A 911,012-nucleotide genomic window follows, 5' to 3' on the forward strand; every position below is an offset into this window, starting at 1 on the left:
AAGAACTACGCCTCTGTCGGGTAAGCGCACCATTTTGGTACAAACGCAGGTTTACACGTTTTTGTAAATCTGCGTTTGAATCAAAATGCCTGGGTTGATGCATGAGAAACCCATGCTCAACCCATGTAATACCTACCCGACACAAAGTAATGCAAGGCAACACTGTGCACTGTTGCATTACTGTGCATTTACTAAACCACCAAAAGCGGCATTGTGTGCCTTAGTAAATGACACAAACATTATTTTGTGTTGGGCCTGTGCCACAAAAGTGACGCAACCTCAATGAAAATTCTTATTAAATCTGAGCCTGGGAACTTGGATCATTTCCTATTTTTCATGTCTCAGGGTAGGGACTATCTTCAAAAGCACATAACTACATTGAAGATTATTTCTGTTGATTATTTTGAACTATTTTTTTCACAATTATATTTTAGAATTACACTGACTCAAGTTTCAATCTTCTAGGCTAAAGCTCTTGGAGGCTAACTTGCATTACTTCTCCAGCTGTCATCATGCTACTGAATAGACATAACAAGATGTGAAAAGCACACTTTTAGCATGTAAAATGTCTTGTTTTGGGTGTGTGGAGGTAAGTTTGTTTCTGTGTCAAGAAGAACAGTTATGGTAGACCCATACATGGATTTATCTTCAAAGGGTTATCCCCTGCCACAAGCATGTATCCAATGGGAGCTGAACAGGCCAGTTTCTTTGTCCACACACTCTTGCAGGCTTAAAGAACAAGTTACTTACATTTGGTAACGCCTTATCTGGTAGAGACTCTATCTAGCCCCAGATTCCTTACCTTAGAATTATGTCAAGGTGTCAGAACCTTTTCATGAGCAGTACCCCTGCACATAGGTTCCAGGTGGCGTCAGTTTCTTTGCACAACTTTCTAGGCCAGGAGCGTGAAGACACAAAGAACACTGATGTGTGAAACTGGAACCCTGAAAAGGGAGAAGCCTGTACCTAAAAATCTGTTCGCAGAGCGGGGAGGATGGGTGGGTCTGTAAGGAATCTGCAGCTAGACAGAGGCCCTCATTACAACCCTGGCGGTCGGTGTTAAAGCGGCGGTAATACTGCCAACAGGCCGGGGGTTAAAAAAAATGGAATCACGACCATGGCGGAAACCTCCAACATAGACAGCCACTTTAACACTCTGAACGCCACGGTGGTAGAAACAAACACCGCTGCTGTAATGGCCAACAGACAGGCGGAACACAATGTACTGCCCACTGTATTCCAAGGCACCAATCTGCCAGCTTTTCCAGGGCGGTACCAACGCCATCAAAAGTACGGCAGAAAAAGTACACAGAAGGGAAACCACTCACCTCTTGACACCCAACGAGGAACCAGGACGCCATGGAGCTCGAGTTACAGGTCCTGCCCATGTTGGTTTACCTCCTCTTCTACCAGGAGCAGCAAAGACGACGGCGACGACCACAGCGAGTACTGCACCTAGCACACAGGGGAGGGGGGGAGGAAAGACAGTGACACACACACACACGCAACACGCAACACCCCCACCCCCACCCCCACCCTCACCCACAACAACTTACACAGAAACACATGCAGCAACTTAACATTTACACCCCGTCACCCCCTGGAAGAACGCAAGGACAAAATTAAATGATTGTAACGAGTGTAATCATCGAAAAATCAGACAGTCCAAAATTTAAATCATCAGTATATACAAATATGTACACCAACTACACAAGTCCGGATTGTAATGCAATCATTGTCCGTGGACCAGTGCTCCAGTGGTCCCAAAATGCATGGGCGAAGCCCACACATGATACCTGACTCGAAACGGAGAGAACACTGCTGGGGCATCAGATCGAAAATAAACAGGCACCTCATGGGGAGGGGGAGGGAGCACCTCAGCCGGATGAACAGACGATGCCACAGCTCCACGAGGGAGCTCCAGGCCCTCTTCATTATCCTGGGGAGTGCAAAGCCACAGTCTCTCAAGTCTCTCCAGTGGGTGGTTTTCCCACTGCTTTATCCCTGGGAGTGCAAAGCCACAGTCTCTCAAGTCTCTCCAGTGGGTGGTTTGCCCACTGCTTTATCCTGGGTAGTGCAAAGCCACAGTCTCTCAAGTCTCTCACGGGGGTGGTTTGCCCACTGCTTTATCCTGGGGAGTGCAAAGCCACAGTCTCTCAAGTGGATGTCATTCTCCACTGGTTCTGGAGGGGGCATTGTTCCCAGAGTGCTTCATCCTGCCAAGGACTGTGTGAGTGGATGCTTTTCTCCACTGGTTCTGGAGGGGGCATTGTGCCCAGAGTGCTTCATCCTGCCAAGGATTGGGGTTGTGGATGATTTTCTCCACTGGTTCTGGAGGGGGCATTGTGCCCAGAGTGCTTTACGTGCAGTGTGGCAGGTCCCATTTCCTCACCTGGGTGTGTGTGCCACGAGATTGCCTGGGAACAGATAGCATGATACTCCATGGATGCAGAGACACACTCCACCCTGCTGCGACTTTGCCTGCCAGTGCAGGTACAAACAGTGTTGGGTGTCGTGCCTCATGTACGCTGTGCAGGGTCCAGGATGTCTCCTGCAGCCTCGGATGGCTGCCCACTGGGGATGTTAGCCATGTCAGCTGTGGTGGCACTGTCTGAGCATGTCACTGGGCTGGTGGCGGTTTTTGCGGTGGAGATGCTGTGGTGGTGAATGTGTCAGCACCTGTGGAGGGACAAAGCAGGATGTCTCCTGCAGCCTCGGACAGCTGCCCACTGGGGATGATGCTGGAGACTGTTGCCGAGGCAGTAGACGTGCAGGTGGCGGTGTCCACCGCCGTACAGGTTGCTGTTCTGGTTGCCAGAAGGGGTGACTCTATTCCCTCAGCCGGAGGCTCAGTGCCCTGTCCTGACTTCCCTTTTGCCCTGTGCCCCTTCCCCACCTTTGATGTCGCTGCTGGTCCCTTGGCACTGTCCCCTTTTGGCTTGGAGGAGCCCTTTCTGGGTGGTTGGTGCGGCTTTTCCCTACAGCATGTGGGCACCTACTTCACCTTGGAAGGTGGCGGAATGGGCTGATCCTTGGCCTCGCTAAGTGGCACACTGGCAGCCCTGATGGGTGCTGCCCGCGATGTGACCGGACTTGCTGAGACCACAGTGCTGGAGGATTTGGTGGCTGAGGTGCTGGGCTGGGACCTGGACATCCTGGCCCTAGGGGAAGGACGGGGGGTGTAGGGAAGAGGTCAATGTTAGCCAGGAAAAGTTTCTTAGACACACTGGGACGGGAAGATGGAGGGGGTTTGGGAGTGGAGGAGAGGTAGTGGTTGTAGGAGGTGTACGTCTGCTGAATTTGGGTGAAGGTGCATGGGCCGGAGGCTGTTGTGAGGTGGATGGCTGTTGGGTGGGTGTGAGCCTGCGTTTGTGTATTTTGGGAGGAGGGCTAACAGACATAATGGGAGAGGACACAGGGGATGTGTGAATGGTAGTGGGGGTGGTGATTGCACATGAGCGGTGTGTGGTGATGGGCGTAGTGGATGAAGATGTAGTGCATGCAGGTGGGAGTGGAGATGAGACAGGGAGGGAGGAGGAGGACGTGGAGGAGGGGGGCACAGTGGAGGCAGTGGATGTTAGTGTGTCTGCATGGGGATGGTGCTTGTGTGAGTGCCTGTGGGATGTTTGGTGCTTATGTTTGCCATGTCCACTCTTGTGTGTTGATGAGTGTGCATGCTGGTCTGATGGTGTGCTTGGGATAGGCTGAGGTACAGGGGATTGGGTCTGGGTAGAGGAAGTTGGAGGGGGAGGCTGGACACAGGGACAATGGCTGCCATCAGTGCTGAGGCCAGAGCCTGAAATGCTCTCTGTTGGGCCGCCACGCCAGAATGAATTCCCTCCAGGTATGCATTTGCTTGCTGCAAATGCCTCTCGACACCCTGGATGGATTCAAAATGGTTGATTGCCCAACAGTGAGGGATCTCAGGAGGTCAATAGCCTCCTCACTGAGGGCAGCAGGACTGACTGGGGCAGGGCCTGAGGTGCCTGGGGCGAAGAAGATGCCCACCCTCCTGGGTGAGCGGGCACGGGAAACTCGATGAGGGGCTGCTGGGAGGGCGGTGCTGGTAGGGGGGGTGGCGGCTGTACCTGTTGTGGCGGTGGGCACAGAGGTGCCTGCCACCGCAAGGGAACTCCCATCAGAGGAGGAGTCGCTGTCGCTGGTGTCTGCTCCTGGCCCCGTCGTGGAGCTCCCATGCCTGCAACACCACTACCGTTGACGGACACAACACACAGGAAGCAGCCCTATGCACTAAGCCTTGCACTAACAGTGCAGGGGAAAAGCACATGCCCATGGGGGACTCTGTCTAGACCCATTTCATGCACAGCTGGAACCCATAGGAGCCTGACTAGGTGTACAGGGCAACTACCACCTTTGGGGTTGAAGTGGGACTGAGCCTGCAAAACAATGGATCTACCTTGGCGCGTCTGCCCTGGCCTAGGGGAACCCACAGCCCACCTCTCCCACCCAGACACCTCGTAAAGCGCACAGGGTCAGCTGAATGAGACTGTACTCACCCCCTTGTGGCTGCTGTGATACCCTCAAGAGCCCATCCAACTCAGGATATGCCACCGCCACGATCCGGTACATCAGGGGGGTCATGGTGCGACGGGCACCCCTTCCACGTTGGGAGGCCATCCCTAGCTGGGCCTCCTCCGTCTTCTTGCTCCAGCGGTCCTCCCATCTTTTACGGCAGTGGGTGCTCCATCTATGGTAGACCCCCAGGGTCCACACTTCCTTGGCGATGGCACGCCAAATCCCCTTCTTCTGGTGTTTGCTGACCTAGAGGAATAGTGAAGTAAAAAAGGATGATATTCCCCGTACACTTCTTCTCACACATTGGCCACAAACCTCCCACCCTGGCCCAGAAAAACATACACTCACCATCCTCACATGCTGGCCTGTCCCCCGTCTCTTCCATCCACGACACTCCATACAATCATGTCCCATTCACCATGCATACAGTTTACTCACCTGTTTGTCTGGAGGACCGTAGAGTAGCGTGTACTGGGGGAGGACCCCATCAACCAGTTTCTCCAACTCCTCCGCAGTGAAGGCAGGGGCCCTTTCCCCAGACACTGTAGCCATTGTCGCTTCCAGACTCAGGTCACAGCAGCACTTGCAGTGTAGGTCCTCTCCTGTTAAAGGTCAGGTATCAAGTGAGGGAACTGATAAAAAATGGCAGTCATGTCCGCGGTGGTGCGTACCGTCACCGCCGGCGTACATCGTCATTGGCTCCTGGAACGCATAGGGCCCAATGATAACCAATGCTGAATTGCGCAGCGGTCTTCGACTGCCTACCGCGACGCTGCACAAGGCCAGCGCAGTTACCTCATTTCCCCTTGTCCCTCCTTACAGGTCAGGCAGCCGCCATTTCAGGGGGCCACATAGCAGGCCAACTAACAGCGTCACAGCAATTTTGGCCAGGAATACGGACAGACAAAGGCACACAGAGATTATTTCACGATTGTGCTAAACAGCCTTGTGAAACCTATGTGGTGTATGACCCTCTGTTCACCCTTCTCCTCCATAGGGCACGTCCGCTGGGATAGGTGATGAGATGGCAGCATCCTCCGGTGTACAGACCCCTGGTGGACCTGTCGACAATGGAAGACAGACACATCATTATCACTTACAGACTTGATCATGCCACAATCCAGGAACTCTGTGCCCAATTGGAGCCAGACCTGATGTCAGCTATCCGCCATCCCACACGAATACCCCCTCTAGTGCGAGTCCTGTCAGTGCTCCATTTCCTGGCAAGTGGGTCCTTTCAAACAACAGTGGCCATGGCATCAGGGATGTCACAGCCAATGTTCTCTAACGTGTTGTCCAGAGTGTTATCTGCCCTGCTGAAACACATGCGCAGCTACATCGTTTTCCCAAAGGTGGAGGATTTGCCCACAGTGAAAGGGGACTTCTATGCCCTGGGACAAATCCCCAACATCATTGGTGCCATTGATGGTACACATGTGGCATTTGCCCCCCGAAGGAATGAACAGGTGTACAGAAACCAGAAAAGCTACAATTCAATGAATGTGCAGATGGTGTGTTTGGCAGACCAGTACATCTCCCATGTGAATGCCAAGTAGCCTGGCTCTGTGCATAACGCTTACATTTTGAGGAATAGCAGCATCCCTTATGTGATGGGGCAACTCCAGAGGCACTGTGTGAGGGTAATAGGTGAGCCCAAGGTCCCCACACAGTTTAAATAGGTGTCTGGGTAGGGGAGAGTCCCTAATGGTTGGAGGATGTCTAACAGTTGTCCCTCGATATTTGCAGGTGACTCTGGTTACCCCAACCTGTCATGACTACTGACCCCAGTGAGGAATCCCAGGACAAGGGCAGAGGAACGCTACAATGAGGCACATGGGCGAACTAGGAGGATAATAGAGTGCACCTTTGGCCTCCTGAAGGCCAGATTCTGGTGCCTCCATCTGACAGGTGGCTCCCTATACTACTCACCGAAGAAGGTGTGCCAGATAATCGTGGCATGCTGTATGTTGCACAACCTGGCTTTGCGACGCCAGGTACCCTTTCTGCAGGAGGATGGACCTGATGCTGGTCTTGAGGCAGCTGTGGACAGTGAACAAGAGGAGGCAGAAGAAGAAGATATAGACAACCAAAACAACATCATCATGCAATACTTCCAGTGAGACACAGGTAAGAGGATGGCACTGCTTCACACATCTCATACTACTGTAGGACATAGCATAAATCTGTCTTTTTACCTCTGTATATGGACCCTGACATGCCACTTTGGCTTTCCATTTCACAGATCTGGGTCCCACTTTGTGCCCTCCACTATGTTTACTGCTGCCCAACAACTGTGTAACCATGGTATGTGAACATGAACATTGACATTGCTAGATTTCCAAAAGGTTGCAGTTACACATTTGTGAAAGTACAGACTGACTCCAGATTGATTTGTGATTCAAGGGTGTTTATTTCTGTGCTAATAAGTGGAGGGGGGGGTGCAATGGGCTGGGGTGATGCTGGAGGAATGTCCATGGTAGAGTTCAGTTTCTTGGTCTCACAGGTGCATTGTCCATGGGGGCAGAGGAAGTGGAGCAATGGCAGTTTAAGGTGGACAGGGTGACAAAGTGGGACAAAAGGGTGACAATCAGGAGGGTCTTATTTCCTGGCTGGGGTCTTGGCAATGTTCTCTGTCTTGTTCCTGGATCTCAGGGAGATCGTTTGCGTGGTGGTTCTCCTTCTGCAGGGGGTGGGGTGCTGGTGCCCTGTTGTTCCTGTGGCGGGGCCTCCTGTCCACTAGCACCGGCGGAGGTGGAGGGCTGTTCATCGTCCAGGCTAGTGTCAGGGGCCTGTTTGTGGCCATTATGTCCCTCATGGTGTTGGCCAGGTCTGCCAGCACCCCTGCAATGGTGAACAGGGTGGTGTTGCTGGACTTCAAGTCCTCCCTGATCCCCAGGTAGTGTTCCTCCTACAGCCGCTGGGTCTCTTGAAACTTGGCCAGTACCGTGCCCATGGTCTCCTGGGAATGCTTCCTTGATGTTGGAGAGTGCCTCATGGAGAGTGGGTTCCCTGGGCCTGTCCTCCCCCTGTCGCACAGCAGTCCTCCCAGCTTCGCTGTTATCCTGTGCCTCTGTCCCCTGAACCGTGTGCGCACTGCCACTGACCCCAGGTCTCTGATTGTCTTGGGTTGGTGGGCTTGCCTGGGGTCCTGTAGTGGTGGACACACTGCTGATTGACGTGTCCTGGGGACAGTGGCATGGGCCCGCTGGGTGGGTGCTGTGGTGGTGTTTCCTGAGGGGGGAGGTTCTGTGGTAGCTTGTGACTGTGGCAGGGGACCGACTGTCCAGAGGTCCCTGATGGGCCGGGCTGGTCATCTTGATCCAGGCGTGCAGAGCTGCTGTCATCACTGTGGGCCTCTTCTGTGGGGGGGGACTGGATATGTCTGGAACCTCCTGTACAGTGACGTTGGGTATGGGTCCTGTTGGGGTGTAAATGCATAGTTTTAGTATCTGTGTGTGCCATCTTGTGCATTGGGTGAGTTACCCTCTACTCCTGTGCTTGCCTTGTTGTGTTTGCCATTGTGTGATTAATGTTTTGGGTATCTGTACTGGACATGCTTTGGCTATGTGTGTCCATGCTTTGGTGCTGCATGCAGGCCTTGGTATTGGGATGGGTGGGTTGTGATAGTGGGGTGTTTGAGTGATGGGGGTGAGGAGGTGGGTCAGGGTATTGTGATGGCATGCAGGTAGGGTGGGGGGGATAAATTAGTAAAGATTTGACTTACCAGAGTCCAGTCCTCCTGCTACTCCTGCGAGGCCCTCAGGATGCAGTATTGCCAAGACTTGCTCCTCCCATGTTGTTAGATGTGGGGGAGGTGGAGGGGGTCCACTGCCAATCCTCTGTACAGCAATCTGGTGTCTGGATACCACTGAACGCACCTTCCCCCGTAGGTCGTTCCACCTCTTCCTGATGTCATCCCGTGTTCTTGGATGCTGTCCCACTGCGTTGACCCTGTCGACGATTCTCCGCCATAGCGCCATCTTCCTAGCAATGGAGGTGTGCTGCACCTGTGATCCGAATAGCTGTGGCTCTGCTCGCATGATTTCCTCCACCATGACCCTTAGCTCTTCCTCGGAAAACCTGGGGTATCTTTCAGGTGCCATGATGTGGTGTGGGTGATGTGTGAGGTGATGTTTGTTGTGATGTGTGAAATGTTGTGTGTGTGTTGTTTGTGGTGCGTGGATGTTGTATGAGTGATGGTGTGGTGTGCTTGTGGATGCTGGTGTAGTTTTGTCTATTCTCTCTCTGTGCTTCTTCGCCACAATGTCGTTGTAAGGGTTTGTGGGTAATTTAGGTGTGTGTTTTATAGAGTTGTGGGTATGTGGGTGTGGTGTGTGTATGTGTATCAGGTGTGTGTGTATTTCGAATTGTCCAATGTAGTTGTGTTTTGTAAATGTGTGTGTATTTTGAGCGCAGCGGTGTGTACCGCCAATGGATTACCGCGGTTGAAAGATCGCCGCGTTGATTCGTGGGTCGTGATAGTGACTTGGGCCTGGCCGTTCCTGATCATCCTGAGAACTCTGGGCAGGAGTGGTATTGGCAGAAAGGCCTAGAGGGGGCCAGAAACCAAGTCGAGATAAAAAGCATCTTGGAGCGAGAGCCGCCTTGGAAAGTCTAGCATACAGAACTGATGACATTGTGAATTCTCAGCAATGGCGACTAGATCTACCCAAGGCTCCCAGCCATGTCCAGAGACATGGGGTCTCTTGACAGAGGGTACACAACCCTACCCTGCTCTATTTGTTGCAGTACCACATGGCGGTGGTATTGTCCATGAACACCTGCACAAGCCTTCCCTTTATGGAGAGCAAAAAGGCTTTCAGTCCAATCAGATCGCTCTGAGCAGGTTAATGTGGACTCTGGATTCTGCTGGAGACCAGAACTCTCTGATCTCCTGCTCTCCCAGATGGCCACCCTAGCCCAGGAGTGACATGTCTGTCACTACCATCAGATCTGGTTAGGGAAGGGAGAGGGGGTCTGCCACTGATCCAGTCACGGTTCATCAACCACCACTGCAGGTGTTACCTTATTAGTGAGGGTGTTTCTTATGGGAAAGAGTGGCGCTCTAGACTAAGAGGTGGATATAAGTTTAGAGCAGTTATGACACGGTGCACTCTAAGAGGACCACACCCCTGATCCCCAACTGTGTGGTTAACCAAACAGCTACAATAAGTAAACAAACAATAGGCACTCGTTGAATTAACATTGGTATACCAAGTAGTACAATAATATATGCCAAAGTTACTGCAAATGCCCTTTGTGAATTGGCCCCATGCCAAGTAACATTGAAGTGGTGTGGAGTATCAATATACAAATTGAGAGGAGAGGCAGTCTCCAATGTATTCCACAATTCTTATGATTTAATGTCAGTATCTCCATCTAATATAATCAGTTCAATCTGCGAAAATTTGCCATGGGCGATGCTCCAATTCAACCCCACAGTCAAACACCACTTCAGTGTTTCTTGGCATGGGGCCAATTCACAAAGGACATTTGCAGTAACTTTGGCACCACTGCAGGTGTTTCGCAATGCTTTCCGAGTTCTGGACCAAGCTGGAGAGATTCCCCTAATGCTGCACACACTGGAACTTTGGGCTACTTTGCAGAGCCAGCATATGCCAGCAGGCATGCATCACACGCATGATGCAAGAGACAATGAGGCCTAGCAGCCTCAGAGTCCGTCTCATTGAAATCCAGGATAGAGGCTGAAACATTGGTATCCTATATAGCCTGAACACACTGGAGTTGCCTCTTGAGTAGATATGCCTCAAACTGCACTGTGTACAGAACATCCCCAATGAAAGAGTGTGTCTGAGAAGGGTACCACTAAGAGAGGTAGCAGAGCTACGCCTCCCCATTCACTCATAATCCATAAGATAATACCACAAAAAACAGGTTGGGAATTTTCTTTATCCACTCTTATCTTCCTTCTTGTGTCTAATTTCTACACTGTATGCATACCCTTACCTAGGTGGTATCCCCTTTATGGATGGAAAAGCCTCACCCACTTTATAGTGGCATGCTTCATCACCTGCTAGTCCAACCCACTGGGTTAAGAAGGTACTAGCATGGTGGTCTCAACCGTACCCACAGGGAAGAACTAGCTCCTCATGGGGCAGGGAGATCAGAATAAACTGTCTTCTGATCAGTAGGGTACCAGGATGGTGACAACTGAGATCTGAGAAGGGATCAGATGTGACTTTGGCACATTGCTAGGGAGCCCCAGTGAGTGCAGAAGGTCCACCGTAGTCTTGAGGTGGGAGACGACTGACTGGGGTGAGCCCGCCTTCAACAGCCAGTCGTTGAGATAGGGGAAGACTGACACCCCTGATCTCCGCAGATGAGCTGCAGTCTTCACCATCAACTTGGTGAACACCCGAAGGGCGCTATTAAGGCCAAAGGGGAGCACAGTGAACTTAAAATGCTCATGGCCTACTGTTAACTACAGATAACATTTGTGTACAGACAGGACAGGAATGTGTAAGTAGGCATCCTGCACGTCCAACACTGCCTTCCAATCTCCCAGGTCCAGGGCAGATAGTACTTGAGCAAGCGTTAGCATTCTGAATTTCTGTCACGGTTTCGGGCGGGTCTGATCAGGACTTTGGTTGGGACACCCCTTGAGGTCACCGAATATCCTAAAGCGGTAGTACACTGGGGCAGAGGAGCAGCTAAAGGTATACACGGAAAGGACAGCTATGGATAGGCACAGGAAACAGGAAAGTAAAAGCAGAGCAACCCTTGTGTGAACAAACAGGAAACGGATTACCAGTGGACTAACACGCTGGGGTTGTACACAGAGTAAGGCGCAGAACCTCCCACAGTGACAGGGAATCTCAATGCCTCTGTGCAGTTTGCTCTTACAGATAGTCACCCTGCCAGCCCCATAGAAAGGAGGCAGCAGAAGTGATTCTGTCTCTGGACCCTAGAGCACAAACAAGGATAGTACTTACATACACAGGACACGCTCTTGTGGGTCCAGCTCGAAACACAGTGGCGATTCCTGAGAAAACAGCAATAGCACACTGTCACTGTTAGGCACGAAATACAACGTATAACACTGGACAAGGATGGGGGCTGGAATTGCCTCCTGGAAACCAGGAGCCAACCCCAGTACACAGGAGGACACGTATACACTGGTGAAGACTGATAGAACACTTACCAGACACAAAGAACCAAGAAGAAACAGAAACAGAAGGGAACCAACAAAGAGGCAGAGGCAAGAACTAGGAACAGGCTCAGGCTGAAGCAAAGGCGGGTCTAGGACTTGAAAACAGGGCGCAAACTTCTGTCTGGGACAGACAGAGACAGGACTGGGAAACTGAGAACAGGCTCTGGCTGGAACAGGCAAGGACAGGACTGGAATACAGGGAGTAGGAAATGAGCAGTAAACAGGACTGGGAAACAGAGAGAAGGTTCAGGCTGAAACAAGGCAGGAGCAGGGCAGAGAAACAGGGAGCAGGCTTTGGAAGAAACAAACAGGTACAAGGCTAAGAAGTAGGGAGCAGACTCTGGCTGGAACAATCAGGAGCAGGGCAGAGAAACAGGAAACAGGATCAGGCTGGAACAGAACAGGACAAAACTGGAACACCATCCGACAAGGGGTCTGTAACACAAAGGAATTGAAGTCCGATGCACGACGGGGAGCTTGAGGAAATGGCTGCTTATAAGCAGTTCCAAGCTGGGCTGCACAGGAGAGGTTTCAGGTGTGTGTGGTTTCGGACACTTGCAAGTCCTGGAGGAGAGGATCCAGTGAAAATGAGCAACTGGACTTCTCCCATTGAAAACAATGGGAAACAGAATCCGGGTTTTCCTGACTACCAAGCTGTGCATTATGGGATTTGCAGTCCCAAGAAGCAAATGTAGTCCTACACAAGTGTACCATGGAGAAAAGAGAAACAAACAGGAGTCAGCAAGGGACTCTAGATAGGTGCTCAAGGTGATTCCCAGGATTCTGACAGTCCCCTTACAGCGCCCCCTGGAAATGGGACGACCGAGTCGTAACAGTATACCCCCTCCCACCAGTCTGCTCAAGAAGAGAAGGCGATCCTTTGGCTGAAAAAAGTTGAAGAGGAAAAGCCAAAGCAAGAAAATCCAACACCAACCTTGGTTGATAAGTTTACAGACCTGCCATAGGTGAAACTTCCAATGAGCAAAGCATGTATTAATACCCATATGGGCTCCGATGTCTTTCCTCTCTATTGTTCGATTGATATGGGAGGAGATCATGGAGTTGGTTTCTGGTGAAGTAGATTCAGGAGCAAGGAGATCTGGAATGGCATTACGGGCAGTTATCTTTATGACATTAGTTTCCTGTTCAATACTTTCCTCTTTGGAGGAGCTGATTGGTGTATTAGTAACTGTCAGGTCTGTAACACCTTCTGACAAGCAGGATTTGTCTGTTTCTGCAGCAGTATTTACATTGATTGTGGTCTGAGGCTTGCAAAGCATAGAGACTTGGGAAACTTGGGTAACTGGTGTTCTCAAAGTAAACATGAAAAAGTCAGAATTTTCTTTCGTCTTGGATGACTTCGGAGTATCAAATTCAGGAGCAACAAGAGTTTTCAAGTCTTTAGAAACTGGATTAACATCTGAAAATGTAGAAGTTCCACAAACTAATTCTTTAGGGTGATCTTCTGACAAGACTGAGATTTCTTCATTGCAAGTTCTCTGTGGTGTATTCGTGGTATCAGAAATGGTTTCTTTGCAAGGCGTTTCTACTACAGGTAGTTGATCTTCAGCTCTGTTAACACTGAAAGGTTGTTCTTTGAACTGAAATAGAACTGGAGTCTCTTCAGAAATCGCCTCTACATTGTTATCTAAATCTTCAGCTTTAGCCTTTGTATTGATGATGGTTTCTTGCAATAAAACACTAAGAACAGTACTTATCATCAGATCTTCGAATACAAGATTCAAATTCAAGTCTTTAGTTTTAGTGGGAAGTATTACATCTTTCAGCACTTGAGCTTCGGTTTCAGATTGCTGGTTTTCAGGAGTCTTTAGTTTCAGGGACACAGCAGGTGACATTGGTGTAGCTGATTTTACATCAAGATCAGATACCGGTAGCTCAGAGATCTGTTCTTCACTAATTGTGGAGCTGGAAACAGGATACACATTGGCAGGGATCAGCAGGTCAGGATCAGTGGTTGAGGCTGCAACTGTGTCCAGTTCTAGGAGAAGGATCTCATTTCTTATGACAGGCTGTTTAATTTCAGATTGCTGGCTTTCTTCCTTGTCTGAAATCTCCACGGTTTGCTTTGACACCCAAGAGATTTTTAAACTTTCTGAGAAGTCCATTACATTCTTAGTAATTGCGGGTATTTCTTCACAGTCAGAAAATTCCATTAGTTCTCTTGAAACAGGAACTGTCTCTTCATTATCTGAAAATTCTATGATATTGTTTGAAAGAGCAGGAGTATCCCCACAATCTGAAAATTCTGGTGTGTGCGCCATTTGAACAGCACTATCTGCAGGTTTGTTCACAGCAAGGCAGGAACCACTGTCATCACTAGATTCAGATTCTTCAACACTGTTGCACAACTTGCCATTAATCTCCAGTAAAGTCATATCTTGGTTTCTTAAGGTGCAGCTATTGGAGTCTGCATCAGAACTCTCTTCTTCCTTTGGCTTTATTTGTTCTGATAGAGGGGCTGAGACACTTCCTTCTGAAGACTCTGATCCATCCTTTGAATCAAGAGGTGTCAAATCTCTCAGAGATGTCAGAGATTCAGTCAACTGCACAGGGATATTCTCTGGAAAACTACAAGCTGAGAGAGAGTCTGAAGAAGAGGCTGATATATTTATAACTGGAGCTGTCTTTTGACTGTCATTAATAGAAAGGACAATCTGCTCTATAGAAGTCTTTGGAGAGGCACACAAAGTAGCATACTGTTCTTTAAGCCAAAGCTGGTGATCATTTTCTTTTTTCAGGTTTTCAAATTGCCTTGCAGTAGTTTCCATCAGCTGCTCTGTTACTTCTTCTACCTTACAGATAAACAGAATGTCTGGTTCTGGCAACAGTGAAATATGCATTGATGAAAAGAGCCCACGGGCAAGATTTCTAGTGTATGTTAAAACATATTCATCATAGAAGTCCAATATCTGCCTTTTAATCTGCCAAAACTGCTCTTTTAGTGTGTCTATGTCCATATTGTTATCAAACCCACTCAGAATAGAAAAGGGTTTAGCAGAGCTTTTAGGGATTGAGACTGGTGTATTATCATCCGGTTTGAGAAGAGCACAAGCCTTTTGAGTGGAACTAAGGAATCCCACAGTCTTTACTGATCCATTTGACACAGGTTCTATCCTGCTGACTTGAAAGCACTGAGTGACTGGTAGAGCTTTACAAGAGTCAGCACAACACTTGAAATTCTGAGAAACTGGGTTAGATGGGCTGAAGCACTCAACAGAAAACAAGGGAATCCCTAGTGTGGCTTCTTGGACAGTATCAGATTTCTTTGTTGTGGCAGAGTCCTGGAAGTGAACTTGGGATGCACTAGCATGAGGTGAGGAATTAACCGTCTTTTCTTGAGAGTAAATGTCTTGTGCAGAGGTAGCAAAAGCACTTCCACGGTTACGAACATTCTTACTGGCTTCACTGATCAGGACTTTGGTTGGGACACCCCTTGAGGTCACCGAATATCCTAAAAGTACACTGGGGCAGAAGAGCAGCTAAAGGCATACACGGAAAGGACAGCTATGGATAGGCACAGGAAACAGGAAAGTAAAAGCAGAGCAACCCTTGTGTGAACAAACAGGAAACGGATTACCAGTGGACAAACACGCTGGGGTTGTACACAGAGTAAGGCGCAGAACCTCCCACAGTGACAGGGAATCTCAATGCCTCTGTGCAGTTTGCTCTTACAGATAGTCACCCTGCCAGCCCCATAGAAAGGAGGCAGCAGAAGTGATTCTGTCTCTGGACCCTAGAGCACAAACAAGGATAGTACTTACATACACAGGACACGCTCTTGTGGGTCCAGCTCGAAACACAGTGGCGATTCCTGAGAAAACAGCAATAGCACACTGTCACTGTTAGGCACGAAATACAACGTGTAACACTGGAAAAGGATGGGGGCTGGAATTGCCTCCTGGAAACCAGGAGCCAACCCCAGTACACAGGAGGACACGTATACACTGGTGAAGACTGATAGAACACTTACCAGACACAAAGAACCAAGAAGAAACAGAAACAGAAGGGAACCAACAAAGAGGCAGAGGCAAGAACAATTATAACTTCCTTTTTTTGGAAGAAATTGAGAGGGCGCAGGTCTAGGATAGGACGAAGGCCTCTGCCCTTCTTGGCACTAGAAAGTAGAGGGAATCACCACCATAACCTACTTCTGATGTCAGCACCCTCTCTATAGCTCCCTTGCCCAAGAGAGCCGCCACTTCCTGGAAGAGTAAGGAGATGTGGTCATCTATCAGAGCTCTGCAAGTGGGTTGCATGGGTGCAGGACTAATCACAAAGTGGAGGGAGTAGCCCCTTTGGATGTTTGAGAACCCAGTGGTCGGATGTTATCGACCTCTAGGAATGCAGATGATGGTGTATCCGGCCTCGCACTGGATGGAGAGCAAACTAAAGAGGCTTGGAGACTGCTGGTGGTGGTGGTGGGCTGGGCTGACTTCTGGTTACCTGACCCAAGAGGTCTGTTGGTGTCACGTCCTCATGAGGGCTAGGAAGCTTGCCAGCCACGGTGGCTGGGTGTGTAGAGACGTGGCTAATAGCCCCTTACGTGGCCACAAAAAGAGTGAAAGGCAGACTGGCGTTGGCAAGGCACCATGGAAAGGCCAACCACTTGGCCATAGCGGTTCTGTCCTTAAAGCGCCCCAGCCCTGAGTCCGTCTTGTCTCTGAAAAATTGGAAGCCATTGAAGGGCATGTCCATAAGCGAGGCCTGGACAATCCCCCAAAAAGCCAGTGGTTCTCAACAACACGTGGCACCTAAGGGCGACCAAGATGAGACCGATCTGCCCAGTTAATCTGTCATATCCAGTCTACAGCGTATACTGAACTTAACAGCGTATCTCACATCAGCAGTAGCTTGGGAGAGTATGGCTAAGGCCTCCTCTGAGACCATAGACAGTCACAGAAAGATGATAACTGATGTCAGCAAGCTAGGGTGGGGCCTTTATAGGCACCGTGCACATCACGTTCAGCACGGACGACAATGCATGGAACCTAACGACACCACCTACTTGTGCACAGGGTTACTGTAGGGGATAATTTTAAGGTAAGGAATCTGCAGCTAGATGTCTATCAGATACACAGTATAGGTAAACCTTTCCCCACAACGTATCAGGAGTGACAGCAGAGGATGGTCTCATCACTAACCTGGACACAAATTTGGGTGGGCACACAGGCTCTGCATAGGTGGGAAGTGATTCTCACACTGAATTAGTGAGTGATTGTCAATGTGTGTTTTATTTCAGTAGGGCACACAGAAAGTGCTGATGAACTTTGTTATTGTTTTTTTAAACAATTTTTACTTTGTGAAGAACAAAACACAACCAAAACCCCATGTCAGCACCTTGTATGACACAGAATACCACAACAGTATAGCTTCCCTAAATAAACCCCTCCAACTCTACAGACCATCCGTCACAGACAAAGGATATACCACATTCCCAGTCTATAATAACCAGTATGCTGTCATTCCATCACCGGTGGGCCTTCATGAAGGCCCCTGTAGTTCTTCCACATTTGCCAGATTTTTTCCTACTTTCAGGGGCATCCCCTATCTTCGTAGGTAGACCTGACTCTCCACAGCCCTGCACCAATCCATGTCCCTTTGCCACTGTCTGTGGTTCAGCCACCCCCCTCAAGCATACACTTTTGCTTTTTGTCACTGCAAATCCTAGCATGGACAGGAGTCTGGGGAACTTGCCTAAGTTTCTGTCCCCCCAAACGTTCAAAAGAACCATTTTGACTGTGGCCTTGGAGTCTTGGGCAGTCCCAAAGGGTGTGCACGACGCCCCCATGTAACCCACATCCCCTGTTACACTCGTCAGAGGATACCTGTCCCATCCTGTACAGAATCACCCTTGTGTAGCAGGATCTGTGTAATAAGCGCAGCTGCACGAACTGAAAGCGTGCTCCAACAGCCACCTCCCTGTTTTACCGAATCACCTCCTCCCATTGCTCATCCTCAATGGCTCCCAAATCCACTTCCCATGCCTCTCGCAGCTTCACCAAGGGACCCCAGGGCATTGTGCATCAGTTTACTATAAGAAAGGGAGATCAGTCTTTTGTGTAGCAGTTCAGTCAAAAGACTATTCTCTAGAGTTAAGACCTCCTCCAATGGCATAATTTGTTCCATCCTTGCCGCAGCTGATGGTAATGGAGGACTTTCCTGGGTGACACGTCGTACTCCTCATGTAATGTCTCCCAGGCAACTAGCTTCCCTTCTCTCCACACATCCCCCATGGCAGAGATCATGATTAAGTCCCACTTAAAGAGCCCTTTGAGCTTCCCTACCTCTGCTAGCGTGTCATTGTCCCAGAGCGGTGTCATTGACGTGGGTTTCCCCTGCCAACCTAAGAACCTATTAGCCGCCCACCATACCAAGACTGTGGTATTCGTCAGTTGTGTTAGAGACCTACAGCCTCCCCTGGAAGATAGTGCTGTCGGGTATGCCTGCAAGCCCAATACTTTTCGATCCCCCTTATCTAGGGCTCCACCTGAGGGGCAAAAACCCACTCATTAATAAGGATCATTTGGGGAGCCCTGTAGTATTTCTCCACATCAGACAATGACCCCCATCATACCACCCCCTCATGAGTTTAGGGAGTGCTATCTTAGTCGAGCCTGACCCCCCCCCAACCAATCCTAAAGAACCGGTCAAACCGTGTGGTTAACCTTTCCAAAGGACTTTGGCGGAACCACACATAGCTGTCCTGCCTAGAAGGGATAGCAGGAGTTTCTGCCAATGTTGCACAACGGCTTTAAATCGGGCCAGTACAGATTGCAGATTAACTGAGAGACAGAGAGCTCAGCACGCGTAGTTACATAAAGGCTGAGATACTTGAATCCCATGTCCTCCATCACTAGGCCCTCCAGGAGGCGCCAAATCACATGCAAGTATATAGAGGGTAATGGATGGATTTCCTCCAATTAATCCAGAAGCCCAAGTAAGTTCCATACAAATGGAATATATGTAAGTGCTGGGGGAGAGTAGATTCAGGACTAATCACATACAGAAGGATATCATCAGCATAAAGGTAGATTCTATCCTCCCAGACACCTCCCCAGTCGAGCCCACTCACTAGCGTGTCTGCCCACATCCAGAATGCCAAGGGCTCCAGTGCCAGGGTGAATAACATTGGTGACAGTGGGCAACCCTGCCTAGTGCCCCGATGCAGTATGAACGGTTTCGAGCACTCTCCATTGACTTTAACCTTTGACACTTGCTCACAATATAACAAATTAACCCCTTAGCTGCTGGGCCTCCCCACCACCCCCTCCACACCCCTCCCCCCACTCCCCGGTACTGAGCCCTTTTTTGGCTATCTTTTTGTCCACATAAGCTATCCACACCAAATCTGTGTCCTTTTTTTCCAACAACCTGGGGATTCTACAGGTGCCCAGAGTTTAAGGGTTCCCCTGGAGGAGACCGAGAAATTAGCCAAAATACAGCTAAAATTTGTTTTTTTGGGGGGGAAAAATGGGAAAAAGTGCTCCAGAAGAAAGCATCTGTTTTTTCCCCTTCACATAGGATCTACGAAGGGTTTGCAGTGATAAAATCACCATCTTCCCAGCTTTCAGGAACAGACAGACCTGAATCAGAAAACCACATTTTTCAACACAGTTTTGGCATTTTACTGGGACAAACCCCATATTTACTATTGTTTGTGCTTTCAGCCTCCTTCGAGTTAGTGACAGAATGGGTGTGAAACCACTGGTGGATCCCGGACAGCTAACTATTTCTGAAAAGTAGACAAAATTCTGAATTCAGCAAGGGGTCATTTGTGTAGTAGATTCTTAAAGGTTTTTCCTACCGAAAGTAACAGTTGAAATAAAAAAATATTGACATTGAGTTGAAAAAGACAGCCCTTTCTGACTATGTTTTTTTGCGTAACGTTTTCCAACTATGATAGATTTTTTAAAGCAATATACTGGTATGTTTGCTGAACCCTCCTGGCTGTAGGGATATTTAGGTCTTGTAGGTTTATCAAAAGCCCAAGCTACTCAGAGCAAATAAATGAGCTGCACCTTGCAATGCGTTTTCACTGTATACCAGGTATACATCAATTCATTTGGTAAAATATAAAGAGTGAAAAATAGGTATCAAGGAAACCTATTTATTTCCGAAATGGGCAAAAGATAAGGAGTTTAGAAACAGTGGTTATTTGCACATCTCTGAATTCGGGGATCCCCATACTAGCATGTGAATTACAGGTCATTTCTCAAAATGACTTCTTTCTTACATTTGGAAGGCATAAACGTAGAGAAGAACTATTGCCAATAACACTTGTTCTTCTATTCTGTGTTCCCCCACACATTTCGGTGATAGAAAGTTCTGCAATCTGAGAGGTGCCACAAATTTCCTTCCACTCAGCATTCCCCAAAGTCTCCCAATAAAATGGTACTTCACTTGTGTGGATAGGCCTAGTCCCCCCGACGGGAAGCACCCCAAAATGCAACTTGGGCACATCACACTTTTCCATTGAACAATTATGTGTTTTTTGCAAAGTGCCTAGCTTTGGATTTTGGGCTGAAGCTCAGCCGGCACCTTGGAAACCTACCAAACTTATACATTTATGGAAAGTAGACACCTAGGGGAATCCAGGATAGGGTGACTTGTGGCGCTCTCACTGAGTTCTGTCACCCAGAAACCTTTGCAAACCTCAATATTGGGTTAAAAAAACAATCTTTCCTCATATTTCGGTGCTGCAAAGTTCTGAAATCTGAGGGGAATCTGAGGGGAGCCACAAACTTCCTTCCACCTAGCATTCCCCAAGTCTCCCTATAAAATGGTGCCTCACTTGTGTGGGTAGGCCTAGTGCCCGTAACAGGGAATGCCCCAAAACACAACGTGGACACATCACATTTTTTTAATGAAAACTAGAGCATTTTTTGCAAAGTGCCTAGCTGTGGATTTTGGCCTGTAGCTCAGCCAGCACCTTGGGAAACCTACCAAACCTATACATTTATGGAAAATAGACACCCAGGGGAATCCAGAATGGGTTGATTTGTGGGGTTCTCACCAGGTTCTGCCCCCCAGAATCCTTTGCAAACCTCAAAATTTGGCTAAAAACAAGTTTTCCTCACATTTCGGCGATGGAAAGTTCTGGAATCTGAGAGGAGCCACAAACTTCCTTCTATCCAGCAATCCCCAAAGTCTCCCGATAAAATGGTACCTCACTTTTGTGGGTAGGTCTAGTGCTGTGACAGGAATGGATCACACAACGGTCAATGTTAGTCCTTACATGAGAGCAACTGTTGAATGGACCCTGGGGGGATCCATTCCTGAAGCAGGCACTAGGTACAGGCACTCAAGTGAGGAAGTGTTTTTTATCAGGACAGGTAGGGAAACACTGGGTGGTAGGAATTTTGTGGATCTAAGCATGTTCATGTAGTTTGTGTGACAGAAAGGCAAGAGAAAATAGAGTTTTTATTCAACATTTCACCCTTGCAGAGTATTCTGGGTAAGAAACTTTGGGGAATCCACACAAGCCACACCTCCGTGGACTCCCCCGGGTGTCTAGTTTCCAGAATGTCTGGGTTTGGTAGGTTTCCCTATATGGCCACCGAGCCCAGGACCAAAAACAAAGGTGCCTGCCTTACAAAACCAGGTTGTTTTGTGATAGATAATTTTGATGTCTCCAGAACACGATTTTGGCGGTGGAATTTGGGGCTGAACTAAATTAAAGAGCTCCCAAGAGAGCACTCTCTCTGTACTTGCCTCCGCATGCATCTGCTCTCTGAATTGGGCTAACCCTCTATTGTCCCGCTGCACAGACTGTGCTTCCGGGAGCACAGCACGACTGTCCTTATCACCTCCCTCAGAATCAGTGGAAGAGGAGTTGTTGGATTTGACTCCTCCGACTGAAAAATCACTCTCAGAGTCTGGTCCATTGTCCTATCCCTCAGATGCTGTTTCAGTATCTGTTGTCTCAGTCTCTGATCCTACATCAGAGCAGTCATCCAACGAGATGCCATCTCTGCTACTGGCTAAACTGTCCCTCTAAAAAACTAGCCTACTTAGACCGTCACAAAATTGCTGGTGGGTGTGTGTGTGATGTGTGCAACAGTAAAGGTCAGTCACCTTACCTTCACCTTTTTCCTCAGTCAGCACATTCTCTCATGACACTGAAAAAAACAAAAAAGACACACTATTACTTCACCTTGTCACATACCAATCACCATAGTCTTTAGCGCCTATGGCGCCCAGTCCGACTATCATTATTGGTGCTCCCACTCCCATGACCTCCTCCTTGGATTCCCTCACTACCACCCAGCAAAAATGCCCTTCATCTCTCCATAGACCCCCTCGCACATACATTTCATTTGTATTATAGCGCAGGTAATGACTGGCTTTACTAATTTACTCAGCTATTCACATAAAATACAGATTTTATCTTTTCAGTAGGCATATAAACCTTCTGCGCTACTTTATCAGATCAAAACTGCCACTAGACAAAAGTCCCATCCTTCTCTAGCAGAAACATAATCACAAGAGTTAGCTTGACTTATTTATTGCTGCCTAAAAGCTACGGTTGAAATGCGTAAGTTGGAGTATGTGCATCGATTTGAAGAAGCGTGCTGCAAGGCAGAAGAAGAAGAAGCTTTATTCGGTATGAAAAAATTCATCCATTACAACATATAATCACTAAAACATTATAAAAATACCAATAAAAACCTTGTATAATAAAAGCACCCATCATAAAAACATGTACATATAAATATATATATAGACATATATATATAAAAATAGAAAACAGACAAAGATAAAAACCTCATTCATAAAAACTGAAAACAAATAAATAAAATCATTCTAAAAATTCAAACTTTTTGCGCCAAGTAGTAGCTCCCTTCAGGAATGATCCCAGGCCCTTCCATACCAGTACATCTGAGGCCATTTGCAGCCACATGAAAGCAGGATGATATTGCACAAAACCCTTGGGCCTAAGGAGCGGTAGTAGAAATCGGGTTCTAAATGGTGCATAAAAGGCACAAAACAGTGTAAAATGGATCAAGGTCTGATGGGACACCCCATCACAGGGGCAGGGTCTAATACCTTTCTCCCTATACTGACCTAGGGGGAAGCACAAATTACTTCTAATGATCCCCAAGCGAAATCGAGTTATGAGAGACCTTTCCCTCACATCCTTGATTTCTGAAAGATATCGCTCAGGACCCACCCACATCTTTAGCATAGTAAATTCCCTGATCGATTTTTTCCTTAGAGCCTCCCCCTCCCTCTTGTTCTCCTGGATTCTCTGAAAGTTATCCTTAACCCATTTCTTATCATAGCTAGTCAGGTCCTCGGGATAATCAAACAATTCAGGCCGCCCTAGGTCATGTGCCATCTTCCTTATGTGCGACAGCCAGGGAATATGCTTTACATTGTCGCAGGCCAAACAATCCCTTAGGATATCCCTGTTAAGAGAGGCATGTTCGTTACTCCAAACTGAAATCCATAACAAAAGGGGAGCCAGTTGGGTAGTGTCCTGTACATACTCAAGGTCCAGTTCCAGGTGAAGGCAAAATCCAGGAATATTTTGTCCAACACGCAGTAGCCTTCTACAGAAACGATTTTCTTCCACCATAAGGGCTCGGGTATCCCTAAAACCCCACAGTGCTGAACCATACAGAAGGACAGGTAGGCATTTCCGCCTAAAGATTTCAAGCAGGGGTTTGATAGGTTTGCTACCTACCCTAGCCGCAAAGTCAAAGGTTGCACCAACTGTTGCATGAAAAAGCACAATCATTCTAGCAATACAGGGTTTCCAAGATCCTTTCTCATCAAAAATGACCCCTAAGTATGGGAACTCATGGACTCTGCTAATAACTTGATCCTCCACCCTTAGCTCCCCCACCCTACTCATAGGTTTACCACAAACCATAAAGTGCGACTTCTTAAAATTGACCTCCAGTCCCAAAGCTGACATAAAGACAACATAAGCTCTAACTAATTCTCGGAGACCATTCATCGTGCGGGCCATAAGGACCGCGTCATCCGCATACGTCAGCACAGGGATATCAATACCCTTCACCTTCGGGACATCCCTGCAGTGTTCCACCAGAAAATCTGACAGTCCATTTGTGTATAGAAGGAACAAGGTAGGGGCCAAGACACACCCCTGGCGCACACCCCTTGAAAGCTTGAAAGCCTCCGAGCATTCCCCATTTGGGCCCACCCTCACGTTTGCAACTGTCCCTGAATGGAGATATCGGAGAAGCTCTACAATATTAGGGTCCAACCCTAACTGAATTAGCCTCTCCCATAATAAAGACCGGTTTACTTTGTCGAAAGCACAGCTAAGGTCCATAAAAGCAAGATAAAGGGTACCTTTCCTGGCCTGCGTGTATTTGTTGATTATCATCAGTAGATTAAGACACTGTTCTTGCGTGCCGAGGCCTTCCCTGAAGCCATACTGTTCCCGACTTAAAATATCATTTCCTATCATCCAGGCCTCCAGACGACCTAGGATAATCCGTCCCAGAATCTTCACAGAGGAATCCAGCAGTGAAATAGGGCGATAAGACTTAGGATCATTTCGATCACCCTTTTTAAACACTGGGACTATACATGCCAATCTCCAAGAGGCAGGAATGCCCACAGTAACGGCTGCATTGAGAACATTTAGGAGAATGGGTGCCCATAACTGAGGGTTAGCTTTATACAGATCCATCGGGATTGAGTCTGGGCCCGGAGCTTTATTAAGCGCACAACTCTGTATCGCATCAATAACCTCCTGTAGTGAGAATCTGATTGCTAGGTTAGGAGCCTCATCAGACACACTCTCCTGCATATTTCTTAGGGGGGTACCCTCAAATATACTACAGAAATGAGTTACCCAGGCCTCCGGGGCTATATTACATCCAAGGCCCTCAGAGGTTTCTGTTTCAAAGGAACCTCTATTCACCACCTTCCAAAACAGGCTGGGGTCTTTCAAAGCTGTAGCACGCTCTAACTCTTCCCAGGCTTTATCTTTATATTTTAGCTTACTATCCCTCAGGGTCCTTTTATACCTTATTCTGGCTTCTTTTACAAGAACCCAATCTCTAGGGTGAATCTTGGTAGCCATCTTTAAATTTGCCCTTGCATCATAGCAGGCTTTGTCGTACCAACCACATTTGCGTTTGTTAGGGTGGTTGCCTACTACAAAGAGACAGTCTCTGACTGCTGCATATACTACAGTTATCGCATCTATAACAGTCGTGGGATTTGGTGCTTCTGTCAGGAGTATTTCCATAAATAGATGTAGGTTATCCCCCACAACCCTTCCCACAACTTTTTGGGGGTCTACTTGCTTCCACCCAAGCCGCCTACCCTGATCCTTTGTCACCCCCATAGCAGGCCTGCCTCGTCCTAGTAAGCGTATGGCCCCAGGGAGTTTAAAGGACAATATAAGTGGATTATGATCGCTAAAGCACTCGCCTAACACTTTACCCCCAATCACCAAGTTTCTCATAGGAGGGGACACAAAAATATAGTCAATGGTGGATCCAGACCCTCTTCCAACATAAGTTGGAAGATGGTGAGTGCCTACTGCTTCAATATCATAGAAATTCAGGAGGCCCATCACCCCGAGTTCCTTTAGTAGATCTCTACCTCTGGAGTCCTGCGGACCCTGCGCTGAAAAGACCTCGCCGTCCCGGATGAAGGGATTAACCACAGTACTGGACCGGCCCAACTTGGCATTAAAGTCCCCGGTGATGATGGCACGAAATTCCAATCCCACCTTCTCCATTCTATCTTTCATAATCTTAAGAATGGAGAACAGGGCCCCAATTTGGCACCCCAAACCCCACACAGCATTATAAAAGTTGACCAATAATACATTAAAATGATTGGAGAAGAGTACCCATACCAGCAATATACGTTGATGGTTACACTTAATTTGGAAAGCACCCACTATCTTAGAGAGGCGAATTAGAGTAACCAGGCCACCTTTCGAGCGACCCCCCAAGAGACTGTACAGCTGGAATTGCATATCTGTCATACCCATCCAACACAGCCAGTCCCGCCGACCAAGTTTCCTGAAGCATGATAACATCATAGTTAGCCACACACCCAACCCATGCTTGATCAGATAGCTTAGCGTCATAGCCCGCAATATTCCACGAGATAAGATTACACTGTGGGGGCACCTCTTCTTGTATAGCCAGTGCCTTGGCGCATTGTCAATCCACCCCTTCCAGGGATAGGTTGCTATTGGATCTTCTACTATATGCCATACCCATGGCCATAGAACCAGCACTAGGGACAGGAGAGCGATGGCTAGAGAGAAGCCTTTTAGTCAGGGCTGGATATCTGACATTTATAATAATACAGTCGCCCTTACCCATCTTATTTTTATGGCCGACCCACCCAATTCTTCTGGCAAACAGGATATCCTTGAGGTCCTTACATGAAAAATCACAATTTTTGCTCAGCCAATGTCCAACCTTATTTATGAGTTGATTTGTAGACTCGGTTGCCCCATAAACAAGAGCAGGCACATTCGTCAGTACTACCACATAAGGGGCACACGCAGGCGGGAGATCCAAACAAGCAGGGGAAGGCCTGGCCATTGGCTGGTTCAGATTGTCATTTCCAGACAGCAGTTGGCCACCCCCCCCAGCTGCCACAGAATTCGTATCAGGCTGCCTACTGCAGCTAAACATATTGGCTGACCTCTCTGTCCTCAATGAAGAGGTTGGTGCAGTCGAAGCAGTTTCAGCACAGGCAGCCTGACCCTCAGTATTTACAGTATTTACAGGATTCACCAAAAGGTACGATGATTTTTCCACGGGCCCCGAGGGTCCTGTGGCTACCTCTGGGAAGGACAACTCCTTACTGGCGCAGGGATGCCTTGTCGAAGCCACACTTCTACCTACACCCTGGCTTCCAAGACCTCCTTGTGCACAAATCAGGGATATTGTTTTTTCTATGGCAGATAGTTTCGCCACCACGGGAGACAGAAGCTCCTGAATAATCTCAATTAATCAGTATATTAGTTGTATCGTGCCCCAAGAGCTGACAAGGTGGAAAATCACTGCTCGCACCCTTAGGGAGCTCCAGGAGAGGTGTTTTAGTCTTTGGTATCAGTTTTTTTAAGGCTTTTTTTTTCCTCGGGAGAGGGCTACAATTTTCAGCAGGACAGGCCGGGGGAGAAGACAATAAAAGTCTTTTACTTCTTCTAGAGGTGCCATGGCCCCCAGGATCCTGTGTTGACCCTATTGGCTCAGTCTGGACAGGGTCAGCAAGGCAACTGGTGGCAACTATATATATATATATATATATATATATATATATATATATATATATATATAAAGAGATCACTTTTATATGTGGGTGTGGTTTCCCTGGGGGCCGATCGCAGCCCCCAGGGAAACCATACACACATTGACAAAAGTGATCTCTATATATATATATATATATATATATATATATATATAAACAAACATTTTTTTAATAGCACGGGTCACCCCCCTATCAGTTTCCTTTGTAATTTCTTTGGTTTTTTTTCCCTGGTGTCTAGTGGGGTTTCCTGGCCATGGATTAAACCATTTCAGGAAGGCCTCGTCTGAAAGGGGAGAATCTCCCCTTTCAAACAAAGCCTTCCTGAAGGCTGGGGAGGCCCTTCCGGGCCCGTTTTCCCCACCGGAGCAGAAAGCACCCTTACCTGTTGCTTCATGCTCCGGTGGAGAAAACAAATTGTGACGTCAGCGCGCATCGCAGCACGCTGACGTCACAGAGGGGCATGGCAGAGACACGGAAGTTTTGAATAAAAAAAATTCCTTCCTGGGGTCGACCACTGGTCGTGACCCACACCAGGGAGGCTGTGCTTGCGTTGGCCAGTGGCCGTCACACACACCTATGGGGTCAATCCATCTGATATAATTAGGGCCAAAACCCATCCATTCAGTACATCCCATAAGAAATCGTATTCTAAGGAGTCAAAAGCCTTGGCTGCATCAAGGGACAGGATTGCCGCAAGCTCATTCCAATCTCGGTGCCTTCAATGCAAACACATAATAGCCACAGATTTAGGCGTGTCCCTCTGGTAGGCATAAAGCCCAATTAATCAGGGTGTACCAGAGCCTGTATTACTCTTCCCAGCCAGAAGGCCAGGTTTTGCAAAACATTTGCACTCCATATTCAGGAGTGAGACTGACCTATAGGAGGCACAGTTAGATTGAGGCCTGCCCTCTATATGGATCACTATAATAATTGCCAGGCGCTGGTCACGGGGAAGGACACCAATGTCTCTTAGCAGCTCTAAACATATTACAGAGATGTGGGGCCAGGTCACTTGCAAGTTTCCGATAGAGCTCTGCTGGTAAGCGGTTGTGGGCCTGGGCTTTCGTAGTCTGGACCTCTCTGATGTATAGTATAACCTCCTCTTTGCTAATATCCACATCCTTCTCATGTTGTGCCTCCAGCATAAGTTCATGTACTCTCAGGAACTAGCTTATATCCTTCTCCCGCCTCATCGTGGATTTACTAGGAAAGGAAGAGTAGTGGGTCACAAATTTAGCCACAATCTCCCCCATACCTCAATTCATGGATCCAACTCCTCTCTCTCTCTCTCATGCCCAACCAGGCTAGTAGGCATCCCACTTTATTGCCCACCTTGTATACTTTCCTCTACATGGCTAAAGCAGTGTTGCAGGACACGTTATCTTCCCAGTCTCTAAATTCCTTTTCCTTAAGCTGAAGTCCATGATGCTGCTCCAACATAGGGGGAATCCCACCCCCTGTTATCCTTCAGGTCCAATATTTCTTCCTCTAGTCTGTCAGGCCATTTCCTTTTCCTCTTTTTTCCCTCTGCTATCAGTGACATGGCCTGACCCCGGATGACTGCTCTAAGGGCTCCCACAGCATCACCAAAGAATGCATTGTTCCTGTATTTTCCTGTAATTACAGTTTGGTGCTTTTCCTAATAGTATCCATGATCTCGTCCTTCCCCAGATGCAAGGGGTCCAATTTCAATTCGCACTTAGGCGGCCATTCCGGCTTTCCCGCTAGGCCGGCGGGCGACCGCCAGAAGACCGCCGGCCGGCCCAGCGGGACAGCCCCTTCAACAATGAAGCCGGCTCAGAATGGAGCCGGCGGAGTTGAAGGGGTGCGACGGGTGCAGTGGCACCCGTCGCAATTTTCACTGTCTGCTAAGCAGACAGTGAAAATCTTTGTGGGGCCCTTTTAGTGGCATGGGCAGTGCAGGGGCCCCCAGGGGCCCCACGGCACCCGTTCCCGCCATCCTGGTTCTGGCGGTGGACACCGCCAGAAACAGGCTGGCGGGAAGGGGGTCGGAATCCCCATGGCGGAGCTGCAAGCAGCGCCGCCATGGCGGGTTCCCTGGGCCAGCGGGAAACCGGCGGGAAACCGCCGGCTCCCCTTTTCCGACCGCGGCTTTACCGCCGCGGTCAGAATCGCCCAGGAAGCACCGCCAGCCTGTTGGCGGTGCTTCCGCCGCACTCCGCCATGGCGGTCATGGACCGCCAAGGTCAGAATGACCCCCTTAGTCTCTGAGACTGGGCCCTGGCACTCAACCGATGGTGGCGCATGGTTTGAGATACCTTGCGCTTCTGAGTGCCTCCATTTCATGCTCCTGGGTGCTGAAATTTGTGGCTTTGATGCTCTGCAATCCATTAAGATCGGCAAACACGGAAGTCTGAACTGTGCCAGGGACTGTGTCTGAGCAGTTCGCTGTGCTTGGCCACAGAGTTTTCTGCTATGAATTTAATCCATGAGGTGAGCCTGACAGCCATTTCATCTGGTGAATCATTGATTAGTGGCCGGGGGGGCCGTGCGGTTTGATTGACTTAACCTTACTTAATTGTGCTGTGCAGATGGATATTAGGATTGGTCGGACGTGGTATTTGGTGTGAAGAACTGCAGTCTTGCGGGAAGGACCGCAAGGGACTTCTTAGATTGAGTGGCCTGGGTGGCCTCTTTTGAGCCAGTATTGCGTATCCCCGACATATCCACAGCCTGGGGAAACCCCTGCGAAGCAAGGTACTGGAGTAAACTGCACTTCTTATTAAACCAGTGTGCTACCATGCTCGGCTCCCTTAGGGAGCCTGCGGAGTTAGGGCGTATGGCGGTGTGATACCACAGCAGAGTGATATCACAGCTTGTGTGCCTACAGATGACAGGATGGTAGAAGAAGCGCAAAGAACAGGCAAAAGAAGAAGCATACAGTAGAAGCATTAAGGGGTTTTTAGTGGTCTAAGAGAGACTATATGAGTAGAGAAAGTGCCAAGGGAATAAAAGGCCAGTAGGACAGTTAGAAATAAGGAGTGGACAAGCCAGTCTGGCCTTTTGAGCGTGAATACGTATTGTGGTGTGTGGAGGCAGCAGTAGTGACAATTTAGGGGTGGAGGAACGTTTTTCTTATTCAGACAGCCTAATTGTCTCCTGGGAAAACATAAATATATAATGCCCCTGAACAAAACACGAACACGTGGAGGATGTGGCCCGAAGAAGGGATTAAAAGCCATCACTGGAAAAAAGGAAATCCCAAGGAGTGCCAATCCTTAGGAGATATTGCTATTAGTCCTGAAGAAGGAAACATGTCTCCACATATGTAAATAAGGAATGTGATATATGCAAAAGGATATCAGACACTAGTAATCACAGTAGATTTTCAAAAAGGTCATCATGCCAGGCCGCATATTGACATATCTCTGAATTATGTAAGTACAACTCATAAGTAGTATTTTAGATTCATAAGAATGGTAACATTGCAACTTAGAAATTTAGATTGTAAAGTAATAAGGTAACAGTCTTGTAAATTGTTAGACAGTCTGTGCTTTAAAGTAACTATCATCACCTTCTGTCTAACCTGTGTTGTTCTTCAGTTACATTGTGTAATGTCCCAATGCTGCATTCTCGCCATGATGAAAAATTATTGCACAAGTAGTATAAGTGTGTCCTGAAACAGAAATTTGAGAAGCAGTAAGATTAGAAATACACATATTTATTTTTCTGTTATTAACATTACATCTTTGTATCATTAACATTAGATATTCAATCAATCAGAGACTTATAGAGTGCGCTACTCACCCATGAGGGTTTCAAGGCGCTGGGGGGGGGGGGGGTAGTGGTGGTGGGAGGGGAGGGGAGATCACTGTTCGAAAAGCCAGGTTTTAAGGCTCTTTCTGAAGAGTAGGAGGTCCTGGGTCTTGCGGAGGTGGGTGGGGAGGGAGTTCCAGGCTTTGGGGGCCAGATAGGAGAAAGATCTGCCTCCAGTGGTGGTGTGTTTGATGCGAAGAACTGTGGCGAGAGAGAGGTCGGCAGAGCAGAGGTGGCGTGTGGGAGTGTGGAAGGTCACTCTTTCGTTTAGGTAGGTTGGGTCGGTGTTGTGGAGGGATTTGTGTGCGTGGATGAGGATCTTAAAGGTGATCCTTTTGTCTATGGGGAGCCAGTGGAGGGATTTGAGGTGTGGTGAGATGTGTTCATGGTGGGGGAGTTCAAGGATGAGGCGTGCTGCTGAGTTCTGGATTCGCTGTAGTTTGCCCTTGAGTTTGAGTGTGGTGCCGGCGTAGAGGGCGTTGCCGTAGTCTAGCCTGCTGCTGATGAGTGCGTGGGTGGCTGTCTTTCTGGTCGCTGTGGTGATATTTGATATTGTGTTTGATATTTGGTTACCATTGTTAAATTAAGTGTGGACACCAGTTCAGATTTACAGTTTGAACATCAGTTTTTGCACAGATTTACATAAGTATTTTTCTGTTATTAAGAGTACATCTTTGAATCACCAAAATTAGATATTTAGTTACCATTGTTAAATTAAGTGTAGGTACAAGTTCAGATTTACAGTTTGGACATTATTTTTTTTCACAGCTTTATATATAACATTCCTAAATGGAATTAATAGATATCCAAATCTTTCAAATTCTGTAACAGTCGACGTTGAGTGTAGGCAATAGAGGTATTCATGTTCCCAAGTGTAGCTTAGACCAAAGACGTCCAATGTCATTGAAACTGAATATTACCTCTACACTCATCCACCATACCACATATGCCACTTATATAGTAGCAAATGTGTTTATCTGACAGGATTTTCTGATGAAGATTTATGAAGGTTTTCCATAAACATTGATCCACATCCTGATCACTTATTTGAGTCACAGACAGTAGGTACATAAGAAGATTAACATGGCATTGCTGTAGCAATTTATGCTATTCTGATTTTTAAAATTTCATTTCCATGTGTTTCGTTTTCCGGCTTTTTTTGGTTGTTCTAAATTTTCTTTGTAATTGTACTTTGTTTCAATTTTTGATAAAAAAAACATTTTGGGTTTCACAAATAGTTGCATTCTGTAACACAGCTACTGTCTGCATGAATACCTATGTCATCGAAATCCGTAATATGCAGTTTTGTAAATTTTTCAGTGTGATACAGAGCAGTGCATGCCATTCCCTCTTTGAATACTGTAGAGCCAGCGTTAATCAGTGCATAATCTCAGCTTGTTTATTGTTACTACATAAGCCAAATAAAGAGGAAACTGTCCTCTGCTAATATATACATTTTTCAAAGTGCTACACACTAGGAGATCTGTTTTTGCTGTTTAATGCGGTCATATTTAACCAGAATAAATTAATTGACTTCATGTTTTATAGATGTAACAAAGTCCATTACAAATCCCGTGGCTCCATTCACTAGAACTTCTTCTACATGTAAATTTCAACATAAGATTACACAACCATGTTTTACATAGCTGTACATCTTTCTCCAATCTCACTGTAAGTGAAACAGATTTTTCCATCCTTTGTAATTTTGTAGCTAAAGTTTTGCTTAGAGGAATGTTTACACTGTGGTTCTCCAATTTATCTTTACACAGAAGATGTACAATAATTTCTTTTTCCAGATGTAGCATTTCAGAGCTTAATTGAGGACATTCTTCAAGAGTTAGCATTAAAGAAACAACGGGTAGTGATTGTGAAAGAAGGTAATGCCTAACTTTAGCATGTGAATGAAGGTTAGGAAATAACACACTTTTGGTAAAAAGTATGTCTTCAATATCTTGGCATATTATTGTTACTTTGCCTTATGTTTTGTGTTAATTATGTCATGTAAAATGCAACCAAATATTGACATTGCTTATCCATCCTAAACAATTCTGAGCTTTATCCTGCAACACTTTGTTGAAAATCGGTTCACAATTCACAGGTGTTAGTTGTAATAAGTCTCAAACAATGACATATTTCGCTTGAAACAGCACATTTTAAGACATTCTGAGTACCTTATGCATACACAAATGATCAAACTGCAACATCAAGTTTGAAACAATACGCACTTCATCTATGATCAAAACCTTTACGTTTTTCAACCACTCTTCCAAGTTCTTGACATGTATTGGTATTTAATTTTAAGTATTTCAGTTTGTTATCATGCTTCACAGGTAGTAACAGTAGACACTGTAATGTAATTCCTTTGATTATATGTGCTGCTAAGCCAGTAGGAGCAGTAACTACACAAGATATATTAGAGGTAGTAACTTTATGGACATAAGCAGTAATTACTTTAATAAGAAAGATTTTCAATGTTCTTGTGTGACTGCTCACTTATTATAACGCAGGTTCATTAGTACTGCACTCACATATTTAATTTTCATATTGAAGTACGTGATCCATCATGATTTATGTCCCTGTATAGTTGTAGTTGGTCAATGTTTAATTGAGATACTAAGTTATCTAAATCATCTATGTCATTTCCACTCCGTCCATTGCACGTTGAATCTCATCCATGGCAACCACAGCTTCAGTATCCATAATTGATTGTCCAAATGGGTCACCAGTCCTGGAAGTATTACTAGTAGATTCAGTATTGTGTTGAATTTCTGTATTAATGCTGTTCTCTTTTTCTATTTCTTGGTCTAGTATTTGTAAGTATGTTTGAAACTGAGGCAATGCAATGTACTTTTTATGTACGTTAAATGCATCTTCATAGCACTGAAAGTTACCTATAATTTCTTCTTCTTTGCTCTATGGTTAAAATAGTTGAGGAAGTGCTAAATAGTAGAATTCTTTCTTTTGTCCTATGTAACCACTCAGTTTCTAATGATTCATAAGAGTAGGTTTAGAATGACGTATTAATCAGCCATTGGTACATTCTACTCGAACATTTGCACCATTGATAACTTCTGCTGTATTATTTCTATATGCATAATACGTGTCCAACATAGTTTTCAAAATGTCTTTGTTTGTGTGATTAAAATGTGCAGGTATTCAGTTTTAGGTAGGCTGCGCAGAACTTTTTGTCGTGATGATGACAAGCCTAAACTAAGCCACATGATTGCCCTTAATTTACCATATAAGCTGGAGGAACTTAAGCGGTTGCATGCTTCATAGCCACTGACCTCACGTAGAGATAACATTTGGAGGCTAAACTTGTATAATGTGTTACTTAAGGACTGTTCATCAGATATTTCTTTCCAAACTTCCTTCATATCTGCTTTGTAATGTGGGAAGTAAATTGTATATCCAAGTGTTTTTCTGTGATTTGCCAGAATACATTCCATTCTTGATTCTTCCTTTCTATAGAGTTGGTTTAGGAAATCCAAAGTGGCATTTTGAGTAATATGTAGCTTTTTTCCAATGTTTTCTTTAGCAATATGTACCACACTTATGTGATTGAAAGTGTAAAACGTGTTCAAATAGATTCTTTTTTTTTTTTTTTTTGCTATCCCACAAGTGCCATAACATTCAATAAAATGTAAAACTGATTCATCAAAATTGTAACCAGACTCAGGTACATATTCCATCCAGATAACCATAAGAATGTGTGGTGCCCACCTTGCCCGATACTCTTCGCCAAATTTAATCAAGTACATCTCCAACGGGATTTTATATTCTGTTGGTCATGTAGTGAAGCCTTGTTTTATATTTAAGGTTAAACCATCTGCAAATATTTTCAGTATCCAAAGAACATGATTCTGTGGGTGTTTTGCGATTAATGTATGCAATATTAGCATTACCTTAGAGAAACATTTGATACAAATCATCCCAGCTGTACTCAGCACAGCTTAAAATAATGAATCAAGTATATTCTGAGAATACATTTCAATTATCTGTGTCTTCAGAACCAATATTCATTTGTCCCTTGTTGACATGTCATAATATTGATAAATTTATATTCTTGAGCTTCATCTTGGTCAAGCACCATTTGCACAAAATTAGTGAAGCCAGTTCCAGTTCACATACGATGTGCAACAGCATAAGAATTGACTGAAAGTTCGCTTTCATAGTGTATTGTGAAAATATAAGGAGTATCTTGCCGAAAGCGTTGCCCCTCTGAACATATTCTTGTAGCTTTGTATTATCATGCTGAAATTTGGACTGGACAATCATCATAACGTCTACCTTTTACTGTGAGGGATAAATGTGGGGAACCACTTGCTTCTATTGTTTTGTCCCAAGCACTAATAGGCTATCCTATAGCTTCCTTCATTTGATACAGTTGTAAAGCATCACCCAGCATCTTTAGTGAAGTGTGTATGTAGACTATAATGTTCATACATTTGTCCAGCTTGTTCCTCAGTAATCTGTTCAAATTTTCCTGTTTGATTTTCTTTTCCAAAGGATAAGTATGTAGATCAGATGTGGTTTGCGGTGTCAAAATATATTTAGTAAATGTTGTGTTTCTAATTATGTAATGTTTCTGAACTTTGTCACTGCCAAATAATTCTTGATAAATGTTTTTGTCTTTTGTAGGCACTCCATTAACTAAAACCATAAAGATCTCTCAATTTTACATTCTATTCCAAGAGTGGTTATGTTTTTGTTGAAATGTAATAGAATGTAGTAGAAAAACAACTTTTCCTTTCAGTGCGCGCAACAATTAATGTGGCTGCAACTTTACAGACTTGCATTCTAACAATGGAGTCTTCCCTCTACCTCAATGATTGGCTGTCGAAGGCAGGCTCGCCTGAGGCAGTGGCCCAAGGCAGTGGTCCCCCACCTTCAGATTTTAAGCAAACTTCCTACATTTGCTGGGATTCGCTATCAACATGATGAAGTCACGCCTGACTCCCTCTCATATGGTCCCTTTCATCTGAGCTGTTCTGGACACAGTGCAATTTTAGGCCCATCCTCCTGATCAGTGAGTCCAGGACCTTCATGCTATGATTCCAATGTTTCCTCCTCTGTTCAGGATTTTGGTTAGACTGACTCTGAGGATGTTGTGCCACATGGCCTCCTGCATCCTGCTGGTTACTCATGCCTGTTGGCATATGCAGGCTCTACAGTTGGACCGGAAGTCCTAGGGGGCACAGTATCAGGGCAGTCTCTCCGACATGGTCCAGATCTCAGAGGAAACGGAAAAAGATCTGCAGTTGTGGCTAACAAACTGTTATTGGGTCAGTGGCTGACCTCACTGTCTTCCCCAACCAGAGCTGACTGTAGTGACAGGTGGGAAAGGTGGAGATCAGAGGACTCTGGTCTCCAGCAATGTCTGAACTCCATATCAACTTGTTGGATGGTCTGGGTGATTTGCGGGGCATTAAAAGCAATTTGCTTGTCACTAAGAGCCTTTCTTCCTTTGTTCAAGGGAAGACTGGTGCAGGTGTTCACGGACACCACCACCACCATGTGGTACTGCAACAAACATGGAGGGGTGGGGTCATAGACCTTTTGTCAAGAGGCCCTGCTTCTCTGGACATAGCTGGAACATCAGGGCATTTCCCTGATGGTTTAATACCTGGCAGGTTCTCTGAATGCCAAAGTGGACAAACTTAGCTGAAGATGCCTAGCAGATCACGAATGGTGTCTCCATCCAGAGGTGGTGCAAGGTCTCTTTCAGCACTGGGGAGAGCTGTTGATTAGATATAAATGCCACCAACGAAAACCCGCAATGTCAGCAGTTTTGCGTGCTGGAGTTTCCATGGCAACACTCACCTCAGAGACGCTTTTTGTCTCAAGTGGAGCTTTGGCCTCCTTTACGCCTTTCCGTCAATACCACTTCTGCTCAGAGTTCTCAAGAAGATAAGGCACAACCGAGCCCAAGTAATTCTTGTGGCACCAGAATGAGTACAGAGAGTCTGGTAGCCAAAGTTCCTCAGTATGACTGTTAGACCTGTCAGCCTTAGGATGGTCTTCCCCCAAACTTTATGCCTGCTTGTGTCCAATTTTTCTGGATTTTTGCTCTGTTGGCCTTAGGACTCTGTGCACTTTATCACTGTTGACCAGTGCTAAAGTGCTTATGCTCACTCCCCTAAACATTATTTGATTGGCATACACCTGATTGGCTTATTTAATTTACTTGTAAGTCCTTTCTACAGTGGCATGCCAAATATATATATATATATATATATATATATATATATATTTATGTTTATTATTCTACATTTAACATGTTCATAAGTCATTGTATAATTTCTATATAGGTTGTTTGATTGGATGCTTAAGAGTCTTTAGTTTTATTTTATCATAATAGGTAAATATTATCTTAACTATTTATCTACAAGCATTTCACCATTGAGATATTGAGGAAAGATAAAATAATGTTATAAGGATACACAAATAAATTACCTTAAAAAACTGCAACTCTTAAAAGTCTGTGTTTATACGCTGCAACTTAAATCTCAATATATTATATTCCTTACACATATATTCCCTTACTATGTAATCATGTATCTATTTATTACTTTAGTCCTACTGTACAAGAGGAAAAGAAAAAATATTCTCTCAAAAGCTTTACTCTGTCTCACCATCACCCTATACCTTCAGCAATCTATATTCTATCTCCACTCTCTGACTCATTCCAAGCCCATTCAACTACTATGATCTCCAAAATAACCCTTCCTAGACTCTTCCCTACTCTAACCCTCCTGGCTCACCCCAAACCTCAGTTTACTACTATGATCTCCCGAACAACCATACTAAATTCTCCCTCATTTACCTCTCCTTTGACTCGTCCCAAACACGATTTTACGGTATGATCTCCCCAATTCCTTTCTACATACTCTTCCCTCCTCCATCTCTCCTTTCCCAATGCCATGTCGACTTGGCATTTAAAACCCCTTGCCACGCCTTAAACTCCCCTTTTATTACATATGTTACTCCTAAGATAGACCCTAGGTGGCCCATAGGGCAGGGTGCTGTGTAATTAAAAGGTAGGACAAGTAGTTTAAATGTTACATGTCATATTAGTGAAAAACTCCCAAATTTGTTTTACAGTACTGTGAGGCCTACTCCTCCCATAGGATAACATTGGGGATTCCTTATTACATTTAATAAGCTGTAATTCCTAAAGGAGAGGAGGTACATATGGCATGTTTGGTACCCATGAACTTGTAATTATAAACTCTAATGGTATAGACAAATTTATCATTACACGTTTGAAAATGCCACTTTTTGAAAGTTGGCCTTTTCCTGCCCTTAGCCCTCTGTGCCTGCAGCCTGCCTTAGGTCACATGATTGGGTGTAACCAACAGTTTAAATTTTGTGAGTGCACCCAATAGTGGGATTAGCAGAGCCTTCATTTTCTTTCCATTGGCAGGATGGGAGGAGTGGGGATGGTGGGGGGGTGCTGAGCACAGCCCCACTTGCAGCTGAATAGGCTTTGCTCTGTCACCACACAATAGGCTTAAAAACCCTGCATTTTCAGTGCAGCCAGCTAGGAGCAGGACACATCTTTATTTTGGAGTAGTTGGAGAGGCCCATAGGCTGTTCTACAATGTGTAAAATTAAGTTTTCTAAGATAGGGAATTAAAAACGTTTTGGTATATAGAATATAAAACTGACTGAATAACATAAAATGTAAAAGGTATTGGGGGATTTTCTGTCACAAGAAGCGGTCTAGGTTGACAGAGCATGATGTAAACCTCACAGAAAGCACAATAAATAGACAATAGACTCAGCCCAAAATCTTAATAAGAGGGACCTTTCCCATTTAACTAACATCAGCCTCTGATAATCTTACAATAGAAAATTCTGTCACAGTGGGTTTCAGCTGGTGGCGGCTGCTCCGCTAAGGTGGAGGAGCGTCACCCCCCTGCTGAGATCCAGCAGAGGGTAAAGTGAAAAATAAAATGATAATAAAACCATTTTATTTTTCGTACGGTGCTAGAGCCATCCGAGTCTAGGGCGAGGCGGGGCCATTGTGACAGCAGGGGGAGGAGTAGTGCCTACAGTAAGTGCGTATGTCGGTTTGGCTGGCTGTCCAAGAACGGCCATACCAACAGACGCACTGAACCTCTCTGCCTGGCTGTGGTGCACAGATGGGTGGAGAAAAGACACAGGCTCCTAAGCCTTAGGCAAGCGTTAAACCAGCCCGCTCAGGGCAATCATGGTGCTGCTATCATGCTGGTAAACAGTGTTACAAGCATGAGAGCAGTGTCGTGATTGGCATCTGGGAGCCTGTGCAGTGTGTACTAGCCCCTGGAGAATCGGGACCGGAGTAGAAGACAGATGGTGGCCGACATTAGCAGGTAAGTATGTTTTTATTTGATTTGTTATTTACCCACCCCCTACTTATCACTATCAGCTGCCACTGGTTTCAGCATTTCTGCATCTTCCCTCTTTTTACATGCACTTCTTAGGAACTGAACCTTCAGAGCTTTCTTATCCTCATGCCGAATTATGGAGTGATTAATATATAGTTGAAAAACTGCTTAGAGCTTCTCAAACTTGTGCCAGCCATGGAATGCTGGAAGCTTTATCAAGACTTAAACAGTCCATGATGATAGCTAGCGTAAGGGCAGCCTCTGAGTTGGACAATGCTAAGAGCCATAAAGCTATTATAGACCATTTAATCCAGTCTTCCAAGTATCTGAAGCCCAGTTCCTTATGTACAATAAAAGTGAAAGAGGTAGGTAGGATACAATTGTCCTTGATCTGTAAGATGCCACAATCAGTGGATCCCCACACCCCAGCACTGTAAGCAGCACTGCCGTTCACTGGCTGTTAGCAACCTCAAAAAAAGAGGCAAGTCCCATTTGCACAGAAGGGCCTGGAATGATTAGCAAAGACCCCAGTGTTCTTATAATCTTGAGTAGGTATCTGAGATGTGAGAGCGCCACGACCCAGAGGAATTAAAACAGATACCTAGATACAAAAATTTGCTAGCAACTGTCAGACAATTTTCTCCAAGAAAAATTGCAGCTATTCTCTTTTATTTGCTTTAACAAACCATGACATGGGACTTGCTAAAGTTAGTTAGATCCAAACTGGACATAAAATCTACAAAAGCAATAACTAACAATAGTTAGGTGTTCGCACAATCAGTTTGGTATCACCAGCATTCAGCAACACTGGCATTAGGGTGTTAGCAATGTAAGGAACATTTCTAATGCAGGGTGAAATTGTTAATATACAGAATGAATAGGAGTGGGGCAAGTACACAACCGTGACACACACCTTTTGACAATAAAAAAGGTTCTGTGAGATTCCCTGAACTACCATATCGCAGACCGGTGTTTAGATTGGTGTGGAGTGTGTTCAGAAAATGAACACGAGGGGGATCTAGGCACAGTTTGAACAGAGAAATCCACAGCTTAGAACGAATAGTTCAAAGACTGTTGATAGATTCATAAAGGCAAGGTACAGGGGGCAGCACCTAGCTATGGTATACTTGCCTAGGTAAATGTAGGTTTAGACACTGCTCCACTGTACCCACCCGCTCCCCAAAACCATATTGTGTATGGTGTAAAATATTCTTACTACTCACCCATAAACACTTTCTATTGGAAATTACTCTCCCAATTATTTTGACAGATGTGACTATGGGAGAAATTGGGTGGTAGCATTTAGGTTCCCTTCGGTCACCCTTTTTTAAAAGTGAGTACTATGTGGACAACATGCCGGAACTCGGGGGCGGTTACCACGTGCTAGATTATAAAAAAGGTATCAGTGTTGCATTTAATCAAATCAGTCTGCATGCCATCCATATCGGCTGCCTTGTGACCCAGGCAGCAGTCCTTTGCCACCTTTAGAGACAACTAAATCTTCCAAGGTCGGGTCAGAGAATCCACCCCACTCTACTGTATAGAGCGCTGAAAAATGAGAAACCGAAGCAACTGATTTAATGTGATAGCAAAGGGGGGGGGGGGGTACTTGGTTGCAGGAAGCAAAGCAGACACCTGCTGTAGCCCAACACGTTCTTAGATTTTCATTTTTGCTGAAAATACCATGTGCTCCCAGTTAACTATGTTAATTTCAAATTGTGCTCCCTCAAACACTACTTATAAAGCTTGCAGGCAAAAGCCACTGGTACTTGATGTCAGGGCCTCCCTGAAATTTTGGTTAGCCCTCGAGCACTTGTCTTTGGGGTTTCAAGAGGGAACTCTTAACAACATCCCTTAGTTCCTTGAATGCCTGGACAAGTAGATAACCAGAAACATCATCTCTGCGACAGTGGAGGAATGATTGAGGGTGGGTTCTAAGTAGCATACCCAACAAAAAGACCCGGATTTGCTAGCCTCCAACACAATCTTAGCCCTGAATTAGAAAGGATGGGTGCTGTGAGGGATTTGAGGGGGGATAGATTTGGGAAACAGGTGGTTAAAGTAAACCACTAAAGCATTATGATCACCATAAGAAGTGACCAACACCTCACCCTTGCATAATGCTATTAGCCAGACTTTTTGACACACCAATTGTGACTGCATGCCCCCTCCCACGATAAGTTGGCTGGCCATGGGCTCCAGCAAGTTCCATCACATTGATGTCCATGTCCCCCAAATAGCCATCCAGCTTGGACCCTTTGTTCTCCCAACACTTAGGTATGTCTGAGTGGGCCGTTGGACCACAAATTGCAGTGTACGCACTGATCTTGACATTAAAGTCTCTTACAAATAGAGGAACCTGATTGATGCTGACCAGCAAGCTAAGCAATCAGATAACTGAGCATAATTAGGATTAGGATGATTTGAAAAGTCACTATTATAAGAATTGAATAAGTGCAGTCATTTGGATTGCTGGAAACTCGACCTCAACCATTGAAATGCCACCCTTTTCCTGCCTCACCTGAGATGGACCAGCAGGTATGAAGTAGCAGGAACAGCCCTCAAAAAAGACCAGAGTGGTCTTTCATGTCTCCTGAAACATACAGATGTTTTGAGCTTTAATGAGGGCAATCCAGTCGGATGACTCAAGCTTGAACTTTATACCAGCTACTTTCTAAAACAGGACTGAGATAAAATTATTGAAATTTACATTGGGAACAATTCCATTGGGTATCTCTAAAGGGGTTGATCAGTTGAACTGGGAATTACAACATTAGAAGAGGCCTCACGTCAGTTGGCAGCAGAACATGCTATAGTCTAATGTCTTGTGCAGCTTCTTGCACAAGACAATAGGTGTGGTTTGAGTTGGTGCTGTAGTTGGCAATCGACTTGGAGCAACCGGAGTAGATGGACTGGATGGAATAGGGCGGAAGGGCAGTTTAAAAAAACCTCAAAATGACTTAAGTGCTCATGAGGTGTACAAAGGTTTACACATGGGGGAAAAGGAGGCCTGTAAAAAAGCCCTTAGGGATCAGCTGTAATTGACCCCTGCTGAAGACACCAGGATTTTGGAAAAAGGAGCAAATTTTTCAGAATATACAATAGCTGGATCCCTTCAGTTTATCACAATACAACCCTCCGGCACATTCTTTAGTGCGGATCCAAGCCAGCTCATACCATGTGACATAATGAGCTATGCACCATCAAGTACATCAAACCCCCTGTTAAGTGAAAGCCAAAGAATAACTTTATTAGACAAATGCCTGAAAGATTCCACTTGGCCCTACCTAAGAGCAGGGACTCCAATTAGGACCACAGCACAGGTACAGGCAGCAGGGGGTAGATTCAACACTGGCAAATTGGAGAAACAATCATCACACATTTATTAGTTTACATTGTAGGTACTGGTGATGTTCTGATTTCAATCCAAAGTAGGGGAAGTAGACACCATATCAGTAAATTGCTAGTGGGTGCAAAGCTGAAGCCTGGCATGCAGCAACAGAATGTGGGATTACAGTGATTGGCTGAGGATAAACTGAGGCTTCCCTATGTGAGATTCACCGCTCAGGGGCAGCACAAATGGTGGAGCAGGAGGGCTAGAGCAAGTCTTCTCAGATAGTGAGGTAAGCTGTAACTGAGTTCGAGCCATTCACTCCAAAATACGGGCCTGCTGGGCCGGAAGCAGAGTACCGAAGTTGGTAAAATAGTCCCCCAGGTGTCGCCCCTCCCCTTGGTCAGTGCTACATCAGGATTGCTAACCGTCAGACTGAAAGTTGGACACTCCATTGTGGTATTGCACACTTTCTTGCTTTTCCGTTTACGGGCTGAGACAACAGGTGAGCCAGAGGCCTGGTTAGGGGTAATACCCATTTGGTTATCAGATTTAACCAGTGAGGGGATATCTGCAGGGACACTAGCACAACAGCCTTGACTGGGGTATCAGCAGAAAGGTGAGCACATCCTGAGTCCATGGAAAGTCATCACTTTCCATGAGCAATATCACTGCTGATAACCCAGATTTCCCTCTTAGACTCTGCAGACCTTCTTAATGTGTGTAGCTGCTCCACTGCTGCCTTCAGCTGTTTTCATTTTCTCCATCCCTGAACAGCTATGGTGGACCGTGCTTAACCAGCCACAGGTAGAAGAGATGAAAGAGAAGGGGCCAAGCCTCTTTTAAAGGTTTTGACAGTCACTTTTTGGCTGGTCTTTATCCAGGCACACACCCAGGTGCGTTCCATGCTGCCGGAGCACAACCATGGTTAAATAGCACTCACACGGTGTTGCCATGAATCCTCTAGTTTCATCTGTCCTCCCAGATGGATTCTGAGCCTGGTAATCCCCAGAAACAGCATCCAATGTAGTGGGAGAACAGCAGTGCTTAAATAGCACGAAGCAAGGCTGCCATGCCTCCTCTGTCCTCCCAGATGGATGCTGGGCTTGGTAGTCCCCAGAAGCAGTGCAGTTAACACAGAGGTAGAATTCCCATCGCCCAACACCAGGACATATTGTTTGAGGTCAAAGGCAACAAGTTTTCATGTTTGTTTTGTACTTGGGACAAGTAGACACAAACCCTTTGGCTACCAGTTTACAGAGAACTGAACTGTCTGCAGTTGAGGTAATATGTGTGTCCATTCAAAATGTTGTTCTAACTTGTATTTATGGTTCATTAATAAAAAGCCTTCATTGTTAGGGTTAGCGCTGTAAATAACGTTTTAAGGTCACACTGCACAACTGGCAGTGATTCCATTAAAAAAAAGTGTACACATGTTTGAAAAGATTAACAATATGAGGCTAAGTACAATGCTCCTAGAATGCTCTCTGATTAGATGCAGATGTTTGCAGAAGCTTGTAAGCAAGAGTTGTGATTCTTTGCTTTCAAAATCAAATGTTCAGAAAAAAATGCGAGTAGGAAATTTTAGGTGCTATTTCTTTGCAGCGTCACTTAGTAAAATGTGTTGATGCATGCTAGTATTTCCCAATAATATTCCTAAAGGAAACAACAGTGTAACCATTTTCAACAAGATTATGGGAAGCATGAAAATAAACAAGCACTGGCAAAGCCAACCAATCCAACATTTTTATGTGAGTCTTTTGGTTTCGTCAATGCGTGTCTTGTTTTGACATGGCTTTTGTAACACTTTATTGTTGTGGGAGCTGCCTGGCCCTCAACATTGTAACAGACACTGGCAAAAAGAAAAAAAAGATTTTGGTCTCAAAAAGCACACATTACCACCAGTGGTGTAACAAAGGCCCCGCAGCCCCCCTCGAGAGGTCCTCTTAGCACAGCACATGCCCTGAGTGAATCTGGAGGGGGGGGCCTCCATGTTCTTTGCAGGAGGGCCCCCTCCAGTTTCGTTACGCCACTGATTGCCACAGTAGTTGCTGGTACTGAGCAAAACTACTTTGTGTGCCAATATGCTCCTTGTGGAAGATCGAATGCGATCTCTCACAGTAAAGCCAGACGATAGATAGAGAGATAAATAGAAGTTTAATAAAAACAAAATGTCTTTGTTAATGCCAGACCTAATTACGGACCCTATTCTTAAAGAAAGTCACAAAAGTGCACCCATGGTATATATCTTTGAATTAGTGGCTTACAGAAGTAGACCAGCACATCGGACTCCTAGAAAATATTTGTGAACTGTATTTTAGCACCAGCAAATATCCATGTGCATATTTGCTCATGTGAAAATCTATTGAGCGTTTACAAGTTCACTTTCCCTCCAACCACTTTTTTCCCAACCCTGAAAGAACTTCTACTTCTGCCATTGTCAGGAGTAAACTTCCAACCTTTCTCATAACGGGAAAAGATTACAGAAGAGCTAGTAAAAATCCCTAAAACATACAAGTTAGTAGGTTTGCATACTTAAAGGCATTCCAGCCCTAGAACTAATGCTTACTGCTTCCTCCGACCCCAGTATGTAGATCTGCGGAAAGGTGGCAAAATAAGAAAATTGCTATAATAGGGATTGAAATTGCAAGTATTCAAGCCCTACTATAGTAGTAGCCCTTGTATAATCATAGAGGCTATTATCAGAGCTCTTACATAAAGAGATTGCTGTCATAATGTGTTGCAGCACTACATGGCACCAAAGGGACAAGTAGATTTTTTTACAGGACAAGTAGATTTAAGAAGCAACCTGTCCCATGGACAAGTAGATATTTTAGTAAATTCCACACCCCTGAGTTACGTAACAAGTGCATATTTACTGTACCTTGTAAAATTTGTATTTCAGGAGCCTTCCAGTGGATATTTTTCATTTTGGTGTCTAAAAATATTTAAAAATCTGCTTCTATAATTTGATGTTGAATTTCTTGTATGCCAGTTATTTTTCTCTTGAGTTTTTTTTCTATTTAAATGCTTTACAATTACTGCTTTGAGTAAACCTGAATACTCAGAGCCACAGCTGCCCAGGGTTGAGCTGAAGGTTTGACGGATGAAGCCTACTGGTCCTAAAGGGGTTGTTTGACGGGCCGACACTGCTGGCTCCGCCATACCCCTGGGGCACCGCCATTGAGGAGGTTCCCGACCCGGAAGTCCTCCGGTCGGGAACCAATCAGGTTGGACATCCGGGTGACGGCGGGCAGAAACAGGCCCTTTGCGCCGTCACCAGGGAAGGAGGACAAGAAGGCGGGGAAAGAAGGAGTGAGGACAGCGAGAGAGAAGGCGGCGGCATCGGAGAGGGAGAAGGCAGTGGAAGACCCGAGGACGGAGAGGAAGGCAGGGGAAGCCTCGGCGGCGGTTGTTGCAGTGGAGAGCGGAGGGGACCCCAGAACCCAGCAGCACTGCGAGACGCAGCGGAGGACCAGCCTCAGCAGGTGTGTGGGGCAGGACTCAATAAAGATAAAGGGGAAGGAGGGAGATGAAAGGGAGGGAGAGTACACATTACCAGTGGAGGCATTGGGGGGGGCTTGGTTGTTTGTTTATGTTGTTTATGTTTTATTTGCTCTTACACAATCAAGGTTCATTACCGGGCACCAGTAGAGGCATTTATGATTTTTTTTTTAATAAGATGCTACAAGACTAAGAAAGAGATAACTCCTGTTAGTCAAGCATAGCATAGAAAGAGAGCAACTCCCCCTGAAACAAAAGGAAGGGAGCTAAACCCTTCACCTAAAACCAGTCTGGTCCTACGACAAGGGAAAGGAAGAAAAAGAAAAAGGAAAGGAAGGCACAGGCGAAGACAAACAGACAGAGAGTAACAGGAAGAAAGAAAGAAAGCAAAAAACAGAGAGAAAGTCACAGGAAGGGAAAAAAAGAAAACCCAGAGAGAGAGAGAATAACCGAGAAAAAGGAGAAGAAAAGAGGAGAGAGAAAGGAATAAAAAGAATAGAAAAGAAAGAAAAGGGAAAAGAAATAAAAACCCACTCACCAGGCCACTTACCGTTGTTTGTCTCCATTTTCTTCCCACTTGTTCCTCCTGGGAGTCCACCTGGAAAGAAGAAAACAAGAAATAAACACTAGAGGAAGAGTGGCCGAACAACACAACATATAAGCAAAGAGTTACCTGTAATCTGAAATAAAGACTGTGTGCATACTATCTGACCACAGATGTATAGTGTCATCATTGCGCAACCCCTATTACAGGTTGGTATGTGTATTACACAACCACACCATATAATACGTCCCATTTCATCACAGGCTCCTACTGTTCAAGTTTTTTGTAAACATTGCTGCTGCTGTTTTATTTGTCTTCATTGTGGTTACAATTCATATATTGTGCACTAGGCTATGATTCTGATTCAAATATAAATCTTTAAAATGTACGTGTTTTGGTGTCCTTGAGTATGCCATTCCTTAATTAAAGATGGTTTAGGAGTTACTAATTATCCCTGTAATATCTCATATGTTTGATTGTTACCTGAAACATATCTTGTGCAAATATTACTCAGTGGGTTGTGCAGTGGTTGTAGTGAAACTTGTTTTGTGATTTGGGTTGGCACACTGACAAAGTCCTCGGTACCAGGGTGCTTAGGAAACTGTGCTCTGTGTTGCTAGACAAATCTAGAAAACATATCCGTTTTTTTTTATTTATAAAAATGTGGGATTTCCCCCTTTTTAACTAATTCCATTTCTTTTTGGTGCTACTTTTTTTTTTAGGTGTTCCCTTCTTACCCAACCTTATTACTTTCTCTGGGGATTTCTCCTACCCTGCCCCTTTAAATTCTCTTTCATCTTTCATTCTTACTCCCTGTCACCGATCGTGGCCATCTCTCTTCCTTCTCCACTAATTGTTTTGTCCTTCAGTTCCCAACCTTCCCTCTATTTCCCTGCTTACTATTACTTTTATCAATTTTGTTTTATTTCTTAGATGTGAAACTCTGCTCCTTTTCTCCCGGGGGGAGGGAGCGGGGGGGTGTAAGTAAGTAAAACATTTGTAAAATATACGAGGCGTCATAGCACTGTCATTCTCTAGCTAATGAGCAATTCAACTAGTTGATGTGAATAGAAAAGAACCATGTTTTAAGCATTTTTCTGAAGGATGCTCTGTTAGATTGAGATCTGGGGGCAAGGGGTATGGTGTCCCAGAGTCTACATGCTAAGAAGAAGAAGCTTCTCCCTCCCCATCTAACTCTCTTTATTTTGAGAATTACTACCAAATTGACAGTGCTTGATCTTAGTTTATTAGAGGGTACATGCCAAGAAAATATTTTCGGGACGTAAGACGGGCCTTCACCATACAGTGTCTTACGGGCCACGCAAAGGGCCTTGAATTTCACTTGTTCGCTGATTGGCAGCTAATGTAAGTCCCGAACACCTTTGGAGGTGGAATTATATTTAGGTTTTTTAAGCAGCAGACAAGCAGCTGCATGTTGAAGTAACTGGAGCTTCTGTAGTCATTTCTGGATCCCCAAATAAAATGCATTGCAATCGTCTATCCTAGAAAGTACTAATGCCACTATGACCATTTTTTGCATTTCCATAGAGATGAATGGAAACACATTCCTTAGCACCCTAAGAAGATGTAAGCAGGAGGATGAGACCTGGTTTATTTGATTAGATAAGCAAAGCTGTCCATCAAACATTACCCCCATAATTTTTGACTGTCTGAACCGGACAATGAAGAGGTCTGATGTTAGAGGGCTACCAAGACGTGTTCCAGAACAAAGTATCAGAGCAAAATAAGATAACTTCTATCTTGCCAGAGTTTAACTTTAAGCAATTCTCTTGCATCCATTCTCTTGCCTCCATAAAACAATGTTCACCAGGCAATTTCTAAATTTACTGGCTACCTCATCAACATTTGATGAAATAGACACCACTATTTGTGTGTCATCTGCATAGGCGACAGCAACAAAGCCGTACGACCTGATAAGTTGAGCCAGAGGGGTGAAGTAAATGTTGAATAACGTAGGGGAAAACGATGAACCCTGAGGCACCCCACAGGGTAAGGAAAACAGATTTGAGACAAATCTCCAAAAGCCACACTTTGTTCTCTATCCAAAAGAAAAGAGCTGAGGATGGTAAGGGCTACGCCTCCAATCCCAATACTCTCTAGCCAGTTGACAAGCAGAGAATGGTTTACCATGTCAAACGTGGCAGAGAGATCAGTGCAGCCCTACCTCCTAAGTCCACTTGCCTACAAATCTCTTCAGTAGCAACTAATAATGCAGATTCCGTACAGTGTAGTGGCCTGAATCCATGCTGAGAGGGATCTAGAATAATATGGGCATCTAAGAATGATATAAGATATTCAGTACGCTAATTTTAGGAGGTAAAGGTAGTCTAGATGTAGAAAATAGTTTTTAGTGTCCTCTGGATCCAAAGAAGGTTGTTCAACAGACTCCTTCTTCCATTCTGCTGAGAATTGTCCTACAGACCATACCCTAATGAGAAGTACAGTAAGATGCCTAGCGACTGTCTTAGAGACCATATGTAATACAAATAGTGGACAGAGGTCAAGTGGTGAGCCTGATTTAGTCATCTCAAAAAGTCTGATGGTTCTATCCTCAATTGAAGACGTGAAGCAGTCCAGCACATTCTAAATGACTCCAACATCCTTCTGTAATCTCTGGGTTGGTGACGACAGAGGAGAAATATTGCTCAACCTATTAATCTTACAACGCAAGGAGAATTCTATGTAGACACTATTCACCTTTGCCTGAAAACAATTAGTTGACTTATTTCAAAATACTCGTGCAGGAATGAAAAGTTGTGTGTTTTTGCAATTAGCATGAGAGGTAACTAAACGCTCTTTAGTTGAATCTTTAGCTGCACAATTTTGTTCTGTGAAATATCTAGATTTTTCAGATATATCAGTTTTGTATATTCTTCAATAACTAATTTATATTTAGTTTTTTCCTCATTACAGTAGGCTATTCTCCACCTACATTTGTGAGCTTTGCATTTTTGTTTAAGTATTTTTAATTCTAGCGTGCACTAAGGAGCAGAGCTTTTTAGGGCTTTCTTAGGCGCTAATTTCCTAGGCCGCATTGTCTAACCAACTTGTAAAATTGGCTGTGGCTTTTTTCATACTACAGTTGAAGCTAGGGTATTATTACTCAGTAGCTCATCAAGTTCCAGGCTATCTATTTTCAGCCAAGAGCGGATCTTGGTGTCTTTGGACGAACTGTGAATAGTGTAGACATAGCGGAAAGACTATCATGCCTCCTTTCAACCTTTTTTCCCACATTTCATATATTTTGTTTTAGAAACTTGAATATGTTTTTATAATACATAATAGCATCCAGGAAACAACTGCATTTTCGTGGAAAAGGTATTTCATCATTATCATTGCACCCCAAAATAGAGTTTAGTCTGCTTGATTTTGTCAGACTGGTATTCCACGTTTTAATGTTTTGTCTTAATGACAGAATATCTTAAAAAGGTTCCGAACAATGTGGCTCATACCACCCTGTCTCTTAAATGTAGACATTAAGATTTTTACAAAAATTTGGGCCACAATGTTGACTGATTTGATGCCTCAGTTAATACACTTGGACCGGAGAGGTTTTATATGCAAGAGACAAGTAGGAGACAACATAAAAAGATACTATACCTTATTGAAATAGCAAACAAAAAAGCAGCAAGAGTATGAGGCCTCTGTCACTGGATACCAAAAAATCCTTTGATAGAGCCGACTGGAGGTTCCCTAGAACTACACTACAAGGTAGGAGTAGGAGGTAAACGTCACTCCATCAACTTGTAGTGGGGCCCTTAGTACTTAAGGTAAAACAAGTGTATTAAAAGTACGTAACTTTTTTTCAATACACAATCAGAATGTACTTAGTGCAAACCTTTTTTCTAATAGAAGTGATGCTTCGGAACCAAGCTGATAGCTTTACATGACCTCTTGCAAAGAATACATCTTTGTCACCATGAAGCCTGAAATAGTGCATCAATTAAAGCCATTTGCAGTCTCCCATGCAACCTTTATATTTGCAAATAACCAATTGCACACATTTACATTTCTTTCAGGCAACAGGCACCATGGTGTTTCCTCTTACTTGTTCTGCCTCAACCTTGGCTTCACAGAACAGGAGAGCCTTCCCTTTAAGGCAAAGATAACCAAAGGTTCGCATTATCTGTCCTGGAACAGTTGTTTTGTAACAAAAATATGGGGACTGTGATCAGAGAATTAAAATATTACTGGGAATGTCTTTTCCAACAGATTCTGCACACTTCAGCCACCGAAGTCATGCAAAATATATTTACAGGTAGAGGAGGCTTTGTGGTTTTCATTGCGTCTCATGCCTCATAGTGTCACGCTATCTCTGCCTAATCTGCACATTGCAAAGTCACATAAAAGACATGGGCCCCAATTTGAAATTGGGTGGGGTGGTAATACAGTGTGGAATTTCAGCCTACACAATTAGAGGAGGTCTCAACTTTTACCATACACTGAGACATCAAATGCTGGGAGGCCTGGAGGTCAGGAAAAGCCAGGTAGTGGGAGAAGTGATGAGCGAGGTCAGGAGAATGGCGCAGTTGGTGCTTGCAGCTGCAGCTGTGATTGCGGCTTCAGTTGAGGTGACTGAAGAGGCTCTTAGGATGCTTTGGATTGCAAGGGATGTTGGTGGCAAGCCCCACACAGTTGCCCCCCAGACCTCTAAGACCTTCCTGGTGTTTGGAGCGAGGAGCAAGTTAGTCGTACTAGGCTCCTAATGTGTGGTTGAATGGTGGAGAGGTGCCGGTTTAGTAGTCGGTGTGACTTACGTCCTTGTCGCTCCCCCAGTCTGTTTGGCTCCATTCCACACTGCTCCACTTTACACCGCCAAGGCTGCTGCCTACCCTCCTCTGTGTTCTTATCCCCTGACTACTGCACTAGCTTGTAAGCCTCAGCCTGCAGCGGGCACACAACTTTGTTAAAAGGTTTGCTACAGAGAGCAGCAACATGCAGCAGAAGGTAGCTGAAGGCAAACAAAGGAGCTGGTTTAGGGGAGGAAAAAGTCCCTGAGAAGATTCATTCTTGTTAAAACCCCATGAGAAAACCATCAAAAAGACTATTTAGGAGCTCATCAAGGAGGTGTGTGGCCGGTTTGTCTGTCTGCATTTGTGCTATCTTGTATTGTCCCTTACTGCTAAGAGATCTGGGGGAGGGCAGAAGGAATGTTCAGTCGCCCGCCTGTATTCAGCCCCAAAATGTGTACGCACTACTAAATAGCAGCAAAAACAAAGTTAGCACAACAAAGTTAAATACACAATTCCTTGCTCGCATTAAACTTGCTAGAGGCCCAAATCACTGAACTTTCTAACACCTCTGAAACACAATTACAAGCTAGGGAGCCTGAGTGTTCAAAGGTGCTGGCAGGACAGGACTCTGGTATCAAAAAATATTTAAAGCGTAAACACAACAATTAAAGTGAGTTAGGGAGGAGTCAATCCCCTGCCATCTTTGTCGATTTCGATTTTAGTGATGGCTCATTGCAGGACCTGTGCTTGCCGATGCCACTGCCTCCAAAGTTAGCCAAAACTACTATGCCTGACATCAACCCACATCCACATGATATTAATGTTACACCCGGGTGGCTAGTGGATAAAGAGACACCGCTATTCAAGGAGAGTTCCCTAGCTACGAACTCCTTTGACGACAAAAGTTGGACTTTATTACACCATATCACTGCCAATCCTAGAATCTCTGTGTGGGAACCAGGATCAGATGCTACTTGTGGGGTTCTGCCTTCCCTGGAATTAAACATGCTATATTCTCTAGGGGAGTCAGATGATCACACTCTTCAGGTATTGAGGCGGCTGAGCAACCTATGCAATGTGCTCTGGATACACAACAGGAAAATAAAGTTCTTCTATCCCCTCCAGTGAAGGTCATCAATGCATGTGTCTCCCCGGCTGAGCAGGTCAAACCCTTACCAACTACATAGTGTGCTGTTGCATATTTTAATGATGATCTTGATGTCACAGTTTTGGAAGGGTCTGATCACGACTTTGGTTGGGACACCCCTTGAGGTCACTGAATATCCTAAAGAGGTAGTGTACTGGGGCAGGAGAGCAGTTAGATTCATACACAGAAAGGACAGCTATGGACAGGCACAGGAAAGTAAAAGCAGAGCAACCCTTGTGTGAACAAACAGGAAACAGATTACTAATGGACAAACACGCTGGGGTTTTACATAGAGTAAGGCGCAGAACCTCCCACAGTGACAGGGAATGTCAATGACGCTGTGCAGTTTGCTCTTACAGATAGTCACCCTGCCAGCCCCATAGAAAAGAGGCAGCAGAAGTGATTCTGTCTCTGGACCCTAGAGCACAGACAAGGAAAGTACTTACATACACAAGACACGCTCTTGTGGGTCCAGCTGGAAACACAGTGGCGATTCCTGAGAAAACAGCAATAGCACACCGTCACTGTTAGGCACGAAAGACAACGTATAACACTAGACAAGGATGGGGGCTGGAATTGCCTCCTGGAAACCAGGAGCCCACCCCAGTACAAAGGAGGACACTTATACACTGGTGAAGACTGATAGAACACTTACCAGACAGAAATCACCAAGAAGAAACTGAAACAGAAGGGAACAAACTAAGAGGCAGAGGCATGAACTGGGAACAGGCTCAGGCTGAAGCAAAGGCAGGACTAGGACTTGAAAACAGTGCGCAAACTTCTGGCTGGAACAAACAGAGGTAGGACTGAGAAACTGAGAGAGCAGGTTCAGGCTGAAACAAGGCAGGAGCAGGGCAGAGAAAGACACAGGGAGCAGGCTCTGGAAGAAACAAACAGGTACAAGGCTAAGAGATAGGCAGCAGACTCTGGCTGGAACAATCAGGAGCAGGGCAGAGAAACAGGAAACAGGTTCAAGCTGGAACAAAACAGGAGCAAAACTGGAACACCATCCGATAAGGGGTCTGTAACACAAAGGAATCAAACTCCAATGCACAACGGGGATCTTGAGGAAATGGCTGCTTATAAGCAGTTCCAAGCTGGGCTGCACAGGAGAGGTCTCAGGTGTGTGTAGTTTCAGACACTTACAAGTCCTGGAGGAGAGGATCCGGTGAAAAGGAGCAACTGGACTTCTCCCATAGAAAACAATGGGAAACAGAATCCGGGCTTTCCTTACTACCAGGCTGTGCATTATGGGATTTGCAGTCCCAGGAAGCAAATGTAGTACTACACAAGTATACCATGGCCAAAAGAGAAACAAACCGGAGTCAGCAAGGGACTCTAGATAACTGTTCAAGGTGATTCCCAGGCTTCCGACAGTCCCCGTACAGCACCCCCTAGAGATGGGACGACCGAGTAGTAACATTTGATGCACTTATGTGCCAAAGCCTGGAACTGATACATCATCAGTAACAAAGACTTCCCTTGCCTCACCATCAGCCGAAAATGTTTCATCTCAAGCCCAGACATCAAGTAGATACTCTGGTGAAGAGATTGCTTGGTGGCGATCAATGGGGAAAAAAATCTCAATAGGAGGAGTGGTTGCATTGCATGCAGACAAATTTGATGTTCAGATTATGATTTTGCAAACTCTGGCAGACTACACCAAAGTCATTGATCAAAAATTAGATGGCCTAAATTCCTTAATATCTCAGGTGCAGCGATCAAAGCCAGACAAAGAGATCACATGCTTTTGCATTTCACTTCTTGATAGATTGACAGGCCTCCAAGAATTTATGTCATCTCTAACTGCTGATCTAAAAAAGGGAGGTTTAAAACATACAAACCGACCATCATGCCACTAGGCCACCCCCAGATGTTTTAGTGAAGGAAAGTATGGAGTCTGAAACATCTCAAACTACCATCACAATATCTAAACTTGCCAAGTCGACTTATGTCCAGGAAGGGTTGATGGCATCACACACTACTTCTACTTATAGCATGGATAGAAAATCAACACACTGGAATAATATGAAAGTTCAATCCATCTCACCTGAGTCCGCCAACCAAGCCAAAACAAACAGTGCACAGTTACAAACCTTTCCAATCATGTCAAGAAAAAATTAAAAATGCCTAAGAAATCTTAATAAAGCGGCAAAAAGGGCCTCATCTCATCACAATTTGTTTCCCATTTTCTTTAAATCAGGGCAACTGTGCGAAGATTCCAACAGTATCCTGGAATATAAAATCGTGATTAACAATAGGCAAAGCACCTCTAATGTTACATTTCTCGTTACCAGGTGCTCGGATAGATCAGGGGGTGGAGAGGCTGGATCAGGGGTCGCAGACAGCCAACTTACCCTGTCATCACTGTAGAGTTTTCCCTCCACGTAGAAAACATTGCCACAGCTGAGTCTCTTCCATATGTAAAGCAAGGAAATAAGTAGACACCCCACAACAACAAGTGTCAGTCCGCTCAGGCTTCACAAACAGAGCAATAGGTCGACATCATTGTACCATCAAAGGTGGACGAGTTCTCACTAATCCTTGCTCCCGTAGTGGCTGCTGCTGTGGCAAAGCCATTGCGCCAGTCCCCTTGTATATTGACCAGGGTCTCCCATGGGAGGTAACAGCACTTTCCATAAGAAAATGCCACTGGAAAACCAGCCCACTCTGCCTGCCCCTCTTGATATCAGGCAGCTATGGTCCGGTCTGGCAAGCCCAAAAAACAGCTGTTTGGGGGACTTCGGAGGCTACTCAGAGTGCAACCCAAGGGCCAGACCAGTCGACACCGAAGGATGCAATCCAGACAGCATTATATTATATCCTGGATATGCTTCACGCAGCAAAGAAGATATTTTAAATAGGGGAAACTTGCTGAAGTTATTCACAGACATTCCAAGCCTGAGAAATATAACTACAAACGATATAGACTTTATTGTCTTCTTTGCAGGGCCAAAGGATGAATGCAACGTAAGAGCAGAAATTTGCCTCTTTGACAAAAGAAATGCCACCATATTTATGAAGAAAAAGAAAAACTCGAACAATGGGGCATATGGACATGGGGGATAATATCCTCTGATCTTTGAATTTGCCAGACAGGTCACAAGCGATCACAATGACATGAAACTTGTCTTTTCTAAGGTCTCGGTTCTGCATGAAGCTACCGGACAATTAGATAGTGCATCTTATTATAAAATGCAAACAATTTAGCAATGCACAAAGAGTTTGGATCAGGCAGAAGGGCTTTTTGTTTGGCAAATGCAACAGCGGACAATTGGGCTAGGTCACCAGGCATCACCCTAAATCAGCGCTAGCCTACATCCCAGTAAGCCTTCATCTCTGCTAAATATCTGTTCATGGACATCAGGGGCTATAATAATGTAAACTCCTTGCTTGAATATTTTATTCATTTACTCACATTCAATATAATTTGCTACAAGAGACTAGGCAAGTAAGCTCAACCCCTGGTTAGATTACACTGAATATTTTTCTCCAACAAGAAGATCAGCAAAGAGCAGCTGTTCTTTAGGTGGTGTCTCAATATGTCATTAATCAATTGGGCCTCACTGCCACTATCCTGGCCACATTAAAAGATGTGCCCATTATACTAAACTTTACTACATCAGCTGGACAAAGTAGCCCTTTCTGCTCCCGTATAAAAAGGGAGACAATCGAATATTTAACTGACACCTTGAATCAATTAAGACCTGACAATCTAAACTCTATTTGGTTATTAGCCGGCGACTTTAAATCTAACCTGCCAATGTCCACAAATGAGCAGGGATGGCTTGATATTGAAGATAAATGATGGAAAATCCAACCATTCTATGTACCTCCACCCACTAGAGGCTCAAACCTTTGTATCTCACTAATATCTACCTTACGTACTCTAGTTCTGCGCTCTGTCAATGGCAGGAGTTTTACTGACCAAGAAGCTGCATACATCGTACCAAAGTTGGCAACACTTGACTACCTTTGGATAACTATGCAGGATTTTCACTGGGCCTCAAATTTTAAAATCTTCCATTCTCTCATAAGTGCTGAAGACAGAGGGCCTGATTCTAACTTTGGAGGACGGTGTTAAACCGTCCCAAAAGTGGCGGATATACCACCTACCGTATTACGAGTTCCATAGGATATAATGGACTCGTAATACGGTAGGTGGTATATCCGCCACTTTTGGGATGGTTTAACACCGTCCTCCAAAGTTAGAATCAGGCCCATATTGTCTTGTTCTCTCCATTTGGATGCCACACCTCTGCATAAAGAAATCATGCTAGGTCATCAATCGGAACTGGAACCCATTTGAAGAATCCGGTGGGCTGGTGAATCAAATGTTTTTATGAATAAGCAAATACAAGCATACCTATTGTCCTCAGACAAAGAATCATTACACTAAATTGAAAGATGGTCGGATTTCACTAATGGCCTTTTAAAGTATTTAACCATATTGCAGGCAGGTCCTCGAACCACTTGCTCCTATTGCTCAGGCCTTTCAAAAAGCCAAGATCTCTTAGTGCTAAAAATACACTACAATAGAAGCATAGAGGCAGCATATAAGGATAACGCAAATATATCATGATATGCAAACATATCAATTATATGCAATATATCAATATGCAAATATTATTCCACTGGACATCTTTGTTCCAAAATATATAAGACCCTAGCCTCCCATACAGCACGAACCAAATCACCTCTTAGCACCTAATGGATTAAACATCTGGGTAGTTCTGACCTGTCACATATCTCTGAATAGGACTGGATAAAGTGGGTAAAAATGTTCTTCATAATAAAATCACCCCTACACTGATCCAATCTAAATTTTTCTCTATAAAATTCTTTCATTGGACCCCAGCTACATCATACAGGATGAAACTAAAAGACAGGGATAAATGCTGGAACTGCGCCTGGTTCTTACGAACATATGATGTTTCATTGTCCCCTTCTAGCCTCCTATTGGTCTTTCATTCAAGACCAACTCAACTCCATAATTGGGATTTCAATCACCCTAAACTTACCACTAATTATGTTGGGCCTGTGGAGCAACCAGATGATATGCAATCTTAATGAAAATGACATGACCCTGCTAGATCTCCTTCTATAAATTGCGACCAAGGTTATTCCATCAGAATGGAGATCCTTTAAACACATTTCCCCCCCAATCATGGTGGGCATGGGTAACATACCTTAGAGGCGCAAATAAACTAACTGAGTTGACCCACCTTAAACCCAAGACCTCCAACGCAATATGGCGCACATTAGACAACTTTATAGGAAATGAAGGAAATAACTTTAGTGGTATGGTCAACTGAATCACACACACACCCCACCACAGATCAACCAAACAAGTCAAATCTTGTCACTCACACTTACCAACGCGCTCCCCTCCTCCGCACCTTATCAATCCTTAAACGTCCGGAGGTCTCAACAGAACAAATCATTGTTAAGAAATCAACTTGTATTCCAATCTAGTCTTCCAACTTGTTTGTTTGTCCAACTGCATAGGGAGATACTTAATGAGGTGCCACATAGGTTTATTTATGACATGTTGACCTCTAACAAATACTCTTCTGTGTCGCTAGCCACTATTGTGCATCCTCTTGATTGTTACTTGCCTGTGTGTTTTTCACAAAAACCTGATACAGCGAATTGAACTTAAAAAAGGATACTGGCAATGTAATGTAGCTTTAAAAGAGGAAATCTAACTCTATGCAAAATTTATAGGTGTTGCTTGAATGGAGAGAAGGAACGGGAGGAGGATGCACAAGGGAAGGCTACCTTCCACACAATAAAAGCCAAAGATTCTTAAAAGGTCTGGCTCATGGTTTACAGACTGTCTGAGAATCAGCAAAAAAGAGAAGTATTCAACATCTCTGTATCTGGATGGTTAGCACACATTTCTTCCCTTATGTTGACCCTCTCACCTCACCACCTGTGCCAGTGATTAACCAATACATGACTAGAGCTTGTGCCCCCTGTGCAGTTTTGAACCTAATCTTGGAGGATATGGTTTTTAATACTTGAGCTAAGACGTGCTGTAAAGGTGCCCCTGTCCCAAATGGTCTCCTGGCTAGCTTGTTCAAGGCTGCAAAAACAGAATGGTCTGCTCAACTGATCCACCTGTTCAACTGGGAAATGTCCTTAACAACGCGTCATCAAGGACGCGGACGTTTCCCACGCAAGTGTAACCAATGCTTGCCTGAAGAACGCATGGCTTTTTCTTTGCCTTAACCACGCATGTGCTGAACTACCCAAATGCGTGGTTAAGGCACAGAAAAAGCCATGCATTGTTTGGGAGAGGACATGGAGGACGCAGTGAGGTAGGTGGGGCTGGGCCAGGGGTGGTGGTGGATTAAAGGTGGATTAAAGGGTTGGGGTGGGTAGGGGGCTCATGGGCAGGCTATTTTTTATAGGGGTGGGGCTGGGGTGTTTGGATGATTTTTTCAAGGGCTTAAGGTGATGGGGTCAGGCAATTTTTTTTTTGTTTAGTGGCGGGAGTGGGGAGGTTTGGGTATTTTTTTATTTATGGCTTAGGATGGGGTAGTTTATTTTTAAAGGGGTGGGGAAAGGTTTAATGAAGGGCGGGAGGAGAGAAGAGGAGGAAGGATCAGGAGGGGATGCGCTGAGGTAAGTGGGGTTGGCTTAGGGGTGGTGGTTAGTTTTTAGTAGTGGGGTGGATTTAGGGTTTAGGGTGGGTGGGGGTGTCGGGTACTTTAGTTTTTAGGGGCAAGGGTGGTGGGGTCGGGTATTTGTTTTATGGCTCAGGGTGGGTAGGGGGTTGGGGTAATTTATTTTTTAGGGGCAGGGGTCAGGATAGGTTTTTTTAGGGCTTATTCGTGGTAGTTTACTTAGGGGGAAGGTTTTAAGTCTCCGGGCGGGTAGGGGTAGTTTAGTTTTTAGGGAATGGGGGTAGGTTTTTTTAGAGCTCAGGGCAGGTGGGGGGTCGGGGTAGTTTACTTTTTAGGAGTGGGGGAGGGAGGTCGGGATAGGTTTTTTTTTGTGTGCTCCAGGTGGGTGGAGGTTGTTGGGGTAAGTTTAGTTTTATGGGGCACAGGTGGGGAGGTCAGGGTAGTTTTTTTTATGGGTTCAGGGCGGGGTCGGGTACTTTATTTTATAGGGCGGGGTTGGAGGTTGAGCTAGGGCTCAGTGCGGTTGGGGGGGTTGGGTAGTTTAGGTGTTAGGGGTAGGTGTAGTTTTGTGCATCAGGGTAGGTGAGGGGGTTGCACGACTGAACCACGCATGCAGTTTTGTATGCGTTTCCACACATGCCTTTACTAGGCATGCTTTTACAACAAAATTCATTTTAAAGGCATGCATGGTAAACTCATTCAACTCCTATCTAACCAGAAATCAGGTGCCAGAGAGCTGGCGGGGGTCTGTCCTAGTTCCAATCTACAGGCAGGGTTCTTTTGATAAGCCAGAAAACTTCCAACTCATTGCCCTTCTGGATGTGGAGGATAATTGATTTGCAAACAGTCTGATTAAAAAACTAGAGGATTGGGCGCTTGATGAAAAAAATCACTCCGGTCACTCAGACAGGATTTCAAAAGGGTAATGGGTTGGAGGACACCCTGTTCTCTAAAACACTCTGATTAATTATGTGACACAAAAGGGTGCAGGCTACTTTTTCAACATTTATTGATTTTGCCACAGCCTTTGATAAAGTAGATAGAAGCCTGCTTTGGGCCAAACTATCAGCCTGGGGCATCCTACCACATCCTACCATGTCTTTTGACCACCATTATGAGCCTTTACTCGAACATATGGGTGAAATTGAGAGTTAGTAGTATGTGGTCCACGTCAGCGAAGATCTACACGAATAGAAGCCTCAAGCAGGGTTGCATCTTTTTTCTTAGCTGACGTGAATGACCATCTTGAAATCACAGTCATTTACAGCTATTGAAGTATGCAGATGACTTTTATTGGATCAAACAGCAGTTGGGCTACAAAGATCCCGGATTAGCCTGGCAGATTACTGTAAAATTAACAAGATCAGTATTCACATGGCAAAACCCAAGATTTTGGTCTTTGGAATAAAGAACATTAAATAACAGACTTGGTTCTAAAATGGCCAAATCTTGTGGGGTATCATTCTAGGTAAATCCTCAGAAACGCATCATTTTTACCAGGCAGCAATTGATCAACTCGCCGCCAAAGAGCTTATGCAAGATACCTTCCCACCTAAAAAAACTATCAGAACTATTGCTGAAAAAAGCCATGTTGCTGTCAGCTCAAAATGATTTACAAGCTATCCGCTCAAAAATGAATGCACATCTGATAGTCGGCTTATATCAACCGCTGACTTTCCCATCATATCTATCGCGTCCATCCAAATTTGAAATCAAGTCATAACTACTGCGTCTGCAGCTTGGCTTGATACCGCTCAAAGCATATAAGAATGGGTGATTAACAGATGTCAGGATATTTTATGCAAGAGGTGTAATTTCTCCAAGGAAACTCTTTTACACATCCTCTGCTTATGCCCCTTCTTGAGCTCCCTTAGACGTCACTGGCTCCTACGTATCTTCAGACAGTTCAATCAATCAACCAATCACTATACTTGTAAAGCGCGGCTAGTCACCCGCTAGGGTCTCAAGGCGCGGGGGCAGTAAGTGAGTAGTCGTCGATGAACACAGTTGAACATTAGATCCTGCAGAGTTGAAGTTAAAAGGGGAATCAAATTAATTAACAACAAGATTTCTAAAATTAATGAAGGCTGCTATAATGATGCAGAACGCCGTGGCACTACAGAGCTAGTGGAGAACTTGGTTCCCATTTTCTTAGTTCATACTACTAACTGGGTGGTGCTTTAATCGATTATACTAAACAATTTTTTTTTATCTTTAGTCATGCAGTCGGCCCAATTTTACCTCTGGAATTGGAAGTCATTGGTTGCACTCGTATACTTTCATGTGAATTTCACTGATTTGCATTATCACTTTACGTATTGTCAGTGTTCTCCTTCTAGCTAATTTGCACAGCTGCCGCTGCCCCATGTAATGCTTGCAGAACTAGAAGTGAATCGCACTGAATTACTTGGGCTCCTTAGACTCTTTAAAGGATTCTTTTTCCTCGGCAGATAATTTGCCCCGCAACCTTTGCACACAAAATAATAGGTATTATCCCACTAGCCTGTGGTGCAGGATCCAATGTGGTAAGCATTTTAATTTTTTCTGGTGAGATGTTGGTGAGATATTTTATTATGATTTTAATTGAATACCTAATTAGACCATAAATGCATAAAGTACTTAGTACTGAGCACCCTGCCCTGTGATCAGTGGTCTGTCTTTGGGTGCATTATAAATTTTAACTTAGATTATTTTAGTTAGAAGTGAGTACCTCTATTTTAATTATACATTGGGGCTGTCCCAGTAAGTGTTTTCAGTTCAGGTTTCTATGATTCTTTTAACTATAGCCACTCTGATGTATTTTAACACAATCGAATTTATGTGAAGTTTTTTTCCTTTACTTTTTCCTTTTTGCACTGTAGGAATGCTTGTTTTGGAATGATTTTCATTAATCGTGCAAAAAAAAAACAAAAAAAAAAAAACTCTAAACCTTAAGAGGTCCAGTGTTCCTGAAACCAGAATTACTGGGTGCTGCAACAACAAACTCAATTTTACCCTCCATAAAATCCAGTAGATAGAAACACTGCGGGAAAAGGCTATATTGGCAAAACTTTAGTCAATATATGCTTAGATTTTTTTGTCTATTCTTACAACAAAATCAGTTTTACCCTCCAGAAAATACAGAAGTTGACATCATTGTGGTAAAAGGCTACATTGTATCCTGGACCTCTTCTGTGACCCCGGGTCAAACTTCAGACAACACCAGCAAACATTCTCTACTCCTTCCTTCATCCTCCTCAGCCCAGCTTCCACCTGCCCCATCCTGCTGTAAGAATCTTGAAGAAAAACCTTCTTAATTCTTTGCTACTTTAAATATTGTGTTGTTAAAGCTACTATTATTTCTAAATTAATCTATTGTAATGCTTGCTACCCTGGATGCCATGAGTCAGCCACTTACAAGCTTTAAGGCGCTCAGAATATGACAGCTCAACCGTCATGAGTTTCAGGAAAGTTGATGGGTGCTCCAAGTCTCACCGTAGGCTGCAAGTTTCTAGAAGGATCCATTAGAAGGCCCTCTGCTTGCCCACAGAACCCATTATGGAACAGGCCTCATGCTGCTTATCTGTTTGCTTCTAAGTCTAAATTGCCCCTTCAGCTTGTCTCTTCCCTCCTGCTGTCCGTCCCCTGGCTTCTAAAGGCTTAGTGGCTTCGTTAGGAGATTGTTGGAAGAACGCACTGCGTGTTGAGATCTCGGACAAGATGTGGGCTCGCTGTCTAGAGCCGGTTAGGCAAGTGGCTTGTAATGCACGGTTTCACCTGACACACTTCTGTTTCTTGCATCATGCAGAACTGACGCCAAGGAGGACCGGGCAACCGGACCCGAGGGCAGCTAGCGGGGGCCCCAGATGTGGCGAGGAGGAGTCAGAGTTCGTACATATGGTATGCTTGTGTGCAGTGCTTGTGTGCAGTGCTTGTGTGCAGTGCTGTCTGGCAGCAGATCGCACAGACAGTGACGGAAGTAAAAGGCTGTTGGTTTCCCCTAGTCCAGCTGCGGTGCATTCCTGACGTAGGGAGTATTACCAGGAAACCGCGCCTCTGGAGCCCAGCCTCGATTGTAGCGAAGCGCTGCCTTACGATGGCGCGGACATGGCCTGCGACACCATCACTACGTGAAGGGCAGACTGAGCGGAGAACAAGGCCGCGGCTGAACTGGCAGTCCACAGGAGGCCGTGCGGCGGTAGGGGGGGAGGACCCGCTGCTCAGCTGGGATGTATAGTTGAAGAAACCGGAGGTACACTCAGACGACTGCCCCCCTCTGGAGCAGATGGGACCTGGAACAGTTTACCTGACACGACGAGTACACCGCTCGCCAACACGTAATACCTCAAGACATGGAGAGGCACATTTGGGGGGACCGGCAAGACATGAACCGTCTAGAGCAGGGAGTTCAAACTGGGGGGCGGGCCGGGCCCCCCTTGGGGTACCAATGGGGTACCTCAAGGGGGGGGGGGGGGGGGGCGCCAGGCTCTGGCCAAAAGAGGCATTATGCAGATAACACTGCTTTTTTTTAGCAGAAAAACATTATTGCATTTTTAAAAAGGTAACAGAACTTAACTGCAATGTTTCAATAAATCTAGACATGTTTAAACATTGCCAACTTAATAGAATAATTGTGACAAATTCTGAGGGGGCCCGATGATTTTATTTTCCCGGGGGGGGGGGGGGGGGCGCCGCATTAAAAAGTTTGAGCAGGGTAATGCTGCACACTCGTGATTATATTGTTGTTTTGATGTGTTATTTGGTGCATCGAGTTATGCTGTTGTACTTGGCTCCCCTGCATTGCCGTGAAGTATCGTTGTTGTATACGATCGGTGGACATTCTCTATCCCGGGAAAATAAATAAACATTTAAAAAAAAAAAAAAAGGCTCGCCGGCTTCTGGAGAAAACTTCCAGTTCAACTTCTGCTGTTCCTCCCACCAGCCTATGAGAGATAAGAGCACATTCCTTGTGTTCTTTCCACACGCCAGGACATTCGTGCATGGCACAGATGTGGTTCGTTTCTTGGCTTGGAGGAGGTGAGAGAGGTGGGTGCGTACGCAGGGTCACCTTTATTAAAGATACAAAGAACCCAGCCAGGCGCCTGGAGGCAGTGGTTGTGGCTGGACTCCTGCAGGAGGCGGGCAGGCTGAGGTCAGTGTTTCGGATTTAGCTTTTTGTCCTACAGCTAAGCATCAATTTTGCATTTGTGCAATAAAATAATAAATTGTGACGGTGCTCTGACACTGCTTATTAAAAAATTGCTCTTCTTTTGTTTATATATTGTGTTACGACTTCTTGACTACACGGTTTTACCGCTGGTTGACTGGCAGGCAGGGAGCTGGGCCGGTGACAGTCAGTCTTTGCACCTGTAGATATGCTGTCCAAGTTGCAGCGTTTTTTTCACAAGGCTTGAGTTTTAAATCCCAGCTACTTCACTTGACCAAATTGTGTGATACTGGGCAAGTACCATTGGCTTCGTATAATTCAGTTCCCATGTCTCACTGTGAGTGCCCTAAAGCTTCACTTGTACCGTTTGGAAGCACATGCCCTTTGGCTCAAACTGCTTCTACCAAGAAGAAAGCAGGTACCAATGTAACCGGGACGTGTTCAAGGAACAACTTGTTAGAACGCACTGAGTTGTTTTGGAAACATTAGGACTGGCACTTTTGTTTTAGTATATCACAACCCACTATTGGATTCACGGTGGTTCACAGCTGCAGAATGATGTGGCAAGGGCTGTTTTGATGTTCCTTGGTATTGCTTGTAGACTCTTTTTCATGAATAAGATTTCATTTCTGTATTAATTTGTAACAAAGCACTTATTTCTTTTATTGTTTTGAGAAGCCACGCATTTGTTTTGGACACACAGGGATTCTGCCACATAAACATTTTTTCAGATTTGGGGATACTGCTGCACATCAGTTTCACTCACTTGTTTGCTGAAATGATAAATGGATAATTGCCGCGGTGGCCTGGTTATTACTTCCTGTTATGCACATCCTCTCTTAGACGTATCAACGCCTTCCCATTGGTTTACATTTCTCGGTCATCTCACAAGTATCCCCCCCCCCCCCCGTGCATCTCTCCAGTGACCCTTTGTCCATGGCGCATACACGCTTTGTGTTTCCTATGAATGTTATTAGCTCCCAGTCATTCATGTGTACAATTAATTCGGGCACTTTAGTCAATATATTGCTGCATTCTGAAACTGCGTGCTTAGATCTGTAAATCTGTTCTTACTATGATAAAAGCAAAACCTCATGCCCCAGAATGCAACATGCTTTCGGGTAAAATGCCAGGACTGGGTGAACATGTCACACAGGACAAAGACCTACCTGGCAGCAATTTGTGATCTCAGCTACCTCAAGTGAGTAGAGTAACATGCTACTGATAAGCAGATTTTACTGCAGCCTGGGGGGGTGGGGGTGGGGGGGGGTGCGCTTGTGCACTCGAAAGAGACTTTCAAACGCTAAAATCAGTCTTCCTTAGCACCAGTCAGATTGTTTAAACTGAAACATAAGGGTTTCAAATCATTTTACAGGGGTTGCAAATGGGCAGATTTTTGCCCTCAGCGGTTCAAAGAGAATATGCCTAGTTTGTGCTTTTTGTATTAGGAGGTTATGTATATTAACATGCTACAGTCTGACGTTCTATAACAGTTGATAAAAACAAATATTACTAGGCCCACCTTCAGTGTCAAAAGTAGTGTCCAACCATTCCAATTTTTGTGGGATTGTCCAGCAGTGCAGATGCTTGTGCCACTTTGCTAATTGTGAGCATGTGCTCAACGATGAGAAATTTGATGCAGGAAATCTAGCTGCAAAATAGTTGTGGATTTCCGTAACACAAAGAAGGCCTACAGATCAAATATATGGGCACTCCGCAGACTGACTAAAGAAAAACTGTTTGTAAGGAAATGGCTCCCTGTTGCAGTTACCCCCCACTTTTTGCCTGATACTGATGCTGACTTGACTGAGAAGTGTGCTGGGACCCTGCTAACCAGGCCCCAGCACCAGTGTTCTTTCACCTAAAATGTACCGTTGTTTCCACAATTGGCACACCCCTGGCACCCAGATAAGTCCCTTGTAACTGGTACCCCTGGTACCAAGGGCCCTGATGCCAGGGAAGGTCTCTAAGGGCTGCAGCATGTCTTATGCCACCCTAGGGACCCCTCACTCAGCACAGACACACTGCTTGCCAGCTTGTGTGTGCTGGTGGGGAGAAAATGAGTAAGTCGACATGGCACTCCCCTCAGGGTGCCATGCCAGCCTCTCACTGCCTATGCAGTATAGGTAAGACACCCCTCTAGCAGGCCTTACAGCCCCAAGGCAGGGTGCACTATACCATAGGTGAGGGTACCAGTGCATGAGCACTGTACCCCTACAGTGTCTAAGCAAAACCTTAGACATTGTAAGTGCAGGGTAGCCATAAGAGTATATGGTCTGGGAGTCTGTTTTACACGAACTCCACAGCACCATAATGGCTACACTGAAAACTGGGAAGTTTGGTATCAAACTTCTCAGCACAATAAATGCACACTGATGCCAGTGTACATTTTATTGTAAAATACACCACAGAGGGCACCTTAGAGGTGCCCCCTGAAACTTAACCAACTATCTGTGTAGGCTGACTGGTTCCAGCAGCCTGCCACACTAGAGACATGTTGCTGGCCCCATGGGGAGAGTGCCTTTGTCACTCTGAGGCCAGTAACAAAGCCTGCACTGGGTGGAGATGCTAACACCTCCCCCAGGCAGGAGCTGTAACACCTGGCGGTGAGCCTCAAAGGCTCACCCCTTTGTCACAGCCCAGCAGGGCACTCCAGCTTAGTGGAGTTGCCCGCCCCCTCCGGCCACGGCCCCCACTTTTGGCGGCAAGGCTGGAGGGAACAAAGAAAGCAACAAGGAGGAGTCACTGGCCAGTCAGGACAGCCCCTAAGGTGTCCTGAGCTGAAGTGACTCTAACTTTTAGAAATCCTCCATCTTGCAGATGGAGGATTCCCCCAATAGGGTTAGGATTGTGACCCCCTCCCCTTGGGAGGAGGCACAAAGAGGGTGTACCCACCCTCAGGGCTAGTAGCCATTGGCTACTAACCCCCCAGACCTAAACACGCCCTTAAATTTAGTATTTAAGGGCTACCCTGAACCCTAAAGAGTTAGATTCCTGCAACAACAAGAAGAAGGACTGCCTAGCTGAAAACCCCTGCAGAGGAAGACCAGAAGACAACAACTGCCTTGGCTCCAGAAACTCACCGGCCTGTCTCCTGCCTTCCAAAGAACTCTGCTCCAGCGACGCCTTCCAAAGGGACCAGCGACCTCTGAATCTTCTGAGGACTGCCCTGCTTCGACGACGACAAGAAACTCCAGAGGACAGCGGACCTGCTCCAAAAAGACTGCAACTTTATCCAAAGAAGCAGCTTTAAAGAACCCTGCAATCTCCCCGCAAGAAGCGTGAGACTTGCAACACTGCACCCGGCGACCCCGACTCGGCTGGTGGAGAACCAACACCTCAGGGAGGACCCCCGGACTACTCTACGACTGTGAGTACCAAAACCTGTCCCCCCTGAGCCCCCACAGCGCCGCCTGCAGAGGGAATCCCGAGGCTTCCCCTGACCGCGACTCTCTGAAACCTAAGTCCCGACGCCTGGAAAAGACCCTGCACCTGCAGCCCCCAGGACCTGAAGGACCGGACTTTCACTGCAGAAGTGACCCCCAGGAGTCCCTCTCCCTTGCCCAAGTGGAGGTTTCCCCGAGGAAGCCCCCCCTTGCCTGCCTGCAGCGCTGAAGAGATCCCTTGATCGCTCATTGACTAACATTGCGAACCCGACGCTTGTTCTAACACTGCACCCGGCCGCCCCCGCGCCGCTGAGGGTGAAATTTCTGTGTGGGCTTGTGTCCCCCCCGGTGCCCTACAAAACCCCCCTGGTCTGCCCTCCGAAGACGCGGGTACTTACCTGCAAACAGACCGGAACCAGGGCACCCCCTTCTCTCCATTATAGCCTATGCGTTTTGGGCACCACTTTGAACTCTGCACCTGACCGGCCCTGAGCTGCTGGTGTGGTAACTTTGGGGTTGCTCTGAACCCCCAACGGTGGGCTACCTTGGACCAAGAACTGAACCCTGTAAGTGTCTTACTTACCTGGTAAAACTAACAAAAACTTACCTCCCCCAGGAACTGTGAAAATTGCACTGTGTCCACTTTTTAAATAGCTATTTGTGAATAACTTGAAAAGTATATATGCAATTGAAATGATTCAAAGTTCCTAATGTACTTACCTGCAATACCTTTCAAACAAGATATTACATGTTAAATTTGAACCTGTGGTTCTTAAAATAAACTAAGAAAATATATTTTTCTATAACAAAACCTATTGGCTGGATTTGTCTCTGAATGTGTGTACCTCATTTATTGTCTATGTGTATGTACAACAAATGCTTAACACTACTCGTTGGATAAGCCTACTGCTCGACCACACTATCACAAAAACAGAGCATTAGTATTATCTATTTTTACCACTATTTTACCTCTAAGGTGAACCCTTGTACTCTGTTCAAGCTATTCCTTACTTTGAAAAAGCACATACAGAGCCAACTTCCTACATTGGTGGATCAGCGGTGGGGTACAAGACTTTGCATTTGCTGGACTACTCAGCCAATACCTGATCACACGACAAATTCCAAAATTGTCATTAGAAATTGATTTTTGCAATTTGAAAAGTTTTCTAAATTCTTAAAAGACCTGCTAGGGCCTTGTGTTAGATCCTGTTTAGCATTTCTTTTAGAGTTTAAAAGTTTGGTAAAAGTTTGAATTAGATTCTAGAACCAGTTTTAGATTCTTAAAAAGTATTCCAACTTTTAGAAGCAAAATGTCTAGCACAGATGTGACTGTGGTGGAACTCGACACCACACCTTACCTCCATCTTAAGATGAGGGAGCTAAGGTCACTCTGTAAAATAAAGAAAATAACAATGGGCCCCAGACCTTCCAAACTACAGCTCCAGGAGCTGTTGGCAGAGTTTGCAAAGGCCAACCCCTCTGAGGATGGCAACACAGAGAATGAAGATAGTGACTTGGAGGAAAATTCCCCCCTACCAGTCCTATTTAGGGAGAACAGGGTCTCTCAAACCCTGACTCCAAAAATAGTAGTCAGAAATGCTGGCTCCCTCACAGGAGGGTCCAGCCTCTCTGAAATCACTGAAGGTAACTCCAGTGAAGAGGACATCCAGTTAGCCAGGATGGCCAAAAGATTGGCTTTGGAAAAACAGATCCTAGCCATAGAAAGGGAAAGACAAGAGATGGGCCTAGAACCCATCAATGGTGGCAGCAACATAAATAGGGTCAGAGATTCTCCTGACATGTTGAAAATCCCCAAAGGGATTGTAACAAAATATGAAGATGGTGATGACATCACCAAATGGTTCACAGCTTTTGAGAGGGCTTGTGTAACCAGAAAAGTGAACAAATCTCACTGGGGTGCTCTCCTTTGGGAAATGTTCACAGGAAAGTGTAGGGATAGACTCCTCACACTCTCTAAAAAAGATGCAGAATCTTATGACCTCATGAAGGGTACCCTGATTGAGGGCTTTGGATTCTCCACTGAGGAGTATAGAATTAGATTCAGGGGGGCTCAAAAATCCTCGAGCCAGACCTGGGTTGATTATGTTGACTACTCAGTGAAAACACTGGATGGTTGGGTAACTGGAAATGAAGTGTATGACTATGTTGGGCTTTATAATTTGTTTATGAAAGAACACATTTTAAGTAACTGCTTCAATGAAAAGTTGCATCAGTATCTGGTAGACCTAGGTCCAATTTCTCCCCAAGAATTGGGAAAGAAGGCAGACCACTGGGTCAAGACTAGGGTAACCAAAACTTCCACTGGGGGTGACCAAAAGAAAGGGGTTACAAAGCCTCCCCAGGAGAAAGTGGGTGACACTAGAAACAAAGAAAAAGAGTCCCCTGTAGGCCCCCAAAAACCAGACCAGGTGGGTGGGCCCAGAGACACAACCCAAGACAAAGGTGGGTACCAGGGTAAGAGCTGGGATGCCACTAAGGCATGGTGCCATAACTGTAAACAGACAGGGCACCACACCAAGGACACTTCTTGTCCCAAAAACAAACCCCCTAGCAAAATCCCAGGGGTGACCAGTGTAGCCATTGGGGATGACTCCTCAGATGAGGAGGTCTTCATAGCCTTCAACTGGAAAAAGGGCCCAACAGGTGAGTTGGAGATTCCAGAGGGAAGTAGACACTTCCACCACCTACAGGTGAATGGAATCCCAGCCACTGCCCTGAGAGACACTTGTGCCAGTCACACTATTGTGCATGACAGGCTGGTGTTCTCAAACCAGTACATCCCAGGTGAGATGGCCAGAGTAAGAGTTAGCCCAGACAGGGTCACTAATAGGCCTGTGGCTTTTGTGCCCATAGAAGTGGGTGGAACTTTTAGCTGGAGAAGGGTGGTAGTCAGTACAGACCTCCCCCTTGATTGTCTCCTTGGAAATGACTACCCAGAGGTTAGTCAGAGCCTAAGAGAAGAACTGGTCCAGGACCAGTCCTCTCCCAAGGATTCTGGAGTGCCTACCTCTGCAGTAAATGCAAGTAGGCCCCAGAAGAAAAAGAAAAGGAAACAGAGTAGGAAAGGTGGACAACCTTTAGCCAAGGTTCCAGCAAGCCAAGGAGATTCTGCTCCAGTGGGGGAGAACTCCAAAAGTGGCTCTGATAAAATCCAACCTGACCCACAAGAAGTCCTGGCTAGTCAGGCAACTGTTAAGCCTGAGTGGGTGGCTCCTCAGCTAACAGAAGAAAGAGTGGAAGAAGGGTGTTTACTACAAGATGTGGTAACCCCCCACTCTAATACAGCAGACAGGCACCCTGAACCCAAAGAAGCCTGTAACTTAGCCCCTTCCCTTGTAGGTGAAGAGCTAAAGGTGTGGTTCTGGGCACTGACAGCTGTCAGTGGCCTCTGCTGGGTGTTGGCCTTTATGGCTGCACTATCCTTGGCATGGTGGTCTGACCCCATGCCAAATAACAAGTTAGGCCCCCTGACCCTGTTGGTCCTGGTGGGGTTACTCCAGCTCTGGGTAACCTCTTTGGGTAAGCTAGGGGTGACCCTGGCTAAGATAAGATTAGCAGAGGTGGATACCTCTAACCCCAAAATAGAGAGAATGGGTGAAGACATAAAAAGCACAGACAAGAGGCAATTCAGACTAGGTCCTATCACTGTGGAAGTGGGTCAGTTCCCCAGAGGGAATGACCTGAGCAGGAGGATGTAAGGCAGAGTAGGCCCTGCAACAAACCAGCCTATTTCCTCTACTCTTCCTCGCCTCCCAGACTAGGAAGACTCTCCCAGCTTTGGCTGAGTCTCCTGGCCTGTGGGCTGGGGGGGGCTTGTGTAAAGAAATGGCTCCCTGTTGCAGTTACCCCCCACTTTTTGCCTGATACTGATGCTGACTTGACTGAGAAGTGTGCTGGGACCCTGCTAACCAGGCCCCAGCACCAGTGTTCTTTCACCTAAAATGTACCATTGTTTCCACAATTGGCACACCCTGGCATCCAGATAAGTCCCTTGTAACTGGTACCTCTGGTACCAAGGGCCCTGATGCCAGGGAAGGTCTCTAAGGGCTGCAGCATGTATTATGCCACCCTAGAGACCCCTCACTCAGCACAGACCCACTGCTTACAAGCCTGTGTGTGCTAGTGAGAACAAAATGAGTAAGTCGACATGGCACTCTCCTCAGGGTGCCATGCCAGCCTCTCACTGCCTATGCAGTATAGGTAAGACACCCCTCTAGCAGGCCTTACAGCCCCAAGGCAGGGTGCACTATACCATAGGTGAGGGTACCAGTGCATGAGCACTGTACCCCTACAGTGTCTAAGCAAAACCTTAGACATTGTAAGTGCAGGGTAGCCATAAGAGTATATGGTCTGGGAGTCTGTTTTACACGAACTCCACAGCACCATAATGGCTACACTGAAAACTGGGAAGTTTGGTATCAAACTTCTCAGCACAATAAATGCACACTGATGCCAGTGTACATTTTATTGTAAAATACACCACAGAGGGCACCTTAGAGGTGCTCCCTGAAACTTAACCAACTATCTGTGTAGGCTGACTGGTTCCAGCAGCCTGCCACACTAGAGACATGTTGCTGGCCCCATGGGGAGAGTGCCTTTGTCACTCTGAGGCCAGTAACAAAGCCTGCACTGGGTGGAGATGCTAACACCTCCCCCAGGCAGGAGCTGTAACACCTGGCGGTGAGCCTCAAAGGCTCACCCCTTTGTCACAGCCCAGCAGGGCACTCCAGCTTAGTGGAGTTGCCCGCCCCCTCCGGCCACGGCCCCCACTTTTGGCGGCAAGGCTGGAGGGAACAAAGAAAGCAACAAGGAGGAGTCACTGGCCAGTCAGGACAGCCCCTAAGGTGTCCTGAGCTGAAGTGACTCTAACTTTTAGAAATCCTCCATCTTGCAGATGGAGGATTCCCCCAATAGGGTTAGGATTGTGACCCCCTCCCCTTGGGAGGAGGCACAAAGAGGGTGTACCCACCCTCAGGGCTAGTAGCCATTGGCTACTAACCCCCCAGACCTAAACACGCCCTTAAATTTAGTATTTAAGGGCTACCCTGAACCCTAAAGAGTTAGATTCCTGCAACAACAAGAAGAAGGACTGCCTAGCTGACAACCCCTGCAGAGGAAGACCAGAAGACAACAACTGCCTTGGCTCCAGAAACTCACCGGCCTGTCTCCTGCCTTCCAAAGAACTCTGCTCCAGCGACACCTTCCAAAGGGACCAGCGACCTCTGAATCCTCTGAGGACTGCCCTGCTTCGACGACGACAAGAAACTCCCGAGGACAGCGGACCTGCTCCAAAAAGACTGCAACTTTATCCAAAGAAGCAGCTTTAAAGAACCCTGCAATCTCCCCGCAAGAAGCGTGAGACTTGCAACACTGCACCCGGCGACCCCGACTCGGCTGGTGGAGAACCAACACCTCAGGGAGGACCCCCGGACTACTCTACGACTGTGAGTACCAAAACCTGTCCCCCCTGAGCCCCCACAGCGCCGCCTGCAGAGGGAATCCCGAGGCTTCCCCTGACCGCGACTCTCTGAAACCTAAGTCCCGACGCCTGGAAAAGACCCTGCACCTGCAGCCCCCAGGACCTGAAGGACCGGACTTTCACTGCAGAAGTGACCCCCAGGAGTCCCTCTCCCTTGCCCAAGTGGAGGTTTCCCCGAGGAAGCCCCCCCTTGCCTGCCTGCAGCGCTGAAGAGATCCCTTGATCGCTCATTGACTAACATTGCGAACCCGACGCTTGTTCTAACACTGCACCCGGCCGCCCCCGCGCCGCTGAGGGTGAAATTTCTGTGTGGGCTTGTGTCCCCCCCGGTGCCCTACAAAACCCCCCTGGTCTGCCCTCCGAAGACGCGGGTACTTACCTGCAAACAGACCGGAACCGGGGCACCCCCTTCTCTCCATTATAGCCTATGCGTTTTGGGCACCACTTTGAACTCTGCACTTGACCGGCCCTGAGCTGCTGGTGTGGTAAATTTGGGGTTGCTCTGAACCCCCAACGGTGGGCTACCTTGGACCAAGAACTGAACCCTGTAAGTGTCTTACTTACCTGGTAAAACTAACAAAAACTTACCTCCCCCAGGAACTGTGAAAATTGCACTGTGTCCACTTTTTAAATAGCTATTTGTGAATAACTTGAAAAGTATACATGCAATTGAAATGATTCAAAGTTCCTAATGTACTTACCTGCAATACCTTTCAAACAAGATATTACATGTTAAATTTGAACCTGTGGTTCTTAAAATAAACTAAGAAAATATATTTTTCTATAACAAAACCTATTGGCTGGATTTGTCTCTGAGTGTGTGTACCTCATTTATTGTCTATGTGTATGTACAACAAATGCTTAACACTACTCCTTGGATAAGCCTACTGCTCGACCACACTACCACAAAATAGAGCATTAGTATTATCTATTTTTACCACTATTTTACCTCTAAGGGGAACCCTTGGACTCTGTGCATGCTATTCCTTACTTTGAAATAGCACATACAGAGCCAACTTCCTACACTGTGGATAGAACTCAACGAGGCCTTAAAATCAAGATCAAGAAATTCTAACAAATTCTGGAGGCTGGTGCAGAAAAAGTCAAACAGGAATACTATGAGTGCGCAGATATGCATCTCGGCAGAAAACTGGGTGTAGGAAAGTACCATCTTGCCTGGCATGTTACCCCCATCTTTACTGTATGTTTGTTTGTTTCTGCCCTTGTGTCACTGGGATCCTGCTAGGCAGGACCCCAGTGCACATAGTGTATGCCCTGTATGTGTTCTCTGAGTTGCTGAGCGCCCCCTCTGTCTCCTCCTCCAAGGGGACGACATCCTGGTCCTCCCTGGTCCCCAGCAGCACCCAAAAACCTCTACCGCGACCCTTGCAGCTAGCAAGGCTTGTTTGCGGTATTTCTGCGTGGAAACACTTCTGCAATATCCAGCACTCCGTGGGACATCTTCCATCCAAAGGAGAAGTTACTAGCCCTTTTCGTTGTTGCAGAATCTTTGGCTTCTTCCACCCGGAGGCAGCCTCTTTGCACCTTCATCTGGGGTTTCCTGGGCTCTTTCCTTGGCTCTTGCCCCCCCTGGACACTATTGTGACTCTTGGACTTGGTCCCCTTGCCTTGAAGGTCCTCAGGTCCAGGAATCCGTCTTCAGTGCTTTGCTGGTGTTTGTGGTTCTTGCAGAATCCCCCTATCACGACTATTGTGTCCTTTTGGGGTAGTAGGTGTACTTTACTCCTACTTTTCAGGGTCTTGGGGTGGGGTATCTTGGACACCCTAACTGTTTTCTTACAGTCCCAGTGACCCTCTACAAGCCCCCATAGGTCTTGGGTCCATTTGTAATTTGCATTCCACTTTTGGAGTATATGGTTTGTGTTGCCCCTAGACCTATGTTCACCTATTGCATCCTATTGTGATTCTACATTGTTTGTACTACTTTTCTTACTGTTACTTACCTGTTTTGGGTGTGTGTACATATAACTTGTGTATATTACTTACCTCCTAAGTGAGGGTATCCTCTGAGATACTTTTGGCATATTGTCACTAAAATAAAGTACCTTTATTTTTAGTAACTCTGAGTATTGTGTTTTCTTATGATATTGTGCTATATGATATAAGTGGTATAGTAGGAGCTTTACATGTCTCCTAGTTCAGCCTAAGCTGCTTTGCCATAGCTACCTTCTATCAGCCTAAGCTGCTAGAAACACCTCCATTCTACTAATACGGGATAACTGGACCTGGCACAAGGTGTAAGTACCACAAGGTACCCACTATAAGCCTGGTCAGCCTCCTACACTGGGTCAGTTATATCACAAACCTATATGTCGACTGATGAGATCTCGACTCTGAGTTTGTTGTGTCCTTCGGGAACTCAGACAGATTGGGTGGCCAATAAAAACAACGTAGGTAAAGTACGATCAATAATTACTTCCATTCGCTCGGCTGGGGCCCCGGGCCCTGGGCCCTAACGAACTGCTAGCCAGGCAGCCAGGCCAACCAGTCTTCTGTGCCGCTGCTCAAGCAGAACATCATGACAACTGAGGTCCCGGGCAGCTGGAGGGGATCCATATAATCCCCAATACATAAAGAGGGCCCAACAAATCAGCCAGCCAATTTTAGGCTAATGGCACTGCTTGACGTAGACAGCAAATGCGTTGCAAACGTTTTAAAGTCAGAGTTAGAAGAATGGGCCACAGCCAGTGCGCTAATCCCTATTACACAATCAGGCTTTAGACAAGGTGCTTTGCGGAAGTCAAGTTGGTGATTCTTCTTCCTTGATCTAAGCAGCAAATAAAAAACAAGCACCAACTCTATATACACCCTTCATTGATTACACCACCTCCTTTGGCATAGTTGTAAGGTTGTGGCAGAAGCTCTATAATTGGGCCAAACCGGCCATGCTGTTGATAGCCATCTTGAGTTTATATGTAAAGACCTGGGTGAGAGTCAAAGTCTCCACTAACACTAACAGAGTGACTTCAAAAAAGATCTGGACAAATCAAGGGTGAAACAGGGATTTATATTGGCTTCCTTATTATTCAATAACAGGGATGTATATTGCCTTCCTTATTATTCGATCTTTACTCATCTGATTTAAATAATACCTTTATCGAAATTAATGCATTTCCACCTAAATACGCTGACTGTCACCTTCAGTGATTACAAAATGCAGACGGTACAATCATGTTTGTTCATACTGCTGTTCGTTTGCAAAGATCATTGAATGCTTTGAACTGCAATGCAAATAAGATTTCCATCATTGGCTCAAAAACTAAAACAATGGTGCGTGGGAGGAAGAAGTCAAGAAAACCACATTTTTCCTGGATCAGGTGAATATTGAGCAGGTATCCAGCTTGAAATATCTTTGTGTGTATTTCAACAAGCATAGCCCGCTACAAGTGCAACTTGGGAAATTAAATGAATGTTGGCGGCCTTGATTGTTAGCTTTCAAAAATTGCCTAAAAAAATGAAAGGTCCGACTTATCTGATTTTGTTTTGCGTCATTGATGCTAAATTTATCCCAACACTATCATACGGCTCTCTAATATTCAAAGACCGCCTAGGAATTTGTCTAGACAAGGCCCACTGTTGTTGCTATAGTAGTAGACTATTCCAGCTGCCTGATGTCGCTCTGTCATCTGAAATTTGTCTTGAATTCAAGCAAGGCAAGCAAGTAATCATGGGCAAAATAAGGTTCTTAAGTCACTCTATTAAACTCAAGGCTGCCACGTGTGGCACGCTGAGGGAGTTAATATGGTCAAGCTTGCTGAACTGTGTGCTGAAATACTCATTAAAATACAAGATTAAAGTCTGCTGAGGACGATCGTCAGGAGAAATCAGCAAAGGTCCACATGAACTTGGGTATCTCTCTTTACCAGTACAACCAGGGGGCTCCACATCTATCTAGCCATATGAGTCTAGAGCAAAAAAAGACCCAGGGCCTGATTACGATATCCTATGGAACTTGTAATACGGTGGACGGGATATGCATCACATTTGCGATGCAGTATCCCATCTGCCAAGACCGTAATCAAGCCCCTAATCAGGCTAAGATGTGGTATAATACCTCCGAAGGCCTACAAATATGGACCACTGAAAAGTTCAGAGGCCCTGAATTGTAAACTGTGCAATCATAAACTTAAATCACTGCTGCTTGTATTCTGTATGTGCAGCAAATTGAAGGATTTAAGACAATTTTGGCGAAAACCAATTTTTTTGCCATTTAGGAATCAAACAATACCAGAAAGTTAACCCAGTTAACATCTAGATTTTTGAAATTCTTGAAGGACATTTACTAAGTCAAGAATAAGAACTCCATGCCCAAACAGAACTCCAAATGGCACATTGCACATTTCACAGTACTTACTGGATTTTTCGAACAGTTGCTAGCAATCTATCTGGGTCACAGGATGGGCAATATAACGACATATGTATGCTGAGACAGCCCCGGTCCGCACTTCACACCCTATACTTGCCTATAAGAGCAGCTACTTGGACAACTTTGCACATTGTTTTACAACTACAATATTATAAAGAATTGATTTTAAAGGGACATTTTTTACTTATATCTTATTTAACAATGAAACTCAAGATAACTAAAAACAATAAAATGTGTTACTTACTTCGAAGACATGGGATCACTCCCAGCTTTGCTGCTTCATAAAACTTTATGATCCTTAACAAATATTTTATTTTATGGAGCCTCCTTTTTATTATCATAAATGCAGCGGCGGCTGCCGCAAATATCAAGGGAAGGTCTGGAGGGGGAATAAATATATGTATTTTTAAAAACGTACCGTTCATCGCCACGACCGCCGTCCTCTCCTGCCGCCTCGCCCGTCCTCCTTTCCTGTTCTGGTGTCCCAGCATTCAGTGACTGAGCCAACAGCAGAAAAATAAAACGATATTCAAATATCGTTTTATTTTTATGCTGCTGGCTCTTAGCCAGTGGGGCGACGCTCCGAGCCGCCCATGCACAAATGAGAACACCTTCGAGTATGCAAGTTTAGGATATTATTTTGTGTTTTATTTAATAGATCATAATGAATCCAGGCCATCTATTATGCAAGTGACATTCCCTTTAGTTATCGCATGACATTCTTGTCAGGGTGAAGGGGACAGGGATGGTTACAAACTATCATTTTTAACAAGTTCCTCTTCATGCACTGAACCAGCCAGATGTACAAAGATAAAATACTTCTGATTGTAAAAAAAATACACTTTTTTTCATTCTGAAGAAATGTTATCATATTTTTACAAGATGTTTTTTGTATGATTTACACCCCTGATACTTTACGGCTCAGCTTCTGCAGGGCCTCCTAGAGCCCAGCCTGACCCTTGGCTCGGCCTTCCCTGTTAATTCGTTGGCTCGCCCACCTCTAGCTGGCTGCACTTTATGCCACATAATGTCACAGTTGCCTTCAGATAGGAGTGCCCTCCAGGTGGTCCCATAAGCTGGGCACTGTATCAGATCATATGGTTTACGGACGACAGCACCCAGCCCACGCCAACTGTCCCAAGGGCCAGACATGGGCAGCTGCTCCCGGGACAATCTCACCATCTCCCATACCGCCGAACACCATTGGACCGACCACAAGTGCATCCACTTTACCTAAACAAAGTACACCGCACGCCACTACACCCCTGTCCCCCTGGCAGATGCTGTGGCAAAGTCACAGAAGCAAAACTCACCAATGATCTCAACCACTCCCTCCCACTGGATGCAGCGGACGCAAATGAAGCCGCAAGCAACCTACACCGCTGGCTCTCAAACTGCGCTGACAACGTAGCCCTCCTAAGAAAAACCGCAGGGAATCGATAGAGCAAAACTCCCAAGTGGTATGTGACAGTCCTACAGGAATCCAAGCGCTCCTGCAGACGACTGGAATGTAAATTGAGGATCTGCAAATCAACCGAACAGTCTACAAAAATGCAGTCACCACGCACCACCAAAACATCAGAGCCACCAAAAAAGCCACCTTTCAAGCACTCCTCAAGACCAGTGCTCACAACAGAAAAGAGCTCTTTGCCATCGTCAAAGAGTTCACGAACCCCGGGAGAGACACCTCTTCCATCCCTCTCTCCCAAGACCTCTGCAACGACCTTGCCACCTTCTTTCACTGTAAGATCCAGGACATCTACGAAGGCTTCAGGAACCAAACCCTGACAGCACCACTCACCACCACGGACCTAGGACCTCACCAGATACTGAACTTCTGGACACCCATCACCATAGAGGATACCCAAAGTTTGATGAACTCCATCTACTTGGGAGCACCCTCAGATCCATGCCCTCAGCACATCGTCAACCTGACCAGCACAACCATAGCACCGGAGCTCTGCCGAACCATCAACCGATCCTTCGAGACCGCCACATTCCCCTCAGACTGGAAGTGTTAGAAATGGGGTCTTTGGTTGGCAGTCAGGTTACCCTCTGTCCAAGCAAGCACCCTCACTCTAGTCATGGTAAAGAAGAATCGCCCTCAGTTAACCCCCCTGGTAGCTTGGAACAAGCAGGCTGACTTAACTTCAGAAGCAGTGTGTAAAGTATTTGTTCCAACACACAGAGTAACTCAGTGAAAACACTACAAAATGACACAACACAGTTTTAGAAAAATAGGTAATATTTATCTGAACAAAACAAGATAAAAATGACAAAAATCCAACATACACAGGTCAAGTCATGAATTTTCAAAAGAATAAGGCCCTCATTTTGACCTCAGCGGTCTTTTTTAAAGACCGCTGAGGTACCGCTGCGCTGTAGACCGCCAGTGCAAGCGGTTTTCCGCGCAGTGTATTATGACTGCTGGCAGCCCTCTGTCTTTCGGACAGAGAGCCGCCAGCAGCCATACTGGCGGTAGGCGGGGAAGTGGAGGCTGCTCCACCTCCACCGCCCCGTCATCAGAACACCGCCGACCGAATCACGTTCCATGATTCGGCGTGGCGGTGTTCTGGTGACGGGGTGCTGGCGGCGGAGCAGCCCCCATGGATCCCGTCCCCTCCCGGATGATCAACAGACAAGGTAAGTTGATCGTCCGTTAGGGAATGGGGGTGGGGGGAGTTGTGTGTTGTGTGTGCATGGGGGTGTGCGTGTGAGTATGTAGAGGAGGTGTGTGAGTGAGTGTATGCATGCGGGGGTGTGTTGTGTGTATGGGAAATGTGTGCGGGTCGGTATGTGTGCATGTCTGTTTGTATGTGTGCGGGTATGTGTTGTTGTAGTGTATGTGTGCGTGTAGGAGTGTGTGTATGTGCATGTTGGGGGTGGGGAGGGGTGTGTGTATGTGCATGTTGGGGGTGGAGAGGGGGATCCTGCCACCTTTGGGGCTGGCAGCGGGGTCAGGGGTGTGGGGGGAGGACTCGGGGTGGGGGAGACCCCTATCAGTGCCAGGGAAAGAATTCCCTGGCACTGATAGTGCCTACTGCCATGGATTTCGTGGCGGTTCCAAACCACCCAAAATCCATGGCTGTATGCAGGGTCCTGATACCGGCGGCGGTCTGGTGACGGCCGCCGGGCTGGAGACCGAAGTCTCCAGCCCAGCAGTCGTCACCGCCCTGGCGGTCGGAGTCGAGAAGTGGCGGATGACCATGGCGGTAACCGCCATGGTCATAATTCAATTTTTTTTCCCACCGGCCTGTTGGCGGTATTACCGCCACTTCTCCCCCGCCCGCCAGGGTGGTAATGAGGCCCTAAGAGTCTTAATCCTTAGAAAACATTGAGAATGCTGTTATTTCACAAAAGTACCAGGGTAGCATCAAATGAAAGCCGCACGGACGAGTGTGCATCAGAAAAGACCAGCGATGCGTCGATTTCTCACTCACAAGCGATCACGTGCACCATTCTTCCTTTGGTCAGGTCGGCGTGCGTCGTTTCTTCTCTCCCACAAGAGAGTGATACGGACAGGCACCTTGGGTCCAGGCAGACATTTCATTGATTTTCTGCACCCAGCAATGTTGCCTTGAAAATCCAGTCACGCTTTATCACAAAACTGCGCTGTGTGGGGTCTGTGTTATCAGCCTCCGTTAGCGGGTGTTGCGCGTTGTTTCTCCAGCCATGCTGTGTTGATCTTCCAGCCGCGATGCAGGTGGAGCATTGATTTCAGCAGTGAAGCCGGCGGCGTGTCATTTATCAGCTGCGTCACGGATGGTGCGTCGAAAAGTTCCCTGTACGGTGGTCTGTGCGTGGATTTTCAGTTCTTGTCTGCCAACTTCACCTTTCAAGGGTCCAGGAACTGCATAGCGCACCACTTGACAGGGCAGGAGTCTCAGCAGAGAGTCCAGGTTCTGGCAGGGGAAATCTTTGATGGCCCTGAGACTTCAACAACAGGAGGCAAGCTCAGTTCAAGCCCTTGGAGATTCTTCTCAAGTAGAAATGCACAACAAAGTCCAGTCTTTGTCCCCTTTCACAGGCAGAAGCAGCAACTGCAGGACAGCCCAACAACGCACAGTCACAGGCAGGGGCAGCACTTCTCCTCAGCTCTTCTCCTTGGCAAAGATTTCTCTTGATTCCAGAAGTGATCTAATTTTTCGGGGTTTTGGGGGCTCTTCTTATACTCCTTTCTGCCTTTGAAGTATGCAAGCTTCAAAGGAAAGTCTCTCTTGTTTGTAAGATCCTGCCTTGCCCAGGCCAGGCCCCAGACACACGCCAGGGGGTTGGAGACTGTATTGTGTGAGGGCAGGCACAGCCCTTTCAGGTGTGAGAGATCACTCCTCCCCTCCCACCCAGCCAGATGGCTCACCAGGATATACAGGCTACACCCCAGCTCCCTTAGTGTCACTGTCTAGAGATAGGTGCAAACACCACAACTGTCAAACTGAGCCAGACAGGGAATCCACAAAGAGGCAGAGTCACAGAATGGTTTAAGCAAGAAAATGCCTGCTTTCAAAAAGGGGCATTTTCAAACACACAATCTAAAACCCAACTTCACTAAAAGATGTATTTTTAAATTGTGAGTTCAGAGACACCAAACTCCAAATGTCTATCTGCTCCCAAAGGGAATCTGCGCTTTAATAACATTTAAAGGCAGCCCCCATGTAAATCATGAGAGAGATAGGCCTTGCAACAGTGAACACCGATTTTGGCAGTATTTCACTGTCAGGACATGTAAAACACATAAGTACATGTCCCACCTTCAACATACACTGAACCCTGCCCATGGGGCTACCTAGGGCCTACCTTAGGGGTGCCTTACATGTAAGAAAAGGGAAGGTTTAGGCCTGGCAAGTGGGTACACTTGCTAAGTCGAATTGGCAGTTTAAAACTGCACACTCAGACACAGCAGTGGCAGGTCTGAGCCATGTTTACAGGGCTACTAATGTGGGTTGCACAACCAGTGCTGTAGGCCCACTAGTAGCATTTGATTTACAGGTCCTGAGCACCTCTAGTGCACTGTGTAAGGGACTTACTAGTAAATCAAATATGCCAAACGTGGAAAGCCAATTACACATACATTTTACATAGGAGCACTTGCACTTTAGCACTGGATAGCAGTGGTAAAGTGCGCAGAGTATCAAAAACAGAGTCCAGCACACATCAACAACAAGAGAAACAGAGGCAAAAAGTTAGGGGAGACCACGCCAAGGATGCCAAGTCGAACAAGTGTCCCCCCCAGCTGAAAGTGGGGAGCAACTACCCAACCTCAAGGGAGTTCTCATCACTAAGCGGAAGAATTTGGATAGACCAGCATTGGTGTGTTCTGTACCACGGCGGTGTTCCACCGTAAAGGCCATCCCCTGTAGGGAAAAGGACCACCTCAACAATTTTGGATTCTCACCCCTCATCTGCATTAACCATCTGAGGGGCCCGTGGTCGGTCTGAACCTGGAAGTGAGTCCCAAACAAGTAGGGTCTTAGCTTCTTCAGCGCCCAGACAACAGCAAAAGCTTCATGCTCAATTGCGCTCCACCTACGTTCGCTGGGAAGTAACCTCCTGATAATGAAGGTTACAGGTTGATCTAGGCCCTCTTCATTAAGCTGTGAGAGTACTGCTCCTATAACATGCTCTGGGGTGTCTGTTTGCACAACAAACTCCTTGGAGTAGTCAGGTGCCTTCAGCACAGGTGCTGTGCACATGGCAGCCTTCAGGGCATCAAAAGCGGTCTGGCAAGCCTCTGTCCAGATCACCTTCTTTGGTTGCTTCTTCGAAGTCAGCTCATTCAGGGGGGCAACAATAGTGCCATATCCCTTGACAAACCTTCTGTTATAGCCAGTGAGGCCTAAAAAGGTCTTCACCTCAGTCTGGGTCTTGGGAGGCTTCCAAGCCAGAATGGTTTCAATTTTTGGTTGTAGGGGTGACACCTGGCCACTCCCCACCTGGTGTCCCAAGTGAACCACAGAACCCTGCCCTATTTGGCACTTGCTTGCCTTAATAGTGAGGCCTTCCTTTTGCAGGGCCTCCAACACTCTGCAGAGGTGCTGCAAGTGTTCCTCCCAAGTGGAACTGAACACTGCAATGTCATTTAGGTATGCTGCGCTGAAGTAATCCAGCCCAGTCAACACCTGGTTGACCAATCTCTGGAGGGTGGCAGGGGCATTTTTCATCCCAAATGGCATCACTTTAAACTGGAAGTGTCCATCTGTAGTAGAAAAGGCTGACCTCTCCTTGGCCCCCTCAGTTAAGGCAACCTGCCAATACCCAGACGTCAAATCAAATGTGCTGAGGTATTTGGTAGTTCCCAACCGATCTATAAGCTCATCAGCTCAGTGGATGGGGTGCGCCTCAGTTTTAGTGACTGCATTGAGACCCCAGTAGTCCACGCAGAACCAGAGTTCTGGGATAGCCACAGGAGAAGCAGCCTTTGGGACCAAGACCACAGGGTTGGCCCAAGGACTGCTAGAAAAATCAATCACCCCTAGGGCTAACATCTTAGACAACTCATCTTTGATGCTGGCCCTGACCTTATAAGTCACCCGGTAAACCTTCTGTTTCATGGGTGGACTGTCCTCAGTGTCCACATCATGTGTACACAAGTGTGTGACCCCTGGGATCAGGGAGAACAGGCAGGCAAACTGACCCAACACCTGGTGACAGTCCCTCTGTTGTTCTGAGGTCAGGGAGGGGGAGAGGTTCATTCTCTCCACAGACCCATCTTTTTTGCCAGCAGACAGGAGGTCAGGAAGAGGCTCGCTCTCTTCTTCCACTCCATCATCTATCGCTAAGATCATGGACAATTCAGTCCGCTCAAAGTGTGGCTTGAGACGGTTCACATGCAGGACCCTTAAGGGGTTCCTGGTAGTCCGCAAGTCCACAGGTAGGTGACTTCGCTCTTGCACTCCACCACCTCAAATGGCCCAGTCCACTTGTCCTGGAGTGTCCTGAGTTCCACTGACGCCATCACCCACACTTTTTCCCAGGCCGAAACTCGACCAAAGTGGCATTCTGGTCATACCACCATTTCATGTCTGCCTGGCTTGCTTCCAGGTTCTCTTGTGCAAGAGATCTGAAGCGGGCAATCTGGTTTCAGAAGGCCAGCATGTAGCTAAATACATCCTGGGGAGGTTTACTAGGGAATTTCTGTAAGCCCTCCTTCATCAGACTCAAAGGTCCCCTGACAGAGTGGCCATACAGTAACTCAAAAGGACTAAACCCAAACCTTTTTTGAGGCACCTCCCTGTAGGCCAACAGAAGGCATGGTAAGAGGACATCACACTTCTGCCTCAAGGGCTCTGACAGGCCCATGATCATGCCTTTTAAGGTGCGATTGAATCTTTCAACCAGACCATTGCTTTGGGGGTGGTAAGGAGTGTTGAACTTACACGTTACCCTACACTCCTGCCACAGAGACTTTATATAAGTAGATATGAGGTTGGCACCCCTATCAGATACCACTTCTTTAAAGAACCCCATGTGGGTAAAAACCCCCATCAATGCACAACTCCCCACAGGGGAAGAGATTGATCTCAGAGGAATGGCTTCTGGGTAACCGGGTGGCATGGTCCACCAAGACCAGGATGAACCTGTGGCCCATGGCTGTCTTGGGATCCAGAGGACCCACAATGTCAATACCGGCCCTTTCAAAGGGGGTACTAACCACTGGAAAAGGTTGGAGGGGAGCCTTGCATTTCCCCCCACTCTTGCCACTTGCCTGACAAGTCTGGCAAGACCTGCAATAAGCATCTGAGTGCCTGTGCATTAGGGGCACAAGAAAAGTGGGTGACAAGCCATTCAAAGGTCTTGTCCTTCCCCAAATGTCCAGCTAAAGGCACATCATGAGCCAGACCCAGTAGGAAGGCTCTGAAGCACTGGGGTACCACCAGCACCTTGGCTGACCCAGGCTCAGCAACCTTAGGCCCACTATAGAGGAGGTCATCCTCCCAATAAATCAGGTGAGATCCTGGCTCCTTGCCATCCGCCTGGTCTGCAGCCTGCTGCCGCAAACCCACTAGAGTAGGGCATGTTTTCTGTGCATCACAGAATGCCTCCCTGGTGGGTCCCCCTTCCTGCTGCCACTGTGACATCTCAGGGACATCCCCCAGCTCAGCCACCTGTTCCTCTGTAGGCTCCGGGGTGTCACCCTCAGGCTCTGCCTCCTCCCGGACCGTGGCAACTTCTGGGGCTGGTTTCCCACGTCCTCTACCCTTCCTCTTTTTGGCGGTCCCCTGGGCCACTGTTTCAGGCTCCAGGGGCTCCTGACCATCCTGACGGGCTGCCATTGACCTGGTGGATATGCATACCCACCCAGACAGACCCAACATCTCCAAGTGTGACCTGTGTTCCACCTCTTTCCAAGGCGAAACCTCCAGGTGATTGCCAAGAAAACAATCCACAGGCATGGTTGGACTCACAGCTACCTTGAAGGACCCTGAGATCCCCCCATACAAAGGGAACCTGTGCCACTCTGCACAGGCGCTCTGAGTTGTCCACTGCAACTACTAGGTGAAGTTCAGGGGGGTCTATCTGCTCTTCATACACCAGGTGACTCCTCACTGTAGTCACACTGGCTCCTGTGTTTCTCACAGACTCCACCCTGTGTCCATTAATGGTCACCCACTGCCTGTACCTTTTAGTGTTCTTAGACACCAGGGTTCTGTGGACCATTTCACTGTCCCCTAGTGAGACAAAGGTAATCTCAGCTGGCTCCCACCAACCTGGAACCAAGTCTTCCCCAAGCCCTACACTAGCCAAACCCTGGGACTGAGCACCAGTGGGTGCCGGTGTACTCTTGGGGAATTTGGGGCCCTCCTCACATGACCCAGCTGGTCACATGCATAACACTTACGTGGAGGACCTCCTTCCACAGGTTTCCCTTTAGAGACTGTGAGAAAGTAGCCTCTTTCTAGCCTTGTTACCCCCACTTTTGGCCTGTTTGTGAGTATATGTCAGGGTGTTTTCACTGTCTCACTGGGATCCTGCTAGCCAGGGCCCAGTGCTCATAGTGAAAACCCTATGTTGTCAGTATGTTTGTTATGTGTCACTGGGACCCTGCTAGCCAGGACCCCAGTGCTCATAAGTTTGTGGCCTATATGTATGTGTTCCCTGTGTGATGCCTAACTGTCTCACTGAGGCTCTGCTAACCAGAACCTCAGTGGTTATGCTCTCTCTGCGTTCCAAATTTGTCACTAACAGGCTAGTGACTAAATTTACCAATTCACATTGGCATACTGGTACACCCATATAATTCCCTAGTATATGGTACTGAGGTACCCAGGGTATTGGGGTTCCAGGAGATCCCTGTGGGTTGCAGCATTTCTTTTGCCACCTTTAGGGAGCTCGGACAATTCTTACACAGGCCTGCCAGTGCAGCCTGAGTGAAATAACGTCCACGTTATTTCACAGCCAGCCAGTTACCACTGCACTTAAGTAACTTATAAGTCACCTATATGTCTAACCTTCACCTGGTGAAGGTTGGGTGCAAAGTTACTTAGTGTGTGGGCACCCTGGCACTAGCCAAGGTGCCCCCACATCGTTCAGGGCAAATTCCCCAGACTTTGTGAGTGCGGGGACACCATTACACGCGTGCACTGTACATAGGTCACTACTTATGTACAGCGTCACAATGGTAACTCCGAACATGGCCATGTAACATGTCTAAGATCATGGAATTGTCACCCCAATGCCATTCTGGCATTGGGGGGAAAATTCCATGATCCCCCGGGTGTAGGAAAGTACCATCTTGCCTGGCATGTTACCCCCATTTTTCACTGTATATATGTTGTTTTAGTTGTATGTGTCACTGGGACCCTGGTAACCCAGGGCCCCAGTGCTCATAAGTGTGCCTGAATGTGTTACCTGTGTAGTGACTAACTGTCTCACTGAGGCTCTGCTAATCAGAACCTCAGTGGTTATGCTCTCTCATTTCTTTCCAAATTGTCACTAACAGGCTAGTGACCATTTTTACCAATTTACATTGGCTTACTGGAACACCCTTATAATTCCCTAGTATATGGTACTGAGGTACCCAGGGTATTGGGGTTCCAGGAGATCCCTATGGGCTGCAGCATTTCTTTTGCCACCCATAGGGAGCTCTGACAATTCTTACACAGGCCTGCCACTGCAGCCTGAGTGAAATAACGTCCACGTTATTTCACAGCCATTTTACACTGCACTTAAATAACTTATAAGTCACCTATATGTCTAACCTTTACCTGGTAAAGGTTAGGTGCAAAGTTACTTAGTGTGAGGGCACCCTGGCACTAGCCAAGGTGCCCCCACATTGTTCAGAGCCAATTCCCTGAACTTTGTGAGTGCGGGGACACCATTACACGCGTGCACTACATATAGGTCACTACCTATATGTAGCTTCACAATGGTAACTTCGAATATGGCCATGTAACATGTCTATGATCATGGAATCGCTCCCTCTATACCATCCTGGCATAGTTGGCACAATCCCATGATCCCAGTGGTCTGTAGCACAGACCCTGGTACTGCCAAACTGCCCTTCCTGGGGTTTCACTGCAGCTGCTGCTGCTGCTGCCAACCCCTCAGACAGGCATCTGCCCTCCTGGGGTCCAGCCAGGCCTGGCCCAGGATGGCAGAACAAAGAACTTCCTCTGAGAGAGGGTGTTACACCCTCTCCCTTTGGAAAATGGTGTGAAGGCAGGGGAGGAGTAGCCTCCCCCAGCCTCTGGAAATGCTTTGTTGGGCACAGAGGTGCCCAATTCTGCATAAGCCAGTCTACACCGGTTCAGGGACCCCTTAGCCCCTGCTCTGGCGCGAAACTGGACAAAGGAAAGGGGAGTGACCACTCCCCTGACCTGCACCTTCCCTGGGAGGTGTCCAGAGCTCCTCCACTGTGCTCCAGACCTCTGCCATCTTGGAAACAGAGGTGCTGCTGGCACACTGGACTGCTCTGAGTGGCCAGTGCCACCAGGTGACGTCAGAGACTCCTGCTGATAGGCTCCTTCAGGTGTTAGTAGCCTATCCTCTCTCCTAAGTAGCCAAACCCTCTTTTCTGGCTATTTAGGGTCTCTGTCTCTGGGGAAACTTTAGATAACGAATGCAAGAGCTCATCCGAGTTCCTCTGCATCTCTCTCTTCACCTTCTGCCAAGGAATCGACTGCTGACCGCGCTGGAAGCCTGCAAACCTGCAACATAGTAGCAAAGACGACTACTGCAACTCTGTAACGCTGATCCTGCCGCCTTCTCTTCTGTTTTCCTGCTTGTGCATGCTGTGGGGGTAGTCTGCCTCCTCTCTGCACCAGAAGCTCCGAAGAAATCTCCCGTGGGTCGACGGAATCTTCCCCCTGCAACCGCAGGCACCAAAAAGCTGCATTACCGGTCCCTTGGGTCTCCTCTCAGCACGACGAGCGAGGTCCCTCGAATCCAGCGACTCTGTCCAAGTGACCCCCACAGTCCAGTGACTCTTCAGTCCAAGTTTGGTGGAGGTAAGTCCTTGCCTCACCTCGCTGGGCTGCATTGCTGGGAACCGCGACTTTTGCAGCTACTCCGGCCCCTATGCACTTCCGGCGGAAATCCTTTGTGCACAGCCAAGCCTGGGTCCACGGCACTCTAACCTGCATTGCACGACTTTCTAAGTTGGTCTCCGGCGACGTGGGACTCCTTTGTGTAACTTCGGGTGAGCACCGTTTCACGCATCCTCGTAGTGCCTGTTTCTGGCACTTCTCTGGGTTCTACCTGCTGCTGAGAGGGCTCCTTGTTTTGCTCGACGTCCCCTCTCTCTCCTGGTCCAATTTGCGACCTCCTGGTCCCTCCAGGGCCACAGCAGCGTCCAAAAACACTAAGCGCATGATTTGCAGCTAGCAAGGCTTGTTGGCGTTCTTTCGGCAGGAAAACACTTCTGCACGACTCTCCACGGCGAGAAGGATCCGTCCACCAAAGGAAAAGTCTCTAGCCCTTTTCGTTCTTGCAGAAACCTCAGCTTCTTCTGTCCAGTAGAAGCTTCTTTGCACCCGCAGCTGGCATTTCCTGGGCATTTGCCCATCTCCGACTTGCTTGTGACTTTTGGACTTGGTCCCCTTGTTCCACAGGTACCCTAGATTGGAAATCCACAGTTGTTGCATTGTTGGTTTGTGTCTTTCCTGCATTATTCCTCTAACACAACTTCTTTGTCCTTAGGGGAACTTTAGTGCACTTTGCACTCACTTTTCAGGGTCTTGGGGAGGGTTATTTTTCTAACTCTCACTATTTTCTAATAGTCCCAGCGACCCTCTACAAGGTCACATAGGTTTGGGGTCCATTTGTGGTTCGCATTCCACTTTTGGAGTATATGGTTTGTGTTGCCCCTATCCCTATGTTTCCCCATTGCATCCTATTGTAACTATACATTGTTTGCACTGTTTTCTAAGACTATACTGCATATTTTTGCTATTGTGTATATATATCTTGTGTATATTTCTTATCCTCTCACTGAGGGTACACTCTAAGATACTTTGGCATATTGTCATAAAAATAAAGTACCTTTATTTTTAGTATAACTGTGTATTGTGTTTTCTTATGATATTGTGCATATGACACTAAGTGGTACTGTAGTAGCTTCACACGTCTCCTAGTTCAGCCTGAGCTGCTCTGCTAAGCTACCATTATCTATCAGCCTAAGCTGCTAGACACCCTATACACTAATAAGGGATAACTGGGCCTGGTGCAAGGTGCAAGTACCCCTTGGTACTCACTACAAGCCAGTCCAGCCTCCTACATTGGTTGTGCAGCGGTGGGATAAGTGCTTTGAGGCTACTTACCACTCTTGTCATTGTACTTTTCATAAGAGAAAAATATACAAAACAAGGTCAGTGTATATACACATAGCCAAAAAGTTTTGCATTTCCTCTTTTCACTCTTTTCTAAGTGCTGAAAAGTACTTCTAACTTTCTAAAAAGTTCTAAAAAGTTTAAAAAGTTTTTTTTCTCTGTCTTTCTAAAAGCTCTGACAAACTTTTTATCTTTTACTATCACTTTAACTCTCTCTAAAAATGTCTGGCACAGGCCAAAATGTTGATCTGTCCAAACTTGCATATGACCACCTTAGCTGGAAAGGAGCAAGGAGTCTCTGTGTAGAGAGAGGTTTGAGTGTAGGGAAGAATCCTTCCTTGGAACTGTTACTTAACATGCTTAGAGAACAGGATAAGGCTAGAAGTGCCCCATCTGTTGAAAAAGTAGCTAATGGTTCTCAATCTGATCCAGGGACTCCCCCAGGAAAAGATTCAGGAAAGAAACTTCCTAGCCTGCCCATTACTAGACAGTCTAGCATAGTTGGTAATGATGATGAGCCACACCATATAAATAGAGTTGTCTCACATCATAGCAAAAGCATTTATTCTCACCATACTGGTAGTGATGTTTCTGTTAGCCAAGCTGTTAGGGTGGCTTCTGTAAGGGACAGGTCTCCTTCTGTCCATTCTCACCATACTTCTGTTTCAAGGCATGTCCCTCCCACCCACCCTGATGACAGATTGTTAGAAAGGGAGCTCAATAGATTGAGAGTGGAACAAACCAGACTGAAGCTCAAGAAGCAACAGCTGGATTTGGATAGACAGACTTTAGAAGTAGAGAAGGAGAGACAGAAACTGGGTTTAGAAACCCATGGTGGCAGCAGCAGTATTCCCCATAGTCATCCTGCAAAAGAGCATGATTCCAGGAATCTGCAAAAGATAGTTCCCCCTTATAAGGAGGGGGATGACATTAACAAGTGGTTTGAGAGGGCCTGTGTTGTACAGGATGTCCCTCAAAGGCAGTGGGCTGCTATCCTATGGCTACCATTTAGTGGAAAATGTAGGGATAGGCTCCTTACTGTGAAAGAAAATGATGCTAATAATTTCCAAGTTCTTAAGAATGCACTCCTGGATGGTTATGGCTTAACCACTGAACAATACAGGATAAAGTTCAGAGAGACCAAAAAGGAGTCTTCACAAGACTGGGTTGATTTCATTGACCATTCAGTGAAGGCCTTGGAGGGGTGGTTACATGGCAGTAAAGTTACTGATTATGACAGCCTGTATAACTTGATCCTGAGAGAGCATATTCTTAATAATTGTGTGTCTGATTTGTTGCACCAGTACTTGGTGGACTCTGATCTGACCTCTCCCCAAGAATTGGGAAAGAAGGCAGACAAATGGGTCAGAACAAGGGTGAACAGAAAAGTTCATACAGGGGGTGACAAAGATGGCAACAAAAAGAAGGATGGTAAGTCTTCTGACAAGGGTGGGGACAAATCTAAAAATGAGTCTTCATCAGGCCCACAAAAACACTCTGGTGGGGGTGGTGGGCCCAAATCCTCTTTTAATCAGAACAAGGAAAAGAAACCATGGTGCTATTTATGTAAAATAAAAGGCCATTGGACAACAGATCCCAGTTGTCCAAAGAAAGGCACCAAGCCTCCTACCACTACAACCCCTACTGCTACACCTAGTGTCCCTACTAATAGCAGTGGTGGTGGGAGCAAACCTACTAATAGCCAATCCAAGGGAGTAGCTGGGCTCACTATTGGTAACTTAGTTGGGGTTGGCCTTGTTAGGGAGGCCACAGAGGCTGTGTTAGTCTCTGAGGGGGCTATTGATTTAGCCACCTTAGTTGCTTGTCCCCTTAATATGGATAAATACAAGCAGCTACCCCTAATAAATGGTGTTGAAGTTCAGGCCTACAGGGACACTGGTGCCAGTGTGACTATGGTCATAGAGAAACTGGTCCACCCTGAACAACACCTACTTGGTCACCAGTACCAAGTAACCGATGCTCACAACAACACACTTAGCCACCCCATGGCTGTTGTAAATCTCAACTGGGGGGGGTTACTGGTCCAAAGAAAGTTGTGGTAGCTTCAGATTTACCTGTAGACTGTCTATTAGGGAATGATTTGGAGACATCAGCTTGGTCAGATGTGGAGTTGGAGGCCCATGCAGCAATGCTGGGCATCCCAGGGCATATTTTTGCTTTGACAAGGGCTCAGGCCAAAAAGCAAAAAGGACAGGGAAGCTTGGATCCTGGAACAATGGCCCCAGTGCTCATAAGTGTGCCTGAATGTGTTACCTGTGTAGTGACTAACTGTCTCACTGAGGCTCTGCTAATCAGAACCTCAGTGGTTATGCTCTCTCATTTCTTTCCAAATTGTCACTAACAGGCTAGTGACCATTTTTACCAATTTACATTGGCTTACTGGAACACCCTTATAATTCCCTAGTATATGGTACTGAGGTACCCAGGGTATTGGGGTTCCAGGAGATCCCTATGGGCTGCAGCATTTCTTTTGCCACCCATAGGGAGCTCTGACAATTCTTACACAGGCCTGCCACTGCAGCCTGAGTGAAATAACGTCCACGTTATTTCACAGCCATTTTACACTGCACTTAAATAACTTATAAGTCACCTATATGTCTAATCTTTACCTGGTAAAGGTTAGGTGCAAAGTTACTTAGTGTGAGGGCACCCTGGCACTAGCCAAGGTGCCCCCACATTGTTCAGAGCCAATTCCCTGAACTTTGTGAGTGCGGGGACACCATTACACGCGTGCACTACATATAGGTCACTACCTATATGTAGCTTCACAATGGTAACTTCGAATATGGCCATGTAACATGTCTTTGATCATGGAATTGCTCCCTCTATACCATCCTGGCATAGTTGGCACAATCCCATGATCCCAGTGGTCTGTAGCACAGACCCTGGTACTGCCAAACTGCCCTTCCTGGGGTTTCACTGCAGCTGCTGCTGCTGCCAACCCCTCAGACAGGCATCTGCCCTCCTGGGGTCCAGCCAGGCCTGGCCCAGGATGGCAGAACAAAGAACTTCCTCTGAGAGAGGGTGTTACACCCTCTCCCTTTGGAAAATGGTGTGAAGGCAGGGGAGGAGTAGCCTCCCCCAGCCTCTGGAAATGCTTTGTTGGGCACAGAGGTGCCCAATTCTGCATAAGCCAGTCTACACCGGTTCAGGGACCCCTTAGCCCCTGCTCTGGCGCGAAACTGGACAAAGGAAAGGGGAGTGACCACTCCCCTGACCTGCACCTTCCCTGGGAGGTGTCCAGAGCTCCTCCACTGTGCTCCAGACCTCTGCCATCTTGGAAACAGAGGTGCTGCTGGCACACTGGACTGCTCTGAGTGGCCAGTGCCACCAGGTGACGTCAGAGACTCCTGCTGATAGGCTCCTTCAGGTGTTAGTAGCCTATCCTCTCTCCTAAGTAGCCAAACCCTCTTTTCTGGCTATTTAGGGTCTCTGTCTCTGGGGAAACTTTAGATAACGAATGCAAGAGCTCATCCGAGTTCCTCTGCATCTCTCTCTTCACCTTCTGCCAAGGAATCGACTGCTGACCGCGCTGGAAGCCTGCAAACCTGCAACATAGTAGCAAAGACGACTACTGCAACTCTGTAACGCTGATCCTGCCGCCTTCTCTACTGTTTTCCTGCTTGTGCATGCTGTGGGGGTAGTCTGCCTCCTCTCTGCACCAGAAGCTCCGAAGAAATCTCCCGTGGGTCGACGGAATCTTCCCCCTGCAACCGCAGGCACCAAAAAGCTGCATTACCGGTCCCTTGGGTCTCCTCTCAGCACGACGAGCGAGGTCCCTCGAATCCAGCGACTCTGTCCAAGTGACCCCCACAGTCCAGTGACTCTTCAGTCCAAGTTTGGTGGAGGTAAGTCCTTGCCTCACCTCGCTGGGCTGCATTGCTGGGAACCGCGACTTTTGCAGCTACTCCGGCCCCTGTGCACTTCAGGCGGAAATCCTTTGTGCACAGCCAAGCCTGGGTCCACGGCACTCTGAGCACCGTTCCACGCATCCTCGTAGTGCCTGTTTCTGGCACTTCTCTGGGTGCTACCTGCTGCTGAGAGGGCTCTTTGTCTTGCTCGACGTCTCCTCTCTCTCCTGGTCCAATTTGCGACCTCCTGGTCCCTCCAGGGCCACAGCAGCGTCCAAAAACGCTAACCGCACAATTTGCAGCTAGCAAGGCTTGTTGGCGTTCTTTCGGCGGGAAAACACTTCTGCACGACTCTCCACGGCGAGAAGGATCCGTCCACCAAAGGGAAAGTCTCTAGCCCTTTTCGTTCCTGCAGAAACCTCAGCTTCTTCTGTCCAGTAGAAGCTTCTTTGCACCCGCAGCTGGCATTTCCTGGGCATTTGCCCATCTCCGACTTGCTTGTGACTTTTGGACTTGGTCCCCTTGTTCCACAGGTACCCTAGATTGGAAATCCACAGTTGTTGCATTGTTGGTTTGTGTCTTTCCTGCATTATTCCTCTTACACGACTTCTTTGTCCTTAGGGGAACTTTAGTGCACTTTGCACTCACTTTTCAGGGTCTTGGGGAGGGTTATTTTTCTAACTCTCACTATTTTCTAATAGTCCCAGCGACCCTCTACAAGGTCACATAGGTTTGGGGTCCATTCGTGGTTCGCATTCCACTTTTGGAGTATATGGTTTGTGTTGCCCCTATCCCTATGTTTCCCCATTGCATCCTATTGTAACTATACACTGTTTGCACTGTTTTCTAAGACTATACTGCATATTTTTGCTATTGTGTATATATATCTTGTGTATATTTCCTATCCTCTCACTGAGGGTACACTCTAAGATACTTTGGCATATTGTCATAAAAATAAAGTACCTTTATTTTTAGTATAACTGTGTATTGTGTTTTCTTATGATATTGTGCATATGACACTAAGTGGTACTGTAGTAGCTTCACACGTCTCCTAGTTCAGCCTGAGCTGCTCTGCTAAGCTACCATTATCTATCAGCCTAAGCTGCTAGACACCCTATACACTAATAAGGGATAACTGGGCCTGGTGCAAGGTGCAAGTACCCCTTGGTACTCACTACAAGCCAGTCCAGCCTCCTACACCGGGTCTCTAGCACAGAACCCGGATACTGCCAAACTGCCTTTTCAGGTTTGCACTGCAGCTGCTGCTGCTGCCAACCCCTCGGACAGGTTTCTGCCCCCCTGGGGTCCAGGCAGCCCTGGCCCAGGAAGGCAGAACAAAGGACTTCCTCTGAGAGAGGGTGTTACACCCTCTCCCTTTGGAAATAGGTGTCAGGGCTGGGGAGGAGTAGCCTCCCCCAGCCTCTGGAAATGCTTTGATGGGCACAGATGGTGCCCATCTCTGCATAAGCCAGACTACACCGGTTCAGGGATCCCCCAGCCCTGCTCTGGCGCGAAACTGGACAAAGGAAAGGGGAGTGACCACTCCCCTGACCTGCACCTCCCAGGAGAGGTGCCCAGAGCTCCTGCAGTGTGCCCCAGACCTCTGCCATCTTGGTTTCAGAGGTGTTGCTGGCACACTGGACTGCTCTGAGTGGCCAGTGCCAACAGGTGACGTCAGAGACTCCTTCTGATAGGCTCTTACCTCTGTTAGTAGCCAATCCTCCTTCCTAGGTAGCCAAACCTCCTTTTCTGGCTATTTAGGGTCTCTGCTTTGGGGAATTCTTCAGATAACGAATGCAAGAGCTCACCAGAGTTCCTCTGCATCTCCCTCTTCACCTTCTGCCAAAGGATCGACCGCTGACTGCTCAGGACGCCTGCAAAACCGCAACAAAGTAGCCAGACGACTACTAGCAACCTTGTATCGCTTCATCCTGCCGGCTTTCTCGACTGTTTCCAGGTGGTGCATGCTCTGGGGGTAGCCTGCCTCCTTCTTGCACCAGGAGCTCTGAAGAAATCTCCCGTGGGTCGACAGAATCTTCCCCTTTCAACCGCAGGCAACAAAAGACTGCTTTACCGGTCCTCTGGGTCCCCTCTCAGCACGACGAGCATGGTCCCTGGAACTCAGCAACTCTGTCCAAGTGACTCACACAGTCCAGTGACTCTTCAGTCCAAGTTTGGTGGAGGTAAGTCCTTGCCTCCCCACGCTAGACTGCATTGCTGGGTACCGCGTGATTTGCAGATGCTCCGGCTCCTGTGCACTCTTCCAGGATTTCCTTCGTGCACAGCCAAGCCTGAGTCCCCGACACTCTAACCTGCAGTGCACAACCTTCTGAGTTGTCCTCCGGCGTCGAGGGACTCCCTTTTGTGACTTTGTGTGGACTCCAGTTCACTCATCTTCCAAGTGCCTGTTCCGGTACTTCTGCGGGTGCTGCCTGCTTCTGTGAGGGCTCTCTGACTTGCTGGGTACCCCTTCTGTCTCCTCATCCAAGTGGGGACATCCTGGTCTCTCCTGGGCCACAGCAGCATCCAAAAACCCTAACCGTGACCCTTGCAGCTAGCAAGGCTTGTTTGCGGTCTTTCTGCATGGGAACACCTCTGCAAGCTTCTTCACGACGTGGGACATCCATCCTCCAAAGGGGAAGTTCCTAGTCCTCTTCGTTCTTGCAAAACACCAAGCTTCTTCCATCTGGTGGCAGCTTCCTTGCACCCTCAGCTGGCATTTCTTGGGCTCCTGCCCACTCTCTACACTGTCGCGACTCTTGGACTTGGTCCCCTTGTCTTACAGGTACTCAGGTCCGGAAATCCACTGTTGTTGCATTGCTGGTGTTCGTTTTCCTTGCAGAATCCCCCTATCACGACTTCTGTGCTCTCTGGGGGTTGTAGGTGCACTTTACACCTACCTTTCAGGGTCTTGGGGTGGGCTATTTTTCTAACCCTCACTGTTTTCTTACAGTCCCAGCGACCCTCTACAAGCTCACATAGGGTTGGGGTCCATTCGTGGTTTGCATTCCACTTTTGGAGTATATGGTTTGTGTTGCCCCTATACCTATGTGCTCCTATTGCGATCTATTGTAACTTTACACTGCTTGCATTACCTTTCTTGCTATAACCTGCATAATTTTGGTTTGTGTACATATATCTTGTGTATATTTCTCATCCTCATAATGAGGATACTCACTGAGATACTTTTGGCATATTGTCATTGTAAAGTACCTTTATTTTTAGTATATCTGTGTATTGTGTTTTCTTATGATATTGTGCATATGACACCAGTGGTATAGTAGGAGCTTTACATGTCTCCTAGTTCAGCCTAAGCTGCTTTGCCATAGCTACCTTCTATCAGTCTTAGCTGCTAGAAGCACCTCTTCTACACTAATAAGGGATAACTGGACCTGGCACAAGGTGTAAGTACCTCTGGTACCCACTACAAGTCAGGCCAGCCTCCTACAGAGACCCATGGCTTCTTTTCACAGGGGGGATCTGGAAATCCTTACCCTGGGAACTAGGTTGGGGCCCTTTAGAGAACTCCCCCTGTTTACCCTTATTCCCCCTTTCTTCTGAGACGAACCTTGCCCACCCTTGGTGTGGTCTCCCCTATACCTCTTCTGGACCCTGGTGCTCTCCCAGCGGTTCGCTTCCTGCGCAAACTTCCTTGGGTCAGTCAACTTGCTGTCAATGAAGTGCTGGCACAGCACTGGAAAACATAAAGGGGGTCACTCCGACCCCAGCGGGCGTCGGGAACCGCCAGAAGACCGTACCGCGGTCAAATGACCGCGGCGGTCATTCTGACTTTCCCGCTGGGCCGGCGGGCGACCGCCAGAAGGCCGCCCGCCGGCCCAGCGGGAAAGCCCCTTCAACAATGAAGCAGGCTCCGAATGGAGCCGGCGGAGTTGAAGGGGTGTGACGGGTGCAGTGGCACCCGTCGCGATTTTCAGTGTCTGCAAAGCAGACACTGAAAATCTTTGTGGGGCCCTGTTAGGGGGCCCCACGACACCCGTTCCCGCCATCCTGTTCCTGGCGGTATTTACCGCCAGGATGGCGGGAAGGGGGTCGGAATCCCCATGGCGGCGCTGCAAGCAGCGCCGCCATGGCGGATTCCTTGGGCCAGGGGTAAACCGGCGGGAAACTGCCAGTTGCCCTTTTCTGACTGCGGCTTTACCGCCGCTGTCAGAATGGCCCAGGAAGCACCGCCAGCCTGTTGGCGGTGCTTCTGCGGTCCCCGGCCCTGGCGGTCATGGACCGCCAGGGTCGGAATGACCCCCAAAGTGTACAAGTGCTCCCAAGCAATTACATTGTAAAGCCCCTCATACGTTGTCACCTTACTGCCGTTCACCCAACCATCCTGTGACCTGCAAAATGAATCAACACATTCCAATCATGTTTGGGATTACCTCTTCTTATAGGACCTAAGCTTGTCCTTATACTGCTCAGGGGTGAGACAATACCTTGTGAATAGGGCATCCTTCAGGATCAAGTAGGTGAGCCCCTGGGGATCCCCTAAGGATGTCAGAATATCCCTCACCTCTACCTCAAAGTGCTTCCACAGATCCACCCCCAATGAGCTTCAGGGACCTGATTCACATGGAGAACAGACTCATACCCCTTGAACCACAAGAAAACGTCATCCTCCCTTTTGTAATCCTTCACAAGGTCTTTAGGAATGTGCACCCTCCTCTCAGGCTGCACTGTGATATTGCTGCCACCATCCCTACTGGACTGACTCCTCTGATCCAGCTCCCTCAAGTTAAGCTCATGAGCCAGCAGTATCTTCTTTTCCTCTATGGCCATCCTACTTTCTTCCCTTTGCATCCTAAACTTTTCCAAATCTAGCTGCTGTGCCTCTCTGCTTGTGTCTGTCCTGTAACTTTTCAGGAGTCAGACCCTTGGATGACACACTGCTACCTGCCCTGGAGACTCTCTCCCTGGACATAAAAGGCCCACCCAATATACCATTGTGTATGGATTGCACCTCCTCACCCTCATCCTTCCCCATCCCACTCTGTGTGCCCCTCAGCTTCCTTGGCTGTCACCCAAGCCCTCAGTGCCTTCTGCAGCTCCTCCTTCTTGGTGGAGTTCTTAATGGGAAAAGCAAGGTTTTTGCAGAACTGCCTCAACTGGGTAACTGTATAGATCTCCAGTTTCCCTAAATCAAAAGCAGCTCCAACTGATGCATCCCCAGATTGAGACATGATGAAGAATCAACACAAGTGCAAGTTCCAAGGCAGAAAGAAAAGAGTTCCCAATGAAGTTCAAAAAGTCAATCAGAGATCAGCAAAAATATGGAAGTAGGAAAAAACAATGCAAAAGAGAAAAAGCAAAAACAAGCTGTATGTGGTCATGTAATGGTCTGCACTGAAAACAGTAGTGTACAATTAATCACTGTATGTCAAGTACAAATACAAGTCCAATCCTCACCGCTGATCACCAATGTTAGGAATGGGGTCTTTTGTTGGCAGTCAAGTTACCCCCTGTCCAAGCAAGGACCTTCACTCTAGTCAGGGTAAAGGAGAATCACCCTCAGTTAACCCCGCTCTCCCCTTGGTAGCTTGGCACGAGCAGGCAGAATAAACTTCAGAAGCAATGTGTAAAGTATTTGCACCAACACACACCGTAACTTAGTGAAAACACTACAAAATGAAACAATAGGTAATATTTATCTAAGCAAAACAAGACTAAAATGACAAAAATCAACATACACAAGTCAAGTGTTGAATTTTCAAAAGATTAAGAGTCTTAGGGGGTCATTACGACCCTGGCGGAAGGCGGAGAACCGGCAGTAAGACCGCCAACAGGCTGTCGTTTTTTTTCTTCTGTATTATGACCATGGCGGTTACCGCCATGGTCATCCGCCGGTTCTCCGTTCCGCCCACTAGGGCGGAGACGACCGCCGGGCTGGAGACCTGGGTCTCCAGCCCGGCGTCCGTCACTATACCGCTGGCGGTATTTTGACCCGGCTTACCGCCACGGTTTTCCAGCAGTCTGAACCGCCATGAAAACCATGGCGGTAAGCACTATCAGTGCCAGGGAATTCCTTCCCTGGCACTGATAGGGGTCTCCCCCACCCCCTCCACCCCAAATCCTTCCCCTACCCCCCCCCACCACCCCTACCACCCCCCCAAAGGTGGCAGGGCCCCCCTCCGCACCCCGACCCCCAACATCACTTCACCCATACCCACATGACACGCACGCAGGCACCACCTACATATGTACATACTTACACGCACACACGCCGACATACATGCCTACATCCACACACACAGTCATACACACACACCCACATTCACACATACACGCATACATCCATACAGACATACCCGCAGGCATACACGCACTCACACATCCCCTCTACATACACAGACGCACACCCCCATGCACCCACACAACACACAACATCCCCCCGCCCCCCTCCCCTCACGGACGATCGACTTACCTGGTCCGATGATCCTCCGGGAGGGGACGGGAGCCATGGGGGCAGCTCCGCCGACACCACACCGCCAACAGAACACCGCCCAGCGAATCACGGTCGTGATTCGCTGGGCGGTGTTCTGTTGGCGTGGCGGTGGAGGTGGAGCAACCTCCACTTCCCTGCCTCCCGCCAGTATGGCTGTTGGCGGCTCTCCGTCGGAACAAGGATGGAGAGCAGCCAACGGTCATAATACGCCAAGCGGAAGACCGCCACCACTGGCGGTCTTCAGCACGGCAGTACCTCAGCGGTTTTGCAAAAAGACCGCCGAGGTCGTAATGACCCCCTTAATCCTTAGAAAACAGTGAGAATGCTTTTATTTCACAAAAGCACCTGGGTAGCGTAAAAATAAAGCATCACAGATGATTGTGCATCGGAAAAGGACAGCGAGGCGTAGATTTCTCACTCGCAAGCTAGAACGTGCATCGTTCCTCCTTCGGTCAGGCCGGCTTGCATTGTTTCTTTTCTCCCTCAAGAAAGCGATCCGGAAAGGCACCTGGGGTCCGGGCAGGCTTGCGTTGATTTTCAGCGCCCAGCGATGTTGCGTTGAAAATCCGGTTGCACGGTATCACAAAACTGCCCTGCGTGGGGTTTGCATCATTATCAGCCTCTGTTAGCGGGTCCACAAGGGCGGAGGTCTGGGACTTGTGATTCTCTACTCTTAACGAGAACTAACTACAGGTACCACAATGCAAAGTGAAGACACTGACATGGCTGAAACTGTCCCATCTGGCGTGGGATAACTTTGGCATCTATTCTGGCATGTGTAGCTTGCGTTCATTGTTACTGGAACTTGTGACAGGAAAGAAAACTACAAGTAAATAAATTTGAAGGGAAGCAAGCTTAAAAGGTAACCCTGGTTGGACGTCTGACACCTGAATTGGGGCATCTTGAGTAGATGAACAGCATAGACACAGTGAAGGAGGGAGGCATAACAGCATGTTCGAACAGAGTCATCCAACATCAGTCCACGACTGACTGTTTCTGTTTAGATGCATTGTATATAAAATTATCTCATATGGTGTCCTTAAAAGCTGGTATTAATTGTGCCTTTTGAGCCACAAAGCCTGGATCCGTGCAATATTTTCAGTAGGACCACTGACTGTGTACATTTTTCCATTTACATAACTGTGTACACATCTATCCAGAAAATTAGTAATACCTGTGGGGCCACAAGACATGGATGATTGCAAGATTGTTAGGATAACCACTGTGTTCTTCCTGCATGGATCCGGCCTTCATTGGACTGTGCTGGACACACCTACCATAGGCCAAGCCTGGTCTGATTCTCAGGAGGGAACTCAACGGAGCTTCATGCTCAATATTTTCCAAGCATGCTCTCACGCTGGAATGAGATGTCTTGAACCTCGGGGCGCTAACCTTGAGTCAAAGGACGCCCTTTGAGAAACGTGTGTCAAAGACAGACCATCAGGGAATATAAACACAGAGGTTAGAGATTAGAAAAGGCTGTATGTGAAGGTGTTGACACCAGGGTAAGAGACAAAGATCAGAGCAGTCAAGAGGAGTGACGGACAGGAGAGGTAGTTGTGAGCCAGATCAGAGGTGAGTGAGAGAGGAATGAATTCGCCTCCCGGACAGTGAGGTGAGCAGAAGAGCCACAGAAGCTTCAGGCTGGGACCTCCAGGGAACAAATATGAGGGCCAGGCACAGAAAGGCTATAGATTTACAGAAGTGCCTGTGTTTTATATAATTTTTTGATGCACCATATGTAAGGCTATCAGATGACTCCATTCCATGGAGGACACCAGGGTCCAATCCTGTGCTTTCCCTTTCCAAACAAATATTTCCTGATGTCTTTGTCCAACTGGTTAGTTGAGACGACGAAACAACACAACTCCCAAAATGCAGAAGATTATTATATGTTGACTCAAAAATATCGGACTGCCTCAAACCACCAGGGCAAGCGACCCAGTTCCAGCTCCTCAAATGCTGTGCATTCCACTCTCCCCAGCGGGAAGACACAGGACTTCCCCCAGTTCCCTCATAGGCCTGACATAGCGCCAAAGAGGTCTAATAAATCAAAAAGAGCCAGCAGATCACACTCATAATTCCATATGTAGACCAGGACATTGTCCATGTAGAACGAAATTGCATGCCAGCAGGCCACACCGCTATGCCCCATTTCAGGTCATGCTTTCTCAGCAATGTGTCCAGGGGCTCCATAGCCAGTGCTAAAATAATGGGGAAAGGGAGTGACCCCGCCGTGTGCCCCAGTCAATGCTGAACTGTCGTGATATTTGGCGACCCATGCGCATTCTGGCTCACGGTGCCATGTTGCATAGCTTAACTTAACCCAGGAACTCGGCTCACACTCCCAGGGCTTCCAGAACAAGCAGTAGGTAGGACCACCCAAGAGTATTGAAAGCTTTCTTGAAATCCAAGGACACCATCACTGGGAGCTCCATGGACCCCTTGACTGTGCCCATAATGTGCACAGTCTACGGGTATTATAGAAGGTGGCTCTATGTGAAATTAATCTGCACTGATTTTCGTGGACCAAAGTTGTGAGCATCGGAAGCAATCGACTCGCTAGTACTTTAGTCAAGATTTTATAGTTAATGTTCAGCATTGACAGAGGGCAATAAGAGCTCACTTCCAGAGGAGTCTCTGCCCAACTTGGACAGCCCCACGATGAGGGCCTCGTGCTGGGAGTTGGGCAGCCTGCCGAGCTGGTGCTCACTCCTGATATACTGTGAGTAGCTGGGGGCGTGGGGTAGCCCTGAAAATTGCATAGCTTTCCACAGGGAACCCATCTGTTCCCAGGACCTTTCTGAGGTATTGCTGCCTGAATTTCCTTCAGCTGAAGGGGAAGCTTGAGTTCCTGGAACTACAGGGGATTCATACGGGGAAGAGCGGCACCAGCAATATAATTCTGGAGGCACTCCAGGGAGGGGCCCATGGAAGGGGGTAGTAGAGCATTTCGTAATACTGAGCAAATACCTTGCATATGTCCGTCTGCAAAGTCACAACTTTACCAGCAAAAGTACAAATCACACTGATAATGGTCCTTGGGGACCACAGTGCGCAGGAGCTGTGCCTGCATACGGTCGGGCTGATCATCATCCACATGCTGCCAAGCCAGTTATGCCTATAATCAATATTATTGACTTGGCGTGTCTGTTTCAAGCATTGAGCAAATAGGTCTTGGAGTCGAGCGCGAGCCTCGAGGACCGTCACTGCTTTCACCTCAGTGGCACATAAATGTGCCTCATATGCCAGTACATTGCAGAATAGGGATGCTCATTCACCCCAAGAGGTCTTGATGCAATGACCCCTCATGACCACCTTCATGGCATTCCACTCTACCCCCTTAGATCCAACAGAATTCTCATTTTCCTCAAAGTAATACAGAAGATGAGTGTTGATGGTGTCCATGTAGGTTGCATCTAGGAGGGCCTCTGTCTGCAGTCACCAGATTGGTATTGGTGCCCTGTCCTCCCTATAGTGGACGGCCTCTTTAAGGGGACTGTGGCCCGACATTGTCCAGCCCAAATACTCCAAATCCAGCACATGTGGCCAGAATTCTGCGTTACAGAAGACATAGACTAATCTGGCGTGTATCTGGTGTCTTGGAGCATAATAGGAGTATTCCACATCCCCACTGTGACCCAACCACCAGACATCATGTAATTGTGTTGTGGATGTCCAATGTTAACAATGTTTGGTCGCCTGTAGGCCTTGCGTCCCCGATAGGAGGGCACCAAACAATCCGTGTCCGTGCAATGTATACAATTAAAATCCCCACCCCATATACTAGGAGCCTGATGATTTAAGAGAGAGGCCGGTGACAATGTGCATAAAAAATTACCTGAAGTGTGTTAGGTGCATATACTGAAATGATCAAGAGTGAGGGCCCATCCAGGGCACCCTCTAGGAGCTAATGGTAGCCATCCAGGTCTTCCACTGTCCTGCTCTGCATAATTGGGACCTCTAGAGCAATCCAAATCATAGCCTCACTAGCAAATGCAGAGTACCTGGTGCCAAACACCTGTCCACCCCAGCACCCAGCCACCTTGTCCAGTTCGGTTGCAGTTAGATGTGTCTCCTGTAAGCATGCTATGTGTATGTGTCTATGCCAAAGGTATGCGTACATTTTGTGGCAGCGGTTAGGAATTGCCATACCTCTTATGTTCCAAGTTAGTATATTGTATGTGACAGCCATAGTGTGAGCGATGTATTTCCCAGCCCGGGCACGTCCGTGAGATCACGCGCCACATACTCCACACCACCCCTGACTCTCCTCCTGCCGCCCTGCACAGACCCAACCAATTACATTGGACAAAACATACCAATATCACCTACACCTGTGGCTTGGATGCTAACAGGCATAGTGCCGCAGTGTCCTCTAAGCCGTGTAAAGTTCGATGTTATCTCAACTATCCTGGGCACAAGTGTAGAACATAATCAATAAAGAGCCTCCTCACAGTCAATTGTATTCTCAAGGACCCCTTTAGGGGTCCACTTCCCAGTTCGCTCCCACCCCATATGAGCATAGATCATTGCACTCACTGGCAAGAAAAGGGTCACTGCCCTGGCATTTCTCTTCGAGAAATAATGTGATGCAATGGTGGAGCCACCATCTGAGGCCATTGATTAGGGGGCACCCAGTACAGATTCATGATCAGCGTCTGACAACAGCACCTGTAATTTGTTGGCACCATGCAGGGAGACCTTTCCTCCTGTGCTGTGAAGAGGTCTAGGATCCTTCCCTTCAAAAGTCTGCTGGGGTGCTTTTGGAACTTCTCTGTATTACCCTTTCCTGCCTCTTCCCTCTGTGGAGGGAAACCTGGACCACCCTTCATGTGGTCACTCCTGGTTACATTCTGTGACACACTGATGCTGAGCCATAGGTCAGCTTCCTTCCTAAGCTCTCTAGGCACAGTGAGCTTGGGGTCTTTTAGGTGCTAGCACAGTGTTGTAAAACAATTATTTAAAATGTTCTCTGTCATAATCAAACTGTATAGCCATCATAATCTTTTACTTTGCTGACTTTTACTCAACTACCCAGAATCCACAAAATCCAACCATGACTTGGGTGACTGCTACTGGCTATCCTTGAACTTCAGGCTTACATCTTACAGTCAAACTACACTTATTGATATAGGCTTCCTTCATAGTGACAAACTTCATCTGGTCTGCTCCCTCTAGGGCCAGCAAGAGGCATGTGTTTCCACAGAATTGGCCCCAAATCCTCCCATGGAACACTGTGCATAAGTAAGGCCACCTCATATGCTGCACCATGGAAAGGCAACCGCGTCCGACACCATCGTGGACCGTCCCGTCAAAACAACATTCATTCATGCATTTTACAAACTTACATACATCTTGGGTTCAATTTGCCAAGCACCTGACAGGGACTCTTAACCTCTTAGCTGCTGGGCCTTTTCCCCTCCAGTGCTAAGCCCTTTTTTGACTATTTGGGGTAGTTCACACTTAGGACTCCATAACATTTGTTCCACATAAGGTATCCACGCCAAATTTGCGTCCTATTTTTTCAACATCCCAGGGATTGTAAAGGTATCTAGCGTTTGTGGGTTACCCTTTAGGAGACTGAGAAAATAGACAAAATACAGCTAAATTTTGAGGTTTTTTCTTTTTAGGAAAATAGCAAAAATATGCTCCAGATAAAAGTGGCTGGTTTTTTCCCTAAATATGGTATCCACAAATGGTTTGCTGTAGTAAAGTCACCGTCTTCCCAGCTTTCAGGAACATGATTTTGTACCACAGCTTTGGCATTTTTCTAAGAGATAGCCTATTTTTTCGGCTCTCAACCTACTTCCAGTTTGTGGTGGAAACCAGTGTTAAATCGATGGGTGATCCAGAAAAGCAAATAGATTTTTGAAAAGAAGACAAAATTCTGATTTCATCTAGGGGTCATTAGTGTAGATCCCTGAGGGTTTTGCCAAGGAAAATAACTGCTGAAATAAAGAAACATTAAAAATGAGTTGGAAAATGTGAGCATTTGTGGCCACATTTTCATCTGTAACTTTTTGTGATTGACTGATTAACAAAAGCAATATACCATTACGTCAGCTAGACCCTTCTGACTGTAGGGATATATATGGTTTGTAGGTTCTCCAAGAACCCATGGTACCCAGAGCCAAAAACTGAAGTGCACCATACAAGGGTTTTTCGTTGCATACCGAGTAGGGACCAATTCTTATAGCGAAATAGGCAGAGTGAAAAATGAGTATCAAGGAAATGTATGTATTTCTGAAATGGACACAAGCTATGGAGTTTAGGATCAGTGGTCATTTCTACATCTCTGAATTTGTGGGCTCCCATACTAGTGTATGATATAGAGGGTATGTTTCAAAATGTCATCTTTCTTATACACTGATTTACATTTGAAAGGCACAAATGCAGCAAACTCCATTAGGTTATAACAAATGTTCTACTATTCTGTGCTCTCAAAAGTCTCTCGATAAAAATGGTACATTACTTATATGGGTAGGCCTAGTGCCTACAACAAGAAATTACCCAAAACACAACATGGATGCATCACACAAGTCCTTTTTTCCAATGTGGGTAGCTCAAGAATTTGGACCCTAGCTCAGTCAGTACCAAGGGAAACCTAGCCAACCTTTACTCTTTTTTAAAGCTAGACACCTAGGGGCATCCAGGGTGGGCTCCTCTGCATGGATCACAATACATTTTTATATCCAGAATACCTTGCAAACCTCAAACCTTGACTAAAAAACTCATTTTTCTCACATTTCTGTGATGGAAAGTTCTGGAATCTGCAGTCAGTCATAAATTTCTTACCACCCAGCATTCCACCCGGTCTCCTGATAAAAATGGTACCTCACTTGTGCGAGTGGGCAAGTGCCCACTTCAGGGAGGGGCCCAAAACTTGTGGCGATTATGATAACAATGGTGGCTGTACTAATTAGTCCTCGGATCGGCAAGCATGTAGGGAAACCTATCAAACCCAGGAATGTTTGAAAAGTAAACATCAAGGGGAGTCTAGGGAGGTATTGATTGTGTTGATTCCCCAAAGCTTTCTTACACAGAATACCCTTCAGAGGTGAAACGTTGAATAAAAACACTATTTTTCCTTCCATTTCTGTGACGTAAACTGTAGGGCTATGCAGGTATCCACAAACTTTCTACCACCAGGGTTCCCCAACTTGTCCTAATAAAAAGGCTACCCCACTGGTGTGCCTAGGCCTAGTGCCCGCAGCAGGAATGGATCACACAAAGGTCAATGATAGTCCATGCATGAGGACTACTATTGAACCTGGGGTGAAACCCTTTCAGGAAGGCCTCGTTTGAAAGGGGAGACTTTCCCTTTTCAAACGAGATCTCCCTGAAAGCTGGGGAGGCCCTTTTGGGCTTGTTTTCCCCAGTGAAGTAGAAAGTGGCCTTACCTGCTGTCTCCGTTCCGGTGGGGAAAACAAATGTGACATCAGCGCGCCTCGCAACATGCTCATGTCACAGATGGGTGGGTGAGGGTGCGAGGGAGGCTCTTCCGTGTCTCCCCAGGGCTTTTAGTAAAAAATAAAAAATGCTTTGGTGCAAAGCACCAGAGGATTTTTAAAAGCCCTCCCTGTTGACGGCCAGTGATTGTGACCTTTACCAGGGAGGGTGTGCCTGTGACGGCCATTGGTCGTCACACTCACTAAAGGGGTTAAAGCCCCCATAGGGTGCATTGGAAGCTGGCAGATCTATAGTCACACATTCGTCAAGGGTGGTACCTGACAGGACTGCAAATCCTTGCATTCAGGGATTGGAGATCCTGTATCTGCATGTCCATTCTTTGCCCTGGGTACAAGAGGAAGCAGGTCCAGTCCTTCTGGGGTCATCTGAGATCACAGTCAGCAGGTCCAGTCCTCTACTGATCTTCAGTAGGTCCAGGAAGAGTTCTGAAGTCGGTGCCTGGAGGCCCCACGGCAAGGGCAAACAACATTGGCGACAGTGGGCATTCCTTTTGTGTATCTCTTGATTGGGAACTCCAGAGATAGTGTCACGTTGGTTCTCACTTTCGCCATGGGTTCATTATAAAGAAGTTTTATCCAGTTTATATATCTAGGTTCCAGTCTCGCCTTTTCTAAAATGGCAAACAGAAATGGCAGTTCTACAGAATCGAAAGCCATGTTTGAGTCCATAGCTGTAATTTCCTATATTCCTCCAGCCATGACTATGTTATTGTAGAACCGTCTAAGATTTATGGCCCGATTTAATTCTTGGTGGTAAGGATACTCCGTCACAACAGCAATAGAGTATTGTTACCATTAAGAATGCAGCCCACCTGCAAAATGTATTTGTGGGTGGAAATTAGGGTTAATCACAGCGGAGACTACTCTGTCTCCTCCATGATAAAACCTTTCTGATGGCCCTGCGGAATAAGTGCCATTGGAGGCAGACCTGTAATTCTGCCCATCTGATTTAGATGGGCAGAATTACAAGTCAGTTTTCACTGTTTGTCACTGCCAGGAAAACCGTAGCAGTGAGGGGCAGTCAAAACTGCTAAATGCTCACCTCACCATAGGATGGCATCTTGGCGGTCATTTATAAAGTTGGTGGGTGGTACCTTCACCAGGCAACAGATTAGTTTACTCCGTCACCCTGGCGAAACAACAAGCCATCCGTCCAAAATGAAATGAGACCCTTAGTTTGATGGATTTTTCATGTAGAAATCTGATTAGGGCCAGATGAATTAGATTGGTATTTACGCCCAGTAGTCTGTTTGCCAGAGCTTTAGCTAATATTTTTGCACCTGCATTTGGCAGTGATATCGGTCAATATAATTTACATCAATTCCTGGGTTTCTCTTCTTTATAAATCAATGGAATCATTGTAGTCCTTAGATCTCTTGATAATTCCCTGGTGTAAAATACTTGTGTATATGTGTCTGGTAAAAGCATGATCACCCTATGTGCCATTTTCTTGAAAGATTCTATGGGTAGACTCCTTGGTCCTGGTGTTTTCCTTGTTTATAATTGTGCGAGCACCTGCCCTGTCCCATCTTCTGGAAGACCCTCTTTCACTTCCAATTTTTGTTCCTCTTGAGGAGTTTTGTGGGGCAATCCCTAATGAAACTTGTTAGGTCTTTCGAGCATTATGTGTTCTGAGGTTGGTAAAAGGAGTTTAGATATTTCACGAGAATTCCTACTGTCCCTTAAGCTCCAGTTATCTTCTAGGAATCTGGGTTATTATTTCTCTACTATGTCTTTGTGTCTCTTTGTGGCTGTTCAGCCAGGCTAGACGCTTTCCTGCCTTATTGCCTGTCTCGTACAGTTGCTTTTGCTTTAATAAGTAGGAGGTTTTTACTTTATTAGTTAGTAATGTTCAACATTCCTATTTTTGGCCAATATTCATTGATTTTCCCTTCTGTGGGTTGCAGAAAATTCATTTTCTAGGTTGTGGAGTCCCTTGTCTAGCTCCATGTCTACCTCTCTTTTTCCTGTTTTCATTCCCCTCTCCTGAAATACTCTCCCCTCTTATTGCAGATTTGGATGCTTCCCACAGTGTTGCTTCATTGTCCACTGTGCCAGTATTCTCTGAGAAGCATTTCTCATTGGCCTCATCTAAGTTCTCCACTCACCATTCCCCCATTTCATGCCTTTTCTGTGTATTTAAAGTTATCAGGAGCAGGACATTTTCAGACACCCCCTTTGCCATATTCTCTACTTTGGTAAATTATTGTTTTTCTGCATCTGGGTAAAGAAATCGTCATATGTGAATGAGAAGTATGTGCATCTGAGTTATAGAAGACACACTTTTGTTGAGGGTGTAGTTTTCTCTAGATGTCCCCCACCCCAGTTACAATGTGACTCCGTCTAGGATGGGTGTTTTCAATAGTCGCTTGACACTAATCCTATCTAAATATGGGTGCATAATCATGTTAAAGTAGTCCTCTTTCATTAACTTTGCGAAGATCAACTCGAAGAAGCTTAATCTCCAATGAGATAGAATCAATTTTGTTTCCAATGCCTGTGAAGACTGTGTTATAGCTGCCAATATTGTGTTTCACTCGAGTCAGGAGCAGCCGCCAGACCCCGGTTTCACCACCCTCCCTCTGACTCCCAGATGCTGTGGGGCCCCCGGATATTGCTCTGTTCTAGTTTGTTATGACACCCTCATGGTTCTGTCTGTGCTCTAAGGAATCGCAAGAGTGCACCTAAGTAGTCATTCAGTACTCCCTAGGAGCAATCGTTACACTATATCTTTCCAGTATTATGCCCTGTAAGGAGCACCCAGTAATCTGATGCTCCTCTACTAAAGGGACATAAAACACCACTCTGAACAATGTTTGTCATTGTCGTCCACCAAGAGCGCTTGCTGCAGTACTCATGTCTGTAAAAGTGAAGTGTCCAGAGCGAATTGGCTCCCAGGCGGTGCGCCCTCTAATGATGCAGCACACCAAGCTGATTTATCTCTTAATGAGGTTTAGCTCCAGGGGTTACACTTAGGAATTTAGGCCCTCAGGTTAGGGGATAAACAGGGTGTCTCCAGGTTCCCGGTTTAGGGCCAACCGTGCCTTAAATGCCAATGCCAGCTCTAGGGCCCCTGCTCCTCATCCAGTGTCCCACCAGTCTGCTCCAGCAGGGACCAACCCTCAGTTGATCCTTGCCATCAGGCAATTGCAGGTCCTGTTAACACTTGCTCTGCAACCTCAACTCCTCCTCGTCTCCAGCTTCTTGGACTGTGGGTGTGGCACTCCTCTCAGCCATGGTTCTTCTAACACCCAGCTGGGCCTCATTTGGTAGGTCGGGCTGAGTCAGGCACTCCACTTCACCACAGGTAACATTGGAAGCCCTGGCTAGTCTGTTGCTTCCCCTTAGTCTGGACTCTTCTATGCCACGCAGGTTCGACTCAGTCCTTCAGATTAACTGTGCTGTCTTACGTTGACAGGGGCAGTTGTAGCTTATCCCTCAGTTACATAACTGTTCTTCCCTCAGCTCTAGCAGCTTGGGATAGACATCCCACTGCTGCAGTCTGCTCTATGTCCAGCTTGGTCTTGAGGCCAAATTGCCATGTGTCATCTACTCTGTTAGAGACCCCGTAGATTAATTCCAATGCCAGCAGTTTGTGGTAATGGTTATGCTGGTGAAGATGCCCCCACTGCAGTCTCAGTCGTTTTCCAGTCATATACTCTCCATTCTTCTTACTCTGATGCTCTACTGCACCTCATGGTGTTGCACACTCTCTGACTCCCATGCTGGCACAGCGGTGGTCTGGAGCAGCATATTCATATGACAACACTTGCCAACTTCAGCGGAACACATGTGGCAAGGGTCAGGAACATTACGGCTTCATGAGGCACAGTTCTGTACAGACATTCCATAGAATGCTGGATGAGGGCATGGGGGCCAAGCAATAACATGGCTGAATGGGTATCCTGCTAGGCCATGCCTTTCTCCAAGGCCAGTGTTAACTTCTTTTTTTCTCCAGTGGCAATGTAGGTGCTCCCTTTTTGTTCCTCAGCAGCTAAAGCCAACTTTTTCTCCTCTAATGTAGGGTAGCCAGCTGCAATGTTAAGGGGTTTCCTGCCTGTCTGTCCTCCAGCTCTAGGGGGGTGGGGGCAAGCCCCTCTTGCACTGCTTGTTCAGATTCAGTCTTCTTTGCTTGCACATGCTCCTCAGATCTGCAATGCTGAGCTCTCCTGGTTATCCAGATCCACCCCAATGTTCTCAAAAGCATATGGTGCAAAATGTGAGGGCAAGAACGAGCTTAGCAAAAAATCAGAAATTAGTCAGTTAAGACCAAAAGCCAATTAAAAATCAAAAAAGTCAATATTTGCTGTCAATTTAAAAAAGTGATTTTTATTTTCAACCTAGATCATTTTGTATTACTAGTAGAGAAGGGTGATAACTCACTGTAGCCGGTTGTCTTCCAACGCGGCTCTGGACACCTCCGATTGGTGCTGTTCGCGCGCCGACGAGGACAGCGTGCCCCGTTGCCGTGGCAACAAGGAGGCCGGCAACTGCCCCATGACCCCGGATTTCCGGGTTCCAGCCGAACCAAATAGAAAGGATGGACTACAGCCCGGGGCCGAGGAGAAAGACGCGGAGGAACCTGCAGAGAAAAAGAGCGGCGAACCAAAGGACGACGACCGAAGATCTGGGAACCCCGGCATTCCCAGAGAAGCAGCAGACCCTGGGGAAAAGGAAAGGAGCGAGGACACGCTCAGAGACCGCCACGTCCCAGGAGGGGCGTAGCTGACCAAGGTACGGTCCTTTTTAAAGGACAACATACGGATAAAACGGGAGAACTGTGGCAGGAGGGGAGAGTTTAGGGACAGTGCGGAGGGGGTTGGAGAGGGGAGCAGCTGGGAGGGGGCAGGGAAGTGACGGGAGAAACAAAGAAAAGGACATTGGAACTAGTTTTACTATTGGTTGTAGTAGTACCCTAAAGAGCACTTAAAATCAGAGTCATTCTGCACGACAAGACACAAAAGGGTGATTGTATTCACACTATCTCACTCTTACCTTACCCCACACTCACCCGGGATCTCTCTCTCTCTCTCTCTCTCTCTCTTTTTCTCTCTCTCTCTCTCTCTCTCCCTCCTTGTCTAACGCTATTACGGTCTGTGTAACTACATACCCTGACTTACCTTCCCTTTCGTTCCTTTTCCGGTGTACCTGGGAGTCTGACAGAGGATCGTCGCCGGTCAAGAGGGGAGCTGGGAAGAAAAGACGGGAGAGACACATTACGGGACAAAGGACACCCCAACTCACACTGTTGATAATATCAGAATCTATAAATAAATTACCACTTTCACCCACTCGAGCCTCAGAGTCCTTCTTATCACCTAGCCCACTGTAACAATGGTGTCAGAAGTGAGACTTTGAAAGGTGATACGAAGGAAACACGTAAAGCATGGGGGAGAAGCCCACCCTGGAGGACATGATCCAGCAACTAGCCGAGGGACAAAGGCACCTTCAGCTAGTATGGGAGGCACACCAGAGAGAGGCGAAGGAAGATCGGGAAGCCCTACAGAGTGCACTAAAGAGCCAAGCCACCATCATGGCCAATAACCAATTAGTGCACGAGACGGCTCTCCAGAAGCTCACGGATACCATCGCAGCGAGTAAAGTGCACCCCAATGTCCCTAGCTCTGTCCTCCAGAAATTCCAAGACGGGGAAGATGCAGACGCGTTCTTCACGAACTTTGAACTGGTGGCCTCCTGTGCCCAATGGCCAGAAGAGCGTTGGGGACAGTACATTGCACCGCTTTTAACCGGCATTCTACAAACGGCGTACCAAGCTGCCAACCCGGGAGGCACCACGCCCTACAAAGAGATTAAACTAAGTATATTAGAAAGGGTAGGTCATGACTCTGAATATTATAGATTGAGATTTCGGAAGATCAAGTGGGGACAGACCGAGGAACCCAAAAGAAGGGCATAATACCAAGCAGAGTCTTTTAGCAACCAGACAGTAAATCCACAAGAATTGTGTTGTCATCCTATTCTCTCCCTGTTAAGTGGGGCCAAGTGTTAATTGTGAACCCAGCAGACCTGTCAAACAGGATTTCATACTCAAGCAGGATATGACACTGTAGTGTCAAAAAGGATGCCAACAGCCCCACCCTACATATTCTGTGGAGTTCAGAGGAGTCTTCTTTGTCCTTTTATGTCTGCCTATTGTTTGCTCATGTGAGGCATCTCACCCCATTCAAGGCTGATCACTAGGTAGGAGCTGATGAAGACTTATGTTAATCAGGCTTTTTACAGTTGAGGCAGGTATAGGGTAACTTTTTAAAAGTTACTTTTCCTTGATATTTCTTTAAAATCTGACTTCACCATTGAATTTGATTTTTACTAACTATTCAAGTAGATGTTTAATTTGTTTTATAGTTGGTCCATTTCCCAAGATACAGTGTTAGTATTTAATATTGCTTCCCAGTGTTCATCAAGGCCTACATATGGATGACTTATTTATCTCTTTTATTTAGACTGTCAAGGGCAAGGTTCCTATTATGTATCTGTGAAGCGCATCCTCTCACCCACTTAGGTAAGGCATGCTCTTCCGGGACTGTGGTAGGTGCCTTGCACATTCCCAGGCCAGTCCTGCTGAAGGAGGCCCATTGTCTGTTAACAAGGCCTCCATCTGGCATCAACTTTGGCATTCTCGTCAGGTGTTGGAGTTTCCAGGAGTTTGGGGCATCCTCCAGTCAGGTCATCATTGGTTGACGTTTTTCTTCCTTAAGACTGTGTTATCATCCCATAAGACTGAATAGCGTGAAAGGGAGGATTAGCCTTCCAATCATCCCTCTTCACCTTACTGATAACAGTGTTCACTCAAAGGCTTACCATCAATAGGAAGATATCTAGTAGAAATGACTGACTTATAGTTATTCACTGACCTATAAGCCAGGCCATCAGAGGCAAGGGAAGAAAGGAAGTTAATTACATGGAGCAGCTTGGTCCCCACAGCATATATAGATAGATTGTGAATCACACCAACCAACCCATCAATGCAATGCTGAAGCATATCATCTATGGGTTCCAGGTACCCAAGACTGATGGATGAAGAATTCAGCCTGCTGCAAAAGCCAGGCATTCACCAACGACCCCTGAAATTTGCCATGCCATGAGCTGAAGAGATTTTTGCAGTACTAGAGGATGAAGATCTCCAACCGGATTCATTAGAGAGAGGTCTGGCAGGAGAAGAAGACTGACCGGAAGATCACAGGAGGGATCCAGAAGGGTCAGGAACCACATTTGTGCTCTCCAGAATGGAGTCACTAGAAACAGAATTGCTTCCTGTATCTTCACCTGAGCTGCCACTCGCTGCATCATAGTGAAATTGGGAAAGACGTACAAAGTTCTCCTGCTCCAGTCTTGGAGAAAAGCATCCATTGCTAGGGCCAGAAAATCCAGTCGCCAGCTGTAGAAGAGAGGAACTTGCTTGTTGAGATAAGAGGCATGGAGCTCGAATTGGAAGAGAACCCACAGATGTTGAAGCCATTGAAAGAGATGTAAGTGAAGTCTCCAGCCTCTGACATCCTGCAGAAACCTGGAATTCCAGCTAGCAATCACACTGTAATGACCAGGATGGTGTTCCACTATCACTGAAATCTTCTGATGCAGACAGTAGTGCCAAAATCATTGGCAATTTCCGCTGGTATTCTGGATTAGGTACCCCACAACATGTTGACGTACTCCACTGCCGAAATACTGTCCATCCGGAGAAGGATGCAGCAACTTGCCTTCAGGGGGCCAATGTCCTGACAGCAAAGGATTCCGTAACAACTCCTGACAGTTGATATAAAGACCAGATTCACTGACTGCAGGTGGAGAGCAAACGTGGCTCCCCACGCCTACCTGCTCACATCCGATCACATCCGATTTGATGATCACTTCCGGACAGGAGCCAAAGATGGGCCTGTCATTCTAGTCCTCCATGTGATGTAACCACCAAGTCATTCTGTCCTTGGTGTACTGAGAACCTCGATGGGAATAAGAAAGGCCTGTCCTCATATGGTGAATCTTGAAGTGTTGGAGTGCTCGTTAGTGAAACGGTGTAGCTGGAGAGGAATAAAAATGCGATTGCAGAAATCAAAGCGCTGCACACTGTAGGTGATGAGCAGTGATTGGGGAGTGAGGGGCAGTTGTATATTCAAATCCTAGCCAACCAGGAGCTGTTGGCCTCTTCCAGTGCTACACAGCCCTCTTAGAGTGAGGGACGTTGTGCGGGTACATACATAGGGAATAATGACAGAAAGCAGACAATGCCGGATTGAGGTGACACATGCTGCAGTGGAGCAGTTGGGAACAATAACTACTCAGAAAAGCAAGTGGAGAATGCTGTGACACAGTTATAGTTAAAACACTCAAACAGCAATAGAATGTGAGTCAATAAAAACATTTAGCATCATTTAGGTCTGATAGAAACTTCTATTTGCAGATTCCTTACCTTAGAATTTCCCCAGGCGTCAGTCTGGATCCGGAGATTTTTCTCCCCTGGGTGACTTCAGTTGGTGTTGGTCATTTCTGCATGCGTCATTGGTGTTGTGCGCACTGGATATAACATGGCAGGACCTAGATAGGTGCCACACCAGCACACTGACATCAGTTCTTTTCTTTCCGTGGAAACCAGCAAAGACCCCTCAGTCACTTTTTGACTGGCCGTTTTTGATGTTTTGTTGAGGATTTTTTGAGTGATGATACTCCTGGTGCATCAAGGATGGTGCATCAAGGATGTCATCACGTAAGACCGGGTTCAAGCATTGCAGGTCCTGTCATTAGGCAATGTCCCTGATGATCCACACCTTATGTGCTTGTGATGTCTGGAGACTCAAAGTCATGCTCCGAGTGCTGGGCTATGAATCAGAAATGTTTGAGGGAGCACTCCCTAAAGCTTATTGCAGCCTGATGCTCGGCTCCATGTTGCTCCCGATCTCAGTCGAGGGTAAGGTCCCGAGAACGGTTGCTGAGCCCCCATTCTTTGTCCCACTCCAAGTCCTCAAGACGGTCAGGTAAATTGAGACATAAAAAGAAGGTGAAGAAGAACAAGCATTCTTTTACTTTACCCATCCACCAGCCAACGCATGAGTGAAAAGGAGTGTCATTGGTCCTTGCCTTCATCCTCGGAGCTTGCGTCTGGGTCGACTCCACACTTCCCAGAGTTTCTGGAAGCCAGAACGACCCCTGCCCAACTGTGAGCTTTACGAGGCCATGCTACACCGAGTTGGCATGTGCCCTCTCGGGTTCCCTGCTGGCTGCTTCGGCCTCGACTCCAGGGGGCACCCCTGGATCCGTTACTGGATCTGAGCCAGTGTCTGTCATACCACCTCAAGCTTCCCCAACCATGGTTCTGAAGTTGATGCTTCTGATGCCGCCTGTACCCCCCAGTCGGCGTCAACCCCATCCTCATTGTCGACTTCAACACGGAGCCAGACCCACATCGTGCAAGGTCGGATCCTAACCCTTATTCTCTTGGGTTGGGGTAGAGTGAGAATTGGGAGGGGTCACTGCACAGAGGTGCTTCAGTCTGGGGTTTACACTTCTGGTCCTCTCTTAACCTTTAATAAAGCCCTCACTGATGTTCTGCTGGGGACCTGATCCAAACCCAGCACAAGGGTGCCTGTAAACAGGATTATTGCCTGCCTCCATAGTCTAGCTCCAAATGACCCATTGTTCCTAATGCAACACCCAACACCTGAGAGCTGGGTTATCCAAGCCTCCTCGTCCTTGGGCGAATCCCCTCCCACACCCCTGGATAGGGAATCCAAGAGGCTGGATCAGCTTGGGAAAAATATGTTTTCTTCATTCAGCCTGGCATTGGGGTCTAGGAACACAGCATGCCTTTTGGGTCGTTACACCCATACTTTATGGTATAAGGTTGCGCAGGTGCTGCCGCAGGTCCCAGAGGAGGCCAGGGCCATTCTTCCCAAGCTGTTGCTGATGAAAGAGATGCAGCCAAGTTCACAATACAATGTGGGCTGGATAAGACCGACTCACTAGGCATATCAGTTGCATCAACAGTGGCCTTGAGGCGCCACGCCTGGTTGAGGACGTCTGACTTTTTGGGGGATGTCCAAAACACCCTTATGGACATGCCCTTTGATGGCACCTGTCTCTTCAGAGAAAAAGCAGACTCAGTGCTTGAGCGCTTTAAGAAGTCCAGGGCAATGGCCAGGTCCTTGGGCCTCGCAGCTGCCCCTCGCCCCACTCAGACTGCTTTTCGGCCCTTTCAAGGCTACAGAAGGGGCACCCAATCATGTGTGTTCCCCTACAGCCACTGTGCAGCACATACTGCCCAGGCTCTGTGTGGCTGGGGACCTGGGATCCAACATCCTCGTGGATCAGGGAGCCAGCGGTCCAGCCAGTCCACTGTCCACTCACCCCTCTGCAGCAGCCTCCATACCTTGCTAGTCTGATTCTTCCTCATCAGGAACCAGTTGGAGGGGGATTAACCATCACCTGCCCCACTGGCAGTCGATCATGTCAGAGAGGTGGGTTTTGGAAATAGTCTGAAGGGGCTACTCTCATCAGATGACAGAGGATCACTTGGCGCTTCTCTGCAAGGAGGTTATGGCTCTCTTGGCCAATGGAGTCACAGAGAGTGTCCCTGTACCAGAAGTAGGTCACTGTTGTTATTCCTGCTACTTTCTTGTGACCAAAAAATACAAGGACGTGCACACTATCATCGGCCTTCTAGGTTCTATCTGCCCTGGACCCAAACTGGATGGTAATGCTGGACTCGCAGGACGCCTATTTCTATATTCCCGTCCTGCCTGCCAACAGACATTACTTGCGGTTCACAGTAGGCCACAAGCATTTCAGTCCACCGTGCTCCCCTTTGACCTTACTAGCACCCCTCAGGTGTTCACCAAGGTGGTCTCTGCTCATCTGTGCAGATCAGGGGTTTCAGTCTTCCCCTATCTCGACGACTGGCCGTTGAAGACAGGCTCACCCTAGGCTGTTGTCTCCCACCTCCAGACTACGGTGGACCTCGTGCATTGGCTGGGGCTCACTATAAACATGCCAAAGTCATACCTGAGTCCCTCTCACATGCTCACTTTCACTGCAGCAGTTCTGGACACAGTGCAGTTTCGGGCTTATCCTCCAGAGCAGCAAGCCCATGATTGTCAGGCTATGATACGTTTCAGCTTCTATCCTGGATTTCTGTGAGAATCACTCTGAGGCTGCTGGGCCTCATGGCCACCTGCATCCTACTGTTGACACCTGCGAGATTGCATATGCAGACTCTGCAGTGGGACCTGAAGAACCAGTGGGTGCAGCATCAGGGGAATCTCTCCGCAGTGGCGGCTCTTGAACTGCGATTGGGTCAGAGGCAGATCCCTCTCCCTTCCCCAACCAGATCTGACAGTAGTGACAGATGCGTCACTCCTGGGATGGGGGAGCCACATGAGAGAGGTGGAGATCAGAGGCATCTGGTCTCCAGCGGAGTCCGGGCTTCACATCAATCTGTTGGAGCTCCGGGCAATCAGACTGGCATTGAAAGCATTTGTTCCCTCTCTCAAAGGGAAAGTAGTGCAGGTGTTTACGGACAACACCACTGCCATGTGGTACTCCAACAAGCAGGGAGGGTGGGTCATGGACCCATTGTCAGGAGGCTCTGCGCCTCTTGACATGGCTGGAATATCAGAGCATTTCCCTGGTGGTTCAGTACCTGGTGGGCTCTCTGAACGCCAGAGCAGACATACTCAGCCGACAACGCCTGGTCACTCAGGAATGCCGTCTCCATCCAAAGGTAGAGTAAGGCCTCTTTCAGCAGCGGGGAGAGCCTTGGTTAGATCTGCTCACCTCTACAGGGAATGCGCAATATCAGCAGTTTTGCATGTTTGAGTTTCCAAGGAGGCACTCGGTTGGTGATGCTGTTTGATTCGAGTGGAGCTCAGGCCTCCTGTACACTTTTCCATGCATACCAATTCTGCCCAGAGTTGTCAAGAAGATCAAGTGCATCTGGGCCCAAGTAATCCTTATGGGTCCGGACTGGACATAAAGAGTCTGATATCCTGAGCTATCGGGTATGGCAATTGATCCTCCAATTAGACAGTCCCTTCAGGAAGATCTTTTGTCGCAGCAGCAGGGGGTGTTCTCCACTCAAACCCGTCCAGTCTCTACCTTCTTGCGTGGAGATTTAGTAGCACCATTTGACAGATTTTTACCTTCCGCCCGAAGTCTGTAATGTTATCTTGACAGCCAGGTGTCCCTCCACCAAAACAGTATATGCCTGTTGATGGAACAAATTTCTGGCATGGTGCACAGACGTCTGTTGACCCCCCTCTCTGCCCCTCATTTCGATGTCCTCTTGTTTATACTTTCTTTGGCCCAGCAGGGCTTTGCTTTGGGCGCCCTCAAAGGTTATTTGTCTGATATGTCTGCATTTCTGAGATTACCTGACCAACCCTCTTTGTTTAAGTCTGCTATAGTTAATAGGTTCCTTAAGGGTCTGACCCACATGTTTCCTCCATCATTGTTCATCATGCCCCAATGGGATTTGAATTTGGTTCTGACATTTCTCATGTCTCCCTTTGAGGCTCTTCACAATTGCCCTCTCAGGCTTTTAACATTGAAAGCAGCCTTCCTTGTGGCCATTACACCTGCCTGCAGGGTGAGTCAGCTGCAGGCATTTTCACCTAAGCCACCCTACCTTTCCATTTATCCTGACAAAGTGGTGCTTCGCACCAGGACCTCCTTTTTGCCAAAAGTGGTCATGCCCTTTCATGTAGGCCAATCCATCACCTTGCCTACTTTTTATGCACCCCCATGCTTTTAAGGAAGAGGAGATACTCCACTGTCTTGACCCAAAAAGAGAGTTGGTGTTCTACCTTGATCGTACCAAAGAGTTCCGGGTAGATGATCAACTCTTTGTTGGGTATGTGAGTGCGAAGAAAGGTCGGGCAGTGCAGAAGTGAACCATCTCTAGATGGGTTGTTCTCTGCATTAAAATGTGCTACGCTTTGGCTAAAAAGCAACTCCAGAGGGTTTGCGTACTCACTCTACCAGAGCGACAGCTTCAACCACTGTATTAGCACGCAGAGTTCCAGTCCAGGAAATCTGCAAGGCAGCGACATGGGCATCCTTGCAAACATTCACCAAAATCTTCTGTCTGGACCGCCAGGTCCGAAGAGACTGGTACTTTGCCCTTTCAGTCATGCAGAACCGGTGTGATCTTGGTTCTCAGACCCTCATCCAAGGATGGTATTGCTTGGTTATCGATTCTGTTCTAAGGTAAGGAATCTGAAACTAGACGTCTCTGTCAGATGAACAAGTTACTTGCCTTCGGTAATGCCTTATCTGGTAGAGACATATTTTAGTTGCAGATTCCTTACCCCAACCCACCATCCTCCGATCTGCGAACTGATTTCTAGGGGCAGGGACGTCCCTTTAGGGGCCCTAGTTTTGACCTACTAGTGGTTACTGTTCTTCATGGCTCCGTGCTTCTGGCGTGGAAAGTCGTGAAAAGAAACTGACGTCAGTGGACCGAGATGGCACTTATATAGGTCCCACAACATCATACCTGGAGCGCACAATGACGGTTGAGGAGCCGACTGAAGACACCTGGCGGCACACAGCGGTACTGCTCGAGAAAAATCCCTGGATCCAGACTGACGCCTGGGGAAATTCTAAGGTAAGGAATCTGCAACTAGAATATGTCTCTACCAGATAAGGCATTACCAAAGGTAAGTAACTTGTTCTTTAATTACAGTAAAACAGTGAAGGCGACTTATGTCTTTGGCTGCAGTTGCAAAGAAAATGTTTTCCAGTGCTTGGACTATTGCAGGGTTCACTGGGACCTGATTGGTGTTATGTGTAATGCAGTTTTATGTGTTTACGTTTTTTTATTAGCTTTTGAAATTTTTGTAGTGTTAGAGAAGCATAATACTTTCCTCTGTGTCCTTAATAGAACTGCAAATTCTTGATGTGACAGCTTGAAAATATTTTTCATTCTTTCTTTCTCATTTTTTTTTGTTATTCCTTCCTCGCTTTTAATATTTATTTTCTCTCTTTCAGGCCCTTGAATGAAGACAGGAATGAAACACAGCGTGAAGCCTTCCAGTAAGTCCTCCATCTCGCCACAGCATTTTGCTTTCTTCTGGTTGTATTCATGTATAACAGGTTACACTTTATCTGAATCATGTGTAGTTCATTCACTTCTTCTGATACATTTGTACAATTCTTGAAATGTTCTTGAAAATAGACCACATGCCGACTGTGTCCTGTTGGAATGTGAAAGACCGTGTCAACTTTGCTTTGGAGCAGGAAAGGATTGTTGTGAGATTGCATCAGACCGCCTGATCTTGTGATCTCTGTAAATAAGGGAATATTGGTATCTCAAGACAATGTTCTCTTAACATATAGGTGTAAATACTGAGCTTCACACTTGTGTATCACAGGTGCAATAGAACTGTTATCATCTTAGTCCAGATATTCCAATTTAAAGGGGCCATCTGTTGACTTACCCCAGTAGGTTTCAAAACTCATGCAGATGTCATAAAACAAAGCAACATTAGAGAGCGCCGTTTGTTGGTGATTTTTTGTGATACAGGACTGTGTTTCTACACTGCATGGCCATCTGTATTTGGTGGAGGGATATTTCCCTAACTCTGCTAGTTCAATTACCTTCAGGTGTTTTTCATAACCTTCCCCTTCTTTAATCTGCTTATGCAATATTATGCTAGACCTTTGATCACATTCCAGCATTTATCCTTATTATTCTAATATGCATCATGTATGGCTTCTCCTGTGTTTTGGAAGGGATGGCTGCTGTTCATGAGTAACAGGCTGGCATCTATTTAGCTTTGTTGTGTGATAGTTTTGTGTACTTTGCATTCTCTGCTTTTTAAATTATTTTTCATTGATTAGTTCTTTGCAGAAAGCAGTTTTCTGCTTCTAGATGCACCTATAATAACCTCAAACTCCACTGTGTTACATGCACATTTCAGCCTCAGTATCTTCATATTCCCTTCTCACATCACCATGTTTTGCAGTTGTGTTCAAGTTTTTGCCCTGTAATTTATAGTTGCTGGTCTTTTGTTTCAGGGGTGAGAGGGATCTCTAGTTTGCTTTACTTGGAAAACAAGACTTTGAAACATGGTCTTGGCTGAGCTCAGCTCCATTCTTCAGATGCACACATGGCTGCGACTAATATTTTTGACCTACTTGTAGTCACTTCCAGTTTGATTTCCCTACAATGGTTGCTGAAGAAAGTACTGCTTTGATATTCGCCAAGCACTTGGTCTTTAGGTAGTTGAAATGTCAATCCAAACCGAAAAAGGGAACAAAAGGATTTGTACAGTTCGTCACATCTCCTCCCTAAAGACAGACTATTTACAAATGTTGTGATGTTCCTTGAGGTTTTCTTTACTACATTGAGGAGTAAAACCAGACAATAGTTTTAACTTTTTAACACTTCTTGTACCTAGGTTTCTAGGAGTGTTCTTTGTAGGATGCAGTGGCCATTGAAAGAGCATTTTTATAATATTGAAACCTAATGCAATAATGTGCAAAATTAACACTCCTTAGAAGAAGAAGAATGCTTTTAAATTCAACAAGATATAGTAGGTTACCACATTTACATATTTTAGGCTCCAGTAACTGAATCAGCATTTTCCTCAAAGCTGACCTAGGTTAAGAATGTGAAATGTTAAATTTCTGACAATCTGACATGTTTGGAGAGTGATGTCTTAATGTAAAAGAAGTTAGTTTTGACCTTCCCATAGGCATATTTTTCATAGAGTACAATAATTGTATTAAAATGTTTTCGTTTAACTCTGCAAAATGTTTTTAATTATAAAAAGACCCTGTATAATGAATGAATAAGTACCTTGTGTTTTAGTGAGGTAATGTAGAAGTTTAAACATGAAACAACAGTTTTCTTAAGGAAAGTAAATGAGGAGAACACTCATGGATTTATACAAAGTAGTTGATAAAATGATTCATTTGGACACTGCGGTCTGTGGGCCATTGTATTCCTTCTGGTAAGAAGACGATGAAGTGTTCCTCTTCGCATTAAGACTTCAAAAGCTGATTGGTTGACTGGAGAAAGTAGAAGTAACATATATATATATAAAGTTCCTAGAATAAGTTGGACCTCATTGCACTTTCCCTTCCGAATCTATACTGCTCTGAGACTCTACTGAGTTTCTTGAACCTCTCTTTATGGGAAGTTCTGCTATGATTGATAACTGATATTTGAATCTTTATGCTTTAACCTTTCTACTTAGAGCTCTTGATGGGTTCTTTCTAACACTTTCTTCTTGCTCTCCTCAAAACCATCATTAATCTCGAATTGGGATGCTTTCCTCATGCTTAGTGCACTTATTCTGATATATTGATTGCTTATTGTGATACATTGATTAATGTTTGATATTGATGATATCACAGGCTGATCTCTATAAAGATGTGCTTTTAAAAAGACTGATAAATAAAACTTTTAAAATCACACCAACTCTCATCATTGATTGAAAACAATTTTTAAAATTGTGATGGTTATTTAATTGGTATACAGCTTCTGGTTACTCTCACCTAACATCGATGGTCCATTGGCCTAAGGCGCTGGGATCTCTCCATGATAAGTTGGTAAACTTTACTTTGTAAACCGATATTTAACTGAGATCCCTGCTCCTGCAGCCTCACCCTCCCAGGTGGCATGTTTCATCATCAGGTCGTGCTCCATGATGGATGGGCTGTGTAATATCCAGCGAGCCCCTCAAAAAGGGCTTGCCCTTGACCTAGAGGTGAATTAGTGCGTAATGGAAGCGGTAATTCTAACATTGTCTAGAGATGACCTTCTCAAATTGCTGTTTTTTTAGGGGGTTATCTGTGGCAAGATTAAAAACTGGTTACTATCAATTGAACATAAATTATTATTTTGTCCACTTTGTGAACAAAATGCTGTATGTCTTTCTTCCCAGATGGGCCAATGGTGTTTCTTCAGGACCAATGTATGAACCACTACTTTACTCTTACATAGCCATTAATGTGGTTGTTCTAGCTATATCAACTAACTGATTTATACTGTATATATGCAGCAGTCATTAAGTGTGTCCCTAACTCGGGGAACTTGCATGCTAAAAAAATATAGGTCAATGAGATTCAGCCCATAGTGGTCAGCAAAAGAGTCTTCTAAAAACCAACTGAACTGTGCAGGCATGCACCACTTTGCCCATATTGTGATCATATAGGCGGTCATTCTGACCGCGGCGGGCGGCGGTCGCCGCCCGCCATGCGGTTACCGCCGAATGACCGCACCGCAGTCAAAAGACCGCAGCGGTCATTCCAACTTTCCCGCTGGGCCGGCGGGCGACCGCCAAAAGGCCGTCCGCCAGCCCAGCGGGAAAGCCCCTGCAACGAGGAAGCCGGCTCGGAATGGAGCCGGCGGAGTTGCAGGGGTGCGACGGGTGCAGTGGCACCCGTCGCGATTTTCACTGTCTGCAAAGCAGACAGTGAAAATCTTTGTGGGGCCCTGTTAGGGGGCCCCTGCACTGCCCATGCCAGTGGCATGGGCAGTGCAGGGGCCCCCAGGGGCCCCACGGCACCCGTTCCCGCCATCCTGGTTCTGGCGGTGGACACCGGCAGAATCAGGCTGGCGGGAAGGGGGTCGGAATCCCCATGGCGATGCTGCAAGCAGCGCCGCCATGGCGGATTCCCTGGGGCAGGGGAAAACCGGCGGGAAACCGCCGGTTCCCCTTTTCTGACCGCGGCTTTACCGCCGCGGTCAGAATAGCCCAGGAAGCACCGCCAGCCTGTTGGCGGTGCTTCCGCCGCCCTCCGCCATGGCGGTCATGGACCGCCATGGTCAGAATGACCCCCATAGTGTCTCTAGGTACCTTGATACCCATTTCCCCTGGTCGAGCTCCCAGAATGAACCCCAGCATACCGAGCGGCAACAGACTCAACTTAGATGAATTCATGCATAACACAGATACTCTCCCAGACTCTGAAATACAGCAACGCATCATCTGCTTAGTGATACAGTATGCATCTGGTCACCCACCCGAATCCTCAAGGTGCTCAACCTGTTCTACAACCGAGGTGCAAGGAGCTTGACCTCAAGTGCAAAGACCGAAGGGAAAAGTGGACAACCCTGTCAGGTACCTCCAGCCAGGGCCCAGCCAGCCGAGATCACATTGCCCAGTTGTACTCTAGCCCTTGGCTCTGTGTAAAGTAATATAACCAATGCAGAAAGAACGGTGATAGACAGAATGCTCAACAATGTTAAACATTCACCCCCAGTCACAGATCTGGGCCTAAATCCATCTTTTTTTGGCTTGCCAGGCCACTTCAGTTTGGACTCAGGCATATGCAAATCAGTCATGTCCCTGTTCCTCAAGGGAACAGTCCAGCCTGAACTACCAGGCTAGGTCCCCCCCAAACCAGAAACAAGCATCCTGGGACTAGTTCCAGGAATGTCACCCCACATCTGCCAGGCTAGCCTGAATCTGGTGGCATAGCGAGCATGGGGCCTCCATCTGAAAGCACCAGTCACCAAAAGTAGTTCAAATCATTTAACACATACCCCATGGCCTAACAACACAAATAGAAATATTGATGTTAGACAATCCCAGTGTCCTCAAAAGAAAACATTGGTGAGTGGTGAATACATGGACTGCATGGTCCCTTCACCACCTCAGGTGTTACCATCACTCTCCTTCTTGGCAATCGTGTCTGGAACAGTTCCTCACAATCTCTCTGGCGATCCTCAATGATTAGCCACCTCCCCTGAGGAGGACCCATCCTCTGGCCCCAAATTACCATTATCTTGCACTACCATGCAGAGAGTCCAATTTCTCCAGTTCCGCTGGCCCCTGGACCTCCTTGTTTATAGAGGTCTCCTCCATCAAGCAGCCATTGAAGCACTGCCATCCCCAGGAAGGGTGGCCTGCTGGGTGCCAGCCTTGTCCCAAATCTCCAGCCAAGCCCAGGCATCTTCTGGGGTGTCAGAGAAGTGGCTCTTCCCTTGCACCGCCACTTGCAGGCAGCCTGGAAACAATGGCAAATATTTGAAGTTCATCACTTGGAGCTTTTGCTTACCTCTAGATATGATTTGCATTGGGCTTAAATCATCCTGGTATAACCTGGGTAAATGGTAATAGTATGGCTCTCAAACTGTCAGTGCACTGTCTCCACCAGCATGGAGGATACAAACCCACTCCCTATAAATAAAAAATGTGCACTTTGAAAACCCAATAAGGCGCTCCAGGCAGCAGAGTCGGAACAAGTGCCCACTGTGTCCTTTCAAACAAAATAGTTCTGAAAATCCCTGTGGCCATAGCTCAGGCCAGACACATTGCTTCAAAAAGTGTTCTGCAGCTGTGCTCTTTATGCAAATCTGAGAAAACATAGATTATTATGATGGGATCGTCTTTCACATCCTTCGCTCTGTTTTCAAGTTTATGCATTCTGGTCCTCATTCGTGCCATTTGGTCCTTCAAGGCAGCCACCTCTTATTTCCATTCAACAACAGAGCCGTCAGTTGACTGTATCGTCTCTGCCACCTTGAGCAGGTCTGTCCAGAGTAAATTGACTTCTGAACATCCACCATAATGTCCACCTGCGAGGGCTCCTCCAATGCCATCTCCTGCTGGACAGGTTTCTGTGTGCCTGTCTACCTGGTCCCCCTTTCAGAGCTGTGGGTTTGAATACTGCATCATATGTGTTGCCCTGAGGGGGTTTGAGTGCCTTGTCTTTGCCTATGTTAATCAAGTCGAGTTACACACTCTAAAATATGGGTCTGAAAGTCTTGCAGGGTTGGGGACCCCCTTGGGCACCAACAGTCCAGTCCTGCACTCCAGTCACCAGGTCACTGACCCACACTCCTGCGAACCTCCGTTGTGCAGTCGAAGCCCTGTCCCCAGCACCGGCATGGGTCTCAACCACAACTGCCCATGTGAGCATTTGTTGACAAGCCAGTGTCTCTTGTGCACATCAACAACTTTACGCTGTCTGCTCACAGGGCCAGTGCTCCACAATAGCAAAGTCAAGGCTTGAAGAAAGAGTGGGCTGCTCCGCCCATCAGCACTCAGGTAGGATTGGCCAAGCTCCCCCACTAGTGCACCGGCATCAGGAGATGTTATGGCCTGGCTGGGAAACTTGCTTTTGCAGGCCATTTTGGGCCACCAGTGTAGTCCTCAGTCTCCATCCCCACCAGACTATGATCCACAAATAACTCAGCACTGTGCCTGTAGTCCGAGCCGCCAGCACAGGGTCCTGCCACACTCACCAGTGCTCATACCATCGGAGCCAGGCTTCCATCATTGGCTCCGCATCAGTATCCACAGGTGGGATGCCCCACTGTGTCCCCCCAAATACCTTTCGTGAGCTTCAGGACCAGCCTCAGCAGCCTGGAAGTCGGGAGATGAAGCAGCTATGTGGGCGGCCATCAGGTCAAACTCTATGGCTGCCAGCTGTCCAATACAGAGCTCCCAACCAGCTAGGCCCATCCAGCCACTGGCATAACAAAACTTGGGGGCACCCCCTACAAATTATACAGATGGCCCTCCCTCCAGAGTCAGGAGCTGTAAGGCCAGAGTACTGTGCTGAAGGGGTCCTCTGGAGCTTGCCCATCCCCCCACATTGTGGGGGCCTCAGGGGCCTTTGTTATGCCACTGCATCCAGCTGCCTGTACACTGGGCACTAGCTGTCTTGTACAGCACGGCCTGACCTGTTCAGGCCGATCCAGGCTGACGCCCAGCCGACAGAGGGATTGAGAGAGAGAGGGACGCAGTCCACCCAAGGCTCAGCAAGTTCTACCCTATCCTTGGACAGTAAGGGGGCAGAAAATTGGACACCTTGGTGAACTGGGCAGTAGGATTAGAGTGGATTGTGTCGGATCTACAAGAGCGACCGTTCGGGCCTCTTGCCTCAGCTACATCCCGACTTCCTTGTTTATAGTAATACAGAGCTTTGATTCATACCAGGGCACAATGTAACATGCCAGATTCTTCATAAAAGGGCCTTGTTGAGACTGGCACTGTAGGTTCCTCTGATTCATCACTGTTAACAAAGTGCCTGCTCAATTGGAGACATTAGTGTCTGTCCTCCCATTGACCCACATTAGCAGATAGGCCCAGTAGAGGGAGAGACCTCCTGGCATTCAGAGAGTGACATCTCTTCTGTGACTTCATACACCTACTTGAAATAGTAACTGTCAGCTTCGAACCATGTTCCCAGTTGTAGGCACCAGGTAGTTATAGAAATAACAGACTGTGCTTTAGGACCTCACGACACAATTGCGAGGTCACAAGGCAAATCAGGCAGCAGACTTGCTGAAGCCCTCAACAAGTCATCTTGACTACGCTGCAATGTTTGCAATGACTGGCAAAGCACTGGAGCACTGAACATGCATGAATGGTGTCACAAGTTGTAATTATTGATTTGCACAGAGATTCTTTTAACAAACACGTCACAAAGTAGGCAAGCACATAATAGGAGGTTGATAGACGAACACCAGCACTTGGATAACAGTGGCAGGTTGGTGGGGGGAAGGTGTTCTCTCTGTTTGATTCTGTGATGCTTTCGTTGGAGACGGTCTGCTTTGAGGTACTTCCAGGGTTCTCCTTTACACTGTACGACTTGTTTGCCGTGGCTGATGGGCTACCTTTGCTCTTGTGGCTAAGATTTGAAGCTCAAAGAGATCAGTAGAAATGCTGAAAAGGGAGACCTCTTGGGATAAGCAGTGTTGCACATCTGATATGACAACATAAAATATTTGTAAACAATTGAACAAGGACAACAAAAAAGCCTAAAAAAGGATGTCAGTGAAAGAAAAACGAATAGGAGTAAAACAGTCTTATTTCTAGGCACTGTTGGCAGCTACATGGGGCCCTAACATCAAAGGCAATCAATAAATAGGTGGAAGAGCAGTCCACAAACAACTCACTACAATGCATCCTGCAGTATATAAGCTAAGATATAGGACATAACAGACAGCCGAAATCCATTGGTCATATCCATCCACTGTCCACACCATACCTCAATAGCATTTCTGAACTCTAGTGGCTGGGGTTCCAGATCTAATATCCATAACCTCAGAATACCCTTAACATAATCAAACTGTGATTTGCAGTGCCATTTGGGACTTGGAAAGATCTAGAAATAGTGAAGTACACTATGCAGCACAGTGGGATATCGTGAACACTCAACATGGATTTGGGAGCTCATTGCCAGCCAGTGCAGAGTGCAGTAGTGGGCGAGTTGTGTCCTTGGTGCAGCTATCGTGCTTCATCATTTGAGTAGTCAATGCCTGCAACAGTTCATTCTTCTTTCTCGATTCAAGTGGAATGTTTGTTTACAGGGTATTTTTGCAATTAGAAAATATTTGAGATGCTTTCTATGGTTAAGCCTCCAAAATAGAGAATCCATGTGCTCCCTCCCTCTGCTCATGAGGAGCATTGCATGTACAGAGGCTGATGAAGTTTCTCTTTCTTCAGCAGTATATATTTTCGTTCCTTCCCTTCATAGCTCAGCAAAGTCGAAGCAAGAATATTTGATTATCTGCACAGCTTTGGAACAGTCAGCGAAAGAGCACGTAAGCACTCAGTCTCTAAAGAATCCTTTAAGGAATACAAACTGAAGAATTCCTGGGTCTGGTAACTACATATGATCCGCTAAATATTCTACAAATGAAGCCCAATTCTTACTTATTATATGGGACAAGAATCACAATCAGCATGATGAAGAATGGAAGAACCTGAAGATCAACTCATGACAATCAATCTGTGTAGGTAAGGCTTCTATTAGGGGTAGAATATCAATACAGTATAAGGTGTATGTAGAAATGATTCCATACAGCAAACATTTATATTTTCAATGTATTTTTCTTCATGTAGTGTAGACCTTCACAGCCTGACAGATTACAACATGAATCCAGTAAAATTGGTATGTCAATGACAAAGAAGAATGAAATCAGTTTATTGGTCAAATGATGAAAATATGGAAACCTGAAAATTAAAAACTGCAAGTATGATAGTCTGTAGTAGAGACGTAGACAGAACATTTTGAATATTAATGGTATGTTGGGTACCCTAATTCCGATGGATATATTAAAACGTTTGATACCAAAAAAATAAACTTCAGTTGTTCAGCATTACCCATACTGTATCAACCATGTCGTAAATCTTAGGTGGCAATTGAAGGTCTTTCCAAGGTGATTATTGATGCAGTAGCTTTCGCATGGGGATTCTGCTCTCTACTAACTCAGGCAACTCTTGCTAATTCTATAAGTTCTCTTAGAAAAAAAATCCAAGTACTGGAACGAGAAAGTAACTTCAGTACTGCTAAAACCAACAATAGATTTAAGTGAAGGATATTACCACACTTATCTCTAGCTGTGTAACCAGAATAAAGATCAGTTGTCAGTGGTGAACAGAACAATGTGATTTTGTAGCCAGAGCACCAGGAAGTGTGCTAGGAAGAGAAAAGCTGAATTTGTCCTGCTCAACATTCTCGTGATCGTTGGTATTTGTCCTAAGTTTATTGAGTAAATAAAAACTAAAAAAAACTACTTTCACTTACTTTTTAAACTGCATGCTTAATAGTCAGATGTCTGCCAGGCAACGTAGTCTAAAAAACCAAATAAAACAAAGCTGCAACTTTGTTTGTGGCCTGATTTTAGCAAACATAGTTGCTGATAAGATTTTAGCTTGGCTTGTGCTTCTTTGTGTGGCAGAAGTGATGTGCACCAGGGAATGGGCTTAATATAGCTATTCCTATAAAGATGTCTCAATCATTTGACCTCACATTAGATGCAGGAGCACATTGTAGCTCCAGGTACATCACGCGTAGTTTTTAATCTTGTCATAGAGCATCTATAATAAAATGGTACGAGTACAAGAGCGCCCTCTAGGCAATTTTAATATCACAATTCCTTCCAGTTGATGCACATTGTAGGTGCACATACACAAAGATCTTTGACCTGCACTGCTGTAGTTAAGCGAGGAAGCACACCTCAGAGGCATTAGGTACCCGGGGTGGGACACCGATGATGAAGGATGCCACCAGCTAGATCGGCGGGTGAGGGGTCTTTTATAAGAATTAAAAGATTATTTTAGGAACACAACAACAGGCTCTATGTATAAGGATCATGTACTTGCTTTTGTTGATGTGATTGTCAATCATCAATCATTATACATGGCATGAGGCTTATTGGGGTGATCATACTTCTCAAGTCAGACCAGACAAAAGCAGAGGCCAACGGTGCCAAGGCTGAAGCAGAGGGTTTAAGCAGTTCCTCATTGCTGCCTTCAGTTGAGAGATTTGCTAGAATTCTAACTTTAGAGAAAAGTTTCAAAAGCAAAATAAAGAGCTTTTCAGTTTCCCAGCCCCATACTTGAGTTGCTCACACTGTTCAGGTGTTTTTTGTGCAGGCTGTGATTGTAGTCCTGTTTGCCCCTTTTTTAAATCAAGAGTTTGAGCCGCAGGATGCAAGGAGGAGGCCTGGCCTGGGTGAGCATGAATCGGGGAAACCTGAGAACGCTGCCAGTTGGAATGTGTAGTGAGAGCCACTCTGCGGTGTAACATGTTCTGAAAGGTGCACTTTGAATAATTGAGACCTGTCTTGGGCCAAACAAAATACCTACTTGTCATTTGTAATATAGTGTCAAGATTCTGCCTCACCAGTAAATAGTCCGTGGTTTACTTATGGCTTCCTATTAAAGAGCTGGACCAAACTGCATTTGACTGTTCTTTGGTCCTTCCTTTCTGGAAATTTACTTCAGAAGACCAAATTCATTTTGCTGTTAAAACAGCTGTTTTCCTTAAAACCGGTGACCCAGTGCACAGCAGATATGAGAAGAGGCGTCCAAGAGATTTTTTAATTTCCACCCTCAGTAAGGAGATCCGGACAGTGTACAGGAAGCTCATGCAGGACGTGCGTGACCCTCCTTTGCATAGAACAGATGCCAACTATGATGTGCACCAACCACACCGCGGCCCCCATCTGCAGCACACTTGGTAGGATGTTGATGCTCCTGTGTCTTCAATGTCTGGCACCTGCTTTCCAGGTCCTTCTGTGGCATAGGTTGGTATACCCATCCACACTACACCATGAGAGTACCTGTAGGTAGCACTAGTGAGTGGCTTGTAGGTTGGGTCTAAGGGAACATCTGCAGGGTCCTTATTTCAATGCTTGCACATCATTCAGCTATTGACGTTTTTATTCAGGTATTGAGTGTTGAAATCTAAAAGGTGCAATTATGCCCAGTTTTTGGGAGCATCTTCTGCTGCCTCATTACTCGACCAGAGTGACGGTGCTTCTGATATGCTAAAAGGTGTGGCTCTACTTTGGGGGTGTTTTCAGCCTCTTTCTTTTGCTTATGTCCCATAGCTTATGGAACTGGAATTCTGGAGGAGAACTGACTTAACAGACAGTGGTGCCGACTTTGAACAGGGAAACCAGGTTCGAGTCGTGGCTTCTGTTAGCATTCTGTCACAAATAATGGACAAATGTATTAGTCTAAGTGTTCCTAAAACAAAGTAAAACAAAAAAAAAATATCGGACCTCTTGTGATGTGATGCGGTGCTCATGTAAAGCGCTCTAATGCCCTTTGGTCAAGTTTGTGCACTACAAAACTGCAAAAAATGTGCAAAGTGATAATCGCTAGAGGAGAGAATTGATATCAGATAAATCACTTTCTAGGACCAGGTTCCCCATCACCCCCTTTGTAGCATGTTACGGGTCTAGATTTTGGTATCTGCTAACCAAAGTTGTCTTCTTTGTAATGGTTCTTTGAGGCAGAATGGAGTTGTTGGCATTTGTAGAATATCTTGTTGAGGTGGGGGCTCACAGTCTTATGACCTCCTTTAAAGTGGGGGTGATGTGAGAGCCTTTGAGTAGATTCTTCTTTCAGGTTTGAAGATTTGTCAGGTGGAGACAGACTTTAGTGCAGAGCTATTACTTCATGGGATATTGGTAATTTTTGATAATGGGGTGGGGTCCATTCCCATTTATTGTTCAATGAGCTGTTCACATAGTCTTAGAAGCGTTCAGTCTAGCTATTGAGCAACAGTGAAGGAAAATGAAACCAGGCATGATAAACGTCTAGATTGTAGCCATAACTAAACTTAACCCATATGCTCAGGATAGCAGTCTTTTCTAGGCCTATTTTTACCCTGAGGGTTCTTCTCAGGAGTACTCTGGGAGGCATGTATTATCACTAATAGCCTCACATTCCCCTATTCCAGATCATACCCAGAGCTGAATGCTTACAGAGCATGTTTGTATCGATCACATAGAGGATAGCAAGGTACAGGTTTACAAAAGTAGGGGGAAAGTGGCTAATGGCTGCTTTGTGGATTCTCAGCATTAACAGGGGAGAGCACCGATACAAGGGTAGCTTGGGCATTTTCCAGGAATCCAAGCTATAGGAACATTTAACAAAAGCATCTCATAATTTAGGAGCTCAGTTTAGTCACTTGGTTTGCTTGTGGTATAAAGGTTATGGTGGAGTCTATTATCACTTCCATGCTCCTTGAAGAGTGGTGTAAAGGGTTATATTGGTGGTCCTAGTTCAAGAAGCAGCCTAGTGCAATGCTGGTGGTTGTCTAGTTTCTACATGCAAGAATCCCCGTTTTTGCAGTGTTGAACTTTGTGTTCAGACTTGAGGTGTTATGGTAATGTTGTGAATTAGTGGCTTTTAGCCATTTCCCCAGGGTGGCAGTCAATGTTTGACACTAGGAATGATTTGTATCTTGCCATAATTGTGACAGGTGAAATTAGGTTACTGTCAGTGTGAATCATGAGCTGAGGTATATATCACACACGAGTATAGCAGTGGCTGAGCAGTGTCTGGGCAGTTGATAGACTTCACTCCATTCTAGTTCCTATCAAAGGTACAGAATATATCCCGATCTTCACGTGCAATTCATTTTGCTTCTGTCTTGAACCTTGCATCCTTAAATTGGATGCTGTGTCAAAAAGCGTACTCTTTCTTCACAAAATCCTGCATGAAAAGTTTCTACTTGTCGTCTCTCCTCCTTCCTTCAAATTACACTCTCCTTACTTTTCCCTCCTCTGCAAGACTTTTCCCTCTGACCACAACCTTCTCTAGTTGACTTTCACGATTACCATAATTTTTAGGACGAGCGCGCAAGCAGACAGGCCAGTTGTAATCTATCTGTGGACTTTTAACCACGCCCACCTCACACCCATCTCACACCCATCACTATCACTCGTTTGTGGGCTTGCCTTTAAAAAATCCTTTGTTATCATTGGTAAATGCTTTGCATTTGTCCCTCCTTGGGGCAGTTTTATTACCACCTTGGCCATCAACCCTGTTACATGGATAATTGCAAGTTTGACGATACTTTTGACTGCAAACAAACTTCTTTTTCGTTGTGTGTCTATCCTTCGCGCTCATGGCGGCCATGGTGCTTTGAATCGGATCGCTTATGTCCAACTGTTTTACTTTTCATTTTCAATTTATGTGGCAAGAAAAGTCCAGTTAGGAATTTACACTGACAATAGCTCTGACTCGAGCAAACGTGAGACCCATTGCATTGCAAATGCTTTTTATTAATGTGTTTTTGCAGTTTGCCCCACAACTCCTTTCAAAGATCATAACCCCTCCTACTTTAAAGGTCATACCCCTGCAACCTAACACCTATGCCCCTTTAGCTCTTCTGTTAACTCCACTAAACATCTTCACTACCCACCCTCCCACAACGATAACATCTAATCCTTTTAATTAAATCTACCACAAAGAAGCTTGAGTGAATGCTTGCTTGAGCACACAAGACTAATTCCAAAAAGCAACAGCAATAAATAACACTGGACTAACCACTAACCTTGGGTCCTAGAGCAGCCTGGTGCCTGGCGTAAGGCACTTAAACACTTGGTCAGGGCTAGTAATCGCTACATAAATACAATTACAATCTTCTCGGACAACACTTCTTTGAGAACACTGCCATTCAAACCCCACTGCTCTCAGAAATTCTTCCAACCTTGAAATCCCTAGGGCCTTCCTAAATATTCTGTAATTCATGCGGCATTAAAAATAAGAGTTTTTATGACAGAAAATGTGACCCTGCAAGGAGGCAAAGATCAGCTTGAACAAAGCCAAAACTTCTCTTTCTTGATGTCAGTCAGCGTATATATAAAGTTTATTGGCTAGTTTTTACTAGGTGGGATGTTACAATGGAGGTCAGTGTATATATCTATATGTTTTCACTGCAATACCAAAGGTTCGAGGGACGTTATAGTTTAATTCAAATTTTACATGCTCAAAACCATAGAAATTCAACAGTTATAGTTATACTTCTTGCAAGACACTATAACTCGTGCTCTAAGGTAACTAAGATAACTCACGCCCCCACCATGCACAGTTTTCTCATCAATACATTTTTTGCAGATGTGGCAGTTATATTGTAAATGATGTCATAAAAGATGTCATCACTGATGTAATACATTGGGAAAGTAGCAGTGCATGGCGAGGGCGCAGGTTATAGTTACATTAGAGTACGAGTTATTGTGTCGAGATAAATATAACTGTAACTGTTGAACTTTGTTTTTTTGAGTCTAAAATGTGTTAACTATAACGTCCCTGTAACCTTTGTTTTTTTAGGGAATTTCTAAGGATTTTTAAATTCTATTTCCTAACTATACCATCCCAGTAACCTTTGTTTTTTCAGTAAATTTCTAGTTTTTTTTTAACATTAAGTAATATTAAATTACCTAATGTTAACTCACCCCTCTCACGCCAGCAGCCAGGCCCTGCGGCAAGCCTCCGTAGACATCCAGCTGCATGCTATGCCCGGCCAAAGGTCGTGCGCAGCAGGATTTGGCAGCAGGGCTTAGCCCACAGCCAGGCCTTGCGGGCAACCCAAACTCCGCGCCACGCACAGCTGAAGGGTATGTGCGGCAGGTGTTGGCGTTAGGGCTTGGTCTGCCGCTAGGCCCTGCCGCCAACTCCCTCCCCCCAGGCATCCAACCCCACACCATGCATGGCCAAAAGCCGAGCTTGGAGGGGGTTGGCCGCAGGGTTTGATACCTCATAGGCATCCAACACTAAGTCACGGACACCCGAAAGCCATGCGTGGCGTAAATTGGCCAGAGGACCTGGCCTATGGCCATCCCTACCTAGGCACCTAACCCTATGCCACACACAGCATTTGGCTGTGTGTGGCAGGGCTTGGCCTGCTGCTAGGCCCTGCCACCAAATTCCCTGGGCATCCAACCCCATGCCACGCAGGCACCCAACCCTGGGCCAAACATGGCCTTTGGCACAGCCAAAGCCCCCTAGGCACCCAGCCTAAAAAACCCTTGTTTTGTCTTGGATAAGTTCAATAAGTGCAATGATTAAACATACTAGAAGCAAAATGGTGACAAGGAAAGTGAAACACAGGAAAAGTCCCACCTTAATGTCTCTATGCACGATATATGCAATTCCTACCTAAGCTTTGTTAGAGAACAGCAGAATAAGCCCTAATCTGCCCTTCAGGATTCTCCCTGGGAAGACATCATCCCCGATACCTGAGTATGACGGTAGTGAAGAGGCCTGTCACCTATAGAGACACCATCCCCATGTGTGCCAGGGTACTGGTGGCCTCAGCGAGCAGCTGTAATGAAGTCAGACAGCATGCGGTCAGGGAAATGTTTTTATAACAAAACAACTGATGTTCTGAGAAAATGTCCCCACATAAAAATACGTGTGTTTCTGAAAATGTTAGAGGCACAGTGCACCACTTGCGCCGACAATCCTATCTTGCTGTAGCCTTGAGGAAAACACAGAGTGAAATAATGTTGTGCTAAGAAATGTAATGCTTTCCTAGGCAAAAGAACAACTAGAAAATAAAATAAAACACCACCACAAATGTGGCCGATTCTAAAATACTAAAATTAAGTTGAAAAAAATGTTACTAGGCTAAAGGGCACAAGCAGCAGGCCTAGTTGCTAAAATAACGTACCCAGCGTTATCACAAAAATGGCTTTCCAACAGCACCAACATTATTGGCAAAAGAAAAAACACTTTTCCTATGGAAACTAGGTCCTAGCTATAACTACCTACTGGTGACTGCTGGTAGGTTATATATATATATATATATATATATATATATATATATGTATATATATATATATATATATATATATATATATATTTCTCTCCCAGGAAGCCTGCCCCAATCTGTACACTGTTCATCGGGCAAGTCTGAGATACTGCACAAATCCAGTCCGACTAGTTGCTTTTCAAAAGGTATTTATTGTTTCATTCAATAAAGTGTGAGGTGCCACAAAGAAAATCTGATCTACGCGTTTCGGCAAAAAGCCTTAGACTGGGCCAAAATATATATATGTATATTCTTTTGTCCCACAGAAGCAAATGCTCACTCAGAGAGAAGGTCAAAAATGGTATTTACTCCAAAACAAACACCGCGATTTGGCCAACCCCGCGGCCTTGGTCACATAATTGATTCACCATCTTCCCTGTGTCAAATAATAATAATAAACATAAACAACGGACAAATTCCCCTCACACTGCGTCATTGCCATCTTGGAAAGTAGCACTCTTAAAACGCCGTAATCTCTCTTAAATATCAAAGCTGGTTATATCACTTTTTAACAGTCTTATAACCACACTTATGCCCTGAGTTCCACAGAATATTTCCATATACATGATTTAACATAGATATCAATCGCAACATTTCTTGTCAGTGTGGTAAGTCGATATCACATTGCACTATTTTACTCATCATATACATTTCATTATGTTGTTGCATATTATAAATCTATAAGGGGACAAACAATATCATTATATCATTCCTACCAAGAATGGACCCATTACTGCCCCATGTTCAATAATGTTATAATTATAGTTAGTTCTAGCCTTTCGGCATGATATTTATATCAAAATCCTTCACTTTGACATTGTTCTTAACGTGTATGTCACATGAGATTGTGTTAATTATACAAGTCAGCTCATCAATGTTATTGTATATACCACCTCATCAAATCCATGAATTCACCCAGATTGTTTGCGTGGAATGCAATTATTCCTCAATCCAACCCAAGTGGGCATACCCCGGACCAACCAATGCAATAAAAATTAAATAAATACCAAACCAACTCAGTGAAATGTGTTACTACTCCCAAAACTATAGAAACCAATTATTGAGATAATCAAATTACCTACTTTTCTGACAAATACCAGGGATATATCTACTACACATTTTATCTATATTTTCTTATGCAAAAAGGCCCTGATATATTTTCCTATCTGAAACAGGTTCATCCCAGATACCAATATTTTTCATATTTGAAGTGACATATTCTGTAACGGTGATCTTAAACCCATCTACTGGGTTTGTAGGTGAATACTCAGTTCCTCATCCAGGTTTAAACCTCCAGGACTCAGGGTTTCGCAGTCAATAATCAATTCTGATTCCCTCTGTCATAATCTGAGAGTTCGATTTCCCCCTTTGGGGTTATATAAAATTTGTTCTACAGCACAGAAGGAAGGTTTATTCTGGTCACTTCCATGTTCCTCCTTGAAATGTCTTGCTACTGGGTATTTGGCATCCCCATGATCAATTGCTCTAAGATGTTCTTGTACTCTTTTCCTCACAGTGCAAACAGTACTGCCAATATATCTTAGGGGGCATGGACACTTCAACATATACACCACATAATGGGAGCTACAGGTGAGGAACTATTTTATTTTTTGTTTCCTCTTCACAACGAAGGTATATTCGCTCACATTGGGGTTATTTTTACAGTCCGTGCACTGACCACAACAAAAAAACCTTTCAGATTAATTTCCCGGCTGTTTCCAGTAAGGGTGATATCATTTCATATTAGCAGATGTCTTAGGGATTTAGCCTTCCTAAATGTGATCAAGGGTCTTTCTCCCACTTCACCCCCAATAACAGGGTCACTTTTAAGAACCTTCCAGTGTCTGGTAAGTATTTTTCTAATTTCATTGACATTGCTGCTATGGTTAAAAATAACTCTCTTTGTCGTGTCTGAGACAGGTGGTTTGTTCTCTAGGAGAAGTGATTCTCTATTTACTTGGGACATCCGTTTTTTTTGTTGCTTTATTTAAGACCCAGTTGGGGTATCCTCTCTCCTTAAACCTGGCCAATATGTTCTTGGATTCCTCTTTATAAGTAGTCGCTGAACTACAGTTCCTTTTGGTCCTAAGGAATTCCCCATAAGGGATACTCCATTTCAAACTTGCTGGATGGCCACTATCTGCATGTAGGGTACTGTTCCCAGCTGTGGGATTCCTATAAAAGTGTGTGTGTACCTCCCCTTTTACCACCTCTATAGTAGTATCAAGACATTCAACTTTAGTTTTACTCAGGGTGCAAGTAAACACTAGGTTCAAATTATTCCTATTAAAGGTAGACAACAAACTCCCTTGCACTATTCTCAGAGCCGTTCCAAATGACAAACAAGTCATCAATGTATCTGAGCCTCAGGGCTCCTGTTCCATATATTTGGTGAGGGTTTCATCAGAAAAAATCCATTCCTCCCACCATCCCAGAAAAAGATTGGCAAAATTAGGGACAAAACATGTACCCATCGCCGTTCCTCTGATCTGGCGGTAAAGACACCATTAAAAAGAAAGCTATTGTTCTTCAAACAGTGTCTCATCATCTCCAATATCATTTTGGTATAGTCATAAAGTCCAATGGGTCTCGCTCTTAGGAAATGTTCACATGCAACTATACCTAGATTGTGATCAATAATGGTATATAAGGAGCTGACATCTAAAGTCATCAGACAAAAATTAGGTTCCCATGGGATGTCAATAATTTTACCCAAAAAGTCCTTCATGTCTCTCACATATGAGGGGAGACTTTGTACATATTCTCTCAAGACCTCGTCTACATATTTCAACACATTTTCTGTAGCACTTTCTCTTGAAGAGACTATTGGTCTCCTAGGAGGATTTTTTAGGTCCTTGTGTATCTTGGGTAAAAGATAAAATACTGGTAACTTAGGATGATTTAAAAAAAAAAAATGTATTCTTCCCAGCTCAATAACCCTTTGTCTCTCCATACAGTGAGGTTGCTCCAGAGAAGTACAATACTACTGGCATAACTGGTTCTATTCACTTTCAGGTAAAATGTCTCATCATTCTGTTGTCAGGTAGGTTCCTTAACATATATGTTCCTATTGAGCACCACAATGTTTCCTCCTTTGTCAGAGGGGCGCATAATGATCTTCTCATCTTTTGCTAATGTCTCAATAGCTTGACATTGTGCTGGTGTCAAAACGGTAAAATTGTTAGTATGAACTTTGGTTCTAATTTTTTTAAGATTGTGAATTACTATCTCCTGAAATGTGTCAATGTTGTCATGTGGCATATTAGGGCAAAAGGCTGAGGGTAACCTAGAGTCACTTGGACAGCAACCATCATGTATAATACCTAAAGTATCCAATAACTCATTAATATCTCCTGTAGTGTCAGGCCCTTCAGTTCCCATTGCCAATTCATGTGTTGTTGTAAGTGCCTTAATGTCCCCAATTGCCAGAGTCTCTGCCACTCGGTCATTCTGATTAGAATTGCATTTATCTTTGGAAACATTTCTAAGTTGGTGTAATTTAGATAACTTTAATTTACTTACAATTTTAAATAGATAAATTCTAGTGTCTACATAGTCAAACGTCTGAAGAGGGCAGTAGGAAAATCCCAGGTACAGTACTTCTTTTTCGGGATCCATGAGGACCCTGTCTGACAGATTGATAATTCTTTATTGATCAATTTTTAAACCATTCATTCTTTATTGAGTGACCTTTGTTGGTTTCTCCCATTTGCCCCGATACATTAATTCTACTGTTTCAATTTCCTCTGCCTGTTCCTCTGTTTCTTTTGTTTGCTCTTCTTTGTCCTCTTCCTCTGCCTTTGTTTAGTGTGGTGGCACCCCTGCCCCTCCTTCTCATGGTCATAAATTCCCGGGATACCTGTCAGTTCCTTCTTAGCAGTCTGTATTGATCTAAAAGAGTAGTTACTTTTTGACTGCTGTCACTACCCAAAGCTATATCCGAGGTCCCAGGCATGTCAGTGTCTGTTCCTGTGTTATCATTGCCCCCACATATTTGTGTAGTTCCTTCCACACAGTACACATTACTGATTGCTAACTTTCCAATTTCTGCATAATATTTGCAGTTGTACGTCTGGGTTCTGCTTTTCACATAATCATCCCAATCCCTTTGGAACTTGGATTGTTTCCTCGTTTTAATGTCATCCTCATGTTTTTTTCAATCTAGTATCCATTTCAGATTTGAATTGATCACTTGCCTTGTGTTCAGGTCCATCTCGTAGTTCTCTCTTGATAGAATCTATCTCAGTTAATAATTTTTCTCTGTCCATCCTTGCATATTTAATCAAAATTTCCAACATTCTTTTTGAACTTATGGCTGCATTTGCTGCCCACTTTTCCAACATCTGTGGGTTGGGTGTCTCATTAGAAGGCATTATGTGAATTCTAAGGCCCCTTGGGACCATCCCATTGTCAGCATAGTTCTGGAGTGATGTGGCTTCCCATCATTTTGATCTCAGCTCTGTTTAACTTCTCACGTTTTTTGAGTCTCTCACGTACATTCTGTTCATTATCTCCTTGTTTAGACAATCTTGATTTCCCTGAATGAATCACAGCAAACAGAGCCTGTGCAGCAGCCCATCTGGTATTGTCAATTTCCTTCCTTAGAAAGTCTCATGCGCACTAGTCTAAAGTTTGGAGCAACCTCCAACCTTCTCTTCCCTGTCCAAAATGGTCAGGTTCCCCCTGCTGGACTGTTCTCTCTCTTACGATGTCGAGTTTGGTTCCACTTATCATCTGTATGCGCAGTTGTGTAAACCGAAGTGTGTTTGCTTCAATCAGCAATCTCTTTTTTTTCTTCAATTGGTTTCTATAGTTTAGGGAGTAGTAACACATTTCACTGAATTGGTTTGGTATTCAGCCTGCTCTGTAAACTATATTCAATTTCTGTAAAATTGGAGCCAAAAAGACTCCACTACATTGCTCACTGAATTTATTGCACATAACCAATGTTGATTTACGGCCATGACACATTTCGGCCAGTGCACTCAGCCTTGATCACACGTCTGCAGTGCTATTTTAAGAGCCTATATATAGTGTACATGTGACTCATGAACATAGAAAAAATAAATTAAGCTCAATTATCATCTGTATTGTGCTGCTTGAGAAATGTGATTTATTTTTGCAAATAAAATTAATTAAAAATCACGAGTATCATACTTATCATATGATCAATTCAGCTACATCTATCAGAGTTAGCAATTCATTGAAATAGCAACACAGTTAATCATCTAAAAAAAAAATCAGAAAAATCATCATAAAATATATTTAAACCTATGCATAACATGAAATGTATAAGACTTTCAAATTAACTCATTTGTCTAGTATGTGCACATAAACCAACCAATTAAGCCCAAGTAGGCCTACCTGAAGCTGCCATATAAAATATTACAATAGGTAATATTATCATGAGGCCATAATCAAACCTGTGTAGTAAAATCTTTCTAACTGATGATCAAAGATTATAAAATTGTTCTTGTGTCATGTTTGTATTCCAAAGGAGTGGAGAGAGGCAGCTCAACTCAAATTAAAGAAATGTATATAGATCTTCTTCTACATTCAAGCCGTTTGGTGTCTTACTGTCTAATTTAAGTATGTATTTTGACTGATGTTGTCTTAAATCTCGCTCACAGTGGCCTCCCCTATAATTGCACTGAACAGAATCAATGACGAAATATTGATGTTTTATGTCGTTGTTATGTTGTTCATCAAAATGCCTGGCTACCAGGTAAGCTTCGTCTACATTCTTTATGGCCCTAATATGTTGCTGGATCCTTTACTATACCTATAAAATCAAATCATGCTGCCCACATATCTAAGGTTGCAGGGGCATGCTAATAGAAAACCTGTAAAATCAGTTTTATAATGGAAGGCACCTAAAATTTTAATGGCTTGTCATTGAATTGATACTCAGTGGTGTTAACACCACATTGACAGGCCTTACTCTTGCTACATTTATGGAAACGTCTGCTATAGTAGAGCCATGTCTTTTGCATTGTCAGCTCAGGACTACTTTTTACCAAATTGTCACGCTTGCAGTGTGCTCTCCTAAAGGTAATGTTAGAGGCCCTTGATATTTTTGAAACAATCACTGGCTCACCCTTAATAAGGTGCCAGGTCTTCCACAAGGTTCCCTTCAAAGCTTTGTCTTTGTGTGCAAGGATCTGTTAGTAAATAAAAGAAACCCCCTATCTTTATGATTGACTTTGGGTTTGGGCTTTTCCATTAGATCACTGGAATAGCCTCACTTTAAAAATCTTTCTGTTAGTTCTTGCTGGCACACCTCCAGATCCTCAACTTGACGGCACTTTCTTCTTAACCTTAACATTTCTCCATAGGGGATACTGGCTTTAAGATATTTAGGATAAAAACATGTTACATGCCATTTGGAATTCCCTGCTGTAGGTTTTCTGAAAAGTTTGGTTTCAATTTTACTGTCCCTAATGTACACAGACAGATCTAGAAAATTGACTCTAGTATCACTGATAGAACTAGTGAACTGCAGATTCAAAGGGTTTGCAATAATATTTCGTACAAATGCATTCACACTTTCAAATGCACCTTTCAAGATAACAAAAATGTCATCAGTATAACAAACCCATAATATCACATGTTCATTCTATGCAGATGCATGATCACTTTGGAGCACCTGCTCCTCCCACCAGCCCATATGCAAACAAACATAGCTGGAGACGAAGTAGGTGCCCATCGCTGTTCCCCTTAGTTGTTGGACCACTTGTTAAATAGAAACAAAGGTTCTCTAGATACCATTTGATCATTGACTAAAGCATCCATGTGTGTTTGTACAGTTTCAAGGGTCTCCGCTCCCTGAAAAAGTGTTCCACACTTCAGGGAGGACATGGAACACTTTTTCAGGGAGAAGAGACTCTTGAACCTGTACCATCATTGTAGCAAATGCTGTTTTTTTAAAATGATTGCCTGTGTTATTTTCGATCATTTTGTTCGTTAATAAAGAAATTGCAATCAGATTCCTCAAGCAGCACATACAGAGAATTATTGAGCTTAATGTATTCCTCTGTCATAAAAAGTCAAAAGAAAAACATTGAGGGGACAGGGTACGGATATCCTGGGCCCGTAGTCCTTGTTGGGGGGCATGGGGAGAGTGCAAGGGGCCTTATCCCTGAAGTGCAACATTCCCCCTGGGGCTCCATCTCACCAGGGGTAGCCACATTTTGAAAGGCGATCCAGAACCCCATCCCCGAGACCTTGAAGCATAAAGAAGGGGTAAGACTGCCGTGTGTCCCCACATTTCAGTGTGCACATTCCGCTTCTCGTTACCCAGTTGGGAACACCAAAGGCCATGCGTGTTGGGGATTGGCATAGATAGTTACAGTAAAAAAATCTTACTTTACCTTTAAAAATCCTATGAATTCACTGAAAAAAAACAAAGGTTAAAGTGACAATATAATTAGGCATGGTAATAGTATGTTACTTTATATTAAAGGAATCAACTCAAAAATTCACTGAAAAAAACAAAGATTAAAATGACATTACAATTACGTGAAAATATCAGCTACAACACAACAATATGAACCCCCGAAAAACACTGAAATTCATGAGTTTTATTTAACCGAATTAACTAGTTCCTCACTATCCACTGCTTCTGACTTCACTTATTATACCCCTCACAACATGTTCTATGGCATCATAATATGACTGATGACATTTGAAACAACAGACTACAACAGAAATGTTCCGTGTGGTATGGTCCTGCCCATCCTTGGCGGAGTTCTGGGAAGCGGTAAAGAGCTGAGCAATCCCTTGTACACCCTTGGCCTGCATACTTGGGGTATACCCTTGCCTCAAAAAGAGGAAAACCACTACAAGATTTATTGACGTAGCATTGACTCTGGCAAAGCAAATATTCACAATGCATTGGAAGTCGACGTGAGGCCCTCAAATGATTAAATGGTGTTAAGAACTGGTTAAATGGGCTGATCTTGAGAGTGATGTGTTATTTCGAGGACTGAATAATAACTAACCGTGCATGGCTTGTCTTGGGTGGGATTTGGAACTGCTGTGGTGAACTTTGAAGATGTTGACCACAGTGGTGCCCTACATATGACAGCTTGCTAAGGGGGAACTGTAGGTGGGGGAGATAGTAGTTGGTTACTAGTTAGGAGTTGTAGTGGACTAATGATATGAGTGAATATATTGTGCCTAATCTTCATGAAATTTTCCACAAGAATTAAAAAGTCACGTCAGCTAAGTTTTGGGGTGATTAGTCAAGCAGGGGCCAAGAAAAAGGGGGGGGTAAAAAAAAGGAGTGTTTTCCATGTTAACTCTCAAATGGATTTTGAACAGTGATGGCGCCCGAACCACTGGACGGAATTACATCAGATTTGGAAGAAAGGTATCTCTTGGTCCAGAAAGCACTCTTTTTGTTATTTGGTTTAAATCGGTTTAGCTGTTTTTGAGATATTAAAGAAAATCCAAATTGGTATATATAGGCTTTAGGAACCCTCCCGATCTCTTGCTGAGATATGATTGGCTGCCAACATTTCAACAAGGAAGTTTTAGCAGCCATGTTGGGACTCGGAAGCTGAGTCCCAGATTTTTTCTTTTTTTTAAAAGAAAATGGGCCAGGATGGGGACACCCTGACCCCTTAGCTCTGGTGCTGGGGTCCCAGAGGGATCCTCCCAGGGCTAAAAAGCACTTAAAAAAAAAAGACAAGCCCGGGCTCCTGTGCTTGTGTTTTTAATAAACCCCCAGGTGGGCCAGGTCTCAGGGGCATTGAATATTTGAAGACGAGGGGGCCACCCAGCCCCCTCGCAGCCCTGGGGACCACCATCTCCCTGGGGGCTTTTATGGCAATGGATGCGGGGGTGTCTGCACCCCCTCTGCAGCCCCGGGTACTGCCACCTCCTGAGGGCACATGCATGAAAACTAATGTGGGGGTCGCAGCCCCGGGGACCACCATCTTCCTAGGGCTTTTATGAAAACGGATGCCGGGGACACCCCCACCCCCTGGAGCCCTGGGTACTGCCACCTCCTCGGGCACATACTTTAAAACTAATGTGGGGGTCCGCCCAGTCCCCCTGCAGCCCAGGAACCACCACCTCACTGGGGCAGTTTTTAAATAGAATGCGGTGGGCCAAGAGGCCCCCCGTAGCAGTGGGGACCACCACCTACCCAGGGGTACTTTTAAAATACAATGTGGGGGGCCTTGGTGCCCCCCGTGGACCACCACCTCCCCAGGGCACTTTTTAAATAGAAGGCGGGGCGGCCGTTGGGGCCCCTCCACAGCCCCGGGGACCACCACCTCCAGGTCCACAATAACAAAAGTGAAGGCGGTCTGTTCTGGACCCCCGAACCCTGGGGATCACCACCTCCCTGGGCTATTGATTGCTGAAGGGGGGCCCCCCTCATGGAGCCATTAATGCCCCTGTGGACTGCCACCCCCCAGGGCAGGCTCCTGCTGTGTCTCGGGGTACCCACCCGTGGGACATAGCTATTTGCTGTGCCTTGGCTGCAGATTTACAGCTGCTGCCAAGTCACAGCAAACACTCAGCTTGCAGCGAGGGAGAGCTGTCAAACAGCTGCGAGCAGAGGTTTCCTCTGTCTTCCTGTCCGCAGAGATGCAGGCAGGGAGACAGAGAAAGCATTGCTGTTACAGAGAGAGCTATTTTCGCAGCTCCCTTTCTGTGACAGCAATGCCAGGTCCTACAGGAGGTGGGGAGCCAACTGGGACCGCGCAGGCCTTCAGGTTCCTCCTGCAGTCTCCAACATTGTCACTGGGTGCCCAGGGGGGCACCCAGGTCACATGGCTGGTCTCTGGGAGATCAGCCCTAGGTAGGGGGGCCACGCGGGACCCCTCCCCAAAAAACAATAATTATGCCGGACCCGGGAGATATGGGGTCCCTGGGTCCTAGATTGACCTGGGGAGGGGGCCTCATCGCCCCTCCCCCCAAAAATAATTAATAATTAGGCTGGGCCCTATCGGATGGGGTCCCTGGGGCTGAGATCGGCCTGGGAAGGGAGGTGGCCACACGCCCTTTCTTCCCCCCACCAAAAAAAATATATATTTAGGCTGGAAGGGGTCCCCGGGGCTGAGATAAGCCTGGGGAGGGGGACTGCACAGCCTCCCTTCCCCAAAAACAAATTAATAATTAGTCCAGGCCCCAGGTATGGGGTCCCTGGGGCCAAGATCGGCCTGGGGAGGGGAGCCGTGCGGGCCCACTCCCCCCCCAAAAAATTATAATTAGGCCGGGCTCTGGGGGACGGGGTTCCCGGGCTGAGATCCGCCTGGGAAGGGAAGGGGCCACACGCCCTCCCCCCCAAAAAAATAAGATTTAGGCTGTACTCCAGGGGAAGGGGTCCTTGGGGCTGCAATCAGCCTGGGGAGGTGGACTGCACAGCTACCCTCCCCCAAAAACAAATTGATGATTAGTCCGGTCTCCTGGGATGGGGTCCCCTGGGCCAAGATCGACCTGGGAAGGGGATCCATATGGCCCCACTCCTAAAACAAAAAATCAATAATTAGGCGGGCCCCGTGGAATGGGGTCCCTGGGGCTGAGATCGTCCTGGGAAGGAGGGGGCACACGCCCAACCCCCCCTAGTCCCCCCAAACAATGTTGGCTGGACTCCGGGGAAGGGGTCCACGGGGCTGAGATAAGCCTGGGAGGGGGACCGCACGTCCTCCCTTACCCAAAAAAAAATTAATAATTAGTCCGGACCCTGGGGATGGCGTCCCTGGGGTCAAGATCGCCCTGGGGATGGGAGCCGTGTGGCCCCACTCCCCAAAAAACTATTAGAAATTAGGCCTGGCCCTGGGGGATGGGGTCCCCGGGACTGAGATCCACCTCCTTGCATGGAGATTGAGCGGCAGCAATTGACAGCTTTTGGCCCTCTGCCCGAAGTCTGCAATGTTATCTTGGCAGCCAGGTGTCCATCCACCAAAATGGTATATGCCTGTCCTTGGAACAAAGCCTATCTTTCTGCCTAATTTGGTGTAATTCCATCCAGCAGTTCGGGCTGTAGTCATGTTCAAAACTCCTATGGGAATTAACATGGGAAACACATATTTTTGACCCCCCACTTTATCTCAGTCCCCGCTTGACGGATCACCCTGAAACGTCCTGTGCGCAACAAGGCACGCTTTTTTGGAAAATGTTGTGAAGATTCGTCAAACGACACCAAAGATATAGCAAGCCAAAAAATGCTCTTCCTGTAGAAACATGATCCTAACTATAACTACTTACTGGCGACTGCCAGTATGTAATGAAATTTAAAATGTAAATATGAATAGAATAGGAGTTGAATGTTTTGGATGTCTCCAACTGGGCTTGGGTCATGCTTTGATGTATCTAACACCAGACAGAACTATTCAGCGTTTGGTAAAGTGAGAGAACAGAAGTGGTAACAAAGGCACAGACAGCAGCAGCCGTGAGCAATAGCATTGCTTGTGCAGATTTAGGCCCTCATTACAACTTTGACGGGCGGCAGAGGCCGCCCGCCAAAGTTGCGCCGCAGGAATACCGCACTGCGGTCTGAAGACCGCGGCCGGCATTCTGAGTTTCCCGCTGGGCGGGCGGGCGGCCGCCCGCCAGCCCAGCGGGAAACAACCTTCCCACGAGGACGCCGGCTCGGAATCGAGCCGGCGGAGTGGGAAGGTGCGACGGGTGCAGTGGCACCCGTCGCGTATTTCACTGTCTGCAATGCAGACAGTGAAATACAAAGTGGGGCCCCCAGGGGCCCCGCGACACCCCCTACCGCCATCCTGTTCCTGGCGGGCGAACCGCCAGGAACAGGATGGCGGTAGGGGGTGTCAGAATCCCCTCAGCGGCGCAGCGAGCTGCGCCGCCTTGGAGGATTCAAAGGGGCAGCGGGAAACTGGCGGGAGACCGCCAGTTTCCCCTTTCTGACCACGGCCAAACCGCCGCGGTCAGAATGCCCTGCGGGGCACCGCCGGCCTGTCGGCGGTGCCTCCGCGTCCAGCGGCCCTGGCGGTTACAAACCGCCAGGGTCGTAATGAGGGCCTTACTCTTCTAAGGACATAGGCCCTCATTACAACTTTGACGGGCGGCGGAGGCCGCCCGCCAAAGTTGCGCCGCAGGAATACCACACCGCGGTCTGAAGACCGCGGCCGGCATTCTGAGTTTCCCGCTGGGCGGGCGGGCGGCCGCCTTAAGGCCGCCCGCCAGCCCAGCGGGAAACAACCTTCCCACGAGGATGCCGGCTCGGAATCGAGCCGGTGGAGTGGGAAGGTGCGACGGGTGCAGTGGCACCCGTCGCGTATTTCACTGTCTGCAATGCAGACAGTGAAATACAAAGTGGGGCCCTCTTACGGGGGCCCATGCCATTGGCATGGGCACTGCAGGGGCCCCCAGGGGCCCGCGACACCCCCTACCGCCATCCTGTTCCTGGCGGGCGAACCGCCAGGAACAGGATGGCAGTAGGGGGTGTCAGAATCCCCTCGGCGGCGCAGCGAGCTGCGCCGCCTTGGAGGATTCCAAGGGGCAGCGGGAAACTGGCGGGAGACCGCCAGTTTCCCCTTTCTGACCGCGGCCAAACCGTCGCGGTCAGAATGCCCTGCGGGGCACCGCCGGCCCGTCGGCGGTGCCTCCGCGTCCAGCGGCCCTGGCGGTTACAAACCGCCAGGGTCGTAATGAGGGCCATAGTTTTGACATCTAGACCTCAAAATATGTGGCATTTTGCATTCCTCAAGGAAGTTTATGCTATCTCTTTCATTCCAATTTCAGCTGGGTCACCCCAACAACATGAAAAGCGTTTGCTCAGCATTGCACTTGGAAATTCAAAAAGCACATCATCTGTTCTTAATATAAGGTGAATTGCACTCCTAGTTCTTTATGTCTATCGAAAACTCTGAATGACTAGGCCCCTGTTCTAGATGTTTCTGTTTTAAATATATATCTTCTTGTGGAAACCATTCCCTCTGTGACCATCACACAGACCACACTTTGAAGGAGTGTGGTGTAGATCGTCAAGATGACTGCTTTCACTGTCTCATCAAAGAATATCTTAGATAATTCCTCAGACCTGCCATAAGAGGGCAGCACTGTCCATACAAGTGCCCTCTTTTATACCTCAGCACACTAGAGTATATACCAAATCCATTGTCCAAGCCCTCTGGTTCCAAACCGCATTCATCCCGACAGTGATGGCTCACTCGAGCTGTACCCAGTTACCACCAAATTTGTGAAAAAAATGCTCAGCTTGGTTATTGTATCCGTAAAATTAAAGAGATGTGGGGATATTTGAACAGTCCACTCTAGTTGGAGGCAACCACTCACTAGATCAACCTAACCTACACTCTCTATTCTTAAAAAATGTGTCTCTTTTCCTAAAAATGTAACTCTTCGGCACCATTAGAGCAGTCACGGTAGGGGAAGGATTATAGCAGTGCAACTGATATCTTGTTTGCATCCTGCTTCTGAGTGTAAAACATTGACCCCGAGATTAGTGTGTGCCACACTCTAAGAGAATGCCAAATGAGGCCAAAGGTAGTCTGCTGTTACCTAGAGATTGATGCTAAATCCTTCTTCGGGCCACAATGGCTCGGTATCCATTCATTCATTCATCGGCTAGACCCTGATATAGCAGATTACATAGAAACTAAATCCCACCTTCTCTTCAAACACTTTAAAAGTGGAGGTGAAAGATGTGTTGGGTGCTGATGACCTACAAACAGATGCTTACCATGGAAATAAACTAGAATCAGTCAATATAGGATGCAGGATGATCTGTCTGCTCTGCCTAACCTAAAGTTCTATAGCTCTACCGTGTAATACTCTCCTTAGAAAAACACTTCAAACTCTCCGAAGGTTCCATATGCCTAAATGAGGTTTAATTTTCACCAACTTGAATTATTAGCTATAAATGCATTTTCGGATAATAAGTATAACAAAACATGCAGAATATGTAATTTGGTAGATCAAACAGTGGAACATATTTGTTGTATTTGTGCTATCAGATACTGGTATCTGAAGAAAGCAGCTACATCTCACGATATAAACACAATTAGACCAACACAGGTTTTATGACCATGTTAATTGCAATCAACACTGTTTGCATTAAACGAAAATATGAAATAGTGTTGGTGTTTAATGAATTATCACTAAAAAGTAATGCACAGGCATGTTTGGGAAGGTGGTTATTCCTATAATTGATGACAAGTGGAAATGATTGTGCGTACTTATACAGTTTTAACATGGTAATGCTTTTAAAACATTGGCCCACATTATGACCCTGGCAGTAAATCCTGCTTACCGCCACGCTGACGGGCGCTCACTTACTGCGCCGGCGGCAGATATCCGTTCACCATATTATGACACACACACACACCAGACCGACAGAATTCAGCCACAGACACAAATCCACCAGACCAAAGGTCAGTAATAAACTGGCGGTATCAAAACCCACACCGTTACGCCAACAGAATAATGCCCACCACATTATGACCCACGAATCACCACGGGGGACATTCAACAGTGGTAAACCATTGGCGGTACATACCGCCATGCTCAGAATGGGCACCCACATACAAAACTTCACCACATCGGCCAATACCAAATACACACACCTGACACCCATACACACACCACACCCACACACCCACACCACTATAAAACACACACGAACATTACCCACGACCCTTTACGAATAAAATTCATTGGTACAAGACTGACACTAAGACCACTGACACAACTATATACACACACCACATACACTGATACATCCCTCACGCACCCCACTTCACACACCCCAACACATTACCCAACACACCGTCACCAACACACATCACATAACACTCATGGCACCACAAAGGCACCCCTGTTTCACTGAGAAGGAGTGAAGGGTCATGGTGGAGGAAATCGTCATGGTAGAGCCACAGCTATTTGGAGCACAGGTGCGCAGATATCAATAGCCAGGAAGATGGAGCTATTGCGGAGAATCGTGGACAGGGTCAATGCTGTGGGACAGCACCCAAGAACAAGGGACAACATCAGGAAGAGATGGAACGACCTATGGGGGAACCCCACAACACCATCATGCACCACCACAACATCAGCCCCCGCAACCACCTCATGCCATCAAACTCTGGGACCTGATCACGTCACACTCCCCGGACATTGCCTTCCTCACGGAAACTTGGATGAATCCCTCATCCAAGCCCGACATCGCCTTAGCCATCCCAGAAGGCTACAAAATCCATTGTCAAGATCGTCTAAACAAACCAGGAGCTGGCATCGCCATTGTACATAAAAACACCATAAAGATCACCACCAACACACTCGACACCCTTGACAGCGCAGAACACCTACACTTCCTCATTCACATAAAAGCCAACACCACCCTCAGAGGTACCCTCGTTTACAGACCACCAGGACCTCGCCAATCCTTCTGTGACACCATCGCTGACACCATCAGCCCCCACGCCCTCTCCTCCACAGACTACATCCACCTTGGTGACATCAATTTCCACCTGGAGAACCACCATGACCACAACTCCACATCCCTTCTAGACAACCTCACAAACCTAGGACTCAAGCAAATAGTCACATCACCCACCCACTCAGCAGGACATACGCTAGATGCGATCTTCACTTCCAGCAACCACATAACCTTCACACACACCACCGAACTCTACTGGACCGACCACCACTGCGTCCACTTCTCCTTCTCAAACCCCCCCACACCACCACCACCACACCACACCCTACCGCATGTGGGACAAGATCCCCACAGAACACCTGAACACCCAGCTCGCACAAAACGCTGCCCCTAATACCAATGACCCCAACATTGCTGCCCATAACCTCACACAATGGATTACAACCTGCGCAGACTCCCTCGCCCCTCTTAGAAGAAACATCACCACCCGCACCATCAAGTACGCCCCTTGGTTCACCACTGAACTCCAAGTCTCCAAGCGCAAATGTCGCAAAACAGAAAAATCTTGGCGCCAGGTACCCTCCATGACCAACTTCTCCACCCTCAAAACCACCATGCGCAAACACCACCAACTCATAAGGACCACCAAAAGGGCTTACTACAAGGAACGCATAGACAGTAATTCACATAACAGCAAAGAGCTCTTTACCATCATCAAAGAGCTCACCAAACCCAAATCCTTCAACATCGACCCCACTCACACACAGAACCTCTGCAACTCCGTCTCCAACCACTTCCACTCCAAAATCCTAGACATACACAACAGTTTCACGCCACCAGCACCCACCACATCCAACACCAAAACGGCCAACAACAAAACACCTCCCCTCCTCAACATACTACACACCTGGGCCCCCACCAGCGATGAAGAAACCAAAGCAGCAATGAACTCCATCCACTCAGGCTCCCCCTCGGACCCCTGCTCTCACTGCATTTTCAACAAGGCCAGCCCAACCATCGCTCCCAAACTTTGCGCCATAATCAACAACTCCTTTAATGCTGCCACCTTCCCTGACTCATGGAAGCACGCAGAAGTAACCGCTCTCCTGAAAAAACCCAAAGCAAACCCTGATGACCTCACGAACTACCGACAGAGAGTCCGCCTCCCTCCCTTCCAATCTCCAGCAACCAAGATCATCTGCGGAGTTCCCCAAGGGTCCTCCCTCAGCCCCACCCTCTTCAACATTTACATGGTCCGCTCGCCAACATCCTCCGCCCACATGGAATCACCATCATATCCTACGCAGACGACACCCAGCTCGTCATCTCCATCACCAGGAACCCCACCACTGCCAACACCAATCTCCACACCGGACTCCTAGACACCGCCAACTGGATGACAGCAAGCCACCTCAAACTAAACTCCAACTAGACCGAAATCATCATCTTCGGCCCCAACAAATCTAAATGGGACGACTACTGGTGACCCACCACCCTAGGACCTCCTCCAACACCCCCCACCCACGCACGCAACCTCGGCTCAGATTCTTCTTTCTCCATGACCCAGAAAATCAACTCGATCACCTCCTCCTGCTTCAACACCCTCCGCATACTGCGAAAAACCTTCAAATGGATACCCATAGAAACTAGAAAGACAGTCACCCAGGCACTCATCAGCAGCCGGCTAGACTACGGAAACGCCCTCTACGCCGGCACCACAGTCAAGCTTCAGCAGAAACTCCAGAGGATCCAAAACGTGGCCGCACACCTCTCCCTGAACCTCCCACGCCATGAACACATCTCTGCCCACCTCAGATCCCTCCACTGGCTTCCTATCGACAAAAGGGTCATCTTCAAAGTCCTCATCCACGCACACAAATCCCTCCACAACACTTGACCAGCCTACCTCAACGAAAGAGTGAACTTTCACATTCCCACCCGCCACCTCCGCTCCGCCGAACTCGCCCTCGCCACAGTTCCTCGCATCCAACGCACCACCTCAGGAGGCAGGTCCTTCTCCTACCTCGCACCCAAAACCTGGAACTCCCTCCCTACCGACCTCGGCAAGACCCAGGACCTCATGTCTTTCCAAAAGCTCCTCAAGACTTGGCTCTTCGAACCGTAAAACGGCAGCCCCCCCCAGCGCCTTGAGACCCTCACTGGTGAGTAGCGCGCTTTATACATTTTTTGATTGATTGATTGATTGAAGGTACATTCCATAGCAGCAAGACATCCGCTCGTTATACAGAGGACTGGCGGTGGACCCCCACCTCCTCCCCCAAAACTCACAGCATGGGAGGAGCAAGTCTTGGCAATACTGCATGCTGAGGGCCTGGCCAGAGTCAGAGGAGGACTGGACTCTGGTAAGTCAACTTTCAACAATTATCACCCCCCATACCTGCATGCCATCACATACCCTCACCCTCACTCCTGTCACTCCACTCCACCCCACACACTCCACAATCACATTGCACTAATCCCAATGCCAAGCCCTGCATGCTGTACCAATGCATGGACATCCCTCACAGCCTTGCATGGACACTCATCACTAAAGCATGCACAACATAGAGAACTAACAATAACACCAACATACACAAGTAAAAGCTGGCAGGGCAACACCAACCATAGAGGGGAAGCCAGGGATGTACAATATGTCATACACATGAAGCATAATACATCATTTACATCCTCACAGGTACCCCAGCCAATGTCAACAGAAAGGAGATGCCAGCACTATCTAGTCCCCCAATATAAGAGGTCCACAGTGATGACAATAACTCTGGTCTTCAGGATCTGAACGATCTACCTGGCCCATCAGGGACCTCTGGACAGCCGGTTTACTCAAGCCCAGTCACAGACCACTACAGAGCCTCCTCCATCAGTATCGAACACCACAGCACCCACCCAGCGTCCCTAAACTTCTGTCCCCCGGACACGTCAATCAGCAGTGTGCCCGGCTCTACAGGGACCCCAGGCCACACCTCGCACACAAGACAATCAGGGACCTGGGGTCAGTGGCAGTGGGCACACGGTTCAGGGGACAGAGGCACAGACCACCAGGGACACTGGGAGGACTACTGTGCACCAGGGGGAGGACAGACCAAGGGAACATACTCTCCAGGAGGCACTCTCCGAGATCCTGGGAGCCTACCAACATTCCCAGGACACGAGGGGCCAGATCCTAGACAATGTGCAGGAGAACAGGCGGCCGCAGGAGGGACAGTACCAGGGGCTCAGGGAGCACTTGCAGGCCATCAACAACACCCTGATCTCCATAGCAGGGGTGCTGGCAAACATGGGCAACATTATGAGGTAGGCAGTGTCACATCAGCGGGACCCTGCCACTAGCCAGTCACCTGAACAGCCTTCCACTTACACTGCCGCTAGTGGTCAGGAGGCCCTCCACAGGACTCACAGGCCACCAGCACCTCTCCCCCTGCAGAAGGTGAACCACCCCGCAAACGTTCCCTGCGATCCAGACAGAAGCCAGAGACACTTGCCAAGACCCCCGCCAGGAAATGAGATTCTCTTGAATGCCCCCTTGTGCCCCGCTCAGTCACCATGTCCACCTTGAACTGACATTGCCTCCCTTCCTATGTCCCCTTGTACAATTCACCTGTGCTACGCCCAGATTGTAACAATACCCTGGACTTTCCTCCATCATCACCCCATCTCATTGCACTTTCCCCTCTATATAATAGCACTTCAATAAACACCCTTTAATAAAAATCGATTTTGAGTATGTCATGTATTTCAAATATGTATTGATTGAAACAGGTACAACCATTGCAAATTAACTGTATCTGTTGTCCGCATCCTCACACTCTGCCTCCTCATCCTCACTGTCCACAGGGTCCACTGCTGTCACAGGAGCATCTCCAGTCTCCTCCTTCTGCAGAAAAGGGACATGGCGTCTGAGGGCCAGGTTGTGCAACATGCAGCATGCCACTACTATCTGGCAGACCTTCTTGGGTGAGTAGCACAGAGATCTACCTGTTAGATGGAGGCACCAGAACCTAGCCTTCAGGAGGCCAAAGGTTCTCTCAATTATCCTTCTGGTTCGCCCATGTGCCTCATTATTACGTTCTTCAGCCCTTGTCCTGGCATTCCTCACAGGGGTCACCAGCCATGATAGGTTCGGGTAACCATAGTCACCTGCAAATATTGAGGGACAACATTTAGCCACACACTATCCTATATGGCCAACTCCATAGCCATACACCAACATAAACTGGGTGGGAACCAGGGCTCATCTATTAGCCACACCCTGTGCCTCTGTATTTGGGCCATCACATTTGGGATGCTGCTATCCCTCAGGACAAAGGCATCATGCACCTACCCAGGATACTTAGCATTGATGTGGGAGATATACTGATCCGCCAAGCACACCATCTGCGCATTCATAGAGTAGAAACTCTTACGATTCCTGAACACCTGTTCATTCTGGCAGGGGGGGACAAATGCAATATGTGTTCTGTCAATCGCCCCAATTATATTGGGGGTATGTCCCATTGCATAAAACACGGCCTTCACAGTGGCAAAATCCTCAACCTGGGGGAATGCAATGTAGCTGCACATGTGTTTTATCAGGGCAGACAACACTCTTGTCAGCACTGTTGAGAACATTGGCTATGACATTCCTGCTGCCAAGCCCACTGTCACTTGGAAAGAACCAGTTGCCAGGAAATGGAGAACTTATAGCACATGCACAAGAGGGGGGATCCCAGTCGGATGACGGATAAAAGATATCAGGTCAGGCTCCAATTGTACACACAGCTCTGTGATTGTAGCACTGTCCAGTCTATAGGTGAGTATAATGTGCATGTCCTCCAGTGTAGCCAAGTCCACAAGGGACAAAGAGTGAGGAGGCTGTCACAAACTGAACAATGGAGCCACAACAGTAGTCTGGAATCTGTAAACATGTAATAGGTCAGTGTGATTTGTCCAGTATGTGCCTATTTCTTCTGAGACGCAGCATTATTCCAAAGGCCTGCCCCCCCCCCCCTGAAATGGTATCCGCCTGTCCTGTGTGAAGGGACAGGTGGAAGTGAGGTAATGCTGCTGACGTTGTGCGCCGCGGTGGGAGGCGGTCGTTAACCGTCGTGCAATTCATCATTGGTTAAAATTTAGCCCTATGGGATACAGTGGCCAATGGTGATCTATGCCGGCGGTGACGGTATGCACTGCCACAGACGTGACTGCCATTTTCTATCTAATTCCTCACTTGTTTCCTGACCTTCCATTGGGGAGGACCTACACTGCATGTGCTGCTGTGACCTGTGTCTGGAACCTACCATGGCTCGTGTGACCGGGGAAAGGGCCCCAGCCTTCACTTCAGAGGAGTTGGAGCGACTGGTGAATGGGATCCTACCCCAATGCGGACTGCTGTATGGGCCTCCAGACCAACAGGTGAGTACACTGTGTGCACAATGCATGTGGCATGAATGTATGGAGGTGTGTATGAAGGCATTGTGTAAGGGGGGAGTGATGTCCTCTTGGCTCGGTACACGTTGAGTGCTAGGTTATGTGTGTGCCAGTAGTGATGGAAACGGGTATGGTGGGCCATTCCTGCTACAGGCTGGACTGTTTGTCTAATGGTGTTCTCCTGTCTGTATTGCCTCTGCAGTTCAGCGCCCATCAAAAAAAGGGTATATGGTGTGCCATCGCCAAGGAAGTCGGGCTCTGGGGGTCTATGGCAGGCGGAGCACCCACTGTCGCAAACGGTGTGAGGACCTGAGAGACTGGGCACGGAAGACTGCGGAGGCCCAGCTGGGGATGGCCTCCCAACGCGGAAGGGGTGCCCGTCAAACCCTGACACCCCCTGATGGCCCGCAGACTGCAGGTGGCCTATCTAGAGCTGGATGGGCGCTTGAGGGCATCACAGCAGCCACAAGGGGGTGAGTACAGGGGCCATCTTTGAAGGAAACGGCTGGAGGGGTGGTATCTGGGTGGTGGGTATGTGTCAGTGGGTGCCCTAGGCCAGGCCAGACATTGCAGCGTAGATCCTCTGGTGGCTAAGGGTCTGAAGGGGAAATACTGCCTACCTAGCTTGTAAGCAGTCACTACTGGTCAGGGCTGCGTGGGTCCCAGGTGTGCTGCAGTTGGAGGTGTGTGCTCCTCCTCATGCCTTGCTGGCTAGCAATATGACTGGTAGTGCAATGCATAGTGCGTAGGCCTGTTCCCTGTGTGTGAGGGTGCTGTGTACGCCAACGGTGGTGTTGGTGCAGTCATTGACCCAGTTTATCTGTTGTCTCGCTCCCCCCCCTTTCTTGTTTTGTCATCCTGTCCTTATGTGCATTAGCATCATCTGGCGGAGGAGCAGAGGCACTGGCGATGGAGGGAGCTGCATCCCACAGGACCCAGGAGTCCACCGACGCTGAGGGCACCAGTGGGACGGAGGGCGAGGAGAGCACCACGGCGGAGACTGGAGGGGACAATACAGACTCTGATACCTCCTCCGATGGGAGCTCCCTGGTGCTGGCAGACACCTCAGTGACCACCCCAGCTACAGGTACAGCCGCCACCCCGTACCAGTACCGCCGACCTAGCAGCCCCTCAGAGAGTTGCCCGTGCCTACTCACCCAGTCTTAGACTTTGAAGGTCTCTTATGGTAGGTGGTGTTTAAGGTTGTTTTATTATTTTTCAGGTATCAGGACTACGGAGATGGCAGTACCTACATAATTTAGAAAGGGAGCGCTTATTGAACTTTGATAGAGCAAACATTAACATACTCTAGAGGAACTCATGAGTGGGGGAGTGTTGAATTAATTGGATATTCCTCTAGGATGGGTCTCTAAATGTCTGAGTTTGGTAGAGTCATGATAATTTTCTAAATGATGATATCTGAGGGTGGAGTCATGATGATGTTCTAAATAAAAATATATGAGGCCATTAAGGTTAAGACGCCATGTCCATTCAGATTCTGAAAGAACCATGACTTGGAGCAATTTTTAGGAGAACGGATTAATTGTTGCGTGAATGGTTATGGATTCTGTTTCATAATAATTTCATTGACGGGAATTGGTTACATTGTGAATAGATTATTCATGGATTAATCTGAGGTTTGTGGAGATTTTCAATTGATATTGAATATTAGGAAATTATTGAGTATGTCTAAAAGAGGAGAGGAATTGTTTATTTTGGACAGTCTCTAGTCATGGATGGGATTAGCTTGAAGAAATATATTATGTTTTTATTGATATTGTTTTTAATTATATTGTCTTCTTAGTGTATGTTTTTACTGTTCAGACCCTTGATGAAGGGGTGATCCCCAAAACACATGTTGGCTTGCTGTACCTACTGAGAAATTATGGATGAAATTAATTGCACCTATGAAGAAGAATAAAAAAAAACTAAACAACTTGAATTAATAGTGGAGAATGTTTGGATATATGAAGTTTGACAAACAATTATTTTAACTCTTGTGGAACATTTATGTACAAGACTGACACAGTGGGGTTTGATGCTGGATGTTAAGGCACATGACAACTGGTTCCCTTTCGTCCCCTTCAATGTTGTGTCAGCCCAACAAGGCGTCTTTGTTTTGCATCACTCCCCGGTGAGATGGGGTGGCCTGAGGGAAAGCAACATTTGAAGAAGTGGGCTCTGCATGCACCCGCTCTCCCAGGACATCAAACATTCAAATATGTGCCTACACCTGGGGCCTGACGTACCCCGGGGGTTATTTAAAGCAATACGGCAGAGCCCTACATGATCTGATTTTGAAAGTCAAAGGTCAGATCTTTGCTATGGTATATCTTCGGAACAGTATGGTCAATTTCAGTGATATTGGGCTTGTTGTACTCCTGGTGGAAAGTTCTAGCCACCCACATCATTGATAACACACCTTATGGTCTCTAAAAGGGTGCATTTTGCAGGGAGGTGGTTTTCCTGGCTCCCTCCATCAGTGTTCTCCCCTGTCTGGCTCCTGGTGGTCCTCTCTTGCTGGTGAGGGGCATATTGCAGAGACCCTCTGCTACCAGCCAGCAGAATATCTTTGTGCCTGCACTCCAAAGCCCCAGAACCTACTGGCTATCTTGCAGAACACTAGGGATGGCACTGGAGTCCAGGTCTTCTCTAACAGGACTTCAGGGGTGTGAGAAATTGGGTTGTTGGTTGACTTGGGTGTGAGCCTTGGTCAAGCAACAGCCACATTTCCTTGCAGGGTGAACCACAGAAAATCACTAAATTAACCTGTGCTTAGTCCTGGGTAGCTTGGCATGAAAAGCACCTTGGTGGCAATGTGGAAGGTATTTATGCAGCACATAAACAGTAATAAAGCAAAAACACAACACAAGAAAACTCCCAAACCAATTTAGAAAATAGAGTGAATTTCCAAAACGTTTTCTGACATCAAAACGACAAAATTCCAGTCTGTAGAACCAGAGTTATGATTTTTTTAAGTTTGAGGTTCAAAATAGCCCCTAAAAGATAAAATCGCCAACCGCGGACATCAGGTCACACTAGACCATGGCAAAGTCAGGTGGGCCGACTGCGATGGGGCACCGTTCAGATACAATAAGTTGATTGGGTTCGGCCAGCACTTACCTTTGGACTCAAAAACCTTTTGAAGAGAAAATGTCTGAGACAGCGGGACAAGGCTGCAGAACTGTCAAAGTGTGAGCTTTGTCATTTTGTCATCGGATAGCTGTGGAGAAAAGCTGCAGTGAAGAGTTTTACCTTTGGTCTAAATTGTCGAGATGGAAGTCGAATATCACCGGCAGATTGAAGCAGAAGGCTATAGCCAACAACAGTCCCATGAGATCGGATACCCCTTTAGTGAACTGCGGCTGAAACGGATTTACTGCTGCCGAGAAGTACGTAGCAGGAGAAGCTGTGAAGTCAATCTGACCAGCAATGCATATCGGGTGGATAGGCGAGCAGGTTGGTCCCATGTCTTAACCTGGTTCTCAGAGCACTTTTTAGCCAAATCTTGTCTGTTCTCAGTTTTGGAAAATGGCCATCAGTTTTGGAAAATAGCCATTTGGGGACCTTTAGCACCACAACCATGTGTCCAGGAGTGGATGGAGATCTCATGGGGATTCAGGGCTCACTCAGGCTGGGTCCAGGTGTGGGTTAAAGATAGTGGGAGCCTGTTCTGTCCTGTGGCTATGAACAGGAGGCCAGTAAACTAGCCCTTGGAGTCACTTCTAGTAGTCCTGGGTGTGGTGTAGATGCAGGGCTCAACAGCAGGGCTGGCTTCTGAGGATTTGAGGCAGGTTCCAGGCAGCAAACCAGTCCTTCCCGGTACAACAGCCGTAGTATGGCAGAGTGCACAGCAGTTCACATCAGTAGGCAGTTTTCTGAGAGTCCTTCTGCAGGTCCATTAGTGAAGTGAAGAGTGGGTCTGAGAAATAATTTGTTTATACACTGGTGCTCTGCTCCTAGAAGGTAGGAGACATTTCTGGAATGGTTCTATGAACTTCAGGGAATTTCCTCCGTCCCCCTCTCTGGCTTCAAGCTAGCTGCAGGTAAGCCTATTGTGAGGAGACAGGACACAGCTTATTCAGGTGTAAGTTGGCTGTGCTGAGCTCTTCCTCATCCTGCTAGTTGATGGTCTATTGAGGCTCTGCTAATCCCACTGTTGTGTGACTATCTGGGAGGAATTCACGAAGTCTAACTTTCAGATACATCCATTCATCTGGCCCAAAACAGGCTGCACTGCATATAGGGCAGAAAAATACCAACGTTCTAAAAGTGGCATTTTCAAAATTGTAATGATACATCTGACTTCACCATTAAAGAGGGTTTATCATTACAATTCCATAGGTACATATGCACCTCCTCTCATTTAGAAATTACAGCTTATTAAATGTAATAAGGAATCCCCAATGTTAACCTATGGGAGGGATAGGCCTCATAGTAGTGAAAAACGAATTTGGTCGTTTTTCAGTACCAGCAGGGTATAAAACGTACAAGTGTGTGTCCTACCTTTTAATTACACAGCACCCTGCCCCATGACCCTACCTCATGCCCACTTAATGGGTGACTTATATGTATTAAAAGGGAGATTAAGGCTTGGTAAGGGGGTTTATATTTCAAGTCGACATGCAAGTGTGACACTGTATTCAGGTTGCAATGGCAGGCTTTGGACACATTTTGAAGTGCTATTTAAGTAGGTGGTATAATAAGTGCTGCAGGCCCACTAGTAGCATTTAATTTACAGGCCCTGGGTGTGTCGTATACCACTCTACAGGCCCTGGGTGTATGTATATGTAAATTAAGTATGCCAATATGGTATATGCCAATCAAACCATGTTTAGGGGAGTGAGCACAAGTACTTTAACACTGGTTAACTATTGTAAAATGCAGAGTCCTAAGGCAAACAGAAGCAAAAATCCTGTGAAATGGAGACAAGCAGGCAAAACAATTGGGGGAAGACTACCCTAAGGCTGACAAGTTTAACACGGGGTGCAGTGACACTCGCCCTGAAGAGACACATCTAGCCCTGGGGGTCACCTGGAGACAAAGGGCCTCATTCTGAGTGGGAAGGGTGCGACGGGTGCAGTAGCACCCGTCGCGAATTTCAGTGTCTGCTTAGCAGACACTGAAATTCAAAGTGGGGCCCTCTTACGGGGGCCCCTGCAGTGCCCATGCCATTGGCATGGGCACTGCAGGGGCCCCAGGGGCCCCACGACACCCCTCACCGCCATCCTGTTCCTGGCGGTCGGAACCGCCAGGAACAGGATGGCGGTGAGGGGGTCGGAATCCCCCATGGCGGCGCAGCAAGCTGCGCAGCCATGGGGGATTCCTCAGGGCAGCGGAAAACCGGCGGGACACCGCCGGTTTTCCTGTTCTGACCGCGGCCATACCGCCGCGGTCAGAATGCCCTGCGGAGCACCGCCAGCCTGTTGGCGGTGCTCCCGCCGAACCCGGGCCGCCGGGGTCGGAATGACCCCCAAAGTCCTTAGCAGGGCACCAGGTTTCTTCGCCGTTCTGCTGTTCAGTACTCCTTTGTTGTTGCCTTCCAGGTCCAGTCTCTTGTTGCCTGTCTCTCTCTTGTGCAGGAGGTTTATAAGTGAGGGTGGAAAGTTCTAGATGCTTAGCACCCCTGCCCAATCCTAGGATGAGACATGATTCTTCTACCCTTGTCCCAACCCTTCTGCACATCATTCCGCAACAGTCCAATCTAGCTCAGTCAAGTTTTGTCTGTGAAGAGCTCCCCTGAGGGTCTCTGCTCCACCCCAGTTTGACATTACTGCCAGATCCCTTCCCACCAAAACTTCAAAGGGCAGCCCCTTCTGTGTTGGCTCCCGATATCTGGGCTTCTTCCTTTGTTCAGTCATCATGGGCTGATCCAGCCCAGGTGCAGTGTGAATGCTAATTATTAGTTGCAGATTCTCCCCAGGCACCTTAACTCTCCCAGAACCTGGGTCAGTCACTGATGCTTGCTCTTTTTATGTGGGGAGGCCTCTGGTCGTACTGCTGGGGAGCAGAGTAATGGACTTGGCCAATAGGTGGGACAGAGGCCTGAAATCTGATAATGAGCTGAGACAGAGAAACATGACAATTCTTGATGTCCTATAAGATATATATATATGTTATTGAATTCTGCAAAGTCAAACTCTGTGTGCATGTTTTACCCAGCTTGATAAGTCACTGGACTATGTAGGCCCAAGTGTGGCAAAACGTCAAGGCAAACTTCACCTTTGTTTGTAATACAGTGAAAGCACTACAGACAAAAGAAACATGGTGGATGAGATCAGAGTGTAACAAGAGCTACTAGAGTAGGTCAAAGTCTGGTGTAGCTGAGAGAACCACCGTACAGGAAGGAAACAACAAAGACAGCTGATTGCTGAAAGAGGTATGACATAGATGGGAAATACTCACTCATAGGTGGATGTGGCACTACAGATATATATGCAGTTGACATAGTGTACTAAAATAATAGACATGAGGCAGTCTAATCCATGCAGAATGGGGCTTGATGCAGGAGTAAATGGGAACTGGTAGTGCAACCTCACCGTGGGGGGGCATATGAGTCTGGGGGAGAGGCAGAGCTTATTTGACATACATCCCCCTGAGATAGACCATATGCAGTTGCTGAGGGGACATGATGCTTACACTTTCTAATTGGTTAAAAATGTAGTGGGATTCGTGGTAAAGGACATAATATGGATGGGTACCAGTGAAGATGCTGACCAGGAGGGTAGAGTGTGAAAATGATATTAAAGTGCCATAAAACATACTAGGATTGAATAGGAGTTGTCAAAGGAGTTTTCATCTCTACAGCCTCAGATCATACTGATCAACAAATGGAGAACCCAAATGTTGCAAGAACACTGACTCTGCATTAGTGATTGAAGGAGGTGATCAAATAACAAAGCTTTCATCTGATAAAACCCGTGAACGAAGAAATGTATAAGTGGCTTATTGATCTCCTTTGAGAAGACAGTACAGAAGAACGGTGTGGAAGACTAGAAAAAAACAGTAAGCAGGTAGAGTCCTCCTACATTGGAGGAGAGGTATCCTAAGCCCTGGTTTGAAGGAAAACCTGATTCATCCACCTGGAGGTACTGAAACCGAGGCACATGATAACTCTGGAGGTAACAAGTAGCTTACACTGTAAAACTAAATGCAGCAGTTCATACCTGCAAATAGAATGACATAGAATATTTGGCAATAAGTTCTACCCTTCCACCCACATCACTGCTCCTCAGTTAAGTATGTTGATTCCGTGGTAGACCCCATTCACCTCATCTGTCCCATTCTTAGTTTCCTCTTGGTTAATTTACCCTTACTGATTTCTTCCGACTAATTTCCTAACTCTTGTCCATTTTTCCTTCTGACTTCTCTGGTAAGGATTGAGACTATTGGAATTTCCATCAACAACATGTACATATGCCTGACTAGGGATCACAAAGGTGATAGAGGTGCACAACCTCCCCGTTAAATCATCCAGCCGTGAACTCAATTGGATTTCTATTGTTTGTGGATTTCTTTAAAAGTTATCATATTGATTTATTTGGTTGTGAAGTTTGAGGTGTAGAGAATCAGTTCTTCTTTTAAATTGGGATAGTGGTAAGCATGTGAAATTTTTAAAAATGCATTACAAATGCATTTTTTTAAATGACATGTAGCGTACACATGCCCCTTGGGCATGTGTGCGCTTTACATGTCCACAGATATTTTTTTGGGGTGCATCAAAGGGGACCTTAGGCCCCCAGCACCCTGGGGTTTGCATTACCTAATTTGCGAATTCCTGCCAGGAATTCGCAAATTAGGTAATGCAAAACCATTCTCACCTATGGGCCTATAGGCCCATGTGGATGAATGGAGTCCCTTTCCCTAATTGCGATTCGGTAATAATAATTGCGACTTTTAAGAAATCGCTATTACTGAATCGCAATTTTCATACATCCCATTTTGCATTTCTTAAATAGCAATTTCTTAAAAATCGCTATTTAGGAGATGCGAACCGGAATTATGATACATCTGGCCCTTGGTTTTCTTTTCTTTGGTGAAAAGGATTATTTCCCTCAATCATGGTGCTCCCAGAGGCACCATGTTCTCTGTTCCTCTGCTCTACATCTTTCATCGAGACTGTGTCATCATTGGAAGATGGTGAGGTGAGTATTATATTCAGACTGGCCTTGGAGGACATAGGTAACCGCTGCTACCGATGGTGAAAGGCAGTGTCCCAGTAGACTCCATCTTGTAGAGGACAAGCCATCTATCCACTTGAAGAACACTGTGGTATCAGAAGTTTATAGTCATCATGCCAGTGTCTTTTTCTAACAGTGTGGGCCAAATTAAACTACTGCATCACATTTACAAGGTTTCAAAGCTCTAGCTTAAATTGCAAGAATTTGTTACTGTGAGCTGTTGACTATGCTCTGGTCTCCTGGTTCTAGTATATGCCCACCAAACCAATCCCCAATTTGAATGATATACTTCATTGCTGCCCTATATTTTGATACCATTTTGTGTGTGATTCGTTTCAGAAGTTGCTCTGGTATTTGGTTCTTTGATGTCCAAAGATGGATCAGATGCTTTCCGACCTGTGTGGATCCAGCCCCTCACATCCATTTCCAGTCTGGGAACATGGGAGCATCGGGCACTGCTTCAACCTGCTGGTGCTGAATGTCCTCCCACACCTTTTGCTAGCTCTAACTAGTGTCTGCTATCTGGGTACTCCCAGGTTGGTATACACCCTATAAAATGACAATCTTGGTTTTCCCCTTCTACTCTCGTGTTTCACACCCTCTGCCACATCTAACAGATACTGGATTCTGTTACTTTCATTCTCACTAACTGTATGATACTTTAAGTTCTTAGAAGATTGCCTTTTTTGCAGATAGACCTTCCCTAGAGGGACTCTGTAGGCCTCTACCACTTAGTATACTTTGGCATTGGTACCACTTTCGACAGCCCTACCTTGCTGAGCCTGCCCCTCTAGCCACTGTGCCATACTGCACGGAATTGAGATATGGGAGGACCAATGAACGAGATGCTTCGGGCAGAGGGGTGGGGACAATTGATTGAGGTGAGTCGACAGGCCTGAGGAGGCGGTGATCGTGAGGACAGTGTGGTCTGTAGAAGTATCAGGGAAAAATAAGCAAGCAGGTAAATGATGGGGCAGGATTAGGAATTAGAGTGGAACAGGGTAATTTACCAAGGTATTTCCAGAGAAAAAAAAAGAGAAAAACTGAGCAAGCAAAAGTGAACATGGCTGTCGCGGGCTGTATATAACAGCATAGTCCTAGATAGGCCCAGACAAAATTTTACGCGGCTGTTCTTGTGTGTATTTTATGGAATTTCACATTATGCATGTTATGCAAATTTCCCAAAATTACACCATTATGCTTAAGTGTGTAATAAAAGATGGGTTGCAGAAAAATATAAATTCTAATGTACATTTCAATAATTTGCACATACTCTTTCAGATTGTGCCTACTGCTGTGATTTCTTGGAACTGTATTAGAATTCTTTCACCTAGTCTTTTCTCATAGAGGCTAAACTGGTGGACAGTTCTTAGGTAATTGGTTCTCCAAGACTATTTAGCCAGTTGACTTCACCAGTTCACAAGCACTGCTCTCACCACTCACTGGAAGAGACTAGATACTGCAGAAGTGTACCATACTTCTGTCAATCCTCTTTCTGTCCTGCCCTCTGTAGGCCCTCCATTGATACCTTTGTTTCTCCCTTCTGCTCTCCAATCATCTCTCTCTTTTTATTAATACTTTTTATTAATCTTTTCTGGTCTCTTTACCTGACATTGCACTTACGAGATAGTGTGTGATGTCTTCTGTATTTAAGAACTTGTGCGTAGGGAGGGCAACAGGTGTGGAAGAAGATGGTCCAGCATGTTCCTTGAGAATCTGAAGGATTTATTTTTGATGATGTAGAACAAGACATAACTCAAGAGCTATTTATTTTCAAACTTTTTGTATTCAGTCTTATAGTCTTCCTCAATGTCTTAATTTGATTTGGGTTCATTACCTTTGGTCAGTTACCTTTGTCCTATGCACATTTATGTAGATATATACATTTTGTATTGCCTAACAATATTCTTTGTTGATTGTAGGTTTCCCGGATTTGAACAACGTCACAGACCTGCTTGGAAGTGCCGGATCATTGTGTCTTTCCTTTATGCTGCTCTCACCATCATCAGTATCACCCCAGTGGCTGTCTTACTACAGCAGGGAACAGTTGCCTTGGAAGTACTAATTGGTGGAATCTCAGCATTGGCCTGGATCACTCATGGTGTATCCCTATTCACTCTCCACAGGACAGAAAATTGCATCTCCAGAGGCCCCTTGGCTTTGGGAGTCATGGTACTCCTTCCTGTGCCATCCCTGATAATCACATTTTTGTGGTATAGCCGTAATGGAACAGTATCATACGCCGTGCAGCCTGGACCCATTTTGAAACTTATTGTGACAGGCCTCCAGCTGGCCTGTACTGCCACCTACCTACTTGCATTTGTAGCTCCTGTTCCCGATCAAGATTCTGTCTCCTTCAACAACCCTTCTCAGTGCACCCCTCATCTCACTGATGCAGAGGTTCTAGTGCCTGAGTGGCAGAAGACTGATGAAAATAATGAGTGTTGGTTTTCACGTTTATTCTTTCTCTGGATGACTCCTTTGTTGAAACTTGGATACAAAAAAGTTCTAAAGCAGCCTGATGAGCTCTATCGTTTGCCATACAATCTCCAAACGCAAACAGTCCGCAAACGCTTTAATGCCTCCTGGAAAAAAAAGAATGCCACCCTAAAGAAGCTTACTGGTTTTCTCACCCAAGATGGCTGCAGTAGTCGTCTAGGCTCCAAAAATGATGCAAGTGGGAGTGGTCTTCCTCATGGCAAGTCTGACATCCAAAAGGAGGTACACCTCTTTTCTGTACTCCACTCAACCTTTGGCCTAAGGTTTTACTCTCTGGGGATTGTAAGGCTATCGGCCAGCTTCATGGTCTTTGCAGGACCTCTTTTGCTCAGTCGCTTTGTGAAGTTTATAGAAACATACCAGGAACCTTTGAGCTATGGAATCCTCTACACCTTCGGGCTTTTTGCAAGTTCCTTTCTTGGTGCCTTATTACGAAATACATTTGACTTTGAAGTGCACAAGGTGAAGCTGATGGTCAGAGCTGTGGCTGTGTCCACCATCTACCGAAAAGCTGTGAGGGCCAACAGCAGTAACCTGTCTCGCTTCTCAACGGGTGAAGTTGTCAACTTCATCAGCTCTGACTCTGAGCAGCTGGCCGGCTACTGCCTTGCCTTTCATGAAGTCTGGGTCTTGCCAACCGAGTTTGCTATCACTTTCTGTCTGCTGTACCATCAGGTAGGGCTGGCCTCCCTGGCAGGTCTGGGACTCACACTGCTTCTTGTGCCATTAAACAAGTGGATTGCTGCCCGTGTCATGAAAAATGACTGTGACTTGATGGAGCATAAGGATGCTCGTCTTAAGGTAAAATGATTTTCTAGACTTTGAATTACTCCTGGGCCTGCTCTGCAGTACTGTGTAAGACAAGATCACAAAGTTGAATATCCTTGCAGACAATACGCCTAGTACACCACTTCTCTCATTCTTTATTCTACAATTAGAAACCAAATTTTTCAAAAAAATACTCAGTAGTCAATGGATGTGTGTGGAGTGCTTTGCATGCCGCTCTTGTCAGAGATCCTGTTATAATCCAGATAGCAGAATAGGCAGTCTTTTCATGGAGTTTTAATGGCACAGCTGTCGAGTTATACACAAAAGGGACTTTAGAAATACTTACTGTTACAAACTAGTTTGGTGAAGGTGATCTAGCTTGTTGTCCTTTTGAGCTTAACATAAAATCCTTTTTATTTGTCCAAAATTGTAATCAATTTCTTCACAAACAAAATGTTAAATGGTCTTGAATTCCATGGCATGAGTATTAACTCTGGGTCTCCCGATGATCCTTGTCCCTGGGGGTTCTTCAGGCTGTTCCTGACCGCATTGCAGAGGTCCTGGAAGAAATTTACTCAGAAGTTTTTCAGATGGGAGTCTTTCCCCAGATCTGGAAGAAAGCGGTGGTGATCCTGCTGAAGAAGAAGCCTAATGGGGACTCTAGTGATTTAAAGAAATCTTTGTCTGATATTCTTATTACCCCTCCCAGCTAAGATCTTGGAAAGGCACCTAAACCAGAGTTATCCATCTTCCTCCAAACTAATGATTTCCTGGATCCCTCTCAGAATGGATTTATAAAGAACCATAGTACAGAATCTGCCCTCCTTGCTACAGCTGATCTTTTTCGGAGACAGGTGGACCAGGGTGGCTTTGCCATTCTGGTTCTGCTTGATCTCTCTGCAGCTTTTGACACTATCGCTCCTGCTTGGCTGGTGCAAAGACTGCAGCAGGTGGGGATTGGAGATAAGGCGCTGTTGGAGTCGTTTCTCTATGATAGAACGATTATTGTTAGCTGTGGCGACTATAAGGCAGTGCCCTTTCAGCTCCCATGTGGTGTACCTCAAGGGTCCTCTTTAAGTCCTATATTATTCAACCTCTATGTAGCCCCTTTTGCTAAGCTAGTTAGATCATTTTGGCTTCCAGGTGTTGTCTTATGCTGATGACACTCAGATTATAGTGTTGGGTATAAATGACAGGGAGGAGGTTGCAGACAGGTTTCCGACCTCCATGCACAGTTGGATGAACAGGAACTGGTTAAAATTGAATGGGGAAAAAACATAGATTGTTGTTTTTGGTAGGGATAGCGCCATCTGGTCAGATCGCTGGTGGTCTGCTGTGTGTGGTACTTAGAGTGCCTGTGGTCTTGGCCCTCACTTCTTCCCAGCTTGACTACTGTAACGCCTTCTATTTGAATATTAATCAGCATGCGCTAAACAAATTAGAAGTTATCCAGAATGCAGCCACTTGACTTGTCCTGGGGCTGCCTAAACTTGCCTTCATTTCAGAAGCCCTGTGACAACTTCACTGGCTACTCATGAGGAAGCGTATAGCTTTCAAGGGCTTGTGCCTGATGCATAAAACCTTACTGGGGCATGGCTCAGGGTACCTTAAGGCCTCAGTTAAGTGGTATGTTCCTGGAATATAGTTAAGATCAGCTGGTAGACACATGGTGGAGATTCTCCATTCAGGAAAACTAGATGGGGTGAAAGGTCCTTCATGGTAGCAGCCAGCAGGCTCTGCAACTCACTGCCGGAGGGCATTTATGGCATTGAAGGGTACCTCGTTTTTTAGAAACAACTGAAGACTTGGTTGTTTATCAGTTAGGTAGGATTGTGGGTCCCCTCTTTTTGTGGTTGTGGTTGCCTGCCTGTGTTTATCCATCCTCGTTTTCTTTGTCTGTAGATGTGCACTGGAGGTTAGGCCTATCGGCCTGCTTTTTCTTTTTGTTGGATGTGTCCCTGTATCTTAGCGCTTTGATACCTTCGGGTCTTATATGCTCTACAAGTGCATTGAAATAGCTACCAGTGCCCCAGTGGATTTTGTGATTGTCTTCATCAGGGAATGGTAGGTTAATCAAACACATGAAACCTATACCTAGGAACACAAACAGAAGCAACCGCAGGTCAAGGATGAGTACATGTTAAGGAAAACCAAAATGAGAACCCTCAAATGTTACACAAGCAGTTAACAGCAAAATGAAGGTAAGGTGCCTAATGTTTCCTTACTTTGACGTTAATGCACTGGTGTCTGTTATGAAGACGAGGCAGTAGCTGTGTTTTGTGTTAGGCAGGGCTGGAATATTGACGTACACCGTGCCCATGGTCTGTTTATTGTATTGTACCTACTATGATTGCACATATAGAGACCAGCCCACCTCTGTATTCATTCAATCGCGAGTTTATGAGTCTTCAACATTGTGGGTAGGGTTAATATTTTTCATTTTTGATCCGTAATGCCACACTATTCCTACTCTTGGTTGCGTCACATTTAATTAATCAGGGGTTGAAAGTAATTCAGTCATGCTTTTATATCAATTTTCTTAAAATGAATCGCTGTAATAGCCTTCCCTATATCATCCCCTAGTTTCTTCAGTTTGTCAGTTTGTATGCCTCTGCCTAGTATGCTGTCCCAAAGTGTCCTCTTTCTCTTAATAATGATGAGACAGGGCCTTTCATACCTACAAAACTGATGACAAACATATCAAAGGCCATCAACTGTTACAGAGTGGCTATCGCCAGAGATAGGAATTCCTCAGATTTTTGCTTGCCAGTAACTTTGCCACCGTTTGATGAATCTCTACCAAGCTTTGTAGACCTACTGCTTTTTCTACATTGGATAATAATGCAAAGTTTTATGGTGATTAGATAAGTGAGTGCAAAGGAAAAAAGGGGGGGGGTGCCAAAACACGTTTGTCCACCACTGAATTTTTCATAGATGTTTTGCTAAGAGGTAGCGACAAACTGGCTCAGTGGATTTAAATGAAATTTGGCTAGAAAACCTATTATGGATTGTAAAGAGTCCTTTTTGTTAGTTGAATTGGTTCAGTCTCTTTAAAGTTATAAGGGACAAACATTAGTGATATATTGGGTTGCAGTACACCATGGCAATTTTGAAGTATGTAAATCAAAAATATATATACACAGTTCCACTCCAAGGGTATGAACCTATATTTCACAGGTTCCTGGGAGTTCAAATGTTTGAAGCAAGAGCCCTCACTCACCATCTGGTGACATGCTTCATCATAGGGCTGTGCTCCTCGTCAGGCTGGCACTGCAATGGGGCACAAGGGGGCTCTTTGTTGGAGATATTTTATGATGGTAACCAGCTGGTCAAAAAGTGTACTGATATAGGATTGGTATGCAAAGAAAGTGCTGTTAAAAATGACTAGAGGTAAAACATAATTTATTGTGATATCCGACCTCTGTCATGATTAAAAACAGGAGTGAGGGGAGAAAATAAAATCAGGTCTATACTCCCCAAAAAATAAGCAACAAGTGTTGGTGGTTATCACTAAATCCCTAAATTTAGAGTATAGTGAAAGTAGATACAGGATCCCCTGTACTACTCTTAAATCATGGTCAACATGTTTCTCGCTTAATAGTCTTAATGATCTGGTGCGATTCTTCAGGACCAATACACCTACCTAATCCTTAAAAAATATATAACCCATACACGAGGAAATCCTATTTAGCAGAAACCTAGAATATTGGATAGAAAAAATATGATTGGTAAACAGGTAGCGAACATTCAATTGTGTGCATGGTGTCAACAGATCAAAGCCGCATACTCGTGAAATCTCCCTTCCGTGATGTGCATAAAAAACAGTGCAAGAAAAAATTATACACACAGAGGCAAATATGCCACACGTGCTTACCCTCCTCATATTAGTGGATGGGCCCCATCGGGGAAAGCACCAAGCTTGCATGGTCCAATATGGTGTAAGTATATAGATGTAGAATAAAGAGCTGTTAGGTTAAAGCATCCATCATGTCAATTATAGGTTGAGCCAGAAGCATCCCGCTGGAAGAAATACATCTGTAATTTATATAAATTATACATCCTCTATCTTAAAAGGATATTTAGATATAACAGTTTAGTTGGTATCAATCAAGTATAAATATTATAGGTGAAGCCTACCATGGAAATCATCCATATTGCTGAAAAATAAATATGTCTATTGCGGTGTTAACCAAGGAAGTCAGGAAAGTACTTAGGGCCATATTTATACTTTTTGACGCAAAACTGCGCTAACGCAGTTTTGCGTCAAAAAAATTAGCGCCGGCTAACGCCATACTGAAGCACCATGCGGGCGCCGTATTTAATCAATGACGTTAGCCGGCGTTAGCCGCCGGCGCTGCCTGGTGTGCGTGGAAAAAAACGACGTACACCAGGCAGCGCCGGCGTAGGGCGTTATGGGGCTTGGGCGTCAAAAAATGGGGCAAGTCAGGCTGAGGCAAAATTTTCGCCTCAACCTGATTTGCGTCATTTTTTCCGACTCCCAACCCCCATAGAAATGACTCCTGTCTTAGCAAAGACAGCTCTCATGCCCCCTTGCCCAATGGCCATGCCCAGGAGACTTCTGTCCCCTGGGCATGGTCATTGGGCATAGTAGCCTGTAGGAGGGCACAAATCAGGCCCCCCTATGCCACCCAAAAAAATTTCAAAAAATACTTACCTGAACTTACCTTAATGTCCCTGGGATGGGTCCCTCCAGGCTTGGGTGTCCTCCTGGGGTGGGCAAGGGTGACAGGGGGTGTCCCTGGGGGCATGGGAGGGCACGTCTGGGCTCCTTCCGAGCCCACAGGTCCCTTAACGCCTGCCTTGTCCAGGCGCTAAAAAACGGCGCAAAAGCGGCCGTACGTCATTTTTTTTGACCCGCCCACTCCCGGGCGTGAATTTTGCCCGGGAGTGTAAATACGGCGCACATGCCTCGAAGTCAATTTTTTAGACGGGAACGCCTACCTTGCATATCATTAACGCAAAGTAGGTGTCCACGCTAAAAAATTACGCAAACTCCATGGACTTTGGCGCTAGACGCGTCTAACGCCAAAGTATAAATATGGAGTTAGTTTGGCGTCGGAATTGCGTCAAAAAAAACGACGCAATTCCGGCGCAAACAGAGTATAAATATGCCCCTTAATCTAGTTATGGAAATGTTTATAAACATGGCCGAAACTCTCCCACAGGGAAACACCTTTCTATCAAGCTGTGTAGTACAATGTACAGATAGAACATCTAAATTAAGTCAAGATTGTAGTAAAATAAATCTGTAAACCGAGGTTTGGCGGAAGGAAAGCAGACGCGTTAGCCTTACGGGTCCAGAAATGCCTTCAATATGACGTGAGGCACGTGTGGTAAATATTGGGAGGACCTAATACAGAGGTCCGGAAGGGATGACAAACTCCATCCCTCACTCGAATGGAAGTCCCAAAGGTAGCATGAAACGCGTCTAAATGTTGTTAACGGAACCGTGCATCGCAGTCCCGGAAGCACGCGCTAGGGTAATTGCTCTGAAATTGTTGCCGGCTAAAATAAATGAAACCGGCTTGTTAAAATACCGAGTAACCGGTTCAGCAGAGAGGAGGTATCCCCGTATTCATTAGGAAGTGTCCGCAATTGGTGGCAGGATTTAAAATGCCCAATAACTGGCTTGCAGACAAGCAGCGAGACGGTATCCTCCTACTTACTTGGATGTGTCCACGATTAGCGGCTGCACCTACACCAGCTTGAAGCTCCCAGTACAATGGGGCTCAGTTGGGAGGAGGAGCCTTTAAGAGAGGGGAGATTCATGAAGAGAGAGAAAGGACTAGCGCGTCTTGACTTACTGGAAGGCAGTAGACGCTGAAAAAGTACAACATGGGGATAGTGGCCATATTCGTAAAGAGAGAAAAACCCCAGGACAACAAAAGGTTCCCAAAGGGCTAAAAATCAATGTAAAGGTTAAATTATTGTTAAACCACGGTCCAAAAACTTGTGTCATTATATTTATGATTAGTGCAGTGTCACGAGGACCAGAACGAAAATCTAAAAATTACCATAATCAGGAGAGCCTAGTTCTTGTGAAATCACAACCAGGTGTGGGATAATTTAAATGGACACAGAGAACAAAGAAGGGGATACACCTATCTATGGATGAAATTAGTCCAAGGAATATCATCGTTAAGCCCCACTTGGTGTGTCTTCAGTCTAAAAACCCAATGCTGTTCCTTCTCAAATAACCAGGTAGCACAGTCCTTATTATCCTTAACAGTTTCCAGGATGACCCATCTCAGGTCACTGGGAGTGTTAATTCTTTTCAATATAATGGTTTGACAATTTTGTAGAAGACCTATGACACCTGATAGTGCTACGGTGTTCATTCATACGTGTTTTGACCATTCTGGTAGTCATGCCTATATATCGTAAGTTACAAGGACACGTAATCATATATATACAATTCTTAGTACGGCAGTTAATATGTTTTATTAACTGCCATTTCTTTGACTCACCCAAATCCAATTCTTGAGTACTGGTAGTGAGAGGGCAAACATTACATCCACAAGGGTGATGCCCTCTGACTCCCAGCCAATTTCCAGTATTGGTGGAGGCAGAATAGCCACGAGGTGCCGGTCTAGTGTGTACCACTAGATCCTTGATGTTCTGGGTTCTTTTGAAAGCAAAAAGGGGGAGTTCTAAGGATTCCCCAGCGCTATTAAGAATAGGCCAATGTCTCTGAATGATCTTCTTGATACGGTTACTCAAAGGGGTAAAGGTGGTCACACAAGTCAGTCTAGACTGTTGGTCATGTGTCGTATTGGTTAACAAAGTCTCTCTAGGAATGTTACTAGCTCGTTTCATGGCTCGTTTAATGATGGACTCAGGATAGTTGCGTTCCTTCAGTTTACAACATAAAACATCTGCTTGTGCATGGAAGTCAGCTGACTCTGAGCAGTTTCGTCTGATTCTCAAAAATTGACCAAAAGGAAGATTACTTCTCAAGGCCTTGGGGTGGTGGCTGTCATACAGACGGAGGCCGTTACTATCAGTAGGTTTGTGAATCACTGAAGAGTGTAAAACTCCATACAGCAGTGTGATACGTAAATCAAGGAGGGACACTTCTTTGTTGGAAAAGTTAGCGCTAAAATGCAGGTGGATATCCAAAGTATTAACCCAATGGGTGAAAGCTTGTGCCTGTTCTACATCGCCCTTCCATACTACCAAAATTTAATCTATGTAGCGCCACCACAGACTGATATTGGAAAAAAAGGGTTGTGTTGGAGTCAGTATATGACGTTGTTCAAAGGTGTACATGTAAAACAGGCTAGACTCGGCGCAAAAGTGCTTCACATAGAAGTACCTTGTATTTGGTGATAGAACTGATCTTCAATTTGGAAAAAGTTTTCTTTAAGAGCCAGACTGGCACACTGCATAATGAAGCTGATAGGGGTGTTATAAGTCCAGGTTGTTGACCAGAGTATATCCTCTACTGCAGTTAGGGTAGCCTCCTGTGGTATATTAGTGTACAGTGCTTCAACATCAAGGCATATTAACATGTCGGTGGTACCTGTGTTGTTAATGTCTTCTAGTAAGATCAAAGTGTCTTTAGTGTCTTTCAAAAAAAGTGGAGGTCTTTTGAACAATAGGCTGAAAAAAGAAATCACAAAATTTGGACAGAGGTTCCAAAAGGGAGCCTATCCCTGATACAATGGAGCAACCAGGTGGTGGGTTGCCTTTATGGATCTTCGGAAGGAAGTAAAAATAGGGTACTTTGGGATTGTTGGTATCCAAGAACTCGGCTTCTTGTTGAGTGACCCAACCAGCTAACTCTGCTTCAGTAATTATCCCACGAATAGTGCGTTGTAAGCGAGCGGTGGGGTTGGTAGATATGGGTTCATAGTATTTATTGTCACTAAGCAATCTGAGACACTCTTGTCTGTAAAACGCGGTGTCGAGCACAACAATCGCGCCTCCTTTGTCTGCGGGCTTGATTGTAATGTCCGGATTGTGGGGTAAAGAATGGATAGCTGCCCTTTCCAATCTTGATGTATTCTGAAAGGGATGTGGAGGTCCTAGATGTTGGACTTCATGACGTGTACCGCCTTTTCAAAGGTAAGCACTTCTATCGGGACCGAGGTGGGGGGGCATGAAGGTGCACGGATTCCTCAAGTTAGTGTCGCCCCTCAGATCAGGTGGAGGGCTGTCTTTGAAAAAGAAGTGTAACCGGACCTTCCGGAACAAGGCTGTAATCTCACAGTTCAATCGGAACTGATCTTCCTTGGGGGTTGGTACAAAACCCAATCCTTCCTCAAGAACTGAGAGTTCAGATGGAGACAGAAGAGTATCCGATAGATTAACAACTAAGGTTTCTTTTGCGGTATCACACTGCGGCTCCTGGTTAACATTTGTGGTTCTTCCTGCGCCCAATGAACGTTTCTGCCTCTTCTTCTGTTTCTGCCTCTGCCCCAGCCTCTTCCTAAAAAAGGATTGTAGTTGTACTGTGGCTGGGGTTAGAAGAAAGGGAATGGAGCTTGTTGCCAAGGTGGTATCTGTTGGTAAGGAAACGGTGGGTTAAAAGGCGTAGGGAGAACATAGCGATTCTGATTAGATCTATGTCCCTCATCGCTACTCCATTCATCTGAACTCGAACTGTAGTGAGAAGCCCGTGGTTTACGTTGTGGGACATCAGAGTCATCTGAAGTCTCCGGGGCTCCTTCACATTGGTAGTCATCCTTAGTGTATGGGTAGACCTTCTCTCTACTGAATTTCTTGATGTCTTTTTGTAATTTATTGATCTTTTGTTGTGTCAAATATTCCTTGGTCTCATTAAGTTCCAAGTTAATCTCTGCAAGGCGGGATTTAAACTGTGAGAGCTGAACCGTGGTCTTGATGGATGTTTCTATAATAGAGGTCTGAATGGTGATAGAATCTGCCAAACGTTTTGAGGTATTAATAATCAAAACCAACCAGTCACGAGTGCACTTCCATGAAATCTGTGCCCAATCATTCCGGAATTGTAAATCTTGCAAAAAAATCCTAGTGACATTGGTGACAATCAAACCGTTAGGTGAGATGTTTGCCCTAAGGTACTCCGTCATGATAGTGCCATGTAGAACAGTTTTGATCATTTTTTTTTTTAAAGCTGATAATTTAGCCCAGTCTTCCTTAGAGCCACCAGAAGGACCACTGCTGTCATCTCCTAGTATAGATGGAGTCTGTAAAATGGCTTGTACCATATTCTCGTCGAAACTAAGACCTTGTAAGTATGCCATAGTCACCACCAGATATATTTTATCAGGGTGAAGTAGAAAGCCCCGCAGCCCAACAGCTGCACAAATCATCCAACAACAAAAAAGAGAGGGGCTAAAGTAAAGTGGGAGGTTCGGAAACAAAATCCTGGTCGTGTGTATAGTGCTCCCATCAAACATGTAAATCAAAAATATATATACACAGTTTCACTCCAAAGGTATGAGCCTATAATTCACAGGTTCCTGGGAGTTCAAATGTTTGAAGCAAGAGCCCTCACTCACCATCTGGTGACATGCTTCATCATAGGGCTGTTTTTTTTGCAGTATACCTCTCTACATGGTGATGCCAAAACACAATATTATTAGTTGATGACAGCCCTTACAAAATAAAAAAGGCAGCCATATTGGTTAGACTACTTTTATTTAAGAAAAAAAAAACGTAATTGTTTTTTTTGCACATCAGATAGTCATAACATTGCTGGTCATAGAATATAAAGAGCAATGCATCCTGCAAAACAAATGCAGTGTTATACATCATTCCAGAGGGTAGGCGTCATCAGAAACCATGCACAGAAAAGACCCCGTATGATGCTACCCACAAAATCACCCCACGGTGGTAACATTCATCGTTGAGGGTAGAATACGTAGCTAAGTGTCTGTTGAGAAAGATCTCAGAGGTCCTGGAATGATATGCTATGAGGGTTCACTTCTTTTGGTTATTAGTGTTCAGAAAACACAGGTCATCAGAGTGAGCCCGGGGTGATTTGTGCGTATATCCCATAGAGTATATGATTGATTTTTTGGCATCATGGAGCATATTCCACATCCACTCTTGGAACCAAATTATTAGGATCAAGACTCGGGATAGTGTGTGGCTATAGACATGCTACTAAACAAATCTAAAAAAAAAACAGAACATATAAACTCCAGCCTCCAGTCTGTGTATATGATGGCCATTAGATGCCGTTGTTCTGGAGGACTCGAGGACAGAGCGGATAGTCACTGTCTGGTTACAACTGGTATGACAGGATTCATGCATTCTATCTGAGTCTCCCCTCATATTTATAACTCAGTCATGCCACTTCATCCCCATAAGCAGGTGGATCTTGTGCTTCCTGAAATTCAACTATCATAATCGACCAAGGTCGCAGATCATCTTCCAAGCGGTTGTCCTTGTGAACATGGCACATTCGTACCTCCTCCACACTCACCCATTCAACTAAGTCTTTTATCCAGGCATCATGGGTAGGGGCATTGGTCAGAGCCATGCTGTAGCTATGCATCTCTTCAATAGAACAAGTCCAAGAAGGACACATTTTCTACTTAGATGCTTCTTTGCAGGTGATGGGAGTAGTCCCAACAGTATCAGGTGAATGTCTAGTTAAATCTTCCGCCCTGAGGCCCTATTAATAGTATGTACCACAGTATTCCAGTATAAGGATAAGGAGGGGCAGGACCATAACACATACAGATAATCTGTTATCAGTGCTCCACATTGGGGTAACTGGGTGAACGACTGGGATAGATCACGTGGAGGGTTTGTGGGATGAGATTTGTCTGATTGAGGATATTATATTGTATCAGTTTGAAACGGGCATTGGAGCTAACTCTACTCCCTAATGTATCTTTTCCCAGTCTCTGGTTCGAAGTGGTTCCCCAATTACTGCCTTCCATTTATTTGGGGAGTGTCATTGCTGCAAGATCCGCTCGTAGTGCCTGATATAAGTTGGAGATCAGCTTGCACCCCCCAGCCATGTTTAGCATAGCCGACAAGGCATTGGAGCTAGGCAGCTCATCTAGGAAGGAAGGCCATACCTCTTGTGCTGTGTTTGAGATTTCCATATATTGGAGGTACTGTCTTTCCCTTAAGTAGAACATGGCTGCAGCCTCCTCCCTGATGATGAAGCACTGTTCAGTGTAGAGATCTCCCATAGTTTTGCATCCTCCATCTTTCCATCTCTGGACCAACATGGAGTCTGCTATTTTCAGAAACAGTTGTATCACCCAGAGGGGCACCTCTGGAGCATATGGAGCGCGATGTAGAACCCGCCAAACTACTCCTTCAAACAAATGATGTGGTGGATATCGGGGGAACTCGACGCCCCATCATTAGCAGGACTGGCAACGGCTCCTCTCCATGTGTACTCTGCAGTACTCTCTTCTCCCACTTGTCCTCCGGGTCGAGCCAGCGCATGCTGTAGCTGGGCTGGGCTGGAATAAAGTTCCAGGTGGGGAACCTCAAGCCCTCCCTGCTTCCATGTCCTTTTTAAGGTAGCGACTCCGAAGCGCTTATGCCGTGGACCCCAAAACAGGTCCACTATCAAACTGTCAAGAGTCCAAAAGTAGTGGCATGGGATCTCGTAAAGTGTGCTCTGGAGAGCATAGAGACAGCGAGGAAGCATTATCATTTTACTATGGAAATTTCACCCATTAGAGACAGTGGCGAGGCACTCCAATAACAGGTCGAGGTTGATATTCTCTCAACCATCCAGCCAATGTTTTGGTCAAGATAAGTCGGAGCTGTGTGTGTCAACTGAACCCCAAGGTAGCCTATCTCCTGTGCTTCCCAGGAGGTCCCTGCTTTGGGGAGTTTCTCTGGTGGGACTTCCCTAAGTCTGCCCAGCAGGATCAGTCCATAATTTTGAGGGTTGACCCTCAGATGTCCCCGAATTCACACATGACATTCAGTAGGATAGGTGTGGAGTGTGTCTGTTGCCACAGGTATACTAAAACATCATTCGCGTAGAGGCAGGCCACATGTGCGGTCTCCCCAAGCTTAGTGCTCACCTCAGGGTCACTACCAATGGCTCCATGGCTAGGGAAAAAAGGAGGGGCAAGCATGGGCAGCTCTGTCTGGTGTCCCTGCTCAGTCAATCGGGTGTGGACACCACTCCACCTGAACATACCCAGGTATATGGGTCTGCATAGAGTAGGTGGACCGAGCAGATGAATCCAGGTCCCAGATCAATTGCTTGAAGTATGTGCCACAGGTAATCCCAGTTCAGGGAATCAAATCCCTGCTCAATGTCTAATAGCTCCAGGGTGCAGTCATCAGTTACTAGTAGCATGGTAGCCCTGCGCCAATCGCCTCAGGTTATGCAATGTATTCTGTTTCAGGATAAAACCCGATTGGTTTGGGTGTATCGGAGTGGGCATCCGGGGGAGCTGATAATCCCCCAGGACATTGCAAAGGATTTTCATATCCATATTCAGCAGGGAAATCGGCTAGTAGGCTGATGCCAACATGGGGTCTTTGCCTGGTTTTAGGATCATAACCACCACAGCCTAGCAAATGGAGGACAGTAAAGTGCTGAGTTGTAGTGCTTTGTATAGATGCCCAGTAGTTTTTCCGCCAGGACATCTGCATATTTGTGGTTGAATTCCACAAGGAAGCCATCATTTCCCAGTGTTTTTGCTGTTTAATTGCAGCCACAATCTCCTCCTTGGAGAGTGGGGTGTCCAACAGGTCTCTGGGCTCTGTATCCAGGCGGGGAAGCTGCCCATGCAACAGGAATTTTGACAGTTCCTCGGTCGATGGGGGTGGGCAGGCGGTATAGACTGTGGGGAGATAGGAATAGAACACTTTATTGATTGTCCTCTGGATGTGTACCATATTACCTGTGCCAGTACGTAATTATTATATTGATTGATCAGGGGATTCTTGTCGGACCAGTCGGGCTAGTAACGCATCAGTTGTGTCCCCTTCTGTGTGAGAATGCTGTCTATACGCCATATACTGGTGCTTTTCGAGTCAGCGCCAGTCTTCCAATAATGTAGTGCATTCTGTCCACCAGGGGACTAAGATTTGGGGGGTCGAAGGGGAGCACTTCCTCCAATCGGCCCAGTTTCTTCTCATGCTCCCGAATATCATGTTCTAACTGATGTCGGAATGCATAGGAAGTGGTAAGACAGGTTCCACGGAGGATTACTTTCATGGCCTTCCATTTGAGGCTGGTAGCTGAGCCCCAGTTATCTGTGAGTAGTGTTAGTTCATCTTGGATTGTTTGTGCAAATGGGGAATCCTTCAGGGCCTCAGCTCTGAGGCGCCACAGGGGTATTGCTGGATGACCCATCTCCCCCCAAAGCTCACCAAGAGTGGAGAGTATTCAGATAGATACCTAGGTAGGTAAGTGATATTAGTCACCCCCAATGCCAATTCAGTAGAGACAAAACAGTAAGCCAGACAGCTGGAGATACGTGACACTAGGATGTAACATGATTACAGTTTCTCACACCAGATATCACGAAGGGCAAGCCCCTCCAGCATGTCCTGAAGTGCTGCAGGAAGCTGGGGATTGGTGTTAGGACGTGGGTCTCTCGGTCCAGTTCCCCATCTAGGACCCAGTTTCAATCATCTGCGAGCACTATGGATGCCCCTACATAGGGTGCCACCCTAGCCATAATGTCCAGAAAAAAATGCGGACAGTCATTATTGGAGGCATAGACATTAACAAAGCACAATTCTTGACCATCAAGGGACCCGTGCAGTATGGCAAACCTACCCTCCAGGGCCACCCAAATAAGCATGCTTCTTGCATAGCTGGAGTATGAGGTGGTGTCTATTTGGCCCCTCTAGCGCTTCCATAGACTGGGAATGCAGTCCCCTCGCACTTGCCTCCTGGAGGAGCTCCACAACAATCTTGTAACGACTCAAATATGCAAACACTCTCCTCCGTTTCTGAAATCAGGCTAAGCCCCTAACATTCCATGTAATCACCTTACTGGGTTTCACAGTAATACTTTACAGTGATCAGTGATATTCTAGCCAATTCTCCCCATCCGCCACCTCTCGGCCTCCAGCACACCGGTGCTCTCAATTCAGTCCAGTAAATACAAACAGACAAAACAAAACAGTCTGTCATTTTGCCCAACTCACCCCTTTCCTTGGGCATTGTCGCCCACCCACTCAGTCCAGTCCTAGACAAGATGGAAGTCAACAAATCCCACCCCATACCATAACTTGAAGAGGCGAAGAAACACCTTCAATAACAGTAGAACAAACACTTTTACTCTGTCACTTGAGCTACTTGCGCTCCGCAAGATGTTGGGACGTCAGGAAGGGTGTGAGACCGAAGCACTCAAGCCTCCTCCCCGGGTAACCAGCCTCTGGATTCTGGCACCCCCAGCAGCATAACATACTTTGAGTAAGAAGAGAAGAAATTCAAAATACTCTCCCAACCAATGGAAAGGGTTAGTCAATGAACTCACAGTAAGTTGTAAAGTTCTGTGGCCTGCTACAAGACCCCCTGAGATCATGGCCACCCGCCTCCAGAAGCCCAGAGGCAGACTGCTCAAGGACGCTGCCAGTTGTTGTTCACTTCAGTTCTTTACATGACCCATGGGAGCTGCGGGTCAGGGTTAAGCAGTGTCATTGATGTCGGACGACTGGTCCCTTTGCATTTCCTGTAAGGTCTCTGTCGAGCTTGGACCCATCCCTTCAGCCCGCAAAGTACCACTGAGGTTAAATTAAACATGATTTTCCCTGTCGGTCTATTGTCATTTGCACTTTGCCAGCAGCCACAACGCTGTGGCGACAGTCCAGAGCAGTCTCCTGTAGATGGCTGGGATGAGCCCATTTGTGGTGGGGCCAGTGAGATTTTACTGACCTTGGAGTCTAGCCATGTACTAGCCTCTTCCTCAGAAAAGAAGAACAGAGCTTTGCCTTCATACTGCACTCTCAATTTTGCAGGGAACAGAAGACTATACTTCAGATTTAGATGTTGTAACAGTGCCTTAACAGACGCAAAGGTTTTCCTTTGTTCCTGGACCTTTTGGGTGTAGTGCGGATGGACAGAAGTAGAGTGGCCCTCAAATATCAAGGGGCCTCTCACATGAGCCCTCCGTAGGATGGCGTCTCTGTCATGAAAATGAAAGAGGTGGGCAATCATTGCTTGAGGTGGCACCCCCTTATGTGTTCACTCAATTGTAAAGAACTTCGAGAGGCATTTTGGGAGCAGCGCTGTGGTGAGCCAGTCCTCTAGAAACAATTCTGCGGACTTCCCCTCTGCTCTTTCCGGGAACCCTACGAAGCATAAATTGTTTCAACTGGACCTCCCTTTGGAATCTTCCATCTGATCACTCCAATGCATGACACTCCACTGTATGACATGCCATTCCACCATACGACACGCAACTCCACTGCATGACATTTCACTCCACTGGACGGCATGCCACTCCACTCCATGCCACTGTGCGGCCTTCCACTTCAAGACGCTGTAGAACATGTCACTGCACTCTACAGTATGTCATGTCACTTCATTCTATGCCACTCGAGTCTACAACACTCAACTCTACTCAGGGACCCCCACTCTATTACTCTACTACACTCTCTGACCCTTCAACGTATGCCACTGTTCTCCATTCTACGACACTCTCTGACACAGCACTCCACTCTGCCGTACAACATGTCACTATACTCTACGTCATGCAACTCAACTTTACAACACTTCACTGCACTCTATGACACTTCATGCCACTCTACTCTTCGACACTCGACTCCATTCTACGCTAGGCCAATCCACTCTTACATACACCAATCCACTCTTACAACATGCCACTCCATTCTACGCCACTTCACTGTACACCCACCCACTGTAAGACACTCTACGACACACCACTCTATGCACGCCACTCCACTATAATCTACCACACACCACTCCACTCTACGACACAGTAGTCCACACTATGCCCTCTACTCTGACATTCTGCTCTACTCAGTGACACTCTACGACATGCCACTTCACTCCACTCTTTGATACACCACTCCAGCCTATGACACAGCACTCCACTCTACTACAAGTCTCCACTGTAAGACACTCCACTCCACTGTAAGACACTCCATGCCACACCACTGTATAACACGTCACTCCACTGTATGGCATGCTACTCCACTGTACACCACTCAACAGCTTTATACTCAAGACGCTGTATGACATGCCATTCCACTCTACTGTATGACATGTCACTTCACTCTACATCACCCCACTCTGGAACACTCTACTCTATGCCCCTCCACTCTGTGACATGACACTTCCCTGTAGGACATACCATTCCACCTTATGACACACCACTCCACTGTACGACACATCACTCTACTCAATGGCATGCCACTCACTCTACGCCACAGTACGGACTTCCACTTCAAGACACTGTAAAACATGCCACTCCACTCTACAACATGTCACTTCACTCTACGTCACTCCAGTCTACAACAGTGGACTACACTCGGTGCCCCTCCAATCTATTACTCTCTATGCCTCTTCATTTTATGCCACTGTTCTCCATTCTATGACACTCTATGACACGGCACTCTACTCTGCGACATGCCACTACACTCTACGACATGCCGCTCAACTCTATGACACTCCACTTCACTCTATGACACTCCATGCCACTCCACTCTACAACATGCCACTCCATTCTACGCTACGGCAATCCACTCTTTATCACGCCACTCCACTCTTATGACATGCCACTCCACTCTAATCTACCATACACCATTCCACTGTACACCCCTCCACTCTACAACACTGTAGACCACTGTATGCTCCCTGCTCTGTACCACTCTGCTCCACTCTATGACACTCTACGACATGCCACTTCATTCCACTCTGTAATTCACCACTGCAGCCTGTGACACAGCACTCTACTCTACAACAAGCCTCCACTCTAAGACAGTCCACTCGACTGCATGACACTCTCCGCCGCTCCATTGTATAACTTGTCACTCTACTGTATAACATGCCACTGTATGCCACTCAACAGCTTTCTACTCAAGACACTGTGGCCCTCATCGTGAAAATGGCGGTCCCGCTTACCGCCATGCTGATTGCCGCCAACATACCGCCAGCGCGGCGGATTACCGCTACCTATAGTATGACACACACATAGGAATCCTCCACTATACAGCCACACACACAAGTCCGCCAAGCCAAAGGTCAGTGATAAACTGGCGGTTCCAAAACCCACACCGTTACGCCAACAGAACTACTCCCACAGTATGACCCACGAATCACCGCGGCGGACATTCAATGGCGCTTAACCATTGGCAGTACATACCGCTGCGCTAAAAATACACACACACATACAGATCAATACTACATTGGACAATTCAAACTACACACACCTGACACACATACACACACCACACCCACACACTCACACCACTATAAAACACACAACCACAATACCCACAACCCTTTACGACTAAAAGAAATTGCCAACTGAGAGAGATAGACCAAGAGCACCCACAGAACGAGAGCGACATAACACCATCACCCATACACCATCCACGCACCTTACAGCACACACCCCAACACATCACCCCACACACCCTCACACACACCACTCACACTACACCCATGGCACCACAAAGACACCCCAGGTTCTCAGACGAGGAGGTAAGGGAAGGGTCATGGTGGAGGAAATCATCCGGGTAGAGCAAAAGATATTCGGATCACAGGTGCAGCAGACATCCATCGCTAGGAAGAGTGAGCTACGGCAGAGAATCGTGGACAGGGTACAGCACCCCAGAACAAGGGATGACATCAGGAAGAGGTGGAACGACCTACGGGGGAAAGTGTGTTCCGTGGTAGCAAGACACCAAATAGCAGTACAGAGGACTGGCGGTGGACGCCCACCTCCTCCCCCACAACTAACAACATGGGAGGAGCAAGTCTTGGCAATCATGCATCCTGAGGGCCTGGCAGGAGTAGCAGGAGGACTGGACTCTGGTACGTCAACTCTTTATTACTAACACCCCCCTACCTGCATGCCATCACAAACCCCCACCCATGCCCTCACCCCCATCACTCCACCACCTCACATACACCCCACCCATCCCAATCCCAAGCTCTGCACGTAACACCAATGCACGGACCCCCATCATAGACCTGCATGGACATCCATCACTAAAGCATGCACACTAGAGGCAATCACCTAGCCCACCAAATGACTACTCACACAAAGCAAAGCTGCCAGGGCAATGACAACCATAGAGGGCAACACACCCATGCACAAGACATCACACACAGAAACAATAACACTGCATTTACATCCCCACAGGTACCCCAGCCAACGTCACCGGAGAGGAGGTGCCAGCAACATCCAGTCCCCCCCCCCCAGAAGAGGCCCACAGGGATGACAGCAGCTATGGATGCCTGGATCTGGATAACCAACCTGGCCCATCAGGGACCTCAGGACAGTCGGTTACCCAGGCACAGTCCCATACCACCACATAGCCTCACCCTCAGGAAACACCACCCCAGCACCCACCCAGCGGGCCATACCTCTGGCCCCAGGACACGTCAATCAGCAGTGTGTCCCCCACTACAGGGACCCCAGGACACCCCACAAACACAGGACAATCAGGGACCTGGGGGTCAGTGGCAGTGGGCACACCGCTCAGTGGACAGAGGCACAGGACAGCAGGCAAGCTGGGAGGACTGCTGTGCGAAACGGGTATGGCAGGCCCAGGGAACCGACTCTCCAGGAGGCACTTGCAGGGATCCTGTGAGCATACCACCATTCCCAGGATACAATGGGCCAGATACTGGACAAGTTGCAGGAGACCCAGCGGCTGCAGGAGGGACAGTACCTGGGGATCAGGGAGGACCTGAAGGACAGCAACACCACCCTGGTCACCATTGCAGGGGTGCTGGCAGACAATCCCCTGGACATTCCTCCACCATCACCCCAGCCCATTGCACATCCCCCTCAACTTATTGGCACTTAAATAAGCACCATTAAAAAAAATACGAGTGTGGAGTCTGGCAAATGATTGAACTATGTATTTGTTTAAAAAGCTTTAAACACTGCAGTACAACTGTACAGTAAAGTATACACAGGAATGACCTGTAGTAGGCTGCAGACAACACACCAGGAGCCAGAGTGGGGCACAGTTATCTGAAAATAGAGATGCCAAAGGGTACAGTAAGTGGCCATAGAAATGGGAGAATCTGCCTGCCATGCACAATGTCAAACACAAAACTGTCAATGTAACGTGAAGTTACAGTGTCTTACCTGTGTGCCACTGGAAGTATTGTTGTATCATTGCAGTTCTGTTGTCCTCATCCTCATCCTTTGCCTCCTCACCTTCACTGTCCACAGGGTCAACTGCTGCCACACACCCATCCCCAGCCTCATCCTCCTGCAGAAAAGGCACCTGGCGTCTCAAGGCAAGGTTGTGTAACATGCTGCATGCCACGATGATCTGGCAGACCTTCTTGGGTGAGTAGCATAGGGATCCACCAGTCAGATGGAGGCAAGGAAACCTGGCCTTCAGAAGGCCAAAGGTCCTCTTGATAATCCTTCTTGTTCGCCCATGTGCCTCATTGTAACGTTCCTCTGCCCTTGTCCTGGCATTCCTCACTGGGGTCAGTAGCGATGAGAGATTGGGGTAACCAGAATCACCTGCAAATATCGAGGGACAACTGTTAGCCACACACAAACCCTTAGGGCCCACACCATACCCATACACCAACATCCACTGGGTGGGAACCAGGGCTCACCTTTTAGCCACACCCAGTGCCTCTGGGGTTGAGCCATCACATATGAGATGCTGCTATTCCGCAGGATAAAGGCATCATGTACAGACCCGGCGACAGAGGGAGCTGCATCCCACATGGCCCAGGAGGCCGAATCCACCAACAGTGAAGGCACCAGTGGGATGGAGGGCGAGGGGAGCACCCCGGCGGAGACAGGAGGGGACAGTTCTGACAGTATCACCTCCTCCGATGGAAGCTCCCTGGTGGTGGCGGATACCTCTATGGCAAGCCCAACTACAGGTACAGCCGCCACCCCGTACCAGCAGCACCCTCCCAGCAGCCCATCAGCGTGTTTCCCGTGCCCGCTCACCCAGGAGGGTGGGCATCTCCTTCGCCCCAGGCACCTCAGGCCCTGCCCAAGTTAGCCCTGTTGCCCTGAGTGAGGAGGCTATTGACCTCCTGAGATCCATCTCTGTTGGGCAGTCAACCGTTGTGAATGCCATCCAGGGGCTGGCAGCCCATTTTCAACAAACAAATGCATTCCTGGAGGGCATTCACTCTCGCATGGCGGCCCAACAGAGATCAATCCAGGCTCTGGCCTCCTCTCTGATGGCAGCCATTGTCCCTGTATCTAGCCTCTCCCCTCCAACTTCCTTTACCCAGTCCCATTCCCCTCTACCCCAACCTATCCCAGGCACACAGGCAGACGAGCACGCACACAGGACAACACACAGGAGTGACTCAGGCAAACACAAGCACCACACATCATCCCACAGGCACTCACACAAACACCATCCAGATGCAGATATACCAACATCCACTGCCTCCACTGTGGCCCCCTCCTCCTCGTCCCCCACCTCCCTCCCAGTAGCGTCTCCACTCACACCTGCATGCACTATATCCTCATCCACTACCTCCATCATCAGCACGCTTATCAGTACACACCCCTCACTGGCAGTCACCACCCCTGCATCCATGCACATGTCCCCTGTGTCCTCTCCCACTGTGTCTGTGCCCCTCCTCCCAAAGTACAAAAACGCAAGCACTCAGACACCCAACAGCCATCCACCTCACAACAGCATCCAGCCCATGCACCTGCACCCAAACACAGCAGACTGACACCTCCTACAACCACTTCCTCTTCCTCCACTCCCAAACCTTCACCCTCTTCCTGCCCCAATGTCCCTTAGAAGCTTTTCCTCTCCACCTTTGACCTCTTCCCTACGACTCCCCCCACCCCGTCCTTCACATCGGGCCAGGGTGGTCAGAACCCAGGCAAGCACATCAGCCATCCAGTCCACGGCCACAATAGTGTTGACACCTACTGCAGGTGGGAGAGGATCCCGGGCACCAGCCAGCAGCACTGAATGTGTGCCTGCACCAGGTGAATCAAGGAAGGGGAAGGAGGCACCTGCAGCAGCGTCTAGGAAGGGCAAGGAGGCACCACCAGCTGCGAAAGGGAAGGGCAAGGAGGCACCACCAGCAGCGAAAGGGAAGGGCAAGGAGGCACCACCAGTTACGAAAGGGAAGGGCAAGGAGGCACCACCAGCTGCGAAAGGGAAGGGCAGGGAGGCACCACCAGCAGAGAAAGGGAAGGGCAAGGAGGCACCACCAGCAGCAAAAGGGTAAGACAAGGAGACACCACCAGCTGCGAAAGGGTAGGGCAAGGAGGCACCACCAGCTGCGAAAGGTAAGGCCAAGGAGGCACCACCAGCTGTGAAAGGGAAGGGCAAGGGGCCTGCACCTGCAGGCAGGAAGGACAGGAGGCCTGGTGCTGGGACTCATTTGGAGCCCCCAACACCAACCATGGTGGTTCTGCCGTCTGAGGCTGCCAGGGAAGGGCTGGAGCCTCCCCCCACCACTGCCAGCACCGCCACCAGCACTGCCACCAGCACCACTGCCAGCAGCAGCAGCCCCAGTGGGCAGCTGTCTGAGGCTGCAGGGATGGGCTGGAGCCTCCCCCCAACACTGCCAGCACCGCCACCAGCCCCACTGCCAGCAGCAGCAGCCCCGAGTGGGCAGCCATCCGAGGCTGCAGGGGCTGGGCTGGAGCCTCCCCCCATCACTGCCAGTACCGCCACCAACACCACTGCCAGCAGCAGCAGCCCCAGTGGGCAACCGTCTGAGGCTGCAAGGGAGGGGCTGGAGCCTCCCCCCACCACTGCCAGCACCGCCACCAGCACTACTGCCAGCAGCAGTAGCCCCAGTGGGCAGCCATCCGAGGCTGCAGGGGATGGGCTGGAGCTTCCCCCCACCACTGCCAGCCCCGACACTGCCACCACTGAGCAGCCATCACAGCCGGCGGGCAGTGTGTAGTCCTGGATCTAAGGGCTGTTGTGCATTCTGGCCCCTGCAAATCCTGTAGGTGTGACACCCAGGTGAGAGACTGTGACCTTGCACTCCCCAAGATCTGCATCACAGGGCACAATGCCCCCTCCAGAACCAGTGAAAGAAGCCATCCACTCACCCCATCCTTCCCAGGATGAAGCACGTTGGGCACAATGCCCCCTCCAGAACCAATGGAAGAAGCCATCCACTCACCTCTTCCTTCCCAGGATGAAGCAAGCTGGGCACAAGGCCCCCGCCAGAACCAGTGGAAGAAGCCATCCACTCACCCCATCCTTCCCAGGATGAAGCACACTGGGCACAATGCCCCCTCCAGAACCAGTGGAAGAAGCCATCCACTAGAGAGACTGTGGCCTTGAACTCCCCAGGACCAAGCAGTGGGCAAACCACCCTCTTGAGAGACTGTGGCCTTGAACTCCTAGGACCAAGCAGTGGGCAAACCACCCACTTGAGAGACTGTGGTCTTGCACTCCCCAGGACCAAGCAGTGGGCAAGCCACCCTCTTGAGAGACTGTGGCTTTGCACTCCCCAGGACCAAGCAGTGGGCAACCCACCCACTTGAGAGACTGTGGCCTTGCACTCCCCAGGACATTGCACAGGGCATGTAGCCCCTCCAGGACCAGTGGCGTTGTCCCATCTTCCGGCTGAGGTGCTCCCCCATTCCTCGTCCCCCTGAGGTGCCTGTGTATTTTCGACCTGATGCCCCTGCAGTGTTTTCTCCGTGTTGTTGCAGGAGTGAAGTGGGGCCTTGGACCTGTGGCCCACAGAGATTGAGGACTGGGCAGTGTCCCTCCATTTGTAAATATGTGTATACGTTTGTATTTTGATGCACTTATTCATGTTATTTTATCGTATTACACTCACTTTATTCCAATCATTTTGTCCTTGCATTATTCCTGAGGGGTACGGGATGTTTATGTAATGTTACAGCATCTGGTTGTGTGTATGGTGTTGGGGGTGGGGGCGTTGCATGTTGCGTGTGTGTGTGTCACTCTCTTTTTCCTCCCCCCTCCCTTGTGTGCTAGGCAGCAGTACTCACCGTGGTCGTCTTCGCCGGCGTTGGTGTTCATAATGCAGGAGAAGGTAGAACTGCATCGGAAAAATGTGCAACTCAGGTTCCATGGCTGTTCCCTGAGTCTCCATGAGTCCTTTGACTTCTGTGTTATGTTTCCGCCGTGCTTTTGATGTCATTGGTACGCCCTGGATATTGGTGATGGATAGGCCTGTCATAATAGTGTGGGCAGAACTTTGTCTTCCGTCTGGCTGTTGGCGGTTACCACTGTGGTGCTTGTTGCTACCTCCGTGGCGGTCGGAGTGTTAAAGTGGCTGTCTGTCTGAGCGGTTGCCGCCGTGGTCATAATTTCATTTTTGTTACCGCCGGCCTGTTGGCGGTATTACCGCCGCTTTATCACTGACTGCCAGGGTTGTAATGAGGGCCTGTATGACATGCCACTCCATTCTACTGTATGACATATCGCTTGACTCTTCGTCACTCCACTCTACAACTCTCTACTCCACTCTATGCCCCTCCACTCTATGACACCCCACTGTAATGTGTGATACACCACTCTACCCTACTACACTTAACTCCACTCTACGCCATTCCATACCACTCCACTGTATGACACCCCACTCCACTCTACGACATGCACTCCACTCTATGCCCCTCTACTCTTAAGACACTCTATGACACACCACTGTTTGACACACCACTCCACTCAATGACACTCCACTCCATGACATGCCACTCCACTCTATGCCTTCCACTGTAAGACACGGTATGACACGCTACTCTATGACATTCCTCTCCACTGAATGCCACTCCAACCTGCATCACTCTACTACTACCTATGTCCCTCACTCTACTCCACTCTACAACACACTACTCAATTACATGCAACTCCACTCTGGGAAAACAAATGAGGAACCCAGTATCCCTAGGAACCTGGGTGGGTATGTATTAACATACAAAATGGTTCCCTCAGTGGAAGCTAACAGCCTTTACTTCCGAAGCACTTGTAATAAAGCAGTCTTAAGCAAAATCCAAGTTGGTAAAACCAGCTATTCAATAGGTACCCATATATTTAGATGTACAAGCCTGTGCAAGCATTGGGTATCTACATTACATGTATACAACAACAGTATCTTACAAACAAGTTATAGAAAGCAAACAAAATAGCACTGGGTGCTCCTTGTGAATGGCGCAGTGTTAGTGAATTGTGCAAAACAGTGAACAATGGTGCACAGTAAAAGATAAATAATGCAATGAATGACTTAAAATGCATTAATATAAGTAATGGGGAGCCCAGGTCTAAAATAACCATATGGGTTCTACCCATAACAGATATTAATTAAAGTCAACAACATGTATGCCGATGTTTCGACTCCTGAGTATCAGCTTGTGATAGTCTTCATCAGGGCAAAATTGCTAGACACCTCTTCTGTAAGGTTACTTATATTAGATACCACTCCACTCTACAACACTGCTACAACACACCACTGAACTCCATTTTACAACACACCAGTCCACTGTAAAACATGCCACTCCACTCTACACCACTCCTCTCTATGCCACTACAGTCTACACCACTTCACTCTATGCCACTCTATGCTACCACTCTCTATGCCACAACACTCTATGCCACTCCACTGTATGACAGTCTGCCGTAAGCCACTCTACTCTACGTCACGCCACTCTACTTTACAACACACTACTCCGCTCTATGCCACTCCACTTTACACACTTCACTCTAAGACGTTGTATGACACACCACTCCACGCTACTCTAGGACAGAGTGCCACACTACTGAACTCCACTCTGACCTGCAACAATCTACTCTAGTCTATGCCCCTGCACTCTACTCCACTCAACAACACTCTACAACACACCTCTCCACTCCACGACACGCGACTCCACTTTATGAGCCACCACTAGACTCTACGACACTGCACTCTACGTTACAATACACCACCAAACGCCACTATACGAAATGCCATCCCACTCCACTCTACCACATGAAGGCCATTGTACAACATGCCACTCCACTCTACACTATACCCCACAACAGTCTGCCGCACTCCAATCCACGCCACCTCACGCCACAACTACACCACAACACTCTACTCCATAACACTCTACACCACCCCACTTGATAATACTCCACTGTACAACACTCCACTCCACTCTGGTGTACTCCACTCTTTGAAACTCCATGCCACTCTACTACATACCACTCCACTGTATGACACACCACTCCACTCTACATAATGCTATTCCAATGTATGATAAGCCTCTCCACTCTTCATCACTCCACTTTACACTGTTCCACTTTAAGACACTCTATTACCCTTCACTTTACTCTACGACACACCACTACACTCTATGCTACTCTACTTAATGCTGTGACATGCTTCTATCTATGCCATTCCACTTTATGCCACTCCACTCCATGCCACTTAACTCTATGCTTCTACATTCTAAACCACAACATTCTATGCCAGGACACTCTATGCTATGCCACTCTATGGCACTCCACCTACTGTCACTTCACTCTGTGCCTCTCCACTCTACATACACCACAACACTCTACACCAGGGCACTGTATGACACAACACTATACAACAGTGAAGGAGCGTCCTCCACTTCTGCTTCGGTAGATGTATGGGCAAGTGAAAAAGAGGCAGAGCTTAGTCTTCTCTACAGATGGTGGAAGTTCAGACAGTGGTTAATGTACATGGGTCCTTGGTTGTGTAGAGTCTTGTGTGCGTCGATCAGCAGCCTGAATTGGCATCTCTTCTGTACGGGAACCCAGTGGAGCTACCTGAGGTGGGGTGTGATGTGGGTTCATCGGGGAAAGCCGTGGATGAGTCTTGCTGTGGCGCTCTGTATGGTCTGAAGTCTCTGTAGGAGGTGTACAGCGATTCCTACATAGAGGATGTTGCCATATTCCAGTTGGCTGGTAATGAGGGCCTGTGCCCCGATACATCTTGTGTGTAGTGGTAGCCACTTGAAGATCTTACGTTGCATGCACGAAGTGAGGAAGCAGGCGGAGGAGACTCCCTTGATCTGTGATTTCATGGTGAGCTTGTTGTCAGTGATGATTCTGAGGTTTCTGGTATGGTTGGAGGGATGAGTGCAAGTCATAGGTCTGATGGCCACGAGGAGTCGTTCTCTGTGTTGCTGCTGTTCCTAAAGATCAGTACTTCCGTCTAATCTGTGTACAGCTGCAGGCAGTTGTTCTTCATCCAGTCAGCTACGCATGTAATGCATCTGTGGAAGGTGGTTCTAGTATTGGAGGGGTTGTTGGTGAGTGAGAGGATGAGTTGGGTCTCACCTGTGTAGGAAATTATATTGAGAATGCCTCTCCAACTTGAATCACTCTACTCCACTCTATGTCCCTCCAGTCTATGCCACTCCACTCCACTCCACCCTGTGACACTCTGTAACACGCAACTCCAGTCCACGACATGCCACTCCAATCTACGAAACACCACACTACACTATGGCACTGCACTCCATGTTACAACACATCACCCAACTCCATTGCAGGGCACGTCACTCTACTCTACTGCGTGCCACTCCACTGTACAACACAACACACAAATCAACTCTTTAACCACTCCTTTCAATGCTACTCAACTCTACGCCACTCCACTCTACGCCACTCCACTCTACGCTACATTACTCTATGCCATGACACTGTAAGCCACGACATTCTACACCATGACATTCTTGCCACAACACTCTACGCTGCTCCACTGTACGACACTCCACTCTATGACACCAACATCCACTTTATGGCATGCCACTCCACTCTACGGCACACCATTTCACTCTGTGGCACTCCACTCCACTCTACATGCCAAAAACTGAAAGATTTTGTACAGAGTATGGGGAGCCTGTTTTTTAAAAGGGACAGTGTTTTTCTAAATTTCTGTTTAGATTGCTGCTACTTTTTAAAACCGATTGCTGCTACCTTTTTAAACCTAAACCACTTGACACCATCATTACTGTCACAGAAGTGAGCGGCCCAGTTGTTTGGGGCAAAAGGAGGAGCTACATAAGAAGCATGCTGGTGGGACCAGGCTCTCTATTCCGTTAACTCGGAAAATTGAAGTATTTTGCACAGAGTTTGGGGGAACTTGCTTTTTGAAAGGGGCTGTGTTTTACTAAAATTCTGTTTGCATTGCTGCTACTTTTTAAAACTGATTGCTGCTACCTTTTTTAAACCAAAACTGTTTGATGGCCACCATTTTCAACACAGGAGTGAGTGGTCTAGCTGTTTGAGGGCAAAAGAAGGGGCTATGCAAGAAGTAAGCTGGTGTGACTGCAAGGCAAGCCTGGCTGCACCCATCCACACACCAACTGCACGCAGCACCAGCCTTGCTGCCTGTTTGGATTTAGGAAGACAGAGGCAGCAGCACAGACAGACCTACTCAAGTGAGGAGTTGTAGGAGGCTGGACTGGCTTGTAGTGAGTACCAAGGGGTACTTGCACCTTGCACCAGGCCCAGTTATCCCTTATTAGTGTATAGGGTGTCTAGCAGCTTAGGCTGATAGATAATGGTAGCTTAGCAGAGCAGCTTAGGCTGAACTAGGAGACGTGTGAAGCTACTACAGTACCACTTAGTGTCATATGCACAATATCATAAGAAAACACAATACACAGTTATACTAAAAATAAAGGTACTTTATTTTTATGACAATATGCCAAAGTATCTTAGAGTGTACCCTCAGTGAGAGGATAGGAAATATACACCAGATATATATACACAGACCCTGGTACTGCCAAACTGCCTTTCCCGGGGTTTCACTGCAGCTGCTGCTGCTGCCAACCCCTCAGACAGGCATCTGCCCTCCTGGGGTCCAGCCAGGCCTGGCCCAGGATGGCAGAACAAAGGACTTCCTCTGAGAGAGGGTGTTACACCCTCTCCCTTTGGAAAATGGTGTGAAGGCAGGGGAGAAGTAGCCTCCCCCAGCCTCTGGAAATGCTTTCATGGGCACACATGGTGCCCATTTCTGCATAAGCCAGTCTACACTGGTTCAGGGACCCCTTAGCCCTGCTCTGGCGCGAAACTGGACAAAGGGAAGTGGAGTGACCACTCCCATGACCTGTACCTCCCCTGGGAGGTGCCCAGAGCTCCTCCAGTGTGCTCCAGACCTCTGCCATCTTGGAAACAGAGGTGCTGCTGGCACACTGGACTGCTCTGAGTGGCCAGTGCCATCAGGTGACGTCAGAGACTCCTTCTGATAGGCTCCTTCAGGTGTTGCTAGCCTATCCTCTCTCCTAGGTAGCCAAACCCTCTTTTCTGGCTATTTAGGGTCTCTGTCTCTTGGGATTCCTTAGATAACGAATGCAAGAGCTCATCTGAGTTCCTCTGCATCTCTCTCTTCACCTTCTGCCAAGGAATCGACTGCTGACCGCGCTGGAAGCCTGCAAAAGTGCAACAAAGTAGCAAAGACGACTACTGCGACCTTGTAACGCTGATCCTGCCGCCTTCTCGACTGTTTTCCTGGTGGTGCATGCTGTGGGGGTAGTCTGCCTCCTCTCTGCACTAGAAGCTCCGAAGAAATCTCCCGTGGGTCGACAGAATCGTCCCCCTGCAACCGCAGGCACCAAAGAACTGCATCACCGGTACCTTGGGTCTCCTCTCAGCACGACGAGCGAGGTCCCTTGAATCCAGCAACTCTGTCCAAGTGACTCCCACAGTTCAGTGACTCTTCAGTCCAAGTTTGGTGGAGGTAAGTCCTTGCCTCCCCACGCCAGATTGCATTGCTGGAAACCGCGACTTTTGCAGCTACTCCGGCCTCCGTGCACTTCCAACGGAAATCCTTTGTGCACAGTCCAGCCTGGGTCCACGGCACTCTAACCTGCATTGCACGACCTCCTAAGTTGTTCTCCGGCGACGTGGGACTCCTTTGTGCGACTTCGGGTGAGCACCGTTTCACACATCCTCGTAGTGCCTGTTTCTGGCACTTCTGCAGGTGCTGCCTGCTGGTGAGAGGGCTCCTTGTCTTGCTCGACGCCCCCTCTGTCCCCTGACGCAATTGGCGACATCCTGGTCCCTCCTGGGCCACAGCAGCATCCAAAAACACTAACCGGACGATTTGTAGCTAGGAAGGCTTGTTGGCGGTCTTTCAGTGGGAAAACACTTCTGCACGACTCTCCACGGCGTGAGGGATCCGTCCTCCAAAGGGGAAGTCTCTAGCCCTTGTCATTCTTGCAGAAACCTACGCTTCTACTGTCCAGTAGCAGCATCTTTGCACCCACAGCTGGCATTTCCTGGGCATCTGCCCATCTCCGACTTGCTTGTGACTTTTGGACTTGGTCCCCTTGTTCCACAGGTACCCTCGACTGGAAATCCATCATTGTTGCATTGTTGGTTTGTGTCTTTCCTGCAGAATTCCCCTATCACGACTTCTATGTCCTTTGGGGAACTTTAGTGCACTTTGCACTCACTTTTCAGGGTCTTGGGGTGGGCTATTTTTCTAACCCTTACTATTTTCTAATAGTCCCAGCGACCCTCTACAAGGTCACATAAGTTTGGGGTCCATTTGTGTTTCGCATTCCACTTTTGGAGTATATGGTTTGTGTTGCCCCTATCCCTATGTGTCTCCATTGCATCCTATTGTAACTATACATTGTTTGCACTGTTTTCTACTACTATTACTCCATATTTTGGTATTGTGTACATATATCTTGTGTATATTTGCTAACCTCATACTGAGGGTACTCACTGAGATACTTTTGGCATATTGTCATAAAAATAAAGTACCTTTATTTTTAGTATATCTGTGTATTGTGTTTTCTTATGATATTGTGCATATGACACTAAGTGGTACTGTAGGAGCTTCACTCGTCTCCTAGTTCACCCTAAGCTGCTCTGCTAAGCTACCATTATCTATCAGCCTATGCTGCTAGACACCCTATACACTAATAAGGGATAACTGGGCCTGGTGCAAGGTGTAAGTAACCCTTGGTACTCACTACAAGCCAGTCCAGCCTCCTACACGCAGCCATTAATGCATGTAATTGTTTCCTTTTTTAGGTCGAGCATGTAAGCGCTTTGACCTATTGTAATCTATTTGTGGTCTTTTAAAAATCCTTTGTTATCATTGGTAAATGCTTTACATTTGTTCCTCCTTAGGGCGGTTTTGTTCCCGCCTTGAACACCGCCCTGTTACATGGATAATTGCACATTTGCAGATACGTTTGACTGCGAGCAAACTTCTTTTTCCTTTTGTGTCTCTCCTTCGCGCTCATGGCGGCTGTGGTACTTTGAATCAGCTCACTTATGTCAACTGTTTTACTTTCATTTTCAATTTATGTGGCAAGAAAAGTCCACTTAGGAATATACAACACCTATAGCTCAAACTCAAGCAAAGGCAAGACCCATTGCATTGCAAGTGCTTGTTACCTTCTGGAACTTAGGTCAATAGTCACTGGATAGAAGCTAAAGAACAATTCCAAGGTAATGTGGACATGTACCTGGAGTTCTGCCTACAATATTTTTTTATTATTTTTATGTAGCACTGAGCTGCCCTGTGAATTTCTTGGCGCTTACTGTGTTGCCTTGAGTCAAGTGTTAGAGGATACACATTGGAAGACTACCATTTCCTATTGCACCTGTAAAAGCCAGGTTTTAAGCAGTTTAACAAAAAATGACTGATTTATTTGGATGGAAAGTGAAGAGAGCATAGAAAACCAAAGGGAAAAAGCCTGCCTCGAAATGACTTGTACCTTCAGAAAGCCTCTGCTATGTGAAAAACCCTGGAAAGCAAGCTTGTATTGTTCAAACCTTCTGGTGAGGAAAGAAGATTTATAATTATTGACACAAAAGATCTCCTTTTAGGTTATACAAAAATATTAGAATTGTTGGGTTATGGAAAACCAGTGTAACTGTTTTAGAATCATGGAGGTGGTTGCTGTGTTGCATGAATTGTACACAGGGAAAAGATTTTCCTGAGAGTCCCAGGCTGGAGATGACCTGATTTGGTGACTGTATAAAGCTACAGGGCATGATTAAGTTCATTTGTAGAACAACATTCCCCTGCATGGCTTTGGAAAGCTGTGCCCCTTAACTTTGTACATTTCAGAAAAACAACTAGGTGGTGTATGGAATGTTTGAATTAATCTAGGACATTAACAATCGCTGCTGCAGCATTCCAATCCATTGTTTTTTGCCCATCATACCACCTGAGTTTGGGACCAGCCATATGCATATCAGTCTTGACCCGGCTTCTCATGGTAACAGTCTAGCCTGAACTGCCAGGTCAGTTCCTCCCTGAACCAGAACACAAGAAACCCAGAACCGACTTTGCCTTTTTTTAGGCTCTTCAGCCATGTATAACTTGGTTCCAGTGGCATAGTTCACCCAGGACCTCTGTCTGAGCCTAGCTGGTGCACTTATCGCATTGAATGCAAAAACAACAAGGTGATGGATAAAATGCTTGAATTAATCTCAGCAACTGGAAATCGCTCGGGCCGCATCCCAATCCACCATTTTTCATTCACAATTCCACCTCAGGTTGGATCCAGCGATATGCAAACCACTTTGAACCTGCTCCTCATGGGAGCAGTCAAGCCCAAACTGCCAGGTCAGGTCCTTACTGAACCGAAACACAAGCAACCCAGGTCCAAGTTCATCCTTATTAAGTGTCTTCAGGATATGGCCTGAGTACTCACCGGTGGCTGAAATTAATTCAAGCATTTCATCCATTACTTTTTGTGTACTTTGGTGTTGTGCCCCAAACGGGATGGATATGCTGAGACATGACTCCCATGCATACTGGGCCACTAGATTCAAGCCATATCTGGCTCAAGAGCCCTAAGTAGGGTAAAACCAGTCCTGGATTGCTTGTGTTTTGGTTTAGAGAGCACCTGCCTTGAGGCAGGCAAGCGTGTTCCCATTGGAGGAGGCAAGTGGCACGGTGTGTAAAATAACGATAGATCAGGATGTGACCGTGAGTAATTACCAGTGGTGAGAATAATTCAAGCATTCTATTCATCACTTTTTGTACACTTTGGTTGATACATTTCTGGGCACCCAAAGAGTTTCTCCCCAGTGAACTCAACAATAATAATACAAGTCTCAATTGAAGGCTCACCCGTTTGCCTAATTCAAAGACATCAGCAGTCGACTCTGATGTCGAGAGGGCACCGACGACATACTGTTCTTTGTGAGGATGACTACCATCCCCTCAGCGTAGGCAATGTGTGCGCTGGCAGTAGTGGCAGCATAATCTATAATCAGGGACATTACTTTTTACCCATACCACTTTAGTAGGAATACATTCTGGCAACCTTCTTGTTAAGTCTTTGTCCTCTTCTATAATTTGTGTTGTTGTCTTGATCACGTCTGGTGTGTGTGTTGAGTTTGACTGGAGATATGTGAATGCGTATGTATTTTTTTGCAAGGATGCCTGAATGAGTGAATGATCTAGTCCATTGGACTCAACATGTCTATGTACCTCAAGACAAATTATTGCTTTGCATAGTATTGGACCATGGAGCTTACATGTACACAGTCCCCTGTCCTATTTGTCTCTGTAGAAGGGAGAGGTTGCCCACCAGCCCTTTGAAGTAGCCACCATTTTTTCTGCTAGACAAAACCACTCTTCCGACTGCAGACCCGTATGCCTTTAGAGTATCACTTCCTGTCTGAGGCCAATGCTCATTTCAGCTGAGCTAGTTCAACCCACCCTAGGAGTGACAGCAGACCTATATATGGAATGTTCATGCCAAATGCACACACCTCCAGGATTTGATTGGTCTCTTGAAATTTAAAGGCTGCTGGTTGCCTGATTGAGCAGACCTAGCCACAAGGAGGATCCATAATAGACACTCCAACTAGTATTGCTATCTAAAATATTAATCTGCATGAAAAGAAAGCTGAACGTACAGTCAAAAAGTCAATGCAAAGCTGAACAGTACAGTCAAAAAGTCAATGGGCGACTTTGCAGTTGCTGCTAACCTAAATGAAGAGGAAAACCTTCCTCCTTGTGGCAGATCCTGACCTGCGACTGCTTGGATGAGTGACCAGCAACCAACAGAGAATGGAACCCAACTGCCTGAGAACTGAGGTTGTCCTGACAGCTGTCCAGGACGCAAGATCTTCAGCATATCATCATCTGGGTCCAGAAATGGTGTCGCCTTTAACCATCACCAACCTCATTCATTCCTGACTCTCCAGGTGCCTCTGGAAGCTTTTCTCAGACTTTCTATCTGCCTTTCTAAGGCAAGGTGCTAGCACACATACATACTTGGCTCACATATACCCTATTTTTTTTTTACAATAAACATATACAATTTCACAGAAATTAATAAAGATACCACAAATATAGTCTATGACATGTCCCCTTGTGATTCCCTACATGCTGACTATTTCCTACATGATGTGGAACTGTCCCCATAATACTGAATATTTGAAAAAGCTCTACACACCTCTATAAGGCTCACTGCCCAGAATATTATTACATACCCCTAAGGTAGGCCTCTTGTGGCAGTTTCAAAGGCCTAAACCAAAATAGTGGACAATAAGACAATAAATTCCTTGCTAAGAGAGCAATATCAATGAGATGGAGGGCAAGAAAGGGCCACTCATGGATTAGGTGGCTAATAAAGTAAAAAATCAAATGGGCCAAATTGCAAAGTACTGTGCTTCATGGGTAAGGAAGGCAAGGAAGATGGACACGTCCGTTAGCTTATCTATGTGACGAGGTACAACTCTCATTTGAGGGGGTCCAGAGCAATAAAGAGAAGAGAGGTATGTAGGGATGGGTGAGATAACACTCAATAACTCAGGTAAAGCTGCAGCATGTTGAAGCACTTATGTGATTCCTGTGGGCAGTTACCTAACCTAAAAGCTGGGGCTTAGTGTAGCACAAAGGGGTGACATGAAATGTGAGTATGATAATGGTTAAACTCTGAACTCACTAGTGTTTGCTTGAGGAGTACCGCTATGTCCTCGGGCAGCACAAACTGTTCCTCATAAGTTAACATGGTCCTTATGGTCCAACGGTAAAGTGATTTCTAGCACTTAGGAGCTCAAATAACATTGCTGCTCAGTTCACCAGACCAAAAAGTGCTTGGCATGTCTTTTTTACTGCGTACCCTACTTCCGTGTGTGGTAAATCATCATGAGTTGCTACTGTTTAAATATCTGAGGTGGCAGGAGGGTCTAACCTCCTTGAGTACACTTTGGCTACTTAACCTGGTTGCCCTTCGAGAGGCAAGTGCTAAAAGAAGTATTTGGTAATCTGGATAAAATATGTTAAATAATGTTGCTGCAGAACACCAATGGTAAATTACCTCTGTTGTTATCATTGAAGTTGTTGAGGCCTCACACATCACATCTAGCTGGACCCTCAGAGATCTGACTCGTCATGCCTGGGTTGGTACTAAGGACAATAAAGCAAGTCTCATATCTGGAGTCCGCAGCTCCGTTGGCAAACACCAGACCCTCCATTTTAGTTCCGTTCACCCCAATGAAATTCTTCTGCATCCAGGGGTGGATTTCAACAAGAAAGACTTTGATGGAACTAATGGTTTGAAAGGTTTTTACAAGTTTCTGTGTAAACAAATCTGAGTGTCATCAGAAAAGAGAAACACCGTAGTCTAAAACTTTTCATGAATGTATACGAGGGGATTTATACAAGTGGATGTCACCTCAAGCAAAAGCCCCTAACTGATCACCCGCATATTGGGTGCTGTCTGGTCTATCTCAATCAGGAAATGTGATGTGCATATTCACCCGAACCCAATGCCGACTCATCACAGTCATTCTGCTAACTGAAATTCAAGACACTGGGGGTCATTACGAGTTTTGTGGTCTTTTGGCAAGACCGTTGTGGTGGCGGCGGCCAAAATACTGCCATGTTGCTGGTAATCCGACCGCCGTATTAAGAGTCTGCCAAAAAACAGCCAAAATTCAGAAACCAACAGGACACTGGAGGACGGAAAAGAGGCCGTCCCACCACCAGCACCACCAGTCCGACAAAAATCCTCCTATCAGATTACAATCCACAAATCATGACAGCAGTTCTTCCATGGCGGAAAACCACTGGCGGTGTGAATCGCGGTGGTCTGAACTCACATCGCACTCGACACAACACCACATTGGATAGTTTAAATATCCCACATCTGACACAAATCCACACACTTGACACACCTATACACTCCACTACATAACACACCCCTACACAACCCACAATCCTTTGCAAATAGAGCGCCACTCACAGCCACAGAGGAGGAATAACTAACAGATTTTTCGATAAAAACCTTTGACACCTATACACATTTCACCATGCATACATCCCACACCTGCACAATGTACACAGCACACAATTTACTATCACACACAATACACAACAACCGTCACCCACTCACATCACAGCACCTACACCTCATCACTAACATTTTTTCCAACCTTTTTTTAACACTACCTCACCGTCTTTACTGCCACTACCATATCCCCACAAAAACACCCACGTTTCACTTCAGATGAGTTGATGATCATGATGGACGAAATAGTCAGGGTGGAGCCACACCTGTTCGGAGCACAGGTCCAGCAAACATCAATAGCCAGGAAAATGGAGCTGTGGCAACGAATAGTCGACAGGGTGAATTCTGTAGACAGCCATCTAAGCACAAGGGACAACATCAGGTAGAGGTGGAATGATCTCAGGGGGAAGGTACATTCCATGGCATCCAGGCACCAGCTGGCGATATTTGGAACTGGGGGTGGGCCCCCAACTCCTCCCCCTACTTTCATATCTTGGGAGTAGGAGGTCTTGGACATACTGCATCCTAAGGGCTTAACTGGAATACCTGGGGTAGTGGAGTCTGGTAAGTCCCTACAACAAAATGTTTTGTCTTGCATGCTCCCTCACCACCTTACGCCACCTCAATTACCAAACCGCCCCTCTGTGCCGAATGTACAAATACCCCGCTCTGCCATGCCACATGTCCATTAAACTCACCTGGGTCCAGGACCCTTGAGAATGGCATGTTAAGTCCTGGGAACTGATAGCACTACAACTCCCAGATGGCAATATTCCACCATAAAGAAAACTAGAACAGTGCACAAAATGTGAGGTGTCATGCATTTGAAACTAACAACCAGTGTAACCTATCATGAATGTTCCAATGTGAAACAGTTTATTACAATGATAGCAATGCAACGTCCCACTCCCACTACCATTACAAGCAAAACACATCTACAGCTGAGTACCCCATCAAACTGCCCCTAGAAAAACAATTCCTAAAACTGAACTTTACTCACCTGTTGGTGAAATCTAGGTGCCCAAGTGGATGCACATGCAGCACAGCCAGATAGAGACCAATGTCAATTGCCTACTACCATACTGTGTCCCTACTCTGACGCTATTGTGCATTGTTCAGCTTTTTGTGACATGTATAATGCCATATACTTCACTAGGCAAAAAAAGATTATCACTCATGTCAATAGTCAGATAACATAAGAGGGTATCAGCAGTCAAATAACTACCAACATAGTTTAACATCTTTGAGCGTGGTGTATCATATTGAAATATCTGAGTCTCATGTTGTACTAAGTAAGAATTGGTAGCAGCTGTCATTGTCATTTTTGGGGTTCATATTAAGGCAGTGGGTGCATGTCACACAACATCACTAATACTTAAACTTAAACATAACTTGTTGTATCACTTACAGCAATTGTGTGTTCCACTTCTCCTACGGGTAACCTTGCCATTGTCACCATGGAGAGTATACCAGAGACTGCCACAACCCCCCCTGGTTGAAGGCCCCAGTGAGGACAATACCCCTGGATGTTTGGACACTGAGGACGAACCTGGCCCATCAGGGACACCTGGTCAGTCAAAAACTGTGAGCCTCACCCTGCCCACATTGACTCCTCCAAGCCTTGTTGCTTCTACATCACAGGCAACCATTCGCCCCCAAACCTGTGTCCCAAGGACTGTTTCATCCATTGTGTGCTCCCCAGTACAGGTACCTGAGTCTCCTTTTGTCACCCCTGACAATGATGAGCCTGCCACCACTGGGAGTGGGCACACTGTGCCAGGGGCACAGGCACATGGAGGTAGGGTGCGTGGGAGGGATGGTGAGGGCCAGAGGTTGGGGGCTCAAAGGGACAATACTGACCAGGAAACCATCTTTCAAGTCTTGGGAGCCTACCAAAATTCCCAAGGCATGATGGGCCAGATACTCGTCATGATGGGGGAAATCCAGCAGCTGCAGAGGCACAACCACCAGGAAGCCACGCAGCAATAGCAGGCACAAAATGCCATCCTGGCTTTCATTGTGGGGGTGCTGAGGGACATCAACACTACCCTAAGTAGGTCTGCCAAACAACATCAGGCCTCGTCCACTAGTAACGACTCTTCAGGCCTTTCAACATCTGCAGCTGCTAGTGGAATGGAGGCCCTGCCAGGGGAAGGACATGCCTCAGACACCCCATCCTCTGTAGCAGAAGTACCTCCTCCAAACATGGACATCCACCCAGACATCCAGGAGGAGCAGATGCTAAGACCAAACCCACTGCCAGGAAGTGAACCTCCCCTGATTGTTTCCCCTTGAGTGTCACAGATACACCCTGATGACGTTTCTGAAACCTAACTCCATTTTCCTATAGTGCAGGGCCACTTGTGTTTCCAAATGGTGTAGCAGCTACCTTGATGATTTCATCCACCATGACTGCACCATTCACTGTTTACTTTCTGTTATTTCTGTTTCAATTCACACATAGGCCCTCATTTTAACCCTGGCGGTCACCGACCGCCAGGGTTAAAGTGGTGTTCGTACCGCCAACAGGCTGGCGGTACGAAATGGCACATTTTGACCACGGCTTTACCGCCGCGGGCACACCGCCGGGACCGGCTGTATACCGCCATGGCGGTCCCGGCGGTCGCAATCCGCAGCGCTGCCCTGGGGATTTTGACTCCCCTTACCGCCAGCCTGTCTATGGCGGTAGACACCGCCATGGACAGGCTGGTGGTATGGGGACTTGCGGGGCCCCTGGGGGCCCCTGCACTGCCCATGCACTTGGCATGGGCCGTGCAGGGGCACCCAGGCACAGCCCCATCGCGATTTCCACTGTCTGCTTGGCAGACAGTGTAAAGCGCAACAGGTGCTGCTGCACCCGCCGCAGCGCCACATTGCGGCCGGCTCCATTAGGTGCCGGCTGCAATGTTACGGCCCTGCGGGGATGTTGAAATGCGGTCGGTGGGTTTGCGGCCGCATAGGCGGCCGTTTGGCGGTTCAACCTTGGCGGGCGGCCTCCACCCCCAGCCAAGGTTGAAACGAGGCCCATAGTGTTTTGCACTCCCCAATAAATACCACTTAAACACAGGTCCTGTGTAAGTGTCAACAATGTACAACTGTCATGTATGACAACTCTTATACCAATATGTCCCTCTGTATTGTACAATCTTTGTTATGGAAATCAGACGTGTACTGTATCAACAGGAGACTCATTACATTGGGATTGTAACATAGACATAAGCCAAAACAGCTGTATTGTACATCTCCACACATTTATTTGTAGATTTGCAACCAACAGATAGAGTAGTACTGCTAGTGACTTCAGAATGTCAGCTTAGGTGTCACTCACTACTACCCACAGGATACTGAAGTTAGGGACATGTCAGTCTTCCTACAAGCCAGGAGGCATACAGATTGGTCCTCCCACACTTTAGCTTCCTAATAATCATACCCCATGATACAGACAGAGACTAGTACTGATGTCCCCAGTCCTAGAACCTTTCACTTACCATGGTCAAATACCTGTAGGTTTGCCACTCACCTATGTTAGTCCTCAGAGACATGCACATAGGTCTGCACAGTAGTAACACACTGATGGCTATGTGCAAGGTAGGCTACATACAACAGAAACCATTATGATGGTAGAGGCTTTGGTTCAACATATGGACACACACATGGCACCATTTGACCACCTCCAGTACCAAACAGGTCTTCTTGGTAGAAAAAGACTCCTCCATCTCAGTGTTCTGACAGTCTGGCCATACTCAATATACTCATGCTAATCTGTACTTGGTTTCATCCATGTCCACTTCTCATGTCTGCCTGCAAATCCCATCTGCCTCTGACACTGTCTGTGACTTGCCAATGAGGAAGAGCCAAACAGAAGCTCAGCAAATCTGTGATTGTCAAGGATAAGGGATAGGACATCATTGTAAACATATATCAATTCTGACATGTCATTTGTACAAGTGTGACATTGCTTGTGCAGTAACAAATCATGACACTGTATACCATATTGTTCAATACACAATACCAACTAACAATCTGCATACATACCTGACTCATTGGCATTGGAGATACCTAAGACCTCATAGATGATGGTAAATAGGAGGTGACATGATAGCCACCAATTGCAGATTGTAAAATGGAATCTCACTATTAAGAACACATCACATACCTTTAGTCATTTAAAATACTGATTGATGAGATCTGCCCTGATGTCTCCAGCTTCATCTTTATCTGGCTTATCCTCACTTGGCAAATCTGCATTTCCACCCACAAGTTCTGCTGGCTCCCCTTCATCTGGAATGAATGGTATCTGATGTTTCAGGGCAAGGTTGTGGAGCATGCAGCAGGCAACGATTATTTGATATACCTTGTTAGGTGAGTAGAGGAGGGCTCCTACAGATTTGTTCAACTGCAAAATCTTGCCTTAGGAAGCCCAAAAGTCTGCTCCACGAATCGCCTTGTCCTTCCATGGGCCTCACTGAAGCGGACTTCCCCTGGCCTGGTTGGGTATCTCACTGGTGTCAATGACCAAGGACGGTTTGGATAGCCAGAGTTACCTTTAAGGAATAGGTATAACAACACAAACCTATATCTTGGACATGCACATTTGTGATAGCGGGAGAAACACTTTGCAGACACACATGTCATATGTGACTTACCAACAAGCCAGGCCCTCTCTGTGTAGAGTCATATCATCAGCAGTGGGATATTGCTGTTCTGCATGATGAAGGAATCATGGATTGATCAAGGATACTTTGCACATACTTGTGAAATGTACTGGTCTGCCAAACACACCACTTGGACATTGACGGAGTGATAGTTTTTCCTGTTCCTGTATACCTGTTCATTGGCACTGGGGTGAACCAAGGCTACATGGGTGGCATCTATGGCTCTAACCACATGTGGAATGTGTACCAAAGCATAATACTCTGCCTTCACATAGGCCTAATCCGCACGTTGGGGAAACCTAATGTAGCTGTCCAGGTGTTTCAACAATGCAGACAGTACATCCTTCAAAACCAGACTGAACATGGGCTGAGACATCCCTGCAATTAGGGCCACTGTATTCTGAAAGGACCCAGTGGCGAGGATGTGTAGCACTGACATGACTTGAATGACGGGAGGTATGCTAATGGGATTGCGAATGGCAGGTATCAGATCTAGCTCCAACTGATTACAGGGATCGAGGATTGTCTGACTAATCAGGCGATATATCTGTATAATGTGTTTCTCCTCCATGGTGTGCAGGTCTACTAGTAGGCAGTAGACTGGAGGTTGTCTTCCTCTCCTCATGCCAGGGTAACTATGTGGGACAAAAATAGATTGTAGGTGAATTTTACAATGTACACATAATGAATATGTTCATACACAAATCACACGTCTCCATATGATGTCAGATGCAACATATGACATTTGATGTACAGCATATTGCAGTGCATCCAATGACAGTCCACTTAATTCAGATTCCCTAAACCCTCGGATGTACTTTACATGAGTAAATATCTGCCAGTGTTTGATAGTCCTACCTAGTTTACATGTGAAGCATATTTGTTGTGCATATTTGTTGCACCTATACTCCATTGATGTTGCACATATTATGTTGAGAATGGGTTATCATTTCCATTATCACCCATACCTCTATTATACAGCTTTTACTACTCACATGCACAATGAGACTGCTAAACATGAATGCAGCACTCGCACAATATAGGTAATTGTAAATGGCGCACCTTCCATTACTTTTCCATACATATAATTGCCTCAAAATGGCAGCTGCCTGACCTACTGTACTGGATGTGAGGAAGTGACCTAACTCTGCCGGCGGATTTCGTCATGGCGGTAGGCGGTCACAACCGCGGTGCACATTGCCATTGGAACACATTCCTGCCTTTGGTGGACTTGGGCCAATGGCGACGTCCGCTGACGGTGGCGGTCATGTACGTGGCAGACATGACCGCCATCGTCTGCAGTATTGTTCACTTGACTCCTAACACTGCTGCCAGCAAGACCTCCACTACTTGAGCTGCTGTGTACTGTCTCTGGGAGCTATCATGCCACGTCCGGCAAACACATCGTCAACATTCTATGTTTATCCTGAGGTCCTGCTTCCAGCGTATTAAATTTCTGCGCCAGCCAAAATGGAGTCTCCTCACGTTTAGCCAGTACTTTACCCATAACTGAGTGCACAGTGGCTGGATTAATACCCGGAACCACTGCTTGTGGGTGCGCCGGAGCAGCACGCGCTGCGTTCGTATTTAGTGTCTGCATTACAAACTGAACTAATCGTCTATATGTAGCAGTCTGTATATAAATGACGAACTTCAGCCACCGTCAATTGAGCAGCCGCAGGATGTGGTGTATATGTAGCCAATAAAGGCCAGGTAGGACCATCATTACTTAGTGGACCTAACCTAACTTGTGCTACTGTGTGTGGGAGGACGCCATCAAGCCAATTATGGTGTTCTTGATAAGATAAAGGTATCTCTAAATATGCATAAGCCCTGTATTGTCCAGGGACATTCGCAACAGTGTATTCGTGAAAAGTGTTTGTACCCCCATCAACTGCCGGAAATACGACCCAAGAATAAAAAAGTTCTGTTCTATAGGCTGCATGGGCGTCCACCACAAAAGTGACCGGACCCCCCTGGACCGTCAGTCCATGTGCTATCAGGTGTCTGTGAGCAGGTGTCGCATATTAAGCGCTATATTCACTACATTAGGATTCACCATTTGTAAAAAACAGCACTAGGTCAGAGAAGGCACACCAATATCGGGGTTTTCCTTTTAAAGTTCAAGCTTGAACGACCAACCACTAAGTAATAGGATGTACCTATCCCGTGGCGGCGGAAATCCTCAGCCCCACGGATGTCTCCGCTTACGGAACCGAGTAGTCAAAATATATATGAGACCGAGAGAGTCAGCCGGACCTAAATATTAGAGCCAGACCAAATGTTGGCGGCGCTATGTTGCGTGGGCTCTCATTATCCTAAATGAGACTACTGTATTTCTAGGCAGCAGGATCGATAACAGTGTGGGGGACTGAGTCTAACCCACGTGTAAGGAACTCTGTCACCCTAAATCCGGTTTTTGCTCCGGCTAACTAGCAGTGCCTCATTTCTCCCACAGGGAAGAGATGATTGGGCAGCCGAGCGCATGACATCTTTGGAACTTCTCAGGGAAGTCGTGGTCACTCAGATCCAAACCAACTCTCTCATTTACAATATGATCTCATATACAAATGACAAAGGCAGTATAAGTTTTATATAACGTTTTAATAAAATGACTGCATTTTAGATAATAAGGCGTGAGCCGCAAGAACCAGAACCATACAACACCGTAGGATTAAAATAGTCACCAGGAGAGTAAAACATAAGAACAAAGCTATCATCGTGTCTAATAGTTTCTACTCTCCCTCTGCTTGTTCTATTTCGAGCACAGCATGTTAAGCTTCTAACTTGCCTTTCTGAATCACTGGGGAGACATCAGCCCTCATACCTGAGCAAAGGCCTGTGATCTTGGTTCACCATCTGCAACGAGGCAGTCAGCGTCTAGTTGTGGTTCCCTGGTCGGAATCTCCCTCTCGCGTGTATTGGGACAAGGAAGTATTTTTATAACTAACATGTCAGCGTGATCACAAAATGTCCCTACGCAGAAATGCCAAAGACTAAACTCCTACCACATCTATCGGCAATGTACCAGACTGTATCCTTGACTGAAGCACAGAGTGAACAGGAATGTGTTATGGAGAACTCCAGTGCTGAAGTAGGCTAAACAGTGTGATATGAATAAAAAACAAGACCGTAGAACTGGCTATTTGAAAAATAACAGTACGAAGCCTAATAAAAAGCATTTAGAGCAAAGTGCACAGAGGCTCTAAGCTGCAAGCAAATGAATAAAATACATCCAGGGCAAAGTGCACAAAGGCCTAAAGCCTGAAGCTAATGCGCAAAGGATACGTAAAACTAACCACACTACAATAGGGCCACAGACTTCACACCACAAGAGCTGGACAAGTTTGAGGATGAGGTACCACCCCTGTATAGACAGCTATATGGTTCACCAGAGGAGCAGGTGAGTCCACTGCAATACCAATGTGTGAAAGGTGGAAGTGTATGATGGTGTACATGAAATGAGAAGTAATGAAGGATTGGGCAATCATGTCTGGGTATATGGAAATGTGTGCCTGTGCATTGGCAGAAATACAGTGGTGATACATGGTAGATAGTGTGTAATTTAACTTCCTTTATACACAACATAGATTGCAGCATGTACAATAATAATGGTGTGAGAGATGTTTATAGAGACATTCCATGTTATGGACAATCATGTGGCCTGGTCATATGTGTCTGGTCAATACCATGTACTCTTAATACATTTTGTATGGGTGACTCCACTTCACCCATGGGCTGGCTGCAGATGGTAAATTGCGAAGGAGTTTTAATTGAGAGGAAGAGAATGTTTCCCTACTTGCTGTGACTGAAGTGTTCTGACCACTAGTGTTAGTATGGTACATGTGGACATAACTTTCTCCTTTTGTCTGTGTCATCCATGCAGGTCAACACCGATAAAAAGAAGGAAATCTGGCGTGGTACTGCCAAGCAAGTGTGGATCCTGGTGGTCCACAGCCGGTGGAGCACCTGCTATAAGAAGCAGTGGGAGGACCTGAGACATTGGGCCTGAAAGACTGAAGAGGCCCACCTAGGGAAGTCCTTCCTAGGAGGGAGGGGTGCCCGTGGGACCTTGGCCCCCCTAATCGCCCGCATTTTGGTGGTGGCCTACCCTGAGTTGGATGGGTGTTTGAGGGCAGCACAGCAGCCACAAGGGTGTAAGTACTCTTTACTCACATGTCAATCCCTCTGCCAATTCAGTGTCTGATGTGTAAGTATCTAAACTGCAAACAATGTGGTAAGTGCTAAAGGTAAGGGGTCTATTATTACTACTATTGTTACACAGGTGTGGACATTGTATTGTGCATAGAGAAATATTATTCACCTATGTTAACCCTATTGTATAACAGCATGTGGTGATGCACATGTGACTGTGTCCCTATTGTTATGTGTGGACTGTACATTGGCAAATGTAATGTTTGATCAGGGTGGACTTCCTACATGATGAAAAGCATGGTGGTAATACTACATTCCTGTCGCAAGACCTATCATTGACATGTGGGTTCAGACTATCTCTATCATGTACATGGTTTTGAGAAGGTAAGTGGCTAGCCTGCTATTCCCTTAGCCCAGTGGTTCCCAAACTGTGCGCCGCGGCACCCTGGTGCGCCATTAAAAGTTGCCAGGGGCGCCACGCACATTTTGGAAACATGATATAAACATTTTTAAAAGATTTATGCATGCAGTTTATAAATGACCTGTTTATGACGAGTTAAAAGTATTTTGCGGCCGAGTAACTCTTTAGCATTTTATGTGGAGGAGTTACATAAGCCCCACCTGTCAAGGTCTTGCCCTCTGCAGCATGGTTTCACCAAACGTGATTAGTTCTTAAATAAAAGCCTTCGTCATTGCCAGCCGGTCGGAAATTCAGAAGAGAGCACTGGAATGTTATTGCTCCCGTGGGATCCTCTTGAAGTGCGCACATCGGACGTGTTCCTTGTTGAATTTACAATAATCAGGTAATTATAGTTATTATTATTAGTATTTCTAATCTAGGGTGAGAGAGAGGGTACGGCAGGACCGGAGATCACAGGAATGTGCAGGAAATTCTCCTAAGCAGCGCCGATATAGTAATTAATTATTAATAACTAATGTTCTGTTTTTAAAACAGATGGATATTTCCCAGGGGCGAGCACGAGGCCCCTGTGTAGTTTCCGGACAGGAGAAAATTGCTAAATGCTTGATTGAGCACACACACAGAAGTTGAGTTTGTTTATTTAGGTTAGAAGACATTATTAGAATTATTAGTTCCTCGTTGATGACAAGTCCAGGGGAAAATTGCAGCATTTCTGCTTTGTGAAAGATTAACCTTCCACCCTTTTCTTATTATTAAGCACACCTTTCCTTTTTTCCCCATTTGTGTTTACTAAATGCTAGTAAATTGTTAAAAATAAATTATAGAACCACAGTCCTCCCTCACTTGCATGCCCAAATCAGATTACTTACTGAGTCTTACTGCCAGGGGAAGGCAATTTTCGTTGGGATGCCAGAAAAACGGCTATGGGAGGTACAGACCAAGTGGAACTTGGAAAGCACAGTTATCAAAAGCTGAAGCCTTTGAAATAATTTAAGGCAGCAGTGCCTCCTAAATTCTCAAGAAACTGCAGAGTGGGAGTGTGAACGGCAGTGCTTAATTTGTAAATAAAAACGTGCCGGTGCCCAAAGTCCTCCTTTTAAACATGCGGCTGCTGCAATTAAATGTGCGAAAATGGAATACTGAGGCAGTGTAATACTGAAGCCATCTCAGGCCTCTTCAATTATTTTAAAGCCATTCCCTGCCCCTTCAGCTCACTCTTGCAGCTTTCTGTTTTCTCCCATTGTGACACTATTTTGTTTTTCTCTTCCTTGCTTAGCACCGGAAACAACAAGCACAAATTAAGCACTGGTGAATGATCAAGTACTGTTAAGTAGTTTTAGAGGAGAAAGTGTCCAGATTGAAGGCAGAATGTGTGCACCAAAGGTGAGGTGTGAGATGTGTGTGTGGTCAAGGCAATGTAATGACGTTGTAAACAGAGAAGAAAATACATGCATGGAGGACAGCAAGTGTGACACAGGGGGAGATGTGGCTAAATTATTTAGACGCTTAAGAATGAGAGGTTGAATTGGAGGAGATGTGGTCTAGCAGGGAGGGGGAAACATACAAAACATCCATGTTATGCTAGTTGATATAATTAAAGTACTCCCGAGGCTGGGCTTACATCGCCCACCCGAAGAAAAAACATTAACATAATGGGGAGCCGCGGGCAATGGCAAATATAGGTGAAGGGAGCCGCTGGTCGAAAAAGTTTGGGAACCACTGCCTTAGCCTATGTATTCTGCCCATGCTACATAAGGCAGGACATCTATATAGGTACAACATACACTGTTTCTGCCAACAGCATATGTACATTGGTACTTCCTAACATTTTTAAGGTTTGTGATTCAAGGTTGGCATACTTACTTTTGCTATTCTGGTTCTGTTTTGAAGGCTTTTAGTATGGATAAGCTAATTTTACCCTGACTTCATTGTGTTGCAGGTGTTGTAGTTGATAGTTAAATGTTGGTGGAATGGTATATTTTGTCAGTTGATTTGCTTGATTCTAGGTGTATTTGTCAATCATGGTTACTTTAGAAGTGGTTTATGTCAGTGTAAATTTACTCCAAAGATGTAAGGTTACGCTAGTGATGTTGGTATTTTGCTCTTGTTATTTTGAAGTTGCTACTCAACATGATTAGTGGAATTCTTTGTGGCCTTCATGCACATGGCAGGTATCCATTGTATTGAAGGTGTTGGTATGCTCCCTGTGGTTGTCTGTGGGTGTATCATGTGTGATAAGTAGGCCCATAGTGCTGTACATGACTTTGTTTTCTATGTGAGAATGACTAAGATGAGTAGGTACAGAAAGTCCTTATAAGCCTTTGCAAAAACACAGTTGATACACGTGTTGCTGAAATGGATTAGGAGTCTATATTACTCCAAATTGTGATTTGCCAAATGGAGTAGGTGCACCTGAGCTTTTTTCCATAGTGAATGTTATTGACACAGTTACATGTTATGTATGTGATTCCAAAGCACCTTACTGTGTTGTAATTGGAATGTGATGAGGTAACTTTCAAGGAACTTGACATCTGGTTATGGATTGAGCAAGTGTGGATTTGGAGTATGTATGATGTTGTAATGAAATGTAACGTAATTACCATAAAACGTAATTCCCATGGATGGTTTGTTGTTTCACAGTGATGCTCTGTTTAGGGACAAACCTTTTATGTTGGCAAAACATCTTGTAAAGGGATAGTTTGTGTTATAGCTGTTCTGGTAGGATGGTGATGTAGTGGTCAGATAGTTGGCTTATGTTGTGTGTGACACTGTTGTCATATAGTGTTGTGGAAAGTATGTTGTTGTGACATGATTGTGGCTCAAAATGGTTCCTACCTGAGGGTGTTTTACACATACTCTTCTGTATGGTGTAATGTATGTGTATGTAAAGAATGTGATGACCCTACTACTCTCTCTGTTTCTCAGCATCACCATCGGCAGGCGAAGGAGACGGGGCACAGCTGAGTGGGGAAGCTGCTGGCCACGGGCCTGCAGTCATGACACTGAGGGACCCAGTGGCCTGGAGGGCGAGTGGAGTGCCATGGGAGAGACAGGATCTACGTCTTCATCTTCGGAATCCTCCTCCAGTGGGACAATCCCTGGTGGTGACAGACCCACCTGGGACAACCCCAGCACCATCTAAGTACACCATCCTCCTTACTACCAACGCCCTCCGTGTAGCTCCCCACCCAGGAGGGTGGGAGTCTCCTTTGCCACAGGCACCTCTGCCCCTGCCCCTGTCAGCCCTGCTGCCCTCAGTGAGGAGGCTAGTGATCTCCTGAGGTCCATTTCCAATCACAAACCCCTCCTCCCCGACCCAGCCAAAGCACACAGACAGACAGATATGCATCCACCTTAACATCCAAGGGTAGCTCAGACAAACATAAGCACTACAAGACACACTATCGGCATGCACACAAGCAATATCAGATGCACACACAGCAACAGTCAGAGCCTGCCCTGATACCCCCACCACACCCATCATCACTCACAGCACACCTGACACACCTATAGTCACCACACCAACATTCAGGTATCCAGCCACAACACCAATCCTAACCACAGACAGCACCACAGCAGACCCCAGACATCCATCCCAGTCACCACACCAGCATACACCACAACTACTGACACCTTCATGAGCCACATCCACCATACCTGCAGTCACCACCCCAACAGTCAGTCACCCACACGCCACGGCTTCCCCAAGCACCTCTACCCCACCTCCTCCCAAGTCACAGAAACACCCTCACTCACCCACCCAACAGACACCCACTACCCACAGCCATACCTCGCACAAACATACACACAAGACATCCACACCAACACCTCAGACAACCACTCCCACTCCCTCCACACCCAAACCCTTTTGCTTTGACCGTCCCAGTGTGTGTAAAAAATCTTTCCTTTCTGAGTTTGCCCTTTTCCCTTCTCCTCTCCCACCCCGTAATACCCCTAGACGTTCTGTGTCCCTCCTCCGGTCAGGCCCTTCCACCTCCAAGACTTCCCCTGCCCCCCTACAAGTGCCCATGCCCATCCCCCTGCCAAGAACTCTATGCCTCCCCCCCAAAAAAAAACTCCCCTAAACCTACGACAAAGCCAAACCCCATCAAGCCAGATCCCAAAGGCCCCCTCCAAAACCTAAACCCAAATCCCCCCAGTCAGCCCCCCCAGATAACCCCTGAGGTGCCTGCCTGCCCACTAGATGCCCCTACCTGTAGAGGTTACATGGCAGTCAGGAGTCAAGTTTGGGGCACACATATGTGCACTGTGTGCATTCAGACTGTTGTCTGACTGGCCTGTGGACTTTGTTTTTCAAAATGTTGTATTCTAATAATAATTTCAACCAACCTGTTGTTGGTTTCGTCGTTACAGCTTCATCATGTATTTTTTCCCCTAGTATGGAGTTGTTCCTGGCTGACATTGGTTGTGTGTCTGTATCTGTGTGTGTGTAGTGCTTGTGCTATCTGTGCTGTTTAGCCAATATGTGAGGTTGTGTACAATGTTTTTGTCTGACAGTGGTAGGGTGTGTGTTGTGTGATGGACATTTGTGTGTTCGACACATTTTGTTGTGTTGGTATTGAGTGGTGTTTGTGTTGACATGTGTTTGTTGGTGTGTTGTGTGGCTTTGTGTGCTTTGACTGTGCATGTACGTGTTTTGTGCATGCTATGTTAGATACAATGTTCTTTGTAAGTCGATCAGTAAGTAGTATGGCTGTCTAATTGTGTATGTTTGTTCCTTGTTGGTGTTATGTTGTGATGTATGTGTGATATGTCCCTGGGTAGTGTCCACTGTGAATCCTTGCCAATAGATTGGAGATGGTGTGGTTGTGTTGTGGTTGTGACATGTTGTGGTGGTGTGTGGTACTGTGTGAGGGTGGGCCTGTGCAGTGCTTCTGTGTGTACCTGTGTGTGTTTGTGACGCATGTATATGTGTGTGTGGTGGCCTTAACGTGGTTGTTGTGTATGTGCAGGGTGTGTAAGTGGCTGTATGTGGGTGTGCTTGTCAGAGTGCTGTTACGGGTGAGTGTCGCCCTCTCACCCCCTTCCCGGGGTATGTTGTGTGAGTGTACAAAAATTTACAATATACAATTGACAATATACAACAGTAAAAGGTAAGTGTGTGTACATATGGTTGATGTCGCAGATTCAGAAGTCTTTTGGCGAGCAGGAGCAGCGGCAAGACCTCTTGTTCTGGTTCCATGGGTGCTCTGGACGAGTATGGCTTCCTGAAGGTGGGTGTCTCCTTTTATGCAGGTCGTTTCTGCCTGGGTTCCCATGGTGGTGCGACCGCGTGGAAACCTTGGAGGTGTGCAACCTCGTAATCTGTCCCGCAGAATCATGGTCTCCACCGGCCTGCAGGTGGCTACCGTTGTCCATGACAGTCAGGCCACTGTGGCGGTGCCAGCAGAGCTTTGGCTGTATTCACTTCTGAATACCGCCAATGTGATAATTTGGCGGTCGTCTCCACCAGCCTGTTGGCGGCACTACCGCCACTGCCAACATGGAGGTCCTGAGACCCCTAAACTCGTAATGAGGCCCACTGTTTGGTGGTCGGCTGATGGTCTTATCAGCAGTACGCTGCAATAGGTTTCTGGCTTGAAGGTGCCAGGACCCATGATAGACAGGTTAGAGGACTTAGAATGCCTCACATTTTTCCCTTTTGATGACATATGGACTCTAACCTCAGAGTTGAAATGTCAACAAACAAATAGCCTATTAAACTGAATTATTGAAATAATTAAAGTGAACGGCAAAATTGTTCTCCAAGCTTGAATCATATGCATTGTATTCTTGTATTTATTCAGCCAGGGATATATGCTTTGACCGTTTACAACATGAACCCATTGTTTACTGCTCAACACCATACAGTCTGTCACATCCTGCCATCAGCCCCAGTGTTTGCCTCACATGTACCATATTTATGAATGAAAATATCAAGAAAACTGATGTAGGATGCTGAATGGTTCCAAGTGTTTTATGTTTTTACATTCAATGGATTTATATGCTTTGAAATGGCCCTTAAGTGATGATGAACTAAAGGGCCTAGCACCTTTTAGGCTCATGTTATCACCCTAAATGCCTTATGTAGCTCCCTTGGGCTAGGATATAGGATTCTGTTTAACATATGGCTCTACGTACAGTGCTGAATGCATTGGCTTGTTTGGTATAGTAGTTTTGGCAAATGTCCAGGTCTTCTCAATATAAATAACACGACCCAGGCAAGGCAGTGGTTCATTTGTGGCGGTGGTGGTTGGTAGTAGTAACAGCACTTAATAGATTGGACCAGAGCCCTGGACTCTTGTCTTCTTGGTCACGCTCCTGCTCAAGTAAATCAAGAAAGTTCCTGACTTGCTGCCTGGGCTGTCACTGCAGGCCCAGGCAAGATTCAAGTGCTTAATGGTGTGACATCAGAGTAGCAAAGATCTTGCACTATGTGGAACCCCAATCATGCAGCAAGTCTAGTCCCATCATTCCTGATGCAGCTCATCATTGTTTGGCATTCTTTACACTGGTAGATTAAATTGTATCTTGGCAGCTCTGCTAAGGTGGCACAAGCCATATTCATCTAATGCTTGGCAGTGCATTACAAAGATATTTGGCTTTGGCCATGTATCACTGCACTGTCGATGCCCACTAACTTGACTGGCACACTATGACTGAGGCCAGCCTCTTCTGCTGTGCTGTCCTTAGTTGAACTCAGCATGATGGACAGTGGATCACAAGCATGTGGTGTTGGAAGCACTCTCCAGTGTGTGCCTCTTTCACTGTGTCCCTCCAAAACAGAAATGTGCCATTGGCTTACATCATCTTTGCTACCTGCAACACCTCAGTACATCACCTCCCTCATTGACACTCATCCCGGCATGTGTTTTAGATAGAGACTGCTGCATTCACAGTGTGAGACAAGAGCTAGTTGCAATAACTAGGACGAAGGTGCACAACCAGATCAAAATTGTGACAAGGAGAGTAAAACACAAAAATAATGCTACTATATTATCACTAGAATTTATAAGGATAGTTCCTACTAAGCTGTGTTAGACCACAGCATATTAAGCTCTAATTCTGCCCTTTAGGTTTCCTTTGGGAAGACATCATCCCTCATACCTAAGCAAGAGGCTACATAAGCAGCTGCAGCGTAGCAATCAGCAAACAGTCGTGGTCATCTGGCTGGAATCTCCCTCTAACGTACATGGGTCAAAGTAGTGTTTTTATAATAAACCAGTTGATGTTTCAAGAAAGGATCCCCACGTAAGAGTGTGTATGTTTCTGTGAACATTGGAGACAAAGTGTACCACTTTTGCCGGCAATCTATCTTACTGCAGCCTTGAGAAAAGCACAGAGTGAAAGAAATGTCTTGTTTAAGAACGTAGTGCTGACCTAGGCGAAGAACAGCTAGATAGAGAAAATAAAACAAGACCGCAAACGTGGCTACTGTTAAAATAATATAACAAAGCTAAAATAAAACATATCTAGGTTAAGGTGCACAGCAGCAGGCCTAGTTTGCTAAAATAACGTGTATAAAACTATAGCTAAAATGGCTACACAACACAGCTGTCCAGGGTCTCAGGATAGCCAAGTGTAGCTGGTCAGATTGAGATGAAGGATTAAACACTGAGTTAAACAATTCTTGAATCAGATCACCCATCTCTTGCCTGCTGAATTGAAGCCAAAGCTTAGCTATTGAAGACCAGCTATCTCCAGATCCCTCTGGGCCAATTAAGTTAATTAGTTTCACAAGATAAGCATGCAATGAATCTGGACGAAGTAGGCTTACCATGCTTGACTTCCGACGGTGATAAGGTAGCTCATCGACCTGGTGGTAGTAACTTCTCCTGAGCAGCTGGGCTCGGGAACTCGTGGGGAGTCTTGATCATTTGAAATGTCCTCACAGTGCCAGATAGTTGAAGTCCAGTTCTTTGTGTAAGTGGATAAATCTTCCTCCCTTCCAAGTCAATCAACAAAGCTTCCCAGATATAAACCCAACAGGGAGGAAGAGTGGCAGCCATAGACAGGCTCCATTCAGGGCCTTTGTCTTCCTTCTTACACTGCTGAGTAAGCCCTACTAATAGAGCAGTATAAAAAGAGACTGCTGCGTAAGGGTGTTTAAGATAAGAGAGATGGACCCACTGATGCAGTTCCACTAAGCCTAGTTTTCATATTGATGATGTTTGGGCTATAATCAAGGACGCTGGGCCTCATATATGATCCTCAGAAAGTCCATAATTTCATGAAGAACATTCAATGTATGTTTGTTGGAGATTTTTTTTTGGGGTACTGAAACAAGAGTCCAACACCTGTTTTATACTCAATGAAAGTGAAGAGGAGTCCTTCACGGCTTCAACTAATGCATGTTTGTTCACAGACTTTGACGTGTTTTTTTTTGCAAAATCCTAAAACAACATTGTGATATCTAAAGCAATACATAAGGTGTTTGACAGTCTGTGGATGTGTGTAATATGGTTTCAAATCTGTACAGAAAGAGGCTTGTGGTCTATGGTAGTTGTGCCATCCATGATCCAGTTGGTCTAGTTGCAACTCCAGTCCAAGTGATGCATACAGGACAAACCCCTTACATTTCTTATTTACAAAAAGCAGTGACATGCAGATGGTGAGAGTTACAAAGCAGACTTGAGTGCTGTGGCATTTACAGAGCAGGCAACGTATGCTGGAAAGGTGTCAGCGCAAACCAAACATGTCTGTCATTTTCACATAGATATACATATATATTTATATATTTTTTTATATTCAAAACCAGTACACTCCTGAAAACAGCAGCAGAACGAGCCACCAGCCGGTTTGTGAATGTAATACATTAATTCCAGTGCCTAATTGGTGCTTGTTGTTTCCGGTTCAGAGCACCGGCACTTATTTTTGGGGGCCGGCACTTATTTTTCTGCCTCAAGCATTTCCTGCAAGCAAAAGACAGATGGGAAAAACGGAGGAAGAGAAAAGCCAAAAAGCATCACAATGGGAGAAAGCAGAAAGCTACAAGAGTGAGTTGGAGGGGCAGGGAGTGGCTGTAAATGGATTAAAGAGGCCGGAGATGGCGTCAGAATTACGCTGCCTCAGGGTTCTGTGCTCGCACATTTAATTGCAGCAGCCGCGTGTTTAAGAAAGAGGGATTTGGGCACCAGCACATTTCTATTGACAAATTAAGCACTGGTTTATTCGCAGAGAGTCCATGCATGACACGTTTCAGCCTTCTCTGGGTCTTTCTCATATGTAGGATGCAGAGTGGTCAGTTACTCTCATTTTGAGCCGAGGGGTACATAAACACTAAAGATAGACTTCAAATAGCTGTATATATATCAGCAGAACCACACATAAATGTAACCTAAAGTTAATTCTTCAATTTCTTCTCCTACTTCGGCCAGCTGATGACAGAAATCCTGCGTGGAATCCAGGTGATTAAGTTCTACGCTTGGGAGAAGCACTTTGCTGACAAGGTGAAGACCATTCGTGAGAAGGAGCTTCGAATGCTGACGACCATGAAGTACCTGGATGCGGTCTGCATCTTCCTCTGGGATGCTCTGCCTCTTCTCCTTGGTGTCATGATCTTCACCATCTACGTCTTGCTGGGGCACCAGCTCTCTGCAGCCACGGTTAGTGTGCAGTCTGCTCATCTGAAAACATTTGCTTTTCATCCAGGCAAAGTCGATATCCTTCTAACATTGTTTAAAGACCACAGTCCGACTTCAATCAGACTTCAGGGCCCCATGTACAAAGCATTTTGCAATTTCTGTTGCGTGGTAGAAGATTTAAAATGGTGCATTTGCTATATAAGTAAGGTCTGGTTGCCTCATGTTCTCTGTACACATGCGATGGACCAACTATCTGGCCTAATGTCTATGCCCTGATGTGAGCTGTGACATTAACCATACAATCACCAACATCATATTACCTTGCCTGCACCAAATTATTGTATGCAAAATTTCAAAGGCAATAAAGGGTACAGCCATGGCTTGAAAAGCATCATAAATCACTTGTAAATTCTAATGAAAAGGGCCATAACACGGTTCACCTGTTCTCCCCAACCAAGATAGCGACCTCTTCAGTCTTCACCCCGTAAGTGTTTATGCATGGACCAATCTCTGAGTTACCTACAGCGCTGAAAAGCGTGGTCCTTCCAGCCTCTGTAGTTAACTTGGGTCAGATGAGCTGCACTTAGACATCATGTCATGGAGCCCAGGCTCGAGCTCGTGTAAGGTGACTCCACAGCTAGTGCCTCTGCAGTGAGTAGTGCCACGAGACAACTCCTGGGCTGTCATTGTCTTACCCACAACCTAAACCACAGTGCAAACCCTCTTCATTGCAAACATGCAACAGACGCTCTACACACAGAGTTTACATCTCTCACATTCTTATGATTATTTGTGCACAGAAACTCCACAGGTGTCTGGAAAGCTTAGGTTGTGTCTGTAAAAATGTTGACATTGCATGAAAGCTACTTGGTGGTAACATGGGTTATGTCTCTTGGCTCCTGGTAAGTATTAATTCTGCAGTGCGCATGTTACTTATGAAAACTCACTCGGCCAAATCTCCATTGCGGAAGAGGATGGAGGAGTAATGTCCCTGTACACCCTGACCTTAGTGCACTTGGCATGAGGCAGTAGGTGTTTCTTCGAGGCTATTCTGCACTTGGTACATATATTGCATCAATTACTTGAGCTTCTAGCACCACAACTTCTTTGTTGCTTTACCAGATAGCTGCCCCAATCCTGAAACAATGCATCCACATTCCCTTATGATTGCACTATTTCGCAGATGATTTTCAGCACCACATATAACTGGTGAGTATATAATGCAGCCCCATCCTTGTGCGACAGTAGTTCTTCTAGAGTGTGACTGACCTTCAGTCTCTTCGTCACACCATCCAAGGAGAACAGGGCATCCATGTTTGCTCCCAGAGGAGTTTATGTCCCACTGCCACTCGTCCAGTTCAGATATGAGGTTTGTGAAGCCCACACCACAATTTACTTTTACTCTATCTACCTCCATGGTTGTGTTCTTATCCTTCCCAGCCTGTGTCAGCTCATTTGAGGTATGTAGAGAGATGCTGATCAGTATCCTGAATGCTTTATGTGACAAGGCTTGCTCCTGCTTTTTTGGCACTTCTTGGTACTCACTTTGCTCATAAACACAATAAAAATATGTTGCTCAGCACTCCAAAGTAAACAACAAAATCAGTATGACTCCACAGATAATATGAATCAATTGTCCATGTTTCAAAAGAGCACTGTAGAAGAGTCTTATATGTAGTTATTGTTTAGTTCTTTATTTCTCATTGTCTCATAAAAGGCACCATTTGGAGACAACTCACCCCGGGAGACTACACCTGGTTACTAACTGACTTCATTTGAGGTCCAAACACATTGTTTTGACATCCCCAATGGGATTGGAAGGAGCCCAGAAGAAGTCCCAAGGAGACGAAATGTGTTGGCTTTGGCTACAATCAAAATATTTTTATGAGAAGATGACAAATAAAGAACTGAATCATAACTACATATAAGATTCATCTACTGTGTTCGTTTGAAATGTGGACAATGAATTCATATTATCTTTGGAGTCGTGTTGTTTTTGTGGTTTACTGTGTAAAACTTCTCCTTAAAAAGTTGTTTTTTTTCTGCCAGATAGGGTGGTGAACTTGTCATCACTGCCTTGTGTGTGATATTACAGACCTTACAGGCGATGCATTGTGAGAATCTAAGAGATTTTGTGATTGTCGAGAGCTGAGTTGTGAATCTTTAAAAGTTAATGTGGGAGAGCCTGCAGATTGACTGTAAATAGAATGCTCCTCGTGAAAATATGCAGTGTACTGCACTTTCACAACTTCAAGACATGACAGGGCTGTGTCATTTTTCGATCCTTCTGAGGTAGGTAAAGTGGTAGGTAACAGTAACACCTGTTATGTACTATGCTTGGGAAAGACAAGTAGATGGTATGAAGCTCTGTAGAATACAAGGGATTCTGCAATCTCTAAATAAACATCAGTATCTGATTTCTTTATAATAAGGGACTTGTGATGCACCCAGTCGCCGATTACAGATAAAGACGGAACCTACCAAACAGGTCTATTTTGTCCAAAACAAACATTACAACAGTCTGCATCCTTCTACAAAGGGTCATAGGCAGTGCTTAATTTGTAACTAAAACTTGCCCAAAGTCCTCCTCTTAAACATGCGGCTGCTGCCATTAAATGTGTGAGCACAGAATACGGAGGCAGTGTAATCCTGAAGCCATCTTGAGAGGCTACACTACGATATGGAGGAAGAGGCGGAGCCTGTTACCGCTGTTGTAATTTCTCGCTGCGGCTACTGCTCACTGCGGCTGTTGCTAGCAGCTGCCGCTCGCCTGGGATTTTAGGATTTTAGACCACTTCCCGACCCCTGCCCGGCCGCCGACAGCGTTCCCGACGGTTGTGGATGTGATTTGAGGTGAGCACAATGGACACAGCGGATACGGTGCCGCTGTTTGCCTGGTAGTTCACAGTGGCAGTGCACAGTGTGCCACCGTTGGTGCTTAATGACCCACAGGAGGGTCTGTGATCTTGGTGGCCCGATAGGAGCGGAGCCCGGGGGCCAGGTAGAGGCTGCTGGAGACCGTGTCACAGCCTGTGACTGGGCTGCATCCATGAAGTACCCATGAAGCCGCGGTAGGATTTCAAATCTAGATATAAATATATAAATATATATAAATATATATGTATATATACGGAACTGCTGGGCTACCGTCCAAGGAAGGTTAGAACTAAAGGACAAATAAGAGGTGTTCAAGGGCGTTTGAGGTCGGAGCGTGGCTTGGCTTGGAGCTTACTGGGGGGGGGACTTGTGGGTGGAGTTGAGCTGGTGTTGATGTGGAGGCTTTGGTCTTGCCCCTGAGTAAGGCCATTCTGTGTTCTCCTGTGCTACTGTGCTCCTCTGTCCCCACCCCGTATCCTTGTTCTATCTAGCAGCGAGGAGCAGCAAGTTGCTGAAGGTCCCTGTGGAGCTCAGGCTACAGCAGACTTTGTGAAGTTTGGGAACAATTCCCCCAGAAAGTGACCAGCTACAACTAGATCTCGGCAATAACAGGGCAGTAACAGGGCCATAACTCCTGAACGATCACCTGGGGACCAAATTGATTGGCAAAAGTCTAAGTCTAAGGTGTAATCTGTCCCTGTGCCTTTTTTGAGGTCTTGTGTGGGGAGTACCCCCCTAACGAGGGATATATATATAATGCCGGCGAGTGAGGTGAGATCACGTGGTGGTAGTGGAAAAAGGGGACCAAAACCACGCCCTAAGGCAAGGGAGTCCATGGAGGAATACCCATCACTAGGATCACCACGGTGTGGAGATCAAGTAGGAGGAGGGGAGCAAGTACTTCAGTTATCTGGATCAGGACAGGAGGAGGCCTCGAGAGTTAGTAGAGCAGATAGAGCTGCCAGGGATAATCATGAAAGATCCTCAGGAACTCCACTTGGAACATCTATTAGAGATTTTGTGGGGCAATATTTGAAAAAAAAAACACTACACGTCACAGCCACAGTTATCAAAGGGGAGTAATATGGTTGATGCCAATCAGAGTGTAAGGGAGCATTCTGAGCTTTTTGAGAGGAACGAGTTCCCTATTTCAGACTCATTGTAAACAGAGGACTTGTTATTAGTGAGGAGGTCAGAGGAGGGAGGCGGGTGTTAGGGGTTGATGGAACCCAGGCAATCGTCATCCCCCTGCATCTCATCCCAAGAAAGGGATAGTACAAACTTTGAGAAGATGATACCGCCGGCTTTGGAGAGGGGGGGAGATTTTTGGAGGGGGGTTGGGGAGGCACTGCAGAAGGTAGTAAAAAGTTGGATATATTGTCATTGTCACCTATTTTGGTTAAACATTCTGCATCTGAATCTGTTTTTGATATTACTGCTGTACCAGTTGAATCGTTATCAGAGGTAATGTTCCTAATGCAGAAGACTTTGCAGGCAATCTTGGAAGTACTGACTGTAAACAATAGTTTGAAGAAAGTACATAAAAATCAATTGCAAGGAATAACAGCAGGGTTAAAATGTATTAATAGCAGTATGCCAACCCTAGTACATCCAGTGCTAGAAAAAAGAGATCAAGAAACAGATACTCGTGATATCCATGATACCTGGGAGTCCAGTAAGAAAGGAGGGGAAATAGATAAAATACAGATTTTTGACCAAGCGTCAGTATATGTCTCTAAACAACAAATGCTGGTGATAAAGAGGAATCATAGAAGGGTGAGGAAGAGTTATGGGTTTAATAGTTGTCACTATAAACTTCGCTATAGGAGGCAAAGTAGGCAGAGTAAACAAAGGAATGTTGGGAGGAAAACGTCTGTAGGGAGCGAGAGAAAGATGGACCAGGCCAATACCCCAAGGATAGAGCAAGGACAAGGGTGGGAAGTTGCAGCCCTAGAGCAAGGGGCCCCACTACAAAAAGTACCTATCGTACCATACAGAGAAGTTAGCCAGCAAGAAAAAAAGAAGAATGTTACTCATAGAACAGCTGTGGGGATGAAGATGGAAATAATGGAACCTAAGGGCCTCGAGAAAAAGAGGGAGTGGGAGAGCCCTAGCAGAAGTAAATGTAGGTGGATCTATCTAGCACCATGGGGAAGAGAGAGTGGGAGGAAAAGGCGTAGAAAGCTAAAACCTTTGAATCTTACCCGACTCCCAGAAGTTATGGCCCAGTGTCCAAGTCTATGTGAAATTGAGTCAGATGACATAAAGCAAATTGGATTCATATTAAGCACGGAAGGGGAAGAGGTGACTAAAGCACTCTTCTACTCTGAATGCATTAGATGTTTGGTACTGCAAGCAGAGGCGGAATTAGGGAAGGAGGGTATAAGATTAGTACAACAAAGAGAGTTAGGGTGCGAGAGTCAAGAAGGGAGGGCCCTTATATGTCATGCAGGATTGTTCCCTAACCAAGTGCAATGTAACTTATTATACAATAACAACCGAAGAAGGTGTGTTGATGGAAACAATGGTAGGTTAAGTGTAACTGTTGCTATTGGAAATAATGACCCACAGTGGAGGAATTGTCCTAAGCCCTCTGTATACCCTCATGATAATTATAGGAGGGGCGAATTAAGTGTCGTAGACTAGGAGTTACGCTCATCGCACAGCCATTTGATTTTTTCCTGAAACTTGGGAGGTTATAAAAAGCATTTAAAACAAGACCTATTTAAAAAAGAGCTTGGAAAGTATGATATAGGGGGTCATTCAGACCCCGGCGGGCGGCGGGAGCCGCCCGCCTGGCGGGAACCGCCGAATGACCGCGGCGGCCATTCTGTGTTTCCCGCTGGGCTGGCGGGCGACCGCCAGAAGGCCGCCCGCCAGCCCAGCGGGAAACACCTTCCCACGAGGACGCCGGCTCCGAATGGAGCCGGCGTAGTGGGAAGGGTGCGACGGGTGCAGTTGCACTCGTCGCGAATTTCAGTGTCTGCAATGCAATGCAATGCAGACACTGAAATTCTATGTGGGGCCCCCAGGGGCCCCACGACACCCCTCACCGCCATCCTGTTCCTGGCGGTCGGAACCGCCAGGAACAGGATGGCGGTGAGGGGGTCGGAATCCCCCATGGCGGCGCAGCAAGCATCAGGGCATCGGAAAACCGGCGGGACACCGCCGGTTTTCCTGTTCTGACCGCGGCCAAACCGCCGCGGTCAGAATGCCCTGCGGGGCACCGCCAGCCTGTTAGCGGTGCTCCCGCCAACCCCGGGGGTCGGAATGACCCCCATAGTGTCTTTCCAGGAAACTTGGTTGTGCGACGAACCCGATCCAGTCGATGGTTTTATGAGACTCTTTAGGGTAGCAAAATGGCAAGGGTTAGGTCGTCCATCAGGGGGTCTAATAACCTTAGCCTCAACTAGAATAGCAAATAAGTTTATAGAGATAAAGACTAAGGGCCTGATTACAACTTTGGAAGAGGTGTTAATCCGTCCCAAAAGTGACGGTAAAGTGACAGATATACCACCAGCCGTATTACGAGTCCATTATATCCTATGGAACTCGTAATACGGCTGGTGGTATATCCATCACATTTGGGACGGATTAACACCTCCTCCAAAGTTGTAATCAGGCCCTAAATGCCGGTGGCTATTGGCAGGCCAGGTGGATCTCTATAATGTAATTGGAGGAGCTGTACGGTTAATAATAATTAATGTATATATACAACAGGGGAAAATGTATGATTATGACATTCAGCGGGGTCTGTTTGAGGAAGATCTGGAATTATTAAGCATTAGTAAACCAGGATATTTGACCCTAATGTTGGGAGATTTTAACCACAAACTTAACCTCAATTGTATTGATAACTGTATAAGGAATTATTGGTTGTTGCACAAATTCCAAATAGCATCTTCCCAAAAGTAGAATGCTCTGCACGTGATTTATCCCTAGTAAGAACCTTAGGATCCTAAGGTATGTTCTGTCTAAACGGTCGAATGAAGAAGGACCACCCGGTAAAACAGACTTTTAGATTAGGCAATCAGACTTGCCCCATTGATTATGCTTTTGTAAACGCTTGGTCCTTTGGAGAAGTGCAGGATTTTGAAATTGAGCATATAGAGGGCAGTGATCACTGGCCACTTCAATTAACAATACGATTAACTGATAAAAATCAAAGAGAAAAGGCAGTGATCGCACTAGTTGAGTACCCTCGTAGAATAACAACACGTTTGACAGAAAGAAGTCTAGAAGTACTTAATGAATTGATAGTCAATTATCCCAACTTTCCATTGGAGGAAGATCCAAGAGATGGGTTTAAAGGTTATAATAAGGGCTTTGTGTTAATGGTGGATAGCCTAAATACAAAATTTAAAAAACAGCAAGTGGGAAAGATGAAGGGAGAACAATATAAGATTAATAATAGCAACGTATGGTTAGATTGGGAATGTAGGAGTAAAAAGCAAAAGGTTTGAAGATTAGAAAGGGAATTTAGGAAAAAACCTACTACCGACATAGAAGTGCAGCTCTGTCAGGCAAAATTGAGATATAAAACTCTCATGAGCCAAAAGAAACAGGAAATATATCAACAAAAATTGGGACACAATGATCGAAGTGATAAGAACAAAGAATATTAGGGGATTCTGGCAGTTGGTAGTGGAGAGGAAAGTATCAGGAACCATGCTGTGTTTGGTTGGGGAAGAGGATTGGTGTAAATATCTGTCTATCGTATACGATGGTATTGGCACCGAGGAAGGACATGGTGTCAGTAGGAAGATGGGTGAGAACATGAGATCAGCTTTTGCCCCACAAAAAATAAAATAAACTATTGTAGCACTTAAACTAACTAAAGCGTCAGGCCCAGATAATCTCCCAGCTATAATAATTAAAAAAAATATTGATTGGTGGTCTACATTTTTTAATTATACATTTGGTAAGATTCTTGATCTTGGCCATTTTCCAGAGAATTTGAAGGGAGCCGTGATAAGACCTGTCCATAAGAAGGAAGACCCAACACAACCTAAAAATGTTCGGTTGATAAGTTTATTAGATGTAGGTGAAAAGGTATTCACAAAGATATTGCTGGGGTTAATTAAAGACTGGGCAGAAGAAAATGATTTGATACCTGTAGAACAAAGCGGATTTAAGGAAGGGCACTCGACAATTGATCATTGCTTCAATTTATGGTCTTTAGCCAAAAAATCAATGGAAATGCGAGGAAGCCTGTACTGCTGTTTTATGGATTTTCGTGCCGCATTTGATTTGGTAGATAGAAATTTGCTGTGGAATATGTTAAGACAGTTAATGATTGAATTGAATTTATTATATCTCCTTCAGGGCCTGCATTCGCAAAATTGGGCCCAAGTAATTTTAGACACACGTGGCTCACTGTTAAAAAAGATTCCTATAAAGAATGGTTTGTGCCAAGGTATTCACATTATTTTGTCAGATTTGCCCGGATTGCTGCAGGAGGTCAAAGGCCTAAGCCCAAAAATGGATGGTGTACTCGTTTCCTGCTTATTATATGCTGACGATTTAGTGATAATGGATATGACGGAGTGAGGTCTACAAAGGAAAATAGAGGTGTTCCACTCTTATTGCCAAAAGAAATAAATGGTCGTAAATTTAGAAAAAACAAAGATTATGTCTATAGGGAAAATGAAGAGTTATTTTGTTTACCAGCTGGGAGGACAAAAACTAGAGAAGGTAAAAAAATATAAATACTTAGATATGTGGTTTGACTCAGACCTGAAATGGAAAGATCGTATTGAAGCCTTAAAAAATAAAGCTTTATCATCGGTCTGGGGATTGAAACAATTTAGTAGTAAATATGGGGGTCCTTCCCTCCAGCCGGTTATCTCTGCTTTTAACATGATGGTACGTCCCCAATTTAAATATGGGGTGGAAGTCCTAACACTATCAGGGAAACTAAATTGGGAGACAGAAAAAAGCTTTTGTATAAAGTGTTTGTTATCATTACCTCCGTCAAGTATGTTACAAACTATAAGAGCAGAATGCCAAATGACGGCATGGATTTATCCGTCAAGTATGTTACAAGCTATAAAAGCAGAATGCCAAATGACGGCATGGATTTATCAGGGATTACAAGCAACACTGAAGTTTTGGTTAACCGTGAGAGATGAGGGGATTTGTAAAATCGCGAGATTGTGTAAACATGAAATAATAACAAGTGAATTATATTGGGCGCTACAAGTGAGAGGACGGTTAGATAAGATCTGTGTTCTCTTAGGCTTACTTGGCAATCAGTGGCGCAGTGCACAAATCTCAAAACAAAATCTACGTGCAATAGAAATTGACCTGAAGTACTTAGAGTGTAAAATATAAACCCAGGCTATGGTAGGGGGATGGCGGCACCCGGAAAACTTTCCCTATATAGAGGCCCTACCTAACCAAAAATTAAGGGATGCAGTGTTAAAATTCCGAATTGGGCTGAATCCAGGCTATATGGACCCTAAAGCAAAATTGTTTCTTAAGGATACCTTGGGTGTATGCACATGTGGTTTACAACAGAAATTTAGCATGCAACACCTACTTCTGGATTGCTATTAGTTTTTAGAGGTGCGTAAGAAGTTTTTAAAACCAGTTTTTATGGAATATAATATTATTAACCGAGATCAGTCGCTTAGATTATTAATAGACATGAGATCTCTGAATGTAACCTGTGCACTAGGTCAATTTCAAATAGGATTAAGAGGGGTCTTAACTGAACTTACAGTGCTGGGTACATTGTAGGGAGGAAAGATGAACTATGAATTTGAAATGGCACAAATTGATTGCTTTTAAATTGGATGATGGAAATATGGAAATTCTGCCATGTCAAATGTATAGCACTTTGAATAGGAAATTGCACTTTATGTCATTATAAGGATGTGAGTCCTGTTAAAACTGTATATTTGTTTAGCATGTAGTACTTTTAAAGATTTACAAGGAAATGAAATTGGTCAATGGTTAAAATAACTTAATGAACTATATATGTCGAGTTATAGGTTTTTAAATCTGATTTTGTATATTTTATCATTTTTTATACTTTTAAGGTTTAAGCCAAATAAAATAATTTATGACTTGACTTGACTGAAGCCATCTTGAGCCTCTTTAATCTATTTACAACCGCTCCCTGCCCCTTCAGCTCACTCTTGCAGCTTCCCGCTTTCTCCCTTTGTGATGCTTTTTCTTTTTTCTCTTCCTCCGTCTTTCCCATATGTGTTTTCTGCTCACAGTAAATGCTTGAGGCAGAAAAATAGGTGCTGGCCCTAAAAAAATAAGTTTCGGTGCATAGCCCGGAAACAACAAGCACAAATTAAGCACTGGTGCTGCAGCGCCACGGAATCCAAGCTATTATTTAAACTGAATAGTAGATTCTGCGCTAGAGGTCAATAGATCGAAGCGACATAGGTTTGAGGGGATGTCATCAATGTGAAATGTAATCATCAACAATAATCAGCACAGTCAAAGATATTAAACCTCAAACAATAACCACACCAGTTTATTAAGAAGAATTATAGCATTTATTTCCCTAGATTAACAACGCTAATGGCACGAAAATAACTCAAACACAAATGGTAAGCATATAGAATCAATAGTGGTTGATTAGAACGTCTTATATATCTAAGTTTTATCAAAAGAATCAAGCAAATAATCTCCAAAAGAAATACACTTATTAATAATACCAAAACTGGTAAAAATGGCAAAGTATACATTAGTACAACACTCAAAAGATGTCAGTGTAAATCATAAGCATTCAATGTAATACCCTCACTAACCACAAATTATCACTAACATGTTGGGCTTCATGTAAAAAGAATTTAGAAACACAAATTTAGAAAAATCTCTTTATCTTGGGTTATTTAAAAAAAACCAATATTATTAATATGCAGCAATCAAACTAATTTGCAGCTGGTATCTGCAAAGCAAAAGAGAGAGACACATATAGCATTACAATATCATACATTACCCTATTCGATAATAACAAGCAGTCTACGTCAGCAAGGGGGCACCATCAGGTATGTCTTCAGAAGAATCGGGCATAACAACAGCTAACCCCGCACTGCTAATATGACTCGAACCATCCGCAGGAACACTGGAATCTAATGACTTTGATCTCTCTCGCTAAAATCTTCAATCTGCCTAAAGAAGAATCCTACTCAAGTTATTCTACTAATCTTTAAAAAGATTATGATTGGTCAGTTCATGGGTTGGTTACGTTTCAGCCAATAGAAGTTTTAATTAATAACTTAAAATACAATGACATCACATTAACTAAAATATCTTCTCAACAGTAACTTTTCCTCTTCTGTCTTGTATGTAGCTCCATTGTTCCATCTCATCTAAACTTCTCTTCTCAGGAACAAACTTTTTCACTTGTATCTTTTACTTCCATCCTCGAGGAAAAAAACATGTATTAGTAACATTCTCAAACAATAGAACACTCAACTTATTCAAGAATTCAGTAAAACATGACCTTGTAAGACATAATGCAGCAACCCACTAGGGGTAGCTGTGGACACATCTATTAGAGCATGGAGTACACTTTTATGCAAGCATTGAATTATGGAAAATAACAATAACATTTAGTTAGAAATTTGCTCAGTTAGAAACAGAAATGATCTGTGGCAACCATTTTCAAAAGTCACCCGTTTTACACGTTAATTCATTATACATTTAGTATACCAAAATTATTAATAAACATGTTAGAAAATTCTCTCTCTCACAATCCCTCGTCTGATGACTATTTATGTCATCACATCAATCCATAATACATGTATTTATTATCATCAATTCTTCAAAATTTGGTCTCATTTATTTTCGCATTATTTCTCTTTCTCCTTTTATTTCTCTATAGAATTTAGTCATTTGTACATTGAATATCCTTCTAATCTTCTCCAATTTTCTTCTTTTTAAACATTTTAACATTTTATAAGTTCCCCAAATTCCAATTAGACAAAATACAATTATTGACACCCATTTTGCCATTGTCAAAATAATACCTCTTCCCACATTACTAAACCAATTTCCCACAGCTTTAATTCCCTTGCCAGCTTTTTCCCAAACTGTAGTTTCTGTTAGTTCTTTTAAATCTTGCTTGTTAGTTGTTACATTTTTAATCAGATCTTTAACTTTTCCTGAATTATCAGGTATAAACAAACAACAAGGATTTAAACCAAGTAAGTTACAAACTCTACCCTCTTTTGCTAAAAGAATGTCTAACGGAAGGCGGTTCTGAAGTGCCATAGCTCTTGTAGCAGCCAACTCTGTGTCTAGAAGAATTATAGCTCCAGAATATCTTGTCAAGATGTTATCCACTATTGTAGACAGCTTCTGTATTTTGAATGAATTCAAGACTACTCCCACAGAAGGAATTATAGCCCCAAAAATGTTTCCCACAATGCTAGAAATTGATTCTCGCTTGCGTCTCGTTTGAAATTTCATCGTTTCAGGAATCTTACTTAAGTCTTCCAACTGATAGATTTTCGGAAAGACTATTCCCAAGTAACATGTTCCATACCTTCCTCTAGGAAGACGGTAATATGCATTTCTCTAACAGATGTAGTAAATTCCAGGTACTGGTGGGTCCTGTCCATTCATCATAAAATCCCACTTACTCCTTAACATAAAAACATGTCTACACTCACTCTTTCCTACAAACACTCTATCATTCTTACTCGAAGGTCTGTATATACAAAGCTTTACCACATGTTCAGCATCTAATGTTAGTTTTCCTTGTTTAGTAATATCAGTATAAACATAATCAACTCCAGGTTTTCTACTTATTATTCCCTTATCTATCTTTGCCTTTATTTCTCTTCTTCTATCTTCTGTATTACCTAAAAAATTATTTTCTACAGGAGTTAGTAAACATTTTAAGTTGTTCCGGTGTGCGAATGCAGTGCCAAAGTTTAAAGTAGGGTCAAAGAAATCTCTCATAATAACTATGTTATTATATTTTGCTATTCTATTCAAATAACCTATGACAGGTACAAATGAAAATACCATGTCATAATTTAAATAGAAATACTCAATATATTCTTGGTTATAGGAGCGCGTTAATAAAAGACTGCAACTTATAGCATAAGTTACAGGCAAGCTATGGTTAGTAGTTCCTTCTTCTACTGAAGTCGGAATCTGTGTACATACATAACAATCTTTTGCGTCAATCACCTCAACATACTCGTGCAATAAGCGATAGAAAACATTAGAAGAAAGCTCTTTCTCTTCATGTAAGTATTTAACATCTATTCTAAATTTATCTTTTGTTAGTGATGTGTCAGTTATATCTAAGGAACTATCAATCTTCGTAGTCTGGTTGGCGCCATCCATCTTATAAACAGTCACCCCTACAAACAAAAATAAACACATTAACACACTCACTTCTGACAATCCAATACTTTAAACTTTACAACAATTAATTCTACTGTTTTGGTTATGTAACTTTCTCATATTTTCCAGAGTCTAAAAAAAAAAAAAAAAAAAAAAAAATCAAAACAAAACAATTAAAAATCCCTCGTAATTTGTTTTGCTTTTTTTTTTTCTTCAAAAAATTCATTCACTCTGGGCATTCTTTTTGTCAATTTCAGTATAGCAGCTTGTCAAATCCCGTTATTCATTTGTCAATTCCAGTAAGTATTAAAGTCTATCTTAAGCACGACTTTCATATAATTTTTCAATATCTTTTTCCAAAGTCTTTTCTTGCAATCTTCACGTGCCAAAGTAAACATTTTCAATATCTCTGTCAAAACAATAGCTCAAAAATTCTTCTTGCCAGTCATTCATTATTAAATACGCCCATTCTGGTCCTGCATATCGCTTACTTCACCTTCTTCTCCACTAGTATTTTCTCCTTCATGCAATTCCTTTTCCTCTTGAATTAGTGGAACTACATTAATCCTTCCACTCTTTGAGCTTTTCCTCTGGCCAATTGTCTCCTTTTAATGTATTTTTCATCAGAAATTTTCTCAAGATTCAGTTTTCACTTGCCTTTGAACCTTTTTCTTCTGACGTTCCTGCAACTGGTTCAGGAAGAGTATAAGCCACTTGGGCAGGTCTACCCTCAATTCCTTTCCCAATAGAGTCTGTCCTTTCTTCAGTTTGGTATGTCAATCCACCTGCTTCTGAGGACACCCTCCTCTGAGTAGATCTTCTCTCAGTCGATTCTTTCTGATCACTCTCATTCAAGGTCACCCTCCTTGGATCAGAATTAGTCTTTTCACTTCCTTTATAAACTGACTCTTCTACTCCTTCTACAGATTGTTTAACTTCTTCTGTATTTAATCTCTTTTCCGTCTGTTATAGGAGTAGGCACATCACTGTCATTTTCAATGATCAGTTAACTTTCTTTCTCTTTGCTCCCAATGTTGTCAACTGCCGGTAATCACAACATTTCTTCTTCTCTTTCTGTTGGATCATGCCCATTGCTGGATGCCCTATTGCCAAGGTATGTTGAGTGGGCACTGCACGTAAGGTTGTGACCACTGCAGGCATATATATGTCACAGTAATTTTTAAAAATTACTGTGACATGTATATGCTGGGGACACGGGTGGGTCAAACACGAGTGGGGAATCACTGGTACACATATCGCATACAAACACACATCATTGTGATGTCATTATTCATTGCCAAATGAATGGTGGAACCACAATGACAGTACACTCACACTTGTCAACCAAGTCCATGTGTGCGCATTGCAAGGGGACCTGTACTGGTAGGTTTATGCTATCTGTTGTGTATGTAAGTCAGTACGTGTATGTGTGTGTGTGTGTGTGTGTGTATTGGGTGCTTGAGGTGGAAGAAGCTGGAGTGGGTGATGTGGTTGTTGTGTGGCGGACGTTGTTGTGATGTGTGTAGTTGTGCTTGTGTGTGAGTTTGTTTGTGTAGCTGAGTGAGTAGTTGTAATGGTTGTTGGGATTGTGCCATGTTTGGGTGCAGTGTCAATGGTGTATGTTGTGTCATGGATATATGTCAATGTGTGTTTTCGGCATGGACGAGTTGTGCCGTGTTATAATTGTAATGGAGGATGGTGTGTATGTAGTGTGTTATGTACTGTGTAGTGCAGGGGAACACATGTGGCTAAGGTACAGTGTGTGTGTGTGTCACTTACCTCCATTCCATAGCCACTGCCCTTGTACGGCATTGGGTCATGCTGCCATCTCCCTCCGTCAGAAATCCGATGCCAGTCAACTGCTTGCAGAGCTGTAACATCTAAATACGGCAGGCAGAATAACGTAGACTTGACGCCTGCTCTGGTCTGCCCGATCAGACCCTAAGTGACCATAGAGGTATCCAGGGGTGTCCCTTGTGAAGGTTCAATTATGTTACCTTGAGGCACTGCTTGCCAAGGATAGCGCTGGGCACCTGCTGTGTCAAAAATTGTCATCTGAGGGCGAGCAGCCAGCATGCCCAAAAAGAATCAAAAAGTGCTGACCATAGAGCCGGAGTAAGCAGAGATCTGCAATCACCACCTGGTAGAGGGGCCACTGTTGGAAGCGTCTGCTCCTGCTATGAACCCCACAAGTGACATGCCCTTTGCCTGGCTGTCGCATCGCCCGAAAAGGACTGTCATGTGCTGTCAGGAGGTTCCTGCCTGCTTCTGGTGAGATCCTGCTGCAACAGGAGGAGTGAGCACGACCTTGCACCTCTTGTTGATTGCTGCATACATCACAGGTTCCTGTCGCTGCTGGTGGAGATCCTGTTCTGCAGGAAGGCCGAATGCAGGCCCGCACTGCAACCACATATGTCTGAGAGACAGAGAGGCCTGAGTGTGACTCATACCTACTAACCAGAACTTGGTTTAAGACTGATCAGGCTTAGGCCCAGGGGACTGTGTGCTAACCTACTTTCAAGAGGGAAAGGAAGCACAAGCTGCACCCACAAGTCACATGATTGACCCTAAGTCTGCAATGAAGGTGGGGGAACCACTAGAACCAGGTGACAGTATAATCAGCGGAGGCCCCTAAGAGAAGCAAGACGCGTACCTGGGAATTGCGTATTCATGAATAATTGAATGTGTAGCAACCTTCTTTGTTTTTGTGTAATATGAGCACTTGTCTTTTTCTACAAAATAAAGCACCAAGCTGGATATTGAATTTATTGTGCTCTGAAGGGGTGGTATTGATTCTTGAGTCTGAGTAGCCCCAAACTAACCTGCCTGAGAAGCCTGTGACTGCTCGCCTACACTGTCACTGAGAGTCAAGTGTGGAAAGGGTTGTAATTGACCTACTTATAGATTTATAGTAGGGACTTACCTGATATAGCAAGTATCCTCTATCCTGTCCCTTGGCGTCCTGAATGAGGTTTGACAGCAACAAAAAGTAACCTTGGACAGCCCCATGCAATAACTATGAAATTATTTGTGGGCTAGGAAAAGGGACTAAGTTCACCAAACTTAACGCTCACAGTGAAGGTCAGATAATGTACATGCCACTCTAGATTCTCTAATTTGGTACAATAACTTAACAAAATGGAGTGGTACGCACCTCGACATCCCAAGAAGACAAAGGGAATCTAATTTCAGTCTTCTTCCACATTTATTCAGAAGGAGGTGGTGATTCACAGAACGCCTTCGAAAAAATGGCATTGGAAACACCCACCTTCACTACGAAGGAGTTAAAAGCCTGCTTGGCAGAAATGAAGGCGGACCTAGAAAAACAATACAGGAGCACCTCTTAAAGCTAGGAATTGAAATTGGAAATGATGTGGTTTAAATCAAAAAAGATCTTCAAAGTACGGACCAAGGACTGGTACAGGCCAAAGCCCAAATGTTAAAGACAATGAATACAGAGCAACTGTTCCCACCGCCATATGCCAACTAGATATTCAGACCTAATGGTTCATGTGCAATTGTGAGGATCTGGAAATCAGATGCCTGAGGGATGACTTCAGAAATGGAAATCTGTACAGTTGGAAAATGGATTATTGGTAAGGGCAGGTAAGTACCTACACTTAGCAATAGGCCACTAACCTCCACTTAGGTCCAGTTAGGTCTTAATAAATTAAACCCAGCTCAACCCTTGGTAGCTTGGCAACGAGCGACAAGTCTTAACTTTGGAGACACATGTGTAAAGCATTTAAAAATCACAAAACAGTAAATAAGTAAAACACAATAAAAATCCAACCCCAATTTATAATAATATATTATATTTTTATCTTTAAAATGACACCAAAACGTTTAAAATCGGATGAGGGGAACCAGAGATATGAATGTTTTAAGAATTAATGCTTTCTAGTGCATAGAAGCAACTAGAGCTCAAAGGGTTAAAAAAAAGGTCACACTAGAAAGGAATAAAGTCCAGAGTTCAGACCACCCCGGAGGTAACACTGTCACATTTACTTTCAGAAGTGTTTCTTGATTCAGGAAAGTGGTCGACAGCACCAGCCAAGGGTTCAGAGTCTCTGGTTTACCTCATGGGGTCTGGGACTACAACTCCCACAATGCATCTCTCCAACTTATGGAGTTGCTCCAAACGTCTCCAAACTTCTGAATCTTCTTCCAGAGGTCCTTTTTGGGTCCTTGAAGTGTCCACAACTTGATCCAAGGTTCCAGAAGCTCTGAGTTGCTCCTTAGGAGTTGGAACTACAACTCTAAGAATGCACCTGGCGCAAACTCCAATTTGGCCACTGGACAGTGGTCAGCTGATCAGTTTCTTCAGGAGTTGGTGCAGGGGTCTCTGGTTAGCAATGTTTCACCTATAGCAAATAGAGAATCCCTTCTTGAAACAGTTGAAGCCAGGCAAAGTCCTTCTTGTGGTGAAGCCCAAGTGTGCAGCTGGTGCAGTCCTACAGAGTGCAGTGTCCAGGTGCAGGTCAGGGGTCCAGCAGGGCAGTCCTTCTTCTCCTGTAGTTCTTCCTTGTAGGGATCTGGTAGGGATCTGATGTGTGAGTGCAGGTCTGCCAGTTTTATCCTTGCTCCTGGGTGAAAAACAGAGGGGTCTTGGTTCTCCAATCAGCCCAATCGATGCAGGGTCCTTCCCCCTGTGATGACCACTTCCTGGGAAGTATGGCAAAAATCAATCCTATGGAGCAAAATTCCTCAAAAATCCATCATGGCTTAAACTGATTTTTGGAGGTTATATCTGGATGAGCCCACCCACTTGAGTGGCTAAAAATCTTAAACACACTCCTCTCCTGCCCCCTCCTTATCTAATCAGGACGGCACCTAATTGTCTGGGGTTGCGGGATGTGAGGGAGGTGCTGGGCTGCTCCAAATGTCCTTCCCTGCCTTTGGAGACCAGTTTGGCAGCCCTTCCCGCTTCCAGCTTCTCCATCTGCGTAGGGAAGTTCTCCTCCCACAGGCACATTCCTTTGTGTTCAGCCCAGGCTACTTCACACCTCATCAAAGCAGCCTGGCCAGGCTGCCAGAGGCTGGCCAATCAGACCAGAACACTACAGGGCTGAAGTTGGCAACTTTTTAGGTAGAGTTTAAAACTCTTTACCTGAACAAGTTATATTGAAACCAACAATTGTAAGTTGTGGGATTTATTATAACAATTAGTCTGATACCAAACTTGAGGTATCTGACACTGAAGGGGACTTTATAATTTAAAATAACGTCTCCCCATTCTAGGCTGTGAAGGCTATTCACTACAATGAGGGAAAAACAAATGTGGCTGTTTTTCCTCACCAGGGCCTATAAAACTATTTTTATAAAGTCCCTGCTTATAGTTACATGTCACCCAGCCCTGGGGGCACATAGGGCACAGCTTGGGGGTGACATATATGTAAAATAAGGTAGTTTAAGACTTTGGAAGTACTTTTAAATCCAAAGTTTAATTTGCATATACCTTTAATTTAAAAGCAGCCCGCAAAGCAGGCCTGCCTTTAAACTGACACTGGGCACCTCAGCAGTGCACCTATGGGTGCACTACCTATGCTGGGGTCCCTCTACCTGCATGCCCTACCATATACTAGGGACTAATAGGTAGGTTGACATAGCCAATTATAATTAGCCTAAGTTGCATACTTATTTTATACAGAGCACAGGCCCTGGGACTGATTAGCAGTACCAGGGCACCATCAGAGTCAGGAAAACACAAGCAAAAAGTGAAAAATGGGGACAAAAAGTTAGGGGGCCTCTGCAATCAGCCCTGTTTTCTCACATGTACAAACAGAAGGTGACGACATAAGTAAGTCACAGAACTGTTTCGAGGCATCTTGAAATCAAGGGACATGTGTACAAAAGCATTTTTGAGGTGGAAAATGGCCCAATTCAGAGAATCCAGCATTTACAGACTGAAAAAACTTGCTTTTCCATATGTATACAGTACAAATTGCGATTTAGTGACATGTTACTGAATCACAGCTATTTGGTATTTGCAAGAGTCGTTTTTAGGGCGTCCCTTCCAAATACCAAATTGCAGTGTTTTGTATGAATGTTTTGAGACCAAATTACTGTTGCAAAACATTCATTTTTCAGAGACAGCTCAAGGGTAGTGGTCCCCATTTGCAAATGGGAAGGAGCCCGCACTGTACCCCTTTCAGTTTGTGAATGTTTAAACAAACATTTCTTATGAACTGGCAGTGGTCCAAAGGGCAACTGCCTGCTCTTAAAAAGTGAAACATAAACATTTTATTTTATTTTCTGAAATGCATCCCGTTTTCTTTAAACCCCTACGGTGCCTTGGACGAGGTGATCTCGTCCAAGGCACCGGTTCCAGGGTGCCTTGGACGAGATCACCTCGTCCTGCACCCAGGAACTGGGGGGAGCACTAGCGCTCCCCCCATGAGCTCCCCACCCACCCCCCCGGTGGTGGATGGATGGAAGGGGAAGCCCTGACCCCCCCCACCCCCTCCTGTGACAATGCGTGCTGACAATAACAGAGGGCCACCTCCCATCGCGCTGGATCGAAAGAGAAATGCAAAGCATTTCTCTTTCGATCACGTGGGGGAGGCCCAGAGAGGCTTCAAAGGGAAGGAAAGGAATTTTTTTCCCTTTGAAGTCTCTCTGAGCATTTCAAAAGCCGGATTGCAAAGCAATCCGGCTTTTGAAACGCCCACTAGACACCAGGGATTTTGTTTGTTTTTAGAAATTGGCAATAAGGGAGCGACCCCTTGGGCACGGGTCGCTCCCGGGGGGACATTTTTTTGGAAGGCCTTTTCTGCCCCCGGGGTGGGGCAGAAACCTCTAGGCACCAGGGATCGTTTTTTTTTGTTTTGTTTTGTGTTTTTTGGAGGTGGGGAGCGACCCCTTAGGTATTTTTATGAGGCCAATCTGCCCCCAAGGGGGAAAGAAACCACTAGACACCAGGGAGTTTTTTTTTTACGGGAATTTCACGCAAGGGGAGCGACCCCTTAGGCAAGGGTCGCTCCCCTGGGGGGCAAATTTATTTTAGGCCATTTCTGCCCCCCTGGGGGGCAGATCAGCCTATTTTAATTAGGGGGCAGAAACCACTAGGCACGGGGATTTTTTTTACAGATGGCGAGCGACCCCTTGGGCAAGGGTTGGTCCCCTGGAGGGGAAAATTGTATTTAGCCCATTTGGGCGATTTTTGCTACGCCAATCTGCCCCCAAGGGGGGCCGAAACCACTAGGCACCGGGGATTTTTTTTGCGCCAATGTCATGCAGGGGGAGCGACCCCGTAGGCAAGGGTCGCTCCCGGGGGGGGGGGGGGTCGGGAGAGTGGAGGGGGCAAATTTATTTTAGGCCATTTCTGCCCCCCCTGGGGGCAGATTGGCGTAGCAAAAATCGGCCAAATGGCCTAAATACAATTTTCCCCTACAGGGGACCGACCCTTGCCCAAGGGGTCGCTCCCCATCTCTAGCCTGAGCTAGAGGCCAAAATCCACAGGTAGGCACTTTGCAAAAAACACCTCTGTTTTCTGTGAAAAAATGTAATGTGTCCACGTTGTGTTTTGAGGCATTTCCTTTTGTGGGCGCTAGGCCTACCCACACAAGTGAGGTACCATTTTTATGGGGAGACTTGGGGGAACGCTGGGTGGAAGGAAATTTGTGGCTCCTCTCAGATTACAGAACTTTCTGTCACCGAAATGAGAGGAAAAAGTGTTTTTTGGCCAAAATTTGAGGTTTGCAAAGGATTCTGGGTAGCAGAACCTGGTCAGAGCCCCACAAGTCATCCCATCTTGGATTCCCCTAGGTTACTAGTTTTCAAAAATGCGCTGGTTTGCTAGGTTTCCCCAGGTGCTGGCTGAGCTAGAGGCCAAAATCCACAGGTAGGCACTGTTTTCTGTGAAAAAATGTGATGTGTCCACGTTGTGTTTTGGGGCATTTCCTGTCGCGGGTGCTAGGCCTACCCACACATGAGAGGTATCATTTTTATCGGGAGACTTGGGGGAACGCTGGGTGGAAGGAAATTTGTGGCTCCTCTCAGATTCCAGAACTTTCTGTCACCGAAATGTGAGGAAAACTTGTTTTTTTAGCCAAATTTTGAGGTTTGCAAAGGATTCTGGGTAACAGAACCTGGTCAGAGCCCCACAAGTCACCCCATCTTGGATTCCCCTAGGTCTCTAGTTTTCAAAAATGCACAGGTTTGGTAGGTTTCCCTAGGTGCCGGCTGAGCTAGAGGCCAAAATCTACAGGTAGGCACTTTGCAAAAAACACCTCTGTTTTCTGTCAAAAATTGTGATGTGTCCACGTTGTGTTTTGGGGCATTGCCTGTTGCGGGCGCTAGGCCTACCGACACAAGTGAGGTATCATTTTTATCAGGAGACTTGGGGGAACACTGGGTGGAAGAAAATTTGTGGCTCCTCTCAGATTCCAGAACTTTCTGTCACCAAAATGTGAGGAAAACGTGTTTTTTTAGCCAACTTTTGAGGTTTGCAAAGGATTCTGGGTAACAGAACCTGGTCAGAGCCCCACAAGTCACCCCATCTTGGATTCCTCTAGGTCTCTAGTTTTCACAAATGCACAGGTTTGGTAGGTTTCCCTCGGTGCCGGCTGAGCTAGAGGCCAAAATCTACAGGTAGGCACTTTGCAAAAAACACCTCTGTTTTCTGTGAAAAAATGTGATGTGTCCACGTTGTGTTTTGGGGCATTTCCTGTCGCGGGCGCTAGGCCTACCCACACAAGTGAGGTATCTTGGGGGAACATAGAATAGCAAAACAAGTGTTATTGCCCCTTGTCTTTCTCTACACTTTTTCCTTCCAAATATAAGAGAGTGTGTAAAAAAGACGTCTATTTGAGAAATGCCCTGTAATTCACATGCTAGTATGGTCACCCCGGAATTCAGAGATGTGGAAATAACCACTGCTCCTCAACACCTTATCTTGTGCCCATTTTGGAAATACAAAGGTTTTCTTCATAGCTATTTTTCACTCTTTATATTTCAGCAAATGAATTGCTGCATACCCGGTATAGAATGAAAACCCACTGCAGGGTGCAGCTCATTTATTGGCTCTGGGTACCTAGGGTTCTTGATGAACCTACAAGCCCTATATATCCCCGCAACCAGAAGAGTCCAGCAGACGTAACGGTATATTGCTTTAAAAAATCTGACTTTGCAGGAAAAAGTTACAGAGTAAAACGTAGAGAAAAATTGCTGTTTTTTTACCTCTATTTCAATTTGGTTTTTTTCAGTTGTTATTTTCTGTAGGAAACCCTTGTAGGATCTACACAAATTACCCCTTGCTGAATTCAGAATGTTGTCTACTTTTCAGAAATGTTTAGGTTTCTGGGATCCAGCATTGGTTTCATGCCCATTTCCGTCACTGACTGGAAGGAGGCTGAAAGCACAAAAAATCGTAAAAATGGGGTATGTCCCAGTAAAATGCCAAATTTGTGATGAAAAATTGTGTTTTCTGATTCAAGTCTGCCTGAAAGCTGGGAAGCTGGTGATTTTAGCGCCGCAAACCCTTTGTTGATGCCATTTTCAGGGACAAAACCACAAGCCTTCTTCTGCAGCCACTTTTTCCCATTTTTTTGAAAAAAATGAAATTTTCACTGTATTTTGGCTAATTTCTTGGCCTCCTTCAGGGGAACCCACATAGTCTGGGTACCTCTAGAATCCCTAGGATGTTGGAAAAAAAGGATGAAATTTGGCTTGGCTAGCTGATGTGGACAAAAAGTTATGAGGGCCTAAGCACGAACGGCCCCAAATAGCCAACAAAAGGCTTGGCACAGGAGGGGGAAAAGGCCTGGCAGCGAAGGGGTTAAGGAAAACGGGCTGCATTAAAAAAAAGTTTGTTTTATTAAAAAACACTCACAGACATGGTGGCTTGTTGACCCCAGCAGGTCACCATTGTTATGATAGTTGCAGTTCCTAATGGGTCACACATTGCAACCTACCTCATTAATATTACTAAGGAAGCTCTATTGTGACTCCATTAGGAATCACTTTCATTTACAGCTTGTACGTTTTGTACATTAGGAATTGTGATTTTCCTAATTGCGATTTGCAAAGAAAAAGCTATTACGAAATTGCAGTTCTTTAAATTCTGTACATATAACCCATAATACCTACTTCCCCAATGGGTGTGGAGTGGGGGTGTGCAGCACAGCTGGTGCAGTGACCAACCCAGAAATATAGTGGTAAAGCTTTCCAGCTACTCTCTGAAAAACAAGATCATGGCAGCTGCCTGCACAATGAAAAATATAGAGTTCTCTGAAAGTAAAGTAGTCTTCTTCCAAGACCTGGTGGTGGTGATAATGCAAAGTAGAGAATATAAAGAGGTGACCCAGAAACTTGCCAGTATAGATGGGTCATACCCGAGAGGATGCAATTTACATGGAAAGGATCTGGAATTACCATAAAATCTTCAAACAAGGGTTGGTCCCTAGGTATCTGTAACACAATGAGGACAAGTCAGACGCTCAATATACTCCAACTACATCGTGCAGCCAGTGTTTACTTCCGAAAGCAGGACCAATAGATCACAGCCATTGAGATAGACAGTTAAGGAGGCGAGAAAACTCAACATTGAGGTTGGGTTGAGGAACAGGATGTGTGTTCGGTTATAGATATGAATCGGGATGCAGTGCAATACCACTGTTTAGAGGAGAAAGATAGTCCTTCTGCTCGTATATTCATAAATCATAGAAAATGATCAACTTAATTTCAAAATGCCTACTTCACACACTTCACACTGCACAAATAAAAAGTTTCACATTTTTGGATCATTCCCAATTAGAAATTCACTTGGAGGGAGGCTCATCTCCAGAATGAGGAGAAGTTGGAAATACCAACCAAACTTAGTAAGTGATCCAGCAAATAAAGTTGAACTAACACAGGGGCATCAAGGACTACTCAGGAAATGGTCCTTGTGACACCTTCCTCAATAACCACTGGGATGCCTTTAATGCAACATTTAAGGGGCTTGCCATATCAAAGATGCTAAACTACAAAGAGAGGAAAACCTTCTCCGTCTGTGCGATGCTCAAAAATATCCACATCAAGGTAGCACACTTTCTGCTTGCTGTTACAGCAGATATTCTGGGTGTGGCTGGGTGGGGCAAGGGCTGAGGAAGCCACCTTTGGGAAAGGAGACATGAAAGGATCAAGACATAGATTAAAAATCGATATACCTCTGTACTACCTCAGTGTTTCAGCTATTTATTACTTAATTGCACCTGATTGTTACTATAGGGTTCCCTCTCTGCATGTATCTTTTTATCCAGGGATGATAAATTAGGTAGGTTGCGTTGTGCTGTACACAGAAGCGGGATAGAACAAATGCTTTTGTTTTCATTAAATATGGGTTTACAAGCATATAATACAAAGCTATCTTGTCAGGCGCAAAACAATGCATTTCCTTGCACAAATTGCACATTCAATTCAAGAGGCCTTTTCTAACATCAGAATCTTTTAGGAATTCAACTGTGAACTATGCTCTGTAAAAAGTCTCAAAAATCGTTTTGTTTCATCTTTCCCAATCTATTATGGACTTGAGGCGACTGCTGTTGACCTCCTATTTTTTCTTTGAGTGTCAACTCCACATTTTGATATTAAAAAACAATACTTTTATTCACTGTGCTTCTGATCACGTTTGGTTTAAAAACAAAAGTTCGGGAACGTAACATATATCGATAAATGGCCCAATATATCTGGTTAACAATATTAAGATTTTCACTGAGCTCCTTATCAAGAATCTAGACAAAGCACTGTCAGTATTGGTGGGTGAGTTTTGTCTGGGACAAGCAGGGCTCTGACAACAGGAGGAAAGTGCCCCCCTTAGTCAAGAAAATTAAGAGGAAAGAAATTCCAGCTCTTCTAGTATTTCTGAGTACAGACAAAGCACCTGAGAGGGTGCATTGGGGATTCCTCAAGGTTGTCCTTGAAAGAATAGGGATATTGGCTGACTAGAAGAACCTAGAATCCAGGTTTAAAGTTAAGAGAATGTGCTCTAACAAAGTTCAGCTTTAAAAAGGGACAATACAGGGCTTTCCCTTATTGCCTATCCTTTTTGCTCTTGTCATTGAACCGCTAGTATGAGCTAAAAAAAATAATCAGAGAGAGCACTTGGGAGCAGGAGATCAAAAAGTCAGCTCATTCGATTACAATGTGCTTCTCACCCTAAAAGAACCTGAAGATTTCCTGCTTGAAGTTGTGAAATGTCTGGAGGAGTTTGAAAAGGTTTCAGGAATTAAAAAAACAAAGATAAAACAGATATTCTAAACATTTCAACCCTGAATGAGAAGGAGGCATCGCTTAGAGACTTATCGCCAATAGATTGGGAGAAATTATCCATAAAATACCTGGGGCTAAATAGGACGCAGTCGGTGAAAAGTTGGACCAGAGCTGAGTGTCTGAACCTCAAGGCCCAAATCTTAGAACATCTTGCCTAACGGAAGAGGCAATACATCACCTACCTGGGCATTGGTCAACTTGGTGCAAATAAATATCCTGCCATGCCTACTTTGCTTCTTCCAAGCATTATTAGTGTTGACAGTTTGAGAAAAGGCCTCTTTTTGACATGGTTAGCTCCCACTTTTTCCATGGTGAATGACGTAGCCTAGAAATTGTTAGTGCCCAGGGCCCCTGCTAACCAGGTTCCCTGGGCCAGATCTCTTCCCCCAAAAATGTTGTGATGCATTGGCACAATTGGAGACACGTTTAGCTGCCACTCGAGCCCCTAGTAAATGGTACCTAGGTACCCAGGGCAGGAGGTACTAAGGGTAGGCCCCTGAGGGCAGCAACACTGATTGTGCCACCCTCTAGGGCCATGCATTCAGATGCACCCAGAACTGCTATTGCAGGCTGAGTGTCCTGATGCAAACCTAAAATGCAAACTCAACATGGCACACTGCCTGTGTGCCCTGTCCACTACACACTGCATGCATTATAGGGAAGTAACCCCTCTGGCGGGCTTTCCAGGTCTAAGGCAGGGTGCACTCTAATGTATGTGAGGGCATAGTTACATGAGCAATATGCCCCCTCTGTGTCATTTGCCAAACCTGGGACATAGTGAGTGAACAGAGCAGGCATTTTAAATGCATGTGCTAGACACTTGTCAGTACGAGTTTCACAATTACATGATGGCCACTCTGAACCCTGGGTTGTTTGGTATCAAACAACTCAGAATGATAAATACAAACTGTGGTAACAGTGTTGGATTTATTATAGAATGTACCCAGGGGTCACCTTAGAGGTGCCCCCTGCAAAAGCTATCTACCCTGGCATGGCTGCTGGCCTGTCACATTCAGCCTGCCACGTCCAGACACAAGTCTGCATCACTGCGGTGGGGGCTTTGCATGCGAAGTGACATCTCCATTTCATTTACCTCCATTTCGGATGAAAAGAAAATAGCCAATCAGCGGTAGGGAAGTGACTTTTGCCCACCAGAAGTGGTCACTTAGTGGGTGTAGCCACCCTAAGGTAGATGGCCCATTGGCCACTAACAGGTTCCCCCTAAAATACCCACTAAATACAGTATTTAGTGGGCACCCCTAGACCAAGAACTCAGATTCGACAGACAGAAGAAGACCAGCACCAAGAAGATCTCAGGCACGAGAACTGTGGACCTGCTGCACCAAAAAAAAGGCGCCAAACCATGCCTGCTGCACCCAGGATCTGACAATCGCCATTGAGGAGCTGCGGACAGCTGGAAAAATTCTAAAGAACCCCAGAGGACCTCCAGGCTTTGCAAATTGCCAGAAAACGCCCTCTAAATCCACAAGGAACCAACAAGCCAGTGCGATCCACTTCACTGACCAGATGCTAACTCTGGAATCGGATGCTGCAGCTGGACCAAGCTCAACACCAAAGACCGCGAGGACAAACCTTGCAAGCTCACCCAGTTTTGTGGTACTGTACCCTCCAGCGGCTGAACCACACCAATAACCTGAGTATTGGTCACCTGACTTTGGACATCCCAAAAAGCAGCCTACCCGGGACTGTAAAAGGACCAGGAGGAAGCCCCAGTCAGGGACTTCAGAAACAACCTGGACCTTCCACCAGAGTGCCCCCGTTGTCCTGCAGTCGACCCTTAAACCGACATACCTTCTGCTTCTGAGGGCATCTTTTCGCCCAGCTCTTCGATCACCAACTCGCTCTGCATCCGGCCGCCCTGTGGTTTGCATCGAAGAACCAGCTGTGCGCTAAGGGTACCCCACCCCTTGTGACCTCGCCATTCCAAGAGGACCCCAGGATCCATCTTTAAAATAGACTGTGCAGACCTTTTCCAAGTGTCCCCCCGCAGTGGCCAAAGACCTGCTCCAGAGACTTTTTCCCACTGCTTCTGCCGGAACCTGAAGCTGTTCAAACTTCTGCAGCTGACCCAAAGTGGCCATCAATGACCTTGACCAACCTGCAAAGGGAGAACTTGGTAACTGCTCTGCCTGGTTGTATGTGTATTTTTAGAGATGACCCCCCCCCCATTGATTCCTAGGGTGCGTAATTACGCACAAAAATACTATTTTTATTAAACTTCAAAACTTCATATCTCAAAAAATACTTAACCAATGTTGATGATCTTGGTCTTTAAATTTTCATAAAAATCCGAAGTATTTTACAAAATTGGTCTCAAGTTATTCCTTTGAGTGTGTGAGATGCAAGATTGATGCTGTGAGTACAACAAAAGCTTTGCACCTCTCCAAAACTGGCCTAACTGCTTGACCAAGCAACCATAAAAAGTCTAGTTTTTACCCCTGTAAACCAACATGTGGTTGCCTGGACCCTCTGCACAGTGTGCCTAGCTTTGCACACTACATAGAGGGCCAGCCTCCTACAGTTACCAATCACAGAGCTTGCATTCCTACAAAACCACATAATGGGAGACGAAGCAATGCTTAATAAAAAGGCGTCCTTATTACACAGAGGAAGACTGCCGAAATACACTTCAGTATTATTATGCCACACCCCTCAGAATATTAGTAGAATGGTCCTCTAGAGAGTCTCAAAAAATGGCTATTGATAGAATTGCCTTTGTGGGTTGCCGTTTAAGGGGCATCCCATGGCTTAGAAAGGGGGGCGAGGCCCCAAATCTATATATTTCAGAGATTACTAAAGCTCCTCTTTTAATATGGGCTAAAGAGGCAATCAAGAGCGGTCTGAATATGCTGTGGCCCCATATATGCCAGTTCACCTTAATCACGCTGATGAAAAGAGCAAGGTTTAGTAACTGGAGAAAGAGAGAATATCTGATGATTAAATACATTTTTGAAAAGGGACCAGCGAAGTCCTTGTTTGCAAGAAATCTTTCCAGTGGAGAAAGTGTGCACAGCTTGGACAATGGGTAATGTGTCCACAAGATAGAGAGCCCACCACTAGACATTTCACTCCCTTCTGTAAGCTCCTAAGCATATATCATACGCCGAAAGGTCTGATATCGAATCTACATGGCCTACTAAGTGTTAGCATTCCACTGAAAAGATGGGGCTATCTGACACCACTGTAACGGAAAATAAGTGACTTTAGCAACACAGGATGGGAAAAAGTATGGTGCAACATGCATGAAAGATTTATGCGCCCCAGAAGCTGAATATAAGTTACTAATAAGATGATGCAAGACCCTGAGCAGAATAAAACCTGTTTATTCTGCAATGTAGGATACTTGCTGGAGATGTGGAAAAGACAGTGGCACCTTTTTCCAAGTCTTGTGGGAGTGCAAGACAGTCAAAAGCTTCTGGAAGAAATTCCTGAGTCACATTGATGTGGTTATTAGGGTGTAACAACACTACGAAATGCAACTGTAATTTTATTTCATCTGAAGGACTGGAGTGACCGGTAGCAGGTGGGACAGGGGGTAAAACAAGTAGAACCCATAGATAGCATCTATTTGGGGGCAGCCAAGACTTGCCAAGTGACTCATCATGCTGTACTTGAAGGAAACACTGTCATATGCACTTGGATGAATAACCTTTCTCAGAAGTTAGCAGTAGAAAAGCTGACACATACCATACCATTCAACAATCTTTAGCAAAGTTCTTTATTCGGTTTGGTATTACCAACCATAAGACAAATAAATACATATCATATAATAATCAAAACAGATTAAAAGTCAGATATTTACAGAACTTTAAAATACATCCGAAATCATTTCCCATACAAAATTCTTTAGATAGTTAAAACCTATAAATAAGATTAAAAGGGATTTACACTATTCCGCCAAGTTAAGGCTCCCTTTAAAAAGGATCCTGCCCCCCAACACACCAACACATCAGAGACCATGTGCAGCCACAAATAGGCTGGGTGGTGCTGCACAAAGCCCCTTTTCTTCAGCAGAGGGAGTACAAATTGCCACCCAAATGGAGCGTAAAAGTCACAAAACAAAGTAAAATGGATCAAGGACTGTAAGGACACCCCATCACAGGGACAGATTTGTATAAAATTTGGGTCAAACTGTCCCAGTGGGAAGCACAAATTGCTTCTGATTACACCTAACCGAAATCGCGAGATGAGTGTCCTTTCCCAGACATTTTCTATCACCAAGAGGTACATCTCTGGGCCCGCCAGAGTTTTTAACATTTGAAAGTCCCTCAACGATTTTTTCCTTAGTTCCTCTGCCTCCCTCTTGGCTTCTAAAATATTGAGAAAATTCTCCTTTGCCCAGTGCTTATCAGAACGTATTAGAGACTCTGGCGCATTGAACATATCTGGGCAACCAAGAGATATAGCAGCTTCTATTATGTATGACAGCCAGGGGATATCCAACGCGTGATCACATATCATACAGTCATGCAGGATTTCTCTATTTAAGGAGGCACGCTCATTTGACCAGATGGAGATCCAAAGCAGAAGAGGAGCAATCTTAATGGCATCCTCTATTAAGCCCAGATCCAATTCTAAATGTGTGCAAAAGACAGAGGTGTTTTGTCCCACACCTGGCAGCCTTCTACAAAAATGATTTTCCTCTGTCATAGGTGCCCTACTAACTGAGTAGCCCCAGAGTGATGCCCCATACGTTAGAACTGGGAGACATTTACACCTGTACACTTCCAGCAGGGACTTTATTGGTTTATTACCCACTGTTGAGTCAAACTCAAAAGTGGCTCCTACCGTGGCATTAAAATGCACACATCTCCTAGAAATACAAGGTTTCCAGGTTCCCTTTTCATCAAAGGTTACCCCTAAATAGGGGAAATCCTGTACAGGACTTATTACTTGATCATTTATCTTTCACACACCAACCCTACTCAGAGGTTTGCCACAAACCATAAAATGTGATTTGCTACTATTAATCTCTAAGTCTAGGTCAGTCATAAAATTTCCATATGCTTTAACCACCTCGCGGAGAACATTCATAGTGCGGGCCATAAGAACTGCATCATCCGCATAGATCAAGACCGGGACACTCTTTCCATTTATTATGGGAACATCCTTCCATTTTCCCACTAAGAAATCATACAGCCCATTTGTGTATAAAAGAAAAAGGGTGGGGGGCAAAAGACACCCCTGTCTAACACCCCTGCTCAGCCCAAAGAATTCCGTACATTCCCCCTTCGCCCCACACCTCACAGTTGCATTTGTTCCTAAGTGGAGATAGCGGAGCAAATCCACGATTTGGGGCTCCAGACCCATTCAACAATCTAATACTAAATGCGATTGCATTTGGTCCCCAGTGGTAGAATTCTTGATGCATATGTCCTGTGAATGAAACATTCTACTCAGGATCTGAACTTTACATTTATTCAACACTGAGGGCCTGATTACGACAATGGGGGATGGGATACTCCGTCACAAACGTGACGGATATCCCACCCGCCATTTTATAAGTTCCATAGGATATAATGGAACTTCTAATACAGCAGATGTAAATCCGTCACATTTGAGATTGAGTATCCCATCCGCCAAGTTCATAATCAGGCCCTGAGTCAGTTTGAGGACAATACTACTAGACATATGGCCTTGTTGGTAGGAGGAGAACGGGCAACCTAAAAGCTCCATGTAGTGTACCGAGTGCCATGGGGGACAGGCTTGGGAGTTATCTCCGTTACTGTAAATGTTTCTTACTTGTTCTCTAATTAAATCAAGCTTTTTTTCTCATTTTGTCAGACCTACAAGGTAACTGATCTACTACCATGTCAGAAACTCAATAGGGAGAATAGAAGGGAAGAAATGATATTGTATATTTATCATAGTTGCTGTAAGTATAGTTGACCCTGGGAAGCACATATTATTATGACACGTGTCCTAAGTTTAAATGATTGAATTTTGTAATCCTTGTGACAGGGAAAATTCAGTAAAATTTGTTTACAAAACTAATAGTATCCCAACTTATAATCAATGTTATGGAGGCAGCCCGTAGTCTAGAACTGAATTATAGAAACTGATCTAATATCTGTGAAATTAAGGGTCTGATTGAGAGTTTAGCAGGCAGGGCACTCTGTCACAAATGTGTTTGAGTTCCTTGTCCACTAAACCCTAAATACGCCTGCTCTATTTTGAGTCAAGCAGACCACCAGTCTTCCAAGGGCTTCGCCCCCTCTGGTTCCACCGTTAGAAAACTTTCTGTTGTGGTCCAACTGAATAGTGGCCATCTGAGGAATGGCATCAGACTGCCTGCCCTATTTAGAGCAGACAGTCTGATATCCTTTTGTTTCTGTTCATCCCAGCGGTCACAAACACTAAAAATAGTAGTACCACCCCCGGTCCCCTCCCAAGCATCCTAAGGGAAGACTCTTGGGTGTGAGGGGCTAATAGTTTTTTGTTTTTCAGAAACAAACTTCTGCTTTGGAAGTTTGTTCCTGAAAAAAACAAAAAAGTTTGATGTGTGGTACCCTAAAAGATGACAGCTGTGCATTGAGTCCTACCTCACTGTAACAGGGAGTAAAGAGCCCTCAAGGCTAAATCAGACCTTAAGTCTCTTTTTCTAAGGCCTACAACTGTAGTAGTGATGTTACCCATCTTTTTACAGTTCTAAGAAGCCTAATTTTCATGACAGTAGTCAAATTACCCTCAATGTGGTCAGTTGCCAGCTCCTATAATTTCTGCATATATCTGGAGACAAGCCAATGATCGTGTGGATCTGTCTTTTGACAAGTCCAAGGCACTGTTATTTGAGGGCCTCCGTTTACTGTCTCATCTTCACCCTGTATTGTTGCCCTCTGCCTACACTACACTCAGCTTGTGTTGTCTCGGTTTTAATCTGCCTTTGTTTTCTTGCTCTCTCTTTCTATTTGCTATCTTAGCACTTACCTGTTCTTGACAGGGGGGCTGATTTAGGTGGACGGTTCCTGTCAGTTCATTTTACTGTTTGCTACAGGGCTGCGTCGGAAGGATGTGGCGGTTTGGCACACAATATTATTTTTTTCTTTGCAAAAAGAAAATCCAGAAACAGGATTTTCTTTTTGAAAGACAAAAGATTAAAGCTCCCCTCACCATGGAAGGCTTTTCCCATGGCGGAGGGAGCATTATAATTTTTTTACTTTTTCTTACGGCCAGGAATTACCTGCCCATGAAAAATAGTAAAACATTACTACAGGTCTGATTTATAAATTGGCGTCTAAGGTACTCCATCTAAATTGGGCAAGGCGACATGTAGCCAGTATTTGGAAAACCCTTACTCCCCAGAACCACTGGAGAAGTTTGGCCATGACGGAGACAGAGTAGTCAGCAATTAAGTTTGGCAGGCGGACCACTATTTTGGCAGGTAGAGAACTCTATCTCAACGGAATACCGTCTCTGCCAATATATAAATCAGGCCCACTGTCACTTAAAACTCTGGCTATAAGAGTCTGTGAAAAAAACATGTGATGCAATGTTCTTATTTTTCCATAGGTCTATCCAACCTTCTGTCTTATAGACCTCCTGATTGTGCCACTCAACAACTTACCATGGCTGTTAACTTCAATTGTGGAAGCCAAGGTGTCTCTGGATCGGATCGAGCGGTTCCTCCAAGTCCCCGATCAAGATGTGGATTCCTGTTACGTCACAGGTAAAGGTTCAGGAACAGGAAAAGAAGAAAACAGTAGTGGGAAGTCAGGGAAGCTCAGAAGGTACCGGATCAGGAGGAATGTGGCTAAGTAATCCTCGAGCTGGCAAACACTCTGGATTAAAATGCATTTTGTGTGTTATAATATAATGGAAACTCTAAATCCACATAATGGAATGCAAAGGTGTTTACATGGTGGACCACTGAATGCTGGAGCGATAGGTCTCTGAGTTAAAGACAAATCTCTGACATCGGCTGTGATCACAAGTTGAAATCCCAACTAGGCCACCTCAGCCTTCTACCCTTCCAAAGTTGATAAATTAATTACAAATAAGTTGGGTACTAGCAATAAATGTTATTTACAGTGCCTCGAAATGGCAGAAGATCCGTATGAAGTTCTATATGAAGACACATAATTAGGACTATGTACAGATGGTAGACATACTCTATATCACAGGTCAAATGTCACATGTCTCATATCACATACGTTATAACGCAGATGATGTGGAAATAACAATAAGGCTAATATACTAACCACATCAGTAGTAGGCGATGAACTGGAAGTGACATAATTGTAGGTAGATATTATTGACCTTGATGTAGTGTCATTCGCCCCTTTTGTTGTTCGGTGGTGGGGGGTGTCTAAGTCTAGATTAAGTCAACTGTTGCCTTGTGAAGCCGTACCAGTCTCACATTAATGACAGTCCCTTAGAGGCACAGACTGACGGAAACATGCGATGATGAGTGACCCACACAGCACACTATGTTGTGTTTCAGCTTGTGTATAGCACCATCTACAATTGCTACGGCAGCAAAGCACTTTGTGCCTAAATCACCTTTCCTTCCTATGGTGTTAACAAGCTGCCTTGTGCAGGTTTAGAGCACTGCATATTCATGTACGTCAGGTGGGCACAGTTTCAGAGGTAATGGTACATCAGTGGTTTGTCAAAGATGTTCCTGATTCCGTATGTTGCGCTGGATGTGGTCAGATGCTTTTGTGCTCTGCGTGGTGAACATACCAGGCAAGGCTGGTTTGCAGATGTTTTGAATTAGATTTGCAAGGGTACTGCAAGAGAGGCAGTGTTACATAGGATTTAGGGGGCGATTCCAACTCTGGCGGACGGCGGTAACGCCATTTGGCCGCCACTCGGCCAAAATTCTGCGGCCCCCATTCTGACATTCCCTCTGGGCCGGCGGGCACTAACCAAGTTAGCGCCCACTGGCCCAGCGGGAATGAGGCCGCAACACAGGAGCCCGCTCCGAATGGAGCCGGTGGTGTTGCGGCGGTGCGACGGGTGCAGTTGCACCCGTCGCGCTTTTCACTGTCTGCCATGCAGACAGTGAAAAGCAGGCCGCGGCCCTGTTAGGGGGCCCCTGCACTGCCCATGCCAGTGGCATGGGCAGTGCAGGGGCTCTGTTAGGGGGCCCCAGGACACCCGTTACCGCCAGCCTCTTCCTGGCGGTGAAAACCGCCAGAAACAGGCTGGCGGTACGGGGGTCAGAATCCCCAGGGCAGCGCTGCCCTGGCGGGTTCTCCCAGCCGGGGCAAAAACGGCAGATGACCGCCGGCCCCGGCAATCCGACCGCGGCTTTACCGCCGCGGTCGGAATGGGGATTGAAGCACCGCCAGCCTGTTGGCGGTGCTTCTGTCATTCATGGCCCTGGCGGTCCAAGACCGCCAGGGTCAAAATGACCCCCTTAGTGTCTCTATGAATGGCTCTACCACGCTTACAGACATGAGTGCTTTTTCTGTTTTGTAGCATGTTGAGAGAGATCAGATCATCTGTCACTGGAGGTTAGGTCTCAGTGGATCACAGTGTTTATGCCTTGACATGTGTGGCACACATTAGGATTTCTACCAGTAATGTGCCAATTAGCAGAATGAAAGCTCATACTGGAGATAATGTAGTTACCATTCCCTGTGTGCACCATATAGGTGCATAGAGGTCACGGTGTTATAATGCCCATCCTTAGCACATACAAGTAAAGGAAACACGTGATGTAGAGACTGGAGCTCACACATATTTCATGTAGCAGAGTGTGGATTGTAAGTAGGTATATATGTATGTATTATTAGTAAAGTGCGAACATAGGCAAACGGCAGTGGAGTGCTCTACAGGGTCAAAGGCAAAGTTACAGTCAACAAACGAATGGAGAGTTTGCTTGAGTCTGGTAGTAGAAGTGTACTGTTATTGCATTGTTGTAGTGTTATTTAAAGAAGTGTATCTTAATCATTTCTAATTTGGAACTACGTTGTGGAGGTCCTTACTAGTAAAGGCATGTTTTTCCAAATCCTAGGTGCATAGATGGAGAATGCCTTTGCCTTGTTTTTACCTTTTTAACACTTCTTAGTCTCCAATCTGATCGTGGCCTGGCTGCAGGTGTGCAGAGAACCACCAGAGATGGTAAATGTGTCTGCAGGATAAGCAGGGGTTCTGCTTGTGATGATTTTGTAAATGATGGAGCTGGTTTTGAAGATAATGTCGGCAGGTAAGAGCAAGCAGTGCAAGTACATCAGGAAGGGGGTGATGTGATTATATTTCTGTAGGCCCAGGATGAGATGTGCTGTGGCCTGGAGGATGCCCTGAAGGAATATGGAGTCTGGAAGGCTATGGAGCAGGGAGGTAACACCATTCTTCCAGATACAAGAGTATGAGGGCTTGAACGTGCTAGAAGAAATGCTTTCACTTTCTTTAAAAAAGAGAGCTGGTACCTGACTATCTTTGTTGTTTAGCAGTGTGTTCCTTCATATGAGGTTTGTGTCCAAGTTGATTCCAAGAGGCTTGGCATTCAGTTAAGGTTGGGGTTCAAAGCCATCAAGGTTCATGTAATTGAGCCAGATTTGTATGATTCATGCTTGTTGTTTGGCAAATTACAGGAATTCTGTCTTGGTTGGGTTGTGCTTCAGATAGGCCCCGGGAATCCAATTCTGGCTGAAGTGCAGGCAGTATTGGATGTCTGAATCAGTAGAGACTTTCAAGTAGTGCTGTGTATCATCCGCATTCTGCTGAATCTTGATGCTGTCTTCTTTGAGTAGAGCACCAAGAGGCTCCATAATGAGGGTGAAGATGACATAGGACAATATGGAACCTTGGATACATATGAAACTGAAATGCATACTTTAGTATCTAGAGGTGTCCATGAGAACACACTGCCGCTTGTTAGAAAGGTAGAAGGAGAACCAGTGAAGGACACTGCCTGTGAATTCCCTTTGAGACTTCAGGATGTAGATGAGGGTAGAATGGTTGACTGTGTTGAAGGCAACTGAGAGGTCCATAAATACCAGGAGGCAGGAGTTATTTATGGTTGTGAAGGCATCGTCTATAATGAAGATTCCTTAGATGTTGGTATTGAAACATGGCTTGGCAGCCACCATGTCCCCTGACCCTACCCTTTCTCTTTTTAAATGCACTAATGCATGAGTGGCATCTATGACACATACCAAACTGCATAGCAAATAATTGCTGTTGGAGAGCATGTGCACTCCCATGCCATGGCAACAAGCCTGTTACAAGGCTGGGGAGTCACCACCGGTGCTTCTGGTTTGTCGCCGAATTCAGACAGGACAAGGTCCAGTGATAGAGATCATGATTTATTCATTTGTTTTAGGGGGGTTCTTAGGCACTGCATGCCTCTGTTAGAATAGTCAAAAGTGTTTGAATAAGCATGCAGCATGTTCTGATCGCAATCATTCACCACAAAAACACAGGGGCCACTCCACAATTAATTTTCAATACCTCGAAGAAGACGAGCTAGGCGATGTTAAAACCCTGGTATTCAGTGTTCCTGGGGAGTTCCAACACATGCTTGATGACTGGTTTTAAGAGCCATCTGAGTGGACATAATTGTGGGTACTGCTCTCCACTACCAAATTCTGAGGTACTCACTGGACATCTCAAATATGTAAAATAATAGCTGACAAAAGAGACAAAAGAATAGAAACTGGTGCAGCACAGATTTGTGGAAGGGGTAGAGAGTCCATTTAAACAAACAAAAACACAGCAACAGAAGGATATATGTGTTGAACTCCTCACTACTACATGATCCTGAGCTTGAACCACCCACCATGTAACTTTGTCAAAATTTTGCTTAACGTAGAAGGATGTTGCAGTCAACAAATTTCTGTAATTTCTAATATGTTGGGGTATATGTTCCAGATTTAGCAACTGTTGACTTTGCAGAGCTCGGTTTTGAAGAAGTGTAGTTAATTGTGTGTGCAAGTTTCCATATATTGATTGTCAGTATCAGGGCAAGCAAATGTAAACGATAAGCAGCAATGGCCCAAGTATTTGCCAGTAATCTTCATTACTCCGATTCCAAGCCTTCCTGGTCACAGTCCTTGCTTTATCAGGATGTTCCAAGCAGTACAGCTCTGATGGGGGACAGAACAAAACTTCTGAGAGGGAAAAGTAGCACACATCTGTAACACACTGATAGAGTATACCCTTTAGTGCTATTGTTACACTTTGAGGTACCCCACCACGAATGCAGAAGAAAGTTTGACTCTACTTGATGTAGATTCAGATGAAAAGGGTGTTGAGCCCTTACCTACACAATGTGGCATGCTTCCTCCTCTTGTTTAATCCTGTGCAGGAAAGTAACATCTGCTAAGAAATGTGGAGTGTCAGGAGGTCAAACAGTGTGTATTTGTTAGTCAAGGACTCTCTACATGTATGGAAAAACCACGAAGTGCCAGCTATAGCTGAGATCTGTCCTAAAGCCCCACCAGAGAGTGGTCAGTCATTTCACAAGCACACTACATTGATGCCCCTGAAACTTATGACTACATTTAGTTTTATTAAGTTCAAAGGGCTAGCGCAGATCACTTTTTATGGACATGACTTAACTTCGGAATATAAGAAGGTGACAATGCAGAGGGACGAAATTATTATAAGGCCACATTCCATCCATAAGGATGTAGCGCTGCGTGCCTTGCACATAGTTCTGACTCTGTCACCTTTTTTTGGTAACAGACTTCATTCAATAAGAGATACAGTAGAGAGTATAATTAGAAATCCATCTTTTTTACAGACTAATTTTTGAACTTATCTTTTGTGATGCCCTTTCTCAGCTCCCTCATCAGATCAAGACTTGGCCCTAGAAATGTGCAAAGCCACATTCTCCTGGTCTCTGCCGAAAGAATCTGGTGTTGGTCAGGTTGATCCCAAGGAAGAGCAAAAGGGTGCCTTGGAGATAGTCATCGATCATCTGGCTGTGAAAAAGGTAGGAGTGTCCCTTCCATTGGGAAACTGGTAACACTGGAGGAAAGATATGAGCTGGAACTTAAGGTAAAGTCACCAAATTCACATCCATGTTGTCTCCAACAAAGCAACAGAAGAGATAAATTCAAATCTTGTGTTTTTATAATTAGTATTTTCTTTTACCATAACTACTTCCGAAATCTGAACAAAATGAAATGTGGAACAATCAAATAGCAACATTTCTGATTATTTGGTGCGCAAACAGCGTTTTATTTGATTTCACTGAAACATGATGTAAGGCAGTGTGGTAAATGCAAAAACAACAAGTGATGGACGGAATGCTGAACATTGTCAAACATTCACCCCCAGTCACAGATCTGGGTTTAATCCATTGTTTTTTTGCTGCCCATGCCATTCCAGTTTGGACCCAGCCATATGCAAATCAGTCTTGACCCTGTTCCCCATGGGAACAGTCCAGCCCAAACTGCTAGGCCAGGTCTTCCCTGGACTGGAAACAAGCATCCTGGGACCGGTTTCGGGGTTTCACCCCTCATCAGCCAGGCTAGCTGAATCCAGTGGCATGGGAAGCACGGACCCACGTCTTGGCATACCCTTCACACTTAGGGCGACAAATGAAAAAACAACAAGTGATGGACGGAATGCTGAACATTGTCAAACATTCACCCCCAGTCACAGATCTGGGTTTAATCCATCGTTTTTTTGCTGCCCATGCCATTCCAGTTTGGACCCAGCCATATGCAAATCAGTCTTGACCCTGTTCCCCATGGGAACAGTCCAGCCCGAACTGCTAGGCCAGGTCTTCCCTGGACTGGAAACAAGCATCCTGGGACCGGTTGTGGGGTTTCACCCCTCATCAGCCAGGTTAGCTTGAATCCAGTGGCATGGGAAGCACGGGACCCACGTCTGGGCATACCCTTCCCACTTAGGGCGACAAATGCAAAAACAACAAGTGATGGACGGAATGCTGAACATTGTCAAACATTCACCCCCAGTCACAGATCTGGGTTTAATCCATCGTTTTTTTTGCTGCCCATGCCATTCCAGTTTGGACCCAGCCATATGCAAATCAGTCTTGACCCTGTTCCCTATGGGAACAGTCCAGCCCGAACTACTAGGCCAGGTTTTCCCTGGACTGGAAACAAGCATCCTGGGACCGGTTTCGGGGTTTCACCCCTCATCAGCCAGGCTAGCTTGAATCCAGTGGCATGGGAAGCACGGGACCCACGTCTGGGCATACCCTTCCCACTTAGGGCGACAAATGCAAAAACAACAAGTGATGGACGGAATGGTAACATTGTCAAACATTCACCCCCAGTCACAGATCTGGGTTTAATCCATTGTTTTTTTGCTGCCCATGCCATTCCAGTTTGGACCCAGCCATATGCAAATCAGTCTTGACCCTGTTCCCCATGGGAACAGTCCAGCCCGAACTGCTAGGCCAGGTCTTCCCTGGACTGGAAACAAGCATCCTGGGACCGGTTTCGGGGTTTCACCCCTCATCAGCCAGGCTAGCTGAATCCAGTGGCATGGGAAGCACGGATCCACGTCTGGGCATACCCTTCACACTTAGGGCGACAAATGAAAAAACAACAAGTGATGGACGGAATGCTGAACATTGTCAAACATTCACCCCCAGTCACAGATCTGGGTTTAATCCATCGTTTTTTTGCTGCCCATGCCATTCCAGTTTGGACCCAGCCATATGCAAATCAGTCTTGACCCTGTTCCCCATGGGAACAGTCCAGCCCGAACTGCTAGGCCAGGTCTTCCCTGGACTGGAAACAAGCATCCTGGGACCGGTTTCAGGGTTTCACCCCTCATCAGCCAGGCTAGCTTGAATCCAGTGGCATGGGAAGCACGGGACCCACGTCTGGGCATACCCTTCCCACTTAGGGCGACAAATGCAAAAACAACAAGTGATGGACGGAATGCTGAACATTGTCAAACATTCACCCCCAGTCACAGATCTGGGTTTAATCCATCGTTTTTTTGCTGCCCATGCCATTCCAGTTTGGACCCAGCCATATGCAAATCAGTCTTGACCCTGTTCCCCATGGGAACAGTCCAGCCCGAACTGCTAGGCCAGGTCTTCCCTGGACTGGAAACAAGCATCCTGGGACCGGTTTCGGGGTTTCACCCCTCATCAGCCAGGCTAGCTTGAATCCAGTGGCATGGCAGTGTGGTGACAGACGTGTTATTGTTCCACAAATACAATTGATGTAAAATATTAGGGATGCAATTGCACACCCTTGGAGCACTCTTGATTGCTGTGACTAAGAAGACCTGAGAAGTCTCCTTTGTATATTGCTACTTTTTTAAATTCTTGGACATGGAATGTTATTGAGGCAGGCTAGTGCTTCTGTACTCTTGATAGTGTTACAGTTGACATGAGACTTCAGAACCATGAGCCACAGGAACTTTGTAATTACCATCTTCGCAAACTTGGAAGGAGCTTGAGAGGTTTACCAGTCTTGAGATCTTGACGAATACTTATCACATCATAGTTGGTCGTACAGATGCTCAACATGAATCTTTATTATACTTGTTGTCTAAAATAATCTTTAGCAAACTTACCATACCAGAGGCCGTTATGAATCTTTAACATACCATGTTTTACCATACTGCTAGTAAGGATGAGAATTTACCACACATACACCATAGTGCTGGTTAGGAAGGATCTTTACCATCTATAACATTCACCATGCAGCCCATTCACGAGAGCAGGATGAATCTTCACTGTATATACACCACACTGCAGGTGGGAGTAGCCACACTACAGGTCACAATGGACCTTTACTATCAATGGTGCTGCTTGTCACATTTAGTGATGAGCACAACACCAGTTTTTATTAATTCAATATACAATCAAATGACTAATACCAGACAATGAAGCCTTACCTCCTTGGAGGAAAGCAGGAATCATGGTGGACTGCTCCACAAGGGAGGACAGCACAACCTTATGCAGAAAGAGTACCCGGGTTCTAAGTACCAACTTGTCCAGGAAGAAGGTGGTATATAGGAATGTCAGCGATAGCGGCTGCTGTTTGTGATGCAGCAAGTGGAAGGGATCCTCAGGGTCAGCAACCTCAATCAACAACTGTGCATAGGCTCAAAAGTTGTGCCCATCCAGAAAGTTAGAAACAAATTAAGGTCACACTATGGCATAATACTTTGCAGAGGAGGAAACAAATATGAAAGACCCTCAAAAAGACATCACAACAGTGACTTAAATAGGTAGAGCTGGTCAGGCAAATGCAGAAAAGTCAACAGTTACCTTTAACAGTGCCTACGCAAATCCTTGCTTGTCCAAGGATACAACAAAAAAAGTACATCAGAAAGCTTTGCATGTGCACATCAATCCGATGGTCCTCTCACCAAAACACAAACTCTGCTGAAAGGCTAGATTAGATCAACTTGGTGGCTGGCCGCCTAAATGACATCCACCATCCTACAGGTTTGTTAAAACTACTCAGCTGTTTCTGCTCAATCTCCACTCATGGAGGTGTAGCTTGTAGAGAGTTTGATTAATTATCCACCCCTGTTGCTGCAACACAAGGTTCTCCGAAAAGGCAGGCAGATTGGAGGGCAAATGCATAGGTTTAGCAGCTCAGAGAACTACACTCTTTGAACCAGCCGGGGCTGTCAGAATTGGCTGAGCTCAGCCTGCATATGCTGCACTGGAATTTTGGCCATCCAGGCATCCCTTATTAATAGGCAATTTGATAGTTACAGGCTCTTTGAGGACAATACAGATTCTGCATTGGAACAGTTCAAAGATAGCCTTGCTCCAGACATCCACTTCAGAACACTTTCTGGACCCACGGAATATCAGTAGAGAACTTGACCTGCTGTCTGTGAGCAGAGAAGAGCCTTGAAGGACTAGACCTGCTCCTTCTTGTACCCAGGCCACAGACGTGGACCCCGAGGGTTAGTTGGCTGACCTCCTGTGTGATTACAGGGCAACAACAAGCTGCAAGATGCCTTTTCCTGGTGATCCCAGCTGCTGACCAGTAGGAGCTGGACCTGGACTGGACCTTTCTGGTGGCCTCTGCTGAAGTGCATTCTGGCCCATAAGTTCTGCCCTGGAGGTCCTGGAAGCCTTAAAAGCAGCCTATAGAAGCTGCTCTAGAAACCCTGAAATGTTGGGACTTACAAGAGAAGTCAGTGGTAAAATCTTTGACCGGGCAGTACCTGGTTGGTGTAGCCGACCTGTGATTCTTCGGGGTTGGGCCTGAATTTGCAAAGAGGTACTGTTCTACCATGACCATAGACTGTCATTGTTGATTTGTGCTTATTGGGTGTATTTTCCCTTAAATCTTTAATAACTCATAACTCCGGCTCGCCTTATTGGAATTTTGGCACTTTGGTGTAATTTCATTTAATATATTTACTCTAGTTTTCTAATTCAGTTTGGGATTTTAATTGATAGGCATTTTGACTTTTATACTGTTTTGTTACTGCATATATACACATTGCCCAAAGTTAAGCCTGTCTGCTCTGTGCCATAGCTACCTGTGTGTTCAGCTAAGGTTAATTTGGTGATTTGGAGGGTTCATACTGACAAGAGGGGTAATTATACCTTAAAGTGGGCAGCCACCCATCCCAAATAAGAATTTAATTTCTTAAAATGATGTTTTGTATTCTGTTAGGAAAGTAGCACTGAAGTTTATCACAAAATGCTTGTGAAGGTTGAATAGAAGTAATCCTTTTTTTTTTGCAACTTGAACATTTGTAGCAATGCTTTTGTCTGGTTGCCAGCTTCCAGAGTTGTACGTGTATAATCTACCAATGACGCGTATTAGCATCAAATGATCATCTGTAATCCAATGTGGACTTGTGCCAATAGGAATCCAGGTGAAAGATCCCTGTGGTTAACTCTTTTGCTCAGTTCACACCTCAATATAGTTTTCACTATTGGTTCAAAAGGAATAAGGTCTTCAGTTGTGTCCTATATTTAGCAAGTTTCACTAGCTCACTTTGTGAGCATTTTTCTTCTGTTCATTTTTCTCCTATTCAGGGCTTGCTGGTCGGGGTTGTTGGAAAAGTTGGCTGCGGAAAAAGCTCCCTGCTTGCAGCAATCACTGGAGAACTGAACAGGTAATAATGTTGAATGAGTTGGGTCTCTTGGTTATAATTAAATGTGATAATCATGTTCTATTAAAGACCATCCTCTCACTTCCACCCTGGAACAAATAGTCCAGGCTCACATCATGATCTCCAGGTGCCACAATAGAGTTTCAGACATGTCTCCTAGGAACCTAACTCTAATTAGCCAGAGACTATTGAGTTCTCATTTGCAATAGTTCCCTATTTGAGACAAGAGGCAGACACAACTCTAACTTAAAATAATGTGTGCATGCACTATTTAGTTATTCATGTATTTATTTATAACAACAGCACCAGAACATGACAACAAGACCTATCAACAAGATTCACAGCAAAGTAGGTGATGAACAACTTGGGTGAATAACATAAGCAGTACAGTGGTATGAACAGTTCTGCACACTGTTTCTTTGCCATTGAGTCTCTTTAATAAGGTCGCATCTCCAGCTCAAATCAACCGTCTTCCTTCCCTCAGTTTTCTCTCCCATCAGCCTTGGACATTCCAAACGATGTCACAATTCCATAGCTAAGATTCTATCCACTATGTAACTACAACTCTACATCATCTTCCCCTTATATTTTTAACCAGAAATAATTAATAAATACTTAAACTTTGCCTTCAATTACAGAGGCTAACAGGAGTTTAACATCAACATCTTCTTCTTAAACAAAAATGTATGCACATTTCTACCTAGTGATGGTACAAGCAAATATTCTGAATATAGGAGACTGGCTCAGCTTATGGTGTACACCTATGGTGTGGCACCCTATACTGAGTCCAGGCAATCCTTAGCGATAGTGAATAGGTGTCAAGATAGCAAAAGCTCTGTAGGGGAAGCTGAGGTGAGCAGCTGAAGCTTATCAAGGACAAATGCAAAGCACTTGCAATACCTTTGTAGTCAGACAGTAACTTACTCACAAGAAAGACCTACATAAGGGTTGCAAAAATAAAGGATTCTTTATTACAGCACTAACTACTAGACTAGCATTGGTATATCTCCCTTTGGAGCTATCTACACACAATATATACACAAAATAACCAGCAGAAATAGCATAGGATACACAGGGCCCTATTGGGGGTGGGGGCAAACCATATACTAAGTAAGTGGAATGCTAAATAGTGAACCCAACTAAGGTAGGTGTGGTAGTTAGTTAGGAGAAGATAAAAATACCAGCGGTAAGTACAGTGAGTGTCCCCAGCGACCAGGTGCAAGGTGGTTACCTATCCAGTCATCCCATAGACTAACACAGGGAGTAGTGGTTGGAGTTTGTGTTTTTCAGGACCCTTCCCATTGGACCCCTAGGAAACCAACAGACAGAAGGAAGGATGGAGAGTGCCCCCACCGATGGTACCCAGAAGACTGGCTTACCTACACCAGGGGAGCCAGTTGCAGAGGGGAGAAGGGACTCTCTCTGAAGTCAGTGGAAGCCTCGCATTGTCCAGCTGCTGTCACGACCCGTGGGCCAGCCCGGTGGAACCCAGGGATGGATTCCAGATGTGGAGGACTTGAAAAGGAAAGGATCTGGTTTGGCACCCTTGGAGGTGCCCAGAGGATGCAGGTGGCAATGGCTACCCTCCTAGAGGTGAAGTTCCTGCACGTCAATGGACGAAGAAGTCCAGCTGCGGGTTCCAGGAGCTGCCCAAGATCCCAGGAGTCACCTACGAGTTGCCCCTCGACGGTTGCCAAATTGAGGGAGGGTCAGTGACTGGCCAGGTCACCAACAAGCGCTGGCAAATACAAGCAGGAGCTGAAGATGTATTTGCATAGTTTTGGGGACCAGCAAGGTCCAAGGGACTGTACTCTTGATGGGGAGTCAGGGCTGGCCCTCAGCACGCAGGGAGGCCAGCAGAAGTTATTGGAGCCCCCACGAGTGACCCACAGGCAATGGACGCAGGGAGTCACCAGGAGGTCACAGCAGCACAACAAAACAGAAGCCCCACGCCGCAGGAGTTGCAGAACAGGGGTTGATCTTTGAATTGCAGGGTGTTGGAGGCTTGGGTTTCTTAGTGCCTTCCTGGAGGAAGAGTCAACAGTCGCGGTGCACAGGGGTTCCAGCCCAGTGGCAGGAGCAGGGGCCCACAGTCTCCCAAGTTGGTCAGAAGGCAAGCAGGACCCAGAGGAAGCCACAGACCCACTACCTGTGATGCAAAGCCTTTTGATGTTCGTGGGACAGCAGACCCCACCAGCCAGTTGATGTTGTCTTGAGGTGCCTGTGGATGCAGGGGAGTGACTTCTTCACACCTAGGGAGATTCCTTTGTGCTTCCAGGTGCAAACAGAGTCTTTGTGATGCTGGAGGATGACAAGCCTTGGATGTTGCAGAATTCTTGCAGGATCCAGAGAAACAGTGTTTCAATGGGAACTTTCCCACCAGAAGCAGATGTGTTTTGATTCCAAAGCAGACCAGCAGCAGTTCCAGAGGCTAGAAGCAGATGTTTTGCAGAGAGTTCCTCATAGAGTCTTACTCAATGAATCTGAGAACCCACCCGCGGGGACGGCCTTAAGTAATCCTGAAAGGGGGTTGGTTACTCTCTGAAGTGACCCACAAATCAGAGGGCATACCAGAGGGGTGACTTACAGTGTCAAAGTGCAGTGACCAGGATATAAGTCAAGCCTTATATCTGTGGTGAAAGGGTGCATGCACCATTCCACGCAGGCTGCAATGGCAGGCCTGCAGACAGTTTGCATGGGCTCCCATGGGTGGCACAACATATGCTGCAATCCATGGGGGACCCCTGGTGTACTAATGCCCTGGGCACCTAAGTACCATATACTAGGGACTTACATTATTGCACAAGTATGCCAATTGTGGGTGTAAAAAGTTTACCAGCAACCAAATTTAGAGGAGAGAGCACAGACACTGGGGTCCTGATTAGCAGCATCCCAGTGAGTTACAGTCTAAACTGACATCAGGCATAAAGTGGGGGTAACTGTATTAGAATGATGGCACTTTCCTACACTGAATAATCATAGAAATACATGTCAGTTCATAATGTATTTAATGACATCCATACATTTTTAGTTTACTCATTCCACCTATTGAGTTTGAGGTTTATTGATTTTACACACATTCCCAAAACTCCACGTCTTTGCATCACTCAAAACAACTACATTGCTCTCCACTTCCTTAACTTTTTGTGGGCCAGAATGCTTGCTACCACCCTTGCGAACAATTCCACCCTTTCGTATGACTACCCAATTACCTCTGTCTATCCAGAGTCTTTTGACGTTCCGTTTTTTGTTGTAATATTCTTTTGCTCTTCTCTGTACACCACTCACCTTCTTTTTAATTTCGTCACAGTCAATCCAAACATTTTTCATTTCACTCAAACAGACAGGACACTCTTTCCTTCCGGGTTCCTTTCCTTTCAGAGGCATTAATGGTGACACATCTGTTACAGAATAGGAGTCTTTATATGAGCCCACATCAATTTTCTTAATTCTTTTTTCCATAGAAGTAAATTAGCCAATGCGAGTTGTATGTTTTCCATTACCAAACAATTCACTTTCTCCAACAATCCATTGACTTGCGGCCTAAACAGAGCCACCCTCTTATGCACAATTCCCATTCTGGAAAGATAATCAATAATTTCTTTGGAAATGAACTGAACTCCATTCTCAGAGACTATAGTCCTAGGAACTCCTTCCTCCATTAAAACATTCTCCAAAAATTCAATAACACTGGAAATATTCACTTCGTCAATAATTTTCACAACAAACCAATTTGTGTGATAGTCAAGTAGAATCAGAATTACTAGGCCCTATAAAATCGATAGCTAATCTTTGCCATGGTCGCACAGGAAAATCCACGCATTCCAGCGGTGGCTGTCTTACGACTGGTTTTGTCACTATTTGCATATGCATGACACTGTTTTACCAGTTACTCAATATCACCATCCATTCTGGATCATCACAACCACTGTCTCACCCTTCTTTAAGTCATATTATGGCATGGATGCCCCTCATGTGCAATGGTAACATTGCAATTCCAAATTTCAGCAGGAGGCCCCCGGTTAAACTCAATTCATCCTGTATCTTGTAAAATTAATTTAACTCCTTGCTCAACCCATCCCCATCACTCCATCGTTGCACAACTTTGCTTTACTCCATTACTGGAACTTTCATAGATTCACATGCTTGAATCATTCCCTGTCAACAAGATGGGAGTCCCCAGTACCATTTAATAGTAATACCATGTTACAGAGAGAGCAGAAGGCCCTAGGCCCTTCAATGTTGCAGTCTATCATAGTCAATTTAAAAAAGAGACCAAACCTATCCTTCAGCCAATCAGGCTGTAATGCCCTTTAAAACACTCCTGAGAGAAGATCCAGTCCCTCCGATTTTCTACCACACGTCGTACTAGGGAGTCTCCCCTGAGCCCTGCTCAGTTTCTCAATATCTGCATAAGACTATAGTCTAATTTTTCTACAAAGTTCTGAAGGTTTTTTTCACCTTCAGTACTCACAGTTTCACCTTATCAGAGGGATAACTTTATGGCCCTCATTACAACATTGGCGGTAAATCCCGCTTACTGCCGTGCAGAAGACTGCCAACACACCGCTGCGGCGGCGGAATTCCGCTACAGCTATTACGACCCACAACTCGAATCCGCCAAAATCTAGACACCCACACAAGTCCGCCACACCAAAGGTCAGTGATAAACTGGCGATAACAAAACCTCCACCGTCACGCCAACAGGAATACGCCCATACTATCACGACCCACGAATCCACGTGGCGGTCTTTCAACCGCGGTATTCCATTGGCGGTACACACCGCCGCGCTCATAATACTCACGCATTTACAAAACACAACCACATTGGACAATTCAAATACACACACCTGATACACATACACATACACACACCACTCCCACACACCCAATACAATATAAAACACACACCCACATAACCCACAAACCCCTACGACAAAAATTTAGAACGAAGCACAGAGAGAGACACCACCATCAACAAACTATCGTCCACAGGCACACAGCACCATCACTCACACAAAATCTACGCACCTCACACAACACACACAAACACATCACAACACACACCACCTCACACATCACCCACACCACCCCATGGCACCGCAAAGACACCCCAGGTTCTCTGACACGGAGCTCAGGGTCATGGTGGAGGAAATCGTCCGGGTAGAGCCACAGCTATTCGAATCACAGGTGCAGCACACCTCCATTGCTAGGAAGATGGAGCTATTGCGCAGAATCGTCGACAGGGTCAACACAGTGGGACAGCATCCAAGAACACGGGATGACATCAGGAAGAGGTGAAACGACCTACAGGAGAAGGTGTGTTCCGTGGTCTCAAGACACCAGATTGCAGTTCAGAGGACTGGCGGCGGACCCCCACCTCCTCCCCCACAACTAACAACATGGGAGGAGCAGGTCTTGGCTATACTGCATCCTGAGGGCCTCGCAGGAGTAGCTGGAGGAATGGACTCTGGTAAGTCAAATCTTAACTATTTCATCCCCCACCCTACCTGCATGCTATCACATACCCCCACCCTCACCCCCATCACTCCAACACCTCAAATATGTCCCACTATCACAAACCCCCCATCCCAACACCAAGCCCTGCATGCAACACCAAAGCATGGACACCCATCACCAAAGCATGTCCACTACACATGCCCACACAGATCCCCAAACCAAATATCACACAAGGTCCTAGACAAGAATGTAAGCACTGGGGTACAGGGTCACCCACCCATTGCACACAATGGCACACACAGATGCAACAATCATGCCTCTACACCCCTGCAGGACCCCTACCCAATGTCACCGGACAGGAGGTTCCAGACATGTCCACCCCCCCACAGAAGAGGCCCACAATGATGACAGCATCTCTGTCCAACTGGATCTAGATGACTAGCCCGGCCCATCTGGGACCTCGGGACAGTCGGTTCCCCACACACTGGCACATGCCACCACAGAGCCCCCCTCCCTCAGGAAACACCGGCACAGCACCCACCCAGCGGGCCCATACCTCTGTCCCCAGGACACGTCAAGCAGCAGTGTGTTCACCACTACAGGGAACCCAGGCAAACCCACAAACCCAAGAACATCAGGGACCTGGGGGCAGTGGCAGTGGGCACACAGCTCAGGGAACAGAGAAACAGGAAAACAGGGGAACTGGGAGGACTGCTGTGCGACAGGGGGAAGACAGGCCCAGGGAACCCACTCTCCACGAAGCCCTCTCCAACATCATGGGAGCATACCATCATTCCCAGGAGACGATGGCAATGGTACTGGCCAAGTTTCAGGATACCCAGCGGCTGCAGGAGGAACAGTATTTGGGGATCAGGGAGGACTTGAAGTCCATTAACACCACCCTGGTCACCATTGTAGGGGTGCTGAAGGACCTTGTGAACACCAGGAGGGACACTGTGGCACAACAAGGGGCCCCTGACACTAACCTCAATGATGAACTGCCCACCACCTCTGCCAGCGCTAGTGGATGGGAGGCACCGCCACAGGACCACGACACCAGCACCCCACCCCGTGCAGATGGAGAACCACCCCGCAAACAGTCCCTGAGATCCAGGACAAAGACAGAGAACAATGCCAAGACCCCACCAAGAAATGAGACCACCCTGAATGTCATCCTTCTGTCCCACTTCGTCACCCTGTCCATCCATCAACTACCCTAGCTCCACTTCCTATGCCCCTTTGGACAATGCACCTGTGAGACAGATAACTGGACTCTGCCATGGACATTCCTCCACCATCACCCCTTACCATTTTACAACCCCCTCTACTAATTTGCACTTAAATAAACACCCTTGAATCACAAAACAATCTGGAGTCAGTCTGTGCTTTCACAAATGTGTATTTGCAATAACTGAGGAAAATAGCAATGTCCATTGTATTGTCAACATACCTATGTCACACAGCTCTAGTCCATGAGGTAACATAGCAGAGGTCACACAGTGGGACCCACATCTGTGAAATGGAAAGGCAAAGTGACAGGTCAAGGTCCATACACTAGGTGAAAGTGACAGACATATGATAGGTCTAACAATTGTATGAGATGTAGGAGGCAGTGATGTCTTCTTACCTGTGTCTCAGTGGAAGTATTGCTGGATCACGTTGTTTCTGTTGTCTATATCCTCTTCTTCTGCCTCCTCTTCTTCACTGTCCACAGGCTCCACAGCTGCCACAAGACCTCCTTCTGGACCATCCTCCTGCAGAAAAGGCACCTGTCGTCGCAAAGCCAAGTTGTGGAGCATACAGCAGGCCACGATGATCTGGCACACCTTCTTTGGTGAGTAGTACAGAGAACCACCTCTCATATGGAGGCACCAGAACTTGGCCTTCAGGAGGCCGAAGGTTCTTTCTATAATCCTCCTAGTTCGCCCATGTGCCTCATTGTAGCGTTCATCTCCCCTTGTCCTGGGATTTCTCACTGGGGTCTGTAGCCATAACAGGTTGGGTTACCCAGAGTCACCTGCAAATGTCGAGGGACAACTGTTAGACACACAATAACCCGTAGGGACAAGCCCAAACCCAGACAACTATTCACACTGTATTGGGTCCTTGTCCTCACCTATTAGCCACACACAGTGCCTCTGGAGTTGCCCCATCACATAAGGGATGCTGCTATTCCTCAGAATGTAAGCGTCATGCACTGAGCCAGGAAACTTGGCGTTCACATGGGAGATGTACTGGTCGGCCAAACACACCATCTGCACATTCATTGAATGGTAGCTCTTCTGGTTTCTCTGAACCTGTTCACTCCTGCGGGGGGTACCAAGGCCACATGTGTCCCATCAATGGCACCTATGATGTTGGGGATATGTCCCAGGGCATAGAAGTCACCTTTCACTGTAGGCAAATCCTCCACCTGAGGGAAAACTATGTAGCTGCGCATGTGTTTCAGCAGGGCAGACAACACTCTGGACAACACGTTTGAGAACATAGGCTGGGTCATCCCTGATGCAATGACCACTGTTGTTTGAAAAGACCCACTTGCCAGGAAATGGAGTACTGACAGGACCTGCACTAGAGGGTGGATTCCTGTGGGATGGTGGATAGCTGACATCAGGTCTGGCTCCAACTGGGCACACAGTTCCTGGATTGTGGCACGATCAAGTCTGTAGGTGACTATTACATGTCTCTCTTCCATTGTCGACAGGTCCACCAGCGGTCTGTACACCGGAGGATGCCACCATCTCTTCACCTGCCCCAGCGGACGTGCCCTATAGACGAGAAAAGCGAGCACAGAGTCAGCCAACACTGAGGTAGTAAAAGAAAAATTTATTGCACACATTTGTCAATCCGCTATGTGCCTGTCTCTGTGTGTATGCAAAGCCTAGATATGTGTGACACATTTAAAAATAATGCCATGTGGCCCCCTGAAATGGCGGCTGCCTGACCTATAATGTGGGACAAGGGGATATGAGGTAACTGCGCTGGCGTTGTACACCGTCGCAGTAGGCGGTCGAAGACCGCAGCGCAATCCTGTATTGGTTAACATTGGGCCCTATGGATCCCAGGAGCCAATGACGATGTACGCCGGCGGTGACGGTACGCACCGCCGCAGACGTGACCGCCATTTTCTGTCTGTTCACTCACTTGATACCTGACCTTCAACAAGAGAGGACCTACACTGCAAGTGCTGCTGTGACCTGTGTCTGGAAGCAACGATGGCTCAGGTGTCTTGGGAAAGGGCCCCTGCCTTCACTTCAGAGGAGTTGGAGAAGTTAGTGGATGGGGTCCTCCCCCAGTACACACTACTCTACGGTCCTCCAGACAAACAGGTGAGTACACTGTGAGCATGCTGTATGGGCAATGCCTGTTTGGAGTGGTGTGGATGGAAGATACAGGGGGTGGGGGGACTGAGGCCTGCATGAGCGGACGGTGAGTGTATGTGCGTCAGGGCAAGGGTGGGAACGTGGGACAATGACTGTGACGGTCCAGACGGTTAAAGTTTTTCCTTTTCCCCTGTACTATTCCTCTAGGTCAGCGCCAACCAGAAGAAGGATATTTGGCGTGCCATCGCCAAGGATGTCCGGACCCTGGGGGTCCACCACAGACGGAGCACCCACTGCCGTAAAAGATGGGAGGACATTCGCCGCTGGAGCAAGACGACGGCGGAGGCCCAGCTGGGGATGGCCTCCCAATGTGGGAGGGGTGCCCATCACACCATGACCCCCCTGATGTTCCAGATCCTGGCGGTGGCGTATCCGGAGTTGGATGGGCGCTTGAGGGCATCACAGCAGCCACAAGGGGGTGAGTACAGTCACGTCCTTCTGACTCTGAGCGCATTAGGAGGTGTCTGGTTCGGGGAGGTGGGCAGTGGGTTACCCTAGGCCAGGGCGAGCTTTGTAGGCAAGGACCCTTTGTGAGGCAGGCTATGTGGCAGCCCAACCCCACCAGTAGTAAGAGCCATCTACACCTAGTCAGGCTCTTGTGACTTCCATGTGTGCAGCAATCGAACATAGGCCTTGTACCCTATGTCCCTGTGATTAATTAGGGAACTCTAAGTGCATGGCGTAGTGCAGAGGGCTGCTGTGTCTGTAGTGTCCACCAACGGTAGCGGTATTGCATGCACTGAACATGCCTTTCTTATTTCTCTCCCCCCCTTTTTGTGGTCTCCCTGTTCTTGTGTGCATTAGCATCATCAGGCGGAGCAGCAGTGCCACCGGAGCAGGAGGGAGCTGCATCCCACATGGCCCTGGAGGGCGAGACAACAGAGTCTGAAGTCACCAATGGGACGGAGGGCGAGGGGAGCTCCACGGCGGGGACAGGAGCAGAGACCAGCGACACCGACTCCTCCTCTGATGGGAGCTCCCTTGCGGTGGTGGGCCCCTCTGTGCCCACTGTATCTGCAGGTACAGCCGCCAACCCCCCTACCAGCACCGCCCTCCCAGCAGCCCCTCAGCATGTGTCCCGTGGCCGCTCACCCAGGAGGGTGGGCATCTCCTTTGCCCCAGGCACCTCCGGCCCTGCCCCAGTCAGCCCTGCTGCCCTCAGTGAGGAGTCCATTGACCTCCTGAGATCCCTCACTGTTGGGCAGTCTACAATTCTGAATGCCATCCAGGGTGTAGAGAGGCAGTTGCAACAAACATATGCATACCTGGAGGGCATTCATTCTGGGCAGGCAGCCCAAGAGAGAGCATTTCAGGCTCTGGCCTCAGCACTGATGGCAGCCATTGTCCGTGTGTCCAGCCTCCCCCCCTTCAACTTCCTCCACCCAGACCCAATACCAAGTGTCCTCTCCCAGTGTGTCTGTGAGCCCTCCTCCCAAAGTACACAAGCGCAGTCACACACCCACCCAACAGCCATCCACCACACAACAGCCTCCAGCCCATTCACCTTCACCCAAAGTCAGCAAACGTACACCTCCTACATCCACTACCTCTTCCTCCACTCCTAAACCCCCTCCATCTACCCGTCCCAGTGTGTCTAAAAAGCTTTTCCTATCAAATGTTGACCTCTTCCCTACACCTCTCAACCCTCGTCCGTCCCCTAGGGACCGCCTTTCCAGGTCCCAACCCAGCACCTCAGCCACCACATCACGGCGCACAGTGGTGCCAGCAATAGCAGGATTCTGGAGTGCGCCAAGCAACAGGGCTGCCAGTGTCCCAAGGAGCGAGAGAAAGGACATTACAAAACAGAAAAAGTTGCCCACTTCCCAGAGGGAGGTGGCGAAAACACCTGCCATTAAGGGCTCAGACAAGACAAAAGTTGAAAGTGGCAAGACAGCTGCTCCACCATCCAAGGTGGGGAAGGGCCTGAAAATCAAAGGCAGGTCCGCGTCGACGCCAACCTGCACGGCGGACAAGACCGCCACCAGCACCGCCGCAAGCACTGCCGCCACAGACACCGCCACCAGCACCCCTGACACTGAGCCCTTCACCAGCACTGCAGACACTGTGCCCTTCACCAGCACCGCAGTCAGTGAGCCCGCCACCAGCACCGCTGCTACTGACACAGCCGCCAGCACCGCAGTCAGTGAGCCCGCCGCAAGCACCGCCGCTACTGACACCGCCGCCAGCACCGCAGTCAGTGAGCCCACCGCATGCACCGCCGCTACTGACACCACCGCCAGCACCGCAATCAGTGAGGCCGTCACCAGCACCTCAGTCAGTGAGGCCGCCACCAGCACCGCTGCCACAAAGACCGCCGCCAGCACCGATGCCACAGAGCCCGCCGCAAGCACCGCCGCTACTGACCCCGCCGCCAGCAGCCCCGCAACATCCTGAGCCAGTGGCACCACCACAGACATGGCTGCCATCCCCTGTGTTCAGTCGTACAAGGCTGGTGGTCAGTTCCAGGAGCCTGGGCAGCTTGCATGTTGCACCACTGTCAGTGGAGTGTCACATCCACTACCTCAGTCATTGGCAGGATGAAGCACTCTGGGCACAAAGCCCCCTCCAGCACCAGTGGAGAGATACATCCACTACCTCAGTCCTTGGCAGGATGAAGCACTCTGGGCACAAAGCCCCCTCCAGAACCAGTGGAGAGATACATCCACTACCTCAGTCCTTGGCAGGATGAAGCACTCTGGGCACAAAGCCCACTCCAGAACCAGTGGAGTATCACATCCACTACCTCAGTCATTGGCAGGATGAAGCACTCTGGGCACAAAGTCCCCTCCAGAACCAGTGGAGTATCACATCCACTTCCTCAGTCCTTGGCAGGATGAAGCACTCTGGGCACAAAGGACCCTCCAGAACCAGTGGAGACTGTTATCCACTTGAGAAACTGTGGCTTTTCACTCCCCAGGATAAAGCAGTGGGCAACCCACCCACTGGAGAGACTTGAGAGACTGTGGCTTTGCACTCCCCAGGATAATGCAGTGGGCAACCCACCCACTGGAGAGACTTGAGAGACTGTGGCTTTGAACTCCCCAGGATAAAGCAGTGGGCAACCCACCCACTGGAGAGACTTGAGAGACTGTGGCTTTGCACTCCCCAGGATACATCAATGGGCATGGAACCCCCTCGTGGAGCTGGCGTTGTGCACTCATCCGGCTGAGGTGCCCCCCTTCCCTTCCCCCTGAGGTGCCTTATTCATTTCGATCTGATGCCCCAGCAGTGTTCTCTCCGTTTTGAGTCTGGTATCGAGTGTGGGCCTCGCCCATGCATTTTGGGCCCAGTGGTCCACGGACTATGAATGGTGCACTACCCGGACTTGAATAGTTGGTGTACATAATTGTTTATATTTAAAGTTTTGACTAATAGATTTTTATTGATTACAATCCTTACAATCATTTCCTTTTGTCATTGTGTTCTTCCAGGGGGGGCTTGGGGGGTGTAAATGTAATGTTGCATCATGTATTTGTGTGTATGTTGTTGTGGGTGAGGGTATGGGTGGGGGTGTTGCGTGTTGCATGTGTGTGTCACTCTCTTTTCCCTCCCCCCTCCGCTGTGTTGTAGGTGCAGTACTCACTGTGGTCTTCGCCGCCGTCTTTTGTGCTCCTGGTAGAGGAGCAGGAATACTATCGCAGGGAGTATTTGGAGTTCTGGCTCCATGGCGTCCTGGTTCCTCGTGGGTTGTGTAGAGGTGAGTGTTTCCCCTTCCAAGTCCTGTTTCCGCCGTGATTTTGTTCATGTTGGTTCCGCCCCGGAAAAGGTGGCGGATTGGCCTCTCATAATAGTGTGGGCGGTACATTGACTTCCGCCTGTCTGTTGGCGGTGACCGCCGCTGTGTTTGCTTCTACCGCTGTGGCGGTCAGTGTTAAAGTGGCTGTCTCTGTTGGCGGTTTCCGCCATGGTCGTGATTCCATTTATTTTACCGCCGGCCTGTTGGCGGTCATACCGCCGCTTTAACACAGCCAGGGTTGTAATGAGGGCCTATATCTGACAAGAAAAAGAAAACCCTGCAATACTTGTGACAAAAAGAGGTTACACTCTGAGGACCCGCATCAGGACTGCATTTATTGCCTCTACCCCGATCACTCTGCGAAGGACTGTACGGTATGTCTTACCTTTTCTACAAAAAAACTTTAAAGGACAGAGAAGGAAGGCTGCTTATCTGGCTACAAAAGCTTAAAACCAGGAAAGATCCAGTTTCAGATTCTGATAGTGAGGACTCCTTTTTGTCTTCCAGGAGATCCCATAGGACAGAGAGATCGCCCCATGCTAGATCCTCCTCAGAACAGCCCAAAAAAGCCTAAAAAAAGACCGCTTCAGGGTCTTACAGAGGCCACAGCCCTCTGGGCTCACAGATCCAGGTCGTATTCATCAGTAAAGGAGAGAAAAGAACATTCTACCTCCTCTGAGAACACTTAAAAATACTCCTCTGAGCCGCCTACACCACCTCCTAAGGTCTCATATGCTTTCAAAAAACTTCTTTAGCTCCACCTGCCAACAGATCATTGATGAGCACCCCACCGTTGACGAGAGTGTCCTCGTCGCCACCAACGACGACCAAGACATATACGGTGGCATCATGGATGAAGATGATAGCCACCATCTCTTCTCCGTCCACGTCTACCTCCTTCTCAACGGTGACATCGTCGATAACAGCGTCCTTGAGTAAGCTGTCGACCCTCAAGATCGCCTTTTCCTCATCGTTGATGACACTGATGATGCCTCTTCCTTTGATGCTACTCACAGTGCAACAGTCCATGCCCCCTTCAATGACTACTCTGCTGAAGACGGATACATCACCCATCACTCTGATGATGTATGTCAGGTCTCACACTGAAGATGGCCAACTCTGTGGTGGTGTTGGGCAGATACGATAGACAGTTAATAGCTATTACCCAATACGTAGATCAGCTTCCAGAAGCAACCAAGCTAGAAGCAAAAAAGATCTTGCAAGACGGAGAGAGGACATCAACAGAAATGATCGAAATACACACAAAGACAACCTCCACAAGTGGCATACAACAGACCTGTGCCCAGAGGGCAACCAGCCAGTCAGGGAAAAGACTCTATTCGCCGCCAGTGACCTGTTCCAGGCTCCAGCTACCCCTGTCCTATCAAATTTCAGGCTAGCGGGCAGAATATCCTCATTCCTCCATCAGTGGCAAGAGATAACATTGAACCAATGGGTTCTGGACCTGGTTCAGTTTGGAAGCATTCTGGAGTTTGTCCAGAATCCACCTCCCAACCCACCACACACGTCCATTCCCAAACATCTCCATCAGCTCAAATTGGAAGTCAAGATCATGCTTCAGAAAGGCGCGATAGAGAGGGTCCACCTTTCCCAACAAGGAAAAGGATTCTACTCCTGTGTCTTTCTACTTCGCAAAAATTGGAAGGACCGGCGACCTGTCCTAGCCTTCAGAGATCTAAACATCTATCTCAAGAAACAATCATTCTGCGTGTTAACGCTACAAAATATTCTCCTTGGCATAAACCACAGGGATTATATGTCCAACCTTGATCTGCAGGCCATGTGCTTTCATCTCCCTATTGGGTTCTGCCTATAATAAACCCCAGGATATTCATAAAGTGCCTGGCACTGATGGCCTCATTCTTAAGAAAACAGAAGCACCAAGGCCCTGATTTAAATTTAAGAAAAGTGGCGCCCCTTAGCGCCCCCTAATACCACGATGTGTGCACCGTATCTAAGATATGGCGCACCATGGTGGTATTTAGGGGAACTAGCGTCAAACTTTTTGACACTAGTTCGGAGCTTTGCAGGATTAGCATCAAACAATTTCCTGCTAATTTTGATGCAGCAATTTTGGCCTTGTTAGGCCACATTAGCGGGGAAAATTTACGATAATGTGGCACAAGGAGGCGCCAGGGTCTCTTACATCAGCCCCCAAGTCTTCCTGTACTTGGACAACTGGCTCATTAAGGCAAAGTCACCTCAGGCAACAAAGAAATCTACAAGGGCGTGTATTGCCATGTTCAATGAGCTTTGCCTCACTCTCAGTTGGAAAAAGTCCAGTCCTCAGCCCTCACGGACTACAACTTTTTTGGGGTGAAACCTAGACACCACATCCAACATAGCCTCTCACTGCTGAAAGACAACAAAGACTGATTACATTGGGAAAAGCCATTAAGGTGTTTCAGTACACCTTTACATGTCTTTATTAGAGATGATGTCCTCGTGCATCCCACTACTACTGTTCTGTGCCCTACGTATGCATCCCCTCCAGGAGGAGCTAAGCCTCCAATGGATTCAAGGCACCGGTGGTTTCAAATCTCATCACAATCACTTCAGTCGTGTTCAAAACCATAAGTTGATGGGCTCAGCAAAAGCACCTCTCAATCGGCCTCTCCTTCCTCCCTCAATAATCTCCATTGGTCATCATCACCTAAGCCTCGCTGGACAGATGGAGAGCATATCTTCAAGACCCACAGGTCAGCGGCAAGTGGAAGATACCTCATCAAAGTTCGCACATCAGTCTTCTCAAGCTGCAAGTAGCTAAACTGGCCTTGCAAGCTTTCCTCCCGAGGATTGCCAACTTAGAGGTTTTCAAAAGAACAAACAGTACCACCCCATGCACTACCTCAACAAGCAGGGAGGTGTGAGCTCTCTTCTCCTCTCTCAAGAATCACAAGAGATTTTGGAATTGGGCCATCACACATGGGGTGCATCTATGAGGAGAACATTTTCGATGGCATGGTACGGAATCTTTGCTTACACCTTTCCGCCCATTCCCCTGATTCCAAATGTAGTCACCAAAATGAAGATTGAGCCTTGCACACTGATCTTAATAGCCCCAACGTGGCCGGGCCAACACTGGTTTACAGAGCTTCTTCTGCTGTCAGTGAGACCTCACATCCCGTTAAAGGACTCGCCTTACCTCCTGAGCATGAACAAGAGTCATGTCTTCCACCCAAATCCAGAATCTCTTCACTTATCAGCCTGGCTCCTGAACACAATGAGTTTTCCCATCTGCACATCCCTCTGGAGTACACAGACCTACTCTCAAGGGCCAAAGCTACCAGCACTAACAAAACTGTAAGTGGAAGAGGTTTGGTTTATGGTGTCAACAGCAACAGATACATCTGTCTACTTCACTGGAGCAGATATTACCCTACCTATTGCATTTGGCATATTCAGGCCTAGCTAATGCCTCCATCAGGGTTCATCTAGCTGACATTTCTTGTTTGAGACGTTCACATAGAACACCCTCCTTATGGCCCTGCAAACTTGTCAAACAATTTCTGAAAAGGCTCTTCAGAGTCATCCCACCATTCAGACCTCCTCGTCCTTTGTGGCATCTGAACACAGTCCTTGCACAGCTCATAAAACAGCCATTTGAGCCAATTCACAGATCCTCATTGAAGTTTCTATCCTCGGAGGTAGCCCTCCTGGTGGCTCTCACATCTGCCAGACAGATCAGTGAGAACCAAGCATTGACGATTCAGGAACCTTTTTTTTACAGTTTAGAGACACCATGATAATCCTACATACAAACCCATAATTCATACCTAAAGTCCCTTCGGACTTCCATATCAATGAGCAGCTAATACTGTAGACCTTCTTTCCAAACACCTAACACCAGCGGAAAGGGATCTTCATTGTTTGGATGTTAAAAGGTGCATCAAATTCTACCTTGACAGGACCAATCTTTCTGTAAGACTACCCAGTTGTTTCTCGCTTACAGTACACCCAGAAAAAGCCAACCCCTTTATAAACAAAGCATCACTAGATGGATATCCGATGTGATTTGATTTTGCCACCAGGCAGCAGGCAAGCCGTTGCAGACTTATCTCCATGTTCACTCGATGAGAACTGTGTCGACCTCAACTGCAGTGTTTGTGGGTGTACCACTCCAGGACATTTGAAGAACAGCTATCTGGAAGAATCAACATACCTTTATGCAACATTACTGTCTCGATTCCACTCAAGAGGTGGTAGCAGTGGGCCAGGCGGTCCTAAGACATCTTTTTCAGTAAAGGTGAGGCATCACAAACTACTTCAAGTGCCTCGATTCCTCCTGTAAGTTCACCTGGTGACATACAGCAGACATGTCTAGTACACAAAATATGGATCCACCTCCCATAACTGGAATCATCTCTGAAAAATTGGGAAGAGGTTGCCTGTCTACCCATATATTCTTGTTTAAGTCTTGTAAATCTAGGATGCATGGTCAAGATAACGACCGTGTGAGTTGCAAAGCATGGAGCTTTTCAGCCCTCGGCCCAAAACATGCCATCTTGACGCATAATGGAGACCTCCCGCTGCCTGTGATGCCAGCTGCTGATCCTGGCACCTGACGGCATGATGTGGAAGCCTCCTTCTCTCTCTGAAGCCACAGATGATTGGCTCGCCCGCAGACACGGCCTGCGACCTCCAACAGGCCTGCTTTGCCCATTGAGAAGTGACTCATCTGGGACAGATACTTTCCCAGGCAGCCTGAGAGGGGGCCCCTTACTACACGAACATCTGACCTCCCTGGATGGAGTTAGAAAATATCATGCCGCATTTGGCCACACCTGCCTTCTACCTCTGGGCACGGTGATGACATCACATTGTGAGGGGACTTTGAACCTGCATGGTGGCACTGCTCCCTTCCGATGCAGAAACGGGTGAGTGCCCCTGTTGGGATGCCATAAACCTGCTAACTGGTTTCCCCCTCCCATGGGGACCAGTGTGGCCCTAATGACACCACATAGTCATGTTGGCCTCCTTCCTACACCCAAGACCTCTGAGACGCTGCAAACCATCCCAGGGATACCACAACAATGGTACACACCAGTGACAGGACCCTAGTGGCACACCATAGGTGGAGGCATGAAGGGCCCCCTTCTTGTCCCCTTATCACCAACTAGAGACAATTCTGTGAGGTGAGGAATTGATACTAAGGCGAACAGCGTACAGTTCATTCACTGTCCCCCTATCGCTACATGATAAATGTATTTGCCTAACTGTCTGGGACACTGTATCGAGCCTGAGAATATGGGGAGATTGTTGAGAATCAACTTGAGGAGTTGGGGTTACTGGAGGGTGACTAATTCACCCCCACATCTCCTCTTATCTCCACATTTTACTATACCCTGTACCCCACGCAATCAACAGCCTGCTACAAGGCAGCAAACAGGTGGGCCCTGGGATTACCTTGCATAAATAATTACCTGCACTGTGACTCACCCGCGTAGTTTGTATATAGCAAGGCAGGGCAAGGGCAGTGGGACCTGGTGCCCTGGGCAGCGGAATGGAAGGAGATACACTTCACCCTACGGGGTGTCCCTCGAGAACACGCAAGTTGCCCACTCATGCAAGTTGAAATTCTGACTGATGTGCTAGATATTAAAACCACCCTAGAACCAAAGATTGGAGCCCTGAGGATTGGTATGGGTCTTATGAGGGAAGACCAAAAAAAGTTAAAGGAGCACATTGAGGACACAGAATCCACTCTGGCCTCCCTCAGACCTGCAGTCACAGACACAAGTGTACACATTAAGGCCCTTCAAGAGGAGGTAGACCACCTCAGAAAACATGTTTATGATCAAGAAGGCAGGTCCCGGCGCAACAATGTTAGGATCGTGAGCCTCCCAGAGCAAGTTGAGGGCCCCCGTGTGGAACTTTACCTTGAGGAGTAGTTCTCCACCACGATTACGCAAGGCAAGCACTCATCATTCTTCTATGTGGAATGTGCCCACAGGGTCCTGGGCAGGCCGCCTCCTCTGGGGACTTCCCCACGCCTAGTGGTCACCAGCCTGTTCAGTTATAGAGACAGGGGTTATATCCGATAAGTAACCTTAACAAAAGGCCCATCGATGGCTGAGAACTCCCACGTCAACATTTTCCCTGATTACACCATGGAGGAGCAGCGCCGGAGATCTTCTTTTCTAGCCGAGAAAAGATGCCTCCATGATCACAACATCAAATATGCTCTAAATTTCCCTGCCACCCTCAGGATAATGTACAGAGACAGCACCACTTTCTGCGCAACTCCAGAGGAAGCTTGGACTTGGTTGGAAGACAAAGGCATTGCTACTTGCCCTCCAGAGAAGATGGACTCCCCCAACCAAGTGAAAGGTGCAATGATGTTGCAGAACTCGCAGCAAGCGTCCTATGGTAGACCCATCAAAGGAACAGGCTGCCAAAGAAAGGGCCAAGGTGGTTGCAGAGGTGGAACAGCATGTTCTGACCCCATCGCCTGCTAGCTCAGTGTTGGGGAGACTTGACGACGTGACTTCGGACACAGCCCTGACTTTGGTTGCCACATTGCTTGGTGAGTTCCTGTGGTAACCTCTCAAACTACTGAAGATATGATATAGGCTCCTATATTAAACTGGTTCAAAACTGCCTCCACTATGCCTCTGTGAGTAACATGCTGTATTGAATCGGTGGGGGGCATTAAACTGGTGCAGTTGCTGAGAGTTGCGAGTAACTCCATCCATCCATCCATGAATATTGTTATTGACGTACTGCCACTACCCCATATATAGACAGTGACACTGAAACTGACTGGTTTACAACTTTGTTCTTTGCTGCATTTAAGTGCCTCTGGCCAGACACCCGTTGGTGTGCTAGCCCAGGAGGGGGTGTTTGAAGACAACTGTTTTACTTGCTAAGTAATTATTTGTTGAATATTTGTATGTGGAACCTGAATGGATATTAGATGGCCTCCCTGTCTCATTAATTTATTTATATGCTTCCTACACCAATCAGGCCTTTTTTCTGCAATCCCTCAAATTGTCTCTCATACATAACGCACTAGCACCTTGTTATTGGGGAGGTGATTTTAATTGCATTCCCGACTTAGACTGTGACCGTTCTCACCCACCAGTACCCAGGGTGCAATCCACTGCTCTTACTCAACACCTTAGATGCTGGGCCTCTCACAATCAGGTGCTGGACATCTGGCAAAGCCTACATCCCACGATTAGGGAATACTCCTTTTATTCTGGTTTACATGACCTACACACTAGAATAAACCTTTTATACTGCAGCTCTGAGGCACTCTCAAGGGTTACATGTGCTGAATACCTGGGACGCACCTCCTCAGATCATTGTCCCTTACAACTCCAATTGTCATGGGGCCAAGGTTGCCTATGCATACCTACATGGCTCCTCCCTGCGGTCGCCCTGCAGGACAGGGTATTCAGCAACACTCTCTCAACCATATCACCTCATACTTCAAGGACAACAAAGGCACGGCATCTAACACTGGCATAGAGTGGGACATGTTCAAAATGGTCTGTTGCGGTCAGGCAATCAAGATGGTGTACAGCACTAAGTTAATGCTGCGTAGGGAGCTACACACATTGGAAACAGACATCCAGAGATGTGAGCAGATGGTGCCTGAGAGCTGCTGCTTCACTGGCATGAGCAAGGCTCGCCCACAAAATGAACCTTTGAGGCGTTGGGCAAACTGGGTTATAGAGATAACCTGTTGAGAAAACATGTGGAGGGCGACAAGGCAGGGAGGCTTTTGGCCTGGCTCCTCTGTTCCAACTCCTCCATGGCTCCAATTACTGCTATACACAGTGAGATTGGTTTATTGCTCAATAACCAAGATGTCATTAATAATGCTTTTCGTTCCTACTATACCAAGCTGTATATAGCCCCAAGGCCTGTAAAAACAACTTTTATTGGGTCGGTTCTAGATAATATACACCTCCTGCAACTACAGTCATCCCAGTGAGTGGCTCTCAAGACACCCCTATCAGCAGCTGAAATTTCTGAAGTGAACAAACTAATGGCGTGAGGCAAGACCCCGGCGTGGATGGTTGGCCTGTTGAATTTTACTCTGCTTTTAATTCCAAACTCACCCTGTACTTGTTGAAGGTATTTAACTCCACCTATTCAGCTGGCATACTTCCTCCCTCACTTTGGGAGGTGGTCATGCTCGTTCTACTGAAGCCAGATAGGGATGCCCTACTACTTGGGCATATCGCCCTTCTCCTTATTGAACATGGACTATGAGGTCCTTGTTAAGGTGTTGGCCAACTGGCTGATCCCATTAGCACAATATGTAGTACACCCAAAAACAGGTTTATACTTGTCAGGAACACGTTTCTGAACCTGTGTCACTTGTTCATACTGATGGATTGGCCACGGTCGTTGAGCATGAACCCCTGGGTTGCATCGCTGGACATAGAGAAGGCATTTGACACCCTGGGGTGGAATTATCTGAAGGTGGTCCTTGCGAGATTTGGGATAAGCCCCAGATTCCTCCAATGGATTGCTTTATTATAAACACACCACTTTCCCGGGTGTAAACTGGACATGCCATATCCGATCCATTTAATATGAATGCAGCACCCGCCATGGCTGCCACGTGTCACCCCTTGCTTTGGCTATGGAACCCCTTGCATGTGCACTCTAGATGTGAGCCTTGGAATGAGGAATCCAAGTCACAGACAGGTGGCACATGGGTTTGTTGTAGGCTGGTGATGCTCTGGTATACCTTAAGGGAAATTGCTACAGTGCTCCCTTGACTAATGGAACTCCTACATCAGTTTGACAAAGTGTCCAGAATGAGGGTGAACTGGGACAAATCTCATTTGTTCCCCCTGACAGCCCTGCCTGAGGCTTAGTGGAGAGGGCTTCAGCATACTCTGCTCCCTTAGTCTTGTGACATATTTAAATACTTGGGTATCCGAGTGTATCATTCCAACAAAGACTTGATAGATGCCAATGTGGGCAGGGCCCTGGCTGGCATGAGGTCATCCCTCCCATTCTGGACATCCTTGCCACCCTCCCCGGTGGGGCAGATTGCCATCTCTAAGATGATGGTACTTCCTAGGTTACTGTATTTTTTCTCCACCATCCCTGTCCTGTTACCTAACAGGCTATTGGCAGAACTATGCTCACTCCTGACCGCCCTGATATGGGGCAAGGGCAGGAGGCAAGTGGTGCTCACCAAACTCTGTGCCTCTTTAGAAGGGGGTGGACTAGGTACCCAAAACTATAACACTTCTATGCCACTGCCCAGCTGCAGCGGCCCACGCGGTGGCTGGTGGGTCACAATCTGTCTGAACTGAGACACTGGTTTGGTAGAGCAACACCACTCCCTGTGTTGCAATGGCTGCTGGGCTCTGAGGTGGAGGTCCCAAGGAGGTGGGGGATGGCTGAGGCTTGTTGGATCACATATATGCTCAAAACCCATCCTCCCCCTTCGTATGCGCAGGAACTACCCCTCTGGGCATTGCCTGGCTGTTACGCTTGTGGCTGGACTCAACCTCATTGTCAGAGGCTGGCCTTACTACATGGGGCGATCTTTTTACTGACAAGATTCTTGGCATGTTCAAGAGCTTGGTGGATGATTATAGTATGCCACCAGACTCCTTTATCTTCTATGCCACACTTATGCAACAGTTACACTAGATGTGGTGTAAAACGCATGATGAGCCAGAGACTTCATTATTTTTCCAGCTATTATTGACACTTGGGGGTGGTCAAAGGGCTGTTACATATCTTTATAGCTCCCTACATACTGTTAGGGAAGTACCCCTCCACTCTCTTCAAGCCTATTAGGATGCCGCCCTCGACATCAGTCTTACTGATAAACAATAGAAACAGTTTATAGGGGTACCGAAATTCATGTCCACAAACGCCAGACTGAAATACACACAATTTAACTATCTTCACCACACCTATCTTACCCCATAACAGTTGGCGCGCATGTACTCAGGAGTCGCAGATACCTGCCCACGATCACTGCGGCACATTTTATACATATAGGGGGTCATTCCGACCCCGGCGGTCAAGGACCGCCGGGGCCGGGGTCGGCGGGAGCACCGCCAACAGGCTGGGGGTGCCCCGCAGGGCATTCTGACCGCGGCGGTTTGGCCGCGGTCAGAACAGGAAAACCGGCGGTCTCCCGCCGGTTTTCCGCTGCCCTCAGGAATCCTCCATGGCGGCGCAGCTTGCTGCGCCGCCATGGGGATTCCAACACCCCATACCGCCATCCTGTTCCTGGCGGTTCGCCCGCCAGGAACAGGATGGCGGTATGGGGTGTCGTGGGGCCCCTGGGGGCCCCTGCAGTGCCCATGCCAATGGCACAAAGAATTTCAGTGTCTGCTTAGCAGACATTGAAATTCGCGACGGGTCGCACCTTCCCACTCCGCCGGCTCCATTCGGAGCCGGCTTCCTCGTGGGAAGGGGGTTTCCCGCTGGGCTGGCGGGCGGCCTTCTGGCGGTCACCCGCCAGCCCAGCGGGAAAGCCAGAATGGCCTCCGCGGTCTTTCGACCGCGGAGCGGCCATATGGCGGTTCCCGGCAGGCGGGCGGCTACCGCCGCCCGCCAGCCTCAGAATCAGGCCCATAGTCTGGACCTGCCCTCAACTTGTCACTTACTTAAATTACGGGATTGTACTTGGAGGCCTTGGGCTCCCTGCTCCAGAGGGAGGGACCGAGCATTGCCCCCTGCTTCACAGCCTGCAAGCTTGTTGATACATTTATTGATTTAGCCATAGTTCTGGCTAAATGCAGGATAGCCATGAGCTGGAAATCTTCTCTTCACCTCGACCCCCCATTCATCTGTGGCTGAGAGATCTGGGCTCTGGTATACTAGCAGAGCAGCAGGCACTGTGTAGTGGCGGATCAGGATGCTTGGGCCGGCCACACCTCCCGACTGGCAAAGTATTTGGGGAAGGTAGAGGCTAAATATGACGTCCGACCCTCCTGAACATTTTCAATGCTGTCCTCACCCTTGGAGATACTAGACTCATGCCCTCTCCCCTCTCTCAGGTGGGAGGCTCTATTCTACTGGCTGAGATCTAGGTGAAAATACTGACCAAATACACATCTATATTGGCAATACCCCCCACACAACCTGATGAAAGATAATCCTCTCTCCCCATCCCCTGCCCTTCTCTGTCCCTCCACCCCCATCAATTGAGTATGAGTGATTACATACCTTAGTTCAGTTGACATCCATGTAGATTAATGTATTTTGCAGAAATTTGAATATGCAATGCTAAGAATATGAGTACTACTGTCCTTCTGAAAGCATTGTGATAACTTAAGTACCACTAACTGAGTTAAGCACTTGTAAATGTTTCAACATACATGTAAGAGCATGTTTATAATACTGTTGACTCATTCGAATGATATACTGCACAACATTGCTATTGTTACTCTCATTCATTCTAATAATAAAATAATAAAAACAAAGGGGGTCATTACAACCCTGGCGGATGGTGTTAAAGCAGCGGAAATACCGCAAACAGGCCGGCGGACAAAAAAAGGGATTTATGACCCTGGCGGAAACCGCCAACAAAGACAGCCACTTTAACACTTCGCCCGCCACGGCGGTACAGACAAGCATCGCGGCGGTCACCGCCAACAGACAGGCGGAAGACAATGTACCGCCCACAGTATTACAACCCGCCAATCCGCCACCTTTTCCGTGGCGGATTCACCGTGGATAAAAACCCGGCGGAAACAGCTTTTGCTATGGGAAAACGCTCACCTTAACATATCCCACGAGGAATCCATGGAGCCGGAACTCCAAATACTCCCTGCCCTTGTGTTTCTGCTCTTCTACGACCAACAGCTACGTAGGTGCTGCAGACAACGGTGAGTACTGCACCTACGACATGGGGGAGGGGGAGGCAAAAGTTAGGGGGACACACACAAAACACCCCCACCCCCGCATATTACAACATACACACCAATGCATTCACAAAAATCACAGTACCAACCCACGATCCCCCCGGAAGAATGAATACACAAAGCAAAAATTGGTCAAACAATGTAATGTGCCAATATACATGTCATACAAAAATATACAGATATATATTTGAAAATCAGTCATAATTATATACAATACGAAAAGTAGTGCAGATATGTACATAACAATGTCCGTGCACCATCAGTCCAAAAATACATGGGCGAGGCCCACAAACGATACCTGACCACAATCGGAGAGAACACTGCCGGGGCATCAGATAGAAATACTACAGGCACCTCAGGGGGAAGGGAAGGGGGGGCACCTCAGCCGGATGACTGCAAAGCCAGATCCACGACGGGGCTCCATGCCCATTTATGCCCTCCTGGGGAGTGCAAAGCCACAGTCTCTCAAGTCTCTACAGTGGGTGGGTTGCCCACTGTGCCATCCTGGGGAGTGCAAAGCCACAGTCTCTCAAGTCTCTACAGTGGGTGGGTTGCCCACTGTGCCATCCTGGGGAGTGCAAAGCCACAGTCTCTCAAGTCTCTACAATGGGTGGTTTGCCCACTGTGCCATCCTGGGGAGTGCAAAGCCACAGTCTCTCAAGTTGATGCAGGTCTCTACTGGTACTGGGGGGGACTGGTGCCCAGACTGGATGAGTCTCCCCGTGAAAGGTCGTGTCCTGTCACTGTCCCAGCTGCACATGGGATAAGGATGCCTGATGTGACGGGCCATTCATTCCTACCCGGTGCATTGCCCTGTTCAGCGGTGCTTTGCCATGGCGGTCTTTGCCCTGTTCAGCGGTGCATTGACATGGCGGTCTTTGCCCTGTTCAGCGGTGCTTTGACATGGCGGTCTTTGCCCTGTTCAGCGGTGCTTAGCCATGGCGGTCTTTGCCCTGTTCAGCGGTGCTTTGACATGGCTGTTCAGGACTGTTCAGCGGTGCTTTGCCATGGCGGTTCAGGACAGTTCAGCGGTGCTTTCACATGGCGGTCTTTGCCCTGTTCAGCGGTGCTTAGCCATGGCGGTCTTTGCCCTGTTCAGCGGTGCTTTGACATGGCGGTCTTTGCCCTCTTCAGCGGTGCTTTGACATGGCGGTTCAGGACTGTTCAGCGGTGCTTTGCCATGGCGGTTCAGGACAGTTCAGCGCTGCTTTGCCATGGCGGTTCAGGACAGTTCAGCGGTGCTTTGCCATGGCGGTTCTGATAAGGACATTGGTGTGTGGCATGACGTTCTATACACTGGACATTGGTGTGTGGCATGACGTTTCATCATTGCCCAGCGGGGCTGTGGCAGCCGGGGCCCTCCAGGGCACTGACTCCGGTGGTGGCGGTAGTCTCTGGACCAGTGACGATAGTGGGGCCCTCCTGGGCTGTGACTCTGGCGGTGGTCTCCTGACCAGTGACGATAGTGGGGCCCTCCTGGGCTGTGACTCTGGCGGTGGTCTCTGGACCAGTGACGATAGTGGGCCCTCCTGGGCACTGACTCTGGCGGTGGTCTCTGGACCAGTGACGATAGTGGGCCCTCCTGGGCACTGACTCTGGCGGTGGCCTCTGGACCAGTGACGATAGTGGGGCCCTCCTGGGCTGTGACTCTGGCGGTGGTCTCTGGACCAGTGACGATAGTGGGGCCCTCCTGGGCTGTGACTCTGGCGGTGGTCTCCTGACCAGTGACGATAGTGGGGCCCTCCTGGGCTGTGACTCTGGCGGTGGTCTCTGGACCAGTGATGATAGTGGGGCCCTCCTGGGCACTGACTCCGGCGGTGGCGGTGGGCTCCTGACCACTGACGATACTTGGGCCCTCCTGGGCTGTGACTCTGGCGGTGGTCTCCTGACCAGTGACGACAGTGGGGCCCTCCTGGGCTGTGACTCTGGCGGTGGTCTCTGGACCAGTGACCATAGTGGGCCCTCCTGGGCACTGACTCCGGCGGTGGCGGTGGTCTCTGGATCAGTGACGATAGTGGGGCCCTCTTGGGCTGTGACTCTGGCGGTGGTCTCTGGACCAGTGACAATACTTGGGCCCTCCTGGGCTGTGACTCTGGCGGTGGTCTCCTGACCAGTGACGATACTTGGGCCCTCCTGGGCTGTGACTCTGGCAGTGGTCTCTGGACCAGTGACGATAGTGGGGCCCTCCTGGGCACTGACTCCGGCGGTGGCGGTGGGCTCCTGACCACTGACGATACTTGGGCCCTCCTGGGCTGTGACTCTGGAGGTGGTCTCCTGACCAGTGACGATACTTGGGCCCTCCTGGGCTGTGACTCTGGCGGTGGTCTCCTGACCAGTGACGATAGTGGGGCCCTCCTGGGCTGTGACTCTGGCGGTGGTCTCCTGACCAGTGACAATAGTGGGGCCCTCCTAGGCTGTTACTCTGGTGGTGGTCTCCGGACAAGTGACGATAGTGGCGCCCTCCTGGGCTGTGACTCTGGCGGTGGTCTCTGGACCAGTAACGACGGTGCTGGCGGTTGTGTCTCGACCGCCGGAAATGATGGCGCACTTCTCCGCCGTGACACTCACAACAGGCTGGGCAGACTTCCTCTGGCCCTTCCCCACCTTTGGTGGAGTCACAGCTGACTCTCCAAACCCCTTGGAACCCATTTCAGTTGTTTTCCCACCTGGAGTCTTAACACGGTGCCTTGGCTCCGGGTCCTACTGCCTGCCCTGGTGGCCGGTGCACTCCAAAAACCTTGAACAGGCACCACTGGTATTGGAGGCTTTTTGGCTGAGGTGCTACGATGGGACTGATGAATTGGAGGGGGTGGGGTGGGGGCAAAAAGGTCAACTTTACAGAGGGACAGTTTCTGACGAACACTGGGATGGGTAGCTGGAGGGGGCTCGGGAGTAGAGGAAGAGGAGGTGGTTGTCGGAGGTGTCACTTTAGGTGTTTTGGGTGCAGGTGCGGGTACTGGAGGCTGTCGTGAGGTGGATGGATGTTGGGTTAGTGATTGCCGGGGTTTGTGTACTTTGGGAGGGGGCGTCACAGACACACTGGGAGAGGACACAGGGGACGTGTAAATGGCAGTGGAGGTGGTGAGTGCAGGTGAGCGGGGTGTGGTGCTGGGTGTTCTGGTGCGAGTCCTAGTGGCTGTAGATGTAGTGCATGCAGGGGAGAGTGTAGACGACACTGGGAGGGAGGAGGGAGAAGAGGAGGAGGGGGACACAGTGGAGGCAGTGGATGTTGTTGTGTCTGTATGTGGGTGAGGCTTGCGTGAGTGCTTGTGGTGTGTGTGGTGCCTATGTTTGCTTGAGCTACTTGGGTGTGTTGACTTGTGTGCATGCTGGTCTGTAGGTGTGCTTGGGATGGGCTGGGGTACAGGAGATTGGGTCTGGGTGGAGGAAGTTGGAGGGGGGAGGCTAGACACAGGTACAATTGCTGCCATCAGTGCTGAGGCCAAAGATTGCAGGGTTCGCTGAAGGACAGCCTGACCAGAATGAATGCCCTCCAGGAATGCATTACCGTGTTGCAACTCTCGTTCTACACCCTGGATGGCATTCACAATAGTAGACTGCCCAACAGTGAGTGACCTGAGGAGGTCAATGGCCTCCTCACTGAGGGCATCAGGGGTGACTGGGGCAGGGCCTGAGGTGCCTGGGGCGAAGGTGATGCCCACCCTCCTGGGTGAGCGGGCACGGGGCGAACGCTGAGGGGCTGCTGGGAGGGTGGTGCTGGTAGGGGAGGTGGCGGCTGTACCTGTAGAGGTGGGGGGCACAGATGGTGCCGCCACCACAAGGGAGCTCCCATCGTCGAACGAGTCCGTGTCGCTGCTTGGTGATCTGGTGGACGATGTGAAGCTCCCCTCGCCCTCCGTCCCACTGGTGCATTCAGAGTCTGTGGTGTGGCCCTCCAATGCCATGTGGGATGCAGCTCCCTCGTGCTCCGGTGCCACTGTACCTCCGCCTGTTGATGCTGATGTACAAAAGGACAGGGAGAGCAGACAAAGGGGGGGAGACAGAAGAAAGAGGGTTTTAGTGCATGGCATACCGCTACCGTTGGCGGACAAGACAAACGCAGATGCCCCCTGCATTACGCCATGCTCCTGCCCTCTGCACATGCAATTTCTGGGATATGGCCTATATGGCAATGGTGGACATCGGCGCACATGGATGCCACAGGGGCAACTATACCTCGACTTGGCACTCTGCTGAGGTGGGGTAGAGTGCCACATGGGCTACATTACGGAGAGGCCTTGCCTACCGAACTCGCCCTGGCATAGGGACACCCACAGCCCACCTCCACCACCCAGACACCTCCACTACACGCAAAGTCAGCAGAATGAGGTTGTACTCACCCCCTTGTGTCTGCTGTGATGCCCTCAAGCACCCATCCAACTCCGGGTAGGCCACTGCCAGGATCCGGAACATCAGGGGGGTCATGGTGCGACGGGCACCCCTCCCACATTGGGAGGCCATCCCCAGCTGAGCCTCCGCCGTCTTCTTGCTGCAGCGGCGAATGTCCTCCCATCTCTTACGGCAGTGGGTGCTCCGTCTCTGGTGGGCCCCAAGGGTCCGGACCTCCTTGGCGATGGCACGCCAAATGTCCCTCTTCTGGTGGGCGCTGACCTACAAGACATGCACAAGGAAAGAGGACCAGTCATTACCAACTGCACCGTCGTTGTGAGTGGCCCTCTCCCTACTCTGGCCATGTGGCCCATTCATTCCCATGCATTAATGTTCTATGGACTCTGCCCCCTTCCCTCTTCCAACCAGCCCTCTCCACCCAGGCCTAGCCCATACAACGTGCTCCCTGTGTACTAACCTGTTGGTCTGGAGGACTGTAGAGTAGCGTGTACTGGGGGAGGACCCCGTCTACCAGTTTCTTCAACTCCTGTGCAGTGAAGGCAGGGGCCCTTTCCCCAGACGCAGCAGCCATCGTCGCTTCCAGACCGAGGTCACAGCAGCACTTGCAGGGTAGGTCCTCTCCTGTCGAAGGTCAGGTATCTAGTGATTGAACAGATAGAAAATGGCGGTGACGTCCGCAGCGGTGATGTCCGCGGCGGTGCCATCATCAACGCCAGCGCACCTGTTCATTGGCTCCTGGGACCCATAGGGTCCAATGTTAACCAATGCAGCATTGCGCCGCGGTCTACGACCGCCTACCGCGACGGTGTGTAACGCCAGTGCTGTTACCCCACAATCACACATAGCTAGGCCTACACTCAACACACATACAGGAAGGGTTATGTGAGTGGTGTAGTCTTGTGTGTGACTATGGGTACATACCTGGAGGAATAATGACTGGTTCTTCGCTGTTGTCCTTCGTAGGCACCGTCTGCTGGGACATATGAGAAGATGGCGGAATCCTCCGGTGTACCGACCGCTGGTGGACCTGTTGACAATGGAAGAGTGACATGTCATCGTAACCTACTGGTTTGACCGTGCCACAATCCAGGAACTATGTACCCAGTTGGAGCCAGACCTGATGTCACCAATCTGCCATCCGACTGGAATCACCCCTGACGTGCAGGTGCTGTCAGTGCTCCATTTCCTTTCAAGTGGGTCTTTTCAGACAACAGTGGCCATGGCATCAGGGATGTCCCAGCCTATGTTTTCCAACGTGTTGTCCAGAGTGTTGTCTGCCCTGCTGAAACACGTAAGGAGATACATCATTTTCCCTGAGGTGGAGGATTTGCCTACAGTGAAAGGTGACTTCTATGCCCTTGGACATATCCCCAACGTCATAGATGCTATTGATGGTACCCATGTAGCTCTGGTCCCCCCCCACAGGAGTGAACAGGTGTACAGGAACAGGAAGAGTTATCATTCCATGAATGTACAGATGGTGTGTTTGGCAGACCAGTACATCTCGTAGGTAAATGCTATGTTCCCTGGCTCAGTGCATGACGCCTACATCCTGCGGAATAGCAGCATCCCTGATATGATGGGTCAACTTCAGAGGCACCGTGTGTGGCTTTTGGGGGACTCTGGTTACCCCAACCTTTCGTGGCTAGTGACCCCAGTGAGGAATCCCAGGACCAGGGCAGAGGAACGCTACAATGAGGCCCATGGGCGGACTAGGAGGGTGATCGAACGCACCTTCGGCCTCCTGAAGGCCAGGTTCAGGTGCCTCCATATGACAGGTGGATCCTATTCTACTCACCAAAGAAGGTGTGCGACATCATCATCGCCTGCTCCATGCTCCATAATTTGGCTTTGCGACGCCAGGTGCCTTTTCTGCAGGAGGATGATCCAGATGACGGTGTTGTACAGCTGTGGAGCCTGTGGACAGTGATGAGGATGAAGCTGATGAAGAAGACAACGACAACAGGGAGTCAGTCATACAGCAATATTTCCAGTGAGACACAGGTGAGAACATTTTCATTTTTAGCATTACATTAACTTTCACACGTCTACCTCTATCCTGTTTTTCGATTTAAGTCAACATTTGGTAACTGAGTTGTACCCTTCCATTACGGTTTCACAGGTGTGGTTACCTACGTGTCAACTGCTTGCATCCTTCAAGGGCTTGTGATGTGTGACATAGGTATGTTAGCTTTAGAATGGTACACCCATTATGACACTGTCATTGATAATACATTTTTACTAAATCACAGACTGACTCCAGATTGTTTTGTGTTTCAAGGGTGTTTATTGAAGTGCTCAGAAATGGGAGGGGGTTGTAAAATGAGGATGGGTGATGGTGGAGGAAGGTCCATGGCAGAGTCCAGTCTATTAGTCTCACAGGTGCACTGCCCATCTGGGCATAGGAAGAGGAGCTGGGGCAGTTAAAGTATGGACAGGGTAACAAAGTGGGACAGTGGGAGGACAATCAGGGTGGTGTAATTTCCTGGCGGGGGTCTTGCCATCTTGCTCTGTCCTGTTCCTGGATCTCAGGGACTGCTTGCGTGGTGGTTGTCCGTCTGCAGGGGGTGGGGTGCTGGTGTGGTGGTCCTGTGGTGGGGCGTCCTGTCCACTAGCGCCGGCGGAGGTGGTGGGCATTTCATCGTCCTGGCTAGTGTCAGGGGCCCCTTGGAGTGCCACAGTGTCCCTCAAGGTCTGCTGTATGTCCTTCAGCACCCCTACGATGGTGCCCAGGGCGGAGCTGATGGTCCTGAGCTCCTCCCTGAACCCCAAATACAGTTCATCCTGCAGGCGCAGGGTCTCCTGCAACTTGTCCAGAACCGTCGCCATTGTCTCCTGGGAGTGGTGGTATGCTCCCTTGATGGAGGAGAGGGCCTCGTGGAGAGTGGGTTCCCTTGGCCTGTCCGCCCCCTGTCGCACAGCAGCCCTCCCAGTTCCCCTGTGTTCCTGTGCCTCCGTCCCCTGGACTGTGTGCCCACTACCACTGCCCCCAGGTCCCTGTTGTTGTTGGGGTGGTGGGTTAGCCTGGGTGCCCTGTAGTGGTGGACACACCGCTGATTGACCTGTCCTGGGTAGGGAGGTTTGGGCCCGCTGGGTGGGTGCTGTGCTGGTGTTACCAGAGGGTGGAAGGTCGGTGTTGGGCTGTGCCTGTGCAAGGGGAACCGACTGTCCCGAGGCCCACAATGGTCCGGGCTGGTCATCAGGATCCAGTAGGGCAGAGCTGCTCTCGTCACTGTGGGCCTCTTTTGGGGGTGGAGTGGTGTTGTCTGGACCCTCTGGTGTGGTGATGGTCCTTCGGGTTCCTGCAGGGGCATAAGAGCATGATTAATGCATGTGTGTGTGTAATGGTGTGCAATGGGTGGGTGTTTGTGTACCCCAGTGCATGCATTCCTGTGTGTGAGTTCGTGTGGTGATGGTTGGGGGGGTGTACTGGGTATGTGCAGTGGGCATGCTTTAGTGAGGGGTGTCCATGCTTAGTTGTGTCATGCAGGGCTTGGTGTTGGGATGGGTGGTTTGTGTCATGGGTACATTAGTGAGGAGTTGTAGTGATAGGGGAGGGGGTTAGGGAGGGGGTGTGTGATAGCATGCAGGTAGGGTGGGGGATATGATAGTTAAGAATTGACTTACCAGTGTCCCATTCTCCACCGACTCCTGCGATGCCCTCAGGATGCAAGATGGTCAAGACTTGCTCCTCCCATGTTGTTAGTTGTGGGGGGAGGAGGTGGGGGTCCGCCGCCAGTCCGCTGTACCGCGATGTTGTGCCTGGAGACCGTTGAACGCACCTTCCCCCGTAGGTCGTTCCACCTCTTCCTGATGTCCTCCCTATTTCTTGGGTGCTGTCCCACGGCGTTCACGCTGTCCACTATTCTGCGCCATAACTCCATCTTCCTGGCTATTGATGTGTGCTGTACCTGTGAGCCAAATAGCTGTGGCTCTACCCGGACGATTTCCTCCACCATGACCCTGAGCTCCTCCTCGGAGAAGCGGGGGTGTCTTTGGCGTGCCATGGGGTGGTGTGGGTGATGTGTGGGGTGGTGTATGTGGTGATGAGTGTGGTGAGTGTAGTGGTGTGTGGTGTTTTGTGCATGGATGTTGTGTGGGTGATGGTGTTGTGTGCCTCTGTGTAGTGGGGTTGTCTATTCTGTGCTCTCTCTCTGTCGCCTTCGTGTCTAATTTTTGGTAGTAGGTGTTTGTGGGTGATGTGGGTGTGTGTTTTATATTGTGTTTGGTGTGTGGGAGTGTTGTTTGTATGTGTATCAGGTGTGTGTATTTGGAATTGTCCAATGTGGCGGTGTTTTGGAGATGTGTGTGTATTTTGAGCGCGGCGGTGTGTACCGCCAATGGAATACCGCGGTTGAAAGACCGCCGTGTGGATTCGTGGGTTGTAATAGCATGGGCGTGTTTCTGTTGCCGTGGAGGTGGAGGATTTGTTTCCGACAGTTTATCACTGACCTTTGGTGTGGCGGTATTGTGTGGGTGTCTGAATTTCGGCGGATTCCAAGATGTGTGTCATAATAGCTGTGGCGGAATGCCGCCGCCGCGGCGGTGTATTGGTGGTCTTCTGCACGGCGGTAAGCGCCTTTTACCACCAATGTTGTAATGACCCCCAAAATCTCTTAAATCTATGCAAAGTCAAATCTTTCATCCTTCTTTTGGTGCTGCCACCAAAAGAGACAGCCATTCAGATGCTTCTATAGGTTCAATTATTCCTTGGATTAGCAATTTATTCAGTTCCATGCGTAATGGTCCCCTCATCATAGTTGGAACATTCCTTTCTTTATGTACAATTGGTCTGGCACTTTTCCTCAGTCTAATTTTGTGGGAAAATCCTTTCAATAATGCTAGTTAATCAGTAAATACTTGAGGATATTTTAGCATTATGTTATTTTCATGGCTACTCATTACTTCCACAGCCACCGTTTTTTCAATTACCATTACTAGTTCCTTTAGCATTTAGATTTATAATGATGTTTAAGTCTTTTTGATGGTAAGTCTGATCCATGAACAGCTTCTTCCATGAATTTAATAGTCATCCATCTCTTCCCCAGTATTTAAATTATTTTGCCTGCATACCAAACTGCTTTGACATCTGACTTTTCCAATGATGAGCAACTGTCATCCAACCAATTTTCTTCATATGTTTCCTTTGACAAGAGAATATATAGACTTCCTGAATCCACAATCACTTTTATGAGATTGCTATTTATAAAACAATCAGTTTTTTTCCCAAAACATGTACACTTTCACATATATCATCTACATCCCGATGAATTCCTGTTGATTTACACACTTTTGCTAAATGTCCTCTCCTTCCATAATACCTGCAAACTACATTCCTGGTGGTACACTTTTTGCTAGAAGCAATATGCCCTGGATCCCCACAACGAAAACATCGTATGCCTCTGGAGTACCATGGATCATCTCTATCTATTATGAAAAAACTACAACGTATTCAGAACTCAGCTGCCAGGCTACTATTACATGTAAAACCCCAAGCCCACAAGACATCTATCCTTCCTTCAGAGCACTACACTGGTTACTGGTTGCCAGAAGATACACCTTCAAGCATGTATCACCCACAAAGCTATACATGGAACAGGACTGCTTTTCATCCGAAACAAAATAACCAAATACATTCAACAAAGAAACCTCCGCTCAAGATTGGCACCCCACCTTAAAACACCACCATATAAGAAAAAGACAATAGGTGGTACATCCTTCTCTGTTCAAACAGCCAAACTATGGAATTCATTACCCCCAAATATAAGCTCCACGGATAACTATCTTGTCTTCAGAAGACTACTCAAGAGTTATCTCTTTCCTTCATAACCACCAAATTCAAACAGCAATGGACTGCATATGTCTATGTTGATAAATATTTATAATCTAATTATGTGTATATTCTAGATATGTAAAGTTCTTTAAGAAATATGTATAGTTACACTTTCATAATAATTAATTATACACATACTCTTTAAGCCTGTTTAACAAATGTATATTTACTCATGGTTAAATATATATATGTGTGTGAGGTGTGTATTAAATATATCTATATATCTATATATATCTATATTTATACTTATATATATATACATATAGATATAGATATATAGACATATAGATATATATATATATATATATATATGTGATTATATACATATAGATGTGTATATTATGCTGAACATGTTCATAGGTCATTGAATAGCTCCTAGATACGTTATTATATTAGATACTTATGAAACCCTGCTTTCTTTTTAATATCACAATGCACACATTTTATCATAACTATTTAACAGCAAACATTTCACTATTGAAAAGTTGAGGAAAGATAAATGAATGTTAGAAAAGTACACTTATTCATTAACAACAAATATTACAAATTCTTGAAAGTCTGTCTTTACACAATGCAACTTTACTTCTCATATTGTTATACCCATTATTATATTCCTTGCACATACATTCACTTACTATGTATTTACTTATCTATTTATTTATTACTCTAGTCCTATTGTACTAGAGAAAAAATAAATAAAGCTAAATAAAATTAAATAATATATAAATTACAAAAAATAAAGAATGAAATAAAATAAAAAGGACTCGCTCATAAGCTTTACTCTGTCTCTCCATCACCTTAAATCTCTATCAATCTATCCTCCATCCCCACTCTGACTCATCCCAAACCCATTTCTACTACTTTGATCTCCAAAATAACCCTGCCTAAGCTCTTCCCTCCTCTACCGCTCCTGGCTCACCCCACACCTCAATTTACTACTATGATCTCCCAAACAACCCTCTTAAATTCTCCCTCATTTAACTCACCTTTTACTCATCCAAAACTATGGTCTTCCTAACCCCTTTCCACAGACTCCTCCCTCCTCCATCTCTCCTTTACTCATCCCAAGCCTCATCCTATTACTATAAACTCCCAATTAACACTTCTGGGTTCTTCCCTCCTCTATCCCTCCATTACTCTAGTCACTCCAACTAACAAACTCACATATCCTCCGCTCATATTAACTCATGCTAATACTAATATTCTAGTCATATTTCCCTTTATTAATCTACCACTAATTCCTCTTGGGTTACGGAGTAGTGTGCAACTCGCAGAAAAGCGCTTCAACGCCTCGTCAGGGGTAGTAAGCACTATATAAATACAATTAACATTTTCTTGTCTGAGCAGATTTATTTTTCTAGCAGTCTTGAAAGTGGACAGTTTGATTTGTATGGATAGAATGTTTTGGTTTACGGAATGAAATTGCAGAGGGTTATGTATTTGGTGAGGATTCTGGATTAGTAGTTGGGGATAATGCGTTCACAAATATGAAGACAAATATTAGTAACGTTGTAGGATTCTCCCATAATTGATAGTCCATGCCGGAATTGAAGATAAGGAATATTTATTTAGAAGTATGTAGCTCTGTACAAGAAAAACATCCCAACCATCCAGCTGCAGTTTGTTCCTCTCCTCTCACCATTCTAGAACCCCCATACATCATACTATGGTAACCTAACTCATCACACCATGGTTACCTGACCTGGCAACCATGCCCTGAAGATTACCACACACCTCCCTCCCATAAGACACAATAAAAATGACTATGAACTACTTGATAAACTTTGAACTGTACAAACTACAACACTCTTACAATCACAAAGTCTTTTAAATGAACTGGTTTTCTGCAACTCCTATTGGAACTTCTTATAATGACCTCCTGTCCTTTAGTAGGAACAGGAGGAACATTGTTTCACTCGAACGACAGTTCCCTAGTGTCATGATCACACAAACTCCTGCAATTCACCACCCTATTTAAATTCCAGATTCGACGATCCTCCATTTTTACAGCATTGTTGAAAATTGTTATCGCTCTCATACTTTTCGACCACTTATTCACCTCCACTCTCAAACCTGGTTGTCTTATCTTGACCCAATCACCTACGCCAACTTCAGTCTTCTTGACTGCCTTCCTTCTGTCAAAATACCTTTTCCCAGCTTCTCTGATTGCTTCCTCCATAACATTCCAACCCTCCGAAATTGTCTTCTTCCCTCTGTTACTCAAGTATCTGTTCACCCAAGATGGTTCCAAAATTGTATTAGGTTGTCAACCCCTGAACAGAGCAAATGGAGTTTCTTTTGTGACTGAATGAGGTGTGAACCTATATTCACTAACCCTACTTTACATGGCAGGTGATTGCTTTTAGCAAGAGAAATAGTTGCTTTCAATACTCAGTTAAACCTTTCTACCATGCCATTAGTCTCGGATGATATAAGGCACACTTTTTATGTATGATTCCACAATCTCCCAAAAATCCTTCCATCTCTTTTGAAACTAGTTGTACGCCGTTATTTGTCAATAATGTTTCAGGAATCTCTTCCTTTGCAAACAATTCCTTTAAAACGTAATGACAACCTTAGTTTCTATACCTCTGGTAAAATGTACTTCTGGCCATCTGGAATAGGTATCTATCACCACATTAACATAGTCTTGTGAATTGTCACTAAAACTTGGTACTAGAATGTCCAGAGCTATATCCTTCCAGGGACCAGCAGGAAGACTCCTCAGTACCATGGGTTTTACTCTAGCCCTCAGCGTTTTGTCACTCACAGAACATTGCATGCACTCCCTTACCAACCTTTCTGTCTGAATATCCATCCCAGGCCACCAATATGACAAACTCAACCTTTCTTTTGTTTAAGAAATTCCCAAATGAGACGTGTGTGCTTGTTCTAACAATTCTCTTCTTAATTTAGTAGGAGAAACCAGCCTAGTACCTCTAAACAACAAATCTTTTTCTATCACCAGTTGCTCTTTAATTAACCAAAAATCCCTACACTTGAAACCACCCTGGTCTTTATATTTTCAGCCAGGCTGTAACAAGTTTTTAACTGTGCTTAGAACTTTGTCTGCTTTGAGCTCATCCAACCATTCTTGTTCAGAAATACTTTCAAAATCAATCTCACAGACACATTCATCCTCATCAGACTCTTCCCTACCTTCTTTGACACCAAAACCCTCAGAGGACACCAATCTGGATAAGGTGGCTGCCGAGACATTTTCCACTCCTGGAATATATTTCACCTCCAAATCGTACTTTTGCAAACCAACAAGCCATCTAGTAATCCTACTGAAAACAGCAACAATCCCTTTGATTTAAAAACGTATGATCTGTCCTCATAATAAACAACCCCTCCGCAAGAACTTCTCAAGCTTCTTGATGGCCTAGTATACTGCCAATGTTTCCCTTTCTATCACTGAATATCACGTCTTCATCCCTTCAAACTCTTTGAAATAAACATGATCGTGTTTTCAGTTTTACTACCTTCTTGCTGAAGAACAGCCCCTCGCCCTTTTAGACTAGCATTAGTAGTTAAAATGGAACACTTCATAGGATCAAAATCTTTAAGCTTGGGGGCAAGTGACCATCTGGCCTTTGGAGCCTCAAATTCTCTCTCACACTCTGCATCCCATACAAACACAACCCCTTTCTTCAACAAACATCGCAGTTTAAACTACCATCAGCAAATTTCTTAATAAACTTATTATAGTACTCCGCCATCCTCAAAAATCTCAAAAGTTCTTCCTTGTTTATGGGAGGCACGGGAGGCACCATATTCTGAATGCTGTCATCTAACTCAGCTTTAGGCATTAATCCATCACCTGTTAATGTGTGACCTAGATAATCGATAGTTTGACTGCCAAACCTGCACTTTCCAATCTTGACAGTGAGATTGTGTTCCTCCAACCTACCAAGAACTTTCCTTATTCTATCTAAATGCTCAACTTCATCCGTACCATACACCAGTATATCATCTTGTTAAACCCCTACACCATTTATTCCACTTAATAGTCTTTCCATGACACACTGAAAAACTGATGCCGCCGAAACTAAACCAAAAGGTAGCCTGTTATATCTGAAAGTTCCAAATGGCGTAACAAAGGCTGTGAGATCTTTAGACGACTCTTCCAACTCAATTTGGTGGTAAGCAGAAGCAAGATCAATAGTGGTGAAGATCTTTGCTCCACCTAGCATCATCAACATTTCAGATATATTTGGTAAAGGATACTTGTCAACAACCACCCCTTTGTTAAGTTCCCTGAGGTCAAAACAGAATCTCACACTGCCGTTCACTTTTCTAGCAACTACAACTGGAGCCAACCACTTTGTACCCTCTATTTCTTCAATGACCCCTTGTTCTTTGAGTTTCTCCAACTCAGCATGCAATTCTTGTTTTACCGCTATGGGAACATTGCGCACCTTACTACAAGTTGGTTGAGCATCAGGGGACATCAGTATCTTATGTTTATAACCCCTCAAACAACCTAGTTAATTTCTAAAAACATTAGGAAATTCCAATTTCAGTCTGTCTCGAAGAATTGTGTCTCCTTCTTTTTCTTCCACTACTTTGACATCTACCTTTTACTTCAGTATGATAGGTGGAGAACTATTGGGGTCTAGCATCACACCCAAATCCTTCTGATACAACCAGCCTATTATACTATCACCCTTCTTTGGCACATGGACTTTACCCCTGGTATAACGTTTTTCATACTCAATTAAACTTATAAAGTAACCATGCAGCTCAATAGGCTTTCCACCATAGCACAAGGTTTGATCTCAGGTTTCAGCAGACTAACTTTCCCTTTTAACTGATCTTCCTAAAATTTGTGTGTGACTATAGTAATTTTTGCACCAGAATCAAACAGTACATTAGTTTTCTTCCATTCCAACCTCAATAATAGCAGAAGGAACTCTACCAGTTCTGACTTGCAAAATTATTTGTCCACATTCCATTCCAGCATTGTCTTCCTCCTCATTGTCGCTTAAGACCACCTCATTTACTGCTTGGCTAGTTTTCAGGCTGCTGAGAAATGACCTTTCTTTTTGCAAAATGAACAGCGATCCTTTAACGCTGGACAGTTCTTGTCATTAGCAAAATGTCCTTCTCTAGCATATCTGAAACATCTTTTAGCTGTTCCTTTTTTGTCTGTCATGACCAAGGTTTTTTGATCCACACGTCTCTTTTCCTGTTTGACCATCAGTACCTCTTGGCTGAATCCCTTCCTTCCTTTATCGGTAGAGTTCTTCATTACCTCAACACATTTTAAGGAATGTTCAATTTTCCTGGCCACATTCAAGACTTCCTCTAAAGTTGGTTCATTTCATAGCCAGAACTCATCATGGACTTTCTCAATATTGCAACAAGCATAAATTGATCCCTTAATCTTTCGTCAACAAGATTACCAAACTTGCAAGAGGATGCTAAGCGTTGTAGGTTGGTAATATAACTTTCTATAGATTCATTCCTATTTTGTACTCTTTTCACAAAATTGTATCTTTCTAGGATGGTACTCACTTTAGGTAAATAATGTAAGTCTTACTTCCTTGTACACATTTTATACTCATTCAAATCAATAGCCTTACTGTCTGGTATATCTGGGAGATGATCAAATAATTCCTGGCCTTCTGCTCCAAGACAGTGAAGTAAAAGCACCGTTCTCCTTTCTCCACTCAAGGATGTGCCACACACTCTGGAATATATTTTGAAAACTTTTTTCCATTTTGCCCACTTTAGAGGTGGTACACCCGGATGTGCCAAGAAAAATGGAGGGGCTGTAACATTCTGCATCATGTGGTAGAAATCTTCTAAGTTTGGATAACAATTGTAATGTAACAATATATATATATATATATACTTTGAAATGTGTCACATATAAACAAGTATGATATTTATAACAACGTGTTTTCCCCTAAATATGAATATCTGTTTTGTTATTTTTTATATATATATATAGATATATTTGTCACCAATACCTAAAACTATCTTTAAATTGCGTAGAAGAAAGGTGTGCCTGTCACCGATTGGAAAGACAAACAGAAAATGGTGTGCCTGTCACTGATCGTATAAACAAGCAGAGAAGGCACAGAGGCCCATATTTATACTTTTTTAGCGCCGCATTTGCGTCGTTTTTTGACGCAAAATCGGCGCAAACTTACAAAATACAATTGAATTTTGTAAGTTTGCGCAGATTTTGCGTAAAAAAACGCCGCAAATGCGGCGCTAAAAAAGTATAAATATGGGCCAGAGTGTCCAAACACGCTTGGTCCTTCCTCTGTTTCTGTGTATTTAACAATTCCACGTCGAGGACGTACTTGACGACGTAGGGCCGTATCCTTCGAAACAGGGAAATCTCCTAGAAATACAGCCACGCACGTATACAATAAAAGCCAGCAAGTCACTGCATGAGGCGGTAAGCTGTTATTAGAGTGCGTATTTATCTTTGAAATTTCCTCAACGTGTTAAAGAAAGGAAGTTTAAATATTTACTGTTTCTACATACTAAGAGGTACTAGACATACCGCTTACAACTCGTGAGATCAAGAAACTCCAAGATCAACTCGTGAGATCAGAAACGATTTTGAAGCAATGTTAGGATGTTGTCAGAGCCCACGTTTTCCTCATTGTTTTCGATCGTCGCCAGTGTAGGATTCTCCCATAATTGATATTCCACACCGAAATTGAAGATAACGGGTATTTATTTAGAAGTATGTAGCTCCATACAAGAAAAACATCCCAATCATCCAGCTGCAGTTTGTTCCTCTCATCACACTATTCTAGTACCCCCATACATCATACCATGGTAACCTAACACATCACACCATGGTTACCTAACCTGGCAACCATGCCCTGAAGATCACCACACACATGTATAAAGATCTGTTTTTGGCAGATAGGTGCCTGGCTTGGCAACAGTAGTTTGAGGTAGGGGGAATGTCTACGGAGGTTATTGAGAGTGATTATGGTTTAAAACCTTGTCAAGGGTCAAGAATGGATATGAGGAAGACCTACTGCAATAATCCAGTTCGCCAAAGACTAGTTGAGATAAGTGCCTTGGCAGAGTGGAGGAGAATTCTAGGACAGATTTTATGGATGTTTCTAATTGATACCTGACAGTGGTGGCTGTGGTAGTTAAGAAGGATTCAGTAAGCTCAGTAGGGACAATGTATATGTAAAGGTTTCTAGTTGATAGTGTTGCACAAAACCATCAGAGAGAATGCAATATGGGATCCGTAAAAGATATGCGTGCAGACTTTGGAGGGAAATAAACAATTTCTATCTTGGATTAGTTTAGTTTGAGAGAGTGGAGTACCATCTAGTGTTAGAGATGAGGCCTTTGTTAGAAGATAGGGTGAAAGTTGGAAACAAAAGGATATAGCTACACAAGCACGTAAATAATAACACCAAGAGATGTAGTGTAAAGGGAGGAAAACAGTAGACCTAGGACTGATCCCTGTGGTGCTGCATCATCTGAAAATGCTGGTGCGCAGCAGAATCATTGTACCTGGCAGATGCACCCTGAAAAGTATCATACTTAAACCATGAAATGTTGAACAATATATTCAAGTGTAAATGGGATAAACAGATTTCACACTACAGCTGAGCCCTCCTGGTGTGTACACAATCACCCTTCTAATTGTACATTCCAACAACGTGCTCTGGGCTAAGTTGTAACGTATCTCATTTCCTTCTAAAACAAAATCAACAAACAAAAATATATTAATAAACGTTCTTCAATATTCTCCCATAATACATTTAACATACTTTCCTTTCAACAAACATAAATTCTATCTCTAAAACTGTCATCAATACATGACAAAATCTTCAAACTTCCTTGGCATGTGTTTGTTGCATGAAATTATTTTCTACCTCCTTGGTGTCATTCATTCCAGTCCTCTTCACGCAGTCCTTCAGACCAAGGGGTATATGTATGAAATATCCGAACAGGGATTACCTAATTATGATTTTTTGAGTCTCACAAATAGGTAATTGCTCTTTTGAATGTAAGAAACTATTTAGGGTGGAATTAGCGATTCAGTGTTCATTCAGATCGCTATTTAGGGAATCGCAAACAGTGATTACCTAAATAGCTAATCTCTTTCAAAAAAGCTAATGATACATATGTCCTTCTTTGATTACATGACATCCAGGAAGTAGTTCACAGGAGAACATTGGAGAGGAGAGTTGTGGAAGTGAGTGTGAGAATCCATTCTCAATCTTCCTGAGGGTTTGCCATCCACCCCTAAATTATGTGAAAATGTCATGAAGTACACAGATAAGGAGGCTAGAGCCAGAAAAAGAAAAGTAAAGTTGCCTGAAAAGAAACCGGAGAGAGTTACTGACAGAAAAGTGTGTCCCCCACCATGATCAGCTTTTCGTAAAAACCATCTCTTGCAGTGCTAGATTCACAAAAAATTAGGTAAGGCAATGCAGGGGTGGGAGTCACACCGAGGTCCATCAAGGTCCAAAAGATGGTATAACTTCAGATCCAGGACAAAGGAAAAGGTAGCAACCGGGCTACTGAGACCAGAGCGGCTGGTGGTGGCCCCCCAGCACTTTTCTCCCATCCCATACCACCCCCCCATTGCACTTGAGGAACTTGTGGAAACAACAATAAAACCAGAATCAGTGGAATGCTTCAGCACAGTTGACACATCTGAGATTTCAGGTACCTCTCAAGGTAAGGGTACTACACGAATGTAATAAACACATCCAATACCTATTATTCACTGCATAACCACATGCCATACAGCAACTAAGGGCCTGATTTATGAAAAGTTTTCGCCACCTTGCCGTCATTTTTTTATGTAAAAGCAGCGCAAATTTACAAAACATAATTGTATTTTATAAGTTTGTGCCATTTTTGCGTAAAAAAGTACGCAAGTTTTCATAAATCAGGCCCTAAGTGTGTAGATGTGTGTACATGAAACACCAAAATCATAACAGATGTGAGCCACACAGAAATGCCAGTGTGAGTGTGAACAGTGCAGATATAGTACATTCACAATAGGCTGCTGTGACTGCTGTGGCTTTTTGAAAATGTATTGTTTGAACACAATAAAATGGAACTCATAATACACAGTCATAGTACAGTAAATACAAAGAATTTCATTTTCTAACAGATATCCCTGCCCCTGGGATTGATGTTTTTGTAGGTAAGGGCCCTGAGGATATCCCAATGCAACAGGATGCGACACTTGTTGATGAGAGTCAAAACACAACTCTGCAGTTGCTACCAATAAGTCCCACAGTGCAAGTACAGTCACAGTCTTCCAATGTATTGGGTGTAGGAAGCACTCAAAGTCTGAGCCAGAAACTTGTTTTCCGGCCAAGAGAATCGTTGGGCAGACGTAGACATTGCGCTTGCCGTGTGCCCACTAATTCATCCCCTGCAAACATTGAAAGTGGTGGCACCTCACAAAATGTGCAAGTGCTTTGGTGCCTCGGCAGCTTTGAAGCTCAAAGTTCAGTGCCCTCAACAGAAGGGAAATAAAGCTGATGAATAAACCTACTAATATTGAAAAAAGTATTGCAACAGGATTAGATAACATTGCAACAACCATAGCTGATAATCAACAGCACATGAATGCAAAGATTAATGTTACAGACGCTATAAAGAACTTTTATATATCAATGATGACCATGTACAGCAGAGACGTAGGGAATGTCAACAGCCTGCCCACATTGATGGACTGACAGGAGCAATAAACAGACTTGCACATGCAACATCTGTGTTGCCAAGGCGTACTGTTAACCTCTAGGTTGAAATGGGGCAGTACAGCGGGGATGTGACTCGGGGATTGTACAGATGACAACTGCTGTAGAGACACTACAAACCACTCAGATAGCAGGTGTCAGCCGGGTAGTTTGCCCAGAGAGTGAAGACCGCTCTAGTGTGAGTAGCATATCTGTCAGTGACACCTTGAGTGTGCGTGGAACCAGGTGTCGCGCTGCTGGAGATGTAAATCTGGGTGCCAGCGCTTCTGGTCATACCAAACACATCATAGTCTGATATCTTCATGTTTATGTTGATTGTCCCCTTTCTCTGTACATATATGTCCAACTATGTTTCAAGACCACTCGTGACTTATCTAATGTTTTCTATGCTTATATTCCTAGTAAAACATAAAACATAGGAATAAAGGTTGATTTATGTTTACATGCACAAACTGCCTTTGAGTTTCATTCAGTAATATTTTCCCAAAAGTTCACTCACTCAGAAAAAGAATCCCCAGTTATGGTAGCACTGTGCCTTCAACCCTCTGCTGCTCCCAATGCAGCATCTCGCAGACTGGTGGTTGCTGTTTTTCTTTTTCATGAGTTTCAGAGTCAGATACAGTAACTGTTAAACCTCTGGGAATTGCTACATTGTGGTGAATTGCACATGTTGCTACAATCTTGCAACAGATTTCTGGAGAGTACTGCATACACCACCACTCTTGTGCAGGCATCTGAATCAAATTGTCAGTGTTTTGTGTATGCGCTCAATCACACCTTAGGTTTTCCTTTGTGCCACATTGTACCAACACACACTGCGGGGGGGATGGATTCATATAGGGAGACATTTTCCATTGTGGTGTGGTATATGCACGATCACCTGAAATAGAAATGTATATTTTTACATATCATAGTTACAACAATTGTAGTGTTAGATTGCAATCAATAGATAACAGAGGCGTATTACCCAAAATGTCTGTGTCATCAAACTCTCCACTTTCTAGCTTTGCATGGACGCCACTGTGTCACAATATGTATGAATCATGGGGGCTCCCAGGGAAATGCGCTACTATGTCTGTCATCACGTTTTGCATCACACACCACTCGTATATTAATAGAATGAGTATTTTTCCTGTTGCCCAATAGACACTCAGTGGCAGAGGGTGGGCATATTGACACGTGTACGATCTACACATCTAATGACATTTGGAAAGTTGGTTATCCGATAAAACCGAGGCTTGTTTTTATGCAGTTCATGTGCATTTCTAGGGAAATATATATAGGTACTGATTCGCATAAAGAAAGAATCAAGGAATGCATGAAAAATTGCGGCAATGAACTCTGGGACACACCACCAGCTGCTGACATCACACCGTGATAGCTACTTGACACTGATAGATGCAAGCTGCATAACACGGATGGGGATGGCCTTACTACATAAGGTGTGTCTCTCAAGCTGAGGCTTTAATTCGGCCCTTAGATCTAGGATTTCTGCACTCTTAGCCTATACTTGGTCTATATCTCTTCCACAGAGGATGCCTTTTGCCTGGCACTGCCACATCGATAGCAATGGTCTTTCAGACATTTGCATTAAGAAAACTGTCTTCCTTTTTGCTTTTCATTCCTGTGACTGTTACATACCCCCCCCCTTGTCATTAGTATTTTGTTCCTTTACATATTTGTGTGCATACTCGATTCTTCTGGCTATTAGAATCGTTTTCTCTAATGATGGTTTTCTTATGCTTAAACACATTTCTTGCATCTAGAGAATGCTAGTGTTCTTTTCCAACTAGTCTCTTACGATTTGTTCATGTAAATCCAAAACTTACATGAAACGGCGTAGGCAAAACTCTGTGCTTTTTTTCCCGGTTTCTGTTCTCTGCAGAAAAATGTGTGCCCTAAACAACCACGTTCACTTTGGCTTTGTAGTTTTGTTCTAGACCCCAAACTCGCATATTCATTTTCATTCTATTTTTTGTGAAGGCAATAGATGTTGTTTCAGATCTTTCCTGCCCTCAACTCCAACACTGTTTTAATAATGGCAGATTCCCTTTCGATACAAAAAGTCCCTCCCTGTAGCCTCTAAGAAAGTTTCAAATGTGTTCTTTCAGCCTTCCCAACAAATGGCAAGTGGTTGCCCTTCAGACTCCATCTTGTTGCTGGTTTCTTCCAGTGCTTTTGAAATCTGATGGAGAATTGCTTTTTTAACTCTTTTTATTGAACAGTGCTCATCATACAGGATGTACGAGAAATGAAAGCAGAGTAACATGTTGTTTCCGGAAGCAAAAATGTACATCGTTAAGGACAAAGCATATATACTATGGCCTATAAGGATGGCCTTTTTACGGCCTGTTTCAGAGCGTGGAACCTTCACTCTTAGTAGTACACCAGGAGCGATCTGCTCATCCTTCCTCCCCCCACCTGTCCTGCCTCCCATCAGTATCCCCTAAAGGTGCCATGGTGCACTGGGGCTCACTGCGTGCTGGAGTGTGAGGCAGGGTGCTCCCTCTCTGGTTTTCCTATTTAAAAAGGCTCCCTTGAGCCAAGGAGCTGAGGAGCTCTGGTTGAGCACCTGCCTGCCAGTGAGTGGTACATAAACCTGAGAGGACTTTTGGCAGCATTTCCCGCAACCCCACAGACAAAGCTGCTGTCTGCTGATGAAGGCCTGAACCCAGAAACACGTGTCCAGAGATTTAGAGCAGTTGCTGCATGTACTAAGGTGAAAAACTACAGTTTACTGTATGGCTATAAAACGAACTTGTACTGCATTTACCATGATGCATTGGGGCTGACTGCATGCTGGTGTGTGAGGCAGGGTGCCCCCTCTCTGGTTTTCCCCTAAAGGTGCACCAGGTCCCCACACTTTCTCCCACTTCTTGCGGCAGCCCCTGCTCTGGTAGACTTCCTGTTCCGCCCTCTAACATCAATCCAGGTCTGAAGCCCTATTCTCAACAGATGGAGATGCTGCCTTACCCAAGCCTGTGCTGTGTTGCGCTTGGCCACCCCGGCTGCCAGCGCTAGCCAGATCTTGTGTCACCGGGGCCAGGTTTCCTCCCCTGTGATCAGTAAGGGCCAGATGTAGCAAAAAGAAAATTTGCGAGTTGCAAATTGCGAGTCCATGCGACTCGCAATTTGCAACTCGCAAATTGGTATGCAGTACGGTGTCTCAGACACCGTCTGCGAGTCGCTATGGGGTCGCAATGACCCACCTCATTAATATTAATGAGGTGGGTCGCAAATTGCGGCCCCATAGCGAGTCTAGGCACTCGCAAACATGGAGGCCTGCTGTCGTCAGCAGACCTCCATGTTCGTGACTGCTTTCTCAATAAAGCAGTTTTTTTAAAAAAGTGTAGCCCGTTTTCCTTAAAGGAAAACGAGCTGCACTTAGAAAAAAACCTAAACCTTTAGTTTCAGTATTTTTTCAGGGCAGGTAGTGGTCCCTTGGACCACTACCTGCCCTGAAAAAATTGTATTGGGTCCATTCGCAAAGGGGAAGGGGTCTCATGGGGACCCCTTCCAATTTGCGAGTGGGTTACCATCCACTTGAAGTGGATGGTAACTGCGACACCCTTTGCGACCGCATATGCGATCGCAAATGGTATTGCATGCCACTCCAATTCGCAAATAGGAAGGGAACACCCCTTCCTATTTGCGATTCTGAAATGCATATTGCGAGTCGGTCCCGACTCGCAATATGCATTTCTGCATAGCAAAGAGGCATTTGCGCCTCACAAACGGCGATTTTTGCCGTTTGCGACGCGCAAATCCTTTGCTACATCTGGCCCTAAGAGGAGCCCTTTAGCACTCATGGGAACCTCCAGGGAGAAGACCCGGGACATTACCGCCGTGGCCCCATACCAATATTCCTGTATCACCAGGCAGTCCCACATAATATGAAAAACATGCTCTCTTGTCTGTACCCCCTGGAGACACTGTGCTGTGTCCGCTCTACCTATCCTGTGCATCAGTGTTCTCGAGTAGTAAGACTTGTGTAGAATTCTGAGTTGACCAAGCCTGAACTAGGTCCAAATTGCTATTTTCCGCTGGCTTTGTATGGAGTCCAACCACTCACCTTCGTCAGTGTCGCCTAGGTCTGCTGTCCAGTAGTCCCTCAATGCACCTACCAGATCAGGGGAATTATTGACTAGCTTCCAATATATTGTAGAGATCCCCTTGTGGGGTATGTGCTCCGTTAGTAAACAGTCCTCCAGAGGTAATGCCTCTGGTACTTGCTTGCCCTCTAAGATGTGTTTCAGAGAGCGTGGACCAGCTGGAGGTAGCTATGTTGTTTTGTTTCAGCTAGCTAATATTCCTGCTGAAGGGCTTCGAAATGCATTAGAGCCTGGTCTCTCCAGATGTGCCCCTGGGGCTTAATACCCATTAGCTCCAAATTTGAGAATCCCTCAAGGCTACTCACTTCGTGTAGTAAGTCGCTGCTCCATAGTGATGTCAAGTTGGTGAGCCTGCCCTTCCAGCCCAGATAGGTTGTGGCCTCCCTCCAGATCTTGACCACCACCTGAAAGTGTGTTGGCAGGTTGCGTTCCCTCTTTCTACAGCACAGGATCACCTTGTGTTCTCCTTAACCCATGGTGTTTATATTCATCTGGTAAGCCGGTTTCTGATGGTCTGAGAATATCCAGTAAGTTATCACTAATAACTGTGCCACTCAATAATACTGCAAGATGTCGGGGACCACCAGTCCACTGTCATAGACTCCCCTCTGCAACTTAGCACCATTCCACAGTAAGAGTCTGACTTCATGTTCAATCTTTGGGAAGAACTCCGGTGGGACTTTGAATGATGCGTTTTGGAGCACATACAAGAGGTGCAGAAGGGCCATCATCTTGTACAGAGCCGCTCTTCGCATTAAGGACAATGGCAGAGTCCGCCAGTGAGCCACATCGCTCCGGAGCCTGTCTAGCTGTGGGAGGATGTTTAGCACAGAAGCCGCAGCACTCAAAACAATGTTCATAATAAAGATGTCCTCCAGTTGAGTTGGTTGTAGTGGATTCCTTCAATTAGTAGCCAAGGGCATCAAAAGAGATCGGTTGAGCATTGATCCATAAATACAGCCAAGTAGTCAGTTGAGCATAGTTCCATATATACAGCCAACACGTGTTTCGTCACAACAGGTGACTTTTTCAAGGCTATGAGATGACACAGTAAGTAGGGAAGTAAGTAAGGTCATTCAATAGTAAAATGAACAGGGTGAAGGGTAAACCCTGCTGACCAAGACTGTGGTAAGTCTCGTTCCTGGTCTATGTCGACCACATCTAGGCAGGAAATGGAGTCCGACCTAGGGAAGTGCACCCCTTTCTACCACCACCACCCACCCCCTTTCTTGTCTGGTAGCTGTGGGAGGATGTTCCTGCACAGGAATTCTTGTGTGTCGCAGGTGACATAGATCCCCAGGTATTGGAACATCTCTAGCACCACGGGCACTGTGCAGTCAGAAGGAAGTCTTGGTGGCTCCCCTGACATAGGGAAAACCACTGACTTGGCCCAGTTTATGATGGAGAATTCTAAACACAGATTCCTTACATTAGAATATCCCTAGGCGTCAGACTGCATCCGGAAGATTTTTGAGCAGTGCCCCTATGCGCCGGTGGCTAGCGTCATTCGACTCCATGTTGTCCGCATCACCCGTACCAGAAGTGGCATACTCTGTACCTTTGTAGGTGCCCCCCTGGTGCGCTGACATCAGTTCTTTCTGCACCAGATAGCGCTGGTCTGGTCTAAGCCACTCCTCAGTGTCTTTTTGACTGGTTTTCTTCAATGTTTTGTCGATTCTTTTTGAGAAATTTACTTCTGGTGTAAGCTATGTCACCCAAGAAACCAGCTGGTTTCAAACCATGTGGGGACTGTCTTAGGGAAATGCTGGTGACAATCCACGCACTTGGTGTGTTTGTGGTGCTTGGAGCGGGACCACAACTCCAGGACCTATGAGGGTTGCTGTGCCATACATCCAAAGGTGCTGAGGGAGTGCTCCCTCCAGCTTCTCACTGCCCGACGTTGGCTGACTCCATGATGCTCTGAGTCCTGATCACTTGAAAAGCCCCAGAGCCCTTCCCGACAAGTCGTTGTTGAAATCCAAATCATCCGGGAAGTCTCTCAAACATAATAAATCCAAGCAGTCGAAGAGGTCTTTGACTTCACTGCATCCGTTGAGGTCTTCCAACGAGATGCAGGAGTGTCGGCAATCCAGGCCCTGAGAGTCAGAGGAATCTGAACACAGGTCTGCTCCCTGGTATTCCTGGAGCCGGAGTGTCCCTGAGCTGTGCTGAAGGAGTTCAATAAGGCCATGCACTTCATATTTCAGTGGCCAGTCCCATCCGAAGTGCTTCCAGCCCCACGGGCACGGAGGGGCCTCTACTGGACCCACATCGGCTTGATCGCCATCAGTGCCAGTTGGGCCCAATTAATCTCTTGCTGGATCTGGAGCAGAGCTGCCGGCCAGACCAAGACTTTCCTTAGTGCCCACTCCTGTGTCAATGCCAATGCCCCGGCATTGCTGATGCCCCTATGTGTGCACCCCCCATCCCTCCCCCAATCGTTATTCCTGACTCTGCCACAGAGCCACATGGGCATTGTCCAATGCCAACTCCACCGTTAACCAGGTCCATGCTTCCTGGAGTGGAGCCAGTGCCTTATTTGTTTGACAGGCCTGGAGAGGAATAAGAATGGGAGGGGTCTAGGTAATCATATGGTTACCAGCTCCCAGATGAAGAACAGCTCAACTGGTACAAAGAACTGATGAAGGCCAATGGGTTAGACATCTCACCAGACACTGGCCTGCTCACTCCTCCTATTGTGGCTATGGTAGAGGGAGCCTCTTTTGCAATTGTGATGCGTAGAGTGGCTGAGATCTTGGACCTTTAGTATCGCACAGTGGCAGTCAAGATGAATGTCTTGATGGAGGTGCTTCAGCCAAGATTCTTCTCTTACTGAACTCCTATTCCACTTCAATGAAGCCCTTACAGATGTCCTAATCGGGGCCTGGTTCAAGACCTGCTCAGGGGCTCCTGTGTATAGGACGACTGTCCACCATCATTGCCCCGCTCTGGGCGAAGTTAGAAGTTATCTCTGTGTTATCTCTGCATGTTTGCAGTTTCCGGATCAACCTTCTCTTTGCACATCACCTATAGTGGCTAGATTCCTTAAAGCCATGCAGCATATGTCTCCTATATGCCATTCATCATGCCTCAGTGGGACCTCAACCTGGTACTCACCTTTTTCATGTGTGCACCATTTGGACCTCTACACAATTGACCTCTTAGGCTCTTGACAATAAAAATTGCCTGGTTATTGGTCATAACATCAGCCAGGAGGATAAGCGAACTGCAGGCACTCTTTGTGCACCCTCCTTATACCACTTTCTACTCAGACAAGCTGGTTCTCCGGACACATACCTCCTTCCTTCCGAAGGTTCTGTCACCCTTCCATTGAGGCCTACCTTCTTTACTCCACCTTATCCTTCCAAAAAGGAAGAGAAACTCTAGTGTCTGGACCCTAAAAGAGCTTGTTTTTCTCTCTTGACCTTACAAAAGAGTTCCGGGTAGACAATCAACTCTTCATGGGTTATGTAGGAGTCAAAACAGGAAAGTTGGTGCAGAAACAGACCATGTTGCACTGGATTGTTCTATGCAACAAGATCTGCTATGCATTGGCCAAGAAGCAACCCCTTGAGGGCTTTCAGACTCATTCCACCAGAGCTAAGGCTGCGACTAGTGCATAAGTGCGCTGTGTCCGGATCCTGGGCATCTGTAAAGCAGCAACGTGGGCTTCGCTGCACATGTTTACGAAGCACTACTGCCTGGACAGTCAGGTTCGTCATGACAGGCATTTTGTCTGTTTGGTCCTGCAGGACATTCTAATCTAATTGACATTGCAGTCCCATCTCTGGGGAGACATTGCTTGGGTATCTGTTCTAAGGTAAGGAATCATCATTTAGAAGTCTCTATCAGATGAACAAGTTACTTACCTTCAGGAACACCTTATCTGGTAGAAACTCCATCTTGCCGTAGGCTCCCTACCAACCCTCCCATCCTCTCCACTCTGAAAACCGATTACTGTGTAAGAGACACCTTTCTCAGGGCCTTAGCTTGTAACACCAGTGGTCAGTTCTGATCAAGGCTCCATGCTCCTGGTGTCACAAATTGTGGAAACAACTGAGGTCAATGCGCTGGGGTGGCGCCTCTATGCTTACCGCACACGTCACTTATGGCACGGATGAAAATACAGAGCAGAACGATGCCACCTACCGGCAGGCAGTGGTACTGTTCAAAAATCTTCCGGATCCAGTCTGATGCCTAGGGATATTCTAATGTAAAGAATCTGCAGCTAGAGTCTCTACTAGGTGAGGCATTACCAAAGGTAAGTAACTTGTTTGTTACATTGCAGCCAATCAATTAATCAATCAGTAGGTTTGTAGAGCGCGGCTTGTCACATGTGAGGGTATCCAGGTGCTGGCAGGGTCCAGTTGATTATCTGAATAGTCAGGTCTTCAGGGAATTTTGGAAGTCTGGAAGAGATAGGAAGGTCCAAAAATGAAAGAGTAACTTGTTACATGTGTTCACTGCTTGGTAGAGAAGGTGCGACCTCTACATCTGTTATGTTGGATGTGGGAGGTGAGGGTTAGAGAAGGGGAAGCGGAGCTGAGGTGTCTGGTTGGCTGATAGAAATTTAGGCAGTGATTCAAATAGGCGGGTTAGCAGGTGTGTAGGGCCTTGTATGCATGGGTCAGGAGCTTGAACTGGCATCTTTTTTCTTTTCTGTACAGGGAGCCAGTGGAGTTCTCTGAGGTATGGGGTGATGTGGGTTCATCTAGGGAGATCAAGGAGGAGTCTGGCTGCGGTGTTCTATATGGTCTGTAGTCGTCAGAGGTAAACTGTGATCCAGGCATAGAGAGGGTTGCCGTAGTCCAGCCGTAGTCCAGTCAGCTATAGACGAGGGCCTGGGTGATGGTGCATCTTGAGCTTTGGGGTAGCCATTTGAATATCTTCTGAAGCATGTGGAGGGTGAAGAATCAAGAGGAGGAGACATAGCTGTCCTGAGTCATCATGGTTAGCTTGTCCAGAATGATGCCTAAGATACTAGCGTGATCAGCTGGGGTAGGAGTAGGTCTGAGTTCTGAGGGCCACCAGGATGTCTCCCATACGGAACTTTTGTTCCTGAAGATCAGTACATATGTCTGTGTTTAGCTTCAGGCAGTTGTCTTTCATCTAGTTCATGATGTCTACCATGCAGTAGTGGAAGCTGGTCTTGGTGTCGGTGGTCTCTTTGGAGAGGGAGAGGATGAGTTGTGTTTCATCAGCGTAGGACATAATGTGGAGTCTGTGGGTGTTGGTGATGCTGGCCAGAGGTGTCATATAAGTGTTGAAGAGGGTGGGGCTGAATGAGGATCTTTGGGGTACTTCACAGATGATTTCCTTGGGTTCAGAGATGAAGGATGGAAGGGAGACTTTGGGGGTTATTCTAACTTTGGAGGAGGTGTTAATCCGTCCCAAAAGTGACGGAAAAGTGACGGATTTACCACCAGCCGTATTACGAGTCCATTATATCCTATGGAACTCGTAATACGGCTGGTGGTATATCCGTCACTTTACCGTCACTTTTGGGACGGATTAACATTCCTCCAAAGTTAGAATAACCCCCTTTGTGCGTTCTTCTGATAAGGAAAGAGGCGATCCATCTGAGAGCAGTTACTTGGATGCCTATGTTGTGCAGCCTTGTGATGAGTGTGTGATGGGAGACCGTATCAAAACTGGCTGAGAGATGTAGGAGGATCAGAGCCGCAGTCTCTCCTCAGTCGAGTTGGCTTCACCTCAGCTAAAGATGTGGTGAGGGAATCGGTTGGTTGGGTCCCCTGAGTGGACCGAGTTCATGACAGAGGTGGTGTCCTGTGGGGCTAGCTGGCTCTATTTGGTTAGTCAGATATCGGTGGGGGTAGTGGGGTAATTGTGTTCCTTGAAGAAGTCCTGGCCTTGGGCTGGGGTTTGAAGTTTCTGTAGATGTTGGCAATCTCGTCATGGAATAAGTTTGAAAGAAAAAAAACTAACATAAATAATGTGGTCTCTATTGTCTTCTCTGCAAACACAATTAACATAAATAAAGTAGTCACTGTTGACAATGCTTGTGTTAGCTGATCACATACACATATAGGTTCTTTTTGGTTACTTTATAGCCGTGCTTGGATGAAATCCCTGTGCTCCCAGCATGTGTGGCTGTAGAGATACATGCTCTGTTGATATGTGCCATTTAGTATTGTGCTTGGACGTTTGCAAGTTGTTGTTATTCAAAGAAGTTCTTAGAGTCACGACGTATAGGGTGACTCCTCCCACAGTTGACAATGGGCATGGGCACCAAATTTAATTTTAGATTGTTTTTTCCTACCACTGGATTTGAACTCGTGTTAACAGGGCTCAGAGTTCTACGCATTTCCTCATGTTCTCCTTCGGGCCTAACAGGTAAATTCCACTCCGATACTTGTATTAACAGGGCTCTGAGTTCAACGCATTTCCTCATGTTCTCATTCAGGTCCAACAGGTAAATTCCACTTCTTATGTGAGGAAAAACAGCCTTTGTCACCAAAGCTCCTTGGTGATTGTTTTCCGGAAGACAGAGAATGTTCACAGGGTGATGGAATGGACACCCTTCTAAAACTGTCCGCAGTGGCATGGAAACTTGTAGTGGACGGACTGACACAACCTCTGTCTCTCCCCTGACCATGGCAACACCATGTGCGCAGCCTTCCGTAACTTCCACTCGAAGGAAATTTTCCCGTGTGTGAAGGTGGGCCCTTCAGAGAATGCAACAACATCTTCGGAGAACATCCCACACACAACTTCGAGGATGATGAAGAAGTCAGTCCTTCGGATATCCCATACCTTCCCACCAGCTGTCACGTAACACAGGGGTGGCTTTTCTTCTGATACCAACAGACTCCTCTCACTTCCACATGCTCTGGTCCCCAGAGAAAGAAGTCAGCCAGGGCTGTGAATATGGTCAGCGCCAAGAGACACACCAGGCCTTCAAAACTGCCTCAAGTCTGGGCAGAGTACCATTCTCTAGAGGGTCAGGCATCAAGCCCATTAACGAAAACATAGACTTCTGGAGCACCACCACCCTCGGGCTATGAGGATCTAAGTAGCCATCATTATCAGTTCAAAGTGGTTCCATTTGGCATCACCGTTGCCTCAAGGGTCTTCTCCAAGTGCCTTGTAGTAGTCACTGCCCACCTAAGGGGAGGTGGGGGAATTCACGTCTTACACTTTCCAGAAATTGTTTGATCAAGAACGCAGGCAAGAGCCAGTGCTGCACACATACCCAGGCTATCATCTCTCTCCTTCATTGCTTGTAGTTTACCATCAATGCCATCAAGTCCCATTTACAGCTTCTACAGACCCAGCTTTTCTTAGGGGGCTGTACTCAACTCTGTCACAGGCAGGGCCTACCCTAGCACTTAAAGGGCCCTTTTGTTTCAACAGCTTGTGCTTCCTGTCAGCCATACTGTCACCTCACAGTAAGAACTTCCATGTGCCTGCTTGGCTTTGTAGGCATGGGTCAGGAGTTGAAGTGGCATATTTTCTGGAATGGAAGCCAATGGAGATCCTTCAGGTGCTGGGTATTGTGGGTTCTCTTGAGCAGGTTGAGGATCAATCTGGCAGTTGCGCTCTGGATCGTCTGGAGTCTTTGCATGACTTCAGTGGTTGTGGCTGCATACAATGCATTGCTGTAGTCCAGTTGGCTGGTGATGAGGGCCTATGTCACTGTCTTCCTCGTGCCAATGGGGAACCACTTGAAGATCTTGAGGGGCATGTGGAAGAAACAGCGTTGACCTTGCATTTCATGGAGAGTTCACTGTTGAGAATTATACTGAGGTTGCAGGCGTAATCTTTTGGTGTGGGTTCGAGCTCTGGGTGCTTTTGAGTGGATGGAGCTCATGAGTGTGATTGTGTTCGGTGTGCTGAGATTGTCCTCCAGAATCCTTTCTGCAAATCACCAGTACCCCAGACCCTCTCAAACTGATTGGGGGTGGTGCATCTTGGCCACACCACAGTCCAAGGAGTGTGAGTCCATCACCAACAATGGCTCCACATCAACAATCTCAAGCTCTTAGCCATTGGTCTTGCCCTCAAAGCCTTCCTTAAGATCATTCAGGGCAAAGTAGTTATCATCTGGATAGACAACATGACCCCCATGTATTTGGGATGTCAATCAATCCACACAAGAAGCTCTCCAACAGGGATGACCTTCTCACCAGGAGCCAAGGTTACATCAGGTGTCCTGACCCCAAGCATCTTCATCTAGCAAATTGGCACCTGAGTTCCTAGAGTTTGGCTACCTGCAGCTCCAACAGGAATGGTGGAACAGTTTATAAGAGTCCCACAGACCTACCCCAAAAAACTTGCTATGCAGCAAAATGGAAGAGATCTGTCCAACACTGCATCTCCAAGCACCTGCACCCCTTTAAACCTGCTGCCCAGCATATCATATGCTTCATATTTCACCAGCAAGGCAGGTTTGACCCACATGTCAATATGACTACGTTTAGCTGCCAAAGCTGCATGCAGGCAAAATAGGGAACATTCCTCCCTATTCCATATACTCAGTGTTGAAGCATTCATCCTTCCCAGGGCTACCCCTCTTCCAGCATGTAATCCTAACATAATCCTCACCAGACTTAGAGGACCTCCTTTTGAGCCCTTATAGTCCGACCCTATTCAGTGCCCATCCTGGAATGTAGCCTTCTTGTAGCCATTATCTCTCTTAAGTGTACTGGTGAATTACAGACCCCTATACTCCAAGAACTCTTCATTCATGTTCACAAAGCCAAACTAGCTATAAGTTTCTACCTAAGGTCGTTTCCCTTTTTTATCTCAGTCACACCATGGAGCTCACAGACTTCTTTCCCAAAACAAACTCTGTTGCAAAGGGAACCCGCATATACCTTAGATGTCAAACATGCTCTAATGTATTGTATTGATAGGGCCTTGGCCTTTTTTTAGGTGGACCAATTGTTCATGGACTTTGCTAAAGCTAATAAGGGTGACTGTATTTTCAAAACTGGCATTGCCAGATGGAAAGTTAAATGCATCCAAACTTGTTACCACAAAGCTAAAAGAGCCCCTGACACATGCAGGAAACACTCTGTACAAATAAAAGCAACCATGGTTTTCTTGGGCAATATTGCCCTAGCTGATATACATAAAGCTACCACTTGGTCACCCCCACACACCTTCACTAAGCATTATTGTGTGGATATCTTAACCAAGCAACAAGCTGCGATTTCCCAGATGGCCTTACAAACCCTGTTCCAGAAAACTGCATCATCCATATGCTAGCCACCGCTTGTAGGGAGGGGGGTACTGCTTTACAGTCCATACAGAGCAAGTTGTATCTACAGCAACACTTGCTACAAAAGGAACATTTTATTATGTAGTGCTGTAGATTCACACGTGCCCACTTTCCTTCCCGCAAGCATGTGGCTATCATCAAAGATCTCTTCCTTCTTTAACTAACTTCCTTTTGCAATCCTCATATGCCCATACTGTGTTTCCTCATCACTCCATTCTACTGTCACCACTGTGTGAAACACAATATAACATAAAGTCCAGGGGCACCATCAGTATTGCCAACTAAGGAAGTAGTCACTGCATACCTTGTGCCTTGAAAGGTTTCTTCGAAGAAAAACAAGTTGCAAAGTTCTGAGCCCAGCACTAAATGACAGTAGTTTGCAGAGCATGTGAATCTACAGCACTAAATGCTATGAACATATGCTTACAGGGTAAGTAATATTCCCCTTACCCACTACTTCATAGAAGCATGACAAATTTCCTAGCATTCGTAACGGAAAGTTTCAATTCTATTAAGGCGAGAATTAGGCTTAAACTTCCTCCACTTTTAATTCCAACAGCTATAACATTATAAGATCAGCAATTACATTTCCCATGGGAACTGGGGAAAAGAAAAAAACAGTTAATCCAATCAGAGCAGCACAGCATCCCATAATAGCCACAGTGGACTGTCTATCCCCCTGTTTCTTTGTGTGAACATAGCCACCTTCCGTGAGGTCACTGTTGTTTTCTGGAATACGTCTCTGAGAAAGAATTGCAAGCATAAACCAATGGGTTCATGAAATGAGAGTTCACAACAGATCACTATTCTAGGAACGCCCAAACATTAGTCTACCTCACCATAACAAAATTGTCACATAAGTATATACATCCAATGAGAATGTTGCAAGAACAAACCTCTTAGGCCATTGGTCGGGCGTGAGAACTGTATGAGAGAACAGAGGGTGGGCTAATCCTCACCTCCGTGTCCTTAATAGAATTCGAAACATTCTGTTACGATAGCCAGAAATTGTTTCATTTTATGTCAGGACCCAGAGGCGAGAATTAGGCTAGTTTAAAGCTTATTCACCACTAGAGCTTATTCACCACTAGAGTTGCCAGATTGGTGATGGGTTTAAAATAAAACCTTTTGAAAGTGAAGTCAGAAGACCAAACTGCTGAATTGAGGATAACTTCCAGTCTGGCCCCTAAAGAAAAGGCCTTAGGTGCAATGGCGCCCCTCACCAAATGGGCTCTAACTCAGGAAACATAGCCCAACTGACCCATCTGGCAACAGTAGGGGAAGAAACCACCGTATGAGGCTTGGTAAGAGCAATCAACAACTGTTGTTTGCCTTATGAGGCTTGGAAAGAGCAATCAACAACTGTCATTCACATGGAAGATGGCTATCCTCTGTCATAGCCTCATACACCTTAATTGCTTTAACCCTGCATAAATTTGGAACATCAGGAAATGTTGGATAAGAGACAATCTTTGAATTACTCTTCATTCTATAAGTAATATGAATGGTAACCCCTTCTGGGTTGAGTAACCTACCTGTTATAACCAGGGCTCTCACATCCAACACTCTTCGGCAAGAAATGAGACATAACAAGGTGGTCAACCAAGAAGACAACTGTTTTCTTGATAAATATATATTGGAGGGCCAGGACTTAAATAGATTGAGACCCTTATTCACATCCCACAAGGTGGAGTACCTGGGCTCCGGCAGAATTGACAACCGTATATCCCACAAGAGTTTGCAGACCAAAGGATGCTCCCCCACTGGATGACCATCAACCGGAAGGTGTTTGTCAGAAATGGCTGAATGGAATGTATTAATCCACGTGTATGCCATACCATCGGAAGCTAGCTCTGCCAAGAAGTTTAGGATATAGATAGCATCTGCCCCCACGGGATCAACTTGGGGTTGGAGACACCAACCTAACCATATGGACCAGGCGGAACGGTATCTTTTATTCGTGCTACCTGCCCATACTTTGGCGAGTAACTTTGCAGCGTCTTGTGAAATTCCTGGGACTTTCGAATGTTCCCGGTAATCTGCCATGCCTTGATGCACAGGGAGCCTTTCAGGAGTAGTTGATAGAAGTTGCCCTGTGAATCTAGGAGAAGAGTTGGAAATAGGGGTAGAGAGATTGGAAAATCCCAAGAAAGTTTCATCAGAACTGTAAACCAAACTTGAGATCTCCAAATTGGGGTAATCACCACCAGGTCCACCTGCTGTCTCCGGCATACGTGGAGACCCTCATTATCATTGTGAACTGCGGTAAGGCATACCCTGACTCCTTGCTCCAATCTAGGAGAAATGCATCAGTGAACATTGCGTCCAGATCCAGACTCCAACTGCAATTCCTGTCGAGTTGATAATCCAGTTGAGAGGCAAACAGGTCTATTGAGAAAGAACCCCCAGTGGTCCTGGATCTGACGAAACACTCCTGGATGAAATTTCCAGAGACTGGTATCCCTCCAGTGATGGGATTGCACTGACATCGAGATCCAATAGGCCAGACAATGATGTCCGAATGTCTGAGCCAAGTTCGACAAGCTCTTTGACCGAGTCCCTCCTAGGTGGTTGACATAGAGAACCGCCGCCACATTATCCATCCTGTGGAAGACACAGCATTGCACTTTCCCTTTGGTCCAGCACCCTGCCATGAGTTCCAGACAATATATGTTCAGAGACTGTTCTGCGGACGACCATTTTCCGCCTGTGGAATATTCTCAGCAGCAAGCTCCCCAAGCCTCTGGCATCTGAATCCATCACTAGATCGGGTTGGGAACCTAAAATCGCTTGGCCATTCCAAGCCTCCATACGTGCCATCCACCATTGCAATTCCTCTCTTGCAACCGCAAAGAAGGGAATGTATTGGAAATAGGTAAGGCCCTGTTGCAGATGGGAAATCTTGAGGCATTGCAACTCCGATAATGAAGTGGCCCCAGACAAATGGCTTGGATGGAGGATGAGAGAAGACCCATGATTCGTGCTAGATGACACAATAAAATCTGTGGTTTGGACAGAGTCTATCTCCGCTCATGGCATAACTCGGTCAATTTGCGTGAAGGAAGACTGAGGGAAGCCTAAGCCGAGTCCACCATGAAACCCAGGAATTGTAGAGACTGGGTTGGATTAAGAGAAGACTTCTTCTTATTGATCACAAATCCTAGAGATTCCAGCAGGTGGATAGTCCACTGCAGATGTTGAGTCAGAATCACCTGGCATTGGTTCATAAGGAGCAAATCATCTAGATAAATGGTAAGACACCCTCCCCCCCAGGCTTTAGGTGTTTGACCACTGGGTTTAGCAACTTGGTGAAGCACCATGGAGCAGAAGATAGCCCAAAAGGAAGGGATGTGAATTTGAACATCTGTGATCTCCAATGGAACTGTAAAAAGCACCTGTGAGGAGGAAAGATGGGAATCGTCAGGTAAGCGTCCTTCAGATCTAGGCTGACCATCAAATCATTTACCTGCAGGAGGTCCCTGAGAAGGTGAATTCCTTCCATCTTGAAGTGGCGGTAAACAAGCCACTCATTGAATTTCCTTAGCTTGATGACCGGGTGCTGACTGCCCTCTCTCTTTTCCACCAGGAAAAGACTTCTGAGGCAAACCGATAGATTTAAGATGATATGGACAATCACACCCTTCTCTAGGAGATGTGCAATCTCCTGCTCCACCAACTATGACTGTTCCTGAAGAAATATCAAGGGAGTTGGCCTTCAAGTTTGATAATGAGCCCCTTAGAATTCTATTTTGAAACCTTTGACCGTCTGAAGCACCCAAACTTCTGACGAAAGGGACTCCCAATCATGCAGAAATTGTGCCAATCTGTCCCCAACTTTCAGCCCCTCTGAGTTCTGTACCCTTTTCTTGGGAAATGTTGTAGGTGCCACCACCTCTGGAACCACCTCTGGCCCCCCAACGATGGGGGTGACTTCTCGTTGAGTAGAAATTCCCGAATCAGGATGGGTCTTGGCAGTGCCCACAATGGGAATCTGTACTTTGAACAGGGGCTTGGCACAACCCAGGGCTGGTAGAGTGCCCCTACCACAACCAGCTGCAAGACTGGACTTTATCTAATGAAGTGAATGTGTTCACAAATTTGCCCAATTTTCAGACAAAAAGGTCACCAAAGAGATTTTCTTGGTGACCTTAGGCAATAGGACCCGCCTTAGAGGTAGCTAGCTCACCCAATTTCGGGTCAATTTCTATTAGGAGAGACCTCCGGCGTTCCGTTGAGATCGCACAATTGGCATTCCCTGGAAAGATGATAGCTCTTTGAACCCATTTGGACAATGTTTCAGGGGCTATTAAGGAACCAGATGCATTGGCATCCTCTGCCATATCCAGTATCTTTGTCAAAGGCCCTGCCACGTCCAGGAGTTTATCCTGGCAGGAGCACCAGGAGCGATCTATCCCTTTCATGGGATCCCGGACAAGACAAGATCGTGAACATCTTGGTATCTATCTTGGGGGAATGGGCAACTTTATCCTTCAGAGGGTTTCCGCAGTCTAGCTGTGACGTAGGAGGCTACGTTGGGAGCCGGGCACCACTCCACAAGATTTGGATGCAGCAACTCATCTGGGTTCAACATGTCAGAGATGAAGGCATCTGACTTAGGGGTCCCATGAGGACCGTCATCTGGTGATGCGGTATTGGTGAACGGGCACCAAATCCTGCTAGGGTCCACATCGCCATCTGAGGCATTGGGAGAATCGTCCCCATCTGTAGGGGCATTGGGAGAAGAAGAGAGGGGTTACGGAAGTGCTAGGATGCCCAGCTTACAACAGGGGCAATTGTGAGTCCATAAAGCCTTTTTTAAGGCATACAAAAGCATCCTTATTGAACCCTTACTCATCTGAGTGCTTGCATTTGACCTCTGGGATAGAGGTGGTCAGCCGCCCAAAGGTTTAGGGACCAAAGGTCCAGCATTATCTTCCCTTTCAAGGGTTTTTTGGCATTGCGCCTGTTGCTCTGTTCTCTTTTCCAGGGGCACCACCAGCTGAGTCACTACCTTAAAGATGGATGTATCCATCATGCGGCAGAATTGATCATCAATTGGCAGTTAAGTAGTGCCCTCCTCCTCCATATAGGTGTCTGACTCATCAAAGTCCTCCCTAATATTTCTGTTACTGTACAGGGGACACCAGAGTATCAGGAGTGGCAAGGTCAGGCAGCACCAGACAGTAGGGGAATAATAATGAAGGGCAGTGCCCAAAATATGAGAGGCACCCATCCAAGTATAGGTCCCAGGGTAATGGTGTTGTACAGGGCCTGGGACTACCATCTGTGGCACTGTGGGTAATGAGCCGTCTGGGAAGTGTACAGGGAAATCCTGCATGCAGGATAGTCTTACCCATGTTGCAGGTGTAATATCTCCAGGTGATGGCTCTCAGGGAGAAAGATATATGCCCAAATATTGAATATTACAGCCTTCACCTGCCCACCCCTGCCAACCACGCAAGAAACCTCGGCTTCATCCTGGACTCCGCCCTCACCATGTCCAAACAGGTCAGCGCCGTCTCCTCCTCCTGCTTCAACACCCTTCGTATGCTCCGCAGAATCTTCAAGTGGATTCCAACAGAAACCAGAAAGACGGTGACCCAGGCCCTCGTCAGCAGCAGACTTGACTACGGCAACGCACTCTACACAGGCATCCCTACCAAAGACATCAAACGACTCCAACGGATCCAAAATGCCTCCGCCCGACTGATCCTCGACATACCCCGCCGATGCCACATCTCCCCACACCTGAGGGAACTCCACTGGCTCCCAGTAGACAAGAGGATCACTTTTAAACTCCTTACCCACGCTCACAAGGCGCTTCACAACACCGGACCCTCCTACCTCAACACCAGACTCAACTTCTACACCCCAACACGCCAACTCCGATCCGCCAACCTCGCCCTAGCCATCGTACCCCGAATCCAGCGCAAGACCTCCGGCGGCAGATCCTTCTCTTTCCTCGCCGCCAAAACCTGGAACTCTCTCCCCACTCCGCTACGCCAGACCCAGGACCTCCTCACATTCAGAAGGCTCCTCAAGACCTGGCTCTTCGACCGCTAAACAGCCTCTCCACCCCCCCCCCCCCACCTCAGCGCCTCGAAACCCTAACGGGTACATAGCGCGCTTTATAAATACTATGATTGATTTATAAATACTATGATTGATTCATGTTTCTTTTTTAAAATGGACTTGCGCCTCTCTACTCAACCAACAAGTGAGAGAGGCGTACTGACGAACAGGAGGTCAAGACACGCCGAGCATTAGTGCTAAAAGGCAGTGAAACAATGCGGCCATGTCGGAACAAAAACATTCCCACTGCCATGCAGGGATTGAAAAGACACACAACAGAAGCAAACACTGCAGCGGGTGACTCAGGCTAGCACTCAATGCCACCATAACAAGGAATAAACCGGCAAAGAAAAACTATGAGAAGCAGAACCACTTATCTGGGGCTGTTGGAGCAGCCAAGAAAGAGGGGGATAGGCGGTCCACAGTTACTAATATGGGACTCTTTGCTGCTCTGATGGACAAACTGTTTTTTCTTTTCCCACATTCTCATGGGAAATGTAGTTGTTTACTTTGTAGTGTTATGGCTGCTGGAATTAAAAGTGAAGGAAGTTTAAGCCGAATCCTTGCCTCTGAGTCCTGACATAGAATTACATTTGAATTAATCTAGTTAGATGGTAATTGAAACTTTGGTTAGGTATTTGAAAGATGCAGTATAGGGGCTCCTTCCCCTACGCCTTTTCAGGTGAGCTGATGAGACCTAGAAGATATTGGACTCACAAGACTAGCTTTAACCCTGGAATCACATCTAATTATCTTGAGGCCTTAAGAAAATACTAAAAAATAGGGAAAAAGCTGCATTTTATGGTAACAAAATTGCTAAGGCCAATAATCGAGCTAAAAAGCCTGTAATATGGTGAAGTTATCCAATCCAAATTGCTGTTGCACTAGAGAGGTTTGTGAAACGTTGGCTCAGTTCTTTTCCTATAAGATTAAAACAGCAATACTTTTCACATAACTACAGTTCAGACTAATGCTGTGCCCAAGCATAAGTCTCATCTTAAAGAAAGGAAACACAAAGTCATAAAATGTGTGGCTGTGGATACTCAGGCTCTGCATACTTTTGCCCTCTTGTGTGGGACTCAGACTGTTGCAGCATGTTTTTCTTCAAAGACGTCTTTTGAGTCATGATGTATGGGTGACTCCTCTAGTTGTGAACGCACATTGGCAATGACTTGATTGTTCATTTGGTTTTCTCTGCCACTGGGTTCGGATTTGTATTAATGTTGCTCCCAGTCTTGACGCATTCACGCTGAACATCATGTTCCTGTGACCTGTTGCAACAATTCCTGCCACCAAGAAGATTATAACTTGGACAGTGGTACTGTTTCCTCTTAAATACTGACCCACTCTGGGCACCGCCACTGAAGACTGTGCCTCCTGGTTCTCAGTGCATCCCACCCTCAGGGTCTGCACCTTCCTTACCTAATCTGGAGAGAGGTAGAGGGTGACGGAATGGACTCCCTTCAAGATATACCCTCAGTGCACTCAAAGTACCCATGGGCCGATCTCCATGGCATTTCCCCTTTGTAACTTGTGCTTCTCCCCAGAGCACGACGACACCCGCTATGACTGTTGCTCGGCCTTTAGAACCAAGAAAACTCTTCTGAAGTGGAGAAACAGGCGCTAGGCCCACAACAAAATGTTTGCACACTTGCGAGAAACAGACATGTTTCTTGTCTATTAGTTCCAAATGCCATGACCTATTGACTTCACCTACTACTGTTAATTGATTCCACCTGCTTTTGTTTATTGGTTCCAACTACCATTACCTATTGACTCCACCTGCTGAGGTTAAATGATTGCACCTACTTGCATTTGAGGTTGAAACCATTAGTCTGTCAGGTGTTCTCTTCCAGGGTCCGTTGAAACCTTCCTGTCTCCCATATGAGCCACATGCCTTTCAGTAGTCACCCACACCCATAGAGTATTTAAACAACACCCAAAACTTGAGTCGGTACTTGGCCTCATTCCTGTCCTGAGCAAGCATCAGCCCTGAACTCACCTCCTGAGGCGACCGGATTCTTCCAGCTCTCTAGTCTTCTTCAGCCCAAGCCTCCCTGCAGCTCCTGTGATCCTGATGCTGTTGACGCTTCTGTCGTCTTTGCTTTCTGTGTGGCAATTCCTCTTCAGCTCCCTGCGCTACAGCTACAAAGACTTCTGCTGGATTCGAGTTTTAAGAAGGAGAGACAAGGGTAAGTACTTGATCATAAATTAGTGAGCATTAATCCATAGATCAAGCCTAAGACTATCTATAAGAGTTCTGAATAGAGAAAGCTCGCTTTCCGGAAATCAGACACTATCTTTGTTTCAATAGCATCAGCGCTCTTAGCTCCTTTACAGAGTGGGCGCTATGGACTTAAATTATATCAGAACTGAAATCCGCCCACTAGTAATTCTTGACAAATTGTTGTAATAAGAACAAGAGAGTACTTATTAGAGCACACTAAGGGGCATATTTATACTCTGTTTGCGCCGGAATTGCGTAGTTTTTTTTTACGCAATTCCGACGCAAAACTAACTCCATATTTATACTTTGGCGTTAGACCCGTCTAGTGCCAAAGATCTTGGAGTTTGCGTCATTTTTTAGCGTGGACACCTACCTTGCGTTAATGATATGCAAGGTAGGCGTTCCCGTCTAAAAAATGACTCCGAGGCATGTGCGCCGTATTTACACTCCCGGGCATAAATGACGCCCGGAGTGGGCGGATCAAAAAAAATGACGTCCAGACGCTTTTGCGTCATTTTTTAACGCCTGGTCAGGGCAGGCGTTAAGGGACCTGTGGGCTCGGAAGGAGCCCAGAGGTGCCCTCCCATGCCCCCAGGGACATCCCAGGGAACTTAAGGTAAGTTCAGGTAAGTATTTTTTTAAATTTTTTTTTGTGGCATATGGGGGCCTGATTTGTGCCCCCCTACATGCCACTATGCCCAATGACCATGCCCAGGGGACAGAAGTCCCCTGGGCATGGCCATTGGGCAAGGGGGCATGACTCTTGTCTTTGCTAAGACAGGAGTCATTTCAATGGGGGTTGGGAGTAAATAAAAATGGCGCAAATCGGGTTGAGGCGAATATTTTGCCTCAGCCTGACTTGCCCCATTTTTTGGCGCCCAAGCTCCATTTTCCCCTACGCCGGCGCTGCCTGGTGTAAGTCATTTTTTTTGACGCACACCAGGCAGCTCCGCCGGCTAACGTCATTCCATAAATAAGGCGCCCGCATGGCGCTTTGGAATGGCGTTAGCTGGCGTTAAATTTTTTGACGCACAACTGCGTTGGCGCAGTTGTGCGCCAAAAAGTATAAATACAGCCCTAAATACATATATATATAAAATGATTCTTGGGAGTGCCAGAAACTCAACCTTAAATATTGATCTGTACCTGCTCCCTCTCATGCAGTATTTGTGGTTACGCCTGTAAGTGTACAATACTGTGAATAACTACGTAATCTTTGTATTCTGAGAACTGTTGCTAAACTACTGTTCTTGTTATTTCCAGTGCACTACATTCACACCAACACAAAAGGTCCAGGTACTGCAGAAACTCCTATGCAGTGTTGCACGGCAGCAGAGCAGGACTGGTGCTGCAAGTCCGCCTTTTCTTAGTTTGTCCCAACCACCCTTCCCCTCGAGCGCAGTGTGTGATTTAAAGTTTTAGGGTTCCTTGATCATGGGCTGCCCTCTGGGGGGATAAGAAGTCCAGCATCGCCTCCGCGGTCAGAACCAGTTGAGTGTGTGACACCATAAGAGGGGTTGGGCATCATGGCCGTTCGTAAACCACTGTCCCCCACCAGTAAGGTTGCCACTTTTGAGCTGTGGTTGGCACTGAGGCAAAGTGTCAGACCTGAGATGGGAGACAGCTAGAAGCATTGATTCCTATTGGCCCATAAGCCCACTCCTTGGCACCATCCAATATGAGCTCGTTGAGTGGTAATGGTGCATTATTATCAATCCCTACAGTAGCAAGATGTCAGCCATCTCTGGAAAGACTTTACCAAAAAAGCAGAGGCTTTCATTCAAGGACACTCCACAACCAAATGCTTCTCTATAGTCTTTCACCTCCTCTTCCACCTCTTCTTCCACCTCCACCACTCAATATGACTTACCACAGGGGTCACTGGAATCTTACTCTGACTAACATAGCCCTAATGAGAACTTTTGTGTAGAGACTTTGAGGCCCCTGTCTACCCTCATCCCACAGACAATGTATGGGAGACCTATGCTGAGGAGCTCCCAGGAGACCCTGACCTCGAGCATGTTCCTGTTAATCCTTCCCCCAGATGACACCACCACCTACCAAGATGTCTTCAAGGGCCTAGTTAACACCACCATATAGTGTGCGTTAGACTCAGCTAACATGGCTGCCAGAGGGGTAAACAACTCTATCATCCTCCACTTCTGGCTATCTGTTTTTGGTTTTAAACCAGAACTTCGACAACACCTCATCAACATGCCCTTTGACGGGGAGCACCTCTTTGGCCCACAGGTTGATGAGTTGTTGGAAAAAATAAAGGAGGACAGAGACATAGCTAGATCCATGGGTGTTCTTCAAGTACCATCAACCAGGGGCACACTTTGAAGGCAGCAAGCAAGGGGTGGTTCAAAAGTTACCTGCTCTGATCTAACACAGTTGTACTAATGACTGCAAAAGGCCTATCACCAGCAAGCATGTAGAGGATACACACAGCACCTTCCGGAGTACCCATCCAAGGAAGCTTCTACCTCCAAACACTGACTTGCCACACTTCCCCCTGATCACATCGCACCTGACGGAGGGAGGCTTCAATGATTTCTTCCCCACTGGGAGGAAATCACCACAGACCGGTGGGTCCCAACTACTGTCAAGCATAGCTACTGACACAAGCTCACTTTAATGCCACCAAACATCCCATCCTGCACACATGTCCTCATCCTACAATATCTTGACCTACTATAGATAGAACTCTCGTCGCTCCTTCTAAAAGGGGCTATATAGGTAGTGCCCCCCAACAGGGGCAAAGACTTCTAGCCCCTGTACTTCCTCATTCCCAAGAAGGACAGCTCCCTGAGGCCAATCCTTGATCTCCAGCCTCTCAAGAAATACATACATCCGGAACATATTCTATATGGTCATCCTACAGGATGTTATTCCTCTGTTGCAGCAAGGTGAGTTTATGGCCACACTAGACCTGGAGGTTACCTATGTCCACATACCCATCCATCCAGTTCCCTGGCACTACCTCTGTTTCATGGTAAGTGGCCAGGACTACCAGTTCAATGTGTTGCCCTTGGGTGTCACTACAACCCTAAGGGTTTTCACTGTATGCCTAGAGGTGTTAGCTGTCCACCTCAGCCTGGATAGGGGTGTCTCCTCCGACATATATGACTGGCTAGTCGAGAGTGCAAACAGACAGGAATGTCTAGCCCATACCCAAGTTATCATCTCCCTGTCTCACAGCTTGGGGTTTATGTTCAGTGCCACCAAGTCCCACCTCCAGCTCTTTCAGTTCCAAACCTTTCTGAGGTTGGTCCTAACTGCAGTTACTGCTAAGGCCTATCCAAATGACCAAAGGGTGGTGGCATTTCAGCAGCTACTGCGTCACATAACATACTGATTTCTTAGGTTAACTAGAAATGGTTAAAAGAACTGGCTTTGCATTGTCTGAAGTCATTTATGCAGAGTAGTAGCCAGGCAGTGATGCTGCCACTTTATACTTCAACCTATAGCAAATCTGGGTGTGGTATCCAGCAGGGTTGTCTTTGAGTCCAACCCTGGTTAACAGATATATGGCTCTGTTGGCCCTTTTTATTAGAGTGCACGACTTGGACTTTATAACCTGCCTGAATGACAATTTCTCCCTGGCGCAGACTAATTTCTTTGATTATATGAAAGATGTAGCAACCTGGATGAAAAAAATGTGTATGAAACTTAACATCGACAAGACAGAGGTGCTCATTCTAGGAATAGCTCATACTATTTTGATACATGCATGGTGGCCTTCATCACTGGGAAAATGTCCTGCCCTAATAAAATCAGCGCATAATTTCGAGTTTATGTTGAGCACAGAAAGCAAAATTGTTACATTCGTATTTTTTACATGTGCGCCTATTGAAGAAAAATCTTCCACTCCTGCTAGTAAATCAAAAAATACACAGTGATACAGACAGTCATAGAATCTCATCTTCATAACTGCAATTCAATATATTTGTCACCCCCTAGCTAATATTTAGGGCCTTGTGTAGATATAGGCCTGTTCCTTTGTGACATTCGCGCTTTTCCATTGGCACACAGGTGGATCTTCCTGTAAGAAGTTCACTCTTCAGGGTCGCTATCCTAATCCTTGCAACACTTCTTTCCACTGATTTCCTTTGCCATTTGATGTTGGACTCTGAAGGCTCCAAAGCTAAGGATTTCACATGGAACTTACAGTTGATTTCTTCTGTTCGCTTATATAGTATCTGGTGGATGGGCATGTACCACAGCAAACCATAGAATCCCTTACAGGAAAGCTAGCAGATCACTCATCTGAATTGTGCTGGACTTACACTGTGATTTGTTGAAGAATGTATTCAAGTGCAGATGGACAAAGCACCCAGCTTCCACACCAGCAGCAACCGATCCCTCCTGGTGTGCATACAAACACCCTTCAAATTCCACATTCCTTTCCACTCATAGTACCTCTAGAATACCTTCACACGGCCAAGATGTAACTCATATGTTACTTTCTGAACAGATCAGTTTTGTTTTGAAAGTGGGATCAGGAACCCATGCTCCTGTGAAAGATCCTGGCAGCAGAGATCACATGACCTCTCAGCTACCTTATTAGGAACATGCCTATATAGTCATACTGGGATGGTCTCTGGTGTCACCATACAACACACCCCGGGAAAGAATGCTAGGTCTGCATGTCAAAGTGCAGTATTAAACCCACCCTCTTGTTCACAAACTCAGAATCAATTTTTGTCGTGCCTGAATGCCAGGCACTCAGCAACACTTCTTGTGAGTGTCTGATGTAATAAGCACTCAGGACGACATTTTGTGGATGGCTGGTATTTGTGGGTGGCTTATAATGTTCACTCAAATAACTGGAAAAATATTGTATTGTCAACAATTCAACTATCAATGGAATTTAACTAATATAATGCCGTTTAGTTAGTTTAATAAGCTATGCATGTGTTTCATAAGCAGAACATCTGATTTGCAGAAATGATGGGTATTACATAGAAGGTAGGTTGGTATCACACATGATGATAGGTTAAACTGGAAATCAATGTGGCGAGCAGTCTTTGTAAGGAAAAGCGTGACCATGGCCCAAACTAGGGCAATAAACAGTGTGGCATCCAAACTGTTATTTCTCATAAAATCATATTTCTCTAAAGTAATGTCCCTATTGAGGTGTATATCATTGGTATGGCTCTCTCATGTAAAGGGACTAGTACAGTAAAAGAATAAGTGCTGAGGCCATATCGTTTCTCAGAAGCCTGCGGTCAAATGACTGGTATGCTAATGTCTGATCTTGATTTCATCTCATGCGCCTTTCATCCACCACCATATACTTCCTGCATCTTTAGCTCTATCTTACAGGGTCTTTTTCATCCTTGCTATCTCCTTTTAGCACTGTTTTTCTGTCTTTGTCTTCCTTCTTCTTACTCCTTTTCAGCCTTTATCTCTGTTGTTTTGGACCAGAGTATGCTGATTAAAAATAAGCTTTGTTTCCCAAAAATGAGTGCGGGTGGGTCCCACCTGCAAGCACAGACTCAAATTAATCACTACACTAGTATATATAAACTGGAGACCCAATTGTGGAGAATATTATGTTGTGTAAAATCAATTTTTTGAAGATCCAGCTTATTAGCTGTGCTCAGCACTGGAGAAATAACCTTAGCAATGTCTTGGAATTATTAGGGGATCAACACTTAGGCGCTCATTCTAACATTGGTGGCAAATGCCACCTACCGCCATAGTGACGGCCGCCAACATATCGTAGCCGTGGCTACCAACCGTCCACCAAAATGTGACCGTAGCCGGAATTCCGCCAGAAGGCTGGCGGAATTCCGGCTACAGCCATGGCGGCGGACGGAGGTAAGGTGGTGCTGCTGCCAGCAGCAGCGTCACACCAGTAGAACGCCGCCGACTGTATCATGTCCTATGATACGGCCTGGCGGTGTTCTGCTGGTGGACGCTGCTGCTGGCAGCAGCGCAGTGTCCGTCTGCTGCCAGAGGACCCCCTGCAAGCAGGTAAGTCGGGTTCTCCAACAGGGGAGGGGGTGTTTTGTGTGTGTGGTGGGTGTGTGTGACTCTGTTTGTGTGCGTGCATGTGTGTGTAATGCGTGTGTGCATGAATGGTTGTGAGTGTACGTGTATGCTGTGTTGTGTGCTTGCGTGTGTGCTAGTATGTATGTTTGTGAGTGTTTCTGTGTGTGAGTGTACGAATGTATGCATGCCTGGGTGAATGTGTGTATGCATGTGTATGAGTGTGTATGTTGTGTTTGTAGGTGTGTGCATGCCGGGGGGGGTTTGAGAGGGGGAGGGTGGGGAGGACTCTGGTGAGGAGGATGGAGGTGGGGGAGACCCCTATCAGTGCCAGGGAAGGAATTCCCTGGCACTGATAGTGCCTACCGCCATGGTTTATGTGGCGGTACAGAAGCCACTGTAACCATGGTGGTGGGCCTAGTGACGGGCACCGGGCTGGAGACAGTAGTTTCCAGCCCGGCGGTCGTTACCGATGTGGCGGTCGGTATGTTAAATTGGCGCTTTGGCTTTGGGCAAAACGCCAATGTCATAATATGACGGTATGGACCGCCAGCCAGTTGGCGGTACTACTGCCACTATTATACCAACCGGTGGGGTCGTAATGCCCCCCTTAATGCAAAAAAAGACACATTAAGATTGGCATTGAATGAAATGTACCTACAGACAACAAGAGGGACCCTCTTTAGAAGTTGGTCGACCCTGGTAAAGGACACTAAGCTTTTGAATTTTATACTGACGGTGGAAGCTACTAAATGGGAACGTAAAAGGCCATCTGGAGAATGGTGTGACTTTAGGTCTCAAAACCCAAGAAGAGGTCATCAAACAAAGGAGTAGCATCCAGTTATCCTTATGTTAGTGACTGTTAGTGACACAGGGTTATAACATTTTTATGTTTTGCTGTGCTTGAGATTACCTTTCAAGTGAGTTATTGATGCTCAAACTTGAGCAATAGTGTAAATCCAGATGTTCATACTATTCGTTGCTGTATATACACATGCTCTGCATACTCTCGTGCCATCTAGTGTTGGTCTTGGACATTTGTAAGTTGTTCTACTTCGAAGAAGTCTTTCGAGTCACAAGGTATATTACTCCTGCCTTCACTGACAATCCGCATGGGCATCAACTCCATGTTATATTGTTTTCCACACAGCAGGTGATATTAGTGTGGAGCTGTGAGTGAACAGTAAAATATGCACATGTGTATTGTAAAAAAATAGATAATGACTTAGGGGAAAAGAGATGTGTGAACAGAGCCGCACATGTCCGTGGAGGAGAGCGGGTGCATGTGAATCTACTACACTACGTGCTGCAAAGAGATGCTTACAGTTACACCATTTCTAGAAATAGACCCCTACTTTGGGAATCTTTTTTCAAGAATGATAAATATTGGGGGGGTGGACATAATTGGCTAAAATGGCAGTAGCACCTCAGGCTCGGTCCATTCACATCCACATTAATCCTGCCATAATCCTGCGCTCTTGCTGCAGGAATTTATCAAACCCTATTGCAGGTGACCACCCCAGAGCTTCATGCTGAGAAAAAGGGGAGAAGAGAGTCGTTGGTGGCCATTGGCGACTGAAGGCAGGGAGACGGTGACTGAGACAAACAAGGGAACAGAAGCAGCAGGCTGAGGACTGCTGACTACTCTCTAACACCTGAAGCGTGGTACTATGCCGTCCTTCTTTTTGGGGGCAGAAGACGATGACAGGCAAGCCAATGGGGAAGAGGAGGAATATAGGCCCTTATTATAACAACCAAGTTGTAACCGCGGTGCGACCGCCAATGCGGCCGCACTCCCGCGGTGGCCATTTGGAGATCCCCGCTGGGTTCCTGGTTTCCGCCCACCGGCCCAGCGGGGATGTCGGCTGCAACATGGGCGCCGGCTCCAAATGGAGCCGGCGGTGTTGAGGCAGTGTGACGGGTGCAGTTGCACCCGTCGCACTTTTCACTGTCTGCTATGCATGGTTGCATATTATGGGGGTCATTCCTACCCTGGTGGTCCGAGACCGCCAGGGTAGGGGACGGAGGAAGCACCGCCAACAGGCTGGCGGTGCTTCTGGGGCTATTCTGACCGCGGCGGTAAAGCCGCGGTCAGAAAAGGGAAGCCGGCGTTTTCCCGCCGGTTTCCCGCTGCCCCTGTGAATCCTCCACGGCGGCGCTGCAAGCAGCGCCACCATGGGGATTCCGACCCCCTTCCCGCCAGCCTGGTTCTGGCGGTTTTCATCGCCAGAACCAGGCTGGCGGGAACGGGTGTCGTGGGGCCCCTGCAGTGCCCATGCCACTGGCATGGGCACTGCAGGGGCCCCCTAACAGGGCCCCACATTGATTTTCAGTGTCTGCTTGGCAGACACTGAAAATCGCGACGGGTGCAACTGCACCCGTCGCACACCAGCAACTCCGCCGGCTCCATTCGGAGCCGGCTTCCTCGTTGCTGGTGCTTTCCCGCTGGGCGGGCTGGCGGCCTTATGGCGGTCGCCCGCCAGCCCAGCGGGAAAGTCAGAATGACCGCAGCGGTCTTTTGACCGCGGTACGGTCTTCTGGCGGTTCCTGCTTGGCGGGCGGCGACCGCCGCCCGCCAAAGTAGGAATGAGGGCCTATGTGTCCTTTATTAATGACAATATTAATGCATTTAATTTCTTGTGGTAGCCTAACTAGGCCTGAAGTTTTCATACTGCAGTAACATGAATTGTTGAGTCATCTTCTTTCCCTCTAGCATGACTTTTTACATTAGGTTGTTTCACATGAAGAGTAGAGTCCTATTGTATTATGTATAAGTTTAATTCACAGCCACCTTGGATGTTTCAACATTAGTACATGAGGACTGGAAACTAAAGCAGCACCATTGTTAAACTGTTCTCATGAGAACTGTTGGATCTATTGTGAGCTATGGTAAGATGTTGGAATGTACCGAGTGATGTACAGAGTCGCTAGTTATTGCCAGTGTCAAATGGAAGGATAGATGACTTCACCCAGACCTGTGAATCTTAATCGCTGTTGCCAATTCATCTTGTGTTTTAATTCTCATTGGATATTGCCCTTTTTGCATAATGTGGAGTCATCAAATTGACTAATAGAAGTGTTTTGCGTATTACAGAATAGGGATGGACATTTTAAGTTACAGTTCAGTTCCCACTTGTTTTTGAATCTGCTGTGAAGTCCCCACTTGATCCTTGTATTGTTCACTTGTCCCCTTGGGCCTTTCCTGATTTCCATGTGCAGCCCATTTTTGAACTTTCTCCCCGAATGGTGCTTCTAATGGACTTTGATAAAGATTTATTGCTTTGCTGACAAATCTGAGTTGCATGCTGAGCCCAGGAGAAGTATATTCAAATGCAATGGTAATTGTTCCCTTTTCTTGTTTTTCTAGTTAGAGTTAGCATGTTGACAGCTGCCTGTTTTATTTTTATAGTTAGACTAACTTAGCCCGAAATAGATGACTTTTCCGAATTTGTTTTGTCTTCTTCTTTTTGCTTTTGTCCACATATGTTAGCCTGTTCCCACACAAGCTTGTCCTAATTTGTGATAGTAGTAGGTTGTCCCAACACCTTATCCCTCTACTTTGTTAAATTGATCTGTGAACTTGGCTTGACTAGTGTCATCAACAAATAATTTGAAATATATTTCTGTTGCACTAATTGTTTCTTTTCTAGTATGTGTAATTCTTTTGGCATGCTTAATGGTGTTGATATTGAGCAGATTAAACCTGTTTCGTAGATTTGGTCAGCCCATGGTTTTCCTTTACTTGTATAACCTGATCCTGCACACAATTTACATTACTTTGGCTTTGTGGTTATAAAGTAAATCTTTGAAACTTCCACAGATTGGAGTTTTTGTTTCCGTGGCCACATTGGTCATGGTGTTTAAATTTGTTGTTGTATTGATTGAGATTGGAATGGTTGTATGCGGTTAACCATGCTCCTCACTGGGTCTAAAGAAGTGTTTTTGAATACTTACCAGAAGGAGAAAACACATTAGCACAAGCCCACCTGATCCCATCTGTGTCTATACTGTACCTAGCGTCAGGAAGCCTGGTCCTCCTGCCACCCACAGATACTCCTCTGCAGAACTCTGAGCCATGGACCCTGTATGCCACAACAATAGCTGCTGCCTCACATCTCAGTTAACAGTAGGACCATTCATCCGCTGCCACTGTCTCTCCACCTGAAACTCAGGACTGCACTCATGAAAACTATCACCACACCCACCTCACCGATCACTACCGCACCAGAACTACTCCACTGCCTCCTGCACAGCGCCCGATCACTCTGCAAACATGCCATCGAGATCTGGGACACCATTACCACCCTCACCCTGACGTATTCTTCATCGCAGAGAACTGGCTCAACCCCTTCTCCACCCTTGATACTACCACCAAGCTGCCCAGTGGCTACATGATGAGACAATGGGACCACATCAACAAACACGGAAGCAACATTGCCACCATCCACAAAGAAACCATCCGCTACACCACCACCAAAGACAACACTACACCAATCATGGAACACCTCAACTTCCAACTTCAAACCGATGGCAGTTGACCATCAGGGTCACCCTCGCCTACAGACCACCTGGACCATGCCCCAGCTTCTGCAACACCTTTCCGAAATTCATTGCCTCACTCGCCAATGACTCCAAGCATTACATCTTCCTCAGTGACCTCAGCTTCCACCTCAGCGACCTCAAAGACACAAACACCACCAGCCTCTTGGAAAGCATGAGCAACATCGGCCTCACCCAACTGGTCACCTACCCCCATACAGTGAAGGACACACACCTGACCCAATCTTCACTGCCAGCGACAGAGTCAAGTACAGTCATGTCACTGAACTCATCTGGACCGACCACGCCACCATCCACTTCACCATCGCGGGATCCCCTCGCCCCACCACCAAGCCCCCAGGCCCTCCCACCGGAGCTGGAACAGAGTGACAGAGACCAATAGATGGACATCCTCCTCAGCACCCATCCCGACCCTGCAACCAACCTGGAACAGACCGTCAAGAACTTCTCTGCCTAGATCACCAACTGCACCAACAGAGTTGCCCCTATAAAGCCTGCCAAGACCAAGAAATCTTTCAAACAAGCCAGCTGGTGTACACCAGAACTCAGGACCATGAAACGCAACTGCAAATGCCTAGAAAGATGATGGCACACCAGCAAATATCCCACAGACCGAGCCACCTTCAAGTCAGCCCTCAACAAATACAATCAATGCCTGAAAAGCATGAAAAGATTCACCCTGGTGGACCGCACAAAGCCAGCTCCAACCATAGCAAGGAACTCTTCAACATTGTCAGAGAGTTCTCCTGCTCATCAGCCACTGAAAGACAATCTTCCCTTCCCGGGAACTCTGCAACACCCTGCTGGACTACTTCCACAACAATATAGCCACCATTTACAGAATCTTCAAACCCCAACCCACCGACCTTGAAAGCCTCCTCATGCCAACAGATGCTACCCACAACCATCCGCTCACTGGATGGCAACAGCTCACCACACAGCACCACAGCCTTCATATAGTACACTCTGGAGCACCCACAGACTCCTGCCCCACCACCTCTTCAACCTCATGAGCAAGGAAACCAGCAGCAAACTCACCTCCATTCTCAACCAATCCATCACCACACCCACCTTTCCTGACCAGTGGAAACATGCAGAAGTCAGACCCTTCGTCAAGAAACCCCCTGCGGACCCCAGTGATTTCAAGTACTACTGCCCCATGCCTCTGCTTTCCTTCCCTACCAAAGTCCTTGAGAAAGCCATCAACCATCAACTCACCAAACACCTGGATAGCAACAACCTGCTGGACAGCTCCCAAACTGGCTTCTGCGCCAACCACAGCACCGAGACCACTTGGCCACAAGACATCCGGACCCTTCTTGACCAGAGAAAGACAGCGGCTCTGATCCTCCTTGACCTCTCATCAGTGTTTGACATCTCACCACACCCTTATCAAGTGACTGCCATATCGTGGTCCAGGCAGATGCACTCAACATCATATCCTACGCAGATGACACCCAGCTCATCCTCTTGTTCTCAGAAAACCCCTTCCCCTCTAAGACCAACTTCCACAACTGCATAATGAGCGTTGCCCACTGAATGAAAGCCAACTGCCTGAAGCTCAACACGAACAAGACGGAAGTACTGATTTTCAGGAAAAAAACACGTCCCAGTGGAATGACACCTGGTGGCCCTGCAAACTTGTACCCACTCTGACAGACCACACCTGCAACCTTGGCATCATCCTGGACAGCAATCTCACCATGAAACACCAGATCAACGCAGTCACCTCTGCCTGCTTCCACAACCTTCAAATGCTCATAAAGGTTTTCAGTTGGCTTCCCATCAACACCTGGAAAGCTGTCATTCAAGCCCTAGTCACCAGCTGGGCGGACTACGGCAATGCATTCTACACAGGACTCACTACCCAATTCCTAAAGAGACTCAAGACGATGCAAAACACAGCTGCCAGATTCATCCATGATTTCCACAGATGGATCCACATCACCTCCCACCTCGGGAACCTCCACTGGATCCCCATCCAGAAAGGTTGCCAATTCAGGATGCTGACACACTCATACAAGCCCTCCATGACCAAGAATCCAGCATACATTAACCACTGCCTGAATTTCCACCAACCCCACACACCTGCGCTCCTCCTTCCTTGCTCACACCCCCATATCTGCTGAAGGAACAGTGGAAGACGTTCCTTCTCCTACCTCACTGCCAAGTCCTTGAATGACCTTTCCCTACACTGAACAGCATCTTCTTTCCGGGAATTCAGAAATTTAACCAAGACCTGGCTTTTCAACTGACTCCAGCAAGAACACAGTGCCTGGATACCCTCACGGGTGATTGGCTGCGCTATACAAATTCAAAATGATTGATTGAAGCTTAGATAATTCTCCACAGGGAGCTGTACTGAGCAGGTGCTGACTTTCTCACTTGCGTTCATGCTGCTGAAGTGACCAGCTGTGCTCTACGGCTCGCCCTGCAAGGTAAAGGTTCCTTCAACACCTGATAGGGGGGTGGCTACGACTATCCTCTCTTGGGTCACTTGACTAGGTGAAGGTGCACGAATACTTCCAAGGTGTCCACACTTATCTGACACGGAGGAAAGGAAAAGTCTTAGGGCCAGATGTAGGTAGAAAGCAATTTGCGAGTTGCAAATTGCGAGTCATTCCGACTCCAGATTTGCAACTCGCAAATTGGTATGCATAAAGGTGTGTCAAACACCTTCTGCGACTCGCTATGGGGTCGCAAAGACCCACCTCATAAATATTTATGAGGTGGGTTGCAGTTTGCGACCCCATATCGAGTCTAGGCACTCACGGGGATGGTGGCCTGCTGGAGACAGCAGACCACCATGTCCGTGACTGCTTTTAAATAAAGCAGTTTTTTTTTTCTATTTGCAGCCCGTTTTCCTTAAAGGAAAACGAGCTGCAAATAGAAAAAAATACCGAAACCTTTTGTTTCGTTTTTTTTCAGAGGACCACTGCCTGCTCTGAAAAAATAATTTTGTGAGCATTCACAAAGGCGAATGAGTTACCATCCACTTCAAGTGGATGGTAACTGCGAGTTGATTAGCGGTCGCAAATCAACTTACATCGTGGTGCGAGTGGCAAATAGGAAGGGAACACCCCTTCCTATTTGCGAGTCGGAAACACATTTTGCGAGTCGGTTCCGACTCGCAAAATGTGTTTCTGCATCGCGTGAGGGCATTAGCGCCTCGCAAACTGCGTTTTTCGCTGTTTGCGAGGCGCTAATGCCTTCGTACATCTGGCCCTTAATCCCTTGTGCTCCCATTGACCCCCTTTGGCATACGGAGTCACCGCAACCGACTACCCATGGACTCCAGCCCAATCAGCACTGTGAAGTTATCCACAGCCACCCCTCAGGCATCTGGTGTCGCTGCACTGCTGCCATACAATGCCCCTACCACGCAGTGCTCTTTTAATTGGTGGCTCCTCCTAGCAATTGGGGTTGCCTCACCACTACTGCACAAGTCTTCCGGCCTTACTGCATGCACTCTTTTTATTGGCAGCCCCTCCTTGCATACGGAGTCACCACATGCTACTGCACAAGGCTTGCACCCTTACTGCCTGGCAGTCTTACATGGAGCTATTTCACAGTGGCCCCCACCTGGCATACAGGGGTGGCCGACTCAGTGCTGCACACCAACAAAGATCCAATTGGTGCAGCAGCCGTTTCTTACACCTCTCACCAGGAATCCACTCGACAGGGCTCCCCACTGGATCTCACTACTTCTAACGCTCTCCACTTCCTGATAGGGCACATTGGTTTTAGTAAGCAGGCAGGCACAGGTGCTCCAGGCTCCATGGCTGGTGGTCTTGCATTCCTGAGGTAATGCCCCCTCAGGCAGCAGGGAGTCTAGCAGTCCTTGCCCCGCAGTCCGGTCACAGGCACAAGTATCGCAGAGCTTCCCCTTCTCACGCAGCTCTTTGGCAGATGGCTATTGTTGGAGTCCTTACTTCCCCTTCTTATAGTCGAGGCCAAATTTTGCAGCAGGGTTGAGTACATTATTTGGCAAGAAAAGGCAAATTATGCAGCGTAATGTGGCCGATTTTGGGATAGTATTACTTCATTATTTTGTCATCTTCACACTTTTTGACACTGTCTGGGCATTGGTACCAGTTTAACAACCGAATTTAGCAATGAGCAACAGAAAGGTGACCAGTCAAGCTTGGCAAAGGGCCTTCCACTACACGGCAACATGTGTCACTGCCCTTTCAGTAACCTTTGAACAGTTTGGATTAGAAACATTTGTTTTTGCTAAAATCTGCAGGTTCTGCTGCAAAAAATGGGTTATGTGGCAAGCAAAATTACATTTCTGCAAAGAAGTACATAATTCCAGTGTCCATTTCCAGACACCAAATGTGATTTACAGTCTGAGTCTTTGAGGTTTTATGTTAGGGTTCGGCTTCTTTTGAAGTATATGCTCTTCTGCTCCCTCTTCCTCTTGAAAATCAGTCTGTCACAGCAGGAGTTTCTCCAAAGCTGATGGTCCCACAACCCAGGCCATGAGAGTCGCCCATAGTAAAATGGGCATCAAGCTTTAGCACAGAGCCCCCAGCTTTATTATTTATGATTCTTTTATCAGCCCCATCCTCTTCCTGAGATGTGCCCAGGTCCCTTCCTTGTGACTTCTCACTGTATCAAAGAGCATCCTTTGAAGTGTACAGGGGAAGCCTGGTCCTGCCTTCCCCCATGTGTGTTCCACCCATCTTACTGGAACGCAGCAATCCACAAATCTACCTGAGGGATCTCTCTACCTCCCCTTGATATTTCCCCATGCCCAAGTCGCCCGAAATGAAACCCAAGACCCTCCATGTATTGTAACTTGCACAGCAACACATACACCCAGTGCAGCTATACATCATATACACACTTCACAACACTTCCATGTACTGTACCATTCAAAGGCCTGCATATATCCAGCACTTGAATCTAACACGAGCGCACTGCCCAGCACTGTATCCTTTATGTATTGTACCACTCATCTGCACACATACATCCAGCATATGCATTTAATATGCAAGCTCTGATTCCTTCATGTATTGTACCACTCAGGAACACATACACCCAGCAAATGTAGTTATCCTGCATGCACTGTACAGCACTACATCCTTCAGGTACTGTACCACTCATAGGCATGTGGATATCCAGCACAGGCATAACCCATGCATGCACAACTGAGTATTGCATTATGTCTGTCTGGCACCCTTCCCAGGCAGACATACATGCAGTGCAGATACATCACTTCTGCAGTGTGCAGTACTTCACACCAACCTGGTGTAGGCCAAGGGTAAGTTAAGCACACAGCAGCAGAACTCTTAAAAGGGAGTGAGACTGCAAGCCTCACTCCAGTGACACAGGGCAAAAATGACCTGGTCACTCCTACTGATCACTACAAGGTATGCTTCCAACACTGCGCTCATGCTACTTAGATCCTGGTAAAGGCGGTAGCTTTCCACCACCATGGGAATAGCATTGTGGGTGTCCCTCCCGGTCCAACAGGACCGAAATCCGTGAGACAGGTTAATGTCATGGTGCACACGCACAATCTGTGTTATCTTATGACAACAACAATCAGCATTAGGGATTCAGACATCAGTGCAGTTGGGCACTCAGTGTACGGGTGCACGTCTATTACCATGTAGATAACGTTTCCATCCCAACAACACAATTTTCTGCTTGAACAATAATTCCAATGACTGAAACCAGTTAAGGATTCAGGTGTGCTTTGGAATGCAGCACTATGTAGTATAAAGATACTCCCAATACGTTAGTCAAAGCCCCATCTTTCTTTTTTCTTAAAATCTCTATTTATTTGATTCAGAGGACTGAATAAAGTTATTTCAACATAACATTTTTAAAGTAAAGCAGGGCTTCATCTGAGGTTACACCAGCTTCTACTGGTAATTACTAAACGACTCATACGCCGAAGGGTCATTAGGTACTGCTCAGTCTTTCCAGGGTTTCCCACAGTAACTGCAGGGTTCACTGGAGAGGAGTGTGGAAATGACTCAAGGAGCTTGAAGCAAAATCTGGTACTTGCACCCCACTCAAGTGAAAAAGCACCCATGAATCACTTCTTTCTCACGCAATATACACACACACATAGGTGCACACACAAACACACATTTGTAATTGTTTTGTTTATACATATCACTTTTTTACAACTTCATTGCAGTTTCATAGGACTGTAAAAAAGTAGGACATATTAACCAACTAAGCTGACTTGTTTCATTCACCTTACAAAGATGAAAGTGGTTTAAAAATATTCCATATTGGTATGTTCAGATATATTCATATTGCAAACAAATTGTAGGAGAATTAACCTACTCACTTTTTCTCTTTTGGGATTTTGTTGTGTACACCATTTGCAATCTTAACAATGTTCTATCATTGAACAAATATGGATGATTTAGAATTGCCTTAGCATCCCTAGGCTTTTGACTGGGATGAACTCAGGCCCATATTTATACTTTTTGATGCCAAACTGCGCTAACGCAGTTTTGCGTCAAAAAAATTAGCGCCGGCTAACGCAATTGTGAAGCGCCATGCGGGCGCCGTATTTATTGAATGACGTTAGCCAGCGTTAGCCGCCGGCGCCGTCTGGTGTGCGTTAAAAAAAACGACGTACACCAGGCAGCGCCGGTGTAGGGGGATATGGGGCTTGGGCATCAAGAAATGGGGCAAGTCAGGTTGAGGCAATTTTTTCGCCTCAACCCGATTTGCGCCATTTTTTTTTCACTCCCAACCCCCATAGAAATGACTCCTGTCTTAGCAAAGACAGGAGTCATGCCCCCTTGCCCAATGGCCATGCCCAGGGGACTTCTGTCCCCTGGGCATGGTCATTGGGCATAGTGGCATGTAGGGGGGCACAAATCAGGCCCCCCTATGCCACAAAAAAAAACAAAAAAACACTTACCTGAACTTACCTTAATGTCCCTGGGATGGGTCCCTCCAGCATTGGGTGCCCTCCTGGGGTGGGCAAGGGTGACAGGGGGTGTCCCTGGGGGCATGGGAGGGCACCTCTGGGCTCCTTCAGAGCCCACAGGTCCCTTAACGCCTGCCTTTTGCAGGCGCTAAAAAACAGCGCAGAAGCGGCCGTACGTCATTTTTTTTTTACCCGCCCACTCCCGGGCTTGAATTTTGCCCGGGAGTATAAATCCGGCGCACATGCCTCGGAGTCGATTATTTAGACGGGAACGCCTACCTTGCATATAATTAACGCAAAGTAGGTGTCCACGCTAAAAAATGACACTAACTCCATGGACTTTGGCGCTAGACGCGTCTAACGCCAAAGTATAAATATGGAGTTAGTTTTGCGTCGGAATTGTGTAAAAAAAACGACGCAATTCCGGCGCAAACGGAGTATAAATATGCCCCTGAGTATCCACAGTGAAACTGGATATGCTAATGTCTGGAAACCACCTAGAAGAATTTAACACATACGACCTAGTCAGCTATTTAAATGTGTCTATGAATAATGTTTATATTCCCCAGCATCATTACATCTCCCTCGAAGGGTGAGAGACTGAGCATTCAAACATGTGACATTAACTTCACATAGAGATATTTATAGGGATATCAAAGGCTTTCAACATCCTTTAGGCTTGCATTCAGTTTTAAATCTGAGAAAATTAGTCTGATATGTTCGTACTGCCTTTGAGTCATTCTTGTTAGTGGCAGCAGATGTTGTCACCCTGCAGTTAGAGGTAACTGCAAAAGAGCCTAGGCATCATTCCTATGGGTGCCATGTATACAAATATACTTAATTGTTCTTCAGGTACAAATGAGGCTCCAGAATGCATGAGACAGAAGAAACCCAAGATCTACAACCTTTGTAAATAGTACTTTCTTACAGATTACTCACCCATAACTTCTATTCTACTATCATGAAAAGAAACATAATTCCTCTGACATTATGTACTCGAGCACTGTGAAGACAATCTTTTACTGCTTGAGTCATTGCACTTCAGTATGTCTTTCTGGTGTTGTTTTGTTTTTTCAGAAAAGGTGGCTCTGTATTTATCCCCAATCTAGAGGATGGATTCGGCTTTCTGGCACAGGAGCCTTGGATACAGTTTGCCACAGTGAGAGAGAACATTCTGTTTGGGAAAAGCTTCAATGCCAGTTTCTACCAGGAAGTGGTTGAGGCCTGTGCGCTGGTCGATGATCTCAGTGTGAGTAATAGCCTAGATGCATGCAGCATATTGTATGTCAAAGATGTTGTATGAAATCATTGGCTTGCATGTGACTGAGTAGTGGAGATGGTCATGCCAGCTGGATGGCTGACCCACCTTTTTGATTCTAATTTTATTCTCATTATTGTGGGTGACTTCTATACCTGGGTTGGTAGACCAGCCTCAGCTACCATGCTTCCTAACTTCCCATCATGAGACACCTCCAGACACATTAATTGGTAAGGATGCACTCTGGACATGTTTCTGTACTCAAATCATACACTCAAAACATCCCTACCCTATACCGGGAACCTCCAGTAAACAGCTCTTTCTAGATTATCAGAGATGCAAAGACATTAACAGCACCTTCTCCCTTATACCTCAAGAGTTGTCTATTCTATTCTAGTCCTAATTCTGTAAATGATCATGCTTGTTTCATGGGTAACCTGGTCTAGTTTACATGTATGAGGAAGGTTATTGGCTATATGTCACCTCCTGGACACCCTCAATCTGTCACTGCGAGCAAACCTAGGCCTCTGTTTTAGGAAACTGCTGAAGTCTTAACTGTTTAGACATTCATTTGATTACCCAAAGCCAGGGTTTCTGGATGCAGATGACTACATGTGAATCATCCACAGATCTATGATCTCTGCCACACCAATTGATAATTGAAAATAACCCACAGTGCTTAGAGGTGAGCTGAACCCTAAAGAAGGGTGAATCATGATATCATGACTCATTTGAAAGGTGAACCCCCTCCAAAAAAAAAAGCTTATGATTCAATGGATAAATGTAGAAAAAAAAGAACGTGAAAATGATAGTTTCAGTTTGCCAACAAAGACCCACCCCTGTCATCTTCCCTTGCAAAGTAAGACTGATCTACCCTCACCACTCTGCTCCCACCTTCTAGATACTGACTGATGTAATTGTGAAAAGTCCCTTTTCCAGCCTCCAACAGCCCTTAGGGCAAACATACATCATGTGAGCTGCCTTATTTGTAACTAGTGTTCTCAAGTGACTCATAAGTAAGCTGACATGCCAGTGTGCTACACAACATACCTGCAATAAATGATGAAAACTCCTTGGCCACCAACTACAAATAAGTTGAAATGTGTTTCTGTGGTATGTATTATTCCCACACTGGGGCTAGTTTAAATTAGCAAATGTGAAGTGATTTTTCTTATATTTCTAGGCAAAGATATCCAGACATACGGGCCAAAATAAGAGAAACACCTACAAACTTTGGACTTAGGCTTCACCCCGGCATTTGTCTTTCTTCATAGATCAGATTTTTGGACAAAATATCAAATAGAAATCTTGTGATACATAAATATTGTGTCAAGAACAACGGGATGACAAAAAGATCATACACAGGGATAGTGAAGATAAGAATATTGTTTAAAGTGTTGTTTTTAATATTGTTGTAAAAATATTGTTTGCGAAAATATTGTTGTGTATATATATATATTTATATATATATATATATGTATATATATATATATTATTGTTATGGGTAATTTGTACGTTTTTTATTTTTTTACTTAGTTTTTGTGTTAGTATCTCGTAAATATTTTTAGTTATTTGTGTACATTTAAAAAAAAAAATGTATGAGAAATGTTATTAATGGTTATAATTAATGTTAACGTGATCATATTATTGGAGCAGCATGTTGGGTTTTTAGGGGAAAAGGGTGGAAAGATGATTAAAATGGATGGTTAGTAATTTGCTTGTATGTTAATTTATATAAATATGTAAGGGCCTCATTATGAGTTTGGCGGTGTGACCTCCAGGCCGCCATGTTGGCTGTCCTAAAAAGAACACCACGCTGGCGGTCCCCAGACCACTGTATTACGAGTTATACAGGTGACCCGCTGTCCACCAAGCAAAAAAGGCAGACCGCCAGCGGTGAGGCAGCTTGGATATAGGCCCATTTTACACCCTTCACACACATTATCTATTCTTTTTAATCCCATATTCACTTGTCTTGTTTCGCTAGTCACTGTCACCCCCTTTAATTTCCAATCAAGGGCCAAAAACCCACATTTTTCAGAGGATGAGTTGAGAGCCATGGTGGATGTAATTAGAGCAGAGCCACAGTTGTTTGGAGCCCAAGTCCAGCACACTCCTCTCAGTAGGAAAATGAAAATGTGAGACAGGATAGTCAACAGAGTGAATGCTGTAGGCAACACCCTGTGCACAAAGGAGGACATTAGGAAGAGGTGGAACAACCTCAGGGGCAAGGTCCGTTCCCTGGTCTCCAGGCACCAGCTGCAGGCCAAGAAGACTGGCAGTGGCCCTCCCAGTGCCCCATTAACACTCTTTCTCTGGGAGGAGAAGGTCTTGGCTGTCCTGCATCCTGAATACTTGACAGGAATAGCTGGGGGAGTGGAGTCTGGTAAGTTGCAACAGAAAAGCTGTCACAAAAATTAAATGTCATACATGCCCACAGCTCAGCGTTTGCCACTGTCTTGTTCATGTACCTCACCAACATTCAATATGGGAAGTATCTGAGATTTAACACTGTCAGTCTGTATAATTGGATCCAACATCACAGCTGCCAAGGCCCATTATGCGCCATATGTCCAAAGGGTGCCTGGAAATCTCGCAACACATTCTAGGATTCATGGTATGTCCCAAAAATGTTAACTTATGCTGAAACCTAAATGAAGTCTGCATACAGATATGTAATACCAAACATTTATTAAGTGTTCAGGAGAGGCTTGTGAGTGAAGTCGTTCCCCATGCCATCACTGTTGCCAACATCCCTTGCACTGACATGTTAGCATGTGTCCCATTCTCTTTTGACAAAATGTGTACATTGCTGTTTTATGCACGGTCTACCTGTGTTCATGGGATGATTTCTGTATTCCCTCACATATATGTGCATTGCAACCTGTGTTTGGAATTGGACATATGCAATGGGGCTGAATTTCAAGTGGTGCCACAGACAGGAGTGTGTCACCATTGATTGTTGGCTCACACATACCCTCACCCATCATTGCATATCATTTGGCATGTACAACTGCAGTAGCAATGAGGGACATGACAGGTAGGACTAACGTTTTTACACACAATGTGCATTTCCATGCCATTGATGTGGCATCATGTGGCAAAGTGCATTGCACATGTGAAATGGGGAAGGTTTGTTACCTGACTGTTGTCATGCATCATGGAGTGACTTGCAGTTATGCTGGAATCCCATGTGGTTGTGTACAACCATTCATCCACGGACATCTGGGTTTTCAGGAACAAAAGTGGAGATAGTGATGTAGCTTCCCATTGGGCAACATATTGAGGCCCTTTTACAAGTACTTCCAAATCCCTGGGCCTCTCCAACATACAAAGGACTAATGGCTTCTAATTTCACAATCAGAGTATGTCACTGTAAGGGGTGTCAGACAGTAGTGGTGATTTCCTTGGGCCTAGCTGATTCATTGTATTGTGGATTTTAGAGACATATCTCCCTAAAATGTTGTCACACAGTTATATGCATCAACTTATGTGGACTGGCTTATGGCCTTTGATCTTAAGCATTTGACTGCAATAAACTCAAGTTGTTGTTTTGTTGGTTACACATTTGTCCTGCTATTACGTTTCTAATTTTATGTTGTAACTTTTGTTGTATGCCTATAGTTGTGTGTGTTTTACCCTGATTGCTGATCCATTTGCTGTTGTTTGCAATATCTGACTTTGCGGGCAGTGTCTCCTGTCAGACTCCTACCTGTTTGCAGGGGTGAAATAGATATGACGATAGAACCCTGGCTCCCAAATACCCAAACCGTTTCCATAAAGATATCGGAGTCAGCTTGATTCCCCAGGGTGAGGGGATGTATTTTTTAGGTCACCAGGCTACCTCTAGTCACCTCTGTCATGGTGGATTTATCTGCATGGATAAAATAAGAAATCACCATTAATCCTTCATATTCAATTATATAGTTATCCAGAACTAGACTCACAGGTAACATTGACTTACCTTAACATCCCTTCTCCCTATCTTTGTGTTAAGGTCGCTTTGTAGGATCTGATTCATGAATCTTTAAATGAAACTGAAAAGTTAAGTATCACGCCTAAAACAATTCACCGAGTACATATAAATATACTGATGAAAATATGAATTCCTATTGTATTTCACAGGGCACATTGAATGAAGAGCTACCTCCTAGAAACAAATGATTTCTCAAACTATCCAGAGTAAGAGAACAGATAGTTCTGGCTATAACAAATAACTGCAATAGAAAATCACTACTTAATCCATTGCATTTTACTTCATCAGGAGTATTACTTCATATCCTTGTATAATACTAATGGAAAGTCAATTTCAAAACTCAGATGACAAGAAAATATAACAAAGGTCACAACCACATCTTATGTTCATATAGACTTCAAAAGCATATGCAGTGAAACACAGGTCCAAGTAATATGACTCCGTTTGTTTGGCAGGGCTATGAGTAATGTTATCCATGAAAAAACCTCATCCAATAACAAACACTTTTGAAGACGAGCAATACTCCAGAATCCAAAGAGTGTCAAGAGTAAGAATGTTTATAGGCTCAAAGATGAAGATTAAAGGTTCAAACAAGTTAGCGCAACAAGCTTGTTATCCAACGAAGAACAAATGTTTGGAGAGGGGAAGCTCTGCGGGGCCCAACCGAGCTGCCGGTAGAATCCTGCAAAGATAACAGAAAAGCAGGAAGTCAGATGTAGTCCGAAGATGCCACGAGAAGAGACATAACAGCACGTCTCACCAGAAACACCAGCAGCAAGTACAGAAGATGAGTGGTATTCCTAAATGCTGCACACCATTTATAGCCTACATGCTCTGTTTCCTTAAAGGGGCCGTGCCTCAGAAGCACTGAGGAGACCGAGGGTCTGACAGCGCCCAAGACAAGGGTAGATGTTCACTGAATGGATATTTGTTTGTTAATCCAATTGGGGTGTCGTTGCATGGTGTTACGTTTGCTATGGTAAGTATTTCATCCTGTGTTGGCCAATATCAGCATGTATGGCATTAGAATTGTTCCCCTGGACTGTACATTTGTCTCATGTGTGGAAGCTAGAGATTTGTTTGTCCACACTTGGAGGGTGTTCAATTGTGCTAGCTTCCTTTGCATTTGACTGACCATGTGCCCATTTTGATGTGTGTATCTTTCAGCTACTTCATCTAGATGTATGGCCATGCTGTTGCTGTTGTATGTGATTTCTTGACTTGCACTTACAGATTAGGCATGTCACTTGGCTCTACTATTGTTTGTCCCTGAGATACATGAAGGGCCAGTTCCTGTGCAAATGGTGTTTTAGGGGCATGTGCAAATTGAAATGCGTCTCAGGGCAACTTCCTTCTGTGTGTGTTCCTGATGCCTCCATCCCTATTGTGCAGGTATTGTTTACATTGTGAGCTTTGGATATTTTTTTCACAAACTATTGTGCATCCCATTGATGCTCCATTGTGTTGCAATGTGAGTGATGTGTGGGTCCATTACAAGGATGTTTCATGGAAGGGGTATTTGTGTTCTATGTCACATCCATACATATGTGTCTTCAATCTGACGACAATCCAAAGCATGTGAAGAATGTGAGGGTGTCAGTTGAGTTGGTATATGTATATTGCTGTGGTGTTGCAGTTATGTGACACAATGTTTCGTACACTGCACTGTCCCTGTGCCTGAGATGGGCAGATGTGTGTTTTTGTGGAGTGTTTCAGTGCAGTGTCAGTGACCTGCCCAAAGGGGGGATTTGATGGCTGTGAATGTGTCATTTGCTGTGAACGATTCCGACTGTGGACACAATGACAAGTGTACATCGTGACCCTAATGTGACCCCCATATCATTTGGATGACAGCACGGTGATCTGTTGTTGAGCTTTCTGACACAGGTAGGTGTGTGTTCTTAATGTTGGTTGCATCCACAGCGGCGTGGATTCTGGGCTTCATCGGTCAGCAGTGGCAGGACATATGTGATTGGCTCCATGGCGGCAGAGGACGTGTAATGCTGCCTGCAAGTGAGTTCCTTCCTTAATGCTCTCTGTTTCCGCCTGCTGGAACATGGTGGTTGGACTGCTACTGTGAAGGTGGCGGTGTGGAAAACCATAATGTGTCTGATGGAAACACTAGCTCCATCGGCCTGTTTGGCCTGCCTCGCCACCGCAGCAGTCTGTGCTGTCTGGCGGTGCCAACAGGACCATGGCGGTCTTTCCTCTGTGGGTCTGCCAGCATCGTAATTCTGTGGTCTGACCGCCAAGCCAATGGCAGTCGGACCACCTCCGCCATGGCGGTGCATGGACCATCAAACTCGTAATCAGGCCCTCAGATTTTATTATTTTAATTTTGTTTTTTTAAATTTGTAATTACAATATTTTAAATTATGTTTTAAATTTATGTAGATTTGCTCTATTTTCAAAAGGTACGTATATTTGTCTGTAAATAGTTTAATATATTTTGAAAATTTGTAAGATAGTTTGTTAAAAAAAGATAATTTGGACATTTAACTAATATTTTTTATGTTCAGCAAAAACATTTATTTTAAGTTGAAAATACATATTTAGATGAATATTTTCATTTATTAAAAATTTATAACAATATTTGATTCTTTTTACTTGTGAAAATGTAACTTAATATGGATTTTTAAATAATTTGTGTATACATTATTTGAGAATTATATATCAAAATGTAAAATAATGTATTTAGAAATGTTCTTTTTAATATGTTTAATTTATATGTTGATAATGTCATTAAAATGTATTAAAATACATGTTTAATTTATATGTTGATAATGTAATTAATATGCATTAAAATATGTGTATATTAAAAATTAATAATTTTACTTTTTACAATGTATTATATTATTAATTTAATAGATTTTGGTTCTTACTACTTAGATACAAATTGCTTTTAAGTGTTATAAATTAGGTAACTGTTTACATATATATGTGTGTGATTATTATAAATGATCATGCGATATTTATTTATAAATAATATATTACATATATAACATTAAATAATGTTTTCAATTTATTAAGCAGTTTTATTTTGATTTTATGTAATATTTTAACTTATTTAAAATTCTTACATTTAATAGGTAAATAATATAATATTAATGATAAATAATTAATTTGATGACATTAATGTTAAATATATATGAAACATTTCTTATGAAAGAGTGTGTTAAAAGTAATATTTATTCAAAAATAGTAAATGTAACCCCTTTAGTGTGCAACACCTTCTCCAAAATGGTTTAGACTGGAATGAGAATAGTAAATGCAATCCCTTTGGTGTCCAACACTTTCCCCAAAAGTGTTTAGATTGCAGCTTGGATAGTAAATGTAATCAACCCCTTTACTTTCCAACAACTTCAACAAAACTGGTTTAGGTTGGAATGGGAATAGTAAATGTAACACCTTTAGTGTCCATCACCTTCCTCAAACTGGTTTAGAATAGAGTGGGAATAGTAAATGTAACCCCTTTAGTGTCTCTAAAACCTTCCTTAAAATGGTTTAGAATGGAGTTGGAATAGTAAATGTAATCCCTTTATTGTTCAACACCTTTGCCAAAATGGTTTAATTAGGAGTTGCTTTTGCAGTTTTCACAAACATAATTAATATTTATAGTTTTTACAATAATGAAGGTACATAAAACAGTTTATTCACATTTTTGTAATATTTATTGCAGATATACAATATGTATTTTATACATATATACTCTTACACAAAAGAAAAGAATTGTCATATTTAAACAGTATTGTATTACACTTTTGTTAATAAATAAAACATTTAAATAATATTTAAACAGTGTTTCACATTTCCGCATTTAAAAAATAAATTAACATAGTGGTACATGTATTTTTTGTACATTACAGTTGTTTTACATTTTTTAAACAATTTTTACATACTTTTAAAGTATAATTTAAATAATACTATTTTTTATAGTGCTATTTATTTTATGCCTTGCATAATTGTGTCATATTTTCATAGCACTTTTTGACATATTTTACATTATTCACAATTTTATATATTATTTAAACATTTTACTGCTAGTTTACATTTTGTAGTCTGTTTGTCTCATCTTTGGTTTGCTTTCCTCAAAGTAACGTGTAGGTAGGTGCCGGTAAGACCTTTTCTAAGGTTTTTTAATAGGGATTTGAGAGTAGGGGTGATGTAGGGGGTAGTAATAAATAGTAGTTGTAGTGTTGTATTGTGATTTTGAGAAGGTTTATTGCTAGTTTTGATAATTTTTAGTAAGGGTTTATTAGTAATGTATCATTATTATAGGTAATAGCATGTTGTGTTATGATATGTTATGTCCTTTGAATGGATTAGTTTTGATGTTTATGTTAGATTTAAAGATACTGGGCCTGATTACAACTTTGGAGGAAGGTGTTAATCCGTCCCAAATGTGACGGATATACCACCAGCCGTATTACGAGTCCATGATATCCTATGGAACTCGTAATACGGCTGGTGGTAAATCCGTCACATTTGGGACGGATTAACACCTCCTCCAAAGTTGTAATCAGGCCCACTGTGTTGTCTTGTGATTTTCGAAGGTTTATTGCTAGTTTTGATCATTTTTAGTTAGGGTTTGTTAGTAATGTATCATTATTATAGGTAATAGCCGGTTATGTTATGTAATGTCCCATTTATAGATTAAGTTTGATGTTTATGTTATGTTTGAAGATACTGTTTTAGTCGGTGGGTGTTTTGTTTTATTTTACAGGTTTATGGATCAGGAGGTATTGTGTGCACATTTGGATTTTGCATTTTCTCAAAGGAAATCATTTTAGGGCCTGATTATGATCTTGGCAGAAGGGATACTCCATCACAAATGTGACAGATATTCCGTCCGCCGTATTACGAGTTCCATAGGATATAATGAAGCCACAGTAGCATAGCCACAGTACCTCTGCCCCAGCCTAGCCTTTGTCCCATACTGGGAGATTCATATAACAGGCCCTGGTCTCTGCAGGCTGAGTATAAAGAACCTACATGACACTCAAATTTCCATCACTTCCATACATGACAGTACATCATGTGCCCATCTTCTCTGTGGGTTGTGGCTTGTTTGTTACTCTAAAGGGCACAGTGATTTTCTGTGGTTCTCATACAACGGTTTTCCAAGGCTAGATGTGGGCTGAGTGCTCTGTGGCACTATACGCATTGCTAACAAGATTCTTAAATAACTCAAACAGTATTCATTTACAGCTCATGCTGTGATGCACATATATGGCATTTGATATTTACAACCGCAATAGCCACAGATAAATCACTGTATAGCTGTAAAGTCTCCTTGGCTAGATATGACGGCAACACAAGGAGGATCTAGACCTTATCACACATCACACTACACAATGTTATCTGAAATACATATAGTACTTTTCTCCCCTACCTGCACAATGTGCATCCCATGTATAGCACACAAAATGTGACAACGGGCACCCAAAAAGTCTAACTGGCACACAGAAGCACATTGTAGCCTATGAGGAAGGAAAGGATGGTGTTGAACAGAGTCAAATGTGCCTATGAGGCTCTTACCAGCTCCTTAGGAGGGAAGGCAGGGGCCCTTTCCTGGCATTATTACTCCCAGAGGTGGAACACAGCAGCTGAAGTGGTGGAGGTGTTAATCGCAGCAGTGTCAGGAGTCAAGTGAGTGATTTTGCAAAACGCAGCCTACATGTATGCCACATACACAGTCATCATCGCCGACGGCCACAGCCATTGGCACGTGACCGTCACAGGCAACAACGTTAGCCTATGGCTGTATCTACCGTGATTGGAACTGCCCACCGTGCGGTCAACTTTTTCTGGCGGCCGTGGGCGGTTCCTAATGTCCAGTGAAGTAGGTCAGGCAACTGCCATTTTGGCATTTGGAAATACAGGAGTAGGCCCTGATAAATGCTTCACAACATCAATATATGTGTCGGATCACCACAAACATTCTAAAGCAGCCTTGTTGTGTAGGTTATACTACACAATCACCAGTGTAGTGTATTGCTGGGCACATATGGCATATTGCAGCGGTGCACTGTCCACCTCTGCTGGCGGTATTTTTGGCGGTTGGAATTGACTGTTAAATTTCGAGGGCAATTTGAGGAGCAGATAATTGGGTGTTGCCCAAATTCATGTTATGGACACGTGTTGGCAACAATGGGGGTCCCTTTTGACCATTGTGTAGTTGACAGCTGTGATGTGTACTGGGTGTAATGTGTTTCCTGTCAGAAATGCTTGGTCACATGATTTTTCTGCTATACATCATGCATGTTGGTGTGGACCCAGTGTCTAATGCCCCAACTCATGTATTTTCACAAACAGCCTGGGAGAGGTAGAAAGCGACAACCTCAGTGTCCATTGCCACACCTTCACGCCATGGAAGAACGTCACATCATCAAACAATGCCATTTGAATAGGCAAACAATTGTGGATTTATGTTGCCAGTTGGAGCCAGATCTGATACCTGAAAACACTAATCCAACATGCATACCACCCATTGTTCAAATCATGGCGGTATTACACTTCCTGGTCACAGGGTCCTTCCAATATACAGTGGCCATATCTAGTGGTATATCCCAATCTATGTTCAGTGTTGTGTTAAGAGATGTGTTATAAGCAATAATGGAACACATTGCCAGCTATATCAGGTTCCCCAAACATGAGGATTTAGCCAATGTGAATGTTGACTTCTGTGGTTTTGCTAACCTCACACATGTGGTGGGAGCCATTGATGAAACACATGTTGCCTTAGTTCCACTGCAGGCCAGTGAACAATTCCACTGCAACAGGAAGCACTTTCATTCTATCAGTGTGCAAGTTGTCTGCTTGTTGGAGCTCTACATCTCAAACGTCTGTGCCCAGTTCCCAGATTGAGTCCATGATTCCTTTGTAATGCGGAACACAGCACCATACCCCAGCTGATGTCACAACTGCAACCAGAGAGGGCAGATGTAAGCAACATCTGTCCTGATTTTGTGTGTGCATTGGCATGTGCTACAATCATGAAGTGAGTAACTCAATGTTGCACTTATGTCTCATTCGTAAACAGGATACTTAGCAAATCCAAACCTTCCTTGGTTATTGACGCCACTGGGGAATCCAAGTACGCCAGGGGAAGTGCACTTCAATGAGGCCCATGGAAGAACACAGAAGGTAGTGGAGTGGGCGTTTGGGCTCCTGAAGGCCAGATTTCGTTGTCTGAACAGGTCTGGGGGAGCCCTCCTGTACTCACCCAGGGAAGAGTGTCAGATCACTGTGGCATGCTGCATGCTCCATAATATCGCTCGGCGGAGGAATATCCCTTACATCCCAGAGGAGGGGGAGCCTGTGGTGCCACCGGATGAGAATTTAGAAATGCCAAATGAAGATGATAGTGGTGAAGAGAAAGGGGCTGACTTGCAACGAGATATTATCGACAGATTCTTCTCATGAGTGTAAGTATGTCATGAGATGTCATGACTTTGACTTTACAATGAACTGTAGTTGTGATAATGTGTGGAGTTCATTCTTGGAAACAGTTAGGGAGCTGATGCTCAGGAGAAATCAGCCAAAGGGTGTTTGATGAGGTAGCTTTTGACACATCCACATCTTGATGATGTTGCTTTGTTTGTGTCAGATTTATTGTAATGTACTTTGTTCGACAGATGTTTGCAATGTGACTTGTGTCATATGTATGGTTCCATATGTGTACTCCTTGTTTTGTTCTTTGTTCAGGTACCTTCACAATGACATCTTCATCTGGGCATTTCAGAGTTGTGACATTGGCAGGTATGTGATGCTGTTCGGACATAAAAAGTGGACATGGATTGTTCCTGGGAATGTAGGTCACAGACTTTGGGTGTAGAAGACCTGTGCCAAGACAGCTTACACAGCGATAGGATGGAAGTGCAGAAGACTCCTTTGGACTTGTTCCTTGTCGTGTAGTGGCCCATTTGCATCATGTGTGTCATCAAGTGGTCTGAAAATATTTAGGCCTAGCTCAAATTCATGTTAGATTCCCTTCACAGTGGCCAAACAATCTTTTTGTATGAACTGTCTTTAGCTTTTAATGTGTTTCTTCATTGTAGGCCAAAGTGCCTGTGGTACATCAGTGACATTTGTTTGCGTCATACCACCAGATACCGAATCACTGGATTGTAATGACCCTGTGATCAGAAACTGTTGTACTGCCATCTGTCTGAGTCTTGCTCTTGCATTATATGATGTTGGATTACTTTTTTGTGGTAGGCAATGTGGCTCCAGCTGATGACATAAACCACTTTAATGTTTGCTTGTTCTACAGGACAATGTCTGATAAATCCTTCCTTCCATGGTCTGGAGGTCTGTACCTGTAAATTTGATAATTTGCCCCGTATAATTCAATCATGTATGATTTGCTATGTTTCAGACATATTGACAGCCTATGCTCTGATAACATTTCTTCTTTGACAAGACACTTGTGTGTATGTGTTTGTGGAACGGTTGTGATCCTGAGGCATATATGCAACATATCCCTGCTTTCACAAATACCTTGGATCATCATCATATGGTTCACATGGTCTAGCATTTCTACATGGCTAAATGTGAATGTAAGACAACAGACAATGAGTTTGTGAATGGTGAATTTATGGCAGTGCTACTACATACAAAAATATTTGTGACAGAAAGAAACAAAAACTTAAAGTGAAGAGGTTTATTTCTGGCAGTGATGATATCTTGCCATCCCCACCTCTTGGATTCTTTGCTGTACATCCCCGCTTGTAAGGGGGTAGCATCAGTTGCTACAGGGGTTGTTGTGAGTGGCTGTGCAAACAGGTGGATTTGGGCAAGTGGTGACTGGACTGGTAGTTGGAATTACAGACACAAGGCCTCCTGGAAGTTGAAGTCAGGTCACTCCCTCTACTTTTCACACTTAATAAATGGTATCCTCCCAGGTGAGTACACTTCAACAGAGAGTTAACAAACAGGGGTATAAGGGTAAGTGAATACTAGGCTGGTGCTAGGAATTACAGACACAGGGTCTCCTGGGAGTTGCAGCCAGGTCACTCCCTCTACTTCACACACAACAAATATTGGGTATTACATATCTGTAGGCAGACTCCATTTAGGTTTGAGCATACATTCACATGTTAAGACATACCATGAGTCCTGGGATGATTTTATGAGACTGAAAGACTTACAGGCACCATTTAGTCTTATGGCATGTGATGGGCCTTGGTAGTTGTGATGTTGGGTCCAACAATACACATTGACAGTGTTACATCTCAGATACTCTGGGTACTTAAAGTTAGTGAATTACATGACCATGAGAGGAGTATGCTGGCCTTGGGCTCCAAACAATTGTGTTTCTACTCTTATGATTTCATTCACCATGACTCTAAACTCATCTTTAGAAATTTTTTGATTTTTCAGATGTGACATGGTGGACAACTAAAGTGGTTGACAGCGACTTAATTAACAGGGGAAGTATAATAAGGAGTGAATGGACATAAGTGTGTGCAAGGTGTTAAATGGGATGGAGACGAGCGGGAACATGGCGGATCGCTAGAGTGACATTCGCGGTCCCCGCCCTCTGCTTTACACGCCACCGTCTCTCCCGCTGCAGTCTCTGTTACGTTTTTCCTTTTCTTTTTTGTTTTTCCTCCCTCATACCTACTTGAAGTACGTCAGATGGGCGCAGATCCACAGTTGTGCCCACGCTGGATTTGGGCTGCCTGGTCCCTCCACAAGTATAGAGGGGCGGCGAACAGATTACATTTCCAGGGTAGCAGAGGCAGAGCCAGCACAGGCTTGCTTCTGGCTCTGCCCTGCTTGCATCAGGATCCAGGAGGTGAGCCAGCCTCGGAGCAGCCACTTTTTGGTGATTTCGACATCTGGGAGCTGCCCTCTTCTCAGGCCTCTCCCTACCAGCCATTCTGCATAATCCCCAGGCGCCCATCTGGGCCAGAGGCCAGAACACGGCTACGAGGGCAGAAGTTGCCCCTTTTGAAGGCTACCTTCAGACTTGCGAATTGAGGTAGGGGGGTCTTTTTTAGACTCTCAAGCCCCTTCGGGTAAAATTACTGCAAGTTTTACTTCCGGGCGGCAAAAAGTTACCCCCTCCCTCAGGTCTTTCTTTAAAATACTAGACCCGTCCTGCACTTCTCAGACAGCACTCACCTCTTTGGTAAACAAGCCTGCAGGTATGTCCAACTTGGTGGAAGCTCTACCCCCTCTGCTGATTTCGCCGCACTCTCTGGTTATGCAGGAGATAGATCAGGATACAGCTCGGGGGGATTCTGTGCTCCTGTGTGAGGTAGAGTCTGATAGAACCAATGTAGCATGCACGGACTCCCTCCTCCAGTCGTTACTGAATGAAATGAGAGACAAATTTGCCATTTCTGAATCTAACCAAGCTAAAATTCAGGGGCTTTGCGATGGTCTAGATGTGAAAATTACTACTCTTATGGAGAGACTAGGGGCTATGGAATCCTCTATAGGGGCATTACAGGCAGAAGTGGAGCTTAATTCTCATGAGGTTCAAGCACTGAAACGAAGTGAAAAGGATCTAAGGAAGAAATTGGAGTCTCTGGAAAATCACTGTAGGAGGAACAATCTCAGATTTCTGAACATTCCAGAAGGTATGGAAGGGGACAACATTAAAGACTTTATAATATCCTTGATTAAAGACCTTGGCGGTCATTATGAACATGGCGGGTTAGCCCACCATGCCGGGATTGATGGGTGAAACCGCCAGCCGGCATGGCGGGCCAACATGCCACATAATGAACATGGTGAGGGCCGCCATATGCAGCCCTCACTCACCTCCAGGCTTCCTCCGCCAGGCAGCCTGGCGGCGGGCGGAAACATCATCTGACAGGGCAGCCGTGCTACCCCTCAGATAATGTTTCCGAATCCTCCAGCCTTTCCCTGGCGGGTTTCCCCACCAGGGAAAGGCTGGCAGAGGGGGTGCCCCGGGGCACCCCTGGGGGCCCCTGCACTGCCCATGCACTTTGCATAAACAACAGAAGATGGACGGAATGCAGAGCAAATCAAACATTCACCCCCAGTCACAGATCTGGGTTTAATCCATCAGTTTTTTTGCTTGCCATGCCATTCCAGTTTGGACCCAGTCATATGCAAATCAGTCTTGACCCTGTTCCCCATGGGAACAATCCAGCCTGAACTGCCAGGCCAGGTCCTCCCTGAACCAGAAACAAGCATTCCGGGACCGGTTTCAGGGTATCACCCTTCATCAGCCAGGCTAGCTTGAATCTGGTAGCATAGCAAGCACGGGACCCACGTCTGGGTATACCCTTCCCACTTGGGGCAACAAATGCAAAAACAACAGAAGATGGACGGAATGCAGAGCAAATCAAACATTCACCCCCAGTCACAGATCTGGGTTTAATCCATCAGTTGTTTTGCCCACCATGCCATTCCAGTTTGGACCCAGCCATATGCAAATCAGTCTTGACCCTGTTCCCCATGGGAACAGTCCAGCCCGAACTGCCAGGCCAGGTCCTCCCTGAACCAGAAACAAGCATCCTGGGACTGGTTTCAGGGTATCACCCTTCGTCAGCCAGACTAGCTTGAATCTGGTGGCATAGCAAGCTCGGGACCCACGTCTGGGTATACCCTTCCCACTTGGGGCGACAAATGTAAAAACAACAGAAGATGGACGGAATGCAGAGCAAATCAAACATTCACCCCCAGTCACAGATCTGGGTTTAATCCATCAGTTTTTTTGCTTGCCATGCCATTCCAGTTTGCTGTTCTCCACAGGTTCTGGAGGATGCTGTTCTCCACAGGTTCTGGAGGGGGACTGGTGCCCAGAGTGCTTCATCCTGTTAAGGACTGAGGTAGTGGATGCTGTTCTCCACTGGTTCTGGAGGGGGGCTCTGGTTCCGTCACTGCCCCTGCCGCACATGGGCTAGCGGTGGTTGAGTTGGCGGTGCTTGCCCTGTTCAGCGGTGCTTGCCATGGCGGTCTTTGCCCTGTTCAGCGGGCTGGACTTTGCAGTTTCTGACCTGTTCAGCGGTGCTTGCCATGGCCGTCTTTGCCCTGTTAAGCTGTGCTTGCCCTGTTCAGCGGTGCTTGCCATTGCGGTCTTTGCCCTGTTCAGCGGTGCTTGCCCTGTTCAGCGGTGCTGGACTTTGCAGTTTCTGACCTGTTCAGCGGTGCTTGCCCTGTTCAGCGGTGCTGGACTTTGCAGTTTCTGACCTGTTCAGCGGTGCTTGCCCCGCGGTCTTTGCCCTGTTCAGCGGTGCTTGCCCTGTTCAGCGGTGCTTGACTTTGCTGTCTCTGACCTGTGCAGCGGTGTTTGCCATGGCGGTCCCTCATTGCCAGCGGGGCTGTGGCTGCCGGACCCTCCTGGGCACTGACTCTGGCGGTGGTCTCCTGACCACTGACGATGGGACTGCCCTCCTGGGCACTGACTCTGGCGGTGGTCTCCTGACCAGTGACGATGGGACTGCCGTCCTGGCCACTGACTCTGGCGGTGGTCTCCTGACCAGTGACGATGGGACTGCCGTCCTGGGCACTGACTCTGGCGGTGGTCTCCTGACCAGTGACCCTCCTGGGTACTGACTCTGGCGGGGGTCTCCGGACCAGTGACGATGGGACTGCCCTTCTGGGAACTGACTCTGCCCGTGGTCTCCTGGCCAGTGACGATCGGGTTGGCGGTGGCCTCCTGGGCAGCCGGGATGATGGCGGCCTTCTCCGCCGTGCTGCTCTTCCCAGACTTTGGTGCTTTCTTCTGCCCCTTCCCCACCTTGGGAGGAGTCACAGCTGAGTCGACACTCCCCCCGGGACCCTTGTGAGGGGCTTTGCCGGCTGGAGTCTTCCCCCTATCCCGTCAGCCACTGTCCAACTTCTGGTGCTTCACAGGCGGGGGGCACTGGCTGTGCTTTGGCTCCGTGTCACACTGGCTGCCCTGGTGCCCGGTGCACTCCACATACCTCTAACAGGCACCACTGGTACCAGAGATTTTTGGGCTGAGGTGCTAGTACTGGACCTATGAATTGGAGGGGGGGGGTGGTGGGAAAGAGGTCAACGTTGCTCAGGAAAAGTTTCTTAGGAACACTGGTACGGGTAGCTGGAGGGGGTCTGGGAGTGGAGGAAGAGGAGGTGGTTGTAGGAGGTGTAACTCTTGATGATTTGGGTGCAGGTGCATATTCTGGAGGCTGTCGTGAGGTGGATGGATGTTGGGTGTGTGTGTGCCTGCGTTTGTGTACTTTGGAAGGGGGCGTCACAGACACGCTGGGAGAGGACACAGGGGACGTGTAAATGGTAGTGGGGGTGGTGAGTGCAGGTGAGTGGGGTGTGGTGGTGGGTGTGCTGGTGCGGGTCCTAGTGGCTGTAGTGGTAGTGCATGCAGGTGAGAGTGTAGACGACACTGGGAGGGAGGAGGGAGACGACGAGGAGGGGGACACAGTGGAGGCAGTGTATGTTGCTGTGTCTGTATGTGGGTGATGCTTGTGTGAGTGCCTGTGGGATGTGTGGTGCCTATGTTTGCCTGAGCTTCCCTTGTGTGTTGACGTGTGTGCAGGCTGGTCTGATGGTGTGCTTGGGATAGGCAGAGGTACAGGGGATTGGGTCTGGGTGGAGGAAGTTGGAGGGGGGAGGCTAGAGACAGGGACAATGGCTGCCATCAGTGCTGAGGCCAGAGATTGCAGGGTTCGATGATGGGCAGCCTGACCAGAATGAATGCCCTCCAGGAATGCATTAGTGTGTTGCAACTCCCTTTTTACACCCTGGATGGCATTCACAATGGTAGACTGCCCAACACTGAGTGGCCTGAGGAGGTCAATGGCCTCCTCACTGAGGGCAGCAGAGGTGACAGGGGCTGAGGTGCCTGGGGCGAAGGTGATGCCCACCCTCCTGGGTGAGCGGGCACGGGGTGAAGGCTGAGGGGCTGCTGGGAGGGCGGTGCTGGTAGGGGGGGTGGCGGCTGTACCTGTAGAAGTGGGGGGCACAGATTTTGCCGCCACCACAAGGGAGCTCCAATCGGAGGACGAGTCCGTGTCGCTGGTTGCTGATCCGGTGACTGCCGTGAAGCTCCCCTCGCCCTCCGTCCCACTGGTGTATTCAGAGTCCGTGGTGTGGCCCTCCATGGCCATGTGGGATGCAGCTCCCTCGTGCTCCGGTGCCCCTGTACCTCCGCCTGATGATGCTGATGCACAAAAGAACAGGGAGAGCACAAAAAGGGGGGGGGACGACAGAAGAAAGACAGGTTGAGTGCATGGCTTACCGCTACCGTTGACGGACAATACAGACACAGCACCCCCCTGCACTACACCGTGCCGTTGGGCTCTACTGATGCAGTTCCTGGGATATGGCCTACATGGCTATGGTGGACATCAGCACACATAGATGACACAGGGGCATGTATACCTGTACTTGGCACTCTACAGAGGTGGGGTGGAGTGCCACATGGCCTGCATTACGGCAGGGGCCTAGCCTACGGAACTCGCCCTGGCCTAGGGAAACCCACAGCCCTCCTCCCCCACCCAGACACCTTCACTGCGCGCAAAGTCCGCTGAATGATGTTGTACTCACCCCCTTGTGTCTGCTGTGATGCCCTCAAGCGCCCATCCAACTCAGGGTAGGCCACCGTCCGGATCCGGAACATCAGGGGGGTCATGGTGTGACGGGCAACCCCTCCCACGTTAGGAGGCCATCCCCAGCTGAGCCTCCGCCATCTTCTTGCTCCAGCGGCGAATGTCCTCCCATCTTTTATGGCAGTGGGTGCTCCGTCTCTGGTGGACCCCCAGGGTCCGGACGTCCTTGGCGATGGCACGCCAAATATCCTTCTTCTGGTGGGCGCTGACCTACATGACATGTACAGGGGAAGAAGAGAAGTCATTACCAACTGCACCGTTGAAGTGAGTGGCCCACATCCCTGCCCTTGCCATGTGGCACATGCATTCACAGTCCTTCATGCTCGCAGAACTCTGCCCCCTTCCTTCTTACAACCAGCCCTCTCCACCCAGGCATAGCCCATACAACTTGCACCCTATGTACTCACCTGTTGGTCTGGGGACCGTAGAGTAGCGTGTACTGGGAGAGGACCCCGTCCACGAGCTTCTCCAACTCCTGTGCAGTGAAGGCAGGGGCCCTTTCCCCAGACGCACGAGCCATTGTCTCTTCCAGACCGAGGTCACAGCAGCGGCGGTGACGTCCACAGCGGTGCGTATCATCACCGCCGGCGCACTTCGTCATTGGCTCCTGGGACCCATAGGGTCCAATGTTAACCAATGCAGCATTGCGCAGCGGTCTTCGACTGCCTACCGTGACGGTGTACAACGCCAGCGAAGTTACCTCACATCCCATTGTCCCACTTTAGAGGTCAGGCAGCCGCCATTTCAGGGGCCCACATGGCTTCATTTTCAACTGCGTCACACATAGCTAGGCCTGGACTCAACACACTTACAGACAACTTTTTGGATTATGTTTCGTGTTCTGTGTAGCTGTGGGTACATATGTCTGAGTTGCTTGACTCTGTGGTCGCTGTTATCCTTCCTAGGCACCGTCAGCTGGGACATGTGGGGAGATGGCAGAATCCTCCGGTGTACCGACCGCTGGTGGACCTGTTGACAATCGAGGAGCGACATTTAATCATCACATACAGGTTTGACCGTGCCACAATCCAGGAACTGTGTACCCAGTTGGAGCCTGACCTGATGTCAGCAATCCGCCATCCCACAGGAATCCCCCCTCAAGTGCAGGTGCTGTCAGTGCTCCATTTCCTTGCAAGTGGGTCTTTTCAAACAACCGTGGCCATGGCATCAGGGATGTCCCAGCCTATGTTTTCCAACGTGTTGTCCAGAGTGTTGTCTGCCCTGCTGAAACACATGAGGAGCTACATAGTTTTCCCTCAGGTGGAGGATTTGGCTACTGTTAAAGGTGACTTCTATGCCCTTGGACATATCCCCAACATCATAGGTGCCATTGATGGGACCCATGTAGCTCTGGTCCCCCCCCACAGGAGTGAACAGGTGTACAGGAACCGGAAGTACAGATGGTATGTTTGGCAAACCAGTACATCTCCCAGGTAAATGCTATGTTCCCTGGCTCTGTGCATGACGCCTACATCCTGCGGAATAGCAGCATCCCTTATGTGATGGGTCAACTCCAGAGGCACCGGTGTGGCTATTAGGGAACTCTGGTTACCCCAACCTGTCATGGCTACTGACCCCAGTGAGGAATCCCAGGACCAGGGCAAAGGAACGCTACAATGGGGCCCATGGGTGGACTAGGAGGGTGATCGAACGCACCTTCGGCCTCCTGAAGGCCAGGTTCAGGTGCCTCCATATGACAGGTGGTTCCCTATTCTACTCACCAAGGAAGGTGTGCCAGATCATCATTGCCTGCTGTATGCTTCACAATCTTGCTTTGCGACGCCAGGTGCCTTTTCTGCAGGAGGATGGTCCAGATGACAGTGTTGTGGCAGCTGTGGAGCCTGTGGACAGTGATGAGGAGGAAGCAGAGGAAGAAGACATTGACAACAGGGACTCAGTCATCCAGCAATATTTCCAGTGACACACAGGTGAGAACACTTTCTTGACTACTACAAGTACTTTCACACTTCTACCTCTATCCTGTCTGTCAATTTCAAGCAGTATTTGGTAACTGAGTTGTACTTTTCCATTACGGTTTCACAGGTGTGGTTACCAACGTGTGTCATCTGCTTGCATCCTTCATGGACTTGTGATGTGTGACATAGGTATGTTGACATTACATTTGTGAACGGATTTTGTCACTGTCATAGCTAATACACATTTTCAAAATCACAGACTGAGTCCAGATTGTTTTGTGCTTTAAGGGTGTTTATTGACGTGCTAAATATTGGAGGGAGTGGTAAAATGGTGAGGGGTGATGGTTGAGGAAAGTCCATGGCAGAGTCCAGTCTATTAGTCTCACAGGTGCACTGCCCATATGGGCATAGGAAGTGGAACTGGGGCAGTTCCAATATGGACAGGGTTACAAAGTGGGACAGTGGGATGACAATCAGGGTGGTCTCATTTCTTGGCGGGGGTCTTGCCATCGTGCTCTGTCCTGTTCCTGGATCTCAGGGACCGCTTGCGGGGTGGTTCTCCGTCTGCAGGGGGTGGGGTGCTGGTGTGGTGGTCCTGTGGTGGGGCGTCCTGTCCACTAGCACCGGTGGAGGTGGTGGGCAGTTCATCGTCCATGCTAGTGTCAGGGGCCCCTTGGAGTTCCACGGTGTCCCTCATGGTGTTCTGTATGTCCTTCAGCACCCCTATGATGGTGCCCAGGGCGGAGCTGATGGTTCTGAGTTCCTCTCTGAACCCCAAATACTGTTCCTCCTGCAGGCGCTGGGTCTCCTGAAACTTGGCCAGGACCGTAGCCATCGTCTCCTGGGAGTGGTGGTATGCTCCTATGATGGAGGAGAGGGCCTCGTGGAGAGTGGGTTCCCTTGACCTGTCCGCCCCCTGTCGCACAGCAGCCCTCCCAGTTCCCCTGTGTTCCTGGGCCTCCGTCCCCTGGACCGTGTGCCCACTACCACTGCCCCCAGGTCCCTGTTGTTGTTGGGGTGGTGGATTATCCTGGGTTCCCTGTAGTGGTGGACACACAGCTGATTGACATGTCCTGGGTACGGAGGTATGGGCCCGCTGGGTGGGTGCTGTGCTGATGTTACCAGAGGGTGGAAGGTCTGTGTTGGGCTGTGCCTGTGCGAGGGGAACCGACTGTCCCGAGTCCCACAATGGTCCGGGCTGGTCATCTGGATCCAGTTGGCCAGAGCTGCTGTCATCACTGTGGGCCTCTTCTGTTGGTGGGGTGGAGATGTCTGGACCCTCCTGTCTGGTGACGTTAGGTAGTGGTACTGCAGGGGTGTAAAAGCATGATTATTGCATTTGTGTGTGTCATGGTGTGCAATGGGTGGGTGAGCGTGTACCCCAGTGCCAGCATTCCTGTTTGGGGGCTTGTGTGATGATGGTTGGAGGGGTGTTATGGGTATGTGCAGTGGGCATGCTTTAGTGAGGGGTGTCCATGCTTTGTTGTGTCATGCAGGGCTTGGTGTTGGGATGAGTGGTTTGTGTTATTAGTACATTAGTGAGGAGTTGGAGTGATGGGGAGGGGGTGAGGGTGGGGGAGTGTGATAGCCTGCAGGTATGGTGGGGGATATGATAGTTAAGATTTGACTTACCAGTGTCCATTCCTCCACCGACTCCTCCTCAGGATGCATGATGGTCAAGACCTGCTCCTCCCATGTTGTTAGTTGTGGGGGGAGGAGGTGGGGGTCTGCTGCCAGTCCGCTGTACCGCAATGTTGTGCCTGGAGACCACGGAACGCACCTTCCCCCGTAGGTCGTTCCACCTCTTCCTGATGTCCTCCCGATTTCTTGGGTGCTGTCCCACTGCGTTGACCCTGTCGACTATTCTCCGCCATAGCTCCATCTTCCTTGCAATTGAGGTGTGCTGCATCTGTGATCCAAACAGCTGTGGCTCTAACCGGACGATTTCCTCCACCATGACCCTGAGCTCCTCCTCGGAGAACCTGGGGTGTCTTTGCCGTGCCATGGGGTGGTGTAGGTAATGTGTGGGGTGGTGTATGTGGTGATGAGTGTGGTGATGTGTAGTGGTGTGTGGTGTTTTGTGCGTGGATGTTGTGTGGGTGATGGTATTGTGTGCCTCTGTGTGGTGGGGTTGTCTTTGCTGTGCTCTCTCTCTGGCCTTCGTCAATAATTTTTTGTCGTAGGGGTTTGTGGGTGATGTGGGTGTGTGTTTTATATTGTGTTGGGTGTGTGGGAGTGGTGTTTGTATGTGTATCAGGTGTGTGTAATTCGATTGTCCAATGTGGCGGTGTTTTGGAGATGTGTGTGTATTTTGAGCGCGGCGGTGTGTACCGCCAATGGAATACCGCAGTTGAAAGACCGCCACGTGGATTTGTGGGTCGTGATAGCATGGGCGTGTTTCTGTTGGCGTGATGGTGGAGGATTTGTTTTTGCCAGTTTATCACTGACCTTTGGTGTGGCGGACTTGTGTGGGTGTCTGAATTTCGGCGGATTCCGAGATGTGGGTCATAATAGCTGTGGTGGAATTCCACGGCGGTGTATTGGCGGTCTTCTGCACGGCGGTAAGCGCCTTTTACCGCCAATGTTGTAATGACCCCTTAGGTCTGATAACATTAGGAATAGGATTAAAGGAGTGATACTAGGCGAAACTGGCAGAACCTCCTCAGAAGACCAAGACGTTATAGGAGAATTTGTCAAGTTATTTTCTCAACTATAGAGATGACTCGGTGATTTCAGCAGAGGAGATTGAAGAATGGTTGAAGGGAGACACACTTCCCAAGCTAGATTCAGTTAAGAAGCTGAGCCTCAATCAATGCTTTCTCCCTTGTGAGATAGACAGTGTTATGGCTGGTTTGAAAAATGGGAAGGCTCTCGGTCCAGACAGAATACCTTCTGAGGTATATAAGCTCCTGAAAGATGAGCTTGCGCCAGTCCTGATTCAGCTAATGAACCCGATTTTTATAGATTCTTCACCAGTCCCGTCCTCCTGGAATGAAGCTATTATTACTTTAACACTAAAGCCACAGAAAGATGCTAGAAAATGTGAGTCCTATAGACCTATTTCTCTGCTTAATAATGATTATAAAATTTTTGCGCAACTGTTGGCAAGGAGGTTGGATAAAGTGATCAGTGATCTAGTCCATGTTAACCAGAAGGGCTTCATGAGAAATCGACATTTAGGGGATCTGATCCTTGATCTAGTTGCTGCAATTGATATTGCATCCACCTATAATATGCCTTTAGCCATCTCCAAAATCGATGCTGCCAAGGCTTTTGACCGAGTGAACTGGCTGTTTTTGCAGGCTGTTATGGACCGTAATAACCTGGGTGACAATTCTCTTAATGCAATTAAAACTATTTATAAGGCCCCATCAGCTCGGGTTCTGGTTAATGGTATCTTATCCCCACACTTTAAGATCGAACGGGGGACACAACAGGGTTGCCCTCTCTTCTCTTTAATCTTTATATTGAGCCTCTGGCCAGGAGAATCAGGGCAGACCAGAGAATTGCACCTTTTCATTACCATGGCTGGGTCCTGAAGGAAGCTCTATATGCGGACGATCTTCTGATATACACACAGAACCCCCAATGTGCTCTCCCAGTACTTTTGGAAATCATTGCCAGTTTTGGAGAAATGTCAGGTTACTTAATTAACACAGATAAATCATAAGTAATGATTTGGAATGGCCCTTTGGACAATCCATTGGGAAAAGACGAAATTAGACATCTAGGGGTCAAAGATGTCAATAATTTAGCAGAGATGGCCCAGGTGAACTTTGAGCATCATCTAAGGGAAACAAAGAAGCTACTCCTTCAATGGTCTCATCTACGTCTCTCTATCCTAGGTAGAAGTAACTTAATAAAGATGGTGATACTACCAAAATTCACCTTTATCTTTAATGCTATCCATCTATATTTTAAAAAGGAATGGCTAAGACGATTGCATGGGGGTGTTAGTTAGCTTCATTTGTTACTATAAAAAACCCAGAATAGCATGGAAAAAAATTTAGAAAGAAAAAGCTAGATGGGGGAATTGCACTTCTGGATTTTCAACTCTACTATTGGGCATTCCAGCTGAAAAATGTTAGATCACTTCTTTATAAGGAACACCTCTCCACCTGATTCCAGGCTCTGATAGGATGCTTCGAGACCAGGGTACACGGTTTCTTTATAAATTTGGTCATCCTAAGTATTACAAAAAAGTTAATGTGTGTCAGCTGTGTCAGGTTTCTGGAAGGTTTTATTTTTTGACCATTTTCATGTTTTTATGGTTTATTAAGACTTTGGATTGCTTTGATGGATTTCTATTTCAATTTTCTGGAGCTTTTTTAAAATTATTTTTCCCTTCCTGATGGATTATATTTTTGACCACATGGAAACAAAGCAAGATCTACAGCTGAATAACAATAAGTTATATTAAAATTATTTTTTGGGGGGGGGAAATGTTCTGTTTTATTAGGTAGGTGTAGTTTATGTGAATTGTACTTATTATGTTTTAGATTTTTTAACTAACTATTACACATATTAATTTTATCCATGAGTCTTATTTGCAACATTAGTTGTTTTTTGATTGGTGTATAAAACTAATTTGTTTAATATGTTGTTAAAAATGTTAGTTATGCTGGTTATGGTTGCTCTTTTGCTTTAGTGGATGTTGCGAAGCAAATTCTTTGCTTTATAATATGCTTTTGGTTATTGATTCTAAGTAGTGTACTCTTGTTGCTAGTAAAAATGTTTACTTTACATTGTAGCATGTCGTACATTCTATTGGATTGTTTGCTGACTTTAGGTTTAACTGGGGTTACTGATTGTTCCATTTGTAGATCTTGATACCTTTGTTCTTTTTGTAGGGTTTACATAGATTTGTACAGTGTGGTTGGGTTCTGCTTAGTGTGGATTAGAAGGTGTTATGCCATCGTTCTACTGCATTGTTAGTTTTGGCTTCTTCAGCAATGGTGCTGTTGTAGTCATTCCACCATGGTATTTGTAAACTGGTTTTGAATCCGTGTCCAGAGTGTTGTAGTCTGTCAACCCAGGTATCTTCAGAATATTCCTTTAGGGACTCAGGGCCCGATTACGAGTTTAGCAGTCGGACTGCCATACCGCCAAGGCTGCGGTCACAAAAAGACCGCTGAGTTGACGGTCTCCCACCTGCCGTAGTATAATGTTCCCGATAGGCAGGAGGTCTATGCTGCGGCAGAGTCTCAACAGAGTAATGTTTTGCTGCAGGAATGATAGGCAAGTACAATGTGTGTACATCAGAAAAGACATGTATATGTTATGTATGCGTCGTACTGTGTATGCAGTCAGGTGTACTGTATGTATGTGTATTTTTATTATGATAGACTTTTAGCACGCATTACATTGGAGAAGTGACGGTGTGTCCTACCTTTGATTCCGGTGACAATGGGGTTGCAGAGCATTGTGGCCAGGTGGCAGCAGCACAGGAGGGAACTGGACAAACAGACTCCAAAGTGGAACCCTGAAAAAAGGTGAGTTTTCACCTCTTTTTCTTCCTTTCTGCCGACTTTTGCATGGTAGTGTCCATGCCGGGAAATGGTCGGCAGAAAGGCAGGTCATACTACACATGGCAGTGCCAATTCTGGTACCCCCACTGTTGACTGCCACTGTCCCTGCCGCAGTAGCTCAAATGTCGGCGGTGGTGGCTCTTTTGTGGTGGTCCGACCGCACAGTCTGTTATCGGGCGGTCAGACTGCTGAGGAGGCGGCGGTCAGACTGCCAAAGATGGTATGGCGGTCCCAAGACCGCAGAAGCCATAATCAGCCACTTAGTTTGTGCTTGTTTTGTTGGTAGAAAGGGCATTATATAAGTAAGTTGTAGTGGTTACGTCTGTGACTGGGATATAGGCTAGTGCAATCATTTCTTTTAATTTCAAAGCCAAATTGGCTGTTTGTTACACATTCTGCACTTACTGCAGAGTGTTGAGGTGTACAGCAGTGTATGGCTGAGTACAGGTAAAGGTTTAGGATAGTTTGAATTATGGCTTGTTCAAAATCTATTAATACTTTATGTGGGGAGTAGTTGTTTTTTAAAATTTTAATATGGTTTAGAAGTTCTTAGTAACTGCTACCTTGTTTATTAGCTATTAGAGTGTGTATGAATGGTATATTAGTGTTTTGATTCACTATGTATGATGGATACCTGAGTGAATCCATGTTTGATATTTGCCTAGTTTTAATAGGTTATCTGCTGTACAAAATATTAAGATGCATTTATCATTGTTAAGGTTATCATGAAAGATGAAGGGTTCTTCATTATGTGTGGTTGTTAAGTGTTCATCAATTTGGATATCTTAGTATCTTTTGGAGGCTAGAGGGGTATGATTGATGGATTTTTTAGTCTGTGCTATTAAGCGTTTTAAGGTGGGAATAGGTGGTAGCTGGCCTATGATGTACTGAGGGACTTTATAGGGAGTATATCTTTTAGTATTGTAGTTGTGGGCTCTTGGGGGCTAGTGCATGCCTCTGTTAAATCTTGTAGTAAATGCCTTATTTGAATTTCATTGACATTTGGGGGATGGTTGTGTCCCATCAGTAACAATGTAATTTTTTGTTGTAGCTCTCCCATAGCAAGCATTCGGGTAGTATTTAGTATATTCCGAATTGTTAGTTTCCATGCTTGTACTTTCTTGGCTGTAAGTGTAGCCCATATTGAGAGAGTATTTCCTTTCCTTTCTGTGAAGTGATGTATCTTGCTGTTCCTGTCATAATGGGCCTCATTATGAGGCTGGCGGTCTTGAGGTGTGCCACCCTCGTTGGTGGCGGTCAGGACCTCCGCTGCTGTGGCGGTCTGACCACCACATTAAGATTCTGGCGGTCAGACCGCCAGGGTTCTGCCGTCTCCGCCGAGATCAGTGATGTTGACGGTGGGTGGAGGGCACAATCAGCTCCACCCTGCTGATTACAACCTCGTTCTCTGCCAGCCTTTTCATGCCGGTTTTACCACCATGAAAAGGCTGGCGGAGAACAGGTGCAGGAATCCACAGGGGGACCCCTGCACTTGGCATGAGCAGTGCAAGGGTCCCCCTGCACAGCACCCTCGCAATGTTCACTGTCTGCTGTGCAGATAGTGAACATTGCAAGGGTGCTGGTGCATCATACAGGCGACAGCATTGCTGCTGGCTTGATTTCGACCTGGAGACAATGCTGGTGCCAGTTTCACTTTTTGTGTGCCTTTTTCCAGATATCTGATTAATGTTGTTTTTGGTAAATTAGTAGTTTCTCAATAGTGTAGTCATTTCTTTGTAGTATCTAAATTAAAGACATAACAGTAGTAGAGTGTTTTGTTAGTCATTTGTTGTTTTAACTATTTTAAACAAATTAATTAATAAATTAGTGTAAATAAATGTTTTTCTTCGGAAGATAGTTTTCAGGTTGTTCAGGTTCAGGTTTTGTTTAAAAATGTAGCATAGTACTGTCTTCTTGCAGCGCAGCTTTTGTAGTTTTTAGAGTGGTAAGTAGGCACATTTAATGTGTCTTTTTTGTGTGCCTTGAGACCCCCAGGTGATAAGCAGCGCCATAGAAATGATTGATTGACTGATAAATTCATTTAATTTTAATTGATTGTTTAAATTTTATCGGTCAATTTTGCTTACAGGTTATTTTTATTGGTTAGTGTTCTCTTTGAGTTTTTTTTCGGTTATTGCCCTTTTATGGTGAATGCTAATTAGTGTTTATTTTATAATATTGAATATTTATTTCTATATTTTTGTTTTAGTTTAGATGATTTATTGATCTGTATATTTATGTTTTTTGTTTCATGTTTAAATGTTAGTAATTGTTGGAAAGATTTGTCATTAATATTTTGATGTCTTGAAGTGTTTAATTTTTTATGGGTTATTTGGTTATTTGGTTATTTTAGTAATGTACTGTTGATATAATAATTTTGGAATATTACTATGTTTTTTAATGTTAATTTTTAAGTTTTGATTAATGTAAAATGGTGTTATTTTATGTTTTATAATTCAAATTGTTTTTTGTTGGTGACATTAATGTAGTTGATATTGTGTGTGCTGATATTATCAGTATTTTGTCAGTGATCCTTAGATGACGTGCTGGGTGACAGATAAAGAATCTCTGCATCAGGTAGTGTGAAGCTAGACCATAAATACACATGAAGTCATAGATCGTCCTTCCTATGAACAAAGTTAAATTCATTGATAGGAAGAATCATGTAACATGTCCCCAAATCTATGTTTTCTGGTTTGTCTTCTATCAGAAGGTACTGACTTATTGTTCTGCAAAGGCGGTGTCACAGTCGGCCTCATTTTGTATTGCACAATTCATACTCTCTGGCCATTTGCCCAATATGGCTACAGTGATACCACATGTCTTCTTCAGCCATGTTTCCAGTATTTTTTAACATTTATTTCAGCAGTGTTTTGCTATTCCCGTTTCCTTTCACAACTTTCACCTGATCAAGTAACCACCGAACAACCTCCTACCTACCTGCTCGCCAACATTTCTCTCAAAAAAAAAAATTGAATTCTAATATCATCCTCTATATAACCAGCTTTTCACATATATAAGGTGCAGAAGAGAATTTTCTTTGGATCCAAAATGTTGATTGAACATTTTTTCAATTTTAATGACGCAATGTATGCCCTTTCTTAGTATTATCAATAACCATTTCAGCTATGTCCCCACATATGTAACCCAACAAAGTAACATACTGCCTTTTGTCCTTCATCGGAATATGTTTCCACACCAGAAGCCTAAAGAAAGACTTTCAAGTGTTCAATCTCCTTTTTTAAAGGTACCTCCTTTTCTCATGGCACCAATAAATCATGGGGGTGCTGACATCTTCAAGGATCAGCCTGACAATAAGGGAACCTCCCCAAGATAATGAAATAATAAAGGGCCAGATGTATGACCTTTTGTTTTGCCACTCACAATTTGCGGTCCGTTCAGGAATTGCAAATTGTGAGTCGCAAAACAAAATGTACAACAGTGTTAAGTACAGTGTTTGCGATTCCCAATGGGGTCGAAAATAACCTACCTCATCAATATTCATGAGACTATTTGCGACCCCATTAGGAATGGCTGCACTCACAGGGATGGTGGCCTGCTGAGGACAGCAGACCACCATGTTTGTGACTGCTTTTAAAATAAAGCAGTTTTATTTTTAAATGCAGCACTATTTCCTTAAAGGATAATGGGATGCATTTCAAACAATAAAATTAAAAGCTTTCTTTTCATTTTGTCAGAGTAGGCAGTCGTCCGTGGGACCACTACCTGCTCTGAAAAAACATTTGTGAACGGGTTATCACCAGTTTTAAATTGGTGTTAATTGTGATTGTTTTGCAACCGCATTAACGTTCGCAAAACAACAACACATACCATTCACATTCGGTATTAGGAAGTGATGCCCTGAACACTCCCCTATCTATACCGAATCACAAAAACTAAATTGTTATTCAGCAACAAGTTACCAAATCACAGTTTGGGCTTTGTACATCCAAAAAAACATTTTTCTAATTGCAAACCAGCCAATTCTGTGAATTAGCCTGTGGGTGACTAGAAAATGCTTTGTACACGTGGCCCCAAATGCCTGAAATATTACAACATCTTTCTGAGACCACATTAATATTCTGCAATAATACAAATCACTAAAGTATTTAAAGTAATCAGTGTTGATCCTTCACTGAAAAAAATAATTAAGCAAATAAATTACATAAATACTGTAGCCCAACAGTACCAAATTGTTGGTCTTACTAAGCATCCAATCCTTCCTTTCTTTTGCATTGTACCAAAACCCATACAATCGTTCTTGAGTGCACAGTCACTGTCTATTACTCCACACGTTCTGCACTACATTTTGAGCCATGTGCATGTGGTAGTACCAATGCTCCATGCACAAAAATAGGGTGTGTTATTCCAAGCATATCCATGTGTTGGCCTAGTGCATGCCAGTGACACTCACACTGAGAACCTTTGTGACGGTCAAGAGTGCAGAAGTCACCTGAGTCCTCAGATGATGATACTGTGGAGGCTATACTGAGCAGGGACATGGCAATTCAAAATGCATACTCAGAATGTTATTCAGTTTAAGAAAATTTAATCACATATCCAAATATCTTCAATTAACCTGTGCTTAACCCTCTGGTAGATTGGCACAAAGGCAGCCAGGCTTAACTTATAGACAATATGTAAGTACTTATGCAGCATGCAAACTGTAATAAACTGAAAACACATCACAAGAAAACTCTCCTCCCAATAATAAAGTAAATTTTACCAAATTATGTGATACCTTAACAACAAAAATTCAGTCAGTAGTACAGGAGTTATGAAATTTTAAAATTTGAAGTGATATCTAGCACTTAAAAGACCTAAGCAACAACCAGAGACATCTAGTCGTGTTAGACCAGGGAAAGTCAAAAGTTGTGGCTGACTGCGATAGTGCATGGTTCGAATACACAAAGTGGACTTGGCCTGGTCTCAGCTTACCTTCGGACTTTAAAAAATAAAATATGTGAGAAGGTAAAGTTCAGTGTGGCAAGGCAGCCGGTGATGTCCAAGGAGGAGGCATCGCCACAGGGCAGCCTCTGGACAAAGTTGTGTTAAGATGTCTACGTTCAGACATTCAGACATAGGGCCTAATTGAGATCCTGGCAGGCATGTTACTCCATTACAACAGTGACAGATATCCCGTCTGCCAAAATAAAGATCCCATAGGATATAATGGAATTTGTATTTCCGTGAACGGGAAATGCATCACATTTGTGACAGAGTAACTCATCCACCAAGATCTCAATCAGGCCCATAGTCTCTTTTTTGGAAGTCAAAAATCTCCAGTAGGACAAAGCTCCAGGTTGCAGCCGATGAGGGGTCCACTAAGCCGGATACCCCTCCTGCGAGGATCAGCTGAACAGGATTTGTAGCTGTGGAGAAGAACGTAGCTGAAGCTGCCATGAAGCCAGGCCGACCAGCGTCGCACCTTGGGCAGATCGGTGAGCAGGTAGCACCGGTCTCTAATCAGTTCCCCAAGTTCTGACTTGCAATAGTGAAAAACAATTTTCATTACCAGAACATGTAAAACTGAAAAGTGCATGTCCAACTTTTTAAGTACAATGTACAATGCACCCTGAAATATCGGCTGTTTAGAGACTACACGGGGTGACCTATATGTATTAAAAAGAAAGGTTTCAGCCTGGATTAATGCTTTATTTTAGCAGGTCGAAGTGACAGTTGAAACTGGATTTGCAGACTTCAATAGCAGTCGTGAGACATAATTTAAATGGCTATGTACGCGGGTGTCACAATACGTGCTGTAGGCCCAGTAATAGTATTTAAATTACAGGCCCTGTGTACATCTAGTACCTCTTTATTGGTGTTTTCCTGTACTGTAAATTAAATGTGCCACGTGGATGTAAGCCAATTTTACATGTTTAAAGGAGAGAGCACAAACATTTAGCACTACTTAGGAATGATAAAGTGCGAGAAGTCCAAAAAGCCAACAAAAATTTGTTCAGAAAACAAAAGCGGTGAAGGCAAAAAGGTTGGAGGTGATTCTACAGAGAGGCTCAACTCCAACAGCTCCCCATTAACAAAAGTGTCACGTTTAAATCTACCTGTATCCTTCATAATTGATTCTATGCTCAGAATCCCTCCTTTTTATCAGATAAATTTAGTGCGTTGCAATACCAGTTGTCTTACTTCACAAAATGATCTTAAATTCCCATTAGATAAGATTAAACTCAGCACATGGTGAGGAAGGCCCACTCTACAACTCCCTCACTCCCTCATCAGATAAGAGCCAGTCTTCAAGGGATTAGAAACTATTTTTTTCAATCCGCTATGAACACTATTTTGGCAGATCTCTACAGCATAAGAAAACTAATGCATGACAAAGCACTTTCAAAACACTTGCAATAAATAAATAAAGATGAGGTAAACCAGAGATTTGTATGTTCTTGTTGCTTTTTTTCTTTGCCTCACTGCTGTCTTTCTAGTCTCATAAACTCCACTTATGCAGGAGTTTTTTAGCACACTCACAAGAAGGAATTGCAAATATGTTTGTGTGTCTATATATATATATTTATATATATATATATATATATATATATATATATATATATATATATATATATATATATATATATATATATATATATATATATTGCCATCCAGTGGTTCGGGCTCTGCTCCTGTTCAAAATCCCTATGGAAAGATGCATGAGGAAAACTCGTTTTGCTCCCTCCCCCTTTTTCTCGGCCCCCACTTGACAGATCACCCCAAAACTTTCCAGACGCTTTATCAAACTGCACAAAGTTGTTAGCAAAACAAAAAGTGCTTTTCCTATAGAAACTAGGTCCCAACTATAACTACCTTGTAGTGACTTCCACTAGGTAATATATATGCATTATATATATATATGTTTACTGAAAAAACAAGGTTACAGGGGCATTATAGTTAGATTCTGAATGTACTCGTTTAAGACAATAGAAATTCAGCAGTTATAGTTAGAGTTATTGCAATTAACTATAACTCGCGCCCTAAGATAAGTATAACTCGCGCCTTCACCATGCGCAGATACTAACTCCAGATATTATATAATTGATTACACTTTCTACGGCATCCTTGATCATTCCGAAACTTTCAAGACAGAAGCTGAACTTAGCAAAGTATAAGTTTTGAAAATTTCGTGGAGATTCATCAAACAGCGCCAAAGTTATTAGAAAAACAAAAAATGCTTTTTCTATAGAATAGAAACTAGGTCCTAACTATAACTACCTACTGGCGACCACCAAAGACAAATAACTTATAATAATTAAAATTGCTTTACGTTAAAAAACCATTGAAATTAACTGAAAAAACACAAAGGTTACAGGGACGTTATAGTTAGGATCTGAATTTACTCATGGAAAACCATTGAAATTCAGCAGTTATAGTTAGAGTTCTTTTAAGTAACTATAACTTGCGCCCCTAAGGTAACTATAACTCGCACTTTCGCCGTGAACAGCTAATTACTCCACATATTATATAATTGATGAGATCTTGTATGGCATCTTTGATATTATCACTGCAACATTTGCAATAAAATTATTGATAAGAAAACTGTGCATGGCAAGGGCACAAGTTATAGTTACCTTAGGGAGCGAGTTATAGTTATTGTTTTGCACGTTTGAAATGTGAACCTAACTATAACGTCCCTGTAATCTTTGTTTTCTTAAGAGAATTTCTGTCTTTTTAATTCTATTTTCTAACTATAATGTCCTTGTAACCTATGTTGTTTTCATTGAATTGCTATTGATTTTTTAATGTAATTCTAATTACTTTACGTTAATCCAACCACCGCCACGCATGGCCAAAGGCCTGCATGGCACGGTTGGGTGCAGGGCCTGCGGTCAATGCCCTACAGCCACCCCACACCAAGCACAGCCTTCAGCCATGTGCGGCAAGGTTTTGCTGCAGGGCCTGGCATGCGGTTAGGCCCTGTGGCCTACCCCTCAGCACTCATGAAGTGATTCTTTGTTTGGTGGACATGTGATCGTATTCCTATGTATCAAAAATGTATCTGCAAAATCGATGGAAAACGCCCTGTGGGGGGACGGTCTTTTTAGTAAGCTTTCCATCTTCCAGGAAAAAGGGGGGAGAGAATTTGCATATCACTAATATTTAGCAGGGCTAAATGGGTGGGTCTTCTATGCAACTTTACATGCTTGTAGTTTTTAAAAGTTTAAAAGATGATCTGTGATCTTAGCAGCGGACAACAAGAAAGAACCCACTTGTCACAGACACGACATGAGATGTTGCGCTAAAAAGAAAGCAAGAATGCAAACACCTCCATCCAGTATTACAGATAACTGTTTACAGTATAAATGCAGAGAAAACACACTTGCTTTGCCTTGGCTATGTGCACGAAGTTACGATGATTACGGGGCTGTGGGGGGAGCCTCAAGGCCCTTGTGATCCAAGCTGGCTCCCTGCCTCCTGCAGGAGCCAGCATTACTCCTGCATGCAGGGACCCACTTACTGTAAGCAAAGTGTTTGCTTTTGCTTGTTGTGAGCTGTCACAACTCCTGCCAAACAAATTCAAACAGCTACCTCCTGAGGGTAGGCACCTTGGGAGGTAGCAGGAGTCCGGCCCTTGGGGGTAGCAGTCCTCAGGTCCATATATGGCTCCAACAGGGGGGGCATACGGCCCTCCTCCTTTCATCTTCTTGGCCGGCACCAAGGAGGTGGTGTTCCCCGGGGCTGTATGTAGCCCAGGAGGGAGGCTGCAGGGTCCCCCATCCTATAATTTAAAAACAATATTGGCCCTGCAGAGGTGGTGGTTCCTGTGGCCTTGGGGGGGGGCTCTACACAGCCCCTCTACTTCTTTTTTAATATTAAGCCCCAAGGAAGTGGTGGTCCCTGGGGTATACAGGGGGATTTGCGTGGCCCCCTGTGTAATTATCAAATATAGTCCAGGGGAGGTGGGGGTCCCCAGGGCCCAGGCTGGTCCGCAAGGCCTCCCTATTCATTTTATTTTGTAGACCAGGGAGGTGGTGGTCCCTAGAGGCCAGGCGGGTCTGCGCACCCCACATATTTATGACATTTTGCTGCAGGGAGGTGGTGGTCGCCGGGGCTTTTTAGAGGCTTAGGAGGGGGGCTCTCTATGCCCCCCTACTTATTTTCATTAAGAAACCAAGCCCTTGTGACATGGCCAACCTGGGGGCAATACTAAAAGCGAGTGCAGGTGACCACACATGCTTTTTTTTTTTTAATCACAGCAAAATTCACAAATATTTACGTATTTTGCTGTGAATGTAAAATAAAATGCTTATTTGCCCTGGCAGGCCCCTGGGGTACCCATGGACCAAGACTAGGGGCTCAAGGTATTGCTATCCTGCCCATTTTCTTTTTTTATCTTCTTTTTTTTGGGTCTCAGCTAAAGTCCAGCCCTAAAATGGCTGCCAACACTTCCTGGTTGAAATGTTACCAGCCGATTAAATCTCAGTATGAGATCAGGACTATTCACAAAGTATTTGTGCTTCTAGATATACAAATTTAGATTTCCTTTACTATCTCAATAACTAAAGTGTGATCTACAGACCAAAAGCTACTTCTCTGCCAAATTTGATGTAATTCCATCCAGCGTGTTAGGCTGCAGGCATGTCTAAAGACACTGTGGAAATTAACATAAGAAATACACTTTTTTTTCACCCCTCCTTTCCTCTGCCCCCACTTGACGGATCATCCCAAAACTTTCCATGCACAAGAAGAAACTTAGTACTTTTTTGGAAACTTTTGTGATGATTCGTCAAATAGCACCATAGATATAGCCAAGTCAAAAGCTGCCTTTTCTATGGAAACTATGAGGGTCATTACCGGTTTGGCGGTCTCATGAGCACCAAATCCACAGTGCCGGTTGGACCACCACACTCCTGGCAGTCCGACTGCCATATTACGACCCTAGCGGTCAGACCGCCACCACCACCAGGATCATAGATCCCACAGTGGTTGGAGTAGTGGTCAGCCACAACAGGGCTGAGTTCAGCACCGCCGTTCTGATCACAAGTCCTCTTACCACCTCAGGTCCATATATGGCTCCAACAGGGGGGGCATACGGCCCTCCTCCTTTCATCTTCTTGGCCGGCACCAAGGAGGTGGTGTTCCCCGGGGCTGTATGTAGCCCAGGAGGGAGGCTGCAGGGTCCCCCATCCTATAATTTAAAAACAATATTGGCCCTGCAGAGGTGGTGGTTCCTGTGGCCTTGGGGGGGGGCTCTACACAGCCCCTCTACTTCTTTTTTAATATTAAGCCCCAAGGAAGTGGTGGTCCCTGGGGTATACAGGGGGATTTGCGTGGCCCCCTGTGTAATTATCAAATATAGTCCAGGGGAGGTGGGGGTCCCCAGGGCCCAGGCTGGTCCGCAAGGCCTCCCTATTCATTTTATTTTGTAGACCAGGGAGGTGGTGGTCCCTAGAGGCCAGGCGGGTCTGCGCACCCCACATATTTATGACATTTTGCTGCAGGGAGGTGGTGGTCGCCGGGGCTTTTTAGAGGCTTAGGAGGGGGGCTCTCTATGCCCCCCTACTTATTTTCATTAAGAAACCAAGCCCTTGTGACATGGCCAACCTGGGGGCAATACTAAAAGCGAGTGCAGGTGACCACACATGCTTTTTTTTTTTTTAATCACAGCAAAATTCACAAATATTTACGTATTTTGCTGTGAATGTAAAATAAAATGCTTATTTGCCCTGGCAGGCCCCTGGGGTACCCATGGACCAAGACTAGGGGCTCAAGGTATTGCTATCCTGCCCATTTTCTTTTTTTATCTTCTTTTTTTTGGGTCTCAGCTAAAGTCCAGCCCTAAAATGGCTGCCAACACTTCCTGGTTGAAATGTTACCAGCCGATTAAATCTCAGTATGAGATCAGGACTATTCACAAAGTATTTGTGCTTCTAGATATACAAATTTAGATTTCCTTTACTATCTCAATAACTAAAGTGTGATCTACAGACCAAAAGCTACTTCTCTGCCAAATTTGATGTAATTCCATCCAGCGTGTTAGGCTGCAGGCATGTCTAAAGACACTGTGGAAATTAACATAAGAAATACACTTTTTTTTCACCCCTCCTTTCCTCTGCCCCCACTTGACGGATCATCCCAAAACTTTCCATGCACAAGAAGAAACTTAGTACTTTTTTGGAAACTTTTGTGATGATTCGTCAAATAGCACCATAGATATAGCCAAGTCAAAAGCTGCCTTTTCTATGGAAACTATGAGGGTCATTACCGGTTTGGCGGTCTCATGAGCACCAAATCCACAGTGCCGGTTGGACCACCACACTCCGACTGCCATATTACGACCCTAGCGGTCAGACCGCCACCACCACCAGGATCATAGATCCCACAGTGGTTGGAGTAGTGGTCAGCCACAACAGGGCTGAGTTCAGCACCGCCGTTCTGATCACAAGTCCTCTTACCACCAAACTTTTCATGGAGGGATTCCAGCTGTGAAAAGGCTGGCTGAAAGCTAGTGCTTGGGGCCACAGGGGGCCTATAGCATGGGCAGTGCAGGGCCCCCCGTCAGCACCCTTCAGAATGGGGACTATCTGCACTGCAGACAGTGCGCATTCCGAGGGTGCTGTTGTGCCATGGCATTTGCCTCGGTGGGCCAATGCTGTGGCACTGTTTCCACCTGTCTGACCAGCAGAAATGTCATAATACAATGTTTCCGCCAGTCAGCCTGGTGGAAACATCATAATACGACAGGGTGGTGGCCACCAGTATGATGGGAGCCGCCTCCCCATGGCTTTGACGGTCGGGGCAAAATATATAATGTTAAGGAAGGGCCAACATTCCAACATTTATGAACAGATGTTTTAGTCAAAATAATACACTACATAGAGAAACAATATGTAGTATCTTCCACTCCAAGGCGTGTGCGCACACGCAGTAGAGCGTAAAGCCTTGAGGCTCTTTCTCCGAGGTTCGGTTCTCTGCCGCGCAGGTTTGCGCGACAGGAGATCCGAACGTTTGGGTTTTTGGACGGCGGTTGAGGCAGGGAGAAACAGACGCTGGGGTGATTATGCTTACACCTTTTCTTATTTGGAAATAAACCTCTTAGATTGTGCAAGACTGTCGTGAGGTTTTTTCCAGGCACTACATACTTTTGGCGATGAGCTGACTTGAATTCACCCCAGGCGCTCACCTTTTGAAGCACCCACACGCTGCTGGTGTTGCTGGTTGAGGAGTCTTTGGATCAGCTGAATGACGGTGAGCCACAACAGGAGTGTAACTTCTGTTTTTTTTCTTCCATCTGGAACTTGTCAGAGGTGTGGCCAGAGAAGACCGAATTTTTAAGGAAAAGTGGCGGCCATCTTTAAACAGGAAGCATATGTGTTGTTTCAATGGCTTTCTTTAAGAAAGTGCCTATTGTCATACTTTTAGATTAGAAAGGACATTGAAAAATACTTGTGGCGCAGCTCTAAATGACATTATATATTTTTTCCACCCTTTCAAGCTGTCATGCAGTCTGTTAACCCCCGCCGCCGTTTTTGGAAACACCTAGGGAGCCTTTTATACCATGGAAACAGTGGTATGATGCCTTTGAAACCTATGTGGGTGCTATTGGAGCATCAAGGTTTAGACCTGAAAGGAAAAAATGCTTGTTGTTGCATTCCTTAGGTTTCGAAGGAAGTTCTGTGTTTAAACATTTACCTGATATTCAATTGGAGGATGGCGAAGAACTTGACGAATATGAAGAAGCCCTAAAGAAATTAGTCACCAGGTTTGATGCCCCACCAAGTTTGGTTGTAGCTAGGCATACGTTTTTTACGAGAGAACTGAGGAGCGGAGAAGATGTCAATACTTACATATCTGCCTTAAGGAAACTTTCTTCAGAGTGTGCTGATCAGTTGATACGTGATCAGTTCATTTGCCACTGTTCGGACAAATCCATCAAACAAAAGTTATTGTCCATGGGAGATCCATCTTTATCGGAGTCCATCAGGGTTGCCAAAAGTATTGAAACAGCGATTAAGTCAGCTAAGGAGTTGGAACGCTCAAAGGTGGAACAGATTAATGTGGTTCAGAGAACAGACGAGAGATGTAAAGTGATCAATTCTTCGTCCAGCAAAGGAGTTGGTGCCATTCAAAAAACTTTTTCAAACAAACTAACATATGTTTCTGGTGTGGTTATCTACTACATCTGAAAGGAGGGATGAGTTGTCCAGCGAAAAATGTACAGTATAGATCTTGTGGCAAATCTGGTCATTTTGCAAAAGTTTGTCAAAGTGCCAAAAGTATTAACACCAATGTCAATGCTGTTGCTGATGAGAGTGATGATAGAATGGATGAACTGATGTGTGAAATACAGGAAATGATTCTGGCAGTGGGTGAACATGACATAAGAAGTGGTAATCCTGATCACTGTATTGACCCGTGTTTTTTGGTTCAAGTAGGAGATAAACACTTAAGATTGTTGGCTGATTCAGGTGCCAGGATCACAATGATTAGTCAAGAGTTATTTGAACAAAATTGGGGTACACGGAAGTTGGACCCGCCAGACAGGTCACCAGTATCATATGAAGGGAGGAGAATCGACTTAGTTGGTTTCTTTGAGGAGGTCCTAGTTTTCAAGGGGCAATGGATTTTTGGAAAGGTCTATGTGGCAGTCAAAGGTTTGAACATTTTAGGTTGGTTTCACCAAGGGTTGTTTGGTATGGTATTGCATCCAGGCACGGGAGACCAGGTAACAGTTGTAAGGGATTCCGCTGAAGTGGAAGATTTGCTTAATGAGTTCCCCAAAGTTTTTTCTGGAGAGCTTGGCAAGATAAAAGGATTTAAACATAAAATAAAAGTAAAAGACAATGCCATTCCTATAAAGCATAGAATGAGAAGTGTACCATTTAGTGTCAGGGATGAGTTAGAGAGAGAATTGGAGAGTTTACGATTGAAGGGGACCATTGAACCTGTTGATTCTTCTTTATAGTTGTCACCTTTGGTCGTAGCTAAGAAAAAGAATGATGAGCTGAGAGTATGCATTGACTTGAGGGTCCTCAACAGGGAGATTTGGGTGGACTCTCACCCTCTGCCGAAGATTAGTGAGATTCTTTCTTGCGTAACTGGAGCAAAACTGTTCAGGAAACTTGATTTGGCTGCTGCTTACCACCAGATAGAATTGACACCAGATTCTCGCCATTTCACTGCTTTTGTTTCTCTGTGGGGTACTTTTCAACATTGCCGAATGCTATTTGGTCTGGCATCGGCAGTGTCAGTATTTCAAAGAATAATGTCTACCCTTCTTAAAGGCATAAAAAAGTATATATTTTTCAAGATTCATGCATGTTATCGTCATGAACATGATGAGATTTTGAGACAGGTGTTGAAAGTGTTTGATAGTGCGGGTGTTGCATTGAAGAGAGAAAAGTGTCAGTTTTTACAAACGTCTGTAGAGTATTTGGGGCATGTCATGTCAGCAGATGGTGTGTATCCCAAACCTGGTCTTGTGGAAGCGATTGTAGAGGCACCTGCACCTCGTGACAAGGTTGGGGTCAAATCATTTTTAGGACTGTGTGAGTTCTATTCCAGGTTTTGTGGTCCCAGAGCACTAGTTGTAAGCAAGAGTAACCTTAGTAGTTACTCCACAACAACCTCCGATCCCATGAAAAGGCCTCACATACCACTTTATAAGTGCAAAAACTACTACACGTCGATGAGATTCCATAACAGATTACCATCAAGAAGTAGCTGTTGATAACTTTGTACAGATCAAGTGTGACAACCTATGTTGCATTAATGCTGTAGGATATTCCATACTGAAAGGGGAATTATCTAAATCCAGGGACAATATTTGCAAAATGTATATGTGAATTCCAGGGCAGAATAAAAAATCCACTATATATTTTAAGGATTATTTGGTGTTTTTCTTTTTCAGATATTACCAGCTGGTGACCAGACTAAAGTGGGGGAAAATGGGGTCACCCTCAGTGGGGGACAGAAGGCTAGGATCGCCTTGGCAAGAGCAATATATCAGGTGAGTAACACGTTTTTTTAAATCTCTTTATTGGAGTTATACAAAACTGAAGTACAACAAACAACCATTATAAACGGACTCATGCCTTCTCAGAGTCAATGGTGTTGAAGCCTCAGATGATGGGAATACTTTGCTGGGCATAAGTCCTACACCCACTTTTGCTATAGAAAGACAACCAGAGAGCACAGACAAACACTGTAACATATACATGAAAGTGACATTTGGGTACACTTCACCAGGAGCATCGAGTCCGAGGTGTAATGAGTAGCCATGAAAATACCATGATATACAGAACATTCTACCTCCAAGATTATGATGTGCAACAATCACATTTAAAAACAGTTCCCTGCTCAGGGTGACCTTTCATCACTGTTAGCCTCCAGTGTCAAAACATATATCGCCAGTGCAATTGGGTCCCCTGCCACACAGAAATACTATCTTGATGATGGCATCCAGCTCTGCTCTAGCCCATTTAATGTGTTCATGGAGTCAATGCCCCACTTCCGGTGCTGTACTGGCCTTCCAGGAATTCACTATCTGTCTCTTTAAAAGCACCAAGGCCAGATCAATGAATCTGCGGGTGTGTCTGTAATCTTTAGTTCTCTTCCAAGGGATACTCATCAGTAGTCATAAACACTGAATTGTCCCTCCCACATGCGGGATCCCAGAGCACCTTGCAATATATATATGTGTGTGTGTGTATGTATATATATATATATGTATGTATATATATATGTCGATAGATAGATAGATAGATAGATTTGTTCCAGTGTCCCATTATGCACTAGGGGTGACTGTTAGGCCAGTTCATTTTTCCGGCTCCTGTTGGCAGGATCCAGGAGCACTGTTCTCAGCCTTTTTGTAGGCTTTATTGTCCAAAATCCTTTTCAAGGTTTACAAAACCAGTTTTTCTTGATATCCTTTAGAACAAAAGACATTTTCCAGCATTTTTTGACAGGAAATTTTAACTTTTCATGTAAAAAATGCCTTCACTTTTTGTGAAGTGCCCTAACTGTGGCAAGAAAAAAGGCCAGTCAGACCTTTACTGCCACTGCATAGTTTCCTCCTGGAAGACCATTGCCCAGATTATTGCGAGCAAGAAGAGGTACTTTGCCATCAACGTCAAGACATGACAGCAAGCCGATATCGAGACCACCGATGACGTCAATGTCAACACATCATTTCGACTTTGAGACCACTGTCAGCGTCAAGATAAGGCCATCTATCGGTGACAAAACCTTCATTAACATTGAGAATATATTCTATGATGCAGAGACGACCTCCATTGATTTCAAGACCAGCAGCATCGATGACGTGACATAAAGATCAGTCTCATTTAGAGTCAACACCCCGTCTTCTGTTTCACTTTCTCGTAGACACACAGCAGACTGGCTTCACCACCTCAAAAAAAGACCAGCACCACATTCCTCAGACTCTAAATATTCAAGAGCATATTCACCCACAAGAGAGTTTACACCAGTTGTGAGTATATCTCCTACTCCTTTACCAAAACGAAATGAGCTTTTGATGTTTTCTCCCAGTGGACCTTCCCCATCATCTCCTCAGATCGCGTTTGCACTGGCCAGCAAAGACACTACACGGTCTAGAGGTCCTACTAGATCTATGTCACCAAGAAGATCTAAAACATCTAGGTGATCTATTTCCCGAAGGAGATCAAGATATCGTTCAAGACTCCACAGACACCATAGTGGAAGATTGTCTTTTAACAGAACCTAGAGATGCAAACTCTATACACCTTCATCACACGCTATGCATACTTTGATTAGAGATTGTTCTCCAATACTATCTCACTCTCCACCTCCCAGAGTGTCACCACTAGATGACAATAACACTTTTAATGAGGTGTTGGTTAGAGGGGCTTCAAAACTATACATCCTTCTTCAGACACCTACTATGTCTACCTCAGTGATCTTCAAGACCATTTATCATAGGGCTGCTTTAAGGCCTTTTTTGCCATTGGTTTCTTGTATTTTAGATCGAGTCATGCAGTTGTTCTTAGCTCCAGCTTCTCCAAAGTCGGCTTCTTCCAGGCTACTTAAGAAATATAAGGCCCTGGATTAAGATCCCCTTTTTTAAGATCAGACACTCCTCCAGATTTAGAGCCTGATTCAAATCTTGACGGGAGCTCCATCATCCTGCAGTGACAGCAGTTCCAAGTACTCCATCAAGCTGACGGAATTTTGACTGCCGTATTTAGATTTATGGCGGTTGAACCTCCATACGCATCAACAGAGTGGAGTCCGCCGCATGAGTGGTTTACCGCTGCTGATGTGGTGGACTCTAATGCTGGGTGGCATGATTGTGCCAAAAATATTTAGATTTCACAGTCGTGCTGGTGTTGTTCTGGTGGCGGATTCCTGACGGTGGGAGTCCGTCCCAAGACCGCTCAGTATTGTATTATGTATGTGGCTATTGGATGGATGCCAGCAGCACACACCTGGTGTCTTCTGCCCAATTGTGAACAGCTGTATACCACACTATAGAACACACTCCATGATCCTTTGCCATTTCACTGCAGAACATCGTTTTGCTGCTGAATTTGCCATTAAGAAGTAAGGTTAATTAATGTTTTTAATCCTTTTGTTAATTTTTCATTTATGTCATTTTAAAAAATTTTCATTAACTTGTGGGCCACTATTTAATTTATTTTTAGTTACCCATAATGCCAGGGAGGGGAAATCCCAATTTTAGAGGGAGAATTGTCAGTCATGGTAGATGAATACATTAGAGTACAAAATACAACCATATTTCAGAAAAGTCAAATGTGGGCCTGAAGGGCTGATGGAGTGAATGTTGTAGCAAACAACCTGTGCACACAGCAGGAAATTAGAAAGATGCGGAACGACTTGCAGGGGGAGTGCGTTCCCTGGCCTCCAAGCATCACCTGGAGGACCAGAGGACTGGTAGTGGTTCTCCCAGCCTCATTCCAACTTTTTTCCCTGGGAGGAGAAGGTCTTGCAGATCCTACATCCTGAAGGCTTGACAGGAATCCCGGGTGGAGTGGAGACAGGTAAGTTAGACTTATGTATGTCTCACTAAACAGAAATGTAGCCTTTACTCTTAAGTTAACTGTACATCTGGCTTGATTACGAGCGTGGCGGTCTCTAGATCACCACCCTTGCGGCGGCGGTCTGGACCGTCCCCAATGCTGCTGTCCAACCGCCACATTATAACCCCCTTCTCTGCCAGCGGTTTCATGGCGGTAGCACCGCCATAAAAAGGCTCGCAGAGAACAGGTGCAAGGGGCCCCAGGGGGCCCCTACACTGTCCATGCACTTGGCATGGGCAGTACACGGGTCCCCCCTGGCCAGCACTCTCGCAATGATCACTGTCTGCTTTGCACAGTGAACATTGCAAAGGATGCTGGTGCACCCTGCAGGCTATTCCCGTCCACCAAACTCACAATAGGGGCTATAATGCGCTTTCCACCTTTGTAAAACATGTAAGTACAAGTTTAAAAATCACAAATCTGTTGTCATCATCAAATTATTAGCATTATGGTCTGATCACTCCTTTTACTATTGGACAATATGTGTGGTCAATATGTGTGTTCTTCATTGATAATTTTTTGTGTTTGGTTGATTGAATGTATTTTGTTGTACTTGAGATAATAGATTCAAAACACCATCTATTATATGATGAAGGTATGGTGCCTGTATGTCTTTTTTTACCTTTTAACAAATTTCACATATGACATAATTTTGGAAATGTGTGGACATCTTCGCTATGCAACTAGGAATGTTTAACATACAATTTACCAGGGGTTGGCAATATCAAATTGGAAGGACTACAACTACAATGATGCCTTGCTTTTGCACCTGGAAAATATGTTTGCAATGTGATGTTGGTCATTCTCTATTTACTTCCATATATGCACATATGTCAAAATGTCAGGCATTTCTCAAACACATATTTTATCCAAAGAATAAAAAGTAGATTATTTCATGTATTTTTGTCCATTTTCACTTACTTGTCATTTCATTGAAGTGATGTAATTGGTTTCACAGCTCAAAGTATGTTGATTTAAATACTTTATACCATGTTATGTTGTATGCAGAATATAAGTAGTAATGACAGTAGCTTTACTTAGCAAAGATGATATGATGAACAATGCCATTAAACCTACTAAGTTATATAATAGTTAGCATTTTAGTCTGGATTTTAGCCTGCTAGACCTTGGAATGGCTAACTTCTCATTTCTCCTCTACACTGAGTTGGGTTGAATATGTGAAATAATTTAAGTACACTTCCAAAGTAACCTTTTTCTTTTCAGGCCATCTCTTCACATGCCTTTTTTTAACGTTTGCATGTGTGTAATTTATAATGTTTGGGTTATTATCAAAGCAACACTGAAAGTTTTAAACATACTACAAATAGCAATCTAATTATTCTAGTTTGCTTCATTTGTAGCTCAAGACACATTTGATGCATAATCCATAATCCAGAGCTCCTACACCTAGAGTACGTGGACAACCGTCTGCCAAAGAGGATACCTCCACTCCAGACCAGGATCACGCCTTCAGTGAGGAGTCCACTCCTGCAAGTCCAGATGATGTAGAGCAGCCTGGTCCATATGGTCTGCCTGGGCAGAGAGCTCCAGTGAGTCTCACTCAGCCTACGCAAACACCCTCCCACTCCAGATATTAGAACACCTTACCAAGTGTGCACTTCCTGTGTCCAAAAGAAATCATCCCGATCTTGTGCCCCCCCAGTCCTCAGGGGCATAGTGGGGGTGGGTACATGGGAGGGAATATCTCTGACATCGAATTGAGGGCTTTGGGTTCACTGTCAGCCAGACCACCATTGATCTAGTCTGGGTATCTCTATATTAGTCCCAAGACATGATGGGCCAGGTCCTTACGGAGCTCCAGGACATTAAGCAGTTGCAGAGGGAGCACAATGTAGGGGTGCAGAATCTACTCTCAAATTTGAGCTCCCCTTTGTGGGCTGCTAATTGTCATTTACCACCATAAGTGCAGCGCTTTCCTAGCAGCATCTACCTCTTACTGTGGCTCTATAACATCTGAGACCACTACACCTGCCTCAGCCATAGAAAGGGATGCCCTGCAACAAGCAGACCACCTCAGTCCCTGCAACTGTGGACCCCCTCTCGGAGCCCCTCTCCCAGGAGGGGATGTTCAACTGGACCACCAGGAGAGGATGGAAAGACTTCCACCACTACCAGCAAGAAATGAAGAACCTCATTTCCTCCAGTGTGTGGTGACTTACTATTCACTCTGTGGACTATGTTTTGGACACATTTACCTTTTAGATGCCAGTTGGATTTTGTACTTTGGACTTAAAACAATTTTGCCGTTAAAATATTAGTTTCATTCACGATGATTGACTTTTATTTTGGTTTTCAACTTTGTTATTTGGTTTTCATCCTGTATCACTTTATTTGTGTTTGTAAAATATATTCTAAAAATACCAAGTCAGGACAGGTGTATTTCTTGTGGTATTTACTCTTTCATTTCTTCCTTCCATCATTATTTCAAAAATGAAAATAATCAGAACAATTTCTAAACAAAAAAATATTAAATGTAGGTAATGTTTCTCCTATGTTCAAAAACTTAAATTATAACAAATACCACACATCTTAATGTATTAATCTCATACATTAGTAAGTGAGAAAAGTGTGTCAAATGAAAAAATAGAACACATGCATAAACAAACTAGTTTTTGTCATGTTTGTTTTTACAGTTCCAGACCTTGACACCATGGATGAACGGGATATAATCACATAAACACAGATCCAGTCGGCAAACTATTATTGATTCATTCCCTCAGCTGGAGCCAGACCTTCTGCCTCACAATAGGAATCCCATGTCAATAAGACCAGTAGTCAAAATCATTGCAGTAAAGAATTTTGTGACCTCAGGATCTTTCCAAAACAGTGTGGCAGTATCTGGTGGCATGTCACAAACAACTTTAAGTGGTGTGCTTCAAAAAGTTATTTCTACAATGATGAGACACTTCAGCAGCTTTATACACTTAACACAAAATGAGGATTTTGCAAATGTGAAGGGAGATGAGTATGCTATGGGTCCACTTACACATGTGGTCAGAGCACATTAAGCAGCACATATTGCCTTGGTGGCAACATTCAACGGAAAACTAGTCTAATGCAATCTCATAAACTTCTATTCAGTCACTGTGCAAATTGTCTTTGTACAAGATAAGTACCTACAAAGTGTGTCTGTTTTTCACAGGACCAACCCACGTTCTCTCAACTGTACCTTGCAACAGCAGCATTTAACAGCAAATGTCACAACTTTGAAATGTCCAAATGAAGATGACATGGCGAAGGCTCCTGTAAGGAAATGCCTCCTTGGCATGGTTACCCCCTGACTTTTTGCCTTTGCTGATGCTATGTTTTGAATTGAAAGTGTGCTGAGGCCTGCTAACCAGGCCCCAGCACCAGTGTTCTTTCCCTAACCTGTACTTTTGATTCCACAATTGGCACACCGTGGCATCCAGGTAAGTCCCTTGTAACTGGTACCCCTGGTACCAAGGGCCCTGATGCCAGGGAAGGTCTCTAAGGGCTGCAGCATATCTTATGCCACCCTGGGGACCCCTCACTCAGCACAGACACACTGCTTACCAGCTTGTGTGTGCTGGTGAGAACAAAACGAGTAAGTCGACATGGCACTCCCCTCAGGGTGCCATGCCAACCTCACACTGCCTATGCAGTATAGATAAGTCACCCCTCTAGTAGGCCTTACAGCCCTAAGGCAGGGTGCACTATACCATAGGTGAGGGCACCAATGCATGAGTACTGTGCCCCTACAGTGTCTAAGCCAAACCTTAGACATTGTAAGTGAAGGGTAGCCATAAGAGTATATGGTCTGGGAGTCTGTCAAACACGGACTCCACAGCACCATAATGGCTACACTGAAAACTGGGAAGTTTGGTATCAAACTTCTCAGCACAATAAATGCACACTGATGCCAGTGTACATTTTATTGTGAAATACACCCCAGAGGGCACCTTAGAGATGCCCCCTGAAACCTTAACCGACTATCTGTGTAGGCTGACTGGTTCCAGCAGCCTGCCACAACCGAGACATGTTGCTGGCCCCATGGGGAGAGTGCCTTTGTCACTCTGAGGCCAGTAACAAAGCCTGCACTGGGTGGAGATGCTAACACCTCCCCCAGGCAGGAGCTGTAACACCTGGCGGTGAGCCTCAAAGGCTTACCCCCTTTGTTCCAGCACCACAGGGCACTCCAGCTAGTGGAGTTGCCCGCCCCCTCCGGTCACGGCCCCACTTTTGGCGGCAAGGCCGGAGGAGATAATGAGAATAACAAGGAGGAGTCATTGGCCAGTCAGGACAGCCCCTAAGGTGTCCTGAGCTGAAGTGACTCTAACTTTTAGAAATCCTCCATCTTGCAGATGGAGGATTCCCCCAGTAGGGATAGGAATGTGACCCCCTCCCCTTGGGAGGAGGCACAAAGAGGGTGTACCCACCCTCAGGGCTAGTAGCCATTGGCTACTAACCCCCAGACCTAAACACGCCCTTAAATTTAGTATTTAAGGGCTTTCCTGAACCTAAGAATTTAGATTCCTGAAACTACAAGAAGAAGAAGACTGCTGAGCTGAAAAACCCCTGCAGAGGAAGAACAGAAGACACCAACTGCTTTGGCCCCAGTCCTACCGGCCTGTCTTCTGCCTTCCAAAGAAACCTGCTCCAGCGACGCTTTCCAAAGGACCAGCGACCTCTGAATCCTCAGAGGACTGCCCTGCTTCAAGAAAGACAAGAAACTCCTGAGGACAGCGGCCCTGCTCCAAAAGACTGCAACTTTGTTTGAAAGGAGCAGATTTAAAGACCCCTGCAACTCCCCGCAAGAAGTGTGAGACTTGCAACACTGCACCCGGCGACCCCGACTCGACTGGTGGAGAACCAACACCTCAGGGAGGACCCTCCGGCGACTCCGAGACCGTGAGTAACCAAAGTTGTCCCCCCTGAGCCCCCACAGCGACGCCTGCAGAGGGAATCCCGAGGCTCCCCCTGACCGCGACTGCCTGAACCTAAAGTCCAGACGGCTGGAAAAGACCCTGCACCCGCAGCCCCCAGCACCTGAAGGAACGGAACTTCTGTGCAGGAGTGACCCCCAGGAGGCCCTCTCCCTTGCCCAGGTGGTGGCTACCCCGAGGAGCCCCCCCCTTGCCTGCCTGCACCGCTGAAGAGACCCCTTGGTCTCCCATTGAAACCTACAGAGAACCCAACGCTTGTTTACACACTGCACCCGGCCGCCCCCGCGCTTCTGAGGGTGTACTTTTTGTGCTAACTTGTGTCTCCCCCCCGGTGCCCTACAAAACCCCCCTGGTCTGCCCTCCGAAGACGCGGGTACATACCTGCTGGCAGACTGGAACCGGGGCACCCCCTTCTCTCCATTGAAGCCTATGTGTTTTGGGCACCTCTTTGACCTCTGCACCTGACCGGCCCTGAGCTGCTGGTGTGGTAACTTTGGGGTTGCTCTGAACCCCCAACGGTGGGCTACCTTGGACCCAAACCTGAGACTTGTAAGTGATTTACTTACCTGCTAAAACTAACAATAACTTACCTCCCCCAGGAACTGTGAAAATTGCACTGTGTCCACTTTTAAAACAGCTATTTGTGTTTTATGTGAAAAGTATATATGCTACTGTAATTATTCAAAGTTCCTAAAGTACTTACCTGCAATACCTTTCAAATGAGATATTACATGTAGAATTTGAACCTGTGGTTCTTAAAATAAACTAAGAAAATATATTTTTCTATAACAAAACCTATTGGCTGGATTTGTCTCTGAGTGTGTGTTCCTCATTTATTGCCTGTGTGTATGTACAACAAATGCTTAACACTACTCCTTGGATAAGCCTACTGCTCGACCACACTACCACAAAATAGAGCATTAGTATTATCTCTTTTTGCCACTATCTTACCTCTAAGGGGAACCCTTGGACTCTGTGCATACTATTCCTTACTTTGAAATAGTGCATACAGAGCCAACTTCCTACATTGGTGGATCAGTGGTGGGATACAAGACTTTGCATTTGCTGGACTACACAGCCAATACCTCATCACACGACAAATTCAAAAAATTGTCATTAGAAATTGTTTTTGCAATTTGAACTATTTTTCTAAATTCTTAAAAGACCTGCTAGGGCCTTGTGTTAGATCCTGTTTAGCATTTCTTTTAGAGTTTAAAAGTTTGGTAAAAGTTTGAATTAGATTCTAGAACTAGTTTTTAGATTCTTAAAAAGTATTCCAACTTTTAGAAGCATAATGTCTAGTACAGATGTGAATGTGGTGGAACTCGACACCACACCTTACCTCCATCTTAAGATGAGGGAGCTAAGGTCACTCTGTAAAATAAAGAAAATAGCAATGGGCCCCAGACCTTCCAAACTACAGCTCCAGGAGCTGTTGGCAGAGTTTGAAAAGGCCAACCCCTCTGAGGATGGCAACACAGAGGATGAAGATAGTGACTTGGAGGAAAATTCCCCCCTACCAGTCCTATTTAGGGAGAACAGGGCCTCTCAAGCCCTAACTCCAAACATAATAGTCAGAGATGCTGCTTCCCTCACAGGAGGGACCAACATCTCTGAAATCACTGAGGATAACTCCAGTGAAGAGGACATCCAGTTAGCCAGGATGGCCAAAAGATTGGCTTTGGAAAGACAGATCCTAGCAATAGAAAGGGAAAGACAAGAGATGGGCCTAGGACCCATCAATGGTGGCAGCAACATAAATAGGGTCAGAGATTCTCCTGACATGTTGAAAATCCCTAAAGGGATTGTAACTAAATATGAAGATGGTGATGACATCACCAAATGGTTCACAGCTTTTGAGAGTGCTTGTGTAACCAGAAAAGTGAACAAATCTCACTGGGGTGCTCTCCTTTGGGAAATGTTCACAGGAAAGTGTAGGGATAGACTCCTCACACTCTCTGGAAAAGATACAGAATCTTATGACCTCATGAAGGGTACCCTGATTGAGGGCTTTGGATTCTCCACTGAGGAGTATAGGATTAGATTCAGGGGGGCTCAAAAATCCTCGAGCCAGACCTGGGTTGACTTTGTAGACTGCTCAGTAAAAACACTAGATGGTTGGATTCAAGGCAGTGGTGTAAGTAATTATGATGGGCTGTACAATTTATTTGTGAAAGAACACCTATCAAGTAATTGTTTCAATGATAAACTGCATCAGCATCCGGTAGACCTAGGACCAATTTCTCCCCAAGAATTGGGAAAGAAGGCGGACCATTGGGTCAAGACTAGGGTGTCCAAAACTTTCACAGGGGGTGACCAAAAGAAAGGGGTCACAAAACCTCCCCAGGGGAAGGGTGGTGAGAAAGCCAAAAACAAAAATAGTATAGAGTCTTTTACAGGCCCCCAAAAACCTGCACAGGAGGGTGGGCCCAGAGCCTCTTCACAAACCAATTTTGGGTACAAGGGTAAAAACTTTGATCCCAAAAAGGCCTGGTGTCGTAGCTGTAATCAGCCTGGACACCAAACTGGAGACAAGGCCTGTCCCCAGAAAAATACCACTTCTAACTCCACTCCAGCTAAAACTGGAATGGCCAGTCTCCAAGTGGGATCAACAGTGTGCCCAGAGCAAATCAGGTGTCACACTGAAGCTACCTTAGTCTCTGAGGGTGGGGTGGATTTAGCCACACTGGCTGCCTGGCCTCCTAACATGCAAAAATACAGGCAGCAGCTCTTAATTAATGGGACAAGTGTAGAAGGCCTGAGGGATACAGGTGCCAGTGTCACCATGGTGACAGAGAAACTGGTTTCAATACCTGACTGGACAAACTTACCCAGTCACCAATGCTGACAATCAAACTAGAGTACATCCCATGGCAATGGTAACTTTAGAGTGGGGAGGGGTCAATGGCCTGAAACAGGTGGTGGTCTCTTCAAATATCCCAGTAGACTGTTTGCTTGGAAATGACCTGGAGTCCTCAGCATAGGCTGAGGTAGAACTGAAAACCTATGCAGCCATGTTGGGTATCCCTGAACTGGTGTGTGTCAAGACAAGGGCACAGTGCAAGGCACAGGGTGGAAAAGTAGAGCTGGAGTCTGGAAAAAGGACCCAGCCTACCAAGAGACAAGGAAAGTCAGCTGGGAAACCAGCTGCAACACAACAACAGAAAGAGAACCTCTCTTCTCAGGAAGAAGTTCTGCCCTCTGAGGGAACTGAGCCTATGGAGCTGGAACCTTATCAGGTTGAGCTCTTGGGCCCAGGGGGACCCTCAAGGGAAGAGTTGTGTAAGGGACAAGAAACCTGTCCCTCTCTTGAAGGCCTTAGGCAGCAAGCTGCTGAAGAGTCCACTGGCAAGAAAACTGGAACACATAGGGTCTATTGGGAAGATGGACTCCTGTACACTGAGGCAAGAGATCCCAAACCTGGTGCCACTAGGAGAGTGGTAGTGCCTCAGGGGTTCAGAGAGTTTATTCTGACCTTAGCCCATGATATTCCCCTTGCTGTGCATTTGGGACAAACCAAGACGTGAGAGAGGTTAGTCAACCACTTCTACTGGCCCAACATGTCCCAGAAGGTTAAGGAGTTTTGCACCTCCTGTACCACCTGTCAAGCCAGTGGTAAGACAGGTGGACATCCAAAGGCCCCCCTCATTCCACTTCCAGTGGTGGGGGTCCCCTTTGAAAGAGTGGGTGTGGACATAGTGGGTCCACTTGAACCTCCCACAGCCTCAGGAAATATGTACATCCTAGTAGTAGTGGATCATGCTACTAGGTATCCTGAAGCTATTCCCCTTAGGTCGACTACTGCCCCTGCAGTAGCCAAGGCCCTCATTGGTATCTTTACCAGAGTGGGCTTCCCTAAGGAGGTGGTGTCTGACAGAGGTACCAACTTCATGTCAGCATACCTGAAACACATGTGGAATGAGTGTGGAGTGACTTATAAATTCACTACAACCTATCATCCACAAACTAATGGCCTTGTTGAGAGATTCAACAAGACATTAAAGGGCATGATCATGGGGCTCCCAGAAAAACTCAAAAGGAGATGGGATGTCCTCTTGCCATGTCTGCTTTTCGCTTACAGAGAGGTGCCTCAGAAGGGAGTAGGGTTCTCACCCTTTGAACTTCTGTTTGGCCACCCTGTAAGGGGACCACTAGCTCTTGTGAAAGAAGGCTGGGAGAGACCTCTTCATGAGCCTAAACAAGACATAGTGGACTATGTACTTGGCCTTTGCTCAAGGATGGCAGAGTACATGGAAAAGGCAAGCAAAAACCTTGAGGCCAGCCAACAGCTCCAGAAGTTTTGTTATGACCAAAAGGCTGCACTGGTTGAATTTCAACCAGGGCAGAAAGTCTGGGTTTTGGAGCCTGTGGCTCCCAGGGCACTTCAGGACAAATGGAGTGGCCCTTACCCAGTACTAGAGAGGAAGTCTAGAGAGGAAGAGTCAGGTCACCTACCTGGTAGACCTGGGCACAAGCAGGAGCCCCAAGAGGGTGATCCATGTGAACCGCCTTAAGCTCTTCCTTGACAGGGCTGATGTAAATCTGTTAATGGTAACAGATGAGGATCAGGAAGCTGAGAGTGAGCCTCTCCCTGATCTTCTGTCATCAAACCCTAATGATGGCTTAGTAGATGGAGTGATCTATTCAGACACCCTCTCTGGCCAACAGCAATCTGACTTTAGGACAGTCCTGCAGCAGTTTGCTGAGCTCTTTTCCCTAACCCCTGGTCAGACACACCTGTGTTCCCATGATGTGGACACAGGAGACAGCATGCCTGTCAAAAACAAAATATTCCGACAGTCTGATCAAGTTAAGGAAAGCATCAAGGTGGAAGTCCACAAGATGCTGGAATTGGGAGTAATTGAGCACTCTGACAGCCCCTGGGCTAGCCCAGTGGTCTTAGTCCCCAAACCGCACACCAAAGATGGAAAGAGAGAGATGAGGTTTTGTGTGGACTACAGAGGACTTAATTCTGTCACCAAGACAGATGCCCATCCCATTCCTAGAGCTGATGAGCTGATTGATAAATTAGGGGCTGCCAAATTCTTAAATACCTTTGACTTAACAGCTGGGTACTGGCAAATCAAAATGGCCCCTGGAGCAAAAGAAAAGACAGCATTCTCCACACCTGATGGGCATTATCAGTTCACTGTTATGCCCTTTGGTTTAAAGAATGCCCCTGCCACCTTCCAAAGGTTGGTGAATCAAGTCCTTGCTGGCTTGGAATCCTTTAGTGCAGCCTATCTTGACGATATTGCTGTCTTTAGCTCCAACTGGCAGGATCACCTGGTCCACCTGAAGAAGGTTTTGAAGGCTCTGCAATCTGCAGGCCTCTCTATCAAAGCATCCAAATGCCAGATAGGGCAGGGAACTGTGGTTTACTTGGGACACCTTGTAGGTGGAGGCTAAGTTCAGCCACTCCAGCCTAAGATCCAGACTATTCTGGACTGGGCAGCTCCAAAAACCCAGACTCAAGTCAGGGCATTCCTTGGCTTGACTGGGTACTATAGGAGGTTTGTGAAGGGATATGGATCCATTGTGACAGCCCTCACAGAACTCACCTCCAAGAAAATGCCCAAGAAAGTAAACTGGACTGTAGTATGCCAACAGGCCTTTGACACCCTGAAACAAGCAATGTGCACAGCACCAGTTCTAAAAGCTCCAGATTACTCCAAGCAGTTCATTGTGCAGACAGATGCCTCTGAACATGGGATAGGGGCAATTTTGTCCCAAACAAATGATGATGGCCTTGACCAGCCTGTTGCTTTCATTAGCAGGAGGTTACTCCCCAGGGAGCAGCGTTGGAGTGCCATTGAGAGGGAGGCCTTTGCTGTGGTTTGGTACCTGAAGAAGCTGAGACCATACCTCTTTGGTACTCACTTCCTAGTTCAGACTGACCACAGACCTCTCAGATGGCTGATGCAAATGAAAGGTGAAAATCCAAAACTGTTGAGGTGGTCCATCTCCCTACAGGGAATGGACTTTATAGTGGAACACAGACCTGGGACGGCCCATGCCAATGCAGATGGCCTTTCCAGGTTCTTCCACTTAGAAAATGAAGACTCTCTTGGGAAAGGTTAGTCTCATCCTCTTTCGTTTGGGGGGGGGGGGGGGGGGGGGTTGTGTAAGGAAATGCCTCCTTGGCATGGTTACCCCCTGACTTTTTGCCTTTGCTGATGCTATGTTTTGAATTGAAAGTGTGCTGAGGCCTGCTAACCAGGCCCCAGCACCAGTGTTCTTTCCCTAACCTGTACTTTTGATTCCACAATTGGCACACCGTGGCATCCAGGTAAGTCCCTTGTAACTGGTACCCCTGGTACCAAGGGCCCTGATGCCAGGGAAGGTCTCTAAGGGCTGCAGCATATCTTATGCCACCCTGGGGACCCCTCTCTCAGCACAGACACACTGCTTACCAGCTTGTGTGTGCTGGTGAGAACAAAACGAGTAAGTCGACATGGCACTCCCCTCAGGGTGCCATGCCAACCTCACACTGCCTATGCAGTATAGATAAGTCACCCCTCTAGTAGGCCTTACAGCCCTAAGGCAGGATGCACTATACCATAGGTGAGGGCACCAATGCATGAGTACTGTGCCCCTACAGTGTCTAAGCCAAACCTTAGACATTGTAAGTGAAGGGTAGCCATAAGAGTATATGGTCTGGGAGTCTGTCAAACACGGACTCCACAGCACCATAATGGCTACACTGAAAACTGGGAAGTTTGGTATCAAACTTCTCAGCACAATAAATGCACACTGATGCCAGTGTACATTTTATTGTGAAATACACCCCAGAGGGCACCTTAGAGATGCCCCCTGAAACCTTAACCGACTATCTGTGTAGGCTGACTGGTTCCAGCAGCCTGCCACAACCGAGACATGTTGCTGGCCCCATGGGGAGAGTGCCTTTGTCACTCTGAGGCCAGTAACAAAGCCTGCACTGGGTGGAGATGCTAACACCTCCCCCAGGCAGGAGCTGTAACACCTGGCGGTGAGCCTCAAAGGCTTACCCCCTTTGTTCCAGCACCACAGGGCACTCCAGCTAGTGGAGTTGCCAGCCCACTCCGGTCACGGCCCCACTTTTGGCGGCAAGGCCGGAGGAGATAATGAGAATAACAAGGAGGAGTCAATGGCCAGTCAGGACAGCCCCTAAGGTGTCCTGAGCTGAAGTGACTCTAACTTTTAGAAATCCTCCATCTTGCAGATGGAGGATTCCCCCATAGGGATAGGAATGTGACCCCCTCCCCTTGGGAGGAGGCACAAAGAGGGTGTACCCACCCTCAGGGCTAGTAGCCATTGGCTACTAACCCCCCAGACCTAAACACGCCCTTAAATTTAGTATTTAAGGGCTTCCCTGAACCTAAGAATTTAGATTCCTGAAACTACAAGAAGAAGAAGACTGGTGAGCTGAAAAACCCCTGCAGAGGAAGAACAGAAGACACCAACTGCTTTGGCCCCAGTCCTACCGGCCTGTCTCCTGCCTTCCAAAGAAACCTGCTCCAGCGATGCTTTCCAAAGGACCAGCGACCTCTGAATCCTCAGAGGACTGCCCTGCTTCAAGAAAGACAAGAAACTCCAGAGGACAGCGGCACTGCTCCAAAAGAACTGCAACTTTGTTTCAAAGGAGCAGATTTAAAGACCCCTGCAACTCCCCGCAAGAAGCGTGAGACTTGCAACACTGCACCCGGCGACCCCAACTCGACTGGTGGAGAACCAACACCTCAGGGAGGACCCTCCGGCGACTCCGAGACCGTGAGTAACCAAAGTTGTCCCCCCTGAGCCCCCACAGCGACGCCTGCAGAGGGAATCCCGAGGCTCCCCCTGACCGCGACTGCCTGAACCTAAAGTCCCGACGGCTGGAAAAGACCCTGCACCCGCAGCCCCCAGCACCTGAAGGAACGGAACTTCTATGCAGGAGTGACCCCCAGGAGGCCCTCTCCCTTGCCCAGGTGGTGGCTACCCCGAGGACCCCCCCCCTTGCCTGCCTGCACCGCTGATGAGACCCCTTGTTCTCCCATTGAAACCTACAGAGAACCCGACGCTTGTTTACACACTGCACCCGGCCGCCCCCGCGCTGCTGAGGGTGTACTTTTTGTGCTAACTTGTGTCCCCCCCCCCGGTGCCCTACAAAACCCCCCTGGTCTGCCCTCCGAAGACGCGGGTACTTACCTGCTGGCAGACTGGAACCGGGGCACCCCCTTCTCTCCATTGAAGCCTATGTGTTTTGGGCACCTCTTTGACCTCTGCACCTGACCGGCCCTGAGCTGCTGGTGTGGTAACTTTGGGGTTGCTCTGAACCCCCAACGGTGGGCTACCTTGGACCCAAACCTGAAACTTGTAAGTGATTTACTTACCTGCTAAAACTAACAATAACTTACCTCCGCAAGGAACTGTGAAAATTGCACTGTGTCCACTTTTAAAACAGCTATTTGTGTTTTATGTGAAAAGTATATATGCTACTGTAATTATTCAAAGTTCCAAAAGTACTTACCTGCAATACCTTTCAAATGAGATATTACATGTAGAATTTGAACCTGTGGTTCTTAAAATAAACTAAGAAAATATATTTTTCTATAACAAAACCTATTGGCTGGATTTGTCTCTGAGTGTGTGTTCCTCATTTATTGCCTGTGTGTATGTACAACAAATGCTTAACACTACTCCTTGGATAAGCCTACTGCTCGACCACACTACCACAAAATAGAGCATTAGTATTATCTCTTTTTGCCACTATCTTACCTCTAAGGGGAACCCTTGGACTCTGTGCATACTATTCCTTACTTTGAAATAGTGCATACAGAGCCAACTTCCTACAGCTCCTAAAAGAGAATACAAGGAAAACATTAATTAATTTATGTGACAAAATAGACACATTACAAATGACAAACAATGAGGTCACATTTACTCAGAACAATCAAAGATAAACAATGTAAATGAACACAGTAGACAATGTGTCAGAAATTTAATCAACAAACATTTTTGCCTGGATTTCCCAAACTACCTTTCCCTAAAAAATGTCCTGCACAGTCTGCTCTTTATATTACAAGTTCTTTGTGCATTGAGTGTAACGTTAGGGAAAGATATACTTACACGCATGTGAAGAAGTTGTCTATGACATCTTGATGTACCTCAGTTCCTTCCTCTTCACCGCTATCATCTTCATTTGGCATTTCAACATCTTCACCCGGTGGCTCATCATGGTCTCCATCCTCTGCAATATATGGGATGTTCCATCACAGGGCAATGTTGTGCAATATGCAGCAGACCATAGTGATTTTGCATACCTTATCAGGTGAGTAAAGGATGGCTCCGCTAGTTTTATCCAGATAGTGAAATCTGGCCTTTAGGAGACCAAAAGCCCGCTCCATGTTCTTCCATGGGCCTCATTGAAGAAGACTTCCCCTCAGCTGCGCCAACAACCATGATCGGCTAGGATAAGCTGAGTCTCCTATATGAAATAAAAAATATATTGAGCAAAAATATCTACTCCCATTCTTAAACTAGAAATTAAGCAAAAAAATCATATTGACAGATTGTATTTACCAACAAGTCAGGCCCTCTCAGGTCCAAGTTGTGACATTTGCAGGGGTATGCTGCTGTTCTGTGGTACAAAGGACTCATGTATCGACCCTGGGAAAAGCGCACACACGCTTGATTTGTACAAATCAGGTAAACAGGCAACTTGCACATTAATTTAATGGAAGTTCTTCTGATTGTGGTAGACCTGTTCCCTGATGTGTGGTAGCACTAAGGCCATATGTGTGCCATCAATCAGGCCTCCAAAAATCTACTCACCTGCTCACTATGGCGAGTCATATCTTATCGGGTCGGGCTATTTTTAGGACCTTCTCGCCCCTTCTGGTGAGTTGACAAAGAACATGTATTCTGTTCAGTCAGAAAGTGAAGGAGCAAAAAAGACACCTTTAAATCTTGTTCTTGATCTTGTGACATTTGCTCTGTGTTCATAGACAGAGGTCAAAAGTCAGTTTGTCTTCTTACAGTTACTTTTCCTTCTGACTGCAGGGTTCCAGGATTTTGTAAGGTGAACTGTCTGACCGGCTGCACAAAGAGTGAAATGAAAGGTTGTAGGGTATCAGGTTTTTCCTACCACACAACATTTAAATAACTAAGTCAACTCTACAAAATATATTTCAGTTGTCATGAAAGCCATTTTTTTTACTTCTGTGTGATGAGAAAAATATTTTAATGGGATGAAAACAAATCAGAACACTTTACTTGGTGATGTGCAAATGATAAATGATTTCTGAAACCCAATTTTCACACATTACTGTTAATACACTAAATAGTTTTATCAGTAAAGCTGAAAGTTAGTGGGAATGTTTTTGGACATTTCTTGGAATTTTTCTGTGTGTAAATGACAGTGCACTACCACACCATGCTTTTGTAATATATTTATTAAAAGTGAGTGTTTAAACATAAACTGGGAAACATGCCTACTCTGATGACAATGCTGTTAGTAATTTAAGAGCGAAGTCATGGATCAGACATGGAGCAAAGGTTTAGTCTATTTAATCAAACTAAATATTTGCTTAACTCATGTATTTGAAGGTGCACTCATATAGGAATGAAGAAAAAGGCGACTCTGTAAAATAAAATATTTACCTGGGATCACTGCAGGTCGAGTAACTTTTTTGCGATTTTTTGAGGCCTGCATCATTTGCTCCAACTACATGTGGTATGCCACCCAAAGCATACAAATCTCCCTTCGCATTTGCGAAATCCTCATTTTGTGGAAACTTGATGAAGCTGTTGATTTATCTCATCAATGAAGAAATACTTCTTGTAGCACACCACTGAAAGCTGGTTGTGACATGCCTCCAGATACTGCCACAGTGCATTGTAAGGATCCTGTGGCCACAAATTGATGTACTGCCATGATTTTCACTACTGGTGTCATCGATGTGGGATTTCTATTGTGAGGCAGAAGATCTGGTTCTAGCTGATGACATAAATCAAGAATAGTTTGCCAAGTCAATCTGAATTTGTTTATAATATCCCTTTCTTCCTTGGTGGCAAGATCTGGAAATGGTCTACCCCTCCCTGGGACCATATGTCTGCATTTAAGAAAAAAAGAGAAATATCACTTTAAATGGGCAAACAATACTTTTATTATCAACACACATCTCATGTCTTTGTAAAATTCCATATGTTTTTGTGACATATATGTACACATCATATTTTAGTGATGTTGTAACTTAGAATAACAAGTCTGATTAAAAAAAAAAGAATGTGGAAATAGTACATTTTAAATGTATTATTTACACATTAAATTTTTGTAATTCAGTTTTTCTCAAATTTTATCAACGTAATTACAAAATAAACCGTGTCACTATTGCATTTAAACACAGTGATGCATTACATTATAGTTTTTCAGATTTATCAGAAAAACAATAATGTACGCATTTTGCATGTGTAAACAAATGAACTACCACTTTGAGTTGTGATGGTGCACTTAACATTTAAAAATACACTGGTTCACAATCTAAAATGGTAACTGTCTGACCTTGCCGTCAGGACATTTGCAATCCGACTGCCGTTGGTTGAAGTTGCCAGTGGGTGTAAAACGCCATGACGGACACAACCATAGGCTAACATGTGTGACAGCAATCTACAAAAGGCAATGACTGTATCCACCTCCGTTGACGATTGCATACGTTGAGGATCCCGTACATGTATGTGGCGTTACAAAAATATCTCACTTGTCTCCTAATACTGCAGCCAACAACACCTCCTCTAGTTTCACTGCTGTTACCGACCACTGGAAGCCATGATGCCAGGCAAAGCTGGTGACAGGGCCCCTAACTTCTCAGCTGAGGAGTTGGAACTAATGACCACAGAGATCCTGTCACTATACAGCTCTCTGTATGGGAACCCAGAGGAATTGGTCCAGTTTGAATGGAAAATGTATTTCTAACTAACTTGTTTTTTTTAAGCACAGGCTAAATTGTCGCTTTCAGTTCCTCAGTGAACTGATGTGACTGGAGTGTAGTCTTCTCAATAATTTAACTGGGAACAATGTTTAACAAAGATTTTAAATGTTTGTAAACTGAAATCAAACGTTATCTGGATGAATAAGGTGACTTTTAATTTTAATTTACTTAGAGTTCAAAAACTTCCATTTACAAACTGCATGTCCCTTACCTCCAGTGGCCAGTAGAAAATGTGTCAAGTATAATGGAAAATCACAGCATTATGTGGAAATTAGAGAAATGTAAAGTGTAGGAAAACATTTTCAAGTTATGAACTTGTCTAAATGTTTTTGTCTACTTTAAATTCATCCCATTTTCTGAATAATGAGTATCTGCCACATATGGGGAAAGGTATGTCTTATGCTGCAAGTTCATATGACACAGGATCTCACACACTCATACAATATGTCCCATTCCTACACACATGTTCATACATCACCAAAAACCGTCCTTTCATACTGACCTAAGTCATAGTATGTGGATCTAACCATAGTATCTGGCTCTAAAAACATTAGGCATTAAGCCATTAAAGCTGGGAGTAGGGGTGTGTGCTAACAATATACAAGTTATTTTAGCCTTCAGTAGCTCACAATGATTTGTACTGATCAGAAATAGCTATAACTACAGGAAATGTTTCAGACCCCTGGCCTAGATAAGTTTTGTGGCCTGGATTTGTGAAATGAGGACATTAAATAGTGATGAGAGTACTCAACAGGTCACTGCAAATTAGTATTTACTAGTATACAATACATTTAAGAAAATAATCCGTACTAACTTATTAGAAATGCTTGGATAGATTTTATAAAATTGTGTTACAGCAATACAAACAGACAAAACCTCACAAAAAAAAAATTCTATATTCTTTCGTACTCATACAGGTCAACGCCCAACGCCCATCATAAAAAGGCAATATGGAAGGCCATCACTATGACGGTGTGGACCCTTGGGGACTACAGCATACATTGCAGAAAAAGGTGGGAGAAACTACATTGCTGGATCCAAAAGTCATCTGAAGTCCAGATCAGCCAGTCCTCCCAATGTGGGAAGTGTATGCGCCACACCCTGACCCCTCAATGGCCCGCATTCATGCGGTGGCCTATCTGTACCTTGATGGGCAGTTGAGAGCCAACAGCAGTATCAAGAGGGGTAAGTTATTTTTTAAGTTCTTATTGTTAGTTAACTATTTTTTGTTAAAACAAGAATTTATGGCATCAACATAAAAGATGGCACATAGCGAATGCACAAGAAGAGTTCTGGACAGTATAAGTTTTGTGTACAATGATGTGTTCTGTGGTAAACATTGCCACTAGATTGTTTTTTACTACCAAAGGACTGTATTGAGCAGACACATGCCTGCCTAAGAATAAAGAGGCCCCAACATGTTGTCTATGTTATGAGGGACAGTTGTACCAGACAGACCACAAGTGATGATTCTCTCAGGTATGATGCTCCATCACAATTGTGAGGAGGTTATGTTAGCCCTATTACAGGTGACCTAGCATACAATGCACTTATGATACAGTGAATATTTATGACTTCACATTGGTGAGTTAGTATATTGACCAAAAAATATTGAGCATCTGATCCAAAATGACTAAAGGAGCATAAGAACAATGGCAACATTTCTAAGCAAAAACATTTCATAAATATGTTTTCAGTGCAACATTCAAGTCAGTCCATGTTAACAGTTACAGATTGGCATGAGGCCTTACTCCTTCACAAATGTTCATCTAAGCCTGTCTGTTTCAACAAACATAAATTTAGTAGGTAAACATTGTTAATTGAAACAGACAGGAATGTCTAATCGTTGGTGAAATAGTAACACATACCAAAAACATTTTTGTGTGCTTTGTTAGGTCTAGATGATAAATCAATTTGGAAGCAAAGTAGGTATTGAAAAGGAATTTTGCAGATGGGCAATGTACATGATTCAAGGTTTCTTGCTAGATATTTATTTTTGTACCATGAGTTCGCTGTTCAAAACAACCAATCTGTACCATTCAGAGGTGTTAAAAAATTCCATGAGAAATTTGAAGTATTTAAGAGAACTGATCTAAAATTAAATGGGACTGATAATGGTAATTTACAAAACTGTGAGCAAATAGTTATACCTAAGTTTTATAGCCTTGAAGCAGGTGAAACATTGAAATTAGGAAATGTTTTGTTTAATTACATTGTGATCCTTTTGATTTGCACAGATATAATAAAAAGATTGTATTTATCTTTTCAGCATCTTCAGGAGAAGGTGAAGGAGACATTTGCCAGGATGGTGGGGAAGCAGCTGAATGTGTCCTTCGGGTGGAGATACTTCGGACACCGACAGACACAGTGGCATGGAGAGTGACTGGCACTGAGACCACCAGCACAACATCTTTTTTGGAGGCCTCCAAAAGCGACCAGTCCCTAGTAGTGGCAGACCCTATAGGAGCTGCTCCATCTACATCCTTGTCTACCACCCAGATTCCCATCTCCACCCTCACTCTTGCTCACCCTCAACTGGCCAAACCCATCCCCCTAAAAGGGTTGAGGTCTCCTTTGCCACAGGCACCTCCCCTCTGGCCCTGTGCACCCGGCTGTGCTCAGTGAAGAGGCCATTGACCTCTTACACAGCATCTCTCTAAAACAGACAGTGATCGTGAATGGCATCCAGGGGCGCAGGCCCATATTTATACTTTTTTAGAGCCAAATTTGCATCATTTTTTTAGGCAAAAGCAGCGCGAACTTACAAAATACAATTGTATTTTGTAAGTTCTACGCCGCTTTTGCATAAAAAAGTGGCATGTGTGCAAGGGTGTACTGTTTAGGCAAGATTTAAGCATGTGCAGAAAATGTTGGAAGCTTGCAAGTCTTGACTTGCTGTAGAGTCTACAGAGGTGCGAGGTAACAGAGTCTTGGGTCACGCTGAAGCAGGAGCATAAGATACAGCGCAACTGAGTAAATCAACAAGCAGGGAACCATGTGCATGGTAGGGAGCAAGTTCACAAAAAAGTGATTGGATGCTTAAATTCTTTTGTTTTATCCCAACAGAATTTGTCTGCAAAGAAATCATCTGATTGACATGCCACATGAACCCAATCGTACTAGTCCTACCTTTGCTGCTGCTGCTGCTACTGGCTCACAATGAAAATCAACCCCGTTGGCGGCTGAACCGAGGGTGACTCTTTTATCTATTACAATCGGCTCTAAGCATATGCATTTTTTAAAAATACTTGCAAGCAATAGTACAATAATGTCCAATTGATATGTGTGTAATGTGGTAGTTTAAGAAATTTAAAGAAACACATGTTTGTATATTTTTATTTACATTCACCAATTTGGTCCAAGCTGCCCTCATGCTAATGGACACCTACACAAAAAATCCCATTCATCCAAAAATCAAAGGGCCTGATTTAAGAGGTCCTAGGGCCACCTTAGCGCTACCACAGCATAATGTTTTGCGCTAAGGTAGAGCTAAGTGGCTTTTTACACACGCCATATTTACAAACTGATAGAATGCATGCATTGCACTACTTTGTAAATCCCTGTGCTACATTATGCCTGCACCAAGCGTAAAGTATGCAAGGGGGGCGTTCCCCCGTTAGGAGGGCTGACAAAATGGCACAAGAGATTTCCTTGCACCATTTTTTCAGCCCTTTAACGTCTGCTCAGAGCAGGTGTGAAAGGGAGCATGCCATTGAATACAATGGGCCCCATTGTACTTTGCAAGAGTAGCACCAATATTTTGGCATTACTCCTGCAGAGTATATCAATATTGGTTTTGGTTTCTTAGGGGTCAGGGACAGGTAAGCAGTAAAGGAAGGTGGAGGAGAAGGAGTAGAAGGAGTAGAAGGAGTGGGAGATGATTGAGCCTGGGAGGTAGATAGAGCTGAAGTGGGTGTTGTGTGTGTCTGTCTGTTTTGCAGGTGCATGTGGGTCTGGTGTATGTGGTGTATGTTTGGGTGCATATTTCTTTGAAGGTGTGTGGTGTTGGGGTGATTGTGTGTTTGTGTTTGGTGGGTGTTGCTGTGTGTGTGTGCTTTTCTGTGAGTGCGTTTGGATGAGTGTGCTGTTGAGGTGGTTGCTGTGGTTGTGGTTCATTTGTCTGTATGTGTTGCAGATACATGTCTTTCTGGTGTATGTTTGAATGTGTGTGGATTATAGATGTTTTGTATTTAGGTAATTGTGAGAGTGTGGGTTTGGTGGGTGGTGTTTAGCGTGTAGGTAGGTGTGTGTGTGTGACTGGGTGTGTATGGATGAGTGTGATATTGAATTGGATGTTTTGGTTGTGGTGGTTGTGTGTGTGGATGTGGTGGTGGTACATGTGTCTGGTGTTGGGTGTTATGGTTGTGGGTGTGGTGGTGGGTGTGGTAGTTGTTATGTGGTGACTGTTGTGGTGCTTATGGCAGTAGTGCGTGTCTGTTTGTGTTTATGTGTGGGTGTACTGCTTTTATCTTTTGGAGTAGGTGCATACAATTAAGTGAGTGTGCTTGGGATTTGAGTGGGAGTTGGGAATTGAGATAAGGATGGGACCAGTGTAGGGGCACAAGGTTGAGCCAATTGTGGGACTGCAGTCAGCTTAGAGGCTATTTTTGCTATCTCTGGAGGGCAGACATTGGACTATCAATGGCATCCAGGAATGCAACCATCCGTTGCATTTGGGAACTAAGGCCCTTATTTATACTATTTTAGCGCTGCATTTCCTGGCGCTGGGTCTCATTTGCTCTTCACTGCCTGCCCGATGCCGAATCAAGTCTGTGTGCTAACACTGAGCCTTATCCATTCTTCTCTGCCTGCTTGACATCGAGTTAACGCTCTGCAACTCAACTTTGTGCACATTTACAAAACAAAGGATTTCATTACCCCTCTCCAGCCATGTGCTCCTGACAGCCCAACCATCCCTTAAGCTCTTCTCTATATAGATGATGTAATCAGAAACTATTCATTTTTGGTTGAACTTCCATGTGCTAAACATAGAAATACCTTTAGGTGGACTTCAGGTACTTCTTCAGGTACCGGGGAAAAGAAAAAAGTAAAGAAGAAATAATTTATTTTTCACTATAAATTTATAACTTTGGCCAAAAAATGATCCTAAACTTACAGAAGTCAGATGATTGCTAAACAAGTAGAACATTCCTTGTCTTATATTCATGAGTTGTAAAAATCCAATGAAACAATGCCTTCTGTATTAAAAAAACAACAACATTCAGAAAATGGAAAACGTTATTATGCTTTAGTTGTTTACCATGCAATCTTTTAGCTAATTCCAAGGATTTTCCAGCAATGTGTAGTGTTTGTAAATGATGTGGAAGGAAAAGACATTAAGCCAAGTGTTGCAAATCTGTTGAGATGCCTAACAGTAAAGTTAGTGAGGTGGCACTATGTGATGAAGCTGATATTATTCCTCATGTAAATTGTTTGTCAAGGAGTTGTTGTAAATACCCATCTAGCACTGTGGAACTCAACGTTTCTTTTATTAGTGTATTTATGATGAGAGACTCTGAGGCTAATTGTCTCTATTTTCTGACACTGATTTGCATTTTGATGAGAAATTCCAATGACTTGATCCAGATGTCACTCCTTATAGCTATAGAGAGAAACCCACTGCCTTGATAGGACATTTTGAGGCTAACATGAAGTTTCGGGCAAATGAGGATTTTGGAAAGATTTTTGTTCCTGTGAAGAGGGATATGGTATGAAGTTGCCCTCATCAAAGAGATTTATCTTGATCCTAATGCAAACCCCCAACTTCAAACTAGAAAGGTGGATACCACAGAAGAGCTATTAATGAAAGTGTATCCTGAAGTGTTTTCTACAAAATTGGGATGTGCTAAAGGTTACAAGCATTGCATCTGCTTAAAAAAGGATGCGGTACCTGTCTCATGCAAGGTGAGGAACATTCGTTCAGTTTACAGAGGGCTGTTGAATTGGAACTGAAGAGACTCCAGGCAGATGGTATAATAGAAACTGTGGAAACTTCCCAGTCAGTTGCATCTGTGGTGATTGCCACAAAGAGCTCAGGAGACATCAGGCTGTGTGTTGACCTGAGACATCTAAACAAAGAGGCTGCAGAAGACATATTGGGGGTCATTACGACCTTGCCGCCCGCCAAGATCGGACCGCCGGGCGGCCGCCAATGCGGCCACACTCCCACTGCGGCCATTTGGAGATCCCCGCTGGACCGGCGGGCAGAAACCTGGTTTCCGCCCGCCGGCCCAGCGAGGATCTCGGCCGCAACACAGGAGCCGGCGGTGTTGCGGCTGTGCGACGGGTTTAGTTGCACCCGTCGCGCTTATCACTGTCTGCTACGCAGACAGTGAAAAGCTCCATGGGGCCCCGCGACTCCCCTTTCCGCCAGCCTTTTCCTGGTGGTTCAAACCGCCAGGAAAAGGCTGGCGGAAAGGGGACTCGTAATCCCCTGGGCAGCGCTGCCAGCAGCACTGCCCAGGTGGATTATCACCACCGGGGCAAATGTGGCGGAATACCGCCGGCCCCGGCAGTGCGACCGGTCGTCATAGGCCAGGAAGCACCGCCAGCCTGTTGGCAGTGCTTCCGTCATTTTAGCCCTGGCAGTCTCGTACCGCCAGGGTCAAAATGACCCACATTGTCTTTGGCCAACATAATCGACATGGTCAGTGTGTTAGGTAATGCAAAGTGTTAGACCTTAGTTCAGCCTACCATCAGGTTGAATTATGTGATGAGATCTTACAACATTTATTACACCATTTGGCATCTATAGATTCATCAGGATACCTTCTGGTCTATGCTCTGCTACTTCGGTGTTCCAGAGACTTATGACTAATTTGTTGGGAAATATCGCTAGAGTAAAATACTTTGAGGATGATTTCCTCATTTTCAGTGATCCCTTACAGGAACACATAGTCAAGGTCAGGGAGGTTTTGAGTATTTTTCGCTCAGAGGGCATTACCCTCAAGAGTGGAAAATGTACGTTTTGCATCCCAAAATAACATATTTGGGGCATGTGATTACAGTAAAGAGTGTCAAGCCGAATGAAGAAATAGTTAATTCTATTCTACAGCTCATGCAACCTACTAGCAAAGACGAAGTACAAGTCTTCCAAGGTTTGGCAACATTTTATGCCAGATATGTTCTAAATTTTGCTAAGCAGTCTTGTTGTATCAGTGAATTGCTTAACAAAGGTGTTCAGATCGATTGGACAGTTGCTTGTCAGAGGGAGTTTGAGGATATGTAGATGGCTTTGTCATCAGCACAATCAAAGGCTTGCTGTGTTGCCTGATTTCAGATACCAGCGACAAAGGCCATGGCAGTGTTCCTAAACAGATGCAGGATGGCAAGGAGGTCACTAAAGCCTTTGCATCTTGGTACCTTAGAGGAGCTGAGACATGCTATCCAACTATTGCAAAGGAAGTGCTAGCCTTGTTGTGGGCTCTCAATAAATTTGAACAGTTTTTGTGGGGCGTACATTTCATTGTGCAGTCTGATCACAAACCCTTGCCGGAAATCTTTGGTAAGAAGGTTATGGACAGTGGTTCCTTTCGCATATTTAAGTGGACTGTGGGTTTGCTGGCGTTTCAGTCTGTAGTTGTAATGATGTTTGAGTTTTGACCACTGATTCCATGTTGCACTTAGCCTAGCAGCACACCGTCACATTAGTGACCACCGGCTTCATTTTGCCTATTGACTTTATTTTAGCATTAGCCACGTTAAAAGCTGCAAGTAGTTTTCCACATTGTACAATGTGCACATGTTTTTATTCTTCGTGTTCTTTCCCACCAAGGGCTTAGGCTGATAAGAATGTACTCAGACGGCAGGGACAATCTTGTTTTGAATTGGCATCTTGGGATTGTGGCCAAGTCCTGATGTGTCATTTTCAAAGCTGGCCTAAAGCAATCAGCATTTTTTGAATAAATAAACTTCTGCAGGGAGAGCGAGGTTCTAAAATTTTCCTCTCCTGTTTGTTCAAAGTATAAGAGGCCAAGACCAGATGGATCAGGGACAGAGAGTGTTTGCAGATCTCAGGCATATCCAGACCATGGAGTATGTCATTCTTCCTGTGAGGATAATTGATCTCTCTCTCCTCGATCGGTTCTGGGATCTGCCTCATGGTGATGCATATTTTTTAATTCATTATTTGCTTTGCATTATAATATAGATATGTATATTTGCTGTGTATATTGCATTGGAGAATCATTTGCACATGTTTTCATTTCATTGCTATGACCTTTTTTACACATATGTTTTCAGCATGCTAATCTCCTTTTAGGAACCTTGTGTAGTGAAATAATAAATGTCTTCTTTGGACTAAGAAGCGCATTCCAGACATTTTTTTCAGTGCATGAGTGTTTTAGCTCGGTCATTAGTAAAGCAAAACTGTAGTTAAGTATATTCCTGTCTGGAAAACAAGTCTGCTGATTGTTTATGGCGGTTGAGAAGTGATGCATAAGAGTCAAAGACAGATGAAGAAGCATGGTGGATGGAAGAAGATGTCAGGGTGTGTGCCATTACTGGTGGTTGCTCTTCAAAGAGTGAATGGTTATCTAAATCAGAGACAGACGAGGAGATGAAAAGTGTACAGGATGGAGTAAAATCAGGGAATGACACATGGTCCTGTGATGAAAAGATGAAGGGGTATGCCAGAGTCTCAGAAGAACTAGCTGTCAACAACAGTATTGTGTTAAGAAAGTGCAAGTTAGTGTCCCCCTCTGGGATTACAGAATGTCTTATAGGTTTAGCCTATGAGGTACATTGGAAGATTATCAAGATGAAAGAGAGACTGAGATATGCTTATTGGTGGCTGGGAATGGATTTAATGGTGAAGAGGATAGTCGGGGATTGTGGAGAGTATAAGGTGGTTGATAAAACCCTTAAGATTAAGACTCCACCCATGATTTGCAGTGGGATTCCGAAGGAGATGTTGGATGATGTTGCTTTGGACATAATATGATCCATAAGTTGTAGATCCACTGCTAAGTGTTTGCTGGTATTGATGAAACTCTCTCTAGGGGACTGGAGGTGATTGTTACTACAGAAATCACAACAACATCGGTTTTGAAGTTTTTGACTGAGGTGTTTGCTCGAGAAGGCAATCCCAAGAGTACATTAAAGAGTAATGGAGAGCAATTGACATCAAAGACCATGGAAGAGTTTTTGGAAGCAAGAGGCATTAGAGTCAAGAAATGTGCCCTGTACCATCCAGAGGTATGGTCGAGAGGTTTCACAGAACACTGAAGAAAACAATTAAAATTGCTAAACAGAAAGGTGTAAATTGGATAGACATGGTGAAATGCGGGGTGGAAAAGTATGGGCATATGGCACATTCTACCATTTGTACGGCTTAGAAAGTGCAGCCCTCACATTTAAGTCTGTCCACCAAGGATAAGTGTATAGCGTGAAGATCTCTCTCGTGTGACAGACCTGGTAGAGGAGGATAGGATGAGAGAGGCTCCTATTTAGGATGACATGAAACTAAGGTTTGAGCTTCTCAAAGCTGTCAAACACATGGATGTTATAGTGGGGGATGTGATGAGAGTGAAATTACCAAAAAACTTTGGGAGTGCTTCTTTACATTTCAGCAAATCTCATAAAGTTGTCTAGGTGTTCAAGGGACCTCTTAAGGTGGATGATGGGAGAATCTGGAACCCTAATCATGTAGAAGTAGTTTGTTGTATTATTCTTGGATTTCTGTATTTTTACTGTCTTGGGATACGTTTTGTTCTCTTTATACTTCCTTGCGACAAGATTCATTATACATTTAATTTTTTATTGTTTTTCAAATGTTGTTTAGGTTAGCAAGGGGTGTGTGAGGTATTGTCATAGTCTATCAGGTTGGTGTATTCCTTTCTCCCCATGCATGTTTGTTGAGGGTTAGAGCTCTAAGTAAGTACTGGAGCTTTTTGTTTCTGCTATTGGCTGGGGATGGAGTTTCTGCCATATAATAACCAGAACTTAACTGTATCAAAGTGTACTAGTCATGTGTGCTATCTATTACTGGATATAATGTCTTTCAGTATGGTCCTCTTAGAACAGTTTTTTCTACTTCTAAACAATCCATTTCTAGGTGGATTTTTTTGTGTATAATTCTCTGTTACAAACTAGTGATTAAAAGCTTTATGGTAAACCTAAGGCACACTCAACTGAGGAAAAACAACAACTATGGCTTTTTAAAGAAATATGTCTATCCCAGAAATATGTAAAGCTGCTACATGTAGATCAATACATACCTTTACTATATATTATTGTCTGCATTCATATTCAAGAGCTGATGCACAAGTAGGCCAGGCCTCTTTAAAGATTTTTTTTTCTAATACATTATATTCCGTTTTTTATCTTGTTGTCCACCAAAACATTATGATTGGATGAGCTAGCTATTCTATTCAGTGTTTATGACTATTGATCCCCTGGAAGGGAAGGGAACGTTTCTCACCTGTAATCCTGTTTCTCTTCCAGGGAAATCCTCATCAAAGTCATAAGCAACCCTCCCACCTCCCTCAACAATGATTACATTCAGTATGTTTTGCATTTTTGTGCTAATTCCTTCATCTAAGTAAAAATGAACTGACCTAATAGGCCCCCCTGGTGCATGATGGGACACTGGAGTAAGGGTGAAGCTCTTAAAGGTGCAGTGTCAGTTTAATTCTGAATGTATAGCCTGGGTTTACAATTGCCTTGCATTTCTTTTGCTTTCCTCCATTTTAAAGGAGAGGTTTGTGAAAGATATTTCTTATTTCTCTTTCATATCTATTTTTTATTGTCAATTGGGATTTTTTTTTTTTTGTGGAAATAAAAATGAAACTTTACCATTTCACCTAACACCTTATTTACATATCTATCTATGTCATATATATGTATGTATAAGCATGACAATTCAGTGCTTATGACTCAAATGAGAGGTTCCGCCCTCTGCATTATCGCATTGAAAGCTCCTGGACCGTCCTTAGGGGATAGGGGCGGTGGCCTGGTCCCTTTCGGTTTCACCTTCTTGCCTGTTTATTATTTGCACTGACACAGGGCTTCAACTTGGAATTGACCTCAGGACTTGCCTGCCCCTCCTGGCAGTTGCAACCCTTCATTCCGTCTAAGGCCTAATACAGGCCCGCATTTGTTCGCAGGCCACTTGAGCTCAACCGCTTTGGCTGGTCCGAAGAACCATAGTTAGAAAGCAGGTAGCACCTGCGAGCCCATGATATGGGTTCTCCCAGAGTGGCTCTCAGTCAGCTCCACCCAATGGCAACAGGAGAGGGGCCGTACTGGCAGTCCATAGGTGAGGTTACCCCCACCCAGGCTCCAGTAGGTACTAAGCAAGTCTCTGGGTGCAACTCCCAGGTCTTCTTCTCACCGCTATAGCCCACTGCACAGCCCAGAGACCCACCTGTGCGATCCGCAGTTGTGGTCATTTCACCTGCTAAGTGGGCTGCACATGCAGGAAAGGTGCAGGTGATCCAGTGCCACACTGAGGTTGCCCCGGGCCGTCTCCTCTCACAGCTTCAGAGACCAGGGGCACAACCCATCATGTGTGCCGGAAGGTGACTCTCACTGATGGGGCCCTTGGCGTCAACAAGGACTGGGACGACCATTGACGTGGGCAGGGCTGATGATCATCGCACCCTCACTGTGGCATTCCATTCTGGACACCTCCTCGCCACTCGGTCCACAGTGGTGGGACCGGACCGCATGATCTGGACGGGGTTGACTGTCACCGCATGGTTGTCTGCACTCAATGTCCTATTGCTGCTTGTTTCCCAGTAGCCTGGGCGGGCCGCACCCACAGCGAGCACCTCACTCAGCGATCCGCCTCCACACCCCAAGCGGTTCCACTATCACCAAATTTCAGGCAGGCATTTCCAGGCAGTCATGTGGAGAGCCTCTCACATGCGAGGCAGGGTCTCCAGAGCATCAGGTGCAAGATGAAGCAGGATTCAGTTGGGACTCAGTATGAAGCTCAGTAAGACACATCTGCACTGGCCGCCATCCTGGCCACGCCCCCATCAGATGAGTAACTGACGTTGATCTTTTTTTATAAACCGTATGTACATATCTAACACCTACAAGACTCATATCTCCAAATGCCCATGCCTTACACAGTCACCTAAAAATGTAATCATGAAAGTTATAGATCTTTCAAAGAGAAATAGTATCAACAATGACAGTGACCAAGAAATTGCAAAACATATGTTTAATATTCGATTCATCATGTGATCACATAGTGAAATATAAAAAACATAAGCTGAAATTGTGACTAAAATTGGCAAAAGAGTATATAAAGCCCATGGTAATGGTATGAATATATAACCAGTATGGTAATCAGAAAGGTAGGACTAATAAAGGGGGACCAAATGCCAAGGTCGCCAATGGTGTTTCAACCTGGAGTGATTATCAGGTTATCATCAGGAGTAAAAGAATTTGGAGTACAAAGAACGTGTTTAGGGCCATTTTGAAAGCCCTTTATATGACATCACAAAGGCGATTTTCTTGAAAAAAATAAACCATATACCTAATGATAAGACTAGCCTGGTTAAAATGATCATACTACCATCTCACCCTCATAAGCACCCTGGAGTATTCAATGGGATTCACCAGCAATGTCCTTCACTGGTTCGCCTCCTACCTTTTCAGCTGACACCAGTTTATTTACATAGGAACCTCCATGTAACAAAGGATCCTTATCACCTGTTCACAGGGACATTACATGTCACAAACAAATCCCAATCACCTATGGAGTTCCCCAGCGTTCCATACTATCTCCTGTCATCTTCCACTTCTACATGGAACCACTTGGTATTCTACTCATGGATAAACGCATCACTATTCACTAATATGGTGGTGATACAGAACTCTACTTGAAAGTTTCCTCTCCTTTAGACGCCCAGTGCCAAAAACACTGCCTGCACAACACCCATGCCTAGATGTTCACCCTCTACCTGAAACTCAACCCAACCAAGATAGATTTCCTGTTATTTGTCAAGAACAGGAAACAGTACACGTCTAGCTCCCTGACATGAACCTTGATGCCTTCGAACCCAACTTTCACTGAATGCCAAGCCTCTAGGGTTCACCCTGGACACCAACCTCACTGCCACCCGGTACTAGATCTCTCTTCTAAAGAAAGTGAAACTGTTTACAACAGAAAGCGAATTCAGAACTGCTGTTCAAGTCCTTGTGCTCTTGCATCTGGATGGTGGTGACACCGTCCTCCATGGCATCCCAAACACTGCAACCTCAAAGGAGTACCACACAGAGCAGCATGTCTCATGCTTGGCCTTAAGAAATGCTAACACATCAGCACCATCCTGATGGAATTCCTTGAGCTCCCTTGCCGTCCTTCACCATCTTCAAAACCAGCTGCATCATTTACAAAGACATCACGACCAGCACCCCCACTTACTTTACAGGCATGCTCACAATCTCTGAGGTTCTCTGCACACCCATAGCTAGAACAGCATCAGACTGGAGCCTAAGAAGTGTAAGAAAGAAAAAACAAGTCCTCTGGCCTTTTAATTCTATGAACCTAGGATATGGAACATTATTCCTGTACCCACTAGGCCTGCCCCAGTGCTGCTCCAGTTTAGGAAAGATTTGAGGACTCACTTCTTTGAAGAACACTACATCACAATGCATTGACAACACCCACAACCCAACTACCTCTCCTATCACTGGTCAGTAAATATTCTAAATACATACATACCTACGAACATAATTCCTATGTCAGTGATCAGTATTACATCCATTAAGTGTAACAGGCGTCTGCTAGTCCTTATTATGCAAGACAAGATACGTGTGTATTCCCTCTACATTCTGTGTACGTCCCAGACTAGTCTCCAACTTCTGTGGTCGGTAATTTAAGAGCTTTAGTGCATTTAAATAAGAATACACATTAATAATAGTGTGCATAGCAATTAATTTGCACTGTTTATACATGCGTATACTGACATGTAACTATTACATTTGAAACAAACTTTCATTGCCATGTTAAAGTGTGCTTTTCTGGCTTAATCCTCAGTTAGGCCTTTATGCTATCTTTTCCAAAATGGATAATATATCATAATGTTTAATCTATGTTTATATTTCTGCCTAGCACTACGTGCAGCAAGAAGTAGATTTATTTAACTCTGAATTACACTGTTTTCGAGTAGCTTACTTTTGCAACAATTTTTAAGAATCTTCTGCTTGCACACGGTATTTCATTAATTCACAATGGTTCACTGTTGTTTAAGTAACCAGATTGGTCTGACAACTCTGGATGACATTAGAGCAGAAGGGCCAAATCAATATTCATGTGGTGAGTTAGTGCTAACGTGATAGGTCTTTGATATGTTTTCCAGCTGTAAATCAGTGATTTTGTTTTGAAGCAATGATCAGACCACACCGACCTTGCACTGCTGTGTAATTTCTATACAGCAAAACTGTATATAAGCCCATGATTTTGGGAGTGAGCCATGGTCTTTGTGGCCTTTATTGGGGATGCTGCCTGATTTTATACTGGTTTTTCTGTACATTTGAGACGATCTATTTCTGATTTTGCCTATTGTTTGTATTTTGCCATTTACTTTGCATCCTCATGGCATATGTTTTCCCAATCTTGTATCTTTGGAATTTGTGTGGTAAACCTTCATGAGTTTTCTAACTTCACACTTGATCTTGCTTTTTGAGGCAGTCTTTTCTTGTTGGATGTATTTTTTAAATCTTATCTCTAGGGCACTGTAATTTTGAACCTTATCTCTAGGACACATTGCCTCATGATTTGAAGTTGTCACCATCCCAGATCCACCAAATATTTGGACACACTCTTGAAATATAGTTACTAGGGGTAGTGCCCCCTCAGTAGGATGCCTGCTCACACCTTGGCATATGATTATTTGATACCTCGATATTAGCTGCATCTGTTTTCTGGACCTGCCAATTTGAAATTATCAATTTGTCTTCTCTGGGCAATGTGATAAGTATCTGGAAAAGTACTGTCTTATCTAACATTCAAGACCTTTATGACGTTTCCACCTTTAAACATTTCTCTACTCTCTAATGGGACTTGGGAAAGTCCCTGCTCCCAATTCCAAAACTATGAATACCGCTAACATTTAATGGAAGTTGAACCAACACACTCCAACTCCTTCCCTTCTAAGCATGGTCCTTCTGCTGGTTATTGCCTACTTGTCAGATGACCTGAGGAGAATTAGTACTGTGTATGAGACTATCTAGGCAGAGGCACAGTAGGTAGAGGACAACATAAGCCGGGAACCTACCCATATGGAATAAGAGAAGTGCTATGGTTTAGTCAAACCTGTATCCATCCACGGCAAGCTCAAGTGGTTTCACTACAAATGTATTCATACATTATATCAGTATGGATGTTCACATTGTCATAGTCATGCAACTAATACATAAAATCTGTGAGTGCCCACATATCCATGCATTTTGATTTAAAGTGAACAATACCCTGCCCTCCTTTGTTATCTCCTTTACAATTATCTATCCTTTTTAGTGTTTATGGCATACTGGTGCCAAGTATCCAACAAATCAAGTATCCAACATCCAACAAACAAGTACCTCAACATACCATAGTTGCCTTTCTCATCGTCAACCACCAGATTATATTACAGTGGTTGCGACACCCTGCAAAAGCAGAACTATGCTGTTCTGTAATGTTGATGCAAAATGTCCATGCTTTAGAACATGTCATTTTTCCAGATCTGACACAACATCTGAAGTCAGTTCTAAGAATTTGTGTGTATCTGATATTCATCCTCTATTTGTGCCGACTGCAAGTGACTCTCTCTAGAAAATGCTGTGCATAACAAGAGGCGCTACTACAAGCTTCAAACTAATCTCTCTCTCTCTCTCTTTACTTACTTTCTAAACAAACTGTACTAAACTCTTGAATTCCATTGGGTTTAACTTGTATACTTTGGGAGTTACTTTGCCACTGTATTCTACACCATGTGCCATTTGATGTCTTGTTTCCCTGGTATTGTTCATTGTTTCACTGCACATATACAAAAGTATCAAAAAAATCTAAGAGGGAAAAATAAGTGGCTGTCTTCTACTGGACAAGTAGTCAAGGTTTTCCACAACAGGTCAGTGAGTCTGGACCTCAGTTTAATTGGTCTTAATCAGTGAGCCTTTAGCTGGTTCATTACTGTTTACTGCAAGAGGCTGGGATCACCCAGAGATGTCTGGTGGACATCAGACATGTCTAGAAATAGCTCATGCCCTTAACCCAACCCTTCACTGGTGTGCCGTCTCTATGTGGTACAGCTGGGATATATTGGCACATTTAGTACAACATCAGCAGTAAAGATCTGAAAAGAAAGGTACAGCATGAATGGATTAACTTCCATTCATGATTCAGGAACAGATGTGGTAAGGTGATGTGAGTGGCTTCATACCATGCAAGCACATGTCGTAGTTTGACTCTTACTCTAGGCAAGCCTGCGGGTTTAGGGATGACAGCACTTTTGTTTGTAGGTGACTAAGCCAATCCTACAAGTCGCAACAGTGGGCCAAACACTCCCTGCTCACAAGCAGCACCTCACCAAAAACCTCACTAAAAACCCAAACAGTAAAAGGTGATTTGTGGCAGCCTTTATGCATGGACTCAAGAGTGCGACATCTCAGGGAGGTCGTGGTTAAACAGAGATTTCCCTTTTATCACATGAACAACATATCCCAGTCATACACAGGCAATGAAAGAGATGCAGTAAAGTTTTCAATACGTTTTATTAACAAGACTGCAATCTACTGTAAGATTGCATGGGCTGCAATAATTAAGATACTGAGCATTGCAAGAAACGGAATGATAAAAATTAGAGTCATAAATACAAAGAACCCCACCATCTTGTACTAAGATCAAATGTAAAGCAGGTGTGAAACAAACCCTAATACCCAGCATCATAAATCTAATTACTAACCTAAAGAGATCTAGATGTGTTAAACTAATCTACCAGTACCATTTCCATGTCCATGAGAAGAGTCCCCCAACCCTCGTTACCCTGGAATGAGTCTGTAAATCAGACTCCGTGGGGACACGAATACTGGCTCAGCATCAAGGCGACGTGTAGCATAGAGAGTGTTGATGGCATCTGGTAGGAATCCGTCTGATTATCTTGTCTGTGTGAGATGTATTTTTACAAATCTTGTAGGACCCCTGATGCAGGTATGTTCCCAAACAATAGATAAGAATGTATCCTCGGGGTGGCAATTATATAAACAGTTCCCTAAAAAGGTACATCATCTTACTATCACACGAAAGTGGTAAAGTACATGATGTAAATACCTATGTTTCTTATTTATCTTTGATGCTGATAGTGACGCCTTTACAGAGTGGCACTGATAACATGAAACTAAAACATCTTCCTAACTATAAACATAGCAGCCCTCTTGGAAGAAATAATTTAATAAATGTGCTAAAACAGTGCAAGCTAAGTAGGTTAAAAGTCACTAGGTGACAGGGTTGCAGGCCTGCAAGCCAAAGGCTAAGCTAAACTCCTGATTCCCATTAAAACTATATAGGATCCACTACACACACGGGTCAGGATTCTAATGGGGGTTGGCAGACAACTGATAAGGTTGCCTGCCTGGTAAAACACAATCAATTAATTATACATCATACCCAACTTAATGAAGTCAACGCATCCCATACTGTCAAGTGTGGGTTACCTAAAGAAAGTGTGGTCAGGTGTGTGGAATATTTCAAGAAACATGGGGCCAGATGTAGCAAAGGTTTTTACCCATTCTGTGTCTGTGGGAAAATGTGTTTGTACATTTGGCCCATGGTCTGGTAGAAGGCACTAGACCTCCTGACCACCTCTGCTTTTAGCGTAGGCTTCATTAACGGTGTTGGTCCTCGTGCTGGGAACAGCAGGCCCTGATCTTACACTACCTTCTAGGAATTCTAACCTGTGTTCCTGCTACTTTTGGGAAAGTGAAATTATTGCCTGTCATTACTACTCTTCTTTTCATAGATCTGTTCAATCTTTCTTCACAGGATAAGGAGATTTATCTTCTCGATGATCCTCTGGCCGCCGTTGATGCTGATATTGCCAGACATCTGCTAGAGAAGTGCATTTTGGGAATTCTCAGACATAAGACCAGAATCCTTTGCACTCACAGGACAGAATTCTTGAGCAAAGCAGACTTCGTGATTCTGATGGATGAAGGAAAAATCATTCAAACAGGTAATCACTTTCTTCATGACCTCAAACCTTCTAATACCTGTTCTCGAAGAAAGGCCTGATGGGGGACTTTATTTACATAGCATACGAGTGTCACATACTTCTGCTAAGTCTGATGTCACCACCTTCAAAAGCCTCCCTGAGGACTCCTCCAACACCTCTCCCATGGCAACTCCAGTGGCAGAGGACAGCTCTTGGTGTCCGTCTGTGACTCCAGCATCAATTTCTGCTAGTACCAGAAGGGATTTCCTATGCGGAGTGCAGAGACGTCACTGCCCTGCACCCAACATACCACAATTGCATCATAACAGTCCCATCTGGGGCAGCAGTACTAACGTGTCTCGAGTTGTTTTTCTACTGCTGCTGCCTAATCTGTTGAGGGTTTTTTTTAACCTGAAATGCATCTTTTCATTTCCAGCAAAAAACGCAACATCGATTATCTCACAATGCAGTTTTAAAATGTGTTTTCACTGACAAATATCCAGCAATAAAATGTATTTTGTGCTCCCTGTGAAGTCATGTGTTGCTTTTTTGTCTAATGCTGGCTACAACATTATGCCTACTGTGTTTACTCCTAGAGAACACCCTAGACAGCATGCACTAAATATTCTCCTACCCTGCTGTAGCAAGGCACTGCTCACTGGCTTCTCTGACTGCAGTGCTCACTTGCTTCTTAAACTGCCTTGCTTGCAGCTTGGTCACTGCCAGGCTAATCGAATTATCCCACTTTGTAGATCTTTTCTGGCTCGCTTTTCCAGCCTGTGTCAAGTTCAAATTACTCTTTAAAGTCTACAAGTCCATGGCCAGCGGTGAGCAGGACTACTGCCCATGAAACCTATTTCCCTTTTTAGCTGCAACATGAACAGTGGTGGCTGGTGATTTCATAAAGTGGTGGGGCGTAAACTTCGTGGGCAAGATTGATTTACAGGAGGGCCATACTGGCATGTATAAGGGAGATACAGCCCAAATAATGTACCTGGGGCTTTGGGGTTTGTGACAATACCACAGAACTACAGAAGTAATAAGTGATAGGAAACATCTGAAATACTTCCATGATATTTAACAAGATTGCTCTTGCTTCCTGCGGGCACAAGTACCAAAAGAGCTCTCTACTTGTGGTATGTTAGATGTTCGAATATTTTTGTCCTTTTTGTTGTACATTTATGAATCCTTGATATTTGATGGAACACAGCATTGCAAGTACCATAAAATGAAGCAGAAATACCAGGGCTGTGTTAACACTGCCATCAACAACCTGAATAAAAAAAAACTAAAAGCTGCTGTCATAAAGTTTCTGATCTTGGATTGGTCAAGCTGCTAGGCGATATAATATATGAGCTAACAAGTCAGTGATGCATACCATGAAGTGTACTCAGGCTGTCAGAAAAAAAAAATCTGATAGACCAGGGCCGCTGAAAAGCCTGTGGGGTTGGAGAAGAGTCAGCTATGCAGCAGGTGGTTGCTTGACATGTGACGGACTGTGTCCCCACCCTAGTGAACTTTGAGAGACCCCAGGCAAAAAGCTTACCAGAGATCCTGGACAGTTGAGCGGTCTGCAAATTCCATTAAGGCCCAGCAGTTGAATTACGTTAAAAAAGTATGGTGTTCCTCAGTAGAATGTAAGTGGGATTAGAGATGTGGCTAATAAACTATTCTAACACTATTTTCTAGACATTTCACCTGAAAGGTAAATGCATATAAACTATGAGTACACTTTAACTGAAAAAAGTGCAATTAAAGTAATCAATGGGAAATGCATTTGTTTACATGCATTTGGTTAATGCAATCACTGCAGATGCCAGTGTATAACCAGAGAGTTGGTGCAGTGGGGAATGGTGACATGAGCCCAGCCAGTGATTGTAAGTACTGCAATTATGCAAGTCATTATTTTAAACCATTAGTTACAATGATAGGCTGCCAAAATGTGCAAAAATATTCAGCATTTGAGATCAAACAAGTGGTTTCTTTCAATACATATATAATAATAGTAAAATGCAATCAGATTGTATCTAGAGCAAACCTTTTCTAAAACCTTTCATAAGAATGACACACTACTCAACTCAGCTGGTGACACATTTTCTGTCTTGAACAGTATGGGAAAGTCCTGGCAGAAGCTGGCAAGTGATTCCTTCCTAGCCCCACTGTCCTTTTCAGGTGGCAATGTGCCTCACCCCCTACTTCCCTGCTGCCACGTATATAACACTAGAATGAATAATAAATTAATTCTTGACTTTTTACAACAAAACAGTGATACATTCTTATATTGAAATCTTTAATCATTTTGGGAATTTTGGGCCAGATGTACAAAGCCTATTTGCATTTCTTGACTGTCCGAATCAGTATTTCGGGCAGCTAAGAAAAGCAAATTGGGTTTTTCTAATGTACAAAGCCCTTTAAGGAATAGCAAATTACGATTTATACAGTAAATGCAAACAGGGATTTTCTACTTGCATTTCCTATTCTGATGTACCATGCATTTCCAAAATGTGATTTGGGCATTTTGGAGATGCAATTACCATTGACTTGAATTCGGTGGTGAACCAGATGTAATTTAAACAAGCATTTGCAATGCAACAGGTTTCGCGTTTGCTCATGTTAGAGCTGATAGCGTTGTAAACCCCTAACCCGACTTTTCACCTATCGGCAAAAGTGCATTTATGTACGTAACCCGAAAAAGTGCAATTAACTATGTAAAGCGCTCGACTTCTGCCGAGCGAAATCGCGCTAGTAAATTAAAGAAAAAGTAGTCCACGAGCCGGACAGAAAACAGCGAGCCTCGCATGTTTTCTGTACTTGGTCGATGCGCTCGAGGAGGACTAGCAACCAGAAAAGGCATGACATATGCATGCCTTCGACTAATGAAAACAAGCAGATTTTATTAGGCAGGCCCAAGAACCAATGAAAAACGCTGACGTGACGTCGACATGGCTCCGAGCCCTTTTCTAAACACTAAAGCGTCTCGCTGCGATACGCAAGCGCGAGCACATGCAACACAGGCTCGACCCTAAAAAAGCACTTCAAGGTGTTTTTTAAAATTGCAATAGAGCACATACATGTCCTTAGGCATATGTGTGCTCTACAGGTGCAACCCTATTTTTGTGGTGCACCAAGGGGGACCTTTTTCCCGTTGCCATCCGTGGTTTTCCATTTCCTAAATAGTGACTTCTAAATAAGAAAACACTATTTAGGAAATGCAAAACCGGCCCATTGACTCTAATGCAACGGGATTTCTTAATACTGATTTCCTAATAGCGATTCCTACAAAGTACTTTGTAGGAATCGCTATTAGGAAATTCTTTGCACATAGCATTTTGCATTTCTTAAATAGCAATTTCTATGAAGTCACTATTTAAGAAATGCAAAATTGCATTTTCATACATCTGGCCGTTCGAGTCTGCGCAGTCGTTAAAATTTGTAATGTCTGCTGTGCAGACTCAATTTCTTTAGTTCCTGCCTACAGGCTCGTCTCCAATCTTTCCTAACTCGTCAGAGGGTAGGGTTGGAAGTCAGTGACGATTTTCTGACTCTAGCCAACCCTCTAATGAGTTGGGAAAGGGTGGGTTCATAGTGCTCTCCACTTACTGATTGACATGAATTTCCGGCACCGTAGAGCGTGAGCCTGAAGCACACAGGGCTTCCTTCACCACAATGTCATCAGGGGGTGGAGAGTGCTTGTCCAGGCTTTAGCTTTGCAGAGCTGATGACCTCACAAGCTTCAGGGCTGTGAGTATGTCAGCTGGGCAAATGTTTTTTCAGACAGATGTCAGGTGACAGTCTGCGTATGAGCCAGCCGGCACAAGGGCCATTATTTAAATGCAGCATTATTTGATTTTGAAGAAGCCTCAGCCGGGGAGGGAGGGAGGCTGGAATCAAAGAGGGCAGAGCCCCATCGCCCATGAAGGCAGACCTCCCCGAGTATGAACCTGTTCGAACTGGAGATCCCCAGGTGGGGACAGAGAAAAAAAGAATATGGTCTTTCTTTTCTCTCCTAAAGCCCCCCAGTTTCTTGAAACACCTTTCCCTTTATCTGGACATGTCTCACAAACACCTTTTGGGAGTACTTGAACCCCTTCTTTATGCCTTTTGTCCTGTTTCATCACCGATATCCATTCTGCTTGGCAACGGATTTGAATGTGCCCATGTCTTTGCTTGTACCTGAATAAGTGTAAGCACCACTGATCTTTCATAAACATTCTTGGCGCTCATTTAATCCACTCGACTTGACATGTATTCATGCCCTGTGTAATGTACTCTTAACCCTCTTCGTTAAGGTTCATCGTACATTAATAGCTCCTCAAAATTACAAACAATAATAAAACAGTAGATTGCCATCCAACCACAGTTTGCTAGTCAATGTACTACTGCTGCAAACACAAGCTCAAACAGATGCTAGCTGATGTGCTGCACCAACTCTGCAAGGCTGCCGAGACTAATTCGTTGCTCCGTGGCCCTCTGCAGCCCTCTGCCCCCATGATCATCCTCTGCTTTGCCCGCCACCTGGACCCTCTGCACCTTTGGGGCTAAGGAAGTATGGAGTGGTTTCGGTTGCCCAAGCAGCTTGGCAAGGCTTCCATGTGTTTGTGTCTCGCACACCTACTGCCACAGTTTTGCCACTTCTGACCCCTTAGCGTGGGTAGCTGGTTTTGACTGCTGGGATCTCTGGACTTAGTGGAGATGCTTCCATTGGCTGTGCGCTGGCTGCTGGTCCTTGGTGTGGTGGATCCCACCTTGGTGCTGGTGCGCATGTGGAGGACCTTGGATGACCCAGAAGACCCAGAAGGTGGGTGTGCAGCCCGTGCATAGCCCGTCCCTGTGACTGCCACTTTGAGGAACTTTGCAGTACACATTCTTGGACCCCGGATTGCCGGGAGTGTGGTGAGTTGGGGATCTACCTTGAGACTGGAACGACTGGCCACTGAATGGACGGTTTCCAGGCAACCCTCTGCCAGCGTCATATAGCACAAAAATAGATTACATGTTTGTAACCCTCCCTCAGTTCAGCAAAGTTGCGGATTACCAAGTGGCGGCGAAAGATAGCAGTGATCACCCCCCATACGAAATCATATTGAATGTCCAGGTAAAAATGCTGACTCCTGCAGTGATAGGGCTATGCTCCATACACACAGAAAACTATAATAGTATTAAATGCAAAACTGACTGCCCAGAAAAACTGCTGGCTTTTGCAAAGATGCTCCTGCAAGACAATCAAATGAAAGGTCTAAATGCCACGGCTGGCTGGGAAGGCTTCACGAAAGTGCTATGGGCAGTTCACTCAACAAGAGAAGACTCACGACTATGTGTAACAGGAGAACTTCACCATAGAAGCCCCTTCAGCAAACACAATGCAGTTATCAAGCTCCTCAAGAAGGTAATAAATAAAACACTATGGAGGCCTCAACAGCCTGGCTCGGACGAAAATGTTCAACAGGAACTTAAGCAATTAAAAGCTAGCCTGGCAATCCAAAAGGGATTCAGAAGAGGTGTTATGGGCCAAACTTCTTTATGACATATGAAGCAACAATAGCACACGATCCTGGTGCACGATCAATACGCTATAAAACCCCACAAAACACGGAGCAAGCTCACACCTGATGGAAGAGGCTTGTGGCAAGCTTCCCCTGGGACCAATTCAACACCAATGACAATCATAAAGAAAACATGGAAGCTAGTCAAGGACAATTTGAAGAAGAGGGAGCTCCTGACACATGTAATTTGGAGGCAACTTGTACTTTTATAATCTTGTCCGAGCAAATCTCCAAGAGGATTGCCAAGGGCAGAAGGGAGGAGATGCTGAGCCCTAATGGGATCCCTCCGGTTCTGTTCAAACTGGAGTGAGACTACTGGGCGGAAGAACTAAAAACAGTTTTTGAACAAATTCTACAAACAGAGATAATCCCTTCCACTTGGAGGGGCTCAATCATATCCCCAATCTATAAAAAGGGCAACAAGAATGAAGCAAAAAACTATAGATTAATAGCCCTGATAGACAATTACGCCAAATCCTATGCTGATCTCAGAGGAACTGTCCTCTTGGGCAAGGGAAAAGAGAGTAATCCCTCTAAATCAAACAGGCTTCAGTAAGATCATGGGAACAACTACAAACATTTTATCTCTTTCCCTGTTGTTTGCTACCTCAATAGCAGATAAATTGCCACTGTATCTATGTTTGGTAGATTACAAATCAGATTTTGACTGCATTAATAGAGGCAAACTGTGGGACAAACTTGCCAAATGGAAGATCACAGCCCCCCTCCTAAACCAACTAATTCTTCTGCACACAGATACCTCAGTTCAAGGGAAGCTGCGTACAGGAGACTGTCAAGAAGGATTCTAACCACAAAGGGGCTGAAACAGGGCTGTGTTCTAGACCCAACCCTTTTTAATCTTTTTATGTCTGAACTATCACCCAGGCTGGACAAGTGCAGTTCTCACTCCCAAAGATGGGTGGCATTGTTTGGTCCAATCTGCTGTACATTGATGACTTAGTACTCATCAGCCAGACTCCGGATGGCCTTCAACGCTTATTAAACATAACACAAAGTTTCTCAGCTGAAAATGGTTTGCCCATCAATTTGGACAAGACCAAAGTTATTCACTTGAACCAAAGAAAGGCGAAAGGAGCTCGATCCTGGTATCTGGCAAAACAAAAGTTTGAAACCGTTCAAGAATGCAAATACATAGACATCCTAATAGATAGCAAAGGCTTGTTCACTGCCCAGAAGGAATCTTTGAAAAGGAGAGGTACAGCAACAGCAGTAGCACTAAAAAACCTAAAGACTAAAGTTGCCGGCCCAAGCTTCTCTCTACTGGTCCAAGTGATTCAGGTGTAGCTAACCCCAACACTCATCTATGGGAGTGGATCGAAGAGGGGGAGAGATGCCTCCAATCTAGATGGCATAGATACGGGAACACTACAAATTATTTTTAGCCTATCAAGATACATGTCACCCAGTGGCATAAGAAAACTGGAGGGGGGCCCCTTCACAGAACATGAAGGGCCCCCCTCTGGACTCATTCAGTGCCACCAGCTGAAATAAGACTGGAATTTGGTATGCAAAAGCAAGGGCTGGCCCCTACCGGCTCATACATCAAATGTTGATTTAAGATCAAGAGAGCAGAGCCAGGGTCCATGAATACTCACTTATGGTCCAAGCTAGTAACTAAGAGAAAAGTGCAGTAAGGGCCTATCTGCAAGACTCAATAGATCAGCTATGGCTGTGGGGTCTCTGGGAGGCATCAGATTCATACGAAAGCTTCAAGCAGCTAGTTAACAAAACCGTTTCCCTGGCAGATAATAAAGCATCACTGTCGAGGAGGGTGCATGGTTGGCTTACCCTGCACAGTTACACCAAGGCTGCACCTCAACCTTATTTAGCCATGGGCTTTCTAAGTTCATCAAGGAGAAAGATTTACGGCATCACCTGGGCGACCTCCCCTCCTTGACCCATCTAGCACCATGGAAGAGCCTTTTGGAATGTTTCTGCTATCGCTTTGTGGAGAGGAGACAGAAGATATAATCCACCTGATATGCATATGCAAAGAGCTCGTGTGTGAAAATAGAGACCTGCTGCGCCCTCACTTCAATGAGAAGGGTATCCGCACATGCAGACGAGCGGTAAAAGCATGCTTCACAGGTAAAAACTTGCAGTCAAACTATCAGGTGGTAAGATTCCTAATGTTAGTTGAAAAGAAATTAAGCATCAAGGTCCCATCCAAAAAGCTATAACTGGCAACAAGAGGTGCTCAAGAAGGCTGTTTTAAGACATACCACAACAAACTAACTGCACTAGGGCACCTTGGATTCTCCTCGGGTTACCTCCACTTGGTAAGTAATCTCCTCTGCACTATGGTTCTATGGGAACTGCCACAAATTTGGGCAACAGGTATACAAGCGGATAACTACTTGACGTTAGTGGTATTTACATTAAGCATAACCCAACTGAGGACATGAGGTGCTAAGAGTGCCCAAAGTATTTGAAATCTTAAACACTGTCGCCTATTTGGCACATTGACTACTATTATTGGGTGACGTGGAGTGCCATGAGCTAGTCGACCCACACTCATGATGTTGGCTCATCTAAGTTGAATTGAAAATAGAGCATTTTATACAGTGCTTAATTTGTAAATAAAAACGTGCTAGTGCCCAAAGACCTCCTCTGAAACGTGCGGCTGCAACAATTAAAAGTGCGAGCACTGAATATTGAGGCAGCGTAGTCTTGACACCGTGTGACCGGATTTTAACGTAACATCGCTGTGTGTGTGGAAAATCAACGCACAGCCTGCCCGGATCTGAGGTGCCCCTCCGGATCGACACATCGCTCTCTTGTGGGAGAGAAGAAACTACACATGTTCTTGCTTGTGGGTGGGAAATCGATGCTTCGCTGGCCTTTTTCAACGCACACTCGCCTCGTCAGCCTTTCCCTGGTGAGGGAACCCACCAAGGAAAGGATGGAGGAAAAGGGAAAAGGGAGGAAAAGGGATCATTATCCTGCCCTGGCGGATAGGAAAACACCGCCACAGCCAGGCTTACCACTGGTGGTGTTTTCCACCGTGGGGTTTAGGCTGCATCATTATATGGCGGTCTGGACCGCCATGGTGGTGGCAGTAATTACCACCACCGCCGGCATGGCTGTCCAGACCGCCGTGTCCATAATGTCTCCTTTATTCTTTTTAAAATTCATATCTTGACTTGTGTAGGTTGGATTTTTGTCGTTTTGGTCTTGTTTTGTTTAGATAAACAGTGCCTATTTTCTAAACCTGTGTTGTGTCATTTTATAGTGTTTTCACTGGGCTACTGTGTGTGTTGGTACAAATAATTTACGCATTGCTTCTGCAGTTAAGCCTGCCTGCTCATGCCAAGTTACCAAGGGGGTCAGCGGGGGTTAACTGAGGGTGATTCTCCTTTACCCTGACTAGAGTGAGGGTCCTTACTTGGACAGGGGGTAACCTGACTGCCAACCAAAGACCCGATTTCTAATACACTTCTAACATGGTTTCCTACGAAATCACTGACAACCCTTTAAACTGCTACTTCCTGTGGGTTGGTTCTGCTGCACACTGGATGCTGAGTAAGGTGACATAATCCATTCTTAATCTTGGCGTACGAGGAGAGCAGAAATCATGTTTTAACCAGTGTTTGTCACTAATTGTTGGTTCATTTGATGGTTGGTTGGTAGCACAAACCATCCTTTATCATCCCGATCACACAATTTGTAACTGTCAGCGATGTATGAAATAAAGGATTGATTTTTCAAGCAGTGCCGTATATGTTGTACATTTGACTATTATGTCTCTTATCTTTTATATTGTACATACTATTGCAATGGTTTTAATTAATCATGCAAATAAAGAACTACTTACTTAATCAATCTACTAACCTTACACCCAGTGTTTTAAGCAGTACATTGCACCCTGCTGATGGCATATTCAACACTAGACCACATTTCAGGCTTGACACTTAAACCATCCCTTTTCCTAAACTTTATAATGAAGCTGAGACAGACTAAGAGCCGAAATTGAATGTCAGTTCATAACATTATGTGGATATGCACCATCAGGGCACTGACAGATAATTATTTTTACACTCCTTTTTTGTTTATTTTTCTCCTTTAGGTGCACCCACTGCAATTCTTCCGCTGGTGGAAGCCTCACTTAAGCACAGCATCAAGGGGAGAAGGAAGGTGTCAGTGGGTAAGAAAAGTAGAATGGTGCATCTTTCACAATATCCTATCTGTGACTCAGTTTTCCATCCTATCCCGCTACTGAGTGCTTAATTTGTAAACAAAAACATGCCGGTGCATAAAGCCCTCCTCTTCAACACGCGGCTGCTGCAATTAAATATGCCAGCATGGAATACTGAGGCAGTGTAATCCTCAAGCCATCTCAGGCCTCTTTAATCCATTTACAGATACTCCCTGCCCCTTCAGCTCACTCTTGCAGCTTTCTGCTTTCTCCCATTGTGATGCTTTTTCGTTTTCCTCTTCCTCTCTCTTTCCCATATGTGTCTTTTGCTTGCAGTAAATGCTTGCGGCCTCAAAAATAAGTGCTGGTGCTCCGCACCAGAAACAACAAGCACAAATTAAGCACTGCCGCTACTGCAGAATCAGGTTAGTAGAAGATGATTTAGGGTGACACTGAATTCATTCTCTCTTTAGCACTTCATTGGTTGCTGTGTCACTGCTATGAACAGCAGTCTTAAATGTGGATGGTAGGTAACTTCCATTTAGAAACACTTTCTCAGTTTTTCACTACACGCCCTGCATACTTACAAGAACCTCACCTATCATGGCCTCCATATATGCTTGAGAAATCGGGCCTGAGGGCTACCTTTCCACCACCGACTGCTGACACCTGATAACATATTAATATCAGTGAAAAAGGTGTCAAGCTTAGACTTCCTATCTATGTCACAAGGTCCAATATGGGAAGTTAATTTTTACTAAACTACAGTGAAGAGGAAGAGAAGGACGCGAGGTATGCCAAATTGATCTTGGGAATTATCATCTTTAGTGCCACTAATGACACCTCTATCTTTCGTGCTGCGAAGGAAACCCATTTCCTTGAAGGTGCTCAGACCTTCCATTCCTTTCTCGGAACCATTCCCTTTAACAATACGTTTTAATTTTTTCTTCTTTTTCCTACCTTTTTCTCTATTTTCTGAATTTGCTTCAGAAAGACTAAAATACTCATTATCAGAATCTTTTCTTTTTTTCCTATTTTCCATAACTCTGTCCACAGTCTCCTGTATACAACTCCTCACTTCATTTTGAATTAATCTTTTTAATGATATCTTTCTTTATCTCTCTCTCAGGTATTTCAGGAATCTCCTTAACCTTCTCTGCCAGTATCACTAGTTGACCCAGTATACCTATCCTAACCTTAAACAACCGTAATCATATCTCCTGAGCTCGCTACTGTAACTGACAGTTCAGTTCTTGACTGAACCCGACAGTGTTAAACTGCTGCGTCATTTTGGTAAATACCAGCAGCGTAATGCAATTGAAATACATTAGCTTCATCCAGAACTAAGATGGCTGATTATACTCATGAGGAAACAGCATAACGCTGCTCCTCAGAATTTTCCTTTAACCCCTTCGCTGCCGGGCCTTTTCCCACCTCAGGTGCCAGGCCTTTTTTTGGCTATTGGGGACAGTTGCGCTTAGGCCTTTATAACTTTTTGTCCACATAAGCTACCCACGCCAAATTTGAGTCCTTTTTTTCCAACATCCTAAGGATTCTAGAGGTACCTAGAGTTTGTGGTTTCCCCTGAAGGAGACCACGAAATTAGCCAAAATTTTGTTTTGTTTAAAAAAAATGGGAAAAAAGGGCTGCAGATAAAGGCTTGTGGTTTTTTCCCTGAAAATGGCATCAACAAAGAGTTTGCAGTGCTAAAATCACCAGCTTCCCAGCTTTCAGGAACAGGCAGACTTGAATCAGAAAACCCAATTTTTCAACACAATTTGGCATTTTACTGGGACATACCCCATTTTTACTATTTTCTATTTTTTGTGCTTTTAGCCTCCTTCCAGTTAGTGACAGAAATGGGTCTGAAACTAATGCTGGATCACGGAGAGCTAAACATTTCTGAAAAGTAGACACAATTCTGAATTTAGCAAGGGGTCATTTGTGTAGATCCTACAAGATTTTCCTACAGAAAATAACAGCTGAAATAAAAAAATATTGAAATTGAGCTGAAAAAAAAGCTATTTTTCTCCACGTTTTACTCTGTAACTTTTCCCTGCAATGTCAGATTTGTGATAGCAATATACCATTACGTGTGCTGGACTCCTTTTGTTGCGGGGATATATAGGGCTTGCAGGTTTATCAAGAACCCTAGGTTCCCAGAGCCAATAAAGGAGCTGCACCTCGCAATGGGTTTTCCTTGTAGACCTGGTATACATCAATTCATTTGGTGAAATATAAAGAGTGAAAAATAGGTATCAAGGAAACCTTTGTATTTCCAAAATGGGCACAAGATAAGGTATTGAGAAGTAGTGGTTACTTGCACATCTCTGAATTCCCATACTAGCATGTGAATTACAGGGCATTTCTCAAATAGTCGTCTTTTTTACACACTGTCTTACATTTTGAAGGAAAAAATATAGAGAAAGACAAGGGACAGTAACACTTGTTCTGCTATTCTGTGTTCCCCCAAGTCTCCTGATAAAAGTGGTACCTTACTTGCATGGGTAGGCCTAATGCCTGCAACAGGAAACGCAATATGGACACATTACATTTTTACATTGAAAACTGATGTGTTTTTTGGAAAGTGCTTAGCTATGGATTTTGGCCTCTAGCTCAGCTGGCAGCTAGGGAAACCTACCAAACCTGCACATTTTTTAAAACTACACCCCTGGGGGAATCCAGAATGGGGTGACTTGTGGGGCTCTCACCAGGTTCTGTTACCCAGAATCCTTTGCAAACCTCAAAATGTGGCCAAACAAACACTTTTTCCTCACATTTCGGTGACAGAAAGTTCTGGAATCTGAGAGGAGCAACAAATTTCCTTCCACTTAGCAATCCCCCAAGTTTCCCAATAAAAATGGTTCCTCACTTGTGTGGGTAGACCTAGTGCCCGCGACAGGAAATGCCCCAAAACACAACGTGGACACATCACATTTTCCCAAAGAAAACAGAGCTGTTTTTTGCAAAGTGCCTAGCTGTGGATTTTGGCCTTTAGCTCAGTCGGCACCTAGGGAAACCTACCAAACCTGTGCATTTTTGAAAACTAGACACCTAGGGGAATCTAGGATGGGGTGACTTGTGGGGCTCTCACCAGGTTCTGTTACTCAATATGAATAAGAGGTGAAGTCCCACTCAAGAGGTTCTTGCAATTGTAAAAGTAAAGATTTATTTCATTGTTGTACAGGCATTGTAGTCCCAATTATTCAAAGAGTCACTTATTTATAGAGCAAAATGCAGAGTCCAAGGTCCAAAAATGAAGACAAAAGAAGAGGAGAGGATCAGCCAACACGTGTTTCGCCCCCTCTGGCTGTATATAAGCTGGGGCTTTCTCAAGGCTGGAAATAAACAGAAAAAACAAATTTCAAGTAGAGTTACTCATATAAACAGGTAAGATGTCATCAGAGACACCATCAAGAAAAGGAGCAGAGAAGAAGTCTCGTGCAAAAATAAGTTGGGATGTGATAATCCAAGGATAAGAAAGAATTTTAATTATTGTGACCAATTACATAACTAGGAATTAGTAGGTGATTAGGATCAGACTCAAAACTGTGGAAGTCCATAAGAATCAGGAAAGCAAACAGTGACATGTCATTCGTGCTCCCAAAAGGAAGTGATGTTAGAAAAGATGGTGAGGTTTGGGAAAGAGATTTTTTTAAGAGAAAAAAAGTCCACGATTGCATCCAGTGTACCCAATACCAAAGGAAATCAGAAAAAACCTAGATGAATCTGTGCTCGAAAATGAAAAATAGTAGTAAGGGAATACTGAGATACTAGCAAACATACCAGAATATACCCAAAGGTGAATTTAGACGAGCCAGACTTAACTGTTCTAATATCTCTGACTATGACAAAACGTCCTCTGAAATGACCATGAGACTTGCATCCAGGGGGTATAATCGGGCCTCTCTAAACACCATTAAAAATGAAGTGAGAAATATGGATCGGAACTCTCTGTTGAACAAACCTAAAAATGCAACCATCCGCTTTATCACAGCCTTTCACAATGGTCATAATCATATTTGAAAATCACTTAGCAAATTTTGGTTTCTACTTCTGAACAACCCTTCGATTAACCAACACATCACTAACCATCCACAAATAGGTTTTAGGCGGGCACCTAACCTACGCAATAAACTTTGTCCCTAATTTTTTCAACGAAGGTCTTCTACTACATTTTTACCATCTAAACCAAAAGGCTTCTACACTTGCAGTAAATGCTCTGTATGTAAACTGGGCCTTTCCAAATCTACATCAGTCAGTATCAACAACCATACTCATCGGATCACTGACTTCATTAATTGTTCCAGCACTTTTGTTGTCTATGCCATATGGTGCCCCTGTAACTTAACCTATATTGGTAGCACGGTCCGTCCTTTAAAAATTTGAATACAGGAACATTTTCGGAACATACAAAAGTCTGATATTCAAGCACCTATGGTTGAACACTTTATCAAGTGCCACCAATACCAACGCACCTTTACCTTTAGTGGTTTACGACGTATTACATCCTCCCCGAGAGGAGGTAACACACCACTGCGATTACGCCAAGAAGAGAGCATTCTAATAATCAAACATGATACTGTTAACAATGGTCTCAACAAAGATCATGAATGGCATTTTTGGCTAATGTAAATAATATAAGGTTTTGTGCCTCTTCCTTTTCCTCCTTTCGCCTTTCAGGAACTGGAATAAGTCCATGTTTGACATTTGTTTAAGCTCAACTCTAGTTCTTTTTTATAAATGTACATGCTCGATTCATTGTTTTTGGTTCTATTCTGTTTTACTGTACGCTTTATATCCAAGTAATAATGTTGTTTCCAATTGCATTGCTGTTTACTTACTAGCTGTCTTTCAGTTTCTTTTTTCCTTTTTCTTTATCTGTATTCATTAAATCTCTTTGGCCCTTTCCCCTATCTTCTTCCTCTTTTCCTTCTTTCTTTTTTTCTTTTTTCCCCTTTTTCCCTTCTTTTTTCCCTCCTTCTTCTCTTTTCTTTCTTCTTTTCATGTACTCTATTATCCTTTTGATATAACTTACCTGGCTTTTGCTTATTATGTTTCTCACCGAACATTACCTTATTACATAAATTTGGTAGAACATGGTTTCAATAAGATGGAGCTATTTGCACCGATGTATCAACCCAGCTACTTAAAGATGACAGCTATTTTCCCCATTGCTCACCAAGATGGCGCTGTCCGCCCCGTAGAGTGTGAGTCCTCTCTCTATCCCCATTTCGCTTATTTAAACATAGACATTTGAACGCGAATTCAAACGCGTACGCGCCCGTCCCGTTTCCCGTGTTCTTCTCTGTTTTTGGCCGTATTTGTACGGCATTTTGATTCCATGCATTTGAAATAAGGTAAGAACAGGAGTACACTCGCTATTTGCAGATCGATTTACCTATAAGCGGGATTTTCTAAAATTGGCTCTCATTGAACCCCGTAACATAGCCTACTTTCAAGAAAGTGGTCTCTCCATTAAACACCATGACTGTTTACTGTTTTGTTTAAATACGCCTACATTTAACTTGTTTGTATTTCTGAACTTACGAGTTACGTGTGTTATAGCTGTTCGACTGATATAACCCTTCTAATATCATCGATCGAAGCTCAGAATTCCACAACTATTAGATTATATGCAGTATCTTCCCTCATTTGATTAAGCTTCTAAGATTGGATCTTTTTGAATTTCGAACTCTAGCTTACTTTTTAGAAGGTGGTTTCTCTAATTAACTCCGTGAATGTCTACTGTTTTGCGTTATATGCCGTAATATATTTTGTATGTATTCCTTAATCTATTTACTAATTGTATCATAGCTTACACGACTAGCTATAAGCTTTACAATATCTTCTGTCATATTTTTGAAAAGTCTTTGAATGCTTCAACCGATAGACTATTGTCTCCTTACAGAAAATGACTATTTCAGTTTTTATTCCACATATGTCTGCCTCACTTCCCGTGGTATGTTTGCTAGTATCTCAGTATTCCCTTACTACTATTTTTCATTTTCGAGCACAGATTCATCTAGGTTTTTTCTGATTTCCTTTGGTATTGGGTACACTGGATGCAATCGTGGACTTTTTTTCTCTTAAAAAAATCTCTTTCCCAAACCTCACCATCTTTTTTAACATCACTTCCTTTTGGGAGCACGAATGACATGTCACCGTTTGCTTTCCTGATTCTTATGGACTTCCAAAGTTTTGAGTCTGATCCTAATCACCTACTAATTCCTAGTTATGTAATTGGTCACAATAATTAAAATTCTTTCTTATCCTTGGATTATCACATCCCAACTTATTTTTGCACGGGACTTCTTCTCTGCTCACTTTTTTGATGGTGTCTCTGATGACATCTTACCTGTTTATATGAGTAACTCTACTTGAAATTTGTTTTTTCTGTTTATTTCCAGCCTTGAGAAAGCCCCGGCTTATATATAGCCAAAGGGGGCGAAACACGTGTTGGCTGATCCTCTCCTCTTCTTTTGTCTTCATTTTTGGACCTTGGACTCTGCATTTTGCTCTATAAATAAGTGACTTTTTGAATAATTGGGACTACAATGCCTGTACAACAATGAAATAAATCTTTACTTTTACAATTTCAAGAACCTCCTGAGTGGGACTTCACCTCTTATTTATATTGTATACTCTCTTTAGAGGACGTGGGTCCCTGTCCTCTGGTCAAGTCCCCCATCTCATGAAGTAGGCATTCAATACAGGAGAATAGTGACTTTGGGCCCCCTCCAATTCTTGGAGTTTTTTTGATTTCAGGTTCTGTTACTCAGAATCCTTTGCAAACCTCAAAATTTGGCCAAAAAAACACTTTTTCCTCACTTTTCGGGAATAGAAAGTTTTGGAATCTGAGAGGAGCCCCAAATTTCCTTCCACCCAGCGTTCCCCCAAGTCTCCTGATACAAATGGTACCTCACTTGTGTGGGTAGGCCTAGTGCCCACGAAAGGAAATGCACCAAAACACTATGTGGACACATCAAAATTATCAAATACTAAACTACCTGTTTTTGCAGGGGGGCACCCGCGTTTTTGGTGCTGGGCTCAACAGCCATATAGGGAAATCTACCAAACCCAAACATTTCTAAAAACTAGACCCCCCGAAGGAATCCAGGGAGGTGTGACTTGCGTGGATCCCCCAGCCTTTTCTTACTCTGAATCCTCAGCAAACCTCAAATTTAGCTAAATAAATCAGTTTTCCCACATTTCTGTGTGGGATCACCGCACCGGCACAAACTACATCAAAGCCAGAGCCGAACTTCACTCTCACACCATAGCCCCATTGAAGCAATTGTAAATGTGTCTCTTTAGAAAAAGCTCACACAAGACAACTGTGACACAGGCCCCTCGAAACAATTATGTATATGCCAAGGTAAATACTGGCTTTCTGCATGAAACGACAGCAATGCGCGAGAGACAGTGAGTCTCCCTTTTCTTTTCTCACTTTTTTTTATATTCATGCCACTTCTGTACCAAGCTCTACTTAAAGTTACAAATCCTGTCACGCGCCCTGAAAAACGTCTATCAAGAGGCCTAAGACAACTTTAAATATAACAGCAGCATTAAAAAAAATCAAATAATTCCTCACATATTGTTTCCATAAATTGGAAAACAAATCAGTTGTACAAAAAACAGCAATACTGTAAGAAACAATTCAGTCACAAAGCAATGAATATATGTGCTAAGCTGTGGAGCAGCATTTAAAAAAGGAAGAAGATTCCTTGTAGAGACTATTTATGTGTTGGAGACATCCTATTTTGGATTGTTGTGTCTATGATGTATTTTGGATTGTTGTGTCTATGATGTATTTTGGATTGTTGTGTCTATGATTTATATGCGTTCTTTAAGTGCTGCAGGAGTGGCATTAAAGGGATAAATGCATAATGATAGCCTCCGTCTTGTAATGAATCTTTGAGCTGAGGTGACAAATCCTGTAGGGAATTCTAAGCAAAGTAGAGAGAGCCTAACATGGGAAAGAAATCCTGGTGAGGGGAGGAACTTTGAAGTGAATTCTGAGCAATAGAGGGTGAGTCTTGAAAAGCATATGAATATTTAGCTAAAACTAGGACCCTGCAATAGAGTGCTAAACAGATGGGTTTTGGAATAGTAAGTGAACAGTGGGCTAAGCAGACGGATCCAAGAATATAAAGGGAATCTTACACTAAAGAAAGGGCTCTCGGAATAGAGAGAAACGTCTTGGATACAGAGCGGAACCCTGGAATTGCAAAACGGAATCCTAAGCAAAAAGGAAACTCTGGCGGGAATCCTATGAGAAGGAGACATTTTCTACATTAAATGGGGAATGCTATACCACAGAGAGAAATTTTGCAATCACAAGTGAATCCTGAGAGGGATTGTGTACAAATTAGGGAATCCAAAGATGGGCAGTGGAATAGCAAGGATAGCCCGAGCTGAGGTGAGAGATCATGGAAAGATCAGGATTCCTGAGCTAAGGGGTACATTCTTGAGATAATCCTGAGCTAATGAGAAAGAGTCTAAAGAGAAGTTCAAGCTAAAAAGATGGATCATGACATATAGTGAGAATGCTGGAAAGCAAAGTCTGGGTCAAAGAGAGGAATAGCGATGGAATCCTGAACCAAAATTAGAAAATATATGTTATGCAAAAGTGCACAGGTATGGAAAGGAACGTGTGAAATGTTTTACTTTTATTTTTAATGATGTTCACAGCCGTGCTTGATGTAGCCCTAGAAAAGAAGTGATCTGGAGGACAGAATGAAAAGCACCCTGATTATTTCATAATGCATCAAGCCTCTTTACCACCTCGGGTGAACTTTATGGATGTTCAATCATGGAGAATATAAACAGGGGACAACCAACCAAGGATCACTCTAAATAAAAAGTTTTATGTTTATTTTAGTATTTATCTGTGTATTACTAGTCAATTGAATTAGTGCCATAGGACTATGCACCCACTGCTATGATTGTTTTCCAGGGAAAGTCATAAGCTTAGTAAATAATTCCTGGGGAGGCATTCCAGCTTTCTCAATTTGAGCTGAGCACATTAGGGTTGTACCCTTGTTTGATGCCTCGTTGTACTTTGTCTCATCAGCATCATCTAAATGTAACAACGAAGACGAGGAGGTTGATAATCAGGATCAAAGTCAGAATGTTATGGACTCAGGAGATCAGTCTGAAATTGAGGAGGAGCAGTCAGGGGAATGCCCTGAGAATGATACCACTCACCACTGTGATACAGAAAAAGGGCAAGCGTCAGAAGAGCCCAGGTGTGGATTTGAGCTCACTGATGAAGAAGACAAGAAGGAAGGCTTGCTGTCCCTACTGGTCTACAGGACATACTGGAATGCAGTGGGCACACCTTTGGCATGTGCCGTCCTATGCTTCTTCTTCCTAGTGCAAGGTAAGTCAAGACTCTTATTCTGTGTACTTCACAATCTGCAGTTGCAATGTGTGGGGACTATTAGAGCATCACCCTCAAGTGGTAGCTGATTCCATTCTGCAAAATACTAGAATATGTATTTAATGATTGAAAGGGAGTGGTCTGTAGGGTGTACAAAAGCTTAAATCATGGCTACCATGTACTGTGTATAATGTGTTGAACAACAAGGAGGAGAGTTTAGGTAACGGAGAAAAAAGTAGGCAGTTGTTACCATGTTTTGCTTGGTTGATGGCCTGGACTGAATGAGAGTTCCTCTGAAAAATCTTCAAATTGAATTATTAGAGAGGATGTTTATGGTATTTGGTAGAAGCAGGCTTTTTTGACTCAGGTTTGAACTAGGTGGAAGAGAGTCCGGTCGTATCTTGATTGGCATATTATTCCAGATCCTGGGTGTGCAGCCTCAGAAAAAGTAGGATTATGTGGTCTTGTTGTGGTGTTTGGCTTGTAAGTTTAATTATCTGGTGCTCTGAAGATGCAAATGGCTACCTGATAAAATTAGATTCTTCCTTAGGTAGTGTGTTTAGTGTAACTGCCTTTTGAGGTTATAGATGCTGTTATTAAGTGTACAACCTGCTTGCAAGGGGACACATTCAGTTTGATTGTCATAGGGGTAATATAGTCAAATTTTTACCCGGTCTTGTTGTAGTGTTTGTGATCTTTAGCCATTAAATAACTTTGCCCATGGAGTATTAATGCTAACCGAAGTGTACATCCACACTGTATTAATGCTAGAAAGACAACAGGGCATATTTTTGCTCCAGAAGATGCTATCCCCTTCAGGTGTTTCTCTTGTAACCGCTCTGCATTTGCTGTATGTAACTTAACACATAGTATTTTTTTTTAATAAATATATCACTGTATTGTGTGTGTGATTACTGTGCCATACTGTATCACCACTCCACTGCTGAGATGTGCTACAGTGGGAGAGTTAAGTATACAAAATGAGTCTGGGACATCAGTGCTAAACAGAAATACCCAGTATAAATACCACTAGTAAATACTGATTGGCTGTGGAACTAGAGAGAAGGTTTAAAAAAAACCTGCCCACTGTGCTGTCTGCCGCAGGTGGGAAGAAGGAGAATTAGGGACAGGAGCTAGCCTTAAGAATGTTCTAGATGGAGCTATTTAAATTGAGTGATCTTTCCTGGAGTGATGGGATCTGTACACTAGATGTTAGCAGCCATACAACTCTACTACGTAATGGCACTACAGTCTTGGTATTCCCCAAGGATCATATAGTATATGAGTGCTGCACATGGTGTTATTTGTTTTCTAAAATAGATGTTGTCTCTGAGGTCTATAAAGCTTAGCTAAATGCTGCCAAATCTCTCAGTGACAGGTAAGAGGTGCTAAATCGTCTCATCTCCGGTGATTGATATAGTCACTTCGCTACAGCATTTAAGGGATGGAGGCCCTATTGGTCTCCTGAAAGTGCTGATAACTTTGACCATTTCCTGATTTTAACTCCCTCTGTCCTAGATGAGCCTTCTTAGCTGTCTCATCATAGATAATCAATGATAAGTCCTTTTTACTTCAGCTAATTTCTAAATAGCCTCCTCTACTAGGCTAAGCTACATGTCAGACCAGGGATATGATCTCTCTATTCACCCAGCTCATCTATGTAACTTTCTCACTTCTTAATTTAACTTTGTGGCCCAAGAAGAAAAGGTCTGGTCATCTCACCATCCAACACAAACCTTCTTTTGGGAAATCTGCCCATCACAGCTTTCAACAAGTTCTTTACTCTATTAATCTAACAGCCTACATCTTGTCTTCACAGCTTCACGTGAAGTCCCTGGTTTGTGGCTTTCCCACTGGGTATCTATTCTGACAAATCAAACCGGAAGAAACCTTTCCAGAAGGGAACAGGCAGCTCACTCAAATATTCCCTCAATGGCAGACCCAATGTAAGCAATTTATCTTATTTAATGTCAATACAGACATGTTTCCGCAATCAGACGAGGATGCTATTAATACTAAAGCAGGTCAAATTAAAAGCTCTTAAACTCAAATACAAGAAAAATACAAACAGTACTATCTGTTTAGCTGCACCACCCATTGCTAGATGCCTATGACCCACTTTTGCTCTTAATAAAATAGGATCTACCAGTGACATGCCAGTGTCCAAATCATTATATTTTTAACATCTATTTTCTACATTCTGTGCTGTGTCACCAATGTCTGACAGGCTGGGGAAAGATCAGACATCCACCTTTGTTAAAGTGCATGGATTGATGGTGTTCTTAGAAATGTGCCATTACTTGAGTAATGCCTGCTATTTCCCCCACCTGGAAATTCCACTGGCTAAAATCTGGTGAAATTTCCGTGGCCCCAGATGGGCCACAAATATGTAATTCTTCTGGAATCAGGTGCAGCTACTCGATTTCTATGGTAAATTCTGATGTCTACTCTCAAAGGTCCAAGTTAAACAACCATGATATTCCAACATCTTAGTGCTACTGATATCCACAGTACTGGCAATTTTGAGTGTGGGAATAATGATGAGATATCCCAGCCACCTCTCAAATGCGGCTACATTGTTTTACCCAGGTAGGGACATGGGGACTGTGGCAAGCAGCTATGATGGTAGAGAGACGGATGTGAAGATATTAGAATTGGATTTTCCAGAACATTTTAAGGAGCTCGTTATGAAGTGAGTGTGCTAGACCTGGCATCCTTGGCGTGGTCTCCCCTAATGTTTTGCCTCTGCTTCCCAGGATGTTGATGTGTGCTGTTTTTGTTACTCTGGGTACTTTAACACTGAAGATCAGTGTTAAAGTGCAAGTGCTTCCTATGTGAAATTACATGTGTAATTGGCTTTTCCATGATGGTGCATATTTTATTTACTAGTAATTCCCTAGTAAAGTGCACTAGAGGTGCCTATGGCCTGTAAATCAAATGCTACTAGTGGGCCTGCAGCACTGATTGTGCCACCCACGTGAGTAGCCCTGTAAACATGGCTCAAACCTGCCACTGCAGTGTCTGTGTATGCAGTTTTAAACTGCCAATTTGGCTCGGCAAGTGTACCCACTTGCTGGCCTAAACCTTCCCTTTTTATACATGTAAGGCACCCCTAGGGTAGGCCCTATGTAGCCCCATGGGCAGGGTGCAGTATATGTTAATGATGGGACATGTACTGATGTTTTTTACATGTCCTAACAGTGAAATACTGCCAAATTCAGTTTTCACTGTTGCAAGGCGTATCTCTCTCATAGGTTAACATGGGGGCTGCCCTTAAATATTCTTAATGTGCGGTTTCCCTTTGAGAGCAGATAGAAATCTGAAGTTTGGGGTCACTGAACTTACAATTTAAAAATACATCTTTTAGTGAAGGTGGTTAGTTTTTAGATAGTTTGAAAATGCCACTTTTAGAAAGTAGGCATTTTCTTGCTTACACCCTTCTGTGACTCTGCCTGTTTGTGGATTCCTTGCCTGGGTCAAACTGACAGTTGGGCTGTTTGTGCATCTCCTCTAGACAGTGACACAAAGGGAACTGGGATGTAGCCTGCATATTCCAATGAACCATCTGAGCTAGAGTGGAGGGAGGAGTGGTCACTTACACCTGAATGGGCTGTGCCTGCTCTCACACAATGCAGTCTCCAACTCCCTGGTGTGTATCTGGGGCCTGGCCTGGGCAAGACGGGATCCTGTAAACAACAGGGACTTTTTCTTTGAAGTTGGGCAACTTCAGAGGCAGAAAGGGATATAAGTATTGGACCCAAAACCCCAGACTTTAGAGCACCTCAAGATTACTTCAAGGATTCAAGAGGAACCTCTGCCGGGAGAAGAGCTGCAGAGCTGAGGAGAAGTGCTGCCCCTGCCTGTGACTGTGCTTTGTTGGGCTCTCCTGCAGTTGCTACTTATGCCTGTGAAAGGGGACAAAGACTGGACTTTGTTGTGCATTCCTGCTTGAGAGGTATCTTCAAGGGCTTGGACTGAGCTTGCCTCCTACTTTTTGAAGCCTCAGGGACAGCAACGGCTTTAGCAACCAGTTTCTGAGTCTGCATGCTGACTCTAACTTGTCAGAGGGTGCCATTCCAGTTTCTGGGGAAAATCCTGTGAAACGATGCTGGACGATGCCATGTGACTTCTTAAGGATGCTGCTGCGCGGAACCTGTGACGCCACCTGCACCTGAAGCCGTGGACCTCACGGAAGTGCGACGACACCACTGACATCGCAGGCCGAGCTTCACAGACACTGCTACCACTCCCAAGAGCTTGCAAGATCGGAGTGTCGTAGCCTCGACGTTCGACACACATGACTCCTTTGCAGCATCTGTGACCCTGTGACGTGACCGCAACCCCGTGAAGCTGCCCCGCAGCGTCGTAACTTCACTGGGAGCTTCGACTTTGCCGGAAGTGCCAGGGACCGACAAAGCTGCCTCACCTACAGCGCTCCACAGCCAGGACCCAATGCCTCTTTGTGACACCTCTGCTCCTCGACTCTGCAGCAGCGGAACTGACGCCGCATTGGATCATCGACGCCTCGTTCCCCGACTCTGTGCACTGGCCTGTTTTCCACCCATTTTTCTAAGGTACTGTACCTGGCGGTCCGTGTGACTCTGTAAATGTGTTGCACTGTGGGAAACGACTCCGTCATGATGCCGCTTAACTTCAAATTGCAGCACTGGTGCTTCTAAGCTCTATTTTCAAGATTTTTATTACTAAAGTCATAGTTTTAATTGTGTATTGTGGATTTTTTTCGCATTTGGTCTTGTTCAACTTAGATAAATATTTACTATTTTTCTAAACCTGTGTGGTGTCCATTTTGTAGTGTTTCACTGTATTACTGTGTGTGTTGGTACTAATACTTTACACATTGTCTCTGGGTTAAGCCTTTCTGCTTGTACCAAGCTACCAAGGGGGTGAGCTGGCATTAACCAGGTGTGTTTCTGCTTTGTCCTGACTAGAGTGAGGGTCCTTGCTTAGACAGTGGGTAACCTGACTGCCAACCAAAGACCCCATTTCTAACAGTGATAATGAGGCATTTGTCAAAATTCGCACGTGCATTGTCAGCCCACATCTCTGTCTCAGGATGGCCAAACACACATGCACACTGAGCTCTCTCCAACCTGAGTTGTGTTGCCAGGTTTGAGACAGCATGCACAGGCTCCCAGTCTGCCTTGGAGTGCAAATCAAGGATGCTCAGGTCACTCCAGCAGCATGAGAGCAGCGTTAGGATTGGCCGCAGGACAGGCTGGGAGCCTGTGCTTCACAAGTGGTAATGCGACAATTTGGCAATGCATCGATTGGCAGGTACTTTTTTTCTGTTTTTGTTTTGTGATCCCCCCAAATCCCCACCCACACCCAAAACCCACACCCCTGCTCCGCCACTTTGCCCATACACCAGCGGCAACTGTTTGGAGGGGTCTTTGGCACATTTAAAAAGTGGCAACATAGAATTGTGTTTTTTGTGTTTTTCCACTGAAACAGCTACTGTCATTGAGGCAGAAAATCACTCTGATGAAAAGAATCAGTTGACTGGTGACAAACTCAAAATTTTGCAGTCAGCCCACCATAGTCTAAATGAGGACATAAGTGCTTGGACGACCCTTCCTTCACTTTGCTAGGAGGAGTGATGATAGGTGTGAGCCCTTAAATGACTTGGTTATTTACATTCATTACTCCAAGAGAAAAAGAAACCTTGCCACAGTCTTAACAAAATAAACTACTTTGTGGTTCACAGACAGAATTTACTGTACAAAAGCAAAAACAAACTACCAAATGGCTCTAGGAAGATCATCACATCTGACGACATATGTGGAGGTTACCCCCAGTGCTTCTTGTAATACCCACCCTAAATACTTAAAACATATCAATTTTCCTCTTGTCCTCATCTAGGGAAGGATGGGAGGAAAGGTAGGACAATAGCGAGGAGAACTATTACTCTGAGTAATGAGGATTACTTTAAAGTAACCGTGCCACTACGTACCTCATCAGCACTCCTCACCACAGTCGTACCAGAATTAACATATACCCAAGCCAGACAGCAAGCAGCAAGGAAATTGATACATACACCAATGAAAGATGCAAAATCATGTGTATTCATATTATGAGTATTAATGTACTGCTGAAAGAGCTGCTGTATCAAAAAAGGAGGAAAACAAATCAGCCATACTTAATCAGAAATGAATTATGAAAGTATTTGGGCTGGTCTATGTGGCCTCTGCACAAATGTCCCTGACGGAGGCCTCTTTAAACGCCGCCCAAGAAGAGAAAAGCCCCTTTTTAGACCGACCTTCTATGCCCAAAGGAAAGGCAGTACCTGCTGCCTGGCAGACCAGGATAAAAACTGCCTTACTCCAATAGGACAGGATGACACCTAAGGACAATGACCTTTATTACCAATCCCAAATGAAACAAGCAAGAAGTCTGTTTTTCTGAACAAATTAGTCATTTCCAGGTAAACAGCCTAAGCCCTGACCAAATACAGGGTGTGCCATGCCATTTCCTGCTCTGATGAAGAAAAAGGGAAAAGAACTGGAAGAACCGAATCCTGAGAAGTGTGAAAAACCAAGGAGATCTTAGAAATAAAAGCAGGATCCAGATGGAGACCCATCTTGTCCTGAAACAATCTTAAGACTTGCTTGTGAAAAAGGAGAGCCCCAATCTCCCCCACTGCTGTCCTAATGTAATAGCCAACGGGAAGATCACCTTGAATGTTAAAAGCTTTCGAGAGACTGAAGGGAGAGGCTCAAAGGGAGGACCGTGAAGGGAGGTCAGAACCAAATGGAGATCCTAGGGAGGTACAGGTGAACGAACCACTGACCTCATAAGGTGGAAACTCTGTAGAAGACAGGAAATTAAGAGATCAACCAGTAACAAAGAGGGATCCCTAAAAGACCTAATAGCCACCCACTGGCTATGGAGGGTAGACAGCGAGAGAACCAATAACAAATCATCCTTAAGGAACCGAAGGATATTCCTCCTTCACATGTTACTGAATGACAACTCGTGAACACCAGGAAGAAAAATTTCTCCAATGCCTCTAATACCCAAAGGGTGCTACTCTTCTGGGAATTCTGAATAGAAACAGCAGTCCTAAATAGATAAGTTGCTGCCTTTCAATTTCCATACCCCCATGCATAGGTGTTGCAGGGATGACTCTGGAAGACTGGGGTGCCTGATGGGAGAGGGGGATATGGGGGAAGATCCATAGGGGCTAGACCACCAGATGGACCAACTAAGCAAACCATGGGTGTCTTTTCCAATTGGAAACCACCAGCTGAACTTCCACCTCCTCCCGAAAGATCTTCATTAGAACCTTGTCAATCAGAGGAATAGGAGGGAATGAATACAAGAGACCTGGAGGCCACCACATCCTCATTGCAACCACTACCCATGCACTCTGAGATGGAAGAACGGAGCAGACGTTGGGTAGAAGAGAATTTTCGTGGGATGCCAAAAGGTCGAGCCAAAGAGGTGCCAAATCTACATGCAATCTCCTGAAATGTGTGCAGGGATAGACTCAGGGTGATCGAGGTGGGAAAGGTGCTGCTCAACAGGTCTGCATGCCCACTTTCTCCCTGGAATATAAATCACTGTCAGAAACAGTAAGTTCTTCTCTGCACAAGAGCCTATTTGCTCCACCAGAGCAGCCAGCAGCAGATAATGAGTACCCCCACTTGATTGATATAAGCCCTTAACACCTGGTTGTAGGTTCTGATCTGCACTGCTGAGTGGCAAAGATGGTGGGCAAAGGCTAGAAAGGCCTTGAATGGTGCTGTCAAGTCCTTCCAGTTCCAAGATCTTATTGATTCTGGAACCATCCACAACTGCTGAGCTGATAGGTGTCTCAACGTTGTGCCCAAAACCAGACAGTTTGCATCCGTTGTGATTGTCAATGGACAAGGGGAAGCCCGAGGAACACCCTTGGCCAGGTGTGAAGGAATCAGCCACCACTGCATCTTTCTGGTTATCTCTGGTGTGACCTGAGCAAGGACATCTTAATTGTGAGAGCTGGGATTCCACAGGGAGAGGAGATGTTTCACCAGGTGATATAAGTGAGGTTGAGCCCAAGAAACTAGATATATTAACGCTGACATGTTCCTTTGCACCCTCAGCCATTATCTTGCTAGAGCCTGCTGATGACTCCGGAGGTTCTGAAGACTGGTTATCAGTCTCTGTTGACTGTATGGCAGGAGCAACACCTTTCCTACCCTTTAGTTGAATAGGGCTTAGAAGCACTGAAACTTCTGTGAGGGCACCAACTTGGACTTTTTGGTGTTGATGAGGAACCCGTGGTGAGACAGGCACTTGCTGGCCAGCTGAACAGCCACCAAGCCCTTGCAAAGAGAATTGGCACAGATTAACCAATCATCCTAATATGGAAACACCAACAAACCTTAGGAATGAAGATTTCCCACAAAAGGCTTGAGGTGCCAAAGACCAAAAGAAAGGACAGAAAACTGCAAGTATGATCTTGAGTCAAAAAACTTGAGAAATTGACAAGAGGAGGGGTGAATTGGAACATGCAAGTATGCAAACAGAAGTTCAATAGACGCCATAGACATGCCAGGAGAAATGAAAGGGATGCTATGTTGCAGGCTTAACATCTTGAATCTCTGGTGTGGAGGAAAAAGTTCCAGTGTTTGAGATCCACCACTGGACGAAAGTCTCTTGATGTTTTTTTTACCAAGAACATCAAGGACTGTAGCCCTGTCCCCACTCGTCCTTTTTCTAGAGCCTCTCTTTTTCATGCATTGCGTGATGTCGGGGTCTGAATGAACCCTTCCACTTGAGAAGAAGAGAAAGATATCTTGTAACTCTCCCTTACCAGCTGGCACACCCGAGTCTGTCATGTCTACTTCTTTAGATGCCATAAAGGCAGAAAGGCGACCTCCGACTGCTCCTTGATAGTCATTCTGTATGATTTGAAGGGGTTGACTGATTGGGGCTATAGGAGCTTGATGCCAGGATTTTTCTTAGAAGGGCATGCCACTGCCAGGTCTCCTGCCATGAAAGGGCTGGCATGAACACTTACTCTTGGCTGTTCCCCCAAAAGATCTGTGAACACCGAAGCCTCTTCCTCTGCATGATGATTTAACTGGGGTTAATAGCTTACAATCTTCTCATAATTCCCTTCAATTGAGGGTCAAACAGCTTGTAACCATTGAAGGGAGGATGAGAAAGGAGAGCTTTTAAAAAGTAATCGACTTTCCAGGATATCATCCAAATATGTTGGCGAGTTGCAACCACTGAACTTGCAAAGGACACTGCTGGTGCAAGGGAGTCAAAGGTATGGTCAGACAGGAACCTGACGTCCTGTTCCATCACTGACAATGGAAGTATCTCCCACATCCTGCAGTTCCTCTGCCAAGGACTGGAAGTCATGCAATAAGCACTGTACAGTGTATGTACTGTATGCACCAGCACAAATAGAAAAGTTCATGGTGGAATAAGCCTGCTTAACTGACACTTCACCTTCTTCTCCGTGTGATCTGGAGGGAAGGCATCTTCTGAAATTATGGCAACACTGGGTGCCAGCCCGACTATCAATGAATCAACCTTTACTGTTGTGGGAAATTCCTCAGCAAATTGATGGAGCAGGTGTTTTTTAGCCAGGAATCTAGGAAGCCCAGGTTTTTCAATGTCTGCTCATTCTCTAGACAATAGTTTACGAATGGTCCAATGGATTGGCAGACTATCCGGTTCTTTCCCCTTATATCGACTAAACAAAGTCCCCTTCTTTCTCTACTGTACAGGCATTGGGGAAGTCTAGGTTTTTTCTATTATGTTGACAAGAGAACCTCTTTCATGTATGTGCCCTGAATGTGTCTGCCTCTGAATTCCTCATCTCTAGAATGGTCAGTCGGGCGTATGAGAGGTTGAATATATTGAGAGCTTTGAGGGAGGCTGTCCTTCACTGGCTGCAAAAGCAGCCTCCACTGCTTTGTTAATCATCAATTGCAGTAATTCAGAGTCCTGTGTTGTTCTGTACCCAGATGCTTGCTGACCTTCCTAAGAAGCAGGAGAACCCCGATGGTTCATTTTAGAAGCACGTGTTTCCACCATGTTAAAAGACATAAGGAGAGAAAAACATGCTTCCCTATATATCCCAACTTACTTCCTGTACAACCATTTCCTAGCAGCAGCAGGTTAGCTTTACGTAATATAACGAGCATTGGTAAATGCATTAGGTTTTGCTTATGTGATTATTAATAATTAGATTATTTTGTGCACACATCCTTCACATTTAGGAAGGTAAAATAACTGCAGAAAGAGCATCAGAAAGCATGTTTAGTACATTAAGACCCAGTCAGGGTCATACCAACTCCACATTAGCGTAATTTTTTTTATACTAATGTGGCGTTGGAAGGCCAAAACCGCTGCGCCATATTTACACGCATTGCACCATTTTGTAACCACTTATGCCACATTATGCCTGTGCCAGGCATAATGTATGCAAGGGGGGGGCTTTCTGGTGCTGGGGGGGGCTGAAAAAATGGCACAAAGAAATCTAAGCAATTTCTTTGCATAATTTTTATCAGCATTTGTAACGCCTGCTAAGAGCCTCTGGGTGATTTGCAGGATTAGCTACAACTTTTTTGACTCCAATCCGGCAAAGTGCCGGACTAGCGTGAAAAATCAAGATGCTAGTACCCATGACTACTGCCACGGTGTGCCGTATTTTAAATACAGCACACACATGGTGGCGTTATGAGGCGCTAAGGGGTGCAAGAAAAGCGGCACTGCACTAGGTGCAGCGCCAGTTTTCATAAATCTGCCCCTAAGATTATAAACGGAATCAATTAAAATGCCGCAGTTGTAATGACTAATAGGACATCAAAATACATAAAAAAGAACACAATAGCCCTGAAACTACACATCTTGCTAAATCTGCAGCTTAACAATGTGACTGTGTGATACACATTCACCAAACCCCAGTGTGCACAAAAACTGGACAATATAACTATCCGCTTGGATAACTGAAGCAAAAGTTGGGAATCCTTTGGCTAAGATGTAGATTTTTAAGTGAAATATCAATTTAGCTGCTTTAGTGTTCAGAGTGGCGGTGTGTTTTCATGACAAATGTGCAAACGTTCCTGTTCGCTAGTTTCAATTAGCATTCTGGGCAGGAAGAGTGTTGTGTTGGTCAGCGCAAACCTGCCACAGCGATGAGGCACGCGCGGCAACAATAACTGAGGCGACACAGTCTTTGGTCACACTTTCCCATGGGCTGTGCGTGTCCGGTGCCCCCGCTCCTTACTTTGACCACGCCCTGCTAGCCCACGTCATTTATTAACCCTGGCCCATGTGGTAATGGGCACTTCTCACTGTAGGATACATGGAAGGTATCTCCTATTATCCTTAATTACTAGTGCTCATGGTCCAGTTACGTCACTGGTGCGACCCTAAATTTAAAAGTGCTTGGCATTAAATCATTTTCATTCCTAATATATTCTCTCTGTATATTTGCATCCAGTCGTTATTTTCGTGCATGTAGTCGTTATTAGGGTCGAGCCTGCGCTAGCATGTGCTTGCGCATGCTTATCGCTTGCGAGACGCTTTAGTAGTTAGAAAAGGGCTCGGAGCCCCGTCCATGTCACGTCAGTGTCTTTCATTGGTTCGTGGGCTTGCCTGTTAAAATCTATTTGCTTTCATTAGTGGAAGGCACTCGTACGTCATGCCTTTTCTGGTGGTTAGCCCTACTCGAGCACAGCGACCAAATACTGAAAACATGCGAGGCTCGCTGTTTCCCGTCAGGTTTGTGGACTACTTTTTATCTTTTGTTCGCAGCGCAATCTCGCTTGTTCTCTTTTGTTATCCCCCCTTTCGATCCCTTCTGTCATTTCCTCTTCTTTAACTCTCCCCAGTCGTTTTTCTCCCTCTTGTGACTGATCCTTGCTATGTCTTTCTCTCCTCGCTGCCCCCTTATTGTCACTATATTTTGGTCTTCTGCCGTCTCCTCGCTTGCTAGCAAACACTGATCACAGCCACCTCATCCTATTGTTGCTCCGTCTGTTACTGCCCCTCTTTGTTCTGTCACTGTCCAACTCGTTTTCCTATCCCCAGAGCCGAATCTCTCTATTTCCAATCCCCGCACCACTCTCTCTCTACAGTTACGGCACTTCCCCTCTTTTGTCATTGCCATCTCTCCTATTGTTTCCTCTTCACATTTCCTTGTTTTTTAAATGTCGTGTTCTCCTTAACACTTTCCAAACGGAACCAAAGTTACCCGAATGAACGTCGACCTCTTGATTAAAAGGGTGGTACTTGGCGCACCTGCACATGAAAGGAGGCAGCACCCCCCAGCCCCCCCCAACCCCCCCCCCCAGGCCCCCTCCGGCGCCTGTTGTATATTTAATCATGAGCTTGGAGGCACAGTCACGTCCGTCTTAATAAGAACTCCCGACTCCATGTTGCAAAACCGACATTCGCATTTGCCCTTGAGCCACAGGACATGCCGGCCATTTGTATTCAGCATTAGGGCCTGTACGGAAATGGAATCAAAAATATCTATTTTTATGCTACTGTTTTTTTTTTTTTATTGAAGAGTGACTATTATATTTTTACGGATAAGGGGTGAGCAGATGGGACAGTTTTGTTAGGCCCTGCCATTGACACAAGGGTAAAAGGAGAGATGGCCTGAGATACGTATTCTAGTTACTGTTTTTCTGATCATTACTCAGTTGACCCCGAAAGGAGGGAAAGCACGTGGTAGGCTTTGTAAGTCAGTAAAATGGTAGAGGAGAGATATTAACAGACACTAGAGCTGAGAAACCAAGACCACAAAATAAATGTGGCATGGCGTGTTCTTTTGAGTGGATTGTAGAATTCATTAGCAAAAGAAATGGGAACAATAACAGACCATGAAGTCACAAAAGATCTAGGGCAGAAACAGATTTGCAGTAGTAATGAGGGGGGAAGACCAGAGCTGGAGACCAAACTGATGGGCTGTTGTGTAAAAGTTGGGCATGGAGTAGAAGAGTGTTCATGAGCCCTGAAGCCCTTCTGCTTCCTAGCTTGTCACAGACTATACTGATAGGTTTGACAATGTGAAGGAAAATTCTCAAAAGAGCTAGAAACTTGGCAGCAGAAGAATTTGTAAAGCCTTTCATCTGTAGGTACACAGATTCAATCCTGACCACGGCCAGGGCGCTTATGCCATCTAAGGCTTGGAGTTACTAAGGGTTGCTCAGGCTCTGGCACAGTGAGGGCATGAGTCTTTTTAATAATAAGTAAATCGATGCAATGCTTTGAGCCACACAGCTGCCAGGGTACAACATTAGGATGAATAACCCCCTACACATGTAAAATTAGTTAGGTAATGCACATTGACTGTTATGATCTTAGTTTGCCGCAGCACAAAAGAGCACATCAATGTTTCATTAAGGTGTCTGCTGAATACTAGAGGGAGTGTAGTAGTTTCCTTTTCAGTTGTAAGCGAGTGCATCCATCCCTTAATCTTTAAAGAGAGGAAGTTAGGGCAAGAAGTGAGGTGTCTCCTGGAAGTAACTTCAGGAATGTTGACAAACTGTCCATTGGTATGTGCTACATTTATTTTTATTTCAAGACCTTATTGGGGCTGCCGAATGTCAGGTTTTGCAAACATCAGGGCTATTTATTCTGGAAATCACTTCATGCTTCTTTCTTCCAACCACAATACACTTCATCTTGATCGTGATGGTTCTTTTTTATCCCTGCTTTCTTCACTTCTCACGGTTTTCCTGCCTTACTCATCCTCCTTCTTTCTCTGTTTTCTGCCTTTCTCTCTGTTTCTGAATGGAATCCCAGTGGCAAAAAATAAGTTCCAGTCCCTAAAAATGAGTGCTGGACTCAAATTACACACGGACATAGGGGATAGCAACAACACATCCCTATCTGTCTTCTCCCCAGAGATTGCACAAAAAAGATAACCGTTTATAGCAAATAATTGGTCAGTCAGTAAGAAATACAGACTGGCCTTGTCTGCGTTAAAAGGTCTCTTCAGGAATTTTTTCGAAAGCCACTTTTGCTGTACAGGAAGGCCCTTCCATGAATGGTTGTGCCATGCAAAGTTTTAAATTGTCTGATACCTCCCATCTGGCAGAACATGCATCCATTTCATTTTTAGGTTGAGCGCGCAATCTCTCTGACATTTTGTAATCTTATCTGTGGGCTTTTAACCACGCCCACCGCAAATCCATCACTTTTACTCGTTCATGGACTTGCCTTTCAAAAATCCTTTGTTATCATTGGTAAATGCTTTACGTTTGTCCCTCCTTTGGGCAATTTTGTTACTGTCTTGGCCATCAACACTGTTACATGGATAATTGCATGTTTTCCGATAGGTTTGACTGTGAGCGAACTTCTTTTTCCTTTTGTGTCTCTCCTTTGCGCTAATGCTCATGGCAGCCGTAGTGCTTTAAATTGGCTTGCTTATGTCAACTCTTTTACTTTTCATTTTCAATTTATGTGGCAAGAAAAGTCCAGTTTGAAATTTACAACGCTAATAGCTCTAACTAAACGCGACACCCTTTGCATTGCAAATGCTAGTTAAACATTACTTGTGTGCTTTGCTAAATAGACCAGTCCCCTGAGATGCTTTCAGTGCAGGAGTGTTGTGTTCACTACTTGCCTTAGTTCATCATAAACATTTCTTATTGCCTAATTCTGGCAGGAATCCTGAGGCTTACCCCAGTTTCAAATCATTGTCCCCTGCCTTGACTGCCTGCTTTGGCACATTTACTTCACTATTTCCCCAGCACCTTTGTCACAAGTATTTGAAGCCTTTCACATTAGTATGCATGTGCGGTCATCAACAAACTTAACGCTGAGAGCTGTCCTGCTATAAATCAGAGATGCACAGGCCGTGAGGTGGCTATCTGTCAGACAGGACATTTTGTGACTGGAGTCATTTTCATGCAAGTCAGGAGCTCTGGCCTCTTGCCTCAGCCGGTTAACGACTGGGACCAGAGAGAGGCGCCTGTCAAACGCCTGCGTTAAGGGCCATTCAGGGACGTGCGTGATGGTTACACCAAATTGTCCGAGCACTACTCTCACATGTAAGAGCTAAGGATTTTATTTACTATGATAGTCATTCATAACGGTGAGGGGAAAGCATTGAGGAATTTGAAAATCTGCTATGTTGTTTTTTAAGTCGCATGTGGAGCTAAACTTGGCTACAAAAAACAAAGCAAGCACAGGGCAAGAGCTGTTCAGGCAAAACATAAAAAAAGATACATGGACATACGCAGATGTAAACAGTACTTGGGCCTCGGGACATTGATAAAAGCACACAAATGAGAAACAGGCATTGGTAAATGAAGGAAATAAGCTACAGCAAATAGAAAAAGAGCAAAAGTAAGTGGCATGCACGGGAACCAATGAAAAGCAAGGAGCCGGGATGACAGCTTCTTTTTAGATATATACTAACAATAGATTTCACAAGCACAGTGCAGGTGCTGTGCAGACCAAACCTAAAAAGTAGCAATACCACCGGTGCTGGTCCTATTAGCACGACGGTCCACTAATTGCCCTGAAATGCAAACATGGGCTACGTATACCACAGGCCATAATGTCAATAAAATGCTGCCTCCGGCAGCCTAGCAACTGAGGCAGCAATGTTTACAGGTGTGCTCCTGCTCCTACGCCAGTTTCAACCCTAACCAGTTCAATTTAAGCCACCCGAGGAGGCGAACACAAGCTTGCCACACCTGGTGCTTCTCGATCACTCAGTGGTTAAGCAGCAATACGTGGGAGAAAAAAGAGACTACCTCTCCAGTCGCTCAGTGGGGCAGGCAGTAGCTGCAGCCACCACAAATCTCAAGTGGAGGGGCAGGGGGTAAATAAAAGAAATTATGATAAAAAAGTACCTTTTTCCATCGCAGCCGCATCCAACCACGTTGCTCCACTGGTCTGCTTGTGGTGTCCCAGCATTTACTGGGACACCAGCACAAGGCTCCCAGCAATCCTGGTGCTGTTTTCATGCTAAACCTAGCAGGAAAGCAGCACCAGGATTGGTCTGAGCGGCTTGGCCTGCCGCTCAGACACAATCCTGGGGGCTGTGCAGTTTCTCCAGCCCAGCTGAGAAAACTAGGTGCGCATGTGTCGTTGGCCAGCCTGAGACGGCTAGCCAAACACACATGCGCACTTAGTGCACTCCACTCCTCCAACCTCCCATGGCCCAGCCCCACCCCTACCTGAACATGCTGATGACTGAGCCAGCAGATGAAAGATAAAATGATAATTAAATGTTGTTTTATCTTTCATCTCCTGGCTTAGCCAGAGGGGCGACGCTCCATCGCCATTGCAAAGGAGCCGCCCCTGGGAGGCAGTCTAAACGGTCATTTCGAAAACAGAATTCAACCGCTAAAGAAGGCAGAACACAATCAGATAGAAAAATAAAATAAATACTGATTTCCTGAAGAAGCAAATCTCCATTGTGCACCGAAACATAAAAACAGAAAGTGCTGGGGGGTAAACTCTGCCTTTATGTTGTCAGGTGTGATGGTCTTTCTGGAGCCATTTTTCTAGTTTGTTTCTGTTTTTTTCCTCCTGAAAGAGAAAATTCCAGCGGTGGACTGTACCCTTTTAAAGTGGTGGGCCGAGTGAAGCATTCCCACCACTTCACAAAAAACACCCCTTTCCTCCAAAACCCTATAGTAAACCACCCCACTACCAAAAGCCCAAATAACACTAACTAAAACACAAAACTACACTTACATGCACTACACATTTACATACATTACACAAATACATGCATCACACATTAAAAAAAAATACTTACCCACAGGCTGCGTGTCCTGCTCCTGTATTTCTGCTCTCCGATAGAGGAAGAGCTCCCATAAGCCAATCCAGACTCTGCTCTCATACTGTTAACCAGCATGAAAGATGCATCTGGATTAGATGAAGCGTCCTAGCTAGATGCTCCTTCAGGCCCTGACGGCCTGTGCCTGGTCTCCACCCAGCTGTCCTAAGACAGCTGGGTGCAGAGCTTCAAAGTGCGCATGTGACTTTAGCCGGTGAAAAGCAGCTGGCCAAACTGACATGCGCTCTTTGGAGCATCCAGTCCAGGCACTGCTCCAGCCTTCTGCTGACGGAAACAGAGGTTGTCTTCTACTACCTCTGCTTCCGGCAGTAGAGGGCATGCCCAGCATGTCTCTGGGCTGCTGCGCTGCCTAGGAAGAAATAAAATGGCAGTGAAATATTTTCATTGCCATTCTGTTTGTTCCTGCTCAGCTCGCAGCGGGTGGAGGGGATGCGACGCTCCCTGGCCGTCGAAGAGAAACCACCACTGGTAAATTCTGTGTGTGAGCTGCAAAGTAGCACATTCTGTTAGGACTGTGGCGAGGAAGGCGGACAAGGTAGGCAATGGGATGTGTTCTAGTGGAAACTGAAGAAGACTACTGGGATAGGACCAGAGAACAGTGTCAGGCTACAAGAAGCGTACTGCCAATAGTTGATACAACAGAAACTCTATTAGTCTTTTCCTTTTTTGCCTTCGATATGGGCTACTCCATCTACTAGCCAGTTTGTCCTTCAAAGGTTATCACATCCCTGGTAAGATAGGTGTCGCAAAGTAGGTTCACAGAATCCAGTAGTAACAAGCATTTGCGATGCAATGGGTTTCGCGTTTGCTTGAGTTAGAGCTATTAGTGCTGTAAATTCATAACTTTACTTTTCTTGCCACATAAATTGAAAACGAAAAGTTGAACAGTTGACATAAGTGAGCCAATTCAAAGCACCACGGCCGCCATGAGCATGAGCGCGAAGGAGAGACACAAAAGGAAAAAGAAGTTTGCTCACAGTCAAACGTATTAGCAAACGTCGATGGCCAAGGTGGAAACAAAACCGCCCTAAGGAGGGACAAACGTTAAGCATTTACTAATGATAATAAAGGATTTTTGAAGGGCAAGCCCATGAACGAGTGATACCGATGGGCATGCGATGGGCGTGGTTAAAAGCCCACAGATAGATTAGAACAGGTCAAAGCGCTTGCATGCTTGACCTAAAAATGGCAGGGTGATCGGACCCATGATGGCAACTGAGTAACAGCTCCGGATCGCTAGTCCACAGAGTACGCAATAGAAACAAGCCTGAAATGATGCCAATCGCCTACTTCATCAAAAATAAACCGTCACAGAAAGTATCAGAGGCAAAAAGGTCCAATTTGCATTGGAAGCACGATAAGAAGAAGCCAACGCAATGGGGGGTGCAGAGACAACTCCAGCCGATGGGGCAGCGGCTTTAATGCTTGTCACTTCTCCCACTAGCACCCAGAGAGAATTCTGAAATGAAGAAACACCTCACAGCCAGGTGGCAGTGGAGACACCATGGCCTCTAAACGGTGATGACTGTGAAACCAGAAATGTGGAAAGTGAACGCAATGAGATTGGAAACTGGCACGGCAGGGAGAGAGGCGCAGCATGGATCTGGCATGGCAGGGAGAGAGGCGCAGCATGGGAAAGGCATGAGGGGACAAGCATGCAGGATTCCCTAGCCCTGCTCTAAATTACATTAGCAGCCGAGATGGTAAAAAGGGACATGGGGGAAAGAGATTCACAGAGAGGGCTGAGCCCCAACATTAACAAACACCAACATGGACATCATTTAGGGGTCGCCAGGGGATGCGGCTGCGACCCCTGGCTTGCCCCTTGCGACCCCTGGCTCTGCCGTTTCAACCCCTCATCTCAGAGGTGGCCAAATCAGTGCCAGGAACACAGGGGCAGCTCGTCCTTATGGACATCGGCTGAGGATCGAATTTCCTTGTTATTAGTAATTTTTTTATTACTGTAATAGTGTGTAATATATTCTTCATTATTAGTGTAATAATAAATTGAATACAATTTGCTGGAATATGGCCCTCCCTGGAAGCTGAGGTAAGTAAAAATTTATATTGTGTGCATGCGTGCAGGTGAGTATGTTCATGAAAGAAAGGCTCTCATTACGCCGCTCGCTAAACTCTTTGGGTTTTTGGGTTGGAAGACCGCCACTCCGGTCTTCCGCCCGCTGGCCCCATTATGAGTTTCCCACTGGGCCAGCAGGCAGAAACAGCATTTCCGCCCGCTGGCCCATTGGAAAACTCCTCACAACATTGATGCTGGCTCGTAATCAAGCCGGAGGCAATGTTGTGGTGCGTCAGGGGCAACAGCACCCGTCGTGCTTTTCACTGCCTGTAATTCATGCAGTGAAAAGTGCGAAAGGGCTGTCCATGGGGGCCCCTAACACCCCGTCTCCGCCAGTAGCGCTGCCCTGGCGGATTAAGACCGGCGGCACCACCAGACCGTCGGTCATTCAAAATATGACGGTGCCGGCGGTCGCACCTCGGTGGCTCCACCACGGTCATAATGTGGAGGCCAGACAGCTGCATCGGTGGCAGTCCGACCAACACCACGAGTCTGCCGGTCCCAGGACTGCCAGACTCGTAATAAGGGCCAGAGTGTGTGTATTTGTGATTGTGTGTGTTTAAACGTGTGTGAATGAAGGTAAATGTCAAAAGTCATGCAATGTCACTTCCACTACCCCAGGCCTTTAGGTGAATTAACATTCATGAACAAAAATGGCTGGAAAAAAACACAAAATAAACATCAGAAAACTAAGTAGGAAGACAGGGAAACAAGAGGTCAGCAGTGGACTTTTATTAAAAATTGAGCTTCAGGAAGTGGGGTTCCCGTATAGGCGTATGGAGGGGGGAGTTGAAAGAAGGAAGGGAGTTGTGACTCACCCAGTCACTATATAACACTCATAGAGAAAGGCTCAAGATGGAGTTTGCGGACCAGAGAGACTCTGGGGGGGGAGAGAAGAGCCCTATGTGCCCCCTTCCCCAAAATTCAAGCAAGATGAGACAGTGATTGCACATAGAAGGGAAGTAAAATAGCACCTAGTGGACGACACTTGATAGTACTCAGTACAGGTGAAGCTGAGACACATTGGAAATTGTCCCCCATATGCCAAAATGGAGGAAGACTCAGTCAGTTTTCGTCCTTGATCTGGCCAGTTGGAGTTTATGCAGAAACCAGAACACAGAGAAGACACAATGGCTGCAAAACACATGGCCTCCCTCACGAAAAAAGATTTACAGGCGTACCTATCCGACTTCCACAGATCCCTGATGGATGATCTTAGAACGCTGTGCACAGAATGGGCCTCAGACAACTTGGAAATTAAAGGAAATTTGGAGAATGTGGGTTCTAGAGTGGAAGCAATGGAGCAATCTCTGAAATTGATGTCTGATGTGACTTGTAATGTAATTACAGTAATTATATTGTCAATGGAAACCCAGATAAAATAAATTGTAGGAAAATACAAAAACCTAGTAAACTAGTTAAAACGAGGAAACCTGTGAATCTGAGCGTTGAAAGAGGGGTAAGAAGGAGAGAATTTGGAAGGACTGTTGGAAAGCCTATTTGGGAAAATCCTGAAAGCGAGGACTACATGATTTGCTTAGAATGGGCAGGAAAACTGTAAAACACCACCAAGAGACCTTGTGGCAAAGATGCCTTCCTACCCAGTATTTAGGAAGACTAAGTGGCGGGCCTGGTTGATGGTGACCAATCTGGGTAGTGGAAGGGAGGCAGATGCATGTTACTATTAGAAGAGCCACTCATATAATAGAAAAAGGTAACAAGAAACAGATTCTGGCAAGACTGATTACATTGGATGCTGAAAAAACATTTGACCGTGTGAGTTGGAACTTTTTGGCAAAATTCATGACAGAAATAGATTTGAACAGAAAATGTGTACTTGAACACTTTACCAGGACCCAGTTGTGCAAATTGTACTTAACAGAGAGAGATCTGGAAGGGTGCCAGTACAGATGAGGACTCATCAAGGGGTGCCGTATTTCCTCACTAATATTCCTTCCATCCATTGACCTCCTGTGGACCAGAAAAAGGGATTTTCCAGAGATTAAAGGAATAGATTTTTGGGGAAATCTCTTAAAATTTGCTCATTTGCAGACAATGGCCCTCATTACAACCCTGGCGGTTGGTGATAAAGCGGCAGTAATACCACCAACAGGCAGTCGGTAAAACAAATGGAATTATGACCACGGCGGAAACCGCTTACATAGACAGCCACTTTAACACACTGACCGCTACGGCTGTAGCAACAAGCACTGTGCCGGTAACCGCCAACAGCCAGGCGGAAGACAATGTACCGCCCACACTATTACAACAGGCCTATCCGCCACCTTTTCTGGGGCGGTACCAACAACATCAAAAGCACGGTGGAAACAGTGCACAGAACGCAAAGGACTCACCTCTGGAGACTCAAGGATGAACCACTACGCCACAGAGCCCGAGTTGTAGGTGTTCCCCATAATTGTATACCTCCTCATTCACTACGAACAGCAACGCCGGCAAAGACGACCATGGTGAGCACTGCCGCCTACCACACAAGGGAGGGGGAGGAAAAAGAGAGTGACACACACACACAACACACAACACCCCCACCCCCAACACCATACACACAAACAGTTGCAGTAACATTACATATACACCCCGTACCCCTCAGGAATAATGCAAGGACAAAAGGAATTGACTAAAGTGAGTGTAATAAGATAAAATACGAGAAAATCATGAATCAAAATTAATACAGTATATACATATATACAATTGGAGGACCATTGCCCAGTCCTCAATATCCATGGGCCACAGGCCACAACACATAGGCCAAGGCCCCACTTGACTCCTGCAACAACACGGAGAGAACACTGCAGGGGCATCAGGTTGAAAATACACAGGCACCTCAGGGGGACAGGGAACGGGGGGCACCTCAGCCAGAAGATGGTACAACACCACTGGTCCTGGAAGGGGCTACATGCCCTGTGCGATGTCCTGGGGAGTGCAAAGCCACAGTCTCTGAAGTGGGTGGTTTGCCCACTGCTTGGTCCTGGGGAGTGCAAGGCCACAGTCTCTCAAGTGGGTGGTTTGCCCACTGCTTTGTCCTGGGGAGTGGAAGGCCACAGTCTCTCAAGTGGGTGGTTTGCTCACTTCTTGGTCCTGGGGAGTGCAAAGCCACAGTCTCTCAAGTGGGTGGTTTGCCCACTGCTTGGTCCTGGGGAGTGCAAGGCCACAGTCTCTCAAGTGGGTGGTTTGCCCACTGCTTGGTCCTGGGGAGTGCAAGGCCACAGTCTCTCAAGTGGGTGGTTTGCCCACTGCTTGGTCCTGGGGAGTACAAGGCCACAGTCTCTCAAGTTGGTGGTTTGCCCACTGCTTGGTCCTGGGGAGTGCAAAGCCACAGACTCTCAAGTGAGTGATTTGCCCACTGCTTGGTCCTGGGAAGTGCAAAGCCACAGTCTCTGTAGTGAGTGGCTTCTCCACTGGTTCTGGAGGAGGCCCTGTGCCCAGTGTGCCTCATCCTGGCAAGGAGGGGGTGAGTGGATGGCTTCTTCCATTGGTTCTGGAAGGGGCCTCGTGCCCAGTGTGCTTCATCCTGGCAAGGAGGGGATGAGTGGATGGCTTCTTCCACTGGTTCTGGAGGGGGCATTGTGGCCAGTGTGCTTCATCCTGGCAAGGAGGGGGTGAGTGGATGGCTTCTTCCACTGGTTCTGGAGGGGGCCGTGTGCCCAGTGTGCTTCATCCTGGCAAGAGGGAGTGAGTGGATGGCTTCTTTCACTGGTTCTGGAGGGGGCATTGTTCCCTGTGATGTAGCACTTGGGGAGTGCAAGGTCACAGTCTCTCACCTGGGTGTCACACTTACAGGACTTGCAGGCTCCAGGACGCACTACAGCCCATGGAGGCACGACCACACACTGCCCGCCGGTGGAGATGGCTGCTCAGTGGTGGCAGTGGCGGTGCTGGTGTCGGGGCTGGCAGTGGTTGGGGGAGGCTCCAGCCCTTCCCCTGCAGCCTCGGACGGCTGCCCACTGGGGCTGCTGCAGCTGGCAGTGGTGCTGGTGGCGGTGTTGTGGCAGTACTGGTGGCGGTGCTGGTGTCAGGGATGCCAGTGGGGGGGAGGGTCCAGCCTGTCTCCTACAGCCTTGGACGGCTGCCCACTAGGGCTGCCTCTGCTGGCAGTGGTGTGGGTGGCTGTGCTGGTGGTGGTGCCGGGGACGGTGCTGGTGTCGGGGATGCCTATAGTGGGGGGAGGCTCCAGCCCTTCCCATGCAGCCTCGGACAGCTGCCTACTGGGGCTGCTGCTGGCAGTCGTGCTGGTGGCGGGGATCCCAGTAGTGGGGGGAGGCTCCAGCCCTTCCCCTGCAGCCTTGGGCGGCTGAACCGCCATGGATGTGGTGGGGACTCAGAATCAGTCCCAGCACCAGGCCTGCTGTCCTTCTTGCTTGCAGATGCAGGCCCTTTGCCCTTCCCCTTGGCAGCTGGTGGTGCCTCCTTGCCCCTCCCCTTGGCAGCAGGTGGTGCCTCCTTGCACTTCCCCTTGGCAGCTGGTGGTGCCTCCTTGCCTTTCCGCTTGGCAGCTGATAGTGCCTTCTTGCTCTACCCCTTGGCAGCTGGTGGTGCCTCCTTGCCCTTCCCCTTGGCAGGTGGTGCAGGCACATTGGCAGTGCTGATGGTTGGTTCCCTGGAGCCTCTCCCACCTGCAGTAGGTGCCAACACTACTGTGGCCGTGGACTGGGTAGTTGAGGTGCTAGCTTGGGTTCTGACCACCCTTGCCCGATGTGAAGGACTGGGGGGGAGGGGTAGGTAAGTGGTCAACGGCGGAGAGGAAAAGCTTCTTAGGGACACTGGGGCGGGAAGAGGGTAAAGGTTTGGGAGTGGAGGAAGAGGGAGTGGTTGTTGGAGGTATATGTCTGCTGTGTTTGGGTACAGGTGCATGGGCTGGATGCTGTTGTGAGGTGGATGGCTGTTGGGTGTCTGAGTGCTTGCGTCTGTATACTTTAGGAGGAGGGGCACAGACACAGAGGGAGAGGACACAGTGGACGTGTGCATGGATGTGGGAGTGGTGACTGCCAGTGAGGAGTGTGTAGTGATAGGTGTGATGGTGATGGGGGTAGTGGATGAGGATGTAGTGCATGCAGGTGTGAGTGGAGATGCTACTGGGAGGGTGGTGGACGAGAAGGAGGAGGTGGACACAGTGGAGGCAGTGGATGTTGTTATGTCTGCATCTGGATGGTGTTTGTGTGAGTGCCTGCTGTGGGATGATTTGTGGTGCTTGTGTTTGTCTGAGCCACTCCTGTGTGTTGTCTTGGGTGCATGCTGGTCTGAATGTGTGCTTCGGATAGGTTGGGGTTGAGGGGAAAGGGACTGGGTAGAGGAAGTTGGAGGGGGGAGGCTAGAGACAGGGACAATGGCTGCCATCAGTGGTGCGGAGGCCAGAGCCTGGATTGATCTCTGTTGGGCCGCCATGCCAGAGTGAATGCCCTCCAGGAATGCATTTATTTGTTGCAAATGGCCTGCCAGTCCCTGGATGGCATTCACTATGGTTGACTGCCCAACAGAGATGGATCGCAGGAGGTCAATAGCCTCCTCACTCAGGGCAGCAGGGCTAACTGGGGCAGGGCCTGAGGTGCCTGGGGCGAAGGAGATGCCCACCCTCCTGGGTGAGCGGGCACGGAAAACACGCTGAGGGGCTGCTGGGAAGGCGGTGCTGGTACAGGGGTGGCGGCTGTACCTGTAGTTAGGTTGGGCACAGAGGTGTCAGCCACCAGCAGGGAGCTTCCATCAGAGGAGGTATCACTGTCCAAACTGTCCCCTCCTGTCTCCGCCGTGGTACTACCCTCGCCCTCCGTCCCACTGGTGCCCTCACCGTCAGTGGATTCTGCCTCCACTGCCATGTGGGATGCAGCTGCCTTCTTCACCGGAGCCTCTGCTCCTCCGCCAGATGATGCTAATGCACATAAGGATAGGGTGACAAAACAAAAAGGGTGGGAAGAGACAAAGGATACACTTGGTCAATGGCAGTAACAATACCACTGTTGGCGTACACGACACACACACACACACACACACACAGGGAACAGCCCTATGCACTAGGCAATGCACTACCAGTCACAATGCTAGTCACCAGCGCATGGACAGGAATACTCACGCCAACAGCAGCATACCTGACACACAGACCCCTGCCCAGTAGTGGATGCCTACTAGCTTGTTAGGAGGTGGTGCTCATCAGCCCCTGCCCAACACGGAACCTACCCTGCAATGCCCGGCCCGAGCACCCACAGGCCCACATCCCCCACCCGGAGACCACCCCACCACGCGCAAGTAGTATATTGTGAAACTGTACTCACCCCCTTGTGGCTGCTTTGATGCCCTCAAGCGCCCATCCAGCTCCGAATAGGCCACCGCCAGTATGCAGGCCATCAGAGGGCCAGGGTTCAACGGGCACTCCTTCCTTGTTGGGAGGCCATCCCCAGCTGGGCCTCTGCCATCTTCCTTGCCCAGCGTCTCAGGTCCTCCCAGCGTTTGCGACAGTGGGTGCTCCACCTGCCGTAGACCCCCAGGGTCCGCACGTCCTTGGCGATGGCACGCCGTACACCCTTTTTATGATGGATTCTGACCTGCAGAAAAAGATACATAGATAAAGGTATTAGTCATACCGTCCAGCCTGTTACATTCATGGCCCACCATAGCCCTCACATTCCCTTACACACAGACATTGCCCACCATACATGCAGCACGCTGCCCAGAACCCTTCAACCAACACCCTCTACACGAGGCCCTCACACACAGCACTCCATGCATCGTGCTCACAGTGCACTCACCTGTTGGTCTGGAGGCCCATACAGCATTCGGTACTGGGGTAGGACCCCATACACCAGTTTCTCCAACTCCACAGCGGTGAAGTCAGGGGCCCTCTCCCCAGTGACACAAGCCATGGTCGATTCCAGACACAGGTCACAGCAGCGCTTGCGGTGTAGGTCCTCTCCTGTTGAAGATCAGGTAGCAAGTGAGTGCACAGATAGAAAATGGTGGTCACATCCGCGGCGGTGCGTACCGTCACCGCCGGCGTACATCACCATTGGCCACTGAAACACAAAGGGCCCATTGATAAACAATGAGGAGTTGCACGGCGGTACTCAACCGCCTCCCGCAATGACGCACAATGTCAGCGGAATTACCTCATTTTCACCTGTCCCTCCAAACAGGACAGGCAGACCCCATTTCATGGGGGGGCAGCCCATGGCTCCTAACCTTGTCACAGTACACATAGGCACCATTTGGGCCTATCCAACAACATACTGTTACAGTCACAACATGCAATGTAGTGTATTGTTTGTAAATGTGGAATACTGACCAGTTGCTCCCCGTTTTGCCTTCTAGATTACAACCGCTGCGGATGAATAGGAGATGGAGACACCCCCGTGTACAGACCGCTGGTGGACTTGGCAACAGTGGAGGACAGGCACATTATCCTAACCTGTAGAATGGATAGGGCCACAATCACACAAGCTTGCCACACCTGGTGCTTCTCGATCACTCAGTGGTTAAGCAGCAATACGTGGGAGAAAAAAGAGACTACCTCTCCAGTCGCTCAGTGGGGCAGGCAGTAGCTGCAGCCACCACAAATCTCAAGTGGAGGGGCAGGGGGTAAATAAAAGAAATTATGATAAAAAAGTACCTTTTTCCATCGCAGCCGCATCCAACCACGTTGCTCCACTGGTCTGCTTGTGGTGTCCCAGCATTTACTGGGACACCAGCACAAGGCTCCCAGCAATCCTGGTGCTGTTTTCATGCTAAACCTAGCAGGAAAGCAGCACCAGGATTGGTCTGAGCGGCTTGGCCTGCCGCTCAGACACAATCCTGGGGGCTGTGCAGTTTCTCCAGCCCAGCTGAGAAAACTAGGTGCGCATGTGTCGTTGGCCAGCCTGAGACGGCTAGCCAAACACACATGCGCACTTAGTGCACTCCACTCCTCCAACCTCCCATGGCCCAGCCCCACCCCTACCTGAACATGCTGATGACTGAGCCAGCAGATGAAAGATAAAATGATAATTAAATGTTGTTTTATCTTTCATCTCCTGGCTTAGCCAGAGGGGCGACGCTCCATCGCCATTGCAAAGGAGCCGCCCCTTGGAGGCAGTCTAAACGGTCATTTCGAAAACAGAATTCAACCGCTAAAGAAGGCAGAACACAATCAGATAGAAAAATAAAATAAATACTGATTTCCTGAAGAAGCAAATCTCCATTGTGCACCGAAACATAAAAACAGAAAGTGCTGGGGGGTAAACTCTGCCTTTATGTTGTCAGGTGTGATGGTCTTTCTGGAGCCATTTTTCTAGTTTGTTTCTGTTTTTTTCCTCCTGAAAGAGAAAATTCCAGCGGTGGACTGTACCCTTTTAAAGTGGTGGGCCGAGTGAAGCATTCCCACCACTTCACAAAAAACACCCCTTTCCTCCAAAACCCTATAGTAAACCACCCCACTACCAAAAGCCCAAATAACACTAACTAAAACACAAAACTACACTTACATGCACTACACATTTACATACATTACACAAATACATGCATCACACATTAAAAAAAAATACTTACCCACAGGCTGCGTGTCCTGCTCCTGTATTTCTGCTCTCCGATAGAGGAAGAGCTCCCATAAGCCAATCCAGACTCTGCTCTCATACTGTTAACCAGCATGAAAGATGCATCTGGATTAGATGAAGCGTCCTAGCTAGATGCTCCTTCAGGCCCTGACGGCCTGTACCTGGTCTCCACCCAGCTGTCCTAAGACAGCTGGGTGCAGAGCTTCAAAGTGCGCATGTGACTTTAGCCGGTGAAAAGCAGCTGGCCAAACTGACATGCGCTCTTTGGAGCATCCAGTCCAGGCACTGCTCCAGCCTTCTGCTGACGGAAACAGAGGTTGTCTTCTACTACCTCTGCTTCCGGCAGTAGAGGGCATGCCCAGCATGTCTCTGGGCTGCTGCGCTGCCTAGGAAGAAATAAAATGGCAGTGAAATATTTTCATTGCCATTCTGTTTGTTCCTGCTCAGCTCGCAGCGGGTGGAGGGGATGCGACGCTCCCCGGCCGTCGAAGAGAAACCACCACTGGTAAATTCTGTGTGTGAGCTGCAAAGTAGCACATTCTGTTAGGACTGTGGCGAGGAAGGCGGACAAGGTAGGCAATGGGATGTGTTCTAGTGGAAACTGAAGAAGACTACTGGGATAGGACCAGAGAACAGTGTCAGGCTACAAGAAGCGTACTGCCAATAGTTGATACAACAGAAACTCTATTAGTCTTTTCCTTTTTTGCCTTCGATATGGGCTACTCCATCTACTAGCCAGTTTGTCCTTCAAAGGTTATCACATCCCTGGTAAGATAGGTGTCGCAAAGTAGGTTCACAGAATCCAGTAGTAACAAGCATTTGCGATGCAATGGGTTTCGCGTTTGCTTGAGTTAGAGCTATTAGTGCTGTAAATTCATAACTTTACTTTTCTTGCCACATAAATTGAAAACGAAAAGTTGAACAGTTGACATAAGTGAGCCAATTCAAAGCACCACGGCCGCCATGAGCATGAGCGCGAAGGAGAGACACAAAAGGAAAAAGAAGTTTGCTCACAGTCAAACGTATTAGCAAACGTCGATGGCCAAGGTGGAAACAAAACCGCCCTAAGGAGGGACAAACGTTAAGCATTTACTAATGATAATAAAGGATTTTTGAAGGGCAAGCCTATGAACGAGTGATACCGATGGGCATGCGATGGGCGTGGTTAAAAGCCCACAGATAGATTAGAACAGGTCAAAGCGCTTGCATGCTTGACCTAAAAATGGCAGGGTGATCGGACCCAAGATGGCAACTGAGTAACAGCTCCGGATCGCTAGTCCACAGAGTACGCAATAGAAACAAGCCTGAAATGATGCCAATTGCCTACTTCATCAAAAATAAACCGTCACAGAAAGTATCAGAGGCAAAAAGGTCCAATTTGCATTGGAAGCACGATAAGAAGAAGCCAACGCAATGGGGGGTGCAGAGACAACTCCAGCCGATGGGGCAGCGGCTTTAATGCTTGTCACTTCTCCCACTAGCACCCAGAGAGAATCCTGAAATGAAGAAACACCTCACAGCCAGGTGGCAGTGGAGACACCATGGCCTCTAAACGGTGATGACTGTGAAACCAGAAATGTGGAAAGTGAACGCAATGAGATTGGAAACTGGCACGGCAGGGAGAGAGGCGCAGCATGGATCTGGCATGGCAGGGAGAGAGGCGCAGCATGGGAAAGGCATGAGGGGACAAGCATGCAGGATTCCCTAGCCCTGCTCTAAATTACATTAGCAGCCGAGATGGTAAAAAGGGACATGGGGGAAAGAGATTCACAGAGAGGGCTGAGCCCCAACATTAACAAACACCAACATGGACATCATTTAGGGGTCGCCAGGGGATGCGGCTGCGACCCCTGGCTTGCCCCTTGCGACCCCTGGCTCTGCCGTTTCAACCCCTCATCTCAGAGGTGGCCAAATCAGTGCCAGGAACACAGGGGCAGCTCGTCCTTATGGACATCGGCTGAGGATCGAATTTCCTTGTTATTAGTAATTTTTTTATTACTGTAATAGTGTGTAATATATTCTTCATTATTAGTGTAATAATAAATTGAATACAATTTGCTGGAATATGGCCCTCCCTGGAAGCTGAGGTAAGTAAAAATGTATATTGTGTGCATGCGTGCAGGTGAGTATGTTCATGAAAGAAAGGCTCTCATTACGCCGCTCGCTAAACTCTTTGGGTTTTTGGGTTGGAAGACCGCCACTCCGGTCTTCCGCCCGCTGGCCCCATTATGAGTTTCCCACTGGGCCAGCAGGCAGAAACAGCATTTCCGCCCGCTGGCCCATTGGAAAACTCCTCACAACATTGATGCTGGCTCGTAATCAAGCCGGAGGCAATGTTGTGGTGCGTCGGGGGCAACAGCACCCGTCGTGCTTTTCACTGCCTGTAATTCATGCAGTGAAAAGTGCGAAAGGGCTGTCCATGGGGGCCCCTAACACCCCGTCTCCGCCAGCAGCGCTGCCCTGGCGGATTAAGACCGGCGGCACCACCAGACCGTCGGTCATTCAAAATATGACGGTGCCGGCGGTCGCACCTCGATGGCTCCACCACGGTCATAATGTGGAGGCCAGACAGCTGCATCGGTGGCAGTCCGACCAACACCACGAGTCTGCCGGTCCCAGGACTGCCAGACTCGTAATAAGGGCCAGAGTGTGTGTATTTGTGATTGTGTGTGTTTAAACGTGTGTGAATGAAGGTAAATGTCAAAAGTCATGCAATGTCACTTCCACTACCCCAGGCCTTTAGGTGAATTAACATTCATGAACAAAAATGGCTGGAAAAAAACACAAAATAAACATCAGAAAACTAAGTAGGAAGACAGGGAAACAAGAGGTCAGCAGTGGACTTTTATAAAAAATTGAGCTTCAGGAAGTGGGGTTCCCGTATAGGCGTATGGAGGGGGGAGTTGAAAGAAGGAAGGGAGTTGTGACTCACCCAGTCACTATATAACACTCATAGAGAAAGGCTCAAGATGGAGTTTGCGGACCAGAGAGACTCTGGGGGGGGAGAGAAGAGCCCTATGTGCCCCCTTCCCCAAAATTCAAGCAAGATGAGACAGTGATTGCACATAGAAGGGAAGTAAAATAGCACCTAGTGGACGACACTTGATAGTACTCAGTACAGGTGAAGCTGAGACACATTGGAAATTGTCCCCCATATGCCAAAATGGAGGAAGACTCAGTCAGTTTTCGTCCTAGATCTGGCCAGTTGGAGTTTATGCAGAAACCAGAACACAGAGAAGACACAATGGCTGCAAAACACATGGCCTCCCTCACGAAAAAAGATTTACAGGCGTACCTATCCGACTTCCACAGATCCCTGATGGATGATCTTAGAACACTGTGCACAGAATGGGCCTCAGACAACTTGGAAATTAAAGGAAATTTGGAGAATGTGGGTTCTAGAGTGGAAGCAATGGAGCAATCTCTGAAATTGATGTCTGATGTGACTTGTAATGTAATTACAGTAATTATATTGTCAATGGAAACCCAGATAAAATAAATTGTAGGAAAATACAAAAACCTAGTAAACTAGTTAAAACGAGGAAACCTGTGAATCTGAGCGTTGAAAGAGGGGTAAGAAGGAGAGAATTTGGAAGGACTGTTGGAAAGCCTATTTGGGAAAATCCTGAAAGCGAGGACTACATGATTTGCTTAGAATGGGCAGGAAAACTGTAAAACACCACCAAGAGACCTTGTGGCAAAGATGCCTTCCTACCCAGTATTTAGGAAGACTAAGTGGCGGGCCTGGTTGATGGTGACCAATCTGGGTAGTGGAAGGGAGGCAGATGCATGTTACTATTAGAAGAGCCACTCATATAATAGAAAAAGGTAACAAGAAACAGATTCTGGCAAGACTGATTACATTGGATGCTGAAAAAACATTTGACCGTGTGAGTTGGAACTTTTTGGCAAAATTCATGACAGAAATAGATTTGAACAGAAAATGTGTACTTGAACACTTTACCAGGACCCAGTTGTGCAAATTGTACTTAACAGAGCGAGATCTGGAAGGGTGCCAGTACAGATGAGGACTCATCAAGGGGTGCCGTATTTCCTCACTAATATTCCTTCCATCCATTGACCTCCTGTGGACCAGAAAAAGGGATTTTCCAGAGATTAAAGGAATAGATTTTTGGGGAAATCTCTTAAAATTTGCTCATTTGCAGACAATGGCCCTCATTACAACCCTGGCGGTTGGTGATAAAGCGGCAGTAATACCACCAACAGGCAGTCGGTAAAACAAATGGAATTATGACCACGGCGGAAACCGCTTACATAGACAGCCACTTTAACACACTGACAACAAGCACTGTGCCGGTAACCGCCAACAGCCAGGCGGAAGACAATGTACCGCCCACACTATTACAACAGGCCTATCCGCCACCTTTTCTGGGGCGGTACCAACAACATCAAAAGCACGGTGGAAACAGTGCACAGAACGCAAAGGACTCACCTCTGGAGACTCAAGGATGAACCACTACGCCACAGAGCCCGAGTTGTAGGTGTTCCCCATAATTGTATACCTCCTCATTCACTACGAACAGCAACGCCGGCAAAGACGACCATGGTGAGCACTGCCGCCTACCACACAAGGGAGGGGGAGGAAAAAGAGAGTGACACACACACACAACACGCAACACCCCCACCCCCAACACCATACACACAAACAGTTGCAGTAACATTACATATACACCCCGTACCCCTCAGGAATAATGCAAGGACAAAAGGAATTGACTAAAGTGAGTGTAATAAGATAAAATACGAGAAAATCATGAATCAAAATTAATACAGTATATACATATATACAATTGGAGGACCATTGCCCAGTCCTCAATATCCATGGGCCACAGGCCACAACACATAGGCCAAGGCCCCACTTGACTCCTGCAACAACACGGAGAGAACACTGCAGGGGCATCAGGTTGAAAATACACAGGCACCTCAGGGGGACAGGGAACGGGGGGCACCTCAGCCAGAAGATGGTACAACACCACTGGTCCTGGAAGGGGCTACATGCCCTGTGCGATGTCCTGGGGAGTGCAAAGCCACAGTCTCTGAAGTGGGTGGTTTGCCCACTGCTTGGTCCTGGGGAGTGCAAGGCCACAGTCTCTCAAGTGGGTGGTTTGCCCACTGCTTTGTCCTGGGGAGTGGAAGGCCACAGTCTCTCAAGTGGGTGGTTTGCTCACTTCTTGGTCCTGGGGAGTGCAAAGCCACAGTCTCTCAAGTGGGTGGTTTGCCCACTGCTTGGTCCTGGGGAGTGCAAGGCCACAGTCTCTCAAGTGGGTGGTTTGCCCACTGCTTGGTCCTGGGGAGTGCAAGGCCACAGTCTCTCAAGTGGGTGGTTTGCCCACTGCTTGGTCCTGGGGAGTACAAGGCCACAGTCTCTCAAGTTGGTGGTTTGCCCACTGCTTGGTCCTGGGGAGTGCAAAGCCACAGACTCTCAAGTGAGTGATTTGCCCACTGCTTGGTCCTGGGAAGTGCAAAGCCACAGTCTCTGTAGTGAGTGGCTTCTCCACTGGTTCTGGAGGGGGCCCTGTGCCCAGTGTGCCTCATCCTGGTAAGGAGGGGGTGAGTGGATGGCTTCTTCCATTGGTTCTGGAAGGGGCCTCGTGCCCAGTGTGCTTCATCCTGGCAAGGAGGGGATGAGTGGATGGCTTCTTCCACTGGTTCTGGAGGGGGCATTGTGGCCAGTGTGCTTCATCCTGGCAAGGAGGGGGTGAGTGGATGGCTTCTTCCACTGGTTCTGGAGGGGGCCGTGTGCCCAGTGTGCTTCATCCTGGCAAGAGGGAGTGAGTGGATGGCTTCTTTCACTGGTTCTGGAGGGGGCAATGTTCCCTGTGATGTAGCACTTGGGGAGTGCAAGGTCACAGTCTCTCACCTGGGTGTCACACTTACAGGACTTGCAGGCTCCAGGACGCACTACAGCCCATGGAGGCACGACCACACACTGCCCGCCGGTGGAGATGGCTGCTCAGTGGTGGCAGTGGCGGTGCTGGTGTCGGGGCTGGCAGTGGTTGGGGGAGGCTCCAGCCCTTCCCCTGCAGCCTCGGACGGCTGCCCACTGGGGCTGCTGCAGCTGGCAGTGGTGCTGGTGGCGGTGTTGTGGCAGTACTGGTGGCGGTGCTGGTGTCAGGGATGCCAGTGGGGGGGAGGGTCCAGCCTGTCTCCTACAGCCTTGGACGGCTGCCCACTAGGGCTGCCTCTGCTGGCAGTGGTGTGGGTGGCTGTGCTGGTGGTGGTGCCGGGGACGGTGCTGGTGTCGGGGATGCCTATAGTGGGGGGAGGCTCCAGCCCTTCCCATGCAGCCTCGGACAGCTGCCTACTGGGGCTGCTGCTGGCAGTCGTGCTGGTGGCAGTGCTGGTGGCGGGGATCCCAGTAGTGGGGGGAGGCTCCAGCCCTTCCCCTGCAGCCTTGGGCGGCTGAACCGCCATGGATGTGGTGGGGACTCAGAATCAGTCCCAGCACCAGGCCTGCTGTCCTTCTTGCTTGCAGATGCAGGCCCTTTGCCCTTCCCCTTGGCAGCTGGTGGTGCCTCCTTGCCCCTCCCCTTGGCAGCAGGTGGTGCCTCCTTGCACTTCCCCTTGGCAGCTGGTGGTGCCTCCTTGCCTTTCCGCTTGGCAGGTGGTGCAGGCACATTGGCAGTGCTGATGGTTGGTTCCCTGGAGCCTCTCCCACCTGCAGTAGGTGCCAACACTACTGTGGCCGTGGACTGGGTAGTTGAGGTGCTAGCCTGGGTTCTGACCACCCTTGCCCGATGTGAAGGACTGGGGGGGAGGGGTAGGTAAGTGGTCAACGGCGGAGAGGAAAAGCTTCTTAGGGACACTGGGGCGGGAAGAGGGTAAAGGTTTGGGAGTGGAGGAAGAGGGAGTGGTTGTTGGAGGTATATGTCTGCTGTGTTTGGGTACAGGTGCATGGGCTGGATGCTGTTGTGAGGTGGATGGCTGTTGGGTGTCTGAGTGCTTGCGTCTGTATACTTTAGGAGGAGGGGCACAGACACAGAGGGAGAGGACACAGTGGACGTGTGCATGGATGTGGGAGTGGTGACTGCCAGTGAGGAGTGTGTAGTGATAGGTGTGATGGTGATGGGGGTAGTGGATGAGGATGTAGTGCATGCAGGTGTGAGTGGAGATGCTACTGGGAGGGTGGTGGACGAGAAGGAGGAGGTGGACACAGTGGAGGCAGTGGATGTTGTTATGTCTGCATCTGGATGGTGTTTGTGTGAGTGCCTGCTGTGGGATGATTTGTGGTGCTTGTGTTTGTCTGAGCCACTCCTGTGTGTTGTCTTGGGTGCATGCTGGTCTGAATGTGTGCTTCGGATAGGTTGGGGTTGAGGGGAAAGGGACTGGGTAGAGGAAGTTGGAGGGGGGAGGCTAGAGACAGGGACAATGGCTGCCATCAGTGGTGCGGAGGCCAGAGCCTGGATTGATCTCTGGTGGGCCGCCATGCCAGAGTGAATGCCCTCCAGGAATGCATTTATTTGTTGCAAATGGCCTGCCAGTCCCTGGATGGCATTCACTATGGTTGACTGCCCAACAGAGATGGATCGCAGGAGGTCAATAGCCTCCTCACTCAGGGCAGCAGGGCTAACTGGGGCAGGGCCTGAGGTGCCTGGGGCGAAGGAGATGCCCACCCTCCTGGGTGAGCGGGCACGGAAAACACGCTGAGGGGCTGCTGGGAAGGCGGTGCTGGTACAGGGGTGGCGGCTGTACCTGTAGTTAGGTTGGGCACAGAGGTGTCAGCCACCAGCAGGGAGCTTCCATCAGAGGAGGTATCACTGTCCAAACTGTCCCCTCCTGTCTCCGCCGTGGTACTACCCTCGCCCTCCGTCCCACTGGTGCCCTCACCGTCAGTGGATTCTGCCTCCACTGCCATGTGGGATGCAGCTGCCTTCTTCACCGGAGCCTCTGCTCCTCCGCCAGATGATGCTAATGCACATAAGGATAGGGTGACAAAACAAAAAGGGTGGGAAGAGACAAAGGATACACTTGGTCAATGGCAGTAACAATACCACTGTTGGCGTACACGACACACACACACACACACACACAGGGAACAGCCCTATGCACTAGGCAATGCACTACCAGTCACAATGCTAGTCACCAGCGCATGGACAGGAATACTCACGCCAACAGCAGCATACCTGACACACAGACCCCTGCCCAGTAGTGGATGCCTACTAGCTTGTTAGGAGGTGGTGCTCATCAGCCCCTGCCCAACACGGAACCTACCCTGCAATGCCCGGCCCGAGCACCCACAGGCCCACATCCCCCACCCGGAGACCACCCCGCCACGCGCAAGTAGTATATTGTGAAACTGTACTCACCCCCTTGTGGCTGCTTTGATGCCCTCAAGCGCCCATCCAGCTCCGAATAGGCCACCGCCAGTATGCAGGCCATCAGAGGGCCAGGGTTCAACGGGCACTCCTTCCTTGTTGGGAGGCCATCCCCAGCTGGGCCTCTGCCATCTTCCTTGCCCAGCGTCTCAGGTCCTCCCAGCGTTTGCGACAGTGGGTGCTCCACCTGCCGTAGACCCCCAGGGTCCGCACGTCCTTGGCGATGGCACGCCGTACACCCTTTTTATGATGGATTCTGACCTGCAGAAAAAGATACATAGATAAAGGTATTAGTCATACCGTCCAGCCTGTTACATTCATGGCCCACCATAGCCCTCACATTCCCTTACACACAGACATTGCCCACCATACATGCAGCACGCTGCCCAGAACCCTTCAACCAACACCCTCTACACGAGGCCCTCACACACAGCACTCCATGCATCGTGCTCACAGTGCACTCACCTGTTGGTCTGGAGGCCCATACAGCATTCGGTACTGGGGTAGGACCCCATACACCAGTTTCTCCAACTCCACAGCGGTGAAGTCAGGGGCCCTCTCCCCAGTGACACAAGCCATGGTCGATTCCAGACACAGGTCACAGCAGCGCTTGCGGTGTAGGTCCTCTCCTGTTGAAGATCAGGTAGCAAGTGAGTGCACAGATAGAAAATGGTGGTCACATCCGCGGCGGTGCGTACCGTCACCGCCGGCGTACATCACCATTGGCCACTGAAACACAAAGGGCCCATTGATAAACAATGAGGAGTTGCACGGCGGTACTCAACCGCCTCCCGCAATGACGCACAATGTCAGCGGAATTACCTCATTTTCACCTGTCCCTCCAAACAGGACAGGCAGACGCCATTTCATGGGGGGGCAGCCCATGGCTCCTAACCTTGTCACAGTACACATAGGCACCATTTGGGCCTATCCAACAACATACTGTTACAGTCACAACATGCAATGTAGTGTATTGTTTGTAAATGTGGAATACTGACCAGCTGCTCCCCGTTTTGCCTTCTAGATTACAATCGCTGCGGATGAATAGGAGATGGAGACACCCCCGTGTACAGACCGCTGGTGGACTTGGCAACAGTGGAGGACAGGCACATTATCCTAACCTGTAGAATGGATAGGGCCACAATCACACAGCTGTGTGCCCAAATGGAGCCGGACCTGATATCTGCTATCCGTCACCCCACTGGGATCCCCCCTATTGTGCAAGTCCTATCTGTGCTCCATTTCTTGGTGACTGGCTCCTTCCAAGTGACAGTGGGCTTGGCAGCAGGAATGTCACAGCCAATGTTCTCAATAGTGCTGACCAGAGTGTTGTCTGCCCTCATAAAACACATGCGCAGCTACATAGTTTTCCCCCAGGTGGAGGATTTGGCTACAGTGAAAGCTGACTTCTATGCAATGTGACATATCCCCAACATTATTGGGGCTTTTGATGGTACACATATTGTATTTGTCCCCCCCCGGAGAAATGAACAGGTGTTTAGAAATCGAAAGAGCTTTCACTCGATGAATGTGCAGATAGTGTGCCTGTCGGACCAGTACATCTCCCATGTCAATACTAAGTATCCTGGCTCGGTGCATGATGCCTATATCCTGAGGAATAGCAGCATCCCATATGTGATGGCTCAACTCCTGAGGCACCGGGTTTGGCTAATTGATGAGTCCTGATTTTGGTGTATGGGTATGGTGTGGGCCCTAAGGGTTAGTGTGCGTCTGACAGTTGTCCCTTGATATTTGCAGGTGACTCTGGTTACCCCAACCTCTCATGGCTACTGACCCCTGTGAGGAATCCCCAGACAAGGGCAGAGGAACGTTACAATGAGGCACATGGGCGAACAAGGAGAATAATAGAGAGGACATTCGGCCTCCTGAAAGCCAGGTTTCGTTGCCTCCATTTAACAGGTGGATCCCTGTGCTACTCACCCAAGAAGGTGTGCCAGATCATCGTGGCATGCTGCATGTTGCATAACCTTGCCTTGAGACGCCAGGTGTCTTTTCTGGAGGAGGATGAGGCTGGAGATGGGCGTGTGGCAGTAGTGGACCCTGTGGACAGTGAAGATGAGGAGGCAGAGGATGAGGATGAGGACAACAGAACAGCAATATTACAACAGTACTTTCAGTGACACACAGGTAAGACACTGTAACTTCACTTTGCATTGACAGTTTTGTATTTGACATTGTACATGGCAGGCAGATTCTCCCAGTTGTATGGTCACTTACTGTACCCTTTGGCATTTCTATTTTCAGATATCTGTGCCCCACTCTGGCACCTGGTGTGTTGACTGCAGCCAACTACAGGTAATTCCTATGTATACATTACTGCACAGTTGTATTGCAGTATTTAAACCTTGTTAAACATATACATAGTTAAATCATTTGAGATACTCCATACTTGTTTTTTTTCAAAGGATGTTTATTTAAGTGCTCAGAGGTAGAAGGGGATGTGCAATAGGCTGGGGGGATGATGGAGGAAAGGCTAGGATAGAGTCCAGTCTACTTGTATCACAGGTGCATTGTCCAATGGGGCATAGGAAGGGGAGAAATGGCAGGTCAAGGTGGACAGGGTGACAGAGTGCGACACAAGGGTGACAATCAGGAGAGTCTTATTTCCTGGCGGGGGTCTTGGCAATGTTCTCTGGCTTCTGCCTGGATCGCAGAGACCGTTTGCGGGGTGGTTCTCCTTCTGCAGGGGGAGTGGCCTGTTGGTCGTGTGGCGTGGCCTCGTGTCCACTAGCGGCAGCGGAGGTGGAGGGCTATTCATCAGTGTGGCTAGTGTCAGAGGCCCGGTGGTGTGCCACTGCCTCCCGCATGGTGTTGGCCATATCTGCCAGCACCCCTGCAATGGTGACCAGGGTGGTCGGGATGTCCTTCAGGTCCTCCCTGATCCCCAGGTACTGTCCCTCCTTCAGCCGCTGGGCCTCCTGCAACTTGTCCAGTGTCTGGCCCATCGTCTCCTGGGAATGGTAGTATACTCCCAGGATGTTGGTGAGTGCCTCGTGGAGAGAAGGTTCCCTGGGCCTGTCCTCCCTCTGTCGCACAGCAGTCCTCCCAGCTTCCCTGTTGTCCTGTGCCTCTGTCCCCTGAACCGTGTGCCCACTGCCACTGACCCCAGGTCCCTGATCGTCCTGTGTCTGTGGGGTTGCCTGGGGTCCCTGTAGTGGTGGACACGCTGCTGATTGACGTGTCCTGGGTACAGAGGTATGGGCCCGCTGGGTGGATGCTGTGGTGGTGTTTCCTGAGGGGGAGGCTCTGTGGTGGTATGGGACTGTGCATGGGTATCCGACTGTCTGGAGATCCCTGATGGGCCAGGTTGGTCATCCAGATCCAGGCGACCAGAGGTGCTGTCATCACTGTGGGCCTCTTCTGTGGGGGGACTGGATGTTGCTGGCACCTCCTCTCCGGTGACGTTGTGTGGGGGACCTGCAGGGATGTTAATGCAGTGTTATTGTTTCTGCATGTGACATCTTGTGTATGGGTGTGTTGCCCTGTATGGTTGTGATTGCCCTGTCAACTTTGTCTTGTGTGAGTAGTGATTTTGTGGGCTAGGTGATTTTTTCAAATGTGCATGCTTTAGTGATGGGAGTCCATGCAGGGATGTGATGGGGGTCCATGCATTGGTTTTGCATGCAGGGCTTGGTATTGGGAAGTGTGGGTTGTGATGGTGGGGTATGTGTGAGGTGGTGAAGTGATGGGAGTAAGGGTAGGGGTGGTGGTTTGTGATGGCATGCAGGTAGGGGAGTAATTGTAATAAAGATTTGACTTATTAGAGTCCAGTCCTCCTGCTACTCCTTCCAGGCCCTCAGGATGCATGATTGCCAAGACTTGCTCCTTCCATGTTGTTAGTTGTGGGGGAGGAGGTGGGGGTCCACCGCCAGTCCTTTGTACAAATATCTGGTGTCTTGCAACCACGGAACGCACCTTCCCTCATAGGTCATTCCACCTCTTCCTGATGTTGTCCCTTGTTCTGGGGTGCTGTCCCACGGCGTTGACCCTGTCCACGATTCTCCGCCATAGCTCCATCTTCCTAGCAATGGATGTCTGCTGCACCTGTGATTCGAATAGCTGTGGCTCTACCCGGATTATTTCTTCCACCATGACCCTTAGCTCCTCCTCTGAGAACCTGGGGTGTCTTTGTGTCTTTGTGTGTGTGAGGGTGTATGGGTGATGGTATTCTGTGGCTCTGGTTGTGTTAGTGCTCTTGATGTGTCTCTCTCTCTCAGTTGTTAATTTTATTGAGTAGTAAAGGGTGGTGGGTAATGTGTGTGTGTGTTTTACAGTGGTGTGGGTGTTGTGTGTGAATGTGTGTCTGGTGTGTATAGTTTGAATTGTCCAATGTAGTGTTGTTTTGTATGTGTGTGTATATTTTGAGTGCAACAGTATGTACCGCTAATGGTTTACCGTGTTTGAATGTCCGCCGCGGTGACTCGTGGGTCATAATGCTGTGGGTGTAGTTCTGTTGGCGTAACGGTGTGGGTTTTGCTACTGCCAGTTTATCACTGACCTTTGGGCTGGCGGACTTGTGTGTGTGTCTGTATTGTGAGGTATTGCTATGGGTAGCGGTAAAGTGTCACGGCGGCAGTATGTTGGCGGCAGTCGGCATGGCGGTAAGCGGTCCTTATTGCCAATGTCATAATGGGGGCCAATGTCTTCTTACTGTTGACAGTTGTGGAGAAGTCACTCCCTGCAGTACTTCAGCACTTGGAACAATTTGAAGAGGGAGCTGGGCTGAAGAATAAGGACAAAACATATTAAATCTTAGTGTATATCCAACAGCACCTAATACACTACAGAGTAGATTTCGTTTTAAGTGGGCAAAGCATCACATTCAGTATTTAGGGATAAATATACCAATCACCATGCCACCAGTAGTAAACGCCATTTGAGGAAGGTTGAAGAATGACATTGGTTTGGGCTCACTACCACAGCTCCTCTATTTATTCCTACCCCATCCCAAGGAAGGAGATAATGATGTTAAAAAGGAAGTTGGAAACATTTCTAATGCAGGGCAAACGACCCAGAGTTTCTAGATATATCCTTATGGCACCACGATCAAGGGGCATATTGGCACTTCAAGACACACATGGATATTATCAGGCTGCCCACCTGAGACGTCTGCAGCCATTGACCATGGCGGAAACGGATAATAAGTGGGTGCTAATAGACAGAGTAGTAATGGGAAGACCTCTGTGGGATGCTCCTTGGCTAGCTAAACAAGATAAACCCAAAAACAGGTATACTTGCAAGATATTGAGAACAGCAATGAAAACATGGAATGCAGTGAATAGAAGAATGGGGCTCACTACACATCCATCCCCATTCAACCCTAGTCATAAAAATGTAGAATTAATGCAGACTATTGGCAGCCTTGCCTTTGTACCTCGAAGGGAAAGAGAATGCCTCATTTTAGGAGACTTGTTAAAAAAAAAACTATTAAATCATTTCTACAGAGGATTACAGAACACGATAGATTGAGATATATGTATACAGTTCAGATACTGATCTGTCCACCCAACAATTAGGATGATGCAATTAGAAATCACACAGACATTGACAAATATGTTCTAACATGCCCTAAATCAAAGGGAGTCCTATCTGATTGTTACAAATTGTTAAAGAATGGTGAGAAGTAAAAACAGTGGAGGTACCAAAAAGCATGTTAGGCAAACCAGGCAAGGGAAATAACAGATAAGAAATAGAAAGAAAACGTTATAGGATGAGATAGCTACCTGTTAGAAGAATGTTTCATGTATGGTGCACTACTGGAATTATGCAATTCTGTAGCATGTTTTTCACATAATTAAGGATTTGCCGCAATCACCAGATAATCAATCTGCTGCATAAATTGCTGTTTGTAACAAAAAATGTTTCCAGCTCAAATGGATCAAAAGTTAATAAAATCGCTGTGGCCTGTTTTAACGGGCAGTGGACATTTCTATGCAAAAGATGACTGATCAGTTGTTTATAACTGTATTTGGATTCTAACCTGGTACCAATCAGATATAATATTTGCCCAGGCAATGTTAATATGTAAACAAATTACAAAATTATGAGCCGGGTTTCCGGTTTTCATTTAAAACCGATTTTAAGTAATAAAACACCACTGAAGGGAAATATTTGCTTTTTAGTAGAAATCGTAAACACTTGATTTTGCAGTATTTGTACTGCTTTTGTGCCCTCTGCTATCAAAGCAGTAGAAGTGCTGCCTTTACCTCTAAGTTCTTTTCTTTGATATATGTTCCAGCTATGACCCTTTTGGGCCATGGTAAGCCAAAATATATACCCTTTTGATCTTCCACAAGGTCGCAGACCTCCCTGGACCTACTTCCGCACCTACCTTGGGAGTATGACTTGCCTAGTACATCTTTAGCTCACTGTTCATTGCATATTGTTGTGTAGTGGTCATCAAACCGACAGCTGAAGAGTCTCATTTCATGGGAAGAGGCACCACCATGATGCCTTCTTCCATTCACTGAGAGCAGGATGGAGCTTTGCTTTTTGAAAACGAAGGTATCAACATTGTGCCAACAAATCTCTGTGCATATGATGCCTCTAGAATGAACGTCCTCACATAAACCTAACAGTCCTGTTCTTATGTTTACATCATGATGGTCTGAAAAGCCTTGCTAATTAAGCCACATCCCTTCATGCAGAAGGACAAGGTATAGTTACTCACCAGTAATCCTAGTTCTCTTTCAGGAGAATCCTCACAAAGTGATAAGCACTGAATAGTCCTGCCTATATGCTGGGATCCCAAACAATATACATGCATGTATATCTAACATAGTACAACAGTAGGTTACAATTATGTCTGCTGCCTAGACAAAGTCTTAAAAATATCAGATTTCATTTACATTTTATTTTGAAAAAGAAGCCAATCACTTAAAAAAACAGTCACTGATAGAAAAGTGGCCACAGAATATGTTTCACAAACCTTTTTTAAAAGGAAAAGGAAATGGAGTGTGTGATATTTTTAGACAAGGGCTGCAATGCAAAGCATAGGAGATAAAAAAACTGCCACTGTGCCTTTAAGGACCTCACAATACACCCTGCATCTCATCATACCTCACAGGTGACAGTTAGGGCAGGTCATGTTTACAGTAATTAGATGATCCTGGGTAATTCTATAAATAATCAAACATGAAATATGAAAAGTTCCAGCAATCACCTGAAAAGGTTCCTCAAAGAACCCTGCCCTACTTGAGTATCCACTTTACACATGTTGTGCCTAGTAAAGGTGTGACCAGATCTTTAAGAAGCAGCTTTACAAATGTCTGAAACAGAACATTTTTAAGAAAGGGTAAAGTAGTAGCTTCAGCTTTTTCTTTTGTGGAATGCGCTTTCGGTTTAACGGGTTGGTGCTTCGTAGCTAGCTGGTATGAAAGAAGTATATAGGAAACTATCCCTCTAGAAATTGACTGTTTTGAAGAAGGTAAACCTGTTCTTACTGGACCGTAATTTCAGAAAAGGTGATCTGATTATCATATATTTTTAGTTTTGTCTAAATAGAATTTCAGAACTCTTTTCACGTCTAGAGAATGCAGAGATTTCTCTGCTAGAGTTGATGGATTAGGAAAGAATGTTGGTAAAGATATGTTTTGGGTAATATGAAAATCTGAAACCACATTGAGAAGGAAGCTGGGGTGTGTTTTCATTACCACTCTGTTACTAGGAAATCAGGTGTTTTGTTCAGTAGCACATGAAAGCTGAATCTCACTTACTCAGAGGTAATAGTGACTGAGAAAGCTACTTTCTATATAAGATGTAGGCTTTGTGAATAGGTTCAAAGGGGGGGTCCCGTTAATTTAAATAGAACATTCATAAGCTTCCAAGGAGAAGAAGGGGAACTGAAGGGGGAATACCTTATTAATCCTTCTAAAAAATCTTTAATCAGAGGCATTTGAAAGAAAGAGGTTTGTCATAAGAATTACTATAGGAAGTTGCGTTGGCAAGTTAAATTGAAGAAAATTGTAAACCAGGCCTTGATAGATGAAGTAGGTATGGTATCTCTACATTTTCTTGAAACAAAGATAGATTATGAGTGTTATGAATACACTAGATGAAAAATCTCTTTAACTCCAAGGCACGCAATTTTTTAGTGGAAGGCTGTTTACCTTTCTTGTAAAATGTTTATGTAGTTTGTAGAAGACCTAGATGATCATATTGCAACAATTCAGGAGCCAGGCTGCTACGTTCAGGGTTGGAAGGTTGGGGTGTACGATCTGGCCCCTGAATTTGTACAGGACATCCTGTCTGCATGGCAGTACATGCGTAGGTGCTCATAAAGGTGAAGGAGATCCCTGAATCACCACTTATAATGGTGCTATCATTATGATCTTGGACTGGTAAAACTTGATCAGAACTGTCGGAATGAGGGGAATTGAAGAAAATACATAAAGAAAGTTCCCTAACCAGTCTATCAAAATGACATCACTTTTCGACCCTGGCTAATAAAATCTGGAGGCATAATCTTAACACTTTTTTCTGTCCGCAGTCATGTCTACTTGAGAATATCCCTAGTCTTTGAAGAAAAATTCCACAACTTCAACGTTTAGTATCTCATTGACGTTTGACTTGAACGTTTGACTGAATGAATCTTCTTCTATATTTTGAATATGATTTTGTTGGAAAGTTTGACTGAGGGAATCTTCCAGATTTTAAACACCTTAGGGATGGACATCTGTGATGAAGTTCCTTGCAATGAGCCATTTCTGGATGGCTTGTGACTGTATGGACAGAGGCCTAGAATGTGTCCCTCCCTGCTTGGTCAGGTAGTACTTTGTTGTGTGGTCTGACCAAGCAGAGAAGTGGTTTGGATTGCAGAAAGTAAGGATTTCAAAGTCAGATTAAATACTCTCATTTCTAGCAGGTTGATCTTTGTCAATGTTAGCCTCTTGGCCAACAATGCCACACATTTCCTTCCTTTTCCTTTTAGAAAAGGTTTGTGAAATGTTTTCTGTTGTCACTTTTCTATTTGTCATTGATTTTTATGTGATTCCCTTATTTTGTAAAATGTAAATTAAATGAAATCAGGCCATTCCAGCCTTATGTTAGGCTGAAAACCTCTGCTTTGTTATTGGCATGTGTAAAGTTATAAATTAGAAGACAACACACATGGTCATGAAAAAAGTGAATTGTCATTACAGTCACAGTACAGTTATAAAAGTACATACAATAGTTCATGAACATGTGGAAATACCAGTTGGAGGATCACTCAAGTGCTGTATTCCCTGATTCCTGAGTGCGAGGGTCAGGACCAATGTATTGTGACCTTGATGCATTGCTCTATCAAAGGTACTGTTGTAGGTGACCCTGCATGGGTTCTGTGATTGGCCTCTCTATTGAGGTCGGTGTGGAAATTGGATTTGCACCGGTCCCTCATGACCTCAAGTAACCTTTTGACCACTATTGATTTCTAAGCTTTGTTTTCACATTTAACATTTAAAAATTCATATCTTGAATTCTACTGATTGGATGTTTGTTGTTTTAGTCTTGCTTTACTTCCCTGCAATAGTACCTTTGATGCAAGGAGGGTTGCAGGCAGTCTTTGATGTCCCTGAGACTTCAGACACAGAGGGCAAGTCAGCAAGGCCTTGGAGAATCCTGCGTTCAAGAATGTAGAGAACAAGTCCAGTCCTTCTCACTGCAGGCAAGAAGCAGCAGGTAGCACGTCAACACAGCAGATCAAGTATAAAAAGTGGCAGTCCCTTCTACAGCACAGCACACAGCGAGCAGTAGGCCAACACAGCAATACAGTTGTATTATGACAGTCCCTCCTGGAAGCTCAGCAGTCCTTTTTCCTGGCAGTGTCCTTGTTTTCAGTAGAGTTCTGATTTGGTGGGGTTTGGAGTACAGTACCTATACCCAAATGTGCCTTTGAAGTGGAAAATACTTCAAAAGAGGCCTTTGGAGATCTCAAAGTCTCTGTCCTTCCTTCCCTGGCTCCAGACACTCTACAGGGGGTCATGCGGCTCTTTGTGTTGGGAGAGGCACAGTCCTATTCAAGTGTAAGTGAGGCAGGCCTAAACTCCGCCTGTCCATCAAGCCAGTTAAAGGCCCATTAAGTCACATTTAAGCTCCCATTGTGTGTGACTGTCTAGAGGAAATGTGCAAGGCCAAGCTGTCACCAACACAAGATGTGCATTCAGAGACAAGCAGAAGCACAGTACGGTTAAAGTAAGAAAATGTCAACTTTCTAAAAGTGGCATTTTCAGACTTACGATTTAAAATCTGACTTCTCCATAAATTGTGATTTTACATTGTGAGTCCATAAACACCAAACTCCAAATTTCTCTTTATTCCCAATTGGAAGTTATACTTCAAGGCTGCTTCAAAGTAACCCCAATGTTAACCTATAGGAGAGATAGGCCTTGCAGTAGCTTGTACTTGTAGATCATGGATATGGATCCGGTTTGGGAGCAACAATATTTCCAATGGTCAGCGGGTATGCCTAACTCAAAATTCCATGCCTCCCTAGCTGAATCTGTCCAGGCCCCAAACAAGCATATATTAAAATATCAAGAGTAGTAGCATCACCTTAAGATCAGAACTGGTCCAAAACATAAAGGATATAAACAAAAACATAAAGGATATAAACATATGCCTTCTATGTATAATTGTTCCATCTCTGACATTGCCATCTTGGATAGGGTATTCTGCACTGTGAGCTCGAGTGGGGTTAGAGAACAATTCATCAGCTGGAGCGTATAAATAGGGCCCTCCGGATGTGTGACATAATGCCCTGCAGGCCAAGTAAGTAGTAGCACCATTACAGATTTCCTTCCCAAGTTTAGGTAGGTCTGTAGGAAGGAGAAAGGCTAATGGAATCCCATTTGTCTGGGCATGCCCTGGGACAATGTAGGAAATATGTGCATAAGGTTTATACCTGGACCTAGCAAAGTGGCATTGTGCTGCATAATAATACATTTCAGGATCTGGAAGCTCAAATCCCCAACATTCATAGGATAGGTCCAACATTTCCCAGGCAATTCGAGCAGGTTTATTTGTCCAGAAGGACTGTGATCATAAGGGAGTGAAACATAACAAAGAAATGTTTGTCAAGAGGTATCAGAATATTTGTAAAAAGGTACAGCGATTTGGGAAGAATTATAATTTTCATCAAAGCCACCCTACCAGCATCCAACAGTGCAATAACAGCCAGGACTTCTGGGTTGATCTGATTAAGTACCGCAAAGACTGTATAAACATTAGGTATTGTAGATCTGTGAGGCACAAACACATATTGCAGGGGAGTAATCATTCATTCGAGGAGCTGAGAAAGTCTTGTGGCAAGACTTTTTGCTAGAATCTTATTGTCACAATTTAGCAACAAAAGTGGGTGATAAGAGTCACATTGAGTCCGTTCTTTCCTGGATTGAGGGAGGAGAGAGACGACTACCTCACACATAGTTCGGGCCAGTTCTTCATCCTGTCATGCTTCTGCATATACCTCAATAAGATCAGGAGTTAGAATGTGTTTATATGCTTTTTAAAATCAGCAGTAAGCCTGTTGGAACAGGGGCTGTGGACGGGCCCAAGAGTCTATGGCAGCAATAACCTCCTCTATGGCCTCCCACCAACCACACCTGAGCCACCTCATCCAGATGCCTGTAGATCTCTGCCTGAGATTTGCCAGTTGTGGAGCAATAAAGCAACAAATAATAATGAGGAACTCAGAAAGGATGTCGTCGTCGGTGTTTAGAGTTGTCATAACCCTCTACACAGCCTTTGTGTGATTTAGTTCTCGCCTATCGTAGAAACCAGGCTAGTGTTCTCTCCAGCTTCTCTCACCTCGAACAATGATAACCAATGCACATTTCTAGAGGTGAAGCACCTCCCTATCAGCTAGGTCTCGGAATTGTTTAAGAATTTGGTTCTGTTCCCTTAGCAATGCCCTGGAAGGTGCACTTTCTAGTTGCCTCCACATTCAGCAGCGCAGCCTCTATCCAAGCGAGTTGGCCTTGTGTGTCACTTAGCACATCTTCGTTTTTGATATCACCTGTCTATGAATTTACACTTTGAAGACCTCCCAGAGGGTAGTGGATTTTGAGATCAGTTTGAATGAATCTAAATATACTCTAAAATGACCCCCATAGCCCGTCTTTGAAGACTGGGGAGCGCAGGTAGACACAGGAAGGAGAGGTCAGACAGGACTGGTGAATGATCAGACAGTGTACCAGGGAAATGGCGAACATCCTTGGCATATGAGAGAAGGTCAGAGGATGCAAACCATTAGTGTAGCCTGGAAAATAGAAGTATGTGGTGTTGGAAGAAAGGTTAAGTCTCTGGTGGGTTCCTCGCCACAAGTCCAACAACTCAAAGAGGTCGATAATGCTACCCAGGCTGTGTTACCTTAATATGTTGGGAGCATCATGGCCCAGCCAGCGTAGTGCCTATTACTAGGTTGAAGTCACCCACTCAGGTGACACGTGTCATATTGGGAGATGCGCAATTTAGTAGAAACATCCAGGAAAAACTGGGGAGCATGACTATTTGACGCATATATATTAACTAATGCAAGCGGAATATTATGAAATGTGCCTACCAGAAACAGGACTCTACTGCCAGCGTTTGCATGTATATGTTGTAATTTAAAGGGGACATATACTCTCCTTGAGTATATGGAGGAAAAGTAACGATGGGGGCCCACTTAGAAGCAAAGGAGCATGGGGAGTAGGGAAGAGGTGTGACTCCTGCAAAAAGGCAATATCCACTCCATGGTGGTCCAAGCACCCTACCAGTGTTACAATGGATATTAATGCCATGGACATTCCATGTAAGCAAATCCCCTAAGCCACTCCCTGCCCAAAATGAGAACCCCAACATTCAGTGTTGGTTACCCAAACAGAAACCTTCCTAAGGAAAATAGGAATACAGAATAAGTGATACATGAGGCTTCACTACCCTCTCAAGTGAGACAAGAAAGAGAGAACAGGTTTGAAAGAGAAAGTTGCCTGGGGCCCCCAACCCCACAACTCCTCACAAAATATAGGCAGTTAGCAATCAGGTGGTATGGAGAAGAAGCAACAGGAGAAGTTTGCAGCTGTTCCTCCAAGCACACTACAGGTGGCAAATTGCGTACCACTTTGTAGACAAAGTAGTATAGTTGTAGAGGACCAGAAGATCAATCCTCCATAGACTCGCCCCAAGAACAACCAGCAGAATGTGCAGTCCCACCAGGGCTGATCAGAGTTTCGGGTTCAGAGGCAGAGGCAAGGAGCGACATGCAGAATTGGAGAGCATCAGAGGCCCCTCTGAAAAATTGCCACCTGCCACCCAACTCCATCTTTAGCCTCCCAGTGTACAACATGGAGTATTTGATCTCCCGGGCACAGAGCATCCGTCGGACTACAATGAATTTGCGCCGGGCATTCTGAACACAGCAGTACAGTCTGGGTATATGAAAATCACTGAGTCTTGGTATTGGAGCAGTCCTTGCTCACATGCTAGGTGAAGAACAGTGTCTTAGTCCCAATAGTTAAGAAGTCTGGCACTAATGAGCCCCATGGAGCTTCCTGAGGTTGGGAGCAATTGACCTATGCGCCTGTTCCACTAGGAATGGCACAGAAAAGGCACTCTGATAAAAAGTGAGGCCAGCAAGGTCTCTACATAGGGCACCATACGACCAGTGTCCTTAGATTCTGTAGTGTCCAAGATGCAAACATTATTGTGCCAAGAGCACACCTCAAAATCCTCGTCTTTCGCTGTGAGCATCTGCTTCTCCAGCTTGGTGAACCATATTTCAGTGGTGAGGTGGTATCCTCCAGATCAGAAACTCACTGTTCCACCCCATCAATTTGTGTGGCCTGCCGTTCCATGCGGGTAACCATTGGGTAGATCTTAGCATCATTGGACTGGAGACCTCCATGGAGTTCTAGAAGGATGGCTGTAGTAGGCTCTGAGGGCACCTTCCCAGTCGTTTCCAGTGCAAGATCGGTAAGGGTTGAGGAAGAATCCTTACGTTGAGAAGTCTTCTTGGTGTCAAAGGGGAGTTTTCCCTGTCGCAGGTTGCTCATCATAAGGAGAGGCTCAATATACCCTGCACAGGGTAGAAGATGGGGGCTTTGTGCCAGAAACTCACAACCAAGGCTTCCCAGTTGTCAAAGGAATCCAGTAAAGTGTCAGGTCCAATTAATGCACCAAGTGATGTTCAGGCCAGAATATAGAGGGCAATGCACCCACACCGATTTAGCGATCACCAGTCATCCAGCTCCCCTCCAGGAAGAGAGCTAACCTGCATCTTGCTGGGAGTCCTTTCCCAGTATAGCTGGGTCTAGGTGTCAGCGGCATATCACATCTTGGGGGCCCAAGCAGCCCACGCCCCCACCCACCGAATGGCCCAAGGATGCCTCACATAACCGCAGTCCAAATGGATATGTCTGTGATTGAACCCTTATTGAGAACATTAACAGATCCTTTTCCAAAGAAAGAACAAGCTGCACAGCAAGGCACACCATGGGTGTGCACTCAAAAAGGCACCACAAGAAATGGAAAATTGGTTACACACAAATGAGAATTGATCAGAATGAGAGTGACCAATTCAATTCCAGTTCCTCCAGTAGTAAAGCCCTGAAATATTGCATCATGTGATCATGACACATATGGGGTGGTGGGAGCTCCATCACTCCACTTTGCTGAGATGGCACAGCCATTGCAAATCAAGAATAGCAACAGCAGAATACCGCCAGTTAATGCCAAAGTTATTGGGAATCCTCCAAATACACTTGGAAAAAGTGAGTGGATGGCTGAATGTATAACTCCAAATACAGTCTAGAAGGTGCTAATGAATCCAGAACCAACACCCTTGAAAAAGTGCACAATCCCTGCAGTATTAGATGCATTAAATATCCAGCTCACCAGCTCTCCAAAGTTTTTGAGAAAGTTGGTAGTTAATAGGGGCTGTATCTCTGCAGATGACCTTGCCATTTGGAGGTCATAAGTCTCCCTGGCTGACATCAGAGCCACATTTTTTTAAAACAAAAGTGCCTTCAGTCTGATTAGCATGTCAAAATTTACATTTGAAGTACTGATGTGAGCCCACAATTCTGCTACTTTTATCTCTTGCATGGGGGGGAATAACACATTGCCGCAGTAAGTTACAATTCGGGAAACCAAAATTACATAGGCGATTCCAGGCCTCATACCACAGAGGCCTTCATCACTCAGCATTAAACAACTTCCATATGAAAGTACCTGAAACACTGGGTGAATCAAAGAAACAGGACTACCCTTCAGACAGCAAGCCAAGTATGCCACAGCCGCATTGCATGTGCAGTACAAGGACACCTGTTTACAAATCTTAGAATGACTTAAAGAAGTCTCACATTCGCTTCTACTAAGAAAGACCTCCTTCTCGCCATTCAGACATTTGTAATTGAAAGACAACTCTCACACCTTGTGGATGCAGCTATATCCTAGCCGCTCAAATCTGCCTACAGTGAAGTGTTTGAAACATGAAGTAAACTGAAATGTAGAAATGGGCAGATCAGCCACTCCATGTATTAACCATATTGAAGATGGATTTTCCAGCAGAGTAAAAGGCAGCTTTACTAACTTTCCACTGTTAAGCATAATATAGCTCACCTCTTTTTTTAGCCATTATCTGTTTTTGTCATGTTAAATTAAATGCAGCAAATAACTCCTTGGAGTTAACATGCTACCAGGGCACACAGCCACTTTTGAGAACTTGCAACATACAACTCCAACCCAGCTGCACAATGGACCTAAGCTGGCTCTGTTCATAGTGTAAAAGTGACATATAGGGCCTCATTCTGAGGCTGGCGGGAACCGCCAAATGGCCGCTCCGCGGTCGAAAGACCGCGGAGGCCATTCTGGTCTTCCCGCTGGGCTGGCGGGCGACCGCCAGAAGGCCGCCCGCCAGCCCAGCGGGAAACCCCTTCCCACGAGGAAGCCAGCTCCGAATGGAGCCGGCGGAGTGGGAAGGTGCGACGGGTGCAGTTGCACCCGTCGCAAATTTCAGTGTCTGCACAGCAGACACTGAAATTCTTTGTGGGGCCCTCTTACGGGGGCCCCTGCAGTGCCCATGCCATTGGCATGGGCACTGCAGGGGCCCCCAGGGGCCACATGACACCCCATACCGCCATCCTGTTCCTGGCGGGCGAACCGCCAGGAACAAGATGGCGGTATGGGGTGTCGGAATCCCCATGGCGGCGCAACAAGCTGCGCCGCCATGGAGGATTCCGTCGAGCAGCGGAAAACCGGCGGGAGACCGCCGGTTTTCCTCTTCTGACCGCGGCCATACCGCCGCGGTCAGAATGCCCTGCGGGGCACCGCCAGCCTGTTGGCGGTGCTCCCGCCGACCCCGGCCCCGGCTCGGAATGACCCCCATAATTCTGAATGATGTCAAACGCAGATGAGACAATGTTGTTTGGAATTTAAATGCTGTTGGACAATGTGGTCAGACAATTATCGGCAACAGCTAGAGCCTTCTCCATGTTTTTCTTATCAGTCTGCCTTATACGTTTGTTTTCTTCCATTTGCGAAAGCTTCCATATCTCATTATATATGGCATATAGAAAATGTTTTGAGCATGGCTTTCTGAAAGGAGACTAAGGTGTTCTTACACAGCAGTTAATGAGGCAGAGTTTGCCCACACTGTATGTTGTAACAATACCTGAGTGTTGTGCGGTGACTTAACAAGGGTCAGGTGGGCTTGCTTTAAAACCCTATGTTTGCAGTTTGCAAAACGTGCATGACAACCATTCGTGTCCACTGGCCACAATAAGCACTTGTCGGTACCTGAAAGTGATGAATTAAAGGTACCATTCTGAACCCAACTATTGAGCTGTTCTGTGACATTTAAAATCTTTCACTAGTTGTCAAAGTTTGCAAATGTGGGAAAACTGGGTGCATTCAATTCTTTCATTTTTGTTAACCCAAGGCAAGTTGTTTTCTGGATTGTGCCATTTAAAAATATTTGTAAAGGAATAAGGCATGCTCTAAATAAAGCTTCCCTTCCCTGTATTTGCCAATCTCGTGTTCCCCACACACTCTTTCAATCGATTTCTTCCAAAACTCATAGCCTTCAACGGCCAGCTGGGAAACAAAGAAATCAAAATAAATCAATAAGGTACCGGTTAGCAATATTTTTTTTGCTCTAAAGGGAGGTAACTTGAAATTATATGATTCAGCATTCTTAGCATCATGCCCAGTTAAATATGCAAACTTATCTACGTATGTTTTTAAAGTCCCCACTAGTACAGTCGGACATTGTTCCCTATGTGTGTAATTGTAAACTAATCTTGGGGTACCAGCTCGGTGCAGAAAATAATGTCTGTAATGATAGTAACAAAACATTTCACCATAATTTGCTGTTGACATATAAACATCTTCACTTTTAAATTACAGTGTAATATTCAAACTCAGAAAGCAGAGGATCAACAGTTTTACATCCTAGTCATCCTAGACAATGGGGGTCATTACAACATTGGCGGTAAAAGCCGCTTACCGCCGTGCAGAAGACAGCCAATACACCGCCGCGGAAATCCGCCACAGCTATTATGACCCACATCTCGGAATCCGCCGAAATTCAGACATCCACGCAAGTCCGCCACACCAAAGGTCAGTGATAAACTGGCGAAAACAAATCCTCCACCGTCACGCCAACAGAAACACGCCCATGCTATCACGACCCACGAATCCACGCGGCGGTCTTTCAACTGCGGTATTCCATTGGTGGTACACACCGCTGCGCTCAAAATACACACACATCTCCAAAACACCGCCACATTGGACAATTCGAAATACGCACACCTGATACACATACAAACACCACTCCCACACACCCAACACTATATAAAACACACACCCACATCACCCACAAACCCCTACGACCAAAAATGTTGACAAAGGCCAGAGAGACTGCACAGCATAGACAACCCCACCACAAAGAGGCACACAACACCATCGCCCACACAACATCCACGCACAAAACACCACACACCACTACACATCACCACACTCATCACCACATACACCACCCCACACATCACCTACAGCACCCCATGGCACGGCAAAGACACCCCAGTTTCTCCAAGGAGGAGCTCAGGGTCATGGTGGAGGAAATCGTCCGGGTAGAGCCACAGCTATTTGGATCACAGGCGCAGCACACCTCCATAACTAGAAAGATGGAGCTATGGCGAAGAATAGTGGACAGGGTCAACGCAGTGGGACAACACCCAAGAAATAGGGAGGACATCAGGAAGAGGTGGAATGACCTACGGGGGAAGGTGCGTTCCGTGGTCTCAAGACACAACATTGCGGTACAGCGGACTGGCGGTGGACCCCCACCTCCTCCCCCACAACTAATAACATGGGAGGAGCATGTCTTGACCATTATGCATCCTGAGGGCCTCAGAGGAGTCGGTGGAGGAATGGACTCTGGTAAGTCAAATCTTAACTATCATATCCCCCACCCTACCTGCATGCTATCACAGACCCCCACCCTCACCCCCTCTCCTATCACTCCAACTCCTCACTAATGTACTAGTAACACACACCACACATCCCAACACCAAACCCTGCATGACTCAACAAGGCATGGACACCCCTCACTAAAGCATGCCCACTGCACATAGCCATAACACCCCCCCCCAACCATCATCACCCAAGCCCCCACACAGGAATGCTAGCACTGGGGTACACGCTCACCCACCCATGGCACACCATGACACACACACATGCAATAATCATGCTTTTACACCCCTGCAGGAACACTACCCAACGTCACCAGACAGGAGGGTCCAGACATCTCTACCCCACCCACAGAGAGGCCCACAGTGATGACAGCAGCTCTGGCCAACTGGATCCAGATGACCAGCCCGGACCATCGTGGGCCTCCGGACAGTCGGTTCCCCTCGCACAGGCACAGCCCACCACAGACCTTCCACCCTCTGGTAACACCAGCACAGCACCCACCCAGCGGGCCCATACCTCCGTCCCCAGGACACGTCAATCAGCTGTGTGTCCACCACTACAAGGAACCCAGGATAACCCACCACCCCAACAACAACAGGGACCTGGGGGCAGTGGTAGTGGGCACACGGTCCAGGGGACGGAGGCCCAGGAACACAGGGGAACTGGGAGGGCTGCTGTGCGACAGGGGGCGGACAGGCCAAGGGAACCCACTCTCCACGAGGCCCTCTCCTCCATCATGGGAGCATACCACCACTCCCAGGAGACGATGGCTACGGTCCTGGCCAAGTTTCAGGAGACCCAGCGCATGCAGGAGGAACAGTATTTGGTGTTCAGGTAGGAACTCAGAACCATCAGCTTCGCCCTGGGCACCATCGTAGAGGTGCTGAAGGAGATACTGAACACCAGGAGGGACACCGTGGCACTCCAAGGGGCCCCTGACACTAGCATGGATGATGAACTGCCCACCACCTCCACCGGTGCTAGTGGACAGGAGGCACCGCCACAGGACCACCACACCAGCACCCCACCCCCTGCAGACGGAGAACCACCCCGCAAGCGGTCCCTGAGATCCAGGAACAGGACAGAGCACAATGGCAAGACCCCCGCCAAGAAATGAGACCACCTTGATTGTCATCCCACTGTCCCACTTTGTAACCCTGTCCATATTGAACTGGCCCAGGTCCACTTCCTATGCCCATATGGGCAGTGCACCTGTGAGACTAATAGTCTGGACTCTGCCATGGACATTCCTCCACCATCACCCCTCACCATTTTACCACCCCCCTCCACTATTTAGCACTTCAAGAAACACCCTTGAAGCACAAAACAATCTGGAGTCAGTCTGTGATTTTGAAAATGTGTATTAGCAATGACAGTGACAAAATCCGTTCTCAAATGTAATGTCAACATACCTATGTCACACATCACAAGTCCATGAAGAATGTAAGCAGATGACACACGTTGGTAACCACACCTGTGAAACCGTAATGGAAATGTACAACTCAGTTACCATATACTGCTTGAAATTGACAGACAGGATAGAGGTAGAAGTGTGAAAGTACTTGTAGTAGGCAAGAATGTGTTCTCACCTGTGTGTCCCTGGAAATATTGCTGGATGACTGAGTCCCTGTTGTCAATGTCTTCTTCCTCTGCTTCCCCCTCATCACTGTCCACAGGCTCCACAGCTGCCACAACACCGTCATCTGGACCATCCTCCTCCAGAAAAGGCACCTGGCGTCGCAAAGCCAGATTGTGAAGCATACAGCAGGCGATGATGATCTGGCACACCTTCCTTGGTGAGTAGAATAGGGAACCACCTGTCATATGGAGGCACCTGAACCTGGCCTTCAGGAGGCCGAAGGTGCGTTTGATCACTCTCCTAGTCCGCCCATGGGCCTCATTGTAGCGTTCCTCTGCCCTGGTCCTGGGATTCCTCACTGGGGTCAGTAGCCATGACAGGTTGGGGTAACCAGAGTCACCTAATAGCCACACACGGTGCCTCTGGAGTTGACCCATCACATAAGGGATGCTGCTATTCCGCAGGATGTAGGCGTCATGCACTGAGCCAGGGAACATAGCATTTACCTGGGAGATGTACTGGTCTACCAAACATACCATCTGTACATTCATTGAATGATAACTCTTCTGGTTCCTGTACACCTGTTCACTCCTGTGGGGGGAGGACCAAAGCCACATGGGTCCCATCAATGGCACCTATGATGTTGGGGATATGTCCAAGGGCATAGAAGTCACCTTTAACAGTAGCCAAATCCTCTACCTGAGGGAAAACGATGTAGCTCCTCATGTGTTTCAGCAGGGCAGACAACACTCTGGACAACACGTTGGAAAACATAGGCTGTGAAATCCCTGATGCCATGGCCACTGTTGTTTGAAAAGACTCACTTGCAAGGAAATGGAGCACTGATAGCACCTGCACTTGAGTGGGGATCCCTGTGGGATGGCGGATAGCTGACATCAGGTAAGGCTCCAACTGGGTACACAGTTCCTGGATTGTGGCACGGTCAAACCTGTAGGTGATGATTAAATGTCGCTCCTCCATTGTCAACAGGTCCACCAGCGGTCGGTACACCAGAGGATTCTGCCATCTCATCACATGTCCCAGCTGACGGTGCCTAGGAAGGACAACAGCGACCACAGAGTCAAGCAACTCAGAGGTATGTACCCACAGTCTACACAGAACACGAAACATAATCCAAAAAGTTGTCTGTATGTGTGTTGAGTCCAGGCCTAGGTATGTGTGACGCAGTTGAAAATGAAGCCATGTGGGCCCCTGAAATGGCGGCTGTCTGACCTCTAAACTGGGACAATGGGATGTGAGGTAACTGCGCTGGTGTTGTACACCGTCGCAGTAGGCGGTCGAAGACCGCTGCGCAATGCTGCATTGGTTAACATTGGACCCTATGGGTCCCAGGAGCCAATGACGAAGTGCGCCGGCGGTGATGATATGCACCGCCGCGGACGTGACCGCCATTTTCTATCTGTTGAATCACTCGATACCTGATCTTCGACAGGAGAGGACCTACACTGCAAGTGCTGCTGTGACCTCGGTCTGGAAGAGACAATGGCTCGTGCGTCTGGGGACAGGGCCCCTGCCTTCACTGCACAGGAGTTGGAGAAGCTCGTGGACGGGGTCCTCCCCCAGTACACGCTACTCTATGGTCCTCCAGACCAACAGGTGAGTACACAGGGAGCAAGTTGTATGGGCTATGCCTGGGTGGAGAGGGCTGGTTGTAAGAAGGAAGGGGGCAGAGTTCTGCGACCATGAAGGACTGTGAATGCATGTGCCACATGGCAAGGGTAGAGATGTGGGCCACTCACTTTGACGGTGCAGTTGGTAATGACTTCTCTTCTTCCCCTGTACATGTCATGTAGGTCAGCGCCCACCAGAAGAAGGATATTTGGCATGCCATCGCCAAGGACGTCCGGACCCTGGGGGTCCACCAGAGACGGAGCACCCACTGCCGTAAAAGATGGGAGGACATTCGCCGCGGGAGCAAGAAGACGGCAGAGGCTCAGCTGGGGATGGCCTCCCAAACGTGGAGGGGTGCCCGTCGCACCATGACCCCCCTGATGTTCAGGATCCTGGCAGTGGCCTACCCTGAGTTGGATGGGCGCTTGAGGGCATCACAGCAGACACAAGGGGGTGAGTACACTCTCATTCAGCGGACTTTGCGCGCAGTGAAGGTGTCTGGGTGGGGGAGGAGGGCTGTGGGTTTCCCTAGGCCAGGGCGAGTTCCGTAGGCTATGCCCCTCCGTAATGCACCCCACCTCTGTAGAGTGCCAAGTACAGGTATACATGCCCCTGTGTCATCTATGTGTGCTGATGTCCACCATAGCCATGTAGGCCATATCCCAGGAACTGCATCAGTAGAGCCCAACAGCGCGGCGTAGTGCAGGGGGCTGCTGTGTCTGTATTGTCCGCCAACTGCAGCCGTAAGCCATGCACTCAACCTGTCTTTCTTCTGTCGTTCCCCCCCCCCCTTTTTGTGCTCTCCCTGTTCTTGTGTGCATCAGCATCATCAGGCAGAGGTAAAGTGGCACCGGAGCACGAGGGAGCTGCATCCCACATGGCCATGGAGGGCCACACCACGGACTCTGAATACACCAGTGGGACGGAGGGCGAGGGGAGCTTCACGGCAGTCACAGGATCAGCAACCAGCGACACGGACTCGTCCTCCGATGGGAGCTCCCTTGTGGTGGTGGCAAAATCTGTGCCCCCCACTTCTACAGGTACAGCCGCCACCCCCCCTACCAGCACCACCCTCCCAGCAGCCCCTCAGCCTTTGCCCCGTGCCCGCTCACCTAGGAGGGTGGGCATCACCTTCACCCCAGGCACCTCAGCCCCTCCCCCTGTCACCTCTGCTGCCCTCAGTGAGGAGGCCATTGACCTCCTCAGGTCACTCACTGTTGGGCAGTCTACCATTTTGAATGCCATCCAGGGTGTAGAAAGGGAATTGCAACACACAAATGCATTCCTGGAGGGCATTCATTCTGGTCAGGCTGCCCTTCATCGAACCCTGCAATCTATGGCCTCAGCACTGATGGCAGCCATTGTCCCTGTCTCTAGCCTCCCCCATCCAAATTCCTCCACCCAGACCCAATCCCCTGTACCCCAGCCTATCCCAAGCACACCATCAGACCAGCCTGCACACATGTCAACACACAAGGGAAGCTCAGGCAAACATAAGCACCACACATCCCACAGGCACTCACGCAAGCATCACACACATACAGACACAGCAACATCCACTGCCTCCACTGTGTCCCCCTCGTCGTCGTCTCCCTCCTCCCTCCCAGTGTCATCTACACTCTCACCTGCATGCACTACCACTACAGCCACTAGCTCCTGCACCAGCACACCCACCACCACACCCCGCTCACCTGCACTCACCACCCCCACCACCATTTACACGTCCCCTGTGTCCTCTCCCAGTGTGTCTGTGATGCCCCCTCCCAAAGTACATAAACGCGGGCACACACGCACCCAACGTCCATCCACCTCACAACAGCCTCCAGTGCATGCACCTGCACCCAAATCAACAAAAGTTACACCTCCTACAACTACCTCCTCTTCCTCCACTCCCAGACCACCTCCAGCTACCTGTCCCAGTGTTCCTAAGAAACTTTTCCTGAGCACCCTTGACCTCTTTCCCACCCCCACCCCCCCCTCCAATTCATAGGTCCCGTACTAGCACCTCAGCCAAAAAATCGCCGGTACCAGTGGTGCCTGTTAGAGGTATGTGGAGTGCACCGGGCACCAGGGCAGCCAGTGTGACACGGAGCCACAGCACAGCCAGTCCCCCCCCCCTGTGAAGCACCAGAAGTTGGACAGTGCCCGACGGGAGAGGGGGAAGACTCCAGCCGGCAAAGCCACTCACATGGGTCCCGGGGGAAGTGTCCACTCAGCTGTGACTCCTCCCAAGGTGGGGAAGGGGCAGAAGAAATTGCCAAAGTCTGGGAAGAGCAGCACGGCGGAGAAGCCCGCCATCATCCCCGCTGCCCAGGAGGCCACCGCCAGCCCCATCGTCACTGGCCAGGAGGCCACCGCCAGAGTCAGTGCCCAGGAGGGCAGCCCCATCGTCACTGGCCAGGGGGGCACTGCCAGAGTCAGTGCCCAGGAGGGCAGCCCCATCGTCACTGGCCAGGAGGCCACCGCCAGAGTCAGTGCCCAGGAGGGCCCCAGCAGCCACAGCCCCTCTGGGCAATGAAGGACCGCCATGGCAAACACCGCTGAACAGGCCAAGCACCGCTGAACAGGGCAAAGACCGCCATGGCAAGCACCGCTGAACAGGGCAAGCACCGGCAACTCAAGCACCGCTAGCCCATGTGCGGCAGGGGCAGTGACGGAACTGGGACCGTCACGGGGAGAGTGATGCACTCTGGGCACCAGTCCCCCTCCAGAACCAGTGGAGACATGTATCCACTACCTCAGTCCTTGGCAGGATGAAGCACTCTGGGCACCAGTCCCCCTCCAGAACCAGTGGAGAACAGCATCCACTCCGTCTGTCCTTAACAGGATGAAGCACTCTGGGCACCAGTCCCCCTCCAGAACCAGTGGAGAACAGCATCCACTCCGTCTGTCCTTAACAGGATGAAGCACTCTGGGCACCAGTTCCCCTCCAGAACCAGTGGAGAACAGCATCCACTCCGTAGGTCCTTAACAGGATGAAGCACTCTGGGCACCAGTTCCCCTCCAGAACCAGTGGAGAACAGCATCCACTCCGTAGGTCCTTAACAGGATGAAGCACTCTGGGCACCAGTCCCCCTCCAGAACCAGTGGAGACTGTTATCGACTTGAGAGACTGTGGCTTTGCACTCCCCAGGATTGAACAGTGGGCAACCCACCCACTGTAGAGACTTGAGAGACTGTGGCTTTGCACTCCCCAGGATGGTACAGTGGGCAACCCACCCACTGTAGAGACTTGAGAGACTGTGGCTTTGCACTCCCCAGGATTGAACAGTGGGCAACCCACCCACTGTAGAGACTTGAGAGACTGTGGCTTTGCACTCCCCAGGATGGTACAGTGGTCAACCCACCCACTGTAGAGACTTGAGAGACTGTGGCTTTGCAATACCCAGGATTGAACAGTGGGCAACCCACCCACTGTAGAGACTTGAGAGACTGTGGCTTTGCACTCCCCAGGATGGTACAGTGGGCAACCCACCCACTGTAGAGACTTGAGAGACTGTGGCTTTGCACTCCCCAGGATTGAAAAGTGGGCAACCCACCGACTGGAGAGACTTGGGAGACTGTGGCTTTGCACTCCCCAGGATTGAACAGTGGGCAACCCACCCACTGTAGAGACTTGAGAGACTGTGGCTTTGCACTCCCCAGGATGGTACAGTGGGCAACCCACCCACTGTAGAGACTTGAGAGACTGTGGCTTTGCACTCCCCAGGATACATCAATGGGCATGGAGCCCCCTCGTGGATCTGGCGTGCTGCACTCATCCGGCTGAGGTGCCCCCCCTTCCCTTCCCCCTGAGGTGCCTGTTGTATTTCTATCTGATGCCCCAGCAGTGTTCTCTCCGTTTTGCTCAGGTATCGTGTGTGGACCTCGTCCATGCATCTTGGGCCCAGTGGTCCATGGACATTGAATGGTGCACTACCTGCACTACTAATCGTGATGTATATATTGTTGAATGTGAAATTATATCTGTATATATTTGGTTACTGTATTTTGATATATTACAATGGTTGAATTCATTTCCTTTTGTCTTTGCATTCTTCCGGGGAGTTTGGGGGTTGTTACTGTAATGTTTGGATATGCATTGGTGTGTGTGTTGTAGTGGGTGAGGGTCGGGGTGGGGGGTGGGGGTGTTGCGTGTGTGTGTCCCTGACTTTTGCCTCCCCCTCCCCTATGTCGTAGGTGCAGTACTCACCGTTGTCTTCGGCGCCAGCGTTGATGATGGTCGTACAGGAGCAGGAAGACTTTCGCAGGGAGTATTTGGAGTTCCGGTTCCATGGTGTCCTCCTTCCTCGTGGAGTGTGTAGATGTGAGCGTTTTCCCATTGAAATGGCTGTTTCCGCCGTGTTTTTATCCACGGTGAATTCGCCCCGGAAAAGGTGGCGGATTGGTAGGTTGTGATGCTGTGGACGGTACTTTGTCTTCCGTCTGTCTGTTGGCGGTGACCGCCGCGCTGTTTGTCTCTACCGCCGTGGCGGTCGGAGTGTTAAAGTGGCTGTCTTTGTTGGCGGTTTCCGCCACGGTCATAATTCCCTTTTTTTTCCGCGGGCCTGTTTTTGGTCTTACCGCCTCTTTAACACCGTCCGCCAGGGTTGTAATGACCCCCAATATCTGGTGTAATAATATCATTCATAGAAACTTTGAAAGCATGGAATTTGAATGACTTCAGAAGGGCCAATGATATCATATGGTACTTTATCCCAAACAATACCAGTGGGAATTGGAACAGCTGAAATGTTCTAAAGGGACTGACTTCGGACCTTATGTGGTGATAGGTAAAGTGTTTAAACCTCATCCAACAGTCCAACAGCAGAGTGTTCAGGGAAATAATGACCATATATCAGCAAGATGAAACCAATCACAAAACCAATCTAAAGCAGAAAGGCAAGCACATTCAGTAGTATCCATGGATAGTACCTTGGATGAATCAAATAATTGTTTTAAGCCTGTAGAAAATCTTACATGCTGTTGATACAGGTGCAGTTGCTGATGCTGAAGCGTTTGAAGAAAAGTCATCAATGTCTGCAAAGTAACCAGAAGCAATCTGTGCAAAAACTGGAGCTGGTGCAGAACTGGTAGATGTTCCCAATGGTAGCGGTTCCAAATGAACAATGTCATCTGTTGGTGTTGCATTGGAATAGTAGAGATCTACCTCTTGGACATTTCTTGTCGGTGAAGTGGTAACAGGAATTAACAAAAGTTCATTCTTTGCTCTCCCCAAGCTCGGGGAGTCAATTGTAGCATTGTTTTGTGTTGAGTGCTTGAAGACGCTTATCCTGTGGAGTAGTGAGAGAGGCAACAGAACTACCCAAGAATCCTCTTGGTCTGCTGTGCAATTTGACACTGTCAATCGAAACAAAATGGTTTTCTTTACAGCTAGGCAACAGTGGTAAAATGACAGTTCTGGTACCATGTATTTCCAGAACTTAAACAGGTGCTCAATGTGATGGGCCAAACTCCTTCTTTACAGCAATTTATTCTCATACTAGATCCCCAACTTTAGGAGTCCAGCCAGTAGTTATTGCTGGCAAATCCCTCATTCCCAAGGTGGCGGCATATGCAGATGAATTTTCATCATGGATTGCTATTTTTCCTGTAAAAGAGCAACATGTTCATTTATTTCAAAAGGTGTTTCTGCCACCACCAAGCCAGGGCCATCATGCTCTGGGACATACATAGGTATCCCAAATAAGACCCCATTAGGGATAAGTTCTCCCAGGGACCTTCTGGGCTGAATATTTAGTGCTCTCGGAACCCCTCGACCCCATATAGGTGAGGAAGCAAACTACAACCAGAACCTAGTAATCTTGCTGTTAGGCCTTGCTTTAAGGCTTGTATTTTGTGCTCCACAACAGAATTTCCCTTGGGATGGTAAGGAGACAAGAAAAGTAGTTGAACACCCATAGTTGCCACGGTGTCCCTGAATGCCCTAGAGGCAAAGGAAGGGTCCTGGACTGAGTAGAATGCTGCAACTACACGCGTCCCGATGAAGACTTGCAAATCTTTATAGTTTGAGCGTCAGCCGATTGTTGTGGCCATACCCACAGAACTTTGGAGCATGAATCTACAGTGACTAAGATATATTTGTATGCACCATCAAATTGTAAGGGACCGCAGTGGCCCAGGTACACATATTGTAGTGGTTTGTTTGACACTAAGAGGGGTGTCAGTGATTGGCGTTTGATGGTGGACCCTTTAATTTGTTTGCAGATGTTGCAACAAATGACGTACTGTTTGGTCTGTTTGCTTAGACCTGGCGACCAATAGAGTTCTTGTAGTAGGGAGATGGTAGTTGCCACACCAGCACGGGCAGAAGCAATACTCTCATGCGCTGCTGTGATGAGATCTAATCTCTGATCTTGGTTGGGGATCACACAGTCACCCATCCCTGGAATTGTTGCAAAGGTAATGTTTTGGGCATGTTTTTTAGGATATGCTTTCGGTAAGGGCTTGCCTTCTGCAGAGACTTTCACAGCAGCCAGTGTTTCATCACCCAATTTTCATTTGAGAATGAGAATCACAGCAACAGAAGTCGTAGCAACTGCAGATTTTGCTGCTTCATCAGCCAAAGAGTTTCCTACAACGTGTATTCCAACACATTGATGTCCCAATGTATGAATTACAAGAGCTTTTGGTAGATTCTCCTTAAGATCTGCTACCCTCCCCCACAACAAATTATGTTTGATGGTTTTCCTTTTTGAGGCTCTGAACCCATTTAGGCACCCATAATGTAAGTATTCATTGAAGGACTAGACACACACAATCAAGGTAGAAAGTTCAGGATCTGTATATTCCAGTGCCAGAATTAGAGCCTTAAGCTCTGCAAGTAGTGAAGTGTAGTCACCTACGTTCTGCATGTAGGTATGTAGAGGGTGGAACCTTCCATCCCTCACTACCCCGCTCACAGCTGCACAAGGGGCGGAGTTTTTGTGTTTTGTACCTGCAGCTGGTTGCACTGAACCGTCAGTATAGATGATGATTCTGTATTGGTCAGGAGGCAAAATGGGGTACTCAAGTTCATATTGGAGAAATTCCTGGGTCTGAGGTTTGGGGTCGAAAGTATAATCGACATCAGTGGCCATCAGGGAGGTTGCCCAGTTGAGACCAACGTGGATGTAATGCTTTTGCGTTCAGGATGCTAGCTGTGATAACAGCCTTAAAGGGCTAGTACTGGGGTAAGGACAGTTACATCTTTCCCTTGGGCTAATGGCCTTTCCTTTATGACAGTCATCGGAACAGCAGTCAGTATTTTTTCTGTTGGTGCAAAATGCTGTTCTGCATTTGAGTACAAATGTGATTTTTATGCTATGGGTTCACGTCACCCTCATTAAATGTGACATAGGTGAACCCGATGGCAGTAGGAATTACTCTGATGACCAAATTTGTATTATTGTCACATGTGTGTAAGTGTTTTGTTTCAAGAATGTCTTGTTGTAATGCTATGAGAATGCATGTATGTTCCAGAGTCCAATGTTTGCTTGAGAAATCTGGACAAATTAAGTCATAAAGAGGTTTTATGCGTCACGCATATTCAGGAATGTAGGTTCTGCCAAAATTGAAGAAACCCAGCAATGGGTGTAGTTTCTTAATGGTGTTTGGAGGTTGTAGTTGTGCACATTTTTCTAGAAAGTACGAGATAGGCTCTTGTCCTCATCAGATAATTCAGATCCTAAAAATAGGACACTAAGGCCCTCATTACAACCCTGGCGGACGGTGTTAAAGCGGCGGTAAGACCGCCAACAGGCCGGCGGAATTTTTTTACCAATTACGACCGTGGTGGAAACCGCCAACAAAGACAGCCACTTTAACACTCCGACCGCCACGGCGGTACAAACAAACAGCGCGGCGGTCACCGCCAACAGACAGGCGGAAGACAATGTACCGCCCACACTATTATGACAGGCCAATCCGCCACCTTTTCTGGGGCGGATTCACCGCGGATAAAAACACGGCGGAAACAGGAATTTCGAAGGGAAAACTCTCACCTCTACACACTCCACGAGGAACGAGGACACCATGGACCCAGAACTCCAAATTCTACCCGCAATAGTCTTCATGCTCCTGTACCAGGAGCACGAACGCCGGCGACGAAGACCACGGTGAGTACTGCACCTACGACACAGAGGAGGGGGGAGGCAAAAAACAGGGGGACACACATGCAACACCCCCACCCCCATCCTCACCCACTACAACATACACACTAATACATATCTATACATTATAGTTACACCCCCTAACCCCCTGGAAGAATGCAAAGACAAAAGGAAATGAGTGTAACCATTGTAATCTATTAAAATGCAGTACGCACACTATTAACAAAATATACACCAAGAATAGTAGTCCAGGTATTGCACCATTTATAGTCCGTGGACCACTGGGCCCACACTCGATACCAGATCAAAACAGAGAGAACACTGCAGGGGCATCAGATAGAAATACAACAGGCACCTCAGGTGGAAGGGAAGTGGGGGCACCTCAGCCGGATGAGTGCACGACGCCAGATCTACGAGGGGGCTCAATGCCCACTGTTCAATCCTGGGGAGTGCAAAGCCACAGTCTCTCAAGTCTCTACAGTGGGTGGTTTGCCCACTGTTCAATCCTGGGGAGTGCAAAGCCACAGTCTCTCAAGTCTCTACAGTGGGTGGTTTGCCCACTGTTCAATCCTGGGGAGTGCAAAGCCACAGTCTCTCAAGTCTCTACAGTGGGTGGCTTGCCCACTGTTCAATCCTGGGGAGTGCAAAGCCACAGTCTCTGAAGTCTCTACAGTGGGTGGTTTGCCCACTGCATTATCCTGGGGAGTGCAAAGCCACAGTCTCTCAAGTCTCTCCAGTGGGTGGTTTGCCCACTGCATTATCCTTGGGAGTGCAAAGCCACAGTCTCTCAAGTCTCTCCAGTGGGTGGCTTGCCCACTGCCATATCCTGGGGAGTGCAAAGCCACAGTCTCTCAAGTCTCTCCAGTGGGTGGTTTGCCCACTGCCATATCCTGGAGAGTGCAAAGCCGCAGTCTCTCAAGTGGATAACAGTCCTCACTGGTTCTGGAGGGGGACTGGTGCCCAGAGTGCTTCATCCTGTGAAGGACAGAGGTAGTGGATGGATCTCTCCACTGGTTCTGGAGGGGGACTGGTGCCCAGAGTGCTTCATCCTGTGAAGGACAGAGGTAGTGGATGCATGTCTCCACTGTTTCTGGAGGGGGACTGGTGCCCAGAGTGCTTCATCCTGTGAAGGACAGAGGTAGTGGATGGATCTGTCCACTGGTTCTGGAGGGGGACTGGTGCCCAGAGTGCTTCATCCTGTGAAGGACAGAGGTAGTGGATGCATGTCTCACTGGTGCCCAGAGTGCTTCATCCTGTGAAGGACAGCGGTAGTGGATGGATCTCTCCACTGGTTCTGGAGGGGGACTGGTGCCCAGAGTGCTTCATCCTGTGAAGGAGAGAGGTAGTGGATGCATGTCTCCACTGGTTCTGGAGGGGGACTGGTGCCCAGAGTGCATCACTCACCCTGTGACGGTCCCAGTTGCGCCAGTGCCCCTGCCGCTCATGGGCTAGCGGTGCTTGATTTGGCGGTGCCCTGTTCAGCGGTGCTTGATTTGGCGGTGCCCTGTTCAGCAGTGCTTGATTTGGCGGTGCCCTGTTCAGCGGTGCTTGGCCTGTTCAGCCGTGCTTGAGTTGGCGGTGCCCTGTTCAGCGGTGCTTGCCCTGTTCGGCTATGCTTGAGTTGGCGGTGCCCTGTTCAGCGGTGCTTGATTTGGCGGTGCCCTGTTCAGCAGTGCTTGATTTGGCGGTGCCCTGTTCAGCGGTGCTTGATTTGTCGGTGCCCTGTTCAGCAGTGCTTGCCCTGTTCAGCAGTGCTTGATTTGGCGGTGCCATGTTCAGTGGTGCTTGCCCTGTTCAGCGGTGCTTGATTTGGCAGTGCCATGTTCAGCGGTGCTTGCCCTTTTCAGCGGTGCTTGATTTGGTGGTGCCCTGTTCAGCCGTGCTTGATTTGGCGGTGCCCTGTTCAGCCGTGCTTGATTTGGCGGTGCCCTGTTCGGCGGTGCTTGATTTGGCGGTGCGGTGCTTGCCCTGTTCAGCGGTGCTTGAGTTGGCGGTGCCCTGTTCAGCGGTGCTTACCCTGTCCAGCGGTGCTTGAGTTGGCGGTGCCCTGTTCAGCGGTGCTTGATTTGGCGGTGCCCTGTTCAGCGGTGCTTGCCCTGTTCAGCGGTGCTTGATTTGGCGGTGCCCTGTTCAGCAGTGCTTGATTTGGCAGTACCCTGTTCGGCGGTGCTTGATTTGGCGGTGCCCTGTTCAGTGGTGCTTGCCTTGTTCAGCGGTGCTTGATTTGGCGGTGCCCTGTTCAGCGGTGCTTGATTTGGCGGTGCCATGGTCAGCGGTGCTTGCCCTGTTCAGCGGTGCTTGATTTGGCGGTGCCATGTTCAGCGGTGCTTGCCCTGTTCAGCGGTGCTTGGTCTGGCGGTGCCCTGTTCAGCGGTGCTTGAGTTGGCGGTCCTTCATGGCCAAGCGGGTCTTGTGCTTGCGGTCCTTCATGGCCCAGCTGGGCTTGTGCTGGCGGGGCCCTCCTGGGCATCTGGGCTGGGGATGTTGGGTGGGTGTGTGGAGGCTAGACACAGGGACAATGGCTGCCATCAGTGCTGAGGCCAGAGTTTGAAAGGCTCGGTGAAGGGCCGTCTGACCAGAATGAATGCCCTCGAGGAATGCATTAGTTTGTTGCAACTGCCTTTCTACACCCTGGATGGCATTCAAAATGGTAGACTGCCCAACAGTGAGTGACCTGAGGAGGTCAATGGCCTCCTCACTGAGGGCAGCAGGGGTGACTGGGGCAGGGCCTGAGGTGCCTGGGGCGTAGGTGATGCCCACCCTCCTGGGTGAGCGGGCATGGGGCGAAGGCTGAGGGGCTGCTGGGAGGGCGGTGCTGGTAGGGGGGGTGGCAGCTGTACCTGTAGATGTGGGGGGCACAAATGTTGCCACCACCACAAGGGAGCTCCCATCAGAGGACGAGTCCGCATCACTGGTGTCAGCTCCTGTCCCCACCGTGGAGCTTCCCTCGCCCTCTAGTGAATTCAGAGTCCGTAGTGTGGCCCTCCATGGCCATGTGGGATACAGCTCCCTCGTGCTCCGGTGCCACTGATCCTCCGCCTGATGATGCTAATGCACACAAGAACAGGGAAACCACAAAAAGGGGTGGGGGAAACAGAATAAAGACATGTTGAGTGCATAGATTACCGCTACTGTTGGCGGACAAGACAGACACAGAAGCCCCCTGCACTACGCCGCGCTCTTGGGCTCTACAGTGCAATTCCTGGGAAATGGCCTACAAGGCTATGGACGAAATTTGCACACATGGATGACACAGGGGCATGAATAGCTGTACTTGGCACTCTACAGAGGTGGGGTGGGGGGCCACAGGGCATTGCCTTATGGAGGGGCCTAGCCTACGGAACTCGCCCTGGCCTAGGGAAACCCACAGCCCTCCTCCCCCACCCAGACAACTACACTGCGCACAAAGTCAGCTGAATGAGAGTGTACTCACCCCCTTGTGTCTGCTGTGATGCCCTCAAGCACCCATCCAACTCCGGGTAGGCCACGGCCAGGATCCTGAACATCGGGGGGTCATGGTTCGACGGGCACCCCTCCCACGTTGGGAGGCCATCCCCAGCTGAGCCTCCGCCGTCTTCTTGCTCCAGCAGCGAATGTCCTCCCATCTTTTCCGGCAGTGGGTGCTCCGTCTGTGGTAGACCCCCAGGGCCCGGACGTCCTTGGCGATGGCACACCAAATATCTTTTTTCTGGTGGGCGCTGACCTACATGAAATGTACAGGGGAAGAAGAGAAGTCATTACCAACTACACCGTCAAAGTGAGTGGCCCCATCCCTACCCTTGCCATGTGGCACATGCACCCACCGTCTTTCATGCACGCAGAACTCTGCCCCCTTCCTTCTTACATCCAGCCCTCTCCACACAGGCATAGCCCCTACAACATGCTCCCTGTGTACTTACCTGTTTGTCTGGAGGACTGTAGAGTAGCGTGTACTGGGGGAGGACCCCATCAACGAGCTTCTCGATCTCCTCCGATGTGAAGGCAGGGGCACTTTCCCCAGACGCACGAGCCATTGTGTTTTACAGACTGAGGTCACAGAAGCACTTGCAGTGTAGGTCCTCTCCTGTCGAAGATCAGGTATCTAGTGATTGAACAGATAGAAAATGGCAGTCATGTCCGCGGCGGTGCGTACCATCACCGCCGGTGTACATCGTCATTGGCTCCTGGGACCCATAGGCTCCAATGTTAACCAATGCAGCATTGCGCCGCGATCTCCGACCGCCTACCGCGACAGTGTACAGCGCCAGCGCAGTTACCTCACATCCCATTGTCCCACTTTAGAGGTCAGGCAGCTGCCATTTCAGGGGCCCACATGGCCTAATTTCCAACTGTGTCACACATACCTAGGCCTAGTCTCAACACACATACAAGCCACCTTTTGTGTATGATTGCTGTTCTGGGTAAACTGTGGGTATGTACCTCTGAGTTGTTTGACTCTGTGGTCGCTGTTGTCCTTCATAGGCACCGTCCGCTGGGACATGTGAGGAGATGGCGGAATCCTCCGGGGTACCGACCGCTGGTGGACCTGTCGACAATGGAGGAAAGACATTTGATAATCACCTACAGGTTTGACCGTGTCACAATCCAGGAACTGTGTACCCAGTTGGAGCCAGACCTGATGTCAGCAATCCGCCATCCCACAGGAATCCCCCCTCAAGTGCAGGTGCTATCAGTGCTCCATTTCCTTGCAAGTGGGTCTTTTCAAACAACTGTGGCCATGGCATCAGGGATGTCCCAGCCTATGTTTTCCAACGTATTGTCCAAAGTGTTGACTGCCATGCTGAAACACATGCAGAGCTACATCGTTTTCCCTCAGGTGGAGGATTTGCCTACAGTGAAAGGTGACTTCTATGCCCTTGGACATATCCCCAACATCATAGGTGCCATTGATGGGACCCATGTTGCTTTGATCCCCCCCCCCAAAGGTGTGAACAGGTGTACAGAAACCGGAAGAGTTATCATTCGATGAATGTACAGATGGTATGTTTGGCAGACCAGTACATCTCCCATGTGAATGCCATGTTCCCTGGCTCAGTGCATGACGCCTACATCCTACGGAATAGCAGCATCCCTTATGTGATGGGTCAACTCCGCAGGCCCCGTGTGTGGCTATTAGGTGAGCCCCTGGAAGCAAGACAGTGGGAATGGTTGTCTGGGGTTATCCCTACAGGTTAGTGTGTGTCTAACAGTTGTCCCTCGCCATTTGCAGGTGACTCTGGGTACCCCAACCTGTCATGGCTACTGACCCCAGTGAGGAATCCCAGGACCAGGGCAGAGGAACGCTACAATGAGGCCCATGGGCGAACTAGGAGGGTGATCGAGCGGACCTTCGGCCTCCTGAAGGCCAGGTTCAGGTGCCTCCACATGACAGGTGGATCCCTATTCTACTCACCAAAGAAGGTGTGCCAGATCATCATGGCCTGCTGTATGCTTCACAACTTGGCTTAGCGACGACAGGTGCCTTTTCTGCAGGAGGATGGTCCAGATGGCGGTGTTGTGGCAGCTGTGGAGCCTGTGGACAGTGATGAGGATGAAGCAGAGGAAGAAGACATGCAGAACAGGGACTCAGTGATCCAGCAATATTTCCAGTGAAACACAGGTGAGAATACGTTCCTGCCTACTACATGTACTTTTACACTACTACCTCTCTACTGTCTGTTGTTTTCACCCAGTGTATGGTCACTGAGTTGTCACTTTCCCTCACGGTTTCACAGATGTGGGTCCCAACGTGTGTCATCTGCTTAGATTCCTCATGGACTAGAGCTGTGTGACATAGGTATCTTGACATTACTATTTCAAGAACATTTTGTCACTGTAATTGCAAATACACTATTTCAAAATCACAGACAGACTCCAGATCATTTTGTGCTTTAGGTGTGTTTATTTAAATGCAAAATATTGGAGGGGGAAGTTAAATGGTGAGGGGTGATGGCGGAGGAGTGTCCATGGCAGAGTCCAGTCTATTAGTCTCACAGGTGCATTGCCCATATGGGCATGGGAAGTGGAGCTGGGGCAGTTTAATTATGGACAGGGTGACAAAGTGGGACAGTGGGATGACAATCAGGGTTGTCTCATTTCTTGGCGGGGTTCTTGGCATCGTGCTCTGTCTTGCTCCTGGATCTCAGAGACCGTTTGCAGGGTTGTTCTCCCTCTGCAGGGGGTGGGGTGCTGGTGTGGTGGTCCTGTGGCGGAGCGTCCTGTCCACTAGCGCCGGCGGAGGTGGTGGGCAGTTCATGGTCCATGCTAGTGTCAGGGGCCCCTTGGAGTGCCACAGTGTCCCTCCTGGTGTTAAGTAGTTCCTTCAGCACCCCTACGATGGTGCCCAGGGTGGAGCTGATGGTTCTGAGTTCCTCCCTGAAGCCCATATACAGTTCCTCCTGCATGCGCTGGGTCTCCTGAAACTTGGCCAGGACCGTTGCCATTGTCTCCTGGGAGTGGTGGTATGCTCCCATGATGGAGGAGAGGGCCTCGTGGAGAGTGGGTTCCCTTGGCCTGTCCGCCCCCTGTCGCACAGCAGCCCTCCCAGTTCCCCTGTGTTCCTGGGCCTCCGTCCCCTGGACCGTGTGCCCACTGCCACTGCCCCCAGGTCCCTGTTGTTGTTGGGGTGGTGGGTTATCCTAGGTTCCCTGTAGTGATGGACACACAGCTGATTGACGTGTCCTGGGGACGGAGGTATGGGCCCGCTGGGTGGGTGCTGTGCTGGTGTTTCCAGCGGGGGGAAGGTCTGTGGTGGCCTGTGCCTGTGTGAGGGGAACCGACTGTCCCGAGGCCCCCGATGGTCCGGGCTGGTCATCTAGATCCAGTTGGACAGAGGTGCTCACTGTGGGCCTCTTCTGTGGGTGGAGTGGACATGTCTGGACCCTCCTGTCAGGTGACATTAGGTAGGGGTCCTGCAGGGGTGGAAAGGCATGATTATTGCATCTGTGTGGGGCATGGTGTGCAATGGGTGGGTGACCGTGTACCCCAGTGCTGGCATTCCTGTGTGGGAGCTTGTGTGATGATGGTTTAGGGGGGTGTATGGGTATGTGCAGTGGGCATGCTATAGTGATGGGTGTCCATGCTTTGTTGTTGCATGCAGGGCTTGGTGTTGGAATGTGTGGTTTGTGATATTGGTACATTTGTGAGGAGTTGGAGTGATAGGGGTGAGGGCGAGGGTGGGGGTATGTGATAGCATGCAGGTAGGTGGGGGATGTAATAGTTAAGATTTGACTTACCAGAGTCCATTCCTCCACCAACTCCTGCGAGGCCCTCAGGATGCAGAATCGCCAAGACCTGCTCCTCCCATGTTGTTAGTTGTGGGGGAGGAGGTGGGGATCTGCCGCCAGTCCGCTGAACCGCACGGTGGTGTCTTGAGACCACGGAACGCACCTTCCCCCGTAGGTCGTTCCACCTTTTCCTGATGTCCTCCCGATTTCTTGGGTGTTGTCCCACTGCGTTGACCCTGTCTACTATTCTTTGCCATAGCTCCATCTTCCTTGCAATTGAGGTGTGCTGCACCTGTGATCCAAATAGCTGTGGTTCTACCCGGACGATTTCCTCCACCATGACCCTGAGCTCCTCCTCCGAGAACCTGGGCTGTCTTTGCCGTGCCATGGGGTGGTGTAGGTGATGTGTGGGGTGGTGTGTGTGGTGATAAGTGTGGTGATATGTAGTGGTGTGTTGTGTGAGGTGTGTGGAAGTTGTGTGGGTGATGGTGTTATGTGCCTGTGGATGCTGTTGTATTTGCTGGTGGTGTCTCTCTCTGTGCTTCGTTCTCAATTTTTGGTAGCAGGGGTTTGTGGGTGATGTGGGTGTGTGTTTTATAGTGGTGTGGGTGTGTGGGAGTTGTGTGTGTATGTGTATCAGGTGTTTGTATTTCGAATTGTCCAATATGGCTGTGTTTTGTAAGAGTGTATGTATTTTGAGCGCGGCAGTGTGTACCGCCAATGGAATACCGTGGCTGAAAGACCGCCGCGTGGATTAGTGTGTCATGATAGTGTGGGCGTATTTCTGTTGGCGTGACGGTGGAGGTTTTGTTTTCACCAGTTTATCACTGACCTTTGGTGTGGCGGACTTGTGTGGGTGTCTGAATTTTGGCGGGTTCTGAGATGTGGGTCATAATAGCTGTGGCGGAATTCTGCAGCCGCGGCGGTGTGTTGGCGGTCTTCTGCACGGCGGTAAGTGGCTTTTACCGCCAATGTTGTAATGACCGCCTAAGAAAAGCAATTTTGTTTTTCTTAAAGTTGAATTTATAGCCTTAGACAGCAAATCCTAAAATGTTGTGATCCACCCTGGTGAAGGATGCATTGAGGTCGTCATCTGTGAGATAAATATCATCCACGTAGGACAATGCCTCGGAATCAATATCATGTAATATTGATGTCCCAAATGCAGAGAAGGATCCAGGACTGTTTCTATATTGTTGGGGCAAACTGCAAAACTTCCTTTGAGAGCGAGCGCTGTAAAGGCGCTTAAGTCCCACCTTTCAGGCGCTATATTTTGGCAGATAAAAACATTGGAAATACCCAAGGTTTATTTTTTGTATTTTCTGCGAACTATGTTGTTAATAACTGGTGTGTGCATTTTGTATTTCAAAGGTGTGTGTGTGTGACTGTTTAGGTGTCTGTAATCTAATACTATTCTATAATGGTCAGGTTTTGCTACAGGAAATAAAGGGTTGTTCATTGCAGAGACGCAGCGTTCAATTACTCCCTGGTACTCTAGCCTCATGTCTAATAGGATATTAAGGTTGGATTTGTGGAGTTGATTGTATGGAAACAACGTGGGAGGGAGAAACTCTGTCCCACCTTACATGGTTGAGTCCAATCTGTGGTGTAAGCTTCTTTTACTGCATCTGAAACTAGGACTGAGAAAGGAGGCAAAATTACATCTTCCCCTTATGGGAGAACGCAGACAAATTCAGGTGACCAGTCTTTTTCTGCCAATAAAATGTAATAATTTAGTGTTAGTCTTCTCCAGAAGATAACTTTAATAGTGCGCTTTATGGCTCCCTCAATCTGTTTGTTTAATCTATAAACCCTGTTGGGTGGGGAGACACACTTGTCCACTGTTTCAACTTCAAGGAAGTGGTTAGTCGGTGTCACATCCAGAACGTCTATAAGGTTCTGAAGACATATCATGACCTCTGCCACGCTGTCTAGCAGAGTCACTGCCCATGTCCTGTTCTTCAGTAACGTTCTCAATATGTGTGGCATTTTTTGCAGATATGACTGAAACCTTTTTCTTTTTGAACTGGGTTTTGTGCTGTGGAAGTTTCTCTTCATTTTTTCATAAAAGTTTCTGAGGAACATTGTGAGTCTGTTTTCGGCTTCACGTAGTCACTTTGGTGTTCTGACCGCCCTCCTCTCTCACTCCGTTTATCTGGTGTGTCTTGAAAGGAATGAGATGGGCGACTGTCAGTATATTGATATTTGTCAGGAGTTTTTATAGTTTCCCTATCTCTAACAGTGTATTTTTTTTCTGTGGTCTTCCATTGCAGAGATTATCCTCTTTCGCTTCATATTTCTTTATTCGTTTTTTTGTTTACCCCAGTGCTTTTTAGAGCCTCTTGTGTCTGCTTAATACCTTCCTTACCAGAAGTACTCTGTAATTGTCGTTTAGTTGGTCTGGCCCCAAACAATCTCGACTAATACTAGTATATGCTTTGGAAATAAGCTTTGGCAGCTCATGTTCCTAATCCTGTTGAGGGATATCACAGAACCGCTGGCAAATTGTCAATGCTGCTGCTTCTCTTTAATGTTGCTTAAAATAATTGAGGAGACTGTTTCAAAGCTGTGCATTAAATTCATTTCCAGGACCGGGGCAGCCTCATGTTCATTATGTATCTGTTTTAACATTTACGGAAGATTTGCAGCCATTGGTGTACCATGCATGGTGGTATATATTGCAACAAAGATCGTGCCCCAAGTAGCACAATCCTCTAAAGAGGGAACCATTCCAAAAGGCAAGCACATAATGTGATACTTCTGCTACTTGCATAGCTTGTACATTGGGATGTGATGCATATGTAGCAAATGCTAGCCACGTAGGTCCATCATTACTTAAGGGAACTAATCAAACATGTGGTGGGACGGTGCCATTAAACCAATCATGGTGTTCTTGATAAATTAGCGGTATCTCTAGGTATTGGTATGCTCTGTATTGTTGTGATACATTCGCTATTCAGTATGTGTGAAATGTATTTGAGTCTGTGTTTACTTCAGGAAAGGTGACCCATGAATAGAATATTTCTGTTTTGTATGCATTGTGTGCCTCAACCACAAATGTAACATCCCCACCCTTATTGGTTAGTTCATTAGCCAAAAGAAACTGCGTGACTGTTGTCTACAGTTTTCTGGAATATTTACTCGTCAGGCGTTAGCCATATCCAAAGATAGGGATCAGAGTTGGGAACACCAGCGAGGGAATCCTTTTAATGTTCACGCTAGCACATCCTACATCCTAAGATAGGTGCTCCCTATTTAACGGAGGAGGATTTTTTCCTAATACCATGGACGTCTCTATATAAGGTAATTAGGGTACCTTTACCATGTGTGAGAAAGAGATACTTAGGAGACCTATAAAATTAGTGCATTTCCAACGTTGGGGGCCATGTTGTAGGACTCTTACTGTACTGATAAGACTGCTGGTTTTGGGTGGCAGCACAATCGTGTGTTGGGGATCCCACACCATCTGGTAGTTGTCTGCCTAACCATTTTGACCAGCTAGGAGCACCCCACCCGAACCTGGAAGTAAAGGTGGTTTGTAGCAACCTGACATATGACACTCTGGCTCTAGAGGGAAGCCGTGGTTAGTAGATCTTACCTCTTTCTCTCATTTACACAGGTCTCACACACACGTAGGCAGACAAAAAGATGCAGGACATTTATCAATGCATTTATTGAAAAGACAGCAATCTATGATAAAATATATGAGCTGTGATTATTAGGAAGATGAAACATAGCACAGTCAGAATTGTTACTATGGGCGAAAACCATTAAACAATCCCACCATATTGGAATAAACATGTGCCTAAAGATTCCTACCTACACTTTCTATGAGAGCATAGCAGTGATAGCCCTTCTCTGCCCATACTTAGACCATGGAAGGGACATCCACTCTAATACTTGAAAGACAGAGGTTGGCCCGCCGTCTCCTCGGTTGGTTGTGAAGACTGGGTTGAGGTCAGCAAAGTAGAAATGAAATGGCATGCAGCATAGGGTGGATCATTTGGTGGAATTACCTCTCTAGCCCCCTCCGGCCTGCCTGTTTATACAACAAAACATGTTGTCTTCTGAGGAATAGGCCTGACATGATCATGTGTCCAAGTGTCAGGGCTGTCTACACACTCACGTGGAGAGAATACTAGATAGACTATCATGTACAGCCCTGAGCAAACCTGGGCCGAGGTACAAGGTGAAATGTTGTGTGATAAATGTAATAACAACACTTTTGTATAATACCAACTGATTAGAGAAAATAAAACTTCCCAGCTAAAAGCAGGCTATGCTAAAATGAATTAAGATGAATAAATGAAAATAGAGCATGTAAATAGAGCATGTAACTGGGTTGCAGGACTAAGCTAAACTACGTGTGCCCAAGCAAGGCTCTAAAATGAACACACAATAGAGGCTGGCACCGCCCTTGAGACCACAGCCACGGCACACTGCTGAATGACCTACCAGAACGGCGCCAGGCAGCCGCCAGGCCACTGAAATAATCTGCTTTCATTCCCCACAGGCCAGTAGCAGCTTATCGTCGTGTGGCGAGCCCCGACACAAAAGCATTGTCCTCACCATGCGGAGCTCTGCGATAGGCCACCATCTTGGTAGCCTGTGTCGTCACACCCCTGCAAACATATATGTAAGGTACTGTTGTAGAAAGTTGCATATACATATATTTTTTAAAGCGCTAATGGGATCCTCACATGTGGGTGGGACAATTCAGTTCTTATGAGTATTAATGAGTATCCCCTGGAAGAGAATGACTATTTCATGATCAACCTCTGCAAACAAGGGCAGGCTCAGAAGTCCAGGCACCTGTTTTCCTGAAAATGTGCTGCCTACAGAGCAAAAATCAACTTGAAAAATGTGCAAATGAGTAGCTTAGAAACATGGAGCTTAGAAAAATAAAGAGCCAGTCGTTGCTCCGTTTAAAAGTATGTGCTGGAAACAACACAATTTGAACAAAAATACCGACTTTTTCTGAGACTGCATAGTGAATTAGAACATGTTCATGAAGAAAGCCCATAATCATTAAGTTTAATTCTAACTCCTATTGCCACCATGTAAAAATGAATCTTGGAACCATTGGTTCTGATAGAAGACCTAGCCCTTGCTTGACAACATTACCAATACAAATTACAGTGATTTATTTAGTGGAATCATAATGAGCTATGCCTGTTTTCTAAAAGAGAACATGCTTTAGAACAGTGATCATTGCTTAGAACGCAAAGGTAAAGTGTCTTAAGCAACTTTCGCACAAGCCTGGAAGCAGCACGGTCCTCACACTGGTTTCAAATAAATAAAGGCCCACATTTTTGGTAAAAATCAACTCTTAGCATCCCTTGTTCTGGCTTTGATATAAACACAAAATCCCACAAGGATAGCCGAACAGTGTAAAGTAAGGTTCATTCATGATGTGAACTGCTTGAGCAAACTACTCAAGGCATCCTTCATAGCATGAGAGTTTGCTTTTACTAAGGACCATATAGGTAATACTCTGCATATTAATTTGATAACAGATATCTTCATAAGACCTTGTAGAACAACAATATGCCCCCATCAGACAGTACTATCACATATATTAACCACGCCGAGACAAAGAGCAGGGCAGTGTGACACTGGTTAGCAATAATAGTGCAGAGCACCCCACAATATATATCTAATACCCCAAGTACAAAATCTTCATTCAGTCAATCTTTGTCCAAGTGTCAGGGCTGTCTGCACACTCTTGTGGAGGCAATAATAGATGGATTATCATTTACAGCTCTGAGCAAACTTGGGCAAAGGTACAAGGTGAAATGTTGTGTTATAAAAGTAATAACAACACTTTCGTGTTGATTACAGAAAATAAAACTTCCCCTCTAAAAGCAGGCTATGCTACAATGAATTAAAATGAAAATAGAGCACGTAACTGAGTAAAAGGGCACAGCCCGCAGGCCTAAGCTAAACTATGTGTGCCCAAGCAAGGCTCTAAAATGAACACACAACAGAGGCTGGCACTGCCCTTGGGGCTGCAGCCACAGCACGCTACAGAATGACCTACCAGCATGGCGCCAGGCAGCCTCATTTGTCTGAAGAATAGAGCACTTCATTTGTCTGAAGAATAGAGCAACAGTAAGTTGTGTTAGATGTGTACCAATAACCTTTTATCTGCTACAATTAAATATTAATGGGTGCAAAGATATCTCCATCTGTGTGCATTCTGGGCATGGTATTGGACTGTAAAGCTGTAAAGCTGGGAAAGAGGAGGTTGGATGTTGGGAAATGAGGCAAGCAGGGAGGTGAGGAGAAAAATAAAGTTACTTGGCAAAGCAAATACAAGGAAAAGCCACAGAGGCACAGAGAAGAAATTAGGAGCTGAAAAAGGAAGGAATAATTATTAATAGGAATGAATGAGGGTAGGAAGGAAATAAAAGCCAAATTATTTCCTAACGCAGAAAAAACACTATTCCTATGACAGCAAAAAAGAGTAAACAGTGGTAATCGCTTTTTTTTCTACAATTTTTGAAAATATTGGAAAACAGTGGAAAAGAACTACTAGAATTCACAACAAATAGAAACTGAAGACAGGAAAGCTAAATTATGAAGTAATACTATTACAAAATGTGCCCCATTAAGCCTCATAATTTACCTTTTGTAGCTGCATAATTTAGTCGCTCTGCCACATAATTTGGTTCTCCCCCGCCGTGTAATTCCAGTGACCCTGTTCACAAGGAACAAAGTTATGAGATTATGTTTAAGTGGCATCTTATGCCACAGGATTTGAGGTTGATTTCCCAAATACTAACAAATTGTGTTGGAGGAGCGGAGGAGAGAAGGGAACTGATTTGAAAATATATGTAAAATATGTTTTGAAAATGGAACTGTTCAATAAAAGCTTTCTTGCAAAAGAAAAAAAACATACATAAAACAGTAAAAAACTCCAGTGCAAGGTCTTGATATACAGGAATACAAAGTAAGATGGAGGAATAGAAGACAAATGAAGGAATTCAAAGCTAGTTGTCTGGGAGAAGGCAAATGAAGATGGACCCTGGCAAGTAGGGTACAGCTGGAGAGTGTCCCCTCAATTACAAAAAAGAACTGTATAGTTCATGCAAATTAGAACAAGTGTGAAGAACACAGCAAGAAATCCTGTGAATGTATTGCAACTTAGCTAGTTGATGATATGGACAACATTTAAAGGAAGGAATATGATGCAGCAAGGAAGATTGAGATATGTGAGAGATCCCACCATCTCGGATCGCTTCAGTTCCTTAAACAATAGTAGATAGCCAGCCATCTTGGAATGGTCTCATGCACAGAGAGGAATACCTGGGATGAAATGCAGCCTGTTGGCGGAACATGAGATTGCATCTGCACCTTCCATCTCCTGTGACTTTAAGCACGTTGCCAACACTCTAACACGGACATTCCCAGCCCAGTGCATTCCCAGGAGGAGCAGTGCCAATGAAATGAAACAGAGTGCCATGACACATACTGGGAGAAATGGTGCTGTTAATGCATATTTCGCTATCAAGAACTTAAAAACCACCAATTTCTGTGCCCAAGATAGGCTTGTTCAGTACTGTACAACATTCAGATTTATCCTGGTGAAATTAAAGACTATGGCCCTCATTATGAACATGGAGGGATAGCCCGCTGCCGACCATGCTGACGGTCGACAGAAGACAGCCAGTGGCATCCTGCCATATTCTGATGCCTGGAGCCTTGAGGGCCGCCACGCGCCATGCTGGGGGTCAGTGGCGGGGTGGATGCTGCTCCACCCTCACCGCCACATCAGTCCAGACACCGCCACATCTATGATGATGCAGTCATAAGTGTATGGAGGCACGACGATGCCGGCGGAGCAGCATCCTAGGAGCCTGTTCCCTCCCGGAGCAGCGCCACGGAACAGGTGAGTGCTCCCCGAGAGAGAAGGAGGGGAGGGGGGCATGGGTGTGTGTGTTGAGTGAGTGAGTGAGTGCGTGCATTGTTGTGTGCGTGTGTGTTTGTGAAGGGGGGATGTGTGTCTGCGTGTATGAATGCGTGTGTGTATGTCGGAAAATGGGTGCATGTGTATGTGGGGGGTTGGGGGGGACCTGTATGGAGGTGGAGATGGTGAGGGGGGTTGGGGACGACCTACAGGGAGATTGGAGGGAAGAGGGGGTGTCGATTTTCAGGTGTTTGGGGTGGGGGTTGGGGGGCGGGTCTAGGGGCTTGGGGGGATGGGTAGGGGTTGTGGCAATGGGGGGCCTGGAGTGTCACATACAGGTGACAGGAATGAGAACTCCTGTCACCCGTATGCTTTCCGCCAGGGATTAACTGGCGGGGTATCCCGCCAGGAAATCCCTGGTGGAAATGGGAACATTATCCCACCACCGGTCTGGCCTCCACCGCCAGGTCGAATCTGGCCTGGCAGTGGGTAATAGTGGACTGGCTGCTTTGCAGCTAGTTCATTACTGTTTTCATTATATGGTGGTCTGAACCGCCATGCCGTCAGAAGTAATTAACGTCGGTGGCGCGGTCAGCACTGCCATGTTTATAATGAGGGCCTATATATTTCATATTTGTTGCAGGTAGAAGGTGTTAGATCTGCCCATTCTGTACTGCTCCTTTGAATATGTGTGGTGTATGGTATGTCCACAATATCCTAGTCAGCTCAGTATATGAAGCGAAGGCTGGTATTATCACAATTTCTTGGTTCACAAAGAGCTTTCTGTCTGTGCTTTACTGAACTATGTAGGACAGTCATCTGACAGTAATGAACTAGATATAAGAAGTTGAACCTACCTTATCCGCCGTATATGATAAATGGATCAAGGATGTCATATTGTTTAACTGCTTATGATCCAGCAGACAGCCCACCGCCATCACTGCTACTGCACAGCTGAGCAACTCTGAGGATTTAAAATTCTACCTCACAGTTTACGGATGCTGCACAGCGGCCAACTCCATTCTAACAATTATCCGTGCCTTCATGTTTGCTTATGGCACAATCCGTGCTTCGTTAACCATCCATGACAAGCTTCTTCAAAGTGTTCTGAAGGTAAGTGACTGCTAGACATGCATCACTTCATGCTGATACAATAAGATTATTGTAATGGTGGTAATTGGTAGACTGTATTTGATTGCCCAACAGTTTATGCCACTTGCAAACACTGGTTTGTAAACAAATATCATTTCACAGATTGTTTTCAGCTGCATAGCCTCTTTCAACATTTTTGAAGTTACTGTTCTAAGGCAGTGCTAATACAAGTTCCTGCAAAGTGTTACACTCAGAGCTCAAATACTGATGAGTGCATATAAACCTGTGTTCCAAAAGCATGGATGGTGATTCAATCCATCTGATCCAACAGCGAGAAGAACACCCCCGATCTCTGAAAATCTCCAGTTGACCACGGCAGGTGACTCACCTGCTGTACCTTATTGTTTCCAGATAGCAACCATGGCAAGGTCTAGTTTCCTTCATGATATGTTTGCCTATGGAATACCCTTCTGGGAAACATGCGTCTGGAACCTTCTTTTGATCACTTCAAGACAGCCCTATAACCACACCTGTTTTCATAACTTCCCTTACTACAACCTCTCTTCACAGTTGCAATTATTAGGTTGATCAGGCCATAGAAGCATATTTTCGTATGTTGCAATATACAAGTGTTTATCATACATTTGATCAAACAGCAAACTACCGTCCATTGTCACAGAGATATTCACCTAATTATAATGTTACTTTAACCTTTGGTTTAGATATATTCACTGAAAAAAACAAAGGTTAAAGTAACGTTCTAGTTGGGTGAATTTCTGAGTGTCAACTTTAAAGTTTTGAACTAAAAAACACAGAAATAAATGATGTCATAAAACATGTCATGAGTGATGTCATATGTGAGGTCATAAGCAGTGCATGGTGGAGCATACTTTATAGTTAGTGCTTCTAACCATTACAGAGAAATTTCTGTTTTTTTTAAATTTCAAAACATTACTGTTGTCACTGAGAAATTCACCTAACTATAACCTTACTTTAACCTTTGTTGTTTATAGTGAATTTCTGGTTTTTTTAAAGTAAATTATTTTTGACAGTATTTATGGGTGTGTGGATGGACTGGGTTCGCCTATGAGACTTCTCTCTCAGATGATGGTTGTGCATAAAAGGGTGTATGGGGAGCGACTGGCCTCTCCTATCAGACCTTTCTCTCAGATGACAGGTTTGAGTAGCAGGGTGTGTGGATAGACTGGCCTCTCCTGTCAGACCTCTTTCTCAGATGATAGGTGTGCATAGTAGGGTGTAGGGAGGGAGTGGCCTCTCCTTTCAGACCTCTCTCTTAGATAATGGATGTGTGTAGTAGGGTGAGTGGATGGTCTGGTCCTTACTTTGAGACCTACAGGTGTGCGTTGTAGTGAGTGGAGAGGGACTGCCGTTTCCTGTCAGACCTTTCTCTCAGATGACAGTTGTGCGTAGTAGACTGTGTGGAAAGTGACTTGCCTCTTCGGTGAAACGTCTCTCTTGGATGACAGTTGTGCTTAGCATGCTGTATTCAGGGACTGTCCTCCCTGCTAACACCCCTATCTCTGATAATGGATATGCATGTTAGGGTGTGGGAAGAGACTGTACTCTACTTATAACTCTCATCAAGCCCATGGGCGTAAATAGTAGGCTCTGATAAACACCTTCTGCAGTAGGACTCTTTCACACACTAGTAAGTGCGCATACTACAATACATTCAAAGATCACCTACCTTTTTCTGTGTGTCTTACGATATAACTTTAAAAAAATAATAATTAACCCTCTACTCATCTCAGTACTTATCACACTTCTTAAATCCTGCGAGAGTGCCGCAAGATCATAAAAATGAGTTAAAAACAATAAACATTTCTTATCATTATAGTAGTTATCCCTTAGACACCTCTTCTATAAATCTAGGGGGACAGCATGCCTTTCTGCTGCCCCCTTTTACAGCTTTTTTACTTCATTTTCACAAAACCTCAATTTTTTCACAGTAAACAGTAATGGCAGCCATTTCATTTCTAACATTTCAACAGGTAGCCAATCAGAGCACTCACAGGACTTGCAGGAGCCTCTTGAATCACCCTGAAACTTTCCAGGAAAAAACTGAGGTGGACGAACTTTTTTGGGGAAAGATTGTGGAGATTCGTTAAACAGGGTCACAGTTATTAGAAAACCAAAAAATGCTTGTTCTATGGAAAAGCAGACTTAACCATAACTATCTAGTCGCAACCGCCACTGTGTTTTATATACGTGTGTGTGTAAATATCTATCTATCTATCTATCTATCTATCTATATACATATATATCAAAAACGAAGTTGTCCTCATGTGAAAGCGCACTCCCAACAGGTTATATAAACGGGAAGAAAAAGCAAAGCCAGCAACTCAAAGTGAATTCTTTAAGCAGTTTCATTATTCCAGGCCTTAAGTTATAAAATCATCTCTGGACACGTGTTTCAAGGTCAATCCTTTCTTCAGCAGAGAAAAATATAAAAGTGTTTCACCCTCGTAGGTGCAGCCAGTGCACCCAACCTGATTGCTCTTATGTGACAATCCATTTTTAGTCACACAGACCTGCTTCGATGTGCAGTGGTGCTGCCTTCCCGGCTGGACAGGCCGGTTAATTATCAAAAACGAAGTTGTCCTCATGTGAAAGCGCACTCTCAACAGGTTATATAAACGGGAAGAAAAAGCAAAGCCAGCAAGCCAGTAAAATTATACACTCCATTAGAGGCAAATACAATTGCAAAAGCGACCATGTGGTGTATATACTAAAATGCAGCTGTCCCAAAATGTATGTAGGCAGCACAAAATTGCAGGTACACCTAAGAATTTTGCAACATTTGAGGGCAATTTTAAATCGAGATGAGACTTACCCGGTAGCTAGACACATACATGAAGTACACGGAGGTAAAGTAGAGGAAATAATGTATAGCGTATTAGATGGAGTGAAAAAAGATGTTCGGGGAGGAGACAGAGAAAAATATTTAAGGAAATTAGAATCCAAATATATATTGGCATTTGATACTAAAGAGCCAAATGGATTGAATGTGAGGAGATGCACATTCACTTATACTAATAAAGTAATTTTAGAGAGATCCATACTCACAAGGATTGATGAGAATATTTTGTCATTATACATGCACACACATACACACTAAGAAAATAAGTGTACATAAAGTAATGAATTTCATGTAGATCATTATTCAGTACGCATATTATTATTGAATCACAATGGTAATGAATTTGGAAAATGATCATTGACTGAATAGAGATAGTTGTATTCATGGATTATAGGCGAGGGTTAGTTTAACACATTTTATAAACACTGAAGAATTGACACCCGACAAGTTAATGTATTTTTACATTGTATATTTTCTTATTGTATTTAAGTGCTGTTTAATTGAAACGTATGGTGAAAATTTGTGACTAAAACAGTTTTTCGCATGATATATGTTAATTGAGTTCATTGTAATTGGAGTATAAAAACCGAGCTAAAATGGCGGCTCACAGGTCGATGAAGGCGGCAACGCCGAAACGCGTCCCTGTAGGTGAATAAACATGATTGAATTCGTTATGGCTGTGGAGTGCTGCCTTTTTCCTATATCCACGGAAGAGAAGTGTGCAACATAATACGCAATGGCGTGCGTATGAGGAATAGCACCGTTGACGTTCAGGTGCCGAAAGGGAACGCCGCAAGTGGAGTGTTTCATGTAATTACCTTTCCGCCCCCGCTGGAGAGTCAAACCAAGCCGAGCCGGCGTTGCCGGTGAACAGGAACCAGGTCACACAGGGGTCGGAGGACGCCGAAGGTGACGGGCGCCGTGAACCGGTAAGCGCTAGATGCTCGGCTGTTTATGTTTATGAAGAACATTTGCGGAGTCAAACGCCGTAGTGATAATTCTTTCACATTTGGAGACACCGGCGCGCGCACATAACGAGTAAATAATCGTGTTTACATTCACAATTGTTAAACGCCTGAAGACGGAGTACAATGGCTCACAAAATTCAAGATTTGTATGAAAACAGGAAAGCGAGAGCTGAATTAGTTTTTCTTAAATCCAATGCGAGTGAAACGGCGCTTTCGAGTGGTGATAAAATGGAAGGAAGAGCCGATGTTTATGGATCTTTCAAAGAGTTAGAAAAATTCAAGAAAAAAGAGTTAAACAAATGGTGGGAATGCGAATCCTTAAACAGGTATTTAGAAGCAGAGATTATTCCAAGAGGATTACGCATTTTCATCATGCCCACATATGAAGATCCGCATCCGGATTTGTTAAAAGAATGGGCAGCCCACAATGCATTGAGCTCTGCAGGAATGATGAGAATATTAATTAAATACGCCCAAATCGAAAGAGACAAAGCAATTGAGAAAATTGAAAATTTAGAAAAGACAATCGATGGATTCACTGACAAAAAATTAGTAGACTCATTAAAAACAGCTATGGAAGAGAGATTGGCAAAAATAGAGGAAGAAATCATACAGAAAAAAGCACGTAAATTCAACAGAGACACGATTGATTACCAAACAGGGCAGATTTACACGTTTGCAAAGAAATTTGATTACTGGAGAAGACTAAAAAGAAATGAAAAAAGCTCTAGAGGATTAGATATAGAAAGTATGAAATCCACAGACATCAGTGAAAGTTCTGATACTGATCTTAAAGACACAGGTCGTCTCCAAACTCATACTTCTTTACAGGACGAATTTGATTTTTTAAGGAAAGATCGCAGGACCAATCACAGACCATGGCGAGGATCAAACAGAGCAAGAGGAAGAGGCAGAGGAAGAAAAGACGAGGGGGGAAGAGAAATAAATGTAGAAGAGGGCGAGAAAAAGACTCGCAGCAACAGGCGGTATTGACCGATGATAAAACGATAATTAATTTAACAGATGTTATCTTAGAAGAAGAAGATGTTAAGAACTTATCCTTAGGTCTTTCTTTCTGCCAACCAGATAGGTTTGATTATGAGCAAAGCCGTATTGACTTGTTTCTGTTTACACATAAATTAAAACTATCAAATATACATGCTATCAGTAAAAGAAAGACAAAGAGACCTAGTGAGAGACCAGAATTTGAACAGGATGAAATTGACAAATGGAAGGGTAACCTACTAATTGAAGATATACACTTAATGAGACAGTTATGGTCATTGGAAGATAACTTGAATGAGGAGATTGGTGAGGAACAACTAGTTGCAAGACTGGAATCTGAGGGAATAAGATTAGACAAAGAAGGTGCATCAGGTTTTAAATCAAAATCTAGAACTGTTCCAGCCCCAAGTGGAGACATGATTGATCAATTTTCGGATACCGTAATTAAAGAACTGAAAGCTCTCAGGTTGAAGATGATGAGCAAAACCAGTAGAAATAAGAATAATTATTATAAGACCTTGAATAAGTTATCAAATAATCCACGGATCATAATTAGAAGTTCTGACAAAGGGGGGAATGTTGTGATATGGTCTATAGAGGATTATATGGAAGAAGCATACAAGCAACTAAATGATGTAATATGTTACAGAAGGATTGATATGAAACATGTTGATGAAGTTAAGGTCAATTTTGGCAATAAACTGGAGTAATGGAGAAAAGAGGGGTTAATTAATGATCATGAATACAGATTTTTGAAGGTTGATTTTCCTAAACTCCCGGTATTCTACCTGATATCAAAAATCCACAAGGATGCCTTAAAGCCGCCAGGTAGACCAATAGTATCTATCAGAGGGAGTCTTTTTGAGTATGTGTCCCAATATATAGATTCCTTTCTACAACCTCTAGTAATGAATTTAGCTTCATATTTGAAGGATAGTATGGATTTTTTGAGGAGGATCTTCGACATTACATGGGAGAGTGAATTTTTGCTGATAAGTCTAGATGTTACATCATTATACACAAGCATACCACATAATCTAGGGGTAAAGGCTATTGAACACTTTTTACGTGCAAGACCAATCCATTTTTACCAGCATAGTAAAATGTTAATTGAAATGATACAATGGTGCCTTGAACATAATATGTTTTTTTTCAATCAAGAGATTTTTGAACAGCAACGGGGTACCGCGATGGGCACATGTTTTGCCCCAAGTTACGCCAACCTCTACATGGGGTGGTGGGAAGAATTGGTCCTTAACAATTCCCCCATGGATAAATGGAATGACAACATAATTTTGTGGTTAAGGTATATAGACGATATTTTCATAATTTGGAAAGGTGATATGAGTACTGCTACACAGTTTTTGGAAGAGATTAACATAAATGATTGCAATCTAAGATTCACTGGGAAAGTCCATAAGTATGAGATTGAATTTTTAGATGTGAAAATAATGATTGTCAATAACAAAATAGAAACAACATTATATAGAAAGCCAACAGCAGGCAATAGTATTCTGCATGCCACTAGTTATCATCCACAATCATTGATTGATAATATCCCATTCGGTGAGTTGCTAAGGGCCAAAAGAATTTGCAGCACAGAGCAAAATTTTAAAGAGGTACAAGGAGAAATGATTTACAGATTATATGATAGGGGATATTCTCAACCCATATTAGAAAGGGCAGTAAGAAAAGTAAAATCACGCACCAGGGATTTGCTTCTATTTTCTAGACAAGATGGAGGAGTATCTAGGACATGTAACAGAACAGGACAGAGATTGAACAAGTTAGAGAATACAACGAGGTTTATAACTACGTTCAACATGGCACACTTGGAGATGAGAAAGTTGCTACAAAAGCATTGGCACATGCTTAAGAGTGATCCTGTGATTGGGGAACAAATAAGCAATAAACCTGTTATAACATACAGAAAAGGAACATCCATGAAAGATATTTTAGTCAAGAGTGATGTGAGAAATGTAACGTCCAATACTAATTGGCTCAAACCCCAAGATGGCTTCTATAAATGCTTTAAATGCAAAGCCTGCAAAAATGGAGAGAATATTAGTTTTATCAAAGTAGGAGGTAAAATTATACACTCCATTAGAGGCAAATACAATTGCAAAAGCGACCATGTGGTGTATATACTAAAATGCAGCTGTCCCAAAATGTATGTAGGCAGCACAAAATTGCAGGTACACCTAAGAATTTTGCAACATTTGAGGGCAATTTTAAATCGAGATGAGACTTACCCGGTAGCTAGACACATACATGAAGTACACGGAGGTAAAGTAGAGGAAATAATGTATAGCGTAATAGATGGAGTGAAAAAAGATGTTCGGGGAGGAGACAGAGAAAAATATTTAAGGAAATTAGAATCCAAATATATATTGGCATTTGATACTAAAGAGCCAAATGGATTGAATAGTAGTGAGGAGATGCACATTCACTTATACTAATAAAGTAATTTTAGAGAGATCCATACTCACAAGGATTGATGAGAATATTTTGTCATTATACATGTACACACATACACACTAAGAAAATAAGTGTACATAAAGGAATGAATTTCATGTAGATCATTATTCAGTACGCATATTATTATTGAATCACAATGGTAATGAATTTGGAAAATGATCATTGACTGAATAGAGATAGTTGTATTCATGGATTATAGGCAAGGGTTAGTTTGACACATTTTATAAACAATGAAGAATTGACACCCGACAAGTTAATGTATTTTTACATTGTATATTTTCTTATTGTATTTAAGTGCTGTTTAATTGAAACGTATGGTGAAAATTTTTGACTAAAACAGTTTTTCGCATGATATATGTTAATTGAGTTCATTGTAATTGGAGTATAAAAACTGAGCTAAAATGGCGGCTCACAGGTCGATGAAGGCGGCAACGCCGAAACGCGTCCCTGTAGGTGAATAAACATGATTGAATTCGTTATGGCTGTGGAGTGCTGCCTTTTTCCTATATCCACGGAAGAGAAGTATGCAACATAATACGCGATGGCGTGCGTATGAGGAATAGCACCGTTGACGTTCAGGTGCCGAAAGGGAACGCCACAAGTGGAGTGTTTTATATATATATATATATATATATATATAAAATAAATAACGGTTACAGTAACATTATAGTTAGGTAAGAATTTCAGTGACGACATAACGTGATGCACAAAACTGCTGAAATTCACCAGTTACAGTTAACCGCTGGTAACTCATGCCCTAAGGTAACTATAACTCGTGCCTCTGCCATGCACAGATGTCTTATCAATAATTTCATTGCAAGTGTTGCAGTTATATTTTCAATGATGTCATAGAAGATGTGGAGTGAGGTAATATGTGGGGTAGTTAGCAGTGCATGGCAGGTGTGCACACAAGTCATAGTTACCAGAGATAACTGGTAAATTGTAGTGGTTTTGTATGTGTAAAACGTTATGTCATCACTGAAATTCTCACCTAACTATAACAGTACTGTAACCTTGCTTTTTCAGTGACTTTCTAGGGTATTTTATTGTAAATTAATATTTTGTTATCATATGTAAAGCCAACTCCATGCGGCTGCAGCCAGACCCTGTGTCCAACCCCCTGCAGGTAGCCAACCCCACCCTGTGCACAGTCTTCGGCTGTTCGTGGCATGGTGTTGGACGTACGGCCTAGCCTGTCACCAAGCTCTGCATTCAGCTCATTAGTACAGCCCCCTCCTCAAGCCATTTCAGGCCCCAGAGATCCCATGCCCTGAGGCCTTTTTTTTAAAGGCCTCTCCCCATGGAGTCTCCATCCCCAGGCCAAAACATATGTGTAAAGGGGAGGGGGGCATGTGTCTCCCTCCCTGGGCCACATAAGGCACCAGAGACCATAGCCTATGGGACCCTTAAGAGGAGGGGTCGGAGGGCCCCCTGCCCCAAGCCAATAGTGGGCCCGGGGACCCCATCCCAGGAGCCATAAGTTAAATATAGGGGAGGGACACACAACCCCCCCCCCAAGCCTTAATAGTCAATGCGGAATTCATCCAGAGGGTCGAATCCCATTAAAAAATGGGAAAGGGAGGTGCACCCCACCCCCCCAGAAATTTAACAGACCCCAGGGACCCCAACCCCCAGGGCCCAGTGCCATATTAAAGGGAACCTTCAGGAAAGGGGTTGAACAGCTTCCCTCCCCAAGGTCTATTATGGCCTCAGGGACTCCATCCCCCACCAATGACACCCACCAAGCATCAATTTAGGAACATACTGCGAGAGCTGGCAGAGCTTGCATGCTCCCGCTGGGTGGGAGCAGCTTGTATTTCTCTGCACACAGGAGTTCGAAAAGGGAAATAGGAGTCTGCTCCCACCTGATGAGAGTATTTTTAAATCTCCCGCCAAGTGGGAGTAAACTTGCCTGCGCTGCACATGCTCTTGCAGGCAGGGAAGGCATGTTTGCTTCCACCTTGCAGGAGATTTTAAAATGCTCACACTGGGTGGGAGCAGACTTTTCTTTACCTGCCCACGCTGGTGTGGGCAAGGTCCTAGGGCGGGCTGCCTGGGACACAATCTGTGAGCCGGTCTCAGGGGATGGGGTCCTCGGGTCCTTAAAAGTCTAAGGGAGCCCCTCCTCCCTTTGAAGTTTAGTTTGACCCCAGGGATGGGGTCCCTGGGCACGCTTTTCATGTTCGTGGAGGGGGGCTGCACGACCTCTCTCCCCTTCATTTGAATATCAGTCCTGGAGATGGGGCCCGGGGTCTCATAGAGGCTTTGGAGGGGTGCCACAGGGTCCCCTCCCCTTATATAAACATGTCAGCCCCGGGGAAGGGCCCAAGGGCCTCTTAGAGGCTTGGGGAGGTGGGCCATGTGCCTCCCTCCCCTTAAATTACGATGTGCTGCCCCCAGTGTCCTGGCCCACATGGGGGGTACTTTTTTAATTGCTCAAAAGCCTGTGCCTTTTTTAAATTTTACTTCAGATTTGCAGATCCTCTGTACATTTCCGACAAAGTTTTAAAGTTTAAAAGACATTTTTTGGCCCCAGGAGGGGTTCCTGTGGCCTAGGGGTTAGTGTTTCCCTTCCCTTCCTCCTTAAGTTTTTTTTTCACGTTTTTAGGACTCCTGACTCAGTCCTCAGTCCTAATATGACTGCTGACACATCACTGTTGATGTGGTGGCAGCCAATAAGATCTCTCCAAGAGGTCTGTCAGGTCCACATATCCTCTGTAGTGAGATATATACATTAATTGCTAAAAAACTACTGAAACAGATTTACACTAATTCTCAAAAAACAGACTTTCTGCACCAAAATCTAGCTTGTGCCCATGTTAGTGCAAATTCATTAAGCAGTTTGGGCTGTAGCTGTGTCTAAGTTCCTATGGAAAAATAAATGAGGAAAATGTGTATTTGGACACCCACCCTTTTCTGGCACCCTGCCTGAAAATTTCCAGGAAGGAACTGAGGTGGAAGAACATTTTTGTTTAGAAGGTTTTGTGAAGATTCATTAAACAGTGCCAACATTATTAGGAAAACAAAAAAACAAAGAAATGCCTTTGCAATGGAAATGTGGTCCTAAATATAACTACCCACTGGCGTTGCACACATGGCTGTAGATACACATACTCTTGCCATCTAGTGTTGGGCTTGTACTTTGCAAGTTGTTTTTCTTCGAAGAAGTCTTTCAGGTCACAAGGTCTTAGTGACTCCTTCTCTAGATGTAGATGTGCATGATCACGGACTTCATTGTTAGATTGCTTTTCTCTACCATCAGGTTTGCACATGTGTGCTCCCAGTCTCAATGAGTTTGCCGGGTCCCATTGTGACCTCAAGTTTACTGACTTCCACCTCCATTGCAAGAAGCATCTTTGATGCGTTTTTCAATTTGTGGTGCTGCTCGATCCCTCGGTTCCATTAACGAACATCCACAACTCTCTGCTCTCGGGGGTCCTTCGGGTCACTGCATGCTTTGGGCTTCCTTCAGAGAATAGAGATGCTGTTGAGACAATTTAATGGACGCCCTTCAAGAGGTGCCCCCAGTGTCACTCTAAGTATCTCTGGGTCAACCTCCTTGACATGTGTAACCTGTACCTCTCACCGGACCATGGTGAGAGCCGCTGAGACTGCTGCTTGGCATTCCACAGCAAGAAGACCCTATGTCAGCGCTGAGATCGATGATGGGCACACAGCAGGATGTCCCAGTTCACCTCAGAGACACCCAACATCTTCAGTGAAGTAGATCCTCTGGGCATCAAAGAAAAGCAGGAGAAGGAGGCACTGGCTGAATCTCCCAAGCTCCCACCCCACCTGTCCAGCCCCTAAAATATCAACTCCGGAGGAGGAGGAAGACGCTCCCAAAGACGCTCCATCCATCTCTGTAGGCTAGGGTCCAGCATGAAAGCAGCCCCAGGCATGAGTACTGTTGACATCCCTGCCACACCTCATAAGAACAGCACATTAGAACCGAGCTCTGCCCCTCTGTGGGAAGGGCATCGAGCCCAGTGCCTAAACCACCGCCACGTTCAGGTAGCGCACTGCCCTCAAGCACTGACCATCACTGAAGCAAGGCCTCAGAGCTGAAGTCAGACTCAGCCAGCACACTTGATCCTTGACCCGTTTCGATTCCGAAGATTTACATCAACACTGACATGCCAGCAAACCTTTGATACCAAAGACCCCTGCTCCACACATCCTTGTAGCCAGTCTTTGTCAGCGCTGAAGCCATCTTTGACAACCAAGCCATCCTGGGTGCCCAAACTATCCTCAACACTGAAGTCTGTCACCTTTGATGTTGAGGAATACCTCATCCTGGAAAATCTTCAGCACAAGCTAGATGAGAGACATAGGAGAAGTGTCATCCACCTGCACACAGGCAAGATCGTGGCATCGGACAAGATTCTGTCACTGAAACTCAAGCTGACCACTGAGGACGTCCAGCCATCAGACACTCATCGACCTTCCAATGGGACTAAAGGCAAACCTTCTCCTCCTCCTTCTCCATCAATACCTCCCTCTACTCCACCTTTGCCTCTATCTCCACGCTTCCTCTTCCTTCATTTCCCACACTCTCTTCTCGAAGGTCCCAGAGTCTTACTCTTCACCTTATTCACCAGCTGAGGACTTTGCACCTGTGTACCCTGGTCCTTAAGGTGACCCCTGGGAGGATTACGATGTGGAGCCCTCCACTGAGCCTGATTTAGAACACATGCCTGTTAGGGCTTTAATCCCAGATAATACTATGGCCTACTACATGGTTATTCAGTGCACTGAGGTATACCATCAAATGGAGATGTACGCTATCCATGAGAAGGAGGACTTTTTAGGAGAGACGCTCTCTAAGACCTAGTGGTCTGTCCATTATCTCCTGATGCTCAAGAGGATGAATAAATCTGCCTCCTATATATTTAAGGAGACAGACAAATCTTGTGTGGTCACACAACGCATTGAGAAAAGGTACAGACTGATCCCTTATGACCCGCCCCATATCAGAGGTCATGTCCCACAGCCCAGGCCACTGGGCATGCTCTGCCGCCTGACAAGGAAAGCAGACTGATTGATACTGTGAGGAAGGGAGTAGTGGTGGGTATGGCCACGCACTGGCACATCACCAACTCAGTAGGCCTCCTTTCCAGGTGCAACAGTGCCACTGGAAGGAGATGGTTAAGCTCTTGCAGCACCTTCCAGAGCAGCATCATAAAAGGAGAAGAGCTGGTTCGGGAAGGTAAGGTCATTTCTAAAGACTCGATTAGGTTGCCTTTAGACACGGCAGAAGTTGTGGCCAGAGGAGTAAATACTTTGCAATATAACAAAAGTACACTGTTCCATAAAGAAGAAAAGAGTTAGAAAAGACCTGAAATATCAGGAGCAAGGACCCTCAAGCATCATAATAGATGTCTGGCATCATCATTGGGTAATGCTCCTCGTCAGGTCGGCAGTGCAATACCTGACGGGCTCCCCACAAGGAGGAGCACTGAACTGTAGTGTTCTGATAGTTACAGATGACCACGAACTATCTAAGGGGATCAGTATTATCATTTGAGCATCTGAACCCAGTGGAGAGAACAAGAAGGTTAAGGGTAAAATTGGTAAAACAGCCCTACATATATCATCATTTTAATCAATAGTCAGGGATGTAACCAAGATTAAAAACAGGGGAAAGTAATATAATGAGTATCAATGCTCCATTACTTTCGATAAGCAATAAACTAAGAGGAAAAACTACTAGGAATCCTCCTAAAGCAAGGTCAACATGTTTCGCGTCGTGTGGTCCCTGCGGATCCAATGACGCTTCATCAGGACCAAAATATTAATGTGCTCTTCTCCAATCAAACAAAATCATACTCACAAAATCGTTTGCTTGCTTAGTGGAGTAATAGGTTAAGTCACGGTCAGGTCGCCCTAGGAAATATAATTAGAAACAAAGCACCAAATTGTGCCCAGTAGTGGTAAAAAAATATAATAATTCATGCAAACATTGTGCAATCAATCAAGAAAAGAAAAACAGAGAAATATAAAAAGTTATGATGACAGTAAGATAGGCTTACCACCCCTAAGTCGGGAACAGGCTCCTTGGTAAGTACGTCCCCAAGACTCAGCTATCAGCTAGACATAGCAAGTAGGTGTCATTAGTACAAGTGTTCATCAATGATCTAGTGTAGAAGTTTACAAATGCATTGGAAAACAACATGTCGTTCTAAAAATCTTATTCAAGTATAGTAAATATTGTTCACCGTTCATCTAGTTAAAGTAATATTAGTACTGTGTCGAGTTTATAATGAGCTGAACGCTATTAATATTAACGATGTGTAGAAAATCGGTTTATGACCACCAACGGTCAATGAAATATTCAAGCGTAAGTAGAAATGATGATAATCGGTACGTAATAGAATCACCAAATCAGATAAAGTGCCATTCCGCTTGTAGAGGCATCGTCAATGCCTTAAACTAGTTTAGGAAATACTGAACGCTATTAATATTAACGATGTGTAGAAAATCGGTTTATGACCACCAACGGTCAATGAAATATTCAAGCGTAAGTAGAAATGATGATAATCGGTACGTAATAGAATCACCAAATCAGATAAAGTGCCATTCCGCTTGTAGAGGCATCGTCAATGCCTTAAACTAGTTTAGGAAATAAGGGCTCGTACAAGAGAAAGCGCGCTCAAACAACATGACAGGAGCGCGAGGGAGCCCGTAATAATATCACCAAGTCGAATGAAGTGCCATTCCGCTTGTAGTGGCACTGTAAATGCCTTAAATTAATTTAGAAAAATAGGGGCTCATAAAGGGGAAGAGCGCGCTCAAACAGCATGACAGGAGCGCGAAGGAGCCCGAGCGTGACATGTAGGTCAAAAAACCAGACCTCCACAGAGGTCTTGCAATTTACTCACTGTGTGCGCCGGGAGTCCAGATTCTGGACCTACCCATCGGGACGTCGAACCGTATACAAACGCGGTCAGACTTTCTCGGTGTATTTCAAAGTACCGACGACCCGGAAGTGAGGTCCGGTCTTGAATCTCATAGGACTTCCCACAGTGGTAGAAGTATAGTTGACATAGAAGAGGGCCTCAGAAGATTTGGCGGCCATCTTAAATGAGGAAAATTTCAATCGTTTTTAGCCGAAGAAACACTCCCATCCTGTAGGTATATTTCAAATATAGATCGAAAAAAGCACTGACCATTACTGTTATCAGTCACCAAAGAGGCCTCTTTGAAAAAACCTATTGTGAATCCAGCGATGTAAGTTAGTGGGTCTGTAATAAAATATCTGGAAAAACAAGACAAAAAGCATCTAAATGTCTTCAGGATGCAGTATATGAAAAAGCCGGTTACAGAGTGTGTGTCTATTATTCAATACATATAAAGATGTCGCAGGTACCTGTGAGGGCCAAACAATGTGTTAATGAGGTCGGAATAAATACATATGATTTATGCTAATGATGTCCATGGGATGTCATCATTAAGACCCCGTATGTTAGTTCCCAATTTGAAAACCCATCTTTGTTCTGTCCTAAAAAGATGTCCAGGATCGTTAGGTTTGATTTTAGGTGATTCCAAAACTAGCCACCAAAGGTCGTCAGGGGAATGTTTTGCCGCTAGGTAATGTTTACTAAGTTTTGTAGTGATCTTATTGCACCTGATGTTACTGCGGTGTTCATTAATACGGTTTTTAACCGGTCTAGTCGTCATGCCAATGTAGCGTAGATCACAAGGGCAAGTGATCATATAGACACAATTCCTAGTGTTACAATTGGTGTGTTTTCTGAGGTGCCAAGTACCTATCGGATCTAGGTTTATTGATGATACATTCTTAGTGAATACACAAACGTTACAGTTCCCACACGGGTGATGTCCTATAACTGGAGGAAGACCCCACAATGTCTTCTGAGTGTGGGTGTCGGTTGATGGCCGTGGACGGGTGTGAATGACCATATCCTTGATATTGGTTGACCGTTTAAACGCGAATATGGGTCGTGAAATGTCATGTCCACCACTGGTCAAAATAGACCATCGTTTGTTAATCAGTTTCTTGATTGAATTGGATAAGGGAGTGAAAGTTGAAACACAAGTAATTCTCGACTGGGGTGTTTTATCAAAAGTAGCCAGTAGAGACTCCCTATTATTATTTCTTGCCCGTTTTCGTGCCTGACTCACAATTCTGGAGGGATAGTGGCGTTCCACAAGTTTATCTTGTAGAGTGTCAGCTTGGTGGTCAAATTCCAAAGAGGAGCTACAGTTCCGTCTAAGTCGTAAGAATTGACCAATTGGTAAATTATCTCGTAATGTTTATGGGTGGTGACTTTCATACAATAACAGAGAGTTCCGGTCAGTGGGTTTATGATAAATGGAGGTAGACAGTTTACCATGATGGATAGTAATCATCAAATCAAGGAAGGGTAACTGAGTAGCAGAAACGGTGGACGTGAATCTGAGAAAAGGATCAAGAGTATTGATCCAGGTCGTGAAATGGTCCGCAAGAGACAGGGGACCATTCCATATGATCAGGATATCATCGATGTAACGGCGCCATAATGTTACATGGTTTGAGAATAAATTGAACGGTGATAAGATGAACTTTTTCTCAAAATCGTACATATATAGGCACGCCAAGCTTGGGGCAAAGGTACTGCCCATCGATGTACCCCGGACTTGATGATAGTATTGGTCATCGAATTGAAAGTAATTTTCAGTCAGAGCCAATCTAGCTAGTTGCATTATAAAGCCGACTGGAGTAGAAAGTGTATCAGATACATCATACAGGGCTGACTCTATAACTTGTAGAGTCGCTTCCTGTGGAATGTTGGTATATAATGCTTCAACATCCATAGTGATTATGCCTTGTACAGTATCAGAGTTGTTAACCGACTCAATCAAGTTAAGAACATCTTTGGTATCCTTCAAATAAGTGGAGGAATTCTTAACAAGAGTCTGTAGAAAATGATCACAGAACATTGATAATGGTTCTAAGACCGAACCTATCCCCGAGACAATAGGGCGTCCTGGTGGTGGTATAATACCTTTGTGAATCTTAGGCAGGCAATAAAAATACGGGACACGAGGATGAGAAGTGTCAAGAAAATCAGCCTCCTTAGGTGAGATCCACAAATTATTCTTAGCTTCTTCGATCAGGATCCTAATCCGAGTCTGTAGTCTGGTGGTGGGATCATCCCTAATCTTAACATAATAGGTGGCGTCACTTAACAAGCGTAAGCACTCTTGCTTATAATCAGACGTATTCATAATAACAATGGCGCCTCCTTTGTCAGCCTGTTTAATAGTGATCTGTGGATCGGAAGCTAGATCAAGTAAGGCCGTCTTCTCTTTGTTGGGAATGTTAATGAATGGGTGTTTAGGGCATAATTTGTTTAAATCAGTAAGTACTGCTTTTTCAAAGGTTATAACTTCACTAGGCATAACCATTTGTGGAGGTACAAAGGTGGAGGGTTTTTTTAGACCTGAGTCACCCTGTATTGGTTCTGCTCTCTTGTCCTTAAAGAAGAAATTCAACCGGATTTTCCGGAAAAATCGAGCCATTTCAATATGTAGTCGAAAGAAGTCTTCCTCAGGTGTGGGGACAAAACCCAAACCCTTGTTGAGTACGTCTGTTTCTGTAGATGTAAGTGGTCTAGATGATAAATTGACCACTAGGTTCTCACTGAGGGGCTCCTTGTTTGGCTCCTGGTCACCATTTGGGGTTCTTCTCTGGACCATTGAACCCGTCTGCCCCTTCCTCTTCTTCTGCCTCTGCCCCTGCCCCGGCCGTGGCCTAAAAAAGGCACATATGGCAACATGGGGCGGGGTTGAAAGAAGGGATAAGGAGGTTGCCAAGGCATAGGTTGGTGTACTGGGTAAGGTGGATAACTATAGAAAGGTTGTGGTGAATTTTCATCCGTACTCCAACCATCTGAAGAAGAACCGCTACTAAAAGAACGGGTTTTCTTGAAATTAGTTGTAGATTCATCAGAGGATCTGGACTGATTATCAGCCTCATAGTCATCCTTAATGTAAGGGTATACTTTTTCTCTACTGAATCTAACTATATCTTTATGGAGTTTAGTTATTTTCTGTTGTGTCAAAAACTCCTTGGTCTCATTTAATTCTGTGGTAATTTCTGCAAGTCGGCTCTTAAACGCAGTTAAAGATATGGTGGTCTTCAGACTGTTCTCAATCGTATTGATTTGAATGATGATTGTGTCAGCCAAACGCTTAGAGGTATTGATAATTAAGACCAACCAATCCCTGGTACATTTCCAGGCTATTTGAGCCCAGTCTCTTCTAAAGGCTAAATCTTGTAGAAATATTCGTGGTATATTGGAGACCAAAGCCCATTGGGAGCAATATTGGCTCGTAGGTATTCTGTCATGATGGTCCAAAATACTTTGGTCATTTTTCAGTGGCATTACTGGATCTGCATGAATGGTTTCAAGCCAGAGGTGCAGTAGCACCTTTTCAACCTGCTGTTCGATGGGGAGGACCTCTTCCGACCCCTTACAGGTCCCATCTGGCAGGGGCTACTTTTGGAGACAAGAGTCCAGAGGGGACTCAAAAGCCTCATCCTCATTACCTTCCCAGGCCTATCAGTGGCAGCAAAAGGCTACCACCAGCAGGGTGGCAGAGATTTCACATAGGGGTTTTAAGAGGCAACAACTCTAAGGGCAGAGGCAGAGGCATCTCCATTGCAGGAGTCTCTACCTCCAAGAATTGACTTGCCACTCATCCATTCCGCCCAATCACACACCACCTGTTGGGGGATACTTCAGAGATTTCTTCTTCATTGGGAGGAAAGCACTTCTGACTGGTGGGTCTTCTTTATAGTCAAGTATGGCCGATGCCTGGAGCTCCTCACCACCCCAACAGACATCCCCCCGCACCCTCACCCTTAGCTCTGACACATCTCATGCTGCTCCACGAGGAGGTTCTGGTGCTCCAGTGAGTCATAAAGCCAGTGCCCTTGCAGCACCAGGGAAAGGGTGTACATTTTCTATACTTCCTCATCCCCAAGAAGGACAGTTCCCCCAAGACAGTCCTCAACCTCTGTCCTCTCAACAGATGCATCCCATCATTGAGATGGAGGGTTCTACCTTTGCATCTCCCAACCATCTGCCTGGATCCAACGATTTTTCACAAGCAGTACCCCTGTGCCCCTGTAGGTGGCATCGATCGGGTCCACGTGGTGTCGTAGTGCACACCTGAAGTGACGTCCGCATCATCTATATAGATGCCACCTCTGTGCGCTGACGTCAGTTCTTTGCTTTCTGTGCCTGTTAGCTCTGACCCTGAGAAGAGCTACTCCACAGTCATTTTTTGACAGGCTTTTTTGAATGTTTTGGCAACTTTGTTTTGAGGTTTTCCCCCTGGAGTGTCGATGATGTCTTAAAAAAAGAAAGGTTTTAAACCGTGTAGCGCCTGTCACCGCACCATGTAGACCCACAACTCATGTGTCTGTGGTGTCTGGAGCGCGACCATGACTCCAAATCGTGCTCCAGCTGTTGGGCCATGGCACTGAAGGATTTGAGGGAGCGGTCTCTAAAGCTGTAGCGGCCCTGCAGGCGACTCTGAGTCATGTGACTCCTTGGAGATCTTGGTCCCGGTCAAGAGGATGGTCATGGGTCTGCTCCAGGAGACCCAAGTCCTCTTCATCCCACTCAAAGTCATTGGGTAACTAACGTAAGAGGCACAAAAAGTACAAGAAGTCAGAGTGTGCTTCGACTTCTCCTCATCCTTCAGCCAGCGGGACAAAGGAACATCAATGTTCAAAGCACGGCTCTTCGGAGCCTGCGCTAGGGCCAGTTCCACACCTCCCCGCTTTTCCGGTTGCTGGCACGACGCCCGTTCAACTCAAGGAATTTTACGAGGCCATGCGCCTCATCTTTGAGCGAGTGAACCCTCCGGAGCTCCTTTGGGCCTCCTGGTGTCAGGGGGGCCCCACCTGGTTCCATGTTGGCAGCTCCAACCCTAGCTACGATGGGCCCCAATGGATCCAATCATGGATCCGGACCGATGTTGGTTGTGCCAGTGTGACCTTCATTGACTCCGGTCCCGATTCCAGTGCTCCTTGTGCCACGGGCGCCCACCATTGGCGCCAGCCCCATTTGGATTCCTGAACCTGACACAGAGCTAGAATGGAGTTGACCGACTTCGATTCTAGCACAGACAGGACCCATGTGTAGGTTGATGCCTCAACCTTATTCTGAAGGGCTAGTCCTTGAGGTAGAATAGGAGGGGGCACTGGACCCTTTAGAATACCAGCCAGAAGGGCGGGAATTGGACTGGTCTGAGAAACTGGGTGATCCCAGCAGAATGGATACATCTCCAGGTGCCGGCATGCTTTCTCCTCCCACCATCACTACAGAGAAGGGAGCTACATATGCTATGGTGGTGAAGAGGGTGGCTGAGGTCCTAGACCTCCAGTTGCCCTCAGTGGCAGTCAAGACTAACATCTTGACAGAAGTGCTACAGCCAGGAGCTTCCTCTTCTGAACCCCTGCTCCCTTTAAATGAGCACTGACAAATGTCCTTCTGGGAATCTGGTCCAAGCCCAACACAGTCAGATCCGCAAGGACAGGCATTTGGTCCCGCAAGAATTCATAGTTTAAATTTGTCCGCATTCCCACTCCCAGGTACAGTATTGTTTGGGTATCTATTCAAAAGTAAGGAAAATGTGGCTAGAAGTCTCTATCAGATGAACAAGATACTTACCTTTGGTAATGCCTGATTTGGTAGAGAAAATATCTAGCCACAGATTATTTACCGACCAACGCATCCTCCCCTCTCTGCGAATAGATTTCTAGGGTTAGGGATGATCCCTTTCAGAGTCCCAGTTTGAACACACCAGTGTTCGTGCACTTCATGGCTCCGTGCTCCTGGTGTGGAAGGTTGTGAAAAGTAACTGACATCAGCGAGCCGAGATGGTGCCTATGTAGGTGATGAAGATGTCCCTTCCGATGTGGACAAATCAGCTGCGTGGAGCCAATGGACACAACCTACTGGCGTGCAGGGGTACTGTTCATGAAAAATCTTCCAGATCCAGTCTGACACCTTGGAAATTCAAAGGTAAGGTATCTTTGACTAGATATTGTTTCCACCAGAAAAGGCGTTACTGAGAGTAAGTAACTTGTTCTTCCTTGCCTTACAGGATGTCACCTCCTGCTGCCGCACGGTGATGTCATGGCCACCCTTGAGCTGAAGGATTCCAATTTCACATCCTGATTTATCTAGCTCATGTGTGCTACCTTTGCTTCATGATGACTTCATTAGCACCAGTTCAAAGTGCTGCCCTTCAGAGTGACCAAGGCTCTGAGGGTCTTCACCAAGTGATTAGCGGTGGCAGCTGCTCGCTTAAGGAGGAATGGAATCCATGTTTTCCCGTTCCTCAATGGCTGATCACTAGTGCAAGCCGATAAGAATACCTGGCTCACACCCATACCACAGTATTCCTCCTTCACAGCTTAGAGTTCACAGTAAATGACACAAAGTCTCATGTGGAACCATTTCCTGGTCCAACCCTTCATAGGAGCAGTCCTTGATTCCTTAATGAGAAAACCCTACCCAAGCCCAGAAAGGGTGCAGGCATTCCAACAACTGCTGCCTCTTTTTCAGCTACCTATTCGCCTTTCAGTTTGCACTGTTACGCACCTCCTAGGAATGATGGTCTCATTCATTGCTATAGTGCCCAATGCTATGCTACATATGTGCCCACTTCAGGAGTGCCTCTCGAGCCAGTGGTTAAAAGTGGAAAGTCAGATGGAGGATCTAGTGTTGGTAAAGACCAGTATCCATTGCTCTCTGTTGTGTTGGAACAGCAACAATTTGTTGCGGGCATATCCTTTACAGACCCTATTCCGCAAGTCAACATCACCATGGATGCATCCCTCACTGGCTGGGGGGGCTTAGCTAAATAACAAGAGAGTCCAAAGTCTGTTGGCACCTCAAATTTGGGGTCTCCACATCAACCACTTGGAGTTGTTAGCCACTCACCTATCTCTGAAGGCGTTTTCCTTCACATTCAAGGCAAGGTAGTCTTAGCGGGTACCAACAACATGGCCACCATGTTCTATCTGCAGCAGCAAGGAGACACTCACTCATGTCCCCTGTCGGCCCTAGTCCCACAGATTTGGAGCTGGGCATTCCATCCCTGTGTTAATCTCTTGCCAGAGTACCTACTGGGAGTGGACAACAGTTTTGCAGACATACTCAGCAGGATGCAGCAACAACTCCATGAGTGGGAGCTCCACAAGGAAGACATAGATCTGTTCTCCATGGCAGAAAATGCCAAAGGCCGAAATGTTGCTGCCAGGTTTCCACACTCCCAGTCCATGGACAATGCTCTGTGGAAAATTGTTCAGGGATCTTGGCCTATGATTTTCCTGTTCTCCCACTGATTCCATAAGTGGTCAGGAAGCTGAGGCAAACATTCCTCATCCCAATAGTTATGACATGGAGCAGACAACCATGGTTCTACACTCTGCTCAAGATGTACATTGTGCCACACAAGACGCTCCCCAACAAGCCAGACCTTCTTTCTCAAGACCACAGCAGGGTCAAGCACTCAGAACCAAGGTGAACCCATGCAGCTCCATCTAACAATTTGGCTCCTGAAGGCATAGAGTTTGGTTACCTGTAAACCAGAGGGACTGGGAGTTTAACTGGTCCAGTGGACATACTTCCTTTTCATACTATATCCATCAAAAAAGTACACTGTTCCAAAGGTGATTAAAGCAACACAGAAACAACTTTAAAAATCTCAGGTATGGATTAATTCAGAAGAAAAAGGCCCTCATGCATTGCACAGGGTGTTCACAAATGTTGGAAGGACCGGCAGCTCTGGGCAAGGCTAAAGGCAAAAGATATACTTGGGCAATACACCCAGCCCACACCAGGACCCCTGGTTCTCCCTCCTGCGCCTGGTTCTCCCTCCTGGCCTTCCATGCTAACTTGCAGGCGCATAAGTCTTATAGTATTTTTAAAAATACATTATTTCCTGTGCTATGGATTTTTTGAAGTGTCATGTCTTGTGTTTGTTTTGTTTGTTTACATCCATATTGGGAATGTTTTATGTTGTCAAGAACAAATGTGACTTTCAATGATGGTTACTGATATATTACAAATTAATATATATATATATATTTTTTCAAAATTATTTATAAAAAAAAAAAATCAGTTTTATTAATTTCAACACATATTGTCGACCACAATTACAAAACTGGGTTAATATGCACCACATTCCAATAAAAGAAAATTGTTCATTGACTCAGGCGTTAATTCTATCATTTGGCTCCAAGCAGTAAAGAGATGCAATATCGTCTCTTTACATTACAATACCTTACAGTAACACCCCTGTTGCAGTGCCTATGCTATGCGTATTCCGTATCCCCTCTAGTGGTCCTAGCACCATGGCACAGTTTTAGTAATAATACCACTAGCTTTGCCCGTGTGTGTCCCTGCCACCCAATCTAAAGCCGGAACGGCTTGGTAATTTATTGTTCCTTACGATATTCCCTGTGGGTACGTGGGTACACTACACTGCAGATCTACCCAAACCAATCCACCCCTTGTTAAACATTATCGAGGTTTGCTCAATAGGAATACACAGCCATTTGTAGACCATTTGTCGCCAATTCGACCTAGGAAAACATAAAAGGCTAAAACACATTTTAACATTCTGTCTGCTGTTTAGTAAGTCACGGCGGGCGCTCATCAATTTTAGCTTCCAATTTGGCCACCAAAGCTTCCCAGGTATCATAGCCTGTAAGTGCTTGCCCCCTATCCTGCAAGGCCCGCAGTACACACGAGTGCGGCTCAGTGCCTATCCCTCCTCCAGATGAGCCCCAATAGTAGACTGTTAAGTTCACGGAAGAAACTCCTGGGGACAACCATGGTCAATGCTGCAAAATAATATATGAGCCTTGGGAGAATCAGCATATTCGCTATTGTCACCCTACCCAAGACGGAGAGAGGCAGCGAGCAACAAAATCGGAGTGAGCTTTTCATAGAGCGAAGCGTGCTGACCAGGTTACCATCCCTCAGATCATACACCTTGTGGTAAATTTGTATGCCCAGGTATTTAAAGGTATCTAAGCACCATTTCAATCGACCCATAGGGACCGCTTCCCCCATGGCAGTGGGACGTTCAACCAGGGGAAACAAGCAGGATTTGGACCAGTTGACCCATAGGCCTGATATTGCTCCATATACGTCCAATAAGGACATCACCTCGGGCAGCGTATTCCTCCCGTTTTCCAGGTAAATCAGGGCATCATCCGCATAGAGCGATATAATATGGTATGTCACCATCCTGCATATCCCCCACTGCTCGGCCCTCATGTGTAATCGAGCAGCCAGAGGTTCCATTGTGATGGCGAACAACAGGGGTGACAGTGGGCACCCCTGTCTGGTCTCCCTCCCAATGGGGAAGCTTCCTGATATCATTCCTCCCGTTTTAACCCTAGCAGTTGGGTCAGCGTAGAGAGTCTGCACCCATCTCACAAATCCCTGGCCAAATCCCATATGCCACAGTGTGGCAAACAACAAGTCCCATTTTAGGGTATCAAGGGCTAGAAGTAAGTAGATTCCGAATTGCAACCCGCAAATTGCGAGTCGCAGTTCAGAATGTAGGATGGTGTCCCCGACACCATCTGCGACTCGCAAGGGGGTCACAAAGGCCCACCTCATTATTATGAATGAGGTGGGTCGCAATTTGCAACCCCCTTGAGATTCGCAGCACTCACAGGGATGGTGGCCTGCTGGAGACACCCAAATTCCACCATCACACCCTCCACACACTTCCCTTCAAAAACTTCTAAAACAGCTCCTGTTAGAGATCAGGACCATGTTAAAGAAAGGAGCAATAGAGAGAGTCCCTTCTTCACAGCAGGGGAAAGGATTCTACTCCAGATTCTTTCTAATACGCAAGAACTGGACAGAATGGTGCCCTATCCTCAACCTCAGAGACCTCAACAAGTACCTCAAGTACCAAACCTTTCGTATGGTCACGTTACAGGAGATTCTCCTTCGTATGAACCACAGAAACTTTATAACAGCCCTGGATCTATAGGATGCATACTTTCATATCCCAATCTCACCTGCCCACAGAAAGTTCCGCCGCTTTACAGTAGCTGGCAGCCATTTCCAGTTCAAAGTTCTTCCGTTTGGCCTCAAATCGGCCCCAGAATATTCACAAAGTGTCTAACGTTAGTAGCAGCTTGCCTGAGAAGGCAAAATCATCAGATTTTTCCATATTTACATGACTGGCTCATAAAAGTGCAATCGAATCCAGCGGCCCACAACTCAACAAGGGCTTGCATCGAACTACTCGACAAACTGGGTCTCACGCTAAATTGGAACAAATCAAAGATCTTGCCAGCAAGAATAACAACGTTCTTGAGGGCATCAATAGACACTGTCAGGGACAAGACCTTCCCCACATTAGAAAGACAAAACTCAAGTCCTTAGTAACCAGCATTCAAAGAAAAAAGATTCTTTCAGTATGCAGCTACAAATCTCTACTGGGGATGATGTCACCTTGCATTCAGCTAATTCCATTTTGCCGTCTAAGATTGCGCCCCCTGCAGGAAGAATTGGATCTTCAATGGACGCAAAAAGAAGGGTCATTCAACGACACTGTCACAGTGACTCCACACATGATCGAAGCGCTCCAATGTTGTTCAGGCCAGTCAAGCATGGCAATAGGTAATCCTTTTCTGCTCCATCTACCTCTGCTGGTCATGATCACAGATGCTTCTCTGGAAGGATGGGGGTCTTATCTACAGGACCTACAGGTCAGTGGAAAGTGGAAGAGCTCTCTTCAAAGTGGTCACATCAATTTCTTAGAGCTAAGAGCAGTCTTTATGGCTCTACAGACTTTTCTCCCCAGAATAAAGCAGTCTGCTTTTCTCATAAGAACAGACAACACAACAACAATGCATTACCTGAACAAGCAGTGAGGGACAAGGTCTCTTCCCCTATCTTGAGAATCTCAATGTATTTGGAATTGGGCTATTCAAAATGGAGTAACTTTAAAGGCAGAACACCTTCCAGGCAGATAAAACAAAACAGCAGGCACCCTCGGCAGACTAACATCCTGGTGTCACGAATGGGAATCAAATCAAATAGCCCTCGACCAGATCTTCAGGGAATGGGGAAAACACAACCTGGATCTCTTTGTGACACCACAAAACAAAAAATGCCGCTTCTACGCAAGCTGGGATCACAATCCGGGATCGCGGGGGAATGCCTTTTCAATGGCATGGTGCGAAATATTTGCCTACGCCTTTCCATCCATTCCCCTGATTTCAAGAGTGCTCACAAAGATCAAGAGAGAAAGTTGCAGGCTGATCCTCATAGCCCCATGTTGTCCTCGCCAACACTGGTTCTCGGAACTCCTACTGTTCTCGGAGAAACACCGCATTCCATTGAGGGTCTTACCAGATCTCCTAACGATGAACAACGGCTAGGTCCTGCACCTGGACCCCAAATCGCTAAAATTATCAGCTTGCCTCCTGAACACAATGAGTTTGCCCATTTAAATATTCACCCAGAATGTAGAAGAATACTTTCAAAAGCCAGAGCAGAAAGCACAAACAACACATACTCTCTGAAATGGAAAAGTTTTTGTTCATGGTGTCAGAAGGAACAAGTGAATCCCCTATTGTCACCGCCAAAGGATATATTACTCTATCTCCTCCATCTGGCATCTTTAGGATTAGCTCACACATCCATTAGAGTGCACCTGGGGGCATACCTAGGTTCAGACGTTCCCCGACATCTCCATCGTTATGGTCCTAAATAATTAATAAAACAGTTTCTGAAAGGACTTTTTAGAGTTTTTCTACCAGTAAGACGTCCTCCACCCTCCTGGCATCTCAATACAGTCCTACCGCAGCTCACAAAGCATCCATTTGAACCTATTCACAAAGCAGAATTTAAATACTTATCGTTGAAGGTTGCTTTCCTACTGGCTCTTACTTCTTCTAGACGTATCAGCGAGATCCAAGCTCTTACCATCCAAGAGCCTTTCCTTCAATTTCATCACAACAGCGTAATCCTTCGCAAAAAACCAACATTTGTTCCCAAAGTACCGTCGGACTTTCACATCAATGAACCTCTGATCCTGAAGACTTTCTTTCCAAATCCGTCATCTCCAGCAGAAAGGGCGCTTCATTCCCTGGACATCAAACAATGTATTAACTTTTATTTGGCGAAAACCAAACAATTTCTTAAGTCTAAACAGTTATTTGTCACTTATAGTGCCCCACAAAAGGGCCAACCCCTATCGAAACAATGCATAAGAAGATGGATAGTAAGTGCAATAAAGTTCTGTCATTTGGCAGCTGGAAGGCCTTTACAAGCCGCAGAACGAGCCCATTCCACAAGATCTATCTCAACATCGATGGGATTGTTCGCATGTGTACCCTTAAAAGACATTTGCAGAGCCGCCACCTGGAAGAGTACACACACGTTTACGAGACACTATTATCTACAGGAGATACCTCAAGGAGATGTGGCGGTAGGACAGGCGGTCCTGCGGCATCTGTTCCAATAACGGTGAGCTACCCCAACCTCCTACCATCCTTTTCTTTTTACTAGTACACATTGCATAGTCTGATGGTGGGGAGGGATTTTAGTTTGGAATTTAATGGTTTACTATCATGGATAATAGTGTTTATAAGCTACAGCATCTTTACATGTTAGAATACTTGTATGCTTTATAAGATAAGACGTATCTTTAGGCAATTCCAATAACTTCTTGCAATTTGACGTAAATACTGCTTTATAGTCTGATTTAATCACGTGAATCTATGAAAGTTCCAATACTGGAGTAAGAAAATAAGTCACTTACCTGTAACTATAGTTCTCCAGTATTGGAATCTTTCATAGATTCACACGTGACCCACCCACTTCCCAGGGGAAGCTCACCTTACTTTCTCAGTACAATTTGTTAATAATATGCGCTTAGAAAATCTGAGGTACTGGAGCTTCTCTCAGGAGGATTCTAGGGGGTGGGATCACCTGATTGGTGGACTCTGCAGTTTGGTCCTTTTTTACATAACGACTTGGAGAGGTTACTTAACAGTAAGGCAATATGCCTCTTTTATTTTTATGTCTATGTAGACATTATCTTTTCTAAAGTACCGGGGACTCCCATCTCGATGACGGGGAATGATTCAAGCATGTAAATCTATGAAAGATTCCAATACTGGAGAACTATAGTTACAGGTAAGTAACTTATTTTCATAGTGGGACCAGGGACAAAGTTGAAGGAGTACCTTGGCCCCTGGGCATCTCCAGGAGAAAAACATCACCATCACCACAGAGGAGGAGCAAGCAACCACAAGCAGGGATGGTGCACATGCAAGGAAGACTCACTCAATTCCACAAAAAGACTTCAGATAGAGACTGAGAGACTGAGGACACTACATGACGGAGATGGCAGACGTTAGAACTCCTACTGGCCAATAAGCACAAGAGCAGGCTTCTCCATAAACGGGGGCAGAATTGACTCATGAAGCCCTCAGAACAAAGGGGTCTCTGGCTGCACCCCCTGTATCCCTCCTCCTAGTTCACGTGCCCACCCGTAAAATCAGCAGTCAAGGGTGTGATTCACCCGTGGCACAACCCCTGAGCCTATGACCTTTCCAGCTTTCTGGGAGGTCATACAGAAGGCAACTACAGGACAGCAGGTGATCTCTTGGGTCATTTAAAGGGCTGCAGCCGGATCCAAAGCACACCAGGAGGTAGTCCCCTGCTGCCCCCGGTCCTCCTCGATTGAGCCATTTTCACAGGTTCTGTCTCCCGACCCTCCCCAGCCGGTATTGTTATGCCCCTCAATATGTATTCCACTGTCTCCCTAAACCTGCCTCCCAAAACCTGCAAGTGCCGGCGTGTGTGGAGAAGGTCCAGTAAGTGCTGGTTTCTGAAGAAGAGGAATATCAACAGACATTTTGGGCCACATGTATCTACTTTTTTGCATTCGCAAATGGTGCAAATCGCAAAAATCGGCCGTTTGTGAATGCGAAAATGGCAACTACGATGTATGAAAGACATTCGCAGTGTGAATATAAGGAATCGCTAAAATAGCGATTCTTTGCGACTGCGACATGATTTTGCGTGTCGCAATCTGCGAATCGCAAGTAGTGACTTGATTTAGAGATCGCTATCTGCGTTACGAAAATTGCGTCCTAGATTTGTGAATCGCAGATAGCGATTCGCAAAATCATGCCGCTATTTGCAATGCACAGATTGCGACACGTAAAATCATGTCGCAATGCGATGCATCAAAAATTCGCAAATAGCGAATACTCGCAGAATGGCCTTTTGCACATGCAATTTACCACGCATTGAAATCAGGTGGTAACCAGGTGCAACCTATATAAAGAAGCCCAGAATGACTGCACTCTACTTCATGGGGAGGAGAATGAGGATCCTAGCAGGTTTGAGGAGGAGACAGGAGCGCATTTTCAGAGTGCCCATAACCCTTTTTGACCAGACAGAAGAGGAGATATATGAGAAGTACAGGTTAAGCTCAGCCATGATACTTGACCTGATAGCTGATCTACAACCCATACTTCAGCGCACCACACACAGGACCAATAGTATACCCACCCATGTACAGGTATTATACTCCCTGCACCTATTAGCCTCAGGGAGCTATCAAGGGGTCATAGCAGCAGCAGGAGGGATCTCACAGAGTGCCCTCATGATTTTTCAATGCATTTCTCAATGCCATGTTGAGCAAAATTCTACAGCACATAAGATTCCCCAACACCCCACAGGAATTACTACAGACAAAATGTGATTTCTACCAGATTGCCCAATTCCCACATGTCATAGGTGCCATCAATGGGACAGTTGTATCAATCTGTCCACCATCGGCCACCAAGTATGTTTATCAGAACCGTAAGAACCATCTTTCCATGAACATACAAGTGATTATCAATGCCTTCAACATCATAACCGATCTCGTGGCCAGATACCTAGGTAGCATACATGACTCCTACATCTTTTGCCACAGCTGAATTCACACAAGACTACTAGCTGGGGAGTTTGGCGAAGGATATCTACTGGGTAATTTGATAGTTAACAATGTTGCATTAATGTGAATGTGATGTCAGATATCACAAGTACGGCAGTGCGGACCCATATACTGACGCTCTACCTGAGCCTGGCAACGCCAGCTGAGAGGAGGTACAATGCTGCACACAGGGCAACCCGCAGTGTGGTGGAGAGGACCTTCGGACTGCTGAAGAGCCTCTTCAGGTGCATCCATAAGAGTGGAGGTGCACTACAGTACATCCCAGAGACGACCTGCAAAATTGTGGCTACATGTGCTATTTTGCACAACATTGCAACGACAAGGGGCATACATATGGAACCCACGGAGCCGGACTCAGATGAGGATGGTGATCCCTTACCACCCCTTCACCCAGTAGACAGGAGCAGTACAGCAGAGGGCAAGCTAAGACGTGCTGAGATCACGTGCAACCATTTCTGATGTAAGTAATGACAACACCACTTAAATTTTATGTATTTCTTTAGTTAGCACCTTTATTACCTTGACTTCAAGTAACATATGTGTCAATAGGACATAGCTATGCACTATAGGCAAACATGTGCGAGTAACAGTGTCACACTATGTAGCCGGGCGCCTCCGGACGCCGCGGCTTCGTCAGAGAAGACGGACCCCGATGGATACCCCGGGGGCATCCCAGGAACTCCTGACGTGATGATGTCTAACGTCATCCGTCAGGAAGAAATACGCAAACTAGAAGACGGACAAGGAACGGAGAGAAGAGAAGAGAGAGACGCCGACACCGCGAGGAGGACCTCCGAACACCGCAACCCCCTGCATCCGGAGGATAACCCTGCCGCGAGAGAAGGAAGACGTACAAAGAACGGAGCACCCAGGACGCCTCCCGCCCCTGTACAAGACAAGTCGGGAGACTGCCTGCAAGCCGGCCGCGTCCCTGGAGGGGCGTGGCCCGACCAGGTACGGACGTACCAAGGGTGGGATTGGGGCTACGGGTGGCTGACTGGGCGAAAGGACAACCAGGAGAGGGAGTTAAGGTCCTGCAAAGAGGGGGAGGTGGTATAAATGGGACCCCAGACCCTGCCTATAACTACAACCACGACCTAACCCAGAACCAGCAAGGAAAGCTAAGAGAAAGGGGTCACCCAGGAGGACACTATAAGGAACTAAGAGGCATAGCTTCACCTATCCCCCCCCCCACTTCCTCGTCCCTCACTTCCTACTAACCATAAAAGAAACAGGAGATAAATTATATTCCCCACTTACCTGTACCTTGTTTTTCTTTCTTCTTTATTTTGGGGAATCCGGTCCCACTGATCGCCGGGGGAACAAGGTCTCCCTCCACACCGGACCACGCCATTCCCGGAACTCTCGACCCTGAAGAAAGGGGATTCATATTGGTTTTCTGGACTCTGACAACACCCAAAGCTTTGCGAGACGAGCTAGTGTCCCCTCCGAGCAGATAGAAATAAAAACACTAACCCCTTAAAACCCTGAGTCTGTCGCCTTCTTCCAATATCCTGTCGACTCGGATAAAGAACCCGTTACAGTGGTGTCAGAAGTGGGGTATTGGAATTGGCGACAAGGGCTTCCAGAAAAATGGAGGAACAGTGTAGCATGTCTGATATGATGCAACAGTTGGCCTCAGGACAAAGACACCTACAATTAGTGTGGGAAGAGCAACAAAAAGAGGCTAAGTTGGAAAGAGAGGCACTACAAAGCGCACTTAAAAGCCAGGCTACTATAATGGCCAACAACCAGTTGGTTCATGAAACCGCCATTAAAAATCTCACGGATACAATAGCCGCTACTCGCGTGCACCCAAATGTGCCTAGTTCAGTCCTACAACGATATCAAGAAGGTGAAGACCCCGATGCCTTTTTCACCAATTTTGAACGAGTTGCGACTTCCGCTACCTGGCCACCGGAGCGCTGGGGCCAATATATCGCCCCCTTATTAACGGGAACACTCCAAGCCGCGTATCAGGCGGTAAACCCCGGGGGAACAACCCCATATAAGGATATTAAAAAGAGCATCTTGGAACGGGTGGGATTTGACTCTGAACATTATCGTGTCCGATTTAGAAAGGCTAAATGGGGACCCTCCGAAAATCCCCGGGCTCTATACTTTAGGATTAAAGATCTGGGTCTCAAGTGGTTGGGGCCCATAGGGACTAATCGGGAAGACATTATTGAGATTGTGCTCTTAGAACAATACCTAGACGCTCTACCGCCTTCTACGCGTAACTGGATCAAGCAACATCCAAACCCGGATACCAACACCACCATCGAGCTAGCCTGTGCTTTTCATCGCTCCCTCGAATTCAAAGTCACACCACCTCGATCCACGCCTAGTCCCCTGCGTCAAGGTTCTGGGATATCTTCATCAGCGGGCCGAAGAATTAATGAGGAAATAGGGAAGCCACGGGGTCTTGAAAGGCCATACATACAACAACCTCAGTGTTTCAGCTGCGGAGAATGGGGTCACATCGCTCGCGGTTGCCCCCTGAAAACAGAGAAACCTGAACCCATGGAAATAGGGGTCACGAGGGGAAGGGTCTTTTACACTGGGAGAAGGGCAACCCCTTACAAAAAGACACTGCTTATCAATGGGAAACCCACGGTGGCCCTTATTGACTCAGGGTGTAGCCAGTCAGTAGTCAGGGCTGATTTAATTAATAAGAGTCTCCACACGTCAGGACTTACGGTATCAATCTGCTGTATTCACGGCGAAACCAGAGAATACCCCCTGATCTGGACAACCCTCATCTGGGAAGGAAAAGAAAACCCCATAAGGGTGGGGTTAGTAGAGCAGCTGGTTGAAGAGGCCATTATAGGAACTGACTTTTCGGAGTTTTCCAAACTCTTGGAGAGTGTTCGCCCGGCCGAAGAACCGAGTACCTGGTGGAAGGATGCTCCTTTTTCCAGCAGTCCTCTGTCACCTCCGACGGTGCGACCCAAACTCTCCCGGAAGGAAAAAAGAAGGATCAAGAAAACCTACAACTCAGACAACCCCAGTCCCGCGAGGGTAATTACAGAGGTTTTTGCCCTTACTACTCTTCCCCCCCTTCCGGACCTCTCAAAGAGAAGACCCCAGTCTAATTCACGCCTGGGGAAACGCACGACCACGGACCCCACAAGACAAGGGTCCCTCGTTCACTGTAATTAAGGATCTTTTATATCGAGTCACTAATCAGAACCAAGAAGAAAAAAAGCAGTTGATAGTTCCCGAACCTTACAGACAACAAGTCCTACACTTAGCGCACAGCCAGCCAGGGGGTGGCCATTATGGAAGGGAGAAAACAGAAGAATATTTGTTGAGGAAGTTTTATTGGCCGGGTTTTTTTTCAAAGATTAGGAGGTTCTGCCAACAATGTCCAAAATGCCAATTGATTGATCCAGGTTCACGGAGAAAGGCCCCCTTGCAACCTCTTCCCATCATTGATGTTCCCTTCTCCAGAATAGGGATGGACCTGGTTGGCCCCCTTTTACCTTCATCCAGAGGTTATCGTTATATCTTGGTATTAGTGGACTACGCCACTAGATACCCTGAGGCTATTCCCCTCTCTAGTATTAGCACCAAGAGTGTCGCCCACGCCATGATTGGGTTCTTTTCCCGAATTGGATTTCCGCGGGAGATCTTAACAGATCAAGGCACCCAATTCATGTCCAACTTGATGACACAAATATGTCAATTATTAGGGATTAAACAATTGCGGACGTCGGTCTATCATCCACAAACCGATGGTTTGGTGGAGAGATATAATCGCACCCTAAAGACACTACTAAAAAAATCCATCTCAGAGACAGGTAAGGACTGGGATAGAAAACTTCCCTTAGTCTTATACGCAATCAGGACCCACGAACAAGCATCTACAGGCCATAGTCCTTTTGAGTTGTTATTTGGGCGACAACCCAGGACCCTACTAGACATGGCCGCGGAAATGTGGGAAGAGGAAGGAGGAGAGAAGACCCTTCTAAACTATACTCGAGACTTAAAAACTCACCTACATACAGTATGGGAAAGCGTTAGGGAACACATGGAGAGGGCCCAGGACAAACAGAAAAGGAATTATGATCGGAATACCCAATTAAGGTCTTTTGCCATAGGAGAGAAAGTATTAATCCTTCTCCCCAGTTCAGACAACAAATTGTTAGCAAAATGGCAGGGACCATACCTTATAACCGGCATAGTAACACCCGTAACCTACAAAATTCAGCTCAACGATAATCCTAATAGATCACAGATCTTCCATGTTAATTTGTTAAAACGATGGGAAGAACCTCCAGCCGAACCAAGGCCAGGATGTCTAGTTAACACTGTTAAGGAGTTAGAGATAGGATGGTGTCCCACTGATCCGCCTGGCGAAAGGGAAATTCCTGTCATAAATACAGACCTCTCTTTTCACCAAAATAGACAGTTAGGCAAACTCCTCTATAACCATATCCCGGTGTTCTCATCGATGCCCGGTAGGACCCGATTGGTATACCATCAAATCATCACCCCCCCAGGGAAAACAGTACGGTTAAGGCCGTATCGTATCCCTGAAGCTCGGAAAATCCTCGTAGAAAACGAAATAGAAAATTTTTTAGACCTAGACATCATAGAGCCTTCCCAAAGCCCCTGGTGTTCACCAGTGGTATTGGTACCCAAGCCTGACGGGTCTATACGCTTTTGTATTGACTTTAGACAAGTCAATTCCATATCCCAGTTTGACACCTATCCTCTCCCAAGGATAGACGAATTATTGGAAAGGTTAGGAAAAGCCAAATACATGTCCACCCTCGACTTGACCAAAGGGTATTGGCAGATTCCGTTGGCCCCCGGTGATAGGGGAAAAACGGCTTTCGCTACTCCCTCAGGGTTGTATCACTTTAAGGTACTTCCTTTTGGGTTACACGGCGCTCCTGCAACCTTCCAGCGTCTCATTGATACCATATTACGACCTCATAACAGATACGCGGCAGCCTATCTGGATGACATTGTGATCTTCAGTGAGACCTGGGAAGAACATTTGGTCCACCTCGACAGAATCTTCTCGGCTTTAAGGAAGGCTGGACTAACGGCCAATCCCGCCAAGAGCCGACTAGTTTTTAACGAGATCTCCTACCTGGGATATCACATTGGTAAAGGCATACTACGTCCACAAATGAATAAAATCGAAGCCATCCTACACACTAAGGCTCCCGCCACGAAGAAGGAGGTTCGTTCCTTTTTAGGATTAGTGGGGTACTATCGAAGGTTTATTCCTCACTACTCCAGTTTGGCGGCCCCCTTGACAGACCTATTAAAGAAAGGACAACCAAACAACATCACGATCCTAAACCCGATCCAACTGCGTAGTTACCGTACTTTACAAAGGTGTCTCACCACTCAACCGATTTTACGGTGCCCTGAGTTTGATAGTCCCTTTCATCTCCAAACAGATGCCTCCGACGTCGGAGTAGGTGCCGTCCTTTTTCAAAAGGACGAAGACGGAATAAGCCACCCCGTTGTCTTCATTAGTCGTAAGTTACTTCCCAGAGAACAAAGGTATCCCATTATAGAGCGGGAGTGTCTTGCCATTAAATGGGCGATCGAAAGCCTCCAATATTACCTCTTAGGACGGCCTTTCCTGTTATATACAGATCATGCACCCCTTACCTGGCTCTCAAAATATAAGGATACCAATAATCGAATATTAAGATGGTTCATAGAACTCCAACCTTTCTCCTTCCAGGTTTGCCATCTCCCTGGTGACCTTATGGGTCAGGCTGACTATTTATCCCGGTTCCCGGGTCTTGCGGGGCTCGAACAGCCCCCTTCATGTGAGGGGATGTGTAGCCGGGCGCCTCCGGACGCCGCGGCTTCGTCAGAGAAGACGGACGCCGACGGATACCCCGGGGGCATCCCAGGAACTCCTGACGTGATGACGTCTAACGTCATCCGTCAGGAAGAAATACGCAAACTAGAAGACGGACAAGGAACGGAGAGAAGAGAAGAGAGAGACGCCGACACCGCGAGGAGGACCTCCGAACACCGCAACCCCCTGCATCCGGAGGATAACCCTGCCGCGAGAGAAGGAAGACGTACAAAGAACGGAGCACCCAGGACGCCTCCCGCCCCTGTACAAGACAAGTCGGGAGACTGCCTGCAAGCCGGCCGCGTCCCTGGAGGGGCGTGGCCCGACCAGGTACGGACGTACCAAGGGTGGGATTGGGGCTACGGGTGGCTGACTGGGCGAAAGGACAACCAGGAGAGGGAGTTAAGGTCCTGCAAAGAGGGGGAGGTGGTATAAATGGGACCCCAGACCCTGCCTATAACTACAACCACGACCTAACCCAGAACCAGCAAGGAAAGCTAAGAGAAAGGGGTCACCCAGGAGGACACTATAAGGAACTAAGAGGCATAGCTTCACCTATCCCCCCCCCACTTCCTCGTCCCTCACTTCCTACTAACCATAAAAGAAACAGGAGATAAATTATATTCCCCACTTACCTGTACCTTGTTTTTCTTTCTTCTTTATTTTGGGGAATCCGGTCCCACTGATCGCCGGGGGAACAAGGTCTCCCTCCACACCGGACCACGCCATTCCCGGAACTCTCGACCCTGAAGAAAGGGGATTCATATTGGTTTTCTGGACTCTGACAACACCCAAAGCTTTGCGAGACGAGCTAGTGTCCCCTCCGAGCAGATAGAAATAAAAACACTAACCCCTTAAAACCCTGAGTCTGTCGCCTTCTTCCAATATCCTGTCGACTCGGATAAAGAACCCGTTACACACTATTAGCATCATAGTATAACTGTATTGCTACATGTTAAGGTAGTCCCCTCTAGCCCTCAACATTATTTCCTACGTCCACACACTCCACTTGAGTGTTCAGTGGCCTCACTGGCACCTCTTGTAGAGGGTTCTAAGACAGTATTGTGTCTGGTACTGCGACACCTAGGATCCATCACAGGGGCTGTAAGACTGCTGAGGCTAGAGAGCTCCTCAATATCCCCACCACCAAGTTCACTATTTGTAGCACTGTGTGCTGTCTGCATTGCATCAAGAACATTGGTCATTTGCACCAATCCCTGTGCAACGTCCCGACTGCAATGTGCCATCTCCACCTGTATGCCCACAGCACGTCGTGATATCAAGGCAGTTGAGCTAGCGAGCCGATTGACCGATCTGTAGAACCCATTAAACATTCCCATAAATTAGTGATGGCGCCTGCGGTGGCTGACACGCTCCTGCTGAATCTCAGTGCAGAGTTCCCTAATGGCGTTTGTCTACTCCTCTGTTTTCTGCTGCTGTTTGCTGTCCCTCATTCAGAGACTGCTTGTGCATGGATCCCATGTTTTCATTGAGTGCATCCAACTGCTTATGCAGTACTCCCATATTGTCATTGTGAGACACCAACTGCCTGTGCATTGACCTCATGTGTTTGCATTGCAGGCGCTGTACTTTCAGCATGGAAGCTTCAAGGCCGCCAAAGATTGATGGGCCCTCTCCTTATCTGTGCACTGTCTGCCTGCATCGTGACGCCTCCTGAGGGGAGTTGACTGATACTGGTGCAGGGACTGCTGTCTTCCTGTGGATCTAGCCTCTGGGGGTGGTGTGGGTACTTCATCCAGCATTTCATCTGAGTCCAGGTTATACTGTGGGAGAGGTAAAATCCTTGCCCTGCGTCTAGTTGGTGCTATACTGAAGTACTCACTGGTTTTTGAGTCGGACTGTGGCTGTGTTTCGCCATCCCCCACATTTCCACCTTCTGCTGCGTCAGGGTCCGGGACATTTACAACGACAATGTGCAGCATATCATTTATGAATATTTCACAAAATGTTGTGCAATAATAATGAATGTACACTAACATTGTATCACTGTGAGTTGTTTGTGTTGTTCCTCTGTGTGGCTGTACACTAACTTGCTATATATGTGGGATTATCACTTTGGGGGTGTGGACTAACACTCCCATAAGGCATTGTTACATTGTATGTAAGATGTGGCATGGACTACTTATCACAATGCATAGAGCTAATAGCTATTTTCTAAAGGCCATTTGTGCATGCACATATGAGGATACACATCATTACTGCCTTCACCTTTGCTGGTGCTGGGTGTCCCTGAGGTGTCAATGTCAGTGACACCACTGACAGCTTCAGGAAGCAGTGTGAACTCCACCATGTCTTCCATTGGTGTAGACAGTGTCTGGGTGGGTGGTCCTCCTCCGGTGCTCCTTGCCTCCTTTAGCCTGCTGGCCACCCTCTCTTTGGCACGGGAACGCAAGTCGTACCATCGCTTGTGTATCTCCTCAACAGAGCACTGCGAAACACCCACTGTGCATATTTTGGTCTGGATTTCTATCAACAGTTTCCTCTTCTCACTTTCAGGTCCCTAGAGTGAGCTCTTCCTAAAAAGTTTGTTGTGGTTCCTTACCACCTCCTCAGTGAGCACCTCCAATTCCTGCTCACTGAAATTGAGCTTGCGCTTCCCGTCTCCTTTCTCCTTCACATTCCCATCGTTGGCCATGTTGCTGTTTGGTCCTGGCTGGCTCACACAACTGCCTCCCTGGTGCTGGGCTGTGTCTCTCTGCCTGCTCCTGTGGGTGTGGCTCCTGGAAACAGCATGGGTTGACTCACTTCCTGGTTGTGATGTCATCAGCCTGTTTCGGTTTGTTATTTTTGCAATTTGCGATTTTCAAATACCGATTTGCACATTTCTTTTTTGTTGCAAATTTTAAGAAATCGCTATTACCGACTCGCAATTTTGATACATCCCATTTTGTATTTCTAAAATAGCAATTTCTTAAAATTTGCTGTTTAGGAAATGCAAAATGGATCTTTGATACATTTGGCCCTTTGTCCCTTAACCCATGAAAGTTTTTTTCACATTTAGGTTTCAGATTGACATATTTAGTCTGGACTATGGACTTTCACTTTGAAACTGAATGTTCACTTAGTACTTTTGAACTTTATTAGGAGCTGTATATTTTTGTACCATTGTTTTTTTATTTTTTTACATTATTCCTTTTTGGCATAGACTTTTTCCTTGATGTTCCAGACATATTCTTGTAAGTTACTTCCTCAGGTTGAGTCTACCTACGTGGACCAATGCCATATTTTCAATATTCATCCCCCTACGTAAGGACAATGCACTTTTCCATAATGCATAAGCTGAAGTTTTGTTTTGTTTTTTAACATTTTTAACATATTCATATTAATTTTCTAACTTAAGAGTAATTGTGTTCTTCCACTTGTGTGTGTGTGTGGAGGTTGCTCTGATTGAGTTTGGTTTAAGGGTTTGTTAGACCAGTCAGCTTTTGGCATGGTTACCCCTGTCTCTTTGGCTTCTGACCTCTTGTTTTTGATTCTATGCTGAATTTATTTTTTGCCGGCTTTAGAACTCTGTGCACTTTACCACTGCTGACCAGTGCTAAAGTGCAAGTGCTCTCTGTCTAAATGGTATTGGTGATTGGTTTATCCATGGTTAACATATTTGATTTGCTAGTAAGTCCCTAGCATAGTGCACCATGTGAGCCCAGGGCCTGTAAATCAAATGCTGCAAGTGGGCCTGCAGGACTGATTGTGCCACCCACAGTGGTAGCCCTGTAAACATGCCTCAGACCTGCCTCTGCAGTGTCTCTATGCACAGTTTTGAACTGCCAAACCTCCCCTTTTACTACATGTAAGTCACCCCTAAGGTAGGCCCAAGGCAGCCCCATGGGCAGGGTGCTGTGTATTTAAGAGGAAGGACATGTACTGTTGTGCTTTACATGTCCTGATAGTTAAACATTGCTAAATTTGTTTTTCACTATTGCAAGGGCGATCTCTCCCATAGGGTAACATTGGGATTGCCTCGAAATATCTTTATCAAATAGAGATACGGAGTTTGGGGTCTCTGAACTCACAATTTCAAAATACATCTTTTGGTGGCGTTGGTTTTAACTTGTAAGTTTGAAAATGCCACTTTTATAAAGTGAACACACTTATGGGCGACCCATTATTCCCCTAGAAAGTGGGTACAGACAATATCTCACTTAAAAATGATCCTAGAGGAATTGTTTAGATATAATTTGTGTGCGTAAGATCAAGTCTTCAATGAATGAGTAAAGACAACTCTGTATTGTTCAAATGCAATATATTTGTCAATAGGATTCAGGAAGTTCAAAAAATACAACAAATGTCCATCCCATAGACAACAACACTGTATATAACCCCCTAGATCACACAATTGTATCCCAACAGAATATCCAGGAAGTAGTTGTAACCCTCCTTTTGACACAGTCCTGCACAATAATTGTCTTGTTTTCAGTCACAGTTCAAGCAATATCATAATCTTTCAATTCAACTTGTCAATTGAGAAGGTCATGTTTACGTTTACTGTGGTGGCAGTCAGTGGTCCATCAAACCATCACCAGGACTCGGTGTTGTAAAATAATGCAACAGGTTGCAAAAATAGATTCTGTAGCAACACACAAGGGGACTTCAACCTTCTGAATATGGGACCGCTAGCGTCGGTCTCCACCCGCATCCACTTAACCAATGCGAGTCGGACTCAAACCCCCTCCCACATGATAATTTCACCCTCTCAGTGGCTACAGTAGAGATTTTCAGTTTTGCCAATGCCAGGCTCCTCCACTAGTCGAACAGCTTTTCAGACTTGGTGGCTGAGACTGTGGTTCTCAGAGATACTGCTTAGTACAGCAGGGAAAACATGCAGCTCAGCCCTCCTGCTCCTCTTGCAGCAGCAACATAGCTCTAGTGTTTCCTTGCAAGCATACAGTGACCCTGTAGGAGCAGGATCCAATATTCCCTTCAATTGTGGCATGTAATTTCTTTAAGTTGTCCCTCTATGCTTCCACCTCCGCTTGGACCATGATTGAGGAACACCTGGCCATCCTGAATCAGGATGTGCTGGCCCTTTTAACCAAAGAAACCACAGAGAGGGTTCTGGCTTCAGAAGTAGAAATTACACTTCACTCCCGCTACTGCCTTTTGCCAAAGAAAATGGATGCTGAGTAGATTTAATCTTAATATATATAATAAAGATACATTGATATCAGTTTTGAGGTATAACAAACCAAGACTAAGAAAACTCTAGTGTGTGGTATTGATATTGATATCACTGTGACATACTGTGTGCGTTTGGGATGTGGTTATATATGTGCACTGGTTGTTGCCACAGCAAATGGAACTGCTTCTCCAACTGTTGCTACAAATGCACTTGCATTGGGGACTGTGCAGAAAAGGAGTGCATTATGATATAATCATTAGCAACTCTAAAGACACAGGTGAAGCTATGGGAATGAGTGAAAAGTATTTGATGTTTAGCTGTTGCAGCAGTTATGCCTCCCGCACATTACACAGACTTTTATTTTGTCTATGGCTTCATGCTAATGTAACCTGTGCACAGAAGCCTATCTCTGACAACACGAGGTCCAGAACATGTCCTGTAGGGGCACACCAATCATGCCACCTTAGTGGACAGAGGACTACTGTCCATGTCCTGGGTGCAGCACATAAAGCAGGGGGGCAGCATACCGTGTTCAGTGATTAATAGATGACTGAACCTTTTCACCTGTGTGACTGAGTGTGCAGGCTACTGGCCCCTCTTGTGTAAAATTCAGTTTTATATGTAATCCAGAATCTTACAATGACAATCTGTGTGTATTTCAAGTGCTTGTACATGCACAATGAGGTTGTGATACATGAATCGTAGGAGGACTTGGTGTCTGTGTGTGTGTGTGTGTGTATGAGTCTGAGTACTGAAGCCAGTGGAATCCATATTGGATGCCCACGTCCTGGTGTAGCACAAGATGGTTAATGGGGACACCTTCACCATAGAGTAGAAATGTATAGCAAAGGCTACTGCAATTTAGTGGTTTTAAGGCCACTGCGTTTTTCACATACTTGTGGTTTTGCTGCTGAAGATTTTAACAAAAAACAAACAAAAAACAGTGGAAGACTCTTCACAAAGGATGCATGGTCTGTTGCTTATTGCTGTGTTTGCATGTTAAATCGGTACTAATGGGCGAAACCTCTATGCAAACAGTATTATCATGTATAAGAATGACTAATGAAATAATACAGTCACAAAATATGCTGTAATGTGCAGCATAATTTGTCCATTCTTTACGCATATTTTAGTCTACCCTGCAGCATAATTTGGTGCTCACCAGCTGCATAATTTCAATGGCACTGTGTATAGTCTGCATTCTTGTGGCTGGTGGGTAGAGTTCCAGATGATGGAGGATGATGACAGGGCATCACGAGCAGTGCCATTTCGTAGATGCCTGGGATGAGGCATCACACTGGTATCTGTTGTTCAAGTTGAGGAGGTTTATAGATGAGGCTGCCCTTTTGTCTGTCCCTGATTACTGCTTTAGAAAGGCTGATGAAATCCAAGTGTGGAAAGCTCACACTTCTTTGTGCATATGAGTTGTTTGCTCTTGTCTGGGGACAGCCCTGCTACTACTTGCTGTGGGAACCTTGACCTCACACATAGGCTATGTCTAGAGAGCAGTCTGAGGAATATACTTGAGAGGAGAACTACCTCAAACAGTTCTGAAGGCAGTGGATCCAAGCTCACTATGTGGAAAATCTGTGTAGAAGTTGGATCCAATCCAAACACAGTGTTCCAGTCTCACATTCTTTTTTTTGTAAAACATTGTTGTTGCATTTTTCTTCATTATTACATAAGGATACACATCACTTTATGTCACGCTCTACATCACTGAACAAAGCCCCACGTTTTTCTTGACCAAGGAAGGGCGTGTTCCGCAGAGTGCGCAAAGAGCTACTACATGACCAAGGGTAGTGTCTGCCTGATGGCTAGTCTCCCAGAGATGAGTGGACATTACCTGAAGTCTGCAATTTCTGCTGGAGGATCTGCCTTGTGCCTAGAAGTCTGCCTGTCTTCTGATCTTCTGAGAAAAGAAAGGAGCGTACCTGGCCTTGCAGGCAGAGAGAGTGTCAAGGAGGAGAAGCCCAGTGTTTTCCTGGTGTGTAGAGTACACAGAGAAACCAGAGAGTATGAGTGGTCTGTAGTGTGAGGGTTCTCTGGTCTCTCTGCACAGTTTGTAACTAAAAACTGCTGGAAGACTTAAACAAGCCAACCGTGGCCATGACTGTCACCAGCACCAGTAGACCAAGAAAACTCCTTGCGGCTTTAGGCCAATCGGAACATCATCGCTGTGAACCTGATTGGCCAAGGAGGGAGTAACTGCACATCATTACTATGAGTCTAACCAGCCTGGAAGGCCACAGCCACAGAAGAAATGTGCTACGACCACAGATATGTTGTACTGCATCCACTTGCAAAGTTGGCAACAAAGAGAAATTGCTGTGAGAAGCTTCACCGCACATAAAGGTTGTTTCTGGAGAGCAGTCTGAGAATCGCACTTTAAAGCAGAACTACCCCGAAACAGTTCTGAAGTTTGAAACATTCAATAAATGTCTCCTGTCTGGAAAATCTGTATAAAACTGTTTTCCAATCCAACACATTGTTACAGTCTCACCTTTTTTTTCATTAGTACATAAACATGCTCATAATCTTATGTCACATCACTAAACGCATTCCTACGTTTTTCTTGATCAAGGAAGGGAGAGTTCTGCAGAGTATGCAAAGAGCTTCTGCATGACCAGGGCCAATGCCTACCTGACAGCCACTCTTCCAGGCATGAGAGAATATTACCTGCAGTCTGCACTTTCATCGGGGAGGATGTGCCTCGTGCCTAGAAGCCTGCCAGCCTGCTGACAGAAGGAAGTAGCTTTTCTGAGCTTGCAGGAGGAGAGAATGTCAACACATTGTGTATGTTGCCTTGTGTACCATGTGGCCCCTCAAATGGTGCCTGACAGTGGCTGTGTGTGAGGGGGAGAGAACATGACAAGGAGCGTGGCAAGGAAATGTAGTGGTAAAATAGAAGGGTTTAGTTTTTTTACCTGGTGTGAAATTGGGATTTCCAGGAACAGCCAGGCCACATAGCAGCTGAAGGTGCATGGTGGAGAGAATATGTTCCTGAGGGGGAGTGTATTTAAGCAGGGAGAGAAAGATCCAGACCTGCCTCCAAGAAAAGATTTTGTCCTCCTATTAAAAATATCATGTCCAGCACAAGCCCTGTTCGTAAACTATGAACAGGTTGACAGAGCAGTGAAACAGCAGTGATGCTGTCCAGGCCTTGCTACACATTTGCAAAAAGGAGAGTGAAGGACTGTCGGGGCAGGTGACATATGTCCCATTGCCTTTTTAGGTTTTGCCTGCACCTGCGTGCTTGTACTCCATGCTTGTGAAATCTTGTGGATTAAAAAAAACGTAAAAGGGGCATAAAACACACCCCTTACTTACCTGAACCTACCAATGGTTTAGTCCACCTATCACTCTAATTTACGTTCTTCTGATTGGTCAGCATGTTGTCTGCTTTCACTTTCTGCTCTCTGCTGCTTTGCTGTCCTGCTGTCAGGTGGATTCTGGACCAAGTACTCCTTATGATCACTGGCCATTGGCTACTGGCCAATGTCGTTCCACTCACTACTTCACTGTGAAGATACTTCTTGTTTTTTTTACGAGCACTCCATCTGCAATCTCGGTTGTGTTTTTACTTCCACATGTGCACCCCTGTCCACCCCCAGTGCTGTCCATTATCTCATAACCTCCTACACTCCTCCCATTTCAGTTTATTCCCTGATCCCCTCTGCCCACTCACCCCCATGTCTGCTGTTTAATTCGGGGCTGTTCCAGCCTCACTAGGAGAGCTGCAGCGCTTCTGTTATCTTTGGGCACTGAAGCAAGATAAGTTGTTCTGCCCACCAGTAGGCAGATGGGGTAATTACCTCCAATTCACTCCCCGAGGGGAGGAGGCGGAAGAAAGCCTACTAGGTGCCAGGGAATTTTTTTTAAAATAGAGGAGTGAGGGCTGCCACCCAGTATGGGCATAGTAATGCCCCCAACCCCAACTGAAGGGGGTAACAGTCTTTCAGCCCCCTCCTGCAAACTACAGGGTCTTATCCCAATGGCAAGCAAGAGGACATTTGATTATTTTGGGTTTTGATTTTACATTTGGGCCAAGAGAGCTTGGCTAACTCCCAATATCGTCCGACTTGGGATGGTGATTGGCGGCACCTTTTGGACTTTGGGACGCTGCCATCTAGAAAAAACTACCAGACTTAGACACATCTGAAAACTAAACATCTGGGTGAGTCCAGGGTGGTGTGCTTCACATACACCCCATACCAGTTTCTTACCCACAATGCCCTGCAAACCTCCAACTTTGCTTGAAATCACGCATTGTCCCTACATTTTTGTGATGGAACCTTCCGGAATCCGCAGGAAGTCATACAATTCTTACCACTCAGCATTGTCGCATCTATAATGATAAAAATTCTGTCCCACTTGTCAGCCTAAAAATGTTTTTTTCCAAACTGCCCTTTTGGACCTGCTTTGGTTCCCTCTCAATTTCAACATGTTTTTTGCCCTTCCCTGTCACAGGCACTTGGCCCACCTACACAAGTGAGGTACCGTTTTTATCAAGAGACCGAGGGAAACGTTGGGTGATAGGACATTTGGGCTGGTGTGGTGATCCAACACAGAAATGTGAGGAAAATGTGATTATTTAGCTTAATTTGAGGTTTACTGAGGATTCTGGGTAAGAAAACATTGGGGGATCCACGCAAGTCACACCTCCATGGACTCCCTCAGTGTCTAGTTTTCAGAAATGTCTGGGTTTGGTAGGTTTCCCTAGATGGCTGCTGAGCCCAAGATCACAAACGCAGGTGCCCCTCTTGCAAAAACAGGTAGTTTTGTCATAGATAATTTTGATGTATCCATGTTATGTTTTGGACCCTTCCTTGTCAGGCGCACTAGGCCTACTCACACAAGTGAGGTACCATTTGTATCTGGAGATGTGGAGGAATGCTGGGTGGAAGGAAGTTTGTGGCTCCCCTCAGATTCCAGAACTTTGCAGCAGCGAAATGTGAGGAAAAAGTGTTTTTTCGCCATGTTTTGAGATTTGCAAACGATTTTGGGTAACAGAACTCAGTGAAAGCCCCAGAAGCCACCCCATCCTAGATTCCCCTAGGTGTCTATTTTTACAAAAAGTATAGGTTTGCTAGGTTTCCCTAGGTGAAGGCTGAGCTAGAGGCCAAAATCCACAGCGAAGCACTTTCCAAAAAACACGTCAGTTTTCAATGTAAAAATTTGATGTGTCCATGATGCATTTTGGGGCGTTTTCTATTGCAGGAACTAGGCCTACTCACACAAATGAGGTACCAGTTTTATCAGGAGACTTGGGGGAATGCTGATTGGAAAGAAGTTTGTGGCTCCTCACAGATTCCAGAACTTTACATCACAGAAATGTGAGGAAAATGTGTTTTCTAGGCAAATGTTGAGGGATTCTGGGTGAAAAAAGTGGTGAGAGCCAGTCAGAAATCTGACGAAAAAATGTTTTTTAGACAAATGTTGCGATTTGCAAGGGATAACAGACCCTGGTGAGAGCCACCCACGTCACCCCATCCTGGATTCCCCTGAGTGTCTAGTTTAAAAAAATGTACAGGCTTGCTAGGTTTCCCAAGGTGCCTGCTGAGCTAGGGCCCAAAATCCACAGCTAGGCACATTGCAAAGAAAGGTCAGTTTTCTGTGGAAAAATATGATGTGTCCATGTTGTGTTTTGGGGCATTTCCTGTTGCGGGCACTAGGCCTACCCACACAAGTGAGGTACCATTTGTATCGGGATACTTGGGGGAACACAGAATAGAAGAACAAGTGTTATTGCCCATTGTCTTTCTCTACATTTTTTCCTTCCAAATGTAAGACAGTGTGCATTTTGGGCGATAGCCTGTCGCGGGCCCTAGGCCTACCCAAAGAATTGAGATATAATTTTTATTAGGAGACTTGGGGAAATGCTGGGTGGAAGTAAGGTTGTGGCTCCTCTCGGATTCCAGAACTTTTCAGCACCGAAATGTGAGGAAAAAGTGTGTGTTTTTAGACAAATTCTGAGGTTTGCAAATGATTCTGGGTACCAGATCCTGGTGAGAGCCCCACAGGTCACCCCATTCTGAATTCCCCTAGGTGTCTAGTTTTTAAAAATGTATACGTTTGCTAGGTTTCCCTATATGCTGGCTGAGCTAGAGGCCAAAATCCACAGTAAGGCACTTAGCAAAAAAACAGGTCAGTTTTCATTAGAAAAATGTGATGCTTCCACGTTGTGTTTTGGGCATTTCCTGTCGCGGGCACTAGGCCTACCCACACAAGTGAGGTTCCATTTTTATCAGGAGACTTGGAGGTATGCTGGGTGAGAGGAAGTTTGTGGCTCCCCTCAGATTTCAGAACTTTCCATCATTTTGCCAAATGTTGAGGTTTCCAAAGGAGTCTGGGTAACAGAATCTGGTGAGAACCCCACAAGTCACCCCAACCTGCATTACCCTAGTTGTCAAGTTTTCAAAATGAACAGGCTTGCTAGGTTTCGGTAGGTGTCAGCTGAGCTAGAGGCCAAACTCCACAGCTAGGCACTTTCCAAAAAACATCAGATTTCAATGTAAAAATGTGATGTGTCCTTGTTGCGTTTTGGGGCGTTTCCTGCTGCGGGCACTAGGCCTACCCACACAAGTGAGGTACCATTTTTATCGGGAGACTTGGGGGAACACAGAATAGAAGAACAATGGTTATTGCCCATTGTCTTTCTCTACATCTTTTCCTTCAAAATGTAAGACAGTTTAGGAATTTGAGAAATGCCCTGTAATTCACATGCTAGTATGGGGACCCCCGAATTCAGAGATGTGCAAATAACCACTGCTTCTCAACACCTTATCTTGTGCCCATTTAGGAAATATACATTTTTCCTTGATACCTATTTTTCACTCTTTATATTTTACCAAATAAATTGCTGTATACCCGGTATACAATGAAAACCCATTACAAGGTGCAGCTCATTTATTGGCTCAAGGTACCTAGGGTTCTTGGTAAACCTATATGCCCTATATATCCCCACAACTAGAAGAGTCCAGCAGACGTAACAGTATATTGCTTTTAAAAATCTGCCATAGCTGGAAAAAGTTACAGAAGAAAACGAGGACAGAAATTGTTTTTTTCAATTCAATTTCAATATATTTTTATTTCAGCTGTTATTTTCTGTAGGAAACCCTTGATGAATCTACACAAATGACCCCTTGCTGAATTCAGAATTTTGTCTACTTTGCAGAAATGTTTGGCTGTCTGGGATCCACCATTGGTTTCACACCCATTTCTGTCACTAACTGGAAGGAGGCTGAAAGTACAAAAAATTGTAAAAATGGGGCATCTTCCAGTAAAATGCCAACATTGTGTTGACAAATGTGGTTTTCTGATGCAAGTCTGCCTGTTTCTGAAAGCTGGGAAGAGGGTGATTTTAGCACCGCAAGCCCTTTGTTGATGCCATTTGCCGGGAATAACACACATGCTTCTGCAGCACTTTGTTCCCATTTTCCCCCCAAAAACAAGTTTTAGCTGTATTTTGGCTAATTTCTCTGGGTACCTTTAGAATCTCTAGGATGTTGGGGAAAAAAGGACGCAAATTTTACGTGGATAGTTTATGTGGACGAAAAAAATTTGAGGGCCTAAACGCGAACTACGCCAAATAGCCAAAAAAAGGCTCGGCACAGGAGGGGAAAAAGGCCTGGCAGCAAAGGGGTTAAACTGTCTGATCCGAGAGTGTATACAATGCTTAATTTGTAAATAAAAACGTTCTGGTGCCAAAATCTCTCCTCTGAAACACATGGCTGCTGCAAATAAATGTTGTAGGAGGCTGGCCTGGTTTGTAGTGGGTACCAACGGTACTTACACCTTATACCAAGTCCAGTTATCCCTTATTAGTGAAATGTAGTCAGTGTCTAGCAGCTAGGCTATCTAGAGGTAGCTGAAGCAAAGCAGCTAAGGCTGAACTAGGAGACACGCAAAGCTCTTGCAATACCACTGTAGTCACACAGTACTCACACACCTGAAAGAAAATACTCAGGGGGTCATTCTGACCTCGGCGGTAAAAGGCGATTACCGCCGGTCAGAAGACCGCCATAACACCGCCGCGGTCGCGGTAAACCGCCACAGTCATTCTGACCCACAACTGGCAAACCGCCAAAAACCCGACAACAACAAAAGTCCGCCACACCAACGGCCAGCGAAAAACTGGCGATGACCAAACCTCCACCGTCACGCCAACAGAAATACGCCCATGCTATTCCGACCCACAAATCCCCGCAGCGGTCTTTCAACCGCGGTATTCCATTGGCGGTACACACCGCCGCGCTCAAAATACACACACTCTTACAAAACACAGCCACATTGGACAATTCAAAATACACACACCTTAGACACATACACACACCACTCCCACACACCCATTACAATATAAAACACACACCCACATCACCCACAAACCCTTACGACCACAATTGCGACTGAAGGCCAGAGAGAGACAGCACAGAATAGAGTACACCATCACACAGAGGCAAATCACAACATCATCCACACAATATCCACGCACAAAACACCATACACCACCACACTCACCACACTCTACACCACATACACCACCCCTCACCTCATCCACACCACCCCATGGCACCCCAAAGACACCCCAGGTTTTCGGACGCAGAACTCAGGGTCATGGTGGAGGAAATAGTTCGGGTAGAGCCCCAGCTCTTCGGGACACAGGTGCAGCACACCACCATTGCCAGGAAGATGGAGCTATGGCAAAGAATAGTGGACAGGGTCAACGCTGTGGGACAGCATCCACGAAATCGGGACGACATCAGGAAGCGGTGGAACGACCTACGGGGGAAGGTGCGTTCCATGGTATCAAGGCACAACATTGCGGTGCAGAAGACTGGCGGCGGACCCCCACCTACTCCCCCAGAATTTACAGCATGGGAGGAGCAAGTCTTGCACATCCTGCATCCTGAGGGCCTCGCAGGAGTAGCTGGAGGAATGGACTCTGGTAAGTCAAATCTTCACTACTTCATTCCCCCCACCCCACCTGCATGCCAAATCATACCCCCACCCTCACCCCCACCCCCATCACACCAACTCCTTGCAAATGGCTCACCATCACAACCCACTCATCCCAACACCCAGCCCTGCATGCGTCCACAAAGCATGGACACCCATCACCAAAGCATGCCCACTGCACATACCCATCTCCCCCACAAGCCACCGTCACAACAGCCCCCACAAGGGAATGCCAGCACTGGGGTCCACGGCCACCCACCCATTGCACACTATGGCACACACAGAAGCAATAACCTGTTAGGGTTTGTACACAGCAAAGAGCATGTCCCCTCTCACTGCACTAGTGGGTTCTGTAATAACTCCCTTTTAAACTTACTATTGAAAGCCTTTCTTGTTATCTCACCTTCCCCCCCCCCCCCTAGGCTTCTGTGTATGTTGTTTAATGTGCTGTTTTGTTTACACATTGGGCCTTGCTTTTACCAAGGCTTCTTTAAAATACTCCTCCCTAGGCCATGTGTTAATCCAACTCATTTGTATAATAACTGAAACTCTGCACACCTTTCAAGAACATGTGCAGCATGTGAGGACCACACCCAGCTCTTCAAACCACACCCAGCTCTACACACCTTCCAAGAACATGTGCAGCATGTGAGGACCACACCCAGCCCTTCAAACCACACCCAGCCCTGTCTATAAAAGGCATCCCCCGAGCCTCACCCAGTGCTTGTGCTCGTCTACCTCCCGCTTACCTGAGAACAGATCCCTCGGAGCTGGCACTCCTGTTCTTTACAGACTTTCATTGACTTCAATGGGCGCAGCTTCTGGCTCTTCCTTCTTCCGGTTTCCGGTTCCTCCTTGCTTCAGCCTCTCTCCTATGAATAACCTGCAAAAGAGAAAGAAGACAAGGTTAGACTGATCAGTATCTCTTGCCAGCAACAAGTAAGTGCAAAACCTTTTATTACCTGAAAGGACTTTGACAACAATTTCTGGATTCGTGTATAGACAATTTGAAACGAAATACCTTCCACGAACATTGTGATTCAAACTCTTTGTTACAAGAATATTTTGCAGAACTTTCTGAAGCAAACATTGTTTTTTCTCATGGAACTTTTAAGAATCGAACAGTGGAAACCATTAACAGCAAGGCAAACAGTAAATCAAGGACTTGCACAAATTACATGCTGTATTTTGATGTAAAAGTACAGTATTTGTTTTATAAAAGATTCTGGAAATATGGGAAAAGTGAGTCTGCTATTGTGAATTTAGGCTTTAGTTATATTATGATGAATGTTTGATATTGGTAATTCTGATAACGGTATTTGTTTAATGTTTTAGAAGCTTTACAGTAATAGAAAACACATCCCAGAGCAGTAACACAATCCAAACCTGGAAACTAGAGACCAGGATCCAAGAGGTACTTTTAGAAGAGAATTTCTAATAAATAAAGGGATAGTCAGGAACCCATTTAGGAATAGGTTGCACTTATCTGTTCTTTGTTTATGTTTCATTAGGCACCAGTTTCTACAGAAGTCAGAAAGGGCCGCAGATTTGTGCAGCACTTCAACAGTGGAAACGCAAGAACGGTGTTGTCTCTCTTTTTTATTTTATCCACTTCCCCCCTTCCCTTGAGCTTCTGTTCTTAGTGCACTGTTTTAAAAACTAGTGTGCTGGAACAAGCAGTTTCAGGGTGGGGTCGGATTGTCTTCAACCTCCATCAGAACTGAACAAGAACTCAGGTGAGCTGGGCTTTGACAGAAGCACAAGCCTTAAAATATTTCAGTTCTGGTGGACGATGAATACCGGGGAAGAAATAGAGGGCATTGACGTCACGGATATGGCGCAGGCCCTAAATGAGGACTTGGCTCATAATGAATCAGTGTCTGGCATCTTGCAACATATGCAAGAGGAAATAGAGAGATTAAAGATGGAGAATACCTCTTTAAAACAGGATTTAAGCAGGTATAAATTTAGGGGATCTCAGTGGAACACAGCTTCTACGCCTTTGTTTAAAACCTCCTCAGAGACAGGGGCGCCATCAAAACATACAACTTTGCCTTCCCCAGTTGTGGTTACTGTTAATGTTCCTAATGTTGTGCCCTTAGCAGCACCTGAACGTTTTCATGGAGATAGTAACAAATTCCATGTTTTTATCAATCAATGTCAATTACACTTCATTTGTAAGCCACAACAGTTCCCTACTGATGATACAAAAGTGGCATTCGTCTTGTCTTATTTGGGTGGCACAGCAGCCAATTGGTCAATTCCTTTCGTGGATAGAGATGATCCCATCCTCCATAATTGGAATCAATTTAAACGTACCATGACCAGCCTTTTTGCAAAACACACTTTCATGCAGGCAAGTGATAATGAGCTTTTAAATCTTAAACAAGGCAACAAGGATTTATTGACCTATCTCACTAGTTTTAATCGTTTATTCACCGAGACACAGTGGCCAGAAGAAAAGCGTGTCTCCCTTTTTTATAAAGGTTTGAGAGACGAGTTAAAAGACGCGCTGGCTCATATCGTTGATTTGCCAAAAGACTATTCGGACTTTGTAGATTTAGTTGTGAAATTAGAACATAGACTAGGAGAAAGAAAGGGAGATAAATACAAACTGGAATCACGGTTAACTTTTATTAGACACGAGAAGAAAGACACAGATAATAAACTCCCTGAACCAGAGCCTATGCAAATAGGGACACTCAGAGGTCCACTCCCATCAGAGGAAAAAGAAAGAAGGAGAAAATTTCAATTATGTTTATATTGTGGCAGGGCAGGTCACTTTGCCAGAGAATGTCCAGTAAAGCCTAAAACTCCACGAAAGGGTGCTGTTTCCTCCACCTCCTCAACTGAATCGGGAAACGATTAAGCTTGACAAGGGGAGAGGTTACTTGTTCGAGAAAACATCTTAATCAAACCTCTAATGCTGCAGCCTTCAGGGTACCGCACATACCTAGACATTTCATAATTCAGGTCGTTTTAATTGTTACTACCCAAGTGAGGCATTCTCTCCCTGTCCTACTGGACTCAGGCGCGACAGGAAATTTTGTGGATAATAAATTAGCTGAAACCTTAGGACTTCCTATGTGCCTAAAGCCTTGTCCAGAAGCAGTATGTGCAGTGGATGGGTCAGAATTGACCTCTGGATTAATCACAAAACAAACAAGTCCACTTGTTATGGTCTGTCAGAACGGGCACACAGAGGTGATTAGCTTTGATCTGATAGATACTCCTAATTTTGGTTTGATTCTCGGGGTACCCTGGTTAACAACTCATAACCCAAAAATTGATTGGGTGAATAGAACTGTTACTTTGGATTCCTCTTTCTGTAGAACCAATTGCTATCAAGAAGCAGGTACAGAACAGAGCACAGTATTACACTGTGCTAGTGTTACACAAGATGAACCAAGTCTCCCTCCTGAATATTCTGACTTGAAAGACGTCTTTGATCCAGTAAAGGCTAGTGTGCTGCCCCCACATCGGTCTTATGACTGCCGTATAGATCTTATCCCAGGGGCCCCTTTACCTAATAACAGAGTATATGCTTTGACTGATGAAGAAACCAAATACTTAAGAACCTACCTAGATGACCTACTACAGTCTGGGTTCATCCGTCATTCCACATCTCCGGTGTCATCTCCACTCTTTTTTATCCCGAAGCCGGATAAATCCCTGCGCGCGTGTATCGATTATAGAGGACTAAATAAGGCTACAATAAAGAATAAATATCCTCTTCCTCTAATACCTGTGTTGTTGGATCAATTAAGACATTCTACTGTATACACTAAACTAGATCTGCGGGGAGCTTACCACCTGGTCCGAGTAAAAGAGGGGGATGAGTGGAAGACAGCTTTCAAGACAAAGTTTGGTTTATTTGAGTACACAGTAATGCCCTTTGGGTTATGTAATGCCCCTGCGGCCTTTCAGTTCTTTATAAATGAGGTCCTACACGAATTCCTGGACGTTTGTGTCATAGTATACATAGACGACATCCTCATTTACTCTAAGAACTCAGAAGAACATACCCAACATGTTCGTGCAGTATTATCAAAGTTAAAAGAAAATCATCTTTTTGCTAAGTTAGAAAAGTGTACTTTTAATGTCAACAAGGTGGACTTTTTAGGATACTGCCTGTCACCTCAAGGAATAACTATGGATGTAAAGAAAATCAGTGCTATTGCTGATTGGCCAGAACCATCCTCTGTAAAAGATATTCAGAAATTTCTGGGTTTCGCCAATTTTTATAGGAGGTTTATTGCACATTTTGCAGACATTGCGGCCCCAATAACTACCTTGTTGCGGAAAGGGCAGCGATTTCTTTGGACTGATGAGGCGGCACACGCCTTTCAACTCCTAAAACAAAAGTTCACTTCAGCCCCAATTCTGAAACATCCTGATCCTGACTTGCCCTTTTTTGTTGAAGCGGATGCTTCACAAGTAGCTTTAGGAGGAGTTCTCTCTCAACGAGATGCAGTAGATGGCCAGTTACATCCTATAGCCTTCTATTCTAAAAAGTTATTGCCAGCTGAACAAAATTACACTGTGGCTGAAAGGGAACTACTAGCTATCAAAGTAGCCTTTTCAGAATGGAGGCACCATTTAATGGGAGCCAAGTACCCAGTTACAATCTTTTCTGACCATAAGAACCTACAGTTTTTTGGATCACTTAAAGCACTAACACCACGTCAGATGCGCTGGTTAATTTTTTTTAGCACATTTGACTTTGTTATAACCTATAGACCAGGTGCACAACAAATTCAATCTGATGTGTTATCTAGATACGGACATACCTCAGACATGAAACAAGATAAAATAGGAGAACCCATTATTCCTCCCCAAAAGTTGTTGGCACCAGTACAACAGAAGGATTTCATCACAGATCTATATAATGCACACATGCAAATAGCACCTCAGGATTGGTTAAAGGATTCCCATAACACAATACAACGAGGTTTATTGTATCACGACAACATGCTGTTAGTGCCCACCTCTGAATTACAAACACAGGTGATAATTTGGCATCACACCTCACCGTTGGCAGGTCATCCTGGTTGGGTAAAAACCCTGGAAAATGTGCAAAAACACTTTTGGTGGGACACTATAAGAAAGGACATTAAGCAATTTGTCACTACCTGTCCAATTTGTGCAAGACATAAATCTTCTCATAAGGCTCCTGACGGCTTGTTAATACCAATGCCAACACCCAAACAACCTTGGCACACTGTGAGCGTAGACTTTATTGTAGGTTTACCACCTGTAAAATCCTTCACAACAGTGTTGGTTATAGTGGATTTTTTATCTAAAATGGCACATTTTGTACCATTACGGAAATTACCCACGGCGGCAGAATTTGCAGATATTTTTATAAGGGAAATTGTGCGTTTACATGGTTTGCCAAGCAAAGTGGTGTCAGACCGAGGGAGCCAGTTCAACTCCAGATTTTGGAAAAAATTATATGAAAAACTGAAAATAGATGTGGCCTTATCCACTGCTTTCCACCCAGAGACAGATGGACAGACTGAACGACTGAACCAAACCTTACTTCAAACGCTACGTTGTTTATTGGCTGATTATTCTAGTGAATGGTTGGAAGCTCTCCCTGTAGCAGAGTTTGTTTATAATAATACTGAGCATTCAGCTCTACTTTGCTCACCATTCTATTTCTTGCAGGGGTATCATCCAAGAGCTATACCCATTTTGTTAGAAGATTCCCTGTTGCCTACAGTAACGGATAGACTAACGAGGTTAGGTGACATACAAGACAAAGCCAGGAAACATTTATTAAAGTACAAGGAAAGCATGAAAAGACAAGCAGACAAACACAGGTCTGAGGCCCCAATGTATAAAATTGGTGACAAGGTATGGCTCTCCACAAAGAACCTAAACATAGAGGGATCCCGAAAGCTGCAACCACGTTTCATTGGACCCTTTAGTATAACTGCCATAGTAAACCCGGTAACAGTAAATTTAGATTTACCAAAAGAATATCCAGTACATACTACATTCCATGTGTCCTTGCTTAAGCCGTACAACTCAAAAACCCGACCTGAACCACCACCTCCACCCATACCAATTAAGGGAAATCTGGAATATGAAGTGAAAAGCATAAAAGACTCAAAAAGAATTAGTGGATGTCTGTTTTATTTAGTAGAATGGAAAGGATATGATGAATCTGAGAATTCATGGGAACCAGCATCATATGTTCATGCCCCACAGCTGATTAGACGGTTTTATTTAAAAAATCCAGGAAAACCCCGTCCTGTAGGAGGGCCTTTGAGGGGGGCAACTGTTAGGGTTTGTACACAGCAAAGAGCATGTCCCCTCTCACTGCACTAGTGGGTTCTGTAATAACTCCCTTTTAAACTTACTATTGAAAGCCTTTCTTGTTATCTCACCTTTCCCCCCCCCTAGGCTTCTGTGTATGTTGTTTAATGTGCTGTTTTGTTTACACATTGGGCCTTGCTTTTACCAAGGCTTCTTTAAAATACTCCTCCCTAGGCCATGTGTTAATCCAACTCATTTGTATAATAACTGAAACTCTGCACACCTTTCAAGAACATGTGCAGCATGTGAGGACCACACCCAGCTCTTCAAACCACACCCAGCTCTGCACACCTTCCAAGAACATGTGCAGCATGTGAGGACCACACCCAGCCCTTCAAACCACACCCAGCCCTGTCTATAAAAGGCATCCCCGAGCCTCACCCAGTGCTTGTGCTCGTCTACCACCCGCTTACCTGAGAACAGATCCCTCGGTGCTGGCACTCCTGCTCTTTACAGACTTTCATTGACTTCAATGGGCGCAGCTTCTGGCTCTTCCTTCTTCCGGTTTCCGGTTCCTCCTTGCTTCAGCCTCTCTCCTATGAATAACCTGCAAAAGAGAAAGAAGACAAGGTTAGACTGATCAGTATCTCTTGCCAGCAACAAGTAAGTGCAAAACCTTTTATTACCTGAAAGGACTTTGACAACAATTTCTGGATTCGTGTATAGACAATTTGAAACGAAATACCTTCCACGAACATTGTGATTCAAACTCTTTGTTACAAGAATATTTTGCAGAACTTTCTGAAGCAAACATTGTTTTTTCTCATGGAACTTTTAAGAATCGAACAGTGGAAACCATTAACAGCAAGGCAAACAGTAAATCAAGGACTTGCACAAATTACATGCTGTATTTTGATGTAAAAGTACAGTATTTGTTTTATAAAAGATTCTGGAAATATGGGAAAAGTGAGTCTGCTATTGGGAATTTAGGCTTTAGTTATATTATGATGAATGTTTGATATTGGTAATTCTGATAACGGTATTTGTTTAATGTTTTAGAAGCTTTACAGTAATAGAAAACACATCCCAGAGCAGTAACACAATCCAAACCTGGAAACTAGAGACCAGGATCCAAGAGGTACTTTTAGAAGAGAATTTCTAATGAATAAAGGGATAGTGAGGAACCCATTTAGGAATAGGTTGCACTTATCTGTTCTTTGTTTATGTTTCATTAGGCACCAGTTTCTACAGAAGTCAGAAAGGGCCGCAGATTTGTGCAGCACTTCAACAGTGGAAACGCAAGAACAGTGTTGTCTCTCTTTTTTATTTTATCCACTTCCCCCCTTCCCTTGAGCTTCTGTTCTTAGTGCACTGTTTTAAAAACTAGTGTGCTGGAACAAGCAGTTTCAGGGTGGGGTCGGATTGTCTTCAACCTCCATCAGAACTGAACAAGAACTCAGGTGAGCTGGGCTTTGACATAACCATACTCTTATACCCCTGCAGGACCCGAACGCCACCACACCGCCCAGGAGGGTCCAGAAATGTCCATCCCACCCCCAGAAGAGGCCCCCAGTGATGACAGCAGCTCTGTCTCCCTGGACCCAGATGACCAGCCCGGCCCATCGGGCACCTCGGGACATTCGGTTCCCCTCACACAGCCACAGGCCACAGCAGACCTACCCCCCTCTGGGAACACCAGCACAGCTCCCACCCAGCGGGCCCATGCCTCTGTCTCCAGGACACGTCAATCAGCGGTGTGTCCACCACTACAGGGCACCCAGGTTGACCCACCACCCCAACAACAGCAGGGACCTGGGGGCAGTGGTAGTGGGCACACGGTCCAGGGGACAGAGGCCCAGGGAAACAGGGGCACTGGGAGGGCTGCTGTGCGACAGGGGGGGACAGGCCCAGGGAACCCACTCTCCACAAGGCCCTCTCCTCCATCATGGGAGCATACCACCACTCCCAGGAGACGATGGCTACGGTACTGGCCAGGTTCCAGGAGATCCAGGTACTGCAGGAGGAACAGTACATGGGGTTCAGGGAAGAACTCCGAGCCATTAGTTCCGCAATGGGGATCATCGTCGTGGCTCTTACCCAGATTGTCACCACATTGCAGGACCATGTGGCACCACAAAGGGCCCCTGTCACTAGCATGGACCAGGAGCAGCCTACCACCTCCGCCGGCGCTAGTGGACAGGAGGCCCCCACACAACAACAGGCCACCAGAACCCCACCTCCTGCAGAAGAAGAACCACCCCGCAAGCGGTACCTGAGATCTAGGAAGAAGACAGAGTAGGATGCCAAGACCCCCGCCAGAAAAGGATACCCCCTGATGTCATCCCACTGTCCCACATTGTCACCCTGTCCAACCTTGAACTGCCCCTGCTCCATCCTTCCACAGGCATATGGACAATGCACCTGTGAGACTGAAAAGCTGGACTCTGCCATGGACATTACTCCACCATCACCCATCACCGATTTTCAACCATGTCCCTAAATTTAGCACTTAAATAAAATCACTTATTGCACTAAAATTATCTGGAGTCTGCTTGTATTTTGAACAAATGTATTAGACATAACGGTGCCAAAATGATCAGTTACATTGTGATGACAACATACCACTGTCACACAGCTGTAGTCCATGGGCAAACAAAGCAGAGGTCACGCAGTGGTGCCCACATCTCTGAAAACGGAAGGGAAAGTCACAACTCAGTTAACATAAACTGGGGGGAAACACAGACAGTAGAGAGACAGGAGACTGTAAGTTCATGTAAAATGGCGGTGTTGATTCGTAATTGTGTGTTATTGAAAATACTGTTGTATCACTGTGTCCCTGTTGTCTGTGTCGTCCCCGTCGTCTTCCTCCTCTTCACTCTCCACAGGCTCCACAGCTGCCACAACACCACCCTCTGGACCAACCTCCTGCAGGAAAGGCACCTGGCGTCGCAAAGCCAGGTTGTGAAGCATACAGCAGGCCACGATGATCTGGCACACCTTCTTCGGTGAGTACATTAGGGATCCACCTGTCATATGCATGCACCTAAACCTGGCCTTCAGGAGGCCGAAGGTTCGCTCGATCACCCTCCTAGTCCGCCCATGGGCCTCATTGTACCGTTCCTCTGCCCTGGTCCGGGGATTCCTCACTGGGGTCAGTAGCCACGACAGGTTGGGGTAACCAGAGTCACCAATTAGCCACACACGGTGTCTCTGTAGCTGTTCCATCACATAAGGGGTGCTGCTATTTCGCATGATGTACGCGTCATGCACTGACCCAGGGAACTTGGCATTTACATGGGAGATGTACTGGTCAGCCAAACAGACCACCTGGACATTCATAGAATGATAACATTTTCTGTTCCTGTACACCTGTTCACTTTCACTGGGGGGAACCAAAGCCACATGGGTCCCATCAATGGCACCAATGATGTTGGGAATATGTCCAAGGGCATAGAAATCACCCTTCACTGTAGCCAAATCGCCCACCTCAGGGAAAATGATGTAGCTCCGCGTGTATTTCATCAGGGCAGACAACACTCTGGACAAAACCTTAGAAAACATAGGCTGAGACATCCCTGAGGAAATGGCCACTGTTGTTTGGAATGATCCACTTGCCAAAAAATGGAGTACTGACAGAACCTGCACCAGAGGGGGAATCCCTGTGGGTTGGCGAATGGGTGACATCAGGTCTGGCTCCAGCTGGGAACACAGTTCCTGTATAGTGGCTCGGTCAAGTCTGTATGTCAGTATGACATGTCTTTCTTCCATTGTCGACAGGTCCACCAGCGGTCTGTACACGGGAACATTCCTCCATCTCCTCGCAAGTCCCAGCGGACGGTGCCTAGGAAGGACAACATGGAGCACAGAGTCAAGCAAACCACAGGTACGTTCCCACAGCTTGCACAGTACACGAATCGCTATGCATTGAATGGCTTGTATGAGTGGCAATGCAAGGCCTATGCCTGTGTGACGCAGTAGAAATTAAGCCATGTGGGCCCTTGAAATGGCGGCTGCCTGACCTGTGAAGTGTGACAATGGGATGTGAGGTCAATGCGCTGGTGTGGCACACCGTGGCGGTAGGCGGTCGAAGACCGCGGCGCAAAGCCGCATTGGTTAACATAGAACCCTATGGGTTTCAGGAGCCAATGACGAAGTGCGCCGGCGGTCGCGGGACGCACCGCCGCGGTACGCACCGCCGCGGGCGTGACCGCCATTTTCTCTCAGCTTAATCACTCGAGACCTGATCATCCACAGGAGAGGACCTATACTGCAAGTGCTGCTGTGACCTCGGTCTGGAAGAGACAATGGCTGCTGCGACTGGGGAAAGGGCCCCTGCCTTCACTTCTGAAGAATTGGAAAAACTCGTGGATGGGGTCCTCCCCCAGTATGCGCTACTCTACGGTCCTCCAGACCAACAGGTTAGTGCACTGGGACCATGCTTGGTGGGCAATGCCTGGGTTGAGTGGGGTGAATGAACAAAGGTGCGGAGGGGAGCGTATGAGGCATGCATCAAACGACAGATGAGAGCATGTGCCACATGGCAAGGGTGGGGATGGGGGGACACTCACATCGAGCATGCAGAAAATGTTGATATTTTGTTTTCTCTCCCTGTACGTGTCACATAGGTCAGCGCCCATCAGAAAGTCGACATTTGGCGTGCCATCGCCAAGGACGTCCGGACCCTGGGGGTCCACAACAGACGGGGCACCCACTGCCGCAAGAGGTGCGAGTACATCCGCCGCGGGAGCAGAAAGACCGCGGAGGCTCTGCTGGGGATGGCCTCCCAACATAGGAGGGGTGCCACTCGTCTATTGACCCCCTGATGTCTCGGATCCTGGCGGTGGCCTACCCAGATTTGGATGGGCGCGTGAGGACATCACAGCAGACACAAGGGGGTGAGTACAAGCACATTCTGCTATCTTAGCGCGCAGTGGAGGTGTCTGGGTGGGGGAGGAGGGATGTGGGTATCCCTAGGCCAGGGCGATTTCTGTAGGCTAGTCCCCTCCGTAAGGCATGGCCCTGTGCCCCGCCCTCCAGCTCTGTAGGGTGCCAAGTACAGCTATCCATGGCCTTGTGTCACCTATGTGTGCAGATGTCGTCCATTGGCTTGTAGGCCAAGTCTCACTGATTGAGTAGTGTACCCCAAGTGCGCCGTGCAGTGCAGGGGGCTTCTGTGTCTGTCCTCTCCGCCAACTGTGTTGCAAATGCATGCACTCAACATGTCTTTATTTCTCCCCCCCCTTTTTTTGTCTGCTCTTCCTGTTCATGTGTGCATTAGCATCATCTGGCGGAGGAGAAGTGGCATTGGAGCACGAGGGAGCTGCATCTCACATGGCCCTGGAGGGCCATGCAACGGACTCTGATTTCACCAGTGAGACGGAGGGCGAGGGGGGCTCCACAACGGGGACACGTGGAGACATCAGCGACACCGACACGTCCTCAGAATGGAGCTCCCTTGTGGTGGCGGCAACATCCGTGCCCACCGCAACTACAGGTACAGTCGCCACCCAGCGCACCAGCTCTGCCCTCCAAGCAGCCCCTCAGCGTTCGCCCCGTGCCCGCTCGCACACCAAGGCGGGCATCTCCTTCGCCCCAGGCACCTCAGGCCCTGCCCCAGTTACCCCTGCTGCCCTCAGTGAGGAGGTCATTGACCTCCTCCGGATGCTCATTGTTGGGCAGTCTACCCTTTTGAATGCCATCCAGGGGGTGGAAAGGGAGGTGCATCGGAGCAATGCATACCTGGAGGGCATTCATTCGGGTCAGGCTGCCCATCAGCGATCGTTCAACGCTCTGGCCTCAGCACTGACGGCAGCCATTGTCCCTGTCTCCTGCCTCCCTCCTCCAACTCCCTCCACCCAGTCCCACTCCCCTGTCCCTCTGCCTATCCCAGACACACCTACAGACCAGCCTCAACACCCAAGGTCAGCTCATCCAAACATAAGCACCACACATCCCACAAGCATTCACACAAGCAACATCCACATGCAGACATACCAACAGCCACTGCCTCCTCTGTGTCCCCCTCCTCCTCGTCTCCCTCCTCCCTCCCTGTGATGTCTCCACTCACACTTGCATGCACCACTTCATCAGCCACTACGTCCATCACCAGCACACCCACCAGAACACTCCGCACACGTGCAGTCACCACCCCCACTGCCATTTACACGTCCCCTGTGTCCTCTCCCAGTGTGTCTGTCACCCCCTCTTCCAAACCACACAAACGCAGGCAGCCACCCACCCAACAGCCATCCACCTCACGACAGCCTCCGTCACAAGCACCTGCACCCAACGACAGCACACTTGACTCTCCTACAACCACATCCTCTTCCTCCACTCCCATACCCACTGCACCTACCCTTCCCATTGCTCCTAAAAAGTTTTTCCTCTCCAAACTTAACCTCTTTCCATCACCTGACCCACCCCCTCCATCTCGTAAAAGTCCAATCAGCACCTCAGCTAGCACAAGCCCTGGACCTACAAGGACCATAGTCCAGGGATATTGGAGTCCACCACCTTCGAGGGCAGCTACATCGGCCAGCAGCAAAGGAACAGCCAGCCCACCCCCTGGGAAGAGATCCAAAAAAGGCAAGGGCCGGCGCAAGAGGACAGAGACGGCAGCCTCCACAGGCACCACCCTGCCACCGTCAGGAAGTGGGGTGCCACCTGGCACATCTCCAAAGGGAGGCAAGGGACACAGAGGATCAGGCAAGGATGGCAAGGGCAGCACGGCCGACAAGTCCGGCAGCAGGCGAGCTGCCCAGGAGGGCCCCACCAGACCCATTCCGGGGGTGAAGGAGGACACCCACGGGCACGGAACACCAGCACAGGAGGGCCCGCAAGCGAGAAGTCGGATGGCGAGTGAACACCATATATTGGCCAGATATGGTGCCCTGGAGACACATGTGAAGAACCGCTGAACAGGGCCCCGCCGTCTCAAGCACCGCTGAACAGGGCCCTTCAAGACAAGCACCGCTGAACAGGGCCCATCAAGACAAGCACCGCTGAACAGGGCCCCGCCGTCTCAAGAACCGCTGAACAGGGCCCTTCAAGACAAGCACCGCTGAACAGGGCCCCGCCGTCTCAAGCACCGCTGAACAGGGCCCTTCAAGACAAGCACCGCTGAACAGGGCCCTTCAAGACAAGCACCGCTGAACAGGGCCCTTCAAGACAAGCACCGCTGAACAGGGCACCGCCGTCTCAAGCACCGCTGAACAGGGCCCTTCAAGACAAGCACCGCTGAACAGGGCCCTTCAAGACAAGCACCGCTGAACAGGGACCTTCAAGACAAGCACCGCTGAACAGGGCACCGCCGTCTCAAGAACCGCTGAACAGGGCCCTTCAAGACAAGCACCGCTGAACAGGGCCCGCCGTCTCAAGAACCGCTGAAAACGGCCCTTCAAGACAAGCACCGCTGAACAGGGCACCGCCGTCTCAAGCACCGCTGAACAGGGCCCTTCAAGACAAGCACCGCTGAACAGGGCCCTTCAAGACAAGCACCGCTGAACAGGGCACCGCCGTCTCTGCACCGCTCCGCTGGGCCCTTCAACTCAAGCACCGCTCCGCTGGGCCCTTCCTCTCAAGCACCGCTCCGCTGGGCCCTCCCTCTCAAGCACCGCTCCGCTGGGCCCCGCCATCTCTGCACCGCTCCGCTGGGCCCTTCCTCTCAAGCACCGCTCCGCTGGGCCCTTCCTCTCAAGCACTGCTCCGCTGGGCCCTTCAACTCAAGCACCGCTGACACATTGGCAGAAGGGGCAGGCCCGGATCCGTGTCCGACAGGGCTGCACGATACACTCTGGGCACCAAGACTCCTCCAGTACCGCTGGAGTCTGTCATCCACTTGTGAGACTGTGGCTTTGCACTCCCCAGGATGGCACAGTGGGCAAGCCACCCACTGTAGGGACTTGAGAGACTGTGGCTTTGCACTCCCCAGGATGGCACAGTGGGCAAGCCACCCACTGTAGGGACTTGAGAGACTGTGGCTTTGCACTCCCCAGGATGGCACAGTGGGCAAGCCACCCACTGTAGGGACTTGAGAGACTGTGGCTTTGCACTCCCCAGGATGGCACAGTGGGCAAGCCACCCACTGTCTGGACTTGAGAGACTGTGGCTTTGCACTCCCCAGGATTGAACAGTGGCCATGGAGGCCCCTCGTGGATCTGGCGTTGTGGACTCATGTGGCTGAGGTGCCCCCTTTCCCTTCCCCCTGAGGTGCCTGTAGTTTTCCTATCTGATGCCCCTGCAGTGTTCTCTCCAATGGATTCGGGTCTCTGTGGGCTTTTCCCATGTGTTGAGGACCATTGGCCCACGTACAATGACAGAAAGCCAATTTTGATGGGACAATGTACATATGTGTATATAGTTATGGGATGTTCGACTTACTTATTTACTTAACCTTACAATATATTTGAATTCCAATAACATATTATTTTGTCTTTGCATTCTTCCGGGGGGTTTGGGGGGTGTCACTCTGAGTTGTTGCTCTGCCTTGGTGTGTAGTTAGTTGGGGGGGGGGGGTGTCGCGTATGTGTGTGCCCGTATTCATTTCTCCACCCCCCTCCCCTGTGTCGTAGGTGCAGTACTCACCGTTGTCTTCTGTGCCGGCGTTCGTGCTCCTGGTAGAGGAGCAGGTAGACAATTGCTGGTAGGATGTGTAGTTCTGGTTCCATGCTGTCCAGATTCCTCGTGGAGTGTGCAGGGTGAGCGTTTTCCCGTTCGTAGTCTGTTTCCGCCGTGTTTTTATCAGCGGGGCTCCCGCCCCGGAAAAGGTGGCGGATTGGTGAGTTGTGATAGGGTGGGCGGTACATTGTCTGCCGCCTGTCTGTTGGCGGTGACCGCCGCGCTGTTTGTTTGTCCCGCCGTGGCGGTCGGAGTGTTAAAGTGGCGGTCTGTGTTGGCGGTTCCCGCCAGGGTCAGAATTCCATTTTTTGCACCGCCTGCCCGTTGGCGGGTTGGCCGCCGCTTTAACACCGACCGCCAGGGTTGGAATGAGGGCCTCAGTGTTACAAAAATAAAGGTATTTTATTTTGATGACACAAATGCCATCAATACCATAGAGACTAACTATACTCACTTAGGAGGTAAGTAATATACACAATATATACACTAGTATCCAAACACAGGTAAGTACACAGTCAGAAAACAGTGCAAATAGTGAAAATCACAATAGGTTGCAATGGGCCTAGGGGAACACAAACCATATACTAAAATAGGGGAATGTATAAGTCGTTTTCCCACCTATGCAAGAGTAGTGTGTAGAGGGGCGCTGAGAGTGTAAGAAAACACCAAAGGTAATTAATAGACCCCACCCCAGAGCCCAGGAAAACAGGAGTAAATCACAGTAAGTTTCCTGAAACACACAAGAAGTCATGATAGAAGATTATGCAAGAACCATAAGAGACTGCAAGACACCAACGATGGATTCCTGGACCTGAAGACCTGTGGAAGTAGGGGACCACGTCCAAGAAGCACTGAAGAGTCCAGGGAGAACAGGAGCCCCTGCTAACCCAGATGAAGGTGCAAAAGAAGAACCACCGGTGAGAAGACAAAGTCAGTTATGCACCCAAGAAGACAGATGCGGGTTCCTAGTTGGTGCAGAAGATGTCCCATGCCTGATGGATGATTGCAGTCTGGTTTGCGTCACTGGATTCCACAAACAAGCCTTGGCACACGAAAAAACTTGCGGTTAGCGTAAGATGGCGCTGCCCAGGAACTGGTGGCCTATACCAAGCAGAGGGAGACAGAGAGGGCTCTCAGCAACTCAGAGAGCCCTCAGAAGACCAGGCAGTGCACACAGGAGTCCCACAGCATGGGGACAAAGAAGGTATAAATGGAGGCCCACGCAGCACGACACAAAGGGATCCCACGCTGCCAGAGAACCACTCAGGAAGCTGTGCATCACAGGATGGAGTGCTGGAAGCCTAAGCTGTGCCGTGCATGATGAACTTCTTGGAAGGTCGCACACAAGCCTTGGCAACTGCAAGCCTCGAGGTGCACGGGAGTACTGTCTTGCGTGGGGAGGCAAGCTCTTACCTCCACCAAAGATGGACAGCTGGACCTTGGAACTGTCGGGGTAACGTTAGTCCACCACCTTTGTTGCTGGATCCATGATCGTCGTCTGGAGGGGGGACCCACGCCACCGGTCGTCGCTGCAAAGAGGTGCCTGCTGAAGCAGGGAAGTGACTCCGTCACTCCACGGGAGATTCTGTCAGGTCTTCTGGTGCAGGCTGAAGATAGGCAGTCCTCAGAGGATACATGACCTGGAAACTGTTGCAGTGGCTGGCAGGAGCTGAAGTTACAATGTTGCAGAAGGCATCTTTGCTTCTTTGTTGCAATTTGTAGAGTTCCTGGAGGGTTCAGCTGCAGTTCCGTTGGTAGAAGATGAAGTAAAGGATGCAGAGGATTCCTGCTGGAGTCTTGCAATCTGAATCTGAAGAAACACCCAGAGGAGAGACCCTAAATAGCCCTGAAAGGGGGATTGGTCACCTAACCAGGTAAGCACCTATCAGGGGAGGTCTCTGCTGGCACTGGCCCCTCAGATGCTCCCAGAGTGCCCCATCACCTTGAAATCCAAGATGGCAAAACCCAGGGACACTCTTTCCTTTGTCCATTTTCACGCCAGGACAGGGACTGGGGGTCCCTGAACCGGTGTAGACTGGATTATGCAAGGAGGGCACCATCTATGCCCTTCAAAGCAATTCCAGAGGCTCTGGGAGGCTACCTCTCCCATGCCGGTAACACCTATTTCCAAGGGGAGAGGGTGTAACACCTCTCTCCCAAAGGAAATCCTTTGTTCTGCCTTCCTGGGATTGAGCTGCCCAAGCAACAGGAGGGCAGAAACCTATCTGTGCGGTGGCAGCAGCTGGTGCTGCCTGGAAAACCTCAGAATGCTGGTATGGCAGTACTGGGGGTCAGCAGTGGAGCCCCCAGAGTGCATGGGATTGGGCAACCAATACTGGAATCAAATCCCAGTTGTTAGACACCTTTCATGGCCATGTTCGGGGTTACCATTGTGAAGCTGGACATAGGTATTGACCTATGTCCAGTGCACGGGTAAAATGGCTTCCCCGCACTCACAAAGTCTGGGAAAATGGTCCTGGATGATGTTGGGCACCTCTGCTATTGTAGGGGTGCCCTCAAACACAGGCACTTTGCACCCAACCTTCAGGTTGGAAGGCCTGACATATAGGTGACGTTTTATGTCACCTGTTGCAGTGCAAATGGCTGTGAAATGTTGCATGCACCATTTCACACAGGCTGCAATGGCAGTCCTGTAGAAGCCTTTGCATGGGCTCCCTATGGGTGGCAAAAGTAATGCTGCAGCCCATAGTGATCCCCTGGAACGCCAATGCCCTGGGTACCTAGGTACCATTTACTAGGGAGTTATAAGGGCTGGCCAGTGCGCCAATGTAGAGTGAAATACTGGGTTACCAGAATGTAGCGACAGATTTTGGAAAAGAGAGAGTATAAGCATTGGGGACCTGGTTAGCAGGATCCCAGTGACAGTCAGGCATACTGACAAACAGTCAAACATACTGACAAGCAGGCCAAAAACCATAAGCACTGGGGTCTTGACTAGCAGGATCCCAATGACACAGTCAAAACACACTGACATCAGGCAGAAATTGGGGGTAACAAGCCAAAAAGTGGGTACTTTCCTACAAATGTGAGAGCACAGACTACTGAGGCAGGGTGATCCTAAAGCCATCTTGGGCCTCTTTAATCCATTAACAGCCACTCCCTGCCCCTTCAGCTCACTCTTGCAGCGTTCTGCTTTCTCCCTTTGTGGCGCTTTGTGCGTCTTTTGCTCGCAGTAAATGCCTGATGCAAAAAAGTGCCACTCCTAAAAGGAAATGCCGGTTCCCCTCCACCTGCAACCACTGACTCAGATTAAGCACTGAGTGGATATCAGGAATAAGTTGAGAAAGGGATCTTTTGCTTTTCATGTGAGACGTTCCATTTGTACACTGCCAACAACTGCAGCGTCCATTTTAGCTATTACTAACACTACAACCACTTTCCTTTCATGCATCACGTGTCTCTGTCAGATATGCAAGTCGTTCCAGGAGTGTTAGGTTGAAGAGGCGGGAAGCCGACTGGCTTTATGTCAAAAACATACATCTATGACCAAGGTGTAGCCAGCATGTCGTGAAGTCCAGCAATAACTGCCAGACAGCAATAAAGCATATCAAAAGGTGTTGTTAAACATTAGCTCCTGCTGGCACATAAATAATATGTTTTAAAAAATAATTGACCTAGCCAGTAGATTTTCCATGGGCAAACCCTATTGGCTATGTCAATGCTTGTTTTCAAACTGCACACACGGCAGGGCATCAGCTTATCCAATCTGACTGGCAGATTGATAAATCCGTGGCGAAATAGAGGGCAAATATCATCAGGTAAATACATACCTGCAAATGAGAAACTGAAGTGGGACTGCTAGGCTTGTAAACTTATTGGTGCAAGTTAATAGACAAAACATTGTTTACTTGTGCACAGTAGGTGCTGTATCGAATCTTAATACAAGTCACCCCTTCCTCCTGTGATGTCACTTCCTGTTGGGTGGTGAAAAATAATGGACAGCGCATGTAATCAAAACACTTGTAGTTAATAATAAAATAGATGGATGTAAAAGGATTTTGATGATAGACTACTGGACGGAAGCTAAAATACAAGGAACATTTTAGAAGGTATTTGTGACATTTGATGTATGTCTCAGCCTATCTTTTCTTCCTGGTCATCATTTTTTTCATTCTAGCAAACCGTTATCTTTGCCCATGATAGTCTGTGGTACCACAGCTCGGTTGACTCCACGGTTTAGAGGGTTTCTGTTTTACCAGTAACTCCCTTCCATGTCAGTCACTCAGATTACACGCTTTCACTGCACATACATGCACATTTCGACTCATGAATATTCATGCTCTTATTGTGGTCCTCATTCAGTGTGCCTGAACATTTGTGGTGAGTGGAGAAACAATCACACAGTTCACATATTCCATCATGTTAGAGTAGCTTGAAAACTACTGAAAAGTGGTAATATTGCCTCTAATCACAAAAAAGTAAGAATTACTCACACAACGTTTTCTGGTAGATACTCCACACATAAATGCAAAATAAGTGTGGTAAATGTGATTATTGAAAGTCATCCCCATCAAAGACTAATTTGCAGTAATTCTTAAAATCCCTAATTTGATTTCTTCATATCATAACACACATCATTTTCCCTTAAATGTTTTAAACTTGAGTTATATGCACACCAGTAGTACAGCCATCTGATCATGAAACACAAGTAGGTCAGGCTTCATTAGAGCCTATGTTCGAGAGGGTATCTAGAATTCCTAAGTCTCTAGATGAACCACTATAGGTCCTTACTGAACTAATCCACACTTTTTTTGTCCCAACCCTTTGTAGCTTGGTTTCCCATCCTCCAGAAGTATCTTCACAAAAGTTAACAAAAATGTTTCAGACTGTAGTAAACTACTTTTTGGTAAAGCATTGTGTACGATGACCCAAAGTGGTTATTATTCTAGGCCATCAAAATGGACCTCTTCTTGTAGAGATGGATTGTATGTTGTGTTCTTTAATTATAGCACATAGCCAAGTTTTTCATTGTAATGTTTTTCTTTCTTGTTGCTAGGCGACTGTGACCTTCTTCAATAATACTCCGATGGGTCGAATCATCAACCGTTTCTCATCCGACTTGTACCACACTGACAAGAGCCTCCCGAATGCCCTCAACAGTTTCCTGGCTTCTGTATTCTTCCTGATGGGTACTGTGCTGGTTACAAGCTACCTGCTACCATGGATCATTCTGGTCCTGGTGCCATTGGCGGTCCTCTACTTCTACATCCAGCAGTACTACCGGCACACTTCACGGGAGCTGAAGCGGCTTTGCAGCATCACCTTGTCCCCCATCTACACGCACTTCTCTGAGACCCTCACTGGGCTGACCACCATACGTGCCACCCGGGCCACGAGCAGGTAAGTGAGGACAACTATTCAGTTTTTGCACCTTTCCTGTTAACATCAGATGAAATATAGAGTAGGTCATTGACATGATACACAGGTGATTAATTGCTACTTGTTCTGTAGCATGCCAGAGAACTTTCTTTTACTTATTTTGCTCTTATTGTCCTTGGCTAATAGGATGGTGGTACAAGATGGGAGTTCAAAGGATAGCTCTTACCTGAGGAACATCTGAAGTGCACAAAATGATTTGGAATCATTGTTCTCAGGTTTCCACTAAATACCTGAACTCATTTCCACCATGTGTGCACTGTCAATGCTTGAGGTGTAAGACTACTGCGGAATTCACATTAATATGTACCACAAAGCATTTTGTGAAAAACAAAATTTTCCAGTAGGCATATATATTGTCTATGAATCTGTCTGAAAACTTCCAGGAGAAACATCAAGTCACTGGAATTGAAGAGGTTAAGCCACAGTCAAAAAAGAAGCAGATTTTCTGCCAGGATAAAACAAGCATTGAAAAATCCAATAGGTCTAACCTATGTGAGAGCTATTGGCTTTGCCACTGACATTTAGCCATGTTGTACAGTAGAGTGGAGTGGAGTAGAGTGGCATACAGTGATGTAAAGTAGAGTGGCTTGGAATGGCATAGAGTGGAGTGGCTTGGAGTGGAGTAAAGTACAATGGATAGAGTGGCTTGGAGTGGCGTAGGGTACCGTTGAGTAAAGTTGCGCATAGTGAAGTAGCATAAAGTCATTTTTTTAAAACTATTTTTATTAGAGTTTTTTATATGACAGTGCATGATACGGAACAGCACATTCCTCAACAGTGCTACTTGGGATTCAACATACAATTGTACGGAGTTACAACAATACAGTACAGTGTTGGTGTGGCTATCACTCTCCCGCTCTACAGGATCAGAATGTCACATATTAGAGTTTCATTGGGGTAGAGGTCTGCACACTTCTTGGACATCGGTAATTGGAGACCCATTCCCCCTCTCCTATTTCTACGTCAGAGTCTTTAAGCCTGTGACCCCACACCTTGTGGAACTTTTTTGGGCAGCCTCTTGGCCTGTAGGTTACTTTCTCTTCTATCATGTAAAGATCCATCCCTGTTCTCCATTCTCTAAGAGTGGGAGACTCTGGGGAACCCCAATGTTTAGCTACATCCTGCTTCGCCACTATCAGACCCAGGTTGCTTAACAGAAGTTTGTATCTGGGTACATCTACCTCTGTGGGTATTCCCAAAAGAATTCACTTTGGGCCTATTGTCAAACAGTCCCTCAGAATCTTATTGAGTTCTTACAGTATGGAATTCCAATATGCTCAAATCACAGGCCACAATCACAATGTATGTATGAATGACCCATCTTCATTCCTGCACAGTACAGTGCCAAAGAGTGGCATAGAGTATAGTGGTGTAGAGTGGCATCTAGTGTAGTGTTGTAGATTGCAGTGGCAGTGAGTGCATTGGTGCAGAGTACAGTGGTGTGGCATAGTGTTGAGTGGCATAGAGTGCAGAGGCGTAGAGTGGCGTAGTAATGCAGTGGCATAGAGTGCAGTCACAGAGTATGGTGATGCAGAGTACAGTGCATAGAGTGCAGTGGCATAAAATAGAGTGGTGCAGATTGAGTAGCCAGGCATGGAGTGGAATGGAATGGAGTAGAGTGGCATAGCGTCGAGTGGACTGGTATAGAGTATAGTGGTATAGAGTGAAGTGGCACAGAGTAGAGTGGAATGGAGGCAGTCTGGAGTGGAGTGGGGTAGAGTAGAGTAAAGCAGAGTAGTGTGGAGTCGCATAGTTTGGAGTGATGTGGCGTTGAACAGCTTAGAGTGGAGTAGCGTAGAGTGTAGTTTCCTGGAGTGTTGTAGAGTAGAGTGGCGTAAAGTGGCTTGGAGTGGCATAGAGTAGAGTAGCATAGAGTAAAGTGGCTTAGAGTGGTGTGGCATACAGGAAAGTGGCATTGAGTGGAGTAGTGTAGAGTGGCGTAACATGGCACTGTGTAGAGTGGGGTGGCGTAAAGTAGAGTGACCTACAATGGAGTGGCATAGAGTGGCATACAGTGTGGGGGGTGGCAAAGAGTAGAGTGTTCTGCCATAGAGTGCAGTGGCATTGAGTGCAGTTTTAATGAGTAGAGTGGTGCAGGGTAGAGTAGAGTGGCATGAAGTGCAGTGGTGTAGTGTTGACTGTGCAAGGTAGTGTAATGGCATAGAATGCAGTGGCATAGAGCGCAGTGGCACAGAGAACAGTGGTGTACATCAGAATGGTGTAGAGTGCGATGGCATAGCATGTAGTGGCATAGAGTGTAGTGGCCTAGAGTAGAGCGGTGCAGAGTAGAGAAGTGTGGCATAGAATCCAGTGGCACAGCGTATAGTAATGCAGAGAATCAAGTAGTTTGTAAAAGAGTGCAGTGGAGCAGAGTCTTATTGAGTGGAGTGGCTTAGAGAGCAATGACAGTGTAGTGGTGCAGAGAAGATTGGAGTGGCTTAGAATGTAGTGGTACAGAGTTGATTGGCATAGAGTGAAGCTGTATAGAGTCATGTAGAGTGCAGCAGCATAGAGTTGTGTAGAGTGAATTGGTGTAGAGTGCAGTGATGTAGAGTTGAGTAGTGTGAAGTAGAGTTGCGTAGAGTGCAGTGGCCGTAGAATACAGTTGTGAAGGCTGCAGTGGCGTAGAGTAGAGTGGTGTAGAGTGCAGTGGCATCCAGTGCAGTGGCATCTGATGGAGTGGTGAAGCGCAGAGTGGTGTGACGTAGAATGCAGTGGTGCAGAGTAGAGTGGCGTAGGTTGCAGTGGCATGGACTGGAGTGGTGAAGAGTAGAGTGGAGCTGAGTAAAGTGTAGTGGCTTAGAGCGCAACGGTGCAGAGTAAAGTACAGAGGCATAAACTTCAGTGGCAAAGACTAGAGCGGTGTAGCATGCAGTGGCTTAGAGTGGAGTATTTCAGAGTAGAATAGAGTGGCAAAGAGTGCTCTGGTGTAGGGTGCAGTGATACAGAGTAGAATGTGCTGGCACAGAGTAGTGCAGAGTTGAGTATAGTGTCATGGATTGGTGTAGAGTGGAGTGGTGCAGAGTAGAGTAGATGGCAGTGGCATAGAGTTATGTAGAGTAGAGTGGTGCAAAGTAGAGTGGCATAGGGTGGAGTGGCATAGAGTGCAGTGGTGTAGGGTAATGAACCATAGAGTGGGGTGGTGGAGAGTAGAGAGGCTTAGTGTGCAGTGATGTAGAGTACAGTAGTGGAGAGTAGAGTGGTGTTGAGTGCAATGGCATAGAATGGTGTAAAGCAAAATGGTGTAGAGTAGAGTGGTGCAAAATATAGTAGAGTGCAGTGGCGTAGAGTAGAGTGGTGCAAAGTAGAGTAGAGTGCCGTAGAGTGCAGTGGCCATAGAATGCAGTTATGTAGATTGCATTGGTTAGATTAGAGTAGTGCTAAGTAGAGAAGAGTGGTGTAGATTGCAGTGGCGTACAGTGCAGTGGTGTCTAGTGGATTGGTGAAGTGCAGAGTGGAGTGGTGTAGAGTGCAGTGGAGTAGACTAGAGTGGCGTAGAGTGTAGAGGCTTGGAGTATAGAGTAGAATGGAGTGGTGCAGAGTAGAGCACAGTGGCATAGAGTTCAGTGGTGCAGAGTAGAGTAGCGTGGCATAGAGTGTAATGGCTCAGAGTGCAGTGACATAGAGTGGAGTGATGCAGAATAGAGTGGAGTGGCGTAGATTGCAGTGGTGCACAGTAGATCGCAATGGTGTGAAGTGGTGCAGGGTTGAGTACAATGGCACAGAGTGGAATGGCATATAGTGCAGTGGTGTTTAGTGGAGTGGTGCAGCATAGAATGTAGTAGTGTAGAGAGCAGTGGAGTGGCATAGAGTGCAGCAGTGTAAAGTGCATTGGTGCAGAGTAGAGTACAGTGGCATAGAATGCAGTAGGGTAAAGTAAGGTAGAGTAGAGTGGTGCAGAGTAGAGTAGAATGACGTAGAGTGCAGTGGTGTAGATTAAAGTGCCATAGAGTAGTGGAGAGTATAGAGACATACATTGCAGACGTAGAGTTGAGTGGTCGAGAGTAGAGTGGTGGCGAGAGCAATGGCATAGGGGGGTGTAGAGTGGCTTAGAATACAGTGGTGTAGAGTAGAGTAACATAGAACATAGAGTGCAGTGCCACAGAGGAGATTGATGTAGAGTAGAGAGACATAGAGTACAGTGGCGTAGAGTGCAGTGTTGCAGATTAGGTTAGAGTTGTGTAGAGGGCAGTAGCTGTAGACTGCAGTTTCGTAGAGTGGAGTGGCATAGAGGAAAGTGACATTGTGTGGAGTAGAAAGAGTGGAGTAAAGTACAGCGGCAGCTAGTGGAGTAGTGCAGCATAAACTGGAGTGGAGTAGAGGGAGTGGTGTGGAGTGCTGCGGAGTACAGTAAAGTGCCATAGAGTGCAGTAGCACAGAGTGCAATGGAGTAGAGTAAATTGGTATAGAGTAGAGTGAAGTGGCATAATGTGGAGGGGTGCAGAGTAGAGTGAAGTGGTGTAGAGCGCAGTGGAGTAGAGTAAAGTGCCATAGAGTGCAGTGCCGTAGAGTAAAGTGGTGCAGAGTAGAATGACATGGAGTGGAGTGGTGTAGAGGGCAGTACTTCAGAGTAGAGTGCAGTGCCATAGGGTAGAGTGGTAGAGTAGAGGAACATAGACTGGAGTGGCTTAGAGTGTAGTGGTACAGAGTGGAGTGGCCTAGAGATTAGTGGTGCAAAGTGAAGTAGAGTGCAGTGGCATAGAGTGCAGTGGTGTGGAGGGATGCAGAGTATGGTGCAGTGGCATAGAGTGCAGTGGCATAGAGTGGAGTGGTGCAGAGTAAGAGTGGCATAGAATGCATTGGTGCAGAGTAGAGTTCAATAGAGATCAGTGGCACACATTCCAGTAGCATAGAGTAGAGTGGTTCAGAGTGTAGAGGTGTAGAATAGTGTGGTGCATAGTAGAGTGGCATAGAGTGGAGTGCCATAAAATTCTGTGGTGCAGAGTAGGGTAGACCGCCTTGCGCAGAACTGAGCCTAGAGAAGCAAACCCAGCAACCGAGAGGGACCACGCTCAAACACAAGCATGATCTGAAACATAGGGAATTTAGGGATGTAGCAGATAACAATGCATTTTAACTACATATACTACACTTGCTGAAAGAGGCCGGGAACAAGAGGGAGTTGCCACAGGACTAGAGAGTAGCCACCACTGTGGTGCTCCTGGAGGAAAGGAAACCCCCTGATGAATTGTACCAGCTCCAACCAGCCAATCTCATTGTTAAACACTGAAGCCAAAATATTGTCCAAGGTGCTGGAAATGAGACTGAAAAAGGCAATACTGACAGTGGTCGATCCAGACCAATCAAGATTCATGCCCAACAGAGGGACCAAACTCAACCTATGTCACCCTTATGGGGTCCTGGCACTGACAGACACAGTGGAGATACCAACACTAATATTCTAATATTATTGCTGGATGCTGCCATGGCATTTTATACGTTTGAGTGGCCTTATAGTTTTGCATTCCTAGATACACTGGGCAGTGGGCCCCACTTTAGGCAGTGGGCCCCACTTTAGGCAGTGGGTGGAGCTCCTATACCAGAAGCCGCTCACCAGGATGAGTCAAATTCTTAGAATCCAAAATATTCCAGCCAGGTAGGGGAACCAGGCAGAGATGCCCACTATCCCCCCATATGTTCTCTTTAGCACTGGAGACCCTGGCGGCGTGTATCAGAAAAGACCCACTTATCCGAGGACTGAAATGGGCAGACACCTGAGAAAATAAAATATCGCTCTTGGCAGACGATATCTTGCTTTCTATAGCAGACAATAGGCAAACTCTTCCCCGGATTCTACAGGAACGCCACGCCTCCCTCCTAGCTGCCCCCTGTCCCTCGTCCATGAAGACTTCAGGTACCTAGACATCTACATAACCTGGCACTGCAACAAATTCCTCGAGGCCAACCTATGCCTCCTCCTGGATAGATTTAAACAAGAGGTCAAGCATTGGCGAGCCCTGCCTCTGACACTACTAGGCAGAGCGACCCTGTTTAAAATGATGACATTGCATAGATTTCTATAGGCTCTGCAAAATACCTCATATCAAGCGCCAGCTCAATTCTTCCTGAAACTAAATGCCGACTGAGGATATTCCTGAGGAATGGTGGTGCACCGCGCATAGCACTGACTAAACTAATGAAGGGGGCCGATGACGGAGGGATAGTTGTCGCAGACAAAAAATACGACTGGGCCGGACAGCTAGGGAGGTCAATGCCTGGGTGTTTGCAGCCCAGGACGAGCCAGCAGTCAGGATAGACAGCCACGCCATGGGCGCAAGGAGGTGTCCCGCACTACTCTACAGGGCTGTCCCCTGGGAATATTTCAGTTCCACACTGATGCAATCTCTGGTTGAGAGAGGCATTGGCATTTATGGGGTGTAAGGACCAGTGGCGGCTGACTTGTAGTTAGGGTGGGGGTGGGGTACAAAGATAATAATTAAAAAATAAAAGTCACTTACCTGAAGGCGTCTTCCTCTCCTTCTCCAACGCGGCCGCATGGACCAGGAAACAGCACTAACAAATCCCAATGCAGCTTTCATGCTGGTAACCAGCATTGGTGGTAGCGGGCTCTCTCAGCACACAGAAGATCGCTGGAGGCCTGTGCTTTCTTTAAGACAGCTGGGTTAGAGATGTTTGAAGTGTGCATGTCTGGCTGGCCATTGCAAGACGGCCGGCTAAGGGGACATGCGCACTTTAAACATGTGCACAGCTCCCTGCTGCCACTCAGCTGCAATTGCCCCGCCCCGTCCTGACACTTGGTTCAGGACTGGGTACTGAAAAATAAAATGGTGATGAAGAAAGGTTATTACCATTTTATTTTTCAGTTCTGGAGCATTTTTGTTGCGGGGTGATGCTCCTCCGCTCACGTGGAGAGGCCGCCCCTGGGAAGGACGTTCTGACAGAGCACACCCCACACTGGGACAGTGATGCACTCAGATCGCTGGGCTTCAGCAAATAAACACAATAGGAATTTCAAAGTTGGGGGACCTGTGGGTACATGACAAGATGATTTCCTAAGGAACCCTTCATAGCAAGTATCAACTAGCGGCCACGGAACACTATAGATACCTCCAGGTCAGACATGACCTACACTCTCCTATCCCACAAGCACACAACTGACGGAGTACGCTCCTTTAGAAGATAGGCTATTACCTGATCCTCTGACAGAAAAGCAGGGTCCATGGCTTACACAAAACCACCTTATAACTCTCCTGATGTCCTTCAGAAATTAAAAGCAAATTAGGAAGCGGAGCTTGGCATGCTGGAAGACGAGGAATGGGAGGAGGCGCTGTGGGTGCATGTGAAATCGCAATTACAGCTGAATTCCGCCTGGTACAATTCTGTATCCCACATAGATCATACTATTTGATGTCCCACGAATACAAAATGGGGAAAAGCTCCTCATAAAGCTGTGAGTATGGCAAAGACAATTCTTTCTTCCATATTCTCTGAGGCAGCCCGAAAATCCAGAGCTATTGGAAGGCAATAGAGAAAGTTATGGCACAAGTAACAGGACTTCTGATACGAGCTGCCAGATGGTTTCTCCTCTATGGATGGGGAGAGGAGAGAAATTCCTGCAGCTGTGGCTGTCGCTGGGTTTGACGGTGTTGAAGCGAAACGAGGCCAAGTGTTGGGGAGTGGGAACACCATCCATCGCAGAATGGACATAAGACATAGACTGGTGCATGATGGCTGAAAAGATGGCCTATAAAAGGAGAGGCTGCCCCAGGAAATGGGTAAAAACCTGGGGGCTGTGGAGAGCCCACCAGGGTCTCTCAAGGAACTTGAACCACCTATCTGATGTTAACTTATACACTGTCTTAGTCTGAGGTGGGAGGGGATGAGGGGTGAAGAAAAGGGAATCCCTAGATATTTCATGTAAGAGAGAAAGGTAAAGATGTATCACGGCTGGGTAATACAGGTGTACTTTTGACAGCTGGTGTTATACCAGTTTCTAAATTGGAAAACCCAATAAATTGTGTTAAAAAAAATTGGGTAATCCAGACCAAAATTAAAGACAGAGCCGCAAGACCACTGACACATTTTGAAAAGTGGCTTAAGAACTTCAGACATACTAAGCACACATCAGCCATACATAAAGACCTCATGAAATAACAAGTCACAGAGCGCACCCTGGTGCAAAAGAGATGGGAAAAGGTATTAGGTAGATCTCTGTCTGATAGGCAATGGACAAAGTATATAATAAAAGTAAAATAGTTTCATATTGGTACCGAACACCTCCGAAAATAATGGAATGATGCTTGTTGGAGGAAATGCAGGGCCTCAGACACACTAATGCACTTATTATGGCATTGTCCCACGTCAGAGAAGTACTCGGAGTGGGATCCTGAAAGAGTTTGAGAGGGTGTTTGGCCATCATCAAGAGTGTACCAGGGGTAGTGCTGTTGGCACATAAGTCTTTATAAGGCAAAAAATACACACTAACCTTAACAGTGGCAACACAGGTCATATTGCTATGATGGAGATAGGTGTTTCCTCCAGACATGGTTAATTGACTAAACTGGCTGTGGCATATATTAGCCATGGGAAAAAATACCCAATTTCTGGAATAAAAACAAATAGACAGTCAAACCTACTGGGCACCTTGTGTCTCAGTGTTGGCTAAGAATACCATGAACTTCGACAATCCAGATATTTAAGAGCGCTTCATATCATCCCTACCTCTAGCTCGCTGTTACCTGATGGAGAACAATCCTCCTCACTGTGACAGGGAACATAAACAGCGGCCTCCAACAATACATGGATGTGACTAAAAGGAACTGTATCAAAGATAGACTTTGTCAGATACATGCTGTAGATTCATATCACTGGCTAAAGCGGAGCGCCAGGAGAGAGAACATTAAGAGGACGTTGTGTTGTACTTTGTATAGAGCAAACACAGCACTCAAATGTTGGCTGAGAAATTTATACAAAAGACGTTAGGAAAAGTATTTGAGGTCAATAAGAATACCTTCACTGGCTTTAATGAACAATGGATCACCCACACAATCATTCATTCTGTTAACCAATTGGGGAATGGCTAGAGACTCATTCCCCAATTGGTTAACAGAATGAGTGTGCTCTTCTGTTGACAGGCTAGCTGGAGATGCTTCCACAAGCACTCCTATCACATTGCCCCAGTTATTAGGATGTTCCAAGAGTTAAGCTCCAATTGCTCTGAGATAAAACTGATGGCACCATTATAGCCTCACAAGATTGAGTTATTTGTCCACTCACTGTCATCAAACAACAACCTTCTTCAAGTTCCATTTCTCATGGGCACCCCATGCTTTTCCGACGTTGGCAGCTATGATTTTGTGTTCTGGACACCCACTGCCCCAACTGCACTTTTCTTATCAGGGTGCTAAGCTGCTTTAGTGTTCTCCAGGCTCCTTGATGGTGCTTTGTTCTACGCCAGGATAAGCTTTTTGAGCTAATGATTTTTTGTGTCCTAAGCCAATTTAACTTCCAACAGAAGGATTACCAAACTAAAGGGTTCGTCATCCAAAGAAAAATGTCACCTCACAGGTTGTCCTTTGTATAGCACCTTCTATTATAACTAAAGGTCTGACAGAGTTTCATCTGAACCAAACAAGAGTTCTACCTGCATTCATCCCAGTCTTAAACTTCTTTTTGGTAAATAAACTTTGTACACCATCTTTTTTCCAGTGCAATTCCCTAAATATGGTCAGATGTTTCTTCAGACCTACAATGCATTTAAACCTTTAGATAAAGTGTCATAATTCTTCCTTGGCAGGAATTCATATCCAAATGTTGTGAAATTCATAGAATTTAGTTTTTTTTAAACACATATCCATTGCAGAAACTTTGTAAGGCAGTCAAGTGGGCCTAGCCAGGCATGTTGTTTTATAAACATTGTTCCTTAGATACAACCTTGAAGAAAAGAAAACCTGTTTTTTGGTCATCAGGTTCTAAGCAGTCTGTTTACGTCATACCTTTTCAGCATATGATGTCTCCACCTCTGCGTGTGGTTTACAATCAGTGTCCCAACAAGTTGAGAAGAAATGGTCAGGGGGGCAGGATGAAAGTGGAATAGGAACTTCTGGGTGATTCTGGTTTTGCTGTCCTCTGCTCTTGTTCGTGGCCCCTGCTCTTGTTTCTTCACAACACCCAGCCAACCATCCTTTCAGAGTATGTGCTAAACCTGCACACATTAGAAAATACGATGTTGGGGCTCGATGGGAACAGTTGGGGATACACTGGTGAGGCAGAGACTGTGTGAGTAAGGGGCCCTTGCTGTGACGTGGCACTAAAAGGAGTGGTTTCTTTTGAAAGACCGTTTGTGGTCCTATCAGTGGCTGCAGGTACTTGCTAGTCAGAGGAGGAGCAAGAAAGGTAATTGTTCTCGCTCTGGTTATCATCAGTAGTGGATGTTTTGGATCCTGTTTATCGTTAATATGTAGGAACATTCAATTCTGTTCTGATATAAGGGGTCTGTCAATATTTTGAATGATGGAAAAGTTTTTTGAGGTGTCAGGAGAGTTTATGTTGCAAGTGGGGGAAGTTGGGGAACTCCAACGATAGAGAAAACCCATTGTGCAATATTTGGATATATCGGGTTGACAACATTGTGTCCGTGGAGAAATTCTCTGATAATTACCTGTAGCGCTACTCAACTCTACTCTATGTGTAGGTCTACAGATCTCTGATCCTTGCTGTGGTCCCCTGCAGGTTTGAGCAGGAGAATGAGGAGCACTTGGAGAGAAACCAGCAATGTAAGTTTGCCAGTAACACAGTGATGCAGTGGCTGAATATCCGTCTTCAGATGATGGGCGTCATTGTCATCACAGCTATCGCGGTAATCGGCATCATTCAGCGCCAGATGGAATCTGGGACTCCAGGTACTTCCTCTTTACTAACACCCCCGTCTCCTCCTGGAAGGAAGGCACCTCACAAAGACACTTAGGCCGTTGTTGCCAGAGAAGGAGGGTTGAAGGCTTTGCATCTGCCTTGTGGTTGTGACACCTGCTTATGATCCTGACCTTATTCACCATCTCCATTTTGGGCTGTTACTAATATAGTGGTATCGAACCTCTTATCCTGCTCTTGGTTTTATGTGTCCAATGTGTGTTTTTTATTCAATCGTTAAGCAGTTCTTTGGAGGAGTACCCTCCTGCGCTGTCCTTCTTATGTTTTGTATTCTCCAGTGTATGTCTAGTGTGATGTGGGGATCACATTCCAATTAAAATAGTCCCAGGATTCTAGTGACGAATGCACAGGCGGGGAAAGTTGTTTACCGACTGCTGCTGATACCTCCCTCCTTGTTAACTTTGTACTCTAATCAATGGAGTACTTTTTCTTACCACTTCCGGAGGGACATCTTTTCACTGGTGATGGGGAGATAAACGTTTCTTTAGGGAGGAGAGCAACCCCCGGGACCAGCAGCATGTGGAGCAGGATTCTTCAGGCGAGACGGCGAAATGACCAGGCCAGGTTAAGAGAGTAAAAGGCTGCTTTATTGGACAGGTATGCACTTCTGAAACTACTTTAAAACATTTACAATATAAAAATTAATCGCCAAACTAATACAAAAACCAAACCTAACACCCCACCCTTAAACCTCCCCCACAAACAACATAAATCCACAGAGCTGACTTCCAAGCTTCAATCCTCACCATTCCCTTTCTTTCACCCACTGAACAAATTTGTGTTACGGCTGCTCATCAGTCAATTCATATTATGTGTAGTAATGCCAACACTTTAAACAATATACCAGTCCCAATTCATTTTGGTTTCAATAACCCTTCCTCAGGGGTATTTGTGATTGTTAATCACACACAGCTAATGGGACCCTTAGTACGTCTTCATCCGTCCGTTTTGGTGGATGATGTTTAAAGCATTGGCATATCTGATAGAGACTTCGAGTTGCAGATTCCTTGCCTTATAATTTCCCCAGGTGTCAGACTGGATGCAGAGACTTTTCTTCTAGTAGCACCCTTGCATGCTGGTAGGTGGCCTCGGTCGACTCCTCATCCGTCGTTGACGTTGTGGTCACCTTGATGACGTCGGGGTCAAATATAGGCACCGCATCGGCATGGTGACATCAGTTCTTTTCTTTCCGCGCCATGCGGTGATCCGGAGACAGCTACCCTGGTCACTTTTTGACTAGCCTCAACACTTTTGTCAAATTTGTGGTGATTGTTGGAGGAGAGGCGGAGATCAGTAGCCTCTGGTCTCTTGCGGAGTCTGGACTTCACATCAACCTGCTAAAGCTCCCGGCGATCAGACTTGCGTTGAAAGCATTCTTTACCTCTATTGAGGGGAAAGTGGTGCAGGTGTTCACGGACAACACCACTGCCATGTGGTACTGCAACAAACAGGGGGGTATAGGGTCCTTGACCCTTTGTCAAGAGGCGTTGCACCTCTGGACGTGGCTGGCACATCAGACCATTTCTCTGGTGGTTCAACATCTGGCATGCTCTCTGAACTCCAGAGCAGACGAACTCAGCCGTCGATGCATAAACAATCACAAATGACGTCTCTATCCAGAGGTGCCGAAAGGCTTCATTCAGCAGTGGGGAGAGCCTTGGTTAGATCTGTTTGCATCCACAGAGAATGCGCAATGTTGGCATTTTTGCGCATTGGAGTTTCCAAGGCAGTTCCCGCTCGGCGACGTTTTTCATCTCAAGTAGAGCTCAGGCCTCCTATACGCCTTTCTGCCAATACTACTTCTTCCCAGAGTTCTAAAGAAGATCAAGAACGACAGGGCCCAAGTCATTCTTGTGGCTCAGGACTGGGCACAAAGAGTATGGTATCCTGAACTATTGAGCATGGCCACAGATCCTCTGATCAGACTGCCCCTTCAGGAGGATCTTCTGTCGCAGCAGCAGTGGATGGTTCTTCACCTGAACCTGTCCAGCCTCCGCCTTCTTGCATGGAGATTGAGCGGAGGCAGTTGACGGCATTTGACCTTCCACCTGAAGTCTGCGATGTTATCTTGGCAGCCAGGCGTTCCTCCACCAAAACAGTATACGCGTGTCGCTGGCATAAATTTGTGGCATGGTGCATGGACAAGTCAGTTGATCCTCTCTCTGCCATGCTTTCTGAGGTTCCGTTGTTCATTATTTCCTTGGCCCATCAGGGTTCTGCTTTGGGCACTCTTAAAGGCTACTTATCGGCTATATCAGCTTTTCTTAGATTGCCAGATAAACCTTCTCTTTTCAAATCCCCTATTGTGGGGAGATTCTTCAAAGGACTTACTCATTTGTATCCTCTCACTCCATTTATTATGCCTCAGTGGGACCTCAATCTTGTCCTCCCTTACTTGATGTGTGCTCCATTTGAGCCGTTACACAATTGTCCTCTGCAGCTCCTTACCCTCAAGACTGTCTTTCTGGTGGCTATCACCTCTGCTTGCAGAGTGAGTGAGCTACTTCTTTCTCAAGGTTGTCACACCTTTTCATGTGGGCAAATCCATTGCTTTATCTACTTTTTACACGCACCCAAATCCTTCTCATGAGGAGGAGAGATAGGATCCGTCTGGATCTAAAAATAGTGCTGGCCTTCTATTTTAATCGCACTACAGATTTTCGGGTGGACGATCAACTCTTTGTTGGGGATGTGGATGCGAAGAAAGGGAAGGCGGTGCGGAAGCATACCATCTCCCGATGGGTGCTTCTATGCATCAAAATATGCTATGCATTGGCAAATAGGCAACCTCCAGGGAGTGTGCGTGCTCATTCAACCAGAGCAAATGCTGCTACCACAGCATTAACACGTGGAGTTCCTGTCCTGGACATCTGTCAGGCAGCAACTTGGGCATCCTTGCGCAGCTTTACTCAACATTACTGCCTGGACAGTCAGGTCCGCAGAGACGGCTACTTTAGTCGTTCCGTCCTGCAGGACTTTCTAATATAATTTTGGTCCATCCTCCAGTTCGTCAATTGGAGAGGCATGGGTTTGATTGTCTGTCTCCCATTACCTACACCATTCCGCTTCCCCATTTGGGTTGGTTATCTAACTTTGGCAATGCTGGTGACCTGGACTCCTGCATGGCTTCCAGCATCCTATCATCTCCTGTGTTGGCTTCAGGACAAAATTCTGCTCTAGCAGACATGTTAAAGCGTATTTCCAAAGTGTTGCATTTACAACTTCCTACTGTTCAGTTGTCCATGGACCCTTTATTTAATGTCTTAAATTCTTACCAGTCTTTTGTAGAGCCAGTCTTTCCTTATTGTGAGGCTCTTTATGATATCCTCTCGGGGTTTGGGCCCAACTGGTATCTGCCCCCCTTGTGAAATGATCTATTTCATATAGAGACACACCTGCCCCAGAGGATCCATGTTGCCTTTGTCTGCATCCAATTGCTCAAAGTTTTGTGGTGCAAACTGCTTAAGCTGCAGAGTCTTACTCATGTCCCTCCAAAATGAGAGGCCAGACAGCTGGATGCTTTCGGTAGGTGGATTTTCACTTCATCTAGCTCTGCCCTGCGTTCAATCAACACTTTTTGTGTTCTTGCTTGCTTCTCCCACATCTTGTGGGACTCGCCGGACCACGTTTTGCCTTCTATGCCTGAGGAGGTTAGGAATGTTCTAGTTCCCTTAGCACGGGATGGTCAGCAAGCTGCTAAGCTTAGTATCAGATGTGGTATGGATACCACCGATTCTGTTGGAAGGGTTATGGCCTCTTCAGTGACTCTGTGTCGGCGGGCATGGTTACATCCATCCAATTTTTCTGAGTCTGCGCAGACATCTTTACTTGACATGACTTTGATGGCACCTCACTTTTTGGTGCACATATCGACTCAGCTTTACACGGCTTTAGAGATGTTCATGGTGGCACTCAGTCTTGAAGCCTCCTGGTGGTCTTCAAATCTGGCAGAGGGTCCAGGAGGGTCTTCCAAATCTGTATTGGTTTCTTTTCTTTGTTCAGGGCCTGTTTTATTCCCCTGTTGCTTCTTTTTATTGAGTTTAAGGGCAGTGTGCTTCTTGCTTCCAGTATGACACCCGTTGTGGTGTTCCTGCTCCTAGCAGGTGCTTTTTCTTATTATATTCAAACTGCCTAGTGCTCTAGTTTGTGTATCTGCGTCTGTAGATGTGCTTTCCTTTTCACCTTGACATGGATGTTAGAAATGGGGTCTCTGGTTGGTACTGTTCAAGAAGGGACCCTCACTCTGGTCAGGGCAATGGAGATACTCATGTAAGATAACCCCTGCTCACCATGCTGGTAGGTTGGCACAAGCAGTCAAGCTTATCTCAAAGGCGATGCCTAAATTATTTGTACCATAAAACACACCAGTTTAGAAAAATAGGTACCATTGATCAAAATCAAACAATACCAAAACAACAAAAATCCAACATACACAAGTCAAGCTATGAATTTTCAAAGTAAAAAGAGCCTTACTCCATAGAAAACAATGGAAATGTTGTTTTTACACTAAGTACCTGGTTTGTGACAAAAATAAAGCTGCATGAGCGAGTTTGCGTTGAAAAAGTCAATGATGCGTCAATTCCTTGCTCGCAAGTAAGGCTGTGCGTAGTTTTTTCTTCAGTTGGGTAGTCGATGCGTTGTTTTTCTCTCCCGCAAGAGAACGATGTGTCAATTTCCAGACGGGGCACCTCGGATCTGCTCAGGCTTGCATTTATTTATGATGCCATCGATGATGCGTGCAAAATCCGGCCACACAGTGTTGGAAAACCACGCTGCGAGGGGTTTACGTAGTTAGCAGCAGCCGCAAGCAGGTGTTGCATCGTTTCTCCAGTCGCGATGCATCGATCTTCCAGCCGCGATGTAGGTGGAGCGTCGATTTTAGCCGCAAAGCAGGTGGCATGTAGTTTTTCAGCCGCGTTGCAGGTGGTGTGTCAAAATATTCCCCACACGGTGTTCTGTGCATGGATTTCAGTCCTTGTTCTGCCAACTTCACCTCTCAAGGGCACAGGGACTGGATGGGGCACCACTTGGCAGGAGTCTCAGCAGAGAGTCCAGGTGCTGGCAGAGGAAGTCTTTGATGGCCCTGAGACTTCAAAACAGGAGGAAATCTCAGTCCAAGCCCTTGGAGATTCTTTACAAGCAGGAATATACCACAAAGTCCAGTCCTTGTCCTCTTTTCAGGCAGAAGCAGCAACTGAAGGCCAATCCAGCAAAGCACAGGCAAAGGGGCAGTACTCCTCCTCCAGCTCTTTAGCTCTTCTCCTTGGCAGAGGTTCCTCTTGATTCCAGAAGTGATCTAAAAATCTGGGGTTTGGGGTCAACTACTTATACCCCATTCTGCCTTTAAAGTGGCAAACTTCAAAAGAAAGTTTCACAAGATCCCGCCTTTCCCAGGCCTAGCCCTGACACACAGCAGGGGGTTGGAGACTGCCTTGCACAGCCCATTCAGGTGTAAGTGACCACTCCTCCCTCCACTCTAGCTTAGATGTCTCATCAGGATATGCAGGCTACACCCCAGCTCCCTTTGTGTCACTGTCTAGAGGGGATTCACAAACAGGTCAACTGCCAGTCTGACCCAGCCAGGGAATACACAAGAAGGCAGAGTCACAGAAGGGTTTAAGCAAGAAAATGCCCACTCTTTAAAAGTGGCATTTTCAAACAGATAATTTAAAAAACAATTTTATCAAAAGATGTATTTTTAAATTGTGATTTCAGAAACACCATACATTTCTCTCAGCTCTCAAAGGGAAACTGCACTTAAAAGATATTTAAAGGCAGCCCCCATGTTAACCTATGAGAGAGATAGGCCTTGCAACAGTGAAACCTGAATTTGGCAGTATTTCACTGTTAGGACATGCAAAACACATCAGTACTTGTCCCACTTTTAACATACACTGCACTATGTGTGAAGGTTGGTGTTCGGCATGTGTCTTTTCCGATCTCTTTGTTTCTCTATCATCTGTTGCACAAATGGTACGCTTTGTGTCTCTTTTTGACCCTTTTTATATGCATTACGCTTATATTACACTTCTCGACAGCTCCTCTGTTGGTGATCCTGGAAAAGTGCCCTCTGTTTTTTGACTTACTCTTCCTACCAGCGTTGACTTTCTATTTGTTGCTGGTTTTGCCTATGCATCCTGCTGAGGCAGCGTGTATGGATTGCTCCCCTTCTTTACATATCCTCTGTGGCCCTCACAATTGTCTAAGTGATTTTTGTGGTCTTTTTGCACCTTGGTCCTTAGCCCTTTTACAGGTACAGCTCCTATCTCAGGGCTATACATGTTTATTTTCCTCTTGAATGTTGTTTAGGTTGTGCAGATTCTGGTCACAGAAGAAAGTGACGTCAGCATGTCAGAGGAGGGATTATGTGGACTCTGTTGGTTACATATCCGGTAGACGGCGTTCATATGGAGTCACATGGCGCCCTCTACCGATGGGTAGAAGTACTGTTGAAAGATGTTTCTAGATCCAGTCTGGCTCCTAGGGAGAATTCTAAGGTAAGGGATCTGATGGCTAGTCAGTGTGTATACACAAGATAAGGCATTGCCAAAGGTAAGTAACTTGTTAGTTGGTCTGAAAGCCCTAATTTTATACACTGGTGCCCTGAAAAGTTCCAGAAGGATTCTTTGAAGTTACAGAAAGTGCTTGCCTCCCGTGCCTTTGCTCCTATCTGGCTGCACTGACAATACAGGCTAGCAGAGCCCAGCCTATTCAGGTGCAAGTGGGGCCGTGCTTACCTCCGCCCTCCATCAAGTCAGTATTTGTCCCATTGAGGCTCCGCTAATCCCACAATTGTGTGACTGTCTGGGGTGTATTCACAAAATCTCAACTGTCAGTTATACTCAGTCATTTGACCTAAGGCATACTGCAGGCCTAAAAGTGGCATTTTCAAACTTGTAATGATAAATTCGACTTTACCATGAAAAAGGGCTTATCATTACAATTCATAGTTATAGCAAACATGATACATCTACCACCTCTGGTGTAGGAATTACAACCTATTAAATCTAATAAGGAATCCCCAATGTTATTGTATGGGAGGGGTAGGCCTCACAGTAGTAAAAAAACAAATTTGGGAGTTTTTCACTACTAGGACATGTAAAACTAAAATGTACATGTCCTACCTTTTAATTACACAGCACCCTTCCCTATGGTCTACATGGGGCTTACCTTAGGGGTGAAATATGTAATGAAAGGAGCGTTTAAGGTTTGGCAACAGGTTTTAAATGCGAAGTCAACATGACAGTGGGGCACTGCCTTCAGGCTGCAATGGTATGCCTGGGACATGTTTTAAGGTGCTACTTAAGTGGGTGGCACAATAAGTGCTGCAGGCCCACTGGTAGCATTTAATTTACAGGCCCTGGGTATATGATATACCACTCTACAAGGTACGTACATGAAAATTAATAATGCCAATGAGATATATGTCAATTAAACCATATTTAGGGGTCAGCACAAGGACTTTAGCAAGGTTAGCAGTGGTAAAATGCACAGAGTCCTAAGGCCAACAAGACAAATCCAGCAAAAAGTAGGAGGAGGAAAGCAAAAGGTTTGGGGGTGACTCTGTAGAGAGCGGCATTTCCAACAGGAGGGATATCATAGCAGGGAATAGTTCAAGATATAAGGGTTCTGTCAATATTTTGGATGATAGAAAAGTTGATGAAGTGTCAGAAGTGGAGAATTCCAACGATAGAGACAACCCATTCTGCAATATTTGGATTGATGTGGTTGATAACAATGTGTGGGTGGAGACATTTCCAGAAGTATTCAAGGTAGAGTTAGGTTTACTGAAAGGGTTTGGGCATAAATTGTTTTGAAAGATGGAGCATGTCCCAGGGCGCATAAGCAGCGCACTGTGTCTGTGGTATTGAGGGAGCCTTTGCAGAGTTAACGGAGAAGATTGTGTAAAGAAGGCATTTTAGAGGAGATTGAGGGTTCCAAATGCTTGGCCCCAGTTGTTTTGGCAAGGAAGGGCAACAGAGATTTATGACTTTGTGTGGATCACTGTAATCTCAATGAAGCTATTGGGTGGATTGCCATACTTTTCCTAACATTGGTGATATGTTGTTGGCAATCAAAGGAGTGAAATTTGTCTCCATACTGGATTTGTCATCAGCATGTCATCAGATTTCTTTATACCCTGAGTCAAAGCCTCTTACATCATTTATTACACCAGATGAGGCCTGTTGATTCAGACATATGCTATTTGTATTGGCTGCAACAGTGTTCCAGAAAGTCATGCATCAACTATGGAAGAAAGAGAAAAAGGTGACACACTGCCACAATGATATTCTAGTGTTTTGTGAAAGTGAGGAAGATCATGATAAGGTCTTACGCTCTGTCTTAGCAACACTACACAAGCATGGTTGGGCTATCAGGTTGAACAGATATAAAATCGGGACAAGTGGAGTTGAATATTTGGGTCACTGAAGAGATGAGCATGGTGTGGCCCCAAAGCTGAAGTTGGTCAAGGCAATAAAAGATGCCCCATTGCCTTTGAATAAGGACCAATTACATCAATTTTGGGGATTGGCTGAGTACTATTTCCGGTTTGTCCAGATGTTGACAGATAGAACCAAAGGCATGTGGAAGTTAATAGTAAAGAATGTCAAGTTTGAGTGGGGGAAGTTTGAGTGGGGGAAGAATGTGAAAGTGAGTTTGTACAGCTGAAGAAGAGTATCACTTTGGCTCCTGCTTTAAAACCCTTTCACACACATGACCAAAATAAAAGGTGTACTTATGCTATCAGTGTGAGGTTCGGGGCGGTCTTAATGCAGTACATGTACGGTAGGAAGGTAACTATTGCATATACTTCACAACCTTTGAATGGGGCAGAGTTGTCATATTTTATGATTGAAAGAGAGAGTTTGGCTTGCTGGTAAGGAGTGAGTCACTTCAGGAAGTTTGTACGGGGAACAGACTTCTTTATTCACACTGATCATCATCCTTTGGGATCACGCAAGGTGTTTTAAAATTGTTGCCGTTCACATGCAGGATAGAATATGTTCCTGGCAAGAAGAATGAGGTGGTGGACTGCCTGTTAAGGTATCATTAGACAATCAGGCTGCAGTAGATAAGAGGTAGGAGGATGGACTGCTAGCAAGTGTTGATGTTCTCATGGAGGGGCGTACATCACATGAGGAGTGGGACTAGTCAGTAAAGGAAGATGGTATTTTACAAGAGATCAAAGGATATATGTCAAGAGATTGACCAAAGGGAAGGTGCCGGATATAGCAGAATCTCTCCAAAGATTAAGGAACCACATACTCAGGTTGGCTCATGAAGGACACACAAGCATGAGTGCCACCGAGCAGAGAGTGAGGATGGAATATTGGTGGCCGGGCACAGATAGGGATGTAGAAAGGTCAATTTGAGAGTGTGTTCCGTGTGCTTGGAGTGATAAATCACAAGGAATGGTGGAGTATCTTCCGGTTGTGAATGACAAAATGGATTCCCCATGGAAAAAACTTAGGTTGGACATTTCTGACCCTTATAGAGGTCTAGGGAATTTCCCAAATATGCCTTGGTAGTCACTGACTATTTTTCAAAATGGTCAGAGGTTGAGTTTACTGATATGTCTATGCAGGATGTTATCAGATTCTAGGAAGAGATATGGGAAAGGGTGGGAACACTAGAATGTGTTGTGACTGACAAGAGGGTGCAGTTTGTCTCCCTTGAAAGGAAGGAGGTTTTGAAACCCAAAGGTGTGTAACACATAAGATCATATAACCCCCAAAGTACTGGTCTCGTTGAGAGATGGAATGGAATCCTCAAGAGGGTTTACGGTAAGCGTTAGGTCAAGGTAACCAGTGGAGGTGTGCTGTCAGGAAATTGGTGTGGGCAATTTGCAATACACCTAACAGTGTCACAGGAAAAGTACCTTTTGACGTTATGTAAGGAAGGAAAGCAAGAGATTAGGTCTCCAAGGTGTAGAAAAACAAATTATGTAGATGACTTGTCGGGAAGGTCAACAGATATCAGGGAGAAATTTTAGTAGGAGAATCGGTGCTAGTGAAGAAAGGGTAGAAAGATGAAAAGGGTTTATCAAGATTTACAGAGTTATTGCAAGTGAAGAAAGTTTATTCCTAAACGGTATTATTGAGTGACAGAAATGTTTGCAACTACAGGAAAGTAGTGAAGGTTGCTGATTGCTTTTGAAAAAAGGGTCTATGGAGGGGAGAGAGCTTGGTCTGAAGAAAGTGAGATTGGAAAAAAAATTGCATGGGTCATGAAAGGGGCCGGCGAGCACCTGTCTGGCATGATGAATATGTGACAGGTTAAGCAGTTTCTGTTCTTGTATTATGCTGTGATTAGCTATCTGTTTCTTTCCTGCTGTTAAGGTCCACTGAGTGTTGCATTTTTCCATTTAACTTAACATAGTTTGTGTTCTTTTCTTTTAATTTCTTTGTTATGCATTACCATGTGCATTGTTTTTATAAATATTGTTATGTGGATCGTAATGTGGCGGACGGGATGGCCATCACATTTTGACAGAGTATTCCAACTGCCAAGATCTAAATTAGGCCCTAAATTTGTTCCAAAATTAAAAAAAATATTTTGCAGTCAGAATTTGGTGACAAATGTGTAAAGATTTCATAGGACCATCCTTCACCTTACAGTTATATTTTTTAAGTATAAGGTAAACCAAAACTTCACATCATAACTGGGTAATGAAATAGAGTAAGAACAACATTTATCCGAAAACAAAAGTAAAAATATCTAGCAACTGTCAAGTCCAAAACTGGTTGAAGACCATAACGAATATGAATATACTGCAAGTGATTCACAGTATTCTACAGGGTAAATAAGGTTTTGTTTGCCATGTATTTCTATTATAATAATAGGCAAAGCAAACATATCTGATCATTTTAAGATCATTTCCTTAGAAACATTTCAGTGCATGCAGCAGTACTAAGGGGGTCATTCCGACCCCGGCCCCGGCCCCGGGGTCGGCGGGAGCACTGCCAACAGGCTGGCGGTGCTCCGCAGGGCATTCTGACCGCGGCGGTATGGCCGCGGTCAGAACAGGAAAACCGGCGGTGTCCCGCCGGTTTTCCGCTGCCCTGAGGAATCCCCCATGGCGGCGCAGCTTGCTGCGCCGCCATGGGGGATTCCGACCCCCTCACCGCCATCCTGTTCCTGGCGGTTCTGACCGCCAGGAACAGGATGGCGGAGAGGGGTGTCGTGGGGCCCCTGGGGGCCCCTGCAGTGCCCATGCCAATGGCATGGGCACTGCAGGGGCCCCCGTAAGAGGGCCCTACTTTGAATTCCAGTGTCTGCTTAGCAGACACTGAAATTCGCGACGGGTTCCTCGTGGGAAGGGGTTTCCCGCTGGGCTGGCGGGCGGCCTTCTGGCGGTCGCCCGCCAGTCCAGCGGGAAAGCCAGAATGGCCTCCGCGGTCTCTCGACCGCGGAGCGGCCATATGGCGGTTCCCGCCAGGCGGGCGGCGACCGCCGCCCACCGGCCTCAGAATGAGGCCCTATATGTAGTCTGTACAATAGCAGGGTTGATTGCAATGTCTTAAATCACACAAGCATTTCAAAAGGGAGTCCTTTGTTTCACAAAGAATGTCAACTCCAAGCATAATGTGGCTAAGAACTCAATAGCTTGCCCCAAACACATTGTTTCACGCGCTGTAGATTGCTTCAGTGACTTCAAATACAACCTCCAATGTTTTCTAAGTTGAGGTGGACATCAGTAACCCATAGATGTGTTCCTTAAATGTCAAATCATGTTGACCAAGTATGTTTTAAAACTGGGACATGAGATAAGCCACCATACTCAGCTGAGTAGAAGTAAATTTGGTACATAGTATGCAAAGGTAAATTCAGGGCCAGCTGTGGTATGGTAGAAGATGTCAAAGATAAAAACAACAGTATTAAAAAACCAGCATTAATTGTTAGGAGAGTGTGGCTGTAGAGTGCACCACATATTACTTTACAATATTACAGTTTGCAACGCAATTGTTATAGGTAACAATTTGCTGTAACATAGTTGGTGGATAGGCAATAACCCCTCTTGCACTTTCTGTAGGTGACTTCTCTATATATGTACTTTCCCCAATAATTAAGTACCCTGCTAGCTACCGATACTTCAACAAAACCAATGGTGGGAGGAAATCTTGTAGAAACTACCAGTGCAAAGACACCCAAGAAAACTAAACGTGGGAGAAATCCAGTGCAACCAGCAAGCAGAGGGAATCTAGATGCAAGGCATAGACAAGTTGGGGGGACTCCATGAGCAACAGAAAAATGTGAGAAATTCTGGAAGAGTCACATATTAGTTGGCCACTAGAGGAAGCAGATAAGCATAACATCTAGGGAACATACTGATGAGTGAAAACCCCAGGGAAACAACACATGGAGAGGATCCGTATGGGAGTTACTAATTGTCCCAAACCCTATTAAAACCTCACATTGTGGGTTCATCCTAACATGAGGGTTTCTTAGGGTTTGGGTTAATTAGTGACTGCCATAAGCATCCTCTCCATCTGTGGTTTCCCTGGGGTTTCCACTCATCAGTGGCTTCCTCGGGTGTTTTGCTCATCCACTGACTCTAGTGGCTTACCAATATGTCACTTTTTTCAGAGTTTACCTCATTGATGCCTTTCTCATGGATTCTTCTTCTCTGGTCTTTCCTCTAGGTTCTCTCTACCTGCATGTTGCACTTAATTTCTTCGATCTTTAGTTTGTTGAACCTGGCCTTCTCTGCAGTGTCCCCCCTGAAACCTTTTGTCTTTTTCCCTCCACTGTTTGCTGAATTTGTTTTTGTTGGCCTTAGGACTCTGTGCACTTTACCACTGCTAACCAGTGCTAATGTGCTTTCTCTGTCTTCTTTAAACATGGCTTAATTGGCTTATACCCAATTGACATATTTAATTTACTTGTAATTCCCTTGTAGAGTGGTATGCCATATAGCCAGGGCTGGTAAATTAAATGCTACCAGTGGGCCTGCAGCACTTATTGTGCACCAACTTAAGTAGCGCTTTAAAACATGTTCCAGGCCTGTCACTGCAGCCTGAGTGCAGTTTTAAACTGCCATGCCATGTGACTTGGCATTTAAACCCTCCTTGGCACAATTAAATTACAGGAGCACTGGTGGGGAGCTAAATTGAAGCTCCAGGGGAAAAGTTATCACCAGCTTATGGGACTGCCGAGGGGCCCTGGTTTACAATTGGCGTATGACTGGTTGGGTATCAGCGGCAGCATCTAGGGGACTATCATTTTAAGGGCAGATATGCAGCGTGCTGGGCGGTTGGTAAGGGACGACTCCATCTTATGGACCTAGCGGCCTGGTGGTCTCACATAGCATGACGGGGGATGGGACAGGGTGGGGTTGGGGTTGGGGTGGTGATGGGCTGGCCTTCGGCTAAGCCATGGGCTTGGAGGGTTTTCATAGGGGGTCACACAGCTGGGTAGTGGTTCAAAATAGTGGATTTCAGGCAGCTGCAGAGTTTGGAAAGGGTATTTTGGGGACCTGGTTAAGGGGATGACTCAAGATTAGGACATGGGTCAGAAAAGCAAATTATGTATAGCAACTGTGAATATTTGTGGGCTCAATGATGGTAAAAAGCAGCGGTTGGTGAGGGAAGGGTTAAAATCCCTTAAGGCCAACATAGTTTGCATGCAGGAGACACATATTTCAGGCTCACAGAAGTATCTGCTGGATTTTCCTGGCTGGTGGCTGTTGGCAGATACTAGTCAGGGCACAACAACTAAATGGGTAACTATATTAACACGTATCAGGTTACTGAAGGTTATAAAAAAGCTCACTGATAAATTTGGTCGAAGGGTGTTTTTGGAGTGTTTAATTGGGGGTAAAAAACTTACACTCTGCTCAGTTTATGGATCTAATTCAGATGATTCGGAGGTGTTGGATCTTGTCAATGTTGAACTTGCGTCCTGGTCTGCTCCAGCAATTGAATGCGGAGACTTAAATGTACACATCGATAACGGCCACCCTATTCAAGATCAAACGAAGTACCAGAGGAGGAAACCTAAGGTTTTTCGGGCTTTACAGACATTAGTACTGAATCATGGAATGATTGACATCTGGCAGAAATGTAGACTTTCAGATCCAGGATTTATCTTTTTTCCTTCCCGCACAAGAAGTTAGTGAGGTTAGACTATTTTTTTGTGACTGCCACTTTGCGGGAAGGTCTATAGATTATGAAGCATCCAAGATTAATGTCGGACCATAACCCGTTGGTTATGGAAGCTCGATTGGGGAATGATGGGCCTCAGGTCAGGACCTGGTCATTTAATAGAGGGTTGCTAGTAGATCAATCATATGTTCAACACATGAGGGCCTGGATTCCAGAATTTTTGGAGGTAAATCGGGGCACGGCCCCTAGCCATATAATATGGGATATGCTCAAAACAGGTATTAGAGGAGAGATCCTTAGATTTGGTGTAAGGAAGAAGAGAGCACAGGCTAAATGGTTGGAGGTAGCGCAAGCAGAGCTCGCTTTGCTTGAACTATGGATAGGGGAGGTGGTAAGAAACGATTCTGCTATGTTGGGAGTTTTAAATAAGATTGCAGTGGTAAAAGCTAAAATCACCAAAACTTATATGAAAACAGCAGCGGCAAAGTTTCTTATACATCGAATGTTATGAATATAGTGAAAAGGTTGGTAAGCTTCTGGCTTTAGAAGTAAGGCAACAAATAACCTATGGCTGTATTAATGCGCTTGAAGATGTAGATGGCCAAGTGCTGAGCGACAACCTAGAAGTTTTATGGGTATTCAGGGAATTGTATCAGAAACAATATTTGCAAGAAATTTACCCGCAAGAGGATGAGATAAACCAGTATCTCGCTAGCATCTCGGTGGGACAGCAGTTAGAGGCCCCTCTGATGGATGAGGAGATTAGAGCAGCTGTCAACGCCCTTTCAAGTGGTAAGGCTGCCGGCCCAGATAAGATCCCCCTTGAGTGTTTTTAAAGTATTTTATGGGGGGAATTAAGGGAAGAGCTCCTCACCCTATTTGTGGGTGTGCAAGCAGGATCTCAACCACCTGTATCGTGGTTGGAGGGGAACATGATAGTTTTTCCTTAAAAACCTACCTGGTGCATACCACCTTATCTCCTTAGTAAATAGTGACGCAAAACTTTATGCCAAAGGTTTGGCTACTAGGCTGAGTTCAGTGATTATTATTCTAGTCTCTCCATGGCAACACAGGTTTATCCCGGGAAAGGGTACGGCTGATCATGTTAGGCGAGTAATTACACTATTGGAAGGCGTGGAAGTGGCTAAGGGACCATGGCAGTGATCTTGCTAGACCAGAGAAAGCTTTTGATCGGGTGCATTGGGCATTCTTGTGGGCTGTTCTGCGTAAAAACAATATTGGGTCAGGCTTCCTCAGGGCTATTAAGAATTTATATTGAAATCTCATGGCCAAATTACAAATAGCAGGGTTGGAGTCGGAGCCTACCTTTATCTCGAGGGGCACAAGGCAGGGGTGTCCGTGCTCACTATTGCTGTTTGCTTTATATATTGACCCACTTATTAGAAAGCTGTTAGATAACAGAGCAATTAAGTCATTGGAAATGTTAGGTGGGAGTACAATATACTTGCCTACGCCGATGATATAGCAGTCGTAACTCCTGACCCAGTGGCTGCAATAATAGAGAAAGAACATGAGACGGCACGATTTGGGAGGGTCTCTGGGTATCTTTTAAATAATGCTAAATGTCAAATTATGACTAACGCTTGAATAAATATAGAGGATGAGCGTAAGGCGATGCAGGTTAAGAATTTGGGGGTCAGGATATCACCCAGTCTGGATGAAGTAGTGGGCATTAACATGGCTCCGGTACTAGCTAGTGCCAAAAAAGAACTGCTCCGCATTAACAATCTGCAGCTCACAATATTAGGAAGATGTAACGTGATTAAAATGACTTTTCTACCCAGGGTGTTGTATTTTTTCAGGACCTGACCAGTATTTTTATATGGTTCTTCTCTAAAACATGGCGAGCTCTTCGGTAATTAGTACTACCAAGAGAGAGAGGGTGTTGGGAACTCCCCAGTTTTAGGCTCTTTTATATGGCGGCTGTCTTACAGTATGCCCAGATACTATGCTCATCTCTGTATCTTGGCAGAGGGTCAATAGAAACTCTTCCTTCTATATACACATTTATCTGGGGTGAATTGGCTGGTGCTGCCTTTTGAAGAATAGTTGAACCTAGCTATTTTAAGAAAGTAAATTTAAGACGATTAGGGCTGCTTTTCAAGTCTGGGCTCAGACTAAACGGAGGGTTGGCATTGGTTGGGTTTGGTATTATACCCCACTTTGGAATACTCCTATGATCCCTAGGATTTTTAAGGATAATTACTGTTTAAAATGGATTAATTGTGGGGTCCAGGAGCTGGGAGATTGTTTCCTTGAAAGCAGGGACTTTTTAAAATTCCTGCAGATTAGAAACTTTTTGCCAACCATATCCAAGGAAAATCCTTCTGACGAAAAGATCCGGTTAATGGAAGCATTAGGGAATGCAACTAGCTGCACCATTAGAAATCTCTAGCCGCTACTATTAGATTTTATGCAAGACGATCTGGGAAACCAAGCTAAGAATGGGAACGGCAGATAGGAACTAGCGAAAGTGCGGTCCTAGATTCTTTAGACATGGCTCAATGCATTTTACTGTCAGCTGGACCGCAAGCTCAGCATTATAAATTACTATTTAACCTATATTACACACCTGCCAAGTTAGCTCGATGAGGTAGGACAGAAGGTATCATTTGCCCACGATGTAGTGGCACGAAGGAGGATTTATGCCATATGTTTTTTGGATGTGAAAAATGATCAGGTTTTGTAAACAACATTACAAAATCTTTGGCAAAACTCCTGGGACAGGATATAGTTCTTACATCACAATTGGTTCTGCTAGGGGTTGATGAGACAGCTAGTAGAAATTAATTGCAACACTTTCTTTTCCTAGATGTGTCAACAGTGCGTGGCTGTATTGCGTCAGATTGGTTGAAACCCGACCCCCCTTCTTGGAATCAATGGCTGGCACAGCTTTTATCTGTATATTATCTAGAAACCTGCCTGTATGCTGCTAAAGGCATGGCTGGTAAAAAAAAAGGGAACAAATATATGGGCCCCACTGCCATCATGGCTACAAAGGGTCTAATGGATAATCTGTAATCTGCAATGTTTAATGAATTGGTGTTTGGTTAATTGTATTGATGCAACTTGTGAAGTTTTAAGTTGTGTGTTGTACCCTGCTGTGTCTCATTAAAATTTAAATTAAAAAAATTAAAAAAAATAAACCCTCCTTGCCAAACCACAAACTCATTTTTATTACAAATGAGTTACCCCTAAGGTAGGCCGTAGGTATCCCATAGGGCAGGGTGCTGTGTAATTAAAAGGTTGGGCATGTACCTTTAAGTTTTACATGTCCTGGCAGTGAAAAACTCCTAAGTTTGTTTTTCATTACTGTAAGGCCAACCCCTCCCATAGGATAACATTGGGGATTACGTTTTACATTTCATAAATTGTAATTTCCAGCTTTGCTCCATAGCTGGTAACTATGTCATGTTTGGCATGTTTTTAATTGTTAGGAGGAGCCATATGTAATGGTTACACCGGGTTTTTGATCACAATTATAAAAATGCTACTTTTAGAAAGTTGGCATTTTTCTGCCCTTAGCCCTTTGTGCCTGTAGCCTGGTCTGGTCTGGGTCACACTGGGGGTAACTGACAGTTAGACTTCATGAATTCCTTTCAGACAGTCACACAATAGAGGGACTAGGTGTGCCTGAATGGCCCATCTGGTGTCATGATGGGGGGAAGAGTTAAGCACAGCCCCTCTTACCAGTGAATAGCTATGCTCTATCTTCACACAATTGGACTAACAACCCTGCATTGTCACTTCAGACAGCTTGGAGACAGGGGAGGGGAGGCAGGAAATTCCATGCACTTCAAAGCTTTTCCCATCTTCCAGAACCAGGGTGCTAGGGTATAAAAGTAGGACCTCAGACACAAACTTTTCAGTACACTTCTAGACCTGTGGACAGTTTGACAGAAAGAGGGACTGCTGTGCTGCTGAATAGACTGCCACTCTGTAGGACTGCTGACCCGCTTTTGTACTGCTGTGTTGCTGCTTTTCTGCCTTGCTGCCCTCTTTCCTGGAGAAGGAGAACTGGACCTGTGACTTCATTTTGCACCCAGGGCTACCAAAGTGACGCCAAGGGATAGTCTGCTGGCCTCCTGATCTAAGCCTCATGGACATAAAAGTCACCCCAACATCCTGCACCTGGACCCAGCTGGAGTGAGTTCCTGACACCCAAGTGGCTCCTCTTAGGTCCTGGATACTTTGGTGTACCCTTGGTGTGGCTCAAGAGAGTTGAAATCAAGCTTTTAGTGTTTTTTGTGACTGTAAACGGCCCCGTTCACACCTAGGCCTCTATAGTCACACCACAAATCAGCACAAAGCTCAGTCAGCCCAACTATTCACACAGCAGCGTTAACTGCTCGTGGGGACCGCCAATGCAAAGGTCCAGCAATGCCCATCCACGACACATGGCCTGCTCTTCGCGCTACGCTGGCAGCCTCCTGAGATGCTCATCCTGCTCCTCAGTACCCACTCCAGCGTGAAAGGGATTCTTGGCACAGACTTTGAGAAGGTAAAACTTCTGCAGGCCTAACCTGGTGACTGTATCCTACCTCGTTACATTGTGGTCGGCCTGAAAGTGTGACTTCAACCCGGTCCAGCATGACCAGATATCGCAAGTTGGCGCTTTGTGTTTTTTTGGAGCTATTTCCAATAAAAAAAAAAAAAAATTCATAACTCTAGTTCTACTGATTGTATTTGTAGTGAATCCTATTTAGGTTTATTGGGAATCAGGAGTTTGCTTAGCTTTCTGGCCTGCAGACCTCTGAGTTGTTGCTCATGTGAGAAAAGTGTGATCTCCATTTAACCACGACTCCCCTGAGATGTCACACTCTAGAGTCCATGCATAAATGCTGCCAGAAATCATTTTTTTACTGTTTGTTTTTTTTGTCGAGGTATTGCTTGTGAGCCGGGAGGGTTGGGCCGACAGTTGAGACTTGTTATAGGATTGGCTCAGTCTCCTCCAAACAAAAGTGCTGTCATCCCTAAACCAGCTGTCTTTCCTAGAGCAAGAGTCGAACTACGACATGGCACCACCAACAATGGTGTTTTGGCACTAATTTACAGATGCCGTGAGTATCTCTGTCCCACACACAACAGGTACCCTAAGTGCCATTATAGGGAAATGTCAGTGGTCTTTGGGATAATCCTCCTCAGTTGAACAGGGAGTACCTAATTAGGCTGTAGGTTGTTCGAGCTCGAACTCTAAGGACTTACTCCCCATTTGGTCTCTTTACCCATCTCTCAACATGGCTAATGCCATAGACATTCCAGAGAATGTCAGACATGAATTAACATTACATCTAATAGGGCATGGCTTAACAGATGAGGGCGGGAATGTCAGATTTATTGTAGAAGCTAATGAAGCTTACCAAACAGAAGCATTCTATTCCTGGGTTGACTTTCCTCAGGTAAACACCACTACTTTCACATTCTAAACATAGAGAATTGCAAACATACCACAACGGTACCAAGCATACCAGTATCTTGAAATACCGATTGCTCAAGAACATCAGAACTGGTTTAATGGTGCCTTACCACATGTAATACAACCGGAGAGATTAGATCCATTAGGTAATGACGGACCAACTTGGCTGATGTTTGCCACATATACACCACACCCCGGTGTACAAAACATTCAGGCAGCTGATCTGCGCAATCTTTACATTGAGCTAGCAACATTATATAGACGACTTGTTCAGTTTGTAATGCGAACTCTAAATACAACACCAACGTGTCCACCACCACCAGCACCCACTCTATTTCAATTGGCTTCTACATGGATCAATCCACAACCAGTACATTCTATCATGGGCAAAGTGCCTATGGAACTAGAAAAAATCCTGTTCTGGATAGCCCAGAAAACTAATCAGCTGGAAGCTGTGTTTCCCCATACGGGACCACAGGAAAAACATAGGATTCTCACAATGTGCTTGCCATTTGAAATGGTTCCCTCAGTGGATGACCGCGCCACTCAGGGTATAGTCTTCGCTGCAATGTACACTACCACCCACGGTACCTGGACAATTGCTAATCTGCTGAAAGTGTTAACACAATTCAAAACGAACACGGGGCTGCACCTGCCCTGGACTTGGGGATGAAACTGATGTGTAACTTTGACACAGTCTCCTCAATAATACTCAGTAACATTAAAGGAGAAGCAGTAGCGTTGGCCATACGCCAGCAGCTTTGGGAATTTACATACTTGCAACAGGAGAAACAGCTACCGAAAATCATTTCCGATACCTATACTAGTATAGGACGGTATAGTGTGGGCGGTTGCCGCCCGCCAATGTTGTAATGAGGGCAATAATCTCAGAAATAGAGAAAACATAAAAGCTCCTGACAGATATTCTGATTTACTTCCCTCTCATTCCTTTCAGGATGCACCAGATAGACTTAGCGAGAGAGTGGGCCAGTCAGAGCAATGTCCTGACTACATGAAACAGAAGAAAGACTCACAGCGGTCTTCAGACAAGAAAGAAGACATTTCCCCACAACAAAAGCTCCAATTTGGAAAGAAAAAGGTGGCAGCACTGTCAATTAAAAATGCCAGCGAACTTGAGAACATTGTTGAAGAACAAGACGTGGGCAGTAAACCTGCTAGACAAAGCAGTTGAACTCACAATATGTCAGCAAAGTCTGAAATATCATCTGGATGTGACAGCAGGTAGCGACTTTGTCGAGACTGCGGACGGGTGCATTCTCCCACCCGACAGAGTTTAAGATTTAAACATCCAAATTGAGGGAGACATAGAGCGTCTCCCTCAATTAGAGTAATATTCTGGGATGAACTTAGTTGAGATAACCTGTTGGCTTAAAGAGACTGGCCTCCTGAACACGTCTGTAAGCTCCCACATGGGGAAGATGTTATTTTGCATTCTATCTCTGATCTTGTTCCAGAGGCATACAATAAGCCTACGCTGTCAACTGGGCTTTAGCGCAGGTACCTGTGTTATACTGCAACCATCTATGTTGAGATAAGGATTCCCCTTACCATGTAATACCTATTAGGTCTCCACCCCAGCCTCAGCCCCAATATCCTATTAACCACGAAGCCAAAGCTCCAGTGACGGAGATCCTCACTCAGCTCGAGTACCAGGGTGTAATTGAGCCCTGTGTCTCTGCCATGAATAACTTGTTATTCCCCGTTGCAAAACCAGACCATTCATATAGGCTAGTCTTAGACTTCAGACACTTAAGCAGACACACATGCACCTATGCAATCCAAAACTCACACAACATAGTGCATAAAAAATAGAAAGCAATCTTGCATATCTCCAACGGTTTCTTCTGCCAGAACTTAGCACATGAAAGTCAGTACTTGAGTGCATTCTCATTTGTCTCGCAAAATCGCTTCTGTTGTTTGCCCCAAGGCTACAAGAGCAGCCCAGGGCTGTTCTTAGCCTGTGTAACATCAATATTGCATGATATTAATCCCAAGGCATTGTCCTATGTGGGTGACATCTATCTCACAGAAGACGACCTCAACATTCATACTCCAATGCAGAACAACGCTTTGCACCCATAGAAAAAATTCTGACTGCAGTACAGATGGCTATCATCAAGAAGAGGCTACTTGCCCAGGGGAAGCTTATTATTGTTGCTACCCCGGTGCCAGCCTTAGAGTCTGTCACCAAAGCAAGCATTCCTTACGCTAAAGCATTACATCCATGCTGGATTCAGTGGGCAACTTCCCTAACTGCCACTGATGTTGATTACATCTTTGACCCAAAACTTCAAACACAAGAATTTCTCCAATACGAACAAGAGTACCCGCACCTCCTAATATCTTGCCACTTGACAGATACCATACTGTCTTGTACACTGATGGTTCAGCACAACCAGCTGTAGGTACAAAACATCAATATTCAGCCGCTTGTGCAGCCATGAGAGGAGTGATAAAGGCTTGTGTATCCTTCCTCACAATACCTACACACAGACCCCAGGGGACTGCACAGCACAACTGGTTGAACTCAAAACCCTCATCTTGGCACTGGAACATACAGATCCAAGACATCTCACATTGATAGTGTGTGATTCATACTACTGTGTCCAGTCCTACAATGATTGCCAAACATATTGGCATTTGAATGGGTTCAGAGCCTCCAAGGGGAACACCATCAAACACAGAACTCTGTGAGGGAGGGTGAGTGATCTTAAGGATAAGCAAACTGATGCTTATGTAGTCCATACATTGGGCCACCAATGTGTAGGGGTACATGTTATTGGCAACATCTTGTCTGATGAAGTTGCCAAATCCACAGTAGCTACAGCTTCGGTTGCTGCAGTGACTTGTTCCCAGACGAGATTGGATAATGAAATCTTGTCTGCTGTGAAAGCTTTGGCTGAAGGCAAGTCTCTCCCAAAAGCATACCCTACTAAACATTCATACTGTGTCAGTGCACAGAATTTTGCCTTTGCAACAGTTCCTGGGGTGGGAGATCAAGTGATTCCCAACAAAGACCAGAGATTAGATCTCATCAAAGCAACTCATGAGGGTGTCGCATCTGCTCATGCTGGTGTTGTGACCACAATATCAATCTTGCAGAAACACCTATGCTGGCCAGTTTTAATCAAAGAGACCCAGCAATATGTCCTTTGCTGTGACATTAGCCAGCAAATAAAGGGCTCAAACATCAAACGCCCTCTGCAGACATCCCTCTTAGTGCATCCTTCCTAGTGTCTAACAGGCCACTGCAACGTGTGTACCTGGACCATTGAGGTCCCCTACAACCTGATGGTGCATACAAATACATCTAGTGTTCTAGATTCCTGTGGGTATGGCCACAGCAGCTGGCTGACATTCGAACTATTATAAAAGACTTGCTGATCTTTATTGGTACATATGCGGTTGCAGCATTCCATTCGGACCAGAGCCCTGCTTTTGCCTTTAAGGCATTCGGAGACATCATGAGGACGATGAATGTTGAGCTCCATTACACCTCACCCTACCATCCCAAGGGTAATTTGGTGGTGGAGAGGAAGAATCGAGGTCTAAAGCAGTCCTTAACAGCTAGAGTATTAGGTTCATGTTGCAGTTGGCTTCATCACCTATAGGGGCCAGAGAGCACTGAATAATCTGCCAAGATGGTCCTTGGGAGGACGCATTCCTTATGAGGTCCTCTTCGGGATACCTATGTATGTCCCAGATCTAGATGGCCCTGGTTTGGTTGTAGCAGACACACCTTTTGATATAAATGAACATCTCACTGTCTTACAGGAGCTTCAGCAATTTTGTGATGATAATTCATCCGCCATTGCTGCCACCTTAGGAATAAGAGATGTGCCAACAACTTCTACAGGCTGGATTTTGAAAGTCGGGGATCTGGTTTATGAGAAGATTGCTGTGAAGAAGGAATTTGGCCCATTCTACAGAGCACCGGTCTCTGTCCTGGGAATTCAAGGCACCAGAACTGTCATCTTACCACCGCTGATAGGCTCTAAAGCAGAGATTTGTCTTCATCGTCATCAAACTTCACCACGTGCCCAATCCCACACAGTAGACCCAGAGGTCCCTTGGGTAGTCCCTGGTTCCCTCTTACTACAGAACATGATATACCTCCAAAGAAGAAACAGCTACACTTCTGAATACACCAGCATGTACAACACTGCTACAAATGCCTCCTCGAGCGTGGGGAGGACGGAAAATGAACGTCTGCTAATTTCTGTCACCACCTCACCTACAAGAACTGTTCAAGATGTGTCTGTCTTCTACTCCAGTTCAACTCAAACAGACAACAACACCATCTACTATGCGCCTCCATGTGAAGAGGAACTTCATCTACATCTACAGGTGAAACTGTTTCAAAGACACGTAAGTTGTACATATAGCTCAAAATAAGTATTTACTTTATCCATTGAATTATCTGTGGATATCTTTGACATTGCTAGCTTTTCTATTATGGATTGGCTTTGTGACTGTTTTCTTTTTCCTTACACATGGTCATTATCTTCTTGAACACGCTTCTGTTTAGTCAGTGGATGAAGTTTTAACTCCCTATCTTTCCTTACATAAGGTCCTAGGAGACTTGTCGCTTGTGAACATTTCAGCAGTACAAATTCCAGATTGTATTGTTTGGGAAAAAGTTCCATTTGATATATACGGGCCTACTGAGTTCATTCAAATGCCTTATGTATTTAAAATGTCAATGCCTGATGGAATTACACCTGGTGTTGTTTCTGATGAGTGGGATGCTCAAACAGTAGATTCAATGCTTTCTGAGCTGCACGACTATACTGTTTTTGAAAGTAATGATGTGTATACTAACACAAAGAATGATGGGGAAATGTTCTGTTATAATAATTGGGGACATTACTACCTGCACCGAGCAACTAGACACAGATCAGTATTTAATTACACACAGTGGGAACACTGTTCTACACCTCCAGTGGGGAGCCCCAAAATGTACACAGACAAATTTGCATATTTTTCTGGGCTTGACACTACAAATGCAGAGTCATAATTTCAAATTGCCACTTTCAAAAACAAGAAAGATTTTGCTAACTGACCGTGGAGCAATAGCCACGGCCATACCGCTGGTCCCTACCCGCAGGGCAGCGATGCAAGCACCGCTGCCCTGGGGATTATGAGTCCCCGACCACCAGCCTGGCCACGGTGGTCACCACCGCCATGGAAAGGCTGGCGGTAAGGGGGACATGGCATGGGCAGTGCAGGAGCCCTAGGCACAGCCCCATTGCACATTTCACTGCCCGAATTTCAGGCAGTGAAATGCGCGACGGGTGCTGCTGCACATCAGCATTGCTGCCGGCTCTCTTACGAGCCGGCAGCAATGTTGATGTGACTTTTCTGCTGGGCCAGCGGAAAAGTCGAAATAGGGAACCAGAGATACCGCCACTACTGGTGGTATACTGGTGCCCGCAGCTTCGGCGGTCTTTGGCCAAGACCACTGAAGTTGTAATGAGGGCCATAGTGTCTTCTGCGATTGACATCATTCAGAATTACATTCCCCTTTTACACCATGGACAAAGTCAACTGCGTTCCATCATGCAGTTGGGGTGGACACTACAGATTCTGAAAAACGGCTGCGTTCCATGGAAATACATTAACAGTAGTGACTTGTTTGCTGGTTTTAATTTATCCAGGAATAATAATGAATGATAATGGCTAAAAGGAAGGAACTTACACCATGCTCAATATATAAAAGTTAGAAAAGCTGCCTTTCACAATTGCAGAAAGTCCCTCAACAGTATGGCTTGTACAGGGTGTTATAAATCTGCCAATTTCCACCTCTTGTTTTACAAAATGTTTGAAACATTTTGTGTAGGAAGATTCAAGAGGTTAGGACATAGCTATATTAATGAATAGTTGGAGTTGCCTTTCGAGTTCAAACGCCTGAATGGCGAAACAGAGGTCTTTCTCACTGGAAGCGAATGTGAGACTACTTTTAGTCATGCAATGATTTGCAAACAGGTGTCCATTCATGGCCTTTACAATGCGGGGGTCGCAAACTTGGCCTGTTTTTTAAAGGGTACTCCCGTCCCTTTCATTCGTCCAGCATTTCATATACTTTCGAATGGAAGTTATTTGATCCTGAACAAACAGAACTGTTGTGGTATGAGACCAGTAATTGCCTACACAATTTCAGTTTCTAAGATTGGAAATTGTTGTGGACATGTTCTGTTCCCTCCCCATACAAGAGATAACCGTAGCAGAAATGTGGCCCCACATTGATACTACTAATGTAAATTATGACAAGCTGAGCAGACTAAAGGTGCAGCTGTTTCAGAAACAAGTTGCATTGACATTGGCTAGAGAGACGTATGCTGTCCAGATAGCAAGATCATCAGCCGAGATAAAAATCCGTATTAAATACCAACTTTCCCAAGCACTTTGAAGAGCTGGTATCCAGAATATTCAATGCTTCAAGCACTGCGGGGATTGTGCACTTCTTTAAGGCTGTCGGGTCTGGATTCATGTCTATCTTCCAGACTGTCTTCAGAGTGATTCATTCAGCCATCCATTCACTCTTTTCAAGTGTGTTTGGTGGCTTTATAGTGACTTTGGCATTGATTGGCGGAATACTACTGCTGCTGCTGTTCCTGATACGCAGTGGTTGTGCGTTTCCAGCTAAGTGAAGTGATGGAGCTACTACCACCAGCCCAGCTGTGCCGTGATTCTTTGGTGCTCTGTTTGTGGAAGAATTGGAGCAAAGTTAATCGCTGTCATTCCGACCAGTCTTATGGTGTGTGCAACCAGTCTTTCATTGGACATGGTGCCTCTTTGAGCATCTACCTTCGGTGTGCCTTGCTGTTCCGCCGGTGCCTAGAGCTGGTAATGTTCCTGATAAGGGTTCATTCACAGTCATGCCCCATGAGACTTAGCCTGATTCGCGAGGCCACTTATGAGCCACCCTCGGTGAACTATCTGGCTCCTTCAGGCACTTTGGATGGTGCTGCCCTCGCGGGTGATCCTGCGCTTGAGGATGCTGAGCACTTCTGCTCCATCTGCCAATCCTGTCATCGATCTAACATCAGACTAAGTGGATTCCTTCCTGGGTGCCCTTCCTTTCAATGACTTTGGGGACATTCTCCAAGAACACGATTACTGTTAATTAAATTTGACTATTGGCTTATTCTAAAATTGCCTTTTAATACCATTGTCTTTGGCCTGCTGTGCTTGTCATGGTCAACATTTTATCTCTTTGTATGTTGAAGCTTTTTTTAACTAGTTTTTAATTGGAATTTAGGTATATTTATGGTTTTAGCATGTTTTAGCTCAGAGCATTTTAGCCTGGGTTCCTGCCCCTTCTCCGGTGTCATTATGGCATCATATTTGTTCCGGGAATGGGGAGGGTGTAGTGGATCTTATTTACTTTTATTGGGAATCAGGAGTTCGCTTAGCTTTCTGGTTTACAGTCCTGTGCCCTTTAACCTACTTAGCCTGCTCTGTTTTAGCACATCTAATTAATTATTTATTTTAAGATGGCTGCTTTGTTTATAGTTAGAAAAATGTTTTGATTTCCGGTTATCAGTGCCACCGTGTGAAGGCGTCACTATCAGCGTTGAAGACAAGTGATATACACAGGTATTCACATCATCTTCCTTTTCCACTTACGTGTGACAGGAATATAATGTACTTTTGGAGGTAATTGTTTATATAATTTCTGCCCCAAGCATGCCTCCTTGTCTATTGTTTTGGAACATACCTGCGTCAGGGGTCCTACAAGATCTGTATAAATACATTTCACACAGACAAGGTTATCAGAGGGATTCCTACCAGATGCCATCAACGATATCTATGCTACACGTTGCCTTGATGCAGACCCCACCGAGTCTGACCTAAAGGACTTATTCCAAGGTAACAAGGGTTGGGGGGGTGCTTCTTCTGGACATGGAACTGGCAGATTAAGTTTAGCACACCTAGCTCTCTTTAGGTTAGAGATTATGTTCGCCTTGCTAGGGTATTAGGGTCTATTTTACATCTCATATTTATTGCAAGATGATGGGGTCCTTTTGTATTTACGACTCTTATTTTCACAATTATACTCATTGCACTGTGCATAATCCTACTCATTGTAGCTTATGCATTTTACAATATATTGCAGTCTTGTTCATAAAACCTATTGAAAACTTTACTGCATCTTTCATTGCTTGTGTGTGACTGAGACTTGTTACTCATGTGAGAAAAGGGTAATCTCAATTTAATCATGACCCCCTGAGATGTCACATTCCTGAGTCCATGTGTAAAGGCTGCAGAAATCACTTTTTACTGTTTGGGGTTTTGGTGAATTACTGCTTGTGAGCCAGGAGGGTTGGGCCGACATTTGTGACTTATTGTAGGATAGGATTGGCTCAGTCGCCTACAAATAAAATTGCTGTTATCTCTAAACCAATAGTCTTGTGCAGTACCATACAGTGATTTGTGTAGTACAAAATCACAGGTAAATCATTTCTTAACATTTTATTATTGTGTTTATTGAATTTCAGTAAAGGTAAAACAGTAGTAATAGATGTTGCACCTTAAATTCATTAACTATACAGTGCTATCACCAGTCTTAACTTCCCCCTCCCACCCGCATAAAATAGAAATGAATCCACCTCCCTCAACCCGCTTTACAAAGAGAGATAGCACTTATTGCAAGCTGAAGAAAGCAGAAACATGAGGCGAACCAGTTTCATCCAGAGTTGGGAATTGCACACCTTTCCCACAAGTTAATGGGCTGGCATCTGAACAGTGTCCTCAGCCTGGCCAGCAGTGCCGCCCTGCGCTATATCAGCAGTCCGATTTGGAGAGGGTGACAGAGAGGTGTGTGGCATCAGATATATGCATAGTGGATCCCAAATGTCCAGAAGTCTAGACGTGGGCTGCAACAGTTGAGCATACAGTGTCAATTCCTCATTGCAATAAATGAGATCGGTAAGCCATTCCTAGAATTTTGGTGCCCTCCCACGTCTCCAGTGGCAGGTGACATGTCTCTTACCAGTAATAGAGCCAACGCCACATTCCTCCTGTAACCAGCATTCAGCTCACGTACCTGTCCCAGAAGTGGCAGCAGAGTAGACAGTGATATATCTTGTGAAATCATAGTGGAGATCACAGCACTGACCTCACACCAGAAGGCCTGAACTAGTCACAGGACAAAGCTAACTGGAGGAAGTCTGTTCCAGCCACCCCGCATCTGGCACATCTCTCATCCAGTCGACGTCAGTATCGATGTAATCGGGCAGGAGCATAGTATACCCTGTGAAGCAATTTGTAATGGATAATGAGGACCCTGCAACTAGGTGCTACCTGCCCTGTTTGTGCACAACAATATTGACACTACTCATCTGTGAGGGCAACACCAAAGTCTGTCTCTCACTGGGACCATGCTTGTCCTTGATAGCCAGGGGATTCTGCTTGTGCTGTACGATATAGTAGAGAATCTAGGTGTTGTGTGGTATCAGCCTGGAGCAGGGCATGGAGAGTGTTAAAAGTGGGTGATTCAGTAGGGAAGTCTGGTGCGGCCTCCTTAGCGTTATGTTTCAAGTGGATGTACATGAAGACCTCTAGTGAGAAAGCTGGGGTACTGACCATTGAAGCCTAGCCTTTTGTGATGGAGCCTGTATAGGAACTCCAAGGACTGACAGTAAGGACTGTAAATAATGTGATACCACATCACAGTGACTTGAGCAAAATCTCCTTAGTCTCTTTTGGAGGTTTTTCCTTTTTTTTAATTCAAATAACCCTATTCCCCCTACTGCCATGGATATGGAGCTGATTCATTTTGACACCCACACTAGGCTTAAACTGCAAAGGCTCCGCAAGGAGAGGGGGTGGAATGTGGGCAGGAAAGCTTCTAAGGTGAGTCTTTAGATAACCTTCTGGGTCTATGAGGAAGTCAAGGGGCTGCAAGCAACAACTGTGGAGGATAACCCTGAGGGGGACCTATTTGAGTGAGGATGAGAACTAGGACCCAGAGGGGAACCCTGAGCTACAGGAAGGGTGCCACCGCTCCCCAGAGAGGAACCTGGATGCCCAGGATGGGGCAGGGAGCAGTGTGTTTTCCAGGGAGCTGTCACCAGAGGAGTTGGAGGACAGGAGGGAAGAGAGGAAGCTCAAACAGGAGCTGGTAAAGCTAAAACTGCAGGAGAAGGCTGAGATGGCCTTAGCAAAGGACAAGGCTGATAGGGCCTTAGCTGAGAAAAAACTTCAGTTCGAGCAAGAGAGGAGTATGAGGCAGCTGGTGTTAAAGGCAAGACAAACTACAGGACCCAATAGGTATGGTAGCAGTGTACCAATTGTGTCAGCTGAAGAGATGAGAGTCTGCATACCCCAGAAGCTGGTGCCTAACTATGTGATGGAGATACGTTATGCTTATGAAGTTGCACTCAGGGTACACAAGGTCTCAGGAATCTCTGAGGGGTGGGGAGTAGCCTGTGGAAACACATGCCTGCATGATAAGGGATTCACTTCTCACACTAGAGGCAGAGGATCAGACTATGTATGCCCCCATAAAGGCAGTACTTGTTGCTAAGTTTGGGATGACCCCTGAGAAGTACTGTCAAAGGTTCAGGGACAGCCACAAGTTTCCAAACTAGTCCTGGGTGGATTTCCTAGATTATGCCAGCAAGGCACTGAAGGGTTGGGTAAGGTAGAGCAAAGTGGAGGATATTTATGGGCTGTACAACATGATTTTGAGAGAGCACATGCTCAATATTTGTTTTACAGAGCTGCACCAACTCCTGATGGATAGCCTGCTTACTGACCCTGGGAAGCTAGCTGAGGAGGTAGACCTCTGGGTCAGTACCAGAGGGTGCAGAAAGGCACCTGGGAGTGACCCCAAGAAGGTTTGTTCAAGTTTCCCCCATCAGAGTGAAAGGGATGTCACAGGAGACATAGACAAGCCTCAGGTTAAGGAGGAAGGAGAAGGTTTCCAGCCCATTCTGAGAAGGACCGAGGTTTCTGGAGGGCAGTGGCCCATGGCTCCACATTTCCATTCCACAGCTTTGATTGTCCTCAGGTAGGACACAGGCAGGGGAACTCTGTCTGTTCTAAGAAACCAGTACACTGGTGGGGAATGTACAGTGGTTGCCTGCCTGATCTTAGGGGTTGATAGTACCCAGCCTCGGGAAGCAGAACATGCCCTAATCTCCCTTAGTAGGGGTGAATTCAAAGGGTACACTGGTGATACCCGAGGGTGGTAGTCATCACTTCCACCAGGTTAAGGTGAATAGGATCTCTTTCGCTGCTCTGAAGGAACAGACCATGATAGTGGAAAAACTGGTTTCTCCAGGGCTGTACACTGCTCGAGTGTGTAAGGTAATTCAAGTCCCGGGCAGGGCTTTCTCTGTCCCATGGCCCTAGTTTTCCTGGAGTGGGGGGCGGTGGTGAGTGAAGGTGACCCAGTGAAGGGTCATAGTTAGTCCCCACATGTCCATTAACTCCTTTTGGGGATGAGTTGCCCCTGGTGATGGAAAAGCAAGGAAGGACAGCCAGTCAGGGTGCCCACAAAGTTCTGACGTCTGGGCATACCACTAACAAATGGAGGGTGCAGAGGCCCAGATGGAGGGGCAAAGGGAGTAGGGACTTGCCCCTGACTTTTGTTTAGCCTCAAGGTAGAGATCCTAGACTGAGTGAACTGTCTCAGTCTACCAAGTCAGGACTGGTGGGACGGAGAGTGGAAAAAGGGTACCCAACGCTCAGGGCTGTTGCTCCCCCACCCACTCTGCGAATGATCAGAGATCAGAGACACCTGGATAGCCTGGGGCCTGACTGTTGACACTGACAGCTGCCAGTGGCATTTTTTGGTTGCTGTTCTTAAGGGCAGAGTTTTCCTTGGGATGTGGAGAGAAGCCTGATTTAAGGGGTGGAATAGGCCACATCACTTTGTTGCACATGGTGGTACTGTCTGCATACTCTGATGCACCTGTGAGCAAGTCACTGTTAGTTTCTGCACAACTGGGGTCCACAGGTGAGAAGAAGGGTTCCCCATGGGTCAGTTCAGTGGCTGAGGAGAGTGTAGACAGAGGGATCCAACAGAATTCAAAAAGGCATAGAAATGACACAGGCCTCTGCAGTAGAGAGCCAGTGCCCATGGTCTAGCACCTAAACAGGGAAGTCCATCAAAGTATTGATTAGACTCCCCTGGCTTTAGGCTGGATGGGGGAGGGGGTGGTGTTGGACCTGGCCCTCTCTGCAGAGTCACCTCCAAACATTTTGACTTTTTCCCCTCCACTTTTTGCTGAATTTGCAAGTGCTAGTGTGCTTGTGCTCTGATATAATTCATTTACTTGTGAGTCCCTTTTAGAGTGGTATACCATATACTCGGGCCTGTATATTCAATGCTACCAGTGGGCCAGCAATACTTATTGTGCCACCCACTTAAGTAGCACTTTAAAACATGTCCCCAGGCTGCCACTGTAACCTGAGTGTCGTTTTAAACTGCCACATGACTCCAAGGGCTGCTCTGTTGGCCTCCTGATCTGAGCCTCAGGACAATAAAAGGTGCCCCAATATCCTGTACCAGCACCTGGACCGAGATGAAGAGAGTTTCTGACCCCCCCAAGTGGTGCCTCTCAGGTCCTGGATCCTTGGTCTGTGTCAAGAGAGCTGAAATCTAGCTTTTGGCGCCTTTTGTGATTGCGAACGAGTCCATTCTTACAGAGAACTCGCTGCTCGCACTGCAAATCAGCAAGAGCTCCATCAGCCCAACTCTTCGCACACCAGCATAGACTGCTTGTGCGGACTCCAACGAGAAGCCCCAGCAATATCCGTCCACGACATCTGGCCTGCTCTTCAGTCTCCTGTGGCAGCCTCCCACAGCACCCACCCTGCTCCTTGCTGCCCACACCAACGCGAATGGAAATCTTGGCATGGACTGTAAAAAGGTAAAGCTTCAGTAGGCCTAGCCATGTGATTATATCCAACCTGCGCTCCATTGTTATCAGCCTGAAAGTGTGACTTTGACCTGGTCCAGCACAACTGGATATCATCAGTTCTGTGCTTTTTGGCACTATTTCCACAGAAATCTTTAAAAAATCGTAACTCTGGTTCTACTGATTGGATTTTTGTCATTTTGATCTTAGATAGTTTATTAACGTTAACTGTATTTTTCTAAATTGGTGTGATTTTTGGTGTGTGTGTTTTCACTTTATTTCTGTTTGTATGCTGCATAAATACATTACACATTGCTTCTAAGTTAAGCTTGACTTATTTTTGTATCAAATCAAACAATGTCAGTAAATTCTCAAAGTGCCAAATGATATGAATTCGATAGAGCTCAGTTAAACAGTCAAAAGCAGATCTAGTCTAGGACAAAAAAATTCAAAAATATTTGAAGTCTGATGTTAAAGAGCAAACCGTCACAGGGACTACCACTGTGAAAGCTAGAAAAAATCTCAGTATTTCATCAAAAAGCTGGCCATGGGCACTGATCTTCTTAGAACGAGGAAAGTTTCAAATAGAGAAATAAGACTGTAAACATTGTGTTAAACAAATGTTACATCACTGTATCCAGTCTATATTCCTCCACTAGCCAGAGGAAATAGTCTTGTAAGGATACCATTGGACTCTGCTCCTTCCTCAAAGACAGTGCACAAAAAAGTGATAAATGGAATGCTTGAATTAATCTCAGCCACTTGTAATTATTTGGGCTGCATCTCAGTCCATCGTTATTTAGTACATCATGCCACCTGAGTATGGACTCAGCCTTATTCAAATCAGTTTTGACCCTGCTCAGTGGGAACAACCCAGCCTGAACTACCAGGCTAGGTTCTCCGTGAACTGGAACAAAAGTAACACATGGCTGGTTTCACCCTATTTGGGGCTCTCTAGCCAGGCATAGTTCTGTTCCAGTGACATAGGTTGCACAGAACCCACGTATGGGCATACCTGTTCCACTTAGGGTGACACACTAAACCACACAAAAGAGTGGTGAATGGAATGCTTGAATTAATCTCAACGACTGGTATAACTTAGTGCTGTATTCCAGTCCACCATTATCTTGCACACCATGCCACCTCAGTTTGGACCCAGCCGTATGCATGTCAGTCTTGATCCTATCCAATGGGAACCATCCACTCCGAACTACCAGGCCAGGTCCACCCTGCACTGGAACAAAAGTAACCCAGAAATGGTTTCACCCTAGTTAGGACTCATCAGCCAAGTAAAGCTTGGTTCCAGTGACACATTGCACACAGGGCCCTTGTATGGACATACCCATCCCACTTAGGGAGCTACACTACAGTATACAAAAAAGTGATGGATGGAATACTTGAATTAACCTCAGCCACTGGTATTTACTCTGGGCCGCATCCCCGTCCATTGTAATTTTGCACACCATTCTACCTCAGTTTGGTACTAGCTGTATGCAAATTAGTGTTCACCCTGCTACTATGGGAACAATGCAGCCCAAACTCAGGCCACACCCTCCCTGAATTGGAACAAAAGCAATCCAGGGCCAGTTTTGCTGCATTTAGAACTCATCAGCCATGTATAGCTTGGCTTTAGTAACACAGTGTGCCCGTGGCCCACGCCTGGGCATACCTGTCCCACTTAGGGCAACACATTAAAGTATACAAAATAGTGATGGATAGAATGATTGGATTAATCTCAGCCACTTGAAATTATTCTGGCTGCATACCAGTCCATCATTGTTTTGCACACCATGCCACCTCACTTTGGAACCAGCCGTATGCAAATCATTCTTGACCCTACTCCAATGAAAACAGCGCAGCCTTAACTGCAACACAAGCAACCCAGGGTAGGTTTTGCTGTGTTTAGGGCTCAATAGTTGTGTATAATTTGACTCCGGTGATACAGTGTGCCTGGGATCTACGTCTAGCCATACCCATCCCACTTAGGTCAACAAACTAAAGTATACAAAACGTGATGGATAGAATACTGCAATTATTCTCAGCCACTGGTATTAACTCAGGTCTGCATCTCAGCCTATTTTTTTCACACCATGCCACCTCAGTTTGGATCCCAGAGTATGCATATCTGGCTTGACCGGGCTCCACAGGGAACAGTCCAGCCCAAACCGTCAGGCGAGGTCTTGCCTGGAGAGAAACACAAGCAATCCAGGCTGATTTTACCGTATACTGGCTCATCAACCAGTTATATTTTGGCTTCACTGACACCTCGTACACTGGACCCATGTCTTGGCATACCCGTCCCACTAAGTTATACAAAATAGTGATGGACAGAATGCTTGAGTTAATCTCAGGCACTGGTACATACTCAGGGTCGCATCCCAGTCCATCATTATTTTGCACATATTGCCACCTCAGTTTGGGCTCAGCCGTATAAATATCAGTCTTGACCCAGCTACAGTGGGAACAGTCCAGCCTGAACTGCCAGGCCAGGTCTTCCCTAAACTAGAACACAAGCAACAAGAGTTAGGACTCATCAGCCGGGTATAGCTTGGCTCCACTGACACAGTGTGCACAGGACCCACGTTTGGGCATACCTGATCCGCTTAGGGTGACACACCAAAGTATACAAAAAAGTGATGGATGGAACGCTTGAGTTATTCTTAGCCACTGGTAATTACTCAGGGTCGCATCTCAGTCTATCATTGTTTTGAAAACCATGCCATATCAGTCTTTACTGTGCTCTAATGGTAGCAGTCCAGCTAGAACAGAACTAGAACACAGGCAATCAAGGGCCAGTTTCACACTATTTAGGGGTCATCAGCTAGGGATAGCTTGGGTTCAGGGACACAGTGTGCAAGTGACCCACATCTGGGCATACCCATCCCACGTAGGGTGCCACACTAAAGCATAAAAAAAAGTTATGAATGGAATGCTTGAATTGATCTCAGCCACTGGTAATTACTCAGGCCTGCATCCCAGTCCATTATTATTATGCACTACATGCTCAGTTTAGACCCAGCCGTATGCAAATCAGTCTTGACCCTGTTTCAAGGGGAACAATCCAAACCAAACTACTAAGCCAAGCGATCCCTCAACTTTACCATAAGCAACCCAGGACCAGTTTGGCCCTAGTTAGGACTCATCAGCCAGTTACAGCTGAGTTCCAGTGACATGGTGTGCACAAGACCCACGTCTAGGCATACCCGTCACACTTAGGGCAAAACACTAAAATATACAAAAAGTGATAGATATAATGCTTGAATTAATCTCAGCCACTGGTACTTACTCAATGCCGCATTCCAGTCCATTGTTATTTAGCACACCATGTCTTAGACCTCACAGCCTTAGGGTGGTCATACCCCAACTTTTTGCCTGCCTCCCTCCATTTTTCTGACCCTGTTTTTGCTGGTTTTAGGACTCTGCACACTTTACCACTGCTGACCAGTGCTAAAGTGCATGTTCTCTGTCCCCTAAACATGATAACATTGGCTCCTACCCAATTGGCATATTTAAATTACCTGTAAATACCTAGTAAAGTGCACTAGAGGTGCCCCAGGCCTGTAAATTAAATATTATTAGTGGGCCTGCAGCACTGATTGTGCCACCCACATAAGTAGCCCCTTAACCATGTCTCAGGCTGCCATTGCAAGATCTGTGTATGCTACTTCGACTTGGCATTTAAAACTACTTGCCAAGCCTTAAACTCCCCTTTTTCTACATATCAGTCACCCATAAGGTAGGCCCTAGGTAACCCATAGGGCAGAGTGCTATGTAAGTAAAAGGCAGGATATGTACTTATGTGTTTTACATGTCCTGGTAGTGAAATACTTCCAAATTGTTTCTCACTACTGCGAGGCCTGCTCTTCTCACAGGCCAGCATTAGGATTGCCCTTATATACTTTTAAGTGGTAGATTCTGATCTGAAAGGAGTATCCCTGTCATGTTTAGTAGGGCCAGAATGGTAATGGAAAATCCTATTTACTGGTGAAGTTGGATTTAACATTACTATTTTAGAAATGCCACTTTTAGAAAGTGTGCATTTCTCTACACTTACTGCCTTCTGTGCCTTACAGCCTGTCTCCGATACACATCTGGGCTGTGCTGGTAGACAGCTCCCCTCATCCCCTCATGCATTCCACCCGGACAACCATAAACAGAGGACACTCAGCCACATCTGCATTCATCTGCATACTGAATGGGTCTCCCTGGGCAGGAAGGGTGGAGGGGCTCTCAATTACACTTCAAAAGCCAGTGGCCTGACCCCACACAAAGGGCTGTTAACCCCCACAGGAATTCTGGCAGACAGGGCTGGGTTGAAAGGGGACCTTGTGCACTTCAAAACCACTCTTTGAAGTTTTCCCCACTCTAAAGGCATTTTTGGGTGTGTGTATATACTGGGTCTGTGACCCTCCAAAACCAGACACTACTGGATCTACAACTTGACTCTTGTTGGAGGGACTGCCTAGTTGTCCAAAGGACTCATCTGCACTGCTTTGCTGGAAGGACTGCTGCCTGCTGGCCCTGGCTCTGCTGGAAGGACTCTGCCTTCCCCACAAGTGCTCTACAATGGCTTGGATTGAGCTTGTCTCCTGTTCTGAAGTCTCAGGGCCACACAGACTTCACCAAAGAGAAGAAAATCCCAGTGCCTCAGAAAATCCCTGCAACACCTGCAGAAGTTAATGCAGCACCTGCCTTGTGGCTGAAAAATCGCTGCATCACTTACCAGATCGACGGAGTGCCTGCTCCTTCCTACTAGCGTGTCAAGGTTTTTCAAAGCATCGCCCCTGTGTGTCAAAATATCCCTGCATTGCACTGAGGAACCAAATCTGCGCTCCTGGTAATTGGCGCATCACCTTGCAGCGTAGAAAGAAACAATTCATTGTCTGTGCCGCCCTGGAAAATCCAACGCAACAGTGTATTTTTCAATACATCTCCTCCTTTGCGCATCCCTGGAATGCTTGAATCGTTATTTTGCATACCATGCCACCTCAGTTTGGACCCAGAGGTATTATATCAGTCTTGACCCAGCTCCAATAGGAACAGTCCTGTCAGAATTGCCAGGCCATGTTCACCCTGCAACACAGGAAGACAAGCAAACCAGGACTGGTTTGGCCCTAGTTATGGCACATCAGCTGGGTATAGCTTGGTTTCAGGGACAGTGTGCACAAGACCCACGTTTGGGATACCCATCCCACACAGGGTGACACATTAAAGTAGACAAAAAAGTGATGGATAGAATGCTTGAATTAATTTCAGCCACTGGTAAATACTCAGGACTTCATGGCAGTCCATCATAATTTTGCACACCACACCACCTCAGTTTGGACCCAGCCATATGCAAATCAGTCTTGACCCTGCTCCAAAGGAAACAGTCCAATCTGACCTACCTGGCCAGGTCCTCCCTGAACTGGAACACAAGCAACCCAGGACCGATGTCCCCTATTTAGGGCTCATCAGGTAGGTATAGTTTGGTTCCAGTGACACAGTGTGTATAGGACCTACTTCTGAGCATACCTGTCCTACTTAGGATGACCCACTAAAGTATACAAAAATGAGGAATTGAATGCTTGAATTAATCTCAGTTACTGTTATTAACTCGGGCCTGCATCCCAGTCAATCATTATTTTGCACACCTCAGTTTGGACCCAGCTATATACAAAACAGTTTTCACCCTGGTCCAGTGGAAACAGTTCAGTCCTAAACTGCCAAGCCAGGTCCTCCCTGAACCAGAATACAAGCAACCCACTCCTTTTATATGGTGCCAAATGTAAAGGGGAATCAGCATCTACTGTGAGATCCCCTGGAGTGCCTGTATTTCCAGGTCTGCATGGCAGAACCCACCTGTCACAGTTGTAGTACTAGGGGCATCCAGTAGAGGGGACAGCCGGTGGCACCAAATGCTTCAATAATTCCCAATGGATGAACCACAACTGTAAAGGTACATATACTGTGAACTGTAAAGACTAGATAGATTTTTCAATCAGCCTATAATTAGGATGGCTACCCCAAAGTCACCTGATGTCAAATGAATTGGATCCTACACAGTGTGTGTCAAGGTAGACAAGCTTCACAGGGGAGGGGAATCAGCATCTACTGTGAGATCCCCTGGAGTGCCTGTATTTCCAGGTCTGCATGTCAGAATCCACCTGTCACAGTTGTAGTGCTAGGGGCATCCAGTAGAGGGGACAGCTGGTGAAACCAAATGCTTCAATAATTCCCAATGGATGAACCACAACTGTAAAGGTACATTTACTGTGAACTATAAAGGCTAGATAGATTTTTCAATCAGCCTATAATTAGGATGGCTCCTCCAAAGTCACCTGATGTCAAATGAATTGGATCCTACACAGTGTGTGTCAAGGTAGACAAGCTTCACAATAATGGTTATTCTGCACTTCCACAACCCAGTTGATATTTGTCTGTAATTATGATTTTTTTCTTGAATCTGGCCAGTCTGGCTGCAGTGCTATTTTGTGTCCATAGTCATCTTGGCCCAATGAAGTATCATCCACACAATTTGTATAATCAGCTGGGTAGTCTCCAGATCTTACTGAGGTCCAGACAGCTTCTCCCTAGACGGAGCAATCTGGCTCCTTCTGTCTCAGGCCATGCCAGCTTCTCTTCTACGCAAGTGACAGCTGCAAAGCTGCTTCTGTAGAGACTAGAACTGTACCCAATCTGCATAAGGGAGCTAAAAGCTAGCAGGGAATTAACACATACTCCGTCATGGTTCTTTGGATGTCTAAACAATGTACAGCTAACTGGCCCAAGATGTTGAGCCTTTGTGTATTGTAGAGCAGGCAGGACACCTGAGTTTGAAGATTAATCAGTTCACCAGTTGTGGAGAAATGTTCACCAGTTGTGGAGAAATGTATCTTTCCTTTGAACCGTGTGTAGATTTAAAAATAGAGCCTATCACTAAGTCATAGTTGCTAGATGACAGCCAGCTGCACAGGTAGAGTGGGGAGAGTGGGGAGAGTGGGTTCACCAGAGCAAGGAAAATCTAGACTCAACAGAATTAAGGCCACAAGTGCCACAAGTTGTAGGCAAGGGTCCCCAGGGACAGAGCATGCAGTTTGACACTTCTAAGAGAAAAAGGCCAATCTGCAGGAGGACCCATCATCATCTGCAGAAAATAGTGTCACAGATGAACAGCACCATACAACATTAGGCATACATCTAGGATGCACACGAAGTGGATATTAAACCCTCACTCAAATTTAGGTTTCATTTTGAGTCACCCTTTACCCCTTCAACAGAGTTATTATCTTATCATGAACAGTACAGCAATAGTGGAACATCTCCACATCATCAGCAGATTGCCAGGTTCACTGGAAGAAAAACATTGGGCATGCCATAAAGAAAAACATACAAGCAGGTCAGACAGCATTTTCAAGCCATGCAGAGGTCTTTGTCCCAGCATTAACTCCTCATAGTAATTCTCTGTTCATGTACAGAGTTGTGTGACTTCGTACCTGGCTCATACTAGTGAATACAAGGGTTGAATAAGAATCCTTGCATACCTACTACCACTTCTCTACTCCTCCTTTTTTGTACCGTTTCCTCCTCTAGGTCTTTTTACACTTGTATCCAGCTCCCTCACTGTCACTCATGCCATAACTAGGGTCTCTATCTCTTTCTACAGGACTGGTAGGGCTGGCGCTCAAATATGTTCTCACTATCAATTGTCTGCTCTCTAAACTCATCTTCTACTTCACGCGTGCGGAGATGATGATGGTGAGCGTGGAGCGAGTTGAGGAGTACTCCACCGAGATCCCCCAAGAGCCAGAAGAGGAGGCCCTGCAGGTAAGATTTTGCTTCCCTCAATGACAGCTGTGTGATTATTTAAACACTCTAACCCCAATGTGTCAACATCTGACATTTGAAAAGACAATCACTGCTTCTGGTGACGTGGGAAATAAGAGGAAAAGGGCAGCCGAACCCTGATAACAGGCAAAACTAAAAGGGAGGACACCATGAAAAACTATGAGTAGGACCTGAGAAGAGGAAGCAAGTTTTAGAGCCCTGAGAAAACTGTTAAGTGAACAGAGACCCAGGGATACTTAAGGCAGGCCCTGAGCCTCAGAAGAGGATACCAGAGCCAGGTATCATAGAAGTAGTCAAAGATGTATCTGAGATGAGGAAACAAAGACTCAGCCATCCGATTACTTAGAACAAGCCCTGCGGAAAGAATCACCGTTAGATAATTTTCTAAAATACCTGAGCTGGCCCTGAGAACAGGAGATACAGAAGGTCCACATTCACTGGACAGGCTCAGAAAAGAAACAGAAATGAAAATCGTGAAAAGCAGAGAGGACAGATCGTTTATATTATATAGATCAAGCTTTTTAAAAAGAAGACAGATTTTTACATCCCTGAGATTAGTCCAGATGGGCGTGAAGCAGAGAACAGATTGATATGAATTCCCTGGGAAGGTGTTCAGATGAATAGAACTGAGGATAACATTGTTAACTGATATTAAAACATAAGAGTAGTAAAGCAACATCACACTATCTTTGATTATTGATGGCATCCAGGAAGTGACATCATACAACCTTTGGTCCTTCTAGCATCAATTATACCACATGGTCATGGACAATGATTGAATTCAACATTATATCTCAGTGCAACAAAATATAGCAATTAATTAGTTACTATTCTCCCATACTGGGCTCATTTTGTCTGCCACTCTAGAATGTAAGAGGTGTCAGTACCATAGCCTATCTTGTTATATGATGTCCGGGAGTAAATCAAAATTTTACCACCAAAATCGAAAAGCTGTGAAGAATTGAGCTTTCTGAGGCTAGAAGATAAAGGCCTATATGCTCTTAAGAACTTTACCACTCAAAAGTCTTCATTCTGAAAGTTGTGAGAATATTGGGTGATATAATCAACTATAGTGAAAACATTATCTGCCCCTTGCAGCTTTTCCCTGGAATGATATGTCCTAACCATTCCAGATTCTGAAAATTTTGAGAATTTGTGGAGAAGAAGACAATGGAGGGTAGTAGTGAAATTATGACTCCCACGTCTTGGACTTGGGTGGCTAAACAGGCACTGTAGATCATGATAACTCAAACTTGTTCTAGCTGCTGCAATCTGGGATGAAAGTGGAGCAGCTAGCAGAACCTGGACTGAATCCAGAGGACAGTCATGGATACAGATAGGTAGAAGGTAGAGGCATATATGCATGTGTATGTTGCATAGTTGCGTGCTTCTGTATGTTACTGTTAATGAATCAATTTATGTGTGTGTGTTTGTTGAGGGGTAGTAGGCAAACATTTGTTGGTTTAATGGTGATCTTGAGCTAATGGTATCCAGTCTGGAATATATATATAGACCGCATCCTAGACCTAATTGTGGTTATTAATGACATAATGGTGGCCCAGGCATAAGGTACACAAGGAAAATCTATCTTGGTCTCTAGCTGTGATACTGGTGTGAATCATACTACAATATGGACACCCTTGACATCTATGTGGCTCTTCCTGCCCTAATGATAGCCATTCATAACAAAGTGGAGACATTCACAACATAAATATGGATATTCCTAGTATATGGTGAGCCTGGCATGAGCAGGGCCCCCATCCATAGCCCTTAACGGTGATCCTGGCATAATGGTGCTGCCTTGATAATATTAAGGGCACACCTGGCACATCTGTGGCTATCCTTAGCATAAAGTTGATCCTGGGCTAATGATGACTATCCTTGAAACATTAGGGCCAAACTTGACCAAAGGGCCTGGTTTAGAACTTGGTGTATGGAATACTCCGTCTCAATGTGACAAATATCTTGTCTGCAGTATTACGATCGCAGTAGAATATATTGGTCTTAGTAACACAGGGAACGGGACATCCGTCACATTTGTGACAGAGTATTTCCTACCGCCAAGTTCTAAACCAGGCCCATCATTTGGATATCCCTGTCATAGACTGCATCACTGCCTTAGCATCCAATTGTGGCCTTGGCTACGTAGTGCTCTCCTTGACCAGGACTGCGAAGGTTCTAGTCTGCTTTTGTGTGACCCTTCTCTATCTTGTGCTATGATTATGTGTGACATTTCCCAGTCTCATGTGGCACTTTGAGTGACACTGTATTGCACATTTAGTCAGCGACCCAAGCAGTGAAATTTCATCCATGGTGGCAGTTTCCCCTCCTGGCATAAACACTGCCCCTTAGCTGAGGACTTGCCTTAACAGCAGTAGAAATTATACTGGTAACAAAAATGGACTTTAATGCGGACTATTGAGGAGTCCCTCCGGTAGTAACATTTCCATAAAGGGTGTTGCCACCATGACCTGCCTAGAAAAATGTGTGCAATGATTTTTCTCAAAGTAGACCCGGCATTGATTAGGTACCATTGACGTTTGAAAATTGGAAGACAATATGGAATGCATATCATCCATGTTAGATAAGTAATTTTCTGGTGCGTCATACCATGTTGTGAATAAATCATAAATTAACCAATGCATAGCTAGAAGTGTCAGCCAGTGCTTCTAGTACTGACTTGTCAGTCCAGAGCCCTTACATCTTGGGGACTTGTAGTTTTACTTTTCTATTAGGAATTTAAGTTTGAATTTGACACAAGTTAAAAACCGTCGTACAGATGGGCCTCCCACCCCAGTCACCCACCAACCCAATTTCTCACATGTAGCATCATGTGACCCTGGCATAATGGTCTTATTCTTGACATGTAGTGGGCATTCTTGACATAATGCTAGTTACTCCAGTATCTGAACTTTCATAGATTCACATGCTTGAATCATTCCCCGTCGTCGAGATGTGAGTCCCCGGTACATTATAATAGCAATGTAGTAGCAACTACAATGGAAAAAGGCCTAAAGGCTTCCACCTTAGTAACCTATTCCTGTCTCTTTCCGAAAAAAGGACCAAACTCAAGTTTCAGCCAATCAGGCTTCCCCTCCCTCTAGAACCCTCCAGTCCCTCAGATTTTCTACTGCACTTCTTTCTAGGGAGTCTCCACTGAGCTCTACTCAGTTACATCTTCAAGGATCTATTTCTACCAGAGAAAGAAGATTTTTTCCACAAACAAGGCTTCAAATTTATTTCCTGGTCTGGGGAAATTCTATTTTCTCAAATTATATACATGTCTGACAAGGAAAAGAAAAGCCTCTTTACGACCTGCAAAAGCTGTGGAAAGAAGAGACTTCATTTCGAAGATCCACACAAGGACTGCTTTTATTGCCTTTATCCTGATCATGTGGCCAAGGACTGCAAGGTATGCAGAACATTCTCTAACAAAACCCTCAAGGACAGGGAGGGCAGGTTTATGATTTGGCTACAAAAATTGAAAACCAGATCAAACCCTTTCTGGTTCCGATAGTGAGGAGTCGTCTTCATCATCAAAAAAGTTCCACAAAAGGGGCAGATCTCCTCAAGCTCATCATTCTGAGGATCCACCCAAAAAAGCTTTAAAAAAGACACAACAAGTGTCTTCTAAAGCTTACAGCCCTTTCAGTTCTCCTCACAGGAGGTCTGTATCCTCCAAAAGAGACTCTAAAGAGCGTTCTGTTTCCTCAGAACGTAGTAAAAAAGCCTTTTCAGAGCCCCGAACACCACCTCCTATGGTTAAGCATACTTTTAAGAAACCATCTGGGAAAAGTATGACGACGGCACCGTTGACGGAAGCATAGGAGTGTATACGGTCTCATTGTTGACTGCTACAACGTCGACTATCTCTGCAGCATGTACTGCTTCAACAATGGTTACCTCGTCGACGTCCTCGTCAACGGGATTTTCAGTCACGTCGTCGACGATCAATGTAGTCATTGCTTCATCTCCGTCGACGAAACCGTCGGTGAGACCGTCGTCGACGACAACACTGTTACCGTTTTCGACCGCCTCGTTGACAAAAGTTTCACTGTTGTCGCAGCTGACTCCATCGACGACGTCGTCAACGATACCACTAACGACAGTAAAAAAATATAAAAAATCTGAATTGCTTTCTCCATTGCTCACTTCACCAAGTAAAGTATCATCATTGGTACTTACACATCTTTTAGAGGAGGAGAACTCAGAGGTTGAGGGCCCGTTTGGGATTGCACGTAGCTTTTCAGAACTGCATGTGAAGTGCCAGGACTTTGATGAGGATAACCAGCATGATCCCGAATCCTTTTATTCACAGGCACAGCAATATCCTTACCAGGAGAAAATGGTCCCTTTGCCAGGGTACCTTAAAGCGGAGTTGCAATTGATGCTTGATGACTACAGAAAGCAATTTCCGCCGGCCGGCTCGGAAGTACAGCAACCATCTTTGCCTTCTTCTGTACCTCTTCCTTCCACACCTATTCAACTGGGGGTACCGCCGTTGGATGTACCACCACATCCGCCCATATCCGTTCCGACGCAGGATCTACCGACATCGGAAGATGACAGAGAAGAGGGAGAGTTGCCAGATGCAATAACAGAGTGGGATGATTTCCAAATTCCTTCTTCATCTTCACCCTTCCCTGTCACGATAGATTCCCCCCGTGTGACATCAGAGGTTTTTACAGTTTGCTAGAAAGAGCTGCAAAGAGGTTTGCGCTGTCCATGCCAATGAAACAAATGGATTGTTTCCTTTATGATTTTAAAAAACCTTTTCAAAAGAGTATAAATTTGATGCCAATATTGGACTACATACGGGATGAAGGCATCAAAGTAATGAAAAATCCGGCTACCGTCACTCCTGTCCTGCCTCGTCTACATAAAAAATATAAGGCACCCGATGACTCCCAGGCCTGCCTCACGGGGCACGCCAAACCGGACTCAGTCATTATCCAAGCAGCGCAACGCAGGTCCAGAAACCCTTTGGCACCAATATCGGCTCCACCAGACAAGGAGGGAAGAAGACTGGATAATATGTGGAAACGTTTCTCCTTGATGTCTTCTCTTATGATAAGGGCCTCTAACTCTTTGGCTATAATTGGCAGGTACGACAGACAGTTATGGGCAGACATTTCTCCCTACTTAGATCAACTCCCAGAGCAATCAAAGAAGGAAGTGAGAAAAATCTTGCAAGAAGGGGAAAGGTCTTCCGCCGAAGTTATAGACTGTGCGAAGGATATCGCTACCATGGCGTTTCGGCAGCTGGCAGGTGCAGCTGTTTTAAGAAGGGAAGGTTGGCTCCATGCAACTTCTTTTAGAATGGTAGTTCAGAACAAGATTCTAGACTTGCCTTTTGACAGAGAAGCCCTCTTTGGAAAACATATTGACGACGCCCTTCAGTCCATAAAGACCAATACGGACACAGCTAAGTCCCTTGGCACCCTACAATTTAGAAGGCAGCCCTTTCGGGCTGCTAGAGGTCAGGGATATTCATCTTACAGGGGAGGATTCAAACAATATAAATACCTTTCTGTCTCCGCTACGTCTCAGTCCTTTCATCCTTAGTACCAACAGAGACAGCCTCTACAAGCGGCATATACGACAACAACGCAAAGGGGAAGAGCAGGAAGACAAGCGAAGGACGCAGGACAAAGACATTGACTTTCTAATGACTCCGGCTACGTACATTTCCTCGGATACAAAAATAGGGGGAAAGATTTCCCACCATTTTCAGAACTGGCAAAAAATTACATCAGACCAATGGGTCTTAAACCTGGTTCAATTTGGCCATACTTTGGAATTCCTACAGATCCCACCTGCAAGACCCCCCCCTTCCACAACTGGTGAAACACTTATATCTACTCAAGCATGAAGTCGAGTCAATGCTCCTCAAGGAGCTATAGGGAGAGTTCCACATCAAGACAAAAGGAGGGGGTTTTATTCTCAGTCCTTCCTGATTCAAAAGAAGTGGAAAAATTGGCGTCCAATCTTAGATCTCAGGGATCTCAATACTTACCTCAAGAAGCAGTCATTCGGTATGATTACCTCAACAGATATCCTGTCCCTTTTCAATTGGGGAGATTTTATGTCCACCCTCGACTTGCAGGACACATACTTCCATATCCCTATCCACCAGGGGTCTTCAAACTGGGGGGGGGAGGGCAAAAGAAGCTTTCTACAGATAACAGGGCATTATTTTAGACAGAAGCATGTCATTGCATTTTTAAAAAGGTAGCGGTACTTAACTGCAATGTTTAAAAACATTGACAACTTTATAAAATAATTGTGAAAAAATTCTGAGGGGGGCCCTATGATTTTTATTTTTTCATCTGGGGTGGCACAGCACTAAAAAGTTTGGAGACCACTGCTATACACTATTCCCACAGGAAATATCTCAGATTCATGGTAGCCGGAGAGCATTTCCATTTCAAAGTACTTCCTTTCGGACTAAAATCGGCCCTGAGAATTTTTACCGAATGCCTGGCTCCAGTTGTATCCTTCCTCAGAAGACACAACCATCAGGTCTTTCCGTATTTGGACGACTGGCTCATCAAGGCCAAGTCCAGATCTCAGGCGCTGAAGTCGGCATGCGCCTGCGTGGAGCTATTCACAAATCTGGGCCTCACCGTCAACTGCGACAAATCAGCTTTCTAACCCTTAAGAAGTAGAACATTTCTGGGGGCAGTTTTGGACACATCCAACAACAAGGCAACTCCTACAGGAGAGAGACTGAAAAAGCTTATATCCCTGGGCAGGCAGCTGCAAAAAAGAAAGTCTGTTTCAGTTTGCCTCTTCAAGTCCCTGTTGGGAATGATGTCCTGCTGCATTCCACTGGTACCATTCTGTTGTCTCAGAATGCGACCCCTCTCGGAACAGCTGGACCTTCAGTGGATGCAGTCCAAGGGGTCTTTCGACGATATAATCAGGATAACGAAACCCATGATAACATCTCTGGCTTGGTGGACTCAACATTCTCACTTGTCGGTGGGACTATCTTTTCTCCTCCAACCAGCTCTGTGGGTGATCACTATGATGCATCTCTCGAAGGTTGGGGAGCCTTCCTTCTGCACTTACAAGTCAGGGGCAAGTGGAAGCCACATCAGAGGTCTTTTCACATCAATTACCTCGAATTGAAGGCTTCGCGCTTTCCTTCCAAAGATAAGGGGCTCATCAGTACTCATTCAGACAGACAACACTACAACTATGCATTATGTCAACAAGCAGGGAGGAACAAGATCTCTCCTCTTATTGAGAGAATCTCAGCGCATTTGGTACTGGTCCATCGGTCACAGAGTAAGTCTTTGAGCAGAACATGTCCGGGGTGCTCAGAAAGCCATAGCGGACTCTCTGAGCAGGTCGTTGCCATCCAACCATGAATGGGAAATGGATCGGAGGGTGTTGAATCACGTTTTCTTCCTATGGGTAAAACTAAACCTGAATCTCTTCGCTACCATGCAGAATGCAAAATGCTGGTTCTTTGCAAGTCAGGATCCCCATCGGGGCTCTTGGGGGAATGAGTTTTCAAGGACATGGTCAGGAATTTATGCTTACGCTTTTCCTCCCATTCCTCTCATACCGAGAGTACTGGCAAAGATCAAGAACGAACGCTGCAGACTTATCCTGATCGCTCCGGCATGGCTTCGGCAGTATTGGTATACACAGCTGCTTCTCCTCTCAGAGATCCATAGCATCCCTCTTCCAGTGATGCCGTCCCTCCTAACAATGAGCGAGGGTCAAATTCTCCACCCAGATCCAGCTTCGCCATAGCTGCAGCTGACAGTCCCAACAAATGTTATTGCTTGAAGTGGAGAAGGTTTTGCACATGGTGTAAATAGGCTCAAGTACATCCTTTCTCTTCGTCGCCGGAGCAGATACTACCTTATCTTCTTCATCTGGCCAGATCAGGTTTGGTGAACTCTTCGATTAGTCTACTTAGCAGCAATTTCCCGCTATAGGCGTAAGGACACCGCTCCTCCTTTGTGGTCCGCAATGGTCATAAAACTATTTCTTATAGGACTTTTTCGATCTTTCCCACCAGTCAGGCCACCTCCACCGTTGTGACAGCTTAACCTGGTTTTGTCCCAATTAATGAAACTTCAATTTGAACCGATTCACAAAGCAGGCTTAAAAATTTTATCCTGGAAAGTTGCTCCCCATCTCGCTCTTACCTCAGCCAGAAGGGTGAGTGAGATCCAAGCATTTACTATCCTAGACCCTTTCTTACTGTTCAAGACAGACAGGGTAGTCTTACGAACAAATCCAAAGTTTATACCTAAAGTTCCTTCAGATTTCCACATCAATCAACTGGTGGTACTAAAATCGTCTTTCCCAAATCCTTCAACGCCAACAGGCTCTTCATTTATTGGACGTTAAAAGATGTTTTAAATGTAATCTGGATAGAACTAGACATTTTAGAAAATCAACTTCTCGTGGCATTCAGTTCTCCTAGAAAAGGCCAGTCGTTGTCCAAGCAGGGGATTGCAAGATGGATAGCCTCTGCTATTGATTCTTGTCCTAGATCGGCAGGAAAACCTCTGCACTGACCAACTCATGCACATTAAACAAGGGAAATGGCCGCATCCACGGCGCTCTTTGCAGGCGTGCCCATTCAAGACATTTGCAGGGCGGCCACCTGGAAATCAGCGCATACGTTTGCAAAGCATTATTGTTTGGAAGAAACACCGCAGGGTGATGTAGCGGTAGGACAAGCGGTATTGCAACATTTATTCCAGTAACGGTGAGCTGTTGTATTTTCATCATTTCTTTTTCCCACCAGCCCAATTGTTTTGTGCACATTGTATAATGTTGTATTCTTTCCTTAATAATGCACTATTCATCATTTATCATGCTACAGTGATTTTCTCTTTGCATATTAATTGCTTATTTAACGTTTTTTCTTCTCTCATTCATGGAGATGTTTATTTCAGTGATTGTGGTAATGCTTATCATACAATGTGCTTGATTACTGCTTGCTATTCTGATTCAAGCATTTGAATCTATGAAAGTTCCAATACTGGAGTAAGAAAATTAGTTACTTACCTGTAACTGTAGTTCTCCAGTATTGGAATCTTTCATAGGCTCACATGTGAACCTCCCTCCTCCCCTGGTAAGCTCACAGTTATCTGTTCTCTTCAGATATTTTGGTACTCGTGCTTTGGAAAATCTGAGGGACTGGAGCTTCTCACAGGAGGGTTCTAGAGGGAGGGGAAGCCTGATTGGCTGAAACTTGAGTTTGGTCCTTTTTTCTCAAACTGACAGGAATAGGCTACCAAAGTGGAAGCTTTTAGGCCTTTTTCCATTATAGTTGCTACTACATTGCTATTATAATGTACCGGGGACTCCCATCTCGACGACGGGGAATGATTCAAGCATGTGAATCTATGACAGATTACAATACTGGAGAACTACAGTTACAGGTAAGTAACTAATTTTCTTATCCCTAATGCAGTGAAAGTGCTTCTCCCTTCCACATGATGGACATTGAAACTATTTCATTATGGTAAATGTGCTTTTGCTGTAGTGGAGCCTACAGTGGAACCTAGAGGCCCTTGATCTCCATCTCCTGAAGAGCCCTCCTCCCAGGATTGAGGGGGATGTCGCCAGTGTGAACTCCAGGTAGGGTAGGGAGAACAGTTAACTGGATTTAAGGTTGGTATCCACCAGCAAGGGTCCCAAGCCGCCTCATCTGACACCAGGATGTTGCCCTTGAGACACCCACCATGCTGAGCCCATTTAAAGAAAAGGGTCTACTGGAGAGCCATAATGTGTCAATAGTCATGTGGTGCTAGCTAGAATTACAAGACCCAGAGGCCAAGAACCTCAGTACCATCCTGGAGTCTGAAACATCAGTATAAAATCTTGAATGTCCCTTCCTGAGGACATGAGGGGCTAAAGTAAGCCCTAAGGGCAAAATTGCAAACTGAAAGTTTTCTTTCCTCAAGATGAATCAAACACAATACCTGTGGGATAGCAGGACAGGTGCATGAAAATTCAACCTTCAAGTACAAGGAACCATGCAGAGCAAAGAGAATCTGGATCAAGGATAGCATTTTCAATTTGTCCTTCCAAAGACAATTGTTCAGGAAATGAAAATCCAAATTCAACCCAAGTCAGTTGTGTTAGCTAGTAATGACTGAACCTTTCTGGCAAAGATGGAGGCTTGTTCTCCCAAAGACTGGAAAAAGCCAGGAGGAAATGCAGGGTGAAGGAGTTGGCAAAAAGGGAGAGGTGTAGCATCAACAGGCAACCTGCAGGACCCACTGGTCCACAGCAATCGCATGCCAGCTGCCAGGTAAAAGCATAAGGGGGAATCATGGCTGTTTGGTGTCAGCACTGAAAAAGGTAGACAAGTACTGATCATTCTGTAGCTGGCCCTGCCCTCTGCCAGCACCAAGCTCCTATGGAGGTCCGAAAGGGCTAGATGGTCTGCTCCACAGGCTGAGATGTTGCAATAAAAAACAAACCAACAAGTTTGCCAATGGCACCTCTCATAAGATGCCTAATTAAAATAGAACAATAATATTTCCCCAAGAAAAGATCTTCTCTTTGAGTGGTGGACTATGGAGGAATATTGGGCTGCTCAATATCCAAATCCTAAACAAATGATTGATTCAAAAGTAAACATAAATAAGCCTATCCTCACTCATTAATTTTCTTTGCAGATTTTGTCCAATAGGTAGCAGACGTTTCATACATAGCTCATCTCAAATAATCGGAGCATCCATCCTCCAAGTTGAATCATTTTTTATTTTTTTACTGCAACACAAGCTCAACACAATACTCTTTCCTGCCAATCTGTGTCCAACTGGTAGTTCAAAACTGTCAGGGAATGCGTCAGATTCCCACACCACCTCAGGGGTGGCGTTAAAGTGGCGCAATGGGGAAAATAACATTATTTCTCCCCGTTTTTTACTTTTTCTATGCGTACTGCATTCTACAGCACACACAGGAAGAGGCAAACACCATTAATGATTGTTTAAGTGCAAGAAGGTGTCCCTTCCCACACATAAACAATCATCACTTAATCAACCTGTGCTTAGACCTCTGGTAGCTTGGCACAAAGGCTTTCAGTCTTGACTTGAAGGAGATGTGTAAAGTATTTATGCAGCACAAAAACAGTAAAAAAAAAAAAGCACAACACAAGAAGAAACCCACACTAATTTAGAAAAATTGAGTAAAATAAAAAATAAAAATTGACACCAAAGGAAAAAACTTCAATCGGGGGCATCGGTGGAATCGGAGTTATGATTTTTTTGTGATTTTAGTGTAATCGAGAGCCTAAAAGTCCAAAGTTTTAGATTTCGACTGGTTAATCACCTTTAACATTACTTCCAAGGGTTCAGGACTGGGGGGACACAACTTGGAGGGTCAGGACTCACTTCAGTCTGGTTCAAGGTGCTTTGTTGAAGCTTTTTGTGTCCCTGTAGCACTGAACAGGAGGCCAGTGAACTAGCCTTTGGAGTCACTCTGGGTGCCCTGGGTTCAAGCAGAAGCGCACGCCTCATGCAGCAGGGCAGTCCACTGAGGGCACAGGGCAGGCTTCAGGCAGCAGTCATTTTGGAGCAGCAGGGCAGTCCTCTGATGTTTATAGGTGGCCACAGGCAGCAGAGTAGTCCTTCACAGGTCGAAAAATGAACTGAAGAGTGAATGTATGGGTCATATTTGTATTCCTGGTACCAGCTCTAAAATGAATGAAATTTCTAGAGTGTCCTCCTCCTGCAGATGGCCCTGGATTTTTCCTACTTTCCTGCTTAGGCTCTACTGGGTCTGTGGGGGGCCACAAAAGGCTGGTGTTAAGTTCTTTGAGTGTGTGCTGAGACAGCTTCTTCTAAATGTCAGTGGGGCTCTGCACAGTTCCCCCCCTTGTCATCCTACCAGAATGGCAAAATCCTGCTAATCCTAGTCACCCTTTGTGTTAATGACTGGGAGGAATACTCAAAGGCCAACTGCCAAATACATCTAGTCATGTGATCCAGGATAAAGGCTGCAGGCACCAAATGGATAGGACAAGAAAATGCAAACTTTCTAAAAGTGACACTTTCAGAAGTATAACCTACAATCTGACTTTACCATTAAAGAGGATTCTAAATTACAATACCTTAGACACCAAACATTATGGGGGTCATTACGATGTAGCCGCCCGCCAGGCGGTAACCGCCGTGCGGCCGCCAATGCGGCCGCACTCACGCGGCCCCCATTACGACATCCCCGCTGGGCCGGCGGGGATGAGGCCACAACATAGGAGCCGGCTCCTAATGGAGCCGGCGGTGTTGCGGCCGTGCGACGGGTGCAGTTGCACCCGTCGCGCTTTTCACTGTCTGCTATGCAGACAGTGAAAAGCTGGCCGGGGTCCTGTTAGGGGGCCCCTGCACTGCCCATGCCATTGGCATGGGCAGTGCAGGGGCCCCCAGGGGCCCCAGGACACCCCTTACCGCCAGCCTCTTCCTGGCGGTGCAAACCGCCAGAAACAGGCTGGCGGTAGGGGTGTCATAATCCCCAGGGCAGCGCTGCTTGCAGCGCTGCCCTGGCGGATTATCACCGCCGGGGCTAAAACGGCATGAAACCGCCGGCCCCAGCGGTGCAACCGCGGTAGGGCTGGAAGCACCGCCAGCCTGTTGGCGGTGCTTCCGTCCTTTTAGCCCTGGCGGTCTCGGACCACCAGGGTCAAAATGACCCACCTATATTTCTACCTGTTCCCAAACAAAAGGTATCACTTATAAAATGCAATAAAGTACCCCAATGTTATTATATTGGAGCATTAAGCATCACAATAGTGAAAATGTAATTTGTGAGTTTTTCACAACGAGGACATTTAAAATGTAAAAGTAAATCTCTAACTTTTTAAAAGGTAGTGCACCCTTTTCTACAGGGGGTTTAGGGCCTAGCCTAGGGATGGCTTATATGTATTAATAAGGGAGTTTTAGGCTTGGCAAAAAGTATATTATGATTGTTTCAGAATAGCTTTCATGTAGGACTTCCTAGAGCAGTGGTTATTAACCTTTTCACTTCTGTGGACCCCAACCAATCATTTCTGGAATCTAAAGGGGACCCCAACTGAATAATTATTGGAACATGGGGACGCCCGACTGAGTCGTTACTGAAAGCCGGGGATTCAAGCCTTAGCAACTTTGATGGCATCAACCTCAAAACAATGCAGACATAATTAAATATTTTATTTAATTTCCAAACAAATATAAAAAAATCTCAATTTTAATGTTAGTGGGAAGGTTGCATTTTTTATAAATTCAGTAAAGGCAACCTCAACAACTGTGATATATTCTGTTTGTCACACTTGCACTGTCCCATGAATCAGTCTGAGGATACGAACTTAATTTTTTTAGCCTGTAAATTCAGATTCCTTCGCAACTATGGGACATTTTAAAATGTTCAGTTTTACCTTTTGGTTTTTTTTGTACACACTTTATTAATCTGTTAATATTATTGAATTTTCTTAGCAGTCGCAGTCCCCTTTAATAGGCTTCATGGATCACAAAGATTCCCCAGAGCACAAGTTAAAAACCACTCCCCTATAACATCTACTCCTTCTACTTGCTAATGTACCATCACATGGTACTTGAAAAAGTAAAACTAATCTCCATGAAAAGCTTCAGCATTTTCCTCTGGTCAACGTTGTTTTATTACTGAAAAATCTAACATTAGATGCTAGGATAAACGTGGACGCAATTTTGGGGTACCTTCGCAAGTTATAGCTGAGATTGCCACTGCCTTCATTAATGGTTAGTGAGGAGGGTGTGTGCCCTCTGGTGAGTAAAACTATATTTAATGCCACATTAACCTCCATAGACAATTTGCCCCACAGTGAAAAAATTATTCCAACCCTACCCTTTCACAAGGCTAGGATATCTTTAAGGTAGCGGCTATTTAGCCGGCTGCTGGGTAAATACTCCTATTTCTCTGGTACTCACCCTACTGCTGGCTAAATAGGAGAGATTATTTATTATTCCACCGCCGGCTTTAAAGATACCAAAAAAACTTCCCTATTAACCCATCTGCTGGCTAGATAGTAGATATTGTGCACTGTTTTGCCCACAGACTTGCAAATAATTTGGTAACCATAGTACAGAATGACACTCCGTTGTACCAAGGACCAACACCCAGCTACTTGGGAGGCCCATTACGGAGCTGTTGCTTGCTCTACAAATGCTACAGCTCCTTTAGGTGTATCTCAAGAGGTGGCAAATGATGAGATCCTTTGCAAAACTAGATGAAGATGTTTACTCTTTAGCCTTTACTCACAGGGTCATGTGAATGCACCAGGAACAGACATAGGATTTCCAAAAAGGCTCCATATTGTGAACACCTCTTTTCTGTCCTGAGTTTTCATGCAATAATTCTTCATATTCTGAATTTTGGAATTCTGGTTAAGTGCAATTAAACAAATCAGACTAAAATACCTGAAAAAAACAATTTGTAAAAGCCAGGGCGATAAAATATAACCAGTTGCATATGATCATTTATACAAGTTACCTATAGGTATCTTTGAGAGGCTGTATTCCAGTCTCAAGTAAAATTGGAGAAAACTATATATATAATATATTAAATAAACATAAAATCTGTGTTCGTAGTCAAATGTCTGTCATTTGCCAGATCCCTACGTAACAATATTTGGCAAGTAAATATTGTGTAAACTAAATGACTGTGTGGTTGTTAATTACATAGTGGCAATTGTGAGTTTGATGGGTGGAGGTAAGTTCATATGTATGGTGGAGTACTTTACTGAGGGTCATCTGCCCACCAAATTTAGAGTTGTATGCCAACCCTGTGACAACCCTAAACATTGTCAGGAACTGCTGTCACATCAGCAGGCCAGACCTTCAGCTGGGCGGAGAGAGAACTCTCACCAAACTCCAAACCAGCCTAATTCAAGCCGAAAATGAAGCATCAGGGACAGTGGAGTAAGAATATTTACTCCAGTACTGGAACTGTCATAGATTCACATTCTTGAATAAGTCCTTGTCATCAAGATGGGAGTCCCCGGTAGATTAAAAGAGCAGTGTCAACATGGATATAAACATATAGGCCTTATGCCTTTCAGTTTAGTACCATATCATAGTCATTTTGCAAAATGGACTAAACTTGAGAGTCAACCAATCAGGTGACACCACCCTGTAGAACCTTCCTGAGAGAAGCTCCAGTTCCTCAGTGTTGTCCTGTCACAACTCTACAAAAGGAGTTTTGCTGATTCTCTATTTATTTTTTCTACAACGTCTCAGGATTTGCCCTAGATATTGGTATTCTGTGTTTTGGTGTCCTAAACATCAAATACACCTAAGAAAGGTCTCTTCAGACCCTGTGGTGCTTGCAGAAAAAAGAGGCTCCACATAGATGACCTTCACAAGGATTGCATCCACTGTCTGTATCCTGATCATAAAACTAAGGAATGCAAGGTATGTCACACTTTTTTCAATAAAATCTTAAAGGACCATAAAGGACGACTCCTTCTATGGCTCCAGAAACTTACGTCAAAAGAGAATCCTGTTTCTGAAGAAGAGAGTGGCACATCATCTCTATCCTCTCAAAAGACGCCTGTTAGAAGGAGTAGGGAAGAATCCACTGCTCACTCTTCTACTAACCACCCAAGAAGGGGTCCAAAACGTCCTCTCAGGTCTCCCACAGACACAGCCTTCCTAAGTCTCCTCAGAAGAGTTGGCTGCATTTGGGAACTAAAGAGGAGAAAAAGGCTCCAAGGTCTTTTAAAAGCCTTCAGAAGTCGACCTCTGAACCTCCAACACCTCCACCCCAGGTAAAACACACTTTTAAAAAACCTTCATCGACCCCGCCAATGGATGGCTTGTTAGCGACTTCACTGTTGACGAGAAAATCGTTGTTGATGACCACATCGACAAAAGGGGTGATAGCAGTGTCGATGACAAATACAGCAAACACTGTCATGGTGTCAATGGTAGCATCTTCATTGTCCACGATGGCATCCTCAGCTACCTCCACACCTATTCTGTCGAAGCTCAAGATAACTTTCTCATCTATGCTTCCGTTGACAACAGTGCACCTATCAACAAAGAAGCATCCGTCAACGACGGCATCCCCATCGACATTAACCCTGTCTTCGATGGTACCACCAACAGCGACACACTCGTTTACAGGCAATGACTCATCAATGGTATTTACCTCATCAACAACAACGCCATCGTCAACGAGAAAAATGGGACTTCAGACTCTTCCATCGTTGACGACCTCGTCAACGACCACACTGACAACCAAACTTATCCAGAAACACAGAAAACAAAAGATAATTACACCGGCACATACATCACCAAGTCAAGTGCCTTCATTATTGCCCTCCCACCTTCTAGACAAATATTCAGATGAAGATAATCTTTTTGGGAACGCTCTTAGCCCATCACAAATGAGCGTAAAATGCCAGGAGTATTCTGATGAAGGGGAAGAATATGTGCAACTTTACTATGAACCCAAACCACATTGCTAGCAACCACAGCAGTATCATGAAAAAATGGCATATATGCCATAAGCATTGGTAACGGATCTACAAGTGATGCTATCGGACTAGAAAAGGAGATTTCCACTGGCTACATACCCTCACACAAGTTGCCTTCTTCTCCACGCTTACTCCACTAGTGTCACAGCCAGATGACCTCACAGCATACGAGGATGACAGAGAAGAAGGGGACCTTCAGGACCTCCATGATTAATGGGATGATTACGTACTAGCAGCACCCTCATCGCCTTCTCCAACACCAATTGACTCTCCTCCAGAAGACATAGGAGGTTTACACAATATATTAGGAAGGGCAGCACTTCGATTTGAACTTCCTATTCCAGCAAAACAAAAGGACTGCTTTTGTTCTGATTTTAAAGAACCTTACAGGAAAACTATCTGAGCCATGCCTACTATTAATTATATTTGGTAGGAAGGCCTGAAACTAATGCGCAATCCTGCCTCGGTTGCAGCGGTAAGAAATACTAGGCTTCGGTGGACGCCCCAGGTTGCCTAACGGGTCATCCAAAACCAGATTCAGTTGTCTCTCAGGCAGCTCAAAGAAGGTCTTAGAACCCTTCAGCTCATCTGTCAGCATCCCCGGATGAAGACGGTAGGTGCCTCAACAGTGTAGGAAAGAGTTTTTCAGCTAAGTCGGTGCTCACAGAGCTGTAAATTGACTGGCATTGTTGGGTAAATATGACAGTAATGGTCTGATATTGCTCCGTATCAATCAATCAATCAATCAATCACTGCATTTGTAAAGCGCGCTACATACCCGCGAGGGTCTCAAGGCGCTGGGGAGGGGGGGGTGCTACTGGTCGAAGAGCCAGGTCTTGAGGAGTCTTCTGAAGGCCAGCAGGTCCTGGGTCTGTAGTAGGATGGTGGGGAGAGTGTTCCAGGTTTTGGCGGCGAGGTAGGAGAAGGATCTACTGCCGCCCGTTGGGTTTTTTTCGGATGCGGGGGACTGTGGCGAGGGCGAGGTTGGCTGAGTGGAGGCTTCGGGTGGGGGTGTGGAAGCTGAGTCGGTTGTTGAGGTAGGTGGGTCCGGTGTTGTGCAGTGCTTTGTGTGCGTGGATCAGGAGCTTGAAGGTGATCCTTTTGTTGACGGGGAGCCAGTGCAGGCCTCTCAGGTGGAGTGTGATGTGGCTGCGGCGGGGGACATTGAGGATGAGTCGGGCCAAGGCGTTCTGGATGCGTTGGAGTCGTCTCAGGAGCTTGTTTGTAATTCCTGAGTAGAGGGCGTTCCCGTAGTCGAGTCTGTTGGTGATGAGGGCCTGGGTAACGGTTTTTCTCGTGTCGAGGGGGATCCATTTGAAGATCCTGCGGAGCATACGGAGGGTGTTGAAGCAGGACGCGGAGACGGCGTTGACTTGCCTGGTCATGGAGAGAGTGGAGTCGAGGATGACCCCCAGGTTGCGTGCGTGGTCTGTGGGTTCCGGGGCTGTGCCTAGTGACGTGGGCCACCAAGAGTCGTCCCAGGCTGATGGGGTGGGTCCGAGAATGAGGACCTCCGTCTTGTCTGAGTTCAGCTTCAGTCTGCTGTCCTTCATCCAGTCGGCTACGGCCTTCATTCCTCGGTGGAGGTTAGCTTTGGCGGTGTGGGGATCTTCGGTGAGGGATATGATCAGCTGGGTGTCGTCGGCGTAGGAGATGATGTTGAGGTTGTGTTGTCGTGCAACGTGGGCGAGGGGGGCCATGTAGATATTGAACAGCGTCGGGCTGAGGGAGGATCCCTGTGGGACGCCGCAGATGATCTCGGTGGTTTTGGAGCGGAAGGGTGGGAGGCGGACGCTCTGGGTTCTGAGGAAGGATGTGGTCCAGGACAGGGCCTTCTCTTGGATACCGGCGTCATGAAGGCGTGCTGATAGGGTGCGGTGGCAGACCGTGTCAAAGGCTGCTGATAGGTCCAGGAGGATGAGGGCGGCTGTTTCTCCTTTGTCCATCATGGTCCGGATGTCGTCAGTGGCGGCGATGAGGGCGGTCTTGGTGCTGTGGTTGCTGCGAAAACCAGATTGGGAAGGGTCCAGGATGTTGTTGACTTCAAGGTAGCGGGTCAGCTGTTTGTTGACAATCTTCTCGGTCACTTTTGCCGGGAAAGGGAGCAGGGAGATGGGCCGGAAGTTCTTGAGGTCCTTGGGGTCCGCCTTGGGCTTCTTCAGAAGGGCGTTGATCTCGGCGTGCTTCCAGCTTTCTGGGAAGGTTGCTGTCTCGAAGGAACAGTTGATTGTTTTCCGGAGGTGGGGCGCGATGGCTGCGCTGGCTTTGTTGAAGACGTGGTGAGGGCAGGGGTCCGATGGGGATCCGGAGTGGATGGAGTTCATGGTTTTGATGGTGTCTTCGTCGCTGACGCTGGACCAGACGGTCAGGCGACTGGTGCGAGTGGTAGTCGCAGGGGTGGTGGACTCGGTGGTGGGTGCGGGGGGGGTCGGGGTTGAAGCTGTCGTGGATGTCGGTGATCTTGCGGTGGAAGAAGGTGGCCAGGGAGTCGCACAGGTCTTGAGATGGCGGGATGTCGTTGGTGATGGAGCTGGGGTTGGAGAGTTCTTTCACGATGCTGAAGAGCTCTTTGGTGTTGTGTGCGTTGTTGTCTAGGCGGTCCTTGAAGGCGGTCTTCTTGGCGGTCCTGATGAGTTGGTGATGTCTGCGGGTGGCGCTCTTGAGGGCTGTGTGGTTGTCTGGTGTTCGGTCGTGGAGCCATTTCTTCTCCAGCTTCCAACAGGTGTGCTTGGAGATCCGGAGATCCTCGGTGAACCAGGCGGCTTTCTTGTTGGTGTGGTTGGTTGTAAAGGTCTTGAGAGGGGCGAGGGTGTTGGCACAGTCGTTGATCCACTGTGTGAGGTTGGTCTCGGCGGTGTCTGGGTCGGTGGGGTCGGTGGGTGGTCTCAGGGCGAGGGCGGTAGTCAGTTGGTCCTCGGTGACCTTGCCCCAGCAGCGGCGTGGTAGCTGTTGGGTGCAGTGGTGTGTGGTGGGTTTTCTGAAGGTGAAGTGGACGCATCTGTGGTCGGTCCAGTGTGGTTCGGTGGTGTGGTTGAAGGAGACGTGGGGGCTTGCGGAGAAGATGGGGTCGAGCGTGTGTCCAGCGGCGTGAGTGGGTGTCGTTACGAGCTGTTTGAGTCCGAGGTTGGCGAGGTTGTCAATCAGGGTGGTGAAGTTGGCGTTGTTGTTGTTCTCGAGGTGGAAGTTCAGGTCCCCGAGGAGAATGTAGTCCGTGGAAGCGAGGGCGTGGGTGCTGATGAGGTCGGCGATGGTGTCACTGAACTGTGGGCGGGGTCCGGGAGGTCTGTAGATGAGAGTTCCTCTGAGGGTGGTGTTGGGGTCGGTGTGGATCTGGAAGTGCATGTGCTCGGCGGTGGTGAGGGTGTCATCGGTGTTCGTTGAGATTTTGATGGAGTCTTTGTGGATGATGGCGATTCCTCCTCCCACTCCGTTGGTGCGGTCTCTGCGGGAGATCTTGTAGCCCTGTGGGATGGCTGTGGCGATGTCTGGTGCTGAGGTGGCGTTCAGCCAGGTCTCCGTCAGGAAGGCGATGTCGGGGGCGGTGGAGTCTAGGAGGTCCCAAAGTTCGATGGCGTGCTTGCGAGCGGAGCGGGTGTTGAGGAGGATGCAGCGGAGGTGGTTGGGTTCTCTGGCTGGTGGTGTGGAGGGTTGGATGCTGGTGAAACTGCAGTTCCGGCAGGTGAAAGGCCCCTGGGTGCGTTTCGGGGTGGCCCGGTAGCAGGGGTGGTCTCGTCTGGTGTTGAGTGCGTGGAGGGTGCTTGCGTCGTAGTGCAATCTGGCGTTGCGGGGGGTGCGGGTTCCAGGGGTTCTGTTGCTGGGTGCGGTCCAGGCGCGGATGGGCGCAGACGGGCTTGCCTAGGCCTCCATATGAGGGCAGAGGGAGTGAGGAGCAGCTGGGAGGTGGGAGCGGGGCGGCCAATGGGAGTGAAGGGGGCGGGGCAGCAGGGGCTCAGCAGCAATGGAAAAACCCGGGGAAAAACCCGGGGGAAAACCCGGGGAAAAAACGGCGGGAGAGGGACAACAGAACACAGGGGTACAGAAAGCAAAACACAGGGGCACAGAATGAAAAAAAAAAGTGGCACAGAAGCCAAGCGCTGGGGTACAGGAAAAAGGGAGCGAGTAGTCAGGCGGCAAAAGCGGCAACGGAGGTTCAACCCACAGGGGGCTGCGTGGCAGATGGGGGGAGCGACCTGCCTGGTGACAGGTGACAGGTAAACAAACTCCCAGCTAACATAAAAGGGGAAGCAAAAAAGATCTTAGCAGATGGGAAACATAGCTTCTTAAATTATCGACTGTGCGATGGATATCGCTACTACTAGGTTAAGGCAGCTGGCTGGAGCAGCAGTTTTACACTGTAAAGGTAGGCTACCTCATTCTAACATGAGGTTCAAGCCAAAATTCTATATCTTCCCTATGATGGACAAGCTTTGTTTGGAAAGCACATCAATGACGATCTGCAAACAATTAAAACAGGCACAGACACAGTCAAGTTGCTGGGCACATTACAATATAGAAAGTTGCCTTTTCGTAGAGTCCGAAAAAGAGGACAGGTATCTTATGGGGGTGGGGGGGGGGGTGGGAGGGTGGTCAGCAATACCGTTTTCCAGTGTACTCCTCTTCAACCCAAAATTTCCGGAGCCAGTACCATAAAAGGTAGCCGCCATCAGTGTCTTTTGTCAGATCTCAACCCAGAGAAAAATCTCGACAACAAGGCAAGGACACTGCTTGTCTACAGTGACTTGTTCCAGGCGCGGCTACTCCCCTCAATGTTACTACCAAAATAGCAGGAAGAATAACCCATCATCTACACAGTTGGAGACAGATAACAACAGATCAATGGGTTCTAGACCTAATCCGGTTTGGACACACACTAGAATTTATACAGACACCACCTCCAACGCCACCACAACCTTTTCTGCAAGAACATCTGTGTAGCCTCAAACGAGAAGTCAACACTATGCTCAAGAATTGAGCTATAGAAAGAGTACCTCTATCACAGAGAGGTAAAGGTTTCTACTCCTGTTTCTTCTTAATACGAAAGAAGTAAATGTAGTGGAGAGCAATCTTGGATTTAAGGAACCTCAACATCTACCTCAAAAAACAGTCTTTCATGATGGTCACGTTGCAAGATATACTTCAGCTCCTCAACAAAGGAGATTATATGGCATCACTAGATCTTCAAGATGCATATTTTTAGATCCCTATCTATCCAAAACACAGGAGGTTACTCAGGTTTACATTAGCTGGCAGCTACTACCAGTTTCGGGTACTACCCTTCGGTCTCAAGTCCACTCCTCGAATCTTTATGAAATGTCTCTCCCCAGTAGTGGTCTGCCTCTGACCACAAAGACATCAAGTCTTCCCATACCTAGAGGACTGGTTAGTTAAGTCACCTTTCAGCCAGTCAGCAAGACGGTCCACCATGGCTTGCATACACTTGTTCTAAGAGTTAGGTCTCATGGTCAATCTGACAAAGTAATCTCTTCATCCATCTCAGTGGATAACATTTCTGAGAGCAGTATTAGACATGAAATTGAACAGAGCATATCCTACAGACAAGAGGCAACAAAAGCTGATCAAGCTAGCAGAAATAATACAAAAAAGAAGGACACTTTCTGTTCACCTTTACAAATCACTTTTGGGCATGATGTCTTCCTGTCTTGATCTAATACCACATTGCCGGCTGCACATGCGTCCACTTCAGGAGGAGTTGGACACCCAATGAGCGCAAGCAATGGGAAGCTTAGATGACATCCTCCAGGTCACAATAGTCAGTTCATTAGCCTGGTGGACATAACAGGTCAATCTCTATAACGGCCTGCCACAACCATTCCTGGCTCCACCCTCACCTCTGGTGATTACTACAGATGCTTCCTTAGATGGCTGGGGAACATTCCTTCAGAACCTTCAAATCGGTGGCAAATGACCACTTTCCCATCAAGCTCTTCATATCAACCTACTTGAATTAAGGGCAGTGCATCTTGCTTTACAGGTATTCCTTCCCAGGGTTCAACAATCCTCAGTGCTCCTACGAACAGATAACACAACAACAATACACTATGGCCCATATTTATACTTTTTTAGCTCTGCATTAGCGCCATTTTTTGACGCAAAATCCAAATACAATTGTAATTTGTAAATTTGCGCAGATTTTGTGTCAACAAATGACGCAAATGCGGCGCTAAAAAAGTATAAATATGGGCCCATATATCCAAACAAGGGGGCACCAGATCTCACTTGTTATCTCAGGAAGCTCAGCTAATTTGGAAATGGTGCATTCATCTCAAAATACTACTGATGGTAAAGTATCTACCTGGGAAGCAAAACGAATTAGTGGATACCTTAATCAGAATCAGAACATTGTGCCACGAGTAGGAGTTGGACCAGCACACACTGCATTGGATCTTCCTTCAATGAGGCAAGCTAAATCTCAACCTCTTTGCGACCCCTCACAATGTCAAAATGCTCTTTGCAAGTAGGCATCCCCGTCCGGTATTGTGGCGGAATGCATTTTCAATTGCATGATCCGGCATATTTGCCTTTATCTTTCCTCCAGTTTGTGTCCTTGCAAAAGTCATCAGGAAGATGAAGGCCAAGCACGGCAGGATGATTCTCATAGCCTCAGCATGGCTGTGCAGTACTAGTTTATGGAGCTTCTTATCCTTTCAACACAACAGCACATTCCACTCCAACTGATCCCATCACTATTAGCGATGAACCAGAGTCGGGTTCAACATCCGTACTCCAAGGGGCATATTTATAAGCCCCGTGCCCCACACCAGCATCATTGTTTACGCTAATGTGCCCCAACGAGGCCAAAATCCTCAGGCCATATTTACAAAGTGGCGCAATGCATGCATTGTGCCACTTTGTCACTGTTTGCGCTAGATTATGCCTGCGCCAGGCATAATGTATGCAAAGGAGGCGTTCCCCCTTTAGGGGGGCCGAAAAAATGGTGCATGGAAATCTAACAGATTTCCCTGCGTCCATTTGTACGGTACTTTTAACGCCTGCTCAGAACAGGTGTTAAAATGGGGTTTCCATTTTTTATATTGGGCCCCTATGTACTCCTCAGGAGTAGCACCAATAATGCAGAGTACATCAATAGCACCAATAAAAATGATGCTATTGCCCCCTACTCTGCGCCATGGCACACATGGTGGCGGTAGGGGGGCGCTAAGGGGCTCTAGGAGAGTGGCGCTGTACTAGGTGCAGCACCACTTTATTTAAATATGCCCCCAAGTCTCTCCAGTTAGCGGCCTGGCTCCAGAGTTTCAAGAATTTGGACATCTAAATGTTCCTTCAGAATGTAGGAAGATTTGAGCTAGAGCATGAGCAGGCAGTACTAACAGAACATATTGTTTAAAATGGAAAAGGTTTGCATTTGGTGCTGAGCATTTAACATCATCCTGTCTCTTTGTCACCGGATCAGATTTTACTCTATTTACTCCATCTGGCTCAGTCAGGCTTATTGCATTCCTCTATTAAAGAACATCTTGCAACCATTTCTCGTTTAAGGAGATCACCGAAAACTCCATCTCTGTGGTCAGTGAGGCTTATTAAAGAATTCCTTAAAGGGTTGCCACTGGTAAAACCTCCTCCTCCACAGTGGCAATTAAAAACAGTTTTCACAACTTATGAAACCACCTTTTGACCATGTCCACAAAGCAGGTATAAAGTACCTTTCCTTGAAAGTAGCCTTACTTCTCGCCCTCACATCAGCTGGACAAGTAAGTGAAATCCAAGCTTTCACCACACAGGAACTTTTCCTTCAATTCAGGGATGATAAAGTTATACTTCGCACCAACCCTAAATTCATTCTTAAAGTCCCAATGGATTTCCATCTTAATGAGCCCATAATTCTGAAGTGTTTTTTTCTCAGGCATCAGCGGAAAGGACATTGCACTCTTTTGATATTAAACATAATTTTCATAAATCCAACCAGCTCTTCGTAGCATACAGCACACCTAGAAAGGGTTTTCTGCTAACTAAACAAAGTATTTCCAGATGCCTGTCACCAACAAGCCGGCAGACCTTTGCATGCAAAGGTTTGAACTTATTCCACAAGAGCCATGTACATATCCATGGCATTGTTTGCTTGAGTATCATTACCATTTATCTGCAGAGCAGAGACATGGAAGGGTGCTCATACCCTCATATCTTCACTCAGCAACACTGCCTGAATGCAGACTTCCTCAAGGATGTGGCAGTAGGTCAAGCTGTTCTGAAGCACCTGTTTCAATAAAGGTGAGCCATTTTCGTCCATCCCGCCATCGGATTAATTATTACGTCCATTTTATTCTCTATTTGGAAATGTATATAGCTATAGAGATTTAATCAATCAATCAATCACAATATTTATAGAGCGCACTACGTACCCGTGAGGGTTTCAAGGCGCTGAGGGGGGGGTCTGCTGCTACTGGTCGAAGAGCCAGGTCTTGAGGAGTCTCCTGAAGGTGAGAAGGTCCTGTGTCTGTCACAGGGCAGTCAGGAGGGCGTTCCAGGTCTTGGCGGTGAGATAGGAGAAGGATCTGCCGCCGGAGGTCTTGCGTTGGAAGTGGGGAACGATGGCGAGGGCGAGGTTGGCGGAGCGGAGTTGGCGGGAGGGGACGTAGAAGTTGAGTCTGTTGTTCAGGTAGACTGGTCCGGCGTTGTGGAGTGCCTTTTGAGCGTGGGTGAGGAGCTTGAAGGTGATCCTCTTGTCCACGGGGAGCCAGTGGAGGTCTTTCAGGTGGTGGGAGATGTGGCATTGGCGGGGTACGTCGAGGACCAGTCGGGCGGAGGTGTTTTGGATGCGTTGGAGGCATCGGATGTCTTTTGCTGGGATGCCTGTGTAGAGTGCGTTGCCGTAGTCTAGTCTACTGCTGACGAGGGCCTGGGTCACCGTTTTTCTGGTTTCCGTCAGAATCCATTTGTAGATTCTACGGAGCATGCGGAGGGTGTTGTAGCAGGAGGAGGAAACTTCGTTGACCTGCTTGGACACGGTGAGGGCGGAGTCGAGGACGAAGCCCAGGTTGCGTGCGTGGTTGGTTGGTGTTGGAGGGGGTCCCAGTGCGGTGGGCCACCAGGAGGCCGAGGATGAGGACCTCCGTCTTGTCGGAGTTCAATTTCAGGAGGCTTTTTCTCATCCATTCGGCGATGGACTTCATTCCCTCATGGAGGTTGGCTTTGGCGGTGTGTGGGTCTTTGGTGAGGGAGAGGAATTTGGAAATGTATATAGCTATAGAGATTTATAGTTCTATAGTTGCATATATATATATATATTTATATATATGTGTGTATATATATATATTTAGTTTGCCATTGAAAAAAAATATTATACCATAACTAGTTCTCAATACTGCTGTCCAACCTGATTCACTGGACCCCAGTGTCTGTGCTCTCTCCTCTAAATTTGGTTGCTGGTAAACTTTTTACACTCACAGTTGGCATACTGGTGCACCTATGTAAGTTCCTAGTATATGGCACTTAGGTACCCAGGGCATTGGCACACTAGGGGTCCCCCATGGGCTGCAGCATATACTGTGCTACCCATGGGGCCCATGCAAACTGTGTCTGCAGGTCTGCCATTGCAAATGGTTTCATGCACCCTTTCATCACCGCAGATTTATATCCTGGTCACTGCACTTAGACACTTTAAGTCACCCCTCTGGTAGGCCCTTCATCCCAAGGGCAGGGTGTCTCTAAGTGTGAGGGTGCCCCTGCATGAGCAGGGTGCCCCTACAGACCGCAGGTTCATTTCCTGGACTCTGTAAGTTCGGTGAAGCCATCTTAAGGTATGTTGTGATCACTGATCAACACAAGTGGTCCATCTACATGAGCCTGCTTTACCAGCATAATGTCTGACAGGGAAAGGAAAAGTCTCTTTAGAGCCAGCAGAACTTGTGGGAAGAAAAGGCTCCATTCAGAAGATCCTCATAGAGATTGCATATATTACCTCTATCCTGAGCATTCTGCTACTGACTGTAAGGTATGTTGTACCTTTTCCTCAAAAACTTTAAAGGATAGAGAGGGAAGATTGTTAAAATGGCTCCAGAAGCTTAAATCAAGAAAGAACCCTGTCTCAGACTCTGACAGTGAGGAGTCTTCATGGCCTTCTAAAAGATCCCAAAAGAGGCAAAGATCACCTCATTCTGAAAAGGGTTCAAAACAACCCTCAAAGACTTTCAAAAAGACCTCACTGGGATCTGGTGAAGGCTGCAAACTCTCATCCTCACCTCAAGAGAGAAGATCCTCCTCTAAGTCCAGCATCAGCCTTCAACATCAAATGAGGTGTCTAAACCTTCCTCAGAGCCTTCTGTGCCTTCTCCAAAGGTTCTGACTGAGTTCAGAAAGCCTTCCTCAGCTCCTGACGACAGACCATCGACGAAGATTCCACCGTCAACGAAGTCATCATCGTCGACACCGTCGTCGATGAGAATGTATACAGCGGCTGCATCGATGACGGCGACGGTTACCAGTCTCTCGACGGTGGCTTCCTGTTCGTCGACGACATCTACGTTGATGGTAATGAAATCTAGACCGTCGACGTTAAAGATCAAAATGTTGTCGGCGACGACACCGTCGATGACGAGGATTCCTATGACTACGCTATCGGCGGCGGCACCGTCGACGGGGACTGGTGCAGTTGGGCTAACAGACACGACTTCATCGACGACCTCGTCGGCTGCACCGTCGGCGACACCGTAGACGAGAAAAAAAATTCAGTCCTTGTCTGGGAGAGGAGATATAACTCCAAGAGCCACATCCCCAAGTAAGGTCACACCTTGTAGTGAATCCTAGTTCGTTTTAATGGGATAGCAGAAGTTAGCTTAGCCGCTGGCTTGTAGACTCGTGCCCCCGTCACCTAGTGACTTTTAACCTACTTAGCTTTCTCTGTCTTAGCCCATTTAATTATTTATTTCTTCTAAGATGGCTGCCTTGTTTATAGTTAGACCACTTGTTATGAGTTACATTATCAGTGTCACCGTGCCAAGGCGTCAAGATCAAGCACCAAAGACAAAGAAACAGTAGGTGTTCACACTTAGGGATTTTCCCTCTCTATACTTTCGAGGGATTGTTGATATTAATTGCCGTCCCAAGCATGCCTGTTATCTATTGTTTTTTAATACACCCACGTCAGGGGACCTTGTAGATCTGTATAAATACATCACACTTCAGAAGATAATCAGAGGGATTCCGACCAGAGGGCATTGCCACCATCTGATAGCGATGCTGCAGTCGTCAAGACGCTGACCCAGTCTTCGTGTGCCTACGGAGTCTGAGATAGAGACCTCATTCCAAGGTAACGAGGGTTGGGGGCTCCACTCATGGACACGGTTTTGGCAGATTAGGTTTAGTAAACCCAGCTCTCCTTTAGGTAGGAGGTTAGGCCTATTCTCATTAGGATAGTAGGGTATTAGGGCATATTCCATCTTATACATACATATATATATATTTCTTTCATATATTGCAAAATGGTGGGGGTCTTCATAACAATGACTCTCTTCTTCACAATACTGTTGCTTGGTATATTCATTATCCTAATTATTGCAGTTCATGCAACTTATCGCAAATTGCAGTTATGTTAAATAAAAACTATTATAACTTCACTGCATCTGTGTTATTGCCTTTGTTTGTATGAGAGAAAAGGGTCATTTCCGTTTAACCACGACAACCCTGAGATATCTTACTTTGAGTCCATGCGTAAGCGACTGCCACAAATCACCTTTTACTATTATGTTTCTGGTGAGGTGCTGCTAGTGAGCCGGTAAGGTTGGGACAACAGTTGCGACTTGTTGTAGGAAAGACTCAGTCGCCTACAAACAAAAGTACTGTTATCCTTTAACCAGCAGTCTTGCTCAGAGCAAGAGTCCAAACTACGACACCTTTAATTCCAACTCATCTTTTGGAAGAAGATTCTGATGATGATGGGCCGTTTGGGGCAGCCCATAGTCCTTCGCAGCAGCATGTTAAATGTCAGGAGGATGAAGAGGAATATTATCAGCAGTATTATTCTCCTCAACAACAGCAGCCAAATGTACCAGAGGATATGCTCTGTATCCCGAGTTCCCTTATTTCTGATTTACAACTTATGTTATCAGAGTACAAAAAGAGATTTTCATCAGCGCCACAATCGAACATACAAACGGCGCTTCCTCCCTCACTGCCTGCCACTCCAGTGCTACAACCTAGGTTATCTCCTAGATCGGCCAGAAGTACCCTGCAAAGGTCTTTCATGCAGGTTACTGACTCCTCGGATGAGGAGAGAGAGGAAGGGGAGTTGCAAGCTGCGAACTCGGATTGGGACAACTACATATTGCCGACACCCTCATCTCCATCGCCTACTTTGGTGGATTCCCCCCCCCCCAGGAGATATTGGGGGTTTCCATGATCTGCTTGAGAGAGCAGCAAAGAGATTTGCGTTGCCCATGCCATCCAAGCAGATGGATTGTTTTTTTATACTACGGCGTCAGGGCTGACTTTGAGCGACTTCCTTTCGCCCGGAGGTTCAGAATAAAGTATTGGACCTTCCGTTTGATGGGGAAGCTTTTTTTGGCAAGCATGTCGATGAGGCCTTACAAGCCATCAAAACAGGTACAGACACTGCAAGGTCCTTAGGAACCCATCAATTTAAGAAGATGCCCTTTCGTGCCTCCAGGGGTAGAGGAGTTTCAGCATATCGAGGGAGTTGCCAGAGCTTTTGTTACCCCTCCTATACTGCACAACAGTTCCGACCTCAATACTCTCAAAGGCAACCACCCCAGGCATCCTATTCCAGACCCCCTCCCAAGGGTAGAGCGCGTCAGAGCAAAGAGGTGTTCAGACGCCAATGACAAGTTTCAGGCCCCGGCTACAACCTTACCACGAATCCAAAAGATAGGGGGAAGGATATCACATTTCTGTCGGAAGTGGGAGCAAATAACATCGGACCAATGGGTTTTAAAGTTTGTTCGATTTGGCCATACTTCAGAGTTCATTCAACGCCCACCTTCTCGTCCTCTTCATACCTTCTTTCAGATGCATCTAAAACAACTCCGGCTGGAGGTCATCACCATGCTCAAGAAGGGAGCGATAGAGAGAGTTCCTTCTTCAGAAAGAGACAGAGGTTTTTACTCCTGTTTCTTTCTGGTGTGCAAAAACTGGGAGTCTTGGCATTCCATTCTCGATCTCAGGGACTTAAACAAATACGTCAAACATCAAACCTTTTGCATGGTCACATTGCAAGACATTCTTCTCCGCATAAATCACGGAGATTATATCACGTCCCTGGATCTGCAGGACGCCTACTTTCATATTCCGATTTCACCTGCCCACAAAAAATATCTGTGTTTCACAGTAGCCGGCAGCCATTTCCAATTCAGGGTTCTTCCATTTGGCCTGAAGTCCGCCCCCAGAATCTTTAAAAAGTGCCTATCTCCGGTAGCGGCTTTCCTAAGAAAGAAAAAATTGCCAATTTTTCCCTACTTAGATGATTGGCTAATAAAAGCATGGTGGTTTCAGGAAGCTCATGACTCCACAGGGGCTTGCATGGCATTATTCGACAACCTGAGCCTCACTCTGAATCGGAACAAGTCAAACATATTGCCAACAAGAGTGACGACCTTTTTAGGAGCAAAAATCGACACCATCAGAGACAAGGCTTTTCCTTAGGTGGAGAGACAAGCGAGACTCATCTATCTAACAAACAGAATACAAAGAAAAAAGTCTCTTTCAGTGCACACCTACAACTCACTTCTGGGGATGATGTCTTCTTGCATACAGTTAATTCACTTTTGTCGACTGAGAATGCATCCCCTGCAGGAGGAACTAGATCTTCAATGAATACAGAAAGAGGGTTCATTCAACGATTTAGTCACAGTGACTCCTCGAATGATCCAAGCGCTCCACTGGTGGAGAGACAGCTAAACATCGCAGTCGGTCTTCCTTTTTTACCTCCTCCTCCTCCGCTGGTCATTACCACAGATGTCTCACTAGAGGGATGGGAAGCGTATCTTCAAGACCTTCAGATCAGCGGAAGGTGGAGCAACTCTTTCCAGAAATATCACATCAATTTCCTGGAGTAGAGAGCGGTTTTCCTGGCCCTGGAGGCTTTCCTTCCAAGAATAAGACACTCATCGGTTCTCATAAGAACAGACAATACTGCAACAATGCATTATTTAAACAAGCAAGGGGGAACAAAATCTCTTCTCCTATCTCGAGAATCGCAGACTATTTGGAAATGGGCCATTCGGAATGGCATCATTCTACAAGCCGAACATCTGCCAGGAAGGCAGAACGAGATGGCAAACACTCTCAGCAGGCTGACGTCCTCCTGTCACGAATGGGAGCTCAACCAGGAGGTGCTCGACCAAGTTTTTAGGATGTGAGGGAAACCCAAACTGGATCTCTTTGCAACTCCGCAGAACACCAAATGCTGCTTTTATGCAAGTTGGGTTCACCATCCTGGCTCTTGGGGGAATGCATTTTTGATGGCATGGTACAGAATATTTGCCTACGCTATTCCACCCATTCCCCTGATCTCAAGAGTACTGTCAAAGATCAAAAGAGAGCATTGCAGGCTCATCCTGATAGCTCAGTTTTGGCCTCGCCAACATTGGTTCTCAGAACTCCTCCTGCTCTCAGAGACAGACCACATTCCACTGGAAGTTTCACCACAGCTCTTGACAAGGAATGAGGGTCAAGTTTTACATCTGGACCCCAAATCACTCAAATTATCGGCCTGGCTCCTGAACACAATGAGTTCACCCATTTAAATAATCACCCCGAATGTCGGGATATTCTTTCAAAAGCCAGAGCAGATAGCACCAACAAATCATACTCTTTAAAATGGAAAAGGTGTTCTTTGTGGTGTCAGAAGGAGAAGATTGATCCACTGCTGTCGCCGTCGGAACGAATATTGCCTTATCTCCTCCATCTGGCATTGACGGGCTTGGCGCATGCATCCATCAGGGTGCATTTGGCAGCTATATCTCGCTTCAGACGTTTGCCAACATCGCCAAACAATTCCTCAAAGGGCTTTTTTGAGTTTTTCCACCAGTAAGGTCTCCTCCACCGTCTTAGCAACTCAACACGGTTCTCTCTCAGCTTATGAAGCACCCATTTGAACCGATCCACAGGGCGGATTTAAAGCACTTATTGTGGAAAGTAGCTCTTTTGCTAGCCCTTACTTCTTCTAGATGGGTCAACGAGATCCAGGCATTGACCATTCAAGAGCCTTTCCTTCGATTTAAACAGGATAGAGTGATACTTCGTACGAACCCCAAGTTTGTTCCAAAGGTGCCATAAGACCTTCATATTAACGAACCGTTGGTTTTGAAATCTTTCTTGCCGACCCCGACATCTCCGGCGGAAAGAGCTCTGCACTCGTTGGACATCAAAAGAAATCTCAAATTTTACTTGGAAAGAACTAAGGGCCAGATGTACGAAAGGATTTTACCCATTCTATGTCTATGGGAAAAAGCTTTCGTACATATGGCCCTAAGCATTTTTGAAAGACTACTCAATTGTTCATCGCGTATAGTGCCCCGAAGAAGGGACACGCCCTTTCCAAGCAGCATGTTGCCAGGTGCATAGTAGCTGCTATAAACCTTTGCCATCAAGCAGCTGGTAAGCCTTTACATTCTTCGGTAAGGGCACTCTCTACAAGATCTGTCTCAGCGTCCATGGCACTGTTTGCAGGTGTACCCCTGCAGGACATTTGCAGAACAGCCACCTGGAAAAGTACTCACACGTATACGCAGCACTACTGTCTGGATGCCATCCCTAAGGGAGATGTAGCGGTTGGTCCGGCGGTCCTGTGACATCTGTTCCAATGACGGTGAGCTCACTTTACCTCCCTCCATCCTTCTTTTCTGCTACGCACATTGCATGGTTTCATGTTTATATGTTTCATTAGCGTTTGCCATTCATAACATATAAATAGGTATGCAAATAGATAATACTATTTTTATAGAATGTAATGCTTTCATGTTACTACAGATAGCTCATTGATCTCTCATTAATTTAAATGATGTAAAGTCAATGCAATGTGCTCCGAATACTGCTTTATAGTCTGATTCAAGCATGTGAATCTATGTAAGTTCCAATACTGGAGTAAGAAAATAAGTTACTTACCTGTAACTATAGTTCTGCAGTATTGGAATCTTTCATAGATTCACATGCAAACTACCTGCCTCCCGGGGGAAGCTCACCTTCAATATCTTTTGTTCAACCTTTAACATACGCACTAAAAATTAGAAAATCTGAGGTACTGGAGCTTCTCTCAGGAGGGTTCTAGAGGGTGGGGCACTCTGATTGGCTGAGGCTCAAGTTTGGTCCTTTTTACACACAGACTTGGATAGATAACTGTAGGGAAATGCCTCCCTTGGCATGGTTACCCTCTAACTTTTTGCCTTTTGTTGATGCCAGTTATGATTGAAAGTGTGCTGGGTCCCTGCTAACCAGGCCCCAGCACCAGTGTCCTTTCCCTAAACTGTACCTTTGTTCCCACAATTGGCACAGCCCTGGCACACAGAAAAGACCCATGTAAATGGTACCCCTGGAATCAAGGGTCCTGTGGCCAGAGAAGGTTTCTAAGGGCTGCAGCATGTATTATGCCACCCTGGGAACCCCTCAGTCAGCACATGCACACTGCCTCACAGCTTGTGTGTGCTGGTGGGGGAGAAAATGACTAAGTCGACATGACACTCTCCCCAGGGTGCCATGCCCACATCCCACTGCCGGTGGCACATGTAAGTCACCCCTATAGCAGGCCTTACAGCCCTAAGGCAGGGTGCACTATACCACAGGTGAGGGCATAGATGCATGAGCACTATGCCCCTACAGTGTCTAAGCCAAACCTTAGACATTGTAAGTGCAGGGTAGCCATAAAGAGTATATGGTCTAAGAGTCTGTCAATTACGAACTCCACTGTTCCATAATGGCTACACTGAAATCTGGGAAGTTTGGTATTCATCTTCTCAGCACAATAAATGCACACTAATGCCAGTGTGGGATTTATTGTAAAATACACCCAAAGGGCATCTTAGAGATGCCCCCTGAATACCAGTCCGACTCCTAGTGCTAGGTTGACCTGTTTCTGCCAGCCTGCCACAACCAGACGAGTTTCTGGCCACATTGGGTGAGTGCCATTGTCACTCTGTGGCCAAGAACAAAGCCTGCACTGGATGGAGGTGCTTCTCACCTCCCCCTGCAGGAACTGTAACACCTGGTGTTGAGCCTCAAAGGCTCATGCCTGTTGTTACAGCCCCCCAGGACATCCCAGCTAATGATCCGGACGAGAGATTGAGAAAAACAAAGAGGAGTCTCCTACCAGTCAGGACAGGCCCTAAGGTGTCCTGAGCTGATGTGACCCCTGCCTTTAGAAATCCTCCATCTTGGTTTTGGAAGATTCCCCAAGTAGGAATAGGGATGTGCCCCCCTCCCCTCTGGAGGAGGCACCAGGAGGGTGTAGCCACCCTCAAGGACAGTAGCCATTGGCTCATTGCCCACCTGACCTAAACACACCCCTAAATTCAGTATTTAGAGGCGACCCAGAACCCAGGAAATCAGATTCCTGCAACCTTCAACAAGAAGAAGGACTGCTGATCTGTAAGCCCCCCAGAGATGACGGAGATGACAACTGACTTGGCCCCAGACCTACCGGCCTGTCTCCAGACTCAAAGAACCTGCACAGTGACGCATCCAGTGGGACCAGCGACCTCTGAGGACTCAGAGGCCTGCCCTGCATCCAAAGGACCAAGAACCTCCCGAGAACAGCGGCACTGTTCAGAAACTGCAACAACTTTGCAACTTTGAAACAACTTTAAAGAGACTCTCACTTCCCGCCAGAAGCATGAGTCTTCACACTCTGCACCCGACTCCCCTGCCTCAAATCCAGGACAACCAACACCACAGAGAGGACTCTCAGGCAACTCTAATGACGTGGACACCTTGGGTAGACCCCCCTGCACTCTCACAGCGATGCTTGCAGAGAGATTCCAGAGGCTCCCCCTGACCCACGACTGCCTGCTAACAAAGGAACCCGACACCTGGACCAAGCACTGCACCCGCAGCCCCAGGACCGAGAGGAACCACCTACCAGTGCAGGAGTGACCAGCAGGCAGCCCCCATCCTAGCCCAGTCGGTGGCTGGCCTGAGAAGCCTCCCTGTGCCCTGCCTGCATCGCCAGAGTGACCCCCAGGTCCCACCATTGCTTTCTATAGCAAACCCGATGCCTACTTTGCACACTGCACCCGGCCGCCCCTGTGCCGCTGAGGGTGTGTTTTGTGTGCCTGTTTGCCCCCCCCCCCCCCAGTGCTCTAGAAAACCCCTCTGGTCTGCCCCCCAAGGACGCAGGTACTTACCTGCGAGCAGACTGGAACCAGAGCACCCCTGTTCTTCATAGGTGCCTATGTGTTTTGGGCCCTCATTTGACCTCTGTACCTGACCGGCCCTGTGTTGCTGGTGCTGTGGCTTTGTGGTTGCCTTGAACACCCAACGGTGGGCTGCCTATGCCCAGGAGACTGACTGTGTAAGTGCTTTACTTACCTGAGAAAACTAACCAAACTTACACCCCCCCTCCCCCCGGGAACTGTTGATTTTTGCAGTGTCCACTTTTAAAATAGCTTATTGCCATTTTAACCAAAACTGTGTGTACTACTGTTTTAAATCAAAGTTCTATACTTACCTGTGTGAAGTATCTTGCATTTTATGTACTGACCTCAAATCTTGAATCTTGTGGTTCTAAAATAAATTGAGAAATTATATTTTTCTATATAAAGGAGTTAAGTCTTTGAGTGTGTGTTCCTCATGTATTGCCTGTGTGTGTGCAACAAATGCTTAACACTACTCTCTGATAAGCCTACGGCTTAGAGCATTAGTATTATCTAATTTTGCCACTATCAACCTCTAAGGGGAACCCTTTGTCTCTGTGCACACTATCTCTCACTTTGAGATAGTATATACAGAGCCAACTTCCTACAATTACTAAAATGTAGAGTTTTAATGTTATTATGTCTTTGGTGACATTGTCTTTTCTAAGGTACCGGGGACTCCCATCTCGACGACGGGGAATGATTGCCCAGGACATCTTGTTTGGGGTCAAGGGCAACAAGTTTTTATGTTTACTTTGTCCTTGGGACAAGTAGGCCCAACCCCCTGCAGCACAAACCCTTTGGCTGCCTATTTACAGAGAGTTGAACTCTCTGCAGTTGAGGTAATGTGTTTCCAAAGAATAATGCTGTTTGAACTTGTATTTATGGTTCATTATTTGAAAGCCTTCATTATTAGGGTGCGTGCTGTAAATAAATGTTTTAAGGTCACACTTCACTACTGACGTTGGTTCCAGTACAAAAAAAAAAAACGTGTACACACATGTTTGAAAAGTTTAGGCTAAGAGGCTAAGTATAATGCTCCCAGAATGCTCTCTGATTATATGCAAATGAAGTGTCATTTAGTAAAATGTGTTGATGCATGCTAGTATTTCCCAAAAATATTTCTAATGGAAAATCAGTGTAACCATTTTCAACACGATTATGGGAAGCATGAAAATAAACAAACACTGACAAAGCCAACTGATCTGACATATTTTTATAAGTCTTTTAGTTTCATCAAAGCGTGTCTTGTTTTGACATGGCTTTTGTAACACTTTATTGTTGTGGGAGCTACCAGGCCCTCAACATTGTAACAAACATTGGCAAAACCCCCCCAAAAAGTTTTTGAACTCTTAAAGCACACGTTGCCACCAGCGGCATAACAAAGGCCCTGCAGCCGCCCTCCAGGGGGCCCCGTCAGCACAGCACCTGCCCTGAGTGAGTCTGGAGAGGGGGCTCCTCCATGTTCTTTGCAAAGGGGCACCCTCCAGTTTCGTTACGTCACTGATTGCCACTGTAGTTCCTGACACTGAACAAAACTACTTTGTGTGGCAATATGCTCCTTGTGGAAGAGCAGAATGCGATCACTCACAGTAAAGCCAGCCGAAAGAGAGAGAAATAGAAGTTTAATAAAAACAAAATGTCTTTAACATCAGACCTAATTAGTGACCAAGACCCACATGTAGGTAGCTTTTTGCATGTCGCAAACAGCGACTTTCGCTGTTTGCGACGTGCAAAAAGCACATTGCGATGCACAAACCCAGTTTTGCGATTCAGTAACCTGGTTACCGAATCACAAAACGGGTTTGCGACTCGCAATTAGTAAGGGGTGTTCCCTTCCTAATTGCAACTCACAGTGCAATGTAGGATTGTTTTGTGACCGCAATCGCAGTTTGCACCCATTTCAAATGGGTGCTAACACTTTCGCAAAAGGGAAGGGATCCCATGGGACCCCTTTCCCATTGTGAATGTCACTGTAAACATTTTTTCAGAGCAAGCAGTGGTCCTGTGGACCACTGCCTGCTCTGAAAAAATGAAACAAAAACGTTTCATTTTTCGTTTTTGTTATGCATCTCTTTTTCCTTTAAGGAAAACGGGCTGCATTACAAAAAAAACTGCTTTATTGAAAAGCAGTCACAGACATGGTGGTCTGCTGTCTCCAGCAGGCCACCATTCGTGAGGGGGTCGCAAATTGCGACCCACCTCATGATTATTCATGATGTGGGCATTTGCGAAGCCCTTGCGAATCACAGATGGTGTCAAGGACACCATCCTACATTCGGATTTGCGACTCGCAATTTGCAGGTCACAAATCTGAACCTACCTACTTGTGGCCCCAAATTCTTAAAGAAAGTCACAAAAGTGCACCCATGGTATATGTCGTACCCCTATAAAATATTTGTGAACTGTATTTTAGCGTGGGTAAATACGATGTGTAGATTTGCTCATGTGAAAATCTATTGAGCATTTGCAAGTTCATTTTCCCTCCAGCCACTTTCTTCCCAACCCTCGAAGAAGTTCTAATTCTGCCATTGTCAGGAGTAAATGTCCAACCTTTCTTATTATGGGAAAATATTAGAGAGAAGCTGGTAAAAATCTTTAAAACATGCAGGTTAGTAGGTTTGCAGACTCAAAGGCATTCCAGCCCTGGAACTATTGCTGACTGCTTCCTCCAGCCCCAGTATGCAGATCTGCAGAAAGGTGCCAAAATAAGGAAATTGCTACAGTAGGGATTGAAACTGCAAGTATTCAAGCCCTACTATGGTAGTTGCCCTGGCATAATCAGAGAGGCTATTATCAGAGCTCTTACATAATGAGATTGCTGCCATAATTTGGCGCCACACTACATGGCACCAAAGGGACAAGTAGATCTTTTTACAGGACAAGTAGATTTGAGAAGCAACCTGTCCCCTGGACAAGTAGATATTTTAATAAATTCCACACCCCTGTGCTGGGATGGCCCCTGAGCGCCACAAGACTTCTTTGAAGGCCACATTTGGTGCCCTCCTTGCATCTGGTTTGCACCAGTTCAGAAACCCCTGGTTCCTGCTCTGGGGTGAAACTGCACAAAGGACAGGGAATGACAACCCCCTGTCCAGCTCCTCCCCTGGAGAGGTGCACAGAGCTCTGCAAGGCGGCCACTTGATTCTGCCATCTTAGAAATAAGATGTGCAGAGGCCCCTAGAAGCATCTGACTGGTTAGGCCAAGTAGATGATGTTCCTGACCCCCTCTGATAGGTGGGTCACTGCAGAGACTGACCAACCCCCTTTTAAGGTTAGTTAAGGCTCCCCCCAGGGTGGGTCCTCAGATTTCGTTGAGGAAGACTCTCCAAGGAACTCTCTGCAAGACATCTTCTGCTCCTGGCCTCTGGAACCGCTGCTGGTCTGCTTTGGAACCGAACAAGTGTGCTTCCGGTGGGAAGGCTCCCATTGCAACATTGTTTCTCCAGATCCTGGAAGACTTGTGCAACATCCAAGGCTGTGCATCCCCCAGGGTCGCAAGGACTCTGTTTTCACCTAGAAGCACAAAGGAATCTCCCTTGGAGCGAAGGAGTCAGCCCCCTGCATCCGCAGGTACCTCAAAGGCAATGTTGACCAGCTGGTGGAGTCTCCTGTTCCACAGACAAAGAAAGGCTTTGCCTCACAGGTGGTGAGTCTATGGCTTTCACTGGGTTCTGCCCATCTTCTGACCAACTTGGGAGACTGTGGGCCCCTGCTTATGCCACTGGACAGGAAACCCTGTGCACCACAACTGTTGCACTTGCCAAGTCTTGTTGACTGTTCCTCTAGGAGATCTTCAGGGACCAAGAAGCCCCGGCTTCAAGCACCCTGCAACTCGAAGATTAACCTCTGTCCTGCAACTCCTGAGACATGGGACAACTGTTTTGTTGTGCTGCTGAGGCCTCCTTATGACTCCCTGTGTCCATCGCCTGTGGGTCACTCATGGGTATTTGCCCTGGCCTTCCTGCACGTTGAGGGCCACCCCAAGGGTAGACTCTACCTCAAGGGTAGTCTCCAGGACCTTGCTGGCCCCCAAAACTCTGCAAATATATTTTCAGTTCCTGCTTGAATTTGCCAGTGCTTATTAGTGACCTGGCTGATAACTGACCCTCCTGCAATCCAGCGACTGTTGAGGGACATCTAATAGGTGACTACTAGGATCTTCTGCAGCACCTGGACTCCGCAGCTGAACTTCTTCTGCCACCGACCTGCAGGAACTTCACCTCTAGGAGGATGGGCATTGTCACCTGGGCACCTCCAAGGGTGCTGGACTCTGTCCCCTTCCTTTTCAGGTCCTCCGCATCTGGAATCTGTCCCTGGGTTCCACCGGCCTGGTCCATGGTCCATGACAGCAGCTGGACAATCCAAGGCTTCCACTGATTTCAGAGAGAGTCCATTCTCCCCCTGCATCCGGGTCCCCTGGTGTAGGTACTCCGGTCTTCTGGGTATACTGGGGTGGGGGCACTCTCCAACCTTCATCTTGTCTGTTGGCTTCCTCGGGGGCCACTGGGAAGCGTCCTGAATCACACAAACTCCAACCACTACTCCTTGTGTTAGCCTATAGGACGACTGGGTGGGTAACTACCTTGCACCTGGTCGCTGGGGACACTTACTGTACTTACCTCTGGTGTTTTCATCTACCCCTAGCTAACTACGACACTTACCTTGGTTGGGTTCACTATTTCACATTCCACTTTCTTATTGTATGGTTTGGCCCCCCCTTAGGGTCAAACCATAACAAAAGGCTCTGCCTCACAGGTGGTGATTCTGTGGCTTCCTCCGGGTTCTGCCCATCTTCTGACCAACTTGGGAGACTGTGGGCCCCTGCTTCTGCCACTGGACTGGAACCCCTGTGCATCACAACTGTTGCACTTGCCAAGGCTTATTGACTTTTCCTCCAGGAGATCTTCAGGGACCAGGAAGCCCCCGCCTCCAGCACCCTGCAACTTGAGATTAACTCTTGTCCTGCAACTCCTGCAACGTGGGACTTCTGTTTTGTGTGCTGCTGAGGCCTCCATTTGACTCACTGTCCAACGCCCTGGGTCACTCATAGTGACTTCTTCTGGCCTTCCTGCATACTGAGGGCCAGTCCTGACTACCCCTCAAGGATAGCGTCTCCTGAACCTTGCTGCTATTTTGCAGGTGGTGAGTCTGCGGCTAGTCTGCTATTCTGCTATTTCTAATTATTATTTTGTGTATATATTGTGTGTAGATATCACCAAAGGGACATATACCAATGCTAGTCTAGTAATAGTGCTATAATGAAGTATCCTTTATTTTTGCAACACTTGTGTGATCCTTTCTTGTGAATGAGTTACTGCCTAACTACTGTGGTATTGCAAGTGCTTTACATTCCTCCTGGATAAGTTTCAGGTGCTCGCCTCAGCTACCCCTACATAGCTTTTGCTATCTGGATATCTATTCACCATCACTAAGGGTTGCATAGACTCAGTATAGTGTGCTACACCATAGGTGTGCACCATAAACCAAGCCAATCTCCTCTAATGTGAATATATGAAAGTTCCAATACTGGAGTGGTGGTCCCTGGGGCTTCACTTTTTTTCTCTTTGCTCCGGGGGTGTGGCAGTCTCCTGGACCGGGGGGGCTACAGACAACCCCGCATATAGTTTAACAGAAGCCCCGGGGGTGGTAATCCCAGGGGACCCCCCACATATATTTTAAACGAAGCCCCTGGGGTGGTGTTCCTGAGGTCACGGGAGGCCACGGGCCCCCCTACACATGATGTAATTAAAGCACCAGGGGGTGGAGATCCATGGCACATGTGGTGCTGTGGCTCCCCTCATATATAAAAATTAAAACCTTGGGGAGGTGGTAGTCCCCAGGGCAGCGGAGGGTCCACGGGCCCCCGGCATATAAAAAAAATGAAAGCTGTGGGGTGGGCGGGAGGCCCCTCCACACAAAATTTGTAATGCCCCCAGGACCTGGACCACCCGGGGGCCTATAAAAAAACAAGGACGGTAACCCAAGATGGCCTGGTTCGAAGTGTTTCCAGCCAATCACAGCTGTGCATTTCCCTGCACAAGCTTGTCTTTGTTCACAAAAACTTTGCGTCCAGAGATATACAAATTTGAATTTCCCTAAATTTCAAAAAAACTACTGAACGGATTTGACAAAAAGCACAATCTCCGTACCGACAGCTACCTTTATGCCAAATTTGGTGTAATTCCATCCATCGGTTCGGGCTATAGACATGTTGACAGATCCTGTGGGAATGAACATGAGAAGTGCAGCCTTTTTTTAGCTCCCTTTTTCTCGGCTCCCACTTGATGGATCACCCCGAAACTTTCCATGCGCACCAAGAATCACCGGGCCACTTTTTTAGGCATATAAGTAAGTAAAAACACGTTTTTTTCTATGGAAAAATGGTCCTAAGTATAACTACCTAGTGGCGACCACCACTAGTTTTTACATATATATATCTATATATATATATATATATACATATATATATATATATATTGTTTTTTTTATCTGTCTTCCAAATTTATTGTGCTGAGGCAACACTGTCAAATACAGAAATGATGGTCCAGTGGAAACAACATCCAACCCACTTAAAACAGTGCTAGGATGTTCAACAGCAGTGCCTGCCGCTGCATAGCGCAAGGGGAGGAGTGGGTGGAACGGAGATGAGGTACAAATTTAACCAATATATAAAAAGAACTTACCTCATCTCTTTCCCTGCCGCCTCACGCTCCCCTTCTTGCTGGGACACCAGCACAGGCTCCCTAGCTATCCTGGCACTGCTTTCATGGAAAACCTTGCATGAAAGCAGCACCAGGATTGTTCTGAGCGGCAGTGACTGCTGCTCAGACACAACCCTGGGGTCTGTGCAGTTTCTCTAGCCCGGCTGTGTACACAGCTGGGCTGGAAAAACCTAAGTGCACATGTGTGTTTGGTCAGCCTCAGAGAGCCGGCCAAACACACATGCGCACTTAGGTGCACTCTCCCCTCGTCTCATCTCCCACCCCCGGTGGCCCAGCCCAGCCCCTCCCTGCACTGCTGGCTATGCCAGAGCAGAAAAATAAAATGATTTATAGTTTTCTTTGTCTGCTTCTGACACCGCCAGTGGGGCGACGCTCCTCCGCCATAGCAAAGGAGCCACCCGTTAAACAGTACACTATGGTTCCCATAATACACTGGGCAAGTGACTAAAATGCCAGAGTGTCACATGGGACCAGTAAGGATCTATGCCATACACACTGCTGGGTGAACAGTGTGAAAATGTGTGTTTATTTGGCTGCCATCAGAGTGAAGAGGCACGTCCCTCCTGAAGTGCACAGAAGCTGCTTTTCCGTTTCCTGTTCCATAACAGCTTCATTTTTGTGTCTTCGCCCAATGTACCCCCTGTGTATGTGCCCCTCCACCTGTGACACAGATATCACCAGTCTCAGCATTTCCTATTTGGGTTCTCTTTGTTTTCTGCTGCTGTGGTTCCAGGCCTGAAACACGAAGTAAGCACAATCTATCTTAAAACTAAGCCAAAATAAGCACAAGTTATTTTATAACAAGCACAAAATAAGAACCGCCCACAGAAATCAACCAAAGGAAGATCGGGAACATTAAGCGACAATACATTGTCAAGAGTAAAGAAAATATGTATGTAAAACATATTAAAAGTACTTTTCTTTGCAGGCATAACTTTAAAGAGTCATATACAGACACCAAATACTCCAGGAACATGTGAGTATGCACCTCCTGTGAAATGCTCCACGCACTTTCTTATACCCCTATTACAAGATGTCCACCACGCAGCAATTGCTGAGTCCCTTTTTTGTTCATGTTCGTCTAAATAAAGACCTCCTTCGCGCTCTTTATTTGGTTGCTGGTAAAATAGTACATTCTCCCTGCTCTTGAGCCTGTGGCTATAAACACTGTATACTATTTTGCCAACCACTAGGTACACAGCAGAGGTTGTCAAACATTTCTAAATGGGAGAGTGGGGAATTTTCAAAAATATAATTGGAAAAATGAATTTCCCCCATTGACTTCTATTGAACAGGGACAGTTTGAAGCTGGGCTCCGCCAAATATAAGCAATTTTTGGCTGTTAAAATCGGGAGTCTCCCTCCTGTATCTAGTCTGTTGGCGTGGAAGTATTACGTATTATTCAGCCTGCGGGTAAAAGCCAGTTCCTTATGTTAATTGTAGAACCAAAAAAACAAACTGTAAATAAAGGGTTGAATAGAGAAATGTGACCAGTGTGAGGAAAGACAAAAATAACCGTCTTGGACCTCTCCAGGGCCAGATCGAGGAGGTAGGGGAGGAGGGATGGGCCGGCAGAGGGCAGGCACAATATGGGTCTGGACTTCAGAGATGGCTGAACCACAGCTGTGGTTGACAATTGTTGGAGTGTGTAGTTTTAAAAGCAATACTAACGTGAAGCTTGAAATATAATGTGTGATAAAGCTGCATAGAAATGTGTTAACCTTATGAAATAATGCACGCATCTAAAATGTGCCCACGGGGAGTGGCTACCAATGTACACGAAGACTATTGAAAATTATTATTAATGATGAAATGTTATGCACTAATGTTTGATTTTGTACTAAAATGTCATAGTTTAGGTTATATGTTAAGGGTTTGCTTTAGTAATTAAAAGGGGTTTAAGTTAACAAGGGCTTGGGCCTAGCTGCCTGGCCTCATATTTGAATAGCTTTTTCTAACGTGTAATGTGCTGTTTTTGCTGAAGGACACGAAGCTGTACTTTTCCAGAAACCATGTGTGTGTAACCGTAGTAAATTCTTTCTCATGAGAACCGACTTGCTCGAGGCGATGTTCTTGCTGGATGCAACAGTGTAATTCGTAACAAATACAAGGTTAGTTTCCCAGGGAGAAGACAATGAAGACACTGACTGGCGCGTGGAGTGTATCTTTTCCTACCTGACATTCTCAACGGTGAAGACGTGAATAACCTGAACCAATAAGTGACATGAGAACTGCAAATTGAGGAAAATTCTAGTATGGGACTTACCTTGCGATTGGATGGAGATACCAATGCACCAAGAGTTATCCAATGAGGAATTAGGGGATAGTTAGACAGTTTGGATTTAACGGCGTGACCCAAGGAAAAGAGGAACACTCTTCCGACCCTTTTTCACAGTGACTTTTGTCATTCGAGTTTTCCAAGAGATTTTGCTGGTTTTGACTCTTCTAAACCATCCTCTACCCATCTATGCCCGTTTCCGTCTTCTCCTCCATAAGAGGGAAGTGATCTGCCCTTAGCTATGCTATCTTGAGACTTTGTCCCGTCCTATTATGCCTGATGCCGATGAACTGATGTCCTGAGGACGAAGACTGATGATGCTTGCTGACCCCTTGGATGGGTAACTATCTGATACAAATTGTGAATTTGTCTGTTTGCCTTTCCTTTCTAGGTACCAAATGCTCTTTTGACAGAGGCCTTAGTTTAGATGTTTTCCAAATCTGTGTTTAGTAATGTTTTGCATGAAGCCCAACATGCTGATGCTAATTCGTGGTTAGTTTAAGTTGTTCACTAATATCTCATGCAAATAGACAAATGAAGGTATTCTTGCTTTGTTGAATAACGTAGTAATGAGACTTTGCTAAATTGATTCATATTAATGATGAGCTGAGTTCTAATGATTATAATCTGTGCATTGATTAAGTTATTTTCTGAGAGCCATATGATAGTGGTTTTGATGTGCCTATTGCTATTGAGACTAATAAACATGATATTAGGTTGTAACGAATAGGGAATGAATTACTTAACACTTAACTAAACTGGTGTGGTTATTCATGACTGAAAGGTCATGGTGTTTTCAGTTATTGATTCCTATTGATTGTTTATTGATTATTGATTGCTTTTATTGAATTGCTATATTGTGTTGCTAAATGTTTAGGAAATTGAGTTATCTCGTCCTGGGAAGTCTCCAAACGTGGTCCAAAGGTTTATCGACCTAAACGCGTGTCTCCTTGTAAGTTTACTTACCAAGGTCCTGATGTGCTAACAGTTTTTGGTAGCAGTGCGGATGGTTTGGCCCTTTGGGGCCCCAGGGCGAAGGGTCAGCGGTTTTGACAGAGATTGATGAATTTGGTTCTTTGAGGTCTTGGTGCGGATGATACGAGGTAAAGAGGTTTGGAGTAGCTAAGGTGTGCCGCAAAATTGGGTTTTTGTGGGGTTTTCTTTTTCAAATGATGCAAATTGCAAAGATGATGTGTCCCTAAGTCCCAAATGACTTTCCCGGAATCTCTGAGCCTGCTGAAGGGAGTTTGAGTATGTTCTCTGCGCTCTAGTGATAGTGTAAATGAAGTAGGTTTTGCGCTTGCACAGCTTATGCAAATTGCAAGTGAATTATGATGTCTGTGAGGATTTTAGGCCAAATGATGATGATGTTTTAGTAGGAGTGGGTGTACTCTGCAGTATGAGAGTAGGGAAGTCGGCGAACTTCATGTGAGTGTGGCGCTTTGTGCTAAAAAATTGTCCACGTGGTTGTTGATGATGTACGGACCCTGTGTGGTCTAAGACTCCGGAGTATATTGATAAGTGTATGAGACACTTGGTTTATGTTGTAATTTGTGCGGTTTAATAGGTCCATAGTGAAGTCGACGAGTCGAGTTTGAGTCAAAGTGAGTGAATGAAAACTTAGATGGAGATTTGTTGAGTTCTAAAGTGCACTAGAACGATATTCCATTGACAAGCCGAGAGTAGAATTTGCGGGTCAAGTTTTGCTTGCGAGTGCAGGATCTGAGAAGGAGAGAGTATTGGCCGAGGCTAAGCAAAATCTCTGTAAAGTTCTGAAGCGATTGTGTTAACCTTCCTGTAGTAAACCAGCAAATTTGGATTTTGTATTGGTTGATGCTTGCAAATATATTGTGTTAGTTTTGTGTGAGTTTGAGAATCGGAGGACGAGCCGCAAGACTTTGTCAGCGGCAGTACGTGTGAGTGTGACATCATTGGAGCCACGATGGGATAGGTCGGTTAGTAAGAAGGGTCGCGCACGGATTGGCAGCCGTCCGTGAGAGGCAATTGGTTGAGAAGGTGGGTGAAGAGAATTCTGGGAATTAAAGTCACTTCCTGATTCGAGTTTTGAGCAAAGTAAAAGACAAAAAGATGACATTTTTCAAGGCTTTCAAGAGCCCCTGGAGGGGAGATGCATATATTATCGCAAGTGTAGGAGAGATTACACCGTTAGAGGGTACACCGGCTTATGTTGTGATGGAGGAAAAGGGTATTGCGCATGTCTTTGGTTAAAACAATGGTGCAAAGCGACGGAGAAACAGGGGAGCTTAGCGTTTCCAGAAAGTGGAACGTTTAATTTGAGGATTTTGGAAAATTTGCAGATGATGCTATATGATCTGAAGCCACCACCAAGACCAGCACAGTTTTAGGCATTAGCTATTTGGGAGCTATTGACAAGACAGCAACAACAGCAGAAATTTGAGAGGAGAATGAGGAAAGCAGAAAAGACATTACAAGAGGCTAGATGGGATAGCGTGCAGAGAATGTGGAGGAAGGAGACGATAGATGGAATCAAGCTGTTTCCAGCGATAGCTCAAGAGGATGAAGGAAAAGGGGGGAAAGCTACCTGAAAGTCTGATAAAAGTCCTTCTAGAGGCAAAGAGACTAAGAAGTCCTCAGTGGAGGAAGATAACTCAGATGATGATGAGTTCCTTAATCAGTTGTTACATGATCGTCTACCGCCATGTGCAATAGACGATAACAGACCAAGTACTAGCACGTGTCCTACATGGGTGACATAAGAGAAGGTGACAGTGAACCCGATACAGGTTAGTCTTGTTTCGACACCAGTCCCGATGCAAAGTAGTTTGGGTGTGAGTACCGCACAGGTGACTCAACCGCAGTTGCCAATGCCACAGGTTCAAAGGCTTTACCCGGATGTGCCTATCTTAGAGACTTCGACTAATCTGATGGTACCGACAGAGCCAGTATATTCCAGACCAAAGTTGATTCAGACTGAACCAACTCCACCCTTACTGCATCAGGTGCAGCCGCAGATGGTACCGAGATATACTTCGGTTACTGGACTGCAGCCAGACCCATCGACAATGTTGAGCCAGAACATGGGAGTTAATCTTCCACAGGGTTTAGGAAACAGACAGACACCAGATGCCATATCCTTGCCTATTACAGTTGGTCCGCCAGTACCATTGTATGCACAGGCAAAGCCGAGTGTATGTGATCAAGGGGTAATGACACAAAACATGACAAGAGGAGGGTTCGTAGGGAGCTCTCAAGGGATGACTCCAGTGGAACCGACATTCGACGGATCCAGATCTTTGTTAGATTTTAGTCTTATTGGGGCTTCTCCAGATGCCATAAGACAGTCAGGTTCGAGACTGCTGACACCGCAGATTGCGGGTGCAAATGCACCACAGACACCTTTTGTACATGTGGGAAATATCTCAGTGCAGGGGTTGACCGCGCAACAGTTGACAGATTGGCTAGACAATGTTAACACTCCACAGACGACTCCTGTAGCAGAAGGGGGAGTGGAAGGAGGTGAATGTCTGAACTATACGAGGTTGAGTATGGAAGCAGGTGAACTTATTGAAGGGAACATGGGTGTGAACAGGCTAGAGTCATACACAGAAGCAGAGTTGAGGTACGTATGCCCGAAGATAACGAGGGAAGTGAGCAAGGTGCACCAGAGGTTGGCAAATCTGGCAGACAAATACGGCATAGACTTAGACAATACCAAGCATTTGAAGAGAAGTTACAGGTTAGATTTTGAGCCAAAAGATTTTGAACACATCAGGTCTACTGGGATGAAGGCACACCTCAAGGAGATACTGCAAAGTGCACAAGTCTGCGGCGCATTAGAGAAGTGGGAAGGTAGATGGGCAAAGAAAAGAGACAAAAGGAAGAGCGACTGCATAAAGCAGCCAGCTGAGACATTGCCGGATACAGGCACTGTGAGGATGTTGCCAATGAGAGAAACTGCCGGAGGGGTTCTTGTCCATGTACCGTGGACTAGGGGTGATATTCTGTCATTCACAAATGATTACCCCAGGTTAAGGGAGAAACCAATAGAGTGGTATCAGCAGACAGATAGGTTCGTGAAGCTTGCAAAGTGTCTTTGGGAAGACCTGAACACCCTTTTTGAGATCATAGTTCTGGCTGATTTGTGGCTAGAGTGCAAAAGGAGTGTAGATTGGCTGACTGTGGAACCAGCAAGGGACAGAAGCACAGGAGCACCGTCTCCTGAGGTGATGAAGTATTACTATAAAGTGATTGAGTTTCTGAAAACAAGAGTTTCGCCGAAAAATATTGATTGGCAAAGGATTGATCGAACGGCTCAGGAACCTAAGGAGTCGATACTTGCCTATTATGAGAGGTTGTTGAAAGCGTTCAAGCATTACAGTGGCACAGAGGTCATTGAGGCAAAAGACATGTTTCACTTTGTGTTCGGATTCGTAGAAGGGTTGAGACCTGAGATTAGCCACTTGATTTGCTGCCAGGCAAAGCCCCAGGGGGGGCAGAAACCTCTAGGCACCAGGGATCATTTTTCTTTGTTTTTTTTTTTTTTTTAGGTGGGGAGCGACCCCTTAGGCAAGGGTCGCTCCCCTAGGGGGCAAATTATATTTAGGCCATTTCTGCCCCCCTTGGGGGCAGATTGGCCTATTTTGATGAGGCCAATCTGCCCCCAAGGGGGGCAGAAACCACTAGACATCAGGGAGTTTTTTTTCTTTACGTGAATTTCACGCAAGGGGAGCAACCCCTTAGGCAAGGGTCGCTCCCTGGGGGGGGGGGAATTATTTTAGGCCATTTCTGCCCCCCCCGGGGGCAGAAACCTCTAGGCAGCAGGGCAATTTTTTTTTGTGTTTTTTTTTTTTGTTTGTTTGTTTTTTTAGAGGTGGGGAGCGACCCATTAGGCAAGGGTCGCTCCCCCGGGGGGCAAATTGTATTTAGACCATTTCTGCCCCGGCCGGTTTTAGGTCAATCTGCCCCCGGGGGGGGGGGGGGGTGTTTGGGGGGCAAATTTATTTTAGGCCATTTCTGCCCCCAGGGGGGTCAGAAACCTCTAGGCGCCAGGGCAAATTTTTTGGGGTGGTTTTTTTTTGTCTGTTTGTTTTTTTAGAGATGGGGAGCGACCAATCAGGCAAGGGTCGCTGCCCTGGGGGGCAAATTGTATTTAGACCATTTCTGCCCCCCTTGGGGGCAGATTGGCCAATTTTAGGTCAATCTGCCCCCAAGGGGGCAGAAACCACTAGCCACCGGGGATTTGTTTTTTGGCGCCAATGTCACGCAGGGGGATCGACCCCGTAGGCAAGGGTCGCTCCCGGGGGAGGTGGGGGGCAAATTTATTTTAGGTCATTTCTGCCCCCAGGGGGGTCAGAAACCTCTAGGCGCCAGGGCAAATTTATTTTGGTGTTTTTTGGGGGGTTTGTTTGTTTTTTTAGAGATGGGGAGTGACCCATCAGGCAAGGGTCGCTGCCCTGGGGGGCAAATTGTATTTAGACCATTTCTGCCCCACTTGGGGGCAGATTGGCCGATTTTAGGTCAATCTGCCCCCAAGGGGGAAGAAACCACTAGGCACCAGGGATTTGTTTTTTGGCGCCAATGTCACGCAGGGGGAGCGACCTCGTAGGCAAGGGTCGCTCCCGGGGGGGGAGGGAATGGGGGAGCAAATTTATTTTAGCCCATTGCTGCCCTCCCTGGGGGCAGACCGGCCTATTATTAGGCCGATCTGCCCCCAGGGGTCGCAGAAACCTCTAGGCGCCAGGGCAAAAAAAAAATTGTGTTTTTTTTTTGTTTGTTTGTTTTTTTAGAGATGGGGAGCGACCCATCAGGCAAGGGTTGCTCCCCTGGGGGGCAAATTGTATTTAGACCATTTCTGCCCCCCTTGGGGGCAGATTGGCAGATTTTAGGTCAATCTGCCCCCAAGGGGGCAGAAACCACTAGGCACTGGGGATTTGTTTTTTGGCGGCAATGTCACGCAGGGGGAGCGACCCCGTAGGCAAGGGTCGCTCCGGGGGGGGGGAGGTTGGGGGGGCAAATTTATTTTAGGCCATTTCTGCCCCCCCTGGGGGCAGACCGGCCTATTATTAGGCCGATCTGCCCCCAGGGGTCGCAGAAACCTCTAGGCGCCAGGGCAATTTTTTTTTTTGTGTTTTTTTTTTGTTTGTTTGTTTTTTTAGAGATGGGGAGCGATCCATCAGGCAAGGGTCGCTCCCCTGGGGGGCAAATTGTATTTAGACCATTTCTGCCCCACTTGGGGGCAGATTAGCCGATTTTAGGTCAATCTGCCCCCAAGGGGGCAGAAACCACTAGGCACCAGGGATTTGTTTTTTGGCGCCAATGTCACGCAGGGGGAGCGACCCCGTAGGCAAGGGTCGCTCCCGGGGGGGGAGGGAATGGGGGAGCAAATTTATTTTAGCCCATTGCTGCCCTCCCTGGGGGCAGACCGGCCTATTTTTAGGCCGATCTGCCCCCAGGGGTCGCAGAAACCTCTAGGCGCCAGGGCAAAAAAAAAATTGTGTTTTTTTTTTGTTTGTTTGTTTTTTTAGAGATGGGGAGCGACCCATCAGGCAAGGGTTGCTCCCCTGGGGGGCAAATTGTATTTAGACCATTTCTGCCCCCCTTGGGGGCAGATTGGCAGATTTTAGGTCAATCTGCCCCCAAGGGGGCAGAAACCACTAGGCACTGGGGATTTGTTTTTTGGCGGCAATGTCACGCAGGGGGAGCGACCCCGTAGGCAAGGGTCGCTCCGGGGGGGGGGGGTTGGGGGGGCAAATTTATTTTAGGCCATTTCTGCCCCCCCTGGGGGCAGACCGGCCTATTATTAGGCCGATCTGCCCCCAGGGGTCGCAGAAACCTCTAGGCGCCAGGGCAATTTTTTTTTGTGTGTTTTTTTTTTGTTTGTTTGTTTTTTTAGAGATGGGGAGCGATCCATCAGGCAAGGGTCGCTCCCCTGGGGGGCAAATTGTATTTAGACCATTTCTGCCACCCTTGGGGGCAGATTGGCCGATTTTAGGTCAATCTGCCCCCAAGGGAGCAGAAACCACTAGGCATCGGGGATTTGTTTCTTGGCGCCAATGTCACGCAGGGGGAGCGACCCCGTAGGCAAGGGTCGCTCCCGGGCAGGGGGGGTCAAATTTATTTTAGGGCATTTCTGCCCCCCCCTGGGGCCGGCTGAGCTAGAGGCCAAAATCCACAGGTAGGCACTTTGCAAAAAACACCTCTGTTTTCTGTGAAAAAATATGTTGTGTCCACGTTGTGTTTTGGGCCATTTCCTTTCGTGGGCGCTAGGCCTACCCACAGAAGTGAGGTACCATTTTTATCGAGAGACTTAGGGGAACGCTGGGTGGAAGGAAATTTGTGGATCCTCTCAGATTCCAGAACTTTCTGTCACCGAAATGAGAGGAAAAAGTGTTTTTTTGGCCAAATTTTGATGTTTGCAAAGGATTCTGGGTAATATAACCTGGTCAGAGCCCCGCAAGTCACCCCATCTTGGATTCCCCTGGGTTTCTAGTTTTCAAAAATGCGCTGGTTTGCTAGGTTTCCCTAGGTGCCGGCTGAGCTACAGGCCAAAATCCACAGGTAGGCACTGTTTTCTATGAAAAAATGTGATGTGTCCACGTTGTGTTTTGGGCCATTTCCTTTTGTGGGTGCTAGTCCTACCCACACAAGTGAGGTATCATTTTTATCGGGAGACTTGGGGGAGCGCTGGGTGGAAGGAAATCTGTGGCTCCTCTCTGATTCCAGAACTTTCTGTCACCAAAATGTGAGGAAAAAGTGTTTTTTTGGCCAAATTTTGATGTTTGCAAAGGATTCTGGGTAACATAACCTGGTCAGAGCCCCGCAAGTCACCCCATCTTGGATTCCCCTATGTCTCTAGTTTTCAAACATGCGCTGGTTTGCTAGGTTTCCCCAGGTGCCGGCTGAGCTAGAGGCCAAAATCCACAGGTAGGCACTTTGCAAAAAACACCTCTGTTGTCTTTCAAAAAATTTGATGTGTGCACGTTGCGTTTTGGGGCATTTCCTGTCACGGGCGCTAGGCCTACCCACACAAGTGAGGTATCATTTTTATCGGGAGACTTGGGGGAACGCTGGGTGGAAGGAAATTTGTGGCTCCTCTCTGATTCCAGAACTTTCTGTCACCAAAATGTGAGGAAAATGTGTTTTTTTAGCCAAATTTTGAGGTTTGCAAAGGATTCTGGGTAACAAAACCTGGTCAGAGCCCCACAAGTCACCCCATCTTGGATTCCCCTAGGTCTCTAGTTTTCAGAAATGCACAGGTTTGGTAGGTTTCCCTAGGTGCCGGCTGAGCTAGAGGCCACAATCTACAGGTAGGCACTTTGCAAAAAACAGCTCTGTTTTCTGTCCAAAAATGGGATGTGTCCACGTTGTGCTTTGGGGCACTTCCTGTCGCGGGCGCTAGGCCTACCCACACAAGTGAGGTATCATTTTTATCGGGAGACTTGGGGGAACGCTGGGTGGAAGGAAATTTGTGCCTCCTCTCAGATTCCAGAACTTTCTGCCACAGAAATGTGAGGAACATGTGTTTTTTTAGCCAAATTTTGAGGTTTGCAAAGGATTCTGGGTAACAGAACCGGGTCAGAGCCCCACAAGTCACCCCATCTTGGATTCCTCTAGGTCTCTAGCTTTCAAAAATGCACAGGTTTGGTAGGTTTCCCTAGGTGCCGGCTGAGCTAGAGGCCAAAATCTACAGGTAGGCACTTTGCAAAAAACACCTCTGTTTTCTGTCCAAAAATGGGATGTGTCCACGTTGTGCTTTGGGGCATATCCTGTCGCGGGCGCTAGGCCTACCCACACAAGTGAGGTATCATTTTTATCGGGAGACTTGGGGGAACGCTGGGTGGAAGGAAATTTGTGCCTCCTCTCAGATTCCAGAACTTTCTGCCACAGAAATGTGAGGAACATGTGTTTTTTTAGCCAAATTATGAGGTTTGCAAAGGATTCTGGGTAACAGAACCGGGTCAGAGCCCCACAAGTCACCCCATCTTGGATTCCTCTAGGTCTCTAGCTTTCAAAAATGCACAGGTTTGGTAGGTTTCCCTAGGTGCCGGCTGAGCTAGAGGCCAAAATCTACAGGTAGGCACTTTGCAAAAAACACCTCTGTTTTCTTTCAAAAAATGGGATGTGTCCACGTTGCGTTTTGGGGCACTTCCTGTCGCGGGCGCTAGGCCTACCCACACAAGTGAGGTATCATTTTTATCGGGAGACTTGGGAGAACGCTGGGTGAAGGAAATTTGTGGCTCCTCTCTGATTCCAGAACTTTCTGTCACCGAAATGTGAGGAAAATGTGTTTTTTTAGCCAAATTATGAGGTTTGCAAAGGATTCTGGGTAACAGAACCTGGTCAGAGCCCCACAAGTCACCCCATCTTGGATTCCCCTAGGTCTCTAGTTTTCAAAAATGCACAGGTTTGGTAGGTTTCCCTAGGTGCCGGCTGAGCTAGAGGCCAGAATCTACAGGTAGGCAATTTGCAAAAAACACCTCTGTTTTCTTTCAAAAAAATGGGATGTGTCCACGTTGCGTTTTGGGGCGTTTCCTGTCGCGGGCGCTAGGCCTACCCACACAAGTGAGGTATCATTTTTATCGGGAGACTTGGGGGAACATAGATTAGCAAAACAAGTGTTATTGCCCCTTGTCTTTCTCTACATTTTTTCCTTCCAAATATAGGAGAGTGTGTAAAAAAGACATCTATTTGAGAAATGCCCTGTAATTCACATGCTAGTATGGGCACCCCGGAATTCAGAGATGTGCAAATAACCACTGCTCCTCAACACCTTATCTTGTGCCCTTTTTGGAAATACAAAGGTTTTCTTGATAGCTATTTTTTACTCTTTATATTTCAGCAAATGAATTGCTGTATACCCGGTATAGAATGAAAACGCACTGCAGGGTGCGGCTCATTTATTGGCTCTGGGTACCTAGGGTTCTTGATGAACCTACAAGCCCTATATATCCCCGCAACCAGAGGAGTCCAGCAGACGTAACAGTATATTGCTTTTGATAATCTCACATTGCAGGAAAAAGATACAGAGTAAAACGTAGAGAACAATTGAGGTTTTTTCACCTCAATTTCAATATTTTTCTTTTTCAGATGTTATTTTCTGTAGGAAACCCTTGTAGGATCTACACAAATGACCCCTTGCTGAATTCAGAATGTTGTCTACTTTTCAGAAATGTTTAGGTTTCTGGGATCCAGCAGTGGTTTCATGCCCATTTCTGTCACTGACTGGAAGGAGGCTGAAAGCACAAACAATTGTAAAAATGGGGTATGTCCCAGTAAAATGCCAAATTTGTGTTGAAAAATTTGGTTTTCTGATTCAAGTCTGCCTGTTCCTGAAAGCTGGGAAGCTGGTGAGTTTAGCACCGCAAACCCTTTGTTGATGCCATTTTCAGGGGAAAAACCACAAGCCTTCTTCTGCAGCCACTTTTTCCCATTTTTTTGAAAAAAACGAAGTTTTCACTGTATTTTGGCTAATTTCTTGGCCTCCTTCAGGGGAACCCACAAAGTCTGGGTACCTCTAGAATCCCTAGAATGTTGGAAAAAAAAGGACGCAAATTTGGCTTGGTTAGCTTATGTGGACAAAAAGTTATGAGGGCCTAAGCGCGAACTGCCCCAAATAGGCAAAAAAAGGCCTGGCACAGGAGGGGGAAAAGGCCTGGCAGCGAAGGGGTTAAGGTGTTCACTAATATCTGATGCAAATAGACAAACGAAGGGATTTTTGCTTTGTTGAATAACGTGCTAATGAGACTTTGCTAAATTGATTCATTTTAATGATGAGCCGAGTTCTAATGATTATAATCTATGCATTGATTAAGTTGTTTTCTGAGAGCCATATGATAGTGGTTTTGATGTGCCTTTTGCTATTGAGACTAATAAACATGATATTAGGTTGTAACGAATAGGGAATAAATGACTTAAACTGGTGTGGTTATTCATGAATGAAAGGGCATGGTGTGTTCAGTCATTGATTCCTATTGATTGTTTATTGATTATTGATTGCTTTTATTGAATTGCTATATTGTGTTGCTAAATGTTTATGAAATTGAGTTATCTCGTCATGGGAAGTCTCCAAACGTGGTCCAAAGGTTTATGGACCTAAACGCGTGTCTCCTTGTAAGTTTACTTATCAAGGTCCTGACGCGCTAACACCACTGACCTGTTTTCTACCTTCACTGTCGGTATTTCAATGTCCTGGCTGGTACAAAAATAGACAAAATCACCTACAGCGCTATTTTTTATCCCTTATTTGTACATATTCCAAACAGCAAATATAAATAGAAAACATTTTTAAATGTGTTCAAGAGCTGTGTTAATGATCCCCGACTAATAATTAAAGAAAACAAAGTCAGAAAAGTCACGTTGCAAGTGAATTCATACAATTTTGTTTGCAGTACTATTTAGTCTCATGTGCATACCTTTGCACACTTATAAAACAACAAATGGCCGATATTTTTATCTTGGAAAGATGGCGACCCTAACCACACATCATCCACCGCCCGCTGCCGGAAAGAGGTCAGAGTATGTGGCACACAAGAGACAAAGGTGCTGCGGGGAAGGCCCTGTGTGTCTCTACTCTGCGGGAGAATGACACCTGACAGTGTTTGAGAGGAAGGAGGGTGTGGGTGAAACAGTACACAAAGCACAACTTACTGAGGGGATGTAAGGGCTAACATCCAGACCAATAGCTACCTGAAAGAAAAACAAAGCAAATAAACAAACAATGCAGTAGGTATAATCTTGTAAAAATGTGAGTTTTTAACATGGCGCCAAGCTGCAAGAGGAGGCGGAAGATTGTTACACAAGACTGTGTATATTGTTGTCTTGGGCTGTCTCTGGTAGGTTGACTTGGCGATAGGGAATGTCGTTTTTTTTTCTCAAAACACCATGAGCATTGCCATTCTTTGACTTTCTCTCAACTGTTTTTATTGAAACTTTTAATATGGCGGCTGTTAAAATAAAGCAAGGAGGGAATGCATAATCCTCACTCCCATATCCTCAACAGCATTGAAAATTCTTGTTCACATGTGCTAGAAAATTCCAGTTCCCAAGTTCTGCTAAAACATAGCAGAACTGGGAGTGTCAATCTAATTTGTCGGTTTAGAGGTCTGGGTTTAGGAAAAGTGTTTAAGGATTCAAGGTCTGGATTAGTGAAATGCCATCTAGTAATTTGTATAGCACACTTTTTAGAATCACTGATGTTCAAGAAATAACTGGAAATTAATTTTAATGTGTATAACGATGACTGACCAAATCACATGCTCTCTTGTGTTTGTGACAGGTTGCTTCCAGTTGGCCAAGTCTGGGGCAAGTGGAATTCCGGAATGCTGTCTTATCATATCGCCCGGGACTTCCTAACGCTCTGGATGGAGTGGACTTTACTCTTGCCCCCAGAGAGAAGGTGGGCATTGTGGGAAGAACTGGATCAGGCAAGTCTACCATCTTCATGGCTCTGTTCCGTATGATGGAGCTGGAAAAAGGGCAGATCCTTATCGACAATATCAGTACCCGTTTGGTTGGCCTGGAGACACTAAGGTATGATAGTCTGAAATACGTTGAACTGCACAATTGTGCAACACAAGTAGTTTGACCTACTGCATAGTCTTATATATCTGGAGAAAAAAAGTTTCCAGTAATTAATTTGTACATATTATGTTGTATTGGCTTTATTTTATGGTGTAAGTCTAGACACCGCAGCCACAGACCTATGGGTAATCACCCATGCATTATTTATTTGAACAAGGCCAATCTGAAGGTTCTAAACACTCTCCATATTAAATGTCAACTATAAAGTTCTCAGCTGTATACTGGCTCACAGGTTGCTGCCTAGAATACAGAGTTTGATCCAGCCAGATCAGGGAGGGTTTATTCCCACATGTAACACTTTTCATAACTTACAAAGATTGATACAAATAATTGATCACTCTGAAGTCCTTCCTGAATCTGCACTTTCAATAGATGTCAAAAAGGCCTTTAACTCACTATCTCGGGACGTTCTATACGTTGTAATGATTTATCTACTGGGCCAAGTTGCTTTATACGAACTCGGCAGCACGGGTGAAAACAGGTCGCATTGTATCTGATAGCTACGCAATGGGAAGATGCACCAGACAGGGTTACCCTTTATCACCAATGCTATTTGTGATGGCGTTGGAACCTCTGGCCAATGTGCTACAACATTACCACAGACAGAGGATTGATGAGACCTCCTATCTGCAGATATGTTATTATTCATGTGTGGTGAGGGCGCTGATATCAAGGAGGCAACTGGGACACTGAAGTAATTCTGGAAGCTGCTGCGATAGAGAGTAAATTAGGAGAAATCCTGTGCTTCTCCTCTTGGGAGGGCTTCTGGGAGACCTAAGCCTATAGCATTGGGAGACTCATTGAGATGGGCACCAGACATCATAAAATACGTAGGTATGCACATTTATCACATGCCAACCGTGGCCTCACTATTGGCTGCAGGAAGATTCTGGCTTATGTTGCCTTTATCAGCTATGGACAGACTAGCTTTGATTAAAATGGGGATCCTCCCCTAGTTTCCCTACAATTGGAAATACCTAGATAAGTGTTTTGGATAATTGATGCTTTGCTCCTTCAACTTATATAGGGGAAACAGACAGAAATGAGTGGCTCTAGCGAAATTGAAGCTACCCACCTCAGGGGCTGTAAATTAAATGCTAGCAGTAGGCCTGCAGCACTTATTGTGCCACCCACTTAAATAGTAGTTCAAAACATGTCCCAGGCCTGCCAATGCAGCCTGAAGTCAGTGTCCCACTGCCATGTCGACTTGGCATTTAACACTCCCTTCAAGGCCTTAAACTCCCCTTTTATTACATATAAATCACCCCTAAAGTAGGCACTCGGTAGCCCATAGGGCACGATGCGGTGTAATTAAAAGGTAGGACATGTACTTTTAAGTTTTAAATGTCCTAATAGTGAAAACATCCCAAATTTGTTTTCACTACTGCAAGGCCTACCCCTCCCATAGGATAACATCGGGGATTCCTTATTACATTTAATAAGCTGTAATTCCTAAAGGAGAGGAGGTAGAGATTGCAAGTTTGGTATCTATGAACTTGTTATAATAAACCCTCTTTAATGTGAAGTCTTATTTATAATTACAAGTTTGAAAATGCCAATTTAAAATATTTGGCATTTTCCTGCCCTTAGCCCTCTGGCCCTCCAGCCTGCCTGAGGTCATATGACTGGGTGTAATTAACAGTTGAAACTTTATGAATTCACCCCAGACAGTCACACAATAGTGGAATCAGCAGAGCCTGAATTACCTCTCCACGTGCCCGGTTGGGGAGGGGGGAACTGAGCGCAGCACCACTTGCACTAGAATTGACTGTGCTCTGCCACAACACAATAGGCTTAACTACCCTGGATTGTCAGCATGCAGCCTGCGAGGAGCCAGGGCAGGGGAAGCAGGAAAGGGGAAACAGGAAACTCCTGGAACGTCAAAAGAACCTTTCTGGAAACTCCTCCCACCTTCTAGAAGCAGGGCACCAGGGTATAAAAATGGGGCATCCAGAACCTCTCTTCAGTTCACTACAGGCATGTGTGCTATGTATATTGACAAAAACCAATAAAATACATTTATTTAAAAAAGGACAAAGCAAAACATATGAGTCTCAGCGGAGGTCAAACCAATGAGTAGAAAAAGCAAACATTATGGGTTTTCACAGGAGGCATATGGGTTCCCAAAAGAGGCAGGTATACTGGCTGAGGGTGTACACACTTGTGTCTCCCGCTCAAGGATTTCTGATCATCTTCTGTTTATAGGAGCTTTGTGTTGTACTAGAAAATAAGGGAGAACCTGGCCTGGCAGTTCGGACTGGACTGTTCCCATGAGGAACAGGGTCAAGACTAATTTGCATATGGCTGGGTTCAAACTGGGGTGGCATGGTGAGCAAAATAATGGATGGATTAAACCCAGATCTGTGACTGGGGGTGAATGTTTGATTGGTTCCGCATTCCGTCCATCCAGTTACGCTATCCCACAGCGTTTGTGTTTTGCTTTGCTTTTGCCGCCCTAAGTGCGCCGGGTATGCCCAGACGTGGGTCCCGGGCTCACTGTGCCACTGGATTCAAGCTAGCCTGGCTGATGAGGGGTGAAACCCCGAAACCGGTCCCAGGATGCTTGTTTCCGGTCCAGGGAGAACCTGGCCTGGCAGTTCGGGCTGGACTGTTCCCATGTGGAACAGGGTCAAGACTGATTTGCATATGGCTGGGTTCAAACTGGGGTGGCATGGTGAGCAAAATAATGGATGGATTAAACCCAGATCTGTGACTGGGGGTGAATGTTTGATTGGTTCCGCATTCCGTCCATCCAGTTACGCTATCCCACAGCGTTTGTGTTTTGCTTTGCTTTTGCCGCTCTGAGTGCGCCGGGTATGCCCAGACGTGGGTCCCGGGCTCACTGTGCCACTGGATTCAAGCTAGCCTGGCTGATGAGGTGTGAAACCCCGAAACCGGTCCCAGGATGCTTGTTTCCGGTCCAGGGAGAACCTGGCCTGGCAGTTCGGGCTGGACTGTTCCCATGAGGAACAGGGTCAAGACTGATTTGCATATGGCTGGGTTCAAACTGGGGTGGCATGGTGAGCAAAATAATGGATGGATTAAACCCAGATCTGTAACTGGGGGGGAATGTTTGATTGGTTCCGCATTCCGTCCATCCAGTTACGCTATCCCACAGCGTTTGTGTTTTGCTTTGCTTGTGCCGCCCTAAGTGCGCCGGGTATGCCCAGACGTGGGTCGTGGGCTCACTGTGTCACTGGATTCAAGCTAGCCTGGCTGTTGAGGGGTGAAACCCCGAAACTGGTCCCAGGATGCTTGTTTCCGGTCCAGGGAGAACCTGGCCTGGCAGTTCGGGCTGGACTGTTCCCATGAGGAACAGGGTCAAGACTGATTTGCATATGGCTGGGTTCAAACTGGGGTGGCATGGTGAGCAAAATAATGGATGGATTAAACCCAGATCTGTGACTGGTGGTGAATGTTTGATTGGTTCCGCATTCCATCCATCCAGTTACGCTATCCCAAAGCGTTTGTGCTTTGCTATGCTTTTGCCGCCCTAAGTGCGCCGGGTATGCCCAGACGTGGGTCCCGGGCTCACTGTGCCACTGGATTCAAGCTAGCCTGGCTGATGAGGGGTGAAACCCCGAAACCGGTCCCAGGATGCTTGTTTCCGGTCCAGGGAGAACCTGGCCTGGCAGTTCGGGCTGGACTGTTCCCATGAGGAACAGGGTCAAGACTGATTTGCATATGGCTGGGTTCAAACTGGGGTGGCATGGTGAGCAAAATAATGGATGGATTAAACCCAGATCTGTGACTGGGGGTGAATGTTTGATTGGTTCCGCATTCCGTCCATCCAGTTACGCTATCCCACAGCGTTTGTGTTTTGCTTTGCTTTTGCCGCCCTAAGTGCGCCGGGTATGCCCAGACGTGGGTCCCGGGCTCACTGTGCCACTGGATTCAAGCTAGCCTGGCTGATGAGGGGTGAAACCCCGAAACCGGTCCCAGGATGCTTGTTTCCGGTCCAGGGAGAACCTGGCCTGGCAGTTCGGGCTGGACTGTTCCCATGAGGAACAGGGTCAAGACTGATTTGCATATGGCTGGGTTCAAACTGGGGTGGCATGGTGAGCAAAATAATGGATGGATTAAACCCAGATCTGTGACTGGGGGTGAATGTTTGATTGGTTCCGCATTCCGTCCATCCAGTTACGCTATCCCACAGCGTTTGTGTTTTGCTTTGCTTTTGACTTCCCAATCTTTGCATGGCCAAGGATGCAGCACCCACAGACCTCATGGGTCACATAGCCAGAGGTCAGGCCACTCCACCACCCGCCTGGCAGCTGCAGTCTCCAAGTCCCTTTAGTTTGAACTTTGACCATCAAGGGCATCCAGTGGCAGGCAGAATACACCATTACCTGCACCACCTGAGGTCAATAACATCCGACCGCTGAGTTTTCCAGATTGTCCAAAGGGGATTTTCCCTCCTCTATGTGACTACCCCTCCACCAATGCCACCTACTTGTGACAGGCTTAAAGAAGACCCCCTCTACTTACTCTGTCAGGAAGTGCAAGACCTCTTAGCCAAGGGAGCCATAGAGAGGGTGTCAGCATCAGATGTACGTCATGGTTGTTATTTCCACTTCTTTCTAGCTCCCAAAAAGAATGAAGGCCTTTGTCCTATCCTAGACTTGTGCTCTCTCAAATTCTTACTGAAAAAGGAGAAATTCAGAATGCTCACGCTTGCTCAAGTCCTGTCTGCCCTGGAACCGGGAGACTGGATGGGAGCCTTGGACTTGCAGGACGTATATTTACATATTCCCACCCTGCCTACCCACAGACGTTACTTGTGATTCATGATGGGTCCTAAGCACTTTCAGTTTGCCAAGCTCACTTCTGGCCATACCAACGCCCCTTGGGTGCTCACCAATGTGATGGCAATGGTTGAACTTCAGTTGTCCCCTGGTCTTGACAAATGGCTGTTGAAGATGAGCTTACCCTATGTGGTCGTCTCCCACCTCCAGACTGTGGCAAACCTCCTGCACCTACTGGGGTCTCTTTTAACATGCCAACGTCAAGTCACACTTCATCCCTTCTCAGACAGTCCCTTTCATTTGAGTTGTTCTGGACACTGTGCAGTGTCAGGCTTATCCTCTTGAGCAGCAATTCCAGGATATTCAGGCTATGATACCAATATTTCAGCCTCTAACCTCTAGTCTGAATCTAAGGCTGCTGGGCCTCATGGCATTCTGCATCCCTTTGGATCCCTTTGCATCCCTCCCTAAGCCCTTTGGAATTAGCAGGCTGTGCAGTGGGACATGAAGTTGTAGTGGGCACGGCATCAGGGGAATCTCTCCGACATGGTCCATTTCTCAGAGGGCACTGCAAAAGATCTTCACTGGTGGTTGATGAACCGAGATTGGGTCAGCAGCAGACTTCTATCCTTTACCCAACCAATGTGTCACTCCTGGGCAGAGGAAGCCATCTAAAAGAGGTGGAGATCAGAGGACAGATATCACTCCATTAGAGCACCAAGCAATCTGGCTGGCATTAAAAGCTTTTCTACCATCCATCAAGGAAAGACTAGTGTTCACAAACAACGCCAATGCCATGTAGTACTGCAAGAAACAGGATGGGGTTGTGGAGCCTCTGCCAAGACGCCCTAAATCTCTGGACATTACTGAAGCATCAGGGCATTTCCCTGGTGGTTCAACAGGTGGACCTCAATTTGGTTCTTACTTTCCTGATGTGCACTCTGTAGGAAGCTGGCTCAGTATATACTTTATCCAAAACGAGGTATAGTGTGCACAGAGTCCAGTGGATCCCCCGAAGGCTTAACAGAGGCTAAAGTAGATAATTTTGATGCTCTCTTTTGTGGTAATGTGGTCGACCAGTTAGGCTTATCAGAGGGTAGTGCTAAACATTTGTTGTACACACACAGTCAAGAAATGAGGCACACACTCAATGACTATCCCCAGGCCAATGTTTTTATATAGTAAAAATATAATTTGTTACTTTATTTCTAGAACCAAAATGATCTTGTTGCAGGTAAGTACAGTTGTAAGTTTGTATCAAGCTTATATATCAAATGCACTTTGTTTAGGTTTTGCAGATAAAAGTTTACAGGGAAGTAGCACTTTTCAATTTCAAAAGTTGACACTGTAATTTCTCATACGTACCAATGCAGTCCTAGGGGAGGAAGAGTGTTAGCACAGTTAACAGGTAAGTACTTGAGTTATAATCCCAGTCTTCGGGGGTTAGGATGTCCATAGGTCAGAGGTTAAGTTGATCCCAAAAGCGCACCACCAGCAACACAGGGCCGGCCGGGTGCAGAGATCAAAGTTGGTGTTGGGTAATCAGTGGAATCCTATGAGGCCTGGGGGCACTCGGAAAAGAACTGCTTTCAGGTAAGTACCAGTAATTTCAGAGCACAGACCTAGGGGTGTTTTAGATGAGCACCAGGGGAGGGGTCACAGGTCAGCACCAAACGCACCCCCTCAGTGGCACAGGGGCGGCTGGGTACAAACACAGCATCGGGTGCCCAATGCTTTTCAATGGCGGGACACCGGGGGTCACAGAGATGCTGCAGGCTGGGTCCAGGGAGTCGGTTGCGGAAAACCAAAGGCTGGACAGGCAGGAGAGGAGCCCACTGGGCGTTTCTAGACTGTTGGTCCGATTCTCCAGGGCCAGGGGCCTGCAGGTGCAAGGGTATCTTGAGGTGTCGGGTCCAGTCGCGATCAGAGGGGTCTTTCAGATTCAGGCTGCAGGCATCGTCGTGTTGGCCAGGAGGGATCAATCCAGGGTGGACTCAAAGGCTAAATCACCTAGGAACCTCCTGTGGACTGGTGGGCCACCTGGACATGGGCCCTGGGCGTCGGGTGCAGAGCGGGCAGGACTCTCTGATCCGGAGAGGCTCTGGAGTCCTTTTGGAAGGTTTCGTCTGGACAGGGCAACTGTCCTTGGGAGTTCTTGGTCCTCTGCTGGGCAGTCAGTCCTCTGGGGGGTTGTAGAGGTCACTGGTGCTGCAGGATGCATCGCCTTTTGCAGCAGGAGCCTTTGAAGCTGCAGACAGGCTGGTAGGGTTGGGGCCAAGTCAGTTGTCGTCTGGAGTTTTCACTGCTGGGGTTGGCTCTTCAGTCCTTCTTCTTCTTTCTTCTTCTTGAGGTCAGCGGGAATCTGAAGAGCAAGGTTCAGGGGTGCCCCTAAAGACTAGGTTTAGGGGCATTACAGGGGTCAAAAGTCAGTAGCCAATAGCTACTTTTCCTGTGGGCGGCTACACCCTTCCGGTGCCTACTCCCTTCGGGGAGGGGGCACATTCCTATCCCTATTGGTCACTCTCCTCCAAAGCCAGATGGAGGATTCTGCAAGGAGGAGGTCACTTCAGATGAGACACCTTAGAGATGGTCGCAGCTGCAGTGGTCACTCCTCCTTCTTTTTCCTAATTTTCCTGCCTGACCTCCCTCCAAAAGTGGGGCTTGGTCAGGGGGCCAGGCATCTCCACTAGCTTAAGTGCCCTGGGGCACTGTAACAGGAGGCCTGAACCTTTGAGGCTCACCGCCAAGTGTTGCAGTTCCTGCAGGGGGAGGTGAGAAGCACCTCCATGCAGAGTAGGCTTTGTTCCTGACCCCAGATGGCACAAAGGCTCTCACCACATGGGGTCAGAAACTTGTCTGTTTGTGGCAGGCTGGCACAGACCTGTCAGCCCTACACTAAAGGGTTTGGTAAAATACAGGGGGAATCTCTAAGTTGCCCTCTGTGTGAATTTTATAATAAATCCAACACTAGCATCAGTGTGGGCTTATTGTGCTGAGAAGTTTGATACCAGGCTCCCCAGTCTTCAGTGAGGCCATCATGGAGCTGTGGAGTTCATAAAGACAAACTCACAGCCCATGTACTTAATATGGCCACACTGCACTTACAATGTCTAAGAATTGACTTAGACTCTGTAGGGGCATATTGCTCATGCAGCTATAGTGCACCCTGTCTTAGGGCTGTAAGGCCTGCTAGAGGGGTGAGCTACCTATGCCCCAGGCAGTGGTTAGTAGGCATGGCACCCACAGAGGGATGCCATGTCCACTTTGCCTTTTCCTCCACACCAGCACACACAAGCTGCAATGGCAGTGTGCATGTGTTTTGTGAGGGGTCTCTTATGCTGGCATAACACATTCTGCAGCCCTCAGGGACCCCCCCCTGGCCACAGAGCCATTGGTACCACTGGTACCTTTTACAAGGGACTTAGCTGTGTGCCAGGGGTGTTCCAATTGTGGAAACGATGGCACAGTTTAGGGAAAGAACACTGCTGTTGGGGCCTGGTTAGCAGGGTACCAGCACACTCTCGGTCAAGTCAGCATCAATATCAGGCAAACAGTGGGGTGGAGGTACTGCAGTAAGGGGCCTGTTTCCTGCACACTCCCTTTGAGCTGATTCATAAAAACCCTCTTAGACTCCTCATCATCAAGACAGACTTTCTGGTGGCAATTACATCTGGCTGGAGGATCAGTGAACTGCAGGAGCTGTCATCTCAGCCTCCATACATTTCCTTCTACACAGACATACTGGTTCTTTGGACTCGAGCATCCTTCTTGCATAAGGTAGTCACCCCAATCTACGTAGGCCAGTCCATCGCCTTGCCTACCTTTTATGCTTCACCTCATCCCTCTAAAGAAGAGGAGAGATTCCACCACCTGGACTCAAAAAGAGGGTTGTCATTCTTGACTGCACACGACTGTTCGTAGGATATGCCACAGCCAAGAATGGGAAGGCCGTGCTGAAGCGAACCATGTCCCCATAGATTGTGCTGTGAATTAAGATCTGCTACGTAATGGCTAAGAAGCAACCGCTGGAGGGCTTGCGTGCCCATACTCCCACAGCTAAGGCTGCAACCGCTGCGTTAGCAATGTGGAGTATCTGATCTAAGGTGAGGAACCTATGGCTAGAAGGTCTTATCAGATGAACAAGTTACTTACCTTGGGAAACACCTTATCTGGTAGAGACTGTCTAGCCACAGATTCCTTACAGACCCACCCATCCTCTCTGCTCTGCTAATAGATTTTTAGATGCAGGGCTGTTCCCTTTTCAGGGCCATAGTTCCACACACCAGTGGTCAGTGTTCTCTGTGGCTCATAGCTCCTGGCAAGGAATGTTGCAAAAAGAAACTGACGTCAGCACGCTGGGCACCTATATAGGCACTATGCACGTCTCTTCTGGCGGGGACAATGCCACACATAGCCAAATGACGCCACCTACCAGTGTGCAGGGGTACTGCTGATTTCCAGATCCAGTCTGACGCCTGGGGATTATTCCAAGGTAAAGACTCTGTGGCTAGATAGAGTCTCTATAAGATAAGGCATTACCGAAGGTAAGTAACTTGTTCTTCTGAACATTCCTCCTTGTAACTGTATTTGCCTGGCATGCATGGTAGCTATTGCATTAACAGCAACCTAGATGTATAACATGATCCTAGACTGCTCTGTACAAAACATCCAGAAATATTATTTTAGTGGCGTTCCCCACTTAAAAGGACCCTTTTTGCAGATGAGGCCGATTTAAACTGTTGTCTCTTCTGCTGCAGTGCCATTACACTGGAATACAGTGCCTGTTTAACTAGTCTGTGCACATAGCCTGGCTACTTTTTGGATTGAGGAGATTATACCTAGCTGTAACACAAAGATCCCTTCAGTGGCCTTCAGCGATGATACATTTTTGCTATCCAAGCTTCTCTGACTTGAGGCTCCTTATTCAATTGCTGTCCTCCATGAAAAAATTCAAACCTTCCTGCTACAATCTCTGCTTCAGGTGTCCAGCACCAACACATCTCTATGTAGTGTGATAGACACGAAATACTATGAAGCCCAGAATATAGACTTTCCCTCTGGGCAGGAATTGGTAAAGGTGGTAAAGGAAGCAACTAAGCAAAAAAAAGTAATGGTCATTTCCCAATTTTCACTTTCTGCATGTTCAAGAAGAAACTCACCTATCCAGCTGCCCTACTGAGATCTCAAGAGTCAGTGACAGGTGCAGTATGCACATCTCCTGAACTTGTACATGTTTAATCACCCTGGCAAGTCAGACATCAGTGTACAAAGGAGTGGAAGGTTGAAAGTCTCCCCCTCGCTCTGTCTATCACTCTCTCCTGAACTGTTTCTTTCTCCATCAGAATTTATTTTCCTATAGACTGACACCTGCTCGACATAATGTTATATTCCTATCAAATCAAGCTTTGAAGTTTAGCGATGTGTCTCACTTCTTGTTTGCACAGGTCCAAGCTGGCCATCATTCCCCAGGACCCCTTTCTCTTTAGTGGAACGATCCGGGAGAACCTAGACCCAAGGGGCTGTCACCTGGACGCTGAGCTGTACCAAGTCCTGGAGCAGTGCCACTTGAAAGAAGTGGTAGCTCGCATGGGTGAGTGTGGCGCAAGTCACTACCACTGCAGAGTGACCTGTAAGGAACATCCATTACAATAGTGTGTCCCCAGTTTTACATCCCATGGGGCTTAGCTTAGTTGTTGACTATTCATCGGATGTTAACATCAGGCTACCACTCTCTCTAAAGTTCCAGTTACTTTCTGAATACATCACATAAAGAGAGAAACTGCATCCTAGGAGCCTCACAGGAGCCTGTGCTCAGTAAAGAAATACAACATGACTGAGATAAATGGAAGAGAATAGTGAACTAAGCAGGGGTCCCCCATGGTTTGTTGAGAAGGAGGTCTGCACATCTACCCCATTCAGTCCCCTAAGGAGTCATTAAAAAATAAACTGTCAGCATCATGAAGATGGAGGGTTCTGCATCAGGGCTCTGAGTGACATTGTGGAAGGCTCATGCTTCTGTCTCTGATAAAACGTACAACCACTCTGTGGATAATGGCCCCATTGTTGACTGTTAGCCATCCACAACTCACAAATTGCTTGTCCTTACCAGTCTGCCATCTAACTCTGTATCTGTTGTTATCTCCATGCAGGTGGGTTGAATTCAGAAGTGGGAGAACAAGGGAAGAAATTCTCGGTGGGACAGAGGCAGCTTGTGTGCTTGGCAAGAGCCCTCCTGTCAGATGCCAAGGTAAGTGATTGAAGACAGAAAAATTAGCTTTCTCCTAGTATCTATAAAACCCATATACATCAAAGCAAAAAGCTAATTTTCATTGAGGATCATTCATAATTCAGCTTCTCTGAGACCAGCTGAGGGATACCCTCTCTTTAAATGTGACTCTGTCAGCTAAAGACAGATATCACTAGCAGTGTAGGAAATGGGGTAGAAAATGCATGGCTTTGTTTTGAGCTGTGGATGAGCTTTCACCAAGTTTAAACAATCTAGCTCCTAGACGTAAAGAGGTTTTTATAACAATAAAAAAAGAGTTTGCAATGTAATAGGTCTCGCAAATTTCGAACAAGTTGTCATCTTTTGACAGCAGCGCCCACGAGCAAAAACAAAAGAAAACATGAGAAATTAACTGAGAAAAGACGTCTTAGCAAAATAAAATAAGGTTCGCTTTAAAAAAATAAAACCTTTCGACTTTGTCCTGCTGGGCATGTTTTTGCCAGTCACAAAACCTCTGTTTGTGGGGCACTGGAAGTTAGAACAAAATAGTACTTTGATCAGGTCAGGAGCAGTGGACGGGCATTAATTAAGTTGAATCAATTAGTGCTTGATCCCTGCTCCACACAGAGGAACGGAAATGATGCCAGACATGCCTTGATGAGTTAGGAGGCTGTAAAGAAAAGTGCCACGAAAACCAGCCAATGGTGAGTGACAGGCGGGCTCCAAGCCCTTTACAAAACACAACAGCGTCTCGCATGCACTCGCAGGCTCGGCCCTGGAAAGTACAGCAGCTTCAGACCGCTTATATAAGTGGAAGAAGGTGATGGGAAACTTCAGGGAGCAGTTGTATAGTGTTGACATTGTAAATACACAGAATAAATAAGTGTATCGGCGAGACAGGAAAAGTCCCAGCTCACAAATCCAGCACCGTAGGACTTCTCCCAAATCAGAAGAGAGGCTGAACTGTTAAAGTCCGCCAGGACCCTCCCATCACCTCCGAGATTTACAGAAACATGCAGCTGCCTCTCTCCGCTCATGCTCCATCTCGCCCTGTGCTGCAGGTTCTATGCATCGATGAGGCCACAGCCAGTGTGGACCAGAGGACCGACCGGCTGCTGCAGCAGGCCATTCGGGAACGATTTGCTGATAGGACTATGCTGACGATCGCTCACAGGTACCGCAGCTTCTTCCATTCAATGTTTACTAGGAATAGCATCTTTAAGTTTTATGGTCGTGAATTCATCAATCCTGAATTGGAAATGGAAACATGTTTGCAGCGCACCCACCATTTCTGCGGTAAAGTAAGGCCTGACTGGGGGAAGTTTGGGTTCAATCTGTGGTGGGCAGTAAATTGTGCTGTACAGAGTGATGCTGGATGCAGAGGGCGATAGGGTGCGATGTGGGTGTGGTGTGTGTGTGGGTGTGTGTTGTGGAGTGCAGTTTCAGTGCTGTTAAGTACAGTGTGGTTTCTGTGGGGTGCATTGAGGTGCAATGTGATGCATGTCGGATGCGGTGTGAGTGCTTTTAGCACAGTGTGTTGTCAGTAGTATACTGTGAGATCTTTAGGGTGCAGTGTTGGTGCTGTGGGGTTCAGTCTGAGTCATGTGCATTTTGGGTGTGAGACGCTGCACTGTGTGTGATATGGCTGTCTGTGTGCGTGCTGAATGGTGCTGTGAGATTTAGTTTGAGCCTGGTGAGATGCAGCATTATTATATGGTCTGATGTAGGTGGAGTGGCAAGCAGGGTCATTCTTTGACTGTGTATAATCCACAGGGTAGCTTTGTCCATATTGTTTCTGCTACAGCACAGTGTGAAGTTGTCAGCTGCCATTGCTGAATTCTGCAGGCCACACAAGCAGGGAATGAGCAGAACTTGAAAGTGTTTCTGCATACAATAAAACCTGGCTCATTTAAACGTAGTCAGTACCTTCTACCAGTAGATGCTTCTCTTTGATTTTGCTCATTGTGTTGTATGCAGAAAGGACCCTATTGTGCCAGGTGTGTTTCTCATTGCCCCCTACAGCCTCTCACTTCCCCTGCTCCTTCCTTGCTAGAGGCGTCTATAACATTATTATAGAGGGGGGGAAGGGTACTCCCACCCCTGGACAATCAGAGTAAGACAGACAGATGTTCACAACTCCCAGAGTGAACACCATCCACTAGCACTCATTTACTGTTTTACCCAGGTTTTGTGTGACACAAAAGATACCATGAATTTACTTACCATTGTAGCAGTGTAAATTGCATGAGTGGTAGATGAGGGCCACTGTGCAGTGTAAATTATATGAGTGGTAAATGAGGGCCACTGTTTGTTTTAAATGATGAGGGGGCTTACTGGCTGAACCTCTGTGGATGGAGCACTGTATTTGTCCTGTGATTATGCCCATCCTCCTTCTGGTCGCCTGCAGCTGCGGGTCACAGGAGCTGTGTAGCGAGGGTCATTGAGCCATGGATTGAGGATCAGCAGGACTCACTCTCAGCTCTTACTCCTAAGCTACCATAACTCACTGTACGAGGGACAACCTGTGTGGTGCCAGTGCTGTCACTCTCTTCCATGTTACGCTCTTCCCTAATGCACCTGCCATGCCTCTCTCTCTTCATGCAGGTTGGACACGATCATGGACTCCGACCGGGTGCTGGTGATGCAGGCTGGGAAGGTGGTGGAGATGGGGTCCCCTCAAGTGCTGTCTAATAAGGAAGACTCTGCTTTCTACCGTCTTGTCCACAGCGAACAGCTATGGCAGGAGAGCTAATGCTACAATGTGGAAGCAAATGGACACGAGGTCCCACTGAGAGAATTGAGACTGATCTGTGTTGGTTAACAGATTGACCTGGCCTGATGCCTGCTAATGAAAGGCCACTAACGCCAGACCACAGAGGATAACTCTGCACAAAGTGAACCTTGGTAACCATTCCTATCCTGGTGGACAACGTTGAAGTCACCGCTTACTGTCCAGCTGTTGAAAGTATCATGGAATTAATCAGCATTGATCATGAGGCGGGCATGGCCTAGAAGGGTGGGCAGTGTGGGTAGTTGTACCTGACCTGCGGGAGCACAGAGAGCACAAGTCTAAAGCTGTCTCCTTGGTATATTCCAGGAAAAGGAAACATGCAACCTAAGGGAAAAGTCAGGCATGGTATATTTTGGCATCTTGGAGATATCTGGTTACATTACGAAGGTTTCTGCCTTTATGGTACAAATTATTATGAGTTGAGTTACTCCGGTTGGTCATATGTAGCACATCACAGCTACAAATCCTAGATCCCAAAAGGTTGTCGCATTTGGTAACCACTGGTTCAAGTTTAAGTTTTAAGTAGGTCCATTCAATGGACCTACACTACATACAGTCTATACACAAATACCACAGACCACAAGTGCCACACACTGCGAGTGAGACTCAAGCATGTGAACTCTCACTCACAACAGGCTAAATGGCACCCACAATAACAAGGGCAAGAACCTGAATTTAAATGTTGCTCTATTCAAAGCTAGAGAGGCTGCAGGAAGCGATGCAACCACAGAGGAACTCTCCTACAGACCGTTTCAGTTGATTTGAAGGGCTCCTCATAAAAGTGCTGCATCACTACTTTGGTAAGCCATGAGGTCACTTTAGTGAAGATTTGGTGTTATTCACTGTACGTTTATTTAGAATTTTTAATCATGTAATTAATGTTATTTTTCGTTAGATGGCATCAAATATGATTTTAGGTTCACAGACCAAAGAATTTTCAAAACTTGAGTGAGGTACTCACCCAGATGCTTGCTTTGCGGCCATTTCGTTAAGGAGTTACAAATTTACATCTTGTATTCCAGCAGATTAAGCTTTTACACAAGAACTGCTGCCATGGTATTGGGATCCCAGGACTGACTTAAAATCCAGTAACACAAACCTCTGTGAAAGATGGAGACAGTAGGTTCAAGTTAATGGAAAGGTGGACCACCGCAAAGAGCAGATTGTGAAATTCCAGAGAGGCGTGCAAAAACATTAGTGCGTATATATGTGTGTGTGTATACACGTGCACACACTGGAGGGCAGTAGGACATGCAAAGGAAAATCAAGCCCCATGTTGAGGAGAGATTAGCACAGTTGCTTGCACAACATAAAATGTCAATTTACTTAGCCTTTTTAAAGACCATTGTGTGCAGCACTAAACTGCATTGCTTTGAACAACTGGCCACACAAGCGTGTGCCCTACAGTCCATCATAGGGATAAACTCAAATGTAAGAACCAAGTATGTCATAGGAAAAGGACCTCTGTTGGATTTAGGATGGGAGGCGGTGTCAGGAGAAGCCTTAGGAAACATTTCCTCATGTAAAAGGAACAGACTTAGTTGAGCTATCGCTCAGAAAAGTATGGAAGAACCACAAATAATTGGCAGAAAACATGGAGTGTACAGAGTAGGCTAAAGTAGGGTGCCAACTAGTATGTAGCTTTTTTGAGTGTCTAGCAGAATTCCTTATTGGTTTCCATGCTGGTTGCACCACTGTGAAACGCTATTAGGACATATGTTCTAAAATTATTTTCTATGGAATCTCAGCTGTAGCATAATCGGATGTACTGACAACCTTCTGATAATGACTTAGGATGCAGAGAGAGCTAAGGCCTGATAGTTGTTTATACCTAGATTTATGTCACATTGGCACTGACCCCTGTGTAGGACTCCAAAACATGATTCATTTGTACATTTATGTAAGATGCTTGAAGCCATCAAGAGCCTTAGTACTTGAAGCACTCACTGAGGGCATTTGCTTTGAGACTTGAAGAGCACAATTTTGAATCCCAACAAGACAGATTCAACCCTCCAACCTTTGGAATTAGGTAAATTGAAGATCATTGAATGTGACAATAATACCACTTTTCAAAACCATACCCAGTAAACATTTGGTGTAGGAATAATATGGTACTTTATAAGCCACCCTGGAGCTTTGTGCTGCCTCTTAAACAGCGCTCAACCAACTGCTCTAGAGGTCTGAAGCAGAAGATAGAAGCATTACACATAACATAATTGATGCAGAATACAGAATGACTAAGAAGAAGGCTTATGGTGCAGGGAAACAGTACTAATGGCAACCCTTATGTAAACCCCAACAGTGCACTCCTCTTAACATAATTTAACATGTAATGATAAAATTCTACAGTAAAACTTAAACATATTCAGGAGTAAATGAGCATCTATGAAATTCATTAGAAACATAATCAGACAAATGCATGCTAAAGGTTATATGAATTTTAATCATCACAAACCTAATCATCTAATATTTTCACATGACAATCCTCCTTCCTGACCTTCACTTCATTCCAGCACTCTGTCCTTACACCCCTGCCTCCTTACTTGCATAATTGCCAGAATCACCAACTCAAGGTTGTCTTCCAACATGAGGGAACCTCGCCCCCTCCTTGCCAATGGAAGAATCACCCTGATTAGCTACACCACTAGTTGACTGTGAGCAAGAGATCTCCTCATCTCTATCACCATGTGTATCTACGCACTCATCCAACAACCAATCACATTTTTGCCTTCCTGTCCTCTATTTTTCCCTCACACCAGCAATCTGATACACAACCTGCTCATTTTCTATACGTTCACTTCATCAATAAGGCAGAATTGCAAATCACCTCCACCACTGTGAATGGACCGATGAACTTGCTCTCATCTTTGTGTGCTTTATCATCCCTTCTTGCACAAGCCCATTGTGCAGCCTCCAATTTCACTTCCTTTATACCATAACAAGTATCAAAATTGGTTCTATAAACTCCCTGAGCCTTTTCAATTTTCTTCACAACCTCATTAGGCCACCAAAACACTTTTCTACCTATTTCCACTCAAACCAGGTTATCTCTAGAAAACTGACTTCTTTTCTTCATTAATTTAAAGGAATTATGGCCATATGTACTAAAGCATTTTCCCATAGACACAGAATGGGAAAAATCCTTTGGTACATCTGGCCCCATGTCCTTTAAATCCCTAGGAGTAATCCTGTAAGCCCAAAACAACTTTTTGACCTCAAACCTACAGTGTGTTACAGTTATATTTGTACGTCCCAGTTGTAGGATGTCTTTAGTTACTCTGTTAAACCTTTCTATACTGCAGATGCTACTGCTATGATGCACCAAGGCGGTGTTATGCTTAATCAAATGCCTTCCCTGCAATCTTTCAACCATCTCTTCCTCAGACCTTCTTAAAAAATTCATTTTCAAGGACTATTGTTGCTCTTTCATAGATTGTCCTGCTTGAATCTTTCACAATCGCGAAGTGGGAGTCCCATGGTACAATAGAATGCTGTAATGAAAAACTTACATAAAGAAGTTAATGCTAAGAGACATTCACTTTAATAGTTTAACAGCATCATTTAAAAAGATCAAAGTCCAGCCAATCATGCAACAGCACACTTTAGAACCCTCACCCCAGAGGCTCCAGTCTCTCAGATTTTCTACCTCACATCGTGTGATGGGAGTCTCCCTGAGCTCTGCTCAGTTTTCTCTTCAACAAATCTACGTTCAAGAAGATTTATTTCAGGTTAGATAAATATTTATATTTTCTAATCTCATACTACCTAACAATGTCAGAACAACCTAAAAAAGATTTATTTAGGCCATGTTGAACCTATGTCAAAAAAGAATGCTTTCAGAGGACCCCAATAAAGATTGCACTTACTGCCTCCATCAAGAGCATACAGTTAAAGACAGTAATATTTGTCGCACGTTTTCCCAGAAAACCCTGAAGGACAGAGAGGAAAGATTACTATTAATGCTGCAAAAGCTCAAATCAAAAGAAAATCTTCTCTTTGAGGAGGATAATGACGACTCCTGTAGGACAGAGAAATTCTTTAAAACAGGGAGATCACTTGTCACGGAGTCATCAAAACCACCTAAAAAGGCTGCCAAGAAAACATGTCATGTGCGTTCAAAAATTGCAGTCAAGGAAAACAATTCCTGACAGAAACTTCAGTCTGAGTCATCAGGTACCTCTATAATGCAAGTTTCTTTCAAAAGGACTTCAAAATTCCTTCAGTCGACGACAAAACAGCTTCTGGGTCACAATTCCAGTTTTCATCAACATTTTCACCAGCAATGAGGCCATCGTCGATAACACTGTTGTCGGTGACCATTACTACCATCATGATGTCGACCTTCACTTCAGCAGTATCGCCAATGATAATATCCTCATCTCCAGTGGCTTTAAAGACTATTACCACCTCAAAGCTATTGTCGATGATGGCACCATCATCACAGAAAGTGCCTAGTAAGATCATGAAAATTTCAGTCAGGTCTACACCTAAGCACCTGTTGACAATGATGTTGTCAGCGAAACCACAGTCGACAAAGACACCATCGACGACAGTACCGTCAACGAAACCATCCATGAAGAGAACACCATTGATGGCAGCCTTGTCAATGAAAAAAACTCAACGACAAAGACACCATCGATGCTAGCACCGCCGATGATGACGCCGCAGATGCAAATGCCGACAGCACCATCCACGTCAACACCAAGAAATGCCTCTTCGACAATTTTGACAATGAATTTCCTGTCGACGAAGACATTAATGACAGAAATTTTGCCACCATCCACAAAGGCGCCTCTGCCACTTCTAATGCCTGTTTCTGCCATGTCCCTTTTGGACACATTAAATACTGAGACGCTCCTTCCTATACACACGTCACCTAGTTTTTACCATTTCTGCCTGCACATATACTGGACAACAATGCTGATGAAGGCCCATTTGAAGTGGCACATAGCCCATCTGAGTTACATGTTAAGTGTCAAGAAGAAGATGATGAAGATGAGCAATTTTATGATGATCAGTATTATGTAGGCAAAGAACACTATGATGAAGAAGACTCTACTTATAGTCAACCTCAACAGCTGGAACAGTCAGTGCCGTTACCAATGCACTTGGTTTCTTGTCTCCAGCATATGCTCCACGATTACTATATAGTTTCCAGATCCAGATGCAGCTGTACCTCGATTACAACCGCAAACACCTATTCAGTCTCTGCAACTACAAACACCGATACAGCAATCTCACACTTTACAAATGCCAGTGACCCCTTTACCATCACTGTCTAAGACATTTGCAGACCCTTCAGTTGATGATCCACAGACCTCAGATGAGGATGCAGAAGAGGGTGGGATACATGACTCTGCCTCCACACCCAGTGAATGGGATGATTATTTGTTAACCACACCATCTCCTCCTTCACCACCTGATGATGTTGGTGGTTTTCATAACATCATGGAAAGGGCAGCAAAGAGATGTCAACTCTCTTTGACCACCAAACAAACAGATTGCTTCTTAATGATTTTAAGGAACCCTTGAAGAGATCTATAAGAGCTATCCCAGTTGTGAATTTTATTTGTCAGGAGGGTATAAAAACAATGGAAAATCATGCTACAGTGTTGACAGAAATGCCTAGACTAGACAAGAAGTCAAAAGCTCTGGATGATTCACCGGCATGTGTAGTTGGTCACCCCGAACCGGATTCTGTCATCTATCAAGCGGTCCAGTGACATTCCAAGCACCCTTCAACACCTGTCACAACACCAGACAATATAGGCAAGCGTTTCTCCAGCATGGCAGCCATCACAGTCAGAGCAGCCACCTCCCAGGCAATCCTAAGATGGCTCAATACATAGACCTCTTGCGGAAAATAGCAAAGGTTGATGCCAGGAGGGAGAGGGGGCTTTGTCAGAGATAATAGACTGTGCAATAGATATCTCCTTTATAGGTTTCAGACAATTAGCAGGAGCAGTAGTGCTAAGGAGACAAGACTGGCTGAAAGCAACATCATTCAGACCAGAGATTCAAAGGAAGATCTTAGCTATGCCATACAATGGTGAAGCATTATTCGGCAAGCATATTGATGATGCTGTACAGGCTATCAATGCTGATACAGACACAGCCAAGTCTCTAACAATATTGCAAATGAGACCACAGCCCTTTAGTGTGTTAGGGGCAGAGGTTCATTCTCTTATCGAGGAGGCTTTCAAATCTTTAAACCACAGCTCCAACCCTGTCAGAGCCAATATCGCTCAGAGTACATCCAACAATACGCATCCATCTGCAGCAGCATATAAACAACCAGCAAGAGGAAAAAACCTATCAGAGGCCGAAACACTGCCAGAAAACAGTGACCTGATGCCAGTGCCAGTTGACCCCCACACTTTCGGACATCAACTTGGGGGGGGCGTATATCAAACTATCTTCACCAGTGGTCCCTCATAACAACAGACAAATGGGTTCTGGATGTCATAGCTCAAGGACACACACTTGAATTTACCAACAAGCCGCCAAATGTCCCCCCAAAGGGAGCACCTCCTTCTCACCTAAAACAACTCTTGCTAGAGATATCCACCATTACAGCTAAAGGGGCAATCGAAGAGATCCCGAAGACTTAGAGAGAATTGGGTTTGCCTCCTGTTTCTTCCTGATACCCTATCTTATACCTTTGGAAGGTCAACAAGTACTTGAAAAAAAAGTCCAATGGTCACCCTGCAAGATATTTTAAATCTACTCAGTCATGGGGACCACATGACTGCCCTAGATCTCCAGGACGCTTATTTCCATGTACCAGTTTATCTAAAACATTTCAAGTACTTATGATTCAAGGAAGCAGCACCCACTACAGTTCAGAGTCCTCCCCCTTGGACTAAAATCATCCCCATGTATATTTACCAAGTGTCTCGCTCCAGTGGCAGCTCATCTAAGACAGAAGGGAGTGCGAGCAATCCAATACCTGGACGATTGGTTGATAAAAGCTCCAACATCCCTCCAAGCCACTACAGACACCACACTCTGCCTTCCCCTTTTCAGATACTTGGGTCTCACAGTAAACAAGCAGAAATCATCTCTCCTCCAAACAATGAAGTTGACTTTCCTTGGTGCAGTCCTCAGTACCACCCAAAACAAAGTATCCGTCTCAGAGGAACGGCAATTCAGGATTCAACAGTTATCTCAAAAGTTCAGTGTAAAAAAGTCAGTTTCATTTCAACAGTTCAAGTCCTCCTGGGTATGATTTCCTCTTGCATCCCTCTAGTACCAAATTACAGGCTGCACATGTGCCCATTGCAAGAAGAACTAGACAAGCAATAGCCACAGGTTCAAGGGTCATTCGAAGACATCATTCAAATTACCCCAAGAACAGTAACATCAATGCTTTGGTGAGCTCAGAGGAGCAACATCTCCAAGGGGCAGACTTTATCATAACAACAGACGTGTCATTGGATGGCTGGGGAGCTCATCTCCAAGATCTATCCGTCAGCGAAAAATGGAGCACATCCGAAAAGAAATTCCACATCAGTCTCCTGGAACTCAAAGCCATAGAGCTTGCTCCTTCACAACAGGTGCAAACAATCTGAGAGTGGGCAATACAAAATCAGATAACTCTCAAGGCAGAACACGTGCTGCCAGTGTGTTAGAGGACAAATTAAGCAGGACAACTACCAGCTGCCACAAATGGGAGCTCAACCAGCAGACACTGGACACCATCTTCGCTCGCTGGGACAAGCCACACATAGATCTGCTTGCGACGAACAGAAAATGCCAATTCTGCACAAGCTGGCATCCTCAGAAAGGGTTGCGGGGGAATGCATTTTCGATGGTCCAAAATATTTGCTGACGCTTTTCCCCCAATCCCATTGATGCTGAGGATTCTCAAGAAACTGAGAAGAGAACCATTTGAATGATCCTCGTTGCTCCCAGAAGGCCCAGACAGATCTGGTTCACAGAACTCCTGCTTCTGTCAGAACAGACACACATTCAACTGGAGCCCATTCCAACGTTGCTGACAATGAGCAATGGTCAGGTACTCCATCCCAATGTGACTTCTCTACATTTGCTGGCCTGGCTCCTGAGTTCAATGAATTTGTAAACTTAAATATACCGACAGACTGCAGGAAGATCTTAGCAAAAGCGAGTGCTGACACTACTAATAAAACGTGTAAACTCAAATAGAAATGTTTTTGTTTATGGTGCCAAGAGAAAAGTATACAGCCGATTTCCTCAAATCAAAATCCTCTTGCATTTGGTAAAAACTGGTCTCACACGCTCATCCATTAGAGTACATCTTGCAGCGATATCCTGTTTTAGGAGGACAGCTGATCACCGTTCCGTTTGGTTGGCAAGAATTGTCAAACAATTCCTCAAAGGACTGTTCTTGGTTCCTCCTCTGGTGAAGGAACCTCCTCCTGCTTGGCATCTCAATGTAGAACTGAGCCAATTAATGAAACATCCATTTGAGCCATTCCACAAAGCACTGTTAAAATATCTGACATGGAAGATGTTGTTACTTCTGGCACTGACTTCGGCAAGAAGGGTTAGTAGCATACAATCATTTACCATCAGGAATCAATTCCTTCAATTTAAACAGGGTAGCGTCATCTTAAGAACAAACTCCAGGTTTATACCAAAAATTCCTTCGGAGTTTCACCTCAACTAGCGCATAATTTTATGAACTTTCTTTCCCAATCCTCAAACAACGGCGGATAAATCCCTGCATAGTTTGGACATTAAGGCACACAGAACAAGGCAATTTCGCTAAACTGATCAGTTATTCATAGCCTGCAGAACTTTACGAAGGGGATTTCCAATGACCAAACAAACTTTAGCTAGATGGATCGCAACAGCCATTCAATTATGTCACACACAGGCAGGCAGACCCTTAACATGTAACGTTAAGGCTCATTCCACTAGAGCCACCTCCACTACCCTAGCTCCCCTTACCGGTGTGCCCATTCAGCAGATCTGTCATGCAGCAACCTGGTCCAACATGCACACCTTTACGCAGCATTCCTGCCTGGATTCAGCTGACAAAACTGATGCGACTGTGGTACAAGCAGTATTACGTGATCTATTTCAATACGGTGAGACAATTCTATCTTCCCGCCTTCTGCAATATACTTGTGATGTTGTTTTTTTTAAAATACTAACTGCTGACTATTCTGTATCAAGCATGTGAATCTATGAAAGATCCAGTACTGGAGAAGAAAAGTATTTATTTACCTGTAACTGTAGTTCTCCAGTATTGGTATCTATGCAACCCACCCTCCTCCCCATAGAGGTTCCTCTTACTCGAATTCAGTGTACATCTCTCTTGTGCTGGAAAATCTGAGAGACAGGAGCCTCTGTGTTGACTGTTCTAAATGGTGCTGTTGCATAATTGGCTGGACTTTGGGTGTTCTTAAATGATGCTGATAAGCTATTAAAGTGAATGTCTTTTAACATTAACTTCTATGTAAGCTTTTCAGCATTGGTTTCTATTGTACCATGTGACTCACACTTCAACAACAGGGAATGAGTCAAGTATGAGAATAGATATAAGATACCAATACTGGATAACTGCAGTTACAGGTAACATTTTCTTTCCTGGCCTCACCGTATTCCTGCATTAACTGTACCCATGACATCAATATTAATCCGTTCCCATTGCATATTATGCTTCATAATGGTACACTGTGGAGGTCCAAAGTCACCTGCGTCTTATCAGAAGTTTCACATGAAATGCACTATTATTCTCATGGTCTTTATCCAAGCACGAGTACACATAAGTACCTTTAACTCTCTGCCTCATCTTCACAATTCCCAAATGCCCTTCTTGGGAAATTTCAAGCACCCAACGTCTTAAAATCCCTAGCACAATTACTCATTCAATACTCATCACTTTTCTGTTTTGTACTTTTAACTCATCTCGTACCTCCCAAAAGGCGCCCAACCCTTTTAGCACATTGTTCTTATTTGTTTTTTTTGACATATTTTTATTGGTTTTTCAATTGTGACATACATTTCAATGCGCTCAGTTAACAGCAATACAAGGATATTGTCAGTTACAGTAATTTGCTGGGCGCTTATTATTAAACTTAACAAACAACTGATAACTTCCGTGCACCGCTAGATCCGCGCATTTATGTCGAGACTTTCAGGCAATGCCGGCACGCGCATTTAAAGCTTTCTTTCGTGTGAGGTTTTAATTGCCGGTTAGGGTTCTAGATGAGGGCGCCCCCTATGGAAGGAGGGGGGGGAGAGAGGACAGTGGGGGGGGGGGTGGCTTGGCTTGGCTACTGTAGAGCCTGTATCCACAAATTGGGCATGATGGCCTGTGCGTGCTATTTGTCTTGTATGCGCTTAAGTGTGTGGTGTATTGATATCAGTGCCGAGGTGCTGTTGGTAGGCGTGTGCGTTTCTCCTGATTTACTGCCGCTTTGCAGGCAGGGCGAAGCCCGTGATTAACTGTATAGTCGTGGCTATCTGCGGTTCAAGGGGGTTTTTCGGCGTTCTTTGCTTCTAATTTGGAGACCAGTGTACCCCAGGTTTCACAGCCCGAGTGTCGCAGTCCACCCCGCGCCAGTTTCGTTAGTACTTGATATTCAGCTCGTGCCCAGCGAAGCGTGAGAGTGAGCCAGGCACCATGGTCGGGGGTCTTGGGGGCCTTCCAGTTCATGGCTATTAGTCTTTTGTACATTGCATAAGCCAGGTCTACGAATTTATGCATGTGTTTGCTTCTTTTGGTTCTTGGCCTAAGGCCAAGGAGACAGGATTTGGGATTCGCATCTAGGCCCAGGCCAGTCATTTCCGACAGTACAGTGGTCAGCACGGCCCACTCCCCCTGCACCCGCGGGCACTCCCAGACCATATGATAAAACTGTGCTGCTGGGGTTTTGCATCTGGGGCAAGTTGGGTCCGATCCAGGGAACATGCGTTTTATCCTGGCTGGCGCTACATATGTCTGATGTAAGTAATTAAACTGTGTGTATCGGAATCTGGGGTTCCTTGAGACCTCGCGTGTGTGACTCAGGGCTTTCGGCCATTCTGTCTCTGAAGTCGGGGCAGGCAGTGCGGCATTCCACCTCTCCCGAGCTTTTTGCAGACTAGCCTCCGGGGGCTTATTCAGAAGTTTATACGTGTTTGACACTACTTTTTCACGAGCGTCGTAGCTCAGCATATGGTGCAGGTTAGCCGAGATGCTTGGCTCAGCGTTCCCAGACTCCCATGTGCTTCTAATGGCGTGGCATATAGCGTGGTATGTCAGAAATTGCCCGAGCTGATCTCTGTGAGGGCCTGTATGGCTTCGAAGGACATTAGTTTTCCTTCCTCGAAGTATTCTCCTACCGTGCTTATGCTCGCATCTATCCAGGTTACGGACGAGTGAGATCCAGTTGTCACCCATCCGGGGATTTGTTCTAGTGGTAGGAGAGGTGAGTAGGGAAGTTTTTTGGCTTCTTTTTGAATGTACTTCTTCCAGTATGCATGAGCTGCTGTCATCAGTGGATTTACGCATGTGGTTTTGGTTTGCCTGTTCATGAGCCACTCAAGCAGAGGGACTCCCCGGAGTCCGGTTGTCAGCCAGGTGGCCTCCGCTGCACCAGGATTATGGATCCAATTTAATATCCACTGCATCTGCGCTGCTGCAGAATAGAGCTCAAAGTTAAGGGCTCCCAGCCCACCCGCCGCCACCGGGTGGTGTAGTGTATTGAGTGCGACCCGCCTTCTACCATCACCCCACACAAGCTGCACCAGTGCAGAATTTAAACTGTTGAAAAAGCTTTTATGGATTGTGATCGGCAGGGCAGCGAAGTAATACAGCAGCCTGGGCAGTACTAGCATGTTGGCTATGGCTACCTTTCCCAGTGGTGAAAGCGGTAGTTTATTCCAGAAACGCAATGAGCTCTTCATAGATGTCACCGCTCTCCCCAGGTTGCCATCCCTGAGGTCTTCCGCACTGTGGTAGACGTTGACCCCTAAATATTTAAATGTGTCAAAGTACCATTTTAATTGGCCTGATGGGGTATTCTCACGTCGCTCTGGGGACCAGCCGACCAACGGGAATATGCAGGATTTCCCCCAATTCACTATCAATCCCGAGATCTCTCCAAACTCGCACAGCAATGACATCACTGGTGGGAGCACCTCCTCTGCGCTGCGTATATATATCAAGGCATCGTCTGCGTACAATGATATGACGTGGGAGGTGCCGTTCCTTACCACCCCCCAGTCTTCTGTTTTTGCTCGGACACGCGCGGCCAGTGGTTCCATCGCCAGGGCGAACAACAGGGGGGATAGGGGGCACCCTTGCCTTGTTCCCCTGCTAATCTGGAAGCTCTCTGATATGAAACCCCCTGTCTTCACCCTGGCCTGTGGGTTCGTGTAAAGAATGCGTACCCATCTTATAAATTTTGGGCCTATGCCCATTCGCTGCATGGTGGTAAACAGGAAGTCCCATTCCAGTGTGTCGAATGCTTTTTCGATGTCTAGCGAAATCACTGCTTCCTCAAATGCACTCGGAGGGGTGTCGCCCATTACGCTCAGTAACCTGCGAATGTTGAGGAAGGTGTTACGTTTTGGAATGAATCCATTCTGGTCTTCCTGTATCAAAGTGTGCATGTGTGGAGCTAGCCTGTTGGCTAGTATTTTGCCAAGTAGTTTGCAATCTAGATTTAGCAGGGACAGAGGTCTGTAGGACCTAACGTCGGTGGGGTCTCGTCCCTGTTTCGGGAGGACCACTATCATTGCCTCTCTCATTGTGGGGGGGAGAATTCCGTTAACCTCCGCTTCTTCAATAACTTTTAGGAGACGTGCAGTGAGATGTGACGCAAAGGTAGAGTAATATTCTGATGGCAGGCTATCTGTCCCTGGAGCTTTGTTTCTAGGTAGTTGTTCTAGAGCCTTGTTAAGTTCGCCTAGTGTAATAGGGGCCTCTAGTGACTCCTTATCAGCGTGTGTGAGTTGGGGCAGGGAGGAGTCCGCCAAAAAAGACTCGAATTGTTGAGGGTGCATGATGTGCGTGAAGTGTATAGTTGTGTGTAGTATTCCCTGAACGCATCATTTATTTCTTCCTGTGTGGTTGCTAGTGCGCCTGCGCCTAACCCTATTGCCCCAATTGGAGGGCATTGCTGTTCCTCCCGCAGGAGCCATGCGAGCAGCCTGCCCGATCTGTCGCCTTCCGCTTGTAATCTGGTCAAGTGATATTTGTAGTCATGAAGGCGTAATGTGGCGTCGGCGGCTGCGTATTCTGCGCGTGCATCTTTTAATGACGTGTATGGTGTTTCGCTGCGGGCCACTGCATTTTCTAGTGCTCTTAATTTCTTCTCCAGCTTGCTAACTTCTGCGTGGAGCGTGCGTCTTACCCCCCATGTAGTGGAAATACAATGCCCACGAGTCACTACTTTGTGTGTGTCCCACTCCGTTGCTCTTAAGTTTGTGGTGTCAGCGTTCAATTCCCAGTACTGTTTGAGCGCTGTTTTCAGGGCATCTGTGAATGCAGGGTCCTGCAGTGCTTCCACTTGTAGTCTCCAGGTTGGGATCGCTTGACGCCTCCTGCCCCAGTCTAGAGTTATTTTGAGTGGCGAATGGTCTGATAGTGTTTTAGCTAAGTATTCAATCCCGTTAGTTACTGTGCAAATGTCCTGGGTGCCCCATAGTAGATCTATCCTGGTGTGCACCTTATGTGGCACAGAATAAAATGAATATTCTCTGTGGTGTGGATGCTTCATACGCCACAAATCATAGAGGCCCATGTTGTTGGCCCATGTTGCCAGGGGGTGCCTGGGGTGTCTATTAGCTGCTAGGTGTGTGGGGGGGCTAGACCTATCCAATGTCGGGTCCGGCGTATTGTTAAAATCTCCCCCCCATATTGCGGGTGTTGCGGGGTTCGCCAATAATGCTGGGGTAAGCGTATTCAGGAACTCAGGTAGCGCAGTGTTAGGGGCGTATATTCCTATAAGTGATAGTTGTTTGCCGTCTAATTTACCCTCCACTATTACGTACCTACCCCCCTGATCTATCCTGTGTGATGTTTGAAGAAATGGGACACTCCCTGCTATCCATATGAGGACCCCCCTCGCGAAGGTTGAATAAGATGTACCTACAATCTGTCCTCCCCATTTGTACCGCAGTTCTTGTAGGTCTGGATCCCGCAGGTGGGTTTCTTGTAGGATTGCAATGTGTATGCCCTGGCGTTTGAGTCTTGCGTGCACCCTGGTCCTTTTGCTATGATTCCCGAGGCCCCTGACATTCCAGGTGACTATGTCATATTTGCGTGCGTTATAGGCTGTATGTTGGGCCATGTTTATTTTGTAGTGATGCAACTAACATTCTGCTCCCTGGTAGGATCCGAGCAGTTTCCTCCCTCCCCTTCACCTCGTCGACCCTGTTTCCCACCCCCAACCATGTGTCCTGTGTTATGCGCAGATCCGCGGTGCACGAACTAGTAATTACCCTCCCCAACTGGATCCCATCCCCAACTGTGAACCAACAAAAAACTGCGCACCCCGTTGGGGTGCAAACTAGGCTGTGTCCATGTGGTTGTCTGCGGGGGAGCAATAATACTATCCAGGTGCGGCTCATAATAGGGGCTCGCATCCTTCTGCAGACACAGTCTGCAAGTATTGTAGGGCGTCCCCAGGTCGCAGCTAACCATCCCTCCCCCGCCATGCGCCGCCACCAATTACGCGCAACTTGAGTACAGGAGTTGGCTCTAAGAGCAGCAAAACAAGGATACATAATGTCAAGCGATATGTCCAACCGCAGCCAACAAAGCACACAATGTACAGTCCTGCTCTCCTTCTATGGCGGCGGATCTCGCCCTGGTGGCCGGTCGGCGGCGCTCGTTTAGAGTATGTCTGCGGACCGGGGGGTGATCTCCGGGCCCTTCAGCGACCCGGTTAGTGTGGAATCCGAACTTATTGACTCCGATTCCGAGCCCTCCTCCTGTTGGGTTCTGAGGGCCTCGAAAGAGTTTTGTGTCAGAAGGGGAGTTTCCTTCAGGACCCTGGCTCTCTCTTCCGCAGCCTGTTTCACTGTGGGTTGACCCCCGGGTCGCCTCTTGGAGCGTTTCCGTGGGGACGCTGTGGACCAGCTTTCGTTGATTCCGGTTGCTTCTTGGGGTTGGGCAAAACCCTTGGCATGCAGCCATGTCCAAGCGTCCTCCGGAGATGTGAACACGTGGGTGCGCTCATCTGTTAGTACTCTTAGTTTGGCGGGGAATAGCAGAGCATACTTTATGTCATGCTCACGGAGACGTTGTTTTATTTGAGCAAAGGAGTTGCGTTGTCTTTGCACTTCCTGAGTGAAGTCTGGATAGGCGTGAACAGTTGAGTCCTCATACTGAAATGGGCCTTTACTGCGAAATTGATGCAATATCGCATCCCGGTCTCTAACGTTCAAGAACCTGGTTATCAGCGGTCTTGGGGGCTGGCCCGGTACTGGGGGGCGCCCGGGAGTCCTGTATGCTCTTTCAACTGAGAAGAATTTCGATGGGGCTTTATTCAAGACCACTTCGGCTAACCATTGTTCCAATAAAATCTCTGAATTTTAATCTAATGATTTTTCCGGAAATCCAAGAAACCGGATGTTGTTGCGTCGTGATCTTCCCTCCGCCTCTTCTACTCTTCTCTGCAGTGTTTTTACTTCTAGATCCAGGCGGAGAATTTGTTTTTGGTTGTCTGTTACTTTGGGGCTCATTTCGTTTAGCACCACCTCCGTTGACTTCACTTTGTCGGATAGTTTGCGGTGGTCCGCTCTAAGGATATTTAGGTCTTGTGATACTGTGTCTATTCTATTTTCCAATGAAATTTTTGTTTCCATGATTGCTTGGAGTACTTTCTCAAATTGTGTGGAGTGGGCCAAAAGTGTAGATTCCAGTGATTGTAAAGTGGGTATGGGTTGCTGGTCCCCAGGCGCTGGTCCATGCGTGCCCCGGTCTTGACTCCTCGCTGATTTTGATATCCCGGCCATTTTGTCTCAGTTTGTGAGTCCCTGTTCCTTCTGCGCCCACGCAAACTCCCACGGTCCCCGGGTTGGACAGGTATGGAGGGCCGTATATCCGCTCGGATCCACACCGGAATACGCTTTTAGTTTTTTAGGTTGCCGACCGCCCTAAGTTCTTTGATGTGAGTTCCAGGCCCCTCCACCGGCACCGGCGGGAGGGCGACGGATGGTGGGGCAGGGGGGGGCGGCGAAACCCGCGCGCCCATAGTGTTACTGCAGTCGACCTGGACAATTCAGGGCCTGGGTGTGGGCCCCTCATCCTCACGACGTTGATCGCCATGTGCGCGCTCCTTCATTTGAGCTTCCATGCAGGGTTCTAATCCCCGTGCCAGGGGAATGATGGTGTACATAATTTACTGCAATGAGCGCTTCCCACATGGCCCACGAGCGTTCAAAAAAGTTGCCGGAGCCACCAGTAATGTTCAGGGGGCGTAGAGAGCAAGTCCCCCCACCGATCCTGATCCGCCGGCGCTCCAGACGGCCAAGGGGAGGGGGGCATGCCTCGCAGCCGGTCCACGGGCTGGGGGGGGGAACCACCAGGAGTCCCCGTCCGCAACTTCACCGCTGCTCCGCCCCGGGCCAGCAATGGAAAAAGTTATCAAGCGGTAGGGGGGGAGGGGGAGCAGCCCAAAGCGGTGCAGGGCCCAGCGGCGGGCCTGCTGCCCTCCCGCCAAGGGATCCCCTCGCCGCTGCACCCCCACCGCACCTTCGGGGCTCAGGGACGGAGCTCTGGGCCTCGCTACGAGGCAAGATGGCGGCCGCAGTTCCCGAGGCGGCGTCGTCGTTCAGGAACCTCCTTTCTCGGCCGCACAAACGCCTCCGTAACCGTCGACGGGGGGAGAGAGGTTCTCAGAGCGGGTCCCACTCCTGTGCGAGGATGTTGGCGTCCCCGGGGCGCCCTGCAGTTATTTTGGTGGCGAGCCCGAGACGGAGCGCTTTCTCAAGCGTCCTTCCCGGTCACCATCTTGGCTCCTCCCCACATTGTTCTTATTTTGGCAGTCTGTTTCTATATATTCTGTCACCTCACATAACAGTTTATCACTCACTGCTTCCTCCTTCCAATTAAAAGTATGGATTAGGATTGCTTCTTCATCCTCAAAAGTTGCAACACAATATTCATTCCAATCATTCACTTGACCTTCTTTTGTAGGCAAGGGCATGAGCCTTAAAATATGGCTAACTCACTTCCGGAACATAATGCATGGCATAGATGTGATCCTGTAGCCTCATGGACACCCTGGTTATGGCTCAGGAAGCCCTATATAAAATGCTGTAGGGCAGAATCTCAACTGATGATTTAAGGTCTGATTGTATTACAAGAGACAAACGCCACACAAATAATTTAAAGCGTACAAGCCCTCAATCAAAAGTTAGTGCCTCTATCTCTCTCTCTAACAGAATAATTTTCATCTCTGAGCCTTAGAGTGCAAGATGCCAACATGATTACAAACTCCTTCCCATCACAATCTATCTGGTTAAGAACAGCTCCAAACCCCTTCCCTCTCGTCATACACTTACCTTTTGGATCCGTACCCTCCAATGGTAAGCTTTACATATTTCTTTTTATACCACAAAAATCTTCTTGACTTGCAGGAGTCAACTCAAATTTGACCTTATTCTTAAGAAGTTGTCTGATTGAATCAGTTTTCATCAGAAAGTTTTTTTTGCAAATTTTGAGTAGAACTCTGCCAAACTGAGGAAAGCTCTTACATCTTCTTAGTGGCGGTGTACACCTCATCGCCTCGATCATAAATCGCATGGGTTTGATGCTATTGTGACCAACTTTATGCTCTAAGTAGGTTACACTGTTCACTGCACATTTACATCCACTAAAATAAAGTCAACCCTATTTCTTCAAGAACTTCCAGCATGATTTTGAAATAGTTTGTGCATTAGCCTCTGGAAAACCGCAGCAACTCTTGTAAGTCTGAATAGTATCCACTTGAACCAGAATTTGGCAATTGGTGTAATAAATGTTGAGCTTCTTTCATTTAAGGTGGAGAGGTACCTAATAGTAAGCTGCTTACAAATCATTGGTGGAGAACAATGCGATGATTGATGTTTCTGCCAGGAGTATTATTAGTGATCACTTAAGTCTACATAGACTCTAACTCTGCTGTTTGTCCTTCTAGCCACCACTGATGACGTCACCCATACTGTTAAGTCTACAGGCTCTGTTATGCTAGCCTCCTGTAATTTGTGCAGTCCCTGTATCACTTTGTCGCTATACTTAAGTGGTACCCTCCTTAATTTATAAATAACTGACTTTTTTTCTCAACACATTTTTATGTGAGAACCCCTTCAACATCCCAATTTCTTCTGAAAACCCTTCAAAAATCTTTTCTCATCTTGACACCTGTCTCTTGTTTTTTGGTTCCCAAAACCTGTTCTGGACTGTTAGGGTTCAGCACAATATCTTAGGCTTCCTATTATAACCATCCTCAAACAGATGGCCCCTACTTAAAGCTTCCCTTCCATTGTCTTGTTGACGTTATTCGTCTACACCCCTATCAGGACTTATTTCGGTTGGGTATTACCTGTTCTTCTAATTTCTTCACAGTTTCTCTCTACATATTTCCTTGTTTACAGTTGTATAGGGTGAGCTTGACTCTGCGTTATGTTTATTTTAATCCCTCCTATTTTCATCTCACACATGTTTTTTCCCTCACAACTACTTCCATCGTAATACAAACAACAATCAATCTTGCTAGTGTATTCAGAGTCTGAATCACTAATATCCGGTAGGATGTTCAAATAGGATTTGTTATCCAGTGCTGATTGTGATGTGCATTAGATAGTAATCCAAGGGAGTGCAAAGTTGTCCTGTGCGCCGCATTGTGTTACTTTACATTAAGGAAGTGTTCTATGAGTGGTGTATGGGCATTCCCATGCAACTACCCATGGATTTTTATATAAATCCCTATTTACAAAGAATTTTAGATGGATTTGTGTCAAAATCCTATGCCTCCTTGTAGCAGGGTCAACAGAGAGAAATGTTTTCATTCTGCCTTGTTTTTCATACTTTGCTTGTAGGCTGCATTGTACAGCAAACATACAAATTATGGAAAGCCTTAAAGCATAGGTTTTGTACTAGAGGGGTCTCCTTCCTGTAGTGAGGGCACGTTAGGGCCTGCTTAGAGTCTCCATTTTCAAATGCACATACTTCTTTTCTATCGGTAACCTTTTACATGCCTTCTTATTTATGTGATTATGTACTAGGAAATCATTGTACATGTTGCTCGTTCCTAGTAAGTCATTTAATCTGTACACTCAGTCCAAGGCTGAGCACACAGAACACAATGTCTGAACATGTTGATTGTCCTTGGAGACAGCTCTGCATTTCTAGACACATCACAGGGTCAAGCTTGCATCTCTGACACAGTGCAACATGGAGAGTGCTTGTATTATAAAAACTGGCTCTGCGCTATTTGCACCCGGGAAGCACTTCCACTGGGCTTATCCAGGAACTTTCCATGCACACAGTACCCGAGATGCAGCTTGGCTGACTCTAATGCTGATTCTGAATCCAACCTCTACCTTTTACCAAACCAATAGCCACACCACATCAGACTGGCTTCCTGGTGCTCAGGTACATCTTACCCAGGTACCGGTGGTTACAGGATTTCCAATAGATCTGGGAGAGGGTGCTCTCAAATGCTAAAAGAACCTGGACTGGCAGTTTAGGCTGGACTAGTCCCATGTGGAGCAGGGTCAAGACTGATTTGCATATGGCTGGATCCAAATTGGGATGGCATGGTGAGCAAAACAAACTAAAGGATTAAACCCAGATCTGTTACTGGGGTGAATATATGATTTGTTCCACATTCTGTCCATCATCTGTTCTTTTTTGCTTTTGTCACCCACTCTGCTCTCAGCAGTGTAGGTAGTCACAGAACCATAGTTGAACTATCTTTTTCATCATTGTTTTCATGCTGCTTACCATGCTCTGTTTCACATGCCTAATATTCACAGCTCATGTTTTTATGCAAGAATAAGGCTATTGCATTAAATGTTCTAAATTACATTTTCCAATTCTTGCTCTTGTCTAATCTTGGGTACTCTGAGTGACAACATATAAGTAGATCTGTTTGCTCGATTTCCTTGGGAATCTGAGTAGACATGTTCGTTGTTGCAGTGCCCACCGGTTACCCTGCTGTTCAGGGTTTCAGGCGGGGCACTGTGAGCCAGCTACAATCATGTCAACATTCCCTGATAATATGGACAGACTGAGTTCCCATACCCTGATGTTTATGTTGACCAAAGACACAGTCCTACTATATACGTAGGAACCGTAAAACATGGTGCCACCAGCGTTTTAGGGTAGATACCTATTTAATGGGTCTCCCCAGCAGCTGTTAAATTCTCAAGTGTCCTAGTTTGTAGGTTGTTCAAGCTTGAACTTTTAAAAGGATAACCCCACTATAGTGTTCCCTCTCTGAATCCAATTCTTAAATATAGTGAATGGTGAATACAGTTAAACATTCCGGTTAACTGTACGCATGCCGTCTCAAGTTATTTGACACAACAGGGTTTCCCTGACACTGGAATGAAGTTACCTTTGTGGTAGAAGGCCACAAAGCTTATAAATGCAAAGTTTTGTTTTTATTCATGGACCGATTTTCCTTTAGTAAATGCAAACACACAGACATTTCATACGTACACTGAGGTGGCAGCACCTAACCAGTACAGACCATATCAACAAATACCATTGACATATACGGAACAGCACATTTGGTTCCAAGGTGCCCTTCGACATGCATACAAAACTCGAGACTGGGTCCCCTCAGTAATGATGGGGCGACCTGACCAGTACTAGCTGGTTACACACCATGCCCAAATACAGCAGCATTGACTTCCAACGAACTCCGTCCCTTATACAATAATCTTGTAAGATTATATAGATGTCTGTCACAATTTGTTATGCAAACAATAACAGCTGTGTAACCTAAAATAATTATAAAACTGAAATGTATAATTCAATTACTAAACTCTCAATTCTATTCTATATAGCAATCCTTAGATACTAAAGAAATACTTCACTAAAAAAGAAGTCCTGCAGACAAAAAACTCCAATTTCACACTTGTAAGCTTGGACAAAGGTACTTTAAAAGTAAGTGAAATAGAAATATAGTTGTAAAAATAGAACCCCATATGTTAAACCCAAACACAAAACCCCACCAGCCCCCAAAACTAACCAAACCAATATTTTAACATAAAACTACAACACAATTGTTCTCAACCAACATAGGAAAGCCCTCCTGATGCAAATCACAACTACTTCAAAGGCAAATGGAAGAAAATCAAGTGCAACTTAAAGCAACAGCATATATGCAAGCATAAAATGTAAAATGTTTGAAATTATGTTTAAATAATATTAGCAAACATAATAAAAAAAATTTACACAGCTATTTATTTTAAAATTATACTACTTTCAGACAGAATGGCAGAAAGAGCCATGCATATCACATCATAAAAAAGCCAAACACGTGCTCTTGCATATGGGATACATATATAGCCAGGAAAGTGCAAGCACTGAGAGCATGAATTGGAAATATACTACAGATTATGCAAATGTTTCTTATGGGAGGACTGCAACGAAAAACGATATTGTAATTAATATCAGAGAATGCAACCACTCCCAACTGTAAGAGAAGACAGACATGTATTACAGATTTAAAAGAGGCACTAGTTCCCAAATCCCACTACAAAATTTTTGAAAGACACAGGCCCTCATTACAACCCTGGCGGTCGGTGTTAAAGTGGCGGTAAGACCGCCAACAGGCCGGCGGGAAATTTTTTTTATCACGACCATGGCAGAAACCGCTAACATAGAAAGCCACTTTAACACTCCGACCGCCACGGCGGTAGAAACAAACACTGCGGCGGTCACCGCCAACAGACAGGTGGAAGACCATGTACCGCCCACACTATTATGAGAGGCCAATCCGCCACCTTTTCCAGGGCGGAACCAACGCGAACAAAAACACGGTGGAAACAGGACTTGGAAGGGAAAACACTCACCTCTACACATTTCATGAGGAACCAGGACGCCATGGAGCCAGAACTCCAAATACTCCCTGCAATGGTATTCCTGCTCCTCCATCAGGAGCACGAAAGACGGCGGCAACGACCACGGTGAGTACTGCACCTACAACACAGGGGAGGGGGAGGGAAAAGAGAGTGACAAACACACACGCAACACCCCCACCCTCCCCCACAATACCATACACACAAAAACATGCAGCAACATTACATTTACACCCCCCCACCCCCCTTTCAAGAACGCAAGGACAAAAGGAAATGAGTTGAACGATTGTAATAAATAAAAATCCATTAGTCAAAACTTGAAATACAGTATAAACAATTATGTACACCAACTACACAAGTCCGGATAGCGCACCATTCATAGTCCATGGACCACTGGGCCCAAAATGCATGGGTGAGGCCCACACTCGATACCAGACTCCAAACAGAGAGAACACTGCAGGGGCATCAGATTGAAATGAAACAGGCACCTCAGGGGGAAGGGAAGGGGGGGCACCTCAGCCAGATGAGTGCACGACCCCAGCTGCACGAGGGGGCCCCATGCCCTCTGCATTATCCTGGGGAGTGCAAAGCCACAGTCTCTCAAGTCTCTCCGGTGGGTGGGTTGCCCACTGCATTATCCTGGGGAGTGCAAAGCCACAGTCTCTCAAGTCTCTACAGTTGGTGGGTTGCCCACTGCATTATCCTGGGGAGTGCAAAGCCACAGTCTCTCAAGTGGATAACAATCTCCACTGGTTCTGGAGGGGGCTTGGTGCCCAGAGTGCTTCATCCTGCCAAGGACTGAGGTAGTGGATGCCTTTCTCCACTGGTTCTGGAGGGGGCTTGGTGCTCAGAGTGCTTCATCCTGCCAAGGACTGAGGTAGTGGATGCCTTTCTCCACTGGTTCTGGAGGGGGATTGGTGCCCTGTGATGCTATTAATTGTGTTTGACCAATGACTTTGTGTTTCACTACTGCGCATATTAGTTGCTCAATGTTCACCAGTAGCACATTATGGTGGTCATTTTGACCGCCAGGGCTAAAATGACGGAAGCACCGCCAACAGGCTGGCGGTGCTTCCTGGCCTATTACAACCGCGGCGGAAGTGCCGTGGTTGCAATGCTGGGGCCGGCGGTATTCCGCCACTTATGCCCCGGCGGTGATAATCCGCCTGGGCAGCGCTGCTTGCAGCGTTGCCCAGGGGATTACGAGTCCCCGACCGCCAGCCTTTTTCTGGCGGTTTGCACCGCCAGGAAAAGGCTGGCAGAACGGGGAGTCATGGGGCCCCTGGGGGCCCCTGCACTGCCCATGATACTGGCATGGGCAGTGCAGGTGCCTCCTGACAGGGCCCCATGCATCTTTTCACTGTCTGCTATGCAGACAGTGAAAAGCGCGACAGGTGCAACTGCACCCGTCGCACGGCCGCAACACCGCCGGCTCCATTTGGAGCCGGCTCCTATGTTGTGGCTGTGATCCCCGCTGGGCCGGCGGGCGGAAACCAGGTTTCCGCCCGCCGGCCCAGCGGGGATCTCCCAATGGCTGCTATGGGGGTGCGGCCGCATTGGCGGCCGCACGTCGGTCACAAGGCCGTAATGACCCCCCATATGTTTTGTTCAGTTTAGCTGCCTATTGGCTTTGACATGGCATTAGCCATTACATTTTGTATTCAGTTCAGCTGCCTATTGGCTTTGACATGGCATTAGCCATTACATTTTGTATTCAGCTCAGCTGTCTATTGGCTTTGACATGATATTAGACATTACATTTGATATTTAGGTTAGCTGCCTATTGGCCTTGACATGAGATTAGCAGCTTAGCTGCCTATTGGCTTTGACATGACATTAGACATTACATTTGATATTTAGGTTAGCTGCCTATTGGCTTTAACGTTGGGTTAGACATTGCAGTTGAGACATTACAGATGTCTGTGTTTTTCCAAGCTGTGTTTTTCCACAAGATGAACCAAGCTGTTTTCTTCACACCAGACCTTAGCTGATAAGAGCACGTAGATTTTGTGTTTACCTCGCAATCCAGTCTGAGAGCGGAATTGCTCAGGAGAACTGGCCACTCTCCAAGGTTGTTCGGATCTCACACTGAGTTAGCTTTTAAGGATGACTCTGGGCTACAGTGAGTTAGATTTGAATCTGCTTGACTTCAGGCTGGAGCTAGACGTCAGTTGCCAGTCTCCCGTCTGGGTAGAAAATCTCTTTCTCGCAGTTGACCGGAGTCATCAACTTGCAGACCCCAGAAACATGAAGCTTTAGGCCCTACCGCCTTGCCCATACGATGATTAATTTGACTTTTATGCTTTGCTTTGCAGTTATATTATACTATAATCATATATATGTGCTGTGTACATTGCAACTGAGAAGTACTGTGATATATTTTGCTTTCATTGCTGCGACTACATTTAAACGTGTGCTTCCAATCTACTAATTTCGTCTCTCAGGAACTTGTGGGTGGGGGAGAATCAATAACAATAAATGTCTTCTTTGAACTCAAAAGTGCATTCCAGAGAGGTTCTGTAAGCTCCGATAGTAGATAAGTGGGAAAGCAGAACATGCCCAGAGTGCTTCATCCTGCCAAGGACTGAGGTAGTAGATGTGATACTCCACTGGTTCTGGAGGGGGCTTGGTGCCCAGAGTGCTTCATTCTGCCAAGGACTGAGGTAGTGGATGCCTTTCTCCACTGGTTCTGGAGGGGGCTTTGTGCTCAGAGTGCTTCATCCTGCCAAGGACTGAGGTAGTGGATGTGATACTCCACTGGTTCTGGAGGGGGCTTGGTGCCCAGAGTGCTTCATCCTGCCAAGGACTGAGGTAGTGGATGTGATACCCCACTGGTTCTGGAGGGGGCTTGGTGCCCAGAGTGCTTCATCCTGCCAAGGACTGAGGTAGTGGATGTGATACTCCACTGGTTCTGGAGGGGGCTTGGTGCCCAGAGTGCTTCATCCTGCCAAGGACAGAGGTAGTGGATGTGATACTCCACTGACGGTGGTGCAACATGCAAGCTGCCCAGGCTCCTGGAACTGACCACCAGCCTCGTACGACTGACCACTAGGGATGGCAGCCATGTCTGTGGTGGTGCCACTGGCTCAGGATGTTGAGGGGCCGCTGGCGTTGCTGGCGGCGGTGTCAGTGGCATCGGTGCTGGCGGCGGCCTCTGTGGCATCAGTGCTGGCGGCGGGCTCTGTGGCAGCGGTGCTAGTGGCGGTCTTTGTGGCAGCGGTGCTGGTGGAGGGCTCAGTGACTGCGGTACTGGCGGCGGGCTCTGTGGCGGCGGTGCTGGCGGCGGGCTCAGTGACTGCGGTGCTGGTGGCGGTGCAGGTGGCGGTGCTGGTGGCGGTCTTGTCCGCCGTGCAGGTTGGCGTCGACGTGGACTTGTCCTTGATTTTCTGGCCCTTCCCCAACTTGGATGGTGGCACAGCTGTCTTGCCACTATCCACTTTTGTTTTGCCTGAGCCCTTGGTGGCAGGTGTTTTCACCTTCTCCCTCTGGGATGTGGGCAACTTTTTTACTTTTGGAGGTGGCGGAATGTCCTTGCCCTCACTCCGTGGAACACTGGCAGCCCTGTTGCTTGGCGCACTCCAAAAGCCCGCAGTTGCTGGCACCACTGAGCCCGATGATGTGGTGGCTGAGGTGCTGGGTTGGGACCTGGAAAGGCGGGCCCTAGGGGACAGACGGGGGGACGTGTAGGGAAGAGGTCAATATTAGACAGGAAAAGCTTTTTAGACACACTGGGACGATTAGATGGAGGGGGTTTGGGAGTGGAGGAAGAGGCAGTGGTTGTAGGAGGTGTACATTTGCTGACTTTGGGTGAAGGTGCATGGGTTGGAGGCTGTTGTGAGGTGGATGACTGTTGGGTGGGTGTGTGGATGCGTTTGTGTAGTTTGGGAGGAGGGCTCACAGACACACTGGTAGAGGACACAGGGGATGTGTGAATGGTAGTGGGGGTGGTGAGTGCACGTGAGCGGTGTGTGGTGATGGGCGTGCTGGTGATGGAGGTAGTAGCTGAAGATGTAGTGCATGCAGGTGTGAGTGGAGACGAGACAGGGAGGGAGGAGGGAGACGTGGAGGAGGGGGACACAGTGGAGGCAGTGGATGTTGGTATGTGTGCATGGGTATGATGCTTGTGTGAGTGCCTGTGGGATGTGTGGTGCTTATGTTTGCCAGAGCCACCCTTGTGTGTTGAGGTGTGTGCATGCTGAACTGATGGTGTGCTTGGGATAGGCTGAGGTACAGGGGATTGCGTCTGGGTGGAGGAAGTTGGAGGGAGGAGGCTGGACACAGGGACAATGGCTGCCATCAGTGCTGAGGCCATAGCCTGAAATGTTCTCTGTTGGGCTGCCTGCCCAGAATGAATGCCCTCCAGGTATGCATTTGTTTGTTGCAAATGCCTCTCTACACCCTGGATGGCATTCAGAATGGTAGACTGCCCAACATTGAGGGATCTCAGGAGGTCAATAGCCTCCTCACTGAGGGCAGCAGGGCTGACTGGAGCAGGGCCTGAGGTGCCTGGGGCGAAGGAGATGCCCACCCTCCTGGGTGAGCGGCCACAGGACACACGCTGAGGGGCTGCTGGGAGGGCGGTGCTGGTAGGGGGAGTGGCGGCAGTGGAGCCCGACACCGCAAGGGAGCTCCCATGAGAGGAAGAGTCGATGTCACTGATGTCACCTCCTGTCCCCGCAGTGGAGCTCCCCTCACCCTCCGTCCCACTGGTGGCTTCAGACTTCGTTGTCTCGCCCTTCAGGGCCATGTGGGATGCAGCTCCCTCCTGCTCCGGTGCCACTGCTCCTCCGCCTGATGATGCTAATGCACACAAGAACAGGGAGACCACAAAAAGGGGGGTGAGACAGAAGAAAGACATGTTCAGTGCATGAAATACCACTACCGTTGGCGGACACTACAGACACAGCAGTCCCCTGCACTACGCCATGCACTTAGAGTTCCCTAATTAATCACAGGGACATAGGGTACAAGGCCTATGCCCGATTGCTGCACACATGGAAGTCACAGGAGCCAGACTAGGTGTAGTTGGCTCTTACCAATGGTGGGGTTGGGGTGCCACATAGCCTGCATCACAAAGGGGCCTTGCCTACAAAACTCGCCCTGGCCTAGGGGAACCCACAGCCCACCTCCCCCACCCAGACACCTCGTAATGCGTGCAGAGTCAGCTGAATGAGAGTGTACTCACCCCCTTGTGGCTGCTGTGATGCCCTCAAGCGCCCATCCAACTCCGGATAGGCCACCACCAGGATCCGGAACATCAGGGGGGTCATAGTGCAACGGGCACCCCTCCCACGTTGGGAGGCCATCCCCAGCTGGGCCTCCGTCGTCTTCTTGCTCCAGCGGGGATAGTCCTCCCATCTTTTACTGCAATGGGTGCTCCGTCTGTGGTGGACCCCCAGGCTCCGAACGTCCTTGGCGATGGCACACCAAATATCCTTCTTCTGGTGGGTGCTGACCTAGAGGAATAGTACAGGGGAAAAGGAAAATCTTTAACCGTCCGGACCGTCACAGTCATTGACCCACGTTCCCACCCTTGCCCTGACGCACATACACTCATCGTCCGCTCATGCAGCACTCAGTCCCCCCCGTATCTTCCATCCACACCACTCCAAACAGGCATTGCCCATACAGCATGCTCACAGTGTACTCACCTGTTTGTCTGGAGGACAGTAGAGCAGCGTGTACTGGGGAGGACCCCATCCACTAACTTCTCCAGCTCCTCCGAAGTGAAGGCAGGGGCCCTTTCCCCAGACACATGAGCCAGCGTCGCTTCCAGACTGAGGTCACAGCAGCACTTGCAGTGTAGGTCCTCTCCTGTCGAAGGTCAGGTATCAAGTGAGTGAACAGAGAGAAAATGGCGGTCACGTCCGCGGCGGTGCGTACCATCACCGCCGGCATACATCGTCATTGGCTCCTGGGACCCATAGGGTCCAATGTTAACCAATGCAGTATTGCGCCGGGTCTTCGACTGCCTACAGCGACGGTGTACAATGCCAGCGCAGTTACCTCATATCCCCTTGTCCCACCTTACAGTTCAGGCAGCCGCCATTTCAGGGGGCCACATGGCATTATTTTTAAATGAGTCACACCTATCTAGGCCTTGCATACACACAGTGACAGGCACATTGCGGATCGACAAATGTGTGCAATAATTATTTTTTTAATACCTCAGTGTTGGCTGACTCTCTGCTCGCTGTTCTCGTCCATAGGGCACGTCCGCTGGGGCAGGTGAGGAGATGGCAGCATCCTCCAGTGTTCAGACCGCTGGTGGACCTGTTGACAATGGAAGAGAGACACGTAATAGTCACCTACAGACTTGATCGTGCAACAATCCATGAACTGTGTGCCCAGTTGAAGCCAGACCTAGTGTCAGCTATCCGCCATCCCACAGGAATCCCCCCTCTAGTGCAGGTCCTGTCAGTACTCCATTTCCTGGCCAGTGGGTCTTTTCAAACTACAGTGGCCATTGCATCAGGGATGTCCCAGCCAATGTTCTCAAACGTGTTGTCCAGAGTGTTGTCTGTCCTGCTGAAACACATGCGCAGCTACATCGTTTTCCCTCAGGTGGAGGATTTGCCCACAGTGAAAGGGGACTTCTATGCCCTGGGACATGTCCCCAACATCATAGGTGCCATTGATGGGACACATGTGGAATTGGTACCCCGCCCGCAGGAGTGAACAGGTGTACAGAAACCGGAAGAGCTACCATTCAATGAATGTGCAGATGGTGTGTTTGGCAGACCAGTACATCTCCCATGTGAATGCCAAGTTTCCAGGCTCAGTGCATGACGCTTACATTTTGAGGAATAGCAGCATCCCTTATGTGATGGGGCAACTCCAGAGGCACCGTGTGTGGCTAATAGGTGAGGACAAGGACCCTATACCGTGTGAATAGTTGTCTGGGTCTGGGGTTGTCCCTAAGGGTTAGTGTGTGTCTAACAGTTGTCCCTCGACATTTGCAGGTGACTCTTGGTACCCCAACCTGTCTTGGCTACTGTCCCTAGTGAGAAATCCCAGGACAAGGGCAGAGGAACGCTACAATGAGGCACATGGGCGAACTAGGAGAGTGATCGAAAGGACATTCGGCCTCCTGAAGGCCAGGTTCCGGTGCCTCCATATGACAGGTGGTTCTCTCTACTACTCACCAAAAAAGGTGTGCCAGATCATCGTGGCCTGCTGTAGGCTGCACAACCTGGCTTTGCGACGACAGGTGCCTTTTCTGCAGGAGGATGGTCCAGAAGGAGGTCTTGTGGCAGCTGTGGAGCCTGTGGACAGTGAAGAAGAGGAGGCAGAAGAAGAGGATATGGACAACAGAAACAACGTTATCCAGCAATACTTCCAGTGAGACACAGGTAAGAAGATGTCACTGGCTGACACATCTCATACAACTGTTAGACCTATCATATGTCTGTCACTTTCACCCAGTGTATGGACCCTGACTTGTCACTTTTCCTTTCCATTTCACAGATGTGGGTCCCACTGTGTGACCTCTGCTATATTACCTCATGGACTAGAGCTGTGTGTTATAGGTATGTTGACAATACAATCAACATTGCTATTTTCCTTAGTTATTGCAAATACACATTTGTGAAAGCACAGACTGACTCCAGATTGTTTTGTGATTCAAGGGTGTTTATTTCAGTGCACAATAGTGGAGGGGGTTGTAAAATGGGCAAGGGTGATGGTGGAGGATTGTCCATGGCAGAGTCCAGTCTATTTGTTTCACAGGTGCATTGTTCAAAGGTGCACAGGAAGTGGAGCTAGGGCAGTTGATGGATAGACAGGGTGACGAAGTGGGACAGAAGGATGACATTCAGGGTGGTCTCATTTCCTGGCAGGGGTCTTGGCATTGTTCTCTGTCTTTGTCCTGGATCTCAGGGACCGTTTGCGGGGTGGTTCTCCATCTGTAGGGGGTGGGGTGCTGGTGTTGTGGTCCTGTGGCGGTGCCTCCTATCCACTAGCGCCGGCGGTGATGGTGGGCTGTTCATCATCCAGGCTAGTGTCAGGGGCCCCTTGTTGTGCCACAGTGTCCCTCCTGGTGTTCACAAGGTCCTTCAGCACCCCTACAATGGTGACCAGGGTGGTGTTGATGGACTTGAGTTCCTCCCTGATCCCCAAATACTGTTCCTCCTGCAGCCGCTGGGTCTCCTGAAATTTGGCCAGTACCGTTGCCATCGTCTCCTGGGAATGATGGTACGCTTCCATAATGTTGGAGAGGGCCTCGTGGAGAGTGGGTTCCCTGGGCCTATCCTCCCCCTGTCGCAGAGCAGTCCTCCCAGTTTCCCTGTTTTCCTGTTTCCTGTTCCTCTGTCCCCTGAACCGTGTGCCCACTGCCACTGCCCCCAGGTCCCTGATTTTCTTGGGTTGGTGGGTTTGCCTTGGTTCCCTGTAGTGGTGGGCACACTGCTGCTTGACGTGTCCTGGGGATAGAGGGATGGGCCCGCCCGGTGGGTGCTGTGCTGGTGTTTCCTGAGGGGGAGGCTCTGTGGTGGCAGGTGCCAGTGTCAGGGGAACCGACTGTCCCGAGGTCCCTGATGGGCCGGGCTGGTCATCTTGATCCAGTTGGACAGAGCTGCTGTCATCACTGTGGGCCTCTGCTGTGGGGGGAGTGGACATGTCTGGAACCTCCTGTCTGGTGACGCTGGGTAGGGGTCCTGCAGGGGTGTAAAGGCAAGATTATTGCATCAGTGTGTGCCATCGTGTGCAATGGGTGGGTGACCCTGTACTCCAGTGCTTGCATTCTTGTGTAGGACCTTGTGTGATAATTGGTTTGGGGTCTGTGTGGGTATGTGTAGTGGACGTGCTTTGGTGATGGGTGTCCATGCTTTGTTGTTGCATGCAGGGCTTGGTATTGGGATGTGTGGGTTGTGATAGTGGGGCATATGTGAGGTGTTGGAGTGATGAGGGTGAGGGTGGGGTATGTGATAGCATGCAGGTAGGGTGGGGGATGTAATAGTTAAGATTTGATTTACCAGAGTCCATTCCTCCTGCTACTCCTGCGAGGCCCTCAGGATGCAGAATAGCCAAGACCTGCTCCTCCGATGTTGTTAGTTGTGGGGGAGGAAGTGGGGGTCTGCCGCCAGTCCTCTGAACTGCAATCGGGTGTCTTGAGACCACGGAACACCCCTTCCCCCGTAGGTCGTTCCACCTCTTCCTGATGTCATCCCGTGATCTTGGATGCTGTCCCACTGCATTGAACCTGTCGACAATTCTGCGCCATAGCTCTATCTTCCTAGCTATGGAGGTGTGCTGCACCTGTGATCCGAATAGTTGTGGCTCTACCCGGATGATTTTCTCCACCATGACCCTGAGCTCCTCCTCAGAGAACCTGGGGTGTCTTTGCGGTGCCATGGTGTGGTGTGGGTGATGTGTGGGGTGGGGTGTGTTGTGATGTGTGAGGGGATGTGTTTGTGTGTGTTGTCTGAGGTGCATGGATGTTGTGTGAGTGATGGTGTTGTGTGCCTGTGGATGCTAGTATTGTTGATGGTGGTGTCTCTCTCTGTGCTTCTTTCTCAATTTTTGTCGTAGGGGTTTGTGAGTGATGTGGGTGTATGTTTTATATTGGATTGGTGTGTGGGAGTGGTGTGTGTATGTGTATCATTTTCCATACCGATATGATACGCCAAGGTCCTCATTATGAACACGGCTGTAAACACTGCACTGCCGGCAGTGGCGGTAACAACCGCCAACAGGTGTGCGGTCCGTACCACCAAATAATGAACCAACTGAAACACAGGCATCCTGAAAACCACTCACCGCCACCAGAGGAGTGCCGACAACAATGGCAGAGCCCACCCACAGGCCGACGGAAAGGCCCTACCCGCCCATCAAATAATGAAGCACTAGGCTGCCGTCAGGTCTGGGGCAGGAACCACTGCCACGCAAAGCCAGCTGGAAACGTACCAAATATAAGGAAACACTCACCGGAGGCTTACACAACACACACCAAAGCAGACATGGATAGAGAGCTGCAGATCATGCCAGCCCTGCTCCTTGCCATATACCTCCACGACCGAGACCACCGACGAAGACGATGATGGTAAGTACCGCAACCTACTAAACAAGGGAAGGAAGAGCACAGTTACATACCCACCCACTCCACCCACCCTGAAACGCTCCCACAACCCTTCACAGCAGCACAAGCCATACACCCCACAGCAAGAGGTACTTACACGACACAAGGCAAATCCAACATGCCCAAAGTACATACATGTGCCCCACTCCCACAAACAATGAAACAGGAGACCACAGCTCTAGAGTGTGCCTCTAACAACACAGGCCACACATTAACCTTTATTATGCTCACTGAGCAACTGAAGTGCATATAAGGCCAATGGCCAGTCCTTCAGAAGACAAGTCCGATGGGTCACAATGGCCCCAGCCTGACTCCCACAAGTGCTACGGTACTCCACCTCATAGGGGCAACAATGGGGCATCCAGGCACCTCATGGAACCGAGGCAGGGGGTGGTGGGGATTTACGACGGGGGTGGGGCTTAGATTTTTGTTCAGAAGGTGGAGGGGGTTTGGGTTTGGCCTTGGAAGGTGGGGGAGTGTGCTTGGACCGGGTGGTGGCAGATGGAACATGTTCAGCACAGGGCTTCTTCCTCTCTGGGGAAGGGGCACTGGAATGTGAAGGGCGGACAGGGTGCGGGCTGTGATGTGGAAGGAGTGGACAGGGCAAGGAGGTGAGCACGTTTAGGGATGAGACGGGGTGGGCCAGTGGGTTGGAATAGGTCAACACGGGAAAGGAAATGTTTCTTAGGTGCAATTGGGGTGGACCTGGAGGAAGGCGTGGGAGTGGAGGTAGAGGGAGTGGTTGTAAGTGGTGTAGGTGTGCGTGATGTGGGTGCAGGTGACTGGACAGTATGCTGAGGTATGGTGGATGTGTGATGGGTGGGTGTTTTGGTGCGTTGGAGTGTCTTGGGAGGAGGAGGGATGGACACAGTGGGACAAGACAGGCTGCCAGTGTGAATGTATGTTGTCTGGGTGTCTGCAAGTCTGGTGAGTGTGCTACATGTGTCAACTAAAGTAGTTGTGGTGAGTGCTGGTGTGATGTCTGGGGTGCATGAATGGATGTGTGCTATTGTGGTGACTGCAGGAATAGGATCAGCAACAGTGAATGAAGGTGCAGTGCCTGGGGGTGTGCATGTACTGGGGACAGACAGGGGGGCGGAAGAGGTGGACACACTGGGGGAAGTGGATGTTGTTGTGTGTGCATGTGTATGATGGCTGTGTGTACGCTTGTGGTGGGAGGTGTGGTGCTTGTTTTTTGAAGTGTGCTTCTTGTATGTTGAGGTGTGTGCCTGCGTGTCAGACTGTGTGCTTTGGACGGGTGAAGGGAGTGGGGTGCTGGAAGGGAAAGAGGAGGTTGGAGGGGGGACAGAATGACCAGGGACACTGGCTTCCGTCCAAGAGGAGGCCAGAGCCTGAAAAGATGTCTGTAGGCCAGACACGGCACTGTGAATGACATCCAGATAGGCTTTGGTCTGCTGTATCTCTGATGCTAGCCCCTGGATGGCATTGACGATGGTTGTCTGCCCGACAGAGATGGTTCTCAGGAGGTCAATAGCCTCCTCCGTGAGGGCAGCAGGGCTGACTGGGGCAGGGGAGGAGGTGCCTGGGGTGAAGGAGACGCCCACCCTTCTGGGTGAGCGGGCACGGGCCACTCGGTGGGGAGCAGCTGGGAGGGCGGTGATGGTATGGGGGGTGGTGGAAGGTGACACAGTAGGGGTGGGCCCACTAGGTTCCGCCACCGCCAGGGAGCTCCCATTGGAGGAGGTATCGTAGTCACTACCTCCAGTGGTAGTTGCCTCCCCGTGGTACTCCCCTCGCCCTCCAACCCACTGGTCCCCTTGGCTTCGGACGACTCTGCCTCCGAGGATACCTGGGCCGCTGCATCCCCACTCGCCGGTGCCTCAGCTCCCTCTCCAGATGATGCTGATGTACCCAGACAACACAAGAGAACAGGTATGGGGAGACAAAACAGGAGAGATTTTGTAAATAGCTGAACGGAGGTACAATAGTGGTTCACACATACAACCACTCAGAAAACCCTTCAACAGGCAGCACCTACCGCTATACACATGGCTATGCCCCTGACTAGTGGCCAGAACCCTGCTCTACAGCCATTCCCCAAATAACTTAAGGACCTGACGTGCAGTAGATTTGACCAAAACACCCCTACTTCCCAAGGGGGCCATGATGTAGGTGGACATCAGTAATAGTCCCTGCAACTAGGCAGCATAAATCCGAATGCACACACACACACATCCATCAAGGGTCAAAAAAATGGTATGTGTACTCACCCCCTTGTGACTGCTGTGCAGCCTTCAAGTGCCCATCCAGGTCTGGGTGCGGCACTGCCAGGATGCGTTGCATGAGGGGGGTTCAGTGCCCGACGGGCACCCCTTTCCCACTGGGCGGACTTCCCCAGCTGGACCTCGCAGATCTTTCACGCCCAGCGCCGCAGGTCCTTCCACCTCTTCCTGCAGTGGGTGCTCCGCCGGTTGTAGACCCCCAGGGTCCGCACCTCCTTGGCGATGGCATGCCAAAGTCCCCTCTTCTGGTAGGCGCTTCCCTATAAAGGATACACAGAAATGTAACACAGAGGTCAGACACTGGCCAATCATATACAGCTGGCTATACGTCCACTATGGGATGGACAGTTCAAACCGACTAACAGCACACACACACGCAGCATGTCAGGAACCCTGGACCATCCAGTGTCAGAGGTGCACACATGTATGCAGCCAACACCAACCACTACACACATCCATGGCCCCCAATCCTCCTACTCACCTGTACCTCTGGCCGTCTGTACAGCTTGGCGTACAGGGGCAGGACCCCGTCCACGAGCCTCTCCAATTCCTCTTGGGTGAAGGCCAGGGCCCTTTTCCCTGCAACACGTGCCACTTTCATGACCAGAGGCAGGACACAGCACTACACTCAGTGGAGTACCTGCTTGCATGAGATCAGGGAGTCAAGTGAAGTTGGGGTGACGAGTTCGCCTATGCACCGCAGCGGTGTGCACCATCACCGGCGGCGGCGATCATGATACGCTAAGAATCCCCATTGACATCCATGTTAAGCAATGAATTTGCGCACGGTGGTAAACACCGCCTTACGCTATTACGTCAACCGCTAGCGGTATGAGGTCACTTCCACAACGACAGTTCTGGATTACAGGGGGCAGACATTTTGGCCTTAACTACGCATTTGTAAAACTCTCATCTGCACAGTGCAGGCCCTAATGTCCCCTAAACACCCATAGGCATGTAACAATAAACATTACCTCACCTGACCAGCCCTGATATATAATTTGGGTCATGTTGCTGTTATGTCACACACACTATGCATTAGTGCCGTCGACAATCATGCCACCAGTGCTGAATGTGAAACAATGTGTGCAGATGTATGTGTGTTCCTCACACGTGTTTTCAACTCCTCCTAGGTACAGACCCTTGTGGCGAGGAAGGGCCCCATCGGTGTACCGACCACTTGTTGATTTGTGGACCATGGTGGAGCGTCACATCATTATCAATTACAGACTCACCTGTGCATCTATTCTTGAACTGTGTGCATTACTGGATCCTGCACTGACACCAGCAAATCGTAACCAGCATGCCATCCCTACTGAAGTGCAGGTGCTCTCTGCACTCCATTTCCTGGCCATGGGCTCTTTTGAAGTGACAGTGGGCATGGGTGCAGGTTTTTCACATCCAGTGTTTTGCATTATACTCTCAAGATTCCTGAATGCATTTGTACGGCACCTACAGTCCTATGTGAGGTTTACCCAAAGTGCTGACCTCCCTGCCATCAAGTCAGACTTCTATGCCTTTGCGAAAATACCCCATGTGATAGGTGCCATTGATGGCACCCACACAGCTATCATCCCTCCAAGAGTCAGTGAATAGGTGTGCAGAAACAGGAAGAACTTTCATTCCATGAACATTCAATTGGTGTGTACTGCAGACCAGTACATCTCACATGTGAATGCCATGTTCCCTGGTTCAGTCCATGATTCATTTGTGCTGAGGAACAGTAGTGTGCCACACAAGATGGAACAACTACAAGAGGACAGAGGGTGGATCATAGGTAGGCGTTTCTGTCACTTATTGCCACAGAGGCTGTCTGCCTCTGAGGCTTGTCAATGAAAGTTCTGTTTTGCACTGTTTCCTAGGTGATTCTGGCTATCCCAAATTGCGTTGGCTCCTGACACCAGTGAGGAATCCTGGAACAGATGCAGAGAGGAATTACAATGAGGCCCATGGACATACTAGGAGGGTGATAGAGCGCACAATAGGCCTCCTGAAGACTATATTCTGTTGCCTACTTATCTCTGGTGGTTCCCTGGCCTATGGGCCTGAAAAGGTGTGTAGAATAGTGGTGGCCGCTGCATGCTGCACAACATGGCTGTGAGAAATTCTATCCCCCTCTTGGAGGAGGAGGGTGCTGTACATCCAGACTAGCTTCCTCAGAGAGGGGATGAGAGTGATGGTGATGATGAGGAAGGGAAAGATGTAAATTCCAGGACCCAACTGATACAACTATACTTCCAGTAACTATGTGGGACAATTGTATGACATTGGTGTCTGTGCATCACACTGTCAGTGTGTCTTGTCATCTAGGGGGGTGTTGGGTACATACTAATTGCCCCTGTGACCAGGTCTGCATAGGACAGATTACAATTTAGTCAAATATTTCAACACATATGTCGGAACAACAACATGTAAGGCGTGTGGTGCTTTTCATGCTACTTAGATACCAATAAAGGAGTTATCAACCAGTTGCATCCATACTTCACTTTGTCCAAACTTTATGACAGGGGACATTGTAACAGTTGAAAAAGTGTTTTATTTGGTGCAGGGATTAAATAGTGCAGATTACAGTGATGGGAGTGGGCTAATGGTGGTTGTCCAATATGGCAACATGGTTGCAGCATTGTTGGCAGTAGTGGTAGGTCCATCCATGCTTGCATGAGTTTGTAGTATTTGTAGCACTGTTTGGTGGTGGATTAAGTGGGACACCTGGAGGACAGTTTTTGGCAGAGTCACTTCTTAGAGGGGGCCTTGTTCTTGGCAGGTGTTCCTTTGCCATATCTTTGCCTGAGGGTCCGTTTGGGCGCCTGTTGTTGGCCTGTAGGGGTTGAGATGGATGTCCCCTGTGTGTCCTCAGAGGGTGGTACATGTGAAGTTGCTGCTGATGCTCTTGTTGACCGGTCTGTATCCTGTGCTGTAGTAGGGGCTTCCTGTTCTGTGTGGGCCTCAGGCTGTGTTTGGACAAGCTGCAGCAGTGCACCTGCTATGCTGGCCATTGTGGCATTGTGCAGTTTCCATTGCTCCATGGCCTCTTGGTGGTGTGCTTGCTGCATCCTCTGACTCTGCTCCAGGTTGGATACTATCTGGGCCAATCTGTCCTGGGTATGGTGATATGCTCCCATGCCCTCCGAAATCACGTCATGGGATGCAGCATCCATCCTGTAGCCTCCCCCCGGACCACTGTGCCTGTGTCCCCTGCACAGGTCTGGCGGTACCACTTGTACTGGGGCCATCGTCTTCCTGCCTGTTGGTAGGGGGTGACTGTGGCCTCTGTAGTTGTGTTCCACCAGTCTGTGGCCTAGATACACAGGTCCTGGTCTGATGTTATTTCCTGGGTGGTAGGGGTGTCAGCGCTCCCCCCCCCCCAGCGCCTTGAAACCCTCACGGGTATGTAGCGCGCTTCACAAATTAATTGATTGATTGATTGATATCCTGGGTGGGGCTGCTTGATGGTGACAGTCCAGGACTGTGTGAGGGGCCAGGCTGATCATCAGTGTCCAGGGTTCCATCATCAGTGTCCTGGTAGGTGCCTCTGTCTCCCTGTGGGGGCACTGCCACTCCTTGTCCTGTCCATCAGGGTGGCATCGGTGGTGGTGCCTGTTGGGAGGAATGGACATGTCTGTTACATTAGCATGGTCGGAGGGGGTGCACAGGCCTGGGCGGGTTTGTGAAGGTTACACACTTTTGGGCCATGCAGGATGCTTTGGTGAGATTAGAATTGCTTTTAGCGTGGGATGTGGAGTTGCATTGTGGGTGCTGTAGGCCATTGTGTTTCCTTGCAGGGGTGGGTGGCTGTGCACAGTGGGGTGGATGTGGGCCTGTTAGTGGGTTAGTGGGCATGCAGGGGGACTGGATTAAGTGCTTGTGGGCTGGGTGGGATAGTGGTCCTGGTGGGTGTTGGAGGGGTGGGGTGGTGCATGCATTACAGGTGTGATGGATATGGGGTAATTGTAGATGACTTACCCGAGTCCAATCCTCCAGTGAGTCCAGTGAGTCCCTCAGGGTGCAGGATGGCCAGTACCTTTTCCTCCATGTCAGTGTAGTCTGGTGGTGTTGGTGGAGGTCCTCCCCCAGTGTTCTGGACTGCAATGTGGTGCCTGGATACCATGGATCTGACCTTCCCCCGCAGGTCGTTCCATCTCTTGCGGATGTCGTCCCTGGTGCGTGGATGGTGTCCCACTGCATTGACCCTGTTGACTATTGTCTGCCATAGCTCCATCTTCCTGGCGATGGGTGTATGCTGCACCTGTGCCCCGAAAAGTTGTGGCTCGACCTTCAGGATCTCATCCACCATGGTCCTTAGCTCCCTTTCTGTGAAGCGTGGGTATTTGGGGGGGTTGCCATGCTGAGTGTTGTGAATGGTGTGTTGTGTGGATCTAGGTGAGGGTGCTCTTGTGTGGTTGGGTGTAAGTATTGTGGATTATGGCGTTCGGTGTCTGCTTCTGGTGTTCTCTGTCTTAGTTGGCCTACTTTAGTTGCATAGGATTGTGGGGTGTGTCTGTGAGTGTTTTATAGTGTTGTGGATATGTGTCAGGTGTGTGGGTTTCTAACTTATCCAATGTGTGCACTTCTTACTGTTGTGTCCACTTGCCGCCCACGACGGTCTGCACCGCAATGATCGTTCGGCTTCCACTGACTGCTGCGGTGATTTGTGCTTCATTATTTGATGGGCGGGGCGTTGGTGTGCTCGGTGGTGGCGGGGTGGGAGGTCCAGCATTTCCGCCGACAAGGTCCTGGCGGTGACTGGTGGCAGGGTGATTTTTTGTCGGATTCAGCTTTTTGATTCATTATATGGCGGGTATCTGATCACCGCCAATGGCCGTCTTCTGTTAGCCGTCACCACGGCGGTCGACGGTGTTTACCGCCGTGTTCATAATGAGGGCCCAAGAACAGTTTATAATTACCCACAATGGAAACATTGCCCAACTCCACCAGTCAGGAGTTCAAAAACATATGTAGAAAAGTTTTCTTATTTTACTGGGCATGATGTTAAAATGTTGAGTCTTATTATTTTAAATGACCACCTTCAAAAGCAAAAAGAAAATTGCCGACAGACACTATATTGATTTATTCAGATTCCTTTGTAGGCGAGACTTCTGTAAGTCATTCTATGATTTGTGAGCAGCATGCAATGCTTCCGCGTCGAATTTGGCTTGTTATCTGAAGCTGTGCCTTTGATTTGCCCAGTGTTTCAATTGCTTTCGAATGGGAGTTACTTAATGCTGAGCGATCAAGGCTGCTGTGGGATGAGACCGAGCATTCTTTATGTAATTTCAGTCTCTAAAATTGTGACTTGTTGCCGAAACATACTTTATCCCCCCACGCATGAGCTAAAAATAGCAGATATGTGGCCTCACATTGCTACTTATAATGTAAATTTTGAAAAGCTGAGCAGACTGAAGGCTCTTTTGTTTCAAAAACATGTGGCTCTCACATCAGCCTGTGAAACCTGTGATCTCCAAGGGACAAGGTTGTCCGCAGAGATATAGTCCATATTAAATACCAGCTTACCTAAACATTTTAATTGATCAGTCACATTCTTAATGCATCTAACATAGCTGGGATTGCACACTTTTTTAAAGGATGTTGGTTCTAGGTCTGTCAGCACCTTTCAGACCGTTTTCGGAGCTATAACATCAAACATCCACTCACTTTTTTAAAGTGTTTTGGGGGAATTCCCAATAACTTTGTCATTAATTGGCCGTATTCTTCTGTCTCTGTTTTTGATTCATAATGGCTGCTCCATCTCAACAAAGGGGAATGATAGCGCTTTCATCAGCCTAACTGTGCAGTGAATGCATGATGCAGTATTTCTGAGCATCACTCCTGGAAGAACTGAAGTTGAATTTTTCACTGTCATTTATACCAGTTCTCAACTGTGTGCAGCCTGTCTTTCATTGTTTGCCCCTTTGAACATGCACCAGAGGTATGTCTTGCTTTACAGCATGTTCTTGATGAGGGCTCATTGCCTGACATGACTAATGAGATTGCGGTTGTTGCAGTATGCCTCCTATGATCCCCCTTTGTGGAGTTAGTGGCTCCTGGTGCTTTAACATCTGGCACAGCACGGAATGCTGCCTCCTCTCCCCGTCCTATGGGTGAGGCACCGGAGTATGTATTTTCCTTCCATCTTTTTTCTGATATGCTGGTCAACTTATTGTCTGTATGTGTGTGTGAATGTATATATATATCAGGTAGTTATAGTTAGGACCTAGTTTCCATAGGAAAAGCATTTTGATTTGCTAATAACATTGGCGCCGTTTGACGAACCTTCAGGAAATTTTCTAAATTAGTGTACCAGTCACTTCAGCTTCTGTCTGGAAAGTTTCGGGTCGATTTGTCAAGTGGGGGCAGAGAAAAAAGGGCGGGGGGCAAAATATGTTTTCCCCATGCAGTTTCCCATAGGGATTATAGACACAACTACAGCCCGAGCTCTGGATGGAATGCTTTTTGTAATTTGGTGTAAATCTGTTCAGTACCTTTGGAGTCACTAAATAAAAATTATTTATGTATATATAGGGACGCAGAGACGCAGAGTATTTGTGGATGCGACAGATCTCAAACTAAGATCTGATTGGGTGCCATCACTTCAACCAGGAAGTGGTGGCAGCCATCTTAGGAATCAGGACTGGGACCTGAGTCCTGAATAAAATGCATAAAACTACACAAGGGGGCAGGGTAGGAATGCCCTGAACCCCTAGGCCTGCTGGTGGGGTCTCAGAGGGACCCCGCTTGGCCCAAATATTATTTTATTTTTAATTTTGCCACAACATCACAGAGAATCCGGTGCAATGTTTTATTTATTTTTAAAGCTAAGTCTACAGTGTTTGCTTTGTTGAAAGCCTCCCCAGGTGGGCCAGATCCCAGGGATATAAATATTTATACTTTTGGGGGTGGGAGGCACGTGTGCCCCCTTCCAAGGCCGATTTCGACCCTGGGGATCCCATCCCCTGGGTCCAGGCCGTGTATGCAAAGGATAGGGGTCTATGATGATTATGTTATCCCTTTCATGCCCAGGTGGGTAAGTGGGTATGGTGTGGACTATTGTATTGTTCAGGTAAGAAGATCCCGCAGTGAGTTGGTGTCACTTTCACCATATCTGCCCAGCCCCACCAAGTGTATGATCCATCTTTGTTATAAAATTAATTCACACCTCAATGAATCACACAGCCTTGGGGGAAGAGGGTTAGGGGTTTGATGAATGGTTGGAAAAGGGATATGAGAAAAAGTGTCAAAGACAAACACCACACAACAACAATATTCATCAGGCTGATGAGCAACAAATCAAATCTCTGTGGAGGGAAATGAAAGACACAGTTCAATAAAATGCATTGCAAACAGTCCTTCAGCCTCAGAGACCCTCATTATTATATATCTAAATGTTCTGTCAACCTCACAGTACTAAAATTATGATTGTTAAAAGAAAAAAAAATCTGCAATTTTCTCTGGATGTCCGTCTAGGGTGCCTGGCTAAACCGGTTCAGGGAGGTAAGCACTAAGCAGGGGTGTTTTAGAGCTTTTGCCTTTCATGTGGAAGAAAAGGCCTGTGAACTGTAAAAAAGGCAAGCTTCATGAGGAGTGGACGAGAAGGCAAAGCAAGAGCATAGTCTGCTGCAGCAATCATTCCTGATGACTCATTTGTGCTAATAACTGAGAGCAATTTTACAACTAATCCCAGACATGTAGCTGCATGTGTCTGGCTGATCAATCTCACAACTGAGTTAACATTTAGCTGAGTACATCCATCATGTGATGATTAAGATGACTGACAGCCACATGTCTGTCTCCAGTTACACCCCCCAACCACAACCACATAATAGAGGAGTTTGACATTTGAGCCAGCACACTAGCTATTCTGCATTTCCCAAATCAATGAACCTCTCTCCAGTCCACAGGGCTGAGTAGGCCTCTTAGATGAATCGCCATGTTGGTTTCCCTTTGAAGTAGATACATTCCTTTTTCTGGCTGTTGAGGTAGTCTTCCCCTGAGTCCTAACTCTGAGTAACGATTCAGTCCGACTCCTGAACCAAATGAGATTGAGAGAGATAGACCTGTAGTGCACTGCTGATGAACAAGAAGAGCAAAAGAACTTGAACACATTGTGTAGATTTGTATTTGTTAACTAAACTGACTGGTCTGGTCTCTGAAGAACTCGAAAAGTACAGCAAGGAGTGGCTCATGCAAGTAAATCTAGCTAAGTGTGAAAGGACCAATTACCTTCAGGCAAAATCACCCATCAGCCCCTGAACATTGCAGGTCACTGAAATCAAGTTTACAGTGTAGTTGAACACCCTCACTGTCTACCACCACATAACTCATCATCACTCGCATTCACTCAATATATGCTGCTCATCCGTGCAATAGTTACCTGTTCTAATCCAAGCATTGTTGTATACTATTGTCATATTGTATGTATCTACTCTATGGAAGCAACATAATGGAAGTCTTGTAAATTAATGAACTGTACTGGGACAGCCCTGCTAGGGAAAGAAAAAAAGAAGGATAGGCATAGGACAGAGGCAGGCATTGTCTTCATGTCCTTTAAGGGAATGGGGAGGCTTCTTCACTGCACACTGGTTCAACTCCGATCCAGCGATACATGTGAATAAATGGTGGGGCTGCATAATTCAGACACAAAATATGTAATGTTCCTCTAAGTATGTCCATTTATTTCTGGTAAAGCAGTTTGACGATAATCTGAAAGTTCTATAGGTGGCCTAGTCAGTCAGGGAATTAGAGTTCATCCTCAAACTCAGGTTGTTCATCCAGAAGTTAAGTCTAACTAATCGCCCTCATCCTCCTCCTTTGGTGTTTCATGCACAGTGTAATTGTGTGGTATGAAGTATTGGTTCATTTTAGTCCTGGTCAATCTCTCCATGTTTTGAGGAGAGAGACTGGTCCTTCTGGCTGTGATAACAGTGCCAGCTGCACTGAACACATGCTAAAAAGAAAGCCAGATACTTTATTGCCAGCCTATTGAGCTCTGGCCATTGGTGCATCTTCCCATACAAATAGACCAATGGGTTGTGGTCCAAATAGGCCTCTTTTGGTTCATCCAGATAGTCTTGGACCATCCTCTAAATGGTCATTGGTGCTGGCAGTTGCTTAACCTCTGTTGCCTTCACCTCTGCATCTCTGGTCGTTTGGCCTCCAGTACCATAGTGTGGTACCAGGCTTACCTCGATGAACACTCATGCGGCAAATGGAGCATACTGTAATGTTATCCTCCTGCTTGCTCATCATAAAGAAGTCCAAACTGGGGAGGAGAATTTGTTTAGTGTGCCACTGGTGCCACTGCCAATGCCAATGCCAAAGAACTGGTGGTAGGTGGGTATGTTGACATTTGCTTTTCTGCAGTGCAGGTCTCAGCAGGGGCTTTACAAATTTGGAAGCTGGTAGTGGTGTAACCAGTGCCACATCCTTCTGAGCAGGGCGAATAAGAGGGGTATTAATTTTGTTGTCGTCTGAGCACCTTCCATGACAATGACTGGCTTGTCTTCCTCCTCCTACCCTTGCACAATTATAAGGATTTCAGGAACTTTCCTTTTCCCTTGTCTTTTGTGATGGGTCTCAGACTCAGCTGAGGTCCGATCCGCGTCCAGATCGTCAGAAAGAGGGCTTGGAGAAGATGGTGGAGTACCCTTTCTTTTTCTAGCTGGAGATCAGGAAGCCAAGGGTTCAAGGTGAGGTGCATCATGCTCAGCAGGAATCTGAACCTCCTGTTCTGTCCCTACTTTAGGAATGGGTGTGGGAAAAATGGACTAATCCTTAAAAATGAATGCTGGTGTGCGTCTATGGCAGGCAGCGAGTGTGGGGAAAATGGAATCATCCTTAAAAAATTAATGCTGGTGTGTGCTTATGGCAAGCAGAGAGTGCAGGGGGAAAAGGAATACTCCTTAAAAAATGAATGCTGATGTGTGGCTATGGCCTAACAGAAGGAAACCAGGCAGGGGGTGGAGGGAAAATATAAAACAAAAAGAAGATGCTGGTAAATCACTAGGGACTATGAGAAATCCTTTGGGAAGCAAGGAGATACGGGGAAAATGAAAAATATGCATATAATATGATAAACGCTGTTCATAGATATACTTCAATGATCCCCAAGCACATTAAACTGAGGGGAAAAAAGTAAAAATAATAACAAGAAATGGCATAGACCTCTCCTAGCAATGTCTGTAGAAAATGGCTCTGAAAACCGGAAAAAATGAATTAATACACTAGATGGCTGGCTGAAAATGCCTGCAGCAATCATGGTCAAACAATAAGACCAAGCAAGAAGGCTTGGAAAACACCAAACACATGCAGGCCTATGTCAAAAGCACACTGTCTAGACCAGCAATATGGTCAAATAACAACCACAAGCAAAGCGGCATGGAGAACAAAGAACACACACTGGCCTATGGTAAAAGCACAGTGACTGGCCAGAGAAAATGGCCATATTGTCAAACAAAAACAGCAAGCAAGGAGGCACAGAGAACAAAGAACACACACTGGTCTGTGGCAAAAACACGCTGCCTGTTTGACCATGTGGCCACTGTCCACATGGTTAAACAACAACAGTAAGCAATGACGCATGGAGAACAAAGAACACATGCAGGCCACTGGCAAAACCACACAGTGTGGCTAGACATAATAGCCGCTGGCCACATGGTAAAACAGCAGCAACAGCAATCAAGGAGGCATGGAGAACAAAGAATACAAGAAGGCCTATGGCAAAAGCACACTGGTGCCTACACAAAATGGCTGCCAGCCACATGGTCAAACAACAACAGCATGAAAGGAGGCATGGAGAACAAAGAATACATGTAGGTCTATGCAAAAGCACACTGACTGTTCCCATCAAATGGCTGCAAGCCACATAGTCAACAAAGTACACATACAGGCCTAGGGCAAAAGCACACTGGCTGACTATTCCAAATGGCAGCTGCCACATGTTCAAACAACAGCAAGCATGAAGGCATGGACAACAAAGTACACATGCAGGCCCAGGGCAAAAGAAAGCTGCCTGGCTGCACAAAATGCCCATAAGCAACATAGTCAAACAACAAGAAGCAAGGAGTCATGTACAACATACAGGCCTATGGACACTGACTGCAGAAAACAGGCACTGGCCACATGGCAGGGAGAACAAAGATGAAATGGTGGCCTGTGGCAAATGCATACACACACACACACAAACACACATATATATTCACACACACACACACACAAGCCAGACAAAGAAGGCATGGTAAACAATGAAGAAAACACTACCATTAATTCAGCAATGTCAAAAACAAAAAACTAAGCCAGCTGTGAAAATGTTTACAACATTATCCTACCAAAATACATGTTTTGCAGAAAGAAATTTGAAATACAAAAAACCCACATTTTATATTTCACCTAATGCCATCCCTGGCCTACATCATAGACATTTTAAAACAACATATACCACAGAAACAGTTGTTTCATATACCCAATGACTAGTACTGGCAGGCTGGCTTGTGGGAAGACTAGGCAACATGGTAAAAGAAAGGAATAGTGCAAATTTAACAAACAGGGAAAATGTATTTAACTGTGCAACCCTCTTCCGTTATAAAAGATAAAAAATTAAATGCAAAAAAAACAAAAACTACTAAGCCCCTACTGCAACTTCAGGCCACCCACCACAACCACAATCATATTTAAACATTCAATAAAAGTATAAATAGAAATTCTATCAAACAACACCCTTATCCTAAGGGTTTTGAAGTTACATGTTGTTCTGTCCTAAAAACAAAGTCCTTAAAATCCAATAATATATATGCAGCAGGAATTGCAGACAAAGAGAGTGATCCTTTCACCTTGAAATCCAAATAAAAAGTGACCAGTTGAGGGACAAGCATGGGGATGATCTTTCTAAACAGGAAAGAGTTGGAGTTGGAGTCTCCCGGCACTTCCTTCCTGCTGGAAATAAAAGTCAAACAAAAAAAAAAATTCACTCCAGAAAACAGCCTGAACTGCCCATTCAAGTACAATACCAACTCGAAAAGGTGTTGTCAAGTTAACTTAGCTGGTTCTCTAGTTGAAAATTTGCTCAAGAAGCAGCACGAGTCCTCAAGATCACCAGTGTCACAAAATGGCACCGAAAGGCTCTGTGGTGGCTGGAATTCATGCTAGCGGGTGGCAAATCTTGTTGTTGGAAATGGCCCTCTCTACAGGGTCACTCCCAAACGTTTTGCCTTCTTCCTTTTACTTTTTGCTGGATTTTTGTTTGTTGGTCTTAGGATTCTGTGCACTTTACCACTGCTAACCGGTGCCAAAGTGATTGTGCTCACTCCCCTAAACATGGTTTGATTGGCATATTTAATTTACATTTCTATCCCTTGTAGAGTGGTATACCATATACCCAGGACCTAAATGAAATGCTACCAGTGGGCCTGCAGCACTTATTGTGCCACCCATTTAAGTATCACTTTAAAACATGTCCCAGGCCTGCCATTGCAGCCTGAAGGCAGCATCCTACTGCCATGTTGACTTGGCATTTAAAACCCCTTGCCAAGCCTGAAACTCTACTTTTCTTACATATGTCACCACTAATGTAGGCCCTGGGCAGGGTGTTGTGTAATTAAAAGGTAAAACATGTACGTTTACATTTTACATGTCCTAGTAGTGAAAACAATCACACATTCGTTTTTTGCTACTGTGAGGCCTTCCCCTCCCACGGGATAACATTGGGGATTCCTTATTAAAATAAATTAAGTTTTAATTCCTAAGCCAGAGGTGGTAGATATTTTCTGTTTGGTATATGTGAACTGGTAATGATAAACCTTCTTTAATGGTAAATTCAGATTTATCATTACAAGTTTGAAAATGCACTTTTCGACAGTTGGCGTTTACCTGCCTTTAGCCCTTTCTGACTGCAGTTGAGACTTTTTGAATTCACCCCAGTCACACAATAGTGGGATTAGCAGAACCTAAAAGGGCCATTAACTGACTTGATGGAGGAGAGGGGCAGAGCTAAGCACAGCCCGACTTGCAGCTGAATAGGCTGGGCTCTGGAACCACATCATCAGCTTAACAACCCTGTATTTTCAGTGCAGCCAGATAGGGGCAGAGGAGGCAGAAAATTCCTGAGACTTCAGAGAATCCTTCTGGAAACTTCACCCAACTTCTAGGAGCAGGGCACCACGTTATAAAAATAGGGCTCTCAGACCTTCTCCTCAGTTCACTATTGCGGAACGACTCTCAGAAGACTGCCTGCTGCTGTGACCTGCTGTATACTCTACCAGACTGCTGCTATACGTGGAAGGACTTCTTTGCTGCCTGGAGCTTGCTTCACAGGCCAGCCCTGCTGTAGATCTCTACATCTGCCCCAGGACTTCAGAAATGCCTGCAAGGGCTAGTTTAGCTGGCCTCCTGTTCAGAGCCACAGGGACATAACAGGCTCCCATCATCTTGAACCTGCACCTTTAACCCCCAAGAGATCACCATCCATTCTTGGACCCTTGGTTGTGGTGCCCAGGTGGCCATTTTATTAAACTAAGGACTTGCTATTTTTAACCTTAAAGTTTACAAATTCATAACTATGATTCTACTTATTGGATTTTGATGGTTGTGGTGTGAAATAATTTATGAAAACATTCTCTATGTTTCTAAATTGCTTTGGGATTTTTCTTGTGTTATCATTTTTAATGTATTGCTGTTTATGTAAAGCATAAATATTTAACACATTGCCTCTAATTTAGCATGACTGTTTTTTCTGCCAAGCTACCCAGGGAGAAGCACAGGTTAAATTTTTTACTTTTCGTGGTTCACCCTGTAAGGGATTGTGGCTGTTACTTGACCAGGGCCCACACACCAGTCAACAAACAACCCAATTTCTCACACGTATTTACCAAGCCTCACACACAGGAAAATAATTCAACCACGCACCAGATGTCAGAATTTGACAGGAACTCTGTGTTATACATGTAACGCAGAGTTACCCGAATTCTGCCAAATCAGGGAGTGGAATTATATTTCCGCCTGAGCCAAACAATTGTTGCAAACTTTGCACTTTAACCTCCAAACCGGTAGAAAAAGACAACATACCCACCCCCATGAAACATACATCTCGAATAAAATACAAAGATACCATTACAACTCTATAAACATCATAGAAAATATGACAACGGAAATGAACTACCACTAAACAAGCTTTCCAAATCAAGCTAACATTATAACCCACAATAACAACACCTACTCAGATCCTCCTAGTTTTAACCCTAAATAAAAACTTATAAAGGGTCTTACCTTGTCTGTAAAACAGCATCAGGGAACCATAACTGACACAAACAGAATCCACATCCAAATTACATGAATGGAATGCAAGACATAGATAACAAAAAAGTGTGTAAAAATGTCTAATGTATGGAACAAATGATTATATAAAGCATAAATTAAATATTACTATAAACATATAATTATATAGTACATAATAGAAATTAATATATACTACAAATGCATTCTACAACACAATATACTATGTATTAAATATTCATGTAGGAAACAATGTACGATTAGTCCAAACCTGTTAACAAATATGCACTATTTGATAATGTATTAAAAAATACAGTACAAGTCATACTTTACCAAACAATTATCTAAAAATATTGTATAAATAAAGCATGTGAAAATGGTTTATTTTGTTTTCTTTCATACTACAATGTACAAAATTAATATTCCCATGCCAATCTAAACCGTTTTATGTCAGGGTTTGGACACTAAAGGGGTCGGCTTTACAATTCCCACTCCAATCTAAACTATTTCGGGGAAAGTGTTGCATACTAAAATGGTCACATTTACTATTCCTACTCCAATCTAAAACACTTTGGGGAAGGTGTTGAACAAAAATGCAGTCATATTTACTATTCCCACTCCAAACTAAACCATTCTGGGGAAGGTGTTAAAGACTAAAGTGGTCACATTTGCAGTTACTGTCCCCACTTAAATCTAAACCAATTTGGGCTGGTGGTGGGCACTAAAGGAATCCCTTTCACTACCCTGACAACAATATATCAGTTTACAAAATCATTAAACTAACAAAAAAACAATTTTAAAAAAGGAATCAAACTCATAATATAGATTAAATAGTTGTAAACTAAACGTTTCAAATTTTCAGAAGCAAATTTATTATTAATTTAAGTATTATAAATATTACACATTAAAATTAAATTTAAACAATTTCAAAATATTTAAAAGTAAATATTTTTGTTTAAAAATACATAAATGTATAAAATAATTAGATTTAATAAAAAATTAAGACAATATATAAATACAGTGACTGTACATATACACATTTTAAATGAAAAAATGTAAAAAATGTAGAATAAAACTGTCAGAGTCACCAGATCCTCGGGGTCTGTGCACGTTCCCAACACTTCCACCACAAGACAGCTCCAATACTCTGATTAGAATTGTCACAGAGTCTAAGAGAGTCCAAGTGGGGAAAAGGGAATTAGGAAGGGAACAGCTGGGAAGGAGACCTGTAGGAAGCAAAAGGTTAAAACACACAATATCAAAATTACATCATATCAATCAATACTAGGCTATGACTCTAAGCATTGTCATTCTGAAAACATGGACAACCTAAGCATAGACTTAAAATGACTAGGCTTCAAGATGACTGGATACCTGTGAGGGAATCAAGAAAGGTTAAATGCAATTTTCAAATTCAAGTTTTATCCTTTGCATGAGGATCAGGAAACAATCTGAATGATTTCTAAAACATCATATGAATCGTGTTTGAGAAACATATTAAGAACACATAACATTACATCTAGAACTCTGGCTTTTTTGTTCTCTCAAATTGCCAGAACATGAATTGCGCACATTGCAGATTTTCACATAAGTAGTAAATACCATAGAATGATTGTGCACCATGAATAACACAAATTAGACTCAAGGAATAAATCACGTGACTTGCCAACTCGATAGCCACCAAGAAAATGCCTTAAAATGGTAGCGTACAATGAGTAACATGAATTACACTCAGGAAATGAATTGCGCGTCTTGCCGATTCGAAGTACCACCATGTAACTGCCAAGGAATGGTAGCGCACAATGAATATCAAGAGTTAAAGCATAAGAAAACGAATCGCACGTCTTGCCATTCGAAGGCCACCATGTAACTGCCAAGGAATGGTAGCGCACAATAAATATCAAGGGTTAAAGCACAAGAAAACGAATCGCACGTCTTGCCGATTCGAAGGCCACCATGTAACTGTCAAGGAATGGTAGCGCCCAATGAATACCATGAATTAAGCACGAAAAAAAGAATTGCGCATCTTGTCGATTCGAATGCCACCATGAAACTGCCAAGGAATGTCTTTTAATACTAAAACTCAATGTTTCGCCTCGAACTCCTGCTTTCAAAGTGTCCCAGATTATCTCTACTGAAGTTGACCCCTGGTTAAACCCCAGAAATTCCACTAACCACTTTCTCATATGCTCACAGTACTCCGGGTCCTTAAGGAGCCCACGTTCAAATGTCCATCTACTAACCTTTGGCTCTAGCCCACTAAGTTCTAAATCTAAAACTAAAGGATTATGATCTGATATGATCCGTGGATATAGCTCAATCTTACCCTGCTTCAAAAGTATGGGAGAGATTAAAAAATAATCTAGTCGTGCAAGTTTTGCATGAGGGGATGAATAATAGGTATATCCAGGGTCTGGCTTACGCAGCTTCACCCAAGCGTCCACCAATCCTAATTCTTGCTGGAAAGCAACCATTGCCCTATATACCCGGGGTTTGCGCCCCCGATACCTCTTGGTTGTAGGTGCTAATAAATCCTGCAATCCCTCCCAAGATCCGTTGAAGTTGAAGTCCCCGCATATAATATAGGGAGGGGCCCAGTCTGTTAACTCAATGGCAAGAGTGTCTACCACTACTGGATCGTCCGTAACCACCCCGTACAGAGAACATAATGTAAAACTACTATGCCCGTAACAACATTCTACTATTACCCATCTTCCACCTATATCTGCCTTCTGCCGGGTAATATTTAATTTGTTAGTCCGGTCTAATATTGCTACTCCTTTGGTTCTGGCTTCTTGTTCCGTTCGGGCGATCACTTTCATACCAAGTGAACCAAGGATCCCAGAATTTTTATATTCCACGTGTGTCTCTTGCAAGCAAAACATATCTGCCTTAAAAGTTTTCAATTCCTCGGCCACACCCCTTCTTTTACGGGGGTCATTTAATCCACATATATTTATTGAGACAATTCTCAGCCTAGCCATTCATTATTTTGGTTGATTCCCCCTTTTTCCTCCTTCCCCTTCCCCTCCTTCTACTCAATAGAATCCTTACAATTAGCTTCATTTTGTCTCGAATCCTCCATTCCGACTGCTCGACATTTCTTGTTTTCCCACTCCATTTCTCTCGCTTCTCTTAAACCTTTCCTTTCCATTTTCTTCCCTCGTTTTTCCCCCCTCCCTCCCCCTATGCCCTTCCCCTCCTCCCTATTCCCCCCGTCCCCCCTCTACCCCCCTGAGCCAGTCTCCGCCCTCCCCCACCTCATCTCCTTCCCACCCCCCCGAGACTGCCCCCCACCTTGTTGGGCAATCAGACCACCTATGGCCTGAATATTGGTGTCATGCATACAGCGGCTCACCCACCCATCCGTCTCCCAAGCACCACTTGTCCCTATATTTCTATATTCTATTGCTTGTCCCCCATCAGGTATTCTTTTGCCTTAATTTCTGAGGTAAAGACTTTTACTTTTCCATTCATTATTGTTTTTAGTCTAGCAGGGGCCAACAAATAAGCTTCCCCTCCTTTGTCTGAGAATGGTTTAATAAGTTGTCGTAATCGCCATCTCCGCTCCACGGTAGCATGGCAAAAATCGGGGCGGGTAAAGAAAGTAACCCCGTCCAGAGAACGTGGGGTATTAGGACGGGTTTTGTCAGCTATCTCTTGTCGTAACAAGTAATTCCTAAAATAGACCAGGATTGCTCTTGGATATTTTGATTTTGCTCGCTGGCCCCCCTCCCGTTGAGTTATTGGAAACCTATGGACCCGTTGTAGCTCATTGTGCCAGTCCCAGTTCCCAAGCTCTGGGAAGGCCCCACGTAGGAGATTGACCATATACGCCTGTTTATTATTTCCCTCCAGCCCCTCCGGTATGCCCAGAAATCGAAGATTGTTCCTTCTCTGTCTATTTTCCAAATCTTCAATTTTCCACATCACATCCGTCAGTTGCCCGTCTCTCTCGGCGTTCTGTTCTTTCAGAGTGTCCACATCCTCCTCATCTGCCACAATCCTTTCTTCCATTGAGCATAGCTTGGCTTCAATCTCTGTGCATGATTTCGCGACTTTGTGAACCGTCCCCTGCAGTCTCTTAGTAGCGATCCTTGCGCGCCGGCTTTCGATCCTGGTCTCAGTTTGCAGTTCTTTAATTGAGTTATATCTTGACTGCAGGATCCCTGGCTCAGTGCACAACGCAGATGCGTTGACAGAGATGCCTGCAGAGGCTCCAATTTCTGCTTTCTCATTATCAGGACCCTGGGAGCCACTGGAAGGAACATCTATTAAGCCAATACCAGAATAGTCCCACTTTAAAGTCCTACTGCCCATAGATGCTGCCTTTTCAACTCCCTCCTGAGACCCAGGACGTGTTCTAACCATTTTCCGTTGTCGGTATTGCCGCACTGTGAGTTCATTACTTGGAGATTTATTGTCAGCCTCAGATGTCTCGCTCCCTTCTGATTCACTAAAACTGTGGTCCCCACTGCTGAGATCAGATTCTTCTGTTAAAGAGTAGAATTTATCACTGCAGTCTTTACCCCAGTCCATGAGTTGGGGGTCTTTTCCAGCTGGTTTATCCCATTGTTTCCCATTTCCTAGAGGAATAGTTAAGTCATCCTTTTCTAATGCAGGTCCTGATGCTTTTATAGCTCCCACCTTATTTTGAAGCTCCGACTCTTCATTTTGATCAAGTTGTTGTCTTTGAGATTGCCTGAGCCCGGAGATGTCGGGTATTTTCTCTTTATTACTGTCTTCAACCGCCAAACTGGCGCATGGAAGGGGGACTTCCACCCCTGACCCTCTGCTTTCCAAAGGGGGGGGTTATACGTGCAGGAAGACTATTTTGCGCCCCGCTTGCAAGGAAGGCCGTGATAGTTGACTGGTTTTTGCCTATCGGTCTTGCTTCCAATGGGGGGGTATTGCTGTCACCCGTCTTGGCGTCTCTCGACGACCCGAACACGTTGTTCCCAGCCGCTTTGCCAGTTGTTGAGGTCAGGCGTTTATTTGCCCCTGCTGCCTCTCCTTTGTCCTTACCGATACGTGTCATCTTAGCCCCCCCACTCTTATCTCCAAGATCCCGGATGGTTTTAGGAGCCATTTTTATTTTGACAGCGTATGATAATGATCTGATAAATCTTGTGACTCCGGCCACTGCAATCAGTACGTCCGATATTGATCGTTCAATAACACTCTTTAAAGAGCCATGAGGGGGTATACTGATACCAAGCTGCATTACATTACACTCCATGCACACCTGAGGCTTTTCAATTACCCCTCCTGACACTTTAACTGTTTTAGCCTCACTCCTCAGTTTTCCCTGAGAGCTTTGTCGAATGTGGGGATCTTATGCATTTAGCTACTGATCATAGTCCTGCCTTCAGAGCGCTTTAATAATAGTCGGATAGGACCACCGACTGTTACTACACACTGTTTACACAAAATAGTCAGATTTTCCTTAAATACAACCAAGGGAAAAGAGAGTCTTTCCCCTCCCCCAAAAGGTACAGCAGCAAAGTTCAGGAATCACCATGTGCTTAAAAAAGCACAATAAGCACTGTATTGCACTCACTGTGCTCTCTTTCTAATGTTTTTTCCCCCTTTTAGTGCAGCTTTGGCATTGCAACATTTTCAGTATAACTCCACAGCATTTTCCCTGTGTGTACGGCAATATCCATTAATCCCTATTTCCTCCGAGTGAGTATGTGAGATTGTCCACTTTCCAAAATGACCATTCACGTCTTCCCCTCTTACCGGAGCGAAACACACGGCAATTCCCAAGTCCCTTTCAAAGCGTGGTTTCAGCCTTACTCACAGCGTCTGCCAACAGCGTCTGATGTGTCTCTCATAAATCCATAAACAATGCGAGAGAGCAAGGCGTCCCCCACACCCCCCGCGATCTCCGACGAGGGAGTAGGGGAATCTATTCGGAAGCGGCAGCGGCTGGGTTCCTCTAACAAGGGGAATCCTCGCTGCTACAGCACGGCGTTCACAGCGTTTCCTCCGACGCGAGGGAGACAGCAGGCAGCTCGGTGCTTGGTTCCGGTGGGCGGGGCTTCCCGAGCCTCTCCGCTACTCCAACACCATCTTGCCAAGGCAGAATAAAAGAGCTCCAAGGGAAGCTGCAGGAGGCAGAGAGGCAATTGATTATAGCTATAGAAGCTGTAGCCGATGTACGGAGGGTTCAAGAGGAGGTCGCTATAGTAAAAGCAGCAATGAACATGGATACGGCCCAAAGAATAGCGGAGAAATATCTAGCACAGCGTGCACAAGGGTTTGAGTATGGAGAAAAAGTCGGACGACTGCTAGCGATACGGGCAAGCCAGAAAATAGCATCTGGGGTCATCAGAGAGATTAAAGACTGGCAAGGCCAGACAGAGTTTTTACACCCCATTAGGGTTGAGAAATTAGCCAAGAGTGATATATTACGCTTGGGGGAGCGGATAGATATCTCAGAAATTGATAGGGCGATGAGCGATCTACCTACCGGGAAAGCTACAGGGCCCGATTCGTTACCTTTAGAATTTTTCAAAGTTTTTAAAGCATTTTTATTCCCCGTGATGGCAGAGCTGTTCATTCAGGTTCAGAACGGAGGGGAAATTCCCCCATCTTGGGATCTGGCCAATATAGTTATGTTTTTGAAGAAGGGGAAACCTTCGTCAAGCCCGGCCTCATATCGCCAGATCACATTAATAAATAGTGATGTCAAAATATACTCAAAAATATTGGCTGCTCGATTATCGCGGGTGATCAAGGAGCTTGTTTTCCCTAGGCAGCATGGGTTTGTCCCAGGAAGAGACACTACTAACCATATCCAGAGAGTCATAGCACTCTTGGATGCTACGGAGGTAGCAAAGGAGCCCATGGCGGTTGCTTTATTGGACGCAGAAAAGGCATTCGACCGGGTAAATTGAAATTATCTGTGGTATGTTATGGAATACTACGGGTTAGGGAAGAAATTTATTACAGCAGTAAGAGCTCTATATAGATCACCGGTCGTGAAAATACAGTTAATTGGAGGACAATCCAAGAATATTATGATCAGGAGAGGCACTAGGCAGGGATGCCCATGCTCCCCCCTCTTGTTTGCATTGTATATAGATCCTTTGCTCAGACAGTTGGAGGCAAATAGTAATATTCCACCAGTAGATAGGCAGGGATGGGATACAAAAGTATTAGCATATGCAGATGATATAGCCATTTTAACGCCCTCCCCCGACTTAGCACTGAGAGAGGTTGAAGAGGTGACTACAAAATTTGGAAAGTTCTCTTGATACTTGTTAAATAGCGCTAAAACGCAGTTGCTGGCTAATCAATACACAAACACCGAAGACAGTCGGAGGGTGGATCAGGCAATATATTTAGGTATCAATATTACACCAATGATAAATGAAATTGTTAATCTGAATATAGATCCTATACTGAAGAAAACTAGAGAAGATATGTGCAGATGGAATAATTTACATCTGACTATTGTGGGAAGGTGTAATATGGTGAAAATGATCCTCCTTCCTAAATTGCTATATCTTTTTCGGGCCATACCATTGAGCTTTAATAATCTTATCTTTAAAGAGATAGAAAGAGTGATTATGAGATTTATTTGGGCATACGGTAAGTGTAGAAGAGCAAGCACATTTTTGTCTCTCTCTCGAGAAAGGGAGGGGTGGTCGTTACCGAATATAAAATTGGATCAAATTGCAGCAGCTTTTCAGTACATGCGTCCATTATGGGGCCCCAAGAAAGAAGGAAGTAAGGAGGTAGACGGCCCTAGTATTTATGAGCTGCAGATAGGAGTAGATGCCAATGGGTGTCTTGTAACGTATCATGAACCTGGTTATTATAAGAAAACTAGATTTAAGGTTTTGGGAGCAGCATATAAGTGCTGGCGAGTATGGTATAAGAAGAAAGGATTTGGTAGATATAATTATTATACCAAGATTGAGAAGAATCCATTGCTCCCTGAGATCTTTCAGGATAGATATATGGCAAACTGGGTCTCTTTAGGCATAAGTAGGCTAGGGAATCTCTTTGATAAGTTCGGGGTGAAGGCATTCGGAGATTTACAGGAGCAGTATGGTCTTGAGCAAAGGGACTTTTTTAAATATTTACAGATACGGGATTTTTTATGGAAAAAAACAGGAGGGGCGCAGGGATTCAGAAGTAATCAACTGCTGAACGATATCCTGGCCATTCCTAATATAACCATCAGATCAATTTACCCTTTAATGCTGGCAGATCAGCCAGACGATCTAGAGAAGTATAAGGAGAAGTGGAATAAACTACTGGTGGATGGAAGTAATAATTTTTTGAGGTCATTGGAGTTGGGATGTACTATCTTACTATCTTCCTCCTTGCAAGCGCAGCATTATAAAACTATATTTGACCTGTATCATACTCCAGCTCATCTTGCCAAATGGGGGTGTACGGCAGGAACAAATTGTCCAAGATGTGGGAGGTACGGTACGGATATCGTACATATGATGGCTACATGTGGGGAACTGGAGGCCTCAAGGGAAGGTATTCAATCGGTCTTGAAGGAGGTTCTGGGATGTGATTTCGTCCTTACTCCCGAGATTATGGTTCTAGGGGTAGCTGGCGATCTGGATGGTTCACATAGAGCATTTATTTTTGTAGCCATGGCAGTGTATCGAATATGTATAACATCCGCATGGCTGAATGTACGACCCCCATCCTGGCAGCAATGGCTGGCCAGGCTGCTCGCTGTATATCATCTGGAGATGGCATTATAGGAACGCAAGGGGAAACATGCCAGGCGAAAAGGGAAGGCAATATGGGAGCTACTTCAGGTCTGGATTCGGACTCACAGTGAATAGCGTATAAGTGAATATATCCCCCCCCCCATCCTCTTTGTTTTTTTTTTTTTTTTTTTTTTTTTTTCTCTTTCTCCCCTGTTTGTTTCTCTACTGTCGGCTTAGAATGATACGTTCGCAATGTAAAGTGATGTAAGAATATATTTGCTTTATGATTCTTTCCAATAAAAAAAATAATAAATTTTTTTTTTTAAAAAGGAATGTAAAATGTGAGAGGGAAAGGATGCGCAACTAGTGGCTAAATAGCACAATGTGATAACATAAAACCTGGTATCAGTCCTGGATTCCCCACTTGACCAAATTGTGTCATCCTAGGCAATTGTTTTATTTGGCGTTGCCTCTGTTTTTTCCTCATTATCACATGAGAGCACCTGACATACATGAGTTCAGGATGGGCGCTGTCCAACCCTTCTCTTCTGCTTCATTTAATAAACAATAATGTTGCATAACAAAAATCTAAGCCAAGATGGTGCACATGACAAGCGACTTGCTTCTTGACTCACTAATGGCATTGTGTGGGGGAGGAGTGAATATTTCTAAGTTCATGTTTGAAAACTATCACTATTAATAGATGCCTCTCAATGCAGTGATATAATCTCATGTATAAGGTGAAATGCTTATGCGTGTTAATGAAATACACTTTTTTTGTTTTGAAGAGTGTATCATATTTTTGCATGTTTGTGGCACGATGCCTTTAAAAATGAAGGTGTTCCGAAAAGTAAATGTTGCAGTTTCTTTGCTTCTTTTCTTTGTCATCTTTCCAGATATATGGATAATTGCTGCTGTTTAACCTATATTAAAAATGTCTTCCTTAAAAAAAAAATTAAAAAAAAGAAACTGCCAAGGAATGGTAGCGCACAATGAATAACATGAATTAAGCACGAAGAAAGAATCGCGCGTCTTCCCGATTCGAATGCCACCATGAAACTGCCAAGGAATGGTAGCGCACAATGAATAACATGAATTAAGCACGAGAAAAAGAATCGCACGTCGTGCCGATTCGAATGCCACCATGAAACTGCCAAGGAATGGTAGTGCACAATGAATAACATGAATTAAGCACGAGGAAAAGAATCGTGCGTCTTGCCGATTCAAATGCTACCTTTTAAAAGCCATAAAATGGTAGCGCACAATGAATGTCAAGAGTTAACACACAAGAAAAGAATTGCGCGTCTTGCCGATTCAAACGGTACCAAGTAAATGCCATAAAATGGTAGCGCACAATGAATATCAAGAGTTAACACACCAGCAAAGAATCGCGCGTCTTGCCGATTCGAATATCAGCACGCAAATGCCACGAAACGACCAAGCGCACCTTCACACGCACAAGAATAAAATTGTTTATCAAACAAGATTAGGCCCAAGGACTCGAGAGTCTTTGATACCGGGGTCGGGGGCCCAGCCCGACCTCCGTCTTACCGCCCTGATCTAGGAGCACCAATGAAAGTGAAAAAGGGCAAAGCCTGGATGATCAAAGTAGGCCGCCGGAACAGGAGCTCAGGAAGTTGCTGCAGCTCTGCACCGGGACCTCTGAATAGTGAGCACGTGGAGCTGGGCTGGCTCCCTTTTTTAGAGTCTTAGCCCAGCCCACCAACCACACCCAGGCATGCTGCAGGGAAAGCTTCTAGAAGGCCCTGGAAAGGGACCACACCCTGACACAGTCTGAAAGCCTGCAGCAGTACATTACATGTGAACAGTATTTATGTGCATGTTGAACATAAGTCCTCAGGATTAAACTCTGCAATGCAAAAGGTTAAACAACATCATATCAGCACAATGCATAAATTATGTTAGCTTGAAATTATTAGGTTTTTGCATTCTAGTCGCCCGTAGAGCGCGCACAGCCCTGATGTTGACAAAAACTTTACAATTAAAATATTTGCAGTTTCAAACTAAGGGCCTCATTATGAGTTTGGCGGTCCCACTACGGGACGGCCAAACTCATGGGGAGGGCGCCACTGCCATAGCGGTGATGTTCCTTCCGATCGAATTACAATGTTGTTGCTCAGATTGTAAAGTGCCGGGCCTAGGGGAATTTTTACTTTATTTTCAAGCACTCCCAAAGCGGAAGCTTTTGCACTAAAGCTCAGGAGTAGTGGAATACCGAGTGTTTGGTCCTATGGCTACATTATGTGATGCCTCAAGTGGTGTAAGAAATCCTCAAACACGTTTTTCTGATTTTCAGTGCTTTATTTAAAGCATATTGCTGACAATGATTTTTGATAAACACAGCAATGCTTTTATTAAGTGATATGATGGTGACTTTTAACGTATATTTTTAAATGTGGCGACCTCTTGACAAAGCCAATAGGCTTGCCTTAAAAATTGACGGGGTAACGCCTTGAGAAAGCAAATAGGCTTACCTTATGTACTGATGTGGTGGCCCCTTAACAAAGCCAATAGGCCTGCTTTCCTTAAAATGGAACCCTCTTATATTGGGATAATGCATCTTTTATAGTTGGTTTTAATATGCTTTACCTTCACTCTGTATGGGACTGTTGGAGGACAGGTCATGTACAGGAGTGTTGGAGGCCAGGTCAATCCCACATCAAACCCTACTATGCACAGCCTTCCCACTGCACAGAGGTGTTTGCAAACAGGCCAGTCCCTCACTAAACCCTACTACACACAGCCTTCGCCCTGCACAGAGATCTTTTTGGACAGGATAGTCCTTCACTAAACCCTACATTGCACAGCCTTCACCCTATACAGGGTTATTTGAGAACAGGCCAGTCTCAAACTAACCCTACTACACATAACCTTTGCCTTGCACAGAGGTCATTGCAAATGAGCCAGTTTCTCACTAAACCCTACTTCACGCAACCTTTGCCCTGCACAGTGGGCTTTGCAGGGAGGCAAATCTCACACCCAACCCTGCTATGCAAAGCCTTCGCCTTGTAAAGAGGTCCTTACAGACAGGCTAATCCTTCACCAAACCCTACTACGCACAGCCTTTGTCTTGCCAAGAGATTATTGTTGGCAAAACAGTCCCTCAAAAAACCCTACTAAACACAGCCTTCATCCTGCGCAGAGGTCATTGTGGACAGGCCAGTCCCTCAACAAACCCTATTATGCACAGCCTTTGCCCTTCACAGACGTCTTTGCGGACAGGCCAGTCCCTCACTAAACCCTACTTTGCAAGCCTTCCCTCGTATATGGATCTTTGTGAACAGGCCAGTTGCTTACCAACCCTACTACACACAGCCTTCACCATGCACACTTGTCACTGCAGACAGTCCAGTCCTTCACCAAGCCCTTCTACACAACATTTTCCCCTTGCACAGTGGTCTTTGTGGACAGGACAGTCTCTCACTTAACTGGGCTATGCACAGCCTTTGCCCTGCACAGAGGTCTTTGTGCACAAGTCAGTGCCTCACCTTACCCTACTAATCATGCCATTTGTCCTACACAAAGGTCTCCCCAGAGAGTCCAGTCCCTCACCAAACCATACTACGCAGAGCCTTCACCTTGTAGAGAAGCAAAATCTTCTGGGAGAAGGCAGTCCCTCACCAAATCCTACTGTGCACAGTGTTTGTTCAGTAGGGAGGCATTTATGGAGAGGCCAATCCTACACCAAACCTTTCTATGTGCAGCTTCCACCCTGTACAGAGGTTTTTGTGTAGAGGCAAGACCATCATGAAATCTTACTACACACAGCCTTTGCCCTGCACAGAAGTCTTTGCATCCCTCACAAAACTATATGATGCACAGTTTGCACTCTGTTTGTAGAGTGTGTGCACAACCCACTCCCTCCAGACACTAAAGCTACAATAGGAGGAGAGCCTCTACTACACACAGGCTGCACATTCTTAAACTTTCTTATGTAGCCAAGGCTCTACTATGAACAGTGAGGTACGGTAATAATATATTATTTTACATTATACAAACCCTGGAAATTCACTGAAAAACACAAAGGTTAAAGTGACACTATTGTTAGGTGTGGTAATAATAGCTTCATTTAGATTAAGAAAATAACCTTAGAAATTCACTGAAAATCTAAAGTTTAAAGTGATAGTATAGCTAAAAATGTCAGTTATAAATTACATTTTAATCTAAAATTAAAATTGACCAGTTATAGTTATTTTTATTTTATTTTTTATTTATTTTAGCATTTAAAAAAAAAAACATCATCAAACAACACAAAGCAGCGTTCACATGTAATGTACATAGAACAGATTCTGCTGGGAGGGCTCATAGAGGCAGTAACTTGTCCAGGTTGCAAAAGAAGCATCAGGAGAAACTCATCTCATACATGAGCATCTCCATTCGGTATCGCAGGTGAACTTGAGGAAAAGAAGACAACAGAGGGGGGGAAGGAAAAAGAGAACATAGCAAGAGTAGGGGAAAAAAGCAACGCTGCCAACATAACACCCTCAGAGAAAGGGGGTCGCAAGCTTGTAGCATATAAAATAAAACCGTCACAGCTGGACACTCAAGGGAGGGCACAGAAAGCTAGTCCTCTCCATGTGTACGAGTTGCAAGAAACGCTACCAAGGGGGCACATACAGTATATCCCTTGGTCGGGATCCCTCCGGCATCAACTCCCAGTACACTGCCAGCTGCTCCTGACAGTATGCAGCATCTCTCAGCCAATCATCACAGCGAGGTACCCGCTTCCATCCCCAGCACATCGCCACCCTGCGCTTAGCCAGTAGCAGCAGCAATCCCACCAGCCGTCTGAATGCAGAAGGGACCTCCTCAACATAGCCCAAAAGCACCATCAAAAGAGTATGCAGCAACGCAAGCCCAGTCATCCCATCAATTGCATGCAACACCTAAGACCAGTAACCGCGCAACGCCCTGCAGTCCCACGCCAAGTGCATAAAATCCGCCTCCAAGGCCGAGCAGCGTACACAATTAGCATCCACTCTAAGACCCATCTTCTTCAGTCGACTAGGAGTATAGCACAGCCACTGCAGAAAGTTAAAATGGATTAGGCGCAATCTGTAATTAGGGGAGAGCGCCTGCATCTGAGCACAACAATAGCAACACTGCTCCTTGGAGATGAGCGCACCCAAGTGCGCCTCCCACTGTACCCTGGCCTTGAAATCAGTCAGGGGCACTGTGGTCTGCAAGCAAGTGTACAGGCTCGTAATGAGACGGCGAGCAGTTGGTGCCTTGTACAATATTTCCAGTGCACGACAAACAGGGGGTTCTACAGGAAAACAGGTATACCGCGCCCACAGCAAGGCACGGATCCTAAAAAAGAGCAAGCGATATAATGCAGTGTCACCGCGCGCTCCTAAACATCCCCGCCGAAAACCAGAACCCCAAAGTAACCATAGCTAGCTCCCTTAGGCGCTCAGATATCTGGCGATCCTCCAGCAGGGGGAGGCCAACCGCAGCACACACCAGCATTGAAAGCGCAAAGACCTCGCGCACACCTGCCCGCTTCAACAAACACTTCCAAGACCACACATCACAGTGTCCACATCCCGTCGACGGGGCCCAGTTGGTCTTCCAATTACCCCATCCGGCCTATCCGGCCAAACTGAGTCATGTTTTGCCGCCAGATGCGGCAAATAGCGCATGGGATGCAACCAGAAATGTATAAAATGGGCCTGTGCACAGTGATAATAAAGTTCCAAATCCGGGGCCGCAAGCCCTCCCTGCTCAAACGGTAAAGTCAGAGTCTCTCATGCAATTCTGGGCCCCCCACCCACACAAGGGCCACCAGCAAAGACCACAGCCGCCTCAGGAAAACGGTCGTAAGCGTTAGTGGCAGGTTGACAAAAAGGTACAAGAATTTGGGCAATACCACCATCTTTGCTATTGCAATGCGTCTGGTCAGCGACAGCAGCAGTGAGCACCAGACCGCCACTTTATCTTCCAGCCATGCAACCGCCGCGCCGTAGTTAGCCGACCACAGCTCATCCACATTCCGGCTCAGCCAAATACCCAGATAGTGCACCGGCCCGTCTGTCCTAGATCGGCACTGCACGGTGGCATCAGACAAAGGCAGCACCACCGACTTGGACCAGTTAATCTTTATCCCGGAGAGCCTGCCAAATTGAACAACCTCATTTAGCAGAACATCCAGATGTGCATGCGGGTCACGGATATACAGCGCAACATCATCTACATACAGAGAGATGAGAATAGGACGCTGCTGAAACGCCAGCCCCCTAAAATTATGATGCTGTCAAAGTCACCCCGCAAGGGGTTCCATGGCCACCGCAAAAAGTAGCAGCGAAAGGGGGCAGCCTTGTCGAGTGCCCCTAGCAATTGAAAAAGGAGCCAACAACATCCTGTTGATCTTCAATCGAGCAGTCGGCTGGGAGTACAATAGGTGAATCAGTTTAATAAATCTAACGCTTAACCCCACTCTGGCCAGCAGGGTGAAAATATACGACCAATCCAGCGAAGCGCCTTCGTGGCATCCAAAAAGACTTCTGCCGCATGGTCGTCAGGCCTAATCATACTAGAAATCGCAAAAAAGGTACACAAGGTATACAGTGTTGAACGCCCAGGCACAAAGCCAGACTGGTCCGGTAAAACCAAGGATGCAAGAAAGGGCTGCAAGCGTGACGCAATAAGCTTTGCCAAGATCTTATTATCAGTGTTTATTAACGAAGGCGGCTGATACAAGTCACAGCTACTAGGATCCTTCCCCAGTTTCAGAATCGTCACTACAAGAGCCTCCCGCAGCGAAGCCAAGAGAACACCCTCCTGAAGGGCCTCAGCATAGACCTCAAAAAGGTGCGGCGCCAAAACATCTGCATATTCCTTATAGAAGGCCGGCGTCATGCCATCCAGTCCCGGAGCCTTGTCACCTGACAAACTTCGTATAACCTGGATCACATCCTCAATCGTAAACGGGACATCCAGGTACTGCCTATGAGAGTTCGCAAGCCAAAGCAAGCTAATCTCCTCAAAGTAAGCAGTAGTGTCCGAACCACTCATCCCTGGCCGTTCAGCATCCAAATCTGAATAGAAGTCAAACATGACACGTTGAACCTCTGCAGCACCCGTCTGAAGTGTCCCAGTCGAGTCAGTCAGTTTTACAATGTAGTTCCCAGCCCACGGCCTGTGGCGCATGGTTGCCAACGTCCTCCCAGCTTGCTCATCCTCACCATAGCGTCTCACCCTCTCCTCCTTGTCCAGGAAGCAAACCTCGCGAAGCACCACCTCATCACAGCAGGACAGCACCTCCCGAATCTCAGCCAGAAGATCCGCCGACCAGTCAGAAGCCAACCACCTCTCCAATTTGGCAAGATGCACCTCCAGCACCGACAACTCCCATCGAATTGCCTTCAGCACACCATGTTGCTTAGCCAAACAGATACCACGGATCACAACCTTAAAGGCTTCCCAGAGAGTGCCAGCAGAAGACACTGAGCCCTGGTTAATCCGTTAATCCGGGAATAGCAGTACAAATCTCATCCCGAAAGACACGGTCTCTCAGCGCTCCACTAGGCGACCACCACATAAACATGCGGCCAGGCCCGTCAGGCACATGCAGCTCCAGCAAAACCAGGGAGTGATCCGAAAGTGTGCGGGCATATGCTCAATGGACTTCGTTCATAGTTCCACATCTCTGGTACCCAGCCACCTATCTTATCTAGACCAGCTGCCATGTGCATAGTTAACACACGTGCCCTGCCTATCTCCACCATGCTGGGCCCTCCACAAATCCACCAAAGCGCCCCCAGCCATGACATGCGCCAAAGCCCTTGTAGCTGCCATATGTTGTGGTCTGGCCTGGTTCTCGCGGTCCGCCTCCGGGTCCAAGACCACATTGAAGTCACCGCCCCATAAAATGAAGCCAGGGTCTAGCAAACCAATCAGATGCCAAACTTTCCCAAAGAACTCAGGGTCATCGACATTAGGCCCATAAAGAGATATCAAACAGAGCAGTTTGTCGTACAAAGTGCCTCTGAACATGACATAACCACCCCCGGGTCAACCACCACCCCACCGGAACGCCACGGCAATCCCTTCCGAATCAAAATCGCCACTCCTCACGCGTAGCCTGAGTACATCGCCATATGGCCCTCGCTGATCCAGCCAGTTCTCACTCTTGCTCTCATGCCCTCAGTCAAGTGGGTCTCTTGTATCATGCAGATATCAATAGCGTGGCGCTTTACATAAGCCGACACCAAGAGCATCTTGCGGCCATCATTTAGCCCCCTGACATTCCAAGTGACGCATCTAACAGCTGTTGCACTGGTATTCACCGTCCCAACAACCATCCAGTTGCATGCCCTCCCCAACCATTCCGCACAAAGCAGCAGCTGCTAAGGAAAGAGGAAGAAAAAGAGAGGAAAAAGGTATAGCACCAACAATCCCAACAACCAGTAGTTCACAAGCCCACCCACGCTGGCCCCCCAATCGGGCCAGTCCAGCAAACCCACCCTCACCCAAACTCAGAACCCAGTACATCACAATAAGCGGTTTAATGGGACTCATCCAAGGGAGCATCAGCGAGGCCATCCGGGAACCTCCCCGATTGGGATGGATGGGCAGGAGCACTAGAAGAACGTCCATGGTCCAGGAGAAAACACTGCAAGGTCAGCCAAGATCCAATCTGGGCCAGGGCCATCACGCAGGCAGAGGGGCACCACAGACTGGAGCATCAGAGCCGAGTTTAGTCAGTGTCACTACCAGCAGGGGGCTCCACATCCACCCCCTATGCCCGCGCACTGTCTGGAGGCGCTTTTTTAGGAATAGTCTTGACATATCTGGCAGCCAATTTTGGGTCCGTAAAGAAGTGTAATTTGGCGTTGTGCAGTACATGCAGCTTGCCAGGATAAATGAGGGAAAACTTGGCATCCGTCTGACTCAAGGTACGATTAACCGGGAAAAATGCCTTACGAGCAGCCTGCGCCCCAGGAGTGTAGTCCGGAAAAATGTTGAGCTCCATATTATTGTATATCACTTGGCGCCATTCACGAGCCAACCGGAGTATTGTGTCTCTGTCGCGATAGTTCAATAGTCGCACGATGATGGGCCGCGCCGGTGCCAAGTGACCAGTGCGACCGCTCCAACACCAGCACCTGAGATAGCTCACCAGGGAATAGCGATGCAAACAGTCTCCATGTAATCCTCCATACGTCCCATGGCCTTCGACTCCGGCAGACCGAAGATGCGCACATTATTGCGACGGGACCGGGCCTCCAGGTCCTCATTTTTATTACGGATAAGTTCTAACACCCGTTCCATCCGCAACAGCTTCTCTCCATCCTCATGACGGCCATCCTCGAGATCTGATGTGCGATACTCCACGTGGTCAAGATGGGTGGTGTGGCCATCAACTCTCTCCTTCAAGCGTTCCATCTGCTCAGTCAGGTGATCCAGCTTCCCATCAATGCTAGCCAGGCTGTGTTTAAGATCAACAAACATAGCTTTCACAGCGGACGATTGTACGGCCTCCTCTTGGGGTAAGTCGTCCGATGACCGACCAGCCTGGCCGCTCTTCTTCCAACCCTCCACAGTAAGTTTGGGCTGCTTCTGATCCTTCTTCCCTATGGTGTACACCCCAAAGCGCACCAATGCGTGTAGCCACACAGGCAAAAAGGAGGGCAGAAGGCGCCCGAAGTCACCCAACATGCCCGGGGTCAAGCACTCTCACCTACAGTCCCCAGGTGGCTCCAGCACGCCTCGTCCAAGATAAGGATGAATGGGCCCCGGCCCACAGCGCCAAGGTCCTCCAATGAAGGCGCCGCATCCTGGACCTAGCTGCACCCACCACAGCCGTAGCCATGCATCGCCAAATTCAGGCTGTGCTCCAGCAGGACTCAGCGGTAGGCCCACTCACAAGACATCAGACAGGGCCTCCAAAATGCACCACCAGAAAATAGGGGGGCCGTCAGCCAACCGTGACCCCCCCGCAACAGGCCGCAGCATGATCACGGGCACCAATGCACGCCCCCTCCTACAAAGGGAGCGCCGCAGCTCACCCTCTGGGCCTCGCGGCAGAGCAGAGCACCAGTGTAGCCCCGCCCGCCCACCCAGGCCACCAGCACTCTCACTTCATTACCCAAGGGGCCTGCAGGCCGACTAACCAGCTGATATGGCCCCTCGGGACTTCACCAGCAATGGCCCCCGTGGCGCTGCCAGGAAGCCCTGGGCCGCAGTCAGGTAAGGAAGGTCGGGGAGGGGCCCACCACACCTCCGACTGCGGGAGCGCCTCTGCTCTAGGCCGTTCCCACGCAACTCCAAGGGGTCTGCGCCAGGCCCAGCGCCGCCCCTGCACTCCGCGTGCCGTCGATCGCTCCCACAGGGGAGCCCCCCCACACCTCCGGCCTCCACCGCAGCCCACTGCCCCCCACACACCGGCAGGCAGTCCTGGCAGGAGAAATGCCGAATAAACACTCCTGCCCGGCAGCGCCTCAATGAGTGGCGGCCATATGCAGGACGGCCAAGCCATGCCCCCTACCAATTATAGTTTACTAAGCTAGCTATAACTAGCCACACACTGATTTTGACCACACGTATTATATCACTCATGAAATGTTCATTGAGATTACTGATGACATTTCTATACTCTAGTCATGCCTGAGCTGTATATTTGGACAAGCCGAAGACTTGTCTGCAGGTTTGGGTAATCAAACAGTCCAAGAGGGAGGTGAGTTTCTCTCTCATTATTTCTCTTCCCTAGGTGATAGCTTGCATCAGCTTGGCTCTCATAATCGCCAGCAAGGGACCCCAGTATTGGGCCCCATTATGACTTTAGTAGTAAATTAAATGTCGTCCTTAGGGCCACTGTTTTTTGATTTCATCAATTTACCCTGTGGCATGTAGGAGCCCCTGCTGTCTATAATGACTCCCAGATATTTGCACGGTGCTACTGCTTCCAATTTCCCACCATTTATATGCCAAGGACCCTAGATATTGATTTTATTTTTCCAATTTTTGGGGTCTTCGTATTTGTATGATTAACTACTAGTATTTTGTTGGTTGGATAACTGTGCAGGATATCCAGAAGTCTTTGAAGGTCAGTCCTCGTTTTGCTTAATAGTAATATGTAGGAGGCTTGTGAGAAAGTAGCCTCTTTCTATCCTTGTTACCCCCACTTTTGGCCTGTTTGTGAGTATATGTCAGGGTGTTTTCACTGTCTCACTGGGATCCTGCTAGACAGGGCCCAGTGCTCATAGTGAAAACCCTGTGTTGTCAGTATGTTTGTTATGTGTCACTGGGACCCTGCTAGCCAGGACCCCAGGGCTCATAAGTTTGTGGCCTATATGTATGTGTTCCCTGTGTGATGCCTAACTGTCTCACTGAGGCTCTGATAACCAGAACCTCAGTGGTTATGCTCTCTCTGCTTTCCAAATTTGTCACTAACAGGCTAGTGACTAAATTTACCAATTCACATTGGCATACTGGTACACCCACATAATTCCCTAGTATATGGTACTGATGTACCCAGGGTATTGGGGTTCCAGGAGATCCCTATGGGCTGCAGCATTTCTTTTGCCACCCATAGGGAGCTCTGCCAATTCTTACACAGGCATGCCACTGCAGCCTGCGTGAAATAACGTCCACGTTATTTCACAGCCATTTACCACTGCACTTAAGTAACTTATAAGTCACTTATATGTCTAACCTTCACCTGGTGAAGGTTGGGTGCAAAGTTACTTAGTGTGTGGGCACCCTGGCACTAGCCAAGGTGCCCCCACATCGTTCAGGGCAAATTCCCCGGACTTTGTGAGTGCGGGGACACCATTACACGCGTGCACTGTACATAGGTCACTACCTATGTACAGCGTCACAATGGTAACTCCGAACATGGCCATGTAACATGTCTAAGATCATGGAATTGTCCCCCCAATGACATTCTGGCATTGGGGGGACAATTCCATGATCCCCCGAGTCTCTAGCACAGAACCCGGGTACTGCCAAACTGCCTTTTCAGGGTTTGCACTGCAGCTGCTGCCAACCCCTCAGACAAGTTTCTGCCCCCCTGGGGCCCAGGCAGCCCTGGCCCAGGAAGGCAGAACAAAGGATTTCCTCTGAGAGAGGGTGTTACACCCTCTCCATTTGGAAATAGGTGTGATGGGCTGGGGAAGAGTAGCCTCCCCCAGCCTCTGGAAATGCTTTGATGGGCACAGATGGTGCCCATCTCTGCATAAGCCAGTCTACACCGGTTCAGGGATCCCCCAGCCCTGCTCTGGCGTGAAACTGGACAAAGGAAAGGGGAGTGACCACTCCCCTGACCTGCACCTCCCAGGGGAGGTGCCCAGAGCTCCTCCAGTGTGTCCCAGACCTCTGCCATCTTGGAAACAGAGGTGTCTGTAGCACAGTGGACTGCTCTGAGTGGCCAGTGCCAGCAGGTCACACCAGAGGCTCCTTCTGATAGGCTCTTACCTCTCTTGGTAGCCAATCATCCTTCCTAGGTAGCCAAACCTTCTTTTCTGGCTATTTAGGGTCTCTGCTTTGGGAATCTCATCAGATAACGAATGCAAGAGCTCACCAGAGTTCCTCTGCATCTCCCTCTTCACCTTCTGCCAAAGGATCGACCGCTGACTGCTCAGGACGCCTGCAAAACCACAACAAAGTAGCAAGACGACTACTAGCAACATCGTATCGCTTCATCCTGCCGGCTTTCTCGACTGTTTCCAGGTGGTGCATGCTCTGGGGGTAGCCTGCCTCCTTCCTGCACCAGGAGCTCTGAAGAAATCTCCTGTGGATCGACGGAATCTTCCCCCTGCAACCGCAGGCAACAAAAGACTGCATCACCGGTCCTCTGGGTCCCCTCTCAGCACGACGAGCGTGGTCCCTGGAACTCAGCAACTCTGTCCAAGTGACTCCCACAGTCCAGTGACTCTTCAGTCCAAGTTTGGTGGAGGTAAGTCCTTGCCTCCCCACGCTAGACTGCATGACTTGCGTGATTTGCAGCTGCTCCGGCTCCTGTGCACTCTTCCAGGATTTCCTTCGTGCACAGCCAAGCCTGGGTCTCCGACACTCTAACCTGCAGTGCACAACCTTCTGAGTTGTCCTCTGGCGTCGTGGGACTCCCTTTTGTGACTCCGGTTCACTTTTCTTGCTGGGCCCCCCCTTCTGTCTCCTCATCCAAGTGGCGACATCCCGGTCCCTCCTGGGCCACAGCAGCATCCAAAAACCCTAACTACAACCCTTGCAGCTAGCAAGGTTTGTTTGTGGTCTTTCTGCGTGGGAACACCTCTGCAAGCTACTTCACGACATGGGACATCCATCCTCCAAAGGGGAAGTTCCTAGTCCTCTTTGTTCTTGCAGAACACCAAGCTTCTTCCAACAGGTGGCAGCTTCCTTGCACCCTCAGCTGGCATTTCTTGGGCTCCTGCCCACTCTCGACACTGTCGCGACTCTTGGACTTGGTCCCCTTGTCTTACAGGTACTCAGGTCCGGAAATCCACTGTTGTTGCATTGCTGGTATTTGTTCTTTCTGCAGAATCCCCCTATCACGACTTCTGTGCTCTCTGGGGGTAGTAGGTGCACTTTACACCTACCTTTCAGGGTCTTGGGGTGGGCTATTTTTCTAACCCTCACTGTTTTCTTACAGTCCCAGCGACCCTCTACAAGCTCACATAGGTTTGGGGTCCATTTGTGGTTCGCATTCCACTTTTGGAGTATATGGTTTGTGTTGCCCCTATACCTATGTGCTCCTATTGCAATCTACTGTAACTTTACATTGCTTGCATTACTTCCTTTTGCTATTATCTGCATAATTTTGTTTTGTGTACATATATCTTGTGTATATTTCTTATCCTCATACTGAGGGTACTCACTGAGATACTTTTGGCATATTGTCATAAAAATAAAGTACCTTTATTTTTAGTATATCTGTGTATTGTGTTTTCTTATGATATTGTGCATATGACACCAGTGGTATAGTAGGAGCTTTACATGTCTCCTAGTTCAGCCTAAGCTGCTTTGCCATAGCTACCTTCTATCAGCCTAAGCTGCTAGAAACACCTCTTCTACACTAATAAGGGATAACTGGACCTGGCACAAGGTGTAAGTACCTCTGGTACCCACTACAAGCCAGGCCAGCCTCCTACAAGGCTGGCCTGGCTTATAGTGGGTACCTTGTGGTACTTACACCCTGTGCCAGGTCCAGTTATCCCTTATAGTAGAATAGAGGCGTTTCTAGCAGCTTAGGCTGATAGAAGGTAGCTATGGCAAAGCAGATTAGGCTGAACTAGGAGACATGCAAAGCTCCTACTATACCACTTATATCATATAGCACAATATCATAAGAAAACACAATTTGTACGTTATTTCACTCAGGCTGCAGTGGCAGTCCTGTGTAAGAATTGTCAGAGCTCCCTATGGGTGGCAAAAGAAATGCTGCAGCCCATAGGGCTCTCCTGGAACCCCAATACCCTGGGTACCTAAGTACCATATACAAGGGAATTATCTGGGTGTACCAGTGTGCCAATGAGAATTGGTCAAATTAGTCTCTAGCCTGCAGTGACAATTTTAGAAAGCAGACAGAGCATAAACACTGAGGTTCTGGTTAGCAGAGCCTCAGTGATACAGTTAGGCACCACACAGGGAACACATACAGGGCATACATTATGAGCACTGGGGTCCTGCCTAGCAGGATCCCAGTGACACAAGGGCAAAAACAAACAATACATACAGTGAAAATGGGGGTAACATGCCAGGCAAGATGGTACTTTTCTACACAACCCCACCCCCCAAACGAAGGACAATAAGGCTAACCTCGCCCAGATGAGTCTTCATTGTCTAAGTGGAAATATATGGAGAGTCCATCTGCATTGGAGTGGGTACTCCCAGGTCTATGTTCCACTGTATAGTCCATTCCCTGTAGGGATATGGACCACCTCAACAATTTAGGGTTTTCACCTTTCATTTGTTTTAGCCACAATAGAGGTTTGTGGTCTGTCTGAACAATAAAGTGAGTACCAAACAAGTATGGTCTCAACATTTTCAGTGCCCAGACCACAGCAAAGGCCTCCCTCTCTATGGCAGACCAACGCTTTTCTCTAGGGGTCCACCTTCTGCTGATAAAAGCAACTGGTTGATCCTGGCCCTCAGAATTCAGTTGTGATAGTACTGCCCCTACCCCTAATTCAGTTGCATCAGTTTGAACAATGAATGTCTTAGAATAGCAAGGGCTTTTTAGGACAGGTGCAGAGCACATGGCCTGTTTGAGCGCCTCAAAAGCTTTCTGACAGCTGGCTGTCCATAATACCTTCTTAGGCATGTTCTTGCTAGTGAGATCATTAAGAGGGGCTGCTATGGAGCCATAATTCTTTATGAATCCCCTATAGTACTCTGTGAGGCCTAAAAACGCTCTCACCTGGCTCTGAGTTGTAGGTGGAACCCAATCTCTGATAGTTTGGATTTTCCCCTGTAGAGGTGCAATCTGTTCTCCACCAACCAGGTGGCCCAGATAAACCACTTTCCCCTGCCCTATCTGGCACTTTGAGGCTTTGATACTGAGGCCTGCCTTTTGCAGGGCCTCCAAAACTTTCCGTAGGTGGACCAGGTGATCATCCCAGGTTGAGCTAAAGACAGCAATATCATCTAGATATGCTGCACTGAAAGCTTCCAACCCTTGCAGGACTGTGTTCACCAACCTCTGAAAAGTGGCAGGTGCATTTTTCAACCCAAAGGGCATTACTGTGAATTGGTAGTGCCCTCCAATGGTAAAAAATGCAGTCTTGGGTTTAGCATCTTCTGCCAATCTAATCTGCCAATACCCTGCAGTTAGATCAAAAGTGCTAAGATACTTGGTAGAAACCAGTGTATCAATGAGCTCATCTGCCCTGGGTATAGGGTGGGCATCAGTTTTGGTTACCTGATTGAGCCCTCTGTAATCTACACAAAACCTCTTCTCTCTCTTTCCATCTTTGGTGTGAGGTTTTGGTACAAGCACAACTGGGGTAGCCCAGGGGCTTTTAGAAGGTTCAATGACCCCTAAGTCCAACATTTTCTGCACCTCTTGTTTAATACACTCCCTGACATGGTCAGGCTGCCTTTAAATTTTACTTTTGACAGGCAGGCTGTCTCCAGTGTCAATTGTATGTTCACACCAGGATGTTGTACCTGGTATAAGTGAAAAGAGGTCTGAAAATTGGCTTAAGAGATTGATGCAGTTGTCTTTCTGTTCTACAGTCAGACAATCTGCTAAGACTACTCCCTCCACTAAGGCATCTGCTTCAGTGGTGGAGAAGAGATCAGGGAGAGGGTAACTCTCTTCTTCCTGTCCCTCATCTGTTGCCATGAGCAGGGTGAGATCAGCCTTGTCATAGTAGGGTTTCAGGCGGTTGGCATGAATCACCAAATAGGTAACCTCACCCTTCTTTTCGACAATTAGATGGGGTCCACTCTATTTGTCCTGGAGTGCTCTTGGGGCCACAGGCTCCAATACCCACACCTTCTGTCCTGGGTAGTACTGAGTCAGGACAGCCTTCTGGATATGCCATTGCTTTTGCAGCTCCTGGCTGGCCTGAAGGTTTTTACTGGCCTTTTTCATATACTCAGCCATTCTGGATCTTAGGCCAAGCACATAGTCTACTATGTCATTTTTAGGAACTTTTAAAGGTTGTTCCCAACCTTCCTTCACAAGAGCAAGTGGACCTCTTACAGGATGCCAAAAGAGGAGTTCAAAGGGGCTGAAGCCCACTCCTTTCTGGGGTACCTCCCTGTAAGCAAAAAGGAGGCAAGGTAACAGGACATCCCATCTCCTTCTGAGTTTTTCAGGGAGTCCCATTATCATACCTTTGAGAGTTTTATTAAACCTCTCAACCAGACCATTTGTTTATGGATGGTGAGGGGTGGTGAACTTGTAGGTAACACCACACTCCTTCCACATTGCTTTTAGGCATGCAGACATGAAGTTGCTACCTCTGTCTGACACCACTTCCTTAGGGAAACTGTAGGAAGTTGGCTCTGTATGTACTATTTCAAAGTAAGAAATAGCGTGCACAGAGTCCAAGGGTTCCCCTTAGAGGTAAGAGAGTGGCAAAAAGAGATAATTCTAATGCTCTATTTTGTGGTAGTGTGGTCGAGCAGTAGGCTTATCAGAGGGTGGTGTTAAGCATTTGTTGTACACACACAGGCAATAAATGAGAAACACACACTCAAAGACAATTCCAGGCCAATAGGTTTTTATATAGAAAAATATATTTTCTTAGTTTATTTTAAGAACCACAGGTTCAAGATTTACAAACAATACTTTAAATGAAAGGTATTTCACTCAGGTATCTTAGGAACTTTGAATCATCACAATAGCATGTACAGTTTTGGCAAAAATGGCAATAAGCTATTTTGAAAATGGACACAGTGCAAAAATCAACAGTTCCTGGGGGAGGTAAGTATTTGTTAGGTTCACAGGTAAGTAAAGCACTTTCAGGGTTCTAATTCGGGTCCAAGGTAGCCCACCGTTGTGGGTTCAGGGCAACTCCAAAGTTACCACACCAGCAGCTCAGGGCCGGCCACGTGCAGAGGTCAAAGTGGTGCCCAAAACACATAGGCTTCAATGGAAATAGGGGTGCCCCGGTTCCAGTCTGCCAGCAGGTAAGTACCTGCGACTTCGGAGGGCAGACCAGGGGGGTTTTGTAGGGCACTGGGGGGGACACAAGTCAGCACAGAAAGTACACCCTCAGTGGCACGGGGCGGCCGTGTGCAGTGTGCAAACAGGCGTCGGGTTCACAATAGGTTTCAATGGGAGACCCAGGGGTCTCTTCAGCGATGCAGGCAGGCAAGGGGGGGGGGCTCCTCGGGGTAGCCACCACCTGGGCTAGGGAGAGGGCCTCCTGGGGGTCACTCCTGCACTGAAAGTCGGATCCTTCAGGACCTGGGGGCTGCGGGTGCAGTTTGTTTAACAGGCGTCGGGTTCTTTGAAGCAGGCAGTCGCGGTCAGGGGGAGCCTCTGGATTCCCTCTGCAGGCGTCGCTGTGGGAGTTCAGGGGGGTCAACTCTGGCTACTCACGGGCTCGCAGTCGCCGGGGAGTCCTCCCTGTAGTGTTGGTTTTCCGCAGGTCGAGCTGGGGGCATCAGGTGCAGAGTGGAAAGTCTCACGCTTTCGGCAGGAAACATGTGGTCTTTAAAAGTTGCTTCTTTGTTGCACAGTTGCAGTTTCTTTGTAACAGGGCCGCTGTCCTCGGGAGTTCTTGGTCCTTTTAGATGCAGGGTAGTCCTCTGAGGCTTCAGAGGTCGCTGGACCCTGGGAGATGCGTCGCTGTTGCAGTTTTTCTTGAAGTGGGGAGACAGGCCGGTGGGGCTGGGGCCAAAGCAGTGGGTGTCTCCGTTTTCTCTGCAGGGCTTCAGGTCAGCAGTCCTTCTTCGTCTTCGAGTTGCAGGAATCTATCTTGCTTGGTTCTGGGGGGCCCTAAATACTCAATTTAGAGGTGTGTTTAGGTCTGCGGGGTTAGTAGCCAATGGCTACACCCTCTTTGTGCCTCCTCCCTGAGGGGAGAGGGGCACATCCCTAATCCTATTGGGGGAATCCTCCATCTGCAGGATGGAGGATTTCTAAAAGTCAGAGTCACCTCAGCTCAGGACACCTTAGGGGTTGTCCTGACTGGCCAGTGACTCCACCTTGTTTTTCTCATTGTCTCCTCCGGCCTTGCTGCCAAAAGTGGGGCCGTGGCCAGAGGGGGCGGGTATCTCCACTAGCTGGGATGCCCTGTGGCACTGTAACAAAGGGGGTGAGCCTTTGAGGCTCACCACCAGGTGTTACAGTTCCTGCAGGGGGAGGTGAGAAGCACCTCCACCCAGTACATGCTTTGTTACTAGCCACAGAGTGACAAAGGCACTCTCCCCATGTGGCCAGCAACATGTCTGGTGTGTGGCAGGCTGGCAAAACTAGTCAGCCCACAGTGGAAGTCGGGTATGTTTTCAGGGGGCAGCTTTAAGATGCCCTCTGGGTGTATTTCATAATAAAATGTACACTGGCATCAGTGTGCATTTATTGTGCTGAGAAGTTTGATACCAAACTTCCCTGTTTTCAGTGTAGCCATTATGGTGCTGTGGAGTTCCTGTATGACAGACTCCCAGACCATATACTCTTATGGCTACCCTGCACTTACAATGTCTAAGGTTTTGCTTAGACACTGTAGGGGCATAGTGCTCATGCATCTATGCCCTCACCTGTGGTAGAGTGCACCCTGCCTTAGGGCTGTAAGGCCTGCTAGAGAGGTGACTTATCTATGCCATAGGCAGTGTGAGGTTGGTATGGCACTCTGAGGGGAGTGCCATGTCGACTTAGTCATTTCCTCCCCACCAGCACACACAAGCTGGCAAGCAGCGTGTATGTGCTGAGTGAGGGGTCCCCAGGGTGGCATAAGACATGCTGCAGCCCTTAGAGACCTTCCCTGGCACTAGGGCCCTTGGTACCAGGGGTACCAGTTACAAGGGACTTACCTGGATGCCAGAGTGTGCCAATTGTGGAGACAAAGGTACAGTTTTAGGGAAAGAACACTGGTGCTGGAGCCTGGTTAGCAGGCCTCAGCACACTTTCAAATCACACCTTGGCAGCAGCAAAGGCAAAAAGTCAGGGGGTAACCATGCCAAGGAGGCATTTCCTCACACAACCCTCCCCAACCGAAAGAGGATGAGACTAACCTTTCCCAAGAGAGCCTTGATTTTCTAAGTGGAAGAACCTGAAAAGGCCATCTGCATTGACATGGGCAGTCCCAGGTCTGTGTTCCACTATAAAGTCCATTCCCTGTAGGGAGATGGACCACCTCTACAGTTTTGGATTTTCACTTTTCATTTGCATTAGCCATCTGAGGTCTGTGGTCAGTTTGAACTACAAAGTGAGTACCAAAGAGGTATGGTCTCAACTTCTTCAGGGACCAAACCACAGCAAAGGCCTCCCTCTCATTGGCACTCCAACGCTGCTCCCTGGGGAGTAACCTCCTGCTAATGAAAGCAACAGGCTGGTCAGGCCATCATCATTTGTTTGGGACAAAACTGCCCCTATCCCATGTTCAGAGGCATCAGTCTGCACAATGAACTGCTTGGAGTAATCTGGAGCTTTTAGAACTGGTGCTGTGCTCATAGCTTGTTTCAGGGTGTCAAAGGCCTGTTGGCATTCTTTAGTCCAGTTTACCTTTTTAGGCATTTTCTTGGAGGTAAGTTCTGTGAGGGGTGTCACTATTGATCCATATCCCTTCACAAATCTCCTGTAGTAGCCAGTCAAGCCAAGGAATGCCCTGACTTGAGTCTGGGTTTCTGGAGCTACCCAGACCAGAATAGTCTGGATCTTGGGTTGGAGTGGCTGAACTTGGCCTCCACCTACAAGGTGTCCCAAGTAAACCACAGTTCCCTGCCCTATCTGACATTTGGATGCCTTGAGAGAGAGGCCTGCTGCTTGCAGGGCCTGCAAAACCTTCTTCAAGTGGACCAGGTGATCCTGCCAGCTGGAGCTAAAGACAGCAATATCGTCAAGATAAGCTGCATTAAAGGACTCCAAGCCAGCAAGGACTTGATTCACCAACCTTTGGAAGGTGGCAGGGGCATTCTTTAAGCCAAAGGGCATTACAGTAAACTGATAATGACCATCAGGTGTGGAGAATGCTGCCTTTTCTGTTGCTCCTGGTGCCATTTTGATTTGCCAGTACCCTGCTGCCATGCCAAAGGTACTTAAGTATCTGCCAGCACCCAATTTATCAATTAATTCAACAGCAACCCTATTCTCTCTTATAGCCATATGGACAGACGTTTTGCCCAGCTATGGCTGTATTGAGACAGCATCCCTGTCTGGCATTCTCATCACTTGGACCAATCCCACTGCTCAAAACTAAAACATACTAATAGGAACTCTAAGAATATAACCTCACATTGTTGGTTAGCTAAAAAACTCCAAACAGGGTGTTTCACATCCCCACAGGGAAGTAACCATACAGTGGATGATGAAGGGAGTAACCAATCTATTGCAGGCCTACTCTCCACTTATCACCACTTAGACAATAAAGGCTCAACTGGCCAAGGGTAGCCTTATTGTCCTTGGATTGGGGTGGGGGGGGGGGTTATGTGAGAAGGTAGCCTCTTTCTAGCATTGTTGCCCCTACTTTTGGCCTGTTTGTGAGTATATGTCAGAGTGTTTTTACTGTCTCACTGGGATCCTGCTAGCAAGGACCCCAGTGCTCATAGTGTGTGTCCTATATGTGTATGCCTGTGTAGTGCCTAACTGTGTCACTGAGGCTCTGCTAATCAGAACCTCAGTGCTTATGCTCTCTCGACCTTTAAATTTGTCACTATTGGCTAGTGACCAGTTTTACCAATTTATTGGCACACTGGAACACCCTTATAATTCCCTAGTATATGGTACCTAGGTACACAGGATATTGGGGTTCCAGGAGATCCCTGTGGGCTGCCGCATTTCTTTTGCCACCCATAGGGAGCTCAGACAAACCTTTACACAGGGCTGCCACTGCAGCCTGAGTGAAATAACACACACGTTATTTCACAGCCATTTTCACTGCACTTAAGTAACTTATAAGTCACCTATATGTCTAACCTTCACTTGCTGAAGGTTAGGTGCAAAGTTACTAAGTGTGAGGGCACCCTTGCATTAGCAAAGTGCCCCCACTTAGTTCAGGGCAATTTCCCCGGACTTTGTGAGTGCGGGGACACCATTACACGCGTGCACTACATATAGGTCAATACCTATATGTAGCTTCACTATGGTAACTCCGAATATGGCCATGTAACATGTCTAAGATCATGGAATTGTCCCCCCCCATTCCAAATCTGGTATTGGGGTGCCAATTCCATGCATCCCTGGGGCTCCACTATGGACCCCGGGTACTGCCAAACCAGCTCTCTGGGGTTTTCTCTGCAGCTACCGCTGCTGCCACCCCACAGACAGGGTTCTGCCCTCCTGGGGTCTGGGCAGCCCAGTCCCAGGAAGGCAAAACAAAGAATTTCCTCTGAGAGAGGGTGTTACACCCTCTCCCTTTGGAAATAGGTGTTAAAGGCTGGGGAGGGGTAGCCTCTCCCAGCCTCTGGAAATGCTTTGAAGGACACAGATGGTGCCCTCCTTGCATAAGCCAGTCTACACCGGTTTAGGGAACCCCCAGTCCCTGCTCTGGTGTGAAACTGGAAAAAGGAAAGGGGAGTGACTACTCCCCTGTCCATCACCACCCTAGGGTTGGTGCCCAGAGCTCCTCCAGTCTGTATCAGACCTCTGGCATCTTGGATCCAGAGGTGTGAGGGCACTATGGAGGCCTCTGAATGGCCGGTGCCAGCAGGTGTTGTCAGGGACCCCTCCTACTTACCTGCTTACCTGACTTGGTGGCCAATCCTCCTCTGAGGGCTATTTAGAGTCTCTCCAGTGGGCTTTTCCTCAGATAACGACTTGCAAGAATTCACCAGAGTTCCTCTGCACCTCTCTCTTTGACTTCTACCAAGGATCGACCGCTGACTGCTCCAGGACACCTGCAAAACTGCAACAAAGTAGCAAGAATACTACCAGCGACATTGTAGTGCCTAATCCTGCCGGCTTTCTCGACTGTTTCCTGGTGGTGCATGCTTTGGGGGCTGTCTGCCTTCATCCTGCACTGGAAGCCACGAAGAAATCTCTTGTGGGTCGACGGAATCTTCCCCCTGCTCCAGCAGGCACCAAACTTCAGCATCACCGGTACTCTGGGACCCCTCTCATCCTAACGAGCGTGGCCCCTGGAACACAGGTGCTGGACCCAAGTAACCCAGACTGTCCAGTGGTCCAACTGTCCAAATTTGGAGGAGGTAAGTCCTTGCCTCCCCCCTCCAGACAGTAATCCTGTGCACCACGTGAACTGCAGCTACAAGGACTTCTGTGCACATTTCCATGCAATCCTGCATGCACAGCCAAGCCTAGGTCCCCAGCACTCTGTCCTGCAATGCTCAGCTCCCTGAGTTGATATCCAATGTCGTGGGACCCTCTTTTGCAGTGTTGAGACAACCACCGTGTTCAGACTTCAGGTAAGTCGTGGGACCCTCTTTTGCAGTGTTGAGACAACCACCGTGTTCAGACTTCTTGAACCTGTGTTCAAGTACTTCTGCGGGTGCTACCTTCTTGTGCGTGGGCTCTCTATGTTGCTGAGGGTCCCCTCTGTCTCCTCTCCCAAGTGGCGACATCCTTGTCCTTCCTGGGCCTGGGCAGCACCCTTTTTTTTCAACCGTGACTCGTGCAGCTAGCAAGACTTGTTTGTGGTTCTTTGCCAAAGAAACAACTCTGCATCCTCCAGCACGCCGTGGGACATCTTCTGCACAAAGGAGAAGTACCTAGCATCTTTCGTTGTTGCAGAATCTTCAGCTTCTTCCATCCGGAGGCAGCCATTTTGCACCTTCATCCGGGATTTAGTGGGCTCCTGCCCACCCTGGACACTTTAGCGACTCTTGGACTTGGTACCCTTCCTTTGCAGGTCTTCAGGTCTAGGAACCCATCTTCAGTGCTTTGCAGTCTGTTGTGGTCTTTGCAAAATCCTCTATCATGACTTTAGTGTGTTTCTGGGGAATTTGTAGTACTTTACTCCTACTTTCCAGGGTCTTGGGGTGGGGTATCTTGGACACCCTTAGTGTTTTCTTACACTCCCAGAGACCCTCCACACACTACACTAGGCCAGGGGTTCCTTCGTGGTTCGCATTCCACTTTCTTAGTATATGGTTTGTGTTGCCCCTAGGCCTATTGCATCCTATTGCATTCTACAGTGTTTGCACTACTTTCTGACTGTTTTACTTACCTGATTTTGGTTTGTGTGTATATTTTGTGTATGTTACTTACCTCCTAAGTGAGTATATCCTCTGAGATATTTTTTGGCACATTGTCACTAAAATAAAGTACCTTTATTTTTAGTAACTATGAGTATTGTCTTTCTTATGATATAGTACCTATATGATATAAGTGGTATAGTAGGAGCTTTGCATATCTCCTAGTTCAGCCTAAGCTGCTCTGCTATAGCTACCTCTATCTGCCTAAGCTGCTAGAACACTACTAATCTACTAATAAGGGATAACTGAACCTGGCACAAGGTGTAAGTACCATCAGGTACCCACTATAAGACAGGCTATCCTCCTACAGGGGGCACCTCAGCCGGAAGATGGTACAACACCACTGGTCCTGGAGGGGGCTACATGCCCTGTGCGATGTCCTGAGGAGTGCAAAGCCACAGTCTCTCAAGAGGGTGGTTTGCCCACTGCTTGGTCCTGGGGAGTGCAAGGCTACAGTCTCTCAAGTGGGTGGTTTGCCCACTGCTTGGTCCTGGGAAGTGTAATGCCACAGTCTCTCAAGTGGGTGGTTTGCCCACTGCTTGGTCCTGGGAAGTGCAAGGCCACAGTCTCTGAAGTGGGTGCTTTGCCCACTGCTTGGTCCTGGGGAGTGCGAAGCCACAGTCTGTCCAGTGGATGGCTTCTTCCACTGGTTCTGGGGGGGGCCTTGTGCCCAGTGTGCTTCATCCTGGGAAGGATGGGGGCGAGTGGATGGCTTCTTCCACTGGTTCTGGAGGGGGCATTGTGCCCAGTGTTCTTCGTCCTGTGAAGGACGGGGTGAGTGGATGGCCTCTTCCACTGGTTCTGGAGGGGGCATTGTGCCCAGTGTTCTTCATCCTGGGATGGATGGGGTGAGTGAATGGCTTCTTCCAATGGTTCTGGAGGGGGCCTTGTGCCCTGTGATGCAGATCTTGGGGAGGTGCAAGGTCACAGTCTCTCACCTGGGTGTCAGACCCACAGGATTTGTAGGGGCCAGGACTCACAACATCCCATGGAGGCAGGACTACACACTGTCTGCCGGCAGTGATGGCTGCTCAGTGGTGGCAGTGGCGGGGCTGGTATCGGGGCTGGCAGTAGTGGGGGGAGGCTCCAGCCCATCCCCAGCAGCCTCGGACGGCTGCCCACTGGGGCTGCTGCTGCTGGCAGTGGTGCTGGTGGCGGTGCTGGTGTCAGTGCTGGCAGTGGTGGAGGGAGGCTCCAGCCTCAGACTGCTGCCCACTGGGGCTGCTGCTGCTGGCGGTGGTACTGGTGATGGTGCTGGCAGTAGTGGGGGGAGGCTCCAGCCCATCCCCTGCAGCCTCGGACGGCTGCCTGCTGGGGCTGCTGCTGCTGGCAGTGGTGCTGGTGGCGGTGCTGTGTCAGTGCTGGCAGTGGTGGAGGGAGGCTCCAGCCTCGGACGGCTGCCTGCTGGGGCTGCTGCTGCGGTGGTGGTCCTGGTGGCGGTGCTGGTGACGGTGCTGGTGGCGGTGCTAGCAATGGTGGGGGAGGCTCCAGCTCATCCCCTGCAGCCTCAGATGGCTGAACCACCATGGTTGGTGGTGGGGGCTCAGAATGAGTCACAGCACCACGCCTCCTGTCCTTCCTGCCTGCTGGTGCATGCCCCTTGCCCTTCCTGGCAGTAGCCGAGGATTGCCCCTTACCCATCACACCTGCAGCTGGTGGTGCCTCCTTGCCCTTCCTAGTCACAGCTGGTGGTGCCTCCTTGCCCTTCCTTGATGCACCTGGTGCAGGCACCCTGTCAGTGTTGCTGCCTGGTGCTCGGGATCCTCTCCCACCTGCAGTATCTGTCGACACTACTGTGCCCCTGGACTGGGTGGCTGAGGTGCTTGCCTGGGTGTGCTTAACCCTGGCCTGACGTGAAGGACGGGGGGGAGGAGGGGTAGGGAAGAGGTCAATGGTGGAGAGGAAAAGCTTTTTAGGGACACTGGGGCAGGAAGAGGGTGAAGGTTTGGGAGTGGAGGAAGAGGAAGGGATTGTAGGAGGTGTATGTCTGCTGTGTTTGGGTGCAGGTGCATGTACTGGATGCTGTTGTGAGATGGATGGCTATTGGGTGTCTGAGTGCTTGCGTTTGTGTACTTTGGGAGGAGGGGGCACAGACACAGTGGGAGAGGACACAGGGAACATGTGCATGGATGTGGGGGTGATAACTGCCAGTGAGGGGCGTGTAGTGATAGGAGTGATGGTGGTAGTGGATGAGGATGTAGTGCAAGCAGATGTGAGTGGAGATGCTACTGGGAGAAAGGTGGACGAGGAGGAGGAGGGGGACACAGTGGAGGCAGTGGATGTTGGTATGTCTGCATCTGGATGGTGTTTGTGTGAGTGCCTGTGGGATGATGTGTGGTGCTTGTGTTTGCCTGAACCACTCCTGTGTGTTGACCTGTGTGCATGCTGGTCTGCCTGTGTGCTTGGGATAGGTTGGGGTTGAGGGGAATGGGATTGGGCAGAGGATGTTGGAGGGGTGAGGCTAGACACAGGGACAATGGCTGCCATCAGAGAGGAGGCCAGAGCCTGGATTGATCTCTGTTGGGCCGCCATGCCAGTGTGAATGCCCTCCAGGAATGCATTTGTTTGTTGCAAATGGTCTGCCAACCCCTGGATGGCATTCACAATGGTTGACTGCCCAACAGAGGTAGATCGCAGGAGGTCAATAGCCTCCTCACTCAGGGCAGCAGGGCTAACTTGGGCAGGGCCTGAGGTGCCTGGGGCTAAGGAGATGCCCACCCTCCTGGGTGCGCGGGCACGGGAAACACGCTGAGGGGCTGCTGGGAGGGCAGTGCTGGTATGGGGGTGGTGGCTGTACCTGTAGTTGGGGTGGACAGAGAAGTGCCCGCCACCACCAGGGAGCTTCCATCGGAGGAGGTATCACTGTCAGAACTGTCCCCTCCTGTCTCCGCCGTGGTGCTCCCTTCGCCCTCCATCCCACTGGTGCCCTCACCATCAGTGGATTCGGGCTCCTGGGTCCTATGGGATGCAGCTCTCCCCATCGCCTGTGCCTCTGCTCCTCCGCTAGATGATGCTAATGCACATAAGGACAGGGTGACAAAACAAAAAGGGTGGGGAGAGACAAAGGATACCCTTGGTCAATGTTGCCAACACCTCCATACAGGACAGACGGACACCATTTCAGGGGGGCAGGCCATGACACCTAACTGCGTCACAGTACACATAGGCACCATTTGGGCCTCTACAACATTATTGTGTTACAGTCACAACATGCAATACAGCGTAGTGTTTGGAAATATGGAATACTGACCAGCTACTCACTGTTTGCCCCCTGGAGTGCAATAGCTGTGGATGAATAGGAGATGGAGACATCCCCGTGTATAGGCCCCTGGTGGACTTGGCAACAATGGAGGACAGGCACATTATCCTCACCTATGGACTGGACAGGGCCACATTCACAGAGATGTGTGCCCAACTGGAACCTGACCTAATATCTGCTATCCGTCAGCCCACCGGGATCCCCGTTCTTGTGCAAGTCCTATCTGTGCTCAATTTCTTGGCAACTGGCTCCTTCCAAGTGACAGTGGGCTTGGCAGCAGGAATGTCTCAGCCAATGTTCTCAATAGTGCTGACCAGAGTATTGTCTGCCCTGATTAAACACATGTGCAGATACATGCAGACACATTGTTTTCCCCCAGGTGGAGGATTTGGGCACAGTGAAAGCTGATTTCTATGCAATGGGACATATCCCCAACATAATTGGGGCTATTGATGGTACACATATTGCATTGGTCCCCCCCGGAGAAATGAACAGGTGTTCAGAAATACAAAGAGCTTTCACTCAATGAATGTGCAGATAGTGTGCTTGGCGGACCAGTACATTTCCCATGTCAATGCAAAGTATCCGGGGTATGTGCATGATGCCTTTGTCCTGAGAAATAGCAGCATCCCATATGTGATGGCTCAACTCCAGAGGCACCGGGTGTGGCTAATAGGTGAGCCCTGGTTCCCACCCAGGGGATGTTGGTGTATGGGTATGGTGTGGGCCCTATGGGTTAGTGTGTGTCTAACAGTTGTCCCTCGATATTTGCAGGTGACTCTGGCTACCCCAAACTCCCATGGCTACTGACCCCTGTGAGGAATGCCAGGACAAGGGCAGAGGAACGTTTCAATGAGGCACATGGTCGAACAAGAAGAATAATAGAAAGGACATTCGGCCTCCTGAAGGCCAGGTTTCATTGACTCCATCTAACAGGTGGATCCCTGTATGCTCACCCAAGAAGGTGTGCCAGATTATCATGGCATGCTGTATGTTGCACAACCTTGCCTTATGTCGCCAGGTGCCTTTTCTGCAGGAGGATGAGGCTGGAGATGATGTATGGCAGCAGTGGACCCTATGGATGGTGAAGATAAGGAGGCAGAGGATGAGGATGGGGACAACAGAAGTGCACTAATACGACAGTACTTCCAATGACACACAGCCAAGACACTGTAATTACACTTTACATTGACAGTTTTGTGTTTGACATTGTCACTGGCAGGCTGATTTTCCCACTTCTATGGCCACTTACTGTACCCTTTGGCATCTCTATTTGCAGATATTTGTGCCCCACCATCGCTCCTGGTGTGTTGACTGCAGCCGACTACAGGACACTCCTATGTATACATTGCTGTACAGTAATATTGCAGTGTTTAAAGCTTGTTAAACAGATACATGGTTAAATGCTATGACAGACTCCATACTTGTATTTATTCAAAGAGTGGATCTCATTCTGCAGGGGGTGGGGTGCTGGTGGCCTGTTGTTCCAGTGGAGGGCCTCCTGTCCACTAGCGGCAGCGGAAGTGGAAGGCTGTTCATCGGTTTGGCTAGCGTCAGGGGCCCGGTGGTATGCCACTGCTTCCCTCATGGTGTTGGCCATGTCTGCCAGCAGCCCTGCAATGGAGACCAGGGTGGTGATGATGTCCTTCAAGTCCTCCCTGATCCCCTGGTACTGTCCCTCCTGCAGCTGCTGGGTGTCCTGCAACTTGTCCAGTATCTGGCCCATCGTCTCCTGGGAATGGTGGTATACTCCCAGGATATTGGTGAGTGCCTCCTGGAGAGTCGGTTCCCTGGGCCTGTGCTCCCCCTGTCGCACAGTAGTCCTCCCAGCTTCCCTGTTGTCCTGTTCCTCTGTCCCCTGAACCGTAAACTTCCCAACTGTGTCCCACTGCCACTGGCCCCAGGTCCCTGATAGTCCTGTGTTTGTGGGGTGGCCTGGGGTCTCTGTAGTGGTGGACACACTGCTGATTGACGTGTCCTGGGGACAGAGGTATGGGCCAGCTGGGTGGGTACTGTGCTGGTGTTTCCTGAGGGGGAAGGCTCTGTGGTGGTATGGGACTGTGCCTGGGTTACCGACTGTCCGGAGATCCCTGATGGGCCAGGTTGGTCATCCAGATCCAGGTGTCCAGAGCTGCTGTCATCACTGTGGGCCTCCTCTCGGGGTGGACTGGAAGTTGCTGGCACCTCCTCTCCGGTGACGTTGCGTGAGGGACCTGTGGGGATGTAAATGCAGTGTTATTGTTTCTGTGTGTGTCATCTTGTGCATGGGTGTGTTGCCCTCTATGGTTGTTATTCCCCTGCCAGCTTTGCCTTGTGTGAGTAGTGATTTTATGGGCTAGGTGATTCTCTCTATTGTGCATGCTTTAGTGAGGGGTGTCCATGCATATCTGTGATGGGGGTCCGTGCATTGGTGTTACATACAGGGCTTGGTATTGGGATGGGTGGGTTGTGATGGTGGGGTGTGTGGGAGGTGATGGAGTGATGGGAGTGAGGGTAAGAGAGGGGGTATGTGATGGCATGCAGGTAGGGGTGGTGAAAGTAGTAAACAGTTGACTTACCAGAGTCCAGTCCTCCTCCTACTACTGCCAGGCCCTCAGGATGCATAGCTGTGAAGACTTGCTCCTCCCATGTTGTTAGTTGTGGGGGAGGAGGTGGGGGTCCACCGCCAGTCCTCTGTACAGCTAGTTGGTGTCTTGCTGCTGTGGAACGCACCTTCCCCAGTAGGTCGTTCTACCTCTTCCTGATGTTGTTCCTTGTTCTTGGATGCTGTCCCACGGCGTTGACCCTGTCCACGATTCTCCGCCATAGCTACATCTTCCTTGCAATGTGTGTCTGCTGCACCTGTGATCCGAATAGCTGTTGCTCTACCCGGATGATTTCCTCCACCATGACCCTTAGCTCCTCCTCAGAGAACCTGGGGTGTCGTTGCAGTGCCATGAGTGTATTGTGAGTGGTGTGGGTGAGGGTGTGTGGGGTGCTGTGTAGGGATGTGTGATGTCGGGTGCATGGATGGTGTATAGGTGATGGTGGTGTGTGTCTGTGGTCTTGTCTGTGGTCTTGCTATCTCTCTTGTGGCACTTGTTTGTATTGGTAAAGGGTTGTGGGTAATGTGGGTGGGTGTTTTATAGTGGTGTTGGTGTGGTGTGTGAATGTGTTTCAGGTGTGTGTAGTTTGAATTGTCCAATGTGGTATTGTTTTGTTAGTGTGTGTGTATTTTGAGCACGGCGGTATGTACCGCCAATGGTTTAGCGCCATTGAATGTCTGCCGCAGTGATTCGTGGGTCATAATGCTGTAGGTGTAGTTCTGTTGGCATAACGGTGTGGGTTTTGCTACCGCCAGTTAATCACTGACCTTTGGGCTGGCGGACTTGTGTGTGTGGCTGTATAGTGACAGATTGCTATGTGTGGGTCATAATATGGGTGGCAGTAATCCGCTGCATCAGCGGTATGTTGGCGGCAGTCAGCATGACGGTAAGCGGTACTTACCGCCAATGTCGTAATGAGGGCCTAAATCTTAGGTGACAGCCATGTACAACATGCAGAACTTCATATCCTGGTACTGAATTACAGAATTACAGAATGCTGACCCATCAGTTCCCACGCTAATAATGTACGATTCATCCTGGTGCTTGAATGTGTTCAAGGATTCAAAGGAAAAACAACCTATTAGGAATAACCAGCTCTGGGGAAAGGTATCTGTCTTACTTGATAATCTTCCATTGGCCCATGTGAGGAACACTTTAGGCCATCAGCTTGATGAACTTCATGCCAAAAGAAACTGTGTGGCTGACTTAGCTGCCAAAGCTGCAATTGAGACTGATCGAGTAGCAGCTTTACAAGATCTCAGACGAAGAGAGATAGTCCTCTTACCAGCAACATATGCAACCAAAGAGACAGAGGGCCTCATTTCGAGTTTGGCCATGGCAGTATTCCCAACAGAGTACAGCCAAAGCACCGCCTGCACCTCCACTGAGGTCTGGCCGCCACAGATGAGGGTAGCCACCTGCAGGCCGGCAGAGACCATGTTTCAGCTGGAAAGATTACAAGGTTGCACACTGCCAAGATTTCCACCGCGGTCACATCACCACGGAAATCTATGGGGAAACCAACTGCATAAGAGACACTCACCTTCAGCCACACTCGTCTGGAGGTGCCATGGAACCAGAACTAAAAATCTTCCTGCTGCTCCTGCTCACCCAAAGACTTCGTAATCTGCGACGACAGCAACCGTAAGTACACACTCTCACCTGTTATTGTTGCAAATTGTAAATTTTTGTGCACACACACAACATACATTCGGGGAGTGGGTGCGAGGGCAACACTCACATGTAACTGCACACTAACACGCACACTCACAGACAGCCACACACACACTCCCATATGCACAGCAAACATGCCACCACACACACACAAACATCACAAACACACACAAGTACACACGGAAACACTGCACAGGCCCACACTGTCTGAGATAACCTTGGATGTTGAGGTGGATGCATGCTTCTCTGTCTGTGTGCTTTGGCTGGGTCTGGGAAAAGGGGATTAAGAATAGGAAGGTGGAGCGGGGACAGAAGACAAAGGGTGACTTTCTGCCATCAGTGTGGAGGCCAAAGCCTGAAAGGATCTCTGTAGGGCAGCTAGTGCACCACAAATGCCTTCCAGGAACGCATTACTCTGTTGGATCTGAGTTGCAAGTCCCTGGATGGAATTCACAATGGTCCACTGACCCACAGAGATGGACCTCAGGAGGTCAATAGCCTCCTCACTGAGAGCAGCAGGGCTGACAGGGGCAGGGGCAGAGGTGTCTGTGACAAAGGAGATGCCTACCCTCTTGGGTGAGTGGGCACGGCCAACAGGGTTGGGAGCTACAGGGAGGGTGGTGGTAAAAAGGGGGGGGTCGGACTGAGATGGTGCTGGAGTCGTCCCAGATGGGTTCACCACCACCAGGGAGTGTCCACTGGAGGAGGATTCCAAAGATGAAGATGTGGATCCTGTCTCCTGTGTGGCACTCCCTTTGTCCTCCGGGCCACTGGGTCCCTGTCCCTTGGTGTCAGTGGTTTCAGCACTCCAGGTCCCATGGCCAGCCGCTCCCCATTCGGCTGTGCCCTGTCTCCTTCGTCTGCCCATGCTGCTGCACAGAAACAGAGAGAGAGAGATAGGGTCATCACATTCTTAACATACACACACATTATGACATACACAACAGTAACAACACATCTATGTCAAATAAAGCCCCAGGTAGAAACCATTCAGAGCCTACATCATGTCACAAATAGATACTTCCAACATTCCCATTTTACCACAGTCTCACCCACAACATAAGCCGACCATCTGACCACTACATCACCATCTCATAAATTCACCAGTAACTCAAGAGCATCATGCACAAGATGAATTGGCTACATATAAAATTGCTCCCCATACAGATCATCACTGTCTATCAACAAATCATTCTAAGGAAATGCAGTTTACTTACAACACAATATCATGCCTCCCCCTACTCCACACCTGCCCAGTCCATCACCAGTAGTCATGTTCCATGAAAGTAAATTCATCTCACTTGAAATACAACACAGGATGTTGCTTTCCAAACACATGCCTAACTTATCAATCTGTACCCAACTTACACAATATCAAACACCTCAGATGAAGACACTACATATGGCATACCCAAATAGCATGCCTCACAAAATGACATAGCATTTTACTGAAACATCTATCTAAATACTATAAAAAGATTCATAAAGAGTATTTGGACCCACTTATCTAACTCATTGACACATAGACAACAATTCAGTGTCCTGCAGAAGGGGCCTCCTTAGCACACAGGACAACCAAAGGGAGCATACTAACACCACCAATGTAATGGACACCAAACAATGTGCATGAAGGGCTCATAGCATTCTACCATACATGCGGATTAGAAACCTCTACATGACAACATCTAAACACCTACATCACTAACAACTGTCCAGACATGTGATTCCTATTACTTTAGTCCAGAACTAACACTTACACAACTAATTACTAAGGTAACCCTGAATGACACATACACCTAGAGTCAAGCAAAATGAATGACATCATATCCCATAGCACCATCATGTGTATGTCAAATGGAATACCTGCTACACTATTAAATCAGGCAGAAATTAGCAGATCCATTAGTAGAACTGTCCAAACAGCCTCAGATTAGCAAAGGTAAGTCTGGCAAAGAGGAGGTTTCAACATAACAATAGGCACGAAGTACCAATTGACACATAGGTCCTCATTATGAACACAGTGGTAAACACCGTCGACTGCCGTGGCGACAGCGAACAGAAGACCGCCATGGCGGTGAACAGAAACCCGCCATATAATGATGCAAAAATCAGAAACCGACAAAAATCTCCCTGTCACCAGTCACCACCAGGACCTTGTCGGCAGAAATGCTGGACCTCCCACCCCGCCACCGCCGAGCACACAAACACCCCACCCTCCAAATAATGAAGCACAAATCATCGCTGCGGTCAGTGGAAGCCGAATGACCATTGGCGGTACAGACCGCCACGGGAGGCAAATGGACCAAACAGTAAGAAATGCACACATTGCTAAGTTTGAAATCCACACACCTGACACACATCCACAACACTATAAAGCACTCACAGACACACCCCATAATCCTTTGCATCGCCAATAGGAGAAGCCAGACGGACAACACTAAAGGCAGACACTGAACGCCACATCACATGACTCACACCAACCACACAACAGCACCCTCACCTAGATCCACACAATACACCATTCACAACACACACCATGGCACCCCTCCAAACACCCTCGCTTCACAGAATGGGAGCTAAGGACTATGGTGGACGAGATACTGAAGGTCAAGCCACAATTATTCGGGGCACAGGTCCAGCACACACCCATTGCCAGGAAGAAGGAGCTGTGGCAGACAATAGTGAACAAGGTCAATGCAGTGGGACACCATCCACTCACCAGGGACGACATCCACAAGAGACGGAACGACCTGCGTGGAAAGGTCAGGTCCATGGCATACCGGCACAACATTGCAGTCCAGAAGACTGGGGGGACCTCCACCAACACCACCGACTACACTGACTGGGAGGAAAAGGTACTAGCCATCTTGCACCCTGAGGGACTCACTGGACTCACTGGAGGAATGGACTTGGGTAAGTTGTCTACAATTACCCCATATCCATCACACCTGTAATGCATGCACCACCCCACCCCTCCAACAGCCACCAGGACCACTACCCCACCCAGGCCACAATCATTACATCCAGTCACCCTGCATGCCTACAAACCCACTAACAGGCCCACATCCCTCCCCCTGTACACAGTCACCTACCCCTGCAAGGAATCACAAAGGGACTACACCACCCACAGTGCACCCCCACATCCAAAGCAAAATGCAATGCAAACCTCACAAAGGCACCCTGCACGGCCCCAAAGTGTGAAAACCTGCAAAAAACAGCCCAGACCGATCATGCAATTGTAACAGACATGTCCATTCCCCCCAACAGGCACCACCACCCTGACGGACAGGACAAGGAGTGGCAGTGCCCCACAGGGAGACAGAGGCAACTCCCAGGACACTGGGGATGGAACCCTGGATATTGATGATCAACCTGGCCCCTCACACAGTACTGGACTGTCATCATCCAGCAGCCCCACCCAGGACACCACTGACCCCCCTACCACCCAGCCAACAACATCAGCCCAGGGCAACCGTCCCCACACCTGTGTATCCAGGTCACAGACTGGTGGAACACATGGACAGAGGCCACAGTCACCCCCTACCAACAGGCAGGACGACGATGGCCCCAGTATAAGTGTTACCACCAGACCTGTGCAGGGGTCACAGGCACAGGGGGCTAGGCCCCGTGGGAGAACATCACTGGCCAGGGGGAGGCCACAGGATTGATGCTGCCGCCCAGGACGTGATCTCTGTGGACCTGGGAGCATATCACCATTCCCAGGACAGATTGGCTCAGATAGTGTTCACCCTGGAGCAGAGTCAAAGGATGCAGGTAGCACACCACCAAGAGGCCATGGAGCAGTGGAAACTGCACAGTGCCACAATGGCCACCATAGAAGGTGCGCTGCTGCACCTTGTCTCAACACAGCCTGAGGCCCACACAGACTAGGAAGCCCCTACTACAGGCCAAGATACAGAATGGACAACAACAGCAGCAACTGGACATGTTCCACCATCTCAGGACACACAGGAGACATGCGTCTCAACCCGTACAGGCCAACACCAGGCACCCAAACGGTCCCTCAGGCCCAGATATGGGACAGGAACACCTTCCAAGACCAAGGCCCCCTCAAAGAAGTGACTCTGGCAAGAATTGTCCTCCAAGTGTCCCACTGAACCAATGACCAAACCGTGTGAAAACAACGAACACTGGAAATCATAGATGGACATACCACTACTGCCAACAAATGCTGCAACCATGTTGCCATATTGTACAACCACCAGTGACCCACTCCTATCACTGTAAAGTGCACAATGTAATCCCTGCACCAAATAAAACACCAGTTCACCTATTACAATGTCCCCTGTCATTATGTTTAAACAAAGTGAAGTATGGATGCAACTGTATTATAAATCATTTATTCTTATCTGAGTAGCAGGAATTGCACCACACACATAACATGTTGTCGTGCCTACAGATGTGTTGACCCTTATACTATAATGTTACATGTCCTCTGCAGACCTGGTCACAGTGGCAATGACTATTAGAAGAAAAGGCACACTGGAAGTATGCTGCATAGACAGCAACCTCATCAATTAGTCCCACATAGTTACTGGAAGTAGAGTTGTATCAGTTGGGTCCTGGAATGTACATCTTCCCCCTCCTCATCATCACCATCACTCTCATCCCCTCTCCGAGGAAGCAGGTCTGGATATACAGCACCCTCCTCCACCAAGAGGGAGATAGAATTCCTCACAGCCACTTTGTGCAGCATGCAGTCAGCCACCACTATTCTACACACCTTTTCAGGCCCACAGGCCAGGGAACCGCCAGAGATATGTAGGCAACAAAATCTAGCCTTCAGGAGACCTATTGTGCGCTCTATCACCCTCCTAGTCCGTCCATGGGCCTCATTGTAATTCCTCTCTGCATCTGTTCCAGGATTCCTCACTGGTGTCAGGAGCCAACGCATGTTGGGGTAGCCAGAATCACCTAAAAAAGGGGGCAAAACAGGAATGTCAATGACAACCCTCAGTGGCAGACAGCCTGGCTGTCTCCTATGTGGCAATAAGTGTCAGACACATCTACCTGTGATCCATCCTCTGTCCCCTTGTAGTTGTTCCATCTTGTGTGGCATACTACTGTTCCTTAGCACAAAGGAATCATGGACTGATCCAGGGAACATGGGGTTTCACATGTGATATGTACTGGTCTGCAGTACACACCAATTGAATGTTCATGGAATGAAAGTTCTTCCTGTTTCTGTACACCTGTTCACTGACTCTTGGGGGGATGATAGCTATGTGGGTGCCATCGATGGCACCTATCACATGGAGTATGTTGGCACAGGCATAGAAGTCTGACTTGATGGCAGGGAGGTCAGAACTTTGGGGAAACCTCACATAGGACTGCAGGTGTCGTACAAATGCATTCAGGAATCTGGACAGTATAATGCTAAACATTGGCTGTAAAAAACCTGCACCCATGCCCACTGTCACTTGAAATGAGCCCGTGGCCAGGAAATGGAGTGCAGAGAGCACCTGTACTTCAGTAGGGATGGCATGCTGATTCCGATTAGCCGGTCTCAGTGCTGGATCCAGTAATGCACAAAGATCATGAATAGTAGCACGAGTAAGTCTGTAATTGATAATGATGTGACGCTCCACCATGGTCTGTAAATCAACAAGTGGTCTGTACAACAATGGGGCCCTCCCTCGCCAGAAGGGTCTGCACCTAGGAGGAGTATAGAACACATGTGAGGAACACACATACATCTGCACACAATGTTTCCTATTCAGCACTGCTGGCATGATTGTCGACAACATAAATGCATAGTATGTGTGACATTACAGCAACATGACCAGAATGATATATCAGGACTGTTCAGGTGAGCTAATGTATATTGTTTCATGCCTTTTACAACTGCGTAGCTAAGGCCAAAATGTCTGCCCTCTGTAATCCAGAAGTGTCACGGTGGAAGTGACCTCATACCGCTAGCTGTTGACATAATAGCGTAAGGCGGTGTTTACTGCCATGCCCAAATTCATTGGCTAACATGGTTGTCAATGGGCATTCTTAGCGTATCATGATCGCCGCCGGCGGGGACGGTGCACACGCGAACTCGTCACCCCAAATTTACTTGACTCCCGGATCTCGTGCATGCAGGTACTCCACTGAGTGTACTGCTGTGTCCTGCTTCTGGTCATGGAAATGGCACATGTGGCAGGGGAAAGGGCCTCAGCCTTCACCAACGAGGAATTGGAGAAGCTTGTGGACGGGGTCCTGCCCCTGTACACCAAGCTCTACGGTCAGCCAGAGGTACAGGTGAGTAGGAAGATTGGGGGGCATGGATGTGTGTAATGGTGGTAGATGGCTGTATACATGTGTGCACGTGTGACACTGCATAGTCCTGGGTTCATGACATGTTGCATGTGTGTGTGCTGTTAGGCTGTTTAAAATGTCCGTCCCGCAGTGGACGTATAGCCAGATGTATATTATTGGCCATTGTCTGACCACAGTGTTACTTTATCTGTGTGTCCCTTGTAGGTAAGCACCCATCAGAAGAGGAGACTTTGGCAGGCCATCGCCAGGGAGGTGCGGACCTTGGGGGTCTACAACCGGTGGAGAACCCACTGCAGGAAGAGGTGGGAAGACCTGCGGCGCTGGGCGAGGAAGATCTGTGAGGCCCAGCTGGGGAAGTCCTCCCAACGAGGAAGGGGTGCGCGTCGGGCAGTGACCCCCCTTATGCGATGCATTCCGGCGGTGGCGTACCCGGACCTGGATGGGTGCTTGAAAGCTGCACAGCAGTCACAAGGGGGTGAGTACAAATACCATACTTTGGCTCCTTGATGGATGTGTGTGTGTGCGGTCGTATGTATGCTGTCTAGTGGCAGGGACTCTGACTGATGTCCATCTACATAATGGCCACCGTGGGGAGTAGGGTTGTAAGGGTCAAGTCTGCAGTACGTCAGGTCCTTCAGTGCAGTGGGAAATGGCCACTAGTCAGGGGCATAGCCGTGTGTATAGCGGTAGGTGCTGCCTGGTGGAATATTTTCAGGGTGGGTGTATGTGTGAACCACTTATATACCTCCATTTAGCTATTTACAAGTGTCTCTGCTGTTTTGTCTCCCTGTTCTCTTGTGTTGTCTGTGTACATCAGCATCATCTGGCAAGGGAGCTGCGGCACCGGTGAGTGGGGATGCAGCGGCCCAGGGTTCCTCGGAGGCAGAGTCGTCCGACGCCAAGGGGACTAGTGGGTTGGAGGGCGAGGGGAGTACCACGGGGAAGGCAACTACCACTGGAGGTAGTGACTCTGATACCTCCTCCGATGGAAGCTCCCTGGCGGTGGCGGACCCTAGTGGGCCCACCCCTTCTGTGTCATCTTCCGCCACCTCCCATACCATCACCGCCCTCCCATTTGCTCCCCACCGAGTTGCCTGTGCCCGCTCACCCAGAAGGGTGGGCGTCTCCTTCGCCCCAGGCACCTCCTCCCCTGCCCCAGTCAGCCCTGATGCCCTCATGGAGGAAGCTATTGACCTCCTGAGGACCATCTCTGTCGGGCAGACAACCATCGTCAATGCCATCCAGGGGCTAGCATCAGAGGTACAACAGACAAATGCCTATCTGGATGGCATTCACGGTGCTGTGTCTGGCCTACAGAGATCTTTTCAGGCTCTGGCCTCCTCTTTGACGGCAGCCAGTGTCCTTGGTCATTCCGTCCCCCCCCAACCACCTCTACCCCTTTCAGCACCCCACTCCCTTCACCCGTTCAAAGCACAAATTCTGACACGCAGGCACACACCTCAACACTCAAGAAGCACACTTCAAAACACAAGCACCACACCTCCCACCACAAGCATACACACAGCCAACATACACATGCACACACACCAACATCCACTTGTGTCTCCACCTCTTCCGCCTCCCTGTCTGTCCCCTCTACATGCACACTCACAGGCACCCACAGGCACTGCACCCTCATTCAATGTTGCTGAGCCAGCCTATTCTTGCAGTCACCACAATATCACACATCCATTCATGCACCCCTGACACCACACCTGCACTCACCACAACGACTTTAGTTGACACATGCAGCACACTCACCAGACTTGCAGACACCCAGACAACATACATTTACACTGGCAGCCTGTCTTGTTCCACTGTGTCCACCCCCTCTCCTCCCAAGATACTCAAACACACCAAAACACCCACCCATCACACATCCACCACACTTCAGCATACTGTCCAGTCACCTGCACCCACGTCACGAACACCTACACCTCTTACAACCACTCCCTCTACCTCCACTCCCACGCCTTTCTCCAGGTCCACCCCAATTGCCCCTAAGAAACTTTTCCTATCCCGTGTAGACCTATTTGAACCCACTGGCCCACACCATCTCGTCCCTAAACGTGCACACCTCCTTGCCCTGTCCACTCCTCCCACGTCACAGCCCGCCCCTGTCCGCCCTTCCCATTCCTGTGCTAGCTCCCCTGTGAGAAAGAGACCCTGTGTGCTGGCCCTGGGACATCTGCCGCACCCCAGGCCAAGTCCGCTCCACCAGCTGCAAGCACAAAACCCAAGCCCCTCCACCTTCCAAACATAAATCTAAGCCCCCCCTCAGTCGTACGTCTCCACCCCCACCACCCCTGCCTCTGTTCCCTGAGGTGCCTGGATGCCCCATTTTTGCCCCTTTGAGGTGGAGTACCGTTGCACTTGTGGGAGTCAAGTTGGGGCCTATGTGGCCCTTCGGACTACTTACTCTGGACTGGCCATTGGCCTTATGTTGCACTTATATTGCTTATTGAGCTGAATATAAATTTATGTGTGGCCTGTGTTGTTTATGGCACACTCTGGATCCGTGGTTTATCGTTTCATTGTTTGGGGGTGTTGGGCACATGTGTGTACTTTGGGCAGGTTGGATTTGCCTTGTGTCGGGTAGCACCTCTTGCTGTGGGGTGTATGGCTTGTGTTGCTGTGAAGGGTTGTGGGAGCGTTGTGGGGTGGGTGGAGTGAGTGGTTATGTAACTGTGCCCTTTCTTTCCTTTTTTAGTAGGTTGCGGTACTTACCGTCGTCGTCTTTGTCGGCGGTCTCCGTCGTGGAGGTATATGGCAAGGAGCAGGGCTGGCATGATCTGCAACTCTCTATCCATGTCTGCTTCGGCGTGTTGTGTGAGCCTCCGGTGAGTGTTTCCGTATATTTGGTCCATTTCCGCCTGGCTTTGGTGGCGGTGGTTTCCGCCCCGGAACTGATGGCGGTCTAGTGCTTCATTATTTGATGGGCGGGTAGGTCCTTTCCGTCGGCCTGTGTGCGGGCTCTGCCGTCGTTGTCGGCACTCCTCTGCTGGCGGTGAGTTTTCAGGCTGCCTGTGTCTAAGTTGGTTCATTATTTGGCAGTTCAGACCGCACATCTATTGGCAGTTGTTACTGCCACCGCCGACTGTGCGGTGTTTACCGCTGTGTTCATAATGAGGGCTATAATGTAGGCAGGAAATAGTTTTTGTTTCACCCATATAGGTATGGTATTGCCCTACGTAGCATGGACAATACACATGGGCTAATATATCAGCAAACTAGCCACTTACCTTCTCAACACCATATAAATTTGAGTAAAATTTATTAGTACACATGTCAATGTTATGTCTTGAAATGTCAATGTTTTATTACCAACATGATTTCCACTACGTAGGGTGTACACCATGATCAAAAGTCACCTTTCTCAATATATGAACCTTACCCCGGCAATGGGGACACCTCCTCAGACCTCATAGGGTGTGTATTGAGTTTGACATAGTTAAATCCTGCTAGGGATGACAGCCTCACATGAAGTTTCCATCTATTTCAGGACATAGGGTTACTTGGCCCTGTTACTCATCTGGCAGACCCAATGTTGCACACAGAGCAATAGCCAGTGGAATAGGACTGGTCAGAGACCAAAGAGCTATACAACTGATCAATTGGGTAAAATTTCTTTGGAACACTAGGTGGGTAGGATGACACAGCTGGTTACACATATGTATAGCTGAGTATGATTACACATATGACAGTCACATCTGCATCTCTACATGCAGTCATACCATTTGGTTGACATAGGTTATTAACATGTCCCTAAACACAATCAAATGACCACATTTGTGTTTCTATGTTGCCAACTGTAATACTATGTCTACCTAGGTGACACTTTACCTGTATGACTTACCACATTGTCACAGATGAGATACTTGTACATCATACACTGAACTCGCAGAGAGATGTACATGGGTTCATTCAATACCTTTCCCCCTTGTGGCTGCTGTGCTGCCCTCAAATGCCCATCCACCTCAGGGAAAGCCACTGCCACAATGTGGGCCATTGGGGGGGGTGGAGTCAAGGTCCGACGGGCACCACTCTCTCATTGGGAGGACATCCTCAGCTGGGCTTCTGCAGTTTTCCGGGCCCAGCGTCTCAGGACCTCCCACCACTTCCTACAGTGGGTGCTCAGCCGGCTGTGGACCCTCAGGGTCCACACTTGCTTGGCGATGGCAATAGGAAAAAGTCATGTCCACATGCACCATACCACTAGTAGTGGACAGAGCACTTCAGTGACAGCAAGTAGGCACACATTCCCATCCTCTCAGCTCACACTCATGTACAAATCAGCTTCTGCATGCATCAACACCTTCACTACTTTACATTTCAGGTACACCATCATAGACTCCACCTATCACATATTGGTTTTGCATTGGACTCACCTGCTCCTCTGATGCACCATATAGCTGTCCATACACGGATAGGACCTCCTCCACGAGCGTATCCAGCTCTTCAGGGACAAAGGATGTGGACATATCACCTGCAGGACGTGGCATGATAGCTCGCAGAGGCAGTACACAGCAGCTCAAGTAGTGCTGGCAACAGTGTCAGGAGTCAAGTGAGCAATACTGCAGAAGATGGCGGTCACATCCGCCACGTACATGACCGTCACCACCGGCGGACATTGCCATTGGCCCAAGATCGCCAAAGGCAGCAATGTGTTCCAATGGCAATTTCCACTGTTGTTGTGACCGCCTACCACCATGACGACTCCTGCCGGCGGACTTAGGTCACTTCCACGTGTCCAGTCATATATGGAAGAGTTTTATAATCTGCGTCATAAACTATACCCCATATTGTGCAGTATATCTGTAAGTACTTCCTTCATGTTTAGTTGTTTATTTATGCATCTGAGCAGTAAATGCTGTGTAACTGGAAGACATGTGGTGATAGCAATGTACACCTACTTTGTGGTTCCTATGTGCGTTAAAAATGTAGATAATATGCAACAATATGTGTATGACATGTCAAGTTGGTGGGACTTACAAACATATCCAGTAACAGATGAATATGTATGTGTAGTACAATAGTTTGTTGGGGGAATGTGCACCAAGGAGATTGTCATCGGATGCATAGCTATGTGCTGTACTGTACATGTCAGAGGTTGTAACTGACCTCGACATGAGATGTATGAGTTGCTTATTTAACTTTACATGATGTGTGCAAACTGCATGTCACATACTGTATTTACATCTATTAACAAAGTTACCCTGCCATGAGGAGAGGAAGACAACCACCAATGTACCGTCTACTAGTAGACCGGAACACCATGGAGGAGAGACATTCTATCCAGACATATAGACTGAATCGTCATACTATCATGGATCTCTCTGACCAGTTGGAGCCAGATCTGATGCCTGCCATTCGCAGTACCTGTTGCATACCTCCCATCGTTCAAGTCATGTCAGTGCTACACTTCCTGGCCACTGGGCCCTTTCAGAATACAGTGGCCCTAACTGCAGGGATGTCTCAGCCCTTGTTCAGTCTGGTTTTGAAGGGTGTACTTTGTGCATTGTTGAAACACCTGGACAGCTACATCAGGTTTCTTCAACAGAAGGATATGGCCTATGTGAAGGCAGAGTTTTATGCTATGGGACACATTCCACATCGTCCTTTCATCATCCGCCTCCTCCATTATGCGGACAGGGAGGTTATACTTAGAACTGTGAGAACCGCCCGCCCCCTCGGGTGGATGATGCGCAGGTCCTGCTGTTTCCGGTCTACACTCTGGCGGTGCAGAGGGATCAGGCTTCCAACCTGCCTTTGAAGCGTAGGACTGTCGGCCTAAACTACTCCCTGTTATTTCCCAGGAGAGGAGGGAGGCGATTCATTCTTCTGCGGCTATTAGCGTCTCCCCGTTGGCATCAGAGTCGGAGACTGAAATCTCGCAGCCACCTAGTGATTGGCCTATCACACCGGATCGACTTTCGGAGTTGGGCCTTGTCCGTAACGCCAGCCACGGCTGATGAACTCTTTTAAGGGCTGCGCGAGTTGTGTTGAAAGACTGTTTATTGCTGTGGCTGCCCATCTGGAGCGTTGTGTGACCTTGACTCCAATAAGTATGTTTGACGATGCGAGTGGATGGCGGGTCTGGTTGTCGAATGCGGGTTCTTGGCCTTGGAGTGTTGAGTGAGCTGCCACTAGTGCTGTGCCTGTCTTTATGATCGGCTGCTGAGGCCTTCCTTTTCTGCCCCCCTCTCTGTCATCCACCATAGCCGTACTGTATGGTTCGTGTGGGGATTGCTTCCTCGTGGGATTGGCCTACCTCATACTCCTACTAGTGGAGATTCATAATGTGTGGTTGTGATGTTGCACGCTACTGTTTTTATTGTTGGGTTTAGGCGGTGGCCTGTTGTCTATCTGCTCCGATGGTATTGGTTATGTTTTGGTTATGCTGGAGGACATCTACAGAGCGTCTGATCGGAGGTTGGGAATCTGTCAATGCTGGTGTGGCGCTGTGCGGTGGGGCGGGGTGGTTGCGGGTGGGGGGTAGTTGGCTATCTATGACATGTCTTCATACACTGCGATTACTTGGAATGTGAGGGGCATACACACCCCCAAGCGCTGATACGCTATCTATTCCTATCTTAGAAGGCACTCCGTCCAATTGGCGTTTCTGCAAGAGACACACTTGGCGGGCTCGGAGATCCCCTGATTGCAGCGGCGCTGGAGGGGGCAGTTATATGCGACAGGTCACTCAGCGTATGCTAGGGTTGCTCTGATCTGGATTAGAGTGGGCGTTTCCTTTGCGGTGGAGGAGCAGATCACAGACCCACAGGGTAGATTTGTTCTGATACGAGGGAGGTTGGCGGGTCATGCTGTGGTGCTGGGATCCATCTATGCTCCGAATGTAGATCAGACCTAATTTCTGCGCGGACTGTCCCAGCACTTGGCAGGTTGGAGTGATTTTCCATGGTTGTTCAGTGCAGACTTCAACAGTGTACTTGGACCGTTCCTTTCCCCCGCTGCCTGTGTCCCCGGTTGTGACAGCTGCGCATGGTTTAGTGACTTGGATGCAACACTGGCAGTTGGTAGATATATGGTGGCAGCGCCACGCTGGGGACAGGGTCTATTCGTTCTACTCTGCCCCGCACTCCCTGCATGTGCGCTTAGACAGGATGCTTTGCACTCGGAACCTGGCCTCAGTGATTGTTCACACAGATTATTTGGGGCGAATGCACTCGGACCACAACCCGCTGCTTGTGAGCCTGAGTTGGGACTCCTCTCCTCCATCTGTCCCTACTTGGAGGCTTAGACCGGAACTGTTAGAAGATGCTGCTTTTAGAGCGTCGCTGAGCGCAGCGATCCCAGAGTGCTTCGAGCACAATGATGGCACAGCTCCATCGGGTTTGTTGGAGTGGGATGGATTTAAAGTCTTCGTCTGTGGGCATTGTCTGGGCACTCAATGCAATTTGCGTCGCTCCATCAAACGTGACTTGGCTCGGGTGGAGCGTGTCATGCTACGCCCGGAAAGAGAGGTGGCTGGTAGCCTAATGGAGGATTTGTTGTTATCTGCGGCTCGTGCAGAGCATCTGTCGTTACTCGAGCGTTTGCACTGTTTGAATTACGCTGCGCACTCTGCGAGAACCCATGCTTCGGCCGATAAAACGGGCAAGCTACTGGCCTGGTTGATTCAACGTGATTGTGAGAAGGGACCGATCGTGGAGATTCGTTCGCAGGCGGGGGGAATGGTGCATACGCCCGGGGAGATACAAGCTGAGTTCATGAGGCACTATGAGGCACTCTATGCTCCGGGTGCGCCTCCCATGGAGAGTTTCTGTAGCGACTTACTTGCTGGTGTGGAGCTTCCGTGTTTGGAGGAGGAGCAGATAGAGGCGCTTGAGGAGCCTCTTGATCTTGAGGAGATAAAGTCCAGTATTGGTGAGCTTGCATCCGGTAAAGCACCGGGCCCGGATGGTTTACCGGTTGACTTCTACAAGGTCTTTGTGTCTCAGCTGGTGCCCCGGTTGCTCCGTGTGTATGAGGAGGCAGTTCAAAGGGGTTGTTTGTCAGCTTCTCAGAGGGAGGCATTACTGGTGTCTCTTCCCAAGCCTGGGAGGGACCCAGCGGAGATGGGTTCGTACCGGCCGCTAGCGATGCTGAACACCGACTACAAAATCCTGGCCAAGGTGCTGGCAGTGCGTCTTGCACCAAGAGTGCCGGACCTGGTCCACTCAGACCAGAACAGGTTTGTACCGGCTAGGGATACCTCGCATAATATCAGATGGCTGTTTCATGTCATGCAATATGCGAGGCGGGACTGGCCGAGGGCGGGATGCCTTGTCCTGGACTTGGAGAAGGCTTTTGACTCTCTGGAATGGTCTTACCTGTTCAAGGTGTTGCGGCGGTTTGATATAGGACCCTCCTTCACTCGACTGGTTAAACTGTTATATACTCAGCCACAGGTTCGGGTAAAGCTGGGGGGCGTGATATCGGAACCGATCCACGTGTGCAGGGGCACGAGGCAGGGCTGCCCTCTTTCCCTGCTGTTGTTTTCTCTCGCCATGGAGCCCCTGGCAGCAGCCTTGCGTGGAGAGGGGACTGGCTGGGGCATTTCCCTGGGGGATGGCCTGCACGTGGTATCGCTGTATGCCGACGACCTCCTCCTGTATTTTAGGGATATTACGCGGTTCCCTTTGGAGGTCAGGACGCTGTTGCAGCGATTTGCGATGATATCTGGCCTCAGGATCAATTGGTCCAAATCGTGCTTTTTCCCTTTTGATCCTGAGCTTCTGGATCCGGGACTCTGCCTGGCTGGGAGTCCTGTTCCGTGGCAGCCACACACGATCCGTTACTTGGGTATCCATGTGTACCATCGAGAGGAGGATCTAGTTGATGGCAATCTCACGAGAGCGGTGTCTTCGATTAAATCTCAGATGACCTTCTGGAGGCCGCTGCCGCTGTTGGTGGCTGGTAGAATAGCACTTTTGAAGATGGTAGTCCTGCCGCGCTTATTGTATTTCTTTTCAAACCTTCCGCACTATGTTCCCCCCAGCTTATTTAGGGCCTTGTAGTCAGAGTTGAGGGAATTTATCTGGAATGGAGGCCGTTGTAGAGTTGCTCTGGGGAAACTGTACTTACCGTCAGAGAAGGGCGGGTTGGCGGTCCCTAACCTGGAGCACTACTACTTGGCTTCTCAGCTTCAGTGGGTGTCCAGGTGGCTAGCGGGCATCCAGCTGACTGATACGGCATCTGAGCGGGGTCCTTGGTCTCTACTGCAGCTTTTGCATTTATTTCATCCGCTTGCGCACGCGCCGGCTCCGAGGCAGCTGTTCCTCAGGGTGGCGTATAGCTGTTTTCGTGGCTCCCTCCGGCTCAATGGGCAGGTGGTCCTGTTTGCCCCGGCACTAGCGCTGCTGGGCACGCCACGTGGCCCCGGAATTACGTCGGAATCGCAGCTGTGCGTGGCATGAAGTGGAGTTGTGTACGCTGGGCGATCTTTATGGAGATGGCCAACTGCTTTCGTTCTCTAGGCTTCAGGAGCTGGGGCTGCCATCGGGGCAGTTTCTACTATATAATTCCTTGTTGAGGGCCCTGAGATCCAAATGGGGAGATGTGTCAGTGGCTCCCCCCACGCATTTGCTGATTCAGTACTTGCAGGTGATGGGCCGGGGTCGGCGCTTGATTAGCTGGTTTGCAGACGTGTTGCGTATGCATACTGTTCTGGAGTGTGGTGCGTTGCGTGCGGCATGGGAGGAGGATGCAGGCAACTCAATTTCAGAAGCACATTGGAGGTCAGCCCTTTCTGGCCACCTTAACATACCCCGTAACTCCAGATTTCATTTAATTAAATTTTACATTGTTCACAGAGCCTATCTCACTCCAGCTCGAGTGAACAGATATTTTGCTCGTCAGGATGCAGCTTGTCCCCGCTGTTTTTGTGTAGGCGTGGATTTGCTTCACATGTTATGGTCTTGCCCTCCCTTGTGCTGCTACTGGAAAGTGGTGGTCGACTGCCTGTCGGAGTGCACGGCTCGGCGGGTTCCGTTCTACTGGGAAGCGTGTATACTGGGATTTTTTCCCAGAGGCAAGTGGCATAGAGCTAAGGTGCGATTTACGGATCTGGAACTGATCACGGCGAAGCGTCTAGTAACCCGTAGGTGGAAGTCGTCGGACCCTCCGTCGGTGCAGGCTTGGAAATGCTCCTTTGAGGTGTGGGCGGGGGCCGAGGGAGTAGCATTGAAGAGAGAAGAGGTGTTGGGGCTGCGTAAGTTTCCGTTGTCAGCTAGCTGGGAGGAGCTGATGTTGCGACTGCGAAATATGAACGGGGACTCCGCTGTGGAGGAATCGGTCTAGCATGGATGGGTGTTCGCTGGGGGAGTGGTGCGCTGCGATGGGGTGGTGTGTGTGTCCGCTGGTGGGATTTGATGCAGTGCTAGTGTACTGAAGAGTACTGCTGGCTGGGTTCTGCGAATGGCTCTGCCCCTCCGCCGGTATGCCGGATTGATGTGGATTAGCTTTCAAGCCGGTCAGGATACGCTCGAATGGTAATTTGTCGCCTGTATGTCTAGTAACCAGCAGTTGTTATTGTTTGTATTGTTTGTTTGTAACCTGTTTACAGTATTTGCCTACCAGCTAAGACATACTCATGTTGTATTATGGGTGGGGGTGTCATGGCACAGCGATCCGATTTGTTACATAATACATTTGTTTAACATTTCTCCATGGACGCTCATGCTTTAAGTCCATAGCGTAAGCACATCTTGTACTAGTGTTGTATTCTTGTAAACAGTATGCTATGGGAACTCTGGCTTGACATGGCTTAATGGAAGGATTGGATATCTGGCTACAGCTTGTTATTCCACCTGGCTTTTCCCCTCTTCTTTTTACTTTGAGTGGATATCCAGGTACATTATAACTGCACAATGATAATTATCTGCATGTCAGTGGTTCCTATTAGTGTTCTGATGTGATTAAATGCTAATAAACAGATTTATGAAAAGAAATAAAAATGGGACACATTCCACATGTGGTTGGAGCCATAGAGGGCACCCATGTAGCCTTGGTTCCCTCCAGTGGCAATGAACAGGTGTATAGGAACTGAAAAAAACACCACTCCATAAACATTCAAGTGGTGTGCCTGGCATACCATAAAATTTCACAAGTCAGTGATAAGTATCCAGGATCACTCCATGATTCCTTCATCATTATGAACAGCAATGTCCTACTGCTGTTGACACAACTGCACACAGAGAGGGCCTGGCTGGTTGGTAATTTACAATTGAAATGTGTGTTGGCAACGTATGTCTTCTAGCATCACAATGTTACAGATCCCACATGTACGTTCGTGTTGTTCTACCAAATTGTTCACAGGTGACTCTGGCTAGCCTAACTGTCCTTGGTTGTTGACACCAGTGAGGTACCCAACCACGCCTGGGGAAGTCCGTTACAAGAAGGCCCATGGGAGGACAAGGTGTTTTGTTGAGCAAAGTTTTGGGCTCCTGAAGGTAAGATTTAGGTGCTTGGACATTTTAGAAGGAGCCCTCCTCTACTCACCCATCAAGGTATGTCAGATAATAGTTGCCTGCTGCATGCTTTACAATCTTGCCCTGAGATGATAGAAACCATTCATACCAGATGAGGGGGAGCCAGCAGAACCTGTGGGTGGAAATGCAGATTTGCCAAGTGAGGAAGAGCCAGAGGAAGATGAAGCAGGAGACTCCAGGGCAGATCTCATCAATCAGTACTTAAACTGACTGAAAGGTATGTGAAGTTTACCTAATGTTGTGATTTGATTTTGTAACCTGAAGTTGATGGGTAGGTCGTCACCTCCTTTCTTGCATCATTTGCGGGGTTGTAGATAGTGCCAATGCCTACGAGTGAGTTGTGCATGCAGACTGAAAGTTTGTATTATGTACAGGACAGAGTAGTCTACAGTATTGTCTATTGTTATAGCAGATGCAAAAGTGTCTGTCTAAACGAGTTTTCACGAGCGGGTCATTTCTTAGGAGTACCCTCAAGCATCAATTCCGACGCTAGGCATCATCATCAGGCTAACTCCTCGCCGGACCGGCACTGCAATGTCCGACGGGCCACCACACAGATGGTGGTGGCTCTTTTGACCGAAGGTGGAATTAGTGATCAGATGGAATCAGTAAGGTGTAATTAATAACGCTAGACGGAAAAGGAGAGTAAGAAGTGTATTAAAATTGGCTCTGAACACCAAATGTCTTTAATACGTTGCTTTATATAAGGGTCAGGCCAAGATTAAAAATGAATGAAGGAGTTCGAAGGGGAATAATGCACCCTATACTCCTAAAAAAAGGGGGAAGGAGGAGAAATACTCTATCCTAGCTCTGAGAGGTCGACATGTTTCGCGCCTGGACGGTCTAAAATAGATCCAACGGCGCTTCTTCAGGACCTTAAAATGTAACTTCTCCTAAAAAACACACAACAATAAGTGCTAAAATGTCACTTACAGTATATGGACTTATTTGTCACAGTCAGTCACCTATTAGGTCGCCCATCCCATGTAGAGATAGGGCATCATGAGGACGCTTAAACCTCAGACCAGAGAAGGAACCATTGTATGCTGTCTCCGATCCGCTGTGCACCTACCCTGGGGCACGTCCTCGGAAACGATGATGATGCCTAGCGTCGGAATTGATGCTTGAGGGTACTCCTAAGAAATTACCCGCTCGTGAAAACTCGTTTAGACAGACACTTTTGGAACAGTATACCTTTTGTTATATAGGTCTATTTGTAGGGAGAACGTATACTGGACCATCAATCCTCCCAGTCCCTCTCCGTTTTGCAATAGCAGATGCAAAGTCATGACTTCTCTGATTTGAGGAGTGTATTCTGCTATGTCCTATCCCTTTTCTCTTTCAATCACAGATTTGCCTAGATCCTGTTCGCTCATCAAGCTTGGCAATTGACAGATAATGTCAGAAGCAGCTGGGAATTGCAGACAGACATGAGAAGTGGACATGGCTGAAACCAGGTACTATTAGTCATGATTTTGTGGAGTGTAACAAACATTGTTAGACTGTCAGGACACCAGGGTAGAAAATGTTTTCCCATCAAGTTCACATGTAGGGTACAGGAGGTTGTCAAATAGTGTAATGTGTGCCTGGATATGTGTCTGGCTAATGTGTAAATGTATGACCTCTCCCATCACAGTGGTTTGTGTTGTATATAATCTACCTTGAACCTAGCTGTCAGTGTGTTCCTACTTTGCAGACTAATGTGCATGTCCCTGTGCAATGACATAGGTGAATGACAAACCTACAGGTATGTGACCAATGTAAGTTAAAGGTTCCAGGAATCGGGACATCAGTACTGATTTGTCTGTACCATGGGATATGAAGCTATGGAAGCTATGGTATGGGTATGTGATAAGGCTTTACCAGGTGATACAAAGGACCAATCTGGGTGCCTCCTGCCTTGTTGGAAGACTAACATGACCCTGACTTCTGTATCCTGTGGTTTCGCATTGTGTGACACCTTAGCAAACATCATGATGCTACTCTCAGTCATGCTCTATGTGCTGTTTGCATATCTACCAATGATTGTGTTACAACTTTTTAGGAATCTGTCCATGTTACAATCAAATTGTTATGAGTCTCCTGCTGATGGAGCCCACGTTTGATGTCCATAACAATGGGTGTACCATACAGAGGGACATATTCATACTAGAGTTGGCATGCATAACTATTGTACATGGATGATAAATGACACATACCTGTGTTTAAGTGTGATTTATTGTTGAAGGAAAAACAACATATGTGACTATTAACGTAAACAACACACAAAATAAACAGTGATGGGTTCAGTCATGGTGGATGGAATTATGAGGGTAGCTGCTATACCATCGGGATACACAAGTCCAGTGTCCTTGCACCATAGAAAAATGGAGATTGGTTACAGTACAGTCAACAGGGTGTATCTGTGGCACACAAGGGGAAGAAGTCGGGAGAGGTTTTCTTCCTGGCAGTGGGTTTGGTAGTGGCATCTGCTCCTGCTCGATGTATGAGTGGATGCCCATGTTTGCGCGGGGGTCTTCAGGTACAGAGGATGGGGTGCCTGACTCATGTCCTTCCCCTGGCAGGGCCTACATTCTACTAGCAGCCACAGATGTAGAAGGGCCTGATGTTTCATTGCTAGTGGAAGAATCCAGATGTTGGGTACAGAACCTACTCAGTGTGGTAATCAAATCTCTCAGCACCCCTGCAATGGAAGCCAAGTGGGCATTTTGTACCTGCCACTGCTGCATGACTTCCTAGTGGTTGTCCCTCTGCAGCTTTTGGATTTCCCCCAACATGGTGATTACTTGGCCCATCATGCCTTGGGAACTTTGGTAGGCTCCCAAGACTTGGGAGATGGTTTCCTGGTCAGTATTGTCTCTTTGAGATCCCATCCTCTTGCCCACAGCATCCCTCCCACACACCCTACCCCCATGTGCCTCTGCTCCTAGCAAAGTGTTCCCACTCTCATTGATGGCAGAGCCATCATTGTCAGAGTTAGTAAGGTGAGACTCAGGTACCTGTGCTGTGGGGCACACAATTGATTAAACAGTCCTTGGACACAGGTTTGGGGGTGAATGATTGCCTGTGATGTAGATGCAACAGAGCTGGGAGGAGTGGATGTGGGCAGGGTGAGGCTCACAGTTGTTGACTGACCAGGTGTCCCATATGGGCCAGATTTGTCGTCAGTGTTCAAACATCCAAAGATGTTGTCCTCACTAGTGCCTTCATCCAGAGGAGTAGTGACAGTCTATGGTACCCTCTCCATGGTGACAATTGCAAGATAACCTGTGGAAAGAGTGAAACACAGAGTTCAGGTTAAATTGGGGGTACTGTTGCAGTTGTGTGAGATGCAGACAGTGCCTTAACATGATCCCCAGCAATGACATTGACAGCTGCTGCACAGAATTCCATACTCCATGTATAGAGTTGGTAGGTTGGTACTAGGTTGGTAGGTTGGTACTGATTGTACTGCTGATGGCATTTGACGTTGTCTAATTATTGACATGGCTGTTCACCTCTGTTACCTAGTGAACTGTCTGGCATGATAGATGCCACAAATAAGAGCTGTAGAATGCAGACTGGTGTCCTTGTAGGAACACAGTATGTGAGTAAGCAATGGACATTTACCTGTCACTGGATGTACTGCATGTGCATCCACTCAGCCATCTGACTTTCCAACCCAGGTGAGTATATTTCTAGCTTGGGATTGTTAATCTGTGGCCATTATAAATGGGCACAGCTCTAGCTGTGTTTTGATTGGGATGCTAGTGTGAGTGAGCCGGTGCATTGCTGTCATTCCCATGTGCTGTTCCACACTCGAACAATGAAGTTGGTGTAGATAGAAAATTAGTTTAACATGCATGACATGTAATATTTGGTGCACTATCCAGGTTTTCAAAATGTTGCTATATTGCATTCTGGGAGTTGTAGTGCTATAATTAGTCAGTACTTCACGTGCCATTTCCAAGAGCTGTGGGGTCAGATGAGTTTAGTGAACATGTGGCGTGCCAGAGTGGGTGGTGTGTTAATTGGGGAGGGTTTAGGTGGTGAGGGAGAATGCACAACTAGACAATTGGGTGACATGAATGTTGTGGGTACTTACCAGACTGCACTCCCCAGGTATTCCTGTCAGGTCTGAATTATCAGGTTCCCTAGACCTTGTTTTGTCTGTATTTGGAACAGTGTACCTTTGTTTTGTTCATTACTAAGTTGGGAGACTGTACACTGGACCATCAACCTCCCGGTCCCTCCCCTTCTTTTTGTTTTGATTCCTGTCAGGCCCTCAGGATGCGGTATGTCCAACACCTTCTCCTCCCAAAATATGAAAGTAGGAAGAGTAGGTGGGGGCCTACCGCCAGTCTTCAGTACCGCCAGCTGGTGTCTGGATGCCATGGAACGTACCTTCCCCCTGAGGTCGTTCCATCTCTTCCTGATGTCCTCCCTTGTGCGTGGATAGCTACCTACAGAATTGACCCTGTTGACTATTCCTTGCCACAACACCATTTTCCTGGCAATAGATGTTTGTTGGACCTGTGCTCCGAACAGGTGTGACTCTACCCTTACAATTTCATCCACCCTGACCCTCAGCTCCACATCAGTGAAACATGGGTGTTTTTGTGGGGACATGGTAGTGGTTGTGAAGACGGTGTGGTTGTGTTAAAAGTGAAAGGGTGCAAAGTTAGGTAAATGGTGAGGGATAGGTGCTGTGATGTGAGTGGGCGATAGGTGTTGTAGATTGTGCGTGGTATGAATATGTGTGTTGTATATGTTGTATAGGTGTGTGATATGTGCGTAGTGAAATCTAAATGGGTGCCTATTCTTACTAATTTAAACTGTCTGGGATGTTGGTTGTCTGGGGCTGTGTGTGGCATTTTGGTTGCAAGAGATTGTGGGTTGTGTGGGGGGGGTGTTATATAGTGGACCATATAGGTGGGTCTGGTGTGTGGATGTTTATCAGGTGTGGGGTATTCAAACTATCGAATGTGGTGTGGTGTGGTGTTCTGACTGAAGTGAGATGAGACTGCCGTGGTTCGCACTGTCAATGGTTTTTTGCCATGTAAGAACCGCTGTTGTGATTTGTAGATCGTAATCAGATGGGAGGATTTTTGTTGGGTTGGAGGTGCTGGTGGTGGGACTGCCTCTTTTCTGTCCTACAGTCTCCTGATGGTTTCAGAAATGTGGCTGTTTTTTGCCAGATTTCACAGTGTAACTCTTAATAGGGCGGTCAGATTACAGCCAACATGGCGGTCTTTTAGCGGCTGCTACCGGGCAGTTTTCCCAAGTGACTGTCAAAGTCGTAATGAGGCCTAGAATGTCTCATATAGGCGTTCATCCAAAATATTCCTATCTCCTCAATCAGACAATACTCCTGTGGTTACTCTAACAGGAGTAGGAGAAATAATAATTCCTAATATGCTGTCCAGATAAGATTTAATCAGGGAAGCTCATGAGGGATTGGCATCTGCCTATGCTGGGATAAATAAAACCATAGCAATGCTATGGTTTCGTTTTTGGAGGCCTTGTTTGTAGTTTGAATAAACAGACTAGGTATTATGAATAGCAATGTGATATTTGTCAACAAATCAAACCATATACTGTTACAAGACCCTTGCCAAGTCCCCTCACAGTCTTTAACATCCTGCTCAAAGTGATTTATTTAGACCATATCAGCCCAATAAATTCTGTTAATCGATATAACTAATGTTAGAAATTGGGGTTACTGGTTGTCAGAGTATGCAGTTTGTACAAGCAGGAACTACAATCCTAATCAGGATAAGCCAGATACAAATTAAAAGATAACCTGTGCTCACCCTCTTGTAGCTCGGCACAGAGCAGTCAAGCCTATCTAAAGAGGCAATGTGTAAAGTATTTTTATGACACAACCCACAGAAACACAGTGAAAACTCCACAAAAAAGACTCCACAACAGGTCAGGAAAATAGACAATATTTTATAAACAAATCAAGACCAAAACGACATTCAATCAGAAGTCGAGTTATGAATTATTAAGGAATAAAGGAGTTCTAGCCCCAAGAAGCAATAAGCACCAATGAGGGTTAACTGGTCGTGCTAGACCCGGGCCAAATTCAACAGTTCAGGCCAACTGCGATGGAGTGCAGGCCAGGGACAAGAGCCATGCAGGCCCGGTGAACTGAGTACTTTGATCCTGGTAAAAACAGTGAGATGCAGAGAGCGGATGAAAGATGTGTTGAGCAATGCGTCAATGCTGGGCCTGCAGTCGAAATTATGCATCGATTTTCTTCATGTAGGGGTGGCAATGCATTGGCTCTGAGGGCGAAGCACTGAGCTGTGACGCATTGGTTCCGAAGTGCGATGCACTGGGTTTCCCTGCGCAGTGGAGGGGATGCATCATTCTCTATGAACTGCTGCGAGGGTGATGCTCGGTTCTGAGTGTTGGGCTCTCATGGTGATGCATCGGTGCCAACAGCGATGCGTTGGATCTACTCCCGCATAAGGGTTGATGCATCGGTTCTGCTCCAGACTGACTGGGGGTGTATTGATTTCTCTGGTGCAAGTATCTGGGTCCACTTCCAGTGAACCAAGCACAGCAGCAGGAGTAGAGATATCCCTGAGTCTCAAGCAATAGGAGGCAAGCAGACAAGTCCTTGGAGATCACTTCAGCTGCAAGGCAGAGTCCAACTCTCCGTCAGCAGGGACAGAGAGCAGCAGAGCAAAGAAAAACATTCCTTTCAGGTCCACAGTCCAGCAGAGTAATCATCCTTGATGCAGCAAAGCAATTCTTCTGACAGAGTCCAGTTGTAGGTCTAGAAGTGTCTGATTTGGTAGGGTCAGAGACGTAGTACCCAATTGTGCCTTTGAAGTGGGGGTGACATCAAAGTATGGGCTTTGAAGTACACAGAGGTCCTTGCTTCCTAGCCCTGGCTCCAGTCTACCAGTAGTGGGTAACCAGCAGTGGGTAATCATCCCTTTGTGCGGGTACAGGCATTGCCTTTTCAGGTGGAAGTGTCAGCCACTCCCGCCCTTCCTGCCCAGGAACAGCCATCAGAATTCAGATGATTGCTCAGACACACCGAATATTCCTGTGTTTGTGGATGTCTAGAGGGAATGCACAAAGTTAGCTGTCCCCCAACCCAGATGTGTATTGGAGACAGACTGCAGGCACACAGTACTGAAAGAGCAGAGAAATTCCCGGTTTCTAAAAGTGGCATTTCTAAAATAGTAATGTTAAATCCGACTTTACCAGTAGAGAGGATTTATCGTTACCATTCCAAAGATATGAAACATGACATAGCTAGTCCTTTTCAGTAAGGAATTACAGCTTAAAAGTATAATAAGGAATTCCCAATATTAACCTTTGAGAAGAGTAGGCCTCACAGTAGTGAAAAATGAATTTAGGTGTTTTTCATTACTAGTGTTGTGCGGTTATTTTAGTAGCTTTTATAGACATGTTTTTTAGCCGTAGGCCTGCAGTTTGTGCCCTTTAGCCTAGTAACAATTCATTTTATTTTCTGAGCAGAAGCTCTCTTCTGTGGTGATACTTTATTTTCCTTTATCTAATATGCTTTTAGCACAGAAACTGTTTTCATTCCTTTTAGTCAGACATTCTTGTTCTGTGCTATGCTCAAGGCTGTCTCCAATATGTTGTCAGTACAAAGTGGAACACAGCAATCTTTGTCATTTCACAAGAAATATACATGTTCTTACGTTAGGGCAGGTTTCTCAGAGCACCAGCTGTTTTATTATAAACATCCAGCCAGAAAATTGCCACTGCATGCTGTCACTTCACTGCAGCTGTCTGCTGAGACTTGGCGTCTTTCCATTCATATGAGAGAGGACTCTCAGTAGACCAACAGCCCTCTTCAGTACTAACATATTCAGATATGGGGGAATGGTGTCTTCCTATGGTACCTAAAGGGTGGATTAAGGCTAAAACTGCTGTGCTCTAGTAGTACCTTAAAGGGGTAGGTAGGAATCCTAACACTTAGCACTCTGACACTATGGTGGGACTTTTCTTGTGTTTCACTTTCCTTGTCACCGCATTGCTATTATTGTGTTTTATCATCCTAATCATTGCAGTACATGCTATTTTATCTAGAACGCAGCAGATTCAATAAAATATATTGAACTGATTTTTCTTAACATGTGTGAGACAAATGTAACTGAGAGTCAAGGATGAGATCTGTTGCACCACAATTTCCCTGAGAAATCAGAATGTCATGTGCACGGCTGCCACAAATCACCACCACTTTTTAGGTGTTGGTGAGGTACTGCTAGCTGGCCAGAAGGGTTAGGCCAACAGTTGTCAGACAGAGTGGAATTGGACTCAGTTCCCAACAGCCTGGTGGTGCTGCTGCCCGAATCCAGCAGTCTCTTTTAGTAAACTGAGCACCAAACACGACACTAGGACTTGCAAAACTTAAAACTGCATGCCCTACCTTTTACTTACACAGCACCGTGCCTTATGGGTTACCTAGGGCCTACCTCAGACTTACTTATATGTAGTAAAAGAGAAGTTTAAGGCTTGACAAAGGGTTTTAAATGGCAAGTCGAAGTGTCAGTAAAATTGCACACACAGACTCTGCAGCGGCAGACCTAAGACATGTTTAAAGGACTACTTGTGTGGGTAGCACAAGCAGGGCTGCATGCCCACTAGTAGCATTTAATTTACAAGCCGTGGGTACATAGTATACCACTTAACAAGGTACGTACAAGTAAATTAAATATGCCAATTGTGCATAAACGTACACCAAAAGTAAAGTAAGTAAGTAAAGTTAGACTTTTAGTCTAAGTTTAGACTTTTGTTCTAAACTTACACCAAAAGACTAAACTTAGACCAAAAGTCTAACTTTACTACAAGTAAAGTTAGACTTTTGATGTAAACTTAGACTTTTTATCTAAATTTACCTTTGTGAATCGGGCCCTGTTTTTTGGGGTTTTTTTTCGTCCTCATTCAGGTCTTTTCTTCACTCTTGTGATCGACCTTTCTCCTTGACGGGGGGGGCTCCTTCTATCTCTCTCAACATGTCTACCACGCAACAAAGGGGGGTAAGAAAAGAGCACATATGTTACCCTGATTTTATGGATTATGAGAGACACGAAAGAAGAATAATCATCGGACAAAATTTCATATATTCACCAAATGTTCATCCAACCAAACATTAAAAGGTAACCAAAATGTCCTTGACTTGGTAATCCTCATTACCATGTCCATTTTAAATACATATTTCACTTGATCCAACCACTCTTTATAGGAGGGAGTAACCTTGCCTACCCATCTCCTACAAATTTCTCCTCTAGCTAATAATATAGCATAAAATAGCCACTTCTGCGAGTCCGCCCTTAGATTTACTATCTGATCCAATCTACCAAAAATGACTAATAGTAAGGTGATCTTGATCTCAACCCCGAATACCTTAGATATCGTATGCCTAACTGCTTCCCAAAAAGATTGAATCGCCGAACATTCAATAAACATGTGTACATCCGTAGCCTTTTCCATACCACACTTTCCACATTTGACCACCTCTTCTTTCCCCATCTTTGATCCAGGCCTGCCGCTTTTCCTCCCCTAATTGACATAATAGCAGACTCATTCTCTTCCATCGTAATTTTCTGATTTATCATTTCCTTCTCTATGTCTGTAATTTTAGGGAGTATATCCGCATCAGCCATCTTCGCACCTCTTCATTCGTTACCACAGTATCTTCCTTACATAAGTCTGAAAAAAAGAATTGAAAAACCTCCCTTATTTCATGAGAGCTGGTCTGTCACTGCCCCTTTTGAACAAAAATCTCTCTAATTAAATTTTTAGTCATATCTGTCTTAGCTTTCCAAACCAACAATTTACTTGGGTTCTCTCCATATTCAAAATGAGCCAACTTACTGGCTTCCCATCTTTTTTTTAACCTAGTCTGTAATAACATCTCCAGTTGCAATTTCAAATGGGACCTCATGACTTCTAGCTGTTCTAGAGATTCTAGGCCACCCATCTCCAAACGATCACACTCATTCAGTTTATTTTCCGATATATTCATTTCCATCCTATATTTCTTATTCCTGGCAACGGTGAGACTTGTAATTTTGCCTCTTAAAAATGCCTTAAACTTGTCCCACACCATGCTTATTGAAGCTGAACCAATATTAAACTTAAAGAATTCTTCTGTCTCAATAAGCAATTGAGACTTTACGTTGTTCTCCAACAATAGTGTTCGATCTAATGTCTACCTTCTTATCTCTCTTGTAGTGATAAGATTTATTGTTAAAACCACCGCCGAATGATCTGACAGATGGGCAGCCTTGTATTCTAAATTGTCAACCATATCCACCAATCCTTGATCTATCAAAAAATAATCTATTCTAGATGCGTGGCCATACTTCTTATTCTTAATAGAGAAAACCTGTTTAGTACCAGCTCTTACTCTCCAAATATCCCGCAAACCCAGTTCTCTCATCCTAGACCTCAAGAAGCTCTGAGATTTTGACATAACTGTGGACCTGTCACTTTGTGATCTATCTAAATCATTATCCAACAAGACATTAAAATCTCCCGCTATAATTACTGGACTAGGAAAATCCAAGAGGTGGAAAAACATTTGCCTCATTGGTTCTAAATCATCAGAGTTTGGACCATAAAAACCAACCACTGTTAACACTACGTCACGAATATGGATTTTAACAATGGCCCAGCGACCCATACTATCTACTTCGGCTTTTAACACTACTACATTAAGTTGCTGCTTAATAATTATAGCCACCCCCCTGGTATTAGTAGTATTCTCTGTGGCCACCACATGCCTAACCCACTGCTGGGGTTTAAATAACTTAGAGCATTCACTCCTGTCACATGGGTCTCCTGCAAAATATAAGTGTGTGCTGGATAATCCTTCAAGTATTGCAGAATTCTATTTCTCCTACCATGTATTCTTAGCCCATTTACATTCCATGTCATAACATGCAGGAGACTACTATCCCTACCCGGTGTCTCATCACCTTCACCTATCGCTTCTTGTCCTTACTTCCAACTCTAATGTGTCCTGGTGTATCTGGGGTGAAAGAGGTATTGCTTTTATTATAATTTTTTCTTCTTTTTCTCCCTAATGCTCCCCACCCTGTGCTCCCCCCCATACCCCACCATGTACCCCCAAGCCCCCCCATATTTTAAGATGATCCACTTCTGATCGTCTCTAATAAATCATCATCTGTTTTTATATCTCTTAAATTGCACATCTTATTGTTGTACATCACTCGCAAAATGGCTGGGAATTTGAGTTGCGCTGAAGCACCCAGTTTCTTGAAATCCTCAATACGATTACTCAGTTCCCACTGACTATTAAGGGTACTACTTGCAAGATCGGACCTAACTTCAAAGTAGAAATCATTCCCTCTTAAAGTTTTTTGTTTTAACGCTTGCAACAGGATCTTTTCCTTTGGGCGGGGAACATGGTGGCCGGCAGGGACGCAAGCCGCGGAGCGTCGGTGTAGAGGAGCCTGACCGGGGGAGAGGAGAGGAGGACCCATGTGCCGGCTTACCGTAGGTGTGGAGGAAGGCACAGGCGGCGCCGCTGGAGCGGTGCTTTGGGAGCATGCAGCTCTGGAGCTGCGAAAGACTCGCTTGGCTGTGGCGCGTTTCCCTCTCCAAGGGAGAAGCAGCGGCAGCAACAGGAGAAGCGGTAGAGTCAGCACAAGCAACTTGCTGCCTCGGAGCAGGGGGTGGATAATGGGGCACACAAAGCATTTGTGCCTGGTGTAAAAGGAGAAAGCCTGGCAGCTCAAACTGCGGAGGAGACAGCTGGGGCCAGATGCAGAAAGCGTTTTGCATGGCGCAAACTGCGAAATTCGCAGTTTGCGCCATGCAAAACGTGCATCGCGATGCACATTCCCATTTTGCGAGTCCGTACCGACTCGCAAAATGGGAATGCGACTTGCAAATAGGAAGGGGTGCTCCCTTCCTATTTGCGATTCGCACTGCGATGCTAAATTGGTTTGTGACCACGAACGCGGTCGCAAAGCAATTCGCAGTTAGCACCCATGTCAAGTGGGTGTTAGCTCATTCGCAAAAGAGGACCCCTTCCCCTTTGTGAATGTCGGCAAATATATTTTTTCAGAGCAGGCAGTGGTCCAATGGACCACTGCCTACTCTGAAAAAACGAAACCAAATGGTTTCATTTTTTCTTTTGTAATGCAGCTTGTTTTCCTTTAAGGAAAACGGGCTGCAATACAAAAAAAAAATCTGCTTTATTGAAAAAGCAGTCACAGACATGGAGGTCTGCTGACTCCAGCAGGCCACCATCCCTGTGAGTGCAGGGAATCGCAATGTTAATGTGGTGGGTCTTTGCGACCCCCTTGCGATTCGCAGAAGGTTTCTGAGACACCATTCTGCATATGATTTTGCGACTCGGAAATTGCGAGTCGCACCGACTCGCAATTTCCGATTCGCAAAATCATTTCTTCCTACATTTGGCCCCTGGTTTGGTAAAGAGGCAGGAGGAGACTGGGTGAGGAGAGCCTTGGCAGTACAAAAAAATCTGGTCCCTCCCGGGAGGTTAACGTTAAAGGTAAGAGTGGGGGATGTGGGGGAGTGATTTCTGAATTTTCAAAGGAGACTCCGTTAGTGAGCTCCCACCGGAAAAAGTTTCTTGGTGCCAAGCTTGCTCAAACGGGGAAGGCAGACTCCCCTGTGATCGCAAGGCCAAAAATAACCCCCTCTTTGCGGTCCTATTTCAAAATCCTCCCCCTGGCGGCATCAGACGATTGTAGTAGGTTTATGGGACCAGAGGAAGGGGCACAGCCCTCTGTAATTAAGATGATGGAGGAAGTGGGGATTGAAGTGAGAGTGGAAGAGAAGGCAGTAGGGGATAAGAGCAGAAAAAAAAGACTGGTGCCTGGTTTTAGCAGTAGACTTCGAATCACAAGAAGAACAGACTGGTGAGTCTCCCCCAGAACCGATGGGAAATAATAATCATGCACCAGGCATATCACTGACATTAAGGGTGGAGGATGGGGAGGGGACTGCCAGGCTCTCTCCTATGGAAGAGATGATTACGAAGTTAGCGGAGGAGATCAAAAAGGGTTTCTCGGTATCCAAGGCAAATCAGGGCAGCATAAAAGAGGTGTGCGAGATATTGGAAACAAAATTTGATTTATTGGCTAAAAGAACGCAGCTTTTGGAAGAGACAGTGGAGTCTCTGAAAGAAGATGTAGTACAGATTAAGCAGGATTTGCGGGAATCAAGAGCTTGTGAACAAGACCTACAGGATAAGTTGGAACGGATCGAGAATATAGCAAGGAAGAATCATCTGAGAATTCTAAATATACCGGAGGGGGTGGAAGGGAACGATATTAAGTCACATTGTGCCTCACTCATTAAGAATTCCCTACAGTTGGAAGAAACCGAACAGGAGATTGGGGCGGACATTCAGAGGATAGATAGGGACCCGTTTAGGAGAGACCCTGGCAGGAAGAAACCTCGGAAGGTCTTGATGAATTTTTTGACCTATGCTTTAAAGGAATCAGGCCCTGTTTTGCTTTACTTTTGACTGAGCCAAAATATACACACTGAAAGGAGTCGAAAAGATTCTCTGGAATGCACTTCTTAATCTGAAGAAGACATTTATTATAGCTTTTTGCAAGGTTTGTGAAGGAAGACTTGAATAGTAAAAAGTGTACTTTCAAAATGTGCAACAATGAAGTAAGATCATGTATGAAGAATCTTCAATCTATAAACAGCAAATATATACACGCAAGGATACAGACACTTATATTGCTATATGCATATATATTCATACACAATGCAGAGCAAATAATTAATAAAAATGTATCACCATAGGGCCTGCCAGATGCTTCATCTTTTTCATGCCAGCAAGACAATGACCCCATTCGACTGCGAGAAAGAGATCTCCACCGTCACGGGACAGGTGTCAGACATGCGACGTCTAAAAACCTGACTGAGGTCTCGGAATCTACGACTGCCGAGCAGGCCATCTTTTACCCCTCCCATCAAAAATAAATATTAAAAAATGCTGGATAATTTAGGGAAGTTTTGAAAGAAACAAGTTGGGAATTGGCCAAAATCCCAAGGCATCCCTCCCAAAGTCAAACCGTTCCCTGCTTGTACTATAATCATCAGTCTGGTACATTCTTATTGTGCTGACTGCCTAACTCCTTCATATTATGTATTAGCTCTTCTGTGATAATATGTCCTAGCTCTTCGTGAGAAAGAGAACACGCAGTAATAGAAAACACGTTGCATAACATGTTTATATGGAAAACTTCTTGCACTTCTAACGTGGCAGTGAGGCTAAGCAGAACACAAAATGTAGTCTAAGCTGAATACAAAATGGAGTCTATAACTAGTGACCACTAAAGTGACAGTGGGCAGCTAAGCCAAATGCAAAGTGGTGCGACACGAAGTCAGTGGTCAACACACAAATATCACTACAGGGAGCATTTGAAGCTTAACCTCTCATCAGTCATCCAAATTGCCTGAAGACATTTTCTCACTTTAAGACAGCGGTGGATGCCGCAAATCCCAAGGGGAGAGGCAGACAAGGGGGTCGCTTCGGGGTGGGGGAATAAAAAAATAATTTAAAAAATCACCTCTTCTTGTTGCTGTCGCCGCCACCTGCCGCCTCGATCCTCTTCTGGTGTCCCAGTATTCACTTGGACACCAGCACAGGCTCCCCAGCAATCCTGGCACTGCTTTCATGTTAAACCTAGCATGAAGGCAGTGTCAGGATTGGTCTGAGCGGCTTGGACTGCCACTCAGAGACAACCCTGAGGTCTGTGCAGTTTCTCCAGCCCAGCTGTTCAACACAGCAAGCCAGAGACGGCTGGCAAAACACACATGCGCACTTAGGTGCACTCTCTTCTCCCACCTCCTGTGGCCCAGCCTGTCCCTCCCTTCACATGATGCTGGCTGAGCCAGCAGGTGAAAGATAAAGCAATAAAGAAATATTGTTTTATCTTTCAGCTCCTCGCTTAGCCAGGGGGGTGGTGCTCCTTCGCCATTAAGTAGGAGCCGTTCCTGCTTTCAGAGAGAGAACAGGTCATATCCCTCAGCATTCTATTTTTCACGAAGTCCACAACAACTTCAGAAAAATGTAATCACAACTGACAAACTTATATATTCAAAAGCATTCATTGAAAATGTGTCTCTCCGGGGATTTGAGTATTGGAAAGAAAACATTAATGAGAAAAGCCTTTGGGGAACAACGTTTTAGCAAATTCATGGCATTATTTTATTTCGAGGCCGCATTATACGTAATGAAATGATTTTCTTGAATAAAACTATCCAGCATACCACCTGTCTGGGGTCTGGAACCATGAAAGAGCTTAAAAGCCTTCAATTCCAAAAGTTCATTTAACCTTACTCAATAACTGGCAATTACAAATGAAAATTTCAGGTTCTGATATAAATAAAATGATCCAGAATGGAGCATTTAATTCTTCTCAGTTCCCTCCTGAAAATTTAGCCCTAAGGCCTTATGATTAAGATACATGCATGTGTCATTTTCTTTCCAATACACATTGTCCTAAAGCTACTCACCCTGATCTGCGAAACATACAGACATACCTGTAGTTGTTACCACATATAGTATGGGTAAACTATGCCAACCATGGTTAGCACATTCTAATCATTCAGCGGTTGAAAGAGCATTTACCCTTATGAAAGAAAGCATGGATGATTTTTTCCTAGGACAACACCCTCCTTGAAATAAATGGTTCTTAGTGACAGGAATATATGTAATTTATGAATGGAGTAAATACTCAGAAAAAAGAAGCTGCAGAAAGGATTAGGCAGAAAGATCAAGAAAATCTACAAATAGTTTTTAAAGTTATTGACAATGGCATGCATATGCTTTCTAAGAAAGTGAACTCATTATACCACACCATGTCCTCAGCCTCTGGTCTTCTAAAAGGAAACTTTGGTCTATTGCAGCATGGCCAGCGTCAATTAAGAGCTATTATATGACTACATTGGGCCTAAACACTCAGATCAGGTTTTGTGCCTCGACAACATCTGAACGAGACAGACTTTTTCTAGCCCTATAATTTGACCATAACACAAAAAACAATGGCTAAAAAAGAATACACCTACACTTTGTTCGGTGTTGAGCAACTGGAAGAAGCACTATTTTCTGTTAGCGACCATCCATCTATTGGACGGCTAATACGCTGTTGTAGGAAAGTACCATCTTGCCTGGCATGTTACCCCCATTTTTCACTGTATATATGTTGTTTTAGTTGTATGTGTCACTGGGACCCTGGTAACCCAGGGCCCCAGTGCTCATAAGTGTGCCTGAATGTGTTACCTGTGTAGTGACTAACTGTCTCACTGAGGCTCTGCTAACCAGAACCTCAGTGGTTATGCTCTCTCATTTCTTTCCAAATTGTCACTGACAGGCTAGTGACCATTTTTACCAATTTACATTGGCTTACTGGAACACCCTTATAATTCCCTAGTATATGGTACTGAGGTACCCAGGGTATTGGGGTTCCAGGAGATCCCTATGGGCTGCAGCATTTCTTTTGCCACCCATAGGGAGCTCTGACAATTCTTACACAGGCCTGCCACTGCAGCCTGAGTGAAATAACGTCCACGTTATTTCACAGCCATTTTACACTGCACTTAAGTAACTTATAAGTCACCTATATGTCTAACCTTTACCTGGTAAAGGTTAGGTGCAAAGTTACTTAGTGTGAGGGCACCCTGGCACTAGCCAAGGTGCCCCCACATTGTTCAGAGCCAATTCCCTGAACTTTGTGAGTGCGGGGACACCATTACACGCATGCACTACATATAGGTCACTACCTATATGTAGCTTCACAATGGTAACTCCGAATATGGCCATGTAACATGTCTATGATCATGGAATTGCCCCCTCTATGCCATCCTGGCATAGTTGGCACAATCCCATGATCCCAGTGGTCTGTAGCACAGACCCTGGTACTGCCAAACTGCCCTTCCTGGGGTTTCACTGCAGCTGCTGCTGCTGCCAACCCCTCAGATAGGCAGCTGCCCTCCTGGGGTCCAGCCAGGCCTGGCCCAGGATGGCAGAACAAAGAACTTCCTCTGAGAGAGGGTGTGACACCCTCTCCCTTTGGAAAATGGTGTGAAGGCAGGGGAGGAGTAGCCTCCCCCAGCCTCTGGAAATGCTTTGTTGGGCACAGATGTGCCCAATTCTGCATAAGCCAGTCTACACCGGTTCAGGGACCCCTTAGCCCCTGCTCTGGCGCGAAACTGGACAAAGGAAAGGGGAGTGACCACTCCCCTGACCTGCACCTCCCATGGGAGGTGTCCAGAGCTCCTCCAGTGTGCTCCAGACCTCTGCCATCTTGGAAACAGAGGTGCTGCTGGCACACTGGACTGCTCTGAGTGGCCAGTGCCACCAGGTGACGTCAGAGACTCCTGCTGATAGGCTCCTTCAGGTGTTAGTAGCCTATCCTCTCTCCTAGGTAGCCAAACCCTCTTTTCTGGCTATTTAGGGTCTCTGTCTCTGGGGAAACTTTAGATAACGAATGCAAGAGCTCATCCGAGTTCCTCTGCATCTCCCTCTTCACCTTCTGATAAGGAATCGACTGCTGACCGCGCTGGAAGCCTGCAAACCTGCAACATAGTAGTAAAGACGACTACTGCAACTCTGTAACGCTGATCCTGCCGACTTCTCGACTGTTTTCTTGCTTGTGCATGCTGTGGGGGTAGCCTGCCTCCTCTCTGCACCAGAAGCTCCGAAGAAATCTCCCGTGGGTCGACGGAATCTTCCCCCTGCAACCGCAGGCACCAAAAAGCTTCATCACCGGTCCCTTGGGTCTCCTCTCAGCACGACGAGCGAGGTCCCTCGAATCCAGCGACTCTGTCCAAGTGACCCCCACAGTCCAGTGACTCTTCAGCCCAAGTTTGGTGGAGGTAAGTCCTTGCCTCACCTCGCTGGGCTGCATTGCTGGGAACCGCGACTTTGCAGCTACTCCGGCCCCTGTGCACTTCCGGCGGAAATCCTTTGTGCACAGCCAAGCCTGGGTCCACGGCACTCTAACCTGCATTGCACGACTTTCTAAGTTGGTCTCCGGCGACGTGGGACTCCTTTGTGCAACTTCGGCGAGCACCGTTTCACGCATCCTCGTAGTGCCTGTTTCTGGCACTTCTCCGGGTGCTACCTGCTTCAGTGAGGGCTCTTTGTCTTGCTCGACGTCCCCTCTCTCTTCAGGTCCAATTTGCGACCTCCTGGGCCCTCCTGGGCCCCAGCAGCGTCCAAAAACGCCAAACGCACGATTTGCAGCTAGCAAGGCTTGTTGGCGTTCTTTCGGCGGGAAAACACTTCTGCACGACTCTCCAAGGCGAGAGGAATCCGTCCACCAAATGGGAAGTCTCTAGCCCTTTTCGTTCCTGCAGAAACCCCAGCTTCTTCTGTCCAGTAGAAGCTTCTTTGCACCCGCAGCTGGCATTTCCTGGGCATCTGCCCATCTCCGACTTGCTTGTGACTTTTGGACTTGGTCCCCTTGTTCCACAGGTACCCGAGATTGGAAATCCACAGTTGTTGCATTGCTGGTTTGTGTCTTTCCTGCATTATTCCTCTAACACGACTTCTTTGTCCTTAGGGGAACTTTAGTGCACTTTGCACTCACTTTTCAGGGTCTTGGGGAGGGTTATTTTTCTAACTCTCACTATTTTCTAATAGTCCCAGCGACCCTCTACAAGGTCACATAGGTTTGGGGTCCATTCGTGGTTCGCATTCCACTTTTGGAGTATATGGTTTGTGTTGCCCCTATCCCTATGTTTCCCCATTGCATCCTATTGTAACATACATTGTTTGCACTGGTTTCTAAGACTATACTGCATATTTTTGCTATTGTGTATATATATCTTGTGTATATTTCCTATCCTCTCACTGAGGGTACACTCTAAGATACTTTGGCATATTGTCATAAAAATAAAGTACCTTTATTTTTAGTATAACTGTGTATTGTGTTTTCTTATGATATTGTGCATATGACACTAAGTGGTACTGTAGTAGCTTCACACGTCTCCTAGTTCAGCCTAAGCTGCTCTGCTAAGCTACCATTATCTATCAGCCTAAGCTGCTAGACACCCTATACACTAATAAGGGATAACTGGGCCTGGTGCAAGGTGCAAGTACCCCTTGGTACTCACTACAAGCCAGTCCAGCCTCCTACAGCTGTAATATATCTCAATACTATTTCTCTACTAATTACAACTTTTCATGTATTTTCATAACTGCCAGAAATATATATCACTTGGCTGGTATGAAACAATGCACAATTCACATCTGTTCATTCATGGATGTTTCCTTTTTTTCATCTGTTTAAATTAAGATGACCCTATGTTTGCTAACACTTCCAGCTGCAAAAATTCTCCAGGTCACTCTCTTCTGTGTGATACAGTTTCCTTACATGTAAAGTGTAGTGCTTTGATGCCATAGTTTAGAAGTGTTTTATCAGTTGCTCTTACTTCATCATCCACACGTACCATAAATTACTGAACAATGGTTCCTATTTAATATTAACCAGTGTTAATTGTTGTGGTAGAAACTTACAATTTACAGACAGCAAGAACTGCTTCAGAGGTTCAAAGGCTGTTACAGACACAATACCCGACTCCCTTTGCTTATATCCTACATATGATCTTTATTTCGTCAACAACTGGTATTTTGCATCTTTATAAGAATATTGGATTTGGTCTGATGACTGGATTTAAAGCAGTGTTTGGACTGATACCATCACTTTTTCACCCTTTATTTTCCGGTCTTTTTGAAGGATTTCCGGCCATTCTACTGCGCATTAGCTGTGGTATTGTCATCGTTCTCTTGATCTGACAAGGAAATCAATAACATGGAGTACACATATCCAGATGAAGAGAGATGCAGAGAAAACCTAGCACGCTATTTGGGTAATGCTTGTTGTTGGACTGGCCCTTTTTGCCTCCTTCCTCCTATTTTTCCTGACCTGTTTGTGTTGGCTTTTGAACTCTGAGCACTTTACCACTGCTAACCAGTGCTGAAGTGCATATGCTCTCTGTGTAAATTATACTGTTAATTGGTTCATCCATGATTGGCATATTTGATTTACTTTTAAGTCCCTAGTAAAGTGCACTAGAGGTGCCCAGGGCCTGTAAATCAAATGCTCCTAGTGGGCCTGCAGCACTGATTGTGACACCCACATAAGTAGCCCTGTAATCATGTCTCAGACCTGCCACTGTAGTGTCTGTGTGTGTGCAGTTTTAAACTGTAAATTCGACTTGGCAAGTGTACCCACTTGCCAGGCCTAACCCTTCCCTTTTCCGACATATAAGACACCCCTAAGGTAGGCCCTAGGCAACCCCATGGGCAGGGTACAGTGTATGGTTAAGGTAGGACATATACTAATGTGTTTTATATGTCGTGACAGTGAAATACTGCCAAATTCCTTTTTTCACTGTTGCAAGGCCTATCTCTCTCATAGGTTAACCTGGGGGCTGCCTTTAAACATGATTAAAGCGTAGCTTCCCTTTGGGAGCAGATAGACATTTGGAGTTTGGGACCTCTGAACTCACAATTTAAAAATACATCTTTTAGTAAAGTTGGTTTTGAGATTGTGTGTTTGAAAATGCCACTTTTAGAAAGTGGGCATTTTTCTTGCTTGAACCATTTTTGTGACTGCCTATTTGTGGATTCCCTGTCTGGGTTAGTTTGACAGTTGGGCTGTTTGCACCTCTCTCCAGACAGTGACACAAAGGGGACTGAGGTGTAGCCTGCATATTCTGATGAGCCATCTGTGCTAGGAGGGAGAGGAGGAGTGGTCACTCGCACCTGAAAGGGCTGTGCCTGCCCTCACACAATGCAGACTCCAACCCCCTGGTGTGTGTCTGAGGCTTTCCCTGGGCAGGGCAGGATTTCACAATCAAGTGAGACTTTCCTTTGAAGTAAGCCTCCTTCAAAGGGCAAAATGGGTATATGAAGAGGACCCAAAACCACAGCCTGTAGACACTTCTTGGGGTAGACACTCTACCTCACAGACACTTCTGGACAAGAAACCTGCTGGTGAAGAATCCCTGAACCAGACCTGCCAAGAGGAACTGCCTGACTGCCTAAAGGACTCACTGGGACTGCTGCCTTACTGTTGCCCTGCTGCCATGCTGCTCCCTGGCTGTGCTGAGAAGTGCTCTCCAAGGGCTTGGATAGAGCTTGCCTCCTGTTCCCTGAAGTCTCAGGACCAAAAAGACTTCACTCCTGCAACTGGCCTCCTTGTGTGGCGAAAATTTGATGCACAGCCTGCTAAAAACTACACACAGCCTGCCCCGTGGTGAGAAATTCACTGCATGCCGAACTGGGACAACGCAGCATGACTTTGCAAGGAGAAGATCGACGCGGCGCCTGTGTTGTGAACGGAACTTCGACGCACGGCCCACCGGATCGACGCACAGCCGACCCAGGACGACGCAGCCTGACTTCCAGAGAGGAATCAAAGCAGCCTCTGCCGTGCGGGGGAAATTTCCCCGCAATGCCCACTGGATTGATGCAGCGCCTGTGACTTTACTCCGCAAGCCCAGGATTCCACACAGAGACCCCGGGCGTCAGAAACCCCTGAAACCTGGAGAGTAACCAAGTCCGTGTGCCAGAAATCGTCTCAAAGCCTTCCCCTGCGTGGAAAATAACGATGCAAGTCAGTGTGCAAAGGAGCGAAACCGATGCACACCTCCCCGTTTTCCACGCATTGCCTCCTCTGCGGTTCCTTGCAGAAATTTTGAACGCAAACCAGGTACTTTGTGCTTGTTTTTAAGAGACATTTACTTGTTTTGCAAAGACTTAGGACACTTTATATCACTTGTATAGGATATCTCAATATCTACTTATTGCATTTTAATCGTTTTGACCTGCATCTTATCCGATAAATATTATAGATTTTTCTAAACACTGTGTGGTGTATTTTTGTGCTGCTTTATGTTGTTATTGTATGATTTATTGCACAAATACTTTACACATTGCCTTCTAAGTTAAGCCCGACTGCTCAGTGCCAAGCTACCAGAGGGTGGGCACAGGATAATTTGGATTGTGTGTGACTTACCCTGAATAGAGTGAGGGCCCTTGCTTGGAGAGGGGATAACCTGACTGCCAACCAAAGACCCCATTTCTAACAATTGTGTTTCAGAACTTAGCAAATACTGTATGTTATCCTTTTGCAAAATGGACTCTATATGAGTAAAACCTGTGCACTGGTGTATGTACTGTCCAGCTGAAATCATCTTGGATCTACAGCTAGTGCAACCCCTGGTGATGATGATGACATTGATGATGCATCATCATCATCTTCTCTGGTGTATGTAATGTCCAGCTGAAATCATCTTGGATCTACCTCTAGCCCAACCCCCAATGGCTTTTCTAGATATAGAAAAGCTCCTGCAGCAGTTACAATCACACCTGAGACAATGCCAAGCAATGTATCTATCCTGACTACAAGATGCTAATTATACTGGATCAGTGTCACTCTTTGATGAGTTGCCAGATGATTGGCTTGAATCACTATTATCATTTGAGCCTCCAAATGATGTACTCTCACCATCACTGAGTGCTATGGAATTGCAAACGCTTGCTAATCCATCTGATATGCAAACTAATAACAATAAACCCACCTTGACTGGTTTTCTCTATGACCACACATATACTGCGTGAGAACCTGATAATGCTGAAATGTCCTTAGAATAGAACAGGGAACAGATTTTGATTCACCAGATTCTAAGTCTAACACAGAAACTGTGTTGTGAAACTGAAACTATAAAAGTCTTCTGAAACTGAACTATTTCAGTGCTTTTTTTTTTCATTTAGCTTTTCCCTTTTAAAAAAATGAAAAAAAATGCATTATCTTCGACTGGCATATTCAGTATAATGCCTGATCTCTTTAATTGCCAACACACATCCCTCTTAACCTATATGATGCTGTAATAATAATGTTTTTCATATATGTATTTTTCAACTATATTAAAGCATTATGGGGGTCATTCTGACCCTGGCGGTCGGTGATAAAGCGGCGGCCAACCCGCAAACAGGCCGGCGGTCCAAAAAATGGTATTCTAACCCTGGCGGGAACCGCCAACACAGGCCGCCACATTAACACTCCGACCGCCACGGCGGGACCGACAAACAGCGCGGCGGTCACCGCCAACATGCAGGCGGCAGACATTGTACCGCCCACCCTATCACAACTCACCAATCCGCCACCTTTTCCGGGGCGGGAGCCCCGCCGATAAAAACACGGCGGAAACAGACAACGAATGGGAAAACGCTCACCTATACACACTCCACGAGGAAGGAGGGCAGCATGGAGCCAGAATTACACATCCTACCAGCTCTTGTCTACCTGCTCATCTACCAGGAGTACGAACGCCGGCGCAGACGACAACGGTGAGTACTGCACCTACGACACAGGGGAGGGGGGAGGAGAAAAGATTACGGGGACACACATGCGCCATACACCCACCCCCCCACCACAAATACCTACACCCCATTGCCGAGCAACAAGTCAGAGTGACACCACACAAAGCCCCCGGAATAATGCAAAGACACAATTTAAATTTTCGACAAAATATATGTATAAATAGCTCCATAGAAGGAATGGCAAATATGCCATATAAAATATAAAAAAATAAGGAATGAAGATAGTCCACAAGATATCCATAGGCAAAAAGTCCTGCACATTCCGTCAAAGTTCCATAGTCCGTGGGCCAATGTGCACAAACACATGGGCAAAGCCCACACAGGAGACCAGATACGATTGGAGAGAACACTGCAGGGGCATCAGATGATAAAAGCACAGGCACCTCAGGGGGAAGGGAAGGGGGGGCACCTCAGCCACATGAGTCCACGACGCCAGATCCACGAGGGGCCTCCATGTCCACTGTCCCATCCTGGGGGGTGCAAAGCCACAGTCCATCAGATGGATTACCGACTCCACTGTGATTGGAGGAGGCATGGTGCCCCGAGTGCTCCCTGAAGCCCTGCTCGACACTGAACTGGCACTGTCAATGGGCCAGCGGTGCTTGACAGGAAGGGCCCAGCGGAGCGGTGCTTGAGATGAAGGGCCCAGCGGAGCGGTGCTTGACAGGAAGGGCCCAACGGAGCGGTGCTTGACAGGAAGGGCCCAGCGGAGCGGTGCTTGAGACGGCGGGGCCCAGCGGAGCAGTGCTTGACAGGAAGGGCCCAGCGGAGCGGTGCTTGACAGGAAGGGCCCAGCGGAGCGGTGCTTGAGACGGCGGGGCCCAGCGGAGCGGTGCTTGACAGGAAGGGCCCAGCGGAGCGGTGCTTGAGACGGCGGGGCCCAGCGGAGCGGTGCTTGACAGGAAGGGCCCAGCGGAGCGGTGCTTGACAGGAAGGGCCCAGCGGAGCGGTGCTTGAGATGAAGGGCCCAGCGGAGCGGTGCTTCAGACGGCGGGGCCCAGCGGAGCGGTGCTTGACAGGAAGGGCCCAGCGGAGCGGTGCTTGAGATGAAGGGCCCAGCGGAGCGGTGCTTGACAGGAAGGGCCCAGCGGAGCGGTGCTTGATACGGCGGTGCCCAGCGGAGCGGTGCTTGAGATGAAGGGCCCAGCGGAGCGGTGCTTGACAGGAAGGGCCCAGCGGAGCGGTGCTTGAGATGAAGGGCCCAGCGGAGCGGACTTGAGACGGCAGGGCCCAGCGGAGCGGTGCTTGAGATGAAGGGCCCAGCGGAGCGGTGCTTGAGACGGCGGGGCCCAGCGGAGCGGTGCTTGACAGGAAGGGCCCAGCGGAGCGGTGCTTGACAGGAAGGGCCCAGCGGGGCGGTGCTTGACAGGAAGGGCCCAGCGGAGCGGTGCTTGACAGGAAGGGCCCAGCGGAGCAGTGCTTGAGACGGCGGGGCCCAGCGGAGCGGTGCCTGACAGGAAGGGCCCAGCGGAGTGGTGCTTGACAGGAAGGGCCCAGCGGAGCGGTGCTTGAGACGGCGGGGCTCAGCGGAGCGGTGCTTGACAGGAAGGGCCCAGCGGAGCGGTGCTTGACAGGAAGGGCCCAGCGGAGCGGTGCTTGAGACGGCGGGGCCCAGCGGAGCGGTGCTTGACAGGAAGGGCCCAGCGGAGCGGTGCTTGAGATGAAGGGCCCAGCGGAGCGGTGCTTGACAGGAAGGGCCCAGCGGAGCGGTGCTTGACAGGAAGGGCCCAGCGGAGCGGTGCTTGAGACGGCGGGGCCCAGCGGAGCGGTGCTTGACAGGAAGGGCCCAGCGGAGCGGTGCTTGACAGGAAGGGCCCAGCGGAGCGGTGCTTGAGACGGCGGGGCCCAGCGGAGCGGTGCTTGAGATGAAGGGCCCAGCGGAGCGCTGCTTGACAGGAAGGGCCCAGCGGAGCGGTGCTTGAGACGGCGGGCCCAGCAGAGCGGTGCTTGAGACGGCGGGGCCCAGCGGAGCGGTGCTTCACAGGAAGGGCCCAGCGGAGCGATGCTTGACAGGAAGGGCCCAGCGGAGCGGTGCTTGAGACGGCGGACCCAGCGGAGCGGTGCTTGAGACGGCGGGGCCCAGTGGAGCGGTGCTTCACAGGAAGGGCCCAGCGGAGCGGTGCTTGACAGGAAGGGCCCAGCGGAGCGGTGCTTGAGACGGCGGGGCCCAGCGGAGCGGTGCTTGACAGGAAGGGCCCAGCGGAGCGTGCTTGACAGGAAGGGCCCAGCGGAGCGGTGCTTGAGATGAAGGGCCCAGCGGAGCGGTGCTTGAGACGGCGGGCCCAGCGGAGCGGTGCTTGACAGGAAGGGCCCAGCGGAGCGGTGCTTGAGATGAAGGGCCCAGCGGATCGGTGCTTGACAGGAAGGGCCCAGCAGAGCGGTGCTTGACAGGAAGGGCCCAGCGGAGCGGTGCTTGAGACGGCGGGGCCCAGCGGAGCGGTGCTTGACAGGAAGGGCCCAGCGGAGCGGTGCTTGACAGGAAGGGCCCAGCGGAGCGGTGCTTGAGACGGCGGGGCCCGGCGGAGCGGTGCTTGAGATGAAGGGCCCAGCGGAGCGGTGCTTGAGACGGCGGACCCAGCGGAGCGGTGCTTGACAGGAAGGGCCCAGCGGAGCGGTGCTTGACAGGAAGGGCCCAGTGGAGCGGTGCTTGAGACGGCGGGGCCCAGCGGAGAGGTGCTTGACAGGAAGGGCCCAGCGGAGCGGTGCTTGAGATGAAGGGCCCAGCGGAGCGGTGCTTGAGACGGCGGGGCCCAGCGGAGCGGTGCTTGACAGGAAGGGCCCAGCGGAGCGGTGCTTGAGATGAAGGGCCCAGCGGAGCGGTGCTTGAGATGAAGGGCCCAGCGGAGCGGTGCTTGAGACGGCGGGGCCCAGCGGAGCGGTGCTTGAGACGGCGGGGCCCAGCGGAGCGGTGCTTGAGATGAAGGGCCCAGCGGAGCGGTGCTTGAGATGAAGGGCCCAGCGGAGCGGTGCTTGACAGGAAGGGCCCAGCGGAGCGGTGCTTGAGATGAAGGGCCCAGTGGGGCGGTACTTGAGATGGCGGGGCCCTGTTCAGCGGTGCTCCTCCCGGCGGGGCCCTGTTCAGCGGTTCTTGGCCCGGCGGGGCCCGTTCAGCGGTGCTTGCCCCGGCGGGGCCCTGTTCAGCAGTTCTTGGCCCGGCAGGGCCCGTTCAGCGGTGCTCTTCCCGGCGGGGCCCTGTTCAGCGGTGCTTGCCCCGGCGGGGCCCTGTTCAGCGGTTCTTGGCCCGGCGGGGCCCTGTTTAGCGGTGCTCCTCCCGGCGGGGCCCTGTTCAGCGGTGCTTGCCCCTGCGGGGCCCTGTTCAGCGGTTCTTGGCCCGGCGGGGCCCGTTCAGCGGTTCTTGGCCCGGCGGGGCCCATTCAGCGGAGCTCCTCCCGGCGGGGCCCTGTTCAGCGGTGCTTGCCCCGGCGGGGCCCTGTTCAGCGGTTCTTGGCCTGGCGGGGCCCGTTCAGCGGTGCTTGCCCCGGCGGGGCCCTGTTCAGCGGTTCTTGGCCCGGCGGGGCCCGTTCAGCGGTGCTCCTCCCGGCGGGGCCCTGTTCAGCGGTTCTTGGCCCAGCGGGGCCCGTTCAGCGGAGCTCCTCCCGGCGGGGCCCGTTCAGCGGTTCTTGGCCCGGCGGGGCCCTGTTCAGCGGTTCTTGGCCCGGCGGGGCCCGTTCAGCGGTTCTTGGCCCGGCGGGACCCGTTCAGCAGTGCTCCTCCCGGCGGGGCCCTGTTCAGCAGTGCTTGTCCTGTGTGTCTAGGGAGCCAGACCTGGGCAAGACTTCCCGCTCATTCCCCATCCGAACTTGCGGTCGCGGCGCCCTCCTGTGATGGAGTCCTGGGCCGGTGGGTGTCGTCCGTCACACCCGGGATGGGGCTGGTGGGGACCTCCTGGGCAGCTCACCTGCTGCCTGACTTCTCCGCCCTGCTGCCCTTGCCCTCCTTCGCTGGAGCTCTGGGGCCCTTGCCTCCCTTGGATGATGTGGCAGGTGACGGGGCAAGGCTACTGTCCTTGGTGGCAGCCGTCTCAGGCTTGTCGCGCCGGGCCTTTTTCTTCCTTGTCCTCTTCCCGGGGGGGGGCTGGCTGTCCCCTTGCTGCTGGCCGATGTTCCTGCCCTAGGATCTGGTGGACTCCAATAGCCCTGCACTATGGTCACAGTAGATGCAGGGCTGGTGGTGGCTGAGGTGCTTTTCTTGGTCCTACCAGATGGAGGGGGTGGGTCAGTAATTGGAACGAGTTCAAGGTTGGAAAGGAAAAGGACTTTGGAAGGACAGGGACGGGTAGGTGTAGTGGGTTTGGGAGTGGAGGAAGAGGATGTGGTTGTAGGAGAGTCAAGTGTGCTGTCTTTGGGTGCAGGTGCTTGTGACGGAGGCTGTTGTGAGGTGGATGGCTGTTGGGTGGGTGGCTGCCTGCGTTTGTGTGCTTTGGAAGAGGGGGTGACAGACACACTGGGAGAGGACACAGGGGACGTGTAAATGGCAGTGGGGGTGGTGACTGCACGTGTGCGGACTGTAATGGAGGGTGTGCTGGTGATGGAAGTACTGGCTGATGGTGGTGTGCATGCAGGTGTGAGTGGAGACGTCACAGGGAGGGAGGGGGGAGATGAGGAGGTGGGGGACACAGAGGTGGTAGTGACTGTTGGCATGTCTGCATCTGTATGTTGCTTGGGTGAATGCTTGTGGGATTTGTGGTGCTTATGTCTGGATGAGCTGCCCTTGGGTGTAGAGGTGTGTGCAGGCTCGTCTGATGGTGTGGATGGGATAGGCAGAGGAACAGGAGACTGGGACTGGGTGGAGGGAGTCAGAAGAGGGAGGCTGGAGACAGGGACAATGGCTGCCGTCAGTGCTGAGGCCAGAGCGTTGAACGATCGCTGATGGGCAGCCTGACCCGAATGAATGCCCTCCAGGTATGCATTGCTCCGATGCACCTCCCTTTCTACACCCTGGATGGCATTCAAGAGGGTAGACTGCCCAACAATGAGTGTCCTGAGGAGGTCAATGACCTCCTCACTGAGGGCAGCAGGGGTAACTGGGGCAGGGCCTGAGGTGCCTGGGGCGAAGGCTGAGGGGCTGCTGGGAGGGCGGGGCTGGTGCGCTGGGTGGCGGCTGTACCTGTTGTGGCGGTGGGCACGGATGTTGCCGCCACCGCTAGGGAGCTCCCTTCCGAGGACGTGTCGGTGTCGCTGACGTCTCCACGGGTCCCCGTTGTGGAGCTCCACTCGCCCTCCGTCTCACTGGTGTACTCGGAGTCTGTCGTATGGCCCTCCGGGGCCATGTGAGATGCAGCTCCCTCGTGCTCCAATGCCACTTCTCCTCCGCCAGATGATGCTAATGCACACATGAACAGGAAGACAAAGAAAATGGGGGGGTGGAGAAATGAAGACAGGTTGAGTGCATGTATTGGCAACACCGTTGTCGGAGAGGACAGACACAGAAGCCCCCTGAACTAGGCCGCGCAATGGGGGTACACTACTCAGTTATTGTGACTAGTCCTACGGGTCTATGGACGACAAATGCACACATGGGTGAGGCCGGACCATGGATAGCTGTACTTGGCACCCTACAGAGGTGGGGGGCGGGGGCACAGGGCCATGTCTAACGGAGGGGCCTAGCCTACAGAATGCGCCCTGGCCTGGAGATAGCCACAGCCCTCCTCCCCCACCCAGACACCTTCCCTGCGCGCAAAGATAGCAGAATGTGCTGATACTCACCCCCTTGTGTCTGCTGTGATGTCCTCACGCGCCAATCCAAATCGGGGTAGGCCACCGCCAGGATCCGGGACATCAGGGGGGTCAATTGGCGGCTGGCACCCCTCCTACGTTGGGAGGCCATCCCCAGCAGAGACTCGGCGGTCTTTCTGGTCCCGCGGCGGATGTCCTCCCACCTCTTTCGGCAGTGGGTGCCCCGTCTGTTGTGGACCCCCAGGGCCCGGACGTCCTTGGCGATGGCACGCCAAATGTCGATCTTCTGATGGGCGCTGACCTATGTGACATGTACAGGGTGGTAAAAGAAATTGCATCAGTTTTCTGCCTGGTCAATGTGAGTGGCCCCCCCTCCCCAACCTTGCCATGTGGCACATGCTCTCATCTTTCATGCGTTGCACTCCTCATTCGCTCCCCTCCCCACCATCTTACATACACCCCACTCAACACAGGCATAGCCCATTCAACGTGCACCCTGTGTACTAACCTGTTGGTCTGGCGGACCGTAGAGTAGCGCATACTGGGGGAGGACCCCATCAACAAGTTTCTCCAATTCTTCGGAAGTGAAGGCAGGGGCCCTTTCCCCAGTCGCAGCAGCCATTGTATCTCCCAGACCGAGGTCACAGCAGCACTTGCAGTATAGGTCCTCTCCTGTGGATGATCAGGTCTCGAGTGATTAAGCAGATAGAAAATGGCGGTCACGCCCGCGGCGGTGCGTACCGCGGCGGTGCGTTCCGTGACCGCCGGCGCACATCGTCATTGGCTCCTGAGACCCATAGGATTCAATGTTAACCAATGCTGCTTTGCGCCGCGGTCTTCGACCGCCTACCGCCACGGTGTGCCACGCCAGCGCAGTGACCTCACATCCCACTGTCACACTTCACAGGTCAGGCAGCCGCCATTTCAAGGGCCCACATGGCATGATTTCTACTGCGTCACACAGGCCTAGGCCTTGCATTGCCACTCATACAAGCCATTCAATGCATCGCGATTCGTGTACTGTGCAAGCTGTGTGAACGAACCTGTGGATTGCTTGACTGTGTGCTCCATGTTGTCCTTCCTAGGCACCGTCCGCTAGGACTTGCAAGGAGAAGGATGAATCCTCGCGTGTACCGGCCGCTGGTGGACCTGTCGACAATGGATGAACGACACATCATACTTACATACCGGCTTGACAGAGCAACCATACATGAACTGTGTGCCCAGCTGGAGCCAGACCTGATGTCCCCCATCCGCCAACCCACAGGGATTCCCCCTCTGGTGCAGGTTCTGTCAGTACTCCATTTTTTGGCAAGTGGGTCTTTTCAGACAACAGTGGCCATATCATCTGGGATGTCTCAGCCTATGTTTTCTAAGGTTTTGTCCAGAGTGTTGTCTGCCCTGATGAAATACATGCGGAGCTACATTATTTTCCCTGAGGTGGGCGAATTGGCTACAGTGAAGGGTGATTTCTATGCCCTTGGACATATCCCCAACATCATTGGTGCCATTGATGGGACCCATGTGGCTTTGGTTCCCCCCAGTGGAAGTGAGCAGGTGTACCGAAACAGGAAAAGTTATCATTCGATGAATGTCCAGGTGGTCTGTTTGGCTGACCAGTACATCTCCCATGTAAATGCCAAGTTCCCTGGGTCAGTGCATGACGCGTATGTCATGCGAAATAGCAGCATACCTTATGTGATGGAACAGCTACAGAGACACTGTGTGTGGCTAATAGGTGACTCTGGTTACCCCAACCTGTTGTGGCTACTGACCCCAGTGAGGAATCCCCAGACCAGTGCAGAGGAACGGTACAATGAGGCCCATGGGCGAACTAGGAGGATCATAGAAAGGACCTTCGGGGTCCTGAAGGCCAGGTTTAGGTGCCTGCATATGACAGGGGGATCCCTCATGTACTCACCAAAGAAGGTGTGCCAGATCATCGTGGCCTGCTGTATGCTTCACAATCTTGCATTGCGACGCCAGGTGCCTTTTCTGCAGGAGGATGGTCCAGATGGTGGTGTTGTAGCAGCTGTGGAGCCTGTGGAGAGTGAAGAGGAGGAAGACGACGGGGACGACACGGACAACAGGGAGACAGTCAGACAACAATACTTTCAGTAGCGCCCAGGTAAGAATCAGCCACCCCATTTTACATTTACTGAAGGCCTCATGCGTCTCCACTGTCTGTGTTTCCCCCCAGTTCCTGGTAACTGATTTGTGACTTTCCCTTCCCTTTTCAGAGCTGTATGACCCACTGCCTGACATCAGCTTTGTTTGCCCATGGACTAAAGCTTATTGAGATTGGTATGTTGTCATCACAAAGTAACTGGACATTATTGCACCGTTATGTGTAATACATTTGTTGAAAATACAAGCAGACTCCTGTTTTTTTAAGTGGAATAAGTGATTTATTTTAAGTGCTACATATGGGTACATGATTGGGAAACGGTGATGGGTGGGGGTGGAGAAATGTCCATGGCAGAGTCCAGTTCTCAGTCGCACAGGTGCATTGTCCATATGCCTGGGGAAGGATGGAGCAGGGGCAGTTCAAAGTTGGACAGGGTGACAATGTGGGACAGTGGGATGACATCAGGGGGTATCTTAGGCTGGCGTGGGTCTTGCAATCCTACTCTGTCTTCTTGTGAGATCTCAGGTTCCGCTTGCGGGGTGGTTCTTCTTCTGCAGGAGGTGGGGTTCTGGTGGCCTGTCGTTGTGTGGGGGCCTCCTGTCCACTTGCGCCGGCGGAGGTGGTAGGCTGTTCCTGGCCTGGGCTAGTGACAGGGGCCCTTTGGGGTGCCACATGGTCCCGCAATGTGGTGACGATCTGGGTAAGGGCCAAGATGTCCGGATAGAGCCACAGCTATTCGGATCACAGGTGCAGCACACCTCCATTGCAAGGAAGATGGAGCTATGGCGCAGAATCGTCAACAGTGTCAACGCAGTGGGACAGCACCCCAGAACATGGGATGACATCAGGAAGAGGGGGAACGACCTACGGGGGAAGGTGCGTTCCGTGGTCTCCAGACACCAGATTGCTGTACAGAGGACTGGCGGTGGACCCCCACTTCCAACCCCACAACTAACAACATGGGAGGAGCAAGTCTTGGCAATACTGCATCCTGAGGGCCTCGCAGGAGTAGCAGGAGGACTGGACTCTGGTAGGTCAAAGCTTTATTATTATATCCACCACCCTACCTGCATGCCATCACATACTCCCACCCTCACCCTCATCCCCATCACTCCAACACCTCACATATGCCCCACTATCACAACCCATCCATCCCAACACCAAGCCCTGCATGCAACACCAAAGCATGGACACCCATCAGCAAAGCATGTCCAGTACAGATACCCACACAGACCCCAACGCAAAAATCACACAAGGACCAAGACAAGAATGCAAACACTGGAGTACAGGGTCACTCACCCATTGCACACGATGGCACACACAGATGCAATAATCATGCCTTTACACCCCTGCAGGATCCCAACCCAACGTCACCGGACAGGAGTTACCAGACATGTCCAGTCCCCCCACAGAAGAGACCCACAGTGATGACAGCAGCTCTGCCAACTGGATCAAGATGCCCAGCCCAGCCCATCAGGGACCTCAGGACAGTCAGTTCCCCTGACACTGGCACAAGCCACCACAGAGCCTCCCCTCTATGGAAACACCAGCACAGCACCCACCCAGCGGGCCCATCCCTCGGTCCCCAGGATACGTCAATCAGCACCACTACAGGGAACCCAGGCAAACCCACAAACCCAAGAAAATCAGGGACCTGGGGGCAGTGGCAGTGGTCACACAGTTCAGGGGACAGAGGCTCAGGAAAACAGGGAAACTGGGAGGACTGCTGTGTGACAGGGGGAGGACAGGCCCAGGGAAACCACTCTCCACGAGGCCCTCTCCAACATCATGGGAGCTTACCATCATTCCCAGGAGACGATAGCAACGGTACTGGACAAGTTTCAGGAGACCCAGCGGCTGCAGGAGGAACACTATCTGGGGATCAGGGAGGACCTGAAGTCCATTAACAACACCCTGGTCACCATTGTAGGGGTGCTGCAAGACCTTGTCAACACCAGGAGGGACACTGTAGCACAACAAGGGGCCCCTGACACTAGCCTGGATGATGAACAGCCCTCCACCTCCGCCGGCGCTAGTGGACAGGAGGCACCGCCACAGGAAAACGACGCCAGCACCCCACCCCCTGCACATGGAGAACCACCCCGCATACGGTCCCTGAGATACAGGAACAAGACAGAGAACATTGCCAAGACCCCCGCCAGGAAATGAGACCCTCTTGAATGTCACCCTTCTGTCCCACTTTGTCACCCTGTCCATCCTTAAACTGCCATTGTTCCACTTCATATGCCCCTTTGGACAATGCACCTGTGAAACAAATAAACTGGACTCTGCCATGGACATTCCTCCACCATCACTTATTTGCACAGAAATAAACACACTTCACAAAACAATCTGTGCTTTCACAAACATGTAATTGCAATAACCATGGAATATAGCAATGTCAATTTAATTGTTCACATACCGATGTAACACAGCTGTAGGGCATGGAGGAAATATAGCAGAGGGCACAAAATGGGGACTGTACGACAAAACAACGACTTCAAAAACAACTACTGCCTTAACAACGAGGTCGGAACACCGACCTCGTTGCTACTACTACTAATGATTTTCCACGAATGCCTTAACAACGATATTTCGTTGTAAAGGCATTCCTGATAAAATCATTAGCAATAGGCACCATTCACCCTACATCCCTCACCCCACCCCACCCCACCCAACCCCACCCCAAAACCTAAAACCATCTGACCCCCCACCCACTCCCCAAAACCAAAAACACCACACCCCCCCAACCCCACCCCAAAACCTAAAACCCCCTGACCCCCACCCACTCCCCAAAACCAAAAACGCCCCACCCCCCCAACACCACCCCAAAACCTAAAACCCCCTGACCCCCCACCCACTCCCCAAAACCAAAAACGCCCCACCCCCAACCCCACCCTAAAACCTAAAACCCCCTGACCCCCCACCCACTCCCCAAAACCAAAAACGCCCCACCCCCCCAACCCCACCCTAAAACCTAAAACCCCCTGACCCCCCCACCCACTCCCCAAAACCAAAAACGCCCCACCCCCCAACCCCACCCCAAAACCTAAAACCCCCTGACCCCCCTCCCCAAAACCTAAATCCACCACTTACCTTCGCCAACTCACTTCTTTGTACCTTAACCACGCATGTTCGTTGTTCAGAACATACATAGTTAAGGCACAAAAAAACGGAGTCGTGGTTAAAAAAAGCGTTGTTGCGCTTTCGTTAACCACGACTTTCGGGAAAAAAAAGTCGTAAAAAAAGGATGTTCCCCCAAAATGGGACCTACATCTGTGAAATAGAAAGGCAAAGTGACAAGTCAGGGTCCATACACTGAGTGAAAATGACAGACCTATGCTAGCTCCAACAATAGTATGAGATGTGGGAGGCAGTGACTTCTTCTTACCTGTGCCTCACTGGAAGTATTGCATGATTATGTTGTCGATATCCTCTTCTGCCTCCTCTTCTTCACTGTCCACAGGCTCCACAGCTGCCACAAGACCACCAGCTGAACCATCCTCCTGCAGAAAAGACACCTGCCGTCGGAAAGCCAGGTTGTGCAGCATACAGCAGGCCACGATGATCTGGCACACCTTCTTTGGTGAGTAGTAGAGAGAACCACCTGCCATATGGAGGCACAGGAACCTGGCCTTCAGGAGGCCGAAGGTGCGTTCAATCACTCTCCTAGTTTGCCCATGTGCCTCATTGTAGCGTTCCTCTGCCCTTGTCCAGGGATTTCTCACTGGGGTCAGTAGCCATGACAGGTTGGGGTAACCAGAGTCACCTGCAAATGTCGAGGGACAGCTTTTAGACACACACTAACCCGTAGAGACAACCCCATACCCAGACAACTATTCACACTGTATATGGTCCTTGTCCTCACCTATTAGCCACACACGGTGCCTCTGGAGTGGCCCTATCACATAAGGGATGCTGCTATTCCTCAGAACGTAAGCGTAATGCACTGAGCCAGGAAATTTGGCATTCACATGGGAGATGTATTGGTCGGCCAAACAAACCATCTGCACATTCATAGAATGGTAGCTCTTCCAGTTTCTGTACACCTGTTCACTCCTGCGGTGGGTACCAAGGCCACATGTGTCCCATCAATGGCACCTATGATGTTGGGGATATGTCCCAGGGCATAGAAGTCACCTTTCACTGTAGGCAAATCCTCCATCTGAGGGAACACGATGTAGCTGCGCATGTGTTTCAGCAGGGCAGACAACACTCTGGACAACACATTAGAGAACATTGGCTGGGACATCCCTAATGCAATGGCCACTGTAGTTTGAAAGGAACCACTTGCCAGGAAATGGAGTACTGACAGGACCTGCACTAGAGGGGGTATTCCTGTGGGATGACGGATAGCTGACAAAAGGTCTGGATCCAACTGGGCACACAGTTCATGGATTGTTGCACGATCAAGTCTGTAGGTGACTATTACGTGTCTCTCTTCCATTGTCGTCAGGTCCACCAGCGGTCTGTACACCGGAGGATGCCGCCATCTCATCACCTGCCCCAGAGGACGTGCCCTATGGACGAGAACAGCGAGCAGAGAGTCAGCCAACACTGAGGTATAACAACATGTAATTTGCACACTTATTAATCTGCAATGTGCCTGTTACTGTGTGTATTCAAGGCCTACATTGGTGTGACGCAGTTAATATTAATGCCATGTGGCCCCCTGAAATGGCAGCTGCCTGACCTATAAGGTGGGACAAGGGGATATGAGGTAACTGCGCTGGAGCCAATGACGATGTAGGCCGGTGGCGACGGTACGCACCGCCGCGGATGTGACCGCCATTTTCTGTCTGTTCACTCACTTGATACCTGACCTTCAACAGGAGAGGACCTACACTGCAAGTGCTGCTGTGACCGCAGTCTGGAAGCGACGATGGCTCATGTGTCTGAGGAAAGGGCCCCTGCCTTTACTTCGGAGGAATTGGAGAAACTAGTGGATGGGGTCCTCCCCCAGTACACACAACTGTAGGGTCCTCCAGATAAACAGGTGAGTACACTGTAAGCATGCTGCATGGGCAATGCCTGTTTGGAGTGATGTGGATGGAAGATAAATGGGGGGGGACTGAGGCCTGCATGTGCGGACGGTGAGTGTATGTGCGTCAGGGCAAGGGTGGGAACGTGGGCCAATGAGTATGACGGTCCGGACGGGTAAAGATTTTCCTTTTCCCCTGTACTATTCCTCTAGGTCAGCGCCCACTAGATGAAGGCTATTTGGCGTGCCATCGCCAAGGACGTACGGACCCTGGAGGTCCACCACAGATGGAGCACCCACTGCTGGAAAAGATGGGAGGACCTTCGCCACTGGAGCAAGAAGACGGCGTCGGCCCAGCTGGGGATGGCCTCCCAACGTGGGAGGGGTGCCCGTCGCACCATGACCCCCCTGATGTTCCGGATCCTGGCAGTGGCGTATCCGGAGTTGGATGAGCGCTTTAGGGCATCACAGCAGCCACAAGGGGGTGAGTACACTCTCATTCAGCTGACTCTGCACGCATTACAAGGTGTCTGGGGGGGGGGAGGTGGGCAGAGGTTTCCTCTAGGCCAGGGCGATCTTGGTAGGCAAGGTCCCTTGTGAGGCAGGCTCAGTGGCACCTCAACCCCACTAGTGGTTAGTGCCTTCTACACCTAGTCAGGCTCCTGTGACTTCCATGTGTGCAGCAATCGGGCTTAGGCCTTGTACCCCATGGGCATGTGATTAATCTAGGAACTATAAGTGCATGGCGTAGTGCAGAAGGCTGCTGTGTCTGTTGTGTCAGCCACGGTGGTGGTGTTGAATGCACTGAACATGTCTTTCTTCAGTCTTACCCCCCCTTTTTGTGGTCTCCCTGTTCTTGTTTGCAATAGCATCATCAGGCGGAGGAGCATTGGCACCGGAGCAGGAGGGAGCTGCACCCCACTTGGCCCTGGAGGGCGAAACAACGGAGTCTGAAGCCACCAGTGGGACGGAGGGCGAGGGGAGCTCCACGGCGGGGACAGGAGCAGACAGCAGTGACAGCAACTCCTTCTCTGATGGGAGCTCGCTTGCGGTGGCGGGCCCCTCTGTGCCCCCTGCATCAACAGGTACAGCCGCCACCCCCCCTACCACCACCGCCCTCCCAGCAGCCCCTCAGCGTATATCCCGTGCCCGCTCACCCAGGAGGGTGGGCATCTCCTTCGCCCCAGGCACCTCAGGCCCTGCCCCAGTCAGCCTTGCTGCCCTCAGTGAGGAGGCTATTGACCTCCTGATATCCCTCACTGTTGGGAAGTCTACCATTCTGAATGCCATCCAGGGTTTAGAGGCATTTGCAACAAACAAATGCATACCTGGAGGGCATTCATTCTGGCCAGGCAGCCCAACAGAGAACATTTCAGGCTCTGGCCTAAGCAGTGATGGCAGCCATTGTCCCTGTGTCCAGCCTCCCCCTCCTACTTCCTCCACCCAGACCCAATCCCCTGTACCTCAGCCTATCCCAAGCACACCATCAGACCGGCATGCACACACCTCAACACACAAGGGTGGCTCAGGCAAATATAAGCACCGCACATCCCACAAGCACTCACACAAGCATCATACCCAGGCACACATACCAACATTCACGGCCTCCACTGTGTCCCCCTCCTCCACGTCTCCCTCTTCCCTCCCAGTCTCGTCTCCACTCACACCTGCATGCACCACATCCTCAGCCCCTACTTCCATCACCAGCACGCCCATCACCACACACCGCTCACGTGCACTCACCACCCCCACTACCATTCACACATCCCCTGTGTCCTCTCCCAATGTGTCTGTGAGCCCTTCTCCCAAAGTACACAAACGCAGGCACACACCCACCCAACAGCCATCCACCTCACAACAGCCTCCAGCCCATGCACCTTCACCCAAATTCAGCAGACGTACACCTCCTACAACCACTACCTCTACCTCCACTCCCAAACCCCCTCCATCTACCCGTCCCAGTGTGTCTAAAAAACTTTTCCTGGCTAATATTGACCTCTTTCCTACACCTCCCCACCCCGGCCTTCCCCTAGGGCCAGGCTTTCCAGGTCCCAGCCCAGCACCTCAGCCACCACATCCCCAGGCACAGTGGTGCCAGCAACTGCGGGGTCATGGAATGCGCCAACCATCAGGGCTGCCAGTGTGCCACGGAGCGAGGGCAAGGACATGCCGCCACCTGCCAAGGTGAAAAAGGTGCCCACATCCCAGAGGGAGAAGCCCAAAACACCTGCCACCAAGGGGTCAGGGAAAACGAAAGGGGGTAGTGGCAAGACAGCTGCGCCACCATCAAAGGTGGGGAAGGGCCAAAAACTGAAGGGCAGGTCAGGAGAGGGCATGGTGGCACTGACTGAGGGACCAGTGTCACACCATCTGTCCACGTCGACGCCAACCTGTACGGCGGAGAACACCGCCACCTGCACCGCCACAGACCCCGCAGCCACAGACCCCGCAGCCGGCACTGCCGCCACAGACCCCGCAGCCAGCACCGCCGCAAGCACCGCCGCCACAGACCCCGTAGTTAGCACTGCCGTGACTGCCACCGCCGCAAGCACCGCCAGCGGCCCCGCAACATCCTTAGCCAGTGGCACCACCGCAGACATGGCTACCATCCCCAGTGGTCAGTCGTCCGAGGCTGGTGGTGAGTTCCAGGACCCTGGGCAGCTTCCATGAAGCATCACTGTCATCACAGTTGTCACCTGCAGATGGAATGGGAAGCCGCAGCAGTGTGGGGTATGTCACTGCCTCCATGGTGTATCATGCTACCTGTACCTTGGCAATCTTGTGGCACACACACCCAGGTGAGGGAATTGTACTGGCCAACCTGCACGTGGAGCACTCTGGGCACCAGGCCCCCTCCAGAACCAGTGGAGTATCTCATCCACTACCTCAGTCCTTGGCAGGATGAAGCACTTTGGGCACCAGGCCCCCTCCAGAACCAGGGGAGTATCTCATCCACTACCTCAGTCCTTGGCAGGATGAAGCACTCTGGGCACCAGGCCCCCTCCAGAACCAGTGGAGTATCTCATCCACTACCTCAGTCCTTGGCAGAATGAAGCACTCTGGGCACCAGGCCCCCTCCAGAACCAGTGGAGAAAGGCATCTACTACCTCAGTATTTGGCAGGATGAAGCACTCTGGGCACCAGGCCCCCTCCAGAACCAGTGGAGAAAGGCATCCACTACCTCAGTCCTTGGCAGGATGAAACACTCTGGGCACAAAGCCCCCTCCAGAACCAGTGGAGACTGTTATCAACTTTAGAGACTGTGGCATTACACTCCCCAGGATAAAGCAGTGGGCAAACCACCTACTAAAAAGACTTAAGGGACTGTGGCTTTGCACTCCCCAGGATAAAGCAGTGGGCAAACCACCCACTGAAAAGACTTGAGAGACTGTGGCTTTGCACTCCCCAGGATACATCAATGGGCATGGAGCCCCCTCGTGGACCAGTGGCGTTGTGCGTTCATCAGGCTGAGGTGCCCCCTCCCCCTCCCCCTGAGGTGCCTGTATATTTTCTATGTGATGCCCCTCCAGTGTTCTCTCCGTTTGGATTCAGGTATCATGTGTGGGCCTCGACCATGCATTTTGGGCCCAGTGGTCCACGGACAATGATTGGTGCACTATCCGGACTTGTGTAGTTGGTGTACATATTTGTATATACTGGATTTTGACTTTTGACTAATGGATTTTTATTGATTACAATCGTTACAATAATTTCCTTTTGTCCTTGCGTTATTCAAGTGGGGGTGGGGGGAGTATATGTCATGGTGCAGCATGTATTTGTGTGTATGGCGTTGTGGGTGAGGGTGGGTGGGGGTGTTGCGTGTGTGTGTCACTCTCTTTTCCCTCCCCCCTCCCCTATGTTATAGGTATAGTACTCACCGTGGTCGTCGCCGCCGATGTTGGAGCTCCTGATAGAGGAGCAGGAAGACTATTGCCGGCAGGATCTGCAATTCGGGCTCCATGGCGTCCTGGTTCCTCGTGGGGTGTGGAGAGGTGAGTGTTTTCCCTTCTGTGTACTGTTTCTGCCATGTTTTTATTCGCGTTGGTTCTGCCACCGGAAAAGGTGGCGGATAGCCATGTTGTGATAGGGTGGGCAGTACATTGTTTCCCGCCAGTCTATTGGCGGTGTCCGCCGCGCTCTTTGTTTGTACCGCTGTGGCGGTCGGAATGTTAAAGTGGCTGTCTATGTTGGCGGTTTCTGCCATGGTCGTAATCCCATTCTTTTTTTCGCCGGCCTGTTGGCGGTCTTACCGCCGTTTTAACACCGACCGCCAGGGTTGTAATGAGGGCCATAGTGTTATATCTAAACGTTCTGGGAGCGTAGATTTCCCTATAAATTAGAAACATTTCCAAACATATCTCCACACATATCAGATGAATTCACAATTCAGACATACAAGCTGGGGATGACGTAAAGACCATAATGTCTGACTCCATCTTGAGAAGGCCAAGACTTAATTTTATTAATTTTGCAGAATAAATGACATGTCTGCCTTTGATGCAGATGTCGTTGGTCCTTATCTTTCCAAGAACCTGTGAAAGTGCCAAGTCATTCAGACAATGAGACAGATAAGACACTTGATGCACAGCCAATGACATTGATAATATACCTGATGCAACATCAGTCAGGGACAAGTGCCTTATTATCTCTATTTCAAGGTCAGACAATAAGCACATAAACAGTATAGTCTAAATTGATGAGTTGTAATGTATGTGTTAATAAGAATGCATCTTACACTAGTATCTTGATGCACATAAGCTATGTCAGCCTTTCCTAAGGTAATGTCAGAAATCCCCATATTCAATAAGATACAGTGTAAACGGTTCAACAGTTGACCACTCATGAGGAGAGGTCATTTGCCCCAGATTATCATGCAGGATACTTCCATAGAAGAGCTTGACTGCCAGAGATGCAGCTGCATCTCACTTTCTACTGAAAGCTGATTTTGAGCCAAGTCTGGCAGGAGAGGTACTGATGTGCTTTGTGGTTACCTTTCACAGGGAATATGGATTCCCCGACTTTTGACAACTACAGTGCTTTGAATTAACCAGGAATGAGGTGTGCTGATTCTCCCTAAGAAGCTCTAGGTGCAAGTACTAGGGTAGCATGCTGAAGTAGGTTTTAGGCTTTTGGGCTTTTAGATGACATTTTTAACTATGATAGAAATGTTCATTTTATTTTCGCAATTTTGTTCTCGTTGATCGCAACATGCATTTAAGCTGTTGTAAGTATATTCTGTGTGGTTATTTTAGATGTGTTAAGCAACAGGGTGAGCCTGTTGAAATAAATGTTTTTTAGTTAAAGTGTCTTTTTTCTTGTGCCGTTAGTGTGGGTAAAATGGTAGAGAACTAAATAGGTTTATTTACAATCACCACTACATTCCTGGATCCCTGTTTAGGGAATGTTAGTCACCCAAAAGCATTGACACCACTTCAGCTATGTATTGGGTGAGGTTCTGCGGGGCTTCAATAACCTTTCACATTCAAGGTTTAGTGCACTGAACTAACTTCACTCGTGTCACCCACAGGTGTGAAAACAAACCTAGTAGAGCTAAGCCAGAGTCTTAGTTTATGCAACAGTAAAAGGAGGGAAGCATGAATTTTGGGTTCAGGAGTGGGTAGAGATAAATGGATGTAAAGGTTAGTTTAGAGTTTGGGGGTGAGTATAGGTAAATGGTGGTAAGGGTGATTTTAGGATTTAGGAGTGGAAGTGGGTAGAGGTTATGGGAAGTAAGGGCAATTTCATATTTATATATATATATCTGTGTTTGTGTATATAATTATATGCAAAAAGAAAGGAGGGAACTCTGGGTAGTGCTCAATGTTTGGTGGCGAGCAGCCCCTATACAGAGCACCCTATAACACCAAAAATCTTTGTTGGGAAGAATTACACCTAGAATCAACACTTACTGATAAGGTGAGACACAAAAGTATTATATACATTCAAGCCCTCAGGCCATTATCAATACATAAATATGTATTCAACTGGGAAAGGAATCTAGGGGTGGAGACTGGAAGAGAGCTGGGTGGCAATTTAGAAGAGAGCTTTCAAATCCATCATATGCATTCAGCATAGGGAAAACACATATAAATTCATGACTAGATGATATCTACCCCTCGCACGGGTGAAGGTGATCTTTGGGACTACAAATCTTACTGGAAGGCTAACGGGGTGAAAGGCACTCCAGTTCACTTCTGGTAGTCTTGCATTCATATGAAATCATTCTGGAGTGAAATCTTTTCATATGTAATACCACTCGGTGAGAAAGTTCTTTAGAAAAAGTGTAAATAAATAAATAAATAAAGCCATGACAGGAGCTACCATACCTCTACATCCCTTAGTACTATTGGTGGACACTGGGCAGAATAGTATCTTCCCTTTGAAAGTGCCATTAGAGAAGTTAGTTTCTCATTTATAACTCATGACTAGACTATCCATAACAAAGATGTTTAAACAGTCAAAGGCTCTGCCCAACAGTATGTGATAGGGAAAGGTGTGGTCTATTATGACCCCCAGAACGTTTTCAGCTATAGTTAATGACAAAGGCCCTCATTACGAGTTTGGCAGTCAGGAAAGCCCGTCTGCCAAACTCCCAAAAGGGTGGCCACATCCTTTGTGGCGACCACCCCGCTGGAGTCATTAAGAGTTTCCTGCTAGGTCGGCAGGCGGAAACCTCAGTTTCCGTCCACCGGCCTAACAGGAAACAGGCTACAGCATTGTCTCCGGCTCGTAATCGAGCCAGTGGCAATGTTGTAGCCCGCAGGGTGCACCAGCACCCTCGCAATGTTCACTGTCTGCAACCGCCACCTCCTGACCACCCGGATCATGGATACTGGTGGTGCTGGCGATCGGACCGCCAGGGTTGTAACAGCAGCAGTCCTGACCGCCACCATGAGTGTGGCAGTCTGAAGACTGCCACACTTGTAATAAAGCATAAGTTTATAAATTCGGCAGGTTGTGGATACTTTTTTGTTACCCAAATGAAGAGAACCCAAAGGATGAGAGGGCACTCTATTGTGTGTTCTTATATACTGCATCATTCTCAGGTAAATGACCTATAATCTCTGAGAGAAGAAGATGACTCTGTAACACCAACCTGATTGAATTAAATGGGAGGCACCCTATTGTGTTTTCTTAAATACTGCATCATTCTCAGGTATGTGAATTACAATCTCTGAGAAAGGAAGATGATGACTCTGTAACCCCAACCTGACTGAATATTATGAAACAGCAAAAGGAATCAACAACCCTGATTGTATTGCTTTCCATTGATCAAGTCTGCTTCACTTGCAAGACTGATGCATGAAGATCTGTGACCTTGCTAGTTTTATAATTTATCTTACTTGTCAAAATGCTTTGATCTACAGTAAAGTATTTGCAGTTGTCATTTTCCATGCCTTAAAAAACCAACAGTATTTTGCTTCTGTCATTGGATGCCAAAAAGCCTTTGATAGAGTAGACTGGATCTTCCCTAAAACTAACCTACATGTGAGGAGCTTCGAACCATGATTTTTGAAGATTGATTTAGTGGGTTTTGTATAAACAGCGAAGATTATTCTAAGATCTGCACAGAATAAAGCATTTAACAGAGATGCTAAATGACCCTCCAATTCAATGTTCTATATCTGGAGCCACTTGCCCAAATTATTTGCGTGAACATAAACATAACAAGTGAGACTGAGAATTGATGACCTTAACTAAACTGGGTTTGCAAACTGTATCTTTGGGGATACTGCTTCAGCAACTCATAATAGGGCACTTAGGCCCAGATTTAAGACGACCTAGAGCCAGTTTAGCGTCATTATGTTTACGTTAAGGCGACACTAAGGTGGCCTTTTCCGTGCCATATTTGTAAAGTGGCGCAATGCATGCATTGCGCTACTTTGTAACTCTTTGCGCTACATTATGCCTGCACCAGGCATAATGTATGCAAAGGGGGTGTTCTCCCATTAGGGGGAATGAAAAAATGGCGCAAAGAAATCTAAGAGATTAGAGCAGGCGTTAAAAGGGGACACACCATTGTTTACAGCGGGCCCCTATATGCTGTTCAGGGTTAGTGCCAAAATTTTAGCATTAACCCTGAACAGTACATCAATAGCATCAAGACGTTTGACGCTATTGCCCCTTACCCTGGGCCATGGTGCGCTGTATCTTAGGTACGGCGTAGACACAGTGGCGGGCGCTAAGGGACGCAAGGAAAGTGGCGCTGCACTGGGTGCAGTGTCACTTTCCTTAAACCTGCCCCTTACTGTTTAAGGTAAAAACAAGTGTGTTTTTTATATAGAGAGCTAGCACTGATACCTATACTGCAGACATCATAAAATTGAATCGAATGGGATTCACAACAGATGCAATTGAACCAAGTGGATGTAAAGTTGGGTCAAGATTCTGTCCCCAATCACAACAGGGTAATAAGATCAGTCTCTTGCACGAAATGATTGTTGATGATTTAAATGATTTGAGAAAAAACATGACAGAATCACAAGCAGAGAGGAAATTTCTCTATAAAGGATTGGCATGACAGATCCATGTTAAAAAACAATCCCTCCTTGATTATCAAATCCTCTGATAAAAGGGGAAACATGATGTATTGCTAGATCTAACTAATGGAGGCAAAACGTCAATTGAATAACACAGCTCATTACCAATGTTTACCCCTTAATCCCATGACAACTAAGGTGAAAGAATTTCATCAGAAACTAACACCCTGGTATGAAAAAAATCTGTGGGACTGTGATAAGTTTCAATATTTGAAGACTGAACATGCAAAGTTTGCGACTATCTACTTTCTCCCGAAAGTTCATAAGGATTTGAAAGTTCCACCGGGCGGGCCTATTGTCAGGTCCTGTGGAATACTTTTGGGAAATTTCTTACAATATTTGGATCTGTTTCATCAACCTTATGTAACTGCCCTTTCATACCTAAGATATTCCACTGATTTCTTGAGAAAGATAGATGGAATTGTGTGGAAACAGGAGTACATCATAGTAACACTTGATGGGGTATCCCTTTATACCTTCATCAATCATGAGGATCTCAAGCACACGCAGATTACAGTGGGCATGTTAAGATATGGCCTTACACATAATGTGTTTACATTTAATGGCCAGTACTACCTGCAAAACAAGGGAGAGCTATGGGCACCTCCTTCGCCCCCACCTATGGGAACTTGTTCATGGGGTGGTCGGACAAGGAGGTGGCCTGGACTGAGAGTAATGCCATATATATGGAGGACATCACACTTTGGTCTTGAATTATAGATGATCTGTTTATCCTTTAGGAAAGAGGAAGATCACATTTGGAGGAATTTATTGAGAAATTAAATTGTAATGATGTGAACATCCAGCTAACTACAACATTTAAGACGAGACACTGTGAATTCTTCAATGTAGAACTGAATATTGTGAATGAAAAACTGGTAACAACAATACATAGAAAAGCCACGGCCACCAATTCAACAGTGCAAATAGTGGCCATCCTGCCATTCTAAAGTGGAGTATCCCATATGGCCAAATGCTAAAGGCAAAAAGAATCTACTCTACCAATGAGGAGTCTGAATTGGAGACAACAAAGATGATTGAAATATTTAGACAGCGGGCTACCCTCAAAGTGTATTACTGGACGTCAAAGAAAGAGCTAAAAACAAAACCAAAGAACAAATGTTATATCAAATTGAAGGAGGGTTGACAGATAAAAAGAAGGAAGATGTAAAAAGATTATTCTTGGAATTTAACTCAGTCCAATTCACAGTGAAACGGAACATCGGGAAGGTGTAATTGGAAATGGCCCTAGGATTACATTAAAAAAAACTAAGGGGGTCATTATGAACCCGGCGGTAGGTGATAATGTGGCGGTAGTACCGCCAACAGGCTGACGGTACATACCGCCACATTATGACATTGGCGGGTTGGCTGCAGTAGCAGCCGCCGGGCCAGAGATAACAATCTCCAGCTCGGCTGCCGCTGTAGTACCGCCGGCGGCATTTCGAGCCAGCCTACCGCCATGGTTTTCGTGGCATTAGCAACGCCACGAAAACCATGGTGGTAGGCCCTACCAGTGACAGGGAATTCCTTCCCTGTCACTGGTAGGAGGCTCACCCACCCCCCCAAACACTCCCCAGATGCCCCCCAGTCCCCTCTCCATCCACGCTCCTCAACTTCCAATCCCCCACCCACGCATACACGCACACACCCGCAGACATGAACCACGCATACACCCACTCACTCACACTGGCATACATGCATTTATACATGCATACATCCAGTCATGCTCGCACACATCCGTACACACATTCACACTGACATGCACACACGCATTCACATTTCCATACTTAGACGCATTCACACATATGCATACACCCACGCAAACAACACTACACACACAGGCGCATTCACGCACACATTCATGCACACAACCCCACACACACAAACACCCCCCATCCCCCTCCCCTTTCGGAAGCCCAACTTACCTTCATCCAGCTGGTCTTCCGTCAGGGAACAGGGCGCTGCTACTGCCAGCAGCGCCCACCAGCAGAACAACGCCAGGCCGTATTACAGGTCATGATACAGCTTGTGGCGGTCTACTGGCATGTCAGTGCTGGTGGTAGCAGCGCCACCTTACCACCATCCACAAGTATGGCCATGGCCAGATTTCTGCCCTATTTGTGACGGAAGTCTGGCTGTGGTCATAATCTGGCGGACAGATGGTAGCTGCGGTGACAGTCTTTTGGCGGCGGTAGGCGGTTTATACCACCAATGTCATAATGTGGGCCTAAGTCTTTAAGTGATAGCCTCATAAGCAGTTATCTTGAACCCACAATGGAAGGAAATCAGCTATCAAATATGACTGGTGGCTTTGTAAAATGTTATTCATTCAAAGCCTGCCAACATGGCCTAAATCAGAAAACGTGTCAATCATCTGAAGGCCGCATTATTCCAATTGGAGACAGAACAACTTTTGATACGGACCATGTAGTTTATGTACTGTAATGTGAATGTAATAAACTATATATTGGCAGCACAATTCATAAACTGAAAATTAGGGTGCTGCAACACATGTGGGCAATAAGAAATGTGGATAAAAGCTACCCTTTGGCCAGCCAATTACCAGAAATTCCATGAGCGCTCCCTGACTGGGTTCACATTTTATGGATTGAAACACATTAAAAGACATGCAAAAGGAGGTGACATGGAAAAGGATTTAAGGAAGGAAGAATCTAAGTTGATTGTGCTGTTGGGTACAGAAGCCTCGTGGTGCCACAACATGATGCTGAACTATATGTCCATTTGTAGAATTGAACTACGAAAATATCTGAATCAAAATTATACCTTTTCACTGTCATTTAAAATTATACATCTAGGAATGTATGTATAATACTATCATTAAGAACATAACAACATAAGAACATAAGAACATATACATGTTCAGAATTGTTCTTCTGAAGAATGAATATGTGACTGCCACATAAAAATCTTTTTTTCATCTATGAATTAGTGACTCTGGAATTCAAGCCTTTTTTAGAGAACTCTGAAAAGAATGAGTTAGCATTTATGACACAAGGACTGCACTTTACAAAGTTAAATCGTTATTATGTCTGTAGAGAATTAGTAGATAAAATGTATTTGACACCAATCACCTTATTCCAGTGGTTCCCAATCTGTGCGCCGCGGCTCCCTGGTGCGCCGTCAAAACTAGCCAGGGGCGCCGTGCACAGTTTGGGAACCATGCTAGGTGTACATGAACTAAGAGAGACGAGCATTACAAATCCCCAAACCAGTGAAAATAGACGGTTAGTCCATTGTGCTGATATATAAAAACATTTTGTCAGAGGACAAGGAGGCGAGCGTTCATTCAATAAATTAACACCCTGCCCAGAGAGGGGAAGCGTACGCTTTTCCTCGTTTACTACAAAGATTTGCTGTCTTGATCGTTTGTTTCTCCTTCCACTTTTTTCCATTAACAAGGCAAGTCGCTCTCTGATTCAAGGTGGCTGCGAGCATTAGGACACAATGTCAGCGGTGACAGCGCTGCACTGAAGGGTACCTTTGCAGGCAGTCACCCCCATACAGTTAATATCCCATCTCTCCATGCCGCCTGCTCTCTGCAGCATGTGCTTTTCTTTCTGCACATTTCTTCCAGTTTAAAAAGTGGCCTTTTATGTATCACTTCGAGAAAGGTGCTGACACTGTTTCACAACGTCTGAACGGGCCCACAGTTTACATTCCTGGCTCTGCAGTTGACTTTGTGCCCCTGCCACGTTTGCATAGTTTTGAGATTATATGGCAGCATGATTGTTGGGCATTCTAAAGCTACCCCTCCCCTCCATTCTTACTGACCAAGCTACGCTCCTGCTTTTACTGTTACTAGTTTTGCAGGTCTGGAGTATCGCACTGTGGGAAAGCTGCATGTGAGGGCAGAGATTAACATTAATTTGCAGGCAAGCTCCTGGGTTTGGTGGGATCCTGGGTAGGTGTGTGAGCAATGACTACGCAAGTTGATGAAAGATCTGTGCACCTTTAACTCTTGCCAGAAAAAGCATGTTACACCCACTGTGTCCTGCAGCATGGGCTAAGTTTTCATGCAGAGTAACTTTACTCAGCAACATATGCTTTCATATAGCAGGGGCACAGGTTGTATGTCATAATTTCTGGTGACATTGTCATTATTCTTGGTGGTAATTTTTTCAGCTAGCAAACCCTGCCTCTTTTTGTCACAGAATGCTGGCAGTTACGAAAGCATTACAGTAAAACATTAGCAAGTTAATAACAATACCCATACATAAATTCAAATGTAAGTAATTAAATCTTAGTATGTTTAATTAAAATGTCATCCACATTATCATATAAAGCAGCAAATAAATAATTATTTTACACTTAAATATTAGACAATAACACACAAAATCATCAACTCTGTAGAGCTGTGGTCTCTTTCGTTCACAGCGCTATACCTCCCTATTGCGGGCAACTCCTAAAAATGAAAATGCAAATGAACATACTGTTGAATCAGTAAATCATAGATATACGTGGTTTGCTTATCGGTAAGTCCATCCTCCAAAGCTCTCAATGCTTGCTTTCACAAGTAAGGACACCCTACTTTCTGTCTCCCAGAAGAAGTCCACTGTGTCTCCTCCGTCCACTGCGGCTGTAGCAAGGCCTGTTGCATGAGTGGGAGAAGGGTGGTGATAATATTGTTCCTTGTGACCAGGCTTTCAGTGCGTCCACGCTAAGTCTTCGCCTCCTTAGTGCCTCAAATACAGAGCTGCCTATCTCTGGTTACTGTATGGTGCCCTCGACTGAGCAGGCTTCGAGGCAGGAAGAAGATCTGGTCTCCTCTGGGGCCACAGGGTGACCTGCATAGCATTCCCCAATGCAAAGCCCAGAGGAGCCTGTCCCTCTCCATTTCCACTTACTAAAACCACTCACAAAACACCAGTTTGTAGCTTACAGGCAGGCTTGAGCTTGTGGTGGGACGACTGGGCCATTTGATGAATAACAGCAGCCTCTGTTTTTTGAATAGCTTAACTACGATGGCAAAGGTTGTTTAAAATTACCATTTATTATCTCACATCACATCTGACAAAAAAACACCCCAGGATTGTTTTCCTTTTGCCTCTGTTGGTGTTTATCTCATACTACCTTGACTTTTCAAGCCTTCTGCTCACTCCAGTCTCCAGACACCCTTGTTCAATCTGCCTGCCATAGGTACGATTATTTTCAATGGGAAAAATGGAAGTGCTCCCTGGGCTGGGCTTACATCCCCCCACCAGCCCAAAAAAAACTAACATAATGGGGAGCCGCAGCCAATGGCCAATAGCTCAAGGGAGCCACAGGTTGAAAATGTTTGGGAACCACTGCCTTATTCAATTGAATAGATTAAATAACTACATCTTAGCATTGGTTATTCTAAGTAGCATGAATGTATTATTAGATAGGAAACATCTATCATGTAGATTACAGAATTGAAGCATTATATTACAACCATTTCCATTACATTTGTAGCACATGTCACTTTATTAAATAAATGAAAATCAATTACATTAACTCATTGAATTAAAATTATTTCCACACTCATGCCATTTCCATTACACTCCTAGCACGTCACTTTATTAAATAAATGATAATTAATGACATTGCATTGAGTTCAAATTATAGCCATACCCATGCCACTTCACTTTAGCATCTGGCACTTTACCACAGGGAAGTGGCGCATTAGTGATTTATTGGGTAAACATTACCATATCATAGATATGCATGATGTGGTTTCACTTTAGCACATGCCACTTTAATGATGTAATTACATTTTAGTTCATAACATTTTTTAGATCTTAAAGGACAATTGGATAGGAGGCGTCCTTAGAATTTTATGGCCTGAGCGTGATTGATTTGTATTGCAACACATGCCATTTTAATGTTTATAAATTATTATGAATGAAGAACGTTTCGAAATCTATGTTGCATGTTGATATTGAAATGTTGACATATAAACCAGGTCAGATTGAGAAACACTTAAATACGTATGATGTTAAAAAAATATGCAGGTGCAATTAAATCCCAAGAAATATTAATTTAATATTAAGGGCAGAAAACGTCGTGTATTAATTGGATTTATATGTAATAACATATTAACATAGTAACATGATAACCAATTCGCAAAAGAAGTAATATATTATTGTCTGAAGAGGATTAATGCTAAGATAAATGAATTGTTCTTTGGTATACAGAACGAATGTACAATTATGAAATAATAGAAATTTAAAATGTAGTTTATTATGGCGAATAATGTTGGTTAGTTGTTGGATATTTAACGTTCTAGTGCTCAACTGGGCAATGAAATAGAAGAAGGACATTATAAAACATAGTAACATCCACCATGTTGTTGTTATAGGCCCAGTAGAAGGCAGCAAGCAGAAATGCGTCGGCCTGGAACTATATATATTTTGTGTTTTCCTGTGCTTTTCTATGACATTTCTTTCTTTCTTGCTTTTCACATCAAATAAATCAATCTATATGGAGAAGGTGGCTCTGGAACATTATTAGGAGCTTGGTGCTACCAATTTGTGGGGTTGTGGATACAACGCATGGGATGCATAGATATATATACACACACATATATATATATATATTTTCACTGAAAAAACAAAGGTTACAGGGACATTATAGTTAGGAAATAGAATAAGAAAAAACATATAAAATTCACTGAAAAAAACAAAGGTTACAGGGACATTATAGTTAGGCTCACATTTTAAAAGTACAAAGCCTTAGAAATTCGCCAGGTATAGTTAGAACTATCTCAAGTAACTGTAACTTGTGCCCTAAGGTAACTATAACTCGCGCCCCGGGGCGGTAATAGTCCCTGGGGCTGTGGGGGAGGCCGTAGGGCCTCCGTCACCTTGAAAGGCATTTTGTCACGGGGTGGTGGTACCGCAGGCGCAGGTGGGCCGCACAGCCCCCTTGCTCACATAAGCTTAATCACCCTGGGGAGGTGGTGGTCACCAGGGCTTATTAAAGCCCGAGGAGGGGGGCCCCGTGCGCCCCCCTCCTACATTAACCCCAAATGCCCCCAGGACCTCACCCACCCAGGAGCAAACTAAAAAACGCAGGAGAGAGCATTTTTTTTTATCTCAGAAAAATCTACGGATCCATCTGCTGTTTTTTCAGATAAAAAAAAAAATAGCTTTTTTACCTCTGGACCCCCACCACCAGGGGTTGACTCTACCCTGGCCCCTTTTCATTTTTTTACTGGAACTCGGCTGAAGCCGAGTCTCAAGATGGCTGCCAACACTTCTTTGTTGAAGTGTTGGCAGCCAATCAGATATCAGCACGGGGACAGCTGGATCCATGGAGGATCCGCGTCCCTTATATCTATATTTTTGGCCCTTAAATTACTCTGAAAGTACTGAACAGGTTCACACTAAACCACAAAAAGTGTAATCTGCGGAACAGAATCTAGCTTTGTGCCAAATTTGGTGTAATTCCATTCAGTGGTTCGTGCTGTAGGCGTGTCTAAAGGTCCTATGGAAAAATGAACAGTGAAAGTGTGTTTTAGGCCCACCACTCCTTTTTCTCAGCCCCCACTTGACGGACCGGCCCGAAACTTTCAAGACAGAAGCACAGAAGCTGAACTAAGCAAAGTATACGTTTTGACAATTTTGTGTAGATTGGTCAAGTGGTGCAAACGTTATAGGCAAAACCAAAAACGCTCTTCCTATTGAAACTAGGTCCTAACTATAACTACCTAGTGGCGACCACCACTAGGTTATATATATATATATATATATATATATATATATATATATATATATATATATATATATATATATATATATATATATATATTTATATTTATTTTTTATTGGCTGGTCAATAACCCTCTTGCAATCTGGAGACTGGTGAGCAACAGCTCGTAGGCAACTCCTGGGATCTTCTGCAGCTCCTGGACCCCGCAGCTGGACTTCTTCCTCCACCGACCTGAAGGAACTTGACCTTTAGGAGGGTGGGCATTGCCACCTGCAACACATGGGAACATCCAAGGGTGCTTGACTCTGTCCCCTTTCTTTGCAGGTCCTCCACTTCTGGAATCCCTCCCTGGGTTCCACCGGCCTGGTCCACGGGTCATGACAGCAGCTGAATAATCTGAGGCATCCAATGACTTCAGGGAGGGTCCCTTCTTCCCTCTGCATCTGGGCCCCTGGTGTAGCTACTCCTGTCTTCTGGGCATCCTGGGGTAGGGACACTCTTCATCCACCTTCTTGTCTGTTGGTTTCTGTGGGGGGTCCACTGGGAAGGGTCCTGGATTACAAAAATTCCAACCACTACTCACTATGTTAGTCTAAGGGACAACTGGATGGGTAACTACCTTACTCCCGGGTGCTGGGTTCATTTACTGTACTTACCTCTGTTGTTCCTAACTGCTCCCAGCCCCTAGCTAACTACCACACTTACCTTGGTTGAGGTCACTGTTTCACAATCCGCTTTTTTTATTATATGGTTTCCCCCCCCCCATATTGCCCTATTTATTTTTATGTCATTTCTGCTGGTTATTTTGTGTATATATTGTGTGAGATAAACCAATGTTAGTTTAGTAGTAGTGCTGTAATAAAGTATCCTTTATTTTTGTAACACGTGTGGTTCTTTCTTTGAGTAAGTTGCTGTCTGACTACTGTGGTAGTGCAAGTGCTTTACATTCCTCCTGGATAAGCATTAGCTGCTCGCCTCAGCTACTACTAGAGAGCTTCTGCTACCCTGACACCTATTCACTATCACTAAGGGTTGTCTGGACTCGGTGCTACATCATAGGTGTACACCATAAACTGAGCCAGCCTCCTACATCAAGTAACTATAACTTGCTCCCTTAGGTAACTAAAACTCACACTCTCGCCATGCACTGCTAATTACCTCAGATATTACATCACTCTTGGCAACTTCTACAACGTTATTAAAAATATAAATGAAGCATTAGCAGTCAAATTAATGAAGAAAGAAACTGTAGGGCGGGGCACGAGTTATAGGTACCTTAGGGAGCGAGTTGTTACTTGAAATAACTCTGTAACTGCTGAATTTCTATGGTTGTGCGTGAGTATATTCAGAACCTAACTATAATATCCCTGTAACCTTTGTTTTTTTAAGTGAATTTCTAAGTTTTTTTTATTCTCTTTCCTAACTATAACATCCCTGTAACCTTTGTTTTTTTAGTGAATGTATATATATATATATATATATATATATATATATATATATAGTAATACACAATGAGACCTAATGCAAGCCTTTTTAATAAGTTTACATTAGAACATTAGAACACACTCCACACTAATACATTCCCTCTCATAAAGAATAAATCTTTGCCGCCATTAAGCCTCCAATGACTCATCAATAAAAACCATATGCTGGCTCCCCTGCAGCCTTTTAGGTTTGCTGATTAACCATTTGCACACATTTAAAATTCTTTCAGGCAGCAGTCATCCTGGTAATGAGGCTTGTTTCACTTTTCATTGTCTGCCTCTACCTTGGCTTCACACTGGGGAGACACCCTTCCCTTTCAGTCATAGGCAACCAGAGGTCTGCATTAGCTGTTCTGGAATAAAGTATGGGAACTGTGACTGTAGAATAAAAAATGTTTGGGAATATCTTTCCCAACAGATCTCACACTTCAACTACTAAGGTCATCTGAAAGCAATTTACAGGTAGAGGAGACGCCATTTGTTTTTTCATTGCTTCTCGTGCCTCATGGTGTTGCTCTCTCTTTGCTTAATCCCCCCATTTGCAAAGTGCCCATAAAAGACATGGGTCCAAATTTGAAACTGTGTGGCGTGGTATTCCATCCAGTGTGGAATTATTTTCCACACAACTATAAGAGGCCCGGTACTCCTTCATCCAGTTTTTTGGTGTGTGGAAGCATCAAACCTAAATTTAATGTTGGGAAAATCCAGCAGGCAAAATCGCTGTGGTAAAAGGCTACATTATAGTCCAGACCGCTTCTATGGCCCAAGATGCCATAGACAAACTAGCCAACATTTTCTACTCCTTCCTCCATCCTCCTGACCCTTTCCCTCCACCCAGCCTCTACCTGCCTCGTCCAGCCACTGCAGTTGAGTCGTCCTGTTACCTCCAAATGAAGATCTTGATGAAAAACATTTTATTCGATTCAACTTGAAAGCTTGTGTGGTTATTTCTAGATTGTCCATGGCAATGCTTGCTACGAAGGCCTTTGTGTGTTAGCTATTTACAAGCTTCAAGACAGTCTGACTATGGCAGTGTAACTCGTCATGAACTTTGGGACATTTTATAGGTTCTCTCAAAGCTCACCGTAGGATACACTGGTTGCCAGTTTCTTGAAGGATCCATTATAAGGTGCCACAGAATGTATTATGAAACTGGCCTTGTGCTGTTTATGTGTTTCCTTCCAAGAATAAGTTCGCCCTTCATTTTGGCTCTTTCCTCCTATCATCAGTCCCCTGATTTAGAGGCCTGGTGAGTGGGGGGAGGGCTTATGGTTAAGGACGTGTTCCTTCTCTTTTGTTGCTCTCTCTATGTGGAATGCACTCCCTGCGCAGAATAGAGGGCCATTCTATGTTTAGGAAGGCTCTTAAAATGAGTCTGTTTTATTGATTAACTTCAAATTGTTCATATGTTAGCTCAGCACAAAGACTCAACTCATATCTTACATATGTAGGTTTTTAATATATTTGATGAGTGCCAAAGGCACTAAAAACAGGGCCAGTGGAAACTTTGGAAAAATTGAACCAAAATGATGTGTTGTGGCTTGTGTCCTTTGTCAATTGTCAAGTGAGGGATGGCTTTGGTATCTCGTGCTTGACCTATGAGTGGAATTAGAGGTAGCTCAGTTATGTGAAGCCTGAGCATATAATTTTTTTTCTGCCCAGAGGAATACCTCTGCCACCTAAATAGACACTTCTATAACCAGTTTCTCAGCGTCCATTGCAATTGTGTCCCTTTCTCTACCGGGCCCAATTAACTGCTATATTTAGTGCAGACATTTAAGAACAACCATTGTAAAGAATGTGGTAAATTTTCAAGTTAAATTTGGGGACATTTGGAACAACTGTTTTATAATGCCTATTGTCCTTGCAAGATTAAAAATTCACTTTATGTGTTGTGGGCTTCAGAAAACAATTAAAAGCATTGTTATTTTAACATATGTAATTAAGCGGTTCTGTTTCTGTAGGAGTGACCTATTTAAAGGATGTTGCTCATGAGCCAAACATTTTGGGGGTCATTTTGACCTTGGCGGTCTTTTCACAAGACCGCCGAGGGACCGCCGTGCTGAAGACCGCCAGTGGTGGTTTTCCGCTCAGCGTATTATGACTGCTGGCAGCCCTCCGTCCTTTTCCGGGCAGAGAGCCGCCAGCAGCCATACTGGCGGTCGGCGGGAAGTGGAGGTTGCTCCACCTCCACCGCCACATCAACAGAACACCGCCCACCGAATCACGTTCTGTGATTCGGTGTGGCAGTGTTCTGTTGACGGTGTGGTGGCGGCGGAGCAGCCCCCATGGATCCCATCCCCTCCCTGAGGATCAACGGACCAGGTAAGTTGATCGTCCGTTAGGGGAGGGGGTGGGGGGGTGTTGTGTGTTGTGTGCGTGCATGGGGGGGTGCGTGTGGGTTTGTAGAGGGGGTGTGTGAGTGTGTGCATGCATGCGGGGGTGTTGTGTGTTTGGAAATGAGTGCGTGTCTGTCTGTATGTATGTCTGAATGAGGGTGTGCGTGTATGACTGTGTGTGTGGCAGTTGGCATGTATGTTGGTGTGTGTGCGGGTATGTGTGTTGGTGGTGCCTGCGTGCGTGTCAGGTGTGTATGTGTAATGTAATGTTGGGGGTAGGAGTAGAGAGTGGGGTCCTGCCACCTTTGGGGGGTGGCAGGGGTGGTGGGGGGGTGTAGGGGAAGGACTCAGGTTGGGGGAGACCCCTATCAGTGCCAGGGAAGGAATTCCCTGGCACTGATAGTGCTTACCGCCATGGATTTCATGGCGGTTCCAAACCCCATGAAATCCATGGTGGTCTGCCGGGTCATGATACCGCCGGCGGTATTGTGACGACCGTCAGGCTGGAGACCCTGGTCTCCAGTGGTCATCTCCGCCCTGGCGGTCGGATCGGAGAAGTGGCGGATGACCACGGTGGTTTAATTCCAAAAATTTTACCGCATCCTGTTGGCGGTAAGACCGCCGCTTCTCCGCCGACCGCCAGGGTTGTAATGAGGGCCTTTATGTGTTCTGTTGATTGAAGGAATACTTGTATCTTTGCCTGTTAGAACACCTTTGTTGCACAGTTACCTCAAGGCAACTACCTTTTTGCCAGTTGTTGATCAGAGTTGCATTGGAGCGTAGAATATGATGCAGGCGGGTGAGTAGTAAACAGTCCATCTGGGAAGCGTTGTGTAGTCGAACATTGTCAAAATGGGAGAGAACGTATCCTTCCAGGAAGACATCTCCCAGCGTATGGAGTTCATGATGGCAGTGGAATTGTTGAACCAGCTTCTCCCGGGTGAGCAGGATCTATGGATTGTCGATCAATGATATAAGCAGAGAATAGAGGAGCCAGCCCCAGAACACGGAAAAGCCTCCGCCACACCCAACAAGTCATGGAAGGCGTCTGAATTTCAGAGGGGTCCAAAGGGATCTCCTCAGGAAGAATGGAAGAGAACGCAAGCTCGTTAAGTTGGTCCCTCTCTGGATTTAGGTAAGCGATCCAGGCATTTGGGTGATACCAACGATGTGTGTACTGGCACTGGGCAGCCAGAGAGTAAAACAATGGGTCAGGAACCCCGAAACCACTGCGCTTGTAGGGGTGGGTCAGTATGTCCTAGTCGATGCAGGGGTGGCGGCCGGCCCATATCAGTCACAGAAAATGACCACAAAGCGTATCGAAAAAATGCTGTGTCGGGGGAAACAGAATGTTAAGGAACCGGGAAATGACAACCATTTTTTAAATAGCTATCTGGCCAGCTATTGAGAGCGGATGCTTGATCCAGCAATCCACCTGAGTGGAGAGTTTATCAACAGTTGGTACATAATTAAGCCTTATGATCTAGTCCTTTTCTCTGTGAATATGTTTTCATGGTTATTTAACAGAGTCAGTACACCAAGTGAATAGATATTCCATGGGTATTGGTAGTGTACATTCAGTCAATTGGAAAAGTTCAGATTTGGCCCAGTTGATCTGGAAGCCGAAAAAATGTTCCATACCATATAATTTCACGAGTCAATGGGAAAAGATTTTCAGAAGGTTGGCGGACAAAAAGCAATATACTGTCAGCGTACATGGAAAGTCAAAGGGGGACAAGGGAGAGTTGTAGGCCCTGGTGGAGATGATGTTCCCAGAGGTGGTGGGCCAGAGAGTCAATGGCAATAATGAAAAGTAAGGGAGAGAGAAGGCAGCCCTGCCTGGTCCCTATAGCTACAGAGAATAGTCCCAACAGAGAACCGTTTACTCGTAGGTGGGGCACAGGGTCTGAATAAAGGAGCATGATCAGAGATGTGAAATTACAAGGTAGACCAAGTTTATTCAGAGTTGCCCTGAGATATATCCATTCAAGGGAGTCAAACCCCTTCCTGGCATTTAAAAGCACCACTGCCGCAGGGACCATGGGGAGATTTCGTTCAGGACTGCAAAAAGGGTCCGTAGATTAAGGGAGGTAGCTCTATGGGGGACAACCACTGACTAGGTGGGTGAAATAAGCTGTTCCATCAATAAGGACAAGTGGGTTGCGAGGACTTCAGCCAGGATTTTGTTGTAAAAATTGAATAGGGAGAGGGAAGATGTTAGGAGGAGCATAAACAGGAGTCCTGGCTGGCTTAGGAAACTTCACGCAAATTGGGTGGCAAGTGTCCTGTCTCAAGGGATTCAGCATAGAGGGCAAGAAAATGGGGTACACCAGTAGTTGTTTATGAGCCTTGTAGAAGGTACCCGTGAGGCCATAGAAGGCTGGAGCTTTAGTCCAATCAATCAATTTTTGTAAATCGCGGCTACTCATCCGTGAGGGTCTCAAGGTGCTAGGGGGTGAGGGGAGGGGCCTCATCCGAAGAGCCATGTCTTGAGGTTCTTCCTGAGGGTGGTGAGCGATGGGCTTTGTCTGAGGTGCAGGGGGAGGTTGTTCCAGCTCTTTGTTGCAGTGTAGGTGAAGGATCGTCCTCCAGCGGTGGGTTTACGAATGCGAGGGATGGTGGCCAGAGCCAGATGGGTGGAGGGATCTGGTGGGGGTGTGGAAGGAGACACAGTGGTTTAGGTAGGCTGGTCCTGCGTTGTGTATGGCCTTGTACGTGTGGGTGAATACCTTGAAGGTGATTCGTTTCTCAACCGGGAGTAAGTGGAGGGTCCTCAGGTGTTGGGAGATATGTTCTCGGCGTGGGAGGGCCAGGATGAGTCTGGTGGCAGTGTTCTGGATGAGTTGTAGTTTTTTATGTGTTGAGGTGCTGGCATAGAGGGCACTGCAGTAGTCGAGCTTGCTTTTGACTAAGGCGTGGGTAACTGTCCTTCAGCAGTCTGCTGAGATCCATCTGAAGATCTTCCAAAGTTTGCAGAGTGTGTGCCAGCAGGAGGAGTGATAGAGTTTACCTGGCGGGTCATGGATAGGGATGAGTCGAGGTTTATGCCTAGGTTGCGGGCATGCTCAGTCGGTGCAGGGGGGGGGCGCTGAGGGATGTGGGCCACCAGGAGTCATCCCAAGCTGAGGTGGCATTTCCGAAGATGATGAGCTCAGTCTTGTCGAAGTTGAGCTTGAAGTAGCTTTATCTCATTCAGGTGGCAATGGCTTCCATTCCTGAGTGGAGGTTTGTTTTGGTTGTGTCCGAGTCTTCGGTGAGGGAAATGATGAGTTGTGTGTCATCGGCATAGTTCATATCGTGGCTTCTGACGATGGCTGTGAGAGGGGCCATGTATACGTTGAACAGTGTGGTATTCAGTGAGGATCCTTGGGGGAGTCTGCAGTTGACTCCTGTGGGTCTGGATGTGTAGGGCGGGAGTCTGACCCTTTGAGTGCTCCCGAAGAGGAAGGAGTGGACCCATTCTAGGACTCTTACGCGGATTCCTATGTCATGGAGTCTGGTGCGTAGAGTGCTGTGGGAGACCGTGTCAAGGGGTCACGTGGAGTGCTGCTGAGAAGTCAAGGAATATGAGCACTGCTGTGTGGCCGCGGTCTAGGAGTAATCGGATGTCGTCAGTGGCTGCCAGGAGGGCTGTCTCCGTGCTGTGGTTGCTGCAGAAACTGGACTAGGAGCTGTCCAGGGAGTTGTTGGCCTCCATGAAATTCCATAGTTATGCGTTGATTGCTTTCTCCAGTACTTTGGCAGGTTAGAGTAGCAGTGAGGTGGGCTGGAAATTCTTTACTTCTGATGGTTTGGCTGAAGGTTTCTTCAGGAGAGGGCATATTTCGGCGTGTTTCCAGTCTTCGGGGAAGGTACCAGTGTTGATGGAGCAGCTCATTGTGTTTCAGAACTTTGGGGTGATGGAAGTGCTGGGTCTGATGTATATGTGGTGTGGGCAGGGGCTCGTGGGTGCTCCGGAGTGGGTGCTTTTCTTGATGCTGATTGTTTCCTCTGTGGTGAGCGTGGACCAGCTGTGGATGGTCTGGGTGGGTCGGTCGTAGGTTCTGGTGCCAGGATTTTCTGGGAGGAAACCGTCGTAGATGTCCTGGATCTTGCAGTGGAAAAAGGTGGAGAGTTTGTCACAGAGGTCCTGTGACTGGAGGAAGCTGGTGGCTTCAGAGGGGCGATTTGTGAACTCGTTGATAACTGAGAAGAGTTCTTTAGAGTTGTATGTGGAGGAGTTGATGCGATCCTGAAATGCGTCCTTCCTTGCACTCTTGATGTTTCGTCGGCAGTTGCGGCTCTTTGCTGGTTTGGCTATTCCTCCATTTTCACTCTAAACGTCTGCAGGTAAGCTTTGATTCTTGGAGTTCAGTGGTGAACCAGCTGGCTTTGTTAGGTATGCGTTTGGTCGATGTCACCCAAAGGGGGGCTAGAGTGTCGGCGCATTGGGTGATCCATGCGTTGAGATTGCACACTGCTGTGTTGGTGTCTTTGGAGGGAGGAGGGAGGGATTTGACGAGAGATGAGGTGAGTTGCTTGTTGGTGATTTTGTTCCATTTCCTGTGGAGGATCCTGGGGGTGCAGGTGGAGGGTGCAATGATTTTGAAGTGTATGCAGTAGTGGTCCATCCATACTGAGGTGGAGATGGTCTTGATGGTGATCCAATTGCTTGAGGCGAAGATGGGGTCCATTGTTTGTCCTGCGATGTGTGTGGGTGTGGAGACCAGCTGTCTGAGGCTGAGGGTGGCGAGGCTATCGAGTAGAGAGGCGGTGTTTGGGTTGGTGCGGTCCTCGAGGTGGAAATTGAGGTCGCCGAGGAGGAGGTATTCGTCTGATGTCAGGGCCTAGGGGGTAGTGATATCTGTAGTAGGCTGGCCTGGCTTGTAGTGGGTACCAAGGGGTACTTACACTCTGTACCAGGTCCAGTTATCCCTTATTAGTGTAGAAGAGGTGTTTCTAGCAGCTTAGGCTGATAGAAGGTAGCTATAGCAGAGCAGCTTAGGCTGAACTAGGAGACATGCAAAGCTCCTACTATACCACTAGTGTCGTATGCACAATATCGTAAGAAAACACAATACACAGATATACTAAAAATAAAGATACTTTATTTTTATGACAATATGCCAAAAGTATCTCAGTGAGTACCCTCAGTAAGAGGATGCCAAATATACACAAGATATATGTACACAATACCAAAAATATGCAGTAATAGCAAAAGGAAGTAATGCAAGCAGTGTAAAGTTACAATAGATTGCAATAGGAGCACATAGGTATAGGGGCAACACAAACCATATACTCCAAAAGTGGAATGCGAACCACGAATGGACCCCAAACCTATGTGAGCTTGTAAAGGGTCGCTGGGACTGTAAGAAAACAGTGAGGGTTAGAAAAATAGCCCACCCCAAGACCCTGTGAGGTAGGTGTAAAGTGAACCTACAACCCCCAGAGAGCACTGAAGTCGTGATAGGGGGATTCTGCAAGGAAAACCAACACCAGCAAAGCAACAACAGTGGATTTCCGGACCTGAGTACCTGTGAAACAAGGGGACCAAGTCCAAGAGTCGTGACAGTGTCGAGAGGGGGCAGATTCCCAGGAAATGCCAGCTGAGGGTACAAAGGAGCTGCCACCGGATGGAAGAAGCTTGGTGTTTTGCAAGAACGAAGAGGACTAGGAACTTCCCCTTTGGAGGATGGATGTCCCACGTCGTGAAGAAGCTTGCAGAGGTGTTCCCACGCAGAAAGACCGCAAACAAACCTTGCTAGCTGCAATGGTCGCGGTTAGGGTTTTTGGATGCTGCTGTGGCCCAGGAGGGACCAGGATGTCGCCACTTGGATGAGGAGACAGAGGAGGGCACCCAGCAAGTCAGGGAGCCCTCACAGAAGCAGGCAGCACCAGCAGAAGTACCGGAACAGGCACTTAGAAGAGGAGTGCACTCGAAGTCACAAAAGGGAGTCCCACGACGCCGGAGGACAACTCAGAAGGTTGTGCACTGCAGGTTAGAGTGTCGGGGACCCAGGCTTGGCTGTGCACGAAGGAAATCCTGGAAGAGTGCACAGGAGCCGGAGCAGCTGCAAATCACGTGGTACCCAGCAATGCAGTCTAGCATGGGGGGGCAAGGACTTACCTCCACCAAACTTGGACTGAAGAGTCACTGGACTGTGTGAGTCACTTGGACAGAGTTGCTGAGTTCCAGGGACCACGCTCGTCGTGCCGAGAGGGGACCCAGAGGACCGGTGATGCAGTCTTTTGTTGCCTGCGGTTGCAGGGGGAAGATTCCATCGACCCACAGGAGATTTCTTCAGAGCTCCTGGTGCAAGAAGGAGGCAGGCTACCCCCAGAGCATGCACCACCAAGAAACAGTTGAGAAAGCCGGCAGGATGAAGCGATACAAGGGTGCAGTAGTCGTCTTTGCTACTTTGTTGCGGTTTTGCAGGCGTCCTGAGCAGTCAGCGGTCGATCCTTTGGCAGAAGGTGAAGAGGGAGATGCAGAGGAACTCTGGTGAGCTCTTGCATTCGGTATCTGAAGAATTCCCCAAAGCAGAGACCCTAAATAGCCAGAAAAGGAGGTTTGGCTACCTAGGAAGGAGGATAGGCTAGTAAGAAAGGTAAGATCCTATCAGAAGGAGTCTCTGACGTCACCTGCTGGCCCTGGCCACTCAGAGCAGTCCAGTGTGCCAGCACACCTCTGAATCCAAGATGGCAGAGATCTGGGGCACGCTGGAGGAGCTCTGGGCACCTCCCCTGGGAGGTGCAGGTCAGGGGAGTGGTCACTCCCCTTTCCTTTGTATAGTTTTGCACCAGAGCAGGGCTGGGGGATCCCTGAACCGGTGTAGACTGGCCTTATGCAGAGATGGGCACCATTCTGTGCCCATCAAAGCATTTCCAGAGGCTGGGGAGGCTACTCCTCCCCAGCCCTGACACCTTTTTCCAAAGGGAGAGGGTGTAACACCCTCTCTCTGAGGAAGTCCTTTGTTTTGCCTTCCTGGGCCAGGCCTGGCTGGACCCCAGGAGGGCAGAAACCTGTCTGAGGGGTTGGCAGCAGCAGCAGCAGCAGCTGCAGTGAAACCCCGGGAAAGGCAGTTTGGCAGTACCCGGGCTCTGTGCTAGAGACCCGGGGGATCATGGAATTGTCTCCCCAATGCCAGAAAGGCATTGGGGTGACAATTCCATGATCTTAGACATGTTACATGGCCATGTTCGGAGTTACCATTGTGACGCTATACATAGGTAGTGACCTATGTATAGTGCACACGTGAAATGGTGTCCCCGCACTCACAAAGTCCGGGGAATTTGTCCTGAACGATGTGGGGGCACCGTGACTAGTGCCAGGGTGCCCACACACTAATTAACTTTGCGCCCAACCTTCACCAGGTGAAGGTTAGACATATAGGTGACTTATAAGTTACTTAAGTGCAGTGGTAAATGGCTGTGAAATAACGTGGACGTTATTTCACTCAGGCTGCAGTGGCAGGCCTGTGTAAAAATTGTCAGAGCTCCCTATGGGTGGCAAAAGAAATGCTGCAGCCCATAGGGATCTCCTGGAACCCCAATACCCTGGGTACCTCAGTACCATACACTAGGGAATTATAAGGGTGTTGCAGTATGCCAATGTGAATTGGTTAAATTGGTCACTAGCCTGTTAGTGACAATTTGGAAAGCAGAGAGAGCATAACCACTGAGGTTCTGGTTAGCAGAGCCCCAGTGAGACAGTTAGTCATCACACAGGGAACACATACAGGGCACACTTATGAGCACTGGGGCCCTGGCTGGCAGGGTCCCAGTGACACATACACTAAAACAACATATATACAGTGAAATATGGGGGTAACATGCCAGGCAAGATGGTACTTTCCTACAATGTCTACAACATTGTCTATGAATGCTGGGTGGGGGCCGGGTGGCCTGTACACCAGGGTGCCGCAGATTGAGGAGTTGTGGTTGAAGTGGACCAGGAAGTGAAGATGTGGTGCATTGTTCTTCTGGGACGGCCTTGACACGTAGTGAGGACTTGTGTACAATTGCGAGTACTCCGCAGGAATGGTGATGTCTGGTCCAGAGGTTGGGTTGGTCCAGGTCTCTGTAAGGAAGATGATGTCCTGTCGGGCGGTGTCGATCAAATCCAAGAGTTCGGTGGTGTGTTTATAGAGGGAGAAGATGTTCAGGAGCAGACAGTTGATGGGGTTGTGGGGGATGTTGGTATCTTTGTGAGTGGAGAGTAGCTTCAGCCTGTTTTTTTTCATATATCTTTTTATTGGGAGTAGTGTAGTCAAGAAATAACCACATACAGCAATAGATAAAAGGCGAAGAAGCAGCAAAGGCAAAACAGTATCACAGACAACATTTAACCGCGCCACGTATCATAAATTAATAGTCCTACAGAAGTTGCAGACTACAAGTAAATCGGGGGGGCAACAACCCAATCATCAGAGTCTGATGTGTTATAGTGGGATAGCATAATTGACTTGACCCCCAAAAGGAGCCCAGACACTCCCAAGGAGCTGAAGCCATGGGGGCAAAGCGGCCCTCAGCATGCGTGCACGGGGTTAATGTGTGAAACCAGGCATCGATCCATGTGGGGGGGACGTGCCCGCCGCTGTAGGATATACTCAGGGAGTGCTAGCACAAACACCCCAGTGGCGCGTGGTGGACCAGAGTGCAGGGGGGCCACGTAACTATTCAAAAGGAGGTGGGGATAGTCTCAGAGCATTCGGGGGGGGCGTGTGTCATTTTTGGCTTCAATGGTACTATGAATGCATCCCAAATTTCATAGCCTCCATCTGACAGACCCCTTGAATGTAGTAGCCGTAGGGTTTGTGCCTCTGCCTGGGACTGCTGCAGCAAGTCACGCAGCCACATTGTATGTGCGGGGGCATGTGGGGCATTCTAGTGAGTTGCTATAAGGCATTTAAACGTTATGTAAGCCAATACCACGGATCTATGGAGATGTTTGTCTCCCTTCGCACGACGGCGCAGCCCCAGCAAGCAGGACTCCGGGGCCGAAGTCAAGGCATGATCAGTGATTTCCGCTATTGTAGTAGTAATATGTCCCTAAGCCTCCACTAATGGCGGGCCGTCCCAAACCATGTGATAAAAGTCTGCTAGCGGCTTCGCACATCAAGGGCACGAGGAGTCTGAAGCGGGGAACATGCGTTTGATGTGGGAGGGAGACAAATAAGTGTGGTGTAAATAATTAAACTGGGTATAGCGAAGTCTAGAGTTCTGTGAGACGTGCTTAACGGAATAAAGTGCAGTGTTCCAGGCTGCTTACGACAGGGGAGCACAGAGCACTGTATCCCAGCGGGCCCGTGTGCGTTCCAGACTCGGACAGGCCTCCGGTAATAGTTTGTTGTATATCTGTGTAATTACTTTTTTGGTGCCCCTAAAAGAAAGAACCATTATGAGAATTGGTGACGTCCGCGGTTCGTTATCCCCAGAGTCCCAGGTGAGGCGCAGTAAGTGACGTATCGAGCAGTATGTCAAGAAGGCACCTGCAGGGATCCCTGTGGTTTCTACTTGTTCACCAAATGTCAGTAGTGTAGCTTCTGAGTAGAAGTCGCCCACGTTCACGATCCCCGCCTCCCGCCAAGGGGCCATGTTGTGGTGCACCAGTAGGTCGCGGGCTCTCGGCTATTGCAGCAGTGGGATCAAGGGTGAGTATGGTACGTGAGGGCTCTTACCGTGTACATATCGCAGCCAGCATTTTTTGCAGTGTCTAATATGATATGACCCCGCGGTATGGGGCATGCGCTATCCAATAACCAAGCCAGTGGTGGTGTTGGGGCAAGTGAGTCCATCAGAACCTCCCTCTCAGCTAAGTACTGACCTCCCAGCCAGCTAGCTGGCCACTGCAATTGAGCAGTAGCGTAATATAGTTCGAGGTTAGGCATACCCAGACCCCCATTGTCCTGTATGTTTGTGTCGTGGTCAACGCTACACAACGTCTGTTCGTCCCTCACAGCAGTTCGGTTAGAATACTCTGTAGGGACTTAAAGAGTGAGCGGAGAGAACTACCGGCAGCACCGCAAAATGATATAATAATCTAGGGAGGGTGAGCATTTTGGCTATGGCCCCTCTGCCCATGGGCGATAAAGTGAGAGAACCCCAGAATGGAAGAGAGACCCTTATTGAACGAATTACTCTGTCTATGTTACCCTCCCTAATGTCCTCTATGGCATGGTACACCTGAATTCCCAGATACTTGAAGGTGGTGTGGCACCAAGACAGGTGATACACTGGTAGGTCTGGTTGAAGATCTAGGGGGACAGGTATTAAGGGTAATATACAGGATTTAGACCAATTTACTCGGAGTCCAGATATTACAGCAAACGAATCAAGTGCCTCCATGACCCCGGGCACGGAGATCATATGGTCTCGCAGGTAGATCAGGAAATCATCTCCATATAAAGATATAGGGCCTGATTACAACTTTGGTGGAGGGGGTTGATCCGGCCCAAATGGGACGGATATCCCGCCCACCGCATTCCGAGTTCCATAGGATATAATGTACTCGTAACACAGCGGGCGGGATATCCGTCACAATTGGGACGGATTAACCCCCTCCGCCAAAGTTGTAATCAGGCCCATAATATGGAATGTATGTATTTCCGGGATGCCCCATTGGTGTACGTGTTCACGAAGCTTAGCGGCTAGGGGCTCTATGGCTATGGCAAACAAAAGTGGAGAAAGCGGGCAACCCTGTCTAGTACCCCTATGTATGGGGAAGAGGTTTGAAATAATCTTCCCTGTTTTAACCTGAGCAGAAGGGTTAGAGTATAAGGTATTAATCCATGCTATGAACCCTCTGCCGAATCTCATGGCGCCCCACGTTTTAATGAGGAAATCCCAGATAAGAGTATCAAATGCCTTTTCAATATCCAATGGTACGGCTACTGCCCGATGGTAGGCCCCGAGGTAGTGTGCAAAATTCAAAGTGGTCGTCTGATGTTCTGGAAGGTGTTCCTGCCTGGGACAAATCTGGACTGATCTTCATGGATCAGCTGCAGGATCAATAGGAGGAGTCTGTTGACTCGAATTTTCCCTAATACTTTACAGTCTGTATTTAACAAGGAAAGCGGTCGATATGACCTGACATCTAGGGGATCACGGCCAGCCTTCGGAAGCACTGCTATCAAGGCCTTGCATAAGGAGCCGGGTAGGTGACCACGATCGTGCGGCTCATTAAACATATCCAGCATGGGCTGCAGGAGATGACTCGCCTGTGTCACATAATATTCAATTGGTAGGCCATCTCTGCCAGGAGCCTTGTTTCGTGCCATTTAGGAAAGTACAAGACGCAACTCCTCCATACAAACAGGGCCGTCCAGTGCAGCTGCCCCTTCCAGGTGTATTCGCCTAAGGGGGAGAGAGTCCAGGAAGGCGGACACCTGCCCCAAAGGGGGGTGCGTACAGCCCCTGGTAATAAGCGTAGAACGCTTCATTTATCGCTGCCAGGGTGTTCACTATCACGCCCGATTCCAACCTGATAGCCCCAATGGGTGAGTGGTGGGGGGTATCGTGGACAAGCCAAGCCAGCAAGTGGCCTGATCTGTCACCCTTTGCATATTGTCGTGTCATGTAGTGTCTGTAATCGTGAGTGGGCGTCAGCCTCCCTGTGTCTGGTCCACAAGGGATGAAGTTCCTCAGGGGACATCTCACCCCTGTCTACGGCAGTCTCCACAGACCGCATGATCGACTCCAATTCGGTCTGCTCCCGAACCAACGTCCGCCGGACCCCCACCAATGCAGCCATGCAGTGTCCACGCACTACCACTTTATGTGCGTCCCATTCTGTCACTCAGTGCGCTGTTGTGTTAGTATTATGTGTGAAAAACGCAGTCAAGCATGTGGCGAGCTCTGCGCAAAAGGGGGGCTCGGACAACGCCTCTGCCTGTAAGCGCCACGTAGATATTCGTGTGTTCAGACAGCCCCAACCTAAAACCACCCTCAATGGACAGCGATCGGACACAGTGCGTGCAAGGTAACCAGAGCTGCAAACCCTTTGGATCACCGCTGGCAATGCTAATATAAGATCTATTCTAGTGTGAAGGGCATGGACAGGAGAGTAAAAGGAATATTCACGATCACTGGGATGCCCCATACGCCATAGTCGCATAGGTTACTTGTCCCCCTCCAGACCTCAAACTCATGAAAAGTGTGCCTACTTGGTGCGGTCGGAAGTGGGGGGGAAGGAGCGGTCCACATGGCTGTGGGGAACACAGTTAAAGTCTCCTCCCCATAAACTCTCTCCTGAGGGGCCCCGAAGCAACCCAGTAGACATTGTGTACAAGAAGCCGCTTTGGTTACTATTGGGTGCATATAGTGCCACTAGGGACAGTGGAGCACCATCAAGGCAGCCCTTGATAACTACATATCTACTGTCGGGGTCCACTTGTGTATGGTCGACGCATAAGGCACTCCGGGGGCAATGCAGACTGCCACACCGCGGGCAAAGGATGATGAGGTGGTTCCGAAGGTCTGGCCCTTCCAGCTAGAACGCAACCTCCCAAGGGTGGCCTCCGATAAGTGTGTTTCCTGCAGCATAGCGATATGCACTAAGTGTTGCCGCAAGTAAGCGTGTATGCGCTGTCTCTTACACAGGGTGGCCATACCTCTGACGTTCCATGTAATCACATTATAGCATGGTGTTTGTGTTCTTGACAGGGTAGCCATATCCATAAGATAATGTGAAAGTGTAGGGGACCTCGAGGGGACCGGACCACCCTCAACCCAGCAGGACTTGACTGTGCCCACCCCAGGGAAGTGTTTCCGATCCACATGCTATGGCTGCGCCCCCCTTTTATTTCACGTAGAATGATTGGTGGCAGTAACAAAATGAACCCAACAAAATATAAAGAGGAGAACCCATGCAGGTCCAATAGATGAACAGCCTCTTGATCTATTAACAACATAAGAACAAGGACAAAACTCAGCCTGATAGCAGGCGTGGGGAGCAGCTGGTCCATACGGAGTGGGGCTCAGGGGGTGAAAGCCAGGCAGCCACCTCTGTGCACCTGACCCGTCGAATGTCAACCCAAGACCTGACGCCTCCTGGCACCACCACATGCTTTGGCGGGCAGCTCTGAGATTCAATACCATTCTCCGGTGACCCGCACAGAGTGGGCCAATTCCAAGCAGTTGGTTGACCGAGGGAGCCTCCAAAACATGCCCCTGACAACTCTAGAAGCATGACTCAGATATCATCCGCAGATTTCAGGTGAGCATCGGTCTTCATGGGGAGCTCCCAGAATCGGAGCGATCTACCTGATCAATGTCCGTGACTTTGGGCTCTCGCAGGGCAGTGAATGGATTGGAAACAAACTGTGAAGTCTCAAGCAGCAAGTGAGAGAGGTCCGCCACCGCCTGGGCCAGTGAGGGCCTGGTTCTCATACGCGTCCGGCGTCCCCCTTTGGGGGAGGTCCACCGCTCCTCCGAGTCCCCCGATCGTGTTGGGTGAGCAAGCCCCTTGGCATGAAGCCAAGTCCAGATGTCCTCCGAGGAGGCAAAGATATGTACCTTGGGACCATCTTGTATGCGCAGTTTCACAGGGTACAGGAGGGTGTACTTTATGTTGTGCTCACAGAGGCAGTGCCTCACCTGGTAGAAGGAAACACTTTTTTTTGGACTTCAGCGGGGAAGTCAGGGTAGGCGGAGATGAGTACATTTTCAATTTCTGTGGCCCTTCTTTTTGGAAAAGCTGCAACACCAGGTCCCTGTCCCAGTAATTGAGCAAGCAGGCAATCAATAGGCGGGGGGCCTGCCCGGCACCCGGTGCGCCAGCTTCACCGAGAAAAGTTTGGGAATTTTATCCTGGAGGATCGGATCAGATAGCCATTGCTCCACGAATAGTTCTTCATTTGGGCCCTCCGCCCGCTCCGGGAATCCCACCAGGCGGATGTGGTTGCGCCACGATCTCCCTTCTGCGTCCTCCGCTCTGCGACTCAGTGTGTCAACCTCCATAGACAAGCAAAGCATTTTTTCTTGAAGTTCCTTCATGGCTGGGTGCCACTCAGCCACCACTTTCTCTGTCTCTGTGACTCTCTCAGACAACATGTGGTGGACTGCTCGTAGAAGGTTAACATCACATATCACTGGGTTGATCTTTGACTCCAAAGTGTTTTTGGTATCCAATATGGCCTGCAGCACCTTTTTAAACTGTGATGTGTGAATGTGTAATGTGGCATCCATTTGCTGTAAGGCCTGAGAGGTAACAGCCGGGTTTTCAGGTGGGGCATCTGGGGGTAGTCATGGTCGCCGTCGGCGGCCAGGCAGGCCTCGGTTTGCCCATTTGAGCTCCAAGCACCGGGGCACTCCCTGAATGGGTGGCACTACTATTAGCACTCCAGACAGCGCGGCGTAAGCCACACTCACCTAGGAAGGCGGCTGCAAGCAACTCTAGGCGAACAACGGATCTCGGAGGGGGCCCGGGACTCTCGTTGGTCAGGTTCCGCACCCCATGCGGAGGCCAGCACTCGCAATGGTCCGTGGCACTCAATCCGCAGCACAGTCTAATTTGCAGAGCTTTGTAGGAGCATTACCTCAGCTCCTTTGGAGAGACATAAGGACAACGTAAGCTCGTAGTGTCCCCTCAGTTCGGCACTGTCTAGGGACTCGAATCCGGGCCCATGGGTCAGGCCATCCACCGCGCTCCCCAAGTCGGGCCCAGCAAAAGTTCTCAGCGGCCCGAAGCCGCATTGCCAGGGCGCCCAAGCACCGCGGTGTCCACAGGGTCCCCTTAAAGTTGGTGGCAGATGCCATCAGTCAACCCAACCAGGAGCAGCCAGCTCTACTCTCGCTGGGATCAGTGTCTGCCGCGGCCCGGGTAGCGCCGCAGAGGCACACCTTTGGCATCCCAGGTCTCAGGCCGCCCAGGCGCCGGAACACACGCTCCTCCTGTGGCCGGCCGCATCAGGCCCCAAGCCGGGCCCCCGCCTCCATGTGCTCACCACTATCGGGGCTAAGTCCTGCCCCAGCAGCGTTTTTCATTGCGTCCATCCGAGGCGACACGCCTCGTCTCCACGGGCTTCCCAGGCAAGGCCCAAGCTGCGTCCCAGCAGCGGCGCCGCCACTGTGCCAAAATCTGCTCTGCAACAGCACAGCTCTCCCAGCGATGGCCCAAGGGCAACAGAGTTCATGGTAATCGACCGGATGAAGCCAGTGATTGCCTGGATTCAGGAGTTACGTCGGCCGGGTGCGGACTCCAGAACTATGCTGTTGCACCGGTTGCTATCTTGGCCACCCCCCCCCCGAGTAGCTTCAGCCTGTTGAGGCTGGTGCTGAAGCTGCAGTTCCTTCAGGTGAAAGGTCCGTGGGTGTCCTTGGTGGAGATGGTGCAGCAGTTGCTGAGACGTCCCAGCAAAGGAATCAATAGCTGGATGATTTCATCACATGTGATGGGCTCAATGAGGAATTGTTATTGTCCGTGGTAGGCCAGACCATTGCGACCTCCTCTAGGTAACTCACAAGGACATCTGATTCATCAGTAATGCGAGAGGAGTAGAGGTGCTCACAGTAATGGAAGAGTTTGGTTATCATACAGTATTGTCAAAGACAGTTTCTCTGGTGGGGGATTTCAGTTAAGTAGTGTACCGACTGGAGAGGTTGGGGTAGAAGCTTTGCCAAGGTGCATCCGGGACATTCTCCCTTGCCGTATTGTCTAGTTGTGGCATGCCTACCCAAATACATTACCTCCTGATCTGCAAGGTCTTGTAAATCAGCCATGAGGGCCGCGCGGCGGTAGAGTTGCGGGGAGCCGTTGAGCTCTGTATCTGCACGGTTGATATCCCTCAGTTTTGACTCAATCTGTGTTAATTGGGACGTAATGGCATGCAGTATGCCGGCATGTATATAGATACATACTCCACGGATATATGCTTTAAAGGCTTCCCAAAGGGTAGCCTGTGTGGCAACTGATCCAACATGAAGAGCAAAATACCCTTCAACAGCAGCCTGGAGTGTAAAACTGGGTCATGTAGCGCCTCACTTGGGAATCGCCCAGATCATTCCAAGCCACCACCATAGGGGAACCGTAACGTTAAGCAAACAGAGCAGTGGTCACACAGCGTACGGGTAAATGTGTGTTTTCCAATGTCCAAGGCACAACATTGGCAGAGAAGAGCCAAAAATCAAGTCTTGTCTAAGTGTTATGTGAGAAGAAATACAACATGTAATCCGATGTTGTCGAGTGTTGGGCGAGCCAGGCGTCATGGAGTAAGTAGTTGTCAACAATATCTCAGAGGATCACTCGAGTCTGGGGCTTGCCAGAAATATGAGTACCTATAGTGTCTATATGGGGCTTCTGTATCAAATTGAAGTTGCCTCCCATAAGGATAACGTCTGCACCCACCCACCACATAAGGGAATGAATGGACTGATAAATCAGGTACATCAAACTTAGGGCCATATACACTGGCCAAGAGAACACCGGAACCTGTCAGAATGCCAGCTTGCTGTACAAAACAGCCTTCAGGGTCTAGGAAGCTGGGACACTCTTATGAATAAGTATACATGCCCCCCTCGAATAGAAGCTATAACAACAGAAGAAGAAATGTACTCCCTAAGTGGCTGCAAATGTGTAAGACGAACAAGGAGGTAGGTGTGTCTCTTGAAGAAGGATCTGCTTTCTCTTTTGCAGGTTGTTGCGGCCACGAATGTTCAACGTAAGGAAAGTGATGTTTACCCGGTTGTCCACTGTTGTGATTTCATCTAGGGGTATGAGGAAAAAGGAGTTGTGTCTTGGAAAGGAAAGTATATGGAGTTCCCATAGAATAAGGCAAATCAAACAAACACATACCAAATGGTTAACAAACCCCCCCCACACCAGACGATAAAGCATCCCGGTAACCCATACAAAGCAATACAAATACAAACATCCCAGCAGTTAACAGCGCGGTATACACCTTAGGGGGGAGGCAGCGCTCTGGCAGTGCGGGTTGCATGTGCATAGATTCCTGAAAGGGAGACAGGCAGTACTGCAAACAAGGCAAACATTACATAGGCTCTGTGGAGGACGCACTGTAAGTAAGCAAATATCTGTACCTCAGCACCCTCACCCCCAGGAGAGAAGAGGAGGGGAGGGGAGGAAGGGGCATCATAGCAAATGTCAGCAAAGCCAAGAAGTGGAGGACAGGGATAGGCCATCCATCAGTTAATGGAGCATTGTGTCAATGAAGGGGGCGAGGGATAACATTCAGTGGTAGTGCAACAAGAGGAGGCACCCTTAGTGGAGTGTTGTTTGCAAAAAGCCAGGATTTCTGTAGATGCATCAAAAATCCAGGTCCGTCCTCTGACCTCAACATGGAGTCTTGCGGCATACAGCATAGCGCACTTGAAGCCCAGCTTGTGCAAGACGTTCTTAGCACCAGAGTACTTGCAATGGGCCTCCTGAACAGTGCCTTCAATGTTGAGGTAAAGAGAGACCGCACCATCTTGATACTGCAGTGGGCCATGCTCATGGGCTAGACGAAGTGCCGTGGCTCGAGCTCTGTAATTAAGGAGACACGCTATGATTAGGTGAAGTGAGGCACCAAGGAGTGTCCTGGGGCCCAGCGACCTGTGGGCGCATTCAACCTCAAAGTTGGAAGTGAAACTGCTCCGGTGAAAGATTTTGCTGAGGAGCTGTTCAACAAAAGTGTCTGGGCGTCCCATATTGGTCGGTTCCACAAGACCCATTATACAAATCGTATTGCAGCATAAGCGCGCCTCCAAGTCCTCGTTTTTAGCTGTCACAGTCTTCAGGATACCTTCCAGCCATTCTAGCTGCTTAGTCATGGTACCAGCTCCATACTCCAAGCCAGAGATCTGCTCCTCTGCCCCATAAAGCCTGGTGGACTGCTGCTCGCCCATATGGTCAAGGCAACTGGTGAGGGTGTTGAAGAGTAAGTCAAGGGAGCAAAACCCGGCACATAACGCAGCCATCATGGCAGCAATACCACTTGAGGAGTGTAGCCCTGAACTATTATCAGCAGGTTTGTCTGCATTAGAGTGAGAATCAGGGCATCGGGTAGGTTGATCAAAGAGCAATTTGCGCTGGTTTGGATCGCCGCCGCCCATCATGAAAGGCAATGAAGGAGGGGGAGAAGAAATGGCACTACAACAGGCATTAGCGCCCAGACGGAGGTGCATTGGTATGTCACCCCACGCAGTTCCTGAAATGAAGTGGGGGTGAGGCTGGGACGAAGTATTTGCATCAGTCAGAACCCCCCCCCCCCCCCCCCCCCCCCCCCAAGTCCCACGGGGCCCAAGCAGGTCAGTTGTGTGTAAAGCCACAGATGTAAGGAGCAATGAAACAGGCGAGGCACAATTTAGGCTCCAGTGCCACAGGTTGAGCAGAAAAGTCTTTTAGGCTCCACTTATGGGGGCTGCAAGGTGGTCACACTGGCTCTAGGCTGAATAAAGTCAACAGGTTGGGCCCCCTATCTAGTAAAAAAAATCACACTACGAGCTCCCTACAATCAGCAGCTGGGGGGGGGGGTACTACAGGTTCGGTGGGGTGGGCGAAGGTAGGCAACAACAGGCACCATGCACAGGACGAAGCCAGGAGGCCACGCTGTAGCACAAAGCAGGGACAAAAGAGGCACCAGCAGCAGAGCACCAATAGGGCAGGCACCAGCAGCAATCCCTCTGCAGCGCCACCCATGCTTGCTATGCCACCAGATTCAAGCTAGCATGGCTGATGAAGGGTGATATCTTGAAACCGGTCCCAGGATGCTCGTTTCTGGTCCAGGGAGGAGCTAGCCTGGAAATTCAGGCTGGACTGTTCCCATGGGGAAACAGGGTCAAGACTGATTTGCATATGGCTGGGTCCCAACTGGAATGGCACGGCAAGCAAGAAAACTGATGGATTAAGCCCAGATCTGTGACTGTGGGTGAATGATTGATTTGTTCTGCATTCTGTCCATCATCTTTTTCTTTTTTGCACATGTCTCACAAGCGGCCCCAACAGCAGTGGCAGCCCACCTAGGGGGTTATCCAGAGAGCCCAGCACATACCTCTGCCTCCAGCGCCAAGTACTGCCAGTCAGGTCAGGCCAACACTCCGCCCATGTGGTCCAGAAAAGGACGGGGGAACCGAGGCGGGACTCTGTAGTCCCTGCCTCAAGCTCAACCGTGGACCCTGTCGCCACAAGGCCTCCGAGTTGATGCCACGCTGCACGGTCTCATCTGCCGGGGTAAAGGCCTTTTGATGAGCTAGCGGGCCAGCCACCCCGCATTCGATAGCATGATTGCCCCCCCCCCCCAATGCATCCCTGAGTGCATGATGGCGATGGATGTCTGCCGAAGCTCCATGCTTAGGTGGCCATGTTGCTTGCTGGCGCGGTCACACCCCTGGAGAATAGTTAAAATGTGTTGTTGTCTTGAACTAATTTGTTTCAAAGTGCACAGCTACCAGGTTTCCCAGGACCATGAGTGACTAGGTAGGCCAGTCCTGCTTTTACTTATCATTCTCGTGCTCGTAGCCCTGATATTAGACTGGGTTTAATAAAACTGCAAGTTCTATAATACCAAGAAAAAACAGGGACTGGCTTAACTAGCCACTCAAGGACCAGGGAAACTTGGTGGCTCTGAAATTGTTTTGTATTGACATCTGTAGAACTTGCTTTTTAGTCGGCAAATCACCCATTCCCCTTTTAAAGAATGGATATGTACATTATCGCATCCACTAAAACACGTTTATTATAGTCATATCAGTTTGACCTGAGACCACCAGGGGCACTCCCTGAATGGGTGGCACTACTATTAGCACTCCAGACAGCGCGGCGTAAGCCACACTCACCTAGGAAGGCGGCTGCAAGCAACTCTAGGCGAACAACGGATCTCGGAGGGGGCCCGGGACTCTCGTTGGTCAGGTTCCGCACCCCATGCGGAGGCCAGCACTCGCAATGGTCCGTGGCACTCAATCCGCAGCACAGTCTAATTTGCAGAGCTTTGTAGGAGCATTACCTCAGCTCCTTTGGAGAGACATAAGGACAACGTAAGCTCGTAGTGTCCCCTCAGTTCGGCACTGTCTAGGGACTCGAATCCGGGCCCATGGGTCAGGCCATCCACCGCGCTCCCCAAGTCGGGCCCAGCAAAAGTTCTCAGCGGCCCGAAGCCGCATTGCCAGGGCGCCCAAGCACCGCGGTGTCCACAGGGTCCCCTTAAAGTTGGTGGCAGATGCCATCAGTCAACCCAACCAGGAGCAGCCAGCTCTACTCTCGCTGGGATCAGTGTCTGCCGCGGCCCGGGTAGCGCCGCAGAGGCACACCTTTGGCATCCCAGGTCTCAGGCCGCCCAGGCGCCGGAACACACGCTCCTCCTGTGGCCGGCCGCATCAGGCCCCAAGCCGGGCCCCCGCCTCCATGTGCTCACCACTATCGGGGCTACGTCCTGCCCCAGCAGCGTTTTTCATTGCGTCCATCCGAGGCGACACGCCTCGTCTCCACGGGCTTCCCAGGCAAGGCCCAAGCTGCGTCCCAGCAGCGGCGCCGCCACTGTGCCAAAATCTGCTCTGCAACAGCACAGCTCTCCCAGCGATGGCCCAAGGGCAACAGAGTTCACGGTAATCGACCGGATGAAGCCAGTGATTGCCTGGATTCAGGAGTTACGTCGGCCGGGTGCGGACTCCAGAACTATGCTGTTGCACCGGTTGCTATCTTGGCCACCCCCCCCCGAGTAGCTTCAGCCTGTTGAGGCTGGTGCTGAAGCTGCAGTTCCTTCAGGTGAAAGGTCCGTGGGTGTCCTTGGTGGAGATGGTGCAGCAGTTGCTGAGACGTCCCAGCAAAGGAATCAATAGCTGGATGATTTCATCACATGTGATGGGCTCAATGAGGAATTGTTATTGTCCGTGGTAGGCCAGACCATTGCGACCTCCTCTAGGTAACTCACAAGGACATCTGATTCATCAGTAATGCGAGAGGAGTAGAGGTGCTCACAGTAATGGAAGAGTTTGGTTATCATACAGTATTGTCAAAGACAGTTTCTCTGGTGGGGGATTTCAGTTAAGTAGTGTACCGACTGGAGAGGTTGGGGTAGAAGCTGTGCCAAGGTGCATCCGGGACATTCTCCCTTGCCGTATTGTCTAGTTGTGGCATGCCTACCCAAATACATTACCTCCTGATCTGCAAGGTCTTGTAAATCAGCCATGAGGGCCGCGCGGCGGTAGAGTTGCGGGGAGCCGTTGAGCTCTGTATCTGCACGGTTGATATCCCTCAGTTTTGACTCAATCTGTGTTAATTGGGACGTAATGGCATGCAGTATGCCGGCATGTATAGAGATACATACTCCACGGATATATGCTTTAAAGGCTTCCCAAAGGGTAGCCTGTGTGGCAACTGATCCAACATGAAGAGCAAAATACCCTTCAACAGCAGCCTGGAGTGTAAAACTGGGTCATGTAGCGCCTCACTTGGGAATCGCCCAGATCATTCCAAGCCACCACCATAGGGGAACCGTAACGTTAAGCAAACAGAGCAGTGGTCACACAGCGTACGGGTAAATGTGTGTTTTCCAATGTCCAAGGCACAACATTGGCAGAGAAGAGCCAAAAATCAAGTCTTGTCTAAGTGTTATGTGAGAAGAAATACAACATGTAATCCGATGTTGTCGAGTGTTGGGCGAGCCAGGCGTCATGGAGTAAGTAGTTGTCAACAATATCTCAGAGGATCACTCGAGTCTGGGGCTTGCCAGAAATATGAGTACCTATAGTGTCTATATGGGGCTTCTGTATCAAATTGAAGTTGCCTCCCATAAGGATAACGTCTGCACCCACCCACCACATAAGGGAATGAATGGACTGATAAATCAGGTACATCAAACTTAGGGCCATATACACTGGCCAAGAGAACACCGGAACCTGTCAGAATGCCAGCTTGCTGTACAAAACAGCCTTCAGGGTCTAGGAAGCTGGGACACTCTTATGAATAAGTATACATGCCCCCCTCGAATAGAAGCTATAACAACAGAAGAAGAAATGTACTCCCTAAGTGGCTGCAAATGTGTAAGACGAACAAGGAGGTAGGTGTGTCTCTTGAAGAAGGATCTGCTTTCTCTTTTGCAGGTTGTTGCGGCCACGAATGTTCAACGTAAGGAAAGTGATGTTTACCCGGTTGTCCACTGTTGTGATTTCATCTAGGGGTATGAGGAAAAAGGAGTTGTGTCTTGGAAAGGAAAGTATATGGAGTTCCCATAGAATAAGGCAAATCAAACAAACACATACCAAATGGTTAACAAACCCCCCCCACACCAGACGATAAAGCATCCCGGTAACCCATACAAAGCAATACAAATACAAACATCCCAGCAGTTAACAGCGCGGTATACACCTTAGGGGGGAGGCAGCGCTCTGGCAGTGCGGGTTGCATGTGCATAGATTCCTGAAAGGGAGACAGGCAGTACTGCAAACAAGGCAAACATTACATAGGCTCTGTGGAGGACGCACTGTAAGTAAGCAAATATCTGTACCTCAGCACCCTCACCCCCAGGAGAGAAGAGGAGGGGAGGGGAGGAAGGGGCATCATAGCAAATGTCAGCAAAGCCAAGAAGTGGAGGACAGGGATAGGCCATCCATCAGTTAATGGAGCATTGTGTCAATGAAGGGGGCGAGGGATAACATTCAGTGGTAGTGCAACAAGAGGAGGCACCCTTAGTGGAGTGTTGTTTGCAAAAAGCCAGGATTTCTGTAGATGCATCAAAAATCCAGGTCCGTCCTCTGACCTCAACATGGAGTCTTGCGGCATACAGCATAGCGCACTTGAAGCCCAGCTTGTGCAAGACGTTCTTAGCACCAGAGTACTTGCAATGGGCCTCCTGAACAGTGCCTTCAATGTTGAGGTAAAGAGAGACCGCACCATCTTGATACTGCAGTGGGCCATGCTCATGGGCTAGACGAAGTGCCGTGGCTCGAGCTCTGTAATTAAGGAGACACGCTATGATTAGGTGAAGTGAGGCACCAAGGAGTGTCCTGGGGCCCAGCGACCTGTGGGCGCATTCAACCTCAAAGTTGGAAGTGAAACTGCTCCGGTGAAAGATTTTGCTGAGGAGCTGTTCAACAAAAGTGTCTGGGCGTCCCATATTGGTCGGTTCCACAAGACCCATTATACAAATCGTATTGCAGCATAAGCGCGCCTCCAAGTCCTCGTTTTTAGCTGTCACAGTCTTCAGGATACCTTCCAGCCATTCTAGCTGCTTAGTCATGGTACCAGCTCCATACTCCAAGCCAGAGATCTGCTCCTCTGCCCCATAAAGCCTGGTGGACTGCTGCTCGCCCATATGGTCAAGGCAACTGGTGAGGGTGTTGAAGAGTAAGTCAAGGGAGCAAAACCCGGCACATAACGCAGCCATCATGGCAGCAATACCACTTGAGGAGTGTAGCCCTGAACTATTATCAGCAGGTTTGTCTGCATTAGAGTGAGAATCAGGGCATCGGGTAGGTTGATCAAAGAGCAATTTGCGCTGGTTTGGATCGCCGCCGCCCATCATGAAAGGCAATGAAGGAGGGGGAGAAGAAATGGCACTACAACAGGCATTAGCGCCCAGACGGAGGTGCATTGGTATGTCACCCCACGCAGTTCCTGAAATGAAGTGGGGGTGAGGCTGGGACGAAGTATTTGCATCAGTCAGAACCCCCCCCCCCCCCCCCCCCCAAGTCCCACGGGGCCCAAGCAGGTCAGTTGTGTGTAAAGCCACAGATGTAAGGAGCAATGAAACAGGCGAGGCACAATTTAGGCTCCAGTGCCACAGGTTGAGCAGAAAAGTCTTTTAGGCTCCACTTATGGGGGCTGCAAGGTGGTCACACTGGCTCTAGGCTGAATAAAGTCAACAGGTTGGGCCCCCTATCTAGTAAAAAAAATCACACTACGAGCTCCCTACAATCAGCAGCTGGGGGGGGGGGGGGTACTACAGGTTCGGTGGGGTGGGCGAAGGTAGGCAACAACAGGCACCATGCACAGGACGAAGCCAGGAGGCCACGCTGTAGCACAAAGCAGGGACAAAAGAGGCACCAGCAGCAGAGCACCAATAGGGCAGGCACCAGCAGCAATCCCTCCGCAGCGCCACCCATGCTTGCTATGCCACCAGATTCAAGCTAGCATGGCTGATGAAGGGTGATATCTTGAAACCGGTCCCAGGATGCTCGTTTCTGGTCCAGGGAGGAGCTAGCCTGGAAATTCAGGCTGGACTGTTCCCATGGGGAAACAGGGTCAAGACTGATTTGCATATGGCTGGGTCCCAACTGGAATGGCACGGCAAGCAAGAAAACTGATGGATTAAGCCCAGATCTGTGACTGTGGGTGAATGATTGATTTGTTCTGCATTCTGTCCATCATCTTTTTCTTTTTTGCACATGTCTCACAAGCGGCCCCAACAGCAGTGGCAGCCCACCTAGGGGGTTATCCAGAGAGCCCAGCACATACCTCTGCCTCCAGCGCCAAGTACTGCCAGTCAGGTCAGGCCAACACTCCGCCCATGTGGTCCAGAAAAGGACGGGGGAACCGAGGCGGGACTCTGTAGTCCCTGCCTCAAGCTCAACCGTGGACCCTGTCGCCACAAGGCCTCCGAGTTGATGCCACGCTGCACGGTCTCATCTGCCGGGGTAAAGGCCTTTTGATGAGCTAGCGGGCCAGCCACCCCGCATTCGATAGCATGATTGCCCCCCCCCCAATGCATCCCTGAGTGCATGATGGCGATGGATGTCTGCCGAAGCTCCATGCTTAGGTGGCCATGTTGCTTGCTGGCGCGGTCACACCCCTGGAGAATAGTTAAAATGTGTTGTTGTCTTGAACTAATTTGTTTCAAAGTGCACAGCTACCAGGTTTCCCAGGACCATGAGTGACTAGGTAGGCCAGTCCTGCTTTTACTTATCATTCTCGTGCTCGTAGCCCTGATATTAGACTGGGTTTAATAAAACTGCAAGTTCTATAATACCAAGAAAAAACAGGGACTGGCTTAACTAGCCACTCAAGGACCAGGGAAACTTGGTGGCTCTGAAATTGTTTTGTATTGACATCTGTAGAACTTGCTTTTTAGTCGGCAAATCACCCATTCCCCTTTTAAAGAATGGATATGTACATTATCGCATCCACTAAAACACGTTTATTATAGTCATATCAGTTTGACCTGAGACCACCAGAAGAGCACACATCTGGGACGGAGAAGTCCAGAAGGGAACCTGAAGTTCACATGTA

At 46.7% G+C, this 911,012-nt stretch overlaps 1 protein-coding gene across 1 annotated transcript; it reads left to right on the forward strand.

Moving 5' to 3' along the window:
• Positions 1-63,775: 63,775 nt before the first annotated feature.
• On the forward strand, positions 63,776-733,543 carry LOC138296821 (ATP-binding cassette sub-family C member 10-like). Its single transcript, XM_069236276.1, has 22 exons — positions 63,776-64,181; positions 122,027-122,071; positions 168,958-170,335; positions 224,247-224,474; positions 257,436-257,592; positions 262,661-262,812; positions 267,829-267,908; positions 352,459-352,630; positions 393,493-393,591; positions 431,509-431,698; positions 441,308-441,385; positions 450,453-450,761; positions 452,581-452,707; positions 532,280-532,472; positions 601,635-601,978; positions 612,710-612,879; positions 652,988-653,148; positions 709,238-709,491; positions 719,732-719,877; positions 720,437-720,534; positions 721,575-721,687; positions 723,118-733,543. Exons 1-22 carry the CDS (start codon positions 64,030-64,032, stop codon positions 723,263-723,265), a joined length of 4,794 nt encoding a protein of 1,597 aa, XP_069092377.1. The 5' UTR covers positions 63,776-64,029; the 3' UTR covers positions 723,266-733,543.
• The last annotated feature ends 177,469 nt before the right edge of the window (positions 733,544-911,012 follow it).

This window comes from Pleurodeles waltl, chromosome 5 (assembly GCF_031143425.1).
Source record: "Pleurodeles waltl isolate 20211129_DDA chromosome 5, aPleWal1.hap1.20221129, whole genome shotgun sequence".
Taxonomy (NCBI): Eukaryota; Metazoa; Chordata; class Amphibia; order Caudata; family Salamandridae; genus Pleurodeles; species Pleurodeles waltl.

Coding starts and splice junctions, on each gene's coding strand:
- LOC138296821 (XM_069236276.1), top strand. CDS start 64,030: ATGGCACAGATGTGGTTCGTTTCTTGGCTTGGAGGAGGTGAGAGAGGT. Junction 170,336..224,246: donor ATAAGGATGCTCGTCTTAAG/GTAAAATGATTT, acceptor TACTTCGGCCAG/CTGATGACAGAAATCCTGCG. Junction 612,880..652,987: donor GATGGAATCTGGGACTCCAG/GTACTTCCTCTT, acceptor CTCTTTCTACAG/GACTGGTAGGGCTGGCGCTC.